Source organism: Sarcophilus harrisii, chromosome 1, assembly GCF_902635505.1.
Source record: "Sarcophilus harrisii chromosome 1, mSarHar1.11, whole genome shotgun sequence".
Classification (NCBI taxonomy): Eukaryota; Metazoa; Chordata; class Mammalia; order Dasyuromorphia; family Dasyuridae; genus Sarcophilus; species Sarcophilus harrisii.
Window position 1 is genome coordinate 704,831,657 of NC_045426.1, and position 1,153,433 is coordinate 705,985,089.

A 1,153,433-nucleotide genomic window follows, 5' to 3' on the forward strand; every position below is an offset into this window, starting at 1 on the left:
GTTCAAGACACCTCATCTCTCTGCCAATAAACATCAGGAAAGGAAAAGCCTTGGTAACTGGGATTCATCCCTTTTATCTATCACAAGGCGATAAAAAACAGCTTAAGAAAAGGAGGACTTATACTCTGTGGACATGGACCCAAGGAACCAGCATTCTGTGATAAGCTCGTGGTCAGGCAGGATAAACGGCTCAAGAATACCAAAGAGAGCAGAGCACTCGCTTTTCGAGCACACGGCATGCTCCTGACTCAACAATCAAGGGGGGCACGGAGAGATGCCCCAAACACCACAGAGAGAAAACAACAACCCACATGGAGACATCAGTGGCATTTTGTGATCAAATTTATTTTCAGTTCCAATTTCAATTACTTTGCCTTACTATAATTTACACAAGAAACTGTCGAGTAAACGCGTTATTTTACAGTGACTATACGATCCTTCCAATTTCCACAGCGAATGAAGAAACCATTAAAATCCATGTGTCAGGTGCTCCTGTCCATGTGAGAGCACACTCCCCATGATGCCACAGGTGCCAGTGAGGACCAAGTCCGTGAAATGGAAAGAGCCAGACCCTTTGTGCTGACAGGTTGGCCATAATAATCCTCCTTGCAACAACTCTCCTCAGACAAACCATCTTGCTTTGACAAGCCCACATTCCAACGATGCACAGAAAGTAAACATTGGTGTTCATCCTGAGTACACAGAAGACGTGTGAAGTGCAGCTGGGGTGGGGCCAACAGGACAACATGATGCAAAGCGCCCCTCACCGTCTCGTGGCAATCATTTCGAGAGGGGACAAAAATCACTGTGGACAAATGCACAGGAGCTAGCTGGGCCTTCAGCAAAATAAATGACCGGTAGGGTTCCTCTACTGCAGGAGAGCGTGTTTTAAGTGGGAAAGAGCATGATTTTCAATCATCAAGGCTTAAAACCTTGTCCTACACAAGCTTCTAGGAGTGAGGAGAAAAAAGTTGGAATCTGACAAAGAAACCCAATTTAAAAAAAAAAAAAAAAAATCTTACTTCTGTGTTGTTCCTAAAATAACTTTTTGGTTTCTATCTAACAAGCATTTTAATAGATATCTAGGAGAGGCTCCAGGTGAGTATTTTCTTAAAAAATCCTGAAGATCTGAGGACCACCCACAAAAGGGTTAGAACTATACCATCATCTTCGTAGCGTGTCTTCGGACAGCGCAGAGACCCACGGTTGGCCACGCTCTACACTTTCATCTCATCTGAAAGTGAATGATCTCTCATCTAAAATGTATTTTCAACATGAAAACAGCTAAAAGTCATCATTATATTCCATTGTGTAAGTTGTGAGAAATTGAGGCCATTTGCATAGTTTCCAAAATGCAGTTTTAGAAAATAGTCATTTCAGACACAAGAAAAATTTGACTCGAGGGAAGTACTACACTTCCAACTTCTCGAACGAGCCTACAGTATTTTTTATTGAGATTAAATAGTATCGCCCATTTCTTTTGTGCCTAACAGGCTCTCTGAAATGTTTATAGTGTTTATTATAAATCACAAGCCAGTGTCTTCCCCCCATTTTTTTTTGCCAGTTTCTGATATAGAAAAATACTTGAAATTTAAATGTACAAAAATCCAATAAAAACAGGTACAATTTTTAAGGATTTTTTTTTTCTTCAAGGGCAAGTACAAATGAAATTATAGCCAGATTCCTAACTCATAGAAATCCTCAAAGTTGGCTGTAAGATCGTGACCATCCAGAAATAAATAGCTATAAATACATTCATAGTTTACATTCCAGAATCAGAGGGAAAACAAAAAATTCAGAATAAACTTTTGCTTTGGGAGTCTGTTTACTCATGAGACTAAAATAGAAAGTTTTAACAGACATTTAAGAGAACAACAAAAAAGTATATATTGGTCCACAACTTGACATCCATGAAACATACCAGCTAGCATTACATTGTAGTCAATTCATCCATTAATGGCATTACTCTGATAATTATTAAAATCTGCTAAAGGTATATATAATGAAAATATTTTCCTTTGCCTTTTTGCTGTAGGTACAGTACTCTGGAGAAATTGTACTAATCCCCTAAGTAGATGTATGTATGTATGTACATATATACACAAGTGCGTGCATCAGTATCTATAGCTCTACATGCGGTTTCTATACAGCTACAGATATACACACACATATACATATATACACACGTGTTTGGATAGCGGTACATGTGTACAGATCGTCACACGCACATGTCTGTGAAACGTCAACACTGCAAGTTACTGGTCAGATCCTTCCTCATTCATCGTGGGCAGCACTGGTTCCCCTCACTTGACCTTGATTACGTAACTGTAGGAAAATGGAAAGAGAAGGGTATGAGGAAGGAGACAAAATTAAGTTTTTAAACACTGTAAAGCTTATCAATTTTCCAGAAAAAAATGCTTAATATGGCAAAAAACCTTTATCAGAAAGTCCATTTAAACTGAATAGATTGCTACACTTAAAAAAAAAAAACCTACTCAAGATTTATCCTATTAATGGCTTAACACTATCCCAATGGTGGGAGAAATTAAGCAAATTAACCGCTGAAAAGATCACTAACCTTTATTAAGAATTTATTCCAAGTGATAAAGTGACAGCAAAAAAGCTGGACAAACCAATCATGGACTGCAGTGTGCATTTAGGTAAGAGTGTGAGATCATTTGAAGCTCCTCCTTGATGCCCAGGTAGTTTATTCAGTCTTAGGTACACAATGAAAAGAGTGGCCCAAACAGAGTGAATGTGGGCCACAGAGCAAAGGAGAAAAGACCCCTATATTTGCTCTTCTCCAGAATAAGTTCTATGTTGCCCTATCTGGCTTCCGTGCTTATGGGTAAATTGTAATGGCCGTTCTTTTTACAAAGTCATCCTTTGCTAGATAAAAATGCTCTAGCCTTTAAATGAACAACCACGCCAAAGACTACAGAAAAATGGACATTACAAATTCAACTTAGGTGAGATTACAAATATTAGAACTTAACCGAGTCGTCTAGGAATCTAAGAACTAAAGATTTGGAATGCCAGAGAAAAGAGGAGGGAGAGATTGGTTCAGCTGGTCCACAATGGATGGCAGGGGAGCTGCTTCGCCACCCCTGAATTACTAGGTCAGCCTGAGAACATTCAAAGGCACCAGGATGTGGGGCAATTGTTGACTACAAACATGGGAGTCTGGATTTGAATTCCAGTTCTACCAGCTGATTACTTCTATGACTTCCAGCAGGTCACTTCCCCTCTCTCCATCAAAGTCTCCTCATTAGAATAAACAAAAAGCTGGCTCCAAAGACAAGCCATGTGGAAATCAAGCACACTCAGTCCATTTTGTACATGTGGATATTACTCCATTACTGATCTCAACCTGTGCCACAGATGTCTTTATATGAGAAGGACTGAAGTTCTGAGAGTTCTAATGCTAATGCTTTTTATTTTATGTGGGGTTTGTTCATGTTTAGAAATGAAACCATCAGAATATGGTGAATCTGTGCTCATCAAATGACTCTCCATCACCAGCAAAGTGGGAATTTGAGGTGGTGTCCTGTTCACCCAGCCCTTCACTTACACAGCTTGATATGGCCTCTGACCCTACAGAAGATTCATCTAGACATCAGCAGCCGTTGTGCCTCGGACGGTACCCTTCTTACGCATCTAAACGTAAAATAAAACCGTGAGCTACTGAATCATCGACTCTGAACCTCAGGTTAGTAAGCAAGAAGGCAAAGGCAAGGCAAAGACGCTCTCAGTGAGAGCTGCAATGATAGTCACATCCACATTTGGGAGAACATTTCTAGGTCTCTCCAATAAGCTCAAATCTAAGGGAAGTTCTTAAGGAGTGTTTTCTCAAACAGCATGACAGATATTTAGCTGTCCTTGAGTGCTTCAGAGAAAGTGTTGGTGTGAAATTATTTTTAAAATAGCCCTAGACTCAAGGAAATGTCCACTAATGTTATCTCCATGTCATTTCTTTGAATAGCCTTCAAAGGTCGAAATGGGCCTTTACACAGCTGCTGAAGCTAGAAAGGAAGGAATGGGCACAGGGAATTTCCAGCTGCTCTCGATCTGACAAAAGCAGCTCCTTAGGCATAATTCACTCAAGAGCCATTAGTGTCACACCAAACTTGGTGTGCTTAGGAATGGAGCAGAAGGGACAAAAACAAGAGTTACACAGAAGACAGGAGCCCAAAAACGAGGCACTTGCCAGTGAATGAAGGAAGGCTGAAGAGCAGAAATGTGAAAATGGACCAAGACAGCCATGGAATCATAACTCAGTCACGATCAATGAAGGAAAAAGATGATGACAGAAAGGGAAGAGAAGAAAAGTAACACAGTCATCCTTCAATGTTCGTGGGAGTTAGGGTGCAAGACCCCTGAGAATAATTCTAGACTAACCCCAGACCTAAATTTTTAATAATTCTGAACAAATTATCATACAAAACAAGTACATCACACGACACCCAGCAAAAAGCTGCCGCTTCTCCAAGAGACATTAGTGTCTTGCAGTCTTCACAGCCACCACAGTCCAGCGGCATCAGCTGCTGCACAAATTTCCTCTCCTCCCAAAAGCACAAGATACAAGGATCAATGCAAGGTGGAAGGGAAGTCAGATGATCAAAAATGAAACAAAGAAGAGGCATTTCCAAAAAGAGGGAATAATTTCTTTAACATGGCGAAACTTTGAACAAAACTTAACTGTTTATAATAAGTTTATACTTATGGCAGCAAATGATAGAACAGATTAATAATATATATTATATATTTGACATATATGCAAGTCATCTGCAATTTTCCACAGTATGCTACAAATCTCCCAAAATTCACCTTTAATTATTGATGACCAATGCTCAACTAACCATAACCACAAATATAGAACCCACAAATGTCAAAGGATGACTGTGTTGTCTTTCCCCCCTGTTTTCATACATTAGTTAGGAGGAAAAATAAGAAACAAGGTATCATGTTTATCTTAAAAACTGAGCTACAAACAAGGTATCATGTTTATCTTAAAAACTGAGCTACTGCTAAGCTTAAAGCCTGAAGCTCAAAGGCCTTCTGCTCATGCCCGACACCTCTCGTTCCCAGGCACTCTCTTTGGGGCCAATGCCCATCCTAAAAGAGATTTTAATTCCTGAAATATCTGTGAATGAAAAAGAATTACACTTGTCCAAAATGATTCGATCAGGCATCAATGGAATTAAAACTGAAATTCCTTTCTATCAAAAAGAAGGCTTTACATGTTTAAACTTGCTCGTTATGTAGGGGTCTGCAAGGGAACCTGTAACCTCAGGCACTGCCTGCCTTATCTGTGGATGTTGGAAGACATATTGTTAGTACACAAAGTGAGAAATTCTAGCATAAAGCACTCTTTCATTACTTTGAGCAGTATAAGAACTAGATTTCACGTTAAGATGAGCAGCACAGAGGGCAGGAAAAGGGTTCATTAGAATTTTTGAAACATTAAACAACAAAATACCCCTCCCTTGCTCCCCAGTCTACCCATACCCCCATATAATTTCTTCCATTTTATGGAAGGCAATGGAAACATGAAGATTTAAGCTTAAAACTTAAAAAAAGAGCTACAGAAGACCTTCTAATAATTGAACTTGTATGCGTAATTGCTTGCCTATCTCACAACATTCCTTTTACCAGCTAGAGGGATTGTTAATAAGCAGGCAGACCCCAACTTCTAAACAATCCAGCCTGCCAGGCAGCAGCTACTGCTACTATCAGGAGGGCCAGTGTGCTTTGAAATAAACCAAAAACAGCCTGGAAGATTTTAAGGCACTTATGGGTTGAAGAGCAAGAGGAAAAAAGCTGGGCAACTTCTGACCCTAAAGGCAGAAGTGACCAAAGATAGATTCCCTGGTATATGGGCCTTCTCCCATTGCTGAAATCTTTCTCACTTCAGTTGGTTACATCTCATGCTACCACAATAAGGAACCTATGACTTTAATATTTCAAAGAAATCTAGCCGCCTTTAATGGGGTTGTCACCTTTGCCTCAAAGTGAGCAAGTTCTATCCCACTCTCTCCTAAACTAACAACCACTCATATTTTGGTGCAGGAAAATGAACTGTAAAGACATGGGGCCCAAGTGACCTGACTAGCTGGAACTAATCGAGATAGACCAAATCAAGAGGGCCATCGGGTGTAAACAATCGTTTTCACATGCACAAGATGGAGAACACAGCCAGGCAAGAAAATTAATGTAATCTTAAGACTACATTTAAGGCACAATGTCCAAAATTAGAAAGCTGTCAGCCATGCTGTGTGTACTTCTCTCTGACTAGAACACACCCACATGATAGATTTCTTTAGGATTAAAGAAGGGACCCCAGAGGCCATCTCTTCATATCACAGATGGGGAAGCAGAAGCCCATATGGGTGTAGAAGCAGGAGTATTAGGATCAGTGGAGGTGTGATTTTTGAAAGGCCATTGACAGATGAAGACTGGTTGAAGGAATTGTCCAGCCAGTATGAAAAACATGGAACAAGATTATCTGGGTTTGAGTTATAAAAGTTATAAAAAAAGAGACTAAACTTCTGTTTGGCCCCATGGGGCAGAACAGGGATAATTCTGGAAACTGCAAAACTGGATAAGGAGAAGTCTCCCACCATGCTGACTAAGCCCAATTGAAGAGGCCACCTGTAGAAGGCAACAGCTTTCCCCTCACTGAAGCCCAGAAGGGGCTAGACAGAGGACATTATTTTTCAAGGTATGAATAGCCACTGAAATGTCCTTCCAACTAAAAATTTTCAATACTTTTGAGTGCATACTTTGGCCTCTAAATCTCAAAAAAGTTCTTAGTCCTAAATTAGTCCTAAACCAGAAGCAGGATGGCATATGCAATGGTAAAGGGAGCTCCCAATGCACACAAAAGCATGGCTCTCTTTCATCTAGTCATGTAGACTCTGTGCCCAATTTGTGTATACTCGGTATTTTATAAATGTCTGTTGAATTAAATTGTGTTAAGCAGACCTTTGTAGGCTGGGTCAGGAACAGTTTCTGGAGGGAAAGGTTTTCCGAGTTCTAAAAAGCACTTGGGAACACGATCCATTTGTAATTCGGGGATTGCCTGTAGTTTACTTTATGTGAAGGGTAAGGTTAAAACATTTTATTGCCTTATAAAGCAAACATTTCCAAGGCCTTTATAAGGTTCATGTAAACTAATTAGGAGCAGATTTTCCTTAATTACAAAAATTCCGGCAATTTGAAACACAACAGCTTTAGCTTCCTTTTCTATTGTGTCAGAGAAATAGAATTGCTTCCATGGTCCTTTTGTTTGATGGTGTTTCTAAACATTGCTATTAGCTGGCATGTACCTGGGATGACTCTATGGAAACCTCTCCTGGATCTACTTCCACATTGGGCCTTCGTCAGCTCAAGCAAACCTTGACTTACTTCTAATCTCTAGTCAGGTCTGTCAAATGGGGGGAAAAAAAGGCCACTGTGGAAGTTTACACTTCCAAAAGAGGGGAGGACACGTACTCTCAGGCTGACCCTTGACATTTTGAAATGGGGAAAATACTATTACCCAAACAAAAGGAAAATTTGGTTTCTCCTTAGTTTGCCCATCAGCTCCCATCACTAACAAAGTTGAGGAAAAAATTCTGAAGTTGGGGAGAAAAGATCAACTTTTTTTGAACTATGGGGTTAAATTTGAGTTTAATGGTCTAAAATAGGGGTCCTCAAACTATACCGCAGGCCAGATGCGGCAGCTGAGAACAATTATCCCCCTCACCCAGGGCTATGAAGTTTCTTTCTTCACAAAACAAAACCACAAAACAAAGTTTTTGTTTTTACTATAGTCCGGCCCTTCAACAGTCTGAAGGACAGTGAACTGGCCCCCTATTTAAAAAGTTTGAGGACCTCTGGTCTAAAAGATCAAGAGGATTATCGATATACTAAGATTAACAGTAGAGATCTACAAAGGCCCAATGGCTATAGGGAAAAAACAAAAACAAAAACAGAAATGTGACATTTCAACACCCTGAATCTAGGAAGGACCTCATCAACATCGGACTTCCTTCTGAAAGGGGGAAAGCTCCTCCTAAGATCCCAGGTCAAGACAAAGAATGCTAGTCTAAAGTCAGCTCTGCCAGTGCTCCCTTTCCCTTCATGCAGAGTCGAGACAAGAAGGCAGCCTTACAGCTTCTAGCTCTTTCTGGGTCTCATCTTCCATTCTTCGAATGTCTTCCATAGTCAGGTCGATCCACTTGTCAATCCAACAAAAGAGCTGGCGGTGGAAGTTAGTAAATATTCTTTTTTCTTGCTTTGAAAAGAAAGAGATAAAGGTACATTACAAGGCCAGCGGGGCAGAAGTCATTATTCCATTACATGAACATTAATGACCCCCCCCCCAAGGCATTTATGTGCAAGTGCCACACCAAGACCCCTCCTCATGGGCCCTTCTGCAATGGCCACCATGCTAATCAAGTAGAGTAAGGCTGTCCTGGGAAGAGCCTAATGTTCCCCCATAGCTGCAAATGCCGGGAACGAGAGAGACCTCCCCAGAACAGTTCAACTCCAGAGAGGTGTACAGGCCCTCTGGAGGGCAGCACGGATCCCAGTTCTATAGCACAAGGGAGCATATGTGATACCTGGTCTCACTCGTTTTCATGGGCGACTTACTTTTTGGATAAAGTTTTCTACTTTACTCTGCAGACCCCACCACTTGAATTTGATGGTTACCAGCTTGTAGGCACACATTTGGGGAGAGTCTTGGTTATTTGCCAGGTCTTTCTAGATGGGAAAAATGGAAAGAAAATATAATGTAATAAAATAAATTTAAAAATACTGAAATTAATCTAATCTAAGCATCCAAAAGTTCTGAGTTTCCATATGTGCCTACTATGTCCTGTTTCCCTGAAGACAAAGAGGGAAGAGGAGAGTTATTTATTCCATTCAGCTTTGAAAGAGCAGCTAAGCTATGGGTACTTCAGTAGACAAACAACTCAGCAGGGGTTCGGGGTTCAAACAGGCTCAGGGTTCGAACTCCATCTTTGACAGGTCCTAGCCAGAAAACTCTGGGCAAGACATTTTGCCTCTCTTGCCTTAGTTTCCTCATCTGTAAAATGAGGGAATATTACTGAATCCAAATATTACAAGAATCCTCATGTGAAAAATGAGGCACCCAAGGACTTCCCAGGTCTACTCTGGATGGAAAAGGCTTCAGGGCAGAGGTGGAGCTCCCTGGGCCTGGACTGGCGGCTATGAGACCCTGCACAGCTTGCTCAAGGCCTCCTGCCGCCGCTGCCTCCAAAACCCTGGCTCTTTAAAACTGTCAAACGTTTGCGTACAAACAGCGGGTTGAAGTATGGCTCAAATTAAAGAGCAAGCTAAAAATACACAAAAAAGGCTCAAACAAACTCGAGTTCCAAGAACAGGACGTATACATCTGACTTGTACAATTAATGAAGTTTATGCCCCTTTTGGAATTTTTGGGAGGATACTCAAGTTGAATCACACTATTAAACACTGGTAATGGAAAGATGGCAACATGCAAGATTCCAGCCGAACCCAAGTCTGAGAAACATCTCGGCAAAGATGAAAAAAGCATGCCCGATGAGGCAGACGTTCCACAAAACCAGAGAAGCAGCAGCAACCTCCTGCATCTCATCCAGGACCCCAAGCCCACAGGTGCTCGGGGCAGCGGCCCCTCCAAGCACATGCAGACAACAGAGGCCAGAGGCCGGTACCAGCTGATGGCCCAAGGGCTGGGCTCTCCCTCCAAGACAAAAACTACGAAGATGGCAGGGAGCAGGAGACCAGGTCACAGCCACCATCCAGAACAAAGCAGTGGCAACAGTGCTCAGATTGCAGTGAGAACAAGACCGGAGCTATGCCCTGGATTCAGAGCACATAAACAATGGTCCTAGCTGCCGAGTCAAAAGCCAGGAATTGAGGCAGAAGACACAAGTAAACAAAAGAAAACTAATTCAATAAAAAAAAAAAAAAAATACCATGGGTTTAAGAGAAGATTAAAAAGTAAATCCATAAGATGAAAAATAAATTCCACAATAAACACAAGTAGAGCCTCAGGGTGGGAACTGGAGTGGCCACCAGAACTAAGTGGATAGAATAAAACAAGGGATTAAAAAAAAAAAAAAGAAAGAAAGAAAGAAATAATAGAACTCAAGGGAGAAAATGACATGAGAATAAGTGCTTACAACAGAGACTATCTTGAAAACAATGAAACGAATAACTCAAATGACTCACTGAAATAACCAGAAAGAAAAACAAAGTCAAAAGTGTGTAAAATTAGAAGGCCAATGAGGTGTCCTCCGTGGAAAAATAACTGACCTAAAAGTAGTTTGGGGAAATAATCCCTCTGTTCCCAGAAACACATAACCAACTAAAACCTCAGACTCAATTTCAAGAAAACTGTCCAGAATTATGCAAGCACCAGGAAAGAATAAAGTACAAAGAGAAAGACACTCCAGCCAGAAAACATCCAGAAATGTCAGCCAAAATCCATGGCCTCCAGGGCCAGGCAAAGGAAGAAAAAGTTCATGGGTCAAGAAACTGTAGACAGGATCCAGTAGTCAATTACTAGAGAGAAAAGAAATTCTTAGATGCACAATCCTAAAGGCGAAAGGAACTTACCACCAAGGATAACCATGTGGAGAAAGAAAAATATCAACCTCCATGGAGGAAATGATAAGACCTTTAGTGTGAGAATTCTCCCCAAGTCTTAGAAAAAAAAGTAAAATCTGAGCAACATGCACAGCAGACAAGAAGCCTACAAAAGCAAATGTGTCTGAGGAATTAAGGAGCTAAAGGATGATCACATGATTACACAATCACTGGAGAGGAGAGACAACTATCTCTTCAGAATCCTACTATCTTCAAGGTCAAAGAAATAATAAAAGAAAAAGGCAGGGCCGGGTTATGATTTTATTGATTTGCTAGTTCTGAAAGAAATCAAAGGGAGGCAGGGAAAGGAATATACTAGAATAGAAATGAAGGTGAAACTTATTTATTGTAACTAAACTGTGAAAGTCATCTTTCTTATCCAAAAGGCAGATATAAAACACACACACGAAACCATGCATGTATATATATACACACACATATAATGTCCACACATATATAAAAGACAGCTTTTGCAAGGGAGCCACAGGGTAAACAAGAAGGCTGGTCCCAAATGATCAGAACCAGGGATCTGGCTCTGGGTTTGGTGAAGAATGGATGGGTAGTAGAGTAGAATGAGCCACTCCAATTACAGATTACTGGTTTTGAACCTATTCCCTTTCTTTTCCTACCTTGCTTTTCTTTATTTCAAGGCAATAAGGCCAAAGGGAAAAGGAAAAAAAAAAAAAAAAAAAAAAAAAAAAAAAAAAAAAAAAAAACGAGAAAATACAAGTAACAATTGTTAACTGTGAATGTGATTAATTTCTTCATGTAACAGAAATGTAGCTAAATGGATTAGAGAGCAAAATTTAACAATATGTTGTTTAAAGGAAACACAATTGAAACAAAGATTCACAGAATCAAATTGAGGGCCTGAGTAGAATTTATTATGTTTCAGGTGAATCTAAAAGCATTAGGGTAATAATCACGATAGCTGCTATCTAGTTATTAATGAAAGTGAAGTGAAAAATAGTATGCATATGTATCAGCTTTCCATGGCAACTTTATAAAAATGTACTGTGTCCAGACCAAAAAAAAGCCTCACAAAGACAAAAAAGCAGAATGTTGAACACACAACTTTTATTGATCACAATGTAATCAATAAGTGGAATCTGAAGAATGGATTAAAATTTAAGGGGAGATTAAGTAACAGAATCCTAAAGAATGAAGAGGAAAAAGAACACATTGTAGAAACAATCATTTTATTAAAGAAAATAGCAACTATAACATACCAAAGTTTGAAGGATTAAGTTACAGTAGTTCTTTGAGAGAAATATTTTCTCTAAATACTTTCAACCACAAGAAAACAAGTCAAAGAAATGTGCATCTAATTTTTTTTAAGTTAAAAAAGCAGCAAATCAAAAAACTTCAAACACATGCAAAAAAAAAAAAAACTGAAAACTGAAAAAAGCCTAAAAAAATTGAACTCACAGACTAAGAGCTGGTTTTTTTTTTGGCAAAAGAATATGCAAAATTTTTTAATTTGGTTAAAAGAAAAGCCAACCAGAGAATCTAAATGACCAAAATCATGAGAAGAGGTCTGATTTTTTGGGAATAGAACTATGATTTTTCATCACAGCTCCTTGTGAAGAAGTTTATCAATTCTGATCAATGGCTTTCCTGCAAATTAAGGTATTAGGGAACCTCCAAGAGCACAAATGCTGAGTGGTTCACCCAAGCTGTGCATGTAATTTCAGAGGTAAATCCAGGTCTCTATCCACTAAGTCATGATACTTCTTCTTCACACAATTTTATAGCAACAAACTGATCATTGTTTACAAAAATAAAAATTCCCAGATTATCAGAATAAGATAGACCTTGTAAAAAATTCAATTAAAAAAAAAAAAAAACTGAAAACGTCATTAATGAACTCCCAAAAGAAAACAAACCAGGAACAGATGGATTTACAAGTGAATCCTAGTAAACATCCAAAGAAAAATTAACTGCAATAATACAGTTTGGGGGCAGAAAGAGAGAGAGACACCATTCAACTAATTGCTTCAATGAGTCAAATATCGTCCTGCTATCCAAGAAGGGAGGGATGATCAAGCAGAAAGCAGCACTTCTAATGAATAAGTAAAAAATATGGAATAAAATGTAAGTCAACAGGCTAAATTTGCCAGCACTGGCAAAGTCCTTCAGAGAAGGAGAACCAACCAGGAGACCTGGATGGGTCCAATACTGGTGCACAGTCCTTCAGAAAGCATCTATTAGAAACAGATTTGAGCTCAAGCACTTTGTCATCCAAGTACAGAGAGACTATACTAAGTGATTATGTTCTCACACATCCCAGGAGAAGGAAGAAGCAAGAAATGCAACAGCCTTGATGCTGCTTCTTTAACATTACCTAGTAATTCCCAACAATGCTTGATACTCATGCTGCTTTCAGCTCTAAAATGTTATTCTCTAAAACAAATTAATAATTTATAAGACACTTACTATGTACTCATATGCTGAGCTCTTTACAAATATCACATCTGATCTCAGAAAAGTGAAGTCTCTTACCCAGGGTCACACAATTACAAGTGTCTCAGGGGAATTTGAACTCGGGTCTTCCTAATTTTTAGGAATGTCATTTAAGGAAAGAGCTATTAAGTCAAAATAAAGAAACACCTTGAACCTTATTCTCACTGAAGAAAATGAAAAGCCCTGGATTTGGGAGTCCAAATCCAAACTTACTTACAACCTCTGCCTCTGGAGGAATTGTGGAACCACTCGGAACTATAGCTCATTGTGTGACATGGGAACAGGGGCCAATAGCACGGCACAACAGCAGTCTCATATGCCAAGGCTATGAGCCCCAATGTCACATACAACAGGAGGCACCTCTCTAGTAGCAGGCTAACTTCTGAGAACATGTGAAGCAAAGCGGGAAGAAGAGCTCTCCAGAACTGTAGGTGACTCATTCCTACCCGCCACCTCCTCTCAGCATATTAATCCCATGGGCACCATACCCTGTCTCCTCAATAAACTTGGCTTCTCTCCATCACCCACAAGACCGAAAGACAATTCTATATAAGACATAGACACTCATACCCTTAACAAAAGGTTTTATAGCTGGCTTTCCAAACTTTGCATTTCTCCACAAAAATATGGAAGGAAAGATACAACTTGAACACACCCCAAATCTCTAATGTTCCTACAACTACATGGGAATTATACTTAAGATTAAAGCAAACAACTAAAAAAAAAAAAATACTGATAAGCAAATCCAGGAAAACAAAAATAAGGGTAAAAGTCATCTGGTTATCAAGAGACAGGATCCCTGGAGTTTATTTCGAAGCCAATAGAAAAATCCCAAATCCAAATTGTGAATCATCACAATGTAATTCCAATTCCAATATAATATCCCAAGGACTAACCAATTGTGAAATCCCTCCTTAGTTTGTATTTTTACCAAATTCCTTAAATTTCACAACTAACTTGAAATGAAACCGAAAAGGCCAAACCATGCTTTTAATTTAACAACACATATTAGGTTACCCTAAGGTATGTGAAAGAGGCCTAGGGCAAGTAATGTATACTTCAAGCTACATAATATAATCAAACAAAAAGCTGTATGTTTAGCTGGCATGGTGCGCAATCAGTCTGGCTAATCCACCAGCTCTCACCTTTCAGAACTGTGACAAATAAATATATACAAATGTGAAAAGAAATGTTTTTGAAAAGTGAATCCTGAGGGATACTAAAAACTCAATTTCCAAAACTGCAATGTTCTCAAAGCCTTTTATTGGATGTTGATAACAATTGTTTATTTCTTGCCCCCAAATCTGTTAGGGTAAGTCTTCAGTCCAAGTTCAGACCCAGCACCAGAACCTTTCCCAGAATGGACACAGGACTCACACTCCCCTTAAAGGGGATTAGTTTTAGATAATTGTCTGAAGGTTCCTTTTCAGCAGAATTTGCAATGCAAGTTTTCAAGCCCATAGCTCACTCTGAGAAAAGCGTAATTACAAGTTAAAAATAAATGACACCCCGCTGGGGTTGCTGCCAGCCTTACTTGAAAGGTTTAAAGACACGCAATCATTGAAAAGATGAGAAGTGATTGGCCTGAAGCTTTCTAAGAGGAACCTGCCTAAAGCACAGCATTTAGAATTGAGTAACCCAGAAGATAGGAAGTATCGGACGCGACATTCAGCAGTCTTCTTTCCAGACACAACCAGGCCAGAACAACAATTCAGCACAAGACATTTTAGTAAAAGAAAGTAATGAAGACAGGTCAAGAGTTCAAAGAACAGAGAGGAAAAAATTAGTTATTCTCCCCAATCTATATGCCCCAGATTTTCTTTTTTTGTACATCAGATATGTTTTGACACTGATCATGCAATCTGGGAGTATATCTCATTTTAAAAAGCATCTTCAAAATAAATAAATGAATGAATGAATGAATGAATAAGAATCTCAGCTTTCTTTCCATGATCAAATCTAGAGTGAATCTGATCACCAAAAGCATAGCAAGAGCACCTTGGATCTGAAATCAAGACAGCATAGGTGTAACTCTTTCTAGTCATGTAATCCCAAGCCACAGTTTACTCATCTGTAAAATGGATCACACCACTCTCCCTACAGATTCAGGACATCAAAGCAGATTGCTGTTTGTCCTTTCTGAAGACCACTAGTGACATCATGGGGCAACATCCTGACTCGTGTACAGGATTTAGTAGAGGCCGAACAAATCAGGACAGCCATGGATGAGACACCGTGGGCGACCGTGGCGCCTTCAGTGTCTGACCAAGCTCTAAGCGCTCCACAGTGCTCCGTGTGCTTGGAACCAACTTCAATCAGGGGTTTGAACCTGTCAGTCGCTCTCCATCTGCTGAGATGGTGTTGCTGAGGTGAGGTCACTGAACATCAACTTTTGGAAGCCACAGGTGAGAGTTGTGGTATGGCAGGTGAATAAGGTGAGTAAGAAGCTCTGAATAGGCCTTGGCAGACCCCATTGCAGAGTTATTAATCCTCCTTTAAACGCCAACTCTTTAAAATTCTTTAAAATTAATATTTTTACATTATCTAAATTTCTTCTTGTTCTTCCCCACCCCCTCTTCTAGAAAGTCATCCAGATTAAAAAGACTCTCCAATCTTCATAGAGACATTATGTCACTAATGAGAGATTAGGCCTGCTAATGTCCTCTCCCAGCATCAGGAAAGAGGCTACAACTGTTTGGTGGTCACTCCTGCTCTCCCAACCTACGCCACATAAAAAGTCTGCATCCTGAGCTCTCAACTCCTCCTGGAAATGTGGAGTCCAAACTCAGTAAAGTAAATCTGGAGACTGTCGCATAAAACCAAATGGGCCTTTTAAATATGACTTAAACTTAAGGGGGTCAAAAATATCAAAGTACCTTCAAGACATCAAACTACTTTCTGTTTTAAAATTAATATTTTAAAGGCTTAAAGATTTCCCGAGTTTCTAAGGGGATCCGAGAATGGGATTGTTTCCAAATGAGAAATTATTAAGATTAATACATATTATATCCTCACATCTATGAAAGTCAAGTTAAGTGTGTCATTGAGGAAGCCCTGGTTTAAGAATTTTCTTCTCTAGCAGAGACTGCAAGTTATTGTCAAGACAAAGAGGGAACCAATTAATAATGCTTGGGGAAGGGCTTGAAACACACAAAAGTAAAGTGACTACTTTCTTACAGCTACACAAGTTAAGTACTAAAGGTAGATTGAACTAGAATCCAAATCCTGATTTCAGGCCCAGCACATTATCCACAAAATCACACTGCTTGGGCAATATATTATATAAAACACTATCTACACACATTTCAAGTGTTTTAGCTTTGGATATACAAACTGGGACACAGCTATGTCCCTTCTCCACACACAAGAGGGAATATGATGAATACCAAGAAGCATCACAAGATCCAGAAACGAGAGAAAGGAAGCAGAGCTAAGATTACAACAACAGAGGAGTCAACAAAGAACCTCCACAGAACAAGCAATATTAGAGTAAGATCAAAAAAGAGATACAACCACAGCCTTCCCTCTGCAGGTAGGAGGGCACTGCAACCAATTTTAATGTATTAATTAGTTTGATTTCTTACATCTTTTTTCTTTTCTTTGGAGGGGGAGAGGGAGGAGGAAGAGAGTACTATTAAGTGTGTGTGTATATATATATATATATATATATATATATATATACACACACACACACACACACACACACACACATATATATATTATAAGGGATGGATCTCTGAACAGAAGAAAACTTGGTGATATAAAAAAGAAAAAAAATATCCATGATTTTTATGGAAATTTGTAAAAATGGCATCCCCCAAGATATACCCAATCCTGATGAGGAAAATATACCAATAACACGGAGCTATCAAGAGCTAACAAGAACTGACAAGGATAAAGATCTGAAAATCAATGGTGAAGCAAGACTTTGAAACCTCCAAAGGACACAAAAATTCAAGATATCCCTCCTCTTGGTTCAAAGCCCCTTGGAGGCTTCCTAATCTCACCAGTTCATGACAAGTTTCTGTTTGTGGCAATCCAGGTCTTGCACTCTCCCTCCTGTAACATACAAGAGCCCTTCCCGATTCCCTCTGCTGGGACTATCTCCATCCTCACTGCCCCCAACCCCATTCTGATTTGATCATGTCTGCCTCCACTCATGTTTCAGCATGGTCAGGACCCTCAGATACCAGAGCAGGCTTGGAAAGTCCCCATCGAGTTGACCAAGCTTTCCATAGGGACTAGACTGACAGTTGATGTGACTTTGGGAGCATCTCCACACTTGCCTAGTCTTGTCTCAGATTGTCCCACAGGGCCATGGTCATCTTGTCTTGGTATCCCAGGATTTAGTGTTTTGTCAACACAGGGTAGGAAGAGGCCTTTAATACAATGTTTCTTCATTATCAAGAGCCCCACGTTTCAATGTTGAGTTCCAAGAGATACTTTAAAGATATCTGAAAATGTGGGCTCTAAAAATAGCTGTGCCTAAAAAACAAGTCAATTCTACAATATGGTCTTAAAAGGTCTAACAAGAAGCAAATGTTTGAGTTACTTTCTTAACACCCACCTCGAAGATGTGGTTTCAAACAGATCTGAATATATTAATTCAAAGAACTTCAGAGCCAGGAACAAAACTGAGAGATCATCTAAAACAGATGGCACTTCCCCTGAAGGGATAGTGGTAGAGATTGTACATTTGTTTTTACTTTTCATCTCTGGCACCCAACACAGTGCCTAGCCAACACCTAGGATTACTGCTACAAGGAAACAGATAAATGACTGGCCACAGTCTAACTTGAGTCCAGCACTCGGTCCCCTGTACCACACTGGCAGGCACTGAGAAGAAGCCTGCTGGTGGAAGTGGAACAACCCTCTTGATTATATAGATGAGCAAAGTGTTTGCCCAATACCACACAGCTGTCGACAACAGAGGTGGGTGCAGATGCACGGTCTCTAGTCCGCTGCTCTTGTCAACTTCTCTCTGCTGGGCTCCTAAGGCCGACTGCATAGCCCATCATCCCAGCTCAGAACTGAGAGCAGTCTCCTTGACAGCCAAGAGTTCTTTCTATCCTTAACTTCATCCCTGGATCTTTTGCCCTAATCACTAGATTTTCTTGCCCCTAAGTGGTAGATTTTGATTCAAAAGGGCTTCAAGATGCCACCTTCATTCTATTCATTTCTACTGGAAACCGAAAATTAGGGAGCAGGGATGTGCCCCAAATCTGCAAAGCCTTGAGCATGGGTCTCTTTCTGTCCCCCTTTCCAGTCTGAATCACAGGGTGCCCAGACTCCGCAGCCCATCCTTGTGGGCCTTTTCCCTCTTTCAGGAGCCTAAGAGCAGGCTAATGGTTACCACTGATCCCACTACTTCCTACAGAGGAGGGAGACCCTCAGGTTAGAGCTCATTAGTGATCATTGATAAGGTGATTTGTCAAAATTCTGCTTATTCAACTTAGAATTACTTAGTACAGGCAAAGAAACAGTCTGGCTTCAAGGTTCCTCCTCACCACCTAATGTGCTGTGGTGTGACCACTGCACTACAGAATCAAAGACTCAGAAAATAAAAACAGCCCACAAATATCTTCCTTTAACTGAGTAAGATTTAGTGGCAACCAGAAAGAGCTCCATTTGATGTTTCTGGGAAAAGGAACAAATGTAAGACTTGAAGATACAAATGTGGAGGAGTCCTCATCATACAGAAAGTATAACCTCCAAGTATATAACCAATGTCATCATATTTATCTGACATCCCAGATACCTGGAAGATACTTGGTTTAAATGAACCAATACAGGAAGCTTTAGTATACCACACACAAAAAATTCAAAGTAAGATTTTCACCTGTTTAAAAATAGATATTTTCTTGTTTCAACTAAAAGAGAAACTGGAAAACACAAAGATCAGAGAAAGGAAACTTCTGAGCATGCTACCTTGTTTCTCACTGCACCCAAGCAAACACGAAAGGTGTTTGTAGCCATGAGGAAAGGAGGGTAACTATGAAGCTAGCAGTTCTGCCCTGTATCCAGTGACAAAAGCCTCCCTGATTGGCCAGAGAATGTCCTGCAGGACCTGCTCACAGGGGTGTCAGGAAGCACACAGCACAGCTCTGATTCTGTCTCCTCACCAGGACCCAAGGCACTTCCATAAATCGAGACCCTTGGTCAGGCTCCCATGTTTCCCTTCACGGACTAGTCTGAAAGCCTCCCAACATCTCTGATCCATCTCACTCTGTCCTCCAAACCCAGCTTGCTGCCCAAGCTCCCAGCTGACACCATCATCCCCTAGGAACCAATACCAGCTCCTCTGCCACTGATACTAACAGCCTGTCCCAACAGGGCTCCAATTTCCTCCTTTTCACTAGGCCTGGGTTCCTCACAGGTCCCTAGAGGGCTTGTGCCAGCCGGTCCCCATCTGTGCCACGTAACTTCTAGCTGGGCTTTTCCTGCTCACTAGAGATGCCCAAACCCCCTTCCAAGTGACTCTGTCTATCCCTAGCACGCACTCAGATCCACTCATCTTATCCTTTGTGGTGAAAGACAGCTTCATGTTTATCTTCATGTTCCTAGCTCCCAGCACAGTGTCAGGCACAGCAGGTGCTTAATAGAAATGCTATTTGATTGCTATTTATGTTTTCAAGCACAACATTCGGTTCATGAAGTAGTCCTCTAGTAGAGCTGTTGCTGCTATGGCCACACAAACAAAATCTGGAATTGGGAACTAAACGTATTCAACGAGTTTTCACCACTTCCTTTGGCCCAGAGGGCCAACAGCCCAGCTCACATTGGTGGGTAGAGGGTTCTACGGGCACTCACTGACAGCATCCTACTACGGAAACGAATAGACTGCTGGGAAAAATGTGAAATTCTTCATTTTCCTAAGGATACAACATCCCATTTTTCCAATAGTCATCAAGGCACTACAGAAAATATAAGAATTGTGACTGTAGTCAGCTTAAACCCCTTTGACAATAAGCTAAATATTTTATATATGTAGTCCATGTTGTTTAAGAAAAAATGGCTGGTGTGTGAAATTCAACCCAGCTCGATGCCTGACTACACAATTGGTGATGAAATCCTACACAAAAAATTAGGACACCAAATATAACAGAAATCACACTAGATAATGTGACACGTTTTTTCAAGTACAGATTTGAAAGGAATCGATAATTTATGATAAAATATATTAATATTTAATCAGTCTCTGGGAGTCTCAATGTTTCAGTCTCACAATTCTCTGTTCTCTGTTGCTCATTTGAAGTCCTATAAATTATTTGGCTAGAAAGGGCAGTATCTATGAGGCTGAAGTCTTTAAAACCCGACTACAGGAGAGCAAGCAGACTTGCTGCCCGCCCCTACAACAGTCGCTTCTTTCAAAAGGAGGGGCCAGAGCTTACAGTGACAGCCTTCAGGCCTACTTCAGCCCTGCAGGCACAGAGCTCAAAACGAGCAAGATTTCAAGAATATATTAAAACAAATTTAGGAAAATATGTATCTTCTCTAATTTATAAATAACAGAAAATCCTACATACAAAATTGTTCCTAACTTTTGAGTAAGTCTCTGGTCCTAACTGGTACAAATTCATTTCATGAAAACATCCATCTGAATTTTAGTAAGTCAGACAGAGCCTGAAGATGGAAGATGTTTTATTCTCACAATTGTATCAGCTCTTCCCAAACTGTGCCTGGGTTAGTCTTCGAGACAGCAGCCCCAAGGCAGGACTACAGACTGTCTGTCAGACAGAGAAGGAATCCGGCAGGGGCCCAATCTCTCCAGAGGCACAAGACTTCTTTAATAAGCCACCACACCAGTTATTTGCTGTAACATCACAACAATCTCTATTTTCGAGCACCAACTGGCACCTAGACATACACTATTTATAGATGGCCTGAGAATGGCTTAAAATAGACAGATGAGCTGCAAAATAAAACCCTGATGGCAGAAAATCTGCTCTGGGCATTTTTTAATTATAGGGAATATTTACGTGCTTTTCTTGTCTCATGAGCAGAAAAACATAAGCATCCATCCATCCTGCCTTCCTCTCAGACTGGCCACATGACTCCATGGGCACTCGGAAATGTGGCAAATGCATAAGGCAAACTTCTCAACAACTGTCTAAATACTCTTCTCCCCACAGACAAAGAAACTGTCCGCCTCCATACCAGCACCATAGGGGTCTACATTGGCCCCTCCATCAAGACATCCTATGGACACCCCCCAGATAAGAGATCCTGGCCTTCCTCCTACCAAATCTACCTTTGAAACTCCCTTGAAAGACCAACCTTCAGTGCTCTCCCTAATTTCAATTCTTTCCTCTTACACACACACAGAGCACCTAATAAGTAGTCCATGATCACCTGCCCTCATTTCAAGGTCTCATCCTCTTCCATGGTAACTACTATGACAGCTTTAATTTCAGGAGGTAAAGAACATGGACTCAGAAGACTCAGTTCAAAGCTAATCTCAGATGACGAGTTCCTTGGACCTCAGTTTCCTCACATGTACTGATGAAGGCGATGGACTTTAATTCAGTTCTATGATCCAATGGCTCTCTAGTCCACAATTCTCAAAATAATCTCTGTTAATTAACCTTGTCAGTCGGCCTTCCTCCCCAAGATTCTTAAGAGGATCCCTATTGCCTCCAGGATAAAACCTCTGCAAGGCTTTCCCATGTGCCTTTTGCTTGGTTATGTCTCCTTGTACATGATCCCAGGTGCTAGCCCCAGTAGCCTCCCTGTCACCTCCAGCCTTGTATGGAGCTCATCTGCTTCCAGGCCTGGAAAGCAGACCTTCATCAGTAGATCCCCCAAGTTTCCTTCAAGTACCTGGTGGTCCCTGCCAGTATTCTCTCTCCTTATTCCAACCTCAAACACTTCTCTGCATACCCAGAAAATTCCGTTGGGGGCAGGGACTAGTTCATTTTTGCCTTTAGATCTGCTATGCTCAGGAGTGCTGGCTGGCTTGGAACAACTAGTCCAATTATACACAAGTATTGGTTCTGAAAGCTCAAGTATAATCAATAAATGTAAAGAAATGGGGTACTTTGGACAGATAACTCATTTAACTGCCAAAGGCTAATCAAATCACAAGTCCACAAGGAAAAACTTCCATTGTCCAATCTGGTCCATTCTCCCTCCTCCTTCCCCCACCTCCCTCCCCCTGCAAAAAAGCCCAGCCTCTCCAAAGGGTGCTGCACTCAAGGTGGATTTGGAGACATTGATTGTCAATGGGGTGCTGCCCAGCTGCTGACTAGCTGTATCCACGGAACCAAACTCCCAGTGAGCCCATTATATTTTTGTCTTAAACATTAATCCCTTCCCAAGATTTAATAATTGCCCAATCAATGCTCTGCTGTCAATAACCATCCATGAGTACCCTTTGGGAATTGTACCTTCCAGTTAGGTCCCAAAGGTCCTCTCTTGGTCTTGACTGATTGGAATAATGCTGGGTCTTCATCCGGTTTGTAATCCTGTCAGGAAAAGATAAAAGTGTGAGTTATGAAGATATACTAACAAGAGAATGGGAGCTCAAACCCAGCTATGTGACCTGTCCTTTGGGCTCTCTTCAAAAAAGTCTAGACAGGCCAACATTAGAGTCCCTTCTAACTCTAAAACTGTGAACCCAGGAGTCAAAAAAGAAAATAAGCAAACATTTAGTCATGAAGAGAAGAACTTTAAGGGCCTTGAGCCTCATGAAGGAACATGCTGCTGCAAAGCAGAAAAGCTTGTTGATATGCTAGGAAACAGGGAAGCTCTTCTTGGACCTCCCCCATATTGGAGGTGGCATTTTCAGCATCATTCTATTTGGATAATGATTAAGATGGCCATCAGCTAGATCTCTTACACATGGACAGAGAGGGGGCATGCACCCATCCAAAGGCTGGCACTACCTAGAGATGGTACTCAAGGGGCTTGCTTGGGCATATCATTAGGAGGCAGGCTACCAACCCAAAACGGGAACTACAGAAGTTGAAGATATTGGCAGGTTGGTGCCCCATGACTTTCCTAGATCCAGAGACTGAAACTAAGGTGGCCTGGAAAAGCACCGATTTGGGACAATCAGACTGGAAAAGAGGTGTCAAGGTTAGTCCCAACTTCCCTACTACCAGAGGAAGAGGAAGAAAAATACTCATCAGTTAAATGAATTTACATGTTTCACTCTAATTGCTAAAATATCTATTAATTCCTATGTTAGAAATAACATCCTGAAGAGTGAATCACTAATCCCAAGATGTGTGCAGTAACTGGAACCCTCTCCACCACTCATCAAATATAGCTAAGTAGAGGGCAGATCCCTAAAGCAGAAACTAGACTGGAACACCATGGCATCCACAATACTCTGAGACTGTGAAGGGCAGGGAGAGGACAACATCTGTCCTGAAAACATCCTGGTAGGTCATCTGGGACACAGTTTAAATAGCCTGCTGGCCAGACACTGCAAAGAATCCTTCCATGTCTGTAGCAGCTCCCTTTGTGGTGGCAAAGAATTGGAAAATGAGTAAATGCCCATCATTATGGTTTATGAAAGTAATGGAATATTATTTTCTATTAGAAAATGATGAACATGCTTTTATAAAGGTCTGGAAAGATTTACATGAACTGATGCTGAGCGAAACAAGCAGAATGAGACAAACGTCATATACAGCAAATTCAAGATAATGCAACAATTTACTATGACAAGATTCGATTCTTCTTATCGGTTCAGGGATCCAAAGCAATCCCAATAAACTCTGGATGGAAAACACCATTCACGTCCAGAGAGAGACCACTATGGAGACTGAAATGTTTTGATTTTTTCTCCCAACATAACTTTGTATGTGTATAAATGAAGGTACAAGAATAATCAAAATAAAAATTTTTACGTGTAGCTGGGGAAAATAAAAATAAAATTAAAAAAAAAAAATCCTTCCCTTTCTTCTAATCCAAAACAAAGATGCAATCATTTCTATCAACACATTTACCGAGAATATATTGCATAAATAGTGATAACTGGAATTATTTAAGGCTTGCAAAGCATCTGACTTCATTTGAAAGGTAAATACTACTTATTACAGGTATTTTATATTTACTCTACTACTGACATAACATGCATAGTAAAAACAATAGCATTTATAGAGATTTTTTTAAGTTTCCAAAGCACTTAGGAAAATTTCATTTGATTCTCATGGCAATTCTGTAGGTGCCATTATTATCTTCATTTTACAGCTGAGGAAACTGAGGCAAACAGAGGTCAAATGACTTGCTCAGGGTGCCCTGTTTCATTAAGTGTCTAAGGCTGGATTGGCACTCAGCTCTCCCCAACTCCAGTATACCACCATCCACTGCGCTACCCAGTCACTCTCTTTAAGAAAGAACTCTACAGTCAAGACTTCAGCCTAAATTTTGCCTCTGAACACCTGTAGATCTCAGGCAGGTCCCCGCATTTCATTGGGAATTAGCAACCTAATTTGTAAAATAGAAACTGTCAGGTTGCAGGATGTCTGAGAACATTTCCAGCTCTAGACCCAAGATCCTAACCTCTGGCCAAAGCACTTATTAATGTACCTAGAATGCCTATAAGTCACTTCTGCCAGGTCAACAGGGTGAAACTGAAAAAAGAAACAAATGGGAAATAAGCCTTTAAAAGAAATCTCATCAACTAGAGAAGCATTTCAAGAGCTAATTAAGCAGCAGGGGCACCTAATAATAACTGGTACATAGTTTACAAAAGTGTTTTCCTCTCAAGAGCCTTGAGGCAAATCTTAAAACAGCATTTGGACTCCCATTTCACAGATGAAGACGCTGACACTGAGGAAGGAAGAGAGGTCACAGTTAAGGGAAGCACAGGGTCTAGAACTCAAGCCTGGACTCTATTAAAGTCCAGGAGCCACTATAGGGAGACTTTGGTACTTCTCAGAGAACGGAAGCGAAAGGGCTCATCTGATTAGTCCAGAGCATATGAATTCTGAGCAAGAATCCTCATGGCACCATGCCCGACAAGTGGCCTCCAGAACACTCTTTGCCATTTGGGACCGCTCATGCTCCCGGGATGGTTTTCCCAACACCAGACCTCAACTTCCAGCTGCTGCCTCTGTGCCTCTGGTTCTGCTTCGCAGCCAAGATGAGGAAGCATGATATGCCCTTCCTGGACAGCCCTTCAACCCTTGAGGATGGCAATGCCATCATCCTCCCTGTTTCAGGACAGCCAAGATGCTTCGTTCTGCCAACTGGTTCTCATGTGGCATCAAGGCCTGGAAGCCTTCCTCTGTGCCTGCTGTTCTCCCTTGGGCCCTCTCCACTTATCAACATCTCCCCTCAAATATGTAGCCAGTTGGAGTGAAAACAGGTCAAAAGCTCAGAGAGGCTCATCACAGGCTTACATCACTCCCAGAGTCTCCATTATTGGCAACAATCAACAAAGATGTGGCAAACCACAAGGCTTGCCTTGTCACACCCAGTCACCACACGCCACAAAACCAGCCAGGAATTGGCAACTGAAGCAAGCTCCCACTCCCCACACACATTCAGTTCAGGGTCTCCAGAGCACGCCCTCTTCTCTGCTCTGATGTTGCCCTCAGGAGGCTGGCTCCCTCTCTCTCCCTCACCAGGTCATCCTCCATTCAGCTATCTCCTGATGCTCCTAAAACACAGATCTGACCAAGGTCCCCCCGCTCGATAAATGCCAGTGGCTCCCTGGGCCCTCCAGGATCAAACATAAAATCTGTCTGGTGTTCCAAGCACTTGCACCATGGCCGCTTCCAGCCTTGTCCCAGGTACTCTGTGATCCAATGACAATCCCACACTCCTGGCTTCCCTTGGCTTCCTCTTTTACCTTTCTTTGTACAGCAGGTGATACATTCCTCTCTACATCTGACATCTCTCAGCCCAATGCAATCCCTCCCTCAGAATCCATGACCCCATTGTGTAATAACTGCCACATCTAAAGAGGGCTTTAATCAAAGTCTCCTGATCACTTTACCTCTGTTCTCCTTGGGATTCATTCACCCCTTTGAGGTAAGGTTACAAGTATTATTTACTATCTCCTAGAGATAAGAAAATAGACTGGGGAAGTTCAATGACTTACCCATAATCACACAGCTTTGTATGAGAGGCAGGATTAGAAGTCAGGCGTCCCTCCCCTCCCAGCCCATTTGTTTTAGCAGTGACTGTTGCTGCTGTGCCAAGGGGGAGAAACCACCTTAAGAGCTTTAAAGAGAAGTAAACGTACAAGACAATTAACTGTGGATCCCTCCCCAATGAAAGCTCTGGACAGTCAGCCTTAATCCTTAAAAATACTCATGCGTGGGAGATATTTTTCTACCATTTACTCTCTGAGCATCATTATGACAAACCTCTTAATGCTCTAAACTTATGGGGGACAATGAAAACATCTCATGGTATGTGGGGGAGGACGCTGTAGGGTACCCAGCACCAGTTTGCACCCTGCATGTCATGTCTCAATGTCACATCTTTCAAGGAGGGAATGTGCTCACAAGGCACTGGGCAGGGGGCTGTGTCAAGGAATCCCAACCCTGTGGCTTAGAGATATAAAGGAAAGAAATGGAAGTCTGTCAGTTCATGGAATGTTTCTCAAAAGAGGAGGAAGTCAATGAAAATCCCCTTCTTCACTATTCGCCTGCTACAATCTCCTCTAAGGATTTTCACTGTTTATTTATAGTAACAGAATAAAGTGGAACAGGTCTTTCAAACTCTTCTGATTTAAGCCTAACATAAAGCAATTTTAAACAGCACAGAAACCAACAAAACCACTACATTTGTGTTTCTAATTCTCATCTGAGTATGCAGGGCTGTAGATAGGGCTCAGGAATGGAGTGAGAAAATCCAGATTCAAAACCCTATTCTGTTTAATGCTGACTGTTTTCAGGCAAGCCACTTCCTGTCTTTGAGCCTCAGTTTCCTCATCTGTAAAATGGCAGTGGGTGGTTATACCCTTTGGGTCAGGGCGAGGTTAACGCTAGTTCTAAATTCATGTTAATCCTATGATGAAGCAGTACGTGGTAAATGGACACTGAAAAGACATCTTTAAAAGCACTTTGATACTTCGGTGCCTTGGAGATCAAAGTAATCTTTCCTCCAAGACATTTTTTTTCCTTACAAAGGATAGCAAATTTTGCTTTCATCCTCATGCTCAGAGAAACAAAATAGGTAAAAATTCTCCTATGCAAAATGTGGGCCTTCTCTTTCTTATACTGCTCTACCCTGGGCACATTGCATCTTGCCCCAAATGGGCATTTATGCCGTTTTAGTCTGTGAACACAGTACCTGTGAGACACAAATCATCACTCTAGTTTCAATAGGAGTCAACTTATTTCTCTCTGGGCTACCTGGCCTTCTCCAGCCTCACTGTGGTGTGGCCAGCCTGGTCTCACTCCATGTGGATGGATACCAGTCGATTTATATCCAAATCACAATGAACAAATATATTCCTTCATGTATGACAGTTTCAGAATAGAGAATGCAACCTCAGCTACCAATTATAGCTGCAAATGAGCAATAGAGTGGAATGAGACAGCCTGCTGGCTTTGTTAGTATTCGCTCTCCCTCGGGATCCCATGGGGAAAGAAGCGGATCTGATGAAGAGGAGCCCTTGGCTCCTGGTTTATTGTGCTTGCCACCAGCTGTAGACTTCTCATCTCATTAGTTCTTTTAGAATACTGTGGGGGAAGACAGCTGTAGCCGACTTGCTCCTGGGTATTCTGAAGGCTGAATTTGCTATGCACTTTCTGTAATCCTTGGGAAAAAAAGGAAGCAAATTCACTTGGCCAAGGAAATGTATTTTTAAATGCATTTTCAAATTATGTTTAGAAGCAGAGATCGCTAAGGTGCATTGTGTTTAAATTTTTTTTATGATCAAATGTTAATTATATGCTGCCCCAAAGGACTGGCTGGGCAGGGGGCAGAAGGGCCAGAGGAAGCTTTGTAAAGCCAGTCTTATAAGATTGGGTGTCATTTCCCTAGAAATTATTCCTTCATTTATACTCATAATAGAGCCCCAAACATTAAAAAACAAAAATGACAGACACTGGCAAATTCTGATTAATGTTAATACAACTTTTCTTAACTGAAAAGAGCTATTTATTTGCAAGTGAAAGCTAAGGTTTCCTTTTGAGACCTAATGAAATGGAATAAATAACAAATAAGTGGGAACACTTCAATGAAAGGCATTCATTAAAATCTCATAAATGTTCTAGGCTGAGATGTGGAGGTTCTAAGATCTTTGGGCATGCATTTATTGCTTCATCACTGTACACCTTGGAAGATGAAGATGAACTACAAAGAATAGCAGCTCTAAGACAGCCATCCCCCAATGGTAAGATCCAAAATCAAGTTTGGATTTTGTTTGGACCAATGTGTCAGTCAGTAGACAAGGACTTACTTTACCACATGCCAGATATTGTACAAAGGGCAAATCATTGAGACAAAAGCAAGAACATGGTCTCTGCCCTTAAGAAGCTCATGTTTTAATGGAGGACACAACAAGCCCCAATTCTACACAGAGAAGATATATGTCATGAAAGGGAAGGGGGAAGAAGCACCCCAAAAGGCCTAGAGCAGAAAGTAGGCTCTAAATGACAGAAGCCTTGAAGATCAGGAGGCAGATGAGGAAGAACATTCCAGCCCTGGGTTCAAAAAAAAAAAAAAAAAAAAAAAAAAAAACAAGCAGTGTCTCTAGGGAAGAACACCCAGAAGTCCAGGGCAACTGAGGATCTTTATAATCTTCCGGTTTACTGGATGCATGTACAAATGTGTTTCTGAGAAGGGAGCCAGGTCTTTATTGGACTGCCCAAGGAGTCCGCGACTCCAAAAGGACGAAGAGTGCATAGAAGATGCTAAAGTGTGAAAGCAGTACAAAGGAAGGAAGGAGGTGGGTTGGGAAAGACTTTAAATGCTCAATGGAAGATTTCATATCTGATCCCGGGGTTTACTGAAGGGAACCAAGGAAATGACATGCTCAGACCTACATTTTAGGAAAATTTTTTGGGGTATGAGCAGAACATACGGTGAGGGGACTAAGGGTGGCATTGAGGCAGAAAATCTGAACAACAGATTTTGGGAAGAAATAAGAATTCTGTTTTAGAGATGGTGACTAAGTTATCTACACAAGATTTCCTCCCAGACATCTAGAAGGCAGCTAGATGCTTATGAAATGAATCTGGAGGTCAGTATGCTAAGTGCCAAGCCCTGTGCTAAGTAGCAAAGAGACTGAAGTCAGTCACAGATCTGGGAATCACCTGCTATTTTGATGAAACATCACAGAAAAATCAGTAGGACATCCACATCCCAGGCATCTAAGACTGAGTCAGGTAAGTTGCAAACAACAACACAGGGGCCAAAAGTTCCCTGCCTGACTTTAAAACAGGAATGTTTTCCTCTTTTAGTCTCTCCCAGTTTCATGGACTACACGGGGGGCACTGAGAAATGCCAGGGGAACTGTCCAACACAGTGCAGCTAATTAAGAGTGTGTTGGACCTTCCAATGTTAAATGACAGTGCTAATTCAGCTGAGCCAATAGTTTTCCCTCGACATATTGTCACTTTATATTCCTATCAGAAATTAGCCCAATAGTTCAAGATCAACCTTATACAATTAGATATTGTAGGAGATAAAAGCAGAAACACCTAAAAAAAAAAAAAAAAAACTCCTGTTAAATCCAAATTACAACAGTCTCGGTCTGTCTCTCTCTCTCTCTCTCTCTCTCTCTCTCTCTCTCTTTCTCCCTTCCTCCCTCCCTCTCTCCAAACGAATAAGGAGCTGATGCTGATGCAAGTGCTAAAGAAAAAGAAACAAGCACAATGGGCACCAGAACAGGGGGGGTGGCTGCCAATGCCTGCCTTTGTCCACCCCCATGGCAGGGAGCTTGTTTATTCTGTGTGGCTAGTGAAGGACAGAAACATGGCCTGTGCACAAATAACTGCCCTGATTTTCCAATGAGATGGTGAGACACAAAATACACATGTGGATAATCATTCTAGACTATAACTGTCAGTCTTAATCAATGAACCATTTCCAGAAAGAAAAAGAAGACTAAAAAAGGTTCCAATGAAGCATTAGGTATCTTTATCATATTAAAATAAAGTCCATTTCCTCTAGATAATTTTGCTTCATATTATAAAACATATATCTTACAATTAAATTAGAATATGCCTGAAGCAGTAGTTATGTTCTGCTGTGGCTAGATTTTATTTAACATTAAAAATCCTGTATATCACTGAATATTAACAAGCCAAGTAATCAGCTGTGACATTCTCAGGCAACTATTCCATTAAATTCTTCAAAACAGAACAAGTCAAAGACTCCTCCCCATCAGCACGTACAAGTGACCTTCCAATCATGAAAGTTAACACTCCAGTTCCTTCCAAGAGGGAACTTCTTCTGAAACACTCAGTGAATTTTCTTTCTCTATTACAATTAAAGTTACCAGAAATATTTAATAGGAAAAGTAAATGAAAAACTGAGCATCTTTTTTTATAACAGGATGTAAATTCAACAAACATACAGTGCATGAGATGATCTCTACCAGAGTGAAACTCCAAAGTGACTAGAGAGCCTTGGTACCCTTCTACAAGGTGGGAGCTTTGCTGGGCTTTCAGAAGTTACTCTTAAAATGGAGTTACCCTACAGGAAATGTGTACTTTTTAAAAGAGACAAGATGTTCAAAATCTACTAATGCATTGTAAGTGCTATTTTTTAAAAATCCAATGCGTACTGTACTTGGCTGGAAAGAAGATTACTTTTCAAGAGGAAAGCTTCGTGCAGGCACTTTTTAAACTAATTTGGTTTTAGAAAAAGGAATGTAAAAATAAAACCAAGCCACACCTTCTTCTAAAAGGGTGTATGTGTGTGTGTATATGTATCTATGTATGTTTACGAATAAAACCATGAAAGCATTAACTTATTCCAACTACTATTGGCCAACTATAAGCCAACTGTGCTCTCAAATAAAAAGACATCAGTTGTAAATGCTCATACACTTTAAGGTTTGCTAATCCCTTGAGAAAGCACTTCTTCCTTTAACTCTCCTAACAATCCTGTGAAATAAACAGGCCTTACTCCCATTCAGAGGAGGAGGATGGCTTGAAGACTCAGGGATGAAATAAATAAACATGCCAACACTCCAAGGCCAGCAAAGGAAAGGAGCAGGCCCAGGAAAGGAAACAGGCTTAGAAAAGTGAAGGAAACAGGCTTTCTTGGGGTTGGCCTGGAGAGAGATCCACAGCAGGAAAGAAGGCAGTGACCTGAGAAGGTGGACATAGTAAGTGCCAGCCCTGGCTTCCAGAACACACATTGAGACAGCACCTTTCAACATCTGCCAAGTGTTTTGCACATGGTATCACATTAGCTTCTCACAAATATGCTGGGAATAGCTTTATCACTAACTGCTTGAAGACCCAAGGGCTCTTTCTCTGGGCCTCACCCTTCTCTTTTATAAAAAGTGGCTCATTAGTCTGGCTATTGCCAACTAAATTCTATCCCAAACTAGGTAATTCAGAAAACCTGATTACAATGCATTTTAAAGGTCTATTGTATGTTTAGAAGAACTGCATGCATTTAACCTATATTGGATTACTTGATGTCTAGGGGAAGGGGGAAGTAAAGATGAAGAGAGAAAAATTTGGAACACAAGGTTTTGCAAGGATGAATGCTGAAAACGACCTTTGCGTGTATCTGGAAAAATAAAAGGCTATTTTATACTTTCTTAAAAAGCCTACTGCGGGTAGAGGAAGCCACAACTCTGTAGTCTGCCCACTAGTGCAGTCTTCTTACCAGCTACCCAGCTACCCACTGTACCACTGGCTCTCCATACATGCCTTTTACAGTTTGCATCTTGCATGAGAGTTCCAAGTGAGTTCATAACATCAATCTCCTGAATGAGGAAAGTCACAGACTCAAGATGGCCATGAAGAGACCAATTCCTACAGAAATGCCAAGTGCTACCTCTTGATCCAATTTGTCTGAAGCAGGAAACCTTACTATGCCAGGCCCTGAAACACTACCTAAAAATCAAATATAAGTTCATGGTTGCCTTTAGTTAATCATTTGTAAAGTAAGAAACCCTTTTTTCTGCTATCCTAGAAAGTTCCAGATCTTTATGTTTTGGTTTGGTTTTTTTGGTTTTTTTGCTGAGGCACTTGGGGTTAAGTGACTTACCCAAGTTCACACAGTTAGGAAATATTAAGTGTCTGAGACACATTTGAGCTCAAGTCCTCCTGACTTCAGGACCAGCATTCTATCCACTGTGCCATCTAGCTGCCCCTTTTATGTTGTTTTTTAATTTAATCTGTTAAAAGCAAGACTAAAGTGTCCCTAAAGAAATTAGGGATGGAACAATCACACAAGTATTATCTAAAAAGCTTCCACATTACAACTAGGGGTGAACTTCAAACTCCAAATACCTGGGGAGAAGAGGAGAAGCAAATGGACAATCCTTTTTCTCTTTTATTACATACCATAAAAAGCATGTTAAAAATAAACTCCTATACTTCTATTAGTCACTCTATAATGCAATACACAGCTTCACTGACCCACTGGAAAATGTATGCGCACATGATGTAACACTTACTGGTGACAGCATCTGAAACCAAAAAAACAAACCCTGGCTCCTGGTCCCAGTGGGCTTCATAGGCAAGAGCTGAGCTCGGCTTGTGGGATTTCTACCTTGGCCAGATTTGGGTCTTTCCATTTGCAAAGTTCACTCATCTATTTAAAAATTAGGAAGACCAACAAGTGCTTATTCAGGAACTGCCTTTCACAAAGGAGAGTGGTCAATGAAAATCCCTACACTCCCCAACTAGAATTTGACTAACCTGAAAATGATAGTTTCATTGGATGATTTAGCCATCTCTCACAAAAGATTACGTATTTCATATTTTATACTGATAAGTTTTAAAAGTTATATAAAGAAAAGTGGCTAAGAACAGACCAAAAAAAATTCTGATGAGGCCCTGGACAATGACTGCTTAAATGTATTACTTAAAAGGAAACACTTACTGAACAATGTTTTTTATTTGTACTGATTCTTAAGTGTTCAATTTTTAAGTTTTAAGAATGTTTCTGGTAAATATGATTCAAAAAAAGATACTTCCCCAAAGCAGGTATTCTTTTTGTACCCCCTTCCTCCAACATTTGCAACAAACTTGAAAAAGACAGCTGACTATTAGCTAAATCAACTGGTGATGGTTTTCTCCTAATTCTGTGTCAGTATTAATCATAAAGTTTAGTGAACTCCAGTGAGGAACTGTATATGAACATCTGGGGAATTTTATAAAGAGGAAAAAAACCATTTGAAAAGAGGCTCAGGCTGAAGCAAACAACTCCAAGCTTTTCCCACCAGAGGGCACTGTCAAACATCCTCAGGGCAGATCAGGCAAATACACGTCTATCTACTGCTGACAATGACTAGAAGTCATAAATCAATGATATTAATCAAATATAAGAGTTTTCAAATTTCTTTTTAAAGGAAAATCAATTTGATCACTCTTCTAGAAAAGTAAACCATTAATTGGCATCAGAAAAGGACAACAAAGGCCCTTATAAAGTTGACCTGAGTCAAGATGATTCTAGCAATTAAATGATTTTTTTTTTTTTTGCTGAGGCAATTGAGTTTAAGTGACTTACCCAGAGTCACACAGCAATTAAATGATTTTTAACAAAAAAATGCCTTTCGTAAATGAGGTAACATATGTAAAACACTTTATATCCCTTAAAGTGCTACACAAATGCTGGGTTTTTATTTTTAATATTAAAATTGTGAAAGTATATGGTTTAGGAGTCACAAGTTGTCATCAACTTTGATAAGTAAAATTTTTTAACTTACCCATAAACATACATATCATAAGGTTTTAGGGTATTCTAAAAAAAAATTTCGGCAACAAAAGAAAAAATATGGATCCCAATCATGGAAAGACAAAAGTTCTATTCTGAGCTCCAAGGGGGAGTAGCCAGAATTCACTGCAAAGGAGCATAAAATAAATCAATAAATCAAAGGGGTCATAGATAAAAACCTAAAATTTTGAACCAAAACCATACCAGTGGCTAAAAACCAGAAGCAAGAGTTAGGGCCTATTAGATGGGCCCTGGGCCATCTAACTAGGCCACAGTCTATCATCTGTTGCTGTCCTTTGGTCATTTCGGTTTTCTTGGCAAAAATACTGGAATGATTTGCCATTTCCTTCTCTAGTTTTTTTTGACAGATGAGGAAACTGAGGCAAAGAGGTCACTAAAAATATCTTAGTGACTGCCCACCAGTCAAACACCTACTAATTTGAATTGGTCCTCTTGATAGCAGAGCTAACACTGGTATCCACAAAGCCACCAAGTTGCCCTTCCAATACCATTTGAGTTTCTTCCATTTAGGCCTTGGAATTTCAAGGGGGGAAAGCCACTAATAGCTACATCAAAAGTTACTGTTTACAAAGTTCTCAATGTTTTCCAAATGAAGGAGTAAGGTCTATGTTGCCAATGACTCTTCCATCTCACAATCAAGCCCATGACATTGTGGGGCATTCTACAAGTGTTGGAAAGCAAATCTGGTTTCAATTTCTTGGGATTTTTGCTATTCTCATTTTCTTTCAAATTAGTTTTCCCCAATGGCAGGTTTTCTGATCAGATCGGGTGGACACTCCTGCCCGCACTTTAAAGACTCTCCCTCTCCTGGGAAGTGATTTTTGTATACAAACCATGTAAAGCTACTTACACAAAGTGGTGGGGATGATTAAAAGGGCCAGGTTCAAATATATACTTTTAAAAAAGCAGAAGCATATGGCAAAAGAACTGTTTGTGTACATTCTGGAAATGAGTTGGAGGTTAGGCATGTGCTTTTCATCAGAACCTCTAAAGATCTCCCAATTTTCTATTTTGGTTACATATCAATTACAACTTTTGAAATGAAAATCTTACAAAACTTCACATTCTGGCATGAAATGCTGTCAACCTTGAATCAAATTCTATTTTCATCTAAGCAAAAACCTTAGATACTCCTGCTTTTGACATAAAACTACTTGGTCATTTGCAAATGATGTTAAGGTCTGTAGAAATAAAACAGCCTAAATACACAGGGCACACCACATGTGCCCCAGGCGCCTGGCAAGCACGAGACGCTCAGGGCCAGACCACTGACAGAATGCACTGTCCCTTCCTTCTTGGACTGTCGGGAGCTCTGCGAGTAATGCTCCAAACGCCATCAAAGTCTTGGCCCGGAGGTTGGTGCTGCCCGCTCTTTAGCAGAGCAAGGCTCTGCATGACAAGTCTGATCATGGCAGCACTGGAAATGGGCACCAAACCAGAAAGGAGCGACCAACAAAGAAGCTCCAGCTCACTGCCCTCCTCTTAGGGAGCACCGGTGCCTTCTGACCTCTTGACAACCAAGGAATACCCGAAAGAGCAGTCAGGCATCCAGAGCCTCAGAACAAGGGTTTAGGAACCTGAAGCCCCACAGACACACACCTGTCACTTCATGGTCTTCACAAGCCTCTGGGGTCTGTTGCCCTCCTTTCTTCGTGGCTCTCACACATCTTCCGTTCAGACCTTCAATAATCCAACCAAGCTGGACTGGCCACCAGCTCTTTCAAGAAGTGGGCAGCCCCCACATGCCTCCCCCAAGCTGTGTCCTCCACCAAGACTTGCAGCTCCAGCTCTGCTTAGTTGCCCCTTCTTTTAAGAAGCCTTCCCTGATCCAGCTACCCACTACTTAATCATCCACTCCCCCTCCTCATGTATTCCCACATCACTTGATCCAATCTGAACTTTGCCCTTCTCAGCTTTTATCACGCTTGTAGAAAACATTTCCTACCTCCCATCCCTCCAACCCCCAGAATCTTAGATAAGAATAAAGCCTGCCTTGATTTGCCCTTTGAGTTTACTAAGCACTAGGACAGGTTGCTACCTATTAGAGGTGCTTAGTAAATGGGAAGCAGGTGGGGGTAAACAAGAGGACCCCAATGAGGGAGTCAGGGTCACAAGCTATTGACTATCGACCCCAAAATTAGAACCTAAATTTTCTAATTCCTCCAGCTGATCTAAGACCTCTTGATAACTTAAGCACTTTCCCAAGTACTATACACACACAACCTATGACTTGATTCTCACAACCCTGTGATTTTATAGTACAACCATGTAATTATTACTCCTATTTTATAGATGAGGAAAATTAAGTTAAATTAAGTCAAAGGACTAGCCTGAGGACATTTTAAGCCAATCAACTGATCAAAAAAACATTTACTAAGGGCCTACTGGGTGCCTGGCACAATATTAAAGTACCCAGAGAGAGGCCACAGCTACCAGAGTCCCCGAGTTTCCAAATGCCATTACAGATCCAAGGTGAAAAGTCTTAAATGCTCCCAGGATCACAGGATTCTGGACTGTCTCAAGCCTTTACCTTTTATAGAAAGGTGGTTTAAAAAAATCAAAAACAGAAACCAAGCTTCTTCAAACACCTAAGGACTAGAAGGATTAAGCCGGGTGGGTTCCAGCGGAAGGTGTCCAAAATACACACAGTGATGCACAAAACCACCCCCATAACAAAGGCACTCTGGGACACCAGCAGGGCCGATTTCCTTTTCTTCAGCACCAGCAGGATAATAGGCTTCTAAGTTCAAAGGAGTCTACAAATAGCACGACTTGAACTAAAACCTTCTTGGGTTTCCCCCCACCCCCACTGGATTCATCTGCAATTGCAGAAGATAACCACAAGGTGGAGTGAAATGAGTCAAACTCTAAAGTCCTGGTTTCTTTAAATTTTTAAAATACTGTCAGTAACAATTCAGTTTTCAAAGTGCTTGTGAAGCACTTCATACATAGACTATCTGAGTTCCTCCTATCTCCTTCATATACTTACTAGCATCAGGCTAGCACTGTCCTACAATTTAAAATATGACATCATCTGCTATTACTGATCACCTAGTGCATCAGGCCCAGAGGGCACCTAAGTTTCTCGAGATCAGGAACTGTGTGCACCCCAAAACTGAAATACAGCTTTCCATGCTGGAGGCCCCTCATGTTGACCTGAAACTTCCTTGCAAATAAAAAGGAGAATGAGGTAGAACAGTGGAGAGAATGCTAGGCCTGTAATCAGAAAAGAACTCAATTCAAATTTAACCTTGGACATTTATTTCCTATCTGTGTGCCCATGGCTAGTCACTTCTCCCCGTTTGCCTCAGTTCCCCCATTTGGAATTAGAGAAGGAAATGGTAAACCACTATAGTATCTTTGACAAGAAAACCCAAAGGGGTCACAAAGGGTAGGACATAATTGACCACCACCACCACCCAGGCAATGAGACTGCCACTCTTTAACCTTATAAATAAAATTCTTCCCAAGGCTCCAAAGTCCCTCATTTTCACATAAATCCAGACAACAAAAACAATTCACCATCAACATCAGGCAGGCGTAACAGAAACAGGCTTTTTTGCCCTCTCCACTCCGCTTCAGAAACCAGACACAGTGACTAGCACTCACGCCTGCCTCCCTCCGATCCCCTACTGCTACAAACCCACCTGGAAGGGAAGCACCAAGGTGGTGGCGGTCTCTGGCCTGGCCAAGCTGACTGCTCATTCCCAAGTGCCTCTCCTCTGCCTCGTGCAATTTCTAAACACTTGTTGAGTCCACCAGACCTAAACTGGGCACACAAACTATTTTGAGTAAAAACACAAAAGTGTAACTGATAGAAGTAAATCCACCAAGCAGGCAAAAGCAAATCCTTGCAGAAAATACCATCTTGGAGGCTGTGTGCATCAGGGGGTAAGACAGAAAAGAACAGGGATCGAGCACGGGGGCCCAAAGAAATTTCTGGTCCGTGCCAGGCCTACCAAGTCTTCCTCTCGGAATAGAGCCTAGGCCAAGCCCTTCTTAAACTGATGGCAGCTCCCCATCAATGCCTCCCCAACAGCCCAAACCAGATTAAAATGTACTTGGGAAATGTTTAACAAAATAAATAACAATACACTGCGACCTAGATAATGTTCATTTGTGGTCCTCTGAGTCAGTATGAGACCTGCAGGGCTTTCTCTCCATTTGAGTTGGATAGGACTGCTCTCATCTATGGCACACATCAAGATCAGCTTACTCTTCCTAAAGTCAAAGTCTGCCCTGCCCTCTGTCACCCAACGGGCTGGGCACCTCAGACCAACCCCTCTGTCCAAACTGCAGGCTCTGCCCAAACCCCCTCACTCCAACTGAACCCAGACATGGCCAGCGGCATTCCTACCTTTGTACCTTTGTCTGGCTCATTTCTGTCCATGTCTGAAAGTTCTCCTTGTGATCCTCAAAATTTCCCCTTTTCTTACGACCCTCCCACCAACATCCTCCACATCCTGGGTCACTTCTCAGAGTGCAAGTTTGACATCCTCCAAAGTCTGAGACATGGGGGCTACCCGATGCTCCTCAAGTGTCCCATAGAAGGGAAGTCCTGGCCCGCTGGGAATGCTAACATCAGGCCTCCCATCTGGAGACTAGCCTAGCTAAAATCAGAGGGCTTCATCACTCCCAGGGAAAATCACAAGCATTGAGACAGACCAAGACTGACACCATCCCCCACCTCTGAGGTTTGGGGTTTGTACTTCCCCAAACCATGAGGACCTGCCCAGGGGTTTGATAAACACAGAATACTTGGCTGGGGGTTTCCTGCCCAACCCTCCTACCACTAGCTGGTATCAGAAGTGACCAGGCACGTAAGCATCTCCTGAAATCAGGCCCGGATCCTCTGTAACTGACCATCCCTAGACAAGGTCCTCTGCCAGCACATTGGAACCTAGCAAAGCTGAGGGCCGCTCTCCAAGCACAGGGGCCCAAACACCCCAGCTCAGGGAGCCCTCTTTGGCTCTGGGACCACGCACTCACCGCAGTGTGGCTGTTCTTAGGAAACGCCAAACTTCAAGACTTGCAAAGTAGAGCCAGTCCCACCCCACTCACAAGAGGGCTGGGGATCCCTGCTCAAGATGTTTCCCAGAATATTCCAGCAGGAAACATCACAACATCCATTTTCTTGAGTTGGTTTCTGTTTAGTTCAAGATCATGGAATAAAACAAGGCCAAAAATAGAAATAGAAGAGGACTGTAGGTCTTCAATTGGCTTAAGCCTACTTGGGGGAAGGAATGACAAAAAGGAAGCCTCTGATTCCCAGGCTTCTAGCAAGAAAGGAGCTTCAGTATATCATTAGTTGTTATTTTCAAAATCCAGGAATTTCCACCAAAAACAAATTGTGTCCAGTTTAAGTCAGATGTAAAAGCAACAAACAGGTCATCTGAAAACAAAGCTCATTGAAAAGGAATGTAATATTGCGCCCATCAAAGGTATGGCTTTTTACAGGAAAGGAAGGCCCTCTGAGGGCGTTTTCATGTGCCATTTGACAAATGGGCTGGTTCTTCAGGCTGCTGATGTCCCTCCAGAGCCCCACCAATCCAGAGTAAATGAGTGCTGCCACTTTACTAAATTAATGTGCCACTGAAAAGCTCTGCATCAATTAATTCTTGATGCTTCAATCCCACTTTAAAGGCATTAAGAAACTCTGAAGCAGTCCTTTTCAGATTTTAATATTCAGATTTTGACAATTTTATTCTTTTAAAAAGGAGAATCCCCCACAGATCCCACTGAGGCTCCATCAAAAGCTAAAGAAGGGAAAACACACACACACCCTTTAAGGCTGTGTATCTAGGTCACAGCCTCAGGGGCCTACATGAGATAAGATGCCAAAGACAAGCAGGTAGTATTTCCTACAATAAGATAGCCCCTGAAAATAAAGCCCCCTTACTTACTGCAGGTTCTACTTGACTTCGGTCTGCAATATCAATATGAACAATTTCAACCGTCTTCCATGTGTTAGGATCTAAATTATGTACCTGCAGAGGAAGAAAAGAGTAAGACCTGTTGAGTATCCATATGAAGCAAAAAGATCTCAAGTACCAAGCGATCTTTACCTCTATTCTACATTTTATGGGTAATGAAAAACCCAAATATTCATTTCATTAATTAAGCTATTGGCTTTGAAACTTGGCAGGCCCTTAAGCCTTCTTGCATTTTGTCCTTATGCAACTTAAGTCCCCAAATGGTGAAGGCAAATGGTGAATCCAAATGACCACTGTTTCACATTTTTCAAGAGACTCTTAGTGGTCCTTTACAAAATGTCAAGGACATACAAAATGCAATCTTAAAACCAGTGGCTTTAACTGACCTTTCAAGCTGAGAAAGAAAATCATTAAAATACATTTCATAAAAATTTGCCTCCTACCCATCCTTTTTGGTGGGAGTGGGGAAAGAAGAGTGTAAGGTGCCACACAGTGAAATAATGCATATTATTCCCAATCTGATCAGACTATAATGCATATATAAGACATGGTCAAGGTACTTTGCTAACCTGTTTTAAAGGGAAAAAAAGAAAAAAGAAAATTGTTATAATGGAATGCTCCCTAGTTAGGAGTGAGGACATATTTGAAGATGAATTTTATAAAAACAATAAAAATCAATACAATCTTTTAAAAATACAAGTACCATTCACATTATCTAATTTAGTTAGCCAAGTCTCTTTTACACTGCAGAAATTTGCAGCAGAAAAATTTAAAGCCAACAGCCCATTTGCAGAGAAACAACTGGAGACCAATTTGATTTCTCAGCTCAAGACTAAAACAGGTGATGAAGATTGGAGAGACTCCGGACTAGGGCTAGGACAATCCAGATTCAAATTTCGTCCTTCCACATACCAGCTGTGGACATAGGATGAAATGAAATTCAAGGCATCTCTCCTCAAACATGCTTTTAAGTGGTACAAAAGGAAGGGTGCTAAACCCAGCAATCAAGGATACCATTGCTCAGATGTGAGACTTGTCAAGCTCAGTATCCTCATCTACAAAATGAGGATAGAGGATAAGCTGTGATAACATTTGTAGAAAGCTTCAACAGTTACTATATAAATGCTACCGAGTCTGAATAATCATAATCACCACCACTATTACCTCCCTTGCAGAGCAGCTATCAATCTGGACTGCTCAAAGTTCCCTCTGCTAATGAAATTAGAGACGGGGAGGGGAAGGAGGTGTAAGAAGAGGGATGTCCTAAATAACATTGATTCCTGGATGCCTAATTCTGAGAATGCCCTGTCATTGTAAACATCCCCACAGGACACCGGGAAAGCTCCTAATGAACCCTTTTAACGTGAGGCTATTTTGGTTCAAGACAGAATCTGAACCATCATGAATTTGTCTTAAAATGAATCAACAGCCTTCTGAAAGCATCTGCAAATAAGATGGCACCAAGGAGCCCAGGCAGGAGCTAAGTGCTAGTTTGGGAGTCAGACAAGTTAGACTCAAATCCCTGCTGTAAGTTCTTAGACAAGTCACTTAATTGTTGTGGCCTGCCTCCTTACTCTAAAGAAGGAAGCGATTGCTTAAATGAGTTTTGAGGGCTCTTCCAGCTTTCAATCTATGCTTCAGGGAAATAGAGACCTCATTAAAGTCAATCAGTAAAGAAGCTTTTCAAATGACTCCTAGACCTCTGAACTAAGAGGGACATTAGACCCCCCCCTTGGTCTGATGCCATGTCCAGGGCTTCTGACCGCCCTTCTAAATCTGGAATTTCCTAAGTTTCAATACCAGCTTCTTCTTAATGAGACTCTATAAAAAAGCCCCATTTGGGATTAGAATGCCCAAGACAATGCCTATCGGGGCCGAGTGGGTACAACTCCTAACAGTGGGGGGCTTTCTTTTTTGGCCCCCACCCCTCTCACTCTAGCAATCCCATTACATTCATGATTACTCACCCCTACAATTCTGCATCAACAGTACATTGGCACCTGCATATTACCAACAGAGTTCTCTCAAAAACTCTCATCAATCTCTAAGAAATTAATTATTAAACCTCTTGAGGACTAAATGACTGTTCTTGGGCTTGCTATGATCAGTTCAGAGGATAAGGAGATAACTTTCCCAGACAGGGAGTGATGCATAGTGGAGGCTAGGTAGACTGGAGCCTCCCAGCAAGTCCTCCGGCCTCTGCCTCCTCCTCTCCCAGCACGGCTCTTGACTATGTGACCAAATATCCACACCTCCCTCAGAGAACAGAACACCAAGGAAGCCGAGGCAAATTAGTTTGCTGCTTACTAGCCTCCTTGGTCTACTGAAAGAGAAGATGGAATTCAGGGCTAAGCCACGGCTGGCGATTAACCCACAAATCGTGAGGCCTGGTGGAATCAGTGCTGGACTTGGGGTCGGCTTGCTGTAAGGAATACCCTTTGGAAACCTTGCCAGGCTAGGCAAATGTGAGGCTATTTTGGTTCATAAATTTTTCAAAGCAGTAATTGTCTATGGCTGAGGACAAATCCCCAAGTCTACCCTGAGCTAAAAGTGAAGAAATGGCAAGCTGGTATGCTAGCTCTGGTAAAAACCGGAGTCCTCTCAAACACTCTGCAAACCTCCTCTCACTCTTAATTCCAAATTAGGTCCTCTAGGTAGTAATATCCCTATTTTACAGATGAGAAAAACAAGGCTCAGAAAGGCAAGTGCTTTGCCACTATAAAAAACAGAGCCGAGGCCACGGCCATTCTGACTCTCAGGTCAGTGTTCTAGCAGCTCTGCTTTCCTCCCCATGTGCCCCCCAAAATGCCAATGTCATAATAAATATTCCCCAAGGTAACAGGGAAACAGTTGAGACTTACATTTTCTATTGTTCCCAAGTCTGGTTTGTGCCAGGTTTCAATTTTTATGAAGAAGTCATCTTTCATATATTCATTCTGTGAAAAAATACATCAAAAGGACACTCATTGATCTCACCACTTTCTTGGTATTGTCATCTCGCTTTGTTTCATGTCAAAAAATTTCAATCAACCAGAGCCTCCCTGAGCAGCCTCTGGACAGATCTAAGTCTCTGCCACTGAGCTTGTAAACTCATCTCATTAGTGGCCAGTCCCAAGTGAACAAGAAGGACTTCTTCTCAGATGGCCAGCTTCCTACACTGTACAGCCTTCAAGCTGCTTTCCAGGCTCTCAGGTCCCCATTTTTCCCAAGGCGTGTGCGAGGGCTGCACACCAGGGATAGGACTGAGAGAGCGGCTGAAGGCATGGTCAGGAGAAAGCCAGGACCACCAGGAAGTGAGGGTAGGGTAGGACAGTCATGCGGTAGAAGCCATGCAACTGTGGGCACTAACAAGCAGAGGAAAGCAATGGGTAGAAAGCAACAGTACAGGGATTAGAAATCAAAAGAACATGACATAAAATGAACCATTTACTCACCGTCACAACTGAGGCACGATGGATCCGCGGGCAAAGAAAAGGGAGAAATTTCAGAATTTATTAATCTGAATAAAAAACAACCCAACCTAATGATTTAATATCACAAACATTATCCTATCTACACATATTTAGTAGCTGAGGTCTGCAGGATACTGATTTCTATACAAATACTGAAATTCAGTACTTTTAAGGTATTTTAATTTTAGAAATCTGCAAACAGATAAAATAAAAATTCAATTCATAAATATAACTGCAAATGATTAACTTGAAAATATTGATCTTTATATGAATTGATGCAAAGTAACGTGAGCAGAACCAAAACATTATACACAGAAACTACAACACTATAGGATCATCAACTGTGAATAATTTAGGTATTCTCAGCAATACAGTGTCCAAACTTGTTTTTACACATAATTGGAATAAATTGTTTTAATTTCACTTCAAAAAAAAGAAAATGCAAGCCTTATTTAAAGGAGTCATCACAAAACATAAGAGTTTGAGAATCTGACATTTCCCCATCATATTATATTACCTGATCAAAGTAACAAGAAATAACAGGAAAAAAATGGCCCGGTATTTCTAGTCTGTGGGGTGGGGTTGATTTTTATTTCTTATTTGCCTTTTTCTCTAGGAGCATTAGAATATGAACAAAGTTCTCTCCCTGGCATCTGTGGCTAGGAATCTGATCCTTCAGACAGTTCAGTTAATATTGGCAATAACAACAAAACTAGAAAGGCACACAAAGTTCTCTGACTCTAGTAGTTCTCAAAGTGAGATCCAGGAACTGCAGGTCCCCAAGACCCACCCAAGGGGGCTGGAAGGTCTAAAGTGTTTTTGTAACAACACAATGATGTTTAAATTTCTAACATGGTAAAATGGAAGATTTAACTCAAAATAAACAAAAGATTTTTTGGGGGGGGAGTCCCCAATAATTCTTAAAAGGCATTTGAGAGCCACTGTTTTAAAGCCCAAGGTGTCCCCATTAGACTGGTCTAACTGTGGCTCAGGGATTAATCAGTGTGACAGAGGGAACAGGAAGAATCTGCAGAGTGATTTCTGGCTACTGGGAGCAAAGTTATTCACTAGTATCACAGAAAACAGGGAGGAAGAAGCAGCTGACGGGGGTCCATGCTTACTTGTTCTACAGTAGGGATATGCATTCCACGCTTTCTCATGAAATACCAAAGAGCCCTCAGGAGCAATCATCCTGACAAACCCAGGAACTTTACTGTGAAGAATAAAATAATGAACACAATTTTAGCCACTCCATCGATTGCCCGTTAGAATCTTTAATCAAAAATAATTATATTGAACAAGCTGTATAAAAAACTAGATTTCATGATTTTTCAATATTAAAGCAATTATATAAAAAAAGGAACACAAACATGAAAATAAATGACATTATCATTAAAAGTACAGTGAATAGGAAGATGACTTCATATAATCAGAAGCAGTTCCCGGTTTTAAGGCTACCTACCTAAAGTTTGATCTTACCCTTACTCAAGGGCCAAGTGAAGGCTATGCAACTCATAAAATTAATTGTATTAACACCATCCCAAACTCAGAACACTACTTTTAATGGAGAGGCATCTAAGAATAATAAAAAGTATTTCTCCAAGGTTATGAAAGGAAAGTGGGCAAAGAGGCTTCCAGGATATTTTTTTGAGAATTTAGACAATAGATGAAATGATAAAAGATATGTGGATGATATTGCTAAAATAAATAAGTGTGTAGATCATTCTTGGGTCCTTCTAAGGTCAAAAGTGGCCTGATCCCTGTGTAAGAAGTTCAAATACTGAATATCCAGCCAAGGTTAGGGGGTAAGGAGGGCACAAAAGAAGGAATCCTAGCTGGGGGGAGGGAGAAAAGCAAACATCCAGATGTATTACAGTCAGAATGGGGATGGGATTCAAGCCTTCCATCTATCCTAACCTCTGGGATAGACATAAAACATAATGAGCCTATGGTACAGTAAGTGAGGATAAGGAGCTACCTTGGAAATACAGATGGGAAGAACAGTACAAGAAAAAGGGAAAAAAAGATGAGAAAGAAAAGGGCTTCATCCTGGGCCAGCTCTTAACAGACAACACTTGTCTCCTCCTCGTCTTAGGGCCGACATGAACAAGACTGATTGGGAGAATCCATGATGAGACTGTTGAGAGGATAAAACTTACGAGCAACTGAGGCTTCCATCAGTCTTTCCCTTTAGGTTACAGGGTGCCTTTGCTCTGTGAAAGAGCCAGGATTTGCAAAAGCTTTCACCAAGGATGGAAAGGGAGGGGGGGAAGATCCATCTGATCCTGGCTCGCTCACCAAAGCAAGGCAAGCCATCGGTGGCTCCTCCCATCATGGCTTTGTGGGCCACAAGCTCCCATCTCTAGCCAGCCTTAACATGGCAGACCAACATGATGATGGAAAACAGAACTCCTGGGGATTCCCTTCTTTATTCTTCCTCTTTAGTGCCTGGACTATTACTATAACCAAAGCTCATTTAACAGGCCTTTATCATCCAAGCAAAAAAAAAAGGCATTGAGCCAAGTCCCAAATTACACATGGCAGAATTTAAAAATGAGACCACAAAGGCAAACATGTTTACAGATGTCTTCAAATCAGTCTTTCCTTAAAAGGGTAAAACTGACAAAGGCTAAAAGCTGCCAGGGCTTCTATCCTCCAAGTTCATGGGAGGGTCAGAGAAAGGGATATAAGATTTCAGGGAATGGAGGTACATAAAAACCACATGAAAAGAATAATGTCTTCACAGCTCCAAGATCCCTACTCTAGGAAATTCAGAATTCTCAGATCGGCCATGGCAGCGGGTCCAGCTCTGTCTCTCATTTCCCCTCCCAGGAAAGTGAGGCTCGGCAGGAAAGATTACCCCCCTGAACTCCCCAGGCCAGGGGTGGCAGCGCTGGTATTGGGGGCCAGTGAAACTTCATACCATACTTCCTTCTAACTCAAAAAACTTAGGCCCTTTTTCTGAATGGAAAAAATGGAAATCAGAGCTCCTCAAAACACAGGATGAGGAGTCCTCCAAAGTTAGCTTAATATCCATAGATGACAATTTTTATCAGTATTGATGATTCCTTTTTCACCCACAAAATACAAAAAAAAAAAAAAAAAAAAAAAAAAAAAGAAAAGCACAGCTCAATTTTTCAGGGGGTCAACCAAAGAGAAAATTTACAAAATGCCAATTTGCATAATCACTACTAGATGAATTAACAAGATAAGCATATGGCATTTTCGGGTTTCTGTCTAAAAATTCCCACTGTATTTTACAAGCTTCAAAGGGCTGCTTCCCAAACAAAACAAATTTAAACAAATTTTGTCACTGTCAATCAGAACAATCGAAAATTAACAAACCAGCTAAGGAGCTCAGTGGAAAGCTGAGTCTGCACCTGGAGGATCTGAGTTTGAATACAGCCTCAGACACTTACTCATATGTGAGCCTGGGCAAGTCACTTCACCTCAGTTTTCTTAACTGTAAAATGGTAAATCACTCCAGCATCTTTCCCAGAAAAAAATCCATAAAAATGAGTTCAAGGAGAGTCAGAAACTACTATCTTAACAACAAAAATTGTTCATCCTAATGACAAAACACAATTCCTTTCCAAATATTTCCCCTCAACACCAAATCCAACTTTGAATTTTAGCTCATCTCATCAAGGCAGAATCTTTTGAAACAGCTTTACCACTGGCTTGAGGCACAAATTTGAGTGTTTTTCCAAACAATTTTAGTACACTGACACAGAACAAAAAATTGGGGTAAATTAAATCAACTTCATTTTTTTCCATAAAGTGGTGGATATTCATTTTTAGGGCTGGTTAGCTTCACTAACCATCAGAGAATGTTTCCAATAATTCATTCCCCTATGGGGGGCCATGTTTGTTTAAGAGAGAGCTGCACAGAGAGTGGGATGCTGGCATCTGAAAGAACTGAGCTCCAGTGTCACCTCATACATTTCTGTATGTTGTGTAACGCTGGGAAAATCTGTCTCTGTTTCTTCATCTATAAAATGAATACTATGTACTCCATGTCTTCTACTCAGTCAATCAACAAGCATTTGTTAAGTGCCTGCTGGGTACCAGGTCTTCTGCAGGGGTACTAGAGACAAAAACAGTGAATTAAATGTAACCCACCTATGACTTTACATTTGAATTTTCCTTTCAGCCTGAGCTCTAGGACCCCAGGATCTTCATAGATATTCACCTATAGGGCAGTCACACCACTATTGCATCTATGAAACTGTTCAACTATAACCCTTCACTGTGCACACCAAACTCTGAAATCCAAAAAGAAAAGGGGCACGAATATTTTTCCCGCTCTGGAGCCACTAAAAAGTGACAGTGACAGGTCTCTGCTTCAGATAAAGTGTAGGAAATTGTCCTATGCCAAGTCCACACCTAACACCCTCCATATAAGGCACTGTTCCCAGCCCAAAAATCAGTTCACTCATTATGGGTATATATGTGGTGATTTCCATGTGAATGCCTTTAAAATTCCCCAGTGAGAAAGGCAGTGATGGGCTGAAGGCAGCATCCAAACACTGTCTCTGTCGTCACAGACTGGTCCCTTGGATCTCTCCCAGCTTCAGTGTCTGCCTCTAACTGAAGGGTATTTGCCAGCCTCTCAACCGTAGAGTTCCCATCCAGTAGACAAAGCGATCGTTGTCATGACCAGGCCACCTAAGGTGATCGGGACTCTTAGTTAACAAGCGCCCATCATGTCATTCTGGTTACAGAGCAGTGGAATCATCTGTGCCTTAAATTACAAAGAAACTCAAAAGATTAAAGGGAGAGCACAAGATTTAATGTTCAGCAGTGTGTGCATGAGTACCAGGCCCAGAGCTCTCAAAGCTTGGGAATGATCACTAACTACTGTCTCACAACTCATTACTTAATGGGGAAGAGGCTTTTGACTTGTGACCATACTCTCACTTGGGGGGAGTTGACAGAGTTTGCCATCAAAAAGACAAGTAAATATTCATATTTACATTGAACAATCATTCCTCGTGAGCAATGTCCTTTAATGGGGCTTCTCAATAGCCTTCATTTCAACCGATAATCGCAAGAAGTACTTGCTCTGAATCTTTTACTCTGACCTGTTAATTAGAACAAAAACCAATTCATCTAAGCTTTATCTTTTCCTGTTTCTCTCCTATTATGGCTGTGGCTATAGCTGTGAGGAGACCAGGGAAGAATCAGGGAAAGAAGGAAAAATGAGAAGGCTGAGATCAAGGCTGAGATCAACTTTGATCTAGACAACTTCCCCTCCATGTGAGCTTTCTTTATAGAAAACCACTGTTTTACTCCACTGCAAGCACCTCAAAAGGAGAAAAACTAGAGAGTGTTCAAGTTCCCAAAAGGATGAGTAAGGGGGCTGGTTTACAAGAAGTTCAATGACTATGCATAACTTGGTTCATTAAGGGAGATGTAAAAAACAAAGTTTGAAAAAGAAACAGGCATAAAGAAAATAATCAGGGAAAAAAAAGTTAATATAAAAATGTATTTTATGAAGTCATTAGTGATCCCAGTGTACCTTTGATTATTGGGGTAAGCCCTCTCTGGGGCTATTTAAAAATTAATGGAATGACATGTTGGGTAAAATGGGAGTAGCTTAAGGACAGCTAGGTGGCACAGTGGATACAGCACCAGCCCTGAGTTCAAATCTGATGTCAGACACTTAAACTTTCCTGGCTGTGTGACCCTAGGCAAGTCACTTAACCTCAATTGCCTCAGAAAAGAAAAGAAAAAAGGAGCATCTTTCTGTGTGGTCAAGAAGACAATCAGGTACATGTTCCTGAGGATGCTAAGGAATCAGGTGAGATGAGCCAATTATGGAGTACCCCTTGATTCTTCATGCTTGGTGCCAAAGAAAATTACTAAACATTCTTTTTTTTTTTTTTTTTTTTTTTTTTTTGGCCTTCTAGAGCAGTGGTTCTCAAACTTTTGTTTTCAGTATCTTTATACTATTAAAAATTATTGAGGATCTCTCCAAAGCGTTTTTGTTTATCTGGATTATATTTATAGACATTTACCATGTTGGAAATAAAAACTATTTTTGAATTTGTAGACCCTCTAGAAAAGGTTTCAGAGATCCCCAGGATTCTCCAGACCATACTTTGAGAACCACTGTTCTAGAAAATCATGTTGACTTCTTTCCCTTTAGCTACTAGTCACATTCAAAGCATTATTTTTACAATTTGTGAATCAAGAACAGGCAGAAGTGAAACATCAAATATCAAGATCTCCAGCAACATAAATGGGTAGAATTCAATTCATGAAAGTTCACATGAGCCTGTTCAATAAATGATTCACAAAACATTAATAAAAGAAAGGCAAAATTGTGTATTTTTTATCACTAACACAAACATCCAAACATCCAAATTAAACATTTATCTGTGGGATGTGTACAACCAAAATAGATACTAATTCGTATACTTACTAATTTTGCTCTAACTTCCTGGTTATATTCTTTAAAAAAAAAAAAAAAAAAAAAAAAAAACTCTCCCCAATCAAGTAGTAACATTCATTATATGAAAAAAAGAAGAGATTTTCTTCAAAGTTCACTCTATTTTTAATGTACTCCTATTATAAACAGCCATAATTTTTCCCCCCAACACCACATAGGCTAATATCTTTTTTTTTTCTTTTAACGGACACTAAGTGAGTTGACAAGTTATACAGTGTAAAGAGCAGAGGCCCAAGTCAGGAATACAGCCAGGTCCCGTCTCAGCTGTACCCATCCATGGTCTCTCTCACCAACAAACAAAGGTAGCTAGACTTACTCCCCAGCAGGCTAAGTCCATGACTGTGAGCCTTCTCCCCCTTTCTTAGGTACTAATGGGCAATTCGGGAGAGGGGGGAGGGCCTAACGGATAGGGATGGAACCCCAAAGTCTGGGGAAATGTCAAGTCTCATGGCCCCTTGAAAGCTTCACATGCACCAGCCCTACTGTCTGGCTAACACCCACAGCCCAATGCACCTAGACCTTTGAGATCTTTCACATTCCCAGAAGCCCCTGCAGCACCTGGGGCTGGCCACCTCCCGTTCTGATCATATACTTACCAAATGGAATTTTCCAATAAATCATGCAAGACAAGGCAGCAGAAACAGAGGGAGAAGTCAACCCTGCACTGCTAAATTTGGAGCAAATCTCCATGTGGAAGGAGCCACAACATGCCTGCTGCACATGCCTATGTCAGCTAAGGGGGGTCAGTCTTCCAGACAGCCCTGATCTGAGACGCAGGGCCTTGCTTACCTCTTTAAATGGTAAATCTTGTGTGTGTACTGCCCCTTCTCTCCATCCTTCTCATAAGGTTCATTTGTTAAGACTTCAATGCCTTCTCCACCTCCTGTTTCATTTTTACTGGCTTCAGCCACAGAGTAAAGTTGTCCAACCTGGTACTGAAATTTCAAAAAAAACAAACAATTTCCATCTGAAATATACTTGTAACAAAAATCCTCTAATCAAAACCCTAAATGTGTGTACATACAAATGTGTGGGTGTATACTTACATTAAAAGGGGCAGAAACTAAAGCTGTGAATTCCATGTAGGTAGAGGACAATGGTGTCAAAGTCAAAGAAAATTGGAGGCCACTGACCACACATAAGGGGAGCCTGTGAGCCACATATGAACTGAGGTGTTTTTTTTTTTAAATTTAAATTTAAATTTAAATTTTTTTAATTTAACATTCTATATTTTTAAAATTTTTGATAAATAAACATTGCCCAATTATCCTTTAGCTTCATCTGGGCTATACTACCAAAGAAAATGCTATAGTGCCAAAATATACTATTATCACAATCTTTTTTTGGATTCTGCTTTATAACGACAGGAATTAACAATTTGATAAACACTAATATGCATCTATATCATATACCAATCTCTCAGAACCTTAAGACATAAGTCAAACACAATCCCTCTCTCACAGAGCCCACAACTCCAGATAGACAACACATGTTTATATGTGTGTGTGTGTGTGTGGGGGGGGGGGGGGGGAGAATCAAACATTTCTCAAGTCATCAAAAATATTTCTGAAAGAAACAAGATTTCACAAGAGCTGGATTTCTTTCCCCAAGTTAAAAAGTTACTCCCTCAAATACAGTCAAAGATGACAAAAACCAAAGACCCTATGTCTTTCTTATTGCATGTTTCAAATTCCAAATATAGGGCTTAACAGCCAAAATTTAAGTAACAGCAAAATAAGCCTCAGTCAGAAATGCAGCAGAAATACAATTTCTGCACAGAATGAGACAAACTATCCCAAGAAGGACTGGGAGAACCAGTGAAGAGAAAACCAGCCTCAGCAGCATGGCCCAAAGGTTTGACTGATCTGGCTCAGCAAGGGATTTTGTCATTCAGAACCCAAAGGGAACAAATCTTTAGAGCCACAGATCACTGAAAGGACTTTCTTCCCTTGTGGGCGCATACTAGTGAAGTCACACTCTTGTCAAAAATAAAGAGAGAAACAAAGTAACCCAACCCAAGTGCAGCTGTCAAGATCTCCTTGCTGCCCCAAGGCAGCTCTTCTATGAAAAAAAGCCCTTCCTGTTTCACATTTTTAGCCACACCATGGACAAAGGAACAATAGGACTGTATGGGGGAATCTAGCTGAGCAGAAGCTAAGAACATGGAAAGGAAAAAAGATTCAAGAAACCACAATTTTTATATACAAAGGTGAAAGGTTTAACAGAGCTGCAAAAAAATACTTAAGAGATGTTGGAGTACATTAAGAGTTGGAGAAATGAGCTATTCCGATGACATAAACCATCAACCCTCTATCCTTACTATCTTTTCATTGGACAAGTCCCTACTCTTGTAGGTACCCAGTGCTGAGCTGGACCCTTGGGACACCGAGATAGAAGAGAAAGAACTATTCTAAGGAAGCTTTCATTCAGGGATTTGGAGATGAATAACACACCTACAGAAAAGTTAACTACAAAACATAGGTAAAGTTATGGGAGCGTACAAGTACATGTACGATACTCCTAAGGCAGCCCTACAGCTGAGCCTGGAATATATCCAAGTGTCAGAAGTCAGGGCGTTCTAGTCGGGGGTAGCCTGTACAAAGGGACAGACAAGGAGGTAGAATATCATGGACTCTGAAAAGAGCAAAGAGGCTCTTTTGGTCAGGACCAGAGCAACAGGTAGAAGAATCTGGAAGAGAGGCTTGGAGCCAGAGAAAAAAAGGCCTCCAAAGCCTCCTGCAGAAGGAAGGGCCTTTCTCAGGCCTACGCTTTCTGGATCCCAATTTGGTAGTTTGTAACTACAGACAGACTGAAGAGAGCAAAGACCAGACATCAGGAGACCAATTAGCAAGTTACTCCCATATTCCAGCAAAGAGGATGACTCTGAAGTGGGTAGTTCTAGGAGCTGAGACAAGCAAAGGTTGAGTATGAAACCCTATTAAAATTTAATTTTAAGCATATTAGATGGACAATTTGCCAAAATAAATTACATGTGTCCTCACATAAAATCACATAGAATAAAAATTAACCTATAAGATCACTGCATAAGAATGCCCTTGAGGCAACATGTTAGTGGTGAGGGCCCCTGCATTAGATGAGGCTACTAGAATTTTTGAGTTACCTTTTTATTTTTCTATTTTCTGATGACTTTTTAATTGCTCAGCCTCCTGTTGCAACTGTCAGTTGTTGCTATGGTCAATAACTACGGTCAACTAATACAATGTTACTAATATATTGTTACTAATAGTCCCTCCTCTCCTTTCTTCTAATCTGCAGCTTCTCTACTCTGGATTAAGAAACCAAAACAGATACAGCTATGCATTCAAAAGTGAGATTTTCCCCATCACAGGTCAACATAAGAAATTAAATGTAAATTCTGGCAGTTTTGAGGAGTCACAGACTAAACACAAAGGCCAGAAGATGACACAGAGCCTATGACCAACTACTTAGCTAAAATTTTATAATAAGGAACTATAAATACCCTATTAAAAGACCCCCCCCAAAAAAAAATCACACTTTTCTGCTAAAAGAGAGGGCCAAAAAAATTTTCAAAGATTTTCTAAACCACAGGGCTACCATCCCTCTAACCCCCAAATGTGGAAGGAATAACTGTGTTGTCAAAATTGTATTTTAAAAGGAAATAGGCCAACATTGTACTAGAAATGCGCGTTACAGCAATTAAAGAAATTAAAGGAGCTAGAAAAGACAATGAGGAAATAAAATGATGGTATCATGGCATATATAGAGAATTCTAAAGAATAAACTAAAAATAATTAACTTCAGCAAAGTAGTAGGATACAAAATGAAATCACATAAATCAACATTTCCAAATATCATCAACAAAATCCAATGGCAAGAGACAAGAGAAAATTCCACCTGAAATAACTATAGATAATATCAACTACTTGGGAATTTACTTGCCAAGACAAAACAATAGCAAAACACTTTTCACAAAAATATTCAGATCTAAACAAATGGAGAAATATTAATTGCTCATGGGGAGGCCGAGTCAAAATAAAAATGATAGTTTTAACAAAATTTACATATTCAGTGCTATATAATCAAAAAGTTATTTTATAGAGCTAGAAAAAGTAACAAGAATAGAAGGTCACCTGGAAGAATAAAAGGTCAAGAATTTCCAGGGAATCAATGAAAAAATAAGAAAGAAGTAGTCTAGCTGTATCAGATCTCAAGCAGTATTACAAAATAGTAATCATAAAAACAATCTGGTACTGGCTAAGAAACAGATTGGTAGAATAGTGGAATAAATCAATACATAAAACAATAGTAAATAATCAAAATTATCTAATATTTGATAAACCCAAGGATCCAAGTTTTGAGGGCAAAAACTTACTATTTTGACATAAATCCTGGGAAAATTGGAAAGCATTTCAACAGATCTAGATGTAGATCAACATCTCATATTATAAATAAAGATAAGTTCTATATGGGTATATGGTTTAGATATAAAAGGGGATATCATAAGTTAATTAGGGAACCATGTAATGGCTTACCTGGTAAGTTCTATGGAGAAGGGAAGAATTTATGACCAAACAAGAGAATGACAGGATATAAAATTTTATATTACACTATTTAATATAGGATAATTAATTTTAATTACATCACATTAATCTTTCTCACAAACAAAACCAATGCATCCAAGATTAGAAGAAAAGTAGAAAATTGAAGAAAAAAAATCTTAAAACAAGTTTCTCTTACAGGCTAATGACAAAGAACAGAGAGAAATTTTTAAGATGAGTCAAAGGATATGAACTGTCAGTTTTCAAAAGGAAACCAAAGCTATATATAGTCACTTGAAAAAAAAAGGTTGTAAATCACTATTGATTAGAGAAATTAAAATTAAAACAACTCAAAGGGAACACCTCATACCTTTCAGATTAGTTAATATGACAGAAAAGGAAAATGACAACTATTAAAGGGGATGTGGAAAAACAGACACTAAATATACTGCTGGTGGAACTGTGAACCATTCCAAAGAACAGTTTAGAATTTTGCCCTAAATCTATAAAACTGTACATAGCCTTTTATCGTGTTTTCAATCTCTTTCTCTGTATTAGCTCCTTCCCTATGGCCTACAAACATGTCTATGTCTCCCCAATCCTAAAAAATGCCTCATTTAATCCTTCCATCTCTTCTGCCCTTTGTAGCCAATTCCTCAAAAAGGCCAGCTATAAGAGGTGTCTCCACACTCTCCTATCACCCTCTTTTAAAGCCCTAATAATGTGCATTCCGATCTAATCATTTTGCTGATATTGCCAAATCCAATGGCCTTCCCTCAATCCCTACACTAATGGACCTCTCTGAAGCCTCAGCTATGACCTCTCCCCTTGATATTCTATCTCTAGCTCTTCAGTACACTACCTTCTCCTACTTCTGACTTCACCATGGCCCATCAAACTTATCACTGGCAAATCTTATCTTGAAAAATCCAATCTCCTCATATCTCAATGTCCTCTGCCCTGAGGGAAGAGACATCAACTCCTCCATTTATGGAGGGGGAACAAGGCTGGTACCTCCTCAGCCAAGTCATCTCCCACACCCCAAAACTCATTTAGGACTTCTCTGGCTACTCTACTTTGTCCCTTCCCTCCCCTTTTCTGCTGTCTTTCCTCATTAGAACACAAATTACTGAGGGTAGGGACTGTCTTTTCCATTTGCATGTGCAGTGTTTAGCAAAATACCTGGCACCTAAGAGGCACTGAAGAAGTGCTTACTGAGGAAAGAAATGAATAAATCTACCACTCTTGCCCCAGCCTCTGTGCTGACCTGCAATCTCCCATCCCTACAGCCTCCAAGTAGATGTCCAAATCTCCATATTTCCAAAGCTGAAGTCATGATCTTGCCACCAAGGCCCTGCTTTTTGCCTTCCTAATACTGTAAAGGCTACTAGCATGTTCTCAAACCCTCGGGCACATAATCTAAAAATCATCTTCAACTCATATCTCACCACTCATATAGAATGCCAATTTCATCTCTGTAGCACCTCTTGAATTTGTCCCCTTCTGTCCACCACTACCCTGGTGAAACCCTTCAGCAGCTCAAGCCTGGCCATTACCTGGACAGTCTGCTGATGGGTCTATCTGGGTCAAATCTCCCCCCATCTCAAGGACATCTTCCATTCAGCTGCCAAAGAGTTTCTGAAAGCTCAGGTCTGAATGTGCTACCCCTCTCTTATTCACTAAACTCTAGTGGCTCCATATTGGCTCTAGGATCAAAAACAAAATGTTCAAAGCCCTTCATGGATCTTAGTCCCCATCTTTCTCACACCTTACCCCACACCTTACACCCCACCACATGTACTCTTGGATCCATGGACACCGATCTCCTGGCTGTTCCATGAACAAGATTCTCCATCTTGTGTTGGCCCCAGGCATTTTCCCTGGCTGTGCCCCGTGCCTGCTCTCCCTCTTCATCTCCACCTACTAGTTTCCCTGGCTTCTTTTCCTATTAACCCAGCATAAGGATTGTCTGTACAAATTTGTTTGCTTGCTATTACCTTCTCGTTAGACTGTGAACTCAAGGGTAAAAAAAAAAATGTCTTTTACCTTTTTTTCTGATCCCCAGTGTTTATCATAGTGTCTGGCACATAGAAAATGCTTAATCAAGGTTTACTAATGTGATTTGACTTGATTCAAGACTAACTCCTACACTGGTAATAATTTTTCTATTTAAGTACAATCAATCTCACTTTTAAACTTGACAGTATTTGGTACAATGAAGAGCACACTGCTCTATTGCCAGAGCAATCCCACCAGTAGATTGTGACTCTAGACACACCTACTGCTCTAGGGCTTGGTTTCCTGTAAAATAAGGGCTTTAGACTACTTGACTTCTGAGTCTTTGTCTATTGTTTTATATCCATACTATCTCATTCTCTTCTCAAAGAAAATATTCAAAATGAAGGCACAGGTCCGATGTACAAGGATTTGGAGCTTGTTTCTTGCTGCTGAACCATGATACCCAACCACATATTTTATCACATGTGCCTTCCCCCATGCCTACTCTGCTCAGGTGACCACCACCCATATAATGAATTAAGAGAGGCTGCGTCTCTCAAGTCACATCTTTTAGTTTAGTCAGAATGTTAGAATGTTAGACGGAACTTTCTCTACAAGTGATTGGATACAGACCTCAAATTCGGAATATCAATAGCTAAATTATTAACATGTTTCTTAATACTTGTTGCCTCTATTAGTCAGGAGAGAAAGGGGCCAGACAATACTGAAGGCCCATGAAAAAAAATTTTTTCTAGAGTTGACCCTGCCAAAAAAACTCATTCTTCAGTGTATAAGTCTAAAGTTGACAAGCCTTTTTGTACTTGGTCAGAAGAGTTCTTGGGAAGCACTGACCATTCGCATGGCCATCCAAGAAGCCTTTTTTCAAGAACTTCCATTCCACTGGCCTGGTCTTTTAAGAACCCTGGACTTAAAACTTCTCAATGAGGCATCAGAAGTAATAAAATAAATTTGTTGAGAAGTTTTGACAGTAATTCTTTCAAAGTGAAGAGAAGAAACTGCCACAGTCTCAACAAACACTTAGAACTCTTTTATCAAGTGGAAAGAAATGGCCTAAGAGGACAACTCTGGAGATACATAAATCCACTTATAAAATCTTAAGAGAAGAATGGTAAAAAGTAAGAAATGGCAGAAGGAACAACAAATTTAGCTGAAGTTCACTGGGACCCTAAAAAAAAAAAGTCACTCCAAAGAATTTAAGGAGAAATCTGCTTAAAGAATAAGAGATGAAAAACAGGCAAGATCTACACAAAGGTATTTTTTTTTTAACAAATGTTTCCCCATTGTGGCTAGGAGATAGAAGTCACCACATCTAGACTGTTCACGTGATAGCCCCAGATGTGAAATGAGAGGAAATGAAAATGGCCACCAAGAAAACAAAACTGAGAAAGCAGCTAGACCAAATGCCCAGAGAGGCAGGGCATGTAGTAGGCAACACAATTTTGATATGACAGCAGGGAAGGTTCCAAGATCAAGGAAATAAGCTCAAACGTCATTATGAGGCAAAACTAAGTTATCAGTAATTGATGACTCATAGAGCTATTTTTCTATCTAAATAAAATCGTCATATAAATCATCTATAAGAATCCAGAGTATCCTCAATGATGGTACTAGCACAAGTAGATTTTCACAAGGCAGCTGGGGAGCATCAGAATGCACAGAGTGCCCAGGCTGACATCAAAGACTCTTCAAATCTGGCCCCAGACACTTACCAAGTGGCTGGCTCCAAGCTAATCACTTCACCTCATTTACCTCAGTTTTCTGATCTGTAAAATGAGCTGGAGAAGGAAATGGCCAACCACTCCAGTCTTTGCCAACAAAACCCTCAATGAAGTCATGAAGAACCAGACATGACTGAAAATGATTGACAATAAAAGACTTTCACGAGCAAGACTTCACATTTCCATCACACATATGACTAAGAGATTATGATTAAAGACTATAATCTCACTGTGCTTCTACTGCTTATCAACCATAAAAAGTTTATGACTGGGCAAAGTAAAATCCCACCCTAGAGGTTTTCCTCTATAAGCCAAAATCACGTAAGACAATATGAAAGAAATATGAAAAACAACAATCCTCCCCAATCCTCTGATCATTCATCCCAAGTGCGGCACACAACAAGGATAGACATGTTTGCCAAGGAGCAGACATGCCCTGGCCCAAGTGATGCCCTAAGGACAGTTCATTCATCCAGACACTCCCCTTTGCGTGGGGCAAATGTGCTGATCTCAGCAAGTCTTGGGCCAGTACAGAGTAAATGACTCACACCTGGGGAATCCCAGATAAGGCTGCTAAGCGGAGATTCCAATTAAGCCTTGAAGCTAGACTGCACAGAAGTTTCATACCAATACACAGTGAATACTTTCTTCAACAAAAAAACAAGGGAGCAGAAACAAGATAGCAGAATAGCAAAGACTCCCAAATTCCCAAATTCTTCTCCAAACAACTTTTTTAAAATGCCTCAAAATGAATTGTAGGGCAGCAGAACCAACAAAAGGATGGAATGAAACAATGTGCTAACCCAAGAAAATTTAGAAGCTTGGCAGGAAAGAGCTATCACCCTGGGTGAGAATGAACTACTATTTCTCAATTCTGAAGTCCCACCCCACACCTATGGGAGTGGCTAACAAAACAGAAAAAATGACAAATATTGTGAGAAAATTGAAACATTTATGTATTGTGGATATAGTTGTGAAATATCCAATCATTCTAGAGAGCAATTTGGATTTTCGGTAAAAAGAGTTATAAAATCATGCATATCGTTTGATTGAGCAATACATCACTACTGGGGAGAAGAGGAGAGAAATAAGAAAGGAAGAGGAGGAAAAGGAGAAGAAGTAGAGAAGAGAGGGGAGGGGATGAGAGGAAAGAGAGCAGAGAGAAAGGAAGAGGTGAAAGAGAAGAAAAAAGAACTATCTATAAAAAATTATTTATAGCAGGGTTTTTTTTAATGGTAGCAAAATGGAAAAGTTTAGAGGATGCTCATCAATTGGGGAACGCCTAAACATTGGTACTCGCTTGTGATGAAATCTTATTATGCTGTAAGAAATGACAAGCAGGCTGCTTTCAGGAAAATCTAAGAAAACAAAGTGAAATAAGCAGAACCAGGAAAATAATGTTCATAGTAACAATAATGTACTGTGCAAAGATGTTTGTGGCAACCCTTTATGTAGTGGCAAGAACCTGGAAACAGAGGGGATGCCCATCAGTTGGAGAATGGCTGAATAAGTTATGGTATATGAATGTTATGGAATATTACTGTATATGAATGTTATGGAATATTACTGTTCTGTAGAAACGATCAGCAGTATGAATACAGAGAGGATTGGAGAGACTTATAGGAACTGATGATAAGTGAAAGGAGCAGAACCACGAGATTGTACATGGCAACAAGATTATACAACAATCAATTCTGATGAAGTGACTCTTTCCAATAATGAGATGATTGATGCCAGTTCCAATGATCTTGTGATGAAGAGAGCCATCTACACCCAGAGAGAAAACTGTAGGAACTGAATATGGATCACAACATAACATTCTCACTCTTTTTGTTCGCTTGCCTTCTGTTTTCTTACTTGTTTACTTTCCCTTTTGACCTTATTTTTCTTGTGCAGCAAGAGAATTATATAAATATGTTTACACATATTGGATTTAACATATATTTTAACACATAACATATATTGGATTCCTTTCCATCTAGGGGAAGAGGTGGGGGAAAAGGGAAAATCTGAAACACAAGGCTATGCAAGGGTTAATGTTGAAAAATTATCCATACATGTTTTGAAAATAAAGCTTTAAAAATTAAAAAGAAAAAAGAAAATGCTAACATAAAAAATTACAATGTCTTAGCTATGCCCAGTAATACAATAATGACCTAAAACAAATCTGAAAGATAAAAAATGCTACCCACCTCCAGAAAAAAAAAAAAAAAAAATGATGAAGTCTGAATATAGATGGAAGCACTTTTTTTAACTTTTAGATTTTGGTCTGTGTTTTCTTTTACAACATGACTAATATGGAAATATGTGTTGCATGACTGAGCATGTATAACTTTTATTAAATTGATTGCCTTCTCAATGACAGGCAGAGGAAATGAGAGTATTTGGAACTCAAAATTTTAAAAAATAAATGTTTAAAATTGTTTTTGCATGAAATTGGGAAAAAATTACTTTTTTTAAAAACTCCAAAAGAAAAAAAAAAAAAAAGAACCAGGAGGTACAAGACATGCTAAGTGCCAAACAACACTGTGATCCTGTTTTCAAAGGCAGGAAATGAGTCATTGCTGATGTGAGTTATTCCTGAAAACAAGTAAGTAATCAGATCACCTATCAACCAGAACCAAGTTCAAAATGAGACACAAAATGAGATCCCTAGTCACTAGTTCAGTCTCACTATGCATACAGGAAGAACCAACCAGCAGCCTTCTACTTTAGCCTCCTGTTGGTCACCCTGACTTAAGTCTCTTCATTCATTTAGCCATTACCTGATTGTTTTAAAACAGAGGTCTGACCATGTCTCTCCCCACATACACACACCCTCACCCTCACCTCTCCTCAATAAACTCCAGAGGCTCGATTTTTCCTCCAGGACCAAATACAAAAAAATCTTCCCTTTGGCATTCCAAGCCTTTCACTTCCTGACTATCTCCTACTTTCCAGTCTCTTACACCTAGTAACTCTCCATGTATTCTTAAGATCTAGTGACCTGTCATCTTTTTGTTATTCAAACAAGACACTCCAACCAGACTGCAGGCATTTTCACTGGATGTATGTACCTCACCCTGCAGGCTTCCCTGACTTCCAGATAAAATTCCATTTAATTCCAGTCTTTCCTAGCATTATCTGTTTGTATGTTGCAGACTATACACTACTTGGGAGAAGTGGCTGATCCTTTTTTCTTTGCATTCTCAGCACTTAAGAGTAGATGAGAGATGCTTAATAAATGCTTGCTGACTGGCTAAACCAATGTTCGAAGAATGAATGGATACTACTGTCCAGATAGAAATAGATAATAGATAATAAGCTCACAGAACCCTGTTAGAGACAACACAAATAGATGAGGTAGAGCTAGAAGTGATATGGAAAACGGGCCAGACTGCCTTTGGAAAACTGTGAAGTACCTTAAATAACTTAAAACAAAGGCCTATCTCTCAACACTTCTACTTCTTCCCCTGATATGGTAGTGAGTCAGCCAATCCAGAGACTCCAAAGTCCTGAAGCTGAAAACCAAAAGGCAGCAAGGAGATATATGGTAGGTATGGATAGATTGCAAGGAATTTTTTAATCCATGATGAATTCTGGAGAATGACGGTCAGGAGGAAAATGCATGGCCTGGCAAAAGATAGGCTGACCTCACAGCAATATAGAGAGCCAAGTGATGAGCACTCTATTCTACACAACATGAAGAGAATTTAGAAGGTGGAGAAGGGATCCCATGTGAGGATATGGTTCACCATCATCCTAGCTGGAGCCGCCATCTGTGTCACTGACACACAAGACTTCTGAAGTCAGAGCTCTAGTGAAGGCCAAAGACCCCAGTATTCTAGCTGCTTGCAGTGAGCATGACTGTAGAGAAGCCAGATCTAGGGAGACCAAAAGATTTCACCATTCTCTAAAGAAATAAAGCCACACCTGAAGCAATGTGTTCTGATCTAGGTGGTACATATTTTTTCCCTCAATAGCACTTCTTTTTCCAAGTACATGTAAAGATAAGTTTTCAACATTCATTTTGGTAAGATGTTGAATTCTAAACTTTTTCTCCCTCCTTCGCTCACCTTCCCCTTTCCAAAAACTGCAAGCAATCTGATATAGGTTAGATAATTACAATCACTTTAAACTTATTTCCATATTTGTCATGCTATGAAAGAAAAATCAGGACAAAAGGGAAAAAACACGAAAAAAAAAGCAAACAAACAAAAAGGTGAAAATGCTATGTTTTGATTTACAGACAGTCTCCACAGTCCTCCTTCTGGATGCAGAAGGCATTTTTCATCCCACTGGAATTGTCTTGGATCATCTCATTGCCAAGAACAGCCAACTCCATTATAGTTGATCACACAATCTTCTTGTTACCGTGTACAATGTTCTCTTGGTTCTGTTCACTTAATTCAGCATCAGTTCATTTAAGTCTTTCTAGGCTTTTCTGAAATCAACCACTCATACACCCATTCCCCAAGTGATAGGTATCTACTCAATTTCCAGTTCCTTGTCACCACAAAAAGAATCGCTTTTTCCCCTTTTTTATCATCTCTTTGGGATACAAACCCAGTAGAGACTGGTGGATCAAAGGGTATGCAGTCTGATAGCCCTTTGGGCATAGTTCCAAATTGTTCTCCAGAATAGTTGGATCATTTCACAACTCCAACAATGCTTTCGTTTTCCCATAACCCCTCCAACATTTATCATTATCCTTTCCTTCTACTTTAGCCTCCTGTCGGTCACCCTGACTCAAGTCTCTCTTCATTCACTTAGCAATTACCTGATTGTTTTAAAACAGAGGTCTGACCATGTCTCTCCCCACATACACACACCCTCACCCTCACCTCTCCTCAATAAACTCCAGAGGCTCGATTTTTCCAATTTTTCCAATTTCCAGATTTAGCCAATCTGACAGATGAGGTGATAGGTAACATACACTTAAAGAGATATGTATAAACTAGGTGATGTAGCAGAGAACTACCACAGAAACTATGCCTTATGAGGAAGAATTCAAAGAATTAGGTATTCAAGCCAACAAATATTAAGTGTCCCTTGCGATTGTTAGCTTAGAATACAAAGAAAAATATGACAAAATCCTTTGTCCTCAAGAAACTTATGCTTTACTACAGGGATACAGCAAGCACTCTTCCTCATCTAACACTTAGATGATTGCTTGCTACCCTCTCTCTTCTCTAGTTCTAGTCTCACATGATGAAATTGCTTTACTTTTTACCAAAGCAGTTTAACCCCACTACCTTTCTCAAGTGATTGCATTCCCTGCCATCTCCTCCCACAAACAGTCTCCTCGGTCATCCTCACTCTTTCACTCATTTTCAATCTTCCCCTCATGTACCGACTCCTTCCCTACTGCCTATAAACATGCCTCCTGTCAAATCCTCAAAGAGCCCTCACCTGATCCTCCTAGCCTCGCTCACTGGCTTCCTCTGGCTCTTCTGCCCCTGTAACTCCTTCAAAAGGCCTCGGCCAATAGAAGCCTCCACTTTCTCTCCTCTCATTCTCTTCACTCTCTGCCTTCCAACCTCATCATTCCACCAAAGCTCTTATCTGCAGTTACCAATGATCTCTAAGCTGCCAAACCCAAAGGCCTCATCTCCATCCTCATTCTCCTTCTCTCCACAGTCTTTCACACGGTTGGTCACTCTCCCCTACTTGAGCCTCTCTTCCCTCTCCCTTTTCAGGACACCTCCCCCTTTTGAGCACTCTTTCTGTCTCCTCCTTCTGCTCTCACACACAGAAGGAAACCCTCAAGATTCCCTCTTCTTCACTTAGTGATCTCATCAGTTCCCATGGATTTAATCTCTATCTCTCCTGCCCCAATCTTGGTACTGATCTCCATTCTTCACATGCCTTTCAGGCCCCTCTAAACTGCATGTCCAGTAGACATCTTAACCTCAATAGATCCAAAACAGAACTTAGGATTCCTTTCCTATTCTTGTTGATGGCAACACTTTATCCTCCCAGTCCCCCAGATTTCACTTCAGTGACATCTCCCAAATACAACCCTTCTCTCCTGACCCTGCTCCCACTCCAGTTTAGGCCTTCATCTCCTCATCCCTGGACTACTGCTGCCATAGCTGCTGGCAGTTCTCCTACCTCAAGTCCCTCTCCACCCCAATCCATTATCCATTTATTCATTAAAATTCAGATTTGATCATATTATTTTATTATTCAATAAACTTCAGTGGCTTCCCACTGCTTCAACTTCCTATCTTTCCTGTCTCCTTAGACCCCAATACGTATTCTTTAATCCAAAGACACTGGCCTCCTGGCTGTTTCATAAACAAGACCCTTCCCCTCAGATCCAGGCATTTTCTCAGGATGTCCCCATGCCCAGAATATATACACACATGTTCTCATTCACTCACTCATTCATTCATTCATTCATTCTCATTCTCTCTCTCTCTCCACCACCCCCACTCCAAATACATACTTCCCTGATTTCCTTTCAAGTCTCACCTTCTACAAGAAGCCTTATCCAATATCACCCCTTAATTCTAGTGTCTTCCCTTTGTTAATGATTTTCTTTTGGTATTGTTTAGTTTGCTTTGTATATGTTTGCATCTTGTCTTCCCCATGAAATTAAGTTCCTTGAGCTCAAGCATGTTTCCTAGCATAGTAGGTAGGCACTTAAGGCCTGATTTACTGATGTAATTAACTGCAATAAAGAAATAAAAATCCAATCTGAGGGAAGGAGAACAGTATATCAAGATGGAATCCAACTAGTTAGGAAGCACCTGGTTTGATCCTTAAAAGAAGGATACTAGGATATGGTGCTGAAGAAATACAAGCCAGGAAAAAAAGAGTAGATGGGGATACAGGCTAGGGATTAGCTATTAGTATTCTGATCTGAATAAAAGGCAAACTATGTTAAGTCTGGAAAGTTGGATTAGAGTCAAGACTGTAGAGGCTCTTAAGAAGACTTCAAATAAAGCCTTCTGAGATTTGCAAAAGCTTTCTTTATACACTCTCACCTGCTCCTTGCAACCACCTCATTATGCAAATAATACAAGTATTACACAAAGTCAAGTGACTTGTTTATGGCCACACAGCTATGAAGTGTCAGGATTCAAAAAGCATATCACCAACATATATTTATTAAATATGTACCACACAAATCTCCAAGCTCTTTTTCCCATTAGGCAACAATACTTTTCCTTAAAAATTAAACAAAATGTTTGCTTTTTCTCTGATATACAAAAAGGAGGCACTGAAAGTTTTTGAGAGCTGAATAACAATCAAATCTATATTAGGAAAGTTATTTTTTAAAGTGTGGGAAAAAAGATTTGCATGGGAGGAAAAGACTTGAGACAAGCCACCTAATCAGAAGGCTACTAAATAATCCAGTCACAAGCTAACTACAACCTTGTGATCCCCTCCCTATACATTATTCTGGAATTATTTCTTAGACTCAAGTCTTCTGTTAAAGAAATAGAAGGCAAACTATGAATTTAGACAGAGTTACAATATATCACTATACTATCTATGCTTAAACATAGTATCATTAGAAATAAACAGGACTTACCTCTTGAACTGAACATGGTAAGACCACACGGCTAAAAAAAAAAAAAAAAAAAAAAATTAAGAAAATAAACATTACCAACCACATCAGTGCAAAATCTAATTTTACATCACAGACCCCTAAAGGTATAGTTTTTTCATTATACCCAATGATATCATGAAGAAGAAATGCAAACTGTAAAAATTACCTGAGCATCTTCTACCCCAATTAAGATAATATTGTAGGACTTAACTTGAAGAGACCTTGGAAATCATCTAATCCAATCCCCTCTTTTAGGCAGAAGAGACAGAATTTGAACACAAGTCCTGTGACTTCAAATCCAGAATGTTTTCTCTTGGTTCAGGAAACTATGGTTCTTTAATCCTTGCCATTTTCTGAGGTGCAAATGCTCAAACTGAAGATTCAGTAATCAACATGCTACCAGCTGGCCAGCACATCTCTGCTCTTTTCTATCAGATTTTTTCTTGAAGCCCAAATTTGCAGTTATCATCCATTACTATTAATTCTATCTTGTGAGGCCAAAGAAAGAAATTTTCCTCAAGACAATCCTTCAAATATTTGAAGGCAGCTTTCTCTTTTTCTGTCTTTGTAAACAATCTCATTTCTGCTCCCATCTCTTCCAAGAATCTCTCAGTGAAGAACTCACCACTTAACACAATCGCCAGAATCACTATGTTTGCAGTTGGAAGGGAGCTAAAAGGATTAGCAGGTCCAGTCTATGATGGAACAGGAGAGGCAGGTCATCCAACCCTTTTGGAGGGTGTATCCAAAAATAGGGGAACAACCACTTCTCAAGAAAGCCCCACATTTCAATAATTATTATTAAGCACATATTATGTGCTGGATACTTTTTGAACAATGGGATATATATAACCATGCCCATTTCCCCGGAGCTCACCTTCTACATGGGCAACACCAATTACTCCAGGAACTTACAAAAAACTACACAAAATACAAAGGGATGAACATTAACTGGGGTAATCAAAAAAGTCCTCAAACCCACTTCACTTCCAAATTTCCCCACCACAATTCTGAGTCACCCAGGTTTGTCACTCTACATCCTGGACTCCATCACGGCCACAAACACACACACACCCCATCCTAGGACAGGCCCCCCACCTCCAGCTTGCACTGGTCTACAATGGCCTCACTGATTTCCTTGCTTCCAGAATCACCAAAATTAAATTCCTAAGGCTCAAGTCTCACCAAGTCCATAACTGCTTCCACCCACCCATCTCCTCCCTGCCCCACCTCAGCCCCGAATTCTAGAACCACCTTCAGGAGCAAATATAAACATCTCCTGGAGTAAGAGAACTGAATGTAGGTGGGGATGCCACTTTCTACCTGGAGGGAGGCTACAAAACCCTGAGAAAAGCCGTCTCCCAACAAATCCAGACATCCTCTGCTGGGCCCACTCCACAGGCCTGGAAGGAGCTCCAGTGCTAGCCATCATTCCTGGTTCCTGTCTTCACCCTAGCTAGTCTCCCCACCCAAGATAAACAAATCCTCAGCACCAGGCAAGGGGGGAAAGGGTGTGCTAATAAGGGCATGATTATTTTTGACTCAATCTACATCAGACCTAAATTCACTTCCTCACATAGTGTACCCAAAGATACCCTTCTTGCTGGGGCAGGCACTTTCTAACAAACAATTGTTATACTTAGCCCAGTGCTATGAAATAGCACGTAATAATCTCTAAATATACACTACTTCATTTAGCTTTCGCTTTTACTCTTAAAGACTCGCCCCCCCCCCCCCAACAGCCTTTTTACACATAACTACCAACTCCCCGTCCCAGCCAAACAGGGCATCTTATTCCTAGCATCCTGGGCTTGGCCTCTGGCCTTCTGCACCTACTGTCCCCTAGCCCGGAACGCCTCCTCCAGGACCAACTTTTCCTTGAGGCCTTTCCTGCTTCCCCCAAACTGGAGCCTCCACCCTCACCCTAGTTTTCTTATAGGCTTTCTGGGTTTTATACACATGAATGTGTGTGGTCTCCCGCAGTCACTTGTTATCTTGGGGTCTAGCACATATAATAGGCATTTATGTTTGATGACTGACAGGGGTTTCAAGAAGCAAAACCCAGGAAACAACTATTCTTGCTGGGCCACAGAGACCAGTCTGGCTACAAAGCAGAGTGATGGGTTAGGAGCCTGACCATCATACCATGCAGGCCTAAAAGCCCATTCCTCTCCCACCTCTTCTCAAGTTGCCTCTGCAACTTTCCCCCATTATTCAACACTTAACATTATTCCCAAAGCACCTGGCTAAGCACTCTAAATTTGCCTAACCAGCCTAATTTGCCTAACTCAGCCACATCAATCAACGAGCTTTTTTAAGCACCTGCTATGTGTCAGGTACTCTACATATCTGAATTCCCTAAAAACACAATAAATCATCAACACAGAGGCAACTTTCCATTATCTGTCCAATTCAGAGAAACAGGCAGGGCAACAAGCAAGCCAGTAGAGGATCCCAAGGATAATCAAGTAAATTCTCAAATCCAAAAGAACTCCACTGTCATTTCAAATGCTACATAACAATTTTGCAGGTAATGAAATCAAATGGGAAGCAGCTCAGTGCCAACAAGAATTGGGAATTCCCTGTTATCACTTAATAAATGTTTTACTGCCAAGCTATGCTACAACCTCAATCAACTACAAATTCCCTAGATTTCTATCAATTCTGTAGCCAGGCTAATCTGATTTCACAAAAAATTCCCTAGGTATGACAAAACACTGAAGAGATTGCCAAGAAATTCACTGGAAGAAAGATACTATGAAATGTTTTTTATATAACATGGTTTTCAAAGAAATGCTGGTTTTGTAAAGTTAGTAATACAGTGAACGAGTCTTTAATGTACTACAGGAAGTTGAAGTCTCAATTCATTAGTAAAAAAGAACATCAATTTATTTTAAAAAATTAATTTTTCCAAATCTCAAAAACCTGTTTCCTTTTTTTTTTTTTCAGAAAACCCAATTGTTTTAAAATATATCTAGCATGTTTCCACTGAGATCTCAAAACCCCTTAAGCCCCCCCTTGTCATTCCACGTATCTTTTATTCCCTCAGCAATGATCTACCATCATTATCACCATTTAGGTACTCGGGTCTTTTGTGCTGAAGGAATTGTGAAAATGAAATCCTTTTTACCCCATGGAGTTGTCCCCAGGCTAGGTACACAAGAAGAACACAAAGCAGACAAAACCTAAGAGATACAAAGTCCAGGGAGACTTAATGAGGAAGAGAATCCTTTCCAACTGAGATCAGGAAAGGCTTCCTGAGAAAAGTGACATTTGACTTGGGCTCCTGTGGATAAACATGGAAACTGAACAGAAGAATGGAGCTTGAACACAGTCACATTTCAGGGCAGGTGTGCAAGCTAAATGTCACCCTCCATTTTTCCCTCTCCCCCATCCCCCCAAACCAAACTGCTGCCAAAGCCTGTCACTTTCCCACACACCTCTTCTCACTTGACACTGCTCCCACCCTAGGGAAGGAGACCCCCCTAACCTCCTACCTACCTGCCTTAAGTCTCTCCCCACCCCACTGCTGAAGTAATCTCTCTGCATTCAAGGTCTGACCACGTCACTAATTTCTATCCAAGACACGTTACTGCTTCCTGTTACTTGGAGAATTAATCAGTTGAATCTTCATAACCTCCCCGCCTCCAACTCTTACATCTCACACTCCTCTAAGTGACATCAACTTCCTGGCTATTCTACAAAAAGACAGTCCAACTCCAGACTCCCAGTATTTGCACTGAATGACCCCATAGCTGAAAAGCCTCCTTCTTCAGCACCCTTTGAATCTTCCTTTAAATCTAGTTAAAATATCATTTTCCATCTCTTTCAATTCTAGCACTTCCCTCTTTACTACTCCCAATTTAGCCTGTATATAGCTTCTTTGTCCATAATTACTTAGATACTGCCTCCCCCTCCAAGGACTGAATTATTTTGGGAGAAGGGACATTTTTGCCTTTCTTCACAGTCCTAGCACATATATGGTAAGGGCTTAATAAAAACTTGACTTATCTTATTTTTTCACCTCTAATACTACTAATTCATCTACTTATTTACTCTAAAGAAATGATGAAGTTAAAAAAAAAAAATTCCACAATGACAAATGGCAGGAGCTTCTTGGCCCCAAAACGTCACATAAATCTAAAAGCAAAAAATAAATGTTTAAAGCTTTGTTAGCATTTAAAAAAAAAAAATTTTTTTTAAATGCTAACAAAGCTTCGATATTTTAAACATTTATCTTCCAACTTTTTAACTGCATTTTCCACCATTTCATTCTACTGTGAAAGACAAAAGGATGCAACAATCTAGTTACAGGAAGACTAAAGAAAATTCAGGAAATACTTATCACTAACCCAATCATTTTTCGTTGAAAAATCTGTTTCACCTTAGGGTTTGTACACAAGTGGGAAATCATATTAAAGTCTTTTCTCATTCTTCAAGGGAAAGGAATGGCTTACATGAACTCTTATGGCCCCTTTCCAGCTGTAGATCTATGAGCCCATGATCAAGCAGTCTCCATTAAAATTAAGAAAAGCATGGCAAATAACTGAAAGGGGACAGTTAAAATAGGTATTTAATAGGAAGAATATACGTGGAACTCCAAGTTACCTGCACGTAATGTTATACCGTAAAAAGGACACAGTGCTGAGCAGAAGAGCAGGGTTTTGGGTCCAGATTCTGCTAAAAGTCCTGTCAATACTTCCTTAGGTTTTCCCTCAGTGAGCCTCAACTTCTTCATATGGGAAATAAGAGGTATGTAAAAGTCGGTCTCTAAAATCCCTTTGGTAGAGAATGAGATTCAAGAGGTTTCAAGTGGTGTTCAAAGTACAATAAAAATGTACATTTCTATGGCCCTTTTAAGCTTACATTTTCCTCAGAACGGTGAATTTGGGAGTGTTGCCAGCTCACTTTGCAGATATGAAAACTTAAGCCTACACTTGCGACCTAGCTTTGTGATCATAATCTAAACACCTCCTTACAACAAGAGTCTAGGTCACTGTCAAAGAGCTAGTTAAGCAGCGTATACCACTAGAAGCCTTCATTTCTCCAAAACCTTTTATGGCTCCCTATGGCCTCTAAAAAGCAGCGGAGGCGGAATCAAAGGGGCTGGGTTCGAACGCTAGCTTTGAGCCTTGCCAGGTCTGTGCCTCAGTCTCCCGGTTTGTAAATAAAGGCGTGACCCAAGTCCCCTGCAGCCCCACAACTTCCAAGGGAACTCACGCCCCGGGCTGGCTGTCGAAAGGGCCCGAACCGTCTCCCCGTCTCTACCTGACCAACTTCTCTCCTTCCGTGAAGCTGCCTGCGCCTGAGCCTCCTCTGACCATCTCCCTCCCTCCACTTTCCTACGGCTCTACCCCCAAAACGAGGGTCTCGGGGCGGATGGGGACCGCGGCAGCGCTCAGTACCGGGGGGAAAGGGGCGCCTGGGACACGGGTTGACATCAATCACCTAATGGGAATGGGGGGGGGGGGGTGACCGCCCGGCGCTAGGACCCCCCCCCCCAGGGTCTGGCATACCGCCCCCCCCCAGTCCCGGGCCCTTCCCCCTCCTTCCTCCTTCCCGTAAGGCTCGTCCCTCCCCCATGGAGCGTACGGGAGTCCGAGGAGGCTCGAGGGAGAGGCCGGACTAGGCGGCCCCCACGCTCGACTCCCGCTCCCCTCTCCCGACCCCCCCAGGGGCCGGTCCCAACGGAAAGGAGGCGGCAGGGGGCCGCGCGCGCCCGCGCCTGGGGGCCGGACCGGGCAGGGGCCGCGGGGCGCGGGGGCGGGGGAGGGAGCGCGCGTGCGCAGGCGCGCGGGAGGCGGGGGAGGGGGAGGGAGAGGCGAGCGGAGCCGGCAGCTCGCGAGGAGCCGGGAGCGGCCGGCCTGGGTCTCTCCGCGCGGAGGGAGAAGGGGGCGTCGGGCGGGGCCGCCGAGCCCACCCCGGCTCCGTTACCCTGCGGGGACTCACGCCGGGACCCGCGCCCGCCGAGGAGCGGCCCCCCGACCCCAGCCTGAGACCCCCCCGCTTCCGCTGGCCCCGACTCACAATTCCTTAATCAGCACCATCGTTCCTTCGCCGCTGCCGCCGCCGTCTCCACTGCCGCCGCCGCCGCTACCGCCACCCACGGCGCTTGCGCAGCCCCGCCTCCCCGCCCCGGCGCCTGCGCCATCCCACCCTTCCGCCGGAGGGCCGCGTCCGCGCCTCGGGCCGGGCCCCGCCCCTCCTTCGGCGGGCGCCCCGGCGCCTGCGTGGCCACGCCCACAATTACGTCTCCTCCCGGCCGGCGCTCCGGCCCGGGCGAGGCTCCGCCCCGGCCCCCTCACGCGACCCTCGCGGACCCCGCCCCGGCCTCGCCCCGCGGGGAACGCCCACGGCCCGGCCTCCGGCTGACACCTCCCTCCCTTAGACTTCCCGACCGGGCCGGAGGCCGGTCCGGCCCATCTTAAAGTGCTTTGGGCTACGGCTGCGAGGGGCGTTTGCCGCCCCCCCGGGGGGGAGGGGGAGCTGGGCCGGAGAGCTCCGTCTGGGCCGCGGCGTCTGAAAGAGACGCGCGAGGTCCAGCTCGGGCCGGGCACTGCCCCCTCTGAGAAAAGAAAGCCGGCCCAATGTCTCCGGCCGCGCTTTCACCCGCTGAGCGCGCTCTGCCAGGCGGAGGGGCCCATTTACATGCCCGGGTGCGTCAGGAGCCGGATCTGAACCCAAGGCCCGCCCACCGAGAAAGGGTGGATGCGCGCGCTGCTCTCCCCGGGTCTCACCTGCGGCGTCGCGGTCAGTTCTGGGGGCCACAACTGGGGCCCGCAGGGATAACTAAAGTCCCGAGAATAGTGGACAGCTGGAAGAGGAAACGGGCGTCCCGCCATTAACCCCGGGGAAAGACCGGGGGCACTTGGCCTAAAGATTCGGGGAGAGCGTTCTTCGCTGGGGCCCAGGAGGCAGAAGCTGCGGGACGTTCCGTGTTAGGCCTGAGGTTAGAAAAGCAACCTCTGGTGCCCGAGATTTCCGGCGCACGGCCGTCGGGATCGGAGAGGGACCGAGGAAAACTAGCCAGGGGCCGTTGGCCGTCCGGCCCCTGCTCTCCAAGAGGAAGGGGACGTCGGGAGGGGGATGCCCGGACTTTGCAGTGAATTGGACTGGAGGGAGGGAGGCCGAGCAGCATCAGGATGCACGGGGAGGCCTGGGCCGCTTTCGGCGGCGGTCTTAACAAAGATCGGAAGCAACCCCTGCAACAGGCAGCCGGGGTCCCTTGGGTGCTTGCCGTGGGCAGCGATCTCCGAGGAGAGGAGGAAAGGCCTCCTGGGGCAGAAAGGCTGGGAGCGTTAAGTGAGGCACAACACTCCGGAAGGAGGAGGGCCAGGCAGGCACCTCTGCAGCAAGCGCAGTCAAGTCTAGGAAGTCCGGAGGCATAAGCAAGGGGGCGTTGGGAAGCGCTCACAGGCCCCAAGAGGCAAACCTGCAGCCAGCAAAGGCTGGGATGACCAGATCCGTTTTAGAAAAGACACCCCAGTCACTGTAGCGAACGATGGATGGGAACAAAAACTGTTCAATTAAATTACATTAAAAGGATCCAGGCAAGGAGTGATGAGGGCCTGAGCTTGTGGATGTGGAAGGTGTGGGACAGATGTTGTAAAGGTAGAAAGGGCAAGATTTAGTCAGCCAGTAAGCATATATTTAATACCCACTGTGTGCCAAGAAGGGCAGTCAGGCGGTTCAGTGGATAGAGCATTGAGCTTGGAATCGGCTTGCTGAGCTCTAATCTGGTCTCCTAGTTGTGTGATCCTAGGCAACTTGCGTCACCCTGTTCGCCTCAATTTTCTCATCTGTAAAATGAACTCTTGAAGAGAATGGCAAGCCACTACGGTATTTCTGCCAAGGAAACCCCAAATAGGGTCATGAAGAATTAGACATGACTGATCAGGGGCCAGCTAGGTGGTGCTGAACAACATGTGCCCAGCATTGTGATAAGTAGTGAGAACACAAAGACGACCCACAAAGGAATAAGTGTAAACTATGGGCAGGATAATTAGGAAAAAAATGACAGAGAAGGCACTGGAATTGAGTTGGGAAAAAGATTTTGGTTGGAATTTGAAGACAGAGATGAGAAAGGAGAATGTTCCAGGAATAGGGGAATGTGGAAAGAGAATGCTGAAGGCCGAGAGATAGAGGGTCTTGTTTGTGGAACAGCTGGGAGACCAGTTTCCCTGAGTTGAAGAGCATGTTGAGTTTGGAACATCTTTGAGATACCCCATTCTAGATGTTCAGTAATCAGCAGGAGATTGGGAGAGAGGTTTTCAGCCATTGTTCAGTCATGTCCAACTCTCTGTGATCCCATTTGGGGTTTTCTTGGCAAAGACGCTGAAGTCATTTGCCATTTCCTTTTCCATGAGAACTAAGGCAAACAGTCACTTAGCTAGAAGTGATGAGGTCCTGGGTAACTAGGGGAGTGGACAGAGAAATCCTGAAACACTGATAAGATTATAATACTCCCTGAAGCAAGTAGGGAAGACAAATGAAGGCTTTAGCTCTGGTGTCTTAAGTCTTAAGTACGTCTTCTGTTCAAGTGGACTTCCCATTATAGTGCCATTCTCCTGGAGATCTTTGGAAGCCCCATCTTACTATATCCAATCAGAGAGCTAAATTATGTTAAACCCTCCCCCACGTTAAATTTTCCTTATAAATCTGCCCATGACCTATGACATCTTGGCTAAATTCCTTTAGTTAGCCCACCATGGCATCTTGCCTCATGGTGTCTTCTCATCCCATCCTTCCCATGTCTCATGGTGTCTTTCTCCTTGTTATAGCTAACTTATTTACGATGCTAAATTCCTTTTAGGGTTATCCTGTCAGTCAATGATAGAATCTCCTTCCCTTGCAAACCCCTTTTGGGGTTACACTATTAAACTTCTCTGTGATATATTCCCATCTCGTGGCCGTATTCCCTTTCTCTTGGTTAATTTTTCCCTTGTTAATTGTTCAAATACCTTTCCTTGCTAACCATAATATCCTTTCTATTGCTCTCCTGAATCTATTTCATATTTATCATTCCTGGTATCTACTTTTCCTCTTCACTTTGTCATAACCTCAAAAATAAAACTATCTTTTGGCAAAGCAAACAGCATTGTGAATTCTTTACATGCTCCTTGTGCCTTGCACTTCATATTTCAAACTGGGAATTTCTACCCTGACTCTACCCCTGACCAATTTGAATTCAGGAAGATAAGTTTCTCTCCAGGCCTGTTGATTTATTCAGTATATGACCTTACTGTCCCTTCTTGGCACATAGTAAGTGCTTTAAAAATGCCCTTCCCACTCTGGGAGAGAGACTAAACAGGTAGATCTAAGTATAATTTCAATAGCAATAATTGAATCCACATGAACAGATGAAAACACCAAATAAAATGATAGAGATGGAGGAGATTCAAGGGTCAGAAGGCATGGGCTTGTACCCAATCTGCAGTACTTCCTACCTGTGCATTGTTGAGCAAATCCCTTGCCCTTTACTGTGCCGAGGAACTTGTCTGTCTCTGTAAAATAATTGATTAAACCTGATTCAATTCAATGAGTTTTTGTTAAGGGCCTACCATGTACTAGCCCACCTTGTTAACACTGAGCATAGAAAGATAAAAGTAAAATGGCCCCTGCCTTCATGAAACTTACATTTTGTTGGGAGAAAACAGAATGTACCTTGAAAAATGATTAAAAGATGTATGCAAAATATATCTAACATATGTGTGTTAAATATAGAAATATATATGATGAGAGTCGGGAGAGCAATTCCTGGTTCAAAATACATGTCAAGGCGCATGTGATAAAATCATAGTGGTATTCCCTTGCCAAAAGATATCTTTATTCAAAAGGAAAGGTCATGGACAAAATCCAAAGGTGATTTTGCCTCATGCTTTGTGAAGGGAGGTGTGAAATGTGATTTAAATATCTCAGAGAAAAGGAGAAATCAGCAAGGAACTGGGGAGATAAAAGGATGTGTATTGAGATATTGAAACTGTTTCAATTGTAGTCTGGGAAACTTGATTCAATCAGGGCTAAATAAAATGGTCTGAGAAGTTTCCAAGATTCTTTAAAGATGTTAATTGAACAGTATCAAAGTGGATGATCTGATTAAAGAGTTTGGCCTTACATTAAGACACTAGAGGCTGAATGAGAAGCCTTTAGGCTACACGGGATATTCTGGGAGAATTGACCTGATGATTCTTATCATTTTAATAATTCCTTAAAATGAGTTAAGGGTTCATATCACATGTATTTGTGTATTTTTATTCATATAGGTTTATATTTTACATGTTTCCCACTAATTTATATATTTATATTAGTTTCCATATAAACATATACATATATATATATAATGAAAGAATTACATATATTTTCATATGTTTATATCTAAAAATTAAAATCATTTCTGGGGAGAAGGGACTAGGACTGAAGAAGATCTACAGAAATGATATATATATTTTTTTAATTTATTGCTATCTGCTTTGCCAATATGTCTAAAGGACCCCTGGACTTTTTCATCTGACTTGTAATTTGTGTTATTTCCCTCTATTCAAATGTTAACTTCTTGAGAGTAGGGATTGCCTTTTCTATTTTTATTACCAGCCCTTAGCAGTGTTTTTCACGTTATTATGACTGTTTTTGTAGTTGTATGTCTTCAATCTTGAAGAGGACCATAGCATCAGGGAGGTCATGCTGTGACATTCAAGTGAATTGAATTTAAGTGAGGAAGAACTATACAAGGTTACCTGCCTCCCTTTCTCCTCCAGAACCATCTGAGTCCAGATATAGATCAATGTTGACTGGAGATAACTCTGGATAAAGTGGGAGACCTTGGCCTTTTTAAGCTAATAGGTGTCAATTTGATTTGCACTACACCCATTTAAGGCTAGATAGCCATTGAGCCAAAACCTAGTCAAAAAATTAAATAAATCTCTGAGGGGAAGATCTAAAGAATTTCTGATCAAAACAAAAATGATTGCTATTTACATTCACTCTGAGTCAACAAGGACCCTAACAATGACCAAATGATGCTTGACTGGGACCTTTGTTGGCCAGTCATGAAAATCATAGTGACTTGGGTTAAGAAAGCTATCTAGCCAGTAAACCTCAAGATTTCTTAAGAGGTTTCTTTTTTTTATATTTTAAGTGCTTAGTTTTTTTTTTTTTTTTCTTTTTCATCCAGATCAGGATAGGCTTCCTGTTATGAGCTAGAACTCTGAACTTGAAATAAGGATTTTTACAAGGTGCTAATTCAGTGGAATTGGTGAGACAGTGATTATCTAGTTTAGCATGGTGATCAATAGTTCTCTAAGTTCAGTATGATTGATTTAATCTTATAACAAATAATGGTTTCCTAATGATATAATGATTGGTTTATTCTCAGTGTAGAGCATATAAGCTGGGAATCTCAGTCAGAGAGGACAAGCAGAATGGAGGCGGGAGCTCAAGCTCTCAGAGCCAAGGAGAGACAGATTCATTTCCATTTTCATCAGCCTTGTGGTGGCTGGCCTGGCCTCCTTCATTTTCTCCACTGAGACCAAGGCCAGTCTGAAAGGTTTTCGAGAAAGTTAGCTAGGCCCCAGGCAAGGCAACTAGATTGTGAAGGAGATACTAAAGGATTTGGACTTCAACACCTGGATATTTATGTGGTGATTATTCTACTAAAAAGAAGGCTCTCCCAAGACTTCAAGAAAACCAAACAAGAACATTGCATTTTGGTGCCCAATATGGTGCACATTTTAGGGTAATCCTAGAGAACTTCTGAATTTAGCTTTCTATACCATTAATTTTTTAATTTTTGACAAAGATGCATTAGCTCCAACATACAGGTTTTATAACCCACCAGAAGGGCAGTGTCCAGTGTGAATAGCTCCACTATCTTTAAATAATTGCCAGGTGATATGGAGAGATCCAGGGAGTGGTGAATGGAAGGGACCAAATAGGTTAACTGCTTGGGGAAGAGGGTTTGCTTGTATTTTTACAGATGGAATCAGATGGGTGCCAACAAGCCGTATTTGCCTTGTCCATTGGAGATAGAAAAAGAGAAAAACCTCAAAGCAAAGGAGAAGACCTAAGAAACATCTGACACTGAAAGAGCATGGCTGATAATGAGACTGTTACAAAACTTCAAGACCAGCAGGAATCTTGGATTCGCTGAGATAAAAAATTGTTGATAAGACTGTTGCAGAACTTCAAAACCCGCAGGAATCATTGGATTCCCAAACACATAAAGTAATGGACAATAGATTGGTTTGGGGCTATTTCTAGGACTTATGGACATGTATAATTCCTCATGTTGATTCATATTATTTGTTACATCACTACTAGCCTGGGTTACTATGTGCTTATGTAATACCTCCCATGTTGATGGATTTATGTATACCTGCTTCAAGTGAGACCCTTCAGAAACCTACTAATCTGGTTTGATTCCCCATTTTGCCTTTGGTTTCATCTCCCTTTCTGAGATGTCAGGGAGGGTGTGATCACCTCCTTTTTTTTTTCGTTTTCACCCCTTTTTTGAGGAGTCAGGGAAAGAGTGATCACCTCCTTTTTGGGGTTCCCACGTCCTTGAGAAGTCAGGGAGGGTGTGACCATCCTATGGTCTAAAACAAAAGAAAGCAGAAAATATTATGGGTCAGAACTCTGAACTTGAAACAAGGATTCTTACAAGGTGCTAATTCAGTGGAACTGATGATACAATGGTTATCTAGTTTAGCATGGTGATCAATAGTTCTCTAAGTTCAGTATAATTGATTTAATCTTACAACAAATGATGGTTTCCTAATGATATAATGATTGGTTTATACTCAGTGTAGAACATAGAATCTGGGAGCCTCAGCCACAGTGAGAGTCAGAGAGGACAAATGGACTGGAGGTGGAAGCTCAAGCTCTCAGAGCCAAGGAGAGATAGATTCATTCCATCTTGGGTCAGGCTCCTGGTGGCTGGCCTCCTGCACTTCCCCTGCTGAGACCAAGGCTAGTCTGAAAGGCTCTCAGGAAAGTTAGCTGGGCCCCAGCCAAGGAAACTAGATTGTGAAGGAGATACTAAAGGATTTGGACTTTAACACCTGGCTATTCTCCCCTACTCTACTGATTACTCTCCTGAAAAGAAGACTGTCCCAAGACTTCAAGAAAACCAAACAAGAACATTACAGCTTCCCATAAACTATCTATCAGTGGGCATTTACTGGAGACCTGCTATGTGCCAGGCACTGCACTAAGAGGGGTTAATAGAAAGAGGGCAAAAGTAGAAGGGAAAAGGATAAGAAAAAAGAGAAGGTAGATTGAGAGAAGTGGTGGTCAGAAGTAAAAGATGATCCCTACCTCTTGGGAGCTTACAATCTAATGGAGGAGACAACATGCACATGAATATATATAACATTTTACCTGATTCTACCCTTGAAAGATTTCCTGAGCTGGAGGTGGTGAATACAGAGTGTGTTCTAGGCATGGGAGATGGTCTATACAAAAACTAGGAAAAGAAGGACAGAGTCAAGATGGCAGATAATGGACAAGACATTGCCTGAGCTCTACCCAACTTCCCCCAGAATCAAGACTAGATCGGGCATCTTCATATATTTTGGAATGACTAAACCCAAAAACATTTGGAGTGTGATAATCTTCCAACCTAAGATATCATGGAAAGACTTTAGGATAGGTGTGTCTCAGTTGGGCAAGGGAAATATGGCCCAGCATTGGCCTGGTGCTGGGAGGCCCAGAGCAGGAAATCTAGCAGGAGACTCTTAATCAAAATACAGCAGCATTGTCTACTCTGTCTGGTTCAGAAGGCCAGTGGATCAGCAGACCAACTAGGAGATCTCCAACACAACCACAGAAGGCAACTTGTGAGTCTCCAAATCCCAACATAATAGATGGGACTTGACTAGGTCCCCTCAGCACAGTGGGAAAAATCTGAAGTACTACTGACCCCAGCATAGTCAGGGAGAGACCCCTGACCTCTGCAAAAGAAGCTTGGGATAAGCTCTTCAGTTCTGAAATTTAGCTACAATATTCCTTGGAGTTTTTATTTGGGGATCTCTTTCAGAAGGTATTGGTAGATTCTTTCAATGATTATTTTACCCTCTGGTACTAGAATATCAGGGAAGTTTTCCTTGATGATTTCTTGAAAGGTATTTTCCAGGTTCCTTTTTTTCATCATGGCTTTCAGGTTGTCCAATAATTTTTAGATTGTTGTTCCTGTTTGTATTTTCCAGGCCAGTTATTTTACTAACGAGCTATTTCACATTTTCCCCTATTTTTCTTTTGGGTTTTGCTTTATTGTATCTTGATTTCCCATGAAGTCATTAGCTTCTATTTGCTCAATTCTAATTTTTAAGGAATAATTTTTTTTTCAGTGAGCTTTTGTACTTCCTTTCCCATTTGGCCAATTTCTCTTTTTAAGGCATTCTTCGCCTTAGTTTTTTGTATTTCCTGTTGCACCACTCTCAGTGGTGTATTTCTCTTCATTTCTATTCTATTCTCTTACTTGATTTTCAAAATCCCCTTTAAGCTCTTCCAAAGCTTGAGACCAATTCTTATTTTTCTTGGAGCTTTGGACGTAGGAGCTGTGACGTTATCTTCTTTTGGATGTGTATTTTGATCTTCCTTTTTACCATAGTAACTTTCTGTGGTCAGAAATTTTTTTTATTGTCTGCTCATTTTTCGAACTATTAAAGTAGGGCTCTGTTTCCAAGGTAGAGGATGCACTGTTCCAAGCTTCAGGGATTTTGTTCAGCTACAAAACAACTCCTTTAAAAAGTATAATTGGCCAAATGCAAAAGGAGGTTAAAAAAAAATGCTAACCAAAGAAAATAATACACTAAAAATTAGAATTGGACACATGGAAGTGAATAACACAATCAGTCATCAAAAACATTTTTTTTAATAAAAAATAGAAGAAAATATAAAATACCTCATTGGAAAATCTGACCTGGAAAATATATCCAAGAGAGACAATCTAAGAATTATTGGACAACATGAAAGCCAGGATGAAAAAAAGAGCCTGGACAACACCTTTCAACAAACCATCAAGGAAAACTGCTTTGACGTCATAACCCAGAGGGTAAAATAGTCTTTGAAAGAATCCACTGATATTTTTTGAAAGAGACCCCAAAATAAAAACTCCAAATAATATTGTAGTTAAATTCCAGAATTAACAGATCAAGGATAAATATTGAAAGCAATAAAACAAATTCAATAAAACAATTCAGATATGGAGGAGGATAATCAGGATTACCCAGGACCTAGCAGTTTCCACATTAAGGATTTGATATGGGCCGGGAATATGATATTTCAGAAGGCAAAGGAGCGTGGGATGCAGCCAAGAATCAAGTACCCAGCAAAATTAAGCATTATTTTTTGGGAGAAAAGATTGACATTCAATGAAATAGGGGATTTTCAATCATTTATGAAAAGACCAGAACTGAACAGAAAATTTGATCTTCAAATACAAGATACAAGCATAAAAAGTTAAGTAGAAAAGAAAAGAAAGCAACTATGTTTTTTTAATGGTTAAAATGTTTACATCCCCACACGGGAGATGATACATGTAACTCTTGAGAACTGTATCTTTATTAGGGCATTTAGAGGAGATACTTAGAGAATGTAGGTATAACTTGAAGTTAATGTGATGATATAAAAAAAAAAAAAGAAATTGGGATAAAAAAAAAAGATTGTACTGGGAGAAGAGGAAAGGGGAGTAAAATGAGATAAGTTACATCACATGAAGAAGCACAAAAGACCCATTACAGTTGAGGGAAAGATGAGGGGGGAGATGAGCATTGTTTGAATCAGGTTTGGCTCAAAGGGAATAACATACATACTTAGTTTAGTATAATTTGTCTCACCTTACAGGGAAATTGGAGGGGAAAGCAAAGGGTTGGGGTTAATAGAAGGAGGGCAAAAGTAGAAGGGAAAAGGATAAGAAAAAAAGAGAAGGCAGATTGAGAGAAGTGGTGGTCAGAAGTAAAACACTGGTGAGGAGAGAAAAGGTGAAAGGAAAAGAAAAATATAATTTAGGAAAAAAGAGGATAGTAGGAATTACAGAATTAGTAATCTTAACTATAACTAAAATGGGATGAAGTTACCCATAAAAATGGAAATTGATAGCAGAGTGGATTAAAAGTCAGAATCCTACAATGTATTGTTTACAAGAATGGAAAATGCCATCTGCATCCAGAGAAACAACCATAGAGACTCAATGTGGGTCAAAGCATAGCATTTTCACCTTTTTGTTGTTTGCTTTTTTTCTTACAGTTTTTCCTCTTTTGATCTAATTTTTCTTGTACAATATGACAAATATGGAAATGTTTCAAAGAATTGCACATATTTAACATAAATCAAATTGCTTTCTGTGTTGGAGAGGAAAGAGGTAAGGGAGGGATAGAGACAATTTTTGGAACACAGTTTTCCAAAAATGAATGTTTAAAACTATCTTTACATGTATTTGGGAAAATAAAATACTATTGAAAAAATAACTAGTTAAAAAAAAAAAAGGAATATTAAATACTGGAGATCAATGAGCAGGCCAGGTCAGTCACAAGGAAGAAGACATGAGAACTGCAAGCAGTGTCTTAGCCTGAAGAAGTATACGGGAAACATATCGTCAAGAGTTTTAAAGGCCAACAGGAAGAGTTAGCCATTGGCTGTTCTTCAGCAGGGGAGGGATGTGGCTAGATCAGCACTTTAAGAATATCAACTTGATAATTCTGTGGAAGATAGATGAGAGAGGAAAATTTCTATAGATAAATTAGCAGAACCAAGTCAATAAACTTAAGCCAAAAGTGATGAGCACCTGAATATGTTGTGTCTCCTAGAAGGATATAAACTTCTTGAGAGTAAGATAGTCTCACTTTTTTCTGTTTATATCCCCAGTGCGGAACACATGGTAAATGCTCAACAAGTGCTTTATCATTCATTCTGCTTGCTTCTAATAATAATCAAAACAAGTTCAGAGAAGGGCAATCAAAATAAATAAGGTAATTGAAAAAAAAAATACTTGCTTCTTCTGAGGCTGAAACATAGCATGGTATTCCCAGTCTTTAAAGGAGCCCTAGAGAGTACAGACTTGCTCATTGCATCCCTGGATATTTAATCTAAGATATTTAATTAGTCTACTTTTATTGGTTAAAACACCTACTATATGCTAAGCACTGGGGATAGAAAGAAAAAAAAAAAAAAAACAGCCCCCTCCTTTGAAGGGACTCATTCTAACAGAGGAGCTCACAGAAAGGTTTGTAAATAAAAGGACAAATTTTATACCATGGGGTATAAAACATAGATTCCATTACATCAAAAGGTGGGAACAGTTGAAATACATAAACATAAGGAATTGGCACATGCTAAAAATTTTATAAATAGTCCAAAAAGGCACCATCTTCCACACGAAACCTTTCCTGTCCCTCCTGCTAGCACCCTCCTTTCCAAACCACCTTGTATTGAACTGCTTTGGATTTATATGTGTTTCATTTTATATTTATGCTGTATATATTTGCCTATATGTACTTGTTTTCCTCCATTAGAAGGAGTTTCATCCTTGGCACTTATATCCCCATCACCTAGCATATTGCAGGCTCTTTAACAGATTCTTGTTGCTTGTTTGTTTAAATAAATTGATGGCAGTGAGGATCATAATAGGTTATTGGAAGAAAAAAGGCTGGACCAAATGACAGATCTGTAAAGCATTTAGCACAGTGCTTGGTACACAGTAAGCTCTCCTTAAATGCTAGTAAAGTGGTAAAATAAGCACCAGAAATGGTAAATAGATTTAGATTTGGGAGAGTGTAGTTTAGCATAACTGGGAGAGCATAATAAGAATAGTATAATAAACATTTGGTTACAATTCAATCAACCTGAAGAAATCAAGTCAGATCTCCATCGCAGGTTACAAAGGGTTTGCTGTTTTATTACATGAATGGCACATAGAAATTAGCAAAGAAAGGGGTTTTTAACTACACAGGGAAAGACAAATTTCCTAGTGGAACCCACAATTAACCAGGAGGAAGAAGCCCTTAAAGGGAAGATCCCATGAGTTGGAATTATACCATTGACTGGGGAGCTAAATCCATAGAGAAGTTTCACAAACTAACCCCAAAAAGAGTAAGCAGGAAAAGGGGATTGCACCATTGACTGGCAGGATAATCCTAAAAGGGATTTAGGACCCTAAAAGAGTTAGCTATAATGAGAAAGATGCCATGAGCAGAAGTACTCTAAGGTGGGATTGCCCTAAAAAGTTAGCAAAACTACAGTATGGGCAGATCTTTTATGGGGGAAATATAACCTTGAGGGTTTGACATAATTTGGCTTTTTGATTGAGTAAATAAAGATGGGGTTTCTAGAGACTCCCACCTGGCCTAGCAAAAGGCACAGTTGATTGCATCAGTGCCCTTCCCTACTTGCCTCAGGGAGTATTAAAATCCTATCAGGGCTTCCAGGCTTTCTCTGCTAATGCCCACCTAACTACCTATAAGCTCATTACTAGATATCTTTAACTTTTAAGGTCCTATTACAATATGTCATTTCATTCCATTCTAGAGATAGAATATGCATGATTGCTGCAATGTGAAAAAGGCCTAGGCCTGGAGTTAAGAAGGATTCAAAACAAGTATATCAATTACTGACCAGCTATGGGACCCTTAGGAAAATCACTTATTTTCACTTTACCTCAGTTTCCTCAATCATGAAATGGGGTTTATAATAACTCATAAAGTTATTATGAGGACCAAATGAGATAATACTTGAAAAATTCTTAGCCCAGTGCCTGACACATAGTTGGTACTATAAAAATGCTAGCTATTATTATTATTATTATTATTAACTCAGCATGACAGGTCTTATGTTCTTAAAGATGAGAGACAAAACTTTTTGCTGGCAAAGGCCAAAATTACTTATTACATACCCAACAGTTTGGTTGTCTTAGATAAATAAGACATCAACTCTTTGGAGACAGTGATAATGTATTAGATTAAACCCTGAAAGACTTGGGTTCTAATGTGGCTTGCCACTTATTTCAGATCATCAGAGGCACTTTAATCTTGTTTCTTCGTCTATAATATGGGAAAATTGTATGTGTGATATACAAACCCCAAAATCCTGTAATCTAATTTTAAAGTTAACTAGTGGATGACAGGACCATAATAGATTATAAAAAGGAAAGAATCTATTTTTTGGAGCATGTCTTTATTGCATAACGCCTTACTGCCTCAAACGTAAAATCCTATTCAATAGAGAAGTCAAGTTAAGAAGCATTCATAAAGCACATACTATGACCAGACTCTATACTGAATAATGGAGCTACAAAGGAAATAGTCCTTTCTCTCAAAGAATCTACAAGTGATCAAAAAATAAAATAAAATTCAACTACTCCATTATGTTCAGTTAAATAGAGACAGAGCAAGAAAAAAGATGGGATATTAAGTAGCAGAGATGAGAAAGTCCAGATGAACAAAACCATTCAAAAAAGGAAAACAGAAAAAGAATCTGAATAGTTGTAGATTTTCATGGAGTAATATTTAAAAAATAACCCGTTCATTATTGCAACTGTATATATTAAAAGGGAGAAAGAGAAAAATGGATGTCTTCATAAAAGAAACAGAAAGAGGAAAATAAAGAGAGATGGGTAGATAGATAAATAGATGGATAGATAGATGCATAAAGACTAGAAACATACATGGAAAGCAAAAGGAAGGAAAGGGGAGAAATAGAGATAGAAACAGAGACAGTAAAAGAGATAGAATAAATATATATTAAACCCTTACTATACTAGACACTGAACCAAGTTATCGGGGATACAAGTATAACCACGCAAGACAAGCCATTCTTGCCCTCAAGATGGGAAAGATAACACCCGAGAGCTGCCTGGGAGTGGCAAGGGAATGAGGTGGATCAAGGCAAGTTAAGGCAAAAGAGCCTGGGCTAGTTGCAGAGTCAGAATCTGAGTTTCTACTGGAGAAGAGGCAGTAGATTCCCTTTACTGGAAGTCCTTAAATCAAGGCTGAATGCTCACTTGATGGGGATGTTTATAGGGAGGATTCTTTATCTGAGGCCCCCCTTTAGCTCCAAGATTCTGTGTGACTCTGCAAATGTATATGTTTTTATATTTCTCTATATGTATAACCCTAACTCTAAATACATATATACATAACACATATATGTGAACATGTATCTATACTTAAATACATATGTATACATATACACACATGTATATATGTATGTGTATGTAAGCATTCCCTCAGCACCTACTTGGTTCCAGAGGCTGGGAATATAGAGATTAAAAACCGACACAGTGCTGGGGATCTAAAGAAAGGCAAAAAGCATTCTCTGCTTGCAGGGACCCAGCAGTCTAACGGGGGAGACAACATGTACAAACAAGACACAGACAGGATAAATTGGATGTAGCCTCAGAGGAATTAAGAAGGGCTGAGTAAGGCTTACTGGTAGAAAGGCGGGACTTTAGCTAACAAAGGAAAACGGGGAAGGTGAAGAGGGAGAGCATTCCAGGCAGGGCCATGGGAGGTGAATAAAGAGTTATGGGAGGAATGGCAAGGAGGCCAATGTCATTGGATTATAGAGTTCACATAAGGGTGGGGGAAGACTGGAAAGGGATGAAAAGGCCAGGTTGTAAAGAACTTTAAATGCCAAAGGCTTTTATATATGATCCTTGAGGTAACAGGCAGCCATTGAAACATTAAATAGAAAGTTGACATAAGCAAATGTTAATCTTTCCCCTATCTGATCAATCGGTTATTCAACTTCCAAAATGATATTTCTAAAATGTGAATCTGGCTATGTCACTATTGGGCTCAGAAATTTGTATTAATTTATTCTTTCCTTTAGGATAAAATACAAAATCCTCAAATTAGCATTTGATGCCCTTTTCAAAATATCTATTTGCGTGTCTATTTTAAGTAAGTTCACTTCCAGTCAAACAGACCTTCCATTTGTTTTCCATAAATGCTTAATGGACCCACTCCCCACAGAATGTGCACTAATAATTACTGTCTTTTTTTCAGTGCCCCATGTTGGAGAGGTAAAGGACAACTTTCTGGAGGGGAAGAGGGTTCTTTTCTCTCTTTTTAAAAGCTTTTTATTTTCAAAACATATGCACAGATAATTTTTTCAACATTGACCCTTGCATAGCCTTGGGTTTCAGATTTTCCCCTTCTCCTCATCCTTTCCCCTAGATGGCAAGCAATCCAATATATGTTAAATCTAATATGTGTAGACATATTTATACAATTCTCTTGTCGCACAAGAAAAAATCAGATCAAAAAGGAAAGAAAATGAGTAAAAAACAAAATGGAAGTTAACATAAAAAAATGTTATGTTGTGCTCCACATTCAGTTCCTATAGTTCTCTCTCTGGATGCAGAGAGCTCTCTTCATCACAAGATCATTGGAACTGGCATCTGTCATCTTGTACCAAAGTTCTCTTTTAATGTCATGACCCAGTTTCTCCAATTGTCCTTAGTTATTCTGCCTCAAGTTATAACCTTTCCCTCTTAATGTTTGATGGGATAAAGGTCTACCTCAGTTGCTCTGCCCCAAAACCCCAGGCTATAATCATTCCCTCTTAAATGGTTGATGAGATGAAGGTTTTATATCTTTAGGTTATAGACATTCTTTCTTAATGTTGGACAGGATAAAGGTTTACCCATTTTAGATGTCATTAGAATACCAGTAACCTCCCTCTATTGTGTCATCCTAGGGGCCTCCCCCACCATTAGGTTATCCCCATCTAGGTACCTTCCCCATTATGTCACTGTTCTTGTTATCCTATAAAAAAGCTTGCTGTCTCAGGGCTGGATGAGACTGGATTCTTTGAGATGATAGTCTCATTCAGCCCTGGGACCAAGATCCATCTGGTCCCAGTATTTCTCTCCATTTATTAAACTATTGAATCGGTCTCTAACCTCTGTCTTGCTCAGTTTCTTCGGCATTACAATCTCATTATTGCAAAGAGTCACGTTCATCAGAATTGATCATTGTATAATAGTCATCTCCTGGTTCTTCTCATTTCATTTTGCATCAGTTCATGTAAGTCTCAGAGGGCAACTTTCAAGCCATTGCTGGAAGACTGAAGATTTGTGCTGAGATAGAAGAGTTGATGACTCAGTGTGTCACACCTAATCAAAGAAGTGGCAGCTTTTGGCTGCCAGCCTCCAGGATGAAGCCCTCCAGGTGAAATATTTGCTTCCCTATTTGGGGGAAAATCTTGGACCTAAAAATACAAAATAAAAAGTGCCTGGCACATAATAGGTGCTTGATAAATAGTTGATCATTGATCATTGTTCTTGAATGTCCCAGAATGAAATTCAAGTCTTAAACTTGTGTTACTTGATAACTCAGTAAATTATTCTCACATTTTTAATGGCAGATGACCGATTTTTTTTTTTAATATTTCAATTGAGTGTGGCTTATGACCCCAACCTAGTTTTTTAGAATCACAATTTGAAGGGAAGTATTTCTGAACCTATGTCTGCATTTTTTTCATATGACTAGAAATGGCTTTAATTTCTTTGTCTGAAAAATTCTATCCTTTGATCATTTTTCAGTTGGGAAATGGTTTGTGCATTTATAAATTTGAGCCGGTCCTCTATATATTTTAGAAATGAGGCTTTTATCAGGAACAACAGTCACTTATTTGTCATGAGACTTCATCACCAACACTGTCTTCCATTTACCTAAATGCAATAAAACTTTGTGGACGCACCCTCACAGAAAACACTGGCATTTAATAGGCTGCATCATTGTAAAGAGAAGAGACAGTTGCACATGAGAGTAACAAAGGTGATGCATGCTGAAAGAGCTGGACTACTCAGAGACGTCTCTAACCAGTCACATTCAACAAAAGCAATAACCCCAAGGCAAGATGACTACTAGAAGATTTAATACCAACATATTATTAATGTCAATTGAGTGGGAACAGTTTGTTGCTAATTCAAGCTGAGCCAACATGGGGTTGGCCACAGTGGAGCAAAAAAGATGTAGGCAATTTTTAGAAATTTGGTAGACAGCACCCCATTGACTCATCTAGGTCAAAGCACTTACAAACACTAAGATTGGTTGGACACAAGTAATTGGGAAATTCAGAAGCTGCTGAACATAAAATGAGAACTTCACTCTTCAATCTTCCAGCAATGGCTTGAAAGTTGCCCTCTGAGACTTACATGAACTGATGCAAAATGAAATGAGAAGAACCAGGAGATGACTATTATACAATGATCAATTCTGATGAACGTGACTCTGCAATAATGAGATTGTAATGCCGAAGAAACTGAGCAAGACAGAGGTTAGAGACCGATTCAATAGTTTATTAAATGGAGAGAAATACTGGGACCAGATGGATCTTGGTCCCAGGGCTGGAAGAGACTATCATCTCAAAGAATCCAGCCCTGAGTACTGGGACAGCAAGCTTTTTTATAGGATAACAAGAACAGTGACATAATGGGGGAAGTACCGAGGTGGGGATAACCTAATGGTGGGGGAGGCCCCTAGGATGACACAATGGAGGGAGGTTTACCAGGAGGATAGTTCATCTGTCTCTAAGAAGGCAGTGTTTAACTCCTTCACAAGTGAAATGTAAGCAAAGTTTAAAGAGATGTAGGATTCTTCACCCAGTAAAAAGGCAGATAAAATCCTTTTTTTTTTCCTTTTTTCTTTTCAAAAACATATGCATGGATAATTTTTCAACATTGACCCTTGCAAAACTTTGTGTTCCAAATTTTCCCCTCCTTGCCTCCCCCTCCCCTAGATGGCAAGTAATCCAATATATGTTAAGTCCAATATATGTATACATATTTATACAATTATCTTGCTATAAAAGAAAAATCAGATCCAAAAAGGAAAAAATGAGAAAGAAAACAAAATGCAAATGAACAACAACAGAAAGAGTGAGAATGTTATGTTGTGATCCACACTCAGTTACCATAGTCCTCTCTCTGGGTGTAGATGGCTCTCTTCATCACAAGATCATTGAAACTGGCATCAATCATCTCATTGTTGAAAAGAGCCACATCCATCAGAATTGATCATCATATAATATTGCTGTTGCCGTGTACAATGATCTCCCGGTTCTACTCATAAAATCCATTTTCCAAAGCATTTTTATGACGCTCTGAAGGCAGCTAGGTGGTACAATGGACATAGTGTGAGGTCTGAAGTCAGGAAGACTCATCTCCTCAGCAATCCTGATCAATCCTGATCGCCTCATCTATCAAATCATCTGGAAAAAGAAATGACAAACCATTCTATTCTCTTTGCCAAGAAAACCCCAGATGGAATCATGCAAATTCAAACATGATTAAAATTGGTCTTATGGGCCAAAGACTTATGGTTCATCTTAGTTAATCAGCACTGCTGGAGCCGCCTTGATTAATGATAAGAACATGATGCTGGAGAGATGAACATAACACTTCCATTGTGTTCTCAACAGACCTGTCATTAACCAGTATTGAAGCCATTGATTATATTCAGGTTGAACTGAATGCAACTGTATTCAACTCAGGTTAAAGTCAATCCCTCTCTAGCCAAACTTCCAACTGAAGAAGAGTTTTTAAACTCCAACAGCCTCCTCTTTTAGGGCAAAATGGGTGGTGCTGATTCGATTCCAACTGAGATTTAGAAGACAGAGGGTCCACTGCTTATCCAAAATGTGACTGAACTCTTCTAGATTATATGGCAAGAGAAGCTTATCTCCCAGGAGTTCCAGGATGCATCCACAAACCATCTCTATGAAGGAAAAGGAAATAGAAATCCTCCCATGATTGTCACAGGATAATCTATCTTATGTCATTGACATCAAGATTCTTGCCAAAGTTCTGTTTATCTGGATCCTTTTTCTGGAAGACCATCATCTCCCTGAGAGTCATTTTGATTTCAAAAAGGGCCAAGGAATGGTCTAAATGGTGCTTGCTGCCCAACAACTCCAGGAGAAATGTCAGGAGCAAATCAGAGATCTGTATACAACATCCGTTCATCTGACAAAGATATAAGAGCTTATGGAAAATTATGTCCAAATGTGGTTGCCCAGAGAAGTTCATCAGGATTGTATATCATTTTCATGATGCTTGCCCAGATTGTGGACATAATCTCACATTTTCCCCACCACCAATGGAGTGATGCAGGGCCCTCTGCTTGTTCCCGGGCTTTTTAATATAATATTTTTAGCAATGTTGTCAACCATCTTCAATGAGGACAAAATGACATCCGGGTCAGTTACCATCCTGATGGTAGATCATTTTACTTGAAAAGTCTACAAGCTGAGATTAAAGTAGAAGAAGAATTGGTATGTGACTTTTTGTTAATAAATAACTGTGCACTCAATGCAGTCTCTGAGGCTGAGATGCAGTAGAGTACAAATTGATTTGCTGTTTCTTGCGTTAATCTTGTTCTGATGATTAATGCCAAGAAAAGAGAGGTTCTCCTATAATGCTGGAGAAACTGAGGCAAAAAATATTTGTGGCAGCCCTGTTTGTAGTGGCCAGAAGCTGTAAAATGAATGGATGCCCATCAATTGGAGAATGGTTGAGTAAATTGTGGTATATGAATGTTATGGAATATTATTGTTCTGTAAGAAATAACCAGCAGGACGAATACAGAGAGGATTGGCGAGGCTTACATGAACTGATGCTGAGCAAAATGAGCAGAACCAGGAAATCATTATATACCTCAACAACGATACTGTATGAGGATGTATTCTGATGGAAGTGGATTTCTTCAACAAAGACAAGATCTAACTTAGTTTCAGTTGATCAAGGATGGACAGAAGCAGCTACACCCAAAGAAAGAACACTGGGAAATGAATGTAAACTGTATTTTTGTTCTTCTTCCCAGGTTATTTATACCTTCTATATATACCAGGTTATATAGATATACCTATATATCTATACCTATTTATACCTCCAAGGAAAGTGTGAGAGTGAAGGGTTATTAGATTGCCCTATCAAATAGAAGGTCTACAGCACCATTGGGCTGACCTCATTGTTGTATACCTTGAAACCTGGACAGTCTACCAGCGCCATGCCAGGAAACTGAGTCTCCTCCATTTGAATTGTCTCAGGAAGATTTTAAAAATAGGGTACTAGCCACTGAAGTCCTTTCTGGAGCTAAAGTGCCAAGCATTCAAACTCTACTGTGGAGAACACAACATGAATGTGCGCACTGCATTGAGTGAATGCTAAATGTATATTTGTCTAAAAAAACTATTTTACAGAGAACTCACATTGTGGTCAGAAAAAGCAATACAAGGACACTCTCAAAGTTTCTCAGATCTTTGAAATCAATTGGGAGACACGGGAGACGCGGGCACAGAACTGCCCAGCAGGGCATGCCTGCATCAAAGTGCCATGCTCTGCAGGGAAAGCTAAATTGCAGTAGCTCAAAAGAATTATGGATGCACCAGTTTAGAGACATCTCCACTGGATATGTACATAGGGACTATTTGTGTCTGACTGGGAACAGAGCATTCTGAGTTTGTTTGGTGTGATCAGCCACAGTCGGACATGGTATAAGTCGACTCCTACACAGTGGTATCATTTTGATTTTCTTTGAGAATAAGAAACATCCACCATCATGGATAAATGGTGATATAAATAAATAATGGAAGGTAAGCTACAGGACATTCTGCTAGGTACTACAGAAAATTCAAAATTAAATGAGAGGCAGGGTGTCCCCTATTAAGACTCTGCCAGATATCTTCTGAAGTATTCTTCCATCCTGGCTATCATATTTTAGGAAGGACAGTGATAAACCAAAGAGTGTCCAGTGACAAGGATAGGAAAAAGCCTCGAAGCGAAGTCACATGAAGATTGGTTGAGGAGAAAGTCGATGAGAAAGGTTGCTGGGTTCAGATCCCAGCTCTGCCATTGTGTGACTTTGGCTACAAGCATTTTAATTTCTGCACTGTTACTGTACAGTTGTTTCAGAAACGTCTGACTCGCCATGATCCCCTTGGGATTTTCTTGGCAAGATACTGGACTGGTTTGCTATTTCTTTCTTTAGCTCATTTTATAGACAGGAAAACTGAGGCATACCAGATAAAGTGACTTGTTCAGGATCATCCAACTGGTAAGTATCTGAGGCTGGATTTGAACTCAAGAAGATGAGTCTTCTTTATTTCAGGCCTAGCACTCTATTCACTGAGCAACCTAGCTTACATTCTAGGAAAGGAGATATATATCTCAGAATTAGTCCTTGAAACTCAGCATCATAGCTTTAATCACATGGAAATGACCAATTTAAAGGTGTTAAATTAATTGTAAAAATGAAAAAGTGATCCTTTTATAAAGTGTGAACATAGATGATAATGATAGGGTATTCTGGGTGACTTTTAAATATCACTGCAGGAAAAAGTAAGAGAAAAAAATGAAATCCAGCTCCCAATTGTATTTCCAGAAGAGACTGGAACTGGAAAAGGAGAAGTTCATGGGAACATTTATGGATCAGGGAGAATGGAAGGGGGGGCAAAGCCATCTGCTGCAAAGAAATGGGTGAAGACTCCAGAACTGAGGCTATCAGAGCTAATCAGGAATAAAGTGCGTTGTGACAAATGCAGTGTTACTGAGCACCTTCACTCCATCCCTCATAACATATCACGAAGCATTAATCCTGCATCTTCTTTTGGCCCTATTGAGGTCCTTCAAGGAAGCCTGAAACAGTATAACTTTCTTTGCTTTAGGTGCTAATTTTATCTTTATAAATAACTAACTACAGCTTTTGCTAGTCTGAGTGCACTTTGGGAAATGAAATTATGAGAAGGGAACTGGGGGAGAGGAGACCATCCTTAGAGAAAAGAATCTAACACTGAAAGCACTGTTTCTCTCTGGGTGAGTTAGAGCTAAAGAGAGAGAGAGAGAGAGAGAGAGAGAGAGATTTTTCTTTCTTTCTTTCTTGCAAAGGCAATTGGGGTTAAATGACTTGCCCAGGGTCACACAGCTAGGAAGTGTTAAGTGTCTGAGTTCAGGTCCTCCTGAATTCAGGGCTGGTGCTCTAACTATTGTGCTACCTAGCTGCCCCAAGATAGATTTTTTTTTACATTTAATTTTTATTTGTCTCAATTATATGTAAAAGCTTTTTAAAAAGCTTTTTTTATTAAAACTTTTTTAATTTTCAAAAGATATCCATAAATAATTTTTCAACATTAACCCTTGCAAAACCTTGTGTTCCAACTTTTTTCTCCTTTTCCCCCCACCATCTCCCCTAGATAGCAAGTAATCTGATATATGTTAAATCTAATAAATGCATACATATTTATACAATCCTCTTGCTGCACAAGAAAAATCAAATCAAAAAGAAAAAATGAGAAAGAAAATAAAATACAAGCAAACAGCAAGAGAAAAAGTGAAAATGCTGTTATGATCTATACTCAATTCCCACAGTCCTCTGGGTGCAGATGGCTCTCTTCATCACAAGGTCATTAGAAATGGTCTGAATTACCTCATTGTTGAAAAAAGCCATGTCCATCAGAATTGATCATTGTATAATCTTGTTGTTGCTGTGTACAGTGTTCTCCTGGGTTTACTCACTTCACTCGGCATCAGTTCCTGTAAGTCTCTCCAGGTTTCTCTGAAATTATCTTCTTCAATATAGAACATTATAGAACAATAATATCCCATAACATTCATATACCATAATTTATTCAGTCATTCCACAACTGATGGGCAGTCACTCCATTTCCACTACACAAAGGGCTGCCACAAACAGTTTTGCACATATGGTTCCCTTTCCCTCCTTTAAGATCTCTTTGGAATATAAAGCCCAACAGAATCACTGTTAGATTAAAGGGTCTGCATATTTTGATAGCCCCTTAGGTATAGTTCCAAATTGGTCTCCAGAATGGTTGCATCACTTCACAACTCTACAAACAATGTATTAGTGTCCCAGTTTTCCCACAACCCCTTCAACATTTGTCTTTGTTAAACAAAACAAAAAAAATGATAATTTTGATTATATGAAGTTAAAAAGGTTTTGTACAAACAAAACTAATGCAGACAAGATTAGAAGGGAAGCAAAAAACTGGGAAAAGATATTTATATTCAGAGATTCTAATAAAGGCCTCATTTCTAAAATATATAGAGAACTGACTTTAATAACCGCTTTGGCTGCATCCCACAAATTTTGGTATGTTATCTCATTGTTGTCATTCTCTTGGATGAAATTATTGACTGTGTCTATGATTTGTTGTTTCACCCCCTCATTCTTTAGAATTAGATTATTTAATTTCCAATTAATTTTTGGTCTATTTTCCCTGGCCCCATATTACATGTAATTTTTATTGCATCATCATCTGAGAAAAATGCATTTGCTATTTCTGCCTTTCTTCACTTGATTTTGAGGTTTTTATGCCCTAATACATGGTCAAATTTTATATAGGTTTTATGTACTGCTGAGAAAAAGTTTTATTCCTTTCTGTCTCCATTCAATTTTCTCCAAAAGTCTATCATTCCTAACTTTTCTAGGATCCTGTTTACCTCTTTAACTTCTTTCTTATTTATTTTGTGAATTCAATTTATCTAGTTTGGACAGTAAGACTTAGAGAGCAAGGTTGAGTTCCCCCACTAGTATAGTTTTGTTATCTAATTCTTCTTGCAGCTCTCTTAACTTCTCCTCTAGGAATTTGGATGCTATACCATTTGGTGCATATATGTTTAGTATTGATATTACTTCATTATCTATGGTACCTTTTAGCAAGATGTAGTTTCCTTCCTTATCTCTTTTAATTAGAAATATTTTTGCTTTGCTTGATCTGAGATCAGGATTGTTTCTCCTGCCTTTTTTTTTTTTAAACCTCAGCTGAAGCATAACAGATTCTGATCTAGCCTTTTACCTTTACTCTAAATGTATCACTCTGTTTTAAATGAGTTTCTTGTAAATAACAAATTGTAGGATTCTGATTTTTAATTCAGTCTGTTATCTGCTTCCATTTTATGGGAGAGTTCATCCCATTCACAGATAAAATTATTATCTCTGTAATTTCCTGCCATCTTGTCTATCCCCATTTATATTTGTCTCTTCCCTTTCTCCCTTTCCCTCCTCCCCAGTATTTTGTCATTGATCACACCCTTCCTCAAGCAGCCCCTTTTTATACCTTTCCCTTTCTACTTTCTTCCTTCTATTAGTCTCCCCCTTCCTTTCTCCTTCCTCTCCTACTTCCCTATAGGGTGAAACAAGCTTCTCTATAGAGCTAAATGTGTCTGATATTCTCTCTTTGAGCCAAATCTGATGAGGGTAAGATTTGCATAATGCCCATTCCCCTCCCTTTGTTCCCTCAATTGCAACAGGTATTTTTTTGCTTCTTCATGAGATGTAATTTACCCCATTTTAACTCCATCTTCCTCTTCTTCCAGTAGAATCATCATTCCTCCTCTAATTTCTTTTTTAAATCATCACAATAAAATCAAATTATATCTGTATCTTCTGATTATATCCCTAACAGAAATACAGATCTCAAGAGTTAAACATATCATCTTCCCATTTAACAATATAATCTTTATAACTTTTGAAAGAAAATATTTTTTTTCTTTTTATCTTTTTATGCTTTTCTTGAGTTCTGTATTTGAAGATCAGATTTTTCTATTCAGCTCTGGTCTTTTCATTAGAAATAGATGAAATTCACCTGTTTCATTGAATATCCATTTTTTTTCCCTGAAAGATGATGCTCGGTTTTGCTGGATAATTGATTCTTGGCTGCAATCCAAGTTCCTTTGCCTTTCAGAATATCAGATTCCATGTCCTTTGATCTTTAAAGTGGAAGGTGCTAGGTCTTGAGTAATCCTCGATATTTGAATTGTTTCCTTCTAGTTGCTTGCAATATTTTCTCCTTAAGTTGATCATTCTGAAATTTAGCTATGATGTTCCTTGCAGTTTTCATTTTGGGGTCTTTTTCAGGAGGTGATCAGTGACTTCTTTCAATGGCTATTTTACCCTCTGGTTCAAGGACATCTGGGCAGTTTTTCTTAATGATTTTCTGAAAGATGATGTCTAGGCTCTTTTTTTCATCATGGTTTTCAAGAAGTTCAATAATTCTCTGTAGATTGTCTCTCCTAAATCTATTTTCCAGGTCAGTTGTTTTTCCAATGAGGTCTTTTACATTTTCTTCTGTTTTTCATTTTTTGGGGGGCGGGGGTTTGTTTGACTGATTCTTGAAGTCTCATTGATTTATTCACTTCCATTTGTTCAATTCTAATTTTTAGTGAATTATTTTCTTCAGTTAGTTTTTTTTATCATCTTCTTTTGCATTCGGTCAATTGAACTTTTATATGAAGTGTTCTGTTCATTACATTTTTTTCCATCTCACAGATTTTTTCAATGAATTGGTTTCTTTTTCAAATCTATTTTGTAAGGAGTTATATGCTTTTTCCATTTCATCAAATCTATTTTTAAGAAGTTTTCTTCAGATAATTTCTGGTTTTCCTTTTCCATACTCTCTTGCAAAGATTGCCTTTCCCCATTTTTTTTCTAACTCTTTTTAAAGATCCTTTTTGAATTCTTTCCTCTTCCCAATTGAAACAGTCCTTTTCTGAGGTTCTTTCAAAGTATCTTCTGTAAATTTGTTGTACTCCACATATTTGTGAGTTCTGCCACTTCAAAACCAGTTCAGAGGCTTAATCTACTGTGAATTTGAGGGGAGCTTGGAGGAGCTAACACAGATACTTGTCTTCTCTCCATCATCATGGTCCCACCCCCACATAGAAATCTTTTAACATTCATTTAAAAATTTTTTGCATTCCAAATTCTCTCTCCCTCCCTCCCTTCTCTTTCTCCCTGTTGAGAAGGCAAGCAATTTAGTATAAGTTATACACATTCAGCCATGCAAAACATTTCCATATTAGCTATGTTGCAAAAGAAAATGCAGACCAAAAAATCCAAGTACAATAAAGTTAAAAAATATATTTCAATCACATTCGGACTCCATCAGTTCTTTCTCTAGATGTAGGCAGCATATTTCATCATGAATCCTTCAGAATTGTCTTGAATCATTGGATCAATACATACATGTATTGCTGAGAATAGCTAAGTCATTCACAGTTGATTAGTGTACAATACTGTGTACAACGTTTCCCTGGTTCTGCTCACTTTGTGTCTGTTCACATAAGTTTTCCCAGGTTTTTCTGAAAGGTCTTCATAATTTCTTATAACACAATAATATTCTATCTCAATCATAGATCACAACTTGTTTAGCTATTGCCCAGTTGATGGACATCCCCTCAATTTTCAGTTCTTTATCACCACAAAAAGAACTGCTGTAAACATTTTTGTACAAATAGATCCCTTTTCATTTTTTAAAATCTCTTTGGGATGCAAATTCAGTAGCAGTATTGCTGAGGCAAGGGTATGCACGGTTTTATGTCTTTTGGATATAATTCTGAATTTGTTCTCCAGAATAGTTGGATTAGTTCACAACTCTCTCAACAATAGATTAGTGTCCCTAGTTTCTCACATTCCTGCCAATAATTGTTATTTTTCTTCTGTCATATTAGCTAGTCTAATAGCATGATGTGATAGCACAGATTGTTTTAATTTGAATTTATCTAATTAAAGGTGATTTAGAACATTTTTATATGACCACACATAGCTTTATTTCTTAATCTGAAAACTGCCTATTCATATCCTTTGATATGAATAATATAATTATTCATATCATAATTTGATATGATTAACCAAGGAATCACCTATATTCCTATAAATTTGACTCAGTTTTCTATATATTTGAAAAATGAGACCTATGGTAGAGAGACGTGCTATAATTTCCCCACTCAATTTTCTTCTAATTTTGGCTGTATTGTTTTTGTTTGTGCAAAAACTTTTAAATTTGGTATTCAGAAATTATCAATTGAACATCCTATAATGCTGTCCATCTCTATTTTGGTCTTAAACTCTTTCCTTATCCATAAATCTGACAAGTAAAATATTCCATGCTCCCCTAATTTGCTTATATCACCCTTTGTGTCTAAATCATATATTTCTTTTGAGATTATCTTGGTAAAAGGTATGGGATGTCGGGGCATGGCTAGTTTTTACATAACAACTTTCTAGCTTTCTAAGCAGTTTTGTCAAATAGTCCCAAAAGCTTGGATCTTTGAGCTTATCAAATACTAGATTACTCTGGTCATTCACCATTGTATATCATGTACCTAATCTATTCCCCTGGTGTACCACTCTATTTTGTAGCCAGTAACAGATTGTTTTAATGACTACAGCTAAAATACAGACCTTTTGACATAACTTCCCAGATCAGAAAAGGAGGACTGATAATAGGAAACTTATCTAGGCTGTTGGTGTCAAAGTCAAATTGAAACAGATCCCTGCTGAGCTACATATGACTTAGAAAACCACAAGTTCCTCTTGGGGCCTTGGGGCCTTGAGTTTGACACATGGGATCTAGGCAGCTAGTCAGCAATGGGGAAGAGCAGAGTTATGGGAGTAGTGCTTTCCAGTCCTCCCTCTCACTGCTACAAATAAAATCCAGAATAGAGTGCTCTCGTAAAAGTCTAAATGTTAGACGAGTCCAGTGGTGACTTTTAAGCTCAGTTCTTAGACCTAGGTAGAGTCTCAAAAGGATATACACCCAGATAATATATATCTATATATAGTTTAAGCTGCTTGAGCTGTTTCATTATTGTTTGTTTGTTTTTATCTCCGGCACCTAGCACAGTGGGATGCACAGAATCAATTAGCCAATCAACAAGGATCTATTACATGCCTACTATGTGCCAAACACCATGCTACCTTCTGGGGATCACTTATAAAGAATGACGTAATCTTTACAGGATTATCACAGGTTACATTCTAATGAGGAAGACAACTCATACTTATATAATTTCTACAGCATGAATATGAAGGGAATAAATATAAAATATAAAATGAATAAATGAAAAAAATCTGTAAGTTTACATTTTTAACTTTATATAGTCATGTATATGTATGTATGAAGTGCTTGATGAATTAGATAGAGGTGTTCAAAAGGAACATGGCAAAGAAAAGCATGGATCTGGAGAAATGCAAGGAGTATTGGAATATTTTGTTTTGTCTTTATTTAAGAATGAGTCTCCTTAATTCTGGGAAGCAGAGCAGCCAATCACAGACAAGTTCCAAGGCTGATCAGCACAGCTTTAACATGCTCTGTTGTGGTGTTTATTTTGACTCCTTAAGCAGTCTACTGGCCCCCCACTCTCTGAGGTTCATGGCACACATAGGAACTTTATTGGCCTGTTGTACCCTACTGGAACTAAGAACTCTAGAGCTCAAGAGATCCATCAGTCAAACCCTCCCCCCTCACAGAGGTTACAAGTATGGACGTCCATACTGGTAAGATTTGCTCAGGAGGGAAGAAATATGAGCTAATGATAGAAAGGTAAGCCAGACTGCCGAGTTCTGCTGACTACTGGCATCCTCCATTCCATTTCACCCAAATAATCCTTTCAAAAATGCTTTGTATACGTTAGTCCCACTGATTTAAACATCCAGAGTAGCATCCACTTGCCTACAGAGCATCTCTGAGACTACCCAACAAGCCATTTTCCCCTTCATCAAACATGGCCCATTTTATTTATTTCCAAGTTCATCCTGACCAATGGCAAGAGAATCATGACTTTGCCTTTGCCTCATTTGGATACACTTTCACTTCCAGAGTGTTCTTATCTGTTTTTGATTCAAAAAACATCCATTAAACACCTACTGTGTTCCAGGAACATATCAGTAAACCTATGTTTTGCACTGGGTTTGAAGTTCTATTTTCGAAGTGTATGGAGTGAAAGTGAGGGGTAAGTTTTTCATATATGGTACCCACTTCTGGGGGATATCATCTCATTACAAAGAATAATAGCATTGACTCTGTCTCTAAAACTCCTCTACAAGACCACCTCCAAGCCTTTTGGTTTAGAGGAAGTCTGATCAGGCCATAATCAAATTCTTCCTGCTCCCCACCAGTCCACTGCCCTTCCAACTTTTAAAACCACTGAGAGGAAAAAAAACCCCCTAAATCCCAGTTTTATACTTTCATCTGGACACAGAGCCACCTTAGGTGTTTGATAAATGTTCAATATAAAATTGTTCCTCTTAAGCCCTCGTAGGTTCTCCGTAGCATGGATAACTTAGAGTGGTGATGGATTTGTGGTTACTTGAGGAAAAGAAAATTGCCGGCAATATCGGGAAGTTCAAGATACATAACCATCTGTGAATTGTTGGGGGGGCTTTAACATAAAGATGTATGATGCCATTTGTAAAACTAATTTCTATTTCCATTTAATCTCTTGTTGCCTGAGAAAATGCAGCTAGTAATTAAGATACCATTTTGGTTTTGCTTGTAAATGTTGCTGCCTTTCATTAAATTTCACACTTGTGAAAAGGAGCTATTAAGAGGCAGCCTCAGGTAACACTTTGGAATAGCTAACTTTGTTAAAAATACGTTTTCCAAATTTCTTGCAATAAAATGTAATTGCATTTTCTGCTTTTCACTTGTGTAGAAACTACTCACACATTATCCACTGGAGAGGAGACTTTCTGCTAGAGGGGATATTCTGCTAGACTAAGAGTACAGTGACTTCTGATTTCTTCTTTCATTGCCATTCATAATAGAGAAAGTAAAATTCTACGTTTTCTAATGATGGTTGTGGGATCCGGGAGATCAGGAGGGGACATTAGACTCACAACAATGCCAAATATGTATTAACCATCGAACTGTGGCTTTGAGTCATGGCTTGTGTCTGAGGTGAGGCCTGGGGTGGGGAGGGGATGGCCTGCAGACTGTGGATGTGGTGAGACATCTGCTATCAAAGGCCACAGATTCAGAGACAGAAAAAGAGAAAAGAGAATCGGAGAGAAAGGACAGAGGCATCCTATTTGCCGTGTACTTGGACACCATGATTCAGAGTGATTGTAAAGTGACCAAGCAGTCATTAAAAAAACTTGCACCTTATGCCAAATATATGTAATATCATACCTGGAAGGAAGGAAGGGATAAAGGGAGGGAGGGAAGGAAGAAAGAAATAGAGGGAGGGAGGGAAGGAAGGAAAGAATAGAGGGAGGAAGGAAGGGAGGATAGAAGGAAGGGAGAGAGAAGTGAAGGAGAGAGAAAAAGAAAAGGACGGAAGGAAAGAAGAAAGGAAAGGAGGAGGGAAGAAGGAAATATGGAAGAAAAAAGGAAGGCAGGAAAGGAGGGATAAAGGAAAGATGAGAGGGAGGGAGGGAGGAAAAAAGGGAGGGAGGGAAGGAAGGAAGGAAGGAGGAAAGAAAAGAAGGAAGGAAAGGAGGAAGGGAGGGAAAGAAGGAAGGAAAGGAGAGAGAAGGAAGGAAGGAAAAGAGGGAGGAAAGGAAGGAAGGATAGATGGAAAGAAGAGAGGATAGATGGGAGAAAAGAAAAAAGGAAGAAAAGAAGAAAGGGAAGAAGGAAAAAAGAAAATGGCAGGAAAAGAGGGAGAAAGGAAAGACAGGAGGGAAGAAGGGAGGAAGAGTGGAAGAAAAGGAAAAATTAAGGAACGAAGGAAGGAAGGGAGGGAGGGAGGGAAAGAGGGAGGGAGGAAGGAAGGGGGAAAGGAAAGAAAAAAAGGAGGGAGGGAGGAAGAGAGAAAGGAAGGGAGGATAGAAGGAAGGGAGAGAGGAGAGAAAAAAGGAAAAGGAAGGAAAGAAGAAAGGAAAGGAAGAAGGAATATGGAAGGAAAAAAGGAAGGCAGGAAAGGAGGGAGAAAGGAAAGATGAAAGGGAGGGAAGGAGAAAGAATGGGAGGAAAGAAAAATTAAGGAAGGATGGAGAGGTGGGAGGAAAGGGACGGGGAGGAAAATAGGAGGGAGGGAAGGAAAGAAGAAGGAAAGTGAGGGAGAGAAGGAAGGAAAGTAGGAAGAAAGTAGGGAGGAAGGAAAGAAGGAAGGAAAATAGGGAGCAAGTAAGGATAGAAGGAAGGGAGAGAGAAGGGAAGGAGGGAGAAAAGGAAAAGGAAGGAGGGAAAGAAGAAAGGAAAGGAGGAGGGAAGGGAGGGAAGAAGGAAATATGGAAGGAAAAAAGGAAGGCAGGAAAGGAGGGAGAAAGGAAAGCTGAAAGGGAAGGAGGGAGGAAAAAAGGGAGGAAAGGAAAGAAGGAAGGAAGGAAAGGAGAGAGGGAGGGAGAAGGGAAGGAAGAAAAGAAAGAAGGCGGGCAGAGAAGAGAGGAAGAAAAGATAAAGGAGAAAAGAACCAATCCCACAGTCCCATCCTGTTTATCACAGCATAACCAAATGGAAGCTTTGGCAGGTTCTGCTATGCTGGAAAGGTTTCAAGTCGTCTCCCTTCGGACTGTGACTGAGCCCAGCTATACCTAGTATGGAGAAGAGAGAAGCTTGGTACCAGCAGGCTAACCTTGAGGTCATGAATTCTTGGGCACAGGAACTCATGAAACAGAAAAATCCCAAAGTGGCTCTCAGGCCGAGCAGCTCCAGCCGTCCCGAGGTGACAGTGCCAGAAAACTAAGAATAACAGTCTCACTGACCCCTCGCTACTTTAAATGGGGAATCCAGAGGAAGGTGCTCCCATATTAGGTGGTTGTGGTTGGGCAAGTCTCAAGGAATCTGAATAATGAATCCCATGGAGTTCTTAGGCTGCATATTTTGACTGGGCTGGAACCAATGACCTTGGTCTATGGGATTGTAATTTTGAATCGGGACAGCTTGAGTACATGTGACCCCTTCACGGGAGTCATTATTTGCACGAATCTGGACCTAGTTGTAATGGCCACTTCTGATGACTTTATCAGGTCCATTGGATCCACCGAATATCCGCTATGAAGAATAAGATGGAAACCTCAAAGTTGCATCGACAATATTAAACTGTGTTAGATTGCGGCCATCTTTAATCTCAGTTTGAAATCCAATTACTGTCATGAAATAAAGATGAAGACTCCCACATGATTTTCCTGACCTCCCAAGCACTCCTCTTACTCCCTGCTTATTCTTGTTTAGGAGGAAGTCCAAAGTCTTTAATAAGACATCCTACATTAAACAGAACAGGTTTGGATTTCTACTTCCTGTTCCTCTTGGCTCTGTATCCAATGAAAACTACTGACCTGTTTTAGCTGTCGTTGTACCTCACCCTTTTTCTTACTCTTCTTTCTCACTTTCTTCTTGTTCAGTAAGAATAATGTTTTTAAAATGTAAGAAATCCATGGACTAAATTATAGCCCATATATTTCCACTTTCTGGGGAATCTTCATGGCTGGTTCCATCTGCTTCTACAAATGGATCCTTTTCTCCACAACATTCATCTCCTCTCTTTTCTTTCCTTTCCTAGTCTAGGTACCTGAATATTCATTTATACTCCTATTTCCAAGAGTAAATACTCACTAGGCTAGACAATGCTCACTTGTTCTGCATAAATCAGTTTTCCTCAAAAAGTATTTAGCGTTAGCTACAAAGACAAAAAATGAAACAATTGAGCTCCATAACCTCCTGTGGGGGTTCACCAGATTTACCTGCTGTGTTTCATCATGGCAAATCTGAAAATCTAGAGACTTGTACCAATAAAAGTATATTAAATCCGGGAAATGTTTATTAAGCACTGAGTGTGTAATAGCCCCGTGATCAGTGCTGGAAAAACTTGAAAAATAATAAAACCCCTGTTCTTAAAAAATAAAAAAATAAAATAAATAATAATAATAATAAAAAAAACCCTGTTCTTAAGGAATTGACTGGCTTCTTTCTTATATGGGCGTTTTATTTAAAGAGAGGGACAGAAAAAAGTCATTTGTATGAGAAAACAACTTGAAATGGTTCTAAGAACCTGAAAGAAAACTGCCCCTCAGGTAAATGGGCTGAGACAAAAAGTATGGGCTGAAGATGGGGGACAGCTACATGCAAGGATGTCCATTAACTCATATATCACTGTTTTTTTTGGGGGGGGGGGAGGAGAATTCAGAAAAATATAGTTGAAAAACCACAGGTCATAGAACTGCTGGGAATGTTTGAGTCTGTCAACCTGAGTTGATCAGGAAGCCCAAATATGAGGCAATAGACAATAGGAGATAGAGGAAAAGGGAGAAAATACTGCATCCATCTGAAGAGAGAAATTGGTGACAGAGATTACTCTCTGCTTGGAAAAGGGAGAGAATAAGAATGAGTGAATAAAATTCTTGTTTTCAAAAGCCCAAGAGAATGAGCTGATCTATTATTACTTTATCTCTCTGAGTTTCTCCAGGAAGTGGAATTGACCTGTATTCCTAATATCGCATTATCATATTTGTATATACAATTCTCAGATTCAATCTTCTTAAATAGAATAGAGGACATCCCTAAGAAAGAGAATCACCAATGACCTGCATCCTTTGTCACTTAGTTCTTAAAGAGGACCAAAATGCTATCCCTATGTGAAAGTCGAGCTCCAAAGTGTCCACTGGAGCTGATCAGACCAATAGGAGCTCAGAATGCTCTGCCATAGACGAGACACAAATAGTCCCTATGAACATTTAAGGTGCTTCTCTAACTTTGTGCATCTTGTGTTTCTTCCGAGCTAATTCAATTCTGCTTTGCTTATACAATACAACACCTTTTCTGATGAGGGCACGGCATGCTGGGTGGTCCTGTGCCAGGGTCTCTTACGTCATACAATCAATTCTAAAGTTCTTAAGAGGGCCTTGAGAAGATATCCCAAAGAAAAAGAATCACCAATGACTTGTATCCTTTGTACTGCGTTGTAGGCCTTCATTGAAGAATGGATCCTTCAAAGGACATAGCATGCATGCTTTAAGATGATCAAGAAGCAGTAATACTTTTCTTCCATGCAGTATTTATTTATTTTTGTCTCCTCTTTGCAGGTCATAATTTGATGCAATTCTTCTGAAAACAATTGATAGTCTTTGACCATTTATCTGTTGGGAAATAGCTCGTGTGTGTGTGTGTGTGTGTGTGTGTGTGTGTGTTTCCTACATAATGGGCTCAGACTTTTATCCAAGATATTTGACGCAAAAACTTTCCCTCACTCAATGATTTCTTTTGTTATTCTCTCTTGATTTTGTTCACACAAAAACTGTTTGTTTTATGTAATCAAAATCATCTTCCATTTCCTTTTACCTTTTTAAAATGATGCCAATCTTTTGTATTTTGATTATGTGCAAAGTCAGAATTTTTATGGCAAATGGTATAATATGCTGACCTAAATGCAATTTCTTTTTTCTTTCTTTCTTTCTTTTATTTTTTGCCAAGGCAATTGGGGTCAAGTGACTTGTCCAGGGTCACACAGCTAGGGTTAAGTGTCTGAGTTCAGATTTGAACTCGGGTCCCTCCTGACTTCAGGGCTGGTGCTCTATCCACCTAAATGCAATTTCTAGCAAACTGCTTTCCAGTTTTCCCCGCAATTCTTGTTGACCATTTTAGTCCTTTTACCAGTAACTCATGTTCTTGGGTTTGTAGAACACTGGGGCTGCTGTTTTTCATGGCTCTGTTTCTTTTTTTATCTAATTTGTTCCATCAATCAACTTCTCTATCCTTTTTCAGTTATAATTTTCTGTCTACTAAGCCGGAGTGAATTAAAACCAAAAGAACAGTTACTGTCCTAGAATCGAGCATATCTAGAGAATCCATCAGCCAGCATAATCGAGATCTGTTTCCTGTTAGGCACGGAGACAAGATGGCCAGAGGCCTATGGGTAGAGAGAGAGGGAGCGTCAGCAGCTGACTTTCACTTCCTGGACTAACCCTTGGTCTGTGCATGTCTGGCCAGATTGCTGCTTCCGTCTTGATTATGTCTATTGAGAGAGGAGGTGAAGGATGACTGGAGAAGAAACAGGATGTACTTTCAAGATCTGGAAGTTTTAGAAAGTCCTAAGAAGCAGAGTAGGTCCAGAATCTGGCATCAAAATAAGAGTCTGCAGGTTCCAGAGTCCAGTGGGTGGGAGTCTAAGGCAAGACCTCCTAAGGAGGTCCTCTGCTGCCTGGAATGGAACCCAGACCAGCAGTGAATCTAAGCTAGTTGAGCTGCCATGACCTGTAGAAAGAGGGTGTAGCTCACCTAGAACCGATACCACATTTGTATCTGAGCTAGCGACAAAAGTGCTCTGTAGCAACCACTTTGAGTGAGTCCCTTCTTCCCAAGGGGATAGAAAGGAGAATATATTTTGATTCAAGGGGATGTTCTATACTTTGATTCATGCTGTATCTTTTTTTTTTTCCTGAGGCAATTAGGGTTAAATGATTAGCCTAGGGTCACACAGCTGTCTGAAGTCAAATTCGAACTCAGGTCTTCTTGATTTCAGGGCTAGCGCTCTATCCACTGCACCACCTAGCTACCCCAATGCTGTATCTTTTCAAGAAATCTTTCTTTGTAAAAGCTAATTGGTATTAATTGATTAATTAAGGTGGATGAAAAATAAATTGGTTAAATTGATAGGAGACCACTAAATCTGTGACCTCAATGGTACTGATGAGTTATTAATTGGCACTAATTGATATTGGGTAGGATGGACTAAAACTGGGACTGGAGATGATAACGTTCGAAAGCTCCCCCCCAAACCTAGAACCCCGAGGGTAAGATATGACTTCCCTGGAGACTTAGGTTGCCAGTGGGAGCCACTTCTATGATAAAAGAATTCCAAATCATTCCAGAAAACCTCATTAATTAAAAACCCATTAATTAAAGAAATTCTGAGTCTTTCTGTGAAAGCAAGAATTTTACATTCTATGTCCCGGTAATTGTCATTTTCAAATCCTCAATGATTTTCAGAAAATGGGAAGTGTAGACACTTCATTCACTGATGTGTTGTGCTTTTAAAAATCTTCTTCCTATAATAGTATCAGGCTCTAGAGCTGTGACCATTGTAGCATCCCTGAGGTCATAAAGCGTCGCCATTCACGAGTCCCACTAATAGAAAAAATCTCCTTTGCACCATTGCCCTTTAGCTTTTCTTCTTGCAATGAACCATAAAATCTGCCTGGAGTCTGGGGCTCAGCAAGGGAGAAAAAAGCCAGAACAGAAAACCCCACAAGTGATATTCAACCAGGAAATGCAGATGAACCACCAGCTTTCGGTCACTGAGAAGGTGCACAGCACAACCCACAGACCCCAGGGTCTCAATGGGAGCTCTCGCCTTAGCCCCACACCTAGTGGATTCCACAAAAGTGTCCAGGGGCAGCCGGGGGTCACTGACTCTTTGGCTTTTGTTGCCCAAACTGCTGGAGGTTCTTCCGGTGCAACACCGGAAATATTGCTCATGGAAGACACCTTAAGGATGATTCAGTCCAGCTTTCCCATTTTTCAGAAAAAGGTAGTAAGAGACCAGGAGGCCAGGTCTTTAGACTCCTGCTTCAGGGTCCCACCCACCCAATACATCCCATTAAATGACTAGATGATATAAGTAATAAGAACTAACATTTAAAGTTGGGACAATTAGGTGACACAGTGGATAGAGTACCAGGCCTGGACACTTTTGAGCTGTGTGACCCTGGGCAAGTTACTTTACCCTGCCCGCTAAAGAAGGAAATGACAAACTTCTGCCAAGAAAATACCAAACAGGATCATGAAGATACAGCCATGAGTGAATAACAAAAGCATTTAAAGATCACTTCTCATTAGAAATTCATAATAGTCCTGGGAGGTAGGTACTATTATTATCCCCCCATTTTACAGATTCAGAAACTGAGGCCCAGAGAGCTTAGTTCATATATATTTCACATGCTACCCTGTATGCCCACAAGCCCTATGACCAAGAATGGGAGGGACAGGGTCAGATGTAAAACTGGATCTTCGACAGGAAAGACTGGATTTTATCTTCAGAAGAGGACACTGAAGTAAAAATAAATAAATTAATTAATTAAAAAGCTCCTTCTACTCCAAAGAGCAATATTAAATGCTCGGAGAGAATTTATAAAAGAACTCAAAAAAGAACTTAAAAATCATTGAGAGACATCGTTGAGGAAAAACTAAAATAAATAAATAAAAATCATCTCCCCCCAAAAGATTACAAAATAATTAATCAATTAAAAAAGGAGATACAAAATCTCAAAGATGAAAATAACTCTTTGAAAATTATAATTAGGCAGGGGGGAGCAGTGAAGCTGTGAGAGACCAATAAGTAACAATACAGATTATAAAGAATGAAAAAATAGAACAGAATATAAAACATCTTTAAAAAAACAACAGACCTGGGAAACAGATCAAGCAAATAAAAGAGTAATTGGACTAACTGGAAGTTATGTCCAATAAAAGAACCTTACCACAATAATGCAAGAAATAATCCAGGAAAATTGTCCTGGGGTAATAGAATATGAGGGGAAAATAGAAATAGAAAAAATCACCAATCACCACCTCAACGAGACCCTTTGGGGAAAACACATAGGAACATTATCACCAAATTTCAAAACCCCCAGATCAAAGAGAAAATCTTGCAAGAAACAAGAAAAAACAAGTCAACTACACTGGACTACAATTAGAATTGTACAGGACTTATCGGCAGCCAGAATAAAAGACCGTAGGTCCTGGAATCGTATCTCCCAACAATCAAAAGAACTAGACCTGCAGCCAAAAATATCATTCCAGCAAAATTATCCATATTATTAAAAGAGAAAAAAATGGACATTCAAAGAACTTGTGGATTTTCAGGACTTTCAAACTCAGTAGAAAATTTAATATATAAAAAGTATTATCAAATATCAGTTTTAAGGATTTTAACATGGACAAATGTTTTACGTTTTTTTTTTTTTTTTTTTTTTACATGGGAAATGTATGTCATATCTTTAAGATTGACATCAGCAATAAGGTAGCTCAAAAGAAAGATGGGACAGAGTTAAGGTAAAAATAGTAATTAGGCTCTACAAATGAGGTACAGAAGAATAGTCACAGAAGCATTAGAGGCAGAAGGAAGGCTCATGGTTCTGAAAACTTACATCAGGAATGGATTAAATAGGCATTACTATGTATAAACCACAAAGTGTATATAGCATTTTGGGAGGAAAGAGATGGGCAAAGAGGTGGGGGAAAAGACAAGGGAGAGATACATGGGTGGGAGGAGGTTAAGTAATAGCAAGGCAAGTTAAGGAGCAGAATTAAAGCAGAGTCCACAGGAACCTGTGAGAAACAGGAAGATGTGTGCATGTGTGTGAGGGGTCAGTGTGTGTGTGTCTATGTGTATTTACATAAATACAGCCTTTCTTAACTATAGCCTACTTGGGGGAGGGGGGGTGAAAGGGGAAAAAAGAATAAGGGGAAAAAATAAAGCAAAAAACTGCACAGCAGAGAACAAAAGAATAATTTACAAGGAAGAAAAGATAGATGCTCATAAATATAATTTATTCTACTAATGTATATACTTTCTTGAACTAGTAATTCATTGTTATATATCTTGAATCCTCCCTGATGATCTGCTGGACACATGAGAATGTTTTTTTTTTTTATTTTGCTTTATTTTGTTTTGTATTTCTTTTCTGTTTTTTCTTTTTTCTTACATTTAAAAAAAAAATAAATTTAAAAACCAAAACCAAAACAAAACAAAAGAAAAACTGGATCTTATTGGCTTCAATGTATCACAAAATTGTCACAAGGTTATGTATACTGTTACTCTTAATACCTTGCTAGGGAGGAACTTTCTTTTTTTTTAAGACTTTGAAACTGGTGGTGAAATAGGGATATGTGCACGTGTGTTCCTATGTGCATGTACATGCATACACACATGTGCACAGTCGCTGGTGATGAATAGTAGGCTTCCCTCCAATTCCTGAGCATTCTGATCATTTCCTGCCATGCTTCCTTCTCTCCTCCCTGAAATGCTCCCTGCATCTGAGTTCAGTCGTGGCAGCTGTCCTAGGAGCTTGGCCAACAAGTGATTCCTTGTTCTAGATTGTGTAATAATTCAGCAGGTAAGAAACAGAGCTTACAGACAGGCCTTTCTCCCTCCTCTGGTCTCTAATTCAGACCCCGGACAGAATAATCTTTCTCAGGCATACTTGCAGTCAGGACATACCTCTGCTCAAAAAACCTCAGTGGCTCCCTATTGTCCCTTGAGACTTATCTGCTGTCACTTCCACAAGTTACTAACTAATCTGGTAACACCCTAACTTTCCAGCCTTATCTCATGTTACCCTAGGCCATATGCTCTGGCTAACAGGATACATGCCTCTAGGCTTTAGAATGCTTCCCTTCCTTCCCTCCCCTTGTTTGCTGAATTCTTACCTAGCCTTCAAAGCCCAACCAAGAGCTCCTTTTGTTGAGTAACCCTCTAATTATGTTGTCAGCTAATAATGTGCAGAATGGGAGCTCCTTAGGAGTAGAGATAATCTTATTCTTTTAGCCCAGTGCCAGGCATGCAGTAGGTGCTTAATAAAGGATTTATTGATTGGATATTTATCTGTGTTTGGGTCTCTCCTCCCAGGTTGTGAGCTAGCTCCTTGAGAGGCTGGACCATCTCTCTATGTTCAGTCTCTCTCTCCCTTACCACTCACCTTACGTTTCACAGTAAGTTCTTGATGAAAATCTGTGGTATGATGTTGGTAGAAATGGCTAGAAGAGACTGAATTGGTAAATTATGCTGACACTGATAATGAGAGCAGGCCCAGAAAGCTAGAAGACTTGGGTATCTCAGTGGTGGCTCAGGGTAAGATCTAGGAGCAGAGGCTACCATAGGCCCATAGATGTGGGGGAGTGGGGCAGGGGGGGGGGTGGAAGAGGGATGAAGAGGGGCAGTGGAGCAGAGATTTTATTTTATTTTTTTACATGTTAAAATATATGTTAAATCCAATATGTGTAAGCATTTATACAATTCTCTTGTTGCACAAGAAAAATCAGATCAAAAAGGAAAAAAAAATGAGAAAGAAAACAAAATGCAAATGAACAACAATAAAAAGAGTGAGAATGTTATGTTGTGATCCACATTCAGTCCCTCTCTGGTTGTAGATGGCTCTCTTCATTATAAGATCATTGAAACTGGCCTCAATCATCTAATTGTTGGAAAGAGTCACGATGATCAATTTGATCATCGTATAATCTTGTTGTTGCTGTGTATAATGATCTCCTGCTTCGGCTCACTTCACTTTGCATTAGTTCATGTAAGTCTCCCCAGGCCTCTCTGAAATCATCCTGCTGGTCGTTTCTAATGGAACAATAATATTCCATAACATTCATATCCCATAACTTATTCAGCCATTCTCCAATGGATGGACATCCACTCAGTTTCCAGTTCCTTGCCACTATTGAAAGGGCTGCCACCAACAGTTTTGTACCTGTGGGTTCCTTTCCCTTCTTTAAGATCTCTTTGGAATATAAGCCCAGTAGAAACACTGCTGGATCAAAGGGTATGCACAATTTAATAATTGTTTTTTATTGGGCGTAGTTCCAAATCGCTCTCCAGAATAGTTGGATCTGTTCACAATTCCATCAACAATGTATTAGTGTCTCAATTTTCCCACATCCTCTCCAACTTTCATCATTACTTTTCCTGTCATCTTAGCCAATCTCAGAGACATATAGTGATACCTCAGAATTGTCTTAATTTGCATTTCTCAAGCAGAGATGTTACATTGCATCCAGCACTAGCAGTTTCCAATCCCATGCCTCTCCCATCTAGAAATGGCTATAGGCCCCAAGATGCACGTGTCAAATTCTAATATCGACTGGCCAATCATGATCACTAGTTTTTTAGTCAAAAACCAAATTCACCAGAAATTATGATTAAGCGTCATAATTGAATTCTATCCAACATAGGAAAAGCTCTGGGAGCTCTCTCCAATTATACAGATCATATGAAAGACTGGTGGTCTCAGTCCGAAATCTATGACTTAGTTTTTAATCCTATGCAAGAGTTCTTCATCAGAAGATAACCATGGACTTATTTTTCATAGATATTTTGATAACCACATTTCAATACAATTGGTTTCCTTGGTAATTCTATGTATCTTATTTTATTAATTTAAAAACATGATTCTGGAAAGGGTTCCACCAGACTGACCGTCAAAGGGATCCATGACATGATAAAAGGTTAAGATCTCCTGGTATAGAGAGTTGCCTGAGGTCCAGACAAGTTAATTGACTAGCCCAAGGTCACTTGACTAGTAAGTTTTAGAGACAGGATTTGAATCCCGAATTCTGGGTTACCCTAATCCTACCCATAATTCTACTTCTAACTCTCATTCCATTTCTAACCTTCAAGTTCAGCACGTTTTCTGTTTCTTTATGGAGCCTCCCATTCATTATTAAATTGCAGAAGTTATTTATCTACAAGTCCAGTATTTTCTGACCGTGACGAGACACAGATCCTTGCCCATGTAGTTTTTCCTTCCAAAGAATTCTTTGTAGATTTTCCAGGAGAAAATCCCCGATTACTTAAAACTAGTACTTGGAAAACAATCCAAAGAATTGCCTGTTGTGGAATGTTCCTTTGCGGTTAAGCGTGTTTACGAAATCCGTCTCTCCATTACAGACCCCCATCTCCTCTATGAGTTATGAAAGACTAAATAGCATGTGGATGTGGGTGTGGGTGGGTGGGTGTGGGTGGATGAGGGTGTGTGTGATGGGACATGAGACAACATCCCAGAATGTAAGAAGGCATGGGATTAGCAGCTTGCTGTCTTTCTGTAGCCTTGTGTACACGTTGGCCTTTAGACAATGTCATTAAAAATGACGACATCTGTATAAGGGCGGCATCTTATTCAAACAATCCTTATAAATGATCCGATGTGAAAACTGCGTTTATTCCTGTGACCCCTTTATCGGGTATGAATTTCTCTTTAATTTTATTAACAGTGGAACAGACATTGTCTTAGGGATTTTGGAAGGCAGAACAATATTCAGTCTGTCAGTCGATAAGCACTTTCTGACCATGGACAGCATGATTCCTCCTGAGGGGAAGAATCCAGTTATGGAGTGTAGAAAGGCCCTGATTATTGAAGTCCAGCAGAGAGCTACTGCTAAGGAGAGCTAAGGAGAAAGACATTCAATGAAGGACTTGTAAACTACCCCATTTCTACATGTGTTACCCTGAAGCCCAGTTTCCCTAAGAACCTTATCGGGTAAGAGGAAAGTTCTGGCTTTTGAGAAGTGGGTAGTTTGTATCAATTGGCTTTATTATACTGTTTGGGGTTTTTGGAGACTGGATCTCCCTCTCTTACCCAGACTGCACCTGAAGAAGATACTTGTAGTGTTATTTGGTTTTCTGGAGGTCCCTGGAGCAGCCTTCTTTTCAGCAAAGTAATCACCCCAAGAATAGTCCAAAGTCTTTTTCTTTATCTCCTTTGCCTGGTGCTCAGCTAGCTTTCTTAGGGCCTTCAGAGGGGATTTGGTTTCAGTGGAGAAAATGCAAGGAGGCCGGGTCAACCACCACAAGACTGATGAAGATGGAATGAATCTGTCTCTCCTTGGCTCCCAGAGCTTGAGCTCCTGCCTCCAGTCCTCTTGTCTTCTCCGCCTCTGAATCAATCTGGCTCTGCATCCCAGCTTATATGGCCTACACTGAGTATAAAGCAATCATTATATCACTAGGAAACCATTATTTGTTGTAAGATTTAATCAATCAGATTGAACTTGGAGAACTATTAATCACCGTGCTAAACTAGAGAACCATTGTCTTTATCAATTCCACTGACTTAACACCTTGTAAGAATCCTTGTTTCAGAGTTCTGGCCCATAACAGATACTCACTGGCCCAGCCCTTCTCCTGATTAGCATGGAAGTTTTGACCTGCTCACTTTCCATCCTGGATCAGTTTACCCTTCCTTAGGGCATCTTGTGATCTCATGATTGGTGCTGAACTTAGTGCTGAACATCATCGGCTTTAGCTCTACTATATTTCACAATCCCCAAACTTACAGGATATACACCTGGCCGATTATCAGTAGAAAACACATTGGTGGGGGCTCAGGAGCAACAGTTCTAGAAATCCAGGCTCCTCAGGATTATCCCATAAACTCTGAGAGTTGAAATAATTAGCTGCCCTCAGGGATTCCAAGGGATCCCCCTCCATTTAGGGGAATGGCCTCAGAGGGTCTGCTAGATTTTGTGGACTTTGGCTACAATTAATCCCGAAGATATACAGATATCGCTATATGTATACATATTCACAAACACACATTTGTCCTGTTTCTCTAAAAGTGGATAACTTCTTTCATAAGAAGTTCAAGCATTTCCATATTTTTCTAATTCCATTAATTCATCATTTCCTACATCACAGCAATATTCCAACCTTGTACTCTCTGCTTATTTTAAGTAGTTTAAAACAGTATTGATTAATGTAGCTGTCACAAAGTGTAGTTTCCCTATTTTTCTCTTTTGTTAACTCTGTTTTAGCTTTAACTTTGAGATCATGATTACTACCCCTGCTTTTTTTTTTTAACCTAATAGTCTTCATTTTATGTTTGTGTATATCTCTTATTTCCTATTCCTCTTGACTCCTCTGCTTTATTTCTACTACTTTTTCCCTCCAGCTATTTAATGGACTCCCTGCCCACATACAAGTATTCTTCCCTTATACTCTTTAACCCAGATCTGATATGAATAGCTTCCTCTTTAAAAAAAAAAAATCCCTCCTTTAACTTCCCTCTCCTTATCCTTTCATTTCTTTTTGAATTTAGAAGACTTTTATACATATAAAAATATATACATTATACATATACAAAATACATTTGCAAATACATATATAAATATATACATTATACATACATTTATGTATGTATGTAAATATTTATTGTTCCCTCTTAACCCATTCCCAGTGAGAGCAGGGTTCCAGAACTAGTCCCCATCTAATTCCTCTGTGTCAGTTCTTCCTCTGGAACCTCATTGAGATAAGATAATTACTCTTTTTACCTTTTCCTACACAATTTTCCTTCTTAAAATCATATTCAACTCCACTCAAATCTTTCCTTTGAAGTACTCAATGACAACTTTAGACTAATGACCGTCTTAAACATATGGTTTACATTTCCATGTATAAAAATAAAGTTTGTTGTTATTGAGTCTCTTGTAATTAGACTTTGATGTTTACCTTATATTTCTCTTACATCTTGTATGTCAGATTTTCTATTGTTTGTTTCTTTTTGCAATAAAATCCTGAAAGTCTGGAAATTCACTATATCTTTTTTTTCTCATTCGGGATTGTACTTAATTTTGCTGGGTGTGATTTTTTTTTTACTTCAATCTCAGTTCTTTTGCTCTTCGAGATATAGTATTCCAAGAACTGTGGTCTTTTAAAGTAGGTGCTTCTAAGATGATTCTAACTATGGCTATGCTTTATTTGAATTATTTTTTTTCTTGTTGCTCATAATATTTTTCCCTTGATCTTAGAGATCAAGCCAAAGAATTGGAAGTCGTTTCCAAAGTAGTAGAAGTAGGAAAGTATTTCCATTCAAGAAGTTTTGGTTTCCTCACTTGAGGTTGAGGGGGTGGCTTCCAATCAGACTCAGGTCACCGTCTCTGGGAGAACTCCATTGTTCCAGGAACTCTGTAGGTATCAGGCTTTCCCTCTGGTGAGGGAAGCCTGGTGAGACTTAATCTCTTTTTCTTATTTTTTCAATGCCTTTGGGTTGGAGAAGGAAGCATTTTATTTTATTTTGCTGAGGCAATTGGTGTTAAATGACTTGCCCAGGGTCACAGCTAGGCTAGATTTCAACTCTGGTCCTCCTAACTTCAGGGCTGGTGCTCTATCCACTGCACCACCTAGCTGTCTGAGGAAGGAAGCATTTTTATAAACATCAGGACAGGTATTAACCTATAAGAATTTCATAAAATGACATCTGCTTATTAAATTGTATCACATATATCAGAAAGCATGGAGGGATATAAATTTCCCATTGAACTGTCCACATGTATTTTCCCTCAAGACTTTTTAGTATAAGGCATTGAAGGAGGCACTGGAAAAAAAAAAAAAAAAACCATAGTGCTCAACCCTCTACATCTCTACATCTTACTAGATGGTTATCAAGAAACTTGAACCTGGCCTTTGCCAAAGATTCCAGTTGATTTCCTGGTACAGCAAATGTTTGACTTTTTGGGGAAATGGAAAAACCGAATTCAATATCACCGCAATTAATCAATAGACACGATGGGATTTTAAAGTGTGCAAATAAAATTGTTTCTGGCTGTGATCCCTGTAGCAGGTGATCGGGCTCTTCAACTGAGTGGAGGAAAAAACTAGTGTGAGTGGCTGATCAAACAAACTAGCCACACCTCTGAGAGCTCTGAGCCAAGGTAGAAAATTTAGCTGCTCAAGCACTGTCTGAGTAGGAAAGAAATCTAAACTCTAAATCCAGTAGCTGTCGATTCCAAGCTTGTCAACCACTGATTATATTATAATATAATCAATATTCTATTGTATTGAGATGATATTGCTGTTGGGAGATGGACCAGTAGCAGACAAAGCATCGAGCTGAGGGAGTAGAAAGACTAGCAGCCAGCCAGGACTAATTTGGTTATAGAAAGGGAGAAAGTAGCCGGACTTCTGGAGGAGCTGCCAGCCAAGGGCTCCCTGGAACCCTCTGAGCTCAACAGAGAGGGCTTTATCAGTTACCTTTGGGCCCAGGTGTGCCTCCCTACCTGTACAAGAGGCAAATTGGGGGAAAAGGTTTTGTGACTTCTCAATGAATACCTTTCCTAAAAGCTAATAATTAAATACTCTGGCTAACCATAAACAGGGATTATACTGATGGGGGCTTGTGCCCGATAGCACTAAAAACCACAGCTCTCTGGGGTGATACCCTAACATCCTCAAGGGAGATAGCCGTTGACTGAAGATGTGATCTTTTAGGGGGAGGGCCCAGTTGAGGGAGGGACCCCGAAGAGCATGCTGGGAGTGCATATGTAGCAAAAACAAATCAAGACTTTTTCCTTACCAAGTGCAAAAGTAGAGTAGTTGAATTTCAAAAATACAATATGTCACACAGGTCCTGAGATTCCATCCTGAAGCTTATTTAAACAAACCTATGCCCTTAGTAGATGGTTACAGGGACTTGTAGCTACATCACGGGGAGGGATTAAGCCCTAAAGACACATAAAGAGGGAGAAACGGGCAGTGAGCTGATTCTCCCTGGAAAGTGAGCAATAGCTATTTAGTCTAAAAGAAAAATATGGGGCAGCTTCATGGGGCAGCTCTATCTTTATAGAGCTTCCGTCATGAAGTCAGCAAGACAGTTCAAGTTCAGCCACTTAATACTCCCTAGCTGTGTGACCTTGGGCAAGCCATTTAACCCCTATGGCCTCAGCAAAAAGAAAAGAAAAAAGAAAAACACTCGGAGAAGATACAAGAGTATTGAGGAGATCTGCTCCACCACCCTCACTTTCAGCCAAGAAAACTTTTCCCAAGAGAAATTCTGGAAGACACAAGAAGGGGAGAAGTCTGGATGGACAGCATCCTCCTTCTGGGAGGAGCACCGCTGAGAGCTGGAACAACTGCGCAGCTCCGGGTCCAGATAGACAGATTTAACAAACCAGCCCGTCCATAAGAAGATTAAGATGTTCCCTTATCTCTCGCCAGCACAAACAACTAGAACAGGGTTCAATGGAGCAACCATAGAACAGAAATAAAATTACAGGAATAACCTGAAACCGCTCCCCTTTTCCACCCAGCAATCCATAAAACAGGGAAGATTCATGTCTTAGAAATCAATGAAGTCCGGGGGCAGCCATTTTCTCCAGTTCCCTAATAGAGAGTTAAAAGAAAACTGTTCTTGCTGAGCTGTTTCAGTCCCATCCATCTCTCCATAACCCCATTTGGAGTTTTCTTGGCAGAAGTACTGGGATCGTTTGCCATTCCTTTCTCCAATTCTTTTTACAGATGAGGAAACTGAGGCAAGCAGAGTTAAGTGACTTGCCCAGGGTCACACAGCTACTAAGTAGCTAAGGCTGGATTTGAACTCGAGTCCTTCTTATTCCAGGGCCGGTGCCCTTACCTCAAACCAGGATGGGGACCGAGAGAATTTTTTTCTCATTTCCCTGTGTTCAGAATAGCTCACAAACTATTGTGACAAGAAAACCCAAGTAATTACAATGTGAAATACAAGGCCATAAAGAAGTTTATTCCCTGCATTCAGCCACAAGCTTTGGCAGACAAAAGCAGCAGTTGAAAACAGACAAGTGAGTCTCCACAGGACAAAAGGACTTCTGACTAACAGACCTCTCCCACAAGTACTAATGGTAAACAGAAAACACCTTGACTTCACAACCCCATAAGCTTTGGGGAAAATTCTGTTCCCAGGGAAGGGGCAGGGCCTTTGTAAGCTGCTGGCCTGGGGAATCGAGGCAGATTCTACTGGTTCTGGGACAAGAACCCGGGTAAAGAGATGAGAAATAACAGGGATTAGACACGACTGGGCATTTAGCACTGAACTGGCTGCTTATTCTAAAATGATGTTAGTGAAAAGGAAAAACAGTGTCCCCCCTTCTGGTTCTACTTCTAAAAGGAGGGACTGGACAAAGTCCTGAGTGTAATGTTTAAACCCACACCCCCATTCTGCTTATGCAGCCATTTGGAATCCTTTTTAAGGTTCAGCCCATGTGCCCTTTTCTCTAAGAAGCATTTCCTGATTTTATCCTGAATCCAAGTGTCAGGTATTCTCTGTTTCTGTCTGTCTCACTCTCTTTTCTCTTTTCTTCTCTCTCTTTTCTCTCTGCTTTTGTCTTGCTTCTCCCTCCCTCCCTCTTTTCTCTCTCTCTTCCACGTCTTCTTTTTTCCTTCTCCTCTTCCTTCTCCCCTTCCTTCTTCCCTTCCTTCTCCCCCTCTTCCTCCTCCTCCTTTTCCTCTTTCTCCTCCTTCTCCTTCTCCCCCTCCTCCTCCTTCTTCCCTGCCTCTTCCTCCTCCTCTTCCTCTTCCTCTTCCTCTTCCTCCTTCTCCTCTCTTTGTCTCTATCTCTCAGTCTTTCTCTCCATTGATGAGATTAGGGAACCAAATGATGCGGTCAGTGGCAGAGCAGAGAGTTGTGGGAACCCCTCTTTGGTCGGTGCAGGTCCAATGTGAAAGAATTCACGAACCGGAAATATTCGACTGGCAAAAGGAAGTTAATAAACAGTTTTTGCTAGGAGACTGACTTCTTCAGTGGCAAAGGTCCTAGCAGAGAGATAAAGGCCCTAGCAGAGAAATCCTGGCAGAGATAAAGAGGGATTACCGCAGAGAAGAGAATGTCTTCACGGTGGACAGGGGTCCTGGCAGGCAGCTGTGCCAAAGGGAGAGAGGTCCCTTGGTCCGACATGATCCTGCTTCAGGCCTCTGCAAAGAAATGAGCCCCAAATTGCCCTTTAAATAGGAAATCCGAGACTGAAGTTTCAGTTGAATGCAATGTTGTCACTGCCCCAGGCCTAGATTTCCAATTGAATAAAACCTCTTAAGTTGGAGCTAAGTAGGAGTGGTCCTGGACTAATTTTCAACTCAATACTGTCGCTGCCCCCAGGCCTGGACTTCTAGGAGCAGTAGAGGCTGCAGCTACTCAATAGAAACAGCAGGTCCAAATCTGCTGCTAAATGAGACCCCTTAAGTTCGAGTTAAGTAGGGACTGGTCCTGGGCCAGTCTTAATGGAACCATTTCACTGCCCCCAGGGTAGGTCCCTGTCAGGAGTTTCAGGGCTCACCCCAAAGGTTAAGGACAGTTTCAGCAAGAAAACACACCAACGACTTGTATAGCCGTTCCTCAACTAATGGGGAATCCCTTCAGTTTCCAAGTCTTTGCCATCGTGAGAAGAGATGCTAGAAATACTTTGTACAGATGGGTCTTTTTCCTCTTTCTTTAGGGGAATGAACTTCATAGTAGTATCAAAGTATCAAAGGACCTCATAGTAGTATCAAAATAGTATCAAAGTATGAGGTAAAAGCAGATTAATGGCGCTTAGAAAAGAGCTGCAAATTGCTTCCAAAACGACCCCAGACAGTGTCGTATCACCCCATTTTTGTCAGTCACTCTTGTACCACTGTGTGGCCTGTTGCACCATGGGGATGTCTATTCTCCCTCCTAGACTGGGGCTCGGGGGAGAGAGCATCTTATCCATTTCTCCCTGTTCTCCGCACAGTAATCTGCACACAGCAGGTGCTCAATAAATGTTTGTAGTTGTTTGGGAGGGTTTGCATTTATACGTGAAGAAAATTCATTTTCTTTTGGTAAAAGGATTCTGGGAGGAACTAAATCGGGTCTCGCTCACCTGTGTCTGCCAAGCAGAGGGGCAGCTCCCCTCGGCTGCTCACATTCAGTTCTTAAAGGTTTTAAACGGAGCATTTGATGGTGCCCCGAAGGCCTATAACACAATTGCTCCAAATTTAATAAGTAATTAAGTGTCTTGAGATCGGATGCAAATTCATTTGAGAAGGGAAATGTTCCTGTGATGCAGACATGTCCCTCTAATGGGTTCAGCTCCAGCTGCCACTGCCTCATTTGCCAGGGTGGATGCAGCACCGGCCCGGCAGGCCCTTGCACCCTGCCATTATTTAGTATGATTAGAGGTTACAAACACACGGAGCGCTTAGGAGAGTGGCAGGAAGATATGGAGGAGGAGGCCACAGAGAGCTGGGGGCTTCGTCCTGACTGTCTGAAGTGGGAGAGAATAAGACTCGGGGATACAGTGAAAGGACTTCCAGGATCCAGTGATGAAGAAACTCTTGGAAAATTCACCTGCCCCAAAGAACCCTCCTGATACCCTTGAAGTTTCCTCCCCTCCCCTTCCTTCCTTCTTCCCTCCCTCCCTTCTTTCCTTCCTTCCTCCCTCCCTTCTTTCCTTCCTCCCTCCCTCCCTCCTTTCTTTCCTTCCTCCCTCCCTCCCTTCTTTCCTTCCTTCCTTCTCTCTCTCCCTCCTTTCCTCCCTCATTGTTGGGGTTCCCTATCTTGTCCAGGCTGGACATGAAGTGACCACTTCAGTCTGATCCCTCACTGATCAGTAAGAAAGCTTTCGCTTCCTCAGTTTCCACATTAGGCAAGCTTGCCCTCCTTAGCCAGCCTGGTGACCTAATGACTTTGGGGACTCCCCACAAAGGTCAGTTCTAGCTCTGCTATCCCCCTGCCTCATTCTCCCCAGTAACAGAGATCACAGAGGCAGATCCCACCATGCCATTGTCCCCCTTTAACCCATCCATCAGGAGACTGGATAGGGCATTTCCTCAGAAATAGCTCCATGACATGAATGCATTTCCTAAGGAACTAGGGTCAAACCCAACATCGCCCATGAATCTTCAGCCTTTTTGTTGTCTTTTCTGCTGAGATAAGCTACAGGGATTCCAAGTCTCTGGATAAAGCGACAGCAGATTGCAGCCCTCCGGGGTAGCCCCTTCAGCAGAGCTGGGGAGGCCACTTGGAGCTTACATAAGTCATCGCTTGACCTTGGCCAGAAGCATCCTGAGTCTATCAGACCTGGCGGGTGCAGCCTGAGCAGTGAGGCGGGCTGGTTTGGGAGGGTCTTCACATCCTGACGTTGTTTGGCTTTCCGGATGCATTTGTTTATTGATGGCCCCCGAGGGCCATAGCTCTGGCCCCATATGGACGCCATTTGCCAGTTTGCCTAACCAAGGCATATATTTCATCGTCTATCTGAAAATTACCATTTTGTCTGTTTATGTCTAGATTATGTCGTGCATGATAATATCAGCCAGCAAGACGACAGGACTTCATCTTGGCTACATTCTCGGGTCCGTATTTCTTATTTTCTTCTGCTCTATCCATAGCCTTCTAGGTGAAGTGAGACTAAGTCTCATAGTCACAGTGAGGTCACAATTTTCTTGATCTTCCAATTTTAAAGACGGAAAAGTTTCACTCTAAAGTAAGTAAATCTTATGAAGCAATACTGAAGACTGCTAGCCTTTTACTGCTCACTCTGTAATAGCTGGAATGGATAGGAGGAAAATGTCATGATGAGTTGTATCCAAGATTCGGGTACAAAAGAACTGGGTTCCAGTAGGGGAAATCACAGCTATACACGAGTCAGAGCTGGAAATTTGGAAATCACAAAATGAGTCAGCTTGGCAGCCAAGAAAGCTGACACGACCAGCGGTGGCCTGGGATCAGATAGGCTTTTGTCTGTTTGGTGAGCCCCGCGTGGGACATCTTGTTCAGGTTTAGGTGCCACGTCTTAGAAACGACTAACAAAATGGAAGGCAACTGGGTGGATATCCCTGAAATCATACCATGATGGAAGTGGGAATATTGATTCTACAGAAAACTTCCTTTGAAAAAGACTTGGTAATTGTCTTCAAGAGTTTAAAAGCTTATTGTAGGGAAGAAGGATTCATTGAACTTTTTCTTCTTTACCCTTGAACCAGGTCCCAAACTAAGAGCAGTGGATCAAAGATAAATACAGATTTCCTTTCAATTGTGCAGTTCAAATGAATGTCAGATGGTTGGGGCTATTGGGGAGGGGACCGTTTTGTTCATGGATGGGTGGGACCAGGTAGCACCAAGGTCCCTTTCAGCTCTGCCAGGTGACAGTTCGAGACCTTTTCCTTCCTGACCCTGCTTCCTCCTCTAAAAAACATCCAACAATGATAGTTCACAATTATAAAAGATCTTTATAGTTTGCAAGGTTGTTTTTTTTTAATGTTCATTATTGTATTGGAGTCTCACAATAACCTTGTTATTCTTGTTCTTTTGGACTCCTAACCCCACATACTTAAATAGGGATAAGTATTACCCAGATCAGATAAGATAATGGGCTGGAAGGACTCTTTTGTAAACCACAAAGCCCTGTTGGAATGGGAGCTTGCTGTTAATGCTAAATAAACATGAAAGAAATATCGGCTTCTTGAAGCAGAAGGAGGGTCTGGGATCAGTCTATCCCATCTCCTGTTAGTTAGGAAACAGTAATATAATAATCCACTTTCCATGAATTAATTAAATTTCTCTTCCAACTCAGGTTATTTAAAAAAAATACCAGCCTTTGGGAGGCAGCCTGGTTTTAATGATCTCCAGGTCAGACTGAGGGCATCCAAGTCCACAGCTTTCTTCTGAGCTCAAGGCTCAAAGCTGGACTAAATAATGATTAAATAATCGAGGAAAAAAGGGCCCAGGCCCTGGCTGGTCAGGCAGTCTTGGCTGGAGTCCTTTGCTTCATGGTACTTACTCCCTGCCACGCAGATCTGACAGCACCCGGCACAGTGGCTGGCATTTGGTGGGAACTCAGTAAATAGGTGAATAATTTTTCAGGTTATTACTCTGTATTTTATCAACTCCACATCCAGGGAGCATCCTGGGAATCCGAGATAGCTTGAAGACAGCACAAAATAATCTTCCCTCAGTACTCACTTCTTGTAAAAGCATTGCACCCATTCAATAAGCCTTTGCTCCAGCACCCAATAAGTAAAAGCTAAAGGGCCACAAATTTAAAAAAGCAAACAAATGCAATTCTTCAAGAGCCCCATGGATCCAGCAGAGATCAGCTCATGGGTGGATGGGCCCAAGAAGTTTATCTTTTGGGGGTCCGGGCTTTGGAAACAGGCTGTTTAGCTAAGCTGGTGTGTGGGTGGAAAGATTTGGAGAAATAATGACACATGTCAAATGCTGTGTGGATCTAAAAGCCCTTCAGCAAGGCGAGTTCTGGAGCTGAAAGGGCTTCAGCAAGGCGAGTTCTGGAGCTGAAAGGGCTTCAGCAAGGCAAGTTCTGGACCCGAAAGGGCTTCAGCAAGGCGAGTTCTGGAGCTGAAAGGGCTTCAGCAAGGCGAGTTCTGGAGCTGAAAGCCCTTCAGCAAAGCGAGCTCTGGACCCGAAAGCCCTTCAGCAAGGTGAGCTCACTGTAGGTGCATCCCCAGCTGTGACTCCAAGCTTGGAGGGAAGCACCTTTGCAAGTGTGTACTCTGCTGGAATAGAGTTACCTTGAAGCAGCGTAATCAAACCTCAGTGGAGAAAATCACAAACAGGAGGGAGACCACAGGGCAGGTGTCAACAATGTGGCAGGAGGTAGCGCCTGAGCTGCATCTAGAAGGGATGATTGATAGGATTCTGGGGAGGAGGGATGGGATGAGAAAAATCACCTGAGCAAAAGTGAAGCGCAAGGAAAGGTGAGTTATATCTGGGGACTCCGGAGAAATGTACAGGTCAGAGAGCAGAGGATGTGAAGAAGAGGAGTGTGGGATAAGGCTCAGTCTTCCAAGGCCTTCAACACCAGACTGGACAAGGAAACGTCACGTGGGAGAAGATGTGTGAGAGCGAGGAAAAGAACGAGGGCCTGATGAGGCTAAGTCTTGGAGGGAAGGGGGCAGATTACAGAGTATCGGGAAGTAGCTGCTGTTTGCTTCTTCTGAAGCTAGAATATTTTGACATTCCACATTAGAAAGAACTTCAATGGGGAAAAGCTGTGGTTTAAAAAAAAAAAAAGCTTTTGCATCTCCCCCTTTCCCTCTCCCGACATCATTAAAGTTTGGCAGTTATTCCCTCGGGATTGTCCTGCTACCAAGTACCCAGAGAAGACAAAGGAGAGGTACGACCTTTTGCGGCAGAAACCCTATTCCCAAGGAAATTTACTTTGGTAATTGGAACAGCTTAATGCGGTGGGATATTCTGAATCTGTTATTTTTTTATTTGGCAATTTACTTTTTATGGTGTTTGTCTACATCGCTTTAAGTTGCTTTTGAATCCAAAACCCATTTCCATATCGATGAATTTTCCGATTGTCGCCTTTGCGATGTCTCATTGTACATATGCAAAATGCTATGATGCACAAAACAGAAAATAAAATGGGTTCTGTTTGCGAGGAAGAATTCTTTGTCATAAAACCATCTCCTAAATTAGCTCGAGAAGAAAAAAAAGAAAAAAGAAAACCCGTCCAACTCCAAAGTCCTTATACTTTGGCAGATAAATATCGTCTCTATCTTCCAGAGTTTGGCTCCTCCTTATATACCTACATCCCCCCACTGCCTCCGGGAGCGGAGCCTCCCCTCGGGATCTGCTTCCCCAGCCCCACAAACCCTCCTGGCTCTCAGGCTGCTCCCTCTGTTCCACAAGGGAACTCCCCCTACCCCCTCTTTCTCCACTCATCTCCATCAGATTCTTCCCACAAGGCCCAGCTCTGGTCCCAACTTTTCCCTGAAGATGGACTTACTTGCCCTAGTGCCCAAGGGCCCTCTCCTTTAAACTCCGATGGAACTGCCCTGACTTCCTGGCAGTCTCTCAATGGCAGGGACAGCCTTGCTCCATCCCCAAGCCTCCTCCGTAGTTTCCAGTAGGAGTTCAATTTCTATTTTTGCTGATGTTATAAAGGGACAAGTCTGGCTTTTCCTCAGCTTTAAATATTCCGCACTCTGACCCGAAGCGTTCCGGAGGTCGGCTACTCCGGATTTCTTGCAGCCACCAGTCACCTAGAACCTGGGAGGACCCGCGGAGTCGCAGAGAACACGACGACGAGAACTGAGAGAGCTCATGCTTTTAATAGACACTGAAATCACAAAGGGAGAAGGCCAAATGCCTCGGCAATTTCAATAAAAATATGAAATTCTTTTTACATGGTAAATTTCATAATATAAAAAGTTTAATGCTGTCTGGAAACACAGAGTGTAATTTACAAAAAAAACAAACAAAAAAAGTCCACGCAGGCCAAACATGGCTAACACTGCATACAAGGAGGGGCCGCTACCTGGGGACACGGCCGGAGAAGGGACGCACTGGACCAGGGATCTCGGAAGGAGCTGGCAAAAAACAAGGGCTCAGTTCGCCCATCACCCGGAGAGTCTCTTTAGACACCACAGGCACGTGTGGGATGAGGGTGATTCCACGTCCACTTTTCTCCTGCTTCACTACAAACATTCCCGGGGATTACTCCAATCTGAACTGCAGACAGTTCTCTCTTGGGGGGCTTTGGAGAGACAAGGTGGGCAGGGAGGGAGAGGGAGACAGAGCCGGACAGGAGAGGAGCGACAATTCATTACCTGTTGGGCGGGGCGGCACCTGGGCCCGGATTTTCATTTGTGCCGTTTGCTAAATTAGGGAGAAACCTGTCGCTGAGATACATTGGTCCGGATGGAATGAGAAAGTTTGGATTTGGATTTGGGGGGGCCCCATTCTTACTATTTTCACTCGGCTCAAAAAATCACAAGAGTGAGAAGCTACTTGACTTGTAGGATAAGTGCAGAACACAAAGGTGTGTTAGGGCAAGAGCGGGGGTCTTACTGTCTCAGGGCTAAGTTTATCGGGAGGAGTGGCCCTGCATGGCTTATTATATTCAGTGACATGATAATTTAGCATAATTATAATTCAGGTAGGGCGGTTCACTTTTCTGGCTTTAAGCAAACACAAACCCCATCCAAACGTCGTGAGCCACAAAAGGAGAATTTCAGTCCCCCCAAACCTGGTCCCTGTCGGGGCTCCACTTGTTCCACCCGAGGACGGAGGGCAGGGGGACTGTTGGGGGGGGGATGTTGTTCAGAATTCACATTAACGCCAGCCTATCCTGTCCACAGTATGAGGATGTCACGCATTGCGAATGAAGATCCCGCCAAAGTGGCTTCAAGCATCATTCCCCCGGAGTCCGCTCCCTTCATTTACACCCGGCCATCTGTTAGCACCAAATCTTGGTGCTGTCTAAAAGCAGGCCTGTCCCAAGATTACTTCCTGCCAGCATCCGACCGTCGTTTGTAGCTTTCTTTTTAGCAGGGTCAGATTCCCGGGAAAGAAGCTCAGCAAGGGAGACGGGCGGCCGGTTCTGTGATTCTGCGGCGTTATCGGGAAACTTCCCCATCTTCTTTCCCAACTTTGCATTTGGCGTCTGAGGTTCTCATCGGGACAAAAAGCTGCATCCCCCATCCTAGCCATTAAAGGGGAAGAGCTGCCCGGAACTGGGACCGCCGCCCGGGACCACATCCTCAAGAAGCAGCGCCGGCTCTAGCCGGCCAGGTTGTGGCCAGGTATCATTTCCATTGGAAACAGTTGCAGCGAGCGCGGGACTTCACCCAGACGGCCTGTCCCTTCTTGGCTGAGAGATTTCTGGGCCTGGAGCAGCAATGACGGATCCACGTGTTGGTGCTGTCCGTGGCTGGGGAGAGTGGGCCGCAACAGGATTGTAAGGGAATCAGCCCCTCGTGACCCTCTCTCTTTTTGTTTTCGGGCTAATTTTTTTCCCTGAGGCAATTGGGGTTAAGTGACTTGCCCAGGGTCACACAGCTAGGAAGTGTTAAGTGTCTGAGGCAGATTTGAACTCAGGTCTTTCCGACTTCAGAGCTGGTGCTCTAGCCACTGCGCCCCCTAGCTGCCCCTTTCCAGCTAATTTTTGATGGTTTAGCTCTCATTCTGTTGGCCAAATACCCAGGGCTGCAAATTTGGCTTTTCTCTGGGGCTGGAGCTTCTATTATCAGTGAAAATCACCCCCACCAACTTAAGTTGCTTAAGTGCTTACAAAAACATGTGCCTTCATATCTGAGGAGTTTGAGTTTGCATTCATTGACGTGGCTACAATGATTTTAAATGCAAGACCCCTATAAATTCCCCAAATAGCACCCCCCCCCAAACCCTACATGCATCGTGCTCAGGAGGAGAATTTAAAATGACCAGCTCTCTACCTTGTACTTCTGGGACACATTTCTTCTGGAGAATTCCTAGTGTGAAAAATATGAATCGGGCCACGATTATTCCATCCATTTTGCAGATGGACCAAATGAGGCACAGTCAGGCTAAGTGGCTTGTTTATGGGTATAAAGTGATTTAGTGCAAGAAGGGAAGGTAGTACTCTGACAACTCGAGTCCCCCCCACCGACTAGCACAATGTCTCTGCCACATCCAAGGACGGCCCACAGACAATGACAAGGGGGTGGGGTCAACTCTTGTTAACATATTTAAATTCTCTGACTCAACACTACACGGACTCCATGATTCGGGGGCATTTCTCCTCCAGACTAATACACAACCTATGCTTGATCTCCCCTTCCTCCCTCTGGCGGTGACCCTGGAAACGTGCCCTGGCTCATCTCTCCCTCCGGCTCCTCTCTCCTGCTCCGTTCTGCCCCATGTGCCAGCTACAGGTGCAGCTCACGAGCATTCGGGCCCATGAGCCGCAGGGGACCTCTTCTGGGAAAGAGTCTTCCCAGCAGCCCCGGATGAATCGTGAACTAGTTAATGGATGGCATGGAAGGTGGGAGGCTTGGAGTTAGAACAAAGAGGCGGGGAGGAAGGGGAGTGCTAGAGTGGGGGCGCAGGCCGCGACCCCCCACTCCTCGGCTTGCACCTACTGAGCCAAACGACATTCTTTTGCTTATAACAAAATGGAAAATCAAACCGTTTTTCTTCCCAACTTGTTGGCCGCTACTTGTTGATGAGCAGTCAGACTTTTTAGACACTTTTTAGAAAATGTTTTGAGCTTTAAAAAACAACAGTGTTGTATAAATGTAAAGTGTTATCATTATTATTCATAATAAAACCAAGTTGTTTCTAGTTACCCAAGTACAAAAAAGGCCCAAAATGTTTGAAAAGCATAAAAGTTGCATTTTCATCGTATTTGCATAGCTCTAAAATGCCTGGATAAGGTCGATTCTTGAATTTTGAGAAAAATTCAAGTTTGGCTGCCGTCGCGGGGCCCAGAGGGACGTTTTGAGAGATAGTGAGTGACTGACCAAAGTTCAGAGTGGAAGCACAGTTTTAACCTGAATTATTGCATTGGTGCTGGGAAAGTCCAAGACTACAAGACCCAAACTTCTCTAATTTCATTACAAATCATTGGCATCTATTTTTGGCTAAGAGAACGCTTTTGGGGGGGCTCTAAGAAAACCTTTTCTCGATCCCACTTCCGCCAGCACCTGGAGGCCTTAAAAAAAAATCTGTGTACAAAAGGTATACGGATATACCTCTTAGCAAAATAGGTGCTCCCTTTCCTCTCCCCTCCCCCCCACGAACAATTTCTGTATAAAAATCCTCCCGCATTATCAGACCCAGAATGAGAATCGGCAAGTTCAAAGGTTAACATTTGGTGAATGGCGGGGAGACTCCACCCCAAGATCCCCTGTCCTGGCTGCCCGGAAATCAGCTCCGGGGGTCGCGGGGGAGGGGCAGCGCTCACCCCGGAGCTGATGGGTCTTTAGCAAAACTGGTTGCTTTTCCCCTTGAACAAGGCAAGTAGGCAGAAGCGAGCCGCGGCCCTCCGCGGGACCCTCCCTGGCGCTGACCCGTGGGAAAGTCACGTTAACATTTGGAGGAAGGGAAAAACCTCCCAGGGGAGAGGAACTTGTAGCCGTTGCCCGAGGGCAGTCTCAAGGGGCGCATGGGCCCCGGGGGGGCGCCTGCCGGCCCCGGGGAGGGGGTCGGGGCGCTGGCGTCCGAGCGTCTGTGGCCATTGGGGGGGTTTGCCGGGGGAGACGCGGGGTGCTGCTGCTGCAGGGAGAGTTCTTTGAGTTCCAGCTTGTCTACCCCCTCCTCCTTTTTGCTGTGGCGTGGGGACAAATTGAGCAGATTCAGCACGTCCCTTTTGGAAGTCATGGTGCCAGGGGCCCCGCGGAATATCTTCACGGGGCCCGGGGGAGGCTGGGGGGTGCTCTGCCAGAACATCTTCAGGTTGTGGATGGCCTGCACCTTCTCGTCGATGGCCGACATCTTCAGCTTGTCCAGATCCGGGGCGTCGGCGGGGCTGGAGCGGGCCGAGCCGGCCGAGGAGTAAGAGAGAGCCGGAGAAGGAGCGCTGCCGGCGGGCGACTGCTGCCCGGAACTCGGGGACATGTTCCTGGGTGACTTGGAGATGTGGGCGCTGTAGGGAGAGCTGGGGTACTTGAGCTTAAAGTGAGGCTGGTCCGTGAGAGAGCTGGGAGAATCGGTGCTGGGCGAGGGCCGGCCGCTGCCCTCCTTGGCCGCGGGGCTGCTGTAGCCCGAGCTCACCTTCTGCAGGGACGAGCTCCTCGTGGGGGGCTTGGGCCGGGCGCTCACCGGGGACGAGCGCTGGCTCCGCTGGCTGGAGAGCACCGGCCGGCTGAACGCACTCGTCTCGGAAGCTCGGAAGGCGCCGGGGCCGGCCGGGGGAGCCCCGTCTTCGCCGGGGCCACTTTGGGCTCCCTGGGCGCCGCTGCGCTGGAGGCGCTCCACAGCCAGGAGGTGGCTCTGCGTCTCCTCCAGAATCTTCTGGGCCAACTCTTGGGGATCGAGGTTCGGGGCGTTTTCCTCTTGGGATTTAACAGTACTATCGGTTTCAGTGCTAGACTGGTCGGATTCGCCAGTATCGGAACTCGCAAGTTTCCCGACTTTTTGGAAAGGTGAGTTTGGACTGGGAATGAGAGTCATTTTCACGGGAGAATTGGGGGTGCTTATGCTGCCTTTGGAGCTGACAGATAATTTAATGCCCCCGGGCGGCCCAACTTTGCTCTGTTTGGGATCTGGTGAAAATCTCGTTTTTACATTTTCTTGGTAAGTGGCCAAGGGCTCGTTGCTAATGATGGAGAATCCTTCATATTCTTCTTCCTCTTTGCCGGCTGCGGTGCTGCTCTGTGGAGACAGCTGGCTCCTCGGGGCGGAAGGCCGCTGGCAAGAGGGGTTCTTGGGCTTTTCTCCGTCCTGCCGCCCTCTGGATCCTACGCCTTCCAGGGTGCCCTCAGGCTTGGAAACAAAACTCATGGAAGAGGCGATGGAACTCAGGCTGTACACGGAAATGGCGTCCGAGGCCACGCTCTCCGGGCAAGTTGGGGAAAACGGAGGGTTCGGGTACCCCAAGGGAGCCTGGTTGGAGATGGACTGGGCCGAGGCCAGAGACTCCAGGGATGAGGAGCTGTCCAGACTGAGGCGTTTCGGGAGCTCTGTGGAATCTAAAGAAAACCAGCGGCCAGTTAGTGCCAGAAGCCTCACCTCAGGCTGTGATTTCGGACTAACTGGGAGCCTTTAGGGTTTTCCTTCATACTGGAAAGTACCACTGTGTAGAGAGGGGGGCAGAGGAGTATCCTAGGGACAGTAAATAATTGTGAAACCTACTGAAGACAGTGATGAGAAATAAAAGCGGTACTTTCTACAGATTTTTAAAGATCTGACCACTTTTGAAAATTCATTTAAGTATCACAGAAGGATACACTAAAGAATGAATCGGGGTACTTTAAGAAACCTCTCTGGGGGCCAGCAATGGTCCCTGATATGGGACACTCAGGACTAGCACAAGTCTAGGTAGTCAGAAGGGACCACTTTCCCAGTACCTACGACAAGTGACAGGTGGGCTCAGCCTCTGTGCAGGTGTAGCCGGACTTACCAAAGAGAGACAGCAGGGACTGGAGAGCAAAATGTATGGTTCTTCGATTGGCTTGTTTTCCAGTTTTCAGAATCACCTCTTCTTGGCCAACTTCACAGAGGTCAAAACCTACAGGAAGAGACAGCACCGAAATCCATGTCTACAGGGAAGGTTCAGAAGTAAGTCTTCTTACCACTTCCTTAAGACCCTGCCTCCTCTAGCTGCCACCCTGTTCAGGTCCCTAGAAGGATCTCTGAAAAAAGGCTGCCCAAAACCCTTGTTGTTTGAGACAATGCACCCTCCACTCTGGAAATAGAATCCTACTTTACTAAAGAGTCAAAAGCCAAGTAATAGGCTGGAGAAATGAACAGGACAACAGAAAAAAATTCTGACCATAGAATATTAGTACAGTCATAAGGAAGAGCAAAACAAACACGCAGAAGAAGATAACAAAATCAAAGCTACTACATCCAGAACTTCCAAGGAAAATAATGGTCTCAGGCTATGGAAGAGCTCAGAAGGGATTTTGAAAATCAAGTAAGAGAGGCAGAGGAAAAATCAGGCAGAGAATTGAGAGTGGTACAAAAGGAAATGCAAAAAAGATAATGAGAAGAATGCCCTAAAAAGCAAATTTGGCCAAATGAGAAAGGAGCTAGAAGAGTTCACTGAAGTAAATAATTCCTTAAAAATTAGAATTGAGCAAATGGAAACTAATGACATTATAAGAAATCAAGATACAATAAAACAAAACTAAAAAAAAAAATTTAAAATAGAAAAAAATGCAACATATCTCATTGGAAAAAACAACTGACCTGGAAAATAGATCCAGGAAACACAATCTAAAAATTATTGGTCTACCATAAAATCATGATCCCCCCAAAAAGAGTATGGACATCATTCTTGAAGAAATTATCAAGGAAAACTGCCCTGCTATTCTAGAACCAGAGGATAAAATAGAAATTGAAAGAATCCACCAATCACCTCCTGAGAGAGATCTCCAAATGAAAACTCCCAGGAATATTATAGCCAAATTCCAGAACTCCCAGGTCAAGGAGGAAATATTATAAGCATCCAGAAAGAAACAAGTCAAGTACAGTGGAGCCACAGATATAACAGAAGATCTTCTACATTAAAGGATCAGAGGGCTTGGAATTTGATGTTCCAGAGAGCAACATAGCTGAGATTATAACCAAGAATCACTACCCAGCAAAACTGAGTATAAACCTTCAGGGAAAAAAGGTAGAAATTCAACAACATAGAGGATTTTCAAGCATTTTTGATGCGAAGACCAGAGCTGAATAGTAAATTTGATTTTCAAATGCAGGATTCTGGAGAAGCATAAGGAGGTAATAGCAAAAGGGACTTAATAAGATTGGTCTGTTTATATTCCTACATGGGAGGGTGATACTTGTAACTCATAAGAACTTTCTCATCATTATGACAGTTAGAAGGAGTATATGTAGACAGAAGGCATAGGTGTGAATTGAATATGAAGGGATACTATCTAAAAAAAATTAAAGGGTGAGAGAAGAATATACTGAGAAAAAGGGGAATAAAGAGGGAGAATGGCATAAATTATCTGCCATAAAAGAGGCAAAAAAAAAAAAAAAAGCTTTTACAGTGGAGGGAGGAAAAAGGGAATAAGTGAACCTTACTCTCATCAAAATTAGCTCAAAGAGGAAATAACATACACTCTCAATATGAGTATAGTAATTTATTTTACCCTGCAGGAAAGTAGGAAGGTTAGGGGATATGGGATGGGGGGAGAGTGATAGAAAAGAGAACATATTGGGGAAGGGGGTGGTCAGTAGCAAAATATTTTTGAGGAGAGAGAGAATAGAATAAACAGGGGGAGGGAAAACAGTTAGCAGTAATAATTAAGGGAAAATTTGGAATTTGGAAAAATTAGAAAAAGAATTTTGAAGCAAGTTTCTTTAATGAAGGTCTCATTTCTTAAACGTATAAGGAACTGAGTCATATATATATATATATATATATATATATATATATATATATATATATATGGAACCATTCCCCAGTTGATAAATGATCAAATGATATGAACTATGCTCAAAGGGTTATAATGTGCATGCATATCCTTTGACCTAACAACACTACTACTAGGCATGAATCCCAAAAGAGATTTTTTAAAAAGGAAAAGGATCTAAACAGATAAAAATATTTACAGCAGCTCTCTTCTCACCAGAAAATTGGAAATTGAAGGGATGCCCATCAATTGGAGAATGGCTGAATAAATTGTGGTATGTGATTATGACGGAATATTATTGTTTCTCGGGAAATAATGAGCAGGATGCTCTCAGAAAAACTTGGAAAGTCCTTCATGAACTCAAGCAAAGTGAAATATACAGCGTAAAAGTTATAACAATGTTGTGTGATGATCAGCTGGGAATGACTCTGCTATTCTCAGCAATATAATGATCCAAGACTACTTGGAAGGACTTATGATGAAAAATCCTATCCATACCTAGAGAAAATACTGATTGTGTCTGAATATTGATTGAAACATACTTTTTTTTACTTTATTTTTCTTGAGGGTTTTTTTGGGGGGGAGTGGATGGAGATCTATGTTTTCTTTTACACCATGAATTTTATAGAAATGTTTTGCATAACTTCACTTGTGCCTTCTTAATGGGGGATGAGGATGGAAAGGAAGGGAGAGAATCTGGAACTCAAAGATTTAAAAATAAATGTTAAAAATTGTTTTAAATGTAACTGAGAAAAACAAAAATATTAAATTAAGAAAAAATGATTTAGTTCTTTCCACCACAAAACATACTTGTAAGAATGTCAATCTATTCTTTTAGAGAAGAGCCAATATGTGGGGCGGTTCACAAAAGTCACAGAGAAACAGACGTATTCAGAGAAAAATTTCACTTAGTTCTTGTTACAATATTTTAAAAAATCTGCATGTGTGGACAAGTTCACACCTTGACAGCAGGTGGTAAGCTACTTGAAGGCAAGAAGTGCATTTCTACAAACTATTATGGGTGCAGCTGCTACCCCAGGAGGTCCTAAAGGATCAGTGTTCTTCAATCACAATAGCTGAAATAATCTAAAGAAACTGGAGCCAGCGCCATGGTCCAGCTGGTGTCTCTTGTCAAAGATCAGGTGTAATGTTCACAGTAGATTATGAGGTTTCTTAAAGGTACAACAGGGGATGGAACACTTGTTCCTGGGCAGACAGCAGCATCCTGACTTCCCAAGGGGGAAAATGAACAAACCAAGCAAATCGTTGTGAAGCAACATGTGTGTGAGTGTATGCGTGTGTGAATAAACATTTATTAATCGTCTGCTGTGTGCTAGCCACTATGCAAAGTGCTAGGGAGACAACAAGGCAAAAGATCTCCTGCCTTCAGAGACCTTACATCTAACAGAGGGGACAACATGCAAATGAATATGTACAAAGTGAGCTAAATACAGGCGAACCAGGAAATAGCAAAGTGAAGGTAGGAGGATTAAGGGGGATTGGGAAAGACTTCCCGTAGAAGGTGGGATTTTAGCTGGGACTTGAAGGAAGCCAGAGAGCCCAGGAGGCAGAGAAGAGGAAGATGAGCATTCCACGGGGGACAGCCAGAGAAAATGCTCAGTCAGGAGAGGGAAGGTGCTGGGGGGTGGGAGTGGGAAAAGGGGGGAGGGAAAGAGAGGGAAAGACAGAGACAGAGAGGTAGGAAGAACAACAGAGAGGGAGACAGAGATTGAGAGACAGAGACAGAGGTAAAGACAAAGAAACAGAAAGGCTACAAAGAGGGAAACAGATAGAGACAGAGCGGTAGAGGCAGAGAGATAGGAAGACCAACAGAGAGGGAGATCGAGACAGAGACTGGGAGACAGAGACAAAGAGAAGGTATGTGTGAAAAGCCCAAGCATCCAAAGCTGGTGCACCAGAGAACTCCTACACAATGCAAGCCTGTGAATGGACAGTAATGGAAGGCTGGGAAGTCCTTTGCCCCAGAACGGTTCTTGGGAACACAATGGCGTCCGGCTCTAGAGAAGGCTCTTTTGTCCACCCCGGCATCCCCTCTTCTGTGTCAGGAGCTGACGGCTGGCCCTGCTGGGTAAGGACCAGACCACCGGCTTTAGCCCAATGAAGCAAGAATAAATCATGGCCGCCTGAGCCTGACATGTTGTGGACTTGCAGGCCGGCATCCCCTCACCAGGGATTTTGTGACTCAGAGTCCACAGAAAAGCTGATCAGAGCAGCCACGATGGGGTTTTTGTTTGTCTGTTTTTTTCTCGTAAGCCTGCAAGGTCCTAGAGACGGAGCAGGGCCGGTCCCCAGACGCCAGGGCTGGCACAGGAGCTGCCAAGGGTTCTGGTTGCCATGAGAAGTTTTCCTCTGTGAGTGTGAGAATAAACAGTCCCTGAAATCTGAAGCACTGTGACCTGATTCAAACAGGAATAATGATAAACGCTGCCGGGGCTGGGCCAAGTCGGAAGTTTACCAGTGATCCGGACAAAGTGGCCACTTCACTCAGGACCTGTGGCCACGGCTGCCCTGCCCATGGCTCCTCGGTCATGTACCAGCTGACGCAGGTCACAGCTTGGGAGTCCTAGGGAGGAACACTTCTCTGTAATGAAACCTTCCTATGAAAGCAGAGTATTCACAAGGGACAAAGGGCCAAGCTGGTCCCAGGTTGGGCTGCGGTGCCAGCCCCAGAACAAGATTGGGAGGCAGGGCCACGGCTTGCAGAAGCTCTGTGGATTTCCCAGCGAGTGAATCATAGTCGGGATTCAAACTGGAGTCTTCTCACTGCAAACGCAGGTTTTCTCCACTCCGTCATGAGTTCCCGAGCCAGCCTTCCGGTCCAAAGGGACCTTTCTTCTAAGCCTTCTGCTCTTATGCCCGAATCCCCAGCTTTGCTTAAAGAGCCCCAGGGAAGGGGGTTCAGCCCTCAGAGGCTGGCTCGTGTGGAAGAACACGCTTTCCAATATCCCAACAAGCATCCTTTGGCTTCTGCTCCAGAGGAACCCAGAACCTCCTGCACAGCCACTCCATTTGTGGACTGCTCTGATTGTTAGAAAATTTTGCCCAAATTCAAGATTAAAGTTGCAATTTCTACCCACACTGAACAAACCTAATCTTTCTAATTATCCCCCTCCTTGCCACCCCTCCCCCAAGGCTTTCTTCACCAAATTAAGCTCCACGTTCCCATTTCTTTCAGCAGATTCTCGCGGGCCCCATGCCATCCTGGACACTATGCTTTAGACAAACTCCAGCTTGTCGATGCCTGTTTTACAGTATGGTACCTAGCGGTGAGCCCAACACTCCAGCCAAGGGCTGGACTACAGAAATCTGCCGCTTGTCCAATCCCGACGTGAGGCCCTTTGCAACTCAAGTAGAATGGCACCTGGAGGTCCCACATCCCATGGCTCTCCTGTGTAGGTGTGTCTGGGATGTCTAAAGAGCCACCAAGGCTGTGGTGGATCCCCGAGAGCCACGATGAGCATTCTTTTTTTTTTTTTTTTTAAGGCATATGCATCTATACAATTCTCTTGTTGCACAAGAAGAATCAGATCAAAAAGGAAAAAAAAAAATGAGAAAGAAAATAAAATTCAAGCAAACAGCAACAAAAAAGTGAAAATATTATGTTGTGGTCCAAGCTCAGTCCCCACAATCCTCTCTCTGGGGGCAGACTCTCTCTCTATCATCACAAGTCCATTGGAACCGGCCTGAGTCATCTCATTGTTGAGAAGAGCCACATCCATCAAAATTGATCGTCGTATAGTCTTGTTGTTGCCATGTACAATGATCTCCTGGTTCTGCTCACTTGCCTGGCTCAGTTTTTAGACCTTGTTGTCCCCGTTACAGTTCTCTGGGATGGAGCAGGCCATGGCAGACCCACCTGACCTCCTGATCAGCTCCCCGGGCACTAGAACTCACTAATTCCTGCAAGAAAACCTGCCATTCTACATCTGGACAGCTTGAATGGTTAAGAAGGTTGCCCCGATGGCACATGAAGACGTTTGTCATGATCACATGAACTCGGCGACCGCTGAAGATGACTGAGGGTGGAGAAGGGTTAGAAGTGGGCGTCCCCCTTGGCCAGCGAAAGGCAGCACCCCGGAGAGAGGCGACCACACTTAGGGTCAAGACCACTTGTCTCTGATGCTTTCCAGTCCCTACCTCTGTGAGCCTCAGTTTTCCCACCTGCCTCAGAGATTGCCAGAGATTTTAAATGGCATCGGGTGCACAACATGCTTTGCAAACTTTATTTGTTTACCTTCAGGTACAGTAATAATTGAACTTATTATCAGTGGTCTTTAGAAATCAGGCTACATCTGCAGTCTACTTAAAAAGGTGGAGGTCAGGAAAGGGAAAGGGGTTACCTTTCCTTTATGAGGTCCAAGGAATTCTGGTGTGGGACAACCTGTGGCCAGCAAACCCTGGCTTCTAAGAACCAAAGGCTCATCACCAATGGTTTGCTTTCCTAAAGGGGGGAAAGATTTGTCTTTTCATTTGAAAGCCCCCGATTCTGGGAGCATGTGGCTATGATGTGCCCTTTGGGGCCTGGGGGCCTATAAGGGACTTCCCTGGGGGGAGCAGCTGTTCCTGGCCCATCCTTCCTCGTGAGTTAACAGAGAACCAGCAGAAAGGCCGGTCCTTGGCTTGCAGCCTCACAGTCGACCTGAGGGAGTCCACCACTCTAGGCCAAGGAGGCTAAGCTGGGTTTTTCCCACACCAAAATTCAGCAGATGTTTCCGAAAGAAGTGAAAAGTCACTGAGGCAAAATCAAGAGCTTATGGGAGCTTTTGTTGAAGCTTAAAACGAGGCACCAATAACCCAAGATAATAGTGAGAAGAAATGTTATTCAGTCATTTTTCAGCCATGTCTGGCTGTCCTGACTCCATTTGGGGTTTTCTTGGCAGAGTCAAGGCCTCTTGGAGGCCTTGGCCACTGACTTCTCCAGCTCTTTTACAGATAAGGAAACTGAGGCAGACAGGGTGGAGCGACTTGCCCAGAGTCCCACGTCCAGGAAGTGTCTGAGGCTGGAGTTGGAGTCAGGACAATGAGGCTCTGACTCCAGGCCCAGCGCGCTACAACATCAAGTATCTCTCAGTGAAAGGCAAGAGGGAAAGACACTAGAAACTGGGGGATGATGCAACTAAAGGGGGGAATGTTTCCTTACCGAGGGCTGCCAGGAACTCGTGACAGCCGGGGAGCCGCCAGAGCTGGACACTGATGGAGACTTGGATTGGAGCCAAGGAGAAATCCTGTTCCTTCTCTCCGGCTTGGAGCTGGACCAAGACCTGGTGGAGCTGGAAGACAGGGAAGAGGCATCAATCTCGGCCGGCCTGCGGAGACTCGCCCTCCCCGTGCTCCCCCCCACCCACCCCACGGCTCAGCGCGGCTGTCAGGGGCCCCCCAGGCGCAGCCCCGCTGACTCTGAAGCAGAGCCGAGGCGGACCCCCTAACTTCTGGGAGAAGCCAGACCGCTCGCCCCCTCACAATGAGGATTCAGAGAAACATGGCGGAAGGGATGTGGCTGCTCCGCTGGCTGACTCAGCAGTGGCAGTGCCCAGGAGAAGGATTTCACGGCCCTGACAAAGCCCTCGGCGGGAAGCCAGAGCAGCGTTGGCCACCAGGAAGAGCCCCGGGCTTTCCTAGGACTGGCGGGAGCGTGTGGGGAGGGAAAAGCTCTCCCTTCTAAAATCCCGCCACGGACCGAGGGTCGAGCCCCGGGACCCGCACGGAGCTCAGCAGACAGACTAGAGAGGAACAGAGTGGGAGCAGATGGTGAAACGCAAAAGGGAAACTGAGCAACGAGAGGCCTCAGGGGGAGCCTCGGCCATGCCGCAGGCCCAGATTCCTCCTTGGTCTGCGTATGCTGGGGATCCCTGGTGCCCCCTGGCATTAAGCGCCATTAATCGACCTTATCCGCACTCAACGCCAGGGGATGTTTGTGGCAACACAGAGATGGGATGCGGGGGGACAGTCCTAGGTCTCGGCCCCGGGGTCCATGGAGGCCGCCCAAGGAGCCCTGCTCTTCCCAGGGAGGGACTGGCTGGGCCCGGCCTCCTGTGGCCGCCCAGAGGCGGAGGTTTCTTGGGCTCACCTGGGTCACAGCTGCTACTTAGAGGAGTACTCACCATTCCAACCATATTTTTAACAGCCTTCAGCCAGCAGATTATAAGAAAAGGAAAGAACCAGAGAGAGAAAGAGGGAGAGAAAGAGAGAGAGAGAGAAGGTGGTTTAGACTCAAGCACAGCTTGTTGCGCCCCATGAACTGCCCACTGCCATCAGCAAGCTCTGGGCCGGCCTACAAACTCGCAGCCACAGCGGGGTGCAGTCAGGGGGGGAGACAGAGCCAGGAGGGGACAAACAGGGGCGGGAGCAGCCAGACTGGGAAGCCCCCCTTGCGGACGCTCTGGGACCCGGCGGCGGCCCCCCACCCTCTGCGCTCCAGGCTCGGGGGGAAGCACTGAGCACTCGGACCCAGGAGAGCGGCCCAGTTGCCTCTGGAGGCCCGGGCCCATCCTCCAGCTGAGCCTGAGGGCAGCCCAAGGGCAGCGGGCCCAGAGAGGCGTGGTCTGCCAGTGCATGAGGGGCTCTGGGGCCCCCTGGGCTTCCCTGCCCCCCATCTCCGGACCCGCCCGTCTCCTGGGCTGTTAGGGAAGCAGATGCCATGCGCCAGTTAGAACGCGGAAAGGAGCGCAGTCTCAGCCCCTCCGAAGCTGTGGGGAAAGTCCCTGGGCTGGGCCGCCCCCCACCCCACCCCGCGCTGCCGCCGGCCAAAGGGGCAGGAGCCCCGTCCGCACAGGCACCGTTCTGTGGAAAGGAGGCGGAGCCGGGTGGCGGGGCCGCCTCGGGTGGTCGGGCTGTGCCCTGTGCCTTGTGACCAGATGACCAGGATGAGTCTCTCAGGCACCACCTCGTGGGGACTGGCCAAGTGCTGCGGCCTTCTGGGTTTGTGCCCAGTGCGTGTGTGTGAGTGAGTGTGAAAGTGTGTGTCATGCATGAGGATGAATCTGTGTGAACATGAGCATGTATGTGAATGTGAGCGCATGTGTGTGTGGATGAGTGTGGATTGTGAGTAGGGGTGTGCACTCTCCCATGGGAGGGGGGGCCCATTCCAGGAGCCCCTCCCCCCAGGTGCCCGCTGGCCCTAGAGAGTGCCCGCGGGTGGTTCCTCTGGGCCCAGAGAGAGCAGTACTGGGTCCAGAAGCTTCTGAGGGAGATCACTTTTCTTCCTTTTTTCCCCCTCAAAAACCAAGACCCCAGACCAAGCTCCTGCGCACACACAGAGGGGGAGGGGGGCGGGCGGAAGGACAAGGCTGCCGGCCCCGGACTGCAGGCGCTCCAGGCCTCGAGGGCTGGCTGGGCCCCTGTGGGAGTGCCCTTGGGAGGAGGGCCCCTGGGAGCGCAGCAGGGGTGATTTGTCCCCTAGCTGGCCCAATGGCTCCCAAAGGTTGGGGGAGGAAGGGGTGTGTGTCTTTGGGCCCCCAAGGGAGAGGCTTCCCTGAAGGTCCTCCCCAAGCTGGCTGCCTTCGGGGAAGGGCTCTGGTGCTCCCTGAGGACCAGGGGGGTGGGGGAGGCCAGGCCCGAGCCGCCCCACAGCAGAGCCCCCCTGCCCGCCAGTCCCAGCCGGGTGCTTCCCCTCCCTCTGGGACCCTGGCCCAGCCTGGCCGCTTACCCGGCTGATGAGTTGTTCTCCAGCTTCCGAGGTAGTGATGAGTTTGCACAGGGCCTGGAGGGCGGGGGACGGCAGCCCTGCAAGGCCAGACAGGGAGCTGTTCAGGACCCTTGGGGGGGGGGGTGAAGCCCTGGGTGCCCCCAAGGAGACCCCATGGGTGTGTCTTTTCCCTCACTGATGAGGGGGTCTGCCCAGCTGTCCCCTTCCTGGCTGTTCCCGGCCCGGCTGTCCCCCATGAGGGGCCGAAGCCCCCAGAGGCAGCCCTGCCAGGCTGGGAGGAAGCGGAGACCCTATGGCGCTGACTGAGTGGCCCCTCCTCCCCAGGCCCTGCTCCTGGACACACAGATGTCAGTGAGACAACCGAGTCAGGCTGAGTCTCTCCTGCCACGGACACGTCTGGGACTTGCCCCCGGTGACTGGGGTGGTCTTGGAAGCTCTGGTTTGTCACCGGGGTCTCTGCTCTTTCCTTCCATTGGAGGGCCAAGGCGGGGGGCAACAGAAGAAAAGCCTCTTGAGCAGTGTGAGACAGGAGGGAACTTTAGTAAGGGGGGGAGGGGGCAAGGGAAGCAGGGGGGGCTGGGGGTGGGCAGCCAGGGAGCACTGGCACAGTCCAGCGGGGAGAGAACGAGGGCCAGACGGGGGGCCCTCTCCATCCTAGGAGCTCCAGAGGCACATGCCCCTTTGCACCCCCAGCACCTTGTGCCATCAGCCCTTCAGAGATGGCAGTGAGCCAAATCAAGGCTGTGACCTTCCCAAGCCCACCTGGTGCTTCTCTGACCTCGCTGCCCCCAGTGCCCTCTGTACCCCAATCTTCCCTTTGTGTGTGAGGGGGTTAGGCGGGGCTGTATCCCCACCTGCCCTCTGTGGGGGTGAGGAGGGGCTGTACCCCCACTTGCCCTCAGTGGGGGGGTGGAGGGGCGGCCCTGGCCCCCTTCTTACCCAGGAGAGACTGCAGGGTGGTGCTGCACTGCTGGAGCCGCTCGCCGGGGTCAGAAGTTGGGAAAAAGACGGCGGCGGGCAGCCCGCTGGCCGGAGGGTCCAGCCTGAACCCCACGGCGGTGAGGAGCGCCTGCCAGCCGGGGATGCCGCCCACCTTGTTCTCCACGCTCTGCTGGGAGGTGTACATGGCGTTGCGCTGCCCGTTCTGAATCCGCTGCAGGGACTTCTCCACCTGGGGCGGGCAGTGCAGAGGGGCGGGGGTCAGGCTTCCCCTCCCCCGCCCTTTCACAGCATCCCCCCATGTTAAGGAGAGAGTGACAAGGAGCCTTGTCAGGGCACAGCTTGGGGGGCCTGTGGGGGCCACAGGCAGCTTAATCCCCCAAATAAAACCTCTCTCTAGTCATAATTTGTGTATTTCCCTGTTCTCCTTCCCCATGTTTCTCACCTCCCTATTAGACAGGGGGCTTCTGGGGGACAGGAACTGCCTTTTTCCTTTCTTTGTGTTTCTAGCCCTCGGCCCGGGGCCCGGTGCACAGTAGGTGCTTTATAAATGCTGGCTGCCAAGCCGGATGGCGGGTGGGGGGAGCTCGTTCAGTGCCAGAGGGCCTGAGGTGGCCCCGGAGCATTCCCGCCCTGGGCAGGGACACTTGGGGATGCCTATACCCGTTTCCTCCTTGTTTGGAGGTCCGGCCCTGTCTGACCCCACGGGACTTCTCCACCTGGGGCGGGCAGTGCAGAGGGGCGGGGGTCAGGCTTCCCCTCCATCACCGGGAGCGGGGCTGGCTTTGGTCAGGACACTGACTGTAAACTCTGTCCTAGGCGACCCCTCCCAGCAGCCCAACCCATGGGACCCGAGGCCTCTGTCCCAACCCTGCCATCATTCACCCCCTGCCCATGTGAAAAAGGCCGCCCAGAGCCCCTGAGCCTGGGGCAGGGGCTGTGGGTGACGCCCGGCTGTCACTAAGTAAGTGGCCTCTGCTCTGGGCGCCTTGATTTCCCCATCTAAGCACCCACTGTGTGCCGCCCTTGGGGCACAGGGACCCGGTGTCTGCCTCCGGGGGCTCCTGCACACCCAGAGATGTGGTCATTGGGGGAGGGGGCGCGCCTGGCCGCTGGGGGGGGGGGTGGGACTCTAGACTGTCACTCTGGCTTCCAAGGAAAACCTTCCCTCAGCCCGGAACCTCAGTTCCATCTAAAGCTGCCGATGGAAAGAGCTCCCCCAGCCCTCGGATGCATCGTCCGGGCCGAACTCCCTCCTCCGGGGGGACCCTGAGACCCGGTGGGGGGAAGGTCCGGGCCGAGCTGCCCCTCACCAGGTGGAGCAGCACGCGCAGGGCGTCTCGGGCTCTCTCCGGGTGCTGCAGGATCTCCGTCAGGGCCTGGCCGATGAGGGATGAGGGGCTGTTGAGCTTCACGTCGCTGCCGATGAGCAGGAAGCCTGCGGGAGGAGAACGGATTCCGTGGTCAGCCCTGAGCCCCTCAGTGGGGAGCAGCCCCCGGCTCCCCCATCCTCACGGGCCTGAGGCCCCGGGCGAAGCAGTTCTGGGCATGGTGACACTTTGTGCCCAGCCAGTGCTGGGGGAGGGGGAGGAAGGAGGGCCCCGGGAGCGGGAGCCAGGAGCCCCAGCTCGGCCGCTTCTGAGCCACCATGACCCACTCGGACTTTGTCCCTCACTCTCCCAGCCCATCTTCCCCCTTGGCTGGCAGCAAAGTCAGCTAGTCTCTGCTGCCCCCCCCCCCCGCGGCTCCAAAGCTGGGTCCTGCGGACCCCAAGTCCCCCAGCAAGGCCCCAGTGCCCCCAGCATCAATGTCTCCTCCCAGTACACGTGGGCCCCCCGGCCGCCTCAGCCTCTGAGCCCAGGATCCCCAGAGAGCACTCGGGCCCTTAGGGAGGGAGGTCTCCTCTTCTGGACTTCCTGTCCTTCCAGCTAGGGAGGGCCTTGGGGAACATCCTGGGCAGCCCACCAATGGGAATCCCCCAAATGTTGGCCAGGCCAAGGCTCATCCCAGGGAGCTGAGGATCACAAAACTGGGGGTGACTTGAAAGCGAACCCCACACTCCCAGACCCCGGATTCTGGGGTCCCTTTCTGGCAGTGAGCCCAGCTGGTCCAGGCAGGGGCTGGGGGTGAGGGGAGCACTCCTTGGGGGCTTTTTGCCCGTGGCCGCCAGGCTGTCCCAGGCCACCTTTCCTGGCCCCCAGCTATTGCTGCCTTTTTCCCCTTTTTTCTTTTCTTAATTTCTTTTATTTTTTTTTTAATTTTTTCCTGTATTTCTATTTTTCTTTCTTTTTTTTCTTTCTTTTTTTTTTTTTTTTTTTTTTTTTTTTTACTCTAGCTCCAGCTATGACAGAGATGGCCCAAAGCCACTGGTGGGCACAGGCCTGAGAGGGCTGACCAATGGCAGATCCACAAACTGAGGCCACATCGTGGGGCAACACCGCTTTTGTCAGCCTCAGCGGCCCCTGGCCCAGCTGGGGGGGGGGGTCATTTCTAAAATGGGCGGGGCCTCTGAGGATTGGGGGCCGCCGGGGAGACAAGTCCTCCAGGTGGGGCTTGCTGCATCCTCCACACTGCAGGCCCCGGCTTGGAACTGGGGCCACACTGGCGGGTGCTGGCCCCTGAGGCAGAGCCCCCGGTTTCCGGTTCTGGCTGTTTGCCCCCCTGCGACTGGCATTTAACTGTTTAAACATGATTTCGACTTGATTTTTTTTTCATTTAACCTTAATGAGTCTCAGTTTCCCACTTTGTAAGAAAGGTCAGTGTTCATTCCCTTGAAGGGCTGTCACAGGCAAAGTGCTCAGAGGCAGGAACCTGGAGACGCTTCCTGCTGTATGACCTGCCTCAGTTTCCTCCAGCCCCAGCCCAGGCCTGAGCCCCCTGCCCCGGCCCAGCCCCGGCGCCTGGCTCTGGCCTCCTCCTCCCCGGCCCCCTGGCCCCAGCCCCTGGCCTGGCCCTGGCCCCTCCTCCCCGGCCCCCCGGCCTGGCCCAGCCCCTCCTCCCCGGCCCCCCATCCCGGCCCCCTGGCCTGGCCCGGCCCCTCCTCCCCGGCCCCCCATCCCGGCCCCCTGGCCTGGCCTAGCCCCTCCTCCCTGGCCCCCCGGCCTGGCCTGGCCCCTCCTCCCCAGCCCCCCGGCCTGGCCCCGGCCCCTCCTACCTGCCCAGTTGGACGGGTGCGAGAACTGCTTGCTGCTCTGCACCCCCTTCATGGCCTCACCCAGGGCGGCGCTGGCCCGCAGCCCGTTCAGCAGGGAGGAGTAGAAGGCGTGGATCAGCATCTTGGAGGCGGCCACGGGCACGGGCCACAGCGACACCAGCACGCACTGGGCGCCCGCCGCCAGGAAGGCCCGGGTCAGGGCGATGACGCCGTCGGCCGTGACCCTGCCGCCCGACTCCTGGTAGGAGCCCAGCACCACCAGCTTGCCCGGGAGCCGCAGGTCCAGGATGTCGGCGGCCGTGAGCAGGAACTCCTGCAGGGGCGGGCAGTCTGAGATGCTCTCGGCGTCGCTGGCATCGTCCTGCATGCGCAGGGACTCGGGGATGGTGTAGGGGTTGCCGAAGGAGCTGCGGCTGCCCCCGGGGGTGCCCTCGGCGTTGGGGGTCAGCACCAGGGCGGACAGCTTCCAGGAGATGTGGGTGGCGAAGTGCACGCACTCGGCCTGGCTCAGGGCGCTCATGACGCGCTCCTTGGTGGCCACCGCGCCCACCAGAGGCTGGCAGCCCAGCAGCTCCGACACCATGTAGGCCTCCTCCTCCGCCGAGGGCACCGGCCCCCACAGCCAGCGGTCCATGACTGCCGAGGGCAGCTTGGGGTTGCCGATGACGGCCGCCATCGAGGTGGAGCTGGAGAAGGCGGGCGCGCTCTTCCTCAGGAGAGACTAGGGCGAGAGAGGGCGGTGAGTGGGGAGGCGGCAGCCTGGCTCCTTCCCTCCCTCCCTTTCTCCCTCTCTCTGTTCCTCCCTCCCTCCCTCCCTGTCTAAGGGCGCCACATAAAGCCAGATGTGACTCATGATGGCAGCCTGTAAGAACACAGCTCCCCCCAGCAGCAGGTGGCCTGAGCGGCCCCATGTGCCCTCCCAAGGACGGTGCCCCTAACCCAAGGTTGGGCACAGGCCTTGGTCACCTTGGTGCCCCCTGCCCCCGACACCCCCAGGCCTCCTGTTCAGAGGGGGTCAGTTCTAAGTGTAAAGCCCTCAGTGTTCTTAGCATTGAGGTGGCCAGTGTAGGTTTGGATGGGGGATGGAGCCCCTCGAGGGGAGGCCGGTGCCCCCTGAGGGGAGACTGGCCACTTTTGCTTGGCTGTGCTCCCAAGGCTCAGTCTTTCTCCCCTTGCGCCCAAAGGGGCTGCTCCCCAAAGCTGCCCGAGCCCTCTCGCTTTAGTCCCTGCTCTGCTCTGTCCTCACAGTTGCTTGCCACAAACTAAGCATGACGCCCCTGGGTACAAGAGGCACCCAATGGATGCGGGGATGGCGCCGCCTGAGGATGGGCCAGACTTCTGCAGACAAAAACGGAGCAAGCGCTTCCCTGGGAGATGGTTTCCCTTGGATCCCTGTGATCTTAGAGAGGACCCCAAAGGAGCCTTGAAGGGCAGAAAAGGGGGAGCGGGGAGCTGCAAGGAGTCCTGTGCTCCATCCCCCTGCCCCTGGGCAGCGCCACCCTCAGAGCTTTTGCCCGCTGGGAGCTGATGGCGGTTTATCCGTTGCTAATATTTGGTGTCACAAAACAGGCAAGGGGGCTGGTGGGCTGGGGGGGTTGGGGGGACTGGGGACCGGGGGGCTGGGGGTGGGGGCCTACCTTGGAGTTGGGGCTCAGGGCCCGGATGGAGGGCACTGCGATGAGGGTGAAGCGCTCATACAGATACTCGTTGGAGGAGCTCCCTTTCAGGAGGGCAAAAGGAATGAGGTACAGCTCTCCTTCCAGCACCAGGACCAGCTGCCGATGGCGCCCCACGGGCCCGCTGGAGTGCATCAGGCCCTGGGGGGAGAACAGGGGCACACAACTGAGTCGGCGGCTCCCCAGGCGCAGGGTGGCCCCCCCCCCCCCGGCATGCTCCGTGTCCCCAGTGCTCCAATGGCCATGGGCAAAGGGCCTAGACAAATCCGTCAATGGGCAAACAAAAGTGAGACACTGGGCCAGGAGTGTGAGCCGTGGATCAGCGCCAGCCCAACAGACGTGCTCAGAAGGGTTCTGTGAGGACGGGTCTGGCTGGAGGCGTTCAGCCAGGGCCGGGACTGGGCCAAAGCATCCCCACAAAATTCCTATCGGGCCGGGGGATGGGAGACAGGGGCTGGAGAGGCAGAGGACAGGGGCCGGGGCAGTCCAGAGGAAGAAGAGTTGTACGAGACAAGGAGCAGACAAGCTGGGCCCAGGGAACAAGGAGCATCCTGCCCGTGGTCTAAGCCCTCATGCTGCGATCTGAAGCCTCCCCAGCTCGAGGTGCAGAAGGGAAGGGAAAGGGAGGGAGGGTGGCAGGGCTGCGGAGGGGGCAGAGAAGGGCAGAGGCCGACCACACCTGCATGACCTCCCCAGGTCCCCCTAATCCTCTGCAGAACGTGGGTCACCCTTTGGTCCCTCTCCCAGGGAGGTTATAGGACTTAATGTTATGTAAAGCACCCTCAGAGAACAGGGGCCTGGAGATCCAAGCGGCAATGATGGCGGCCACATCTCCCCTGCTCGGACACCCCCCGGGAGTTTTCTGAAGAAGGGAGGTTTCTTTCAAAAAGCACAAGAATACGGGGCAAAGAAAGGGGAGCCAGAAAGGGCATTCAAGCCAAAGGGAGGCTGGGGACAAAGGAGAACGGGGACAGGGACATGGGGCAGCGGCAGGGGGCACAGGCACTGTGGGAAGCAGTCCTGGTGGGGGCAGGGGAGGAGCTGTTCGTCGCCTTCTCGGCCCATCCTCTGAAACAGTTTGGCCAGAGACGGAGCAGGGGTAGGAGAGGCTCCAGTCTGAGGACGGCAGGGTCAGGATCCTCTGCCATTCTGCCTCACTGGGGCTCTCGACAGTGGGTGCCTGCCTGCCCGTCCAGCCCTCTGCCACCCGGCCACCCTGGGCGCCGGCCCGCTGCATCTTGACAGGCTGGTTCCAGGTGCCTGCTGACCCCGGCCACTGGGTGCTCCGCCCATCCTCCCCCTGCGGCCCAGGTCCCACACTGTCCCCGTTTTACTGGGGGGGGGGGGGGGGGGGGGGGGGAGGGGGATTGTGGCTCTCTTCCGTCTGACTTCCTGCTCTGGGAATCTGGCTGAGGGCAATGTGACCTCGGCTAAGCCGGAGTGCCCTGTGCCCTACAGAATTTCCAGGTGAGCTGGAACCCCTACGGTCCAGGGTTTTTTCTCCTCCTTTTTCTGAGAAACAAATAAAATCATTCGGCTAATTTGCATCTTGTTTGCCTTTGGGAGCGATTTTGAGGACGAGTTTAAAACAAATGACTGTGTCCCAAGACTTTGGGGCTGACTCTCAGGCTTCCCGGCCCCCAGCTCCATCTGCGGGGCCGGATTTCTGGGCTTCAGGATGGGTAGCATCATCCAGAAAAGCTCCTCCTGCAGGGAGGTCAGAGGCCTTGGGCCTCGGGTCCAGCCTCAGTCCCTCGGTCTCTGTAATTCCCGGCAGGGGGCGACACAAGGTGGGCTCTGGCCTGCTCTGGGACAGCCTCTCTGGGCTTCCATCCAAAGGCGGGCTTGGGTCAGGGGGCTTGAGCTCAGGCAGCGAGGGGTCCCTCGCGCCGCCTCCTCACAGGGACAGACAGACCACGGGCCTTCTGGGCAGAACCCAGTGCAGCCCACAACCGGCGCCCGAGAGGGCGGAGGGGGAAGGGGAGGAGGGGTCACGGGCCTCAGTGACTTGGGCCTGGGAGGCTGTGATGCGGAGAAGATGCTGCTTGGGGCGGGCTCTGGGCCACTTGGGGCCGGGAAAAATGGCTTGTGGGGGGCGGGGAGAAATAACTGAATATCCTTATAAACTGGAAAATGTCGTGTAAACCATTTATATCAACCATTAAATTGCAAACAATCCTAATTTACTAAGACGCCGTTGCTGCCAGTGCTGGGCTGCACGAGCGCCAAACCCGTGGCCCGTGACACAAGCAAGTGTGGCCCAAACCGGATTAAAACGTAATTGGGAAATATTTAACGAAAGAAACGGAGACTCCCTAAAACAGAGACAGCCCCGCATCTCCCAACCCAGTCTCTGTGCAGCCACAGGGATCCTTATGTACAGATCGGCGGTGGCCGCTTCGATCTGGATTGACGCCGCGGCTACGCCGAAACACAGATTAATGTTTGCTGGGTGATGGGTGAAAAACCAAAGTGCTGGCGTTTGGGGCTCTCTGGTTGTCTGGATTGGGGACAAACGCGCACCAGTCGTTCTAACAGGCAAAAGATGGGCCCGCGTGGCCAGACTTTTGAGGGCGGTTGGAGCCGGTGGTGGAAAGCACTCTCCCTACTCGGAGCCCAGATGGCAGAGACCGTGGTTCCTCCCTACCGCTGGGAAGTGCGAGGGCCCTGAAACTCTCTGAGAACCCAAACACATTGGACTAGAGGGCGTCCGAGGCCCCTCCTCGCCACAACGCTCTGCCGTCCTAAGCTGGCGAGCCTTCCCAGTCAGGCTGATGCTGATACATGAAAGCCTTCGCTAGAGCAGGAGAGGGAGAATAGCCCGCTGGGCTGGCCCAGGTAAGGGGGCCGTTCTCCCACTCTCTCCCCTCTGGGGAGGCCGAGGAGCTTCGTCTCAGGCTCCGTCATCCCTTCTGGCACCGGACGGTCGGCCTGGACGTAACTGGGCTTGTTTTTTCTCTTCCTGATCCGCTCTAGAAATGCTCACAGTGCTCGGATGGTGACAGCCCTCCTCTGAATGCCACAAGAGAGGTTTTGGTTAAAAGCAGCCGACGAGGAGGCCCCTCAGTGACCCGGCCTTCTCCAGGCCATATGGCACACCTGGGACCTTGTCTCTCCAAATCCCTTTTAAAAACACACAAAATTGCTCTTTTCATCTGAAAATCCATTTAGGAGAGGACACCTTCCCTCGCTAAGGACAGATCAGAGCAACGGCTGCTCCCAAACACGGCAGGGTGGTCCCTGTGTCAGAGCCCGGCCTGGTCCCCGCTCGGGAGCCTCGTCTAACAGTCATGAGATCCAGGCTCCGGTCAGGGCCAGGGGCTCCAGACACAGGCCGGAAGCACCAACCCCATCGATGTGACTGCTTCAGATCCAGGTGAGTTAATGAGGCCTTCGAAGCCTCCGTAGTTTCGCGACTGAAACCCGAGGCTAAGTTGGGGCAGGGGGTGGTCGTGATCCCAGCCAACGCCTTCCCGGGGAGAGCCCCGCCTGTGACTTTTGTCTTTGAAGATGTGAGTGCTGAGGATGAACTGGGCCAGAAGTGGAACAAAACCAAGGTCAGGGCAATGAAGGCAGTAAATGGGAAGTGCGGGCATGAGAAATATAGCGGCGGGGCCTGGACCTTCCTCAGAGAAACGGGGCCTTGCCTCATGCCCAAAAGGCCCATGTCTCCCTCTCTTCTGGCCAGGACAAAGGCCCAGGAATGAGGGCATGTGCCCGCCACAGGGAGGGCAGGTGCTGGCGGAGAGTGCCAACCGTCCATCCCTCCCTTCTGAAGGAGGAACAACAGCCACGCTCCCCCAGCATGGGGACCAGCCTGGCCGCAGAAGGCGGAAGGGGAACGAGGAAGGCACCGAGGCCAGACTCCAGAGGGGCCTTCGGGGTCCCGGAGGTACTGGGGGGGGGTTCCCCATTCCTTTTTTGTGCTTTTCAATCATGTCTGACTTCATGGATGCTTTTGGGGTTTTCTTGGTATAGACACTGGAGTGAGGGAACTTTGCTTCTCATCCCATTTCATGGATGAGGAAACTGAGGCAAGCTGCTGAAGCTGCCCAGCTGGTTTGGACTCAGGGAAAGGTCCAGGCCTGGCACCCGTCCCTGACCCCCCCACCCCGGCTGAGGAACACCTGCCGGGTAAGGCGGGACAGCATCTTTCCTGACTTCTGTGACGCTGAGCTCTGTCCTTCACTGCCCCCAACATGCCACAGAGAGAACCCGGCTGAGAGTCGGGGTCCAAACCCTCTTGGACTGCCCATCGAACGACCACAGCGTTCCCATGAGAAATGGAAGGCTGGCCCGACCCCTCAAGGTCTCTCCCGGCTCTAGCTGCATTGTCCAGCACTCACGACCTGCAACAACAGGGCCTCTCCGGTGATCGGGGGGGTTCATCGCTGTCCGGGCACCCTGGCCCCTTGGGGACAGGCAGCCTTGGAGGGATTTCCGGCCCCTTGACCCTGCGGGCCCCCCCAGGGAAGGGACACGCTGTTGTCGTCCAGTCAGCAAAGGCCCTGGCGGGTGGAAGCAGAAGCCACGGCAGGGGGGGTCTCCCTAAGCAAAAAGCCATTCCTGGGGAAGGGGGGCCTAAGGTCAGCCCTCCGTGCCACTCCTCCCATTGTCCCTGAGCCCCCATGAGGGGCCGGACACTGGCTCCCATTGCTCAAAGCCCCCTACAAAGGGCAGAAGCTTTCTGACTATCATCCCTTACTCCCTCACGAGGGGCCGGGCAGCAGCACGGGCTCACACTGTTTGAAGCCCCCTAGAAAGGGGCAAAGCAGTGACTGAGGCGGGCCCGTGCTGCCCTCTGGTGGCCACACACTCTCTGGATGCCCGCAGGAATCAGGGATCTCGGAGTCCTCAGTGACCGCAGGGGCTCCTGGGCCCCAGGAGGCCCCTCATTCATCCTCTTTAGCCATTGGGGGTGTTCTTTGGGTTACTGACAAGCGGCCGCAGCGCCTTCGTGCTCTGTATGGTTTTCATGGGTGTCATGGGGCCGGCTGGGCTCTCAGAGGCTGAGCAGGGGGAAAGCCCAGAGCTCTCGGGGGGCTCAGCGCCCCCTTCCCAGCTGCCAGAGCGGCCCCCACAGAGCAGCCGTTCTGGGTTCAGGCTGGCCCCCATCCCTCTGGGCCTCTCCTGAGCCCCTAGAAGAGCTCAGACGCTCCAGCTCAGGGTCTTCCATGGCCTCTGTGAGCTCTTGGGGGCTGCTCCTAGAGGGCCTCTGTTCCTCAGGGCCTCGGCGCCTTCATCTGTGAGGTGCGGGGGTCGCTTCCGTGATTCCCCTCAGTGCCCCCTCCTCCGGGGCGGCTTTCAGAGCCCACGACCCGGGTCCCAGAGGAGCCCGCCTCGCCCATCCTGGCCGGCCCCGGGCCACTGTTCCACCAGGGCCCTCCTCAGCTGCAGGGAGAAGGGGCCACGGTCCCACTGCTGTGTCTCCCTCCCCTCGCTGCCACTGAGGAGTCAGCCGGGGTAAGTGGCCTTGGGAGGGTGCCTGGGGTCAGGGCCTTCTCAGGGGCTCTCAGAGACGCTGCTGGGCCTGATCCTTGGGGGGAAGAAGAGAAGAAGGAGGAGGAGGAGGAGGAGGAGAAGGAGGAGGACGACAGAGCGGGCAATAATTCCCTGAACCTGCTCTCAATGGCGGCCAGCAGGAAAAACAAGGTGAGAAACCATCTCGCCAGTTCTGGTCTCTCTTCCTCTCGGGGCAGCACGGACGTGAATCCGGATCAGTTAGGACGGCGTCAGGGAGGCCGTTCCTGGGAGAGCCTTCTCCAACCGGTCACCTGATGATAAGGGGGAGTTGCCTTAGGGAGTCCTTCTGACCACTGAGGAGTCGTCTTTGCTCTCTGCGGGCCAGGCCGGGGCTTTTGAGGTCATCGGCCGATCCCAGAGGCTCCGAGAGGACCAGAGAATACGCAAGAAGCCGGAGCAGAGACAGGATTCGGGCCTGGGCCTCCCTGGGGTCGGGACTTTTCCATGAGTCCCAAGTACCTCATGTGGGTCCCTCGTCCATTCCAGCACCAAGGCCATATTTTACAGTTTGGAAAAAGCAGAGGCCATCAGCTCACTCTTGTGCAGGGAGAACAAAGACGGGAAGGCTCGGAGGAAGCCGGGAGGTTGCTCTCTCCAGCCAGGGACGACTCTAAGACCTGCGCTGGGGGCTGCGTACCACCCGCTGATGTCAGTGCATCCCGACAGGCATCCGAGAGCCCAGCACTGGCCAGCTGCCCTCCCAGGGGCCTTGTGGGCCCCAACCCCACAGAGGCTTGTGGCAGTCACAGTTACAAGGGCCCAGGGTCCCACCAAGGAAGGGGGTGGGGGCTGTGCCAGAAAGTCACGTGGCAAAGCCAGGGGAAGCACATTCAGCCTAAGAGCAGGCGCTCTGGCCCCTCCACGAGGCGCCCGCCCAGGAGGGGAGGCGGCGTCCAGACAGTGTCAGAGAGGAGGGGACGAGAACACGGCTCCTTCCTCCGAGACTCACGGTGCAGACAACAGGAACCCCGGAAGGAAAGAGAGGGGCTGGGGGGTTCCGGGGGCTCACTCACACACGCTCACACACGCAAGCAGGTCCGGAGCTCGCAAAGAGGCCCCAAGGAAACGGCCCGCCAGTTTGGGGGATGGTCACAGCCCAGCCCTGCTCTTCCCCTTCCCACACTGGCTGTCAGACACTGATAGTGAGGGGGAGACAGTGGCGTGGGAGGGAGCAAGACGGGGACAGACATGAGGGGGGTAGGACAGAGAGGGCGAAGGGAGGGAAGGAAGGAGGGACAGAGAGAGCAGGGAGGCGGGGGAGAGAGAGAAAGAGACAGAGAGACAGAGAGAGCAGAGAGGCGGAGGGAGAGACAGAGGGAAAGAAAAAGAGAGAGAGAGAGAGAGAGAGAGAGAGAGAGAGAGAGAGACAGACAGACAGACAAGAAAAAGAGGGAGCCAGAGTCAGAGAGAAAGATTATAGAACTCCTGGTTTTCTCAGCGGTTCTCATTCCCCTGGACGCAGCCCCAGCCCCGGCTCAGTGGTCAGCGCCGCAGCCACTTACCCCTTCCATGGGCGCTATGAGCAGGTCGTACAGAGCCCGAAGCGGGGGCTTGCTGAGGGAGCTGGGCCTTCTGGGAAGCGAGGATGTCCCATCCTTAATGGGCGACACGGTGTTGCTGAACAAGCTGGTCATGCTGTGGCAGCTCCTGCAGAGAGAGGGGACGAGGGATTACTTGGGGCCTGGATGGGCACCCCTGGAGGGGGAGGGGTCAGGCTTGGGCCGGGGGCGCAGGGTGAGCTCCCCATTCGCCTTCCAGAGTGGTGACCACTGACACAGTGCGGGGTGGACCAGCTGCAGACGCAGGCGTGGCCTGTGCAGTTTTCCTACATAATTGGTCGTCCCTGTTCAAGGGACTTAATTGCTCCTCGTGTGGTGGAATCGTGCGCAGGCCTGCAGGAGGGCGGGGATTCTGGCCCATGGATGGCACCGGGCTCAGAGAGCAAAGGGGATGCTGAGGGGGAGGGGGCGCCGGCCAGCAGGGGAGGGGGTGAGGCCAGGGCTGGGCCCAGGGCAGCTCAGGGCTTTGGAGCGGGCCAGTGTGGCCCAGTGAGCTGCTTGCTGCCCAAGTAATCTGTCCAGGGCAGTAATTGCTGCCCAGGCCAATGGTGGTGCCCGCCCTCAGCTGTGCCAGGGACATGCCCGTAATGTTCACTTGCCCGGCTTTGGATGGCATTGCCCACATGGCGGGGGCTCGCTGCCTGACCCAGGCTGCCTCAGGGTTGGCAAAGGCGGCTGAATGGCCGGTAGTTTACCCCCCTCCCCAGGCTGATGCACCTGGGGGTTCTCTCCGTGGGCACACATCCAGCTCTGGTGCCGGGTGGGCAGTGTCCATGGGCCCAGTCACTACCAATTACCAAGTCAGGTCCCTCGCCTGGGAACAAGTGACTGCCCATGACCCTGTCGTGTCGCTTCTCGGACATCAGGGTCAGTGAGGCGCATGTGCCCCAGGGACGTTCCCGCCTGCTGCCAGATCCACGGCCTGCAGGTGACAGGCCTGGGCCGGGCTTGGCAGATCCACGGCCTGCAGGTGACAGGCCTGGGCCGGGCTTGGCAGATGGGTAGCGGGTGCCTTCCGGGCGGATGCCGTGGGGAGGGCGGCCCCGCTCTCCTGCTTCCCGGGGCACTCATGTCAGACACAAGGCAAGGGTGTCCTAGAAAATGAGGGGCAACGAAATGCCGGCTGGAAGCCATTTTCACGGCTATGTGAGTCGACCTCATTTGATCACACGAACCCCCCCCCCCCCCCACAGGCTCTCCAAAGGATGCACAGTTCCTCCACGAAGGACTTCACGCAGACAAATGGCCCGGGGCCATCCCCTCTCACCGGCCACAAGCTCCCTCAGGGAGATGCTCCCTAACGCAGGGGTCACTCTCCATATATTCCTGTGCCGCGTTGGCCACGTGGTGGCTCCCAAAGCCACAGAACGCTTGGGGCCTGGGGCCTGACGGGCAGAGGTCCTGACGCGAGGGCCGCCCGGCAGCAGGGCCAGGGATGCCCACCTCTCCGCCGCAGGCCTGGCTGGGGACAGGGTGGGCCCTTGCATGTGTCTCTCCTCAGGCTTTGGGAGCCTCTGGGAGAAGGGCACGTCCCCATACCATTAACAACGTAATTTCTCACTCCCAATTCTTGTGCCAAGGCCGAGGGCGAGGCAATCACAGCTTCTCTGCTTGGCTGGGCCGTCAAAAGGGGAATCACAAGGAAGAGGCTTCGGGGGGCCCAACAAAGCCCAAGCTCCCAGCAGCCCCAGGGGCAGGGGCAGGGGAGGGACCGGTGACCTCTGTCTCCTCCATCCTCAGTCTCTATCCCCCGCCAGCCTCCACGTGCTCAGCAGGGATGTGGCTGCCCAACAGTCATGGAGGCCCCTGCCAGTCTGTGCGCACCTCATTACCTCCAGTGGAACCGAGAGGGACCTTCCATCAAAGTGAATCTGAAGGACAGGAGCCGGGGGTGGGGGTGGGGCTTTCTTAGTGGAGGGGTAAGTGGAAGGAGGCCAGTGCTCCGTGGGGAGGCGGGTGCTGCCCTCACCTGGCAATGCAGGCAAAACTCAGGAGGTTGGTGGCTGTTCAGGCCTTAGGGGTCAATGAGGTCACTCCCCTGCACGGGGCCTTCATCCCTGCTCAGCATGCCCAACAAGAGGCCTCTGCTGGGAAACCTTTACAAGTAACAGGCTTGGGGGCAAACACAAACCACTGCTGCTTCCTCCAGACCCAACACGGCCCTCCCCATCCTAGGAAGCCGCCCCCAAATTGTATCCAGGTGGTTCCTCTCGGCTGACCACAAGAGGCGCCTCTCACCCCGCAAGAACTTCCTGCAGGGTCTTCCTGGGGATTTGGGGCCCGCGTCCTCTCTGCGCAGTTTTCAGTTTTCACAGTCTGAGGCCCCGGAGACGAGTCCTGCCGGGGCCTTCCGCAGCGGGTCCTGAGGAAGGCAGACCCGGCTTTCGCCCCGAGGGCGGCTGCAGGGCCCGCTCTGCACTGGGAGACTTCCTGCGCCACTTCCTCTTGCTTCCGGCCCCCAAAGAGGGTTTGGATCCAGGCTTGTTTAATCCGTTGTCACGGTGGCTTTCCAGAAAAGGCGGCGGCGTCTGGGCTTGTGGGACCATTTCCCATCTCAGGCAAGGCTTCCCCCAGACCCCCGAAGCTCGCTCGGGAGGTGCCGACTGCAAGCAAGGGAAGGCCCGGACGGGCCCGCAGGCCCAGAATCGGGGAGAGAACGCCGGGCCAGAAAGCCTCGAGTCCAAATCCAACCTCAGTCACCGACTAGCTGTGTGACCCTGGGCCCGTCCCTTCACTCTGTCTGCCTCAGTTTCCTCGGCTGTAAAATGAGCAGGAGAAAGCCGTGGCAAGCCCCTCCCTAACGGGGTCACAAGGAGCTGCTGGGGGCCGAATGGCAGAGGCGAAGGAGGATTGTTTCCACCTTCTTGGCCGCGCGGCCCTGCCAGCCCCTTACCCCTCTCTGGGCCCTGGTTTGTCCCCCCGCAGAATGGGAGCTGGGCTAGGACTCTGGGGCCTCTTCCAGCTCTGGAACCCTGCCTTCTGGGAGTCTCCGGCCCCTCACAGCTGGAAGGCTCCAAGTGCTGGGCCAGGCCAGCGCTAGCAGCAGGACCGGCGGGAGGCAGGCCGGGCGCAGTCAGAGAACTCGGCTCCACCCCTCACCAGCGCACGGCCCGCCCTCCGAGATTGCTCCGGCGCGCGTGCGTGACGGACGCCGCGGGCCTCGCTGCGCCCCCGTGAGGAACCTGGCGTGGAGGGGCCTCTGCTCCCTGCGCTCTGGGCCCTGAGGAGGGGCTCTTAGCCTGGGGTCCGGCAGCCGAAGGGGAAGAGGAGGTTGGGTATCGTGATGCAGCCTGGTGGGTTTCCTTCCCTGCTCCTTCATCTTGTGCGTCCGGAAACACCGTCCTAAGCAGGGACCAAGAGGCCTGACCCGTTATCAGAGGGGCCCAGGCTCAAGGAAGGCGAAAACTGCGCCTGCTAAGAGATCCCTAAGCGCTGAGGCTCAGTCTTCCCCAGCGGTTGGGCCCTTTGCGGTCCGGGCGCCCCGACGGTCCGGGCCCGTGGGTGCTGGGGCCTTGGCCGGAGCGGCGCTCGGGGCCTCAGCTCTCCCGGCGGTGACCCGGGGCCGCCATCCCCCCCTCCCCCCCCCCTCCCCCTCCCGCGGCCTGACTGAGAGCCATCCCGGGCGCAGAGAAAGGGGCCGGCGGGGGCCTGACCTGTGACCCCGGGCGGACTGCTGCCCCCGATGACCCGGGACGTAGGGGGGCGCCCGCGGGCACCGCCCGGGGCCGCTCCTGGGGGGAGGGGGGCGGGGCTGATACGGCCTCAGGTTTGGGTCCTTGTTGGGAAGCTTCCGGACCGAGCTTGGGGCGCAGGCGCAGAAGCGGCGCCCCCCGCCGGGCTCCCGCGCCGAGGCCGTCTTTTCTGGGGGGCCGCGGCACCGCCCCCCGCCCCCCATTTCTGTCCCCAGGCTTCCCTGGATGCTGGGCCGCCTGAGCACTTGCTTCCTCGCTCCCGGCCCAGCAGGTGGCGCCAGAGGGCCGCGGCTACTCGAGCCTGACAGTTTCTGGCTGAACTTGACGGCTGGAAGCGCAGCAGCCGGGGAGGGGGCGGGGCTCCCTCCTCCCGCCGCGCCTCCAGGGGGCGCCCCGGCGTCCGCAGCACGCTGGCGTCCGGGGCAAGGCCGCCCCCTCCCTTCCCGGAGAAAAGGCGGCTTCGGGCCGAGCCTCCTGCACGTGGCCGGATGCCCCACGGGAGAAGGGGGGCGGGGAGGGGGCAGCCGGCCTGGCCCGGTGCGGGGGGAAGGGGGCGGGGCGCGGGCCCGGACTTTAATTTCCCTCACGGCCGCAGGTCCGGCGAGGGCCGCCCCAGAGCCCCGGAGACGCCCCCCCCAGCCTCAGCAATGGGACGTAGGGCAGGCGCGCAGGGGAGGCCCCGCTCCCGTTTCAGAGCCCGCCGGGAGCCCCAGGCCCCGAGTCGTGCAGAAGCCCCCGCGCCCCTCGGCCACGGCCCCATCCGAGCGAGCCCGGATCCTCTCCGCCTCCTGTCTAACAGGCTGCAGGGCAGGAGCCCACAGACACAGACGGACGCTGGGTGCAGTGGAGCCGCCCCCCGTCCCTCCCCCGCCTCTCAGCCCCCGGCTCTCAGCCCCCCTCCCCCTCCCCGGCTCTCAGGCTCTCGGCCCCCCCTCTCCCCCTCCCCCCGGCTCTCGGACCCCGGCTCTCGGCCCCCCCCGCTCTCGGCCCCCCCTCTCCCCCTCCCCCCGGCTCTCGGACCCCGGCTCTCGGCTCCCGGCCGGACGCCCCCTGCCCGGCCTTCTGGGCACCTCTGACCTCCCAGTCCGGGGCACCTGGGATCTCGGCACGGGCCCGCCCGGCTCCAGGGACAGCAGTGGCCGCTAGAGGGCCCAGGGCTCGGGTTCCCCTTCCTCCCCAGGCGGGCCAGGCTCCCACCATGCCGGCTCCTTGCCTCAGTGAGGGCCCAACTCAGTCACCGCGGGGCGGGCAATCCGACTCCATCTTCCTCCCAGCGGACTTCATGCAAGGTCCTGTAGGGCCCCGCGGGGCTCAGGACTGGCCGGGGTCTCCTTCCCTTCCCCCGGGCTCCTGAGGGACCTCCCGGGAGGCCGACGAGTGGGGGGAGCCGTGGATTCGGAACCAGAGACCTCGATGGCGCTCCTGGCCCTCGGCTGCCCGGCTGGGCCTGGTGTAGGAGAGGCGAGCTGCGCCTGGTGGTCGCGCGGCCCCGGGGTTTGGGGGTCTGGGTGCTGGCGGCCCCGGGTTTTCCATTTCTTTCCTTTAGACCCACCTTGTGCCGGGGGCATTCTGACCCACCCGGGGGCTTGGACGCACATTCTGCCCCTGCCGAGGGCGGGCCGACGTCTTGCTTTAAGCAGGTCTCGGCGCTGCCGGGTCTTAGGACGGTGAGAGAAAAGTAAAGTGGCGAAACCCGTTCTGTTCCCGCGGTCGGAGCAGCCTTTCTGGGGGACCCTCCTCACAGGCTTTGGCAAAAGGACCATTCCTTCCCCTTGAAGCCTCGGATGGGGGGCTTCAGCCCCGGAAATGGGGGTGGCAGATGCCAATTACCCATGGATCCTCCTGCCCGGTGCCCGTGGGAAGTGCAGGCCCCTTCTCTGGCGGGGCTCCAGCTTGTGCAGGACAGAAGGGGCCCGGGGGTGGGCTGGAGCCGGTCTCGCCCACCCCTCCGGCTCAGTCTTCTGGGCCCTGCTGTGCCAGTGGGCACCAAATGCCACCTGTGGTCCTGGGACGGTGGCGCGCTCCACAGGAAGCGCTCCACTGGGCTATTATGTCGGCTCTCGCAGTGATTCTGTCCGTTATAATTAGCTCTTTGCTTTCCCAGGAAAACCAAAGATTATGCAAAGTGGCAGAGGGGGCCGTGCCCCGGGAGCCGCCTGAAAGCCAAGCCTTGATTCGAAATCCAGGGCACTCCGGCTCCCCCAGGGACGGCCAGCGCTCACGGGGTCACACACGCCCAGCTGGGATGCACTCAGAGCCAGCGGGGATGGGGAGGGGGGGCGGGCAGCGCGGCTGCACAGGACGCCTGCCCAGGGCCAAAAGCCCGTGGTCACAGCAGCTGTCGGGGAGAGGGGCCTGATGCTCCCAGGGGTCAAGGCTGGCATGGCACCTGCCCTTCTTGTCCTGCTGCGTAGCCCAGTGGGAAGTACCCCAGTGTGGCAACGGGCTGGGGCCTTGTCTGAAGTGCCCCCGGCCCCCACTCTCACACACACACACACACACACGCAAACTCTAGGGTCACCCACCCAACTGCAGCCACGCTCGGAGAGAGACCTTCTTCATTCACTTTGTTTTTCCATGGGGACGGTCAAGCCAACCTCTTCATCAAAGAGGTCATATAAGACGAGAACCTAATAAAGGTGGCAGCCCCGTCTCATTTGTGTTAGAGATGGCAAAGAGATACATAAACACTCCAACAAGCAGGAGCGGCGTCCGCCGGACCACGGCCGGGGGGCGGGGGCGGCCCACGGGGACCTGAGCTCCAGGACCTGACGCAGCAGCGGGCAGGAGGAGGGCAGCACATCACAGGCACCCGGGCACCGGGCGTGGGCTCTCCCCGTTCCTCTGTTTGTGCCCAAGCAAATGTGAACTCTGCAGGACACACCAATGATCCCCTAAGAAAGCGCCATTGGGAAGGAGGCTCATTTTCAAAAAGAGTGTTTTTGCGGAACCGTGTTGGCTGAAGAGTCTCCCCCATCCCCACTTCCTGTTCACAAGCGGCAGCGCCAGGCCAGGGAGGACCACCCTGAGCTCTGAATACAGACACACCCCCTCCTTCAGTGCTCCCTCAGCCGTCACCTCCTAAGCAACATCTTTCTTGATTTCCTCAGTTGTTCTTTCCTTCTGTCTTGATCTCTGTTTCTTTTTCTGTCTCTGTCTCTCCTTGTCTCTCTCTCTCTTTCTCTGTCTCTCTGTCTCTCTTTTTCTGTCTCTGTGTCTCTCTCTGCCTTTGTCTCTGTGTCTCTCTCTTGTCCCACCTCAGATTGTCTCTTGTTACCTTGTGGACCGTACCCCTCTCACCAGCAAAATGCCTGCTTCTGGAGGGTAGGGACCACTGGATCCCCAGTGCCCCCCACAGTGGAGCTGGCACATGGCGGCCATATGTTGTACTGCCCTAATGGGGCACTGGCTAAGGCCGGGGTAGGAGAGGAAGCCACAGGAGCCGGACTGTCGGGGATTTCCCGCCCTGCCCCCTGAGTTCCGAGGTTCAGCTGGGACCCCCTGACCCCTGGGTTCCTTCCCGGCCGTCTCACGTATGGGAGGGGAGACCTCGGCAGCCAAACAAGGAGAAGCCAGGAAACCCAAGGGGGAGTTCGCCCCTCGGCCTCCCCCAGGCCTCATCTCTGTTCCCGATTTCCGGGATCAGCATCCCTTCCTTCATACCTGGGCCAACCCAAACCCCTTCCTTTGTGGCAGGGCCCCGCCTCTCTCCGAGGGACTGTCAAGATGTGGCTGCCAGTCAGTTGCTAGGCAACCAGTGACAGGAGCCGGCTGCCTCCCAGGATCCGAGCTTCTCAGTGGGAGTCCTCACCCACCTGCCCCTACCGGAGAAACCCCGGGGAAACTGAGCAGGGGGCGCCATCCTGGGGGCTCCAGGGGAGGGGATGGGCGCAGCCAGGGTCCCTGCCATATGTCTGCTGCTGACTTCCCCCCACAATGCCGATCCCCCCTCTTCTGGACACCTCAACCCCAGGGAGGGGGTCCATGCTGCAGCCTTCAGGAGTGGATATCAGAGCCCCCTCTTGTTCCTGAATACAATTGGGGATCGTGGGGGAAGCAGCTCATGGCTCCTCTGCACCAAAGAGGGCCGTCACCTGGTCTGGCTGCTCCCCACTCTGGAGGCCGCCCCGTCCCCGTTCCCTGGCCCGGCCCGAGCCCCCACTCACCGGTTGAAGAGGTGATTCCGGCTGACCATCCTCAGGAAGCCGGTGGGGTCAGTGACGGAGGCGAGCTTGCTGCTCATCTCCTCAAACTGCTGGTCCATGATGTCTCCGGCCTCGCTCTCCGTCTCGCTGCTGGCACAGGGTCTGCAGGGAAGGCAGCCAGAAGGAAGGACGTCATGGAAGGGAGCCGGAGGCCACGGCCAGCCCCCCGGGAGCCTCCTGGGCCCAGCTTCCGCGCTGTCCCGCCCTTCTCTGTGCTCTCGGATGGAGAATGGGAGGCCCCTTCCCAGTGCCCCAGACAGCCCAGGGAGAAGCGGCCCGAACCCCGTGCTGAACAAGGCCCAGAGCCAGGCGCCCTTGATGAGTCTGTACTGGCCGGGGCTTGGAGCTCACTGTGACTGGGGACAAGAGTGGAGGGAAGTTTTGCACCCCTGAGATCTGACCCCAAAGTCCAACCCTGCCCAGGTCCCAGAGCGACAGAAGGGCAGAAAGGCGAGCCCGCTTCAGCCCCAGGCCTCGGGGCCTCGGCACCCTCGGAGCCTCAGAGCCCTCGGAGAGCAGCTCTCCACAGACACAAAAACACAAAGTCTCCAGGGGACCATGGCTTCCCAGCCCTGGCCCCAGCCAAGCTCCAAGCTTCCCTCAAGCCTTCTCTTCCCCTGCCCTGACTCCCAGGCCCCCAGGTTCACCGAGGGAGTCCCGAGTCTGAGACTGCTGGGAGTCAGCTCCCTGCCATGAAGGGCCCTGACACCGGGACTCGGAGGGAGCCCACTCTCCAGGCCAGCGGCCAGGAGGAAAGGCAGCGTGAAGGGGTGCAGAGAACCCTTCTCTGTGGGTACCTAGCAGCTGGGCTAGGTCTTAGGCGGGCAGGTCAGAGGCCATCTCCCCTGGGAAATGGATCAGTTTAGGAAGCCTTCCTAACTCCCGCAGTCACCGGGCAGAGAATAGAAACATGAGCAAAAAAATAAAAAGTCTCACGAAGCCTGGCCCCAGGGAAGGGGCCCTTGCAGGATCAGCCCAGGCAGTGAGAAATTAGGCCGAAATCCCCATGAGCCCTCCAGCGGGACTTGGAGGCAGCCAGTGGGCTGGCTGTCCCCTACCTCCGAGCCCCCTCCCTTGGGCCATCCAGAAGCTCTGGCCGCGAGCTTGGCCTCCTGGCAGCTGTCCTGCCCACTGAGGGCCCCCTGTTGGCTGCCGGGCCCCGGCGCTCAGGTGCGTTATGCAGGAAAACGTTGGGGGAAGGCCGAGGTGCTGGGGACCCTGGGGTTTGTCAGGGGCTGACTTTCACCTGGAAGGCCTTCCCACAAATGGGGGCGAATCCCACCGATCTAGGGGAGCGGGTGCTGAACCTTCACAAGACTTAATCTGGGGCCTCCTGGGGAATGACTCCGCCAGACGGTGTGGGGTTCCCAGAAGCCCCCGGCCAGACAAGGCTCAGTCATTTGGGGTCTGGGCGGGCTCAGGTGGGAGCTGCTGCTTCCCAGGCCGGCCCAGAGGCCTCCTGTCCTGCCGAGAGGTTTCCAAGCAGGGAAATGGCCACTTGGACAAATGGGGCCTTCAGCACGGGCCTTCCTTCTGGCCTTGGGGCCGTCTCCCCGGGGGTGCCCCACATTTACCATCTGTAGCCCCAGCACCCAGGCAAGCGGCTCCCTGACCGTCCTGCGCCCTAGCCGGCCATTCACCTGCCCCGAGGCTGCCCTACGTCCCTGAGCCTCTAACTTAGGGAAAGTGCGTCCTTTGGGCCCTAGAGTTGGTACCCTTGGTCACAGTTGGGTCAGCTGCCTGCCACAAGGGGAAGCCGCTCGGCCCCTCGTGGGGGCTTCAACAGCTCAGAGCAGCTCTTTGGCTCAGGGATGGGCCGTCTTCCACAGGCTGCCGGCGGCTCAGCTCTGACAAATTTTTGCTTGTCACTCAGCAAGATATGAAGGGGAGAAGAACGAGCTGGGGCTCGCTCTCTCCTCCATCACCTTCCCCAGCTGCCTTCACACCCGCTTCTAACTCCTAATGGGATTACTTCCTGTTTCCTGACACTCCAGCACTAAACCCAAAGGGAAAAATGGTGAGGTGATGATGGAAGGGATATTTGCAGCAGTCTCTGAGAGCTTCTCGGGATGGGCAGACGGGGGTGCCAGCTGAGTCTGGGCAGAGGGGGGGGCAGCCCTGGCCAGACACGTCAGAGGGGTCAGTGGTCCAGGTCAGACGCCTGCCCTTTGGGGTCCTTTGGAGCAGAACTCGGCATCCCTCTGCTAGCTACACGTCTCCTTCTGCACCTAGGATTCCCAGCTCCGACCTGTGCCAGGGGGTGGCCATGGGCACCGTCACCCAGCCCCCAGCTCTGACACAGCTTGGGGCAGAGGGAAGCCCCAGCACATTACACAGGTTGGTTTTGGAGTCAAAAGAAAAGCCCCATGGGCCAAGCCCAGAGTTAGGGCTGAGTCCAGAGGAGCTACAGTTGGTAGCGGATGCCCTCCACAGTGATGTCATTGGGCCCACCCAGGAGGCGGGCCCACTCAGTGATCCACAAGTAGGCCCTGAACCAGTGGGAAGGCAGCCCCTGCTAGGTTATCCACAAGCAGCCCCTGAACCATACTCCGGGGGAGTCCCCGCCACGGCTTCCTATTTCCCTGCCACAGAACGTGGCCCACAAAGGAAGGCCTGGGCTCCCGTCCTCTCCTGGCACTAATTCTCACCGTCCCTTTGGTTCTTTTGTTGAAACTGATTTGGAGTCAAGGACTTTACTCCAAAGGACAAAGTGGCTCGTTAGGGAGGCACCCACAGATCCCCACAAGGGCTAAATCCTGCAGGATGGCGGCCGGAGATGCAGAGGAAGCCTTTGAAGGCCGCGTGTCTGAGCCCGTGGAAGGCTTTCTGCGCTAAAGCACTGTCTCCACAACAGAATATTCTGTGTGAGGAGCGCGGGAAGCTCACGGCCCAGTTCAGGCGTCCGAGAAGGATGCGACCACCCCCCTACCCACCTGGCGTTCCAGAGCGCCAGCACAACTATGAAGAGAGCCAGAAATCAAGGGAACATTAGTGGAGAGCTGGGCCTCTGCCCGCCGTGATGCTGGCGCTCCCTCTGACCCCACTCACACCTGGATCTTCCCTCTGCATTTCCGTTCCCCCGGCCCCCTCTCCACTGTCCTTCTGTCCTGATGGAGGCCTGGCTGCTGGGAGATGAACCCTTAGTGAGTATGGACCACGGGCCGGGGGCCCTCAGAGCAAGCACAGCAACACGACAGGGCCCGCCTGCCCCCAGCTGAGTAGCGTGGCCCCCCCATATCCCAGCGGGCCGGCGATTCCAGAAAATGTATCTTCACAGAAAGACAAAATGGAGAGAAGGGAGAGCTCCTCAGGCACTTCCTCGCAGCATGTGCCCCATCAGGTGTGATCAGTTCAAGGCCCGAACAGTGAGACGGGCCTGGAGCAATGGGCTTTCCTTCTCTGAGAGGGGTGGCTGAGGCTTCCGGCAGCCCAAATGGAAGGGAGGAGGAGCCAAGAGGAAGGGATTGAAGGCCCCCCTCTGCTCTGGAAAGTGGCCGCTGAAGAGCTGCGAGGAGCCGGAGACGCCGGTGCCGGGAAGGGGAGAGCCCCAAAGCCAGGGCGGCAGCAGGGCTCAGCCCCCATCCCCAGTTCTCCTTCCTGGGGGCAGAAATCTGCGGCCCTGGCCGGGGTTTACGTGGCTTTGGTCAGACCCAGCTCTCAGGCCTGGGACGTGTCCCCTCATGGTGGGTGACGACTGCCCCGGCTCCTCTGGGCCACGTGATTTGGGAGGAGGTTCCGCCCTCTATAATAGGGCTGACAGCCAGGATCTTCCACGGCACTGCAGGGGGTCTGCGCAATCTGAGCTTCTCACCGGCCCTGTGCGAAAACAGGCTCAGAGGAATGGGGCAGCTACTGGCCAGAGCCAGGAAGGACCCGGGCAGCGTCGGAACCCAGGCCTCCCCAAGTCCAAGCGCAGACGGAAGCTCTCCCAGGGCCAGCCCTGCGAGAGGGGCCGTTTTTCCACCCCCAGCACCCGGGTAGGAGCCACCCCAATGATTTCCTGACTTTCTTCACCCAGAACTTTGGATAATAAGACTGTGGAAACGGGGTCCAGAGAGAAGCACTTGGGCAGACCCAAGCAGGAGCCAGATTTGGAACCTGAAGGAACCCTGATTTGGGGAGGCCTTCAGATAGCCCACAAGTGTGGGGGCCGATGGCACTGGGGAGACCCTCAGCCCACAAGTGTGGAGGCCGATGGCACGGGGAGGCCTTCAGATAGCTGGGGGCTGATGGCACTGGGGAGGCCTTGAGATAGCCCACAAGCGTGGAGGCCGATGGCACTGGGGAGACCCTCAGCCCACAAGTGTGGAGGCCAATGGCACGGGGAGGCCTTCAGATAGCCCACAAGCATGGAGGCCGATGGCACTGGGAGGCCTTCAGATAGCCTATGAGTGTGGATGCCAGGGGCACTGGGAAGACCCCACCGAGACCATTCCCATGAATATTCTGCATGTATTTTGACTGAGGGATTCCCCCCCCCCCCAATTTAGGTGGTTGCAAGCAGTGATGGGGGAGTAAGAACAGCTTTTAATGATTCATCCCCAAATCCTGATGGAGCCCCCGCTCCACGTCTGGCACTGCACTAGGTACTGCAAATATAAACACAGAGGGATGTGGGCTCTGCCCTCAAATGATGCCAGAAGAGAAAAGGCGACAAAGGGAAAAAAAAAAAAAAACACCTTTAGCAGAAGAGATGAGATTTGTAGTTCTGAGAGCAGCCGCCTGAGCTGCTTAAGAAGCAGTCCTGGGCAGGGCTGAGCCGGCCAGCTTTCGAGCCCGGTTTCCCGGGTGTCAGAAAGGTCTCCTCTCGCCATCTTAAGTATTGAAGTTCTTATATTCTTAAAATCCAAATACCCCCGAGAAGAGCCTCGCTTTAAGCCGTATCTGTCCTGTGTATCTCAGAGCGCCCGAGGTTACCGACTCACGTCTGTGGCGGCTTTTGATGGCGGAGGAAAGGCTGAAGATGAGCTTTGTCGGCTGCACTCCGGTGACTGGTGATGGAAAGTCTCCTGTTTGGAACTCTTGAATTTCTTTCATTTTCCCAGAGCCTCGAGATCTAAATCTCTTTGACGCGGCCCAGAAGTTATTATCGTTTCTTTTCACTAACTCGGTTCTTTGTCATCCACGGGCCCGTCTCTTTGGAAAAGCTGCTATTTTTATGTAATGGGATTTCATCCTTTGCTTCTGTGTATTATACTAGGAAATTTCCCCCCATATCATCTCCATACCTCTAATCCATATTTTTATCTACCAGCTGTTATTTATAGAACCTCCCTTCTGTGAGTCTGAAGTCAAATGACTGTATTTACTCTCCCTGCCAGGAGTCTACACACACACAGGAGCCATCATCAATAAGCTCTAAGCCGGGCTTCAGTTTTCAATCCTGTTCAAAAATACAAATCTTCAAAGGGTCCTTCTCACCGAGTTCCATTTTCCCGGGGCCTTTCAACCACAACCCCGGTCGACGATCTTAATTCACCAGCGCGAGGCTCCCGTAGCGGAGGACCGACACCCCACTCCCCTCTGGCCCCGGCTCCCTCCTTTCCGGGATTTATCTCCATTAATAAACATCTAGACGATGAAAACGAGTCCCGAGCCGCAGCAGAGAGCCATCTTGGCGGGCTCGCGAGGTGGACGGAGGAGCCTTTATCGGACAAGAGTTGGGCCATCTCCGAGTCCCACCTGGGGGATTAGTCCACAGCATCGTTCGGGGTTCAGAACGGAAGGAAATTAAAAGCGCTTTATCTAGCCAGAGGAACGGCTGGCTGTATTTGAAGATAAAGTTTGAGGTGACCAGGTAGCGCAATGCAAATGCTGCCTTCCAGCCTGAGTAACTCACCTAGAATTTCAGCACAAAGCTGGGGGGGGGAAGGAAGAAGAGGGGGGAGGGTACATCAAAAAAGGAAGGGGAATCTGGTCCCTAAAGAGGTTAATTGGGAATAGAGTTTTCTGGGAGGGTGCTGTAGCTCAGGGGACAGAGCCTCGGGCTTGGAGACAGGAAGGCCTGAGCTCAAATCCTGCCTCAGACACTAATTAGCTGAGTGGTCCTGGATGAATAATTTTACCCTATTTGCCTCAGTTTTTTTTGGGGGGAAAAATGGCAGACTACTCCATACCTTTGCTACAACAAAACAAAACAAAACAAAAAAAAAAAAAAAAAAAACAACTCAAAAATGAGGTTGCAACGAGTTGGACATGGCTGGACAACAAGAGTTTTCCTGCAGGTTTTGCTCATGGGGCTGCTCATTCTCCCTCTGTTCCTCCCACCTGGAATGTGCAACTGCCTCCCTTGTCCTCCTCCTCTTCCTCTTCCTCCTCCTCCCCCACCTTCATCTCCCAAATCTTCGCCAACCTGGTTGGGATTCCATTTCCCCAAGAAACCCTCCTCGGCCAGTCCCAGGCACTCTGCCTCCCCTTAACTCCATCAGCTTTATTCTGCACTACCTGGGCCCTCCGATCCTCCCTCCACCCACAGCCCCAGGAAGGTCTTGGGCCCAGGGGGCACTGGGAGTGACTGGCAAGCCAATGCCAGGAGACGCTTCAGACCCTCCGCCCCAGGCCCAAGGACACTTTTTGAGACGCTTCCCCTCCTTTCTCGGGCCGCATGGAGAGCCTCTTCAGGGGCCCTTCAGGGGGACACTTTCTCCTCGTGCCCCAGTCAGGGGTTTTTTCCATAATGACAGGCAGAGTCTCCCGCCGAATCCTGCTGGCTCAGGTGACACAGGAAGGTCGGGTCAGGTGGAAATTCAGCCTCGTGGCTCCTTGCTGTGACTCAGCCCCCTGAGCTCGCCTGGCTTTTGCCTCAGATGTCCAGGACAAGGGCCAACAGTCATTTTAAAACCTTCCTTGTCCAAATGTCCCAGGAAGCCAAGAAAGCTGGGCCAGAGAATGAATGGCTTTTTCTTGGGAAGGATCTTTCCAAATGGCACAAGTGTTTAAGACCCAGAAAAGGGGCCCCAGGGGGACAGACCCAGCACAGACCGTCCCTTTTTCCAGGCTGGGGACGGTTCTGAACTGATCCCTGCCTCCTTTTAAATTTAGGAGGGGGCAGGGACCCGGCTTGTGATGAAGGAAGCAGCTTCTCTCTCTGGCGACAAGATAAATCTGTCATTTTGTCCTTGTGAGCGAGGAAGGCCTCCAGCCTCTTGTTTTATTGATGCTTGGGACCCGATAATCAATGTCACAACTGGAGAGTGGGGAGAGACACGAGGGGATGTGATCCAGAGAGGCGGGAGGGGGGCGGGGAGGCCCCGTGCCTCTTCCCCTGTGGCCTCTGGACTTTGGGGGGCCATCTCTGGGAGAACGTGTCCCCTCGGATGCAGGGGGGCCCCCTAAGGAGCAGTTGAAGGAACCGGGAAGGTTTGGCTTCAAGAAGAGAAAATTTAGGGAGAAACTGGAGGATCCATATGGGTCCTGGGCTAGTGAGTGGGGCTGGCCTCAGACCCCCGGGGCCCAGATCCCTGAAGCTCTCTGGATTTTGTGCTGTGGGACACTGACTCCTTACCCGCCTCGTCCCCAGGTCCGCATCTGCACCCTCCAGATGTGCTCCAGCATCATCACACGGACATCTGGGTTATAGAGAGCGCCCCAAAGAGGCTGGTGCTCACCCCCCAATGTCGCTACCATAGGAAGCAAAGGTGGGGAGGAGAGGCGAGGACGGCCGCAGGGTCAAGGGAAGCAGCTCAGGCTGAGGCCAGGATGGAGGCTGCAAAGGTGGGGTCAAAGAGGAGGCTCAGAAAATGGACAGGGCCACTCTGGGGGGGGGTCGGTGGGAGGGGACAGGGCCACTTATAGGGTGGGAGGGGACAGGACCACCTACAGGGGGGCTGGGAGCCCGATAGCTAACAACAGAGGGCAGCAGAGTTGCCTGATTCTCATTTCCTCTTTTTTCTTCTCTTGGGGTCCTGCCTTTGGGGTGGGGAAGGAGAGAACTCGAGAACCAGCCCGAAGCCTCTGGGGGAGCAGAGGGTCACCCTTGGTGACCTCCGGGCACTGGGCCCAGGCCGACCCTCCACCCGGACAGGGCAGACTGTGGAGGGCACGCTGAGTGCCTGTGACACCAGGGAAGGCCGCTGTCTTGGCTGCCCCAGAAGGAGACAGAGGAGGGCCGGGGGGCTCACCCACAGTGTCTGGGCAGGTCATAGGTCCTGTAGGTCCTATAGAATCGATCCCTAAAGAGTGGGGCAGTGAGGGGGAGGGGGAAGCACGGCACCTCAGGGGTCGCTCAGGCAGATTGAGCCCCCTCCCCTTTTCAGTGGGCCCTGGGCAGCGGCAGATCAGGGGGTGCTCCCGGCATTTTCTACTTCTGGTTAAAGCAAAGCCTCTGATGCTCGAAATTTGAGGCATTTTACAGAAAAGACAGAGGTGGGAAGGATGACAATCCAGGTGGGTGAGCTTTACACTGACAGTGGGGATCATGGACCCCCATGAAGGGGGCAGAAGGGACAAAGGGGGCAGAAAGGACAGAGGGAGCAGAAGAGGCAGATGGGGTAGAGGGGGCAGAGATGGGCATGAAAGGAACAGAAAGGATTCCTTCCTTCCTTCCTTCCTTCCTTCCTTCCTTCCTTCCTTCCTTCCTTCCTTCCTTCCCTCCTTCCTTCCTCCCTCCCCCCCTCCCTCCCTACCTCTCTTCCTTCCTTCCTTTTCTCTGCCTTTGTCTCCCCGCCCCCCCCCTTTTTCTTTCCTATTAATCTTGCTTTTTGAAAGGCCTGAGCTGTGGCTGCCTTGTCTTTGATTTTAAAACACCAGAGCTTTGAGAATCTCCTACAAAGTGGCTGCTGCTGGAAAAAGGCCGGGAATAATCACGGTTCTTCCCCACCATGGACCCGGGTCTAGTGCCCCCCCCCCTGCCAAGCTCAGTTTCTCCCTTGGTGGGACGAGGGTCACCGGGCTGCTTTGCCGGCTCGGGGCGTCTTCCTCACATAGCTCTCTCATCACTCTTGGGGATAACGGCTGTTTGCCCAATGGGACTGAACTGCAGGGGCTGATGGGAGAGCAGAGGCACCAGAACCTGCACCCTGCGATCACGGCTTAGAGACTGGCGGTGCACGAGCGAGGACTGAGGTCCTGCCCAGCTACGGCGGACGGGGCACGTAACGTCGGTGGGCCTTGTTTTCCTCAACTGTAAAATGGGGGAGGAACGTTCAGGGATTCACAGGATTCAGAGTCGAACGTCGCCAAGAGGCCATCAAGATGAAGAAACTGAGGTCAGAGAAGGGGAAAGACAAGGCTCTGGGGGCCAGAGCAAGAAAGGCCCCACGTCTCATCTGGTTCTCCCCAGGACGGGCACAGGAACGCGGGGCAACCCCAGCGAGCCTGCACCCACCGTTACACCGTTACAGCTGCTGTGGCTGTTGTTGGGATCTTAAGTATCCTACACATTTACAAATGTTATCCTTGGAAGGAAAGCATCTGCCAAGAGGCCATGACAGAAGAAAAAGGTCCAAAAACCCCGCTAGAGGTTTTTTTTTTTTTTGTTTGTTTTGCTGAGACAATTGGGGTTAAGTGGCTTGCCCAGGGTCACACAGCTGGGACGTTAGGAAGTATTAAGTGTTAGATTTGAACTCAGGTCCTCCTGACTTCAGGGCTGGTGCTCTAATCACCGTACCACTCCTGCTACAGTTTTTAGTGTTCTTTCTCTCCCCAGTTTGACATCTATTTACTGTTTATATATTTGTGATAAGTCAGTCACTTAATAGAAAAAATATTTGTTTTACACACACACACTTATTGAGTCCTCCTTTCCTTCCTCTCCCTCTCCCCCTTTCCTTCTTTCCCCTCCCCCCCCCCCCCCCCCCCACACCTCATCTCACTGGCTCCTGGGAGACAGTCTGTCTCGTTGAATTGTGGGCCGGGGCTGCTGCAGTCGGCCCTGACATATTTCCCAGCAGGCTGTGCTGCTGCTTCTCCCCATTTGTCCCTCTCACCTGAAGTTCAGAAGGCCCCCATAAATTACGTCCCATCGCCCGGCGTCCCTGAAACCTTCTCCCTGGAGCTTCCCAAACAGCGGCCGCTATTACTGCCGCCCCCATCCTGCTCTCCCCCCTGCCTTCCCCCTTTCTGGCTTTCTCCTCCGGGGCAGGCGGGAGCACAGGAAGGAGGACTAGGATCACTTCCTAAAGTGAATGGATTGGAGCCCTCATGTGACTTATTCCATATAAAGAGGCCCCCCTCAGGACTTCCCCCCACTGGGGACCTGGCATCCCCACAGGCTCTTTGTCTCCCTCTCACCCCCTTCCCCCTTTCTGGGCAGGGAGGTCCCGCTCCTGGGCTGCCCCCAAAGGGATGCTCCCGGCTCCTGGGGCTCAAAAGGCAGCTTTCTCCAGCGGGGAGCACAGAGGGGATGACGCTGGCCCGGAGGGGATGAGGGTTTGAGCCTGCACTGGGCCGGCGCATTCAGAGCACCCGCTTGTGGCCCCACTGGCTAGGATGACAAAAGCCTGAGCCCGACACACAGTAGGCGCTTGGTAACCACATGTCACCTGGGCCGCTGCTGCTTCCCTGTGGTTTTTCAGATGCTAAGACTCCCGGGTCTGGCCTCTGCCCCGTCTTTCCGGGGAGCCCTCCCTGGACTTGAGCTCCGTCCAGAACGGGCTGAGGACGGTTGGGCTTTGTCTGCCCCCCCCCCAAGGTCTCCCCGCTTGCTCCAGCCTCCAGCAGCCACGTCCCCAGCGCTGCCATCAGAGTGGATGAAGCTCCCACGGGTCACGCTCCTCTCCCAGGGAGCTGCTGACCCAGAGCTTGGGTGCCTCCTCTGGCACCAAGTGAGGCGCTTTTGTCCTGGGCCCTGGATGCAGTGGGGACAGGTGGGGGCTGTGCCAGCCCCCCGGGGTCAAAGCCGGTGTCGGGGCTTTCCCCGTGCATTAGCTCCCTTGGGGTGGAGGAGGGCCGGACATGGATACGGAGCTCCCTGTTATTAGCTTGGGGGGGGGGGGGTCGGCTCGATGTGAGGATTCCACATGAGGGTCGGGGTTTTCGAGGAATCTCGCCCTGTGCTTCCTGGCGCCCAGGATATGGCAGCAGGTTTCTAACGGGCACTTTGGCCTCTGGTCTCTTGGCTCCAGGCCTCGTGCAGGCCCTGGACCAGTCCCCTCAAGCCCCGCTTTCCCCCGGGGCCTCCCCTTCTCAGACACTGGCAATGGCTCCTACTTCCCAGGGCCGCGCTCTGCTCCAGCTCCAAAGGACTGTCCCAGAGCCCTCGAGGTTGGAGTGCCTAGGACTCGGCGTGGGGGCACTGGCTCGTTCCCTGGGGGGCAGGGGGCTCTCTCCCCCTTTCCTTTCAACTTCTTCCTCCGGAGCCTCCTCCTCGGTCTTTCCTCTTCACCCTGTTCCTAGTGTTGCCCTCATGGAAACCCGGCTTCCTCCAGGAGGCCGCGACTGAGTGCTCCCTGCAGCACGAGCTCATCCTCCCTGGCTCCCCAACAGGAGCCAGTAAAGGTGGGGTCCCGGCTCCTTCGTGGGCGCCTTCCCTGTGCCTCAAGCACCCCGGGATCTCCATGCGGATGACAGAGCCGAGGGCCTTCTCTCCCAGGCCCGGGTTAAGCACCGCGGCCCAGACGGCTCCCCCAGAGCTCCTACAGAACAAGACTCCCAGGAGAACTCCCAATCCCACCTTGGACATGCCGGTACCCAGGCTGTCCCTTCTTTCCTTGCCCCTTCCATCCCCTCTTCCCTCTCCATCCTCTCTGCCCCCTCTGTCCCCTCCCCTCCTCCCCCCCCAGCCCCTCGGCTCACCCTGCCTCCAAACCCACAGCTCTGCATTACACCAAGCGGCTTTTCAGCCCCAGCCTGGACCCACCTCTCTGGACCTTAGTTCTTATGAACCCCTGCCCGTGGGCCCCCAGCCCCCAAGGCCCCCCGCCCATTGGCCCCCTCGGCCCCCACCCTTTGGCCCTCTCCATTCCTCACTCACCGGACTCTCTCTCTCATCCCCAGGCCTTTGCCCTGACCACCCCCCATGGTCCTCCCTCCCAGAATCCTCCTTTTCCTTCCAGCGCCACCTTCTGGCCCGAGGTCTTTCCTGAGCCCGCCCCTCACCCCGGCTGCCAGAACCCGCTCTTTCTCCCAAACAATTTGTTTTCATTCATATTTTCTCTTTATTCTAAATATACTTACAACATTACAGTTTCCCTGACTGTGATAAGAGCAGAGGCCGGTTCATTCTTTGTAGTTGTGTCCCTAGGACCCCAACGGCTCGGGGACCTGCTTGCTCAGCCAATGGGGGGTCACACCCGCCCCATGACAGTCTCCCCCCACGCACAGCCTTTGCCCCGTTACAGCTGCCTCTTCCACACAGTCCAAAACGCTGCCGATTCCGAGAACACGACGCTCCTACTCAACAGCCTTCTGTGGCTCCCTATGTCTGGTCTTTGGCCCGGCCTTTAAAGCTCCCCGCAATGTCCCACCATCTCTGGTCATGTTCCACAACCCGTCTTATTTCCCGTCCCCCGCTCTGCCGGCCATCCCCGGTCCTCATGTTTCACCCCGAGGCTGCCTCTGCAGGGCGTCCGCTGTCCCCACTGTCCCCTCTGCCCCCTCAGGTGTGGGTAAGTCTCTCAGCAAGCCTCAGGAGGCAGAGAGGGCTTGGCAGGAGCTCCCTCAGCTGGGGGGTCTCGGAGTGAAGGCATTCACAGGGGGCCCCTCCCCGGTATTTCCTGGCCTGCCTCACCCCCTCTTGGGAGAAATCTCCAGGTCCCAGGATTTTTGTTCTGACCCTTACACCCCCAGGGCATAATCACATTTTATGGGGTTCAACAGAATTCAGACCCTGGGCCTCCCCAGCTTCACTCTTCCTAACCTTAACCTGAACCTCACCTCAGGCTCCCCTGGCCCCCCACTTTCCTGCTCCCTGTAGGCTTGTCCATCCCCCTCCTGGTTTCTCCCCTGCCCACTGTCCCAAGGTCAGTCACGCCCAGCCGGCTTCAGCCGCTGTCATCTCCTCAATCCAATTTCTTGGCTCATTTTCTCGAGCTGCTCCGGAGAAGTGTCCTGTCAAAAGTCACCCCGAGCCGGGCCCGCGCCCCAGATTTATGGGTTCTGAGGGCGTCGCCCTTCACCCGACGCAGCCTCTCCCCGGGCGCCCTCCGCCATTTAATCTTTGTAAAGAGAAAGAAACCCGCTGCCTTAAAGAAGCAGGACGTCGCCGAGCCCTGCCTCCTTCCCGGGATCCAGCTAGGGCTTCCCCCAAGGAGTCTGGGAGGGAAGGGCGGCCGCTAGAAAACGGATTTTATCTGACACGAGAGAGAAAGCTGTAAAGGCACAGTCCTTATTTACAGAGAACAGGGGCTTCCTACCTTCTGCTCGCTCTCACCACAGAAATGGCGCCTTGTCCCCAGGGGGGCCGGTTTCCCTTCTCCCTGCCTGGGAGTGGGGGGCAGGAGGGTCACACTGTACCTTATAGATACATCAGTACACTTGTGTGTGTACACACTCACACACACACACACAACCACACACACACAACCACACTCACACATACACACACCCCCATTTATATTTGCAAATGCTGAAATACAGATGTACGTGCATATATGTAGTAATTTTACACTCCATAATCTTTGTGTGTATATATAGACATATATATATCGCCCATTTATATTTGCAAATGTTCAAATCTATATGTATGTGCATATGCATAGTATTTTTACACTCCATAATCTTTGTGTAGGTATAAATATATGCATACATATGTATACACACATACATCCCCACGTTTATATTTGCAAATGCTGAAATATATACGTACGGACATATATGCCGTATGTTTACACTCCATAATCTTTGTGTACATAGACATACATATATATGCCTCCCCGTTTATATTTGCAGATGCTGAAATGTATATACAGATGTACATATATGTAGCATTTTTACCCTCTATACAGCTTTGTGTGTACATATAGACATATATATACACATCCCCATTTATATTTGCAAATGTAGATATAGAGGTACACACACATACGTAGTATTTTATACTCCATAATCTTTGTGTGTGGCCATATAGACATATATGTATACACACATACATCCCCCATTTGCAAATGATGAAATATCTACGTATGGACATATATGTAATATTTTACATTCCATAATCTTTGTGTACATAGACATATATATATACACACATATCTCCCTGTTTATATTTGCAGATGCTGAAATATATACATACCGACATGGATGTAGTATGTTCACACTCCATAATCTTTGTGTTGTACAATATACATCCCCACACTTATATTCACAAATGCTCAAATATATTTGCACATACATATATATGTATTTTTTTACACTCGATCCACCTCTGTGTGTGTATACATATATATAAGTACATAGACATATAAATGTGTGTGGATATGAACCCACGGGCACATTTATAGAGGTGCATCCAGGGCCCCCGATCTGTGTCCCCAGGCGATGCCACCCCAGACCAGTTCTCCTCACTGTGCACAGTTAGTGTTTATAAATTAATATAAATGAGGACACACGTGTTTAAAGCCCTTTTTCTTGCGGGGGCGGGTGGGGACCGCACAGGGGTGGGGGGTCGGAGGGGAGGGGAGAGCTTTCGCCGGGCACCCCCTCCACGCCAGACACTGCACTAATCTGTTTGCACACACCCTCAGGTTATTAGAAAGCCCCAGAATTTAAAATTGGATCTGACCTTAGGGGTCAGCCAGGGTGGGAGCTCCTCGCCGGGCGGGTGCTTGAGGAGCTTGCTTCAGAAAACAGTTGTGATGATTGGGTTTGGGCCCACTCCATGCCCCCCAGAGCCTCCGTATTTTCTTTTAGGCATTTATGAATGTTCCGGGAGAGGTGTTGCCTGCCAGAGGCTCCCTGACACCCTCACAATGGCTCCCGGGTGGCCGGTGGGGCCTCTGCGCTTTCCAGGTGAAAACTGAGGTTCAGAAATGGGCAGCGGCTGCCCAAGATCAGTGCTAGAAGGCCGGGCGCGGAGCTCGGGGGATCTCTCAGCAACGTCCAGGGCCTCCCGTGCTGCCCGCAGCAGGCCCTGAAGGGTCCAGCCTGACCCTGGGAGACCAGGCAGGGTGACTCGGTGCCCCGGACAGCAGGGGAGGGAAGCCTGCGCCAGAAGTCCCGGGCCTGGAGTCCCTTCAAGGCTTTGGGGATGTGAGTCCCTCTCTTTGGGCTCCCTAGAACTGACCGGGCTGGGGTATGTGAGCAGCTGCCAATGCCGTGGGTCACCTGCAGCGGGGCCTAAGAGCTGAGAGGCTCAGGGCGCCCCACGTCTATACCCACATACCCCAGAACCCCCCACTTCTGCTTCTGGAACACCCACCTCCCGTCCCCAGAATGGCCTCCACCGGGGCTCTTTGTCTTCACTAACCAAGATAAGAGAACGTGAGCCGGGAGAGACCCGGCACACGGGACACACCTTATATATTATTTAAGGGTGTTTGTGCGGCCGGACAAAGGCGGCTCCAAGGCCCCACGATCCTTTTGTCGGCGGCGCGCGTGACCGGCCGGCTCGGCCCCCCAAGGTTTTTGCTTCCAACGAGGGCACTAATATTAAAGAGCCAAATGACCCCTTTAAGAAATGAAAAAGAGATGAGGGTTTAGGATAATGAGAACATTATAGCGGAGCTCACACTGTGTCTGCTTTTAATGGGAGTCGCTCGGCTCCGACTCCGTGGGACGCTGGGAGAGGCCCCCTCAGAGTTATTACACATTCAGAAGCCCACCATCCATCACAATGAAAATGCAGATCCGAATCGCCTGTGATCCCCTTAATGAGGAAAGGGGGGCCTTTATTTATAATCCGCTACATCCAGGGAAAGCGAGCAACGGAAAATTCTGAAACGCGCCGAGGCGCCTCCGACCGGAGGAGGGGCCCGGCTTTCAGAACCAGGGCACAGGTGGCCAAGGGCAAATGACGGGTTTTTTAAGAATTGTCTTTTTCCAAGGGCCTGCAGCCCCCAAGCCTTGGGCAGGTCAGGGCACGGAGAAGGTGCCTAATTAGTGTCTGCTGAAATATGTGCGGAGGGCGTTTGGAGGGGGGGTAAGGTGGGAAGGCGTCTCTGAGGAGGCTCTAAAGGGGCTTGTCAGCCCGCTGATTCACCTCCCTTGTTTTTTACAATGAAGAAACCCCAGGATCAGGGCTGGGGCTGCCCGATGCCTCCGATGCCTCCCCAGCTTCCGTGGGGAAGAAGCCTCCCATTAAGGTCAACAAACCATTTTCACTGTGAAGTACTTTTGTACCCACTTCACAGATGAGTGAACTGAGGCTCGGAAAGGTGGGGCCGTTCTCCCTGAGGTAAGTAAGCAGCGAGAGGCAGAGGCGGCCCCCAGACTCAGGGCGTGCCCTCCCCCCATCACACCGCCCACATGCTCCAATTCAGTCATTTTCCTAAAACCGCCCTGCGGGTGCCCAGCGCCAGCCTCACCCCCCTGAGGGCCCCCAAAGGGCCTGGTGCCCCCTCCCCCCTGCGGCGCCCCCCCTTCCCCCGCGCCCCCCCCTCCACGTTCCCACGGCTTCCACTCCCGGGTAACTCCGCATCCTGACGGGCCCCGCGGCCCCTGCCCGCTGCAAGGTCCCAGCCCAGGGATAACGGGGACCGAGGCAGGCCCGGACCCGCGGGTCCCCCTGCGAGAGGAGCCCGTCCCGCCCGTGCGGAGCCGGCTCTGCCCCCCTCCCCATCCCCCACGCGGCCCTGGGCTGACGCCCATTGCCCGGGCTCCCCGGGCGGGGGGGGGGAAGGGGGGGCGCAGCGCAGCCGGGGGGGGGCGGGGCAGCCGGGGCTCTGAAAGACCCTGTCAGGGGGTGGCAGCCCCGCCCCCTTCTCCCGCGCCCCCCCCCCATGGTGATTAGCTAGTGGGGAACATCCTCGCCTCTCACAGCGCCTAAATCTCAATGACAAAGACAACAATAACGGGGGACAGGAAGGGCCCGCCCCGGCCCCGGGGGAGGCTGCTCCTGCCAGAGCCCCCACCGGGCCCAGCGTGGGGCTGGCCCCGGCCTCAGTTTCCACAGGGGGAAGCCTGGCTTTTGGCGCTTCTGCCTGCTGCTCCGGCGGGGGCCGGCAGGGGGCGCGCGGGCCACCCCCAGCTCCGAGCCGCCCCGGAGACCCCGGACCCGGACAAAGGCGCCCCCGGACCCGGGCGCGCTCCCGCGGAAAGCGCCGGGGGCTCCCCGGCAGCAGAAGTGGGGGCTGCGGCCTCCGCGAAGCCTCCGTATGTTCCAGAACGGCCCCCGGAGTCCCGGAAGCCAGAGGGGCTCCGAGCCGTGGGCCTGGTGGCTACACGGGTAGGAAGCCTGGGGGGGGGGGGGAGCCTGGCCCGGGGGGAGGGCGCGGGGGCAGCCTGACGGGGGGCGTGGGGGCAGTCTGACGGGGGGAGGGCGTGGGGGCAGCCTGGCCCGGAGGGAGGGCGCGGGAGGGGGGCAGCCTGGCCCGGGGAGGGCGCGGGGGGCAGTCTGGTGGGGGCAGCCTGGCCAGGGGAGGGCGGGGGCAGCCTGGCCCGGGGGGAGGGCGCGGGAGGGGGGGGGCAGCCTGGCCCGGGCTGGAGCTCCGGGGCCGGGAAGGTGTCTGCGCTGCCCGGGAGGTAACTGTGCGCTGTGCCTGAGCGCTCACCAGGGGGCGCTGTCTGGGCCGTCTCACCCCAGAGGGAGATTCCCGTCCCCTCCCACGGAGCCGCCGCTTAGTATTTGGGCAGCGGCAGAGGGAAGCGGCCGCCGGGCCGGGACTCCCCGGGAGGGACCTGCCCGCACCGGCTTGCAGAGGCCGGGCTCCGTGAGCCCCGGGGGGGGGGGGGGGCCCGCGGCGGCCCCGTCTGGAGCCCCAGCTCAGGGAAGGCTGGGGCGGGGGGAGCCCGCGGTGTCTCAGAACCACGGAGGAGCGCTGGGGGGGGGGGGCTCCCTGACAAGAGGCGCCGCCCTGCGCCCGCTGAGGGCCCCCCGAGCTGTGGTTCTGCTGGGAGCCGTGGAGCCACTGAGCCCGTGTCCCTGCGCGGCGTCTCCCCACCGGCCCGAGCTCATCTGCGGCGGTCTTTAGTGGCTGCTGAGACCCGGAGGGGAACAGTCTCCGCCCAACGAGAGCCGGGGTTGAGCCACTGGCACCTGAGGACCAGCATTTTGGGCTGCGCAGAAAGAAGCCCCGGCCCGCTCCGGATCTCTGCGGTTGGCCAAGAAATCCCAACACCAAAGGAAAGACGGGGCGTGTTGCTCCCCAGCCCGCGGGGACAGAGCCGGGGCGGGGGGGGGGCCCAGAGCCTGCCGGCGGGGACAGAGCCGGGGGGGGGGGGGGGCCCAGAGCCGGCCGCGGGGTCCAGAGCCGGGCGCAGGGACAGAGCCGGGCGGGGGGCCCAGAGCCGGCCGCGGGGACAGAGCTGGCCGCGGGGACAGAGCCGGGGCGGGGGGGGGGGGCCCAGAGCCGGCCGCGGGGTCCAGAGCCGGCCGCGGGGCCAGTCCCTTCATTCCCCAGACACAGAACTGAGCTGATTTGCTGAGGTTCTGAGTAATCAAGAACAGAACTGGGATCTGAAGCCGGGTCCTGGGACTTTCCGCCGTAAAACCCAATGGCTTTGGGCGACTCCTAGAATGTCACCAAATGAGGGAGCGCCAGGAAAGAGCTTGGCCAGCCTGAAGGAGCCACAGAAACGCTGCCCTGGTCAGACCGAGGAGCCCCCAAAGGAGGGGGGTGAGGAGAGTTTCCATCGGACATTCTGACTGTCCAGGACTGGAGCCCTTGGCGCTGAGGTGGGGGACGGCAGAGTGTGCAGAACGGGGGCTCGCTCATGTTTCTACACCCAACTAAGTCTCCTTTGAACATCCACAAAAGAGGGAGAATGAGCCTTGTCTCACCTTCTCAGCATTGAGGAGATCCAATGAAATGGTGTATGGTCAGTCCTCTGGCGTGCCCTGCTCTTGGGAAAAGCACTGGGCAACTGGGAAAAGCCACAGCACTGGGCAACCCAGAGATGGCCCAGGCTTGGCGTCGGGGAGATCCGGGCTTGAACCCTCCGGGCACTAGCTTTGGGACCCTGGCAAGTCACCTAACCATCAAAGCCTCTGCTTCCTCCCCAGTCCCATAGGGCCAAGAACACCGGCAGCAAACATCAGCTTCACCAGGTGGCTGGGAGGTTCCAAAGGGCATGGAGGGCTGTGGGGACTCAGTAACAACAGGACCCTCGCCCTCAGGACTGTGCTCTCTGACAAGATGGAACTTTCCTCAATCTCTCACAGACTTCTGCACAGCCTGGCCCTCAAGCCATTGTTGGGCCCATGAGCCTTTTTTTCATGGATGGACAAGGAAAGTCCAAGAATAAAAATAATGGAGATGAGTGAGCTGGGGGAACGTCTTCCAGCGCCCACCTAAGGATGCCCAGAGCGACTGCTGCCTGCTGTGCTCGCGCTTTTGGTATGTTCTTCCCCAAGAGAGCATCTTCAAGGATCTCCATCATCAGAAAGCGGGTGGGCAGGTCACACACACAGGAAGGAAGTTAACAAATGGCCCCCTGAGTTCTATTCTGGTATCTGTGAAAACTGGGGAAACCTCCCAACCAGGTGCTGAGGACACAGGGGTGGCCCTCCACATGTCCACCACCCCTTCAATCACTGGAGGCGGTTTGCAGTTGTCTTTTTAACCGCTGGTACATCCTGCTGTCTTTTTGCACCAGGTGGAGGACTCCTAACCCATCTCACAAATACAGAAATGAAAAGGGATAGTCCAGCCAATGAGACCCTCCCCTTGTGATCATTAGCAATCAAATCACCAATCAGCCCATGGTGTTTGTCAGGCTCTGGGGATACCAGCAGGAACGGACCTTCTACTGAGGGAGGCAACTGGGGCACAAAGAAGTCTGCTCAAAATAAATATAAGGTCATGCCCAGGGGCAGGTACCAGTATTGGGTAGGCATGGGAGGAATCGGGAAGGACGGAGGATTGAATTTGAATGAATTAGTCACCTTCGGCCTAGCCTTGTGACGGTGCTTTGATGCAGGCCTTCATCACTCAAATCTATTCTCTATTCAGTCACTAACATGACTTTCCTAAAATGTAGGTCTGATTCCATCTGACAGTAAGCTCCTTGAAGTCAGGGACTCACCTAGAACACAGCAGGTGCTTAATACATGTTGATTGCTTGCCAAGCACTGTCATAAGCTGGGAAGAAACTATGGGTTCCAAGAGGCAAATGAGAGGAGGGAAGGCATTCCAGGGATGGGGGACAAGGCGCAGGGCTGGAAAATGGAGGATCACATGGGAGGATCACAAGGTTGGCCCGTCTGGGTTGTGTGTGTGCCAAGAAGACTGGAAAGGCAAATCTGTCCCAGGGAGAAGGTTTTAGGTGAGAAAAGGAGGAGGTGGCTTTGCTCCTCCCTGGTGGCGGGCCACTGGAGGGAAGACTCCCATTCCACAGGTGACCGTGGCTCACCGTGGAGCTGTGGGGGTCATCTCCATAGAGAAGATCATTAAACCTTGGGAACTGAAGAGCTTGCCAAGAGAGAGAGAAGGTACAGAGGGAAGAGAGCTCTGGAGGGAGCCTGGGGGAGCCCACAGACCAGGGTCCAGGAAAGGCAAACATGAGGAAGAGAAACAGAGGACAGACCCCCCAGGAGCAGAGGGGCACCCAGAGAATTCTGTGAGCAGAAGACCCAGGGTTGGGGAGCCCAGACCCCTGGTAACTTGGGAGAGGGGGGCTTCAGAGGAGTGATGATATAGGAGGTGACTATGAGCAAGCGGAGGCAGATTTGTCCAGATCTGCAGGCAGAAATGGAGAGGCTGAACAGAATGCAAGGGTCCAAGTGACAGCATCTTCTTTATAAGGATGGGGGAGACTTTGGTGTGTTAGCGAGCAGCAGAGAAGGAACCAATGGACAAGGAGAGATTGGAGACTGAGGGAAGTGACTGTGGGAGTGATCTCCTGCAGAGTACAGAGCTGCAATAGAGTGTGTGTGTACACGTTTATGAAGATGGCTTCTTGCTCAGGAAACTATCCCCAGTTTTCTCAGCCCTTAAATCCCCTACTACGATTACATCATCACATCACACTGAATATATGCCAACTAGAGTGATTATGTCATTATATCATACTAGATATATGGGAACTGGAGAACCATCATCTCATCAGTCCCACTGAGTTAACACCTTGTTGTAAGTATCCTTGTTTCAAGTAGACTTCTCCAGAGTCTTTCCCAGCGTAATTCACAAAACAATGTATATTAAAAATAAACTTTTAAAATGTTCAAAAAAAGAGAAAAGGATCTATTTTTACAGTGTGTGAGCAGGACCTCTGCACCCACCCTGCCCGGGCCGCTATTGGCTGGGAATTCTCTTCCTTTCAGGTTTTCACACTTCCTGCAGAACAGCTCTGACACAAATCTATCTGGATGGCACTGGGGGGACTCATTTCGCCCACCTACTCTCCCCCACTCTGGCCAGGAGCTGCCTTCTCCCCCTGACTCAAAGTAAAATGAACATTTCTGATAGAGAAACTGGGATTCAAAAAGAAGGCCTCATTTTTAAAGCCCCCGTTAAGCTTGGCTTCCTGATGTGGAGCCAGGAGGTTAGGGCTAAGCAAGTCTCCCTCCTCCCAGAGGGAGAAAGCCTCCCCGGAAGCCCATGGCTTTGCTCTTTTATCTCCTCGCACTCTGCTAACACATCACATTCAGGGACCTTCTAATTCCACATATGACTCACCTGCTGTCTTTCCCAAGATAAATAGGGAGATAGTGAGAGATCTAGTAGCTACTCTGGATGAAATCACGTCCCCAGGCTACGTCTATCTCCTGGGATACTGAAAGAACTCACTGATGTGATTAATGAGCCACTCTTCTTGGTCTTCAAAAGACTGAGAACTGGAGAAGTGCCACGGCACCGATAGAGGGGCAAACGGTGGTGACCTGATTTTCCAAAAGCAAAAGAGAATGAAGTCTGCAAGCCCCGGCCAATGAACTTGACTTTTTAAAATTCCTGGCCAAAAAGAAAAAACCCCAAACAAAAAACGTGGATTGCACTGCTCCGGAAATGGGCTGTGAGCATGGAGAAACGGCCCTGGAGAGTGCAAAAAGAAGATGGCATCGTTAGAACGGGTCACTGCAGACTAACCTCATTTTCTTTTCTGACAGGGTCCCTGTAGAGTCGGCTTGTAGATCAGGGGAGTGCCGTAGATAGAGTTTAACTAGATCTTAGCAAAGCATTTGATAAATTTGTTCATGCTATCCTTATGGATAAGAGAGAGATGTGAGCTGCATGATAGTGTAGTCTGGGGACTTGGGAACTAGTTAAATGGCTGGGCTCCAAGAGGAGTCATTAATTTTTTGATATCAACTTGGAAGGTCTCCAGTGGAATAGCCTCGTTATTTGTAACATTTTTATCAATGACTTGGATCAGGGATTCTTAACCTGGGGTTCGTGAACTTGTTTTTCAAAATATTTTGATAACCGTATTTCAATGTAATCGGCTTCCTTTGTAATACAACGTATTTGCTGTTACGTATTTAGAAACATCATTTGGAGAAGAGGTTCACGGACTTCACCGGTGTGCCAAAGGGGTTTACGCCACAAGAAAAGTCAAGAAAACTTGACTTAAAGAAATAGAACTTGATGTTCATGGAAATGTTTTCCATAACTTCACAAGAGATTTCTTAATTGTGGGTGGGGATGAAGGAGAGAACCTAGAACTCAACATTTTTTAAAACAAATGTGAAAGAAGATAAATAGGTGGCATGCTTGCCAAATAATTAATAAGGATCTGCCAGCAGGAAGATGAATGGATTGGAATGATAAGACCAGTGAGAATAACGAGTATGACAGTGTAGTAAAGGCCAGGAAAGCCTGTGAGATCCGATGACGTGTGAGCTATGAAAAGTCATAATTTATCTCTAAGTGTGGATTCTGGATTTGCAGAGACAACGATCCTGTCTCTGAGCCCAAAGGAAGGAGGTTCCCAATGTCGTCACTCATAGAAATGAGGCATTTGGGAAAGGGCACTGAGGACCAGCTTGGGACATGGTCACATGTGTTTCTGCATCTGGGTTCAGGCCTCCCCCTCCACATGCTCCACAGAGTCCAGCCAGACTGATCTCTCGGCTCTTTGCACATACCTCTCCATCTCTCCACTTAACGTCTTTGAATTGGCTGTTCCCTGTAGCCAACTCCCCTCCCTTGCCTCCTTCTTACACTGAATCATCTCACATCCCACCTGCTGCAGGAGTCTCTTTCAGCTACTAGAGCCTTCCTATATAAGGTTACCTTGTATCTATCTATAGGGATTTTTAATTTATGTATAGATTCTGCCTCTCCCATTACAGGGTAAACTCTTGAGGGAAGTGATTGTTTTTACTTTTTATCTGCTTCTCTAATGCTTAATTCAGTGTTTGGCACATAACATGTAAGAAACGCTGGGTGACTAACGGATTGACAAAGTGGTTACCACTACGATTTTGACTTGCTTTGTTTTTGTATATTTTTTTCTGTATTGTCCTGTTAAAAGTTCTTTAAAAATCTGTCACGTTCTCCATGGAGAGCCCTCCAACTCTTTAAGTTGCTTCTATGCATCCAGTCTTCAAGGCACATTGCTTGGACTTGTATAGATTTTGTATATCCTTTTAACACTATTATCTTTTGCTTCTCTTCTGCTAGGTTTTCTTCCACTTTGGAATTTTGTTTTCCAGATCTGTTCGTCTCTCTTTTATACCTTTATAGGGACTATCCATCGTAAATTCTATTTTTTATAATGTGCTGAGTGTTTTAATTCTATATTAAGTGCTCCTGGAGTCATTCTTAATTTCTTTTCTGGGTTTCATTATCTTTTTTGAGCCACTTTGAAGTTTCTTGTTGTTCTGTGCTCTTCTAGGCGTATAAAGAATTCTGTATTTCATCATGCATCGTTTCCTTGTCTTGTGATATTTAACTGACATTTGTATTTTCCTTGAGGATTTACTGTTGATTCTTCCCTTTGGTTTTAGGATTCTCTCTGTTACTTTATTTGCTTATGCTCTGGACTTTCCATTTGGGGTTATTCTCTTAAAATGTTTCAGTCTTTTTTGGTGTGTGTGTCCTATAATTTTCTGGTTTCTCTGCCTTTGCTGTGAGTACTTCCTAGACTAGACTTTAAGACTGTCCCAACTTCTTCAGTTTGTAGGATACAGAGTTCATTGGCCAAACTAGAAAATACATATAGGAGGCATCAATTGTGAGTCAAATGGAAAGGTCTAATGGTCCTTAGGGTGCAGTTGTAAAAACAGATTGCAATGAATCTTCTTTACTTTCATCATCATTACTCATGATAAAACTATACTCTAAAAACATTTAATTTTATTTCATTCAATATTTCCCAATTGCATTTTTTAAATCATTAAAAAAATTTTGAGTACTAAATTCTTTCTCCCCCTTGCCTCTTCCTCTTCCATAAGAAGACACTTTGATTTTGATTATGCAAGTAAGGACACACAGATCATATTTCCATATAATTCATGTTGAAAAAGAAACATAAGCAAACTTTGACAATAAAAATAAAACAAGTAAAATGTCTGCCTCAGTCTGCACTCAGAGATCATCAGTTCTCTCTCCAGAGGTGGATAGCATTTTTCATCATGGCCCCTTTGGAATTGTTTCGGATCGTTATCTTGATCAGAGCAGCTAAGTTTTTCACAGTTGATCATCATTGCAATATTGTTGTTACTGTGTACGGTTTTCTCCAGGTTCTGCTTACTTTGCTTTGCATCAGTTCACATCAGTTGCCAGATTTTCCTAAAGGTATCAGCCGGAGTCAGGATAAGCAAAAGTCCTTAGTCTTTATTCTTGGTCTTTAAACTCAGGATTGAACAGGATGGAAGTAGAATCTCTGTGACCTCCTTCTTCCATGTCTACCGCAAAAAGTGACTCTGGCTTGTCTTACTCCACCCCCTAGTCCCTCCTACAATCCTCTGTATACACCAATCATTGAGCCATCACAGGATAGTGGGAAGGACCATTTTCCAAGCATATGCCCATAGAGTGTTGTCCAATCAGTAATTAGCCCTAAGTGCCTGCACTGACCTCAGTGCAATGACTCAAGAGTTTCAGCCCTCTACAACGTTCCAGTTGATGGACATCCCCCCAGTTTCCAGTTCTTTGCCACAGCTAGAAGCAGGGCAGGTGACCCTGAAACACTGCCATTCCCAGAGCTTTTGACTGTCTCCGTCTGGATCAGACCAGAGCTGGTCGTCAGTGTGTTGGGTGGTTTGGCTGGCCGGGCAGTGAGACCTCTGGTCTCGCCCCAGGCTGCCTCTATGCTTCACTTGGGCTGGCTTAGTCAGGGTGTCTGGTCCCAGAGCCACAGGGCTGATGTCTTCACTGACCGGGTGGATGCGGTGCCCATGTGCTGGATGGGTATCTCTGAGCTTGTCTGTTCAGCAGTGGATCAGCAGGTAGGCCACCTTGCTAGGAAGTGAGGTCCCTGTCACTGAATGAGCACTTCCTGGGGACATTTTCAAGAGGATTCCTACATTGAACAAAAGCTTGCACTAGCCAATGCTTTGAGGTTCCTTTTGGTTCTGAAATTATATAGCTGACATTAGATCTCTCTACTCATTTGGTCTGATGGGATTGATTTCTGCAGTATCAGAGTATTTCTTCTTACAAAAGAGAAAACCTAACAATAATTCTACTTCCCATCAAAGCTTCATTATTTAAAAAAACATTTGTATTTCTTTTACGTGTCTCATGTTTTAGTTGCTTATTAGATTTCTAGGGATATAATATACATGCAGAACACATGAATAAATCATACACAAATACATAATATATATGTGTATGAATCTGTATCATGTCTCCCCTGACCTTCCTGTCCCAGTAGCTCTGAGAGAAATGATTATTTCTCTCGTATTTAATAACTAATAATTGAATTAGAACCACAATTTTCCTCCCCCTTTTACTTCCTCACCCAGATATTGACCCGCGTGAGAAATCTTTCTCAGAAACTCACCCAGGCTAAAGACTGAATTCGAAATTTAGGCTAATGGGATTCCTGTTCATTATGTTTACTCAGACAGGTCTTCAAAAATGTGGATTCTCCCTTTTGTCAGACAGGCGATAAATCAGGAAGTTGAGAAGGCTCTTTGACCGAGATCTGAGTGATCTGAGTCCTGTACAATAAGTACAATTAGATCGAGCCCTTTATTATAACATCCATCCTTTCATCAATTGTTAGCCAGTCAGAGTTGATTGCCACCCTCAGGAGCATCTGTCCTTCCAAGGGCATATAAACGGTGAGCTCATGGCCAGGAGGCGTCTTTGGCATTTGAGAGCGCCACCGGCCTCCGTTATTACACATGTTAGTTTTATTAATAAGATGAGTAAATCCCCCAGAAATTATCTCTCTTGAACTTTTTAAACATCACAGCTATAAATTCCCAGAGGGGAAGCCTGGCCTTCTGGCAGAGCATTCTACACATGGTGGGTCATTAAAACCCTTTCACGAATTGAACCATTGGCTTCTTGACAAAATATCGGTGACCCCTCTGCCGCTCACCTTTAACCTTTCTTTCTTCATTGCCCTGGCACAATCTTTGGCATAAACACAACCCTTTGATCATCACCAGGCAGTTCTACCTAATGACCATCATCATCACTGACTCTTGCTCCTTCCTCCTCTTCCCCTTTCTCCTCATCTTGTGTACCTAAAGGGGGCAGCCATGTGGACGGATGATCATCACTTTACTTCTAAGAAAGGCAGACAGCAGGCTGGGGTGTTTTAAGAAAATATCCAGACCAAACAAGAAGGGGCTAGCCACTTTGCTGTCTCTGGAGTCCTGCGATAGCACAGCCTTGTTCAGAAAACGTTTCTCACTTTTTTTTCTGTCCCTATTACAATTCACCATCTGATTATCATTGTCAGAGCTAAGAGGGCCCTTAGAACTGAGAATTTAAGAGTTGAAAAGAAACAGAAAACAAAAAAGGGTCTTAAAATATAGAATAAAAAACAAAAAAAGTTGGGGTTGTAAAATATAGAATAATAAACAAAAAAAAGTTGGGGTTGTAAAATATAGAATAAAAAACAAAAAAAAAAAAGTTGGGGTTGTAAAATATAGAATAAAGAATAGTAGCTCTGGGAGGAGAGACCTAAGATCATCTAGTTCAACCTCTTCAATTCACATGAGAGTCTTTACAACCTGGGGGAGGATAGGTAGTAGGGCAGTCCCGGCTCATGCCAGGCCACAGCTCCCTTGAGTTCGGGCTGCATTAGCCTTGATCTGGGCAGATTGGGCCACAAAGGTCTAGTTTTTTAGCTCTTGCAGGCTTCAGGAGAATACATACATGTTTCCCCCTTCATCTGCTCTCCGGTGCTCCCTGGACCAAATCCAGGGTGAGGAAGCAAGGAAGAGTTCCATGGGGGGGATGGAGGGGGGCTTAGTTTCTTAGTCAGTGACAGACACTCTACACAGCTTTGAAGCACCCAGCAGTTTTATCAAATGTTTCTAATGTTGTTTGTCATAAAGGTAGCAGGTTGTGGAAAACCTTTAGAAGCTCCTCTGGGAAATGTTCTAGACCAGCTAAGTCAGACAGCCTGGGTTCAGCAGGGAGACCTGGTCACTTTCCCAAGGCTGGCCCACTGTACTCCTCCTGAACCTCTGCTTGCTTATGGCTAAGATGGGTAAAGTCTCCCTTTCTATGTGCCTCCCATGGTGAGATTAAATAAGAGATTTATGGCTTGGAGATTTACCAGGGATTATTATCTGGAGAATCAGGTGAAAGCGCTGGCTTGGCTTTACCCTGATGTCTATGAACCTGCCCAGTACACAAAGGGTTTCCAATCAATTGGTCTCCACTGAATCAAACTTATAAAAAATAAGAGCCATTCCCTAGTCGATAAATGGCCAAAGGATATGAATAGACAGTTTTCAAATAAAGAAATTTTTTTTTCATGTGAAAAAATGCTCAAAGTCACTACTGATTAGAGAAATGCAAATGAAGCCAACCACCTCACACCTCTCAGATCGGCTAATGTGACAAGAAAAGGAGGGGATGTGGGAAAGCTGGGACACTGATACATTGTTGGTGGAGTTGTAAACAGATTCAACCATTCTGGAGAACAATCTGGAACTATGCCCAAAGGGCTTTACTATGCACCCCTCGAACCCAGCAATACCATTACTAAGCCGTATCCCAAAGAGGTTTTTAGAAACAGGGGCGGAGGTGAAGAAGGACCCATATGTACAAAAGTATCCATAAGAGCTCTTTTTGGGGTGCCAAAGAGTTGGAAATTGAGAGGATTTGGGGGACAGCTGAACAAGTTGTGGCATGTGATTGTAAAGGAACACTACTGTGCTGGAAGAAATGACAAGCAGGATATTCTCAGAAAAACCTAAAAGGACGTACATGAACCCCGGGCGAAAGGAAGTGGACAGAACCAGGAGAACATTACACACAGCAATAACGATTTTAGACAATGATCGACTGTGAATGACTTAGTTATTCTTGGCGATTTAAAAAGCCAAGACAATTCAAAAGGACCTGATGAAAAACGTTCTCCACCTTCAGAGAAAGAACTGGTGGAGTCTGAGAGCAGACGTGTAGAAATCTTGATTTTTGTGGGGGCTTTGAGGGGACTAATATGGAAATCTTCTTGGCTGCACATGTCTAACCCATATCAAAGTGCTTGCCTTCTCAATGTGCAGTGGGTGGAAGGTAAAGAGGGAAGAAAGAGAACTTGAAATTAAAATTTTTTAAAGAATATTAAAAATGGTTTTTTACATGCAATTGGGGAGAAATGAAATATTAAATTAAAAAAATCAGTTGTTTCCCTTGACCTTCACCATAAAGAAAGCGTGCTACCTATTTTTATGGATCATCCGGTAAAAAAGCAAAAGACTACAAAGGTCTCGTTTCTTGCCCAACGTCAAGCAGGGGCAGAGCTACCACCCTCCCTCAGGTCTGCCCCCTGGATGCACTGACTTCCCTCCCTCCAGCTGCCCGGCTCTCTTGCCCATCCTGGCCATTATGAAATCCTAGGATTCTGTCTGCAAGGAAGCTCCAACCTTGAGAGGTGTTGGATTGGATTCTGGTCTGTCCCCGTCTCAAGGTTTAATTTAGGCCTTGTAAAGCATAAAGTGCACTTTTGAGAAACATTTATTAAATACCTACTGTGAGAGGAAGAAGGGATGGGAATGAGCATTTTCAGAGAGCTTACTATGGGCCCAGTGCATGCTGAGCACTTTACAATTATCCCGTTTGTTCCTCACAACAGTCCTGGGAAGTGGGTGTTATTATCACCATCCCCAAGCTGCACTTGGGGAAACGAAGGCAAACAGCCTTGACTTGGGTCAAATGGCCTGTAAACATCTGAGGGGGGATTTGCACTCGCATCTTCCTGCCTCCTGACCTCCAGCTGCCTCTGTGGCATAGTGTGTGTTGGTCACAGAGATCCAGAGAGAAAACCTTTTGCTCTCGAGTGGGCTTGGGTCCCGGGCTGACCCACTCTGAGACTCCCTAGCGTTCCGTGCCCCCTTACTTTCTTTTTTATCGTGGGTTATGGAGCATTAACTGGGGCGTCTCTGCCTCCAGAAACACCATGGGCAGGTGGTTAGTGTGTCTGGCTTTCCTTGGCACCTTCTCACCCATCCTGGCACGGATCTGAATGTCAAGGATGGTATCAGCCACAGACCCAGCTCCCTGCGGAAAGGCTAATCTGGCCTTTGCCCAGGGGAACACAGGGAAGTACCCACAAGGCCCTGGTCTAATTGACCCAAGCGGAGATCAGAGACCATCTGAGGCTGACCATCAGGCCTTTGGTGGGGGCTGGACAGCAGCTCAGTGCCCCTGGACATGGAAACAGCCACCAGTGCAGCCCTTTGTTCTCTGACCAGTCACCTGCTCTGATCTATGGCGCTGATGATATTTGTCCCCCAAGACTGTTACAAAAATCTGTGACAATGCACGTGAAAGCCCCCATGACCTGCCCGTCCTTCCACACCTGACACCCCCACACCTCTGCTCCTCCTGGCTGTTCCCCCACATTCCCCCCATCTCGGGGCTGCCCGCCTTCTCTCTGGCACCCCCAGGCCCGGACCCTTCCTTCAAGGCTTCCACAGGAAGCCCCCCCCTCTGTGAATCATTACCTAGTCATCTTGCTTCCATATGTTCATTTTCCTTGTTCTCTCTCTGTTAGAGGCTCCTCAAGGTCAGGGACGCTCTCTGGCCCTTTTGCATCCCTGGTGCTTGGCGCAGCGCCTGGCACACAGTAGGTGCTTCCTAACTGCTTATTGCTTGACCTACTTGCTATAATGACTGAAAAGCTCCCTTAAGCCAAGTGACGGACGCGGCAAATGCCCAGAGTCCTTGGAATTCTTGGGAAGGAAAGCTGATCACTACCAATGTCTCCGTCTTCTCCTCACCATCTTTGTTCCACCAGGCTCCCTCCCTACTCCTCCCCCTTTTCTGTCTTCATCGGAAGCAGTTCTGAGCCCCGGCTCTCATGGCTGTTGGGGGTGGACAGAGAGGGCCCATGATCTGATTTCGAATCCTGTCAGTGGCACTCCCTTCCTGGGGGATTAGCCACAATGTGCTGGTCTGCAGAAGGGGACAACAGCAGGTCCTTAAGGGGTCAGCGTGCCTTGCAGAATGTCCAGTCCTCAGAGTGGAACCTTTGCCATCATAAACCAGAACATGATGGAGCCCAGGTACCACAGAGAGCCGGGCCGGAGCCCAGGCCGAGAGCCCGTGGGAGTCTGGACCCTGGGAAGGCCGAGGCCGGCCTAGAACGTCCGCAGCTGTTCCGGACCGGAGCTGGCCCTTACAGGCTCAGAGCATGGGCTTGGCAGCAGCTCTGGGAGAGTCTGCATGGGGCCCCTGATGGTGTGGGACTTCTTGCCACTCCCAGTGTGGACCTTCCCCCGGGAATGCTGGGCACATCCTGAGAGCCTCAATGCCCTTGGCTGCTGGAGGAGGGTGAGAATCCTTCCACTGAGGCCTCCTGGGCTACGGAGAAGTTTGCCCACTTCTGGTGGCAGACTAGGAGCGAGAGCCCGCCCCAGACCGCCACACTTGGTTTCAGAGCCCCGGCCTTTGCCCCCACCAGCTCAATAAGCTCAGGCATGTTTCCCAATTCCCCCCCCCCCCACTGATTCCTTTCCCACAGAAGAGGGATGCGAGCCCTGTCCCTCAGCAGCCTCCCTGCCTCTGTTCCAGGGGCTGCTCCGGGCTTTCCTGCCGTGCCCCCAGAGGGCCAGGGAGCTTCCCCTGGGGTCTCTGGATTGACCACACAGCAGAGCAGCAGCTTTCCACCTGCTTGTGGGTGAACTGAATTTTCCAGCTCTAACTGGGATCTCTGGGCCATGGTGCGTCCCAGTCTTTCCTAGCGCCTGTCCCCAGTAATCATGCACAATCGCAGCAGTGGTGGGACTTATGAGCCCCCCAATGGGGCACTTCTCCTCATCCCCCTGCGGGGCTCTCCCCCACAGCAGCACTGCTCTGGCCTCTGCTTGGCCCTCTTTCAGTTCTGAGGATGAGGGGTGGGTTACACTCCATGACAATTTTGCTGCCTGCTGGGTCCTGGGGGCTGAACCTCCTGGGGACATGGGACAGTTACCAATGGCGTAAACCTAAGAAGCGTCTACTCCATTTGGCCTCTCAGCACATTAGAGAGAAAAACCTAAGGGGAAAAAGATGGTTCAAAGAGTCAGGACCATCCAAAGAGATGAGAATCAATGCTTTGCACCCTCGGTCTGGGCTACTTAATCTTCGTCAAGCCAGGCTGCCTCTAACCTTCTGATGTAAGATCAATAGGGGACAGCCCCCACCAGGGAGTCAAAAATTTTAAAAAAGACAAATTAACTTACAAGGCAATTCAGAGTTTCTCAGCAAGAAAAGTTCTTCCGCCCTGTGTCAGAAGGCCCCAACTCACATGCCCCATGGGCTATCAAACTGCACACCCCATGATCCAACTACTGCCCCTGCATCCCAAGGAGCTCAGAAAAAGGGGGAGAAGAAATGTTGGGAGCTGACCCAAGGAACTGGAAACTGGGGGGATGCCCATCGGTGGGGAATGGTTGAATACGTCGGGGTATATGAACATTATGGAAAACTGTTGTTCTATAAGAAATGACCCAGTGGCTAATTTTAGAAAAGCCTGGAGAGACCTACATGAACAGATGCTGAGGGAAGCAAGCCGAACCAGGAAAAGGATGTAAAGGGCTGAAACTCTTGAGCTGATGCACTGAGGTTGGACAACCAAGCACTTAAGGCTAATTACTGATTGGACAATACTCTATAAGCATGTGCTTGGAAAATGGCCCTTCCCACTATTCTGTGCTAGCTCGATAATTGGTGTATACAGAGAATTGTAGGAGGGACTAGGGGTGGAGTAAGACTAGCCAGAGTCACTTTTGGGCAGAAGACAAAGAAGGAAGGTCGTGGAGATTCTGCATCCATCCAATTCACTTCTACCCCTAAAGACCAAGAATAAAGACCAAGGACTTTTGCTTATCCTGATTCCGGCTGATTCTAAGGTATCTATGAGGCTAACTCGGTCATCACAAAAGACTACACAGAAACAACAAGATCATGTAAGAGTCAACGAAGACAGACTTGACTTTTCTCAGCAAAAATGTGATAGAAAACAATTCCAGTAGATTCGGGATGGAAACTGCCATCCACATCCAGAGAGAGAACTGTGGAGACCGAACGCAGATTGGAGCGTACCATTCTCACTTTCTTTGGTTTTTCTTTCTTGCAGTGTTTCCCTTTCACTCCAATTTTTCTTTCACAACATGACTAATATGAACATATGCTTAAAAGTATCATACACGTATAACCTGTATCAGATTGCCTGTTGCCTTGGGATGGGTGGAGATAAGGGAGGGAAGGAGAAAAAAAAGTTGGAATTAAAAATCTTATGAAAATGATTATTGAAAATGATCTTTACATGTAATTAGAAAAATAAAATACTATTGAGGGGAAAAAAAGATCCCATAAAAAGATCTCACATAAAACATATATCTAGGGCTGGAAGAAAGGGATTCTGGGATCATGTAGCTCACGAGTTTCTTATACTTTGTAATCTCACAATCCCTTTCTATTCTTCAAACTTATTGAGGGCTCCAAAGATTTTTTTTAATGTGAGTTATATTAGCTAGAGATATTTACCACAGTAGAAATGAAAACAATTTCATATAATTGTAAAAATAGTTGTGACCTCTTGCGTGCCCTCTTGGAGAGCCCAGGAGTGGTCAGACCACATTCTGGAAGCCGCTGAAGTCGTGCAGTCTTCTCATTTGACTGTGGAAGAGACTGAGGTGGAGATCGGTTCAGTTACAGATGGAAAAGAGAAAAGCCGAGATTCCAAGTGGACCTCTGCTTCTGAAGGAGGGCCTTTGTCTTACGCTGTGGTGCTTTTAATACCGGGGGCCTGGGCAAGCCGTCTCCCTATCTGTAAAATGGGTAGAACAGTACTTGGCATTACTCCTCAGGACGGTCGTGAGGTACTCATTTCTATAACTACAAAGGACTATGCAGATTGGACCAGTGTCCCTTTTCGGGGATCATTCCTCTAAATGCAGGGGTCAGGGGTCCCGGGGGTGGGTTAAGAAGTGGGAAAGCTGAAAGCCACCGAGCCTCTGAATTCTTGGCCCTGAAGGAGCTAAGGTTCCCATCATCCAGGTTCCATAAATGACGTTCCCTTCAGAAGCTCGGACCAGGGCCGAAGAAGGGGCATCTATCCTGTTCTAAAAGCATCAGCTACAAGAATTAAAACATCGCTTTCAAATGTCTCTAATTAGGGGCAGACAGATAACAGCTCAAGAGGAAGAGGGGGAAAGACAGATTTAATCTCCCATGAATCTGTCTCTGTGTGGTCAGTACATGATTTGGGAGGCGATAAGCTTTGCCCCGTGTCCTCCTTCCCACTGCGGTTTGGTTGTGATTCAGCATTTCTTTAGCCCAAGCTTCCCCAAGCCAATATTGAGCCTTGTCTCCTTTCTGAAGCCTTAACAAGCCAAAGACACGCTGTGGGATTTAGCAGATGGAAGGCTGGGCTTGGACTCAGAGACACGGGTATCGGTCCCAGGCTCACTGGCGGCTGCGTCCTGTGACTCATCACCTCAGCGGATATGGAAGAAAAGGGGCCCACGTGTATGAATTATAAATAACGACTCTAAGCCACAGACTTGCCCAGCTGAAGCTCCGTACCCTCCCATCAAATGGGCAGTTTGAGGTTATTAAAAAAATGTAAAGCAACATTGAGGGCCAGCCCTGGCACCAAGAAGACCTGGCACAGACCGGCCATGGAACCACGGCAAATCTCTCTCAGTGCTCCAGGGAACACCTCGGGACTAATGGAAGAACTTTCCACCCCCACAAGCTTCCCGTGGCCCCAAAATCACAGGGATGACAGGCCTGAGCATGGTGGAAGGGGTTGTGGACTCCTTGGGGACTGCACCGGGGGGCCTTGTGGGATGGGGGGGACCTATGTGTTAGTGATCTGCCCGCACCATAGAACCTTCTTAGATCCCAAGCGGCCAGCAGATCTGGGACATGACAGCCTCCTGGGTGGTTCTGCAGGGACTGTGACATTTAACTGGTGTAGGGGGCTGATGAGGGGAGGCCTGTGGCCAGCTCAATGAGCCTTCATGCTCAGACTCTGAGATTCTGTGGAAGGGGCACCCAGGCCACTCTTCTAGATCCAGTCAAGCTCAGTAAAGATGAATGGGATGACCTGAGTTGCTCGGATGGTTCTGGGCCAACCCGGGTGCGGGATCACAAAGTTAACGTACCTTCCCATACAAAGACCAAGCCTGGGACACTGATTTCTTTAGCAGCATGGACACAAAAGTAGGATGCACAAAACGAGTTATCTTGAGTTATCTCACCGGGCCCATCCTCCCAACCAAGACTTGAGCAAAGGCAGTCAATGATCTTTAACTTTTATTTGCTAAATTCATTCTGCCTATAATCAATCAGAAGGCAAAGGCAGCAAATCTGAGTCAGGCAGACAAGGCTCCTAGGATAAAAGACACCGTTTTGGTGAGTTCTGGGGTTTACAGAGCCACCACTGACAAAAGTACCCCCAGATCTGACATGGAAAGACAAAGAGACCGGGATTCACTTCAGGTGCCTTTCCCCGGGTACTAAAAAGGTACTTTTCCACCACATGTGCTCCATGACAAAAAACCAAGGATCAGAGAGAAGTGCTGGGGCTGGGGAGGGAAATACTGCTTTATCTCATAACACTGCCCTATTCTGAGAGCCTCCCAGCTCTCGGAACAGCTCCCAGGTCTTCTCCAGGAGCCTTACAGATTGGGATTCCCAGTAGGGCTGCAGCTCATCACTCTCTGAAGGCAGGGTCACACCTTGTTTACCTTTGCTTTGCCTCCTCTGTCTCACCCATAAAGCAGGGGCTCCCAGGCAGGAGCTGTTTAATTAATCAACAAGAGATTCCCCCGTCCCACCCAGCTGCCCAAGTCCAGATTCCTACAATGGACTGTTATTCATCAGAATGGCCTCCAAAGCTACAAAGTGAATCCACTCACACTTTCAGCGCCTCAGGTTCAGTAACTTTGCTTTAGAAAAAAATTCTGAAGGGAAATTGGAAAAGGAGATTTGATTTAGGCTGTGCTCAGAGGTCACAAAGACCACAAGCTGAGCTGTTCCTGTCTGCTAAGTGGCTGACTCATTCTAAGAAGCTTAGTGAAGGCTCTCTTAACTCATTTTGTATTTCGTTATCTGGAAATAATCCAAATTCTGGTGTTAAGGTGAAAACATGAGCCACAAACATATTCTAATCATCTCTGATACAATTCAGATATACACAGGTCGGTGCAGAAAGACATTAAAATCAGTAAGGAAGCAGTTAGGATCTGGAGGGAGGGAGAGAGGAACAAAGATTCAGGGAAAGATTAGTCACGAGCAGAACCAACTTCAGGTTTAGAGTTTAGAATTGCATGGGAGGGTGGAAGGAAAGAAAGAAATTTTAAAATTTTAAAAGGAAGGAAGAAAAAGAAAGATCAAAAGGAGGGAAGGAGGGAGGGAAAGAGGAAGGAAGGAAGGGAAGGAGAGAAGGAGAAAGGGAGGGGAAGTAAGGAAGGAAGGGAGAGAGGAAAGGAGGGAAGGCAAAAGGAAAAATTGATATAAAAAAAGCTAGTGGAGAGAGGGCAGGTAATGTTGAAACCTTATTCTCATTGGGGATGGATTAAATAGGAAAATTTTATAGATACACACATATGCATATATTTAAACATGTATATACATACATAATACATACATGCATACACAGAGAGAGAAAGATTGGCATAAAAGTCTTCTAAATCAGAAAGAAATGAGAGGGCAAGAGAATAGGGTGGGGGGAGAGAATAAGGACAGGATTCTAGGGATGGGTAGGTTAAGGAATAGGAGGACAAGGTAGCAGGTAGAAAGAAGTCAAGTTGAACAGTGATGAGGGAGAGGAATAGGGTGAGGGTAGTGAGAGACAATAGGAAGGAGGAAAATATACAAGTAATTATAGTTTAGAAGGTGAATGGGATAAATTTACCCATAAAATGAAAAGTGAAAGCATATTAAAATTTTGAATTCAATAATCTGTGTGCTTAATTGTAGCTTTCTTTGTGGGTAGGGGAGAAATAAACTAAAAACTGTACAGCAGAGAACAAAAGAAAACCTACAAGGAAAAAAAGAAAAGCTGGAGCTCTGGATACAATGTGTAGTATTTATTATATAGATTTCTTGAAATGAAAATGTATTGTTTTATATTGAATAGTCTCATGTTCTGCTACATATGTGGCAATTTCTTTTCTTATCTTGTATTTAGGTTTAAAATAAACTTCAAAACAAAAAAAAATCCCTAATTGAATATGAATGGGATTGGGCTCATTAATAAATTGAAGAAGAAAAGAAGTCTCAGAAAAGCAGAACTCAATGTTATGTTGCTAATAAGAAATATGCTCAAAGCAGAAAAATTCATAAGAGTTATAATAAGAGGCTTGGTCAAAAGCTGATGCACTTCAGGTGAATTAAAAAAGATAAGGAGAACAATCATGATTCCAGAGAAAGCAACAGTAAAAACAGATTGGATTAAAAGATAAACTGTATTATGTTTAATACCAACACTTCATATGTTTATTTGCCAGAAGGCATAACATCTAAATACTTAAAGGAAAAGTTAAATCAATTTACAGGAAGAGATAGTCAGCAAAACTATAACATTTGGACATATAAATGTGCCCTTCTTCAGGTCTGGGTAAATCTAAACGAAAGATAAATAAGAAAAAAGTTTAGGATCTGAATAGAATCTTAGAAAAAAATAGATATTGTAGATCTCTTGAAAGTATGGAATGGAAACAAAGGAAGGAAGGAAGCAAGTATTTTTAAGCACCTACTATGTGCCGGGCATTGTGCTAAGCACTTTACAAATATGATCTCATTTGATTCTTACAATAACCCTGGGAGGGAGGTGCTGTTATCTCATTCTACAGTTGAGAAATCCAGGTAGAGAAAGATTAATTGATTTGTCCAGGGTCACGATGCTATTGACTGACTGAGGCTGGATTTGAATTCACATCTTCCTAACTCCAGGCCCAGTGCTCTATCCACTTCTCTAGGAATAATACATATCATACATACATATACACTCATATACACACACAAACAAACATACATTAAGGTGCCATGAGCAGCTGAAAAAATCAAATATAATTTCTTATGTAGAAATATTTTTATATGTCATATAAAAATGTAATTTACATATAATATTGTAATACTATATATTATAGGATATTCTATATTTTACATAAATATATCTTATAAATGTATATATTTCTCAGCTGTACATGGTATCTTAACAAAAATGGACAATATACTAAAGGGTAAAGACCTCACAAATTAATGAAGATAAGCAGAAATATTAAACATATCCTGTGCTAAACCCAAAGGAATAAGAAGAATCTTTGAAGAAACTATCACAAATTGACTGGAAATCAAATTGCTTCATCCTACAAAACTCCCGGATCAAAAAACATAGTAGAAAAACAACAGGAAACTTCATAAAAAAAATGATGACAATGAAACATTGAAACCAAAACTTTGGGGATACGGTCCAAACATTTCAGGAACCAAAAAGGAAAAAGAACAGATTAATTGGTCATTCAACTAAAAAAGCCCAAACCAACCTAGAAAATTGACAAAGTTAAGGACCCCGATCAAACAATGAAATGAAACTCTGAAAATTCATGAAAAGGGATATAAACCTGAAAGAAAAAAAAGTGTTGAACTGCTAAAGTGAAATGCTGTTTTGGGGGCAGGGAAATAGATGAACCATTATTACATGGTCTGATTTTTAAAATGAGAGAGGAAAACCAAAGTGGCAGTATCAAAAGCAAAAAGGAGAAATTCCAACAAAGGAGAAACAAAGGAAATTATTAGAAACTATTTTGCCCAATTATATGCCACAAAACTCACAATTTAAATGGAGATGATTATCTACAAAATAGAAAGTATCTGGATTAGCATAAAAAGACAAAGAGAACTTAAATAAACCAATCTCAGTAAAATACACTGAACAAGCCATAAATGAACTTCTAAAGGAAAAAAAAAACTTAGAACCAGATGGATTTAGAATTATATTCTAGCAAACATTCAAAGAATTTCAACATTACATAAATTGTTTGTAAAAATAGGAGGAAATATTATACCAAGTTCCTTCTTTGATAGAAGTATGGTTGTGCAGGGAAAAACAAATCAGAGAGAAAAAAAAACCCAAATAATGAAAGGCTAGTATCCCTAGTGACTATAACCACAAAACATTTTTTAAAAATTAGCAAAGACATTATCATATAAATACGATTTCACAATGTGATCAGGTAGAATTTATACCAAAGAGAAATGTTGTTTTAATATTAGGAAATCTATAGTTATAATAGGCCATATGGGTAACTAAAACAATAATATCATTAAATTAATAGATGCATAAAAAGCTTTTGACAAGAGGAATTCAAAAGGAGCTTTTCTTAATATAAGAGGTATCTACCCTAAACCAAGATCTAGCATCCTGTGTAAATGGAGATAAAATAGAGAGAGACCTTTCCTATTAAAGCAGGGATAAAGCAAAAATGTCCACATAATCACTCTTCTATTCACATAGTGCTGGAAGTGGTAGCTATAGCAATAAGATAAGCAAAAGAAATTAAGAGAATAAAGCACAGGCAAGTAGGAAACAGAATTCCTGCCTTTTACATATGGTAGGACTGTCTATACAAACAGCTTTAACAGTTCAACTAAAAACCATTTAAACAGTATCTTCACCAAAGAAGCAGGATATGAAATAAATACACACACAGAAATCAGCATTTTTTTTATATAACCAACATAAGCCAACAAGGGAAAAAATAGAGAAATTCCATTCAAAAGAATTATAGAATATATAAAACGTCTAAAATTCTACCTACCAAGATACACCTAGGAGCCATATGAAGACAAATAGAAAATATTCTTTGCAGATGGAGGCATATTGATTGTTCATGATTGGACTGTACCAACATAATAAAAATGACAATACTACCTAAATCAATTTACTTATTCAGTTCCATACCAACCAACAAAGTATTTAAAAGTTAGAAAGTATAACAAAGTTCTTCTGAATGAATTTTAAAAGATCAAAATTCTCAAGAAAAATAACAAATGAAAAAAAGTGGAAGGAAGGGGCCTGGCAGGTACCCAATCTTGCCCTATAGTTCAATCATTAAAAATTTTGAGTGCTGGCAAAAAAAATAAAAAGTTATCCAGAACAAAATGAATATGGTAATATAACATTTGATAGGCCCTGAGTCTGTAGTGCCTACTGAAATAAGGGCTTGCACAACAAAATCAATGTGGCAAAATTAGAAGCGAGATAGTTAACTGTGGGGAAAAAAATCTTTGCAGCAGCTTTTTCTGAGAAAGGTTGGCTATTTTATATAAACACATATACATATGTATGGAACAGATTCAAAATTTTAATAGTAAGAGTTATTTTCAGATGATAAATAGTGAAAAGAATCTAACTCTAACTCTAATTCCTGTTCCAAAGTACTTTTTAAAGGAAGAAATCCAAGGTATCAACAATCAAAAGGAAAAAGTGCTACAAATCACTAATTAGAGAAATATAAAATAAATGAAGCTATATCTCATGCTTATGAGAATGACAAGAGATGACAAAAATTACAAGTGAGAAATAATTGGAATGGATGAGGGAAAACAAGCTCACTGAATGCCATGTGGATGGAGCTGTGAATGGGTTGGCCATTCTGGAAAACAAATTGGACCTATGCCCCTGAAACAATTAAACTGCATATTCTTTGACCCCATGATTCACTACTAAGCTTAAATCCGAAGAGATCAACGAAAGGAAAAAGACTCACACGTACAAAAATATTTAGAGCAGTTCTTTTTGGTAGTGGCAAAGAAATGGAGACCCCTCTGTATTTGGAAATGACTGAAGGAGATATCCTATATGAGTGGGACGGCATATCATGGTGCCAGAAGAAATAAAGAAAAGGGAGAAACTGGTCAGTTCTTAAAGTGATGAATGTAATGGGAAGCAGAAAGAGCTACATAATAACAACAGCACTGAAAAGAAAAACAGAATAAAGGAAGAAACTGATCAGTTCTTAAAAAAAAGTGATGTGAGGGGAAGCAGAAAGAGCTACATAATAACAACAGCACTGAAAAGAAAAACAGAATAAAGAAAAGGGAGAAACTGATCAGTACTTTAAAAAAAAAGTGATGTGACTGGACGCAGAACTACAGTGTAGCAACAGCACTGAAAAGAAAAACAGAAGAAATAAAGAAAAGGGAGAAACTGATCAGTTCTTTAAAAAAAGTGATGTGATGGGACACAGAAAGAGCTACATAATAACAACAGTACTGAAAAGAAAAACAGAATAAAGAAAGGGGAGAAACTGATCAGTACTTTAAAACAAGTAATGTGACAGGACACAGAGCTACACTGTTGCAACAGCAATGAAAAGAAAAACAGAAGAAATAAAGAAAAGGGAGAAACTGATCAGTTCTTTAAAAAAAAGTGATATGCCAGGAAGCAGAAAGAGCTACATAGTAACAACAGCACTGAAAAGAAAACCAGCTTTGAGTTGTGATCAGCACAGAAGGGTAGGCTCAAGGTACAGAATCCAAGGGGCATTTTTACACATGGCTGAAGAGAGATTTGTTGGCTTGCCACCCAATGGTTACAAGGATTGTGTTTATATTTTCCCATCTGAGCAGGAGGAGTTTGTGGGAGAAATAGCTAGGGACTTTTCTCTGAAATTACTCTCATTTATTTACCCTGTCTGTATTTTGTTGTCCACTGCTGATTGCCCATTGTCTCCCCAGTTAGAATGGGAGTTTCTTGAAAGCAGGGTCCGTATTTCTGCTTATCTTTGTAGAGCTGGCACTTAGCCCAGGTTCAACAAAGGCTTACTGACTGACTGATTCTAAATGGACAATAAGTCCACCCCAGTCACAAATAATCTTGAGCTAGCTTCATTATAATTTCACAGTTGGAAAATACAAATTCCATTGGCACAAAATTCTGTAAAAGTGCATCCAGCCTTGAAAACCTTTCCCCGGGTCCTGCTGTCAACAGAAACTCCTCACGAGCATCCGAAAGGGACATGATATGGAAGACTAAGGTCCTCCCTCATGGGGATTTCTCACAGGATCCCCAAAGTCTCTGTATGGTAAGTGTAAGTATCTGTACTTAGAGAAGTGAAGACTGCTGTGTGGACCTTGTTCAAGTTATTTCTAAACAACCAGTCAACAAAGATTTATTAAATGTGTGTGTGTGTGTGTGTGTGTGTGTGTGTGAGTGTGTGTCTGTGGGAGAGAGACAAAGACAGAGATAAGAGACAGAAGAGAGATTCAGAGACAGAGAGAAAAATTGGGAGACAGAGACAGAGAAAGAAAGAGACAGAGATGGGGGAGAGAGGGAAGGAAGGAAGGGAAAGGAATAAAAGAAGGAAAAAAGGAAGGAGGGAAAGAAGGAAAAAGAGACAAAAAGCAAGAAAGAAAGAGAGAAAAAAAGGAGGGCGGGAGGAAGGAAGGAAAAGCAAATATGCTTCCATCTGCACCAAGTATAGAGGTGTTTCATGTTTCGCTTAAGTCTTTCAGAGTTGTCTTGAGTAAAGCCCTGGGCAAACCTCAAAGTTCTACGAAATGTTAATGATGACGCTGATGATGAACCCAGTTCCTCCTCTCCCCCACGTCTCCATTTCCTGCTGGGTTTGCTCACCCCGGAGTCCCAGGACCCCTCCCTCAGCACGTGTCCTCTCATTTCTCCAGCCCTGTCCGGGACAGCACCAGGCCTCCAGCCACCTGGAGTCAAATCCTCTCACTCAGCACCCACACCCATTTGCTTGCCCAGCTCCTGTATCCACTCCCCTCTCTGTCCATTCATCACTCAGCAGCCTGCCCGGTGCCCCTGCAGCCAATACCTGCCATTCTCAATGCATCTTCCATAGGTGATACAGGACAGCCGGGGGTGCAGTGGAAAGAGCCTGAGTCCAGATCTGGCTTCAGACATTTCCCAGCTGTGTGATCCTGAGCAAGTCATTTCATCCCATTTGCCTCAGTTTCCTCATCTGTCAAATAAGCCACTACCAACAAATTCCGAATCACAAGGAAGAGGAGACACATCTTCACAGTCATGACAAAATGAAATCATCATAAAAATTCGTGTTTTGGCAAGACTTAATCAGGGCACCCAGAGCACCTTCTTCATGACCCTCTGTGGTAGGAAGGACCCAGGAGGCAAAAGTTCATCTGGGAAATACACACAGGGAAGAACAAACTGGGGAGATGAGAGGAAGACTGGGAAGAGAGAGAGCGCAGGCACATTTCTATTATTCGGAGTTGGACAAAAGGATCCGATGAGATCCCATTTGTGCTTGTATACAGCTGGTGCTCTATAAGTGCTTATTCCCTTCCTTTCCAACCCTAGTAGCATAAAGCTGTCCTAGGGTTGGTTGAACTTGAGATATCACTTCATGGGACATAGCCGATGCCAGGGAGGGAGCCGCTCTGCAAAGAGACACAAGCTCCTAATACATCTGGTAATTTTCTATTTTAACTAAATCTCTTTTTAAAAAATTCAGGAGTATTTTATTTTTCTGATTATACACAAAGAGTTTTCAACATTCACTGCTGTGAGATTCTGAGTTGCAAAGCTTTTTTTCCTTCTCTTCCATTCCCCTCCCCGCCCCCTCCCAGTCTCCCCCCCCCCCCCCCCAAAGGCAGCAAGCAATCCTACACAGGTTATACATGGGCAGTCCCTTTAAACCTATTTCCATATTTCCCCTAATTATTCTCCCTAACTATATAGCGCCCCCTGTTATTACTACTCTATGTAAAGGCTGCAAGTTTTGTCAGCTCCCTCTAAACCAGGCACTCTGTGGAAGAGCCCTGGCTGCCCTACCCTAGGTACAGCTCAGAGGGAGACTCCTTCTATTCTGACACCCCTAGAACTGACTGGGCCAGAGATAGAATAGTGTAGGACGGCGACAATGGCCACGGAGAATGCTCAGAGTGAACAGGAGAGGAAATGGGAAGGAAGGATTCACTTGTGGCCAGGATTGTATTCTCTCTCACACTGACATCTCGGAGGATTGGGAGACAGCGGAGAACAGCAGGGAGTCTGCCAGACTCTGCCCTGGAGGCCCAGCGGTCAGTCCTGCCCCAATCACCCAAACTCTGCCCCGGAGGCCTGGCGGTCGGTCCTGCCTCTGCCCCAGACTCTGCCCCCGAGGCCCAGCGGTCAGTCCTGCCTTAATCACCCAAACTCTGCCCCGGAGGCCTGGCGGTCGGTCCTGCCTCTGCCCCAGACTCTGCCCCCGAGGCCCAGCGGTCAGTCCTGCCTCTGCCACTTGTTGGGTTGGTGACTTTTGCCAAGTCCCTTAACTCACCGAGCCTCACGCTTCCTCCTCTCCCAGATGAGGGCGCCCCAGGTCCCTCTGGGCTCTCCCATTCTGTGCTTGTGGATAATGGAACGCGCTTTGTTTCCCAAGTGGAGGCTCCTCTGTCCGCCCCCCCCCCCAAGGCCAAGTGATGGCACACTCAGCGTCTCCAGAGAAGCCCGATGGGTACCCGAGGACTTTGTAGAATCACAGATGGTGCCGCCAGAGAGACCCCGGCTGCTCAGACCAGTCTGTGGGCCCTGACACCAGCGGGTGGCTCGGTACGACAGACAACCTGACATAAGCTAATCACTGAACGCAGATGGGAGGGCCCCGCGACAGAGCCCGTGGACATGACTGGGTGATTCTTCCAAAGAACATTTGGGCAAGAATCCACGAAAATGCCGGCTGCTTACAACCTGCCTTCGCTTTCCAGGGCACCCTAAGGTCACCCGGCCTAGGCCCTTCCTCATCACCGGCACTAAATCAGGCTCCCTGACTGGCAGCCAGCGACCGCCCCAATCCCTGGGGGTCAGCCTAGGACTGGACACAGAGCACCCATTCATCAGCTGGTTACCCGGAGATTACATGGTGGGCAAAGCCCCCCCCCCACTCTACTTGGAGAACAGGTCTGACTCTGCTGATACCCTTCCCTGGCTTGCCAGGAGTCTGAACTCGCCAGGAAGCCCCGGGTCCGCTCCCAAAGGTGTTAGTCACAAAGGTAGGAGGATCCCAGGGTTGGGCTTCCAGGCCCGGCCCAAGAACTTCTTGACCTACCTGGTGTAATAGGAGTCTACCCCCAAGGCCTCCCGCACGCTGGCAATGTGCTGCTCCAGGCCGGAGCCGGAGACCGTCTGCAGGAGCACGCTGCTGGTTTCCTGGAAGTCGCTGCAGTTCTCCGCCATGTTATCACCCAAATAGTATTCGTGAAACTTGAGAATTCCTGAAACGAGAAACGAGTCGCTGACGTGACACCGGGTGGGAGAGAAGCACCAGAGTCAGCCGGCCCAGAACGGTAGTGAGCCGTGACAAGCTCATAAAGAAGCACGAGGGGCTGACATTTATGGGGCAGTGGAAGGTTTACAGAGTGCTCTATGTTCATTATCTCATCTGAAAAATATGGCCTCCCCCTTTCCCCCCAAGCCTTCCCCAAGGAGCCAAGGACATGTGGGGGTGCTGCCCAGCCTCCTAAGCCTTCCCCAAGGAGCCAAGGACATGTGGGGGTGCTGCCCAGCCACTCAAGCCTTCCCCAAGGAGCCAAGGGTGTGCAAAGATGCTGGGCCAACATTTTAGACTTCTGAAATCTGGTCCAGTGCTTTACAAATGGGGTTTGCACTGGGCAGGGATGCTGGGAAGGGCCGGTCTCCCAGCTGTCTGTTTCTCAGCTGCACCTACTAGAGAAGGGCCTTTCCTCTAAGCACCCAGAGCTGGCTCTGAATGGGCGCAGACAAGGCAGGCGCCGCATAGGGAAGGCTGAACAAAAGTCGGCTCTTCCAGCCAACTCCTCTCAGCTCGCATGAAAACCCACGGGAGAGTGTGCAGCAAAACGTGGGGTTTTAAAAACCTAGAGGCAGCAGAAGCGGGTGAACTGTGTGCCCTGTGCCCACCAAAGTGAACAGAATGAACAATAAAACCAAAGGGAGCGCTGGGTAATGGCACTGACTGGTTTGGCCCCAGGCAAGACTTGAGGAAATGGCCCTCCCTCTCCCCTCCTATCCTCTCTGTCAGGCAGGTCCCGTGGACATCAGGGGCCCTGCTCCGTCCAGCAGGAGCAGACAGCACCGGTTACTTCAGCATGGCTGGCAGGGGCACCTCCCTCCCCGGGATGACGGACACGCTCGAGTGCCAACGTGTGCCGAATGGTGACGATGGCACTCATCAGCAGAGCAGAGGCAGAACACATGCTGGCCGGGGCCCAGACACAGATGGATAAAATTCAAGCAATGCCCCACGAATGCTAAGGACCAGCTGCAGGACAGAGTGGGGGGGGGCAGGGAAGCCTGGGAAGACCCCGGCCAACCCTCTGTGGGGAGCAGGATGCCACCCTCACAGTCCCCCTAACAACAAGGAGGAACAGAAGTGAGCCCAGAAGTTCCGGGGTCGCCGGCTCACCATTACACAGATCTGGCTGGAGCAGGGGCCTGTCGTGACATCTCAGGACCCGAGATCCATGCTAAAAGGGGATTCTGCCATCAGGGATACAAACGCAGTGCCGGTGGGAGTCGGTAGCAGTCCCAATTTCTACTGTCAAAAGGCCGGAGGTTCCACAGCAACAGGGAAAACTTGATAGAAAAATCCGCCATCTCATGGAGAGAATTAACAGGCGAAGCCCCTCTGACCATCGTTTTGCCAACAGAATACAAAGGCAATTTCCTTTAGGTCAAAACAATCTCCGACTTAGTCTGGAAGAGCTCGGGGATCCTTTTGAAGGTGGCTAACATGCATCCAAAAGAACGTGACTTCCAATCATAAGACCCACTTCTCCAGTCGATAAACTCTTATTGGATTTGGTGTCTCTCCAATGTGGGAGAGCCATCAGCATTTTATTACGCAAAAAATATGGCCCCGGCAGCTAATTAGGGATTCTGTATTTCATAGAACTGTACAGCCCTTGTATTTAATTTAATTTAATCATTAAGGATCTGGATGTGAGTTAGCAACAGAACCAGTGACGCCGATACCGCTAGCTCTGAAATGCACAATGGGAGCTGATACTTAAAATCTCCGGTATCAGTTTAAGACTCTTTAGCCGTCCTGGTGAAGGGTCACAATTATTAAATTATATCCAGAAAGAACTCATTAAGGCTCCGAGTCATCACTTTATTAGATAATGATCAACAGCTGCCTGCAAACGGGGCCGCTAGGCGAATTAATCCTCCCTGCGCTTGGTCCTCCAAGATAAATGGTTCCATATTCACCGGTCGAGACTGAGATTTCTGGGGGAACGAGGCAGTGGGGTTGTCTTGTTCACTGAAAATTCGACTAGAAAAATGCACCGGAGCTGGATTTTTGCTGAAATCCCATGGTAGTTTTCTGGTGTGATCGATGTCTCACGCATTTCTTCTTCCTTCCATCATTTACCCTTTGACTGATCTCCACACATGAGAGAGAGACAGACCGACAGATCCAGAGAGATAGAGGGACACGGACACAAGGAGACAGAGACAGAGAGACAGACCGTACCTGCACCAGGAGCCAGCAGCCAGCTGTACAGGTAACCTGCTGCCAGGGAGTAGTAGAGTACAAGTCCCCGCTGGCCATTCACCATTTCTAAGATCTGGTCAATCGTCACTGGCGAATATGGGTCAGAGTCCTGGTGGCCGGTCTGACGTTCCACCAGGAGATCGGCAAACGCCCTGGTCCTGCCCCTCTCTGCCACGGCCAGGGCTTCATCATGATGGCCTAGAGCAGGGAGGCAGAGAAAGGCCTGTGAGGAGGCCTTGGGCCCAGCCAGGACATCCCTCGGCTCCAGCCCAAGGGAAGGAGGCAGGCCCGGGACCACAGCCGGGGGTCTAGGGGAGGCCCGACCTGCCCTTTCTCCCCACTTCTGGCCCCGCCAAGTCCCCCACCCCTCCAGGGTTCTCTGCTGGAAGTTCAGCACCAGAAGGTGCTGGCCTGCTCTGCTGAATGATTCATATGTGGCTCTAAAGTTTTTCAAACCTTCTGCTGTCGCTAGCTGGAAGAGCAGCACTCGTTTTGTTTATGTTCATAAATCATCTCCCAAGTGCAGGGTGAACCCCAGTGCTCTAGGAGGGGAGATTACGGACAAATACATAGATACTAGAGACGACAGTCCCATGCCAAGAGTGGGCTCGAAGGGACACAGACCCCAGCTCTGGCACGGCAGCGTGGCCCGGCCAGGCCCGCCCAGCTGACCTCAGATGGGGGCTTATCAAGGACTGCCATGGTCTCTGTGCCAGGGGGCAAGACAATTGGGACAAAGGAGAGGCTGAAGGCAGGGAGGTCAAGGAGGATGAGGGGAAAGGGGATGCCAGCTCGGGCATGTCAGAACCGCAGCAGCACAAGCTGGCCCAGGAGCTCCATGGAAGTCAAGCAAGATAGAAGGCAGCCACTAAATGAGCTTTAAAACAGAAACGTGCAAACACAGCATTGCTCCTGAAAAGGGAGAGATTTCTGTTCTGGGAACCCCCGGGAGGAAGGAACAAGTGCGGAGGGGTAAAAAGCACATGCACTTAAGGCCAGAAGATGGGGTTCAAATCCTCTGTGGCCAGAGCCACGTGTCCCTTCACCTGTCCTGGCTTCGGTTTGCATCTCTGTGCCCTGGGACTAGAGGCCCCTGAAGGACCTTCCCCCCCCAGTGCTTTGCGTTCTAGGGTCCCTTAGCTCCACCAGGCCAGGAACCATCCCTGTGCAGAGCTTCCCTGCCTCCCGAGGCTAAAAGTCAGATTTCTCTGAGTGACTCCAAAGGAGGGCCTCTCACCGAGGCTGACGAGCACCCGCTGCAGGGCCTGGTAGGAGGACGTCTGCAGGTCAAACAGCGACAGCTTGTAGTCTGTGCTCAGCTGTACCTCGTGGCGGATCGTTTCGAACAGGGCCGAGGCTCTGTAGAGCTGCAGGGACAGAGAGACAGAGGTGAGGCTCCCACCTGGCCTGGGACCCAGTGGTGGCAGGGGCCACTGCCACCTGTCCCAATGCAGGCAGGCGAGGGGGCGGCAGGGGGTCCAAGGGATCCACAGGAGGCCTGGGCCAGGCACTGGGAGGGAGCACACCCAGGCCTTGGGGACGGCCTCCTGGGGAAGCCAGCCTTAGAGCCTTGGGCATGGTCTTCTCCCCAGGAAACTAACCCTGGAGCCTTGGGACAGCCTCAGCCAATTTCCCAGCCCTGGAACCTTGGGGATGGCCTCAGCCACCCTCCAGAATGCCGACCCTGCTCCCCCAATATGAGCTTTAGGATCCAGGACAAGATCCTGCCCCACAAACTTGGCGATCACAAGGAACCAGCTGCCCTATGTGACTGAACCTTTGGAAGACACAACTTGGGCTCACTTGGGATCCAGAGTTCTGGTCCCTGGAGGGTAAGAGCATCCCACACCTCTGACCTTCCTCAACAGCTCACACCTAGCTTCCGATGGCCCAGACGCACCATCCTGAACATCCACTTTGCCCTCGGGCCGTATTTAGCCCGTCAGGAGCCACACCAGCACTGGGTCTGCTCACCACAGCACTGGGGGACCCCAGGCTGCTGGTCGTTGTCCTGTCTGGTTCCCCCGCCATGCCTCCTGTCCCCATCGGTGGGCCTGGCTCGAGGAGTGCCATTTGTTATTCTCCACTGCTCACAATTGTGTGACCGTTTGTGGGACTTGTGGGCAGGAAGCGCAGACTTTGCCAGAGGCCTCCTTTGTGGGCCGCCTTTGGGCAGACAGGTAGAAGCCCCCTGCAAACAGCCCCTCGCGTTGCTACGCTTGTCCCCGTTGTGGCCAGCACACCCTCAGCCATGAGAAGAGAGAGACTTCTGCAGCTGGAAGGGAGTGCAGACACCCGGGGGCCAACGCTTCTTATTCTACAGAGGAGGACACTGAGGCTCACTGTGCTCAGCCGGCTGTCCCAGCGCCCCCCTACGGGACCCGCTCGCCATCTGCACCATTAAGTGACCTTTCAGAGAGCCGAGCTGGGTGCGGTCCTTGGACTCCTGCACTGGCCGCCGCATCTGAGCTATGTATGGCATGGATGGGGGAATGAGAACTTCTCTGGCTGGGTTCTAGCTCGGACCGGCTGAGACTGCCGGACACCTACGGGGGCTTCAGGTGAGAGGAAAAGTAGGAGACTCCTGGCTGGTCTTTCCTGTGGGAACCTGGTCAAGTCATTCACCTCTGGCTTTCTGCATCCAAATAATAATAAGACTAAATACTTACTAACTGATAATTACCAACCTTATAACATTACCCTGGAGCAAGTACCTTCCAATGCTAGGTAAAGCACCATTACTATTACTACTAGCACTGGCATCCTCCCGGCACCCATGATCTTAACGGTGTGGGTCCTTGCGGCCTCCAACTTATTCTCGCAGCTCTCAGCGCAACAACGGGGCTGTCCGTGGTGAAGGCCTGTGTCCATGCAGGCTCCCCCAGGGGAATCTAAGCTACCTGGGAGCTGGCCAGGTGTCTGTCTCCCGGCCTCAGCCTGGAGAAGCGACTTAAAAATCAGTTTCTGTGCAGTTTGGGTGTGTCGCTCTCCAAGGAGACGCTACATAACACCAGCCCCACTAGGGAGGCTTGGGGCTGGCTCAGGGCACGCCTTATCCCCCCAGGGCTGGCACGGGGTCCCAGAGTGAGCCATCAGTAGATCTATTTTTAGTACCCTCATGGCTGTCCTGGCAAAAGCATGGAGACATGCCTTCGGCTGCCATGCGTGGTCTCGGAGCTGCCCGTGGCCCCTCCCAGGGTCGGATGGCCGGGGTGTGCCAGTGGGGGGGGCATGAGCTGGGGCTGCCTTGGCTCAGGGGCCCAGGCCGGCCTACGGCCCCTCTCCATGTGGCTTTAAAAATGAGCTTGGCAGATGAGCCATGATTTCTGGATTAGCCTCTGGGAGCCCAGAGACCTGAAGCCTGGAGCCTGCTTTGTGACGCGGAGCACTGACCAATGAGATGAGCCGCTCGAGGCAGGGGCTAGGACAGAGGTGCCCGGGCAGATCTGCAGCCCACGCTCAGGGAGGCACATGCTTCTGTCTGCAGCAGGGAGGCTCCCCACTGCCTAGCGTTCTGCCCAGCACACAGCAGGCGACTAATAAATGCTTGCCTGTTTGACTGGACATGTAGGGAATGGAGTGGAGCTACTAGGTCACTGTCAGCAGCACCAGCTCCAACTGAAACTTGGAAACCGGGCCCTCTGGCCGCCCCTTGGACCGCACCCCTCACCCCTACCCCCACCCCCGGACAGAAGGGCCTCTCGTCCATCAGCGTGCAGGGGCCTCTGGAGCCAGGAGCAGCCCCTCACTTCTCCCCAAGTCACCGCTCCTGAGAGAGCACGTCAAGTGGGAAGGCTTGGGGAAAATTCCCACTTAAAGCAATGTTCTCAGAACAAACTGTGAAGGCCACCCACGGCGCAAGAGCCGTCCAGGCTCTATGGCTTCGGGGAGGGTTGGGGAGCCAGCCCACAAACTGTTCGCAGTCAGACTGTGGTGGAGGCGACCCAGGCACAGAGGCTGGGCGGGCCTCCTTCTGCAGAGGCCGGGGAGGTGACGCACGGCTTCATCTCCCGCCCCATCCTTCGGCCCCCAATTTAGCCTACCATCCTATCGCAGGCCCGGCTTCTGTTAATAGTCCCAGAGGCTTATCCTTGGAACGGCGGTGAGGCCGTGGGAGCCTCTCCTGGGCGACCCAGCGAGCTGGCGAGTTGAGCCCTTGCTGGCCGAGCGTTCTGTCGCAGCGTGTGCACCCAGCGAGCAGGCATTAGAACGATGTTTGGCTCCACGTTCCGTGGATGTGAAAACAGTGACAACCCCTTTGTGGAGCAGCCTGACACACAAGCCGGCCTCAGCCCCCGCCCCCATTCGGGTTCTAGATACTAGAGTGGTCCCGGTTCAGAGAGCCCCAGACGGCGGAGCTGGGAGAAGAGCGGCCAACCCTGCTTCTCGCTTCGTAACCCTGACCTCTGAGTGGGCTCCTGCCCCGGCAGAGGGTCCTTCCTGCTCCTACCTGCATGCACTTGTGCCCGCCATGTCCACAGAGACCCGGAGGGCAGCTCACTTACATGCCCCCATTCACTTGCCTCCCACTTACACCCCCCACCCACACACCCCCAGTCACACGCCCCCCCAAGCCTCCCTCACAGCTAGCCTCTTTGTCCTCTCTTCCTGCCCAGAGCTGGCAGGAGGTGTCAGACCAAATAAGGGGGAAGAGCAATGACCTTGGAATTGTCGACTGCTGGGGTAAGCCCCGCTCTGGCCCTCAGGGTCTTTCTCTACAAAATGAGCTCTGCTGGCCCCTGCACTTTTATCTCTGTCACGGGGCTCCTGGGAGGAAAGCCCTCGGTGACCCTTCAAATTTCAGAGAAATGGGAGATGCTCATTCCTACCGACTGCACTAAAAATGTGCAAAGACCTGAAACCCAGTGGCTTTTTGTTCCTGGGTCGTTTTGTCCCCCTCTGAGCTGCGTCTGTGACTGTAGATGAGGGAAGCCCCGGGACACTGTGACAGAAGCGAGGCTTTGGGCTCTGGGGCAGTGCAGCTGTGGGGCCCGGTCGGGGCAGGACCCGGGGGCCGCTCCTGGGCCCGGGACCGCCACCCCCTCCCCCTGCCATCCCCTTCCCCCCTGCCCCCTCCTCCCGCCGCCCTGCTCACCTGGTGCTGGGACTCCTCCAGGTTTCCGCTGGCCCAGAGGGAGAGGCCGAGGCCGTGGCGAATTTTGGCTTCGTCCTCCCTCCGGCCCAGCTGCTCGGCCAGCCTCAGACCTGAAAGCAGAGAGCAGATGGGTGATGGACCGTTCCGTGCCCCCCCCCCAGGTTTCCCTCGAGTCCCTCTTTGCAGCAGGAGGAGGCTCTGCTTAGGCACAGGCGGCAGTGTCTACACTCCAGGGCAGCGCCCACTCCCCAGGAGGCCCTGGTGTGGTCCAAGGTGCCTGCTGACTACCAGCAGGAGCTGAGCTTGTGGGGCTGAGCCACAAATGGGCCGATGTGGCTGCCCCCAGGCTGGGAAAGCCTTGGCCCCCCACCAGAGACCTCCCGGGCAGTAAATCCCCCTATAGCGACGCTCTGGCCCTTCTCCTGAGTCTGGGGAAGCCCGGGAGCCAAAGCAGGCTGTGGGAGGAGCTTCCCCGGGGACTTTCTGCCCCACTTCCGGCAGCACTGAGGGAGGGCTCAGGGACGTGTCTGTGGGATGGACCAGTTTGACCCCGGTGCAGACTCGGCCCACTGCAGGCCGGCCCTAGAGCTGGCTGGGCCTGATGCTGCCCGGCTTGGTGAATTTCGGTGAAATTCACTCGGAGCATGGGGGAATTCTGCCACTGCGAGGTCACAAGAAACTAGGGCCGGGGCCACCTTTCATGCACCTGGGGCTGACGGGCCCCTCAGTGCCTCCTATTCCTCCCCTGGCCACGGATCACAGCTTGCCCTCTGGCCCAGGAAATCTCCCCATCGTAGGGGACCTCACAAACCTGCCCCCCCTCCCAGAACCCAGGCCCTGGGGAACGGAAGGCCCTGAGGCCTGGGGAAGCCAGGAGGCCTGAGGGGACCTGGGGAAGCCAGGAGGCCCAAGGTTAGCCCTAGCTCTGGCACCAGAAGTTTTCTGGGAAAATTTAACAACCGGCTCTCTGAGAAAAGTAACGGCTTCAGAACCCCCATCTGGTTTCATCTGCACTGTTAATGTTCCTTCCATCACATTCTTATGTCTACATAACCTGCAAGGCAGGGACTGGAGCCCTGATTTGCCGTAGGTGGGGAGGCTCATGGTGACTATTTAACAGCCGGGGCCCCTGTGGGGCTGGGGAGGGGTTCGGAGTAGGTGGAGCCTCCAGCCTCTGCAGCCCCGGCCTCAGCCCCGCCTGTGCCTTGGTCTCCTTGGTTCCCCCTTGGCCTTGGTCTCCTCATTCCCCCCTCCCCCCCGGCCCCCCGCCCCCACGTCCGCCTACCTTCCTGCAGGTACATGACAGCCTGTGAGTAGTTGTGCAGCGCGTGGTGCGTGCGGCCCAGGCTGCTGTAGGAGGCCGTCTTGGCCACCAGGTCATTCATCTGGGCGGCGATGCTGAGGTGCTGCTCCTGGTAGACCACGGCCCTCTCGAAGGTGCCCAGGGACTCGTAGGTCAGGCCCAGGTTGCCGTAGGCGCGGCCCTGGCCCGTGGCGTTGTGGGTCTCCTCGGCGATCTGCAGGTCCAGCTGGTGGTAGCGCAGGGCCGTGTCGTAGTCGCCCATCTGCTGGTAGACGCCGCCCAGGCCGCAGGCGGCGTCACTCTCCAGGGCGCGGTCCTTCATGTCCCTGGCCAGGTTCAGCTGGCGCTCCAGGCACGAGATGGCCTGCTCGTAGTTGCCCAGCTGGCTGTGCAGGCTGCCCAGCTCGCCGTAGGCCTGCGCCTTGTTGGAGGCCTCCCCCAGCTCGTGGGCCACCACCAGCCTCTTCTCGAAGCACACGAGTGCCTGCTGCAGGCTCCCCATGGCCCTGTGGGGGCAGAGAGGCCGGTCGTGGGGGAGCTGGGGTGGGGGCCTGTCGCCGCCTTCACCCATAGCCAAAATTGGTCATATCCCCTGAGGGGGAGACCTTCCAACAGCCTCCCAGGAGTGTGAGATGCATGGGGACCCCCAAACCCCAGGAGCGTGGGACGTAAGGGGACCCCCAACCCCCAGGAGTGTGAGATGCAAGGGGATCCCCAACCCCCCAGGAATATGGGACCCAAGGGGACCCCCAACCCCAGGAGTGTGGGATACAAGGGGCCCCACCCCACCCACCGAGAGATGCTCAGTGTTCTCCTAGATCCCACGATAGTGGGGGCTGCCTGGGCCCCCAGCCTCTATTTCCACTACAGTTTAACGACGCCCCCTCTTTTGAAAAGTCCCTTCACAATTCTCTGAATCCTTTCACCAGGGTTTCTGGGGGCCCTGAGTGACGGCTGAGTCTGAGCCCGGGCCCTGGAGATTGGGGCCTGTTTATGCACCCAGATGGGGAGCAGAGCTGGCTCTGCCGGCCCAAGGCACCTCATGGAGAAGAGGAGACAAAGGCAGCAGGCCCAGGCAGGATCTGGACCAGGTCCTGCCCAGTGGGACTGCTGGGAAGCCAACGTCATCTCCCCAGCCTCAGATTCCCCATCTTGGCTGGGGAGCCACAGGCCCCTCACAGGCCCTCAGGGGGTGTCTGAGGCGTCTCTTCCAGCACCAGCCAGGCCCGATCCCGGGCAGGGATTCTGGGCCTAATCAGCTCTAGGGGGCGAGCCCTTCCAGGGAGGGGTCCCAGAGGTGTCCTCAAGGGCAGAGGGATGACCCCAGAGGGTCACAGGCCCTTCAAATAAAAGCAGAAAACCTGTGGCCCGACCACACAGGCCCTCTGGGAACCAAGGACCTGCCCCATAAGGAGGCCCCTCAGCCCCCCCCGGGGGCCCTTCCCTCTCTGGTCTGTTTCCTGATCTGCACAGTAGAAGCCCCTCAGCCCTTCCAGCTCTGGGGCCGCAGTTTCCTAGCCTGCACAGTGGAGGCCCCTCAGCCCCCCGGCAGCCCCTCCCTCGCCCCCCGGCCCAGGGGCTACCCCCAGCCCGCCACATACCTGTGCCCGTTCCCCAGGCCCCGGTAGGCCTTGGCCTGGTCCTGCATGCGGTTCAGGCTCTGCGCCACTGACAGGTACTGCTCGTAGTACTTGACGGCCTCCTCGAAGTCGCCCAGCGCCTCGTAGCAGTCGCCCAGGTTGCCGTAGGCCCGGCCGCGGTCCAGCACGGCCTCGTTGCCGCTGAGCTGCTGCAGCGTGGCCAGCTGCTGCTCGAAGTAGCCGATGGCCTCCTCCACCACGTTCATGTTCATCTTGGTGATGCCCATGTTGCCATAGACCTGCGCCTCCACGCCGGGGTCCTTGAGCTTCTGGCCCAGCTCCAGCTGCTCGCGGTAGCACTGGAAGGCCATCGAGTACTTGCCCAGCGCCATGTAGACGGCGGCCAGGTGGCCGTGGGCGCGGCCCTCGCCCGGCAGGTCGCCCAGCTCCTGGCAGACCTCCAGCTCCTGCGTGTGGTAGCCCAGCGCCTTGTCGTGCTTCTGTGCCAGCCGGTAGGCCGTGCCCAGGGCTGCATAGGCGCCGGCCTCCAGCCGCCGGTCTTGCACATGGTGCGCCAGGCCCAGCTGCTGCTCGTAGAACTTGATGGCGCCGGCCACGTCCTTTTTGCAGATGAAGATGTCCCCCAGGTTGCCCAGGGCCCGGAATTTGGCCTGGGGGTTGTTGAGGGCCTGGGCCAGGGAGAGCAGGTACTTCTGGCACTCCTCGGCCTTGGCCAGGTTCAGCAGGGCCTTGAAGGCCAGGCCCAGGTTGCAGTAGGCCTTGGCCTGGCTGAGCTTGTCGTGCAGGTCCTTGGCCAGGGCCAGGTCCTGCTCGTAGTACTTGACGGCCTCGGCGTAGTTGCCCAGGCAGTAGTGGGCGTAGCCCAGGTTGTGGCAGACCTTGCCCTCACCCTCCATGTCCTGCAGCTCGGGCGAGAGCCGCAGGTACTGCGCGTAGTAGGGCGCCGCCTGCGCGTACTCGGCGCGCGAGCAGTGGAAGTTGCCCAGGTTGCTGAGGGCGCGCGCCTCGCTCTGCACGTCCCGCAGCTCGCGGGCGATGTTCAGGTGGTTCTGGTAGTGCTGCAGCGCGCGGTCGTGGGCGCCCAGGGCCTGGTAGGCCACGGCCAGGTTCCCGTGCGTGGAGGCCTGCGAGGCACGGTCGTTGACCTCCATGGAGATCTGCAGCTCCTGCCGGTGGTACTTGACGGCCTGGTCGTAGAGGCCCAGCGCGTTGTAGGCGTTGCCCATGTTGCCGTAAGCCCGGCCCTGGGCCGCGTAGTCGTTCAGCTCCTGCGCGATGGACAGGTGCGCCTTGTGGAGCTTCAGGGCCGCGTCGTAGTCGCCCTTCATCTGGTGGATGATTCCTGAAAGAGACGGCACAGGGCGGCTCAGCCGGGGGCGCTGGGGGTCCTGGGGGGGGTCACCAGGGGGGGCGGGGGACAGAGGGATGGGGAACGGGGGAGGGGGACAAGACAGGGGGAGCTGGGGATGAGACCACTGGGAACGGAGCCGGGGATGGAGCCGTCAGATTGGGGATGTCAGGAGGGGGACACTGGGAGGAGGACCTCGGGAGGGCCCCCCTTCTTTGCTTTGCTCATCAAGGGCGTTTTGTTCCCCAGCCTTTCTCCTGGGGGGCAGCTCCCTTCCCAGCTTTGGACTGTTCCCGGGTTCAATGATCACGCAACACAGTTTACGGTCACTGAGACCTGCTTATTCCCAGCACAGAGCCAGGAAGACCATTCCAGCGAGGGGCTCCCGCTGTCACCGGCCAGCAACACCCTTGTGGGAAGCGCCATCACCGGGCCACCCCTGGCCCCGCCCTCCCAGCCATCCTGCTTTCTGTGCCCATCTCCCACTATCCCCCAGGGCCCCTTCACAGCATGGGCCTGTCCCAATATTCTGGCCCAGGCCTCCCATCACCCCGAGATCTGGGGAGGCCATCGGACTGTTGAGCCGGGGGTGCCACCAGGAGGAGGGGGCCGTGAGGGCCTGCATTTCGCACTGGGAGGACTGGAGGCGGTCCTTTCCCTCCCAGGACCCAGCTCCCACCTTCCCGGCTTGGATCATATCGGATATGACATTCTCACAAGGACGTCCCCCCTTCTCTGCCACCCAGGGCTCCCCGAGAGCCAGATGGGGCTCCTTGGCCCCCAGGCCTGGGCCACGGACCTCACCGCATGCTCCGAAAGAACAGATGCCTCCAACCCTCCCAGAAAGTCGGGGGCACGGCTGGCCCTGGGGCGGCTCACCCTGCGCTCCTTGGGCCACGCCTGGGGCTGGAGCTTCACAGAAACGGGGCAGAAATGGGTGCCGTCTTCACCCGGAGCAAGTGCGCAAGAAGAAAAGCTCCCAAGGTTCTGTTTTTAAAGTTTATATTCACCGAAGCCTTTTAATCCTGTTTTTAACCAGTTTCTAAACTTGCGCTTTTAGACCAAAGAGAGACTTTTAGCCCCGAGCTTTCCCAGAACTCTGGAGGAAACCCCAGCCATTGGGCCCTCCACCTTCCACATCTGTACAGTGGGATGGGCGATAGTCGCCTTCCTCCCAGGGCCAGGGATGCAGATCAAGTGACAGACGGGACAGGACTTTGCAAATATGAGAAGGGGGAGAGGGAGAGGAAGGGGAGAAAGCCAGGGGACGGCCTGCTATCTCACAGCATTAAAAACCTGGGTTTGCTGATGGACTGCTATTTCCAGAAGGACGGCCACTCAATGCGTGTTGGTTTGTGAAAGAAACTGCTGCTCGCTAGAGCAAAATGGTCTCAACTCCAGCCAGTTCCCTCCGTCAGCTCCCCCCCCCCCCCTCCTCCTCCTCCTCCTCCTCCTCCTCCTCCTTCTCCTCCTCTTCCTCCTCCTCCTCTTTCTTTTCCTCCTCCCCCTCCTCCCTCTCTTCTTCCTTTTCCTCCTCCTCCTTCTTTTTCTTCTCCTCTTCTTCCTTCTTCTCTTCCTCCTTTCCTTCTTCCTCTTCTTCTTCCTCCTCTTCTTCCTTTTCTTGTTCCCCTTCCTCCTCCTTCCTCATCTTTCACATTCTCCTTTTTCGCTTCCTCCTCCTCTTACTCCTTTCCTGCCCTCCACATTTGTAAGAAAACAAAGAATCATGGGAAGTCTCCTAAAACAAAGATTTCTTCGCATGACCAGGAGGAGGTTAGGCGTGACTGGCACAAGGAGATGCCCCCCTGCACCCCTGTGTCTCTGCTGTCCCAGACACTGGCAACCAGGTGGGTTCTGGATGGAACCTCACCTGCCCTTGCCAGGTGCCAACCTTCCCCCTTGGAAGCCACCTTAAAGAGACCCCACCCCCCGCAGAATCCCTGACCCTTCAGAGACGGCAGCGTGATCCCCAGGGCTGGTGGTCAGAAGATGAAGAAGAAAAGGAAGAGGAGAAGCAGGAAAAGAGGAAGGAGGAGGAGAAGGAGGAGGAGGAAGAAAAGGAAGAGAAGGAGAACAAGAACAAGAAAGACAAGAAGAAGAGCAACAAATAGCAAGAACAAGAACGAGGAAGAAGAAGAAGAGAGACCCAGAGCCTGTGGCTGGGGGGAGACACAGACTCCAAGAGCCCGGTTTGGAGGTGTTTAGGTATCCGAGTCGGGCCCAGGTGACGCTGGCAGTAAGTGAGCGGATCACTCTCATGCAGCGACAGCCCCGCCATTTAGGAGTGACAGCATCAGTGGCGGAGCCGACAAAGCACAGGAGGGCACCGGGCGGCGAGGTTAATGAGGGGGTAAGAGCAAGCGGTCCAGAGCCAGGAGCCATTGTCCTTCCCGGGCATCCCCGCCGAGCTGCTTCTCACCTGGAATCTGACACCCGGCAGGAGCGGACAATGAGCCAAGGCCCCGGTCTTTGTAAAAAGGCTTCCAAGGCAAATGGGCTCCCAGCGCCGACCTAGTGGGACGCCGGCCTCAATGAGCCCACGTCGGGAATTGAGCAAAGTCAGCTTCGGGGACACGACTCTCTAGGAGGGAGAATGAGCCGCCAACCACAGCTCCGAGTCCTTCCTGCCTAAGTGGAGCCGCTGACATTTTCGACCTTTTCCATGACCTTGGTTCCAGGATAATCCCCTGCTTTTGGTCATGGAACGCCTACCCCCTGGCCCTGTATTTCCACCTATTGACATGGAAATGCTTTTCATTCGTTGCCTCCCAGCTCCTGCCATTTTCTTGAGGTAAGGTCCCCGGAGGCAGCCCCTCCTTCCACCCATTCTCCCCCCCCCCCCATGGCCCCCCACCTTGAGGAGCACTCGGTATTTCCCCCTGTGCTTCTAATACATTATCTCATAGCGGGGATGTCTGTGTGCATGCCTTATCTCCTTACTAGACTGTGCTTCAAGACAGAAGAACTGTCTGATTTAATCTTTTTTTTCCCCTTCAGTGACAAGCAGGGCTCTGAACATGGGTAGGACTTAATAAACGTTTGTTGATTGACAAATGAACGTGCTCATCAGGCCTGATATCACCTTTAGAACAATCCAGGCCACCGAAACCCCCGTCTTCGAGAATCAATCCAACCTTTGTAGCCAAATCGAGGGGTCCCCTCCTTCCCCCTGCCCCCAAGCACATTTGCAGCTGGAAGGGCTTCGAGGTGTCCTGGGCCATCAGGAACGATTTAGCCCTTCCTTGTTTACAGCTGGGCCTCTGGCACTTCGGTCTACAGGCCCAATTTCCCTTCCTTTCCTTTTCAATTTTGAGGAAGACGCTGAAATAAGTCTTGCTATCTCCCCACTCATCTACAAACCCTCCATTAGCCCTGTTTGTCAAACTGCGAGGACATCAGATAGGGTCCCTAGAGAGGCAGGGAGGCCCTCACTGTTAAGTCCCCCCCTGAGGCCCCTTAGAGGCCAGCACCCCAAAGTCCATCCCAGAGGTCCGTGCCAAATGAATGGAGGTGTGGAATGGGGCCCTCCCCCCGCTTTCCAAGGCTCTCTCCTGATTCCCATTGAGTTACAAATTCTAGAATAACCGTGGGCTTGTGGGTCGGCCTGATGGCAGAACTCTTCAGACTGCCCGAGGCTGGGCAGGAATCTCTGCAGTAAATCCTAAGGCAACGGGCAAGATTAATTGTGCTACTGAGAAGGGGAAGCAATAATTACAAATATGAAAATGAAAGAGGAAAGATAGTGGGGCTCTGGTGATGGATGGCCAGGCACTAGGCGCTGCCATCCCTAATGGTTCTGGCCAGGACCATTGTGCTCGAAATTGGTGGGGAGCCCAGGCTGGGATGAAAAATGTGGAGGAGCATCCGTCCAAGCTCCTTCATCAGTCACTGCTGGGAGAAGCCCAGTGGGCTCGGTCTGGGCTCGCGTCCCCAGCAAGTGGAGAGAGGGAAGTGGAGAACCAAGGACAAAGCGCCCAGTCCCATTGGGGCAACAGGCTGGAACTTGGAGATGGAGTCACAGGAGACTTTAGAAAGCAGGCAGCGGCTATAACTAATGCAGTAAGGAGACCCCGGTTTCACTCCTGTCAGGCTTTGGACAATTTGGACGGTCCTCTTTGTCCCTAGTGTTCTGCAGCTCGGTATCCCAGATTCCCCGGATGATCAGGGTAAGACGCAGTGTAGTAGCACAGATACGATGCTGGATTTGGGACCGAGGGACCTGCAGGTCTGACCTTGTCTCTGTGACTTACTGGGTACGTGTATGACCTGGGCAAGACAGTGACCTTTGGGGACCTGGTCTCTCCCCTGTAAGACTGTGCCCAATCCTACACCACCTTCCTATTGGAACTGCCCTCCACTAGAAGGGGCTGCCAGAGGAAGCGTCTTCCTTCTCAGAGATGCCGCGGAGGGCACAGCTTCTGACCCTGTGACTCTGTTGCCCAGCACCGACCTGGTCCTAGAGGAAAGTTGCTGGCCATCCGGTTTCGACCCCTGTCGGGGCAGGAAGAGATTTAATTCAACTTTAGTGAGGAAATGAAAGTACCAGAGTTCTGGAGTTTGGGAGCAACCTTTGAACTTAGGCCTTACAACACGTAACTGAGGAGTAACGAGCTTCTCTAACCAACGTGGCAGAAATACGCGGGGATGACCTGGATGTCAACTACCTGCCTAAAATGTGAACAGGTTAGAGTGGGTGCTAACGGGCAAAGGAAAGGGAAGCAGAATTCCCAGCTCAGCTGGCCAGAGTGGATCTCCAAGAGCTGCTGGCTCAATGACTCATTTCTGGATTCCTGAAATCACAGACTCTTCTTTCTACCACAAAAGAAGCAACTTCTCACTTTAATGAAATGTGAACCGTATCCCCCGACTCCTTCAGTCTCATTTAATTCCTAGGATTAGAGGGTCAGCTTAGAGAGTGGATTCAAGAAGCAATTAATAGCCCTCCATGTGGGGCTGTCCTTGAGCCGAGCACTTCAGAGGAAAGACCAAAAAGAAGGAGAAAGAGTGGAAGGATTCTAATCCTGTCCTCCTGCCCGTCAGGACAGCAGATAATGTCATCATCCTCCACCACCGGTGCCCGGCTCTGCCAAGCCTGGCATGGGCCGGGGAGCCCACATCCCCCACGCCAGATGGCTTTACCTCCAATTAATGTCTTTATTCAGACTCAGTGAGGGAGACACCGAGACAGGTGAAAAACGGATCTGCGACCTCCCCGGGCGGCGGGTTCTGCTCCCTAATACAATCAAAGGCCTGTCTGAGGGAGGGTCTTAGCTGCCGCAAAATCCCCGCGGAGGCACCCGGGAATACTCTCTCTGTGGCAAAGCCCCGCTCTCTTCGGCGTAACCCAAGATCTGGGGCACTTTCACATTGTGAAGCCCTTCAAGGAAATCATCAAAGTTAATTATCCAATTAATATCAAGGCTGGATATACAGTAATCTGTCAAAAGACAAAGGCTTTGGAACTTCTATGCCGATCAGTTTCTTATCTTTTAAATGGAAATGAGGGAATTAGTCACCCTTCCCATTCACTCTTTGTGAATATTAATTTGTCTTTTTCCGCTTGAGTGCCTCCCTAACTGGATGGCTGTAATTAGCCAGGTTGAAGGGGTCCCAACTGCGCGTCCCACCTTGGAGGGGCCGTTGCTGTGGAATTCGGACCACTGGGACCGGCGGTGGCGGGGGAGGGGGGCTTGGGGTAAATGCAGGAACCCCAATGGGGGAAGGAAGTTGGCAGCTCTTGGAGAAGCCTCTGTCTGCAGAAAAGACGTTCTTGAGCATGGTTCCGACTGTGTCACTCTCCTGCTCCCCGGGGCCTTTTACTGTGTGGTTCTGACCATCTTTCTACCCGGATTCTGCTGGATTCTCCCTTGCCTGCTCCACGCTGTAGGGGACTGGGCTGGTTTGCTGCTCCCCGTACAAGAAAGGGAAGTCCTTGCCTCCTTGCCTTTGAATAGTGAGACCCCACCCCCTGGAAGTGCTGGGGAGGGGGCCGATCAAGGCACCCCGATTAGCTGGCTTCCCCTCCCTGTGAATGAAATCCCAGAAGAGACAGGGCGGGTAACAGAAACAACCCAGCAGCAAGGCCTGAAACAAAGCATCCAGACGGATGAACAGTGAAGTCCTCTGTCCAATGTAAAAGATGTAACAATCCATCGATCAACAAAGGGATATTGTGGCTCCGGCAGATTTGGAAAAGTAGGACACATGGAAGCTGCCCCTGACACGCAAAAGCCCGGGCCCTTCAGCAGACAAGAAAGGGCCCAGCTCTGGAGGAAGAACCCAGTCCTCGGGGGGGAACTGTTTCTCCCCTCTGGGTGCAGGGGAACTGTCCTAGGGGTACAGGGAAAGGGGAGTGCTCCCAATGACTCTCCAAGGGGTGTGGGGAAAGGGGGTGCTCCCAATGACCATCCTAGGGGTTTGGGGGAAGGGGGTGCTCCCAGTGACTCTCCTAGGGGTTCGGGGGAAGGGGGGTAGTATTCCCAATGACCATCTTTTTTTTTTTTTTTTTTTTTTTTTTTTTTTACAGCAGGGCTATTTTCCCAGAAAGAGACACTGCCTGCAGTAAGAAGGGGGAGGGACAGGGAATTGGCACTAATTAAGCACTAAATAAATCTCATTTCATTTGGAGAGTGCCCATGAGCTGAGTAGGATACGGTTCTAAGGAGCCGGAGCTCTACAAGTGGAGAAACTAGCCCTGGCCAAGGGTCTCAAAGACCGTCACCGGGCAGAGCCACCTGAGGCCTCCAAGAGCAGGGGAAGGACAGGTAGCCGCCCTGCTGGAATGCCCAAGCTGCCCTGGCCCCTTCTTGCCAGCTTTGTGCTCTCTGTGGGTGCACACCAGGCACTGCTGACTCCCGTGGGAGAGGGACACCGGAGGGGAAGGGTTGTACCAACTGTGGCCACCCTGCCACCTTCCACATGTCTTCGCTTTGAGCTAATTGTTTCTACTAGCTTCATGATTAAATATAAGCTCTTCAGTGGGGCCCTGTGAGCAAGCAGTCTAAGGTCCCTTTTGTACCCCAAGAGACCTACCCTATAAGCTGGGAGAGGGGCAGTCTCAAAGGAGGGGCCACATCTGGCAAACATCCTCTCCTCCTGCCTGGTTCCTCTCCCCCCAACACCTCCTACCCACCTTCCTGGTCTCCTCAGGTTTGCTGGCGGTTCCCTCCTAGAAATTTTTTCCCTCTCTATTCCGTGTATTCCTCTCCAAGTAACCTTGGATTTCTGTAAAGGACTCAGCTCTTTGTGGACAGAGGCTACCTCCCGAGCCCCTGGTGTCTCAGTCTGCAGTCCGGGCTGTGTCCGGCACATACGAGGGGCCGTCAGCGTGTTTGCTAAATGAACAGAGATTCTGGAGGCCAGCGTGTGCTCCACACAGAGCAATGGGTGCCCATGACGTAAGAGTACTAGAAGGTGCAACGAAGAGCAAGCATGACCCTTCCAAGCCCCCAGGTGCCCACATGCAGCCCTGCCCACCCCCAGTAAATGGCGGGACTCCAAGTACCCAGGTCTAAGTTCAGACGGATTTCTGTGCGAGTCTGGGATGCAGGCTGCCAATGTGCTCTCCTCCAGCGGTCAGGTCTGAGGAGCACAGGGCAGAAAACACAAATGTCACTACTGAGGGAAGACTTCTGGCTCTGTCACAACGGGCGCTGCTGAGTCCAGCCAGCCACGATGGGTCTCATTTGTCTCGCACGGGCTCCTGGAAAAGGCCATTTCAAAGCCCCGGAGAGCCACGGGAGGCTGGCCTTGGTAGCGGGCTCTCTTTCTCCCTTTCCCTCTTAGGCTCCCTAGAGGAATGAGTGGGACAGGAAGGGGGCTTCTTGCCTGACTGCGGCTTCCCAATCCACCCCGGGGTGTAGGCCAGGACCCACGAAGGGCCCGGGACTGCCCTTGGCACTTTGGCCGCTTCCAAAAATGTCAAGTTTGGACTGTTCATGGACAACATACACTGATGTATACACACACGTATGTGCGTGCTGGCTGTACGGACAACAGAGCTCAACCCTCCCTCCCAAATACACAGGGGCAAGCACATATACGGATAAAGGAAATAAATACGTACATAGACCTAATGCACACACACACACACACACACACACACACACACACACGGATGATTTATGGCCAAGCTGGGGGGGGGGCCTGCTGAGCTCGTGTTGGTCTGATCAGCCGGGAGACCACTGGCCCCTGACCTAACAGGCCATTTGGGCCCTCTGAGAATGAGGGGTAACAAGCAACAAACGTCTATACAGACATATACATCTCTGTGGGTGAGCGAGGGAGGGAAGGAAAAAAGGAGAGAGGGAGAAGGGGAGGGAAAGGGAGAGGAAGAGGGAGAAAGAGAGAGAGAAGGAGAGGGAAAGGGAGAGGAAGAGGGAGAGGAAGAGGGAAAAGGAGAGGAAGAGGGAGAAGGAGAGGGAGAGGGAGCAAGAGATGGATGGAGGAAAGAGTTCCATATCTATATGTATGTGTTTTTCTATATAGCCAGGTTATAGGAGATGTGTTTTACACACACACACACGCACACATGCGCACACACACACACACGTACACACACGCACACACACACGTACACACACGCACACACACACACCCCTTTATTAGACTAGAAAGATTCTCTTTTCACAGGAAGGCCTCCAGGAAAGCCATTGCCTCTAGTCCCTTTTACAGACTGGTACCAAATTGCTCTTCCTCAGTCTCCTTCCATTGATCTCCCAGCACTCTCTGCTTCTCTTTATGGACATTTGATTCTATACACTCATTTTGAAAATCTATTATAACTCTTACTAGATTACATTATTTTGGAGGGTAGATTTATTTCTCTATGGAGGTGTAATCAATGTATTCTAAAGCACCAAATCCCATTTTATAGATGGAAAAACCAAAGGATAATATAGGTAAGCAACTGATCAAAACTTCTTGCCTGTTCCTGCCCTAACCACCAGGCCTATTCCCTCACCTTGTTTGAATGCCAAATGCACACTTGCCACTCTCCGTGGAGAACTCACACATGGCACGCTCACAAGATGATCAGAAAAAGTGATACAAGGACACTCCCAAGGTCTCTAACTTTAGAATTGATTGTGGGACACGAGACTCTGGCCCAGGACCGCCCAGCATGGTGGGCCCTCATCAGAGAAGGGGCTGTGCTCTGTGAGCAAAGCAGAACTGAATTAGCTCAGAAGCAACGTGAGATGCACAAAGTCAGAGAACCCTCCCTAAACTTCCACAGGAACGTCTGTGTCTGACCACGGCATAGACTCCGAGCTCCACGGTCAAACACACCGTAACTCAAGTGCATCACTGCTCCTGTCATTTTGGGCCACTCAGAGAACAAAGAACAGCAACCAACCAACCATTTCTACCAAGGCTTCTGTGACCTTTAATGCAAGAGTGTTATCACCTGGTAACCTTAGAGACCATCTGTTCAAACGGCCAGAGTTTAGAGACGAGCAGACAGGGAAGTGAAATGGCTCGTTTCCTGAAGGCTGCACGAGACCTGCGGCGCAGATGAGTTTCTTCCTAATACTCACTGAGGAACTGATTAGGAAGAACCTCAAACTCTCAGATCCCTGCCCTCATTTCCTTTCCACCACCCCACAGACGTCCTCCCGCTGCTTGCCTAATGCCATATAACGCACCACGACACTGGTGTTCTATGCTGTGCTACCATCAGTGATGCGGAATTTTTCACAAAATTAAGCCTGGTTGAGAAAGATCATCTCAGATCATCAGGAAAACAATGAGCTGGAATATTGATAAATCCAGAGATCTGAAATTTGCTCAGGATAAAAACACATACACATGCTTAAGTCATTTCTTCACCCATTTATCACTGAAATCAGAAAATCCTGCCCCAAAGACTGCGGGCAGTGTGGCTCGGTGGAGAGAGCTCTGGGCAGGCCCTCGACAAGCCTGGTTCCGCCACCGGATCCTTCTCTGCCTCTTGGGCTGGTGACGTTCTCCCCCTCTCTCTCACTTTCTCCCACTGTGAAATGAGGTTAACCTCAGTCTCTTCTAGCTCTGACCTCTAGGATGCTGCTGGAGGTTATTGCACACTTCTGGGCTGTACAAGGTGGAAATCTGGGGGTTGTGGTTTTTTTAAAAGGCACATGTGGCGATCACCCTTAAGCAGAGCTCCCTGCAACAGGCCAGTGGTTTCATGAGAGAACTGACCACCCCAGACAGTGCTTTAGGGTTCTCAGGAAATGGCAATTAGGAAGCCAAGACACTGGGGCATCCCCTTCCTAAAAGGCATGGTACCCTCCGGGGGAAAACAGGAACAAGCCCTCCAGCAAAATGTGGGAGCTGGCAGTTGAGAAAAAGGAGTCGGGCTCTGTGGTTTTGAAAGATGCTCATCAATCTGGTGCATCAATAAGAAGTGACTAAGTACAAGGACCAGATCCGACAGGTTCCTGTGCTAATTAAGGGCCTGCTCTGAAGCAGGTCCATTAACTGCAACGTGCCAATGATTACCAATGCAGGACAAGCCTCTCCCTCATTAATTTTTCAGCGTTACATTAGAAACGCCAAACAGGAGCACCCTCAGCACCAACATCCACAGAAAATTCCATTTTTCTTAAAACAGAAAGCCAAGCTGGCGAAATGATCCAAAGAACAAACATTACATTGGGACTGAGTCTGCAGCAGGTCACTCATGGAGAGAAAAGCCTCCTGACCAGTCATGGGCTCAGCTGGAGGCGGAGGGCGCGGTCACACATGGCAAGCCCCATGGGAAGGCACCAGAACCTGAGGGCCGTCTCCGCCAAGCTTTTTCCACATGATGAAATAGGTGTCAAGGGGTGGGGGGGGGGGGGGTCAGACAACTTCAACCATAGCTCCTCAAAGAGCTGAGCCTGGCCCTCTGCCTCTCCACTGCCCAAATGAGAAGCTAAGAACTCTGAAAAGCACCTCTATTGTCGCCTTGTTGTTTTGGGGATCCCAGACAGCCCCAGTGTGATAAAGGTGCATTGTGGGCGTTACACTAAGTTCCAGATCCAGTATGCTTAGTGAATGTCCACCAGGGCTGTCCCTGTCCAATGGATCTCCTCACCAGCTTACCTATTGTGACAGCTTCCCTTCCTCTCTCCCTCCCTCTCTCCCTTCTTCTCTTCTTTCCTTCCTTCCTTCCTTCCTTCCTTCCTTCCTTCCTTCCTTCCTCCTTCCCTCCCCCTTCCTTCCTTCCTCCCCCCTCCCTCCCTTCCTTCCTTCCTTCTTTTCTCCCTCCCTTTTTTTCTTCCCTCCCTCACTACTCATTACTGAGGTAAGAATTTCCCTGTAGCCTATATTCTGATGATCCCTTACTTGTGGCGTTCCATTTTACAGGCATGTTAATACCAAGGCTAAAAGAGCCCAGAAATGGATTTAGGGATATGGAGACTCAATGGAAGTTGGGGGAGAGGGTGTTACTCTGTCAGAAGATAGAATCTTCTGACTCAAATGTATATGCCAGTTAATAAGAGAGCTGCATTATCAAGATTACTATGGGGGGGGAGATCCTTTTCCTTTCAAGTGGGTGACCTCCTCCAACATAACCAGAGTTTTACTTGAAGCCTCCGTGGAGCAGAGAGCTGTGAGCAGAAGAGCTAGACCGGCCAGTTACGTGATACGTGCCCTGCAAGATGGGCAATGCCCCCAAGCCCCAGTTACCCACTCTCTGGCACAGCCAGGAGAACCCCATGCCAGCCAACCAGCCTCCTGCCACCCAGGGTTGTGAGGAGGGAGCAAATGAGATAATAAATGGAAAGTGCCATGTAAACCAAAAAGTGCAATTACAGAAGTAATAGCTATTGTTGGCGTTTGGTCCCAGAATGGTTCCAAACCCAATTTAAAAGTGAATGAACAGACTGCTTTCTCAGTAACCCTGTCAGTCCCGGCAGGGACGGGCCGCATCGGGGAGAAATTTCTGTCTGTCCATTTTTGCTACCGAGGCCTAGTGACCAAAAATGAACCAAAAGGAAACAAACCATTCTAGGAACCGCTCCCAACCTCTGTTAGAAATGTTACGGATAGTACCGCAGAAAGTGACCCACACCTAACGCCCTCCACCAAGATAAGGTGGAAATGGGCTTGTGATTTAGACATAAGGAGTGATATTATAAGCAAATCAGAAGAACAAAGGAGAGTTTATCTCTCAGATCTGTGGAAAAGAAAGGAATTTATGGCCAAAGAAGAACTAGATTACAAACGAAATGCAAAATGGATAATTTTGATCGTGTTAAACTAAAAAAGTTTTGCACAAACAAAACCAATGCAGACAACATTAGAAGGGAAGTAGAAAACTGGGGGAAAAAATCTTTACATCCAAGGGTTCTGATAAAAACCCCATTTCTAAAATATATAGAATTGACTCGAATTTATAAGAAATCAAGCCATTCTCCAATTGATAAATGGTGAAAGGATATGAACAGCAGCCGGGATGCTGCTGACACATATGGGCCCGTATTGACCAAAGCCTCTTGAGTCATTGGAACCAGAGGAAGGCACCCTGAGGTATCGAATGTAGAAATCATTTGGAACAGGCAGTCAAAGAGCCGTCCTGCTTCTGCTGGAAGCTCTCAGTGACGGCAGCTTGCCACGCGGCCCCAGCAGCTGTCCTTTGAGGTCATCCCAAAAGGATCCAGATGCAAGGAGCTGTCCTCCCAGAGAGAGGGCGTGGCCCACACTTCCTGAAGCAGTCCTTTCCATTACGGGAAGGCCTGGGTGCTTAACCTGGGGTCCATGAGTTTGATGTCAACACCATTTTGATAGCGATATTCCCATATAATAGGTTTTCTCTGTTATATACACAGATCTGAGACATGGTCCAGAGGTTCATGTTTGGGAGGAAGGAGCAGGACCCAGGAGAGAGAGGACCAACCCCCTCCCCCCCCCCCATCTCTCACTTTGAGGAAGCTGCTCTTGTTGCTCTTGACATCACACGTTCTCTGCCTCTGCTCCTTTCAATTCCAGACCCAGCATGCCCACTCCCCCTTTCCCAGTGGTCCCAAGCCCCTCTTGTCTCAGTGCCTTTATTCATGCTGGCTGTGCTCTCCATATTCCTTATCAAAGTCACTTCTAAAATGGGGTTCCCAAGCCTTGGATTTACTACTCCACTCGTGTCCAGTGCAATCACCATGTCCTTATCCCCACAGAAGTGCCGGCTTCTCCTCATCACTCCTGCAGAATTAGTGTTTTTAGTTCTCCTATCACACCTCTGACCCCTGTTTAGCTTGTAGTCTCCTGAATTCCCCCAGATTTTCTTCTTTTCCCGCCTATTTTTCCTTTAAACTTTGGCCATCACTCTGCATTCTCTCTCATCCATCTCCCCACGGCCAGTGAGAAAGAAAGAAAACTAAAACCTCCCCATGAACACAGGTCCTCCCATTGGCCAAATTCCAAAGCTGCCTTGCCGTGCCCCGGGTGCGGCCCCTCTCCAGCTTCCCCACTAGCCGCTGAGCCGATCCGGGTTCTAGAGCCTTTCCCGTTTGTTTACTACATGCTGTTGTTGTCTAAGTGTCTCTCCTGCTTCTGCTCACTTCCCTCTGCATCGATTTCTTCCAAATCCTTCAGCATTTCTTACAGCCCAGAGCAGTCTCTCACCTTATACACCTACCACCCCCTCACTGAAGGGCATGAAAAGAACAACTATCATGTGATCGTCCCACATGGGCCCTTTCCCCTCCCTTTGGTCTCTCGAGGGCACCGACGATCTAACATCGACGTCTCTGGGTCCAAAGGTAGTCTGGATTTGATGACTTTTTTGAGCTTCCCACAAGGCGGGACCAGTTCACAGTTCTACCCCCATCCTCCCATGCCAGCTCTTTCCCCGAGGGCTTCTAGAATCTGCCACTTGCCTTTTCCCCCAACTCCGCCAACCTGTGAGGTGTTTTAATTTGCATCTCTCTCGTTATTAGCGCCTAAGAACATTCCCCCCCATTTGCCCATTGCACATGAATGTTTGCTGGTGTCCACGCCTCCACCCGCTTGGATTGTCGAGTGTGGTTTTCTGAAGGCGAGGACACGAGCTCACATTCACCTCTGCTGGATTTTACCTTCTGGATTCAGACACCCCATGTCCCAGCTTCTCCAAGTCCCCTGGGCTCCGCCTCTACCCTCCAGGGTGACAGCTCTTGCTCACAGCTCTGAGTCACACGTGCAGGTGAGAAGCATGACAGCTCCGTGCTCAGTCACATCACCAACACAAGTGCTAAACAACATCTGGCTAAGCGCATCTGTCGAAGGCTCCTCTGGAACCCTTCCAAGGTATAGGCTGTCATTCAGTTGTCTCGGTCCCGTCCAACTCTGTGACCTCACTTGGGGATTTCTTGGCTTGGGGCCAGGGGCGTTTGGCCATTTCCTTCCAAATCACTTTACAGAAGAGAAAACGGAGGCAAACCCAGGGAAGTGACTTGCCTGGGGTCAGGAAGCATCTCGGGCCAGATTAGAATTCAGGAGCATGAGTCTTCTTGGCCCTAGGTCAGGTGCTCTATCCACCTTGCCGCCGAGCTGTCGCTCCAAGCTGGCAGGTAACAGCACTTGGATGACCCAAACCCAAGCTGAAACCTCCTCCCTACAGTTTCCCCCACTGGTCCTTGCCTCACATCCATCCTCCCAGCGCTCTCCTCCAACCCTAAGGACTTCCAGCTAAGCCATGGGGGATGGCCAGGCAGCAGGAAGCTTGGGGGCCTGATCTCCGATTGGATCACAGCCCCCAACCCCCTTGCTCTAGACTAGACCATTGGGTCTTGCTGCTGCCTCCCACAATCCTCCGGACCTTCCCCTTTCTCTGCTCAACAGTCCCTGACACCAGAACTACTACAGTAGTCAAAGGCCTTCCCTCTGCCTGATAGTGTCTGTCACCGGATCCCTTTCTGTCTAAATTGAATGGGGGGAGACAAGTCACGAGGCAGATGGAGTCTGGACTGAGACACTAGCTGTCTGAATCTGGACCAGTCACTTAACTTCTGACTACCTCAGTTTCCTCATCTGTACAACCCGCTTCCCACTTGTGAAGAGAAGACGAAATGCTCTCTGTGCAGTGCCATATAATGATAATTATGACAGCGAGGTCTCCAGCAATTAGAGCATGAGCTTCTTGGCAGCAGGAAATGCCTCACAGAAATCTCCAGCGCTTCTTGCGTTCAATAGACGGTAAGAACCTAATAAATCCTTTTTCATTCATTTGCTCATTCTTTCCACAAGACGGTACTTCCACCATTTAAAACAAACAAAACAGAACCTCGTTGGGAGGCGCCTGAGCTCATTTTCCTGTAATCTGAACATTTTGTGCATCTAAAGTAGCCGCTCCTTCCAGATGCATCAGGATGCCAGAGCAGCTGGGAGCAGCGTCTAGTTAAAAATGCATTTTGCCAAAGAGAAAGGAAAGAGCTTCCTGAGAGTCGGGGTCAGCCGAGTTGATGGGAATCTTCCTGGCTTTTATCTCCCGAGCTGAGGCTCCGGAGCCCAAGGGCTCACAGAGATGTCACGAAGGCCAGCCAGCACAAGCAGGGGCTGGAATGTGAGCTCACTTAGAGGCTCCCCTGCCAGGGGAGGAAGCTTTCTCCACCCAGGCTGGTCCAGGACCTTCTCCGGGCCCTGTGGCCTATCTAGGGCCAGGACGAGTCCCAGGCAAGAAAGGAACCCAGATGTTCCCTGGGTTGAGGCCGGCTCTCCATCACTGAGCCTCTCTGCCTCTCCCAGTATCACCGAAGAACTAGGGAAGGGCCACAAAAGTAGCGACCATCAGAGCAGGCAGAGGGGTTCCAGAGTGGGAGGGGCCACAGGCCATCAGAGCCAAGGGGGCCTTCGGATGTGGGGACCCTGGGGGGGGGGTAACAGGCCTAGACAGGAAGAGTGACTTCCTCACCCAGACCTCTCTTAATGCATGTGGAGCCCGGGGCAGTGGGAGGTCTAATGAAGACCCCAGCCTGAGTCTGCATCATGGGAGGGGGAGGCTGGGCTCCCCGGGGCGCTCCCCCTGGGCACAAGCCTGCACTCTTGCTCCAGGCTCTGCCATTACCCGGGTCTTCTTTTGTCAGGGTGGGTTCTGAGTGACAGCGGGGGGGATGCTCCGGCTCCGCTTTGATGGGACGTGAAAACCACAGAAGCCAATCTTGGGCCCAGACTGTGGACTCCACGGCCGTCACATTCTATTATTTCTGCTGGAGCAAATTGCTAACATTTTGGAATGGAGGTCATAAATTATTCAGAGCCCGAGCAAAGAGCCGGAGATACAAAGTGCTGTCATAAAACTCCCGGCGCTGGAAGAATAAGGAAGGAACAAAGGAAAAACCCAGAAGAAACCTCGAGGTGGCACTTCTTGACCCGCTTAATCACCCGCCATGGGGAGAGCGGTTTACTGCACAAATCCCCAGCTCGGCGCGCCGTCCATCTGTGCCCGCCGAGTGCCGCTGGCCCTGCTCCGAGAGGGCTCTTCAGGAAGCCTTTCTCGAGGTCCCGGCCGTGCTCCTCACCGACGGCACCCCGCCCGACCCCCCTGGCAGCCCCTCTGTGGGCAGAGTCCCCGCCCCGTGGGTCACAAAGGCAGAGGCCACCAGAGCCCAAACGGGGAGCTTCCTGCGCCATCCCTCCCACAACCCACCTCCAAATGCTCGAGAAAGAACAAAGAAATCCTGGGCCGAGGACTGGCTGTGATTAACTTTTCTGTCTCCTTCAGGGCCTTCCACAGCGGGAGGCGCTTCCGGTTCTTAGGGCATCTGGACTCTGTTAGTCCCAACTGGGCACAGGAAGTCCGGCAAACACCACGGCTCCTGGGCCTGGCCAGCCTGGCCTGCGGGACCACAGGCTCCAGGCACTTAGCCCCGCAGGAGGGTACGCGGGTGGCCCCACCTGACCTCCTCCCGCTCCCCTGGACAGGCCAAGGGACTTGTCCGCAAGCACAAAGCCAGCACATGTTTTTCTATTTAAGAAAATCATGGCTATCTGCATAAATTAGAATACCTAAGTCAAAATCCCTAACCAGATGATCCCACAGCCTTCCCAAGGTCACTGCAAGTGTGAGAGAAGGTCCTGGAACCTAGAACTGCTGGGAGGGGGTGGGAAAGCGCGACTGCTGGGCCCGAGATGGTCTCTGGGCACCCGCTCAAAGTGTTCCACATGCGTAACAAGGCCCAGAGCACAGGGGCCTCTTCCCCTAAATTCTTTACAAATGGAGAAACCAGGGGAGAGAAGGGCCCGGCCGGACAGGGGGGCCCGGCCAGACAGGGAGGACCCAGCCAGGCAGGGGGTCCCGGCCGGACAGGGAGGACCCAGCCAGGCAAGGGGGCCCGGCTGGACAAGGGGGCACCCAGTAGCGAGCTCCCCGGAGGAGCGGAGCATTCAGGTCCCTGCTGGAGAGAACCCCAGCCTCTGTCCGTGAAGAACACTAGTGCGTGGGGCCGCCCCCAGGTCCCAGCCCGGGCTGATGCCTCCCTGTCTCCCGCTCCCCAAGGCTGCCTCCCACCTCTCCCAGCTCATGGAGCAAGAGCGGGGGAGGCGAAAAGCAACCGGGAGGCCGGACTGCCAAGAGGCCTGGACGTAGAGCCGCAGAGGAAGGGCTTTGTGGGAGCATCTCCGCTTCTGCATTTATAATTAGCACATTCTGCAGGAAACGACTTGGTTTCCAAGATGGCACAGATGGAGTAAAGAGTGCAAAGAGGAATCCCAAAAAGGCCAAGGAAAAATAAAAGCCATATAAGGAAAGAAAGGCAGGGAGAGGAGAGCTAGCTTTTCAGCCAGAGAATTCCACGGAGGGAGGAAAGATCTGGGTCTGGGAGGCAACGAGGTGGGATGGAAAGAACTCTGGCCCAGAGGGCAGCGGGGGCAGCCATCCTAGCCTCCTCTGTGTGGGAAGAGGCGTAGAAAGGACAAGGTACGGCTGTGGATGGAGATGATGTTTAATATCCTTCCCAGAAGCCCTAGGATTGTTACCCAGAGAAAGCAGGAGGGGCAAGGGGCTGCGATTTCTGGACACCAGCTCTGGAGCCCGGCCCCCATCCCGACTGGCTAAACCTTCCTAGGCAGAGTGACTCTGGCTAAGTCAGAGGCCCTCGAGGTTCCCAGGAGAAGGACCCCTTCTATCTTATAGGATCAGTGCTGATCGACCTCAAGCAGGGCTGGCTATGGCCTCCTCCCTGAGGAGACTCTTGGAACACTGGAGCACAGGACATGGTGACCACCATGGGCCGGAGACCCTTCATGTTGGCTTACCAGGCCGAAAACCCTCCTCTAGGAGCCGGTCAAGGCCTAGACTTACCTTCTGAACAGCTGTCCTCTGAGGAGATGCTTCTCACTGTCCTCCTACCTCCCCCAAGTAAAAATGGCTGATTGGACCAAAGCAGAACGGAGCTCAAATCACCCCAAAGCACGGGGATGTAAGTAGGCTTCCCTTACCAAGGGGCCCATGGTTGTATTTTTCACCTTGATTACCCATGAGCCCTTTTACTACACCAGACCCTGACTACGCGTAATCAGGTATTGCAATGTACAGCACAGAGACCACACGAGTCAAGTCCTAGCCTTCAATTAGCCTGATCTGTAATATGGAGACAAGCGCTTTTCTCCTGCTGCCCAAGAGGGATTGCTGAGAAGGTCTGAAGGCTGTCTGCATGAATTTCCTTGCCAAAGGTCACCGTCCAGACTTTTCGGTGGGTGGGACTGACATTCACGGAGAGCTCAGAGAGCGACCACCAGATCCCAAGGGCATCCTGGAGACCGTGGCTAGGGCATGGGCGGGATGGCCCACAGCCAGAGCAATGCAGAAACTCCAAGGCCTTGCTGTGGTCCTACTTACAGAGGAAGCTGCCTTCCAGGAGGGTTCTCGGAGGAGAGGGAACTCGTGGGATTGGAGGATTTAGAACTGGAAGAAGTCTTAGGGACAGTCCAGTCACGCAGGGAGCAGCGAGCAGCGTAGCAGGGCCTGGAAACCAAGACCGTCTGACTCCAAATCCAGGTCTCCCTCCCTGTTCCACACTAAAACTACCTGGTGGGAATCCAAGAACAACTTCCTCATCCCAAGTACCACTCTGTAGAAAACCCTGTCCCAGGAAGGCTCCTGGCTAGCTCCTCCGGTCCCTGGTAAACTGGCGAGAGCTTGGAAAATTCTGGTGCTTTGAAGTTCTCTTGAAGATTCCATAAATATTGTAATAGTTTGGAATACTTTTTATGGCTCTTTTTCATTTGCGAAGCTAAAAGAGACTTCTCTTGCCAGATGCAATTCAGCAAAGTCCTTTCCAATGGGAAAGGCAGCAAAGAGTTTGTTAGAGGGCGAGAAAACCGATATAAGCCAGTGGTGTGCACTCTCTCCCACCCCTGGTCCCTCTCCCTTCTCTGCCAAGCTTCCAACTGATCCAGTGAAGTGGGAAAGATCTTTAGACTGATCCTCATTCCATGAAGACGTTCCCATTGTCTATTTTCCTTTAAAAGCACCTAAGCGTTAATTAGGAAGGACTTTAGAGACCATCCAGCCTGGTTTCCCAGCTAACACATCCCTGATACATTTGCATTGTTGATGTAATGGGGACTGATCGAGAGAGGCTGAGTCCCCTGAGAAGGTGCCGGCAGGGATGCTCAGTGACCCTGCTTCTGGAAGCGTGCGATGACAGGGGGAAGTGCGTGTTGGCGGAAGGCGTGGGGTCCGAGAACAGGCCCTCCACTGGCCCGGGCCCCAGATCATGAAAAATCCACCGGATGCACAAACCACAGGCCCAGAGAGCGGTGACACACAGGCCTTCTATTGGCCACAGGAGCACTCGTTCGTGGATGAGCTATCGAAGCAATAAAAATAGTCAGCAAATGGCTCAGCGTTGGGCGAAAAGGGCTTGGGCCCTGGGAGGTGCTGAGAGGGGTAAGCAGGAAGGTGAGGAAGTAAAGAGATGAACAGAACGCCTCCAAACAGGAGCTAAAATGCTTTCTGGTGGGGAAGGGTGAGAGAGAGCCCGCCACCAGGGAGTGACCCTGGAGAGGCCCCAAAGGGAAGGACCTTATAAAACAGCACTCATAGCACCGTTTCTGTGGCAGCAGAGAGTCGGGGACCCCAGAGACACCCATTGATGGGGAATGGCCAAGCAGCCGTGTTCCAGGATGTGAAGGATGAGCCATAAGAAGTAACAAACATGAAGAAAAGCCTGGGAGTTATGGGGAATGGGACAAATGAGGAAATACAACAGAACAACGCACACACAACCTGCCAACAGTGCAAGTGCAAAGGACCAAAAATCCGAATGCCTGGTAACTGTAAGGAGCAAGCTTGGCCCCGGACAAGGGGCCAACCTTCTGTTCCCCGCTGGGCCTCTGAACAAGAAGCAGACTGTGGATGGGTAACATGGCAAACTTGCCCAGTGGGCCTTTGCTGCCATGGCTGCTGCTGCTGTTCAACCACTTTTCTTCTCCTTGCTTTCAAGTCTGTTAGAAGGTCAGAAAGCTTTCTGTGTCGGGGGGGACGCAGGGATACATTTCGACAAGAAAATAAGATCGAGCCCTGGAGGACCACGGAACGCCCCACTTTTGGAGCAGCAGAGGGTTTGTAATCAAAGCTGCCAGCAGAAAGGCCCGGCCCTGCTCGGTCCTCCATGGCATGCCCTTGTCCCTTCCTCATTCTCTGGCCTCCCCTTCCCAATCCCAATGTTCTCCTGATTCAGCTAAGCCTCTTCCATGTGTGACTTGCTCCCTTCTGCCACTCCTTCAAAGCCTGGAGGAGACCCACCATCCACTTCCTCTGCTTTCATTGAAGTGATGCTCAGTGGAGAAAGAGAAAATCCCTCAGGCTCACAGTTGGGGAGCCCTGCAAATGCACAGTGTGGTACCCAAACTCAGCCCTCTACAGCGCCCCACCTACTCAATTCCACATCTCTTCTGGGCCTTCCCTTCCTTCCTAAAGTCCCCAACAAATGGTCCTTTGCCCACCCTCACAACTGAAGCTGTGACAGTGTGGAAAGATGGCCCTGGAGACAAAGGACCCGAGTCCAATCCCACTTTGATGGGTCTTAGACAAGTCCCCTCACCTCCCTGGCCCTGGTTTCCTCATCTGTGGGAAGTTGGACAAATGGCTTCTGAGGTCCTTCTAACTCTATGAACCTAAAGGAGAATTCATCATTAATTCCTCCCCTTCTTCTCACATCCCTCTGACCCAGTTCTCCACGTTTTCCTTTATCTTTGAGGAAAAGCTGGTCCTGTTCCTAGCCCGGCCAACTGCTCTACATGGACTCCTGATCCCATTCTATCCGGCTTCTCCCCCTCGTCAGGAACCTTGGTCCCTGATACATCCACTTAATCTCTCAATCCCTCCTGATCTCTTGGCTCCTCCCTGTTGCCACGCAACCATCTCATACTCCCAAATTTCCATCCTACACCTCTCTTCCCCTTCTCTTGTGACCCTCCTTCTCCTCTTCCTCAGCTGGGTGGTGCAGCAGATAGAGCACCGAGTCCAAAGTCAGAAAGAGGCCAAGTCAAAACCAGTCCTAAACACTGCCTAGCTGTGTGTCCTGGACAACACTCCCCCTCTGTCTGCTTTTGTTTCCTCAGTTGTAGAAGGGAGAGCCTAAGAGTATCACGTGGGGGACAGATAGGATAATATTAGTGAAGAACCTTCCCCAGGGCCTGGCACATTGGAGGTACTTAATACATGTTTATTCCATTATTGTCCCATAAGAAATGATCAGCAGGCTGATTTCAGAAAAGCCTTCTGGAAAGATTGAACTGATGCTGAGTGAAGTGAGCAGAACCGAGAGAACCTTGTACATGGCAACAACAGGTTACAGGATGATCAGCTCTGATGGTCGTGGCTGTTCTCGACAAGAGGGGATTCAAGGTAATTCTGATAGACTTGGGATGGAGAGAACCGTCTGCATCCAGAGAGAGAACGATGGAGACTGAATAGGGATCAAAGCAGAGGATTTTCATCTTTTTTGTTTTTGTTTGATTTTTTTCTATTTTATCTTTCACCTTTTGATTTGCTCTTTCTTGTGTAGTATGGCAAATATGGAAAATATGTTTAGAAGAATTGTACATGTTTAACCTATATTGAATTGCTTGCTGTCCATGGGATAAAAATTTGAAGCACAAGCTTTTGCAAAGGCGAATGCTGAAAACTATGTTTGCATGTACTTGGAAAAATAAAAAGGTATAAAAATGGGAAAATGTTTATTCCCTTTTCTTTTCTCTTTTAAAATACTTTTTCTTTTTTTAAATTATCAAACATTTTTTCTTATTTCTCTCTTCCCCCTACTCACTGAAAAGAAAGCAATATATAACTCTTATATTACAGATGTATAGTCAAGGAAAAGTTTTCCTGGTCATCGTGGCCAAAAAATGTGTTTCTCATTCTGCATATTAGTACAACATCTCTATCATGAGACAGACAATATTCTTTTATATCACTTCTTTAGAAACACGGCTAGTTATTTTGTTGATCAGACATTTTCCAGAATTGTTGCATTTATATTGATGTCAGTAAAAATTGCTCTCCTGGTTCTGTTCACTTCCCTCCATCATGCATCAGTACATATGAGTCTTCCCAGGCTCTCAGAAACTGTCATAATTTCTTACATCAAAACAGTATTTCATTAAATCATTATCTGTTTAGCTAGTCCACAAACGATGGTCACTACCTTAGTTTCTATTTGTCATCACCAACAGAGATACTGTGTGTGTGTGTGTGTGTGTGTGTGAATGTGTGTGTGTATTTTTTTTTCCTGAGGCAATTGGGGTTAAGTGACTTGCCTAGGGTCACATAGCCAGAAAGTGTTAAGTGTCTGAGACCAAATTTGAATTCAGGTCCTCCTGACTTCAGGGCTGGTACTCTATCTACTGTGCCACTTAGCTGCACCTAGCTGCCTGCTACTGTAAATATTTTTGTAGATCTCTGACCTTTTACTCTTTCTCTAATCTCTTTAGGGAATTGATCCTCAATGGGTCAAAGAATACATGATTTAGCAACCTTTGGGGCATAATTCCAGATTGCTTTCCAGAATGGCAATACCAATGTGTAGCTCCATCGATGGGACATCAATGAGTCTGTTTTCCCGCAGCCCCACCCCCCAGCACCCAGCATTTCATATTTTTGTGCGTTCTCACTCACAATTTAAACCATTGCAATACTCGTCTTGATCTCTGTCTGGCCACTGGACCCAGATGGCTCTGAAGGGGAAAGTGAGGCAAGGGAAACCTTGCCCAACCTTCCCTCACATCAATCCAATTCACTTGCATATTTCGGCCCACACCACTGATGTCATGGTCCTCTCCGAGCTCAAAAAGCAGCAACAACAATAAACCTTTGGACCGCATTGCTTAACTGAAACTGCTCTCTCTAAATGTATCAATGATTATTTTTTAGCTTTTCTCAATCTTCATTTGCTCTGACCTCTCTGTAGGATGTGGAATTGCTGACCGCCCCTCCAAAACTGATTCTCTGGGTGTGTATGACTGCTTTCTCCCAGTTCTCCTTTCACCTAAATGACCACTCCTTCTCAGTCTGATTTATTGGTCCCCACACATCCCACAGTCTTTAACTGCTCTGGGACCTGTCTGATCTTGCCCATCCTGCATCTCCTCTTCTCTGTTTCAGATCTCAGTAGTTCTAATAGGTTCATTATAATGTTTACGCTAAAAAGCCTAAATCTATATACCCAGCATCAATCTCTCCTGACCTTTAGACTTGCATTGCCCACTTCCTATGGGACATTTTCAATAGATATCCCATAACCGCATCAAACTCAACCTGGACAAACAGAACTCAAGAGCTTTCCCATCAAAACATCTTAAACGTCTCTTTTTACAGGGGACATCGTCCTCTCAGAATTGTACACCAGCACAATCCTCTGCTCCTTACTGTATCTCTGACACACACTAAGCATGTGGCAACTGATGAGAAATCCCAGCCACCTCTGAGTTTTGTTTCACAATCCTCTCTTTCACATACACCAAAGTCCCAGTCACTCCATCTCCCATCTCCAGGCCTTTGCTCTGACTGACCCCCATGACAGAAATGCCCTCCTTCCTCAATTTACCCTTTTACAATCTCTTGAAGTTCCCTTTAAGGCTCAGCTTGCACGCTACTTTCTCCGTAAAGCCTTTCCTGCCTCATTCCCATCTATAGCTTCCCATGCCTTATCCCTTAATCACCTATTACCTCTCCTGTATGCATTTTGTATGTGCCCGACACAAGAGTTTAAGTTTCCTGGAGGCAGCGAATGTTTCATTCTTGTCTTTGTAGTTACAGTCCCTAGCACAGTGCCTGGTATGCAGTAGGCATTCAATAAATGCTTACTAAATGATCATATAGCAGTGTGAACGATGAACTAGAAATCATGGGCCAAATGATAGCACCATGAACTGCATCCGGAGGTAATTTAGCTGGGACCCAAACTGTAGATCTTAGTAACTTGATGTCAACTTGGAAGGAGGTTTCCAAAGGAGGAATCTGTCCATGGTCCTGAGCTGTCATTCATATTCTCATATTCATTCATTCTCATTCTCTCTCTCTATTTCTTTCTATTTCTTTCTATTTCTCTCTCTCTCTCTCTCTCTCTCTCTCTCTCTCTCTCTCTCTCTCTCTCTCTCTCTCTCTCTCTCTCTCTCTCTTTCCCTCCCTCCCTCTGTCTCTCAGACACACACACACACTATATGTTTATCAAATTTAGAGAGGACTCCAAAGAGGAAGGGAAAAGTAACACTTTAGGTCCAAAGATTCAGGCTCCGGATGGATCTTCATTCACAGGTGAATCAAATAAGAAAATACTGCATAGAGATCAACATAGTGTCTTAGACTTGGGCTGAAAAACCCATTTTACAGGTTCAGGGAGCAGCTTGTCTAAGACGTGATGAATTCTAGAGGATTACGAGCTCAATGAGTTTCAAAATGTGCCACAGCAGCCTAGGAAGTGGGTGTGATCTTGGGCGGCATTAACAGGGCGTTCGTTACTTTAAGCAATCAGGCCAGAGGGCACATCCCGTTGTATTCTGCCCTGGCCAAAACATATCTGGAATTTGGGGTCCCGTATTTTAGGAATGATACTGACAATCTGGAGAAGATCCAGAGAATAGCCAAGATGACAACGAGCTTTGAGTTCATTCTTTGTAAGTGTTTCTTAAATTTAAAAAAATTTTAAATAAAGATTTTAAACCTTATGAACGGCCATTTTCACATACAAAATCACAAATTGCATATGAAAGTGTAAATCTATTAGATACAACTTGTTTGTTTTGCAAAGAAAGCATCAACTTTCACATGGCAGCACTAACACTTCCTTTCTTATCTACGGCCCCTCCTGAACCTCTTTCACTTCTTATTTTCATGTGTTTCACTGACAGTTTCTATCCTCCTTTCTCCCTTCCTCCCTCTCCCCATCCTTCCTTAGAAGGAGCACTGTCACGCCCTCATGGCATCCCCCTTTCCCCCAAGCAAAACCCTTCTTTTAACAAATAAGTACAATTGAGCAACACAAGTTTGTGCTGCATTAGTCGGGTCGAAAAATGTCCATCCCATCTCTAGTCCATCACCTCTCTATTGAGGGGGGTGTCATTAGTCTCCTGGTCCCTCCATTGATCAGAGAGAGTTCTTAGGTCTTTTAGATTGTTATTTATAATGATGTCGTCAACATACAAATTGTTCCTCGGGTTTTATTGACCTGACTCTGCATTAGCTCATTCACCACTCCCGGCTCTCAGAAGGCATCCCTTTTGTCACTTGTGATGACACAGTTGTGCGCCGCCCACATGATGGGCAGCCACTAACTTTGCTCCCATACGAATGGCTCCCTTCTCTGCCCCTGTTCTCCTTGGGGTACAAACCTAGCGGGGACATGGCCGAGTCAAAGGATGCATCATGACTCTGGGGACCAAATTCTAACCTCCTTTCCAGAACCCAAGGAATTCAGAACCACTTAAGAGCCCCAGGAACGTTCAGGGCGTCCACACTCTCCCAACCTCTTCAACAATGGCCAATGTGAGAGGCGTGACGCAGGACCTCCGACTTGTTATAATGTGGGGGTCTCTTATTATTGGAGATCTGGGGTATTTTTATGTGTGACTGTTGGCAGCGGGCAGTGGGCATTTCTTCTTTTAAAAACGATCTATTCATATCCTTTGACTTTACCTATGGAGAGGTGAGGACTGTTTGAAGACACTGGGGATATTTAGCCAGAAGCCAAAGCTGAGGGGTAACACAGCAGTTGCCTATGAAAGACTGCCACGTAAAAAGGGGATGCAATTTATTCTGTTTCACCTCAGAGAACAGAATCAAGATTATTCTTATATTATTATATATATATATATTATTATTACATTAGGAAATATCAGGAAAATATTCCTAGCTTTGGGAACTATCAGAAGGTTGAATGGGCTGTTTTCTTGGGATGAGCAAAGGCGCTGTGGAGGGGAAATTCATTTGCAGGGATTGGTCAGAGAAGATCACTGCAGAGACCTTTGGCAGAGAGAAATTTGGGGACTCCCAGTGCGAGAGGTAGAGCTGGGGAGAGTTCTGGGTTCCTGGGGTGATCCCGGTGTAGCAGAGGGAGCTTCTGCTGGCCCCCTGGTCCCAGCTGGAGCCCCCGGAGCACTTTCCCTGAGGGTGAGTGGATGGCAATGAGGACTGTACTTCTCAGCAGCTATCGGAGAGCATCTAAATGACTTCGGTGCCCTTTGCAATGGAAGGTACAAGCTTTCAGCTCTCACAGTAACTTAAGACTTCAGGATAGGAGGACGGAGAGGTTCCCCAAGGGATCAGAGGGAAATTGAGATCCAACCTTGAGCGGCGGCAGACAAGGCTATTCCAGAGTGAAACGGAAAGAGGCTGAGTCAGCACTTATGCCTCAACGTGGCTTTCAGGCTTTAATCCAATTCAATAAATACATTTTCTACTGTACCCAGGAGCTCTCACAGGGCCTGAAAGGGATTTCTGGAACAATACGCTGAAAACGTCTCTCGATAAAAAGGTCCTTTTGGGGGGAAGCTTGGGTCCTGCCACTGATGCGAGGGGATCCCGGGCAAGTTCCTTGCTGTGCCTTCCTGGGACCTCCATTGGAGCATCTGTAGAGTGCAGGGGCTGCTGGGGGGTGGGGCCCCCGGCTTTCGCAGCCGGTGGTTCTGCACCCCGAGTGTCAGGAAGCACCCCAGCCCCTTTTCAGATGCTTTTTGGAACCTGCTATTTGAATCCTGAGAACACAGAAGGTAACATCATTTTCCTCAGGCTGGAAGTTAAACACAGAGGGAAAATATACAATTAAGGTTCATGTGTTCGACAGAACAATGAGATGAGCCCTGACTTTTTGCTCCTGGAGTCATAAATATTAGGGTTCTTGCAACTCCCACAAAGCCCTTCTTGGGAATCAGGTGCGTGAGCAGCTTGGCGAAAGCCCAAAAAAGGTTAACCTGTCATTTGGTTGGCCCGCTTCCGTCCCAGTCTCGTGTCACCACGTGAGAGAAGGGAGAGAATCAGCTCGATTCAGGATCCTTCCTCAAAGTAATAATTAAAACTAAAAAGGTGCCATAAAACCTAATCACTGTCTGCTGGCTTAACTGCCGATTTCTCAGGTTTGAGTTCGTTTAAGAGACTCTTGGAGCCAGGCTCCATCTTATATCCACACGGCTTTTCCTCCAAAGTTGGGTTCTTCATCAGACTCATTAAAATGAGCTGCCGTCCCCTGACCCAGGGCACTGGGAGCGGGGAGGAGCAGGTGCGAGCGGCTCAGGGAGAAGGCGGCAGCCCGGGCCGCCAGAGGGGAGGGCCACGGAGGGGAGAACCATGGAGGGGAGGGCCATGGAGGGGAGAACCATAGAGGGGAGGGACACGGAGGGGAGGGCCATGGAGGGGAGGGTCACAGAGGGCAGTTTCAGAGCGTTAGTCACTGGCTTTCCCCGTTGGGGACTGATCTCCTGCCTGTCCTCCAATGCTTTGTCCCCTGGTAACGGCCTAACCTTGTGAGGACTATGGAGCAGAAGCCAAGGCATGGGCCTGGGTAGCTTGTCTGGGCCATCCGGCTAAGGAGGGTCTGAGGTGAGATTTGCACTCGAACCCTCCTGACTCTATGTGAGCCCCCTGACAGCCTCCCCTCCCATAGTCCAAGAGATGCCTGGTTCCCCCAGAAGACAACGGACCCCAACCTCCCACCAGCATCTCTCCCGGCAGGGTTCCTGCTCTCCAATGTCCCTGTGCCCCTGGCCCTCAACCCCTAGAGAGGCCGCAGTGGCTGCCGAGGCCCTCCCTCCTCCCTCGGGGGACTTGGAGCCCGACTCACAGACAACAATGGGACAATCTGGGGCCATTTGTCCCAGACCGAATCACCTTCTGCCTCCCCCCCCCCAAGAGAGGCCTCCTGGCTCGCGCCCCCGAGGGCGTTCTCCAGCCAACCGTCCCCCAACATCTCCCCCTTTTGTTAGTCTTCACTCTCTCACCACCTGCTGGTTCTTTTCAAGTCCAAGCCAAGCCCACATCCCACAACCCTAAGTCCCTGATACTGGCCCTTCCAGCCCACGTCCTGTCAAGTGTGGATGGGCAGGTGAAAGATCCCTAAAATAGCTTCCGATGCCAGCATTCTGCTACAGAATTCTAAAGTCCCTTTAGGTGCTGATAGCTTGTTTTCTTTATTTAAGATTCCTCCTTCTCACACATTCTCTATTAGAAAGTCCTCTAACCTCTGACATTCCCTGTTCTAGGCCCCCTCAGCTCTGACACCCCCTGTTCTAGCCCTCCCTCAGATCTAACAGTCCAAGTTCTACGATCCTATAAACTCTGTAGGGCCCAGTGCGGTTGTGGAGCCCTTGGCACGTTCTCCCCGCCTGTAACGATGCGCCAATAACAAAGAATGGTTTCCATAACAAGAAACGGGGGCCGACGCTGATGCAGATTCAAGGAGGAAGGTCAGTGGCGGGCAGCGGCAGAGTGGGCCAGTGACCGGCACAGATGGCAGATTCAGAGCCCCACCTGCACACCCAGTTGGCACTGCCATGTGAACAGCAGCTGCCACAGATGGAGCAGCTGGAGGACTCGCAGGTGCAGGGGGTGGATGCCAGCTGTGGCTGCCCGGGCCCGGGACCAAAGCCTCCCCACGTTCCTGCTGCCCTGGCCGCAGACAGAGCAGGAAGGGGCTCCTGCAGAGGCAGCCACAGGCCGGCAGGGGTCCCGATGGCCCCCCGGCCCTCCATGAGTTGGGAAGGGCCCCCAACCCCGCTGGCAGCCCCCCAAGCACCTGGTCCCTCGGCTCGCTCCCTCTAATTCTGGGTCACAGCAAGGGGGCTTGTTCCCCTCCCCCCCCCCGGGGAGTGCTCACTGTGAGCTGGGGCCTCTGCCCAAGGATAAGTGGCCCTGGCGGAGTCCTCCTGCTGCCCACTGGCTGCCTGGCCCCCACCTGGGTCTCTCCCTCCTCTGGCCCCTGATGCCTATGCCCACCACTGGGAATCTCTCCATCCCAGTGACCACAGGGCCTGGGGAGCTCACATACAGAAGGAGTTTAATAGGTGCTTGCTGACCTGGCTTGTGTGATCCCAGACATGTCACAGAGCCAGTTGGCCATCAGCGAGGGGATTCTCTAAGGCTCTAAACCACAGAGAAGGTGGACTCCTCCCTTGGATTGGGAGGCCTTAAGGCCAGAGCCCGGGACTACCTCCCAGAAGCCTCTCTGAGGGGTGTTCTTAGAGGAAGAGAAGGAGGAGGAGAAGTTAGAAAGAAAAGAGGAAGAAGAGGAGGAAGAGAAAGTAGGAGGAAGAGGAACAGGAAGAGGGGAAGAAGAGAGGGGAGAGGAAGAGGTGGAGGAGGAGACAAGAAGGAGGAAGAGGTAGGGAAGGAGATTACCCCCCTGCCCCCCCGCTCCTCCAGCTGCAGAGAACCCAAGCACTCACAGTCCAGACTCTTGGAAGGGGGAGCTGGGGCTCCATGACTTCCAGGGGTGTGCCCCCCCAGAATTGGGGCTGCAGGGTGGGGGACCTGGGGCCGAATCCAATGGCGAGCCTAGAACGCCCGCTCTGAGCCTGGGCAGCAGAAGGAGCTCCCACCAGGACCCAGCTCAGTTTCTCTGGGAGGGGACGTTCTCCGGTCCTTGACGGTTCCCGCTCCGACCTCCAGGGAGCCTCTGGGCAGGGTTCCTTCCCATTGCCCTAATAGAAATGTTATCAATGCCCGGTCGGGCTTCTTGTGGGAAGCAGCCCACAGGGCCTTTTGCCTCCTAAGCCCATTTAGCCTCACATGTTCATAATCATTTGTGTAAAGAAGAAGAAAACTCAAAGCGCTAATTAGGGAGCCGTGGCGGCCAGGCTCCTGCTCGCCACCTTATCTTCCTTATTCAGTTCTTGAAGACTCAGCTATTAAAAGAAATTAAGTCATTCATCAGGCCCATTTCAATTACCTGCTGCTGATAACATCGGATTACAATTAGCATCGACAAATGAACCAAGTGCCAACTGCCAAGCAGAAACATAAGCTAATTTACTGCCAGGCTCTGCCCGCTGGAGAGCGGGCTCTGGAGCCTGGCAGCCGCTCCATCATGGCAGCAGCAGCCCCCCCCCCACCCGGGCTCTGAGTTTGGCCGGAACTGGATGGGCATCAAGACCCAGATACTCTGCTCATGTGCCCAATGGTCGTAGCCGAGAAGCACCTCAGAGCAGAGGGGGCTGGGGAGCCTAGAACAGGGAATGTCAGACCTGAGAGGGAGCCTAGAACAGGGGGTGTTGGGGCTGGGAGGGAGCTTAGAACAGGGAATGTCAGGGCTGGGAGGGAGTCTAGAACAGGGGGTGTTAGGGCTGGGAGGGAGCCTAGAGCAGGGGGTGTCAGGGCTGGACAGGACTTCTCAGAAGACCAAATTTTCCACTTTGTAAAGAAGACAAGCACTTGCAGAAAAAGCTTCTTCAAATCCACAGAATGAGGTACAAGCAGACCTGGGGATGGGAGAATCCTCGTTTCCTGAGTGCTATTTATTTAATTAACAACTTTAGCCACTTCAGTGCCGCGGTTTGCAGACAATGTCTTTTATGTAGTCATTATCCTAGGTGACAGATTTGATCAAAAGGAGATAATAAAATGATTATTTCTTAACTGAAGCCCAGTGGAGGACATATTACTGTAATTGAATCATTTTCTCATCATGAAAATATAGATGACAAGCCGGTAAACCATTGGGCCTGGAGTCAGGAAGACCAGTTCAGATCAAGCCTCAGACACTTACTTCCTATGGGAGCCCATCTCCCTCAGCTTCCTTATCTGTGAAATAGGAGGTAAGGATATGACAGCCTATGGTGGACAGAAGGAGGAAAGAGAGGAAAGGAAGGAAGGAAGGAGGGAAGGAAGGAAGAAAAGAAGGAAGGAAGGAAGAAAAGAAGGAAGGAAGGAAGGAAAGAAGGAAGGAAGGGAGGGAGGGAGGGAGGGAGGAAGGAAGGAAGGAAGGGAGTCTTTAAACTGACCAGTTCCAGTTTGTGGGCGAACTTCACTCACAGAGGTTGTTTTTGTCCTCTGTTCCCAAGATACCCTGGGGTTTCCTGGCCAGATTTTTTTCTTAAGACCCATCCATGCCTTAAACCAAAGGCTGGCCATCTATATGGCAATCTACACTTATTAAGTGTTTCCTGTGTCTCAGGCCCTGTGTGCCAAGGGGCTTCCCTGAAAAGAGCCTGTGTCAGAAGCCCGGCCCGCTCCTTCCCGAGGAAGCCGATCCAAGATTTGCTAACAGTTAAACGAGTTGTTCTTCTGATAGGTCCTTTTTCTCAATCATTGTCCCTTGTGCCTGTCCTCCCTGTTGTCTTCCTTGGTTTTGTGTCTGTCTCCCCTTTTCGTCTCTGTCTGTCTTTCTCTCTGTTCCTTGTCTTTATCTCTGCTTCCTGTCTTTGTCTTCGTTTCTCCAGGCCTCGTCTCTTCGTTCCTAATCCTGATCTAATTCTACTGAACATTTTACGGCTGTTCCTCCCTTATCCATGGATCTATGCACCAGAGCTGTCTTGGCTGCCCCCAGATTGCTGCCATCCTTTCAGTCCCAGCCACATGAGCTCAGGCCCCCCCTTGGCTCTCTGCCCCCTCGGCCCCCCTCTGTCCCTCCTCCCCTGGCCTGCACCAGCCTCCTTCTCCGGTCACTGTGACCTTCTTGAAGCCTCACTCTGCTGCTCTAGAAGCTCGGGGGCTCCCTATTACCCAGGACCAAATACAATGGACATTTATAGCTTTTTCTTTTTTAACCTTCACTTGTGATTAGACAGAGGAGGGATTTTGCTGCTCTGCACAGAGACCGCTGATGCCCAGCCTGGTGCCCTTGTGTAGGCCAGTTGCCCCCGGGGCCTGGCAGGATCTCCCTCATTTCCTCTAAAGCTGGGGCCAGATGCCCCCTCCCCGCCCAGAGCTGGCCCCTCCCTGCCCGGAGCTGCCCCACCCCTGCCTGGAACTGTTCCCCCCTCCCTCCCCCCCCCCCGGTACATCCTTCACGTCTCTGCAGCAGTGGGACTCCTGCGGGCTCCCTGAGGCAGGGTCTCCCAGGTATCCCAGGCGGTGCCTGTCAGGGGGTGGGCTACGGCCAACTGCCGGCTCTTTGGCCCTGAGAGCCTCTCCCGGTGCTAAGGAGCCATGAAGAGGCCCCGAGCTTCGGCCTCCTCTCTGGGACAGGGAATTCTTTCTTTAAGGAAAGTTTCCCAAAGCTCCACATTTGGGAGTTTCAGTCGGGTGACCTTTGACTCCTGGCCGGAAGATGGCCAGCGGGTGCTTGTGTTTCCCTGAATCCTCCCGTTGCCTCCTTGAGCTCCTTCCCGGTGAAATGACCTTGACCACTTTTGCATTCTGGGATCCCGGCCCCAAGCTTTGAAAGGGGCCTCTCCCCGGCCGTCCCCACCAGGCTGGGCGTCCTTCCTGCAGCTGGAGAGCCCTGCCTTTGGCTCTCTGGGGAAGGGGGCTCATTATCCCAAGGGAAGGCACCCCCCGGGGGGACAGCCCTAGATCCCTTCTTCATAGAAAGCCAGATCCCCCGGGGTGAATCAGCAGGAGGAAAGGGGGGGCCTGATCCCTGCCCTAGCTGAGCAGACCCAGAAGGGCCGGGTGGCCCTCCCCCCTTTCCCTCTCTCTGGCCCCCACAGCCCAGGGCTGGCCCCACCGCCCCCGCCGCCAGAAAGCTCCCCGCCCCGGAAGCGCCCCCGCAGCGGCTGGGCGGCATGTGGCCAAAGCACATGGAGGGGTTTGGAGAGAGAGAGGCGGAGGGACCCGCCCAGCCCGACATCCTCCCCCAACAACGAGACAGACCGTTTCAGGGGCAGGGGGGCTTCCCACCGTGGCCCCAGTGCCATGGGACTCTGGGGGGTCGGGGGGGGTCCAGGAGGGCCCTAGGGGAGCAAGGGGGCCCAGGGGGCAGTGCTGGTCAGTGCCAAACGCGCGGCCACATGGGCACTTTGCCGCGTTACCGGAGGCAGTGTCTGCCGCGGCCCAGCCTGAGCCAACGGCCTTCTCTGCTTTGAGATGCTGGGTTGTTTTCCCGACCGCACAAGGGCCGGCCAGTCAGACAACAAAGGGACAGGAAGGCCCCGTTGCTCTGGCCGTGTTTCCCAGAGAATCACATTTCCCGCCAAGCTCTTTCCCGGGCACAAGCCTGGGAGTCGGCAGCTCGAAGCTCCTGCCGTGCCCTTGGCCAGGTTGGATGGAGAGCGGTGGGCGCTGGCAAAGGGGGCTCCGGCAGGCTTGAAGCCAGAGGCCACGTGGAGGCAGAGCTGATCCAGCAAGTCCCAGGCCCACGAGAGGGCCCGGAGGCTGGTTAGGGCTAGAGACCAGCGAGGGCCTTTCCTTGGGCTCCCTTAGAGCTCCCTGGCCTGTCCTCTTTGCAGCCCAGCAGAGCCTGTGAGCATTGGGCTGAGGCGGAGGGACACCGAGAGGCTGGCCCAGCCCCCCCCCCCCCCCCCCCCCCCCCCCGCGGCTCAGGGTCCCCAGCTAGAAACCAGGGACAGCCATTCCCGCTGGGCCACTTCACTGCTTCTCAGATGCAGGACAATAAATGCCATTTTATTCTTAACGCAAGATGGATCCAGAAACAAAACCGAGAGAGGAAGAAAAAGAAAAGGGAGATGGGGGATGAGTAGAGAGGGGGTGGGGGAGAAGAAAAGGAGAAAGGGAGACAGCCCGAGGCTGGCAGGGGGGCTTAAGGAAACCCCACCACAGCGGGAGCCATGGGGGCAGGGCAAAACCCTCGACAGCTTTTCCACAGAGGAGCCAGAACTTACTGAAGTAAAACTCCAACCAAGGAAGGCCTGCTCCCCTTAAAAAGCCAGCACTTCCACAGGCTCCCCAAAGGCCTCCTGTGAATCAGGTGCCATGGGAAGCAAAGCCCACTGAGCCACCGGCAACCAGCCCCTCCAGCACGGGGGCAAATAAGGTAGAGCCAGAGGGAAGGCCGGGGAGATTCCTGCAGAGCGTGACCTTCAGTAGGGACACAAGGGACAGCGGGGAAGGGGGCAAATGTTGATGAGGGTGGGAGGTAGCCAGGAGAGTCCCACAGATGGGGGGAGCAGCCTGGGCCGGGGCGAGCAGGGAGGCCAGCATCGCTGGGACGGAGGCTTCCAGGGTGAATGGGGAGAAAGAAAGGCAGAAAGGGAACGGCTTATAAAGGACTTTTAAAAGCCAAACAGAGGATTTTATATTAATGCTGGAGGGAAATGGAAGCTTGGTATTGGTCGTTAAAATACCAAAAGTTAAATCACCCCCCCTTACTTAAACGAGGGCAACAAGACCTGTCCCCCAGCCCGGGAGCCGGCCCTTCCTTTTGGGCCCCTAACCCCAAGAGCTCCTCCACCTTGAGGGGGATCCACCCCCTCCCCTTTTTTCAGCAAAGGGGGAGGAAGAAACAGGCACTTATTGCCTCCCTCGCTCCTGGCCCAGATGGTCCCTCGCGACTTAAACCCCCCCTCCTTAAACCCAAACCACCCAAAAGGAAAACACAGTCTTCTCACCCTTATAACCCTCCTTCCTCATTTCCCTTTCCTTCCTTCCTTCCTTCCTTTTTCCCTTCCTTCCTTTTCCTTCCTTTTTCCTTTTCCTTTTTCCTTCCTTCTTCCTTCCTTTTCCCTTCCTTTTCCTTTTCCTTCCTTCCTTTCCTTCCTTTTCCCCTTTTTTCCCCTTTTTTCCCCTTTTTTCCCAAAAGGGCCCCCCATTCCCCGGATTTCCCTTTTCCCAAAATTTACCCCCCTGGGGGCCCAAAATTTTTTGTTCCCCCCTTTAAAGAAACCCCCGAAAACCGCCAGGGAAGGCCTATTTTTTCCTGTTTGGCCAAAAACCGCACAGGGTAACCGAATGACTGAGTGAAGGGGCCCACGCCCTCAGGGAAGGGCCCAGGGCAGCCTCCCTGCATCCTGCTGGCCCCAAATAGACACCGGACCACTAAACAGTAACAGTTTCCTGGGCACTGCTGAGGAAACGAGGAAGACAAGACCCAGCCCCTGCCACCTCGGAGAATTGGGCAGAACTACTTTCCCCCTTTCCCCAAGACTTTAATTGCTTGGTCCTTTTAATAAATGGGGTAAACTGACGGAGGGCAGACAAGGCCTCAGAGTGGATCGGGCAAAACCCCACGAAGCTACTTCTAACTGCAGTTTCTCACTAAGTCCTGGGAAATGTACATAAAATGGTTTGTGTTTGATTTCTATGACTATTAAATCCATCCCTCCGGTTTTAATATTTTTCAGCACCGTCCCTAGGAGAGCATGGGATCTCCCTTCTCTCCCACCCACCACCTCCACATATACATGAAATGTGATTAAAATGAAAATCACATTTGGGAGGGAGGACAGGCAGAGAGAGACAGACTGGAACTGTAGCTATATAAGGGAGGAGGAGAAGAGGGGGAGGTTTGCAGCCTGCGGCTGATTGTGTCTGATCATACTAACATTACCTCCTCCTGCCGCCTCCTTTTTCCCATGAGTCACCGAGCCCCAGAACCAGCTGCGTGTCCCGAGGGGAATCCGGGGTCTCTCCAAAGTGCGTGTTCCTGATCCCTGCATCCCGGTTGTGGCCTAAGCCCCTCGTGCATTTCTGTTACAAGCCCCACATGAAGCACAATGGTGGTTCTCAAAAAGCGATTTGAGGTTTCATCATTGTGGACACTCCTCTCTCCAAAGCAGTTTATGACTCTTCCTTTCCTTATACAGGGGTCCTCAAACTACGGCCCTCGGGCCAGATGCAGCAGCTGAGGACGTTTATCCCCCTCACCCAGGGCTAGGAAGTTTCTTTATTTAAAGGCCCACAAAACAAAGTTTTTGTTTTTACTATAGTCCGGCCCTCCAACAGTCTGAGGGACAGTGAACTGGCCCCCTATTTTAAAAGTTTGAGGACGCCTGGTTAGCAGATGAGCACTCGCAACCCAAACCCCAACAGCCGGGGATTCAGCAGGCTGTTGAGAAGCCTCTCCTGTCCGGATGCTTCTAGGCTGCTCCTAAGATGACAGATGTTCTCGAGTCCGTCAGAACTTTGTCAGTCTGCTGGGCCCTGAGCCCAGCCCTCCACTAGAGACAGAGAGCAGCTAAAACGACACCTTCCTCTTATTTTCTCTATTTATTCCATTAATTGATTCTAATTGATCATCATTTGACTCAACACGAATAAAGATCCACCAAACGCAAGTAGGAAGGATCCGCCAGAACTTTTTCATCTGTTAGGCCCTGAGGCTACCTGTATTCTACTAGAGCCAGAAAGCAGCTAAAATGACACGTTCCTTTTTATTTTCTGTTTATTCCATTAATTGATTCTGATCAATCATCATTTGGCTGAATGCAAATAGAGATCCACCAAACGCTAGCAGCAAGGATCCATCAGAACTTTTTTATTTGTTAAGGCCTTGAGGCTACTATTCTACTAGAGCCAGAAAGCAGCTAAAATGACACTTTCCTCTTATTTTCTCTATTTATTGATTCTGATCAGTCACCATTGACTCAATACAAATATAGATCCACCAAATGCTAGCAAGGATCTGTCAGAACTTTGTCAGTCTATTAAGGCCCTGAGACTACTATTCTACTAGAGCCAGAAAGTAGCTAAACTGACATGGTCCTTTTATTTTTTCTATTTATTCCATTAATTGATTCTGATCGATCATCATTTGACTCAAGGCAAATAGAGATCCACCAAATGCTGGCAGCAAGGATCCGTCAGAACTTTTTCATCTGTTATCTGTACAGACTACCTGTGCTCTCCTAGAGCCAGAAAGTAATTGAGACGACAATGTGCTTTTCACGGGTTGCCACTGCTAAAGCTCCTGTCAGGTAGGAGGCAGTTAGACCAGGCAGCCTCTAAGGTCCTCCCAAACCCACACTGGCCTCCCTGTAGCCAGCTGACCAGTGATGAACCTCTCTGCCCCCTCCAGGCAGGTCCCACAAAGGAGCCGGGTCTGGCCAGCCTCGCCTCCGAGAGGCTGGACGAGCCCCACGAGCCGCGTGCAGAGGAAGTCTCTCTAGTTACATGGGCCGCCTGGAACCAGAAGAGTTCACTAGACTCATCACCGTACCTGCACATCACCCCAGCAATCACGGAAAATCAATCTGATTTAAAGGGAACTTTCCCATTTAAAAATAGAAGCCTGTGTTCACACATACACCAGTGGTTCCGTGAGCCCCGAGTAGGAGTCTGGGAAGCTGCGTTCGCTATGATATTAAATGCACTAACTAAAGAAATCTCTTGAAAACAACCTCCAATTCAGTCAATTGATGACTACCTAGAGCTGCTTTTTCATTTAAACCAAGCCCAGCCTTGTATCATTTCCTTCCCTTCTCTCTAATTAAATAAATCTGGTCTCTCTATGTTCCAGACAGATTAAAAGGCTGGTCTTTTCTCATGCTTTGGGCTCCCGCCCTAGTGCGCCCTGTCTGTGATGACGAGGAGGGCTCAGGGGGCTTGTGAGTCGGCTCTCCCCAGAGCATCCGAGGGTCAGAGGCAACGCTCCCGTGGCTCTAACCCTCCCGGCCCCTCGGGCTTGTCCCCCCCACATCTCCGGCCTTACCCAGGTTGGAGGAGGCCCGGCCCTCGGCGGCCCGGTCCTTGAGGCTCTCGGCGATGTCCAGCTGCTGCTCGTGGTACTGCTTGGCCCTCTCCAGGTCCTGCATGCACCTGGCCGCGTGGCCTAGGCCGGCGTAGGCGCGCATCTCGATGGCCTTCTCCAGCAGCTCCTGGGCCAGCTCCAGCACGTGGTTGTGGTAGGACATGGCCTTGTCGAAGTTCCTGCGGTAGTGGTAGGCGCTGCCCAGGTTGCTGTAGGCCCGGGCCTCCTCCCTCTTGTTGCCCAGGTCCTTGGCGATTTCCAGGTGCCGCTCGTGGCACTGCACGGCGTTCTCAAAGTCGCCCATGGCGATGTACACGGCGCCCATGTTGCCCAGCTCCCTGGCTTCGGACAGTTCATCTTTGGACTGCTTGGCCAGAAGGACGCACTGCTTGTGGCTGGCCAGGGCGTTGGGGTAGTCGCCAATGGCTGTGTAGACGTGGCCCAGGCTGCTCAGGGCGGAAGAGGCGGCCTGGAAGGAGAGAAACAGCAGAAAGGGTGAGAAGCCTGGGTCCCTCAGACAGCTCCAGGGCGGGTGGGGGCCTCGGGGAGTGCCGCAGAGCCCACAGGGCGGCCTTGTAGCGGGCAGGGATTAATGGAGGGCGATGAGCTCAGCCAGGTAATAAAAGCCATGGTAACGGTCACCTGCGGGAGGGAGGGCCACAGGGAGGGGCAGAGGCCACAGATGGGGGGGGCACGCTGGGCAGAAGGGCCTTATACCTTACCCAGAGCCCCCCACTATCTGCGGCTCAGAGACGCATGGATACAGCCTCGGAGCCATGTGTGGGCCCACAAGCCCCTTCCCCTCCAAGCCCCCAGGATGAGGGAGACCCCGAGGGAGCTTCCCCCCCACAGTGCCCACAGCCTCAGAGAGACTTTTCATTACACACTTGCCCCATATAAGGGGCCGATCCTGGCACTCTGGGGGACTCCAGCAGGCTCTGCCCAGGGCCGTGCTCAGCCCCTTCTGGCCCTTGGGGGGGGGGGAACGCTTTTCCTGACTCTCACTTGGGAAACGCCTGCCTGAGATGGGCAGAAATCACTGGCACCCTGGGCCTGTGCCCTCATTCAAAACCTCTGCGCCTTCTAAAAAGGAGCTCGGCCCAACTTCTGAGCCATGACGGGCGGCTCTTACGCTTATGCCCCTCCCTGGCGCCCTGTGAACCAAGCTCTCGGGCCCCACGTGGGGAGCCTGAGCAAGCGACAGCAGCGAGCCTCCCCTAGGGGCACAAGGGGGCAGAGACGGGCATGAGGGGGCAGAGATGGGCACGAGGGGGCAGAGGTGGCCCCGTCAGGGATCAGCAGGACGCTGCTAGAGGAGGAGACTCAAACCTGTGGTGGGTGGGGCACCGGTCCGGGCACAAATGGCTGGAACAAGGTGGCCATGTTCCTGGCATGGGCAGCATGGGCCAGCCTGTGGGGTACCGACACCAAGAATGATGGTCCTGCCGGGTGAGGTGTCAGACGGGGGCACAGACAGACATCTGGGAGCTGGGGAGCCTCCTGGGACACGCACGCACCCAGAGGTAGGAGCCAAGCCTGCTGCCCACTTTGCCCAGTGACCAGCAAAGCCAAGTGGCCTCGAGAGCAGGTGACCTGCGGCTCAGACCCGTACCTGGTGGAGGAGGGCTGACCCCCCCTGCCCAGCTGCTGCCAGTCCACAGTCAGCAGCAAGGCCAGGGGAGGAACCTGGACCCCCGTTCTGCGCTTCAGGGCCCAGCAGCTGGGGTGGCCACTTGCCTTCTCCCTGCCTCAGTTTCCCCGGCTGTAACATGTCCCAGAGGGCCGTAGCCTCCACAGGGAGCATCCGCTGTCTGTACGGCCATGACCACTGTTCCCGTTGTCACCAAGGAGGCCATTCAAGGCTCCAGGCTCCGAGAGCAAAGCATGTAAGTGCAGACTCACAGAACCTCAGAGACAAAGGCCCTCGGCGGACCCCGAGTTTGGAACCTGGTGTATCCCACCCAATGTGGCCAGGGGGGCTCAGGTCGGAGGGCACTGCCCGCCGTGTGCCTGCCCCCCCCCCCCCGCCTTCCTTGTCCTCCCGCCTCTGGAAGTTGGTGACGGTCCTTGCGGCTCCAGGCGGGAGCAGCCGGGCTCTCCTGGGCCTGAGGGCCCTCAGGATCTCCACAAGGACACAGGGCTGTCACTTTGGGATCGTGGGAGCTTTCCCCCCACAGGACAGACCCTCGCGTGTAGAGCAGCGCCCCCCCCCCCCGCTGTAGCCACTTAATAAGTCATGTTAAGTTAAATGTAACGGAGACCCCTGCCCGCGGCCCTGGAGTGTCAGCTCTTTCAGGTCCCCGAGAGGAGCCTCCCCGGGGCCTGGCGCTGGTGCTCAGGGCCAGCTAGGAGCTCTTTGGCCAGAGGGCTCCTTGCTTGGGGATTCTGCCCCCTGTTAAGCTATTTTCTCACAAATGCAAGGTTAGCTTCCCCATCCATCCAAGTAAACAGACACAAAGGAGCTGGGCAGTGACGGCTCCCTGAGCGAAGGCTCCCCCATGATCCTCTCTGTTTGCCATCACCCTCATCCACCAGACACAAACGGGGCCCTGCCCCCCGCGGTTGCCCCCTGTGTGCCTGTTCAGCCCAGCGGCTGCAGCGCCCCTCTGGGCCCTCCCACCCACTGTCCCTTGACATTCACCTCTCTCAGCGGCCTCGGCATTTGCATTCCCCCCGAGTCCTCGGACGGGGGCACGTCTCTGGGCCCCATCCCCCTGGGCCCCGTTCCCCCTGGGTCCCGTTCCCCCTGGGTCCCGTTCCCCCTGGGTCCCGTTCCCCCTGGGTCCCGTTCCCCCTGGGTCCCGTTCCCCCTGGGTCCTGTTCCCCTTGGCTGCCGCTGTCTCTGGGTGAGGTCCCGGCTCCTGGGACAGGCTTCCGCCCGGATGCCCGAGGCCACTGGGCTCCCTCTCCTCTCTCAGGGCCCTAGTGTGCAGCTGGCCATGTTCCTCCCTGTCACAAACCTGACGAGCTGGTGGCCCTTCCCCGAGGTTCCCATCGTCATCTTTTCAGGGCAGCTCGTGACCTTCCCAGTCCCCAAGTGAGGACGAGGGGTTCTGTGCCTGCCCCCGGTGCTCTCCTCCTTGCCTCAGCTCGCCTGTTTGTTAATATAACAACAATAAAAAACCCGGCCCTCTGCCTCTCCCCGGCCCAGTGGGAAGAAAGCAGACCCTCCCAGGGCCACACTCCCAGAAGGCTCAGGAACATCTGGGAGGCTGTCTTCCTTCTCTCCTTTTGCTTTCCAGTTTTAAGGTTTTTGACAAGTTTTTGACTGTTACATCACTTCATTTCTGAATACGCCCTCTCCCTCTCACCCCTTTATTGGAAGCCACGGCTCGTGACAAAGAATAAAAAAGGAAGGGAAAAGCCCTTCATCAGAACTAACCAGGGCGCCGTCCACGCTGGACGGTCTTTTCTTAACTGCTTGTGACTCAAAGCAAAGGGAGCACTGCCTCCAGAGCCGGCGCGCTTTTCCCAATTCCAAGGATGGTTCAGACTGACTCCCTCCCCCCATCTCCCGTAATTACATTCTTCCTCTGCCTCGCCACCTTCCTCCGCCCGTTGTGGCGCTGGCCTGACTCCCTTAATCAGACCGCAAGCTCTCTGGCGGCAAGGGGGTCTGACTCAGCTCCCACCTGGTGAGCAGCACACTGTGGGCAAGCCCGGGGCTCCCGGCCTGCTCCATTTTGCTTTCTAGTGACCAGCGCTGTGGAACCCGGCAAGGCCGAGGCCCAGGCGACAGGTGGCCTTTCCTCCCCCTCCCAGCTGCCCCCACAAAGCATCTCCAGCGTCTCCCACCCACCGAGCCCTGGGCCTCTGCAGGCCTAAGGACTCCCTCTGGGTCCGCCCGAGGCACAAGCAAGGCATTCAGAAGAGGGCGCTGCATGTAGTAGACACTTAATAAATGTTTATTGAATTAAATTGCCTGAAAGGCTCCTCTGGCTTAAATCTCTTCGGTGATAAATCTAGTATTGCTCCTTTGATGTATAAATTTATTTATCAAGCCTTTGTGTGAACTAAATCCACAGAAGCTGCCAGATTGGGGCTCATTCAATAACTACTGACTGATTAAAGAGGGTGAAAACGGCCCCTTGAAGTCACCTTCTTTGGGGGCCGAGGCAACCACTCTCCTTCCCCTTCATCATTTCTCTGCCACGCATCTGGGGTCGGGAGCCTTGGAGGACTCCACCGAAAGCCAAACTCTTGGCAGCCGACGGAGAAGCTGTGGAGCCTTCGGGTCAGCCTGGACCAGCCGGAGGCTGCCTCGCAGGGTGGAGGCCCCAGCAGTCCAGGAAAGGGAGCCATCATCCCAAAAACCCAATTGGTCGTTTTGAACAAATGGCTACCATGCGCTGAAAAGGACACTGAAATGATAACAACCCATAGTCTGTTAGTGTTTATAAAGTCTTTAACTCACAAACACCTGCCTGCACATAAACACTAATAGCTGGTGTTTATATAGAATTTTACAAAGCATTTAATATATTTTATATCATTGGATCTTCACAACAGTTGTTGGATGAACAAATCTTAGCAAACCATTTTACAGAAGACACAATAATCTAATAAGAAAAATGCAAGTCCAAAAAAGTCTGAGATTTCCCCTCCCATCTAACAAATTAACCAAACTGGTAAAATGTGGGAAAATGGTCCACGTTGGGGGAATTGTGGAAAGCTAGGCACATTACCCGGGGATCGGTACAACTACTCTGTGCACTGAACGTGCAAGATGCACACAAAATAACTCGAATGTCCTTACTTTGTGTCCCTGACCAAAAAAGAAAGGCTCCACATGCGCCAAAATATTTAGAGCAGGACTTATCATGGCAGCAAAAACCAGGAACAAAGTAGATGGTGTTGAATGAGAAAGAGCTATTCAACTTGTAGAGAATGAATGAAATGAAATTGTGTTGGGCCCTAAGAAATGACTACTTGGTGAACAGGGAGAAATGCGGGGAAAAATGAAAGCAAGTGATCCCAAAGAAGTAGGTGGGCAACAACTACGATGATCCCAATGGCAAGAATCAGTTGTTAGGTTGTTTTGCTGTCCCGTCCAACTCTTTGTGACCCTATTTGGGATTTTCTTGACAGAGATGCTGTCGTGGTTTGCCACGTCCTTCTCTAGGTCATTATACAGATTAGGAAACTGAGGTAAAAAAGGTTAAGTGACTTGCCCAGGGTCATATTAGAACCTGAGTTTTCCTCTTGAGGCCTGGCGCTCTATCCACTGCTGCCCCAGGAAAGAACTACCATAAAACAATCCAAGCTGAATCTGGGGAAATGATACAGGGCAGCTTGGCTTTGATGAAAAGATGAGGAAATACTCTCAGCTCTAGTTCCTATGCCGGGTTGGGGAATGGGTGGGACCCCAAGTGTAGAGCATTGCCCATGTAGTGAGATTTTTTGAAATGTTGACTGATTTTGAGGATATTTTTCCCTTCTTCCTTTTTTTAAAGTTCTTTGTTATAAAGGCACATGGATTTCTGGGAAGGCAGAAAGGAGAAATGTAATGCAATATAAAAGCCAAATATATCAATAAAATCGATTTTTACAAAGGAACAAGGACGCATAATATCAGAGTTAGAAAAAAACCTGGGACGTGGCCAGGCAGAGCTAGAAGGGGTCCTGGTGTCTTGCACATCGAAAGCCAGAGCTAGAAAGGACCTCGGACCGGGGACCACACCGTGTTAGAACTTGAGGGAAGTGCGAGCTCGTTACTCATCCACTGGATGCGGGGCATTTATTTACGAATGCTATGTAAATTGAAGGGGATTGCAACCTTGCCAAAAGCCAGTCAGTGTATATACAATCTCTGTAAAGTCTTTTAAAGGCTAATCAGCTCACTAGCGAGACCAAACAGAGACTGAATTCAAGTTTTGTTGCTGTTCTAAGAAGTCTCCTGGATGAAACTCTCAGCCTGCCATGGAAGGACGGGCTCGGGTCACCGAAACGCAGAGGAATCTGGATCCTGCGGCCTCGGGAGTCTCCAGGCTTTCCCACATTGCATCTCTGGGATGTTCATGGGGCTGACCACAACGAATCCGAGCCCCCGGACAGGGCCTCTATCTGGACCATGAGAAGGAGCCCTCAGTGGCTCGGAAAGGAAAGGAGCAAGTTTTCTGACACACAGGCCTTTCTTTGGGTAGTGACAGGGAGCGGCACTAAGCCACGGCTGCAGTTTCTCCATGGCAACCGGTCAGCTCTCGCCGATACCGAGGCCGGAGGAACGTTCCAAATAATTACTTTTGTCACCGCTGTTTTAGAGTCCAAAGAATAATGCCGTGTCAGAAAGAGCTATTACCTGGACGTGTGATCAAGATCACAGGTGATGAATTATTTGTAACGCCCATGTATTAATAAAGCGATGTTTCCAAACCAAGAATTTGTAAATGTGCTTTGCTGATGCAAATTAACAAATTAATAAGGAAACAAGTTTCTGGTACAGGACGCCGAGGTGACAGATTAGCTATTAAGAGCAATTTATAGGTCATAAGATATGAAAGTTGGCAAGAAACCCTCCCTTGGCTGGCTTCATAAACAGTAAAGCTGCTTTTGGCTCCCCAGAGGCTTCCTGTTAGGCATTTTAATTATATCATAAAACCTCCAGAATTTATAATGACTTCTTTTCTTTCTCCCAAACTTGACGCTCTCTCTGAATCTGAGGCAACTTTTGTCAGGCAGCTCACAAGAACCCCACTGAAGCTAACGGCAGACACTGAGATTGGGGTTTGTTCTTCAACTTTTTAGTCTGTCTGATTCCTCATGGCCGGGATGTGGTTTGCCAAGGCCTTCTCCGGCTCATCTTACAGGAGAGGAAACTGAGGCACACGGGGGAAGTAACTTGTCCAGGCTCACACAGCTGGCGAGCTTCTGAGGCCGGGTACTCTCTGTACCACGGTGCCCGCAGCAGCTGGAGGCCGAGGCGGCGCTGTACAAAGTCGGGCCAGACGGGCAGGTCCAGGACCATCTTTGGGCCCAGATACCTGCTTCCTGAAATCTTCCTGGACATTGACCTTAGAGGAGCCCTGGAGATGGGCAGCTGGCAGTGAGCACGGCCACAGCTCTGAGCTACCACGGACACACCCGAATGCTGCTGTCAGTGCTCGTCACCGGAAAGCACGTTTGCTGGCAAAGTTAGCCCGCCCCTCGCACTGTGCCAGGACAGTGTCCCTGCCTTTCCTTTCCCCCTTTCTGAGATGCTCGCTCTGTGCTTCTTGCCGTTCTCTCCGTCACCTCTCCCCTCCATCCCTTCCCTTTCTTGCTTTCCTTACAGGTGAGCCCAAGAGCATGGAAAGAAGCCTGATGGAGGCCAGAAAGTGGTGGTTTCTGACCCCTCCCCAGCTGCCATGGAAGCAGCTGCACAAAGAATCTGTGGAGTTCCCTAAATCAGGGAAATTACGGGTCCAGTTGCCCCTAAGGTAGGGGATAGGAATGGGAAAGGCCTCCTGCAGAAGGGAGGACTTGGGTCCGAGAGGAAACCAGAAAAGGCAAAAGTGGAGGGAGATGGCAACACGCAGCAGGCGGGGGATGAGGGGACAGTCGGTATGGGAGGGGAGATGGAGACTTGGGGGCTGTGGGAAACAGCCAGAGAGGCTGGGTCCTGGGAGAGTGCAGGGGCTGTGACAGGCTGAACAAAAGACTTTCTGTTCGCTCCCGGAATTGGTCAAAGGGACAGTAACAGTCAGGAGAACTTAGCCGCTGAAGGGAGGAGTGCCAGGCAGACCCATGAGGAACTGCTCATGGCCCTGCCGGGAAGCGGAGGGCTGCCTGGGAGGCCATGCGGGCAGCGGGCCCAGTGTGTGAGAGGGGCAGGTGGCCATCACCTCATGCCTGGAAAGGGACAGTCCTCTTATAGAACCTCTCCCAGTCTCCGGCCAACCACGCCATCGGCCTAGGCTGGGGCTAGCCCGTCCCCCTCCTCCTCAGGGAGCTCCCAGGGACTCCAAGATAAAAGAGAAGGGCTGTGCTTTCACGGCCCCCCACCGATGGGCCTTTACCCCGAGGCTTCCTGACTTCTTCCGAGTCTCTGCTAAAACCCCAGGCTACCTAAGAAGGCGGCAGATGCCCCTTGTCCGTGAGCAGGTCCTACGGCCTCTTGGCCTGTGGGTGTTACTAGACAGCAGACCCAGAGCAGGGACAGCCGCTTCTCTTCACCGTCCCAGCATTTTCCAGAGTCTGTTCAGAAAGTGCTTAATAAATGCATGCTGACTGGAGGAAGAGCGAGGCTTGAGGATGACATCAGGGACTAGAGAGCAGGTGACTTCCCCAAGAGCAGCAGGAAAGCTGGGATGAAGGAAGGGCTCGGGGGCCTGGCACAAAGGAGGAGCTTAACGACTGCTTTCTGGTCGCTGACTGATGAGATCATTACTAACTCTGTGACTTTGGAACCATTTTCCCTCCCTAAATCTCAGTCTCCTCATCTGTAAATATGACATAGGAGAAGCTACAAAAGCAGTCAAAGGAGAGCTAGACAATGGGAAGAGGAGGTGGGCCTGCCACAAGTGACAGCGAGGTCCTGGATAACCAGGCCCCGCATCCCCTGCTCCCCCGACACACAGATGGAGCCGCCCACATGTGCCCCCATCAAGGACCACAAGGGTCAGTCACATGGAAGAGTAAAGCAGGAGCTTCAGCAACCCAAGCTATTATTCTTTCTAGCTTCAAATGCTCCATTAAGATGATTTTGGTGACTGTTACAGCAGGAACCAGTAACCCTCGATTTCCCCTTCCTGGACTCTCCTCACATCTCAAGTTTTATTTGGGGGGAAAGTCTGGTCTCAAATGAGCTCCTCCTGGTGCACGACTTAATGACTGGCTCTGGACCGCGGGCAGACCCTAGCCCAGCACACACGATCAGAGCGGCTCCCCTCCTCGCTCCCTGGCTCACCCGGCCACAGTGAGCCATAAACCGTTCTTTTGTAGGAGGCTCTGGACCCTCGCCAGTCCTCCTTCAAAGGGAATATTTACACTGAACAGTAAAGCTCAGTGTTGGGGGAGGGAGTCCAAGTCAGGCAAGAAAGGGAAGGGAGGGAGGGGAGAGGTGAGGGAGAGAACGGCAAGGAATGCAGAGTGAGCATCTCGGGGGGGGGGGGGGGGGGGGGGGGGGGGGGGGGGGGGGGGGGGGGGGGGGGGGGGGGGGGGGGGGGGGGGGGGGGAAGGAAAGGCAGGGACACTGGGCCGGCGGGTCCCTCAGAGGAAATCCCCGTGTACAGACTCCCCTGCAGGCCCAGGGACAAGGTGGACTACAGAATCCTGGGAAGGAGGAGGCCCCGTTTCTCATTTACCCGAAGGCCTATGTTCCAGACCCAGCAGCGCGGTTATAATTCTATGCTTCTAGTCAACTTCATTCCCCTTTAAGTTCCAAAATCTCCCGAGCCATTAGCAAGTAAACCTGCCGTGCCACGTGAGGCCTAAGGCAAATATGTCCAGAAAGTTAACAACCTTCAGGAAATGGAGATCCACCAGGCGGAAGCCAGTCAGCTGTTCAAGGGCCCCTTCCCACCATCTCCCAGCGAAGCTTTGGTGATTGGCCCCAAGTGCCACGCAGAGGGCGTCCGGACTCCTTAACTCTGCTTTCCAAATGAGGGGGCAACACTTCCCTCTTCACCGGAAAGAAAGGGTTGGACCCTTGTGAACTTTTCATAAAACTGTCCTTGCTCATCATTTTCCCAGCTCATATTTTGTTCAAATAAATCAGGAATTTATAAGCATGAAATAAAAAGACCGCATAACTGCTGAATTAGCTTCGAGCATCAGAGATTTAGAGCAGGAGAAGGCTGTTAGGGTCATCCAGCCTTAAAAGAGTGAAGGCTCAGAGAAGGTGAGGGACTTTTCCAAACACACACAGCAATACATGGCAGCGCCAACACTTGAATCCAGGCCCTGTGACTCCAAATCCACCACTTTTCCCTCTGCACCATGGGGAGTTCAAAGGTGAAGGAAAAATATAACGATGGCGTAGAGTCTCCTGCAGCCCCAAAGTGTCAAGGGCCAGTGGCTGATTACTGCACATTCCCTTCAAGCTAGGAAACTCTGCTTTAACATTCAAAGTCCTCTCTAATTGGTTCACTTTATCATCGTGGGTCATATGACTCTCATCCAAACACCCGCACCTAGGCCCACCTTAGTCATGAGCCACTGCAGGAGCCTGAGCCAGCCTTCTCCTGTCATGTGGAGATCTGGAATTCCGGCTTCCTCTGCTCCCGGAGGAGTTCTGCTCCTCTCTCTGTGTCACCTCAAGCACTGCTTCTTCCAAATTCTACCATCATTACCGCCATCACCATCACTGCCATCATCCCCATCCCCATCATGGCCATCATCTCCATCACTGTCACTGCCATTATCTCCATCATCCCCATCCCCATCACCCCCATCATCCCCATCCCTATTACTGCCATCATCTCCATCATCCCTATCACTGTCACTGCCATCCCCACCATCCCCATCATCCCCATCCCCATCACTGCCATCATTGTCCCCACCACTATTGCCGCCATCATCACCCTCCCTTACCCCCATGGCAGCCTTTCTAGACTTCCTCCCCCCTCCACCAGTATCTACCTCCTGTGAACCCTCACCACTCTCCGGACTCCTCATTCCACTCGGTGCCGTATTCCCCTGCACACATGTCGGCTCTCCTCACTGGGCCCCAAGACCCCCATGGGAAGAGGCCATTCCTGAATCTTCCCAGTCTTTGGCACAGCACCCTATAGCTGAGGAGAGTCCGATGAACATTCAATAAAGTGAACTGAGCTGTCCAACTGGGGGAGACCAGACGATCTTGGTGCTCTCTCTTGGTTCCATGGGCCACTAAAATCCCCTTGGGCCAGAAGCAACAATGATGAGAGGCGGATGTGGCCCAGAGGAAATGACACAAGGCAGAAGAGGCCAGTGCTCCACTTGCTGGCCCCAACCAAGTCATCCCACCTCTACAGCTTACTCCCGGGCATGTTTATCCCACATCACCTACATAAGAGACTTCAGGCTGGACACAAGAACAGAAACGGAGGCGCTCTGACTTTGAGAGGACGTTGGTTGTAAGGGAAAAGCAGGAGACCTTCAAGTACCATCACAACCTAAATAGCACCATGATTCCCAGTACCAGGCTCCGAGGCCCCTTCTGGCTGGGGCTGTACAGCCTGGAGCCGATTTAATCCACCAAGCGCTCAGTGAGCCCCACTACGGAGCTTCCTGGCTCCACGTCTCCAGCTCCAGCGGCCGATGGGATGTGGATTTTGGCCTCTCGGCTTGCTGACACTGACAATCTGGCTAAACCCAACATTTATGAGAACAGAAAGCGAGAAACAAAGTGTGTGCTCAATGATTAGGCAAACCATTGGGTGGCGTATGAATTTAATGGTCTATTACCAAACTATAAAGAATGACACAAAATGAAAAATTCAGAGAACCATGCAACAATCTGTGTGAGGGAATACGGGGCCAGGGAACAAGAAAACAATCCAATATACACAGCGGTTACAGCAACAGAGATGATGGCGCCCACCACTGGTGCTGGGCATGCCCGTGCTGCCCCCATTCTGCCCTTGCTGTCTCCGCACTGCCCTCGCTGCCCCCACGCTGCCCTCGCTGCTGCCACACTGCCCTCGCTGCCCCCACGCTGTCCCCGCTGCCGCCGCACTGCCCTCGCTGCCCCTGTGCTGCCCTTGCGCTGCCCCTGCTGCCGCCACACTGCCCTCGCTGCCCCCACGCTGCCCTCGCTGTTGCCGCGCTGCCCTCGCTGCCACTGTGCTGCCCCCGCTGTGCCCATGCTGCCCTTGCTGCCGCCGTGCTGCCCTTGCTGCCCCCGCTACTGCTGCGCTGCCCTCGCTGTTGCCACACTGCCCTTGCTGTCCCCACACTGCCCTTGCTGTCCCCACACTGCCCTCGCTGCCCCCACTGCCGCCGCACTGCCCTTGCTGCCCCTGTGCTGCCCTCATGCTGCCCCCGCTACCGCCACATTGCCCTTGCTGCCCCCATGCTGCCCTCGCTGCCCCTGTGCTGCTGCCACTGTGCCCGTGCTGCCCTTGCTGCTGCCGTGCTGCCCCCGCTACCGCCGCGCTGCCCTCACTGCCGCCACACTACCCTCGCTGCCCTCGCTGCCCCCACACTGCCCTCGCTGCCCCCATGTTGCCCTTGCTGCCTCCACACTGCCCTCTGCCCCCCTGCCCGCCTGCCCTGCCCTGTGGCCCTCATGCTGCCCAGCCCGCCATTGCCCTTGCTGCCCCCATGCTGCCCTCGCTGCCCTGTGCTGGCCCTGTGCCTTGCTGCCTTGCGGGCTGCTGCCAGGCTGCCCTCACTGCCGCCACACTACCCTCGCTGCCCTCGCTGCCCCCACACTGCCCTCGCTGCCCCCATGTTGCCCTTGCTGCCTCCACACTGCCCTCGCTGCCCCCACGCTGCCCTCGCTGCCTCTGTGCTGACTTCGCTGTCTCTGTGTTGCCCACACTTAAGCTGGGGCTTAATTTCTGCGGCAATCCATAAACTACAAAAATGCAGTTGGCAGTGACTTCACCCTTGCAGGGTTTGCACTTTGGTTTGTTCAGTGGTTAGAGCGCTGGACCTGGGTTCTAATACAGTCTCAGCATCTACAAATTTTTGTAGTTTGCAGATTTGAATATAGCTGTGTGGCCCTGGGTGAACCACCAGACTCTGTTTCCCTTGGTTTCCTCATCTGTAAAATGGGCTGGAGAGGGAAATGGCAAACTAATCCAGTACCTTTGCCAAGAAAAACCTACAGGCGCTCTGTAACCGGGTGCCGGGTAACCAAGACTTGGACCTGGCTGGAAGGCCTGAACAACAACCACTCTGCGGGGGAGATTTGCTGGTGACCGGGCAGCCCGCAGCCCCTCACTGTGACAGGAGAAAGTGAGGTCGTGTCTGATGTGTTTAACGAGGTGCAGATGAACAAGTGACGTTCGGTGGCCCCAGCTATTCAACCAGGAGCCATCAGGTGATGTTTATGAGGCTACCAGGCCCCTCCCTCTGCGGGCTTTCCCACAGGCCCACAAAGGCTCAGTTTACTTACAAGCTGCTTCTGAGCAATGGGGGCAGGGATGGCTGGAGGGGGAAGTGTAAGCCGGCTGTGGTCCTCTGGCACTGGGAGGCCCCCCTGAAATGAGGCCGTGTGGACTTGGAAGGCGAGCTAGCCGTCTCCCTCGAGCCGTGTTTCTGTAAAACGTATATTATTGGAGGAGGAGGGGGAGAAGCCCCCTGAAGAACTTCAAGAATGCAAAGATGGAAAAACTCCATGTTTGTGTGGGCCACTTCTGGAGAGGGCACTGGGGCCCGAGGCCATAGCCCTTCAGCCTCCTCTGACCCGTGACCCCTTGGGGGATTTCTGGACGGAGACACTGGAATGGTCAGCCATTTCCTTCTCCAGCTTATTTTACAGAGTGGGAAACTGAGGCAAATAGGGTCCGGGGACTTAGCCAGCATCACACAGCTAGGATCATCTGAGGCTGCATTTGAACTCAGGCACCCTGCACCTTGCAGCCATGTCCATGGCTAACTGTTAAGGGCCAGGTCAGTTCTCCAAGAGCCTCCCCAGCTGTGGATCAGAACATCCGAAGGAACTGCAGGGCAGCCTTTGCTGACACAGGGTTGTAAACTGGGAATGAGATAAATTGGAGGCAGAGGGAAGAGGAGAGAGGTCAGACATGCAATGGCCTCTCAATCAGAGAGGTGAGAGTGCAGTAACTGCCTCTCAGTCTCCTTGTGTCATTCTCTCACAGGAGGAGATCCATTCTCTGGGTGGGATCTCCAGCAGCCACTGTCAGGTGACTCCCGTGTATTCCAGCAGCTAAGGGTCTAAAGTCAAAAGCTTACAAAGCTCCCGGCCACTGTTCATTGTACTTCAATTCTTATCTACTTTTTGAGGGCTTCAGCTGGGCCTGCAGATGAGCTCTGGAACCCAAGCTCCTGGGCTCTGGCCTGGATATTCTCCTCTGTTTCTGCCAGACTCTCCTGGATGCCCACCACCGGCTCCCACAGGTCCCCCTCTCTGATTGACTTCAGTCCTCAGCTTTCTCTCTCCCCCAAAACTCCAAACGGGCCCTGAGCATCCCCACTCAGAGGTCTTGGAGCAGCTTCCAAGAACAGGAGTTAAAAATGTCACCGAGGAGAAATTTTTTAAGGACAAGAAGACTGGAGCTGGGCAGCCGGGGCACCCAGGGAGGGTCTTCAGAGCGACCCCCGTGATGGCTTTAGAGAGGTTACAGGGCATGGGTGGACTCCAAATGGGCCACGGGAACAGCCCAGTGCTCTGACATCCCACGGCAAAGGGATGTTGCTCATCAGCAGGAGCCACAGCATCCTCTTCCTTTCAGAATTCCCCCCAGTTTCCCACTTGGGAATCATCTGACTTGGGATGAAAAGGTGAAGGCTCCAAAAGCATGAACGCGCTGGTGAGCCAGCGGCTTAAGACCTAATGATAATGTAACCACACGGAGCATTTACATGGTGCTGGAAGATTTGGGAAGTGCTTTATAAACTCTACTGGATCCTCCTACAACTCCGAAGCTGCCCGGCTTCATCTCATTTTACTAGCTAGGAAGCTGAATTGCCCAAGGTCACACAGCAAGGAAGTGTCTGAGGCAGGACTGGAACACAGGCCTTCCCTTGTGCCCCCACTGAGCTGCCGGGACCAACTTCGAATCCAGATCTTCTGAGTCCAAATATAGGGCTCTTTGATGAGACCACAATGCCTTGCACTGACATAATTTTAAATAATTATTTAATATTTCAAATGATTTTCAAAAGAAGTTTATCTCACTTTTAAGGAATGTGATGAAAGATATTTAGCACGGTTTATGTTGAGGGTAGATTTCCTATTGAAATAGATGGCGATGTTCTACTGCAATGGCCATTTTAGTTTTTCAAGGGGCAGCTGGGCGGTTAGGGCGCTGGGCCCGGAATCAGAAAGACCTGAATTCAAATCTGACCCCAGACACTTACTGGCTGGGTGACCCTGGACAAGTCACTTCACCCTGTTTATCTCCGTTTCCTCATCTGTAAAATGAGCCAAAGAAGGAGATGGCCGGCCACGCCAGGGTCTCTGCTAGAAAACTCCACGGACGCTGTCGGTGTGTCCCATTCCACGGGTCACAACTGAATGACTGAACGAGAAATAGCAGTTTTTACAAGCAGGGGCGCATGGCCTCCCGTCCCGGGTGGTCCCCAGTGGACAGAGTTGAGCACTTGATAAAGACGGAATGGGAAAGGAGGAAGGACCCCCATTACCCTTCCTATGTTAATGATGGGCTTTCCAGCAGCTGGGGGTCAATCCAGCCTCTTTGCTGACCTTCAGCTTGCAAAGTCACCCAACTAGAATATGAAGAATTGTATCTTCCTTGACCAAATTAACTCTCAAGTTTAAAACAATCACATCTCAAGTCCTGCAGGGCCTGGACCGAGGCGGGAGAGGGCCCAGGCCGAGGGGGGAGAGGGCCTGGGCCGAGGTGGGAGAGGGCCCAGGCTGAGAGGCGAGGGGGCCGCACCAAACGTGGAACTGGGAATCGTATCTGGCATGAGTGAAAAGCCCCGGGAAGTGGCTGCCAATGCCTGTAATCACAGATATTTAGAGGATGGAGCGCTATTCAGGTGTGTTTGTTCACTTTGGGTACACAGATGGCTGCAGGAATGGCAGCGTATTGTGAGCCAATGTGGAGCTATTTAAACGTGCCCTCTTCAAGCCGGGGACCTGGAGAGAGCCACAGGGAGCAAAATGGGCACAACGGCTAGTGCAGCGTGGCCCTCGTCCAAGGGGCTCCACTCCAAGGCCTGCTGCAGCGAGCGGAGGCTGACCCTGGGGCTGCCTATTCTGTCCGAAGCCTACTTCTGAAGCACCTCGGAAGCAGGCAGAATTGTGATGGCAGAAGGAAGGGGCAAAGGAAGGAAGGAAGGAAGGGGATAAGGGAGAAAGGGGACAAAGGAAGAAGGAAAGGGATAAAGGAGGAAGGAAGAGGACGGGGGAGGAAGGGGATAAAGGAGGAAGGAAGGGGACAAAGGAAGGAAGGGATCGGCAGAGGAAGGAACAAAGGAGAAGGGAAGGGGACAGAGGAGGAGGGAAGGGGACAAAGGAAGAAGGGAAGGGACAAAAGAGGAAAGAAGGGAGGGAAGAAGGGGACAAAGGAAGAAGGAAAGGGACAAAGGAGGAAGGAAGGGGACAAAGGAGAAAGAAAGGGGACAAGGGAGGAAAGACAAAGGAGGAAGGGGACAAAGGAAGAAGGAAAGGGACAAAGGAGGAAGGAAGGGGACAAAGGAGAAAGAAAGGGGACAAGGGAGGAAAGACAAAGGAGGAAGGGGACAAAGGAAGAAGGAAAGGGAAAAAGGAGGAAGGAAGGGGACAAAGGAAGGAAGGGATCGGCAGAGGAAGGGAACAAAGGAGAAGGGAAGGGGACAGAGGAGGAGGGAAGGGGACAAAGGAAGAAGGGAAGGGACAAAGGAGGAAAGAAGGGAGTAGGGGAGGAAGGGGACAAAGGAAGAAGGAAAGGGACAAAGGAGGAAGGAAGGGGACAAAGGAGAAAGAAAGGGGACAAGGGAGGAAAGACAAAGGAGGAAGGGGACAAAGGAAGAAGGAAAGGGAAAAAGGAGGAAGGAAGGGGACAAAGGAAGAAGGAAAGGGAAAAAGGAGGAAGGAAGGGGATAAGGGAGGAAGGGGACAAGGAGGAAAGAAGGATGTGGCCCTTTTCAACACTGAAGTGATTCAGGTCACTTCTGATAGACTTGTGATGGAGAGAGCCATCTGCACTCAGAGAGAGACTATGGGGACTGAATGTGGTGTCCCCTCCACTCCATCTCTACAGATCAATCCCTCCTGCCCACAATGAGGAGGCAAGAGTCGGGGGGGGGGGTCTCACGAAGGCTTTCCAGATATGACCTCCCTCTGTCTCCACGGCGCTCCTAGGTCACCATTCCAAGGCCTTCTCCTGGTGCCTCCCCAGTGCTCTGGCCCCTCAGATGGGAGCCAAACGCCAAAGAAATCCAGGCTCCTCAGGTGGGCATCCAAGGCCCCCCACGTTCCAGGCTTGGTCCCCCTTCTGTGGGTGACGCTGGGTCCCCCCGCTCTGTCCCGGGCCAGAGCACCACGAGGCTGCTCACTCTCTGCTAGGACTATTGTTCAGGAGTGTCCGACCCACTGCCAAGTCCTTCTCCAGCTCTCGGGGCAGACAGGGCGCAGAAGCTCACAGGCTGCCTGGCCAGGTCTGAGGCCAGATTTGAGCCCAGGCCCGCTATGCCTCTGGCCCGGTGCTCTGGGCACCCTGGTGGAATCACGGTGGCAATGAGCCGAGCTCGTGGGTCACTCAGTGGCACCCAAAGCTCCTGGGACTCTGGGGTGTCTCTCCAGGAAACGGACGGGAGGCTCCCTCTGCAGAGAGAAGGGGGGACGGCGGTGGATGAAGACGCAGGCTGAGATGTGCAGGGGAGGCTCAGAGAGCAGCTCGGCAGCCACAGAACCACCATCCCTGAAAACTCAGCCCCTCGGCTGAGCCACCGAGTGGCAGGTCCCTTCAGCCGGGGGAGCCTCTGAGGTCAGCCGGAAAGGCGCCCCCAGCCTGCACTTGGGGACAACTTGTGTCCTGGCCATGGGGAAAGGACACGTGGGGTTTGTGCTGGGCGTCCACTTAGTCTCTGCCTCCCAGGGCAGAGCGCTGTGTAGGACATAAGATCCCCAAGACGGCCTGTGGGATCCCGTGGGTACAATACTGAGACCACACCACGCTAAGGTCTCACTGAGCTGCAGGGAGCATTCCAGGGAGACGGAGGCTCTCCGGGACCAGCCCAAGGGGATCGGGGGTCGCCCGCTCCGCAGTGATCCTGGGGAGCACGGAGACGACGAGTAGGGGAAGTCTCCTGGCCCCTTGCCCCGATGCGCCGTGCTCCCCCGGGACAGACAGCTCCCACAACGTCCTTTGTCAAACCAGAAATACTGGCCTCCCCAGCTTCTCCTGGGCGCCATTAGGGACAGCCGGGGCGGCCCAATAAGGACACCGGGGTCCCTGAGAGCACTTGGGCGATTAAATCAGCTGGGGCAGCGAGGATGTGCTTCAGGGGCTCGGTAACAAGGCTCCGGGAGATATATTCATCATTGTACACTTAATAAAAGCGGCTGCACAACAGCGTCCTCCGGGAGCTCTTGAGCACACGGGAAGACCAGCTGTGCTCTGAAGAGGCCTGCGCGGGCGGAGGTGGGCCTGGAGCTCCCACGCGGCGGGCGGCGGGTGCTCTGGGGCTGCAGGGAGCAGCCGCCCGGCCAGGGCGACACCTGGGGCCGTCCGCTGCCCTCCTTAACAAACGCTCACCCCCTCCCCCAGCCCATGGCCCCGCTCCCTCTCAGACAGAAGACCCTTCTTGTTTCACAGTCTCTGACCTTCCTGTGAATGACAACAGCAGGGCCGCCGGGCGGGGCAGTGGTTAGAGCGTTTGGGTCAGGAGGACCAGCTCAGTCTGGCCTCGGAGGCGGCCCTCCCTGCCCAGGGGCATTCTTTAAGGGAGGGAGAAAAGTTTCAGCTTCTCTCCAGGGGCGCCCGGCTCCGCTTTGGCAGAGGGACTTCCCGCAGAGAGCCCGGGGAGGGCCGTGGGCCGGGGACACCCGCTCCTGGCGCAGCTTTGCCCCCGAGGGCAGTGAGTCCCTGTCCTGGCCTTGGGCTCCTCAACTCTGAACCGACGCGCCCCCACAACCTGGGGCTGGGCTCAGGGCCGCGCCCCCGTCCTCGCTCCTCCTGCCCAAACCCGGACTCCACCCCTGGTCCCTCGGGCCCCTCACGCCCCTCGGGTATATTGGGGGATGCTCGCGTCACCACACGTAGCTTCCTCCGGGGCTGGCGCTTCGCTGCCAACCTCCATCACCCTCCCGGCTCGGTGCGGCAGAGTCACCGCTAAAAGGCTCGCAGCCCCCTGTCTCTCATGTCTCTGTCACTGTCTCTCATGTCTCTGTCTCTGTCACTGTCTCTCATGTCTCTGTCACTGTCTCTCATGTCTCTTTCTCTGTCACTGTCTCTCATGTCTCTGTCTCTCATGTCTCTGTCTCTGTCTCTGTCCCCCCCTCCCTCCCTCCCTCTCATTCACCTTGGGGAGCGCTTGTGAGGTTCGGAGAATATTAAGTCTCTAAGTTCTTAGTAACGGGAAAACATAATAAATGCGCACTGTTGTTATCTCCCCTGGGGCACTCGGGGTTAGGTGACTCGCCCAGGGTCCCACAGCCAGGACATGTTGAGTGTCTGAGGCCGGATTTGAACTCGGGCCCCCTGACCCAGGGCTGGCGCTGTGGCCACTGCAGCCCCGGCTGTTATTATGGACAGGGAGGCCAAACAGTTCACACAAGGACACAAGTGAGAAGAACCTCCCGCTCTGAGGGGAGCCGGGCCGGAAGGAGCATTTATGAAGCGCCTCCTGAGCCAGGCCCTGCACAGACAGGCTTTATCTGAGCCTCCCAATAACCCCGGGAGGGGCGTCATGCCTGGGTCACCCCCCCCCCCCGGGCCCAGGCCCACATGTGACCTGCGGGGGGGCCGGTGGGACCTGCTCCCATGGCAACAGCCGGGGGCCCAGAGGGGAGCCTCCCCATTCGAGCTCTTACTCCAGAGCGCTGCGGAAGAACATGGCGGCTGAAGGCCAGCCTGGAGGAGGGGGGGCTTCCTCTCCTGGTCTGGCGCCCAGGCCCTGTGTTACAAGGGGCCGTGCTTGGGGCACACATTGGTCAGGGCGCCCTTTGAGTCCCAGTTACAGCTGGAGGCGCTTTAGAGAGAGCTGTGACCCATCTCCTCATTTTACAGATGGGGAAACTGAGGCCCTGAGGGGATGCGTGACTTGCCTGAAATTACATGGCAAGCGACCGGGTCTGACCGCCTCTCCCCCCGCCCGTGGCCCTTCTCAGCTGTGGCACACGGGAAGCACAGGTCGTCTCTCTCGTCCATCCCCACGCCCTCCTTTCCATCCACATAGAGCCTTAGCCTGGCGGTTACAGTTTATCTGACACCCCCAGAGTCCGGAGAGGACGCTAGAGAAACACAAACTGCACCTTCGAACGCTCATTCGGGGCAATTCTAGCATCCCAGCCAAGAGTCCTCCTCCCAGGGCAGGACCCGAGAGCCGGGCGGCCCGGCAGAGGTCAGCGTCAGGAAGACAGGCCCTGGCCACAAGAGCCTCCCGGGCTTGGGACCAGGAACCTGCCGAGGAAGCACCGGCCTGAAGCCCCTGGGAAGCCCCTGGGAGGGAGCTGGGGAGCCACCCTGCCCTGTGTGGGGTCCCTCTGCTTTCCGGCCCCTGCCGAGGTCCCCCCTAGCTCTGGGAGCTCCCACAGTCTGGCCACCGGATGGCTCTGGAGGGCCGAGGGAGGCCGGGGCCTCCTCCCTGAGCCATGGCCCTCTCCAAGAAGGGAGGACAAGCAGGACCACCGGTGGATTCTACCCAAGGGCCCTCGGGAGTATGGGCGGCCCAGGACGCTCAGCCCACTTCTGGACCCTCAGGATGCTGGGACAGCTCCCTCCCCTCAGAGGGACGTAGAGAAGCTTCTAGAGACCAGAGGAGGCTGAAGCAAGGAGGCAGGGATGGGAAGGCTGCTCCTTCCTGCGGTTTTGCTCCTAGAAGGCAAGAAGAGGCAGCGGGCTGTTGGGGGGCAGCTGGGGAAGAGGGTGTGCTCTGGGGTGGGGGGGGCTGGTGACCAAGGAAGAGAGAGGTAAAAGGATCAAAGAAACTCCAGCTGTCAGCCTCCCTCCAGCTTTCCCTCACCGAGGGCCTTGGGATCCTCAAAACTCTCCTCCTCCCAAAGCCCCATGAGAAGGATGGCCATGAGCTGAAACGCCCTGTGCTCGGGCTCTCTGGGCCCCCTTCCTTTATGTCTGCCCCCTCTCCCGGCTCTAAAGTCCTGAGAACCCTGACGGCCAGAGCAGCCGGGTGCCCTCTGAGAGTCCCGGGACTCGGAGGGAGAAAGCTCTGCCCCAGCCGAGGCCGCCCCTCGCCAGCTCTGCCAGAGGTCTGAGGGAGCACCAGTGCCCATATTGCCAGACGGCCTCGGGGCAGGGCCCTGACAATGCGGGAGAGACCCGGGGGGTGAGCCAAGGCCTGACTGATAGCTCCGTTGTGGCCTCCACCGGTGAGACAGTTTTTAGGGAAAGAGTGTATCGAGAAGCAGGCTTCCATGAACTCACCAATGAGCTTTCCTTGTAGGGGAAGCCCTCTGCCCGCCCTCCCGTCCTCTGCCAACCGTGTCCCCAAAACTGTGCCCAGAGACGGCTGGGAGCCCGGAGCGCCGGACAGTCAGTGAGAGGGGAGAGAAGGGCAGAAAGGGTTCCAGTGGAAGGGTCAGGGTCAGCAATTTTCCCAGGCCAGAGAACCAGGCTTCATCAAACCAACTCTGGCAAATATCGATCCCAGTTACTCACTGGGTGAGTGTAAGATCATCTGAAAATAACACAGAACGATATTTATTAAGTTTCTAATAGGCGCCAAGCACTTTCTGGCGCTGGGAGAGAGCCACAGGTCGGCCCCGTTACGGCAGGGGGAGAACCCGGACGGGTCTGACAGACAATGTCACTGAATCATGTTCTAGAGTTCGTTAAGTCCAACTTGTGAATTGCCGCCAAGGGGTCCCCCAGCTTCCCCTATTTTGGGGGGTGGGAGGGGAAGCCGCTATTTCCGAGGGCAGCTCTATGTGGCAAAGCTGTTCTGGCATTCAGCCCCCCCCGGGCTTCTCTGCAGCACAAGCAAAGCACAGAATTGGGAAAAAAGAGCCGAGGCCCCGCCAGCTTAGTGCCTTGTCACTCACGACCGCTCCCGACGCCAGAGGTCCAGAAGCTTGGGTTTTCCTGCCAAATGCTGTGGCTCGGGCACTGTTGCGGGCTGGCCCCCCAGGTCTTTGTTTAACCGTACAGGCTTCCACTTGCTAATCCTCTTGTACTTTAACCGCAGCAGATGCTGATGCCGACACCGGCTGCCCCCGAGAGCAGCTAGGACGCATCCAGAGCCAGGCCAGTGGCTCCGACATTCAGGAGAAGCCGGACCCCAGCGTGCAGAAGCTCCCCTTCCAAGAGAAGGGCGCTCACTGGGATGCTACATCCAGGTGAAATTGTGGAGGAGCCAAGAGCTTCTGCAGCAGAGGCGAGATCTGCGCTCTCCGGGGAAAGGAGGCCGGGAAAGATCCTCCCCGGGAGGTGGAGGCCAGCCACGGAAAGGGGGGAGCCACTGCTGAAGGAGCTCCCCTCGCCCCGCGCCGTCACCACTGGTGCTCCTACAGAGAGAGGGACCGAAGGCCTCGTCTTGTTGGAGTCCGACTGGGAAAAATTCAGGGAAAAAGAAAGAGAAAAGGGCAAAAAGGCCAAGAGACCAAGACCATGGTCGCTCTAACCCTGGCTGGTAAAGCAGGGATTAGGACGGGGAAGAGAAACGCTGGGCTTAACCCCATCCGTGGCTGAGCGGGCTTGGCCCCGGCCCACCGACCCCCTGGAAGCGGCTCCCAAGCTAGAGCCTTCCAGAGACCAGGGGGACCATGCCTGGAGCAGGCAGCCCAGGCTTCCAGCCACCGTCGGCCGGGCTTCTCGAGCCCTGAGGCGTGGCCCTCCCCTGCAGCATCTGTTCCTGCTGCTAGAGAAGTTTTCTCGGAACTGGCAGCCAGCAGGAGGGTCGGTGCCTGGGCCTGGGCGCTCTGTTACCTCTCACAGCCCGGGCATGAGATGCCAACTCTCGGCTCCCACCACGTGTGCCGGGAGAGCTGGGACACTGAGAGCACGACCCTCCGCATGGCAGATGACGCACCCGAGGAAGCCATCGGAAAAGGAAATGGAGACAGAGATGTGTCCGAAGCGGGCGTGAGGTCGGGTCTCCGGCCTCGGAAGTCTGGCACCACCCGGCCCACTCCGGCGCCAACCTCCCACGGGAAGGGCGACATTCAAGCCGTGAACAGATCCGCCCCCTCTGGGGGCTAAGCTCGTGCTTCCAATTACAGTGAAAACCTCCCATTCTCCTCCTGAGATGGCCTGCCCCATTTCAGATTCACAGCGTGATTTTCTCACAGAACCCCTGGCCCTTTATGCGGGTTCTAGAAGGTCTGAATGGAGAGCAAAGCTTCATTCTGAGGATCACTCCATTAAAAGAGGAACAAATGAGCTGGAGGTGCAGATAGGAGCAGCGCAGCCCAATTCTCACATGCATACATACATACATATATGTGTGTATGTGTATGTATATATATATATATATATAAAATGCAATAATGAATATAATGCACTGGATTTTTTTTTCAGTCGGACTCTAACTAGGTCAGAGACACAAATTCTAGCCCAACAAAAGGGGCCACCCAGAAGCCAGTGGGAGTTTCCAGGGTGAGAGGAGCAGAGCCCCCAGAAGCCTTCGCACTTCCACAAAGAACAGCAGGCAAGAAGCCCTGGGGGCTCCAAAGGCTGTCGACAAGAGGGATCCAGGCAGCCAAGCGGCCAGTCTGCGGCTCCAAACATTTCGGGCAAAGAGCGAAGGCGCCGCGCATCTGGGAGGGACGCCCAACTTGCCAGCCCTCTGAACACAAGAGCACCCCACGAGCAGCCCACAAATACAACTCCCGATCACAGAGGGGCCGCTGTCTTGCAGCGGTGTGTAGGAACGGGCAGCACTTGACCAAAGGAAAAATTCCCAATTCAGGAAGGAAATTGTGAAATGTTAATAAATAAAAGGATTCGCCAATGATAATGAAATTTTATCTCTCCGGGAGCATCTAGGACACAAGCCTAGAGGAAATGAGTAACTCCACAGCAACTTCAGGCGGAGCCTCGGATAAAAATATAGATTGTCCACATGGTCTACGGAAATTCCTAGAAGACATGAGATAAGAGATAAAAAGGATTATTGTAAATGAAATGAGAATTCTAGTGGCGAAAACTGGAAGGAGAATAAACAGTTTTATGCAGGAGGTACAAAATCTTCCACAAATAACAGGCTCCTTGCAAATTAGAATGCACCAAATAGACAGAAATGACTTTATGAGACAGCAAGAAAGGTTAAAACAAAGTCAAAAGGCTGAACAAAAATAGAAGAACATGCAACGAATCTCATTAAAAAAACAAGACAAGGAGAAATAATCTATGAATCATCAGGCAACCTGAAAACCACAAGCACAACCACAATAACACCAAAGCTTCTGATAACGGTTTTTAATTATAGATGGAAACTGTCCAGATCTCCCAGAAAGGAGGCAAAGTGGAATATAGAGAGTCCCAACGGAAACGAAGGGGCTGAACAGTGGGAGAGCCGATGGAGACTTCTCAGCTGTTTGCAGCACTTTTACTTTCTGATCACACGTAACAGATGCAGAAGTCAACAATTATTTACTTTGCCGAGCATGATAAAAATTATATTTTCTAAAGGATCTTTGAAAAGTGGATTAAAAAGCAATGGGAGATACTGTAACATATGTAACATGTATATTTGACTACCTGCCATCTAGGGGAGGGCCTCGGTGGGGGAAGGAGGGGAAAAGTTGGAACACAAGGTTTTGCAAGGATCAGTGTTGAAAAATTACCTGTGCATATGTCTTGTAAATAAAAAGCTATAATAAAAAAGAATTTTAAAAAGGAATGGGAAACAGAAAAAGGAGAGAGACCTTCTCCTATGAGGAGGAAGGAACGCGCCTCAGATGAGACAACAGCCGAGCAGCCCAAACAAACAGCACAATGTCAACACCACAAGACACCCGGGGGACCAGATAGAAAGCAGGCAGGGACCCCAGACACCATTTACTCCGATGCTCTCGTTTGATTTGAATCCAGGATTCCTGATTTCAGACCCACCGTGTCATGGCTTTCCCTAGTCATGTGTGCCCTTCCACACACACACACGGACCACACGCAGCCTTTCGTATGTTGTAACGTGTCACTCCCCCGCGTGCTCACATGCTTCGCCAGGCGCGTATCTCCCTGTGCCGCAGACAGTTTACTTGTTCCTCCCACATGCACCCCTAGCACATGACCCCCACACGTTCGGCACAGATATTTTGGGGAAACCGCTCCAAGTGTACGTGGGAACGCTGTCCTGCCATTGTTCTTGTTGGGACACTTCACTACATGCTCTGGGCCACGTGTCTGGTGAAAGAAAAGGGAGCGCGCCGATGGGGGCTCCTGGGCAGCCCCTGTGGGTGGCTGCCTGCAGAAGGCCTGGGATGGGGGGCACACTCTCTGGGGGCTGAATGCGGGAAGGAGTGACCTGGGAGCTCCATTTACACAGGCCTGCGGGTGCTGGTGGCTGTGTGGGAGCTGCACAGAGCCCCGGGTTCTGATGAAGACTCCAATCCGAGCTCCTGCTGCTCGGTACGTGTGGTCTGGACACATCCCGTCAAGTCTGTGGCTTCGAGTTCCCATGTGTAGAGTCAGGCTCCCTCCAGGCTGAGTCCTGTGAGCCTCCATGGGTCTGGTCTCCCCCATGAGACTGTGAGCGCCCTCCTGGGGCAGGGCAGGGAACAGCTTTCTTTTAACTGCCATTTGCATCTCAGCATGCAGCACCAGTGCCGGCATACAGCTGGTGTTAATAAATGTGAACTGAAATGAAGTGAAGGATCAGAAACACAGACCTGGGGCTGGGAGAGACCTCAGAGGCTGCTGACCTGACCCTCCTCACTTTACTGAGGCAAAGGAGGAGCCAGCGGGGACCCAGAGCTCTGGGACAACATCCCCCACTTTTTGCCAGGACCCAGGGAGCTACCTGGGTTTGGTGGGCCCTCGGCCCCTGGCTCCACCCCCGTGCCCATGGACCCTCAGCCTGAATGTGGCCCTGAGGGGGCCGGGCGCTGGCGAAGGCTCCCACAGCTGCCAACGCTCACTGGAAGCGTGACCCCTTCCCCAGCCAGAGCACAAAGCCCCCTCTGCTCCACTTCTGGTTCCCAGCCCTGGCCTGGATTTCTATTCTTGCAACATCCCCATGTCCAAAAGCCCACAGCCCAACCCAAGAGAGCAGGCCTCGGGCAGCGCCCGCCCCAAGCGCCAGGTGTGAGCTGCTTGCTGAGGAGGATGCTGGGACTGCCCACGGCCCCTCTGCTTTCCGGATCTTGACCTAAGAGCCCCCTTAGTCCATAAGTTATCAGTAATGGGGACAATAATGGTAACCCTGGGGGTTCATCCGCATTCCCAGTGATGCCCACCCTTTCAAGGACCAGAGTATGGGGAAGGCTGAGAGGCTGGGCCTGTGAGCCGAGCTGGCCCCTCCGGCCCCCTGACCCGGGCCCTGCGTGCCCGATTACCACAGGAAAGTGAAGCTGCAAAGGCCCTGGGCCAGGCCAACCCTATGGGGCCCCGGCCGCCATGCGCACTCCCGCCCAGCTGCGGAGCTCGTGAGCCTGCGACCCTTTTCTGGCTCCAAGAGAGCGAAACCTAAGCTTTTAAACCCAGCATATTTACAACTCCATTACAAGTATTTCCTCTTCAAAACCCAATTTACATCTAAGAACGCTTTCCTTGTGTACTGATGTGATACTTTCATCTCTAAATCTAATTTATAAGCACAAAGTCAGGGAAATGCTGAGGGATTGCCACTTCTGAGCCTCGCACAAGAGCCGCAGCAAATGCACAGAGGCTTTCTATTAAGTGGCTGGGCAAGAGAGGAGGTTCTCCTGGCCAGCTCATAGATCACTCCCAGACAGGCCCGGAGCCCTGGCCATTCTTCCTCGCTGCGTCATCTCCCGCAGAAGGAGGGAGCTCGCCCCCCCCCCGACCCCCTCCCACGGCAATGCAGAAAGGGACCTTGGAACAAAGAGTGGGGACTGAGCGCCGGACCTGGCACGTGGGGCTAATTTCAGAGCTGGACAGGGTCTGCTCCCCCGTCAGAAGGGGGCCATCCTTTCAGTGCCAGGGGACAGAGCAGGGGACGGGGCTTCTGAGTCCCAGGCCTGCCTTCTTCCCAATTACACCAGCTTCTTCCACTGATTCTAAGTGATTAATGCAACGACAATGACTTCTGCCGGGGGAGAGTTAATTCCCAGGCCGATCCAGTCAGCACGGAGATGGGAAACGGGGTCTCGGCAAGCTTGAACTATGGACTCCCTGGTCTTGTATCCACTCAGATTTCACAAAACAGAGGCCAAATGATTCAGATTAAAATGGAGAATGGAAATAAATTACGCACGTGACATTTAATTTTATTTTAAAATATGCATAAATTCCTGTTTTAAAATAACCCTTTGATCTGGGACAATGAAATGGCTCCATTTGGAATGAGGGACATCCATTAGTGAAGATTTTGACAAAAAAGGGCATTGATTTCCTTAATCTGTATTTCTGCGGAGCCAGACTTGGGGAGAGAGAGCTCACAGAGGAGCGGAAAGGGACCTTCTTTCTTTCCAGAAGCCTTCAGCACTACCCCGAACAACAATGGTGATCGTCTTCAATACCTGGAAATAATACCAGGAGGAAGAGAGGCCTGGGAAGAACAGGTTCCCACCTTGCAGGGCAGCCAGAGTCTCACTCCCCGTTTGGGAGAAGGGAAAGGGATACCGGGCTTGGGGCCACCGGGTACCCCCTGGAGGGCCCGAGAAAGCCCTGGACCTCTCCTGGCTTCCTCAGTCTAAGATAGGGACGTCGCCCAGAGCATCTCCAAGGGACCTTTCCATCATAACCCTGTGAGCTCATCCCTGCAGCTGTGGAAGAACAGAAGCTCCCCCGACCGAATACCTACCCCAAAGGGAGAGTTGTTGGGCTAAGGGCCGAAGAATGGCAGCGAGGAGAGAAACGACTCCCTATTTTACACACCACGCTGAGTTTTAGAGTGTGACAGCTGTAAAAGCATGGGTTCTTTTCTTCTGTCAACAAGCCAGCAGTCCTTGATGGAGGCTTCTGGATGGTTTTTGTGGGAGGTTTCTGTGTATGTTTCTTTTGGGGACGGCACACATACAGGGAGCCGGCGAGGAAGCTCCCTGCAGGATGGCAGCTGGCCCCTTACCTCGGGCACTGAGAGGCGCCCACATCCCCTGTCCTGGGCCGTACGGCCACCTCTACCGGCCAAAAGACTTGAACCCGGGTCAGGCAAGCCCTAGCACCAGCCCTCGTTGCACAGCTCACTGCACCACACTGCTCTGCCTCTGCCTCTGCCCCCACCTCAGAGGGGAGAACGGAAAAATCCTCTCGGAGAAATTTATTGTTGTTGTTAACATACCAAATAGACCCAAATAGAGTTAGAATACTAAAGTATTTGCTGTCTACATGGAAAATGGCTCTATTTAAAACACACCAGCAGACAATCACGTCAAGAATAATTGCTATAAAATGTGGCATTTTTCAGGAAGACAGTTTAAGTCTATTATGGTTAGACCGGGCAGGTCCATTATCATCTCCCTTGAGAGTTGATACAGCTTCCAAGTTAAAGACGGAGTCCAGCCAAAGCATCTTTATCACTTGATGGAACATGGAGGACATCGAGCTTGAGAGCTCCACAAAAAACCCATTAAAAGGCTCCTTCATCACATCGCATCTTATTCCGATAATATCCAAATGTCATTTGGGCTTGATAAGTATACAATTCTTAATGGATGCCAAGGAAACTCAGAGAGTGCAGACTCTGAACTGGAATCTGGAAGTAAAACGGAATCGATGGCCGAAGGAGACGTACAAAAACCCTGGTCTCCTCTAGGCCAGACAGATGGAACATGAAATGGTCAATGAAAAAATGGTGGCCGAATCCACTCACTGGCATCATGGGATCAAGACTTAGAGGGTGAGCGTCTTTACAGCAGTTAACACTGACAGAATAATGTTCTCCACATGCCCTTTCAGGACTGCAGAGCGGATCGCGTTAGATTTGGAAAACACTATGATAAAAACTGGGATGCTAGCAAGGCAAATTAAAATCGTCTTAACAAAAATGGGGGGAAGGACTGAAACACATTCACAGCACGTGATAAACTGGTTAAAAAGCAACGGCGATAAAAAAACATCAAAACACTTTTGGAGCAAGCAGGCAACGGTGAAGGCGGAGAACAGGTATATGCCACTGATATGTCAAATGTAACTTGTATTTGCCTCCAATCGGAACCCGTGATCCAGGTAAGGGCCAAGAATCAGGGGACATGACATGTGTGTGAACACAGCCTTAAGCCAACGAATCAATCACCATTCACTGGTGACGTCTCACAGATTTGATCGCGGAAACGGAAGGCTTCATGATGGAGCTGGAGGACAAGTCATCACCATGAGGAACAACAGAGGGATGCTCCTTAACGTGCCAGGACTTGAGGAGCAGCATAAACAATTATGCCTCAGAGACGCAGGGCTAAGAAATGAATGATTGTTATTACTGCTATTCTGGAACTTTTCTAATCCTTTTATTTTACAGATTAAGAAACTGAGACTTAGCTCATTCTTAGTTTTTAAGAGATTGAAATATTTTTCCCAGAGGGAAACAAGACAAAATAAATTCTGACATGAAACAGAAGCATGTGAAGTTGGTTCTTTAAATATTATCATTATAGAGGTTCATTCCCCCAACCCCCCCCCCCGATGGCCTGCTTCCCAGGTGACCTTCTCCCCCTTCCCCCAGTCTGTTTCCATGGCAGCAGCCTCCCCTGTAGCTGCCAAGTATCTCCCAAGCTTTGAGAGCCATCCCATCACTCACAGTAAGAGGACAAACAGAAGCTACTTCTCTGCAACAATCCCAGATTTAATCCACTCTCCCGGACCTCCGACATCTTTCGGAGTTCTGACTTGGACTTAATTATTTGAAATCCACTTGCTCTGTTTTTACAACTCCACAGGTGGTCACAGAAGCAGAACTCCCACAATCCCAGGGCCCGGGCTCCACAGAGATGCTGTTCCAAAGAAGTGGCGCTTGTCTGGCCATACGTGGCAAGAACTGCAGGGGGTACGCAGGGAAGGGGCTTGGGGTGTGGGGGAAGAGAGGGGATGACTGAAGGAACAGGTCAAATCAGACCCGTCTCTGGCCATCATTTACTACCCAAGATATTCTGCAATTCTGCCAAGGGAAGTCCCAACAAAGAAAGCGGCCTTTCTTCCCCAGATCCTAGGGCTGTTGAGTTTTAAAGAAAGGCAAACTCAAGACAAAGCTGCGACTGAAAGTTCCCTCTGCTTCAGGGCCCAGCCAAGGAGCCTGGGGTTGGCCAGACTCCCAGAAGAACAGACCCCGGCGCTCTGGACAAGAAGGGCCAGGGGGCATTTCTCCGCCTCCTGCAGCCCTCTCCCTGTGCCCACTTCTATCACAGGAAAGAGCTTCAGTCACCATTTAAAAGTGGGTCATTTCCCCACCTCTCAGACCAGAGAGTATCCCCAGCCTACAGAGTCTCCCCCCCCACTTGAACTTTCTAGGTTCTGCCCTTACTCACACAGCCTGGGCCTGACTCCAGGGTCACCTGTCCCTCCCCCAGAGGCATGTGGTCCCAAGGGATGCTCTGCCTATTTTTCCTAAGCACAAAGTGGCCAAGTGGCCTTTGGCAAAGGGAAGAGCCCTGGATTTGGCTTCCAAAGGCTTGGGCAGATTCTGCTGCAACCCTAGGCAATCTGCTTGAGGCCGGACTGGCTGACCTTCAGGGCCCCTTCTCAATCTGACAATGCTATTGGCTTCGTGGGTTTGACAAGGGAGTCCAAAGCCCCGAACCACAAGGGCCACAGCCAAGATGGGGCAGGGACTGAAACTCCCCCTTTATTCCTGCAGCCAAAGGTCACAAAAGTTGGAAATTCCGAATTCTGCATGGAATGACACTTCACATGAGTCTTATCTGGTCTTCAAGGCCTTAGGGAGTAAGTCCTACCAAATGTTCGGAGCTTCTTCCTGCCCCCAATGCCAGACCCCTGTGATTCAGAATTCTTGATTCTTTTGCACTGTTTTCTAAGTCATTTGTCCGGCCGGACGACGGGGGAGGCCGACCCCCCAGGCCTAGAATACCCCAGCCTCTGAGGACCAGTGATTCCTGCAGGACTCGCCGTCAGGCCGCTGCCCCCAGCCAACAGCATTCCCCCAGTCACATCCTATGCCCACCTCTCGTTCCATGTGTTCTTGGAGGGTGGGCAGCCTGTGCCCTCAGGCCTGAGGGCTGGCACAGGGTTTTGTAAATGCTTGTTGACTGAGGGATTGACAGAGGCCCCTCCCTTGGTATCCAGCACAGCACCGGACACACAGGAGGCGGACAAGGCCGTACCCCTCTCAAGCAATGATACTGAAGAATACTGTCCCACCTCCCAATCCGGCCCATACGCTGTGGTCATGTCCTTGGTGAACTGGGCATAACGCCCTGTCAGCTCCTGGGGGTGATGGGTAACCCATGTCTCACCGGGATTTTTGTACAAAAATAGCACGAAACCCTTTATCCTGGAACAGCATCTTCAACAGCGAATTTGGGGGTAAGGAGGGCCCGAGTTCCAATGCCGCCTCAGACACTTCGCAGCTGTGTGACTCTGGCAAAGCCCCGTAAGCTCAAATACAATTCCTCAGTCACAAAATGGGGGTGGCAGCCCCCAGGGTTGTTGGGGAGATCACATGACATTTTCTGTCGACGTAACGTGTACCTGCAGACTCATGTTCCCACACGGAGCACTCTGTGAGCCCTAAGGCACTACGCAAACGATGACCATCAATTACTCACTAAAATGTAGGGGAGCAACATCCCCAGAGTCCTGCTAACTGATCATCTGGGCGATCCTGCCCCAAAACGGCCTGGAGTGTGACTGTGGGAGGTCCCTGGGAAGCCCAGCCGGCTCTGGAGCCCCGATTGATCACCGTCTCTTTCATGAAAGATTCCAGATTTTACAGATTTTTGGCCCTCGGTTTGCAGATTAATTTTTTTAATGAGAACATTTGCCCTTCCCAGTCTTGGGGAAGCTCTTCCCTTCTGCAATTGGGCAACCACACCCGGCGTTCCTCCAGGCTCGGGACCGCAGTCCATCGGTGCCAAGGACTTAAGGCCACCAAAGGAAGCCCAGGCTTCTCTGGGATGGCAGAATGGAGCCGCTGCCTGGGCCCTGGGGCCATCCCTCCGCCACGCCAGTTGGGGCCTCCGTTTGGGCAGGCGCTTCCTGGGATCCCGCCAGCCTCACGCTGAACTTTCTCCTCTTCCTCTGTCAGCACCCATGAGGACCTTGGGGAGGAAGGGCCACCTTCCTTTTTTTTTGTCTCTGTGTCCCCCACACTTGGACAAAGATCTGCCACAGAGTAAGTCCTCGGGGACAGCTAGAGTCTCTAGGGGTTCTCCTAGGGACCCTTTTATGGGCCTGCACCCCCTGAGCTTCTGGCTCTTTCAACAACAATTCTCCATCGACACCTTCAATGATGGATAGACTCACTCCATCTTTCTTCAAGTTTCAAGAGCTGAGCTTAGGGAAGTCTAGCGAAGAAGCCACACAGTTGGAAGGAGGGCCAGGAAAGGTCTCTGCAAGGGGGGATGGCCAACGGGGCAAATGCTGCAGGGGCCGAGATGGGGAGCTGAGAAGGGAGCAGAGAGGAGACCACTGGGTTTAGCCATTAAGAGGGTGTTCAAGAGCTAGGAGAAGAAAGTCGATTGGCTCCACCCCAGACCTCCCCACCCCACCCCCGAGTCGTCAGTCTCTCTCTTCCTACTTTTGCATCCAAGTTCACTGGACAGTCCTGCCTGCCCTTGCTGCTTCCCCGTCCTCTTCTCCAACTCTCACTTCAGGCCATCCCAGAATGGACCTCGGGGAGCCTTTAATCCAACCCCTTCGTTAGAGAAAGGAGGAGACGGAGCCAAAGAGACGGCAGCTACAAAGCCAGGACAAGACCCCAACATCGGTGAAGGACCCCCAATCCCCTGGAAATGGTCCGTGCGGCTCCAGAACAAAAGCGCCTGAACAGCTTCTGGAAGTGGGTGACTATCTGAACAAGTGGCCCTGGGACAAAGTCTTGTCCCCTCACGCTACTTCCCCAGTGAGAAGGCTGGCATGAAACGGAGAAGCAGCAGTTGGGATGGGGGGTTGTCCCCAAGGCGTTCGCGCACCTGTGTCCTCCCATCGCAGACAGGGGACAGAGGGCAGCCCCTGAGGGCAGAAAGGCCCCTGGGACCCACTGCCCACTTGGAGAGACCTCGGAGCTGCAGAGACGAGTCAAGGGGCTGTGACCAGCTGGGAGCCCCCCGGCACCACAATCCCTGTGTAGGTCAAGGTCCTTCTGCCCCAAGGACACTCTCACCCTGACCCTGAGGATGCCAGTGTTTGGGGACCCCCACGCCAGAAGACACAGAGACAGACCAGACGCTCACCATTCTCACTGTACCATTATGATGTGGTAACGGCTGGGATGCCCCCAGAAGACACCGCATCTGTCCTCCAGATGGCACAGCTCATGCCGGGAGTCTATGAGGAGCCTGGCCACCAGCTGGCAGATGTGCCAAGGTGATGAGGGACAGGGGGCAAAGCCGGCAGTAGCGGGGCCTGGCCCTGGCCAGGGCTGGGCCCGGACTGTCATGCCTACCGGGAAAAGGCAACGGCACCCTTGAAGCCTGGCTCATGGCGGCCAGCAGCAGAATGAGGAACAAGAGGGGCTGCACGGGGGCTGGGTGCCAGTCGGGGGGGCCCTCTGCTCAGAGGGTCCTCAGTCGGCTTTCTGTGGGAGTCTGAGGCAGCCTGATTCAAGCCTCCATGAAGGCGGCAGGAGGTGGGGTTCTTACGGCTCCTTGGAGCTCCCAGTGCTGGAGTGCCCAGAGCCTCACCAGAGGGAGCTGGGGAAGCTGTGTCCGGGGGAGCACTGACTGCAGATGCCCCCGGGATGAGCCCAACGTCCTCCTGTAGGATGCAGCCATCCAGTGAATTGCTCACGCTGCCCTGAGCTGGCTGCTTTTCCAGGCATTTTGTTTCCTAAGCATCACAGTCTGGGAAAGGTCAGGCGTAAGGAGACATTTTTCCTGGAAGAAGTCCTGTAGCGGGTGTCCATTATCTTCCTGGAAGCCCCAAGAGGCCTGGAAGAGCAGCACCGTTTTGCTGATGAGGGAATGGAGGCTCACGACCTGTGAACCCCGGGACGGCGGGCCCAGTTCCGACTTTGCTCACCCTGGCCTCAGGCCGCTCCTGCAAGACCTGCCACTGGGCCAGAGGCGTAGGGAGAGGCGGCATCCAAACACCCCACCGTCCCCCCCAAACAAGTGTGAGTGTGAGTGGGATAAACTCGCCCTGACACGGGGTTAGACAGCCGAGCGGGTCAGAGACCAGACCCACCATGCGATCTCCACAAGAGCCAGACACCTGGAGCATTAAACTAAGGGGCCGCAGCCAGACCTGGACCGCTCACTCGGGCTCCTGCAGCCGCCTTCGTGGTCCAGCACTGGTGCTGCTGCCGGCCCCCCCCCCCGGGGCGCCGGCGGCCCCCTTCCGCCCCCCGCGCCCCCCCCCCCCCCCCCCCCCCGACCTCTTCTTCCCATGCTTCTCCGGAACTTGATCTGACACCTTCCTTTAGAAAGCACGGGTGAGTCACTTGTGTTGTGATGATCTCCCCCCAAAAATGCAGGGGCAAGAAAGAGGGATGTACTGGGAAACAGGGGAAGGGAAAAGCAGATTAGGGAAAATTTCCTCCCACAAAAGGCACTCAAGGAAGAGCTTTCACAGCAGAAGGAAAATAGGGAGACGGCAGGCAGTGCTTGAACCTTACTCTGAACGGGTTCAAAATGAGAAAAGAATATAAATACACACTCAATTAAATATTTCCAATAGGGAAATAGGAGGGGAAGGGGGTAGGAGATATGGGGTAGGGAAGATGGCAAAAGGGATGGCTGATTAATAGACTTTGAGGAGGGACTAGACAAAATAAAAGGAAAAAGAAAAGAAAAGAATATGGAGAGAAATAGACAGCCAGTAATCATAACAGTTAAGTACAAATGGGAGGAAATCACCCATAAAATGTAACTATAGCAGAATGGATTAGAAACCAGACTCTAACAATATGCTCTTTACAAGAAATATCCTTGAAACAGAAAGACACACAGAGAATTAAAATCAGAGGCGGGAGCAAAATCTATTATGCTTCATTCAGCTGAAGTGCAAGAAGCAGGAGTAAGTTATGATCTCAGACAAAGCAAAAGCAAAAATAGAATAATTAAAAGAAATAAGCGGGAAATGACATTTTGCTAAAAGTTATCACAGACAATGAAGTAACATCAAAAATTTTACAGCAAGTTTTTCTAGCCAAGACCTCATTTCTCAAACATCTAAGGAATGAAGTCAAATATATTTTTAAAAAAGGAGCCATTCCCCAGTTGATAAGTGGTCAAAGGGTATTAACACATAGTTTTCAGAAGAAGAAATCAAAGCTATCTATAGTGACATGAAAGAATGCTCTGAGTCACTAATGACTTGAGAAATGCCAATTAAAACTACTTCATATCTATTAGAAACGCTAAGTGCTGGAGGGAATTAGGAGAAACAGGTATACAAGTGAACTGTTGGGAGGGTTGTGAACCGGCCCAACCATTCTGGAGAACAATTTGGAACTATAAAACTACGTATACCCTTTAACCTAGCAACAGTGCTATTAGGTCTGTACCCCAAGGAGATAAAAAAGCAAGTTACCTATATGGACAAAAATATGGCAGCTCATTCTGTGTTGACAAAGAATTGAAATCAGGCGGATGTCCAGCAATTGAAGAATGGCTGAATAAGCTATGGGATGTGATGGTGATAGGGTATTACTATGCTATAAGAAATGATGAGAGTGTTTTAAAAAACATGGAAAAACCTCTATGAACTGATGCAAAGTGAAGTGAGAAAAATTGGGAGATCATTATGCAAAATAACTGCAGCGTTACAATAATGATCAATCATGAGACTTGGATTCTCTGATCAGTGAAACGATCTAAAACAATCCCAGGGACCCAGGTTGAAAAAAAATGCTATTTTTCTCTAGAGAGCAAAATGATGAATTCTGAGTCTAACTTGAAGTTCTCACTTTCTTGTTATGGGCCAGAACTTAAAACAAGGGGCTAAGTCAGAGCAATTGATAAAGACTATGGTTGTTTGGTATGGTGCTTAACAGTTCTCTAGTTCAGTACATGTACTTAGTACTTGATATAGTTCTACAAGATTCACACCTTTGATAAGATATAAGCTGGGACCATATATATGGGACCACCCATATAAGCTGGGACAAGCTCAGCCAGAATCGGAACTAAGGAAGACAGAGAAGTGGTGGCAGGCTCTCCTCCTTCACTTCTCCACTGAAACCAACATCCGGAAGGCTTCCAGAAAACTAGCCGAGCCCCAAGTGAAGGAGACAAGATGTTGAAAGAGACAATAAAAGATTTATTTAACACCTGGCTGCACTTGTGGTGATTACTGAACTGAAACAAAGGCTGCTCCTAGAGATCCCAAGAAAACCTCAACAGAGAATATTATATTTTAAAGAGAATACTTCACTTTCTTTATTTTTCTTGGGTTTTTTATGAAAATGGCTAATATGGATATCTGTTTTGCATGATTTCACAGGTATAACTAGTTATGTCATGTTTGTCTTCTCAGGAATTGATAGAAAGGTAAGAGAGAAGGAACATAATTTATGACTCAAAATTTAATTTGAAATTAGTGCTAACATAAATAGTCATTTAAAAAAATTGGATCATGAAGGAAAACTGCCCCAGAGTCTTGGATACAGAGGGTAAAATAGAAATTGAAAAAATCTACCAATTACCTTCTGAAAGAGAGAGAACTCCAAATGAAATCTTCCAGGAATATTAGGGCCAAATTCCACAGCTCCCAGATCAAGGAGAAAATATCGCAAGCAGCCGGAAAGAAACTCTTCTATTGTCATGGAAGCACAGTCAAGATCCCACAAAATGTAGCAGTTTCCATGTCAAAGGAAATGAGGACTTGGACTAAGATACTCCAGAAAGCAAAAGAACTAGGATTATAAGCAAAATTACCTATGTAAAAACTGAATATAATTTTCTTCAGGGTGGGGGAAGAATGGATATTGAAGGAGATGAAAACTCTCAAGTATTTCTGATGAGACCGGAGTGGAACAAAAAATGCGACATCCAAACAGAAGCCTCAAGAGAAGCATGAAAAGTTAAACATGAAAAAGAAATCAAAAGGGACTTAATAAGGTTGAAAATGTTTACATTCCTATATGGGAAGATGATACACATAACTTCTAAGCACTTCATCGTTATTAAGGCAGTCAGGAAGAGTTTATATAGCTGGAGGGCAGGGGGTGAGTCCTTTATATTGGGATGTTCTCAAAAGAAAAATAAACAGGTGAGAAAGAGGGATCCACTGGGAGAAGGGGGAAGGGAGAAGAAGAATGAGGAAAAACCATCTCACCTCAAAGAGGTCTGCAAGAAAAAGCTTTTACAGTGGAGGGGAAAATAAGGGTGGGCAGTGGCAAGCAACATGTAAACCTCACTCTTACCTGAATTGGTTCAAAGTGGGATAGATAGATATAGATTATAGATATATACATACACATATATGTTATATACACACTTGGCTGGGTATGGAAATCTGTCTTACTCAGCAGGAAAGTAGGAGGGGAAGGAGATAAGAGGATGTAGGAGTAATAAAAGGGAGAGCTGGTTAAGGGAGGTAGTAGTCAGGAGCAGAACTGACTTTTGATGAGGAGCAGGAAAAAAGAAAGAGAAAAGAAAAAGAATAGGACCGAAGGAAATATACGGTAATTATAACTGGAAACATAAATGGGATGAACTCACTGCTCAAATTTAAGTGAATAACAAATGGATTAGGAACCAGAATCCAACAATAGTTGTTTGCAGGAAACATATGTGAAACAGAGAAAATTTTAAAAGGGACTGAGAGTAGAGCCAGGAAAACATTATACACGGCAACAGCAAGATTATACAATAATCAATTCTGATGGACGAGGCTCTTTTCAACAGTGAGGTGATTCAGGTGAGTTCCAACGGGCTTGTGATATAGAGAATGACTGTGGGAACTGAGTTTGGATCACAACATAGGATTTTCTTTTTTTGTTTGTTTGTTATTTACTTGTATTTTGTTTTCTTTCTCATTTTTTCTTTTTAATTTGATTTTTCTTGCGCGACATAATGATTGTGTAAATACATATAGAGGAATTGCATGTGTTTAACACATATTGGATTATTTGTTGTCTAAGGGAAAGGGTGGGGGAAGGGAGGGACAAAAAAAATTTGGAGCACAAGATTTTGCAAGGGTGAATATTGAAAACTGTCTATACATATGTTTGAAAATAAAAAGCTTTAAAAAACAAACAATAAATAAAGTAAGGTACTGAAGCAAAATGTTTCAGTTGAGGTAAAAAAAAAATGTAAGTGTGGTCTCATTCAAGGCAAAACCAAAAAAAGAGATCTAATTAAACGAGATAATCAGGGAAACTATATATATTGTTAAAATACCATAGACAATGAAACAACATTAAAAAAATCTACAGCAAGTTTTTTCTGATAAAAGCCTTATTTTTCATACATGGAGGAACTGACTCAAATTTGCAAAAATAAGGGCTATTTCACATTTGATAAATGGTCAAAAGATATAAACAGGCAGTTTTTAGAAAAAAGAAATCAAACTATCAATAGTCACCTTAAAGCATGCTCTAAATCACTACTGATTAAAGAAATACAAATTAAAACAAGCAAGTCCATAAATAGGTCTGTATCCCAAAGACATTAAAGAAAAAGGAAAAAAATTACATACAAAAATATCTACAGCAGTTATTTTTTTTGTGGTGGTCAGGTGACTGAAAAGAATGGGTTTTGAAGGCCAATATTCACCATCTATACTGCGATTTCAGATTTACAGAACGCTTTACGCAGGTGACCTCATTTGGTCTCCCAACAATCCTGGGAAGGAGATGCTATTATTATCCCCATTTTACAGATGGGGAAAGTGAGGCTCCGAGAAGGCAAAGCACAGGGTCCCACCGCTAGGAAGTTCCGAAGCGTGCTTCCCCCTCAAGCCTTCCTGACTCCATACCCAGCGCTCCATCCACTACACCAGCCACCCCCTCGGGAGGCTCGTTAGTTCGCAAAGATCTAGCTGACAAGGAATGGACATGGTGGACTTTGGGACAGAACCTTTCGACAAGTAAATATAAATATAAATCACTGCTGTGACTGAACTTTGCTAGCAAAAAAGCTTTCTTCTGGGGCAGCTAGGTGGCGCTATAGTGGATAGACCACCCAGCCTTGAAGTCAGGAGGGCCCGAGTTCAAATCTGGCCTCAGACACTTAACACTTTCTGGCTGTGTGACCCTGGGCAAGTCATTTAACCCCAACGGCCTCAGCAAAAGCAAACAAAAAAAGCTTTCTTCTAAGACCTAAAACTTAAGGGAATTTTGGCGGGGATAGAAGAGAAGGACAATGGTCTTGGGGGTCTGCCTGCAGCAGCAGCTCACCACAGCCGGAGAACTGCCAGCCCTCTAAACTGCAGGGCCTAGCGCTGAAGCCTCATTTGCCCTCCCCAGTTCTAGTTTCCAGGAAGTGCCGGTTGTTTTGTTCGGTTTTGCTCATTTTTCTCCCCCCCCCCCCCCCTTAACACAGCGCTTGGCAGAAAGCTAATAAGTGCTTGGTGGACTGCATTATGGCGACTCTCATGTGGCACCAGCACGGCCGCCACCCTCCCCACCCCGATCTTCCTGGTTATCTCTTAGCTTATAGGTCATTTATTATTAAGCCCCCACTTCAGAGACGGGAGAGCCAGGGCTTAGAACAGAGGGATTCCTTCCCCCCCCACCCCAATCCTACATGGAGACCGAAGTCCATCAAGCCTCCTCCCCATCCCACCCTCGGCCCCCTCCTTTGCAAGACAAACTGCTCTCAAGCCCCGTCTTCCCTTGCTTGTACTTGAGAGGTTGATTTTCTGAATCCAAATGTAAGGCTGTGCACTTATCTCCATTATATTTAATTTTACTAAATTCAAACCAATTTTCTAGCCTGTTAACATCTTTTTTTAGGTTACAATTCTGTTCTCCCCCATTTAGTCTCGGCTTTCTGTCATCTGCGGCTCTGATGAGTGTGCCATATTACAATTTGTTTCTATTTTCCTTTCAAATTTCAGGATTATGACTAGGGTGGCCATGAGAAGGAGAGAGTGATGTGACAAAGTTTTGGAAAAGGGCGACCAGCGCGTTCAGGGGCGTGAGAACAAACTCAAAGCATAATGGGGCTCATTAGCAAAGATAAAGGCTAAGAGGAGTTATGACCAATATTTATAAAATCATCAGTCAGAAGGGTAAACACAGATTTGATCATAAAATTGCAAAATTCTTGGAGTGGATGTCTCCCTTCCAACCCTTAATGGGTGACCTAAATACATTAGGGTAATTAAAAAATAGGACTATTCCACCAATCCATACTAAACCTATTTTTAATAGATTTTTATTGATGCCCTTTTTAAACATCACCATAATTTCTCCTAATATTCCTCTCCCCTCTTCTAAAAAGTCATCTTACAGAACAAATAGTATTTTAAAAGAGAAAACAAGAAAAATGAAAAACTGGGTATAATTGATCAATATGTTGAACAAGTCTGCAAATATATGCCCTCCCAAGCCCGCACACTCTCTTCTCATCCCTCTTCTTCTGAGCCCTGTTTGTTCTTTATGACTTGGCAACATTTACTCCGGTTCTGTGGCAGCTTTTCCCACAGGCACCGGGCGGGTTTCTTGGCTCTGCTGCCTTCTCTCTGCGTTGAGCCATTCGGCTTTTCCAGGGCTTCTCTGTATCTCCCCAGGCATCACTCCTCAAGCTCAGTAATACTCCACCATGTTCACATAGCGCACTCTGCTACGCCAGCCCAAGCCCTGGGCATCTACTCTGATTCCAGTTTTCTGCTCTATACACAACCCTGTAGCACATTCCCCTACCAAAGAGGGGCAATTATGCAGAAAATCAAACCACGGCCCCCCAAAACGGAGAGCCCATGCCAAGGAGAGCGAAACGTGGCCCGTAGGGAGTCGGTCTGCACAGAGCAGACAGACCTGGCAGGAGAGCCAGGGGAGAAGGAGCACATCCAGGCTCCAGAACTAGCTCATTGTTCACATTTTACCCAAAATAAAACTGTCTCGCCTCGCAGGTGTGGACAATTCTGAGGCTGAAATATCAAGGAAAGTGGGGATTGGGTTGCTGGTCATTAGGGCTGGTCTAGGTGATGGGAGTTGGGCTGCTGGTCAGCAGGCCTGGTCTAGGTGATGGGAGTTGGGCCGCTGGTCAGCAGGCCTGGTCTAAGAGATGGCTCCTTCTCATCTCCTCTCAACAGCGGCTGGCAGGACCAACCCTGACCTTCCAGAAGACATCACTGTAAACAAAGCCTTTCCTCTTCCTCTCCCCCTCCCTTCCATGTCCTCCTTCCCCCAATGCCTTGAGCCTTCTCTCGTGCTTATTCTGCACCTCCGCTCCATGTGCCCCCATCAGGATGCATCCTTTGGATGATAGGACAGAAAGCAGAGGAGGAGATGGTCATTTCACTGTTTTATATCTTGTTTATTCTTGGGATCTGGTATTCAATAGGTGCTTAATAAGTACTTATTGACTGATTAATCCTTTAAATTTCATGGCAAGTTTTAAAGCCAGTGTGACTTAAGAGAAACCCTCCCAGTTTTACCATTTGTGGTTTAAAAGCAGAAAAAGGTAAGAGATGAATTCTAGAATCAAAACCAATCCATCGATTTTCTCCTCACATCAGAAGGGGGACACGCTGTGTGTATTTGGATACAAGGTACAAAATGTGGGGCTAGACTTCTGTCCCATGTAGGAGCTAGATGCCCTCAGGGTGGAGAAACTGGACCTGGGCCACAGGGCAAATGCAGCTCCTGGGCAGGGTGGAAAGGTGGGCTCGATGCTGCATGGAGGGGCAGCCGGGGGTTGTGGGAAGGAGCCGGGCTTGAGGTTCCAGGCACGAGTTCAGCTCCATTACCCTGGGCAAGTCACCCACGCCCCTGAACCTCAGCCTCTACTAATAGAGGGGTGACCACAGTCCTTCCCTTCCCACAGATCTGTGGTGAGAGAAGCGGAGCCCCCGGGCCGTTTATCTTCTCACCTTCTCAGGCAGTCCTGACTCTCCTCCTCTCTTCCTCCAGGTCCTTGACCATCGGGGACAAGCTGGGCCTGTGCTCTGCGGCCTATGTCCCCGCCTTTGTCACCTTCTGGGCTCGGGGCGGAGGCAGGAATGGGGGAGGGGGGAGCCCCTCCTCCAGGCCGGGCCTTGATGGGGCCTCCGAGCCGCTCCCTCCAAGGGGCCGCTGTCATCCCGGTGCCCACGGCCGGGTGGGGGGGCAGAGAGCCCGTCTGCATGAAGGGGCCGGGCGGCGCCTTGTTCCTTGTTCTTGTGCTTTCAGAACTGCGGTTCCACTGAGGGGCCGGGATGAGATCCCGGGGCCTGGAGACGCGCTCTCAGGGACGGTGGTGTGCCCACTGCTCCGGCCTCCCCAGGCTCTGCGGCCCCTGCCCCGGACGCCACGCAGCCTCCCCTACTCCCTGGGATTCCGTTTTTAATGGGAAGACCCGAGTTCAAATCCTGCCTCGAAGCCTTGCTGTGGAGCCCTGGGCAAGTCACTTCACCTCTGCCGGCCCCAGGGCTGTTTGTAAAATGAGGCTCATGACAGGCCCCTCCCGCCTCGTTGTGACGCTCGGCTGACGTGAGATTTACAAAGTGCTTTGCAAACCACAGGCGGTGGTGATGAAGATGAAGAAGATGGTGATGAAGGTGATGTAGTAGAAGTCTGGGAATCTCTAGTGATGATGATGATGATGATGGTGGTGGCGGTGGTGGGGAGGGGGAGGTGCTGTCTGCCCAATCACGAGGGATGTTTGGCTCGTGCATCCCCGCCAGCCGGCACTTAATAACCGGGTGCTGACTAAGGAGGCACAGACTCGCTCTCTTGCCCGCAGGAGCAGCCGGAGCCGAGGGGCTCGTGCACAGACGCCTCAGAGCCGGAACAGAAGATGCCCAAACGGACGCGCCTTTCGCGGCCTCAGTCCAGTTTCCCCCACAGAGAAGGAAGAGCCGTCCCAGAAGGCCCGAGGCCTTTAACTCGGGTCTTGCAGCTGATCGGTGACAACGTTGGGGCTGAAGCCCAGACACCCAAACGGCTGCGGGGGCGAAGGTCAGCCCGGCGCTGCCCCCTGACTGAGGGGCTGAGGGCGGCCCTGTGCCCGGCCCCCGCCGAGGGCCAGCCCCCCCCCCATATTTGATAAGAGCGTGGGATTTGTGAAGTGCCCACTGTGGGAAGCTGTGGGAAGCCTCGGGCTCTGGGGGAACTTTCTCCTGGTGGGGACACAGAAGGGCCAAGTCACCGGCTGTCCCGAGAGGCCCGTGGGCTGCCGGGGGGGGGGGGAATGGAGCCCAGGCCCAGGCCCCCGGGCAGGGCTCCCAAGGACCCCACGTGCTCAGGAGGGGCTCCCCTGCAATATTCCCAGTTCCAGCACAGCTAGATGGAGGGTCTACAATGCTGGGGGAGGGTCTTACGCTTCAGGGAGCAGTAGGCGCTCGCTGCCTTAGAAGGTGGCTTCTACCTGAGGTCCACTAACCACACACCTCCTGTTGGCCAGTGACTAAGCACTTATTAAGCACCTGCTGCACGCCTCTGTGCACACATCCCTAACCTCCGGCCCGTCCCAAACCACACACAAACCTCTGCATGTACAAGCGCTATGTGGGACACACAGGGCCCAGTCAGCAGAGGAAGGGGCTGGTATGAAGAGGGACTGGGGAAAGGCTTCTTGTACAAGGGGCTGGAGCGCAGGGTCTGCCGTTCAAATCCAGCCTCAGACACTTACTGGCCTGCAACCCTGGGACAGGCGCTTAACTGCCTGCCTCAGTTTCCTTATCTGTAAAATGGGAATAAAAACACCACCGACTTCCCATGAGGAAGCAGGGGGAATATGTACAAAGGGCTCCAGGCACCACGGCAGGCAAGGTCGGCTGCGGTTTCTCCAAAGGCTTGGAGGGAGCGGGCCATGGAGCTGGGGGGGCGGGGAGAACATCCAAGCCTGGGGGCAGCCGGGGGGGGGCTCCCGAGCTGGCGGCTGTGGCCAAGCGAGGAACGTGGCGGTCAGTGGAGTATAAGAAGCCGGAGGGAGGGTTGGTGGCACTCTCCGGGGAGGAGCAGGAGCAGCATGCGGGAGCAGCGCTGAGGAAGTGAATGTGGGGGCGCGGAGGCCGTCCGCGGGGTGATGAATGGGGCCTTTCACTCTGCAGGGAGGCCGGGGACGGAGCAGGGCCTGAGGGGTCCCTAATGGAAACAGCATGTGCTCCGCTCTTGGTATTCATGGAGCCGCCACATGTGGTGCCCACACAGAGCGGAGGAAACCTTGGGGCTCCATCGATCTCCCTGACAGGTCTCCCTGCCGTCAGCCTGGAGACAGGGGCTGGGGGGGGTCCTCTCAGCTCCCGGCCAGGGACCCTTACCTGGCAGCAAATTCTCCCGCCCAGAGACTTCCTGTTCATCAGCAAATGGAGGGGCCCAAAATGCACCGTGGGCTCTCCAGAGGCCCTGGGTCTGTGTCCAGCCCAGACGACACTGGCACAGGCTCCACATGGCACAGGCTCCACATGGCACTGGCACGGGCTTCATGTGGGAAGGGCTCCTTGTGGCACCGGCGTGAGCTCCACACGGCACAGGCTCCACGTGGCAACCTGCAGCAGTCTGCCCCATGACAGGGCGGGTGGTCATGGTGCCCGCCAACCAGGACCACGCTTGAGGGGCGTGTGGAAAGCCGACTCCGTGCCAGTGGGGATGGGGGTGGTTGTTCACAGAGGACCAGGAGCCACACGGTGCAGCCCCCCCACAGTCCCCGGCGCATCCCTCTCTGCATTCCGGCACCGCCTGGCACTCGCCGCTGCCCTTGGAGTAATCCTGTCCCCCTCCCTCTCCAAAGTCCTTCCATTCCCAACCAGCAGGACTCCTTTGGGAACACTGGGGGGCAGCTGCCCACCTAAGAGCTTCCATAAGAGGCAGCCCTGTCCTGTGGAAGGTTCACGGCCGGGTGGGGTGGGGGAAAGGGCTGCAGATCTGAAATCCAGGGACCTGTGTCTGAGCCTCCAGGACGTGACTTAGTGCCCAAGAGGGCCCCGGCCTAGCTGCTCCCTGGGGCTGCTTCTGGCTCTGCCAAGATCCGAAGCTGCACCTGACCCAGGTGGCTGCCCCATCTCCCCACCCCCACCCTCTCCCGGTAGCAGGGGGTCTCTACAGCTCGGGCCTGCGTTCTCCTGGCCTCCCACACACTCACAGGGCCCCTGAGGGCCTGGGCCAACAGCAGTGACCCCTTAGCTACACTTAGAGCCTGTAACAAGTCTCTCTCTCAGAGAAAACATCATTTGGAGACGTGAGCTCAGAGGCCAGTGGCGGGGGGGTGGGGGGGTGGGGGGCTGGAGCTCCAGGCTGGCAAGTGAACAGCTGCCCGGGCCAGCCCGTGACCCCCTGCCCACCCTCCAACAACAATGTCTAATTAGGACATGACAAGGGCAGCGCAGCTGTGCAGGAGTCCCCAGGCCGGAGGCAGACGTCTGGGCTCCATGCTCACCACAGGGCCGGGAACTGCCCGAGAGCACGGGTGGAGCGCTCAGTCTTTCCGCGCCCTGTGACAGAAGGGAGGCCGACAATTAGCCCGAGCAGACACCTGAGCTCTGGCACCGGCCCACGATGCCCACATGGCAGGAGCAGAGAGAGCATCGGTGCTTCCCAGTCATGTGGGGGACACCCTGCGCAGGGGCATTTGCACCTTCACTGGGCGCCTGGCGGGCAACAGCCCCCTGCCCGAAGCCTGCCCGGCAAGTCTCTGAGGTGACAACGGGCGCTTGTGCTCCTGGGGGCACAGACAAGGCGGCCAAGAGCAGTCTCCTTGGGGTCTGAGCCAGAACCACGTGGAGAAGAAGCTCTTTCCTCTGAGCCGGACTGAGCTGTGACGATGCTTCTCCGAGCTCAGGAGGGAGGGCTGTGGGGCAAGCCTGGCCCTTGGAGCACCCACCTGAGACCCGGCAGCCACAGCAGAGCTTGCTGGGAGCCAGAGCCGGGGCAAAGCGACTCAGGAGCCAGCCCGAGGGGCCTCTGGGCCCCAAGACGCCGTGGTCTGCAGCCTGGGAGTACTCGGCAATGCCCGAGGTGGAGGGGACCCAGGGGAGGCAAACACTTTGTAGCGACCTCTTAAAGAGTCTCGAGTCTGCTCTTTCCAGAGACAAAAGTGTCTGGGGGATGACGGTGCCATGTTCTGGGTTTTATCATTTATTATATTATATTATCTCTCATATATTAAAATATAACATATATTATTATTCTTGGTAAAAAAAAAAAAGCCTTTGTAAAAGCTAATGGATGCTAATTAATTAATAGGGGCACACTAATCAATGGTTCAGAGGGGGCGCTCACTGGTGCCAGGTCTAATCCTGGGCGCATGCCCCAGGGCACAGAAAGCCACTTGTGACCCCCTAGGGCCACTGCTAGGAGCCAGGGCTCTTGGGAGACAGGATAAGGGCCTCCTGAGTCTACTTCTGGCGCCCAAGGATCCCACCCATTTTACAGATGATACGATATGAGATGAGGCTGCAACAGCCCTGTCAGGCCACGGGCCAGGTGGGACTGTGAGGCCCGTCTTACAGAGGATAGAGCGCTGTCTCAGAGGAGTCGTGATCGAGGCCACGGGGCTGGGAATAATCCGATCAAAGCCCCTCAGTAGCTGTTCTCAGGGTGTATAATGTGCACACACACGCACACTCACTGACACACTCACTCACACTCACACACATTCTCTCCCACTAGAACAGAAGCTCTGCAAGGCCAAGGATTACTTCTCTTTCTTTTTCATTCCTAGGCCTAAAACTGTGCCTGGAACATAGGAAGCGCCTAATAACTGTTTGGTGAGGGCTGGAACCCAGGAAGCACCCCCAAAGCCAGCAGGCACGAGCCAGTGGCACGAGGCACCGGGGACGCACAGAAAATTCGAAAAATGGCTGCTGAGGGGGAGGCGAAGCAAGGCCTTCCAGCCGGGGCCCCTGGTGATCTCGGCCACGGCCGTTCCCCCAAGCCAGGCACAACACTGCCCTTCTGCCCTCAGCCCCGTCCTGCTCAGTGCTGGCAATCTGGGCTGGCTGTGGGAGCTTCTGGCCCACCCTCCAGGGCCTCCGGTCACCAAGTCCTTCCCCAATAACAGTGGAGCCCCGGGGGGACCCTCAAAGGGCAGCGTTCCCAGAGCCCCAGGGAAACCCTCTGGGAAGGGCGGCGTTGCTGCTGCTCCGGACCCTCACTCCCCACCTGCCATTCCCCACACTCACTAAACTGAAACCCGCCGACCAGAGACCAGCTGAGGGTCTCGGGAGGGCAGGGAAAGGCTGGAGCTGGGGATCACACAAAAGCACAGCCAAGAGTTAAGTCGTAACTGCCCCAATTAAACCTATAAATGCAAATGGCGCTGGCTCATCTGGCTCAGAGTCCTCAGGGGGAAGCAGCTGGGGCAGGAGGGAGGCTTTCCTTGCAACATGTGAGCCCCTGGTTGCCTTTCCTGGCTGCCATTGGCTCTGGAGGCTGAGTCCTCGGCACAGGAAGGGCTGGGTCTTTCACAGATGTGGACACCTGGGAAAAGCCTCGGGCCAGGGTCCAGGAGGCAGGCGGAGCCCACGGGGGTAGGTGGGGGGGGGGGGGCAGGCGGGGCCGCAGGGCAAGCAGCCCCGGCCCTTTGGCCAGATGCGGTGCTGGACCACTTGTCCAGAGCCGCGAGAGGCATCCAGGCCTCTCCAAGGGGGTTATTAGTTTCAGAGTCCAGTCCTTTGCCTCAGGAACACACTGGCCAGCCTTTAACTAAGAACAAGCTGAAGAGCAAGACAATGTGTGTGAAAAGTCAGATACATCATTGTCCTTTTTTCCCACTGAATTCAGCATAAGTGACCAGCATGGGCCACCAAGGAAACGTGCTTCTGGCTGAGCCAACAAACTCTGCAGCAATGAGCTGGAATGGAGATGAGCTATCACCTCTGAGTCTGAGTGAAAGGGCAGAGGCTACGGCAGGAGCCCCCCCCCTCAAAAGCTCATCCAAGAAGGAGGAGGGTGGGGGGAATCCCAGACCCCAGCTGGAGAAGCCCGGATGCTGGCCCTCAAAGGAGCCTGGGAAGCGACCTACTTTACAAATGGGGACACGGAGGTCTCAGGAGGCTCCGGGGGGAGTAACAAAGCCAAGCCTAGAAAGCGCAGCCTCCTGGGGACCTCCCGAAGCACCTGAGGCTCCTCTCTCTCAACTCCCGCTTCTCCAGGTTCCCTTGGGCTGCATCTGCATGTGAGCTTGGATGTCCATGAAGCAGCAGGGACACGAGGAAAGACTTTGGGAGGCGAGCTAGACAAAGCAGAGAGCACATGGAAGCTCTGGGAACCCCAAGGTAGATGCTAAGGCATTAGAGCACTTTTCAGCGGTCACCCTGCGATCACAAAGCTGGCCTGCTCTGGGGCACAAAGGCCAAAAAGGGGAGAGGCCGGGCCCGGAGCCTCTACAGCCCGGTGCCACCTGGGGGTTCTGGGCCCAATCAGAGGGCTCACATTAAGATCCAGCCAGTCAGAAAAGGAACTCGGGTTTCCCCTCCTGCCCCACGTTCCCACCTCGTGCCTTTGCCAGACCGGTCCCTCTGCCTCCAGTGTCTTCTCGCCCTCTGTCACCCCGCATTCTTGCTCTCTTTTGAAGATCCGCTGCTCTAAGAGGCTCCTGGGCTCCTGAGCCCGGCTCACATGCCCCCGAGACTTCGTGGAGGACTCTGTCTGCCCCCTCACACGGTCACCAGACACTGGCACATATATAAACAGACCCACCTCCTGTGCGTGTGTGTCACACACTGGAGCCATCCCTGGTGGGGCTCCCAGGCCTTCAAGGACGTCCAGCAGCCAGCCCCGGTGCTCCACGCTGGGAGGTCTCTCATAAAGTTCCCGGAAGTGCAAGGGTCATAACCCTGGTGGGCAGAGGGGCTCCGGCCCATGAGATGACCTATTTAGAAGGCACCAAACTGGCCGGAAGATGCTGAATTTGGAGAGCAGGAGCCGGGAGTCAGACTCGCTCCTCCCACATGAGCCAGGGAAGTTGCTACAGGCCTCCATGCGGGAAGAAGATGGCAGGAGGATTGCGCCAACTCCCAGTCTCAGACCGTCCTCTCTCAGGGCCCAGGGAGATCTGAGTTAGGAAGGAGTTGATAAGAATAATTATGTAAGCCAGAGGAGCAAGCAAACGGTCATTATGGTCCCACTCCGTGCTGGGAACTGCTCTAGGCCCGGGGAAATAGAGACAAACAAGGTCTGTCCTCAAAGAAGGTGGTGCTCCACGGTGTCCTGCTGGGCCTGAGCCACGTCCGCGGGGACTGAGGAACGACCTAATGCCGGGAAGGACCACTGACTGCCGGGGGGGGGGGGGAACAGTCTCCATCGAACTGGAAGGTGACAAGCAGGGCCGGGGGAGACGGCGCCTTCTGTTTGGGACACAGAGAACCTGAGATGCTCCTGGGACAGCGATAATGAGAGCTAGCATTTCCCTGACCCTCAGAGGTTCGCACAAACGCTTTACGGATACCTCATTTTATCTTCTCAATAACCCTGGGAAGTAAAAGAGGCAAAAGTCGTTACAGAAACCCCCCCCAAGAGGAAGGTGCAACATGGTAGAAAGAGCCAGCGATGGATCCCCAGACACAGAGTCAGACAGGGAGAAGACAGAGGGATGGACATGGACAGAAAGAACATTTATTTTATTAAGTACTCCCTATAGGTATTGGCACCGAGCTAAGTGCTGGGAACAAAAGTACAAGCGAAAAGTAACAGGCCCTCCTCTCCAAGAGCTGACACTCTAATGGGGCAACTGCACATAAAAGAGGGCCCGGGAGAGGAGGAAGAGTTGGGATGGGAAGAGGAGTGAGTGGAGGTTCTGAGGGGACCTCAGCAATGAGAAGCAGTCACTGGTCACAGGCACTGGAAGCATCTGCCAAGGATGAACCCTTCCTCTGTTCCAGGAGTCTTTCTCCCCTTTCGCCACAAAAGTCTTTCCAGTTTTTTTGTTTTTTTGTTCTAGGCACAAACATTTCTTGTTACGGTTCAATCAAATGGAACTTGTTAACTAAGCAGCTATCTCTTTCTCTAGAAGATTTGGAGCACCACTAAATAGGTTGACCTGACCTTCAAGATTCCATTTAAAAAATAAAATCAGAAACCAAACAAACCAGAAACTGAAGTCTCACCTCTACTCAGATAGGAATCCCTTTTCTAGCAAACCCAACATGCTATTGGGCCTTTGCTTGAAGACTTCCAACATGGAACCCTGCACCTCTCAAGGTAGCCTATTATGCTTTAGATGGCGTTAATTATTACTAACTTCTCCTGACATCGGGGTGGATATTTATTTACCTTTTTGCAGCATCTCCCTGTTGCTCTTAGTCCCATCCTCTGTAGTCAAGAAGAAAGGTCTCATTCCTCTTTCATTTCAGTTTTTCAAATATTTGAGGACAGCTATAATATGTTCCCTAAGGATTCTCTGCCCCAGACAGAACATGACACAAGCTGCAGGTCCTTCATGGACATCCTTCCTGAGATGCCCAAAGACTCAGAGCCAACTAAGGAACTCCAGCTAGAAGAAGGGCAGAGGACAGGGAACTCTCAGCTATAGCTGCCACACCATCTTGTTGACGCCGTCTGAGCCTGAAACCTACCGAAAACATCAAGAATTTTTCACAGCTGTCTGTCTAGCTAGAATTTCCAGACTATTTTGGAAATTGATTTTTGTAACCTAAGTGTATGACTTGACTTTTATCACAACTACATTTCTTCTTCTCAGGTTCACTCCAGTGTTCTAGTCTGTGAGATCCAGGCCCTTGAGCTTATGAATGTGGATCTTTCCTGCATCCCTCTCTTCCTATACTAGGTACCTCCTGCTCCTCCTGGGCACTTGAACCATACTCCTACATCTGCATCCTTTACTACATGAACAGCTCACTCCTATTTCTCATCATGGTTCAAGTCTGTGGATTACTGGACAAGACTATTTAAACCGTCTAAAACCTATGAGGTTCTTAGCATCCTTTGTTCTCTCTCGTCCTATACCACCCCCATTGCAGAAACAGAAGGGCCCCATAGGCCTAAGGACTTATTTCCCGTTAGATTTGGGTTTTTTGTCTTTTAATTTCCTAAGTTTCCTGGAGAGCCGTGGCTGAAAGCATTACCTAGTGGCCAATTTAGTAGGAATGAGCTTCTCTGTTCTTAAAGAGGCTGGGTATCAGCCAGCAGGCCCTCTCTGTCATTAGCACTATGAGAGCTTAGACAGCATGAGAGCTATTTCCTAATCCAGCCATAAAGTCAGACATGCTTTCCGTAGCCAACTCGCAGAGCCCTTGCTCATAAATCAGCCTCACTGGGAGGCCATGAAGATAAGACCTTATGTTCATCATAACTATAATGCAAATATTATATTTGTGGGAGGAGGGATCTGCTTTAGATTGCTGAAGGTGTCTTCCATTCAAATCAAAAAGAGAGACAGAGACAGAGACAGAGAGATATAGCCAGATGCTTGGAATCTGATAAGAGTAATTATAATGTGTCAGATGAGAAGATCTCACTGCTTGCCTCCGAAAGTATCCCCACTATATTTTAAGCTTTTTAATTTTGTGTCTTTTTCATTATTTATTTATTATTATAGTTTTTTTTTCAAAATGCACGCAAACATAGTTTTCAACATTCACTCCTGCAAAACCTTGTGTTCCAAATTTTTCTCCCTACTTCCCCCTTTCCCTCCCCTAGACAGCAAGTAATCCAATATAGGTTAAACAATTCTTCTATTCGTATTTCCACTTTTATCATGCCGCACAAGAAAAATCAGATCAAAAAGGAAAAAACTCATCACGCTGCACAAGACAAATCTAATCAAAAGGGGGAAAAACATGAGAATGGGAAAAAAAAAACACCCCAACCAAATAATAACAAAAAAAAGGTGAAAATACTGTGCTTCAATCTATATTTAGTCTCGATGATTCTCTCTCTGGATGTGGATGGCACTTTCCACGACAAGTCCATCAAAACTGGCCTGAATCAGTTCATTGTTGAAAAGAGCCAAGTCCATCACAATTGGTCTTCACATCATCTTGTTGCTGCCGTGTATAATGTTCTCTTGGTTTTACTTACTTCATGTAAGTCTCTCCAGGCCTTTCTGAAATCCCCTTTCTTACAGAATAATAATATTCCACAACACTCATATACCATGACTTATTCAGCCATTCCCAATTGATGGGCATCCCCTCAGTCTCTAGTTCCTTGCCACTACAAAAAGAGCTGCTGCAAACATTTTTGCACACGCCCCACTGTATTGTAAAAACATTCAGAGATCTGGCACGAACTGTTCTAATGACAGGATCACATGCTTTTTCTCAGAGGAAATTTCCAAAAGAGTTAAGAGTGAGAAACAATGTGGCTGGAAGAGTCTCTGAGTCAGCTGCTTCTAGGCCCAAAGCCTCTAATTCCCTAGGATGCAACTAACTGCAACCAATCGGTTGACTGTGTTTATCGCCAAAATGTCTTCAGTCAAGTTTGATATATTCATTTAATACTTTATTCCCCAGGATGAATGCTTCAGAAAGCAGATGTGGAAGATTCATAATTATTTATTACAAACTAAAGGAATTCCTGCCTTATTTATAGCGAACTTCCATTCTGTGACATAATCCCACAAGACTTAAAAATCTGTCAGATCTGAGGGAAAAGAGAAAATTACCTCAGCATCTCCTTTCATTTCTGGTTCTCTGTTCTGAGGCCCAGCTCCGACATCTCCTGTTCTAAGGCTCCTCCCAGCCCTGACATCCCTTGTTCTAAGGTTCCTTCCAGCCCTGACATCACTTGTTCTAAGGCCCTTCCAGCTCTGGTACCCCTTTTCTAAGGCCCCTCCCAGCCCTGACACCCCCATTTTAAGGTTCCTCCCAGCCTAATATCCCCTGTTCTAAGGCCCCGTCCAACTTTAGCATTCTATGACTCTATTATTCTAAAGTCTCTTCTACTTAGAACATTTTAAAATTCTACAACAGAAACATCCTCCTGGAGACGAGCTGGCTTCTAAAGCAAGTGAAATAAATACTGAACAAGAAAAATCCTCAGATTTTAAAGGCCCAGAGTTGCTTCTTGTTGCTAACAGCAATTCTCATTTCCATAGCCCAAACACTTTTTCAGACATCATCTCATTGGAATAGAAAGCTTCCTAGACATGATCTCATTTGACCTCACAATGAGGTAGATGCCATCATTATCATTCCCATTCTACAGACGAGGAAATGGAGACTGAGGAGAAGAGCATGCTCTTGCATCCAAGCCTGGTGGTTTCCCCCCAACAACATGTCGCACGAATCGGCATTAAGTTGGACTAAGAAAGTCGCCATTAATGTCCCTGTTAGTGGCTCGGGCAGGGAACCGAGAAAGCCCCTGCTTGCCACCCAAAGGCAGGGCACCCTGCAGCCATTTGCAACTGACTCAACAATTTGTTTTATTTGTTTTCACTGCTACTAACTTTGCAAATTAGACTTTATGCAAATGATAGTTCTGAGCCACTAACCTAGAAAAACAGAATTTTCTGCACTGCAGCAGGACAAAATTAATGTTGTATCCTTTAAAGTAACATCTATTATCCAATTTCTTTCTTTGATTTTTTCCCCATTCACCCAAAGTATCTCTAAATTTTCTATGGGTTCAAAGTCTCTAATCACTGAAATTTAATATCAAATAATAGTCTTTTCCCCTGGGTCTAATACTAAGATTTTTCAGAGTTAAAATAATAATGTGTATCAACTGAAATCAGTTTTAATGAGAGCATCTAAGCTGACAGCTCTAGAAACAAGTTTTCTATCTACAGAGCAAAGGCAATAATAAACACAGCAGCATCTCCTCTTAAAGCTACAGCTAATGGTCCAGCCAGACAGAGGATTTTAGATTTGATCCTAGAGCCACTCCAAACCTGGGGGTCATTGTAATTGGGGGGGAAAGAGAGGAAGGGGGGGGTCAGACCTGTTCTTTTGGAAAATCACTTTGAAAGCAGAATGGAAACCATACTAGAAGGGCAGAGTCTTGAGGCTGGCAGACCCTCACTCCCACCATAGGTAGTTATTGTAGAGGTTTAGATGGGGGGTGATAAGGGTCTACACCAGGCTGGGGACACAGTCAGGGAAGAGAAGGGGGTACAGAGGTGAAACAGACAGAGGTGAAATTGATGAGAGATGAAATCAACAGGCCTTGACACCATCTTAGATCTGAGGAGTGAGAGAGTGAGGGATCCAGGATGACCCTTGGGTTGGGAGCCCAAGGGATTGGGAGAATGATGGTGCCCTTGCCAGTAATAGGGAAGACGGTGAGGGAGGGTTTAGAGAGAACGAGAATTCTGTTTTGGACACGTTGAGCTTAAGATATAAACAAAGCAGTTGGAGATGTGGGATGGGACTGAGGAGAAAACTAGGTTGGGAATATAGATTTGGGAATCATCTGCAAAGAGATAAGAATTAAACTGATGGGAGCTGATAAAATCACCACAAAAGACAGTATAGAAGGAGAAAAGAAGAAATCCCGTCCAATAGAAGAGGGACTCATTGTCTTCTGCTTGACCCTAGAGGTCCCAACTAGGAGAAAATCATGGAAGTCAGGCACAGACTTTCTGAGCAGTGGAGCTGCTAGAAATCTTCAAGCGGAGGCAGAATAACCAAGTGCTGGGTGATGTTTAGCCCTCCCAGTAGGTTGGTGAGGCCTGGAGATCCCTTCCCAGAATAATGTTTTTAACTGCATGGAATATGGAGGATTACAAAAGAAACCAATTATAATGTAATACAGTTGTCAAAATATCAAAAAAAATAAAGTTTAAAATGTCTATTTCATATAATTGAAAAGAAAGGTAAAATACAAAGAAAAACTAAATAAATGTGTAAATGGACGGCTTGCTAGATAAATAAATAAAACAAACCAAAAACAAATTCACAGCCCCCAGATGAAGAAGTCCTGCCCTCACCTTGCCCAGGGTCACAGAGCTCATAAACACCAGTCAGCATTCCAACCCATATCTCGACTTGCTGTATGCTCTCTACTAGACTGTAACAGGGATTCTAGGAAGGCTCCTCCCAAGTCTAACATCTGATTTGTCCTCCCAGCATTCTTAGGGAAAGGAAAATCTAATAATGCACATGTGAGAAACACACAGTACATGAGGGGTAGGTTGGAAAAATAATCTGAGAATCAAAAGATCTTCACACTAGAGAAGCTCAGAGGTTGCACTCCAGGCACGAATCTTTAACCCTTTCTGCACAGTCCTGATAGCTGCTCTCTCAGGGTGCACAGGAACACTAACACGACCATTTCCCGGGAGCTTGTTCCACTGATTGACAATCATGGGACTCCTCTGCCAGAAAGCTCACCCCTTTCCCATGAACCACCTTGTGATCCCGTTTGGCCACCAGGGACAGACATGACCAGTCTACTCCCTTCCTCAGACAAGTCATTTTGAAAGAAATGAAGCCACTTAAAAACATGTTGAGATCTGGCTGGATTCCTCTTTAAGAATGCTCATTTATCAGCTAATTGCAATGTTAGAAATGACTGTTAATTATTAAGCATTTATTTGTCACTTGAACATCTGAAAACTGCTCTCTAACATGTTTATTAATTAATATCCAAAAACAGAATCTATTTAGTAAACTAAAGAAACTGGGGCCCCGTGTGGGTCATAGGGTTAGTGGAAAGAAGGTTGGACTAAAGGGGCAGAGACGAGAGCTTTCTGCCAGAATCTGGAACTAAAGAACAAAGACCCCAATTTGCTTCTGTTGAAGGGGAAACGCCATTCATTTTCCACCTGGTCCTTCACCTCCCTTTGAACTTCTCCAGGCTCCTGTCACTTCATCAGCCCTTCTGCCGTTGGATGTCTCTGCCAGGCAGCCAAACACTGGAGAACTCTTCCCCAAGCCTCCATGTGATGGGGGTGCTGGCCCCCACTACTACACTGTAAGCTCCCCAAGGACAGGAACAAGCTTTCTTTCTCACATGTGTTTCTCCATGGCTAAGTACAGCAGCTGGCACACAGTAGGCATTTAAAAACTATTTACTCATTGACTGGCTAAAATAAGGGGGTGGGTTTGGATATTTCTAAGGCCGGTCTCGCACCATGATTCCATGATATGCATGTTTCATAGTGACTGAAATGCCCCAGAATCAAAATTGGCTTTTTCCTTGGGCATACCTTTCTCTAGGTCTTTGCCAATAGGCAGAAGTGGATCTGGGGGCCCACAGGTTCACAGGGTGTTTCAAAGACTGTGTGCCATGTCTAAAGACTGCTGCTTTCAAAGTAGATTTGTGAAACGGTTGAGGAAAACAACAAACAGCTAACATTTTTATTATGTTACTTGAAATTACTTTATCCAAAGTTCATGTTAAAAGAGACACAACATTAAATCGGGGATTGAAAGCCCTGAATATGAGGGCCAGTTCACCTGGGATTTACTGATAACTCCTGGGGCAATGATTCTCTGACCATCAGTTTCCTCACCTATAAATGGGAACATATTGGTATTAATCATTATGATGTAAGATATATATCACAATCTAATGTTCCCAAGTTAATTCTGGTTCTTGTTCTAATGCAGAGGCCTCAACATGCAGCCCAAAAAAACGTGGAGGCCTTGCTGGGAAATCAGATTAAAATGTCATGAGGGAAAGTTAACAAACGAAATAAAACTACAATAAAACACAGATAATGTTAACTTGTGGTTTTCTAAGTCATTTTTTTTCTATTTGAATTTGACCCCACTGGCCTGCTGGACCCCATAACACTAAGTGCTGAAAGTGTCAAGTTTGGGTTTTCATAGGTCAAAAAATCCAACAAAACAATTCTAGCTGAAATCAAATGAGATAACACAAGGAAAAAGCTGCTATTGTTATTATCCTGAGTCCAGGCTCTCCCAGAAGCCAGTGGTGTGACCTTATGCAAGCCACCAAGCTGGTTTCTCAGCTGAAAAATGGAGACAAGAGCATTTGTTTGGAGAAGAATGTCTATCCCACGCCTCTCATGAGGACGTGGTCCAAGGTCCCGTACCCTGGAGGGTGCACCGAATGGAAAGAGGGAGCCCACAATTACATCATGGCGGCTTGGGCTCTGCGGTCTCCTGCAGATGGGCAGTACCGGAGGCCTTTTCATGCCTAAATGCTCTCTCTTTCCAGCCTGTTTGGCTCCGCTTATTCTCATGCTTCGCTGGCACCCCTGTCAAGACCACAGAAGCCCATTCACACCACTGGGGATTAATATTAGGGCAAGAACATCCATGTCCAATGAGCCATTAGGATTGATTGGAAAGATCTGTTACACAGTTTTGGTCCCCGCAGATTACTGAGAGGAGGGACCTCTAAGGAATCTGGGGAGACCCAAGGGATTTGTTGGATGGGAAAAACTTTATATCTTTATTTATATGAACCTCTACTACTGATATTTGGTCATTTCCCTTTATTTATTTAAACCAGTATTCTGAGAAGGGTTCTATCAGCTTTTCCAGGTTGCTAAAGGGGTCCAAGACGCTCCCCAACTGGTTAACAATGACAACATCTGACATTTATGTAACACTGATGTTATTTTCTTTGGTCTCCATTGCTATTACAGTCCCCACTAAGGTTGAGGAAGGGAGAAGAGTTGCCCAGAGTGACCCAGCTAGGAAGTTCTGATGCAAAGCAAGTTTTCCCGATTCCAAGCCCAGCTCCAGGTGCACCCACTGACCAAACCTCTCACTACAAAGCAAGTGGCAAATCCAGCCCAGCTTTGCCCTTGAGCAGACCCCCCTCTCGCCCCAGAGCACACTCAGAGCCCCGAGGGCACCCGACTGTCCGGCTCCCCCCATTGTTACCACAGAGATGACTCCAGCTTCTGGTGCTCAAACAAGGGACCGGGAGCCGGAGCAGCTAGGATAGAATGGAAGCCCCATTGCCCTGCGGTCAAGCCTCGGCAGGAGATGACATTCCGCAGGCTGTCCTGAGCAACATGCTGGGACATGGAGGCACAGCTGCTGGCGCCAGTCCCATGGCAGGATGGGGATGGAGGGACGGAGAAAGAGGGTCTGGGAAGTTTACAGCAGACCCAAAGAAGCCGCCATTTCTTAGGTTTTCCTGGTCAGTGCTGAGCTGTCAGGAGGCGTGGACCTAGAGCCTGAGGTTGAGCTCCCGTTCCAGGCCCCTATCACTCCTGACAAGGGCCCTGACTATTCTCAACTGTATTTTCTTTCCTGGGAACGTGGTGGACCTTGTCTTGCTTGCATGGTGGTTGGGGGGTCGGAAGTGCCACAGAAAAAGGGGATGCCGGAGATCTGGAATCGTGGTCTAGTTCTGCTGGATGGGTAACCCTGGCCAGGCCTTGCGCTCTGTGCCTCTGTTTCCCCATCTGTTAAATGAGGGCCCTGGCCTAGAGAAGCTCTAGAATCCCTTCCAAGTCAAAAGCCTGTGCCTCCATGAGGATGTGCCTAATATTCCCCATCTACCCTTTTCTCTCGGTGGGAACCTAGCACTTGGGGAAAATGTTCCGTATGCATGTGGCTCTACCTACATTTGTGCACAAATCCTAGATCCTGTTGGAAAGGAGGAAGAGAGAAGGAAAGGGAAGCAAGAGGAAAACCCGGGGAAGCCTGGGACTCCCGATATCAAATGGGATATACATGGAAAATGCTTGAAACTCCTCGGGGTAAAGGCATTATATAAATCAAGCACAGGACTCTTAATATTATCATATTAATATGCATGAGTTAAAAGGCTGTGGTCCTTGATCAGAAGAGAGCATCATTCCCCAGAAATTTTAAAGTCAATACAGTCAATTACAGGGCTTCTAAATCCCGATGTATTTGAGCGTATTTGCCTGGGATTTCATTAATTGTGTTTGCCATCTATCTGAAATGATTTATACCCAACATACTCATGTGGCAGCCAAGGGGAGAGATCAAGTCCCCCGGGAGGCGGCTAGAATACCATTTGCACGGCTGTAGTAAAAACCCTTTTAAATAGCTTTTTCAAAGTTTGTGATCCAGTATTTTATCTTACTTAAAACCTAAAGGGCATGTCCAAGTCGGGCTGCCTAGAAATCCCGGGCCATTCGTTGTCAGTTAAAAACAAAGATATGAACTTTGTGCACTAACACGATTAAAAGCCGGGGGGGGGGGGTGTTAAGCAGAGGGAGGGGCCGGCCCACATCCTCTGATGGGGGGTGATTTAGAACAAAAGCTTGGTGTAAGAATCTCACTTTCCTGACGGCGCCAAGGCTCCTCTTTGAATGGGCCCATGTTCCTGCGGAAAGGCTAACGTCGGGATGATATAGACAGACCCTCTCCTCTGACTGATGGAAACAAGCCTCAAGAGGATCCCTGACTTAGTCAAGATCAGATGTGGAGCCGGGAGGAGGACTGGGATTCAAACCCATGCGTCCTGATCCCAAACTTGGCGCTCTTTCTATTTCCACACGTGATCAGATGAGGGTTGGTATTCACAGGACTGGGGAGCACCTGGGGGGCCCAGGCCCGGCTACCGCCGCAAACAGGAAGGCTGCAGAAAGGCTCCATTGGTCTCTTGGGTCCAGTGGCTTGTAAAAGCAAGCAGTCAGCAGCAGAGCCATTTCTGGATGTGGCGAATAAACGACTTAAAAGAGAAGAGACACAAGATCTTAAATGAAATCTTGTCACCCAGGTCACTGAAACACATCCTTTCAGACCCACGTGACTTCAAGATTCATATATGTTAAGAATCTTTGTGGGAACTCAAGCTGTTGCCAAAAGAAAAAACTCTCCGAGGCAAAGTCTCATTGAACCATAGCCGGCTCCGTGACCCAGTGGCCTGAAACGATCTGATTCTCAGAGAAAATTTGTTTTTCCCTTCAAAAGGTAATGAGAATCCCAGCCTTCCATAAGTGAGCTTTTCATGGGAAAAGCCCGGCTCCTCAGCCCACCTTCACGCTACCGTCTGCCCTCTCCTTGTTGTTCTTTCTCCAGACATCCCATTTCTCCATATGCCAGCCCTCTGTCACCCTTCATTCAATCTTGATCTGTTTGAGAGAAGAAACAGTATTTCTTCTTCTGGCAAACTTAATTTGTTTTAGCTTCAATTTCCATCGGAAGAAAGGTCAGCACATTTATCCATGATCCCAGCAGTCCTTCCCTCCCCTCCTATCAACTTTGATCATTTACTTAAAGAAAGCCTCCTTCCTCACACTTGGCAACACTGCAGAAAAGGGACAGTCTATCTTTAATAAACCCCTTAACTCAGTCCCCAGCACTTTGCCAACCCCCAGGGGCTTCTGGCAGTGCCAGGCCTTCCAAAGGCTGGTCTTTGGCAGCAGCTTTCATGCAAGCCCTAATTTTATTATTGCTAGTTTATGATTTTCCCTCTTTTCCCTGCTATTTTTAAATGCAGGCAGGAACGGGAGGCATCTGAAGGCCCAAGAGATGAAGGAACTGTCCCGCTGCCGATTTTCTGAGGCATCCGTGGCCTGTGGAAGTGTCAGAGAGAAGGTGAGCACTGGGCCTCTCAGGAGGCCGCAGTTGCTCAGCGAGAAACCCATCTCACCTCCTCACATCATCTTCTTTTAACATTCTGGCTTTCGCAGCCTCGTGATCTCCCCAAACGCTTCTCAGTTTTGCCCTTGAGCTATTTTGGTCAGGGGAGGTGGAATTCTCACCGGGACCATCTAGCTCAACATTCATTTTGAAGGTGTGGAGCAACGGGCATTTCGGTGAGCTCAGGAGTGGCCGCTGAGACCGGGCCTTGTGCTGCTCATGCAAAGCATCCCCTGACCTTGGTACAAAGGAGGAACTTTGTATAGGAGTGGGAGAAAGAGAGAACCCACTGGGCTTCCTGGCCCCCACCAGGGCCCTGTCCTGAGGCAGCTCCTTGATGTCCTGGAGTTCGGGTCTCCTCGAGCGCCCTCTCCCACCCCACAGGCTCTATGGATGGCTAGAGGCCTTGACGAGGGCCATTCTGGGAGCCGTCCTCCTTCATGGAAGAGAGCTGGGTGCGAGGCTGGGATCAGAGGGAGCCGGGGCAGGGCCGCGAGTCAAGGGCGCGCCACAGACAGCAAGCCTGGAGCGGTCTGTCTGTTTTTAATGGAGGGAGGGAACAAATCCTGGCTTCTGACAATGGGAAGGAGAGCTCTCCTGTGGGAAAATCCTCGTCCTCTGACTCCCACCCCTATAATCAGAACCAGAAGGGAGATGGGGCCAAGATGGAGAGGCTCCATCGTGAGGAAAATGGACAGTGCAGACCCAAGCTGCTCTGGGCCGGGTTTCTGGCTCCCTCAGCGGCCCCTCGGGGCCTTGAGCAGCCTCGGCCACGTCCCCCGATGCAGACCCTCCGTGGGCCCCCCAGAGCGCAGGGGCCCAGATGCCCCAGAAAGGGCCTGGGACTCAGCAGGCACTGCCTGGGGCCTCCAGCTTGGTGAGGGCCTGGGCCTTGTGGGAACCAGTGACTTGGAAGAGGCGGCTTCCCGGCGATCTCGGGGGGGTCTGGGAAGGGGGTAGCAGGATGGGGCTGCGCGCACTGCCCAAGCAGACCGAGGCCCCTGTGCCCGATGCCTGCCCTGCATAAGTGACCCAAAACCCGCCAGGTGCCAGGCTCAGGGCAGGACTTCTGCTCTCTGTGGCAGGAAGGTTTCTGCCGGGCACAGCATAGGCCACCTTAGGGATAGGTGACGGTCCCTCTGCCAACGGCCAGCCCAGGGAGCTGACCGAGGCAAGGCTCTGAGACTCAGCAACATCAGCGGCAGGACTCACACCCAAATCTTGCCGATTCAAGCCCAACTCGGAGCAGAAGACAAGGACACAGCTGTCGGAGCCTCTGCAACTGTTCTTTGTGCCAACATCCTGCATCAATTACTCATCAGGACTCGGTTGATAAACTATCAGAACTACTTACCTCTCACCTACCTATGAAAAATAACTTCTGACCAACCAGACCTGGGTGTTCAATGCTGGGGACACCGGGCCAAACCCACCAAAGCTCTAACAAAGGGGCGAGCCCCCCCACCCTCCCCAGGACAGATCATCTACAACCGGGAGCACTGGTGGCTGTGACCCCAGCCAAGGTCTGCATCACAAGGCCGGAGCCTAGCGCTGCCCATCAGGAAGCACCTTGCCATGAGACAGTTTGGAAGTGCCTTTTTCTGCCCCAAAGCCAGGTGTCGGGCGGGCTCCTGGGCTGGAGTGGAAGCAGCTGGGAGCGAGCCACGTGCCCCCAATGTGAGGGCACGTCATCTCTGCCATTCTGGCGCCCCGTCCTGCGGAAGTCCCTCTGCACTGGGGCCTTACCGGCTTCAAGGTTCTGTTTTCTTACAGAAAAACAGAGACAGAGCAAAGAGAGAGACGGTGGAGGGAGAGAGAGAGAGAGAGAGAGAGAGAGGAGAGAGGGAGAGAGAGATGGAGCGGAGAGAGAGAGAGTGGAGAGAGAGAGACAGAGAAGAGAGAAACGGAGCGGAAAGAGAGATGGAGCGGAGAGAGACGGAGCGGAGAGAGAGAGATGGAGAAGAGAGACAGAGCGGAAAGAGAGACGGAGGAAGAGAGAGACGGAGGAAGAGAGAGACGGAGCGGGCTTATGTGGGATAAGAAACAGATAAGACAGGAGGCAGCCAGAAGAGCCACTTGGTTCAGCCAATCTGCAGCATCGACCAGCAGCACTTCTAGGGAAAGCACTGGGACATGGGGCTGGGCTGGGCCTCTGGTTCCGTGTCCTGCAGGGCATTCCACTTCTGGGCCTTGGGGCCCATCGGTACCATGGGAGGCCTGGACTCAAGAACCTGCCATTCCTCTCCAACACTGTGTACCCCAAAACCGGGCTTAGGAAGGGTCAGACCATCCCAGCACCAGTCCACATCGTCTCGGAGTGCCAGGGCTTGTGGCTAGTCTGGAAACCCAAACACAACTCATCATATGGTTTCTATGAAGAAATGTGTCTTCAATTTCAAACCAGTGACTTCCCCGAATGAGCAAACAAGCCTATTTGTAATTGGGGCACTGCCCAGACACAGAAGTCAGGCAGCCGCCGACTGTCAGGGATTGAATCAGGGAAGACTTCCCGATGGAGGAGGGCAGAGAAGGAAACTCATTTAAAAAAGTAAGTTTGCACCAATATCCTTCCTTCTGGTATTACCCACATTTCCCTCTAGAAAACCACAGAATTTGATTGTAAAGAACAGGAAGGAAGGAGAGAGACTCATTCTACATAGAGTGATGATGAGAGTAGAAAATGCCGTTCCGGGAGATGGAAAAACCTGGCTCGCTCGGACCCACGCGGCCCCAGAAAACGCTCCGCTCCTCGTCGCCAGTACGGGAGCACGGGGATGGCCGGGGGTCAGTGAAGAGAGCGACCCAGCTGGGGACGACAAGAAGTCAGAGGATCTGGATTTGAATCTTCCCTCGACCACTTATGACCTTGGGAATCCGGTGTTTCAGTGACTTTTCCGAATACCTTGCTCAGCTGTAACAGAGAGAATCCTTCCATCGCCACGGCCAAGAGGAGCTAATGCGGGCGACAGTGCTCTTGGTGACTGCAGAGCCGGCCAGCTCTCAGCTGCCGCTCGCTACCTCTCAGGCGCTCAGGCCGCGGCTCGGTCCCCTCTGACTTCCGCCACCTTCTGAAGCAACCCTGGGAATGGCTCTCATTAGTCTGGGGTGGAAGTGCCAACGGGAAAGCCCTCCCAGTGCTGTACATGGTCACTGGAAACCAAGGTGTCTGGCACCTCATTTAAATTCCTAACAACAAACTGATTTTGCCTCAAAGAACAGAATTATTAAAGAGCTTGTGAAAGAATCCTCAATAAATCATAGCTTTGGATGGGCAGCTGTTCATTCACAATCGTTTCCTTACAGAATATCCAAGGGGGAGGTCACGGCTCCAGAACTAACAAGAAGAAGTTAGAAGTGGGAGCCCCATTAACACGAATTACGGGCACAGGAGTCTTGCTTTCAAAAACCTTTTCATTTAATTCTATATTTATTCTAAATTTCACAAAGCACCAAATAAAAGAGCCCTTCCCTATATACCGTAGAACAGGAGAGGATTGTCTAGGATACTATGAGTTTCCATTACATAGAGTAGACTTTTCTTTTTAATCACTTAATAAATTCAACCTGAAACTTTCAAAGTTATATTGCTTTTCTGTAAGTTCCTTCTGTTCTCTTCTCACTGTTTTCTAGGGTCAGGACATCCCTAGGTCTCCTCTCTGTCTCACCACACTTCCATTAGAAGAAAAAAAAACTCTCTAATTACAAATAGGTAGTAGGAAAAAAAAAAAAAAAAAAAAAACATTCTCACACTGGCCTAACATGTATATCTAAGACTTACATGAACTGATGCTAAGTGAAATGAGCAGAACCAGGAGATCATTGTACATGACAACAAGATTATACAATGATCAATTCTGATGGACGGGGCTCTCCTCAACAATGAGATGATTCAAACTAGTTGCACTGGTTCAGAGATGAAGAGAGCTATCTACGCCCAGAGAGAGAACTGTGGGAACTGAGTGTGGACCACAACAGCATTTTCACTCTTTTCACTGTTGCTTTTTTCTTCTTTTTCCTCTTCTTCTTTTATTGGTTTGATTTGATTTTTCTTGTGCAGCACAATAATTGCATAAATATATATGCATATATTGGATTTAACATATATTTCTACAGTATTTAACATATATTGAACTACTTGCCACCTAGGGGAGAGGGTATGGGAGAAGGGGGGGAATTGGAACACAGGGTTTTGCGAGCACTAATGTTAAAGAATCATCCATGCTTATGTCTTGAAAAATAAAAAGCTTTGATAAAAAATGTACATCTCATTCTGCTTCATGAATATAGTTGGGTGACATAATGGCTAGAATGTAGTATCTGGAGTCAGGAAGATGTGTTCAAATCCTACCCCTGAGATTTACTATTATAGGACTTAACCTCTTTGTACCTCAGTTTCCTTATCTGTAAAACAAACATAACAGCACCTACCTCCTCACAGGGTTTCATAAGGATCAAATGAGTTAACAAAAATGAGGTACTTTAAGTGTAATAGAAATACTAGATGCTGCTGGTGGTGATGGTAGTAGTAGAGGTAGTGATGGTGATAGTAATGGTAGTGGGAAGAGGAAGAGGAGGATGAGGAAGAGGAGGAAGAGGAAGAGTTCCTCCTCTCTGTGAGAAGGTAGAGAATTCCTCTGGACTCATAGTCATTTCATTGGTCTTCTGAGTTCTTAAGTAAGTTGTCTTTCCTTACAACACAGTGTTCTTTTGATTTGGATCATTTTCTCTGCATCAGTTCCTCCATGTCTTTCTAGTTTTTTTCTCATCCTTTCTTATGGCATAATATTCCACGGCATAATTTGTTCAGCCCTTTCCTGGCTGACAGCACCCCCTTAATTTCCAGGTGTCCAGCACTCCAAAAAAAGCCTAGGAATATTAATTGTAGAGTTTTTTTCTTTCTTGATCTCAGGAATATTTGTTGTAGAGTTCTTTCTTAATCTCAGGAATATTTGTTGTAGAGTTCTTTCTTTCTTGATCTCAGGAATATTTGTTGTAGAGTTCTTTCTTTCTTGATCTCTTTAGGGAACGGGGATAACAGGGTTATTGCTTGATCACAGGATGTGTACTGTTAATGGCTTCAAGGCAGTCCAAAGTGTTTTCCAGAATAGATGGACTGGTTCACAGTTCATGAGCCCGCTTTCCTCCAGACCTTCCAACATCTGTCGGTTTCTTTTTTGGGTCATCTTTGCTAATTGGATGAGTGCCACGTTGCTTCCATTTGCATCTCTTTAAGTCTTAGTGATCTGGAGAATTTTTACATGATTATTGATTGGGTTTCTTCCTTTGAAAATTACGTGTGCACATCCTCTGACCAGTATCCTCTGAGAAATGATTCTTGTTCTTAAAAATTGGAATCGATTCCTTATGTTTCTTGGATGTGAGACCTTTGTTAGAGAAATCTGTAGTAAAGCTTTTTCCCCCAGTAGATGATTTCCTTTCTAATTTTAACTGCACCAGGGCTCTGGGCATGAATGTTCCAATTTTATACAATTAAAGCAGTCCATTTTACCTTGGCAGGGCTCTCTAGCCCTCGCTCAGTAACAGCTCTTCCAGCCACAGTTACAAGAGATGCTCTGCCCTTGCCTCCCTCGTTTGTTTATGAGATGGCCTACAAATGTCTTCCATCCTTGAAAATGAGCAAAACAAAAGGGCACCAGGCTCTCTGGGCATCTGGCTCCCCACGGGAGCTTCCCAAGGGCCCGTCCCCATCTGCTGCCCCTTCTCATCCCACCCAGTTTTGCTCTTTGTGCACTGACATGCTTGGGGCACCTGGTGACACCCCCAAGCCTCAGAGGGCCCACTGCCCCCTGGTCCCCTTCGCCCCGAGCACCTTCTCCCCACGGTCACTTCCCTGGTCTCTGCCCTGGGCCCGGCCCAGGAGGTTGGCCGCGCCAGCTCCGGGCACCCTCAGCCTCACTGCGTGGGCAGGACCGACCTCGGCTTCTCTTCCTCCCCTGACCTCGGAGACTCGGTCTCTGGGCGCACAGATGAGATTTAGGGTCAGGAAGACCCCGATTCCTCTCTGGCCGCAGACACTTGGTGGCCGTGAGACCCCAGACGAAACGCCTGGCCTGCCAGCCTCGGCCTCCTCACCTGTAAAAGGGGGATGTCAGGGGACCCAAGTGGGATCCTGCTGGCAAGGCATTTCGCCAGGCTCCAAGTGCTGTGTAAGCCCCTCACGTGCTCCAAAGGGGCCAAACTTCTCCATCAGTCTGAAGCTATGAAGGGTCACAGGCCCCTGCAGCCCCCACCCTGCGCCCCCTCGGCCTGGGGGCTGCCTTTCCCCGGGGAATCTCCCTGGGGCTCCTGCCCATCAGCTCCCCTCTCTCCTAAAGGTGCCCAAGGCCCCGGTTCCTTTTCTCTCGGGTTCCCGGCGTCCAGCACAGGCTCAGCAGGTGAGCCCTCTGCCACCTCCGTGGGCCCGGACCCCGCCCGCCCCCTCCGCCCCGTCTCTGCGGCCGCTCCTCGCCCGGGCCTGCCGGTCACTCAGTGGCCGAGGGGCGAGGCCGTGGCCTTTCTGAGCGCAGAGCGCCGGCTCCCGGCTCCCGGCTCCCGGCTCCTGGCGCCATCGCACTGCAGGAGGAAGGGCTTTCGTCCTTGCGACAATCCCCAAGGGTGCCGGTCCCTGATTCATGAGACCGAGGACAGAGGAAATAAGCCAGGCCCGGCAGCATCACTGACCGCTTTCTCCCACCGAGTCCCGGCCGCCGGCGGCGCAGGCCACTCGCTGACAATCCTATTTGTCTCGCGAAGCCTGGCGCATGCGGCTTCTGAAGGCAGTGCTCCCCGGGAGCACTCGGCCTCCGGGACAGAGGCCCGTTCTTACCTTTTAACCCAGCCTCTGCTCCTCCCGAAGTCTAACAATGACCTCATCACAGCCGCTCACCCAGAGCCGGGAGGAATTCACATCAGGGCAATCGCAGGCTTTAGAATAATACACACGACATAAAAACGTCTGCGCAGCGGGCCAAGAAAAACAGCTTTGTGTTTGGAGGAAGCGCTGTGGTCGGGATGATGTCATCAGAAAGCGTCAAGTTAATTTCCTGCAGTTACATCCTCCAGGAAATCCAGGAGCTCGGCTCGATCCCAAACCCAAGAAGCCATTTTTGTCCATAACGGCTAATTAAGGAGCCAGATGGAGGATACGTTTGGGGCCGTCGGGAGGGAGGCCTTTCTCCTAAGTCCCAGAGATCAGATTTCATTATTAAAGATTTGGGGCATTAATGGGATCAAAAGAAACCGCCCCCAGGTAACCTGAAGTCTCTCCACTGGCACTAGGGGATGGAACGGAGATCTAAGAAGGCTGGGAGTCGGCCTCCAGCCCCGTCCAGATCTCTGCGTCCGTGGGCCCCCAGAGGGGGTTGGAGGCCCACCCTCCTCCTCAGTCACTGGCTCTGCCGGGCATCAGTCACAGAGCCTCTGCCTCCCCATCTGTAAAATGGATCCTCCCCTTCTCCAGGCTTACACCCCATGGTTCCTTCACTGGCTTGTCCAAGGACACACATGAAATGGTAGTGGTGGTAGCGCTGGTGGTGGGAGTAACAGTGTAGACACAGTAGCAGTGCCAGTGGTAGTAGCGCTGGTGGTGGGAGTAACAGTGTAGACACAGTAGCAGTGCCGGTGGTAGTAGCGCTGGTGGTGGGAGTAACAGTGTAGACACAGTAGCAGTGCCGGTGGTAGGAGCGCTGGTGGTGGGAGTAACAGTGTAGACACAGTAGCAGTGCCGGTGGTAGGAGTGCTGGTGGTGGGAGTAACAGTGTAGACACAGTAGCAGTGCTGGTGCTAGTAGTGCTGGTGGTGCTGATGGTCTGAGCAGAGGCACAGCAGCCGCAGCCATATGGAGCGTGTCCAGTTCTGACGGTGTTCAAGGCCCGGGTGCTTTACATCTTCCCTCATTTACCCCCCACCACGACCATTATCGTTATACAATTATCCCCATTTTACGGCTGAGAACACCGAGGTGGGGGCTTGCTCAGGGTCACAAGCTTGCTCGACCGCGGCTTACTGCTCTGGCCGCTGAGCCACCGACCGCCCACCAAGTTTGGAACTCCAAGAGACGGAGGCAAAAGTCAGAATTTGAACCCAGGACCCCAGCTCCAGATCCAGTGCTTCTCATGAGGAAATGGGACGGACACAAGGACAAGGAGCACACTCCCTCTGCACAGTTCAGGGGCAGTTTCTAATGGCAGCCAAGCGAGAAGGGAGGAAGCGCACGGGCCCAGGTTAAGATGACCTTAGTGCAAATCCTGCCTCAGAGTCACTTCCCCTCTGCCTGCCTCACTTTGCCCTTCTGTAACATGGGTCTAGCTCATTGTGAGCACTCACCCCAGAGAAAGGGGCTGTGGAAGGAGCCCCACCCCCACTCTAACGGAGCTGCCGTCCTTCAAGTGACCGTGACCCCCAGTGACCAGCCCTTCATGACTATGGCCAACTATGGCCGACTCCCAGACGGTTCACATGACACTGGCTTAAAGTCAGAACAGACTAAGCAGAAAGCAGCCCAAGAGCGAAGAAGGGAGGGAAGGGAGCAAAAGCTTCCAGGCTCCACGGAGGCTTTCCCCAGACGGATCCCTCACTCGGACTGAGGAGGGGCCTCCTCGGGGGTCCTCCAGTCCAGCGCCTTCACTGGGGGTGCTTCGGAGGGGCTCCCTGCTCTTAGGCTCCTCTCCTCTCTTCTCCCATCTCCCTCCTTCCCTCTCTTCTCCCGTTCCTTTTCTCCTCCCTTCTCTTTCCTTCTCCTCTCTCCTTTCCTCTCCTTTTTCACCGAGCTGTCACCTCCTGCAATGTCCCCGCAGCCTCCTCTGTCACCGTCAGCAGGGGCAGGCACACGTCTCAGCACTGCCCCCTGCCCGTCGCGTCTCTGGTTTCCCCAGGAAGGCCTGGAACGCCTGTCCCAGCTCCTGCCCATCCCAGCTCCTGCCCCTGCTCTCCTTTGTGCCCTAAGGACCGTCCTGGCTCCCTCCTGTCACGCCGAGTGTCTCTGAGTGCCCAGAACTGGGGAACTTTGCTCCCTGATGACGGACCCCCCGCCTCTTGTGACTCTGGACCTGCTTTTCTAAGTGTTTTTGCACGGCAGGTGGCCTTTGCCTCTGTCTTGGACCGCTCCCATTGCCGGATGAAAGGCGACCCGATGTTTTTAGCACCATCTCCGATCTTTCTGAGGCAGATGGGCCTTCTCGGGCCTGGCAGAAGTGTGCCCGCACTCGGGCCTGCCTGCGGCTCCTCTGACGTTCAGTGTTTGTTTTCTGTTGGTTTTGCTCATCTGAGCGTCTCTCATGTTAGCAGAGGAAGCTGTAAGGAAACAGGGTCTGCTGAAGAACACGCCAAGTGAATGGAGCATCCAGGGCAACGAGGTGGTACAGTGGGGAGAGCACTGGGCCTGGAATCAGCGGGGCCCGAGTTCAGATCTAGCTGGGTGACCCTGGGCAGGTCCTGTAAGCCAGTTTCCCTCGGTTTCCCTCAAGCTCCTAGCACTGACAGCCATCAGTCCCAACACATGTGCACCCTTCAGACCGTGGGCATGTGTGTAACAGGGGCAAGAGCTTCCTGCATGGGCTGTGGGGCCCACAATGTTCCCCACGGAGGGCACAGAGGGTCCGGTAGTGAGGGACAAACCGGCCTGTCCTGTTCTTCCTGGTGGGCACCTCTGAGCCCTCCTGGCCTCACTACTGCTCCCCCACTGCCCACGGTGGGCCTCTCTGGATGGCCCATTCATGTAAACTGGGGCAGGAAGTCCAGACTGTTAGGGAGGCTCTGGAAGAAAAAGCTCAGCCCTCAAAGGTCAACTTGAAGATTTGGGGAAACGGCCAGAAAACAAAACTAGGATAGGCACGTAAATGTGTGTCCTGGATGTTTCCAGCAGAGGACCGACCCACAGTCAGGGCAGGAACCAGCCGAACGCCGGGAGGCTCCATCACACTACTCGGGACGCACCCGGCACCCACAGCAGGGCTTCTCCGGCTCTTCCCCCTCGTGACCCTTTCCCTCCAGACCACTTTTACATGACCCCAAATGTGCATATAAGACAGGCTGCAAATCAAACATTCACTGATAATAAATCTTAATTTCATGACCCCACATTCAGTTATCAAACCCCATAGGGGGTCAGGACCCCCAGATTAGAATCTGGGAACTAAAGGATTCCCCTAAACAGCAAGAAAGCAGCACGGCGGATCTCCGGGAGCCGAGGCCTGCAGGCCGGGGAGACCCTACGTGGCGGAGCTGGGGCGCAAGCCTTCCAGAAGCATGCCGCAGTCCCGTGCACGGACCAAGGCTTCCCACCTTCAGAGGACCCAGAGAAAGGAAAAGGCCCCGAGGAGAGTGGCCAAGGTGACTCAACTTTCAGTCACGGGAACCTCTGAGAAAAGACCCCCTGGCATTTTTTTCCAGAACGGAGAGAATGGCCCCAAATCTCGGAAAATGGCAGCCAGCTGCTCTCTGGCTTCCCACAGAACAGAGAAAGGGAAATGTGTTCCACTAGCCCTACAAGTGCCCAAAACAGAGAGCCCAAAGTCCTTCCCAGAGAGGGGCTTGTTAAAATTTCCTTCCTCTATGTCTCTAAAACCTGACTTAGCAATGCATCAGCCTGGCTGATGGGGAGGGAGGAAACTGGCCCAATGACCCTGCAGGGTCCCCTCTGGTCCTTAGACTTCACCGATTTGCTGGAAATGCACAGACGCTGAGCTCTACAAAGCTTATAACACCAGCCGGGATGAAATGCCCCACTAGGAAGGGAAAAGAAAATCAATGATGGCTTTTTTCTTTTTAAAAAATACCAACTGCTCGACTGATACTTTGCCAGCTATTGGGGCATAGCCCCATTCACCAACCTCAGGGGAGATCCATGAGCTGAAGTTTTAATAATAGATCAACATCTTAATTGTTGGATATTTTCATGGGATCAGCCACACGTGAGTTAGGAACAAAGCTCAGCCTTTGAGCTTCACACTTCCACCATGACTTTTTTATTTTATTTTAATCATTTGTGGTGGAATTCTCTCTTAAAAGCACCACAAACACACACACTCACTTACGCACACTGACACACAGACTCTCACACTCACGCACACACACTCACACTCATGCATGCGCACACACACATCCCTCTTCTTGTCCAATGCTGCGAGTGAGCATGGCTACTGCGGGGCCAGACCTTGCTCCGGCCGCACTCAGTGACCACAGTCCACACGCTCGGGGTCCTTGCCTCAGCTTTTCACATCTCTCCTCTCGGCAAATCCCATTAATGTGTCACTGTGCTTCTCTCTCCCGCCTGCTTCCTGATTGGCCATTTCTAACCAACTGCGATTCACCCAAAAAGTTGAACAAGGGCTCCATGAGGGCCCGGGGCCTGACTGAGCCTGGTGCAGAGACTTTGTGGCTGACAGCTCCTCCAGTGCAGAACAGCCAGGATTAAGCAATCGCTAACGCACGCCTGGAAATCGCGGCACTGATAGAACGCGAGGAATGAGCTCTGAAAGCGTTGCTGCCAGTGACGCTCTTATACCCGCACCGTGACCCGCGGCGCCTTCCGACACCACCTGCGCTCCTCCGCTCATCGCGGACGCCGTCACGCCCGCTGTGATTCCCTCACAGACTCCCCGGCTCTGGGATGACCAGGGCCTCACCCTCCGCAGGGTCGGACAAAGCCCAAAGGAGCCGCCGGGCCCTGCTGAAGTGAAGCTGCCTCTGTCCCAAATCCCAGCACAGTGACCCCGAAGAGACTCGGACATGGTATAGAGGAAAGAACAGCCCAACTGCCTTGTGCCTTCTCCCCCATGGGTGGGGGGGGGGTCCGCCATGACCCCCAGCTCATCACTCCTACCTCTCGGTCCTTGAGCTTCATGGCCAGCACCAGCTGGTGTCTGTGGTTTGTGAGGGCCTCCCGGTAGTTTCCTTTGGAGAAGAATGCCGAGCCCAGATTGCCGTGCGCTCGGCATTCACCCGTCTGGTCACCTGGGGCAGAGAAGCAAACGGAGAGCTGGTGAGTGCCATGTGGAGGGGCCTCCCAAGGAAAGAAACGCCCATTTCCTCCGAGGACTCTAAGCCCTGGCTCGTTCTCCCTTGGGAGAAGGATTCTTTCCCAGGACCCAGGCCAGAAAGGTGCGGAACTCCACCCCAGACGAGGAACTTCGGCCATAAGGACCACAGGGCACGGCAGAGCGTGGGGCCGAGGCTCACGGAAACAAGAGGTTAAACCCTTCGCCATGAGCCAGATGCTCTGTGGGCCTCCTCGCTGCTTTGCCCATGACCCTTCACCCTGAGCGGGGAGCCAGCAGGCACGTTTAGCCCTTGGATCCCTCTCAGTCCTGATTTGGGACTGAGGTTCTACAAAATGCAGCTTGATCCAAAGCCTTACATGCAGTAGGCACATAATGTTTGCTAAACTGGAGGTCTCAGGCATCAGCCCATGGCTGTGACTATTTGCTGAGATGTCTTCAAGGGGAGCAGAGCCCGACAGACACAGACTGGCATGAGCAGTCCCAGCCCAGTGCCCAAACCTGCAGAACCCCACTTAGGACACGCAGCTCATCATCCCGGGGACATTTCCCTAACACACAGATACCCGCCCCCTCGGTCATGTCCTCTGAACAGAAAGCCTGGACAGAGAGATGAGCCCCTGTAGTTGCCCGGGGTCCCTGGGGCCATACCTAAGGTCTTGGCTACATCCAGATCCTGTTGCATATAGCCAGTGCTTTTCTCTGTGTTGCCCAGGGACCAGTAGGCGCTGCTCAGGGCGGAGAACACGGAGCCCCTGAGCTTCAGGCTGCACGTGCCGATCTTCAGGGCGGCTTCCAGGACCACCACGGAGGCACCGTGATGGCCGGCCGTCAGCAGCTCCTGGCCGACCACCGACACCACCACGAAGGGGCTCTTGTCCAGTTTCATCTTCTGAAGCTGCTGGTAGGTGGGCTCGAGGGACTCTGAAAAGGGAAAGGACGGAGGAGATCAGAAACAAGCGGCAGCGGCCCCCAGCACCCACGCCCACCCTGGCAAGAGCCCTCACGAAGGAAGGGCCTGCTGTGGGCCAGGACCTCCTGCCACAGCCCCCGAGGGCTCCCTGGCAGCTGGAAGGGACTACGGCTCCTGCCCCAAGCGGCCCAAAGGAGGGAGGCCCCAACGATGGTGGTGTCCAGAAAGGGGAGGAGGAGGAGAGCCAGAGACTCTCAGCAGAAGTGGGAAGCGGGGAGAGCCCAAACAAGGCCCTGGGAAGGGCAAGATCGAATCTGGCTAAAGCCCAGAGGACATGGGCGAGGCTGGAAAGGATGAGGAGTCAGGGCTGCCCCACAGGCTCCTGGGAGCTGGAGGCTCTGGGCGGGGGGAAGGCCCATCCCCACCTGGGCCGGGAGGTTCCCAGACATAAATATCGACAAATATGCCCGTGACCTCGAGCCCAACCCCCCTCCCGGCCACCCGTGTCCTCCATAAGGCAGAAGCTCCCCCGAAGCCCCACTGCCCCCTGACCCAAACGCTCCTTGATGAGCCACGTATATCCCCCCCAGTGCCCTCACACAAGATACACACAAAACCTACGTGTCTGCAGGTCCATATTCAGGTACATCTATGGAAATACCCCAGGGAGACCATGTATAAAGAACATTTCCCATGAACCCAAGCAAACACTGTAAAAACGTGAAAACATATGTGAAAATATTATTTGCATTTCACAGATAAACAAGATAAACAAAAAAAGAGACTTATCTTAAGGTTTCACACTTGGGAACCATCGGCACTGAGCTTTCTCATGTGAAAAAAAGCAAGAAAAGGAGAGAATGTGTGAGACAGACAAGGAGAAGAATAAAAGCAGATAATGTGGGGCACTAGGGGGCGCAGGGGATAGAGCACCAGCCCCAAAGTGAGGAGGACCTGAGTTCAAGTCCGACCTCAGACACATAACCCTTCTTAGCTGTGTGATCCCGGACAAGTCACTTAACCCCAATGGCCTCAGCAAAGAAAAAAATTTTAAAAGGCAGATAATGTGTGAACAGAGAAAAATTTGGATCTGGATCTATCAAAATATATGGATCTGGATTTTGAGTAAATGAAGAACAGTGATTACAGAACTTTCTCAAACTTTCAGGAAGCAAAAGGGAAAGCAGCTCCCGAGCTCTGCTTTGTACAACTGGATGACGTGAGTCAATTAGCAGAAACCAGGGAATTTGCATACAAGAGACAGTTAATAATTGCATTCAGAAAATATGTATTAAGCACCTCTGATTTACAAAGGCCGCTGTGCTCTCGAGGAGATCCAAAGGCTAGGTAAGATAAATCCCTGCCCTCAAAGGGCTCAGATTTCAGTAAGGAGACAAGACCCAAGAGGAGGAAATTCCTGGGGTCCAAAACCAAGTCCTGTGGGAGGCGAGAACGGATGAGAAGCGTCAGCCACAACGATCCTGGGACGTGAGTGTCTGGGATACAGTATCACGCCCAGGCTTGATCATGGAAGTCAGCAGAATAAAGCTAGTGTTGTAGCTTTGAATTAGGGCAAGATGAGGGGTAGGTAGTGTGGTTCTCCACCAAGCCTCCAGCTGGGGCCACTTCTGTCGCCCCAGAAATCATCTGGGGAAGGGCCGAGACCTGAGATAGAGAAAGTCCCTCCAGTGGGAGGAAGCTGAAGGGGCTTCGAGGTCCGGCCTCCGGGGAAGCCACAGTCAAGTCAGTCAGAGAGTGAGTGACAGGGGGATATGAGAGAGAGAAGGGGGAGTCCAATTACTGAAGTGCTCAAAGACGTTGAGCATGAGCAGATAAACCAATAGGGACATTTAATAACAAAAGGCAATATGGCCCCCAGATCAACTAAAAGAGCCCAGATAGCCATGAATAAATATTTCAAGACAAAGGAAAATGAATTAACACTTGATGAAACGGAGGATGTTGTGGATTCCCAAGAGAGCATGGAACCCTGGTGGGATGTTCCTGAATGGTTTAAAAGAGAAACAAACATCGGGAGAGTGGAATTTACAGCCGGCACAGCAGAAATAATTGGCAGACGAGAAAAACTCGGATTCACGGTGGCAAAGAAACAAAAGAGAAGATTACTGATTGGAAAGGCAGACACACAGAAGGACAGCTGGAAAAAGAGAAGCGACAAGCAATAATGTTAAAAGAAAACATGATCTCCTTACAGGCAAAATATATTCTGAAGATGGCATCCAAAGAAATAACTTGCTCTCCGAAGAATACGACTCGAAGAAACTTATCATGATGCAAGAAATATTTTTAATAAAGCTGTCTAGAATTTCAGAACACAGAAAACAAACTGCAGTAGAAAGAACCCGCAGATTGCCTCCAGAAGAAAAAGAAAAAAGCCGAGTGCCACAAACTCCAACCCATACAGTGGTCAAATTGAACAATTCTGATGACAAACGCCACGTTCTGCAAGCAACCAGGAGAAAGATCATCAAATACAGGGGAAAGACATTTGAATGCAGGGAGAAAAAAGCCACTAGATTTTCCTCTAGAGCTATTTCTAGCTCAATTTCTCTTGTTCTATGTTCTAAGATCCTTAACAGCTCTGATATTCTATGCCGGAGGAAGGGAACAGGGAGGGAGCCTCTCGGCCCCAAACTGCTACCTTCCTCACTCGCCACGCTGACACCTTGTCCCAGGCTCAGCTCCTCTGCACCAGACTCAGATATAAAAAGCACAATATTTGCAAATCCATAAAAACAGAGAGAACTGCTTATTATAAGCATGTCACAGTTTATGACAAGATGATATGTCTGCCATATATATCTATTCTCCTTCACAATTCTATTTTAAAGCATCATTTGGAAAGGATACGAGCTAGAAATCAGGACAACAGCAGGGGGAGAGGCTGTTTCTCCACGAGGGTTGGCAGGGCAGCCACAAGAACAGCTGGGGAAGGATCAGGGGTCAGGTCCCAGCGCCCGTAAGACGGCTCGGGGCTGCTGGCTTATGGGTGCCACCTCTCCTCTCAGGAGCTATAAGAGGAGGAGAGACCAGAAAGGGGGGTTCTGGCTGTGCAGTTACAAGGGCTGGGTCGAATCCTGGTTCTGGGCCTGATGACGGGGGCCATGCTCTGTGCTGCCCAGCAGGAGGGGCCGGACTGAAGGCCTCCTCTTCCACATCCAAATGGCTGCACAATGTCCCTGGCCTTTTCCCCTTTTCCCTCAGGCTCTTCTGCTAAGCCCTGTCTAGCCCTTCCCTAGAAAAGGCTCCGACTGGCCATTCCCCGGTGCCACGCCGAAGGTTGCTGGCCAAGTGGACTGGGCTAAAACGCAGCTGTCACAACGTATGACTTCAAGCTCACTTCTGGACCCAGCAGATCTCTCCCAAGTCCTGTTACCATGGCAACCCCCAAATTGACCGAGGCCAGTGCTCTTCTTCCTTCAGTCAGATTTCTACAGTGAACAAAGAGCACTTTGACATCACAGGCAGGCCCATGAGTGAGTACCTGGTGCCCAGGACCACCATGGAGAGGTCCAATTAATGGGCTCACATCCAGGCGGAAGAGCCCAAAGTTTCCCCAACAGAGTGAAATCCCCCTGGAGGATTCAAAGCAGAAGCTGGAGGATCCCACAGGAATGAGGATGGGGCAATTCTGATGGACTCTCCAAACAGGATCAGAATCACAGATTCTCTGAGTCAGAAAGGACCTCAGGGGCCACAGGAGTCCAGAAGGGGAGCAAGATGGGCTTCAGGGGCCACAGGAGTCCAGAAGGGGAGCAGGATGGGCTTCAGGGGCCACAGAAGCCCAGAGTGGGACCTCAGGGCCAGTTACCCAGAGGGAGAGCAGGATGGGCCTCAGGGGCCACAGGGGCCCAGAGGGGGAGCAGGATGGGCTTCAGGGGCCGCAGAAGCTCAGAGTGGGACCCCAGGAGCCACAGGAGCCCAGACTGGACCTGAGGGGCCACAGCAGTCCAGAAGGGGGAGCAGGATGGGCCTCAGGGGCCACAGGAGCCCAGAGTGGGACCTCAGGGGTCCTAAGAACCCAGAGGGGGAGCAGGATGGGCTTCAGGGGCCACAGGAGCCCAGAATGGGAGCAGGATAGATCAGGGGCCACACTATCACCGTTACTATTTAATATTGTATTAGAAACGCTAGCTATAGCAATAAGAGCTGAGAAAGAGATTAAAGGAATAAGAATAGGCAATGAGGAAGCCAAATTATCACTCTTTGCCGATGACATGATGGTATACTTAGAGAACCCCAGAGATTCTGCTAAAAAGTTATTAGAAATAATCCACAACTTTAGCAAAGTTGTGTTATAAATAAACCCACATAAGTCATCAGCATTCTTATATATCACTAACAAAATCCAACAGTCAGAGTTACAAAGAGAAATTCCATTTAAAGTAACTACTGATAATATAAAATATTTAGGAATCTATCTGCCAAGGGAAAATCAGAAACTTTATGAGCAAAATTACAGACCACTTTTAACAAAATTAAGTCTGATCTAACCAATTGAAAATATTAAATGCTCTGGATAGGGCGAGAAATATAATAAAGATGACAATATTACCTAAACTAATCATTTATTTAGCGCCATACCAATCAGATTCCTAAAAACTATTTTAATGACCTAGAAAATAACAACAAAGTTCATATGGAAAACAAAAGGTCAAGAATTTCAAGGGAATTAATGAAAAAAAATCAAATGATGGTGGCTTAGCTGTACCAGATCTAAAACTATACTATAGAGCAGCAGTTACCAAAACTATTTGGTATTGGCTAAAGGAATAGATTAGTTGATCAGTGGAATAGATTAGGTTCAAGGGATAAAAACAGTCAACAAATATAGCAACCTAGTCTTTGACAAACCCAAAGATCCCAGCTTTTGGGATAAGAACTTACTGTTTGATAAAAATTGCTGGGAAAATTGGAAACTAATATGGCAGAAACTAGGCATTGATCCATACTTAACGCCAGACACCAAGATAAGGTCAAAATGGGTTCATGACCTAGGTATAAAGAATGAAATTATTAATAAATTAGAGGAACATAGGATAGTGTACCTCTCAGACCTGTGGAAGGGGAAGGTTTTTATGACCAAAGTAGAACTAGAGATCATTACTGATCACAAAATAGAAAAATTTCGATTATACCAAACTGAAAAGTTTTTGTACAAAACAAAACTAATGCAGACAAGATTAGAAGGGAAGCAATAAACTGGGAAAATATTTTTACAGTCAAAGGTTCTGATAAAGGCCTCATTTCCAAAATATATAGAGAATTAACTCTAATTTATAAAAATCAAGCCATTCTCCAAATTGAAAATGGTCAAAGGATATGAACAGACAATTTTCAGATGAAGAAATTGAAACTATTTCAGTCATATGAAAAGATGCTCCAAGTCATTATTAATCAGAGAAATGCAAATTAAGACAACTCTAAGATACCTACACACACCTGTCAGATTGGCTAAGATGACAGGAAAAATAATGATGATTGTTGAGGGGATGTGGAAAACTGGGACATTGATTCATTGTTGGTGGAGTTGTGAACTAATCCAACCATTTTGAGAGTAGTTTGGAACTATGCTCAAAAAGTTATCAAACTGTGCATACCCTTTGATCCAGCAGTGTTACTACTGGATTATATCCCAAAGAGATTATAAAGAAGGGAAAGGGACCTGTATGTGCACGAATGTTTGTGGCAGCCCTTTGTAGTGGCTAGAAACTGAAACTGAATGGATGTCCATCAGTTGGAGAATGGCTGAATAAATTGTGGTATATGAAAATTATGGAATATTACTGTTCTGTAAGAAATGACCAACAGGATGATTTCAGAAAGGCCTGAGAGACTTACATGAACTGATGCTAAGTGAAATGAGCAGGACCAGGAGATCATTATATACTTCAACAACAATACTAGATGATGACCAGTCCTGATGGATCAGGCCATCCCTCAGCAACGATCAACCAAATCATTTCTAATGGAGCAGTAATGAACTGAACTAGCTATACCCAGAAAAGAACTCTGGGAGACGACTAAAACCACTACATTGAATTCCCAGTCCCTATATTTATGCACACCTGCATCTTTGATTTCCTTCACAAGCTAATTGTACAATAATTCAGAGTCTGATTCTTTTTGTACAGCAAAATAATGTTGTGGTCATGTATACTTATTGTGTATCTAAGTTATATTTTAATATATTTAACATCTACTGGTCATCCTGCCATTTAGGGGAGGGGGTGGGGGGGTGGGGTAAGAGGTGAAAAATTGGAACAAGAGGTTTGGCAATTGTTAATGCTGTAAAGTTACCCATGTATATATCCTGTAAATAAAAGGCTATTAAATAAAAAAAAAAAAAAAAAAAAAAAAAGGATAGATCAGGGGCCACTTAATCCCAATCTCATCACTGGATGGTTTGTGGACACCAAGGCCTAGAGAATGAGGTGGCATGCCCCAGTCACATAATCAGGAGGCAGCAGAACCAGGATTCAGATGCCAGCTCTTTGTTCCAAATTCATTGTCTTTCCACGGGCCTGTGGAATGCCCAGCCTTGGCTGATGACCCTGAGGGAGGGAGAGCTCACTGATTCCTAGGACTGAAGCCACTGGGGGCTGTCCTCAGTGCTCAGCCCATTGCTCCTGTCCCTGTTCTCTCCAAGTCCTCTTCCCATCAAAGCTCTCACGTCCTCCCTGGCTCTTCTCTCCAGGTTTTCGTGGATCCCCTCAGGACATGAATTCCAGCTCCTTTCTCACCCTTGCCCCAGCCTGTCATGGTCCTTCCTCAAATACAGCATCCAGAGCTGAGCAGGCACAGCTGGGGAGACCCTTCCCCTGTGGTCCCAGGGACCTGCTCCCTTCTCAGAGCTCCCCGGAGCTCTTAGCACTGGGGACTTAACACAGGGGTTCCCAGCCACTGAAATGCCCGTTCTTTCTGAGATGAACTTCTCTCTGGGTCAGCTGGGCCACACGCCTCATTTTCAGGGGAGAGAATCAGGGCTCTGACAGGACAGTGATCATCTCAAGACCACAAAGTCAGTTGGAGGCTGAGCTGAAAGTAGCAGTTCAAGGCCAGTCCCTGGTCTCTGATCTTTCAACTAAGTGTCACTGGTGTGTATTTATTCCATAGGAAAGCCAAGTTCTGGGTGCATTCAACACATTTAATCATAAAGACAACCGCCCCCCTCCCCCAATAACAGCCTACAAAGGCCTTGGAGTGAACTGTTGAGCACCCAAAAATACATGTATGAACTGCCACTCCGAATTTCCCAGCACTACCCAGGAGAAAGCATGGTCACTCAGTGAGCACAGGGAAAGCGAGCCCCAGGACAGAGTCTTGGCTCTGACACTTGGGGGCTTTGTGGCCCTGAATGAAGCACTGAACCTCCTGAACCTCAGTTTCTCCATTTGTAAAATGGAAAAATAACAGGATGGCCTGTCTTATTAATAAGGATGTTATGAAAAAAGAACTTTTAAAACTAAAAAGCACTTATGTAAAGCTACCAATTATTGTTATTATCATAATAAGAAAATTCTGACTATTAGTGCAAGAGAATTGCCTCAAAGTAAAAGTTGAACTCTTAACAGGGAAACAATCTTCAGGCTTTAGGGGCCTGGAACATGCACCTGTGGCAGCTGGGGGTTTGGGTGGTTTTCTTCCTCTGGCCTTATAAAATGTGGGGTGCCAAACTGACTGGAGGAGGCCCAGAAATCCTCACTAACTTAGCCTGGCCACCCTGGGGGTCAGTCTTTAACCCTCATGGGAAATAGGGCCCCAGCACTCTGCTTCTCTCTCACCGTTCTCTCAGCATCAAGCACTCCCTTCACGGAACCAGTCAGTCTTCCTGATCTGGTACCAGGGGTGCTCCCAAACTCCTCTCTTCCAAAACGCCAGCCACCTCTCCTGTTTGCTGACTGAGCTGAGGCAATGCAGGGCTCCAACTCTAAGCCCTAGGGCCGGCTCAGGATCCGGGTTCTGCCTTGTGCTAGCTGTGTGCCCACGAATGAATGAATGAATGAATGATATTTATGAAGCATTTACTGCTATAGCTAAGAGCGGGGGATAATTTAAAGTGACAGAATATTTACTCAAAAAGCTTACATTTTAATAGAAAGGCAATGACCCGTACAAGGGAGAGGTGATCAGGAAAGGAAATTTTGTTCTGAAAAGGAAGAATAAGCTGCAGTGTCAGAGAGAGAATGAGATGGCCTGGGGACAGGGCTGAGTGACGAGTGAGACTGCTAGGACCCAGAGAGAGTAGCCAGCTGGGCTCCCAACTCTGCCAAGGCCCGGGGCACGGATTCAGAAAAACCTATGGGTGGAAGTCTAGTCCCAAAGCGGTCCCTGTGGCGAGCAGCTGGGGAGGAGCAGGGGGGCAGCTGGGAAGGAGCTGAGGAGGAGCAAGGGGACAGCTGGGGAGGAGCAGTAGGGCAGCTGGGGAGGAGTGGGGTGGCTCAATGAGACCGAGATGAGCTGGAGAACCGTCTAGCCTTAGGCTGCAGCAGCCTGGAATGGAGCTTTCTACATAGCAAGCCCTTGGCGCACGGTTTCCCATTGATTTATCAAAGCTTTCTATAATGTAAGCTGCCATCACATGATTAAACGAAACAACAATTTGGAGGGGCAGTTAGTTTTGGGGTTGCAATATTTTAAATAAGCAAAGAGCAGTAAGATGCAGCTGTGTGAGAATGTCACAAGTTCTGTGTTGAAGCACATTATATTAAGGGCATTAAGGGCCCAGGAGCACAGAGTGCCAGTCCTGGAGTCAGGAGGACTAATCTTCTGAGTTTGAATCTGGCCTCTGATACTTACTTCCTAGCTGGGCGAACCTGGACCAGTCCCTGACCCTTGTTTGCCTCGGTTTCCTTATCTGTAAAATGAGCTGGAGCAGGAAATGGCAAAGCACTCCCGTATCTTTGCCAAGAAAACCCCAGATGGAATCACACAAAGAGTCGGACGTGACTGAAAAACAACTGAACTGAAAATATCATACTGGGAGTAAAATACAATATAATGTAATATAATAAATGCAACCCAATATAACCTATAATAAAGCATTAACAGTGGTACCACAAAGAAACACTGGGAGGAGCAACGTGGCGCAGGGGATGTCTGCCTTCCTGTTATCTGCTCTATTCCCATCACTATTATGATCATTATTATTCTCCTCCCCATGGGAGAAGGCATTTTAATGACAGAAAATGTCTCATCTCAAAGTAATGATTCTACCAGTGGAATTCCATGTACCATCATCTTCATTAACAAACGGTTACTGAGTAACTAGGCTGTGCAGACCACGTGCAAAACATGGATGGAAGAAGTGAGAGCAAGACATCTTCCTGTGGTCCTTCCAAGAAAAACAAAAAACAACGACAAAGAACCTGAGTTCCTCAGCTATACAAGCAAAAAGTCTGCATTGGCCAATCATTCCCTTTCCCTTTAATTAGCATTTCTGGCCCCGTTTCCAAAAGCTGAGAGAGATGCTGCAAAAGCCGGAGGAGAAAAGCTGTTCTAAGGACCAAACTGAAGAGGAACCTTAGTGAACAAAGAGATTTCTGGTGTGTCAGTAAGGTGAGAAAATGGAGAAAATGCCACAAAAGCCGGGAAACCAAAAGTTCAAATTAAACAAAAAAGAAGAAGGATAAAAATGGTGCGTTACACTTGTTTTTTTTCAGTTCCATTTCTCTTATGGGTCCCTTCCTCCTGGAGGGAACTCGATCACCTCTATAGACGGGATCAGGGCTTATTCGGTCTCTGTGGGATGTGCTCCAGGAAGGGAGACCCTACTACCTCTTAAGTGGACTGTGTCATATTCTTCACCTCAAAGAGGACCCTGGCATCCAGGAAGCAAAGTCCTGACATGCAATGAATCAGATGGGAGGGAGCGCTAAGCAAAGCCACCTGCCTCCCTCTCCCCTCTGGAGCCATCTGGGTCCAGTGGCCAGATATGGATCAGCACGGCTGGAGACAGGCCCTGGAGGCAGTGGGAGACCTTGGCCCTTTTAAGCTCAGGTCTTGGTCTGACTGAGGCAGCTCCCATTCAGGGATTAAGGCTAGGGAGCAATTGAGGCAAAGAATCTCCTCATACTTCAAAAAAAAAAATCTAAATCAATGAATGAATCTGGAAGGAGGGAAGGAGAGAAGGGAGGGAGGGAGAGAGGGAGAGGAGGGAGAGAAAGAGGAAAGGAAGGAGGGAGGAAGTTTTCCAACTGAGCAGTTCCAATCTATGAACCATTTCTACTCACAGAGGCTGTTATTTGTCCTTTGTACTTGAAGAGGACTATAACATCAGGGAAACAGTGCCATAACATGCAAGTGAATTGGATTTAAGTAGGGAAGGCTGTGCAAGGTTACCTGCCTCAATTTCCCCTCGAACCATCTGGATCCAGTAGCAAGATAAAGATAAAAATATATTGAATATTTCTGTTTTTCTTCATTTATTTGTGAGGCTTTTATGCTCTAATATAAGATTAGTTTTTGTGAAGTGCCATAAACAACTGAGGAATATGTAAACTCTTTTCTATTCCCACTGAAAACTTTGCCAAGTTCTATCACATTTAACTTTTTAAAAATTCTATGTATATCCTCTATGTCTTTATTCTGGTTATTTTTTAGTTAGAGCTACCTAAGTTCAAGGATGGTAAACTGGGTTCCTTCATTATAATATTTTTTTTATTGTCCAGTTCTCTCTACAATCTTTTTTCTTTAAGTGTTTAGATGTTATGCCATTTGATGTACATATATTTTGTAATGATATGAGTTTGTTGTCAATTGTACCTTTCAGCAAAATGTAATTTTCCTGTTTGTGTTTTTAAATTAAGTCTATTTTTTATATTTCTTTTTGGAGATCATGTCTACAACCACTGTTATTGTTTCTAAAAGATCTGGGCACTTTCTTTCATGATTTCTTGAAATATGATGTCTAGTCTCTCTTTTTTTAATCATAGCTTTCAGGCAGTCCAATGATATTTAAATTCTCTTTTTTTTTACTCTGTTTTTAGGTGATTTTTTTTTTGTTTTTACTACAAGATACCATACATTTTCTTCTGTTTTTTTCAATCTTTAATATTTCTTGTCTCATAGAGTCAATAGAAGTTAAAATTCTATTGGGTCAATTTTAATTTACAAGGACTTGTTTTTCTTAGATAAGGTTTTGTCTCTCTTGAATTGTTATTAATTTTCTTTCCAAATCTTTCTTCTATAGCTCTCATTTCTTCTCCCATTTTTTCCTCTAATGGTCTTATTTGATTTTTAAACTCATTTTAAGTTCTCTTTTTATATTCAATTCATCTCTTCTAATAATTCTGATTCTATTTATCCACAAGTTGTATACAGCTTTTCTTGACGTTTTTCTTGAAGATGTTCTAAAATCAATATCTTCTTCTGGGATTGCACATTGAGCATCCTTGTCACATAATAGTTCTTTATTATAGGATTCTTATGCTGACCTCAACTGGAAAGATGACTCATTTTCACTTTTTCTTAGAGTTTCTAAACAGAACACAATTTGGTGTGTTTTCTAGAATTTTGTGGAGAAGTCTGGGATAGTGGTGAGGAGCTCAACTGTTCTTGTTATTCCTATATCTTAGTTTAATCCTTAGTTTTACTTTATCCAAGAACTGCTTTCGCAGTAAGTTTCCACCTGGGCCTGAGTGTTTCTTTTTAACAAATTTGGATAACTATATTTCAATATAAATGCTTTCCTTTTGTAATCCTGTGCATTTTACTTTATGCTTTAAAAAATCATATTCTGGTCAAAGGATATGAAAAGACAATTTTCAGATGAAGAAATTAAAGCCATTTCTAATCTAATCTAATTCTAAAATGCTCTAAATCATTATTGATTAGAGAAATGCAAATTAGAACAATTCTGAGGTATTACTTCACATCTCTCAGATTGGCTAAGATGACAAGAAAAAATAATAATAAAGGTTGGGAGAGGATGTAGGAAAACTGGGACATTAATGCATTGTTTTGGAGGAATTGTGGACTGATCCAACTATTCTGGAGAGTGATTTCGAATTATGCCCAAAGGGCCATTAAACTGTGCATTCCCTTTGATCCACTAGGTCTGTATTCCAAAGAGATCATAAAAAAGGGAAAAGGACCCACATGTGCAAAAAATATTTCTGGCAGCCCTTTTTATAGTGGCAAAAAACTGGAAACTGAGTGGATGCCCATCAATTGGAGAATGGCTGAATAAGTTATGGGATATGAATGCTATGGAATAGTTCTATAAAAAACAATCAGCATCTGATTTCAGAAAAGTCTGGAAAGACTTACATGAACCGATGCTGACTGAATGAGTAGAACCAAGAGAACATTGTATACAGCAACAAGATTATGTGACGACCAACTGTGATGGATGTGGTTCTTCTAAACAATAAGCTGATTCAAGCCAATTCCAATGGTCTTGTCATGGAGAGTGTCCTCCACATCCAGAGAGAGAGAACCATGGAAACAGAATACAGATTGAAGCATAGTATTTTCACCTTTTTTCATTGTTGTTTGTTTTGATGGATTTTTTTCCCTTTCTCATGTTTTTTTTCCCTTTTGCTCAGATTTTTCTTGTGCAGCATGACAAATTTGGAAATATGTTTGGAAGAAGTGGACATGTTTAATCTATATCAGATTGTTTGCTATCTTGGGGAGAGGGAAGGGAGGGAGAGAGGGAGAAAAATTTGGAATGCAAGATTTTGCAAAGGTGAATGCAGAAAACTATCTACATGGATTTGAAAAAATAAAATACTATTTTAAAAATGAAGTGTGATTATAGCCTCAAAAAAATCATATTCTAAAGACTAGTACCCAGGTTTCACTGATATACCAATGGGCTCCCAGATTTAAAAAAAAGGCTAAGAACCCCAGCTATAGGGGTTATTCCTAATCCTTTGAAGGCTGAAAATTCCTTTCTAATTGAGGATAGAATACTTTGGGTAAATATGAACCACCATCAATTACTACCTCCCACCCCCAAGAAAATGTATTCATTTCCTTAAGATTAAATAAAATTAAAATTTCAGTCAACTATTTTTAGGGAAGTTTCAATCAAATGCAAATAAGCAGAGATAATTTTTTAATCTCTCCTCTCCCCAAAGATGCACACACATGTGCTTGTGTATGTGTGTGTTTGTGCTGCCTTGGTATTATACAGGCAATATTCTAGGCCCTAGAAATACAAAGACAAAACTGTCTTTCCCTTTGTTGAATTAATATTCTATTAGGGGTAAGATCAAGAACCCATAAAAGCAAATTCTAGGAGGAATTAGGAAGAGAGGGTTCAAAAGGGAAATTCTGTAGGAAGTAGCTTTGAATTCAGCTGGAGGAAGCTAAGCATTTTAAGAATCAAAGAGAAGGGAATACATTCCAAGGATGTGCAAAGGCACAATGTTAGATGGGAAACAAAACAGTAAAAAAACATTTGATGCAACCATGTCCTTAGGGAGCTCAGAGTCTCCTAGGGCAAGTAGATTATGTACGAGGATAAACAGAACATAAGACGAGGCATATAAGGAACAGCCCAGGAGAGATCCAAACAAAGGGTTTCCACATAGGGAAGCAAAAGTCGCTTTCACATGGAGGACCAAAAAGGCTTCCTGAAGCCTGAAGTGATGAAGAAGGTGACCCTTGGAAAAGAAAGGCTGTGGGAAGCAGAGAGTGGGAAAATGCTCTCCAGGCCTGAGGGGAGGGACGGGGTGGTAGGAAGGTTTGCCTGGAATGTAGAAAAGCGATAGGACCACTGCCACGGGAGAGACTGCCACAGGAGGGACACCGCCATGAGGGGGGACTCTGCCACGGGAGGAACACCCCCACGGGAGGGACACTGACACAGGAGGGACGCCACCACGGGAGGGACACCACCACGGGAGAGACACCGCCATGGGGGAGACACCGCCACAGGAAGGATGTCGCCAGGGAAGGGACGTCACCATGGGGGGGGGGAACACCACCATGGGAGGGACGCCACCACGGGAAAGACACTGCCACAGGAGAGACTGCCACGGGAGGGGCACTGCCATGGGGGGGACACCGCCACGGGAAGGACACCACCACTGGGGGGACACCGCCACGGGAGAGACTGCCACGGGAGGGACACTGCCATGGGGGGGACACCGCCACGGGAAGGACACCTGCCACGGGAGAGACTGCCACGGGAGGGACACTGCCATGGGGGGGACACCGCTATGGGAAGGACACCACCACTGGGGGGACACCGCCACGGGAGAGACTGCTACGGGAGGGACACTGCCATGGAGGGGACGCTGTCACAGGAGGGACACGGCCATGGGAGAGATTGCCACGGGAGGGACACTGCCATGGGGGGGACACCGCCACGGAAGGACACCACCACTGGGGGACACTGCCACGGAGAGACTGCCACGGAGGGACACTGCCATGGGGGACACCGCTATGGAAGGACACCACCACTGGGGGACACCGCCACGGGAAGACTGCTACGGAGGGACACTGCCATGGAGGGGACGCTGTCACAGGAGGGACACGGCCATGGGAGAGATTGCCACGGGAGGGACACTGCCATGGGGGGGACACCGCCACGGGAAGGACACCACCACTGGGGGGACACTGCCACGGGAGAGACTGCCACGGGAGGGACACTGCCATGGGGGGGACACCGCTATGGGAAGGACACCACCACTGGGGGGACACCGCCACGGGAGAGACTGCTACGGGAGGGACACTGCCATGGAGGGGACGCTGTCACAGGAGGGACACGGCCATGGGAGAGATTGCCACGGGAGGGACACTGCCATGGGGGGGACACCGCCACGGGAAGGACACCACCACGGGGGGGACACTGCCACAGGAGAGACTGCCACGGGAGGGGCACTGCCATGGGGGGGACACCGCCACGGGAAGGACACCACCACTGGGGGGACACCGCCACGGGAGAGACTGCCACGGGAGGGACACTGCCATGGGGGGGACACCGCCACGGGAAGGACACCTGCCACGGGAGAGACTGCCACGGGAGGGACACTGCCATGGGGGGGACACCGCTATGGGAAGGACACCACCACTGGGGGGACACCGCCACGGGAGAGACTGCTACGGGAGGGACACTGCCATGGAGGGGACGCTGTCACAGGAGGGACACGGCCACGGGAGAGATTGCCACGGGAGGGACACTGCTACAGGGGGGACGTCGTCACAGGAGGGACATGGCCATGGGAGAGATTGCCATGGGAGGGATGCCGCCACCGGAGGGACACTGCCACAGGGTTCCCTCCACCAAATAAATACTCCTTAGACACTGACTGAATTACTGAGGGAGCGCACCAAGATCAGTGGCAAGGCTGGTGTGTGGTCCCGTTTCCTGTGTCTGAGGTTGCCTCATTAGCTGGGAATCCCAGATATTAGCTTTATTTTGTGTGGAATACGCAATCTTAGGAGAGCTGTTGGGGTGTCTAACAGGCCTCTGGAGGCAGGACTTTGGCCTATCCCTGTTATTTCAGTATTTTCCATAGCCTTACCTCGCATGGGAGATTTCATGGCCGCTTCCACCATCCCAACGAGAAGCTGCAGACTCTTGGGATCCTGGGCCAGGCCTGATGCAAAGGCTGCCAGAGCATCTGCATGGCGTCCAAGATACTGGAGGGCAACACCCTGTCGGAAGTATGCCTGGGAATATAAGAGAGGAGACACTTTAAGCAGGAGAGCAGCAAGACTTACAATGCCATGAAATGACAAACCGGCGACCCGTCTGAGATAAGAAAGAGCTCGGCCGAATGAAAGGGCCGGCATGTTCTTCTTCTCCCCAGAGCAGAGACCGAGAGGCAGCCACTTTGTGTCCAAGAGGATCACTCTTGTTACTCTGATGGGCTCAAGGACTTGTGAGCTAGAAATCTTATTCCATGCAACAATACCCGCAATTGCCAACTACAGAGAGGAGCTACAAAGACCAAAATAAATCAGTGCCACGCGGGGGGTACCAGACTAGGGAGATGGCACAAGAGCAAGCGCGTTCTCGGGGATGACTCTGGCCCCTTCTTTCCTCACCGCCTCTCCCCTCACGCCTGGCAGCCTGTTCCGTGCATGGAAGATACTTTTTTTCTCACTTCCACATCCCAGAATTCCTCACCAGCTCCTGGTACCTCACCTCCCCAAGCCATTTTGTATTTCCCTCACATGTGATTTGCGTTCACATCTATTTTACATCCACTTTGTTCCCTTCCCCCATGGCATGGTTTGGAATGGAAGCTCCTCCAAGGCAGGAACCCTGCCTTCCTTTTTCTTTTATTTTCTTTGTATCACTAGAATGTAGCACGATGCCCACCTGATACAGACCAGGTGCTAAATCAATGCTCGCTGAAAGGATGAGTAAGTACTCCATTGATACAATAAATTCCTTTTCTTGTCATCTTTCTCCCAAATTCCCTCAGTATCATAACTCAACTTGCTGAGCTGGATTTTTCTTTTTAAATTATTCCAGATATGGCTAACCAGATAAATTGCATTATTGATGCTTATTTCTAAAGATAACCCTAACAACATAGAATAACACAGAAGTGTATCATGTTTAAAAATTTAAAACAAAATTATAATTATAGAAAATGAGCATATACTTTCCTTCAAAATTAATCATCTCTGTTATTATTCTTTATTTTCAAGAATACTGACTGAGTTGGTTTATAAAATAAGATTATCATCAGTGATTAAAATAAAATATTGTTGACTAGAGAAAGAGAAGATGGAGGAAGGTCCAATCTAAATGAGAAGAAAGTTTGGAATCATAAAAATTGTTTTCCTGCTAGTTTAAATGATTTCTAATCCATATGGTAACAGGAACCAGGCTAATGAAGTGTTATGTTACCAAGTACAGACCTGTGAATTTGCTTTAATGAAAGAATAAAAAGTTATGTGTAACCAACAGACATTCATTGCAATATGTGCCTTAATGGTCTGAAACAACTTGTTCTCTTAAGGAGGTCAAATATTCCTCGTACAAGAGTGTTTACCCTATAAATCTGCTTCACAAATCCTTTCAGTAAAGGTAAACTTTGACCCAAATCACTCTGCATTTAGAATAAATACCATTATGAAGTCTGAATAGAATTTTACTGAAGCTCTGTACAACTCACAATCAATGCCCGACATGCTTTGTAAATGCAGACATAAATAATCATAAAGATTATTATTATATCTATGATTTGGATGTGGTTAGATATAAACACATGTGCATGTCTTTGTCCATTTTCTAAGCTGTTCATACACATCATATAACAACCCTTAGGGATAGGTTAAGAAAACCGGGGGGGTTGATTTCCACTCAGCATCCCCTTGCCCCCCATATACACGCAAACACAAAAGACCTAGATTATAATCACATGGTGTTAGGTAATGAAGTATTAAACTGGATTCCTTTATGATTTGTAAATACCTTTCACTGATGGAATTAAAGGGCAAAAACCCAATTGGATCTGACTGCTCATGCTTTCAAATAGGCTTGAAGGATCGTCCTCGGAGGAACTGGAGGACTGGCTCTGCTTTTCTGAGGAAAGCCCTGCAGAGGGAGGAAGGAAGGTCCTTCCCTCTCTTCCCTACTCCCAACCCCATCAGCATCTAGTAGCAACTTGCTGGGAGTGAGACACATTATCAGACACTCAAGAACACTTCCATTTGAGAAAACCTGAGCCGAGGAAGCAGAGACACCCACTTGAGGCAGACGTGATTCAAAAAAGCAGAGGGTTGAGGAAGTAGCTGCAGGAACAAAGGCCCTAGTGACAGAGGAGAGACCTGGCTATGGACTCCAGGGAAAATAAAGTCACGGACAGGAACGGAACCTCTTGAGCCAGTTGAATGACTTGTCTAGATGAGATATCACACTCAAGGAGAATCATATTTCTCTTTTCATAGAGTTTTTATGACTCTACGAAAAGAGAAACGACTTCCATGTCCTACAATACCAAGGGCTGCCTTTGTCTCGCAATCACACTCACACACTAATCTAAATCTTACAATTGAACATGAATTTGATCCCACTCTTCTCTTGTGGAAAGACTGCCTCAAGTTTCTTGGACAGATGGTTTACAGCAATTATTTTGACTGTGGATCTATCTGGCTGAAGGCTAATCCTACCGACTGGATGACTATTAATTGGAGATACACTTGTAATGGCTCAAGAGCCATAATGTTGGAAATACACAGCCAAATGGTTACACCTAGAAGCAGAAAGCGGCAACCCCTCTAGAGACCCAATCCACGAGTGCAAGATGGAGAAGTCACCCACAGAAACAGCATTATCCCTATTGTGTTTTCTCGGAAGGAAGGGTAGCTCAATGCTATCTAATAATTCGCCCAAGATGACAGTTACTCAGGTACAGGTTCGGTGGTAAAATAGTTAATGTCAGTCTTATCCCTACAATCTGAAAATAGTGAAAAGAGCACCGGATGGGAGTCAATGCAAGTTCTACCCTGAAAATATATCATCTCACCCTTATGAAAGCCTCCGTCTACTGGCGTAATCACTGACAGAGAATTATCACGAGGAAGTATTTGACCACCACGGGCTATCATTTTTGTTTCCCTGCTTCCCTTCGTCACGGCACCCAGGACCTAGTCAACCCCTCCGGTGTTGAGCAATACAAAATGCTTCTTTTCTTCCTCACTCCAAAACAACGCAAACAAAACAGTGTAAATGCGAGGAATTTTATAGAGTGAACCACATCAAATCGCAATTAGTCTAAACTACCAGCAGCTGTTATAACTCAGAGAGTCCTGTAAGACAATAACAACCTGAGACTGCATTTTTAACACTAATTCATAGAGTCATTTCCCTTCACCGGGCCCATCCACCGTTTTAATTTTTAATGTATTTAAAGACATTTGCTGCTATTTTTCTCCTTTCATATTGAGGTAGTCAGGATGGAAAAGGGAAGACAGTGTGAATTCTACATAAAATCTAACGCCGGCAACCTCATTTCTAAAATTCCACATTAAAAGTAAACTAACGATATTCAAAATAAAAATTCATGACCAAATCTTGAATAACAAAATCTACTGGGAGGCCAGAGATCAGGACAAAAAGCCAAAGGATTAAATGTCTCTATTTAGTAATCAGACATCTCTATGTAATTGCCCTTAATCAAGAAGAAGTGTAGAAACTCTGATCATCTCTCCCTGGGTGCTCTGCCCTTGTCAGACTCCATCTGGAGTACTGTCCTTATCTTTCCACGCTACATTTTGGAAGTATTGACAAGCAGGAATAAGCCTGAAGGAAAAGAAACAGGAGAGGGAGAAACTGGAAACCATTTCATGTGAAGAGCAGCTGAAGGACCTGTGGACGGTTTGCCCTTAGAAGGTAAGATTTAGAGAGAACAGTGTGATCTCCGTCTCCAAACACCAGAAGGATAAATAAATGTCTCCTTGGCTGCAGAGGTCAGCCAGAGAGGGTCTGAGATTGGAAGCCCAAGGAAGCCTGGCTCGGCTCAAACCAAAGACAATCCTGCGAAAGATCCGGCTGTGTGGCCACGGATGGCTGCCTTGGGAGGGAGGGAGTTTCACATGGGCAGAGGTATTCGAGATGACCCCCTGGCCGGGCTGCTGCCGGGCTTCGTGCTTTGGACAGATTTAAGGGCCCTGAAATAAAGGAGACTTGCCGACTCGTTATAATGCCTCATATTTGTATGGCCAAGCGTTAGCACTTACTGTCTCATCGAGAGAGAAACACACTCGACTGTGTCTGCCAAATGCAGGCACTGAAAACCCTCATTTATCTGCCCCATGAGAGGTAGGCAAATCCCCATGTCAAGTTCAAGCTGCGACGTCAGGTTCCCACTGGGACTTGAGTGATTCTGAGTGGTTACTTGGAACACTCAGAATTCAGAAAGGGAGCGGCAAAGAAAGAGGTAGGAGGGGAACGAGCCCCGAGAAGTGGGCTCCCAGCTTGAGTGCCTCCCGGCAGGAGCACACCCTTCCTGTAATCCTGCCTGGCCCCCTTCATTTCAGCTGGAGGAGAGGGAAGGGGCCCAGGAGAGAGCCACGGAGGACTCCGTTCTTCCCTTCCCCTCCTTGGGGGAGTTCCAGAATTTCCGGCCAAATGTTCATCGAAGGGCAGTCCATCCGTGGGGCAGCACCATCCTTCCAGAAGCGAGCTTCTCTTTTTCTCTCCTTGACATGGAAACCAGCCTCCCCAGAGGCCCCAAGAAACCCTAAGGTCTCGAACGACACAAGAGTTAGACTGGAAGGGGCCTTGGGGTCCAATGCCTTCATTTAACCAACAAGGATGTGGGGAAACGAGAGCTTTGGTGCTTTCCCAAGATCACAAAGAGCCACTTCAGAGCCAGCCTTTGGGCTCAAGCTCTGCCCCCCTGTACGACTTGCAGCCAGCGTCATCATCATCACTGCCGTCCTTGTATCACCAGCTCCATTGTCAGAGCTCCGTCAGCTAACGTTCGCCATCGGGGCTTTGCACTGGCCTGGCCGAGACAGTGGGTCCCTGACGGTTCTGACAACAAAACATGGGCCTTCTGGGCAGGGCCCACTCTGATTTTCTCTGAGACAACTCCCTCTTCCCTCTTCCTCTGCTCAGATGCTCCATGTCCCCCCGAGGCTTTCTGCCCCTCTCCAACAGAATACCCCCATGTTTCCGAGCTCATCCTCATCGCCAGCCTTCCCTGTCCTCGGGCCACTCCCCTCCTGTCAACAAACACACCATGGCTCTCCCATCCTCAACCCCCCCCCACCTGATCCCCCCACTTCCGCTATCCCCCCACCTCCCAGTCCTTGGTTAGGGAAGCCTCCTGGAAGAAGCACCTCTGCTCTTTCCTCTCAGTCTCTTCTTAATTCTCTACAGCTGGTGACCCAGTGGACAACAGCTGAGCCTGGGGCCAGGAAGTCACGAGTCCAAATCTGACATTAGGTCTGCCACCATTTTCTCAGTTTAAAAACTGGGATAATTGCAGGCCCCTCCTCCCAAGGTTATTGTGAAGGTCATCCAGGATAATGGTAAAGGGGCTGTCCTGCCAGTCACTGGGGCTCATCCCTAACCCACTTTCTCTATTGCCCCGAGAGCCCCGTTTCTGCCTCCACCCCCTCCCCCCTACCTGCTCCCCATCTCTCCTCTGCTCCTGCCACTGGCTGGAGCAGGACCTGGCTCTGCCACCTCCTGTCCCTCCTCATTCCGGCCATTGTCCACTTAGTGGTCAGAGCCATCTTCTTCAAGGCACTTGATTAATTCCCTGGCTCCCTGCTGCCTCCAGCATGAGACCCAAAATACGGGTTCGGCTCCGACCTTCCCCTCGCTTGTCCCCCAACCCCCCACGAACAGCGGGAAGGAAAGTGGACTGGAGCAAGGGGAGACAAGGCTGACCCACCAGCAAATGACTGTGGTAGTCAGGAGGAGGGGGAGGAAGAGGAGGAGGAGGAAGAGGAGGAGGAGAAAGAGGAGGAATCAGGAACTACTGCAAAGGTGACATCTGCAGGTCTTGGCAACAGATAGGATGTGGGGGAGGGGATGGGGGTGAGGGACAACGAGGAGGCGAGGATGATATCTAGCTGGGGAGCCTGAGGAGCCCAGAAGATGGTGATCCCTTGACAGTAAAAAAGAAGTTCGAAAGAGATGATAATGAGTTCAATTTGGACGTATGGCTTAAGATGTCTGGAGGACATCGGGTTTGAAATACTCAATGAAGAGTTAAAGATGGGAAACAAAGTTCAAGTTGGGGCTGAATCAGGAGATCTGAGAATCCTCAGCATGGAGATGATCACTGAATGCACTGGAGCGGATAGGAAACAGGATAAGAGTGGAAGACCCAGGTTAATGAGCATGACCTTGATAACAATTCAACAAAGGAGAGGGAGGTGTCAGGTAAGATAGAGGTGTGGGGGGGGGATCCAGAAAACCCAGAGAAGAGGGTGACTGACAGTGGCAGAGGCCGCACAGAGAGAAGGCCATTGTCCCGGGCAACTAAGAGATCATGGTAACTTTGGAGGGAGCAGGTCCGTTGGAATGACAGAAAGCCAGATTATGGAGAATTAAGAGGAAAGTAAGATGAGAGACAGTCTGCTCAAGGGCTTCAGTCACGAAAGACAGGAGAGCAATGGGACTGAAGGCAGAGGGGATGGAAGAAGCATGAGGGGGGTTTTGAGGAGAAAAGAGACTTGGGCATGTTTGTGGGTAGCAGGGAAGCAGCTGATGGGCAGGGGGGTGTTCAAAGGAAGCAAAAGAGCAGGGAACAATGATAGAGAGTGAAGGGAAGTGATAGAGCCGGGATTAGTGATAAAGACTAAAGGGAAGCTATAGAGTGGGATCAATGATAGAGGGTGAAGGGAAGTGACAGCGCAGGGATCAGTGATAGAGGGGCACCTGCTGGAGGAGACAGGCTGGTGTTACTGACCACAGACTACCCAGTGAAGGTCAGAGGCTTGTCCCTCCTCTGGCCACTGGACGATGAAGTTTTTGACCAGAACAAACCATAAAAACCTCCTATGAAAGCCCAGTTGGTGCAGGACACAGCTGGGATACGTGCTGGAACCTCAACATTGAATTGCATGGCGATGCTCTCCTATTTTTACAAAGTAGTTTGATTCTCAGTATTATGAGGGAAGTCCAGCAGAAAATGATGATCCTGTACAAATGACGCCTAAGGTCCCTCCCAGCTCTAAACCTGTGCCCTTTGATCCCTATTTTATGTATAAGAAACTGAAGCTAAGGAAGAAAAGATGTGAGTCAAGACGTGCGTCTCCAGCCCACCTCCCGCCTCCCAGTCCAGTGCCCTTCTAGGAGTGCATTGGAGGGGCCCAGGGCCCGCATGCGCCTTCCCAGACTCTTGCCTGATAACTGCTTCAGAGGCAAAAGCAGGTCTGGTATCACTCCGCCTGGGGCCGGCTGCCCGAGCTTCGGCCAAAGCCAATAGAAAATTCAGAGCCAGGGCCTTTGGGGAAAGGTCCATCTCTTCCCTGCTGGGGATCTGCCTCACGGTAAAGGGCCTCATCTTCCCTTCTGTGGCAGAGGCAGAAGTGGGGCTTCCTGCTGTGACCGAGATACCCAGGAGGATCCAGGAACAGGGGAGCTGCTCTCAGCTGAACCTGGGCTCCCCCGAGCCTCTCTCCCCGAAGAAAGAAGCCATTTCAGAGGGGGTCTACACATGCCCAGGCCATTTCTTAATGTGGATCAGGACGGATGTCTCCCCTTAGAACTCTCCAGATGAGCCAGTCTCTCCCCTCCCCCAGAACCCTGAATGGTTCAGCAGAAGGGAGGAAGGGGCAGTTCAGGCACTATCTGTGCGACCCTGAGCAGTGATCTCTAGGCTGCCTGGGCCTTGGCTTTTTTCTCCATACACATGAGGGAAGGAGCCTCCATGAGCTCTTCAGGTCCCACCCAGCTCCGGATCTCAGGCCCTTCACGAAGGGCCCCTCAGCAGCACGTGGTGCAGCATTTACAATGACTACTTCAGGGCCTGGGGTTTCTTGCACTTAAAGACTTCAATGTATAGAGGCAGAGATTAAGGAAAATCAGAAATGACATGAGAAATTTATGGACATGAATATTTAATCTCTTTTCCATTAGCCGGCGTTGATTGTAGAACAATTTTTATAATGAATTGCATGGAAGGGAAATTCATTTCATTAACCTTTCATATAAATGTGTTATTATTGAACCAAACAGGCCACTGTACTCCAAACTCAGTTCAATGTTAATTAGATTATAGGCACTAAGGCTGGAAATCAGAGAGGAACACCAGGAGCCAGCACCGGCGGCGGACCCAGGCTGCGGGCTCTCCAGGCTGCGAAGGGGGCTGCAGCCGCAGTAAATCAGGGGCCTTCGGCAGGAGCTTCTGGTCACCTTCCTGCAAGGGCCTCTTTGGGTCTCATGGCTGACACGTTGTGACAAATGTCCTGAAAAGCAGCAGAGGCAACGCTCTGCGCAGCAACGTGCGGGTTCTCCTGCTCAGCTGGCAGCAAGCGTTCCGGCTTCTCGGGAACCTCCAGTCCTGGTTTTTGTTGGAGTCGGCCTGCTGAGAGCACACGCCCATGTGTGTGCACATGCCTGCTGAGAGTTACATGCACATGCGTGTGCAAGGAAATCTGCAGAGCTCACACACATGTGTGTGCAAGGATACAGGCAGAGAGCTCACACACATGTGTGTACATTCCTGCAGAGAGATTCTGTGCACATGCATGCACAAGGATATCTGCAGAGAGCTCACACACATGTGTGCACGTCTGCTGAGAGCTTCTGTGCACATGCGTGTGCAAGGATGCATGCAAAGAACTCACACACATGTGCTACATGCCTGCTGAGAGCTCCCAAACATGTATGTGTGAAAGCATCTGCATGCACGCTCACAAAGGCTCAGGGGGCAGTTTAAGGCTCTCTACACAAGCAGGAAGCCTTCATTTTTTTTTCTTACAATTAGTCTTAAAGTGGTTGTTTCAATACCAAAATAAATGTATAAACCCTAGAGGGAAAATCATAGACCTAAGAAACAAAACAGTTTGTTTGGAATGGAGAGACCGAGGGAAAAAGAAGCTCGACTCCAAGCCTGAGCAGGGGCGCTGGAAGGCGCAGGCGCTCACACGTGCTCTCAGGCAGAAGCTCCATTCACACACAATGACACCCTTACAGCTAAGTGTCCGAGCTGAGATTTGGGCCGAGGGATTTGGACCTTTTATTAAATATGAAATATTGAAGCTGGAGAATGAATTGGGGCAGCCGTGCGAGCTGCATCTGCGTGTCTATAAAATGTGGATAAGGGTATTCACATTGCCTCATTTTCCAGGGTGGTTGTGGGAAAACACCCCAAAGTACCACATAATGGCTCGTGACTACGTGTGCTAAATGACGTTCTGAGCATCCTTCGTGGGGCAACTCTGGCCCTTATCCTCCCAGCTACGCTCAGAGGACCTCAGGGACATGGTGAGCTTCCTCAGTCTGCCTTTTCTCTGGGCTGGGGACAAATCGAGTCTGTGCTCAGTCTCTGCCCCCCGCACAGGAGAGCATCGGGAGCAAGGAATACCCAGCAGAGAATGGGCTCCATGAGCCCAGAAAGCCAACCCAGGCTCAGCAAAGGATGCTAGGGGTAAAGGAGGAAGGGGTCAAATGGCCCAGCAAGGATGACCCCAGCGGAGGGGAGCCCATGATTCCTGACTGACGAAGCCGGACCGGGGGCTCCCACTGACCCGAGAGCGGCCCTCTCCTCCTGGGCGGCACGTAGGCTTGTTTGGTTCCTGACCTGCAGCCGTACCCGCTTGCCAGACAGCACTCAATCAGTCACACAGAGGTTGGAGGGCTGAGACTGCCCATGGAAACTCCTTTGGGTCAAACAGGTTCACATGAGAAGATGTAAAGACCTTAGATTGCAGGGATGTGGGGAGCAAACCGGGAGGGCCTGAGATAAGGCAGGGACGGTGCCCAAGGGAGGTGGCACTTGGCCAGGCGGGCATCCCGGCCATAGAAGGCCTGGGTGGGCTCCTGACCACGAGGCCTGTCTGACAAGCCGTGCTCTGGCCTCTGCATCAGGACCTGCAGGGATCCTCCGACTGCTCCTCTCGGATGGTCTGGGCTGTCTCTAGGGCTTCCCTTCAATGCAGCTGAAATCTGGTTTTCCACAGTTTCTGCATAGTCGTTGCTGTTACGGCTGCGAAAGGCCACCACCGATCCATCACCTTGGGCATAGCAAGCCCTGTTCGGATGCTACCTCATTGGTCTGCCTGCAGAGCTCTTGTCTCCTGCAGGCTTCCCCTGTGGCGCAGGGCACACGGGGCTCTGGAGCCAGGCGCGCAATGGAAATCTGGGTTCTGTCACTTTTTACCCCTCAGGGGCCACCTCTACAAAATGACTTAAAATCTGTGACCCTCTGACTCAAAATACTTGAAAATAGCTACTGTGCCTCGCCAAAGTAGTCTATTAATAATTAATAATAACAGAAAAGCCCACATGACATCAATCAATAATATGCTGACAAAGAAGTGTGGAATAAATGATGTGATCATGTGGATTTGTTTTACAGAAACAGAGGGGTTTATAACAGCAAGACAGGAACCGGCCAAAGCCACAGAGATTACAGAAAGGACATGTTCATAGAGCATCAGCTTATAGACTGATAACAGAGTCTGCAAGAAAATGTTATTATCCTGGCGGGTTGCAATTGTTCACCTATTCAAACCAAGAAAGACATGATGGAGTGGGCAGAATGACAAACCAGACAGATATGTTTTCCTAAATTACCCAACAACAGATTCCTGTTCTACAAATATTCCAAGCGATCTGTGCTTGGAAATCCCCTCCGTGTCTGCCTGACCCAGGGAATTTTCACTCATTTCCCCCCCTAAAGTTCTCCAGAGAGAAGCTCATAGAGCACTGGGTCTGAGGACAGGAAGACCTGACTTAAAATCCCACCATTTACTAGCTATGTGACTGAGTCACTTAATCTGTTTGCCTCATCTGTAAAATGGGGACAATAATAGCATCTAGCTAAGAATAACATTCTCACCGTCCCATTTCTCAAATTTTGAGGTGCTAATATGAGCATGGATTCCTCTTAGGTGAGAGAAAATGAAAAATTGCTCATATTTCGTGAATTTGAAAATGAAGGTAAAGATACAAAAAGGTTTAAGATCCCATCTACTCGTCCTCCTGGATGGGCATAGGACCAAAGCCTGCTCAGGCACAGGCTGTGTATGGGCACTCTTCCAAGACGACTTCCAACCTAAAAGGTTCTATGCCAGCGATTCAAATTTCCCATTTTCTGCCTTTATTTTTGTTTTCTTAGGTAGTTATTTATGGGACTGTCGTCTTAACTAAATGGACCTATCTGAGCATAAAGCATTTTCTTGTTTTCTCTGCTTGGAGAACAGAATGGTTTATTTCAGCACTGCAGATAGCATCTCTGCTTCTCAGGGGGATGACTAATTGAAACAGTCTCTGTCTCCCCTCACATTTCTTACCCAAGAGTCAAGTGATGATGTTAAGGAACAAATCTCTTTTCTCCCGACAATTCGCACTTCTTTTCCTACGCTCCCCGTGAAGATTCGATGAATCCCAGTTTGTTCAAAGCCTACTTAGCGCCTGCCAACAGGCAAAGGAAGATTTCATTCATCGGGGTCATCGTCCTATGCCAGATTATAGCAGCGGTTCTAATAAAGAAACAGCGACAGGGCAAGTGAACACCATCTCACGGAAGTGCTCTGGAGGCTGCCACTGTCATACAGCAAGAAAACTTCGCAAATTCTTCTAATTGAGAAACGGGCTGAGATTTTATCAAGGACCCGTATCGCTATCAGTCAAATGACCCCCACACCGGGGTCACCTATATCTTATGAAATCATTTGACAATAACCCTAAGCACTATATACACATGTATACCAGGAGTCATCAATCCAAGGCAGGGGAATGTTGTATAAATGGCGACTTCAGTAGCGGAGAATTACCAAAAGATTAGTGTTTCCATTTGCTAAATAGCTCTGTGTTTATCTACCTCTTTGCCCTCTTAAGGTCCCGCACGGCATAATTTAGGGGCTGTATTTGACAGGTGTCTTTTGTGCTGCTAAATGTATTTCCACACTGTTTCCCAAGGACTGCAAATTGCTGATATTGCTCCCTTTGCTACTTAAGGTCTCATTCTATAAAACTTAGAAATTGAGAGTCCCTTAGGAATGGGAAGAAAATAAAATCATTTCCTCTGGAATTTTAGGTTGATGGATCTAAAGTTTCCTGAACTAGCGGGAGCTGTTTACATTGAGTTAGCCTTTTACAATTTACTATTTACCTCCCACTAACCACCCTGTGAGGCAGGTGGTCCACGTGATGCCCCATTTGACAAAGAAACCAAAACTCAGAAAAGGTAACTTGGCCAGTCCCGGGACTATTGGGAGGCGAAGGAATTCAAGGCCTGCTTGGGGGACCTCATCTTTGTTCACCAATAGATTCCCCTTATGGGAATGCTATTTCCATACCACAATGCTTTCTGTTGTATCTGTATCTGAATAATATCTGAAATGATGCTATTTTGCCTCCTTAAATGAACACGTTTGAAAAGCCTTCTCCCATTCATACTGCAACTATGTAATCCTTTGTATTAGAGGTTAATTTGACTCATACAATTATATACCCAGGTAGGTATGGTGAACCTTAAATAGAAACTGCCCATTTTGGGAAATCTAAATAGGAAAGATTTCCAGGTGCAGGTGCTCTGCCTGTAAAATGGAGCATACACACAGAATATTCGATCTGTCGAGATCTGTCTTATTCTAAATGCACAATTCATTTATTGAGCACCTACTACGAGTCTAGCACTCCATGCGGCACAACTGGAAAAAGTCCTGGTTCTAATTAAATCATGGCAATAAAAACGCATACCTAGAATCAAAGGAGGACATGGCGGAGAGAATGATTCAACATGATCAACTATTTCCAGGCTGCTTCGGCCTTGCTTCTCAAGTTCTCACTGAGATTTTGAGAACTGGATAGTATTGCACCCAAACTCAGCCCTTTACAACCTCCACCTTTTGCCAGCCCCAATTCTATTCCCTCGCCTCTCTCTCAAATTAGTTCTGTGCTGAAATCAATGCTTTCTCAAGCTCCCCCAGTCCCTTTCTCTCGCCTCTGCCGAGGCCAGGAGAAATGAAATCCATACATCCATCTTCTCCAGAGTCAAGCGTGCTCCAGCCAGGAAGAGATAAAATTCAACTGGAAAGCTCTACCCATAATGCTACTGAGTCACCGAGGTGGAGAAAGATGCAGGGCTCCTTGGGGAGAGATTATCCAAACCAATATCAGTGAAATGGATTTACTGAGTCCAAAGGAAATGCTAATGAAACTCAGTAGCTCCTACCTCCTGACACAATGGCCGCAAAGCAAATGAGTGATCTCATTCTACCTCGTCTCAAAGTCACCTGGGTTGGCGTGGCAAGTCTTCTGCTCCAACAAAGGCTCTTAGAAAGTGTCTCAAATGAAGTCTCAAGGATAAATACTCAGAGCTTGAGCACATTGTTTTCCAAAAGCTTCAGAACAACGGTCCCCATCTCTTGTCATCCCCTTGGCTTCCTTTCACAATTGGCTCATTTTTTAATAATCACTCTTTCAAGGAGTTCTCCAGCTGCAGAGTAGACAACCAAGTCTCCAGAAGGCCTGTACACGGCTCCACTTTGGTAGCTGGAGAGTCCTCATTATTTTCAAACACGACAGTTAATTAAAAGTACACAAAGGTGAAGCAGCAGAGGAATTGGATGTCTCTAAATCAAAGCTCCTTGTCAAAAGCACCAGGCCCAGTGTCAGGAAGATCTGCTTCAAACATGGCCCCAGATTCTTCCTAGCTGGCTGACCCTGGCAAGGCACTTCGCCCTGTTAGCCCCAAATAGACTAGAAAAGGCAATGGCTGACCCTTCCCGTATCGTGCCAAGGAAACCCCACCGGGGTCACCAAGAGTAAGGCACAACTGAACAAGCACAACGAGAATAAAAACAGCACACCTCAGGTGATGGGGGTGGGGAAAGTAGTTTTATAACATCTGTTCTCCTACTCCTTTAAAAAAAATGCATTGGCTAAGACTGAATTATTTCCATTGTCTTTATTGTTCATGGAAAACACGCCAGTGGGGGGTTTGTGGATTATGATAATTAGAGTTGCTAAAGCTGAGAGTGTATTGGGGAAATACCTTTGGAGAGAAGGCTATATCAGTAATAGTTTATCACGTCTGAGCTGGGAGGGCTTAGGGGACACTGAACGTCATAGATGGGAGGGACCCTAGAGAAACAAACATGGCAGGAAACCGAGGGGCTCTAAGAGGTCCCCTGGCTCTCTCCTTAGAGAAGAACAAAGAAAAGGATAGAGGCCTGACCAAAATGATTCAGAAACTCAGTAGCAAAGTATGGTAGGAAACCGAGGGGCTCTAAGAGGTCCCCCGGCTCTCTCCTTAGACAGGAACAGAGAAAAGAGAAGGGGCTTGTCCAAAATGATGCAGCAACTCGGTAGCAGAGATGTTGGCCAAAGTGCACATCTCCTGGCCCCAGATCAAGATTCCTTTATCTCCATAAAGGTTTTTAAACTGTTCTGAGAAGGGAATGGGCCCATAGGCGCTGAAGTTCAGGACTAAAAGGGACCTCAACGGCCAATTAATCCATCCCTTTTATACATGATAAATAGAGGCCCAGAGCCACAGGTCCAGCAAATCACAGTGCCAAGACTGGAACCCAGGTCCTTGGCTCCAAATCCAGTGCTGCCGCAAGAGGGCCCTGGCTATCTCCAAGAATTATGGGCTCAAAGAAGGAAGGGCTGCCAGGAGCCATCTGGTCTAACTCCCTCAGTGTACAGGTCAAGAAAGGCCCGCTGTCATCCAGGGAGGGAGCGTCAGAGGCAGGCCTGGAAAGCAGGCCCTCTAAGTAAATACAAAGCTGTCTCTCAGGAGACATATGAAGACATTTCAAAGCAAACAACATTTCTTTCCATGAACTTTAAAAATAAAATTTATATATCGAAAGCATTTTTATATGCAACCCTTCTTCAGTAGAAAAATGAGATAAATGTTCTTTTTCTTTTGCCTCAAGGTTCTCTTGCCCTTTCTTTCTTCCCCTGGGTATTCCAACTGAGAGACGCCTAAATTTTGGCAAAAGAATTCAACATCCAAAAGGTCTGTGGCCGTGTGGGTTTGAGAAGCCCTCGCTTGGGCCACATGACTTCCTGTGAAATGCCCTGTGAAATGCTTATGGGCATCTCTTGTCTGACAGGGACGCCATTTGATACAGCAACACATTGTGTTCATAACCTGGAACAAGAGAAGGTAAATAGACCCCAGTGAAATAATAAACCTCTGTGCTCTCAGATGTGGAGACAGCACTTCATGTTTTTAGGTCACACTTTAAGTTCGGGCTATTTAAATGCCTAATTAATCCTAATAATTAAATACAATCACTAACCACTGGCTTTGCTGGGTCTTTTTTTATTTCCATAAACACAGGCATTTTTAATGGCAAATCGCTACGTCCTTATGGTCAAGGATAATAAATGACTATTGGTCAATAAGCTCTGAACCTTAACAGGCTGTTAACTAATTCAGTTGGAAATAAGACCAATGGTCGGAATGGGCTCTGATTTCATTCTAAGATCCCAATCTCATGAACTCTCTGTGATTTCTGCAAGGCCTTCACTCGACAGAGGACGACCATTTAAACAGCTCTTCCAACTATCTGAATAATTGCACTGGTTCCAATTTGTCGAGTCACTCATATTAAAAAAAAAATTCTTAGGATGGAGAATTACAGAACCAGAAGGGCCCTTGAACCCTTCTTCCCCTTTTACAAATGGGGGAGCTCCAGGACAAATATAAGAAGGCTCTTTTCAAGTATCAGACATGGCTCTGCACCTTAGCGCCTTGAATGAGAAACCAAGTGTTCTTTCTGCCAGGCTCTGCCAGGCTCTCCCGGGGGAAATATCGAAACACGCAGATAAGGGCAAGAGAGATCATCGGAGAGCTGTTCTCGGGATCAGGAAGCCCTGGATTCCAGTCCTGATTCTGACACCTTCTGATGGCATGACCTTGGCAAGCCCATTAGAACGGGAGCCCCTTGGAGACAGAAGATTGGGCTGGAGTTGGTTTGTGGCCCTTCTTTTTGGTAACCCCAGAATTGAGTACAGTGTCTAGCTCAGAGTAAGCATTTAATAAGTTCTTGATTGACTGACTGATTCAGCTCCTAAGGGCCTCAGAGCCAGAGATATAAAAGCAGGACCCAGAAAATAAAAACAAGTCACCAAATGTCAAGACTTTCTAAATTCTTAATTCAAACAAGCTGGAAGGAAAAACAAAGGATCATCTTGACAAGTGTAAATATACCTTTGAATAAAAACAAAAAGGGAGGCTCAGCAACTTTATCCCTTCCTGTCTCTCTCCCCATCTTCCCCAAGGAAAACAGACCCCAGTAAGACCCTTGGCTGCAAGATAAACAGAGGATCCGAGCATCCAGATATCGCCGAATGTGAAGTGAAAATAGACCTAGGATATTAGCGCCCATTGCAAAGCTCAGCCTTTCAGCACTTGGGCCTACACACCGACGGCAGAGAATTGAGCTCTATAGGATGAGGCAGAAACATCCATTTTCAATATGCTCCCAGGAGTGGTTGTCACATGAAAACGAGCACAGGGTATGGCCAGGAACCTGTGAAGAAATCTGCTTTCAATATCCAAGACACAGGAAAAGGCTGCTTCCTAATCCTCCCTAAATCAGAGAGTCTAGTTTTGCACAAAGATCCCAAAAGGTGGCATTTATAACATTATCACTTTTTATTCCTTCAGGCTCATGCAGAACCTCATCTGCTTTAATCATGGTTGTGTGTGTGTGTGTGTGTGTGTGTGTGCAGTGATATCTCTCCCTCCCCTTCCCCCAATTGACTACATAGTCTTTGGAGCAAGAAGTGGGACCTACTCTTCTTTGTCCCTCCCTCAGTGTCTAAAATAGGTCTCTAAGCACAGTAGTTGCTTAATAAATACATGTCAAATTGACCTGAACATCCAATTCTTGTCTGAGTATTCTGGGTTTATTTCCAGCCGATGCTAAGTCTACGCTGACCTTTCTCACAGACGGAGTCAAGTCCATAAGCACGGGTGGTTTCCCAGGGGCCCAACAACTGGCCAGGTGGCTCATCCATTTGCTGGCATTCATTGAGCAATTGATATATGCAAGTTTCCAAGCTAAGTACGGAGACCATGAAGGTGAATAAGAAAATCCTCAGGGGATAGACACTTTGGAGAAAAGATGGACACCAATAACTGATAAACCAGACCATGACCCAGTTGGTGGACTGTTGGCCCTTCATTCAAGGCCGGGAGGAAGTGTCTATTCTAAAGAGACCCCAAAGGGCCGAGAGAAGGAGAAATGGCATTTAAAGAGAGCCCCACAGTCCTGTGGCCCTGGAGATCACAGGAAGTCTTTATGGTGGATCTTCAAGAGTGGATTTGGTCAGGCGTTGCCAAGGGGACAGGGAAGAGCAAGTAATCACACAAGCAGAAGTGTGAAAAGCCACAGGGTGGGCACTGGGGCCTGGCTACATGGAAAGTGAGAGGGCTGCAAGATGGAGAGCCTGATGTGCCAGATGGAGATGGGACCCCCGAGAGGCTCTGAGCTGGGCAAGGACAGGGTCCAAGTGACCCTTTAATTGGGTGGCAGAATTTCAGATGGCCTGGAAGATAGAAAAACCAGAGACACAAAAATACAGCGGGAGACTCTTCCAATAAGGTCAGCAAAGGCAAAGAGGGTCTAAAGATGGGGAATAAAAGCATTGATGGAGAGGAGAGGTGTCCCTGGGCCTGACGGAACTGGGAAGATAGAACTGCCGAGACAACCCTTGACTGGACCAGAGACATCCAAGATGGCTCTAGCCCAACTCACTCACTTTAGAGATGAGTAAACCCAAGCCCAGATTGGCTCAAGGACCCAACAGAATATAAGCTCTTGGAGGGCAAGAGCTGTTTCCTGTATCCCCAGAGCCCGGCCCATCAGTGAGTGACAGCGAGAACCTAACAAATGGTGGATTTAACTGATTTAATCCAAGTATTTGGATGAGTAGCAGCAGTAGCACAAGCAGTAAGTGACACATCTAGGACGCAAACCCAAGTCTGCCGATTCCTGCGCTTCTGCTCTCCCCGCCCCCCATGACTGAGAAGAAATGAAGGAAGGGAACAAGAGTGGGTGGTGAATCAGGGCTTTGTGATAATGAATTTGGGGAAATATTCTGAAAACAATCAGAAATCAGGAATTCATAAATCCACAAAAATCATGAGCATTTCTGAATCTTACTAATGAAAATCTGAAGGAAGATACAATAAAATTTGCATTTAAAATGACACTAACAATGGCAATATGGAGGCCAGGCGGGCTAGCAGAAAGAGTAGCATCCTATGCGCAGCTCTGCCATTTGTGTGATCTTGGGGACAGGACACTTAACTTCTTGTCTGAGTTTTCTCTTCCATGTCAGGACCATGCTGCCTCTCCTCAGACCATCCTTCTCAGCCCCCTGGGACCCCCGTATCCACACCCACCGATCCCAAGGCTCGCAGAGGTGGGCTGTTGCCCTACTTGCGCAAAGGAGGTCTTTGCACCCTTTTTGGCCCTGTCTCCATAGCCTGCCTCCAACCCTTTTCTATCTCCCCTTAGTGCTTCTCCCTTGAGGATGGATCTTTCTTGCTTTATTTGTATCCTCCGCTCTCAGCCCAGAGCCCGACATACACCAAGAGTTTAAAAACTGCTTCTTTTATTCATTCACTCATTCAGTTTCTGTACCTATAAAATGAAGATACTGGATTAATGGCTTCTAAAGTCTCTCACATCTCTTAATCTTTGATTCTAGACAACAGCAGGACTACAAAAAATATCCAGATATCCAAGAGTTAAACTATAAGACAAACAATACATAAAGACAATGTTAAACCTCATAAAAATCATTGGAGAGAGATTAAATGTTCATAACTAGGCCCACTAGTATTGTAAAAATAAAAATACCACTCAAATTACTCTACAGATTTAGTGCTAAATCAATCAAATTACCAAAGGGAGAATTTCTAGAATTAGACAAAATCATTTTTATAAAATCAAAATTAAGAATAAAAGGTCAAGAATATCAAGGGAAATATTTTAAGAGAATTAAGCAAAGGGGCTTCCTACTAAAGATCTCAAATTATATTACAAAGCAGTAATTATCCAAATATCTATTATTGGATAAAAACAGAAAAGGGGATTAGTGAAATATATGAAATAGGCAAGACCTAGAAGCACACACACACACTGCAATCTGGTGTCCTGGGAATCCAAGAACATACGCCATGGGGGAAGGGACTTTATTGGACTAGAATGCCGGGAAAACTGGGAGTTCAGTGGCAGAAGGCATATCACATCACAGCAAAATATAAAAATTCCCAATCCAAAAGTTAAGAGGAGAATGGAAGGTTCTATGTTTTACAATTATGAAGAGTCTAGTATATATAAACTCTAGGATCACCCCCACCAACCCACCTCTTACTAGAACCCTCTACTGGCTTCTAAACTGGCTTGCTATTTTATACAAGATTCATCTTATCGAGCAGAGATTACACTAATTTAATGCCTTGATTGATTGATTGAGTGATTGATTAAATGGAGATGTTTCCACCTGATAAAGGTTTCAAGGCCAGAATGTTTAGTTTGTTACTTTAATGGGCCAGGGTGGAAGAGTGGGTAATTGATTGACTCAGCTGATTTCTCCCCACCCCATACACAAACACAGACCTTTACAAAGGGAAACATTTATAATGAGCCGGGACAGAAGAGATTAGACAAGATAAAGAGAGAAAATAGACAGTCTCATTTTATAAAATTCAAAGACTTCTGCAAGAATATCAACATAATGCAGGTTTTCAAAAGGCTAACATTTGAGGAAAAACTTATGCATTAAATGTCTCGGATAAAAAAATCTAAAGTTCACAAGCCATCTCTCAATTGATAAATAGTGAAAGGATACAAATAGACAATTTTCAGATGAAGAAATTAAAGCCATTTCTAGTCATATGAAAAAATGCTCTCAATCACTACTGATTAGAGAAATTCAAATTAAGACAACTCTGAGGTACCACTACACACCTCGCTGATTGGCTAAAGTGATAGGAAAAGATAGTGAAAAATGTTGGAGAGACACTAATGCATTATTGGTGGAGTTGTAAATGGATGCAACCATTCTGGAAAGCAATTTGGAACTATTCCCCAAAAGGCTTTAAAATTGTGCATCCCCTTTGATCCAACAATTTCTCTACTGGTTCTGTCCAGAACAAAGGGGAAAGGACCCACATGTGTAAAAGTATTTGTGACAAACCTTTTTGTAGTGGCAAGAAACTGGAAACTGAGTGGATGCCCATCAGTTGGGGAATGGCTGAATAAGTGATGGGATATAAATGCTGTGGAATATTATTGTTCTATAAGAAACAATCAGGATGATGATTTCAAAAAGGCCTGGGGAGCCTGGCATGACCAGATGCTAAGTGAAGTGAGCAGAACCAGAAGGACATTGTACACGGCAACAACAAGATTATGTGATGATCAACTGTAATGAACTTGAGTCTTTTCAAGAATGAGATGATTCAAAGCAATTCCAATAGACTTGTGATGCAAATTGCCATCTGCATCCAAAGAGAGAACTATGGGGACTGAATGTGGATCAAAGCACACTATTTTCACCTTTTTTGTTGTTGTTTGCTTTTTTTTTCCTCATATTTTTCTTTTTTGATCTGATTTTTCTTGTGTACCATGACAAATATGGAAATGTGTTTAGAAGAACTGCAAGTGTTTATACTATATCATATTGCTTGCTGTCTAGAGAAGGGAGGGGAAAGAGAAAGGAAAATTTGGAACACAAGGTTTTGCAAAGGAGAATGTTGAAAACTATTTTTGTATGTATTTGGATAAATAAAAAGCTATTATTAATAAAAAGAAATCATGAAACACTTTAAAAAATCTAAAAGTCACATCAAAATCACAAGCATATATTAAGCACCTACTACATGCTATGCATTGTGCTGGATGCTGGTGACACAAAGACAAAAATAGATAGTTCCTGCCCATAAGAGACTTACAGTTTCTCAAGAGCAGATGATATGCCCATTCAGAAATACCTAGTCAATCAATAAGCATTTATGAAGCACTTGCTGGTTGCCAGGAACAACCCTAATCACAAAGGGGACAAGGAAAGGCAAAAACAGAGTTCCAGCTCTCAGAAAGCTCCCATCCTCATGCAGCAGGCAACACACAAACCACAAAGTTCCTATAGCTCACAGAGTGTAAGTGGAAGAGGAAAGGAGCTGGCAGGGGAAAAAGCCAGGGAGGACTTCCAGGAAAAGGGGGAATTTGAGCTGAGTCCTGATGGAAGTCAGGGAAGGGGGGAAGGAGCTATTCCAGACAGGTACCGGTGCCGGCAAACACGAGCAGGTGGGAGGCAGCAGGTGTGCTTGTGCAAGAATGTCTGTTGTGCACATGTGTGCATGTGGGTGGTGTGAGATTGTGTGTGGAAGCATGTGAGCTTGGGGGATTGTGGGGGGTTGTGTGGATGGCCCGGGGAGCCCTGGAGCACAGTAAGCATAAGGAGCCTGGGGAGGGGAAAGCTTTCAAGTGATAAAGAGCTTGAAATGAGAAAGGGTTTTCTCTCTGATCTTGGAGGTCACTGATATGGTCAGCCCTGGACTGGACAGAGAGGATGATCATGATTATCTGTCCTTGGGGGAGCTACAAGAAAAGCAGGCCCAGGAGTGAGACTTGCTGTTGGACATTGAACAAAGACACAGCAAACAAAAGGGAGCAGGAGCAAGCAGCAGAATCGGAGAGCAATGTCATCAAGCCTGGAGGGAAGGAGACAAAAGCAGCCCACATGGCAAAGGCTACAGAAAGGTAAGAAGGATGAGATGAGGCCACGGGCAAGGGAGAGAGATGGTGCTCTGGAGAGAGCAGTTGGATGATGGAGTGAGACTGCAGAGGCTTGAGCAGGCAGTGAGAGAACGGGCACAGAGCTCCTCAGAGCTTTCTCAAGGAAGTGGGCCCAGAAGGGAAGGAGAAATATCCATGGTGGCCAAAGGGATGGCTGGATCCAGCAAGGATTCCTGATGGCTAAGGAAGCTCTGAGCATGGCTATGGGCGAACAGGACACTGGGAGCCCCTGAAGGAGAGAGGGAGAAGGGACAGGACGCTGGGAGCCCCTGAAGGAGAGGGAGAGGATATACCAGCACAGGGCATGGGATCAAAGGCCCAGGCAGGATGGCCAGCTAAGGCAAGGAGGACCATTTGCCTGAAGAAAACAGCCAAGGAAGGTGTGTGAATGACATGAAGAGAAGGGGGAAAGGGGGCACTCAGTAAACAGTGTCCTGTATCATAATGAAGTAGGAAACAAGGCAACTTCTGAGAGCTGGGGGAGTGGAGAAGGGGAGCCTTGGAGACTTCAGGAGGAATAGAAAGTTTGGAAGGGGCGCCTGGTGAGTGAGATAATGACCCGATCAGAGGAGGAGGAGAACCCACCGGGCTACCCTGAGACGCCCCAGCATGAATCTGCAGCGACCCCATGGGCTGCTTGAGGGCTTTCTGCACTCAGGAGCCCCACAACCAGGCAGACAACAGGAAAAATCCAAGCCGAGCTTGGCGAGGCAGAGAATAGTATCCCACTATGTAAAGAATGACAAAAGGGAAGTCTTCTGAGAAAAAGAATTCTCACATAACGGGATACAGAGCGAGGAAGGTCAAGACGGGACAAAATGATGAAAAGAGCATAAAGACAAAAATAAACAGCCACAAAACTCAGTTTGGGAGGAACTCTAAGAGCTTTATCCCACTTGATCCGCACAATGACTTTGTGAGGCAAGTGCCATTGTTATCCCTGCTACAGACCATCTAATCCAATCACTTCTTATAGATGTGAAAACTGAGGCCCAAGAGACAAAGGGAGTTGGCCCAGATCACTTGACTGCTGAGTAGCAAAACTAGGATTTGGACTCAGGTCCCCGGGGTCCAGAGGCAACGCGTTCCGTATTTTCCCCCATGGCCAGAGCTTCTCCCATTCCTTTCTCCAGTGTCCTCTTCTTACTGAAGAAATGTCTTTTCCCCCAACACATTTTTAAAGCAAAACTTACCTTTAGCAAAGAAGTGTGAGCTTCAATAGCTATTTCTTAATACGTGCTAATGAATCACTTTTTGCCAAATGAAACTTCTTAATTCTAAACTGGCAAACATCATTTTCCAACGGTATTAAATGACAAAGTACTAATTAGAAGGCCCCCATCTGAAATCACAGCTCCTATTAATTGGAAGTTACTCGACTAATGACTAATAAGTCGCATTACTTATTATACCAAAGGAAATGTCAAAATTGATTTATGCATATATTATCCTCTAATAAACAGGACCTGCAATCAAGGTGTTCTGTAAGATGACCACATAAAGAAGATAATAATACAGTGCTTGTTAGATTGTTTTTTAACCACAGATTGGACCAGAAAAATTTGGTGTAAACTATCATGGCTATGAGAATGAAAGATTTTATTTATTTTGTGTTCTCCAAGGAATGTCAAACCAGGTAGAGATTTCTGGCAAGGAAGGAAGAAGACTCGAATGGAAGTAGCATGAGACTAAGTCAGAAGATGTGTGTTCGAGTTCTGGCCCCACCATTGTTAGCCATGTGACCTTGGACAAGTTTCTGAGCCACAGGTTCCTTTTATCTAAGATTCCTTCCCTCTTAGGGGCTCAAATGAGATAAGGCACATAAATGATAACTGTATCCAAGAGATTAACCATGAAGACAGAGTAAGAGGAGTCTATTCCACAAATTGGGGGCTGATCTGGAAATCCAAGACAAAATCGCAGTCATTTTTCCAATGGGATAGGGAGACAGCAGGGATGGAGGCCAGGCAGAGAACTGAATAAAAAGGGCCTGCAGCTCTGCATTAAAGCAAGAAAAGACCCAGGGGTCTAAATCTGCTCAGAGATGAGGAAACTTGGCCAATCCTAGCCCAGACCTGGTCAGACTAAGAAGGCAACCTCACTTTGGGAGGGCAGACCAGGGCAAGAAGCAGGACCAGAGGGGGGAGGAATTGTGGAGCTCTGAGTGATCCAGGCCACGGCCCAGTCTCAAGCCTGGCATAAAACTGGAGCAGGGAGCTCAGCCCTACAGGAAGCCTGCAGTTCTGCTTATTTTAACCTGCAGAGCTTGCTAGCTAGCTGTCAGTGACTGAATCAACAGCAATCCACTGGAGCTTCAAGCAGGGGCAATCCCAAAACTGTGCTGTTCCAACACAAACCCAGGTCAGGAGTTTGCTGAAAGCAAGAAGCAGCATCCAAAATCTGCCCCGCATCCGACTACTCTGGACGCACTGAAAAACTGAGCTGTCCCTGATAACTATGAATAATAGACTCCTCAACACCAGAGAAAGCAATAGCAGGACCCAAGAAAAAATAAGACAGCATGACCGATTCCCTCAAGAAACATATAGAATATTAGTAAGAAACAAAATTCAAAGTCAGAAAGTGAGGCTGGAAGAACGAGCAAACAAACAAACAAACAAGGCTCCCACTATAAAGAGAAGGCCAGGAAATAAGCCAGAATTAAAAACTGACTCCAAAATGTCTATAAGCAAAATCACAAAGCAAAACACAGCCTGGTCACAAGTTCAGTTAGAGTTCCTAGGAGAAACAAAGCAAGAGTTCTGTTTTGGGGTCGTTTGCTTTTTTTTTTAACTTGAAAATTACTTTGTAAAATAAACAAAAATCTTAAAGGAAAGAAGTGGAGAGTAAATGAGAGCTATGAATGAAATAATGTGAAAGAGAATGAACAATTTGGCATAAAGGGTATTAATCATTACACAAGCAACTGATTACTTGAAAATTAGGGTGAATAAACTAGAAGTTAATGACTCCATGAAACAAGAAGACATACTAAAAGAAACTCAAAAGAGTGGGAGAAAAATAGAAGGAAATGTAATGTATCTGACCTGGTAAATAGGTAAAGGAGAGATTGTTTAAAAATACTAAACTATCTAGAAGGCATGAGGAAAAAATTAGAGCTTCGACAATTTATTTCAAGAAGTCATATAAGAAAACTTCTAAGATCATTTAAAAACAGAGCACAAAACAAAAATAGAAAAAAAAAACCCACCAGTTACTTCTAAAAAACAGAAAAGCCACATTGAACTAATAGCTAAAAATAACTGCTGGGATTGGGGAGGAGAGGGTTGTGGTAAGAGGAATAAAATGAATGCTTAACTAATTTGAGTTCTAAAAAAAGAAAGAAAATCACATTACTAATATCCAAAGTCAAAGAGGTAAATTCACAACAAATGAAGAAATAAAGGAAATTATTGGAAACTCTTTTGTTCTAAGCACGTGTCAAAAAACTGGGATTTTTGGGATTTGGGATTACAATCCCAATGAAATGGATGAATATTTACAAAAATGCAGAATGTCCAAATTAACAGAATAATAAAGAAGATTTCAATAACCCAATCTCAGAAAAAAGAAATTGAACAAGCCATATTTGAGTGCCTCTGTAAAAAAAAAAAATGCCAGGATTATATGAATTTACAAGGGAATGTTATCAAGCATTTTAAATTATTAATTTTGTTGCTTAAATGTTTTAAAATTTAAGTTGTTTAATATTAAATTTGTTTTAAAATTATTATTAAATATTAAAGTTGTTTTTTAAAAATGAACAGAGAATGAGTCCAAATTCCTTCAGTGATATAAATATAATCTTGATATCTAAACCAAGGAAAGCCAAAATGGAGAGGAAGAAAAATAAAGATAAATGATGAATATTGATGCAAAGTTTTTAAAAATAAAATATTAACAGGAGATTATAGAAAACATAAAAAATATTATATAGCAGGAACAGGTGGAGATTATATCAGGAATACAGTGTTGGTTCAATATTAGGAAAACTATAAACATGATGAACAATATTAATAATAAGAACAACAAATGATTTTATCAGTAGATAAAGGGAAAATTTTCAGAAAGATACAAACTCATCCTGTTTAAAAACAGCAACAGCAACAGCAACAACTAGAAAATATTAAGAATAATGGATATTTCCTTAATGTAACAAGCAATGGCCAAGAGTCAGTGTATGTGGATGAGGATAAAATTGTCCCCAGAGAGAGCTAAGGGAGCTGGGGAGTGTGCCGGCCTTGGAATTGGGCCTTAGACACAGGCTGTGGGGCCAAGGCACTTCACCCTATTTGCCTCAGTTTCCTCATCTGTAAAATGACCTGAAGAAGGAAATGGAAACGATTCCAGGAGCTTTCAAAGAAAACTCCAAATGGGTCACAGAATGTTGAACAAAACAGTCCCCACAGAGGAAGCTTGTGCCCCTGACTCAGGATCTTACAGACCATGGCTGCCGATCCCAAGAGCCCAGCAACATTTCTTGGCTTTTGCCAGCCCCTAATCCTTTCCTGGAGCGTGAGAGCGCCCACTGTTCTGTCGGCTGTTCACCTAGTCCTTTTACACGTCGGTAACCGTTGGCACAGAGTCTGCCCTTCACGTCCTCCTCTCCATAACGAGGAGACTGGACCCCCCTGAGCTCCAAGTCTTCTCGAGCTCACACCTTCCTCCCTCATTTCGACGCCCCTGGCCCCGCTCCCCCAGACCACAGGCCTGCCTCCTCCAGGAGCTCTCCCGAGTCCCTCTGGGATAAGACACAAACTCTTCCGTTGGGCGACTAGAATCCTGGGCCGAGGCTCCCACCGGCCTCCCCAGGCCACCCTCCTGCCCAAAGGCCTTTCCGCCATTCCCTCCTCCCAGTTCCACGCCCTGGGCTTGTCTCCCATCTGGAGCGCAGGCTCTCTCCAAGGGCCTCCTAGAACCTCCAGTTTTCTCCTCACTTTCTAGCAGGCCCTTTGGGACTCCTCCCTAGCAATATAACAAGTACAAAATATAACAATAATAAAACAACAACAATTCTCTGCTTTAGCCTGGTTCAGTGTGATTGATCTGATCCTATAAGATGTTCTGGGTCAGAACTTGAAACAAGGCACTAAGTGGAACTGAGGAGACAATGGTTAAATCTAGTTTAGCATTGATTTAATCCTACCACAAATAACGGTTTCCTAGTGATGTAATGATTGATGTACACTCAGTGTGGGGCATATAAGGCAGAAGCTCTTGGAGTCCGGAGGAGAACTAAGGAGGACCAAGAAGAGGTGGCAGGCTGTCCTGTGGAGAACACTAAAACCAAGCTCCGGAAGGCCTCCGGAAAACTAGCCGAGCCCCAAGTGAAGGAGATAGGACTTGGAAGGAGACAATAAAGGATTTGGACCTTAACCCCTGCTGAACTTGTGATTACTAAACTGAAAGGAAGGCTGCTCCCAGAAGCCCCCCAAGAAACCTGCTCCCAGAGAACATTACATTTTGGAGAAGAATATTACACCTGGGCTTGGGCGGGAGATCGTACACACTTACACTTCTGTCATTCTGTGATTCTGGATGAAGTCCCTCCCAACTCAAGTATGGCCACAATTCGACTTCAATAGAGAAAAACCAGGAAAACTTTTTCAGGTAACAACTGCACCATGAAAACGACTCTCTATGTGGCCTATAAGAGCCCTCGCTTAATTGATTTCTACAGTGAATCTGTTAAACTACTGTGTACCAATTAATTAGGGAAACTTGTATGCAATGCCTGATTAAAATGTTCATGTTCATTTTACAGTAAAGCAAAAACATAATTCTTCCAAAATTAATCTTGAAAATATTTTACACACCACAAAGACTCGGTCCTTAAAAAAAAACCTCATTTAACAAATCTCACTATCTCTTTCATTAACCAAATTCGCAAATATTATTTTGCTCATTTCACTGAGAACAACGTACAACAAATAAAGCAGCACCTAGTATTTTCTCTAAGCAACAACTAAATAGGTTTAAAATTGTCATTTGATTACCTAATTAACTCTGATCAAGATTGGGTAAAGCGGAGTAAATTGAACTTGTAATTCATCTCTGGTCATTTGTGTACTGCTTAAAATTCAAATTTAATAATTCATTTTGCATAGGTCAAATCAAATGTAAATTTCATGGTGAGATTCATACTCCAATTCTGCCATAAAACTGAATCCGAGAAGCACGTCACATTTACATAATGAATTGTCGATCAATCTGGAGGTGGATCATGAAGACAATCTAGAAAATGAAAGTTAACGATGACAGGAGAGGAAGTGAGAATGAAGGATAAAATTGCTATCAAGTATGTTAGGGAAATTATTACACACTCGAATTCTAAACTAACGCTTTTATTATACCCAAGGGAGGAAATTCCACACACCTTTTAATTCCCTGCAATCTGTGCTACTAAGTTGCCAAGACCTTCTTGAAGAAAAGTAAAGTATGTAGAAATAATTGGCTCGAGGACACCATGGACTTTATGGGGGCACAGAATTTGAAAAAAAAGAAAGAAGGAAAAGCTTAAGATAATTGTAGAAAGGTCACCCCATTAACACATTAATTACCAAAAGGGGATTAAATGCTCCAAATGTACTATCCATCAAGGATCCCCATAAAGGGGGGATGTGGGAGAACATGGAAGAGCTGAAGACAATGCTGATGGTAAAAGTCAAAAAGGTTCTTTGCCCATTTGATCAATTACTAATATATATATATATATATATATATATATATATATATATATATTTTATAGAGTACAAGTCTTTACTGTGGGATTCCAAGAACGGTGCAATAGACAACATCCATTGGAGCCTTTTTGGATTATACTTAACTCCTGTCTAATTTTTTAAAAATCCACTGGGTTGTGATTTGGATGATCAGTTTGGGAGTTTTCTTTCTTTTCCCTTTCTCACTTGGTGGTAATAAACTTGGAAAGGTGATGGGGAATAATCTTTCATTTAACAGTATCATCAGTATTATCACTATTATCATTATTAATTATTAATAAATATTTAGATTTATAGAATACTTGACATTTACAAAATGCTTAACATTTCTCATTTGAAGGACAACCCCCTCCCCCCCCCCTTCAGAGGAGGGCAGGGAATGTGCTATTAGTCCCATTTCTTTTAAAGGAAATTGAACATAAAACAAGAGACTGAAGTTGTCACGTGATGCCCTTCTGAAATCTCCTGAGAATCAGGGAAGACCCTACATTTGTATGGCCATCGCCACCTGGTTAACAGTATGATTCCAGCAGGACCTTTGAAAACGTCTTGGGGAGAAAGGGTCTGGGCCACGATTTTACAGGGATGGGGAATATCCTCTAGCGGGTGGGAGAGCTCTCCTACAGTCTCGGTACAAAGTTGTCAAAGGCACCGAGGACTCCAGATTTGCCCAGAGTCACATAATTATTGGACCAACAGTCCAAGCCAGCCGGCATCCTTGGCCACATGACATCAGTGGGCAGAGGCAGTGAGTTCTCACCAACCACGAATCTCCATGGGTTCTGTGGTCCCTGGCTGACTGCTCCAGGGTGAGGTCTCACCAAAGAGCTTGGTAATTGGGGGCAGGAGAATCACAGCCTGTGAGATCTACAGGAGCTTCAGCTCAGCTGGTCCAGTTTTCCCGTTTGTGAGGAAGTTAGGGAATGGGATAGCATCTGTGTCTGATGGCTGAAGAAATGAGAAAAGTAATTCAATTGTGCTTCAAAACATCTGTAATGCAATTTACAGATTTAATGCAATACACATATATTAAACACCTACTGTATGCAGTAATGATAACTACCATTTATATAGTATAAGGTGTGCTAAACATTCTCTTATATGATTTTCACAATAACTTAGGGTGGTAGATACTGTTCTGGCCATCTTATGGGTGAGAAAACTGAAGCTTGTGGAAGTTAAATGTTTTGCCCACAGTCACAGAACTAGTAAATATCTAAGATGGGATTGGATCTCAGATCCTCCCAACAATCAATCGACAAACTTTCCTTCAGCAACTACTATGGGAGCATAGGAAGACAAAAACAGAATAATCTCTGTCCCTAAGAAACTTAGACTTACTTGATGAAACATTACCTCCTCTATTAGGCATTTAAATCCCCCCCAAGCAGACCCTTTTCCCCCTTTCCATTCTCATGCTCTCACATAGCGGCCCATCTCCCAACTCTGTGCCTTTTCAGAGGCTGTTCCAGATGCCAGGCAGACTGTCCCTGGCTTTCTTTGTGGCTCATTCCCCACCTACTGCAGGAGACCTTTTCCAGGGCCTTCCTCTGGGAAATTCCCTCCCCCTCCATTCTGTATACCTAATGATTTACCTACTATCTCTCCGATCAGAATGGAAGCTTCCCAAGACCAGCAATTATTTTTTTCTTTTCTTTGATGAATGGCCCATCTCTCCCATCTCTGATCCTGGGGGCAGAAGGCCTCCAAGTCAAGATCTCAAGGCCACATGGGGCTGAAAGGGGGCAAGCAGGAGGAAAGGGGCAGGGCCAACAGTGAGGATGGGTGTCAAGTGGGCACAGAGAGCCGAGATTGAAGAGACAGAACAGGGCTGGCATCGAGGTCCTTCTCAAGCATGCTCTAAGCCGGCTCCGGCTGCTCAGTGACCAGGAAAAAGATGCTTCTTCATCTCTGGAGGCAAAGAGTTGGCTGGCAGCAAGCAGCTGGGCCTGTGCCATCTGCAAAGTGCCCGGCACCTTTGGCATCATGTGGCCTGCCCATGGCAGCAGGCGATGGTAAGCTTTGTGTCCATCCTGGCCAGCCCTCGCCAGGCCCCTGTGCCCGTGCTGGCTCTTGACCAGCTCTTCACAGGCCGGCCTTTCTTTCTGACGATCAGAGCAATCTCTGCCTTGCTCCCGTGGGCCATCTCTGTTCTCCCCCCGATCGAGTGGAGCCGTGCTCCCAGCTGCCTTAGAAAGGCTCCTCGGCCTGGACGTCTTCAGTGTTCTCGTTTGTCCGGCGAGGGTGGTTGGATTTGATCATTTCTAGGCTCCTCTAACACTAGGAGCCCTAACGTCCTCTCACAGTCTAGCATCCCCAGAATATGCTTTTAATCTTACACTTGGGGTAGAAAAATTCATCTTTTCCTTCCCCGTAACGATATTGGAGGGAGAGTTTTCCTATTCCACTGGCTTCAAAAAAGAACCCTGTTACATCTTTGGGAGCCAGGACGGAGCCATCAAACTGAGTATTTCTTTTAAGTGTAAGAATAGCAAGAGAAATGATTGAACTTTTGCTCACCAGAGCTTGGTTTTAATACCTCACTGCAATAAGACACAAAAAATAACTTGAGCCAGCTGGTCTCAATATCACAGGAACTGAAATTAAAAAGAAAAACTCCAAGCGGCCACAAACATTTGGAATCACAAAAGAAAACATCTTACAAGGGCCAATAAAATGCTAGTTAACAGAACTTCCAAACCTAGACTCAAAAAAACCTCACACGGAGGAGGGAAAAAAGGAACTGCCTCCCAAATACTAATAATCACCTCCTAAAAATACTCACCCAGTGTGTGGGACTGGGGCATTCCAAAGCAGTGAGGCACCGGCTCCTCCCCCCACCTCCTCAGCTGCCCACCCCGTGGGGCCCCGAGGTGCTCCCGGGCCCTTGGCTGGGCTTCTCAGCGTGGGCAGGGCCCAAGCTCGGGGCTGTGGCGATGGTTGTGGGGCACGGTGACATCACTCGTTCTAGTGCTTATTTTTAAGAGCGGACGTCATCGCCAAGCCAGGGATGCAGCAAAAAGCCTCCTGTCCCTGGAGCTGAATCTCGCTTTCTGGGAACGGGGAAAACTTCAGAGCTCGAAAGGCCACTTCTGGTATAAAAACAACAAACCCAAGCATGGCACGAGTCATCACTTGCCTGTCCCTCTACCTTAGGACTGAGCTCTCCTCTCGGAGAAGATGTTTGAGTCTCCTTCTCTGTCTCTCCTTCCCTCCTGTGTGGGTGGGGGGTGGGGAGGGTGTAAGTAAAGATTCTGTTGGGAAATTTTTATTTGCTTTTATTGTATTTGGCAGCTTTAATGAAGTTTTTGGTTAAGTCCCTTTGTGTTTCCATCCATGCGTTCTGAACTATCTGGGAGAAGGAGCAAACTGGGAGGATGCTAAAGCCAGCTAAGAGAGCTGATTGTTAAATTGTGAGCATTTTTATTTCATAAATCAGCAAATACTACAAGTGAGTGCTTGATTTATTATCTTGTTGATTGTCTACACTTAATAAAGCGGTGAAGAAAATGTTAATAATGGAAATAACATGTAACGATCCATTACAGGTACTTATTTTCTTGGGCAGCTGGTTGTGAAATATTTACCAGCCTACCCTGAATGACATGTCCCTGGCACAGGCTGCCAGACTGACCAGGTTTCACAGGCACACGGCCATGCGGTAACACAACGACCCCATAGACTTTCAGTGGGGGTCAGTCTAATCCCTCTCCTCTCCCGCACTTTCCTTCAGTCTCCTAAACGCTGAGCCGGCTCTGACATCGACGTAGACATCCCTGGAAAGTGGGCCGACAAGGTAACGAAACTTCTCCATGGCATTCAACGCTTCCCCACTTGCCGTAGCTGACGGGAGCACTTAGGGATGGTGGGTGCCGGCTGAGGGAGGACCTGCGCTCTCTTGGGCTTCACCGTTGGGCCAAAATGATCACACGCCAAGGAGAACTGCTCCAGCTCCAGATTGTCTGCCAACACGCGCCCCATGTTAGTCCGGGCTGACCGCCTCTTCAGGCCGAAGAAGTGCTCATCAGGGCAGGGGCTGCCTGTGACACCATGATCACCCGTCAACATGGCTGAAACACGTGCTCCCGTCCGTTACCCACACTAGGCAACGCTGAAGCCTGGGAGCCAACTCTCCGGAGGAAGACTTCATGTATGGCAGAGAGAGAGGCAGAAAGGCTTCCTCAAACATCTGGCCTTGGAGCAGTTCCCAGCCAGCCCCCTCCTGGCCCATGCCCTCTTGGGGAGTCCTGGTAGCTCAGGAGGACAAGCCAGGGGTGACCTGCCCATCTCTCAGTCTCTCCCCATTTCTTCTTCCCTGACCTCTGGGGAGTTTGTGTCCTGAGAAGAGGAGGAGCCCGGGGGTCTTGCCAGCAGTCCACTGCTGGCCATGGGTGCCCGCGGAGCTGGGATGGGGCCGAGCAGCAGCTGGGATCAGGAAGCTACCATGGGAATGCCAAGGGCTGGGGACGTTTTGGGCAACCACTCCCCAGAGGCAGAGGGGGCACATTGGCAGCCATAGGTCAGTGGCCTGGCCCTCTCAGCAGGCCGTCTAAAGGCCTCCACAGAGGGAAGAGCCTGGAGTCTCCTCTGTCACATAGGCTCTCCACACGTCTGTCTGATCACCCATGTTCTTTCCACTGAAGTCCTTGCTCCTCAAGATCTTGGTGAGTTTGAGAAGAAAACAAGTTTTCTGTTTCTGACCTTCTAAACCTTCCAAGTAAATCCTCTTCCAAAAGCTGAAGCAGAGTAACTAGCAGGTTAGGAATGGAGGAGAGTGCCTCAATGGAGGCTTATCAGGAAACCTTGTCCCCTGGGACCCGCCAGAACCCTCCCAGTGAGAGAAGCTGCCCGCGTGCTTGCAAATGGTGCAAAGGTGTTGGGGAAGTAACCCCAAGGTCCCATTAGGTGTAAAGCGCAGTTATTTTGGACCATCTGAAAATGGACAGTAATTTGAGCCCGGTTTGTCTCTCCCAGGAGCCCTGGTGGGATGCCCACCAATAATACAAGATATTCTGAAGAGGGAGAGAGAACTGGGGGGGGGGCAGAGATAAGGGATGGCCGGTGACATCCAAATTGAGTCTTGAAGAAAAAAGGCAGCTTCTGAGAGGCTGAGATAAGGCACGGAATTCCCCTAGGTTTGCAGAATTCCAGCATCTTAGTTTAAAGGATGCCGTGTCATTAATCCCAACTGCCTGTTTATAATGGGGGCGCTTGATGGCTAATTCCAGGAAAGACCTTTGCTGCAGTGAGATGAAATCTGGTCTCCTCACGTTCACCTGCTACAGCCTTTCCAATATTTACAGACCGTGATCAGCCACCCTCCCTGTGCCTTCTAGTTAAAAATCCTAATATCTTTAACTGATTCCATAGCAAGGGTGATAATGCAGATGTCATCCATGCAACCTAAAATTTCTGGCTTGATCATAAAACACCCAAATAAAACCAAAGTAAAGAGAAGTGAGGAGGCAGCTTGGAGTATCGGATAAGAGAACTGGGTTGGGAATCCGTGGCGAGAAGGCTGGGCTTGTAGTAAGGAAGACCCGAGTTCAAATCCTGTTTCTGCCATTTACTAGCTCTGTGCCCCTGGGCATGACACTTACAATCTCTCTAAAGTTCAGATGACTCCTCCGTACTTAATTCTCTGTTGGAATACTCAATGCCTAGCACAGTGCCTGGTAGACAGTAGGCATAGCATAAATGCTTACTGATTGATTGATGCAGAAAAACAAACGAGCTACATTGGCGGACGGAAGCAATCTGCATTGGTGAAGGAAGGCTCCCCACTGGATCTCTCCATGCTGAGGAAATCCCAGACTCTTCAGTGTCCATGTCTATCTACAATAATGTTATTATACCAATTATCTGTGAAAGAAAAAAACCAAAAAAGCTGGTGAAGCAGCGCAAATTGCTCGTCAGCCTCGGGCCAGAAGCAGGAAGCATCCTACTATTGGGGCCGAGTCTGCGTTTTGGGACCAGGCCTTTCCACCTTTCCCTGCTGCTCTGTCGGGGACGAGGTGAGCCCACAAAGCTGCGGCTGGGACCAGTGTCTGACCTTATAGACCAACTCTCCCCAATTGATGGCCTTTGGTCCTGGCTCTGGGCTCAAGTGAATGCCAATAAAGCAAAAGGTCAAATTCTTCAAACATGGCAACTGGAAGGAGAGGGAGCCGCCAGCTCGGTGCTGCTTCAGGCCCCAGTCCCCGGGGGTCGCTCCAGAAGGGCCCCCGGAGTGCTGCCATTCGCCATTTCTTCTCTGGCTCCAGCCCAGGCCCATCCCAGGTATAATCCCCCAGGAAGAGGGGCCACGAGGTGCGCACAAGTGACCCCCACGGGGGCCAGGGGGAAAATATCAATAATGCGTCTGGCTGTCATGGGGAAGCCCTCATCTTCGCGCCGCTGTCAGCAGCTGGGCAGAAGGCCTGTCAGCTAGCGCGCCAGCCATTAGTGCCACAGCAGAAGCGGGCGAGTCGGGAAATCTCCAGGGTATGTCGGGGAAGCTCCTGCACAAGTGAGGAGAAATGGAAGCCGTGCAGCCGGAGGTCATGTCTTTCCAGACTGCTAAATTAAACTGACTCAAAGCCTCTGTAATTACAGGGAAACAGATGAACTTTTGTGTCTTAATGAAATTTTCAGAGCACTTTAAATGTCATAAGTTTTGATGCATCACAACATTTCCGACGGACACCGCGCCATGTCTCCCCCGACTTCCATGAAGCAGATGGGGCATGATCCACCATTATAAACCCTGAGGCAACGCCCATCCATCTGCACAGGCTGAGAGGGACGGAGGGACATGTCCGGAAAGCAAATGGTCGTGAGGAGATGTGGAAAGGGCGCCCGGCCTAAGGACGCCGCGCCTTTCACAAAGCAGATGACCGAGTCTGGCCTGCCCAGAGCAAAGGCGTCAGGAAGGCCTGAGTGCAAGTCCAGCCTCCAGCACTCCCCCAGCTAGGTGACCCTCTGCCCGCCTCAGTTTTCCCACTTGTAAGTGAGGATAAAAACTCCTCCCGTTATTGTGAGAAGCAAGACTCTCATACCGGGCTCTACATAAACCCTTGGTCCTTTCCCTGCCCTCAGAGTAAGCACCAACCTGGAGCGAGAGGCGGGTTCGTCTCCAGCTGTGAGGTTCCGCAGCCATGAGACCCACAGAACTGCTTGCCCGTGGCTGACCGGATGGCCTCTGAAGGCCTTCTTTGTCTGAATCTTTGAGAGCCTCTACGTCTCTGGTGGAGGGCTGGCCCTAGGCCAACGAGTCTGGCAGGGCAGGTGGACATTCAGGGCCAGACAGAGGCGTTTCCATTTTATCTCCAGCCACTGAACGGGGAGGGATGTGGAAAAATCTCCACTTACAGAAAAATCATCTTAGGATGCACCAATCAGAGCAAGGAAAGACCTGGGTCAGGGAGACTATTGGGACACAGCAAGAACAAGGTGGTCCCCATGAGCGAGAGAAGAGGGCTGTGGAGTGGGCGGATGGGATGGACAGGGTGCAGAAAGGTGAGGGCTGGAAGATGAAGTCAGGGTCGGGATGAGGAGAAAGAGAACACCTGGGCAGGATTAGGGAGAACGGCTGTAGGGAGAGGTGAAGGAAACTTAGAATTTTAGAATCACAGAAAGCAAGATCTCTAAGAGCCCCAGGACATTATGTATCAGAGGGAAGGCGGCCCATAGGAGGTGGACGTCAATGGAGAAGGTTAGAATTGGATGGGATTTGAGAGGTCAGCTCCAAAAGGTTTCAAAGCAGCACTGAGTTAGCTGCCTTCAACCAGAACCAAGGGCCAGATAAGACACTGGGAGTGTCTCCCAGATACTCATTCTCCTGCCCATACAACAATATACTTTATACACAGTCGATATTTAGAAATATTTAGCATCACAGAATTGAGTTCATGTGAGGAGGGCATCTTGTACTGTTCTCCCTTCCTCATTCCTAAGCTATTTATGTAGCTGAAAAGAAAGACAAGGGAGTCGATCCTCCGCCCTTATGGTTCAATAGGTTTAGCTCAAATTTTCCAAAAAATTTAATTTTGGCCTCGTGCCAAGAATTGGAGGTTTCAGCATTAATGGAAAATTTTAGAGAACGCTACTAGTGACTACGAAGGAGAATATAACTTAAAAACGAACCCAAAACTTCAGAGTATCCATTAATTCAGGAAATAACATTCCTTGCAAAGTTCCAAAGAAGTGCTGATTCCTTCTAGACACTGCCAGATCCCCTTGGCTTCTGTCACAGGACCGCAGAATTCAGGGCCAGAAAAGTTTCTGGAGAACACACCACCCAACACCTTCTTTCTGTACATGGAGGGAAACAGGCCTAGAGATAAGAAATGACCGGTTCAAGTTCACATAAGCTGGAAGTGACAAAACCAGGAACTGACCCCATCTTCTGAATTTTTTCCAACGCAATTGAACCAAATCAGTATTTGTTCTGAGAAAAGGAGAGTGAATCTGAGTGATTAAAGTGTTCAGTTTAAAAGCATTTATTAGGCACCGACTTTATGCAAGTACAACCCTGGATCCCAGAAATGAAACCCTAAATGAGGCAGAATGTGAGGAACACACTCAGTGATGGGAGGTCCGAAAGGGAGGGATCCAGTCAGTGATCACTTCCAGCTGGGGAGAAGGGAGTGGCCATGGCACCAGCGGTGAAAGGGCTGGCAGAGTGCTGCCATTGGGCTGGCAGAAAGAGATGGAATTCAACAGGGAAACACAGGGGTGTGGGGATGTGTTCTAGGAATAGGAAATAGCACCAACAAAAAGGTTCCCAGACAGGAGCCACGGGCACTGCAGGAAGGCGCTGGCCAGAACCTTGGGAGAGGAAGCAAACGCTGCAGGAGGGGAAAGAAAGGCCGATGGGTGTCTGGAGTCAGGCTGGGGGGACTCAGAGGCCGGTGTAAGGAGAATGGGGTTCATTCCACTGGCCACCCCAGCTGTGCTCTCACTGCCAGGAGAATCCTGGGAAGTCAGTCAGCCTCTTGGGCCTCTATTTTCTTCCTCTGGAAAAATGGGGGATAAAATCAGATGAAGGAAGGTCCCCTTGAGATCTGATGGCTATCATCTCCTGGGAAACTTTCAAAACCAGTTTCAATATAGTCCCACTGAACACCAGCATCCATGGGCAAAAGACCTTCTGCCTTTGCTGGCCATGGGTACACATGAAGAGCCAGAAATGGGGACGGCTGGAAGGCAGAGAGCCCCCTAGGAATGGTTCTCTCTTCCCGTGGCCATCCCCTTGTTAATCCCTGCTTACCCCCAGCTGGAGCTGGAACTTTAGCCCTGCCAAGCACAGCCAGCTAGGAAGGGGCGAGGTAGGGGGGATGATGCCCTTGCCTTCCATGCTAAGCTTTGTCTCTGCCCCTTCCTCGTGCCCCCCCATCTACAGGGAGAGTAAAGGGGGTTTGGTTATGAAAAACCGGGGAACCCTGAACATCATTGCTGTTTAGCAGTTGGGAAAATCAGGAGCGACATGGAAAGCTGACCATGAAGGAGAATGAAGTCATACACGGAGGGCCTAACTACAGAATCCAATTTTTCTTTTTCCAAAGACATCGGGGAACACTGGCTAGCTTGGAAGACTGATCAGTGAGCTAAGGAGCTCGATGACAGGGACAGCCTCCCCTGCCAGAGCCGAAATGCCTTCTGCCCAAAACTGGGGCAAGAAGGAGAAATAACCGGCCATTCTATCTGAAGAAATAATAGTGGCTCTCCTCAACAATGAGAGGATCCAAACCAGTTCCACTTGTAGAGTGATGAAGAGAGCCATCTACACTCAGAGAGAGAACCATGGGAACAGTGTGGAACACAACACAGCATCCTCACTCTGTTTTTTTCCTTCCTTCTTGATCTGATTTTTCTTGTGCAACAAGATAACTGTATAAATATATAAACATATATTGGATTTAAGCTGTATTTCAACATATGTAACATATATTGGACTATCTGCCAGCTTGGGGGGGGGGGGAAGGAGGGGAAAAGTTGGAATAAAAGGTTTTGCAAGGGCCATTGTTGGAAAAATTACCCATGCATATGTTGTGTAAATAAATAAATAATTAAAAAGGAAAAGAAAAAGAAATAATAGTCCTCTAATGGTTTGGGGGTTTTCCCCCATAGGGTGTGATAGCCCCTCCTGCAGCATCTGCTTCCTCCCCCAAGTGTTGTGTGCTGGAGGCAAAGGCTTCCATCCTAAAGAATTCTGCAGAAGCCTCCAGCTTCTGAGCTAGTGTTCGGAGAGGTCACTTTCCTCGTGGGCACAAAGAGCCGGGGTTTCTGGTGAAGCTGGAAGAAGAAGAAGAAGGGACTCTTGCCCACTGGAGCCATTCCTGGCAGCACCCTCTGGTCAGCAGGCTCAGGGCAGCCTACATACCTGGGAATCAGTGGCAGTCCGACAGCACCCATCACACCTCTGCACCATGTCACAGGGTCCCTCTGTTCACCAAAAAGTGTCTCAGGTTTATGAAGGAAATGCCATTTTTATTTCCACTTTTCCTATAAAGCTATCCTACAAGGGGCAGGGCCAAGATGGTGCAGAAAAGGCAGGAACTCTCCTGAGCTCTCCTAAATTCTCCTTCAAACAACTTTAACACCTCAAAACTAATTCTAGGCTGACAGAACCCACAAAAGGACGAGGTGAGATAATTTTCCAGTCCAAGACAACGAAGAAGGTTGTCAGGAAAGCTCCATCCCACCAGGGCGAGCCGGCTATGTCCCCAAGTCCCTGAACAAGGCAGCCAGCAGCACAAGCCAGCAGCCGGCTTTGGGGATAACAGAACTGGCCACAGCAGCCCTCCTGTAGCTCTTGTTCCCCAGACAGCAAAGGGGCTTGGCCAGAAAGAGATTACAAGCCTCCCTTTGCTGACCCTGGGTGCAGAACTCTGTTGCACTGCCCCTACCCAGTTCCAGATCAAGAAGAAGCACTGGTAAACCAGAGCTTGCAGCCACAGGGGAGCAGGGACCCTGAGAAAAGAGAAAAGGGCAGAAAAGAATGGTTTGGTTCTCACACACCAGAGTACTGGCCTGGAGAGTAATAAATACACCTCTCTTTAAAACACTTTGGAAGAACTGAAAACTTACAGATCCCCAGAACAAACTCTGAAAACAACTGCACCAAAAAACCTGAATCTTGGCACCATGTCCCCTCCACCCCAAGATGAGCAAAGAGCAGCTTTAAGATAAAATTAAAATTCAAGAAATAGGTTGATAAGGAAAACAGCAAATGCTGAAGGAGAAGTGAGAAAACTAAGACACTGATGCATTATTGGTGGAGTTATAAAATGATTCAATCACTCTGGAGAACAATTTGAAGCCCTGCCCAAGGGCTATAAAGCTGTGCCTATCCTTTGACCAGCAATACCTCTACTAATGGAAAAGGCCTTGTGCATACAAAAAATATTTATAGCATCTCTTATTGTAGTGGCAAAAAATCGACATCTGAAAGGATGCCCATCAACTGGGAAATGGCTGAACAAGGTGTGATATATTACAATGAAAGAGTATTGTACTATAAGAAATGATGAGCAGATTGCTCTCAAAACAACAGGAAAAGACTTACATGAACTGATGCAAAATGAAATACGCAAAACCAGGAGACTGTTGAACACAATGACAGCGATATTGTAAGATGAAAAATTATGAATGACTTAGCGCTTCTCAACCATACAATGATCAAAGACAATTACGATTTCATCCAAGATGAAAAATGCTCTCCACCTCTAGAGAAAAAACCGATGGAGTCTGAATGCAGATTGAAGCATACTTTTTTAAAACTTTCTTTAGGGGGAGGTTGTTCTCAACCTGACTAATTTGGAAATATGCTTTATATGACTGCATGTGTATAATCTATGTCAAATTGCTTGCCTTCTCAATGAGGGAGGCAAGAAACAGAAATCAAAACTCAATTTTAAAAATAAATGCAAGAATTACTTTTCATGTAATTAGGAAAAATTAAATATTTACATGTAAAATACCAGTCCATTAACTGCCCTAACTTTGAAGTGTTTTCACTGGACGGGACTACTAAAGGTAATCAGTAAAGTCTCAGCTGGGCAAGACCAAAGGCACACAACGAGTACTCAGAGCCTGGCCAGCCTTTCTTTGCACCCCCAACCTGTGAGTTGGAGAAAAGCCTTGGGCAGTTCATTGGCAAGTTAAGAAAACACATGAGGTAAGCTCATATCCCTTCAGCACGTGTCATTCCACTGCGTGATCAATCATGTGATGGAAAACAAATTGTAGCCAAATGTGTGCAGCTGAGACAACAGCATCCTTGTGCACTTGGGCTCCACCCTCCTGGATCTTCCAAGGCGGCTCTAAAAGGAGCCCTCCTCCTGCTCATAGGAATACGGCAAATTCAGGATTGAGGTGATGATGTATGACAATAACAAGGCTAATAACTCACCTCTGTGGGCTGCTTCATATATATTATATTATATATACACATATATGTATAATGATAAACTCCTGTAGAAGTACTATCTGGCTCCAGCCTTGCCCAACGATCCCATGCAGGAGCTAGGGCAAACACCATCTAACTCTGGAGAGGGGGGATGGCTCCATCGCCTCTCACCCTGACTGCCGGAACGGCCTCCGACTCTCCGGTCCATCCTCCACTCAGCCACCCGAGGGACCTGCCTGAGTGCCCAGCTGACCTCATCACCCCCTGTCCAGGGAGCTCCCGGGGCTCCCCACTGTCTCGAGAACAAAAGCCAAACTTTGGAGCTTTTTCCAACCTGACTCACCTACCCGCCAACCCTCTTTTCCTTCCTTGTGGTCCAGCCAAAGGGTGCTCTGGTCACTCTTCACATGAGAGACTCCAGGGCCAGAGCCCATTCCCTCCTCCCTTCTGCCCCTTAGAGCCCAGTCCCCCTTTTCCTTCAGCTCAAGTATCACCTTTGACTTAAATAAAGCTGCTGGTGACTCCTTCCCACACACCTGGCCCTGACTTTGTGTGTGTGCACACACCCTGTATTAAGATTAGACTGTATAAACGTGTCTCCCTTGGTACAATGGAAGCCCCTTGAGGGCAAGGATGATCTCATTGCCTAGCACCCATGGGCACTTAATGAACACCTGGTGATTGAGGAGCCTGAAGGTCAGAGGCCGTGACCTGCCTGAGGTCACACAGGCAGCACAGGCTGGTCTCCCAGGTGTGGGATGGAACTTCACACGAGATACAACATCTGATTTGTCTCTTCTCCAATCTTGATTCAGTCATAGGAGACAAACGTAAAAAAAGACTGAGTAATCCAAATAGAAAGAAGCGCTTTATAAAGCACATGGTCTGGACAGTCCCCTGACCAAAGAAGAAACTCTAGGGCAAAATGTAAACCTGGCTTTAGTCATAAATGTTTTTCATGTATAGGACCATAAAGGCAGGCTTAAGCACATACACACACACACAGACACTCTGACACACACACACACACTCACACTCACTCTCACAGACACATAGATACACCCATACTCACTCACACAGACACACACACTTACTCTCACACTCACACTCACACAATCACACTCACACACGGCTGTCTGTCTATCAGAGGGGATCTCAATGACTCCAAAGGGAAGCGGCTCCGGACACTGGGGGAGGCATCTCTCCCGGACAGCTCCTGCCTGCGCACACACACCTGAAGCCACTTCTTGGGGTGCTTAGTGTCCAGGTGTTTCCGTCATTCTCCTATTTTCTCGACCCCACTTGGGGTTTTCTGGGCAGAGACAGTGGAGCGCTTTGCCATTCCCCGCTCCAAGTCATTTTACAAATGAGGAAACTGAGGTAACCGGGTGGAATGACTTGGGTAGGCCTGGACTGGGGAGCCCAGTGCACACGGTGTCCCCCAAAGCTGCCTGAAATTGAATGAGCGCCTTGGGCAGCGCTCCCCAGCCAGGGCCCAGGAGCAGTGTCCGACACAAAGCACTTCCTGATGCCCCCTGTTACCAGTATTTGGCCCATGATCGGCCACATGCTGTTATGCGGGGAAGGGGAGGAAACATGGTCATTCCTCCGAGCTGCACGTTGGCTCCTCTCCTCCTCCTACAAACTTCCAGCACGGACCCCAACCCTGGGCAGCTTTTGGAGGGTCGAGAAAGGCCCTTCCTCTCCAGCCCCCTAAGTTAGCCTGAAAGAATGAGAAACAGCCATTAAGCACCAAGCCAGAGCCAAGTGCCAGGGATACGAATAATTCAGTTTCTTCTTTCAAGAGCTTCGGCTCTACCTGGGGGAGGCAATAAACCGGTCAGTTGGGGGAGAGCTGGAGGGGCCGAGAGCCCTGAGGGCTCCATGGCCGGGCAGATGTAGAGTCTAGGGGGCCTTTGAGGGCAGAAGCAAGTCTGCCCATGGTACCAGGAGTAGGCCCTGGGCTGGGGGCCCGTTGTCTCCCAGCTCACCAGCTCCAAGGGGCCCCAGAGTATCAGGAGAAGGGGCAAAGAAGGCTGAAGAGGGCCATGGGGCTGACCAGGTGTGGTCTGGGAGCAGTCTAGGGTCCAGTTCTGGCATCCTAAGTGCTGGGTCCTCTCCATCGGGGGTCAGTCCCCATCCCGAGCTCTCTGGCCCGGCCCAGTCACATCCCACCAGAGCAGCACTTGACTCCATACGTGCTCCGCCCACTTTCCCTTTAGCCTCAGAACATCCCCTGAGCTGGGCCAGCACAAGTGTCAGTGCCATTTTACAAATAGGAAAAACGAGGTCAGAGCAGCTCGGCCCAGGGGCCACCAAGGCAGGCTCAGCGCTCTGGGCTCCAGAATCACGGCCAGTCTGGGATCCCCAAATCTAAGGCAGGCTGCTGGGGAGGGAGGTGGGCGACCATCACCGAGAGGCTGCGGACCATGGGGTTTCCTCTCAGTTTAGAGGGGCAAGGGAAAAAGGGTTTTGTGCTGTCTGAAAGGAAAAACACAACCCCCAGAAAATGATGTCTTAATAAAATGCCTTCCATCTCCTCAGCCTTGGGCTCCCTTGATCTCAAGTATTCCACATAAGCTGCGAGAGGTGAAGAGCCTTTGTGAATAATTGAAGACAAAATAATGAAACCCCCAGAATGTCAGAGACATAATATAGTTTTGTAGAATTCATCATGGAGCCTTTAAATTCCCAAATACTACAAGCTGAATAATTTATTCCTGTGTCAATACAGGGCTAGCAGATGTTCATCCACAGCCAGCGTTAACCCTGCTCAAACTGAAGAGGAGGAGGGAAGGGAAGATGCTCAAAGGAAATTATCCTTCCTGGTGTTTCGGTTGATGAAAAAAATCCAAGTGGCTGTGAAAATGTAGGGGGAAACACGGGGAACAGGGAAAATGGTTTTTAACAGCCTCCTCCTTAGATGGAGATCCAGTCTGATTTAGTGGAAGCCCCCCCCCCCCGCCATGCCCACAAATGCAGCTGCTGGTGTGGGAGCCAGGATACTAATGTTCTTTTCTTCCAGGAGAATTCCCAGGGGCAAATGGCTGATTTCTGACTAAAACCCATCTTGGAGCTGTTTATTGCTATTGACCCTACTCCTTAGAACAGTGATTCCCGGGGCAGGTTTGGCAATACCCCAGGGTATCAGCACTTATCCAGAGAAAGCAAAATTATCAAAACCAAATCAATTTTATTCATTTTAGTTTAAGACAAAAATTTGCTATTCTGTCCATGGGTGACTAAACAAAACTAGCACCAACCCTTCTGGGATCTCGTGGTGGGGACTCGCCCTCAGAGCCTAGCCTTGCCTTCTCATTCCACAGAATTCCAGTCCCTGGCCACACGGTCTCCACAGCAACCGTCCGGTGGCCCGGAGGCCTTTCTCGAGGTCTTTTAATATTTTGAGGATCAGGCAAAAACAAGGTGTGGAAAATTACCCATGACCTATAAACTTCAACACGGTAATTAATGATGGTAATAACAGCGGCTGTACAGGCCCTTCAGGGTTGCAGAAAAGTTTTGTGTGGATCATTCCCTTTAATCCTCCCCACAAAACCGTGAGGAAGATGCCGTTATTGTTCTCATTTTACAGATGAGTACACTGAGGCCAAAGGAGGCTAAATGACTTGACTGTGTTGAACCCACCTTCCCCACTCCAAGTCCAGCACTCTGTTCTCCACCCTCTGTGCTGGTTTTGAGCCCCCCAAAAGTGACAGTGGCAGAAACAGAAATGCACATGAATCTCCCCAGTTATAAAATGAGGGGCAGGTTCAGGGACCTTGCAACGGTCCATGTTCAAGCGCCTCCCACATTCTACAAGCCGTGGTCCCCACCCCCCAGAAACAAGGCTGTGACTTCTGAAGTCGTCCTCTGATCTGGGGGTCTATGGGCCAAGGCTGGCCGCGTGTTTGCATCTGAAAGCTCAAGACCATTTCTACCAGAGCAGTTAATCAAAAGGAGACGGGGAATTTTCAGTGAGCATTTTGAAAGTGATTACAGGTTACATGATGGGGAATGGACAGGATGCTATCTAGCCGCTACTCACAGCCGGTTTCTGGAATAATCAAGCCAGCATCTTGAGATGGAAAGGTCAACAGAACCCACCCACTGGCAAGAGATTCTTCTCCGGTGTGGTCCCATGGGATTCGTGCCCCCTCCCCAAAGCCCAAGTCCATGGTCCGGCCCAGTGCTGGGGGAGCTGATGAGAAACACGCATGAACTGGGTTGGGGACAAGTGGGCTGGGCCAGAGGTCGGGTGAGTGAGGGAGCTGGCGGCTTCTGGTCCTGGCTCAGCCGTTAACAAAGGATGTGACTTCGTTCTTCTCCTCCATAAAACGAGGGGGTTGGGAAAGCTGATTTCCAAGATTCCTTCCCGTGCTAAAATGCCACGATTCTAAATTGCTCTATCACTTGGGCAGAAATAACTAGTCAATTCAGTCACCAGTTTAACTGATTCTTTAAAAAATAATTGGCAGCATATTAATTTAATAGCTTCATAAAGATAGTCTAAGAGAATAATAATAGTAATAATAATATGAGAATGAGATAATGGCAATAAAAGAGAGCCATTTCTAATGGAACTTCATTGAATAAGAGGAGAAAATCAGATAATAATAATAAATAGTTCACATTTCTAAAGCACCTTATGGAAACAGTCATATCTCTTGACATTTAAATAATGTTTGAAGCTTTAAAAAAGCACTTTACATATAGTCCCTCTCATTTGATTCTTACAACAGCTCTGTTAAGTAATACTATAAGCATTATTTTCTCCTTTTTACAGAATACGAAACTGAGTCTCAGAAACACCACGTGACTAACGATTGGTAAGTGGCCGAGTGGGACTCAAACTAAGATTCCCTGGTCAGCTCTTGCCATCACCCCATGCAGTGTCATAAAGAGGAAGTGGGATTTTTCTAACATTTCCCAGTTTTATCTGGATCCTCCCTCTACTTCCCAAATAGAGTCCGTTTGTAAATAAGTGTCTAAGATCAGCAAGCTAACCACATCAGCTGACAATTACGAAGGCAGGTACACAGGGCCGGAGGACAGTCTCCTCACCCAATACATTATGACTCCATTTAAGAGGCAAAATGTTTCATCCATTCCCCAAGTGACTTCTAAAAACAAGAGGTGGGGTAAATCTCTCAAATCAAAGAGGATGCTGTTCTCCGGGCTGACTCTTGCTCACCCCCAATCTGCAAACCCACAGACTGCGAAACTGTAAATTAAACTTCCAGTGGTCTAGGTCTAGATGTTACAATTGTTGCTAAATGGCCCCATGTAAAACAGGCACTGCCTGGCTTTATACCTTGTTTTAAGAAGCGACATGTCTTCGATGTATTCCACTTTCTTAAATCGGTTAACCTATTTCTCACCATGGAAGCCAGAACAGAACATTTTTTGGCTGAACTAATATGCATTTGTTACAGCCATTCGCAATGATGACCTCTCTTCCAGCTGATCACCCAGAAAATATGGAAGGAAAGAGCAACGTGGCGGGATGTCAGCGCCCAATAGCCCAATCTCTCGGCTCACTAGAGCAGACGCTGCTCTGATCCACTGGTCATGGGCTATATTACCAACTCTTTTATCCTATCTCGAGGTACAGAGGCCATAATTTACACCGACAGTGTGGCTTGTCATGAAGTGTAGGGGTTTACAATTTCTAAATGTCAGTTTGAACTTCTGATGAGTTCCTTGGAGCACTGGTGTTTGTTTCTAAATGAGGCAACTTGTCAACTCTGCATACATAAAACCAGTTAATCAGCAACCGGCAATGAGAGGAGAGAGGAATCAGCTGCCGGCTAACAATGATCCCCCAAAGCCCTTTCAGTTAGGAGAGAATGCCTTGTCTCCAGCCCATAATATTCCCTCTCCATCACAGGATACCTGTGCTTTCCCCTCCAGCTGATGAAATATTTCACTTGGCGGTTACCGCCATTTTGAAGAAATTAACCCTACACTCCCACTAAACCTTGTGTCGGATCGCCGCTTCTCCTCCATCCCATTCCATCCGCATTGCCAAGGCCTCTCTGTACGGACCAGCTCGTTCTTATTGCAAGGCAGGAGGATGGAATGTGTAGAATATCGGGCTAGGAATCTGGAAACCTGGGTTCCAATCTCATCTGTGAGATAACTCCCTGACTGATGTGGGAACAGTCACTTCTTTGTGGATCTGGTTCCTTATTTATGAATCAAGGCAGATAGACTGGGTCATGGATTCTTTTTGGCAGTCAGAGGAGGCCTCTGAACCCCATCACAGAACAGGATAAACTAAAATATGTGGGTTTATTTAAAAAACTGTGCTAAAATATATTCACAAATTTTAAAAAAATGAATTCATGGACCTCAAATTAAGAGCTTCTGGATCAGATAATCTCAAAAGTGTCCTGCAAACTAAAATTTTATTGGTCCAATGATAACTGGACGCTCCCAATGATGAATTTTAGCCTCATTGTTCTCATCAATATTCATTAAACATTCATTGTAGTCTTGAAGGGAATAAAGCTATATAGTCCACCGAATAGAGTTCTAGAAGATAAGGTTTTATTGATAGGATCTGTCCCAGTGAAGGGAAGAGCCCTATAAAGGAGCTGGCTCATGAGTCTCCTGAAACACTGATGTGTTGAGACCTTCATTCAAGTCTTATCTGAACACAACTTCATGGTGTAAAGGAGACTCCCATTCTCAAGGGTTATATCACTGGAATAGAAGCTTTGCTGGAACACATGAGTTGGTAGTTCCACCAAGACCTCCTTACCTAAAATGGATCTCTCTCTGCCATTAGAGACTAATCAGTGGGTTTAAGGCACAACAGCTCCTGAAGGCAATCTAGCAAAAGGTGTAAGGCTCATTCATAGATCCTTGAAGTTTAAGTTTTGGAAAATTACTAATCCTTGTAGAATATTGATGACATAACTACCAATCGGGCATCTGGTAAACCAAGAAAGTATGATTTTCCTCCAGCTTTCCTGATGTCGCAGAATTTTAGAGTCATCCTGTACCAAGTGAGGATGAATACAATGGAGGGTTGATATAAAAGTATAGAATACAAGTTATACAAAAGTATAAAATACAGTAGAATAAAACTATAACCATGAGAGACATAAGTTATAGCAGAAGAAGACTTCAACTGAAAGGACCAGAAGATCTTTGTTTATTTACCTGGAAACGACAATGATTTATATAGATGCAAACAACACTGAAAGACTTCAGAATTATGATCAACACAATGGAACTAACCAGCAAGTATCCCATCAACTCATGCTGAAGCACGCTGCCCTTTCTAGAGAGTGAACTAATTACCTGGGAGGTCAGCTAAAAGCATGTTTTCTTCTTTTGGACACAGCTAACTGGAAATTTGTCTTACATGACTCTACATGTTTGTAATGAGTTTTGTTTTTCTTACTTTCTCAGTAAGTGTGAGAGGGGAAGTAGGAAAAAGAGAATGTGGAACTGAAAACAAAATTCAATTTTTTTCTTAAAAAAAATATTTGAGTACCATCTTTGCCATTAGTTAGCCATCACTTTGGGCAAGTTTTAAACTTCCTGAACATTCCTTTTCTTATCTGTAAAATGCAGCTACCGCCCCGATTATCTTTACTTTGTGGCCCACACTGATATGGTAGATATTACTATTGGTAGAGTCACATTCCAACTCAGTTCCTCAACTTGCCAAAGAAACCTCCTGTAATGTTGGCAGCTCCTACTTACTTATAACTTGATAAGGATCAAAGCCTTGTCCACCTCACGCATTTTCTCAATATGGGCAACGCCTCTACGTGGCTTCGCACAATATTACAATGTGGAGGGATCCTCCACCTCTATGCCCTTCCCCGCCCCTCATGCAGAGGGAAGCGAAGGCCCGAGATGGCCAGTGACATGTCCACATCAGGCCTCAGGCCTCGGGGAACCAACAAACCAAGCTAATTCTCAGAAAGAAGGGAGCAGCAGAGTGGGAATGAATCCCCTGAAGCAAACAACCTCAGGCCCTTTCTTCATCTCCCTAGGTTCCTTTGGGCCTTGTTGGTACCCAGCAGAGGCTTGAGAAAGACCAGGTTTATATTTAAAAAGGACTTGCCTATCATAGTCCCTTATTGTGGCTGGTATCTTAAAAATGTGGCCTGGTCCCTGAGTTGTGGACTTCCTTCCCCATGGGTGCCTAGAGGAAGTGCTTCTGGGGGGTTTCAGACAGGGAAGGACAGCCTGTGGAAAAGATCACTTGCCCCCTGACTTTGGGGGCTTTTGGAGGCTTGTTGCTCAAAGCCCCTGGGCAAGCCTCCGAGAGCCAGGATGTGCAGGTGCTGAGCCATGTGGGCCAGCTGGTCCTGCTGGCGATGGGAGAAGGCTCCTTCCTGGTTCTCGGGGGGTCACCGGCCCATCGGGTGACAGTTCTGCCCATTTGGATGGAACCCTGCTGGGTTTCATCTCAGTGTCAAAGAGGGGTCTGCCCTTCCCGTGAACAAGCCCACAAGGGTGTTGCCGGCCTGGGCAATCACTCAGCAAGTCTCCATTTAAAGCAATCATATGTTCTCGGGTTCCCAGGTTAGAGTTTAATTCAACTTAGTAAGCATGCTGCCTCTTTGAAGGAGCCTCAGAACACAAAATATAGCATGTTGGTGCTAGAAGGGGACATGTGGATTGTAGAACATTGGAGATAATAATTGTGGGTGTCTGTAGAGCACTTTAAGGTTGGCAAAAAGCTTTAGCTAGGCCTTCCCTATGACTATTTTCAATTTACAGATGGGACGACTGAAGTGAAGAGAAAACTCTGCTCAGACAAGTGACTTGTGCAGGATCCCACAGCAAGGAGTGGTAGGGACGGGAATGAACCCCAGGCCTTCAAATTCCAAATCCAGATCTATTGTTCCTCTAGCTGGGTCTACTTCCAAATCTGAGATAATACCGTAGCTAAGGAAGAAAGGAAGACCATTTCCTCTGAAATGATACAGTATAATACACGGTAGCGAGGGTGGAATTGCTAAGCCAGGAATAACAAAAACTTCCATCTGAAAAAAAAAATTTCCATCATCACAGATATGCTCAAGTGCACTTTCTCACAAAAACCTCAATTTTTACTCTGGGAATTAGAAACATTAGTTTCCTTTAATATTGCTAGTTCACACGAACAATTATGGAGTGAATGGATTTATTTGGTTGATGTTCAAACTTGAGAACCTGGATTGGGAAATGATTTGTAGTAATGGAACATGGCTGAAGTCCCCCCAGCTCCACCACCAGGAAAGAGACGCAGGAATATGGACAGAGAGAAGCAAGTTTCAGTAAATTATTTGCAACAGAAAACATACATATGATTACTCCATGCAAACACGAGGCATCCATCTTATTCCCCTGGGTGACTGTTTTCATTAGAGCTAATGGGCTGAGGGCTCCTGTTCACAGGGCTGGGGAAAGAACACAAATCTCGTACTGTCTGTAAAGTTCTTTCTTTTAGCCCAAGAATAAAGCAAACAGGCGGATCTACATTCACACATGGAGATCTGAACTGTACAAGTCCAGGTTTCTTGTCTAAGAAGGATCTAAGGCTGGAAATCTTGACAAAACATAGTTGAATAACGTGGTAAGGCCAATTACAATAAAAATCAAAGGCTTGGAAGAGTTCTCATTAGATCCTTTCATTAGGATTAGGAAAGATGTATTATTATGTAGAAAAAATCCTTCCCTCAGGTACATAATAGATTGTAACATGTAAAAAGGGTGTCAATCAAATACTATTTATCGGCAAGAACACATATAATTGCATCTCCAGACAGTGTCCAAGATTTCTCCCTTCAGTTGTGTCAGTGTAGGGATTCCTTCTAGCCATACACAGCACAATCACTCTCTGACTGAACAAGGGTCTCTGTGGCCAAAAATTATATTGCTCTTTGGCCAATCCAGGTTCTCCGACTCAGAAAGGCCAATCATTGAATCACCGGTATCATAATCAAAGTCTTTTCCCTTTAATAGAGCAAGCCCTCCATTAACACAGGGTAGGAAAACAGCAGTAATTTAGGGGAGACTGTTCTTCTCTGACAAAGAAACAAAGCACAGACCTGCACTAGAAATGGGAGATTTAAATGTTCCCAAGCCATACACGTTAAAGGACAAATTCTCAGAATATCTTTATTCATTTTTCCTGAGTTCTTTAGACAAATGATTCAACTCTTTATTTATATAATGTTTATTTATGCTCAAAACTCATAGACTCAGAACTGTGAGAACAGAGAAGTTCAGAACAGGGAGCTGAACCTTAAATTATAAGATAATAGAACTGAGAGGGACCCTAGAATGTCAGATGTGGGCGAGATCTTCAAACACAGGGCAGAGCAGAAAGATGGAATATAGGCTATAGAATATCTCAGAATGTAGAACGACTTGTGTAAGTTTGGTGAAAGTCCTGGACTGAGACCCCAGTACTTCTCACCTCCCAGTTCCATGTTCTTTCTACTATCCCACACTATTTCCTGTCTTTTTGTTATTTGAGTCCTGTAAAGGAACAGCTACAAAGAAAGCTTCCTTCCTATAATTGCAGTTTTTGTAGCCATTGGAACACACTCCTGGTACTATGAAATCATGCTTGAATTTGTATGCTTGCTGTCTGATTGTAAATGCTCCGTCTGTCTGGTAGGTTATCAGTAAAAGTGAGAGACAGCAGTAGGTGGTGTTGAAGGAATGTGCAAAAAAACATTAAGGGAGCAAAAATCAAGGTTTTTCAAGAAGTTAAAATGCAGTTCGAGAAAATTTGCAAAAATATGCTGGCAAAATAAATACCCTTAAATATTTTGGTTTTCTCCCCTCTTTAACCATAAAAATACACTCTAAAAAGACGAGTATTAAATGATGTGGGAATCTGAAGTCAGGCAGGCCTGAGGATGCGCATTTTAAGCAACTTCTTCCAGCTGCAGGCTAAGTAATCCTATGGACAGGAGCTAAGTGGGCACAGGGGAAAGCCGGGAATCCTGTCTGTTTGAGAGGGGCTAAGACCAAGGGGCAGCGGTCAAGAGTTCTTGGCTACAGTAAGGCCACAGAACAGAATCAATATTAGATCTGGATAAGCCTTTAAAATCGTCATCTCGCTCCACTGGTGGAATCTGCGGCCTTCACAGAGTGGCTGGATGGGTCAGCAAAACATAACCCAGCCAGAGGCTTTAACTAGATCATCCCCGAGCTCCCCATCCATGGCCCAGGCTGTGACCAACCCAGGCACTTACAGACTTGATCTGACTTGAGCAAAGGCCACGGAAGGGAGGGGAGGCTGAAGGGGCCAATGGCGGCCCCGCTGAGAAGCTGCCCCGTCTCTCTGTCGCAAAGTCCTCCCCATCAAATGGGAGACCAGGCCTGAGGCTAGGTCATTCTCACAAGAGAAAAGCTTGGTCCCTCATGAGCTTTTGCTCAGGTACGACTGTCTGACCGGCTTCCCGACCCTGACATCACAGACAGGGAGAGTCTTGGGCTTGGTGGGTGAGGCTTTATATTAAAGGCTGGGAATTATTTTTTTTCCCAGAAAAGGGAAGGAGGGTAAATAAAGCATTAGGAAGGAGCCAAGCCTGGATCAGAGTGGAGTCAGCCACAGGCAGAGCTCAGAGATCCAAGAAGAATAAAAAACAATGAGATTATTAGGTCACGGTCAAGGAATGTCAGAACTGGAAAGCCAGCTGACCCCATGCCCTCTTTCTACAGGTGAAGAACGTCTGAGAGGGAGCAAGGGGAAGATGGGCCATGAGGGAGGGCTGGAGATGGCCCAGGAAGCCGTGTTCTGCACCCTCCCATTGCCCCCAGCCCTGCTGCCCGACCTCTGGCAGTCACACTGGCAGCAACAAGTAAATGGCTCCCTCTGAACCAACACGGTGCCCGTGCCCTTCCTATTCTACCCTCTCTTGGCGTTATCTCGGTGCATTCGAGACCATGTTCTTTAGCTTCCTCCCAGAAGCCAGACACAGCTTTGCGAAAAAGCAAACTGTTAAATTCAATGGAAACTAGCACAAGAGCTTGTCTGCATCTCAGACCTTATTTAAAAGGCTTCAGATCTTTCAAGAAGAGGGCAGATATAATGTCTATTGTTTCATGTTGTCCCTCTATTACATTTTTGAAAAGAAACACCAAATCTTCATTTTTTTTTTTTTTGGCTCAAAAATCTATTTGTAAAAAGCCGACCTGACATCAGTGAGTACATTCAGGTGGCAATGAGGTGTGGAGAGCCTGAGCTCGTTTTCCATAATGAATTCATTTGTTCAGAGTCTTATCGGTAGTATTTAACCCTGGGCAGTCACGGAGTGACAGAAGAGCAAAGCCCAGTGAACTCGCTTATCTCTGGAGCAGGGAAGAGCCTGATCTGAAAGGCAGGACATTGGAAGTGTGTGTACAACCCCTGCAAGAGCATGTGTGTGAGTGTGTGTGTGTGTACGTCTGCCTTCCCTTTCTCCCCTCCCATTCTCTCTCATTTCCTCCACCCCTCTTTCTTTCTCTCCTTAACCCTTTGTCTGTCTGTCTGTCTCAGACACACACACACACACACACACACACACACACAGAGTTACCTTTCTCTCAGATCTTGCCAAGATCCCAAACCAAATTGACTTTGTGAACCTCCGGCCAGGTTTGAGAGGGAAGAGGCTGGAAGTGGAGCCCGAAGCTAGACCGAGTATAAAAATGCCTGCAGCGGGTTATCCTCCGAATGATTCGCCGTGACGGGTACTATAATGAGGCCAGAAAGAAATCCCCCAAGAAAAGCTCCAGCCCTGACACGGGAAGGCTCCTTCACACAGTCAAGGCGCTTCAGAGAAGTCATATTTAAAAATGAACCAGCAGGTACTTGAAGGCTCAAACTTGATTTCAAGCAGCTTTTATCAGCCTCAAAAGCAAATGTCAACACCTCCAGCTTGTTCTAGTCTCCTTGTCTAAAAGTGTAATAGATTTACGAAGGTAAACAGATTCTATCGAGCTACTCTGATTTTGCTTTTAGCATTTAGAATTTTAACAGCATGAGATGGGAGAGCAACAAGGGACCTGAAATGAGATCATGATAAAACAGTAAGACCGGGAGAAGTATGACAGCAGAGCTGCATTAGCCATTCTTTAGTCTGAGCAAAAATAGGTTGGGAGGAAGCACCAGGCCGGATTTGGCAAGCCCTGGCAGGAGAGGTAGTGCCCCCCGGAAAGGAGAGGGGAAGGAGAGTCCTAAGAGAATGGCCCTAGGGACGGAACTTTGGGAATGGGGCTTTGAGGACAACCCTTGCTTGCCCTATGCTCCTTACAAGTGTCTTACTTCAAGAAAAAAAAGACTATACTCCTTCCTCTGGATAAAATAAACCTTGTCTTATCAATTTTTTAAAAAACCAAGTCTGACTCCAACCCACTCATTTTACAGATGAGCAAAACGAGGTTCTAAAAGGTAAAATGACATGCCTAAGGTCACACATGATTAATTACAGAAGAAGTGGGACCAAACAAAGATCACCTGGTTCTTGGTCTATAGTACAGCACTCTGGCCCCTCTCCTTTACAAAAGGCTCGAACCATGGAATCCAGAGGCTTGAGCAAAATCAAATATAGCTGTCCTTACTTCTCAATGCAATGAGATCATAGGACTTGGGAAACAAAACCAATGGCTTGTGTGTTTTCAGTGCATTTGGCATGGAAACCCAATGATTCTAAAGTGGGTATGGAGCACCCTCGACCTACACAATGGACATGCTCCTGAAAGCGACTATAGGATTTTTCCTAAATTAATATTGTTTCCAATTTTTTAAAAATTGTCTCTGCTTCCGATACCTCCCCACTGGGGGTGGGGAGAAGAAAAACAAAACCTTTTAACAAATAGGAACAGTCAGGCAGAACAAATTCACACTTGGTCATTTCTAAAAATTTCACCTCTCTGTCAGGAGCATGGTTTTTCATCTAGAAAGTAAAGAAAAAGGAATAAGCATTTATTAAGCACCTACTATGTGTCAGGGACTGTGCTAAGAGCTTTACAAATACAGTCCTCTGGAATCAAGGCTAATCACTTGATCAGAGTTCTTTGGTCTTATAAAATTGTGGGTTTTCACAATATTGTTAACGCACAAATTATTTTCCTGTTTCTGCTCACTTTACTCTGCATGAATTCAAACAAGTCTTCCCATGATTCTCTGAAACCAGCTCTTTCAACATTTCTAATACCATTGTTCTGTATTCCTTTACATTCACATACCTTCACTTTCTTCCCAACTGATGGGCACCCTCTTAGTTTCCACTTCCTGCCACCATAAAAACAGCTGTCCTGAATATTTTGGTACATATGGGTCCTTTTCCTTTTCTTTGATCTCTTTAGGATATATAAATTGAACAGTGATATCACTTGATCAAAGGGTATGTACAGTTCAATAATATTGGACCCCAGTTCCAAACTGCTTTCCAGAATAGCCGAATATGTTCACAACCCCATCAACAATGCATCGATGTTCCTGTTTTCCTCACCACAGCTGTCATTTTCCCCAATGTAACTTTAATTTGCATTCCTCTATTAGGCATTTGAAACCATTTTTCACATGGCTATAGAGAGCCTGGATTTCTTGACTTGAAATCTGTCTGTTCATATACTTTGGCCATGTTTCAGTTGGGAAACATTTTTATTCTTATCAATTTAAGTTAGTTCCTTATACAACTTGGATATGAGATCTCTGTCACAAAATTTTGCTTTAAAGATTTTTTCCCCGCTTATTTTCCTTAACTACAATAGATTTGTGCCAAAACGTTTTAATTTGATGTAATAAAAACTATTCATTTTATCTTCTGTGATTAAGTCTGTCTTTTGATCATGACTTCTTCTCCTTTCCATAGATGTGAAAGGGAGATTTTTTTCTTGCACTTGTCATCTGTGACATCTCACATTTAAAGCTATAACTTTTTTAAGAGTCAAAAGAATGGAAACTTTCTGAGTCTCCATCTTCCATCTTTCTGGATTTTCTAGTGATATTTATCACAATCTGTCTAGATCGAGATCTATGGGCTTTTTATTAGATTTATCTAGCTAAAGGCTTCTAGGTAAAAATGAAAAACTATACCTAAGAGGACAATTAGGCAGACTCATCCTTGGCAAATATGTAATCTGACAGAGAACATGCAATGTGAGCTTTTCCTGGATACTCAATTCACTGACTATCTACTCCATGTAGACCAATCAGCACCGAATCTCAGAAATAAATATATAAAAAAGACAAATATAGATAATGGAAGCAAGAGCAGGTAATGGAAGATGAATACAAAATGGTGGCAGGGCCCTGTAAGAAGGTAGCCAGGTATATTAAAGCTTAGCAAAGAGAGAAGATGAAGAGGAAATGTAAAAAAAGAAAATGACGCATTTAAAAAATCTTTATAAGGAAAACTGGAAGATAAACTAAGAGGTAGGACCATGTCTCCGAATAAATTCAATGGAGGAATGAAGGAGTGTATTTAAATACCCACTCTGTGCCCTGGCACTGTGCTAAGTGCCAGGGACACAAAACCAAAAGTGAGCCAGGTCCTGTCCTCAAGGAGCTTATATTGGAGAAAACAACATACACAAAGAAGAAGTGGTCGAAAAAAGGAGCTTTGCTTGGGGAAGGCACAGGAATGATAAGTTGATCCATAGGACATTCAAATGACACATCCTCCCCAGAAGCAAGGGTAGTATCGATGTGCTTATCGGGCCCAAAGCAAGAGGTGAAAGAATATTTGGTCTGGGGGAGGGGGAAGCTCTGCAAAGAGGGGAACAGGGAAAAGCCTGGTGTAGACAACTGGATGGATATAAAACATGGCCTAGTCTGAGGCCAGCAGGTAAAAAGACTAGGTGATGCTAAACTCTTATTTTTTTTTGGACAACTTGGTCCCAGGGCAAGAGTTTCCAAACACAGCAGATTGAGAGAGAGAGAGAGAGAGAGAGAGAGAGAGAGAGAGAATGAGAATGTGTGTGTGTGTGTGTCGGGCACATGTGGTGGTGGGGGGTAGCCCACAACATGTTTCTAGCAGGTCTGCTTTAGACCGTGTCCTTCCAGCAGCAAAGCTAACCATGGTAACAGTTGGATGAGATGTAAATTCTCTGTTCTGGCTCCCAGAACTTTGTTTGAAAAAAATTCCGGGGCCATTCCCCTGCCAATATCTATACCCACGCCTTGGGGACTGTGAGGCGAATGACAAACCCTGGGCAATCCTAGACTGTGCCTAGCCTCCTCTCCATGGGCGAGTCCAAGGAGCTGTCCAATGCCGTCTTTGCTTTGGGAAAAAAGCAAATTTGATGAAAATATTTCTAGCAACTTCTGGTTTAAAAAATGACCCACCTGCATATCTCTCATGTGGAGATGAACACACTGCTCTTATAACAGAAAATTTTATGCATTTGGCAGCAACAACTGTGGCCAGTTAAGATGGGTATCAAAGGCAACCCTCAGCATGCCAACTTGGACAGAAATATTAAAAGAGAAAAAGTTCACATTTGCTGCATGTGGAAGGAACTTGGTCTACTCAGAAGGAAACAAAGGTATGGAGGTAATAGTGAAGGGCAAGTGAGACGTGGGGTCACTGAAGGAAGGCTGACTCTTTGTCCAGTCAGCTTTTTAACCTCCTTCTCCAAGAATAAGCAGCCCTCTGCTAGACCCGCACTAACTGTGGAGGGGGAACGTTACACATTTGAAATTCCAGAGAATGCAAAGTTAGCCCTGAGCAACTGAAAGAACATCACAGAATTCCCTGGGTCTTGGACCCAAGTTGGGTGTTGGAATTCCTAGGAAAGTGAATCAAGGAGCTTGTGGTGGAGGGCAGACAGTAGCTTTAACAGAAAAGAAGTATATATATTCATCCTTGAACAGTTTGGGTCATCAGAGCTCAGCACTTTTATTTTTGAAATCTCAGAGCCAAAAGATTTTTAAACATCTTCAGAATCAGAAAACCACACAAGCTTAATATCAGATACAGGCTGTAGGTATATATTTGGAGATGGTGGACATGGAAAACTAGCATTTAAACAGAAAAGGTTTATTAATCAATTTGTACCCATGTGGCACTCTAATTTGGGGGGATTTATAGTTTGCCTGGTTGTTTGTGGTAGATGCCATCTGCTAGTTTTTGCTCCTCCAAGACTCAGAGAACTTGAAGAAGTTACAGAAGAAAAGGAAATGATAGTAGTTTGACTGTAGTTTCTTCTCTTGATGATCAACCTTTGTGAAACACCTTGCAGAGAACATTATCTACAATGTCATGGAGAAGAGAAAGGGAAAATTCATTGGAACAATTGAATGGATTGATAAGAATACTAGCCCCCTTGGAAATTCTTTTCAACCCATCAGTACGTATGTCCAGCATTTCAGTCCCTGTCAGGCTCCCTGTCCCGATGCAAATACAAGTAATGAAAATGGCATTAGCTGGAACAAATGAACCAATTGAAGAGAAAGGAAAAAATAGCTCTTCAGCAAAAAAAGTCAAAGCATGAAAATGAGCATAGAAGTCTCAGAGACACGATTTATGTTCTAAATAAGACACAGATGATGAGCCTGAACGCCGGTGATCAATCTTTAAGACTTTCATCAATTCAAAAACAAAAGGATCAAGAAGATTCAGATGAAGAAATAGATACAGCAGAAGCAGATGATGGCGACAAAGAAGCTAAGAATGAACCAACACATGAAGAGAGAAAAATAACGCAAAAGAAGAAGAGATCAACTCAGAGCACCATGATGAAATTGAAACAGGAGGTGCCAAGGACAGCATGGCTGAAACCATTGAAAAGGAAGAAAAAACTCAGCAAAATAAACAAGCCACTCAAGAATGCACATGTGCCAAGTCACAAGTCCAGGTATCTCGCACGCTACCACCAAATAAAAAATCAGGGACAGTTTTCTTTTTTAAGAGGAAGTCAATGCCAATTTTAAAAAACGGGCAAAGTATTCTTGAAACTAAGTCTTTTACCAAGTCACTTGTAGTTGTACAAGCAAGACCAGGAGGAGAGCAAGCAAATCCTGGGAAAGAGAGAAAAGTTAGAAACCAGAACCACCCAGGACAGAAGCATCTGGAACCTTCACCAGTTAACCAAGACAGAAAGTCAAAGTTAGGAGCAATTCTATAAATACATATTTGCTGTGCATGGTCTCTAAGCACATCTTACAATTTACACTTGAAAATAATTAGGACTTCTGAAAGAAATTTGCTGAAAATGAACTCTGTGCTCTAAATTAATTATCTTGTTGTTTTAGGTTTGAACACTGTGACCATGGCATTGGTATTTATTTCTACTTGATAATATTAATATAAGAAGTACACTCTGAAAAGCTTACTAAAGTGTTGTGGCCTTAATTGTTTAGTGTTGTAATTTTTAAAAATCTATTTTATGTGAAAAAAAGAGAAAAAAATTTAGGAGCTTTAACATCATCAGAGTGTGTACAGGGAGTCACCAGAAGCTCGGTGTGGGGTTCTAAGTGACATTTTTGCTAAAGACAGTGACAAGAAGTATGTCCAAAGGTTATTGGGATGTGAAATGGGGCCTCTAGACTGAAGTTATCAAATGGTGATAGAGAGGGAGGAGAGCTACACAACTCTGAATAACTTGCTTCTGTTTTCTCTGGCAAGAAAAACTATCTTTGCTCTAGAAAGGCCAGAAAAGAATGAGGGATAGGGGACTGGAACCCAAGAGCTAGAGGATAATAGTACTGAACTGCCTTTAACAAGGCTAAGATGAACTCTGCCATCGGGACCTGGAATGTGAGGGTTGAGCCATGGTCAGTGATCCCTGAAAGATTGTGGAGACCAGGGGGAGATGCCAAAGGCCTGGGGAGGAGAGGAGTCACACCAAAGGCCTGGGAAAGAAAGGAGTCACACTGAAGGACTGGAGAGGAAAGGAGTCACCCCAAAAGACTAGCAAGGAAAGGAGTCACACCAAAGGATTGGGAAAGAAAGGAGTCACACCAAAGGACTGGTAGGAATTAATTATACCAAAGGCCTGGGGAGGAAAGGAGTCACATTTAAGGACTGGGAAGGAAAGGAGTCACATCGAAGAACTAGAGAGGAAAGGAGTCACACCAAAAGACTAGCAAGGAAAGAAATCATACCGAAGGCCTGGGGAGGAAAGGAGTCACACCGAAGGCCTAGGAAGGAGAGGAGTCACACCGAAGGACTGGGAAAGAAAGGAGTCACATCGAAGGCCTGGCGAGGAAACTTCAATTCCTTGTAAAATTATCAAAGGTACTTTTAAAAGAATGATTAGTGAACGTCTAAAATAGAGTGAGCATAAGGAGCCAATATGGTTTCATCAAGAAGAGGTCATCCTAGACTGGCCAGAGCTCCCTCTCTGATGAGATTGCTAGATTCACAGGCCATATAAAGGCAGTTCACATAAATTACTTTGATCTTAGGAAAGCATTTGATAAAAATCTCATGCTATGTTTATGAGGAAAATCTGGAGCAATGAAGGCCTTGTGATAATCCAATTAAGTGGGCTTGGAATGACTGCACTCATTAGGGAGTCACTGACAACTCCGTGAGGGATGGCTCCAGTGAAGGGCCTAAGCACTCGGAGCCAAATTGGCCCTATGCTCCTTAACACCTTGATCAATGACAAGGCAAAAGCCCCTCCGTGACACGCTGATCCAATCTGCATATGACACAAAGCTGTCGCATGCCAACCCAGAGGATGACAAGAGTCAGAACTGAAAAGGATCTTGACAGACTAGAATCCAGGGCCAAATCTAATAAATCCAATTTAACGAGAATAAATTAAAGCTTTACACTTGGACTTAGGAAGTCTTTCACAAGCATAAGGTGAAAGAAGAACCGCTAAAAACAATTTTCTGAAAAAGATCTGGGGTTTTAGTAGACTATGAGCTTATAACGAACCAATGGCGTTATGAGGCAACCCAAAAGCCTGAATGCCATCCTGGAGAATGCCAACCGAGAGAGGGAAGACGCCAGCGAGAGGGGCCCCTCTGGATTTTGCCCTGGTGAAGCATCTGGAGCGCTGTGTCTGATTCTAGGCACCGTACTTTAGAAAAACCATTGGTGAGCTGGAGAACTTCCATAAAAGGGCAAACAGGTTGGGGATGGGCTTTGAGTGCCTGCCATATGAGGACTGTTTAAAGAACTTTCAAATGTTTAGCCTAGAGAAAAGGCACAGGCAGAAGTCAAGTCAACAAGCAGATATTAAAGCACTCAGCTAATAGCTGCGTACACAAAGACAAAGAGACAAGGAGTCTACATTCTGATGAGGGAGGCAATAAGTAAACAACATGAGCTGTAAACAGAGAAGTAGAAGTTATTTTGGGAGGGGAAGGTCTTAGCTATGGGGAAGGGAAAAGATCTCCTGGAGTAGGAAGGACATGAATTAAATCTTTTTTCCCCATAAGTGACTGAAGTTGTTTTTAATTATTTCTATTTATTTATGTCTTTGTTTATTTGTTTTTTGCTGAGGCAATTGGAGTTAAGTGACTTGCCCAGGGTCACATAGCTAGGAAGTGTTAAGTGTCTGAGACCAGATTTGAACTCAGGTCCTCCTGACTTCAGGGCTGGTGCTCTATCCTAGCTGTCCCATTTTTTGAAAATATTTTTATGCAAAGTTTTGAGTTCCAAATTGTACACCTCCCTCTGCTACCTCCTTCCTCAGAGGGTAAGCAATCAGATATAGCTTACACATGTGCAATTATGGAAAAAGTTTCCATATTAATCATTTTGTACAAGAAGACTTAAATAAAAGGAAAAAAATGAAAGAAAAGTAACACGCTTCAGTCTATATTAAATCAATATTGTTCTTTCTCTGTGGGCAGAGAGTATGCTCCTTCATTAACCCTTGGGAATTGTCTTGGATCACTGTATTGCTGAGAATAGTGAAATTGGTCACAATTCCTGATGATATAATATTGCTGTTACTGTGTACAATGATCTCCTGGTTCTGTTCACTTCACTCAGCATCAGTTCACATGAATCTTTCCAGGTTTTTCTGAAAACTTCCTGCTTGCCAATTCTTATAGCACAATAATATTCCATTACAGTCAGATACCACAGCTTGTTGAGCCATTCCCCAATTAATGGGCTTCTTTCAATTTGCAATTCTTAGCCACCACAAAAAGAGCTGCTATAAATAATTTGTGTGTGTGTGTGTGTGTGTGTGTGTGTGTGTGTAAACAGGTCTTTCTCTCTTTGGGGGTGGGGGGCGTGTCTTTGGGATATAGTCCTAATGGGTATTTTTGGATCAAATATCAGAATATATTTGCTTCTTCTTATTTTTTTTTATCATTAAAAGGTTTACTTGGCCTTGATGTAAGGAAATCTGAGTTCAAATCTGGGCTCAGAACTCTTCCCAGCTGTGTGACTTTGGGCAAGCCATTTTACTTTTTATAACCCTTTGGGCACAGTTCTTAATTGTTCTCCAGAATGTCTGGATCAGTTCACAACCCCACCAACAGTGCATTGGTGTCCTACATCTCCTCCAGCATCCCACTTTTTCCTTTTTCTTATATTAGACAATCTGATAGGTATGAGGTGATACCTGAGAATTGTTTTCATTTGCATTTCTCTAATCAACAGTGATTTAGAGCATTTTTCGCTATATATAGTTATAGATAGCTTTGATTTCTTTGTCTGAAAACCGCCTGTTCATATTCTTTGATCATTTATCAATTGGGAAGCAGTTCTTGTTTTTTATAAAGTTGATTCAGGTATATATATATTTGAAAAATGAGACCTTTATCAGAAATATCAATTGCAAAATTTTCCTCCCCTTAGCGTTCTACTCTCCTTTATAATTTTGGTTACATTGGTTTTGTTTGTGAAAAAACATTTTAATTTTATATAATCAAAATGAAATATTTTAATATTGATATTCTATATATTATAAATTATATAATATTATATATTATATTATATAATAATAATATACATTACATTTTGTAATGCTCTCTATATCTTCTTTGTTCCTAAATTCTTCCCTGATCCTAAATTTGTATTCTTCTGAGAGATAAACTATCTCATGGTGAGCTAAGAGTTGAAGTAAGTCAAAGAAACCAGAAGACAGAAGTTAGAAGATAGAACTTTCCAGGCTTGTAGAACAGCCACTCCAGTGTTGAGAGAGAAGATGTGTAGGATAGTATTACTAAGATCTGACCATTGGGGGACCACAGGTAATACCGGTAAGGGCAGCATCAGTGGAAAGGTGGGGACGAAAGCCAAACACGAGAAAAGGAAATACAAAGGCCTGGTGTGAAGGGCTTTTTCAAGGGGTGACAGACAGTAGGAATGGACAGGTCTAATGAGGATTTGGTTTTCTGTTTTTTAAAGGATGAAAGAAAAATGGGCATGTTTACAGGCAGCAGAAGAAGCCAGGAGAGAGACTGAAGATGAGGTAATCATGGAGATCATTCTGCTACGTGATGGGGCCTGGAGAGGGCTTGGCTTTGTGGAGAACAAGATGCTCCTGGCAGCCCCTGACCTGAAGAAGGAAGGGGTCTGCCATCTGAATCCTGACTGCCATTAGGTGTGACCCTGAGCAAACCATTGCTCCTTGTCTTTTATGGTGTTCTCGCCAAGAGAGGGATGGGGCCAGATGGCCTCCAGCTTTCCATGCAGACCCAAAATGCTTTCTTTTCAGGTGAGGCCGGAAGTCTGCAGCCTTAGGCCCCTTCCCATCCACCAGCACCATTCTCCAGTCAGTCTAGATTGAAGAGGAGATCACATCATCCAAGAACTGATGCACTAACTCTGCTCCAAAAAGCTCAAGGAACAGGGAAAGGCAAAAACTGAGCATGCGAGAGTTGGGCTGCTAACTTTACACTGATTATCCCCAAGTGGAAAAAAATCTCTAAATATCTGCTACTGAAAACACTTAATTTCCTTTTTTCTGCCACAAAAAAAGCACAAAAGGTACAGCCCCTCCTAAGAGGATACATGTGTTTAAGATGTTCTGTATTTCAGCTCCACAATAAATACCCAGTAATATCACTAGAGGATGTTTTTCCTAAACAACCAAGTACATAATTACAGGCATTTTCAGTTGAGGAATTATTACTGCTTTAAAATGCAAGCATCTTGTTCACCCACAAAGTAATATTTCTTTGTCCCCACAGACACAGATGGGCTTGTTGCCTAAATCCTCTGGCGGCCACTTTTCCTTCCTGCCCTTCTATTGTCTCCTAGGAGTCTCTTGCAACCCATCCAAAGAAAATAGGAAGAAAAGACATGCTAGAGACTGATAAAAGAGCTAAAACTACCACCCAAAATGGAAGCAAAGAGAATCACTCAGATTAAATCTCTCTGATTCTAACGCAGGCAAGTCACCAAGCCTAGGGCTCTCAGAGTGCCAGAGATGGCTAAACATCAGGGATACAGAGAAAGGCAAAAGCAGCCTCTTCTAAAGGAGCTGCCAGTCAAAGGAGGCGGGTGAGAGGACCGGGCACATGCCAACGGGAGCGGGGAGGATGGGCGTCTCCTCCCACAGGTGGTCTGAGAAGAGCTTGGGGGACACGTCAGAGCCAGGCCCAGAAGCCATGATCTTCTGACTTCCACTCAGGTGCCTTTTCCACTATATTGCCAGGTCATTGTGGCTCAGAATCCCCCTTTTCTCATCTCTCAAATAGCGGCAATAATGACTAACCTATCACAGTTATTGTTGTGAGCATTAAATGAAATGCCCATAGAGAACTTTGTAACCAGAAGACACAATGTAATTCACTGTCATTTTAAAGAAACAATGATTTTACTCACTTAGGAGGCCCTGAAGGTCGCCCTTCCCTTTCCCTTCTCACCCAGCACCTAAATGCCAGGCATTCCCTGCCCTGGCAAACTGGCAAACACCTAATTGAGAAGAGGTAACTCTTGCCTTATGTAACCTTCTACATTCCACTCCCCAGCTAAATTGGGAGAGAAAAAAGGGAGGAGGGGAAGGGGGCTGGGATCTGCAGAGGAGTGACGTGAAACCAAAAGAATGGGGACAAGGGAAAAGGTTTTTTGACATTGACTACAATCAGATTTTGCATTTCCTTCCTACTTTTTTCAGGATTTTCACGTGACTTTATTCTTGATGTATGGACAGCTTTTCAAGTTGGAACTGTTTTTACCCAATTTGGAGTCATGTCTGAAAACAAGAGTCATTTGACCAAGGCTGATGCTCCTAAACTCTGCTCTATTATGAAGGGCCCAAAAGGCAAGAAGTTTATTTTTAGTAGAAAACATAAGACAGATAGATAGCTCTCTAAATATAACATATACACATATTGTAATGTTATGTAATTATAATAGTAGCAGACACTTAGTGCTTCCCAAGTTTCCTAGGAAGAATATGAAGGAAAAAAAGTAACAGATTTAGTGATTATGATAATCATAACCTGAGACTAAACCCTTCTGGGAAAAAAGGCTTATAGCCAAAAGCCTGGGCTTTGGGTCCTGGCTGCCCCACTTGCCAACTGTATATCCCTGAACAGGGAGCCTCATCTGGAATAGGAGAATAATTTGCCCCTTTCATCCTTCTCGTATATGTTAAAGCAAAGTGCTAACCCAAAGTAAGCCATTCTGATTACAACATTGCAGCTTTCACACCTTTCTTTACCTTGGGACACTCAAAAAGTTAGAGAGACATAGTTCTGGGGGAATTTAATTACTTTGTTAATAAAGCCAGCATGTTTATTAATGAAAGAGGCCAGTGGCACTCTCCCGGGTCAAAGATCATGACAGCAGGCTCATCGTTTATATGCTCTTGGAAGGGGGGGTTCCTGAAGAAGGCAATCAATACTGATTGGTTAACAATTAACGAGCCAGTGAATATTGCAATGAGATACTGGCAGGGACATCATGTCAAGAGACATTATCAAGAGAGTCCCCAGCCTTGGGCAAGCTATACAAAGAATCCTGAGCAGAAGCTTGGGTGGGGTCTGACCAAGATTGAGGAGAGCTAATTCCATCTTCTTATGTCCTTCAAGAAACTGAACTTTGGAAATGAAGACTTAAGCAAAGGGGGGGGGCTCTGGATCTCCCCAAAGCATTAGTTATTAATCGTCATTTCTCTCATCTTGTAAGTGGATGACAGGAAGTAGGAATGCAACGCTGGCTGATTCTGAACAAGAAAACTGAAAGCTTCAGAGCCTTTAGGCTAATGGAACATAAGTGGGAAGAGTCCAGGGAACAACTATTAGGGACAAGTCATCAATGTAATGTGTCTATTTATTTGTTTGTTTGTTTGTTTGGGGGAAAAGATGAGTAGGAGGAAGAGCCAGGCCATCAAACCTTTGCTTTGAGGGTATTAAAAACACTGCACAAAGCGTCTTATTGATTTTCAAATCAATAAAGTAAAAAGGCCTCCCTGTTAAAGTTGTGGCAAGTCTGACAGGGGAGTCCAGCAAATGTCAAAGTCCATCCATCAGCGAAGAGGTCAGAGTGGAAGAAGAAAACATGAAAAGAGGAGATTGGAGGAAATGCAATCACCAGTATCGATGATAGAGTATGGCAGAATTCTCTTCAAATCACACTCTACTGCCTTTTTTAAAAAGCACAGAGAAAAGACTGCCCAACTTCTGGTCATTTTTCCCTCAAAAGAAAATAACAGACAGCTCACTCATCACTCTTAGAATGATCCATGTAGTCAACATTGAATTTTCTAACATTTCCTAGTGCTACTTTTATTCAATTATCCAAAAAAAAAGTCATTTTCTCTAACTGCACAACAGAACACAGAACATCACAGCAGGCAAATGACCTGCCCAAGCACAGTTTCCATCGGAACTCCCCTGGTTATGGTGAGTGGCAGTAATAATGGAGTCATGCAGGCAGGCCTTTCAAGTCTGCATGATGCTGCTCCTCTGAAGCTCCCAACAACTGTACAAAGGGTACACAAGGGCCACGTCCACTTTCCCAAACTGCCACTGCTGCTGACAGCAAGTATAGGGGTGGGGCTGGATGGAGCATAAACTGGAGCTTCCCGGATTCAAAATCCAGAAGTCTATACACAATGTCAAATGCAATACTATTGCTTCAAGAAGAACTATGTATAAGTTATTAAAACCAGTATTATCTGTAATAATAACATTAATAAACCTTGTGCTACCTTAATTCATCTCCCGTGCTAGCTTTAAAATGGCATTCCATATGTTTCTAAATCTGCGTCTACAAGAGATCATCTCTTGTAATTAATTCATCAAACTGATTCTATTTGGTCTCAAATTATACTGAATCAGAAACATTATGGGGATGTGAAAAGAGGGTTTGTGTGCATGGAAAAAGACTCGCTCCCACTGACGTTCTTCTTATAATTATGGGATCTTGGAAGATGGCTTCTCTCTTCATGACCACCTTCTCCATCTGTAAAATGGGGCAGCAAGCCTAAGTGATCAATAAAGTTCTTTCAGTTCTGTTTAGGGCTGTTGATGACAATAATAGCCTTTATGTTGTGTCAACTATGACCCAGGTACTGTGCTAATAATTTACAAATATGATCTTATATGATCCTCACAACTTGATGTAGGTGCTATTAGTATTCCCACTTTACAGATGAGAAAACTAAGTCAAATAATGACTTAGCCAGGGTCACCCATCTAAGTTTCTAAGCCAAATTTGAATCAGATCTTCCTGACTCCAGATCTAAGCTCTAGTGGCTAACAATAACTCAATGAAAATCTCATTGACCTTTATTTCTGAATGAGGCCTTCCTGAAGGAACTTCATTATTAGACGATTTAAAGTTGCACCCTACTATACTGTCCTTGGCAAATCTCCCCCAATACCTTACCGAGAGTTCCCCACTATCTGCAGCCCTTTGCGTATGTGTGTGTGTGTCTATGTGTGTGTGTGTTTGTGTGTGTGTAAGAATATAGTAATGTGTGTAGAAGCTGTCATCCTTAATAGATTGTAAGTTCCTGGAAGACAGGAATTATTTCATATTTGTCTTTGTACCCAAAATGCAATATACCACAATTAACTACAGTCTTTGTGATATGCTGGAAAAAACACCAAATTTGGATACAGAAATCTTTCAAATTTTCAAATCTTTCCATTTATTGGCTGTATTATTTTGGTCAATCCCTCTTGCTCGTTGAGGACAACTTTCCTCCTATATAAAATACATGAAACCACCTTCCCAAAGTTGCTGGGAGGAAAACACTTGGCAAATCTTCAAGTGCTACAGAAAGTGGTGCAAAATTATTCCTGGAGACTGTGTTCCAAGGTCTGACACAAGAAGAAGATGACATGGCCTGGCCTGCCCTTCTGTTTTTGGCTTTGTCTGAATGATGTCTTGCTTCTAGTTTCATTTTGGTTATTTGATGCCTTTACTCTTACCATATTTTTGTAGTTTCCTACATATAAGGATACAAGGGAATGCTTCATCTCAAAGATTAAAATTGCTGTTTACAAGTACACAGTAAGCATAAATGCAATGGGGAAGGAGATGAAGCTAGGAGTGAGGGTTTAAGAAAAGGTTCTTATAAATAATCACAACGCAAGTAAGTGAAGTGGCTTAATCCAATATTTTATTGGCAGTGGGACTACTTCCAAACCCCTTTAGGGCACCACAAATTTGGTGACCAGATGTTAATATTATTCCTTTGCCAAAGATAACTAAAAGATCTGGGGTTTTTTCTTCAAAAAAGAACCTCAAAAATGAAATTATGTCTATTTCAGATCAGCATCTACTCAGTACATTACATTATAGGGGCATAGAAAGTGGACTCTCCCTTCACCCACACAGGTTTTCCAGGTCTCTGTGGGACTTGCTACGCATGGGAAAGCAGGGTTCTCCAGGAGTGGGCTTTTTATTTTGCAGCTAATAGACAACACAACCATTACAAACAGCCAAGCTCACACTCAGACTCCAGATACAGTGGGGGAAAGCAGTGGAGGATGGGAGAAAGAGGTCTAGATTTCAAGGCTGGAGCCTAGATACAAATCCTCGCCTTCTGCTCATAGGTAACTCTGCACAACTTGAGTTTGGGGTCTCGGCTTCTTCTGGTGTAAAAGCTCAGATAACACCCCTTGTCACTACTCCTTCACGGGGTCGTCATGAGCATCAAATGGCATAATGGAGGGTATCGAATATAAGTCATCCCTGTTAGTGGAGACAGCAGGGCTCCTGAAATCTGACTGCACTGTGGGATTCTGAGTTAAAGGTCTAATTTTGCATAAGTGCTACCATTTATATGACTTGGAGTGGACGCTCGCAGTATTATGGAGCCTTCCGACCCCCAAACCCACAGTCACATCCATGACTGATGAAGGGTACGGTGGGCAGCTGGTTGCTCTGTCATTGCGGGGAGCCTCCTGACACACTGTGGCTTCGTGGCCTAGGCCTCCCATCTGAGAGCTCCATGAGTCCCGGCCCCCCTGGAGTGAGTGACCCTTGGGGAGAACAGTCTTCCCTGAAGGGAGAGCCTTGTCCTCGAGCACCTTCAGTGTCCCCACGACCGCTGATGAACAGGCTAGCCTTGGCCATCAAGGACAAACCAGCCAGTCTCGAGGTAAGACCTGCCCCTGAGCCGGCGGCCCAGCCCCACGCTGTTCTCTGTTTTGGAGGATCTTGGCAGCGGCTCTGAGCTGCTTTCTTCACATCGTCAGCCGGGTATTCCCCGGATCTTTAATCTATTTCAGACATGAATAAGGCCAGTAAATGAGATGTTCACAGCATGTCATGTTCAAAGAGCAGGCAGGAAAGCCAGAACTCGGCCGCGCTTTCTCACCCTGACCAGACTGACACAATCATCGGGAGGCCGAGCCTTTGCTAAGTGCCGGTGTCCACGGGACACCCGAGGCAAATAAATGACTAAATGGAGATGGTGGAATGGCTTACTGCCAAACCGGCCTCGACACAAATACCCACCGCCTTCATTAGGGGCAAGGAGCTGAAAATGATATTGCAATTTTACTTGGTCAATAGCACTTGATCCACTATGGCATTCTTATCAAGATCCTAACTAGAGTTTTGAATTCCTTGAGAAACACTATGACAGAGTAGAAAGGCAATGGATTTTGACTTTCCTACTCTCTTGTCTGTGTAAACAACAGAAAAATCACTTCACTGAGGTGTTTTCTGTTTAACAGAAAAATGAGAAAGACTATCAATACTGGGGGGCCTGAGGAAAGTGGTACCCAAGCCAGGGAGGAACAGGAAATGGAGAAGCCTTAGAGATTCTTCCTCATTCAGTCACCTAGCCCTTCTCAACAAAAGGAAACAAGAGACATTAAACTCACTTATAATGTCACTAATAAAACTAGGTTATCAGGGGAATAACTAAAAGAAAAGCACATATTTGTACAAAGATACTGACAGAGGTTCTATTTAAATAAAAAAAATTATGATCTATAACATTAAAAACGGGTAAGCAAAGTTTAGTGCTGGTGGGTCAGTAGATCACAGAATTTAAAGCCAGAAGGAAGATTAAACATCATTTAGTTTGTTCAATGTATCCTGTATCAACAATATAGTGAAGATAAATACCTCTGAAGGATTTAAGAACACTAATAAATGTAATCACCCACCAGAATTCCAGAGGACTCAAAATGGAACATGCCACCATTTTAAGATACAGAGGTGATAGCCTCAAAGAACAGATTGAGACCTTTTTTTTTAGCCATGACCAAAATATATCAGTACCCATTACCTATTTGTAATAGGACTTTGTTTTTCTTGCTGACTGAAAAGGGCCCAGATATTATATTTCAAGAAATCTTTTTTTAAAAACTGCCCAGATTGCTTAAAACCAGAGGACAAAAGTAGAAACAGACTGGTCATCTGAAAGAAACACCAAGGTGGAAACTCCCAGGAACATTATAGCCCAACTCCAGACTTCTAGGACAGAGAAAAAATACAGCAAGCAGTCCAAAAAAAAAAAAATCAAGTACTGAGGAGCCATAGTCAGAATCATACACAATTTAGCAGCCACCACCATAAAAGAGTGGAAAATCTGGAATGTAATATTCTAGAAGGCAAAGGATATGAGCTTGTAAGCTAAGAATAGCCAACCCAGCAAAACCAAGGAAAACCCTACAGAGGAAAACATATCTTTAATGAAATAGTGGACTTCTAAATATTCCTCATAAAAAGACAGAGCTGCACAGGAATTTTGAGGTTCAAATAGAATAGTAAGAGTGACAGAAAAAGGTAAAAAATGAATGATTGTAAGGGACAAAAAAAAGCATAAACTGCTTATATTCCTAATATAGGGAAATGATATTTGTATTCTCTCTGAACTTTATCATCATTAAGGGTTTCAGAGGGAACCTAATTAGACAGAATTGTTTTATATGTCTTAATGATCTTAAAAGAAGACTATAAAAAAAGAGAAGAAGGAATACACTATGGAGAGAGAGGGAGAGAAAAGAAGATTGGGGAAATTATCTCACATAAGAAACAAGTAAAAGAGGTCTATACAAATCATAGAGGAAAGAAGGAAAGAGAAAAGATTACACAAGCACGTGTGCATGTACACAGAACTAAATACAGAAACACTCCATAAGAGAAAAGGAAGAAAAAGAAAAGGGGGGAATTCGAAGGAAGACAGATTAAGGGAGGAATCAGTGCTAGCAAAACAAACTCTAAGAACAACAACATAAAAAATATATATATAACTTGTATTTGATGTGGCAAAGAATGGGATTCTGAGGTTGTGCCAATCAACTGGGGGACAGGGAAGCAAGAAACAAACATTTATTAAGTGCTTACTATGTATCAGACACTGATGAACACTTCAAATATATATATATGTATATATATATATATATATATAATATGGATATATATGTGTGTGTGTGTGTATATATATTATTTATTTATATATCTCCATTTGATCTTCATGAAAGCCTTGGGAAGTATGGGCTATTATTATCCCCATTTCCCAGTTGAGGAAACTAAGGCAGGCAGTGATTACCAGGGTCCCATGGTTGCTAAGTAGCTGAGGCCAGATCTGAACTCAGGTCTTCTTGATTCCAAAACCCTGTGCCTCTAATGACCTAACTCTTCATTCAGCCCATGAAGTTATAATAAATACATGCGACAGAGTACTCATGTGCTATGGGAAATTAGGAGGGGGATAGTTTCAGAGAATGCTGGGAAGATTTGCATGAACTGATACAGAGTAAAGTGAGCCGAACCAAGAGAACAATCAATACACTGACAACAGACAGCTCTGAATGGCTCGGGAACTTGGATCCAGGTAATGATTAACCAGGACACCGAGGACTTGTGATTCCACATGCAGCGTCATCTTGACGGCTGAACACGGCAGGCCGAGGGAGAAGTACACACGTATATATATGCACACAGACACATGTTCCCAAATACATCTACACCTTTGGACATGATCAATGCAGAAATCTGTTGTGCTTGACTATGCAAGTTTGTAGCAGGGGGTTGTTTTTTCTTTTAATCTCAATTCTCAATGGGGGGGGAATGGGAGAAAGAGAAAGCACATTTTTACTTGTTGAAAAAAAAAATAAAACTTAATTCTGCAAAATTAAACTAGTCTGGCATGACCTATTCTAAATGAACTCTGTTGGTTCTTTATGGGCATCCCTTAAATTGTAGCAGAAGAGACGTTCAGAGAATATGCAGGAAAACATCTTGCTAATAGAATTATAATACACAGATAAATAGAATGCCAAGTAAAGATGTAAAGCCTCTCTGTCGTTGGAAATCCCCAGGAAAAAAACAGATGACGCTCGATAATCGATACCTCCTAGTATTGGTCTGGCTTTTGGCAAGTCAGCCCCTCTTTCCTTGAGATGCTCAGTTTCTTCACCCTTAAATAACAGGGTTAAAATTGAAGACTAAATCCTCTGAGTCCCTGAGTGGGTATCAGCAAACTGATCTACAAATGCCTTGCCAGGTAGATTTTCAGCAGCAAAGCGTTAAGCATAGCCATAACTTGAAAAAAGCAAGTCTGTCTTTGATTCCCCCCCACCCAAGCTTTCCTTACAGAGCTTCCCCAAAAGCCCCGCCTGAAGGCTCATCCAGTATCTCCCTGATGGGGCATTGCCTGAGAATGAATGTGCTAACAGTTTGGGGGCACCCTCTTCACCCAACAGTGACCAAACCAAACCAAAGGAATAGCAGTGACCCCCTTCCCAGAATGCCAGGGAACAGAGCAACGAAGCCCTGCCGTGCCATTTTGCCTCAAAGATGTCCTGATTCACCATGATAGTGATCCTACCCCCTTTCCACACACACACACACACACACACACACACAGTGCTATTCTCTTTTGGCCATCCAATAATTTTTCACTAATCCTCATGCCCAAATGTTGAATTCCCTTCAGGATTCTTCAGGGTTGGGAAAGGAGAAGGAAAAAGGGAAAGGAGAAAGGATCCCTTCTCTTCTAAGGCTTCCATCCATTAAATGAATATCACTGCAAGGATAGATAACTTCTGATGATGTTAGATTCGCTTTATTGTGGCACAAAATCTTAATTTCCTATGAAATCAGTAAGACCCTGAAAATACCCCAAATGGCCAAGCTCTCTGCCATTCGCCAGTGTTAGCTTTGTGGGATCAAAGACAAATAATGACTATTTTCCATTCCCTTCCACAGCTGCTTGGGCCACTGTCCAATCTCCGTCACAAGCTGGTCTCGAGCTTTGTTTCCCTTAACCCGTGTCACAGAAAGGGCACAGCATCCCAACCGAGGGTGGATTCCAAAATGCTCTATTATCCCCGTTGTTCTATTTTTTCTCTTCCTTCTTTAGAATAATCCATACCATGTTAGAACCATACTTATCCTAGCTCCAACTGAACTACTTAAATAGTCTTCTTCTTGTCAACAAGATGAACAGCCCATGTATGTGTCCCTGGAAGGAAGATCCTCTGCATCTCCATCTTGAATTTGAATCCCCCCAGGGGGTATTCTATTCAAGGATCCAGAGAGCAGAAGTCCATTACATTGAATTTCCAGACAGTCTTAACACTTATCTTGAAGGCAATGTCAATTCAATAATCTAGCCGTCTGCACACCTAGAATTATAGGATGTTAGAACTACAAGAGACACAGGATAAAAAAGCTTAAGAAAGGGTCTTAGAACATTAAAAAATTGAAGGGGTTTTAGAACAAAGAATATCAACACTGAAAAAGCTCTCAGAACAGGGGATGTAAGAACCTGGAAGAACCTCAGAACAGAGGATGTCAGAGCTTGGAGGGGAACATCAGAATCATAAAATGTTTGAGCTGGCAGTAACCTTACAATCTCAAAAAGTTGAGGGCCAGGGTTATGTTTTCAGCAGTCCTGAGCACCAGTAGGATCTGTGTCTGACAAACCCAAAAGACTATAGAACTTAATCAGAAAAAGAAGTAAACTTTCCATGCTGGGAAACAACCCTTCCCCATTGTCACTGTCACTGTGTATTTTATAAAAAGAAGAAGTATACAACCCACCATCCTGAGAGAGTCATTTTATCTACGGCATTTGCTACCCAGCCAAAATATTTACATTCCAAAATGAAACAAAAGTACTTAAATGTGAAAGCATCTTGGGCCCTCAGCCTAATGATCACTTGAGCTGAGTAACGGCACTTCACCCGCACAGGCTGGAGAGCCTCAGAGAAATGTCATTCAATTGACCGCGTGCCAGGACTCGGGACACATCAGGGGCCCTCGGTTTGGCTCCAAGCTTGGTTCCTACTCTGAGCCCAACCTCACCTGAGAGATGGGGACTTGCATGAGGTCCCTTCACACATGTTCCTCGTGGCTGCATCACCCCCTACTTAAACTGCCACATGGGCTCCCTGTTACCTCCAGCACTCAGCTTTCAGAGAGTCCTCGTCCAGCATTCTGAGTCTTTCACCAGATGACTCCCACTTATCACTGAACGCACCTCACACCTGCCACTCCCAACTTAACATTTTAGACAAAGTTACTCACGTTTGCTGTATACGGACTTCTAGTGTGGCCTTCCTGCCTTTTCAAATGCTGTTGTCAGGGCCCCAAATGCTCTTCTTCCTCACCTGAATCTCCAAGAATCCCTGGAGATACTTCCCAAAGGAGGCCTTTCCTAAGTCCTCAGTTATTAGTCCTCTTTCCCCCACCAAAAAAAATTATCTCACATTTCTTTTGTAAATATTCATCTGTGTGTGTATTGCTTTTCCCAAGTAGAAAGGGAAGGTACTGTGGCTGACACTCAGTAGGTGCACAATAAAGGGAAGATGCTGTTTGGTTCCTGTGGTTCTATCTCTAGGGCCTACACAGTGGCTGACACACAGTAGTGCACAATAAAGGGAAGGTACTGTTTGATTCCTGTGGTTCTATCTCTAGGGCCTAGGCGGTGGCTGACACACAGTAGGTGCACAATAAAGGGAAGGTGCTGTTTGATTCCTGTGGTTCTATCTCTAGGGTCTAGGCGGTGGCTGACACACAGTAGGTGCACAATACAGGGAAGGTGCTGTTTGATTCCTGTGGTTCTATCTCTAGGGCCTAGGTGGTGGCTGACACACAGTAGGTGCACAATAAAGGGAAGGTGCTGCTTGATTCCTGTGGTTCTATCTCTAGGGCCTAGGCGGTGGCTGACACACAGTAGGTGCACAGTAAAGATTCTCAGAACTGCTCCTTTGCCCCCTCTATGGAGATCACTGTCTTCAGTGTCAGGTGAGATGCAAAGTGTGCTCTGGACACAGATCCTGCCCTCTATAAGCTCCATGAAGAGTTTATAGTCCAGGTAGGGAGCTCAGACAGCTATAAATCACTGTGACACGTGATGTTGATGCTAAGCGCATTACATGCAATGGGGAAGGCCTTCCTTGGGATGGCTCCCTGAGACCTTCCCAAAGCTCATGCGCACTGGCAGCCATCATGTGTCCCGAGATGGTCCTGAGGGATTACAGTCCCCATAGGTCTCCGGTGATGTGCTTTCCTCCTTGATTACCAGTTGGCATCAGTCGTCCAGGCTTAATCAGCTTTTGGAATCAGGCATTTGCTAACGCAGCATAGGAAGGACGCCCCCCAAATTCTCTGACCTTCTCGATAGTACCTACGTTACCCAAGGGAAAGTTGGCTCAACCTTGGACCCCGTGAGAACTCACAGCTTCTGAAAGGAACGAGGAGCCTGCATGGGGACCTGCTGAGTGGAAGTGCCGGGAGGAGGGCAGATGGCCTATGGGCAGCTGGAGAGGGGAGGAGCTCAGGTCAGAGGTCAAGGCTGACAACCCTGAGTGGAGATTCTGCCTTTGGTGGGAGCTGAAGCTGGGAAAGTGAATTGGGCCTATCAAGGCAGAGTTTTAGGAAAAGCAAAGAAAGCGTTCTGGATCAGAACCAGGAATCCCGGTGTGGAGTCTGAGCACTCACAAACTCCCTCTGTGGGCCCGAGTAAATCACTTCATTTCCTGGGGCCGACACTTCTTCACCCTTAAAATAAGGGTGTTGGACAAGACTGTCTTTGTACTTCTGACAACCTATAATTTGATAGGCGTAAAACCAGAAAAGACATCGTCATTTTTCACTGGAGCTGCTGGGTTCTGACAAATCGCTACAACCAAGATGAATGCCCGTCCATAACAAGGTGATTTAAGAAGAATATTTCATGCAGTTTTTAGGGTCTAACTCTTAATAATTCAAAAACTGCACCATTTAAAAACTGTTTTTTTTTTCTCATACTCTTCATAAACTTATCACAAGCATGGAATTATTGGGGCGAGTGCAGCGCTGCACTGGCTCATCTATCAACTCTGTGGTATTTTAAATCCCGAAACATATCTGAGAGGACCGAGAACCAGAACATTCACATCCAAAACTCGCTCCTGCGCTTCACAAACTCGGCAGCCATCGCTCACTCCCCCTTCCCGGGCTCCATCTCTTCACGAGGTAGAACAACACCGGCCCTGCCTGCATCCCGGAGACACCGCAGAGCCGCCGGTGCGGAGGAAACGAGCCTGGAGGGCGACGCCGGAGGGCGACGCCGGAGGGCCGTCACCAAGGTCTCCCGCACATGGCAGCTCGGTCTTCAGCATCCCCTGGGGCATCTTCGGGAGGGAGAGGCTGGCAGAAGCGCAGGCTGCCCAGGGAGCTCCACTTGCAGAGTGCCGGCCGGTGCAGGCGGGAGGCCCCACTCCGCCATGGCGGGCTTCGGTGACGGGGGCGGGCCATTCCCTTCTCTGGGCCTCGCGCCCCCACTTCTAGAAGGGAGCTGGATCGCTAACACTCCTTCCGCTCCAATACTATATATTCCAGGTTCTCAGGCCCCTCCCACCACACCACACCCAGTTCTCAGGCCCCTCCCACCACGCCACACCCAGTTCTCAGGCCCCTCCCACCACACCACACCCAGTTATCAGGCCCCTCCCACCACGCCACACCCAGTTCTCAGGCCCCTCCCACCACACCACACCCAGTTATCAGGCCCCTCCCACCCTGCTGTCCCGTTCTCAGGCCCCTCCCGCCCTGGGCCGCCTTGGCCCTTCCGGCCGCTGCTCCCTTCCGGCAGCACAGAGGGTGCCCCTCGGCCTGGCCCGGAGGGAGAACTTCCCTTGGGGAAGGAGGGATGCACCAGCAGCGCCCCACGAGGACCGGCGCGGGCTGTCCCCCCCCCCCCCTCCCCGGCACGCTGGCGGCCTGGGCCAGAGGCGGCGCTGGGCCTGGGCCGAGAAGGGCCACGGCCGGCCCGGGCCGCCTCCCGGCAGCAGAGCCATCGATCCCGGCTCCGCTGTTCCCGCGAGAAGCCGGGCCGCGTCTCCAGTTCCGAACGTGGCCAGGCCGAGGCGAGTGTCAGACAAAGCCCGGGCGGCGGCGCCCGTCATTTCCTCCTCTGCGGAGTCCGGAGACGTACATTCTAATCATTCTCCAAGCAAAAGCTCTGATTTCTCCCCCCCGGAGCCTCTAAGGCAAGAACTCCCGGGAAACGCGGCGGCCTCGCCCCCCTCCCCCACCCTGCACCGATTAAGTAAGATGGAAGCTATAAGGCTGTGGCCCGGCCGAGCCGCCGAGCCCGCGCGGAAGCGGCCGCGTTATAACGGGCTCAGGGCCTGGGCAAAGGCAGGGGTCCCACGCGGGATCGGGAGCCCCAAGGTTAGCGCTCCCAGGAACCTGGAACTGGCAGGAAGCGGAAGCTGGGAGACGCCTGAGGATGCGGAGCTTAATCCTGCCGGAAGGCCTTCTCGGGCGCCTTGGCCAGGAAGGCCCTTCTCGGGCGCCTTGGCCAGGAAGGCCCTTCTCGGGCGCCTTGGCCAGGAAGGCCCTTCTCGGGCGCCTTGGCCAGGAAGGCCCTTCTCGGGCGCCTTGGCCAGGAAGGCCCTTCTCGGGCGCCTTGGCCCGAGGCCGCCGTTTCTTCTGCGCCCTCCTCTGCCCCCAGCTCCCGAGCCCGAAGCTCCCGAGGTTCGGCCCAGGGCAGTGGCTCGGGCACTGCGGCCTCCGAGGTCCTGCTGCCCGCAGAGCTCTGAGAAAACGTGACTGGCTGTCGCCGTGTCCCTGCACTCACAGCGGCCCCCAGAGCCAGGAGGGGGCGAGTGCCCGCCCCGCCCCGCCCCGGCGTCCCCTCCCCAGCGTGCGAGCAACACTCGAAGTCCAGCCCCGCTGGGAGCCCCACTTGAGAGCTGCTCCCAAACGTGTAACCCCTACATTGGCACGTCATTTTAACACTTCAGAAAGCACTTTACCCAAATTGTTCTAATTGTTCGTAATTCTAGGGAGGTCTGTCCGAAGCAAGTACAAACGCCCCACGTTTTCTAATGCAAGGATCATGAGGTTTGGAGATGGAAGGGACTGGAAGGATTGTTTTGTCCAACTACCTCATTTTCCAGAACCCCCCATCAGCTGGAGCCCAGAAAGGGCTGTTCAACCTTACACATGTAGTAGGAAGCACAATCAGAATTTGAAAACAGACCCTTGGCTATAGCTCCATTGGCTCCTCCCTCACCCCCACGTTCTTCGTTACTTTCCACACAGGCTAATATATTTCTTTGCCTTGTATTATTATTTCACCAACTCTCTTTCCTGTTCAAACTATAAAGTACTCTCTCTTACTGATGCTCCTTTCTCTTCATTCTTCCCAGTCCTGCACTTATGTTTTCTTCCTCAATTCAGATTAAAAGAGATTTTTTTTTAAAGCCAAAAAACCTAATGTAAATAAAGAAGTTTTTCTTTTCTAATATTGGGCAAAATGCTATATATCTATCAAACATGTGTTTTTGTACATGTATGTATATTTACATATTTACATATATATATTGTGTATTTACAATTCTGAAAGAGACAAACATATATGTTTGTCTCTTTCAGAGTCATAATAGCACCTGTTGCTTTGCCTTTGTCCATAGGAGAGCCAATAATGACCGATAATGACCAAGGCAAGGCTTTTTTCCCTTCCTCTCTCTCCTTGCCATTCCCCAAATCAGGAAGCGATCTGATAGAGGTTATATATGTGCAATCATGCCAAGCATATTTTCACATTAGTCACATTGTAAAAGAAGCATCAAAACAAAAGGGGAAAAGCATGAGAAAAAATCAGAAAAAAGCTATAATATGCTTTGACCTGCATTCAGACTGCATAGTTCTTACTCCAGATGTGAATAACAATTTCCATCATAAATCTTGTGGAATTGTCTTTCATCACTACACTGCTGAGGAGAGCTAAGTCTGTCATAGTTGATCATCACATAATGTGGTCTGCTGCTGTGCAAAATGTTCACCTGGTTCTCCTCACTTCCCTCCACATCAGTTCATGTAAGTCTTTCCAGGTTTTCCTGAAATCCATCTGCTCATTTCCTATGGAACCACAGTATTCCTTTACATTCAGCCAATCCCCAATTGATGGGCATCCCCGCAATTGCCAATTCTTCATCACCTCAAAAAGAGCTGCTATAAACATTTTGTACATGAGTCATTTTCCTTTTTTTATGATCTCTTTGGGCTACAAAGCTAACAATGGTATTGTGGATCAATGTGTGCACAGTTTGACTGCAATTTCAGGCATAATTCGAAATTACTCCCCAGAATGGTCCCAACAGTGCATTAATTTTCCCACATCCCTTCCAACATTTATCATTTTTTCTGTCATATTAGCCACAGGTATAAGTTGGCACCTCAGAATTGTTTTTGGTTTTATGTCTTAGATGTTTTTGCTATTGTATCTATAGTTGCATATCTGTAGAGAGTATTGCATTAGGAGGGAGATTGGGCAAGGAACTGCGGAACTGATTATTACCACCATTACCCACAAGAAATTACTGAATCTTAGAAAAGTAGGAAGAGACATTCAGGATTGGAGATTTCTAGGGGCCCAGAGTCATAGAATGGAACCCCTTGGGGCAGCTGCAGCTCTCAAAATGACAGACGGTCAAGGGCTTTTAGTAATAATTCACAGAGGAGGAGAATGTGGTCCTGAGAAGAGACTTTTTTATGTTCTTTGATCAGTTTAGGAACAGAGATGGACCAAGAGCTGAGTCGAGTCCTGGTCAGTGCTGTCATGGTCACACAGTGAACACCAAGAAAAAAAAGTCACAAAACTGAACCTATCAGGACCCTAGCTAAACAACAGGAAGATCCATTTAGAGCCAGAGGAGATCTTCACAGCCATCTAGTCCAGGGGTCTTGTCTTAGAGACACAAACAGGCCCACAAAGGGGAAGTCTCACTTCCAGATCACACGAGTCACAGAGAAGTAGAATTGGAGCCCCACTGTATCTGGCCATAGTATTAGGCCATGGGATCACCCCATTCTCCACAGTTTCAGTACTTTTCCCCAAACTTGACTACAATATGATCCAAAGGTCATCTTGTCCCAATGACCAAGAACATCAAAAACTAGGGGAGGCCCGATGCAGGCACCTGTTGGTTCAGGCTCAATGTGGAGAAAAATGAAGCACTTGTAATCATTGAATAATTGAAGAAAGGAGTTAACGGCCCTAATGTAGCCAAGGCCATTGGCAGCTGGTGGCCCTCTTATCCCCATATGGGAATGCATCTGGTTAGTGGCAGTTTTTTGAGTCAGAAGGCCCTGACTTTATGGCAGCAGCATCTTTTGTGCCCAACGTGACCATACAGATTTGTCGAGCCTGGCAAAGCTTGAGCCTTTCTCCATCTGGACCAATCAAGTCTTGGCTTCTATGCCTTTTCCTAAGTCATGGAGGCTTAGGGATGGAGAAGGGGCAGCAAACCCTGACAGATAGTGTGGTCCTATCACCAGGAGAATGAACTTCATGTCCCTGAAAGTTTCTTCCAGCTTTAACCCTAGGATCTCTACAACTTCTCTACCAACTCATAGTTATATATTTTAAGGTATTCAAAGCATTCTCTTCCCATCAACTATATGAAGTTAAGCAGATTAAGGTGAAAAAACTTGGCAAAGATCACATTGTTCTTAAGAATCGGAGAATTGCAGTCCAGATCTTCTGACTCTGGGTTTAAGAAAATCTCAGAGAGAGATAAAGAAAATATTTTTTTATTACCTATCAAAGGCCCACAAGCAAAAGCTCTGATTTCTCAGGTCATTCTATCTGTCTTTCTCTTATGATAACCTGTACAGATTTGGGTAAAAGATGCTCCCATGCAACCAATAATAAATATTTTGGAGATAAGACAACCTTCATTTACCATTAAATTCTATTAAAAAATCTAGTCAATAAGATATATTTTGAATACAACTTTTATTTCACCCTAAAGAAAGAATTCTTACAATACAAAGACATCACTGAGACCCTTTAACAATTAAAAAAAAAAGCAAATTTTCCTTCTTTCTCCAATAAGTCCTATTTCTTGTTTGATGTTAACAAGATGATTCTCCATGTTCATCGGTCCTACCTCTGGACTAAATTCTTTTGTCAAAGACAAAGCCTTTAGGGAAGCTTGGAAATCAACCCCACAGCCACAGGATCTACACAATCCCCATAATTCCCTACCCTAGTAAAAGCCATGTGATTTCTCTTGTCCATAGATACCTGGGTCCAGAAACTCATAACTGCTTCAAAATCTTTCTTCTTTTCTCTAGGCTGTATTCTTCAAGTGATGTTCTCAATAGGCTCCAAATTGTCCCTTGCTCTTTTTAAGAAACCGAGTTTGATACCCTTATTAGCTGATTGCTATATACTGGCTGTTGCCATCTCTCAGGGTATGGGGTTTACTTCTCTCCTGGGGACGCACAAGTTTTTACAATGCTGATTTCTAGAGACAACAGGTTCTACATTTTCTCTCCACAATGGGGACCAGGAACTTTAAGAACCACACCATCTTTCCTAGTTGTGTTTTCCTCCCTTCCTCCCTCCCTCCCTTTCTCTTTTCCTTTCCCTCTGTCTCTGTCTCTCTGTCTCTCTCTGTCTGTTTCTCTCTCTCTCTCTCTCTCTCTCTCTCTCTCTCTCTCTCTCTCTCTCTCACACACACACACACACACACACACACACACACACACACACACACACATACACACACACACACACACAATCTGCTATTATTAGCTTTCAAAATAGTGGATTGTGGCAAGGGCGTTCTACCATCTTTAGCCTAGGAAATACAGACCTGCCTGTCACACATATACAAGGCTTTGGGAATCATGGAACTTGGAACCTTAAAGCTGTCGAGGGGCCTTACCCATAAGTTAGGGGGGAGTGTGCCCCAAATTTGGAACTAGTCTAGAGCCCTTGGAAGCCATGCCGCATTATTATCCATCTGTTACTTGAGACTGATTAAGAAGAGATTTAAATTGCTTTAGGATATTTAAGATGACTAAAAATTGGCTACTTTGGCTAATAAAGCAGGAAGTAGCAGATGGTGATGCACTGGTGCCAATTCTCCAGGCCACTTTTCCTGTGTGCTTCTAGTGTGACTATGTCACCCTTGTGTATTACAGACAATGTAGTCTAAGAAATCTGTCAAGGAAAAACTATTCCTGGGTCTTTCCCCCTTTGCGTCCTTAGAAACATCAAAAAGAAAATGTTAAGGATGTTTCAGGAGTGGGGGGTGTGATATTGGAGGCACCCGTGTCACTGGCCAGTTGTGTGGGGAGAGTCCTCCCCCAGAACTCCCCTTGTGGGCGGCAGTCAGGTCCGTAGGCGCCAGAGAAGACCACCAGAAGTGGGACCAATGGTGCCCTGGTCCGGAACTCCCCCACAGGAGTCGGACACCAACAGGACGGGACTGAAAGTCTGCTAGCCCAGGACAGTCAACAGCAGGGACGGCCAATACTGCCAGGGACAGCACAGGTGAAGGCGTGACTCCTGGGGGGGGGGGGAAGAGGGGCAGGTCATGACTAGGAACCCACAGGACGGGCTCTGACCCAGAGGCTTTACCACATCCTTCTGAGAACGGAGCCGCGAGACAGCAGAATGAGAGCAAAAGGGAAGAAGAGATCTGGAAACCCTACTGGTGGAGACAGAGAGATGGATGGAGGGATGGAAGGATAGATAGATGATAATAGATAAATGATGGATAGATGATAGATAAATGATAGATAGATGATGGATAGATGGATAGATAAATATTTAAGATAGGTAGACAGATAGACATATAGATGATAAATGACCAATAGATAGACAGATAGACAGTATTGGATGGGTAGCCAGACATGTAGAGATAAAGAGATGAAGTCCCAGATTTGGGCAAAGAATGACTGCCTCTCCTGTGGGAATAGGAGGCAGGTGGGTTTTGCCAAGAAGGAACCTGGGAGACTGAAGGAGAAGATATCACGTCCCTGGAGCCCTCCACCTGGCTGAGGCTGTGAGGCCAATGATGAGCCCCTTCAACAGATGATGAGCTCGAAAGCACTGGGGCATCTCTGAGGAATTGCTGATAGAGGAGAGCTGAACCATTTGGTCCTTTTTCTGGAGGCTGAGATGGGAAATTCCTCAGACTGACCTCAGATAGAGATGAGGCTATTTGAAGCCAGCCACCCAGTGAAGAAGGCAGATTATGTGCTGGGCCTGAAGTCAACAAAACATCTTCCAGAGTTCAAATACAGACACTTACTATTTGCCTGTCTAGACACCCTGGGTGCCTCAGTTTCCCCATCTGTACAATGAGCTAGAGAAGGAAATGGCCGACCACTCCAGTATTTCTGCCAAGAAAAACTCAAATGGGATCATCGAGAGTTGGACACAACTGAGAAAAAAATGACTGAACAACAAGCCCAGTGGAGAGCTGCACGGAGTTGAGGGTATGACTCTGGCCAGCATCACACACATACTCACCCCCCTCCCCATTTTACCGATAAGAAAACAGAACCTGAAAAGTCAAGAAATAAGCCCAAGGCCCTACAGATGATGAAGTTGGGTTTTGAACCCAACTTCTTCAAATCCAAGTCTAGTGATTCTGAATTTTAATTTCTTTCCCATTAACAAGCCTTCGATTTGCTCTCCCTCCTACTTCCCCACTGCAAAGTGAGAGGAAAACAAGCTTCTTATTCCACTCTAAGAGGAGTCAGAAGAGCAGGGTTCCTGATTGTGGGCTCACATGGGATGTCCTTGGCTCCTTTCTCCCCAGGTCTTTCCCCATCTACAAAATGAAGGTGAGGGTCCTGGTCTTTCCCACCTCCTTGGTTTATTCTGAAACTAAAATGAGATTCTATGCATCCTGTAAAGTGTTTTGCAGACGGACAGGGCTGTGTAGGTATGGGAAGCAGGGAGAGGGGCTCTTAAGAAGTGGGTCAGAGACACCGGATTGGGGGGAGCCAGCCTGAGGTAAATCTCCCAGAAGGAATGGGGAGCGGGCTGTCTTAGGAGTCTGGCACAGACCGCCCGGAGCTGAGAAATCTCCAACAACGGCTGACAGGAGACAGGTGGCTGGAAAACAAAGAAATCCAGGCAAGTTGGCCTCATCCACCCGTCAGGGTCCTCTGCCATGCAATGAATGTTCGTCGCCAAAGCAGGAAAATCGGAGACGGACCCTTGTGGGTCCTTCAGTGCTCTCCTCTCTCTGCCCTTCTAGCCCCCGACTGCCACCTTCTAGGCCGAGAGCAGATGTGAGAACGCGGGAAGTCTGACCCTGCAGAACGGCGGGCGGTGGAGGGAGGACAGGAGGAGGGCAGAGGATGTATTCAGGCCCCCAGAGATCACAAGGGGCCTTTCCACTGATCATTTCCAGGAGATGCTTAGCATAGGTATGGGGGTGATACATGCCGTGCGGTAACACTAAAGCCAGTGGTCCACCTGGTTCTGACCGAGCCGATGTCCCCTCCCCAATATCAGGACTCATCCACCAGTGCACAGGAACCCTGGGAGTGAGGGAGGTTCGAGGACCGCCTGCAGCTTAAATCAGTTAGGGACCGTGGCCCAACTCGACAGCCAACTCTCCCGCACCCATTTAGGAGTTGTTGTTATCTCTCCAACCCCCCAAATTAAACTCATATCAAAATAATAAACATTTATTGAGTGTGTTGTGTTCAAGGAACCATGGTAGGCACTGCACACAGAAGCACAGGCCTCTGAGGGAAGGGAGGGGGTGGCCCATAATGTAATTGGCATAAAAACTCCCTCCATCAGTGCAGAAAAGCCCCTGGTCATCACCCAGGCTTGGGGATTGGTTAGGGGCACGGAGGAGCTAAGTTTCTTGCCTGTGAGTAAGGGTCCCCATCTGAACTCAGGTTATCCTAAAGAGACCCCGGGGCTTCTACCCACTAGGGACACTGTCCCACTTGCCCCCAGGCAGCTTTTCTAGTCAAAAACCATGGCTCCTTACAAAGGAAGGGGAGCGCTCCACCAGGGTTGCCGAGAGCTCCCCTGAAACTCAAGGGATGCTCTGGGAGTCACTGTCCTGGCCACGATCCTCTCTGCCCTTGCTGGGCTGGAACTGCACCAGCGCTTCTCCGGGTCTTCCAGGGATGATGCTCTCCTGGGACAGTGCAGCCCTATGGGCCACCGTGACGGGTCAAAGTGGGCAAATATATGCATGTTCCACAGCAGGCTCACACCGGACACCATCAACAAATTAGCAAAGTGTCTTTGCATTGACACTTGGGTTCTTAAATGTTTTCTTTGCAGATGAGCAGTATAGCAAGAAGGCATAAAAGTCAAGGGATAAAAGAGTAAATACAAGCCAAATTTATCACATTAGAGGCTCCAAGAAACCTCTCTTTGATACACTAACAGCTCCCAATGAGCACAAAAGCCATAAGTTACACAATCCAATCCATTAGGCTGAAGAAATAATCACCTAGTGTGCTGGTGGTTTACGGCCAGACCCAAATGTATAAATAGAGGAAAAGGGATGGAGATTAGACCAATAGATAGAAAGAAAGAAAGATAGATGGATGGATGAATTAAACATACATATATATTCCTTTGGCTTCCTGTCACAATGTTTCAAATTCAGAATTTTTTTTAAATTGAAGCTTTACTCCTTAATAGATAAAAAAATTGAGATTCCATCCATCCACTGCCCGATCCCATTTCCTAGCTCTCCTGCCTAAGTAAGTCCAACTTCACTCTAGCACTAATTACATTTAAGGATGGGCTCCAGGGGAGAAAGCACATCCATCTTTAATGACTGATCATATTCTACTCAGTGAAAAATTGAGAAGGCCTGCCCTGCAGATGAGTCTGCTAAATACTCAAAAGAACAAAGCAGGGCTAGAAGTCACAATAAAATCATTTCTTAGGATCTCGTCAGAGTTCAGACAAATAAGGTGGGCAGGCAGACACAGGGAGAAGCAGAGGAGAAGAAAGAAAGAAGAAAAGGAGAAGCAGGTGCTGTAAAATTACCCATGCATATAACTTGTAAATAAAAAACTATATTAAAAAAAAAAGGAGAAGCAGGAAGAGGAAAAAAAAGAGAAGGAGGAAGAGGAGAGGGGGAGGAAAAGGAAGAAGAGAAGGAAGAAAAAAAGGAGAAAATCCCCATTCCTACCACTGGAAGCCATACAAAGCTCTTTCCTCACAAGCTCTCTGAATTGACAGGAATTATTAACCCTCTTTTCCAAATGGGGATACAGTGTGCCCAGACCAGAGAATATTGGGACCCGGGACTTTCTGCCAACTCACTGCTGTCACAAAAGCAGCTGTTTCCAGCAACCGAAGAAGCCGTATTATTCAACGTTTCCTGTGGCCATACAGAATTATGGCTGAAACGGACAGAGGAGACAGTGTATTCTAGGCACGCTGTTATTCTAATGTTGTGTGAAATCCCTTAAAGATCTGGCAGAAGCATTCAAAGGTCAGAGATGCTGTTAACCTGAAAGCATGGACCCATAAAATGCTATAGTTCATATAGTTCAACAACTCCACTTTTCAGGGTGGGAAACTGAGGCTGAAAGGTTAAGTGTTACAAGTAATGGAATACTTGACTCCATTCTAGTAAAAGGGTAAAATAAAATTTGTCTGCCCCTGTCGTGGTAAGGGATAAGGTTGGTAACCAGGAGAGATCAAACAAGGGACTTAGAGCAGGGTGACGTGGGAAAGAATTGTCTGGGAGGGACAACCAGAAGAGGGTTTGAAACGGGCTTTTTGTCCTCATCTTTTACTTAAAGACTTATTACTGAAGATGAAAGGCCTCTTTAGAGACCTGCCTGGCTTGAGAAGCAGTGAGGGAGAAGAGGAAATGGGTCCTCCCCCTCCCACTCATCGCTTGTCCCCCCACCTTATCTCCATGGGCACTTAAAGAGGAGAAAAGCAGGGCAGTCTTTCTGTCTACAAAAGGTCCTCCTCCAGCAGCTATCTGGGACTTTGTCCTTAAGTGACTGGGAGTCTGCAGACATCTCTGGGACTCAGACTTCCTCAGTCTAGGATTTCTATTTTATTTTTCTCCTTTTAATGATAAATTTCTTCAGTTACGTTGCACATATCAGGAGGTAAGGACATTCAGTGTTATACAAGGCACTTCTGTTTTCTCAGGTTTCCCGGGGAGAAGTGGTAAGCCAAGAGAGGAGGCCCACCCTAAAGGGAGCCATGTCCATTATGTGCTCAGCGTGGCAGAGGCGGGCTTAGGCCAAAGGTCCAGAGCAAAGACCGGGAACGTTTCCCATTCGATTCCACTCTAGTTGGGAAAATATTTTCATCTATTAACATTTCCTAGGAGTGTGGAGAAACCATGATTTTGGTCATGTCTCCTTTGATGGTTTGTGTTTAAAGCCCTAATTTCATCCAATTGTACTTAGTTTGAACTTTATCAACACTGATTCTGAATGTTCTATGCTCATGTTTGGCAGTAACTTTTATTTTGGAGACACCAAACCCCACAAATGTAGCTTAGTTTTTATTCCCTCATGTGGCCCCGTTTTGGAGAGTGGTAAAGGACTAAAGAGGTCTCACCTCGGACCCCATTCCTGCAGCTCGGAACTGCAGATGTCCTTTCACGCTCACGTCGGGAGCTTGCCGCCCATTTGCTCATCCCCTCTACAGCTTAACATCCTATGGCACTGCTCGGCCTAAATAGCATCTGGATCCTGCTTTTTGCTCTTGCTACTGGATTTTCCATGAATCAATATCTAAAACAAGCTTGCAGAAAAGTGTTAATGTTTGTGAGCTGAGTTGCACCATCACCTGCAAAACTATAAATGCAACCCCTGACCGCTGCGGACCTTGGGCCCGCCGGCACCGGATGCTCTAACCAGGCCGACATGAGGAGAAACAGCTAGTAGGAGCCTGCTTGTTCCAACTGCAAACAAGCGCATTCTGAACATAGTTGTTCCTCTCAAATAATATTAATGATGCTTCTGCTACAAGAAGGACATGGCTTACTGAATGGGCAGGTGGGAGAAGACTCTGCTCATTCATCTTCCAGCTGCCTTGAGACACTATTGAACATGACACTCTGCCAGCATTCATTCCCATCACGCCCCACTACAGCCCTGCTCTGTCTCCAGAGCACCCGCCTGCCTGGCCCCAAGGGCTCCTTTCGAGCTGCCCGCCCCTTCCTGGGTGCCCTGACCCCCGGGCTCCCTCGGAACTTCCCCACCCCTTCCTGGGCGCCCTGACCCCAGGGCTCCCTCGGGGCTGCCCACCCCTTCCTGGGCGCCCTGACCCCGGGGCTCCCTCAGAGCTTCCCTGCCCCTTCCTGGGCATCCTGACCCCAGACTCCCGGGGAAGCCCCCTCTTCCTGCGGACTTGGTCCACTCAAAGCCATCTCCTGCTTGTAAATGATGGTCCCACCAGGCCCTTCGCCTCTCCTGATTCAGCCAGAACCAGTGTTTGTGCAATTACAAAGCCTGAGAGGCCCATTTAACTTGGCCCCATGTCAGCTAACTCCCAGAGCCCGGGCTCCCAGGGATACAGGACTCGCTTCCCAGGAAGCCCGTGAGGAGGTCTGTGAGCGCTCTGGGAAGGGGGGCCTTAGGAAGCCCTGATGATCCCAGCTTCCATCCTAAGAGAGGCGAGCTTGGGCTGGCTCTTCCAGCTCCTGAGGACTGAAGGTCAGTCCCAGGAGGAGCAGGCAGGATCATTAGGCGGCCAGATAAGACCACAAAGAACCCAGGGTGAGCACTGGCTTCTCTGACGCCCTCTTCTCCCATCAAGTCTGCGTTTGATCCTGGAGGTGACAGAGAGCCGAAGTACCAACCACACAAGTCACACGTGTCTCCATTCAGCGCAACCCACATTAAAATGCAATTGAGAAATAACTGATAAAATACAAATGCAATAAAACACAGAGGTGGTCAATGTGTGGTTTACTACGTCGGGATGGGGACCATGAGGATGCTCATGAAGGATTTGGAGGCCCTCATTTCTCAGGGAGTCCGGCACCCCGAGTGCAGAGATTGATTAGAGTGGAAAGAGTCCAACTGAGAGGGGCCAAGAGCCCAAATGGGGTTGTGGCTGTATAAGGGGGCAGGAGACCCCCACAAGAGATGAGGGAAGCTTTGTCAATAAGATTAAAGATGTGTGAAAGTGACTGCGGAGTTGGAAACCTGGATAACGGGAGGAAAGTGGCAGCCTCCAGAGGGAAGAGAAACTGAGGAAGAGGGAAGAACTTAAAGGGAAAGAGAGACTCCTCTTCTGTGTGTGTCCTTTCTGAGATCTCTTCGGGAACCTGTTCAGAAACATTTGCCAGGTAGCTGGCAGTGGAGGACTGGAGCTCTGAAGAGAGACTAGAGACCAACAGACAGACAGACCTGAGAGTCACCCACATAGAGCTGACAACTGAACCCAGAGGAAGACCTTGGCTTCTCAGGGAAGTCACTACCTGGTGGGATGAGCGGGAAAGGAAATACTGGGAGCCTTTATATTGGTGAGGGAGCAAATTTATGAAAAATCAAGCCATTCTCCAATTGATAAATTGTCAAAAGATATGAACAGACAATTTTCAGGTGAAGAAATTGAAACTATTTGTAGCCACATGAAAGGTGCTCCAAATCACTATAGATCAGAGAAATACAAATTAAGACAACTCTGAGATACCACTACACACCTGTCAGATTGACTAAGATGACACTAAAAGACAAGGACAAATGTTGGAGGGGATGTGGGAAAATTGAGAGACTGATACATTGTTGGTGGAGTTGTGAACACATCCAGCCATTCTGGAGAGCAATCTGGAATTATGCCCAAAAAGTTATCAAACTGTGCATCCCCTTTGATCCAGCAGTGCTACTACTGGGCTTATATCCCAAAGAGATACTAAAGAAGGGAAAGGGACCTGTATGTGCCAAAATGTTTGTGGCAGCCCCTTTTCCAATGGCAAGAAACTGGAAACTAAGTGGATGCCCATCAATTGGAGAATGGTTGGGTAAATTGTGGTATATGAATATTATGGAATATTATTGTTCTGTAAGAAACGAACAGCAGGATGATTTCAGAAAGTCCTGAAGAGACTTACACGGACTGATACTAAGTGAAATGAGCAGAACCAGGACATCATTCATTATACATGGCAACAACAACACTGTATGATGATCAATTCTGATGGCCGTGGCTCTTTTCAACAATGAGAGGATTCAAACCAATTCCAATTGTTCAGTGATGAAGACAGCCATTTACACCCAGAGAGAGAACCATGGGAACAGAAGGTAGAACACAGCATAACATTCTCACTCTTTCTGTTATTTGCTTGCATTTTGTTTTCTTTCTCAGTTTTTTTACTTCCTTCTTGATCTGATTTTTCTTATGCAGCAAGATAATTATATAAATATGTATACATATATTTATTGGATTTAACATATTTAACATATATGGGGGACTACCTGCCATCTAGGGGAGGAGGTGGGAGGAAGGAGGGGAAAATTTGGAACGGAAGGTTTTACAAGGGTCAGTGTTGAAACATTACCCATGCATATGTTTTGCAAATAAAATAATAAATTTAATAAATAATTTTAATAATTAATAATAATTTAATAATAAAATAAATAATAATAAAGCTTTAATTTTAAAATGAAAAAAATTGGTGAGGGATGTGATAGTTAGACCATTGGGATAGGGAGGCTGAGAAGGTGGGCTCCAGGATTGGACAAAGGAACCAAAACTTCTCTTCAAATGCAAGGTTTGCTGACGAGAGGATTATTCCTTAGAAAAAGCTATAGGCCATAAAATTGAACCATGGTAACAGGAGAATGTTTGGAAAAGGAAACTGTGATTTTCCTCATGCCAATTTAATTTCATTTAAGAGGTCCCTAATCAATATTGTTGCACAAATTAATATGATTAAGTTAAATAGTACAGTCAATATATCAATATCGCAAACCAAGATTTGATTCGGCCGCACTCACTTGGGGGGCCAAGAAGAGTATTATCCCTAAGTAGATGGTTAATAAATATTTGTTGAATTTAATCTATTGAAATGGAACTGCTTAGCGCTGTGCCTGGCCCATAATAAGATGATTAATAATTGCTCACCCCCTTCCCTTCCCTTCGGGGCAAACTGATGAGAGTCTCCATAAAGACAAAGCTAAGTACTGTACGGGTGGGGGTGGAAGTGTCCATGAAGAATGAGATGTCTATGAGGTTCACCTTTAAGGGTTAGCAGGATGCCCCCCCATCAGAAATGGAAATGGACTCTACTGAAAGACCCCCCCCAGACCCAGAGTCATGAGAAAATGGGGCAAAAGGTCTTGCTCTCATCCTTCCTAGCCATGTGACCTCCAGAGAATCACTTAAAAGTCTGTCCCTCAATTTACTCCTCTCTAAAACAGGCTTGCTTCTGTAAGTACTACCTACTTGGCTGGAGTGTGTGAGTGTTAATGTTAATATTCTCTCTCATAAAAAAGCGCACCCAGAGAGAGCTGACGTCCCCTAGCCCAAAGGAACAGGAAATGCTCAGAAGTGAGGACCCGGAGCCATCTTCGAGCCTGTGAAAGGCCCCAAGGGGCAGTGTCGGAGTTCATGGGTAGGAGTTAGGGATGTGATGACCAATGGTCCCCTTGAGAGGTGGCCCTTGCCTGGAGTCTGCAGGCAGGGCTGAGATGAGCCCATGCAAGGTAAGGTGTGTGATGGTGAAGGAAGCTAGACCAGACCTCCACTGAGCTCCTTTCCAAGGCCCACAAGCTGGGATTGCTACCTTTACAGAAGGTCTCCCCGGCCAATGTCATCCTCTTCCATTCTGCAACAATCTGGGAAGTGCCCCAAGTCACAGAATGACAAGATTCCTAGCGCAGGGACCTCCCAGCCCATCCAGCCCAATGCTCCCCTAAGCCAGAAGTACCTTGTTCAAGGTCTCACTACACATGGTCCCACCCGCCTTCACGGCGCAGGACCTGACTGGCTCTTGTATGCTTGGGCATGACAATGGCTCGTGGTCTGCTTGAAGGGAAAGAATTCTGAAAAGATGAAAATGCAAAGAAAAGCAATTTTTAAGTCCCTTATCCACTTGGAGCATTGTTTACATAAGACAGATCAAACGGAAACGGACCCATTCTAGAGTGCTACTTGTTCTTCCCAATGATGAAGGAGCTCTCCAACAAACTTGGAGCTACTTTGGGCACACAATCCTGGGAAATTGTTTGGGCCCAGATCTAGTATAGTGTTCCTATATATAAGACCTCTGTGAGTCTCCCATTTCACTGAGTTGGAAACGATGATAAATAAAAATTTAAGTGGTATTTGCTTTGCATTTAACTTACTATGAATTTAATAAAATACAGTAGAAGGGAAGCATAATTTACTTAGCTAAGCCTCGTGCCCTTCATAGTTGATCGCCATAATCCCATAGCAACTGGAAAACACACTTATCTTATTAACGAGACTGGAATTATTTTAATTAGGTATCTCCACATGCACCAACTGTTAGAAATCAGACTGTTTTGAAACAGTTGTTAATGACTTAACACAGCAAACGTTTTCTTGAATTTCAGGCTGAAATCCATGATGGAAACAGATGGGCAGGAGCCTGGTCCTGCTGTGTACCAGAGGGACAGCTTCGTGTGTCTGAAGGAGTGTTCTCCAAAGGGAACCAGGAATGTGCTCCTAGACACACCCAGAAATATAATCAGAGACTGGGAAACATCTGTCAAAGTCACAATTCACAATCTGAAATTAGAAAATTTCAAATATCTAAAATTATAGGACAAAATTCTTTGTCTCAGAAACCAGAATCTTGATTTGGAGGTGATGTAATCTCCAGTCAAGAACAATGACTTAGGAAAGGGAAGATCTGGGTTCCGGTCTTAGCTGTACTTATACAAGTCTTGGGAGAAATCACTTTCTCTCTTCAGTTTCTCCAAAGGCAAAAAAAGGTGTGACAGAAATAGAGAAAGGACTCTAATACTGTGTCCTGAAATGTATATAATCAGCCAAAGAAGGCTCTGATGACCCAGAGTACTACAACTCAAAAACCAAGAGTATCTAATCACACACCAGGTGGTGCGTGCAGAAGCAACCCTGTTTTAGAGAGGAGTAAATTGAGGGACAGACTTTTAAGTGATTATCTGGAGGTCACAAGGGGAAGATAAGCACAGGATCTGATAGAACAAGAGCATGGGGTCAGTCCTAACAAAAAGCCCCAGTTCAAGACCCAAAGGTGGAAAGATGAGTAAAACAAAGAAACCACAACCGCTATTAAACTACTATAGATCTTGAGATCCCTCAAAAAGAAGTGTAAACAACTGCAAAAAAGTGACTTTGTTAAAGAAAAAAATATTTTCCATAATGACTACATGAATACTTAAAAGAAATGAAGCAATCAAGAAAAAATTAAATAAAAGTGCTAAAAAAAATTATAATGAGAATAAAAAGATTAGAAAAGAAATTGGTAAATCTTACCCAAGTAATAAATTCTATCCTGAAAATCAGGATAGACCAAACAGAAATCAATGGTTCTATGAGACAGAAGAACTATTCAAACATAACCAAAAAGAACTGAAGAAAAAAGAAGGAAATGTAAACTATCTCATATCAAAAACAATAGTGTAGAAGGCAGGTAGAAAAAATTTAAGAATCACTGGATTCCTTTGAAAATTAAAACACCCTCTTTCCAAAAAAAAAACCAAAAACCTGGATACTATTTTTCAAAAAATCAGAATTAAAAATTGTCCAGATCTATTAGAAGCAAAATAAAGAATGAAAGAATCTAAATTTAATCATCATCTGAAAACAAAACCACCCAAAAATACCAAAAGGAAAAGTTCCAGGAACATCAGAGCCAAAATCCAGAGCTCCATTGTCAAAGAAAATAATATTACAAGTGTCCAGAAAGAAACAATTTCAACACTAAGGAGCCACAATCAAGATCAAACAATAGTTTCTAGTATAAATTCAGTATTTAATATTCCAAAAGGCAAGAGCCACATAAACTTATAAACAAAAAATAACTAATCCTACAAAACTGAGTGTAATCCTACACAGGAAAAAATGGATTTTTAATGGAATAGAGATCTTCCAAGTATTTCTGATGAAAAGACCAGAACTGAGTAGGAACTCTGAAATATAAACATAAAAGTCAAGAGAACTGGGAAAGGCAAACTTATTTGAGCAAGGAGAAAGACTTGGATGATGATATCTTCACATTCAAAAGGAGAGAAGATACAAGTGTCTTTTCAGAAACAGGTGTCTTCAGAGGGCAGTGAGGGAATTAAATGACTATCTTAAGGATGGATGGTTTATGTTCTGAGGGTTTGATGAGAGCAAGAGAACAGAGGGCAACAGGAATCCATGAATGTAGATTCAAATCCAGGACTAGCATCATCCTTTGCATCATAGCACATTTCTTTAATTAATTGTTATTGTTCAGTTATTTCAGTCAAGTCCAACTCTTTGTGACCCTTTCTTGGGTTTTCTTGGACAAGATACTTGAGAGTTTGTCTTTTCCTTCTCCAGATCATTTTACAGATGAGAAAACCAAGGCAAACTGGATTGAGTGATTTGCTTAGTGTCTAACAGCTAGAAGTGTCTGAGGCTGGATTTGAACTCAGGTCTTCCTGACTCCAGCCCCTGTACTCTATCTACTGGCCCATCTAGCTACTCTTTTCATTATAACATTCATATGATACCACACGACACGTGATAACCATGTCAATAATCCAATGAATACATATCATTATAAACATGTAAAATGTTTTAAAACTTGGAGAGAAAATTGCTCTGGATGCTTTGATTTACAAATACTTGCATAGCTCCACTACTCCAGAGGGGTTTTGGGGCAACATGAGTCACAGTGTGACAAAGGAGGCAAAAGAGCTTGGGATCTGGAGCTCAAAGAAAGTCCTGCATCCTCAGAGAAGGAGAAGCTCCAGCTCCCTGTGCTCCGCCCAGGGCAGACCAACCGTGTGGAACCTGGGGATCGTTCTGCACGACATCGGTGGTCAGCCCCAGATCACGGGCGAGAGCCGTGGGAGCTTCCAGATTCGGAGGCATCCCTAACCGGGTGTGGAATAATGGAACGTCGGTCGCAAAGGTCCTGGGGTCAGTGTCCACAGGACGCCCGCCCTCGATGGGACCACAGCAGGACTTTCCCAACAATCCCCTATGGTTCTAAGTATCATGTGAAACCAAGAGACATGGGGGGCACTGGACAGACCAGCCTCAGAGTGGCAAAGACCGGCCCTGGGTCCCCTCTGCCACCTGAGCCCCTGGTGGCCCCAGGAGAAGGGCTGAGACAGCAGCAACCAGCAAAGGAGTTTTTTCAGCAGGAGTCCAGTACGTGAATGGTCTCACTGGTCCGGGTACATACAGACGTGCACATACACATACGTGTTGCATGTAAGGCACTGTACGTGCAGAGACCTGCAGGCTGCCTGTATATGTGCCTGGGGTACATGAGCATCTCGTGCTCCATGTACATGCGTCTGTTACCCATATAATGGGGATTTGTTCCTGGGTACACACAGGTACATCACATGCACACAGGTGCGTCGCTCAGAAGCCAGAATGTTGAGTTAGAGGCAACACAACCTCCTGACGGGAAAACTGGCTCCGGAAAGGAAAGGACATGTCTGTGCCTGAGTGTGTGCATGCGTGTGTGCAAGTTGTGTGTGTGTCTCTATGTGGACGACGTGAACGCCAAAAGCTGCCAGAGCGAGGAGGGCAGAGGGGGAGGGGGGGAACTGCCCCCAGAGCGGGGGCTCTCCCGGCAAGGGACCGGCAGCAGCAAAGGGGGCGTGTCCCTCCCCCACCTGCAGCCCAAGCCACCTTCCCCACTTCTGCCTTTCCCTGGCTCTCTGGAAACACTGACTAACAACTGACACTGGGTATTGATGCTGGGTCGCCCCTCTAGGAATAGGGCAGGAAGTGGGATTAATGGGATTTGCCCTGAAGAAGAGAGATTTAAACCTCTCTTATCTGCCCCGGAGAGGTTTCTGTCCAAGAACTTCTGGCCCAAGAATAAAGTTATTGATCCTTTTCAACAACTCCCCAAAGCAAAAAACAAATATCCCTTGGTGTCCACCTAAGTCAGGAATAAAGTAAGAAGCCAATGGGCCTGGGGGCCGGGCAGTCACCCACCCTGCTTCTGTGGCCTCCCCTGGGGGAAGGATCCGAGGGGGCAACTAGGGAGCAGGTCACACTCTAAGGGAGGGGCCCTCTGCCCTTCTCCCTCACCCTGTGCCCTTCTCCCTCACCTTCTGCCCATCTCCCTCACCCTCTGCCCATCTCCCTCACCCTTTGCCCTCCTCCCTCACCCTCTGCCCTCCTCCCTCACCCTCTGTCCTTCTCCCTCACCCTCACACCCCAGATACGAATCCCATTTCACAGCCCAGATACAGAAATTACACTTGCTCCCAAGCAACAGGCTTCCTTTGAGCAGAGGCCTCTGCCTCCCTATCCGTGGCTTTGCAATTGCCAGGGAATGAAAAATGAGGTTATCTGGTCAGCTTTGTAATTAAAGCAGAGCTCTGCAAGGGAGAGCAGCAGGAGCTGGGGGATGGAGCTCCTCGCCAGTCACACACGTGGCTGGGCCCAGGCCGCGTCCCAGGACTCTCCCCACTGCCGAGTACCGCACAGAACGGAGAGCGAGCTGGCTCAGCGCTTTCCCAGACGCCTCTCACTCCGGAGAAGTCGGCCATGACCGATTCAGAAGGGCAGAGCCAGGGGGCCGGGGAAATCCCTGGTCCCAACCCCTTCTTCATTTTACAATTGAGGAAACCGAGGCCCGAAAAGTTACGGTTCTTGTCCAAGTCCCACAGCCACGGGCAGAGCCAGAAAGAGACCCAGGCTGTCCCACTTCTTTGCTCTGTACTCCTTCTCTCCAGAGGTTACGCAACTCAAGAAGAAAAGCCCCCAGTTCTGAGTCTCTCTCAGTCCCGATAATGCGCCAGGAAGGTGACTCAGCACCCCTTCCTGCCAACTAAATCACATCGCAGACGGACCACGTTTAATCAAAAGCAACTTAGCCAGCGACAGTGAGAACAATCACCCCCAATTTCATCTGTTTAGTCAGGCTTTGATGATATAATGGATTTCCTTAAGATAGGACACAATTTTAATTAAACCTAAGGAGGTTTTCTTTCTGAAACAAAGAAATCAATACTGATTAAGCAGTTAGCATGCACGAGGTTCTGTCCTGGTGAGAACAAAGATGAAAACCGGCATCATCTCCAGAAGCTCACGTCTGGGAGGGAGTGCAGCATGTAAGCAGACATCTACAACACAAATGACTAAGTATGGAGAAGAAGAAAAATAGATGACGAGAGTCAATAAAGAAGGGACTGTGGAAAGACAGGCAGGCGCACTAACCCCCTGGAAGTGGAGCTGCCAATGACCCCGCCATTCAGGAAGCAGCCTGGGAAGCAGGGCAAGGAAAGGGATAAAAGGCCTGAACCCTGGCCCCAGAGAGCCGACTGCCGAAGAGGAGGAGAAAAAAGGAGAAAAAGCCTTCTTTGGAACAGCCTATGTGTAGCCTTGCTTTTTGAAGAAGAAAACAGCTGGAAACAAAACAGGGACTCATTGCCTGGGGAACAGCTAAACAATTACCAGCAACAGCTGGGCTATAAGAAATGATAAATGTGATAAAGAGAATCCCTGGAAGCTTTGTGTTAACGAATGCAAAATGAAACAAGTTCTGTAAGCAAGACAACATACACGAAGATGACAAAAATCAACACAGAGTGCGGGGACCTGATAGTGGCCAAGCCTGACTCCTGAAGACGGAGCTGTGGCAGCATCCCAGCCGTTGCCTGGAGAGCTGGGTGAGAGGAGAGCCTCAGCGCAGAAAGCCGGAGGTTTTCAGTATCTTAGTATTGTTGAAGTTTCCCCCCGTTTTTTATTCTTCATTTTAAGGAATGGCTTTCTGGAGACAAAAATCATTTAGCCCAAGGTATAATTCCAATCCCGTCTTTATTGGCTCTCGCCATGTATTTTTCTTCTCTTACATACTTATACAAATCTGTATTGTAGTTGTCTATTCACGGGTTGTACCCCCTCCCGGATGTGAGCTCCTGGAGATGACGGCAGTTTTCATCTTTGCTCTCACTAAGTGCATTAAGTGCATACTAAGTGCTTAAAGAGGGCTGATTTCTTTATTTAAGGGGATTAACATCCCATTTGACAGATTGCAGAAATGGGGCTCTTTACTGAGGCACAGAACTGACTTGCCCAAGATCAGACTCAAGTAGTGACTGGACGTGTTCCTTGAGATGGTTCTTTCCTATAAACCCATTTTACTTCAGGGTGTTAGAGATGATTCTGCCATGAACTTTCGACCTCCAGTCAAGCCCCCAATACCTCCTTACACTTAAAACCTTGAAAAAGCAAAAGACAAACAATATGGCAGCCTGTGCTGGGGAGAAGGGAGAAGTGGAATGAGCACTGGGCTTGGGGTTAGAAAACAGTTGGATTCCAGGCCCCCCGGGTTCTCAGGAGCCTCAAGACCAAGATTACTTAATTTGAGCCTAAATTTCTTCATTTGTGAAGCAACGAGGGCAGGTCTTCAGTAACTACCTTCAAAGACATCATGAGACTCAAATGATATAGAATGAATAGATCTAACAGAAGGATAGATAGATGGAGGAAGGGAATGGATAGATAGACAGCTGTTTGCCCATTTGAAATTAGTGAATGCAGATTATTATTAAAAATTATCACTAGAACCTACATAGGAACCAGAGAACAGAGTGTTTCCTAGAGAGTATCTTTTTTTTTTTTTTTTTTTTAATCTAATCGTTATTTCTCCTTCCATTTGAGGCAGAGTTCTTTCTGGACTGCAAAGGAGTGAGAAATCAGCTCTCATCTCCCAAGTGAAATGTACAGCCATTTAACCCGGTCATCTTATTCTCTTAACACTCTGTATAATATTTACCCTGAAGAAAGACATTCTTTGGTGGAATCTTTCCCTGACTCATCCTGCATCCTCTTCCCTTTAAACGCACGCGCGCACACACACACACACAAAAGAACCATGGGGAAAAAAGCATGAAAAGTTTTATTAAAACAGTTTTTAACTAGAGGAAAATTTGCTACTGTTCTTATGTCAAATATCTAATGAAAAACTCCCGGAAAAGATACTTTATTAGGTTGCATAAGATCAAAGAAATTATAAATTGGCTATATTTTAACACGTAGCAAAATCTCACTGGGATGTGCAAGATGAGAAAATAATGAGCCCTAATAAAGGGCCTAAGAAATAAATAGGGAAAAATAATAAGTTCCCAGAATATGGGATGTTCATAGGACCCTCAGAGGTTGTCCAGTCACATGAGGTGCTCACTGGCCCCAGCATGTCTTCCACCTGAACATCCTACCTCCTCTTCATGCACACAGGATCCTTCCAACACAAAGGGGGTCTTCCCATTCACTCTTTTTACTCTGATGTTGTTGTGAGTCTGTTTCTTGCTCTTGAACTCGTCACCGGTTCAGCACCTGGGGTGCCAGGCGACAGCATGGGGCTCAACAGGTACCTCAGTGACTTATCTATCAATTTCTCTATCTGGGAAAACTCAATATAAGAGGAAAATATGAAACTGAATTATACTGGGAAATTTCAGAGAGTATTCAATGATGGCTTCCTTTCTCTTTTTGCCAAAACCCACCTTTGTGATACCCATATTTCCTATGACACTACATGTTAAGTAACCCACACCACCATGGTTTCGAAAGGATCACAATTTGAGGAACCCAAAGCACAATGGAGTTCCTCAAGCTTCTATAAGAAACACTGATTTTTCCAGGCTTAGTGCATGGCTGTAAGAGCTGGATTATAAAGAAAGCACTGCAGAATCAATGCTTTTGCACTCTGGTGCTGGAGAAGACTTGGGAGACTCTTGGCTGGCAAGGAAGTCAAATCAGTCCGTACTTAAAGAAATTATTTCACGGGAGGTCAAATATTGAAGCTGACTCAGGCCACATGATGAGAAGACAGGATGCAATGGAAAAGACTCTGGGATGGGGAAAGATTGAAAACAAAAGGAAAAGGGGATGGCGGAGGATGAGCGGAGAGACAGTGTCATGGAAGCAATGGTAGAGCCAGGACAGAGCCCATTCCCGAGTCTCGCTCTCTTTCCTGCACTGACCTAGAGGAATAACTCACAGCAGGTAAGACCAGGTCTTAGGATGGATAGAATACCAGAAGCAGCATGTGACAGACAAGATCAGACAAGCCAACACTGCAGGCAATGTGAACACAAGATAAGACGGATGAAGCCTTAAAAGAAATGGGGAAGTCAGGAGAATGGAAAAGCACATGGCAAGTTTCCAGCTCGGTGACCCTTGACCGAGTAATAGAATTACAAAATGTAAAGCATTGGAAGGGACTTCAGAGTATCTCGCAAGCAATAAAATCCAGTGACAAAACAGGAGAGACTTGCAGCTCATCCACCTGCAGCTCATCCACCTTCAGCATCTACAGGGTGAGCAGCCATGAGCAAGTCACCCAACTGAAGACTCAGTTTTCTCATCTGTCAAATGGGGCGCGAGGATCTCTGAAGTTCCTTTAGTGCAATCCTTCTATAGGCGCATAGAACGTGCATGAAAGTGAGGAGAAGGGGAAGGCAGAAGTGGCAGGAACAAGAGAAAGCTAATGATACAAGTGATCATTTGGGACAGAAGGGGGAAAGCCCAGGGCTAAAACCCAACAAACTGGGTCTATTAATTAGCCGCTTTGAGTTTCGCACAAAATCATCCTGTTCAGAGACTGGAGGAAGTTCAAGAGAGAAGAATGTGCTTGGCACAAAAATGAGTTTCCCCTCCTTGTTCCAAAGAGACTCTGCTCAGCTGGTCTGGAGAGTCCGTGGGTTCTCCCCCCCAGCTGTATTCCAGATCCCATCACGATGCTTCTCACAGACTTTGGACAGGAGTCTCACATTTTTATTATGCTCTGTCACTTTCATAAATTTCCCTCATGTCCAGCTGCAAAGGCAATGAAGGGGAACACCTGCATGTTCGATGTGGAATCAGACAAAGCAAAAGCACAGTCATTCACTTCTTTTAAAAAGAGGCATTTCCTCCCCAGAAGCTACAGTGCTGGGTCAATCGCTGCTCCAAAGCAAGGTTACAAATTACAGGTGGGGGGGAAGTGCCAGACTCCCAGTCTCATGTCCCTATTTTGCCCTCCCGAGAAGCTCCACAATGTCACAGATTAGAGCTACCCCAAGCAAGGGTTTCTTAACACTTCCCTCTAAGGTCACGTGTTCAGGTTACCGGTTCCCTCTGAGGCCGCTCCTTCCAGCTCCACCTGAACCGTAACTCCTCTGGCAGATGAGAGAATCCAGTGTCAGCCAATGGCCCAGGATGCAACGCTACCCGCAGGAAAGGACCAGTCCTGCCGCAACAGCTGGAACGCTATCTTAATGGCTGCTGCTACTGATACATCTCCACGGCAGCAAAAAGGGCAAGGAACCAATGCTCTCAGGGACAGCCCTGCTCGCTACGGGCCTGGTGGCAGGAGACAAGTAACCGTGGCATCGCTGAGGCGCTTTTGTGAGAGTCTTTTGCTGTCAGGGCCCAAGTCCAGCAGAGCAGGCCCTTGTCCATGCAGGTCTGCAGGCTTCTGCCCTCCCGACTCGGCCAGGCAGCCAGCCACAGCAGGGCTCCATCAGGAGCCTGCTCACCCATGGTGGCTGCTGGGCGGCTGGGAATGGCAAGGGCATTCGGGCCCGTGGGGAAATTCAACTAACCCCATTCCTGGAGGATTTTGATGGTTTGGGAAACACTTCCCGCCCCTCTGAAGTCGGCCCTCTGGGATCATCACTTTTGTTTCTGTAGCTGAGGGAGCTGAGAGATGCCCAAAGTGTGGGAAAGTTCTGGGTTCAAGCTCTGCCTCTGGCACACACTGACCATGGGATCCTGAGCAAGTTGCTAAGACAGACCAGTGCCCCGGGCTGGATTTTAAGCTGCACTGAGGGGAAGGGGTCAGCCTGCATCAGGAAAGGTCATCTCTCCTCTGGGAATGGCTTGAGCCTCAGATCCCATCTCTGCCCCTCGCTTATCGTTTTAGCAGCTGGTGGAGATGAGCCGATGTAAAGTCCTGGTCTGGGCTCTGCCACTAACTCTACTAAGGTCACTTCCCTGGGCCTCAGATGCCCCTTCTGTACACTGTCTGAAAGAGATGTCGGGGTTCTTTGCAATTGGCTAAGGAAGAGACAGTGAAGAAAGATAGCGGCGCCTGACTGTTCCTATGGAAGTAAAGTATGTGTTTGTAATCAGAAGTTTCTGTTCCCAAAGAATCGATTATGCGCAAGCAGGCTCCCTCTAAAAGTCCAAGCACCAACAGGGCTCCTTAAAACTTTAAGATCTGACCTTTCCTGGTCGCCCACATTTTACCTCATTGGAAAATAATGCGAATCAGATTTTGTTCTACTGAAATCCTAAGAGGGAAGGGTTTAAATGTCATAATGAGCTACGATCCTTCCCCTGATACTGAGAAAAGCTTGGGAGTGCATACAGGGCTAACTCAAAAAGTCAGTCTGATTGCAGGAAAAGCGGACCTCATTCCCAGTCTACAAGGCCTTAAAAGTTCAAACACACAATCAAATCCTTCCAAAAGCCGACAACCAAACTCATATTTTCAGACGTTTTACAAGTGACACTGACGGCCCACTAAAAAGAAGGAACAGCTCCAACTCTGTTCCCCAAGCCATGCTCTCTCGACACCAAATCACCCGTGATGTTACTGAGAGAGAGAGAGAGAGAGAGACAAAGCACTGTCAGAGTGGCTCCTGTTCACTCAGAAGCAAACACAATGGTTGCCAAATGAGGTAGGATGCTACGGGGAGAGTGAAAGAGCCAGGCCGTCCTCAAGCTCTGAAGAGGGTGGTACAAAGAGTGAAGACAGAATAAACTATCCATCAATGGCTGACAGCAATTTAGACAGCAGAAACAAATCCCCATTTAAATCACCCCGAAGCTTGGACACGCGTCAATATTTAGATGAGTTTCCAAATTCTTCCGATTTTCACCTTTTTCTCACTGTGTGTACATGTGTCAATCACTGACATGTCACATCATCATCTGCTTCCTCGGGCTCACCAACGCACAAGGGGAGAAAGCCTCAGCCCTGTCTTGTTGGGATGCACACCAGGAAATGACCTTTCGGGTACGGACACCCTGCCCAGATATGCCGCGGCTCTCAAGAGAGCAGCAGTAAATCTGGGCTCGGCCAGCCTGTAACCGGGGAGTTGCCTGCAGAGGGAAGATCCGAAACATCTGGGCTGCAGGGAGCAGCCGTGGCTAAGTGGGGCAGCCAAGGTCAGGGCCGTCTTGCTCTTGCTAGAAGGGGGAACCTCAGGACAGAGATGCCCGTTCTAATAGGGTGATCCAAGAGGCGCCGATCTACAGCAAAAGGCACTCTCTAGAGATGCTACATCAGAGCTGGAAGCAGGGGCCTTCCTGGGCAAGGGGCAGAGGGACCTGGGCATCAAAGGATAGAAGAGCTTCTTGATCCCAGAGCTGGGAGGGCCTGCTGGTCCAAGCCTCTCGTTCAGCCCCTCACACCCCTGTGTGAGGTCCCACAGCCCATGAAGTGTCAGGCCTGGAGTGCAGGCCCTGGGAGCCCGGGCCAGTTTGGGGGTAGATGACAAGGGCTGAGCCCTGAGAGGTGGGCACACATGTCCCTGGAAAGGGACAAGAAGAACCGCAGAAGGCTTAAAAAAACCAATCTAGTGAGGAACAGATGACACAAGTTTCAAACAAAATCCACACCCGGCTAGGGCTGATTGTGTGGGAACGTGGTCCGAGAGAACCGTCCTTTGGGATAATGGAGCAATAAACGCTCATCAGGATGCAGTTTAATAAAATCCCCTAAACTTGTCAAATAGACTTGATCAACTTATGTCTCAAATAAAATCAGGAAGCCTGCCTTATTTATGTTGTATCTGGCACAGAGTAGGTGTTTTATTAAAAACCCAAAACCCAAACTGTTCCTTGTTGAATGAAAAGCAATACCACTTAATTCCTAGCTGCTTTAGTGAAGTATCTGAGCAAGAGGTGCAGTCTACTTCACAAGCTTAATTAAAATTGGCTTAATATGAGCACCGCCAGATGGATTGAAAACGGGCTCAGAGATCACAAAGGATGAGGATAAATGGAAGCATGTCAAAAGGGAGGAGGCATCCATTGGGTGTTACCAGAGCTGGTACCAAGTCTGAGATTAATTAACACATTCATTACATGACAAGGGGAGATGGAAAGAAGGGAAAGTTAAATGAAAACCACTGAGAGGAGGAATAAAAGTAAGACAGGACAAGGTCACGGGGAAGATCTCGGGCACAGAACAACTGCAGCAGAAAACCAAATGTGGCTTTGCTCAGAAAAAGGTCCTCCACAGCCCAAACAAACGGGGCCGGCCCAAATCTCGCTCATTCAATAAGCACGAAAGCCATGCTCAGCAGACACAAGGGGCCCCCCGTTCATCTGTGGCCGTTCTTTACTGTTGGCAGCCCTTACCTTTGTCCTTCCCCAGCCCCCAGCACAGGGAGCTAAGCCTCCAGAAGTGTTTGGGGAGGGAGGGAGTAAAAAATGAATGCCCCAAAATAAACCATTCAATTGGGGAATTAAGTAAGATTTTAATGTCATGGATGAGGTATAATGGGATGCTGCAAACCAAATAACTGTACAGACAACAATGTTCTCTCTCTCTACCAAGGCAACATATGATGGATTAAGTAGGAGAGCGATCAACTTTCTCCAGAAAATCATGGACTTACATCTGTAGTGCTTTATTTAATTCTCGTTAGAACATTTCAATGTTCCAAACTGGGTAAAATCTAAAGGATCATCAAATTATGAAATGTTGCAGGTACAACCAAGCCAGCACTTCAGATCTGTACTGGGTCACCTCCGGGATAGTAGAGTGAATACCTCTGATGATCACAGACTTAGAAAAGCCCCCCACACTATTAACTTTCTGTCCAACAAATAATGTGTAATTTTGGACTCACTTTGGGAATTCTTAATGGATACTGAAATTCTGGCATAGGAAACCTAAATTTCATTTGCCTCATCTTCTTTAAAAAGCTTGTACATATTTTAGATTTTTCCTAAAGTCAAGTTATTTACATGCACTTAGTACTGCACTAAATCTCTTTATTGTGATGGTTAATATATTATGTATATAATATATCGCATATTATATACATATATAATATATAATACATAATAATATAGTTTATATATAATAATAATAATAATAACAGCTATCGTTTTTATAGCACTTAGGTCCCAGACATATTCTATGTGCTAAGCGCTTTACCAAGACTGTCTTGAGGGACAACAAAAGGGAGAATTAGCGCCATTATTATCCCCAACTTAAAGTTGGGGAGGCAGAAGCAGACAGAGGTGAAACAAAGCAGATGAAGGATGTCAAGTGCCCAGACAATGCATGGGATGCAGCCAGATGGACAACCTAAAGGGTTCCTTTCTCAGTCCATGGACCTTGAAGACACATTGCTTATCCATAAATGAACTTGGTCCAGAATGGAACTGGGAGAGATGGTACAAGGAAAAAAGAAAAGGAAAGAAGAGAAGAGAAGAGATGGCCGGCCTTGTCTTTTTGTGTTTCCAAGCTTCTCCTGAAACAAAGTCCCATATTATTTTAGTTCCAATATTCTTCAGGTGATTGGGCATGGCTAACAGTCATGGAATAATGTTACTATCTTGAAAAAAATGAATCTGAGCACCCAAAGAAACATGGAGAAGCCCGTGATAGGCATCTTATCAATGAGAAATTGTGCAGAACAGAGATTATTTCAATGATGTTACCAAAGAAAGTAATGACTAGAAAAACATGGGTTATTCCCGTTAAGAGCAGGAAACAACCATGGATAGATTACAAGCTCCACTGGCACCCATGAGTTTCAAGAAATTCAAATAAGCCCTTGAGTGGCTCACCTCTGGTGAAGGTCATGGTGGGCGAAAGTGAACCCCACGAGACAACAGGCTCACACAGATTGCAACCGACAGCCTGGAAGGAAATATGCACATCAAAGAGATCACAGCTCCAAGCTGATCAGTAATCGTTCGTATGCTTTTCTGCTTTCTTGGCCAAAAGTCAAAAACCTAAACCCCCTGCATTCAGTCTAAGAGGAATCACCTAGAATTGATGAGATCTTTACTGACAGAATGAAACCCATGAGTCCTTTCACATATGAACATTCTCAAATGCCAAGTACAGTGCTACAGAGCAAGGGGGGAAAACCTTCAGATAGGAGGGAACAGAAATCTCACCCATAGTTCCGGGTCTGTGAGAAAGCATTAGGTGAAGTGATGGGGAATAAAGAGTTTGTGATACCAAGCCCCACCCCCAAGAAGCCTGCACCCTTTCAACCTATTTTATGGGGGTTTGTGGGGAAGAGATAAGAGAACAGAATACACACTCAGCATTAACTCATCAATGTAAGGTGGAGAGGGATGAAAGCAAAGGAGCAATCTAAAGTGCTCAAGAAAAATTGGGGGGAAAGGCAACTTTTCAGTTCAGGAATCAATGAATCCTCACAGAGATGTTAACCCCAAACCAAACCTTGGAGTAAAAAGATCCTGAAGGGCAGAGCTGAGGAGGGAGGGAAGGATGTGGTGGATGGAAAGGATGCAGCAGATGGAGGGAAGGATGCAGCAGATGGAGGGAAGGATGTGGTGGATGGAGGGAAGGATGCGGCAGATGGGGGGAAGGATGAGGTGGATGGAGGGAAGGAAGTGGTGGATGGAGGGAAGGATGAGGTGGATGGAGGGAAGGATGTGATGGATGGAGGGAAGGATGTGGTGAATGGAGGGAAGGATACAGTGAATGAAGGGAAGGATGAGGAGGATGGAGGGAAGGATGTAGCGGATGGAGGGAAGGAAGTGGTGGATGGAGGGAGGATGAGGTGGATGGAGGGAAGCATGCGGCGGATGGAGGGAAGGATGTGGCAGATGGAGGGAAGGATGTGGTGGATGGAGGGAAGGATGTGGTGAATGGAGGGAAGGATACAGTGAATGAAGGGAAGGATGAGGAGGATGGAGGGAAGGATGTAGCGGATGGAGGGAAGGAAGTGGTGGATGGAGGGAGGATGAGGTGGATGGAGGGAAGCATGCGGCGGATGGAGGGAAGGATGTGGCAGATGGAGGGAAGGGAGGGGTGGATGGAGGGAAGGATGTGGTGAATGGAGGGAAGGATACAGTGAATGAAGGGAAGGATGAGGAGGATGGAGGGAAGGATGTGGCGGATGGAGGGAAGGAAGTGGTGGATGGAGGGGGGATGAGGTGGATGGAGGGAAGCATGCGGCGGATGGAGGGAAGCATGCAGCAGGTGTAGAGAAGGATGAGGTGGATGGAGGGAAGAATGCAGTGGATGGAGGGAAGGATGCAGTGGATGGAAGGAAGGATGCGGCGGATGGAGGGAAGGATGAGGCGGATGGAGGGAAGGATGCGGCGGATGGAGGGAAAGATGCGGCGGATGGAGGGAAGGATGCGGCGGATGGAGGGAAGGATGCGGCGGATGGAGGGAAGGATGCGGCGGATGGAGGGAAGGATGTGGCAGATGGAGGGAAGGATGTGGCGGATGAAGGGAAGGATGTGGCGGATGGAGGGAAGGATGTGGCAGATGGCGTCCAAAACCAGCCTCCCCCACAGGCAACAAATGTGCTCCCAGCCGCCTCAAGGACAGAGCCCCCTTCCTCCTGGGTCATATCTCTGGTCCTCACTAGGAGGTCTCTGGGCTGGGTCTGTGTGGGTGTATATTACGTGTATATGTGTGTGTGTTTTGTGCAGATTTGTGAATGTGGGGGGTGGACGTCTGCGTGTTGTGCTCTGAGGCACATCTCATCTGTCCAGGACCTCAGAGGCAAGTAGGCCAGCATTTGGGCCAAGGTGGAACCCAAGGGAACCAGCTGGCAGCCAGGGCGGTTCCCAGAGGCGGCTGCTCTGACCTGCTGACCCTTCGTCCCGCTCTTCCAGGACAGCCCTGAGGCTGAGGTCACAGGCATGACCTAGGAGCAGAGCCCATGAAGTCTCGTCACAGGCGTGTATGGACATCTTTGTTCACATGGTGCCCCGAGTTCTGTACATTCGCCCCTTGATCTCTGGCGGAAAACCATGGAAACCCCGGGGGCCCAGAGCCTAAAACCCAATAAACTCCAAATCACAGGCCTCGGGCCTCGGTTTGAATCCCAACCCAGGAATCAGAGAGCAGAATGGCTGTGGCAGAGGAAATAGGAGTTGAGTCTTTTTCATTCAATAGTAGCAGGCCTTGCTCACACCAGACTACAATAAATTTTTATGGAGATCCTGACCCATTCAAAAAAAAAAAGAGAGAGAGAAAGAAAAAAGCTCTTTTATGTGTATCAAAGAAAATGCTAGTTCTAAACAGCATACAAACATATGCCATAACAGGGGAAAGCTCTTCAAATTTGAGAATGAAAGAATTAAGGGGGGAAACCTTGAGAAGCCAGTAATTGGGCCATTGGAATTTCTTCTCACTAATTATCCCCGAGTGGCCATTAGCTATGTAACCAAGGAGGAAAGTGTGTCAGACTTTAGCAAAGCTGTGTCTTCAGCATCTCGTGGAATACACCCCGAAGCCACTGTGTAATTAACTGCCAGGAAAATGCTGAGCGGGTGGAATAAAGAAGCTATAACAAATCAAATATACTACTCTGTGCGACCCCCGATGACAGCAGTTCAACAGCTTAGAACAAAAATACTCTTGTCAGAGTAGATTTCCTTTAAAGAACCTCAAGAAAACAGGAAGATCTGATCTAAAGAAGAAACAAAAGAAAAAATAGGAAACTATAAAGAAATTGCAAATGCATGAGATGATCTCAACCCAAAGACTGTACAGAAATCCTACCTAAAACATCTCCAACAAGTGGTTGGCCATCCAGCCTCTGCCCACCAATCTCCAGGAGTCTCCAAGTGGGAAACCACCCAGTGCTCTTGCAGAAACCAATTCCACTGGAATAAGGAGAGCCTGTAAGTCAAACTTTGCTTCCTGGCAGCTCGTGCCCATTGATCCTACTTGAATTCGACCCAAAGCAATGCAATTTGAATGCAACAATCCTCCTATATTTTTGCTGCTCCCCTCTGGGTTCTCCCTAGCTTGTCAGTATCCGTCCCAAATCAGGCTCCAAAATTGAAAACAGATGCCAAGATTTTCAAGAGGGTTTTCAGTTTTATGGAATGGGGCAGGGGTGGGGAAGGCCCGGCCGGCAGGCCACATAAGGCCTTGGAAAACATTTGCCAAGGCAACGTGGGTGATGATGAGCTAGGCACTCCCACTGCTTGAGTTCTGTAAGTTGATAAATTTGCATGGCCCACATATGATGTTAGAACTATCCAAATGGCCCTTGGCAGAAAAAAGGTTTCCCAGCTCTGCTTTAGGGCCATAAGAAGGTAATTTTTTATGCCAAGACCTCTATCTGGGACTCGGAAGCCGATCCAAAATGCCAGCAAAAGACAAATAGGATCTAAGAGAAGCCCCAAGGTATCACAGTAGGGGAAATCTAAAAGATGACAGCTGTTTACTTTAAGTCGATATATTGCTTTTTTCTTATTTAAAATTTTCTGACATTATTGATACTTTTTGTTTTAATATCACAGTTAATTTGGTATCTATCCCACCACCACCTCAGCCAAGAGTCATTCCTTCTAAGAGTTTTTAAAAGAGAAAGGAAAGGGGTAGCTAGGTAGGTAGGTAGTTAGAGAATCAGACCCGATTTCAAATCTGGCCTCAGACATTTAACTCTTCCTAGCTGTGTGACCTTGGGCAAGTCACTTAACCCCACCTGCCTCAGAAAAAAAAGAGAAAGGCAAAAGTAGTCATTCAACCAAACTCCCAGTACATCGGTGGCGGTTGTCAGTGTGTGTGATAGTGTTCATACATAGCCGCCATGTCTTACAGAAGTCAGGGAAATGACATTTTCTTGACTCTTCTTCATAGCCGAGCTTGGATGTTATAATTACACATCATCAGTTTTTTATTATTATTCTCTGTGGTCTTTCTGTTTACATTGTCTGCATAGGGGAACCACGGCCAACACACCTTTCTAACTACATAAATCCATGGATTAGAAATCTAGGATTTTGTTTTCCTACAAATTTTTCTCTGTCAAAGTCAGTAAAGAAAACCTGAGTTCAAATCCATTCTCAGACAATAATTGGTTTGTGATCCTGGGAAATTCACAGAATCTGAATGACTCAGTTTCCTCATCTATAAAATGAGCTGGAAAAGGCAATGAAAACCTATCCCAGTATCTTTGCCAAGAAAGCTTCAAAGAGGGGCATGAAGACTCTTACATGATTGAACAAGAACAACAACAATGGCAACAAAGTGATGTCGCAGCCCAATTGAACAGATCTCACTGGTGCCTCACATAAGCAGCTGCTTAAAATTGTCAGATTGCATGAAACCTTCCATCCCCGTTTCCGGCTGACAGTACTCCCACTTAGAATGTACAACCAGCCAATCAACACTCTATTTAAGAACGGCACTTCTGTATGAAATAACTTTTCCATGCAGTAGGTCAGCCCTCTGAGAATGACAGACTCACAGAACCCTGAAGCAATGACCTCTGAGAAATCCTGCCATCTCCCTGCACTTCAAGTTTCTCCCTCTGCAAATGAGGCACTCAGTTTAGACACCAGGATGATGATGTCGGGGGCCATGACTCAGATGTCCAAACCACACCATAAGAAAAGCACAAAACTCTTCCAGAGCATTCCCAATAGTACTCATCAAATGACTCCTTAGACACATTCAGAGATGGGACACTCACTACCAGCCACAGGAACCTATTTTTGGACATCTTTGATGGTTCAAAAGTTCTCCAAGATGACAGTCAAAAGTGACCTCCTTACAACGGGACCAAGTTCTGCCAGATGAGATTGAGGATCAGAAATCGAATGTTTCTTCTACATGACAAGCTTTCAAATATTAGCATCCCCGGGAGGTCTCTTCTCCAAACTAACCTTCTGAAATGATCAGGTTGTCATCAAAGGCTTCTGAAAATGGAAAAAGCAACTCAGAGAGCTTCCTGTTCTGCCCCTTCTTTTATATATGCGATAAGCAAAGGCACCGGAACCTGGCGACTTGTTGAAGATCCCAGAGCCAAAGGCCCAGAATACAGATTTCCTTACTCCAAATCTGGGGCTACTTCCATTAACCCAACCGACCTTCCCAGAGCAGTTTCCAGGCTTCACACCAAGCAGGCTACGCTCCTCTGGACTGGCTCCTCCGAGTCCCTCTCCAAGTCCGGCCAGAAGTGAACAGAATGGTCCAGATGTGGAAGAGAAAGAAGAGCAGTGGAATCGTGATGTCCACAGGGGAGTGGGCTGGCCCTAACATGAGAACAGAGAGCAGTGGAACCGTGATGTCCACAGGGGAGTGGGCTGGCCCTAACAGAAACGAGCTACATCAATTTCTCAGAGATTACAAAGGCAGTCCGTGGAACAATTCCCTTTTTCAATTCTCCCACATGGAACAAATACTCAGATATCTTAGATTGCAGCTATTTTCCCAATTAGCAGCTGGGGAAGGAGCATGGAGTTTATTTCATTCTTAGCACAAATGGCTGTGCTGGATTCTAAACAAAAGAGGAAAATCCTGAAACCATCTCATTGAGTGCTAATTTGTGGCTTCATCGGGAGTTCAACGCTGAGATTGCCATCTCCAGCTAAAAGGCAGCTTTCTTTCTCAGTAACTGAAACTCTCCAAAGTGTGACATCTTGGATTTTCTGGCAGCTGCTGCCGCCATGTCCTCACCCCTGACTGAAGGCTGATTGATAGACAACATTAATAAAGTTTTCTTTGAAATGACAGATGAGAGTTTGGGGCTAGATCACCAAATGCTTACTTTAAAGAGTGCACTGCCAGCTCTAAACTAGTAAATCAGTTCTTAAAGAGTTATTAACCAATAATTAGGGGCAAGATAAAGGGAGGAGGATAAGAGACCCTATAAACTCTTTTATTTCCTCTCATTGAAGAAGGATGTTTTTCCTTTTAGTTTATCCTTAATAACAAAGACAAAGCCCATAACCAACAGACAGAAGTCCAATTTTCTCCTTTATAACAGTTTCAGAATTTCATGAGTTCTTCGAATGACCTCTGAAAATGATATTAAAAAAACTTGGGCCTTTCAACTCTGGGTTTTTTTCCTTAAAAGCAAATCCAAAAAAGCAGTTCAAATTCTACTTTCATAGAATACGAAATACTTTCCCTTCATAATTCATGGTAAGCATATGATCTATGGAATATCAAAAGGCATGTTTATTATGTCAACAAAAAACAAATGTACACATCTGTACATATAATACATATGTAGTATATACATGTAGGAAACAAAATACTTTCAGCTGTTGTAGTGGATCACATACAAAACTACTGTTCTGATTTACTGTGGAAGAACCATGAAAATAGACTGGGAACACATACATACGTACATGCACACAACCAGAACACTGAACATGGAATTAGAAATATCCGCGTTCCCATGAAGATCCCAGATTCTCACTTCCTTGTGTGATCTTGGACAACTGTAACTCCAGTTACAGTCTTGGTTTCCTAGCTATAAAATGGGTATAATAATAGCACCAATTACATAGAAAATTGTTGTGAAAACCAAAAGAAATAATGTGCATAAAGTGCTTTGCAAACATGAAAAAGATCTAGAAATGTGAGTGATTGTTATAGGCATGAAAGTGTAAAGAAAATGCAGCTGAAATTTCATTTTCTTGGTCTTCAAATCTATGGTTTATGTGCATGCAGAGAAATAGAATCAGAGCATGAATGAGAAAGAGATAGTTTTACTCAAAGGCAGCATCACAGAGATGATGAGCTGAGAAGAATGGCATAAACAACTGCTCAAATGGAATTCCCATAGCAAGAGTTCTGGGGCTTATCATCGGTCCTGGCACTTGCCGGGGCCAGAGCCTTCCAGAGGCCAGATTCTGGCCTGTGCTTTTGTTTCTAAAAGGAGCCGTCCCTCATGGTTTGGGTGGATAACCAGGAGAGAGAGGTCTGGACTCGTTCACATTTAACATTGCCTTTGACACTCCAAAACCATGACAAAGCCCTAGGGAAATGTCCATCATGCAGGCAGTCAACAGGCATTTATTATAAGCGAAGGTTAGAAACAGAGTCCCTGCTCACATTCTAAATAGAGAAGGAGACAGCACATAAAATCTGGTAGCACGAGATTGCGATATTGTAAAAATCCGAGGCATTGCTAATAATGCCATTATCTTGTTGGATTGACTGGTCTTCCGGTCATCTACCAACAGGCCATATCACTGCGGGCGGAACCGCTGTGGTCTCAGCAGAGTGCAGCCAGACCAGAAGCTTGTCATAGTGTCTGTTCCCCTTCACTCCGAACATGGATCCAGTCCAGAAGAATATCTAGCAGCTAGTCAGTATTTCCGAATTAAATCAATGAGGCCATAATTCTGGAAAACAGATTTGTCTCATTCCAAGCCAATTCAAGCATTATGGTCGGGCCCTTTAAAAAAATACAATCATTTTAGGCCTGTTTCTACATCACAATTCACTGGATATACATCCTTGTGGAAATTTATAGGAGCAAGAGGAACAGAGGCCATTCACAGGAGCAACAATAAAGTCCTAGTATCTTTTAAGACATTTATCAAGATGACATTGATCAAGGTTCGGATTTCAAAATTAGAAAAATTATAATAAAGATTGGGTAAAAAAAAAAAAACCCAGAGAATGAGATATTATTCCTAAATAGTCATTGAAAGGAGAATGATGGGTAATCTTTGGCTCCGGAGAAATTCTAAAAAGTGTGTGTGTGTGTGTGTGTGTGTGTGTGGAAATGGGGGGGGGGGGCGGGAAGAGAAGGAAAGAAATCCAGTCAACATACATTAAGTACCTACTAGGAGACCTGCACTCTGCTAAGAGATGGGCATACAAGTGCAAATTTTAAAAACTAATAATCCCTGTCCTCAAGGAGCTTACATTCTTTTTTTCCTTTTTTTGATGAGACAATTGGGATTAAGTGACTTGCCCAGGGTCACACAGTTCCACTGTGAGGTCACAAAATCCTGCTAGAATAATGTTTGACTTGGTCACCTATTTACAGTATCGTCCCCATCAAAACAGGTGCCCCCATAATGCTCTTGCACTTAATATCATGTTTCCCAACATCCCAGACTTGCAAAAGGCGGGGAGAGAACAGACAGTACCCACAGAACCTCTTCTCCCCCTTTCTCTACCTTACCCTCATGCTGGGTCTAGCCTATCACCCACTATGACCCATCCCCCCCACAAGGGATTTTTCTCCTTTCAGGTCTGCCCAGTTACCCTCCTCCAACTCAGTCATTCCAGCAGCTTCGTTTTCCCTCCAAGGTCCAACATATTTTCCTGTTGGGCATTTAGGTCTCTTCCTGACCCGGCTGCATCCTGCCTTTTTTGCCTTATTTCACATTACCCCCCTCCACATCCTCTATGTCTGGCCAGATGTCTTCTTGCTGGGGACCCCCGTCTCTGTCCCCAATGCCAAGAAGCTTCTCCCCCACCTCATGGAAACTGGCTTTCCTTCCAGAACCAGCTTATGCACTGCCTTCTGCAGGAGGTCCTTCCAGATCCCATTAGCCCTAGGGCCTTTACTCCCATCTCTCCCCAAAGCTCCCTGGCAGCTGTTTCGGGTGTTTTGGCTAAACGACTCTACGTGTATGTCTCCCATTAAAATGCCCGTTCCTGGAGAGCAGGTGTGGTTTCACCTTTGCCTTCCTGCTGCAGACCCCAATACTGTGCTGGCCTGGCCTGTGTACTTAGTAAATGTTGTTTATAGGCCAGACGCAGAATAGAGGCTCTTCATCACATCAGATGGCCACCATCTTCCCAATGGCCCTTTGTAACTGGGTCCTTGAACTGGATTCCACATTCCGGGGGAGTTCTGAAGAAGGCCCATTGTGATGACCACGCTAGGACCCCAGACACCCTAGAATCAGCCGGAGTCAGGATAAGCAAAAATCCTCAGTCTTTATTCTTGGTCCTTAGATGCAGGATTGAGCAGGATGGAAGCAGAATCTCTGCAACTCCCTTCATCCTCGTCCACCACAACAAGTGACCCTGCCTAGTCTTACTCCACCCCCTAGTCCCTCCTACAACTCTCTGTATACACCAATTATCGAGCCAGCACAGAATAGTGGGAAGGGCCATTTTTCAAGCATATGCTTATAGAGTATTGTCTAATCAGTAATTAGCCTTAAGTGCTTGAACCCACCTCAGTGCAACGACTCAAGAGTTTCAGCCCTCTACAACCCATCACCTTCTGACTCCTGAAGTTCTGTCTCTGTCGATGCAGCCCCAGCCTCCACTTGTGTTTCTGTCTGCCAGCCCTCAGGGCAGTCTCTTCCTGAGCCCCCAGCCCACTAGAATGTCTGGATTGTTTTCAAAAGAGCTGTCTATTAGTCATACCTGGTCACACTGTGTGGTGGACCCCAACTGCTTTGTATCCAAGGGTCTGTACTGAATGTCATCTTATCACACTCTCCCACTGTTGTGACCTGTCAAGATCTTTCTGGATCCTGACCATCATGCAGTGAGTTGAGATTCCTTTATTGGCAAATGCAATGATCTTTTATCCAAGTCACCAATAAATGGTAAACCAGCAAAAGGCCAAGCCTGGATCCTTGGGGTCCTCCACTAGAGATCTGCTCCCATGCTGCGACCGAACCAGGAATGAAAACGAACTGATGAGAGATGGGTGACGACGGACTGAATAAACAAACATTTATTAATTATGTGGTAAGAAATATGCTAAGATTCATGGATCTAAATGCAAGCGGGAAGGCAGGAGGTCCAAGTTTCACTTATAGCTTACATTTTAAGGGAAGAAGACAACAGGTGGGAGGATGGTAACAGTAAGGGGACTTGGTTTAGAAAGGTGAGACACGTGCTCCAGGACAGAATTGGTCACAGTTCCAGGAAAGGGAAATGCAGAGGCTGGAAGGCACACACCTTATGTATATGAGGGGCTGGGGGGCAGCCCACCTAATTGTATTATCATCGCATCTCTTCATCTTGTCCATAAAAATAACAGATAATTATCAAAAGCTTTGCTAATATCTCAAGAAACTCGATGTATGGCATTGTCCTGATCTACCAGTGAAAAACAAAAAATAAAAAAAACTCAGTCACCAACTACTAACAACTACTATAAAATGGGCTTCCTACCTAACATGTTTTCAAGTTATGGCTACAATATCTATATATTAGCAAGTCCAGTTCTTTGGTTTGTACCAGGAAGGGGCCTTCCTGAGACTTGGCAGTCCATTTGCCTAGAATCACTAGAAAAAGTCGCTGAGGAAAAAATGGAACTGTATGGTACAAGCAGAGGAGAACTTGTTTCCTCTTGGCAGAAGCCAAAAGACTCGGCTCTCATTTCTCTAACAGAGCCAGGCCTTCATCCTCGCCCCCTCACTACCCTCCCAAGGCGAGGTAATTCTCTCCATCCTCCAAGTGGCTTCCCTCCAACCAGTCAACAGTGATCTGAACTCCTCCACGTAGGTTTTGTCGGCCCAATGGATTCTGGGCCTTTCTCCGCAATCTGATGCCTAAAGTCGTTGGGAGAATCTCGCTCGTCCTCGCTATCAGACTGGGACCTCTGGGAGCCCACCCTGTCGGCCCACAGTACGGTGCCATGTACACCAAAGGAATGTGTCCATGACTTCACTTCACAACCATTTAGTCACAAATGGCATGAATATTTTGAGAAATGAGTGGGTGGGACGTGCATTTAGTGGTCCCATTGTGTCGGGAGCTGTCCAGAATGTAGTCAATGAATATTATCATGTCACTTAATACTTTCATGGACATAGTTGGCAAGCACAATGACGGGCAGGCAAACGGTTTCCTGTTGAAACGTAATTTCATACGGCTGTAAGTTGTACATACAGTCCTTAGCGCTGTGTCATTTACCATAAATATGTACCCTCCTGATCTCCTCCCTGTGTCCTGAGTCACACGGCGTCGGGCACTGACGTTTAGTAAACATGGAGGCTGCAAAGAAAGCACTTTCCAGAAGCTCACCTCCCTGCTTCCTAGAAAAGGGAAGTCTTTCTCTCTGTCCTCCACCCCGATCTCTGTCCCTTCATTTTTCCAGGCCTACTTCCAAAGACTGTTGGGAGCTCCTCTGGAACGGCTCCTCCCTCAGCTCACTGCACACTCTCTATTCCTCTCCTAGTCTTTATCATACAATAATATTGTATTAGCATTAAAATACTAGTCATGGCATTATATTATTTGTGTACCCAGAGGACTTCTTTATCAATCTTCATCTCACCCAATGCCTAGTCCAGCACGCTGCACATAACAAGTGTTTTATTAATAGTTGTGCAATGAAGTATTGATCCAATTATTATTCAATAAGTGAAACAGCTCTATAATCTCTTTCTGGGCTCTCTGGTAATATTCCCTCTTAGGCAGGATCTGAATCATGTGCTGGCATAGGGTTTGTGCCAGTGAGGTTGCAAGGGATTTGTTTGGGGTTTTTTTCCCGATAACTTGACTTTGTGATGAGGGCCCAATAATTCCTCATCAGACCACAAGATGAACATGGCGGGTCTGTCCCTTAGTCTCTTCTCATTTCCAGTTAGCCCCCTTCCCTAAGCCTGGGTTAGATCAAAAGAGAATGGCTCCTGGCAGCTGTTTGCCATTCAGTCTTGCTACCACTAAAGAGGCAAACATTTCATTGTTTAGGAATTGCAGAGACTCTCAGAAAACATTTACTCAGGGCTTTTGGATTAGAGGAACTTTTTTGTAGCCAAAAGGTAAATAATGAACCACAAGCCTGCTTAACTGGTGACCTCCCAGCCTTCTGACATCTGCCTCTCCTGCTTCCTAAATCACGGGGTTGCCTGTAAACACAGCCCAGGTTCTGGGCTTCTCCAGAAAATTCTGTTCCCTAAGGGGACCTGGCTCTTCCCTGACTCAGCAGTTTGAGCAAAGAATGGGTACAGATGGGCAACAGAAAGCACCAAGTCCCAGGATCCAAGGGCAGCCTAGGAGGTGACTGTTGGAGAGGGCATTGGCTTTTTTTTTTTTTTTTTGCTGAGGCAATTGGGGTTAAGAGATTTGTCATTGTACTGGTTTGCTAAATCTTTAACAAAGGCAACACAGGGCAGTGTAGCACAATCTCGTCTTGGAGACGGAGCCCCGGACTGGCATCCTAGTTCTGCACTCACCCAGGCAAGTCATTTACCCTCTCTGGGGCTCAGGGACAAAACCTACCCACATAAGGCATTATTCACATAAAAAAGCCAAATAAATGTCATCTTCTACTCTGAGACAAAAAGGTCCTGAGGATCACAGAACCACAGGATGAGCCCAGCTCCTAGCACACAGTAAATGCTTTATAAATGTGTATTTGCCCTAAAGGTCCTTTATCAGCTAGTATGACTCTCCCTCATTTTACAAACGAGAAACTAAGGATCAAAACGTTTCTCAGGCCAGCTTCAGGAAGGAGAGCCCAAATCTGAGCCAAGCTCCCACTTCCAATAAGTGACATTTCATGATTAGTTTCAAATCAGTTCGAATGTACAATTATCCCGCGACAGAAGTCGTGGTTTGACTTTGCTGAGCCAGCGATAAGGCCCCTTCCCTCTCCCCCTCCTCAGAGCAGAAACAGCACAGATGGGAGGTGGTCTCAGCTAAATCAAACCAAGATCCAAGACCTTTGCCTTGCCTCTTGAAGACTGTGAGACTATGGGAGACTATTCATCTTCCAACTACTCTATGGCTTCTTCTATTTCTCTCCCCAGCTTTGTACTAATTAGTCCCTGGACATTTAGGGGGGATCCCTCCTCTTCCTCTCACCCTCTCACTCTCATCTTCCTCAGTCCTACCACACTCATGTTCCTCTTCACCACCCCCCCCCCAACTCCTTCCACTATGGCCTCTGAAATGCCCATTCCATAAATAACAAACTTCCCTTCATCCTGGACCTATTTCTCTCATACTCTTATCAATTATTCCTGAGTGAGATTTTGCTCCCCCTAAAGATCCTAAACCCCAGCAATCCTCTCCTACGCTGACTGTACTTTCCTTATCACAACACACACAATGGTCTGAAGGAATCAAAATACTCCTTCCCCACCGTGTCGCTTCCAAATTCTCCCTTCCCTCTTCACTCAGAAGCCTTTCCTCCTTTGAAATATGCAACAAATCAAAAATTTCCACCCATTATGGCAGCTGTAGTATCCCAAGAGCTCACCCTCCCGTGCCTCAGTCTCCCACCTGGCTTACCATTTTCCTCTATTCCCCAGGGCCTATGTGACTTGTTCCCCCTGGAAGTCATCCTAAACCTCTTCCCTCCTTCCCTCTCTCTCAACTTAGGATCTTGCCTCTTACTTCACTAAGAAAATTGGAACCACTGAGGACATTTAGTGGGAATGCCCTCCTCCTCTGCTCTTCATGCCCAAACCCTTTGCAACCAACCACCTACCACACTCTCCCTTCCTTTCTCATCATCTCTGACAAGAAGAATGCTCCTCTCTTCGCTGAGGTCAACCACTCGGCATGTGTACTCGCTTTCCTCCTCTGCCATCTTCTCCAGCAGACTGCATCCGTAATCATCCTTCCATACAGAACCTTTCCCAGTCCCTGCCAACCCCTCAAGCTCTTGCCCTTATCTCTCCACCTTTTCTAAGCCAAACTCCTAGAATATGTTGTCTGTACTAGCTGCCTCCACTTCCTTCTCCTATCACTCATTTCTCAAAAGCTGATTCTTTTTCGAATTTCCAATGATCTCTTTTTTATTTTTAACAACATTTTCTTTCCAGTTACATGTGAATATAGTTTTCAATATTCATTTTTGTAAGGTTTTGAGTTCCAAATTTTTTCTCCCCCCCTTACCTTCCTGCTCCCCAAGACAGCAAGCAATCTGTTCATGTACAATCATTTTAAACATATTTCCACATGAGTCATGTTGGGAAAGAAAAATCAGAACTAAAGGGAAAACCACAAGAAAGAAAATACAAAAAAGTGAAAATAGTATGCTTTGATCTACATTCCGGCTCCACAGTTCTTTCTCTGGATGGGACAGCATTTTCCATCGCAAGTCATCAGAATCGTCTTGAATCACTGTATTACCTAGAAGGGCTAAGTCTATCATAATACAATCTTCCTGTTGCCAACCATGTTCTCTTGGTTCTGTTCACTTCACTCAGCATCAGTACATGGAAGTCTCTCCAGCTTTTCTCAAATCTGCCCATCATTCCCATCATTTCTTACAGAACAATAGTATTCCATTACACTGCTATACCATAACTTTTACAGTCATTCCCCAACTGATGGGTATCCATCCCTAATATTCTTAATTGTCAGATCTGATGGGCTTTTCTCAGGGCTTATTTTTCTTGACCTGTCTTGCATTTGAAATGATTAGCCCCCCTCTCCTCCTGGGTCCTCCCTGCTCCCCTGAGCTTTTTGCAATATGTTTTTGTCTTCTCCTTATCTAGTCCTTCTCAATCTCCTTTTCTGGCTCATCATCTCTATCATGACTCCTAAATGCGGGTGTTTCCCAAAGTTCTATCCTGGCTGTCTTCTCTTCTCTTATTTATACTCTCAGGAACCAAATCACCTCCCATGGGTTTAATTATCATGTTTAGTCAGATGAGTCACAGATAGAAAGACAGATCGGTAGATAAAGGTAGACATGTGCAGCATGGATGTAACTGAGAAAAAACATATATACTTATTTGTTAGTGTGTCCAGAACGGATTTCTCCACTGAAATTCAGCCCCACAATATCGATTACACATCTGACTTTTCAAATGGGATGTTTCTAAATCAACATGTTTGATGCTGGATCTTTGCCCCCAAACCCTCTCCTCTTCCAAAGTTTCCCTTTTCCATCACAGATCCGACAACTCTTGCGGTCTCGCAGTCTAAGCACTCCCCATCACTCTTCCTCAGGCTCTTTCCATCAGCTGCCAGTCCTGCCATGCCTGCCTGCAGTGCACCTCTCGTCTACAGCTCCTACCTTCAGCTCACACGCGGCCCCTTCAGCTCAGGCCCTCGTGCCTTCTCTTTGACAACACTGCAACTCCTCTTCCAGCTTCAAGTCTCCCTCTAGCCCAATTCATCCAACACATGTAGCCAAAGAACCTTTTCTCAAAGAGACACCAAACAACCCCAAGGATTTCTTGTTGCCTCCGGGGTCAGTGTAGCTTTGAAAAGCCAGATGGAAAACCCATCTTTCCAGCCAGAGCACAGAGCAGCCCCTCCCTCACCTTGCTCTCCGGTCACACGGGCTTCTCTGTGCTCATCACACATGACACTCCATCTACTGCTTCTCTTTGTACCGAGTGTCCCCCAGACTCCCTCCTTATGTCACTTTGCAGACTCCCTCCACTTACTCTGAGAAGAAGCTCAACCACCACCTTCTGCAGGAAGCATTTCCTGAGCCACATAATTGCCACCTTGTCTTTAGTTACTAAGGGTTTTGTTTAAATTGATTCACTTTATATTTCTATTGTATAAATTTTACATGTATCTGCTGTCTCTTGCATTGATAATAGCCAGCATTTATACATATATATATATATATATATATATAGAGAGAGAGAGAGAGAGACAGAGAGAGAGAGAGAGAGAGAGGAGTGGGGGGGCAGCTCAACGGATAGAGCACTGAGCCAAGAGTCGGGAAGACCTGAGTTCAAATTTGACCCCAAGCACTTAGTAGTTGTGTGACCCTGGCCGTGTCACTTCACCCTGCTTGCCTCAGTTTCCTCTTCTGTAAAATGAGCTGTAGAAGGATATGGAGAAGCACCTCAGTGTCTCTGCCACAAAACCCGCCAAATGTCATGGCTGAAAAAGACTGAACAACAACAACTATACGAGGTCAAGGCTGCCAGAGAACCTCACCCCTGTTGTGATCCTCACAACGCTCCACGGTGTGTTCTCTAGTGGAGCCTCAGTAATGGACTCGGGGTCCCAGTGGTGGGACAGGCTTGGAATCCAGGTCTTCCTGACCCCAGATCCACCCTGAAATCCAGGAGAGGCTGGGCAGGAAATGACAAGCCGGGTTCCCAAACTGCCCCCCTGCCTTCTATCCCTCCCAGAGAGGGGCTGCACGTGTGTGGAGATGGCATGACTGGCTCAAAGCCACAAGCAGAGGGCATCGGTCACAGAGCCAGGATTCGAACCCAAATCTTTTGGGCCCAAACTCTCACCCCTCTGCCAGGGGAGCACGTGACCAGAACGCTCCCCACACAACAAGCACCTAGTTAGTGTTCTTCCTATGGGAGGCACATGTGTGGGTGTGTCATGTGGTGTGTGTGTGCATGTGTGTGTGTGTGTCTGTCTGTCTGTATCTGTGTGATTGTGTGATTGTGCGGTGTGAAGGCCCCCCTTCCTGGGGAGGAGGCAGGAGCCCCCCACGCTGTGATCTGGAGATATTCTGGAGTGGCGCAGCCCCTGTCTTGCTGTTTTCTACCTCTAGGACAAATGTCTAAGTCTCACATTTGCTGAACGAATTACAGACTGCGCCCCCCACATCAGTCGATGACCTCGATGGTGCCTACGGGTTCTGAGAAAGGGCCGAGCAGGCAGGTTGTCATCCAGCAATGTGGTAAAATGGAAAAACCATCGAAAATGGAAGGCAAGAGACATGTCTCTTGGGTCCCAGCTTGTGCCGAATTAGCCACCTGACCTTGTCCTCCTCTTCTTATTTCTAGGGGCCTCCATTTCTTCCTTTGTAAGATATGGAGGCTAAAATAAATAATCTCTAAAGAACTTTCTAGCTCCAATAATCATTGAATCTATATTTATTTTCAGTGTAAACACACATTTATTTATCTTGATACTGTTTTCTCCATTCCCCAATCTACACAAGAGGTCACCTTTTCCACCAGGAACAATTAAATAGACAAAAAGAAAAAGAAAATCAGGCTTTCTCCTACATACAAATACCCAGAGACACAAGCCTTCTTCTGTTCCATGGTAATTACCCATAAGTCTAAAGGCCAACTTAAATTTTTAAATCTTCTGGGAGTCTCATGACAGGATAATGCTCTGCGTATGTTCCAAAGACTCTTTTCACCATCCAGAATTATGACTTTTTTTGGTGAGCCTATTCTATTAACTAGAAGTATACTATTCTTTAATAGTTGATTAGGGCAAAGGTGGGGGTTCTCTCCAGCAAGAGTTCTCAACATGCTATTGAATAAGACTTTTTTTTTTTTAATTGAAGACTGCATTTAACAGAAATTCAAACAGAGTGAATTAAAGGGGTAATTTCAGATGTACTGAAAGGCTGTAATGTCCATTCAAACTAATGAAGGCACAGGACATTAATCTCCTAAAAAGATTCAAATGCTATAAGTGGAGCAATTCTATTCCTTAGTAGGAACAAATTAAGATGATTTCCCTTGCAGAAATTGCGGTAATTACGAGTAATTATCTTGTACTCTCTAAATTTTCCACTATAGCACTTTCGGCAAATATCATTCCCTCTGAATACTTTATTTGGAAATACAGGAGGAATTGTATCCCTCTGAATTATGTTACAGAGCTCCCACTGATTGCGTTGCGGTGCCGCTCAGCAGTGACCACAGAGATGGCATCGGGGAGCCGAGCACAAAAGCGCCTCCATTCCTCCCAAGCCAGGAGCCTCTCCCAATCAGGGCCCAGAGACACCTGGGAGACAACAAAGAAAACGGCCTTTGAGGGGGTCCTAATGGCCAATGCGGACCCGTGCAGGAAACAATAGAGAAGCCTGCTCCAGTGGCCCCTTCTTGGGGCCCTCATGAAAGACATGTCAACAGCTGTTGCCAGAGGTTAAACGAACCCAAATCTACAAAGCCAAATACAACCCTGGAGGCTATGACCAAGCTTGCATCCCGCTACCTCCTTGGGCCAATCACTTATAAAGGATGGGGTGAAGATAGGGGCTCCCCCAAAATGTACATTGCTTATATGCCCAGAGATATGATTCCTGACTAAAGGAGAGACCTTTGGACCACGATACTGTGAATTTGTACAAAGATTTCAGAACAAGAGAGGGAGAGATGGAAGTGAAAGAGATGAGCTGAGAGCCGCAGAGAATGAGCTTGGCGTGGCAAACACGGATCTCCTCAGACTGTGGGCATGTGGGGAAAGCTGACCCCCAACATGTGCCTTCACCCCCAGAGATCGCTAACAGTGGATTTCTCCAATGAGATCACTCTTTCCTTGGCAATGCTGAGATTTTATTTCATCTCAGAGTTAAAAGGCCCATTTACTAAAGCACATTCTATCATCTACCGTAATTTGTATAACTTCCCTGATTTTTGTCTTACTGTTTGCTTCAATATATATTTTGACTTTTAAATTTTTTCCTTCATTATTCAACATTCTTTTTTTTCTCTCTCCCACCTCCACCATCCACTAAAAAAGAAGAAGGAATAGAGGGAATAAAGGAAAAAGAAAGAGAAGGGAGGGGGAGGGAGAGGAGAGGGGGGAGAGGAGAGGGAGAAGAGGGAGAGAGAAGAAAAGAGGGAGGGAGAGAAAAAGGATGCAGAGAAGGAGGAAGGAAAGAAGGGAGGGAGGGAGAAAAAGAGGGAGGGAGGAAGGAAGGAAAGAAGGAAGGAAGGAAGGAAGGAAGGAAGGAAGGAAGGAAGGAAGGAAGGAAGGAAGGAAGGAAGGAAGGAAGGAAGGAAGGAAGAAGAGGGAGGAAGAGAAGAAAGAAAGAAAAACCACATAAGACTTTAAGAAAACTTAGAACAGAAGAAATGAAGCTCTTGGATGAAGTGGCTAACACTGGAACAGTCTCAGTCCCTAGCTGGTCTAATACTATGGTCTCATTGAAAACCTAGAAAGTCAGTGGTCCCTTCATTCTTCCTAGGTAAATAAATAACTGGTCTTCTTAGCATCATCACTGAAAAAACCTGAGGAACTGAAGAGATCTTAATCTTTGGGTTGAACTGGCAGGACTTCTTAGCACAAGCCCTATAGTTATTGAAATAATACAGCCATGTCTAATTCTCAGGAAGAGTATGTCTTTAAAACTCTCAAATTGGAAAAAAATCTTGGTTCTTTTTAAGAGAGAAGGATGAAAGAGAGAGAGAGAGAGAGAGAGAGAGAGAGAGAGAGAGAGAGAGAGAGAGAGAGAGAGATTGATTTTATATTACTATTTAAAAATCAGTCACAGTGAGAGGTGCAGACTCTGTGTCTATTAATCCTCTCAAGTTTGCTAGGTCAGTAGAAATGTAAAATGGCAGGAAAATGATGGAATGTTAGAGTTAAGGAGACCTTAAAATTATGGGTTTATGGATTTGTTACAGCTGGAAAGGAGCTTAGAACATAGAGTTGCAGTGCCAAGAATAACCATAGAACATAGAATGTCAGAGCCAGAATGGACTTTTAAACAGAAAATGTCACAGTTTGGAGGGGTTTTAGAACATAGGATCTTAATGCTGGGAGGGCCTCAGAATGGGGAGTAATATAACTAGGGGAATGTTTATACACACAAACGTGCACATACATATATACATTTTTGTGCATTTACTTTTAGATTTACTTATTATATATATGTGTGTGTGTGTGTGTGTGTGTGTGTGTGTGTGTGTATATATATATATATATAATGCCAGCAGCTATGATTATTTGTTACATCTTAAATCTCTCATTTATACTTTTATTCTCCATGGTCAAATAAGCTCAAAGACTGCCAGGATTCAACTCTATTCATTAATTTCACTTATCCAAAAAAACTAATAAAGAATCAAACCGACCAAAGTCCTCTGAGCTTCTGCCAAAAGTAATGACACAAAGCCTGTTGACTAAAATTCATGTCTTTGTTCACTATTGTGGCTTCCATGTTCATCTTTAACATTTATTTACTCTTATTTTATGGGAAATTTATAAACTTGTCAGTTTTCCAAGCCCAAATAATAGTAAAAGAAAAAGAACAGAAAAATAGTTACTAAAGAGAGGTGGGCCCTCTGATACCAATCAAAAATCATATTTAGATTTAATGGTAAAGATACCTAGAATTATGCCATAAAAATTATTAAAAGTAGGAACAGAAATGTTCTAATCACAACAATCTGGTGCTATTTGGTGTACAGGCAGACAGGCCTCCACACATCAGAGGCCCCTGGAAACAAGCCTATAAGAGGAATGACAGATAGTCATAATGATGACCCTGAGCCATCAAGAAAAATCGAGCCATGGACCGTGCGTTATCTTCTTGGAAAAGACTCTGACACAGAATGTGCAAAGTTTCAGCCTTATCTGGGGATTTGACTTGGAGCAAATCATACTCTGAAAATGGCAGATAAATGAGGTGTTACTGTATGTGTAAGGGGGCCCCAGAGAAGGGGAACCTCAAAACCTCCTTGTCGTGGCTAGGTCCCATGGTCTCTGCCCAATCTCTTTTCACCACAAAAGTGTTAACAAGGCATCCGACAAAGAGGCCGGAGTGCTGTTTCCTCTGCCCTGCCCATTCTGTGGGACACTTAGAAATAATTCTTGGTGAGTAAGGACTCCTGGGAAATGTCCATCCCTCCAGCTTAGAACACCACCATGTTATACAGTCCTCTTGACTTTCTCAGCCACTCTGGGCCATCCTCTCGTTCCCATCCCTTCCAAATTCCTTCTGGCTCAATACCCACACTCTCAAGAGCCCATGAGAGACAGGGATCCTGTCACTTACTGCCTCCATGATCTTAGGAAGTCATTTCATTTTTCTGGACTTCCAATTACTCACCAATAAAACCAGAGGCTTGGTCTGGCCAGCTCCTGAAGAGACTTTGGGCTCTGGATCAAGGATTCCAGGACCCTGCTTTACCTTCCCACAATTCCAGCTCTTTTATTTCTAGCATCATTGATCATCTAATTTACTCTACACTGAAAATGACTAATACTTCAGGGAAAAAAAAACAACCAGTGTCCATTTATATGAAATGAATTAGTTCCCTACTTTATATCTAAGAGAACTCTTGAGATTCATGAGTACGGATATGTGAACCTGTTATGTACTGTGTGTGTGTGTGTGTGTTAAATCTGTTTTCATCCTCACACACATCCCCACATGGCAGCTCTGGAGTCAGAAGGTCCTGCCTTCAATGTGGGTCTCTGACACTGGCTGTGACTTTGTTCTTTGTCCCCCCAGACAAACTCTTTAAGACCAAGGGCTGAGCTGCATGGTGGGAAGAGTCGTGATAACAGCCTGAGTCCAATGGGAGGAGACAGGGATAAAAACGGAGAAATGCGGGCTCTGAGAGATCCAAGCAGATGTTCAGACCAGACCCATGATGTCAATGGGCCGCATCATGAAGAAGCTACTGGGACCAAGGCAAAGGCAGAGTCAGAGAGTTGTAGCTAACTCACTCTTTTAGGTGCTAATCTCCTCTATGGACTTAGCCTGCCAGTAACGGTACACGCTCACCTTGGGTGTTTATAAAGTGCCTACTATGTGCCGGGCCCTGGGCTAAGTGCTAGGAGCCCAAAGAAGAGGCAGTCCTGGCTCCTGAGGGGTTCCCCGTGCATTAGGGGAAATAGCACAAACAAGCTCCAGAGAGGATGATTGGGAGGTGCCCCGGAGGGCTGACACAGAGGGATCAGGGAGAGAAACCCTCTGGCAGAAGTTGGTGTCTGAGCAGAGTCTCACAGGCAGCCGGGACCAGGAGCTGAAGAGGGAAAGCATTGGGCCATGGCGGACGGCCGATGGAAACTGAGTCAGGACACGGGGCCCATGGGAAGGAAACCACCAGAGCACAAACGATATGGTAGTAAGTAAGATGTGAGACTCGAGAAAGAGGGAGGCGGTGAGATTGTGAAAGTGGCGGCCATCATTCCCTGGCAGCATGGCCCTGGGGTAGAACACACTCGGGGGCAGCAGGGTCTGCCTGTGCCCACTGCAGCCTGGGCCATGCTGGAGACCCACACCTGCACTCTCCTGGGGTGGAGGAAGCATCATGAAGAGCACCTCAACTCCTTCCTCTTCCTCTCCCTTAGTTACACAGGTAACCACACTTGCAGGCACTCTGCCCAAAGAAATACAAATTTTGATCACTTCTTGGGGTATTCTGGCTAGACTTCTTTCTTAAAGACCTTGTCTTGAACCCAAATCACTCTGGCTCTCATGGACTGGCCAATTATAGGTCCCAGCCCAATCCCAACTTTGTCATTGTTTGGGCCCAGATGGCTCAGAGTGAATGGAAATGGAAATGGTCACTTTGGGCCAGAAAACCTAAGGGTTCCCCTCCTAGACTGATTTTTTTGGACTAGATGAAAAAGGCCATCCCTGCTTCATTCCTAACCAAGCCTTAATCAGTGACTGGGCATTACTTCAGTCAAATTGGGATCTAGTAAAGCTCTGAGCTTAAAAAGGCCAGGGTCCCCCCCCCATCCAGGGCCATCCCCAGTTGTCCTGATCTACATCTGGCCCCTGGGGCCCTAAGGCTCTGGAGAAGGAAGCAAGGCTGTGACTTTGCTCACTCAATCCAATTCAATTGCAAGTCAAGATATCCCCTTCCAGATGTCACGGTCTTCCAGAAGGAAGGAACGAGGCCCAGCTAGCAAGGTTTGCTTGTTCCTTTTGCAACTCCGGCCTCATGGCTATCCAGGCACTGTGGCTGCTCTCAGCCAAAGGTTTCTAAAACATCCATCCCATGAGGTCCCTGAGGTGAGGATCTGGAAGTATCTCCTCCCCTCACAAGCCTCAGATAACGGAGGATCCAATTCCTTCATTCTAGAAAAGGAAATCAAAGCCCAAGGGGCTGGGTTCTCTCCAAGGAATGAAAATTGCCTACAGTCAGAAACGAATTTGTCTTTCTGTTGTTAGTGCCTACCATGGGACCTGGCCCACAGTAGGTATTTAATCTATGCTTGTTAAATGACATTAAACTTCCCCGGCTCTCACAGGGAATCATGGGGAACAATGAAGGGAGTAGAACTCAGCTGTCCGATTTTCAGTGCTCTGCTTTTTCTACTATATGGCCACCTGGGAAAATGTGACAGCTATGTACCTCTCAGACTCTTAAAGTTGAAAGGAACTTTGAAAGTCATCTGGTCCAGCTCCACCCTGGAGCAGAAATCCCTTCAGCACCACAAGCTTTTTAAAATAAATTTTGGTTTTTGTCTTATAAATTTAAAAATGCAGAGCTAAGTGGTTGAAAGTCTAAATGTGAAGAACTTTTTAAAATTTGTTGACACAAAGTACAGACAATTCGTACCAAATCCCTGTTTCTTTTCTCTTTTTTCCTCTTAAAAATGTATTGTTTATTTTATAACATTCTTTTCTTTTTAAGTTTTCAGTTCCAAATTCTGTCCCTCCTCCTACACCCTCTTCCACCCCATGAGAAGGCAAATCATGCAAAACATATTTCCTTATTAGCCATATCACAAAACTAAACAAAAGAAAATAGAAAAAGGTGAGAAAAATTATACTTCAATTTGCACTCAGAGTTAATCAGTTCTCTCCCTGGAGGTGGATAGCATTGTTTTTGATCATGAGTCCTTTGGAACTGTCTTCAATCATTGTAATGAGCAGAGTAGCAAAGTCTTTTACAGTTGTCCACTGTGTACAATCATCTCCCAAATACGGCTCATTTCATTTTGCATCGGTTCACATAGTTCTTATGTTTTTATGAAAGCACCCCCAATCATTCCCTACAGCACAAGAGTACTTCATCACAATCACAGACCACAACTTGTTCAGTCCTCCCCCGGTTGAAAATCACCAATTCTTTGCCATCACAAAAAGAGCTGCTCTAAATACTTTTGTACTTATAGGTCCTCTTCCTTTTTCTTTGAGCCCTTCGGGATACACACTTAGTGGCAGTGTTGGGTCAAAGGATATACACAGTTTTATAACCCTTTGAGAAAACTGGTTTGTAGAATGGCTTGACCAATTAACAACTCCACCAACAGTTTATTAGTGTATCTATTTTTTTCTCATCCCCTTTAGCATTTGTCATTTCTAATAGGTGTGAGATAGTACCTCAGAGTTGTTTTAATTTGCATTTCTCTAATCAATAGTGATTTGGAGCATTTTATATGACTCTAGATAGCTTGAATTTCTTCTTCTGAAAACTACTTGTTCATTTCCTTTGACCACTTATCAACTGGGGAATAATTTTATAGATTTGGGTTAGTATATCCCAAGGGATCGCAAACCCTACAGTAAGATAGGAGGTGTCTACCCCAAATACGTGAAGACATCCCCTGGCATAAATTGGCAAATGAGAACAATTTGTTCTAATTGCCATGAGGTAAGTGCTGTAGAGCGCTTAAGAGTTTGATCAGTTATCAAAAAAGCCAAGGACATCTACTGCATCTCAAGTCATCATCAGTTGTCCTGACATTGTCCTACCACTGGGAACTTTCATTCTGGGATCTCCTTCAGGAAATGTTAAGTAGATTTTTTCCATTTCTGTTTTATCCTAAGATATTTGGGCAGTTTTCCTTGATAATTTATTGAAATATGATGTCTAGGCTCTTTCTCTGAGCATGGCTTTCAGACTGTCCAATAATTCTTAAATTACTTCTCCTCAATCTAGTTTTGTTTTCATTTTGCTTTATTGTTAATTGATATCTCCTTGTGTCATTAGCTTCCACTTGCCCTATTCTAAATTTTGAGGAATTATTTTCTTCAGTGATATTTTGTACCTCTTTATCCATTTGGAAAATTTCTGCTTTTTAGAGAATTCTTTTCTTCAGTAGTTTTTGGTACTTCCTTTTCCATATAAATATATTTAACCCTTTAAGCTATTCTGCTTTTCAGGAGTTCCTTTCTTCAGTGAATTGTTATACTTCTTTTACCATTAGACCAATTCTGGTTTTTAAAGATGTTATTTTCTTCAGTATTTGGAGGGGTTTGCCAAACTTTAAATTTTTATTTCATAATTTTCTTGCATCACTCCTTTCTTTCCCTAATTTCTTTCACTACCATTCATATCTTTAACTCTTTCAGAAATTCCTGCTAAGCTTGGATCCAATCAGCATTTTTCTTTGAGCCTTTTTACTTTGTTGTCTTCTTCTGAATTTATTTCTTGGTCTTCCCTGCCAGCTTTTATGATTAAATTCTTTTTTGGATTATTTACTCATTTTTTCAGTCTGGATCTTGACTTTGAATTTTATGTTAAAGCTGAGTTCTGATTACCTTGGGGTGAGGAAGCACTATGCTAAGCTTCAGGCGTTTTCATGCTGCTGTTTTCAGAGATAGTTCTGGGATTCTACAAGTTTTTGGTGCTTTCAGGGTAGTGTAATCCAGAGAGAGTGCAGACACTGCCAAAGTCCCCTACTTCTTAAGAGGTTTATGTGAAATCAAAAAGAAAAAAATTACAAAGTAACTGAGTCAAATGGGACAAGGATATTCTCAGCTAGAAAAACTTCAAGAGGGGAACTGACAAGAAGGTTCAAGACTAAAGTCTCATATAAATCCTACAAATGTCAGTGAAGTGATACAATTTTTACTGCTTTCAATAAAAGGGCATGGTTTTAGCACATCAATAAAAGCAGTCTTAAAGCTGAGCCATACATTGTTATTAATGATTTAATAAATTCACCATGGGAGCTGAAGCTGAAGGAGCCAGCAGTGATTTCATGTTTTCTCTTATTGCACAAAGATTTTCTTTAGCACAGATTCCTCATGGCAGCCCAGCAAAATAAAAAGGGTTGATGAAACCCTTTTGGAGACTGACTTATCTCAGCTCCGCCATTTCTTGTTTTGGCATTGTTTATTTGATGATCCTATACTTCCTTTATTTCCCATGAAATGTATCCATGAAGATTTCTAGATTTAATAAAGGCCTTAGAAAGCATTTTTTCCAGATCACTTTTCCCAAACATTTCCAAGGAATTATAGAATTTTAGACCTGGAAGGGAGTCATAAGAGGGTCATCTAGGTTAATACCAATACACTCAATTTGCTGGTAAGGAAACATAGACCCAGGGACAGGGGGGATTTGCCCACATTCTCTCAGAAGGGAAGAAACAGTTAGTGACCCAAATGGAACCAGAACCCATATCTCCTGATGACTCTACTGCATCACCCATGAAGAATGGGTTAGCTGAAACATCCTAACCATTGGTTAAATGGCCTTTTTCTTTTTATATCCACCTCTAGCCACAAAACCAGATCATTTTATTCTCATATTATATCAATGAAGAAATTTTGGTATAATAAGGTAAAGAGTTCCACCTATATTATACTCTATTAACGTGGAGTTAGACAGTTAACTGAGTAGCTAGATGAATTATTCAAGTGATCTATATTTGAAATATGTAGGACCCAGTCCCTCCCCACACCAAAGCTTTCAGTGAGTTTCCATTGCCTATGGAATAAAGACCCAAGTCCTTAGCTGGCCACCTCCTATCTCCTCCAAACGGCTTTCCCAGGAATCCTCTACTCTTCCACCTCTCTGGCTCCAGACTTTAGTCCAACCAGACTACTGGAAGGCCATAGATGCTGCACATACTATTCCTCATATATCCTATTCCTCGGCTGCTCTTTGAGCAGCTCAGCTAGAGAATAAGCATTTATCAAGCACCTACTAGGGATTGGACCCTGTGCTAAGAGTTTTACAAATATTATCTCATTTGATCCTCTCAACAGCTGCCGGAGGTAGGTGCTATTATTTCCATTTTACAATTGAGGAGGCTGAGGCAGACAGAGTGAACTGCCCAGGTGCACACAGCTAGCAAGTGTCTGAGACCACTCAGGACTCCCTGACTCCAAGCCCAGTGCATTATGCATCATGGTGACTCCAAGGGACCTGACCAGATGCTCCTACTAGTGACCATGACCACGGAGGGGGTCGGGGGAAGAGACATCCCTCCATTTGACTTTACTCCTAGACTGCCAAGCTCTTGAATTCTTGCCCCTCCATAAGAAATACCCTTTCCTCTTTACCCACCTTCCAACCATTATGTCCCACTGACATCCCCTCCCCTAAAAAATGATTTCTACTTCACCTTATCGCCAAGCACTTTAAATTATTCTTATAAGAATAATAAAGGAGGTACAAACATGGATGCGCTGGAGTGATTCTGAAGGGAATAACCAAACTGATGGTCAAAAAGCTCATAGAGCTACTTAAGTATTTTGAATGGCCGCTTTCACATGATTATATTAAAGTGAGATATTTGTCCCTTCCTTCTCCCTTTTCCACTTAAATACCTGGAGAAAATTAACTATGCCTGCCCCACAAAGATACAAAGATAAGTATTGATAGATATGACTGGTAAGGAGGAAATATTGAAGAGGACCAAGAAAAGGAACAACCTTGAGGCAGAAAGTTGCAGCTAACAGGACAAAAGGATTCGGGTAGCTGGTTGTCTCGATCCTACACTGAAAGACTGGGAATTCTACAGGAGTTTGCGTTGGTCTGAGAAAGTAAATAGAGGGTGGCTTGTGGTACTGAGAAATAATAAGCAATAAGAGAGGGAGGGGACAAAGGGAGTGACAGGGGTTTGAGAAGAGAGACTGATAGTGAGAGGGAAAGGATTCATTTTGGAAGGGATAAGGAAAGTGAAAAAAGGAAGGAAAGAGAGAAAAAGAGAAAGAGAGAGACACACATAAATAGACACAGAGACACAGACACTAATCTAGAGATATAAAGAATGAGAATCTACTTCAAGCAAAGAGAGTAATTATGGGGAAAGGTTTCTACCTGACAATGAATACTTGGGGCTGAAGGAGATTTTGTATATTTGCAAACATCTCTGGATTAACAGTTGCTCACTCAAGGACATCTGTTTTGTTTTTCGTATTTTAACAAAACTTTATTCTGTAGTGTTGTGAGTTATTCTTACAAATACGATGTCACCCAGCATTCTGGCCCAGGTTTCTGAGGTAGAGGGAGAAAATCCTCCTAAGTTCTCTTGGGCCACTCATGTGAACTAACAAAAGGATTCCAACCTCGCCATCAGCTACCAGAATGTGTGGTTCTTGAAGCCACTGACCCTATTTTATTTATCTTTGTGTGTCTCTAAGCATAAATGTATACATAAATGCATTTAATAAATGTCTGTTGAATGAATGAGTTCTGGGCTTAGACTTCCAGCGACGGAATAAAGACTTTTCTCCCCAACAAAAAGATCATGATCAAGAAAAGACAGATTTTTAAGTGTACGTAGATCTGGGGGAAAACATCATAGGACACTCCAAAATACAAACATACAGAATGTGGTACTCACAACAGCACATTTGAACAAGCTTTTAAAATGTGGCTCTGTCAGAGAAGTAATTTAAGGAACCTCATTCACATAATATTAACGTGACAAGTATAACAAGATAAATACATCATATGATTCTCAAATGACATAATTAACATAACATATTTGACATATTCCTATTAATGATCTTTTATTATGTATGAACAGTCATATTACATTAGATAAGCCATGAAAAGATCTAATCACTGTCAACTTTCTTCAAGGTTTTGACTGCACTCTTATTTACACAATGTTATCTCAAACTAATCCTTGGATTTAAAAGAGTATAAATCTTCTTACAATTGTAAACAAACATGTTTCTGTGAGATGAGCATTTTAATTAGATTCACATGGGAAATGTAAGATAGAAAGGCCCATGATCCAGAGCTGCCCTCTAAGAGTCTGATACAAAGAAGGAAGGCCGGGGCACAAAGTGGCCCACTGTAGTTATGCATGTTAAAACTGTTAAAATCCTCCCTGATGTTAAATTGAAAAAGTGAGGTTTGTACCATCACCCTCCCACCACGTACCATAGTTTCCCTTGAAAATCCATTATTGATTGAACATTCATTAGTTCATCTAATGCTCTTCTTGAAATTTGTATTTTCTAAACCAATACAAGTCATGGAACAATACAGTCCAGGTCCAAGTGACTTATTACTTATTTACTGTGCTGTGTATTCATTTATCTGTATACATATTTCTAACACTGGCCATCCATTCTGGGGAGCATGCCTGCGACCTTCTGGGGTGCTGACCCTTTCTGATGGGTCCCCAGATAAATCAAAAACTGCAAGTTGATCAGCTCTATCCCCTTCCACACATCTATGCAGTGGGCTGGAGCAAGCAATCCACAAGCCCCCGGATCTGATAGCATTTGTTCAATTCTCATCCTTCTTGACCTCTCAGCAGCTTTGATGTTGTCTATCACGTTCTTTTCTCTGGATTTTTGACACTACTTTCTCCTGTCTTCTCCTTTAATTTTTCTGATCCTTCTTCTCCTGAGATAATAATTGTTCAGTTCTTTGCACAGCACCTGGTAATGTGCTATGTAAATGTTAGCTATTATCATTATCTGGGTATGTTCACTGGCTGTCCCCTATCCATGGAATGTTCTCTCTCCTTATCAGCCCTTCTAATTTCCCTGGCATCCTTTAAATCCCAGATAAAATCTCACCTTCTGTGACATTTCCCCAATTCCCCTTACTGCTAGGCCCTTCCCTCCCATTTATCCTGTCTTTATGTTGTTTGTACATGCATATTGATCCTATAATTTTATCCTATAAACATTTGCTCTTTATGTATTTGTTTGTTGTCTTCCCCATTAGACAGTAAGCTCCTTGAGGATAGAAATGAAGGAGAAATGTATCTGAGAGGAGGGGACCAACCTGAAGGAGAGCTCAGAGGTGAAGGACAAGGCCAGAGAGAGTGAGGCAGATGACAGAGCAAGAGGCGTAATAGAAAAGAAGGCCGAAAAGGGACCCTGAAACCAGACTATGAAAGGGCCTTAGATGGCTAAGGAGCCAGGGGCAAGAGGGCGCCAGTGAAGGAGGGGTTGAGCAGCTAAATCACTGGGGCCTTCCTTCTGCTGATTATTTTGTAACTGCATAGAGACATTCTGGAAGACAAAAAATGCCGGCAAGCCAACCGGTTTGGGGACCTGTTAAAAAAAAATCCAGATTAGAGATGATGAGAGCCTGGACCAGGACAGAAAGGATGGGGTTCACCAAGAGAAGTGCCATGGAGACAGAATCAGCAGGACCTGGCAACGGATTAGATATGGGTGGTGGACGATGTTAAAGACAATGAAATGCTGGACCCTGGATGTTTGGGAAGGTGATGTTGCCATCCTCAGAAATAAGAAATTTGGAAGGAAGGTCAGATCTGGGAAGGAAGATGGCGAGTTCACACTTGGATAAGTTGACATTGAAATGCTGGCAGAATACCCAGAATGCTGGAGATGAATGCCTAAAACTCAGAGAGGAACCAGATCTATAAATCTGGAAGTTATCTCTATATAAATCAGGAAACCATGGGAGAATGAATGAGTAAAGGGCTTGAAGGTAGTCCCTGGGGGCACCCGCACTTCCATTGTGCTCCTCTGGCATGTTTAATAACTCCAGGAGTTCAGAGGAAGGACAGATCACTTAGCAAGCTGCGAAGAGAAAGTGCTGGACAACAAAGGGAGAGTGAGTGAAGCTAGGTGGTGACAGGGAAAGAACACTTCGGAGGCCAGTCGTCCAAGGAGAAACCCTGACACCGACAACTAGGAAAAGCCCATGATTTCTCTAAGACTCAATGTTTCTTCTCTGTGAAAATGGAGCTATTACCCTTGTACCACTTTATCTCATGAAGCTGGGGAGGGGGGAATCTGTTTAAACTTGAAATTACTATAGAAACGGGAGCTGTTGCTACTTATCGGCTTCTAAGCCTTAAAGATGCTGTGTTCCTCATTGAGTTGGCAAACAAGGCCGCTGTGTTCCTCCTGTCTAGACCATATGTAACAACAGAGACCAAAGTCCTATCACTTCCCAGACTAAAGAATCACCACGCTCTCATCTCGTCCTCCCGCACAGCACCGGCCGGCCCCAGCCACCAATCCCCTTCCATGGTAGAATGTACACATTCCATTATGGTGTTCTCATTCATTCACTGCAGAACCTCAACATATGTGACCTAAGTAGAAAACAGAAGCCAAGAGAAATGTGGGGTGGGAGCAGAAAAGTAGAAGAGCTCTAAAAGGAATAAGGAAACCCAAGACAAAAATTCAAATGATTTTACTGAACAAAAAATAATCCTAAGCTTTCATAAAGAAATGAGAGAGACCCTGTCAAATAGCATTCTCACCCTTCACTTCAATAGGTACTTAGCAACTACTTTCTGATACAAAACTGAAAAATGGCAGCCTCTATTCTCAAGAAGCTTATGTTCTATTCGCAAGACTATGACCTCAACTCATACAAGAATAATACAAAGTAGCATGTGCTAGAAAGAGAAGAGATACAACAATAATAATAATACTTTAATATTTGCAAAGAGTTTGGCAATATTATCTCATTCTATGCCAGGCAGGGAGGCAGATGCTCTCATTATCCCCTTTTTACAAATCATGAAACCAAGGCAGACAGAAGTAAAGTGACTTGCCCAGTCACACAGGTAGGAAATTATCTGAGGACTGATTTCAACCCAGTTCTTCCTCAGTGCTGACACATGGAGGCAAGAATTCAGCAAACACTGGGGAATGAAATGCTGGCTTTGGGAAGGGGACGAAAATGAAATAATATAGACTTCAGCCAGGTTGACTACAATCTTAAATACAAAAACAGTTGGCCTTTTATCCGGTCGGCTTGAATAAAATCTTAAATACAAAATCAATTGGTCTTTTATCCAAAAGACAAGAGTGAGCCACTGAAGGCTTCTGAAAAGGGGAGGGGCAGAGGCAGATGGAGATACTAGAAAGTCATTCTGGCAACTATATAAAAATAGATGGGAACAGACAGGAATAATCACCGACATCTAAACAGTTCTCGGCCTTGCTGTTTGGTGGAATCCCAAGTAAAGTTCCATGATGGCACTAAGGTTGGACTAGCTCGTCTACAGGGTAACCCTATGGAATTGAGACTCAATCTGTACACACCACTGGCCGACCCTGCGATCTGCGTATCTGGTTTAACGCTGAAAATTCACACAAGAAAGGAGGAGAGAGGATTTCTCTAAATTATGCACCCCAGCCAGTTAAGATGCTCCATCAGACGCTCCTCTCATAAATCTGGAGACCATGGGTACTCTTTTACCCCGAGCCCAACATTTACAAAAGCCAGCTCTGGTAATGGTTGACAAGGGAAAGTGATAGCAAGCCACTGTCATCGATCATTCTCCGCCCTATTGTAAATAAATGCTGCTCGAGGTTATATATGTGCATGGTCTTCGAAGCTTTGTTAAAATTACATCAATACTAACAGAATGAAGTATCGCTTTCCATCTTTAGTCTAAATGGTTTTCATGCTACACTTCAGTAAAACACATGGCAAGTGACTCTTCCCCTGCCGAAGTGTCAGCACGCCCAGTCATGGTAATGATCGTGTAGGTGCCTTGGCAAGAGTGAGAAAATAAAGCCAGGCTCTTGAAGACTTTTCATCAGCTTTCCCTGACGGCTACACAGGAGACTATTAAGTCCCTTTCAAGACAGCTTCCGATGCAGAAGCAGCAGGAATTATTCTCAAACTGCCAAGCAAATATTCATGAACTATTTGCTAGCTCAGGTTATTTTCAATTCCCCTAAATATAATTAGGAGTCCCATTTAAAGCCTTTCGCATTTCGATGAGAACTCAAAGGGGAACGTTAGGACGAGGAACAAACAGAACCTTCTGGAATAGCCATCTTGGTATCTGGGAATGAGTAAATACTGCAGAGTGAATTCTGACACTTGAAAACAGAATCTTCCAGAGCCGAGAAATGCACCTGACTGCCAAGAATAATACTTCAGTGGTTCAAGCAGTACTCTGTAACCAGTGCCCAGAGGGGCTTCCACAGTCAGAACCACAGGAGTCACTGCACGTCGGGGAAAATTGGAAAAACAGACACTTAGGAACATACAGTTTGCAGACATTTTAAAGATCGACTTGGAGATGGGCAGGAAGAGGAACGGGAGGCCGTGGAAATGGGCAAAAGCCCGTCTCGTGATTTAATTTGGCAGCGGGTCCTCCGTCCCTTCCCTGTTATGTTGGCTTCTAGGTGGGTCTGTGACATATGGGAGAGGGGAGGGGGAGGGAGAACAGAGGCTCCCAAATGAAATAAGGAAAACCAATCTCACTGGAAACGGAAATCTGAACGCTAATGTGTGCGCGAGACCCGAAGCAGCGGGTGGAGGGACAGAGACAATGTCAGATGGGAAAGCTCATCAATTAGCTCTAACGGGAAGACTTCCAATGGCCCGGGATGGGGCCATCCTGGGACGGGGCCGACCAGCAAAGCCGGCGCGATCTCCTCTCCCTCGCTCCCCACATGATTTCCATTTCTAACCCGAAGCTAAGGCGGGCTGGGTCGCACAGGGGCCCACAAAGAAAGAGCCCTTTTTGCTAGTTCTGGGGGATCCACCAGGCAGCGGCCGAGGGAGCGGGGGCAGGCCGCCGGAGGGCACACATGGCACGCTGGCTCGGCGGCGCTCTCCCTCACAAGAATTCTGGGCGATACAAGCCGCAGCCAAAGGAATAATCAAAATAAAAATTGGGGGGAAAAAGTCAGCCCACGCTGGGAGCCGCTGGGCTGACCCAGCGGTTACCTTCAGACAAGCCAGTCGGCCCAAAGGTGCCCAGGCCGAAGCCGAGCTACAACTTGCAGAACCGCGGCCCCCCCAGCGTCCTGCGCCGGGGACCAGTCCCATCCTGACAAACGTTAGTTCTGTGACCAATAGCAATTTATTTTGATAGAACCACTGGATTTTTTTCCGAGTTCTCAACAAAGGAGCCATATTAGGAAAAAATCTCGCAAAAAGAAAATTGCCCCCTCCCCTTCCCCCCCATCGATGCCTTACAACACACGCCCTTACACGCTGCCTCTCACTCGCTCACACACATAGCCTTGCACAAAAATTGGCACACACACACACACACACTGCAGTCCAAGGAATGCTGACTGCGCGCTGCACGAATCAGGAGCAGCTCGCTTGCTCTCTCTCTCTCTCTCTCTCTCTCTCACACACACACACACACACACACACACACACAGTTACACACACCCGAGCACTTTCGCGCATACACTACACATACACACGAGCACTCTCACGCGCACACCCTCCAACCCCCCCCAGCCACACATTCGAGCACTCTCATGCACACACCCCCCCACATACACCCCCCCACATACATTCACACACCAGAGCACGCGCACGTACACACACACACACACACACACACACATCCCGGCCCCGCGATTGCCCCCTCTCCCGGCCCCGGCTCTGGGCGCTCGGGCTCGGCTGGGACACCATCTGTTGGGCCGCTTGGGCTTGTCCAGGGCCGGCTCGCCCCCCAGCGGGGCCCGGGAGAAGCGCCCCGAGCCGCATTAACCCCTTCGGGCCGCGGGGACTGCGGGCGCCCACCTGCAGAGCGGGCGCAGCTCCCACCGCCCCGGGGGAGTTGCGGCCGTCCCTCCCCGGCCCCGACCCTACGGCGGCTCGTTCCCCCCACCCGGCTCCAGCCCCCCCGCCCCGCGCTACCCGAGGCCTGGCTCCCGCGGGGCGGTTAGCCCGGAGCGGGCAGGCGGCCAACAGGGGCAAACTTGGGAGCCTCCTCCTCCTCGGGCCAGCCCAGCCCGGCGGGACGCCTCCCGGCCCGATCCAGCCGCGCGCCCCGAGCTCCAGACCACGGCGGGGCAGCCCCCGGGGCCGCGGGCGCGGACACTTACCTTCTTCCGGGGCTGCCATTTCATCATATTTGTAGAGCCGGGAGGGGGGACATTAAGGGGCTGGCTGCGGGCGCGGGGCAGGGGCCGGGCGGCCGGCACCGCAGGGCATGCTGCCTCCCGGCCGGCCCCAGTGCTTGGCCAGGCTCAGGGAGCGAGCCGGGGAGCGGCCGGGCCGGAGCCTGGTGTCGTGGCCGTTGGGCGGCAGCGGCCCGAGCCCCGGGCAGGCTCCCCCGTCAGGGGACGGCGCGGCGGCCCGAGGGGGGCATGGTCCTAGCGGGCTGCAGGCTTCGGAGGGAGCCGGCCCGGGCCGCCGCCTCCACGGCCGCCGCCGCCGCCGCGGGGTCCCCGGCAGCGGGCGGGGAGGGCTTCTGCTTCACAGGAGAGGCTGGAAGAACGAGGTGCGGCTCCGTGCTGGGCTGCGGGGAGGCGGCGGCGCTCCTGCCATCCGAGCCTCTCCCGGCCGAAGGCTCCTCTTCTCCGCAGCCCGCCCAGCCCCCGGGCCGCCCGGCGGGAGCGCTCGCGAGGGGATGCGGCGAAGTCGGTCCCGGAGAGGCGTCTGTAACCAGAGCTGCTGCTCGCGCTCTCTCCTCCTCCTTGGATGCTCGCTTCCAAGGACCAGCCCTCCCCGATGCCCCGCGCTTCCCCGGAGGCTGTCAAGAGGGCAAAACTTGGTCAGTGGGTTCGGGCGGGCGCTCGCTCGGGGAGTTGCTGTTTGGGGAGCCGGGCCGGGCTGGTTTTGTTTTTGTTTTTGTTTTTTAATTCCCGAGAACCTCGGTGGGGAAAAGCTGGAAGGAAATCCTGCAAGAACCCTGCTCAGTCTGCACTAATGACTTCCTTCCCTTCTGGGCTAGCTCAGCCTGCCCAGCTCCAGCGAGCAGAGCAAGGATTTCTGGGTCTTAGTGCCACCACATCGGCTCGGGGGGAGGCGGGCAAGAGGCTCGGAGCTTCCCGGCGGCGCCCCCGGCCCGGGAGAGCCCTTCTCCCCCTGCTGGCCTGCAGGGTGGAGTGGGGGGGGAGATTAAAAAAAAGTGGAACCCCCCCAGCTCCCGTTAAAACACGTTGCCTCAACTTACAGAAACGCCTTTTAAATTCGGGGGTCTCTGCAGAAGTCCAAGAACTTAATCATAAATGTTGGCCGGGTCAATTATAGGCAATAATCCCACTGCCCTGACGGAGCCAGCGAGGGGCCCAGAGGTCACAGTTCGGGGTAACATCTGCCCCTGCAGGCTTCGGGAAACGGGAGCAAGCAGGGCTTTGTCTGCAAAGCGATCCGGACTTTCGGGGAGGATGTGTTCTTGGGAAATACAAAGCATGTTATTATTCTAATAAGGAGGATTATTTGCAAATGGGATGATTCTATTATCTGTGAAATCTGCCATTAGGGAAACAGCAGACATCTACTAAAGGAGGAAAGGGCCTTGAGTGAGACCTGCCTTTAACCCCGCCCCACCCCAAGCGCTCACTTGGTTGAGTGACCCTAACCAAGTCATTTCACCTCTCCTGGTCTCAGTTTCCTTATTTGTCAAATAAAAATAATCTAAGACTCAAAGGAAGTAATGTATGTCAAGTGTCCTCCAGTAATATTAAAGTCCTGGAGAAATGTGAGCTGGGATTATTATATAAAGATCTTCTCTAGCCGCAAGTTAAATGCTTCCCTTATATGCCTTAGTCATATCGAGGCAACAGAATATCAATAAACATATAAATCAAGTTTATTTTTGATTAACTTTAGAGATCATCGAGGCTGATCTACTCTGTTACAACCGAGGAAACTGAGGCTAAGGAAGGAAATCATGTGCCCTGGCAGTATCAGTAAAACTGGAAGCTCTCCTGGCCCTGGGCCCTGCCTCTAGAGTTCTCCTGCCTCTAAGCCCTGCCTCTAGGGCTCTCCTGCCTCTAGGGCTCTCCTGCCTCTAGACCCCCCAGGACCTCGACACCTTCAGCAAGTCATTGCCTCAAATGCTGAGTTAAAAGTGCTTTCCTCCACTGATCCATTTGGCAAATGGTTTCATAGGTCTCTGTTTCCCTTTCAAAGTGGGGGAGGGAAGTGAGATAACTAAGGTACATTAATAAGTGGAGACTAAGAATACATGGCTTCAGCGGTGGAATCAGATAAAACTGACCCTAAAAGGTCATCCCTTCTCTCCTCTCCGATGCTAATAAAAGTGGCAAGAATAGCTACTCTTTATATAGTGCTTTGAGGTTGCCACTTCAAGTGGTATTTCATTTGCTCCTTACAAGAACTCTCTGAAGTGGGGGGGTAGATCCTATCTTAGAGTTGAGGAAACTGAGGCAGAGTTAATTGACTTGCCCAGGGTCATACAGTCAGTAATTGTCTAAAGCAGATTTGAATATAGCTTGTGTACTGCATCCCCCTGCAGCACTACAGGTTCTTGGAAACTTTTTCTTGAAAAGCTAGTTCAGTCCTGCCCAACTCTCCTGGAGCCCATTTGGGAGTGGTTTGTTTTTCTTTCTCTAGATTATTTGACAGATGAAGGAACTGAGGCAGCACAAGGTTACACAGCCAATATCTGAGGCCACATTTGAACTCGGGTCTTCCTGACTCCAGGTTGGGAACTCTAGCCACTGGACCATTGTATTTCATTTCAAACCTTCCATGACTTCCCTTCCCCCCCATTCTCTCAGCAGAAATCTTTGAGAACCTCATATTTTATAGAACAAGATCGACGCCCTTCACCATGAATTCCTCTTCCTCATCTCCCCTCAATCAGAGTCTCCCATCCTCTCTCCTCAGCATATAAAGTGCTTAGCATAGCTAACTGGCTGGGGGGATCCCATTCCGTTTCCTCTTCATCCCCCCTTCACTTATTTCCAATCTTTGCCTGGCTATAAAGAAGTCCATGTTTCCCCCAGACTGAAAACACCTTCACTGGATCCAATCCCCTCCCTTCTCATCCTCTCTCTCTTCTTCCTTTGTAACTAACATCAGAAAGGCATCCACAGCCCCAGCCTCCACTTTCTTTCCTCCAACTCTAAACCCCTGATATCTGCCTTCCGACCTTCTCATTCCATCAAAAGCTATTTCCCCAAAGTTAGGCAATGTCATCCTCCCCCATCCTTCTCTCCCTCCTTCCGCACCCAATATGGATTTCACCTTTGCAGCCTCTCTCTCTCTCTGTCTGTCTCTATGTCTCTGTCTCTGTCTGTCTCTGTCTCTCTCACATCATCTCCCATCCGACTGCTGCAATAGCCTACTGGGGGGGGGGGTGTCTGCCTGCCTCAAGTCTCTCCCCAGTCCAGTCCATCCTCCACTCAGCCACACAGTGAGCTTCCCGAAACACAAGTCTGACCCTCACCCCACTGCTCAATGAATTTCAGTGGCTCCCTGTCATCTCCGGGCCAAATACAAAGTCCTCTGCTTGGTGTCCAAAACCCTCACAATCTGACTTCTTCCTACCTTTCCAGTCTTCTCATACCTTCCTCTCCAACATGTACTCTTAGATCCAGTGACACTGGCCTGCTGGCTATTTACTGACTCATATTATATCATATTACATCAGAGTCTTGCAATAAATCTCCCAATAAAAACCTCAGAGTTTATAGGGAAAATGGAATTAGGGGCATGACATTCAAAAATTTCATCAGTGACATACAAAATATAGCGGTACAGTTTTATCCATGGTAAATAAATATTTGAGAAATCCATAACTATTACAATAAGTAGTGATAGTACCCATGGCCTTGTCCTGGTTCCCACAAAGTCATAACTGGAGAAAAGCTAGAGTCTTGATGGCTATAAGACCTCAGACAAGGTGGTAAGTAAAGGAAAGGGGGGAAGGTTTTTGATTTAGGGAGTATTCTGTCATTGTTTTCTTGGATGAAATCAAGCACATGCAAACGAAAAATTAATGATGCTCCCTAATCTAGCAATTGGAATAAATTACTATTTTAAAAACATGTGTCATGAGAGAATTGACTGTTAAGAGCAAAAAGAAAACCAGTACCTGCTCTCAAAGAACTTTGGCTCTAATGGGAGAAGACAGTGTGCAAAAGGGAGCTGAAAGAGAAGGGGGAGATGTCCACCCCAGGAGCATAAAGGAGAAGCCTAGAGTCAGGGATGTGTCAGGACAGAAGTGGAATAATTAAGGCCGGCCCCGGAATTTCCTCTAAATGGTAGCACTGGGAGAAACACATCCATCGGGTGCAAGGGCAGAAGGATCTATCAGGGTGAAGAGACAGCAGGGAAAAAGACTCTTCTAGGAGAAAAGGTTTGGAGAGCAAGACATATGAGACCAGAGAGCAGGAACAGAAATAAAATAATTTTAAATGTTTAAGCTACTAAGGAAATTTTTCAATATTTATTAACAATCCATTAATCAACAAACACATGAAGTGCCAACTACATATCAAGCACTATGCCATCAAGATCAAAATTAGTCTATTCCTGCTTTCAAACAGCTTAGATATTATATATATTAAAGGAATCAAGGCTACATCTTTGGCAGCAGCACACTGGGGCCAGATCATATTAGTTTACAAAACTGGACTTTAAATTTCAAAACATCAGAAACTGGCAAATGCTCCAAAGCAGAGCTTGATTTACTTTGTTGTTGTTGTTATTGTTTGTCTAGACTTGAGCAAGTGATGGAGAAAAGTGCAAATAATGTAAAAGCGTCCTTTATATCCTTCTGGTTTGTTTGTTTTTTTCCCAGAGATCCAATTATCAAACATTTACAACCACATGTCCACATATAAGTATTGACATACAAAATATACTTTGTACACAGAAATACAAGGTGCTTTCAAGATGGGAGAGCATTGGCAGCTGCTGGGGAATTTGGAAAAGCCTCATGCAGGAGGCAGAGCTTGAACTAAGCTTTAAAGGAAGTTATGCATTCCAAGAAGTGGAGGTAAGAAGTTGGTGCATTTCAGGCATAAATATGGAAGTTGGAACATCATACATGAGGAAGAGGAAGAATAAAGAACTATCAAAGGAACAGAACAACTACAAACACTAGTTTGGTTTTAGAAAAGCAATATTAATTTGTTTTCTTGGGTAAGATTTTATGCTTTTTGTTCCAAACTTAACTCTCTTTTCATGTTTTTCTTTCCATAACTTTCATTTCTTTCCCCATTTTTTGCTCTACTGCTCTCATATGGTTTTAAAAATCATTTGTAGCTCTTTTTTTCAACTCTTGCTCTATATCTTCTAGGAATTCTTGTTATAGTTGTGTCCAAGCTGAATTTATCTTTGAGGCTTGTCTTATTGATGTTTTTAAATCATTCTCTTCTAAGCTTGTCCTGAGCACACCTCCCGGTCACTATTACAGCTTTTTGCGGTGGGATTCTTTTTTGTTTATTCCTCTAGCCCAGTTCCTGACTTTGGACTTTATTTCAGGGTAGAGTTGTGTCTCTCCAGTGATTGACTGCAGCTGAACTTCTGTCCCTCCCTTTCTGTCCTTCTGCTGTGTTCAAAGCTCATGCTGCAACCCTAAAAGCTTTCTATGCTCTCAAAATGATGTGATCTGGGGCTTCTGCTACCGGTCTGAGCTCTACAAGTTCCTCACCCAGGTTTGGTCTTATCCCTGCTTAGAGAAATCAATAGGAGACTCTGCACATCCAGAAGTACTTAACTGCAGCTTTGAGAGTCTTCTTCCATTCCTAGGATCATGTCTGTTCCTCTGTCTGTTCCTTCCTGATCCACAAGGACCAAGCTTGCGTACTGCTATGTGCAAACCCCCTCCTCTGTCAGTCTTGAATCTGTGACTCAGAACTGGGGAATGGACAACAGAGCTGCCAGGCGGCAGCCCTCCAAACCCTACTCTAAGGCTCTCGCCTTGGTCCCTAATACGGTGACACTCCTCAAAGCACACTCCAGACCTGAATCTATCGTCAGTGTCCACAGACCTCTGTAGATCTCCCCAACCAGCCCAGACTGTGACTTGCCCTTGGATTCCTAAACAGGACATCTGTGCTTTCTCTAGCCTTGTGGAGGATGTGTGGTGGGCAAGTTAGACCAGACTTCTCTTTTTGTCAATCTGCTCCTCAAAAGTACCATCAACTGCTCCTGTCTGTGGCTCATGACCTCTTAGTAATCCAACCTCTTCTTATTATTAATCTGCACAAAGCAGAGACCAGGGAATACAAAGTAACCCATTTTAAACAATGAGACAGAACTGCAATCATACATCTACCATTCTGACTCAAATTCAGCACTGGCTTCCTTGTGTTTTTCCATGACTCCTATCTTCCCCCTTGCAGTTAAAGAAGAAGAAGAATTCCCTGAAATGAGAGCTACAGAACTGAGCGAGACAAAAGAGGAGAATTCCTGGAACGAGGGCTGGACAGACTACACAGAGCTTTCTGACAGCTCCAAGGCAGACAGGCGCAGTAGAAATCGACACTGGATAACATCTTCCCTACTTTCTGCCTCAGACGTCCCATGTCCACTGTTGAGTGGCTATGTGGCACCATGATGATATGTAGCTTGGAATCAGGAGAACTCAGCTCCCTGAACTCAAATCTGACCTCAGACACTAACTGGATGACCCTAAGCAAGGAACTTTACCCTGTTTGCCTTAGTTTCTTCATCTGTAAAATGAGCTGGGGAAAGAAATGCATCTTTGTCAAAAAAAAAAAACCCAAATGGACACAGTGTTGGACACAACTGAACACACTAATTGATCATAAAATCAATTCTTTTCTCTCTTGAAAGATTTTTTTTAAAACGTCATATAGAAATGGTCCAAATACAAGTCTGGAAAAAATGAAGAAGCTTCAGGATGTTGGAAGAGCAGGACATTCACTGTGATCTCCCCCAACCCTGACCCCCAGAACAAAACAATTCTCCCAGTTGGATCTAGAAAATACACCAGAACTAATCATAGTGAGTCATTTTTCCAGCCTAAGTTGGCAGAGGGAAACAAACAGAGATGCCCGGACACTGGAGACAGAGTCTGGCCACAGACGTTCCATACTGAGCATTTCAGCGCCCAAAGATCAAAAAAGGACCGAGGCTTTGTACTGGAGCAAGAGGAGGTTCCAGATCACTACCAAGGCAATTCAGTCTCATGCAGGATGCAAGCACAGATGCCAGCTGGCAGCTTTAAAACCCACTACTGAGTTCTGGGTTAGAGATCCATGGGAGACCAAGAAAGGTATCTGGGACCAGGGATGGCATTTAAGATCAGGGATGGCATTTAAGATCAGGGAATAGTTGTAGGTGCTTTGATGCATATGTAGCAAAGAGAAGTTCAGAAGCAAACAGCAGCAGAAAGCAGAAGAGGGTTGTATTCCAGCCTCTAGACCAGAATGAAACCTGTGAAGAACTAACCAGAGAAGGAAGCACTTTGAAAATATTGATGGCTGCAGGTCACCAGTCTGAGCCGTCCCTCAGAAGTAGAAGAGCCCAGCACTCCATATCCCCCAAGAAGGCAGTTACAAGGAGCCTCCAGAAAGCTCTGACATATAGTTTAAAGCAAGGAAGTAGGCTGGAAGCACAGGCAGACAAAAAAAGAATCTCACCATGAAAAACTGTTATGGTGCCAGGGACACTCAAAGACACAAACTCCAAAACATATGCAAGCAAAGCCTCAAAGAAGAACACAGCTTGGGCACAAATTCAACTAGAATCATTGGAAGATGAAGAGTGTTTCAAAAGTTTTTTAAATGTTTTTTATAAATGAAATAAAATGCTAGAGGGGGAAAAACAGGGAAACAAATGAGAGCTGTGGAAGAAAGAACTAGAAAAGGAGGTAACAGCTTATAAAGAAGTATAAAACCCTGCCCACGCCAAAAATTCCTTGAAAATTAAAATGGACCAAGTAGAAGCTTAATGAATTTATGATACAACAAGAAATATTAAAATAAAGTCACAAGACTGAAAAATGAAAGAAAATACAAAATATCTCATAGTAAATACAAATGACCTCAAAAAACAAATAGGGGAAAAAATTAAGAATCACTGTTCTACCTAGAAGTCATGGCCAAAGAAAGAAAAAGAAAAAGAGACTAGATACCCTATTTCAAGAAATCTTAGAAAATTCAGATCTCTTAGAACCAGAGGGCAAAGTAAAAATAGAAAAAATCCACTGGTCACCTCTGAAAGAAACTACAAAATATAAACTCCCAGAAACATGATAGATAAAATGCAGAGAGAAAAATATTGCAAGCAGTCAGAAAGAAAGAAATCAAGTACCAAGGATCCATAGTAAGAATCACACACAATTCAGTGACCACACAAAGGAGTAAAGAGTGTGCAATATAATATTCCAGAAAGTATTGTAAGGCTACAACCAAGAATAATTTACCAAGCAAAAATGAGTATAATCATGAAGAAGGGGGGTGAGGAGGGGAATGGACCTTTAATGAAATAAAGGACTTCCAAACATTCCTGATGAAAAGACTAGAGCTGTAGAAAAACTTTGAAGTTCAAACACAGGAGTGAAGAGAAACATAAAAAGGTAAATATAATTGAGTGAGCATAAAGAACTAAATAAGAAGAAACTGCTTACATTTTAATAGGGGGAGATGATATACATGTCCTTTCTGACTCTCATCATCATTAAGGCCAGGAAGAGTCTAATTAGAAGACCTCTTACTGGTTCTGTTATCATCTTTAAAAAAAAAGGAGGGGGGAAGAGGGAAACAAAGAGGTTTACATGGGGCGAGGTAGGGAGAGAAAAGGAAAGGAAGGTTAGGAATAATCCATATCTGGTGTGGAAAGTTTATGCAGATGAGGAAGGGCTGAAGAGAGTGCCTGACCCTTGAACCCTCACTCTCATCTGAAACTGGTCAAAAGAAGGAAGAATACAGACCCACAGCCACATTTGGCTTCAGAAATAGATTTCATTCAGCAGGGAAAGAGAGAACAGAGAGAAGGAATTAGAGGGAGGTAGAAAAAGGGATGCTGACTCAGTGGCCCATTGTTCCCATACCTGCTTCTCAATCAGTATTGGGGAAAGGAAGCATTGCCCAGTCTTTTGGTCAAGTCACCTTCTTACCTCTGTACCTGGAAATTGCCAGGGACTGGCTACTGGGTGGAGGGACAGAGCTGCAAGGGTCCCTCCCCGGCTGTCTTTGTCTCATGACTAAAGTTGGCCCCGCCTTGAAGCCAGCTGCTATCCCATGTCCAGCTCTCCACGGGCTGCTACCCCGACACATTTGAAAAAAACTTCTTTTCATTCCCATTGTCCTGAGTTTTGCCTCGTTAAACAGGGTAAAAGCCCAAACAAGGAATTTTCGCTTCAGTAGAGGCTAAATTAGGAGATGGGTGGATCCTAAGCAAAGGCAACTCTAAGGATGCACACACACATGTGTATCCATGCACACGCATATGATATACCTGTGTATAGCCACACACCTGTATGTGGATACACATACATACATGTGCTTACCTTTTAGACATGGCTGATGGAAAAATGTATTTTGCTCAACTCTGTATGTTTGTAACAGCAGTTTTTTTGTTTTGTTTTGTTTTTTCTTTATTGGGAAGTGGGAGCGGAGATGGCCGTAGATTTTGGCTGATTGAATAAAAACAAATTTAATTAAAACAACAGAAAGGAAAGGCCTCCAAACATTCCTCAGTCTTTACCCTAGATGTTTCTCTTGGATCATTCACACGGGCTCTGGATGGTGACTCCCTTTTTCCAGCAATCTGGCAAGAAGTATTTCAGCTTCCTTTTAAATCAGGTAGCACTCAGTGTAGCAGTATTACCTTAAGAGTCTTAAATACAAAGATTAATGTCTCTAAAACACTTAATTTTTCTCTTTTGTCCCTTAAATATTTTTTTACTTAACCCAAATTGAATCCCCCAATTACAATTGGGATGTTTACAGAATTACTGATTAATACACCTGCTCTATTAGAACCTATTCAAATAGACCATTACTGAACCAGCACTGTTTAAAATATTATAATTTAGCATTATCAGCTCAATAGCCACCAAATGACATTTTGTGAGCTCTGTAGTTACTAAAAGGCATTTTACAACTCCTTCATTTGTGAATATAGTACTGTGTAATTCAGAGTGTTTTTTTTTTCTTTTAAACAGACTGTAAAGTATTCTATTAAAATGGCATTTGCCTCAATAATTACTTGTTTCATTCAAACCAGAACAAAAGGAAGAAGGGAGAAGTGCAAAGAACACACGTACCTTTCCTCCTTTTGGAGAATTTGTGCCAGGCCCCCTAAGGTGTGACAGGGATGACAATGACAAGGAGTCAGCCTCTCACTTATTGACAGCTATTGTGCTTTGAGAACAGCATTAATCCCAGTTCTAAGCAGAATTTGAAAGCCTATTGATTGTCCCTAAAGACCTTGGAATTGTTTTCTAGTATCCTAAAGAGGAGGTGCAGAGAGAGTAAGCTAACTCCCCATTTGTTTGTGTCTCTTGGTGATTTGTTCAATGAAATCGTCCCTTCCTCCCACTCCCACCCCCTTCCTGGGGAGGTGCTTTCTAAACATCACAGAAATGAAAAACATTATCCCATCACAATAACAATTATACGTTATTTTTGCCACATTGCCCAAACCGTTCAGGATCATGGTAGAATGCCCCACATCAAGAAAATGACCAAGAAACTTGGTGAAAGCCCGGAAGCTTCTCCTGCTCCAGCCAAACTCCCAGCTCTTGGGCTGGTGCTATCTGGGAAGCCATTGCCCAACACTCCAGCCCACTGCCAAACCTTGCCTGTTCTACTTTTATTATATCTCCTGTTGCCTCTAGGAATAATTGGTCCTGTGATATATAAATTTCAGACATCCCAAGTAAGCACAGCAGAACACCATATGGTGCTGGTAAGCTTGAGATGACATGGATATATTCACTTTAAAGTTTTACTGACCACTTTGAGATGATCTAAATAGGTTAATAAATTAACCCCAGGGAACACAGATAAGAGTTAGCATGTCTCCCCTGAAAATTCTAAAAAAAAAAATGAGACCTCAAATTCCTGCCCCATCCCCAGCCCTCCTCCATCTCTACTGGGTCCTTGCTGCTCCCCCAATTCTATTTTTGGGGACCTCCCCAATTCTAAACCATGGTTACATGAGTTACTTCCTATGCTGCTCCTCCTTGCCATCCTCTTCCCACACTATCTGCCTTCCTCCATCACCCCATCCCCTTCCATCTGCCTCTATATCTCTCTTTCACCGATTTTCTCTGTATTTTCTGTGCCATTTATCCCTAAACACACTCCATGCCTTAGCAGAGTGTGACTGCAGCATGTGACTTGCTTCCCATTGCCATCATGATCTTTCCCAGAAAGTACACCCACTGCCCGTCCCAATTCATAATTTCACAATTTAATTATCATTTTACATCTGTTCTACCTGATGGATGATCTAGAGTTCTTACTTAAATTCTCTGGACCTTAGTTTTTTCATTTGTTTTTTCATTTGTTCTTTCAATGTTTTTTTCTTTTTCATGGAAGTCATTCAATGCTACCTAAATTAACTTATTCAGTGCATACCAACCTAGCAAAGAATTATTTTAAAGAGCTAGAAAATAAAAACTAACAAAATTAATGTAGAGGAACAAAAGGTCAAGAAGAACAAGAGAATCAATCAATGAGGGAAAATGTGAAGGAAAACAGCCTCCCAGTCCCATGTTTCAAACCATATTAGGAAGCAGTAATCATCAAAACTATCTAGTACTGGCTAAGAAAGAGAGCAGTGGATCAATAGAATAGATTAGGTACTTAATACACATAGTAAATGACCGGCATAATCTAGTGTTTAGAAAGCCCAAACATCCAAATTTTAGGGGTAAAAATTCACCATTTGACAAAAATTGTTGGGAAAACTGGAAAGCAGTTTGGCAGAAACTAGGCATAGACCAACATTTCATACCATATACTAAAATAAGGTCAAAATAACTAAATAATTTATATGTAAGGGATAAAATCACAAGCAAATTAAAAGCTATCAAAGTATTTTGGAGATATCCTGTTTCCCAGAGCAGGGGCCCAGCAATCAGGCTAGGCCCTGAGCTTGGTATTACAATCCTACGCGCTCTGGACGATCTCACCCTCCGGTAAAGTGTATTGCTTTGACCAGCACCAGGTGTTCAGCAAGGGATTTATGCCTCCCTCTTTTCCAAGGACATGAGAGCCAATTTGGTACAGCTTAAAACCATCTATCATCTCTCTTGACCTGCTCACCATCCCTGTTCCTTGTAAATGCCAAATGATCCAAACCAGGTACTGCTCTCATGTTCCCACTGGAACTGTGCCCTGCTGTGAGACAATCAATTCCCCCCAGGGACCCAGGAACACCTGTGTTGTCCACGCATAAGCCTTTCACGGGAACTGCACCTCAAGACCTACAAATGACCATGTCATAGTCCAGCCCATTTGTGATTGTATGTAGAGAAGCTCCGCCTTCCCCCTCAGGAGGACTTCCACTTGCCAATATCAGTTTCCTCCTCTGAAATTAAACTGTGGTTTGTGCCTTGATTTTTCTTTCTTTAGCTGCTCTGTTTGGCTCTAGCCATTCCCAGGTTAGAAGCTGGGAAAAGCTTGGAAAAATTTACCTGCCAGTTCCATGAATAAGGGAAGAATTTAAAATCAAAAAAGAGAGAGGGGGAAAAAAGGATCACAAGAAGTAAAATGGATAATTTTGATTGCATGAAATTTAAAAGGTTGTCCACAAACAAAACTAATGCAGATAAAAGCCAAAGGAAAGCAAAAAACTGGAGGGAAATTTTTTAAAAAGCTTTTTATTTTCAAAACATATATACGGATAATTTTTCAACATTGACCCTTACATAATCTTGTGTTTCAGATTTTCCCCTCCTTCCCCCCACCCCGACCCCTAGATGGCAAGCAATCCAATATATGTTATACATGTTAAAATATATGTTAAATCCAATATGCATAAAGATATTTATACAAAACTCTTGTTGCACAAGAAAAATCAGATCAAAAAGGAAAGAAAATGAGTAAGAAAACAAAATGTAAGCGAACAACAAAAAGAATGAGAATGTTATGTTGTGACCCACATTTAGTACCTACGGTCCTCTCTCTGGGTGTAGATGGCTCTCTTCGTTACAAGATCATTGGAACTGGCATCAATCATCTCATTGCTGAAGATGGCCACGTCCATCAGAATTGATCATCATATAGTATTGTTGTTGAAGTATATAATGATCTCCCAAGTTCTGCTCATTTCGCTTAGCATCAGTTCATGTTAAGTCTCTCTAGGCCTCTCTAAGGCCTGATCGTTTCTTATAGAACAATAATATTCCATAACATTCATTATATCATATCTTATTCAGCCATTCTCCAACTGATGGGCATCCATTCAGTTTCCAGTTTCTTGCCACTTTAAAAACATTCTTGCACATGTGGGTTCCTTTCTGGAGGGAATTTTTAAAGCAAGATTCTTTGATGAAGGTCTCATTTCTCAAATATATAGAGAACTGAGTCAAATTTATAAAAATAAGAGCCATTCCCCAATGGAGAAATGGTTAAAGGATATGAAGTTTTCAGAAGAAAAATCAATTCAGAGGAAGATCAACTGTCACATTAACAATGCTCTAAATCATTATTGATTGCAGAAAAGAAATCTGAGATACCACTTCACACCTAATCAGATTTGGCTAACATGACAGAAAAGCTTCATGATAAAATGCTAGAGAGAATGTGGAAAAAATAAGCACACTTAATGCACAGCTGGTGGAGTTGGGAACTGGTCCAACCATTCTAGGAGAACAATTTAGAACTATGCTCAAAGAGTGAAAAAACTATGTATACCTTTTGACACAGTAGCACCACTACAAGATCTGTATCCCAAAGAAATAAAAGGAAAAGGAAAAGGACCTATAAGTACAATAATATTTATATCACCTTCTTTGTGGTGACAAAGAACTGGAAATTAAGAAGATGTCCATCAATTGGGAAATGGCTAAACAAGCTGTGACATATGACTGTGATAGAATACTATTTTGATGTAGGAAATGATAAAGGGAGTAGTTTCAAAAAAGAAGAAAAACATGATGAGATTTATAAGAACTGATGCAAAGTGAAGTGAGAAGAACCAGGAGACCATGGTGCACAGCAAGAGCAATGTTGTAATGATGATTAATTGTGATTGACGATTAGCTACTCTTAGACAAAACCCAAGATGATTCCAAAGGACCTAAGATGAAAAATGCTATCCACTTCCAGTGAGAATTGATGAAGTATAAATGCTGATTAAAGCATACTTTTTTCACTCTGTTTTTCTTGCTTTTCTTCCCAACATGCTTAATATGGAAATATGTTTTGCATGACTTCACATGTATAATTGATATCATATTGCTTGCCTTCCAATGGGTGGAGGAGGGGTGGCAGAGGAGAGAATTTAGAACTCAAAATTCTTTTAGAAATGAATATTTTTTTAAAAAAAGAGAAAAACATGTAAGTCATTAATAAGGAAGTTGGCGTAAGGTCCCTTAGAGGGGATTTGATTCTAAGTGCACTATTGGCAACTTCTCTTCTTCTATAGGATTGTGGGAGGAGAGAGAGGCTAGAAAGTGAACGATGTAAACGTGCTGGCTTCTGAGAAGAGATGAGGGAGATCTGATCTAAAGGATGGTTTGGTCCAATTATACTTGGGAGTGGGATGTGTGACTACACTGACTTTCTGGGGAGCACCAAGAACAGAGAAAGAAACATTCACGGTGGAGGGCTCTTGCGCTCAAGGTGGAAGAGAGAGGATACAAAGATCCGTCTCTTGTGTCATCCTGGGCACAGAAAAAAGAAATGGATGAGGTTTGTGTGTATGGATTCTAGCATTGAGTGACCCTATCATTAATAATCAGTAATGTAGAAAATTACCAATAAAGTAAAACCAGTTATGTCTACTAGAACATAGCAGTTGGACAAATGATAGAACTATGATCTATCCCAGTCTGGCGTTAATTCAGGAGGTAGTTTTCTAAACATCTGTCATAGAACCAAAAGAGGCCTGAGGCATCTGGTCAACAGGGCCAATGTTGATAGTGCGCCTACCCCAGCTCCATCAGTTATAAATCTATAATAGTGATTATTACAGATTTAGGCTTGAAGAGAATCAAGATCTGTTGGCTGACAGCACTGTGTGTGTGTGTTTGGATGGCAGCATCATTTCTCCAACTGCACGATGTCACTCATGATAGGGCACAGGTGCCAGTCACAGATGGGACGACACACACAGCCTGAAAAATACTTTAAGTGCCATCTCTTTGGCAAGCAGCCCCTCTTCTGTCACAAGAATGCCGTGAGCATGTTCCATATTTTCTTATGCTAGCAAAACTCAACGGCCTTTAAGCCCAAATACTATGATCTTGTTAGCTCTCCCCAACAGGTAGGCAACGCTGCAAGGCACCCAATATAGAAAATTGTTGTGTTGTCGGAGAATGTATAAACCCTCGAGACGGAGGCAGCACGTTACCTAAAATCCAAATTTGTGGAATTTTCCTGAAGCAGATGTAGACTCAGACTCAGGCCAGAATTTCTGTACAGACAAAATGCTTTGGCCTTAGAAGCTTGCCTGAAGGAAGGAAAGCTCCTCTGAAAACTCTGCAGGTGCTGTTTAATATGTTGTCTTCACTCATGTTTAACAATAAAGAGGTTTTTAGTGGAGGGTCCTGCCTACAGCAGTGTGAAAGAAATATAGAAGAAGTGAGGTAATGAGTTTCCCATTATTGGAGGTCTTTAAGGAAAGTCTGGATGACCAACTGTCAAAGATCATATAGAATGGATTTTTCCTCAAGTACAAAAGGGCCTGAGGATCTCTGTGAGATGGGTTTGGGGAGGATGACAGTCTTTCCTGAATCTTGGGGAAGCCCATGGACTGAGGAAGAGAAACACAAAAGAAGGGCCTGAGTAAAAGGAGATCCTCACTCCAACCATCGTTTCAGTGCATTTGAAAATCTACGTGGTAGCTCAGTGCTTATATTTCTAGTGAGGATTCTAAATCCCCACTTAGAGGGAGCGTGAGAAGTGAGTGCCGACGGCCACAGGAACTGGAATTCATACAGTGGAACAAAGACATGGCAGGGGGAACAGGAGAAACCCCAAATCCAGGGTTTTGTTGTAGTGTTGTTCAGTTGTGATCCCATTTGGGTTAGGTTGTGTTTTGCAAAGATATTGAAGTATCTGCCATTTCTTTCTCCAGCTCATTTTACAGATGAGGAACTCAGGCAATCAGGGTTATATGACTTGCTCAGGGTATATGGCTGGTAAGTGTCTGGGGCCATATTTGAGTTCAGTAAGATGTCTTTGGGATTCCCAGTTCAGGGGTCAAAGCACTGCACCACCTCCTGCCCTTTAAAAAAAAAAAAACTAGTGCTACATTTTTATAGGACCATATCTATACATATATAATAAAATAATAGACCTTATAAAGTAAAAATAGATACATTCACTTTATAATAAGGTTTTCAGAACAATCTCTATATCCTGAGGAAGGAAGTTTGGCTCTATAAAGAGAGTATACAAGCACAAAGAAATTTAAGGTGGTGAAAAATGAGAAGCATAGTTCCATAAAACAGTACTCAACCTGGAAATGAAGCTTTGGGTTAGGGAAGTGACTTGTTTGAAGTTTTGGAACAATATATGAATATCTCATTTGTCCATTTCATTAAAAGGACTCCAACACTATATTCCCTTCAAAGGTTTACTCAATGAAAAATTTAAAAGCGCTTTGAAATCCTTTGCTGAACAGTTACAACAGTGCAAAGTAAAGGATCATTTGTCAAAACATAAAAAATGGAGAAAAAGAAGACATAGGAATAACAGGATTCATGCTGCCAAACTGACAGGTTGTGTTAAATGAGACTGTCAAAACATTCATATGTTAGTTAACGCAAGTGCTGCCTGTCTGGCCATATGTGTGAAAAGCTGCAAGTACTTTTTTCTCAACTTTGTCACGAGTATCCAAATGGGTCAGACAATGGGCCTTCTCCGTACCAACAAGGGGGAGTGCCAGGAAGGGCCTCCTGTGACATACCACCGAGAGACTTTCCCCCGAGGGCTCCTTGGGTGAATAAATCAACTGCAGGCAAACTGCCCAGATCTCTTGTCCCACAGAGGAAGCAGCTCAGTACACTGACCTTCCCAAAAATCTGATCAGTTCTCACAATCAAGCCAGGAGATGCAGGGAAAGGATCTAAACTTTGTGTGAAGGGTAAGGTTTCCTGCAAGGGTGAACTGTGCACTGATGCTCTGCTGGCTGAGCATGCTTCCTTGTGAAAGGGGATTAATGACAAACGACGGGGAAATTATAGGGGGTCTGCAGATTAAGACGTATGGTAAGGAAGCCCCGAGTTCCAGCCTAGCCTCCTTGGACATTTACTAGCTGGATGAACAGCTAAGATGGGGAGCCGCTTAATCTCTCTTGGTCTTGATTGCCTCATCTGTAAAATAGGACCTAGCTTACAAGGTTGCTATGAAGATGAATTGAGCCATGTAAACCTGACATTTGCAAACCCTAAAGCACAACATGAAAGCTGGTTATTATTACTGATTGACTGAAGCTCTGGAGGACTCGCTCTGATTGGAGGAGCCATCACATGCCTACATGGCCTATAAAAGTGATCTGTGGAAATGGTTTGCCCTTTTCTATTCCTCTGTTGTTTTTCTCTTATATTTCCAGACCAGAGGAGAGCGAGGGTTAACCCAAAGGGGCAAAAACTGGCAGCGTCTTCACAGAGCACATGGCCAGCAGCTCAGGCAGAGGTCCGAGGGGGACGGTCCTGGGCCTGAGTTCCTGGATTCCTCAGCCTGCCTGTTTCATTCCTAAGCACAGGTGACTGTCCTGGGCCACCAGAGCAGCCTGGAGAATGACTACATCCAGTCTTGGAGCTTATCCCCTGAGTGATCCAGCGTTCTAGGTTTTAGCAGAATTAGAAGCTCTGAATTGAAGAGAGAGTAGCACCCCCCTAAGAAGAAGGCACTTAATGTTTGTGGAGTGACCAAAGCCGGTCATCATCTGACCATGTCAGAAACTAGCCCTTTCTGGCCTCCCTCCCATCCCCAGCAGGGGCCTCAGCTCTTCCTTTAGCAGAAGCCTAGATTGAGTGTGTGACCCAGAAAGGTTTTTTTCTCAAGGCTTTTCTACCTCTCCCCCAGGAAGAACACAGTCCCGGCAAACAGTGAGTGATTAATAAATGCTAACAGCCTTCTCAGCCTGGCTGTGCCTCCTGGTGAGTCCCTGGCCCACATCACCTTTCAGGAGGTACCCGGGCCAGCCACGAGCATGCCATTCCTGGTTCCTCTCCCAGCTCCTCGCGTTTGCTCCCTTGCACCCACAGCCCCAATCTCCAGCTCCCTCAGATGCTGGTCTTTCTGCACCCCGATCCCAAGAGAAAGAAAATCCTTGACCCATGGGACTTCCTTTGTATTTGTATCCCTAGAAGTGCAGGCAGGGAGCAAGCACTTAAAAACACGCTTTCTCTGTTGATGGCTTTCACAACTGAAGTTCCCCTTGCTGATGGCGCCCATCGACTATTTCTCAGATCACCTGCTGGATTCAGGTATGACGCCTCTCAGTAGGTCCCTGGTTCCCATGTTGTCTTGTCCTGTATCCTGAATCTCTCCACCATCCTTTTGTGGCTCCTGAGCCCCAACCTCTCACCCACCTCCGGGTCACCTCTGGACTCTGACCCGTAAGCCCTGCTTGATCCACTGAGGCCCATGGTGTCCAGGAGGATAAACAGCTCCGGTGTGAGAGCTTGCTGAGCCTTTTCAGGGCTGCTCACCCACCTTGGGTGTCCACCTGTCGCCCATCTTCTATCCGGGGCCTCCATGCGTGGCCACACTCACATAAACCCTCTCTCAATGCAGTCCAAAGCAGGTGGAGGATAACCATGGTCAAGTCATGCTGAGTTAGCAGGATGCCCACCCCAAGCCATGAAGACTTCTCACTGAGGAATAGGCAGATGAGAAAAACCTGTTCCAGTCACCTTGAGGGTGGCCAGAGGGAGTGTGGAGCTCAGGGCTCAGTCAGACATTGGAGAGGCTGGGGTCACCCCTGGCACCCCAGACATGACCGGTCCCCTTCACCCTGGTCCTGCCACATCAACAATTCAGGAAAAGATACTGATGGCTCTGCGCATTAAATGCAGTTCATGCACATCCCGGGATGTCACGGGTCCTCCCTTTCACTACACCTTCTGGCCAAACAGACTGTGAGCGCTAACCATTGCTATCGGGATTCCTCACCCCCTCGGATCCCAAATCCCCAAAAGGGCCTTTTCTGGGCAAGGTCTGTTCTGGAACCCTTCCCTCCTGGTCTTTCTTTGGCTTTTCTATTCCTGGCCCTTAGTGCTGTATCCACAACCCACTTATCAACCACATCCTTATGTGACCAAATAGAGAAACAATGATCCCTCATTCAGTTTAATAGCTAAGCAGAAGTGAGCAGTACTTACTACCCCTATGACTGACCATATCTGGCCCAAGAATATCACAGTCCAGTTCACTCTTGGGAGTCCAAGACGGCTGGAAAATTCAGCTCAAAGGCTTCTTGCAAATGTCTTTGTGAAGGTAAACAGAAGCTAATTGGTAAATGACCTGAGTCTTCCACTCCATATAATAATGGGAGGCCATTCACTCCTCTGCATTTAAACAAATTTAATACAAGGACTTAAATCCCCTGGAAGGTAAATATTAATTTCATGCACCATATACCTGCCATCTGACCCCATCCAAACAGGGAACAGAAACATTTCTGAAGAATCTGCTCAGATTAAAACGTCTTAGATGACCGTGACAAGTGTCACATATGCAAGTGCTTTGGAATTGTGATAAGCTAGAATTGTAATCTAGAATTGTGACAAGTACCATAAAATTGTGACAAGTGTCATCTATGTAAATGCACTAGAATTGTGACAAATTAGAATTGTGAACTAGAATTGTGGCAATTGTACTAGAATTGTGAGAATTGTTCAGAATTGTGGCATCCTATCTCATTGACATCCTTCCTCATTGTATCTTTTCTCCTTGGGCATGACTCTAGTGAGTGGGTTAATTGATCTGTTGCTTCCTGCCTCTTTGAGCATGGTACCTGGTACTCTCGTTGATCAACCAAACTATAGCTGATGCTAAGTAGCCTGATATGGGATGAGTGGTCCCCGCTTTGAAAGAAAAGGGATTTGTAAGGGTCCATTAGAGAGGTCAGACAAGCGCAATTGAGATCTAACTTCCTCATATGTGATTGGAGTTGAGTACATAGGGAGTTCCTTCCTGGGTGGGACCTCCAGCCAGGGCAGGAATCCTAAAAATCTCACTCTGAGATCTCATCAAGTTAGGGATGTAATCTTCATCATCGATTGGCTTGTGCCTATGACCTCATAGACCCCATAAAAGCTCGGAGGAGGAAGGACTCCTTCTCTTTTCCATCTGGAGCTTGGCTTGGAGAGAGATACTAGGAGTGCAGAAGGTCATAGAGTGAGGTATAAACCATGTGAATAAAGTCTAACCTTGTCTGCCAAAAGTCTCAGGTGCTCTGATGTGCTCAAATGCATCTGTATGAGATAGCAGCCGGAGGACTTCTGAGGACCTCAAAACAGAGGTAAGATTAATATTATATTTACCAAAGTCCCTCTGATCAGGCCTAGGAATCAGGATAGATTAGTGTTAGTTGAGCGCAAGAACGGTCTCAACAGATGACCAAGCAATAGACTCCACATTAGTCATTTTTCCCCCACTAATTGTCAGAGTTCCCACATCTACTTTGTAACTCCATGTAGAATCATATTTTTCAGTTAGTACTTTAGCCCTCAGTACATTTTAGACTGACACCTAAAAAGAGATCACTGAAGTAGAAGAATAAGTTCCCATGTTTTTTTCTATTTGTCTTCAGTCCCTGCAGCAGCACCTACCCTGTCTCTGAAAAGGTGCTGATCTTGTGACCTCCAAAAGGGCAAAAGAATCCCCTTTGGTATCATATGGCAATGTCCTGAGAATTAAGCCACAGCTAAGAGTTAGACAGACACCAAATTAGTCACTCCAAAGAAAATCAGCTTCAGGACACTGCCCTTGAAGGCAAACAGAAAGCTCTGTCCAAGTACTACAGGATGGGAGAAAAGAACTTTCAGTTAACAAGAGATGTGAATTTACCCTATGGCCAGTGGTCTCAAACCACTCTTCCCAGGGGAAAGTACAACACCAGTTTGGGGGCATTTCTGTTCTTACCTTGGTAAGGACATTTCTTGTCTTAGCAAAATACCCTTTCTAAACGCTAATTAAATCTAGTTCATAACTAATGGGGAATGGATCACATGGGGACTCATGGTAACAGTATTAGAAATCATCTTGCACAAATACACAGAAGCAAGGAAATGGGGAATAAGATTGGGGAATATCAAACAATGCAGTCTGGTTAGATTAGAGAGTGCATGAAGAGGAGTAGGACGAATTAAAGCTATCATGGTAGATCAGAGCCAAAGTGTTGAGGGCTTTAAATGCAAAGACAGGGCGTTTAAAGATTTCAAAAAGTCAATGAAGGTTATTTCTGTGATTTTTATGTTGACGGTTGACCAGTACTCAATCCTTCACCATCATAGAAGGTAGTAGAATATAAATGACATAAGTAAGATGGATGTGACATATCTATAAAAATGCCTCCAAAAGGTAAATTATAAGGTGTCACTTTTTTTCCTTAAGTACTGACAATCAGATGTTGTCATAAGCAAATCTATTTGCCAGTAACTGAACATCACAGGTTGGTGGATGACAAGTATGTGATCATAACACTGGGTAAAAGGTGGTGGTGAACACATCATCATTTCTCCCAACTTATGCTGATGTCTTAGTTTGCCTAATTAAATGTGCTCTGTGTTATAATCTAAAAATGATCATTTTTTTTTCAATTTCTTTGGGAATGTTCCTGACCACAATGAATAATGAGGCAGTAGTAGAATTTCTACTGTCCTTATTTTGGTCACTTTCTTCTTTAGAAAATAATTCAAAGCTTGACATGCAAATAATGGTGCTTGATCAAAATGGACTTGGGAGTCTGTATTTTTTCAGTTTCTCTCTCTTTTTTAGTCTCTTGAAGCTCATCCTATATTTATCAACTCAAGGTTTTTGTGTCTGTCCAGGAGCAGAATCTACTTCCCAGGGCAATGTCACTATTTACCCTAAATCAATTTTTGAAATACCGAAGACCTTGATTACCCTGAGAGCACCAGTCTCTATAGTCTTTACCCTGGATGTTTTCCATTTTATAGATTTGCAGAAAACTTCACTTCTTTGCAGAAAACCTGCATTCCTGTGTGCCCAACAAGCAGAACTGCAGAAGCCCACAGGTTTTCCTTTTCTGGTTTAATGAATTTAGATAAAAGAAGAAAAAGTTTCCAAAATAAAAGACATTTCTTTTCTTTAGGAATTCTTGAACCAGGAAGTAAACTTTCACAAACCTCGGGGCTTAGGAAATAGGTATATTTTACATCCAAGTTTGAGAAACTGTAAAATGAGATAATTTTCCAGTTAAGTACCTAGAACAACTCTTTTTAAGAAGGACTTTGTATATCCTGCGTTAGGCCTATGGATGCTAGGATATGACTATGAACATGTCATTTCACATTTTCTTACCCCAAAGATACTCACTCTTAGCATGCTATTGGCACATCAATTTATAAATGCCTGAAAGCAATGAAGAAAGCAAAATATTATTAATACTATAATCAAGGCCAGCAGTGAACTCTGAAGGCATTATTGTTGTCAGTCCGGGCCTATGAGTTAGTGTGTGGAACTTCTGGTATGGAAGCATCCTCCACTATTACACATCCGAACAGTTTGCATTTTCACAGATCCAAGAGTCTTTCCCAAAAGCACACAGGCAGTTGGCATCAAAAATGGGACTTCCTCAGCTCAGGGCACCCCGTCCACTACACCTCTCCCCCCCCCCCCCCGTGCTTGATTGTCCTGAAGCCCTATTAAGTAGCCCAAACAAGAACTATTCTCCCCACTTTGCAGACGAGAATACCAAGGCTCCAAAATGGTTTAGTGACCTGGCCACAGCCATACAACCAACTGTTGGCAAAACTAAAGTCAAGTCTTCTGACCCTAAATGCAGCCCTTTTCTCATGAGGCTTTTTTATATTGCATTTTACAATTCTTATTTAAAAGGGGGGGAGTTCTGCTCTGACCTCCCAGAGGGCCAGGTGACTACCTTTCATCCATCCCCAGAAGGCCTGGAGGATTCGCCTCTGCCACTGGCTAGAGCCCCCACTGACTGTTTCCCAATTTGAGGGATCCAAGCATCTATTTAGCCTCTTAAATATCAAGATTTTTACTTCCCAAAAATATATATATGTATATTTACTTCAAAGATATATAAAGAAGAAATAGAGACCAATTGCTCCCAAGTCAGCTCCTCTCTGAGAGGGGGAAGGGACGGAGGATGGCAGCTTAGCACGGTTCTGACACTGCATTAGTCCCACTAAATTCATGTGTCTCTGGCCCTGTGTGACAACTGGGCTTCCAGGGGCTGCCCTGCTGAGCTCATTGCAATATCTGGCCTGGAATCCAGGGCTCCAAGCTCCCAACAGTTTGACCTCCTAAATCCCAGACTACTCCCTAAACCTAATTTTTTCTTGTTGAAATTCTCTTATTGAAGAGGTAAGGAATTACAGAATGAGTTTATGAATACAGACAATTAAAGGCACAAGCCCTTTGCTTCCCCACTCCCATTCAGCAAGTAGATTACACACAAGGAATTACAACATGTCCGTGTTTTTAAAAAAGAATCCTTAAAATAATTTGGACAATTCCCTTCACAGAGTTGACAGCACTCCAAGCTTGTTTCTCCCCAAGCCCTGCTCCCCTTATCACTCGGTATCACCTGCTGGGAGTGAATGGTCTCTTTATTCTTGGACATGGTGCTAGAAGAGCAGATCCAGCCAGTTATGGCTTCAGAGCCAATGGGAAACGGCTGCTCCCTCCCATCCTGTAGGCCGATGCCCTCAGAAGCAGGTCCCCAGAGGCTTTCACTTGGGGGACCATTTTAGGTGACCTGGGCAGGAGCCCAAAGCTCACCGTAATATAAATGTGAACCTGGTTATCAAGGACTGTGCCGGCAGACAGTAAGCTCTTGCAGTGGGGAAAAAGCCTCAAAGAGAGGCCCAGGGAATGACAAAAGAGTGCACTCCCTGCAAGGCTGACCACGGGGGACTATGCAGGAAGCCTCAGCTCCCATAGGAGCCTCAGCTCCCATGCAGGAAGCCCAGCAGTGAAGGGCTGCTCCCCAGAGGCAGAGAAATGGGCCTGATGTTAGCTGGGTCCTCCCAGAACTCTCTAATTCTGAGAAACAACAGTCACAGAATTTACACAGCAAGGGACTGATATGCTACAGGAGACAGTGCGCAGAAAATAGCAATCCAGCTAAGGAAACCACCCAGAACCCAGAGAACGTGAAATATGATTTGGCTTGAAGACGAGAAAATAGCAGCCCAGGACTTGATGATTCCAGGATGGCCACATTTCCCTTCCTAATTGGCTCATCTAAATGCATTAAGCCAGATGGTTTTGGGAGACGAGTTCCCAACACACACGGAGCCCAGGTCAGCACCCACCCGGGGGCTTCCTGGGGACAAAGGGCAGTCTCCTGCCCCTCTGTTTGCACACCTTGCCTCGGATTCTTCACACCTCCCTACAAGAGTTCTCTCCCAGACTAACGGCAGACAGCGCCACGTCCACCTTCCCTCACTGGCACTCTGCTGTGAGCAGCCACACAAGGAGATGCAGATGCAAGCAAGTTAGAATAAATGGCGGAGACATTTGGAGAACCCGATGGATTCTGTATTCTAGCCCAGAAAGTCAGCAGCCCCCATAGGGAAGAGGAGATTCCCTGTGGGCAGAGGGAAAGGCAAAGGAGAAGAGCACCATGTCAGGAGGGTTCTGCCCTCCCTCCCTGGGCATCTAACCCTCAACAGGTCACTTCTTTCTCTAGCGCCTGTTTTCTCATCTGAAAAATCAAGGGACTGGACTAGATAATTTCTTAGATTTCTGCTATGTTTCTAATATCCCACAATTCTATTGATTTTTGCTTTACCTGCATAGCAGAAATGGTAGTACAAGGAGGAAAAAATTCTAGTTCCCAGGATGCTGTGTATGGAAGAGGATCCATGTTCAAGGCAGAGCAGGGAAAGGATGCCCAGAGAGATCACCCAGGGAAGAGGAGCGTCCAGGATAACGGGCTTCAATCCGGACCTGGATCTGCATCCTGGGAAGCGTGGCGGCCCTCAGGCCTGCCCAGAAATCACACATTGACAGAACCACGGAGCTCCAGGAACACCCTGAACCGCCCGGAGGAGCTGAGCGCTGAGGCTGTGGGGAGGGCCAGACCCTGTCCAGTCTTTCTCTCTTTATCAGAAGGACACCGAAGCTCTAAATGCGAGTCTTGCCCGGGTGCTGAGGGAGCCGTGGCACACAAAGCCCTAGAAACGGTCCCAGTCAATGTTCCCAGACTGACCAGGATGGGCACAGGAGGTTCACTCTTGTTAGGGACAAACCTCCAAGCCTGGACCCAATCTGTTTGTCCTCAATGGATCCATCGGTTACTCTGGAATCCATTTGTTCTAAACACTCAGATATATGAAGGAAGAATTGGTCTTGATGCAAATTCAAAGGCAAAGGCCTTAATCAAATTCTTTATAATAATGTCTGATTCTGGTCTACCTCTCATAGGATCAGGTATCTTCTTCTAAAGGTTCGAGGGTTCCCCGCAGGATTCGTGGGGCTTCCCGGCTAACAGCACTGATTTAGCCCTCACCAGCTACGTTACTCCATCTTAGGGACTCAATTCCATCCAACCACTTCACATTGAGTAGCTTCTATAGGGGAATGTTTACTTCAGAGTGCAGATATTTCCCCCGACCTCTCAGGGGAACAGCCCCCCTACGGCTCCCCCCTTGGTCTCGCCTGCTCACGACTTTCCTGACTCCTTACATTAGTCCCAATGAGCTCATGTCCAAAGGCAGCCCAGCTGCCACTTTCTGCTAGGCTGAGTCCCCTGGGTCATTCCAGATGATCACTCTGTGTTCCCCAGGGCATCCGGGCTGTGCAGGCTACAAAACCCAGTTGGATTCTGACTCCCAGGGGCCCGCGACTGCACCTTTCACCAGATGCAGGAGCTAAAGGAGCACAAAATCCCCAGCAGCAAATGAGGCCGAGAGACTGTAACTGAAGCAGAGGGTCCTTGCAGAATGTGTCCAGAGTCTCCTCGGCAGCCCATTCAGGCCAGCTGACCTGATCTCTCTCTCTGTCTCTGTCTGTCTGGCTCGCTCTCTCTCTCTCTTTCTCTCTGTCTTCCTCCCTCTCTCTGTTTCTCTCTCTCTCTCTCTCTTCCCTTCCTCCCTTCTTCCCTATCCCCCTCTCTTTTATCTTTATATCTGTCTCTGTCAATCTGTCTCTGTGTGTCTCTCTCTCCCTCTTTCTCTTGTCTCCCTCCCTCACTCTGTCTCTGAATCTGTCTCTCCCTTTCTCTGTCTTCCTCTACCTGTCTCTGTCTCTATCTCTGTCTCTCTGTCTGTCTCTCTCTTCTCTGTCTCTCTCTCTCTCTCTCTCTCTTTCACACACACACACACACACACACACACACACACACACACACACACACACACACCTCTCCATGGTGCTTCCCATACAGAGCATCACAATTATCCTGGAACGGCTCCCAGGCATTCTCTATAGGAGGCCACCTGAGGCCCTGGGAGCACACACTTGACCCCCACTCAATCCCTTAAGTAATTTTCCATTACCATAACAATTCTACACTCTTGTTCATCCAACAATACACAAGTGTTCTCACTCTCTGTCAAACACCTCGCATGTGTTAACTATACCTATTGTACCCCTTCCCCTGGCTTAGAAGAGTGAGTTACCTCCAGAACACAGAATAACCCATTCAAGGTCTCCAAGTCTTGATTACAGCAGGCAACTAAAAAATACCTGTTGAACTGAACTTCTGAATAATGGAAAATTATTTTTAAGGCTTGTCTCTACTATCATGGTTTCTTTCTAGTTATTGACACACACAAATGATCACAAATAGCATTTTCTCTTTACTGTTGGCTATCAATTAATGGACATATGCAATACATGTTATATAATCCAGACCAACACGCATTTATTAAGTGCCTGCTACATGCAAGACTCTAGGGAAACAATAAAACATTTTCTTGTTCTGTCGAAGAAAGAAGAAAAGGAGAAAGAGAAGGAGGAGTAGAAGCTTATATTCTCCTAGGACGGAAATAACATGAAAATTAATAAGTGAATGATCATTTGAATGGGAATAAAGCATTAACTACTAAAGGGATGAAGACAGGCTTCCTAGGAAACAGCATGGCAGAAATTAGCCATTGATCAACATCTCACACCAAGATATGCTTAAAATAGGAATATGATTTAATCATAAAGGGTGATATTATAAGCAAATTAAGAGAGCAAGGGATAGTTTACCTGTCAGATCTTTGGGAAAATGAATTTGTGACTAAAAGAGAACAATATGAAATGCAAGATGGATAATTTTGATTATATTTAATTAAAAAAGATTTTGCATAAACAAAGACAATGCAACCAAGATTAGAAGGGAAGCAGAAAGCTGGGAAACAATTTTTACAGCCAGTGTTTCTGATAAAGGCCTCATTTCTAAATTATGCAGAGAACCAGTTCAAATTTCTAAGAATACAAATCATTCCCTAATTGACAAATGGTCAAAGGATATGAACAGACAATTTTAAGATGAAAAAATTAAAGCCACTTATAGAGATATGAAAAAATGTTCTAAGTCACTACTGATTACAGAAATGCAATTAATACAACTCTGAGATACCACTTCACATCTATCAAATTGGATAAGATGACAGAAAAGAAAGATGGTAAATGTTGGACAAGATGTAGGAAAACCAACATATTGTCGGAGTTGTGAACTGATTCAGTACTTCTGGTAAACAATTTGGAACTATGCCCAATGAGCTACAAAACTGTGCATGCTCTTTGATCCAGCAAGACCACTACTTGGTCTGTATCCCAAAGAGATCATTAAAAATTGGAAAAGGATACACATGTAAAAAGGTGTTTATAGCAGCCATCTTTGTGGTAGCAAAGAATTGAAAATCAAGAGGATGCCCATCAATTGGGGAATGGATGAACAAATTGTAGTATATGAATGTAGTGGAATTCTATTTTTCTATAAGAAATGATGAACAGATGGATTTCAGAAAAGCCTGGAAAAACTTGCATGAATTGATGCTGAGTGAATCGAGCAGAACCAGGAGAATATTGTACATAGTAACAGCAACTTTTTGTGGACGATCAACCTTGATAGACTTTGTTCTTGTCAGCAATATAATGATCCATTCCAAAAGATTCATGATGGAAAATGCTATTCCCATCCAGAGAAAGAACTATGGAGTCTGAATGCAGATTGAAGCATACTATTTTCACTTTTTTGTTGTTTTTTTCTTTTGCATGGATTTTCCCTTTTGTTCCGATTCTTCTTTCACAACGTGACTAATATGGAAATATGGTTTATATGATTGTACCTGTATAATTTATGTCAGATTGATTTCCACCATGGGGAGGAGGGAGGAAAAGGAGGAAGGTAGAATAGGAGAGGATGTCTGAGGTGGCCAAGGATTGTAAGAGACAGAGACAAGGAGTCAATGTGTGGCAAACATAGGATGACCAGGCTTGGCAAGGCTAATTGGACAGAAACATAAAATACACAAAAGTGAGTAATGTGCAACATACTTGTCAAGGAGACAGAGTACAAAAGGCTATCAGTACAGCTCAATGGAATTGCACATTTATTCTAGAACCAGCACCTCTAACCCTTTTGGGGACTTGGATCCCTTTTGGCAATCTGGTAAAGTCTCTCTTTGAATTGTATTTTAAATTGTAAAATTACATAAGATTGCAAAGGAAACAACTTAAGTTCAAATCTAGTTATGAAAATCTGTTAAATTCATAGATTCCAGGTTACAAGGATGTCCTAGAAACAATGGGGCACCACCAGGGACACAAAGAGATATGACTCATGCTTTGAGGAGCACACTAGAATCTATTTCCCAGTAAAATATAAACTCTTCAAAGCAGTAACTGGTCCATTGTCACAGCTGTATCCCCAGCTCATATTCTCAGGAAATTTAAAGTTGAGGGATTTCAGCCTCTCAGGGTCCTCTTCTCCTCGACTCCATCTCTTTATACCTCCCCTGGAACGCAGACCTGATACAGGTATGTCTCATGTCTACAGTCTCCCCACCAAAGGGAGCAGAAAGGAGCACAATGTGCAATGTATGACAGTTATAGGGCACTCATTGATCTCCACACAAAAGAAATGCTCAAAATAGAGAAATTAGTCTTAATTAAAGCACTGCACAGTAACCTGTAACTCCAATTCCACCCTCATAAGACATGGACACTCAAAATATCAAAGCAGGAAACGCCCTAAAGCACTGCTGACCAACCAGAGTCACCTTCCCATGGCTCTGAACTGTGCAAATAGGTCCCTCAAGATCCCCATCTTTAACACATCTGGCAGGAAAGGTGGGGGGAAGGGTTCCTCCTCCTACTGGTGATCAATTTCTTTAAAAAAAAATTATAATAGCTTTTTATTTTTCAAAATACTTGCAAAGATAGTTTTCAACATCCACCCTTGCAAAACCTTGTGTTCCAAATTTTTTCCCTCATTTTCCACCTCCTCTAGAAAGCAAGTAAACCAATATATGCTAAATATGTGCACGTCACGCTGCACAAGAAAAGTCAGCTCAAAAGGGAAAAAATGAGAAAGTAAAGCAAACAACAATAAAAGTGAAAATACTATGTGGTGACCCACACTCAGACTCCATTGTTCTCTCTCTGGATGCGGACGGCTCTCTCCATCACAAGTCTATTGGAATTAACCTGAATCATCTCATTGTTGAAAAGAGCCATGTCCATCACAATTGATCATCACATAATCTTCTTGTTGCCAGGTACAACGTTATCTTGGTTCTACTCACTTTACTTAGCATCAATTCATGGAAGTCTTTCCAAAATTTTCTGAAATCATCCTGCTGATTGTTTCTTATAGAATAATATTCCATAACATTCATGAATCAGCATTTATTCAGCATTCCTCAAGTGATGGGCATGCACTCAGTTTCCAGTTTCTTGCACAAACATTTTTGCACACATGGGTCCCTTTCCCTCCTTTAAGATCTCTTTGGGATAAAGGCCCAGTAGTAATACTGCTGGGTCAAAGGGTATGTATGCATAGTTTGATGGCCCTTTGAGTGTAGTTCCAGATTGCTCTCCAGAATGGTTGAATCATTTCACAACTTCACCAACAATGCATTTGTGTTCTAGTTATCCCACTCCCCTCCAAAAGTCATCATTATCTTTTCCTGTCATCTTGGCCAATCTAAGAGGTATGAAGTGGTATCCCAGAGTTGTCTTAATTTGCATTTCTCTAATCAATAATGATTTAGAGCATTTTTTCATATAACTAAAAATGGATTTGATTTCTTGACTGAAAACTGTCTATTCATATCCTTTGACCATTTGTCAACTGGGGAATGGTTTATATTCTTATAAATTTGAATCAATTCTCCACATATTTTAGAAATGAGACCTTCATGTATACTTATTGTGTATCTAATTTATATTTTAATGTATTTAACATCTACTGTCATCCTGCCATCTGGGGGAGGGGGTGGGGGGTAAGAGGTGAAAAAAATGGAACAAGAGGTTTGGCAATTGTTAATGCTGTAAAGTTACCCATGCATATATCCTGTAAATAAAAGGCTATTAAATAAAAAAAAAAGAAATGAGACCTTTATCAGAAATACTAGATGTAAAAAAATTTTCCCAGTTTTCTGCTTCCCTTCTAATCTTGGCTGCATTGGTTTTATTTGTACAAAAACTTTTAGATTTAATATAGAGAAGAGTTCAAAGAATGTAAAGGCTTTGTTTAGGGAAACTGGTTTCCTCTCTTTGGTGGAGAGGGGAGTCCAACTGAGTCTCCCAGTCGCTTTATTTCACTTACAGTAAATGGCCAGGTGTCTCACTGGTACTCTAACCAGGTGAGAGCACATTTCAGTTGAGCCAGACTAAGTTCAGAAAAAAGTCTTTTATAAATGTGGATATCCTTCAAAGCCACTGAGTAAACTGTACTAACATAGCACAGGAAGCACATTCTTGGGCAGAAGACTTGATCACTCCCTAAGGGGCTGGTGTAAAACTAGTGAGTTGGTCTGGAGCCAGGACTGGCCATCTGCTAGTAAGAGGAGAAGAGTCCTGGCCTCCATCTGCACCCTTGCCCCGCTCAGGCTGGCCTGGGCCTGGGAATTAGTGCAGTTCCTGAGGACTTGGGACTTACTAGTAAGCATTCTAGCAGTGTCTGTGGAGGAAGAGCAGACTGGACACGATGAAGAAAGGCAGCTTCCAGGCTCCACTAGGAGCCCAGCCCAAAGGCTCCATCATACCCAAGGAGAACATGCGGCAAAAGGACTTCTACAGCAGTGAGTGACCTTTGCCACAGGTAGGCTACGTTTGAGCCCAATTTCCTGGCTGGGAGAAGAGTATGTCTACCCTCGGGGTTATTTTCTACTAGTTATATCACTATGATGAACACCCATTTCTAAAGAATAATTAAATCTGACTGGCTAATTAATACCAATGGATAATCATAGAGAAAAGTACATTGGTTTCTGTTTAATCGCTTCAGTCATGACCAGCCCTTCTCGATCCCATCTGGGGTTTTCTTGGCAGAGATACCAGAGGGGTTCGCCATTTCTTCCTCCAGCTCATTTGACAGATGAGGAAACTGAGGCAAACAAGGTTAAGGGACTTGCCCAGGGTCGCCCAGCTAGTGAGTTTCTGAGACCACATCTAAACTCAGATCATCCTGACTTCAGGCCCAGCACTTTATTCCCTGTGACAATTAACTACTTTTTAAACACATTGATAGAGGCTCATAAATTCTATTAGACAATCATTCCCCTGAACATTGTACACAGTAATAGAAACATTGTAGGATGATCAACTGTGAGTGACTTAGCTATTCTCAGCAATACAATGACCCAAGACAATTCTGAAGGACTCATTTTGAAAAACACTATTCACCTTCAGAGAAAAAACTGACAGAGTCTGAATACAGACTGAAGGGTGCTTTTTTTGGTTCCTTTATTATTCTTGGTCTGCGTTTTCTTTTGGGACAAGGCTAATATGGAGATGTTTTGCCTGACAGCACACGTATAATCTATATCAGATTGTTTGTCTTTTCAAGGAGGAAGGAGGGGAAAGAGGGAGGGAGAGAATTTAGAACTCAATTTTAAAACAATTTCAAAAATTACATGTAATTATGGAAAAATAAAATATTTTAAAAAAGGGAAAGCCGCTTCCTTGTCCTGAGGGATAGTCTGAGAGCCTTGAGGGGATATAGCAGCTGCTGTCTGGAGACCTGGCCTGTCAATAAGAGGGAAGACTGGGAGAAGAATTCCAGAACGGCTCTCAGACCTTCCAGGTAAAGTGGAGCTCCTGAAGGGGAATCTGACAGCTGGCCCCATTCCGAGCAGCCCTGAGGCTTCATCGGGAGAAACCCAAACAAGCGCCAAGCAGGGATGCCCGCTGCCACCCTTCCACCTGTGAAAGGCCCGGGCTACGAAGCAGCCAGAGGTGTTTGCTCTCCCCTCCAAGACTCTGAGGATATTCCAAGCAGCAGATAATGCTCAGGAGGCCCTTCCTCTGCCTCCTGAGGAGAGAGGCCATTCTCCCGCCTCACTCCTGCTACCTGAGAATCTGGGTCTTCCATAACCTCCGGGTGCTTTGCCTCCCACAATGCTTCAGTGAAGGAACCCGAGCATGACTGGGAAGCCGGGAAGGGAGAATAGTGTCTGCTTGGACAGCTGCATTCCCGGGCATTCATTAAGTAGCACCTGGCTGAAGAGCACTGAGTAGGGAGGACTGGCAAGGAGACAGCTCTTCCCTCATGAAGCTTACAGCAGAGCAGGACTGAGAAACAAGACGAGCTGGCGCTACAGGAGGAGGGGGCTGGACCTGGCGCCAAGGAAACCTGAGTTCAAATCCAGCCTCAGACGAATGTTTAACTCTGGGCAACACATGGCACTTCTATCTGCCTCAGTTTCTTCTGCTGCAAAATGGGCATAGTAATAGCATCCCCTGCAGATCAAATGAAATAAAAACTAAACAGCACTTAGCACAGTGTCTAGTACATAGTAGGCACTTAATAAATGCCTGTGCCTTTCTCCGACTCTGATGCCAGATGCCTTGGAGCACTCATGTGCAAGGGAGGAAAACAGTAGGACCCGCGTCTCAGGGTCTCCGAGCAGTAGATAATGCACTATATGGCGACAGCTTTCCAGTTGTGAAGTATCATATGAATGGAGTTCTCCCAGAAAATGTCGTGCTAACACTGCTCACCAGTATTAGGAAGCGACACTCCCACGTTCTCGTCATGCGAAGTGGGGGAACGGAAAAACTGGCCTCTCTCCCATTTGACTTTGCCAACAACAAGAGTAGGAAAGCCGACCCCAACCCAAGCCACGGGGCCAAGGGAGGACGAGAAGCTGAGACCCTTTGGACAAGGCCTGAGCACCCGGAAGGCAGAAAGGCGATATCACCCTGTGGTCCTATAGACCCTGGGCTCTGGCATGGTGGGCCAGAGGGAATGGACACAGCCTCTGGGGTCACACCCGTCCCCCCTCACGTGAGCCAGCTCCCCACATGTGATATTCCGTGTCCTCTGCCATGGTCCCCCTGTGTCCTGGCTCCTCCCAGGGCCTGTTCCTAGCGCCTCCTCACTCTCTGCAGAGCCCAGCCCCCACACTGCTCCCCTTGTGTGTCACATTTACTTCTCTGTATGTGTATCCTGGAGAACGCCATCCCTCGGCCCCCGAGCCAGGCTGCGTGCCCCCAACCCTTACTGACTCCCTGACTGCTCCTCCTCGCCCAGTGCTATGTGCACTCATAAGCTTTGCATGCAGTAGGCGAGGCTCCCGCTGCCTGTTAGATGAAGGAGCTGGCGACTCCTCTGCCTGGCATCAGGGATGGAAACCAGTCATAGGGGCCCGAATGAGACACGCCTGGGCGTGTGTCTCCCGGAAAGTTCCCTGGCACTGGTGAGAATAACAGACAACGACAGAAAAATCTAATAACTCTGAGTGCAGCAGGTCGGACTAGAGAAAGTAGGTGATGTCTTCGTGATAAACTCATCCCCAACCACAGGGATCACAGAAGCCTCTGCTCAGTCCTGTAAACATTTACTGAGGAGCTGGGTACCAAAGGGAGCAAAATGGGGAAAGCAGCTGAACTGGACCCAGTAGCGAGATATTGAAGAGACCCGTGGTGGAGGAAACACTCTGTGAGGGCACTGAGGTACTAATGTACAATGCCAAAAGAATGGCAAAAACCTGAGACCTTATCAGTAACAACAAAAGACAAGAGATAACTACTGACTATCCATTCAAAATCTTTATTTATATATGAATCAAAGGAATCAGTGGCATTTCACAAGCCATTTTTCAACAACTCTATCTTTACCATCTGACAACGAATGGAAAGACGAGATTCCGCTGTCCTATGAAAAAGCATTTGAGTAAATAGAATAGAATGGAGACCTCTCCCCAATCTCTCTTCTCCGGCAAGATGACTCGCCTTTGCATTAAGATCATTCAGAATTCCTTAGAAGAGGCCACAACAGAAATAATCGCGCTCAATGGCCCTCCGACAATAAACATCAGCGGAGGGATGAACCTGCAGGTGTCTGCTTGTCAAATGCATTTGCCATTATGATGGGGAAGGACCAGCACGATGAGGCTGGGGAGATAAGTTAGAGCCAGAACAGGAAAGGTTTTAAATGCCAAATCCAGGAGTTTGTATTTGACCCTGGAAGTTAACAGGGATTTAGAGAAAGTAGAATTCCACTTAGGCTCTGAAGGTCTGGCAAAAGGGACAGAAAAGCTATTGTAGGCACAGGAAATGGCAGACATCCCGAGTGGGCAGTGGGAAGGAAGCCAAGCCGGCTAGTGTGTGCAGGGGCAGCATGGAGGCAAGGCCGAACAAGGAGGAGCCTGAGTTCTGGGCGAAGGAGGCTGCTTTTATTCTGTACTGATGGGGAGCCACTAGAGCTTCTGGAACAGTGACATGACCAGGTGAGACATAAGAAAGATAATTTTCATTGTATTGTGTAGGATGGATTAGGGCTGGGAGAAAGCAGAGCAAGACAACTTAGGAGACCACTGGAGTGATGGTGATGGTGATGATGATGATGATGACAGTTACCATTGCCGTAGTGCTTTGAAATTTACAAAGCCCTTTACATATATTATCTCGTTTCATCCTCCCAATAATCCTGTGAGACAAGTACTATTATGACCTCTATTTTAAAGGCAAGAAAACGTGAGACTGAGAGGGATTCGGAGATGCCCAGGGTCACACTGCTAATAAGAATTTGAACTTGAGCTTCTCTGACTCCAAGTTTGGTTCTCTCACCTACATCCTGTAGCTGTCCCAAAGTAGCACCAAGTAAGGGAAGTTTGTACTAGGATAATGGAAATGGAAATAGGAAATAAAATACTCATTAAAGAGATATTGTAAAAGGGAAATTAGTAAGACTTGATAATTGATTTGAGACAAGAGGGAGAGATAAAAATTGAAGATAACACAAGGATTGTAATCATAGGATTTAGGATAAATGCTAATACTGAAGAGAAATGTAGGGAAGTTCTATCAAAATACTCCAATTCTTACTTTCAACATTATCTGTTGTTTGATTTGGAGTTTCTTCTGAATGACACATTCAGATAGGTTATAATGTATTTGATAATTAAGGCCAAGTCAATAGGCGGTCAGAATAAGCAGCCCTTATTTTCCCAAGAATTATTTGAACCTCTAACTTACACCAAAATACCTTTCTAGGAATCTGAAACTGTGCTGGAACTTGCCACATTTTAGAATGGACAAATGACCAATTGGTACAAATCCAGAATAGGGCAGCCAGTATGGTAAGGAGATTCAAATTCTGCCATAAAAGGAAGAAACTAAGCCTGTTTAGTCAGGAGAAAAATATAGTATTCTTATGGGAGGAGGAATTATTAAATCTTATTATTAAATTATTATTAAAATTGTTTAAATTTATTTAAATTATTTATTAAATTGATTTAGTAAATTTATTTATTTATTAAATTCATCTTATTAAAATTATCTTTATTATTATTATTAAATTCATCTTATTATTAAAACCATCTTTAAAGATCTAAACTGTCTTGTTTTATTGGTAAGGTCATTAAGGTTAAGTGACTTGCCCAAGGTCATACAACTAGTAAGTGTCTGAGGCTGGATTTGAACTCAGTTCCTCCTGACTTCAGGATTAATGCTCTATCCACTGAACCATCAAACTGCCCCAGGACTGTCTTATTTTGAAAAGGATTGATTATATTTCTACTTGGCCTTGGAGGGCATAGCTAACTAATACCAATGGGTATAAGTTACTGAGAAGCAGTTATTGGCTGAGCATAAAGAATTTTCTGGACCACAAGAATTGTCTAATAAGGAAATGAGTTCCCTACAAAGTGGTAAGTTCCTAACAATAGGAATGTTCTAATCAAACCCTTCTTAGAAACATCACATTACATATGTGAGGCTGATCTAGATAACCCCAAGATCATTTTCCCAACACTAATATTCTCTGAACTCTAAAATTTTATGACTCCATAAGGCCAGAAGAACTTCATAAATCAATTTTTTCCATAGGTGATAAGGTTTAATGTTTTAAACAAATGGATTTTTCCAGCAAAATAAAATAATAAAACCCTGATTCTAGGGAGAAAAGAGTAAAGCAATAAGCAAAGTATAAGGCACATACAGTTGTCACAACCCCAGTTTTCTCACAGTTAACATTGTTGAATACAAACATCAAATCCCAGCACAAAATTGTCAAATCTTGTTGAAAACTCATTCAGATAGCTGTCCATTTTCAATATTTACACCATTGTTCCTGTGGAATTATCATTCCCTGATAATGTCATTTTGACTAACCTTATGTTTTCATGGGACCAATTAGAAATTCCCGAATTGGAGCGACTAGATGTTGTAGTGGATAAAGTACTGGCCCTGGATTCAAGAGGACCAGAGTTCAGATCTGGCCTAGACATTTAACACTTCCTAGCTGTATAACCCTGGGCAAGTCACTTAACTCCAATTGCCTCAGCAAAAAAAATAAAATTAAAATTAAAAAAGAAAGACTTTCATGAATTTCATGATATTAGGTGGGAAATGCAGTTAGATTCAACATTTAATCTTTAGAAGCCTGTATTTTATTGAATCCAACTGCCTTCCCATCCCCCACCCATTCACCCCCATCTACACTAGCATTAAGCAGCACTTACTTTCCCAAAATAGTTATCTCACATGGTATATACTCAGGAATAGATCATTTTACCTACTGGGTCATCTAATAGCTAAATAGTCAACTCACTTCAAAAGACAAAATGTCCTTAGAAAATGTTTTGTTGACTCAAGCAGAAAAAAATCCCCCATCAGAAGCTTAAACTCATCTGAAATAATCTAGATAGGACCATGAGAAACAATGATTGTTTAAAGAAAATTCTCCACGTGACAGAGAGTGTTTAAGAAAAATGGTCTTCTTTCACAATAATTAGGGAGTTATTGCATCATTTAGTTTAAAAAAATAATAAGATGCAGGATGTCCTGAATTATTGATAAATGAATATTTATCTACAACATTTATCACTTGGAAGGGAATAAGCAGGATGGAAAGTAGGGGGCAAGAAAGAGAACAGTCACCTAAGCAGGATTACTTCAGGACTATAAGTGCTTGTCACTAATTACAAATTATCCAGTAATACTGCAAAATGATCAAAGAGGTTAATACAGGATTTGGATTAATCTGACTGTGGGGAGAATTTCCTTTAAAACCATTAGTGATTTAACTAAACCTTTGAATCAGTGCACTGCCTTTCCTAACAAAAGGCACCTGATACTAAAAAGGGGGGACATTAGTTTAATGTTCTAATCTCTTTCCGAGACCAGTGAATTGATAATTAATTTATGAAGTTATAGGGGCAGGCACATTCAATCGTTTAGGTTCTAGCCCAGAAAAACCACAATTGGCAATGGAAAATAGGGTGGCACTTTAATTAAATACGGAGACAAATGGGAAGGGATACTGAGGCAGATCCATGACTTGGGGATGGGGGGATGGGATGAAAGAGGCGGGCAGTGTGAGAAAGCGGGGGAGGAAGCAGAGAGATAGAGAATGTCACTCACCCAGCAGCATGGACTCAATAGAATGGAAGAAAAACTGGGGGCAGGAGTTTGAGGTCCCATTTTATAGGGTGTTTTTTGGAAGGAAACAGACCAACTCCTATCTGTGCCATTTGGAGGTTAGTTCATTATTGTTCAATTGTGTCCAACTCTTTGTGACCCTACTTGGGTTTTTCTTGGCACAGACACTGGAACGGTTTGCCATTTCTTTCTCCAGCTCATTTGACAGATGAGGAAACTGAGGCAATCAGAGTTAAGCGGCTTGCCCAGGGTCACACAGCCAGTAAGTGTCTGAAGCCAGATTTGAACTCAGTTCTTCCTGACTTTGCTTTTATTTTAATGTTTAAAAGAAGTTTTTAATTTGTTAAGTTTTTTTTAATACAATTTATTGACTTGCTCTTTATTTTGTTAACCTAAGTGTTGAGATAAAAATTTTTCCTTTAATGAAAATATCTATCAATTCTGATTTTTTCTCTGACTCATCAATTCTTTAGAAGTAAGTTATTTAATTTCCAGTTGATTTTTAATACCTTTTCAACAACTGTTTATTTAATATAATGTTTATTGTATTGTTGTAATAAAGGAAAGGCAGCTAGTTGGCATAGTGGATAGACACCAGACCTAGAATTGGGAAGATTTGAGTTCAAATCCAATCTCGGTCACTTCCTAGCTATATAACCTTGAAAAAGTCACTTAATCCATTTGCCTCAGTTTTCTCATCTGTAAAATGAGCTGGAGAAGGAAATGGCAAACCACTCCAGTGTCTATGCCAAGAAAACCCAAAAAGGGATCAGGAAGAGTCAGAAATGACTGAATAACAACCATAAGAAGGATGTGTTTAATATTTCTGATATTCTGCATTTGTGATATTTTTAATGTACTAACATTCTATATCCTAATGTCAACTTCTATAATGGTTCCATGGACAAGTGAGAATTACATGTACGTCTTTCTATTCTTATTTGACAGTCACCAGAGGTCTGTCATAATTTCTGCAAAAAATTTTATTCGAGTTGTCAACTTCTTTCTTGTTCATATTTCAGTTTGATTTATCTAGAGCTAAAAGGAGTATATACATTACTATCATAGTTTTAATATCTGTGTTTCCTTGTAAACTCATTTAGTTTTTCCCTTTAGTATTCAGAGGCTATGTAATTCAGTACATATTTATTATGTTTTGAAATTAATTGTCTGCAGTACCTTTCAGCAAAATATTATGTTTCCCTGTGTGTTTCCCATAATCAAGTCTCTTTGCTATGTCCTTGACCAAAATCTTGACTGCTGCCCTTGCTTTTCTGGGTTCAGCTGAGTGATACATGGCAAGAGCTCGCTCCCAGTATCAACTCGGTCATTTATTAACTTAGACAAGTCTTGAGCTTCTTCATGTAAAATGTAAATAATACCTGCTCTAACTTCCTCATAAGACTGGACTGAAGATTAAATGAAGTAATGAAATGATAAAGCACTACAAAAACAAGCAAACTCTCGTGATTTTATATCTGCTCTTTCTTTGGTTAATTAGATATTGATCTTGCCCCAGTGAGAACTTACCTCAGTGAGAAGTGTTGGAGACTACAAACTCAAGTGGTGATTTGTGTTTATGAAAAATGACTGCTTATCTCATTATCTCAGAGGAAGTCAACTGATGAAGCCAAAATGGGCAAATTAAGCCAGAATTACTACTACTAACATGAAATTCTTTTCATGTAATAAATAAAGATAAAGCAAGAAGTATACAAGTTGGAATATCCAACAAGTAACTTAACATGATTAAACTGGACTCGCTGTTCTGCTAGTACACAGTAGGCATTTAATAAATGCTTTACTTATCTAGAGACAGAAAGTGGGACCAGAGCCCCAGGTCAGATGACAAAGCCTTGGGGATGCTGGGGTCCCCTGCCATCCCCTGCCTCGGTGGTCCTCTCTGGCTTTAGGGATGCAGAGGAGAGGCAGGTCTGGGGTCCTCCCACGGCTACAAGTGAGAGAGAGTTGTCTTCCAGTCTAGCAACAGCAGCAGCAAGCTTCCTCCAGAATTCGAGTAAGCCAGCAGGGAAAACCGCTGAGGCTCCACACCTATTGTCTCTGCTTCTGAGGACGAGACCACCAAGGGTTAAACACCTCTCTGGTATTCGGGCCAGCAGCACCCACCCCACTGTAAGCCAGACCTGGGGAAAGCGGGCCCTGTATTCAGATCAAAACAATCCCTAATATCATGTGCAAAAGTAGCCTAACTAGAAAAGCTTCTCATTACTTTTAAAACAGTGAAATGTTCCTTTTTAACTGTCATCCCATCACTCAGGTGACAGGTGACATGACCACAAAGAGTTTTAGTTGTTCATTATTCAGTCTCCATAGAACAAGAGTCACATTTTCCATTTAATGGCAACCATAGGCTTCTTGCTTGGATGTTTTCCCAAGTCTGTAACAGAAGTCTATAACAAGTGCAGAAGTCTGTAACAAGTAGTGTATTAATGAATAATTAGATGTATACAGCTGGAAATCAAAGATGGGACACAAGACAAAAAGCAGAATTTTGTAGAATGTATACAAAATAAAACATTATTAAAACATGTTTCTAGGTATTGGATTGAAAATTACAATGACTCCAACTCATCTAGATTCTGCTCAGAAAAATAAAGGAAGTTTGCATGTGGCAGGCAATCATCCTGGAGAATAGTGTTCTGGAATTAAACCAGGTAAATAAATGGTAATTGTACCATAAAAATCACTTCTACTCTGATGTAGAGCAGACTCTTCTAGCTACATTGGACTAATTGACTGAATTAAAATCTTAAGGAGAAATTTGGTTTAATTCTTTGGCTCTCTTCTACTTCTTTGTGGGCTAGGAACTTCTACGCTCATTCCCTTAGGATGAGCCATCATGTCATTCAAAAGTGATCCCTCTAAGCAATTAGACAGCAGCTTTGCTAGGAATGCTCCCCAGCTACCCCCAAGCTGGAAAGATTTCAGCTGCAAGAAGTCTCAACAACAGAGGTGCAAGTAAGGAAGAATGGGTAAATGAGCTCTGTCACACAGGCAGACAGTCAGTCCCAAGGGAGGCAGAGGCCCAAAGACTTGGCGTTTCTAAATTTAACAAGAGCAGCCGCCTCCTTCACCCTGACTCGTCTGCACCCACCAGCTCCTCGCCCTCTGACACCCCACAGAGGGGAGGTACTTTTGGAGGTGCTTCGTTCTGCCTCCCCTGCACCTGACACTGAGGATGGTCAGTGTGCAGACCAGGCAACACAAAGTGCCGGCTCTCTCCCTTCCCTTTCTTCTCCTACTGGGCCTGAAGAACTTTTCTTTTGAATTGACAACACCGGCTACTAACCCCTTGTGCTGTTTATCTCAAAGGACAAGTAAAGAGGCAGCACTCCAGCACAGAAACAATCACGTGCAAAGCGCATTGGGGCACATGTTCAGAGTCCACATTCAGCCCATCGAGGCAACTGCAAGAAGCCCCCGCTCCTCTGACCTGCCGGCGACTCAGACCCACCATTCTGACCATCCTCTCCCTTATCCCCTTTTACTCCCAGACTACAAACCTCACAAAAGAAAGCTACAGAATCTTGAAAACTTGTTTCTTGGTCATGTCCGACTCTTCACGACCCCATTTGGGGTTGGCAGAAATAGCTTGTTTTATAGCTGAGAAAACTGAAGCAAACAGGTGAAGGTGAGTGCCCAGAGTCGCACAGCTAGGAAGTAGATCTGAACTCAGATCCTCCTGCCTGCAGCTGGCCCTCTATCCGCTGGGGGCCACTTAGTTTCCCCTTGAAAACTACCTCACTGTAAACTGAAGTTCATTTCATCCTGGCCCTGGCTGCTGCTAGAGAGCCAATTTGATCTATTTTTGGTGGATTCCCATGCTATCCCAACTCTCCACTTTTCTCAAGCCCTCCATCCCTATCATTAGCAGATGACCAGATATCCCATCTTAAGGAGATTGCTGATATCTGGCCTACACCATCTGTCACCTACCCTTTTTATCTCAAAAATCTTTCTTATTATTCTTCCCCAGGGGAATTCTACCTTCCTTTCAAAGCTACGCCTTGGCCTGAGCTCTTTGTCTCATACCCTTCTCACCATGTTCCCTCAAAATTATACTCGCTTAAACATCTCTAATCTCTCCCCATGCACTTTACTTTCAAATGTGCATTGGTTTCCCCTATAATTTAAAAACAAGTGATAATTTAAAAACCCTTCATTTGATCCTGCCCTCCTCTCGAGTTATAATTCTACTTTTCTCCCTTCTTTTACTGCAAACATTATTGAACAAATACCTGCTACCTCAATTTCCACGCCATCTTTTTATTCCTTTGAATATGAAAAACTGGCTCCTATTTTCATCAATTTTATGAAAACTCAAGAAGCCACAATGGCTCCAGCACCAAAATCCTGTGCTCTTTGTTTCTTGTGCTCACTTTCCTTGATTGCTCTATAAGATCTGACAGTTAACAACACATCTTCCTCAGAGTTCATGAAGAAAGCCATTCTCCTTCACCAGGGGTAGCTGTAGCTATAGGGGGGTTGGGCAGGGACTGTGAAGAACACTGATATCAGAAATTCAATACTTTATCTCTTAAAACTATAATATCTTTTAAAATATCATATATTATATATGTATAATATATAATATCCATCAGAGGGATACTCTTTTAAACTTAAAAGTCAATAATAATGAAATAATGAAGAGCAAAATGAACACAACCAAGAAAACATAGTATACAATGACAGCAATACTGTTTTAAGAATAACTTTGAACACTAAGACATTTTGACTATTATAAATGCCCACATTAACTACAAAGGACGGAGCTATCTACAGGATGGAAGCCGCTATCTGCATCCAGATAAAAAAATGGTAACTCAAAGTATATATAGGATAATTTTACATATATGCATATTTGTGTCTAATGGCAGCCATCTTGGGGAAGAGACAGGAAAAAAGAAAGTTACATGATAACTTCGTTATATATTTAAAAGGAATAACAACTTGTATGTAACATATTTGCAGTTTCAGGTACAGTATCTTTTTTAATCACTGTTGTATTTATTTCATAAGTTTAAAAAAATGAAGAAATTTTTTAATAAGTTATTTATACCATCAAGATTAGAGAAAGTATCCCAAACGTTCATATGGATTGTTTGTGTCTGACCTGTGGCAGAGCCCTCCAAGCTCATATTGTTCTGATCAGCCACAGTCAGACAGACTGTTACTCGACTCTAACACAGTAATGTCATTTTGGTCCTCTTAGAGAATGAAGGACAACAACCAACTAGGAATGAAGGACCTGGGGACCAGTTTTAATGGATATTAATGGGAAAACAGAACTTTTTGGAATTGAAGAAAGATAAGGGTGAATACAAAAAGGAAGGAGGCTGCTGGAATTCAAAACAAACTTTACAAATATGGAAGGGTTGTTTCCTTGGCTAATGTAGCCAAATTGTGAACAACTAAAAGATCCACTTGAATTGATCTAATAACACTAAAATGAAGTTGCTAAGAACCTAAAGAAGGTAAACTTCATGAGGATAAGAATTTTTTTTTCATTTTTGTCTCTGCATTCACAGCACCTAGCACAATGTCCTGCACACAGTAGGTATCTACTAAATGCTTATTGTTTAAGGTATAATATTGATAACCTCTTAGACAAGAAAGGACAGCCCTGTGTGTGAATGTTGAACAAATGCTTCCTACCTGGCCTAGGTGGGAGTGAGTATTGCAAATATGGAGATTGTTGAAAACCTCCTTAAAACAATAACTTTAATTTATCAAAAAAATTTTTTTCCTCTTTCTTTGACCTCCATGATACAAACCACAGTTTTAACATCAGCATCAACAACCACTTACTACTTACTATTTTCAAGGTACAATGTTGGACACATGGATTATAAAAAGTAATAAGTAGAGTTTCAATTATCACAGAGTTTTTAATATATTCAATGAAATAGGATTTATTTTAAAATAGAAACGAAAACTCAAAGTGGCCCATTCTGTTAGAGCCCTATGACCAACAGAGAAGTAGCAATAAGTACAGAGAGCCCAAAGGGTTGTACCAAGATGACAGAGGTGCTGCCAAGCTCCCCAACACAAACATCTTCCAGACAGATCCAGAAAGCGCACCAGAGCCATTCCTGATGGAGAAACTCTGAAAAGTCCTGAGAGACTTGAGCAGACAGAGGGAGATCTGGGCACAGGATCTGCCCAAAGCATACAGCATATGCCAGGTATGTGCCAGGGCAGGAGAGCGTCTGCCACATCCATGCCAGGTACTGTGACAATGACAGCAGCAGACGTTCCTGGGGCCCCCTGGCCATATTGCCATCTATCTCTGAACCGTCTATCTATTCTCAGGCAGCCTGAGAAAGGAGGAAGGTGAGCTCGGAGACAGTAGCAGAGCTTAGAGTACGGTCTCACTGCCAGGGTGAGCCCAGCCTGAAAAGGAAGAACCCCAGACCCAGGGGTCACCTGGCATTGTAACCCTCTGAACCCCCAGGATTTTCCAGCTGGCTCTTAGGGACAGTGTCCAGCAGCAGGCTCCTTTTGCTCACATGCAAACCAGGTCAGGAGCTTGCAGAGTATGGGCCAGAGGGGCAGTGGTCAGACTTTATTCTATATCAGACCATTCTGGGAGCATGGGAAGCTGGCACATCTCCAGTCTGTCTCCAAGATCCTAGAATAAATGACACATTCTACACTCCCAATAAAGCAACAATAGGACCAAGCCAGACCTTCTCTCTACAAGAGAAACAGACTTCCTAAAGTCAAATACAAAATGAGGAGGGAGACCAGAAGAATGAGCAAACAAACAGAAATACTATCTAGAAATAGTATGCTAACAGGGACATTTGAGACAAGAATCCAGAACAGAAAGACTCAAAATGTCTACGAACAAAGACTCAAGGAAAAACACAGCCTTGGCAAAAATTCAACTCGAATACTCAGAAGAGATAAAGCAAGGGTTTTAAAAGCTTTTATAAATAAAATAAGTGTACATAAGGGGGGGAAATGAATAAGAAATGAGAGCTATGTCATTTTGTAGTGGCCAAGAAGTGGAAAGTGAGTCGATCAATTTTCAGATGAAGAAATTGAAACTATTTGTAGCCACATGAAAAGATGCTCCAAATCACTATTGATCAGAAAAATGCAAATTAAGACAACTCTGAGATACTACTACACACCTCTCGGATTGGTTAAGATGACAGGAAAAGGTAATGACTTGGAGGGGATGTGGGAAAACTGGGACACTGATGCATTGTTGGTGGAACCGTGAATGGATCCAACCATTCTGGAGAGCAATCTGTAACCATGCTCAAAAAGTTATCAAACTGTGCATACCCTTTGACCCAGCAGTGTCTGTACTGGGCTTATATCCCAGAGAGATCTTAAAGGAGGGAAAGGGACCTGTATGTGCAAAAATGTTTGTGGCAGCCCTTTTTGTAGTGGCAAGGAACTGGAAACTGAGTGGCTGCCCATCAAGTGGCTAAATAAATTATGGTATAGGAATGGAATGGAATATTATTGTTCTATAAGAAATGACCAGCAGGACGAATACAGAGAGGCTTGGAGAGACTTACAGGAACTGATGCTGAGTGAAATGAGCAGAGCCAAGAGATCATTATACATGGCAACAAGAAGACTGTATGATGATCATTTCTGATGGACGTGGCTCTCTTCAACAATGAGATGATTCAAATCAGTTTCACTTGCTCAGTGATGAAGAAAACCATCTAGACTAAGAGGCCTATGGGAATTGAGTATGGAACACAACATAGCATTCTCATGCTTTCTGTTATTTGCTTGCATTGTGTTCTCTTTCTCAGTTTTTTTTTTTTCCTTTTTGATATGATTTTTCTTGTGCAACAAGATAACTGTATATATGTATACATATATTGGATTTAACATATATGTAACATGTATGGGACTACCTGCCATCTAAGGGAGGGGATAGGGGGAAGGAGGGGAAAATTTAGAACACAAGGTTTTACAAGCATCAGTGTTGAAAAAGTACCCATGCATATGCTTTGTAAATAAAAAGTTTTAATTTAAAAAAAAGGAAAATGAGTCTATGCCCATCAATTAGAGAATGGCTGGATATGTTATAATATATGTAAGTAACATAATATTACTGTTCTAAAATAAATGATGAACAAGCTAATTTCAAAAAGTCCTGGAAAGACTGACATGAACTGATGCTGAGTGAAACAAGCAGAACCAGGAACACATTGTACACAGCAACAGCAAGATTGTGGTTTGATCAACTATAACAGACTTGGTTCTTCTCAGTAGCTCATTTATTCAAGACAATCCCAATAAACTTTGGATGGAAAATGCCATCCACATCCAGAGAGAGAACTAGGGAGACTAAATATAAGTTAACACGTGCTATGTTCACTTCTTTTTTCTTTTTCTTCTATTTTATTTTTCTCTTGTGGTTTTTCCCTTTTGTTCTAATTTTTCTATCCCAAACATGATTCATAAGAAAATATATTTTTTTAAAAAATGAATGTACATGTATAATCAAAATAGATAAATGTAGAAATTGTTTTGGTTAAATATATACATTTGAAATTTTAAAAGAAAATAAAAAGAAAGAGCCGTGTCTTGGGATTCATGAAGCCTGAGTTCTCACTCCAGCTTGATGGAAAAGCCGTGGATCCACCAATATATACCTCCTGACATTTCAGCTTGATAAAACGGCCTCTGGAGTTCTTCCAGGACTGTGCCCTCAGTGCCAAGTGATTCCAAATAGAAAAGGATCCTCATGAACTATATCGAGGGAAACTTCCAGGTAGACTTGAGCTTGATCTAGCCCCCTCTCTTATCTCCTCTGCTTCCTATTATTACTCTTCCAAGCTTTCCTCCAACTCTGAGCATTTCCCAAAATTCAGGGATTGGTGACACTCTTCTCTGTCACTCCCTCAGAGAAACAGTCCAGTTCTGGGGCTTCTGTTATTATCTCTCCTTGGTCAACTATCTCTCAACTCTTGTCTCAGACTCCATTATGAATCTATTGGATATCTCCATCCCCATGCACAATTGGTACCCTCTATGCCCCATCAGTCAGTCTTCATTTATAAGGAACATTTAAAATAAATTCTCTGTCCCCACCATCCCTATCCACCGAACAACTTCCACAGAGAAGCTGGCAAGCCTCGCCAGCAGAAGCTGCTATATCCTGAGGGAGCAACAAGGGGCAGTAGGTGGCGGTAAACCAAACTGCCATCTTTCCATGAGACTGAGATGGACGATGATCAGAACTCTGCACCCAAAAGTCCTGGGAAGAGCTGCCCTCCCTCATGGTAGCCTCCACTGCCATGGTCCCCAGATGTCGATACTGTGAAGATATGATCTGCACCTACCTGCCTCTGTGCATGCTGCAGCCCCAGCTACTAAAAATGCAGAAAAGAAAGTCCCACCGCCACAGTCCCCAGTACCGTCCAGTGGTTCATCATCATAAATGGATGGGATTTTCTCAAAAGACACCAGAGATTCCCCTGGGCCTTTCCAACTACCCTGAAGCTATCACCTTCCATATTGTTGTAAGCTGCTGGAGGGAAGGCATGATCTGCTTTTTCTATTTTTATCTCCTGGCACCCTTTAGTAAACTCCTAAAGAATCCCCTTATCTCAATATGCATCTGACACTCAGCATTTACAATCTTCATACTTAGCTTTCCTGATCTCTTATCTTCAATTAAGGAACACTCTCTGAGAGGGCAAATCTGGTCCTTGCTTCCAGAATCTGCAAAGTCCCAAGGGTGGCTTTACAGTTCACATTCATGGAGGAGTCACTGGGCAGACACTGACGGACTGGTCCACCAAGTAGACAACACAGATTCTCTACGATACAAACGACAACTAAAAACATACAACATATCTAAATGTAAACAAGTACCTCTTAATAGTCAATGAAACTTTGTTCTTTTCCTGTTGCTATCTTTTTTTACTCTCCACCATGATACCTTCATGACTTCCACCTGGATCAATATGAATTCCAGACGGGTAACTTTAGATAAGGGTTCTTTCTCTTTGTTATTGTAACCCAAAATAAAACCCTCCTGGGCGGATACGTTGATTGCCACAGAGCTTCCTAGAGCAACGTGCCAGCTAAATTTGATATGGCAACAGCGAGGAGCTAACCATCAAACATAATGTCATGGAATGTCAGGGGGCTACAAAATGAAAATTATACTTTTCCTTGAAAAAAAAATAATGTACTTTGCTGACCCTGAATGATTCAGATAAAGAACTGGCCTCAAAGTCTAAATAGTGTCTTCTGAAGTCTCTGAAAGCCACTGATGGATCCCTACAGATATAATACATCTTAGGGACAAGGCCAAAGGACTTAGGTTCTCAAGCCATTTAGTGCAATAAATCAATGCATGAAAAGCATTTATTTTGTTGTTATTCAATAACTTTTCAGTCGTGTCTGACTCTTTGTGACCACTTTGTGGGGTTTTCTTAGCAGAGGTACTGTAGTCTGTCGTTTCCTTCTCTAGCTCGTTTGACAGGTGAGGAAACTGAGGCAAACAAGGTTAAGTGACTTGCTCAGGGTCACATAACTAGTTAAGTGTCTGAGACTGTATTTGAACTTAGGTATTCCTGCTGACTCCAGGCCTGGCATTCTGTCCACCACACCACCTAGCAGCATTTATTTCATGTTTATTATGTGTCAAGCACTGTACTAACTAATGGATACAAATATGAAAAATGACAGTCCCTGACTTCAAATAACTTGCATTCTAATGGGTAAGATAACACAAATAGGAGAGCGAGTAGTAAACTGGGAATGGATGGTCTGGGAAGTAGCGAAGAGGATGAGCAGCACAGAATGGCAACCAATTGGTCCCCCGTCAAAGGGAACGGTAGTGATGATTTTTTAGTGCTCTCAGAGCAAGAGACTGAAGGGAAGGGAAAATGAGCGGGGCTGGCTGAGCCTGGTGGTCTGCTTTGGGAGGTGGTGCAGAAAACAATGACAGGATGGAAAATAGCCTGGGTGACAGGAGGCTACAGAGACTGGGGGGGCTTCTTGACCTCCCTCCCACTCCAGGGGTCAGGGCTTCCAGATTGGCTCTGGACCAGAGGTGGACCAAAGACAGGGGGGTCTCTCACACGCCTGCACAGGAGCAGCTGAGAGCACAAGACAGGGCCCGTCATCTGCATTGCTAGAGCATAATAAGCTGGCACACATGAGGTAACAGGGAGGTGTATAAATCAACACTGGGTAACACAGGCCTTCAGGTAGAGGTTGGCCTCTACATACTTTGCATGCAAGCCTAACTCAACCAAGACTGGGGAATTTCCAAACACCATCAAGAGGAAAGCCAGATGCCTTAGCCCTTCTTACCCAGAAGTCCATTCTGCCACTTATTGAGCCTGAGACTCAAACCAGCCTCCCACACTAAGTAGCTCATCCCCTTTTTCTCTGTCTTGGCTCAGCTGCATGTAATTCAGCACGGAATCATCACTGGCTGATATACATGACTTTAAATTCTTCTCTGCAGCATGTTTAATATAAAAAAGGTTTTATTGTCTTTTAAACAGAGCATGAATTCAAAATAATTTTAGGTATTTTCAATAACAATAGCTTCAAGATTAGAAAATTAATGTTGATTTTCTATCTTATAGCAATAATGTGCACTTCATTTTATTTTCCTTTGTTTCACCTTAAATATCTAGAATAAAGGGCAGGTTCATACAGGACATTCTGTATGGCCAAGACTCAATTTAAAAAGAGTCACTTTCCAGAAAAAAATAGAAAAGAAACTCATGGAACTATATGCCAACAGAAAAATGAAAATTTGCTGAAGAATTAAAATAAAATTTAGGATGCACTGAATTATATCAATTACCTTATCATGATACATTATATTATCAATAATTTTGTCAGTCTTGGTATCAGAGTCCAAATATCAGTTTTCTGGGCCTGATATTTTGCACGACAATTGCTGCACGAGCTTTATCTCTTTGGATAATTACAGTGTAGACTTGTAGAATGCTACCACCCATGACCACTCACTGCTACCTCTCAAGAATATATATTGAATGATTCTAGGAGAGAAAATTTTCTTTTTATTTCTGAAATTATATTTGACATCACTGACTCGTTCTCAAACAGCAAGGTGACACACAGTGAGGATGCTGGACCCAGGCCAGGAAGATCTCGGTTGAGATGTGGCTGCGTGAGCTGCTAGCCTTTGCTGTGACTACCGCCATTTAACACTGACCTGCTGTAAATCCCTTCATCTCCACCTGCCTCCCTTTTATCACCTGTGAAATAGAAATGATAATACTTAGGTCACACTTTTTGCAAGGTCACACTTAGGGCCCTGCCATCAGTGGCCAGAAATGACTGCTAGGTTCCTAACAGATCACTTCCACTCTGGAAATCACACCTTCTGGCCCTTCGTTCTGATTGATGCTTCCTCCCAACAAAAGGAGGAAAGGTGGTCTCCACCCCGGCGACATCTTGAACCCTGTGCCTTCCTCTGACCCACGCTCCTTTTTAGCTTCTTTTTATGTGTAAAGTGCTACATGTATGTTCGTCACTGGCTCACATTGTTGGGTCTAGTAATGGTACTGTGCCATGAAGTTTTTGTTTTTGTGGCTCCAGTGGCTGGAGACATCTTATTAAGTGCACTTATTACTAAGCACTTCCTATGTGCCAGGCACCAGGTTGAGGGCAGTGGGTGCGAAAAAAAGGCAAAAGAGCAATTGATGGCTGTCTCCTCCTCTGCTGTTTTCTTCTGAAAGTAGGGACTGCCCAACACTATGTCCTGACTGCAAGCTAAGACACTCAGCCCTCCACTCCGCGATGAGGGACACAGAATAATTTTGAGTTGGAAGGGACCTTAGAAATCATCTGATTAAACCTCCTCATTTTACAGATAAGGGATAAAGACCCAAAGGAATTGGCCGAGACAGGGAGGCAGGCGGGACAGGGCAGTGCTGGGGTTTGATCCCAGGGGTGCTGAATCGCACGCCTCCCAAGGTTCATTCCCCTGCTCTGTAAGACACACTCTGGTGAGTACTGGGAGGATACAAGATCACTGAACCACACTCCTTCCTTCCCAAGGACTAACCATCTCGTAGGGATGACACACTACATTAGAAGAGGATAAATTCTTTTTCCCCCCTAAATCATATTTTATATTCAGTTGAGGAACTGCTCATAAGTTAATTATTGTTTTTTTAATTTAGCATTTTATTTTTTCTCCTGTTATATATAAAAACAATTTTTAACGTTCATTTTAAAAACTTTGATAAACAGAATAAATTCTTAAGAAGAGTCCAAAAGGCCAGGAATAGACCAGGAGAGGAAGTAATTGCTTCCAAGCAGGAACAATTACTGAACTATGTTAAACTGGAGTTAGGATTGATCGCCAAAGGCAATATCCGTCTCCTGCTCCATGTTCTTTCCAGAATCAAAAATATTTAGACACCACAGTATACAGACCCTGCAGTAAACAACACATCAATCCTCAATGTGCAAAACATTATGGTGCAAGAGGAAGTTCTATGCAGCACATTTGACATTAGAGAAGATTTGGCAAAGGTGCCTGACTTGTCACCAACAAGGACTTTTCATTCTTTATGATACAGGCGGCCTTGGGGAATGAATAGAGAATCTTTCTCCCACGCGTCCTAGAAGCATGACCCTGGACTCGCCTCCCCTCTCCCCAGCGCTCTGTGGCTATAGATTGCAAGGTGAAGATGAGCCTCGGCAGCATTTTCTTATCTGGGAGTCATAGCAATAATTGCTAACATTTATTTATACAGAACTTACTTGTGCCAGATACAAGTACTATCTTATGTGATCTTCATAAAAGTCCTGGAAGGGAGGTGCTGTTAATATTCCCATTTTACAGACAAGGAAGCTGAGGCAAAGAGGGGTGAGGTGACTTGCCCAGGGTCACAGAGCCAAGAAGTGTCTGAGGCTGGATTTGAACTCAAGTCCTCCTGACTTCAGCCACGGAGCCACCTGAGAATGAAACCTCAGGTCCAGCCCTGATTCCAAAAATACAGAACCTTTTGTGATAGGGAAAAATGAAAAACAGCATAGTGAGAACTTCCTATCTCCGCCCACTCCAAGCCGAAAAGTCCACCATGCTCACAGGATGGACGAAGCAAACTTCCACGTGGACACCAAGACTTCCTTGGATTTTTTGGCAAGCTCCCAGAGGCCCAAGCAGGTTGGGCCCATGACTGGCTCCCACAGTTTTTTCCAGAACAGGGGACCTCCTACTGCCGGGTCTTTCTTGGGGCCTCGGTGCAATGAGAGAACAGCAAAAACTTCATAGGGAATTATCAGAGAAAGAAATTGGGTTTATGACTCACTGTCAAGTATATGATCCAGTAGGAAATTTAACAGGGCCCTGATGAAGTATGACAATTCCTGAAACGTTTGGCTACCTATGCACAAAGGAACGTCCTTTGGATCTCAAAATTTGTGAGCAGGAAAAATGGGATGATGTTTTATTCACAAAATACAGCTCAAATCATCAATAATCAATTAGGAACACTGCTTTGTCCTGGGGAAGCTTGCTTAGAGCAGGGATGTGGACCCAGAAGGGACCACCAGGCCCATCGAATCCATCCCCTGCTTTGACAGATGAGAGAACGGAGGCTTGGAGGAGCTGCCATTTCTCTGAAGCTCCCAGGGGAAGTGAGTGCCAGTGCTAGGACTGGAACTCAAGTCCTCTGACTCCACAGTCAGGATCCCTCCCCGTGGCCGCCCAGGAGGCCTGACTCTGACAGCCCAAAGATTGTGCACAAGGACTTTGGTCCTTGACTGATGTGTTTTAGAATGTCAAGTTTAGGGTCAAACCCCTAGCCTGGATTTTTCAAAATCCTAACTGTAAAAAATGAAAAAATTTTCTTTGTCAGAATGGGTAGTTTGAAAAATGTGATCCTGGAAACTACAGGAACACAGCTGTACTCAAGCTCCCCTCACCCCACCGAGCACACACAAAGCCGGTTCTCGGGCTCCCTCACTCAGCAACCTCCAAATGCTTGGGAATCACCATCAGTCTTCTCCTCTCCAGGACATTTATCCCATTCTTTCAAGCAGCCCTTGTGGGTTATAAAAGCAAAGGTTTTTTCCCATCCTGGGTATCCTTCTATGGACACTCTGGCCCTTCTCAAGAACTGATCAAGTCCTTCCTCCCAGGCCCACAGAGGCTCAGCAGCTGGGGAGGACAGAGGCCATCTGTGGCCTGAACGGCTGGAGTCCTGAAGGCTCCTCCCCGAAGCACGGACCTCCTAGCCAACAAAAGCACTTCGGCTATGGCTAAGCCCACTGCACGGTCTCAGAAGGAATCTCAGAGGATTTCTGGTCTGACTCGTTTGGACAAGAACCCCTCCTTATTCCTGTGTCTGTGCTGCCCAGGGACTCGGCTAAGTTGGTCATGAAGTAATTAATTGTTTTTGTCCACAGCAACTCAAACCATCTACTAATGAGGGGTTACTGTTAGAGGAAGCAACTGTGTAGATTAAATCGTAGAAAGACTGCCACATGGGGGAGCAGATAAAGACGATAAGTTATGGCCCCTGCCTTCAAGAAGATTACGATCTAGTGGGAGTAATAAATCATGCACCCAAATAAATACAAATTAGACTATAAGTATACATGAAGTACATAAAAATGACAGATGGAAGTCAAATAGAACTCCGCAGCTTATGAAAGTCCCCGAACAAAAGAAGAACCTGGAGCGACAACACTTTGTTCTGTTAGCTTTGTTTGTCTTTAATGGAAGAATATATACATATGGATATGTATGTACATGCTTTTGGTTTTAACACTGAGATCCTGGGTAATCCTTATTATCTCCATTGTGAGCCTTTCTTCCCCATATCCTTTCCCATTTGGTGAATTTTTATACATCCTCATGCCAATTCTCCATGCTCCATCCAGTGCAATTTAAATCTCCTCATACGAAGATAGCACAGTATATGATTGATAACATTCCCATTTTTCTCAAACTGACGCCGTGCAGAGAAAATTTCCTTTTAGTTTGGGGGTAGGGATGTAAGAGAGAGTCTTCTGTCTAGGGCTCTTCCCCTTTATACAAAAATAGCCAGCTAAAAAAAAAAGAAAAAAAAAAAAAAAAGAAGGAAAAAAGGGAAAAAAATTCAATTCATGAGTCTTTAAATGGAAATTTTCACACTATGAAAATAGGAAAACGAATATTCAAAGAAAGCACCATACAAACATTCATTTCCTGAATAGAAATTGCATTTCTGATCATAATTGTTAAAAATTACAGAAAACAACACTCTGTCCTTTGGAATCATTGAAAATGTGGCATCAGAGGGTAGATACATTATAGCTAAAATGTAAAAGTATTAATGGCAAAATGACAGCGTTAGTAAATTAAAATAATGAGCTATTGTGCAGAAATGTGATGGTGCAAAAAGAAGATGTACATAATACTAAGTCCTATTGCCAAAAAGGAGGGGAGAAAAAAGGAGAGGGGGATAGAAAGAAAAAGGGAGAGGGGAATGGGAGAGAGAGAGAGAGAGAGAGAGAGAGAGAGAGAGAGAGAGAGAGAGAGAGAGAGAGAGAATGAATGAATGAGAGAGAATTGATCAAATAATACTGGGAAAGAGGGATTGGTGGCTATAAAATCCCTTAGTTGGGAATCTTCCTATGGGTTCCCATACAAATACCTTTGTCTTGTCTAAAGTGAATGAAAATGACAAACACTTGCAACTACTGAGGAAAATGGCTTTTGCTTATCAGGGTGGATGGAATAAGGAAGCATGAAAAGCAGATTCTTCTAGGGAAGAAAAGTAAAGTCAGGAAGTGAAGGGCTAACAAAGGGACTATAATCAGAGATATGGGGGGAAGACAAACTGCATTAATTAATTTTCTTTAAGAAATGAGACTAGCTGCACAGTGAGATGAATCGTCTCATTTGCCAAGTGCCCCGAGTGGCAAAGTCAAACAAATAACTCTGTAATTCTTCATTAGTATTTCATCAAGTTTAACCATTTGAAGACCATTTAAGAAAAGGCATCCACCGCCACTGTTTACTGAATTAAACAAATATTTATAATTCCTCTTCTCCTTTCTATATGATTCTTTACATCCAAGTGGAAATGGCATAAATTCACACTTGTGCACACGCGTGCACACATACACACACTCTCACACACACACACACACACACACACATGCACACACACACTGAGCAAGGCAGGGCTTAGATGTCCCATGAAACCTTCGGTGATCCCATAAGCCTCTGACAAGCAGTCTTGCATTGGCCCCAGCTCAATGCAGACCCCCAGCCCGGGGACTTCAGAGTACAAACCACGGACAGCAGAGGTTGGTGGGGTCCTCCGAGTTCATTTTATGGCAGTTCTTCATTTGACAGCCAAGAAAACAAAGTTCAGAGGCTCTGTGGAATGGCCGAGCAGGAGGCCAGGTCTGGTCCCCCAACCCGGATGTGGCCTCTGTTTCTCCAAATGTTTGAGCTTTGTGGACACGTCATCAAAGGCTCAAGCCTTCCTTAAACCACAGCCCTGTGTGTGGGGTCAACACTCAGTGGGGAAATTGAGTGGAAAGAGTTTTCATGAGTCAAGTGTTTGTTGCCAGAATGTATATTATGACCCAGCAAGGTCTTTGCGAACTCTGACAACTTTTCATTTAGAGCGAGTGGCTAGGCCAGGCACTGGGTGCCTAGTTTCCCTGATTAGGACTTAGTCTCTAATGCATCAAACAATTATAACCTGGCTTGCCCTGCCCACTTCAGAGACAGACGCCATGGTCCATCTGCGCTCTCTAACTCATTAGCTGTGACCTTAAGCAAACCACCACATTTTAAGGGCCTGCTGTGGGCCAGAGGCGAGCTTCTCCATAAACAAGGAATCTGGGCTCTCTCATTTATTTCTGAGATCACTTGCAGGTCTAACAATCTAGGAATCTGGAAAATGCAGCACTATTTCTCTTGGTTCTAAACAATAGCAAGACACATGTTAAAAGATCCAGACCATGTGCATTCTCTTTATATGCAAAATCTCTCTTTGCAAATCATGCGGGTCCAAAAACTCTGGTTCTGTGTCACATGGACGGCAATGGCTTTTGCTCATAATGAGAGGGCTCCAGGGCAGTACCACGCTGCCATCAGCAAGATGAGAGGCAAGAGAAAGCTCCAGAACATCAGCCTTTGGGGGAGGTCGTGTGCCAAGATGAGGGATTGAAGGCAACAGAATAAACAAAGCAGAGGAGAGTTCCATAGAGAAGAGGATGAATCACAGAGCAGGGCTTCCAGAAGCACGAGCAAGAGTCAGAATGAAAAGGGCCACTATGGCTGCCAGAGGCCAGCTGGAAGAGCATTGTCCTGGCACTCCTGGCCTAAAACCCATAATGGAGCCCTAATGATGAAGTGTCACAAAAACAAGCCTTCCCTCAGAAAGGTCCACAAAACTCCTGGACAAAAGAGATTCAACTCTAAACTTTTACCACGCTGGGAAGGAAGAGAGAGAATAGGCATTTATAGAGCACCTACTGTGTACCAGGCACTAAGCTAAGCATTTTGAAAATATTTATTTTTATCTTCACAAAACCCTGGAGTTAGGTACTGTGATTATCCCATTTTTACAGTTAAAGAACTAATTCGGGCAGAGATTAAGTGGCTTGCCCAGGGTCACACAGTTAGTAAGTGTATGAGTCACATTTAAGCTCACTCTTCTGGATGCCAGACCTAGCGCACTATGTAGCATGGTGCCCCTACTTTGGCCACTGAGGTGAACCAACTGCACCCCTCTCTCTATGCAGACAGGAAGCAAGGTGAAGGAGAGAGGATGGGAGACTTAAATTCTGACCCCCAAAACCTATGAGAGAGACATCCCCATGAAACTATGGGGGCTAAAGATAATTCTATTACTTGACTCTAACTTGCTATTTATCTTTTCTTTATGTCCTGATTAAATGCTTTTGCTACTGAATTAGTGAATCCTACATGGTCCAATGCACTCTAACAAGCATTTATTATGGTCTAATGTTTTAAATGATGGTATTAAACTGATAGGGGCTTGAGCCATATTTTTAAACCAATGTACATTAAACCTAGGGAAAGCAGCAAGAGGCACCAAAGCCACTATATACCAGGTTTCATTATGGAATGGATGTAACAAACTACTTCCTCCAATTTTATCTTCAAAACATTTGGGCCCTAAGATGGCCACGAGGGTTAAAAATGTAATCCCTCATTACACTTTGCATCCAATCCATACAGTTCCACTAACAGATGTCAGCTGCATCCGAGGTGGTGGGTTAGTGACTGGCTTTCTAACAATCCACCTTTAAGGGCAAAGAATTCAGATTTCACCTCATTTAGAATTTTCTTGATGACATAAAACAAAACAAAGAAACACTAAACACGGTTAACAATTTTACCAGGATTACAATTCCTCCAGAAAAAAATACCAGTGCATTACCACAGCTTGTGAAGGACCTGGGTGAAAGAGGCCAATTGTTGCCTGAACAAAAAAAGAAATCACTAGCGCTGGCACCCTGCCAAGTCAACTCTCCTCTGTGGTGAACCCAAATCAGAGGTGGAGAACGGGCAGACACAGGAGAAGGAAAAGCCATAGGTATTTATTTATGGCGGAGAGATGGCAAGGAAACAAGAAATGTTAAGAAACACTAGTTGGTTACCTCAGTCATGCACATGATTGAAAGAATTCACTTGTGAAGATGCCAGGGACAGATAATGGCTTTCTAACCTCACTGGTCTTTATCCTTATAGCAATTTGTATTAGCAAAGAGAAAGAAAAGCACTACAGCATTGCTCCGATGCATCCTATTAGTTACCTACTCAATTTCTGCTGGCATTTCCTAATGGCAAATGAGTTGGTATTGAATATGTCCCACAATTTATTAAATTCTTAACACAACTGACTTACAGGAAACAAGAGGAATCAGACTTAAATAAAAAGAGTCAAAGGGAGTTAGTGATATTTGGTCAAATGCTAATAGAAATTCTCCATGGTTAACCTACTTCTCCAAAAAGGCTTTTGATGAAAATAAGCCAGGAATCATTAGTCTGAAAACTATTCAAGAAAATATTTTGAAATCAGTTCTCCCTTGAGTAACAAAGCGAAATGGAGCAGAGGCACAGTCCTGAAGAAAAAGTACATGTGTGAAGCTTATATTTCCCAAGTCCTGAATAGATATTAAATGTACAGTTCCGTTTGAACTCAAATATAGTTTATTCAAAGGAGTTTTCTCTGGTTTAAAATTTTAACAATAAAACTATTGTAAGGGGTCTGCCTTTTCTATCCAAAAATCTTCTCCCACATTTTGGGAACACAGGCATTTTGAAGCATCTAGCGCTGTTCTTGGAACATCGAGATACACCATGAGGGATCCTATAACATTTGGGAATAGTGGGCAGAAATCTCCTAAGAGGCTATTCTTACTGACTTTAGATGATAGGCAATTCTACTTGAGAACTTTTTTGAAAGTGGGAGGACTGTGGTTTGTATCTCTTTGCATATTCAGTTGTGAATATATAAATAAATTATCAGACACAATTCATTCACATTTGATACTCCTCTTCCTTGTCCCTTAGAATATCATTGGTCAGGAACAAGGGGATGCGGAGAAAGAGCTGAGGGACAAAAGTGAATCTGAGAACTCTCCTATCTGAAAAAGCTAGTACCTTCTCTCACTGCCACTTCTTGATTAGGCCACTTTGGGAAGAGAGGAGGACAAGGGAACAATAGAGTTAATGACCAGAATCTTTGCTAAACAGGTCTATTATCCTCCAATTGATGAGCAGCATGGTGCACCACCAAATCTCTTGCATCCAACAGAAAAATGGTTTTCAGGATTTTGCATAAAAACTAAATAGAAAGCTAAGGATATTCAAGCACTCCCTTCATTTGTCTTTCCTCAAAGAGTGATATTATTTCAGGCAATAGAAAGAGCCCAAACACAGCTGATCAAGAAGACTAGCATCAGTCAACATTGATGGTAAAAATGGAATCACATTAGACTGAGAAGACACAAAGACGCCTTGGGATCTGGACTTAAGGAGCTTACTCCAGATCTGGAAGCAAGAGTTATAACCACAGTGGTCACTAATAATGCAATGTGACACATGCTAAGTACCAAAGGAATGTTTATAAGCAGGAAGTCTACCGGGAGGAAAAAAGACTAGATCGCTATTTTACGTTAAAAGACTACTATGAGTGTTCACATTGCTGTAAAAATAAAATGGGTTTGGGTCACCTATTCAGCTTTTCCCCCACCGGAATTATTTTCTCAGTTATCCAAGATCATGTTTCTACCATCATACCTTTTGTCTTCTTATCACATTGCTCACAAACCAAGAACCTCACAGACTAGAATATGATTTTTAGGTTCACTTAATAATCTTGCACAAAACATTTTTTATCATGGGAGAAAATACTATTACAATGGAGAAATGGTTACAAAATCACAAGGGTAGAACTGGATTAAATGAGATTCATACTTAAAATTCAGAGTGGTTTGATATTTTGAGTGACAATATATAATTTTGCGAGTACACAATTAATTGCATTAAATTCTGCAATATGCAGGAACCTAAACACTTATAATAGACTATTCCTTATCACAGCAATCCCATAATTTTCATTAGCAGTTAACAATTCTGTTTCAGCCACCTTCTGCATGCTTTCTGATAATTCCGGATTCACTGCACCACACAAAGAATAAGACCATGATTTAGTTATAATTTCATAAAAATGAAACATGAGGAAGAAAAACTGGAAAGAGATCAATCATTTGAATCACTGCACCGTATTGGGGGGGAGGGGAGAGAAACCTTTTGACTCCTGTATTCTATTTGCCTTTGGCTGCTTGCAGCCCAGCAAAACAAAGCATATTATTTGGCAAAACTCCCAAGGCTACATTGCTTCCTATTCAGGAACAGAGTAAAAATGGCCTGATATTTCTTTCAACTATTCCTTAGCCTATTTCTAAAACTTTTGTAAAAAGTCAAATACATTTATCACATATTCATAGTGAATCAAAAGAAAAGAAGATAAACCGAGGTCAGAACTGGCATTTTATGTTGCCTCGGTGAGAAGGGGCTTTCTAGTCTGACTCTTAGGTCAAATTGTATCCTTCATATGGACAAATTTGATCAGTCTGTTAGAAGTGTGATAAGCGACATGTCTACTTCAGGAAACTAAGGCAGACAGAAGTTAAGTGCCTTGTTTTGGGTCCCCCAGCTCTGTCCCCAGGCTCTAAGGAGGATTCACACTCAGGTCCTCCTGATGACAAGCCCAGTGTTCTATCTGTTTTATCATCTAGCTGCCCTCTATCTTATGTGTCTACATACGCATATGCACACATACATAGCATATATATGTATGTATACACACATCTTTATAACATATTTCAACTAGAATTCAATTCCATAAACATTTATTAAGCTCCTTTTGGGGTAGGTGCCGGGGGGCCCCAGAAAGCTCTTCCCTGGTGCTGGAACTTTAACTAAAGGTATCATCAGTCACATGAGATGCCTTCAGCTCCCTTCATCTTTGGGGCACCATCAATAGAGAGAGGGTTATAAAGAAATCCCTGGTTCCCCACTTTCCTCCATTATACTAAAACTCCATTGCAGCAGCCTTGGCTCAAGCTGTTTGTGGTGAGGTAACCGGAGGCACTTGTTATGTTCTAGCTCTCTGAGTGAGGAGGATGGTCACAGACTATGCCATCCCTCCATCTTGCTACCCAACATGTCTTGGCGTTCCGAAACTCAACATTCTCCAGAAATTCCCCAGCCCACTATCCAGAAAGGACTGAGAGAAGTCCAGGAAATTGGGATTCAAGAACCACACAGTTCTCTGAGACCCCATTAGAAGTTTTCTTGGCAAAGATACTGCCATTCCCTTCTCTAGCTTGTTTCACAGAAAAGAAAACTGAGGCAGGCAGATTTAGTGACTTGCTCAGGGTCACTAAGCTTGTGTCTGAGGCCCGATTTGAACTCAGTAAACAGGTTTTCTTGTTTCTAGGCCCAGTACTCTAGGCACTTGGCGCCGCTGAGCTGTCTACTCACAGACAGGGGCCAAAAGACCTCAGGATTCATAGCATCTGAGAAGATTCTAGTATGTAGCATTCAGCGGCTGGTCAAATTTGGTCCGCTTTATCTATGAGTCCTGGTCATTAGAATTTTGGGGAGTATTATAAACTTATCCTGTTGCCTGATCATCTGGAGAAACATCAGCAGTGGTGATAACCAGTATTTGATGCATTTGTGAAAGCATCCCTCCAGATCTGAAGGCTGTGGGGTTTTATGACCTAGAACATTACAAGTTTAGATAACTGGATTTAACTGACGTAGACCTTAAAGAAGATGCCCTCATTGTCCTTTGACTAATATTGAAATAGAGGACTTACACTGTAAGACAAACTCAGGATATGGGTGGGTATCAGGGAAAGATCCATACACTTCCTTCAATTAATATAATTTACTCAATGTAGGGATTGTGAAAAAAAACTTTAATTGTGTCACACAATGTTTTCCACTCAGTGATTTCTTTGGACATGAGCCTCTAGGTCTGGGTAAAGCTCATTAGTTAATAGACTCTCAGCATCAAACTCCATGTTCCAAAGCTAAGGAGTTCAGCTCCAGAGCTGGCGCCAGGACCCTCAAGGTGACCCCCTCACCTCCCTGGGGAGAGGAGAGCGGTTTCCCTCTAACTCTTGTTCTCACCACGGACTACGTCATTTGAGAGAAAGGACCAACAGGAAACCATGCATCTGTACAGGAGCAGAAAGACACACTGTGGACGAATACAGGCACAGAGAGATACAGAAAGCGAGCCCCCAAGAGAGGAGACAGCCTCGGGGAACATGCAAATATGAAGAATGACCCACAATGATATCAGTGTCAAGGAAAAACCCTGTTCTATGGCTCTCAATTGGGATGGTGTCATGTGCTCTTTGAAGCATCCTGCTGAGACGGTGAACATAGAGTCTGTGAGGAGCATGAGGACTTGGATAACTGTGTAGATGATTTCAGTTGAACCCATCCTGCCTCACGTATAAATTAGGTACAATGACTTTTTCCATCTATGCTTTCTGAGGGTGTTTCTGACTGGGAGAGTATAAAGGATCTCCCTTTTCTCTTGTTCTTTTGTCCAACATCAGGGAATTTCTTTTCCTCTCGTCTCCAGAAGACCTGACTTACAAATTCATTGGCAATTAGACAAGCAATACTTTTTACGCAGTGACTATGATAATGTGGGTATCACCAACCCACCAGGTAGAGCAATATTATGAGATGTCCCTAGCTCCCGCTATTATGTCAGAACTAATAATTAACACTTTTGTAATTGCATCCTGGGAATGACTAAACAAATTGCAGGAGATGAATATCAAGGAATATCACTGTGCTGTAATAAATGATGAATGTGATGAATACAGAGATACAAGGAAAGAGATACATAAACTGATACAGAGTGAACAGCAGAGCCAAGGAAATAATATAATACAACTGTAGAAGAGATACAAAATGACTATAACAAAGCACCACCAAAAAAAATCCAAGTGATTGTAAAATTATAAAGAACCAGTATAACCTGGAAGAAGGAAAATGTGAAGACCCTCCCACCTCACTCTTTGCAGAGGTAAGAGGTGTACAAACACAGACTGTGTGGTCTTTTTTTATGCATGGATCAGTTATGTCAAGGTTTTTTAATCTTCTTTTTCTTTCTTTTGACTTTAAAAATGTATTATGTTCCCAAGAAAAACACTATTGGAGTCCGAATGCAGATCATTTTTTTGTTTTTTTCTTTCTTGTGATTTTTCTCTTTTGTTCTGATTCTTCTTTCACGACATGAAATGTGGAAATACATCTAATATGATTTCACGTGTATAATTCCTTGCCCTCTTGGGGAGGAGGTGGGGAGGAAGAGAAGAAAAAAATGTAAAAATCAAAATCTATAAAAGTAAATGTTAAAGTCTGAAGTACCGCTACACACTTCTCACATTGGCTAAGATGACAGGAAAAGATAATGATAAATGTTGGAGGGGATGTGGGAAAACTGGGACTCTAATGCATTGTTGGTGACATTGTGAACTGATCCAACCATTCTGAAGAACAATTTGGAATTATGCCCAAAGGGCTATCAAACTGTGCATACCCTTTGATCTAGCAGTGTCTCTAGTGTGTCTGTATCCCAAAGAGATCATAAAACAGGGGAAACGACCCACATGTGCAAAAATATTTGTAGCAGCCCTTTTTGTAGCGCCAAGGAGTTGGCAAGTGAATGGATGCCCATCACTTGGGGAATGGCTGATTAAATTATAGTATATGAAAGTAATGGAACATTATTGTCTATAAGAAATGATCAACAGAATGATCAACAGGACGATTTCAAAAAGGCGTGGAGAGATTTACACGAACTGATGCTAAGTGAAGTGAGCAGAACCAAGAGAATATTGTACAGAACAAGAAAAATGGGTCAGTTCTACTGGATGACTCTTTTCAACGATGAGGTGATTCAGGGCAATTCCAATAGACTTATGATGGAGAGAGCCATCTACACCTAGAGAGAGAACTATGGGGACTGAATAAGGATCAAAGCACGGTATTTTCACCTTTTTGTTGTTTGTTTGCTTTTTGTTTTCTTTTTTTATCATTTTTTTCTTTTTGATTGATTTTTCTTGTATATCATGATAAATGTGGAAATATGTATAGAAAAATTACACATGTTTAATATAGATTACTTGCTGTCTAGAGGAAGGGGTGGGAGAAGGGAGGGAGAAAAATTTGGAACATAAGGTTTTACAAGAGTGAATGTTGAAAAATACCTTTGCATATATTTTGAAAATAAAAGTCTATTATTTTTTAAAGTAAATGTTAAAATGGAAAAAATAAATTATGATTAAGCAGAAAAAATGCTATGTGTTACCATTGGATAGCTCTCTGGGAGGAAAAGAAGGAGAGAATATTGGAAATAATTATGGTGATATAAAAATATAAAATATATCAATAAATACTTTTTTCCACTTTTTAATTTTCCAATTAAATGTAGAAAGGGTTTTTTTAACATTATTTATTATAAGATTTTAAGTTCCAAATTTTTTCCTTCCTTTCACTCCCTCTTCTTCAAGATGGCAAGCAATCTGATACATGAACAGTCATATTAAACATATTTCCACGTTAGTCATAAAAAAACTGATTTAAGAAAAAATATGATTGCTCCATTCTAAGTTTCTTCCATTCTTAGTAATGTGAGGATCAATAGCTGATATCTTCTTTCTGTTTGAAGTGAAGAGAAGGAATTACAGAACAACTCCTCCTTCTCCCAGTGAGATCATGCCAATCCAAGAATCTTCCCTAATGGACCCCAGGTTTAGGGAAGCGATGCAGGTGGAGGTGATTTCCCACTTTTGAATCTTAATTCAATACTGTAGCCTGTCCATGAAGAGTTTACTTAATTGGGGTCAGCTGTCCCTTTTCCAACTTTTTTTTTCCAGGTGGCTGTGACTTGACCATATAACAAGTAGCATATGGTAGCATATGATCTAGTTCAACCACAAGCAGCAGGCGGGGCTTCTGGAATTTTTCTCTTGGAGCTCCAACCCTCCATTTCCTTTCTTCCTCCACATGAGAGCAACCCTTTGGTTTTTACTGACATCTTTTCCAGAAGTTGAACAGAAGAAGAAAGGCTTGCTGTGACATCACCAGGTTCTTCCCCTTTTCTTTCACTGGATACACACATGGACCTGTCAAAGTGGGTCTACAACAGTCGATTCAGGGTCATCATCTTCTTCACTGAAATAGCCAGAGCTTAGATGTTTAGAATGACTGTTAAGGATCCTATTTTTGAATTACAGAAGTTATTATTAATAAGCTAGTATGGGCTTGAGCTAAGGAATCCCTTGTTAATCCATGCACTTGCAAGTTTCACTGACAGTCAAAAACATGAAGAAAGTCTTTCATGATCTTCCTACTAGTGTCCTCCCTCCTCAACTCCCTTTATTAATTTTGTATATATTTGGTACATATTTACACAAGTGACATCTCTCCCATTAAAACAGAATGTTTCTTTTAGGATACAAAATATTTTCTTCTTACCTTTACATCCCCAATACTTAAAACTGGGGCAATTAATAAATGTTTGTTAATTGAACCAAAAGTTCACCTAAGCTCAACTGTATCTCTCTCTCTCTCTTACTACAGCTATTTTCAGGGCTCAGCTTTGAAGGTATGGTAAACCCCAAATCCATAAGATCCCAGGAGGTCTGATCCCCCAGAAACACTGTTTAGAATGCAGCAGATTCAACCACTAGTTGAAAGAAGAAAGGAAGTTCCCCTCTCCCTGTAGTTCTGGTAACATCAGGACTGAAATATGTGTGGATGTGGGGATTTATTCTTATCTATTTACAAGATCCACAAACAACTTTCACACATTAATGATTATTGTTAGATCCTGATAAAGAAGAAATAAGAAACTCATAGTCAATCCCTTCAAGGGCACAACCAGTTCATACTAATGCAGCCCCCTGCCTTCCGAATAATAGAAGGTCCTTTTCACAACCTATTCCTTTTATTTTTAACATCATCTCTCCAATATTAAAAAATATAATTGAAAAATTCTCCTGAGCCACCAAGAACTGACTTGATATAGGGCATACACATACTGATGTTCAGGTGTACAACTGCTGGATACTTCCCCCAGCCTCAGAAAAGGCCTGTACTTTATTTACCAAGGCCTATGGGACCGAGGCAAACAAGGAAAACAAAATGGCTTTACTAATTCTGGTGAGGGACTAAATCCTTGAAAATTCACCTGCTAACATTAAATCAAATGAAAGCAGCTATGTCTTTCACAAAACACCGGCGTCCCATTCCACAGTATCACTCCACGTCGTCACTGAGTTAGGGAAGACTACTGCTTGAGTTTGTTTCTAGCACTTATTGGCTAGCCAGACCACATAATTTATACAGATCACCCTCCCAATAAATCTCTATTCTTTTTAAATAAATTAAAAAGGCAATCCTCAAGAGGACTCAAAGGCAGTTTTCCACAACGTTAGGACAATAAGGTAATCAATCTTGTCATTCCACTGCCTCGGAATGACGCTAGTGTTCTTTTCATAGTTCAACAACATCAGACAAAGGTGAGGGGGAAGGGGTCACTCTTGTGATGAAAGGGACTCTCTTAGTTCTTACTCGCTATACTTAAGTCAATCTGTACCCCCTGACCGTAGACATCAATGCTAGATGAGAATGCGCGCTGGCTCTTTTCTTGAAAAGACCTGAAGTGCTCCTCATCATAAGAGACCTGTTCTGCCCCTCGTGCTTCACTGAGGCCCTCGTGCTGCCCAGCATATGGCAGGGACTCGATAGTTGTTGATTTGATGTGTGCTTTAGAATTTCTCTGAGCAAATGTTTCCTGTGTTTAATATTGTCTTTTGCACTGCATGCCATAAGCAAGAGCTACCATTTTAAAAGCTAAGACCCACCCAGATGTTAATAATGGAAAAGAGACAGGACAAATTAATAAATGACCACAAATAGTGGTCGGTTTCAGTCAATACCAGCCAGTGATGACTTCAGCGCAGTGATCCAGAGATTAGAAGTTACAAAACCAATGGTCTATTTCAAGCGCTTGCTCGCCTGGCTAGACCCATTCTGATTTCATGCTTCAGAAAGAAACATTTCACGTAAAGTCTGTATCATGAAAAAACTGAACAGGTTAAAGTGCAGATCAATAGTGGAATGATGATCTTCTCCAATTCTGCACTCATAACTACAACTCAGTCAATAGACTCATGTAAATCAATAATTTGTTATACTTGCTACATTTATAGACTCTGATCTTTAATATATACATAGCAATAAAACAACATATGTTTTTGATACTGTGTAGCATTCTGACCTTAAATGTGCTGAATAAAAATATTAATTTTACACTTACCTTGATAATAAAAAATAGGGTTTCCAATAACATTCCCAGTTCTTCCCTAGATATCTTCTTTTAACTATTTCTTCAAGATGGAAAGATGTACATCAAGAAGTATTGTTACTTTGACACAATTTTACAGATATTCTTAGACACACAGAACTGGTCCAAAATATCATCGCTGAGAGAGAGACAGAGACAGAGACAGAGAGAAACAAAGAGGTATTAGACAGAGAGAGACAGAAAGGGATTAAATATTTCCAATTCTAGAAGACTTATTATAAATAAAAGTCTAATTCCCACAGGGCATCTTATATGCTATGATTTGCTTTATAGATTTGTTATTTAGAAAATTTAATAAGATACTGCTATTTTAAGGAAAGATTTCCATGTATCTCACTACTGCAAAAATACAGGATGGAAGAGGCACAGCCAGACCATATTTCCTTTGGAAAAGATCAAAGGGATTAAGCGGACGGAGAGCTCCCCAGCACATGGTTCAGGCTGCCTTTTAAGACACGTTCAAACTACAGGAATGATGGGCCTGCAGTTCCCTGCCCTGCTACCACATTTTGGGAAGGCCACTGACAAGCTGCTAGGTAATTACACAATAGCTAGCATTTGTATTTCACTTTAAAGTTTGCACAAATATGATCTCATTTGGCCCCATAACAAGGCTGACACAGGTGCTGTCATCATCTCCACTTTACAAACAGAGGCAGAGACTGCTAAATACAGAAATGGTTAGAACTGGAAGACTAAAATAGGGAGTGGGCAGGGGAATGCTGTCGTAGGCAGTGCACAAACATTAATAAGAGAAAAGGGAGTTTATTCCTACACAGAAAACGGAATGCTGGGTGACAAGGAATCACAGAATGATTAGAACGAAATCCAAAAACTTGTCATAACCGGCATAGTCAGGTGGAAGAGACTGGGAGAAAGATGGAGTCGGAGGAGGCTGTTGAGCAGAGCTCCCCCACAGCTCCTTCAACAAGAATCTAAGAAGAGGAGTGCAAAACCTCAGAGTGAATGAGAAATCTCAGGGCAAACCACTGGCGTTTATTTTTCTAACCAAAGATCACACATTCAGACCAGGTTAGCAGCCAGACCAGTAGTGAGTCAGGATGATAGAATAAGCTCTCCAGGGTCAGACCAGGAACATACGGCTGTCATTCCAACCTCAAAGGAAGACCACAACCCCTCAGCCACCAGGTTCAAAACAGGAACGTATACTGCTGTCCTCAAACCAAGGGTAGGCCTATAGTTGTATTATTCTGCCCTATAAAGTCTTTCACCTAGCTGAAAGCTGACTGAGACAAATAATTCTCCACCGGATCTCCACCCATGGCAAGTCCGCAGCTGTGTTATCTAGACCCAAAACCTGGATCTGGCTCCTGGAAAGTCCAGGAAAGCAACAATCAAACGGTGCGTCTGATTAGATCACATGGGATTCAATGATAGCTTGCAGTATCCTGGACATAAGAAAATTCCCACTATAAGTAAATAATAAGGGGGGAATGTCCAAAACAGCAAAGGAAAATAACTCTAAAATACCTACAAGCAAAGCCTCTAAGTTTAGACATAAAGTCAGTTAAAATTCCTATAAGAAATATAGAAAGATATTTTTATAGAAATATATTTTTAATATTATAAATGAAATGAGTTAATTAAAGGAAAGATTTAGGAAAGAAATGATGGCACTAGAAGAGAGATTTAGGAAGAGAATTAACAGCTGAGCACAAGAAGTATAATAAACCTTACCTAAGTAATAGGTGCCTTATAAATTACAAATAACCATGAAGTTAATTAGCCTATGGGACAACAAGAAATATTAAGAGTCAAAAGAATGAAAAAATTTTAAAAATATATATATATAACCTTTTATCATAAACAAAACTGCCTAGACCCATCAGAACAAAAAGGACAAAGTAAAATAAAAAGAATCCACCAATCATCTCCTGAAAGAAACTCCAAAATAACAACTCCCAGAACATCATAGCCAAAATCCAAGGCTTCCAAGTCAAAGAAAAATACCATCAGTAACCAGAAAGAAACTACAGTGAGAAGCATGCAAGATTTTGCAATTATTATTATAAAGAAGTTGAGTGCTGAATATACTATACCCAAAGGTAAAAGATACAGGTTTGCAACTAAGAATAACTTATCCAGCAAAACTGATATAGGAGAAAAAATATATAACTTTAATGAAATATAGAACTCATAGGAAATAGAGCATCCCTGATAAAAAGATCAGAGCTGAGTAGAAGCTGTGAAATACAAACACAAGTCAAGAAAAATACAAAAAAGTAAATAGGAGTAAGCAATTGAAAGGGACTACTCAAGGATGAAGTGTTTGCAATCAAACAAGCAGAGGAAATGTGATACAAATACTCCCTCAGAACCCTAATGTCATCAGGGGTAATAGAGTGAGCAAATAAGATGGGAGGTCTGGGAATAATTTTGTTATGTTTTGGTGATCTTAAAAAGAGAGGAAAGGGATAGGCAGAGAAGAAAAGGGAAGGCGGGCTGGAAGAGCTCAATCTTCCCATGATCTGGATGAGCAGGGAGAAATCTACAGAAAAATAAGGAAGGGGAGAAGGGAGTCAACCTCACCTTCATTCTGGTGAAAGGGAGGAGGCCCGCGACAGTCACTCAGTTGGGAGGCCAATAGTCAAGCCTGGTGGGACACAGCTTATGTGCAAGGCCACTAAAGAGCCGCCTTACATTTCACTGCCACCCAAGACAATCTGATCCCTTTCCACTCACCATCCTTTTTCCTGGTGTCTCAAGGATGTCCTTGCACCAGTCTGCCCCAGTCTGCCCTGCTCTTCCAAATGCTGCTGGCGCTGCGGCAGCCTTCTAGGGCCTTAGGATGCCCAAAAGGTCAGGGCTCAAACCAGAGAAGTAACAAGGGACTCTGGTGCAAGCCTAGCTCCTGTGGGGGGCTTCCGTCACCACATGTCAGGACAGCCAGGAGCCTCCTTCTCCACCAGCGGCGGGCGTCCCATCTTGCTGCCTGCTCACCTGAAGCTACCTCTCCTCCCCGGCAGAGCACCCCAGCGCATCCGCCTTTTCTTACTCGATAACCGGTCGGTGATGAGTCATACACATCTGGAAGCAGGAAGGGGCTATCATATGATCAGATTTCTTTTTGGCCCCCGGAGGGCCTAGCAAAAAATATCTGTACATGCTCTAAAGGCTTGGGGGTGGGGAATCTTTATACAAGAATCTGAAGAGCTATGACATGGAAGAGTGATAACGCTCTCCTTGGCCTTGTAAAGTAGAAGCAGGAACAACGGGAAGAAGTTGCAGAGAGGCAGACTGGTGCTTCACGTGCAGAAAGCCTTCCACCAGAACAGTTCATCAGGAGAGTTCTTGGGGTACCAAGGTCTGCGTTGGCCAAGTGGCATGGGCATTCAAAAGTTCTCATGAAGGTCAGCCTCTGGGAAAGCCCATTCAAGTGGTAAGGAAGACCCTCTGCTAGAGTTTAAAAGCCCCCTTCCTTCTAAGGACACCGTGGAGTGGGGAAGCAGGAATGGCTCCCCTGAGGAGGCAATTCTGGTTCAGACAGTGAGTGCAAAACTTGGATGATCTTGAAGGCTCCTTCTAATTCAGATCATAGATGGTCATGCATGAAGACAATGAGACTCAATAGGGTGAAGTCACCTTACCAACATCACATGACCAATAAAGTGGATTTGGGGCTTTACACTCACTATTAGGCAAAAAACCCATATCTGAGTCTGATGGTTCAGCCATTTATGGTCTTCATGATCTTGGACAAGTCACATTTTCCTTTCTGAGTCTCAGTTTCCTCATATATAAATGGGGTTGTCATAAATTTAGCTCTAAATCCTATGATCTTATGAATATAATTAATTTTCTTGAGGAACTTTCCCCTGCCAATCCAGAAAGCTTTATGTCATGTATATATATTTCCTTTTATCAGACTTACTCAATTTTATGTGAGTTAGCCTTTGTTGATAAGATTATGTATCTTGGTATTCTGAGGCTAAAATATATGTGAATTTAAGAAAAGTAAACCTGATTCCTATTCTAGACAGTAGCATACTAATAACAAAAAAACAAGAGTGCTTTTTCTATTCGGAATATCCATTACCAGATCATTAGGACATATTGTGTTAAAGAGAAATGAAAATAATTACAAACAACAAAAATATACTCTCGGATATATAAATACATGAAATAATTGCTAGAAGTAAGAGTTAATCTAAGTAACTCTAATCCACTGACAAAAAAGATGACTTGGCAAGTGAGTAGAATCCGTTAATCATTTTCTCCAGAAAGTCAGCTGAGACTGAGGGCCTGTTTCTGCCACTTGCTAATCATGAGAGTTTGGGCAAGTCACTTGAATGCTAAACCTCAATTTATACATTTTTAAGATAAGACTAATAATATCTGCCTTCATGAAATAATATCTAATAATGCCAACAGCACTGCTGTGCTGATCCAATGAGAGAATGTGTATAAAGTTCTCTGTTACTATGAAGGTAACATTTTATATACATGAAGTAGTAGTAGTAGTAGTAGTAATAGTAGTAGTAGTAGTGGTAGTAGTAAGTTCTAAAGTCCTAGAGTTTAAGAGAAATTGAGGGTTTCATTCTGTATTCATCTTCTACAAACAGAAAGTACATGCTGAATAAGGCCTTCTGAATGGACTAGTCTGCAGAGCCACAAAAGACCGGAAACAGGAGAATTAAGGAGAGAAAAAAACTTGTGGGGAGTATTCCTACTTGGCAGCTACTGGTGATCTGATCAGGCTCAGGACAGAACATTCTTTTTTCAGAAAGATGATTTTTCCATTCCCGCACATACATCTGGCTGTATATTGCAGTGTGAGGAGTATTTATTCACTCTCAATACATATGTTATGCATTCAATGACATCATTCACCTACATTTGCCAAAACTTAACCTCTCCTATAGACCACCAAAACACAGTTTCACAGTCCCTGTGGGGCCAAGAGACAAGTTTCAAAGCAATAGGTCTTGCAGAAGAGAAGGGTTATTAATGTTTCATCCAGGGTATTCTATATCCTCCCCATCCCATAATAAATAAAAACATTTGTGACCTTTTAATGTAATCTAGTTTTTTTTATTAACTCTTTCACTGTTTCTTTTGTATCCTGATATGATCAAATACTTGAGAGCTTCATGGAGGAACTGAATTAGGTTGCATAGGGGCTATATAATTTCTTATTCATGAGAGAGATGACTCAGTTTCCATTGAAGTCACCAAATATTTCTTGTATGCCTTTTGTGTACAAAGCATGTTCCAGAGGATATGAAGACTGCAAAGTTCCATACGAGAAATAGCCCATGCCCTTTGGACGCTTACAATCTGGTTGGAGAAAGGAGGAAGACGACAAATGTGCCATTTTTTACTCAACATGAAATAACTGAACAAACTGAAAAGCATAATTGAACTGATGACACCACAAAATAAAATTAATCATGCTTATTAAAGTGAAGAATAACTAGAAATATTCTGATTTTTCAAGCAAATGGCCCAAGATATCAGTAATAGCACTAAAAGTAGTGAACATTTATGCATCAATTTAAAGTGAACAAAGTACTTTCCTCCCAGTGACCCTGTGAACTGAGCAATACCAAAATTCTCCTCTCACTTTGCATGTAAGGAAACCAGGGTCAGAGAGCTGCTATGGCCCATCCCACCACATATCTTATAACCTACAAAACCATGATTTTAATACACATCTTTACCAACTCAAGACCAGTTTACTTTCCAGTATTCCGTGCTGCCTCTTGACTAACTTTTAAAATCCTGAAAATGCATCTAGATGTAACATCCCTCCTAAGGCTAAATCTCCAATTCTTGATTACATTGGTGGGCCAGGAACCCCCGCCCCAGTAGCAGCTGCTCCTTCTACCCACTGGATTCTAGGGACAACCCTAAAGAGCTGAGAGAAAAGGGGAATGCTTGTTAGGCAGATGAAGTAGAGACAACCGGTACAAAAACAATTCCACAAGTCCACATGGGTCTGTAGGGAAAATGGGCTCAAGCTCAAAAAGTACATGCAGTAAGAAGGTGACTCCCAGTTCTTTTCTCCCTTCATGGAAATCCTGCATGGTCCCCTGAGGTCCAGGGTAAGTGCCCTTAGAGAACACTACAACTGCCTTTTCTTGGTATATCCTCCTCACTTCTCTTGGCTCCTGATGCCTACATGACAGTCAGCCACTGCCCCTTCAAGGACACGGCTACTGGTGATGAAGGGAAGTTCAAAGGCCACAAGGTTGTCCTCTGCGTTGACTTTTTTTTGGAGGTGGGGGAGCAAGAGAGAGAACTTAGACCTCTTTCCCCAAGGATACTTCCTTTCCCCAGCACCAAACCGGCCTACAAGAGCTCGAGCTGGAATCCTTGAAGCCTGCTAGGAGACCCACAGACCCCTGAAGCGTCTGCTTCCCTTAGCCACTCATCATGCATTAGTTCTGTAGTGTCATCTGATTCCATCTAATGGTCAAAGTACCCCACTCTTCTTTATTAGGTCCTTGTTCATAGCAAGGTTATACTTTTGATTGACTGATTTGACAGATATATCTAAAAATTACACTGACTGGAATGGAATGTGTGGAATAACCCCTTACATAGTAATTTTTTACAGTCATTTTAAAGTAATCCAAAATAGTGAAACCAAGAGCAGCCTGTTATAATGGAAAGAGCATCTCTAAAGTATTGCACCAAATTCTGACCCTGGCAGATCATCTTTGCTGAGATAAAGGGAAGGTCTTTCCCAGACTGAGCTCCTTAAACCAGCCCCTACTCACCAGGTCTTTGCCCAAAGATAGAAAATAAAATCAGTGTTCTAGCTGGGGTCTGAGGTATGGCTCCTCTTATTATGTGAGGGGAGTGACAAGTCACAGTGTTATGGTTAGCAAATGCCTTCCTTCTCCTCTTTTAATCACTCCTGCCTCAGCAAAAGCTCCCTTTCTTTCCTGCTCCTCCCCCTCTGCTCTGTCCTGCTCCTTTTCTCAAATGTCCCCCTCCCATTCTGTTCCTTCTCTCCATTACACCTTCCAGTACTTTCATTTGCTGTTAAGATTCTTCTGACCCAGATTTCTTCCTCTTATGGACCTTCCACCTTTTTGCTATCAAAGAAACCTGGCTCCTTCCAGGAGATACTGCCTCCCTGATTGCCATTTTCAGTAATAGTGGTATCTTCTCTGATCCTTATTCTTCTATACCCAGAAGGCCAGAGGGAAGACTCTCACAGCTACTGCCAGACTCTCCCTTTGCCACCTAGGAAGTATCCTAAGTGAGATTTGAACTGAGGTCGCTATGAGTCCAGGCCCTCTGTCCACTGCCATCTAGTTGCCTCTGAACAAGGCGTACCCATCTACATCCTCAGCTCTGACTGGGCTGCTGCTGAACACCTACAAAGTCAATCATTTCCTCTCCCCAGGCTACAATCCTTCTTTATTTCATGCTGTCGACAATCATATCCTGATCACCCCCAATCCTCAAATAAACCTTCCTTGTGCCATCATCCTTTCAGAATCCAGGGGGAAAGTCCATACAAGAAGCCTTCACTTCCTTTTCTCTTGATTTCTCAAACCCTTGTGATCTGACCTGATTTCACATGGGATTGCAGCTGCTCCCTGCAAGGTCACTTCTGGCCTCTTGATTCCTGCATTCAATCCAGTGTTTTCATCTCTGTCCTTCTGGCCTTCTTCCAATGTCTGACCAAACTGACTACTCTCTGCAGCTGTATATTCCTTCCTGCATTTTGTGCCCCTGCCATCTTCTCACTGTCCTATCTAACTGTCCCATCTCAGTGTCCTTTCAAGAAGGTCATCCACAACCCTGTTTTGGGACCTCCTCTTCCCTTCTCACCACAGTGATCTCATCAATCCCCTTAGGTTTCATAATCATGTTTATAATGATGACTGTCTCCCCCCGCCCTCACCAATACCAATCTCTTATCAGTAACTTCCTGGTGAATCATGTCCCCTGGGCGCCCCACAAACATCCCAAGCTCGACATGTCCAAAATCGAGGTCTCTTCCCCCTCAAACTCACCCATGACCCTAACATCCAATCCTGGGTCTCAGGTTACACTCAGCTCATACTCTCCGACTCAGCTTTCACGTCTGATCAGTTGCTCTGCCCCATCCATTCTACCTCCATAATGTCTCTGCCTCTGAACACGTTTCTCCTTCACACAGTCACGGACTTGGTTCATGCCCTCCTCACCTCTTGAATGGAGGCTAAGAGAGTCTATTAATTGGCTGACCAGCTTCCAGCTTCCAGCTTCCAGGCTCTCCAATCCATCTTCCACACAGTTACTAATTCAATTCCTAAAGACATGTCACTCCCCCGATCAAGAAGCAACAAGGGGAAGATTTCCTACAGCTCTAGAATAAGTGCAAGCTAAGTGCCTTTTGTTTGCCCTCCAAAGTCCTTCACCCTTTGTCTCTAATCTATCTTTCTAGACAGATTTCTCATGACGTCCCCTCCCAGACTGTGGCATTCCAGCCAATGTCCTGTCTCCCTCCTAGCAGAGTATTTCCCTGTTTGGAACGGACTGCCTCTGAAATCCCCGGCTGCAGTCATGGCTCAAGTCACACCTCTTACGTGAATCATTTCTGCAATCCTGAAACCCACCCCAACCATTCAGCAAGTATGAATTAAGTAGAAGCATCTCTCTCTTTTAAAGTGCTGGAACATCCTGGACTTCCCAAGGGCATCCAGCAGGTTGGAAGCTGAAGGTAAACCAGACCCCTGGAGTAAAGGCAGCCTCAGGACTGCACTAAGAGCCTGGCAGAAAGCAGAATCATCCCTAAGGGTAATGTCAGGAAGACTCTGCAAAAGGAGAAAAAGACTTCCAGAAATTCCAGCTCTTCCAGCTGGAGCATTTCCAGGAGCTGGGAATCACCCCCTTTGCCACAGGCTCTCAGCTCGAACTCATTTTCCCCTGGACTCCACAGATACTTGTAGGAGAGTTTGGTGGGGAGTGGGTCTGTACCGACTCTTCAGGCACCACCACTTTAGTAAAAATTCATTTCTTATATCTAACTAAGCCTGGCTGGGGAATCAGTATTAATTAATAATCAATATGAAAGGAAGCATACTCATAAAAATTCTGAGTTGTAGGATGAGAAAAAAACCACCACCAGCCCCTTGGAGTTAAAGATAAAACTCTTACACAAAGGAAGAAGTAGCCAACTACCCACAAGGCATCTGACCTGCTGATTCCAAGGGGGATTTGGGATAGTTTCCCAGAGCATGTGCTCCACAAATCTAAAGGAAAAGAAAAAGAAAGAATCCCAGCCCTCTAGGAAAGCTATGTATTGACCTTCTCTCTCTAGATACACAGACACAGGCAGATGCCCACGTGTGTTTCACTTAGCCGTGTGTGTTGTGCCATATTAGCTCTTTCATCAGGGGCAGGCTGGGTCCCAGCACTTAGCACAGCACCTGGAGACATGGTATACACAAAGGCTTGTTGAAATGAACTGAACGCACAACTCTTCAGTCCTTGAAAAACACGCAGGCCTTTTAGAGTTAACGTTTGATTGGAAACACTAGAAACTTAAGGTAGCTCTGAAATGCAATGTTGACTTCTGAAAATGCTTATTCAAGGCTTTTGGGTGAAGAAATAAGTCAGTGATGAGAATGCAAAGCCGAGTTTGCTGCTCGTCTCCTGCCGAGTGGAATAAGCCTGGATGTGAAGTGATCTTCTCCAATCAAGCCCCATTCTGATACCCCGTCCTTGCACGGAAATGGTGCCCTTGAGGAAGTGGAGGCGTATCTGGCAGACGTTCCCCGCTTTTAGAACCTTAGCCCCCTCAAGGATTGAGCTCAAGTGCCCCCTACTTCGCAAAGCTTTTTCTGCTCCCCCAGCTTAGTGTCCCCCAAAGTCCTTTTGTGTTTTCCTTAGTTCGTTAAATAAAATACAAGCTTCCCAACAGCAGGTACTGCTGGCTTTTGTCTTTGTCACCATAAAAAGATCATTTCTGAGGTAGATGTATCCCAGCACCTGGTCACACATGCCACGTGGAGCCAGTTCTTAATGACGCCTGTGGATGAATTGTACCACACTGGGAGGACTGAATACAGCCAAGTAATGTCCTGTAATTGCCCCTTATTGCCCCTTACAGGTAGGTGAGCTGGATTTTTAGATAGGTGTATCACCAGAAACTTGTCATTACCAGATGAGTGATAGGAAGGGCCACAGCACTCCATGGTGCAGCAGCCGAGGAAGTAAGGAGATGGAAGGTTGGCCCTGGAATCATTTGGGCCCAAGTTCTAATCCTGCCTCTGGAACAGGTTAACCTTATGATCCTGGGCAAGTCACTTAACTTTAGGCAAGATGGGGATAATAATAGTTACAGAATCCTTGTGATCAATGAATGAAATGAAATCTATCCAGCCTTTTGCAAACCCTAAATAGTTAAATAAATCCTAGCTATTATCATCATTGTTACCAGTAGCAACATCGTATGATCCATGCCATCAGTCAAAGTAGTTAAATGAATCATGGATCAGTGGTCAAATCTTCCCCTCAACTCAAAACCCCACTTCCTATATTCTGAAAATAAGTCCTGAATATGACAGATCGTACTATGATAAGCTGAAGTAAATGTATTTAATTATATAGCTATAGTTTTATTTTTAAAATCTCATTGAAATACACAGGTATCTCCACATTAATCTTCAATTATCAAAAAGTATGACAACTTCTAACATGGAGGACAAATTAAAAGTCAGAAAAAATGAAAAAGGGGGCCCTGACATCACCAAAGACCATGCATCTTGGCGAACCAGTCAACTGCACTCCTGGGACGTCTGCTGTGCACTAAGTACTGGGGATGCTGAGGAATAAAGAGCATCCTAGTCCTCAAGGAGCTCCAGGTTCAATGAGGGAAACTGCAAATAACCACGGACAACCAAGCTACAGACAAGAACTGGTTGGAGATAATCAGCAAGCAAAGGCAAGGGTATTAAAGTGGCCAACCAGGGCTCCTTGTAGCCTTGGGACTTGGAGGAAGTCAGTGACGCCAGGATTCAGAGATGAGAAAGAACACGTTCCAGGCAGGAGGGATGGCAATAAGGATATCTGGAGTTGGAGCAATTATCTTATTCAAGGAACAGCAAAGAGACCAGAGTCACTACATCTCAGAGTATAGTGGGTGCGGTAAGATCTAAGAAAATGGGGAAGATAGAAAGGGGCCGATTTAGGAAGGACTTTGGATGTCAAACAAGACTATCTGTGGAGTAATAAGAGTCTGAACATGTTAGAGAAGAAAAGTGGGAGAAATGCTACCAAAATAAAACTGACGGCCTTGGCCACACCTTGGAAGTAGAAGGATGACAAACTAAAGAATCAAGGATGACACTAAAGCTGCCATAGGTGACTGGGAGGCACAAACAGGGAAGAACAGAAGAACAGAAAGTTTGGGAAGAAAGACAAAGAATTTCGTTTTGGAAACATTGAGCATAAGATGTCTAGGAGACATCCAGTCTGAAATGCCCAGGAGCAAATCAGAGACACGAGGCTGGAGGTTGGGACTGGATAAGTGGGCTTTACTCATACAAGATCCTCTCAGGCTCTCACCCCGAGCCTACTGTTTACTATTATATTAGACATAACTCTAACAAACCTACCTCAGGTAATGAGAAATAACATATCAGAAGGGGAACTGGCAGGAGGAGTTTAAAAGATTCTAGAGTCAAGTAAATTGATGGAGCAAGAAGTGATCTCTGCCATCTAGGGAGAAAACTCCGAGGACTGAAACAAGATATTAAAAAAAAAAAAATCAATAAATAAACAAAGCCATTTGAGGTCATTTAAAAAGGAGAAATAGTTCTAAATATGTGGCATTCACACTGATGATCTTAAGACACTGAGAAAAGACTTATAATATCCTCTGCTTGAAAATTCAGAAAGATGTAGATTACATGCAGCAAGGCTTTAGATCAGTAATGGTTAAAAGGTTTCCAACTTGGTTCCATGAAAGGAATAAACTTTAGCCGAGTTATTTGGAGCCTTGCTTTTATTTCCTTGCAGTGTCACGTAAATCAGCACTAGAACAAAGATGTAGAAGGTGTGGGGTCAGAGCACCAACTGCCAGTGCCAGAAGGGACCACGGGCACACTAAGTGACCCCTCAAAGTCACATAGGCCACCAATGGCAGGTCCCAAATTTGAACCCAGGGTCCTTGACTCCAAAGCCTGAACACTTTGCATCAGACCATGTCGCCTCCTAATACACTGCACAGAGTAAATAAAATGTACTCTATATGTGTACATGTGTACACACATACATGAATGTTTATATATTACATTATGTCAGGTATCATATACATAACATATAATACATACCCACATATAGATATATATATTTAGGTATATGTGACATATTACGTTTTTGAATATATAATGTATTTACCATGTATATATACATGCACCTGCATAATGTTTAATGTTATAAACGGCATGTGATATATAACATATGATACATATGCCCACATATATATAAACACATGTACATATTTATATATCTGTGGCCTATATTGTATATCTTTATATGCCCCGATATATACATATACATACATGTTTACATATCATATGGCATACATTATATGTAATATATACACACTCACTACCCACATATACATACACATGTGTACATGTTTACATATTATATATGTGGCAAATACTACATTATATATAATATATACATAGCCCACATGTACATGCATGTTGACATATTATATATGGCATGTGTAATATATGCATGCATGCACACATATATACACAATGCACACATATATAGTTTGCATATTATATGCCTCTATACTTTTACATATTTACATATAATATCTATGCCTCTATATACACATATACATGATTTACATATTATATATGGCAGGTATGTTATATATGATTTTATAATACATATACACGATATAGACATATATGTCTATATAACATATATAGAGAGTGTGTATACATCACACACACGCACACACACACCTACACACACACGCACACTCACACTCAGAGTCTTGAATATATCCCAATGATGACTGGTTTTTCTCCCTCCTTTTTGCTCTCATTCTCTACCAGTCACTGAGGAAAGATGGAAGCAAAGGCGTCAGATCTCATGCAGCTCTCTAAAGTGTTAACAGTCAACCCACAAAATAGTCTCAAAGATTTTGTCTGCTTCCTGTCTTTCCATTTGTGCCTGTATAAGTAACAGTTCTACTCTGTAAATTTTCAAGGGTTCTATAAATGTGAATTATTATTACTTCACAGTAATTCTAGAGTTTCTTCTAGTGGGCAGTAGGTTTTGAATTAACTTTCTTAAGTATTGATGTCTACAGTTACAAATGGATATAATTTAACTCCTAAGAAACTTTAATACAAATCATAAATTGGTATCCCATTTGCATATTCTTTCATTTGTCTGAGGTCTCAAGCAATCTCTGCTACGTTTTCTTCCTGCTACCCTGATGGCCTTGGGGGCGGGGGCAGGGGGTGAGGAAGAGGGGAGCCGGAGTTCCAGGAGCTGCCAGATTTTTCCCAAACAGTGCTTCGTCTACTCACAAGCAAAATTAAACAACATCACATTCTTGAATGTTCATGACACCTGGTTAAGTTCATCATCATAACGTATCAATAACATTTTCCTGAGATGGCAATCAAAGAATCTAGATAATCTCAATAGGAAAAATGTCACATAACATACCTAATGTTCTGAGAACAGGTCTAAATCAAAGAAATTCAAATTCTATGCAGAGCTTAGCTTCTAACTCTCTAGTATGAAATTTGAAAATTAAACCGGTCTCTAAAATAGGGATACCACATCACTTTCCTGGGCTTTAATGTCTATTGGGTGTGCTACAGTAAATAGAGCAACTGTCTTTATAATCAGGCCTAGCTGGGCTCCAATCCTGATTGACTCCACAAGCCATATAACTGGGCAAACCATTTAGGCTGCTGCAGTCCATGTGACTGAGTGCTTGAGCAGCAGCATTTGAAAAGGAATTTTTACAACAGGAGTTCCTCTACAGTATTTAGGAGCCCTCCCTAAAAGAAGAAGTTACAAGTAGCCTACAGCAGAACTGTGGAAAGAGCTACCAGTCCAGTACTGATATTTTTGCTACCATCTACTCTGAGGTTTTTTGGACTGGACTAATGAGTGATTATTATAGAGAATTCCTCACCAATGCAGATGAATATTTGCTTTACAGAAAATAAAATTAAATTTAAAAATACAAATATCTGTTAGATAAACTTAGCTGGCCCCAGTAACCAGCACATACTAAGCACTTGATAAATGTTTGATAAGCTGAGATAAGTAACCTTCCATGCTGTATTTAAGTTATATCCATATATAATCAAAGCATGCTTTGATTAATGGATACATCATTTATCTGGGACAAATCTATAGCCTTGCAAGTTTTACAAGTATTGCAAAAAGCTAATTCAAGGTTTTGTTCTGTTTTTCTTATCACCCAATTCAGGCATCAGAGGGTTTATAACTTGGAGCAAGTACTTAGCCTAGGATCCTTCCTAATTGTTCTGTTCCATTTCTCCCGCCCCTACCAAGAGTCTTTACTAAGCACAAATTTAGTGAGTCAGGATGGAGAAGCCCGCTGAGCTGGCCTGGGAGCCAGGAAGAACTGAGCCGAAGATTTGTCACTGACACATACCCGGGGTGTGTGCCTGGCTGCATCACCGACCCTCACAGTGGTCCAGGCAACTCTCAGACTGTCGATTTCACTGTACACTGATTGGTGGAGGGAACTTTGATGTTTAAAATCCCCATCCAGCCACAAAGGAACAGATTCAGTCCCTTTCCCCATGCTTATCACAGTGCCTGGCACAGAGTCCATGCTTAATTCACAGACATATTCAATCTTCTTTCATCTTCCACTCCACCCACCTTTTTTTTTTTTTTTTTTTTTTTTGCCCTGTTCTTGATTCACAAAAAGTCAAAGTCTAAGCTATCTCAAGAGAACTAGAATTATCTATCCAAGTATTTTTCCTATTCTGGCTTTCCTAGAACTTTTTTAAAACCCAGTGGTCTAAAAGGTGGAGAGAGCAGACCAGGAACCTAATCAAGAGATACTGTATCAAGATTCGCATTCAGATCTATCAGCCTTTCTGGCTTCGTTAGTGAATCATTTTCCCAAAGGATTGCTTGGAGAAAATAAAAAGCTAATGATGCCATCACTCAAGAGGATTTTGTCCAGCCCTTTTTTCTCTCTCTGTGCAGCCATTCTTTGCCATATGTTCCCACCATTCAAAATGGTTTGAACCATCACGGTGGCAGCTGGGTGGGCTCAAGTTTCTTATTCAGTAACAGCTGACCTTTCCTAAATCATTTTTCTCTGTTTCAGTGAAAAATATGTTTTACTCCTTCAGAATCATTATTATTTTAGTCTTTAGAAAGAAAAAGTAGCAGCTGGAGAGAAATTGGACTTTCAATCAGTAAATATTATTTTACTCATAAAAACATCATCATTCACAAACTCTTATTTCCTAAGATGTCTTAAAAAATTGGAAATGTATTTGATATTTTCCCTAACCCTTTCCATTCAGAAAATTTGTAATAAGTAACTCTTGTTAAATGGAACTACACTTTGTTTCACTGATGTCTTAAAAAAAAAAAAAAAAAAAAAAAGGCAGCACTAGATGCAATGTGCTCAAATCTATGGATCCCTGGGCTACAATTCTGGCTTCCTTTTTCTAGCCCTTCTTAAAGGGCTTCTTAGAAAAGCTGCATCGAGAATGGTGATACACTGTACATACAGTAATGGGAGCACGAGAAGTGAGATGTGAAAAGATCAATTTAGGATGTCTGCCTAGAAAAGACCCGACATGGACTCTGAGGTCCTTTGTGGTCCTGCATCTAAGATCCTAGGATCCTAGTTAATCATTTTCTTAATTATAGACCCTGTGATTGACAATTGTTGATCTAATAACTAATCTCAGATGAGATCAGAGAAGCTCATCAGTAGGTATATTACAAGTAATGAATTTCTTTTAACTATAACAACACTTTAAACCATAAATCCATTAAATATTTATTAAGCTCTGACTCCACAAAAACCTCTGATTCTACTGTGCTGGGATGAGGAAGAAAGGACACAAATCTTTCTAGCATCGAGCAAAATATATTACATACAGTAGGAAAAAAAAGAGAAAAAAGAAGGGAAAGAGAAGGGAGGAAAACAGGAAGAGCAAGAGGAAAAAAGAGAAAGAAAGAGGAAGAAGGATGAGGAGGAAGAGGATGATGAGAAATGGAACAAGCAAAAGAAGAAGAAAAAGGAAGAGAGAAATATGGGGGGAAAGAGAGGAAAGGAGACAGAAAGAAGAGATGGTAAGAGAGACAGAAAGGAAAAAATAGAATAAAGAAAACAAGTGTCTATTCCAATCTGCTCCCCATATTAGGCTGTTGACTTTCAGCATCTAAAACGTTTCAAAAAGCAGTACCATCCCATTGTCGGTTGCCATCCCACTGCCACAAAAAAAGAGACAAATGAGAAGGCAGGACTCCTCTAGAATTTTTCTGAAACCACCTAAAATTCTGTGTAATGTTACATTTAGGACCGAAGCTTTAAAGCCAGGACTTTAACACCATAGGAGTATCACCACCTACAACCTTACGCACATGAGGTGAAGGGCGAGAACTCTCAATAACAAGAATTAGAAGTGGATCACCTTTAAGTCAGAGCACACCTTGGGTCCATTAAAAACACTGAAGATCATATGTTGTAAAAGCACTGGCCTGGGCAATCAGGAGGAATTGAGTCCTCCTGTACAGCTCTTACAGTCAATCTACACTCAAAAAGTTCCTACTATGGATCAGACAGTGTGCTAAGTACTGGGAACACAAAGCAAGTCAAAAAGCAAACCCTGACCTCAACGAGTTCACAGTTAAATAAAGGAAACAACCTGCATTTACATATGGACAAGCCAGTTCTAAAGAGGCTAATTTGGAAAGAATTACCAGAGGAGAGGCAACAAGATGGAGGGCTGTAAGGAACAGGCTTCTCATAGAAGGTGGGACTCTAGCCAGCACTGGAAGAAAGCCAGGGAAGCAAGGAGGGAGAATATTCCAGGAATGGGAACACCCAGGAAAATGCCAGAGTCTAGAGAGGGAGTGTTTTGTGCAAGGAAAAGCAAGGAGGGCCAGGTCACCGGATACAGAGTACATGGGAAGACTAAGGTGAAGGAGGTCTGGAAAGGGAGCAGGATGCGGGCTGTAAAGGCTTTGAGTGCCAGAAGGAAGGTTTTCGATGCAATCATGGGAGTGAGGACTGGAATTCATGGAGTAGAGGAGCAATGTGGTCACATCTGCATTTTGGGAAGATTAATTTAACAGCTGAATGGAAGATGGCCTGGGGTGGGGAGAGGCTGGAAGCAGGAAGCCCCTCCCAGGGGTCTTGCAGAAAGACTGCAATAGTCCAGGTATGAAATGATGAGGGCCTGCATCAGGGTGGAGGCAGTGTCAGGAACAAGAGCCATTAACTTATCGTCTTCTATTAATAACTAATTGCTCATTTGGGACCCATCCTTTTTCCTCCTATTTTTGTGAAGACCCTACTCCTAAAAAAGTCAATTTCTTGATTATTTCTAGCCCCCAAAGTGTTCATTAACTAATTTGGACTGGGCTCCACCCAAATGGGAGTCTGGTTTTTGTTTCCCCATAAAGAAAAGCTAAACTAAGCCGGCTCTTGCCACCAAGAGTTACCAAGAGCCACATATGTGACCTTGGCACCTTCATTAGAGTTTGGGGTCAGCAGGCTCATGAAGCAGAAAATTATCCAGAGAGGTCCAATCCCTTTCCCTGGCTAAGCTGTGGGTAACCTCAGCAGAACAGGCTGAGGACTCTTGCCTACCACCTCATTAACTGACCACCAATCAGGATTGAATTTCACCCATCAGAAGGAACACTCCTGATTTAAGGTGTGTCAGAATTCTCCATTCTATCTTTGGTTATGAGGGAAGCCACTGACCATCACGTTACTGGTTGCTGGCCAATCTAGTTAATAAATTGATTTTTAAATCCCAGAAATTTTGTCTCTCAGAATTTTATTCATGACAGAGGAGAGATGTTATGAAGGTAAAATTGACAGGCCTTGACAACGTGCTGGAAATGGGAAGTAAGAGTGATGATGAATGGAGAACTGCACCTGGATTTTAAGCCTGAGTGGACTGGGAGGATAATGATGCCTTCAATAGTAACAGGAAAGCAGGGGGAGAAAGAAGGTTGTAGGTAAGGAGGCTAGAGCTCCTTAAACTCTAGGATAAGGAGATCTGAGAATCATCAGCTTGGAGATGATCGATGCATCCATGGGAGCAGGTGAGATCATAAAGTGAAATAGCAGAGACAGATAAGAAAAGAGAGCCCAGGGCAGAGTCCTGGAGGACACTTACTTCGACAAAAATCCAGCAAAAAACCCTGAGAAGGAGCAGTCAGATAAGTAGGAGGACCAGAAGGGTGTCATGGAAACCTAGAGAGAAGGAAGCATCCAGGAAAAGAGGGAGACCAATAGTGTCAAAGACTGCAAAGAGGCCAAGGAGTGTGAGGACTGAAAAACAAAGCCATCAGATTGGGCAACAAGATCCTGGGTAATTTTAGAGAAGAAGAGAAAAGGAAGGAAAGGAGGTAAAAACACTGGCCCAGGCTTCTCAGGGAGAAGGGAACAGTCGGGGGGATGAAGGGAGGGATCCCTTTGAGGATGAGGGAGAAATGCTTCTGTTTGGAGGCCCTGAAGAAACAGGAGGCAGGGAGAGCTTGATGAGAAGGACAGAGCGGAGCTGAGACTGAGGAAGTGATGTGCTGGACAAGACACGAAGGAAGGAGATTACTTAAGCATGCTAAGGGCTTTATCTTGGGAAGAAGGGGCGGGGAGGGATGCAGGGATGGAGGAAGGCAATGGAGGAAGGCATGAGATGATGGGAGAGGACAAGGAAGGGACAAGAGGGAACCCTCGGCAAATGGCCTCAAATTTTCAGGTGACATATGAGACCAAGTTTTCAGCTGAGAGGAAGAAGGAGCCATGGGAAGTTTGAGGAAGGATGGATAAAAGGGTTAAGAAGAACTGGTGGTGAGATAGCTAGTTAATTCTGATTCTTTTTTTTTTTTTTGAGGCAGTTGGGCTAAGTGACTTGCCCAGGGTCACACAGCTAGGAAGTATTAAGTGTCTGAGGCCAGATTTGAACTCAGGTCCTCCTGACTTCAGGACTGGTGCTCTAACTACTGCATCACCCAGCTGCCCCGATGGCTAGTTAATTCACTGGAGAGGTGAAGGGGCCAGGGAAGTTCCACAACATCCCCAGTGCAACTATAGGCAGGTCACTTTTCTAAGCTTCAGTTTCTTACAACAAAACAAGAACAACAACACTGGTACCATGTGCCGACCCCCTCAGGAAGCTGTAAAATGCCAAATAAAATAACAGCCAGCCTATGATAACAAAAACTGGGCTTTGGTAATTCAAGGGATCTGGGTCTTGCTGAGTGGGACACTCCCCGAAAGGACCCAAGCATCACCTGCCTGTGATTGGGACAAAGTCTTCAAGAGACACTGTAGTGGACATATCTGTCCCCCTGCAGCCAGCCACTCCACTGACTCAATGTCACTCAAGTGATACACAGATGCTCCGAGTCTTTCAGCTGTGGTGGGACTTACCGGTATTTACACTCCACTGATAGAGCCTTTAAGAATCCAGAAGCGTCAGCACAACCTAATGAGGCATTCAAGAAGGATTTTATACAAGAAAAAGGATGGGAAAGGCCAAGAAACAGCCTGTCTGAGCCTCTGATGTCCCATTTATAAAAGGGGAATTATCATCTCTATCTGAATGACTGATCTCAAAGAGCTGTTGTCGGAAAAGCACTTTGTGAATCTAAATGTGACACCGAAATGCGAGTCATGATTATCAGGGAACTATTTAGATACAAATTGTCTGAGAACTGTGATCTCAAGGAGGTGAGCACTCTTTTCAACAATGCAGACCTAAGAAGGCTCCCTTCAGTGCCGCTGACATGGCCTCCTGTTTTCCGGAGGCCTGAGCAGTTCCGCTCACCCTTCCAGGAGAGTCTGCTGTTGTCCCCTTCTCACAGGGACCAGCACAACCACTTTCCTTCCACACTGGCCATCTGCTGTGCACCTTCTCCTGTGCAATGATCTTAGTTGATGCTTAGGTGGCTCACGCCTGACCCGCCCTCTCCACTGCTTTTGGTGGGACCTTCACTTTCTCTTAGGAAGTTGTATGTAGCAGCGGCCCTAGGATTTGGCCAAATGGCACACCATGGCAGAATACTAGTTTTTAAAACTGTGTCTCTGTTTGAGTGAGAAGCTTGGAGTCATTCACATAAATGACATTTCCCAAAAGCAATCTCTTCTAGGAGTCTGGGCCCAAATCGAAATGCTTTTATAGTATCTATCAAAGATACAGACAGTGAGAGGTACCCAATCCATCGTGCAGCCAAATGCATGTTATATTTCGAATAAAACACTCTTTATGAACTTGGTTTTCCCTACGTGTATAATTAGGTCAGAATCTTTGTGGAAGATTATGGATCTGGATGAGAAGGCTCTGCAATATTCTAGGGCTTGATGCAGTATCTTGAATGTTTGTTGATCAATAGTCAATCAATAAACATTTATTAACATGGCTTCTGATTGCTGAGTTCTCCCTAAACCCTCCCTTGAGCAAACACCCATCCCAGATAAGCTTACTCCAAACCGGATTCAGCCCATGCTACCTCAGACTCCTGGGCCTTCCTTTTCAACACCCTTTTGTGTGTCGCCTTCTCTCCTTAGAATAGAAGGCTCTTGCAATCAGGGGCTGCCCTGCATTTTGTTCATATTTGTGTTCCCAGAGCTCAAGACACTGCCAAGCAAGTGCTCAATAAAGCCTCAATCCATCTAAACGCTGCAATCGGTCTTCTTGTGTGCACCTGCAGTAATGGGATCGCAAAGAATTAAGCAAAGCCTCCTCTCAAGACATTTTCTGTATGGGGGAGAACACATGTACACATATACATACATCCTGACCAAGAAGAAATGGAGTAAACACAAGTGAGAGAGAGGAGAAGGGCTCCAGTGGTAGGGAAAGGGCTTCCCACAGGAGGCCGAAGAAACAGAGCAAGTCTATGAGGCAATTTCCAGAAACTGGAAATTGAATGGATGCTCATCAGTTGGAGAATGGTTGAATAATATTTTTCTTGTGCAGCAAGATAACTGTATAAATATGTATACGTATATTCGATTTAACATGTATCTCAACATTTTTAACATGTATGGGACTACCTGTCAGCTAGGGGAAAGAGTGGGGGGAAGGAAGGGAAAAGTTGGAACAGAAGGTTTTGCAAGGGTCAATGTTGGAAAAATTACCCATGCATCTGTTTTGTAAATAAAAAGCTTTGATAAAAAAAGAAAACATTTATATTCCCAGAATACAGCATAATATCTAGCACATAATAAGTGCCTTTTCATTTATTATTCATGGCCTACTATAGAGTAACACTAGCCTACATTTTGTTTACTGAACAAGACATTTTCAGTGTCAATCTTTTGTCTAGAATTCTTTTCCTCATTTCTGACTCCTGGCTTCCCCAGCTTCATTTAAGTCTCAGCTAAAATCCTTCCTTCTGTTAAAAAACAAGAATCCTTAAGAGTTCCCCTTAATGCAATGCTTTCCCTCTGAAATGATGTCATATGTATATTGCACATACATATGTGACATAAATAATATGTATTGCACATTACATATGTGACATAAATAAAATCTTTGTACATAAAAAAAAAAAGAAATAGGAGCTAGAGTTTCCTGGGTGAGGAACAGTGAGGAGGCTAGTCTGGTGGAAACAGAGAGCACAAGAAGGGGAGTGATGTACAATGAGGCTGAGAAGGCGTGAGATGAGGTGGTGAAGGGCTTTAGAAGCCATATTTTATCCCAGAGGCAGCAAGGAAGTGCCAGGGTTTACTAAATAAGAGAGGGACACTGTCAGATCTGAGATCAAGGGAAATGTCACTGGTAGCTGGAGAGGACAGACTGGAACCAATTAATCCAGCCAAGGGATGATGAGGGTCAGAAGTAATGACTGAGGACAGTGAAAGAGCTAGATGGGAGAGATTACAGAAGGAGGAGGAATGGCAGTATCCGGCAACTGACTGGGATGCAGGGTGAGGGAAAATGGAGTCAGAGTAATGCCAAGGTTACAGACCTGATAGACTGGAAGAGAAGCGGCATCTTTGATACAGAGAGAAAAATCTGGGAAAGGTTGGCCTGGTAGGGCGAGACGAGGGGTTCCGTTTGGGATGTGTCGAGTTTGAAATGCGTAACAAGCTCAGGCAAGAGACTTGAGTCTAGACATATGGATCTGGTCTATATACCTAAATCCATAGATACACTTACCTTCATAAAGATAATTAAATTCACAGAAGCTAATGTGTTAGGTTGAGAGACTGACAGAGACACAGAGACAGAAAAGAAAGAGACAGAAGAAAACCAAAGAGAGACAGAGAGAAAAAAGAAAGAAACAGAAAAAGTGAGACAAGAAGAGAGGAAAAGTGAGACAAGAAGGAGAGAGACAAAGACAGAGAGAGACAGAGAGAAAAAAGAGACAGAGAAAGAGACAGAGACAGAGAGAGAATCTTGAAGAAATTCATGGCTAGGGCCCTGGTACAAATAATATGTGAGCCTGGAGCCTGTGGTGTGGTCAGACAGGTAGAAGAAGCTGCCATGTCACAAGAACATGACAGAATCTCTAGCAGGAAAGCCTCTTTAACAATATCCAATTTTTTACATAAGAGAATGAGTACTCAGTACCAAATGCCAAAGCTCCCGAGACTGCCTTCTCTTTACATTGCATATACATAGTTATTTATATGCTGTATGTTGTCCCCAATGAAATGTGAGCTCTTTGAGGGCAGCGACCGCTTTTGCCTAGTTTGGCTCTCTAGTACCTAACGTGGTGCCTGACACATACATAATGAGTGCTTTATAAATACCTGTTGACTGAATAACTGACAGAGAAGTCAAGAAGGATGAGGATTGAAGGAAAGACCATTTGATTTGGCAATTTAGCTATTATTAGTAATTTTGAGAGAGCAGTTTCAGGTGAGTAGAGAAGTTAGGAATCAAATTGCAAAGAACTGTTAAGTGAAATGAAGAAGAGGAAATAAGTATAGGCAGATTTTTCTAAGAGTTTGTCAAAGAAAGGAAAAAGATATAGGATAATTGCTTGAGAGGATGGTAGTATGTAGTGAAAGCTTTTTAAAGATGAAAGAGACTTTAGCATATGTAAAGGAGTAGAAAATGGTAACTATGCTGAAAAGTAAAGAAAGATTAATTACTGGGATGCCAGCTGCTTGAGAAGATGAGAGGGAATGAGACTACATTTCCATGGCTTTAACAAGAAGGGTCAACTTCTTATCTGACTTGAGGAAGGAAAAAAAGAGAATAGAAGATTATGTCACAAGGTTTTAAGATGAAGAGAAGAGTAAAATTGAAAGGATCATATGGGATGACCTTAATATTTTCAGTAAAATAAGAGATGAGGTCCTTGACTGAGAAGGGGAGGGGAGGTGGAGGTAGGAGAGGTTTGAGGAGAGAAAACAGCTTCTATGAGGAGTGAGGCAGGAGCTTCCTCGAGGATAACTCTGTAAGGTCCCAATCATCAGGGTCTGGGACTTCCTTCCACAGGAAGAGAATGATGGGAAAAGACCCCAGGGCTGATGAACAGCAGCAAGACTAGGGGGTGCAAGAGTCACACACAGACAGCAGAGTGGAATTAAACTGGTTTTCTTTAGAGTTGAGATTGGGAAGGGAGGAAAGTGGAAAAAGGCAAGATAAAGGAAGAAAGAGATGTTCAGATAAAGAACTGACCCGTGGGCAGAGGGCCTGGAGGTCAGGAGGAAGTCAGGCAGAAGGGCATGGAGGCCATAGGAGAGTGGAAAAGTAGGGGGTTGTGACTAGTCGGAGGGTCGTCAGATGACAGACTTGACATTTAAAGGGGCCTTACAGTCCAACCAACTCTTTACCGACGGCTTTCTTTGCTCCCAGTGGTAGCCGGAAGATTAGGAAATATCACTGGAGATATTTATTCCTGCCTAAGTTTATCAAGCCAGGAATAGTAACTGAGATTTATGGGCTGTTTTAAGCATCACGATGCACTTCACAAACACTTGAGGAGAACACTACGGGAGTGTGGCCCCAGCACAGAAATGAGGAAGCTCCAGACCACAGCCACGTGGCAAGAATGCAAACCCGGCTCGGCTGCGGCTTCCCTGGACAAAGGAATCCCCCGTAGAACATCCTTTCTGGTCCTAATTATTAAAGAAATGCATACCTCACAGCCATCAGACTGGCAATGGTGACAACAAAAAAAATGACGGGGCATCCAGGGGGCGCTACAGTGGATAAAGCACCAACCTCGGAGTCAGGAGGGTCTGAGTTCAAATCTGGCCTCAGATACTTGATACCTACTGTGTGACCTGGGCAAGTCACTTTAAACACTATTGTCTCCCCCTCAAAAAAAAAAAAAGACATGCTGGAGGGGTCATGGGGAAGAGACACCGTATTATGTCAGTGGTGGAGTTAAGAACTAGTTCAGACATTTTGAAAAGTAATTTGGAGCCATGCCCAAAAAGTTACTAAACTATGCACATCCTCTGATTTACCAATACTATTACTGGGCCTGTACCCTAAAAGAGATCAAAGGAAGAGGACAAGGGGGCATGTACACAAAAATATTGCTAGCATGTCTTTTTTGAAGTGGCCAAGAATTAGAAAATGAAATGGTGCCGGTCAATGGGGGGGAAGTGATGTACTGATGTCATCTGAAAATTTGATGAGCATGCAAACTACACGCCTTTACACAAATTACTGATAAAATGGTAAGATGTACAGGGCCAAGAAGAGACTACCAGAAATTTTAATTAAAAACCTCTCCTGATGTTGACATTGAACCATCAACAACTATTCTTTGACTATGGCCATTCAACCAATTTTGAATCCATCTGGACTGTATTATCTAATCCATATCTCTCCAACTTCTCATGGGATAGAACGAGAGTGTTTGCTAAAATCTAGATAAACAAACTATACCCATAGCATTCCTCTAATTTACTAGTTTAGTAATCCTGACAAAAAAAGGAAATGAGGGCAGTCTGGCGTGATGTATTCTTGATGAAGCCATTATGGTTCTTTGTAAACATTGCTTCCCTTTCTACAAGCCTTTCTAGAATGTTCCCAAACTGAAGTGAAGTTTGAGAGTAGGGTGAGCAGGCTGCTCTCTTCCCATCTTAAAAATCGGGACACTATTTGTGCTTCTCCAGCATTGTGGTGTTTCTCCTATTTTCCAGATTTGTTTCAGATATGACGGAGGGACAGCAGCTCAGCAGTCCCCTCTGCCAGTTCTTTAAGGGCCCGCGGACACAGGGTCCGGGTCGTTCTGTTGTTGTCAGTTATTTTTCGTAATGCCTGATACTTCATGATGCCATTTGAAGCTTTCAATGGCTCGCTATTTCCTTCTCCAGCTCATTTTACAGATGAGGAAACTGAGGCAAAAGAGAGTGCAGTGGCTAGCCCGGGATCACCCAGCTAGCAAGTGTCAGAGGCAGGATTTGAACTCAGGAAGCGGAGTGCGCCTGGTGCTCTGTGGACTGAGGCGCGGGGGATCTGAATTCACTGGGAGGCGCTCTCAGATTCTCCCCTTCCCCTCAGTTTTGTCGCTGCTGTGGGGTCATTTTCAGTGTAAAGATCCTTCTAGTCTGTGGAAGTCCCCGGCACCCGGGCTCTGGACCCGGCTCCTCTCGGGCGCTCCCGTTCTGACCACAAGAAGACCTTGTAAAAGCCCCTTCTCCCGTCCTCACGGCCCCTCGCTGTGTCTGGCCCTTCAGCGAAAGCGGCTTCTCCCAAGTTACCCCCGCCCTTTCCTGGCAGGAAGGCGAGAGCACATCTCTGGAAGGGAGCCCGGTGGGGGCGAGGCGGGGCCCCCTCGCGGGGAAGGGAGACTCAGGGTCTCCGGGAAAGCACGACCGCCCCGCCGGCTCCGTGCAGGGGCATCTGGAGGAGATGGGGGACAGGGGGGGGCAGCTTGGGAAGGGCCTTCCATCTGCTCCCCCATCTGCCGGGGGGGGGGAAGAGCAGGGGAGGGGGGGACAGGCAGGAGATCCCAGAAGCCACCCGCCGCAATCCCCTCGGGTTACCTGCCCAAAAACCAAGTCCTGGGAAAGGCAAGGGGTTTTCCCGAAGTCTGCAGTCCCGGCCCAGGGCTCCTTCCCTGGGGCCCACCCCCTGAAGCCCGCCGGGGCTTCCCCCCAGAATCGCTTCCTTCAGGAGTCAGCTACACAGGAGTGAAGCTTCCCTGATTCATACGCAGCCCCCCCCCTCAAGAACTGGTGCCCCCCAACTCCCTTCAGTGTCAGCTTCAGGAGAGGTTTTTCGTTAAAATCTCTTCTAGTCCTTCTTGGCCCTGCACTCACCATTTTATCAGTGGTTTGTGGGATTCTCCCCAAATTTTTAGATGACATGAAGGGGGTGTGTGTAGAAGGATGGGGGCAGGGAGAGCTAACAGCTGTCGGGAGTGGGGGGTCTTTCTATCCTCACATACACAGAGTGGGCCTTCATCTAGGTGCATGTATATTATGAAGGCGGTGAGCGGGGGCAGCAACCCCAGGGCCAGCCTGGAACCAGCTTGTGATCCCGGGCAAGTCACTTAACCACTGCCTGCCTCGATTTCCTCATCTGTAATAGCTGGGCACTACAGCACCACCTCCCACAACTGCTGCGAGGATAAAATCATATATTATTTGTAAATACTCTTCTCAAACCTTAAAGTTCTATATAAACACCAACTGTCTTGACATGTTGATGGCAATGAGGATGATAACGAGGAGGAGGATGATAACAGCAATACGGCTTATATAAGTTGTCTCCTGAACAACAAGGGCTGTTTCACTCTTGTTTTCATAACCCCTGTGTCTGGCACTGTGCCTGGCACATAGGACTCATTGAATACATGCTTGTTGATTGATTGATTGACCAAGAATGGTGGTGCTTACCGTTCCCTCATTTACAGACTTCTACAGCTTTGTTTCATGATTATTGAGCAGCCACAATCAGTGGTGTTTGTTCCTGAGCCAGTTCAAACAAATGGCATAATATTTAAAATCTAACAAGTGAATCCAGTAAAATTAATCAGGCAGTAAGTGATGATTTAGATGGAGACCCGAAAGGAGCAGATATTTGGCATTAAAACCCTATGACTCTTTGGTTCTTTGGCTCATAAGAGAGTAATGAACACCTGGTGAGTGGTCATTATGTTTTATTCCTTTTTTTCCTAGAAAATAGATACATCTAATATATAAATAGTAAAAAGATACAGAAAAACAGGCTTTTTTCATTTGAAAAATCACAATCATATGGAGAAAATATTCGAAATCACCAATAGAATGCAAATTAAAGTAATTTGGAGATTTTACATCACATTCATAAAACTAGAGAGACCACTGGAAGGTCAAAGATTCCACTCTTGATGATATTCATGAAAGAAGAGAAGGCCCATATATGCCAAAATATTCACAGAAGTATCCTTTTGTAGTGGTTAAAAAAAAAAGTGAGAAAATGGATGTTCATCAATCTGGGGCTGAATGGCTAAACAAACTGTGGTATATTAATAAAACAGAATATTACTATCATTAAAAAAACTGGTGTTATTAAGATTTCCTTAAAATTATTTTCCCTCCATCTCTTTTTTCACTATTTTATGAGTCAGTGCTGCCCAAAATCTTCTCTCTCCACAGTTCTGTGTCACAGATCCAGGATGGAGAGGAACACTAAGATGCGGCATAAGGAAGCAAGAATCCTGGTCACAGTGCCAGGACCGAGAGGAACATTGGAGCTCATGGGCAGAGAGGGCAGAGACCATTCTTTGGTAAAGACCAGAGCTCAGATCATGAGAGTAGTGACCATACCTTTCATAGGAACACACCAAAAACTTGCAGAACCTCGAGAACTTGCAGAACCCTGAGAACTTGCAGAACCCTGAAAACAGTACTACAAAAAGGCCTAAAGTTTGGCACATTACATCCCCATTCCCAAGTGAGCAGAGCCCTACTTTAATCTAAAATTCAAAGTAATGTTCAAAAGGCTAAAAAAATGAACAAACAATAAAAACAAATTTAGGCATTAAAAAGCCACCAGGGCAAGCAAGACCCAGATACAAACTTATATGAAGACAACAATGTGACAACCAAGAAAATACTAATTGAACCTAAGATCAGCAGGAATTCCTGAAAGAGCTGAAGAAAAGACTAAGAGTGGTAGAGGAAAAATTGGGAAAAGAAAGGGGTGATGCAAGAAAATTATTAAAAGAGAATTAATAGTTTGATAAAAGAGACACAAATAAAAATACTGAAGAAAAGAATTGGTTTAAAAATAAAATAGGCCAAATGGGAAAGGAGATACAAAAATCCAGTGAAATGGAACTTAAACCAGAATTGGCCAAAAGGGGGAAAAAAAAGGTACAAAAGCTCACTGAAGAAAATAATTCCATAAAAATTAGAATTGGGCAAATAAAAGCTAATGATTTGATGACACATCAAGAACCAAAAGGAAGTTGAAAAAATGAAAAGAATAGAAGAAAATATGAAATATCTGATCAGAAAAACAATTAACCTGGAAAGTAGATTGAGGAAATAACTTAAGAATTACTGGATACTCAAAAGCCATGATCAAAACCTAATCATCATATTTCCAAAAAATTATAAATCATAATAATTATAAATTATTAGATCAAGATAGTAAAATAAAAATAGAAAAAATCCACTGATCAACTCCTAAAAATTATCCCAAAATGAAAACTCTCAAGAATATTACAGTCAAATTCTAGACCTCTTAGTTCAAGTAGAAAATATTGCAAGCAACCAAAAAGAAACAATGTCTTGGAACTAGTATCAAGATCACATAAGATTTAGCATATTTCACATTAAAGGAGGAAAAAGGCTCGGAATATGATATTCAAAAAGACAAAGGAACCAAGATTATAACCAAAAATAGCTTACCCAAAATAAATTGGATATAACCCTTTGAGGATAGGGTGAGAGAAGAAGATGGATATTTAATGAAGTAGAGGACTTTATAATGGCAAGAACAGAGTTGAATTGAAAATCTGACATTCAAATAGAAAACTCAAGAAAAGTATGAAAAAGTAATGCAAGACACAATAAAGTCTAACAATTTACATTCCTATATAAGAAGATACATAAAGTTAAAAAAATGCAATTGTGATATATGTAACTCTGAAGAACTTTATTCTTGAAATACTTAAAAGGAATCTACATAGACAGAGGGCACAGGTGTTAGTTGATTATGTGAGAATGATCCCCCAAAAAAATTAGAGGTAAAAAAGGGATGCACTGAAAGAAGGGGCAAGGGAGAAACAGAAGGAAACGTTTCTCACATTAAAGAGGCTCATAAAGTAGAACTGTTACAGTGGAGAGGGAAATGAAGGGATGGCAGACAATGCTTGAATTTCACTCTCCTTAGAAGTGGTTCAGAGAGGGAATAACACATATACACTTCTCTACAGAAATCTATCTTACCCAATAAGTAAATAGTAGGAGAAGGGAATAAGAGATATTGAGATAGAGGAGAAAATGATTTTAAAAAAGAAAGAAAGAAAGAAAAAGGACAGCAAATTAAGGGAAGCGGTGATCAGAAGCATCACAGACTTTTGATAAGGGAAAGGATTAAAAAGAAAAATAAGAAACAGAAAAAATAAGAGGATTTAAGGAAATACACAGTAATCATAACTGGGGATGTAAATAGGATGAATTAATCCATAAACAACAATGTTATATACAAGAAATACACTTGAAACAGAAAGACACATACAGAATTAAATAAAAGACTGGAGCAGAGTCTATAATCCTTCAGCTGAAGTGGAAAAAACAGAGGTAGACAAAGCAAAAGCAAAAATAGACCTAATTAAAAGCAATAATCAAGGAAACTATATTTTGCTAAAAATAGACAATGAAGTAATATCAAGAAAAATTACAAAAAATTTCTGTGATAAAAGACTCATTTCTCAAATATATACTAAGTAAAAAATTGAGCCAAATTTATATTTTAAAAAGAGCCATTCTCCAAATGATCAAAGGATATAAACAGGTAATTTTCAGAAGAAATCAAAGCTGTCCATAGTCCTGTGAAATTATTAGAAACGACAATTACTGGAGGGGATGAGGGAAAATATGTACACTAATAAACTGTTGGTAGAATTGTAAATTGGTCCAACTGTTCTAGAGAACAATCTGAAACTATGCCCAAGGGGTTATAAGATCATGTCTATCATTTGACCCAAAAATACTACAACTAGGTCTATATTTCAAAGAGGTCAAAGAAAAAAGAAAAGGATTTATATGCTCCAAACTATTTCTACCAGCTCTTTTTGTGGAAGCAACAAATTGGAAATTGAGGGGATACTCATCAATCGGAAGATGGCTGAACAAATTATGGTATAGGATTGTGATGGAATATTATTGTGCTGTAAGAAATTAACAGGGGACAATTTCAGAAAAATATAAGATCTATATGAACTGAGTGAAAAGAGAAGTAGGAAATCATTGTGCACAGTAAAAGCTATGTTATAATGATAACCAACCATGAAAGACTTGGCTACTCTGATCATACATTAATTGAAGACAATTCCAAAAGATCTATGATGAAAAAATGCTATCTACCTACAGGGAGAGAATGGATGAACTCTGTATGCAAAGTAAAGTATATTATTTTCTAACGTTTTTTTTGCTTTGTTTTATCATATGGCTAACATAGAAATATGTCTTACATGATTTCCCATGTATAACTGATATATTGTTTGCCTTCTTGGTGGGCAAGGGAGAGAAAATTAACAAATAAAAAGAATGTTATATAAAATAATCAAATATCAAAAACAAAGACAAAAATTCCTTATAGGAAAAGGAAAGATAGTAAAAGACAAGAGGAAAAGAGAAGTGAAGAAGAGAATAGAAAGGGCAGGGAAGGAAAGAGATGGAAAGAAGAGAAAAGATGAGAAAAACAAGGGGGAAAGAGCCCCATGGAAAACTGACCTCTTACAAGAAGACCTAGGAACCCCCTCTAGAACTGGACATCCTGCACACCGGCTAAGACGAAACCAAGCCTTCACACTGAAAGCAAGCCTCCTTTCTGCCTGGGACAACATGCCATGGTGGCTCCAGCAGGGACTTTCTTCCCTCCCTTTGGACACCAGGCCATTCAGGCTTGTTGTGGGTAGCACAATGCTAGGCACAGTTAGCACTTAGTGGAGAAGGGGGAACAAGCATTTAGAGTGCCTCCTGCTGCCAGGCACCAGGCCAAGCTAAGGACATCTGACCTCACAACAACCTTGGGAAGCTATTATCAATATCCTCATTTTACAAATCAGGTGGCCACACAGCTAGAATAAGCCGAGCTGGGATTTAAACTCACTTCATCCTGACTCCCGGTCCAGTGGTTTAGCCACTGTACCACCTGGCTGCCTGATGAATACTTTGTCATTCATTCAATCATTCAATAAGCATCAGAAGATGAAAATAATATGAAACAAAGAGGTGTGGGAGAGAAAAGAAAAGCTTGTTAGCGGGCTCCAGAGGGTGGGCTCCAGAGTCAGTAGTAAAAAGAAAGAGCAAAGAAGGTAAGTTTGAGCAAGATAGGAATGAGGACAAAGGAAGAAATAACAGGGTCTGACTGAAACACGGAGACTGGCACAGCGGGAGTTGGGAATTTGCTAGTTATTAGGCAAGTGATATAGCGTCTGAATGGGGTGCCTGGTTGGTCTCATCAGAAATGAGACATGAGGGAGGAAAGACATTACAGCTTAATTTTTACATCCCTGAATTAAGCATTCTTTTAAAAATATGGAGTTTTCCTTTGTCCTGGAACAATCATAATCTAAATTCAAAAATCAAAAGATTCTTAAATTTCTCAGTGTTCTGAATACAAGGAGCTATTGATAAAACTTTAGGATGAATTGCAGGCAGCTTCTCCCTTGCTGATCATTGAAAAAGTATAATCCAGTGATGACATCAGAAGGTTCTCAGCACCTATACACTAGTTCCTCATTTTCCAAGACCTTGACACAACATCCTTGAAAAACAGGTCATTATGGTTATGGATATTTTACAAAGCTGCTAAGCCTTGATGACTTGTTCAAAGTCACAGAGGGACATAATAACAAAAGTGGAGCTAAAATTTAGCCCAGAATTTTTTGGTCAAGCAAGAAAAAGATCTCATTTCTCCTCAGAAGTTCAAAAGTTTAGGAAGGCTTGTCTATAGGGAACAAGATTATTGCTGTTGCATTATTCCACATATAATGCAAACATCAATCCTCTACAGAAAACAAGCATCTTCTGCAGTCCATTTCATCACTCACAAGAGGATTAAGTCCATCAGTTCAAATCACTTGCTATTGAGGGATCAACTCACACTGCAAGGTGAGTGCCTATATAAGCTATGCTGATCACAACTAATCAAACTTCCTTCTCCCCTAACAGGGACACACCTCGCTAATACGTCAGCGCAACAGAAAACCTAATACAATGTGCTGCATTTGTTGCATAAATTTTTTTTCTATATAAAAACCATAAAAATGGAGAATGAAACATAAAAAATTTACTCATGTGCCATAAATTCCATTTTATAGTCCAATGACGTCAATGGAGAGGTTTAATGGATTTGCACTGCAGATTCAGCAAAGTGTTTGATGTCTCACACAACCGGACCAAAAATTCTACAATGGAGACCAACCTATTTTGAAAGGAAGATCCAGAGAATACTCAGAACTCATTCATTTATACATCAGTATTTATGTACCTCTCCAGACAAATTATAACTGTGGTCTGTTACTAATCAAAATATAGATCAGTATCCTGATGTGCTTCCACAGCTGGCGTGCAATCGGCAGGAGTGGGGAAATGTTGCCATTGTTCCCTCACACCTCACAACCAACATGATATCAACAGTCAATTTTCTTATAATAACTTTCTTGGGAGATGACTGTTTGATAAACATCAGTCTAAAAACTAGGCAATCCATTCCACCGCTCCCAGGACAGGGGGCCGGCAGTGCGGCCCAGCCAGCAGCCCCACGGCCAATTAATTAGATTAGCTCTTCCTTCAGCCTCCGCTTTAGAAGCAGGTGTTACCTTCTGCTAAGATTTCCTTGTCAAAAAACAAAAATCAAAAGCTTAATGAAAATAGATGCTACTGCATTAAAGGTGAAATATTTAGCAGATACTTCTCCCATCCTTCCAACTTAAATTTCAGTACAGAAACCAGACCTTCCTACAAGTGCTTGAATCGTTTTTCAGTCGTGTCCGACTCTCTGTGACCCTTGTGGGGTTTTCTCGGCAGAGATACCAAGGGGTTGGTCATTTCCTTCTCCATAGGAAACAGTCACACAGGTTCAGTGACCTGTCTGGGGTCACACAGCCAGTAAGTGTCTGAGGCAGTGCCCCCAGGCGCCCGGAGTCTTTGATTCTGTGGGAAAGGGGAAAAGGGAGTCGGCTTTGGCTCATCAGGGCCTTGTGGGGTCCTTTGTCCCTCTGAGGGCTCCCAGTGCCCCAGGGCCTCGGCCTCGGCCTCTGGCGGCTGGGCACAGCTCCTGCCTCCCCTGAGGCGCTTCCTTGGTCCTGCCAGTCTCCTCACCTGGCTCTGGGACCATGAAGCCAGGCCAGGCCCTGCTGCAGAGAGCTTCCAGTCTCCTGGAGCTGAGGGGCACCGCACCCACAGAGAAGAACATGAGTCACGTGAGGGGAAGCCAGGCCAGGCAGGAGGCTGTCCCAGGCCTAGGTCGGTGCTGTGCTCAGTGAAGAGGGGCGGGTCCTGGGGGAGCTCCTCAAAGGTTGCCCTCTGCCTCACAACTGGCAGAGACGCCACAGTGGTCACCATCGCCCTTCCCACGGACTTGCCCAAGGTCACACCCCGAGGCTGGATTTGAACCCTGACTCCTGACTCCACGGCTGGCGCTTTGTCCCCTGCCCCACCTTCCCAAGGTCAGGGCTGCACTTAGCCCTTCTCGGTGCTCCTGGGACTTGGGGAAGCATCTAATAAGTGCTTGCTGCCTGAGGAAAATACCTGTAAGAAAGGGCTGCAAGGAGAGCTCGCAGGCCGGGCCGGCTGGTAGTGCCAGGGAGGGGCCAGGCAGGGGCCGGGCAGAGCACGATGAGGATTCTGGGTCTTGCTCCAGAGAATGGAAGGCCCTGGATGTTCCCAAACAGGAACGAGAAGGTCAGGTTTGGGTTTTCTGCATTTCACGTTGGCAGCTGTGAGGAGAACGACTCCAAAGGGGCGGGAATAAACGCAGGGAAACCAATTAGGGAGCTCTTGTGGGGAGTGTGGAGAATCTCATTGGTTTTATTGCCTTCCTGTAAAGAATGTGGGGTTCATAACTGGAATGTGGCTCAGAAAGAATCTCCGTCATTAAAAATGAAGAGCGTGGGCAAAGGCGGCGAGGTGGGATGGGATTTTCTATTGCAAGGAAGGTGATGGACGGTGTCCACACACAATACATGATGTCGGCGGTTGGACCAATCGCTTGAGATTTCTCTAAAAGCTTGATTCTAACCAGTCGCTCTTTGTCCACAAGCCTCCTAAAGGGAAAGTTCTCTGGGCGGCCTGCACCATATTTACCATTCTGATTCATTCTCCAGAATGTAAACAAGGTCACGTATGTCACTGAAAGTAACAAGTGGGTGCCCTGAAGACCCTACATATACCTACGGAACACGGAATCTTCAAAAAGGCCATTATGCTAAACTAGAAAGTTAATAATACATAGCAGAAGGCAAAGCCAGCGTCCTCAGCTGTGCTCACCTATCTTGATTTTTAAAAAGAAAACTGAAGATAATTTTAATCTACCGCAGTTTTCATCCATCGGGAAATGTCCCAAAAGTACTAAGAGGACATCTCAAAGCAGCACTAATGTGCTCATTGGCTATATCGCTTAAAGAAATGAGGCCTAAAATGCTTGCAACACTATCCAAAAGGGGACTTTATTACACATTTTGATACACTCTTAAAACACATTAATATTCACATACTCCATCTCTTGTAAAAAGCTGGCTCTGAGCCAGTCACTTTTTCAAATGAAAAGCAGCCATATTGCAATCTTCATGCCATAGCCAACTTCTGGAAATGTCATAAGAGAGGATAAAAATAACTTTACCAACTAACTTCCAAATTTTGTGTTTTAGATCAGACTTACAACCTTAACACAGCACTGAATGATTCATATTTAGAGGTGTGTTTCATATCAAACACAGGAAAAAACACTGAGATGTTGTAATCAAAAATGTAGGGAAACATAATACTCGCCTAGATCAAAAGCACTACTGGGTGCTGCAAGTTTAATTAACAATAAGTCCGTTCATTTGAATTTTAATTCTACTTGGAGGGAATATTAACACTATTATTCTTTCTACCTGTGGAAATAGTATTTGTGGGCTGTCTCTTGGGTTCATTTTTCAATTCAACTGTATCGTATAAAGGGAAAAAAATCATGATCTATATAAACACTCTAGGTAAAAGAGAAATACTGGATGGCCCTGTTCTTGCAAAAGCAACAACAAAAACCAAGGCCAAGTCTGGCTTCCAACACTGACTGTAAGATTGAAGTCAGATCATTACAAATGTAAAGGCACCTGACACCCACAATTATAGCTCTGATTTGCCTTCCAACTCTGACTCCCCAGATGGGTATACTGGGATTAAAAGAAAGAAATTGCTTTAAAAATATGAAGTTTAACCCATCCCACTCATTTAGTTCATCATACTGAAAGCTTCATTAATACAGATGCCACTTGTTTTAAATTTATATTGATTCAGATATTTCTCTGCCAGTTTTCATGTAAAAGGAATCCAATCCAAAAGCTAAGGATTTCTTCAATTTCTGGATCCAAAAATAAATTCTGGCATGTGAAAAAGAACTTTTATGTTTATGCTGTCTGATTGTGCAACATAGGTCTATTGTGATTAATCTCTTTTTCACTAACCTCATTTTACTTCTCAATAAACCCAAGGATTCTACAAGAAGTTTTTCTTGATTCCCCCTTGGTGTCCATATCTTTCTGCTAGTGGTTATCCCTCATTTACCCTGTCTCTATCTTGCACTTAATCATTTATGTGTTTGCATGTTCCCATTAGACTGGGAGCTCCCTGACTGCAGGCAGCCTGTCTTTGTATCCCCAGAACTCAGTACGGTGCCAGGCACAAAAGCCATGTGCTTCACAAATGTTTCTTGACTTAATTTGTTGACTGGCACATTATGTATTGGCTTATGATATGACTGTACTTGAAAATAATAAACTCTATTTCTTTTACAGGATACACACTTGAATTCTGATTGTTCCTCTTCAATCTTGTTCAAGATCCTAAATCTATTATTCCATTTCTTGTTATATGCAATAAATGGAACTTATCAATCATTTACTTGTTATTGTTTTATGTAACTTAATTTGAGTCTTCATTAAGCCACTGTCAACTTGTTCTGTTTCTTCTATCCCTTAACAATGCGTCACTTTATACTCCATTCTACAGTCTTGTCTTGGGGGAAAAAATCATTAATTTATCATAAATAATAAAACTATACTTTCACCCAGAGATCCAACGTGGCTTTGTCCTACTTAGGATGCAATCATTTTGATGCAGTAATTGTAAAAAATAATGTGAAGTATAGAGTAGTAGGAAAAACCTTAGGTTGGACTCAAGGAGCTGGATTCAAATTCCCATAGTGGAAAGTTACTTAATGTCTCTGGGTTTCAATTTCCTCAGCTATAAAATAAGGGGCTAGTATTAAATGATTTCAAAGCCCCCTTTCAATTCTGAATCCCTTGGTCCTAGGAGAGGGAGGCCCTCAATAACGGCAATAATTTACATGGATATTGTGTTTTACAATTTATAAAGTACTTTCCATGTATTACTCCTTTGTCCTTTCTAATAATCCTGGGGGGAGGGGGGAGAGAGGGAGAGAGAATGAAACCATCTTCCATTTTGAGTTTCAATATCGTTAAGCTAAGGTTTAAAACATTGGGTGACTTACCTGATTCCCTGAAAGAGTCAGTGCCAAAGTCAAGACGAGACACCCAACTACCCATAGGTTCTCAATTCCCAAGCAGATGCTCTCTTTCAACTCCACTAAAATAATTAGAACTAGATATTTATCTAGAATGTAATACCAACCCTCTCAATCAGATTTACAAAGTGGAACCTGGCCAATTTTCTTTGCTAACCCAAATATTTCCCCAAATAATTTCTAAAATGTGGCAGTCCTGGAGAAAGCAACTAAACTACACAATCATCCAATTTCATATACATCCCCTCCCACTCTTGAAAGCTGTTTGTAGTTCACTGAACTGCCCTCAAATAAAAACTGAATGAGCTGAGAGGATACTATCCTGAAAAATTGCATTCTCAAAGGTTTCAGTGCCAACATGATTTAAAATTCATGGAGTCCTCTGAGATGGAAAGATTTGTTTAAATTTGTGATTACCACTTTGTACCATTCTTTGCCACATTCTGCAAAAATATTCCCCTCCTTTAGGAAAAAAATCCTGTGGGGAAGATTTTTTTTAATCTCAAAGCAAATTAAAAATAATTTTGTTTGAGGAATTTCTCATCATCCTTGACATAACTACTGTAATTCTGGTAGGGGAAAAAAGGATTTCAAATCATAGATGTAAATACTCAAAAATTTAAAAGACTAAGCAATAAATTATCAAATATAGTTGATATTGGTTAAGACTGAGAGGTAATCAGGGAAATATATTAGGTATAGAACCTACAGAAGGAAATAAACATAATAATATGGAATTTGAAAACCCCAAAGATTTTAACTATTTGGGTTAAGACTCCACTGGCAGAAATCAGGATTGGATTAAAATCTCAAACAAATATACCAAGATCAGATTGAATGACTTAGATATAAAAGTTTATGCTATAAATAAGTGGAATAAGAATGAAAATAACTTGTATAGCTGTAGAAGAACTCATGACCAAACAAGAAATAGAAAAGATCACAAAATATAAAAGGAAGAGTTTTGATTACATGAAATTAAAAAAGATTTTGCCCAAACAAAACCAATGTAATTAAAATTAGGAGGCAAATAGGTAACTGGGGGGGGGGGCGGAAAAATCCTTGCAGCAAGTTTCTCTGGTAAAGGTGTTCTAAATCCAAGGTCAAAAGTTTCTAAGACAAAATGTCATTTCCTAATATATAAATATAATAGTCAAAAAATATGAATAAGCAGTTTTTAAAGCAAAAGAAAAAAGGAATCTTAAGAAATAAATATTTGACAAGTTATAAATTAGAGTGAAATAGCATAAGAATGGGGAAAAACCATAATTGAGAACATTGTTTAGAAAATGAAATAATTGTGAAATTTTCAAAATAATTTGAATTAAAATTTCTAATCCAAAAGAGAAAGTACAAAACCAACTGTCATCAACAACTTGATTATTCCATGTATATCTTCATCCATTCCCTAGTGTCTTCTCTTAAATAATTTTAAACATTGTTCGCAAACCTGTAAGAACTCTTTTTACACACTCTTCAGTTACATGATTGACATCATCTACAAACTTTAAAATATAAAGAGAATATTTTTTTCCTATACATTATAGAGTGCTTTCCTCACAACAACATCTAAGTTGCCAATGAATGACACCCATTTTGATGAAATAGTCTTCCCACAAGAACAAGGCGAGTGACTGTAGACGTCAGAATTAAAATCCTCTGATACCAACGTCAGTGCCCTTTCCATGTAACCAAGTTGCTATTTAATAATCTTAAATAATATTACTGGAGTAAAGATATATTTGTATTATACTTTTATCTTTCGCTTTCATGTCACCAATTATAAATTACTTCTTTCTAAAATGAAAGGAAAGGAACTCCTTTGAGACAGGAGGGTAGAAGATCCCTTAAAGAAATACATTTCGATTCAGTTTTTCATTATGAATTTTAATTCCCCCCAGGATCCTAGCATACCTTTGCCGTTACCACCTGTCACTTTCAGTTCAGAACCAGAGGTTCCCAGCATTCCATCTATCTTGAAGTTTTTTGAATTATTTAACAGGATGTCTTCCCGAACTTTATATGATTTATTGTTTATTTATATGATTTTCTGTCTATTTGGGGAACTTGGAAACAAAAAAACGTAAACATTTATGCTGCTGTAAGGAGAAAAAAGTAGAAGAGGGCCTCAGAACCTGAACATTCTCCCCTTTGTTTCTTAATGCTACCAAAAAAGATGTAGTAGTAGTGTTCCAAGTCTGCAAAACAGGGCAGCTTTAAAAGTACACACCGATTATGTCTCACAGAGGATGAGTAACAGGAACTAAATGGTCCAAGATGCTGGAATTTCTTTCATTCTTCTTTTAGGGGAAACCTGGTTGGTAACTACACACTGTAAAAACAGTTCTCTTGGTAGCAGCAACTGTGTCCTCTTTAAGAACGTCTAAGAAGAAAAGCCACCTAAATTTTTTAAAATATAGAAATAGTAAATTTCAACGTGCAAATGAGAAAAGGAGATTGAAAGCTATGAAACTCTATATGCTGAATCTCAGGATAACCCAACACGCCTCTAGAACTAGTGAATCCAAAAAAATCCATTAAACAGTTTTATGTCTGAAAAATTGGAATGCATCTTTCTGCAAATTAAAGACAGATTGTAAAGAGAGGGTTAGAACTGGAAAGTTCCCTGCTCATCAAATTAAAAACAAGAGCTCTATTCATAAAAAAAAATACTTATGTGGTCAAGTCACATTCTTCTCTCTAAAGTTTTTATGTGCAACTTGGGGTGAACATTCTACTTGTGATTCACAAAGAAAAATGATCAGTACAAGAGGGGCTCCCTCCTGGAGCACATGGGCACATTCCAGGTGATCTGTAAGTAGCCGTTTAAGATACCATAGGCAAGGAGAAAACACCGCCTTATTACCCAGAGGAACCAGAGCACATGAGCAACAGCTGTGACTGATTAAGGGAAAAATACCAGGTTAGGCCTTTGGTGTGTTCTTCCCTCGTTTCATGAGGACACAGATGAGGACTACTACATTTCTCACTACCAGCTGCCTTGTGGTCCCAAAGCCCTCCTCTCTGCACTCCTCTCCCACAGAGCAGCCCACCTCTTCTCCCTCTCCTCTCCGCCTTTCAACATTCATCTGTTTACAAAAAACTATTTTTAAAAGGACATCTAGAAAAGAAATCTATTGCAAACCAAAGGTCGGTTTAACTTCATCATCTCTGCTCTGAGAAATCACTTTCAAGAACACAAGGGACAAACTAGATTTTCTTCATCAATAAGTTAGAATGTCCTGAATGTAGAAGTCAGATGAAAGTGGGCTAAAAATAAAAGCTCCGACTTTTGAAGGACTGTTTGAAGACAAGTCTCAAAATGCAGAACAGAGCAGTGGTTGCTGAAAAATGAAACGAACTCGAAAGCCCCTTCCTCCGTCCTGTAGCTCAGCAGAAGGTTGCCACCAGTGAGCACAGTACTGTGGAAAGGGCAGGCTTGGACTGCAGTGTGGGGTCCAGAGTTCCACTCGACACCCACAGTTCTTTGGGACAAGTGCTGCTCGGCATCTGGCTTTCACAGCTGCTCTCTTCCGTGGGTCCTCTCTCTCCCTGCCCATAAGTTCAGAAGTTGAGCATTAACGCGCTGGTGTTTGAGAAATCATAGCCTTAATACATGACACAGATGGGAGTGAGATTTATTCAGCATACAGTGAACAGAAAACACATCAAAAAGAATGAGGATATTACAAAACATACAAAATAAAAATATCTTTCTTAGACTGGTGAAAACATTTGTGTTTGCAAAATTCCTTTAAGCTGAAAACCAGATATGTTAGCATCAGTTCTGGGATGACATTTCCCAAAATGTTAGAATCCCAAAGGTTGCTTCTCAAATCTCTCTTTTCCTGTTACTAATAAAAGTAAAAACTACATGTTTTCTGAAATAAAATACACATATTGGTGCCAACAGAAAATTCTGATTCAGAACCATCCCCTTTATTTAATAAACATGCCCAGATCTATTTCTTTCTATCCCTCCCACCACTTTGACTATTCTGAGGCAGAATGGATAGCTGCCCTACTTCTCCCTAACTTTTATTACCTCAGTTGCCTTCCAGGTCACTTCTGCTGCTCTCAGCCTGCTCAGCTAATAAAAGTCAGCCTATGGTGAGCCAAATATGAACTGCCTCTAGAGAAAGGATTTGCCATTTAAACATTAATTGTCCAAACCCCAGTGACTCTCAAAGCACGCTTGGGGCTGCTGAGAACCCAAAGACATGTTCAAGAGGGAGGTCTAAGAGCTCAAAGCTATTTTCCTAATAATAGTATTAATAAGTTTTCATTTCTAATACGATAAGCGTCAATATGTGAACAACAGTTCTTCATGGGGAGATCTGGCTTCTGATTTTGGTTTTGTCAAGAACTTAAGAAACTTAGGCCAATCGCTCTTTCTAGGCCTTTGAATTATCTGAAAATTAAGGCAAGAAAGACTAAATGATTCCTTCTTACCTATATGACAGTCTTGAGAATAAAAAGTTTGAGAACCACTGATCTAAGCTATTAAAAGAAAGCCAGTTGAATAATACTTCATTAACTTTGACTAGCTGAGGAAGAGGTCAGTCTAATTAATAAAATCTAAAATGTGAAATATTCTCTGAAATGAATCTGAAGGCAAGGACTATGTCATATTTCAGCTTTGTGTCACCAGAAGTCAGTACAGAGTGCTCTGCATATAAGAACTGCAATAACATTCACAATAAAAACTGAATTTTAATGTATTTCTTTGTAAGCATAGAGATGAACAAAAAGTGGGCTATTTCCAGAATGTTTTGTCAGTTAGAGGTCCTTGAAGCAATTTAATGAAGAGGGAGGATGTGTATTTAACATCAATATGTAAAATGGTGATTACCTAAGTGCTCTTAAAAATTAGTCTTGTTAAGTAGATGAGTTTCTTTCTTTTTTTTTTTTTTTTCAAAATTAACTTGGTGAGCAGATCTCCTTTTAGAAAGATAAACTTAACCTCGGGCTTCCAGCTGAATGATCCCAATTCCAAATGAGTGGCTACTTAATGAGATTTTATTAAAACAAAAATCATAACTAAAATTTACATCTTAGAGTTGATAAAACATTTTTCTCATAACATCCCCTTGTGATAGAAAGGTCTGCAAGTAGAGACTTGGGGATCCCTCGCTGGCCATCCAGAACTGGATTGAATTAAGTCAGCACTGAGGCCCCCTTGCAACTCTGATTTGCTGTCATTCTCATTTGGCAATGCTCCCCATTTCACAGATGAGGACAGTGAGGCTGAAAGTACTAGTTGTGCTGTGCAACACAGCTGGGCCTGCATGCTCAGGCCCTGGGCTCACAGTCCTGCTCCAGTCTTAGAGCTCACATTCTGGCCTCCAGGCTCACATGCCAGCCTCTGGGCTCATCCAGTCTAGGGGCTCACACTCCTGCTCCTTCCATGACAATGCACTGCCTGTCCCTCACGTTCAATAACAATGATACTACTGTCCCCATGCATGAGGACTAGATGTCATTTTTAGTCAAGAATTTTCATGTTCATTATCTTTCCCATTTAAACAAAATTCTAAGGGGAAAACCTACAGATACAACAACTGCATCTTTAAGGAATGGATCAGAAAGGAATCAATACATTCTAGTAGACCACACTTCTCCCAGAAAAGAATGTCAGGAAAACTCCAGCCATGCTTCATTTCACTTCCTGATTTCTAATTTCTCCTCCATAGCCTCCCTGATAACATACAAGACATCTCCTTTCCTCTCATCAACCATAATCAAATCAACTGCCCTCAGTCCAGCATTCCGTGGCACAAACCTCAATTCTGCCCAGCTGCTCCCAGAGGATGAGGAGGGAGAGGAAGGCAGGACCATGCTCTGCCTTGGATGCCCTTGCTCAGCCCAAGAACTAAAGAACTGAGGGAATGAGGGCAGGGTACTGTCATGTGGGGTTTCACTAGAGAAAAGGGAGTGGCACCCACCTAGGGACAGTCTTCTCTCTCAGAAGTTACCTGTGACAGGGAGACCAGTGAAAAGTGAATTCCCTAACATGGGAGAAGATTGAGACAATTCTGAGGTCCAGTCTTGGGAGTAAACCCGACATCAGAGAAGGAATCAGAAACCCAGTGATATGGGAAGGGGGAAAAAGACTACCAAAGTTCTCAGGAAAAAAAATTCAAGTAAAAACCTAGATCACAAACAGATAAAGCAACAGGGAAGATATTAAAATAAGAAGGAAAGATGGCGACCAAGGTATTGAAAAGATTGCAAATAATTCTAAATAAATATTACAAGACAAAGGAGACTGAAGCAATATCTCATGCAATGGCATGCTGTGAGTTCTCAAGAAAGCATGGAAACACAGTGGTATGTTCCCCAACGGCTCAAAAGAGAAATCAGAATCTTGAAAGAAGCTGAAAGGGAGCAAATGGCAGAATATATTTCTTACACAGCAGAAATAATCAGTAGAAGTGAAGTTGAATCTAGAGTGGCAAAGAAAAGACCTAATTGGAAATACACATGTGTTAAATTAAAGAACAACCTCTAAGAAAAGATCCACATTCAGTCGTTCCCCCCAACCCCGTCTTCTCTCTGGATTCAATTGGCTCTCTCCATCCCAAAACTATTGGAATTGGCCTGAATCAATTGTTGAAATCTCATTGTTGAAAAGAGTCCCATCCATCAGAATGGATCATCGTATAATCTTCTTGTCGCTGTGTACAATGTTCTCTTGGTTCTGCTCACTTCACTCAGCATCAGTTCACATGAGTCTCTCCAAGCTTTTCTGAAATCATCCTGCTGATTGTTTCTTATGGAACATATTCCAATACTGAATCTATTATTTCACTCGAGAATACACCATTGCCCAGCAGCCCCTGTCCTGGTCGCTTGTCTATAGGCTGACTTACAATCTTGGACTGGAAAAATAACCCATTCTGGTTTCTCCTTAGTTCTCTTCCTAGTTTTTTGACAGAGTAATTGTGGGAAAGATTGGCCAAACTGCTCCCTACGATTGTTCCATCTCCTCCAATCTCAGGAATATCTTTCTCTAACGCGTAGTGACTTGAGCCCATTTTGGTGCATTTTCCCAAAAATCCACTGCCAGATGCAATGAGTATCTCCCCCATAATACTGGGACCTTCCAGTGCTTAGGACCACAGTATCTTTAACCAGTTAATACCAATTAGCTTTAGCAAGGGGAAATATACAGAGATTTAACCAGAACAAAAATCCAAGTATCTTCCCTAACAGTTGGAGCCACGCTCTCCCAAGTACTACTCCTACATCCCTGTCAGTCCCTCCGGATATTGCTCCTCCTGAGGCCCTCAGCAAACCGAAGACCCAAATCCCGAATTCTCTCAGGTAGCTCCATCTCTCCTGACCTTCCAAAGCTCACAAGGTCATGGCCTCCTCACCTAAAACTGGGAAAGAGCAAAAAGAGCAGAGCACACGTTCTTAGGGAAACCGTGCTCTGGGCAGTAGGAGGCCCCTGCTGCTCCTCCCTCAGCAATCACGGTGGCTTGGAGGAAGAAGGCCCACAGCAGCTCATCCTCCTGGCTCGTCTCATGCCCTGTATAACGGCCAACCAAGGGTCCATCTCTTCGCCACATGGTTGGCAGATTGACAAACAATCCCTGCTGCACAGCCTGTATCCCACCTGGCATCACATTAGCCAAGCAAGAAGCATGTGCTCCCGAGGGCTGTGTTTGGCCAGTCCTGGTCACACTTGTGGATTGGGAGTGCTCCAGTCACCTCAACCTGCTCCTTATTGGGGGCTTTGCATGCAAACAATCTGGGATTTGGAGTCACACATCAGGACTACAATTATCGAGAACCTCCTTCAGAAGACAGTAAGGAAACACTTAGCAGTCTGATGAATCCAAGTCACCTGGCCCAGTGCACCGTCCCCCCCCCCCCAATCTGGTCCTCACTTTATAAAATCAGATGGATTTAATGATTTCTAATTTCCCTTCCAGATCTAAATCCAAGTAACATTTTGAAAAAGAAAAGAATATCTCGGGCAAATAGGTGGCGCAGTGAATAGAGCACTGGACCACAAGTCAGGAAGACCTGAGTTCAAATTTGACCTCAGACACTTAACACTTCCTGGCTGTGTGACCCTGGGCAAGTCACTTGACCCCAATTGCCTCAGGGCAGGGGAAAGAATGGAAGGAGGGAAAAAGTATCTGATGAATAAGTCATCATAATGACTATCTAGGTAAGTAGGTAACCCTGCAAGTTTTCTCTACTTCTGTGTTCCAAATGCTTTATTTATTTAAAGTGCTCAGTACCTCTTACCTGAATTATTTTAATAGCCTCTCAGCTGCCCTGAACTGATCAAATCCTTCCTACACAGAAGCTTAGACTTCTTAATCTGATCCCTGGAATAAACTATAGCCCACCTAGACAGAAAGAAGAAACAGATGAAGATCTGAGAAAACAGATTACAACCTTAGCACACAGGTATGATAAAATAGTGGTAGAGAATTCAATTATCCAGACATTTGCTCAAATTCTCTCTGTGTCAAACACATATACTTTAGCAATAATTTCATTCTTCAAAAGGCAGAAGGAGCAGTAAAGAAGAGAAAGTCAATCCTGGGCTTCATTACTAACACGAAGGAACTAGTTCTGCAAGTGATGGGAACCTTGGGAGGAAATCACCATTAAATCTTGGAGTTTGGTAGAAATTAGAAGAGATCGGGGTTGTCTGGAAGGCACCCTGCATTTTGGGAAAGCTGACTTCAAAGCATTCAGAGTACAGATAAAATCCTCTGGAGTAAAATCCTTCAGAGCAACTCAGCACAGGGAGGATGGAAGATGCTTAAGAAAGCAATTCTTTAGACACAAAAGGAAACAACTGCAATGACGAGGAAAAGTGGGATGTGCCTAAAGAATACAACATGAATGCACAGGATACTCACTAACTGACTTAGAGTTTAAAAACAAACATACAGAAAATGGAAACAAGACCAGCAAGATGATGAACTTGGGGGGAAGGAAGGGCCTGGTGAGGGTTTTTCTAAGGAGGGGGAAGACCCGATGTGGTTACCAAGCAGCCAGGACATAATACTAAATCGGAAGACAGTGAAAATTAGAAAGAGCTGGGGAATAGCAGGGAGGGGAATCTGACCGAGACAGGAAGGGATGGAATGAGGACACATGGATAGTGAGGCCGTGGTCAGAGAAAGATTCTTCATTAAGGATGGACTTTACAGTCAGCCTCATTAGTGACTACTTTAGGAATTGTCAAGGAGTTGTCTGATGAGAAACAGGGGAGCTTACAGCAAATTACCTCTATCTTCTCATCAAAACATCCTCCGATGAAAGTGGAGGAACTGGTGGGAGAAGAGATGGTACAGAAAGTACTCAGGGATGGGCCCCAAGTACCCTCAGAAACCTGTCAGTAATCTCTCTTCCAGAAATTCCTGCAAAACATCCGGCAATTGGGGAATAGTTGAACAAGTTGTGGTACAGGATTGGATGAAATAACATTATGCTATAAGAAATGATGAGTGGGATGGTTTCAGAAAAATCTGGGAAGACTTTTTGAAATGATACAAAGTGAAGGGAGCAGAACCAGAACACTGTGCAGAGTGAAAGCAGGAGTGTAACAATGACTACTTGGCTATTCTGATCAATACAATGATCCACAATTCCAAAGGATCCACAATGAAAAATGCTATCCACCTCCAGAAGAAAGAACTGAGGAACTCTGAGTGTAGATTGAAGTGTACTTTTTTATCTTCCTTTATTTTTGTTTTGTGGGTTGTTATGGGTTTATTTGTAACATGGCTAATAGGAAAATATGTTTTTCATGAATTCCACATGTAAAATGAGTATCATAAATGCTTGCCCACTCATTGAAGTTGGAGAGGGGATATAAAAAGGAAGAAATTAGGGGCAGCTAGATGGCACAGTAGATACAGCCCCAGCCTTGGTCTCACACACTTTCCACTTCCTAGCTGTGTGACCCTGGGAAAGTCACTTAACCCCAATTGCCTCAGCAAAAAAAAAAAAAAGGAGAAATTAAGGACTACAAATTTTCAAAGAGAATGTTTCAAATTTTTTTAAAAAGAGAAGCAAGATTGAGAAAAATTCTGGTGACATAAGAAAATAAAAGCTAACAATAAAATTAGTTTTGAAAGGGAAGAAAAAACCTTCTGAACATTGTGCAATAGGAGCGCTATATCAGGAGTCAGAGGAACTGAGCTTCATACTCTTTTCCTGTCACTGTGCAAACTTGGCAAGTCCTTCAGACTCTCAAACTCGACCATCCTCTTTTGTAAAACAACGAAACTGTATGAAATCATATCTAAGGTCTCTTTACTTTTAACCCAAAGATAATTATTCCAAGAAAATCCAGATCATCAAAGAGAATACATTTAAAAAACCACAAAGCCCTTCCATTCAGATTTTTTAAAATAATGAGTTCTCTATTACATTTAAAGTAGAATTAAGTGCCTAACTTTTAATTTTCGTGCAACTTTTATGGACTCTCAAAAATAAAACATAAAATGAGGAACACATAAATAAACCAAGTAACAAAATATAAGCATCTTCAGTTCATGCACAGAATTAGACAAGTAGGTAGCTTGTTTGAATTTTTTTAAGGCCAAACCATACAAATCCAGAGTGCTATGAGAAATAGAGAATTGAATAATTTGTTGAAATCATCTGTAACATTATAGAACTAATCAGTATAAAAGAAAGATTCTCTATGTTAAAATGATACTGCTAATCATTAGCAGATTGTACTGCATTCATACCTAAGAAAACAAGGTTCTTGGTACACTGCTGCCTCCTAAAGGACCAAAAGAATTATGATTCTTAAAAGAAAAGACCCAAAGAAAAAATATAAACATTTTCTACTGGGTAAAACAACATAAAAGATCAATGACATGATGCAGAGGCTTTTCCCAAATAATTTTTCAAAAGTGTCCAACTAATCAATAATCAATATATAATAAAAGCTAATTATGGGAAAGAGCTGTTAATATGACTAAGAATACTTATATAACATTCGACCAATTCAAAAGCCACCAGCCAGCCATCAAACACTGGGATTAATCTTTACAATAGTTTTGAAGTTGATGCTACTATCCTGTTGCACAGATGAAGAAATTTCCACATTAAGCAATATGCCCAAAGTTCAAAGAAGAGCCTCCAAAGAAAATCATAAAACAACTGGAAGCAGAAAAAACCATTTTATGTAGACACAGACTGACATAGGCACAGGCACATGATCAGCTTCATTAACCAATAACACTACAAATAAAATAATAAGGTGGAAGGAAGAGTTCTAATTGTTTACAGAATTAGTTGTCATGTAAACTGTTCAATTTAACAACTACAGGTCTTGGAGTCTGCAGAAGAGTGTGTCTTTCTCGCCAGCTCACAAGGAGAGTCATGGAGGTTAAGGAATGGTTCTTTGTATTCTGGATGTCAAAATTCTGAGCAGTGTTCTTGGATTATCTTGCATCAACATTTTGAACCTTTTTGACTCATGTTCTTCTGAGAGGCTTAAGATCTTTAAGTTAATTCTATGGCTCCTGTCCTAGAGATAGATTTATTTTGCTCATAGAGAGATTATATGTTCCCATGTCATTAGCATCTTTCAGGTCAGTATATTTGTGTTTCCAATCAATTATTTTTTCATTTGCTTCTTCTTGCCACTGTGGATTTAAGTTGTTCTATTCTATGATTATTTCTGCTATTTAGGCCATACGTTCTGCCACTTTGTTCCCTTTTTAGCATCTTTCAAAATTCTGATTTTGCTTATCAAACATTTGGAAATACCTAGCAGTGGTTCAAAGGAAATCAGAGGACCCTCTATCTCATCAAGGGGTGGCTAAATTTCCTTTATTTATTTAGAGGTGCTTATAGTCATTTAGATGTCTAGGTATCCATCTTATTTCTGTTTAATATCTTCCCTGAGAATTTACCTACTTGTAGTCTAGGTTTTTAATTGAGTTTTTTCTCTCCTGAGATCTTTGGTGGTTTTAGTCCTTTTTCCCTTATATTCCATTATTGATTACAAGAGTACTTTGTCAGGCTTCTTAGTGCTTTGGCTTGTGGAGACAGCTGTAATTGCTTTTCTCTGTAGCCTAATTCCTCTTTGGGAGGAGTTTGTGAGAGTTGGTGATGACTGGAGAAAATGTCTAGTCTTCCATCTTGTTGATTATGTGACCCAGAATCAACAAGAAATAATTCAAGAGATAAGTTCTAAGAGAAGAAACATGACTGTCTAAGTCACAGTTCATGAAAAACAGATTTAGGGATTTTAATAGAAGAAAAGTTCATTATGAACAAAAGTGATAAGGTAGGCAGGAAAACAGACGCCATCTCAGGAGGCACTAACACTGGCAAAGTAACAGTCCCACGGGGTCAACTCTAGCCAGACCTCATCTGGATGACTGGATTTGAGTTATCATAACCACATTTTAGGGGGGAACCAACAAATTGCTAAAAAGAAATGGTGAAGGATCTATGCCGAAGATGAAGAAACTGAGGATATTTTACCTGGAGATAATAATAACAACATCTAGCATTTGCTATGTATCATGTGCCACGTCAAGCACTTTCTAGTTATCCTACTCAAGCCTCACGACAACCTGAAAGGTAGGGGTGATTATTATTCCCATTCCACAAATGAGAAAACTGAGACAGAGATGAAATGACTTATACTCTTCGCTTCCACAGTAGTAGTTTGCACACCACGCCTGAATCGAAGACATAGGGAAGAAATGAGAGTGGCTGTCACAAGGAAGAAGGGTGGAATTTGGTCCCATTAAGAAGAATTGGGAATAATAAGGGGAGAAGCACAATCAGCTCAGCCTTGAGAAACCCTGAGAGCTTGTCCAAATGAAAGGGAGGCTTCAGGTGGGTTTGCTGGGAGGTCTCTAAGGGGCTAACATGCCCTCCAGGAGATTCATGCTCAAGAAAGGACTGGATAAGGTATCCCAAATGCCCCTCCAAACTCAGATTGTGAGAGAGAAAAGGAGGAAAACACACAAGAAGGGAGAAAGAAGAAACCGTGCCTTACTCTTAAGGAGTGACCAGGAAAGAGGAACCAGGAAGACACAGAAGTAGCAGTTAAATTAAATTTTCAAGATATATTCCTGTTTTAATAAATTGTTTCTTAGTTTGAAGTTATTTTACAATTAAATCTCCTGACGGTAGGATGAAATATCATATCACACAACATTTTAAATAGAAATGAGAGTAATGTGATTTTGACAATTGCTACTGGCAGAATGTGAGAAGCTCTTTGTTAATACAGGAACCACTGTACATTATAGATGGTTATGCTAGACTCATATGCTAAATACTTATTAATTTTGCAAAGCCTAAGAAATATCACAACCTGCTCCTGGTGAACGCCAGACAGGCATTTGGCAAGGAATATCCCGAGTCGAAACTAAAAGCTTTCATTAAACCTGATGAATCACCAACTCCTGATGGTGAAAACAGAAAAAGGCTAAACTACAGGCTGACAAAAGAAGCCTCCCGCCTCCTCCCTGTCCGGCCAGCAGGGACGTGGCAGGGGACTGTGAACAAAGGGGCAGTGTCCTCGCAGGATTAAAGAAGCCCCAGAACAGACACGGCTACAGAAACACTCCATTCCCCACCCAGGTACGTCGTGAGCCCCATTCAGAGAGCCCTCAGAGCTGCCAGGGGGTTAGATGATAAAATAAGGCAACACACCCTAGCCTGGGCCAGCCGGCGAGGACTGGGAGGGTGAGAGCTGGATGGGACTGAGGAGATGAAAAGCTTCCTCCAGGCAGTGAGACCTGAGCTGGCTGCCCTGGCTTGGACAGGACCTGAAAGTCTTGTCAAGAAGAGGGGGAGGCGCCTACAGCTGGGGGGCAAGGGGGCCCAGAAGCAGAGGAGCAGGAAGGTCAGCGGGGCCATGGGCCTGTCCGGGGCTCCCGGGGCATGGGGAAAAGGGACACAGAACGCTGAAGGACCAAGCCTGAGGGCTTCCAGGAGGAAACAGCCGCTAGGGGCCAGTCCTATGAGCTGTGAGAAGCAGGCCAGAGGGAGGGAGAGGAGCCCAGGACTAGTATTCCAGAAAGCTGGGGTCAAACATTGCTAATAGTGGTACCATTACTAGAACCACGGTTGCTCCCACTGCTGCTCCTCCTCTCACCACTGCCATCACTACTAGTAACAGGCCAGCCTTGATGGAGAGATTTAAGGTCCATAAAGGGCTTTTTCGTTACTATTGCATTGCCCCCAACACCTGGAGGCAGGGCCCAGGAGCACCCTCTCACAGATGAAGCAAACGTGGCTAAGAAAGGCTGGGGCCTGCTCAGTCATCCAGGTGGGAAACTCAGTGCTCGAACTCCCAGCAACGTTCCCTCATTACCCCGCGCAGGGCCGCTCACTGGGACCCTGGAAAGACTTTCTCCTCTGAGCCCGCTTCCTTCTCTGTCCTCCATAACACTGATCTTTATGATTCTTGTATCAGTTGGTCACAGAAGCAGCAGGGGCACAAGGTACTAAGAAACTGAACCAACCTGGCGATAACAGGAATGGAAAGGGAGGGACATGTCTCTATAAATATATGTACATGGTTATGTGTTCTTGTGTACAATGAGTGCGTTTTTACATATCTGTTACTTCACACACTGTTCTATTTTTTCCACAGATGTGTGTCTTATTTCTCTATGTATATATATGCACATGAGGGCGGCTAAGGAGCGGCACAGCATGCAGAAGGCTGGGCCTGGAGTCAGGAAACCTCCCAAGCTCAGTGTGAGCTCGGACACTAACCATGACACCCTAAGCATTCACTTAACTCCTGTTGCCTCCAACAACAGCTGGACAAGCCTGAAAGGCAGAACAACATGTGAGTGTGTGCAGACACATCCTTTTGTGCACATGCATCTCTCCTCTCAGATCTGTGTCCTAGAGGTGTGTGTGGGTGTGAGAGTGTGTGTATGTGTGTGTGTCTGTGTGTCTGTGAGTGTGTATGTGTATGTATGAGTGAGTGTGTGTTTGTATGTGTAGGTGTGAGGGTGTGTGAGTGTGTGTCTATGTGTGTGGTGAGTGTGTGCATGTTTATATGTGTATGTGTGAGTGTGTGAGTATGTGTGTGTGTGTGTGTGTATGCTTTCTCTGGGTGTGGATGTCCACCTACTATACACGTACATGTACATCTACGTATCTATCTATATTTATATCTATACACAGACACATGAAAGACGTTTGAGTGGAAGGATAGGCCGCTAGTTAAGGGATGATGTTCTGCAAGATTAAGAGGCGGCCAGAGGCAGCTACAGTGGCTGGGGAACCTGCCCCAGAGTCAGGAGCACCTGGAGTCGAGTGCTGGGGGAGCGCATGACCCTGAGGAGTCCACATAAGCTCCCCTGTGGCTCAGACCCCAAGGGACAGAGCAGGGGCCAGTCTCCCTCGAGAGACAGAGAGAGAATATTCTCCCCTGAGATTCCCTAGTTAGGTGACATCATAGATCTGGTCCCAAAAAAAGCATCAGCAAGGCCTGCGTGGGGAAAGAACAGCACCTGCTTTATCACAAGGGAGTTCTCCCTCACCACAAACAGGCAGAGTCTGGCAAAGCCCTATCTGAGGAGGCACATGCCCGGTGCTGCCTCTAGTTCCACGTGTGAATGGTGTTCCAGTGGCTGACACGGCAGGAAAAGATAAGATAAATGTGGCAGGGGATGTGGGAATGTTGGTGGAGTTGTGAAATGGCCCGACCATTTGAGCCAGCAGTGTCACTACTGAGTCTGTATCCCAAAGGGAGCGTTACCTAAATAGTGGCAGCAGCTCCTTCAGTGGTGGCAAGGAATCGGAAATTGAGGGGTTGCTCATCGGCTGGGGAATGGCTGAATATGAATGTAACGCTGTATTATTGTTCTATAACAAAGGAGGAGCAGGCTGATTTTAGAAAAGCCTGGATTTACACGAACTGATGCTGAATGAAGTGAGCAGAATCAGGAGAACATTTTAATAACAACAAGATTATGTGATGATTAGCTATAACAGACTTAGCTCTTCTCAGCAAGACACTGACCCAAGAGGGATGGAAAAGACCATCTACATCCAGAGAGAGAACCACAGAGGCTGAATGGGAATCCAACATAGTATTTTAATCTTTTTTTTTTGCTTTTGTTTTTTCATGTTTTTTTCTCTTTTGATCTTATTTTCTTGTACAACATGACAAATATGGAAAATGTGTAGAAGTATTATATAAATATAAGATATATATGTTACATATATATATATATATAAAACCTATATTTGATTGCTGTCTTGGGGAAAGGAAAGATCAGGAAGGGAGGGAGAAAAATTTGGAATATGAAATATAAAAAATGAATGTTGAAAATATTTGGAAAAATAAAATACTATTGAGAAAAAATAATGAGTAGGTGTAGAAAAGGCAGAAAGGCAATCTACACCCAGGGGACGAACTCTCTGTCTGGTTAACTGCTCAAGGGAAATCCCCAACCTTTTCAATGAAAATGAAGTCATCCAGATTTTTACAACTTAAGATATGCAAAGCCTAGAAAGGGCTTTGTCCCAACATCTTATATAAATACAAAGAAATTTAGAGCCAAAACTTCAGCCAGTGGAAGCATGTGCAAAGGAAGGGGCATCCAAACAGAGGCTAGAAGATAAGCATTCTGAGGAGTGGAGGGGAGAGTGAACTCCCAACACAGGAGGAACCGCCTTGTAATGTTGGGTAGTCATCCATCCTGGTCGAGCCATAAAGTGTAAGGAGAACAACGGCAAATAAGAATGAAACAGCTGAGGAAGGCTTTAAGTTCTAAGATGAGGCATTTGTGTTTTATTAGAGGCATAGAAAGCAACCAAAGGCTCTAGAATAGGGAAGGATAATGGTCACACTAGGGTCTTGGGAAGAGCATTTTCACAGCAATATGGAGGATAAACTAGATGAGGAAAAGAATGGGAAAAGGGGGTCACAACGGAGAGGTTCCAAAAGGCACTAACTGCTTTCAGGGATCTTGTCTGTCAATGCTTTGCCCATATATCTCCTCCTGGAGCAGAGTGATCTGGGGTTCCTGAGGCCTGGACCAGTGGATCGCAAAATTTAGAGGGCTTTACTAAGCTGGAAAGGCCTGGAGGAGAGTTCAAGGAAAGTGGGGAGCTGGTTATCCAAGCCCTATTCTGGTCCTTGAGGCAAACAAGGTAAAGTGAGTTTCCCAAGTCTAAGGGTGGATTTGCCCTCGTGAAGGTGAGTCTCCCTGACTTGAGACCAGACTCTCACACCCACTACATCACTAGTTGCCTCTATGAATAATTCTAGTCCTTTTTCAGTCCTTCCAATTTTGTGACCCCTTCACAGAAGAGGGAAGATTCTTGCCAGAGTCCTCCTTGATAGGCTGATCCTTCCCCTGGAAAATGGTTGAGTTGGCAGGAGTGGGCGAGGCTTCAGAAAGGGTAAGGAGCCATCCATGTGGCGTTTGCTCCAGGAGAAAAGCCTGGAACGGAATGTTCTCTCCTCAGCATTCATGGATCTTACCTGTCATACTGTGGCCGACGGGTCCAGGGTACCACCTGTTGTGGTAAACACCTAAGGTCTTATCTGAACTCAAGTATTCCTGACTCCAGGCCCAGAGCTCTCTTTGCTGAGTCACCTGTGACCCCTAAAGCAGATTCCTGCAGCAACATTCTCTGTTTAAAGTGCCCTGTCGGCCCTGACACATCAGCCCTCCCAGCTCTCACCTTCCATGTTCTAACACCATTCCAGCTCTGTGTTCTCTTTCATAATCTGGGCATAGCCCCAAGTAAAGCGATGAAACTAGACCTTTTTTCGCTTTTCAGAAGAGGTTCACCGTGGGAGGAGGGTACTACAAAAGGTCAAAACCTTTTCAAATTTTCAAATATATGTCTTAAGTTTGTGTAGACTTTTTAAACCTTTTTTTCATATATTGTTATAAGGGATACTTTTCTGGGAGAGTTTGGGGAGAGGAATAATCTGTGCAAGGACAAATAATCAATGACTAATCTAGTGTTTGACAAACCCAAAGACCCCAATTTTTAGGCTAAGAACTCACTATTTGACAAAAACTGCTGGGAAAATTGGAAACAAGTATGACAGAAACTGGAAATTGACCCACACCTAACATCATATACCAAGATGAGGTCGAAATGGGTTTATGATTTAGATATAAAAAGTGATATTATAAGCAAATTAGAAGAATAAAGGATTGTTTACCTTTCAGATCTGGGGAGAAAGAGGAATTTGTGACCAAAGAAGAACTCAAGTACATTACTTAATGCGATAATTTTGATTATATTAAATTAAAAAGTTTCTGTACAAACAAAACCAATGCAGATAAAATTAGAAGAGAAGGAAGCAATAAATAAACTGGGGAAATTTTTTTTTACATTCAAGGTTTCTGATAAAGGCCTCATTTCTAAAATATATAGGGAACTGACTCAAAATTATAAGAAGTCAAGCCATTTTCCTATTGATAAATGGTCAAAGGATATGAACAGGCAATTTTCAGATGATGAAATTAAAACCATTTCTAGTCATATGAAAAGGTTCTCTAAATCACTATTGATCAGAGAAATGCAAATTAAGACAACTCTGAGATAGTACTACTACATACCTCTCAGACTAGCTAAGATGACAGGAAAAGATAATGACTAATGTTGGAGGGGATGTGGGAAAACTGGAACACTAATACATTGTTGATGGAACTCTGAACGGATCCAACCATTCTGGAGAGCAATCTGGACCGATGCCCAAAGTTTGATAACCAAAGGGTTTTGATCCAACAGTGTTTCTACTGGGCTTATATCCCAAAGAGATCTTAAAGGAGGGAAAGGGACTCACATGTGCAAAAATGTCTGTAGCAGCCCTTTTTGTAGTGACAAGGAACTGGAAACTGAGTGGCTGCCCATCAGCTGGGGAATGGCTGAATGAGCTATGGGATATGAATGTGATGGAATATTATTGTTCTGTAAGAAACAACCAGCACGATGATTTCAGAGAGGCCTGGAGAGACTTGAACTTAGACACAAATGAACTGATGCTAAGTGAAATAAGCAGAACTAAGAGAACATTATACACAGCAACAGCAAGATTATACGATGATCAATTCTAATAGGCATGGCTCTCATCAACAATGAGATAATACAGACTAGTTCTAATGATCTTGTGGTGAAGAGAGTCGTCTGCATCCAGAGATGCATCTCTCTCCAGTGAGAGAACAGTGGGAACTAAATGTGGATGACAACATAGCACTTTCACTCTTTTGTTGTTGTTTGCTTGCATTTTATTTTCTTTCTTTCTCATTTTTTTTCCTTTTTGATTTGATTTTTCTTGTGTAGCAAGATAATTGTATAAATATGTATGCCTATATTGGATTTAGCACATATTTTACCATGCTTAACATATACTGGATTACATGCCATATAGGGAAGGGGGTGGAGGAAAGGTGGAAAAAATTGGAACACAAGGTTTTGCAAAGGCTAATGTTGAAAAATTATCCATGCATATTTTGAAAATAGAAAGCTTTAATAAAAAATAAGTAAATGAAAAGTAAATCTTCAAAAAAATAGGAATTCTTCTAAAAGCAAAAGGGACCTGGGAGACCTTCCTTGCAGGAGGAATCATTTCTAAAAAGTCCCAGGGTAGGAGATGACATTCACAGGGAATAGGTATTGGGGCCATTTGCCTGGAACATAAAGGACATAAAAAGAAATAATATAAAGAAAGAATGGAAAGGAAACTATACAGTCAGACAACAGATTTTATATTTTATTTGAGAGGCAATAGGGAGCCAGTGGGCATTTTTGAATGAGAAATTTTGGACAGATCTACATTTAGAAATATCAATTTAGCAACTGTATGGAAGATGAATTGAAAAAAACATTGGAAACAGGGAATTAGGAAGTTATTACAATGGTCCAAGTAATAAGAGCCTTACGGTAGAGACTATGTGAATGTAGAGGAGAGGTAGGAGACTGGGGATTTGAGGAAAATGGAACTGGAAAGTCATCCCCTCCTGGCCCTGCTTTTTACTTTCTAGATTTCAATACTATATCTCAGTTCTGTGTCATTCTGGAACTTCTCTCAGTGCCTGAGGTTCCCCACTCTGGAGCATCCCTTCACCATGCTGGCCCCTTTCTCCCACTGTCATTGTCATCTAGGGACTCCACTTGGGGGACATCCCAAGCTAGCCAACCTCCATTCCCTCTGTAGCTCTACTTCTGAATTTCCAGACTTCAACACCATACCCAAACAAGCGGACCTCCCTTTCCCTACTCCCCACTTTTTAGCTCCTTTTATTGTCTTCTCCCATTATCATGTAAATTCTTTGAGGGTGGGGCATATATTTCTTTTTATTTATATTTATATCTTGAGCACTCAGCATACCACTTGGCACATAATAAGTGTTTAATAAATGCCTGTTGCTTTGCCTGTGTCACTGGCATGATATGGGGAATGAAGGAATGGTGAACATCAAGGATAATTTCAGGGTTGAAAATTTGGATCAATGAAAGATGGTAGTATACGCTACAAAAACTGAGAAGTTGAGAGGAAGGATAAATCTAGAGAAAAATAGAATGCATTCAATTTTGGACATGTTGAGTTTGAGATGCCTTTGGGATACATCCAGGTGGAGATGTCCAGCAGGCAGTTTGTGAAGGTCTGGCAAGGAGACTGATTAGAACTGAATATATAATTTGCAAGTCTACTGCACAGAATCGATAATTGAACCCATGGGAACTGATGAGATCACCAAAGGAGTTCATGAAGGAGAAGGGAACTGGGCACAGACCCTTGGGGACACACTCCTGTTGAGGAAGCTGAGCAGGAACAGTCAGGTAAGAGAAGGCTACCCCATAGAGAGAGGGAGCGGAGAATATGCAGGAGGAGAAGCAGCTCTCAGAAGCTAAAGATGAGGTACAAGGAGGACGGCAGTGAAGGGGAGTCCCTGCTAGGGGAAGACACACCACCGGCCAAAAAGCTGCTGTAGACAGCAGGGCAGACCATTCACACCAGACACCAGGATGAGCTCCACGGCTCTACAAGGTCCCATGATACCCAATCAGAGGAAGAGAGGAGATGACAGCTTGAATCTGCCTCCAGGCCAGGCAGGGGCCCAGCAGATGCAGTGATGGGCTTAGAACCAGGAAGGCTTGCATACTTACTGGTGCCTCCTGGGCAAGGCACCTAACCTCTCTCTGCCTCACCTTCCCCAACTGTAACATGGGCATCAAAGCAGGGTTTTGTGAGGATTAAATAAAATGACATTTGTGAAATGCTAGGCACAGTATCTAGTCATCTGAAAATGCTTTTTCCCCAGTGGATAAGGGATGAATTCATTATTCAATAAATGACAGAATCATGTGAGATAAAATGGACAACTTTGATTACACAAAATTAAAAGGTTTTGCAGAAATGAACCTAATGTTCATAATATGAGAAAGAGGTAACTGGCAAAAATTTTTGGTCACAAGTTTCTCCAATCAAAATCTCATTTCCGAGGTAGATAAGCAAATTGTTATGAATTTGTAAAATCAAGAACCAACAAATAAGTGATCCAAGGATATGAATGGATAGTTTTCAAAGAAAGAAATGCCAGTTACCATAAAACAATGCTCTAAATCACTACTGAATAGAGAAATACAAATTAAAACAACTTAGAAGTTCTACCTTATATCAATTGGGCAATAAGCAGACTTGCAAAAGAAGAAAATTGTAGAGATTGGAGAGATTCTGGGGAGGTAAGGACTCCAGGGCACTGCTGGCTTCTAGGCGTTCTGGAAAGCAATCTGGGACGAGACCCCAAAGTTACCACACTGGGCAGACCCTCAGATTCAGCTTCACCAGAACTAGGCCTATGCCCCAAAGAAATCACAAGCACAGGGAAAGGATTTAAATAGACAAAAGTATGTGTAGCATGTCTTTTCACGGTAGCAAAATAACAAAGCCCTGAGGGACCAGAGTTCTCCTACTGAAGAAGGGTTAAACAGAAACCAGTGGTATTTGTACGGGTAGTATTTGGTTCTTTCAGGCTCATCTGACTTTTTGTGACCCCATTTGGGGTTTCCTTGGCAAAGACACTGAAAAAACCTCCTTGAAGGACTTGTGAACTCTGATCAATGCAATAATAAACAAATGGAGATGAACCACAGCACTCACCTCCAAAAGATGCAGAAAGAATGCTTCTCAGACACGGTTCATGGAAGAATTTGTTTCTCCAGACTACACAGACAAGTCCTGAGGAATGATTTGGGGGATTTGTTTTTTTCATTTAAAACTTTCCATCTGCTGCTCCACTCGGTCTGAACTGCCAGGAACATGATGTCTTCCCAGAATAGGCTGATTACCTGAAATCTCATCATTTTACCTTTAATTCAGCTTTGGAAACTCATTGCATTCTCTCCTCCCTGACTGGAGGCTGGAGAGTGGGCACTAAACTCCTCCCAACTCCCCTCTGCATCTGAAGCTCTGCTTGTGTGAATGCCATAGAACATTATATCCCATGTCAATGGCCTCCTTGAAGTCCCCCCTCCTTTTGGGTTTCTCTTTGTACACTGCCCCCCCCATTATACTCTAAATTCCTTGAAAGTAAGAACTGCCTTTCTTTTTCTTTATTTGTTAGCTTAGTGCCTGGCACATAGTCCATGCTTAATAAATTATTGAAATGAAATGAATTTGTTCAATGGAGAAGGATGGACATGGGAGAGAGAGATTAATTTTTTAAATGCTGATTATTTGAAAAGTAAAAATCATAAACTTTTTTTTAAGTGTTTGGAGATAGCAGCTTCAGTGCAGGCAGACAGTTACAAAGCCATAATGTTGAGAAATGAGTAGAAGATAAACACATGAAGATAAATGTGTAGATGACTCTACAGGAGTATTTGCCTTTGGATCACAAGATGTGAGCAGAAAGAAATGGTAGGGCCAGAGGAAGGGTTGGTTTGGTTGGTTGGTTGGTTGGTTGGTTTTTAAATACCAGGAACCAGATCTGCTTGGTGGTTTGGGGGGCACTAGGGCTGCAAAGGGGTCTTCAAAGTGCTGAATAACCGCTCTAGTTCATTCTCATTCCATAACAATCACACGCCACAAACCAGTCTTGTTGCCAATAATCACTGAAAACAGTGCCCGGGACTTAGACTTTGGGGCTGTGCAGGATGCGCAGTACTGAGATTCAGCGGTGGGACGAAGCATTCTGAAGCTATAGTTCATAGTATATATGTAACATTTCTCTTAGAATAGGTAAGAGCGACCGAAGCGGAGGAACTCAAGGTTCTCTCGAGCTTTGCTAGTCTTTGAAGAGAATACTCCAGAACGTCATAACCACTTTAAAGAATAATGAATCCTTTGCAATAACAACACTGACATCTCGGGGTTATTGTGAGGATGAGGTAGATAATAGTGTAAAGGGCTTACAAGCCTCAAATCACTGCAGAGATATCAACCTGGGAGGTACAAAGAAAATTGTGATAAAATGATCCCACTGGACTGAGTTCCCAAATTCTACACAAGGGGGCGCAGGAAACATTCTTCATATAACAAAAGGCAAGGTCCAGTTTAACTTATTATTCTTGGAGCATAATCCTGCAGACTCCTAAAATGTTTTCCTAGAGATGAGGCCAATTAAACCGAAACGTTTTCCTCTCATTATATTTCCCAGATAAAGTCAAACTTTCCACAATTCAAGGACTGTATGTACAATGACTAAATTTTTTGTTCAAATTAAGGCTTTAAATTATATATAATTACACTTAATTAAGAAAGTTATGTCACTTCCACGAAGACAAGCTTCTGGTGTTCTGAAGCCAGTCAATTCTCAAAGCTTTGTTTATTCCCAAAAGCCATTAACCCCAAATGACTAGAGCCTTGGTGAAGTTCTGCTTGAGCACGAACTTTCGACTTCTAGAAATTCTGCATAAAGGCATAGGATGTAAACACTCTTGTGATGTGACTAGAAAGTGCTACAGGCTCGGGCCCAGGCTCTGGTCACCCTCCCCGGCCCCAGAGTGAACATTTCTCCCAAAGGCAATCAGCTCAGACAAGGGGAAAGTGCATTGTCAGGCTCCACCCGCACTCATACATGCCCAGACGGGCCTTTCCAAGACTCTCGGTTACACCTAGTGTGACTTGTCGATGCCATTTAAAATCAGAGGCAGGGGAATAATGAGAAAGAAGTGGGCAGGAGAGAAAGCTGGGAGCACCAAATCTCAACCTATCCTGCAAAGCAGAATTTATATAATAATAGTAATAATAAGGTTAAGAAATAGAGAGTGGGGGCAGCTGGTGGCGCAGTGGAGAGAGCCCCAGCCCTGAAATCAGGGGGACCTGAGTTCGAATTTGACCTCAGACACTTGACACTTCCTGGCTGTGTGACCCTGGGCAAGTCACTTAATCCCAACTGCCTCAGCAAAAAAAAAAAAGATAAAAAGTGGAATAAATCAGATAAACAGTGAACTGAAGCAGACTAATAACAGTAGCCTATACTTAAATACACCCAAAGATCCCAGGTACTGGGGGAAGGACTCACTAGTCAACCAAAATAAAAATTTGTTGGGAAAACTAGAAAGCAGACTGCAGAAACCAGGTGCAAGCTGATCTCACAGAGCACATGTATATCATGGCAAGCTCCAAAGGAGTACAAAGCAGGACATCATAACCAAATAAGAGAGCAGTGAAGAAAGAACCTGTCAGTTCCATGGATAGGAGAAAAGTTCAAGAACCAAAGAAGAGACAGAAGATAAAATGGACAATTTCAATGGCACAGAATTTAAAAGGTTTTGCAGATACATAAGCAATCTAACTAAAATTAGAACAAATCATGGTTACATGTGAATTTTTTAGATTATGAAAGGGGGAAATGAAATGGTTCAGGTGGGACGATGACTGCATGCTGGGATCCCAGATTCACCACAAACCCCACTTCGGCACTCCGACATGTACCACATGACCAGACTGCACAGGGAGTCACCTCTAGATTCCCCCCTCTAACCCAAGAATCCAAAGGGGAATCCCTTCAATGTTGCTGAGATCTTGGAAAAGACAAGTTATATCAAATTCCAGCATATCACACTGCACTGCTTGGTGCTTTTATGACTAAATACCTAACACAAGTCCCCACTCCAACATGAGTATGAGAGCAATAGGAGAGCAACCCTATATGCAGCCTTTGTGTAAAAACAGGATTTGATCATTTGTGGCATGTAAGATAACTTTCACAGAATGTCGTAAAAATGATTTTTCCCCCTTTACTTGCTTCCCTTCTAATTTGCAACAAGACTCCCTGAAAATAGTCTCATTTCCAAGATATATAAGGAACTAATTCAAATATAAAGGAATAAGAGTCCTCAACTGATAAATGATCAATGAATATAAAGAGGCAATTTTCAAAGGAAAAAAATCAAAGCTCTCAATGGCCACATTAAAAAGTCCCCAAATAATTAATAATTGAATAAATGCAAATTCAATCAATTCTGAAATTCCATCTAAAACTCAAAGATTAGAGAAGTTGATTATAAATGAGAAAAATGACAAATGTTGGAAGTGTGTTGGAAAATAGACATCAGCCATTTATGGAGAGCGATAAGCCACTTTGGAAAGTACTATGGAATTGTGTTTCCCAAATCACTAAACTATATGTAGCCTTTGACCCAGTCATCCCAATATGAGATGTATGTCCCAAAGAGCTCAAAGAGGACATTCATTTCTTCTTCCTTTATTTCCCACCACTGTTCTGCTTGGTTTCAGCTCCAGGAAAAATCTGCCTCCTTCAGAATAAGGTCATCACCAAGTTTATCATTCAAACTTTGATCCTCCCCTCCTGAGCACTCTGATTGGAGGCGGCCTTTCCCAAGCAACTTCATTTACCATAAACACTCAGCTGAATTTTGACTCCACAAATCCTCTGAAGGGGATCTTTTGGCTTCTCCTTTTCACTCTCCCTTTGTGTACAGTTTTCCCTCATTAGACTAGAAATTCCCTGGGGACAATTACTATCTTTCTTTGTCTCATTTTATATCCCCAGTACTTAGTACTGGGTCGGGTAAATAGTAGGTACTTAATGTTTATTGATTATGATATGAAAAGGAACAATATACATAGAAAAACATTTCTAGCAGCTCTTTTTATAACAACTGAAAATTAGGAATTTGTTCATCAAGTAAGGAATAGCTAAACAAATTATTCAATATTAATATAGCAGAATACTATTACACTGTAAGAAATGAAGGGGATATTGTCAGAAAAACCTGGGAAGATTTGCATGAACTATAAGTGAAATGAACAGAATCAGAAGAACAATTGAAAAAACAAGATTATAAAGATGAACAGCTTTGAAAACTGTTTCGGGAAATAGTCAAGCATGATTTCTGAAGACCCACAAAGAACTATGGCAGCATAGGATAAAAGCTTCGTATCTCTAGAGGTCATCTAGGCCAAAACTCTCATTTATCAGATAAGTACACTGAGGCTCAGAAAGGTTAAATCATTTACCCAGGGTCACACATTTGACATTCTAAATGTCAGAGACAAAATGTTTCCCAACTCCAAGGCCATCACTCTACCTACTACGCTTCTCATTTTAGTTATTTTTTTTATTTAATTCAATTTTTTGAATTAACATTTTTATTTAATCTCCGTCCCGTATTTCCCTCAGTAAGGGAAAAAAATCTTTTTATAACAATATGGATAGTCAAAAAAACTGATTCCTTTATAAGCCTTTTCTAAAAAAATATATTTCAACATAATTTTTACCCTTGAGTCTATTCACCTCTCTGTCAGCAGATAGATAATAATAAAAATTTATATTTGAGGTTTGCAAAGCATTTTACAAAGATTACTTCATTTTAGAGGCAACTCAATGGTGCAGTGGATAGAATACTGAGCTTGGAGTTTAAAAAGACTTGATTTCCTAACAAGTCTCAGACACTTATTAGCTGTATAATCTTGGAAAAGTCACTTAAATTCTTCTGCCTCAGTTTGCTTAAATGTAAAATAGAATAATTACAACAGTTACTTCCCAAGATTGTTGTGAAGATTAAAGGAGATGGTATTTGTAAAGAGCTTAGAACAGAGCACTAAATAAGAGAACTAAATGCATGTCTAGTCCTTCTTTATCCCTACAACAACCTGGGAGACAAATGCTATTATTTTTCCCATTTTACAAATGAAGAAACTGAGGCAGACAGTCCTGGAGTGACTTCCCAGAGTCACAGGTTGGTAGGATTAGAAATCGAGTCCTCCTCACTCCCGTTCCAATGCTCTTGATCCATTAGGCCACCTCACAGCATCTGGCCAGAAGAATTAGGTAAAATAGGACTGCTAGGGCCAAGAAGCTTGTACTTTATTCCAAAAGGGGAAGCAGAAAGAAGACTGGACTTGGAGACTTGGAACACCTAGAGGAGGAAGAGCAGGGGAAAGCCAGGAAAAACAGACAGATGTGAGTGGGAGGCAAGAACCATCAGCACCTGGAAGAGACCAGAAGGGAGAGGCTCGATGGGAGGACCAGCAGGGATGAGGACGGCCGGGTCAGGGATTCTGGGCGCTGGGAGATGAGGGAGCTCACCAACCGACTTCAGCTCTCTCTGTAGCTTTTCCCTCCCTGGCCCGACCTTCCTGCCTGGCTGCCCTCCTTCAGTCGGGCTTCTCTTCAGCCCCATCACTTGGCTGAGACTTGGATTCCAAGAGTCACCAGGCTGTCCCAGGGGCCCACCTGAGGCCCCTTCTCGGGCACTTCCTCCGACCTCCTGGCTCGGCCCCTCCAGGGTTTCCTCCCTCTGACCCCTCTCCCAGGTCCTTTCTGGTTCATCATCTACACCAAGTGCTCTGACTCCAGGGGCTCCTACAGGTTCGGCCATCCTCCCTTCTCCTCCTCCACCTCCTCATTAGCCCCTGTGCCGATCATCTCCATGGTAACGATCCATACCTATACACACATGTAGCTTGGTATTATATGGAGGTGTTCATATATATGGTGCACTTACGTGTACTACAGGTGTGTATGTGTGTACATGTATGTTGTGCCATTCTGTGTACACATGTACCTTCACATACACTTCCTCTGCCCTTTAGTCCCTCATCACCACATGGACAATTGGACATTTCAAACGGGATGTCCCGGACACATCTTAAATCCAACACGCCCAAAACAGGACTCACCCCCCACAATCTTGCTCTCTCACTAACTCCCTCCTGTCTCTTTCACTCATAACCTCCACACAGGACTATCTGTCCTCCTCCTCCCCACGCACTTCTCCCTTCCCCACATCTCCGAGCTCGCCCCCCCAGCTGCCTTGGAGCCCAGGCTCATATCACCTCTGGCCTCCATGACTGACCTGCCCTCTATGTGGGATCTCTCTGCCTCAAGTCTCTCCCCACTATGATCCGTCCTGTACAAAGAACGCTGCTAAAGTCATCCTCCTTAAGTGAGGTCTGACACCGTGATCTCCTAAATCAACTCCAGGGGCTTCTTCTTGTCTCTGGGATAAAACAGAAGCTCTTCTGTTTAGCTACTAAAGCTCTTCCCAAGCTGGATCTGGCCCAGCCGGCCTTCCTGTTCCTCCCGTCTCTCAGCTCTGCCGCAGCCATGTCACAGGCCGAGAACGCGCTTCCTCCTGGCTGCTCCCACAGAGAGACCCCGCCTTCCCATAAGATGCGGCCCAAACCCCATCTACGTGGCGCCCTTCCAAACTACCTTGTGATGGATGACTCTGTACTTGCATTTATTCATGCCGTGTTTATTTCGCATCTTGTACATATACTTGTCTCCTCCTCCCTTAGAATGTCTTGGAGTAGGAATTCTTTCATTCTTTTCACTGGAATCACTGGAAAGGGAGGGAGCATCACTGCTGAGAGAAGGGGACTGGAAGCATCAGAGGCTCTTAGAGAAAAGTTTGAGAGAGCTCCTTTATTTGGGGAAATATGACAGTAAGAGAAGGGTGCAGGTGAAGCCGGGAAAACAGTTGGGATTGGATAACCAAAATCCTTTAGCTGTGGTTCTTTTCCAAAAAGAAGTCTAGGGAATGGGCATTTTAACATTCTGTAAGGTGCACTCTTCATGTGAACTTTTGTTTTTATATTGCCTAAATGTCCTCCTTTATCTCCCCAAAAGCCCTCCCTTATGCAATGGAGGCTAGGCTGGAGGTAGTTTCCCATGTTACAGGGAAGGTCCTGCTGTAAAAAAGGCATTGGGTTTTGAGTTGAAACGTTACAGACATTCCGTTATCACCCAAAATGAGACTGGCTGGGTCAGGCAGGGCCATTGAGCATCTCCTAAGCACCTACTATGTGCAGCTGTGGGCAGGGGGAAGAACAACAAGCTGATGAGTGTGGACAGACAGGCCATAAAAAGTAAATAACCAAGAGAGGGAAAAACCGGGGAAAGGCTTTGGCACAAGACTTTAGTTGGAACCTGAAGGAAGCTGGCCCAGCCAGGAGGCCCAGGTGAGGAGACCCAGACCTCTGCCAGGGAGACTGCTCAGAGCTGAGACTGAGCCCTGTTTACACCCGGCCAAAGACTTCAAGGAGGGTGTAAAAAGACCGGAAAGGTGGGGGAGGGGGCACTGGCTACAAGGGGCTTTAGATGCCTAACAGTATTTTGTATCACTTAAAGGTGACAGAGGCCACTGGGGGTGGACATGACTAATCCTGCGCTTTCCATCTAGAGGGTGGACCAGAGTGGGAAGAAGGATGAGGCGGCAGGTTATTGCCCCTGCCCAAGAGTAAGGTGGTGAGGGCCTGCACCGCCATGGCGGCTGTATTATGGGGAGGAAGGGAGTCCCGGAGTGATCCGCACGAGGGAAGCCGAGCAGCCCCCGGAGAAGCAGACTAGATTTGTGGGGTGAGAGAAGGTCAGGAAGACCAGACGGCAGCAAAGCCTCCAGCCTGGGCCAATAGGAGGATGCTAGCACACCCTCAACAGGAATGGGGACGTTGGGAAGGGGGAAGGGCTTAGGTTTAGGGAGCTCAGTTTTGGCCATGGCGGACTGAAGGTTTCTCCAGGACCCGCAGTTCAAGATATCTGCAAGGCAGCTGGGGGCCAAGCCTGGCGGTCAGCCGAGGCAGGAGAGGTGGATCTGAGAACTATCAGCCTGCAGGGGGCCTCGCACCCAGGGGGCGAGGAGATCACCACAAGCAGCCGCATGCAAAGACAAGAGGAGCTTCTTGGTTATCCTTCCGGGTTTTAGGCCAAGGCAGAATTCTTGTGAACAAGCTACCAGACCCCAGAACTACAGTCCATGGTGAGCTCTGTACAAGGGGCAAGAGCAGAGATGTGCACTCATCCACCCACTGGCGAGTCGGTCTGAAAGCGACGTTGGTGGGATGAATGCCCTGGCCTGGAGCTCCCTTTCCTCAGGAACACAACTGCTTTAGAGGAGGGCGGACCTCAGGGGTTAGGGGAGCAGGGTACAAGGATAGTGATTTATTCTTGGTCCATCTTCCTATAAATATCCTTTTGTAATAGTTAACCAATGTAAACTGGTCACTGTAGGTAGGTGCAACTGGGGGGTTAGTAATGGCAGTGGGAAAAACCTCCAGGAATAGAAGCTTCAGTGAAAAGCATTAGAGAAATATCCTTCCCAGTTCCTCAGGAGCAAGCCCAAAACCCTGAGCGGAGATACAACACCTCGGAAGAATAAGGCCAAAGAATCACTACATTTATAACAAAAAATTGTTTAAAGAAAAAGTAAAGTGATTAAAAAAAGAGAAAATAATCAAGACATTAAAAAAAATCTAACAATATGTTTAATGTTCTACAATCATGGACTGCTTCCACCTCTACCAAAGAATAAGGTGATATTTTCAATAAATTCTACATCATTATGAGCTCTCTTAAAAGAAAAATTTAAGATAAGAAACAGATTTATCTTCTTGAGGAAAATAGAAAAACCACCTTTATCCCAATAATAGGAAAACAAAGAGAATTTGTCTATTGCATTACAGAGTCTGGATAGCAGGTGACTTACATCCCAAAAGCTAGGAGGAACTGGGAAGATATACATATAAAAAATTATAAAGTCCTATTGGGATAAATATGCAATATATCTTCCATTTGAAACCACATCTTTTTCCCATTAACAAGCTTATAAACTCTCAAAAGGAAATTATTCCAGAACTTATTCCTAAACACATAAAAATGTGCAAATCTCATATGATTAAGCATGAATCAAATGGAAATACTTAAAGGAAAAAAAAGGGGGCCCTCAATCTTCAAGAGTCAATATAGGGTCATGCTTTAAAGAAATACATTTATAAAGCCTAATACTTCCCTTTGACAGCAAGGGATCTAGGTCCCCTACTTTCCCAGCAATAAAAAGCTTCAGTCACAGACTAATCCACATGTGGATAATCTGGAAAAGTTTCTTAGTTTCCCCACAAATTTCTATTTTCCTCAGAGTAGCCTGGTTGGAGTCCCTTAAAAGCACTCTCATCAGAGTTGAATACACAATCCTCTTGTCATCATCCTCTTCTGAGACTAATGGGGTTTCACAGAAGAAAGAGATGAGCCAGTTAATGCTGAAAACAACAGGCTCTTTCATTTAGCCTGCTCAAGGGAAGGCCAAAAATGGAAAGCCACATAACTGGAGGCTAGACAACAGGGAGGGTGAGACGGTGATCCCCAGAGAAGAAGGCCATGGCCTCCAAGGAGGCCCACACCCAGGGTCCGGGACTGACACTCCAAAGGAGACAGCCATCAAACCCCCCGAGCCAAGACCTAGACTCACAGTTCCCAGCCCTTACACAGCAGGGCCAAGAAAGAGCAGGGAAGAAACTCAAAGAGGGATGTCCTTGGGGAGCTGCAGAGGCTGTGGAATAAAAACATAATTCAACGGGGTCTGGTCCACCCTTGGGGGCACCCCCCGTGCTGCCCACCAGAGGTCTTTGGCCTAGGGTAAGAGACTCCAGATTCAGGAGGTCACGGAGAGGGGACAGAACCAGGTCCAGAGGAATCTGGCTGGAAACTGCAGCTTCCTGGACACGGACAGACTGTCAAGGAAAACACAGGTTCTACCTCATGACACTTGGGACTTGATAAAGACTGAGGGAGTCGCTGTTTGGCTTAACATCACATCAGAGCAGAGTATGAATTAGTGAATAAAGGAAACTTAAGGCAATGGGTGGCTTTTGTGTGCTCCCCCATGTGTCAATCCTACTTACTTTCATTTCAGAAGCGATGGAAAGGCTTTCTTACAGCTACTTATAGGCCCCCTTTCCCAGCGTTCCTGAGAAGGAGGAAAGCTGGTTTTTGTCACATGGCTAGAACATCAAAATCCCACCATTCAATCATCAGGGCTTCTGGCTCCTCGAGTGGAAGTCAAGGATCACCCAGCAGAGCTTACTCCAGTTGGTTACATTGGGATGAAAATCAGCATTTTGGCCGAGGACCAGAAGGCAGCCAGACCTAAAGCAGAATACAGAGTACTCTGGGCCCAGAAAATGAGTTAAGAAATAGTTTAGAAAGTCTTGGGCCCACTTAATCTGAGCCTGAGTAGATTTCTTTTAAACAAATTCCTAATTCCCTCAACCTGCTGCATTTCTTAATTTCTGTATACTCATTTTATGTTTCTGACTGGATTGCTAAAGCCAACAGGTGCAAATAATTAGGCAACTAAGACAAGAGGGGAGATTTGGATTTTGGTACTTCAAAGAAACTCTGGTACTGATCAACTTGGTCTTCTGGGTTGTATTTGCTTAGCTTACAATCTGGACTTTCTTCTGTCCTTCCTCCGTGTCCTTGAAGAAAAAGAGATTTACAATATGAATGTCAGGAAATCAATGGAGGGAATAGGGAAAGGTCTTGTAGAGAGGGTTGTTCTTGAAGTGTGTCTTGAAGAAAATAAAAAAAAAATTGGTTAGTGGAAGAGATCAGTTATCCAGAAGCAACCATAGTAGCAGAGTTCAAAATTACCTTAACATTTCAAAGTAATTGGTAGTCAACAAAAACCTTCTAAGAAAACTAGAAAAATCCAAAAGGAGTTACATATAGAAGAACACCTCACACTGTACACCAAAATCAGCTCCAAATGGATATATGATTTAGATAGGAGGTTACATCTTAAACAAAGGAGAGAAGCAAGAAAAAAAATGCTAAGAGAAACTCAGAATTGGGGGGGAAAGAATGATCAAGCAAATGTCAGAGAGAACCACAAAAGATAAACAATTTTGATTAAATAAAATTGACACATTTTTGCATAAACAAAATAAAACAATTAGAGTCAGAAGGAAAGCATTTAATAGGGGCCATGAGGGAGGAATCTTTTTCAGAAAGTTTCTTTATAAGGCTCTACTATCACTTCTATCTTGGTAAAAAAAATTACATAAAGGATGAGACTCACCAAGATTCCTTACTTTACTCTGAATCTTGTTTTCCTCACTCATTGTCAGGAGGTGGGTAGCATATTTCATTACTAGTCCTTAAGAACTATGGCTGGTCATTGTATTGATCAGAATTGTTAAAAATAGATAAGGAATTAGTACAAGTGTAAAAGAACAAAAGACATTCCCAAGCAGAAAAATCGTCATAGAAAAAAATCTGCCCAATCACTAATAATTTTTAAAAAGTCAACTAAAGATTCTACCTTATACCTATTAAATTAGCAAAGATGACAGATGAAATTATACTTTTGGAAAGGATTAGGGGATAACAGGCACACCGGAGCACAGTTGGTAAATCCGGGAATGGAGCCAATCATTCTGGAAAACAATTTGGAACTATACTCAAAAAGTTCCTAAACTGTTCATACTCTGACCTACTGATACTCTTAATGGGTCTATAATTCAAGGACATCAAAGAAAACAAATAGAAATCATGTACAAAAATATTTATAAGAGGTTTTGTTGTTTGTAGTGACAAAAAACATTGCATTAAAGGGTATCCAACAGCTGGAAAAAGACTGAATAAATTATGACATATGAATGCAGTGGAATATTATTGGACTATGAGAAAGGAGGACTGTTTTGGAGAAAATGGCAAGACCAGTATGAACTGAGGCAGAATACAGTAAGCAGAACAGGAGAAAAACTTACATAATTACTATGCAATATTATCATGAAAAACAACTTTGAAAGACTTAAGAATTCTGATCAATACAATGACCGGCCACAATTCCTAAGGACTGGTAATGAAATATGCTACCTACCTCCTCACAATGAGGTGAGGAAAACAAGATTCAGAATAAGGTAAGGAATCTTGGTGCGTCTCGTCCTTTGGGTGATTTTTTTTACCAAGCATATGAGACTTCTTTCTAAATGTACACAAGGGGATAAGGGTAAATAAAGGCAGAAGTCTAACAGTGAAGAGGCAGGCCTAAGGCATTAGATACCCTAACAGTAGTTGAACCAATGTTTGGGGGCTTAAGAGTGCCCCTGAAAGAAAGGGAAGGAAATAAGGGAATAGAGAAGAATGTGAGATGTGTCAAGTCAAGGATTGGGTCAAATCAAAGGCTATTAATGAAGGAAAAGTGACCTTTTCAGTCTCAGCAAGAGAAGAATTGTCAGGAAAGTAGGTGGGTGAGGGGAGGATTGAACAAAGAGAGAAAGGAAGGAGGTCTTGCTTTAGGAGGAGATTCTGCTAATAAATGCTTCTCTTGGTGAAGAGAGATGATCTGTGAAGAGGGATGGAAAAGGGGCACTGAAGTGTGGTCTGGAGGTCTTGGTGCTTGAAAAGAACATTCATCTGACCCCACGAAGGGAGATGTTGGAACTCCGGGGGATAGGGAAGTGGGGAAATTATAGAAAAAAAGGATATTTTTGAGGAAAATAGAGAAAAAATTACTTGAGGGAGGCTACAGACCAGCGGTGGGCTGCATAATTATGGATGTCATGGGGAGAAACCCTACTATACCATACGACTGCAAGCGCCTCTCTGTAATATTCTATGAGTAAGACAAAGTGGAAATGGGGAATCTGGGAGCAAACTTTACCAGACAGTGACTGTGAGAACATACAGAAGGGACCAAGAGAAGCAATGTCACAGTGTTACAAGTGACAAAAGTTAGCAAGTGACTGAATCTGATGGGAGGTGAGTACTAAGTTGAGGCCGACACCAAAGGTGCAGATCTTGAGGCTTAAAAAGCTGATTCCTCATCAGTAACAGGGAAGTTCAAAAGAGGGGGAGGTTTAGGGGGAAATAATGAACCCTGTCTTGGACTTGCTGAGTTTGAGATGTCAAAGGGGCATACAGTTGCAAGATGTTTTTAAGAAGCAACTGGTCGAGTTCTGATGGACCTGGCCATCCTCAGCAATGAGATCAACCAAATCATTTCCAATGGAGCAGTAATGAACTGAACCAGCGACGCCCAGAGAAAGAACTCTGGGAGATGACTAAAAACCATTACATTGAATTCCCAATCCCTATAATTTTGCCCACCTGCATTTTTGATTTCCTTCACAAGCTAATTGTACAATATTTCAGAGTCTGATTCTTTTTGTACAGCAAAATAACAGTTTGGTCATGTAAAAAAAAAAAGAAGAAGAAGCAACTGGTCAGTATGACCATTGTTCATAAGAATAATGACTAGGGATGAATATACAGATCAGGGAATTATCTGGCTGGGAATATCACTGAACCACTGATTAGCTGATTAGTTCACTAAAGCAATGGATTAAACAATCTAATCAAATGAAAAAGAATAAAACTGGATAAGAAAATAAAACCCCACAAAACACATACAAAATAAATTTTAAAAAGCAGAGGAGGTGGAAGAAAATCTTAGTGAATACAAAAAAGCAGAAGTTATAATCATGCTACCTGACAACACAAAAACAAACATTCAAGAAATAAAAAGGGATAAAACAAGGCAACTATATTATGCTGAAAAGAATCATAAACAAATCCGTTATCAGTTAAAAAAAAGAAAGAAACCTTATACACTCCAAATGCCTTATCCAAAAAATTCATAAAGGAAACATTTGAGCTACAAGAAGACTCAGCAGCACAGAAGTGACAGAAGACTTGCAACATCAATTTTGGATAAGTCTAACAGAAAGTTAAACAAAGAAGAAAATATGGAACTAAACAAACCGCTAGAGAAAGTAAGGTAAAAAAATATGACATTTTCCAAATGGGACCACAAAAGAATATACATATTTCTCACCACTACAAGGAATTTTTACAAAATCTGATCCCCTATTAGGGCACAGAGATAGTGCAAACAGATGTAAAAAGCCAAAAATAGTTAATACATTCATAATAGACCATAACACAATAAATATAGAAATTAGTTCAGGTACCACCCCTAAATGGGGCTTCAAAATGAAATCCTAAATAACAAACAAGTGGCTCAAAGAACAAATCACAGAAACACTTAATAACTGTAAAATAAAGGAATATACAATATATGACCCTGCTGCAGATTAATAAATTTAAAGAGAAAAAAGTTATTTATTCACTTTACAACTTGAAATCTATGATTGTATGATAACCCTATTTAGTTTCAGGTCTCATTCTCATCTGCCCTATAGATTCCTCCTTCTGGCCTTAGGTCTACTGCCTTTCAGGGTCTTGCAGGGGGGGTAGGGAGAGGGCAGGGGGAAAGGATTTCCAATTATACCAGTTTTTTCACTGATATCACATATAGAAGGTTATTGGCTCTTACTTTGACATAACACGCACCAACATATTTGGCCCTAGCCCGGAGAACCTAAGATGTAGGCTCCCAAATGGAAGACATCAGGGATCTGTTATGGGAGAAAAAAAGACCACGTCCCAGTCTACATCAGTCACACAGTTGGGAGCAGCCCCTTTCCTTAGGCTGCAGAGTCAGAACTGGCTGCATTTTGTCCTCTTTTCCTATGGTGTCCAGGAGTAAAGAGCTCAGTCACTCCTAACAAGCAACACCATTTGATAAGGAAGACGGTCTGAGGTCCGCACCCTCCATGGAGGAATTGAGATTCTGTCCTTTCAGTTCAGGTGTAGACAGTGGAGTTCCAAACCCAGGAAGAAGTCAAATGTTGCAGGCAGGCCTGCAGGGAAGCCCTGGGAAATCATGAACTCAAGAAGCAAGCTCTGAACTTGAATTTGGTGGAGCTCATATGCTATGTGCGAAGTAAATTAAGATGTGTACCTAATTCCCTTCCCTAGAGACAGAGTTGGTGGAAGAAGGGGATTACTCCACAAGGTGCCGAGAGAAACGTTTGCATATTTGCTCTGACTATAGTTTTTAAGTAAATATTCCTATCTAAAAGCAAATCTAATACTCAATGGCTAAATGGAACTGTGGTGCTTAGAAGGTTGTACAGGGAAAAGTAGTTATATTTCTCTAGAAAATCCATACCATATAACAAAGACTCTGTCCACCTGTCTCCTGTGGAGCCAGAAAATACAGAGGCCTCCAACCCACAAAGTGATCATCTGAAGGTCACACAGAGAAGATGCCATCTGCAGGGGCAGAGGGGCCCCAGAAGTCTAACTGGAACCCTGAGGCCGGCCTATTTAAGCTACAAGATCCTACTTCCTCGGCAGTCCTCCTGTGGCTAGAAAATTCTCATCTTCTGTTCCACTAATCTCTATAATTCAGACCCACCATCTGGCCTGGAAGAAAGGCCACTTCACCTGTTCCTTCCTTCCATCTCCTATCTCCTGAAATTCCACCTTCCTAAACTTCAGGCCCTTTCCTCATGCTACCATTCCACCCTCGGATTCTGCTCTTACCCACAAATCCTCTTCATCTTTCCCAGTGCCCCTAAACAAAGATCCTGCCAGGCTGTACTTCTTACAACCCACTGCCAGCATCTTCTCCTTGGGAATCAACCTGCAGATCATTGGGCTGCTGGTACCTTGGTCAATGGATTCAGCACTTGGCTCACCCCATTCCTGTCTACCTTCAGCCCTGCTCTCATCCTCGAACGTGGCCCCCCAGTTCATTTCTCTCTTCAACTCTAATAACTTCTGTGTCCAAACTAACTCAGCCACCCACAGGAAAGTTCAAACCTTAAACTGAGAGTTGAAAGAACCAGAAGTGGTGGCTGGGAAAGGACTCCTTTGACAGAAGAGGTGCTTCTTCCTATAGAAGATTTCTTAATCTTACCTTTTGAATCTCCCCAATGGCAGGTAAATGCCCTAAAGGCAAAGGTTGTTTCATTCTATCTTTACAACCCCAGGTGCTTCACATCCAGCCCATACTTAAAATGCCAGCAGTATGAGAATGAATTGGATTTCTTCACCCCCTCACCTCCCTTTCCTGGTACATGTAATACCCACAGCCACTATGTGGGGGATCAAAGTAATGGAGACCACACAACACATTGCTAAATTATATTCAAGTCATGCAACCAATGATGAGGAAACAAGGAAACCAAACTTGGGGCTAGGGAACATCAAGGCTGGATGGGCCCCAGAGCTCTCCTCCCTGCAGGAGCCCTTCATCAGCTAGTCCCTCATCCTGGAACGTGGCCGATGGGGAAGAGAAGGACACTAACAGAATGTCCTATACATTCCCTAATTTGCATAATATTCAGGAAATAGAAGCATACAGGAATGGTGGAAAGATGGCCATCCCACACAAAAAGGGACTGCCTTCCGCCACCCGCTCAGTCACAAGTTAGTGACGTAACATGAAGCCAGCTGCTAGACCTCCAGCAAATTACCCGAGACTGATAACAAAAGTGGAGGAAGGGAAAGCATGGACCAAATGAGAACAGTTATTAGTTCACTAAGTCTGACAATACTGTAGAGAACCTCTGAAACACCAGGGACACGGTTTTAAAGTTGTTTTATCTACTTCTTCCACTTACACAAAGGTAAAAACCTGCCATGCTTTCCTATGAAACAAAGGGGAATTGATTTTTTGAATTATTTTAATGGCTGATATAAATAGAAAGCCATTATGAAATATTTGTGAATTTCTCTTGCCATCACAATGGACTAAGATCAAGCAATATCCAATTACCTACCATCCTTTTTTACTGCCCAGACAGAGCACCTCTCCTTGGCTAATACAGGGTGTGATCTCCTTCCCAAGAAGACATTTGACTTACATTCCCATGCTCCTTTGTACTTTCTTCAGGGCACGGAAGAAGTGGAGAATGTTTTCCTTCACCTAAGATATCAGTAAATGATGCTTTTCCACAGTCTTCCACATGACTTGTGATTGTGTAAATCCATCATTAAACCCGTCACATAGTACTAAAAATTACTGGGAATTCCAGGTCAAGAAACATAGCACAAGAAACTAATACAAACTCATTCTGGTAGCTCCCTCTACTGTCCAATCGGAAAACATGTTTTAATATTAAAAACCTAGGAATCTTTCAAAGTTCCAAGCAGCAACAGATAAGGAAATTATTGTTACAAACTCAGTGGATTCAAACCTCTGCTAGCACTTCAGTTTATCTTGACACTTGCATTCATTTCTAGAATTTTTTTTGAAAACATGGTGATCACAATGATCCCAGCAGGTTTCTTAAGTTCACTTATGCCGAGGAGTCACAGGACTTTGGTGATTATCTGATGGAACTGTGCAAAAGAGGAAATGGCCCCAAAAAGAGCAATGTCCATGTTGCAGATAAAGTCTGTTAATTGTTCTGTCCGTGCACTCCCTCTCTTCCATCTCCGAAAATCAAACTGAAGCTCAGGTGCCACTTTCTACATGAAGCCTCCGCAGTCTCCCCAATTACTTTGGGAAGTAGGGAGAGCTCTGGGTTCCACCTCTAACCCTCCCGGACAGGGGACACTGAGTCAGCTGCTCATGGGTCTCTCCATGCATCCTGCTCTCTCTCTTTCCTGAACATCATGCAAGGCGCCAATCCACACAAAATAGTCTCTGTCACAGAGACATGGGGGGGGTCCCCTACTAGGCTGAAACCACAGCTTCAGCACCCATCCTCATCCCTATCTGCATAAATACATGCAGAGACATGCATGTCGTGTGGGGGTGAGAGACACAGTCACTGAACATTCATCAAGCACCTACTATGTGTCACCACTGGGGATACAAAAGGAGCCAAAGACCTTCCTTCCTCCGGAGTCACTCACAATCCATTGGGGGAGAAAATAAACCAAAAAATGGGTACCAACGAGCCAAAGGCAGGACAACCAGGAAATGATTAAAAGAGGGGAGGCTTCCTGGAGAAAGTGAGTCGGGCCAGAACCTGAAGGAAGCCAGGAGGCAAGGATGGGGAAAAGGATTGGGGTGGGGGGGGGGAATCCCAGGGCCCGGCTGGAGACTAGAAAATGGCTGTCCAGTGTCCAGGCTGGAAGGATGCTGAGACAGCAGGAGGCAGGGTAAGAAGGCAACAGGAGGGCTTGGGGTACCTTTGTTTTTGACACTGGAGGTGATCGGAAGCCCCTGGAGTTCACAGAGGCTGAAGGGGCTGATGTGGTCAGAACTATACTTAAGGAGGCAGGTGCCCCTCTCCCCTCCCCCAGCAGCCCCGGCACTAATCCAGTTGGAAGGTGATGAGGAAGGAGGCCAGGGCAGGCAAGGCCCGAGGGGCACAGGAGGAAAATGCTGCAAGCTGGATGACTCCAGGATTGGGATCCTGGGGGCGGCCCCTCCAGGGACCGGGAAGGGAGGAGCAGGGGAGGCTCTGGGGGAGGAAGGACACATCTAAGATCAGCCTGAAGAGGTCCCAGAATTCATGGGAACTGATGAAATCAGCAAGTGAGGGAAGAGAGAGGGAGAAAAGGACCCAGCCTGAGGGTCCTGCACACACACACACAGTCACATACACACACTCACACCCCCCACCACCAGTTTGAACATCAAGACCTTTCCCCCCAGAACTCCTTCCTCAAAGATTAACTTACTTCCTGGACTTCCAGCCCATCCAACCCTCTGCATTTTGATGACTGAGTTGATATTGCTCAGATACTCCCTCTCACATTCCCAACCCCCCCAGTTTCCCCCCCAAAGCTAATCCCCCTCCCCCATGATCTCTGACACAACCAGGCCATAGGTAACAAAGCAGCTTTCCCACCTCCCCGACCTTTAGCCCGAACCTTGCCTGACACTTTCCTGGGCAGGTGGAGGCCACTGGCCAAGAGCTGCCTCGGGCGCTCCCCTGGGCCTCCTCTCACCTCACCAGGTGTCCCTCCCCTCCCTTCTCACATGACCTGGTGGCCCTTCTCATCTCCAAGGCGGGCCCCTGGGTGAGCAGCTTTGGCCTTGGTCCGACTATCTTCCCCAGCAAACTGCCCCTAGTCCTACTCACTCACCAATCCTAGAGGAGGATTCCCTGAGCCTACAACTTTGCCCATGTTTCCCCATCTTAAAAACAAACCTCCCTTGCCCGTCTATCCTCGATGCCTGCTGCTGCCCGCTGCACTTTTTCCCTTGGGTGGCAAACCTCTCGAGAACTCTGTCCTCCTCCAAATCACCTGCCTTTAGCCAGGAGACTGGGAGAAGGCTCTGGGCCAGCTTTGCAGAGAAGGGGCCAGCAGGACTGAGCCGGTGTCAGGGTCCTATCTCTGGAATTATCCCTAGCGACCATAGTTTGAATATGCTCTTTTAGCAGTCCAAAATAAAAGACGCTTTCCCCAATCAGTTGAGTTGCTCTGGCTAGCTTAGCCATCCATCTCCTACCAAATGTGGTTAGACGCAGGCGATCACAGAGGCCTAATCAACCTCTCTCTCAAAGTAATCAGTGAACAGGAATTGGGGAGGTTCCATAAATCAGGGAAACAAGATTCTACCAGAGGAAATGTGTTCTTTGACTTGGGAACAAGATAAAATCTCAGTTCAACCAAGGAGAGAATGATCTCATCGGGAATAATAATTATAACTACAGCTAGTAATAATAGAGCATTTTAAGGTTGGCAAAGTGCTTTACAGATACCCCATTTTATCATCACAGAAACCCTGTCGGGTGGGGGGCTATGATTACCCCATTTTACAGATGTGGAGCCTGAGGCAAACAGAGGTAAAGTGGCTTGCCCACGGTCACACAGCTAGAAGTGAATGAGGCCAGACTGGAGGTTGAGCCTTTCCGACCCCAGCTCTGGTACTCTATTGCACCCCTTAGCTGGAGTCCCCCCTCGGCATCGGTCTCCAGGTGCTGGAAGTCGAGGAGCCTCTGGGGCCAGCTTCTCCACACACCTGTGGCTTTGGGAAGGCTCCTATCCATGGTCCCAGAATTTGCCTTCTCTCTTGCCAATGGCCATGGATTCTTTCCCTGCTTCTCCAGAAGTTTCTCCCAAACTAAAGCAAGTTTGTAGCACTGAAAGGTCCAAGTTTTCTTGCCCACCAGGAGCTGTATCTCTCTGTGGGCAGGGCTGTCCTTGCAGAAATCAGCTGGGCTTGAGACTGGGTTGGGATTATGTCATTTCCATTTCACATACTGCCTGAGTGGTGAAATGAATGTCCTGAGAGGAATCTTTCAAAGTACAAAAACCAGAAAGTGCCATGAAAAGTACTGTCACTTTCAAGTGTAAATTATCCAAAAAATGTCTTCTCGTTTTACTTCAAGCCACGAAAGTATGCTCCCTAGTGGCAATCACATAGCCCAGGGAAATTAGTTAAAGGCATGACTTCACCAGACATTTCTCAACATGCTTTTGTATTTATGCCTTAACAACCTTATAAAAACATGGGTAGCAACTTACTGCAAGCAGGACACTAAAAAAGCAAATTGTCTCAGAAAGTCAGTCACCTGAAGAAGGCTCACGTCCATGGCCGAGTTCTTGTTTCCTCAAGTTCCGGACTTCCTTTGTGAGCTAGACTTCCTGAATCACTTCCTAAGGACACGGTGCCCATCTTAAAGAAGCCAGTTATACCATGCAGGCCATTAGTTTCCATGGAAACAGACTCTGACATTACCTCAGTTTGATATTTATGGGAAAAATTCCTCTCCCCCCAAAAAATAGCTATTTTCCTCTTAGACCAACAGTAGTAAAATAACAAATTAAAAAGAACAAAATCCCCCAGGCCCTGCAGGGGACCCAGTAGAAGAGCTGCCAGTCACACTGAGTAATAAGAAAACCCACTCCGTCTTAAACAAAGACGGAACAAAGACTTCTTTGTGCATACCCACTCTGACTGGACAAGGCAGAAACTCTCAGCTACTAAAGTGGAGACAAACTCTAAACTTCAGCAACTTAAAAAAAAAAAAGCCCCAAACATTACATTTGCCAAGGAGAGATGATTACTAAAAGTCAAGCTAAGTTTCAAAGACATCCAAAGCTACTGCTCCATAACATGGGGCGGTGGGAGGGGTGAGACAGAGTCCAGAAGACCCAGCCTGAAGGGGTCACCTCTCACCCCTGGTTGGGTGTCTCTGGACAAGTCCCTTCCCCTCTCAATGACTTGAGCAATTCTCTAAGCTGCGCCGAATTTCCTCAGCTGAGAGTTTCCCTTAGAGAGGAAATCCCATGTCCAGTGATTCTTGGTCTCTTATAAAATCATGAATAATTAATGAACATTCAAAATAACTAACTGTTAACAAGAATATGCTGCTTATTCCCAAACATCAATTGAAAAATAGCACGACAACCTACAAAATTAGAAATGAGAGACAATTAGGTTTTGTTTACTATAGAAATGGATAAAACCCCAGTGATAGTGGAGAGCTGACCCGGAAGCCAGGAACCCTCCTCTGACCCATCCCGGCTAAATGACTGAACCTCTCAGGACTAGGCAAGTCTCAGGAAATGTTACCAAGGGGCCAACCTGCACTAATTGAGGGAGTTCCAGTCCCTATTCACACACACTCATATTCACTCTTGTCTCGGTGGAACTCCCTTGCCTGCTTGTTGCTAATTCCTCAGAAGTTTCTGAATAACTCGACTGCCACTAAGAAGAAATAAGGTGAAATTCTGCCCCAAACCAGTGGCCCTCAGAGCAGAAAGCTCCCTGGCACCCTTGATTCCAGACCTACTAAAGAATGGAAAACTTTTTAGCTTCTCTGTTTGAGATACTAGATTTTGTCATGGGAGCAAAGAACAAGAGCTTGGGCAGACTCAGGACATAGCAGAGGACAGAAGGCCGGACATGCTATGCCCCATGGGGATCTCAAAGAGTTGGCTATAACCTAACAAGTAAATAAACTCCCTCAAAAGAGGGAGGAACCAAGGTGGGCTTTGTGCAGAAAACAGTGCTTGAGTTGAATCTTAAAGGAAGAAAGGAACTCTCCAGGTGAAGGGGAGGAGGGGGCAGTTCACATATGGGGGACAGCCAACACAAGGGCGCAGAGATGAGAAAGGGCCTGGGATGTGGAAGGAGCAGAGGCCTGTTTAGCTGGACCACAGAGGGAGGGCTAGAAAGAGAGATTGGGGCCAGCCTGGGAAGGGCTGTAAAAGCAAAACGGGAGAGTCGTACCTTAGCCTAAAAGCAACTGGGAGCCTCAGGGGTTGACTGATAGAGAAGTCTGGTCAGATGGGCTCCTAAGGAAAGTGAGGATGTAGGATAGACTGGAGGGAGGGAGAGCCATAATCTGGGTGGGACTCTGAGGGTAAACAAAAGTAGTCCCCATGGAAGTAGAGAGGTGTCAGATGTGGATATGGTGGAAGAAGAGCTGACAAATGAGGGACAAGCAAGGTGAAAAAAAGTGAGGGAGGGTGAAGAGTGGAGGATAATGCTGTGTGAACCTGGGGGCTGAGAGGGGGCGAGTATCAGGGCTGCAAACCTGCATCTCTGGGAGATGGAGGAGCTCAGGAGGAAAGCTACCGAGATCTGAAACATGCTGAGTCTGAGGTGTGCCCATGACATCCAGGTGGAAATATCCAATCAGCATTTGGTAATGGCGGATTGAACCTCCAGGAAGAAACTAGAGACAGATGGATAGATGGATATAGGTACAGAGAAAGGTATACGTATAGTCATGTACTATTAAAGATATTAAAGATATATCCATATGTCTACACATATCTGGGGGTGCACTGCACAGGTGTGTGTATATATGCAGGTGTATCTCACATACACACACAGTTATGAGTCTATGGATCATCTTATGAAGATGATAGTTAAGCTCCTGGAAGCTGATGAGGTTATCAGTAGAATCCCTTAATTTAAAATATGTCCAGAAAGAGCTCCAGGCTTCTAGTTCTGTTACTGCCCTCTTGTGACCTGTGACCTTGAACCTGTCACAATCTCTGAGTTTGAGTTGCCTCATCTGTCATCATGTCATATCTCTCTACAAATATAAAAGTTTATTATTCTTTATAAAGGATAAGTGATCCCCAAACTCTTGATAAATTAATTCTACTAATTTATACCTGAAGAGGAAAGGTACTATGGAGATTTTAAGTTTCTATATTTTATTCTATAAATTTTTGTTAAAAAAAAAACCTATCAAGAATTATATACTACTGTAACAACTCATGGAAAAAAAATACTTGAAATACCGCAGAAGGACTAAAATGATAATAACAACAATAATAGAGCAATGCCACAGGCTCCTGATGAGACACTGAAAAGCCTATCAAATATATTGTCTATAAAATATGTATAATATTATAACATAAATAGAAAGATCAACAAGCACAAAACAACACTATAAATAAAAAGCATGGTCCCAAAGAAGAACTATGAGAACAGAATCCCACCCCATCATTTTGAAGAGCTGTATGATCCAAAGGTGTGGAACATAGCATCACATTTGCTGATTTTTTTCTCTTCTTCCACTTTTTCTCTAAAAAAAATATTCTTTGTTTATGAGATGGATTTCTGAGAAAGCAAAGGAAAGGAAAAATGTTTATAGTGCAAAAATGAAAAATAGAAATTAAAAGGTATATTTTTAAATTTGTATTAACATTCATGATACATCTAGAATGAAACGTAAGTTTCTCCAAATGGTTTCATGACCTACAACAAAATAAAACTTGAGCAGACTTTTGTCTAGTACTAGGAAATTGTTTAAAAAATAAAACAAGAAAGCCAAGCAAAGATATAGAATTCTACTGAAAATAAAGTACATGCCAAAGAGAGATTGTTTTGTTTTCTGGCTGGTATCCAGATGATTATGGCGATTTAGTTATAAGAGATAGTTTCACTCAAGTAACATCATTTTAAAATATGGAGAATAAAATTATCAACAAGCAGATGAGAATTAGTTATTCTATGTTCTGAGAGAAAAGCATGGTCATCATATAGATTTCCAAAAGGTTGGATCCAAGACCCTAATCCAAAACAGGAAAAACAGGTTTCCAAGAAAATAAGAAAAAGTAAGAAAAATTATAACTACATCAACAAAAATTAACCTCTGTAAAAAATACAATGTTTCAAGATACAGACAAGGAATTTATTCATCATAACTAAATAAAATCATCACATCGTCCACTGAATGGAAACTATCAAAAATTTAATGGCTTTTCATATTCAACAAAATTTTACATGAAAAAGACTATAAACATATCAGAGTTCTCTGCATATAAATGAGATTCCTACCTTTGGCCATTTGGGATTTAGAAGTCGGGCTTTGATTGCATCATCCAGGGCTTTATGATATTCCTGGATTTTCAGGTAAGCTGCAGACCTATTACTGTACAAGATACAGTTCTGAGGGTCCACAGCAAGGGCCTCATTATACAGGACAATGGCCGTGTTGAAATCTCCATCCTGACAGGCCTGGTTGCTCTGACGAACTTTCTCAACAAATTCAGCTTTGCTCAGTGCTGGTCCATCTGGGCTTCTCCGGCCAAAAGACTTGGATCCAAAAAGAGGAATCTATAAAGAGAGAAACCTTGTCAAACAAGGACCAGAGAGCTCTGACACATTTAACACAGTGTTATAACTTGAAATTGCTTACAAATTCCAGGTCCAACCTCTTGGCAATGTTATGAACAGTTTTAAAACATAGAGAAAGTACATGAACAAAAAGATATTCATCAATGTGTACAGCATTAAGGGGCTGAAAACACTAAAATTAAATAACCAAAGGTCCAACTAACAAGCATACAGAAGCAAAAAACACTGCCCAATAGAGAACTGGTCAAAGAAAATGAAAAGAGGAGAGAGAGGAGGGGGAGAAGGAGGAAGAAAGAAGGAGGAAGAGCAGGAGGAGGAGGAGGAGGAAGAACAAGAGAAGGAGCAGGAGAAGGAAGAAGAGGAGGAGGAGGAGCAGGAGGAGGAAGAGCAGGAGAAGGAGTAGGAAGAAGAGGAAGAGCAGGAGGAAGTGGAGGAGGAAGAGCAGGAGGAAGAGGAAGAGGTGGAGGAGGAGGAAGAACAAGAGGAGGAGAAGGAGAAAGAAGAGCAGGAAGAAGAGAACAATAGAAGAAGACTAATTGCATACTATTAACACAAGGGCAGCTGGGCAGCTCAGTGGATAGAATGCTGGGCTTGGACTCAAGAAGATTCATCTTGCTGAATTTAAATCCAACCTCAGACATTTATTAGCCATGTGACCCTGGACAGCCACTTCACCTGGTCTGCCTCAGTTTCCTCATCTGTAAAATGAATTGGAGTAGAAAATGGCAAACCATTCCAGAATCTTTGCCAAAAAAAAGCCCAAAAGGAGTCACAAAGAGTTGGATATGACTGAAAAACAATTAAACTACAACAGCCACACAAAAGTATTCCCCAAATCACTAAAAATGACAGAAATGCAAATCAAAATAACTGTAAGATTTTATCTCACACTGAGAAAAATTAGCAAAAATGACAGAAAATTGAAATAGTTAATTCTGGAAGAATTGTGGAAAGACATGCACACAATTACATTGTTGGTGGAGCAGTGAATTGGTACAATTTTTCTGGGAAGCAATTTAGGAAGGGTGGGGCCATGGTGGCAGACTAAGAGATAACATTTTTTGCCTTAACTCCTCCATAACCTATACTACGACCTCCTAGAAAGAGAGCTAGACCAAATTCTGATTGTGAATGACAAGGGAAAAAATCATACTGAGTCATATGAATCATTTTTCCAGCTGTGGGGAACTTAGAAAGACAGACAGAGAAGTCTGCAGAAACTGGTATAGAAGCTGTTTCAGAGCATGGTGGAGGTCAGAGGCCGCCACAGCAGCAGCAGGAAACATTTCAGCACCAAGGATAGCAATGGGATCAACCACTAGGACAGGAAGCATCCAGATATGAACCAACACTGGGAGCAGCAATAGATGACACTGGGCAGCTCCACTGCCCATTACCTAGTTCCAAGTTATGTTTCTAGATAGAGAGAAATTATCAAGGTCAGGGGGGAACCCTACCTGTGTAAGAAATGAGGAACAAGTTCCAGGACCAAATCTGGGCTCTGAGCCCAAGAACAGAAAAAGGACTCAATTCATATCTTTGGTCCCATACATAAGCCTGTAACAGAATAATCAGGACAGAAGACCAAACCAAGGAGGAGTCAGCTGTTCAGCCACCCCAAACCTGCAGAGGCTCCCAGCGAGCTAATAGTGACTGAACCCAACAGGAATCCATTAAAACTCAACCACATAAGCCAACAAACTCAGATTGAGTCAGGAACTAACAGACCACAGACTTGGGCTTCTTAAACTTTTTCCACTCTTGACCCCTTTTTGCCTGAAAAATGTTAATATGACCCCAAATATATAAGTATATAAAATAAATCTACAAAGCAAACATTTACTGAAAAAGCATAATTTTGTGGCCCCTATATTCAGTTATGACACCCCATATGGGTCACAAACCTCAGTTTAAAATGCCTGGCCATAGACAATGAATTTATACCAATAATGAATATACATGCACCAAGTGGCAAAGTATCAAAATTCTTGTAGGAAAAGTTAAATGAGTTACAGGTGAAAATAGAGAGTAAAATTATACTGTAGGAAATCCCAATTTACTCCCTTCTCAGATTTAAATAAATCTGACCATAAAATAAACAAAGGATTTTAAAAAGATGAACAGGATTTTAAAAGCATTAATTATGATATTTACTAGCTGTACAACCATGGGCAAATCTCTTCATCCCAATTGCCTCAACCTCCCAAAAAAAGTTTTGATAGACCTCTGGAGAATACTAAATGGGATTGAAAGGAGTATCCATATTCTCAACTGTGCATGGTACCTCCACCATGTAAAGACTTAACCATGTATTAAAGCATAAAAATCTCACAAAGGCAGGAAAGCAGAAATATTAAATCTATCCTTTACGACCATAATGCAATAAAAATTATGTTCAATAAAAGCCCTTTAAAGCATAAATTATGAAACTTGTAAATAAATAACCTACTCCTAAAAAAAATAAGTGGGTCAGAAACAAATAATAGAAACAACAAAAAATTTCATTAAGGATAATGACAATGAAACAACATACCAAAATTTCTAAGATTCAGTCAAAACAGTGCTTTGAGGAAAATTTTATATATTTAAATGTTTACTTGAATAAAAAAAGGAAAGTAATTTGGAATTATGCAGATAAAGTGATTAAAATGTTCATATTCTTTGACCTAGAGATTCCACTGCTAGGTATATACTCCAAGGAGAATATTGACAGGAAGAAAAGCTTTTTTTTTTAGAACAACTGTAATTGAAGGTTTTGAAATTATAAAGAAAATATGACCCAAAAGAAGAGATATGTTCCTTTGTAAAGCTGGGGGTTCCAAGGATATAGAACATGGCATGTCAAATTTCTTTTGATGTGTTTATAGGTTTCATGAATTTTCTTTCTCTTCTCCTTTTGGTTTTTCTTTTCATGTTCTTAGTCATAAGGATAGCTCTCTGAAAGGAGTTAAGAGACGGTTGTTGAAGGGACAAATCTAAGCAATATGCAAACAAAAGATATAAATAAAATAAGCACATATAATAAGAAAAAATCATAGTCTTTCCTTTGAGCAAGACTTCTTCAGTGGAAAAAGGAGAAATATATGTACGTAGATATTCCTCTCACTCTGTTTTCAAAGTACAGAAGAATGAAAAAATGAGCCAGTCTCCCTGTACATAAGATTTATGAAGGCAGCAATACCCACCAACATCAATGGCCATAGGAATAATAAGAGCCAAAAAGTGGGAGAAGGGGGTGCCCAAGGGTCATAAATTACAAAGGAATAAGTTAGCAAGTGCATTTTTAGGGATAATTGTGGGAAAATGACATCATATTAGAAAGCCTTAGAGATGTACCACTTTACTAGACTATAAAGGGAATAATTTCTAGACTTACCGTCCAACCCAGGAATACAAAGAGGGACCTCCAGAATACTGCAGAGATCTTTCCAGAGCAAATGGAGAACCAAGCAAGGGGGATAAGCCAAGTAGCAAATCCTTGAACTTTAGGGAACTTGGAACTTCAGGACACCCATGCCTAGCCAGGGAAGCAGCCCTCCCACTATTTATAGCAGAATGGGATATTCTGGGTGACTCTAGAATGGAATACTTTGCCTAATCAGAAAAGATCTTTTAGTCATTTATGGAGAGTGAGGATAACAGATAGATACCTGGAGTGCTCTCCTGATCAATAAAAAAGTTACAAAACAAATAGGAAAATTTCCAACAGGGTGGCTAAATCTTCTCTAGAGAGCTGGTAAAAGGATATAACTAAAATTCAACAACTAAAATGCTACAGAGAAAGCCAAAGAGTCTTTTCTCAAGCAACTTGAACAGCAAATGCTAGCAAAAGTTGTAGCTCTCTTGGGCTGCTGCCCCTGACCTTAAGAATACTAGTATTTGAGGGCAGCTAGGTGGTGCAGTGGATAGAGCACCAGCTCTGAAGTCAGGATGACCTGAGTTCAAATCTGGCCTCAGACATTTAACACTTTCTAGCTGTGTGATCCTGGACAAGTCACCTGGACAAGCCATAATTGCCTCAGCAAAAAAAAAAAAAAAGAATACTAGTATTTGGAGATTTCCCAAGGGGAAGAAGTTGAACCATAAATTGTACAATGACCATTTGAAGTACCATGTTCATTTCTGGTTTTACAAACCTACTACTTTACTATACCACCATGGAAACCTCAGAAGATCCAAGAAGAGTAAATTAGTCTCCTAAATGTCAAGTAAATAAAACAAAATCTTGTAAATGAAAGATTGAATCACAGACTACTGGAGCTAAAAGAGAACTCAGAGGACATACAGTCCAATACATAAAAATCTTGGTGATTTCATGTTTATCCCGTGCTTCCCTAAAAACCTCCAAGGAGCAGATTCCACTATTTCTAGAGGCAGTCAATTCGACTTCTAATAGATCTAGGTGCCAGGAACTTTTTTCTGAAATCAAACCTAAATTTTCCTCATCAAAACACTGACACATCATTCTTGGTTTTCCCTCTTTCATATGACTTCCTCATAAAATTCCCAATGAGGATCAAGTTCTTCAATGTTGGTGAGGATCACATCCAAAAACAGAAGGTTCCCTTACCTTTTCAAAAATGAAATTATCATTAAGACAAATCAAGAAGTTAATTATTCTGCTTTTGGTACAGAGAAGACAACAACAGATATCTAGATATCCTTTGATCCAGCATACTGGATCTGTATCCCAACGACATCATAAAAGATGTGCAAAAATAACGTGCAGCTCCTTTTTATGGTGGCAAGGAATTGGAAATTGAATGGATGCCCATCAGATAGGGAATAGCTGAATAAGTTATGGTATATGAATGTAAAAGAATATTATTCTATAAGAAATGATGAGCAGGCTGATTTCAGAAAAGCCTGGAAAGACTTGTACAAACTGATGCTGAATGAAGTGAGCAGAACCAGGAAAACATTATAACCAGTAATAGCAACATCAACTATGATAGATTTAGTTCTTCTCAGCAATGTAGTGATATAAGACAAATCCAATAGACTTTGGTTGGAAAAAGCCATCAGCATCCAGAGAGAGAACTATGGAAACTGAATGCTGATCAAAGCATACTATTTTCACTGTCTTTGTTTGCTTTTTCTTTCTTGTGGTTTTTCCCTTTTGTTCTGATTTTCCTTTTACAACATGACTAATATGGAAATGTGTTTAAATGATTGTGTGTGTATAATCTGTATCAGATTGATTGCTGTCTTGAGGAGTGAGGAGATAAGGGAAGGAGGGAGAGAAAAATTGGAACTCAAAAATTTAGAAATATAAATATTGAAAACTGTCTTTACTTGTAATTAGAAAGATAAAATAATATTGTGAAATTCTTTTGAAAAGAAAAAAATGACATTTTATGATAACATTATATAGAAAAAACAACTTTAAAGACTGAAATTCTGATCAATGCGATTTTAAACCACCCATCTCTTGTCAGGGAGATGTTGGTGTTAAAATGCAGAATGAAACTTGTACCTCTAAATATAACTGGTGTGGAACTTTGTTTTGCTGAACTATGCATATCTGTTAATGTTTTTCTCTCTTTTAAAAAATTTTTCAGTTGGGGAGAAACAATGTGAGAAATAATAAATACTTGTAAAAAATTTTTTTAAATAAAAATATCCTATTATCCTAAAAAAACAAAAGAAAATAAAAAGAAGAATGTCTTTCCTTCCAAAGTCATATTCAAATGAAAGCTCTCATCCCATCAAGTTCGATCATTTCCTATGAAATTAAATATTGGCATCTCCAAAATTTCTGTTAGGACATCTAGTTCATCTTGCTTGTTACTTGTTCTTTAACCTGTGCATAAAAATCCAAGGTTTCATTGCAGCCTTACTCTTTGGACTTTTTCTCTCATAAGAGTCCACATGTTTCTACTGCTATTATTATTCCTCCTCATTTGCACTATACTCTATGGTATCCAGGATAGAATGTATATGTGTGTGTGTGTATTATGTGAGTGTGTATATTTCTATATGTGCAACTATGTATTATTTTACATCATATATATTATCAGAAGCCTATCATATATGTACTATAATTTATAGCATATTTATATATGATTTACAAAAAATTTAATTCCAACTGAGATTTACAAAGTGGGGAGTCCATTACTCATACACAAGCTAACTGGAATTTTCCAGACTGTATGGCAAAAGGAGGTTATGCCCCCGCAGTTCAAAGCTGCCTCCATTGTCCATCTCTCTAAGGTAAAGGGAATAGATCATTCTGTGATGATCACAAAGGAATCTCTTAGTTATTGCTAGCAAGATTCTTGCTAGAGTCATGTTTAAGAGGCTGATCCTTCACCTGGAAGAAGGTCATCTACCTGAGAGCCAATGTGGCTGCAGAAGGGACTAAGGAACAGTCAATATGGTGTTTGCTGCCCACCAACTCCAGGAGAGATGTCAGGGCAGAGCAGAGGTCTGTACAGAACATTTGTAGACATGACCAAGGCTTTTGTTACTGTCAGTCACAAGGACTTATGGAATATTGTCTCAAATTTTGGCTGCCCGAAGTTCATCAGTATGGTACAATTTCATGAGGCTTGTTGGGTCCTGGACAATGGGCGATGCTCTCAGGCTTCCCCAGCTCACAAGGTTGTGGTCTTGCTCCCCTGCTTTTTAGCCTGATGTTTTCGGCCATGCTGTCCAACGCCTTCAATGAGGACAAACATGGGATCAAATCCAGCTACCACACTGAGGGTAAATTCTCCAACCTGAAGTGACTACAAGCCGAAACTAAAGTGGAGGGAGAGTTGGTCACGATTTTTTGTTTGCAGATGATTGTGTGCTCAGTGCAGCCTCTGAAGCTGAGATGCAACAAAATATGGATGATTCTCTGCTGCTTGGGCTCATTTTGGCCTAACAATGAACACCAAGAAAACACAGGTGCTTCCATCAGCCAGCACCAACCATCCAACTTGTGTTGACCTCATGGTCGTGTGCCTGAGAACCTGGACCATCTGCCAGCCATGCCATGAAACTGACTCTCTTACATCTGAATTGTTTTAGGAAGATTCTGAAGATCCTTTGGCAGGATGAGGTACTGGACCCTGAGGTCCTTTCTTGAACTAAACTGCCAAGCATTCCAACTCTACTGCAGAGAGCACAGCTCCACTGGGCTGGCCACATTGTCCGAATGCTAAATGTACATTTGTCATTATTTTACGGAGAACTCACACAGGGCAAGAGCTCACATGGTAGTCAGAAAAAGTGATACAAGGACACTCTCAAGATCTCTCTTAATAACTTAATAACTAATAATAACTGATTGCACAACAGTAGGAGACATTGGCCCAGCATGGTGTGCCCTCATCAGAGAAAGTGCTGTGCTCTACTAGCAAAGCAGAATTGAATTAGCTCAGAAGAAACATGAAATGTCCAAAGTTAGAGAATCCATCCCAAAGTTTATAGGTACTATTTGTGCCCGATCTGTGGCAGAGCATTACAAGCTTATATTGCTCTGAGCAGCCATATTCAGACACACTGTAACTTGACTCTAAAATAGTGATGTCATTTTGGTCCTTTTCAAGAACATAGGATGACAACCAACCAATATGATACATAAATATATGAAATTTATATATTATGAGAAGATGGCATCAGGCTAGGAAGCCTTGAAGATGCACTACTCTACTAATCCATAACAGAAATCATCTCTACTTTCCATGCAACCCAGGAATCCATTGAGGAACTTTTAGGTTCCTGCAGAGGTCCTTCCAATGGATGGGATCCTTCAGATGGATCACCAAGCACAGGGGAATGCGCCAGCAACTATTCCTTGAGTTTCAGAGAATTTTTTACAGAGAACTCTACATTTCACACACACACACACACACACACACACATACACACACCAGTTCTTATCAGACTCAGGCTGGCAGTACCACACAGCAGCCACACTCGGCCAGATTTCACACTTCTTAGTAATGTGGAAGTTCTGATCTGCTCTCTTCCTAACCTGAATGGGTTCTCCTCTCCTTAGACAGATCATACCCCATCATGTTCCCCCTCTGCTCCTGATCATCTTCAATCCTCCTACAGCTGAGAACTCCGATAGCTTCAGCCTTTCACAGCAGGACTAGAGGCATATGTGCCCCCCACCCCAGCTCATTATTTTATGTTGTGATAAAGATATTGAAATCCTCTTCTTAGGCCATCTTCTTAACAAGTTGTTCACTTCCCAAACCAGCCTACTTTTATGGAGCTCTTCCCTTCATTCGCAACAATGACAAAAACATCCAGTCTTGCCTAAGATTTTATCCTAGTGCATTCTAGATTCCTTTTGGCAAACAGGATCTGCACTCCCTTGCCTCCTGCTGAGTCACAGTTGTCATCACACAGATGACAAAGATGTTCTGGAGCTTCTTCTCAATAAATGAGATAATCATATTATTTCTGTTAGTTTGGTTATTGACATGGTCAATTATGCTGATGGTTTTCCTGAATTTGAACCACCTCTGCATTTCTGATATAAATCTACTGGGTCATAGTTTATTATCCTGGTGATAAGTTGCTGTAATCTCTTTGCTAATATTTTATTTAAGATTTTTGTATCAATATTTATTGGGGAAATTGGTCTATAATTTTCTTTCTCTGTTTTGGCCCTTCCTGGTTTACATAACATCTGTGTCATAAAAAGGATTTGGGAGGACTCCTTCTTCCTCCATTTTTCCAAATATTTTTACATAGCATTAGAATTAATTGTTCTTTAAATGTTTGGTAGTAAAACCATCTGGCCCTAGAGTGTTTTCTTCTTAGGGTATTTATTAATGACATGTTCAATTTCTTTTTTTCTAAAATGATACCATTTAAGTATTTTATTTCCTTATCTGTTAATCTGGGCAATCTAAATTTTTGTAAATATTCACTATTTCACTTACATTGTAAGATTAATTGACATACAATTGGGCAAAATAATTTCTAATTATTGCTTTAATTTCTTCTTCATTGGTGGTAAATTTATCCTTTTCACTTTTGATACTGGTAATTTGGTTTCTTTCCTTTTTCTAATCAAATTAACCAAAGGCTTCTCTACTTTGTTGGCTTTTTCATATAATTAACTCTTAATTTTATGAAGTAGTTCAATAGTTTTCTTATTTTTACTTTTACTAATTAATCTATCCTTTGATTTTCAGAATTTATAATTTGGTACTTACTTAAGGGTTTTAATTTCTTTTTCTAGCTTTTTTAGTTGCGTGACCAACTCAATGATCTTCTCTTTTTCTATTTTATTCATTTAAACATCTAGAGATATAAAACTAAGAACTGTTTTGGCTAAATCCTATAAGTTTTTGGTATATTTTCTCATAATTGCCATTCTCTTGGATGAAATTACTGATTGGTCCTATGATTTTTTTTTTTATTTGATCCACTCATTCTTTAGGATTTGATTATTTAGTTAGCAATTAATTTGGGGTCTATTTTTCCATTTATTACACATAATTTTTGTTGCATCATGATTTGGAAAGGATACATTTACTATCCCTGGCTTTCTGCATTTGATTTTGAGGTTTTTATCTCCTAATACATGGCCACTTTTTGTGTAGATGCCATCCATATACTGCTGGAAAAAGGTACATTCTTTTCCATCCTTACTCAATTTTCTCCAAAGGTCTATCACACCTAACTTTTCTAAAACTCTATTCATTTCCTTAACTTCTTTCTTATTTATTTTGTGATTAGATTTATCTAGTTCTGAAAGAGGGAGTTGAGATCCACTAGTATTTGTCTATTTCTTCCTGCAATTCACTCAACTTCTCTAAAGAATCTGGATGCTGTGACACTTAGTGCATATGTTTAATAGTGATATCACTTCATTATTTATGGTTCCCTTTAAAAAGAGGCAGTTTCATTCCTTGTTTTTTTTAAATTAGATCTATTTTTGCTTTTGCCTGGTCTGAGATCGGGAACACTACCTCTGCTTTTTTTACTTCAGAATAATAGATTCTGCTCCAACCTTTTTTCCCTTTACTTTGTATGAATCTCTGCTTCCAATGTGTTTCTTGTAAACAACATATTGTACGATTCTGACTTTTCATCCACTCTGCTTCCCTTTTATGGGAGAGTTCATCCCAGTCACATTCACAGCTAAAATTATTACCTCTGTATTACCCACCATCCTATTTTTCCCAGGTTATACTTTTTCTGTCTTTTCATCCTTTCCCTCCTCACCAGTGTTACCACCTCCTTCAATCTTACCTCCTTTTTTTCATTCTCCTCTTTCTTATTCCTTTCTCCTTTTACTTCTCTCCCTTTTATTAGCTTCCCTCTTTACTTTCCTCCTTCCCCTCCTACTTCCTTGTAGAGTGAGACAAATTTCTATGTCAAATTAACCATGAACGTTATTCCCTTTTTGAGCCAAATCCAATGAGATTATAGCTCAAACAATGCTCATTCCCCCTCCTTCTTCCCCTTAATTGTAATAGGTCTTTTGGGTCTCTTCACATGATGTAATTTACTCCATTTAACCTCCCCTTTCCTCTTCCCCCATTACGATCCTTTTCCTACCCCTAATTTCTTTTTTATGTTATCACATTAAAGTCAACTTATATCTATATCCTCTAACTATACCCCTTCTAACTGTCCTGACAAAGATAGTTCTCAAGAGTTACAAGTATGATCTTCCCATGTAGAGATGTAAGCATTTTAACCTTTTTTTAAAAAAAAAGATTGTTGTTTTTTTTTTCTTTTTCTTCCCGGTTCATCATTTTATGCTTCTCTTGAGTTTTGTATTTGAAAATCAAATTTTCTGATCAACTCTGGTCTTTTCATCAGAAATGATTGAAAATCCCCTATTTCATTGCGTGTCTATCTTTTCCCCTAAAAGATAATGCTTAATTTTTCTGGGTAGTTGATTCTTGGTTGTAGTCCAAGCTCCTTTGTCTTCTGAAATAACATATTCCAGGCTTTACAAACCTTTATCATGGAAGCTGATAAGTCCTAGATCTTGATTGATCTAAATTGTTTCTTTCTGGCTGCTTGCAGTATTTTCTCCTTGATCTAATAATATTTGTGAGTTCTGTTACTCCAAAATACATACAGAGGCTTGATCTAGCATTGATTCTGAGGGAAGCTGAGGGAAACTGGGGGAAGCTCAGATAATATCCTAAAAACTCTCCACCAACTTCTAGAAATGCTATTATTTTAAAAGATAGACACCAAAGATGTCAAAGAAAAAAAAGAAAAAAGACATAATTCCAAAGATACTTATAATAGCTCTTTTTGCGTAGCAAAAAAAAAAAAAAGTAAACTAAGGAGGTGCCATAAACTAGAAAACGACTAAACAAATTATGGTATATTAATATATACGACTAAACAAATTATGGTATATTAATAGACTAGAATATTATATAGCACCATAGGAAATGAAAGAGGGTATGAGAGGATTGGTTTCAGAGAAACTTGAAAAGATATGCATAATCTGATGCAAAGTAAAATAAGTAGAACCAGGAGAACAAAGTAAATAATCACAACTTTGGAAGGAAGACCAATTTTGAAAGTCTTTAGACCTTTGATCAATGAAATAACCAACTATAACTTTAGAGGAGCAATGATGAAGTTTGCTGCTGACATCCTTATAAAAAGGTGATGAATTTAAACTGCTGAAGGAAACATGGACTTTGGGATGTGAAAATGTGTGGATTTATTTTTCCTGATTATGTTCATTTGTCACAAGGGGCTTTTTTTCTTTTCTCAATTGCAGGTAAACAAAAATGAGTGGGAGAGAGAGACCAGTGAGAGTGTTGCCAAGAAAGAAAAAACTGCTCCACTGAAGCTTTTAAAGAAAATGCACAGAAGAGATCAGAAGGACGTTCTAAATGAAAGACAAGCAAGATAGCTTTGAAAATAATGTGTTGGATTTATTGTATACATTTTTAAAAGCTGCACATGATAAGATTCTTGGTCTTATATTTAATCATTTTCTGTTCAATTTTGTACATGTCTTTTTGGGGTACATAAGCCCAGAAATTTTTTAAATTAACAAAAATTTGTAAAATAAAGTGCAAAGATGTAAGGAACCTCCAGGTGCGTAAGCTCTTGTATTACTCTAAAGCAGCAGTATCTCTGCACTTTCTAGTTTAACATATCCACAGGACCCAGGGTCGCACACAACTGGAATGCATGAGAGGCAGCTCCTTCTAGCTTTAAGGATGGCTCTCTGGTCCCTCTGACCTGCTGCCATCTATCATTTAAACCCTTCACAACAGGTACAGGCACTTTCAGAAGCTAACTGACCTTTATGTGCACATCACATTACACATCTTAGACTCTTGTTTCCCTAAAATCTATTGACTCCCCTGCTGGAATACCCTTCATCTTTACCTCATCCATCGGAATGGTGAGGATTAAATGAAATAATGGTTATAGCACATTTCCTAATCTTAAAAAAACCCTACATGAATGTCTACTGTTATAAAAGAATGGCTTGCTTTCCCAAATCACTAAGCATTTATTGAGCACTCCCCACCTTGCACTAAGCCAAACAGCTTTTTACCGGCATCCCTAATTGGAACTCTCTCATTTTTTGAGGACCCTCAAAGAGGTTTTGGGAAGGGGACCAGAACAGCATGTGTGCAAATAGCTCTTATCTAGATATAGAGAATAAATACAAAGGCTACACTAACAACTGAGCAGTTTAGGAAGTGCCCTTCCTGTGCAGGAAGAAAACAGGAGCTGAGCTGAGACTTGAAGAAGGCCAAGGATTTTACCCGGCAGTGCTGAGAGGAGAGAACACTCCTGGCATGGGGGTGGGTGGCCTGTGACATGATGCTATTGGGGAGGGAGAAGGACCGTCATTTCTAGGTATGCAGATCGGCAGGTGGACTAGAATAGAAGGTGGGAATGGGAACCATTCTCAGAATCCATCTCTGAATCACACAGTGAAAAGCTCCAAATGCCTGAAGAACCCTTCGCATTTTATCCTAGAAATAGTCCCAAGTCACTGTGGAACACCAGGCAGCTGCTGAACAGAAGACCCCACAGAAGTGCTGGGCAACTAAGAAATAGGACCTTGGATCAGTGGAATTGATTAGGTACACAAGGCACAATAGTCAATGACTAAAGTAATCTAATGCTTGGTAAACCCATAGACTCATCTTCTAGGATAAGAACTCATGATCTGATAAAAATTGCTGGGATAATTGGAATATAGTGTGGTAGAAATTACATTGACCAACATCTCACACACTATATCAGGATAAGGTCAAAATGGGCTCATGATTTAGACATAAAGAATGAATCTATAAGCAAATTAGGAAAGTAAGATAGTTTATCTATCTTCTCTTTGGAGAAGGGAGGAATTTATGACCAAACAAGAAATAGAAATGTTATGAAATGCAAAATGAATAATTTTGATTACATTAAATTTAAAATACCAATGTAGCCAAGATGAGAAGAGAAGCAGAAGATGAGAAACAATTTTTACAACTAAGGTTTCTAATAAAAGTCTAATTTCTAAAATAGAGAACTGAGTCAAATGTATAAGAATATAAGCCCCTCCCTAACTGACAAGTGGTCAAAGGTTATGAATAGACAATTTTCAGATAAGAAATTAAAGCTCTCCTTATTCATATGAAAAAATACTCCAGAGAAATGCACATTACAACAACTCTAAATTACCACCTCATACCTATCAAATTGGCTAAGATGACAGGAAAAGATAAATTTTGGAGGGGATGTGGGAAAACTGGGATGCTAATGCATTGTTGGTGCAGTTGTGAACTGATGCAACTTTCTGGAGAGCAATTTGGAACTATGTACAAAAAGCTATAAAATGTGGATTCCCTTTGACCCTGCAGTGTCATTACTGGGTCAGTATCCCAAAGACATCATAAAAGAGAGGAAAGCATCCATGTGTACAAAAAAACATTATAGCAGCTCTTTTTATAGTGGCAAGGAGTTGGAAATTGAGTAGATGCCCATCAGTTGGAGAATGGCTGAATAAGCAATAGTGTATGAATTAATAAAATGCTATTGTTCTATAAGAAATGATGAGCAGACTGCTTTCAGAAAAACCTGGTAACTTACATGAATTGATGCTGAGTGAAGTGAGCAGAACCAGGTGAACATTGTACAACTATGACAGACTTAGCTCCTCTCAGTAGTACTTGGTTAAAAATGGGTTGAAACTTGCGTTGAAAAATGCCATCTACATCTGAATGCAAAACAAAAGATGCTATTTTCACCTTTTTTTCTTGTAGTTTTTCTCTCTTATTCTGATTTTTCTTTCACAACATGACTAATATGGAAATGTTTACATGATTGTATAACATTCATGTATATTACATTATAGGAAGAGGAGGAGGAGGAAGAAGAGGAGAAGGAAGGGCAGGAGAAGAAGGAGAACTTTAAGGAGGAAAAGGAGGAGGAGGAGGAGAAGGCGGCAGCAGCCAAGTAAAAGACAAGAAAGGTCTAAAGCAGACTGGGGCTCTATGTGTAAATAGGAAGGGTGCCAAGACAAGGAATGCTACAATTAAAAATTCAACAAAGCTGGCCAGAGATCAGCCATAGGGTCAAAGGCAAAGTTCAATGATTTTAAGGTGGCAAAGATACATGGCTGCAAGGTATGCCACTGCCTCGGCAGAGATCAATCAGTTAGGGAGGTTCAGGGGTGGCTTTTTAAAAAACATCCTAAACTCCAGAACCATCACTTTGCAAAGGCAACTTTATAGTCTAACTGGTTAGGCATCCAAACTTAAGAAGACCTTGTGTATCATGAAACCTGGATAAAAGGCTTTTCCTGAGATTTTCCTCAAATCTCTTCTAATCTTTGTTCTGAAAATTATATCTGAAAACCATAATCTTGTATAGTAGTGGAGAAAGATTTATATAATTTTCATATCTATAGAATTCAAGACCACAATTAAAAGTATGGTGGGTTTTTTCAATATAACATTGTGCCCAGAATCCTTTCTGCTCATTTTATAGTTCTTTAGTTCCATATCAATAGGCCTAAGTTTTCCTCTAAAACATGATGATATTAATCAGTCCCCAGAGTATGCTCACTTAAAAACTTACAAACTGGATGCCAGGGAACAGTAGGACCTTGTCCACAAACAACTCAAATTCTAACTTGGAAACGTATCATAATAGTATTGTAATATTCATAATCCCTGTATTTCCAGAGTATATTTATTCAACTAAAGAGCTTTGAAAATAGACCATCCTAACAAGGAAATACAAATATTTTTATTATCATTTTAGTTATTAGAAGAAAACCTTAATCAGCTTACTCATGACCACAGTTACTCAAGAGAAATAATAAATTAGACAGAAATTCACTGTACTTGTTAAATTTTCAAATTCTGCTTAATATGTGCATGTTTGTACCTTTCTCTTTTCTTTAAAGAAGTAGATAAAGAATGCAGTCTATCCTGTCAGATGTGGTTATTGAACCTATTAGTAAACATTCTTTACTACAAGGAAAGCTCATTGGGTGGGTGAGGATATATAAAAACATAGGCATCAACAAATAATTTTTAAAAGGCAGAAAAACAAAATTATGCATTTGTAAATACTAAGAGTATCTAAAACAACACAAAACAAACTAGCAATTATGATATAAAGATGGATAAGAAATTGTTACTAGTTTCTATAAATTTGCTTTTCTCTTCCTCATTTTTGAGTACATTTTGACTGTTTGTTTGAAAAAAGTTTATAAACCCTTAAAAAGGGATCTATCTCAAGCTGGGGCAGTTAGGTGGCCCCCTAGAGAGAGCACCAGCCCTGGAATCAGGAAAATATGAGTTCAACTCCCACTTCAGACACTTGCTTGACATTCAGCGCCTTTGTGATTCTGCTCAAGTCCCTTAATCTCAATTGTGGGGGAGGGGGTAAAAGAGTGAAGTATTCAAAGAAACTAAGTAAAGGGTCCCTTGGCAAAGAGTTAGAACCTGCAAGTACACATTTGTTTTAATGAAATTCAGAAACGTTAGCCCTATAAAGAGCCTAAAACCTCATGAGGATATAGACTTGGATATGCATGCAGCACTATCTAGAGACAGAGAATGATTGAGTAGTTCCCAGAGATGTCCCAGAAAAATGTTCCCAGTGGCTCCTCTGCTCCAAGCCAGCTCCAGGGCTGTTTCCTGCCCCAGCAGCGCATTTACACAACTCCCCAACGTGACTGGCCATCCACATCGCCATGTTTCCCCTGCCCCTCCTCCTAGATTCCTAGGCTCTCCTCATCCCAGCCCGGCTGTCCCCAGGTCCTGGTTCACCACCCGGTTCCATCTGGGTCCAGTTGCTCCAAACCCATGTCTTTGCCTCCCCCAGCTTCTTAGTGCTTCCAGGCCCCTTCACAGAACAGAAGAAAATAAAAAGCATTTGGGAGCAGGGTTCCCAGCCTCCACCCGGCCTCCATTCGGTCTCCACCCAGCCTCCGTCTCTGCCTCGAGCATCCCAGGGCCTCCAACTCCTTCTCTGGGATCTCCACGTCCCTTACAAGGCCATCTCCGTGACCCTGAACGTTCGCATAACCCAGATCTGGAAATGGAGGGCTATCTACAAGGTGTCAGACAAATGGTCACTGAGGCTCCCTCAGCCTTCCGAGGGATGACAGATCAGCGCTGTGGGGCAGGAGGTCTATGTTCGGAACTCTCCAAGTGCCTCTGACAAAACCTCCCACCTTAGAATTCCTACACGTGTCCTCCGAAAGAACAAAAACAAAGTCGGATCCCTCTTCTCTCCCCCCACAAAGTGAAGACTTACTTCCCATTAAGAGTCCTCTAGGCTAAATATCTCCTTTCCTGTCTGGGACCCTCCCCATCTTGACCATCCTCCAGTAGACAGTCTCTATGTGTCACTGCCCTTCCATGACTGCACTCAATCCATTAGCTATAATCTTGCAAGCAGAATTCAATGGGACCCCCTCCTTTTTGTGTCTGGATGTTATGATTCTCTTAATGCGGCTAAAAGCCGGTCAAAAATCTAGCGCAGCTCCAGCCCTGGGTCTTTTTAGGTAGATGGGGTGGATTCTCACCCTCTTCCACTCCGTGGCCCAACTTCTGGATTCCAGGTTCTCCCTTACTCTCTCTGGCTCTTTGTGCACCAAAACCCTGGGGAAACTGAAACTTTAATTTGATTCGTCCAGTATCTCTCCCAAAAGGAAGCAGAAGGCTGCTCAGTGTGCGATGGAGATGAGACACCGAACCGTGATTCAGACAAAGCCTGGAAACCTGAAGGGAACCGAGAATTCCTGACAGCCCCATAATGAACATTTGGTGCCCTGGCCAATCAGGTGGGTGCATTCGGCCTCTGCTTATATGCCCACTTCTGAAAACTTCTCTGGAAGCTCCGACTACCTCACAAGCGCTGTTTGTGATAACTTTCCCCAATATTCTAAGTACCGGTTTAGTGCCTTCCCAAACATCAGGTAAATAATTCACTGATCCGTTCGGTGCTGTTCTTGAAATAATCCCACAACTGACAAGTCGTGTGTGTGTGTGTGTGTGTGTGTGTGTGTGTGTGTGTGTGTTTGTGTGTGATTATGTGTGTGTGTGACTGTGTGTGTGTGTGTGTGTGTGTGTGTATGATTGTGTGTATGTATGGGCCCATGGTCCCAGATCTAGCAGAGCCAGAGATTATAATCACTCCCAAATGCACTTTTAGGAAAATTCAACCCCAAACTACATTTTATAAAGTTCTCAGAAATCGTTGCCTGCTTAGTCCTGGCCTTCAGCAAACCAGTAACTATGAAAAAAACTTGAAATTGAACATTAACAATAGTGGAAAATAGATAAAAGGAAAAAGGGAAGGGGGGGAAGCTCTTCTCCCCCAAAGAAGTCTTATCCAAAAAGAACTTTCCCAGCGGCATCCCACAAAGACTAGGGCCCCAGGGTCGACTGGAAGTCACCTCCTCACCAGAGCCCCAATCCTCCACCAAAAATAATACAAAATGCCAAACACCCTTCTTCCAAAGCAAAGACACACACAGCATTTTCCCCATCCCTCTCTGGTGGACCTAACCTCTCCTCCCTTGGACAGCCCAATCCCTTCCACTGCCCATATAACCTGAGTGTCCACTAGGTCCGCTCTCCTCTAAAAGAAAGCCCAGATTCACTTTGGAGAGCGGTCCATCTAATAACAGTGATGACCCCTGATGTCTGTCCCTTGCCTGGGCCTTCCGTCCTGGAATCATCTGGGGCTAACTTGTTTTCCATTTGTCCCAGGGAGAGTAATCGGCACCAGGAGGGTTTGTCAGAGACACAGAGGTGTGATGGCCCTCACCCTTGAGGAGGGACCTCACATGTGAACAGCCAATTAAACACAGGAGATGTTCAAAATGAAAAGTGGTAGAAGAGGGGCGGCCCTGACACGTGAGGGGATCCAATGCTCCATCCATCATCGGAGCTCTTCTGCCACCTGCCAGACGCAGTGAATCCGGGGCACTATGAGCAAGGGCGCCTTGGCCCACCCTTAAAAAATGAATCCTTGCCTCCTCCCACATCCACTGGAGGCTCCAATAACTACAGAACAGTTGTTTGTACAATCTAATTTCCTTTCTTAGATTTACTTAATTCTTTATGAACAGAGGTACTACATTTAATAATCTTTACTGAGAAACACTTTAAACAGAGTAGGTAGTCAATAAATATATTCTGAATAACTACATAAATGTCTATAGCAAAATGAGCTTATAGCTGTTAATTGCCCATATTTCTATATGAATATATGGTCTTCCTGAAAGAAAGTGCCTCGAGGACAGAAACTTTTACTATTGTCTTTATATCCTTAGTTTAAGGCTGAGGTACACCAGATGGACTTTCTGTTAGCTAAGCAGACCAATTAGATGTGAAGAGCCAGAAATGGAAATAAGACCAGGAAGGTAAATGGAAGAAGTACAGGCAGAGGATATGATTTATTTTTTTTTTAATACCTTTCGATTTTTTATTTTTTATTATTTATTTTTGGCATTCTTTTTAAATACTGAGTTCCAAATTCTCCCCCTCCCTCCCACCCACCGAGAAGGCAAGCAATATGATATCAATTATATGTGTGAAATTATGTAAAACATATTTCCATATTAGCCATATTCCAAAGAAACCAAGAAAAACAAATAAAGTAGAAAAATTATACTTCAATTTGCACTCAAAGTTCATCAATTTTCTCTCTGGAGATAGATAAACATTTTTTCATCATGAGTCCTTTGGAATTGCCTTATATCACTGTAGCCAAGACCAGACTATGCAAACCTTTCACAATTGATCATCATAACAATAACTTTCCGTACATGATGATCTCCTGCTTCTCACTTCTGATTGCATCAGTTCATATCAGTCTTGTCATCTTTTTCTGAAACCACTCCCCCATTCAGCCATTCCCAATTGATAAGCACCCTCTCAATTACCAATTCTTTGAAAAAAAAAAGCTGTTATAAATAATTTTGTACATACATGTTTTTTTCCTTTTTCTTTTATCTTTTTTGGCTACAGACCTAGTAGTACCATTGCTAAATCCAAGCTTTATAGCCATTTGGGCCTAGTTTTATTGTTTTCTTGAACTGGATGGATTAGTTTACTACTAACAATTAATTAATGTATCTATTTTTCATCCATGCCCTCTGGCAATTTGTTATTTCTGATAAGTATTGCCTTAATTTGCCTTACTCTAATCCAGGGATCCTCAAACTACGGCTAGCAGGCCAGATGCAGCAGCTGAGGACATTTATCCCCCTCACCCAGGGCTATGAAGTTTCTTTATTTAAAGGCCCACAAAACTAAGTTTTTATTTTTACTATAGTCCGGCCCTCCAACAGTCTGAGGGACAGTGAACTGGCCCCCTATTTAAAAAGTCTGAGGACCTCTGCAATCAATAGTGATTTAGGGCACTTTTTCATATGACTGTATATATAGTTTTGATTTCTTCTTCTGAAAATAGGCTGTTTATATCATTTGATCATTTATCAACTGGGGAATGGGTCTTATTTTTACAAATTTGACTCAATTCTATACTCAATATGCATTCGAGTAATGAGGGCTTTATCAAAGAAATTTGCTGTAAATTTTTTTATATTACTTCATTGTAATTTACCTGATTATGACTTTTAATTAGGGCTATTTTTGTTTTTGCTTTGTCAGAGATCATGATTGTTAGCCCTTCCTTTTTCACTTCAGCTGAAACATTAAATTTCCTTCCAGCTCTTTATTTAAACTCTGCGTGTTTTTATTTCAAGTGTACTTCTTGTAAACAACATACTGTTGGATTCTGGTTTCTAATCCATTCTGCTGTTTCCATTTTATGAAGGATCTCATCCCTGTTCATATTCACAATTATGATTGCTTACTGTATAATATACTATGTAATAACATTTAAAATATTTTCTTTTTATCTCCCTTTTTTTATCCTATCCTCAAAAGTCTATTTTGTTTCTAACCACTGCCTCCCTTAATCTGCACTCCTTTTTATCATCTTTTTTTTTTTCATCCCTTTTCTCTCCATGTGTGTGTGTGTGTGTGTGTGTGTATTCCTCTTTCTATGAATTAATTCCAACGAGAATAAGGTTCAAATATTCCCTGCCTTCAAATTGAGACCCAGTATTGCATATGACACTCTATTGCAATAGAGTTGTCAATCAGTGCCAGCTGTACCCTGTGCCAGCAAAGGGTCCTCTGCAAACTCTTTCTAATCAGCCACCTCTGGGCTGAGAGCTCCCAAAGATGCTGCTGCCTCAGTAGCAGTTGCTGCCACACCTAGGTTCCAAATATGTTTCCACTCTGGTGTCATAGATTTCTCCTGCTGACCTCAAGTTTTCTTAGTCCAGAAAAAAAGTTTTACTCTGACCTTTTGTGATTCTGATGCTCCAAAACTTTGAATTGAGGTCTTATTTTAAAGTTGTTTAGAGGGGAAGATTGAGAAAAGTTCAGTTGGGTTGCTCTAATCTGCCATCTTGGCTCTACCCCTTATGGGGTAGGTTTTGAATACCAGGTTAAAGACTTTAAAATTCATCAGAAAGTTTCCAGGGAACCACTTCCTACTTTTGAGCAGGGAAAGAACATGGACAGATCTGTTTTAGGAATATCAATTTGGTGACTTTTGGAGGATTAATTGGAGGAGGGAAACTTTAAACTCCAGAGTAAGACTAAAATCTTAACTAATATATCATAAGAATTTTCTGAATTATTCAAATAGCTTTTGAATTTGACATTTTGATAGCACAAAAAATGTAGCTGTAATTATCAAGATTGATCGTTTATCTAAAGATCACCTTACAATATAAGTGTTTAATATGTGGAATAAAAATTAATTTTACACAAATCCAAATAATGTTCTCAAACTTATCAAATAAACATACATAAATATATTACAGAATTCATGGCTAATTTCCTGTATAATTTCTTTAAATGTTTTTCATCAGGTCTTGTAGAGAAGAGAAAAACTGAATCTACCAAAAGCATCTGAGAATACAGAGAAGAAATCTTTAAGAACATGTTTCTATATAATCTAAAAAACACCAGGATTTAAGATAGCATTCATAATAATCTCCCTTCCAAAAAAAGGTAATTTAAGAAGAAAAAAAGTTGCGTGGCAAAATCTTAAGTCCCTTCTCTGGAAACTGAACAACTATTTCCAGAGTACTTATTTTTCCTAATGACAAATTTGAAAAAGTTGTACACAGAGCCAGCCAACAGTTGATTAAGCTCCATCATCATACTGATACCAGACAAAAGACTAAAACAAAAAGGAGATTTATACCGAGATGCCCAATCAGTCTCCAAAACACAGTAGTCAGGCACCGCCCCGAGCCAAATGCCTGACTTTATTAAATAAACAGTCTTCCCGACCATGCTGCAGCAGCAAAACGTCTGGAGTGGAAGATTTCTCCACTACAATGGGAGACAATAAACATTTTTACCTAGATTGTAAGTTTTTAAAATTAAAAACATTTTATTTAAATCTTGTATAAAGAAGAAAGAGCCCAAAGTTCTTCAAACAAAGGCTACACTGTGCCCAAGAGATGGGCAAGATGACAAGATGGTGAAGATCAGAAGTGGCCACTCCAGGCTGGGAACTCAAGTGATTGGAGACACAAAAAGGAACTAGATTTTTCACTCTGGGTACTTGGGCAGTTAGGCCAGTCTTTCCAGAAAACCTCAGATCCTTCTAGGCCGCCGAACACCTTGAGGATGCAGGATTACCTGTGATGGAAAGGAGCTAAGTGAGTTAGAAATGCTTCTGTGGCCCCTGTAGGGTCAGTGGGCCCTACATCTCCAGGAACCATTCACCCTCAAGGCAAGTGAGTGATCTTAACACAAGAAGGACAATTTAATATCCAAAGTATCACTGAAACTTGGTGGGATGGAGCCTGTGACTGGAATGTGGCTCTGAAAAAGTATATCTTTAGACATAAATAGATAAATTGATAGATTACTAGGTGAGAGATAGGTAAACAAATAGAAAAGAGAGAGAGAAAGAGAGAGACAAAGACAGAGACATAGAAACCCAGAGACAAAGAGATACAGAGATAAAGTGTAAGATAAAGTGGAAAATAAAGCAGTTCCAAAATGACGGGCCAGTGAGATCATTTTGAAAATTCATCATTAAAGGTACAGTCGGTCCACATCTATGAGAGGAGGCAGAGATTTCCAAGAGCCAACATGGCTTCATTAAGAACAGAGCACCGTTTCAGAGAAATCTGAGAACATGAACTGAAATAGAGCAAAATGAGTAGAAGCAGGAGGACAATTTGTATTGGAATAACAACACTAAAGAAAAGCAACTTTGAAAGACTTAAATATATATATATAGGGCCTCCATAGCTCCTGAAAACCGGTGATGAAGCCTGCTTCCCACCTCCTGAGAAAGAAGTGGGCAACTCAAGGTGAAAAATGAAACATAAATTTTGGGGCACAGCCAATGTGGGTTTGGTTCTTAATTATATATGGTTGTTATACAGGTTTTATTTTTCCTTTTCAATGGTGAGAGGGAAAGGGTAGGAAAGGTAAGAGGGAGAGAGAATAATGATATGAGTTAAAAGAAAAAGAAAAAGAAAAGTCAATGAATCATTGTTATAAAATACACATAGAAAAAGTCAGAAGGAAACAATTAGGTTTAAATTTGTTATATATTTAAAAAAAAATAAATTATATAATAGAAATGTATAATTTCAAGCACAATTCTCTTTTTCTATTATATTGTTTTTATAAAAAGTTCTTTTTATTTAGTGCTTGTTAAATTCAAAATGAGGGCAGCTTGGTGGTGCAGTGGATAGAGCATTGGGCCAAAAGTCAGGAAGACCTCAGGCCTCAAAACGTTATATACATACAAAAGTATGAACTTTGGCAAGTCAGTTTACCATTTGCCTCAGTTTCCTCATCTGTAAAATGAGCTGAAGACAAAACTAGCAAGTCACTCCGGTATCTTTGTCAAGTAAATCCCAAATGGGAGTCATGAAAATAACAGACACAACTGAAACAACAACAGTAACAAAATTCGAAATTAAAAAAATAATCATAAAAAAGAGAAGCTTATACCTGATTAAGTTCTGTTCTTTGTTCAGAGTTACTTGACTGGCAGATTAAGAGGATGCTATAGATACTGGTCATTTACATTTTCATGAAGCACTTGACAAAGTCTCTAATACTGTTCTGTAAGAACAATTCTGTAAGAATGCTTGATTGTTTTTCCCTTTCCTCTTTGCCCAGAGCTTAGCACTGTGCCTAGCATGTAGTAAGCACTCCCTAAATACTCTTTGATTGATAGAGTCTGGCCCAGAGGTCCCTATACTTCATTATGTCATAGAACCCAGTGGCTTCTGATGAAGCCCACTGACCCTTCTGACTAGCATGTTTTAGATACACAGAATTACAAAGGAAACCAATTATACTGAAAGTTATCAAAATATTGTTTTAATCAGGCTTCAGGTTAAGATCTCTTAAATGAAATATGCTGATAACACTAAGCTAGAAGTTCCACTAATATACAGGATGGTGTGATTCCAGAAAAAAACTCAACAGGCCGGATTCACACAGGATAAAATATAAGAGGGATAAATGCAAACTCTTATAAGCAATTAGGGTTAAAAAACAAAACAAAACAAAAAAAAAAAAAAAAAAAAAAAAAAAAAAAAAAAAAAAAAAAAAAAAAAAAAAAAAAAAAAAAAAAAAAAAAAAAAAAAAAAAAAAAAAAAAACAGCTTGACAAGGAAGTGCCACTAGAAAGCAGTTTGATCAGCAAGCCTTTAATAAGCACTTGCCGTGTGTCAGGCTGGGGATACCAAGTCAAAGTGATGCATTTCCTGGCCTTGAGGAGCAGAAGGAAACAACCTGCCTACAGGAATACAGCCTGATTGTACAAGTGAATGCATGGTAGTTTGGGGAAGGGGGACATCAACGGCCTGGAATCACCTGAGACTGATGTCCAGGGGGGCACCTGAGCTAAGTCTTGAAAGAAGTTCAGGATTCCAGAGGTGAGGAACTCATTCCCACCATGGGAGAGAACCACACAAGACAGGATGGGTAAAGTGGAGGTGATTAAGGGGCAATGGGCCAGGCTTCTGGTGGGAGGGGGATTTTAAAGAAGCCAGGGTGGTAAGAGACAGAGGAAAGAGCACTTCAGCCCAGAGGGACAGTCAGCAAAAACACAGGGTGGGGAGATGGAGCCCGGCCAGGAGGCTAGTCTCCCAGCACATCAGAGGAGAAAGGGGTAAGGAGCCTGAAACGCTAGGACAAGGGTGGGATGACGCTGGCTGTGAAGGCTGGACTTTGGTTCTGGAGGTGAAGGAGGTTCCTGAATAAGGAAGTGATACGGTCAGAGCTGCACTTTAGGGAGGTGAGAGACAGATGGACGGAACTGAGGAGAGATTTGGAAGGCTGACCAAACCGTCCAGGTGTGAGGGCAGGGGCAGGGGTGGTGCTTGGGAGATGCTGGAAAGGGCTGAATGGCCACAGCCTGATATGGGGCACAAGGGAAAGGGATGTATCTAGATGATGTCTAACACGTGGCAGTCTGGCAGGACAGTGGTACTGATGATAATAATAGGAAAGTTAGGATGGGGTTTCAGGAGAAAAATAATGAGTTCGGTTTTGAACATGTTGAATTTATGATGTCTGTGAGATATCTAATTTGAGATGTCTGACAGGCAGTTGGAGACATGAGCCGTGGGGCTAAGAAAGAAGTTAGGGCTGCACAAATAAACCTGGGAATTATCAGCATCAAGATCATAACCGAACCCAAGCAATGTTGGGAGAAGGAGGTCAAGGACAAAGCCTTAGGGAACATCAAGAGTTAATGAGCATGACTAAGATGACCAGCTATCAAAGAACACTGAAAGGGGATGGTTAATGGAAAGTTAAAAGGATAATTTTGATTACAATAAATTAGATAGTTCTGCACAAACAAAATCAATGCAATCAAAACAGCAAGAAAGCAGGAAACTAACAAATTTTATAACAAGTTTCTCTAAGAAAAGCCTCATTTCTTCTACATGTACAAAAATATTGATAGCAGTTCTTTTTGTGGGGGAGAAGAATTGGAAATTGAGGGCATGCCCATCGTTTGGGGAATAGCTGAACAAATTTTGTTCCATGATTGGGGTAGAATATTATTGTGCTATAAGAAATGACGAGCAGGGCAGCTAAGTGATGCAGGAGAACACCAGCCCTGAAGTCGGGAAGACCTGAGTTCAAATCTGACCTTGGACACTTAACACTTCCTATCTGTGTGACCCTGGGCAAGTCACCTGACCCCAAGTGCCTCAGCAAAAGAAATGATGAGCAAAAAATGGTTTCAGAAAAAACTGGGAAAACTTACATGAACTAATGTATAGTGAAGTAAACAGAACCAGGATACATTCTACAAGTAATAGCAATATTGTAACAATGATCAACTGAGAAGGACTTAGTTACTCATCCATTGATATAATGATCCAAGATAATACCAAAGGATCCATGATGAAAAATACCATCCACCTTGAGACAGAGAACTGATGAACTCTGGGTCCCGACTGAAACATACTTTTTCACTTCTTTTATTTTCCTTTCTTTTTTTTTTTCAATATGACTAATACAGAATCGCTTTGCATGATTTCACATATATAATTAATATCATATTGGTTGCCCTCTCAGTGGGTGGGGGAAGGGTAGAGAGATTTTGGAACTCAAAATGTAAAAAAACAAAAGTTGAAAATAAGTGGGGGAGGGGTAGTTGAAGAAGTAAAAGAAAAATGTCACAAACTGTCACAAAAACTCAGGGAGAGTATCAAGCAGAAGAGGGTGACGACCCACTGCAAAGAAGTCAAGAAGGAAGGTGGGGGAAAGGAGAGAAAGGTATTAGAATTGGCCATTTTAAAATCTTTGAATAACTTTGGAGAGAGCTGTTTCCATTGAAAGATGAGATCAAAAGGCAGACTTCAGAAAGCTAGAAGATAGAAGGAAATGAAGTGGAAACTCGCGTGGAGATGGCCTTCAAGGAACTGAGTTCAAGGAGTTTAACCAGGAAATGGTGGATGAAGATAGACAAAAACTAGTAGGGAAAAGCAAGTCAAGGGAGGAATTCCTGGTTGGGGGGGGGTGGGGGGGGTGGAGAGACATGGTCACATTTGTAAGCATCAGGAGAGTCAGCAGGAGGTAACAGGGCCTGAATGAGTGGTGGCTGTGAGTGGAGCAAAGCAGCCTAGGAAGGGGATGCAGGGATGGAAAAAGGAAATGGCAAGTGAAGGGACTGGGCAGTGGATGAGAGTGCAAGATGATAATTATCAGAGCTTTAAGGTTGGCAAAGCCTTCACAAATATTATCCCATCTGATCCCCACAATAACCCTGGAAGGGAAGCGCTATTACTAATCTCATTTTACAAGTGAGGAAGCTGAGGCAAGCAGAGGTGACTTGTGCTGGGCCTCCGGCTCCGCTCATTGGGCCACCTGGCTTCTGGGCGATACCAAAGTTGTGAACCTGGGGAACTAGAAAGACGATCACATACTGGACGACAATAAGGAAGGTGGGGGATGAGTGGGTTGGGGGAAACTGGTGAGTTCTGTTTAAACATGATGAGGGACCCCTGGGGACCATTCACACCTGAGAGATCCGAAGTCACCTGCAGAGATGTCAGCAAACAAAGGGGAACTAATAAGGGAACCCAGCCCAGCGCCTCGGGGCACCCCACAGCAAGAGGACCGAGGGGACCAGCCAGGAGTGATGATCCAGACCAGATAGACGCAGAGGGAGGAGCCAGGCGGGCAGGGCAGATGCTCTCGAAGGGCATTAATAGCACAGGGTGGGACATATGGGAAAGGTTTTAATCAATGTTTTTATCCAATTGAATTAAGGAAATGTTCAAATTTAACCCTTACAGGGGGAAAAAATTAAGATCTCTATATAGTTACAATCCTAATCCAAATATAAAGAATGCCGAATTTTAAAATAATCGATAACAATTTGTTTCTACTGATTTTATTGCTTTATACTACCCCAAATGTCCATGATTCTTCATTAAAATTGAAGGTAAGAATATTATGGAATATTATTGTTCTGTAAGAAAGGACTAGCAGGATGATTTCAGAGAGGCCTGGAGAGACTGACAGGAATTGATGCTGAGTGAAATGAGCAGGACCAGGAGACCATTATACACTTCAACAACAATGCTATATGATGACCAATTCTGATGGACCTGGCCATCTTCAGCAATGAGATGAACCAATCAGTTCCAATGGAGCAGGAATGAATTGAACCAGCTACACCCAGCGAAAGAACTCAGGGAAATAATTGTGAACCACTACATAGAATTCCCAATCCCTCTATTTTTGTTCCCCTGCATTTTTTATTTCCTTCACAGGTTAATTGCACATTATTTCAAAGTCCGATTCTTTTTGTACAGCAAAATAACTGTATGGACATATATACATATATTGTATTTGTCTTATACTTTAACATATTTAACATGTATCGGTCAACCTGCCATCTGAGGAAGGGGGAAGAAGGGAAAAAATGGAACAAAAGGTTTGGCAATTGTCAATGCTGAAAAATTACCCATGCATATAACTTGTAAATAAAAAGCTATAATAAATTTTTTTTTAAAAATTGAAAGTAAGCATTGCCTAAAGAGGTTGCTGTGTGGGTGTGACTACTATTTCTATTTCTATGACTGCTAGCAATTGAAAAGGAATCATCTACACTGAAAAATACACTGATCATCAACAATGATCTTTAAAATACAGGCCTTCACATCTCCTCAAAGTGTTGATTATTAGCTCTAGAACAATGCCATCTGTCTGTATGAGTATTCATTTATAGCAAGAGTTACAGAAAGATAAAAGCCAACAACAATTGTGAGTTTAGGAATTCATAGGATTTGGGGCTACAAAAGATCCTCCAAATCATTTCACAGATGAGAAAACTGAAGTTCAGAGAGATGAATGATTTCTCTGAGGTCACAAAGCAGAAAGAGAACAGAACCTGAATTTAAACACAAATCCCATTCTCTTCCATTACCCTGCATCACTGGGCTACTTAGCACAGCTTTTTCCACCCAATAATCTCCCTGTAGCAACAGTAGTAGTAGCAGCAGCAGCAGCAGCAGCATGTCCTTCTGTTCCATTCCCCCATCCATTTCACTTACTGCTTCTTTCTTCCATCATCTCATCTCCTCTATTCACTATTATCACTTCTTGAACCCACCCACCCAGTTTCCTCTAAACATCTCTGATCTACTAGGCAAAGAGAAGGAAAGAAAACATTCTCTCTTTTCTCAACAATAAGGAGATGCTGTTCTCTATTTGCGGATGAAAATGGACCTCAAATAGCACCTCACACCTTTCAGATTGACTATAAAGACAGGAAAGGATAATGATAAATGCTGGAGGGGATGTGGAAAAACTGGGACACTAATGCATTGTTGGTGGAGTTGTGAAATAATGCAACTATTCTGGATTTGGAATTATGCCCAAAGGCTACCAAACTGGGCATACCCTTTGATCCAGCAGCGTCTCTACTGGGTCTGTATCCCAAAGAGATCATAAAAAAGAAGAAAATAGACCCACATGTACAAAACTGTTTGTAGCAGCCCTTTTTGTGGTGGCAAAGAATTGGAAAATGAGTAGATGCCCATCAGCTGGGGAATGGCTGAACAATAAGAAGGAAAGGAAAAAGAAGGAAAATGAAGCCTGGGGGCACCAGCTCTCTCCCACTCTTTTCATCTCAAACTCTGGCATTATTATCTTTCCTCCTTTCGCCCAGTCTCTGACAAAGAGCTGACCCTGCTTCTTGCCATGGCCAGTTCCCTCTCGATATGTACACTAAAAGGAACAGAGGATCAGAGATTCAGTGTTGTAAGAGATCTGCTATTGAGCCCACTCCCTTCGTTTTATAGATGAGGAGCCTGAAGTGCAAGTGTAAATAACTTTCCCAGAGTCATGCAGCTAGCAAATGTCCAAGGTCCTCCTCGGTCCTCCGGAGTCCACGCTGAGCTCTCTGCCCATCCCAACCCTTCCAGTCTCCTAATCAATCACCTTTCTCAATTCTTCAGCCTCAAGCCTTCCCCATTCTTAAAAAGCCAGCCTAGATCCTACCACCTTCTGCAGGCATCATCCCCTATCTCTCCCGTATTTCCAAGGCAAACTCCTTGAAAAAGCTGCCTTCACCTCCACTCCTTTTACTCACTCCTCAACCCTTTCCGTTCTGCTCCTGACCTCATCATTCCACTACAACTTCCCTCTCCCAAGTTACCAATGTTCTCACTTACTGCGTGGCCTTTTCTTAGTCCCCATTCTGGGGGCCACCCTTGACACCACTGCCTGCCTCTCCTCCGGAAGACTCTCTCCTCTCTGGGTTTTTCTGAGGCGAATTCTCTCCTGGTTCAACTTTAACCTGTCTGAGCATTCCTTTTGCCTCTTTCTGGCTCATTATCCATATTGCATGCTCTGAGTATGTCCCTCAAACTCTGTCCCAGACCCTCTTCTGTTTGGGTAACCTCATCAGCTCCCAGGAATTCAACTATCTCCTCTATATTTGTGTAATGGATACAGATATGATATATTTTAAAAAATAAATATACTGTGTGCATATATATGGATACATAAATATGCTATTTTATGTGAGTACATATATATGTGTGTATATATATATATATATATATATATATATATATATATATATATATATTTGCATCTAGCATTAATCTTTTTAAGTCTTTCAATTAATGTTTTAAACTTCAGTCCCATATCAACAACAGCCTATTGGATATTTCAAACTAGATGTCTTAGGAACAGATCAAATTCAACATATCTAAAACTGAACTAACTATATTTCCCTCAAAATTCTTCTCTTCTTTCAAAATTCCCAATTTCTGTCAAAGGCACCTTTGTCAAAGGCACTATTCTTCCAATTTCCCTTTCTCACTTACCCTCACTCCACATATCTACTCAATTAATATACCATCTTTGCCACATCTCTTGCCTCTCACCCAGCTGGGTCCTCCCTCATCATCTCTCCTCTGGAGAACTCTAACAGCTTTTTAATTGATGTCTCTCCCTTTTCCAATCCATCCTACAGGCTACTGCCCAAGTCACTGTCCCCCAGGAGCAGATCTGACCAGGCTACTCCTCTACTCAGCCAAGGAGAAAGGCTTCCTATGATTTCCATTCCATAAAATAGCATCTCCTCTGTTTTCCTTTTTCAGGTCTACACAACCGACCCCACGTAGCTCTTCAGCCTCCCCCTCCTGCAATCTATGATCCAGCCAAACCTCTCCATACTTCCCAGGATACTCCCTCTCCAGTCCTAGTTCCTTTGCAGACCATCCCCCATGCTAGGGATGCTCCCCTTCCTCACAGCCACCCCCACTGACTCTTTTTCTTCTCTTAAGGGGTAGCTCAGCAACAGGCTTCTGAAGGAAACCTTTCCTGATTTCCACCTCCTTCCATTGCTAATACCCTCCTGCACAAATGATCTTCCGGTAACTACTTTGTAAAATTTAGAGGCAGGCAGGGTTAGACGCCTTCAAACATCCCTGCCCCAGTTAAAGAGAACCCTCCAGCAGAAGAAGGTGCAAGGAAACCTCTCGCTCCTTCCAGGACTGGGCTGCCTCATTATCCCAACACAGAACCCAGAAACTTAGGCTGAGCCCCACTCCTTCTCCAGATCTCAGCCTCCTCCCCTGAATGAAGGGGTGCTGAACCTGCATTCCCTGCCTTCCAAGGACCTTTGACAACAGCCTTTAAAGCAACAAGTGTTTTTGATAATTTAAATCAAAGCTAAGGACAGAATCTACCAACAGCAACCTGCTATCTTTTCTGAAAGATAAATTCAAATGCCATCTTGTCTCACATCAGCTGTAGAAACTCTAAAAACCACAACTTTTATTTGAACTGCCAAATGAACAACCCAGTTTCATGTAGCCAATGATTGCCAACCATTTGAGTACCAACTCTGAACCAAACAGAATTAAATTCCTAAATATGATACATGAATTACAAATATTCAGCTTTGTGCAGAATGCAAACAGTTCAGAATATTTACAAACTCAGATTTTCTTTGAAGAAATATAGTTACCTGCCTCAAAAGAGCAAGTTTTTATTGCCTAACATTTGCAAATGTCATGCATTTTGGTATCAAGTCATTACCAAACTATTTCTAGAAAGTACTGAAAATGAGAATCACCAGGAGCAATAAGAATTAAAAAGTGGAAACCTGATAAGCAGAGAAGAATTACCAGAAAATAATCCTTTTTTTAAAAGATAGGCTTTGAGAGACTAATATGACATCAGATTCTACTGACCTCAATAAAGTTCCCCCAGTATTCCATGAAAGAATTGTGCTGCCTCTTGCACCATTCTATTACTGTCAAACTGAACCAATTATGATCCTTTACTCTGACCAAATGGCTCTAATAATCTGCGACTTTCTATACCCTTAGGCTTGAGCAAATTACTTTATCCTCTCTGAGGTTCATTTTCCTTATCTCTAAACAGATGGTTAAAAAAAAAAAATTCCATTTATCTCTAAATGTTGTGATCCCAATTATCTTTTTTTACATTCAATTTTATTTTTCAATTAAGAAACATTTACTTCCTCTTCCTCCCATCCACCCAAATTTAAGAGCAAACAAAATTCTTATGATAAATACCATACCATACAAAACAAATTCCCACATCCTTGATGTCCAAAAACGTATACTTCATTCTGCATCTTGAAGGCATCACCTCTTTGTCAGAAGGTAAATTACATGTTTCTTCATGAGTCCTCTGGAATCAAAGTTTATTGCAAGGGATTGGAATTCTTAAGTGTTTCAAAGTTTAGTCTTACAATGTTGTTGTTATTGCATAAATTAACCTTTTGGTTCAGCTCACTTCACTCTTTAGCACTTTGTACAAATCTTCCCAGATTTCTCTGAATCCATCTCTTTACTAATTTCTTATGGAAAATATTATTCCATTACATTCATATACAATCATTTTTATTCAATTGTTCCCCAACTGATGGATATTCTCTTACTTCCCAGTTCTTTGCTACCACGGAAAGCTGCTCTCACTAGTTTTGTGCACATGGGTCCTTTTTCTCTTTATATTTCTGGGGAATAAACTTAGTTGAAAAGGTCATCAAAGTCGATGCGTTCTATCATGACTTTTTGGGTCTGATTCCAAATTGCTATCCAGAATGTCTAGGCCAATCCACAAGCTCCACCAAAGTTACATTAATGTGCTGCTTTTCCTGAAGTCCTTGTCATTTTCTTTGTCATCTTTGCCAAAATGATGAAGGTGAAGTTTATACTTCAGAGTTCCTTTAGAGCTTATCTATTGTAAGGAACTGGCAATACTGTGTGTGGGAGTGGACAAAGTTTCTCAAAGCTTTTCATCAAGAAACTGGCTGCACATCATAAAAACTGCCCAGAGTGGTCCTACTGAAAATGATACAAACCTCAAAAATCTAATTCCCATGAGGAAAATCAGTGTTCTTCAAGGAAAAGTGGACATTATTACCTCCTTGACCACAAAAGGGACTGAGAAAGAAGGCAGAATCACCAGACCCCAAAACTCAGCACTGCAAAGGGCCATGGAGGTCACTGTCTGGTGTTGTGGCCAGCCCCTGGGCTTCTGAGCCATGGGGGGACCTATGGCTCTCTGTCCCCTCTCCCCTTTCTCCTCTCTCTCTCTCTCTTTCTCTCTCACAGGTTCGAACTCATAGTGGAGAAGAGAGAAGGAAAAACTTAGTTTCAAAGGGCCTTTGGAGTCATCCAAAACCAGCCTCCTTTACTTGGGAAACACCGGTCCCCTAAAGGAATTAAAGTTGAAAAAGAAGGAAGATTTAGGATGGGGAGGGAGAATCCCCAAACCCCATTTATCCAAGGAAACTGGGGCCCAAGGGGGGAAAAATGGTGGAAAGAAAGGCAGGGAAGGAGGGGAGGGTGGGAAGAAAAGGAAGAAGGGAGGGAAGGGGGGAATGGGGAGGGGGTGGAAGAAGGAGGGAGGGGAGGAAGAAGGAAGGAAGGAAGGAAGGAGGAAGGAAGGAAGGAAGGAAGGAAGGAAGGAAGGAAGGAAGGAAGGGAAGGAAGGAAGAAGGAAGGAAGGAAGGGAGGAAAGGAAGGAGGAAGGGAGGAAGGAAGGAAGGGGGAAGGAAGGAAGGAAGGAAGGAAGGAAGGAGGAAAAGGAAGGAAGGAAGGGAAGGAAAGAAGGAAGAAGGGAGGAAGGAAGGGAGGAAGGGGAAGGAAGGAAGGAAGGAAGGAAGGAAGGAAGGAAGGAAGGAAGGAAGGAGGAGGAAGGAAGAGGAAGGAGGAAGGAAGGAAGGAAGGAAGGAAGGAAGGAAGAAGGAAGGAGGAGGAAGGGAGGAGGAGGGGGAAGGAAGGAAGGAAGGGGAAGGAAGGAAGAAGGGAAGGAAGGAAGGAAGGAAGGAAGGAAGGAAGGGGAAGGAAGGAAGGAAGGAAAAGGGGAAGGAAGGGAGGGAGGGAGGGAGGGGGGGGGGAGGGGGGTGCAGCACTTATTTCCCGGGGAGGATGAGAAGCCCCGCCCCGGTTGGAAGAGTACCACCCTGGAGAGGGGTCCCAAGGGGGTGGGATTGGTGGGGGGGGGCCGGGGCGTCTTTTTCGCGGGTCCGGTTTTTAGTCGGGTGAGGAGGGTTCCCCGATGGGGGTGCTTCCCGGGGTAACCCAAAAGCGGGCCGGGAGAGAGGGTGGGTTTAGGGCAAAAGGGGGCCCTTTCCATTTGGAGAGCGGGGCCCCGCCTGGTTTGGAGAAGGGGCCGAAGAAAAAGGGAGGAGACCGGGCCCGGGCGGGTCAAATTCGAGAGGGAGGGGGAATTTTGGGGATGGAGTCCCGGGCCCCCGGGTCCCAGCCGAGCAAAGGCATGGAGGGGAAGGGGGGAGACCCCCTTTCAAAAGGGAGCCGTTTTTTGAGGGGCCCAGGGCGTGGCCCTTCTTGTTCTGGAGGGGTATGGCCGGGGCCCGGGGCAGGTTCCCAGGGGGGGGGAGGGGCCCGGGGGCCCCGGGCCGGGCCCTTTCCCGGGCCCCTCCCTTCCAGAGGGGCGGCAGGGTTTCCCCGGAGAAGCGGGCCCGCAGGTGGGCCTTCCCCCCATCCGGGGCGAGGAGGGCCGGCCCCACCCCGCCCGCCCCGGGGCGAGTTTCCCAAAGAAAGTGGCGGGGGGCCCCAACTTTCCGGGGGGGGGTTTTTGCGGGGCGGGGGGGGGGCGAGGGGATTCCCCGGGGCGTTCGGGCCGGTGGGGCGGCGGCCCGTTTCGCCCGCCGGTGGAAAGGTCCCGGGCCCCGGGTAGAGACCCGCGATGTTCCCTTGTTCCCGGGAGCCCCTTTCCCGCCCCGGGGCCCGGTGGGGGGAACCCCCGAGGGGGGCCCCTTTCCGAGGGGGGGCGAGCCCCCTTTTGTTTTTCCCCCAACCCCTGTTTCCCTCCCCGGTCAGTGGGCCCGTTCTGAGTTTCCTGGGTAGGTTTTCCCTTTTTTTTCCCCGAATGGAGTTTGATTTTTGGGTTCCCCGGTTCCCTTGGGATTTCCCTTTGGGCCCTAGTGTTAGAGGACCCGGGGCGCGGGAGGGACCCGGGAGGGTGGGAGCGGGGGCCCCCGGGGGGGAGGGCCGTGGGGATGGGGCCAAAGGAGACGAGGGGTCAGGTTTGCGAATGCCTGTTGGTCCTTTCCGAAGCCCTCCCTTGGGGATGAGAAATGGGCCGGTTAGGAGGGGAAGAACCCGGGGGGGAAGAAGGGGGGAGAGGGGGCCGGGTGGATCCCGCGAGGGGAAGTCAACAAGGGAGGGTTTGTTTTCTGGAGGCCGGAGGGTGTAATTTGGGGGGGGGTAAAAGAGCTGGACCTGAGGAGGGGGGTTTCCCCCCAGCGGCGTCGTGAGGGGGGGGGGCCGGGATGGGGGAGGGCGAGGTGGGATGGAAAAGGGAGGGAGGGATGAGTGTGGGGGGGGGGAAAGCCCGGGGAGGAGGGGGTGCCCCGGAGGGTTTTGATTGGTGAATAATTGGTTTGGTTCATCCGAGGGAAGGGTTGGTGACCCGCGCCTTGGGAAATTGAGGTGGGGTTAAAGGGGCGAGTGGATAGGGGGTCCAAATTGTGGGGAGAAGGCTGGGAAGGGGGAGAAAAGTCCCTGCCGGCCCCGCGGTTTCCCCGCTGGGGGCCCCCCAAACGGGGTGCGGGGTGGGGAGAGCCCGGCCTGGGCGGCGACGCGGGAGAGCTGGCTCTCCCCCCGGGCTCCGAGGGTTTGCAGCTCCTGAGACCGACCCCCGCTGCCGGGGGAGGGGGCGGGTGAGGAGGCTGAGAGAAAGCGGCCCGCTCCGGTGGCGGCCGGAGCAGCAGGATTCCGGCGGACACAGGGCCGGCGGGGGCCAGGAGAGGAGAGCAGAGAGCCGGGAGGTTTCCCCACTGGGCCCGCGGCCTCTCCCGGATCTAGGCCCCGGGCTGGGGATCCCCACATGACCCGTGCCTTGGGAGAGCTGAGGTCCAAGAGGTGAAGGCGGCCTCGGGTATAAATGTGAAAGCGGTGGCGCCCGGGACGGAAGGCCTGGAAGGCAGTCTGGCCGAAGAAGATCCCAAGGTCCCAGCGGGGTCAACTGCCTTGAACTTGAAACCTTAGCGGAAAGCAAACGACCGAGGTGCCAGGAACACAAGCCGGAGGCCGCTCCCGGGCTTCCCTCCCCCAGGGTTTCCCAGGCCCTTGACTAAAAGGTGGGCATTCTGACAAAGGGGCCACTGGGGGGGCGCCCCAAAGTGCCGATCAGAGGATTCCCATAATACGCCACTTTGTGACACGGACTTTTCCCCTGAGAAAAGTTCCTGGTCCTGTTTCCAAATGTTGGAAATAAAACGCCGCATGTGTGTCTGAAGGAAGAGAACGATAGCGGAATAATTACCCAAACGTCTTTACATTCATGGATCCCAAGCCAAGAGCACCTGCTTCAGTCCCCAGAATCCCCCGGGCTGCTTCCAGCCCCTTCACCCTGTGCCATCGTTTTACACACACGTACTCATGCACTCTCACAACATACACAACTCTGCCACTGTCCCCAAACAAGGCCCTTCCCCTGCAGCCTGCAAGCATTTTCCCTGGCTGGCTTTCTCTCCCTCCTGTCTGCCTTGTGCTCTCTCTTTCTCTTCCTCTGTCCATTTCTCTCCCTCTGTCTCTCTCTTCCTCTCTATTTCTGTCTTTATCTCTCTTTCCCCTTGTTTCTCTCTGCCCCCCCTCTCTCTCCTTCCTTCTCTGTCTCTCTCCCTCTCCCTCCTTCTCTCCCTCTCCCTCTGTCTCTGTCCTTCCCTCTCTGTCTCCCCTTCTAACTCCCTTTTGGCAAGGCATTTACAGTTAAGTGACTTGCCCACGGTCACACAGTGAGTCTGCCATTGATGGTATTAGGCTTTGGGTGTATTTATTTGGGTGGGGGACAAGGGAGAGCGGAGAGGAAGAACCTGAGACTTAAGCATTAGAGGCAGCACAGAGTGGCAGGCCTAGCGTCAGGGAGCCCTGAATTCAAATCCTGCTTCAGACAAGTACTAGCTCTGTGAACCTGGGGAGATCACGAAACCTCTGTGCCTCCATTTCTCATCCGTAAAATCAGAACCGCAGCACTTAACTCCCAGGGTTGTAAATGAGAATCAGATTAGGTAGCAATCGTTTTGTGTAACTTCACAAGTGGTTTCTTAATTGTGGGTGGGGATGAGAGAACCTAGAACTCCAAATGTTAAAAACAAATGTAAAAAATTTGCTTTGAATGTCACTGGAGAAAAATATTAAATAAAATAAAACAAATTAGCTCATAGTGATCAAGGACTTAACATGTGCTGCAACATGGTAAGCACTGGATTATAAGTATCACCCGACCACTAACTATTACACAAGGAAACTTTCAATGTTTAAGTCCCAGAATGGGAGATGGCGGATCATCTAATCCCGGCTGCGAGCGGCCTGCACAGCTCCCCAGCGCTACCTGTACCAGGTAAAACCCGTAATTGGGGAATGTTTAACAAAATGAAGATCCGGTACAAGAGAACGCTAATTTGTGGTTTTCTAAGTTATGGTGTGGCTGACAGGGCTTCCTTCTCCTCCAGTTTGAATTACTCTCATCCAACAGTTGAATTTGCAGATGAGGAAAGAAAAGGAGCGTGGGGCCAAGGGAAAGAGGCTGAGATTTGGAGTGGGAGAAATCGGGTTCACCTCGTTCCCCTGTCACTTAGTCGCCTCCACCCTGCCCAGTAAGGCAGAACCGTCTCCCCAAAGTTCTTGCCTTTTGTTGGACAGTCTCCCCCAGGCCAGGTGAGCCCAGCAGCCAGTGCTAGAAACACGGACCTGCTCCACTTCCATCATAGGCCGGCAGCCGGGTCTTTCCCACCCCCACCCCCACCCCTCAGGAGCTCATCTTAGTGCAGAAGACCATCCTCTTGGCTTTAGATTCAGAACTCAGATGCTCCCCAGGAGCAGATTACAGTTAAAGAACCACGCGTGCAATCAATAAAGGTTATTTTAGGTGGCCAATGAAAAAACCTAAACTTATTCTTTTTTTGCCAAGGCGATGGGTTAAGTGAAACTTAAGGAATTAGTTGATCTCTGAAGTCTTTTCCATCTCCAAATTCTGTAATTTCAGAGAAGAAATAAGCCAGTGAGGTGGAGGCTTGTTAGGAAGGCTGCATAATGGGAAGAAAGATTTGTGCTGGATAGATTGGAGAAAAGGAAAAGCAATGTGGGGAAGAGGAGAGGAGAGGAGAGAGAGGAACAGCAAAGAGGAAATAGGAGACAGAAAAAGGCAAAGACAAGGGGCAAGGGGCAAGGAAGAGACCTGGTTGGCTAGAGTGAAAGGTCTAGGAAGGTGAATAATTGAGATAAAATCTGAGTCGTCAGTTGGGTGCAAATTATGGAACACCTTGAATGCTAGGTGTGTGTCTGCACTTAAACCTATAGGTATAGGCAATGGGGAAAGTGATGAAAGGCTTTAAATGAATAATTGATATGTTCTATGTTTATAAAACCTGTTCTAAACCGTCCTTCTAATTGACACATAGCGAATCATGGGATTTTAGGGCTACTGTAAAGACCATCTAAGCCAATCATCTAATTTTACAGGAAAAAAAAGGTAAATTTTTCAGTCACCTAGACCTTTTGATTCTTCAGGCAAAGCTTTTTCCCCCTCCCAGGTGCCTCAGTTTAACTAGTTGCCCCAGACCCACTCCTAATTTCATAAAAGCCAAATAAGACATTCTGATAATCTATAGAATTCATAGGTGAGATCTCATTACTTGGAAGGGACCATACAAATATTAGAGTATTAAATTTAAATGACATAAAATTGCTTAAAATAAGCTACTGAAAACCTTTCCCAATTAGTTCCTTAAGGATAGGAAGAATCTCATTTTTATTTGCATTTCCCGGCATCCTCTACATGGAATTAACAAAGTCCATTGATGGATTTTTGTTGCAATGAAATTTGACCTGTATTTCTAAGAGCCAAAATCTCACTACTGAAAATTAAAACTTTAAAAATAAGATCTTTCAACTGACTGTACCCAAACTAATGCTACTGCTATCAAGTATTGGGATTCCAAATATTGCTTTGAACCACTTCTGGTTTTTAAGAAACCAGCTTGTGCATTCTAGAGAGCAATCTAGAACTCTACCCAAAGGACTCTAAAACTGTACATCCCTTTGATCCAGATATAGTGTCTCTACTGGCTTGTATCCTAAAGGGATCATAAAGGAGGGAAAGGGACCCACATGTGAAGAAGTGTTTGTGGCAGTCCTTTGTGTAGTGGCCAGAAACTGGAAACCGAGTGGATGCCCATCCATTAGGGAATGGCTGAACAAGTTGTGGTATATGAAGGTAATGGAATATCACTGTTCTATGAAAAATGATAATAAAAAATGATTTTAGAAAGGCCAGGGAAGATTTACACGAGCTGATGCTGAGCGAAACAAGCAGAACCAGAAATACGTTGTACACAATAACAGCAAGATCGTGCAGTGATCAACTATGAAAGGCTTGGTTCTTCTCAGTGGTTCAGTGATCTGAAGCAATCCCAATAAACTTAGGATAGAAAACGCCTTCTGCATCCAGAAAAAGAATTATGGAGACTGAATGTAAATCAATACATGCTGGGTTCATTTCTTTTTTCCATTTTTTTTCCTGTGGTTTTTCCCTTTTGTTCTGATTTTTCTCTCCCAACATGATCCATAAAGCAATGTGTGTTTAAAAAGCTAATATACATGTATAACCAGAAAAAAAAAAAATAAAGAAAAAGGTGTTTGGGGCTGAATCTGAATTCAAGTCTTCTTGACTTCAAGTGATTTATCACCCAAAAGGAGTGTATACAAGAAATGTTATAAAGATAATAATGAAAAGACTTGGCAACAGACTGGAGATGTGGAGTAGGTGTGAGCCTGGGTGACTGGTGGTGCCCTTGAGAGCAGTAGAAAATCTGGGGAAATTGGGGTGGGGGGCTTTGGAGAGAAAATGAATTCTAGTTGAAACATATTGAGATGTCTACAGGACATTACGTTTGAGATGCCCAAAAAGCAGTTAGGGATTTGAGACTGCAGGCCGGGAGAGAGCTTAGTGTTGGATAATTAGGTCTGAGAAGCACCTGCATAAAAAGAAGCAATCAAACTGTGGGAGCTGATGAAACCACCAAACCAAGTTGTGCAGAGAAGAGGATCCAGGTCAGTCAGATGGAACTGGCGTTACAAAAACTCAAGAGAAAAGAATATCCAGTGGAAGAGAGTCATCATTGTCAAAGCAAGGTCAAAGGATGAGGGAAGGTCATTAGATGTGGGCAAGTAGGAGATCCTTGGCAACTTTGGAAAGGGAAACTTCAGATGAATGATGAGTGGAAGTCGGAATGCAGAGGACTTAGCAAGAGATGGGGAGAAGAGTAAAGACGCCAATTATAATCTGCTTTCTCAAGGAGGTTACCCCTTAGAAGAGAGAGATCAAAGATGGTACCAACAGGGATAGCTGGTCCAATCAAATGGAGGACCTTTAGGGATGAGGAGACAGAAGATCAAAGATGGGTGAAAAAGCAAAGATGAGAGGGATCAAGCTCTTCTCTGGGAGAGGATGGGATGGAATGGGATCAAGAGTAAGGAGGCAGCTAGTGGCGCAGTGGATAGAGCACCAGGCCTGAAGTCAGAGGATCTGAGTTCAAATCTGGCCTCAGACACTTAACACTTCCTGGGTGTGTGTGTGTGTGTGTGTGTGTGTGTGTGTGCAGAAGGGTTTGCCTTAGCAAGGAGAAGGGTAAGCTCTCAGAGATGGTAGCTGGGTATTGAGATGGACAAGAAAGAAGCTCTTAGTAAATGACCTCAATTTTCTCAATGCATTAGGAAGCAAGAGAGAGAGTAGGGAGAGTGAGCCATGAGACATTTAAGGAGGGATGAAATGGCTTGGAATAACCACTGTGGTTGTGGGATTGTGACTCAGTTACGGCAACAGAAAAAGACTGTCTTGCTCCAGTGATGACTCAGTTGAGATTATCTGTACCATAAACTCGTAGTGGGCCCAGCCAGCAGGGCCTCATGATGTTCTCCAGATTTGGGCTGCTAGACAAATGGATAAGAATAAAGGCAGCAAGATTGGTGAGGCATGATTAGCAATAGGATAACGAGGGACAAGGGACTCGAGGGAAGAGGGGAGAGTTAAATTTATTAAGCAAGAAGCCAAGATGAGGGAGAATGGTGTCACCAGTGGAAGTGACGGTCCCATGAGGAAGAAAACAATGTTAGAAATCATGAGGCAGGGGGAAAGAGGGAATAAGAGATGATGATCACATAAAAGGAAGCCTTATGGGTGTTTTCTCAAGTGTTAGATGACCAGCTCAGTGTGAAACTGGAGTGAGGTCATTTATACACAACCAAGAGTGTCCTCAGAGTGGCATTAGTAGGCAAACAGCTTGTCACAAGGGACATTCAATAAGGGACCACATCTTCACCATGTCATAACTGATGGATTTAGAGAATAAAGTCCCATTGTGCCCATTTGTTGATCACAAAATAGTATTTGGCTTAGAACGACACCCAGTCACAACTCATTCACAACATCTTCGATCCATGTTGGGTCCTCCAGTGTTCCTAGGAAGATGAAACATTTGTCTGTCCTTGATCTAGAAGACAAATGATGAAGTCCCAGGGCAGTGTCTTGACCTGCACGTGAACTGGATTTAAGAGAGGCAGAATCGCCCTAAGTTATCAGCCCGATTCTCGTCCAATCATGGGAGTCTGACAGCAAAAGAGAAATCCGGGAGGTTGGCAAGGCCCCAGAATGCAGCGGACCACCTTGACGTCTTCCACGTCCAGGGCGGCAGTTCGGCCGTGTCTGACTCTCCATGATCCTGCTGGGGTTTTCTTGGCAAGGATACAGGAGGAGTTTGCTGTTTCCTTCTGCACATGTTACAGATGAGGGAAATAAGGCAACGAGAGCAAGTCTAAGTGCCCCCCCGCACCTACCTTAATGGTTCCTGGCACAAAGTGCTCTCATCTGCCCATTCTGCTGGGGAAATCCCCCCACGCTCGGTGTCCGCTTCCCCTCCCTCACCCAGTTATCCATGCCACAAAGCACAAGGCAGGGAGACATAGACTTGCAAGGCGATTCACCCCAGTGATGGAGGAGGGAATCCAGGGCCAAGTCCGAGTCTGGGAGGGAAATGGAGAGGTCCTCCCATTGCTCCTGTGTGCAAATGACACCAGGCTGATGGTTTAAGGAACAGAACCATAGAGAGCCCCCTGGAAGAGATCTGTAATCACTCAAAGGAGCTGGGCTTAGTCATCCACACGAGAGCAAGAGGATGAAAAACTCCTGTTGTCTTGGATGGACGACCGAGGACTTCTGCTGCTCGCTTTGGACGGATACCTCTAGAGCTTATTCAACAGTGTGTGCGTGCAATATGCAAATATACACACATTTATACACGTATGCACACACACAGGCTTCTGAGAGGCAGCACAAGTGGACAACGAACTGGACCCAGAGTTGGAAAACCCAAGGGCCGAACTGCCACAGGGGCAGCTGGGTGGTGCCCTGAAGTCAGGGGGACCCGAGTTCAAATCTGGTCTCAGATACTTAACACTTCCTGGCTGTGTGACCCTGAGCAAGTCACTTAACCCCAATTGCCTCAGGGAAAAAAACAACTGCCTAACCAGATCATAGGATGACCAATTCTGATGGACTCATTGACTCTTTCCAACAATGAGATGATTCAGGCCAGTTCCAATGACCTTGTGATGGAGAGAGCCATGTGCACCCAGAGAGAGACTATGGGAACTGAGTGGGGATCACAACACAGCATTTTCACTTTTCTGTTTTTGTTCGCTTACATTTTATTTTCTTTCTCATTTTTTTCCTTTTTGATCTGATTTTTCTTGTGCAGCAAGATAACTGTATAAAGATGTATATGCCTATATTGGATTTAACATGCTTAACATATATTGGATTGCTTGTCATGTAGGGGAGGGGGAAATTTGGAACAAAGGTTTTGTAAGGGTCAATGTTGAAAACTTACCCATGCATATGTTTTTGTTTTCTGAGGCAACTGGGGTTAAGCGACTTGCCCAGGGTTACACAGCTAGGAAGTATTAAGTGTCTGGGACCACATTTGAACTCGGGTCCTTCTGACTCCAGGGCTGGTGTATGCATGTTTTGAAAATTAAAAAGCTCTATGTGACCTTGGGCAAGTCACTTAACCCTGATTACCTTAGCAAAGAAAAAAAAAACTGCCCAAATCTTTTGCTGATCCTGGGAAAACAAAGGCCCATCCTTTCAATTGGTATTCTACTGGTGTGGCTGTAGGGCTTATAATCTGACAGTCTCTGAAGAAATGAAAAGTGACTCTCCCAGAGAGCAATGGGGAGGCACATGGTAGGAGGGAGGCTGCAATCTAGAATCTTGCCGGAACGCCAATCTTGTTAGCAAGGAGTGCTGTGTAAGAACCGAGGAGTTGGTCAGTGGCAAGGGCAAGGAAGAGCAGTGGGCAGGTTGGCTCCGTGAGCCCCCTCACGATGGGCAGCAGCCTTTCCCCCGTTGGGTAGATTCCTCTGGGGAACCCTCAGGAGCGCGGCAGCTCACTACAGGTGAGCCTGGGCGGCTGCCGCCAAGAAATCTCCTTCAGCGAGTCTTGGGGACGTTCCAGAATCTCCTCACCTTTCCCTTGATTCTGAACAGGAGACACGGCTTTTGCCATGTGTAGGAGAAAGGATGCTGACTTGGGTCCCAGGCCGGCATTGTCATGTGTCACGCTGGCTCCCAATCTCTTCTGGATTTCTTATCTTCTGTAAAATGGAGATAATCCTTGGAATACTTATCCCCAAGGGGATGTTGTGGGGTTCAGATGAGAACAGGCCCAAAGCTTTTTCTGTTAAAGTGCTATTATTTATACAGGGGGAGTTGGGGAGCATAAGTGGTTCTAGAGCTGGAACTGGAGGGCAGTTCCGAGACTGCCCAGGTCAATCCCTCCTTTTACAGAAAAGGAAATTGAGGCTGGGAGGTCAAGTGCCTTGTCCAAGTCTACAGAGAGGAAGAGGTGGACCCAGGTCCTGTGACTCAGTGCCCCTCCCCCCTCCTCTAGAATTATATGTTCACTTATTTTATAAAATGAGGGGCTTGGTCTGGAAGACCTCCAAGATCGCCCCCAGCTTTAGATGCATAATTGATTATATCTAATATTATATATGATCAGACAAATACAAAGCCATGATTATATTAATTTTTATTTGTACATCAGTGATTATTAAAGAATTTTTCCATTTTTTAAAAAACTCCTTTTATAAAAAATAAAAATATCCCCAAATGAGTAACCAAAGGCAAGTGATGAAAGTCACTTTTTTCCTTTATAGTGCTGTCTGCTCCTAGCTAGAGGCTAGGTAATGTTTGGAAGAGCTAGCTTCATCCTCTTCTTCCCCTTCATGGGGACGCTTCCTGCTTGTGGAAAGCTGGAGAAAAAAAAAAAAAACAAACAAACACCTTTTGGCTAAAAAGTTTGTCTTTCTACAATTCCAAAAGACTTGGGATGGAAAATGTCATCCACATTGAAGCATAGTGTTTTTACTTTTTGTTGTTGTTTATTTGTTTGCTTTTTCTTTCTCATGGTTTTCTCCCTTTTATTCTGATTCTTCTTATACAACATGACGAATATGTTCAAAAGACCTATATATGTATAAGCTCTATCAGATTGTTTGCTGCCTTGGGGAGGGAGGAAGCAAAGGAAGGAGGGAGGGAGAAAAATTTGGGACACAAAGTCTTACAAAAATGAATGTTGAAAACTGTCTACGTGTATTTGGAAAAATAAAATACTATTGAGAAAAAAAGTTGGTCTTAAAACATCTGATGGGTACAAAAACATGCTACAACTGTGTTACTATGGTGAAGGTACGGCTTCTAGGCTCAGAGGACCTAGTTCAAATCTCTCTAACAATTACCATCTGTACGACTGGACAGAGCAGTTCCCAGTCCCTCTTCTGTAAATATGGGAAATGAACTCCCTTTTCTCTTGTGTAAAACGACAAGACTCAGGGGTTGAAGGCCATCGAGGCCTTGCCCTCCCTACACAGAAGGAGTCACGTGAAGGGCAGCCTCGACAGGCAAACTCGGCACCCTCTTTGCCTCCCTCGCCCTGGCAGAGAAAGCCGTCAGCCGTTCTAAAAAGTGCTGTGTCGGTGAATGGTCATCAGGAAGCACTTTACGGGCAACATTTTCGCTAATCAATTGGCTGAAGACTCCACTGCTCGGAACAAGCCCTGGCATCCCAAGGGCGGCTAATGGTGCTGCAGACGCCTCCTTCACAAGGCCCAGTGGAGGAAGCTTCTGTCAACAAAGTCTCTGAAAAGGATCAAGGACCCTCAAAGGGCAATCGATCGGTTCCCTTCCTGGAATTTTCCTCAGAAATCTCTCCATATCACGTAGATTTGCTTCTTTTGTGCCTTATTGTGTCTTGTATTCTTTCCCTCTATTAAGAGTCTAACTTCTTTGAGGTCAAGGAGCCCTCCCTGTCATCTCTGCATCTCCCCTCAAGCCCAGGAACAGAATTTTCTCCACGGCTGAAGCTAAGACTAAATTGGTGGAATATGAATTTTAAATTTGAGAAAGAAGTATGTCTTACCTTGGTGGGAAAGAAAATTCTCTTAATGCTGATTTTAAAGGTCATTTTTAAACCAATAAATAGACGTTGTATAAATATTTTACGTTCTTCAGTACACCACTAGCTCTTCAAATTCACTCATTTCTTTTCTTTTCTTTTTTTTTTTTAGGCAATTGAGGTTAAGTGACTTACCCAGGGTCACACAGCTAGGAAGTGTTAAATGTCTGAGACCAGATTTGAAATCAGGTCCTTCTGACTCCAAGGCTGGTGCTCTATCCACTGCACCACCCAGCTGCTCCAAACTCAGTCATTTCTTTAACAAAATATCATACCTGGGCTGGGTTCAAAGGTAGATTCAATGATTTCGTTTCCTCCATAAGCAGATTATGGAATTTGTTTTTCATCTCTTCATCCTATAAAGAATTTAAAAGCAGAACAGAACAAAAAATAAATGATTTTTAAAGAAATAAAAAAAATTAAATTTCTCCACTGAGAAAAAGAGACCTAAAAGAAGCCTACGCCATGATCAAGTTAGACTACTATGCTTTAGAACACACACACAGGGAAAGAAGACAGGATTCTTATGAGTTCAGACCCTTTCCTGGAGCTTATTCCTAACTAAAGCCAACAGGACTCTACACATGCCCAGTTTTTCTCCGTAAAAATCGGTAGCTAGGACAGAAGTATTTTACTTTAAAAGGAAATCTCTAGAGATGCAAGAATATTCCCTAATCCAAAACCTCCAAAGCTGGCATACTACTTGCCCTTAGTATTTGTGGTTAAATAATCCCAAAATGACATGTTGGAGAGCTGCTACCTGGCTCCTTTAAAAAAAACACAATTTGTGATCACCTAGCCTCCCAGACCACCTGGGTCCAGTACCATGAGCCTAAGAGCCACAAACCGCCAGACTTGGTTCTAGCCCGTGTCCTCTAGCCATCACTGAGGGAAGAAATCATTTTAGAGAAGGGGCTCAACCCATCACCCCAGGAACAACTGTTGACAATTGCCACCAACAGAAAGGTGGGGACAGGAACCCTGAGGGAGGCAGCATCTTCACTGGAGAAGGGGCCAGCTACACTCACCAGAGGCCAACCCACTGCCGGTCCCAGAGCAGGTGGCAGCATGTTAATGGGCAGCTTGCCATCACTGGGACCACCATCCGCCCTTGGAACCTACCAGAAAGCTAGAACCTGAAGCCAGGGGCCTTGAGAACAGCCACGCTCCAGCCCAGGGCCCTCAGCCATCAGCCCGGCCCTGCTCCAGGGGTGCAGCCACGGCTACTGAAGGCCCAGACAAAAAACCCTTGCCCCCAAAGTCTCTGCAACACCCCCAGAAACTTATTTACGCTGTCATCAGTGGAAATGACATGAAAGAGCTCTCACCACCTGCTCGGCTGCAGCCTGCCAGGAGCTCCCCAGAGTCTAAGCTTCTTGAGAATAAGCACTGACTTCTCCAGCCCCAACACTTAGGGCATGCTTGCACATAGTAAGAAATGCCTCAGTCGTTCACTCTCATAACAATGCGAGAAAATCAAGTGAGGAGAAAATCAATCTTTCCACCTTTAGAAAGGCGACTAGGCTGGGACTATCTGTTCCTTTCAGAAAAGCCTCTGAAAATAGAGATTAAACAAACAACTCTCCTTGGTAGCCCCATTCCAGGAGTTTAGCATTTTCATGATAAAGGAGTTCATCGTGTCTGATACTAATTAAATCTAAACAACAGCACTAGAGGCGAAATAACTAACGGATTTATTTCTACATCCATTCCTTTACATCCAGCACGGCAGCACAGCTTAGCTGGCGTGGGACCCAAAGATCAAGTGCCCCTCTGTTCCATACTGGTTGTAGGACCTCAGGTGGGTTATATAAGGTAACAAAAACCTTACGCTGCCGAGAAGACGCCAACCTTCCCTGGAAGAGGGAATTCCTGCACCCGGGAGCTCCTGCTATCAGTAAAGTCACAAGTCCGATCCCCATTCCCCATGCCTGAACTCAGTCATTCCCAATTTGTGCTAAAGCTGGTTCAAATACAGCCAACTCTCAATTACTGAGGCTAATGGGAGACAGGAAATTATGAAATCCAAAACTGGTCCCCAGACTATTTATTTCCAAATTCCTGATACCAAAACCTGACATCTGCTCAGCGGCACAAATGCCAGCCGACTTTGGTTCCAATTCTTCCTTCCCACATCCTGATACCCTCAACAGCATTAAGGATCTGGTAAGTATAAAGCAGCAGAAATGGTGCAACCAGTGAAGAGAAGAAAAGTCATAGGTAATTATGCATTCCTGCAGATCTCTCCAAGAATCATCTTCATCTGCAGCCTGGTGAATGGTTTCCTGGGTTACTTGAATAGGTCAAATCCTCAGCTCTGTAAATCTGTTTTTCACTTACTTCCCAATATAGGGGCTGGCCCACGTCAAACATATTTAATAAGCATTTATCAAAAACACCATTTCCTCCAGCTTCTGTCTCTTTGGACAGATTATAATGGTCGTATAGCATCAGTTAGTTGCATCCTTGGCTGTCATTGTGTCCAGCACCACCTGAAACATCATCCTGTCTACAACACCTGATGTCAGTCATGGGCCTTGGTTTCCTGTTCACCCTCAAAGAATATCGTTTCACTTCCGGACAGCTCAGAGGTTTGCAAGGTTGTCCTGACATTGAGCCTAAACTTGCCACTTTACAACCTTCTCCCTGTTGATCTGAACTCCGGGATCAAACAAAATTAAGTCTCTTTCATGTGACAACCTTTCAAATACTAAAACGGTTCTCATGCACTCTGCCTCCTGCCACCCTGTTTTACCAAGTAAAGTCTTATCTTTTTCAGACTAAACATTCTCAGTTCTTTGAAATGATCCTCATATAAAACGAACTCAAGGCCGTACACCATCTCGGTTCCCCCATCACAGATACTCCCTCCCAAGGTCTAAACAGGATACTCCAGAGGCATATCTACCCAATGGCACTACCCAATAACTACCGTTTTCTCACGTCTCCCCTCCAGTGCAGCCCCAAATTACATTAGCGAGTTTTGGCTGCCACACCCCATCCCAAAGCCGCCAGAACTTACAGATAAATGATGAAGTTGGTTTTCTTAAACACCAGAGATCACTATCACTAAGCTCATCCCTCTTAACTGTCACTGCGTGAGATTTGGCCCAATGTTCTAGCCTGTCAAGACCATGTTAGAGCCTCTGCTCTGTCACCTTTTCTCTCCTTACTCCCCCCCCGCCCCGCCCATATTTCATGATATCTCACCCCTTCTACACAGACTTAGCACAATTCTGTCACATAAGAAGCAACAAAGTTTGTGGAATTTTCTGTCACTACAGTTTCTAGGCCTTTCCTTTCTTTACTCAATCATTAACCAGTTCACTAGATAGTGTCCCTGAACCCTTGAACCACACATCCCCTCATGGTTCACATGGAGTAAAACCCCAATTCTGGCTTAATCTTCCCATCTTCCTTCCTTGGTTACTCCCAAGGCTGCCCAGCGGTGCTGAAGGAAGATGATACATACAAAATATAATTGGATCCACTCAAATTTATGTTATCTTCTCTTAAACAGAACCTCCCTGCCAAGGGGAAAGGCCTTTTATCCTTTCCCTCCACCTCACTACCCAAATAGGCTTTTTTTCCCCACCTTTTCCTAAATTTTATTGTTTAATCAACATAAATATGCTTTTGTTCCCTCCCATACATTCCTCTACCAAAGCAGGTGATACTTTGTTCAAATTTGCCTTAGTTTTCTTTCCAAGGAGCAAGTATCTTTTAATTTCATGGCTGCAATCACCGACTGCATTGACAATTGGGCCTGAGAACATAACATTTGCCTCTACTTCCATTTCTTCTCCCTCTATTTGCCAGAAAGCGATAGGACCAGCTGCCATGACTTTAGTTTTTTAACATTAAGCTTCAAGCCAACTTTTATACTCTCCTCTTTTTCCATTCATCAAGAAGCTTCTTGATTCTCCTTCACTTTCTGCCATCTGAGTGCCATTAGACAATGGCATCTAAGGTTGCTGATATTTCTACCTTCAACCTTAATTCTGGTTTTTTGATTCATCATCCAACAATCTTAGCATTATCTGGCATTTCGCATGATGTACTCTGAATATAAGTTCAATAAGTCAGGTGACAATATACAGTCTTGTTGTATTCCTTTCCCCATCTTGAACCAATCAGTTCCATAGTGATCATCCAGTGATGTCCATGTGCAGTTATCTTTTGGGTGGTTGAAAGAGTGGTTTGCAATGACCAGTGAGTTATTTTGTCCTCCAAGGCCAAACTTGCCAAATCTCTTTTGATTTTCTGCTTCAGCATTGCAATCCCCTACAGTGAATGTGACTGTGTGTGTGTGTGTGTGTGTGTGTGTGTGTTTTCCTAGCTGCTAACTGTCTTCAAAGAACAGATCAATCTTAGTCTTCATCATCAGTCGCTTTGTTTCCTGCTGCCTCCGGAGAGTGGTGAGAGAGGAGTGTGCTCAGCCCCAGTACAATCTGCATTGGTTCCCTGCCCCTTTTCTTTCCTTCAGCCAGACCTTAAGGCTCTTGGGCGAAGGGCTTCCCTTTGCCTTTTTTTTCTTTTTTTTTTCCCCTTTCTTTTTTTTTCTTTTTTCCTTTTTTTTTTCCCTTTGCTTTTTTAACCCACCATTCCCTGTTGCTCCCTTCCTCATCTAGCCTTCTAAGTTAAGAATTTGTTATCCCAAACATATCAAACCAAACCCCAGAAACAAACACTCTCGTCCAGTGACGTTGATTTGGAACATGAGGGCTGGAGAGAAGTGATTTAGAAACATTTTGATATGTTTGGGAGGGAAGGGGAGATGATAAGAATGATAGGGTGTTCCAGAGCAACACCCTAAGGCTTTATTTGTAAATTTTTTAAAAAGATTTCACATTTGTAACAAGAATTGGTCTTAAGCAATACTGCCCAAAAGGCAGAGCTCTTCAGAACAACTGGGCTTCCCAAATCCTGAGTCCTTTCTCCCTCTGTTCCAAGTTCTCCACTGTTCCCCCCTGAGAAGACTGATGAATCACAACCTGGTATGCTTTGGGGCTAATTACTTCCCCCAGAGATAATCCACCTTTATTTGATTGAAAGGAAGAACTTTTTGGGCCCCTGGGCTCCCAGCTGAGGTCTCACCCCCAGAGCCAACCAGTTGTCAAGTTCTAGCATTTCCACCTTCGTCACCTCTCTGGAACCACCCTGAAGATGTTCCCGGCCTGGTGCAGACCCTCACCACCCCCCATACTCCTACTGTAGCCAAGTCTCTCCTCATTTAGCGGTTAAATGGGCACAAGTTTATTCATGTCAGCCCAGAGCCCTCATCGTTACACTATGGTAACGTTTCCACCTACATTTAGCATCCCCTTGTATCTATTTACCAATTTACCTAATGCTATTCAATATGTATTTTCCAGCCTATAACTATATTCTCTCAAGTGAATGGGGGCTAAAGTCTTCACGCTCTCCTAGGAAACAGCAAGTGAACAAGCCACCAGTTTGACCCATTGGAAGTCAGCTCGGCTAAGGGTCAGAACAGTAAATGCTAAGGCTCCACAGAAGGAAGTCCAACTTAGAAAAGGAAGATTAAGGCATCCTCACACTGATAAGACCCTTGGCACACACTGAACAAAGTAGCCATCTGACATCCAGCCTGCAAAAGATTCATGACACCTTCATTTTATTTTAATAACAGGCCATGGCTACAAGGAAATTCTTCCAAGGGCAAAAACGACATTCTACGTCCTTGACAGAGCTCTAACCCTGCCTCCCCCTCACGGCCCATTATTCATTCTGAGCGAAGTCTGGGGCCTAGGAAAATCTCCCCCATCCTACTTGTGTGTAACTGTCCCCGGGGACCTGAAGCCTTTGCTCTCACGCAGCAACCTGGCTTATTACCCATGTACCAAGGAGACAGGAATTTTCTGACATTAAAACTGTGTTCACTTATAAAAAAAAGTCACATTATAATTACAAAGTGTCCCGGGGTGCATCGCCCTGCTCTTTGTCCCAGGGGAGCTGGCTACTGAGCCAGCTCCTAGTTCCAGCCCTGCTTAGAGGGTAGGGGTAAGCTCATTAAATGAAATGGCTATCAACTGATGGGTTCATCTGAACACAACTGGGGCTGCAAACTCAAAGCTTTGACATGTCAACAGTCATCAACTGTGCCCAGAAAACAGGAAAGGACACTCACCTGAAGCCAGGGATGCGCCAAGGCTTCTTCTGTTGTATAGCGTTTCTTTGGATCCACTACCAGCAACTTCTTAACAAGATCCAAAGCTAAAACCAAACGATACAGCAGGTTACCTATCAATCAAGCGATTCACGCACTAAACAGAATATTAAAGGGTCCAGGAATCATTGGCTCGTGACAGGTTATTGAGCCTCCAAGCTGGAAGCAGAATTCATTGGGTCTAATCTCTACTTGAGCAGGAATCCCATTTATAACATAGTTTCCAGTGCAAAATGGCCCTGAAGCCTTTATTCTAAATACCTCCAGGGAGAGGAAAGCCCCTACCCTCCCAGAGAAGCCATCCCACTTCGGGAATCACGTTTAATCTCCCTCTTTGCCATCTTCTACCCACCATTCTGGGCTCTGGCCTCTAGAGCCAAGCAGAAAAGGGCCCTACACCCTGGTTTCTCTACGCTATGACACATTCTGACTTTCTTCAAGACATGTTCCTATGGCACAGGAATAAAAGAGGCCTTAGAGACCATCCTGCCCAGGGGGTCTTAGTCTTTCTGGGGGCCCGAGACCCCTTTGGCACTCTGAGGAAGCCTATGGATTCTCAAAATCATGGAGGGTTTTTTGATTTTTTGTTGTTTTTTTTTTTTTAACTTGTATTTGAAGGAAATGCTAAATTTCAGGTAGATATTGATAAAAATGAAGATTTAATGTTTTTTCCCCACACCCCCCTTATAATCCATTCCACTTCTAGCTCATCTCTTCTTACCACATTCTTCAGAACGGGCTGAAGGTCGCTAAGGCCCACCTTTCAGTCTCTTCTCCTTTGCCCCTTTACTTCTCTTTCTCTATCCCAAGTTGTCTAAATTCCAAATGAACTACATTTAAAATTTTCCAGACAGCTCTGAAAATGTTTCTATTTCTCAGTACACAAACTGATCATACCCTGGCTTTCGCACTATAAGCTAATAGAATGGGACTTCACATAGGGTTAATATAGTAAGCAGGCAAACCAATCAAGGGATAGCTCAAACACATTTTAATAATGTGCCAGCCAGGAAAAAGATTTTGACTTTCCATTACTGATAATCACGTTGTGCTCGTCAGCTGTTACAAGTTCTACTTTCCCAAGTTGTGCTCTGGCTTTTTATTCTGAAAAATTATAAAAGTTGCATTTCTAAGGGCAACTAGGTGGGGCAGTGAATAGAGCACCGGCCCTGAAGTCAGGAGGATCTGAGTTCAAATCTAGTCTCAGACACTTAACATCTCCTAGCTGTGTGACCCTGGGCGGTCACTTAACCCCAATTACCTCAGGAAAAAAAAAAAGTTGCATTTCTAAAAGCTATGAAATCAAGCTATTCTCTGTTCTTACTCCTTATACTTCTTGGTACAACTGAGCCCTGCTCATTTACACCAAAATCTGCAAAGTAACTCAAAATATGAACCTTGTCAATAACCTAGCAGCCAATGCCACAGCGTTACCAAAGTGGGACTCAAAGGTTCCCCCGCCTCTGCTGGTCATCCTACAAAGTTTCCCCTTTCAGTGAATCGAGCCATACCCTTGTCTGAGACAGCTTTCCAAACTTCTGGAATGAGATTGTATTTCCCACTGATGATCTGATCCTTCAAAGGGACTTGAGTCTTATGCTCCGAGAACGGTGGATATCCACTGAGGCTGAGTGAGGATGGAAAGGAAAAGGAGCCATCATGTTTTCAGAATCAGACAATAATAGGCAGTTTCTCTGTACAATCCAAAGTCAAAATGCCATTTTACATAGGTTCAATTTAAATTTAGTATTTTAATACTGTACTAATTTGTTTATTAAAATATAAAATAATATTTTAATAATGTTACATAACGGGATGTGAATTAAACAAAATCTACATGCATCTAATGAGTTCCCCCCAAATTCTGAGGCCCAGAAAATTATCTTACCAAACAAAGAGAATAACCCCTAAACTCCAGCAGTCTACAGCCCGGGTATAGCCGGCGGATCCCATGGAAATGACCACCTCTGGAGCCAAGTAGGTGGGCGTGCCGCATAAGGTTCTCATGAGGGATGACTCCCCGAGAATCTTCGATTGCCCAAAATCAGTAATCTAAAATCAAGGGCAAAAGGGATTCATTTCACAGACAGACTCCCAAAGCTGCTGGGCACACAGAGTGCCGACTGCTCCAACTTAAATGGTCTACACTTTCACTTAAATTTGCTGTCCCAGATCCGTGACATTTAGCATTTAGTTGCTTAATGTTTTAATATATTGGTGTTTGTCCTTTACTCTGTAGATGTAGCCAGATGTGCGATATCATCTGGGTAAAGAAGAGGCACCCCCCACTAGGACAGAGTGCCACCTGCTGTGGCCAAGAGTCACCTGGGACACTCAGAGGCTCAAGGCCTTGCCCACGGTCACTCAGCTGTCAGACGGGAGTCCGAGCCTCCCTGGCTCCAAAGTCAGTTCTATCTGACCACGCTCTGCCTCCCCTCCACAAGAGGAAACTATGGAGAAAACAAATAAAGGAGAGAGGGCAAAGGCAAACCGGCCATAATGCTGCCCTCCCCTGTACAAAAGAGACGCCCACAGATCCGACACCCATTCCAAGGCTGGGCGAGATTTCAGTTCTGAGAAGGTTTCTGATGAACCAGGGATTCGCTGGCTGGAAGACAAGATTCCTTACCTTTATGAGACAGTCCTCTTTCTGAGATGACAGAAGCACGTTCTCAGGCTTTAAATCCCTGTGTATGATACCATTTTCATGAAGGTACTACAGAAACAGAAACAAGGGACACTCAGAAGAGAAGTGCAAGAAGTTAGAAACTCAATCTCAAAACCAGTTATTTTTTCAAAACAACTGAATATAATTCCAAGGTACATTATTCAGAACAGAATCCTAAAAACACATATGTTGGCCAGAAATGATCTTACTTTTAAAATTCTATTTATAAGATTCTTTATAATAAATAAATTTATGATTATTTACATTAAAATTCTATTTATAAGATTGTTTATGATAAATTTATGAGATTATTTACATTAAAATTATATTTATAACACTGCCTCAAAAAGGAGAACATGAAAATAAGCTCATGCTAACTTATGATTATCTAATTTCTCTCCAAGGTAAGTTTAATTTCCTAAAAGAGAATCACCAACCTCCTGTTTCACAAAATAATTTTCTCTTCCTAAATAAAGGGAAACACAAGATGCTAAGTTTTACAAAATCCTAAAATTCCTTTTAAGAGAAAACAAAAATCTAAACTTTCTAATTCCCACAGCCCAGGCTTGAGACAATCCATGACAAAGACGACTAACATGGCAATCAATGTAGTCCTGTTTCTAAAAAAGGATACAGTCGTTAGGATATCTCTTTGTTTTGAGACAGAATTCAGGGTTTTTTGCTTTTCACTGATTCTAGCATCCATCTCCCAGGAAACCCAGCTCTCTTACCCAAAACTCCCACTTAAGAATCAACCAGGGCAGAGTGTCCCAGTTGGGACTCACATGGATCAATCCCAGGAAAAGGAGAGTAAAGGTACTTTTTTAGTCAGTCTCCAAATTTGGGGAGGCATTTGGCTGCTCCCCAAAGGCTTTGGAACACTGGAACAAAATGTTTAGAAAGGGAAAAAAACAAAATGAGAGAAGGTTCACTTCTCCACAGAACTTAGTCCAAGAGGAGAAAAGGTGCCTTTTACAAATAAGCGGTTCCCACTATCTGTCAATAAACTAACAAACAAACCTAACTGAATCCCTCGCCTAAGAGATGTTGGGCATATTTCAAGTGGAGGAAGAATTAAAGTGAAGAAAACAAGGGCTGGATTCACAAAAAAGATCTCCGAGAACAAAAACAAGACAAACCGTTCTCATAAAATTCTTGTACGCATTTCAATTTCAAAGAGAAAGCATCACACTCCAGTTATCATCTGTTTCACATAGCACGATGCCATGAAAAGTAAAACCAGAAACAGAGAAGTAATGACAAGAGGGGAGAGCCCTTGTCTGAATTTCTCTACACTACAGGAGCCAGGGCTCCTTCGGTGTCTTTAGAGATCATCCAGTTCATCCCTGGAGTGAAATGATGGCATTTCTCCCTAAAACTCATTCCTATTATAAATGTAGTATAGATGAGAGAAAGAGGGAGGGAAGGAGGGAAGGATTGAGGCAGGGAGGAAGAGAGAGGGGGAAAGAGGGAAGGAGAGAGAGTTTCAGCACTGAGATAAATCCAGAATTTCCCCCCCCCCAAATTCTATAAAAGTGTAATGGATATTCCAAGTCTATATACTGACAAGAAGAATTTTAGGAAAAAAATCCCCAAATGTGACCGCATCATTTATAAAATGATGCAGCAAGTACCAAGTTAGCTAAGTAAAACTGGTGGAACGGTTCTACCAAGTCCAAAACCAAAGAAATACGTGGAACTAACTCCGTTTGGTCTTCAGTGCTCCTGGGTGTCTCCCTCTTTGGGAGAAATGAGCACCTCTCAAAGCCCCTATTCCCTGAAATTCATCTTGTGAAAACACGATAATGACAGAGAAGAGTGAAGATTTTGCAAAACTGAGTACTCATCTACCTTTACAGCGAGGAGCATCTGATAAAAATACAGTTTGCAGGTAGCTTCGTTCAGTCTTTTATTTCCTACGACTCTCTCAAACAACTCTCCTCCTTCCATCCTGAAAAAGAGAATTGGAGGCTCTCATAGTTGGAAAAGACCTTGCTCCCTCCCAGTCCTGATGCAAAAACCCCCTCAATCACATACAAGGGGAACAGAAGTACAAGCTCCCCATTTCCCAGAGCCACGCCCCCCAGAGCCCACATCTCTAGGCCAGGGTCCAAAGCCGTTTTTAAAACTGTGACTTTAACAAGCATCAACATTCACAAACATTTCAAGAAAAGAGAAAACAGGGACTGACCTCTACCCAAGTATTCTGGGGGAGTCTGGGGTGGGGGGGGAAGGCCAGGGGAGCACTGTCCATAAGCAGGAGACTATGGAATTCCTATTTGTGCCGCCACCTGCTTCTCTCCTTGGGCCCCACAAAACCATCTGGCTAAGTTAGGCCGGCCTTTCTGCCTGCAGATGAGCCCCGCCACAGAAGTGGACCTCACTTGTGGTCAGGAAGAGCCACGTCCCTGACGAACACAGGACGAAACACTTTGCTACAATCGCTATCAGAAGCCCCAGAAGCAAGGCCCTCAACAGTGGCGGCTGACAGAAATAATGGGCACAAGGGCTTTTTGCGCAAGCTCCACCATCCAGGGCAGCAGCTTCCAGGACAAAGACTCAAGGTTCATTCTGGGACCAATAGAGTCTACATAATTGGTCATAAGACAAATATTGAGCACAGAGCCTGTTCTCAGCGAGAGAGGGGCAGAGGTGGGAGAATGACTAAATCTGCAACTTGTCCCAAGACATGATTCCTCAAGCACCGCTCCAGAACAGCGTTTGGATTGGTTGCCAGAAGGAGCTGGCTGAACCCCCCCCCCCCCAGGACCCCCACCATGAGCCCTGCGGCCTGGCGTGAAGTCGACATTACCCGGGAGGAGAAACGGCAGAGGACGTTTACTTACAGTTCCAAAACAATAAAGTAATCTTCGGCATCAAAAAAATTCTTAATCTTGATGATGCAAGGCTTAAAAAGACAAAGAGAAAGAGAGACTACGGTAAGAAACTTAATCCATAAGTTAGCAAGAGGCGACAATGTGCCCTTGGGCACCTGGGGAGGAAGACTCAAGTCTTCTCATAACAAGACAATGGAGGCAGCACATGCACACACACTTGTATACACACACAGAGCATATACAAGAGACAGAAGGGGAAGGCACTAGCAGGGGAGGTGATTAAAGGCATTGGGAAAAGGCCTGAGGAAAAGCTGAGACCTGAAGGAAACCAGACGTTCAAAGGGAAGCAGGGCTGAAGTGGGTGTCTGTCCTAGGCAGGACAGGAGCAGGAGCAAATTCTCCCAGACTGAGGGCCTCTCCTGAGAGCAGGAAGGCCAGGCTGGCTGGACTAGGGCATGTGAAGGGGATCCCTGGGGAAGGAGAACCCCGCCGTGGGGAACGGCCTTGGCTCTGCAGGTGCCGGCAGCTGGGTGAGCAGGGTAAGGGCAGGGTTGGCCCTGTGCTCGCCCAACACCAAGAAGGCCATTGCAAGCATCCATGAGAAAGGCTCTGAGGGTTGGAGCTCGGGGACAGTGTGTCCACAGAAGCTCCAGGGATGACCAAGGATGGCGCTAAGGAAGACAGAGTGTCCCACGCTGAAGGAAGAGCACCAAGATACCCGATGTCTGCTCCAAGGGTCAGCGCAGGCCGAGGTTGGGCCTCCTGCTGCCCCAAGCCGGCACCAGAGACCGCGCCAACCCACATGTACGGGTCCTGTCTCTGGGACAGCCTGGGCCCTTGTCCAGGAGCTGGAGCACACGTGTGACGGGGACCAGTCCCTGGCCATTTGGGAGGACTCTTGCTGGACTATGGCCAGAGTCCTGTAGAGTTCATCATCTCGTGTAACAATCCCAAATTAAAAGCGCACGGCATAGATCGCTAAGGAGGACAGATCCCTGCCCTCGGGCCCTTCTCTTTGTGGGAGAGGACATGCACATATGCAGACAGACATGCATTGTGGGAGCACATACGGGTGTAACCAGTGTAAATAAGACAATAAAGGCTCCCAAAGGGCTAAGAGCCACATTCGGGGCCCCCAGAACCAAACCAACTCCCTGAAAAGGGCATGGATCGGCTCCCCGGGGGGATGCCCGTGCAGGCGCTGCCTGAGGCTTCAAGGACAAGGCAGCGGCCTCCCGAGCACGGCGACTCTCTTACCAACCGCCCATCTTCTCTGTGCTTTAAGAAATGTTTTTCATGAGTTTCTAAGGCCAGTTTCTAATCTGCCCTGGCCAGACTTAGCTGAGCAGGCCCCATGCGCAGCTGTCCACTTTGGGCCGAGCAAGTGCCCAGAGCCTTTTGGGGGTGATGAAATACGCCTGTCACCGTTACCCCATGGGCAGGTTCCACGCAGGACTCTGATGGAGGGTTCTCAAACTAGAGGGCTCTGGACAACAAAGACACGGACCATGTTCTGCTCCAGGAGCCCACAAGGCCCCACTGGGACCCCCTGGGGTGGGCCCAGGTCTCCAGACTGGGATACGAGGCAGAGGATCTATAAAAGAGGCTTGACAGAGAGAGCAGCTTTTTCCCACCCATGGCCTCATCCCGCACACCCTGAATATACTGAGGGAAGAGAGAAAACCGGCAAAAAACAGAGCTGAGGTGCTCCAGTCAGATCCACAGATCAGTGTGCCATTCCAACAAGGCCAAAAACCACAGGAGACCGAGCCGGCTGTGGAGGACAGGCTGGGATGGGCAAGATGAATGCATGAGTGCTTATTAGGCACCTCCTACATGACATCCAGGTGCCCCGGAAGGCCCAAGTTATACCCAAGCACCCAGAGCACAGGCAGCTGGGAGAGGAAGGATGCCGGGAACCACAAGGAGAGGGAAGGGATCCGGAGGAAGGCAGGGGGGGTGGAGCTGGACCCTGAAGGACATTAGGGGGTCCAAGGAGTCGCACAAGGAGACCTGAGCCTGGGGATGGAGTGGGAGAACAAGGACGTGAAAAACTGAAGCTTAAAGGCCTGGGAGCTGGCACCAGCAGCAGCTGGGCACGAGGCCGGTCAGAGTGCTGCGCTTGGGGCCAAGCGCTGCCTGGGAACCAGAGGCCCCAGGGTCAAAGCCTCGGACACCTCATACTCACCAGTTGGGTGACCCCCAAAGCCGGCCTTGGATGCCTCACACTCACCAGTTGGGTGACCCCCAGCAAGCCACTGAACCCAACCAAAACCTGCTGCACTTGGGGGCAGGAGGCCCCAAACTCAAATCCAGCCTTGGACCTGCGCCTGCGCAGGTATGCTCACCTGCCTGCCTCAGTTTCTTCTTCTGTACAATAGGGACAATGCCAGCACCTCCTCCCCAGACTGGGGTAGGAATCCAGTGAGAAGATGTGGATGAGCATCTCACAAACCTTCAGTGCTTCTTACAGAAGCCGCCATTCAAGGCCCCATACTCCTGGCACTATTTTATGTTCTCAAAAACAGTACGGAACAATTCAAGTAAAGCTGCTGGGCCCTTCTGAACCCCAAGATTCCAGGGGCCCCCTGGCGGCAGGTAGCATTACAGCATAAAGTAAGGCGTGCCCAGTGATTTAGGAAACAGCTCATGGATATAAGGGAGAACCATACATGTAAAGAATACCAGGCGCCCACAATGACAAAAGCAGCACAAAAAAGGCCAAATTTGGGGTTTTCTTGGCAGAGCCACGGGAGCAGCTCGCCATTTCCTTCCCCAGCTCATTTTACAGACGAGGAAACCAAGACAGCCCAGGTGACGTGCCTGACCCGGGGTCACACAGCTAGGGATCTGAGGTTGGGTCTGAGCTCACAAAGATGAGTCCTCCGGAGTCCGGGAACTCTGTCCAATATGGCACCCGCTAGCGGCCCTTACTGATTTTACTAAGCCTCAAAACACATTTAATCCAGGTTCAGTTTGTTCCCAGGCCAAAATTTTCAAAGATGTCTCCTCCAATCCTCTCCACAAACGGGACCCTGACAGAGGTCTGGGCAAGCTTGGAGATGAGCTGATTTTCTCCAGATTTGTGCTGAATGTAGAGGCAAGTTATTCAACCCCATTCCGGAAAATTAAAGAGTTTAACTGCTTAGAGAGAGCATTTGCATAACAAAGAATCTGGGAGACAGAAAAAAGTCACAAGAAGATTCCTGTCTGGGGACAGACGCCCACAAGGGAAGTCCGGACTCAAGGAATTCCTTGGATCTAGGTCCATGGCAGAAAGAAGGTCTGCCTGGTGTGGGGGCTGCGGGGTTTGGGAAGGACGTGCGTGAGTACTACATCAACATCACGCTTACGTCTGAACACAGCGGGGGAAGGGGAAGAACAGGTGACTACAGGGCCTGGTACAATGGATAATGGTAACAGGACCACAGACAAGTTTACCCAATTATTTTTCAGCTAAAATAAAACACTCTAGTGAGACAAACAGCCACAACGCCCAAAAGCAAATAGGCCCACAATGCACACAGACGTAGCTGTTCACCTAATACCATCAGAAAGGTTTGCCACATGTATTAAATTAACAACTTCCAAGTCCTTCCCTAAGCATCCCGGTGCAGAAAGGGCTGTACGGAAATGTTTGAGCATGCACGTGTACACAAACACTGCCCACTCTGATGGGCTAACATTTCTACCAGTCATGTAAAGACTATATAAACCATGTTAAAAGACTGATCTGTTACGGCAGTCGTTACTTTTATTATTTAACCTGAGTAGGGGATAAGACCAAAAAACGCAACAGTTTTGTAAGGAAAGTTTCTAAGGTTAAGAATAAGAAAATAAGATTTAAAAGTTATACTTACATGATTTAATTTCTTTAAAATCTCAATTTCTGTTTCAACATTGAAAGCTGGATCCTGAGAAAAGGAAAGTGAAGTTTTCAAACAATGGGTCTTAAAAGTTCTCATTCTAAAAGAACAAAACATTTCTTCAAATAAGGATGACCAGGTGCCACAGAAACATGTCAGGGCAATCCATGAGAAAAAAAAAGGCAAACAACCAGTCCAAGTCCTAACCCTCATTAAAGCTGAGAATCTAGAATTATGAATCTGTGTAAAATGTTGATTTGTACAAATCCAAGTTCTTTTTTTTTTTTTTTTAATACAAAACAAAATTTATTGCCAGTCAAATGACAACAGTTCAGGTAAATGTATCTCCAAATTACTGTATATAGAAAGCCACTTTTATCACTTCTGGAATTCTATACTGCAAATCCAAGTTCTAACCTCCATTAAAGTCGAGAATCTAGAAATGTTGATTTCTACAAATCCAAGTTCTAAGCTCCATTAAAGCTGAGAATCTAGAATTATGAATCTGTGTAAAATGTTGATTTCTACAAATCCAAGTTCTAAGCTCCATTAAAGCTGAGAATCTAGAATTATGAATCTGTGTAAAATGTTGATTTCTACAAATCCAAGTTCTAAGCTCCATTAAAGGTGAGAATCTAGAATTATGAATCTGTGTAAAATGTTGATTTCTGCAAATCCAAGTTCTAACCTCCATTAAAGCCGAGAACCTAAAATTATGAATCTGGGTAAAATGTTGATTTCTACAAATTTCAGGTTTGATTTCAAATGTCTTCTTTTTTCCTAACAACTGTAAAAATCATTTTCCATTAGTGATGGAATATAACAAAAGACTAAAAAAGGTCCAACATATGTAGCAGAAGAGAATTAAAATGTAATTAAATGCTTCCTTAAAGCAATAATGATTTTTCCATCCTTCAAAAACAAAACAGAAACCTGTGAAGGAAAAATTATGTTTTTAAAAAGCTTGAATACAAAAAGGAAATTCTTTCAAACAGGAGAATGGTATTGTGTGAGAAAAAAATCTGAGCTCTAAGGGACAATACCCAGAAATAGCTGAGCAAAATAAAACAACTGTTACTCTCCTCTGTTGGCTCATATACACATTATATACGTGTGTGTGCATATACACACACATATACATATATACACACATATGCATATATATACATATATATACACACACATATACATGTGATATATATACATATACATATCATAAATAGGAATAAATAAATGCTAGAGATTTACTATATATTTTACCGTTACATTTTTGTAAATTTTGTTAAAATTAGGAGGATCACCAAAAATAATTTACACAGCTGTTTTTGACAGCCCAAACAGAAGCCCAGCTTTGGAGTAAGAAGCTCTGGGACCATGGGACAGTCATAGTCTCCATCTTGCTGCATTGGTGAATAGTTTCCACACTGGGAACTCTCTGAGGGCCAAAATCTCTCCCATTCTCCTGCCCATCACCATCCCACACTGATGCCAAAAAAAAAAAAAAAAAAAAAATAGCTCTTCGCAGAAAGACAACCCAGAGCTCTTCTGAAGATCCTATGTGACAGTTGTTCGGTGCTTCACTTTACAAAGCTTTTACTTCCCAAAAGGCTCCAGCCAATTTCCTTAAGGAGCGTGTCCCACTCTGGGTCACACAGCTATTAAACGGCCCAGGCCGTCCTCAGGTTCAGGAGTCCTGAGTTCCAGTCTAGCCTCAGATACTAGAGCTACAAGATCCCAGAAAAAAGCAGCCCGGGCAGCTGCTGTGCACCCTCCTGGCTCTGCTCAGTACAAACAATGGTTATTAAGAACCTGGGAGCCAGGCCCAGTGGGGACTGTTTCCATGCTTCCATGACCTGGACCCTTTAGGTATCAAAGGGGCCTCTTCTCAGCTTTGGAGAACTACTCACTTAGCAGTGAGTGAACACAAAGATGGTCCCCAGAAACCTCGGCTGCTCCCGGGGTCTGAGAGCCTCGCAGACACTCACCGCCTCCCTCGTGGCACAGATGGAAAATTTCCTCTTGCTGATGATCTTCACGGCGACTTTCTTGCACGTTTTCCGCTCAAAGGCCAGCTTCACCTCTCCACAAGCACCACTGAGGGGAAAAGGCTGTTTTTGTTACTTTAAAAATCCACCTGAGCCGACCACGACTCTTCTCACGCCATTTGCCAGACCATATACGGGCTGCAGGGGGAGACCAGCCCACAAGCCACCCAGGAGAGGAACCCCATCCAAATAAAGTGAGGGGATCCAGAAGGATCCAGGAACAGGAAGCCTTCTTGGCAGCTTCAATCTATTCCTGAACTAAGCGCAACTAACCCATTATGGAGACATCATGCCAAAATTTAAAAAGTCTTAAAACTCAGGGCCGCTAGGTGGTGCAGTGGATAGAGCCCCAGCCCTGAAGTCAGGAGGACCTGAGTTCAAATCTGGTCTCAGACACTTAACACTTCCTGGCTGTGACCCTGGGCAAGTCACTTAACTCAAATTGCCTCAGGAAAAAAAATTCTTAAAAACTACAATAAGCTAAGTCCCCCCCCCTCCCCAATCTCTGGGGATATTTTTATTACTTACCCTCAATGAATCCACAAGCATTTATTAAACACCTACTTCATAGGCCAAGTGCTATAACATTATTTGCAGGGATAATGCAACTATAAAAGCACGGTTGGCGATACAGATGGACAATTCATCTACAACTTAAAAGTTTTCTAAAGAGCTCCCTTGAACACTGAGATTTAGTCAGTCACACAGTCAGGATCCGAGAAGAATAACTGAACTCTGGACCTCTTGATGGCAAGGCCAGCCCTCTCCATCCAAGAGATAGAAATGTTGGCTGCAGGAGCAGCTAACTGGCCCCAGCCCTGGAATCAGGAGGATCTGAATTCAAATGCAGTCTCAGACACTTGAGACTTACTGGCTGTGTGACCCTGGGCAAGTCACTTAATCCCAATTAAAGAAAAAAGAAAAGTTGACTACAAGACTGCAGCACACACTTGTGGCTCTATTTGATTCTACTTATTCAGAGCTGTGTGCCAGACACTGAGGAGATACAAAGACACAAATGGGATAATCCCCGCCTGCCAGCTTGGACTACTACTGGTCTCAATTCTCCCTAAGAGCAAACACGAGCATTCACATGTGGCCCGCACTCACACTTGTGACTCTTGAAAAATGACAGAATTGTATGGTACCTTGGAGAGCCTGTAGCCCAAACACCTCATTTTACAGGGTGCAAAGTCAGGGGCTTTTTAGATTTTTTGTATGAAAAATCACAAGTACTTCAACGATTGGATTTCCTGTTATTGTGTTGCAGAACTTGACTGAAATCTCTACTGACCAAATGAATGATGCCGTCAAGCCTAAGTGATGCTTTCAGAGACCCACAGGTGTCTGATTCCATGTGAAGCGTTCCCAGAGAGGGTCCCCAGAGGGAATTCTTGGCAAAAGCAGCTCTTCGGACCAGCCGGAGCCCTCCGTGGGATCGGGCAGCCAAGGTTCTCCGACTGCTTCTGAGATTACGGCTGGGGAGGGCGCAGACGCCTGCTCGTCTGCTTGGCTCCAAAGGTGGCTTAATGGAGAGGGGATTGGCGCCTTCTTCAGAAGTAGGAGAAAACCCCATGAATTTGTCCTCCTGAGATAGAGGAAAGCCAAGAGGTTTCTGCCAAGCAAACTCTCCCAGGGCAAAAAAGAGCTTCCTTTCTGTGCCGAAGGGAAGAAATTTGGGATCGTAGCATCCCTATGGGAAGGGACTCCAAGAGTAGCTCCTCATCTGGACTACACAGAGGAACACGCAGCCTGAGGGAGCAGAGCACTCACAGGGGAGGACTGCTTCCAAATCAGCGACAAAGAGACACCAAGCCCCTGATCGGGTCACAGGACACAATGTGCGCTCCGGCAGAGACAGGCAAGTGTACAAAGGGGAGGTGACTGTGCTGGAAGCAGGGAAAGAGGCGGGCTTTCTCAGTCAATAAGCACTTATTAAGTGCCTACTGTGGGCCAAAATACACCGTACTAACCAAGGGACTTACAACAGGCAAATGACAGAGCCTGCCCTCAAGGACTTTACAATCTAACAGGAAAAACAACCAGCTTGCAAATATATGCAAACAAGGCATGTACAGGAAACTAGGGAATAAATAACAGGACGAGCACTGGAATTCAGGAGGCTGGGGAAGCTTCCAGTAGAAGGTGGCCCCAAGGTCCCAGTCCCTTTACAAAGGCAAAGCAACTTCTGCAAAGTGAAGAGATACCCCAGCAGGTGGTCGGGCTCATGGAGATAGCCAGGATGTGCCCGTTCCCATTCATCCATAAGCTAAGGAAGAGTAAAGGCAGTCACTCATCCTCGCCATCTCCTCTAAGGGTAGGAGCTACTATGCCCTGGGATCTCCAAACTTCACTGCTTGGAACCCAACATCCTAGAGATGAGGAGCCCGGCACAAATCAGGCCGGGGGAGAACAGCCAGAGCCAGTTATCAGGGGTTGACTGGGACCTCTGGCTTTTTTCTCTCCTTTTTTTTAAAAGGGGCTGCTGCTCTCACCTCCTCTGACCCTAACGGTCGTTGCCTCCCGGAGGTACTGCCCAACAATCTGCTTCTGCTGACTGGGCCCTCCATCAACACCTTCTGCTCATCTCTCGATTAACACTTCTATCTCAGAAGATCCTTCTTCATCTCCTGCCTTATTGAAAAAACAAAAACTTGAAGTCCCAAATGAAAATCTCCCTAGACCTTTATAAACAGATTTTCACAATTAGTGACTGCAATTTTTTTTAAACAAGAAAAGTTTATGGCAAATCTCAATGCTTAACAAGTCACTTTGTGAACCCCAGAAATCAGCTGGGTTAATTTATTCCCCTAAAGTTCTGACTGGACTCCAAAAAAAATATTTGCTAAAAGAATACCATTTAAAAGTTCAATTACAGGATCATATATTTAGGACGGCAAAGGATTATGAAGACAGATTGAGCCCAACTTATAGGCCATGGCCTTGGCTGTGGATTTGACTGTAAATGGGCCAAAAATGCAATAAACATCAAGCATTTCATTCCTATCTTTACTTAACTCTAGAAAAACATTCAGTGATTTAATATAAGCAAACCATACTTGCAGGAGACTAAAAAGAGTCTCCTGTACGTAGGTATTGCAGTTTCTCAAGTAAATGTAGCTGCTGCTGTATTTAATAAAATCCATATTCATTTAAAAGCATCACTGAATTTTTAGTAGTTTTCTTCCATACTGGACTTGCTCAGTCAACATATTAGTAGTCCTAAAGTTAGAATGTGGTAAATGTGGGAGAGAAAAAAGCCAGAGGGACGTCCATGTCAACCCATGACAGCCATCTCGGGCTGTTTTTTCCCCAGCCCTAACTCCTCTCCCAAAAAATAAAAAGGAATATGGCCTTTGATTTATACCAGGATTCCTCATCTCTAGAATGATGGGTGAAGCAGAAGCCTTATTTGAGCTCTCAACACAATTCTGTGTTAAACACAATTTACACTCAAGAGGAACATTAAAAAAAAAATCTATTTGAATGTAAATATGTTTAATAAATTGTACTTTTCCAAAAAGGGAACATATCTACCAAAAATCACTTAGGTAAAAAAGAAATAGATAAACAGAAGAGACTGAAAGACAAAGGTCTTAATCGCTTTTAAAAAAAAAAAAAAAGGAAGATAATAAAAGTGGCAATTTATAAGCTTGGATCTCTGGCAAAATTCTGTGATATATTCAAGGATTGGCTAGTGAACAAACAGAAAAGGCAGCAGTGAACGCAAAGAATCAGCACAGAACAGATCAGGCCAAACTAATCCTATTTCCTTTTTTAACAAGATAACTAAACTGACAGTTTGAGATGGAATCATCGGTATAATTTCCTTAGATTTTAATTTTAGCAAAACATCTCAAGTCTTTCTTACTATTCTTGCCAACAAAATAGACAGATATGGGCTGGACAATGAGGTGGTTGTGGAATTGGTTACAAAGCTAATGCCAAAGGAGGACAATCTGTGTGTATAAAAATGTTTATAGAAGATCTTTTCTTAGGGCAGGGAACTGGAGATTGGGGGAAAGTCAACAACTGGAGAATGACAGAATAGTCTGTGACTGGTTGTTCTTGAAAAAGACCAAAATGACATCACTATGTTAGAGTTATAGTGTGTCTGACAGTGTATCAGAGCTCGGAATGCTCAAACACAAGTAGTCCCTATGAACATTTGGGGTGGGCTCTCTAACTTTGCACATCTCGGGTTTCTTCTGGACTAACTGAATTCTGTTTTGCTCAGAGAGCACAGCCCCTTCTCTGATGGGGAGATGCCATGATGGGTGGTTTTGCACCATGTGTCTCCCAAGTCATACAATCGAGCCTAAAGTTCTTAAAAGAACTGCTAAGAGTGTCCTTATATTGCTTTTTCTGACCACCTTAGGAGTTCCTGCTCTGTGTGAGTTCTCCATAAAACAGTCTTTTTGGCAATCACGCATTTATCATTCGAACAACATGGCCGTCCAATGATGTCACGCTTTCTGGCAGATTTGAAAACTTGCGGTTCAGTTCAAGAAAAGACCTCAGTGGTATCTTCTCCTGCCAGGAGATCTTCAGAATCTCCCTAAAACAATTCAAATGGAAGCGATTCAATTTCCTGACATAGCGCCGGCAGACTGTCCAGGTTTCCCATAACCATGAGTTCAGCAAAGTAGACTTACAAGCCAAGACCTCTTCTCTCCCATATTTTCCTTTAGAGCCTCCCAAATACTGAGCTAGCACCAGCCATGCATGTGTTAATCTCATTATCAATGTGGATATCTCTGGAAAGTGTACTGCCAAGGTAAGTGAACTTATATCCACAGCATTCAAAACTTCGACATTTGCTGAAACTGATGGTTCCACGTATGGATGGTGTGCTGTTGGCTCTTGGAGGACCCGGGTTTTCTTGATGTTAATTGTTAGGCCAGAATTAGCACAAGCAGCAGAGAATCGATCTATAGTTTGTTGCATTTCAGCTTCAGAAGCTTCATTAAGTACAGGATCATCTGTAAACAAAAAGTCATACACCAACGCGCCCTCTCGTTTTGGCTTGTAGCCTTTTCAAGTTGAAGAATTTACCATCAGTGCAGAAGACGACATTGGATTCCATGTTTCTCCCCAATGAAGGTGTATGACAACAACATGGCTGAAAACATCACGCTAAGAAGCAGGGGAGCAAGCATACAGCCTTGTTTTACTCCATCGGTAACTGGGGAAGCTCGAAAGCATCGTCCATTGTCCAGAATCTGACAATGCCATCATGAAATTGTATTATACAGATGAACTTCTCTGGGCAGCAGAATTTTCACATAATTTTCCATAACCCTCACGACTGATAGTAACAAAGGCGTTGGTCAGATCAACAAATATTGTATATAGACCCCTGTTCTCCTGGAGTTGTTAGGCAATAAATATCACTGAGTGTTCTTCAGCTCCTTCTAAAGCCACACTGGCTCAGGTAGATCACACTTTTTTCAGATATAGAATCAGCTGATTAAGAAGGACTCTGGCAAAAATCTTGCCAGCAATGACTGAGAGAGAGATACAGGATTGTCACAGAACGATCTATTCCTTTGACCTTTATAAAGATGGTCAATGGAAGTATCCTTGAACTCCTGGGCAAAACATCCTCTTGCCATATAATCTGGAAAATTTCAGTCAGCTTTTGCATGATCGATGGACCCCTACCTTGTAAATCTCAACTGAAATGTAATTAGCATCAGGTGCTTTGCCACAGAAAAGTAGCCTAATGGCATTGAAAAGCTCTTCTTCACTTGGAACTTCAGCTAGGGAGGGACTGATTTCAACTGGAGATAAAGGACTAACAATTTCAGCATTGATTGATGGTGGTCTGTTGAGAGCACTATGGAAGTGTTCACTCCATCTCTCCAGACCCCTGTGATTATCACTAATCAATACAGTACCATCAGCATTGAGTAGCTGAGATGCACCATAGGTCTCTGGCCCATAAACAGTCTTCAGTACTACTTAAAAATGCTTTGGGTTGTCACTATCAGCATAAAACTGAATTCCATCTACCTTCTCACTGAGCCAAGAATCCTGTATCTCTCTAAGTTTTGATTGTAATTTACTTTTGATGGAATTAAATGCTACTTTCTTAGAGATGGGCGGACTATCCTGTTGGTATACCCTGTGGAGTTCTTGTTTTTCATTTAGCATTTCATTTCATTTCATTTCAATTTTTATTTTTATCAAACTAGTCTTAATGTTTGTGAGTGCTCCGATCCAGATGAGCAAATACAGGGCTGCACACCAAATCTCTGAATGCTGCCCACTCCTTTTCTGCTCTATATTGCCAACTTTCCCTCCAAGTTGGCAACAAACTATTGTCTCTCAGAGAAACACTCTAATCCGTTGCCATTAATTCTAGTAATCTTTTTGCCTTGGGGCAGCCACATTTGTTGAATGCAAATGTTCAGCTTGGAGAGACTAAGTCTATGATCAGCGCAGCACTCTGCACAACACACTGCCTTGGTCACTCTCATCCTGATGGAGTCTCCTCCTTACAATCACAGTTAATCAAATGCCAAAGTTGGCTGCGAAGGTGCATCCACGAAGTTTTGTTGCATTTAGATAAACAGAATACAGTGTTGGTGATGAGAAGGCCACGAGATGCACAAGTCTTCAATAGTGAATGGCCACTGCTTTGCTGTTCCCAAGGACTCCCTTCCACGTCTGGTAGTTGAGCCTACTCTAGCATTAAAGTCACCCAGAACTGTAAGCTTGTCTTGGCACACTGATGAGGAGAGTCTCCAGGTCTTCATACAATTTTTCTTTGACCTCATCAGGACTCATCATGGTGGGAGCACAGTCACCAATGACTGAGGCCATCACACTACCAGCAACCTGCTGTTCGCTCCTTTTGGAAGATGTGAGCTCACTGACTATAGTTTTCATTGCAAAACCTACCCCCGTTTCCCATTGCTCCCCTTCACTGCCCTCCCCAGAAAGCCGTGCATCCGGCTCCTCCTTCAGTAAGCTGGCCCTCATCCGCCAGCCCTGTTTCACTCAGGGCCGCCATCTGAAGGTGATATCTGCCAAGTTCTCTTGCAACAAGATCTGTTCTTTCAGGCCTACTGGATTTTGTGTTGTCCATAAGTGTGTACACGTTCCATATACCAATAGTGAACAGAATCAACTTTTCACACGTTTTTATACATTTTTTAAAATGTCTTGACGCAGGGTGGGATCCCTGCCCGCTGCAGCCATCAGGTAAAGATTGGGTAAGCCGAAAATTTTTAGGACACCTTTTCCAGCCCTTTCCTCACACATGGAGGTAAGCAGTGTAATCCTAAACCTCAGAGGATGCTCCCGGAAAAATAAAAATCCTAGGAAGTCCTCCATAAACAAAGTGAAATATACTGTACACAAAGTAATAGCAATGATCTGGGATGACCAGCTGTAAATGACTTTGTTATTCTCAGGAGTATAATCACCTACACCTACTCTGAGGGACTTATGATAAAAAATCCTATCCATATACAGAGTCTGAATATAAATTGAAGCATTCTCAATTACTCTCTCTCTCTTTATTTTTAACAACTTTTCAAGGGTTTCTATTTTCATTAGGATAGAAGATTTATGTTTTCTTTCACACTTGACTTTTATGGAAATGTTTTAAATAACTTTACATATGGTTTCTTAATTATGGGTAGAGATAATGGAGAGAATCTAAAACTCAAAAATCTCGAAAATTAAAGTAAAAATTTGTTTTGAATGTAACTGGGAGGGAAATTATAAATAAATAAATTTTTAGAAATAAAAATAAATGTAATTTAATTTTTTAAAAAAGGCTGCTCAGGTGTCTAGGGGACTGACAAATCCCACTGTTGCTGCCAGTGAGAAGATGACCCTATGGCCTGGGCCTCCTGTGTGCAGGGTTGTGACTACAGCTCTCAGAGTATCTGCACCTGCTGCTTCATCCCTCAGCCATTACCACAGAGCTTGGATTTCAGTAGAAATGGTAAAATGGCACAGGAGATGTCTTCTGAGTAAAGTGGATTTAAGTGAGATAGAGCTGCATGATGTTGTCAGCCCCTCTCTCTCTGTGCAGGGGCAGGACAGAGTCTAGATTACTGGGGATGACTCCAGATGCAGCGGATGCCCTCGGCATCTTCCATGTCCGCCCAAGCTCTGAGGGCTCCACCACACCTGCTTCACCTGCCTTCTTCTTCTTCTTCTTTTTTTTTTCTGAGTCAATTGGAGGCAGGTGACTTGCCCAGGGTCACACAGCCAGGAAGTGTTAAGTGTCTAAGGCCAGATTTGAACTCAGATCCTCCTGACTTCAGGGCTAGTGTTCTATCAACTGCCCCACTAATTGCCCCACTTCACCTGCCTTCAAGGCCATTGGAGCCAATTGTTCTCCTCCACTCATTCCACCAGGGGAAGTCTTTACAAGCCTGGAGTAGGTAGACAATCCCTAACTCACCATAGGGTTTGAGACCTCTTGGTTACCCTTGAATTGGTTTAGCCCGTCTGCTGAAACAGTTTATCGGGGTATGGCCACTGTGCACGCTACAGCTTCTTGGAGGCCCAGGTGAAAGTTAGGTGGATCAGGTGGACACCAAAGGTGGAAAGCAGCCCTGAAAAGGGCTCTCACCCCCCGAGATATGAGTCTTCCCTGAACACACCCTACACCCCAGCTTGTGGTACGTAATTATGAAGGAGTATGATTGTTCTTATTTAAGGAAACGATGAGCAGGATACCCTCGGAGAAAGTCTTTCAAAAGTTCAAGAAAAGTGAAATGTGCCGTGTACAAAGCAACAGCAAAGTTGTGGGATGATCAGCTGCAAATGATTTTGCTGTGCTCGGCAATATAGTGATCCAGGATGACTCTAAAGGACTAAATGAAAAATGCCATCCAGACCCACAGAAAGAATTGACTGTGTCTGAATACAGACTGAAGCACATTTTATTTTACTTTTATTTTTTTTCTTAAGGGTTTTTTGAGAGGAGGAAGGGTAGCGAGGGAGATCAGTTTTCTTTTGCAACATGACTTTTATGGAAATGTTTTGTACAACTTCACATGGGCCTTTCTCAGTGGAAAGTTATGAGAGTAAGGGGGAAAATCAGAAAGTCAAAATTTTAAAAACAAATGTAAAAAATATTGTTTTATATGTAACTGGGGGGGGAAAAAAAAAAAATATATATATATATATATAAACTAGTCCAAAGAATTAGTCATCGATGATTCAAAGTCAAGCAGCTTGGCAGATCCTTAAGGGAGTGTCCCAAACAGGGGTCGTGACACGTAACATATTTATCAGGAGAAAAGGCACAGATGGCACCAAACAGAAGAGACAACTAGCATAGGATCTCAAGGGACTGGGTTTAATTTACGGAAAATGGGATTCAACTGGGAAAAATGTAGGGTTCAAAAAAAATCTCAATCTCGATCTCAAAAGCATAAGGCACTTTGAGTAGTCTGGGAAAAAAAGAGACTGGGGATTAAACCTGAGTTAACAGTAATGTCACCATAGGCTATGATGGAAGAGACAGGGATTCAGAAATATAAGGAGATAAGGGTTCCATGTTTATATCTAAGTGAAGTGTTTTATTTATAATTTGACTTTTTTTTCAGTATGTTATTTACTTTTAAGAGGAGCCATTAGGAAAATGACTGAAGTGGAAGTATCACATTTCTAAGTTGGAAGGGGCCTCTAGGGCCATCTTGTCTCAATTCCAACCCCCACCTTATTTATAAAAAGAGCCTTTTCTACTATATACTTGAAAAAGGAAGTCACATCCATTCTGGGCTGGCACTGTTCAGAGTGATCTGGAGTACTGGGATCATTTCTAGACACCATATCTTACTGGAAAATATTCAGAGGGGAGCAACCAAGATATTCATGAGTTGATATCATAAAAGATCAGATCTGTGGTCAGAAAAAAAGCCTCTAATGGATAGGTTAGATCTCTTCAAAGAATGTATGAGACTACTTTGATATGACCCTAGAGGACAGAAAAGACTAAAGACGCAGATCTCAGCTGGAGATCAACAAAAACTTCCTAACTATTAGAACAGTTAAAAAAAAAAAAAAACACACATTAGGACAGTAGAATGAAGGTACCCAGAGGTGAAGGATTACCCTCCTTTTGGGCCTTTAAGTCCAGAATGAATGTGACCCTTTTTTCAAGAATATAGTAGAAAAGGCTCTTTATATATAAAGTGGGGATGAGAAACGAGACAAGATGGCCCTAGAGGCCCCTTCCAACTCAGAAATGCGATACTCTAACGCTAGCCATTTTCCTAATGGCTCCTCTTAAAAGTAAACAGGTTACTGAAAAAAATTTCAAATTATAAATCATTTCACTTAGACATAACCATTCCCTGGCAAAGAGATTCTGAGCAGGAGATAGGGCCCCACAAATTAATATGTAAACTTCTCATTTACAAAGTTCAGCATTTCGATTCCATTAGAAAACCAAGAGGGACAACCTCTCAAACTTAAATTTATAATAAGGTAAAAGAACAATGCAATGTGGAATTCCTTAAATAAGAAAAAGTATTTACCTTCCAAGTGTTTTTGACATGATGTATTTTTCTCTTAATTCACTAGGATAAATAGATTGATCGTCTACAGTCAGATCAAAAAACACAAAAACTAGGAAGAAAAAGGACAGAAATTAGTCACATTAATTTTGTTTTAAATTCAAAATTTCAACAATCCAAAAGATGAAATGTTAACACAGCCTGTAAAAAAAGACTTAACTTAAATATTTCCTAAAGGAATAAATATTTAAACTAAAGAAAGTACATGCAATAAAATACTTGGGCAAAAATGGGAATCCACTTGTGTTTTGCGAAGCCAATATAATTCTTCCACCACTAAGCAGAGCATGAACGTGGACTAAATTCTTCAATTACAGAAGGTTTGATTGTGATGCTTACTATTAGGAGTCATGAAAATTAGCACCAGAGTAGGAATAAAAAATTGATTAGGTTGAAACTAAGAATCCTGAAGAAATCATACTTTCCAAACAAATCCCTTTCATTCACACCATTCGGTCTCAATCCAAACAGTTCACATTTAGCTCGACAGAGCAAACTCAAAATGGGCATCAAAGTGGATTTAAAAAGCTCAAAACTCAAAAGTTTACAAAGTAGATGAATGCACAGTAGTTGAAGAGGGAGGGCAGGCACTCACCACCTGGGGCATTGAGAAAGTCATGCCGAAGATGATGCTCAAGCTCTCTAAGGCACAGGGGAGGGAATGCTGACACTCTGGGTGTGCAGGAGAATGAGGGTAAAGGGCTGAGCCAAGAAGGTGGACAAAAGGCAAGGACTCCCTGAGCTCTCCCCAAAATCTCTCCAAATACCCTTAAATAACGAATTTTAGAGCAAGCCAACTTTCTAGCCAAAGGCGGCCTGAATCAGCAGGTGAGCCTGATACACCAGGTGGGTCTGGAGCACAATTGGGGCACAGGCCACACAGCCTGGGCCTCGGGAAGCCAGGAGCTGGCAGTGATGCCTCTGAATCTGGAGCACTGATGCAATCTCCAGACCTCTCAGCCTGCAGGCGCCAAGGATGACTTGGTGGGAAAGGTCTGGCGCACTGAGGTATCGGGGGAGTGAGGATCAGGTTTTGGGAGATGCCAAACAGCAGCAGCGGCAGCAGCAGCAATTATAATGGCGACTGTGACCGTGGCAACAACAGCTACCATGACTGTAGCGGTGACACTGGTGGCTTCTGGAGAGCTCAGGCCTGGAGAAGGGGAGCCAGTGTAGCAGATCGGGGGAGACTGCAGGGGCCTCTTGGCCCAGGCTCAGATCTGGGCAACAGTGCTGGCTCACAGAACAGGCCCCTAGAAGTATCTCTGAAAACAGCCACACAAAAGCCCTAACGCTTAGGACAGGGCACCCTCCACCCTGGAAACAGAGCCCTACATCAACAAAGAGTTAAAAGCCAAATAATCGGCCAGAAAATGAGCAAACAGAAAGAGATTCTGACCAAGAAAGTTACTACAATGACAAGGAAGATCAAAATACGCACACCGAAGATGATAACAAAGTTAAAACTCCTACATCCAAAACCTCCAAGAAAAATGAGAATTAGTCTCAGGTCATGGAGGAGCATAAAAAGGATACTGAAAATCAAATAAAAGAGGTGGAGGAAAAATTGGTCTGTCAATAAAAAGTTATTAAATTTTTTTTAAAATTGGGAAGAGACATGAGAGTGATGCAAAGGGAAAAAGAAAAACCTGATGAGGAGAAGAATGCTTGAAAAAGCAAAATTGGCCAAAGGGGAAAGGAGGTGAGTTTTTACTCACTGAACAAAATAATTTCTTAAAAATTAAAACTGAGCAAATAGAAGTTATTCATATTATGAGAAATTGAGATACAATAAAACAAAAATCAAAAGAATGAAAAAACAAGAAGCAATGTGAAATAGCCACCTGGAAAAACAACTAACCTGGAAAATAAATGCAGGAGAGATCATTTAAAAATTACTGGTCTATCTCAAAGCCATCATCAAAAAAAAAAAAAAAACCTGGGCATCATCTTCATGAAATTTTCAAGGAAATCTGTACCGATATTCTAGACCCAGTGGGTAAAATACAAATTGAAAGAATCTACCTGATTCCTGAAAGAGACCCCAAGATGAAAGCTACAAGGAATATTACAATCAAATATTACAATCAAATTCTAGAATTCCCACATCAAGGAGAAAATAATGCAAACATTCAGGAAAAAAAAAAAAATTTAAATATAGTGGAGCCACAGTCAGGATAAGACAAGATTTAGCAGCTTCCACATTAAGGGACTGCAGGGCTTGGAAAATGAATATTTTGGAGAACAAGGGAGTAAGGATTACAACTAAGAATCACCCACTCAGCTAAGCTGAATATAATTCTTCAGAAGAAAAGGTGGCTATTCAATGAAATAGAGGCCTTTCAAGCAATCGTAATTAAAAGATCAGAGCTGAATAGAAAATCTGAGTTTTAAATACAGGGCCCTGGAGAGGCATAAGGAAGTAATCAGGAAAGGAAAATCATAAGGGACTTAACTACATGGAAAGATGATACTTGTTAATTATAAGACTCTTTCCATTACTTCGGCAGTTAAAAGGAGTTTATATATATAGAGACAGAGGGCACAGATGTGAGTTCAATATGAAGGGATAATATCTGAAAAAAATAAAATCAAGGGATGAGAGAGGAATGTACTGGGAAGAAGAGAAAGGGAGAGGTGGGATGGTATCAATGATGTAAATTATCTGCCATAAAAGAGGCAAGAAAAAGCATTTACAATGGAAGGAAAGAAGGGGAGGGGAGGAGGGAGTGAACCATACTCTCATCAGAATTGGCTCAATGAGGAAATAACATACATATTCAATATGGGTATAGAAATCTATCTTACCATGCAGGAGAGTAGACGGGGAAGGGGATATAAGAAGTGGGGAGGATGATAAAAGAAAGATCATATTGGGGGAATGGGTGGTCAGAAGTAAAACACTTTCGAGGAGAGACAGGGTATATGGGGAAAGCCAGAGAGATTAGAATAAATAGAGGGTAAATACAGTTAGTCACAGTAATTATGATATGAATCTTAAAGCAAGTTTCACTGATGAAGACCTTATTTCTCAAATGTATAAGGCAAGGGTCCTCAAACTATGGCCCACGGGCCAGATGCAGCAACTGAGGACATTCGTCCCCTTCACCCAGGGCTATGAAGAGTCTTTATTTAAAGGCCCTCAAAACAAAGGTTTTGTTTTTACTATAGTCCGGCCTTATAGTCTGAGGATCAGTGAACTGGCCCCCTATTTAAAAAGTTTGAGGACCCCTGGTATAAGGGAACTGAGTCAAATATATCCCCCCTCAAAAAAAAAATAAATTAAAAGCCATTACCGAATTAATAAATGATCATTTATATATATATATATATATATATATATATATATATATATATACACACACACACACACACACACACATACACACACACACACACACACACACACCCACTACTAGGCATGAATCCCAAAATAGATTTAAAAAAAAAAAGAAAGAAAGAAAGAAAAAGAACCTATAGGTACAAAAAAATCTATAGCAGCTCTTCTCTCATGGCAAAAGATTGGAAATTGAGGGGATGCCCATCACTTGAGGAATGGCTGAATAAACTGTCAAGGTACATCGTGTAACAATGTTGTGGGAAGATCAACAGTGAATGACTTTGCTACTGTCAGCAATATAATAATCCAAGACTACTCTGAAGAACATAAAATGAAAATATATCCAGAGGAATACAGAAAAAAAACATACTTTTTTTTTTTCTTGAGGGTTTGGGCTTTTTCTTTTTTTTTTGGGGGGGGGGGGGATGCAGGGAGTGGCACGGAAATGTTTCTTTTGCACCATGACTTTTATGGAAATGTTTTGCATGACTTTCAAAAAAACAAAAAAGAGGCCTATACAACAATTCCATTTACTTTCACTGTGCCATGGAAATTGAATTGGGAGTTCCAGAAATCTACAAAGCCTCCCAGGCATGAGTTAGTGACAGAAACTCTCCACTCCTCTCATCACAGAAAAGGTAGGAGGCTCCAAGGGCAGAACACTGTCAAATAAAACTCTTGGAACTAAACTTTCCGCTGCTTCTTCTTTATTATTTTTTAATTAAAAGGAAAGGTTAAATCATTGAGAGCAAGGAGCTGACTGTGGTGGTAAAAAGAAAAAAAAAAAAGACATCAAAGAACTTTCTTCCACAAAAAAAAAATCAAACTTATAAAACACCAAAAAAAAAAAAAAAAAAAAAAGGGCATCAAAAAAATTTTTTTCACAAAAATCAAACATAAAATACCCAAAAAAGGCATCAGAGAACTTTTCTTTCCACAAAAATTAAACTTATAAAACACCAAAGATTTCAATGACCATTTTGAAAACAGATGCAATAGCCTGGGCAATTGTTTTACTGGAGTCTTACTACTTCCAGCTTGCTTTTATAGACTAACTTCCAAAGTTAAGTTCTGGTTTTTTCTAAGTCACCTGATCAAGGGAAAGCCCAAGACTTCTCATTCCTCACCTCGGCATCTCCCAATACTCTCCACCAATAAGGAATAAGATGGCTCAACCCTTACGTTCTGTTTTCTAATTCCCTTTAACTAGGTAGTAACCGTGTAGAAGCCAAGCTTGGGGGTCCTCATGCCAACGGAAGCCTTGGACCCACTTTGTTTTTGCAATCATGAGACTCGTGAAATAAAGCACTGCCCGGATGAGTCTCAGAATCTTTATTTTTCCATATCACCAGGAAATCTGTGTTTGCACTCTTCCAAGTTCTAGCTACTGTTACTTATTTGAGATTTTCTGCTCCTAGCTAGCTGGGAAGGAACATATTCTGTGAAGTAAAGCACTCGCTAACACGTACATTTGAAAGTTTAAAAATTATTGTTTGCCTTTTGAGAGACTTCTGAGCTTGAACAGAATGACCAAAAGCTGTGAAGAAGAAAGAATTATTGAGACAGCACAATGAAAGGGGCACAGATTTAGCAGCCCTTCAAAGGGATCTCAGAAGATCATTTAGAAAATCTCTTCATTCAGCAAATGAGGAAACTGGGCGTAAGAGGGGTGACCTGCCTCGCCCACGCACCCAGGGAAGGAGATGCAGGGTCAGAATGGGAACTGGGCTTTCTCTTTGCTCCCAGCCAACCTCGACAAGCTCCCAATGGGAGTCTGTGAAGTCGAGCAACTAATAACGCTTTCCGAGGCTGAAAGAAATTCATCTCAAATAAGAAGCGGACCTAGCACAAATATCATTATGTGTTTGGAACAAAAGAAATAAACAGAATGGTCACTTAGAAGACCTACCAGCAATGGGCCAGTCTTCCTTCCCAATTTTAACCCGTATGAGGTTGAAGTCAATCTCCACTACTTAGTTACACCCTGAATTGTCACATAGATATAAAAATCTCCGTTTTTCGGTTTCATAGTTAGGAGATGACGGGCATCTGTCAAACCCTCAGGGAGTAACGAACACCAGCGTTACAGAAAGGCTTTGCCCCAGAGAACGGATAAACGAGTTTTCTTTTGTTACTGCACTGAAAAAATAGTATCTGGAAGAACACAAAATCCAGAGAAGCCTACAAACTGATGCAAAGTTAACAGCAAAAGCGGCAGAGTGGTTTCAATGATGTCTACAGTAATGGAAAGGAAAGTAGCTTCTAGAAAGCCTTAAGAACATCGATGGCCACGGGAAGAGTGATGGTGAAGCTGCTTCCGGCCCTTGGAGGAGGTGGGGGAGGGGGCAATCTTTCTTTCTTTTTTTTTTTTTTTTTTGGACTTAACTATGTCTGTTTGTAATGGGGAAAGGGTCTGGGGGGAAGTTCAGAATATTGATAAAAAAAAGAAATGGAGCGTTAATGGAATACTGAAAAGTGCACAGAAGACAGCTGAAGAAAGTTCAAAAGGAGACATGCATCGGCAGAGCCTTTCTGTTACCGCCGTCTCAAGTTCAAAATACTATGGGGGGTTTTTTTACAGGTCAGTGCCACGTAGCTACATGTTGGCGATGGGGAGCCCGCCTGAGGACATCCTCCACCCTCCACGATGCCAGACGGAGGCACAACCGCAGACAGCGGCACCTGCCACAGCTGTGGAAGCCCACTATGCTCCACTGGCCCCCGGGCGCCCAGTCACCGCCCTCCTGTGGGCAACTGGCATGTTCTGCTTTTTTTGGCAGTGAGTGCTCTGGACCATATTCCCCAAAGTGACATTATTGGGTCATTATGGTTTGTTCCATATCACAGAAAGCTTTCTTTCTTTGTTTAAAGGGACATTTTAATAAAGAAGTGGGAAAACACATATGGAGCCCAACAAGCTCCGGGCATCTGTGGCGTGCCCATCGCGGGCCGGGCCCGAGACAGGCGCCCACCTGTCCGCTGCCGCGCCCATCCCTGAAGCCTCTTGAGCCCGCCTGGGTCTGCCTGGGTCATGCCCACGGCGACCCTTCAGCACTTCTCCTGGAGAAGGCCGCTCCACGCTCTTGCTCGTTTGACTTCCTGGGGCCGAACTTCCGGCCGTATCCTCGCACCAAAAATGACCCCCAATCCCCCGTTCCCCTCTGCCTCTCTGCAGCCTTGGACGGTGTCCATCTTTGTCCCATCCTTGCCCTCTCCAGGCTTTTGTGACTGCTCTCTGCCAGACCTTCATCCGGGTCAGGCCTGCTAATAGTGGGGGACCCCTACAGCTCCGTTCTGGGGCTTCCCCTCTTTCCCACATTTCCCCAGGTGATCTCCTCAGCTCCCATGGACTCTACTGCCCCCTCGAATGCGGATTATTCCAGTTCTGTTTGTCAGCCCCGACCTTCCTGGCCCATCTCCAATCTCACATTTCCAAAGGCCTGTGGAACAGCTCCAACTTAATGTGGACACCTTAAAACTCATCATGTCCAGAACTGCCTCATCCTCTTTCCCCTTAAGCTTTCTCCACTTCCCCTTCCCAATTAGCCTCCACATCCTTCCGGCTGAACCCCCGGAGTGCTCCTGGATCCCTCTCTCAGTCTCCCCCCCACTCCCCCTTATCCAGACCAGGGTTCCCCAGAATCTCTACCCAGTCTCATCCCCTCTAGCCCCGGCTACTACACTCGCTGCTGGGGGGGGAAGGGGGAACTGCCCTCCTCAAGGCTCTCCCCACTGCATCCATCCTCCCTTCAGTCTAAACGGTCTTCCCACAGCTCAGATCTGACCACAACCCCTCCCTACCTGACAAGCTCCCTAGGGTTGGCCTGGAAGGCTCTCCCGACTCCCCCACCCGGGCTCTGAGCCCTGGGCATTCTCCGGGCAGTCCCAGGCCCAGAAAGCCCTTCAGGAGGTCCTCCCTACTACAGGCAGCTTTCGGGCCTGGCTCCAGCCACTGCCCTCCCACCCTTATCCATCTCTTCCCGTCTGTCCCGGACGTCGGCTCCCCGGGGACAGAGGCTCTCTGCCTTTCTCTGTGTCCCCAGGACTTGGGACGGCGCCTCCGAGCTTGTTACCGCCCGCGGCGAAGACTCCCTGCTTCAAGGGGAGCTGCCCTGAGAGCGGGCCACAGAACAGGCCCCTGGTGCGGCCCCCGAGACACCCCCGCTGCAGCCCGGGCCCGGGCCTACCTCTGTTGGTGGGCACCGAGAGGGCGATCTCGCAGTTGTTGCTCAGCGGCAGGCGCCTCTCCTTCCCCACCAGCTCCCGGTTCACAAAGGTCCCGTTCCCGCTGTGATCTTCGATGTAGGCGATGTAGGAGTTCCTGGGCCCCTTCTCCTGAAAGTGAAAAGGCCGTTAAGGGAGGCGGGGGTGGCACGGGGGCTGGACCACGGGCGGGCCCAGGAACCTACCCGGAAAATCCGGAAGTGCTTCTTGCTGTAGGTGCGGTACTTGTCGCTCTTTTTGAGCCCGGGCTTGTCGAAGCTGTACTCGCACCGTCTGTCCCTGCCGAACCAGTACTCATTGTCCACACAATCTGCAACAGAGGAAACAGCGTTTGGTCCCTTCTTCCCCGCCTTTCCAATGGGGAAGAGATCTATTAAAAGGCAGGTTTAACAGCGCGCCAGGGAAGCTGTGTCCTGGCTGATGCCTGAAGAGACGAGTTACCTCAATCAGCCCCAAAGGACCTAAGGGGGGCCAGCGAGGGGCTCTGAGCCTAGGGAAAGGGATTTCTTTTTAGCACAATTGGTTTCCTTTGTATTTTATGTCGGGCACTTTGGGTGTTGCCCTTCGTTCTCAAAGAGCTCCAAGATGACGTCCCTGTGTTAGACCCGAGTTACCGAATGTCTGACCACAGGGACCAGAACAACATGAGCCCCAAACAGTACCCATGAACATCGGGGGCTTCTCTAACTTCACACATCCCACATCCCCTTCTGGCTAAATCGGTTCTGCTGCCCAGAGCACGGCCCCTTCTCTGACGAGGATGCGCCATTCCGGGCCGTCCCGCGCTGGGGTCTCCCGTGTCGTACAAGCGATTCTAACGTTCTCCTCATATGGCTTTTTCTGACCACCACGTGAGCGCTTGCCCTGTGGGAGTTCTCCCGCTAGGAGTCCCACAGAAAGGGCCACCCCGTCCCAAGGCTCAGAGCGGCTCCCTTGTGCTTGCCTGGGCTTAGCTTGGGGCGCTCAGTCTGGACAAACTGGAGAGCTTCAGGTGGGGGTTCGTGGGGGCCGCTGCTCCAGACTTTCAAGCCCCAACATCCCCCCAAAGCTGCTGGGACGCCCCAAAGTTTTCAGGACCAGAGGCTCCTTTGTAGGACATTTTCCATCCTGCTTGGATGGACACTAGGCCCAGTCTGTCTTCCCAGGCCAAGCGCACCTTCCCACATCTGAGACACTTCCCCCAATACCTGCCATTTCGAGCCTTTTTGCCAGGGCGCACACAGAAAGCAGCCCTCCCCTGCTCCTCCTCCTCCTGAGGCCTTTCCTGCCTTCCACAAGCCAACTCACCCCCAGTAGGGTCAGGCACGCAGAGCCCCGTGGGCCCCTCGTGGTTCCCTAAAACGTCCCGCCTGCCACGTCCAACAGTACAGGAACGCACCCAAGCTCCCACCTCCCCGGGGGGCCCTTCCTTCCACTCTGGGGCTCCCACTCATTGACAAGTTATTTCCTCGTCCGGTGGGAGCAGGGCCTGGGTTTTATGTATCCCGGGCACCCAGCACCAGCCTGGCTCAGAGGAAGCCTCGAGAAGGGCTCCCAGACTGGGGCAGAGGCCCTCCCGCGTCTCCCGACACAAGCCGCCTCGTCAAGGCCGGCACATTTGCACCAGGAACTGGGCTGCAGTGGATGAGTCCGAGGGGCCTTCCTGCCAGCCATCTCTGGTCCAGGGGCCCAGCCCATCCACAGACACTAACCTGGACCCTGGGAAACCCCCAAAACCAAGGGGAGGCAAGGGCGGGCCACGGGCCCCCCAGGGGCCTCAGAGGCAAAACCAAGGGGAGGCAGGAGCGGGCCATGGGCCCCCCAGGGACCTCAGAGGCAAAACCAAGGGGAGACAGGGCAGGCCACGGGCCCCACTATCTGTTCCCCAGGGGCCTCAGAGGCAAAACCAAGGGGAGACAGGGGCGGGCCATGGGCCCCCCAGGGACCTCAGAGGCAAAAACCAAGGGGAGGCAGGGGCAGGCCATGGGCCCCCCAGGGACCTCAGAGGCAAAACCAAGGGGAGGCAGGGGTGAGCCACGGGCCCCACTGTCTGCTCCCCAGGGGCCTCAGAGCCAAAACCAAGGGGAGGCAAGCAGGGCAGGCCACGGGGCCCCCACCCAGCCAAGTCCCTCCCTCAATTTACAAATGAGGAGCCAGGCTCGGCCACAGAGCACCTCCCCCCACCCAAGTCAGACGGGGGAGACAAGCACACGCCATCTGCCCTCACTATGCCGCGGCGCCGTTCAGATTTATTACTTGCCCCAAATGCCCATTTTTTACTCTAGAAAACTCCACTGTCCAGGGCAGGGATCTCCCCGCAAACCTGCAGTCAGAAGGAGCTGAATTCAAGTCCCAGCGCCAGGCTTTGGGAGCTCTGAGAGCTTGGGAAAGCTGCCTGTGGCCTCTCAAGGACCCCCACCCCCCATCAGTTCTATCACCACGTACCTAAGCAACGGGTACATCCTCCTCCTCATCACTGACATCCACGTGGGGCCTACTGGTTAGCAGCCATTGTGCTGAGGGTTTCACAACTACCTCCCCTGCTCCCCACAACAGCCCTGGGAGGGAGGGCTATAATTATACCATTTTACAGATGGGGAAACCGAGGCAGACAGGATTAAGCAACCCGCACAGGGTCACCCAACTGGCACATGTCCAAGGCTGGATCTTCATGTTAACTAATCCTCGCATAGCACCTACTATGTGCCAGGCACTGAGCTAAATTCTCTACTCTTATTATCTCCTATGATCCTCACCACTCAGGAAGTGTTTTTAATCCCACTTTACAGGTGAGGAAACTGAGGCATATGGAGATCATGAAGCGATTGCCAAAGTCGAGGCTGGATTTGAACCCGGGCCCAGCGCTCTATCTCCAACACCACCTTGAGGACCCCCTTTTCTCAGGTCTGAGCCCTCCTGGATCCCCTCCCCCAAACCTTCCACCTCCTAAGCGTGGCTCAGTCTTCCAGCCTCTGCCCCTCCCCCACATTCTGTCTCCCCCTTCTCTGCCCCGCCTCCCATACCTGTTCCTAGTAGTTCGGCCTCCAGTCCAAATGCCCAAGTCCCGGCTGAGCGGGGGCAGCCCCGAAGGCCTCTGTGCCGGTCCAAGCTTCTCCTCTCCCTTCTCTAAACCTCGGCTCCTGCCCGGCTCCCAGGGAGCTGTGGGAAAAGCCCCGAGTACCCCTTCGAGACGTCGGTCTGGGGGGGAGAGCGCCTATTCTTGAGAGGCGCAAAGGGGGAGGAGTTGGGGGGGGGGGGCGAACCTCAGGCCACCTCGGCCTGGCCAGCTGGGGCCGATGCCCTTCTCCGTCAGAGCTCCAGAACCAGGCAATGGGGGGGAGAAGGAGCTCGGCGGGGGCGAACCTCAGGCCGCCCCAACCTGGATGCCCTCCTCCATCGGAGGCTGGGGGCTCTGAAGCCCTGGGGAGCCCAATGCCCTGACAAAATCACTGACTCTCTGGATGGCACCTGCCACCTGAAGGCCCTACTGACCCTTTAAGTTCAACCCATCCGGAGGAGAATCCATCTCTTACCTGCCCCGTCTGGTCCCACCCCCAAAAGGAAGAGAAGGCTTTACTCTGCACCTGCTGGCACAGGTGATCTTATATGGTCCTGGAAGGAGGTCCTGTGATGATCCCCATTTTACAGTAGGGGAAACCGAGGCAAACAGCAGGGGAAGGACTTGCCCAGGTCTGAGATCTCCAGGCTGCAGGCTCAGGGCGGGGGGTCTCCTTCCACCCTCTCCCCAGGAGGCCCCTCTCTGGAGGACTGGCCCACCAGGGCCAGCCCGTCTCTCTCATTTTTCTGGCCCAATCCTATGGAACCCAGTTCTCAACTTACAGCCCTCTGGTCAAAAACCTTCGATGGCTCCCAATGGCCAGAAGACAAAGTTATGCCTCCACACGTGGGTCAGGCCCTGGGCATGTGGCCCCAGCCTCCCCAGGACCTTCCTGGGTCCTCTCTCCTTCCTGCCGAGTGCTCCCTTCCCAGGACCGCCTGGTCCTTCCAGGGCCCCTCCAGGACCGTCTGGGGTAACCCCCCAGGGGCCACTCAAAATGACGAGAGGGCTCCAAAGCAGGAGCCTCGCGCAGAGCTCTGCAGCAAACGCTTTGAGAAAGGAACCAAAAAAGACTTTACTGAACAAGGAAGGGGTCTGGCCCCCGTCGGGAGCGCTCGGATCTTACCGAGGTTAGAGAACCCATCCTCGAGGGCCCACAGCCGGCCCCAGGGCTGAGGCTCGGGCTCTTCGGGTTCCGGGTCCTCGGGAATGGAAGGCAGGTCCTGAGTGGGAACAGTGTCCAACGAGCTGATGGTGCCCGAGCTGGAGTGGGAGGACTGGCTGTGGGAGGCCGCAGAGGAGGAGCTGGAGGTGTTCTGGGACTGGGACTGGGAGGCGCTTTGTGACTGCTGCGAGTCGCCTCCCGTCTCCCGGGACATCTCGGCTTCAAGAAAAAAAATAGCAAATGTGAGTCTGGGCCCAGAGACCTGAGCAACGCCCGGCGGGCAGAGTCTGGCGTGGAATCCAGACAAAAAGAAACTTTCCGAGCAAAATGGAACCGTAAAAGTGCCTTCCTCAGACCGAGGTCAGCACCGACACAGAACAACGGCAACAACGTATTTAATAATAATATAATGAAAGAAGTCCCAAGAGCGACCATTTTTTTTAAAGATTCATGAAGTACTTTGCAGATATTAACTCATTGAAACATTTGTAGACAGTGGTGGTCGCCATTATCCCCATCTGACAGAAGGAGAAACTGAGGCATCGAGGGGTGGGCCACACAGGGAGTGGGCATCTCACTTTTATTCAGTTCTTCCGGATCCCATGACCCACTAAGCCCCCGGCCGGCCTTCCTTACTCGTGATCTCATTTCCTACTTCTGGGCTCTGGCCCAGGGGCACCCCAGCGCCCAGAAGGCTCTCCTTCCGCCGAGGGCTCCCTTCCCAGGACCTCCTGGTCCCCATCCCCCCCCCCCCTTCCCCCCGAGACTGGCTTCCCCGTTGTCCGTGTTTCCTTCTAAGGGGACCAGCTGGGAGCAGCTCCTGGCGGGAGCCTCGGCGCCCCGTGAGTAAGTGAGCCCTGGCTTACTCCGAGAAGGCTCTCACACAGGATTCCCTTCCCACAACATGGCCTCGGCCTTTTTAATGAGGAAGTAAATCCGGGCACTTCTTCCCCCTCTCCAAGTCCCTCGGAAACACAAGGGGCCGGGCCGCGAGGGACTCTGGGGGTAATTGGGAGACTTTTCCCGACATCCCAAGTCCCCATTAGTGGGCCCTGGGCCGCCTGCGGTCCTCGAACCTGCGCCCCGAGTCACCTCCAGGGCGGTTCCCCAGAAAGGCAACTCCCTTGGTTTACATTCAGAGCGGCTCGGAAGGACAGCGAGACGGGCGCTGCCCCGGGGGCAGGTAACCGGGCTCCCCCACGCCCCCGCGTCTCCCGTTTCTCGGTCCCTCCCCTCCCCAGCCTTGGCCCTGTCCCCGGCTCCTTCTCTGGCTCTGTCTCCCCTCCCCCTGCCGGTCTGTCCCTCCTCTCCCGCATCTCCTTCCTCTGTTTCCATGTGTATTTGTCCATTTCAGCTCCCTCCCGCCCACACACAGTCTCTATCTCTCGTCGGTATCTCTTATCTGTCTCCCTGTGTCTCTCTCTCTCTCTCTGTGTCTCTCTAGTTTTGTCTCTTATTTTCCTCTGTCTGTCCCTCTTCCCCGCCCCCTCCGCCGCCAGCCTCGGAGCCCCTGGGCATCCCCGGCCGAGCAGGCGCGCGAGTTTCCCAGCACGCCCCGCTCCAGGGATGCCTCCGCGCCCATCCCACGGCCGGGCTCGGGGAAGGCAGGGATGCCGCAGCACGGGGGTGGGGGCCCGATACCGCCGCGGCCCCCGCCCGCCTGATCACGGCCCGGCCCTCCGGGAGGCCGGAGAAAGCAGCCTGCGGATCCGCGGCTGGGCCGGGGAGAGCCCAGCCCAGCCCCCGCGGAGGGCCCGTTTCTCAGGCGGTCAGACTGGGACCGCTCGGGGCAGGCGGCAGCGGCGGCGTCTGGCCAGCGAGTCGCTTCTCCCGGCCCAGGCAGACCCAGGCAGGCCCAGGGACAGGAGGACTAGCCGCCGGCCGGCCCCGAAGCGCAGCGTGCTCCCGGCCCCCGGGGCCGGCTGCCGGACACTGACTCACCCAGATCCTCGCTCAGCCAAAATAGCCCTAAGCTTCCCAAGCCCGAGGCATATGCTCGCGCGAAAAACTCCAATACAAAACCCACCAATCAGAGGTCCGAAAGAGACACGGACCTTCTCTGCGACCAATGAAAAGCTCGCCGGATACGGAAATGTCTAGCCGCAAAGCCTCCTGGCTCTTGTAGTCTGAGAAGGCCTCCCCGCACGAGACCTCTGGACTTTCGGCTTCACCGCCCCGCCCATCCCCCGCCCGGCTGGAGACAAAGATCCGCCCCTGAACTCCAGCGACCAATCGATTGGCTCTCTTTGGGCCAGCGCGCAGCCCACCCCCTACAGTCCGGAGCGGGTCGTGGGGTGACCGTGGCAGGTGCCGTCGTGGGCCAGATGTGGCTGGGCGCAGCCCGGGCCCTACGCAGGGCGTGGCGGGCCCCGGGGAGGCCCTGCAGCGGCGGCTGCGGTGACGCAGCTTCTGCGCCCCAGGGCACCCCCAGCTGCTGGAGCTGCGGCAGCCAGAGGGTGCCCGCGGGCGGAGACCCGCTCTTCTGTCCCGCCTGTCGCGCCCTGCAACCGCCCAGCCACGGGCTAGACTACTTCCGCATCATGGATTGGTGAGAGCTTCCCTGTGGAGGAGGGGACTGGGGACGGGAGGCCTGGGGAGGTGCGGAGGGCCTGGCGTAGGGGGCGGGGCTTGAAGACTCTGGGGGCGGGACCTGGAGCCTGGGACCTAATACGGGACGGGGCCTGGGACAGAGAGCGGGCCCGGAAGCTCTGGGGGCGGAGTCTAGAATCAGGGGGCGGGGTTTAACAGGGGCGGGGCCTAATGTGGGGCAGAGCCTGAGGCAGGGGATGTCCCACCCCTTCCCCTCCCACTTCCACTTGAGACTTGTTGGGGGTGGGGCCTTGTAACAGCCCTACTGTGTACAGAGCTCCAAGCTCATGCTGGGTCCTGAGAAGCTTAACAGGCGCCCTCCCCCCCCCAGGGAAACAAGTGCAGCACAAGCTGGGAAGGAACCTAAGGGAGGCCAGGCCAGAACCCTCCTCCCCTCAGTCTCACCTCCTCTGATCTCATCTCACAAGTTCCCTCCCTCACCTACTCCTTGTGCTTCAGTTTAACGGGCACTTATTAAGTGCCAGCTGTATGCAAGGCATGGTCTGTGTTGGCCCACAGAGCTGGTGGTGACATGGGAAATGAGCCAGTCCCTTCGGACTCCCCATTCAGTCCCGCCCTTTCCCCCACCCCCCAGTGGCCGCTCCTTCACCGTGGACCTCGGGAGTCTGAAGCGCCGGTTCCAGCAGCTCCAGCGCCTGGTGCACCCCGACAACTTCAGCCAGAAGTCGCAGGTAGCGGAGCACTCCCCGTGGGGGGCTCAGAGCATCAGCGCAGGTAGAGCTGGAAGGGAGCTTAGGGACCATCGCTTTCCAGGCAGGGTCAGACTGTGGCCTTTGGGCTCCCGGCGGTCATCCAGGACCCGAGTGGCTCCCGCGAGATGCTGCCCCTTCCCAGGCGGCCCTGGGGAGCTGCTCTTGTCCCCGGCTCGGGCTCTGGACAGCTGCTCTGCTGGGGCTCCCCTGCCCCGAATTAAAGGCTTGGAGAGTGTTGCTGGTGCTGGCAGAGGGAGCACCCGTGTGGGGCCCCCAGGGCAGAGACGCCCTCCTCCATCACGTAGCCCCACTTCATCTGGGATGTTCTCGAAACTCAGAATCGCATACAGTGGCTTGCCCAGGGTCCCATATTGTCGAAGGCAGGACCCGAATCCAGGCCTGCAGCAACCATGGGCAGCCTAAGACCGAGCCTGGGAGCGGGAAGGTTCCCCCTTTTGCCCTCTCCAAAGGCCCCCGAGTCATTCCTAAAATACTTTGTTGTGCAGGAAGCGAGTTCCTTAAGACCAGAGATCACAGGGAGCACATAGGGGCCCTTACAATGTTCAGTGCATTAACCCGTTATTTCCCCAGCAGTCACGCTCTCGGGCCGCTGACACCCCCTTTCTCTTTCGCTGACAGACTGAACGGGACTTCTCCGAACAGCATTCCACGCTGGTGAACGAGGCCTATAGGACGCTGCTGGCCCCGCTGAGCCGCGGCTTGTATCTGGTAAGCGGCTTCCTGACCCGGCCCCGGGCGGTCGCTCACTGCCCTTCTTGGAAGGGCTTTGCACAGAGCGCCATTGCCCGGGATGCTCACGGCCACAAAGGCCAACACGCGGCTGCATTGCCTTTGTACAGAGAGGACTTGGGGGTGTTGAGGAGCCCCCCCCCCACCCCCGGCCCATAGCTGAGGAGGCTCCAAGGAGGGGGGGCCACACACACACACAGCAGGCAGCTTGTGGGCCCCGGCCCCTGTAAGCACATCCCCCTCCTGCCCGCCCTCTCACAGACCCCAAAGCACCAGGTTAGGAGGACGGTGGTCGGGGCCCGGTGACATGTTTGTGCTCCCCTCTCGAGGAGGACCCTGGCATCAGGGAGGTGCTGCCGACACACGCAGTGCCTGGGAGGGAGGGAGGCTGGGCAAGGCCACCTGCCTCCCCTTCCCCTCCGGAGCCGCCCGGGCCAGACAGGGACCAGGGGCAGGCCTGGCCCAGATCAGGGAGCTGAGGCCTCCCTTTTACCCCTGGGGGGATGCTTACCTTCACACAGCCCAAGGTCCCAGGAGCCCTCTCGCGGTGATCCCTGGCCCTCGCCTTAAACCCGGGGCCTTTTCTAGGCCCCGACATCTAACCGGGCCCAGCCACTGGAACTGTGTTAAACCCAGACAAAACTCATTGCATTTTTCTCTCTACGGTTCTCCCAGACTCCTCAGATTCAGCCGATGCTGACTGTCAGCCCCTGGCTCAGCCTTCCCAGCTTTGTGCCTCCCAGCACGCTCCCAGAGCCTTTGGCATAAATGTGAAACAGAAAATAAAATAAAAATAAATGCAAAACAGTGTGGGCGCAGCCCAGATCCCTGGGGCCTCCCTCAGAGACTTGACAGACTGGCCTTGAACCCTTCCCTCAGCCTGAGCCATTGCCAGAGGGGCCAGATCCTCAGAAAAGGACCCTTGTTCCCAGTTACTTTTTTAACCGTTTCTGCTTGTTTCCAACTGCTGAAGAGAGGACTCACACAGGATTCCTGGGAGTGTCGGGGGACCCAAACTGCTGGGCTCCAAACCCAGCTCTTCGGGTCCAGACCCCGCCCCCCAGTTCTAAAGGGTCTTTTTGCTCCCCAACAGCTGAAGCTCGAGGGCGTGGAGATCTCAGAAGGCACAGATACTGACATGGACGTGCAGTTTCTGGGGGAAATCATGGAGGTTAACGAGAAGCTCTCTGGAGCTCACAGTGCGGCTGAAACCCAAGAGATCGAAGCCATGGTTAGAGGTAAGAGTCCAGCTGGCGCGAGCGGGCGGTGGAAGGGGAAGGGCAGTGGCAGACCGGACTGGGGCTTCAGAGCGAGCGTGCAGGAGTGACCCGGGGCCGTCTTCCCCGTTTACCGATGAAAAACCTGTGTGCCCTGCCAGGTGGTGCACAGTTAGTAAGGGAGGCAGGATTTGAACCCAGGACTCCCTGACTCCATTTGTCCTCGTGACAAGGGATGCTTTCAGCTGGCACACATCTCCCCTCATTTGTCCCATGTAATCAGCAGGTGATTGGGCCCAGTCAGGAGACCTCAGCACAGTCCTAGTGAGGGCAGGATGGGATGCTGCCTCCTGGCTGCTCTCCGGAGCCTGGAGCTAACCAATAAGGCAGAAAGCCTGGGGCTCCTGGGCCTTGAGGCTCCCAGGCCAAGGGGCTCCCCAACCACTGGGCTTCCAGGCCACTGAGCTCTCGGGCCACTGAGCTCTCGGTCAGCCTCAAAGAGGGACAAGAGATAGGAAATGAGGAAAGGGACAAAGGGAGCCAGAGGAACCGAGAGTTCTGACCAGAAAAGTGAGTGAGGGTGGGTGGGAAAAGAAAGCCAAGGGAGGAGCTGAAACATGGAAAGGCCTTTCTTGAGCTGCGGGCCACTGAGGAGGGAGCTTAATGCTGCTGTTTGTGTCACATTCCCAGGTCTCCAAGTGCCACCTCTCCCACTTACTCGCTGTGTGAAGGTGGGCAGGTCACTTCACTCTCTGAGGTTCTCACACTCTTTAGGGCCATCCACTTTTTATTGACATCTTGTTTCTCACGTCACTGTGATATCCTGAGTTATCTGTTTCCCTGTCCCTTCCACGTAACAAACAGTATTTTTAGGGAGAGAAAACTGATCAATACATTGGGAAACTGAAAACTAATCCGGATACCAGCCGTCTACCTGCCACACCCCATGGCCTCTCCTGGCTGCCGGGAGTCAGAGTGATTTAAATGGGAGGCACAGTGAGCTCCACTGGGATGCTGGGAAATGAGTCCCACTCGCCATCTCCCACCAGGCCTGAGCCCACGCTTCCGTCTGCTCGGTCAGGGCCCATTCCCACCTCGCTGGGAGCTGCGTGGCTCAGGCGGTACTGGGGAAAGCGTCTCTGAAAGGGAAATCCACCACGGTCTCTCTTTTCCAGCCAAGCAGAAAGAACTGACTGAAGACTTGAACGAAGCTTTCGAACGAGGTACCTCGCTTCCCCTCTCCCTCCCCTTGCCATGGGCTCCTTGCTAGTAATGGGAGCTGGGCAAAGTATCCAGGGCAACCCTGAGGGGTTGCCAGCCCCGTGCCAAATACGTGCTGCTGGGGAGACAGAGCAGGCCCAGGGTCCTGGATTGGGAACCAGAGACCCGAGAGCGAGTGCTGACCCCAGGCCTTAACAAGCAGGGGCCGGGGCCTTAACAGGGAGGATCACAGGCCTTACCAGCCAGGGGCCAGGGGCTTTATCAGGCAGGGGTCACGGACCTTACCAGGAGGGGCCACAGGCCTTTCTAGCCAGGGCCACAGGTCTTACTAGCCTTACCAGTCAGGGGTCACAGACCTTACCAGGAGGGTAGCCAGGGGCCAGGGGCCTTACCAGCCAGGGGCCACAGGCTTGTCTATGGGCCTTCTTGGCCTCAGCCTCCTGCTCTATCAGAGACAGATAAGACATGTGATACAACCTGCCTCGTGCCTTGTGAAGACCTGATAATTCAGAACCAAGACCTTAGGGCTCTTCTGGTTCAGCTCAATTCCTAGAGAGAGAAGTTGGCCCCGGAGAGTGGCTCCCCATGGTCCCAGAGAGAACAGAGGGCAGGATTGGAGGCAGGCACCCGACTCCCATCCGGCACTCCCTCCATGTCCCCCTCGCAGTCCAGGCTCCCTTCAGCCAGCAGGCACCTGCCTCTTTGGTGGCCCTCTTGATTATGTTGGTTGAAGAGTCAATAAGCCAAGCGGTCTTGCGGGTGTATCGAGGAACCCGGTGGGGTCTTGACACACTCATGGGAAAAGCCTTGCTGGAGAAGGACACAGAGGCTGCTCTTATAAACCAACCAACCATAAATTCAGAGGGAGAGACATGGCCAGAGCAGGGCAGCAGGGGCTTTAGCTGGAGCTCTAAGGGCCTGAGTCTTCCCCCTACCAGCAGGTGGGCAGGAGCCCTCAGATGGGTGTGACTGTCTGCTGTACCCACACTCCCCTCTGCTCCCCTTCTGCTGCAGAGAGCCCCCTTTCCCCGGCCCATAAACCCCTGAAGGAATCTCCAAACTCCTCTTCCAACCTCCTCTTCCTTCTGAATGGTCCCAGCCCTTTTGTCCTGAATCTGGGCTTCCCTGAAGGACAGGAGGAGGAGACGGGCGCCAGCCTGGGCCTGAGGTGCTGGAGCCGATCCTGGCCGCCCGCCTTCACTCACTTGCCCAGGAGCTTCGACTCAGGTGAAGCTTGCTCTCACTGCCTGCCTGCTTAATTTCAGGTGATCTTCTGAAAGCCAAGGAACTTTTAGGGAAAATGAAATACTTTGTAAATTTAGAAGAAAAAGTGAAACTAAAGAAGACCCCGAGCTGAGTGGAGATGGACACCGCCTCCAGCCTGCCTTTGCTCCATTAAATTCTTTTGTAAATCCTTTTTATGTGTTTTTGTAGATTGGGAATATGTGCATCAAAGCATAAGTGCATAGAGCTGACAGAGAAATGGAGAATAATAAAGCTGGGAGGGGGCTTAGAATAAGGGATGTCAGAGCTGGGAGGGACCTGAGAACAGGGGATGTCAAGCCTGGGAAGGGGCTTGGAATAGGGGGTATCAGGATTAGGAGAAGTCTAGAACAGGGGTTGTCATCCTAAAAAGGGCTTAGATTTCACCTGATCGCACTGAGATCAGGGGCCCAGAGAGGCGGCCCCAGCCACACAGTGGGCAAGCTGTGTCCCATGCCCTTGGGGCTGCCTCATGCTGAGCCTGTGGTACCTGTGGGATGAGCTCCCTTTAGTACCTTCCTTGCCAGAGCTAGAGTGGCAGGGATCTGGCACAACGTGGTCTCTGCCCAACAAGACCACAAGACATTCAGCCCAGACTTGTGAGGTACCAGCAAACAAAAAGTCCTCAAAGGACTTACATTCTTTTTTAAAAAGTATATTTATGTAAAACTTAAATACAATATAGAAAAACAAAGTGTCTTGTGCACAGCAGATCATAAGAGGATTCAGCACACATAACAATACATTTCCATTTCAAGAAAGCATAGATAACAATAGAAAACATTGTATTCATGACCGTCTTTTTTGTTGTTGTTCTTTATAGGTTTTCTTTTGTTTTCTGCTGTGTGCTTTTTACTTTATTCTTTATTTTCCCCTTTCTTCCTCTTCCTCTCCCCCAAACAGGCTACAGTTAAGCACAAATATATTTATATATACATACATATTTATATAAAAATATATGCATCATACATATACATTTACATATATATATATATACACATAGATACCTATAATCAGACGCATACACATTCATCTACATCTATAGCAGGTTGTTTTATGCTTATTTGTCCTGTTTCTGTCCTTCTTAGGTCCAAGTCTTTCTATATTTTTCAAAATCCACCAGCTCATCATTTCCTCCTTATTTTATCTAGTTATTTTGAATAATCCAAAACAATACTAATAAGCTGACATATAGATTTCTCTTTTGAATTTTTTTCTAACTTTGACTTTATCTGAGATCAATGATTACTACCCCTTCTTTTTTCCCAATACATTCAACTCCTGATCATTATTATATTTGTCTATGTCTTTCACACAACTACTGCTAAGCCTTCTATTTTACTTCTACCTGCTAGCTTTCCTTGCTAAAATCTAACCTCCCTCTACCTCAGGATCTTTCCCTTATCCTCTCCTGGCCCAGTGTCCTCTGTTTCTCCCCCCCCCCCCTTTCCCATTCCCATTACTCTATACACTCTATCCCTATAGAAGAGTGATCTAGACACTCTTCTATATTCTACTTTATCCTGTTTCCCTCTTCCTTTATAAATTTTGGAGTTTTATATCCTTATATATGTATTGTTCCCTCTTTAATCCATTCTCAATGTGAGTAAGATTTCAGAATTACCAGTGCTCCTCCTTCCATCTAATTCCTGTGTCAGTTCTTGCTCTCTTGAGGTGGTTTTGTCCTGTTTGGGGGGGAAATCGGGGGAGCTTCTGACTTACTCCACAACCTTCCCAGAATCCTCTCAAACATTCTAATGGAGGAAGACCACTGTGAAGAAAGCTGTGGGCCATCGAATGGGAAAGAGGCACATAACAAAGCGTAGTCAGCTTTGATTCATCTCTAAAACAGAGGCCCTCCAAAGAACTCAACAATGGGGAGAAGGGGGTTGGTGTGGAAAGGGATGGTCCAGGATGAGAAGGCAACTGAATCTTGGTGGTGAAACCTGATAGGTCAGAGAAGCCCTTTAGGAGAGGACCAAAGGGGAATGAATAATGAGAGGCCCCTGACAAAAGATGGGATTTTAGCTGAGACCAGAAGAAAGCCAGGAGATTTGAGATAAGGGGGAACAAGTCATGGAATCAGGAGGCAGGGTGTCTTGTGGGCAAGTTTTTTCCAAGGATTTAAAGCAGTCACTTGGAACTGCAGCACTTTCCCACCATATGCAATCAGCAGCCCCATCATCTCCCTGGACTCCATCATACCTGGCATATTTCACAGACTAGACGACATTCACCTAGATTGTTCTGGTTCTAAACCTTCAGATTTGTGTCTCAGAGTTAACATTAGCCACGTTTCCTCCTCCTCAGCTTTCTGTATAAGACTTACATTCAGAAGGGCCAGCACCCCGCAAGGATACATCCACTAACCCCTGTAATTCAGCATCTGGCAGCTTCCTTTCATTCTGTTCTCCTTCCTGTTCTTTGGCGCTTCTGCATCTTACTGTCATTTCCTGAGTGATTTCCAGAAAAGATTTATTCTGGGATCTCCGATTAATGAAGAAAATAAAACAAGCCACGCTAGGAAAAACACCAGGAAGTGATAGAGACCTGGTTCATTCAGAAAGTATCAGGGAATGGGATCCTCAGGAGGGCTGAAGTGGACCTGCTACTAGTTCTCCAGACTTTGAGCCCATGCCTTAGACCACTGGTTCTCAAACTTTTGTTTTCAGTATTTTTATCCTATTAAAAATTATTGAGGATCTCTCCAAAGCATTTTTGTTTATCTGGATTATATTTATAGACATTTACCATATTGGAAATAAAAACTATTTTTGAATTTGTAGACCTTCTTAAAGGATTTCAGAGATCCCCAGGATTCTCCCAGGGGTCCTTAAACTTTTTAAATAGGGGGCCAGTTCACTGTTCCTCAGGCTGTTGGAGGGCCGGACTATAGTAAAAACAAAAACTTTGTTTTGTGGGCCTTTAAATAAAGAAACTGCAAAGCTCTGGGTGAGGGGGATAAATGTCTCAGCTGCTGCATCTGGCCTGTGGGCCATAGTTTGAGGACCCCTGCTCTAGACCATACTTTGAGAACCACTGCCTTAGACTTTTCAACTTGACCCCAGAAGGCAGAACTTGGGCCAACAAATGCAAATTAGTTGGAGGAAGCAGATCTTAATTCATTTTAAAGGGAAAAGTACCTAATGACTAGAGTTGCATCTTAATGCTTCAAGAAATCAAGAGGTCCTTGTTCCTTCCCAGGGGAGAGCCTAGGTGTCCACCAGTCTGAGATGAAGCAGCCATGGAAACGCCTCTCTGCGGTCCCTTCAGATCATAGAATCTCATGAATCTATGCCCATCTACCAGGGTCATGGTGAGGATTGGATGAGATTGCATATAAAACGACTCAATCAATGAGCATTTTATAGTGATTTTCTTGTACAAGTTCCTAGAAATAGAATAACAAAAGGGAAACAGTCTAGTGAGGGAAACAAAATAAATAAAAGAAAATGGGGGGAGGGGAGGCTTAGAAGTAGTTGGGGGTGGGTATGGTGAAGGCCATACAAGTTGAGTTGAAGAAAACTAGAATTCTGTGCAGGTCAAAGTTTCTTCTTCTAGTGCAATGAATTACTCAAGAGCTTAAGAGTCCCTATAAAGGATCCCTTTAATTAATTAAAATATATTCAACAACCCTCAGACAAAATCCCTAGGGTCTCAGGAGCTCCACTAAAAAATCCTAAAAATACTATTCTCTTTGCCCAGAACCCACAGCTAGCTTCCAGATCAATCCACCAGGGGGCAGAGTTAACTAAAACTGCCCCAGGTCACCTTCCACTTATTTGTCTCCTAGAACTTCATGGAATAGGGACGCTGGAGTTGAGCTAAAGCCAGAAAGCTAATTGTTAATGTTTCTGGAAGAGCATTTACACCTCAGAAAACAACCAATTCTACTAACCAAGGCTTGTTTTATTGTTCTGTTGATTGCCTAGAGTTAAGAAATGGAGAAAATGCTAATGGTGCGATTTAAATTGAAAAGGGTGGGCCTCCATTTTGAGAGCAGAAGAGCCCATTGTTCAATATTTACCAGCAAACCCCTGGGGTCAAGTCAAGCTGCCCCTAGTTCTGCTAAAGACTCAGCCCACAACATTTTCTAAAATAAACATGATTCATGTTGAAGGGTTATATTGTATAACAAATATAATAATTATTCCGCAAACAAAATGGGCAGTAATTGCCGGTGAAAAATCCAACTACATGGGGAGTCATAGACTGAGGTCATTTAGAGCCAATTTTGAGAAGAGATCGTTAAATCTGCCCACCACATTTTTTAAATTAAAGGGTTTTTTGATGTCTTTTGATATTTTTACATCACAGTCAATTCCAAATATACAGATCCAACCATTCACTTGGTTCGCCCTTTCCTTGTGGTGAAAGAAAAAAATTAAGCAAAAGCAACCAATATGGTGTCCCAATCTGATAGCCTATACAACATTCTGCACCTATAGATCCCTGCTTTTCCAAAGAAAGGAGTGAGCTACATTTTCTCAACTCTTCTCTGAAGTCAAAACTGATCTGCTGATTACGCAGCACTGGCTTTGCTTTGGTTTGCTTTTCATTGACATTATTTTGGTCACTGACCACATTGTTTCCCTGGTTCTGCTGATGTAATGCCCTGAATAAAATTATCATAGCCCCACCTTTTCCTTGCCATTAGGACTGGGAGAATTGAGAAGCCTGGAAATACCACTGAGTCATAAAACTCCAGGGGTCTTATCTCAATCCTTGCTGGGATGATTCCCCCTCCATTTGAGTATTGCCCCTCGCCCCTCTCCTGCCCTCAACCTTATTATCAGAATCTTTATCCTGTCAGGACTAAGTTATGATCTTTTCCTGGAATTATGGCTTGTCCGCTCCCCCAGTGTCCTCGCCCCAATCCCCATATCTGCTTTTGTTTCCCCTATAGCTAAAAACCTTATAAAAGTTTCCTGACTTAGTTGCTCACTGCTGAATGCTTTGGACAAGAGTCCCATACAGCCGGCTAGCCTCAGCTAATCTAAAACTCTCCACAATTAAAATATTGGAAACCAATCTCTGTCTTGCCTCAGTTTCTCTGGCATTACAATGACTCCCTCTTGTCCATTCGAATCTCCCCATTGTCATTTCTTACATTGCAACAATATTCCATCTCGTTCATTTTCACCAGTCTGTCCAGCCATTTCCCAATCCATGGGTGGATGCTTTGTTTTTCTCTCCAGGACCAATACGTCTTATACCATTGGCAGGCTGGTTCTAGAAGTGAAGAAATAAGACACTGTTCCTTATTATCACTTCAAGACTCTCTCCCTGACATCATCCTTCAGCAGCCTTTTCTCCGTTGAGCTTATATACTATATCAATTTTGAACTCAGTAGCCTTTATTTACCAGCTCCCCTCATCATTTTCTTTCTTTTCCCAAGAAATTCAGTGCTAATTTAGTTTTCCTCTCCACTCCAATCATTCAATAAACATTTATTCAGTGCCTACTATGTGCCAGCTACTATATTAAGTGTCAGAACTACAAAGGGCCAAAAAAACAGTCCCTGTCTTCAAAGAGTTTATAATCTAAAGAGGGGAGACAACATACAGACATATCTACAAAATAAACCTTATAGTTGATAAATAAGAGATTATTAATAGAGGGAAGGTGCTGGAATTAAGGGTGTTTGGGGAAGGTTTCCTATAGAAGGTGGGATTTTAATTAGGACTTAAAGGAAGCCAGGGAAGTCAGTAGTCAGTGTTGAAAAGTGAAGTATTCCAGGCAGGGGATAGAGAGAGAATGCCCAGAGCATCTTGTTTGTAAAACAGTCAGGAGGCCAGAGTCACTGGATTGAAGAGAATGTGTTGGGGAATTAGATACAAGAACACTGGAGAGGTAGGAGAAGGCCAGTTTATGAAGGGCTATGGATGATAAATAGCACTCCTCTCCAGTTCATCATGCCACTGTACCTCCTAGCTCCCCTCCATTTATCTGACCATTTGTTCTCAGCCTCCTCTGCTACATCTTCATTGACATAAATGGGTATGGGATCTAGTCTGAAAATTAGGGAGACTTTCTCCAGTTTTCTGTAGCATGGGGTAGGAGGCCAGAAGGTAGATGATGGGAGTCCAGGACTTGGCCTTTTCAAAGCTTGAGTGATGGTAGAACAAGGGAGGGAATAAGGGTTTGAGAGTAGAAGCTTCTGTAAAGTTGAATTGAGTCATTAAAGGGTTGAGTATGGGAGAGGGAAGGGAAAGTCAGAGAAGGGAGTGATAGACTGGGAAAGTATGGAGGAAGAAAAGGATTGGAGGTCATAGTGAGTCACCATTGCTATAGTCATACTGTGTGCTGTTAAAATATTTAACAACTGCCTCTCCAAAAACAAGAGTTTATAGAATATGCTTTTCCATTTTATTTGTGCATTATTAATATTTTCTTAAATATAGACAATCAATTAATCAATCAAGACCCGAGCTTGTAGCATTTGACAAAATTTAATCATGAGCTAACTCTAGAACGCTCCTGGCCTCAGCCTTGAGTTGACCATTACCCATAAGGGTTCCCATTCCATGATCATGAGCTCTGAAATAGCTTAGGTCATAAACTCCTATCAGCACTAATCTCTTCCTATGGTTTATTCTTAAACATATCTTTGACCTCACTATGACCTCCAATCCCTCTCCTCCTCCATGGTGAACTGGAGAGGAGTGCCCAAGAAAGAATGGTCAGCAGTGTCCAAAACCTGAGAGAAATCAAGAAGGAGAAGTTTTGAGAAAAGGTCACTAGCTTTGGCAAATCAGAGCACTGGTAACTTTGGAACGTTGAATGATGAGATCAAAAGGCAGATTGCAGAAGGTTTAGAAGAACTAAACCTTCTGCAATCTGGAGTAAGAGAAGAAATGGAGGCACTGATTGGAGACAGCTTTTTCTAGGAGTTTAGTCAAGAAGGGAAAGGGAGAGATAGGACAATAGCTTGGCTAAGGATATCAGGAGTGGATAGAATCAAGGGCACAAGCAGAGAAGTTGATCTTGACAAAGGCAAGGGACACTTCCGCTTGTGACCCTGGAATCAGTCAGGAAACATTTATTAAGCACATACTATGTGCCAGATAACATATTAAGTGCTGGGAATACAAATACAAAAAAAAAAAAAAAAGGGGTGTGTGTGTGTGTGTGTGTGTGTGTGTGTGTGTGTGTGTTGGGGGGGAAGTCCCTCCTCTTAAGGAGCTTACAACCTAATGGCTTAAAGAGATAGCACAGAAAAGCACAGAAGTTAAAAAGCAAAGAATCATGGGGGAGGAAGAAGGTAAAAAGCAAGGTGACACAATGGGAGAAGTCAAAGAAGAACCAAATGAATGTGGCAGGACAAAAAATGAGGAGTGAAAAAAAGAAAAAAGAGTATGCAATGAGGAGGAAGGGAGAAGAGGGAGCTCTGAGTGAATGACCTCAGTTTTTAGCACAGTGCCTGGCATACAAATAATGATTTTGCATCACTTCTAGTTTTTTGCTACTACCAAAAGTGCCTCCATGAATATTTTATTACAGACACAACCCTTTTTTCCAACTACATACCAAACCTAGGATTTGAATTCAGATCCTTTGCCTCCAAATCCACTGTTCTTTCCAATGCCTCTATAAATGCCCCACAGTGAGAGCTCTGCATTAAAAGGCACAAACAAGTTAGTAATTTTTCTTGCCTAATTTCCAGCAGCATTCCAGCATGTTCAGACTAATTTACTGCTCTGCTATGTTCCTGCTTTCTCCCAGCACAGTCCAGTCATTTGACTATGGATATTTGACATATCCATTTTATGTCTTCTCTGCCAATTTGCTCCCAGTGTTCTTATCTTGCAGACAAGGAAATGGAGGCCAGAGAAGTTACATGACTGTGCAGTGCCATAAGACAAGCTAGTAAGAAAGCTGAGAAGCGCAAGAAAAATCTGTATCTACATCTATCTCTGTCTGCATCTTTATATTTGTATGCATATCTGTATCCATATTCATTGTCTGCATCTGTATTTATAATTATAACTATATGTGTATCCATGTCTGTATCTGTTTCTATGTCTTTATCTGTCTTTGCATCTATGACTTTATCTGTCTTTGCATCTTTATCTACATCTGTATCCATATCTGTAGCTATATCCATGTCTGTAGCTGTATCATAACTGTACCTGTATCTATGTCGGTAATTATCTAATTATTAATTATATCTATTATCTACAACTACATGTCTCTGTCTTCACATGTATACCTGTATTTGTAACCATGTCTGTATCTATATATCTATATCTGTAGCTACAACTATGTCTGCATCTCTATCTCTGTATCCATGTATGCTCTTGCTATATCTATCTGTATTTAGATGGATAGATAGATAGATGATAGACAGATGGATTCATAGGTGGGTGAAGAGATAGATAGAGAGATTCTCTTGCCTCCCCATCAGCCAGTATCTACCCCAAGACATGCCATTTGACCTGTTAAAATAATGTGAAACAGACAAAGCCTTCATCTGTATCTGGTTCTAACTCTATCTGTCTTTGCATCTATGACTAGATCTGTCTCTGTCTTTATACATATATCTATGTCTGTAACTATGTATCTATAGATCTGTATCTTTATAGCTCAATCTGTATCTCTCTGTCTATACATACTCTTGCTATATCTGTATTTAGATGGATGGATAGATAATAGATGGGTAGATAGATAGGTAGAAAGATTCTCTTGTCTCACCATCAGACAGTATCTATTCCAGCCTATCTGACCTGTTAAAATAATGTGAAACAAAGCTTTAAATTCACCACTCTAAAGTATAAACTTAGTCTTCTTCCACCCCTTGCTTTGATCCTTAAAGAAGATTGTCACAATGACCTAACCTTGCACACTCAGAGATGATAGACTCCAGAAAATCTACTCAGTGTAAGCAATAGTACTTATACTGTTACCTTCCCAGTTCATCTTCTCTGACACATTCTTAAGGGTTCTATCATTGGCTTAATGGTTGTTTTAACTTGTCAACACAATCACCTCTTACTTTTGACGTGAAGTCTAGAGACACGCCAGGATCCTTTTAAGTAAATAATTATAATTTAAGAGAAGGTTCTGAATAAACAGTGCAAGAGAACTAAAAAAGAAGGAGATGAAAGGGGAGTTTGAAATGTCTCCCACGGCAGACAATATCCATTCCTCCCTTAGAACAACAGGCAGAACCAAAACAACTTGACCACCAAAGGAAACCTAATAAACATCTGGATAGCTCTAAAGCAGCATCTTTGGAAGAATTTCAAAGAAAGGGAGTAACCCTTGGCAAAGCAGGAATAACCCAATGATGAGAATCATTTCTGAGCCTCTGAATGATGAAAAACTTTTTTCCTGAGCCACTGCTGTCAGTGGGATTACTCTGTTTATCCTATTTCAAATCCACTTTCCTTTAGTCCGATGCCCAGGGCCCACTTGGAGTTCTTAGATTTAGAGCTGAAAGTGATCTTAGAGGTCGGCTTAATGGGTGTGCTTCAAAGCCATTGAGCTTTCCCACAACTGGGTAACTAAGAAAACCAAGGATAGGCATTTGGAGCTGCTTTGTCTTTCTCTCACGTCCAACCCTTTGTGATCCTATGAATGCCGGACGTCTACCCTCCTCTGTCTCTTGAAGCCTGTCCAATCTTATGTTCTGTGCTTTGATGACACCCTCTAGTCACCTCATCCTCCTCTCCTTTTGCCTCCAAGCTTTCCCAACATCAGGGTTTTTCCCATGAGGTCCATCTTTTCGTTTTCTGGCCAAAATATTTAAGCTTCAGTTTCAGTATTTGTCCTTCTGATGACTAGCCTGAATAAGTATCGACAGATTTGGTATCCTTGCTGCACAACAGTTGACTTTAGAAAAGTCTTCTCCAGTACGACAATTCAGAAGCATCCATTCTTTGGCATTCACTTCTCACAGCCATACATTGCTGCTGGAACAACCATAGCTCTGACTACACAAAGCTTTGTGGACAAGGTGATGTATGCTGGGCAAACTTTTTAGTATGCTGGAGGGGTTTTTTTTGCCATAACTTTCCTTCCAAGAAGCAAGCATCTTTTAATTTCTTGGCTGCAGTCACCATCAGCAGTGATCTTTCAGTCCAAGAATTTAAAACCTGATACTGTCTCCATTTCTGCTCTCTCTATTTGCCAGGAAGCGATGGGACCAATTGCCAAGATCTTAGTTTTTGTTTTATTACACTTTCACCCTCATCAAGAGGTTTCTTAATTCTTCACTTGCTGCCATCACAGTGATTTCATCTGTACCTTTGAGATTATTAATATTTTCCTGGCAACTTTTTGATTCATCCAGCCTGGCATCTCACATAATATATTCTGTATATAAGTTAAAAAAATAAGAGGACAATATACAGCTTTGTCAAACTCTTTCCCAATCTTAAACCAATCAGTTGTTCCATCTTCAGTTCTAACTGTTGCTTCTTGGTTCCCAGGAGACAAGTAAGATGATGTGTATTCTCACCTTTTTAAGAACTCACCACATTTTGCTGTGTATCTAATTATTTGCTTAGTATCTAATTATTAACTATATCTATTATCTACAACTACATCTGTCTCTGTCTTTACATGTATATCTATATTTATAATCATGGCTGTACCTATATATCTATATCTGTAGCTACAGCTATGTCTGCATCTCTATCTCTGTATCCATGTATACTCTTGCTATATCTATATTTAGATGGATAGATAGATAGATGGATGGATAAATAGATAGATATCCATAGTCAAATGGCTAGTGAACTCACCACACAGGCCAAGGCATTAGTGTAGTCAATGAAGCAGAAACAGATAATTTCTGGAACCCCCTTGCCTTCCTCATAACCCAGTGAATGTTGGCAGTTTTGGTCTCTAGTTTCTCTGGCTCTTTGAAAACCAATTTGCTCTTCTCATAATTCTCAGTTCACATATTGTTGAAGTTTAGTTTGCAGGATTTTAACCATGACCTTGCTGGCTTGTGAAATGAGTGCGATTGTTTGGCCACTTGGTCATTCCTTAGCATTTCCCTTCTTTAGGATTCAGATATGAATGGCTCATTTCCAATCCAAGTGGCCACTGTTGAGTTTTCCTAATTTGCTGGCATATTGAGTACGGTACTTTAACAGCATCATCTTTTCAGATTTTAAATAGTTGAGGTAGAATTCTACCACTTTCAATGACTTTATCATTATTGCTGCTTCCTAAAGACCTCTTGACTTCAGGATATCTGGCTCCCTCATGATTATCAATGAGGTTAAGATCTTGCTCAAATTCTTGCCATTTTTAAATTTCTTCTACATCTGTTAAGTCCATGACATTTTTGTCTTTTATCATGTCCATTTTTTGCATGAAATGTTCTCCAAATCTTTTCAATTATCTTGAAGAGATCTGTCTTTCCTATTCTGCTGAGTGATTTATTTGTTTTTTCTATTTCTTTGCATTTTCATTTCTAATTCCTCCTTGCAATTCTCTGGAATTCTGCCTTCAGTTAGCTGTATCTTTCCCTTTCCCTTTCCTTCTTTCCTCAGCCATGTGTAAAGCCTCATCAGACAATGTACTTTCTGACTCTTCTTTTTCTTTGGAATGTTTTTTGTTCCTGCTTCCTCCACAAATTTGAAAATCTCTCTCCAGAATTCTTCAGACACTTTTCCAAATTTAATCCCTTAAATCTATTCTTGACTCTCATTTCATATGTATAAAGTGATGTTATTTTAGTCATATCTGTAAGATCTGATGGTGTTTCCTACTTTCTTCAGTTTAAGTCTAAAATTGCAATATGAAGCTCATGATCTGAGCCACAGTCAGCTTCAAGTGTTGTTTTAACTGCTTGTATCTAGGACTTCTCCACCTTTGACCACAAAATATATAATCAATCTGATCTGGATATTGACCATCTGATGATGTCCACATATTGGGTTGTTGGAAAAGAGTGTTTGTTATGACCAGAGAGTTATCTTGACAAAACTCTATTCTTCTACTTCATTTTTTATTCCAAACCTAAACTTGCCTGTCGTTCCAATTATCTTGCAATTTTCTACTTCAACATCCCAATCCCTTATGATGAATATGACGTGTGTGTGTGTGTGTGTGTGTGTGTGTGTGTGTTATTTTTAGAAGATGCTGTAGATCTTCATAGAACTAATTGACTTTAGGGGCAGCTAGGTGGTGCAATGGATAGAGCAACAGCCCTGAAATCAGGAGGACCTGCGTTCAAATCTGATCTCAGACCCTTAACACTTCCTGGTTGTGTAACCCTGGGCAAGTCACTTAACCCCAATTGCCTCGGGGAAAAAAAAAGAACTGATTGACTTTGAACTCTTTGGAATCAGTAGTTGTTGGACAGACTTGTATTACTGTGATGTTTAGCAGTTTGCCTTGAGTTTGAACAGACATGTTTTTGAGATGATGCCCTAGTTCTGCTTTTCTCACCCTTTAATTGTCTGAATGCTATTGAATTTCTTCCGGGGGATTTTTGCCCACATTGACATATACAGTGATCCCCTGAATTAAATTCACCCATTCCCATCCACTGAAGCTCACTGACACTCAAGAAGTCAGTGTTTAATCTTTCCATCTCTTACTTGACCACATCAGCTTTTCTTGGTTCATAGATCTTACACTCCAGGTTCCTATGCCATACTGATCTTTACATCATCGGACCTTCCTTCTGCTGTCATGCACGTCCACAGCCGAGCTTCCTTTTGGCTTTGGCCTAAACACTTCATTAATATGAGACCTATCTGTTGTTGCCCTCTACTCCACCCCTGTCATGTCCTGGACACTTTCTAACCCAAGAGCTTCATCTATTGATTATCATTTTAATGCCGTCCATGGGGTTTTCTTGGTAAAGCTACTGGAGTGGCTTGCCACTTTCTTCTCCAGGGGACCACCTTCTGTCTGAATTTTCCGCTCTGATTCGTCTACCTCGGGTAATCTCATATGGACTATGCAGCCAGGACAAAGCAGTGATCTGGGAAGCAATGGTGCTGCGACTGGGACCAGATGGAAGAAGGATCAATGAATTTCCCAGAGGTAAACCTTGGTCTTGAGTTAAAGCTTTGGGCTAGCAGAGGCTTTGGCTTTCTTTTCTTAGTGAAGCCATATGGACCTAAAGGAGCCATCCCAAGAAGCATCCAGAGCTTCCTAGAAACTTTTGAGGAAACATGGTGACTCATCGCCTAGGTCTTCCAGGAATGACAAATTTGATAGTGGCTTCCAGCCAAGTAATGGCCCAGCCCTCCAAGGACTTGACATTTTAGGATAATGAGGAAAATACTAAACAATCTTTTAGTTCTTTTGTTCTCCACTGCTATGGCTCAAGGTTGCTACATTTATTAAAAATAAGAAACAGCTTTTAGTTCCTAGTTATGGCTCTCATCTATGATAAGCAATATGCTCTCCACTTTAATTTCCAATGGAAGAAAAGTATCAATGGTCAGGTTTTTTCCCCCTCCCCCTTCAAGGGTCTTGACTTTCTTTATCCTCTGTTTTCCCCCCTGATCTTAGCCCAGTAAGTAACCTGAGAGAGGTTGGTCACAGACCTTGCAGTTTTGAAAGTTCTGGAGATCCAAAGTCAGAGCTGAGTGACAGCAGGGAAGAAATCCTTGGAATGACAGAGGCTAAAGATAAACAAAGCTTCTGCTTTGGAGGTGATGGCCACAGACAAGAGGATTAGCTATAGAGCAGCCCATAATATCAACAGACAAGTGCAGGGTATGGTTGGACAGTGCAGCGCAGAGATGCCACTTTTCCCAATTCTCACTTGCCCAGATCTGTCAGGTCCCCAGAGCAGAGCTACCACCTAGACTCCTCGGGAGTTCAAAAAAATTGTCTGTATATATTTGGGAGCTCCTATGAGTGTGCTTCTCACTATGATCATCATTTAAAATCATTTACCAGCCAGGTTTAAATAGTTTTGAGAAATGAATCAATAGCTAGTCAGTGTGAAGTGTCCCGCCAGAAGTTTGTGGCACACATTCTCATAATTCAGAATCCAGGAGAGAGTGGACTCAATCTACACACGATAACTCACAGCTCCTAGTTTTGGAAAGTCCTTTATTCCCTTTTGTGACGTGCTTGAGAATTCCCATCAGGCCTGGTTCGTTACTGGACCCTTAATGTAGATATGAATCTGTATCCAGTCTATCTTTGGCTCCCAATACCACCAGCTCTGCTGTGTGCCAGTAGATGATGCTAGAATGCTGATAGTAAGTCCTGCGGACCTGTGAAGTTCATAAGGTCCTGCTCTGGCTGGAGTTCAACAAGATAGAAAGACCAAAGTGTTCTAGAAATAAGTCACTGCTTTATCTGTGGAATGTTGAGAGGGGGTTGTTAACAAGCCCATGAGTGTGAAAATATGGCGCCTTATCTCTCTAACTAAAAATCAAGTTTCCCCAAGACTGAACCTGGTCTTCAAATTGTAATAATTGCACAGTACAGAATAGGGAGGCCCAAATGCCTCAGTCCCTGTGGGCTCAGCCAAGCCATTGCTTGCTGCTTAACACTTGCTAGCTGTGTGACCCTGGGCAAGTCACTTACCCCCAATTGCCTCAGCAAAAAAAAAAAAAAAAAAAAAAAAAAAAAGGAATATATCAACTGTAAGCCCATCACCATGACGGGTCTTTGGCATTTGAGAATGTCACATGCTAGGCTTAATAATTTTTTTTAAATGACTAAACTTCCCAGAAATTATGTCTCGTATACTTTTTAAACATCAAGCTCTTGACAAACCCCTTTCAAGCAAACATTTTGCAAGGAAACTCAGAAGATTAATAATGGATTGTTTCTTTTAGACACAAAGAGAGTCCAGAAGACTGACTCAAGACTCTCTCCTTTCTCTCCATCCATAATGGAGAATCCCATGAATCTTTTTTTCTTTTTTTTAAATTAAAGCTTTTTATTTTCAAACTATATGCATGGATAATTTTTTAACATTGCCCCTTGAAAAACCTTGTGTTGCAAGTTCCACCCCCTCCCCCAGATTGCAAGCAATCCAATATATGTTAAACATGTTAAAATATATGTTAAATCTAATATATGTATACATATTGTACAATTACCTTGCTGCACAAGAAAAATCAGATCCAAGAGGGAAAGAAAATGAGAAAGAAAACAAAATGCAAGCAAATAACAATAAGAAGAGTGAGAATGCTATGTTGTGTTCCACACTCGGTTCCCACAGTCCTCTCTCTCCATCCCATGAATCTTTTGACTGCAAAAAAACAGAATGAGGAGAATGTGGCTCAAGTGGAGATTTTTTTGGGAGGAGGGATTTATTTCCAGAAAATCAGACATCACTGTATGACTCATACCAGCCACAGAAATAAACATTTAAATATTTTTCAGGCATGTCCAACTCTTCCTGATTCCATTTGGGTTTTCTTGGCCAAGATACTGAAGTGTTTTGTCATTGCCTTCTCTAGTATGCTCCCATTTTACAAATGAATAACAGAGGCAAACAGGGTAAAGTGACTTACCCAGGGTCACATAGCTAAGTGTCTAAAACCAGATCTGAGTCTTCCTGATTTTAAGCCCAGAACTCTATTCCCTATGCCACCAAGCTGCTACAGGAACAAACACAGATTAATGGAAATAGCCTTGGGCAGAGAGACAGAAGACCTGTGTTCAAATCCTGACTATTCTTTACTAGCAGTGTAATGGCAAGGCAGACAAAGATCAACAGAATCTTAAGACTTGGAAATGATCTGAGAAGCCATCCAGTCTTCTCCATTCTGAACAAGAATCGATAAACATTTATCAAGCACCAACCATGTGGCAGGAGCTGTCCTAAGTGCTAGTTAAGCTCTGTACCACTTACCTGACAAGGGATCATCCTGGCCTTTGCTTTGAAGATCACTCTGATGGTGAAATCTCTACATAAAGAGGCAGCCTATTTGAGTTATATAGACAGCTCATTATTTAGAAGTTTTGGTTGGCTTTTTTTTTCTCATATCAAGATAAAACCTTCCTTCTTCCATCTTGGATTACTTCTAAATTACAGTTCTACCTTCCCTGGTCAAGCAGAGCACATCTAGTAATACCTTCTGACAGTCCTTAAAATATGGAAAGACAGCATGTCATCCCTAAGTCTTCTCTTTTCTTTTTTCCCCTTTTTAAAACTTAAAGATGTATTGGCATAATATTTTATTTTTCCCAATTATGTATCAAAACAATTATTAATATTTGTTTTTTCTTAAGTTTTGAATTCTAAATTCTCTTCCTCCCCCCTCTGTTTTCTCCCTTGTCCCAGACAGGAAGCAGTCAGATATAGGTTATACATGTGCAATCATGTCAAACTTTTCCATTTTAGTCAGTCTTCTTTTTCTTTGTTCTAAACTCCTCTAGTTCACTCACACAATCCTCAAACAGAATGATCTGAAAGTTGTAAACCATCCTGCTTGGCCCCCTCTGGATGCTTGTTCTCTCTGGACCTTAATTTTTTTCTCTATAAAAATGGGGAGGAGATGTTGAAATAGATGATTTCATGGATCTCTTAAAGCTCTGAATTCTATGGTCCTATAAGTGATCTTGTCTCCAGGAACTGGAGAGATCAGAGAGAGATATCAGATTATCCTTGAAGTAGGAGACCAAAAAGAATGATCAGCATCTTACTACCAAATCCCTGAGGATAAAGGAGTAACAAAGATTGTAAAACCTCTTTGACTCACCTCTATAGTGAGAAAGGTCAGTCTGACTGAGTGAAAAGTCTCTTTAAGAATATTATGAATAAACAAGGTCCCACTGCTCTCAGGTACAACTAATAATTCTGCCAGGAGCAAGAACAGTGCTTCAGGACTTAGAAAATTTCTTGAAGCATTGTACCTTAAAAAATTACATAAGATCCCTTATAATTAGGACATTCATTGTTTAGCAGAAACTAGGAAAGCGTTAGAAATATTCCTCCTGGGTCAGACCAATTGTCTAGAGAGTCTGGAATTCTATTCCAGGTCATGTCATATATCAAGGGAAATTTTGAGGACATAGTCAACAGCAACATACACACACACACACACACACACACACACACACACAAACACACATGAGTTTTAAACCTAGTTTGTAAAGTTTAAAAAGTACTTTATCCACATTAATCATGTGAGGTAGGTAATATAAACTTTTTAAACTTAATTTTAATTTAATATTTTATTCCTCTCATTGATTACGTATAAAAACAATCTTAACATTCTGTTACGTGCCAGAACTCTGAACTTGAAACAAAGGATTCGTACAAGGTACTAAGTCAGTAGAATTGAAAGAGACAATAGTTATCTAATTTAGCCTGGTTCAGGATGATTGATCTGATCCTACAAGGAGATGTTATGGGCCAGAACTTGAAACAAGGCACTAAGTGGAACTGAGAAAACAATGGTTAAATCTAGCACTGATGTAATCCTACAACAAATAATGGTTTCCTAGTGATGTAATGATTGATGTACACTCAGTGTGGGGCATATAAGAAGGAGCTCTCAGGGCCAGAAAGACAAGCACACTAGAAGATTTCAGAACCTCAGCCAGGATTTAGTCGGGGAGATTCAGAAGCCAGAGAAGGCAGCTTATAAGCCCTTGGAATCAAGGAGAGAGATAGACCTCTAAGAAAGCTAACCGGGCCCCAAGTGAAGGAGATCTTCTTGGTGCTGGCCTGCACTTCTGTACTTCCCCCACTAAGACCAAGGCCAGACTGAAAGGCTCTCCAGAAAGCTGCCCAGCCCCAGGAAGGAAATAACAAAGGATCTGGACTCTAAGAAAGCTAACCGGGCATAGGAAAGGAGACAAGACTTTGAAAGAGACAATAAAGGATTTGGATTTTAATCCCTGGCTGCACTTGTGATTACTGAACTGAAAGGAAGGCTGCCTCCAGAGACCCCAAGAAAACCCCAACAAGAGAAGATTACATTTTAGAGGGAACATTACAACATTCTTTTTTAAAAATCTAGAATTCTAAATAATCTCCCTCCTTTGATCCCCTCCCTCCCATTGAGAAGACAAACAACTTGACATAGGTTATACATTTGTAGTCATACAATATATATTTCCACATAAGTCATGCTATGGGGAAAAACACAGACAATATCCTCCTTCCCCCAAATAAAGAAAAACTATATTGGTCTGCATTCAGGCTCTATCAGTTCTTTCTACAAAGATGGACAGCACCCTTCATCATAAGTGCTTCAGAATTCTTTTTGTACAGCAAAATAATGTTTTGGTCATGTATACTTATTGTGTATCTAAGTTATATTTTAATATATTTAACATCTACTGGTCATCCTGCCATTTAGGGGAGGGGGTGGGGGGGGGTAAGAGGTGAAAAATTGGAACAAGAGGTTTGGCAATTGTTAATGCTGTAAAGTTACCCATGTATATATCCTGTAAATTAAAGGCTATTAAATAAAAAAAAAAAATGCTTCAGAATTATCATGAATCGCTGTAGTACAAATATTATCATGTACATTTCTCATGGCTTGCCCATAATCAGTCACTTCCTTGAGTTTCCAAGGTGTGGTTGGAACCAAGCTCTCCTTGATTCAAATCTACCCCTCTCTGCTACACGGTATCACAGGATTTTCAAGAGGGAAGGGGTCTCAGCAGCCACCTACTCTAACCCATACATGGAAAGGAATTCTTGATCTAACATAACCAACATGGGGTCATTCAACCTCTGCTGGAAAATATCCAATGAGGAGAAGCCCACCAGCCCATTGCACTTTAGGACAGAAAGTTTACACTGACATCAAGCCTAAATTTCCCTGCTTGCAACTTGAATCCACTGTTACTAGTTCTAGCCAAACAGAACAGAGAGCCCCTCTCATGCTTGAAGACCTAAGTCTTGTCTTCTCCAGACAACACCTATTCCAAGTTCCTCCCACAATCCTCATGTAATATAGGTGCCAGGATTCAAACCATACTGGTTGTCCTCCTTTGGATATTCTCCAACCTATGAATGCACTTCTTAAACTATGGTGTCCATGGCCTTCAGATAATCTCTGACCAAGGCAAGCCTCCAGGATACCCAGTCCTGGCCTCTGAGGCTGTCATTCAACCCTCCCACTCCCACTCCCACCCCCCTCGTCACTGGATCGGCAGTCCGGGCACTGGAGCTGAAGTGATTGAGGTTGAAGACAAATGAAAGACATTTCTCACTCTCCAAATCCCTGATACTATTAAATGGTTCACTATCAGAAACTGGTAATTGATGAGGTCAGGGTAGCAATTCAAAATGAACATGTGATAAATTCACAATGGCTATACTCTTTGTCAAAAGGTAGATTTATTTAGGAGAAAAAGTTACAGTAAAACGAGCACTGGGGATGGCAAATACAAAAGAGTTGGAAGATCTATCGGGTTATCATTATCAAAGAAAGGAGCTTGGAAAACTCCATTAACGGAATATGTCAAGAGGCCTAGATATGCCACTGACTTGCAAGTTAAATCCATAAAGGAGTTTAGCAGATTAACCAGTCAGATGTATAGTACGGAGAAAGACACCATTAAAGGGAAGACATTATGAGGAGAGAGAGTACCTCATAGTGGGACTTAGTCCTGGAAAGGGCTTAGCAAAGATCTTCATCGTGGTCACACCTTAGAGGTTTCTCAGGGGAAGAGAGGAAGAGCGAGGAGGTTCAGAGGGGAAAGATCAAGAACGAGCCAGATGGTGTGCACCTGGTGAGCCAGGTCTCAGACCTGCCTGAAGATATGCTAATCAATATCTCAAAGGCTGTTTAAAGATGCCTAGATATTTGAAGGCTAGACAATGAAGGCTGGTAAAGAGCTCCATCCTCATAATCACTCTATACATACAGGATAGTCTGGGACTTGGTTATGCCTGATAATAGCTGGTTGGGCTTTTTCCTGGCAAGAGAAGAAAATAAGCAGTCCAATATTGACATTAAAGAAGAGACTGTGGTTTTTTGCTCTTTATTAAGATTATGATCTGGGGGCAAGATACTTAAATTTTCTGTGCTTCCTCATTCAGTAACTAAAGGGGTTGGGCTCAATAAGGCATAAAGTCTTTTCTAGCTCTTTTATTTTTATCCATTAGCAGCAGACAGGTATTATTTCCAGTATGGGGACCTTTCACTGAGGCAGATTTGCAATCCATCTGACAGCCATGGTGCTAAATAGCTGCTGAGGACAAGAGGTCAGATGCCAAGCTGACTCAGCCCTCACCATCCCCAAGAGTAGCTGAACCAAGTTAAAATGTAGTTGCTATCTGATTTTAATGTGTTGATGTATTGAGGAGAAAGATACCCTAAGAAGAATGGTGAAAGAATTCACACACTCGGTCTCCAAGTTAAGGGGCAAAGATTTATTACACTGTTTGACAGCGGGCTAATTTCCAAAGGAGTTTAGCAGAGAGATAGAATCAAGATAACTATATAGGAAAAATATGTAATATTATGGTTTAAAGGTACAATCGTGGAGTTATAGGGGTGGGATTTCTTAGGAATTGCTACTTTTTCACACCTCAGCAGATGTATTAAGAAAATTTTTTTAGAGAAATAAAGATGTGTGGTTTTCTAAGTCAACATGAACCCCACAGGGATCCTCATGTACAATTTGGTGGCCCTTGTGTCTCTCTGAATTTGATATCATTGGCTTGGTCACAATCACATGGCTATCACGCCTCAGTGGGATTTCATTGTCTTGACTCCAGGGACAGACTGTGCTATCCAAAACAAAACATTCCCTCTCGTTTTGTTCCCATTGTTGCTCGCTTGTCTGACTCTGTCATATTTGGGGTTTGCTTGGCAGAAATAATGTAATAGTTCGCCATTTCTTTCCCCAGCTCATTTTACAGATGAGGAAACTGAGGCAAACAGAATCAAGTCACTTGCCTAGGATCACATAACTATTTACATGTGTGAGGCCGGATTTGAATTTAGGAAGATGAATCTTCTTGACTCCAGATCTGGAACTCTCTCCTCAGCATCATTTAGCTGCCCTAAAGGACATAAAAGGAGGCAAAAGTGCTCCCTTAGCCTTGAAGTAGTTTGGAAAACTTTGTTCTCGGGGAAGATTTTACAGGAAATGTGTGAGCTTTTTTGATTTTTCAGGAAAAATGCTCCATCATCATGGCAATCCTCTGCATCCCCCCGCCAAGGCTTTCTCCCCTCCACCCTCTTAAACATTCAACAATAATCCAAAAGTCAGCATCATGGGAATGGTTTACTATTATTAATAGACATCATGTTTTCTCCATGTTTGGGGAAGGTCACATGGAATTAAAAATTATTCTGTAGCCCCTGTGAAAACTCCAGGAAGCAAACCTCTCATTGACCCACTTCAGGGTCAAGAAACATATCTTCTGTTTCCTAAAATATCAGGAAAGACAAGCAAGGTTTGAATTTGATTTTTTTATATCCACAGCATTTTGTAATGAGAAACTGAAAAGTTACCTTGACCCCATGAGATATAGTAGTCCCCTTCCAGGCTGCAAATTGTGCTATAAACTATGTAAATGTAGGTGTCATGCCTGACATGTTCTGGGAACTCAGCCATATAATTCTTTTTGTGTCCTTGGAGATGGGGAGAGAAGGAAAGGACTGTCTGGTGACCCTGAAGTTGGAATGAAGGTGAGAGGAGCACTCTTTCCTTACACAGAACCAGGAAGCTCATGGGTCTTTTTTCACGTAATTCTCTCCTTCCCATTTGTTGGATGCAGATTTACCCATGGAAAAAGATCCAGAGACAAGGACAGAGAGTCAAATGCCATTACAATATTGGACTGCTTCAAGAGAGGCACAGCTTCCAGAAATAAGATGTGGAGGATCCCTCTAGTCTCTGCACACTTTATCTTCAATACTATATTCCCATTCCCCCTATGCGTAGAATGCCCTCACTCACACCATTCCTTTGTCTGCTTCAATGATTCTTCAATTAAGATGCAGTTCTGGTGGTTCACTTTATTTATGAAGCTTTTCCTGAATCCTCCCTATTGTTAATACCTTCCCACTAGCTTCAATTACCTGGTTCTTACCTACATGTAAATGTAATGAAATCTTCTATGCTTTTTTTTTTTTTAAACAATTTCTGTCTCACAGACAAGATAAGAAGGGAAGCAATAAATTGGGAAACCATTTGTACATTTAAGCGTTCTGATAAAGGCCTCGTTTCTAAAAACTGACTCAAATGTATAAGAATTCAAGCCATTCTCCAATTGATAAATGGTCAAAAGATATGAACAGACAATTTTCAGATGAAGAAATTAAAACCATTTCTAATCATATGAGAAGGTGCTCTAAATCACTATTGATCAGAAAATGCAAATTAAGACAACTCTGAGATACCACTACACACCTCTCGGATTGGCTAAGATGACAGGAAAAGATAATGACGAATGTTGGAGGGGATGTGGGAAAAGTGGGACACTGATACATTGTTGGTGGAATTGTGAACAGATGCAGCCATTCTGAAGAGCAATTTGGAGCTATGTTCAAAAAGTTACTAAACTGTGCATATCCTTTGATCCAGCAGTGTTTCTATTGGGCCTATATCCCAAAGAGATCTTAAAGGAAGGAAAAATGTGCAAAAATGTTTGTGGCAGCGCTTTTTGTGATGGCAAAAACTGGAAAATGAATGGTTGCCCATCAGTTGGAGAATGGCTGAATAAATTATGGCATATAAATGTTATGGAATATTATTGTTCTGAAAGAAATGATGGGGAGAATGATTTTAGAGAACCCTGGAGAGACTTACATGAACTGATGCTAAGTGAAATGAGCAGAACCAAGAAATCATTATACATGGCAACAAGATTATATGATGATCAATTCTGATGGACATGGTCTTTCCAACAATGAGATGATTCAGACCAGTTGTGATCAAGAGAGCCATCTACACCCAGAGAGAGGACTGTGGGAACTGAATGTGGATCACAACATAGGATTCTCCCTCTTTTTGTTGTTCACTTGCATTTTGTTTTCTTTCTCAATTTACTTTCTTTTTTTTATCTGATTTTTCTTGCGCAGCAAGAGAATTCTATAAATATGTTTATACATAGTGAATTAAAAACATATTTTAACAAGTTTAACATATATTGGATTGCTTGCCATTTAGGGGAGGGAGTGGGAGAAGGAGGAGAAAATCTGAAACGCAAAGCTATGAAAAGGTCAATGTTGTCAAATCATCTGTGCATATATTTTTGTTTTTGTTGTTTTTTGCTGAGGCAATTGGGGTTAAGTGACTTGCCCAGGGTCACACAGCTAGGCCATGTTAAGGGTTTGAGACCAGATTTAAACTCAGGTCCTCCTGATTTCAGGGCTGGTGCTCTATCCACTGTGCCACTGAGTTGCCCCCATGCATACGTTTTGAAAATAAAAAGCTTCAAAAATTAAAAACAAACAAACATGCAATTAGGAAAAAAATAAAATAATATATTTTATTTATATAGGGAGGGAGGGGAAAAAAAGATCATGCTATGATAAAGCTACCAAAGTAGGACTTTGTGCAAATTTGTACATAGTAAACACTTTTCTTCCATTGAAAACAAAACAAAACAATTTCTGTCTCTATCATTAGAATTACCAAAAGGATTTTTGTCCTTGTACCCAATATTGTGCCAAAATGAATACTTGTTGACTGATTGATTTGATTCTGGAAACCACATTTTAAAAGGACACAAAGAAGTCAATGGTGTGCCACGGGCAAGGGGAAGGGTCTGGAGTTCATGCCTTTATGAATAAATGCATGAATGAAAAAGTGTATATTAAGCACAACTTGATTTATAAGGACCCTAATTACAAAAACAAAGTCAGAAGTCAGACTTTACACTCAAGAAACTTCAGTTTTTATAGGGAAGACAACATGTTAGGGAGGGAAGGGGAGGTCCTTCTTTAATATGGAATTTGATTAGAGCACTTCTCTGAGAGGGAACAGTATGTTGCTAACTTGTTGAGCCAACACACAGCTGGCAAAGAGCAGAAAAAGAGTAGGCAGCTCTCAGAGATTTGGTGTACAAAACTACATTTGATCATCTGGATCAGAATACTTGCAAACATCAAGACTGGTTTGATGAAAATGATGGGGAAATTCAAAAGCCACTAAATGAAAAAAATAAGAACTCCAGAGGTACCAGCAGTATAATTCATCCATCTCTAAGAACATAGCATTCAATTCCCTCAAAAGTAAAGTACAACTGAAACTTAGAGACATGAAGGACTCTTGGCTCAGTAAGAAAGCAGATAGAATTCAGTTTTCATTGTGTGGAATTAACTGAGTGAAGACAATCTCATAGGAATATAGTCTTAAACCATATCTTAATTGTGACTTGAGACTTTATAACAAGTAGAGCTATAGCTAAAAAAGTTGCAGGTGTTCTCTCCTCCTGTTTTCCATCATCTCTTAATTAGCATTTAAGTACCTCTTTTTTTATTCTCTTATTTCTGGGTTAGATTTCCCCCATTAGAACTTAAGCCCTAACTCCTCCAAACAATGGGAGAAAAGATCAGGCAGAGGAGTGGAGACTTCTGCGTTTAGGGTAGTTAATCTTGTGATTTGCAGTTTTTACTTTGCACTCCTTTTACTGACAAACACCTTGTCAGATGAGAATTGTCTTTTCTCATGAGATCGTTTTTTTTTTTTTTTTTCTTTTTTCTTACTCTGAGAGTTTCTAATTGTTTTTGTGGTCACTACTGTCCCACACAGCACTGATAGTAATAATACAAAGAGTTTTGATGATGCTCTGAATATTATGAGCCAAAAACCTATGGTGCATCTCAAGTACTCAGTGCTGATGGACCACATAGATTAATGATCCTAGAGAGATGGGCTGAATCCTTCCATCGTGTTCTCAACAGACCATCATCAATCAATGCTGAAGCCACTGACTGTTTCATTCAAGTTGAAATCAATCCCTTCCTAAATGAAGTTCCAAATAAAGAAGAGGTTTTAAATGCCATTAAGTGTGGTAAAGCACCTGGTGCTGATTCTATTCCAATTGAGATTTACAAGGTTGGGGGTACCTTGTTCATACACATCTTCCAGATAATCTGGCCAGAGGAGAATTATACCCCAGTGTTGAGGTTCAAAAAGAGACTCCAAAAGGTTGCGGTCACAGATCTGTGTCCCGAGGAGTCTCAAAAAAATTTGCAGGCTTGATCCCATCTCCAAGTCAAGGAATAAAGTTTGTTGTAATTGTAATGCCAATTGAAGAGGGGTAAGTTCCAAAATGATTTAGTGAAGAACAGGAGCAAGAAGACAAATTTATAGAAAAAGACAGAGAGATCTGGTTCTTCATGTCATTGATATGTTAATTTTATGACCCAGAGGTAGAACTGAGGAGTAAACTGGTAGACACTTCATCATTTGTCTCAGAACCCTATTATCACTGACCAGCAGATTGTTATCTGGCAGTCAGCAAAGTTTCTAGGAGTACACTATAGTATTCTTAAAGCCAGGAGACTTTAGTATCATTGACAAACAGACTGTTAGAACCATAGCTCTCCTAAGGTCTGGGGGCCTCAGGATTACAGCTGTATTTCTCCTAGAAGCTGCTCCCCATCACCAGGCGTTCAAAGATGCCTCCAATGTCCATCTCTATAAAGGGAAAGGGAATAGACTGTCCTGCAACGATCACAGGGGAGTCTGTTTCTTCATCATTGCTGGCAAGATCCTTGCCAGAGTCCTCTTTAATGGGCTTCACTTGGAAGATGATCATTTACCTGAGAGCCCGTGTGGCTTCAGAAGGGTTGAGGAACAGTCGATACTGTGTTTGCTGCCCGACAACTGCAGGAAAAATGCCAGGATCAGAACAGGGTACACAACATTTGTAGATCTGACCATGGCCTCTGATATTACTAATCGCAAGGTTTTATGAAAAATTATGTCAAAATTCGGGTTCCCAGAGAAGTTCATCAGTATAGAATGTCAATTTCATGATGTGCTTTCCCGGGTTCTGGACAATGGAGAATACTCTGGAGCTCTCCAAACATAAGTGGAGTGAAACAAGACTGTGCTCGTTCCCATCTTTTTAGTATGATGTTTTCAGCCATGTCATCAAAGTCTATGTATAAACATGGAGTCAAAGTCAGCTACCACATGGATGGTAAATTCTTCATCTTGAGGAGGATACAAGCCAAAACTAAAGTGGACGGAGTGTTCAGTCCGTGACTTTTTGCTTGAAGATGATTATGCACTTGGTGTAGTTTCCGACACTGAGATGCAAAAAAGTATGGGTTGAATCTCTGTTGTTTGTGCTAATTTTGACCGTACAATTAACACCAAGAAAGCACAGCTCCTCTATCAGCCAGCACCATCCCTATCTGGAACCATCAATGACAGCTAAATTTACAGGAGTTTTGAATGCTGTGGAGAAGTTCACTTACCTGGGCAGTTTACTTTCCAAGGATATTCACATTGATAATGTGGTTGACATTGGCATTGCCAGAGCTAGCTCACTATTTGGGAGGCACTGAAGGAAACGGGGAGACATGAGAGGTATTGGGCTGACAACCAAACTGCAGGTCTACAGAGCCTTTGTGCCAACCTCATGTGCCTGTGAAACCTGGGCAGTTGTCCAACGCCATGCCAGGGAACTGAAGCGCTTCCATTTGAATTGTCGTAGGAAGACATATCTGGCAGGATAAGATAGCAGACACAGAGGTTCTTTCTTGAACCAAACTGCCCAGAATTCCCACTCTCCTGCAGAGAGCGCAACTCCAGTGGTTCAATGGCAAATGTGGGCTTGCTGAAAAGACTGTTTTATGGAGAACTCACACAGGGCAAGTGATCACAAGGTGGTCAGAAAAAGTGATTCAAGGAGTGTCTCAAGGTCTCTCAAGAACTTTAGTATCTATTGTATGACATGGCACAGGGACACCGGCACAGCCTGCCCAAAATACTGTGCCCTCATCAGAGAAGATACTGTGTTCTAGGAGCAAAGCAGAATTGAATTAGCTCAGAAGAAATGCGGCGGTTAGAGAATCCACCCAAAGGTTCATAGGGACTATTTGTCTGACCTGTAGCAGAGCATTCTGAGCTCGTGTTGGTCTAATCAGCCACAGTTGGACAGACTAACTCCTCTGATACAGTGATGTCATATTGGTACTCTTCCAGGGAACAATGGCTGAGCTGATTGGATCAAGATTCCAGAACAGGCGGGACAGGGTGGGATGAAAGTATACTTCCAATAGATTTGTGGTTGGGGAAAAGATGGAAAGGGGAAGTGAAGCAAGGAATAAAATGCTGGATCTGCCCCTCTAGCATTAAGGCAAAGTTATCTAGAGAGATGGTCTAGAGTTGTTGGTCAATCATGTTGACTTGGGTTTTTCTTGGCAAAGACACTGGAGTGGATTGCCATTTCCTTTTCCAGTGTGCCCCCACTTTACAGATGAGGAACTGAGGTAAACATGGTAAGTGACTTGCCCAGAGTCACACAGCTAGTGAGTATCTGAAGACATATGAACCAAGATCTTCCTGATTCCAGGCCCGACTCCACAGTAACTCCCACCTGCCCCTGTCTAGGATAGAGGATGCCATATAAGGCTCAGTTGAAGTACCTGGGAATCTCAAATTGGAGATGATGAGCTTGGAGCACATTTTCTTCTTCCCCCCAGAAGGTGAGAGCAGGAACAAGAAGTGTATGGGGAGTGGTTGCATCACAAAGAGGCAGAGATTAAGGAAAGCAATCTTGCGAGCTGACCCAGAGTGAAATGGGCTGCTTCCAGAAGCTTCCCTCTCCCCACTCTGGAGGTCTTCAGGCAGATCCTGTTTGGCCATCCATTGGATTAGATGGCCTGATTTCCCTTCTAACTCTGCTTTATTATTTAATTCTTATGATGCAATCTTCAGTGCGTTAAAGGAGAATGAGAGAAAGGAAAAAACTTGGAACTCAGTAGCCTCAGCCACTGAATATCTCTGTGACCTCTGGCAAGTCCTTTGTTCCTTGGCCCAAATGACCTCAGAGATCCCTGCCAGCTCTAAATCTATGACCTTGTCTGCATTTATTGCTTGATATTAGGAAAGAAACCCAAGTACTCAGCTTTGCAAGTCTCCCTTCCAAGAAAGCATCAGTCCCTACTTCCTTCCCACCCCCCTACCTCCTTCAGGGACTTCAATTCCATTGTTACAACTGCCAGGACCAAACACTCCCTTCTGACAACAGGGGGATGAGCCAGGACAAGGTCACAGCTTCAGCTTTAAGGTGGGCAGGGATCAGGCCAGCTCTTCTCCCCAGGTCCTTGCAGCTTAAAGTATCTGTCACAGACTATCTCCAGCTTTTCCTTAGAACTTCCCAATCAATACTCTGATCCACAGGGGCCCCCTTTCCATGAGGCTGTTCTAATCACCTCTTTTTCTTCCACCTTCTTCTTCATGCCCAACTCATTGTAACCGCCTTTTAGAAATGAGACCCCAAGTCCAAGTTGGTACATTTATAAAAGACCATCCCCATTGGTGGAAAATGTGTTGAAAATTATGTTGATTCAGTCACTCGAATTGGCAGCCCACTTTTCAATCATTGTTAGGGGAGGCTGTGATGGGAAAGTGTTGAGCTCTGGATAATAGGCCATAGCCCACCCCTTCTTGTAATTAAGTCTGGGAAAACTGAGTTTAGAAGAGAGACCTAAACCTTGAGACTCCTACCCCCCTCTTTTCCATACTATTGTGTCACAATGAAAGATAGCAAAGAAAAACATCATCCAGGTGCCCGCTTCCCTATCTCTATCCTTGCCAGGATGACCCCTCCTCCCTCCCTCAAGACTTTAAGAATTGTCCCATGTCTCGCTGTCTCCTGTCCTCGACAAGATTTTTTTTTTATCTTGCCTCCTGTCCTGTCAAGGTTTAAGTTATGTTCTTCTATCTCGACAGGCTTGTCCTTCCCTGGAATTACATCTCCTATCCTCCCAGTGTCCTTGCCTCCCTCATCTGCCTTTGTTTCCTTTTTCTGCCTTTGAAGTGTTTCCCAGAAGATAACAGCTGCAAGATGTTAGGCTAATTGCATACTCAGCTTCTGTATTCTGCTTGCAAACACTAGTTAGCTAAAACCCTATATAAGCTCTGGGCCTCAGTTTCTCTGTACTGTATGCTTTGGAAACATGTTCTCATGCTGGAATTAAGTCAGCTGGCTTATTAAACTCTCCATTTTAAAATTAAAACAATCTCTACTCCCCTCAGTTTCTCGGGTATTACAGAAGTCTGCAGCTTTTTGTGTTACCTGCTCTTTGTCACATATGCTTACCTGCAAATGGTCGTGTTCTTGCTACTTTGGGGAGGAACTAAAAAGTAAGGGCCCAACCTCTTTTGCTGACCTCTATGCATAGTCTTAAAGTTCCCTAAAAAAAGGTGTCCCCATCTTGAAGCCTTCATGAGCAGCCTAATAAAATCCTTTTAATTCTCTTTGATCCAAGTTTGTCTTGTTAATCAGGGTTAAAGTCCAAATGAAGAATTTTTCTTTCAACAAATTATTATTGGATCCATCGTGTGAGAGAGGGTTTTCTCTTGGCTTATGGGCATGTCCCTTCTGTCCACAGATTGAATCATCATGAGTCTAAGGAATTCAGAAACCATCAAACCGAACCCAAACCAAAAAAAAAAAAAAAAAAAATCTCCTGCTACAGGATATTAGATAAATGGTCATCAAACCTCACATCCACCTACGGAGTGGCAAGTGGTTCATTAGATAGCATCAAGGAAACCTGAGGCCTCAGAATAGCTTTGTGATCCTGGGTATGACCCTGTTTACCTCAGTTTCCTCATCTGTAAAATGAGCTAGAGAAAGAAATGACAAAACATTCTAGTATCTAGTCACTTCATTTCCCCCCTCTCAATGGGTTCAGAGTAGTAATTCCTACTTTGAAATACAAGGTGCAAAGCACATGTGACAAATTCACAAAATGATGAGGTCTAGATAGCAATTTCTAATTCAAAATAAACATGTGGAGGTAGCTAGATGGTGCAGTGGATAGAACGCTAGCCTTCAAGTTAGGAGGACCTGAATTCAAACTCAGCCACTTAACATTTCCTAGCTATGTGATGCTGTGAGCAAATCACTAACTCCAACTGCCTCACCAAAATAAATAAAGAAAGAAACGTGTCAAATTCACAATAACCATTCTCTTTGGCAAAAGATAGATTTATTTAGGAGGTTACAGACAAAATAAAAGATAAAATAGGTGCCAGGAGTAGCAAGTATAAAATAAAACTGGGAGAGTGATAGGGTTACCAAGAAAAGGAATTTGGAAGAATCCATTAAAGGAATATGCCATGGGCCCCAAGCTGCCATTGACTGGCCCATTAGATCCCTAGAGTTTGGCAGATCAACCAAGTAAAGAGAAAGATGCTCTGTGCTCAAAATGTTGAATGACCACCATATAATGAAAAAGCTGGAGATATCTCTAGGAGCAAAACGAAGGTTTATTATATGTTCTTGAGGAGAAGCGGGTATCCCTCTGGATGAGGAGGCTGTTTTGGAGACAAATCAGCAGTTTAAATAGCCCCTAATGCAAATACCCCTCCCACTACGGACTCTCATCCTCATTGGCTGAGGGTCTTACATTTTAAATGCAGGAACTACCCAGGAAGTTGAACTTTGGCCAATAAGTGCATAGCTGCCCATAGTTGAATGAGGTAGGAAGAAAAAGATGTCATGGAAGAATAACAGGAAGGGGAAGAAGGTATGTGCTTGGGTCAATGCCCAAGAACTACCTTCAGGCCTACTCTAACTTTTGGGTAGATAAAGTCTTACTCGATTTTCATAATTGTCTGTTGGAGATCTCACTCCATCGCGTTCAATGCCATTAAGGGAAGATGCTATGAGGTATTTCTCATAAAGGATTTAGCAACAATTTTCATTTTGAGCACATCTTTTATAGGAGAAATATAATCTTGGGAATTTCTCAGGGGAGAAGAGGAAGTACCAGGGAAGAGTTGGGAGAGATAAAAAATGTGTATTGGGATACAGAGACTGCCTTAAAGATATTTGGCAGAAATTTGGTTCCTATCTAGACTTAACCAAACAGTCTGGGAAGTTCTCGTAGTGGGTATCTATCTTAAAGGTATCTTAAAGATGCTAATCAAGGAGGTATCTGACCACATCAAGGTTGTCTTAACTATAGAAATAAGACAATCTGGGAAAGGGAGTTTCCAGGATGAGTCTTTTAGCATTTCCTGAGAAGGGGAGAGTTTCTGAATTCACATCACATCCATCTATCTTAAAAAAAAAAAAGTCAAAACTAGATAAAAGAGGCCTCATCTCTTACCCAGCTTTAATCACTGAATGGATGTTGCCTCAGTAAGTCTGATAAAATAGTGCTAAACATGGTCTAAGTTGTAAATAGAAGAATGAAAATGGAGCTCTGCTTTTATTCATTCCTCAGAGCTGCAAGGAGATTCATAACTCATGTTCCTATGATGCTTTAAGGTTTACAAGATGCTTTTCTAACTGGAAATGTTTATTAAACATTTAATCTATGGGAGGTGCTAGTATTTGTTGTTCAGTTATTGCAGTTGCTTCCCACTCTCCATGACCCCTCATTTGGGGTTCCTAACAAAGACCTGGAGTGTGTAACCATTTCTTTCTCCAGCTCAGTTTACAGATGAGGAAATTGAGGCAAATAATATGAAGTGCTTGCTCAGACAGCCACAGCTTAATGACTGAGATCCAGTTTAACTTAGGTCTTCCTGATTCCAAGCCAGAGCTCTATCCACTGCACTACCCATACTTATTAAAACGGGAAAGATACTTATTAAAATAAAAAAGAAGGAACTTAAATTGTTACCAGAGAAAGAATATATCCTTTAGAGTAGCCATTTACACCAGAATTTAGGAAACAGTATCTTTATCAGCCTGGGAGTTAATTAGCAGTTGTTAAACCCCAGGTTGGAGGAAGAGGGGTTGAGAAATCCAGGAAATTAAAGAAGCCAGAATGAGTTTTCTTTTGCAATTGTAAAGTGACTGGGGAAAGATACTTTTAGAGATCAGATCGTTTCAAAGATGCCTGTTAAAGGCAAAACTAGGACCAAATGGAGTCAGTTATGTTCTCCCATAAATCTACAATATCCAGCAGAAAATAGTAAAGAACAGAGAATGACCTTCCCCCCTCCCCCCCAAAAAAAGTCTCTAGGACAATTGAGAAGGGAAATAAAAATAAGCATTTGCATAGCACTTAAAAGTTTGCAAAGTGCAGGCAAAAAACTTTAAAATGCACTAAATTTTTAGAATATTTTGTATTTTCTCATTTTATCCTCATAACAACTCTGTGAGAAAGGGGCTATTATTATCCCCATTTTGCAGATAAGGAAATTGAGGGAAATACTGAGGGGTTTACCCAGGGTCACATGACTAGCAAATATCTGAAACTGGATTTGAACTCAAATTTTCCTGATTCTTCATCTAGCAGCTGGGGGACTATCTTCATAACCAAGCCTAGAAAGAAAGTAAGGGTTTGAATGTAAGTGGAATGTTTCTTTGTCTCTGTTATCTCCAGGGCCTAACTCAAAGCAGAGTAAATTTACTGTGGCCAGACTGGACAATCTGAATTGGGGGGTTATAGACTTGACAATAAATAAAAGTAGCTAGCTCTTGTCCCACCCCCTCTTCATCTCCTTTTCATATGTTATTTATTTCCATGAGATTATAAACTCCCCAAGGGCAGGGATGATCTTTTTGCTAGCATCTTTCCCTGGGGGGAGGAGGTGTACTAAGTTCATTGTAAAGGATTTTTAAAAAGAGAAGCAAAAGATTTGTGCCTTAAAAAATTCACTTTCACAGCTGGATCATGGAGGGAGAAATTAAAGGCAGCTATGTCAATAGAAGTTATTAAAATAGTTCAGATGAGGACCTAAATGAGAATGGTAGTAGTTGTATTGAGAGGAGAAAATATCCCTGAAATTGAACACCAAAAAGAAGCTTGAGGGTAGGGTGGAGTAGTTATTAGGTGGGTCTTGGCAGAAAAGGCCTGAAGCCTTCTGAAGGCCTAAAGACCTGATAAAATTGTATTATCTCTCAGGCCAAGCAGGGAAGAGTTCAGCCTTACAGTCCTACCCTCTGGGGAAGTCTTAGGAAATCTACCATAATGTATCCAATCAGAAAACTAGGTGACAATGGCCATCCCGGAGGCTAAATTTCCCTGTAAATCTGCCTATCCCACCTTTGCTAAATTCCTTTTGGTGTTGTTAGCCCTCCCTGGAGTTGGGCCTCTTTCTCCTTGTCATAGCTAATTAACTCATTTAAGGCGCTAAACTCCTTGGTAGAGTTAGCCTGCCAGTCAATGGCATACTCCTACCTCATTGTGTATTCCCTTTCTCCTAGTTAATTGTGAATGCCATTAGGGAACTTGTCTTTTCCCTTGTTAACTGTTAAAACCTGTCTCCTTCCTAATTATATACTCCCCCAAATGAACTCTCCTGGTGTCTACTTTACCTCTTCATTTTGTCCGTAACCTCTTCTCATAGATAAAGGTACCTTTTGACAAAGAGAAAGCCACTGTACATTTTTCATATGTGCCTTCCATCTTGTACTTTGAACTAGGAATTGCTATCTTGACCCCATCAGTGATGTCAGATCAAAAGTACATGAAAATGCCCACCTAGTTACCCAGGATCTCATCAGCACTAAAATCCAGGAGTCTATTTTTCTACCTATAAAAATACTGAAAGATATTATGACTCAGCGGAAAGTGAATTAGAACAGGGAACCAAGATGGCAGAATTATAGGAAGCCATGCTGTGAGCTTCTCTCTGTTGAGGTCCTGGGTAGCCAGGTGGGAAGCAGTAGAGAAAGCCTGAATCATTGTAAACAATATGGAAGCTTCGCTACTCCCTGAGATAAGAAGGGAGATACACTGACCGGACTATAATACTACCTGAGGCAAATAGGGAGGAGCACCAATAAGATTATCTCAGCTTTAAGTAGGTCTGCTGTTCCTTGCATGGACAAAATTATCATAACCCACCATATCTAATCTGAAAGCTAAACTGTGATGTCAAACCCCAAGATAAAAGATCTACTCATACTGCAGATCCTCACTAATTCCTTGTGAAGACTAGCCCAAGAGTCAATGGCATACTCCAGCTTCATGGTGTCTCTCCTTATTATAGTGAATTCCTTTTTGGGGTTAGTCCACTTGCTAAGTATCACAATAGCTAACTTCTCTTGAGATTTAGTTCACTCTTTGCAGCATAATAAATTCTTCACCCCTTTCTTTGGAGGATGTTTGTTTGTTTGTTTGCGAGCCAATTGGGGTTAAGTGACATGCCCAGGGTCACACAGCTAGGAAGTATTAAGTATCTCAGGCCAGATTTGGACTCAGGTCCTCCTGACTTCAGGGCTGGGGCTCTATTCACTGCAGCCACCTGGCTGCTCCAGATGTCTAAGTCTTTAAATTCCTTTGAGACAACCTGAGTCATTGGCCTATAACCCCACCATAGCATTGGAGTCCAACATTCCAAACCCCATAATTCTGGTGACTCAATATGGGGAGAGTCTGAGTGAACCTTGTAATCTCAACATCTCCACAAATTTCTTCAAATACATCTAAAAAATATATTGGACCAAATCCTGATGAGAAACTCCAGAAAAGGTCAGAGTTATTTAGCCCAACGCAGCATGAGCAGATAGATAAAAAGGTCTGCAAACATTGGAGGCACGGTTGGGCCAGAAGGAGGCCATTCCCTGAACACTGGTGTTCCAATCCAGATAGGGCTTTTACCTCATCTCCTTTCTACACACAGAAATTACCATTTATTTGAATTTCTACACCAGAAATTACAATTATTTGAGTTTTAACATTATGACAATAACTCCAAATAACTTGGCTAATAATCTTACAGTTTTCACAAGTGACAGCCAAATTGTCTTAATTATAATCAAAAGTAAAAATTCTCAGGTCCTAAACTACATTTACAAAATGTTATAAAAAAAGAGTTAGCAAGGAGCCTGTCCCCAAACCTTTTGAAAGTAGCTGCCAAAGAAGCAAAATATGGGACAAAGATGATTGTCGTTCTTTTCCAAAATCTGCAAAAATTAGTGTTTCCCATAGTGGTGTGTGGGGGAAGAGAGGGACAGATGCATTATAGAAAAAGACAGGTGCAAATGGCCCAGAGTGCAAGTACCATAGTATTTATAAGAGGTGAGGCATTGGAAGGTGAGGGTAAAGGTATTATTCACTCTGGGAGAGGAGGGTGAACTATTAGGGGCATTATGAGAATCCCTTAGGGACACAGATGGAATTGGAGTTTTTTAAGAATTGCCTCCTCTTGAGGTTCCAGGGATGAAAATAGTCATACAGGTGGACCAGTAAGGAATCTATGAAGAAGACATCAGATGGAGGGAGATGAATTAATAAGGGCTGGCAAGGGGGCCTTAAAGGAGTCACTTGTTCAAAATAAGGAGCCATGCCACAGGAGAGAAGGCTACATTTAGGAGATAGGTATCAATAAAGAAAATACTGTTGAGATCAGTACAAAAAGTACATCCAGCATGGGTGGAATTAAAAAGAAGATGTGGGGATTAAAGGAATAAAGCCCTTCACTTCCAGTTGTAATAAGAAAAATGGGCTCAGTTTTCACAGTGACATTAGACATAGTGAAATTTACAAAAATCATTGCCAGCAGTTGGGGAAGGAATAAAGTCACCAAAACAGGGAGAGAAGCTGTCTCCGAAGGGTGAGGGGTCAACTTCAAGAAACATTCTCTAAGAAACGGATTGTGGGGCAGGTAGGTGGTGCAGCGGATGGAGCACCAGCCCTGAAGTCAGGAGGACCCGAGTTCAAATTGGGCCTCAGACATTCAATATTTACTAACTGTGGGACCCTGGGCAAGTGACTTAACCCCAAATGCTTAAAAAAAAAAAAAGAAGAAGAAAAGGGATTGCATTAAAATTTTCTTCTCCAAACTATACTAATTTAATTTCAATAATGAATAGAATAGCGCCTAGGTCCCACAAACAGTTATGTCAATACCCAATTATTTATAGATACATACACACACACACACATATATATACATATATTGTCACAGTTTCTAGGGCGGCCATAGTCAGAGACTTTGACAGGAGAAGGCTTTTGTTGAATTTAAGTGCTTACTCTGGAGGGATAGCATTTTTCATCATGAATATTTATATTATATCATAATATATCAATTATATTATAATATAATAAATTATTATATTGTCGAGAAGAGCTAAATCTATCAAAGTTGATCATGGCCTAATATTGCTTCTGCTCACTTCACTTAGCATCATTTCATCTGAATCTTTCTTTTCTTTTTTTTTTTTAAATCATATGAGAAGGTGCTCTAAATCACTACTGATCAGAGAAATGCAAATTAAGACAACTCTGAGATACCACGACACACCTCTCAGATTGGCTAAAATGACAGGAAAAGATAAAGACAAATGTTTTTTGTCTTTATGGGGGGGATGTGGGAAAAGTGGGACACTGATACATTGTTGCTGGAACTGTGAACAGATCCAACCATTCTGGAGAGCATTATCTAACTGTGTATCCCCTTTGACCCAGCAGTGTTACTACTGGCTTATATCCCAAAAAGATCTTAAAGGAGGGAAAGGGACCCACATGTGCAAAAACGTTTGTGGCGGCCCTTTTTGTAAGAGAAACTGGAAACTGAATGGATGTCCATCAGTTGGACAAAATGCATAATTTATATAAATTATCTGTGCACGTGTTTTGAAGATTAAAAAGCTTTAAAATTAAAAAAAAAAAAAAAAAAAAGAGTACAGGATTTGAGTCAAGAAGGCCTGCGTTTCATTCTGCCTCAGACACTTAAGTGAGTGAGACCCTGTACTAGTGCTTAGCATGGTACCTCGCATGCAGTAGGTGCCTAATAAATGCAGCAGGAAGATCCAGCTTGAATTGAAAGTTGGTGTCAGCTGGGTGATCCTGGCTACCGCCCCTCTTTCCATTTGTTTTCTCATGTCAGATGAGCTGGGGAGGAGAATGGCGAGGTCTCTGCTGAGAAAACCTCAGAGGGCATCATGGGGAGCCGACGTGAGGGAAACAGCAGAACCGCCTGTGGGCCGGCGTGGGACAGAGCGACAGAGAGGTGCTTAATACGTGCTCATTGCCCGCTGGAAACAGCAGGTGCCTAATAAGTGCTGACAGGCCCAGAGCCAGGGCCAGAGGAGTCTCGGGGTTCAGCCCGAGGGCGACCAGGTTTTGTTGTTGTGGTTAGTCATTGTTTTCACGGGGACCGGCGGGAGGGAGCCCAAGCCCCGCGGGAGGGGCGAGTCCGGACTGCTTGTCGCGTCTCTCCCAGGTCTCCTCCGCCAACGAAGTCCCGGACCGGGGCGGCTAAGTATGCTCCCCCTGCCTGTGGCGGCCCGGCCTCAAAAGGCAGCACCAGCGGGCCCGCGCACGCGCCCTGCGGAGCGGCGGCCATTTTGGGAGTCCTTCTCGCGGGCTCCGGGGCTCCGACTACATTTCCCAGTAGCCTCTCGGAGGCCATTTGCGAGAAGGAGCGTCCCGGCGTGCTCCGGGAGAGCCCCAAGCGGAGGCTTCTAGAAGTCGTGACGCGCGCGCGGGGGGCGGGGGCCGCTCGTGTCCGCGCCTGCGCTCGTGCCCGCTGCGCGCCTCAGAGGGTCGGGGTCGGGCCGGGGCCGGGGTCGGGAGCGCGCCTGTGAGGAGGAAGAGGAGGAGGAGGAGGAGGAGGAGGAGGAGAAGGCGCTGGAAGTGGAGGGAGACTAGGAGGAGGAGGAGGAAGAGCCGGAGGAAGAGGAGCGGCTTCTCGCCGCGGCCTGTCCGCCCGCCATGGCCGCGCTGGGCCGGCCCTTCCCGGGGCTGCCCCTCAGCCTGCAGGCGCCGCCGCAGCCCTCCTTCCACGGCCGCCCCTTCCCGGGCCCGGGGGCCCCCGGCCCCGCCGCCCCCGGCCCGGCCGGGCCCCGGAACCCCGCGCCCCGAGGCCGGTGAGTGGGGGGCCCGGCGGGGTCCGGCGGCGCGGCGGGAGGGGGAGATGGGGGGAGGAGCCCGTGCCCTGCCCCTTCCTCACGCCCCCTCCGGCCCGCTTCCGGGAGCCCCCGGGGCGCCCCAGCCGCGGCTCCTCCCGCTCCTCCCGGCCCGGGTCCGCCTGTCCTCCGCCTGCCTCGCGTGCCGGGGGCCCCGTTCTCCCCATCACTCGTGTCCCCGGGGGTCCCCCGTTCTCCCGCTCCCGTGTCCGCCTGTCTCCCCATTCTTCGTGTCCCCGGGGATCCCCCGTTCTCACGGCTGTCTGCCTGTCCCCCCATTCTTCGTGTCCCCGGGGGTCCCCCATTCTCACAGCTGTCCACCTGTCCCCCCATTACTCATGTCCCCGGGGGTCTCCCGCTCCCGTGTCCACCTGTCTCCCCATTCTTCGTGTCCCCGGGGATCCCCCATTCTCACGCTGTCTACCTATCTCCCCTATTACTGATGTCCCCGGGGGTCCCCATTCTCCCGCTCCCGTGTCCGCCTGTCTCCCCATCACTTGTGTCCCCGGGAGTCCCCCGTTCTCACGGCTGTCTGCCTGTCTCCCCATCACTCGTGTCCCCGGGGGTCCCCCGTTCTCACGGCTGCCTGCCTGTCTCCCCATCACTCGTGTCCCTGGGGGTCCCCGTTCTCCCGCTCCCGTGTCCTCCTGTCTCCCCATCACTCGTGTCCCCGGGGGTCCCCCGTTCTCACGGCTGTCTGCCTGTCCCCCCATCACTCGTGTCCCCGGGGGTCCCCCGTTCTCACAGCTGTCCACCTGTCCCCTCATTACTCATGTCCCTGGGAATCCCCCATTCTCACGCTGTCTACCTGTCTCCCCCATTACTCATGTCCCTGGGGGTACCCCGTTCTCCCACTCCAGTGTCCCCTGTCTCTCCTCACATCCCGGGAATCCCCCATTCTCACAGCTGCCTGTCTCCCATTCTCCTGCTCCAGTGTCTACCTGTCTCCCCTTTTCCTCATGTCCCCAGGGATCCCCCCATTCTCACAGTTCAATGTCTACCTGTTTCCCCATTACTCGTTTCCCTGGGGATCCCCCCGTTTTCACAGTGTCTACCTGTCCCCCACATTCTTCATATCCCTGGGGGTTCCCCATTCTTACAGCTGCCTGTCTCCCATTTCATCTCCCCAGGGATCCCCTCATCTCTCAGTCCAATGTCTTCCCCTTTTCCTCACGTCCCTGGGGGTCGCTCCCAGGGCGTCCTTACTGCTCCCCCTTTCCCTAGAAGGGGCTGTTCTCCTTTTCCTTCTGGCCAAGAGTCTTCCTGGCCCTCCCTCCCAGGCTTGGTCTGTCACTGGGCCGTCCCTTCCTCCTGCCAGTCATCGCCCACCTAGGCTGTATATGTGTGCCTACAGTTGTCCCCCCACATGCATACCGCGCACACAGCTGTTGTCCCCTGCGTGCACACATTCACTGGCCTCTGAGTGGCCCCCACCCGCCCGAGCTCCTGGAGACCCCGTCTGCCTCGTGCCTTTCCTTGGCCCTGGGCCTGACTCGCAGGAGGCACTTCTCTCCTGGGCCTCCCTCAGTTTCCTTCTATTCACCAGAAGAGGTTCAGCCTCCCCCCCACCTTTACTCCCCCCTCCCCTCCCCTCTGCCGGGATTGGGCCTCCTCCTTTGGGAGCTTCCAGAATCGGCCCCGGGCCAGGGCTTTAGGCTGGGGATACCAGAAGGTGCCGGCCCAGCTGGCCCCACAAGATGCTTTTCTATGGCCTGGAGTCCCTGCATCTCTTACTTTTTTCTGGGTTGGTCCCAGCCCCCCCTATGTGCAGGCTCCTAGAGGCTCTGCTGGGTGGGGACTGGGGGAGGGAGAGTTCAGGATCCCACCTGCGTTGGCTTGAGCCCTCCTGGTCTCCCCCCTCGAGCCTCTCGGGGACCCTGGGAAGGAGGACCTGAGCCACGGGTACCTCCTTGCTGTGTGAGACAGGGGCTAGACTCAGGTTGATCCCGGCATATGGATCACCTTGTACCCATGGGAAGCCCCGTTCCCTCATTCCCTTCCCCAACAGATTGGATGCTTCTAGACCGACTACTCGGGGCCCTGAACGACAGGGCCAGGAACAGGCTGCGTGGCTAGCTTTGAAAAACCCTCGGTTCCCCTGCAGCCTCCCTGAGATGCAGGAACACTCAGCGCAGTCCTTCTGGGGCAGGTTAACATTTGTAAAACACGTGGCCAAATCAAATGTGATCTGATCCTCCGATTTCCCTGGGAGCCAGTGCTGTGTTAGCCGGGCTTACGGAGCTTCTGCGGCTTCCCGGGCCTCCCTTGGCTGGAAGTGAGAGCCTCCCGGGGCCCTCCCCTGAGCGGCTCTTTAAGAGCTCCATGGAAGCTTTGCCCCTGGCTCTAACTTCCCTTCCCCGGCCCCTTCTTCTCATCACCTTTTATGGCTCTCCTCCCGCCTCTCTCTCCTGCATCCCATCTCCCTTAGAACTGGAAGAACACGAGCTGTAAAGTGACCAGGGACCTTACAAGTCACCTGGTCCGGCCCCCATGTTTGACAGGCTGGGGAAGTAACTTGTGCAAGGTCCCAGGGGGTCAGGTAGCCAGGATCAGAGTGTTCCTTGCTCTGCTCAGAGTGGGAGTCCCTCTCCCAATGAAGATGGTCAGTGGTTTCCTCCTGCTTGTAGAAAGGATGTAAGCTTCTTGGCCTGGTGTGACATTCAAGGCCCATTTCATAAGGCTGACTTCCCCTGCTTTAGTCAAACGGACAGGTCATTGTTTCCAGGCTTTTGCCCCTGGCCTCCTAATCCCACATGGACCTCCTCCATCTCCCCATCAAACACCCTCCTCCGGTGCTTTTCTTGTAACCCCTCTGCAACCTCTTCCCCGATTTCCCATGGCTCCTCTGCTTCCCTGGAAGTCCTCTATCCCTCCTGGGAATCTTTGACTCCTCACTCTCAGTAAGCCCTTCCATATGCAGGTGCTAGATAGATGGGCAGATACAAAGGTGGAAAGAAATGGTTTTCAGAGTTTTCTGGAGAGAAGGTTGTGTGGGGCAAAAATAACAAGAATAGCATTTCCAGAGTAAATTTGCAAAGTGCTTTTAAAAATATCTCATTTTATCCTGGGAGGAGGTGATTCTCATTTTACAGATGAGGAAACTGAGGTAGAAGTCAATTCAGTGTCCTATTCTGTAAAATATGGATTACCTCCCAAGGTTATTATGATGATAAAATGAATGATATTTGTGAAGCACCTAGCAAATTTTAAAGTGTACAAATAGTCACTGTATTGTTTCTGCCCAAAATCATCCAGCTAGTACATTTCTGAGTGGATTTCAACTTGGGTCTTCTTGACTCCAGGTTCCGCTCTCTACTGTAGTACCTTGCTGCCTCTGCCTCACAGGCACACAAACAGATGCACATCCCTGTGCCCTTACAAGCTCTGTGAGGTGTTTGATTAGATAAGTATAACCCAGGGCAGCCCGAGATAAGTGCTGTGGAGGAGGAAGAAACACTTGGAGCTAGTTGAGTTGCTTTCTCTAACCTGTATTAGTGTTCCTGTGCCCCTTCTATCCCTCCCCCTCCCACCTCCCATTAGATTGTGAGTTCTTTGAGGGCTGAGCCTCTCCTTTACTATCTTATCTGCAGTCCCTCATTAGGGCCTTTCTCAGATTGGAGCCTGGATTGCCCCAAGGGCCCCTGATGACTCACCACAGTCTTCCCATAGGAGGAATTCTAATAATATGGAGACAGATGGAATAAAATGCACATCTCAGCCCACAGGGAGGGGAAGAAACAAGAGCTGTACAAAATACAAAAGAGCCTGGGATTTGAAAACTTTTTCATCTAGTATGTAGGTGCCCTGTTTCCTGTAAGCATCCAAATATTCGGTGAAAAGCTATCGTGCTTTAATTTACCACAATATGTAAAAGGTTATTTAACTAAAAGAATTTTTACCAATTAATGAATTGTCCTTCTATTGACAGAATCTCAGTTCGCTATAGAAAGAAACACAAGCGAGAAGAAGAAGATGATAGGTGAGTTGCTTTTCATTTCTACAACTGAATGTTAATTTCAATTGGATTTTCCCCTCCTGGTTTACTGGCAGCTTGATAGGTCTTTAAAGATTGTATGTATTTATTTAGGATTCTTGGTCATAAAATTTTAGAGTTGGAACGAACTCTAAGGCACTTTCTAACTACCCCACCCTTCCCATTTTCAGGTGAAGAAACAAGAAGTAATGTCCCCTAGTCTTTGGCTCTCTGTATTAGCTTCATAGAATTTCTCTTCCTTGTATCATCTTTGTGAAACAAAGGTTAACATAGCCCCTCTAGTTTAGAGGCATCAAGATGGACACAAAATTGCAAGAGTATAGTTCAGAGCCATGTCAGGAGAAGCTGTTTGGCCTGGGAAGGTAAAACTCAGGCCCAGCGTGGAGCCACTTCCCTAGGCTTTAAGCTTAATGGTTAGCTTTCAGTTCCATATGAAGAATAAACTTCCCAAACCAGGCAGCGGAGGATAGTGGACAGATTGCTGGACTTTCAGTTAGGAGGCTGCATTTAAATTCTGCCTCGCACCCTAACTGTGAAGGTGCTGCTGACCTATTAATTAGGGAAGAAGCAAAATTGCATTTCCAGAGTAAATTTGCAAAGTTTGCAAAGTGCTTTTAAAAATACCTCATTTTATCCTGGGAGGTGATTCTCTCTCATTTTACAGATGAGGAAACTGAGGTAGAAGTCAATTCAGTGTCCTGTTCTGTAAAATATGGATTACCTCCCAAGGTTATTGTGATGGTAAATGAGGTGATATTTGTGAAGCACCTAGCAAATTTTAAATTTAGTGCTTCAAGAATGGGCAAGAAAGAGAAAAACTCCCAGTGAGGCTTTGGAGCTTGAGAGAAGGGTAAGTGTCTTCTTGCCCTCCCCCAGAGTTACACAGTGAATAAGGGACTGCGGCAGGACTTGAACTCATCTTGTCCAGATTTTGAATCCAGTCCTGCTTTGAGCGTTTAGGGGAAAGTCTAGGGAAGAATGGCTTCCCTGTTAAATGTGCTCAGTTCTTAAGTGGTGCTCACCATTGCCTTTTCTGCTAGCCTTTTCAGTCTTGGTCAAAAAGCAGGAATTTTCCCTGGGAAAACTCGATGTTATTTTGTCAATATTTCAGAATCATTAAACTTGGGAACAGGGAGTGATACAAGACAAGAATGTATGTGTCTGACCAGAGGGCTGGATCTCTTAAGGCCGAGTCCTAGCTTTGCTGGTCTGTGCCTGGGTGAAGGAAGCCCCTAGAGTATGGGAGTTCTGTCTATTTAATGTTGTCCAACTCCTAGCTGAGCATTATGTGCATGGCTTTTGTAAATACTACCTTGGGATGACTTGTTCATCCCAATAACAGGAACAAGAGAATTCTTTTAGGTTGTAAAGGGAATGTCCCCTAAAGCAGAAAAAGTGCCCAACTCCCCCCTTCCTTCCCACCCCTAATCCTATGGTTAGGTATCAACCATATAAGTCCAGATGGCAGCCTTCTGACTTCATGGAAAGAAACAATAAAGTCACATTACTAACACCTGGGAAATTTGGAACATAGACTCATGAAGAAGGCTTTCCCTGCCACCAGAGAACAGGCAGAGGTTGTCTTGCTGTCCAGCAGGATGGTCCCAGGCTTTTGTACTGCAGTGGCAGGGGACCAGAGAGAGCCTTGTTGCTAACAATTTGCAGGTACTCTTGGCACAAGGTAACACCTCCCACTTGGGTGCCATGTCAGCGAGACATGAATCGTACTCCCTTTGTGACAGGGTTACCTATTTGATTAAGGGGGGACTGCTATAGATATACTTTTCCTAGCTTTTACTCAAGTATTTGACAAAGAAACTGCTACTATTGTTTTGGAGAAAATGAGCAGCGCGCTGGGCATAAGGATTATGGAGGAGATGCATTCAGAGCTGGTGGATGGCTCCTCCAATGGGGGAGCCGAGGGATTGTGCCAGACCCTGGGACGAAGGTGGAGATGACATGCTCATCACATTAGCAGGGGCGCAAGTGTAAGGTTCTGGTTAGCTTTCTGGAGATCTTGGGACCAGCCTTCTTTTCAGTTGAGTAATCACCACAAGAATAGCCAGGGATAAAGTCCAAAGGCCTTTATTGTCTCCTTGCCTGGGGCTTGGGCTAGCTTTCTGGAGGCCCTTCAGATGGGCCTTGGTCTCACTGGGGGGAGTAGGAGCACAGGCCGGCCACCAAGAGGCTGATGAAGATGCAATGTCTCTCTTGAGTCCAAGGGCTTGAGCTCCAGCCTCCAGTCCTCTGTCTTCTCTGAATCTGTCCCTGAGTCTCTCTCTTAGGTCTGACTGACCTCTTAAATACTCTATTGAGTATTACAATTGAATCCATTCATCATACTGAGTATAAGCCAATCATTCTATCACTAGGGAACCATTATTTATTGTACAATTAAATCAGTCACGCTGAACTAGAGAACTCACATGCTGAACTAGATAACCATTGTCTCATCATTTCCACTGAGTTAACACTTGGTAAGAATCCTTGTTTCAAGTACACTTCTCCAGAATTCTGGCCCATTACATAAAAGCTGCAATGACAGAGCATGGGACTGGATCTAATAAAATGAAATTTATTTGCACCTGTTTAACCTCTATCAGATTACTTGAGGTTTTGGGGAGGTAAGGGAGAGAGGGAGAAAAATAAGTAACACAAGGTTTTACAAAAATGAATATTGAAAACTATACATGTATTTGGAAGAATTTTTGAAACAAAATAAGTGTAAGAAGGCAGCCCCGAAAGCCAACCTAATATAATCTTGGACTGCATTGAAATGGACAGGGAGGGGTGGGTTCTAGGAACGAAGCAGATCTGTTCCATCTGTACTCTGTCCTGGCCAAATTACATCTCTCACTTGTATCCTGTTTTGGACACTGTAGTCTAAGGATATTGTTGATAAGATGAAACATGACCAGAGGAGAGTGCCTAGAATGAGGGAGAACCTTTAGTCCATACCATGGGAGAGTTGGTGGAAGGAATGGGGATTTTGCAGTCTGGACAAGTGTCAGAGAGTGTGGTGGCATCTGCAAATAATTGAAGGGGGGCTCTCAGATGCAAGACTTAATCTGTTTGGCTGACAGGCAGAGCCCAGAGCATTCAGGCTTGCTATCAGAAAAGGCTTCTACAGCAAGAGCTGTCTCTGGACAGCTGCAGGAGAAGGTGATGGTCATTCATCAGAGTTCTCTGGCAGAGGCTTTTCCTAGAGTCGGGAGTCCTTTGTGGGCTAGCCTTGGACCTGAGGGCCTAGCTTGGGATTGCCAAATATGCTTTTGTGACTTAGTGATGAAAAAGGCAGATGCTCAGCATATAAAGGGGCTCAGAGCTGTTGTCCTTATCCTGATGTCCATGAGGGCTTTCTCCTGTTCCAAATCTGAGAAGTTTCTCTCTGATTTGTAACAAGCTCTAAAATATCCTGATATTTACTAAATAACTTTATTTTTCCAGTTGTCCTCTCAGAAAGAAGAGACTGACAGAACCTGCGCTCTGTGCCAGTCCTGGTGACTGGCTCCTGCCTGCCCATCAGGGCATAGAGAGTCCCGAGGCAAGTGAGTGCAGGGCTGGCCTCTCTGCATCCGGAATGTTTGATGTTCTCTGTGAGGAAATGGATCAGACAACGGGAGAGCAGCAGTGTGAGGCTGCCCGAAGGAAGCTTCAGGAGATCGAAGACAGGTAAAGAGGGCTTGTGTGAGCTGCGGGCAGGGCAGCGCACTCCTGGTGCTGACCCTGCTGCTCCAGGAGGGCTCATCCCTCCCCTTCAGGCTCGGGAGCTTAAATTATTAAGAATTAAATTATTAAGAAATAGGAAACACACTTTAATTTTTTAAAGCCAAGGGTATGATATGCTGTTTAAATGTTTCTGCATTTAGTCAGCAAAAAGGATTTTGCCCCTACTGTATGTAAGGAGCTCTGAGGGATATATGCTTTATTGTCAAATAGAATAGTTGTTTGTTTTTTACTAAGCCTTTCTGACATACTAATTTTAAAAAAAAAAATTAGTATTTTCCCCTGTTACTTCTAAAAATAATTTTAAACATTTAAAAAAATTTTTTTTCTAAATTCTCTCCTCTCTTTCTCTTTCTCTTCCTCCTTTCCCTCTTTCTGAAATACTGATTAAACAGTGTTTTTGTTTGTATACCACTCTCTTCTTTAAGTTACAGGCTATCCCTTTCATTTATTGCTTTTCTTTTCTTTCTTTTGAGGCAGAATTATATGACGTGCCCAAGATCACACAGCTAGTAAATGTTCGACTGCAAGGCTGATGCTTTATCCTGTGCCACCCAATTGCCTGCATTTATCACTTTTCCTAACCCTTCTCCAGGTTTGGTAGATTCATCAGTTTGACTAGTAATGAAGTGTCCCTTTCTTTGCTTCTCCTGCTTTCTTGATTTATTCAGGATAATTGATGAAGATGAAGAAGTTGAAGCTGACCGACGCATCAGTGACCTGCCTAGTCTTGTTCTATCGGACACTCTGAAGACAAGCCTGAAGAGTGGCTTTGATGAAGTCCTCACAAAGAAAATCATTGAGTCCATGTAAGTTCTCTTTGAAGGCTTCCATTTGTCTCTTGCTATAAAAGAACAAGAGTCTTGTACTTCATTTCTCATTCTTTTTCAGTGATGGTGGAGAAAGTTGAAGGGAAATAGGGTACATTTTTGCTGATTGAAAGAAAATTTTAATTTTAAAAATTATCTCTGTGGGAGACACAAGAGGTAAGGACAAATTTCATCCTTGTCAGAACTATTTGTAGAAATTTCCCTGCCCTGCCCTGCCCTCTTCTTGAATCCAAGACCTAATACTGAGTAACAGTTACAATATTTGTCTCTTGGTGGTTATTAAGTAGTTTCTTCTGGGTGGTGGATGAAGTTCAGTTGGGCTATTATCTCTCTTATCCTTCTGGCAGCTCTTCTTCACTCAGTTAGATAGAAAGTTACCAGGTACTTATCATTCCAGTGTAAAAGTCATCCTAAACCCAGGTCAACAACAATACCCTGATCCATTATTGGGATTACATATGCATAGTGATGCCCTATCCAATCTGATGGATGCTCTCCTGAGTTGTTGCTTGTTCGTTTCATTCTTTTTTAGTGTTTCAAACACATAGTGCAGTAGCTGGCAAATAGGAGGTTCTTAATAAATGCTTATTAATTGGTTGATTAGATATGATTAATAGATCTATTAATAATTATTTATTAAATTAATTAATAATTACTAGATTAGAATAGATTAATCAGATATGATTAAAATCTTTTTAAAATGTTCTGTCTTTTCAGTAATCTCAGACATCATTTCCAAAATACACTTTGATAGTTTCTCACATCCTTCGTAGAAATTTTTTTTTTTTTTAGAGTTAAAATAGTTCTGAAAAGGATGAAATTTATCCTTACCTGCTTTATGCCTCCTGCAGAGATAATTTTTTCAATTAAATTTTTTTCAATCAGAAAAAATGTACATTATTTTCCTTCAACTTTCTACACCATCATTGAAAAAGAATAGGAAATAAAACCTTTATTGCAAACATAGAATAATAAGCAGAACATATTTTGGCATTGGCCATTCCCTTCTCCCCCCAAAATATGTCTCATTCTGTTCTGTGAATATCTCACTTCGCTGTGGGAAGATGAGCAGTATATTTCACGATTAGTTCTCCAGAATCATCAGTTTTTACATTTAAGTCTTTCAAAGTTGCTTGTCCTTTTTTGTCATTGTATAAGTTCTGGTTCTGCTCACTTCATCCTCCATCAGTTCATACAAATCTTCCCAGGTTTCTCTGAAACCATCCCTTTGTCACACTTATTCTAGCAATTAGAACTTCTTCAGCTACTTCCTGATGGAGCCCCCATATTCATTCTTTTCCCCCTCAAAAAGAACTATATGAATATCCTTAGAATTTGTTTAGATTAGGTCTAACTCCTCCCTTAATTTATCTTTCCTCTAATTCTTCCTTTCCCTTTTTCCTTCAAGGCATAACAGAACTATTTCTGGGTTTTTCTGTCTAAATAACTTTATGTAACCTCTGGCATTTCAAAAGGAACACATACATCCTCTCCTGTCACCAAAATATAAGCAGTTTATCCTTGTTTAACGTAGTTTCTTAGTTTGTTCAATTTCACCTTTTTACATTTCTCTTGATTCCTATGTTTGTGTTTTTTCCAGGAGTGCTTAGTTCATTAAGGTCCATTTTTTCCCCATGTAGAACTAGAATATGTCTTTTTAATAGAAAAATAAGTTATTCTTGGTTATAAACCTATATCTTTTGTTTTCTGGACTGTTGTATTCCAAGCTCTATACTCCTTCATAGTGGTTGCTACTAAATTGTGTGTGGTCCTGACCATGGCTTTTTAGTATTTGTGATTTTTAGGATGTTTGTTGCTTAGACAAGATTTTACCTATTGTAGAAGTTTTTAATTCCTTTTCCAATTTCTTCTGTACCTCTCATTTTTTCCTAGACCTCTCATTTATAAACACATTTTTGATTCTTTTTAATTCCTGTTTTATCTTTTCCAGCGATTCTAGTTGAATTTGTGTCCAAGCTTTGTTTTTCTTTGAGATTTTATAGATATTTTGGAGTCATTCTCTTCTGGGTTCGTTTCTTAAGCATCCTGTTGCCATAAGCAACATAACAGCTTGTTATGATAAGATAATTTTGTTTGTATTTCCTAAATTCAGACTTGATATTAGAGCCAGACTCTGCACAATTATGGAGAGAAGACCTGATCTGATCCTGCTGTTATTTTGATGGACTATTACATCTTATATTATTCCAAGCCCTGAGGGACAGCTTATTTGGGGTCTGGCAAACTTTCAATGCTCACAAAGTGGTCTGAGCCAGGACACAGTCTGATCACTGCCCCCTGGTCCGAATTCTGCCAATTGCAGCAGATTTGGCCTGTGGGCTTTGCTTCCGAGGTTCAGTAGATTTCTGTTGAACGCAGCCCTTATTAGCCAGCTGAGAAGCTCTGCTCTTTCAGAGCCACAGAACTGAAGCTTTCTCCTTGGTTTGGAATTCTTGTCCTGATTGTTATGCTGTAGGCTTCCAACTGAGCTGGAGGCTAAAATGAGACCCGGCTCTGCTGGTGGTTTCTTGTCCAGTATATAGTCTTGACTGGTGACTGGTCTCTTCAGCCTGGAAGCAACTCCCTGGCCTCAAATCCCCTCCCCAGCCCTGTCACTTGGAACTTGGTAGTGAGCAACAGAACCACCTGTTGGAACCTGTTCCTGCACTGCGCAAGGTTTAAGCTTCTCTGTGCTGTATCTGAGATGTTTCTTCCAGGTACACTCTTGGCCAAATCCTGTGTTGGTGTTCTTAGACCTCTCTGTCTCCTTCTGCTGACCTTAGCTGAGAAAATGACTCACTGTGTGAGTCACATTTTTATTCCCCCTTGGATTTTCTGATGAGAATTTGGTCTGGTGTGTTTTCTAGATATTTTTGAAGAGATTTTTTTGGGGGTGGAGCTCACTATATAGCCTTTCTGTTTCTCCACCATCTTGGCTCCTATGACACACAATTTTAACAGATTTAGGTGACCTTTCCCCAGATAAAGAAAGGGTGTGAAACGTGCAGAAATGTTTGTGGCAATCATTTTTGCAGTAGCAAGAAACTGGAGACTAAGGGGATGCCCATCAGTTGGAGAATGGCCGAATAAGTTGTGGTATATGAATGTTATGAAATACTATTGTTCTGTAAGAAACAATAAGCAGGGGCAGCTAGGTGGCTCAGTGGATAGAACACCAGCCCTGAAGTCAGGAGGACCTGAGGTTCAAATCTGGGCTCAGATACTTAACACTTCCCAGCTGTGTGAGCCTGGGCAATCCCTTAACCCCAATTGCCTCAGCAAAAAGAAAAAAGAAAAAAAGAAACAATAAGTAGAATGATTGCAGAGAAGCCTGGAGAGATGAACTGATGCTAAGTGAAATGAGCAGAAATGAAGACATCATTGTACACAGCAGCAACAAGATTATTCGATGATCAATTTGTGGCTCTCTTCAACAATGAGATGATTCAGACCAGTTCTAATTGTTTAATGATGAAGAGAGCCATTTACATGCAGAGAGAGACTATGGGAACTGAGTGTGGATCACAACATAGCATTTTCATTTTTCCTGTTGTTGTTTGCTTGCATTTTATTTTCTTTCTCATTTTTTTTCCTGTTTGATTTGATTTTTCTTGTGCAGCAAAATAATTGTATGAATATGTATGCATATTTTAAGAAAAGGATGTGAATAATGAGGATCTGCTAGAGGCAGAGGCAGATTCTCCTGAATCCTTTTCCATTCTCCCTCCCTCTGCAACTACCTCATTGTTTACCACTTTGTTTTTATTTTGTATTCTCTAGATACTTATACTCATTGACTTTCCTGATAGAACTTCAGCTCCCTGAGGGCAGGGACTCTCATTTTTGTCTCTGTATTCGCAGCCTCCATGGTGCCTAGCACATAGGTGTGCTTAAAAATGCTTCTTAGTTGGTTATCATGCCAGCGATTCTCTCTTCCAAATCAGTTTGATTTTCAGGTGTAAGGTTTAGGTAGGAAACATTAGCATACGTCCTGTGACTCCATTTGTCAGGCGCTTTAATTACAAACTATATTTCATTTCATTTCTTAGGAGCCGTCCTTCCATGGAGTTGGTCCTCTGGAAACCTCTTCCGGAACTCCTTCCGGATAAGCCAAAGCCTTCACCTTGTGCTAAGAACTACGAAGAAAAGTCTGGAAGGGACCAAAGTAAGCACACGGGAGCTGGCGCTGCTTTCCACCAACAGACTGAGCTCTTTTCTGAGCCCCAACAAATAGGGGTGCCCCTCTACAGTAGCCTAGACGCAGCCAGCTGCACAGAGGAAGAGATGGAACTTTAGAAAATCGGTTCAAAATCTTGTGTGAAATTCTTGAAGGCTCTTTTATTGGTTGTGTAAGCCTCTTAGCCTAAGGACTTGAAAGTTGTATGTGGGGTATAATATCTCTACCTGTGATTTATAAAAAAAAAAAATCTTGATTTGGGCAGCTTCTTACTGGATTCAGCATCTTCCCAAGGAAGCTTCTCTTTGGAGTAAGCTGTCTTCCAGGAGGCTTATTGGGAATGTCAAATCACTGCCTGTGGGAAAAAGTTAGAGGAATTGGATGTCAGGTATCAGGTCACCCTTCATATCATCTTCTGAACATTAAAAGCTTTTGGGAGAATGCTCTCCTTGAGATGTTCAGAAAACAAATCGGGAGAGAGAGGTTTGGCTGTTAAGACACAGACTCAGTCTTGGCAGAAGTGAATTCAGTTTACATCCATTTCTAGTGAATTAGTGGAAAGAAGGTAAACTGTCTGAACCTCTTGGTCAAGAGCACCAGGGGTTGGAGAGCTTGTGTGCTTGCTGCTCATGGTCTGCTCGCTGGAGTTTCTGCCATTTCTAAAGGGGCTCAACTTTTTGCCTCCGAAGAGCAGTGCAGGGCAGAGAAGGCCTTGGAAGGCTCTACACCTGGTGCTGCTATTATTATTCTGCCTCAGTTTGCTGTACCTAATTGATAAAGCTTGGTGTTTCAGTGATATTTCCGGCCTACTTGGTGTTGGATGGTATAAGTGCTTTGAGTTGAACTTTGATGGTTAAGAGTGTAGCTCGTGTAAATTTGGTGATAGAATGACATCCTTTAGGCAATCCTGAGAAAGTGTTTTCTTTCTGCTAAATCCAGAGTTGAGGGCATAAGAGAAAGGACCGTTGCTTTAGTCAGAGGCTTTGATAGGGCTGGATTTAGAAGCCCAGGAATGAGTTGGTGATCTGAGCTGGCAGAGGGCCTCTGTTGGGATATACAGAATTAGCCTGTTGGCTCGGTGCTCCGCCTATCACAATGACCTCACACTTGATAATTCTCCTGCCATTAGGGAACCATCCAAGCTTCTGCACTGGAGATGTGGAGATCGAGGGTTTGGTTCTCTCAGGAGGGGCTTGTCCAGAGAGCAGTTGACTTGAGCTGCCACACGGATTAGGTCCCTCAGTCCCTCGACTATGAAAAAAGTTTTGTGCAAAGGTCTTTCCATGCCACAGGTTGGGACTGACTTGGCAGAACCCTCCCCCTTTGAAGCAGTCCGATCATCCAGATAGGAAGCTTTGTGTCCATAGAGCGGGTTCCAGGACTCGACTCCCTCGCCTTGTTGAAGCTCTCGCTGAAGTCTCTGGCCTCGGAGAAGGCCAGCCTGCCACTGGGTCTGGTTCTGCTCTTGCCTCTGTTGCTTTGGCTTTCACTATTTCTGCCTGTATAGTCAGGAAAAATAAATGTAATGTTTAATATTTAAACTATTTAATGTCTATACAGGAAAAAGCTATTCACATTTCAAACCAGTATTGAAGCCAGATGGAAACCAGCTAATCATTTCTTATTCTTGGACTTGGAGCTGAATGTAAAGTGTCCTTAGAAATGTGTCCCGTCTTGTTCCTCTCTTTTGGAGGCTGGCTGACCCTGCTCAACTCATGGGAACTGGCCAGCTCCAGCCCCAGTGTCATTCTTTCCTGGGACCAACGTGTAAATGGTGTAGTTGAAAAGGTGGTTGGAGTGCAGAGTACTCTGGGGGGGGGGGGTAGCAAGAGGACTAACGGGCAACATCCCAGAAGTTGGGGTGAGCTCCGGTGGGAGGGAGGGCAGAAAATGCGAATCAGGCTCCCACACCAGGGGCTCCCCTTCATGGTTGAGCAGAAGCACGCTGGTGGGCGTGCAGCTCTGAACGAGAAGGTCTCTGACCTGGGGAGCCTCGGGAAACTTGGGGTCGGGGAGAGTCATGACTCTCAGACCCGTTTATTTCTGCAGAGAACTAAGTATTTCATGTTCCTTTCTGGGCTTTCATTCCCTCACTTGTATTGATGACAGACATTGTTCTTTCTTCACCCCCTTTGGTGCTGACTTCTCTGAGCCATCCCCTTGGCTCTTACTTTGCCTCAGCTTTTTTTTTTTCCCTTTCCTTTTTTTTTTTTTTTTTGGTAGCATCACGCTTCAGCTTTTTGAAAGGCCTTAGGGGTTTCCTAGTGAGTTAACTTGTATATTTTGTTTCATCGGATCCTGCAGCATGGACCAGGAGTCAGTGAGCATTGGAATTGTGAGGAGGGGACTTTTACCTGAAAAGGGACCTCCACAAAGCAAATGTCAATTTTCTACAAGTTCTGACCTATCGTGAAGGGTTTTTGATCACTGCCAAACAAGTGAGGTCAACTCTCACAAACTTGGTCGAAGACGAGAAAGAACTGCTCTCCATCCTTGGAAAAGGGGGAGAGCAAGAGCTATTACAAATGAATGTCGATGCGCAAACTTCACTTGTTAATTTGGGCTTTGTTAGTAACTGGGGATGAGAATGATCTACCAGGGAAATACTGGAAGTTGTTGGCTGTTTTATTTCAAATGAAAATCTGGTCTGTCTGTATGTCATAGTTTTCAATAAATCTTAAGTGTTTTGGATTCTTTAAGATGACTGTGACCCATTTCTCTAATTCTGAGGTTAGTGTTAGCTTAGAAAAACCTGACCTCTTGGGAATTCCCATCACTAGACAGACGAAGGGTCGGATCCCAAATCTCCTTGTAGTTGGTCACGGGGAAGATAGTTCTGAAGGATGCAAATTGGTTCAATGTTTTTAAAGCCATTAGGTTTAAGATAACCATCCATGATGGCTAAAAGATTCCATTATAAATACATACATGGAAAACTTCTATAAGCCTCACGGAGCAAGAGGGGAATTTTTCCAACTCTCATCCACTCAATACATACTTAGAGGAATTTCTGTTTTTCCTAAATCCAAATAAACCTCTTTCTCCTTCCTTTGCTCATTTTCCTATTTCACTGATCTTTGGATGGAATCGATCTCTTCAGGAGTCCAGTGGAGATTGTTGACCTTGAAGTCAGGAATGCCTGAGAGAATGAATGAATAATAGTTTATTGAGGGCCTCCCTGAGCACTGGGCTAAATGCTCGGTATCAGATAGAAGTGGGATTCAGTTCCTACATTCTCATTGTAATGGGGGGAGCCACAGCACATGGCTTTTCAGCTACAAGTCAGATGGCATGTCCCATGGTGCCTAGGGGCTGATAACAAAGCAGATAGACAGATTTTTCTTATTTTTGTTTTTTAATTGTGAAGACCGAGTTAACACTCTGGATACCTTAGAATCAACCAGAGTCAGGATAAGCAAAAGTCCTTGGTCTTTAAAGGTAGAAGTGAACCGGATGGAGGAAGAATCTCCACAACCTCCTCCTTCTTCGTCTACCACCAAAGTGACCCTGGCTAGTCTTACTCCACCCCCTCATCCTTCCCACAGTTCTCTGTATACACCAATTTTTGAGCCAGCACAGGATAGTGGGAAGGGCCATAGCATATGCTTATAGAGTATTGTCCAGTCGGTAGTTAGCCTTAAGTGCTTGGTAGTCAGACCTCAGTGAATCAACTCGAGTTTCAGCCCTTTACATTTAATTAATTTATTTTTAATATGCATTGCTTTACACATCATGTTGGGAGAGAAAAATCAAAAGGAAAAAGCCATGGGAGAAAAAAACAAAAAGTGAACGTAGCCTGTGAAGCTGGCTTGCCTGCTTGGGGTGGGGTTTTGGCAGGGGTGGCTGGCCTATTGCAGACCCTGCCTCATATCTCCCTGAACTTCTGTAAAAGGTTTATAACAGCCCCTCCCTCCCCCCAGGGTGATTGGGAGGATCCAATGAGGTGAATGGGCGAGGGGGGAGACCGTCTCAATCCATGGAGGGACAGGGTCCTTTTTTGGTGACCCAAGTCCGATTGGGCAGTCGGTCTGGATGGGCCCTTCTCAGAGTCATGTTTATACGTGAACAAAATACAATATGCCGGATTACAAGAGAAGCCAGTTACAGCAAAGTGATCCAACTTAAAACAGGTAAATAAAAACTAAGCAGATGATGCAAGGTTCTTTAGTGCATCAGGGCACTAGGGGGCAGCGTGGTCAGCCTCAGGAGGGCTTTGGAAAAGGAACAGCTGAGATTGAGCCGCCTGGAGATGGAATTGGGATCCAAGACCCCACAACAGGCCGCCCGGGCCCAGACTAGTCTGTGCTGGGACTCCCCTGCGCCCCCGTTTCAGACAAAGTGGCCCCAGAACTGGGCACGGCATTGGGGTCCTTCCAGGAGGTTTGTTTGTTGAGGACAAGCACTTCATTTTTGTCATTATCAGGGTAGCTGGTAATGCAGTGGTGAGAGGGTCCGCCTTGGAGTCAGGAAGCCCGAGTTCAATTCCAACCTTGTATAACCCTGGACAAGTTGTTCCATCTCTGCCTACCTCAGTCTCCCCATCTGTAAAATGGGGATAATAATAGCACCCCCCCCTCCCACGACTGTGAGGATCAAATGAGGAAACATGGTCAAATACTCTGCAAAGCTGTCACACCCTAGGGAGATGCTACTATAGTTGGAATGGCCAGAAGCCTCCTGAGCCCGTTCCCTCTGCAGAGGGAGGCCATCGAGCCTGAGCTCCAACATCTCCAGGGAGGGGGGGGCCTGAGGCTGCCGCCTCCTGCCTGGCCCACTTTGCTAGGAAAACATTTGACAGACCCACCGACCCACTGCCCCCCTTTTTCTTATGAAATTGTGGTACAGATCTGAATCTTTCCAGTCCTGGAGGCTGTGATCAAGTCATTCTTTATTCTCCCCTCTATCCCCCCCCCCAAAAAAAATCATTAGGGAAACCCCTCACTTAAGGAGAGAAAAAAACCTAGTTGTTCCTCCCTTTGCTAATTAGCACAGTAAGCATTTAACGCCATCTTGTAAGTTGGTCGTAATATCCCATTTGAATGTTGGGTATTTTTGTTTCAAACAGGCTTTGAAACAACCAGGTGTCCTAAAGCTACAGCTTAATTCTTAGTAAACCATTAGTTCTCAGCCACCTGTACAGGAAGTCCCTCACGGCAAGGTCCACGGCGGGGTAAGACGGTCCCTCCGGTTCCGATACAGGGCAGTGCTTCTCAGCTGCGTTTCCAGAGTGTAAATTTGTAGCAGAATCGTTTATTTTTGAATGTTGTTCACAATTACATCATTTTCTTATTAACTTGATTTTTTTTTCTCTAAGGAAGATGTTGCCAAAACTGGAGGCCAGGGTTCAAGATTTCAAACAAACATGCGAAAACCAATCATTATCACATTTTTGTCTCTATGAGAAATTCAGAGGCAGAGAAGACGCAGCTTTTAAGCCGTGGGTGGTCTCGGCCTCTTCTTGGTTTCGGCAACAGCAATGGAATTTTAGATTCCAGCAATTGAATTTGGGGTTTCCACTCCCTGAACTTCAGGTGGCCTGAAACCCCTCGGACTTTAGTTCCTTGTTTCCTTATTGATATTCCTACTTTTTTTTTTAATTGCTTGAGACAGTCTTAAAGATGACTATTTTCCCCCTTTGGCTAAAGGTCATTTAAGGTTAGAAGGTAAGAATGTAATTTTAAGAATTATTTTTCAGTCCTATCTGCTGCCTTGTGACCCCTTTGGAGGTTTTCTTGAAAAGATCCTGAAGTGGTTTGCAATGCCCTTCTGCAGCTCATTTTACAAATAAGGAAACTGAGACAAACAGGCCTGGGTCACAGTTACATGTCTGAAGCTGATGTGAGCTCAGGAAGGTCTTCCTGACTCCAGAGCTAGCACTGTATCCACAATGACACATAGCTGCCCCAGAACCCTAAAATTTGGTCCCTTGGAAAGGAAGAATAACTGCGTAAACTACTTCTGAAAGCTGTTTGAATGCTCAAGACAGATTTGGACCATTTCCCTCTGACTCATTTCTAGATCACGCATTTTGAGCTGGGAGGGATCTTCGAGATCTAGATTTCAGCCTCCATTTTCCAGATAAGGGAAGCTTTGAGGCACAGAAGCATTCAAGTGACCTGCCCAGGAGACACACAGCTGGAGGACTATGCTAGGATCTGGTTCTGGCTCTGGATGCGACGTGTTGTGTGTGTGAAGGCAGGAGGCTGCCTTTTACTCCTGTGGATCCAGGGAAAAGGGGATTTAAAGAATAATTTACATCCCCACAGCTACTAGTCTTGAGAAGTAATCTGAGAGCTGTTTGTTAAAGCTGATGTTAGTAAGGTAGAGATATATAACGTGGGAACAAGAACCCAGGAAGGCCTCCTCTTTACCCAACCTTTCCTCGGCCTCCTTCCTTTACTGCATTTTCATCCACATCAGTCATCATGGGATGTCCCTCAAGGTTGTTTGGCTGCCTCCTCCTCCCAAGGATTCAAAATGACCTTTAAGGGGATGATTCTAATTTATTTAGCTGGACAGCCTCTCCCCCCACACCCTTTCTCTCTTCACAAACTTTCCTCCCTCCACCCAACTTCATTCACCAATTGCTGTTGAGGCTTCCGTCCCCAGTCACACCCAGGCCCATAACTATGGTGTCATCTTGCTGTCCCCACACAGCCAGTCTTGCCAAGTCCTGTTCTTTCTTTTATGTCCCTGTCTATCCGTCCACCTGCTCACATAGGCGCTGCCCTTAGCACTTAACTGGCTCAGGTTCCTCCCTTTAGCCAGGCTAATATTGCCTCCTTGTTGTCATGGGCCTTGGCAAGTTTCTCCCCCTTCCGGTCCCATGGGTGGCCCATGTCACCCTTCCTCCCACACTTGAACCTCTGGTGGCTATTCCCCATAAACTTATCTCTAAGATCAGATGTCAGGCTCTGTGTGTACATAATTTTCCCCAATTCCCCTGCACCCATTTTGTATACATGTGTGTACATAATTTTTGCCATTTCCCCTGCATCCATTTTGTATACATGTGTGTGTACATAATTGCATGGCATCTTCCCATTTCCCCTGCACCCATTTTGTATACGTGTGTACATAATTTCCCCCATTTCCCCTGCACCCATTTTGTATACATAATCGCATGGCATCTTCCCATCAGAACAGGAACACCTGGAATGTTTTTGCTTTACTCACACGGTGCCCGGCACAGACATAACAGTGCTTGACTTGTTCTTGTCAAAGGACCACTCTTGCCCTGCCCTAACAGAAGTTAACAAAAAGGGGTTTTCTCCCCTTAAAGAGGCATCGTGGGCACTGAGAGAGTCAGGAAGTCCTAATCCCTGTGCTGCCACCTCAAATAGTGGAGACCCCTTGAGCGAGTTCCTTAGGAACCTAACTCACTAGGGGGTTCCTCTCCGAGAGCTTTCTATACAATCGAGCCATGGCTCTAGACTACAAAGAATCCTTGTGGAAGGCACAGGTCGGCGTCAGACTATAAAAAGCCGAGAAACAGCTGGGACCCAAACCGCCTAGGAAGCAGCAGCCAGACAGAGAACTGCATTGCACTTTTTAATTGCACGGGTAGTTTTAAATAAAATGGAGAAAGCACCTCCCCAAAGCCAAGCTCACATGAAAGAATTCATATCATCGAGCATTTACACAGTAAATTTCTCTAACTTTACAAAAGATTTTTTCCTAATGTTCACATTATCCAACTGTACATAATGGAAAAGCAAGCCCCTCCAACAGCTATTTTCTCTGCTCACACAAGCAAACTAAGGACTTTACTAAACAAAGAGGCAAAATAGGAAGGGAGAAAAAAGGAATCAAGATCTCAACTTCCTATCTTACTCAGGTGGTGGGATATCATAGTGACAAGGTGAGTCCACACTTGCTTCAAGGCTGCAGGAGTCAGCCAAGGACAATACCGGAGGGGCTCTGGCCAAGCCTGGCCAATGGACCACAAGGTCCTAGGGACCGAACACTCCAGGGAATGGCTGCCTTCACCGGCACCGGGCCATTCGCTGCCTTTAGACTGTGGGTTCAATACAATGATTTGGACAACGAGCCAACAATACTATTTCAGACACTGATCAACTGAGGAAAGAGTTCATTGGCAAAAGTGTCTTCCCAGGAGTGGCCTGTGCCCAGGGGGGAGGACATCTCGCTGAAAGGGGACGGAGAGCCCTCATAGCCAGAGTCACTACAAGCATCCAGCAGGCAGGGAGAGGGCTTGAGGCAGGGGCTGGAGGAGAGCAGGTTCTCCATCCCGAGCTCTGGGATGAAGTCGTCCTCCAGGAACTCTTCCTTCACTGACACAGTGAGCGGCTCAGGGGGGTCTGGTTTCAGAGACGGGCTAAGGGGGGCTTCCTCAATTTTCACTACCACGCTGCCTTGACCATCTGTTTCCGAGGGAATCTCCACGATGAGTGGCTTGGTGTACACGTGGTCAAACCGTATCAGTTCATTAATGGCTTCCAGCTTGGCTGATGGGGGCCCCACCAAGGGAGAAGGGGAGGCTGGTACGGAGTCGGGCTCCTCTGCACCCACTTCTTTGAGCTCCTCCATGCAGTACTCTGTGTTAACATATCTGAAGAACATGTCTGGGTCCAGGTTGTCCAGAATGCCCAACAAGATATCAGACTGGAAGAGACCAAACATTAATGGAACCTCAGCGGCAACAGACATTCCTGCGGTGGCCCTAGGCTAGGAACTACACAGAAAGGGAATGGAGCTCAGAGTCTCTGATCACGGGGAGTTCAATCCCAGAGAACTCGGACCTTATATCCAAATCATACAAGTCATGGGGACGGACAGGCAGGATCAGTTTGCGCTGCATTCTCACTGAAATGGGGAGTTTTCTTTGGCCACAGGGGCAGAGGGGGGTGTGTAAACTTCCCAGTTACTTAGTGACCATCATGAGACATCTCTAGGTGGTACAGCCAATAGGGCAGCAGAAACCAGGGCTCCTGGACCAAAGAGGGACAAATCCTTACCTCAGAGTCTGAAGACTCAACACAGTCAGAATCCACAGGGGCGTGTTCGGGAAGGGTGACAGCTGGGCCTGCACCTGCTGCAGAGGCGCACGTAGTCTGAGTGCTGCGGACTCAGCAGACCCGGCCACCAACCGGACATCATTCACCTGGGGGGAGACACAGATCAAGGGAAGGAAGGCCCTTCAATGGCTGACACTTACAATCATTCAAGGCCCTGGGGTCAGGAGTGGCCCTGAATTTAAAGTTGCACCAGCAAACTATACCCACACAGAACCGGTTCTATGACATCCAGACCATTGTTACCTTGGATTCTGGTTCCTCCTTGGTTATTAGGGCATCTATCCCCAAGCGCTGTCTCAACTCTTGATTTTCAACAACAAGCCCATGGGTTCTCTCACGTAAAAGTTGGTTTTCAATCAAAAGTTTTTGGTTCTGGAAAAGAAATGATTTTGATCAGATACTGCCAAAGTATCTGGAATTCTACTTCAGAGAAATTCATATATCTAGGCTCCTGGGGACTTTTTCTAATGCACAAAAAATTAAAATGTTAAATAATATCATGCAGGAATATTTTTTTAAAACTTATTTTTCCTAAAAGCCCTCAGAAACCTGATCAACTGACCTAAGAGTAAGGCTCCAAATAGGTACTAACAAGATAAAAAAATTTCAAGTCTAAAAGATCTTAAATCTTATTTTAGGTACTGACTGCTCATGAGTGATGCCCTTAGGGCCTTTGGTTTCTAGAAGAGCTGTCTCATAGGGCACAGCCCCGTCACAAAGAAAACAGTGGTCCTGAATTTCATCTGGTGTGTTCTTAGGGAAAGCAGCCATAAGAAAAAACCTCACAACTTAACTCAAAAAATCAAGAAGGTGCATATATGCATCCTATCTATTGAGTGTGTATCTAAACAGAAAGGACAGACTGGCGGTCACTTTTAAGACCAAATCCCCCCAAAGATGGAAAAATGAAGGATTTGTCAAAGGGCTCCTCAAACACAGAGGCTTCTTACTTGGGTTAACCCACTGAGGTCCAAGCAAAGATGGAGTCCTTGAGGCTACTATATTCCACTGCCCCCACAAGCATGTGTTTCAATTCAGAGCCTCCTCCATTACTCAAAAAGAAAGTATGTGTCCCCTAAGTCACCCCACAGTGAATGTTCCATCCCTAAATCTCTAAGGGGATGGTTAGCTACCACAGGCGAGATTTGGTTTGCACAGTGTAATGTTCAGGTGGACCAAACTTCAGGCTGCAAGCTCTGTCACAACTCTGGGACAGTACAGAGGTCTGGTTTAACATTTTATTAGTAGGCAACTAAGGCATTTCCAGCCATCAGTATCATACTCCCATCCCCTCGTCACAGCATCTGTCACACAGAGACATAACTGAAAAGCCCACCATACACTGAGACCACCTAAATTAAATAAATGTGTTCTAAGGAGACTGCCTCAGGAAATAGCACTGTTGTGTATACGAGTGTGCCCTTGTCCACAAGGAGCCAGAGAGCCAAGGCCAACATCCCTAGGAAGGTTCTGTCTCTCACCTCTTCTTCCAAGTCCACAACTTGCTGCTCCAGTTCGCTCATTCGGGCTTTCTTCCTGTCTCGAGCTGTTTGTGCTGCTACTCTGTTTTTCAATTTTCTGGAAATGGAAAAATGTGTCTTTAACATCCAGAGATTATTCCACTATTGTGACTCTGAGGTGCAAAGTTAAACCGGGTTTTCAAATATTAATTCTACTTCTTAGTAATAGATCTGCTTCCTGCCCTTATGTAGTCAGAGAACACAGTCCCTTTTTAGGGTGAATGTCCAGAAATATATCTGCTAAACCAGAACCACTCGCTGTTAAGCTATCAGACTGGAAAATATTTACCAATCAAAGCCGATTTCATAATCGGCTCCCCAAATTTTAAAAAAGCACGATATTCCAAGTAAATTCAAGTTTATTCCTCAGCACGTCCGCCTCTGCGCTTCAGGAACCTATCCAAAGAACCATTTAAGGATGCTGTGGCTCACTTGCACAAAGCCTCAACTGAGTTTCTCCTATGTTGCATCATTCAAAGCCCTGCTAGATACACATGGACTATTTCTTGCATCAGAAAAAAAAAAAAGGGCTCATTCAGGATTTTATTTTCCCCCAATCACCAGAACACTCATAATTCAATTAAAGGAGGGGAAAATTAGAAACAGCCCAACAACTGGGACATTAAGCAAACTCAATCTATTAACGCAATGAAATTATCCCATCTCGAGAATGTGCGCTGTGTCAGTGTGGAGATGCTTAAGTGAATTAACATGAATTTGAGAGCACGAACCAATCTGACACATTAATCAGAACGATGGTGAAATGCACAGGTGCGAATTAAAGATCAAAAGGGAACGAGGGGGGCGGTAACGTTTTATTGGGGACGGAGAGAAATGGGAAAGGTTGCTAAGGTGGGGACTGGAGGAAGGCCCAAGCCAGTCCCCGCTATCTGAGACCCCCGCCCAGGGAGTGCTCCGGGCCAGTCAGTGCGGGGGTCTGGCCGTCCTTTACCCGCCCCCGGCCCTCAGGGCCTAATCAATGCTTGAGGTCTGACAGGAAGGTAAGCTGAGGCTCAGGAGGGCACGACGCAGCTGGCCGAAGGGAGGGGGGGGTCCTTCCCATTCCACGACCCCCAGCCCGGGCTTCTGCCCAGCCCAGAGGGCGAGCCTGGGAAGGAAGCGCTTGGGGCGAAAGTGCGGACGTGGCGGGGCAGCCGGAGGGGGTGGGGCCCCCTTCCTCGCGTCCCCTCCCCCCGCCGGGCCCCTCCCCCTCCGCCCCGGGCCGGGCCGCGGGCTCACCTGCGCAGCGCCTTCTCCTCCGGGCTCAGGTGCGTGAGGCGCTGCCGCTTGCGGGCCGGGCTCTGGCCGGCGCCGGGGGCCGCGCTCGGCGCCTCCGGGCTGGGGGGCAGCACGAGGGGCAGGGCGCGGCCGGCCGCGGGGGCGGCCCCGGCCGCGGGGGGCTTCCCGGAGGAGAGCAGCAGCACCTGCGGCGCGGCCGGGGCCGGGGCCGGGCTCGGGGCCACCACCACCATGGCCGTGCGGACGCCTGGAGAGCGAGTGCGGAGGACGGAGCCTGAGGCGCGGACGCCGCTGCGCGGAACCAGCCCCTGCGCGGACCCAGCCCCGAGCAGGCCCTGCCGTCACCGCCACCGCCGCCGTCCGGACTGACCGGCCGGCCGCGCCCGCTCGCCGTATAACCGGCGTGGCCGCCGCCCATTGGCCCGGGGCGGGTGACGCGCGGCGCTCTGCGCTCCCGATTGGCTTCGCTGGCCGCGGGGGCGGGACGGAGGGGAAGGAGACGGGGGCGAGCGCTGTCAGCCGTCCGAGAGGCGGCGGCCGCGCGCGCGAGGCCGGGAGCGGAGGCCTCTACCACGTGACAGGCGCGGGGGCGCGCCGGGAGGGCCTCGGCCCCGCCAGAGAGAGCCCGCCTTCGTCTTTTACAGTCGGGGAAACCGAGGCCCCAGGAGACGGCACCAAGGACGCGTTAGAGAGATGATAAGCGCCCCCGGGGTCTTTAGTCCGACTTCTCTCAGTGACAAATCGGGAAGCGGAGCCGGGGGCGGGGGGAGGGAGGGGGAGGGGAGGGAGGAGGAGGGGCGGGGAGAGGAGGAGGGGAGGGAGGGGGAGGGGCGGGGGTCAGCAGTCTCGGACTCGGAGCTGGGCGGGACCCGGTCGGGCTCCAGCCGCGCCTCTCACTAGCAGGAGGGAGGCCTCCGTCCCAGGAGATGTTCGGACCCGTCGCCGCCGCCGCCCGCCCCCAGACACGCAGAAAACCGTTTCTGCAACGTGACGGCTGGAGATCCACCGTCCTCCCCTGGGGTGCTCCCCAGACCGCCCCCCCCCTTTGAGGGTTTGGCGGAGACACCGCAGGGCGCGTCCCTTCCTCCGGCTCGTTTGACCGCTGGGGAAACTGAGGCGGGCGGGAGAAGGGGCGTGGCCAGGGTCGCGGAGCCGCGGCAGACTTGCCGGCTCTCTCCGATCGGGAAGGGGCAGGCGGGGGGTCAGAGGGAGGCCGGGGTCTGGCTCAGGGTCGCACAAGGGGGAAGCAAAAAAGTTTATCCCAGGAACAGAAGCCGCTGCGGCCGAGAAAGAGCCCTGGGAAACGCGTGCGCACCGCACGGAGCACCCCCTCCCTCCGTTAGGGTTCGCCTGCACTTTTGTTCTCCTGCTCGCGTTTTTCCCTTCTTTCTAAATCCGATGTTTCCTGTGCGGGGAGATAACTGTATAAAACGTACATTGTACCTCACATACGCTTTAACATGTAACACGTATGGGACCGCCTCCCATGGGGGGAGGGGTGGGGGAAGGGGGGGAAGTCGGAACAGAAGGTTTTGCAAAGTTCAGTGTTGAAAAATTACTCATGCAGATGTTTTGTATGCAAAAAAAAATTTAAAAACATTTATTGCATCCCTACTATGTTCCAGGCACTCCTGCTCCTAAATCCTTCTTGCTCTGCATCTTGTTTTCCTTTTTAAAATGTAAAACAGCCTTCGGTCGGTCTTCATCCGCAAAATGAAGGAAATGGATCCATCTCTAAATCCTGCTCAGTGAAGAACTGCTGATTCTCAGAGTCCCAGAATCCATCTGGTCTAGCCCATTTATGAATTATAATCCCTACAATTTCCCCCAAAATAACCATCCGAAGAGTGCTTGAAGGCTTCCAGTAACACGGTGACACTGCTACTTGCCTTTGTGAGGGTCATAATTACTTCCATTTTTTTTTCTAGTGATTTAAGCTTTTCCACTGCTTTTGCTCCCGGCAATCCTGTGAGAAGGGTGAGATGGGTGTTGGACTTGGAATCCAGAAGAACTGAGCTTAAATTCTGTTTCTAAGAACCAACTGTTCTCTCTCAACCTCAGTTTCTACAACTATAAAATGGGGATGATAGCATCTACCTCATAGGGTTATTATGAGGGTCCAATGAGACAGGACTGTGTATAAAATATTTTGCCAACCTTAACCTATTACATCAAAGCTAGCTAACCATGTAAATTTAATTTATGGCCATGGATTAGATGTTCAGAAAAGCTAAGTGACTTGTGCTTCTTTATCCTATTATGTGATTGAGAGATAACCATTGGACCACCTAAGGGCACCATTGATATTCCAAGAAATGTCAATTGTTCTAGGGGAAGGCCCTAACACATAGTAGGTCTCCCTCCAGGAGGATTAAAGGGAAGACACAGATAAACAGGAGAAAATAGATGCATTGTTGGAAGGAGGAAGACTCCCTAATACATAGTCGGTCTCCCAGGGGAGAGTCAAAGAGAAGATATAGATAGCCAGGAGTAATCCAGGATAGGGAGTCAGGGTTGGGTGGGAGGGTCTCTCTCTGCCTAGTGGTGCTTAAGGAGCACAGATTCATCCCCTTTTCTACCAGTGGGCCCCCGGGCACCTCCCCTCCCTTAGGCCAGGGTTTATTACAGCCTCTAATCTTCTGGATGTTTAAAGGGCCAGTACCTCATTTTCCCCATCTTCATTTGTTCTCTGCCTCTCTCCCCACTGGAAAATGTCTGTTTTTCCCCTGGCTGGCTCTCTTATCGCCCTCTGAGTGGAATTGCTTTGCCACTAGTTGGGAACAGAGCTTAAAGCTACAGCCTCACCCATACCCAGCTTCCAGAAAAGGGGAAGAAGTTTCTAAAAGCAGTGGAATACATCCTCTTTGTCTGGGGGAGGTGTCCCCCCACCCCTTCCCCTAGATGGCAGGACCTGGACCTGAGTCTAGGTCACAGACTCTTCCCTCCCTTCCCCTCCCCTCCCCAAGCCAACAGATCATAGAAGTGACAAAGGAATGAATGGGATTGAGGCCCTTTAACCAGTAAATTGATGGATTTCTTTCCCCCTCCCCCTCTGGGAGGGTAGCACAGAAGGGCAGGTGGGGTGGGTGCACCTGGCTGACCAGTATTTCCTCTTGTTCCCAAGCATCAAGACAGACCTGGGGTGTGGGAAGTGGTTCTAGGTGGATTTGGGGAAAGGGGAAATGACAAATCAGAACAAGACAACAAAATCAGAACAGCGACTCCCTGGACCTACAGACAAGGCTAGTGGAGTAAGCATCCATCTGCTCTCTCCCCTTCCATGGTGTCCCCCACTCCCCAGCCCTAAAAAAAAAAGCAGTTTGGGACGGGAATAAATATGTCAAGATTCCCCCCCTCCCAAAAAAATGGAGGCTTTGGGCAGATCTCAAACCCCAGTTGTGATTCCCTGGTCTTGAGGACTCTGTGTCCCCGGCCACAGGCTGAGAGTTAGGGAGAGTAACCCAAGTAATGCTTAATTTGGACAGGGCCTTCTGCCAGTTCTTGGGAGCTTTTCATCCAGGCACAAGATGCTCTTGTGGACTGAAGGCCGGTCATTCATGTGTGATCAGCCTCTGAACACGGTGAGGATCCAGGTTCCAGCTGCAATTCCTCTGGATTTAAAAATGCTAAGAATCTGAAAGCTGAACCTTCCACTACCTCCTGCGCAACACCAGAAAGGCCTCTGGCACGCAAGGGCCTCGAACAGAATAAGGGCTTAACAAAAGCTTTTAGATCCATCTATCTCCGTAGGACTCCATTTTCAGCTCTTTGCCTTCTTTGCCTCAGTTTCCTCATCTGTAAAATGAGCCGGAGAAGAAAATGGCAAACCACGCTGGCATCTTAGCCAAGAGAAGCCCAAGAGTCAGACGTGACTGAATGACAAGAGTTTATGGTCCGGAAAGAGGAACTTAGAATTCCTCTGGTCTAGCTCCTCTTCTATTCCTCATCTTTTGGAGGAGCACATTCATTCCCAGAAGTATCCCCAGTAGCCAAGGAACTGGGCTATCTACTTATAAATGGACTGTTCAGATTTCTAGGTCTGGATCCTTTTTAACCACCCTGGGACCCACATGATCAAGTTACCTAATCTTCCTGGGCCTCAACTTCCTTATTGTGAAATGAGAGGGTTGGGCCCCTAACATCCCTTCCAGCCCTAAATCTATAAGACCTATGATCCTGATGGTTTTACTGAAGTGGGGGACTCCTGGTATGGAAATTCCCTCCATTGAATCAGATTTGTCATCCCCTAGAGCCTCAGGAGGCTGCCTGGGATGCTGGGAAGTTTAAGCTGCCCCTGTGATAAAACATATAAAAAACTAGGCCTTCCAAGGTTAATTATCTTTGGGAGACCTTTCTGAGGAACTAACAGGTAGCCAGGAAATCCAAGAAGAAAATAAAGGAGGGAGGATATAAGGAGAAAAAGAGGTGAATGAGGAATTCTGTACCCCGGCAGGGTGGGGTGAAGCACACATACCCATTGGAGGGACCACTCCAGATGAGAGGAGAAAGGGATTGACAGTTCTGTCTCTGGTTACAGTTACTGGAGCAAAGGGGAAGATCCACGTGTGAATCCCCCCTCCCCATGTTCCAGGCTTTTCTTCTCATTTGGACAAAACAATTTTCGTCTCATTCACCAGGTATAATTTGTCTGTGTTTTTCTTCTCCTTTGGAAAGTACACTTCCCTCCCCAAACTCAAACAGTTTCAGATCCTCTCTCGGAGGCTATTCCAGGGGCCTCAGATAACTCTTGCATCAGATGGTGATTAAAGAAAAAAAAAAATTACTGAGTACTCATGATAAGGAACTGTTCATGTAAAACTCAGAGCTCTCAGTTTCAGCCCCGTACGGTTTCAAAAGAGAGCTCTGGTTTCCTTAAATAAATGTCCTGGAAAGGAGTAATTTTACTAACTTATCAGTGGACTCAAATAAGATAAACCATGTTAATGGTGCCCTTTAGATACAAGGAGTGGAAACTCTTTTTTCCAGACTCGAAAGAGTACAGATAATTCAAAATGAGTTAAACTTTGACACGAGAGAAAGAAAGGAAATATTAACAGCAGAACTTCCTGCTAGAGACTCAACAAACATTAATTAGGCACCTATTATGTGCCAGGGACTGTGCCAAGATCTGGGGATAGAAAGAAAGGCAAAAAAAGAGCCCCAAACCACCCACATCCAATCCCTGCTTGCTCTCGGGGAACTCCCAGTCCAATAGCAGGAGATAATGTACAGAGAAGCTAGGCTCAGTTTAAATTGGACTTAATCACTAGAGAGAAAGCTCTGTCACTAAGGGGCTTTGGAGAAGGCTTCTTATAGAAGCTGACAATTTAGCCTGACTTAAAGTAAATCAGGAAAGCCAAGTGGCAGAAATTTGGAGGGAGAGGGTTCCGGCCAACTAAAGGACAAGGAGATTTCATAGAGTTGGGGGAGGAAGAAGGAGGCCAGTAAATGAAAAGCATTTATTGAGCATTTACTACGGGCCTCTAGGTGGTGTCATAGTGGATAGAGTTCTAGGTCTGGACTCATCTTCCGGAGTTCAAATCTGACTTCACTCACTTACTAACTGTGTGAGCCTGGACAAGTCATTAAACCTTGTTTGCCTCAGTTTCCTCATCTGTAAAGTGACCTGGAGAAGGAAAATAGCAAACCACTCTGATATCTCTGCCCAAAAAAACTCTAAATGGCGTCATGAGAAGTGGCCCACAACTGAAAATGTTACACTAGAAATTCAAATAGAAAAGTTAGAGTCTCTTCTTTTAAGGAACACACATTCTAAATGCCAGTATCACTAGATAGCCCTGAAATGAGTGGCCTTGGGCAAATATGGAACCCTTTTTTCTGTAGGTGCTCTAGAATCCATCTAAAGGCATTAAAAGCTTCTGCTGTGTACCAGGTATTGTACTAGGCGCTGGGGATACAGACAATGGTGAGACAGTTCTTGGCCTTGAGGAAGTTACATACTGTCAGAGGAGCCGTCATTTACATTATAAATAAATACAAGATGAGAGAGAGAGAGAGAGAGAGAGAGAGAAGGAGAAGAGGAGATTCAGAGTCAGCGAGAGGAAAGAGAGAAGAGAAGAGAAGAGAAAAGAAGAGAGGAGAAAAGAAGAGAAAACAGGTAGACACAGATACAGTGCTGGAGAGAGAAACAGGAGAAACAGAGACAGAAAAGAAAAGGCAGGGAGAGAGAGAGAGAGATTGAGAAAGAAAGAGAGAGAGAAGAAGGAGGAGGAGGAGGAGGAAGAGGAGGAGAAGGAGGAGGAGGAGGAGGAGGAGGAGAAGAAGAAGAAGAAGAAGAAGAAGAAGAAGAAGAAAAGGAAGAGGAGGAAGAGGAGGAAGAGGAGGAGAAGGAAGAGGAAAAAAAGGATATTCAAGGAAGTCAAGGGGAGAGAGAAGTCACAAGAACCAGAGAGATAATGAAGATGCTCCCCTGCTTTGTCCTGTTCCCAGGCACAGAACAGAGAAGGGAAAACTCCCCAGACCCAGAGATAAAAAACATAGGTCCAAAAGGCAAAGAAAAAGATGAAAGATAAAGACTGGCAGCCACACAAAAGAGTAAACATGAAGACTAGAAAGACAAGAGAGATAAGGACTCTATGGTCCCAGAGACTAAGCTCAGGAGCCTCTCAGAGAAAGAGACAAGTCTGTCTCCAGGCTCTGTTTTTGACAAACAAAGACTTCAGAGATAAGGGAGACACAGGGAATGGAGGAGACAGTCTCAGTCTCCTCTCCTAACTGACCTTGACAGCACCCACAGCCCTAAGTCACCGAGGACTCACCTAGGAAAAGAGTAGATAAAAAACTAAGGGTCAGTAAGCTGGACTCTCATTCGTGTTCTTATGATGGAGAGCTGCCCTGAGGCCCTGGGACCCAGTCCCTTGCTCTAGAACCATCCATGTGTTCCCCTGGGAGAGCCTGGCCTTAGGTGAGAGAAACACGAAGCTCTCTCTTCTCACACGCTTCAACTCAGTGTGTCTCCCAGTCTAGTCCTCTGGAGAAAGATGGCTGATAGCTTCACTTGTGGGTTTCCTCAAGGTGAGGGGGAAAGTAGAAAGGTGTTTAATATAAATATAGTGTAAATCAAGTTTGGGACAAATTTGATTTCACACACACACATTCACACTCACGCACACACACTCACTCACACACACTTATACACACACACACACTTATACACACACTCTCATACTCACACACTCACATACACACATGCACACACTTACACACACACTCACACACATGCACACACACACGCACACATGCACACACTCAAATACACATACTCACACACTGCTAAAGAAACCATATTCACAGTGAGCATTAATGTAACTCAAAATGGGATTCAGTATTTTAACATAACTATGATTACTCTCTCCTAGAAAATTTATAATTGAATTTCAACGGAATATAAGGCAGTTTGGGGCATTCTTGCTACATTTCAGCTTGGTTCTACACTATCTAAATAGATCTTGCACAGTTTTTCTGGCAAAACTGCCAAGTTTGGGCCCTTTTTTTGGGGGTAAAACTCTTCCCCCAAAGTACAAGAATTGCTTCCAAGGACTCCTCCCCGGGCTAGCAGGCAGCTCCAACCAAAATATCTCTCTTGGGGCTTTCCGAGTTCTCAATCTCTCTGAGATCATCTCTAAAGTTGGACAAATCAAGTCTCAGGATCCAGATTCATTCTCCAAAGATCAGAAAAAAAATAAACACAAGAGAGACAGCCTGAAGCTAAGGCTCCGGCTTGTCTGGGCAGTGAAGGTGCCTTAGCTAAATCACTTGCTCTTTGCCACATGGAAGCCAGTGTTGTTGTTCATCCTTCAATCTCAAAGAGCAGCAATGACATTGGGAGGGCGATGCCTCGACTGTCAAGTGAATTGGATTTAAGAGCGGCAGAGTTTTGCAGAGTCATCAGTCCCACTCTTTCCTCTAGACATTGTAACCCACTGACAAGACATAGGGTCAGCAGCAGGACGATTCCAGACAGGCCTGGGGAGACCTACAGGAACTGGTGCTGAGAGAAGTGAGCAGAACCAGGAGATCCTGTACATGGCAACAAGACTATATTGCCAGAAGGGAAAGGGACCTGTATGTGCACGAATGTTTGTGGCAGCCCTTTTTGTAGTGGCTAGAAACTGGAAACTGAATGGATGTCCATCAGTTGGAGAATGGCTGAATAAATTGTGGTATATGAATATTATGGAATATTACTGTTCTGTAAGAAATGACCAACAGGATGATTTCAGAAAGGCCTGGAGAGACTTATACGAACTGATGCTGAGTGAAACGAGCAGGACCAGGAGAAAATATACTTCAACAACAATATATATACTTCAACAACAATACTATATGATGACCAGTTCTGATGGATCAGGCTATCCTCAGCAACGAGATCAACCAAATCATTTCCAATGGAGCAGTAATGAACAGAACCAACTACGCTTAGAGAAAGAACTTTGGGAGATGACTAAAAACCATTACATTGAATTCCCAATCCCTATATTTATGCCCACCTGCATTATTGATTTCCTTCACAAGCTAATTGTACAATATTTCAGAGTCTGATTCTTTTTGTACAGCAAAATAATGTTTTTGTCATGTATACTTATTGTGTATCTAATTTATATTTTACTGTATTTAACATCTACTGGTCATCCTGCCATCTAGGGGAGGGGGTGGGGGGATAAGAGGTGAAAAATTGGAACAAGAGGTTTGGCAATTGTTAACGCTGTAAAGTTACCCATACATATAACCTGTAAATAAAAGGCTATTAAATAAATAAAAAAAAAAAGACTATATTGCCAGAATTCTGACGGTCGTGGCTCTCTTCACCAATGAGCTGATTCAGAACGTTCCAATAGTGATGGAGAGAGCCATGGGCACCCAGAGAGAGAACTGTAGGAACTGAGTATGGAACACAATACAGTATTTTCTCTTCTTTTTCTTGTTCTTTCTTCTGGCCTGGTGGAAACTAGCATAGTAGATGGAGAAAGCCACCTTCCTCCCCTCCCATAGAAAGAAATGACTCAAAATAAACCTCAGCTGGCACAGAAGAGATCAATCAGTCAGTAAATATTTATTAAGTACCTACTATGTGCCAGGCACTGCTAAGTGCTAGGGTTACAAAAATATGTAAAAGATGTCAAGAAACTCACATCAACAAGAAAACAAATATAAACAAGCTATACACAGGAGAAATGGAAAATAGTTATAAGAAGGAAGGAACTAGAATTAAGAGGAGCAGGAAAAGGCTTCTTGTATGCAAGAAGATAGGATTTTAATTGGAATTTAAAAGAAGTCAGGAAGGCCAGAAGATAAAGATCAAGGAGCAGAGAAGAGGTTCCAGGGCAGAACGGGGAGAGAAAGAGAGAGAGAGAGAGAGAGAGAGAGAGAGAGAGAAAGAAAGAAAGAGAGAGAGAGAAAGAGAGAGAAAGAGAGAGCTCCAGTTAGAGTGTGAAGTGAAGAAGGAGTCAATAAAGGAGACAGAGAAGAAGCACTCAGAGAAGTAGGAGAAGGGGATGGTGGAGGAAGAGACAGACAGACAGAGATGATGTGGTATAGCTCCTAGGGAGGACGAGCAAGAAACCTAAGGCTACCTGGCCTTAACCCTAAGGTCACCTGGCCTTGGATGCTGTACTTCCACAAACACTGCATCTGTGCGGATAGCAGTAATGGGGGGCTCCCCAACTCCACCTCTAAGCCATTAAATGAGCATCTCTGGGGCAGGAAGCACCTGATCTCTCTAAGTTTGTCCTAGAAATCTCTTCTTGGTCTTGGTTCTCTGCTAACTTCTTTTGGAACTTAAGCTGCTTTAGTTGGCGGTACAATTATATTAAACTTTGCTCCTTGACTTGGAGATGGGAGACTTTTGAAACACCTCATGTTACTGGTGTGGGATAATCCTCCTTTTGGGGGTTCCCCTTGAACCTCAACAGAGACAGAAGAAAGAGAGAAAGAGGCAGACAGAGACAAAGATGGAGAGAGAGACATAGATGGAGAAATATGGAGAGAAAGAGACAGAGAGAGAGAAAGAAGAAGCAAGAGACAGAGACAGAGAGATGGAGAAAGAAGGAGCGAGAGACAGAGACAGAGAGATGGAGAAAGACAGAGAGAGAGAGACAGAGAAGGGAGAGAAACAGAGAGGAGACAGAGACAGAGAAGAGAGAGACAGAGAGAGGGAGGGAGAAAAAAAGGAGAGAGAAGTGGGGGGAAGTTTTCAAAAACCAGAAGAAGAAAGTATCCAGGAGGAGAGAGTGATCAACAATGTCACTGAGGGTGCATCCCTTTTAAATACCCACTGAGTCAATAGTTATTCCTGCTCAGCAGCCAATAAAGGACTTCAAGTGCTCAGTCCCTGAGTGCTGCAGCCACAGGTGCCGGTCAGAAGCAGACAGACCAGTTTTGTTCATATTGAACTGACATTTCAGTTCTTGGAATACCTGGGCAAAGAAGCAATGATCACTAAGAGTCAGAATGGTTTTAAGAATAAATTTCATTTCCCCCCATTTTTTGGCAGTTACTAGATTTGTAGACCAATGGTTATATATGTGTGTATGTATATAATATACATTAGCCATAGTCTAAGTTTTTAGCAAAGTAAATTAATGAAATTCTTAATGTTATTTATTTATTTATTATTTTTTTGGCTGAGGCAATTGGGGTTAAGTGACTTGCCCAGGGTCACACAGCCAGGAAGTGTTAAGTGTCTGAGACCAGATTTGAACTCAGATCCTCCTGGCTTAAGGGCTGGTGTTTTCCTAATATTATCTTGTAGGAAATGTGAAAAGACTGGGATCCAGGGTTTCCAAAGTAGGGCCCCATACCTCACTCTGAGCTACATGATGGTAAAGTTAAGCATAGGAGGATGAGCAACTAGGTAAATGGCCAGAGCCAAGGGTAGTCAGTCACATGTGCAGGACAGCTTGGAAGGAGGTCTCCAGGGAAGTGCCCCTGGGCTCAGTTTGGGCCCTGAGTTTTCTTGGTTAAAGGCGAATCACGTTTATCAGTGACACAAAAGCCGGGAGGGATGGCTCAGATTTCCAACGGCAACATGAGGTTGCAAAATGAAATTGTTGCACTAGAAAGTCAAGTAAAATCTCATGAGATGAAACGTAATAAAAATAAAATAAAAATAAATAAAGATCGATTTAAGATCGATGCTTAGATGGGCAAAATAGGATCTCACCCATGAGGTTGTTCCCTCAGACCACTCAGACTGCAATTACAGCAGAAAAAAATATTCACACTATGGATACAATGGATAGAACACCAAGCTTGGAATCAGGAGTTCAAATCTAGCTTCTGATACTAGTTGTGTGACTGTGGGTGAGTCACTTTAATCTCCGCCTCAGTTTCCTCAATTGTAATATGGGCATAATAACAGCATCTACCTTGCAGGGTTGTTAATCAATTATTAACCAATATTTGTAAAGCACTTAGCACAGTGCCTGGCAAATAGTAAACGTTACTATTATTATTATCATTCTTAAAATTTTAGGCCAGAAATAGTTATTATTAATTTAACATCATTATTCTAAATCCAAGCAGCCTTTCTAGCCTGAAGAGAGAAATGTCCACAATGGCATAATTCTCCTAAGCTCTCAGACATTTCCCAAGACGAGACAATTTGTATAATTTTATAATTGATTTTTATAAATTTACGAATGATGTAATTTATATAAATTACATATTATATAATTTATATAAGCACATCTAAATGATATATACATATATAAATTATAATTTATACCTTTATAAGCAACATTTATAGGAATCTTGAGCAAGAAGATCATAATATGTTACAGTTTAGAGTTTACACTCAGAAAATAACCTACTCAGCTCCTCCCAAGATTCTTCCAGGAGAACTCCTTCCCTAGATCTGTATCTTAATCCTTTCTGAAGAGAAAAGAGAATGCTGCCCTTAGGTGGACATAGCTCAGTCTCTTCTGGGGCTGGAGAGGCCCTGAGCTTAACCAGATAACAATTAAGCTTGGTTTTCACCTTTGATCCCTTTCCTGGGACCTTCCTTTTGTTTTCTACTCCCCTTTACATATTTTCTAACAGGGGAAAGTCTAGACAATGGTTTAGACTGGAGAAGACTCCCCTTCTATATGCTTCAAACAACCTATCCACACTTGTCTGTGTTGTACAGTTTTTTTCCTTTTACCTCCCACTCCCAAGGACCCATCCGGTGTGCTGGGGCCAGACAAGGCTTTTTTCAAACATGGAGAGTATACACAGGCTGTCCATGGGTCACTCCTGTTCTTGCTCTATGATCATTACCATGTTACTCAAGTCTTGCCTGACTCCACCTCCCTCAGGCTCTTCTTCCCTCCTACTGGTGAGCTCCAGGACAGAGTACCAAACTCCTCCCAATGCCTTTCTTTATAGAGGGCAGAAACTGGACTCAGCTCATTCCCCTCGGCATTTGCTTCTCTCCCTGGCTTTAATTACATGAAACAAGATGCCCTCGACTGAATATCGCCTGCTCTCCACTTCCTCTCTTCCAGTTTCCTTTTGTATATTGTCTCCCCCAATTAAATTGTAAGCTCCTTGAGGATAGAAACTCTTTATTTTTATTATTGTGTCCTCTGCGTCGGGTACGGAGTATCCTTAATAAATTTTTATTGAATTAGATTCTTTGAAATTCTTGAAATGTGGTGCGTTGAAGCCTGATCTTGTCCACAACATGGCTCCTGGCTCACTTTATCCCTACCCCAGAGTACTGAGGAAAGTTTGTTTGTTTTTTAATGGTAGTAAATTTATTTATTTTTAATACACATTTCTTTATGAATCATGCTGGGAGAGAAAAATCAGAACAAAAGAGAAAAACTATAGGAGAGATTAAAAAAAAAAAAACAAACCCAGAAAAAAGAAATGACCAAAGTCTCCTTTGATCTTTTTCTGGATGCAGATGGCGTTTTCTGTTCAATGTCTATTGGGATTGCTTTGGATCACTGATCATAGTTGATCATCACACAGTCTTGCTGTTACTGTGTACAATATATTCCTGGTTCTGCTTGTTTGGCTCAGTATCAGTTCATTTACATCTGTCCAGGCCTTTCTATAATCAACTTGTTCATCATTTTTTAATAGAATAACGATATTCCATTATCTTCATATTCCACAACTTATTCAGCCATTCCCCAACTGATGAGCATCTGGTCATTTTCCGATTCTTTGCTACCACAAAAAGAGCTGCTGCAGATATTTTTGCACATGTGGGTCCTTTTTCCTTCTTTATGATTTCCTTGGGATACAGATCCAGTAATGGCACTGCTGGGTCAAAGGGTATGCACAGTTTTTTAGCCCTTTGAGCATAATTTCAGATTGCTCAATAGAATGGTTGGATCATTTCACAACTCCACCAACAACGCATCTCAGTTTTTCCACACCCTCTCCAACATTTATCATTATCTTTTTCTGTTATCTTAGCCAGTCTGAGAGGTGTGAGGTAGTCCCCGAGAGCTGTTTTAATTTGCATTCTCTAATCAATAGTGATTTAAAAAAATTTTTGATATAACTATAAATGGTTTTAATTTCATCATCTGAAAATTGTCTGTTCGTATCCTTTGACAATATTATCCATTGGGGAATGACTTGTATTCTTACAAATTTGACACACTTCTTTATATATTAGAAATGAGACCTTTATCAGAAATGCTCTCTGAAAAGATTTTTTCCCCCAGCTTTGCACTTCCCTTTCAATCTTGTTTCTGTTGGTTTTGTTTGTGCAAAATCTTTTTAATTTAATGTAGTCAAAGTTGTGGAGGAAAATTTTTAAAAATAAGCTTATGCGTGGGTCATATCTAGGATGAGCCCCCAAAGGAATTAACAGGATCCTATCTAAAAAAAGGATACCCAATGTACCAAATAATAAATATCAAGTATAAGTCAGCTATTTATTTCCTCTACCACAAAAAAAAAAAAAAATGTAAAGACACATTGTGTACATTAATTCACCCTTAAATTATAAATTGTAAGCCATCAGCTACATTTTCCTGGTATGAGAAGAGGCCAAGACCTCAGGAAACTTCCCGGAAAGTAAATATGGATCACACATAACTCACATAAATAAGAATTCTTTAGAGGGTCCTCACTACCTTTTAAGAGTGTAAAGGGATCCTGACACCTACAAGTTTGAGATTGCCACTTCAGCGAGACCTATCATTCCTCCACGGCAGTTTCTAGCGAGGAATTGACACCTTCTTCCAAAAAATATTATTTTTGGATAAGTAAAAGTATTTCATTCACCAATCATTACTACCATTTTCCAAGTGCTGTGACCTGGTAAGGACCCCCAGGACATCCTGATATCAGTGTATTCCCAATTGTAAAGGACCCAAAGCATAAAAGAGAGATTCATGGCAGACCATGGGGGACATAAGCATCTCTCTAGTAGGCTAGTATCCAGAGAGGGTGTCCCGAAACTCTATAGCTCAAAATAGCATGAAGACTTTTGGGACATCCTGTCTATCAGGTATAGGACAGCTATTTATTTTCCCCGCCACAAACGAAATGGGTGAAACACAGATGACTCACAATTACACATAATGATGTATAATTCCCAATGATGACTTGCTCCCATGAAGAGGAGTCAAAGACTGGGCCAGAAATCTGGGTCATCTTGTGAACAAGCAAGGGGTTCGTTGTGGTAGAGGAACAATAGAAGGTACTAAAATACAAAAATTTGGATTCCAATCCTGCCTCTCCTTTCTTTTTGTATGACCGTAGGCAAGTAATTTGGACTCCCGGTGACAACATTCATCAAGCCATGAAGGCAGGGAGTCACCCAGAATGGATTCACAGCTTCCAACCATTTTCAGGTCAAGGGGCAGAGCTTTTTTATTTTGTCACAAGACAGGCCTAAACAACTCACAATTAACAAGGGGGAAGGTGGGATCTTTTATGGGAAAGGTCCCCAAGCAAGGTATCCCAACTATGCTAATTGTGTGCATCAGTAAATCAACTTGGTGTTTATATAGGATACAGGATAGCCTGTGGCTTAACCTCCAGATTGTACAAGGTAAGAGTGGGCATCCTACAGGATAGCTCTGTCTGTACAAGATAACTCCACAAGATCAGCTTGCTCCTCACTGGGACTCACTCGGATATTGAATTGCTACCTGGGACATGTACCCTGGGACATGGGGACATGATCTTTTGCTAAAGCCAATTCTCATCACCTGAGCCTCAGTTTCCTTATCTATAAAAGGAGGTGGCTGGACTAAATGATTTCTCAGGTTCTTTTTAACGCTAGCTTTATATTCTATGATTTCTACCAATCCTCAGTTTCCTTCTCTGTAAAATGAGGATATGGAACTAGATAACCTTTAAAATCTCTTCTAACTCTAGATCTAAACTTAAATCTAACTCTAGCTTAGTCTTTGACTCCTCTTCAGGAAAGGGAGAGCACATTGGAAAGGTGCTAGAGCCCATGAACCATTGGTGTTTCATTCAGGGAAACTTGTTTGGGAAGGAAAATAAATAGCTTAAAAAAATTAGTTTAGGAACTGGATAGGATGTCCCAAAAGTTTTCATGCTATTTTAAGCTCTGGTTAAAGGGCTTTCTACACTATGCTTTCTTTATTAGACTCATTCCACAGATGAGAAAACTGAGTGTCATCGGGAGGATTTGAACCCTGTTCTTCCAGAGTCCAAACTCAGCACTCTGTGAACTTAGAGAGAAAACATAGAAGGCTTACAAATCCACATGGCAGAAAGAACACTCATAAGGTCACAGCTCTATTTTTTTTTAACTGTTTATCTCCCTAGTTCTCAAGGAAAGCTCTGAAATGGAAGCTCTGAAAGTATCCTGAGGAGAGTGAGGAGTAAGGGTGGGGTCCGGAATCTTGTTCTACTCATGGAATTGGAATCCCAAGGGCCCCATGCCAAGATTCTATTTCCAAACTTTTGCTGTTTGTCCTCTAGAAGTAAAGGAGATGGAGAGAGTGTTGGGGACTCAGCTGGGGTTAATCCCACCTCGGACACTTGCTACCTATGTGACCTTGGACCCTTCATTTCTCTGCTCCTCAGTTTCTTTCTTTACAAAATGGAGGGGGTTGGGCTGGAAGCCCTTTAAAATCCTTTCCGGATTTAAATTCATGATCCTAAATTGAACTTTGAGACTCATTTCAGTCAAATCAATTAAGCAACAAACATTTATTGAGCCCTCGTTATGTGCCAGGAATGTTGCTAGATGTTGGAGATAGGACCAAAACATTCAATTCCGGAGGGACCTCAAAGGCCAGCTTGCCAACACCCTCGTGGAAATCATTTTAAAATAAGTCTCCATCACACGTCTCGCTCTATTTTGTGTGCCGGATGAGTCTGATTTGGAAGGGGCTCCCGAGTCCAAGCCCGTTATGAGAAAACTAAATTAAGTGTCTAGCCCACATCTGATCTATGGATCACAGACTTAGATTGAACCTTGGACACCTCCTAGTCCAACTCTCAGTTTTACAGATGAGGAAACTGAGGCAGGCAAGACGTTGTTAAGTGACTTGCCCAGGGTTACCCAGCTAGTGTCTGAGTCTGAATTCGAACTCAAGTCTTTCCTGTTGCTAAACCCAGGGCTCCATCTACCAGCTGCTTAAATGGACACAGTTAATCTCCTTCAGACAGGGCTAGAGAGCTAACTTTTGCTTTCTTTCAGGATGGATTTTGCAAGTGGTCGAAGGCTGGTGTATGAGGAAATCCTGGGTTTTTTGAAGGCTGTTCCCAGCAAGAGGCGGGGGTGGGGAGGAAGAAGAGGGAGGATGAGGCTTTCTGGGTGTCGGAGTTGCATCATTTCCTGGACTTTTCACATTGTGCTCAGATACTAAGAAATCTCCCAGCCTCAACCCCCGCCGGAGCAGCTCCGAAGGGGTGTGGAGGAGGGCGGGCCGCCGAGAGATTAGCGGGTAGAGTCACGGTGCTCTCCCGCAGCTCGCTCCGCCGCCCGGGCTCGGAGCTCGTCGCTCCCGGCTCCCCGCAGCTCGCTCCGCTGCTCGGAGTGTCCACCCCGCGCCCCCAGGGGCTTGTAGGTTTCTTCTGATCAAGGGCCTCCTCTGTGTACATTTCAGCTTGTCAGTTTCAGAGGGGGAGGGGGAGGCGCCCTGGGCCGGCTTTCCAGGGGACGCTTCCTCTTTGCTCCAGGGCTTGCGGGCCCCTTTCATCAGCCTGGGGGGATGGGGATTTTGGCAGGACTGTGTTTCTTTCCATCATGTGGCATCTGGGAGGCCTTTGGGGTTGCAAAAGCAACGGGGCTGACTTTTGTCCTTGTCAACAGGGCCCTCTCCTCCTTCCTTCGTTCTCCCTCCACTCCGGCTCAGGTGCTCCCCACCCCCACCCGGATGAGCTGTGGCTTGGGGCTTTAACTCCCTCCTCGCCAGTCTCCCCTTTCCCAGTCCGCTCCCGCTGCCTCCAGAGCCCGCCCCGGGTTTGTTTCTGTTTGCCTAGCCCGACCTGTAGAAGTTTCTGCAAACAGACCCCCAGGGCTCCCCTGAGAGATGGACGCAGTGGTGTCGGCTACTGGGGCCGGGCCCTCTTCAGTTAAGCCCTTCCTTCAATTTCCAGTTAAGTCTGGAACCGAAAAGGAGAAGGGGGGGAGCCAGACCTCCCCAGCTTCTCACCATTGTTCTTCCCAAACATCCTGTATTGGCTTCCATCCAAATGGCCACCTTGGAATGGAAACCGATCCGGGCCTGGGTGAAGGATGATGGAAAGAATGCTACGGGATGAATCCTCAGAGCAAATGGAGAATCTGCTGTTACTGACGCTGTCCCTCTGTGCCTGACCCAGGAAAGCACACGAGAACTTAATCTCCGGCAGGACCGGCACGGTTCCGGCTTTTTCTTTGTGTCTTCAGAGCCTTTCCCAAGGCCTGACATTTAGTCGGAGTCCGGCTCTGACACTCATTAGAAGGGGGAGCATCTGGGAGCTTCAGTTTTCTCATCTAAGTGATGATGCTCACACTCACATAGTCTGTAGAAACGTTATAGGAAAGAGCTTTGCAGTTGTCCCCATGCTGCAGAAATGGGAGTGCTTGATTTTATTAGTAGGATCTCGTTATATCCTTCTTTTTAAAATTGTTTTTTTTTTTTTTATTTTTTAAAATACACTTATTGAGAGCTTTTCTCTATCATATCTGACATTTCCCAAGGTATCCCGGCCTCTGTCTTCCATTCAGTTAGACATCGTTTATAATAAAGAATAAAAAAGAACAACAACCACCCCAAAAACCAAACCCCAATTCAGTAAAACTAACCAGCATGTTCCCAAAAAGTCTGGCATTACATTAATGATCCACATCGATAGTCCCCCACCTGGAGAAATGTCTCCTCCTGAATCTTCTCAGGGGTCAAGCTTGGTTGTTGTCACTTCATGGCATCACATCATGGCAACAACACGACTTGTCTTGTTTTTATACCATCTCATTTTCTTTGTTGTGATCATTATGTGTATTGTTTTTGTTTCTGCTCAATTCATTCTGTATCCATTCATAAACATCTCCTCCTGCTTCTAATTCCCCATTTTCTATTTATTATATTATATATGTACCAATCAGTCATGAAGCCTTTATTAAGTGTATCCATTCGGTATCTATTCATAAACATCTCTTCCTGCTTCTAATTCCCCATTTTCTACTTATTCTATTATATATATGTACAGATCAGTCATGAACCCTTTATTAAGTGTATCTATTCTGTATCCATTCAAAGATATTTCCTCTTGTTTCTAATTCCCCATGTTCTTTTTATTCTATTATATATATACACCAATCAGTCATGAAGCCTTTATTAAGTGTATCCATTCTGTATCTATTCATAAACATCTCCTTTTGCTTCTAATTCCCCATTTTTCATTTATTCTATTATATACATACACACACACACACACACACACACACCCCCCAATTGGTCATAAAGCCTTTATTAAGTGTATACCAGGAGAAAGACATAATAGGGACACATAGGGGCAGCTAGGAAGTGCCATAGTGCACAGAGCACTGGGCCTAGAGTCAGGAAGTCTTATTTTCCTGAGTTCAAATCTAATCTCAGAAACTTAATACCTGTATGACCCTTGACAAGTCACCTAAGTTTCCTTATTGGTAAAAATGAGTGAGAGAAGGAAATGGCAAACCATTCCAATATCTTTGCCAAGAAAACACCAAATGGGGTCACAAAAAGTCACACATGACTGTGATGAACAAATAACAACAAATGAGGACAAGCGTTGTATTACAAATCAAAAGGAATGATAGACTTGGGGTGGAAAATGTCAACCACATCCAGAGAGAGATTGTGGAGACTAATTGTGGATCTAAGCTTAGTCACTTTTCTATTTGTTTGTTATATTTTTTTCTTTCTTGTGTTTGTTTTTCTTTGGCCTGATTTTTCTCACACATCGTGACAAATAGGGAAATGCGTTGAAAAGGATTGCACACATTTAACCTATATCATATTGCTTGTCTCTAGGAGGGATGAATTAAGGGGAAGGGAGGAAGTAAAGGAGACAGAGTTAGAACACAAAGTTTTACAAAAATGAATGTTGAAAACTACCTTTACACATATTTAGAAAAATAAAATACTATTTTTTTATTATAATAACTTTTTATTGACAGAACCCATGCCAGGGTAATTTTTTTTTTCAACATTATCCCTTGCACTCACTTCTGTTCCGATTTTTTCCTCCCACCCTCCACCCTCTCCCCTAGATGGCAAGAAGTTCTATATATGTTGAATATGTCGTAGTATATCCTAGATACAATGTATGTGTGCAGATCCAAACAGTTTTCTTGTTGCACAGGGAGAATTGGATTCAGAAGGTAAAAATAATCCGGGAAGAAAAATAAAAATGCAAACAGTTTACATTCATTTCCCAGTGTTTTTTCTTTGGGTGTAGCTGTTTCTGTCCATCATTGATCAATTGAAACTGAGTTAGGTCTCTTTGTTGAAGAAATCCACTTCCATCAGATTACATCTTCACACAGTAGCGTTGTTGACATATATAATGATCTCTTGGCTCTGTTCATTTCACTAAGCATCAGTTCATGTAAGTCTCTCCAAGCCTCTCTGAAATCATCCTGCTGGTCATTTCTTACAGAACAATAATATTCCATAACATTCATATACCACAATTTACCTAACCATTCTCCAATTGATGGACATCCATTCATTTTCCAGTTTCTAGCCACTACAAACAGGGCTGCCACAAACAAAAAATAAAATACTATTAAGAAAAGAAGAAAAAACAAATAAAGGGGAATATAAATAAAGGAAAAAACCAATCTCTACCCTCAAAGAATCTCCATTCTAATGGAAGGAGGGGAAGAAATACAGTATGTATCTAGAAAATTAAACACAAATTTATGTAAAGTAAATTGGGAGAGGAGGCGCTAGTAAGTTAGGGAGAGGCCAGGAGAGGCATTCTATGCTAGGTGGTCCATGAGCTGAGCTCACAGGGGTCTAGAGGGTAGGGAAAGCCAAAAAGTGGAAATTTCAGGCATGGGAGAAAAGTCTTTGCAAAGGTAGGGAGACAGGAGGTGAAATGTCTAGGGAATAGCAAACAGGCTTCTCTGAACTATGTGGCAATAGATGCTCAGTTTGATAAGATGTTTAGACCCTCACTGAGGTACTTGAAGAATTCAGTAACTTTGGGATCTCAGAGATAAGGGTACTCCACCAAAGAGATAGCAGTCTATCAAACTATCAGTCTGTCAAACTTGCTCAGTTCTTGTCCAAATCTTCCCTTAGGTCTTTCCACCCCCCCAAGCTTTTGTCTCTTAGCTGCTGCCATTCAGCCATTTCAGTCACATATGACTCTGCATGGATCCATTTGGTTTTTTGGTTTTGTTTTTGGCAAAGATACTGGAATGGTTTTTGCCATTTTCTTCTCCAGCTCATTTTACTGATGAAGAAACAAGCACAGTGAAGTGACCTGCCCAAAGTTACACAGCTAATAAGCATCTGAATTATTCCTTGTCTTCCATTGGTATCAAGTGTCAACTTGAATACTAAGGCAAGACAGGACAATTCATCAGTTCTACTTTGCTCTTGCTACAAATAGGGACACAGCAGTGCACATTAGAAAGCACACTGATTTGGGGGTCCAATCCCAATTTGAACCTGAGTTCAAATCCCACCTTTTATGGCTACAATTTAATGAATTTGGGAAAACTCCTTGTTCTCAATTTCCCCATCTATAAAATGAGGTGGTTGGACTAAGTGACATTTAAGGTCTGTTTTAGCTCTAAACATATCATCCCATAGGGCAATTCTCAAGACACAAAGCAGAATTCTAGGTAGTGTTCCAGGGGTGATTGGTCATTCTGGCATCAAAATGTCAATTAATTAATCGATTGACTAGTTGGTCTTGGTCACCATCACACAATGATCTATATTTAGGTGATTGGCATAATCCCAGCAGAAGACAACCAACATTTGACATTTATACGAATTTGGGACTTGTGGATGATTCCAAGGAGAGTTCATGTTACTCTCATTTGGAGCAAGAGACTCAATTGGAGTATATAACAAAGATTTCAGGGGTTGGCAGGTGTGGGGGGAAATCCCTGGAACCTAAGGCCTCGGAGAGAAGGGATTATTACTGTCTTTGTTTTTTTATCTCCAGTGTCTGAAATGGTGCCTGGAATACAACAGAATAGGTGCTTAATAAATGTTAGTTGCTTGTTAGAGTGCCAGGGAGAAGCAGTGCTGGGTCTGGCACCAGAAGACCAGGATTTAAATCTCTGCCCTGCTCCTTACTAGCAGTAACATTTGGGGGAAATCTTATCATGTTTTTGGGGCTCGGTTTACCCATATGTAATATGACTGTAAGCCCTTTGATGGCAAAAACTATTAGGTTTTTTTTCTTTTCTTTCTCATTATCTAACACCATCCCTGGTATATAGTTGGTGCTTAATAAACATTGGTTGCTTGTTTATTGATTGATGAAAGGGTTGGAAGAGCCCTGGCTCTGGCAGTAGAGGATCGGAGGTTTTGGCCACTTGCGACTGGTATGACCTGGGACAAGTCACTCCATCTATTTGGGCCTCAGTTTCCTCATCTGTAAAACCAAGCTTTGCCCTAAATGGCCTCTGAGGCCCCTTCCAGCTTTAGTATCTTAGGATAATTTAGTATCCTCTGGCCCTGTGAGCTGGTGATTAAAATGTGATCCTGGTTGCTTTTTCAACACATGAGTTTATGCCATATGGAAACAAGCCACATAGTAGATCGACACTATTTGTTAAGTCTTCTCTGGACCTGTTGTGGACTTTGGTTGTAGTTTTGTAGCTGTAATTTCATTGGTCCAAATAAATTCAATGAGGAGATTGCCTTCAACCCCCCAAGAACAGCAAATGGTCAGCAACTAAAAGTCAGAGCATTCTCTGGGAGAACTGAGAAGACGACCAAGGTTGCGGCCAAGGCCGATACGTCTGAGGTAGCATTCTAAGCATCATACCCCACAGCATCTCATATTCCCTCATATGTTAGAATTAGAGCACTTGTTGTATAATTGGGAAATGGACAATGAGGATAAATCTTTCTTAAGGACTTTACAAAAGGAGCTAAAAATGAGGAAGCAACTGTTGGTCCCATTTGTTCTGTACACATGTGCTTCTGTACTCTGTTTCAATCCACTATCTCCTTAGGTAACTTGATTGTGCAATGGGAGAGTGTGTGCTAGGTGGGTGGGTAACTGTTTTGCGAATATTGATCTTACTATACTTTCTCAGCAAATGCTTTTCTAAAAGATAATAAAATTCTGCTGGTTAATAAATAATGAAGAGCACACCAGATGGGGGCTTTGGAAGAATTGTTCTCTAAACCTCTCCCAGGGTGACTGATGAAAAGAGCTAATCAAGTCATCCTTTGGGGACCTGGCCTGGAAAAAATCCAGAGATAGTGCTTACATGCTTTAAGGACTTGTACATTTCCCAAAACATTCATCTTGCCCTGAGGCCTTTACTTCCTTCCCTCTTCCTCACTACTTCCTATGTCAATTAGTCAATCAGTAAGCATTTAATAAGTATCTGGTATATGCCAGGAGTTCTTCTAGATTCTGAGGAAAGAGAGACTAAAATTATATTTAACCAGAGAGGCAAAATAAGTTAAAATCAGACTTTTAAAGCTGGAAGGAGCCAGCTCCTTCATTTTATAGAAGAAGAAACTGGGGCTCAGGGGTCTTGCCCAGGATCAAGCAATCAGTAAGTATCAGGAGCGGGATTTTCTTACTCATGCTCTTTGACAACTCAGAACCCATCAGTATTTCTACTCCACCAAACTGCCATGAGGTAAATTTATATACCAGGAGTTTTCTATGCTATTGAACTCACAGGCACTCCATAATCAAGCTCCAAATTTCCCTTTCAAACTCATTTTCAAATTATTCCTTTTTAAGCACTCTAAATCCCAGCCAGATAGGACTTTCAGCACTTTTAATACTTAGTTGGTTAGTAGAATGGATAGAGTATTGGACCTGGAGTCAGAAAGGCCTGAGTTCAAATTTAGCCTTGTACATTTATTGTAGGTGTGACCCTGGGTAAGTCACTTCACCTCGGCTTGCCTCAGTTTCCTAAATTGTAAAATAGAGATAATAATAGCATCTACCTTACAGGACTATTATGAGGATCAAGTGAGAATGTTTGTTATTTAAAACTTTTTTCAATAATATTTTATTTTTCTAAATACATGCAAAGATAGTTTTCAAGAGTCACCTTTGCAAAACTTTGTGTTCCAAATTTTTCTCCTTTTCCTTCACCATCTCCCCTCCCCAAGAGAGCAAGCGATCTGATATAGGTTAAAAATGTACAATTCTTCTAAACATATTTCCATATTCATCATGCTGTGCAAGAAAAATCAGATCCAAAGGGGAAAAAACACAAGAAAGGAAAAAAAAAAAAGCGAGCAAGCACACAGCAACAAAAGGTGAAAAATATTATGCTTTTTTTTTTTTTTTTTTTTTTTTTTTTTTTTTTTGCTGAGGCAATTGGGGTTAAGTGACTTGCCCAGGGACACACAACTAGGAAGACTTAAGTGTTTTGAGACCAAATTTGAACTCAGGCCTTCCTGACCAGGGCTGGTGCTCTATCCACTGCGCCACCTAGCAGCCCTGAAAATATTATGCTTTGATCCACATTCAATCTTCATAGTTCTTTCTCTGGAGGTGGGTGGCTCTTTCCATCACAAGTCCATTGGAATTGCCTTGAATCATCTCATTACTGAAAAGAGTCAAGTCAAATGAGAAGATTTTAAAAGTGTTTAGGGCAGTTCCTCGCCCATATTAGGTGCCCTGTTAAATCTTATTCCCTTCCCCCTTTTCTTAAGGTACTTCCCCCCTCATCTCTTGCCTTTTAGAATCTTTCCCCTTTCCCTCACTACCTTTTTTTGAGCCTGGCTCTCCCCACTTTACTAGAAATACAACAGCTACTCATGGGCCTGACCCCATTGACAATGATCAGCACATAAGCTTTGACCTCCTTCCTTTATGTAGCGGACCTCCCTGCCCCCCATTCCCATGGGATGGCTGTATTTATGCTAGCCTCGGTATGGATACAATTGGGCGTTAGCCTTACAATCCCTCAGAACATTAGAACTCAGTCAACTGATCATCCACAGCCTCCCCTAGTGGCAGGGATTATGAGCATGTCCCGCCAAACTTGTCCCTTTGAGTCTCAGCTTCAGGGCCACCACTTCCTCTGTGAAGCCTTCCTTGATCCTTCCACCCTGAGTCATCTCTCCTGCCTCACATTCTCCTTCAGGACTTTTTCTCCTGCTCTCCTTTGATTCTATCATTTTCTAGTCTCCATTAGACTTTTCTAGGGATTATTGCCTATCCATTAGAATAGAATATAAAGTCTGATGATGAGTGTGTTGGTTTCATATTTATATTCTCATGAGGGTACTAAGTCAAGAGGATAGGATTTGGAGTTGAAAGACCTGGGTTCAAGCCCCAGCTCTGGAATTTCTCTGAGTCTCAATTTCCTCCTCTGTAAAATAAGACGTCCTTTGCGTTCTTTCCAGTTCTAGGTCTAGGCTCTTAAGGTCCAATATAACCAACTGGGAACTTTGAAGAACAGGATCAAAGAAATTATCAGGGAAATGTATGATGGGAGGAGAAGATGGGCTGGCTATGTGGCAAAGAAGAAGGAGAAAAAGAGACAATCAGACTCCATCATTCTTCCTTCAAGAAAATTCAAGGAAGGCCGCCCATTGGCACCTCAGGTGAACCCCAGTGAATTTATAAGAGATTAGGAACAAGAGTCACACAGGATGGGTGGGCAAGGATGGTAGTGATCTGCACGGAGCCCATGAGGTCTGGGACCTATTAAAATATTTAAGTACATCTCAGTACTTTGCATAGTCCTTGCACACAGGAAGTGTTTAATAAATGTTTGTTGAATGAACCAACATTTATTAATATCTGCCTCCGAATCCTGGTCAGTTAGGGGGCACTATAGTGGATAGAGTCCAAGGCTTATTAAAGTCAGGAAGATTCATCTTCCCGAGTTCAAATCTGATTTTTACCAGCTGCATGACCCTGGGCAAGTCACTTTATCCTATTTGTCTCAATTTCTTTATCTGTAAAATGAGCTCAAGATAGAAATGGCAAAATACCACAGTCTCTTTGCCAAGAACTCCCCTTCCCCCCTAAAAAAGGGGGCCCCAGGCAGAGTTGGACACTACTGAGAAACAGCTGAACAACCTCAGCCTCCAAATCCAAGGCTATCCATTTCAGCCCTAGCCTTATTACACAAAAGGCTTGCTCGGGTGTGTTGCCATGGAAACCCAGCATGCTAGCTCTGAGAGGCCCTTCATCAGTAAAGATAGGTAATAAAAGCACACTCTGCAGACAGCCCCCTCAGTGTGCGGGGACAATGTGTGCAGTGACATTTAGGACACCCAGTGCTTGGAACCTATTACTGATTCATATAAAGAGCCGGGGTGTCCTTGGGGAAAGAACAGCAGAGCCAGAAAACTATAGAGTCTGGAAGCAGGAATGCAATTACAGCAACCTTGGGGTACCATGGGAAATTCCCCTCCTGATGGTTTGCATCTGACTATTCATTATTGGGAGGGTGTTTAGGGACCTGTAACTATAGCCACAACCTTTACAATAAATTAATATCCTAAACGGTCCCAAGCTGAATCCTTTCTGAAGATATTATGCTTTGCACAGTCAATAAATGCTGGCTAATTGCAGGATTTCAGAGTAGGGAAGACCTCGGGGGCTATCTAGTTTAACCTCTATCTGAGTAGGGGTTCCCTTCGCAGCCTCCCTGACCAGTGGTTAGCCAGCCTCTGTTTAAAGCCCACTGTGAAAGGGGAAATGAAAAGGCATTTTTAAGGCCTTATTATGTGCCAGGCAAACAACAGGGTACAAAAAATGGAGAGTCTCTTTCTTTAAGGACCTAAAATTACATTAGACGCCGCACAGAGGGGAGTGGTGTCTAGGGAGGGTATTTGGAGTTGAAGGTCACAGAAATGGAGGGTCAGAGTCACAGGAAAATTGACTGATGTATTTTTTTCTATGTTGCTTGGTCTGCTGTTTCCAGAGCCAGTGGTGGAAAATGTGAATGTGGAAGAGGGGGAAGTGTGTTACATTCATTGTGGCATAGTAGGAAAGGGGCCAGAGTTCAGAGGTTAGGGCTGGGGATCCCACAGAATCACAGAATCATCATTTTTTTTAAAAAATTGTACCAATGATCAACTTTGATAGATTCTTCTCAGCAATACAATGATCTAAGAATTCCAAAAGACTCATGATGGAAAATGCCATCTACATTCAGAGAAAGAATTATGGAGTCTGAATGTAGATGAAAGCATACTACTTTTACTTTTTCATAGTTTTTCCCTTTTGTTTTGATTCTCCTTTCTCAATTTGACTAATATGTTAATATGTTTAATATGATTATATGTGTAGAACCTCTATTAGATTGCTTGCCATTTTGAAAAGGGGGGATTGGAGAGAGGAAGAAAAAATGGAAAGTTAAATATTATAAAAGCAAATGTTGAATAGTAATAAATAAATATTTTTTTAAAATTATTAAATTATTAAATTTTAATTTAAATATATAAGTATAAAATAAATTAATTTAAATTAAAAAAAATTTTTAAATCACAGCTTCTGAAGGAAATTATGGCCAAAAGAAGAACTAGAAAACATTATGAAATGCAAAATGGATATTTTTTGATTGCATTAACTTAAAAGGTTTCACGCAAACAAAATCAATGCAGCCAAGATTATAAGGAAAACAGAAAACTGGAGGAAAATTTTACATCCAAGAGCTCTGATAAAGGCCTCATTTCTAAAACATGTAGAGAATTTTTTCCTAAGAATTTATAATTTATAAGAATACAAGCTATTCTCCAATTGATAAATCGCCAAAAGATATGAACAATTTACAAAGAAATTAAAGCCATTTCTAATCATATGAAAAAATGCTCTAAATCAGTATTGATTAGAGAAATGCAAATTAAGACAACTTTGAGATATCACTACAGATTGGCTAAGATGACAAATGTCGGAGGGGATGTGGGAAAACTGGGAATTGGGAACTGTTCTGGAGAATAATTTGGAACTATGCCCAAAAGGCTATCAAACTGTGCATATCTTTTGATCCAGCAGAGTCTCTACCAGGTCTATATCCCAAAGAGATCAGAAAAAAAGGAAAAGAACCCACAAGTGCAACAATGTTTGTGGCAGCCCTTTTTGTAGTGGCAAGCAACTGGAAACTGAGTGGATGGATGCTCATCAGTTGGGGAATGGCTGAATAAGTGATGGGATAAGAATGGAATGGTATAAGTTTGTATATAAGTAACAGATTATTAGTGTTCTGTAAGAAATGACCAGCTGGATGGTTTCAGAAAGGACTAGAGAGACTTACATGAATTGATACTAAGTGAAATGAGTAGAAACAAGAGAATATTGTACACAGCAACACCAAGATTGTATGATGATCAACTGTGGTGGACTTGGCTATTTTGGACAATGAGGTGATTCAAGGCAGTTCCAGTAGATTTGGGATAGAAAGTGCCATCCACATCCAGAGAGAGAAGTGTAGAGACTGAGTGTGGATCAAAGCATAGTATTTTCACCTTTGTTGTTGTTGTTGTTTGCTTGTTTAGTTTTTTTTTCCTTTCTCATATGTTTTTTCCCCATATGATCTGATTTTTCTTGTGCAGCATGATGAATATGGAAATATGTTTAAGAGAATCACATGTTCAATATATATGGGATTGCTTGCTGTCTAGGGGAGGGAGAAAAATTTGGAACACAAGGTTTTACAAAGATAAATGTTGAAAACTATCTTTGCACATGCTTGGAAAAACAAAATAATATATTTTTTTAAAAATCACACCTACAAGAAACCATTCCTAATCACCTTTCATGCTAATTAGTGTCTTTCATCTGCTAATTATTTCCAATTTAGCCTGTTGATATCTTGCTTTTACATAGTTGTTTCATTAGCCTACAAGCTTTGGGGGGCGGGGCTATTTTTATATCTTCCATGCTTAACACAGTGCCTGGTACATTCATTGTTTAAATTGTTTGCTGATGTCTGACTCTTCATGACTTCATACAGGATTTTCTTGGCTGAGATGCTGGAGAGGTTGGCTGTTTTCTTCTAGAGCTCTTTTTCTTTTCTTTTCTTTTTTCTGTCTAGGCAATTGGGATTAAGTGACTTGCCCAGGATCATACAGCTAGTAAACGTTAAGTGTCTAGGCAGATTTAACCTCAGGTCTTTCTGATTTTAGGGCTGTTGCTCTCTTCAGTGTGCCATTATTTTCTGAATGAGGAAATGGAAGCAAACAGGGTAAAGTGACTTGCTCAGGATCACATAGCCAGTAAGGATCTGAGATTAGATTTGAATTTGTTTTCTTGTGATCTATTCACTGTGCCACCTAGCTGCCATATACATACACATACATATATAATACACATATATATATTCAGCATAAATACAAAGTGAATAAATGTAATTGATAAATATTTGTTAAGTGCTGTTATATGCCAATAAGACACAGTGCTAAATCCTGGAGAGAAAAAACAGGACAAAAGCCAGTCCCTGCTCTTAAGAAGCTCAGTATAAGGGGGGAGAGAACACACAGACAACTTGATACAAATGATATATAGAGAGAGTTAAAGATAATCAATGATGGAAGGGATTAGAATGAAGGGGGGGGTGGGGAATCAAGAAAGACTCCCTAGAGAAGATAGGATTTTAACTAGGACTTGAAATAGTTAATAAATACATTTTTAATTAAAGCTTTTTATTTACAAAACATATGCATGGGTAGTTTTTCAACAATGACCCTTGTAAAACCTTCTGTTCTAACTTTCCCCTCCTTCCCCCCACCCTCTCCCCTAGATGGCAGGTAGTCTAATACATGCTAAATATGAATAACAAATAATTAAGCACTGGGTAAGAAACCTTTTTTCCACCTAGTTTTGAACTGGGGACTTTTCATGTACTAGGTAAATGTGATAACCACTATACTACAGAAATCCACCTTGAGTGGGAGGGCATTAATGGCTGAGGCTTCCAGGAAGGCTTCCTGTAGAAGATGGTTCTGAGCATCTCAAAGGAGGAGAGGAGTTCTCTGGAGCAATCATAAGATGGGAGGATACAAAGGGACAGACAAGAAGGGACCTGTGGAAGAATGTTTGTGGCAGCCCTTTTTGTAGTGGCCAGAAACTGGAAACTGAGTGGATGGATGCCCATCAGTTGGAGAATGGCTGAATAAATTGTGGTATATTGTTATGGAATATTATTGTTCTGTAAGAAATGACCAGCAGGATGATTTCAGAAAGGCCTGGAGAGACTTACATGAACTGATGCTGAGTGAAACGAGCAGGACCAGGAGATCATTATATACTTCAACAACAGTACTATATGGTGATGAATTCTGATGGACGTGGCCATCTCCAGCAATGAGATCAACCAAATCAGTTCCATTAGAGCAGTAAGGAACTTAACCAGCTACGCCCAGAGAAAGAACTCTGGGAGATGACTATGAACCACTACATGGAATTCCCAATTCTATTTTTGTCCACCTGCATTTTTGATTTCCTTCACAAGTTAATTGTACACTATTTCAAAGTCCGATTCTTCTTGCACAGCAAAGACATGTATGGACATGTGTACATATATTGTATTTAACTTATACTTTAACATATTTAACATGTATTGGTCAACCCCCTCTTGGGGAGGGGGTGGGAGGAAGGAGGGGAAAAGTTGGAACAAAAGGTTTTGCAAGAGTCAATGCTGAAAAATTACCCATGCATATATCTTGTAAATAAAAAGCTATAATAATAATTTTAAAAGGGACAAAAATGGAAGAGAAGGTATCTTGTGTGAGGGACAGAGAGAAGGACAGTTTGGCCGTTTCACAGAGTGCAGGAGTGGGGAATAGCATCTAATGAGTCTGGAAAGTCAGGCTGGAGTCAAAGCTTTAAAAGCTGAGCAGAAGAATTTATTATTTTATGCTGGAATCAGTAAGAAGCCAGTGCAATTGATTGAGTAGGAAAGTCACAGCATCAACTCTGTAGGTAAGTAAAATGACTTTCACGACAGTGTGTAGGTTGGACTGGAGCCAGGAGAGACATGAGTTTGAGAGCAATTAGGATGCTGTGGAAATAATCTAGCCAAGAACTAATGATGCATCAGAACAAGGTGGGAGCTGATTGGAGAGTGGGTGCTGGAGTGCGTTATGAAAGCTGTCAGTCACAAAGGTAGAAAGAGCAAGATTTGCAAGTGACTGGCTGTGTGGGATGAGGAAAAGTGAGGAATCAAGAATAATCCTGAGGTGGCAAATGTGGGATTTTGTGAGGAAGGGGGTGACTGATAGCAATGAAAAAGTTTGAAAGAAGGGAGGGTTGGGGATGTTGGAGATAATGGAGTCACCTTGGAATAGGTTGCATTTAAGATGTTTCCAAGACATCCATCAAAATTGCCAACGCACCATTGGTAATTCAAGACTGAAGTTCAGGTGAGAGATGGGAGATCAACAACACATTACAACAGAACAAAACAGTACACACCCAACAAACACAAATCTGGGAGTCATTGGCATAGAGGTGATAGTGAAAACTGGGATTGTCGGGGAGGTTACTCAGAAAGAGTAAACAGGGAGAAGAGCCTTGGGGAACACCCACAGTTCTAGCAAGTGATGTGACAGTGAAACAGCAAATTAGTCTGAGAAGATTTGGTCCGACAGGAAGAGAACTAGGAGAGGGCAGTGAGTAATCAGGCTGAGGGACTGCTCAGCAGCAGCAGATAAATTGATGAATTGAAATCCTGGGGCAGACTGAGCTCTCTATGATTGAAGGACTTCCCCATGCTAAGAGTTACAAGCTAACAGGATTTCCCAATTAGTTTTCCAACAGTGGCAAATGCAGCAGATAAATGGAGAAGAAGGAGGTTTGAGAAGAGACCATCAGAGAGATCAAAAACGATTAGAACTGAGAAAGAAAGACCCTTATATCCAGGGGAGATAAATGTCTTGCCCACGTTGGAGCCTAATACATCTTCTAACTCCTGATCCAATGCTCTTTTCAGGATCCGGACACACCATTAGCCATTAAAGTCCCTTCCTCCAGACCTAACGATCCATCAGCCTGGGGACAATGTCACTGTGCTTGTTGGGAGCTCTGGGGGAGGGGAGTCAATGACAACTGAGGAAACAAAGCGTGAGGAAGTACCTTCCCTCTCCTGGCATGAGCAATTCCATTTATAAATTTAGGCTCAATTTCAGTGTCAAAGAAGTCATCCCCCAAGCAGGATTTCTGCTCTCCTCTAGTCCCCCAAATGTGCGGCCACAGAATCAAACAAAACTGCTTTGCTCTGTTCTACCGAAGCCACTGGCAGGTTCGTGGATCTCTGGTCAGCCTCCAAGCCTGGCTTGTGGCAGACTGAACTAGTGCCTTCCATTTTGGCTGCTTCCTATACTACATATGTACATACACACATGTAATACCCATTTCCTGCTGATTTCTATAAACACATACATACATCTACCTATATGTCAGAGAGGAAGGAATAGAAAGACATTAGAGACAGATGGAGAGAGATAGAAAGAGAGAGACAGAGATGGAGAGAGAGAAGAGACACATAGACATACACTGAGAAAGATATATATATATATATATATATATATATATATATATATATATATATATCATGAGCATATGTAATAATATATGTAGACATACTGATAGGAAATCAGTATGGTTAATATATATATATATATATATATATATAAATATTCATATATGTGAATATGTGTATAGATAGATAAATATAAATATAAATGCAGCAGTATATCTGTGTATCGACAAAATTTTTTGTATGCTAAGTTCATTTTGTTGACAGAAGAAATGCTATATTAAAAATGTAGCATAGTAAAGTGCTGGCCTTGGAATCCAGAAGCCCTCAAACAATTACTAGCTGTGGGACTCTGGGAAAGTCACTTAAAAAAATCCCAAATCTCTTTTTGCCTCAGTTTCCTCATCTGTAAAATGGAGATAATAATAGTACCTATGTCACAGAATTCTGCCTGACACATAGTAAGTGCTATATACACGTTAGCCATTGTTCTTAACAATTAATCTCTTTTTTTTTGGCCATAGTTTGTAATGACAACAAAGTTGCTCCAGAAAAACTGGAAACAAAGTAGATACCTATCGACTCGAGAGGGACTAAATAAATGGTGACATGGGAAGGTCATGGAATATTTATTACTCTGTTATGTTGTGCAGTTTTGTCTGGTTCTTCATGACAACATTAGGGGTTCTCTTGGCAGAGATACTGAAGTAGTTTACCCTTTCCTTCTTCAGCTCGTTTCACAGATGAGGAAACTGAGGTAAGCAGGGTGAAGTGAGTGGCTCAGGGTCACACAGGTAGTAAGTCAGAAAGTGTATGAAGCTGGATTTGAATTTGGGAAGATGGTTCCCCTCGACTCCAGGCTCAACACTGTATCTATTGTGTTTCCTAATATTACTATGTTATGAGACACAACAACTCTGCTGAATAGAGAGAACCAAGACCATGTGATCTTATCAGAGCTGGAGCCAGAGCCAAGAGAACAATGTATACAGATTCAACAACATAAACAGAAAGAGCAACCCAACGCCACAGGACAATGGAAAGAGGATGTTACAAAATTATAAAGACCAAACCTGGCCCCAAAGAAAGAAGTGATGGGCTGTGACTCCTTTGCCAAAATCAGAGGTTCCATGAATATGGAACATAGCATTGCTTGGCAGGTTTTCCCATGTGTTGATTGGTTTTGCTATTTTTTTTTCCCATTTCTTCCTCTTTTTCATTTCAAACACACTCTTTGTTATATGGGACAGCTCTCTGGGAGGGAAAGAGGAGGGAAATAGGAGGAAGCAGGCAATTAAAAATATATCAATACAGAGCAATCAAATAACTTGATTCTGGAGCTATATCTCATTTATTGCAATTTGCCCAAGACCTTTAAGAGATGTAGCTCATCATGAAGCCTCTAGATATTTCCCCAGCTACTGGTGTCCTCCCTAGTCAATGGGGCATATACCATTTCAGTGTTTCTGTATTTCTGTGTCTTTGTTCTCCTTCCTTATCTCCCTCCCTTTTTCCTTCATCTCTCTCTCTCTCTCTCTCTCTCTCTCTCTCTCTCTCTCTGTCTCTCTCTCCCTGTCTTCCTTTTTTTCTCTCTCTCTCCTTCCTCTCTGTGTGTCTCTGTGTGTGTCTTTTTCTCTATCTCTGTCTCTCTCTCTGTCTCTGTCTCTATCTCTCTGTCTCTCTGTCTCTCTCTGTCTCTCTCTCCCTCCCTCCCTCTTTGTTTTCCTTTTTTTCTCTCTATCTCTCTTTTTCTCTCTGTCTCCCCTATGCTTCTCCTCTCTCTCTACCCCGTTCTGTCTCTGACTCTCTTTTTCTCTGTCTCTCCTCTTTTCTCTCTGTCTTTCCCTTTCCCTCTATCTCTCTCTGTCTTTGTCTCTCTGTGTGTCTCTCTCCTTCTCTCTCTCTTTCTCAGTGTATGTCTATGTGTCTCTTCTCTCTCTCCATCTCCGTCTCTCTCTTTCTATCTCTCTCCATCTGTCTCTATCTAACGTCTTTCTGTTCCTTCCTCTCTGACATAGAGGTAGATGTATGTATGTGTGTATACGTGCATGTGTATGTACAATTTTGCACGCCCAGGTCTTAGCCCATTGCTTGGCACATAACGGGCCATGGTTAAATGCTAACCGATTGCATGATTCTGCCATTTTCACCAGGCCTGTACCTCCTGATTTCACACTGTGAGAGAGCAGACTCTTCCCCACCCCTTGGGTTTCTACCTCCCAACACATCTGAGCTCTAACCACTAAACCCACAGGCTTTTGTCACTCAACCCAGTTTCCTCCTTGGTCCTCCTCGAGCTTATTCCACCTGAGCCTTTTTTGCACCTAAGCGTCAAAGGGGAAAATCCCAGGAAGTATGAAATGCTAAGCTTGAGATCTACTAAAAATGATAAAGCATGAGTTCAGAGGACCTAAAATAATCCCCACCACCTACCTCCTGCCTTGGAGGTACCAGGTTCACAAGACAAAGGGAAGCAAACATTTTGGAACGTGGTCAATATGGGCATTCATTCCAGAGCGCTCCACTATTCATTTATGTTTCCAGAATTTTTTCTTTTGGTTTTTATTTTCACGGTTCAAAAATTGTTCAGTGGGGGGCCCTGTGAGAGGGAGAGAAGCTAAATAAATAAATAAATAAATAAACTGGAAAGGCCCAGTTTGTGGCTTAGACTGGCAGCAGGCCAGGCTCTCTTCAAGTTCTACCAGTTTTCTTGGGAATTTGGACTGCTGTTGAAATGCAGGAGGCCACAGTTCCAGTAAATAGCCTTGTTTGCATATCCTGGGTCAGGAACAGGAGCTTCTGGGTGAAAACTGTTTTGGGAGGTAAAGTTACCAGTAAAGAAGGTTGGGGGAGGGTAGAATGGCTGCCTGCCCGCAAAAAGAAGGCCTTTATTCCTCCCTTTTTGCCCTTTAAAAACTCCCGATTGCTTGGTTTCCTGCCTTTTGCTTTGTCTCAACAATGCTTACATTATTCAATAAGCATTGGACTGAATAGATGCTGGTCTGTTCCAGGGGCTTTAGAGACTAAAATGGAATATCCCTTGCTCTTAAGCAGTTGACTTTCTACCAAGGGGACTATAGGATCATGGATAAAGATAGACAGAGGCGGTTCAAAGGGAATATATACATGCAAGTTAATTGGGGTGAGACATTCACAGCTGGGGCATGTTGGGAAAGGCTACATATAGAAGGGCTCGTTTGAGGTGAGCTTTGAAAGAAATGAGGGATCCGTGGAGGTAGCAGTGAGAAAGGAGGGGCTGTAGGAATGAAGAGCAGAAAGAAAGGAAATGGAGGATTGTGGGTAAGGGTCCAGAAGGTTAATATGGCTAACTGAGAATGCGAGAGGCAGTAATATGGAATGGCCTTAAACAGGTGGGTTGGAGCCAGAATGTGAAGTGTGTCAAATAGACCCTAAACTCTAGAAGTAACTATAATAAACAATAAAACTAGGGAAGCCCATTGGACAAAGCACAAATGGTCAAAGTAAAAAAAAGAAAGAATTTTTTTGGTTGCATTTTTGTTGATTTATTTATCATTGCCTTCAATTCTAAATATATCTCTCTCTCTACTCAGTGAGTTGTCCTATCTAAAAAATGAATAAAAAACAAAGGAAAAGGTAGTTCCACAAAACTACCCAACACACCAACTGAATATGACCATAGATAGAATATTCCACACCCATGTTCCATCACACCTACAAATTCCCAGAGAGATGTGTGTTTTCAGAATTCTCCGCTGAATTCAAGCTTGGTGATCACAATGACAATAGTGAGATTCACCTTTTCCATTTACATAGTTATCATCATCACTGTCTATATCGTTTCCCCTCCTTCTACTTACTTCACAAAATATAGGTTTGTGTAAGTATTAAGGGTAAGGGATATAGGAGAACCAATTAATGCTATAAAGGTAATCTGAATGGAATTCCACCCCTGTAGGACAAATAGCCTCAATTTGAGAAGAAAATAGGGTCATTGATGATAGTCTCTGGAATAGGGTATCTTTTGGGATTTCCTAAAAAAGGTTATTTGGGATTGATGGTTTAGGATTTCTAGGCAAACATTCTCCCATGTAGCCCCCAATGCATAAAGCTCTCTCTCTAAAAGGAAACCTAGTTTTGTTTTCAAAGACAAAAGTGAGGGTAAGAGCAGATTATTTCTGAGTGAGGCATCTGTAGTGTAGAGATGTAAAATCTATATTTCTCATCCAACTGCAATACTCATACTGGGTACAATAATGACATGGTGAACTCTGAAATCGTGTCCCCTTTAATCTGTAAAATACTGACTCTGGAAGCTGTGTCCCCTTTAATCTGTAAAATTATCACTCTGAAATTGTGTCCCCTTTTGATCTGTAAAAGAAAGGAGATTCTGGCCTCCCAGACTCCAGAAGTCTAGGAGAAGTCTGGGCTTTTTAAAGACAACTCTCCCCTTCCCCCCCCCCCCCCCCCCCCCCCCCCCCCCACCGCCATTGATCTTTTTGATAGCCGGATCTCCATTCAAATTCTGGGGAAAAGCCTTCAAAGTGATTTTCACTCAATTGGGAGATCTGGGTCTGATACTGAGTGGCTTAAAACTCCAAGGATCTAGGCCTGGAGGCATTGGCTTTCTACCTTAGCCTTTATAGAAGTCCTTCTGTAAAGGACAATTCTAAACTTCATATTTTTGCAGGATTATACCTTGTCAAGGAACATCTCTCCTTGGCATAGCTGCCTGCCAGGATCCCTGACTGCTGTGAAGACATTCTCTTCTTAGTGTTAACCCTTCTTTATTTCTCTGCCAGAACCTGGCAACTCAGAGCTCAGTCTCCCTAGCAAGTTTAACTTCTCAGTGCCAACAGAATAAAACTTCCCTTTTGCCACTAATATTTGGGAGTCATGAATTCTTTCACATAGGACCTGCGTCGACCAAAAGGGGATTCCCATAACTCTCTGCACTGCCACTAGAACAGCATCAATAATACAACAGACATTGGTATATAAGCCTTCAAATAAGCCAAAGTCATCACAAAGAAACCGGTCTGATTCATAAAGAGATGTATCACAAAATTAGAGCCTAACATTGATTGAAACCTTACACTGTATATCAAAATAAGGTCAAAATGAGTTCATGATTTAGACATAAAAAGGGATATTATAAGCAAATTAGAAGAACCAAAGATAGGTTATCTCTCAGATTTGTGAAGAAGGAAGGAATTTGTGACCAAAGAAGAATTAGAGTTCATTATTGAACACAAAATAGATCATTTTGATTTTATTAAGTTAAAAAGTTTTTGTACAAACAAAAGTAATGCAGACAAGATTATAGAAGGGAAGCAATAAACTGGGAAAACATTTTTATATTCAAAGGTTCAGCTAAAGATCTCATAAAGAATTGATGAAAATTTAGAATTCAAGCCATTCTTCAGTAGATAAATGGTCAAAGGATATGAACAGACAATTTTCAGATGAAGAAATTGAAACTATTTCTAGTCATATGAAAAGGTGCTCTAAATTATTATTGATCAGAGAAATGCAAATTAAGACAACTCTGAGATACCACTATATGCCTCTCAGATTGGCTGAGATGACAGGAAAAGATAATGATGAATGTTGGAGGGGATGTGGGAAAACTGGGACACTGATACATTGTTGGTGGAGTTGTGAACTGATCCAACCATTCTGGAGAGCAACTTGGAACTGTGCTCAAAAAGTTATCAAAATGTGCACACCCTTTGATCTAACAGTGCCATCAATGGGTCTATATTCCAAAGAGATCTTAAAGGAGGGAAAGGGACCTGTATGTGCAAAAATGTTTGGGGCAGCCATTTTCATAGTGGCAAGAAACTGGAAACTGAGTGGATGCCCATTAGAGTGGCTAAATAAGTTATGGTATATGAAAGTAATGGAATATTATTGTTCTATAAGAAATCATCAGCAGGATGACTTCAAAGAGGCCTGGAGAGACCTACATGCACTGATGCAAAGTGAAATGAGCAGAACCAGGAGATCATTGTACACGGCAACAAAATGATTACATGATGATCAATTCTGGTGGACGTGGCTCTCTTCAACAATGAGATGATTCAGGCCAGTTCCAATGATCTTGTGATGAAGAGAGCCATCTGCACCCAGAGAGAGGATTGTGGGGACTGAGTGTGGATCACAACATAGTATTCTCTCTCTTTTTGTTGTTGTTTGCTTGACTTTTTTTTCCTCTTTTTTCCTTTTTTGATTTGATTTTTCTTGTACAGCAAGAGAATTGTATAAACACATATACATACATTGGATTTAACATATATATATATATATATATATATATATATATATTGTTTTTTTTTACCATGTTTAACATATATTGAATTACTTGCTTTCTGGAGGAGAGGGAAGGGGAAAAGAGGGGGGGGAACACAAAATTTTGCAAGGGTCAGTATTTAAAATTGTCCATGCATATGTTTTGAAAACAAAATGTTTAATAAAAAAAATTAGAGCCAAAATGAGAGGAAAAAATGCCAATCTTTCTATGTTGTTTGTTCATTTTTCAGACATGGTCAACTCTTTGTGGCCCCGTGTGGGGTTTTCTTGGCAGATTCTGAATGCTTTGCCATTTCCTCCTCCATATCATTTTTTAGTTGAGGAAATTGAGGCAGACAAGATGAAGTGGCTTGTCCAGGGTCATCCAGCTAGGACATATCTGAGGTCAGATTCAAACTCAGGAGGATGAGTCTTCAGATCTGAGTTTGTACACAGCTATTTGTTCCTCATGTTCCCTACTAGACCAAGAGCTCCTTGCCTTTCTTTGTATGGCCAGTACTTAGTAGAGTGTCTGGCACATAGTAAGTCTTTGATAAAGGCTGGTTAACTTCATGGGGATATAACACATGCAAAATGCTTTGCAAACAAAACACAAGAGAAATGTCTGTCATTATTCTGTCTTCATTTTTCTTATCTACTTTCTGCCAAGCTCTGCATCTCAAGGATGTCAGAAACACCGGTGGTCCCTGATACTGCTGCCCCAAACACACAATAATGAAGGGCAGATGACATTCTGGAATAGCAATAGCATTTTCCTCACATGCCATAGATGAGGTCTGAGATGAGTGACTTCAGTGAAATCTTCTAATAGTGATTAAGAACCCTTCACTGCTAATAAAACCCTTTCCATGTGTGTATATGTATGTGTGAGTACATGTGTGTGTTTCTGTGTATGTGTTTTAATCTTAAAATTCTCTTAGTCTTTTATTTTTATTTTGTTCCCTTTTTTGTTTTTTTGTTTTTTTCCCTTCATTTTCCCATAAAGTTCTTTCCCCTTCCTTATAATAAAGAATGAAAAAGAGAGAGTAGAAAAATCTATTTAGCAAAATTAGCTAATGCGACAATTGAAACCGACAATCTAGGAAATGAGGAACCACTTTCTTCTGTTATTACCACACACAGTGGGCCCTTTGAACCAGTTAGGAAGGTTGGTTTGTTAGGGTGACAGACATCACATTTATTCATTTACGAAATCCCATGACTGTGAGATTTCTGAAAGGCACTACCAACAATAAGTTTCTTTCTTTGAAGGTTGAAGTCCCTTGGTCAACACTGTAGCTGGTGGGGCCTGGGTGACATTTCCTGGACAAACATGAGGATTTGGAGCCAGGCCAAACACATAACTCCTTGGGCAAACAGAGGGCCCTGCCAGACCTGCCAGTGTCCCCAGGGACTGGGCGGTCTCCAATTGTCAAAGGCCCAACAGGTTGACAAGCACACCAAGGTGAGTGCTCACTTTGTTGGAGAATAAATGCCCTTGCCACTTACAGGCCAAAAGCCTTATCTGCTTCAGATGTATCTCTGTAGACCTGGCTTCTGGTTCCACCTGCATTACTTATTAAATGGTCTAATTAAGTGCAATCTTTTTACTCCTCTGGTTCTCATCTCTAAAATGGAATGGCTAGATCTCTTCAATGTGTCTCTAAGGTCTTTTAAAATTTATAAAATCAAAAGCTAGCATTACTGACAATGGAGAAAAGCTAAAAGTTATTCCGATAGACATAGGGTTAAGCAACAATGTTCTCTCCACCTCCAGTGTTTGATAACACAGTTCTAAAAATGTTAGTATTAGCAACGAGATAAGAGAAAAGTTGAAGGCATAAATATTGGCAAAAGGAGACAAAATTATTACAATCATCACTTGGCATAATGGTTTACTTAGGAAACCATGGAGAATCAGCAAAAAACTAATTTATTGAACTAAGAATTCCAACAAAGCAGTCAGACATAAATCCAATCCATATGATATCTAATCTCTTCAAGTTAAGTTAAAAAAAAAATCCTAAGCATTTATTAAACTCCTATTATGTGTCAGGCAGTGAGCTAAACAAATGCAATTACAAGCAAATAGGAAGTTCCTTCAAGGAGCTTACATTCTAATTGGGGAAGATGTTACATAAAAGGAATCTGAAAATGAAGACGGGAGAGAAATGAAGGTACTGGAGAGAATCATGATAAAGAAAGTTAGAAGTAAGAAGGTAAGGGGAGGAATGAAGACATAAATTGACCTGGAGGTCCTTTTTAAAATAATGGTTCTGAGAGGAACCAGTCAATCAGAATGAGAGGCTGGGGGGTGGAGGGAGAAGACGGAGAGGAAGGAGGAACTTCCTAGATGAAAGGTATTCCTAGGGTTGAGTCAGCTTCCAGGGTGAAGAAGGTAGAGAAAATTCCATGGAGAATTAGGAATACAAACCTGGAGAGGAATCTTAGCTCTGAGATACTGTTAAAATATAGTAGTCTTGATTCGTCATTCAACAAATTTTTAGATAGTGGTCATTATATTTAAGGCCCTGTACTATATATCACAGAAGACATATGTATGGATTAAAATAGTATATAATCTCTCATTATAAGAGTGTGATATCTCAAGAGAGAAAAGAAAAAATCCACAAAAGATTACAGTTACAAGACAATGTTATTGAGGTTATAAAGATAGAACAAACAGTTCTATGAGGGTCAGAGGAGGGGGAACTTGAGCATATGAGAGGGTGGGAGATTTGGGAAGGCTTCTTGGAGATGGAGGCATTTGGGCTGAGTCCCTTTACTTTATTTATTTATTCAAGGCAATTAGGGTTAAATAAATTGCCCAAAGTCACACAGCCAGTGTGGAGATTGGATTTGAACTCAAGGCCTCCTGATTCCAACACTGGGTACTCTATCCACTTATACCACCCAGCTGCACCTGGTTTGAGTCCTGAAGGTAAAGAAGGATGGAAGAGAATTCCAAAGGAAGGCAGCTTGAGTACAGATGCAGACAGGGAGCCGGAATATAGGAGCTATGTTAGGGAAAAGTGGAGCGTGGTCCAGTATGATTGGCCCACAGGAGTAATAAAAGGCAAAGTTGTTAAGGTATTGTCATGTGAGAGAGAGTTAACTCATCACCTCTCAAGGCAGCCCATTCCATTTTGTCATGGCTTATGACTGTTAGGAAGCTTTTTCCTGTGGAAAATCTAAATTTGTCTCTTTGTGACCTTTATTTATTGCTCCCAGTTCTGGTCTCTGAGGCCAAGCAGAACACAGCTAATCCCTCTTCAGGGAGACAAGCCTCTAAACAATTAGAAGCAGTCGTCATATCTCCCTCCCACCCACCTTCCTCTTTTGAAACTAAATATTCATAATTCATTCAATCTCCAGCCACTTCCCTGTCCTGACCAGGGCACTCAAGACTGTCTTTGGGTATATGATGGGATATCAAGTGAACATCATGCCATGGGCAAACACCACGTCATCATTACCTTGGTGCCGTGGTAATGGTAGTCATTTGATCCAACTCTTCGTGGTCCCCTTTGGGGGCAATTTCTTTTTTTATTAGAGCTTTTTATTAACAAAACATATGATGGGTCATTTTTCAATATTGACTCTTGCAAAAACTTCTGTTCCAACTTTTCCTCTCCTTCCCTCCACACCCTCCCCTAGATGGCAGGTGGTCCCATACATATTAAATATGTTAAAGTATATGTTAAATCCAATATATGTGTACATATTTGTGGTGATCTTCTTTAAAATAATAAAATGGTTCTCTCTAGGAGCAGGTTTCTTGGAGAGGTTTTCTGGAGGCAGCCTTAGTTTCTCTTACAAGTAAATAATCACCCAAATGCAGCCAGGTGATAAAAGTTCAGATCTTTTATTGCCTCCAATATAGCCTGGTTAGTTTTCTTAGAGACCCCTCTCTCCTTGATTCTAAGAGCTCTTGCATCTTTGTCCCTTGCTTCTGCCTCTGCTTTCTTCAGCCTCCAGCCAGCACCTCCCTGCCTGGGGCTGGGCAGCTTTCTGGAGAGCCTTTCAGACCAGCATTGGTCTCAGTGGGGGAAGTGCAGGAGCCCAGCCACCACAGCTGTGTGAGATGAAGTGAATCTGGTTGCGCCTCCGAGAGTGGGCTTCTCCTGAACTGACGACGCTCCCCTCTCAATGTTTTCAGCTCAACTCCCTGAGAAAGCCTCTGTCTGTTTCTTATATATGATCTCTTCTGAGAGAGTAGGATTATGGGTTTCTCCCAGAGTGCTCTCTGGCCCTGAGAGCTTCAAGGGAGGTGTGAATTTGGATATCTCATACTAAACCCTGAAATCTCCCAAACGTGTGAACTCTAATGAGTGCTTAAATACTTCTTGCTTATATGAGCTTTCTAAAGGTGTGAACACAGGCATTGTTTCTATCAGTTGTACTTAGTACCTTGTTTCAAGGTCTGGCCCATAACATCTCCTCGTAGGATCAGATCCATCATACTGAACCATGCTAAATTAGATAATCATTGTCTCTATCAACCCTAATGACTTAACAGTTTATAAAGATTCCAACACATATTTATACAGTTATCTCGCTGTACAAGAAAAATCAGATTTAGAAAGAAGGTAAAAATAACCTGACAAGGAAAACAAAAATGCAAGCAAACAGTAACAGAAAAAATGGAAATGCTATGTTGTGGTCCATACTCATTTCCTATAGTTCTCTCTCTGGGTGTATATGGCTCTCTTCATTACTGAACAATTGCATCCTCTCATTGTTAAAGAGAGCCACATCCCATCAGAATTGATCATCATATAGTCTTGTTGTCGTATATAATGATCTCCTGGTCCTGCTCACTTCCCTCAGCATCAGTCTCTCCAGCCTCTCTGTATTCATCCTGCTGGTCATTTCTTACAGAACAATAATGTTCCATAACATTCATACATTTGGGGCAGTTTCTTGACAAAGATAATGAAGTTGTTTGCCATTTCCTTCTCCAGCTCATTTTATTGATGAGGAAATTGAAGCAGTTTGCTTAGGGTCATATAGCTAGCAAGGCCAAGTTTGAATTCAGGATGAATATTCCTGACTCTAGACCTGGGGCTCTATTCACGGCACCACCTGCATGCCCACATTTGTACCTTGGTTTACCATTATGCCCCATCTCAGGAATGCTGTTCGTTACACCCAACCAAGTGCTATTCAGGATTGAAAACCTAGATCAAGGGATGATCTGTCCATGAAGCCATGCTGGATTTCTTCAGTCTACACTGGTTTCTCCCTTTTGGAACACTTTCAGAGAGGCAGATCCAATGGAAATCTCAAAAGGCTTAGAGAGAGAACACTTGTAGGTTCCAGTCTACGAAATGATGCTTATTAGTATGTGACCAAAGCCAGTCTTTTCACCATGCTGACTTCCTCCTTTATGAGATGGGGATAATATTGAAGAGACAGCACGCTACAGTGGAAAGGACCTTGGGCTACCAGGTACGAGACCTGGATGGGAACTGGACCTCAAATACTGTCTAGCTTGTGACTGTGGCCAAATTGCTTGTCTTCTCTGTGAAATCGAGCAATTCAAGAAGCATTCATTAAGTGTCTATTCTCTACTGGGGCAGCCAAGTAGGTAGAACATTGGACCTGGCTTCAGGAGATCTGAATCAATGCTTTATCAGCTCTTTGCTGTTAGCCACAATCACCAAAAATACTGGGGAACTATGTAAAGGGGTCCAAGGAGGGGATGGCAAGAGCCAAGGGAGTAATTAAGCCAGAATAAGAGGGAAGGGAAGGGTCTCCATAATGATATCTGCTTCCCCCTTCCCATATCTTCCTGAGTTTAAATCTGGTCTCTGACTGTGTGATCTTGACCAAGTCACTTCACACTATTTGCCTCAGTTTTCTCCTCTGAGCCGGAGGTGGAGAAGGAAATGACAAATCACTTCAGCTTAAGCCCCCTCCCCAATACTGACATCCTCTATCCTAAGTTCCCATCCCTCCAGCCTGACATCCCCTGTTCTAAGGTCCCTTCCAGCTCTGACATCCCCTGTTCTAAAGCTCTTTTCATCTCTGACATCCCCTGTTCTAAGGTCCCTCCCAACTCTAACATCCCCTATTTTAAGATCTCTCCCTAATCTGCTATTCCCTGTTCTGAGGCCCCTCCTAACTCTGACATCCCCTGTTCAAAAGCCCCTTCAAACTCTGACATTCTGTTCTATGCTCTACTCTTCTTTCTGGCCCTGACATGCTTGGATTCCTCACCTCTACATTTAGAATTTCCTATTAATAGATAAGTGGCTAGAAAACATCATCCTTTGCTCAGCAACCCACAGCCAAAGCAGGAAAAAGCCTTCTGATATTCAGGGTTTTGTTAGTTTTTCAAGGTTACTTTGAAGGCAGCCCCACACACATCATGTCTAAGGGCCCAGACCCGCCTTCTGGCAGGTGTGCGTCACTCTGCCCAGGGTCAGCTATTCTGGGAGCACGCACACCTGCTGCTCTCTCCAGGATGCTAACATTTACTTTGGAGGACTTGTTTGATCCTTACCAGGTCAAAGGCAGCTGGGAGCCTGTTATAGTTTCCCCCAGCATGGCTACAGAACCATACTTTGTAAAGAAGAGTATAAAATCTGCCCCTGGAAGATATGGGAAGGGGGAAGCAGACATCGTTATGGAGACCCTTCCCTTCCCTCTTATTATGGTTTAATTACTCCCTTGGCTCTTGCCATCCCCTCCTTGGACTCCTTTACACAATTCCCCAGTATTCTTGGTGGCTAACAGTAAAGAGCTAATGAAACACTGAGCATAATATTCTGCAAAGTGCATAGGGTATTTTTTTCTTCCAACATTTGACTTGGCTTGTCCTCACAATGATCCACTTAAAAATAGCCTTCAATCTAACTCAGTTCCAATTGATTAATGATGGACAGAAGCAGCTACACCCAGAGAAGGAACACTGGGAAATGAGTGTAAACTGTTTGCATTTTTATTTTTCTTCCCAGGTTATTTTTACCCTCTGAATCCAATTCTCCCTGTGCAACAAGAGAATTGCTTGGTTCTGTGCACATATATTGTATCTAGAATATACTGTGACATATTTAACATGTATAGGACTGCTTGCCATCTGGGGGAGGGGGTGGAGGGAGGGTGGAGAAAAGTCGGAACAGAAGTGAGTGCAAGGGATAATGTAAAAAGTTACCCAGGGATATGTTCTGTCAATAAAAAGTCATAATAAAAAAAGCAAAAGAAAAAAAAATAAAAATAGCCTTCACTGTTGAATTATTTTCTCTCATTCCACATTAATATCTTATGAAGACAGTTGTTATTTATGATTATGATGGAATACTATTGTGCTACAAGAAATGACAAGAAGGATGCTCTCAACAAAACCTAGAAAGACTTCCATGATCTGATGCAAAGTGAAATGAGTAGATCCAGGAAATCATTGTACACAGTAATGGAGATATTATCTGATGATCTACTGTGAATAACTTAGCTGTTCTTGGCAATACAATGATCCAACATAGTTCTGAAGGACTTATAAAAGAAAAACTGTTTATCTCCAGAGAAAGAACTGGTGGAGACTGAATACAAATTAAATATACTTTTTCTTTACTTTATTTTTTTGGTTTTCTTTTTCTTTCTTTCTTTCTTTCTTTCTTTCTTTCTTTCTTTCTTTCTTTCTTTCTTTTGCTAAGGCAATTGCAGTGAACATAGCATGTGTTGATTTACATTCAGTCTCCTTAGATCTTCTGGATGCAGATGACATTTTCTGTCCAAAGTCTATTGGGATTGCTTTGGATCAATGAACTATTGAAAAGAACCAATTCTTTCCTAGTTGATCATCACACAATCTTGCTGTTACTGTATACAATATGTATTCCTGGTTCTGCTTGTTTTGCTCAGCATCGGTTCATGTAAATCTTTCCAAGTCTTTCTAAAATCAGCTTCATCATTTCTTATAGAAGTATAATGTTCTCTTCTTTTTCTAAAATATAATGGTTCTCTCTGGGAGCAGGTTTCTTGGGGGGCTTCTGGAGGCAGCCTTAGTTTCCTTTCAAAGTAATAATCACCTCAAATACAGCTAGGAGTTAAAATCCAATCTTTTATTGTCTCTTCCATAATATCCCGGTTAGTTTTCTTAGAGGCCTATCTCCCTCCTTGATTCTGAGAGCTCTTGTTGCTAATCCTTTGCCTCTGCAAGCTTCAGCCTCCAACCCTCTTTGAATCCTGGATCTGAATCTCCCAACTGAATTCTGGCTCTCAATCTCTTCCACTGAAATCCTACCTGAGCCTCCAAGAGTTTCTTATATATGATCTCCTAAAGGTGTGAACCCAAAGGTTGACTCCTCCTCTGAGAATGGGATTGTGGGAGCTGTGACTTGTGAATCTCCTGGACTTGTGAACTCTAAGGTGTAAACCTAAGCACACAAGCATTGTTTCCATCAACTCCAGTGAGTCAACACCTTGTTTCAAGTTCCGGCTCATAACAGAACAGTAATATTCTATTACCTTTATATAAAACAGAACAGTAATATTCTATTACCTTTATATACCACAACTTGTTCAGCCATTCCTCAACTGATGGGCATCTGCTCAATTTCCAATTCTTTGCCACCACAAAAAGAGCCGCTACAAACATTTTTGCACATTTGGGTCCTTTTCGGAAGGGAGAGAATTTGGAGCTCAAAATTTGAAAATAATAATAAAAAAAAGAATGTTAAAATGGATTTTAATGTTATTAGGGAAAATGAAAATTTAAATTTAAAAACATACCCTAAACAAACAACAACAACAACAACAACAAAACAACAAACAAATAAATAAGAGGCAATTAGTAGATAGAGCACTAGCCCTAGAATCAGGAGGACTGGTGTTCAAATCTGGCCTCATTACTCCTTACTATATGACTCTGGGCAAGTAACTTAACTCCAATTTCCTCACCAAAATAAATAAATAAATAAATACAATTGAAAAACATGTCTTATGAAGACAATTTTGGGGTGAAAAATGACACCTTCCATTTCAGTGGTGTTTGAAAGTGTGCAGAATTCAGTCCTTGCAAAAACTCTGGGGGAAGAGGAAAACATAATATTATCCTCCTTTTTACAGATATGAAAACTGATGCTATGAGATGGGAAATGACTTGCCCAAGATGACAAAGTTTCTGAAGTGAGATTTAAGCCTGGATTTTCTGAAAAGCCCAGCAGATTTAGCCTTCCCTATTCCTATGGCATAATGGAAGGCACATTTACTCTCAGGTTAGAGGTCCTGCTTGAATTAATGCTTGATTTTTTCTTTCTTTCTCTAATTGTAATGAGTTAGGTCTGGATTCACCAGGAGGGCAGAGGAGTTTATGGACTATGTTTTGTTTTTTGCTTTGTGTATGAGCTCTTTGAGTCCTTTGCATTGAGGGGATTGTTACTACCTATGTTACATCCTGTTTGCCTCAGTTTCCTCAACTGTAAAATGAGCTGGAAAAGAAAATGGCCAAGCCACCCCAGCATCTTTGCCAAGAAAACCCCAAGTGGATTCAGAGAGTTGGACGATATCAGAACAACTGAATGACAACAAAATTATGTCATGTGTAAGATACATTAAATTTAACAAGTATGTCTTGTCCCTGACTCTGTTTACTCCTCTGTAAAATGACAAGATAGCGCTTGAGGTCCCTCTCAGCTCTAGGACCAGGAGCCTCTAATCTAGAGCTGCTCTCTAAATCTTACTTATCTCCTCTGTAGAATGGAGATTTTATCACTTGCACTTCCTCCTCTCACTCTGCAAACTAGAAAATGCTGCAGCTGTGAACTTGGTTATTGTCATTATCCCCAGCACAAAGTCTATCCCATGCTCCTTCCTTCAGAGATTCGTTCCTAATTCCAATTCCCAGTCAGAAATGCTCTTTCCCTCCTCTGAGTCAGGGAATCTCTGAGGGGGAAGGTGGATTTGAGACTAGAGAATCTGGGTTCGAATTTTGGCTCTATGTGAGTCACCTAATGTCCCTGGGCCTCTGTTTTGTCCCCTGTCAAGTGAGTGATTTGAACCAGGTCTGTGAGGTCCCTTTCAGCTCCGAATCTCAGCCAGTCCATTCTTTTTACAGGTGAGATGCTAGAATTAGATCTCTTGCGAGAACATCGAATCAAATCCACTCCTATTACAGATGCAAAAATCATCTAATGGATGTAAAAAATAACATAAGGTTTAAGGGGGTTAAATGGTTTACCCAGGATCCCACAGGTCCCATGACTCCACAGCCTGGGTGCTGCCCACTGGGTCACACTCTCTCTAGCCCAGCCCTCACTGAACAGATTCTCTCCTTAAAAACCTGCCCAAGTGGCAGCCGGAGTGTCCCGCCTTTCCAAGGTCTCCAAGGTTGATACACATCAGTCTTCTCACCCCAGAGCCTTAGGGACAGAGCAGAAGCCCCAGACAGGCTCCCGCCCCTGAAGAGGAGACCCTGAGAAGTTAGGAATGATACAGGAACACATGTAATTAAATGAAATAAGAAGGCACAGAGGAGCCACTCCCGGCCTGAGCCTGGAGCCCTAGATGCTAAGTGCTGTCGATATGTGATCGATCACTGGCAAGTCCAGAACCTTTGGGGGTTGGTTTCTCCCTTTGGGAAATAAATTGGAGTGACCTTAGACTGGCACAACCCCCCCCCCCAATACACACAGGTTAGCACCCTGTCATTCTGGGTTGCGTTTCAATAATTGTTGTTCAGTTTTGTCTGACTCTTCCCGACCCCATTTGGGGTCTTCTTGGCAGAGACACTGGAGCAGTTGGCCATTTCCTTCTCCCGCTCATTTGACAGATGAGGAAACTGAGGCAAACGGGATTGTGACCTAATCAAGATCACACAGCAAGTCAGTGACAGAGGCTGGGTTTGAACTCAGGAAGGTGAGTTCCTGACTCCTGATTCCAAGTCCAGTGCTCTATCCTCTGCACCACCTGGCTGTCCATACACACAGTAAAAGGGATAGTGTATTGGACTTGGGACAATGCTGACCCTGTTTGAATCCTGCCTTATACACTAGATGTCTAGGCAAGTCACTTAACCTCTGCTTGCCTCAGTTTCCCCATTGGTAAAATATATACTTATTTATCATACTATTATATTATATTATATAACATCACATCATATCATATCATATTATATTATAATATAATGTTATACTAAACTATGTTATGTTATATTATACATATATAACATATAAATATTATACTATAAAAGCATCTACCTCACAGCGTTATTCTGAGGATCAATCACAATAAGTAGAAAGTGCTTTGCAAACCTCAAAGCTCTTTATAGCTTATTATTGCTATTATTATTATTACAGGATGGCGTAAGGTAATTGAGGGTGGGTGGGATAAGAAACTAACTAGGTGACTCAGCCAGCTCTGGAGTCAGGAAAACCTAAGTTCAAGTCCAGCTTCAGCTACTTACTGGTTGTGTGACCTTGGGCAAGTCATCTCACCCTGTTTGCCTCAGTTTCCTCATCTGTAAAATGAGTTAAAGAAGGAAATGGTAAACACTCTAGTATCTCTGCCAAAAAAGTCACTAATAAAAGTGGGAAGAAGGCCCACCAGCAGAAGCAGCCACCGGGCCTTGGGCATGGAGCCAGCTTCAGGAGATGCCATTGGGCAGCAGGGGATTGAGCAGAAGCAGATAAGGGAGAGAGAACAAACAGCCCTGAGCCCTCTCCCAGATGGCAGGTGGCAAATATTTGCTTTCTCTTCTCCCAGGTTAACACTCCCCCATTCCTTAAGCTGCTGCGGATGTGACATCGGAGCCCCGCTCCTGGATCTGCCACGTGTGGCAGTGTCCCCGCTTCTGAGACCTGGCCATAGTCAGCCAAGCAGCCCTTCCGGCATCTGGATAGTCAGCTAAGCCCGTAGGAAGTTCCAGGGTTCTGGTGTGTCCCCATGGCTTTTTAAATGGAGGCTGTCATTAAATAAAACAGGCCTTTCTTTTAAATGACATCTCAAACTCAGGATGCCCAAAGCGGAGCTCGTCATCCTTCCTCCTTCACCTCTCCCTTCCCTATTCCTGTCAAGGGCCTCATCATCCTCCCATTCCTCAGGCTCCCAACTGAGGAGTCAGCCCCGAGCCCTCCCTTTCTCTCAGGCCACACAGAGTAAGATATCTCCAAATCTGTGGATTTCACCTTTGTAACAGCCCCCAAATACATCCCCTTCTCCCCTCTGATGTTGCTCCTCCTATGGTTATATCATTTAGCCATCCCCTTCTCCCTTCTACTATTGGTCCCATTCTTGTGCAGGCCCTAATCCCCCACCCCTGGAGGATTGCCCCAGCTGCTAGGGGGAAGGAGAAGACCTGCTCCCAATCTCTCCCATTCCAATCCATCCCCCATCCAGCCACCAGTGATTTTCCTAAAGTGTAGGTCTGATCTTGTCACCCCGCACTACTCAATAAACTCCAGTGGCTCCTATCGCCTCCGGGTACAAATAGAAAATGCTCTATTTGGCATTCAAAATCCTTTCATTACCTAGCCTCCTCCTACTTTTCCAGCCTTCTTAGACCTCACTCCTCCACACATACTCTTTGATCCGGTGAGACTGACCTCCTGACTGTCCAAACAAGTTATTCTACCTCTAAGCTCCAGGCAATCTCTCTGGATGTTCTTTGCTCCTGAAATGCTCTCTCCCTTATCCCTCTAACTGGCTTCCTTTAAGTCTCTTTTAAAATCCCTAACCTTCCCTCTGTTAATTATTTCCTAATCCCTAATAAAATCCCTAATACCATCCCTCTGTTAATTATTTCCTATTATCCTGTATGTAGCTTACTTGGTATATATTTGTTTCCTCCTGGCGTCCTCTAGTAGATTATAATCTTTTTGAGGGCAGGGACTGCCTTTTGTTGCTTTTTTTTTTTTTTTTTTTAATCACCAGAGTGACAAATTCAGTGAACTGAGTTGAATTGAACATGGAGGAATTATTAACTGAGCAAACATGATCTATTAAGTATTGCAAAGAAGCACTTTAGGGGTTAAATAAGACCCTGACCCATCCTGATCATGTCACCCCTCACTACTCAATAAGCTTCCGTGGCTCCCTATTACTTCCAGCTGCAAATACAAAAAGCTGTGTTTGGCAATGAAGCTACAGTCTCAGAGGGGAGATGAGACCCTCACCCAAATGTTATAACGAGGACTGGTTAAAGGAACTGGGGATGGTTAGCGGAGAAGAGAGTTGACAAGATGCATGGCTTTCAGATATTTGAAGAGCTGTCACATGCACCATGTGAAACATTATTTCATTTTATTTAGCCCCAAATAAAGACTTTTCCCCTGCAGCCTTTGCTCCCTAGAAGCCATGCTGGCCCCTTCTCCCATGGTGTGTTTCCCTTCAGTATGAAAATTAACTATTGATCCTGTATTTTATATTTTTCTCTCTGTAACTGATTTTATTCTGTGACCTTAGTTGATATTTTGTATATTTTAGATTATATTTTATTATTTTTAAAAATTTCAATATTTTATAACTGTTATATTTCATATTATACTATTTTTAATATTTTGTAATATCCTAAACCTTGGCTCTGTCTCTGGGTGAAGAAACTCGTGAGTGTTGAGTGTGAAAGTTCAGTCTCACAGTTAAAATGCCAGTTGAGTTTCCTTATCCTATCCATGTTAATTAAAGAAACACTGGGAGGTAAAGTTCAGAAGTTCAATACTCTCATTAATCAATTTACTTCTAAGGAATTGTTATCTCAGCACCACCTGCTAATTAATCATTTTGTGCCCAGGATATTTGCTTTCCTTCAGAATTTCAGCAACTGAGATATTCCGTGATATCGGCGTGTTATCCTTGAGAGCGCATAATCTGGCCACGTCCCATTTCTACTCATTCTTTGCCCAGTAAAAGGTAGGCTCATAGCCTTCCCAGGAGCCAGTGCGTCCACAGGTTCAGCCATTGGCCACGGCTTCCCATAAATCTGCAAAGTATTCCTCTAAATCAGAGAGGGGTAGGCCTCATTGTGCTGTGTGTGGAGGTGAACCTGGTTTCTTTAGTGTGACCAATCATGGTTCCTCATCCCCATGATGCTACCAACTCTATAAACAATTGTATAAGGTTTTTCAGAGGTGAATGCTGGAAACTATCTTTGCATGTATTTGCAAAAAGAAAATATTATTTAAAAAAAGAAAAAATCAAAAAAACATACAATCGTATAATTCTCTCACTTTTTCGCTGCTGTCCATTTACAAAAAGAAATCTCGTCTTCACTTCTAGGTCTTTTGGTTAACAGAGGCAATCATTTTTGTTCTGCCATTTTTCAGTGATTTCTGACTCTTCTTGACCTTTTTTGGATCTCCTACATGTATACTTCCTCCTATAGTTATTATTTTATATCGTTTAGCCAACTAGACTTAATTAGCTTTTAAAATGGATATTTACTAAGGTGTCATTGGTACAAAACATCTCTTCTCAAATTGGGACCATGCTCTTCCACAAGCAAAAATAGTCAAAGTTAAAAATGATTTCAGTCTTAAAGGTGTTAAGAATGTGGCAAAGGGGGAACAGTTCCATGAAATCCTTTTGCTGGAATTCTTTTTATCTCCTTGGCTGATTCCTTGTAAAAGTTCACTTTAGGCGGAGCTCTCTGTTGGTGTTCAAACTGTTCTCTAGTTCGAGGCCCCTGATCCTCCCCTACTTCCCTCAACCCTTCTGGACAAGATAATAAGTAAGTTTATTAATAACCAGTATAAAATGGCAGCAGCAGGAAATGAGATTGCAAAGGGCTACCCGGAAGTCATGGACAAATCATCTCAAAGATAAAGGAGCAGAATTTGTCAGTGATGTCTGACTAGCTGGCAGTCCCCATAGCAAAAGTAGATACTGATCCCATTAGAGTTCTAGGGGCAACCCTGAGGGGTTGTGGGTATATGCAGGGGTGGAGTTCTGGAACTATTACTCATGAACCTCATGAACCGGGCAGGTAGGTGGTGTTGGGGATGGAGCCCTGGGCTTGGGATCGGCAAGCCTTGTCTTCCCGAGTTCAAATCTGATCTCAGATACTTATTACTATGTGATGATAAGCAAATATCCTTCTTGGATTGCCATTTCCTTCTCCAACTCATTTTCTAGATGAAGAAACTGAACTGAACTCGGGTCTTCCCAACTCCAATGTTCTTTTCCCTTCACCGTGACTCACAGACACTGTAGTAGGAGCTGGGGATACAAAGGCAAAATGGACACAGTCCCTTTGCTCAAGGAGCTTACTTTCTGCTGAAGGGAAGTAATATATAAAGAGCAAAGTAAATACAGAGTAAGCTTCCTCCCTATCTAATCTACTCAGACAATGGATTTCTTAGAGAGAAGTGAAGATATATGTACATAGATATAGTTATAGATAGATACACAGATAGATAAATAGATAAATGAATGGAGGAGTGGATGTCTAGATAGATGGACAGGTAGATAAATGGATAGATAAAAATGGATGGGTGGACAGGCAACAGAAAAGGAAGCAGAAAGATGAACGGATAAAGGATAGATAGATGACTTGATAGATATATAAATGAAAAACTAGATGGATGAAAATGTTAGATAGGTGAATGAATGGATAGACAGAGAGATGGATCAATAACTAAAACCTTTGGCCAGGCAGAAAGCTCCAGGAAGACAATACTAGATGAAAGCCTGTTGTTAACAGAAAGAGCAGAGGATGTGGTATCAAAAGGATCTAGTTTCACATCCTGTTGCTATTCACTCCTATCTGATTCTTGGTGACCCCATTTGGGGTTTTCTTGACAAAGATACTGGAGTGGTTGGCCATTTCCTTTTCTGGCTCATTTTACAGATGAGGAAACTGAGGCAAACAGAGTAAAGTGACTTGCCCAGGGCCACCCAGATAAGCAGTGTGTAAATTTGAACTCGGGCAGATGAGTCTTCCTGACTGCAGGTCAGGCACTCCATCCACCGTGCTACCACTCTGCCCTAACTTAAAACACGTGACCCCAAGTAAATCATATCACATCTCAAAGACCTCATCTCCTACTCAATAAAGAGATTTAGACCTGATGTTCCCTAAGGCCCCTTCTCCCTCTAAAGCTTCCATCCTAGGAAGGATTGTTAGAAGACACTTCTCACTGATGATTTTAAACCCAACACTTGCTGTTGTCTCAAGGCCTAAGTGACAGTGGGCACAGGACTTTGTGACCCCATGGACTATAGTCCAACAGGGCTCTTTATGCTCCTGAGACACGGGGCCAAATCTGAGGGATCTGTCGAGGAGACGGGTGAGTCTGTGTGGCTCAAAGAGCTGTTTGTTAATTCATGTTTTACCAATCACATACATTCAAAAGCAGGAATATATCATTTATATGATATACCCCCACACACATACAGTCAAGATATCATTTATTCCATTCATAGAACATATATTTGCTTATTTATAAATTAACCTATGGTTTTGGAAAAGAGGACCTTGAAATAATTCCCCCAAAGGGAGCTTTGGCCCACAGCTTAGGAGCCATTGGATCAGAAGTTCCCTGAGCCTCCCCTCCTCCAACAGCCCCCCCACCTCTCTAAGGGTTTATGTTCTCAGATCCCACCCATGTATGAACTTCTCTCTCCTCTGTTCCAAGATCCTATCTGGCTTTGCCATTCTGTTCCCATATCCGGCCCAGTTTTGACGTTCAGTCTGCTCACTCCCACGCTCCAATTAATCAAGATAGATTCTCTGCATCCTCCTCCTCCCAGCACAGGGACCTCACTACTGAGGTCAATGTCAAGGGTCTTGTTGATTCTGCGTATGTCTGCACGGTTGCCATAGTTACTTCCAGCATCCTTAATCTCCCTGGTAACACTTGCTACGATGACTAACTAGGGCTACATTTATTTTGATTGAGACCTTCGGTTTTTCCATTGCTTTTATTGCTGAGTATAATCCTGCCAAGGCAGCCAGCTGTTGGCCAGAAGAATAACAAAGAAAAGGAGCAGTTTAATCACACTGGTCAACACACAAATCCATACATGTCCCCCAAGCGACTGTAATGAGCTCAGGGTTCTATCTCATGCTCTCGACATGCTCTCCCTGGGCTAATTTGGCAGCTCCCATGAGGTTAACATCTCTGTCTCAAGGATTTATGTGCACACGCACATACATGTATGTATATATATATATATATATATATACACATATCACATATGTACACATGCATTTATATAGTACTTAGATACATATATGCATATATAGACTGAGAGACAAATATGGGGGAGAGAGAGGAAAGAAAGAGAGAAAAAAGGGAGAGAGAAAAAGGGAGAGAGAGAGACAGAGAAAGAAAGAGACAGAGACAGAGAGAGAGGGAGAGAAACAGAAAGACAGAGTCAGAGAGAGAGGAAGAGAAAGAGAGAGAAACAGAGACAGAGAGAGAGGGAGAGAGACAGAAAGACAGAGACAGAGAGAGAGGAAGAGAAAGAGAGAGAAACAGAGACAGAGAGAGAGGCAGAGAGAGACAGAGACAAAGACAGAGAGAGAAGGAGAGAGAGACAGAGACAGAGACAGAGACAGAGAGAGAGGTGGAAAGAGAGAGAAAGAGAAAAAGAGAGAAGTGAGGGACAGAGAAGATGGAGGGAGTGAGAGAAAGAAAGAGAGAGAAAGAAATAGAAAAAGTCCTAGTCTCTCTTGTGAATTTCATTCACATGTCACCAGCTACCTATCAGACATTACAAACTGAATGCACCATGGACATCTCAAACCCAACATGTCCAAAATAGAACTTATTAACTTTCCCCCAAAACCTGGTCCCCTTCTCACCTTCTATATTGCTCTCAAGTGTCCCACCATTCTCCCAATCTCTGAGGTTCACAAACTTGGATCTTATGTTCCAATGTCCCTCGTGGCTGTTAGGTTTCATGTTTCATGTTCCAAGCTCTCTCCAAATTCTGGCCTTCTGTGTTCTATGTGACAAGACATCTCTTTCCATTCTGTGGTATGTATTCCAAGATCCCACCAACTCTTATATGTTCTCGACTACTTAGTTTGACTAAATGATCTCTAAGCCTCTCCCAGGTCTGACATCCTTTGTTCAATCAATTAGTCAATATGTATTTCTTTTTTTTCCCCTCAATGGTATTTTTATTTTTCCAATTGCATGAAAAGATAGCATTCAATATTTATTTTTGTAAAGTTTGAGCTCCAATTTTTTCTCTCTTCCTCCCTCACCTCAGCTCGCAATCTGATGTAGGTTATACATGTACAATCATTGCAGACATATTTCCATATTTCAACATGTATTTCTTTCTTTTCCTTTTTTTTTCCCTGAAGCATTTGGGGTTAAGTGACTTGCCCAGAGTCACACAGCCTGGAGGTGTTAAGTGTTCGAGGGCAGATTTGAACTCAGGTCCTCCTGACTTCAGGGCAGGTGCTCTATCCACTGCACCACCAGCTGCCCCTCAACATGTGTTTCTTAAGGATCTACTATGAGCCAGTCATTGTGTTAGAGCTTGTGTTTGCAATTATAAATATATTTTTAAAAATTCCCATGTCCAAAGAGTTTAATTCCATCAAAGGAGGTGTGTGTGTGTGTGTGTGTGTGTGTGTGTATGAATATGTGTTCAGGATAACTAAAAAGATAATAAATGAAAATAAATACAAAGTAGCTCAGGAGCGAGAGCATTTGAGGGGCCAGGAAAGGCTTTATGGGGAAGGTGATGCTGGATCTGGAAGGGAGCAGCAGATGCTGGGAGTCACAGTGGAGGAGGGAGGGCAGAGCAAGGGCTTGGAGATGTGGGGAGCAGAGAGGTCGGGTTGGTGGGATCATAAAGGAGATGCCCAATAAGTCTGGCAAGGCAAGATGGGACCGGGTTGTGAAGGGCTTTAAAAGAGAAACAGAGGAGTCTGTGCTTGCTCTTAGAGGTCACCGAGGCTCCATTGGGTGTGGGAGTGATGAGGTCAGATCTCCATTTGGCAACTGGGGTGGAGGAACAGACAGTGGAAACCAGGAGCCCAGTAATCGAGGGGATTTGTGAGAGGGCCTGAGCTGAGGCATGGCTATGTGATGGCAGAGACGGGGTAAAAATAAGCGAGCCAGGGAGGCAAAAGTGAAAAATCTGAGAGTGACACTAAGGTCAAAATCCAAGAAACTTGAAAAATGGAGGCTTCCTTGAGAAAAATAGGCAAGTTTGGTGCAAGAGAGGATTTGGAAGTGAAAAGATAATGAATTCAATTTTGGGTGTGTGGCATTGAAGCCCCCTCCCAGCCCTGACATCCCCTGTTCTAAGTCCCCTCCCAGCCCTGACATCCCCTGTTCTAAGCCCCCTCCCAGCTCTGACATCCCCTGTTCTAAGCCCCCTCCCAGCTCCAATATTCTCTGTTTTGAGTAAGTTCCACATAGAATTTGTCTGTCCTGAGTAAACCAGTCTACGACTGTGTAACTGTCTGGACCACAGAGTTTCAGGGACCTCTAGTGGCCAGTTTCCCAAACAGCCTGAGGCCGCTCATTGGGCTATTCCTCCTCCAGCCCCCTGGGAAGCCTCCCTTGTTTGACCCCAGAGCCGCTGCCCCAGCAGGAATTCACTGGGCAGACCAGAAGGCCGGTGCCCTCTGGTTCACTCTGGGAGCCCAGCTGAGGAGCCCGCGCTCCAAGAGCCTCCGAGCTCTCTCTGGAGCTCCATCCCCTTCGCCCAGGGACCAGGGCTTCCTGCTCCTTGGTCAGTGGCCTTATAGCCCACGTGAAGCCTCCTTCGGTTTGGGAATGAGCAGAGCTGAAGGCCGGGGTTCTGTGGAGACTCTGGTCACTATGAAAGAATTTTCCCACTTGGGAAAATTCCCAGCCAAGATGCTCGGGGGAATTATGAATAAATACACCATGATCCCAAAAACGTCGGCGGGGAAGCGGCCCCCCTGCCAGGATGTGCCCAATCCCAGGAGAGGCTCCAAAGCACGGCCTGACCAATAATGGTTCTCAGGGGAGTATTAGGGAGGATTCTGAGGGAGCTGGACCAGACAGCCTCTGAGCTCTCTCCCAACCTTAAATGGAGGACACCTTGATCATAGGGTTAGAATTAATGCATGTCCGAAACCAGTCAAGGGTAATCCCTGGGGAGGACAGAGGTCAATGAAGAGGGGGCTCCTGGGAGCCGTGGCGTTGAAAGGGAGGTCAACATGCATAAAGAAATCCCTTCGTATTGGGAGGTAGGAACTGAGGAGGAGGGACTCTGAGCCAGACACCAAACTTCCTTGAGGAAGCAGGGAGAGTAAATTGAAATTAAATAAACATTTTTAAAATGTTTTTCATGAATAAACTGAGTGGCTGCCTGTCAGTTGGTGAATGACTGAACATGTTATGGTATATGAATGTCATGGAACATTATTGTTCTGTGAGAAATGGTCCGCGGGATGATTTCAGGGAGGTCTGGCCAGTGGTTCTCAAAGTCTGGTCCAGAGCATCCTGGGAATCTCTGAAATTCTTTCAGAGAGTCTACAAATTCATAATTAGTTTTTATTTTTAACGTGATCAATATCTGTAACTGTAAAGCACATAAACAAAAACTCTTTGGACAGATCCTCCATTGTTTTTAATAGGATAAAGATATTGAGAACAAAAGTTTGAGGACCACTGGGAGAGACTGACAGGAACTGATGCCGAGGGAAGTGAGCAGAAGCAGGGAAACACTGTGCACAGTAACAAGATTATGGGGTCATCAACTGAGATGGACTTGGCTCTTTCCAACAATGAGGTGATTCAAGGCAGTTCCAATAGACTTGGGATGGAGAGAGCCGTCTGTATCCAGATGGAGAACTTGGAGACTGAATGTGGATCAAGGAATAGAATCTTCACCTTTTGTTGTGGTGGTGGTGGTGGTTTTCTTCTGGTTCTTCCCCTTTGTTCTCATCTTTCTTTACTAACATGATTCGTATGGAATATTTTTTAAATGAATGTCCATGTATCACCCATATCAGATGGCTTGGTATCTTGGGGAGGGGGGACCTAAGGCAGAGAAGGAGAAAAAAAAAAGAGTTTTTTGAACTCAAAATCTTCCAAAAATGAATGTTGAAAATCATCTTTACATGTAATTGGAAAAATAATATGCTAGTAAAATAAAAAATTTTAAATGTTTTACCCAACTCTATATATTATATATATATACTATATATATATATATATATGGGGGAAAGAGGCAGAGAATCTGGAACTAAAAATCAAGTAAAATTGAATTGAAAAGAGAAAGAAAGGAGAATGAGACGACTTGTAATGTGATAGAATATTATATATGGATAGAGCAAAACTCAAAGGGACAGGGAAGATTAGGGGCTGATGTTTGTTCTTCTTTCTCGAAGACATGACATTGGAAAGGTGCTGCCATGTTTTGCAAATGACTTGGGTTGAAATGAGGGAGGACTTGCCAAAGTTACCAGCCTCATTCATTACTCCCAAGTCATTGGGATGCAATGGCAAGATATAAATGAGAACAAGTGGAGATGGTCTTGGATGGAGGGGGAGACCGTGGCCTGCCCCAGCTCTCAATTTGACTGCGCAAAGCTCTTTGAATGACGGATGTGTGGGAGAGGTGTTGAGGAGCCAAAGGGTCTGATTGTAAAGGATTGTGAAGGACAAGTGGTTTCTAGAGAGAGCCAGTTTCCCATGAGAAAAGAAAGTTTAAGATAAAGGGAAGTCTATTAACCAGAAGAATAGAGAGTCCCGGGGGAACAATGGAGGCTTGAGATGGAGAGGAACTCAGAAGTGCCTAGGATGGAAGTAGAAAGGGATGAGAGACTAGGGACTTGGGCCAGAAAAAAAAAAAAAAAAAGATTTTTCTCTCAGGCTATAGTGATTCTTAATCCCTATTTGGATTTGGAGTATTTGGAGAGGAAGAAGAGGGAGCTTGCTACATATACCACAGTGAAGAAGCACCTTTTCCTGGTATTCTCATCCTCAGGGGTCCTTTCATAGAGACAAAAATCCTTTCCTCTAAGTCTAAGGTATCTAGGAGAGGGCTACTCCACTCTTCTTGACTTCAGAGGCCAGAACAATGGTGTAGGAGAGCAGGCAGTTTGGGGCTCAGGACCAAAAACCTCCCAACAATTACAGCTGCCCAACAGCAATTAGAATTTTCTCTCCCACTTTAGGAGGGAGTGAGCTCCTCATCACTAGATGAGAGACCAAATGTCCATTTGTTCAGGATGTTATAATGAAGATTAATGCCTTGGATAAGTTTTGGACTAGATGGCCCCTATAGTCCCTTCCAGGGGTGATCTTTTATAATCAAAGAGCTCCTCTTGTCCTAACAAAAGAAAACCATCATTTCTACTTCAATAATATGGGAGGGACCCATATTATCGTTAGTGGTTATTCTGCCCATTAAAATGAAGAACCAACACCGGCCCCACAGCACAATGCTGGCTTTTTTCTCTATCCATCTCCAAGAGAGTACCACCATATAAATGTTGCGGTAAAAATAAGAGGCAGCAAGATATACTCAATAGGGGACTGACTTTGGAGTCAGGAAAATCTAGGTTCCCTTCTTGCCTCTGACACATTCTGATTGTGGATAAACCACTTAGCACCTCAAACATCCCTCTAAGATTCTTAGTTATAGTTGAGTTGCAACTGCCAATCTATAACAGTGAAGGAAAGTTCCACAATGATGATCCCATGTATTAATATAAATTAATTAACAAGTAATAGAAATTATTGAATAAAATTATTAATTAATTGCTATAAATACACATTCAGCACCAAAGGCAGGCAGAGATCATGAATCACGTGTGCCTTTAAAGGGAAGAACCAATGGCATTCACCCTCAAGTTAAGCCAGCATACCCAATCCATCTACATCTATGCCCAAGACCATAGCAAAATCAGGGAGGAGGAAGAGTGAAAAAGATCTGTGTAAGGTATTTGTACTCTTGGAGCAAAAAATTCCTGTGGCTTTCTCTTGATTCAAAATATAGTAAGTTGTTATTTCTTTTCTTTTTCTTTCTTAAATTATGAACTTAATGGTTTAATGATTTTTATTTTTTTTTAAAGAGAAGCATTATGGCCCATGGCTAAAGAACTAGCCTAGGAGTCAGGAAGAACTGCAATTCAAGACCTGACTCTGACTCATCCAGGCCACCTTTTCACCCCTCATTGCTCCAAGCAAATCTCTAAAAAAGATATAGATCTTGTAGAGCAGGTGTGTTTATCTGCACTGGAAGAAAAAAATTCCTGAAAAAAGTTCTTTAAATATGCATATTTATAAGATATGTCATCACTAAATTCCACAACAGTTTGTTTAGTTCAATATGTTTTCTAGTGTTTATCTTTTAGATTTGTCCTACTTTGAGAAAGGAACATTAAAGTCTCCTATTATTTTTCTGCTATTAAGTGTATCTTAGCAATTCACTTGACTTTTTCTTTGTGAATTTGGATGTTATGCCATGTGTGATGTATGTATGTATGTACAGATTTGACATTGCTTCATTTTCTATGTTTTTAAAAATATGATATAGTTTTCTTATTTATCACTATTGTTAATGGGGTTTTAAAATTTGTGTTTGTCTGGAACCATAATGCCATTCCCACTTTAAAAAAAATTAACCTGCTAATCAGTAAATTTTGTTTTATCCTCTCAACAATAGAGCTCTCTAAAAGGCGGGGGACTGCTAAGATACAGTTTTATATGTGTTGTCTGATGCAGTAACTATATTGGATACTTTAGCTAATTGTGAAAGTTAAATCAGGGGAAAGATAGTGAAATGAATATATGAAGAGAAAAGGCATCAATAAAATGGATTTTTAAAAAATTCATATATGTGACAAATAAAAAGATTTCTCTAACACATGAAATCACAGATCTGGCCCCAGTGGGAAGGAACGGGGAAAACTCAAGAAACAAAAACAACTATATCAACATATTAAATAAGGGAAACCATACTTAAAGTTGTAGACATTTTATACAACACATTTAATCAAACCAAATAAAAAAGTTTCTTTTATTCTGTGCTCTCCTTTCATCCGAAATGAAGTTCCATTGGACACTCTAGAATTAACCATGATTTTTTTCTTTTATATAGATGTATTCAATCTATGTGGTTATAATTTTGCTGACCTTAACTTGCATTACTTTCCTGTCTCTATTTCTACTTCTCATACCTTATTTTTATAATATAATTTTATAATTTCATAACATGGATTATGATGGTTTTCCACTTTGCTCTTAAAGAAGACTATACCTTTCCTTTCCTACCCAAAGATTTAGCTGGAAGATGCAAAGCAGTTGTAACATGAATGAATGCGTATATTAATCCTATTCTCTGAGTTACATCCTAGTAACAGATAAAGGGATTTTGCTTGTAGAAGGAGCAAGGTAAAATAATAATAAAGTCATGTTCATATGGTTCTTTGAGATCTCTGAAACATTTTATTTACTTGTCTCATTTTTTCCTCATAACCAACAAGGGAGAAGGCACTACAAATATCGTGCTCATTAAAAATAATCTTTAAGATTGTACCATAAAAAAGAAAGTAAAGAAGATTATATACCTTTCCCACTTATGGATGTGAGTTGAATTCTTTTTAAGATAGATAGATATAGATAGCTTTTGTGTTTACATTAACCAGGCTTTCCTGCTATATTTTCTCTCTTTGTCTACCGTCAAAGAGCCACCTCTTATAGTAGAGAATGTTTTTAAAAAAGAAGGAAGAGGGGGGAAAAATTCAGCAAAACTAGTCAACACTCAAAAAGAAAATGTGACCTTAAAAGTGATATCTTTGTAGTTTGGGACTATATAACCTCTAAGGTCTTTTCTAGGAGCGATCTTTTATGACTGTTTTAAACAGAGTTCCTTGATTCTTAAAAGATCATCCTTGGAAGGGAGCTTAGGGATTATCTAGTGTTTCTATTCAAGGTAGTTGCTGTTTACCTCATTTTATAGATGAGAAAACTGAGTAAAGTGACTTGCCCAGGGTCACACAGCTAGTAATTATTATATGTCTGAGGCTGGATTGAACTCAGGTCCTTCTGATTTCAGGTCTGGTGATCTATCCACTAAGATGTCTATCTGCCCCATGTGATATTCCTGTATTCATTATGGGTCATTTTTTTTCAGCTTAGTTAGGTCCAGTTACATTGAAGACCACAATTTGTTTAGCCATTACCTAATTCATCTTATGGATCACTTCTACCAAAAAAAGAACAAAGCTATTTTTGAGGGGAAGGGCTAGACAATCAGAGTTAAATGACTTGCTGACTAGTATCAAGTGTCTGAAACTGGATTTGAACTCAGGTCTTCCTGACTCCAAGGCTAGGGCTCTATCGATACACTGTGTCACCTAGGTGTTCTTGAAAGCTATTTTGGTGTATATGGAATCTTTCTTTCTCTCAATGACTTCCAAAGGGTAGACCCTAGCAGTGAAATCTTTAGGTGAAAAATTATGGATAATTTAGTCACTTCATTTGCATAATTCCAAATTATTTATTCCAAATGGTGTTAGCAATATCCAACCAACTATGCATTTGGGGACCTGTTTCTCCACAGCCCCTCCAACAATAACAATCCCTATTTTTGTCATCTTTGCTAATTTTCTGGGGATGAAGTCAAACCTCAGAGTTGTTTTGATTTGAATTGTTCTCATTACTAGTAATTTGGAATATTTTTTCATATGGTTGTTCAAAGTTCTTTTGAGAAATGTTTGTTCATGTCCTTGGATGATTAATCTATTAGGGAATGGCTTTTGTCTCTATATTTTTGTTAGTTATGTATGTATTTTGGATATCAAAGATATTTGAAATGATTTTTTTCCTAGTTGACTACTTCCTTTTTTATCTTTTTTTAGCATTCTTTTCTTAGTTAACTTTATTTGCAAATGCATATAATCAAAATCATGAATCTTATCTATCCTTTTTGGCTAAGAATTTGTTTCTCTTCTAATTGTTTTTATGGTGTGATTTTTTTTTTTAAAAGCTTATTTATTTACTTAGGTTATCTATCTATATATACTCACACATTCATTTTTTGCATAGTTCCAAATGAGTCATGTTGAGAAAGAAAAATCAGAATAAAAGAAAAAACCCACAAGAAAGAAAAAAAGGTGAAAACAGTGTGCTTTGACCCACATTCGGTCTCCTTAATTCTCTCTCTGGATACAGATGGCATTTTCCATCCAAAGGTTATGGGAATCGCTTGGATCACTGAATTTCTGAGAAAAGCTAAATCTGTTTGACCATCACACAATCTTGCTGTTGCTGTTGCTTTCCTGGCTCTGCTTGACTTACTCAGCATCAGTTCATGTAATATTCTCTCTAAAATGTAATATTCTTTGTTGGGGTTTTCTTGGGGTCTCTGGAGGCAGCCTTCGTTTCAGTTCAGTAATCACAAGTGCAGCCAGGGGTTAAAGTCTAAATCCTTTATTGTCTACTTCAAAGTCCTATCTCCTTCACTTGGGGATCAGTTAATTTTCTGGGGGCCGTCTGGAGTCTTGGTTTCAATGGGGAAGTGAAGGAGGAGAGCCTGCCACCCAGGTGGTGTGAGATGGGATGAATCTGTCTGAATCCAAGGGTTTGTGCTCCAGCCTTCAGCCTCCAACCATCCACTTGTCTCTGAATCTCCCTGGCTGAGGCTTCTTGCTTATATGCCCCACACTGAGTACAAACCAATCATTACATCACTAGGAAACCATTATTTGTTGTAGGATTAAATCAATGCTAAACTAGATTTAACCATTGTTTCCTCAGTTCCACTTAATACCTTGTTTCAAGTTCTGGCCCAGAACATCTTGTAGGATCAGATCAATCACACTGAACCATGGGAAATTAGCTCACTATTGTCTCTATCAATTCCATTGACTTAGCACCTGGTAAGAATCCTTTGTTTCAAGTTCAGAGTTCTGGCCCGTAACAAGTTCATGTAAGTCTTTCCAGCCTTTTCTGAAACCCACCTGCTCATCATTTCTTGTAGAAAAATAGCATTCCATTACATCCATGTACTGTAATTTATTTAGCCATTTCCCAATTGATGGCATCCACTCGTTTTCCAATTCTTTGTAGAGCTTCTACAAACATTTTTGCACATAAGGGTCTTTTTCCCTTTTTTATGATCTCTTTGGGATAGACATCTGTAATGACACTGCTGGATCAAAGGGTATGCACATGATAAATATGGAAATGTATTTAGAAGCATTTGCAATTCTTTTTTTCCCTGAGGCAGTTGAGGTTAAGTAACTTGCCCAGGGTCACACAGTCAGGAAGTATAAAGTGTCTGAGATCAAATTTGAACTCAGGTCCTTCTGACTTCAGGGCTGGTGCTCTATACATTGCACCACCTAGCTGTCCCAGAATTGCTTGATCTCTTGGAGATGGAGGAGAAGGGAGAGAGGGAGAAAACTTTGGAACACAAGGTTTTGTAAAAGTGAATGTTGAAAACTATCTTTGCATGTATTTGGAAAAATAAAATACTATTAAAAACAAAAAGGTATGCACAGTTTTATAGCCCTGTGGGTCTAGTTCTCCAGTTCACAACTCTATGTGGGATGATCTTTAATATTCAGTTTACACATGCGTTCTGAATTTATTATCCTATATGGTATGAGATATGTTGATCTAAGCCTAATTTCTGTCAAACTGATTTCTAGTTTTCTCAGAAATTCTTATCAAATAAAGACTCCTGTCCAACTAACTGATGTTTTCATCCCAGAATCCTCATTATCTCTCACTTCCAGTCTCCAAGCTGTTGCCAAGGTCTGCCGATTTCACCTTTAACATCTCCCAAACGCACCCCCTTCCCTCCTCTGACACTGCTGGTCCTCTTCATCTGGCGTCTAGCCATTGCAATTGGGGGAGGGGGGGGAGGGATATCTGTTTGCTTCGTCTCTCCCCCCTCCAGTTCATCTTCCATCTACCTCTAAAGTGATTTTCCTGTAATGCTGATCTGGTCATGTTATCACCCCCTGTCCCACATTCAATGAACTCCAGTGTTTTCCTGTTGCCTACAGGATCAAATACAAAATTCTCCACCATTCAAAGCCCTTCATTACTTAATTCATTCTTACCTTTCCTGTCTTCTTACACCTTACTCCTCCACAATTATTTTTTGATCCAATAACACCGGCCTCCTAGCTGTTCCACAAATAAGGACTCGCAATCTCTCTGGCTGTCCATGCTGAAATGCTCTCTCCTTCACTCTGATTGTTGACTTCCCTGGCTTCCTTTAAGGCCCAATTAATATCCTACTATCTAGGGAAAGCCTTCCCTAACCCCGCCCCCCCCCCTTAATTCCAGTGCCTTTCATCTGTTATTTCCTATTTATCCTGCATATGGTTAGCTTTGTATATTTTTGTTTGTTATTTCCCCCATTAGATTGTAAGCTCCAGCTATCTTTTGCCTTTTTGTATCCCCTTGACATTTAGTCTGGTGCCTGACACATAGTAGGTACTTAATAAATACTTACTGAATTGAATTGAATTGAACTTCCCTTTCTAATTTTCAATGAGTACCAAATGGTTTTGAAAATTGCTGCTATTTTTTGGAATTATGTTCAAAAAGTTATCAAACTGCATATTCTTTGATCCATCAGTGGTTCTACTGGGCTTATGTCCCAAAGAGGGTATAAAGGAGGGAAAGGGACCACAAAAATGTTTGTAGCAGCCCTTTTTGTAGTGGCCAGAAACTGGAAACTGAGTGTATGCCCATCAATGGGGAATGGCTGAATAAATTGTGGTCTATGGATATTATGGAATATTCTTGTTCTATAATAAACAACTAACAGGATGATTTCAGAAAGACCTGGAGAGACAGACAGGAACTGATGCTGAGTGAAAAGATTAGAACCAGGAGGTCATTGTACACGGCAACAACAAGATTATACAATGATCAATTCTGATGGGTGAGGCTCTTTTCAACAATGAGATGATTCAGGCCTGTCCCAGTGGTCTTGTGATGAAGAGAGCCATCTACACCCAGAGAGAGGCCTGTGGGAACTGAGTGTGGATCACAACATAGGATTCTCACTTTTTGTTTTTATTTGCTTGCATTTTGTTTTCTTTCTCATTTTTTTTTTTCCTTTTTTGATCTGATTGTTCTTGTGCAGCATGATATTTGTGGAAATACGTATAGAAGAATTGTACATGTTTAACCTATATTGGGAAAAAAATTTGAAAAAGAAGGTTTTGCAAGCATGTATGTTGAAAATTATCTCTGCATATGTTTTGAAAATAAAAAGCTTTAATAAAAAAAAGAAGAAAATTGCTGCAATTCCCCTTTCTTCCTACCTTCTTTCACTATTTCCTTTGAGATTTTTTTTTCTTTTCTTTCTCTAAATGAATTTTGTTATGATTTTATTTAGCTTTGTAAAGTAGGTCATTTTGGTTATTAAGTTTGCAAATGAACTTTTATAAGATTATCATTTTTACTTTACTGGCAAAGACTAGCCAGAGGGTTAAATGTTCCTTTAGCTTTGGAACTTGTTTATTTCTTTAAGGAAAACGTTGTAACTGAATCTATAGAAATCTTTTCTGTGTTTTGATGACTTTTGTAGTTATTTTGAATGGAACTTCCTTTTCTATTATTACCACCTGGATCTTGTTTTATCACGTAGAAATAGTGTTTATTTTGTAGCCTCCAAATTTGCTGAAATGATTGTCTCAAATAGTATCCTTGTTAAATCCCAAGGGTTTTCCGATTAAATAATCATATCTTTGGCAAATAGGGATAGTTCTGCGTCCTCTCTGCCTATCTGGGTACATTTGTAACATCCTGTCACGATAATAAACTTGTCTGAAGACCAGTGGGCAACATCATGGTTTCCAAGATCTACTTTGTTCCTCCTTTTGAGTTTTAGGAAGTTGATTTGAATGAAAAGTTTTGAGTTCAAGTCTCAAGAAAGGAAAATCTCAACGCTTGAGCAGAGGCAGGGTTCTCTGACTAATATTGTATTCACACAGAGGTGTGCTAGATCTAGCTTAAACCCTCTCTAGAGAACCAATTATTAAATGTTACGCCTCAGAAATCAGCAAATGTGACAAATCTGGTCTTGATTTTAATTTTGTTGATTTTCTAGACTACAGGAAATGGAAATGATGCAGGTTAAACACGTGAAACGATTATACATATATAACCTTTTTCAAATGACTAACCATCTCAGAAAAGAGGGAGGGCAGTGAGGAAGGGGAAAAGAGAATTTAAAACTTAAAATGTTAAAAAAATATATATTTAAATGTGGTAGAGAGGGAAGAAAAACGAAATTTACATGATAACTTTATTACATATTTAAAAGGAATAGCAAGTCGTACATAATAGATTTGCAGTTTTATATGCAATTATCTTTTTAAAAATTATCCATGTAATGGAAATACTTGTTTTATTTCATAAATTAAAAATAAAATAAAAGTTTTTTAAAATGTTAAAAAATTGTTTTTATACGTAATTGGGAAAATGTTATACAAAAAATACATTTTATTGCTAAAAAAAGAATATGTTGTATTTCCCCCCTCAGAGAGATGTTGCTTTTTATCTATCTCTAGTTAACCTCTGGCATCCTTGCGGTTGAAGTAGAGCTCGGTTTACTGGAAACATTTGGAGCGAAACAGCAGATTACATTATGGTGTCTGTTCACAGACAGGCATCGGAAGGGGAAGTTGGGGAAAGAGCTGCTCTTTCCTTGGTGTTTCCAGCACGAGATGCCAGTGACCCTCCTTGACATCTTCCTTGGAGACTGGACCTCAGTGGCTGCTTTGTTCCTTGAAGGGGTCCTGGCAGTGGGACTCCCCTCTCTCCAGTCCAGATCCCAGAATCTCTTCCTGCACTTTGGACGGAGCTTCTTCCTTTTTACAGAAATTACTTAAGGGGTGACCTAGTTGGCATGAGAACGTCAAGGTACCAGAGCCAGAATCGCCTGGTTATCTTTGCTTTTGTAATGTTCTTTTCTTGCCTCATTGTTTTGTGCATATTTCTAAAAGTATATCAAAGGGGTCCTCTCACCCCTCCGTTTATGGGAGAAATAGGTGTCCCCATTCAGTGTTTGCTTTTAGTTTTAGATCAATGCTTTTTATCAAATTGAAAAAGATAGGGTGTGAATTATTAACCCAAGCAAATCAGGATTCTAAGAGGCAGAAGTGAGAGGACAGAGTGCATTCTGGATAGGGGAGATGGCAAATACAAAGGCGCAGAGGTGGGAAATGAGGGTCATGAATGAGAAAACCTAAAAAGACTAGGATGATCATAGAGGGTGTGAAAGGGAATAATATGGAATAATGTTGGGAACATAATGAGCTAACAATATACATCCATAAAGCATTACAAAAATCCCATCATTTCATAGATAATGTGACGCAAAAATTGAAGAAAATATTGGTTCCATTTTTTTTTCTCTGTAAAAAAGAAAGAATTAGACCAGATAATGTGACTCAAAGGCATCTTTATGCTACGATATTCTGTGCATCTACATCCTCTGCATCCTGATTATTTGTTGGGGAGGGAGAGAAGGAACGAGCATTTATAAAGTCTGCCCTGTGGTGGGCAGCGTCCTGGGCGCTTTTTGCAAAAAGTATCTCCTTTACTTGGGATTTCTCCTACCCCCTTTTCCACTCCACCCCCACCCCCACTACGCTCCCAGATAGCGTCCTAGCATCCTCAATCTCACCTGTCAGGCTGGCTTTGCCTTCTCTCACCCACACCCAGGCCCTTCCCAGCCCCTTTCAACCCCTGCCATTGCGGCTGTCTCCCCCATCCCCATTTTGTGTGCTGCCTTTGCCCGTTAGAATATAAGCTCCATAAGAACAGATGCATCTTATTTGCTTATATTTCAATCCCTAGTGCTCAACACAGTGCCTGGAGCATATGAAGTTCTTATTAAATACCCTTTCACTCATTCACAGTTCATTTGTTCCCATCCTGTCTGCCTATGTCCACATTCCAGCTTATTTACCCTCTGCTTATTCATAGTTTTGCTCTGGAACTTGAGAGGGGGAAGGAAAGAGAAGGAGTATTTATGTAGCGCCTACTGTTTGCTAGCCAACGCGCTAAGCATTTTTACAAATATTGGATCTTCACAATAGCCCTGGTAGGCAAGTGCTATTACGACTCCTTTCTTACAGTTGAGGAAACTGAGGCAGACAAGTTAAATAACTTGCTCAGGTTAAGTGACTAAAATATGATTTGAACTTAGTTCTTTCTGATTCCAGAACTAGCACTCTCTTGACTGTCTCATGTAGCTGCTCCCCCAAACCAACTGATCCTTTAGACTTATCCTCTCAAACCCCAGTTCCTGGACCTATTTACTGAGTAATTTACTCCAGAAACTAATTTACTTCAATGAAGATTTTTCAAAATCTGAATTAAAATCCTCATTGAGAATAAAAATAAAAGTAATAATAAAAAATAATAAAGTAATAGTAATTCTATTTCTTTGTATATAAATAACCCCATTCAGCAGGTCAGATGTCCTTAACCTTGAGACAATGAAAGCTCAGGGTGACTTATTTGTGGTCACATGGCTTACAAGGGAGATCTGAATTGGCTTTCCCTCCCGCCAAATCCAGGACTATTTTCCCCTAAAGCTACGGCTGCCTCATGTAAGGGAGAAATGGCTTTGACCCAGATTTCTTCCTCAACCCCTAGGCTCAAGCATGAATGGGAAGTGGTTTTTTTTTTTTTAAAGCTTAAAAGTCAACTCTGGGTTCCCACTCTCTTATCAGATTTGCTGACCTTCAGGGGCCTACGCTAGGCAGGGATGAGGCCCCAAGGCCAGGGAGGATTGCCAAACCTTCCCATGCTGCCCTCCCTTCCTATTTATCTGTGGTGAGAATTAGTCATATGAATTTCTCTTCTCTGAAAGATCTGGGCTGCCTACCGGCTCTGCCTCTTGTCTATAGCAATGGCAGTTTATGAATCGTGACAGAAAATCCCACAGAGTCCTATCTCTAACATCCCTACAACTGGTCATCCCATCTTTGATGAAACATCTTCAGGGATGGGGAGCTCACTACCTCCCATCCGGGCTATCTCCCCTCTTAAATAGATCTTATTGTTAAGAAATTTTTCATTTTATCAGACCCAAATCTGCCTCTTTTCAATTTCCAAATTCCCTGTCTGGCCCCCTGGGGCCCAGCAGAACTGTGCTAATCCTGTTATCTCATGACAGCCCTTCACATACTCAAACCCATCTACCCCAGAGCCGGGAATCTGTTCTTCTTCAGGCTGCTCGTCACTAAGTAGCAGTTGTTTCTGTTCTGGACAGAAATGGAGGATCTTCCCCTCCCAGACTGATTCTTTGGGAAAGATACAGAAGATCATCTTTTACCTCAATCCTTCCTAATTCCCAATGGGTGTGGCTCAGATAAACCCAGCTCTGGGGAAGAATTTAGCTTAAAAAGGTCACTGTCTCCCAGGGTATCGGGGGCAATACAGCATCCAGGCCATGGCATTCAGGGCCACGGCATCCGGGGCCACAGCATCCGGGCCACGGCATCCAGGGCCACGGCCAATTGTTTTGGGCTGTCTCTGGCCACTGGACCAATGGCCCGGCTGGTGACTTTGCCCAGCCCTCTCTCATTTAAACCCAACTCACTTGCAAGTCAAGGCATCCCCTGCCTGATGTCACTGATCTTCTTGGAGAATGAAGGATGAACAACAGCCAGTTGTCCAAGGGAATGGACTCGATGCCCTTCCCCATTCTGCTGCCCTTCCCTGGCAGCCTTCAGTTCTCGATGCAGGGCTCCCAGAACTAGGTAAGATGGTCTAGACATGGTGAGGTTCTCAACTTCTGAGTCCTGGCCAAAGTGCTTATTTTAATAGAGAACTTACAATTCAATGGTGACAAAATTCTTCAACTTAACATTATTAGCTGGCTGGCTTTGAAAATATTGTATCTCTTTCGTCCTCCCAATAACCCTGAGGGGTAGATGTTGTTATGATGCCCAGTTTACAGATGGGGAAACAGAGGCAGGCAGAAGGTTAAGTGACTTGACCAGACTCATACAACTAGTAAGTGTCTGAGGCTGGATTTGAACTCAGAGCTCCCTGATTCCAGGCCCAACATTCCATCCTCTGTGCCACCTAGCTGTCCCTCTCTGTTCCGTGACAGCCCTTCAGCTTTGAAGACTGAAGTTCAAATTCTCAGACACTTCCTAGCTGTGTAAACCTGGTCAAGTCAATTAATAAACTCTGCCTCAGTTTCTTCATCTGTAAAATGAACTGGAGAAGGAAATGGCAACCCACTCTAGAGTCCTTGCCAAGAAATGGGTCATAAAGAGTCGGACAGAACCAACAATCGACAATACAACTCGTGGGAAAGAGATCAGAGCATTGTTCTGCTTGAGGGCAGACCCTAAGATCCCCAGAAGCTCCTGAGGAGGGGATTGGAGAATTTGGCAGGGTCAGGAAGCCGTGCAACTCTCACAAAGGACAAGAAGTTGTGAAATACCTAAGGGGAAGTGCAAGAGCCAAGTGCTGGCCTTGAGATTTGGACTTCCGGGCCACCAGGCAGGGAGCTGCTGGAAACATATCTGGCCTTTGGAGCCAGGCTGGCTGATCCCCAAGAGCGGAGCACTCATGCCCAAGCGAGACTTCTGGGATGTCAGGGCAGACAGAGGGCAGCGGGAGATGCTCACACACCAGTCTGCAGAGATGACTCGGATCCTAAAGCTGAGGAGCATAAAAGAGCTTGAGGAGGAGTCCTAAAGTCTGCTGCTGTTGAGGATCCTGTCAATGCAGTGGGGATGCTTTTTGCTCCTGTTTTTCCCCACTCTCCCTTATTTTCTCTTGGTATAATTCATGACCCAGAGCAAGGTTCCTGATGGACAGGACTGGGCAAGTCTGACCTGGGACACTTCCTAGCTGCGTGACCTTGAATAAATTCATTCAACCTTGCCTCAATTTCCTCGGCTTAAAATGGGACTGATAAAAGCAATTACCTCCCAGGGTTATGGTGAAAACCAAATAAAATCAAATGAAATTTCTTTAAAACAAAATTTTATTGATTTTTTTCTGTTTCATAATCACCACAGATATTCCAAGTAGCCTTTGCCCTTCCTTTCCCAGAGAGCCATTGTAGATGACAAATTGTATGTTTACAGAGGAGGGGAGAACAACAAAACTCATCAATATAGTGAAAAAAAGTCAGACTTGGGGTGGAAAGTGCCTTTTGTATCCTAAGGAGAATTATGGAGTCTGAATGTGGATCAAAGCATAGGACTTTTACCTTTTTGGTGGTGGTGTTTATTTGTTTTGTTTTGTTTTGTTTTTCATGTTTTTTCCCTTTTGATCTGATTTTTCTTGCACAGCATGTTGACTATGGAAATATGTTCAGAAGAATTACACATGTTTAATCTATATCGAATTGCTTGTTGTCTTGGGGAGGGTGAGGAGGGAAAAAGGAAGAGGGAGAAGAATTTGGAACAAAAGGTTTTGCAAAGGTACATGTTGAAAATTATTTTTGCAAGTATTTGGAGAAATAAAATACTATTATTAAAAAAAAAGTCTGAAACTCTATGTATTATATAAATTTGTGGATCTCCCATCTCCATAAAAGGGTGGTTTAGGGACATGTTTTCATCTCTCTATTTGAGTCTTTATAATATTGATCTTTATCATTTTGTTACATTTGATTTTTCGATGTGTATCATTCTTTCCATTTACAGTGTTGTAGTCATCATATAGACAGTTTTCCTGACTACTGACGTCATTCAGCATCAGTTTATATAGATCTTTCTACACTTCTCAATAGTCATCTTGCTGCTGTGTGACTCTGAGTAAGTCACTTAACCCTGTTTACTTCAGTTTTCTCATCTGTAAAATGAGCAGGAGAAGGAAATGGCAAACCACTGCTGTATCTGCCAAGAAAACCCAAATGGGGTCATGGGGAGTTGGACATGATTAAAACCGACTAAACAACAACATGCTTCTCATTATTCATGACACATCATTTCTTATAGCACAATAATATCCCATTACATTTATGTACCACAATTTCTTTATCTATTCCCCCAAAAGATGGGAATCTACTTTGTTTCTAATTCACTTCAATCACAAATGGAAACTTTCTTTTTATTGGTGGCTTCTTTTAGGTATAAACCCAGTAATGGAGTCTCTACTTCAAAGGATAGTATATTTTAGTCACTTTACATAATTTCAAATTGCTTTCCAAAATGTTTATAGCATCTCACAGCTCCACCAACAATGTATTAGTGTGCTTATTCTCCCAGAATCCTTCCAACCTTAACTATTGTCATTTTTTTAAACCATTTTACTGGTTTACAGGATGTGAAACAGAACCTCAGGATTCTTTTGATTTGAATTGCTCTTATTATTGGTGATATGGAATACTCTTTCATGTGGTTGTGAATACTTTGCTATTCTTTTGAGAACTGTTTTTCTCATATCCTTTTGCTTATCTATTGGGGAAGAATGTGAGTATGTGTAGGGAAGGATGTATGTATTTTGGCATCTTGAATACCAAATCCTTATCAGAGAAATTTGATACAAAGATTTTTTTCCCCATTCATCTACTTCTTTTCTTAGTCTAGGTGCATTAATTTTGTCTGTGCAGAAGCTTTTCAATTTCATGTAATCAAAATTATCTATTTTACTTTTTAAATTGCCTCTATCTCTTATTGGTTAAGAATATATCTCCTATTTATATCTGTGAGAAGAATATGATCCATTTCTCTTAATTTTCTGTAGCATAATCTTTTTTTGGAGGGGTGGGGGTGGAGGGGAGGCAATTGTGGTTAAATGTCTGTCCAAGGTCACACAGCCAGGAAGTGGTGTCTGAGATTGGATTTGAAGTCAGGTCCTCCTGACTCCAGGACTGTACTCTATCCAATATGCCATCTACTTGTCCCAATAAATAATTTTTTAAACCTCTCTCTTCCCCTCTCTCTCCTCCTTTCTCTCCCCCTTTCTCTCTTCCTCTTTCTTCCTTTTTTTTCCTCTCTCTCTCTCATCTAGCTACCCCTATAAAATAATCTTTAAAATTAAGGTAATATATACATTTAGAATCTATTGTGGAGTAGAATATAAAGTGTTTTAAGCCTTATTTTTACCAGACTGCTTTCCAGCAGTATTTTTTTTTATTTAAAGCTGTTTATTTTCAAAATATATTCATAGTTTTCAACATTCATCCTTGCAATACTGTGTTCCAAATTTTTCTCCCTCCCTTACCCCCACCCCATCTCCTAGATAGCAATCAATCCAATAGATGTTAAACAAGTGCAATTCTTCTATATATATTTTCACAATTATCATGCTGCACAAGAAAAATCAAATCAAAAAGAGAAAAAAAAATGTTAAAGAAGACAAAATGCAAGCAAACAACAACCAAAAGAGTGATATTGCATGGTGGTCCACACAGAATCCCCACAGACACAGTCCTGTCTCCTGCCAATGATTCTTTTAATCACAATACTATTGGAACTGGCTTGAATCACCTCCCTGTGGCAAAGAGTCACTCCCATCAGAATTGATCATTGTATAATCTTGCTGCCATGTATAATGTTCTCTCGATTCTACTCACTTCCCTCAGCATCAGTTCATATAACTCTCTCCAGGCCTTTCTGAAATCATCCTGTTGGTCGTTTCCTATAGAACAATAATATTCCATAACATTCATGTACCATAACTTATTCAGCCATTCTCCAATTGATGGGCATCCACTCAATTTCCAGTTTCTTGCCATTACAAAAAGGGCTGCCACGAACATTTTTACACATGTGGGTCCTTTTCCCTTTTTTATGATCTCTTTGGGATACAGACCCAAGACCCAAAAGAGACAACCATATTTTAATCAAATGAGGACGTTTTACCTAAATAATTTACATTTTCCACTTTATCAAACATCGGGTTATTGAGTTCTATTGTTTTTGATTCTCTCTTGTCTGCTCTGTATCGCTGATCTCTTTCTCTATTTTTCAACCAATACTAGATGGTTTTCATGACCGCTGCTTTATAATCTCATTTGAGGTCTGAAAGTACCATTCCTCTTTCATCTTTACTTTTCAACATTTCCCTTGGCATTTTAGAGCTTTTGTTTTTCTAAATGAATTTTATCATTATATTATCAAGTTCTGCAAAGCATCCTTTTGGTAATTTGGTTGGTATAACATTAAAAGTGTAAAATAATTTTGTTAGTATAGTCATTTTCATTATATTAGCATGGCTCAGTCACAAGCACTATTTCTCCAAGTATTTAAATTGCTCTTCATTTCTCTATGGAGTACTTTTTAATTGAATATATATGAGTATTTTTGTGTCTCTTGGTAGATCAATCCCCAGATTTTTATTTATTCCGAAGTTGTTTAGAATGGGATTTTCTTTTCTATGATTGGTTCTTGTGTTTTCTTGATTTTGTTGATTTTGGAGAATTTATTTTGTAGCCTACAATATGGTTGAAGTTATTGTCTCAGTTAGAATCTCGGCCAATTCCATAGCATTTTTCAAAAAGAACATCATATTGTCAGCAAATAAGAATAGTTGTGTTTTAAGAACTCTATCAAATAACAGTAGGGAGAACAGACATTGCTTCACTCTTGTATTTACTGGAAAAGATTCTAGTATATACTCATTGTATAAACTCGCTTTTGGTTTTATATCGATGCTTTTTTAATGATATTGTTCTAAAAGATCCCTATACTTTGTAGAGTTTTTTATTAGCATAAAAGAATGTTGTATTTTGTTGAGATGATCATGTGGTTTTGAATGTTTTGGTCTTTAAAATCTGTCGTGTTGGTTGTTTTCCTAATGTTAACCCATCCTTGCATCTCTGGCATAAATTCCATTTGGTTATTTTTCTTTTTTTTTTCCTTGCTGAGGCAGTTGGGGTAAAGTGACTTGCCCAGAATCACACAGCCAGTAAGTGTTAGATGTCTGAGACAAGATTTGAACTCAGGTCCTCCTGACTTCAGGGCTGGTGCGCTATCCACTGAACCACCTAGCTGCCCCAAATTCCATTTGGTTATAATGAATGATTTCTTAAATAAATTTCTGAAGTTTTTTTGATAGGATTTTGTTTAAAATTTTTGAATCAATGTTCATAAATCATTTTGGCCTATAGTTTTCTTCTTGTGTTTTATCTTTTCCTGTGTAAAGTATTAGATGTATATTTGTCTCATAAAAGGATTCTAGGGTGTTTTCTTTCTAATTTTTTTTTTTTACACAATTTGTGAAGTATTGATAAAAATTGTTTTTTAAAAGTTTGATGGAATTCGCTTGTGAATCTGTAATATTCCCTCTAAAATGTAATATTCTCTTGTTGGGGTTTTCTTGGGGTCTCTAGAAGCAGCCTTCCTTTCAGTTCAGTAATCACCACAAGTGCAGCCAGGGATTAAAGTCCAAATCCTTTATTGTCTCTTTCCAAGTCTTGTCTCCTTTCCTGGGCCCTGGTTAACTTTCTTAGAGTCCAGATCCTTTACTTTGGAGAATTCCTAAGGATCACAGAAAATGGCTTGTGCTCCATTTTTCCTAATGAGATACTTGTTAAGTGCTTTAAAAAGCACGTGATTCATAATAGGTACTTAATAAATGCTTCTTCACTTACCACCCTGCTGTTTCTGGGGACACACACACTCACACACACACACACAAACACACACACATATATATACACACATACCCCTCCCCTATTTTCTATGATCTAGAAGTATGATTGACTAAAGAATTTCCTTTTGGAGGTAATGGAATATGATTATTCTATTAAAAAAAAAAAAAAAAGATGAACAAGGTGATTTGAGAAAGGTTTGGAAAGATTTACATGAACTGATGCTGAGTGAAATGAGCAGAACCAGGAATACATCATACACAGCGACAGCCAGAACGTGCAATGATCAACTAGGAAAAACCTGGTTCTTCTCAGCGGTTCAGTGATCCAAAACAGTCCCAGGAGACTTTGGACAGAAAACGCCATCTGCATCCAGAAAAAAGAACTAAGGAAACTGAATGTAAATCAACATTCTTTGTTCGCTTCTTTTTTATTTTTTTCTCTCTCCCCTGGTTTTTCCTTTTTGCTCTGATTTTTCTCTCCCAACATAATTCATAAAACAATGTGTATTAAAAATAAATAAACTTTAAAAAATTTTCCTTCTGGAACAACCTATATCAAACTGCTTGTTGCCTTGGGAAGGGAGGAAGGAGGGAAGAGAGGAATAAAAATTTGAAACACAAGGATTCATAAAGGTGAATATTGAAAGCTATTGTTGCATTTATTTGAAAAAATAAAATACTATATATATATATATATATATATATATATATATATATATATATATGTATGTATATCTTTTTTGCTGAGGCATTTGGGGTTAAGTGACTTGCCCAGGGTCACATAGCTAGGAAGTATTAACTGTCTGAGATCACATTTGAACTCAGGTCTTCCTGACTTCAGGGCTGGAGCTCTATCCACTGAGCCACCTAGCTGCTCCTGAAATACTCTTTTTTAAAAGAAGAAAAAAGAAGAAAAAAAGAAGAAATCTTTTTTCTGCTACTATGACACAACTTGAAGAGAATGTTGGAAAAAATTGGGGGGAAATAGATGGGGGTGACTTGTTCTATAGAGGTTTACATATAGTATATAGCAGGTTCATAACAAAGCTTGCTGACTTGATCTGGAATTCAATAAATAATAATGATCCTACTCTGATCTTCCCCAGGGCCTGAGAATATGGGTATTTGATGACATAGAGCGGTGTATAGGACAGGAGCTCAAGAGTTTTTGCCTTCATATTTTGGGTCTCTTGAATAACAGCCCATTCTGTCCCCTAACTAACTGAGAAATGAAGCCAACATAAGTGAGAAAAGCTCGGCAATCTGGCGTAAAATAGCCTGCCACAGAGGTGTCAGGAGCCTGGATCTTTGCATGCTGAGTGCCATCTAGTGACGCCTTCTGTAAAATTATCCTGAATATGGACCTTGGAAGAACTGAGTTTATTCCTGATTGGGTGATTTAAGGAGAGGGTTAAGTAGTGAATATATCACCCGTTATTATTGAATTACTGGCTTCCTCTAGGATTAGAGATAGGGGCAGCTAAGTGAAGCAGTAGATAGAGAGCATCAGCCTTGCAGTCAAGAGGACCGGGGTTGGAATATGGCCTCAGACACTGACTAGCTGTGAGACCCTAGGCAGGTCATTTAACCCTGATTGCCCCCAAAAATTAAAAAAAAAATAATAATAACAGTCCATGAGCCCAACTGGACAATCCACATTATGTTCCTGCCATCGTGAGGCAGCAAGCTGTCTGAAAATCTCCTGATTCTACCCCTTTCTTTTACAGAGAAGAAAATTACAAGAGTGGAGTAAGTGAATTTTCCACATAATCTCACCCAAGTTTGGGCTCAAATCCAGCTCTCCCGTGCTCTTTCCATTATACCAGAACATGCCCAAATGAGAGTCATCCCTCTGCCTGAGTTTAGCCTCAGCCCTGTCATTCTATTATCGGATCCCTCTAGCAGGGAGCCCTTAGCGCGTGCTACCCTGCAGGGCTCTTAGGGTTCAATCTTTGCTTCTAACCCCATGATTCAGACTTGGGAGGCCGCGTTCTCGGCAGAAGTTATATGCTTGCTTTGGCATGTATTCATTGAGTTATATTTAGCATATGTCGTTTATGTGGCACCGAATAATACCTTAAATATCTTAGGAGTATGTGAATAGCTTTGAATAAAATATGATGAATCTAACATTCCAATTCCTTGGGATAAGCACAGGGGATTTTGCCTTGATTAACTTGATTTGGGGCTCCAGGTTACATGAACTTAATGTAAGCTATTTTTTCTTTTGCCTGTGATTTTATCAGTACAGGAACTCCCAGTGTGGAAATTTCTGTCACGCACATAGATGAGTAACTTCTTTATAATTTATACTCCTAGAGAGTTGCCTGGGGCACATAGCTAGGGTCAAACAGATAATATATTGGAAGAAGGACTTGATCTCCTATACAATGCTGTCCCTCCATTATAGGTATTACAGACATCGTTATCCCCATTTTTCTTTTTTTTAAATTTTGAATAATAGCTTTTTACTTTCAAAATACATGCAAAGATAATTTTCAACATCATCCTTGCAAAGCCTTGTGTTCCAGATTTCTCTCTCTCCCTTCCCTCCACTCCCTCTCCTAGGCAGCAAATAATCCAATATAGATTAATCATGTGTAATTCTTCTAAACATATTTCCATATTTATCCTGCTGCCCAAGAAAAATCAGATCAAAAAGGAAAAAATGAGAGTGATGAAAAGCAAGCAAGCAAATCACAGCAGCAAAAAGTGAGAATGCTGGGTTGTGATCCACACTCGGTCTCCATAGTTCTCTCTCTGGGTGCAGTTGACCCTTTCCATCCCAAGTCTATTGGAATTGCCTTGAATCACCTTATTGTTGAAAAGAGCCACATACATCCTGGTTGATCATTGTATAGTCTTTTTGCTGTGCACAATGTTCTCCTGGTTCTGCTCATTTCACTCAGCTGAATCAGTTCATGTAAGTCTCTCCAGGCCAATCTGAAATCCTCCTGCTGATCATTTCTTACAGAACAATAATGTTCCATAACATTCAGATACCATGACGTATTTGGCCATTCCCCAACTAATGGGCATCTACTTGGATTCTAGTTCCTTGTTACTATAAAAAGCATCTCCATTTTTTCAGATGAAGAAACTGAGGCTCAAAAAGTTTAGATCACTTGCCCAGGTTACACAGGCAGGGTGTGCTTGTAGCAACTCTTGAACTCATATCTTCATGATTCCTATGTCAAATTTTTATTCTCTATGCCTCCATGCCTCTTAATTGTAATTTTAACAGTTTTGTTTTTTCCTTTCCTTTCTTTTTCAGCAAGGAAATTTGGGGTTAAGTGACTTGCCTAGGGTCTCACGACTAGTAAGTGTTAAGTACCTAAGACCGAATTTGAACTCAGGTTCTCCTGACTTCAGGCCGATGCTCTATCTACTGCACTACCTTTAACAAAGTTTTATAAACCAAGCCGATGAGCACACAAACCCTTAATCGAACATTTACTGCAGAAATTCAACAAATTACAGATTTGGGGGGGCCTCAGAGATTACCCAGTCTGATCCAGACTTGAACAACTTAGAAGTTGGGGGGACCAAAAGAGAGGTTCCCACAGAGTGACCAGACCCAGCCTCTTGTCTACCTGTGAATGAGTAGACTGTGGCTTTGGAGAAGGGTTCTTGGCTTTGTTTGACATGGACATCTTTGGCAATCTGGTAAAATTTCTCTGAATAGTTTTTTAATCATAATTGAAGGAAAAATTAAATTTCAGACAGAGATGAGTGAAATCAAAATGTAAACCTCCCTCGTTCAAATTATGAATTCCCTGAAATCTATCCACAGACCCAAAGTAAAGAATCTCTGCTTTGGTGTTCCAAGCTCATCCAATCCAAACTCTTCATTTTATAGAAGGAAGAACTGAGATTTAGAGAAGGAAAGGGACTTTCCCAAGATCACACAGTTAGGAAACAGGAACTCTAGGACTTTAATCCCAAATCTCTGACCCGTCTGAACAGCAAAGGAATTCCCAGAGTGAAAATTCCCTCCATCAATGCAATTCTAGACTATGGTTTAGAGAGATACCCAAGGCACTGAGCAATCAAGTGCCTTATTTAGTTTCAGAATCAGAGGAGACATTTGGACCCAGGTCTTCTGCACTTTCATGCTGGTTCTCCCATCCTCTATGCCATGTTTCAAATGTAACAATCCTTCCAGTAAGACTTGACCATGACTTTCTTTAGTTTCCTTTGAATAAGGGTCCGTGTCTCTAAAGAGCCTAGGTTTTCTTTTCCCCAATAAGGGAAGAGAGGAAACTAATCGTGCAGAGATTGGGACTGGACAATAAGATTTTCTTCCTGCAGTGGGAGTTAAATAGGGCAAAGGAGAAAGCTTTGGAGAAAAAGTTTTTCTTTTAACTCCAGACTAGGAGAGGTGAATTCTTTTCTGTTTCTTCTGAGGCAGTTACGGTTAATTGACTTGCCCAGGGTCACACAGCTTCTAAGTATAAATGTCTGAGGCTAAATTTGAACTCAGGTCCTCTTGACTCTAGGGCTGATCCTCTATCCATTGCACCACCTCTCTGCCCTCAAGAGGTGAACTCTTAATGGAAAAGAGAAGTAAATGACTTCAAAAGATAATAATAACTAGCATTTATGTGCTAACTTTAAATGCTTTACAAATATTCTATTGATCCTCACATCAGCCTTAGAAAATAGATCCTATTATTATCTTTATCTTACAAATGAGGAAACTGAGGTAAATGGAGGTTAAGTGGCTTGGTCTGATCACACAAATATTGCCTAAGAAGAAATGTAAATTGAGTTCTTCCAGACTCCAGGTCTGCTGCTGTATCCACCACGTCACCTAGTGGACACTTCCTCATATGGCTGGAGAACTGAGAGAAAAACCAAATTAGGAGCTAGAAGTCCTAACTCCTGGGTCCTGCTTAACTTCAGATGGGTGTGATTGGCTCCCATTTCTAATTACACTTTTTTTCCCCATAAAAGCCACTCTCTGATTTCTGATATCCGATTTCTCATAAACATGCATAGTTGGCCCTGTCCATTGCCCAGTGTCCCTTTGTTTGTGGCTAGGGGGAGGCCACAAAACAGCCAAAAGTTGGAGTCACACAAGAGACAGGGATCTTCCCTAACTGCAGGACTGGGCTCCCAACTCCCTCAGCCCACAGTTGGGAGGTTTTTCACTCCCTAACTAGGAGCATTAATCATCAATCACTCATATTTCATAATTATATTTGAAGGATAGAATTACTATGAACTTGGAACTTTTAAAATCTGTCTCATTAGATGTGAGCCTTATCTAGAGACCTTGAGGGTTACACTTGCAGGTAGGATGCTACTATAATGGAAAGTGAATTTAAATGTTCTAAGATGATGAAAATGAACATTCAAACTCTAGATCAGAGCTGCTATGGGCTATGGACCATCTAAACATCATTTTTCATGTTGTTAGTAATTCAATGACAACGTGTATAGTGGAAGTATTAGTTCTGAAGTCAAAGATTTGGTTTCCAAGTCTTCCTCTCTCAGCATTAGCTATGGAAGGAAAGCAGGGGATTTGGGGAAAAAGGCCCTGGGGTATGGGATGAATTTTATAAAGGGCTTTCGAATATACAATTTACAATAATTCACACTTATTGAATGTATTAATGTTTGCAGATCCATTTTTCTCACTCTGATCTTGTGAAGTATGTAGTATTAAAATTCTTTAAAAAATTTATTTGTTTTTTTGTTTATTTATTTTAAAACTTTTTTATTTTCAAAACATATGCATGGATAATCAACACTGACTCTTTTTTTTTTTTTTTTTAATTTAATAGCCTTTTATTTACAGGTTATATGTATGGATAACTTTACAACATTGACAATCGCCAAACCTCTTGTTCCAATTTTTCACCTCTTACCCCCCACTCCCTCCCCCAGATGGCAGGATGACCAGTAGATGTTAAGTACATTAAAATATAAATTAGATACACAATAAGTATACATGACCAAAATGTTATTTTGCTGCACAAAAAGAATCTGACTCTGAAATATTGTACAATTAGCTTGTGAAGGAAATCAAAAATGCAGGTGGGCATAAATATAGGGATTGGGAATTCAATGTAATGGTTTTTAGTCATCTCCCAGAGTTCTTTCTCTGGGCGTAGCTGGTTCAGTTCATTACTGCTCCATTGGAAATGATTTGGTTGATCTCATTGTTAAGGATGGCCTGGTCCATCAGAACTGGTCATCATATAGTAAGTATTGTTATCAACACTGACTCTTGCATAGCTTTATGTTTTAGATTTTCCCCTTCTTCCTCCCATCCCCTCCCTTAGATGTTAAGCAATCCAATATATATTACGCACGTTAAAACATATGTTAAATCCAATATGTGTAAACATATTTATACAATTCTCTTATTGCACAAGAAAAATCGGATCAAAAAGAAAATGAGTAAGAAAACAAAATGCAATCAAACAACTTCAAAAAGAGTGAGAATGTTATGCTGTGGTCCACATTCAGTTCCTGCAATTCTCTCTGGGCATAGATGGCTCTCTTCATCACGAGATTATTGGAACTGGCTTCAATCATCTCATTGTTGGAAAGAGCCGCATCCATCATAATTGATTGTTGTATAATACTGATGTTGCCGTGTACAATGATCTCCTGTTCTTCTCATTTCACTTCACGTCTAAGTCTCACCAGGCCGCTCTAAAATCATCCTGCTGATCTTATAGAACAATAATATTCCTCTCCATTTTTTAATTAAAAGTTTTTATTTTCAAAACATATGCATGGACAATTTTTCAACATTTGCATAGCTTTGTGTTCTAAATTTTCCTTTGCTTCTCCCTACCCCTTTCCCTAGATGGCAAGTAATCCAATATATGTTATACATGTTAAAATATATGTTAAATGTGTAAACATATTTGTACAATTCTCTTGCTGCAAATGAAAGATCAGATCAAAAAGGAAAGAAAAATGAGAAAGAAAACAAAATGCTGACGAAAAACAAATGAATAACAACAAAAAGAGTGAGAATGTTATGTTGTGAGCCACACTCAGTTCCCACAATCCTCTCTCTGGGTGTAGATGGCTCTCTTTATCACAAGATCATTGAAATTGACCTCAATTATCTAATTTTTGGAAAGAACCACATCCATCAGAATTGATCGTTGTATAATCTTATTGCCATGTACAATGATCTCGTGGTTCTGCTCCTTTCACTTAGCATAAGTTCATGTAAATCTCTCCAGGACTCTCTGAAATCATCCTGCTGATTGTTTCTTATAGAACAATAATGGAATCAATGCTTCTTGAAAGATTATGTCCTCCTTGGTATCAAATTTATCCAAATAATTTTGGTTTTGTCCCACTTAACTCGAGGAAATAAAATAAGCCACACTGTTAACATTTAGTATGTGTCAATCTTGAAGCAATTATTATTTTTCAAAATGCTTGATGAGTACTTTTGTAAATGAAGTTGTAATTTATTTCCTCTCGGCCATCATGATATATTGGTTTTTGAGTTTTAATTTTAGAGTTTTGTGGAGTTTCATTTTGTATAATAAGTTTCATCACACATGCATTATTTTTGTAATCCAGAAGCTTGAAATGTGTATTTGCAATGTGTACTGTATAGTTTTATCAATAAAGATGATCGATAAAATTTTTTAAAACGATTATGTCCTCTCATCAACAAAAAGCTACAGCTGGCTTTCTGTCCCTCTGTATTCTTATCAATAATTCACTTCGGGGAGTTTTGACTTTAATCTGGATGGAGAAAAGGGATGCTCTAAAGGAGACACAGGGCACCTTCCATCTGCTTGGGAGGCAGGTTTGGACTCTGGACAAAGCAGGAAGAGGCCTGATACCTAGTAAGTACTTAATAAATGACTTTTAAATGTTAACTTAATGAGTGAACTAAAATTTAGGGCCAAAATTAAAGTAAATTAAAATTTAGGGCCATTGAACAACAGAACAGCTGCTCTGGATGATTGTGAGTTCCCTGTCCCTTGAAGGAATTTACCTGTCAGCTGTCTGGGTATTTGTCTGGGTGTTTTGTATTCCTAGATCTGTGTCTAGACTGTCTTCTCGGATAAAATGTAAGCTTCTTGATCATAGGGACTTTTTTGTTTTTTCTCTGCATCCTCAGTGAGTAAAGGAAAAGAAACCTGTCTTTATTACCTACTACGTGCCAGGTACTGTGCCTAGCTCTTTAAATTATAACCTCATTTGACACAACAGTCTTAGGAAATTCCCCCCCCCTTTTTTTTACAGATGAGAACACTGAGACAGACAGAAATTAAATGACTTACTCAGGGTCATATAGCTAATATTAGCAATAATTTGCTAATTATTAATTTGCTTATTAATAAGCAAGGAATAAGCAATAATTTGCTTAACAGGGTTAAGTGACTTGATAGGTAGTGTTGGAGGCTGGATTTGAACTCAGATCCTCCTGACTCCAAGGTCAATGTACTATCCACTGTGCCATCTGGCAGTCCCATAATTAATCATAGATAACATTTATATAACACTTACTATCTGTCAAGCACTATGCTAAGTGGTTTACAATTACTATATCATTTGATGCTTAGAACAACTCTAGGAGATAATAATAATAATAATGATAATGATAACCAGCATTTGTATAGCATTTACTACATGCCAGGTGTCACGCTGAATGTTTAATTATCTCATTTGATCCTCATAACTACCCTGGGAAATTGTTATTTCTATTTTACAGACTTAATGGAAGGCAAAGAAATTTCTAAAGTAATAACAACTGCAGGGATTATGGTCCAGTAGCTTGTTTTCATGTGACTGTTTTAGAGTTTTAAAAGTTGCACGATCTGGACTGTGTTGCTAAATTGTTTAACAACTGAAAGAAGGAAGGATCAAATGACTTTTCCAGGATCACGTGGCTAGGAAGTGTCTGAGACCAAATTTGACTCCAGGCCCGGTGCTAGCTGAGCCAACTGGCTGCCCCGAGCCTCCTGAGAGAGTGTGAATGGTAGCCACAGTGTGATCTCTCTGGAGTGATTCCAGGTCTTCTGGTATGAGGACAGTTTGGGATGAAAAAGCTTGTCTGGAAGATGAGAGCGGGGAGCTATCTCACAGCCTGGGTGTTCCATAGGTACAGCTGGATTCGAGACCTCTGAGGTCTCTGTCTCTAGGAGTCCTGAGCTGTTTGATGACCCAGTGTTAAACCTGTTGTTTGGGTATGTTCAAGTACGGCCCAGATGGCCACTTGTGTGGTTGAGATGCGGGGGATTTCTGCTTGAGTTGGGGGTGGATTTGAGGCTCTCTGGGGTCCCTTCCAGTTGTGAGTTCTGTCATGTTATTATTCTAAGAGCTCTCAGCTGGTTCTTTGTGAGCTTTGTGGGCCAGGCAGACAGGAGGTTTAGTCATCCTCATGACATCCGTCAGATACAGCTCCAGCAGCGGCAGCAACTGCCAGTCTACAGCCGCGTCTTTTAGATTGACATAAAATGATTCAATAAACCTGCCAAGAAAACTCAACCGTTCCTGAGAGACTCTGCAGAGCATGTCAGGGCAAAGCTTTTATAGGAAAAAAATTATGTTCAGGGGGAGCAGAGAGCCAGGAACAAGTTTTAACTAAACCTTTCCAAAGAGGTGGAAACGCTTCCTGCCGAATCCAGTGGGTATCACATTGCATGGCCCGGAGCATGTAGGAGCATAAATCTAGACCCGGAAGGACCTCAGAGGCCTCCAGCTGAGCCCCCTGGTTTAAAAGATGAGGAAACTGAGGTTAGATCCTGGAATCTATCAGAACTCAAATGTCTGAGAGTGAACGAGAAACTTTAGCTTCGGTCTTGGTTCTACCATTGCGACTTGAGGTCGGCAAGTTCTTTTCCAGTGATCCTCAGTTTCTTTCTGTATAAAAGAAAGGAATTGAATTATTTTTAGAGTCTCTTCCAGCTCTAAGAATTTATGGGTAAAAAATATTTAAAGCATCCTTTTCTGAGTACCCAAGAATCACTGGGCCATCGTCAGTCATCTTGACTTAGGTCTTGCCACTGGACCCAGATGATTCTGGAACAGAAAGGGAGGTTGATGACTGCACAGCCTTGGCTTACTTAAATCCAATTCACTTGCAAGTCAACGACATCCCCCTCCTGATGTCATTGGTTCTCTTTTGAGAACAAAGGAGGAACAACAACCGCCAGGAAGAATCGTAGACAAAGTTGGCTGTTATCCTTAGTTCTCCAAGAGGACCAAAATGACATCACTGTGTTAGAGGTGAATTATAGTGTTGAATCGCTTCCTCTTGAATTGTCTTAGGAAAATTCTGAAGATTTAGCTGACAGGATAAGATACTAGACCCTGAACTTTCTTGAACTAAACTGCCAAGCGTTCCAACTCTACTGCAGAGAGCGCAACTCCTTTGGTTGGCTACATTGTCCAAATGTCAAATATACTCTTGCCAAAAAAGATTATTTTATGGAGAACTCATACATGGCAAGTGCTCACAAGGTGGAGAGAAAAAATGGTACCAGGATACTCTCAAGGTCTCTCTTTAGAACTTGAGAATTGATTATACAACATGGGAGACACTGGCACAGGACCGCCCAGCATGGCGGGCCCTCATCAGAGAAGGGGCTGTTCTTCATGAGCAAAGCAGAATTGGATTAGCTCAGAAGAAATGCTAGATGTGCAAAATTAGAGAAGTCAGTCCAGATGTTCATGGGGCTATTTGTGTCTGACTTGTAGCAGAACATTCTGCGCTCCTAAAGAAGTGTCTTGTATTTATCCCTCCGCCCCTAGAGAGTCAGTTGTTAACATTTACCAGCATGCTCCTGAGCTAGTCCAACTAATTTTTTTACAGAGAAGTTATTTCCACAAAGAGGAAATAACTTGCCCAACGTGTCCATCTCAATAGCCTTCTAATGCCCTCTGAAGTACCATCCAGTCCTAGAATTATAATCTAGAATCCTTGAAGGTCATGGACCATGGGGCCAGTTCTGTTGTTATTCCTGTCCCTGATCCAACACAACGGAAATATTCAGCATTTTCAGCATAATCATTATTTCCACTTCTAGACCTAAGTAGTTATTCAAGAAGTCATAGCTTTTTTCAATTGGAATCACAGAATAGGAGCTGAGAACTTCTGGTTTAATTCACCTGAATAAACATCCTTAGATAGGAGAAAGGGGAAGAGGAAGAGGGAGACAGACTATGTCCCAAAGCATTTCATTCCATTTTGAGAAAGCTCTAATTTTTAGGAAATTTTCCCTTGTCTTCCTAATTCTTCCAGCTTCTAGTGCCTTCCTCTTCAGATATTACCTTGTGTTGGTTTTACATATAATTTATATGCATTTGTGAAGTACTTCCTCCTAAGTTATTTCCCCAACTCCAACTCACATTGTGAGATCTCTCTAGGGTTACTCTCAGAGATCTAGGGTTGACTCTCAGGGGCTATTTCTTTTTTTTTTTTCTTTTTCCTTTTTTAATAATAGCTCTTTATTTTCAGAATCCATGCAAAAATAGATTTCAACATTCACCTTTGTAAAACCTTGTGTTCCAATTTTTTCTCCCTCCCTTCCCTCCATTCTTCTAAACACATTTCTACATTTATCATGCTACACAAGAAAAATCAGATCATAATTTCAGAAAGGCCTGGAGAGACTTACACGAACTGATGCTGAGTGAAATGAGCAGGACCAGGAGATCATTATATACTTCAACAACAATACTATATGATGACCAGTTCTGATGGACCAGGCCATCCTCAGCAACGAGATCAACCAAATCATTTCTAATGGAGCAGTAATGAACTGAACTAGCTATGCCCAGAGAAAGAACTCTGGGAGATGACTAAAAACCATTACATTGAATTCCCAATCCCTATATTTATGCACACCTGCATTTTGGATTTCCTTCACAAGCTAATTGTACAATATTTCAGAGTCTGATTCTTTTTGTACAGCAAAATAACGTTTTGGTCAGGTATACTTATTGTGTATCTAATTTATATTTTAATGTATTTAACATCTACTGGTCATCCTGCCATCTAGGGGAGGGGGTGGGGGGGTAAGAGGTGAAAAATTGGAACAAGAGGTTTGGCAATTGTTAATGCTGTAAAGTTACCCATGTATATATCCTGTAAATAAAAGGCTATTAAATAAAAAAAAAAAAAAAGAAAAATCAGATCAAAAAGGAAAAAATGAGAGAGAAAAAAAGAAAGCAAGCATACACAATTTTTAAAAAGTGAAAATACTATATTGTGAACCATATTCAGTCCCTATAGTTCTCTTTCTGAATGCAGATGGCTCTCTCCATCACAAGACAATTGGAAGTGGTCTGAAACACGTCATTGTTAAAAAGAGCCATATCCGTCACAGCTGATCATCACATAATTTTATTATCCCTGTGTACAATGTTCTCTTGGTTCTACTCACTTCACTCAGCATCAGTTCATCAGTTCCAGGCCTTTCTGAAAGCATCCTGCTGGTTATTTCCTATAGAACAATAATATTCCATAACATGCATATACCATAACTTACTCAGCCATTCCCCTTACTGATGCACCCACACAGTTTCCAGTTCTTTGATACTACAAAAGGACTGCTGCAAATATTTTTGCACATGTGTCCTTTTCCCTATTTTATGATTTCTTTGGGATACAGACTCAGTAGAAACATTGCTGATCAAAGAACATGCCCAGTTTGATAGCCTTTTGGGAATATCCAAATTGCTTTCCATAATGGTTGGATCAACATTTACAACTCTACCAACAATGTATCAGTGTTCCATTTTTAGGTGCTGAGTTTCTAGCACTGTTGCTTATGAGCCCCCACCAGTGTGTTTCCCTTCAACAATCTGCCATCTGAAACAATGGAACTCAATAATCCTGTGTTTGATAACCCAGAAAACATAAATTACTTAGGAAAGAACTCAAGATTTGATAAAAATTGCTCAAAAAAATGAAAAAAACAAGGCAGCAGAAATTAGACTTAGATCAACACTATTGATATATTTTATCAATATTTTTTAATTTTATATTTTATATATATTTTATATTTTTAAAGTGGATTTTTATGTTTTAAGTGGATTTGTTGTTTAGTTGTTTTAGAAATGTCCTATTCTCTGTGATCCGATTTGGAGGTTTTCTGGGCAAAGATGAATTGGTTTGCCATTTCTTTCTCCAGCTCATGTTACACATGAGAAAAAAGAAGCACAAAAGGTTAAGTGACTTGTCTAGTTAGTCTTCACAGTTAGTGTCTGGGGCTGGATTTGAAATCAGGTCCTCCTGGCACTCTCTCTAGGATACCACCTAGCTGCCCTAAGAGATAATTACAAAAAAAGATAAAATACAAGATTTTGATTACATGGATCTGAAAAACTTTTATGCAAACAAAATTAATACATCTAGGATAAGAAAGGGAGTTTCTAACTAAGAAAAGAAAAGCCTTTGTATCAAAAATCTCTAATAAGGGTTTGGAACATAAACAATTTACAGAGGAGTATATGTGTGTATGATGTGTGTGCGCGTGTAAACACACAATTAAAAGCCATTCCTCAACAGATAAGTGGACAAAGGTTATAAACAAAGAGTTCCTGAAAGAAGAATCACAAACTAGTAACCACATGAATGAATGAATTAATTGATGCTCATTTCACTAATAATAAGTAAATCACATCAAAACAATCCTGAGGTTTCGCTTTACATGGATGCATTATTGGGACTGTGAATCGATAAAAACCATATTGTAAAGCAATTTGTAATCATGCAAATAGAGAATAAAATAGTCATACTTTTTGACCCAAAGATCCCATTCCTGGGCTTATATCCCAAGAAAGACACTGATTAAATGAAGATTGGGAAAAAGAAGAAATGTCACTATATACTTGAAAATATTTATAACAGTCTTGCAGACACATTAATCAGCTGTAAGTAAAGGTATTTACTAAGATGATATAGTAGGTATAAAATATAAGTTGGCACAAAACATTCTCTCCAAATCTGGGCCATATTCTCCAAATGTGCCCACAACATCTATGGAAAGAGGGGGTATAAATTTAAAATACAATAGTAGTGAGCCACAGATGTAGAGAGCTTGTATGGCAAACTAGTTGTTCAGTCCTATCTCTCTGTGACACCTTGGGGTTTTCTTGGTAGAGATACTGGAATGGCTTACCATTTCCTTCTCCAGCTCATTTCACAGATGAGAAAACTGAGGCAAACAAGGTTTAGTGACTTGTCCAGGGTCACACAGTTAAGGAAGCTGCATTTGAACTCAGATCTTCTTGATTCCAACACTGATGTTCTATCCACTGTGGCATCACCTAGTGACTCTTGTGAGTACACTAATAATTTCAGGTTACTGAAAGCCTTTTTTTTTTTTAATCTTTGTAGAATGCTCATGAAGTTCCCCTTAAGTACAGCTCTCTTCTGTGCTCCAAGGGAATGGACTCTGCAAAGGCTTTTATGCTTGGAGCCTAGAAGATAGCTGTATTTAATGGGAACTCCATGGCATGTATACAGATAATAAATATAAAATATAAACAAAGTCAATCCAGTATAATTTTGGTGGCCGAGGCAGATTCCAAAGGAATGCAAAAGTAAAAATATAATTCCTTCTGGGTCCCTGTTCTCCTCCTTCCTACCCCCCAAAGTTGTATTTAATGAGAAGCTAAAGTAATTCATACCTCATCTTAATGGGAGACCGCTAACTATAGCCTTTAAGGAGCACTTTTCAAAACACTTTCATCTCAGTAAATTTCCATTCAGTCGCTGGCCTCGAAGCCAGGAAGACCCGGATTCAGGTTCTAATTTTAATATTGAGCATATAATTTCACCTCTAAAGATTCTAGGCAACACTGAAATAGTAAAAAGTTGTGGGGAAAGTGCCAACATCCTAACTGTTCTCAACACCCTTTACATTCATATTTTTTTCCCTTTGAGGCAATTGGGGTTAAGTGACTTGCCCACGATCATACAGCTAGTAAGCGTTAAATACATGAGATTGGATTTGAATTCAGATTGTCCTAATTCCAGTGCTCGTTTTCCAGACGCTGCACCATCTAGCTTCCCCTTGCTTAGTCATATTTATTTTATTTTATTATTAGCAAGTTATTATTATAATCAAGTTTTTATCCTGTGTTGTGAACAATGTACGAATGTTTGCAATTTTTTTAATGTCTAGTTTAATTTTAAAAGACCTGATTCCATAATCTGTTTTTGTACTCAGTAAAGAAAGAAGTATGATATATGATAATTGGTTAAGGACCAGTGCCTGAGTGCATTGTAAGGGGAAGGTCAATTTCCCCAAAGCCTCCACAGCTGTGGATCATAACATCGAAAGGAGTCCCAAAGCAGCCTTTACTGACACAGGTGTTGCTTGTAGGTTGAGAATGAGATAAATAGGAGGCAGAGGGAAGAGGAGAGAGCTCAGATAACGCAATGATCTCTTAACGGGGAGGTCAGAGAACAGCGACTGCCTCTCAGTCTCCTTGAATTATCATCATCTTCTCATAAGAAGAGAAGAAAAGTCTACCAGAGGTAAAGCAAAATTACATATTGTGTTCCCAACAATAGACAAATAATATCTTAGAATTTTTATGGAAATAGTTTTGACCTCAAGGATCCCCTGAAAAGATTTCTAGGGACCTCAAGGGGTCATCAGACCATATTTAGAGAGTTGCTCATTTATACCAATATAATATCTAATCTGTAGAAATTAAGATTTTGTTGCTACCTTGTGAAAGTTAAAATAGCCAGTTTGCATCTCTCCTGATAATTGGATATAGCCACGTGTACAATCTTTTATAGTCATTTTTTCCTGATTTCTATTTTTAAAATTTTAATAGTTTATTTTCCAAATACACACAAAGATAGTTTTCAACATTCACTTTAGCAAAACCTTATATTCCAAATTTTTCTCCTTCTCCCCTCCTAATCGCTTTTCACCAGGACAGCGTGCTATCTGATATAGATTAAACATTTTACAGTAATTAAGTTATTTTAAAAATTGTTATGGGATTCTTTGGGTATTATATTCACTGCATTTCAAAATATAATCCTTTCCCTCAACTCTTCAAATGAGCTGAGCCTTAAAACAAAAAATAAGAAGAGGAGAAAAAAAAGCAATTCAATAAAATTGTCTAACATAATAGCACATGGGATAATAAATATAATGATAGCTTACTTTTATAAAATACTTACTATGGGCCAGGAAATTCATTAGGTGCTTTATCATCTCATTTGATCCTCATAACAAACCTGGGAGGTAAGTGTTACTATACCCATTTTACAGATGAGGAAATGGAGGCAGAAGATGGTAGCTGTAATTTGCCATATTCACAGTCCTCCACTTCTACAAAGAAGGTGTATTTTGTCATCTTTTTTTCAAGGACAAATTTGGTCATTAAAATTATACAATGTTCAGTTTGTAGCTTTGTTTAATCTTCACTTATATTGTTATAGCCACCATGTGCTTTTCCTGGTTCTATTTACATTGTTTATTTCCAGTTTGCTTTAAAAAAAAAAAAAATTCCCTCTGTAATGTGAGTGTACATGTATAAACTATACTGATTTGTTTCCCATCTTAGGAAGGGGGAAAGGGAGAGAAGGAGAAAAACAATTAGAAATCAAAATCTTATAAAAGTGAATATTGAAAACTATCTTTACATGTAATTGGAAAAAATAAAATACTATCAAGTGGGAAAAACATTTTCTCTTTTCTTCTTTGTGGAGGTGGGGGACTCTGGGTGTGGAATACTACATAAACTGTCAGACCTGTGTAACATATATGCTGTGTCCCATTCTTTCAAGGTCAGCTGCCTTTCATCAAGGTTCTATAGCAGGGGTCCTCCAACTTTTTAAATAGGGGCCAGTTCCCTGTCCCTCAGACTGTTGGAGGGCTGGACTATAGTAAAAACAAAGTTTGTTTTGTGGGCCTTTAAATAAAGAAACTTCATAGCTCTGGGTGAGGGGGATAATTGTCCTCGGCTGCCGCATCTGGCCCGCTGGCCATAGTTTGAGGACCCCTGTTCTAGAGTTCTATAAAAAATAATTTATTTAATTATTATTAAATAAACGTATTATTTAACCGCTTAATAATGAATGGCTTTTGGCTAGAAACTGGAAATTTAATGTATGCTCATTGATTGGAGAATGGCTGAGTAAATTGTGGTATATGAATATTATGGAATATTATTATGTAAGAAATGACCAACAGGATGAGTTCAGAAAGGCCTGGAGAGACTGACATGAACTGATGCTGAGTGAAATGAGCAGGACCAGGAGATTATATACTTCCACAATAATATTATATGATGATCAAATGGCTCTCTTCAACGAGATGAATCAAATCAGTTCCAATTCTTCAGTAGTGAAGAGAAGAGGGAACTATGGGAAATGAGGGTGGACCACAATATAGCATTTCTACTTTCTGTTATTGTTTGCTTGCATTTTCCTTCTCAGGTGTTTTTTTCTTTCTTTCTAGATCTGATCTTTCTGAGCAGCAAGATAACTGTATAAATATATATACATATATTGTATTGAACATATAATTTAACATAATTAACATGTATTGGACTACCTGCCATATAGGGGAGGGGGTAGAGAGGAGGAGAAGAAAAGTTGGAACAGAAGGTTTTGCAAGGTCAGTGCTGAAAAACTACCCATGCATATATTTTGTAAATAAAAAGCTATAATAAATAGTAAAAAAAATAATAATAATAACAAATGGCTTTTACAAAGATCTTACTTCAAAGATATATCTAGAACATATAACTTCACCACCTGGGGGAGGGAGGGATTGTTACTTTTCCCCTTAATCGCCTCAGTTTCCAGATGAGTAGGCTCAGAACTTAGCTCAGCTCCTTCGTAGCACAGGTTCCAGCAAGTGCATTTCCAGATACAGGATAACATCTGGATAAGCTCTAGTGGACACTCTTTGCTTATAAATCTAGGCTTGAACAATGAAGCCCCCTCACAGGGTGGAGGCTCCACTCGTGGAGCTCCCTAAAAATCCGAAGGGAAGAGAAGGAGACCAAAGTTGACAACTCTATTGGAATGACTATAGCTAAACAAAGAACTTCCTCTTCATCACATGACAAGCCGATTGGAATCAATTATGGAACACGTCCACATGCTTCAGTCTCTCCACTGCACTTCCCTTACTTGTCATCTTGATTCTCCCTGAGGTCAGCTTCTCTTTTCCACATAGACACTGTACCAAATGCTTCAAGCGTGTGCTAGGCCCCGGATAAGCTCAGAAGTCAATATGTTGGTTGGTCTATGGGGCTATTTTTGTCTTTTAAAATTACTTTTGACAAGCTCTCTGAAGAGGAGAAAAGAGCAAAGGAAGCATTTGAAGATGAAAGTGATATAAATATAAACAATATCAATAAAAATGTAAAACATCCAAATTTCAAAGAGGGAAAAAAATGATACTGTATTATAGTTCTTGGTCATGATTTTGATTGACTTTGAGGTAGAAGTTAAAATAAAGCATTAATTTTTTTCATTTTTCTTTTCAGTTCTGAATTCTTTCTTCCACTATTCACTGAGAAGGCAAAAAAAAAAACCCCATAAATATGGAAATATATTTTGCAGGACTTAGGTAATATACATATTATAAGAAACATTTTTTAAGAAAATAAATTGGGTAAATATACATTGTGATACAAGAGATGGAACACTCGCCAGTGTCCTCAGAGGGTGTTAACAGGTTCTATCTACCATCAATACTGCACTAAGCTAATTTTGGCTTCCTTGTCCCTTTGCTTCCCCTTTCTATTCCTCTGAAGGAGGTGGAGTAAGAGGTATTGTGGCTATTTATAAGTATGAAAGTCATTTTCCAGCTGAAATGGTTAAAGGATATAAACAGACAATTTTTAAACAAGAAAATTAAAATCATTTCTATGTATATAAAAATGCTCTGAATCTCTGAGAGAAATGCAAAATTAAGACAACTCTGAGGTACCACCACATCTCTTTGGTGAAGATGACAGGAAAGGATAATGATAAATCTTGGAGGGCATGTGGGAAAACTGGGACACTGATATATTGTTGGTAGAGTTGTAAACTGATTCAATCGTTCTGGAGAGTAATTGGAACTATGCCCAAAGGACTATCCAAATGTATCACTATTGGATCTGTGTCCCAAACATATCATAAAAAGAACTGATGTGCAAAAAATATTTGCGGCGGCCCTTTTTGTAGTAGTGAGGAACTGGAAACTGAGTGGATGCCCATCAGTTGGAGAATGGCTGAAAAAGTTCTGGTACATGAAGGTTATAGAATATTATTGTTCAGTAAGAAATGACCAACAAGATGATTTCAGAAAGGTCTGGAGAGACTTATAGGAACCAAGGCCGAGGGAAGTGAGCAGAACCAGGAGAGCATTGTACACGGCGACAAGATTGCATGAGATCAACTATGATGAATGTGGCTCTTTTCAACAATGGAGTGATTCAGGCCAATTCCAGTAGACTTGTGATGGAGACTCTTCTGCATCCAGATAGAGGACTGGGGGACCGAATATGGATCACAACATAGTATTTTCACCTCTTTTGTTGTTCACTTGATTTTTTTTTCTTTCTTTTTTTTCCTTTTGAGATGATTTTTCTTGTGCAGCATGAAATATATGGAAATATGTATAAAAATTGTTTAACTTATATTGGATTACTTGCCATCTTAGGGGAAGGAGTGGGGGGGAAGGAAGAAGAAAAATTTGGAACCCAAGGTTTTGCAAGAGTGAATGTCGAAAACCATCTTTGCATGTATTTTGAAAGTAAAAAAAACTAAAAAAAAAAAAAAAAGATATGGAGGCCCCCTGGAACATAATCTGTAGAAATCCTATCCCTGAGAGACCCACCACCTCTCGACTCTAGGTCCCCTCTCCATGATGTCGGGACATCTGAAATTCCCCCAATTGAGAGTAAGGCACACGTCAGTAAGTCAATCAACAAGCATTTATTAGGTGTTTACTATAGCCAGGCAAGGCACTGTGCTAAACACTAGAGATAAAAAACAAAAAGGCCCCTTGCTCTCAAGAGGTCCCCGGCTCCCTGGGGAGACCAAAAGCAGACACAACTATGTGCATTCCAGATAGTGATACAAGGAGATCTCAGAGCAAAGCTCTGGGGTAAGGGGGTGGGCCTGGGAAACGCCTGCTACAAAGGTAGAAAGGAAGCTTGAAGGAGTCTAGGTGAGCCAGGAGGAGGCGAGAGGCAGGTCTGGGGGGCAGCCCAGACAAAGCACAGGTCCCTGTTGGAATCTTTCCTCTCCACCCCCAGGGCTGTGCCCAAAGTCTCCGGTGCTGGCATCCTCTACCTGAAAGGGAGCCCAGAGCTGACCCAGAAGCCCCTGGCCAACATTTCCAAATTAAGGTCACCGAGATTCTGCTGGAAGAGGGGGATTCTGTTGCCTCTGAAGGGAGTCTCTTCCTTTGTTGTTAAGGTAGGAGGGAAGACCAGGGGCTGCCTCCCAAACCAGCTGCGTGGGGCCCCTGGCCCATCCCGGAAGCCCTCAGGCAGGGGCCCCTTGCTAGAGGACCAGTCTGACCAGAGCTTCAGCTTCCTTGCAAGTGCCTCAGCCCAACACAGGCAAGAAAGAGGCTCCGCTAATTACCCCATGACATTAATCAATGTCTGTTTAATGGCGGGGAAAGCTCCACAATCCAAGTGGAATAAGGGCATCCCGGCCTGGGTAGATGGCTGTCGTCTTCGCCATTTGAGCTTCTTGGTGGCCTTTCGCCATTTACGGGAAGGATAATTACCCAGCGTCTCCCCACAGACAGATCCTATCTCTCCATGTGGAGCGCCGCCAACCCTTGGCGTCCGGGGCCCTTCAAAGCCAAAGGGCTCTCCTCCAACGAGACTTCCCCATTAAGGCTTTATCATCTCCAAGTCGCCTTGCCATTCCTACCATAATGTAATTTAATTTGGAAAGGAAACAAACAGAGTTTTAACCCCTAGCTGGGATCTAATCCTTAATCTTTGTTGTGTCCCAGACTCCTCCAGGAAATGGATGAAGCCCAAAGGCTCCTTCTCAGAATCAGGATTCTAAATTCAGGAGATCAAATAGAGGATTAAAAAGTAGATCTTCTGTTATTAAATTAAGATTCTAATTTCGAGGCATTCCCTTCAGAGAACCATAGAGCTGGATTAGCTGGAATCTAATGCAATCCCCTCAATTTACAGATGAGGAAACTCAGGCTCAAAGGGGTAAATGTCAAATAGGGAAGTTAATAAAACAAACTAACTGGATTTTAACCCAAACCCTCTGACTCCAAGCTCTTGTCGTGTCCCTGAGTGTTTCCTTAGCTGAAGATGGCTTTCTTACCCTTCCAGCTTCTTGCACCTTATTCTCCTGCACAAACCCCACAATTCATCCCTACCGGTCTCCTCTGCCTTTAGACTAACCCAGGATACTCTTCCTCTTCCCTATGCCTCAGCTTCCTGGGATTCCTTCCAGATTTAACTTAAATCCCAGCTTCTGTAGGAGGTCCCCTAAATTACTATCTTTCCCTTTGAGATAAACCTCATTAACTTTGTATACATTGTACCCTCCTAGTTAGGGACTTGATGTCTTCCCCACTGGCTTGTGAGCTCCTTAAGAGAGGACGGTTCTTAATCCTTTTTTGGTTTGTTTTCTCTGCATTTAGCATAATCCCTGGCACAGACTAAATACAGTAACAAATGCTTTTTGATTGATTAATTCCTTTTCCCCAGAAAATAAAGAAAAAGATTTCTTTTTTCCCCTCTTCCAATATCAATATCTTTATTCCTTGACTGGGATTTGTCATCATTGAAACTCCCAGTCAGAAAACCTTCTCTCCAAAGCTCTGATTTCTCATCTTAGAAAGATGCTTGGACCCTGAGTGGTGAAGTTACTTGCCCAGTATGTGAGTCAGAATTTGAATTTAAATTTTCCAAGCCACACATAGTCCCAATAGGAGAATTCACTCGATGTGGTTCACAACATAGTATTTTTACTCTTTTTGTTGTTTGCATTTTATTTTGTTTCTCTTTTTTTCTTGTGCGGCACATTAATTGTATGAATATGTATACATATATTGGGTTTAACATATATTTCTACCATGTTTAACATAAAAAAAGAGAGAATTCACTCGACTTACATTTTGCTTTTTAATAAATGTCTCCAGATTTTCCAGCATTCCCTTAGTAAAAGGAAAGAACTTGAAATCTTAAATGGACTCAAGGGTTATAGAGCCCTAAATAGGGCAGAATATGAGAGCTGATAGGTTTCAAGCTGGAAAAGGACCTCGGAAGTCCAGTCTGATCTACTCATTATATAGATGAGGAAATGGAAGCCCAAGGATGACAAAACTTAGTTAAAGTAAAAACGTACAGCTGAGAATCAAATGCAGTTCTTTGACTCTGAATATGGTATTCTTTCCACTGAACACTCTTTTGATGAATCAAAAGGTCAGGACAGACAAGTCAAGTAAAGGCCTTTTAAGATTTCAAGTTCTTTCCTCTTCAAGGTCTCTCTTAAGAACTTTAGAATTGATTGTATGACATGGGAGACACTGGCATGGGATTGCCCAACATGACCAACCTCAGTAGTTAAAGATAAAATCCAGCAAGTGTGTATGAAGCACCTATCCTATATCCAGGCACTAGAAGAAGGAGGAGGAAGAGGAGGAAGAGGAGAAGGAGATTATTATTATTAAAAGTGCAAGACTGACCAACCTGTTCCTTAAACTGCAAGGGAGCTCTTGTCTCAGGTCAATGAATTCCTCAGTTTACCTCTTAGCAATTTGCCTCTAACACTTTGAGGATCCATTTTAAATGCTCTTATAGACTGGACACCCTGACTTTTTTTTTGGCCATTGCTCACCCATGATATTCTATATTCTGTCTGTCTTTCTTTGCCCAGAATATTCTCTCTCCTCATCCCACCTCTTAGAATTGCTAGTTTCTTGCAAAGCTCAACTCAACCAGCGGGCCTTTCCTGATCTTCCCACTGGCTACCTCCCTCCCTTGACCCAAATGCTTTTTCATGAACAAAGGCTGTCTCAGAGTTGTAATCTCAAGTGATGGAGTAACCTTGTTGATAGCTACTTCTAAAGGCATCTGGTTGGCAGAGGGAGATCAGAAAAGATGGTGGAATGGGCATAAACTGAGCTTTGAAGGATAGAGATTTCTATTCTAGGTAGCCCACTGGGTAGAGTGCTGGCCCTAGAATCAGAAAAACTCCTCTTTAGCTGCTGGTTTCAGAAAGCCTGGAAGACTTAGATGGAAAATGCCATCCTCATCCAGATCGAGAACTATGGAGACTTAATGCAGATCAGAGAATAGCATCTTCACCTTTTTGTTTGTTTCTTTCTTTCTCATGTTTTTTTTCCCCTTTTGGTCTGATTTTTCTTGCACAATATGACAAATATGGAAATATGTTTAAAAGGATTGAACATATTTAACCTATATCAGACTGCTTTCTGTTTTGAGGAGGAGGGAAGGGAGGGAAGGAGACAAATTTAGAACACAGAGTCATATAAAAACAAATGTTGAAAAGAATCTTTTGTTTTTGCAGATAATCGAGGTTAAGTGACTTGCCCAGGATCACACAGCTAATAAGTATTAAATGTCTGAGGCCAGATTTGAACTCAGATTCTCCTAACTCCAGGGCCAGTGCTCTAGCCACTGTTCCATCTAGCTGCCCTGAAAACTATCTTTACATATATTTGGAAAAATAAAATACTATTGAAAATAAAATATAAATTCAAAAATTCAAAATGAAAAGAAATACTAAATTTTAGTTCAGGGTTAGCAAAAATAATGATGTATTTTTTTTTCCTGTCAAAATCCACTGGATCTATTCATGGATCCTCACAGGTAGTGAATCCCAGCCTAAGCACCCCTGACCGTCCCTCTGAACTCTAACATTGAATTCTAAGACTCTTCCCAGGACTGTTTGGGTTCAAGTTCCCGCCCAGCTCTGACATTCCAGGTTTTCTGCTCTAAAACCCTGTCGAGCTCTGTCATTCTATGTTCTGAGGCCTCTTCCAGGTCTGTCGTTCTATATTTTAAAGTTTCATCAGTTTTGACATTCAGTCTTCTGAGATCCCTTCCAAGGATACCCTTGTAAGGAAGGATGTATGGTCTAATGGTTCTGGTACTTGGAATTGGGAGGACTTGGGTTCAAATCCCACCCCAGATGCTTTCTATTTGGGTGACTCTTGGACAAGTCCCTTTACCTCTCTTTACTTTGGTTTCTTCATCTGTCAAATAAGAGGACTTGCCTTTCTTCTTGCCATTCTAAGTCTGGGATTCACTGACACAGGGAACTACCGAGTGAGGAAACTCCCTTTACTCATGGAAGCGGGCCTCTCCTCTGCCACTGAGTCTTTGAGAATTGCCCTGTTCCTAGTAAAGTACTAGCCCAGGGTCATACGGCTAATATAATTTTACTAACATTGAAGATAATAAAAAAATTTGTCAAAGGGAAACTCCTGCCTTCAGATACTTTTTCTCCCAATAAAGGAAAAATATCTGGTGGCTTTTGCCGTCTAGACTGAGGCCCCTGTGAGAAAATTGCTCATCAAGTGGTTCCTGATAAATGTTTTCCAACTTTTTTATTGTTAGTTTCACATCCTAGCACTAGGGGGCACTCATAGCAGAGCTGCTGGGAATGAGCAAGACTCCTACTAGCTGTTGCTGTTCCCTCCTTCCCCTCCCTCATGTCTTGCAGCACAGAGACCGACTTCTCTAACAGAAACCCTCAAAAAGAAGCCTTCCTCCCCCCCAAATCCTCAACTACCTTGTTTTTAACTGTGTTTATTCTGTTTATTCTGCCCCGATTGTCTTCTTCATTAAAATGTGAGCTCTCTGAAAGTTTGAATTATTTTATTTTTCTTTGTACTTGGGCCCCCCAACACCTGAGCACAGTACAGAGTAGGTGCTTAATAAATGCTCCAGGAGAAAAAAGCGTTTTGATCTATAGATAATTCAGTTATCTGATCTATAGATAATTCAGTTGTTATCGGTAGCCTTGACTCTCCCCTGCTCCAACCCAACCCAAACTCTGGATTTGTACTGATGGGTTAGATCCTGGGGCTGATCCCACCAGGAAATTTTTCCCTCTTTGGGATTGTTGTCTCTCACTGGGGTTACCCTGGGAGAATTTTTAAATAGGGCTTAGGTAGAGCTCAGGCCCAGGTTTTCCCAATGAAGGTGATGAGGAGGCAGCCATCCAGCCTGGCCAAAAATCCCCTCTAAAACATCCCTGACAGAATCGAGGGGATGCCCATCAGCCGGGGACTGGCTGAGTTAGGGTGTATGGATGTAACGGGATATTATTTTGTTCTATAAGAAAGGATTTCAGAAAAGCTGGAGAGACTTACATGCTAAGTGAAGTGAGTAGAACCAGGAGAACATTGTCCACAGCAACAGCAAGATTATACAATGATCAATTCTGATGGGCGTGGCTCTCTTCAACAATGAGATGATTCAGGCCTGTTCCAATAGATTTGTACTGGAGAGAGTCATCTGCATTCAGAAAGAGAACTATGGGGACTGAATGTGGATCACAAGATAGTATTTTCACCTTTTTGGTTTTTGTTCTTTGCTCACTCCTTTTTTTTCTCATTTTTTCCTTTTTTGATCTGATTTTTCTGGAAATATGTTTAGAGGAATTGCACATGTTTAACCAATATTGGATGACTTGCTGTCTAAGGGAGGGGGGAAGGAGAGAGAGAGAAAAAAATTTTTTTGGAACATGAAGTTTTGTAAGGGTGAATATGGAAAACTATTTTTGCATTTATTTGGAAAATTAAAAAGCTATTATTACTATTTTTAAAAGTAAAATAAATAAAATAATAAAATAAAACATTCTCGACAAGATGTCCTCTACCATCTGCCTGAGAACTTCTAGAAGAGAGAACAGCCTTCCCAAGTAGCCTATTTCTTCCTCTGGATGACTCTCATTATTAGGAGTTTTTGGTTTTTTCCTGAAACTAAGTTTAAATTGTCCTCTTTGTAACTTCTATCCTTTGCTACTAATTTTCTATTGCGGAGGCCGGGGGAGCGCTAAGCAGAAACAATATGACTCCTCTTCCACATAAAAACCCTTGAACATGCTATAAGAGCCCCAGACTTGCCTGAGTCTTCCCTTTCCCAAATTAACCATCCATTGGGTCCTTCTTCATATGTATCTCTTCAAGATCCTCTCTGTCCCCTCTGGATATTCTCCAGTTTGTGAACTAGCCTGCTTAAACTTTGATGTCCAGAACTGAACAGAGTATTCCATTTCGGATACAAAGTCAGATGGAGGATAATGGGAATATAACCATCTTACTACTGGAAGCAGTTGCTCTCTAAAGGCAGCCCAATGTACATTAGCTTTTTTTGGACCAGCACCCATCCAACTCCTCCAGATCTTTTTTTCAAAGTGCTGCTAACTATGTGAGAAGAGCATAGGATTTGTTAGCAAGATTCGACTCTAATCTTGGCTCTGTCCTAACTTATCTGGTGTCCGGACTTAGACAAATTCTTCCAAGACCCCTCTCAGAGGCTGCTTCCTCATCTGTAAAATGAGAGACTTTGGACTAATGACCTCAAACATCCTATAGTGGTGAGGCAGTCACAGTTGGAGGCTAACAGACCAACCAGTGCCCACCTTCTCGGGCTTATTCTGTGGCTTAGTCTCTTTTAACCTTCAAACAGTAACTAGAAGGACCCGGATCACTGGACCAACCCACTCCTGAGGTTTTTATGCTTCATTTGACCACAGAATGTCCATGAGTAGGACTAGTCTGCACTGGTTTACACCAGTGGCTTAGAAAAGAAAAGTTCTTGTAACAGACCCTGGCAATCATGTGCCTAATAATTAGGATGCTGAAGAGGGTGACTGTAACTGCACTATGACCTTGACTTTCAGAACTTCCCTTGGCATTCTCAGACCTTAATAGCTAAGAGATAGAGAGCTACCCTGGAAGTGAGGAGCTGGACCCGCTCAGGTTCTGCTTCTGACACATATGCTAGCTTTGTGGGTCTGGCCAAATCACTTAACTTCTCAGTGAAACCTCCCTCAATCTTTCCCCCATTCTCACCAAGAATTACCAAATGGGGCAATTTGCTTTGGTGGAGGATGCTTCTTCACTGGGAATTCCCTCTAAGGTGACAGATCTGGGGGTGAGGGGAGAGAAAGGGGAGGTAATTAAATTTTGGTACTGTCATGGGGTTGACCATTCCATGGCTATTAAAATGTCAATATGTAGATGACATTGACAAAGGAAAATTTGAGAAATAAAAGCACATTTATATAATATTTTTATTATCCCCATTGTACAGAAGAGGAAACTGACTTTTCCCTATGGTTATATAGGGCATAATGACTGACAAACACTATATAACCTTTGATTATCTCACTTTCATCATCACAAAATGTGAGAACTGCAATGGGACATACCTGTGAGATGGACAGTATTATTCTATCTAGTTTACAAATGTGAAAACTGAGCCTCAGACATCCTGACTGTGCTTCTTACTACTAAAGTGACTTTGGACAAATAACTTAAAACTTCTTAGGGCCTCAGTTTTCTCATCTGTAAAGTGAGGGGAGAATTGGATTGTAGAAAGATCTAGAGTGTACGGTGGATCAGAGCGCTGGTCTTTCTGTGAGAGCAGAAGAAGACCAGAATTCAAATCTTGCCTCCAACAATTATTATCCCCTTTTTAGTCTCATTTTATTCATCTAGGAAATAAGGGGGTTATACTTGTAGATTTTCAAGGACCCTTAGAATTTACTGCTCTTATTGAGTATATATTAAGAATATATATCCTATATATTCATGGTTCTATGAAACCCTTTCCATTAGAAAGTGACTTTCTAGAGGGCAGGGAGTGTTTCTTTGGATCCTCAATACTTGGCAAAATTTTTTGATACAAAGTGAGGCTTAATAAATACCCAACTTTTTAGTTCTCAGTTTCTTCATAGATATGCAGCCAGTTGGAGGTACCAGTCCCCAGCCATGGGGTGCTATCCATCCCTCATCCCCACTGTGGTCATTATCTAACACCAAGGAACCTCCAAAGCCTCTCTGACTTTGAGAATGGATCAGAGGTCTGGTGATGGATTCAGTCAAATAGATTCTTAGTATGTTGAGTCCCCATCCCTTGTGACCTCACTGATCCACTTGTAAAATTTATCATAGATTTGAGGGTTGGTGGAGGGAAGGAAGAGCCATTGGCCAATGAGGATCCAGTCTTTAAAACATGAGTGGGGGCCTCTAGATACTTCCAAACCAAATGGAAAAGTTTGATGAATTTGTTTATTCAAGTGCATGATGGCATGTGACTGGGGGGAGAGGGGAAAATTGTCACTGATTCAGAGCATTAACAGGTACGGTGAAACTATCCCCAAGTCAAATTGATACAGAGCATTAATTATCAATTAACAAATTAATTAATTGATTATTAATTAACAAAGATATTGAAGAGATATTAATTGGTATTGATTATTTTTGGGGGATGCACATTGGGTGGATGGGGTTCAAGTCAACAGCCTTAGAGAAGCCCTATTGCTTCTCAGGGCTACCCCAAGAATTCTGTGAGAGAGTTGTGGCCAGCCACCCTTTGGGGACTCGATCTGCTATGCTTGTGGTGGGGGTTGGAGGAGCAAGTCCAGAGTTTCACTACTAATCAGAACAATCATAGATTTAGAGTATGTATATGGTAGCTCGGTACCAGACCTGGAAGACTACGCTTCCTGAATTCAAATCTAACCTCAGACACTTCCTAGCTGTGCGAAGTTGAACAAATCACCTGACCCTGTCTGCCTCAGTTTCCTCATCTATAAAATGAACTGGAGAAGGAAGTGGCAAATTATTCTAGTCTCTTTGCCAAGAAAACCAAGTAGGGTCACAGAAAATTGGACAGGACTGAACAACAACAATCCCATACAAAAGAACTTGGGTCTCGCCTCTGATCAAGTTAATAGTTTCCACCCTGATAGCTTTCCCACTCCTGCTAAAAGCCTTTGAGTAGGATCAGAGTCCAGTTTGCTGATGACTATGAGGCAGGAAACCTCTCTAGAGGTACCTGCCCAATCCTGGTACTAACCTTTGTCCAAACCACTGCCATCTTCTGCTCTCTGATGTGAAGCTCTGCTCACCTGGTCTGCCCATACCCCCGAGGAATAGGAAAAGCAGGGAGAAGCTGTGCCCACCAGAAGTCCATGATAACAGGAGAAATGGACGCTGCTTGGTCACCATTCTGCACCCGGCTCTCTCACCTTCCAAACTTCCTACAGCTTCTGGGATTTGAAATCAAAGGCCTTGGGTGATTCTATCACTGATCTCCTTTGTGATTTTGGCAAATTCCCTTTTCTAGTCTCAGTTTCCTCATTTGTGAAGTGGAGAAGTAGAGGATGTTGACCATGAGGGTCTGCAGATTTAGAGATTCATTTGCAACTGGACCTCCAGTTGTATGATTCCCTGACTTACTCCAGAGATCTTGGGTAAGTAACCTCCACGGGCTTTAATTTCCTTTTCTGTAAATTAAGGAGATCGACTAGACTGTCTTTGAGATTTCTTGCAGTTCTCCATCCATCATCCTATGGATTGCGCAGGATTCTAGAATCCCCCCTTCTCTGATTGGAGGGAAATGTTCGGGGACTTGCCAGCAGGGGGAGCAAATTGTGACCGTAGAAACCAAAGTTCCTGGCAGTTGTCAATATTGTGTAGCACAGCACAAGTCATGGGATCATAGATTTAGAAGTGAAAAAGTTCTCAGAGGGCATCCTCCTTTTACAAAGGAGGAAACTGAGACCCAGGAGATTTAATGCCTTGTCCAGGCTCACATGAGTGCTGAGTGTGCCAGGTTTCAACCTGGGCCTACAATTTTCCAGTTAGTACTTTAATATGGTATAAGAAACAGTCTAAATTTGACTTAGAAGCTGCTTGAACAATCACATCCAGAGAGAGAACTACAGACACTGAATATGAATCGAAGCCTAGTATTTTCACCTTTTTGTTTCTTTCTTTTTTCTGTTTTTTTCCGCTTTTCTGGTGGACAAATATGGAAATATGTTTAAAAGGATTGCACTTACTTAACCCATATCAGATTGCTTGGGGTGGGGATGGGGGGAGAAAAGGAGAGAAAGGTGAAAAATTTGGAACGCAAGGTTTTACAGAAATGAATATTGATATTTAACATGTATAGGACTGCTTGACATCTAGGGGGTGGAGGAAGGGAGGGGAAAAATCAGAACAGAAGTGAGTCCAAGGGATAATGTTGTAAAAAATTATCCTGACATGGATTCTGTCAATAAAAAGTTATTTTAAAAAATGGATGTTGAAAATTATCTTTACATATATTTGTAAAAATAAAATACTATTGAAAAAGGATAAATCTTTTAAAAACCACCTGGAAAATATTTCTTAATAGGAAATCTAGGAGAGAGTGTAGAAAAAAAAATGAATTGCAATAAAGAGAGAAAGGCACTCGCTATCCAAGCTGCTCATCAACCAGGGTGGCCATTGATGAGATATCTTTTTTTTTTTTTTTAATGGCATTTCTAAAGGGGCTTCTATTGGCATAGGTGGTTCTTAGTGGGCCTCTGAGATTCCTTTCAGCCCTATGAAGGAAAGGGGTAGGGAGAAAGGAACAAGTATTTATTAAGAGCCTACTATGTGGCAAGCTCTGTGCTAAGTGCTTTACAAATATTACAAATATCTCCTTTAATCTTTACTACAACCCCAGGAGGTAGATGCTATCATCTGCATTTTCCAGTTGAGGAAACTGAGGCAGATAGAATTAGTTAAAGGACTTGCCCAAGGTCAGGTAGTAAGTGTTTGAGATAGGATTTGAATTCAGATCTTCCTGGCTCCCGGCCCAGTGCTCTCTCCATAGCTCCAGTGAGCACTCATTGACTCAGGGGCACCTGGTCAACTTTGACTATAAGGGTTTTTCTACATAGAGGATTCTCCATTCCTTGGGTGTGTAGACAGAACCCTTTTCAATCCTCCATCTTTGCAGACTCCAGACCAATCAACCTGCTTTTGTTTCTTAAAGAAGCTTTAAATGCAAAACTACCTGGATGTCATTTAGATGCAGTAGAAATCATTTGTACAAATCTGCAGAGCTCCCTGCTCTGTCTCCCATTCTAGTCTCTAAGCTCTGTCCATCCCTGCTCCTATATATTGACATCTCCAATGTCTAGGCCATGGTTTGTACTAGTAAATGGCTAGTGGAACTTCATGGAATTGGACTGGAATAAGAATTCTGGTCAAGGAACTGTAAGCTGGAATGGCAAACCTGGCCCAGTAAAACCAAATCCCACAGCTCTGAAGTTATGGGTCTAGAGTTCTTGTTAGGAATTGTCCTTATGCATCAAGCCTTAATTGGTGTCTATCATCCCCCAAACACTAGAAAAATGGGTATTATTTTCTCTAGGGTACTCAGAAGGTCAGATTAAGTTGGAGGAAGGGAGAAGACAATAACTCTCAGGAGGGATAGCTCTCTCTCTCTCTCTCTTTCTCTCTCTCTGTGTCTCTGTCTCTCTCTCTGTGTCTCTGTCTCTGTCTCTCTCTGTGTGTGTATGTGTGTTTCAGTCATGTCTGATTTTTTGTGACCCTGTTAAGGGTTTTCTTGTTAGAGACACTGAGTTGCTTTGCCATTTTCTTCTCCAGCTCATTTTACAGATGAGGAAACGGAGGCAAACAGGGTGAAGTGATTTGTCCAGGATCACCCAGCAAGTAAGTGTCTGAGGTCACATTTGAACTCCTAATTCCAAGCACAGGGTTCTCTCTCTACACTGAGCCTCCTAGCTGCCCAGGGATAGCCCTAGAGGTAGGCAAATTGCAACAACTGCCTGGGTCCTGGTATTTAAGGGGGCAATTAAGGTATAATCCTTTCAAAAATGAGAGGAAAAGGTGAGGGTCTGCCAGTCAGAAAGCACCCGGATAACAATAAGGAGGAAGCCCTAGCAAGAGTGATTTATGGCTGGCCAATGGCTAAGCAGTTAATACTGCTTTGTGTAGGGTGGATGGAAGGTAAGGAAGATCTGGCTCATGGTCCACCCTGGCCGAAGCATATACTGGCTGTTTGAGGAGGGACTAGATCCCTGGTCTCTCGGAGCCCCAGGAAACACTTTAAATTTCAGCTGAGTTGTCCATCTCCAACAGTGGAGGGGATTTCCATACTGGGAGTTCCCTCTGTAATTGAAATTACAGGTCTAGCTAGGAAGGGGGCGGGAAGAGAAAGCCAATAGTGACCGCAGCTTACATTTAGGGGCTAAAAAAAATTCACTGAGTAATTGGTGAGTAATTACCCTCAGCTAAAGCAGATGGGCACTTTCTCCTGCCATCACAGAGATTAAAGGGCTTGCTCAGAATCACAACTAGAGGCTCCCAGAGTTGGGATCACACTCCCTTTGTAATGATAAAAAAAACTACATTTATGTACATCACTGCTGGGCTCCATTAAGGAATCCCTGAAGTGGGCCCATTTGTTCTAATTGGCGTTATTCGAACTCATGGTCATGTAAATCATGGCCATTTGGTCCAACCCAGCGGAATTATGCAGTGGGAATCGAACAATGGGACTGCTTTGTTAGAACCTAGCTAGATTTCACTTAACACTTATAACAGTTCTGGGAGAGAGGAAAGCGTGGGCCAGGCCTGTGGGCAGAGCCTTGAATCTGGCTGGGAGGACTAGGGTTCTGCCACTCACTATCTGGGGGAGCTTTGGCTTTTCAATGCATTTCTGGTCCTCAGTTTGCTCTTCTGGAAAATGAGCTTCAGGCTCTAGATCAGTGGAGCCCATTTTACAGATGAAGGAACTGAGGCTCAAAGGGACATGACTGGCTCATACATCCAGTGTGAGTGGCTGAGTTCTGACCTCAAGTCCAGTCCTTGTCTCTGCTATTTTACACCTTCAAATTGTCTCTTTGGTCATTCTTGGATCTGTTCTCTTTAATTCAGGGAAGTTCAAGAAACTCATAGCCATAATAATAATAATAATAATAATAATAATAATAATAATAATAACTGGCTTTTCTATAGTGCTTTAAGGTTTACAAATATCCTTACAACATTTCAAGGTTAGGTGCTATTATTATCCCTATTTCACAGATGAGGAAACAGACTTGCTCAGGCTTACACAGTTAGGATGTATCTGGATTTGAACTCAGGACTTCCTGACTCCAGCTCCACCAAGGATGGTTGGTTGGACCCAGCCTTCATTTATTCAATATAAATTGGGTATCTACTACATTCGAGACTTGCTGTGGGATTTCTTTTTCATCGAGGTCCATATGTTTTGGTCTGGACCTGTAATGGGGCGAACAAAGGAACTCTCACTGTGGAAATCCTCTCCAGGCATGAAAATGGGCAAATTATCTGTAATTTGTAATTTATGGGTACCCATCCAAGCACTGGGTTTGGAATCTGGAAGGTCCACCTTCCTGAGCTCAATGACTACTAATTGTGTGACTTTGATCTAATCACTTTCTCCAGTTTGCCTCAGTTTCCTCTTCTGTAAAATGAGCAGGAGAAGGAAATGGCAAACCAATCCAGCATCTCTGCCCAGAAAATCCCAAATGGGGTAAAAAAGAGTCGAATATGACTAAAAATAACTGAACAGCAAAACCCACAGATCTTTGCCAAGAAACCCCCAAATGGGGTCACAAAGAGTTGGACAAGACTGAAAAAGTGACTAAAACCATTCAGGGAGACAAATAGATTCAAGCCTTCAGTCTAGACTTGCATTAGTTCAGTTGATGCTACAATCAATCACTCAACAAACTCCCCCCCTCCATAGTATTTTATTTTATTTTATTCCAAATGCTTGTAAAGATCCTTTTTAACATTCATTTTTGTAAGACTTTGTGTTCCAATTTTTTCTCCCTCCCTCCCTTACCTTTTCCCTTCCCTGAAACAGCAAGCAATCCCATATGGATTAAACAATGCAATCTTTTAATCATATTTCCATATTTGTCATGTTGTGCAAGAAAAATCAGATCAGAAAGGGACAAATCATGAGAGAGGAAAAAACAAACAAACAAACAAGCAAACAAAAAAAAAATCAACAAATGCTTTGATCCACATTTAGTCTCCATAGTTCTCTCTCAGGATGCAGATGGCATTTTCCATCCCAAATCTTTTGGAATTGTCTTGAATCAGCACATTGCTGAGAAAAGCCAAGTCCATCACAGCAACCAACATTTTTAAAACGCCTGCGTTAGAATGTTTGTGGCAGCCCTCTTTGTAGTGGCCAGAAACTGGAAACTGAGTGCATCCCCATCAATTGGAGAATGGCTGAATAAATTGTGGTGTATGAATGTTATGGAATATTATTGTTCTGTAAGAAATGACCAGCAGGAGGATTTCAGAAAGGCCTGGAGAGACTTAGAGGAACTGATGCTGAGGGAAATGAGCAGGGCCAGGAGATCATTATATACTTCAACAACAATACTAGATGATGATCAATTCTGATGGACGTGGCCATCCTCAGCAAGGAGATCAACCAAATCATTTCCAATGGAGCAGTAATGAACTGAACCAGCTACGCCCAGGGAAAGAACTCTGGGAGATGACTAGGAACCATTACATAGAATTCCCAATCCCTCTATTTTTGTCCGCCTGCGTTTTTTATTTCCTTCACAGGCTAATGGCACACGATTTCAGAGGCTGATTCTTTTTGTACAGCAAAATAACTGTATGGACACGTATACATATATTGTATTTAATTTATACTTTAACATATTCAACATGTATTGGTCAACCTGCCATCTGGAGGAGGGGGTGGGGAGGAGGGAAAAAATTGGAACAAAAGGTTTGGCAATTGTCAGTGCTGGAAAATTACCCATGCATATAACTTGTAAATAAAAAGCTATAATAAAAAAATAGTAAACCATAAAAAAAAAAAAAAAAAAGATGCCCGTGTTGTGTCTCGAACCTGAAGATACTGAAGCCAGGAAGAGCTGAGTTCAAATTTGACCTCAGACACTTAGTAGTTTGTGATCCAGAGCAAGTCATTTAACACTTTTGCCTCCAAAAGGAGAAAGGAGGGAAGAAAGGAAGGAAAGACGGAGGGAAGGAAGAAAGGAAAGAAGGAGGGAAGGAAGGAAGAGAGGGAGGAAGAAAGGGAGGGAAAGAAGGAAGGAAGAGAAAGGAAGGAAGAAAGAAAGAGAAAGGAAGGAAGGAAGGAAGAGAAAGGAAGGAAGGAAGAAAGGAAGAGAAAGAAAGAAAGGAAGAGAAAGGAAGGAAGGAAGGAAGAGGAAGGAAGGAGGGAGGTGAGAGAGATAGAAAGGAAGGAAGGAAAGAAGAAAGAAATAGAGAAAGAAAGGAAAGGAAAGAAGGAAAGAAAAGGAAGGAAGGAAGGGGGGGGGAAGGAGAGAAAAAGGAAAGGAAAGGAAAGAAAACCAAGAATACAAGTACAAACAATGAGAGATGATCCCAAGATTAAAAACAGAGTTATGTCCAGGGATGTACTAATCAATATTTCACCACCATAAATCTCCCCTCCCCCCAAAAGCAGCCCCAACACATTTCAAAGTTTACTCTCCATTAACATTTTCTCCATCACTTTCTTAAGCCTAGCCAATCAACAAAACAATAAACCGAGGCCCGAGTTGTAGGTCTGCTGATTTCCAAAGTACATCAGTCACCCCCTGGGTCCCAAGTGCTTGGAATACAGCTGGAACCTCTTGACCTCTTTCCATCCCAGGGGTCCTTTGGCCACATAGGCGAGAAGGGCTCCCGCTGGGAGATACCTCCCGGCCCAACCTCCCCACCTCCTTTGTCTCCCGGCAGCTCCTTCTCTGGCTAAGCCACAGTCTCCGGAGGAAGTCCCAAGTCTTTGTTTGCTTCCTGGGCTCACCCTCAATCCCTTTTTTCCTTTATCTTTAAATTGAGGTATAATCAGCATGAAAGCAGCCCGACTTGCAGACCTTTCAAACCCTTAATGACCCCCTCAGCTGCTCTGCGTCTCTCTCAGGCATCGGGGCTTGTGGCTGCACCTCCACTCCAATTAAAGTCTGTCTCCCGAAGACAGGTGCCTCTGGTGCTCAGGTGGGGCCTCCCACAAGGGCAGCTGCTGTCTACACCTTCCACCATCCGCAGCCTCTTGAGGGAAGACTGAAGCACCAGGTGGAATCCACACCTGTGGACTCCTGACATCATTCATTCTTTGATTCGTGCAGTCACTGAAAAATGTCTGTTCCCCCAAATGTCTATGTGCACTGAGCTGGGACTCCAGGGAAGTACAAAGAAAATAAATCACAGTCTCTTCTCATGGATTTGAACCCTTGTCGAAATAGAAACAAAAGTCACCAAACCATATGTAAGGATCCCTGTGGGTGCGTATTTTAAAAATATAATACAATCAATTTTTTTTGTATTTCATGTATTCTGTTAAACAATTGCTCCATTGCAATTTATTTGGGTGAGGGGTCAATTAATTCACTTTTTTTTTTTTTTTTTAACATTCATTCAAAATGTTTTTGAGTTCCAAGTTCCTCATTAACATTTTGTTCTCTTAAGAATTCAGCTTTTACTGTTTGGACATGTCTACATAAATTGTATTTAACTTTTACTTTAACATATTTAACATGTATTGGTCAACCTGCCATCTGGGGGAGGGGGTGGGGAGAAGGAGGGGGAAAGTTGGAACAAAAGGTTTGGCAATTGTCAATGCTGAAAAATTACCCATGCATAGAACTTGGAAATAAAAAGCTATAATAAAAAAATTAAATTTGTATCTTGAAGCAAAATTTTAAAAAAATTCAGCTTTTAAGACAAAGAATCCCCAAGTAGAATCAGAGAACCTGAAATTGAATTTCTGCCATTTATCAGTACTGAATGGCGAACTGGAGTTCTCTTCCTTTCTTCCTTCCTTTCTTTTTCTTTCTTCCTTTTTTCTTTTTCTTTCTTTCTTCTTTCCTTCTTTCTCTTCCTCCCTCCTTCCTTCATTTTTATAGATGGGTGTAGTGACTTTCTAAGGTCACAAAGTGAATCACAAATAAGAACGCAGGTCTCTAATTCTAAGCCCATTGCTCTTTCAATTTATTATCTTATGGACAAATTATTTCATTTCTCCGACTGAGTGTTGGGTTTCTTTATCTAAGAGCACTGTTTCTGAAGTCAGAGGATCTGGGTTCAAATCGTGCTTCCGATGTATCAGTGTACTCTCCCTGGGCTTTAGGACTCTCCTTGGTAAGATGAGGGGGTTGGATGGATCCTTCCAGGTCTGGGTCTTTGATCTAAGAGCCATAATCTGTACAAGAAGGATAATAACACAGATAACAACCGACTCCACGGGTTTATGGCCAGGACCAAGTGAGAGAAGGGGTGTAAAATGCTGTGTAAATATGAGTTATTACCAGCGGCAGAGCTCAGATAATTATAATGCCAAGAGAAAAATAAAATAATAAATAATGCCAAGAGAATAATAAATGCCACAATAAATCCGTGGACAGCAGGCCAGAGTAAGTAGATGTAAGAGCTGACTGGGGAAAGCCAGGAGATTTTGAGTTCAAATCTTGCTTCTGACACATATTAGTTGTATGATTCCAGGCAGCTCCCAAGAAACCAGGCAATTTTATCAATCTCTAATGACCATCCTCTGCAGTGGGACCAAACCAAGAAAGAAAGAGAAAAACATAATGAAAGACTGAGGAATCAAGGATGACATGCTAGATTGTGAGCCTGGAGACTTGGGAGGATGATGGTGCCCTTGACAGTAATAGGATAGTTCAGAAGAAGGAAAGGTGGCCCAGAAGCCATCTGGGGAGGCTTGGGGCTGCTTGGAGGAGATGGCCTTTGGGCTACGCTTAAAGCTTAGAAATGGACCAGGAAGGCGTTTTTGGGTCCTAGAAACTACAAATGAGTGAGCAGCTAAGGAAGCTAGGTATCCATATTGATAAGGTTTTGGACTTGACGTCCAGGGGACCTGAATTCAAATCAGCCTCAGACATTTACTAGTTGTGTGATCCGGGACAAGTCACTGGGCAAAAACTCTTAATCTTTCTGCCTCAGTTTCCTCATCTGCAAAAGGACACCTACCTTCCAGACGAGTCAAATAAGACAATATTTGGGTTTTCCCCTTGGGCAACTGGGGTTAAGTTTCACACAGCTAGAAAGTAATAAGTGTCTGAGGCTGGATTTGAACTCAGGTTCTTCAGACTTTAGATGGTGCTCTATCCACTGCACCAAATAGCTACCTTCAAATAAGACCATATTTGTACAGCATTTTGTAAAACTTCAAACGACATTAATGCCGTTATCATTATTAAGAGAGAGAAAAGGCACATCCCTTCCTGCTTTGAAGGGAGCAGCTTCTGCAGATCACAGTCAGCTTCAAGAAGTGAGCAATCCCATTAGAGGAAGCCCTTTTAAAAAGAGACAAGCAGAGAGTCTCCGTTGACCTTAATCCTCTTGAATTTCCCAGTTTCTCTTCATTCTCCTGCTTTCTCTTGGTTATTTATCCAGTAGAGAGTTGCTTTGAATAGATTTGTTTGTGTATTGACTCTCCCTTTAGAGTGTAAACTTCTTGAGGGCAAGAACTGCCCCCCCCCCCCTTCTGGCCCCAATGTTTAGCATTTAAATTAGTCATTTAATAAATGCTTATTGGCTGACTGACTCCTCGGGGTCCGGAGTCTGTGCAGGCCAAAGATGAAAGAGAATTTTGGAGGAAAAAATGAGTGATCTCTACATGTCCATCATTAGACTCCATCTTTTGCAATAATCATAATAAATAAAAATAAAACCAGAAAACCAAAACTGAGAGATACAGATACAGCTGAAGAATTCTGGGTTGACTTAAATCTGAAATATTTAAAGAATTGAAATGGGGTCCAAACTGCATTGCAGGGGCTGGGGGGGGGGGTCTTTTGATCCTCCCTTCCTAACTGAGAAGCTGAATTATTATGGTATTAAAAGTAAAGTATGTTGACATTATATAATACTACACATATATTTTATGCATTTTTGAGTTTCTAATTTTTTTTCTGTGTCATCTCCCACTGGCCTTCTTGTGTCATCTGCAGCTTCTCCAACACTCCTCCCAAATTCCCATTTTATTTCTTATGTCGATCCATGATATATTGAAACTGGGATGGAGAAAGTCAAAAAAGGTGGAAGAGAGAACTAAAAGGGAATTGCAAAGGATGGTAGTTTTTGTAGTTCCAAGGCTGAGCTTGGGGGAGTGTGAAAGTACAGACCTAGGGGGCAAATCCACTCAATCAGGTGTGTGACAGTGGGCTGTTCCCTTTATCTCTCTGTGCCTCAGTTGGCACATCTGTAAAATGGGGATAACAATGCTCACAGGATAGAATTTTGGAAGTGTGCCATACTGTTATTTGAAAACCAAGGTTTAAATTTATATCATTAATAACCCTGGGTTTTGCTTTTTTTGTATAATTTAATGGCAGAAAATTTTCATGAGACATGTGCTCTTTATGAACTGCCAAAGTCCCTGGGAGTAAAGGTGATTTTTCTATAAAATAGTTTGGAACGTTACTCCACTGCTCAGTGAATGTTAATGGCTCCCTACTACCTTCAGGATGAATAAAACTCCTTCGATTGCAATTTAAAACTTTTCATTCCTATCCCTTCCTACCTTCCTAGTCTTCTTAACTTTGGTCTTCTCCAGACTCTGGATTTTTTAGTAATACTGGCTTCCCTGAGTTCCTTAAAAATGAGATTTCATTCCCTACTGGGGTTCCGGGCTCTCCCCCACACCTAAAACTAAGTAACTTGCCCTAGAGTCGCACAGCTAGGAAGTATTTAGTTGTCTGAGGCTGAATTTGAACTCAGGTCCTCCTGACTCGAAGGCCGCACTCTACTCTACTCTACTGCACTCTACTCGAAGAGTGTACTCTACCCACTATCTCAACCCTTTTTTAGTTTTACTGGTTTCTCCCAGACTCAGGACAAATCCTACCTTCCATGGGAGGTCTTTCCTAGGCCCCTCAGTTGTTAGTGTCTTCCCACTGAGATGACCTTCCATCCATCCTATCTCTATTTTTTAGGTACATATTAATTGAATAATAAAACAGGTACCATTTATATAGCACTTATATTCCAGGCCCCGTGCTAAGCACTTTGCAATTATTATTTCATTTGAGCTTCGTCTACTTGGGAGGTAGGTGCTATGATTTTCCTCATATGACAGAGGAGGAAACCAAGGCAAACAGTTAAGTGGTTTGCCCAGGATTATGCAGCTAGGAAATATCTGAGGCTGGATTTGAACTCAGATCTCCCTGATTCCAGAGCCAGGCCAAAGGTGACCCTCCCCAAAAGCCTTTCATGAGCTCAAAATCCCAGAATCTCTAAACTAGAAGGGCCTGTAGGGACCATGTCATCCAACCCCTCCTTAAGCAAGAATCTCCTTCTTCAACACACTAGGGAAACTTTGCTGTCCTATCCAGTAAGCTTGCTAGTGATCACCAGCCAACCAGGGTTACCTGATCTTTAGAAGGAGCAGGTATACATGTTGCTACAGAAACACAATGTCTGGAGGAAGAATGGGCTGAAACGTGGAGAGTTCATATGGCCAAAGCTTGAGCTGACTGGAGAAGTCAGCTTTTTTTTTCTCCCTTGGAAGAGTGTTCGGGAGCTTTCCCTCAGGTAGAACTCTATGCTGTGCTCTGGGGGTCAGCGGTCTTGAAGACTCCTGACGTTCTTCGCCATGTTCCTAGTTGACTTTGGTATATTTCTTAGCTCCCACCGTTGTCAGCCAGGGTCACTGATACCAGTGATAATCGGAAATCCAAATCTTCTGACCTTTTTTCAAGGGGTTAGAAAGGGTCACATGCCTTATTGGCTCAACATGGTCCCAGTGCTATGTCTAATTCTTTGGACCAATCACAACACAGTTCCTGTGTGTCGTCATCTGATTTCATTCAATGGCTCCAAAGGATTTTAAAAGCATTCAAAAGTCCCAAATCGTGAGTATTTAGAGAAATGTAAATTAAAGGAACTTTGAGTCTCTCCCTCACACTTAATCAGATTGGCAAAGATGACAAATGTTGGAGGGGCTATGGGAAAACAGGTACACTCTGGTGTTGTTAGAACCGTGAAGTGGTGTGGCCATTAGGAGGAACAATTTGGAACTACTCTCAGAAACATCAAATTGTATATAACAAAATTGCAAACAACCCTAACCCCTTGATCTACTTATACAACAAACAGAGCTCTATCCCAAAGAAATAAAGGAGATAAAAAAGGATCTATAAGTACAAAAATATTTGCAGCCTCTGTTTTTTGTGATAACCCAAAGTTGGAAACTAAGGGGCTGTCCTACTGGGGAATAGTGAACCATTGTGGTATATGAATGTAAGGGAACATTATTGTGCCATGAGAGATTATAAAATGGCCAATTTCAGAGGACACTTGGAAGACTTTTATAAGGAAGTGCGCAGAATTAGAAGAATACTTGATACAGTGATAATAAAATTATGGAGGAAAAACAATTTTCAAAGACTTTAGAACTTTGATGACTGCAATAAAAAAACCACCACGTGTCCAAAAGATAAAAGATGAAACACACCATTCACCTCCTTCCAGAGAGGTGATAAGCCTAGAATGCACAGGGAGACATACGTTTTCAGTCACGACTTTTCAATTGATCAACTAACATTTATTTAGCACCTACTATAGATCAAACAATGTGAGAATTAGTTTTGTCTGATTATATGTATTAAGGGATTAAAAGTATTTTTTTTAACTCAATGAGAGAGGGACAGATTCATTTTTAAAAAATACTTGTTGCTTAAAAAAATATTTCAAAGTACTTTCCTCTCAAACTGATTAAGGTTTTGTCTGAGTCCAGTTTGATTAAAACTGATTCATATAGATGTACGCCTTTTGAAAAATTGTGGAATAGCATCCTTACAAATATGAAATTGTTATATTGTCTTATTAAACGGTAAAGTGTGTGTGTGTGTGTGTGTGTGTGAAACAAGAAATGATTTTTATCTATCTTCCTTAGCACTCAGCAATGCAGACCTATTTTCCTAGTTTAAATGAGTCACAAGCTAAGTCACAAAAATCCCTAAACTCAAAACATTTGTCTTTTGCGTTCTTTCGCTGTATTCTGCATTTGAGTCTTATGATTTCCACTGGGTTTCAGTGGAAATAAGTTCCCATCAACTACATGGAGCCTTTAAACCTTTAAACCCCATTGAAGATAAAATCTGAATGTTTCATCTCTGCTCAAGAATCTTCAAAGACTCCCTAGCACCTCTGGGATAAAAATATATACTTCCCATCTGTATATTTCAAGCTTGCCACAATCTGGCTTTAATCTCTTTCCTGATTTATTTCTTATCTCTTTCCTTCTTTTTTTCTCTTCTGCTTTCCAGCCAAATCCCATCTTTGATTCTGTGTCTTTTCACAAGCTGTCCCAGAGGGAGGAGAGGATATGCTCCTACCTTATTCCACCTTTTGGAATCTTTAGCTTCCTTCTAAACTAAGTTTGGCTGCCACTTCCTATAAGATCATTTCCCCCATGCTCCCTTCTGTGCCCTTCCTCTTTCCCTCTTCACAATACCTTGTATTTACCTGCTCTGCACTTGGTCTCCCATCAGTAGAATACGCCCTCCTTAAGGGCAGTCACTATTTCCTTTTATCCTCCAGCTGTGTTAGAAGAAAACTTGGCCTAAGTCTAGTGTCTCATGCACTTAGTAGGTGCTTATTATGTATTTCTTGAATTAAACAGATGTTTTTCCAGGCAAAGAGTTTGTAGTCAGGTGAACAAACATTTATTAAATTCTTACTATGAGGCAAGCCCTGTACTAAGTTTGGGGCATATAAGGCAAAAACCAGTCCTTGCCCTCCAGAAACAGATAAATAGATGTAGATAGATATAGGAATCACATAGCTATATTCACCAGAGGGAAGGCACTAACATTAAGAGGAACCTGGAACGGCTTCTGGCAGAAGGTGGGATCTTAGTAGAGACTTGAAGGAAGCCCGGGAAATAGGAGGGCAGAAATGAGGCAGGAGAAAATAGCAGCTGTAGAGAGGACAGTGAGAATACTTGCACTTGGTCCACGGTGTATCTGGTGTGTAGGAGGCCAGGACTGCAGAGTAATGGATGGGAGTTAGACACAAGACTGGTATACAGCATCTTGCATACAGTAAGCACTAAATAAATGTTAATTGATTGACTTAAGTGTGTGTGAGATAGGGTAGAGAGGTGGAGAGGAAGTTTATGAAAGGTTTTAAAAACCAAAAAGAGAGTTTTATACTTGATCCTAGAGGTAAATAGGGAGCCACTGGAATTTCTTGAATAGAGGGATCTCACCATAGTATCCCGCTATGGTGAGATCTGTGCTTTAGGAGGACTAATTTGACAGGAGGACCAAGCCAAAGGCTATTGAAATAATTTAGGGGTAAGGGGACCAGGGTGGTTGTAGTGTCAGAAGAGGGAAGGGGATGTATACAACAGGTGCTACATAAGTAGACCCAACATGCTTTGTCAACAGATTGGATATCTAGAGCGAGAGAGAAAGTGAGGGGTCCAGGATGACACTTACCTTGTGATTCTGGATATATAAGCCCTGGATGAGGGTCTTAGGGGTTTAGATTTTTAAATTCAAAATAGTTCTTGAAGCTATTTTAAGATCAGAAAAAGTCCGGTGGCCTTTAAGCCCATAGTTGAATTCTGTAAATAGATAAACTAGAGGAAGGACGTTATTTTGGATCCTGCTGCTTCTTACGATTGCTGACTGTGTGACTTTGGAAAAACCTGCTCCGAGTCTCAGTGTCCCCGTCTGTTAAATGAGGGTTAGACTCTTTGTACTTCCTACCTCCCAGGGTTGTTTTTGAGAAAGAATGCCTGGTGAACCTTGAAGAGCTGTGGAAGTAGGAACTGTTATGCTTGGCTGGGCCCAGGTGCCAGTGACTGATTTCCTTCCAACTTTCCAAACCCCATATTGTTTTTGGTGTGGACCAAATAGCCTCAGCCTTGGGAGGGAAAAATAAATGTCTAAGGAGTTTGGAAACGTGGGGAAAGTCCAGCGGGGTGGCCCCTGTCATCAAGGGTCCTCCTCTCCAACAGCCAGACCCCAGTCTCCTTGGGAAACTCACTTGTCCAGCCCTTGGGGCTAAGAGGAAGTTGGCTTTGAGGTCCAGGCTGGCTTGGTAAGAAGAGTAAAGGGCTCAGTCAGGCACCAATTATCCCTTTAGAAAAGGGGAGCTGACCCCGAGGGGCTCTTTAGATGGAGGAAAAGCTGATATCCAGCTAGTTCTGTCCAAACTGTGGTGAAGAGAGAGAAGGGCTGGGCTTCCTCCACTGAAGCCCTGGGACTTTAAGGTGCTTGAGGGGCAAGTGGAAAGGATGTTCTTGGTGGAAGGAATCATAGGGTCCAAAGAGGAAGTGCCGCCCACAGGGGCCAGCTTGCCCTGGTGAGGAGGATGAATGACCTGGCTAGGCCCTTGTCAGTCAGAACCATCAAGAAAAGGGGCCCTCACTAGCAGGGTTCTGAATGAGGAGGCTGAAGGTTCCCAGAGGCATAACGCCTTGGGCCCAGCCAACAAGAGGACTAGTCAGATTGTTGGAAGGCCCAGCTGCCTTAGCTCCAGCTTGGGGCCCTCTGAAAATGGGGGGACCAACAGGACCTTCAAGAAGGGCTGGAGAACATCAGAGACAAGATTGGTCATGGAGGGCTGGCTCTCCTTCTCCCTCCCAAGACCTTAGAAATAGGTCTCGTCTGGCCTAAAGCTCAGCAACAAAAAAGGTGAGGCAGGGTGGGGGAGGTGGCAGTGGTTACCCCAGGTGGAAGGAGAAGGGCCTGGTGGGCATGCCAGGGAGATGAGACCTTGGGGCCTATCCCAGCTCCCCAGAAACTAGGGGTTCCCAGTCAGGGGAGAGGGCTGGCAGAGTTTAGAGAAAGGATGGGCTAAACTGTAGCATGGTCCCTTAGTGTCTGAGAATGGGACCGTCCCACTTGGGGGGAGAAGGAAGGACTCTCGCCTCAACTTCCCAAACCAGCATGATAATGATAATTTCTGTCGCTAATGGCTCCCAAGTGTCCCAATGGTTGTTATTGGCCTACGGGCTGGTCAAAGAATAAATAAACACTTATCTAGTGCCTCGTATATGCCGGGCACCGAGCTAAGCAAGGGGAACATAAAAAGGGCAAGAGACAACCCTGCCTTCACCGAGCTTAGAACGGGAGAAACAATGTGCCAACAAATGTATACAAAGCAAGCTCTATACGGCCTAAATAGGAAGTTACTGACAGAGGAAAAAGCTCTGGCATTAAGGGGCATCGGGGAAAGCCTCCTGGGAAGGTGGGATTTTAGCTGAGACTTAATCAGAATGAGGAGGGGAGAGTATTCCAGGTGTGGGGGACAGCCAGAAAGAAGGCCTGGATCGGAGATGGAGGCGCTTGTTCTTGGAACAGCAAGAAGTCTAATGTCACTGGGTCCGAGAGTATGTGTTGGGGGAAAGGTATGGGAAGACAGGAAAGGGAGGGTTATGGAGGGCTTTGAAGCTGAACAGCATTTTGTAATGGCTCCTGGGGGCCACGGGAGCCACTCGAGTTTATAGAGGAGGGGAGGAACATGGTCAGATCTGCATTTTAGGAGAATCCCTTTGGTGACTGAATGGAGGATGGACTGGAGCGGGGAGACGTCCCAGCGGGAATGGTCCGGATAGGAGGTAATAGGGGAATGTATCAGAGTGGGGCAGGGGCAGGGGCCGAGGGTCTTCTGCTCCTGGTTCCAAAGGGCTCCTCCTTGTTAAGGGTCCTGCAGGACTCTGCCTCCATCACCACCAGCAGTAGTCCAGAACCGCTGACCCGTCGCTGAGGACGATCTGGAGAGACGACTCACCCCCAGCCTGCTTACGCCAGATGGCTTGTCTATACAGGCGGGGCGAATGGGAGCTGCCCGAGGCCAGGCACCGTGTCCGAAACTGTTCTTTGCAGTGCAGGGTTTGGTGCAAGGCTGGGCCAGCAATAGCGTGGAAGCTTCTGGAGAAGGACCAGTCAGTGCTAAAGTCTGCCTCTCACGCCAGGGTTTCAAGTCCGTCCCTGGTGTTAATGGTCAGTATGGCTCCGCTAGTGGTCACGTGTGGCTACTATTCTTCCACTAATGGCCACAGATGGTTACTGTTCCTCTAGTGATGGTCACTGATGGTTACTGTTCTACTAATGGTCACTGATGGCCTCTGTTCCTCTGCTGATGGTCGCTGACGGCTACTATGCTTCTAATGGTCACTGACGGCCTCTGTTCCTCTGCTGATGGTCACTGACGGCTACTATGGTTCTAATGGTCACTGACGGCCTCTGTTCCTCTAGGGATGGTCGCTGACGGCCTCTGTTCCTCTGCTGATGGTCGCTGACGGCTACTATGGTTCTAATGGTCACTCATGGCTACTGTTCTTCCACTAATGGTCACTCATGGCTACTGTTCTACTAATGGTCACTGACGGCCTCTGTTCCTCTGCTGATGGTCGCTGACAGCTACTATGCTTCTAATGGTCACTCATGGCTACTGTTCTACTAATGGTCGCTGACGGCCTTTGTTCCTCTGGTGATGGTCACTGATGGCTACTATGGTTCTAATGGTCACTGACGGCCTCTGTTCCTCTAGGGATGGTCACTGACGGCCTCTGTTCCTCTAGGGATGGTCACTGACGGCCTCTGTTCCTCTGCTGATGGTCACTAACGGCCTCTGTTCCTCTGCTGATGGTCGCTGACGGCTACTATGCTTCTAATGGTCACTGACGGCCTCTGTTCCTCTAGGGATGGTCGCTGACGGCCTCTGTTCCTCTGCTGATGGTCACTGACGGCCTCTGTTCCTCTGCTGATGGTCACTAACGGCCTCTGTTCCTCTGCTGATGGTCACTAACGGCCTCTGTTCCTCTGCTGATGGTCGCTGACGGCTACTATGCTTCTAATGGTGACTGACGGCCTCTGTTCCTTTGCTGATGGTCGCTGACAGCTACTATGGTTCTAATGGTCACTCATGGCTACTGTTCCTCTGGTGATGGTCACTGACGGCTGCTATGGTTCTAATGGTGACTGACGGCCTCTGTTCCTCTAGGGATGGTCGCTGACGGCCTCTGTTCCTCTGCTGATGGTCGCTGACGGCCTCTGTTCCTCTGCTGATGGTCGCTGACGGCTACTATGGTTCTAATGGCCTCTGACGCCCCTGCTGCTCCGCTAGCGGCCTCTGGGGGCTGCCCCGGGTGTCCGGCTGGCGTCTGGCCCTTCCTGGCGCTACGGGGGCTGGAACGACCCTCGCTTCTTTCTGCAGCTCTTCTTACAGGTGAGGAACCTGAAGCAAATGGAGCGAAGCGACTTGCTCAGGGTCACACAGCCAGCACGTGTCTGAGGCTGGATTTGAGCCCAGATTCTCCTGGCTCCTGCCCCTTGTTCCCTGCATCCTCTGGGCCGCCAGCGGCCCTTTGCCATTCCTCCATCTCTCCTAATGGCCACCAATGGCTGCAGTTCCGCTAATAAGCCTCACCAATGGCGGAGCTTCCTGCGGCTCGGGAAGGCGGAAGCCCCGCCCCTCAGAACCGGCATGGGGGCGGGGGAGCCACGTGATCACCAAGGGTCCCCCGCGGAGCCGCAGGTGGCGCATGGGCTCCCCGGAGCCTTTGCTGACTGCGTCGCCAGGCAGGTGGGAAGGGGGCGCTGTGCTGGAAGAAGAGATGGCTTGTCCGGGCTCCGGCTCCTCTCTTGCACCTTCCTGGCTGTCCAGTCCTGGATGGCTGGGGGCGGGCCGGTGCTGGCCTGGGCTGCTCTTGGGTTGGCTGTGCTGCCTTCCTGCTGCCCCGTCCCGCAGGGGGCGCTATGGAGGGGGACAGGGAGAGATGGTGTTGCTGCTCAGGCCGGGTTGGTGCGGGATCCTCTGACCAGCTGATTTCCAAGCGGGGCCTTCCTGCTGCCCCGTCCCCCAGGGGGCGCTGTGGAGGGGGACAGGGAGAGATGGTGTTGCTGCTCAGGCCGGGTTGGTGCGGGATCCTCTGACCAGCTGATTTCCAAGCGGGGCCTTCTGCTCCCGTCCCCAGGGGCGCTGTGGAGGGACAGGGAGAGATGGTGTTGCTGCTCAGGCCGGGTTGGTGCGGGATCCTCTGACCAGCTGATTTCCAAGCGGGGCCTTCCTGCTGCCCCGTCCCCAGGGGGGCGCTGTGGAGGGGGACAGGGAGATGGTGTTGCTGCTCAGGCCGGGTTGGTGCGGGATCCTCTGACCAGCTGATTTCCAAGCGGGGCCTTCCTGCTGCCCCGTCCCCCAGGGGGCGCTGTGGAGGGGGACAGGGAGAGATGGTGTTGCTGCTCAGGCCGGGTTGGTGCGGGATCCTCTGACCAGCTGATTTCCAAGCGGGGCCTTCCTGCTGCCCCGTCCCCAGGGGGCGCTGTGGAGGGGGACAGGGAGAGATGGTGTTGCTGCTCAGGCCGGGTTGGTGCGGGATCCTCTGACCAGCTGATTTCCAAGCGGGGCCTTCCTGCTGCCCCGTCCCGCAGGGGGCGCTGTGAAGCGGGGCATGGTGCGTAGGCGGGGGGAGGCCCAGCTACTCAGACCGGGTTGGTGCTGTCGCTGCTCCGCTCCGCTGGGATCCAGGCCGGGCCTTCCTGCTGCCCCGTCCCGCAGGGGGCGCTGTGAGGCCAGGGTGGTTTGCTGGGCCTGGCCTGGGCCGGGCCCGGGCAGACTCCGCTCCGCTCCGGCGGCTCCAGGCCGGGCCGCGCGCCCTGCCGGCTGCCCTGTCCCCCCCCAGGGGCGGGGCCGGGGCGGGGCGGGCCGAGCGGGTCACGGCGCTGGGGGGCGGGGATAACCCCTCACGTGGAGCCGATGAAAGGGCCGAGGCGCGACGGCTCCGGGAGCCTCCTCGGAGCGGAGCCTGAGCCCCACAAAGCCTTCGCCGCGTCCGCCGCCGCCGCCGCCGCCGCCATGGGGCCGCTGTGACCGGCCGGCCCTCCCGCCCCGGCCCCGCGCCGCCGCCGCTCCGCCTCCGCCCCGCGACTATGCCCGGCCGCCGCTGCCGCCCTCCGCGCCCTCCCGCCGCCGCCCGACCATGAGGCCGCGCCGCCTGCCGCCCCAGGCCCGGCCCCCCGCCCCCGGGGCAACCTGCCGGCGGCGGGGCCGGGCCAGGGCCGTGCGCCGCTGCCGCTGCTGCTCGGGCTGCTGCTGGCGGCCTCGGGCCCCGGCGCCGCGCGGGCCAAGGAGACGGCGTTCGTGGAGGTGGTGCTGTTCGAGTCGAGCCCCAGCGGCGACTACACCACCTACACCACGGGCCTCACGGGCCGCTTCTCCCGGGCCGGGGCCACGCTCAGCGCCGAGGGAGAGATCGTGCAGGTAGGCAGCGGCCGGCCCCGCGCTCGCCTCCGCTCGCGGGCTGCCGGCCCCGCGCAGGCCCGGGGAGCCCCCGACCACCTGTGGCCGGCCCGCACCCTCTGGGCGCCGCACGTGGGCGGGGGGCCGCGGGCAGGACCCCCCCGCGCCGCCCGGGCGAGGACTCGGGAGCCCGCCCTGCCCCGAGACCGCTGCCCTTCCTCGGGGCTCGGGGCAGGTCTGGGGGAAACTCCGTCCCCAGATCCCGGGGCAGCCGCTGTAGCCTGGCCCCAGAGTCAGCTGCAGCCCCGACCGGAGCTCCCGGAGCATCGGAGGGAGAGGGCGGCCGGTTTCGGAGTCAGCGGGCTCCCGGGCTGGGTTCGGGACCGATTGCTCCCCCATAGCAATCAAGGCGGACGGGAGCCTTCCTTCCATCCCTGCCAGGAACTTGCTGGGAGCCGGAGGTGAGCTGGGATGGCCCGGCCTCCCTCCCTCCCTCCCTCCCTCCCACCCAAATGAAAAGGTGTCTGCATTCCTCTGGGAGTCTGATAGGGAGGGATTAAAAAAACAAGCAGCCCCGGCCCTTTGAAGGCCTGGCTCTCTTGCCCCGGGTTGTTTACTTGGCCGGGTTTACCCTTTCCCTTCCTCGGATTTGGGGAGCTGCGCCGGGCTGGGGAGTGTCTGCGAGCCGAGGGGGGCTGCTGCGGGGGGCAGGAGGGGCAGGCTCGCGATTTGCCGTCCAGTCCCTGCTAATTCCGCCTTGGTCTGCGCCACTTCTGCCCGAGGCTTCGGATAATAAAGGAACTGGATCCTGAGCCGGGTTGTTATTTCTCCCTCTCGCTGCTGCCAGGTTTGGGCAGCAACGCCCCCTCCCCCCAGCAATGCCCCCTGCACCTGGCCTGGGAGGGTGACAGCAGCACGCCCTTTCCTCCCCCCTCCAAACTTCTGTGGGTGAACCGAAGGGAAACCGAGGTCTCGTTTGAATTCTGGGACTGGGAACACTTTTAAAGACTCTTTCACAGTTTTTAATCATGTTGTAATTATGGTCTTTAATTATATAAGCTTTCATCCAATGAGCCTGCTTTGGTGACTGTTCCAAAATCCTTCTTTTACACCAGCCTTGAAAGTCCCCCCAGTCCCCCTTTCTTTCCTGGCTCTCTGTCTGAGCTAGTCACTAGGCTCCTGAAGGTTTTTCAGAAAAGCCCCCCCTGGAACTGCGGGGCTGCTCCACCTTTTCTCCTGGAGTCCCATGAACATTTTTGATGTTTCTTTTTTAGCATTTTGACCAAGGAGGACTCGTGTGGGGAGTTAGCGATCCAAACGGTTAGTCCTTCCCTCCACTTGGAGCTAATCTCTGGTTATTCATTGAATACAAAATTAGCAGTTTCAACACACCATTTATAACTTTTATCCTTTTGAGGAGGGAGATAATGTGTGAATTTGGCAGAAGGAGGCCATTCTTTATTCTCTTTTGAGACTTTTGAAGTGCTTATCTAACTCCTTTTGTGGTCCATTAGCCTGGCCAAAAAAATTAAGTCAACAATTGCTAAGTAAAGAGAAAAGGACTTAAATGGTATTTAATAAGGTTTGCCTGTTAAGCAATCACTGAGAGGTGTCTAAAATTCACTTGTAACTGCTGGAAAGTTGTTCAGGTGATCAGAATGCTGGGGACAGACCTTCCTCACTAGTTTCTCTTTAGTAACTGATCCCTCGGCCCGTCTTCCATTTCAGTGAGCCGAACATGCCCTGTGTGTGCATGTAGTACTTGTGTGCACACCTCCGTGTGCAATTGCGCGCGTATCTATGTGTGTAAGTAAAAGGGCAACACATCTTTTTTATTATTGATGGTCCTAGCAAAAAAAAAAATCCAAAAAACCTCTGATGAGGAAGCATGTCAGTATTTTGCTTTAGGATAAATATTTTAAGGCTCTTAGTCTATATTAAATATAAACACACATATATGTGTATATGACGCAGACCTGGCTAAGAGTACTTAAAATATCTCTATGTTTTAACTTCTAAGAAAAGTTCTGCAAAATGAAACATACTAAAGCCTTAGAGGATTGTGACCCATCCTTTACAAAAAAAGAAGTTTGTTTTGGTTTGTTTCTGAAAGGTGAAATCAGGTTTTAACATTGAAAAATTGGTACTTCCAGCAGCCAGTTCTGTGGAATTGCTCATGATTTGGAGAGCTGCCCATTGGGCTATTATTTGCCCATAAAGGGACATATTCATTTGTGTGTGTGTGTGTATGTCTGTATATGTACACATACATAGAGGAGCATGCTCTGTTCCGTTTGGGTGAAGGGCTACCTGACGTATTTCTCATGGCTATTGATATGGATGTTTTAATAACACTTTAAGGTTTGAGAAGCTCTTTGCCTATGTATATTATCTCATTTGGCCTCTCCAAAATCTAGATGAAGTGGCTGTTGTATTATTAATAATTATTATATCTCCATCATACAGATGAGGAAACTGAGAGCTGTTAAGTGACTTGACCGGGGGAGCCTAACTGCAGTTGGAAATTTTGTTTTCCCATCTTTGTGGGCTTCTATCAGGCTTCACTGCCTTGCCCATACATCTCCTGTGATGTATAATGGGGAAAGGAGTGGACGGATGACAACATGGGCTACCTTGCAGCTTTCCTTTCTCCATCTGCAGAGTGCTTACTTTCACCTAGCAGCACAAAAGCTTTCCTGCACAGAGAGCATTTGTTACTTCTAGACCTTGTTTTTGGAGCAGACTTAAGCCTTTGGGGTTTTTTAATGAACTCTCCCCTTCTCCCCCATCTTAAACTCATTTTCTTAGACATATTGATACATATTTCAGCATCGCACCAATTAGTTACTGTTAGTGAGCTCATTATCTGAAACTCTTTCAGACTTGGCAATGCCCATCCCAGGGCTAGTGATGTTAAATCAAGACCTGATTAAACACTAGCTAGGGGTATGGGTTTGTTAAACAAACAGAAAAAAATTTGCATAACCAGAGATGAAAGAGCCTGTTTTAAAGTGGAAGTGCATTTCTCTTGAAAGTCAAATATTTAGAAAGGCTTGAGAAATTCGTTAGTAAAAGGAATCCAATACTAAGTTTTTTATATAACTTTTAAATTCTGTGTTTGGATTTTTGTGTTGTGAATTGGTCTTAAAGGTTGAAGAGAGCTGGGGATGTTTAGACAAGAGTTAACTAGTCCAAGTTAGCACTTTGGGGAGGGAGAGGTACCAACGATCTCTACTGAAGGTAACTCTCCTACCTTTGAGTTTAGAAAATGACATCTCTGGCCTGTCGTTGGTGCGTCGGGGCGTAGAATAGGCCCAAACCCTGCCTTTGCCTCTCTATTTTAAGTTGGGCTTTGTGGATCTCTAAAAATGGACTTGGGTCAATCTAGCAGCTGAACTGGATTTAGGTCGTGCTGGTTGGTATATGTCTTGGAGTTAAAATGAAGCATTTAGATGAGAAACATTTTTATGTTTTATGACTGGAGGCTTTGCTAAGTGTTGTTGTCACATGCCCAGCATTGAAGGCATTTGGTTCCTGGATCTTCTAGATTTCACGTGGGGGAAACCCAAGCTTTGGGATAGAAAGGAGGATGGGGAAAATTATGGTGTTCGGCTCATCTTTCCCTGTGGAATTTGAGCTATTCCCGTACCTCTTGTTGTTGCTGAGTAACAATGGTTTGTCTGGTTACTCGTTGTGCAGAATGATCCCTTGCCAGGTGCAGGCCTCCTTAATGGCACTTAGCGTGGGACCATCCTGGTAGAATCCTAGTAAGCTACCTGAAGGCAGGACGTGTCTGACTTATTTTTTTAATCTGCTTTTCCTATGCTTGGAACATGGAAGCTATATTCATTTTTATTAATGTTTGACTCTGCTGAGATGAGGACAGCTCTGTGGTTAGTTGACAAATATTCGATTGTCTCCTAGGTGCTTTGGGGAAGACAGATATAAGGTACAGTCCCGTAACTATTAAAAGTAGTTTTTCCACAGCCACTGATAATAAGAGCCACCATTACTCAGGAGAATGTTTTGGACAAGTGATAAGTTTGGAGGTTGTGTGAAAAGTCCAGAGCCTCCATACAGACGGAGCTTAACTTAGAATCAGAAATCTGCCAGGGATTATGGGTGTTTATGTTAAGGGGGAAACTTCCCCGTTTGTTGACCTCTGAAAGGGAGAAGGAACACGCCTTTTAATTTGTAGCATCCTCACAAACACTGTCACTAGTTCCCCCATTTTACAGAGGAGGCACAGAGAAGTAGCAGGGCTTGTGTGGGTCCCAGAAGAGGCAAAGTCAAGCCTGGAGGCCAGGTTTGTGGAGCCTCATGTTTGATATGGGCCGGAGATTTACTAGTATTTTGAAAGTTCCCTTTGGAATTCCTGAGCTCTCCTTGGCTGTGAGGTATTCGAAGGGCCGAGGAGTTTTTATGAGGCAGGCATTTTTTGGTGGGCCCTTGAGTTGGACATTTCATCAATTACTTGTCCCTAGAAGCAATGCCTTTAAACTGGGCTTTGTGTTCCAGTGTAATCAATAATCAGAGCATAACCTGTCTTCAAACTTGCTTTGTGTGTTTCCCAGTGTCTCCTCTCGTGATTCTGGAATGTGGGGCTGCAGGTGGCTGTAAAAATGGTATTTTGATGAAACCTAGAGTTACGAGAAAGTAAGAAACAGAGGTGAAGCCCTTCCTTTCTCACTGAGGCATTGAGACCTAGAGAGGGCACGGTGAGGCCCGGAAGCTCCTTGTCCATCAGCCAATGAATGGGTATTGACCAATATGGGAATTGCTTTGGTCTGCTTTGGCAGAGTTTGGGGGGCACCTGCTATATGGGCTCCATACCATAGGATAGGGCCTTGATCTTTTTAGGAAAGGTTCCATTAACCTAACATTATAAATATGGCCGGATGTAGAGGGAATCATGAGAACCAGGCGTTTTTAAGTGATCTTGGCCTTGACAGCCTACTTTTCTAGTTGGATAAAACTTGGAGATGCTGTGCCTGTCTGGCAAATGTTGACTCTTAGAGACACCCATAATTCCTGCATATTGTGGGAATTCAGAGGTGATTGGGAAGTTCATGGTTAGGAGCACCCAGACTTGGTGACTGAGGACAGAGAGAAAGCCCTAACTTCCACTGAGGAAAACCTTGACAAAATGTTTCTTTTTTTCTTACCTTCTTAAACAGCAGTCTGCCACTTTGGGGAGAGAGGAGCCTGAGGTTGGGATCCCCCTTGTCACCGTAAACTTTCTCCACAATATAGTGGTATTCCTCAGGCATGGGAAGGGCTTTCTGATTCCGGACACTCTTTTCCTTGGCTTCAGATTTCAGGGAGCCATTTGAGAGAAACAGTGGCAAGGTGGAAACCCAAACCCAACGTTTCCCCTAAGAGCTCCTTTCTTGTCTCCAGTTTCCTTGCACAGACCTAGTCTCCATTGATGGGTTCTTTGGTTTACCCCTCTATTATCCAGACTAAAATAACCATTTTTCTTGGTGGGACTTGAGGCAGCCCAGTGTGACACAGGCATGTCTTCCGAGACTGGTCTGCTTTTCCTCCCTTCCCATAACTGAGCGTACATGATCTTTACTGTTCTACCTTCTGGACTAATGGTGCTTCTGGAGCTATCATACCTCCCTCCTGAAAGGAGGGAAGCACAAATCAGGCCTTCTTTGTTCTACCAATAACTTGAACAAAATATTTGAAATCTGGTCTTTAGTTGCTATGTTGACTCATGATGGTGAGGGGGGAATTAGGTCGGTTTCTTTCTTTTTTTGGTTCAAGGAGAGAACTTGGTGGTTTTTATAACTTAAGTTTTGTCCTTCTGGTAGATGGTCTTCCCTTCCCCTCTGCTCCCACCTCCAGCAGAGAGTAGCTGTGGTATTTGCTTAGAAACTTGAGGTGTCAAATAGATTTTGTTGGTCTTTTGAAATCGGGTTGGAAAGTACCCTAGAAGTGACCTTTTTTGTGGTATGGGTGTGCTCCTGCTAAATTGGACTAAGTGATTGCTACTGGGTATCTCTAACTGTAAGATCAGATTATTGGATTTGAAATCAGGGCATTTGGAATTACCACCTCTGACCTTGGGGAGAGCACTCTTTCTGGGCCTTGGAGTCTTTCCTTGTCACTTGTACTAAATTGGAGGCACTTAACCTGGGGTCCCTGAACTTGTTTGTTTAATGTTTTGATACCCGTTTTTCAATGTAATTAGTTTTTCTTTTAATCTCATTTTAGGCCTTTTAAAACATGCTTTGAGATGAGGTCCATAGTGTTCACCAGACTGAGATAGGAGTTTGGGACCCAGAAAAGGTAAAGGAGCTCTGGCTTGGACGAGCCATGGTGACTCAGGATGGTGGCTGAAATTGTCCTGAGGGAGGTGCCTACTCCATGTACAGGAGGTTGGGGGGAGGGGACATCCTGAAAAGACCTCTGGGGGGAAGGGATAAAATAGGATGTCTGTCAGAGGAGTTGGGTGATTTTATTTAACTTCCAATATAGGGCAAACTTAGCTTTTGAAATTCCCCACCTTAAAATACCTGTAACCATACAAGCTGCACATTGAATCATTTCTAGCTTTGCCCTTCTCTTCTGGGGAGAGCATTGTTTGGGATTATCTTTTGGTTCTCCACCTGTTTTTTTCAGTGTGGGCCAGGCAAAAAGCTAGTGGAGGGGAAGAGACGTGAGTTCACTTGCTCTGACATGAATTTGGGGTGCAATTGCTCCCGATTTAGATGTTGACTCTAGAATCGATCAAGAGGAAGGGCTAGTTTGTGTTGAAAACTGGATTTGTATTTGCATGTTGGTGATCAAAGAGGGTTCTAGTTGTAGAGTTCTAGGATGCTAGGATTTCAGGCCGGAGGGAGGTAGGTTTGTGTGTCTAGAAAACATCGACTCTGGAATTTGCTTTAGCTTTGGCTATAGAAAGGGCAGAATTAGGGGATGGAGGTGTATTCTCTTGCAAAGCTTGCTTTGGTTGTGCCTTTTGCAGAAGACACTGGTGGCTAGGGGTGATAGAGGTTCCCGGGGTGCCTTGGTAGTTTTGAGTATGTGAAAAGAGTACAAAGTTGGCCCTAAAGTTTTTGGTCAAGCAGCCATTGATTGGATCTCCTACTTCTGGGTCTGAGAGTGAGTGGGCACTAGGAAGACAAAGCTAAAGAGCCTTTTGTCTTCAAGGAACTCGTTAAAAATTTTTTTTTGAAAAGCTGAACAAAAATCCCATTCCATATACAAAGTTGAACAGCAGAAGATAATATATGAGCCCGTGAATCTTTGTTAGGCACAATTTGCTTTAAAAAAAAAAAAATGTACATAAGGGATGTGACATCACTTTCAAAGCTGTCCTCTTTGTCTGTGTTTTGTTCTGTTCTGTGCCTTTAAAAAATGCTTCAGCGACCCTCTTCTGCGTTTCCCTTTTTCCTTTGACAACACCGTTGGCAGCTCTCCATTTTTCCCCAACTCCTTCTCTTATTTTTTTTTTTTTTAAAGAAAAACAAAACCCTCATAACCAGTGAGCATTCTCAAGCCAAAGCAATCCAGAGGCCATGGCTCCCGTGCCTTGAGGTGGTGCCATCGGTTGGAATCTTCATTGAGCATTGCATTGATTGAGCTTCTTGAGGTTTTGGGCTACTTTCCTTTATATGGTTCCCTGTATAACTTGTTTTCCAGTTTACTCTGCTATGAAGGAACTTCTTCTAAGGGCCACCTGGAACACTGGTGCTCAAGAGGTGGCCTGGGTCTGTATCATTCTAGCAGAATCCATCTGAAGCTAGTACTATGTGGGTGCTACCTAAACTACCCTTAGAGAGCTTCCTTAGATGTTTAAAAAAAAAAAAGAAAGAAAGAAAGAAAAAGGAAGGTAGAGAGGGTGGAATGAGGGCTACTGGAACGGGTGGCCTAGGCCTTGGGTTCCAGTATGGAATGAAATTCACTTTCACTAGCATTTATGAGGTCTGCTCTGGGTTGGCCCTTGCCTCGGGAGATTAAGGAGTTCCAGGCCAGGTCTATTTCAGAAATAACTTGAGAATTTTGAAGTTTTCTTTTTGGTTGTTCAAGTATCTAAAGCGGTTCAATGAACATCAAACTTCATATATAGTGTGCTAGGCCTGAGGATGGATACAAAGACTAAAGCAAAGTCTGGAGATTTGGGGGGATGATATGGATAAGTCTGTCTTTGGGAAGAGGAGGGAGAGAGAAGCTCTGAGGAAATACAGTAGACATATAGGTGCTTTAATTTAATACAAAGTAATCTCAAGAAGTTGGGGGCAGTGATCACTTTGGGCTTTAGGATCAGGGCACTTGAGAGGGCCATTAGGAGGATAAGACTTTTTTTTTTTCCCATCAGCACCTAACATATGGCCTTGTACATAATAGCTTAATAATTGTTGGATGAACTTCGACAGCTAATATTTAGATTCAGATTTTTCAGTTTAAAAGGGGGACGGCAGTGTTATCGGTCTCCCCTATTAAGAGTATTTCGGTCTCTTTTTGTCCAACCTAAGGTTACAGCATTAAGTATGCCTCTGCCTCTTTAGAGTGTGGATGATTGAAGGCTCTGGTTGTGGTGGTAATTTTTGCATTTCCTGACTCTTGTGTTTAAATTTGCAGTCTCAACATTGCATCACCATAGGTTTTCCCATTTAATGAATATTTATGTTGAGACTAGTGCTATACGAATAGACTGGTTTCTGCCTTGATTATAGCTTGCTGTGTAGCGTGGCCAAAAATGCCCTACAGACAACAAAGTTGGCACATGCCCTTAGCACGCCAAGGACTGGCGGATGTGGTTATAAAACTTGGTGACTGGTACTTTCGTTGCCATGACAACTTTTTTGGGGGGAGGAAAGGGTTCAAAAATAGCAGTGGGATGGGGGGGGGGCAGGGTAGCTCAGAAGCCGTTTATGATTTTTCTAAGGAAAATGTTCATCGCCCCATAAGAAAATTCTGTAGAAGATAATAAGGTTAGTATAAGCTTGTTGAGGATGTGGATTTTATTCTTAGATAACACATTTCTGTAGTTGTTTCTTACTTATTGTACTCTCAATCATCTCTGGGTTCCAAGTTGGGCCCTTTAATATACAGGCAATTCTCGAGTTATGTATCTCCAGCTTGTATAGGCATCCCCGGTGCATGTTCAGGCAGCCACAGGAACTGTTTCTTTCCCTGCTCAATGTTGGGAATTTCCTCATCCACCGTCCTTCCCATCCTTAGAACGGTTACATTTCCCATTCCCACTCTCCCAAATTCTCCAATGCCGTTGTTACGAGAACGAAGAATAAATCCTTATATGCTGGTGTGGTCATTTCCTGACTCTCTTCAGGGGGACCTTGGAGAGAGCCAGTCTAATCCTTCCGGGAAGCTGGGAATTAAAGAGGTTGTGATTTGTCCCCCTTCATATGTATAGAGGGACCAGGTTTTGAATCCAGGCCTCTTTTGATTAGGTCTCATTGGCTTTGCGCTTCTACCCATGCATCACCAGGCAGGAAGATCTTGCTTTCATTGCTGGGGAAGATATTTCTGGCAGATCTTAACTTGGAACTCCAGATGGATCTCCTTAGGAAAATATTTCTCGATGTGGTTAGGAACATAATAGAGTTCCATTCTTATACAATAAAGTTTAAGTAGAAAGTTGTCCTGACTTAGAATCTGGGTTCAAGTCTCGTTTAACACACATTAGCCATGTGACTACAGGCAAATTTCTTCACTTCTTGGTGCTGTAAAGACTCTCTTTGAGCTATTAACTGGAGTTCAGTTGCTGGCTTATGTTAGCAGGGGGTCTTTTCTCATCACAGAGCTCCCTGCGCCATTGAAATCCCAGAGCCTTACCAAAAACACCTCAGCTGTTTGGATGACTGCAAGAAATATTGATCACTTCAGCATCACTAAGTTTTCTGAAGCGCTGAAGCATCGAAACATTGAAAAATGTAGCCATTCCGAATGGGAAACCTTCCTCAGAGGACTTCCCTGCTGCCTTAAATAAGACATTAAGCATAATTTGGCTTCTTGACAGCTCTGGCTCACCATCACCAAGTTCTGTTCTCCCGTGCTGTGATGTGAGGGAATGAGGCTGCTGGGGCCTAGTGAAGTGGGTAGGGTGGTTTGACCCAACATGGCCCAAGCAGCCCAAAGCAGCATGGGAAACTTGAGGTCATCCTATCTTGACTAATTTTCTGCTCAGGATGGGTCTCCCTTTCTTATTTCTCTGGCTTTCAGGTTTGTTAGTCCTTTTTTTTTTTTTTTTTTTTTTTTTTTTTCAAATCTGCAGTCTTTTGAGTGAGAGAGGAGGCCTTTTAGGACTCTTGTGAACAAAGTGTATGAAGTTGACCAATGGGCCTGCATGGAAGCTGGGACTTTGAGCCCTCGGGAGTGAGAGATTAATGTTCAAAGAAGCCAGGCTTTTGTGGCCTGGCCAGGGGTTCCAACCCCTGTTTCTATGAGAAACCCAGTTCCTGACAAAATAAGGGAAAATGCTGCTATGAAGGAATCCCATCATCATCTCCCATCAAGTCTGCCTTGGTGCTCAGGTCAGTACCCACTGCCCTTTGCAGCCTTGAGCTCTGAGGGGGGACCCAAGCCAGGCTGTCTCCTCTTCCTGCTGTACTGTTTTTGTACTTGTTTGGCTTTCTCCATTATGCCCTTCTGCTGGCAACCTTCTAGGATCCTTCCTCTGTGGATTATGTACATTTTATCTAGTTTATAACTTGTTTGGGCAGCTATAAGTGGCTCAGGAGGTAGAATGACAGACCTGGTGTCAGAAGGCTCATCTTTCTGAGTTTACCCACTTACTGTGTGACTCTGGACAGGTCACTTTACTCTGCTTGCCTCAATGTCCTCATCTGTAAAATGAGCTGGAGAAGAAAAAAATTTAGCATACTTGTTAAGAAAACCTCAAATGCTGTCACAAAGAGGGGATACTGCTGAAATTGCTCAATGGTAACAAAGAAATCTTGTTTGAATGTTGTTTTTCCCACGAGATTGTTAGTGCTCTGAGGGCAGGGACTGTTTTTTGTCTTTTTACCTCCAGACTTAGTGCTATACTTGGCTCTGGCAAGTGCTTGATAAACAGCACCGAAAAGCCAGTTAGGGAATATTTGATAATGCTTGATAAACATTCCCTGACTGGCTTTTCTGTGCCGAGTTTGGGGTATACAAATAGGCAAGGCAGTGGCTGCTCCCCAGGAACTTGTCTAGTTTGGGGAAATAGCACATTTTAGAAGATTCCCCTGCAGGACTGTGGGGACCAGGCCCAGGGGTCTTGAAGGGTGGGTCTGTAGGGTAGGTAAGAATGGCTGGTAAGTTGGAGGGTCTCCCGAGAGGATGGTTAGAGGTCAGCCTTACTAGAAGGTCTGAGAATGGTGCCTCCCTACTCATGTAATCTTCCCCCCCCCCCCCCCCCCCCCCCCCCCCCCCCCCCCCCCGCCCCTGCGGCAATTGGGATTAAGTGACTTGCCCAAGGTCCCACAGCAAGTGTTAAGTGTCTGAGGGCAGATTTGAACTCGGGTCCTCCTGGCTTAAAGGCTGGTGCTCTATCCACTGCGTCACCTAAGCTGACCTTCATTTAAGCAATCTTGTGAGTGCTCATGGCCATCCTGCTGGGAGTGGGATTTTCCTGCTCCCCCAACACTAAGAAATCTGGGAATAAAACTCATTTTCAAATGGGAACTGCCTGTGTTCATCCAAAAAACTATTTTGGTTCTGTACAGGTTTTTACATTTGTTTCCCAAAAAAAGTGTTTTGCAGTGCCTCCAAGGTGTTATGGTGATCTCATAGCCAAAATACAAAACTTGTCAGAAAGCAAGATTTATTTGTAATTGTAAGAAACAGTAAAATCCCATGTATATGGTGTAGTTTGGACCTCAGGCAGTGGAATGGATTGGCAAAGAAGTAGTGAGAAATGGATGATAGCTTAGCCTCCATGCTGCATTGGGACCTATGCAGTGTCAAGAAATTTAGAGCCAGGGTCCCACATTTAGGTAGGTCTTCCAGAGGATTTGGAGGAGGAAGTACATGGGCATTAGACTTGAAGACTTGAGCAGGAATTATGCAAGTAAAATGACTAAAATGTCCATATCCTTTGAACAGGAGTTCCCATTTTGGGGCTTATACCCCCAGGGAGCCAATTCAAGATAAGAAAAGAGTTCCCTGGACTCCAGAATATTGACAGCAGTACTTTTTGGGATAGCTAAGAATTGGAACCAGAACAGATGGCCATTGGTTGGGGGATGGTTAAACAAAAATTGCGGGATGTGAATGTCAATAGAATAATACTGTGCTGCAAGAGAAATGATGTGTGATGAATACAAAGAAACATATATGATGAATACAAAGAAACACAGAAAGATCTATACAAACTGATGCAGAGGGAAGTCGCCTGAGCTAAGAAGACAATGCAACAAGGTAGCATGTAAATGTATAATGTTCAAAGAATGTAAATGGGAAAAACAATGACATACCAAAAAAATCCTAAGTGAATGTATATAAACATCAAACAGGATTTGAATGAAGAGAGATGAGAAGTGGGAAATCCAGATACACACATTGTTCACGTCTTTTTACTTTTTCAACTTATGGATCGATTGTTGCTGACTCTTTCCCTCTCAAGAAGAATAGTATTTGTCAGATAACATGGCTCTGTGAAGGGAGATGGGTTAGAAACAAGGCATCAATAGAGACTGTAAAAAACTTGAAAAAGGAAGTTTGGGGAGATTGTGATTTCTAGAATTGAAAGGAGGCTCAATCCATCTGTAAATATTTATTAAGCATCCACTATGTGCCAGCACTGTGCTAAGTACTAAGTTTGCAAAAAAGGCAGAAGCCAGTCCCCGGCCCTCACAGAGCTTCCGGTGTAGTGGAGGAGGTAGCATGCAAACATTCAGCAAGCGCTAGATAGGATAAATAGGAAACCAGAGAAGGGCCTGGAATAAAGAGAGCTGGGGAAGGCTTCCTGGGGAAGGTGGGATTAGTTGGGACTTAAAGAAGTCCTAGAGGTCAGAGAGCCTTCCAGGCACAGGGGATCGCCAGAGAGAATGCCTGAGACTGAGAGATGGAGGCTCCTGTTCGTGCAACAGCCGGGAGGTCCGTGTGACTGGATCCAGGAATTGAGGGGTAAGGTATTAAAGAGCTATATCTGTGATTTAATCAATGTGGACACATCAGATCTGGCAACTGTTGCTTACAGACTCCCACATCACTCCCTGCTTTCCTCAGTGAATTTGGTACCTGCCCCTACTCTAAACTGGCCCTCATCTCTTCACTCCTGGTCCATTGCCACAGCCTGGGGGTGGGGTGGGGGAGCAGGAACATCAGTCTGTCTCACACCCCCCCTCCCAATCAATCCTCCATTCAGCCACTACAGGGATCCCCCTCTATTCAATAACACCAGTGGCTCCTTAAGGCCCCCAGGATCAAATACCAAATGCTTTGTTTGGCCTTCAAAGCCCCTGATAATCTGACCCCTCACCCCTTTCCAGCCTTCAGACACCTTACCCCTCAATCCCTGGATCCAGTCACACAGACCTCCCGGCTGTTGCACGACCAGGAGCCTCATCTCTCAGTCTCAGGCATTCTCTCTGGCGGTCCCCTGTGCCTGGAAGGCTCTCTGACCTCTAGGACTTCTTTAAGTCCCAACTAATCCCACCTTCCCCAGGAAGCTGGTTTTTCTTAACCAGATCTGCTTTTTTTTTTTTAAATTTTTATTAAATGGAGTGTGTTCTTCACAACGGGCCCTGAGAACTGCATGGTTTGAGGATATTCAGGCTGTGAATGTTGAAGAAACTGGCCGGGCTGGCACGTGATGGAGCTCCAGCTGGAGCCCAGCTCTTAGGGCCCTTGAGGCCCTGTACGCCCTGACCATCCTGTCAGAACAAGGATCTTGCTGGATTCCTACTGATATATGTGCAGATTGTGGCGCCTACCCCCCCCCCCCCCCCCCCCCCCCCCCCCCCCCCCCCCCCCCCCCAGCCTTTTTTCCCTTGTGGGCCTTCTCTTGACCCTTCTCCTGAGTCTTTGTAATGACTGACCAAGGCCTCTGGAGGACTTCCTTCAGGTCTTTTGAGTGAGGCTGTTCTTCCTCACTGAATGACCAGGCCATGATCTCTCCAGGTATAACCATGTCTTTTGGGCCCTTTTATTGGTGAAATACCACAAGGCTGTTCATTGACATCCTGTACAAAGCTTGAGTGAGTAGAGTGATAGAACATAATATGTAAGAGGCGTTAGCTATAATTTAAAACTGGAGTCCTTGTCCCAGAGAGAGAAAGCACAAGTAAATTCAGCTTTTAATTCAATTTGCATTTTCCCAAAGCAAATACTTTATCAGTCTTAATCCTCCAAATACCTTATTTACTTTACTTCCAAATGGGACTGAGAGGTAGGCTTTGGGTTTGTTTGTTTGTTTGTTTGTTTGTTTTTTGCTTCTCTTCCCTCCCACCTTCTTCCCCCATACTGTGTGTTTTGCTTACACTGAGGGAAGTTTGCCTCTATACTTAGAGATGGTATACTCACCATCTACTGTTCTACACTTAAAGTGGATTCTCTCTCTAGATCAGAGAATTTCTCTGTAAAATGTTCCTGTTTTGAGTAAGTAGCTCAGGACCCCTTTCTTCTGCTACAGATGTTTGGGCAACGAGGTGTGCAGGGCAATGAATGCAAGATCTGGAGGCATGAACTGAACTCACAGCCTGCCTTGTTAACTGTGAGACCCTTGGCAAGTCACGTTCTCAGCCTCAATTTCCTCATCTGTAAAATGGGCTCTATAACAATATCTCCCTCCGGGATGGTTCTGAGGATCAAATGAGAAGATGTTTGAAAGCTCTCTGCAAACCTTAAAGCAGCTTGCTAATGCTAGCTATTATTATTATTATTATTATTATTATTATTATTATTATATTCCCATTGTTGTCTTCATCATTGTCATCATCTACACCACCAGCTCTGCCATTTTTGTTACTGGCAGCAGATGTTTAAGTGCTCCTTTGCTATGTGCTCATCATGGGAATACATATACAAACAAACAAACCAAAAAACCCATATACAAACAAAAGAAAGCTGGTCCCTGACTTCGAGGAGCTTCCATTCCAATGGAGGACTATCATGCTGAAAAGGGAGCTGAATGTGGGAGGGGAGAACTGAAGGTCACTCAGCCTGGGTCCCTCCCCCAAAGGGAGAAGGGGGAGGATGAGGCGCTGGGGTGTAAAGGGTGAGAGGGCAACTGGCAGGAAAGGACAGACCGATAGAAGCAGGGGGATGGGAATGAAGGTGGTCTGCCTCAGGAGGGAGATGGGGAGAGGTCGTGTTTATTTTACTGTGGCTCTAGAAGAAGGGTCAGGAAAGGCAGTTGGAGTGAAGGTAGGATACACCTTTTCAGGTATGTGGACCCAAGAACACAGGAAGAGCTCAGGCCAGGTTGGTCACAAGATCTCCTCAAGCATTTTGATCCCCCAACTCTGGACAATCATTTACTGAGTTGAAAGGCTTATGAGGAAGGGGGGAGGCTGGGAAACCACCAAGCACTACCAGCCAGCTTGCTTTTTCTGGGGGGAAAATCCAGCCTTTATTCCTTCTTTCTAGTTATTAGACTGTTAGACCGCTAGAGCTGAAGGTGATGGGAGGAGGACCCGAGGCTTCGTCTGCAGCCAGGCCTTGGCTTGAAGCTCACTTCAAGTGGTTTGAGACAGATGGAGCAAAGGCTCTTGGGTAACTTCCTGCCGTATGTGGCATGGGGGAAGTACTTTGAACTGAACACTAATAATAACATTTCATATCGATTCTTATTTGATTATTACTTTTATTCTCTTTGAACAGCAATGTCCTCCTCTGTAAAATGGAGTTAATAAATTTCATAGTTCTGATAAAGAGTCTATGGGAATGGTCAGCTCTGGGATGGAAAGCTAAATTTGTTTCTAAGCTTGCTGTTCTTCCTCCTGTGCTGGGCTGCTTCTCTGTCCCAACAGTCTATGGACGTCCTATGAGCAGGGAAATAAGGGGAGAGCAACTGGTCCCTCTAGGAGCCTCCAATCTGAGGGGAAACAGGGTTCTTTCTGCCCAGATTCTTAGGCTTTTCTCGCCGCTCTGATTCACAGCAGAGAAGTGCCGGGTTTGAGGTACAGAACGTAGCCTTGTGTGCTCCTGGCTTGACTTTACTATTTTTTACAGGGTGGAAAGGGTGGTGAGGATGTTTTTAAAGAAGGCTTCTCCCCCTGGGCTGTGAGAGCCTGCTGCCCATCGAGGCCACCCTCCTAATATCCACGTGAGACAAGGTACAGTGAGCTTGTGGAATTTACCAGCTCATGGAACCGTCACTTTTCTGAAGCAGGCTTTGAACCCTGACCTTCTGGATTCCAGGTCCAGTAACCTCCAAAAGGAAAAACAGCAGCTTTGAAAACTCAAATCGAAAACTCTGGTGGCCCCAACCTTCCAGAGTTGGGTGTGAGCAGGACCTCATCCAGTCTGGGTTAGAAAAACTTTACCCCAAACAGATAGTCTCTCTTGCCCTGACAGCTGGGCCTGCCTCCCTTCCCGCCTTCTCCTCAGCCTTCATTCACCTTTGCAACTTAAAGGGACCTGGAAGGATTTATTGACTTTAGGTCCCAAGGTGCTATTTTTGGAGTCTCCCCTACATTGTTCTGTTCAAGATGTGACTTAACTAGATTCTGTAGAAGGAACTGAGTTTATGGTGTTCTTAGGAGCGCTGACAATCTTGAAAGAGTTAAACTCTAATTAGCTCATTCGTCAGGTATTTAATACCCTTATTAAAACTCAACTGTTGGTTCGCTTTTTTCTTTGGTGAATCCAGTTTCTTGAGGAGCCAGGCCTTTGCTCCACAGATCAGAGGCTCTTTCTCGCGTGTTGAAGCTGGCAGTGCTAGAGGCTAGTTCCTATCTGTGTGACAGCATTTTTAATTTAACAGGACCGCCTTTGATGTTCTCAAATATTTATAGGCAGCTTTAGATCATTCCAGTGTGCTCTCTCTCTCGCTCTCCCTCCCTTTTTTTTCAAACTAGAGCAAAAGTTTTTCCCTGTGCAAAAAAAAAAAAAAAAAAAAAGGCCTTCCTTTTTATCCTTTCTGTTTGGCTTCGCTTCAGTCTGTGGCTTTGGAGAGGGGGTTTCAGCTCCAGCAGCAAACATGAGATTGATCCTTTTTCTTGTTGCGACACCTGTGCATCATCCAGAGCCTCAGGTGGCCGAGGGACATCAGGTTGGAAGACCGTGTGTTCGACCCCAGACTTTCAGGGAGCTGGATGTTTACTCAGTAAAATATCACAGAAGTGGAAGCTTGTCAAGTTTACCAAGTGTTTTTCCATAGTAATCCATGAGTTAGGCAAGTGCTATCCCCATTTTGGAGATGTAGAAACTGATCCCCAGAGTGATTTTAGCCGGGCTCCCGTGACAGCCGTGTGTGTTGGAGGTGGACCTGGCCAGTTTCTGGACTCCAAAGTAACGCCATTTTCATTCTGCTCGGATCGGGGTCCAGCTCATGCTTTCTGGCTTATGTCCCACGTTAGAGCACAAGCTTCATTTTATCTTCTCCCCACTGTCAGTGCCTTTGACAGTATCTGTTTAGACATTCTAAGTCAGAAAAGTTTGAGTCATAAATGCCAGAGCTGGAAGGCACCTCAGTCTAGTCCAAGGGAAACAAAGCTTTTGAACTTTTATAGGGGAGGGAACAGGCCGGGACAAGTTAAGTGACTTGCCCAAGGTCATACGGGTAGGACGCCGCCAGGCCAAGTTTGGACCAGCTTCTTTTGCTTCAGACTTGAGTGTGGCCCCCTACGGGACGGGGATAGGGCGAGTGGAATCCCCAGTGTCAGACCTGCAGAGGACCAGCAAGCAGACGCCTTCTGAGCCCTTCATTTTACTATTTCGGAAACTGCGATGAAGGGAACATGAGTCTGCGTGGTGACCTTAGATGAAGGAGGCCCACAACTTGTTGGGACATCTGAGGCAGGACCTCTGTGGCTTCTGGGTAAGATGAAGGTTCATAACCCGGGGCCTGGGATCTTCACAACATCTGTTTTGATAGCTGTATTTCAGCATAACTTGATTTCCTTTGTAATCCTATGGATTTTGTATATTTAAAGACATGATTTGGTGGAGGGGCAGTCACAGAGTTGGGCGTGCAACAACAATAGCAAGCAAAACCCAGACAGGTTCTGATGGAAAATCTGAGTTTTTAAAAAAAAAAAAAAAAGCAAAACCCAACTCCTCCACTTTACTGAATGAGGCCTTGGAGGAAGGGGGAACAGGAGAGGGAGGAGCTGCAGTCCTGGAGTGGTTTTGCTCCCTATTTAGGAGAGGATTTCTCAAGCCAGCAGTTTGTGAGGGAGAAGCAAGTGCTCACGCTCACTGTGGCTCTTACTGCTGGCCATGGGGTCCGGCTGGCAGAAACCAGGAAGCCTCAACTCCTTCCTGCTCATTCTTGATCTTCCGAGCATCTTCGCGTGATTCCGGGAGAGCTTGTTTGGAACGGATCAGTTGGGATACGGGTTATCCCTCAGTTACCTCCCGGGGTCAGGGCCGGAGCTGGCACTGCAGGCCAATGGAACTGGTGCTATTCCGAATGAGCGAGTTGGGCAGACATCTGTTAGTATCTTAATGCAAAACCCACGTTCATTTCTACATATGTAAATGTTCTTATTCCTATCTGTGGCACTGGAAATCGAAGGCCTCAGATTACAAATCCTGTGAGATGGGTTATGTAGGCAGTGGCAGCAGTAGGTGGCTCTTTTTACATATGGGAAAACTGAGGCTAAGCAGTGAAGTGATTTGATTATGCTCTTAAACTAGTGAGTAGGAAGCCGCCCTCCTGATTCCCAGCTCATCGCTCTTCTAATGCAAGCTGCGCCATAATCAAATCTAGTTGGAGTATGAGGGGAAAGACCTTTGCTCTTAGAATTTGATTTTGCTCATCCACAGTGGGAGTAGATTTGTTGCTACTTGAATTTAAAACTGGAATTGTGAATTAAAACCCTCCTGCAGGCAGGAAGCTAGCCAGAGAACGGAAGGGTCCCCAGGACCATAGTCAGATCCTCTTATTTAGCAGGCAGGGAAACTCAGGAGGATCCTAAGGGTTAAGGGACTTCCTGAGTCACTGGGGTGATGGTGGAGATATGCACACACAGCCCAGTGTGGCAGAGAGGGCATCCTAACTCTGCTCCTCACTACCCAGGGGACTGGCATTTATGAAATGGGAGCTGTACTGGGTGATGGAGATGCCGAGAAAACTGGGAATTCTTTAGTCCTCCTGGCCTCGGTTTATTCGGCTGTAAAATCAGGAGGGGCGGGGAAGTCGTTGCTCTCTGAAGGCCCTTCCAGTTCCTCCATTCTGAGTGATATTTTGATTTGATACAGATGCCTGTGTTCTGAAGGTTCGTTGCCAATAGTATTTGCAGGATTCTTGACACATCGCCTCTTGTCTTGCCAAAAAGATGTCTTTGTGCTGCTAGTGAGGCACACTGTAGATCATTCAGAAGATACTTTAAAAGTTAAAGACCATATGTATAATAAAGGTAAGATTTTATGATATAATTGAATGTGAATGTCTTATTATATTTAGTCTTACTAGAAGGCTTTGTCTAGAAGTTCCCCTCCCCCATGAATTTCAGATTACTTTTCTGATCCCCTTTGGTACTAATGAAGAACCTCAGATAGAGGGTTGATTGACTCAAACTTGTAATGGGCTGAGGCTTGAGTTGATGCACTGAGGTCCCAAGTACGTGAGGCTAACTAGTAATTGGGCTATACTCTATTAATATACATGATTGGATAAAGAATGGTCCCTGCCCACTCTCCTTGCAAGTCCTGATGTGTTGTATAGGAAATGACGATTTTGGTGGGTGGAGGCAGAGAGAGAGACAGGAAGAGAGGCTGGGAGAGATTGGGCCTGGGTTCGAGACTCCGAGCTGCTGGTTGTGTGGCTGCTGGTCGAGCTAGCTTCTTGACTCAGCTGCACACGTTGCTATCGCCGATTCTCTTCCACCTCCGATCTTTCTTCACTGAGAATAAAGACTGACGATTTTCCCCTAACCTGAATTCCTGTCTCCTGCTGATTTAAAAATACATGATCTTCACACAAACTGTTTTAGATGTTTAGCTTGCTTTTTAACCACAGGAAACGTATAATCTTGATTTTTTTTTTTTTTTTTTTTTTTTTTAGGGTACCACTGATGAGCATCAGTGGGCTAGGCCATTTTTATTTGGCTTTTGTATCCAGAATATTTCTTTTGTGGCAGATTTTCCTTCATAAATGTAAACACTAAGACAAGCACATACTGCATTGTTTAATAAGTACATGCTACTTGGCTCTGGAGAAGAAGTTCCAGAAATGTACTGAGTGGCAGCGGGGAAGCCAGTTCTGGATTTAATTTTTGCCAGAGATAATCCAACAAATTTCATTCAACAAATATTTTCTAAGCTAGTATGTACAAGGGACCATGCTAAAGTATTTAGATGATAGAAATGGGTGTGTGTGTGGGGGAAGACAGTTCCTGTCCTCCAAGAAAAGAGTGACTCAAAGGATGAAGGAATGGTTTATGAAGAAAGTTCATCTGAGCTGAGTCCGTGAGGGAGGTGAGGCCTCTGAGAGGTGAAAATAAGAAATGACTAAATGGATAAAATCCAATTGAATAGCTGTCTAGTAAAGCACCTACTATGTCCTCTTATTGGACATGCCAAATTTACATAACTCTGCTTTTTTGGCACAGGGACAGACCTAAGGGCATGAGATAAAAAGCAAAGGGCTGTGATGTCTGAGATTGGGAGAGGTTCTTGTTGTATGTAGGAAGATGGGGAAAGGCATTTAACTTGGACTTTTTAGAAGGATTAGAAACCAAAAAGATTAGGAAGAAGAAGAAGATACCTGGGAGAAAAGTGCAGGGTGAGGGGCAGCATGGAGTCCAGGATGGTTGGAGCTTAGACTTTAGGGGTAGGGGGAGAAGCGCTGAGATAAGTGGCTCAGCCTGTAAAGGGCCTTGGGCTCCCCTGCTGGGACACTGATTTTTCCTCTAGGCTGCAGGGAACCATGTTGGGTGTTGAGTTGAGTGCCTCGCTTCATGGTTCTGTATGACCAAAGTTGGACCTTTGGGTATTGGTGAAAAGGGCTGAAACTTTTGAGTTCATGCACGGAAGTTGGACAACCAAGCACTCAAGGCTAATTACCAATTAGACAATACTCTATAAGCATATGCTTGAAAAAATGGCCCTTCCCACTATCCTGTGCTGGCTCGATAATTGGTGTATATAGAGAATTGTAGGAGGGACTAGGGGTGGAGTAAGACAAGCCAGAATCACTTCTGGGCGGGAGACAAAGAGGAGAGGTCGTGGAGATTCTGTGTCTATCCAATTCACTTCTCCCTCTAAAGACCAAGGACTTTTGCTTATCCTGACTCCAGCTGATTCTGAGGTATCCAGGTACTAACTTGGTCTTCACATATTGGCGTAGGGAGAAGGGCAAGACCTGCTTGGTCTAGCCTGGAGGTGGGGGTAGGTCCAGGAGGGCAGGAGAACTGAAGGTGAAGAGAAGGACAAATCCATGGAGGAGAAGGAATTTCCACCTCTTCCCCCAGACTTTTGGTGGCTAATTTGAAGAGTTGAGGGAGAATTACTTGGGTTTTTAACATGGGAAATGGAGTGATGCTACTGAGAATAGTCAGAAGGGAAGGTTTTTTTTGGGGAAGGAAAGTTCAGTTTGGGACATGGTCAATTTGTGGTACTGAAGGGCCATCCAGATGGCAGTTGGAATAATCTCACACTCAACTTTGTGAATCACTTCATGATTTACAAAGTGATTTCTCACAAGTAACCCTATTAAGTAGCGAGTGCAGGTATGTATTTCTCCATTTTATAGTGGAGGAAATGGATTCAGAAAGTCAATAAACATTTATTAAGCACCGGGGATAGTCATTGCCAAACAGTGGCGGAGTGTTTTGCTCCCCTCTGCCCCATTCCTCTGTGCTGGTACTCTCTCTGTGACTGTCACAGAGAAGGGAAGTGGAAGTGCCGCAGGGATCCTTGACCTGACCAGTCTTTCTGATTATGTGTCTGAGGAAAATGAATGTGCAGAGGTGGTGGCTGCTGCCAGTTTTATGATGAGTCACACGTGGCCACACTCTTCCTTGAAGCCAGTGGACGTCAGGGATCCCCGAACTCTGTGGTCGATTTGTCCCTATGCGCTAGTCCTTGACATCCATGGTGATTTGATGCTTAAAGGGAAAAGGTTGTGAAGTGAGGAATTTCTTTGAAAAGCAGCTAATCTTCTGGCCTGATTTTGAGGCAGCTGCTCCGAGGCCTCTGTCTCTGAGACCCAATTGGACAGCGACCCAGCTCTTCAGACGTCAAGTTCTTGGCGTTTTTGCTGTCGGCATTGCCTGTGCCCTCTCTGCACACCTCTTTCCATTTGTTTTTAACTGAGGCGCCATCTTCATTCTTGATTCAGGGGAGAAAAGGCCTAGACACTGACTAGAAGCCAACAAGCCAGGTCTGGCATGGGAATTCTGGGTATTGGCAGGGGTGGATTAGGGAGCCCCCAGAGCGGGGTTCTCTACATGGCCACCTAAAGACAGAGCGTGACTCGGTGAAGATTGTTTCCGACACTCTGGGGTTCTAGTACCTCAGTAGGAACTTTTGGCTAAAATGGGCCCAGTGACGTATTCCTGGGATTTGGTATTCTGCTCCTTCTTTTACGTATACTTGTAACTGGCTCCCTTTGGCCTGAGGAGAAAGCAGAGCAATGTTGAAGCTGGTTCTGCTTATCGTAAGAGGCTTCCTGTTAGCCTTGTTTATTGTCCTTATTTAGGACATTTGCTTTTAGACCAGGAAGCTTTTTAATGGTGTTTATTTTCCCAGAATATAACGGAATCAAGCATTGACTATGACGATCCAGTAGGAGAGAGTGAATCAGCTCTGATCTCTCAGAGGCTCTGTTCCTCACGATGATTCCTCAAAGTCCCTTTCATCTTGAAGACCTGAAATTATAGTGGGACTGGAGCTCTAGGGCAGGCAGAGCCTGTGTGTGCATTGTGAGGCTCCACGCAGGGAAACATTGCCTTCGTTGTGAAGCATGAGCCGGACTTTGAGGCACCTCCAACACGGGAGCCGACCCAGGAGATTACAGCCTGCCTGATTTCTCTAGAGGCCAGTTTGCAATTTCTTTTGGTATTGACAGGAGAACTTAGTGTGGTTTTCAGTGAATGAATGAGGAATATATTTTTCTAAATACAGTTAGGGAGCCAAGTGAGCTACATTTGGATAAACTCTGTTTGTTTACAAATTATGTAAGAGAGGGCTCCACCATCAAAGTGTTCTGAGCCAGAATTCCAACCACTTTTCAGAGTTGTAATCAAACTAAACAAACCCTTTCCCTTCGGTTAGAACAGAAGCAGAGGCAGCCTGGGAGACCTCTATCTAGCCACTTCTGGAATTGTGGGAAGGCAGAATATGTAACCAAGGTGAAGAAGCTGTTCTAGAAGTGCTGCTGACTTAAGTCCCAGGAATGCCCAATGTTCTTATTTAGGAATGATTACTTAGAAAAGGCAGATAGGAATTGTGGCCCTAGGCATGCTCATCATGTGGACCAGCCCTTTAGAAATTGCCCTAGCCAGTCTAGATCTGGATTCTGTCAGCATCTCAGACTTGTTCCAATTTTGCCTGGACACTTACTTGCTGTGTGACTCTGGGCAAGTTAACGATAGGTTCTCTGTCTCAGTTTTCTCATCTGTAAAATAAGGATAATAATAGTATCTGGATCTCAGGGTTATTGTTAGGATCAAATAAAATATGGGTAAAATGACATATAAAGGCTGTTACTATTATTAGAGTTGGAACAGACTTTGGAAGTCCAATTCATATCTGAACCCCAGTTCCCTCTGCAGCAGACCAAAAAGGGCGGGGGGTATCCAGCCTATGTTTGAACATCTCCGGGGAGGGGGAATCCAGCTCCTGCTGAGTGAGTCTACCCATCCCTCTTTGAGGGAATCGTTAGGAAACGAGATAATATCTTAGAGCACTAGATAAATGTCATCATCATCATCATTATTTTCATTGTGTGAATTTGGTTTAATATTTTTTTAGTTTGTCCATGAAAAGTTTGATTTCAGTTCATCGTGTGTCATTTTCTTATTTGAGTAACTCCTTTGTAAAACATCATCCCTTCTTTTTCTTCTCTGAGGTTCCAGATTGCCTTAACCAGAACCCTCCCCCCTCCCCATTCTTTTGGGGATTATCACGGCCAACCTGTGTGAGGAGCCTTTTCACTGTTACTTAGACTGCTTTTGGACAACCGACACTGATTAGGTGTGCCCCCCTCCCCCACTATAGGATCTGCCACAACTTGGGCTCCCTTAATGCAGCCTTTCAAGCTCCCAGGGTGGGCCGCAATTAGATTGGGTGGAGGAGGCACAGTTTTTATAACACCTCCACTCCTCCCCTACCCAGAGAGGCACCATCCCTTAGACCAAAGAAGGAGGCCTCCCCCCAACTTCCCCACAGTTCCTTCCTTACAAAGAAGGAGAGGACAAGGACACAGGGCATCGAGTTCAGCTTTTTGGTTTGTGGATGTTTTTATTTTTTATTGCATTGATGTCATTTTATATGTTGCTTTTTCCTGGTTCTGTTTACTTTGCCTTAGTCCTTGTAAATTTTCTTATACTTCTCTGTGTTCTTCATATTCAAAGACCTGCAGAAAGGGTTTCCCTGTAGAATCCTCAGAAACCCTTAAGAACATTCCCTATATTTTACAGATGAAGAAACTGAGGCATATGGTTTGATTTGACCAGAATCTGATAGCTAATAAGGTTTTTTAAATTTTCTTTTATTTTTACAGCTTTTAATTTTATTTTTTCACTGAGAGACAACAATCACTTTAATGAAGCATAGTTCACTTAATTCACAAATCTTATTTATCTTCATAGTACATACACTCTTTAGAACTACTTTCCCAATCTATTCACATTGATACATTGAATTCTCAGAACTTGTCTCCTGCTCCTCTTAAGATTTTTTTTTATTATAGCTTTTTATATACAAAACATATGGGTAATTTTTCAACATTGATCCTTGCAAAAACTTCTGTTTCAACTTTCCCCCTCCCTCCCTCCACCCCCACCCCCTCACCCCCCGCCCCAGATGGCAGGTAGTCTCATACATGTTAAATATGTTAAAGTATATGTTAAATACAATATATGCATACATATTTATATAGTTATCTTATTACACAAGAAAGATTGGATTTAGAAAGAGGGTAAAAATAACCTGAGAAGAAAAAAGGAAAAATGCAAGCAAACAATAACAGAAAGAATGGAAATGCTATGTTGTTGTGGTCCATATTCATTTCCCAGTGTTCTTTCTCCGGGTGTAGCTGGTTCTCTGTTCATTACTGATCAATGGAAACTGATTTGGATCCTCTCATTGTTGAAGAGGGCCAAGTCCATCAGAATTGATCATCATGTAGTATTGTTGTTGAAGTGGATAATGATCTCCTGGTCCTGTTCATTTCACTAAAAGAATCACTTGCACATTATTGAGTTTTTCCTTAGTTGTCAGAATTATATAATTTAGAATTTAAGCCTTAAACTTCAAATTAAAGTTTAGATTGTTTTACAGTGGAGGAAACTGAGACCCAGAGATGAAAGGACTTAGTTGTCCGATGTCATGCATTTTAGATTTGAAGCCAGATGCTCAGATCTACTGATCCATAATAAAGCTTATGCTTATCCCTGTGTGCCACAGTATTTTTCCCCAATAAAATGATCCCCCGTAGTGCTGTAAGCATCTATAGTTTTCTTGTTTCAGTTGAATTGTCGTTTATGAAGCGCTTGTTGTATAAGGCATAGTACCAGATGTTGGCAAGAGCTTCTTCCCAAAAGTAACTCAGATTCCATTTTAGGGGAAGAAGGAACCATTACATGTACAAAAATAAGGATAATAAGAGGTATATAAAGGGGGCAGGTAGCTAGCACAATGGATAGAGCGCTGGCCTGGGAGTCAGGAAGATTCATCTTAAGTTCAAATCCAACCTCTCACATTTACTAGCGGTGTGTTCCTGGACAAGTCATTTCTCCCTGTTTGCCTCAGTTTCCTGAGAAATGAGCAGGAGAAAGAAATGGCAAACCCCTCTAGTATCTATACCAAGAAAACCCCAAATGGGGTCAGGAAGAGTTGGACACGACTGCACATCAGCAAAGGGGAGTATCAGTAGCTAGGGTGGTCCAAGAGGGCTTCCTTGAGGAAGAAGGTCACCTGAGCTTGATTCATCCTTGAAAGAAAGCTAGGAAAGAAAAGGTGGAGGTGAGGAATGAGAGCTCTGCAGGCACTGAACCATGCCTTCGGGGCAAGTGCAGAGGCGGTAGGTGGAGTCTCATTCTGGAGAACACTGGTTGGTTAAATCATGGGTTTCAATGGGGAGTGTGTAAAGGGCAGTGCAAGTGGAGGTCAGAGCCAGGTGATGAAGGGTGTGCAAATGCTAGCTTGAGGAACTTCGGTTTTGTTCTAACCGAGATCACTCAAAGGACTGACATAGTCACACTTGGGCCCTAGGTGCATTGTGTTGGCATTTGGGTATGGGATGAATTAGAGAGGGGAGAGACTGGAAGAAAAAAGACTAATTAGGAAATAGTTATGGCAGCTGGCACAAGGTGGGTCTGCACCTGGGCTGGTAGGGGAAATGAAGAAAGCACACACGAAAGGGATTTTTGTGGAGGTAGAAGCTGCAGTCTTGCCTTCTGGTAAAAAAGACAAGGATTTGTCTGAGGTTGTAAATCCAGTGAAATCTTGGATAGAAATTGGAAAGTGGAGGAGAAAGGACAATTGGGGTCTGGTGGGGGAAGTGAGGAGGCACCAGCTGAAGGCTGACGATGGAGGACTAGATCAGGAGGTTGGGAGTCGTCTGCCGCAGGGAGATAGAACTAGACCTGGAATCAGGGACACTAGCTCTGGGACCCTCGGGGTGTCTCTTAATCCTGTTTGTCTCACTTTCCTCATCTGTTGATTGTTGTCCTTCGTTCTTGAAGAAGATCAAAATGACATTATTGTGTTGGAGTCAAGATACAGTGTGTCCAACTATGAGCAATACAAGCCCAGAAGGCCCCACCACAGGGTGCACACAAATAGTCCAGGTGAACATGAAGAGGAAAGATATCTCTAAACGTTTCTTTTGAGCTCCTTGCAATTCTTTGCTCACAGAGCACAGCTCCTTCTGTGATGCGATTTGCCATGCTGGGTGGTCCTAATGCCCAGTGTCTCCCAGAGAGACTTTGAGAGTGTCCGTGTAGCACCCCTTCTGCTTCCTCACATGCACAGGTCTTGTATAAGTTCTCCATAAAAAGTCTTTTAGGCAGATATATATTTGATAGTTGGCATTAGAAGAGTGTGGCCAGCCATCAGATTGTCCTCTCTGCAGGAGAGTTTGAATGTTTGGCAGTTTTTTCCTTCAAAGCTTCTTAAAACACTGAGCTAGATCTGCCAGGACATTTGTTAACTTGGTTACTTATGTGGACATTCTTAGTATACTGCCGAGGTACCTGAACTTAACCACGACGCTTTTGTCGAAGCTTTCGTTGGTTCCACACGATGTGGTGCTGACTGGTAGAGAACCTGTGTTTTCTTGGTAATAAAAGGCAGAGAATTGATCCTTAATTTTGCATCTCGGTCTCAGAGGCTGAGTGTGCAATCATCTGTGAACAAAAAGTCAAGCACTAACTCTTTCTTCTTCCATCTTGGCTTGTAGTCTTTTCAAATTAAATAATTTACTGTGGCTTAATTTTTTGTGTCTTCTGAAGGTGTCCAACATTGCTGAAAACAGGCTAAAAACCATGTGAGCACACAGTCCTGCTTCATTCCATTGATGATTGGGAAGGTGGTAGAGTATCTCTATACTCTATACATAACCTGGGCAAGCATTTGAATTTCTCTGGACGATTGAATTTGCTCTGTTCTGCTCCTGATGTTTCTCCTGTAGTTATTTGGCAGCAAACACCATTTTTCAGCTCTTCCTGACGTCACCGTGGCTCGTGGGTAGATGGTCATTTTCCAGATGAAAGAGCAACTTATTAAGGAAGATTCTGGCAAGGATCTCATCAGCAACAACTAAGGGAAGACCCCCTGTGATTTCCTTTTCCTTTATAAAGATGGACAGTGGTGGCATCCTTGATTTCCATCAGCTTTTATATGAGCAGTGGACTTCTTGCCTGATAAATCTCAGCTAGAATAGAATTAGCACCAGCTGCTTTGCCACATGAAAGGGGCCCAGGATCATCCAAAATTTCTTCATCACTTGGAAATTCTTCTAGAGAGAGATTGACTTCACCCTGAGGGACAGCTAATGGTGCCAACATTTATTGATGATGGTCTGCTGAGAAAACTCTGGAAATTTTTAGCCTATCTCTCCAGAATCATGTTGTTACTACTAATCAGTGTGGCTCCATCAGCACTGAGTAGTTGAGGTGCATCATAGGTCTTTGGGCCCTAAACAGCCTTAAGAATATCATAAAACTGCTTTGGATTGTTACTATCAGTGAATTTCATCTGCCTTCTTAATGAACTAGGAACCCTGCTTTTCTTTAAGCTTTGTTTGTGTTTTACTTTTGATGCAGTTAAATGCTGCCTTTTTAGAGGTGAATAAGTTCTGTTGGTAAGCCTTGTAGAGTTCTTGTTTTTCACTTAGCAGATTCTGAATTTCCTGATAATTTCCCACAAATCAGTCTTGATGTTTATAAGTATCGGGGCCCAGATGAGTAAATGTGGGGTCATACACTAGATCTCTGAAAGCTGCCCTCTCCTTTTTTGCTCCACTGTTTCCAATCTTGTGTTGGCTTAGCTTTGCCTCCAAGTTTGCAATAGCTATTCCTACCCAGAGGAGCTCTCTAATCTGTGGACATTAAATCTTCTGGGAATCACTTGCTTTGGGGTTGCTGCTTTTTTTGGATTTGAATGTTTAAACTTAGAGAGGATAAGTCCATGATTGGTCTAGCACTTTGTCACTCTCACAACCTATCTGTCTCTTCTCCTTACAAGAACATGTAAGGGTTACTGCTGAGGGGATTTCAATAATTGGAAAATTGTGCTGGGGATAAAAAGGTCATGAGATGCACAAATCTTAAGTAGTAAATGACTGTTGCTGTTTCTCTTTCCAACTCTGTTCTTCCAAGGACTCTGACTCTCTATCATGTCTGATAATCTGTACCTGTTTTGTTAAAATCACCCGCATTTACAGATTTGACTTCTTTTGGCACATCAATGATAAAAAATGGGGATAATAGTAGCATCTACTTCCCAGAATCAAAGAAGAATCAAATGAGATGACGATTGTAAAGTGCTTAGCACGGTGGCTAGCACATATTAAGCGCTGTGTAAATGTTAGCTGGTATTATCTGTGTCGAGATTATATTGGGCTGAGGGACTGTAGAGAGGGAAGGAAATGTACCCAGAACAGAACTAGCTCTGCTGGCAAAGCAGGTGATGGCTTGAGAAGGGTGTCCTACAACAAAGATGAAAATGAACACTGGGGATGTGACTCTCTGGTAGGTGGAATATTTTCTCCTTTTAAGGAAAGCTTGCGCAATCCCTGTTCCTCTGTGGTGCCCCTCCTTGTCTTTGTGTCTCCCCCCCCCCCCCCCCCCCCCCCCCCCCCCCCCCCCCCCCCCCCCAAAAAAAAAAGCCATCCGTGTCTGCCCACCACTCCCCTTTCTATGTAGTTTCCCCTTTTAGATTGTGGCCCTTTTGAGGACAGGGACTGAATCACTCCTGGCTTTGTGTCCTCAGCTCTTAGCACCACATTGAGTTGATGCTTTTTCTTTTGTTGCTTCCTTAGTGACTGAGGCCTGGTAACCAGCCTTCTTCCTTGACATTCTAAATTAGGAGGGCAGCTGATTCTTTGAATGTTCTTCCAATGTTGCCCTCCTTTAGTTTAGAGAATGCTGTAGGACTCTCGCTGAGCAAGCAGAAAAGACAGAATTGAAGTCTACAGACATTTATTAAGTGGCAGGCAAAACCAAAATGGTCCCTGTCCTCTTAGATTTTATCCAGACCCTCTTACCAAGATGCCCATTTCCTAAATACTGCCTTCTTTAGAGATTCTCTGGCAAATCACCAGGACCCTTTGATGTTTTAGCAATCGGGGGAGGGTGACTCTTAATTGACGTTGTTAACATTTTCTCCATCACTTTGTTCAATCTAGACAATCAGCAACACAATCTTTGCAGCTCTGATTTGTAGTGTTTTCCGAGGTGCAGATGCTAAGACTGAACATTTAACAAAGCCTTTTCTGGTTTGAACTGACTCCAAAACACCAGCGATGTGCTCCTGCCTTCCTTCGGAAGGCTGCTTGTGCTACTTAGTATGGGTAGGTGGCTTTGTGCTGTGGTGGCAGAGGCCACCTTCTCCGAGTATAAACATTGAGGGGAAGGCCTGAATCACATAGGACTTAGCCTATCTTGTAACTTAATAAGCATCTGAATATAATTTCCCAGTAGTTCAGCAAATGTCTGTCAATTGTTGATTACTAGAACTACTCTTTAGTGACACTCCTCCTTGCTCTCTCATTTATGAAGTAAAGATGTTGGATCGGATAATCCAACTCACTTGCAGCTCTTATGGGAGGTGCCATTTACTATTTTTCTGGTATAGAAAGTGACTTATCCAGGGTGGAGAGAGAGGGAAGCTAAGACTCCTGGGAACATAGGGATTCACACACCAGTTGACTGTCTCCCAATCCAGTGTTCCTTCCTTGACCATTCTGTCTTTTCCTTCTCGAGCTTACTTGGGGGACACAGGACTTTGTCACTATTGTCTGCCCAGCCTGCCCCATCTATATATCCAGCAGCTACTAAGCTACTCTTACAGTAGCTTATATCTTAGGAGCTGTGGCAGATCGGTTCTTCATCCTCTGACTAAAGAAGCACAATGTGACTTTTTGAACTTAGTTCGGTCCTAGAACTTTGTTCTTTTTCCAAGTCCATCCTGGAAGCTTGTCCAGCTTGGTGCAGCACCTGCTAGTCCTTGAACGTCACTGATGACTTGGAAGAACTGAGGGCTATTGCTTTGTGCCTTGAAAGGAGGCTTTGGAGGAAATAGGTGGTGGATGCTAGTGGTGGATGGGTCTGTTTGGTGTTTAATTTCTGGGGCTGGGGCTGGGATCATACACTCTCATTGGGCACACTTTGCTCCTTTCTCTGGGCCTGCTGACATGAGGGATATTTCCTAGAGGAGGGCAGAATCAAGAGAGTAAAATAATTATGCATTGGCATTTCAAGCAGTTACCTGATTTTTATTCAAAAGACTATGGACCAATTATTGTCATTTTTCAGTGTCTTAGCTTAATGTCACATTAGCTATATATACACAGAGGGTATCTTTGTTATGACATCAAAACCCCTAAATCCTTATTTTAAGACTGTTGAGTTTGTTCTTGTGAGATGCTTTAAAGCTTAATGTCAAGATATCAAAATATCACTCTTAGCAATTAGAATGTTACATTTTATTTTCTGAGAAGAATAATGTAGGTGGACCATAGCGAGCATCAAATCTAACCCACCCATTTTATAGATGAGAAAACCAAGGCCTAGAGAGTGTCCCATAGTGAGAGAGCCAGGATTTTGATTTGGGTTCTTTTTTCCTGCTTTATGCTGTCAAGAATCAAAAACTGCAATATCATTGAGGGCTGGACACTCTGGGTTCAGATCAGGTTGCAAGTTCCTATGTGGAATTGGAATATCTGAGTCTAAGACTTCTGCCTGGACGGTCAAAACGAAGGGGACCTGAAAGTCCACCCTCCTTGTTGTCAAGATGAGCTTCTGCCCCATGGCCTGAAATCACAAGTGTTGGGTAGAACCAGAATCTCAATTCGGGCTTTTGGGCTTTTATTTTATTTTATTACATCACAATATGCACAATTTATCCTGTTGTTATTGCTCAAGCTTTAATACACTGGAATATGACTTTTGGGACTACCTGACTGAAAAGCAGAAGTGACCTGGGTTTGGGGCTCGGGCCTGATGGCACTTTCCCCCTCACTCCTTACACACACACACACACACACACACACACTCATACACTCACATTCACATGCTGTCACACATTCACACACTCACACTTTCACACATCATATACACACACACACACTCACACACATACTCACCCCCTCACACACACACACACACAATCACACACACACAGAGCTGCTACCTCATATTTTTGAGATTTCGTTTTCTCATCCCTAAAACAGGACTCAATTCCTGGAGTGGTCTCAGAATTAGGCCAGTTATTTGTCATGAACATATTGGGCTCGGGAATCCTTGGCTATGTTGCTCAAGCTCTCCTTCATGGTGGCTCTTCATCTGTTTCAAACCTCGGGGGCAGCGGAGATTGTGGAGGGCTCAGGGATGGGATCTGTGTGGTCTTCATTATGGTCAGCCTGATTCTCTGCCATTCTTAGGAAGCTAAAGTCTTTGGTGTGAGTTCATTTACGTGGCAGAGGATTCGGGGGATTCTAAAAATTAAGGGCTGTAATTGGCTTCTAGGGGGGAATATCAGAGGCTGTCAGGGTCAAAATGGGAAAGCCCATGATGGTCCTCTTAAATCCCTTACAGTATGGTTTGCTAAGCGTTGGCACACTGGGGACTTTTCCTGTTGGTTTCAGAGTGGCCTGGGGGGAAGAGAGAGCAGGAAGGCCTAGCTAGGTTTGAGTCCCAGCCCTGACACTCTTATCGCTCTGGGCACACTTCTTCCCACATCGGAGCCTCAGTTTCTATTTTTAAATTGAAGGACTTGTTCTACACACTCTAGGAGGGTCTCTCACCGCCCCAGTATTGGGGAGGATGCTAGAACATGAAGGAATCCTAGGACACACTTTTCTAAAAATAGAAGAGGGGCTTGTGAAATAATCTCATTCAGCCCTTTTTTTTTCTGTAGAGAAAAAAATTAAGAATCAAGACCTATTAAAAAGAAAATGCTAATCGCCAGTATTTTACTTAGGTTTGAATAAGTTAAAAAAAAATTTTTTTTTTAAATTAAGGCTTGCCAAGTGTTTTACGAATATCATCTCATTTTATCTTCACCACAGCTTTAGGAGGAAGGTGCTGGTAGGTGCCGTTTGTACCCTCAGTTTATGATTGAGGAAACTGAGGTAGGCAGGGGAAGTGACAGCCGGCAAGTGGCCAGAGCCCGATTTTAACTCGATCTTCCCACTCCAGAGTCCCCACCTATTGGCCTTTCTTTCTAAATAAGGACAAATGGTCAGGGTAGTGTAGCCTACACCAGATATGCTTTAACCTGGGCTTCATAAACTTTTAACCAAGTAATTTGTTAGTTCGATTTCAGGGTAATGATTAGTTTGTAGCTTCTGGGGTACTTGATGCACTGCCCCCTGCCTGGGGGCCAGACGCTCTCCCAATCCGTGGCCCGATGCCCGGAGCTTGTCCCTCAGCCCCTTCCCCTCCCTAAGGAAGGAAATCAGCCAGCAGTTAGCCCCCCCCCCCCAACCCCCCTTGGAAAGCATCTTGGACTCTTGGTAACGTCCTGAGCCCAGAGGGGGATTGGGGGGGGTGAGGATTGGGGGGGCTCCCCTCCCCCGCCCCCTCTCCTTCCTCCTGCCCGCCCCCCTGCAGTTGAGCCCGCCTGTATCTCGCCTTTTGTAGTGGAGAGAGGGGGAGGGGATGAGGAGGAGGGGCCTTCTGTTCGCTGGAGTTTCCATTGAAGTGCTAAATTGTTGGATCCTTTGAACCTTGGGCCCGAGAAGGTATTTATAGCGAGCTGTTTGCATGATTGGAGGACCTGGGGCCTTTCCTTTCCTTGGGAGATTAACCCCAGCCCCGAGCTGGGCTCTGCCTGGGTGCCAGCTTGGGGGGGGGGTGTCTGCCCTGAGGGATTCCCTGGGCCCAGGGCTGGAGGCGCTTGGCCTCGTGCCCCCCCTGCCTGCTGCTCCCGGACCCCTGCCCCCACCTCTCCCCCACTGGAGCCGGATGGCCCTTTCAGGGTTAACGAACGGCTCATGCTTTGGAAGCAGCTGGCCAGTTTACACTCCTCCCTGGGCTGTACAAAAATACTTCCTTTGAAGTGTCGGGAGGAGCGGCGGAGGGGAAAGCCGGGCTCGCCCTAAAACCCGGCCCGGAGCTGCGGGCCGGGCGGGAGTCGCCGGGGCAGCCGGGCTAAGCGGGCGGGGCGGGCCGGGAAAAGCGTCCTCCTTGGAAGCTGTGCAGGAGCCACTGCGTCTCTGCCGCCGGCTGCGGCCGGTCCCAGCCCCAGAGGCTCCTGCTTGAGATGGGCCAGATGCGGCCTGCAGCTGGCCAGCCCTTACTGACGGGCTCGTGCTTCTGGGGGAGGCAGCGTGGTTAGCTTAGCCCAAACGGCATCGACCTGGGGGCGGGGAAGAAGGAAAGAAGATGCCTCTGGTTTTGGAGGCAGAGCTGGGGGGGGGGTGGGTGGGGGGTGTTTCCGTGCTGCAGAAGAGGGTCCTGAGCCAGCGGCTGGCGGGCTCCTTCCCTCTCCTGGGGGCGGGCTGGGGGGGGGGGGGGCGTTTGACAGCAGGCTCTGCTTGTCTACGCTTTTTAAGTGAATAGTTAGGATTCAAAGCCAGCGTGCTTACACAAATATTTGCACACGATGGGAAAGCTGGGAAGGAAGAGGACACGTCTCTTGGCTCTTGGAATCAGGGTTCAAAATTCAGTGACTGATCTCCAAGAGTTTATGTGCCATGTGGGGAGACTCAGCCTTATAGAATTGAGTGCAAAATGTAAGGAGTTAGCAGCCAGGGAATGGGGAAAGACTTGTTGGGGAAAATGCTGCCCGAGCTGTCTTAAAAGAAGTGTGGGATTCTGCCAGGCGGGAGCGAGGGCACTCTGCACTGGGCATGGGGCAGTGTGAGGGATGGCAGCTGGGAAATGGAGGTCCATTGTCCCCCCCCCCCCCCAGGCAGTCACTGGGTCGTATTGTAGTGGTCAAGTCTGTGCCTGAGGTAAAGTACTGAGGGAGACCTGAGGCAGGGAGACCCAGGAGGAGGCCTTTGTGCCAGTCAGGAGGAGAGTGCATGATGGTCCCAAGGAAGGCTGCTGAGTCGGGACAAAGGAGCAGGTTAAAACCGGGAGGGGAATCTAAAGTCGTTGCCTTGTTGGAAGTCTAGTGTAGATGGAACAGGGATTTCAAAGACTTTTTGCTCCTGGCAAAATGTTGTTTGCTGTCAATCAGGGCACCCGGGGCATCCTGGGAGAGATTGGCAAATGTAACATCAAGTCCAGGTTCATCCAGCTCTAGTAGACTTGGTTGAAAAGGCCAGCAGACCTGGGAGTGTACTGGGGAGCAGGGCTAGGTGGGAGGAGAAGTCCCAGGAACTGGGAATGCTTTGCCTGGGGCAGAAGACCCGTGGCCATCTCCATCTGTGTGTTCAGATATGTGGGGACCGGGCTGCTTGGGGGGGGGTTGTGCTCCCCCGTGAATTACAAAAGTGGAACCAGAGGAAGAGAAGGGCTTTCATATAAGGGAGAATTTACAGGCAGAGCGATGATTACCAAGCTGTAGTGTATAAGCTTCCAATTATTGGAAGTGGGGTTTTTCTTTTTTTAAGTTTGTCCAGTTTGATGTCCCAAAGCATTAGGACTGAATTACTTTAAAATCTCCTCTAATATTTCCACAGACCTGATTTGCTTCAATTGAAATTAGAAGCACTGTCATGGAAGCAGAAGTGCATGGTGGAAACTGAACCACTGAAGATATTCTTTTTTCCCCCAGACGCTTTGTTTTCATCTGCCCATATAAAGCAGAGACTGGTGATTTTGTTGCTTCAACAGCAACGACACAACACTTGGAAGTTTCTCTAAAGAGGCTGTTTTGAGTTTTATGATGCCCAAATTTCTTTGCTTGTTAGAAGGTAAATTGCTATGGGGTAGGTAATGTGGTTTAAAAGTCAGAAGAAACTTGGGTTTAAATTTAGCCTCTGATAGTTTGTAGTTAATTGCAAGGCCTGGCCTTTTGAAAAAAAAAAAAAAATCGCTTTTGCATTCTCAGAATTTCACATAGTACCTGGCACAGAGCCGGCGCTTAATAAATGCATGTTGACTGACTTGACTTGACTGTCTCTAAGGATCTTGGCATGGCATTCCATTCAGTACACAATTATTTAGTTTTGCCTGAACATCTTTTTTTCCCCTCCCCTCACTGGAGTATATAAGACACTCTTATGCATGATCATGTGATTACAACAGTGTATTTATTGGATGTTAACAAGGTAACAGTAGAACGATTTTGTGACAACAATCAAATCTGGTACTCAAGCAAAGAACAATAGAAGTAGCTCATATAAAATCTTTTTTTTTTTGGTGGGGGGAGAAGAGGGTAAAAAATAAATGTAACTACTCATTAGGATGCTGGTATAGACATATTCTTCTATTTGAACTGAAGGTTCTTGTCTAAAACCACTGAGGATCTCTGGTCAGCCTGGAACCAAAATCCTGCTTGACTGGCCTCACCTTTGCCTCTGCAGCGCTGTGCTGCTTGTGCTGGTCAGTTTTAGTTCGGGTTTCATGCAACTGGCTTAATGCTTATGGCTCTATAACTTTTAGACCCTTGTTTGTTTCTCTCCCCATTCCTCCATTCCCCGAGTCTATTCCTTAGAATACAAATTGTTGAGTTCTCTCCTGGAGAAGTCTCTCTGATCTCCACAGTTTTATAGTTCTCCTTTCATTTTCTTTGAACTTGGTCCAGTTTGCTTTGCCATTTGGGGTCTATTAATGGGATTTAGAGCTAGAAGAGCCTTAGCGATTATCTAATCTATGTCCTCTCCTGATTTTAGGGAGGAGGAATAGAGACCTAGAGGGGTGAATTAGACTGCCCTCTGTGAACCAGCTTGGAAGTAGAGCTCTGAGTTTAGAAGCCAGGTTTTCTGAGTGTAGATTGGATGTTGACCTTTCTCCCCATTTTACCATGTTATCTGTATCTTTTAAAAAATAAGATTCTCCAAGTTAATTCTTTATTGTGTGTTCTCAGACTGCAGTTTTAAAGCTTGAGCTTTAAATTGGGAGACACCTCATCTAATCCTAGCAACTCCTCTATCTACACGTGTCTTGTATCTTTTCTCCCTTTCTCTGATAAACATCTTGAAAAAGTTGTCCCTGTTGGGTCCTTCCAATTATTGTCCTTGTGCTCCAATCCAAACCTTCTGTAATCTGCCTTCTTACTTCAATAGAAATGGGAAATTGCTTTTTCCAAAGTTATTAGTGATTTCTTAATTGCCACAATTGAATGGTCTTTTCCCAGCTCTTATGTACTTGACCACTTTTGTGACTCTTTCTTCCCTCTGATTTTTTTGCCCACCTCTGTGACTTCCTCAGGCTCCTTTGGGCAGCTAGGTGTTGCAGTGTACTGAGCTCAGGGCCTAGAGTCAGGAAGGCTCATCTGGCTGAGTTCAAATTTGACCTCAGACACTTTCTGGCTTTATGATCTTGAGTAAGTCACTTCACCCTGTTTGCCTCAATTTTTTCATCTGTAAAATGAGTTAAAGAGAGAAGTGTAAAACTACTCCACGATCTTTGCCAAGAAAACCCCAAAGGGATCGCAGGGAGTCAAATGCTACCAAACGGCAACAATCTCCTTTTCCTTTGCTATATTTTCATCCAGATTGCATCTGCCAACTGGCTGTCTCCCAAGGCTCCATCCTGGGTCCCTCTGCTTCTTTCCCGGTCTCCTCCTCTTTCAGTACTGCCTTTCTTTTTATCAGCCTTTATGGGTTCAGCTGTCACTTTTGTGTAAATAATTGATTCCTGGTTCTCTGCCTCTTTCATCTCTCTCCTTAGCACCAATGTTTTGGACGTCTCTTAAATTGGATAGCTTAAACATAATGTGTTCAAAACAGAACTTGTCATCTTTCTTCTCCCCAAAAACCTTGTCTTTCCCCAGCTTTTCTTCTTGCTGTGGAGGGTGCTGTCATCCCCGCTGGTCATCCAAGCTTGTGTTCTTGCCCACACATCCAGTTCATTGCTAAACCTTGTCTTGGCTGCCTTCACAACATTTCTAATCAGTTACACAGCTACTATCTTAGTGAAGGCCCCTTATCACCTCTTGCCTTCTAACTGGTCCATACCTTCTCCCTACCCCCTATTCCTGGGGCTCTTCCCCTCAATTGGAGAGGGTAGAGGGTGGATATCAGAGAATTCCTCCCAGGTCTTTCATTTAGGGAGGTCCTGGGACAGTCATCTTACCATTTCTCACTTGGCTGTTCTCCTGGGTTCCATCATGCCTTCTCAGCTTCTTTTTATGTGTTTTTTCCCCCCATTAGATTATGAGCTTCTTGAGGGCAGGGGCCTGGCTTTTGCTCTTCTTTGTGTCCCTAGCACTCAGCACCGTGCATGGTACAAAGTAGGCACTTAATAAATATTTGTTGATTATTGATTATTCCTAAAGCTAAGGTCTGGGTGACACTGCTTTGGCTCCTCCCTACCTCCTCTAATTCTACAACTCCAATATATTCTACATTCTACAACTCCAATATATACTTGCCTTCTTCTCTTCCTTACTCTGGGACTCCGTTCTGTGTGCTTTAGCTGTTCTCCTTGCTCTGATTCCAGGCTTTAAGGCTCAGAATGGCCTCCCTCAGAGATTTTCTTCTATTTACAATGTATAGATCTTGTTTGCACATAATTTTCAGGTTATCTCCCCCAGTTGGAATGTGAACTCCCTGAGATCTAAGACCCTTTTTCTTGCTTTCAGTGTTTAGGACAGTACCTGGCATACAGTAGGTGTTTAATTCTTGTTGAGTGACTTCGTCCTATGAAGGGATGGTATCATTTCTTCAGGATTTTCCCCCACCCCCCCAGAAAAAAAAAAAAGTTCTGCTGAGTGTTGAGTAATCTTCTTGAGTGAAAGACTCAGCAAAAATGTCCCCTATTCTGCCAGTTAATACTTAGGCCCTCGTCGATATTTGGTACAAATACTGGCTAGGGTTAGAAAACCATATCCTAACATTTTAGCTGCAGAAATAGTATCTAGAGTTTCTGTCTACTCGTTCTCTCCTACTTTGGCTTCCTTCCCATTCCTTACCCAAAGCTAATGATGCACAAGATAAATAGATAGAGGAAACCTCTGGAGGAAGAGTTTAGTGTTCCAAATGATGAGTGGTCGAATCGGAAGCTCTTCAAGGTCTTAGCAGCAGTAAGAGAGATTTAATCTGAATTCTGCCTCTGCTGAACTCCTTATAGAGGAGCCTGTTGAAAAACAGAGAGGGTGTTCTGGGGAAGCTGGCCCTTAGGCCCCAGCCCTTCTCCTTCTCCCTCACCCTTGGTCTTTCTGGCAGAGGGATCACTTGTTGGGAATGTCCTTGAGGACATTCTCTGTTCCAGAAGAAGAGGAGCTGGGGGCGACTGCTTGGCGCAGTGGATAGAGCGCTGGCCCTGAATCCAGCCTCAAACACTTCATACTTATTAGCTGTATGATCCTGGGCAAGTCACTTAACTCCAGCTGCTTTGCCATTAAAAAAAAAAGAAAAAAAAAGAACAGAAGGAAGGGAGCTGCTGTGAACTAGGACAGAAGCTAGCTGTATCCTGATAAGACTTGATCTCAGTCATTAAACATCAGGTGACTCCTTTGTGCCAGCACCATGCTAAGAACTTGGGATAGAGAAAGGCAAAAGAGAGTTCTTGTCCTCAGAAAGCTTACATTCAAATGGGAGAGAAAACATGTCAACACAAAGCACGCTATGTATGGCACAGATCGGAAATAATTGCAGGAAGGCTCTAGAATTAGGCGGGCTTGGGGAAAGCTTCTCGTCCAAGGCGGGGTTTTGCTTGGGATGGTGGGAACTCTCAGGGACTTCTTCCTCATGGGCCTTCCCCCCAAGCTACAGCAGAACACCAGGAAAAGGTGGGGGGAGGGAGAGACCGCCTTTGACCTCACACTGGAATGTGGGGGCTGTTTTGCCCTCCATGTGTTGGGTTGGAATGGGTGCCTCTGGCCTGCCTCGAGCTGTGGAGGAGCTGTGGAGGCCAGGCCGATATTATCAGCTCTGGCCTGGGGCAACGAATAGCAAGATCAAAGCCGGGCAGCTGCCCGCCCACTGAGTCTCTTCAAAGCAAAGTCTGAGTGACATGGGATTGATACCGAAAATGAGGAAGCTCTTGCTGATGGAATCATAGCCTGTGAGACAGGTTTTTCCCCCCTCTCCAACTCAAACAAAGGCACAAAGCTATCCCTTGTTTGTTTAGAGAGGTGAAGCGTGTGCCATGGGGGTGAGGGGAGGGGACCCGGGTATCTGGAGGGTTCTTGACCCAGCTCTTCTAGGTAGAACTCGGGCACTGAAGGGGTGGGCTCCTGCTGGTAGTCTCACCAAGAAGTGGAGATGAGGAGGAGGCAGACCGGGAGATGGAAAACATACTTTCTTGGATGACTGGGTTCAAGGGTTAACTCTGAATTATTGGGATTTTTGGCATGGGTTGTTGTAGAAAGAGTCTTGGGCTCAAAGCCTAGTGGGAGATTTGGCTTTCAATCATTTGTTACCTGTGTGATCTTGGTCAGATCATCTTACCTCGCTGACCCTTGGTTTTTCCCATCTGTAAAATGTGAATATTCCATAGAATTGTTATAAAGAAAGCTCTTCATAGAAATCCTAAAAACTCTTTTATAAATGTGAGCAGTTGCTTTAGTTCTTTCACAGGCCTGTGGTGAGAATCAAGGCAGATTTTCTATATGTTCCCATCTATATGTTGCTAGAGTTGGAAGTGTTCAGAAGTGTTAAGCTCTGTAGCTATGTCAGCTTCTTCTGGAAGGACCTTTTTCTCCCTCGGGGTTCATCATGTGTTCCCTGGAAGTAAAGTCTAGGTCGTCGGGGACAATTGTGTGTATTTGGTTGGAAAAGTCACTCGTGAAGAAGACCTAACAGCCACTTTCTCTGGTGGGGCCATTTTGGGACTCTTCCTGCACATCAGAACTCCCAGCAGTCTTCTGAGATTAGGAGAGTCCTGACCTGAACTCCAAAGGCAGCTTGCTTTCTACTACACGTCATGTGGCCTCCAGGATTCCAGATCTTGGGAGAGCAAGATGCCGGCTAATTTGATGTAAAGTCCTGCAGAGTTACCAGTCATCCTTGTTTGATGTATGGCTGTCACAAAAATAATCACCAGGTGGCCAGCCTATTCGGGATATGCCTTTGTCAGTAGTTAGCTAGGTTGCTCATTGCTTGGAAAGCCATTCTCCCTTAGTCAAGTCATTCTCAAAATGATAAAGTTGAATTTTCCACCATGACTTCTCGAAGCTATTTTTAACAGTGGGCAGATTGCATCAAGCCTTAGAACATTGGAGAGTCTCCTGGAAGAGATCTGTAATAATGTGAACTTTGGTATGGCCACCCACAAAGAAAAGACCAAGCAGATGAAGAATGGTGATGCTTTAGGCTTCAATATGCCTTTGAGTAGTAACTCTGGAGCACTTGTGCAGGAGCATATATGTTTGGGATAATATGATTGGACGATTTGTCGGGCCCAGAGTTGAAAAGGAGTTAAGAGAACAGGCTGGATTGCTTTTAGGAAGTCACAAGTTCCTGTTCTAATTCCAAGCTTCCCATGAAAGCAAAGGGACTCTTCTTTTCATTTCTAATAGTCTATCTGTGTAGAGATATGGAAATGATTACATAAAATACACCTTTTCTAGAAAATCAAAGATGAGCATTATCATGCCTAGAGAGAGCAATGGAGAGGGGCTTGTGGTGGGTACAGACAGACTATGAGTGAGTAATCCAGAATCATCGAGGAGGGTCTAAGATCAGGGATGAAAGATGTCTTCTGGGATTCATGTGATAGGAAGAGAAGGCGGGATGGTCACATGAGAATGGTAAAAGACAGTTCCCTGGTGATTCGGAGTCCTGTGTCGGGAGGAAGGCAGGAAGGGTTCCCAGGTTAGGCAAGCATGAATGGCTTGTGATCCACATTGTAGAGGAAATTCCTCAATCATTGAGATCACAGATGCCTTAGAATATTTGAGATGATTCCTGTGTCATTCCCCCCCCCCCCTCCATGTGACACGTACAGTGGTAAGTTGTAAAAGTCTATTCATATTTTATTAGAACATGTGTTCAGAGATCCCGAATGATTATTTTTCTTTTATAAAAAATTGTCTCTCAGGAACCAAGGTGAGAGAAATGTACATGTGTATATAATAACACCTCGGCTTGCAGTGGGGCGAAAGGGGACAGAAGCAGCCTTGGTGAGAGATAACTGAGATTTTTACCCCAAGGCTTTGACCCATTGGCGCCTGAATAGGGAGAGTGTCTGGGTGTCTGCTTTGGGCCGGGGAATGGACCAGGACGCTTTGGTCTTATTCAGGTTTGCTGAGGTAGAACCCACTGCCCTTCCTCCCCCCTGCTCCGAGGTTTCAGCAGCTGTAGTGGGTATGCTTGGAAGGCATGGTATGTTCAGTTCAGAACTTGTTTGCCTTGTGCCTCCCAAGGGCAGTGCTGAGTGGTGGGTTGCTAACTAATTCAACTCAAACTTTTGACAGTTAAATATACTGACTCTGAAAATCTTCAGTTAATAAGTCTTTAAAAAAAAAATCCCAAACCTATTTTAGGTAAAGAATGTTGAGTAATTCCTTAAAGTAATAATGTTTACCAAACTGGAGAAATGAACTCATAAATGCTTAGAGCAGAACTTCACGTGTAGATTAGAAACCACCTTGGCCGAAGATCTTCCTCCTTATAAAATATTGCTTCTCTGGCAAGGAGGGGGCTTCGAGTCCTGTAGTGCAGGCCGGAAGGTCCTCTGTGGGATCCTGACGGTGATGGACGTCTTTGCCGGACCAGTCTTGCCTGGGATGTGATGAAGGCTTCAGTCACAGCAGCTATCACAAGAGACTCTGAAGTTGTAGAAGAGCTGTGATCTTTATTGGAAAGGAGAACGCTGGAGGGAGTCGTGTGTCTTGAAGAATTCCATCCCCTCCAAGAATTTTCAGGTCGGAAGAGTCTGTAAAACAATTTAGTCCGATTCTCATTTCACAGCCCAGGAGGGAGAGAGCTTGCCTGAGGAAGTCCAGGGAGTAGGAGCCAAATGCCCAGGGTGGGGGAGGTGCTAGTATCAGTGGGTCAGAACACCATCTGGACCTCAGAATGAATGCAGATCACAAGCAACGTGGAGGTCAAGTGGACGAAGGTTGTCCTGACCTTGAGGAGGATGGAAGTATAAGAGTCTTGCTGTAGATTCCTCCTGGAAGATATTTCAGGAAGGACATTGATGAACTGCAATCAGTGAAGGGCCTGGATGATGCTTCTCATGGAAGACTAAAGCTGAGAGGGACCTTGGAGCTTCTTTTGTATAATTCTTAACTATAGCCATGATGATTGGACGCCCAGAACAGTGGGGAATAGTTTCCCAAGAAAGAACTTCGCTTGGCGATCAGTCGTCATCATCATCAGATTTTTCAAGCCCCACGTCCACAGTGCCATTTTAGATAGTTGTGCTATTTTTGTAAAGCCCTTAGCAGAGATGGTTCCAAATGGATCTTCCTCTAGCTGTGGGCATAAAATTGGCCAGTCTCAGAAAGCAGTGCTAGGTTGCAGCTCAGCCCCTTTAGGCATGGAAAGGAAGAACTTTTGACGTCTTTTCTCGAATCGTTCCACCGGAGGTTGAGGTCTTCTGGTGTCTGATCTGGTGCTTCTTTCCTGGTAGTGGATCAGCCACACAGTCACCTAGTCGCATCCCCTTCTTTTTAGCTGTCTCCCAAATTCAGCCCTTGGCTGCCTTGGCTTTACAAATGGCAGCGTTGGATGATGTGGATACTGTGTGGAGTGGTGTAGACCTCAGCCTGTTCCCCTACTTTGGGGGACCTTTATCTCCTGCTGGGAGTTCCCCATCTGAGGGCCTTCTAGGCCCATTGCTACCTGCCTTTTGGTTCTCCTATCTTTGCATTCAGGACAGACCTTTTCTAGCTGGCCCCCTCTTCCCCTGCATAAATCTTTGGATGTGTTAGCTACCATGAATGCATTCTTCTGTCCTCATTGTTGGAACTCATTTTCCCAGTGTAGTTATCAATCCTAAGACTTATTTGATAAATTCTAGGGCAAAGTGGGGGGCGCTTCCCCCCTCCCTTTGTCCCTCCCACTCCCCCCACTGAGTAATGAACTAATCAGAAGGTGAGAAGACAGGGAGGATGGAATTCCACCTGCTCCAACATATACCCCCTATCCTTTTTCTGAGCATTTTCCACCTCTCTTCTCTCCCTCTGTGGGCAAGCTCTCAGCATTCCACCTTTTTACTGGGGTGTCAACCCTGCTAGCAGGTTATAATCTAACTCACGCTGGAACCCCCAAGCAGCATCTAGACTGTGCTACTGACAGCATTCCTTTCCTTCCTCAGAAAGCCCTTCTCAGTCCTCCATTGCCTTGTGACTGCAGCTGTGGGCTGGTAACCACCCTAAGACTGCCTTCTCTTTGGGTGCGACCAAGAGAAAGACCTCTAGAATGAGCAGGTAGCTAAATAATTCTGTCTAGTTTTCCCTACTCCAAGTCCATCCTTCTCAAAATTCCCTTTGTGGGATTGTGGGAAACCCTATGTTCTTGTCACCAGACTCCGCACCATCAATGTCATGTTTGGGGCCGCGTTTTCCTACCTTTTCTTCCTCCACTTCTCTCACTGTTGTACCTCCACCCTCTCCTCCAGATCACGTCCTCAGATCCTCTGAGCTCCCTGCCTTTGATTGCTCCCCTTCTCCATACAGCTGCTAAATTGATTTTCCTAAAGTTTACCTCTGACCATATCACTTCATAACATTTCATTGTCTTTGTTTTGACTCTAGATCAAATGTTATCTTATCAAATACCATTTTCTGTTTAAAAAAAAAACAAACTTGTATTTTTTGGGTAAATTTAAAAATGCATATAATTATATTATTATAGTACGTGTGTGTGTGTGTGTGTGTGTGTGTGTGTATTCACGCTTAGCAAAAATGCTTTACAAATATTATATCATTTTATCTTTCCAACAGTCCTAGGAGGTCGGTACTTTTATTATCCCCATTTTACAGATGAAGAAACTGAGGCCCTTCAAGGCTAGCTAAGAGATTTGCCTACTTTGGGGTCAGAGGCTGGCACTCTGCCCTCCACATAGTGCAGTTGCCATGATGGCACCGGGTGCAACTTGTAAAACAGCCCAGAGGCTCCTGTGTGGATTTTGAATTTAGGTTCTGATCACCTCCAGTCAGTGCTAACCAGACTGTGTGTTCCTTTGGGTCTAGATTATTCTCAGGACAATTTTGTAGGATTGGCCAATCTGACTGGGTTGGCGGGGAGGGCCATTCTCTTTCCTGAGCCTTTGGCACAGTTCTACTTAGACCCTTGAGGATCTTGCCCAAAAGGCCCTCTGGCTGCCGAGGGGCCACCTCAGAATGATGTTTTCCAAAGGACTAGGTTCACATTCCACTTGGCAAATCATTTACCTGCCCTGGACCTCAGTTTCCTCCTCTGTGGGATGAGGAAATTGGGTTACATGGCTGGAAGGGCTTGTTCTAAAGCTTGGACCCTGTGAACTTGGGACTTCCAGAGCTGAGACTTTATTTCATTTCCTTTTCTCTCCACTGAGAAGATTATTTAGCTGATCTGTCTCTTCCAGCTATGGACTTATTAAATAAATGAATTAGAAGTATAATGTGAATTGAGAAGCCATGTGGGGGGATGTTACTCTGAAATTAGGGACCCTTCCCTGGAAGAGATGGCCTTTAAAAAATGGATGAGTCAAAGGAAGAAGGAGGGAGGACATGCTAGGAATAGGGTAAAGCATGAGCAAAGGGGTGGCAAAGAACAGGCTGTATTGTGAGAGGTAGGAAGTCTCGGTGGGCAGAGTGTATAGCATCCCTGAAGCAGAGTAAACGTGGGACTGAAGAAAAGGGATGAATGTATTTGCTATCCTCAAGGGCCTCAGTTTCTTCATCTGTGAAACGGAAGCTCATTTTGAGGCTTGTATTTTGCAATGATAATAACAGCAAGTTTTGGGGGAGAAATGGCAGCAGAGAGACTAGCCTGGCATCTGTACCCATTAAACGTTGGCTAGTTGAGAGGGAGCCTTGTCACCTGCTGCTGGCACAGCAGAAATAGCCACGCTTACAATGGAGATAGCATGGCATGGCCTGTTGGTCTTTTCAGCCCGCTACCTTTGTGTCAGAACTGTTTGGATCTCAGGAGCAGAGCTGTATGTCAGTGTGTGCAAAAGTCAGTTAAAGAGGAAATCCTGACACCCTGGACTTAAATGAATGCAGATGCTCCTAACTTGGCCCCATCGGGTGCTGACTGATCGATGATGGCTGGCTACCTGGCAGGTGCTGGGCCCTTGCCCAGTGCCACTGCTCCCAATTGTGGCCCTGGGCTGATGGGGTTTGGTGACGTGTGCCCCCCAGCTTAGTCCCTTTAGGAACCTTCTTGGTGTTAGGGCAGGAAGTCCCTTTGTGCTCATAAAAGAAGGTTTTGGAGGATATGACCCAGCTTTTTAGAGGGATCATCCAAAGTATGCTTGCTTGCTCAGGTTGCAGTGTTTTCAAAAAGGAGGTTTTTATTGATATCTTTTGTTTTTCTGTCACCCATTTCCTCCCTATATCCCTAGTTCTTTCCTTAGCTTTCTCAGGGATCCATCTCTGTTAACAAATGAATTTTTGAAAAGCTAAGAAAGGAGGAAGAGGAGGACATTTTCTTTTAGAAAAATTGATAATACTTTGAATAAATAAGACATTTAATCCAGTGTTCTCCACAACTTGCTGCTTCTAGAGAGGAGGAAGGAAAGTAGGGAGGTCTTTCTACATCCTTTCTTTGTGCTAAGTTTGTTCTTTGTAATTTTTCAGCTTTCATCTTTCTTTTTGTGATTCTTCTTCCTATTTATAAGATAGTCATCACATATATTGTTTTGTACCCAAATTTGATGGGCATAGACTTTGTTTCCAGTTCTTTGCTACCAGAAAAAACGTAGCTCTAAATATGTTGCATATATGGAACTTTCCCTTTTTATTAACATATATCAGGTTAAAATGTTATATGGCTATTGTTCCCACATTGCAACTTTACCCGTTATGGTTTTGACGTATCATGGGCTGATATAAGAGATTATGTGGGAATTTTGGGGGAGTTTTGTGGAAGTCACAGCCTACACGTAAGCAAACGACACAGAGTCTATGACCAAATACTTAACCCAGATTTTACAGTAAGATACTGTTAACCCTCCATAAAAGAGAGAGAGAAAATTCATGCCATGTAATCCCTCCAAGGTGAAGATGATCCTACTCTTCCCCAGATCTTTTCTGAGATCACTTTTCTTCTCTTCCTACAGAAGCTGATGGGATTGATCAAAGGTAGGTAGATGGATAGAGTGGTAGACTTAGAAGTGACCTAAGAGATTATCTAGGGGGAATTTCCTCCAGCAGCTTATTCTAGATCATCATTTTCAGTGACTCTTGACAGTGTTGCTCCTGTCCTGTCCATAGTCCAGCAGACTCTATGGCACCCTGAACTACTTTAGAGGCAGAGAGACTAAAATGCTGACCTCTGTTTAAATTCTGGCCCTACTTTCCCAATCTGTACAAAGGGGATGATATCACTCACAACTGCCTGGCAGGGTTGTTGAAAGGATCGAATGTTCTATGTCAAAGTGAGCCATGATGATTATCTACTAGGAGGAAATAGACTTAGAAAGGGGAAGTCAGTTGCCCAATCTCTCTCAGTGATTACTAACTTGAGGAACTGCAGCTGATAGATTTGGCCAGGAGCCTCCCCGCCTGAGAGGGGGCACGGCGCTGAAGCTGCAAGCATTCTGCAGGAAATTGGGAGGAGGGTCTTCCACGGATAGGTGCCCTCTTTCCAGGTTGGGGGTGAAGTACTTCCCGTGCAGATGTCCATTGAATGGGAAACTGGAGTTGGTATCTCCTGGGGGCTGACATAAGTGGGAGAAGTAATGTTGTCTCTGCCAGGTTTAAACATTAACCCAAAAGGCTTCATCTGGTTGGATCTGTTATCAACAATTACTTAGAACGTATTCTGGTTGCTGACCTTTGCTTTTCCTCTGGGACACTAGACCAGTCTGAGTTGCTCCTTAGCCCACAGCATGGGCTGATTCTGGATTCTGGGCCTGACATTAGGGTTGTTGTGGTTCAAATGTACCATATTTAATAACTTGCTCAGATTCTGGTTTTTATGCCCCTAACAACAGACTTCTTCTCAACAATCCCTATGAAGTTGCAATAGTTGGAGCATTGGCCATTTCATGAACTGGAAAGCTGAGGCTCCAGGAGACTGAGTTGCCAAGACTTGGAGCTTCTTTGGCAGATCTGGGATTTTCTCCCAGATCTTCTGTGCTCCAGTTTTTTACTTCCTTCATCATATAACCCGGTGCCGCTTCTACATAGAGTCAGCATATGTATAGACGGTGCAAGTTCACTGGTCCCTTCAGGCAGCAATCTGACATCAAATGGGGATCATTGCAGATGAAGAAAGGGACTCTAAGAATTGAGGTGACATAATCTGCCGAGTCTCCTAGGACCAGCTAGTTACACAGGTGACATTCAGATCCAAGGGTACTGGTATTAGGTCCCATGCTTTTTCTGCCTTCACCCACTTCTGTAGGGGAGCTAATGATGATGAAATAGTGATTCTGGGAGGCTGAGATGGAGGGCATGAGTGTGCCCCTGGGTCCAGGACTGCCCTTAGGGGTTCTCTCTGAAGGGCTACTCTAAAGAGGCATAGAGAGACCTCCCTCCCCCCCTCCCCCCAGGTCACTGCTGCTCCATTGGGCAATTAAGGAAGTTAAGATAGAGCCTTTTGCTCTATCTCTCTACCCTCCAAATGTAAATTTTGAGAAGAAAAGTGCTTAAGACTGGGGAAAATGTGTCCCTTTGAATATGTGCTTTTAATACCAGTTGATTTAGAGCCATGGAGCCTAATAGCTTTGTGATCTGGAAGGTTAATGAAGCTTTCGCCTCCTCCCTCTGAGGAGGGCCTTTTAGTCCGTGTTTTTCTGCTTTTTGAATTTATTTATATTGGGGGACAAAGCTACAGAAGAGCCTTGGGGATCATTATCAAAAGACATTAACTGATATTGTCTGAGCTGTCTCATTCTTTTAATCATTTATTTCTGTGCCGATGCCTTAAATTCTTGTTCTGGTTTTGTTTTGTTTCCCCCTTCCGTGTTGGGTTTTGGCCACTGTTTTGGCTCATAGTAAGGAGATGGGGAAAGGCACTTAATGTCATGGTACTAAAGCACGATATGTATGCATAGCCATAGTGTATATGTGTATGCACACATATATCATGTATAGTGTGGCGCATTAGATAATGAAAGAGACTAATAGAGTAGTGGGCTCCCTCTTGTCAGAGGCTGGAAGGGTCCTTTGGGACAAGGGACCAAAGACTCTGGGAAGACTGCTCGGCCTTTCCCCCAGAGTCACAGGCAAGTCGGTAAGAATCCAGCTTTTGTTTATTGAGGCTTGCTAGGTTCCCTCGCCTGAGCCAGGAATAGAAACTCAAGAAGTGGGATGCTTCCTGCCTTCCTGGGGTTTCTGTGCTAATCTGAGAGGGCCACTTGTGGAGGGTGCCGAAAGTGAAGGCTGGGAGCTTGGCTGTGGCAGGCTTCCTTGGAGGCTGAAGAGATTTCTGCTTGGCCTGGAGATTGGGGGAGCAGGGTCAGGGTAGGAGGAGATTGGAGGGACCAAGGTGCTTCAGTGTGTAAAGTTCAAGGCTTGGTTGAGTTTTCAGGTCCAGCCTGGAAAGGAATGAGCTCCCTGTTGTACCATTTTAGAATTTAGCCCAGTGCCTGGCACATGGTAAATGCTTAATAACATTAATGAGACTACAGGACCGCTCCTGAATCCTCGCATTTTCTGTCACTAGAACAGTGCAGCCTCTCAAGGGAGCTCTTGGCTGCAGATGTTCTTGGACAGCCCCTGGGCATTGTCCTCCCCTCTTTTTTACATTCTGGGATAGAACAGATGTACTCCATTTCCCCACGTACTCCTGACAGATTAAGGTTCTCTGACTTTCCATACTGACACGGGTCTTAGTGTTTCACCTGCAGTGTATGCATCCGCAGCTCAGTTTGTATGAAAGCAACTGGGGCCTTTCAGCATTCAGGAGCTGCTGTTGTGACCTTCTTCCTTCTTGTTGTAAGACTGAATTCTGAGGAGTGCATATGTCATCTGTCAGGAAAGCTAGAGTCGACATTGTCTGTGTTCCTCTGCGCTTAGAGGGGGCCAACGTGCACTAAGTGTGTCCAAGGACATGCCCAGCAAGAGCGCCAGAGACGGAGACCTGAGAGCCAGCAGAACATCTTGGGGCCAAGGGGAGGTAATAACGGGTGCTTCATAGGTTGTTTATGTCCCCCTAGGATTTATGGTTTCAAGCAACTTTAGAAATGATTTATTCTAGTGTTCTCTCGAGTCCATTGGGGTACCTGATCTGAGATGAGCAGTATCACAGAACTCAGCTTTTGAAATTAGGTTTTCTGATGCCAAAGCTCTAGCAAACCTTTCACCGTAATACATTGCTTCTCACAATTTTCATAACTTGCATAAATAATAAAAGATTTCTCCAGGCGCCAGATGAGTCTTACTAAGGAATACTAATTCTTATCTCAACCAAGTTAGTCTTGGTCAGTCAACAAACTTTAAGCACCTACTAAGTGTCAGAAATTTGGTTGGTTGGTTCTTGTCCTTTATACTTGAAGAGGGCAAAATGACATCGCTCTAACAAGTTGGGCATAAATAATCCACACGAGCATTTGGAGAGATGTGCATCTCACATGTCTTTGGAGCTCCTGCAGTTTTGCTTTGCTCCTGGAGCCCGGCGCCTTCTTGGATATGGGCACACCATGCTGAGCAGTCCTGTGCCAGTGTCTCCACCGCTCACCATCAGCTCCAGAGTCCTTCTGATTTTGAGGATGTCCTTGTATTACTTCTTCTGACCTCGTGTGAGTTCTAGTCCTTTGGCATTAGAGCAATGTGGTTGGTCTATTGGAGTTGTGTTCCTTACAGTAGAGTCTGAATACTTCGGGAGTTTAGCTTGAGAAAGGACTTCAATGTCTGGCACCTTTTCTTGCCTGGTGATCTGCAGGATCTTCCTAAGACAGATCGAATGGAAGCGATTCCATGGTGCTGGTGAATGGTCCAGGTTTCACAGGCGTTCAGCAGTGAGGTTGGCACAGCAGCTCAGTAGGCCCTCAGTTTGGTAGGCAGTCTAATAGTCTTCTCTTCCCCACTTTACTTTTGGAGCCTTATCCACACTGAGCTAGCTCTGGCAGTGCATCCATCAGCCTCATCATCTGTGGGTACATGCCAAGCAATATGCATAGCATTCAGAGTTTGTCCAGTTACTGTGACCACCGTTTGCACGTTTGGACGGCCCGGACTGGTTGGCAAATGACCTGTTTTCTTGGTATTACTTGTCAGGCCCAAATTAGCACAAACAGCAGGGAATCCAAACTCTGTTGATCTCGACCTCAGAGGCTGCATTGAGTGCACAGCCATTTGTAAGCAAAAAGGTGAGAACCAACTTTTCCTCCACTTTAGTCTTTGCTTGTGGCTTGTAACCTGAATAAGTTAAATAATCTACAGTCAGTGTGGTAGCTGACCTTGATGCCATGTTTGTTCTCATCGAAGGCATCCAGCGTTGCTGAAAATATTCTAAAAGCATGGAAGCAAGCACACAGCCTTGCTTTATTCCATTGGTGAATGGGAAAACGCAAGAGCATCGTTGATAAGCCAGAAGCCAGATGAGCGTGCCATTTTGGAACTGATGTACCATACCCATGAACTTCTACCAGCAAGCAAATTTCATCACGATCTTCCACAAGCCCTCACAACTGATAATATCAAAGGCCTCGGTCAGATCGACGAATGTTGTGTACAGATCCCTGTTCTGTTCCTGGCATTTCTCCTGGAGTTGTATGGGTTGATGATTCAAAGACCAAAGTCTTAGCTTGAACAGGCCTCGCCCCCCAAAAACTGATGGTCTATCTGGGGAGACACAGAATAGATGGGAGAAATGTGGCAGTGAAAGTACTCTCATGTCTAGGCGAGACAGGAACAACTTCCTGCAGAATGTGGCACTGGAGCTGAGCTGCATCTCTGGACAGCTGTGTGACTTCACCTTAGTTCCTCATCAGAATGGACACAGTGATACGGTGTGATCGACCTCAGGATTTTCACAAGACAATTACTTTGTCAAACTTGAATGTTTTCATTTAGAGCTACATGTCTGTTTTTCTCTCACCATGTAAAGTAGATGGTGAAATTATCTTTTTATTTTTTTAAAGCTTTTTATTTTTGAAATGTATACATAGTTTTCAACATTCACCCTTGCAAAACCTTGTGTTGTAAATTGTTTTTCTCCCTCCTTTCTCCCTACCCTTCCCCCTTTCCCTAGATGGCAAGTACTCCAATATATGCAATAGATGTTAAACATGTACAATTCTTGTATACATAGTTCCACAATTATCCTGCTGCACCAGAAAAATCAGATCAAAAAGGGGAAAAATGAGAAAAGAAAACAAAATGCAAGCAAACAACAACAACAAAAAGTAAAAATACTATGTTGTGATTCACCTTCAGTCCCCCCAATCCTCTCTCTGGGTACAGATGGCTCTCTCCACCACAAGACTATGGGAATTGGCCTGGATCTTCTCATTGTTGAAAAGAGCCACCACATCAGATGGTGAAATTATCATAAAATATTATAAGAATGAATAGGATCACTTAATGATAATAGCCAGCACTTTACAATGCTTTCAAGTTTCCTTTACCTTGCTTCTGTTCTTTCAGCAGCCCTGGGAGGTGGATATTACTATTATCATTCCCATTTTACAGATAAGGAAACTGAGACTGAGAGAGATTGAGTGACTTGCTCACTGCTGCAGCTGCTAAATGTCTGCTAAACTTGGGTCTTCTAGACTCCAGATGCAACAACACTCTATGTGCTATGACACCTAATAGCTTTTGGCTACTGGCCTTTGTGTCTTTTCTCCCTCTTCTTTCCTCTATTCTCTTTATTAGGTACCTCAGCTGCTCCCCCTCACCTCCTCAAGAGTTGGGAGTCACTGCAGAAATTGAGGGAGAATATAGAGATGGGATTGTTTTTCCAAAATTGAGTTTACCTGATGCTGTGTGTGTGTGTGTGTGTGTGTGTGTGTTATGTGTGTGTACGTGTACACACGCCCTGCAAGTTCAGGGCTTGGGTTTGATTTTTTTTTTAAGTAAGACTTAAACATCTAAGAGTACTTTATCCAAGGCTTTTGGAATATATAAAATTAGAAGAAAATGGACGTTTTTGCTGTACTACCTTTTCTAGTCATATATCTAATATTCTCAATCTAATTTGGTGAGGAAGTTTTCTTTTTCTTTTCTTTTTTTTTACATTATAGGTCACTTCTGACTTAGGGGGAAAATATTCCTCAAGTTTCTTTGAAAATTGTCAGTTTGGAAAAGAGTGAAATGTCTCATGCTTTCCATTTGAAGGGTGTCTGTGGACATAGTGACTGCATTAAGGGGAGTCTGCTGAGGAGGTCACACAGCAAGGATGGATGACAATTGATGGACCACAGGTCAAGGGATTGGATTCCACAGAACCATGAGCAGCCTTTGGACCAAGGCAGATGTGACATGTGAAGTTTGGTTTAATGTTTCCAAGATGGGGTGGGAAGACTGACTTCAAATTTTAGAAAATAGATGGAAAAGAAAGGATTCTGTTGGATCCCACAAATATAGCACGGGCCATTCAGATTAAGTGTCTTGATTGTCTTTGCTGGTTTTGTTTTTTGTTCTTTAATTTTATTTTTTATTATAGCTTTTTATATACAAAACATGTATGGGTAATTTTTCAACATTGACCCTTGCAAAACCTTCTGTTTCAACTTTTCCCCTTCTTCCCCCCACCCCCTCCCCTAGATGGCAGGTAGTCCCATACATGTTAAATATGTTAAAGTATATGTTAAATACAATGTATGGATAGATATTTATACAGTTATCTTGTTGCACAGGAAAGATCGAATTTAGAAAGAAGGTAAAAATAACCTGAGAAGAAAAAAACAAAAATGCAACTTTGTTGTTTGTTTTAAAAATCTCTCTCTCTCTCTCTCTCTCTCTCTCTCTCTCTCTCTCTCTCTCTCTCTCTCACACACACACACAGACTTGTAGACTCTGGACCTACTCAGTTGCTTAGCAGTGGTCTCCTGGTTTATAAAGTCTGCTTTGGAGAGGAGATTATTACTTAAAACCATCTTCTTACTATTGGAGCTGAAGAAGCTTAAATGACTTTAAACTATTAATTTTTTCAAACTTGACTTCTGTGTTTGTGTTTTTCTTTCTCCTGCGTAAAATACATGTTGGTACACGTATATAACTGCAGATAGTGCAGCATCATAGAAAAACACTGAGTTGGGAATATGGTCTTAGCTCTGCCATCAACTGCTGCGTGACCTCGAACGAGTTTATTTGTGTCCACTTGTTTTTGGTTCAACTTCCTCATCAGTACAATGGCTGAATTGGATAAAGATGTAGATGCCATATTTGTCAGATCTGGAGGGATTTACACACTAGGTTGGCAGTCAGATTAAAAAAAGGTCTTGCCAGCCTTGAATGAGGGGCTGAATTGAGTAAACTGAAATTTAATGGGAATAAGTGACATGGCCAATGGAGATCTGGCCTCAAGTTCTGTATGCATGCTGTGTGACTCCCAGAGAAGTCAGTCACCCTCTCAGTGCCCCAGGCACCTGTCCTGGTAGGAAGGATTTCTCACAAGAAGTTCCCCATAGCAGTAACATCACAGGTTTGGTCCCTGTCCCTATAAATCTCTTAAACAGTTTCCCTAATTATTTGTTTCTTGAGTCTGAGCTAAGGAAGGTGGAACTAGACAGCAGTTTCTATAAAAAAGATTAGAGATTTTCCAGTGATCATAAACTCAGTGAGTTAGTGCTACCTGACAACCAAGGCCACCTTAACACGGCCTTGATTGTGTCCCAGACAAAGGAGGTGACTCTTTTGTACCTGGCCCTGGTCAAACAGCCGCAGACTTCTAGGAGTTATGTGTTAGAGAGATGTTACCAAGTGAGAGAGAACGGCCCACGGCAGGTAGCCATGCTTGTGAGGAGTGGAGATCTCACCATGAGAGGATCACTTGTAGCAGTTTGAGATGTAGAGAAGAGAAAAGCTCTATGGAAACATGGCAGCACCAGGTTCAGTGGGTAAGGTGTAGGGAAGTGACCAGAGGAATCACAGAGAAGCTAAGTGGTCAGGAGAAAAAAGTTCACCAAGGTCATCAAGAGGTTCTTGAGTCCAGTCCTTTTGTTTTACACACGGAGAGCCCTAAGCATGGAGGATCTTGGTAACTTGACCAGAGTCCCATCCATGATATCTTGAGGTTGAATTTGGGCTTGAGCTTTGCTGACTCCTAAGTGGCATTGTAACACTCAAAGATCCCTTCTTGTTCTAGTCAAGCTCTACTCGAGCTTTCAGGGTTTTATTAGATGTTGGTCATGGACAATTGAGGAGGCTACATACCCGCCACCCTCATCTTTGCTCGGCAAGACCCTGTTGAGGTGACAGTCTGAATCTACACATCCCCGTCTTGGAGAAAGGACTCTTCCTGGAGCAGCTAAAAATGAAGTTGAAACAAAACCTTTTCATGGGCCTGGTGACATATCAATTACCCCATTTATAATTCCAAACCCAGAGTAATCTAGAAAATGAACCATCCTTATAGAAAGGAGGCTGTACTTAGGGAAAACCAATTGGAACGAGAAAGCAGACATGGTCATTTGAATTGTGTTGACATTCCTCTTATGTTTGAGTTCACTCGCTTTCTGACTCTGTTAACGAACAAAGTATAGTGTTGGATTACTCGTACGCCCCTCTGAAAACAAGTCCCTGCTTCTTGAAAATGGTGAATATCATGTCTTAGCTGGTGCTGTAGGTGTATGTAAAGTTGAGACTGGAGGCCAAGAATATGAAGTTGTAAGGGAACTGGAGATAATTAACTTACTGGTGCCAATTTTCAGTTTCTCTTTCCCTATAAAATAAGTTTCCTTTAGGCTATACCAGACTTATTTAATTGGGTGAATTTTTCTTTGCCATAGGTGAAGCCAGGCCCCACATAATATTTTTGTGGGGGTGGGGAGAAGGAAGACTCAGAAAGTTGATTGAAATGGGGAGACTGGTCTGACTGGTGTATTAAAGGCAGAAGGTACCCCTGGGGTTACTGGAGAGACCATAGTTACAGATTTGGAATTTTCTTTAGGAAAGGGTCCAGGGGATTATCCAGTACCTCTCCTTGAGGGCTCTGAGGATTTGGTGAAGGGATAGGTTTTTGGTGTTTAAAGGGAACCAAAGAGGTTTTCCAGTGTTGTGTTCATTCTTCTGTCCACTGGCAGCATTCACTTCAGCCAGCATTTGAGATAAAGATCTTTCAAGTAGCCATCTTAAAGCCTGGCAGCTGGCAGCTTGGTTGTGCCACAGTATGGGCATAGTGGTGGCTTTCTTCAAGTCTCTGGTCAGTTGAGGCAGGTGCTGTGGCCAGGACCCAGTCCATTGACTTGATGTTTTCCTTACGAGGCCCTTCCCAGAACTTCCCCAGCCATGCAGATCAAAGGAGGGAAGGAAAAGCCATACAAGGTCTTTCTTTGACTCTGGCCCATTCTTTTTCTGTTCTCTTATTCAGCAGTCAGGTGATCTCAGAATAACTGCTACTTACCAGTTCTGTGGCAATGGCAAATCTCTGTTACTCTCTGGGCATGGTCTGTTAAACAAGAGGGATTGAGCTAGATAATCTTTAAAATAGGACTTTTAAACCCTGGCTCCAGAAACTTATTTAAAAAATATTTTGACAACCGTAATGAAACATTATTGGTTTCCTTTGGAATTTATGTATTTAAAAGAATTCTGAGCAGAGTGTCTTCAGTTTTGCCAGGCTGTCAGAGAGGTCCATGATACCAGAAAGATTAGGAACTTTGTTCTGAGATCACTTTTCTGTTTCTGACTCTCTTACTGTCTCTTTCTATCACACTCTCTCTCTTTCTCTCTCTCCCTGATTCTTTATCTTCCCCTCTCCTTTTCTCTTTTCTAGCTCCATATCCTACAATCATTGATGTGCAATTTTGTAATCTGGACATTGCTTCTGGTGAGATTGGCTATGGCACTGTTTGCTCCTCAGTGGGATGATCCATTTATTAAGAAATTGGTTAAGTTCCTGCTGTGTGCCAGGTGCTATATTGGGCACAGGGATCCAAAAATCAAATGGCCCCGATTTGTGCAGAGCTTGTATTCTAAAAGCATTATGGGGCACAGGGAGAAGAGGGTCAGGAGGGATCAGAAGTCTCCTTTGAGCTGAATCTGAGGATTTCTGAGAGGCGGAATTCTGAAGAGAGTGTGTTCTAGACAAGGGGGACATCACCAGGCAAAGGCTTGGAGATTTTGAGATCAAACTGTTCTGCAAAGTTAGAGCTGGATGTCTTCAGCTTATGTGTCCAGACTGACTGTGAGCTCCCTGAGAGCAGGGCCTGGAGGAGAGTACTCTGTTAGATTGGAGTGGTAGCAAAGGACTCCAGGTGCCAGCTGGAGGAGGGAATAAGGATCCCTTAAAGATGGAAGTGGGAGCACTGTGTGCTCAGTCCTGTGCTTTTGGAACGTGTGGCAGCCACCTGACAGCTGGCCTGGGTGGGCAGATAGGTGAGATACAGTGGGGCTTTGATAAAAAGAGGGAAATTTGGGAAGGGGAGAATGGTCACAGAATCACAGATGAGACTGGAAAGGGCCCCCAGCAGCAGTGGAAGAGAAGGAGGGCAGTGTAGAGGGAGAATGGGCAGCTCCAGGAGGCTGGTGCTTCCAGGAGATGGGGTCCCTGATGTTGGCAGCAGATAGGCCTCAGTAAACTTGGCAATCCTGAGTGACTTCCTGTTCCCTTGTAGATCATCCATCCCCTCCTCTGACCCTGCACGCTCTGCACCTTTAGCTGCTTCCCTCCTGAGAGGTACTTGGGATCCCTCCCTCTCTGCCTTGGGGACCCTTCCAGCCCTTGTTCCCATCCATCCTTTGGCGGAGGCCTATGCTAATGTCAGTTTTGTTCCCTGTGCCCTTCCTTTCCGAGAGAAACTTTCAGCTCCTGGGTCTTCAGCTTATGTGTCCAGACTGACTGTGAGCTCCCTGAGAGCAGGGCCTTGCTTGTGCCTTTCTTTGTGTCCCTAGGGCTTCATTTGCCCAGTGTCTAGCACTTTAATATACTTCTTGTCTGATTTGGCCATTCTTGCTCTAAAAGTTTAGGATTGAGTTTGAATTTAGTGAAGTTTTCCATTTGAGTAGCCTCTCTTTTGATCCCTCTTAGTCCTTGTGGAAATTATTGGGTTGAAAAAATCTTGATTTTTTTTAAGATCAATCCAAATTGCACAAGTTTAACATATATTGGATTGCTTGCCCTCTAGAAGAAGGAAAAGGAGGGAGAAAAATTTGGAACCCAAAGTTTTGCAAAGATGAATGTTGAAAATTGTATTTTGAAAATAAAAAGCTATTATTAAAAAAAGACTTTCATCAGATTTATAATAATTTGATATTTCTAAAGCCCAGATCTGACCACATCACTCTCCTCCTCAGAAATCTTCAGTGGCTTCTCATTGGCTGTAGATAAAATAGGTCTTTAGTCTCAGCCCTCCTTAGTCCGACTCACTCTTCCCTTTCCGGGTTTACTTACTTTTCACCCCCCTCAGGACTTCTGACTTTTCCACAGGTGGTCTCACCAAATGTTTATTTAGTTGATTTTTGTCTTGCCTTCATCATGACTTGACGCTGGTGGCCAGGAAGTGATTTGGAAGCCTGATTCTAGGCTGGGTAAGGCAATGGCTCTGTTCTGCTTGGCGGAGAGGTAGGAAAGATGTGGCTGTCAGGAAGGGGCATGGTTGCAGGCGGTATCCAGGAAGCACCAGCATCTGCGTGATTGGGATGGGCTTCTTTTAAGTGGTGGGAAAGCTGAGCCTGGCAGGAAGCTTGAAATAACAAAAGGCCAGGGCGAGGGAGTCCAGGTGTGGGGGATAGCCTGGGCAAAGACTGAGGCGGGAGATGGCATGTCCTGTAAGGAGAATGGCAAGTGAGCCCCGCTGGCTGCGAGGCAGCTTTCCTGCAGGAGAATAGAGCACAGTAAGCTTGGAAGAGACTAGAGAGAGATTGTAAAGGCCTTTACCTGTGAAATGGGAGAATTTGGATTATCGAATAGAAGGAGGCTCAGGGATTTCTTGAACAGGAACAGAGACAAACGTGAAAAGTCAGCATTGAGCTTTTTGAATATTACTTGGGCATCTCTGTGGAGGAGATGGATTGGAGAGGGAGAGTGTGGGGGTGGACTGACTGGGGGGAGAAAAATGAATGAGGTTACTGCAGTAGCATAGGAGAGAGTCAATGAGCATCTGAACCAGAGAGAAGGGGGAGCTGGGAAAAAGATAGAATCAGTAAGACTTGGCGTTGATTGGATGGATGTAAGGGAAGAGTTGTGTCTCCAAGATTACTAATTAGGTGACTGGAAGGATAGTGGTCTCTTTAAAATAAATGGGAAAGTTAGAAGGAGAGCATGGTTTTGGGGGAAAGATAATGAATTGTTTTGGAAATACATAATTTGATGCCTATAGGACAGCTAGATCAACATCTCCATTTCAGAAGTTGGTGCTATAGGACTGGACCTTGGAGGGAGCCTAGGGTTAGACATGGCTACTTGAGATGATCTGCACAGAGCCAGACTCCCAACCAGAGGTGTTTCATAGTCCTGGGAGTGGAGCAGGATGGGGTGGGGGGAACAGGAAATATTTATTTGATTTAAAGCATTTAACAACTGAAGAAGTTAAGCCCTGAACAAAGTTGGATTGTGTGGGGTTTTTTAATGAGAATCTTTTATCCCTATGTTATTATGTGTATGCTTATAATATCCTTTCATATTGAATAGAGGGTAAGGGGAAAGTTTGTTGGAAGCCAAAGGATACAGGATGAAAACAACTGGGGAAAGGTCAGAAATGAGGGAGGATCCTGTATGATCCAGCAAAATAGCCTAAGGAAGAAACCCCTTTTTTCAAAAGAGAACAGTGTCACTAAATCTCCAAGAGAAGCATGTATCTGGGAAGATGGGGTGGTTGTAGTGATCAATAGGCATTGAGAATCAAGAAAAGGTCATTGAATTTGGCAATGAAGAGATCCTTAGTGATCTCGAAGAGTGGTTTTAGTGGATTGAGACTGAAAGCCACATTGTAAGGGGTAAGAAGGTAGAAGCTATGAAAGGGAATACCAATAGAATGGGAAAGAAGAGAGAGCTGTTCAAGAAAGTTAAAGATGCCCAATGTAGAGGGCCCTGAACCTGTTATGAGTGCAGACAGGTGTTGTTACTTCTGGCAGTTGTTATTCCCTGTCAAGTTCTAGGTCACAGATCCACAATGAACTCTGGCTAAAGGTAGATCGAGGGGCCAGTTGTAGACCCTGGGCTGTGTATTATAAAAGCAGCAAGTTCAGAAGCAAGCACAAGTGAAACAAGAGTCTCTGTTCTAGCCTCTAGCTCAGTCAGAAATATGCCAAGGAATAACTAGGGCAGGAATCTCAGACCAAAGAGAAACCAAAGAATCTCTGTTCCTTTGAATCGGCAGAGCTTCCGGGCTGGGTGATAATGGCCAAGTCCAACAGCAGTCTTCACAAATTTCAAATGTTAGAAGCTCATACGAGCATTGTTCAGACCCAAGTCCAGGTCAGGAACTTGCAAGACCTCAACAGGGGGCATCATTCAGAGTTTGTATTGGATCAATCCACTTTGGGAGCATCCTCAAGCTAAGCTGTTCTAAGATCATAGAGTAACATAACACTTTGTACTAAGAAAGCAGCATCAGGGCTAACTTAGATATTTCTTTCAGAAGTTCATAGTTCTTGGCTCTAACATATATTTTGAAGTCAGTAGTTTAGAAGAATGAGCACAGGCCTGTGTGCGTACACATGCGCATACAACACACACACAAAAAACAAAAGTGAAAAAAATCCTACATTAAAATAACCCAAAACTAAATTATATTGATAAAGATATTCAAAACATAAACCCAGAAAAGAAAGATTCCAAATCTCAAAGAAAAATACAGCTTAGGCACAAATTTATAAGAAATCAAGCCATTTTCCAATTGATAAATGGTCAATTTGGAAGAAATTGAAACTATTTCTAGTCATATAAAAAGGTGCTCCAAATCATTATTGATCAGAGAAATACAAATTAAAACAACTCTGAGATACCCCAACCCACCTCTCAGATTGGCTAAGATGACAGAAAAAGATAATGACAAATGTTGGAGGGGATGTGGCGAAACTGGGACATTGATACATTGTTAGTGGAGTTATGAATGGATTCAGCCATTCTGGAGAGCAGTTTGGAACTGTACTCAAAATAGTTATAAAACTCTGCATTCCTTTTAATCCAGCAGTGTTACTACTGGACTTATATCCCAAAGAGATCTTAAAGAAGGGAAAGGGACCCACATGTACAAAATGTTTATGACGGCCCTTTTCGTAGTGTCTAGAAATTGGAAATTAAATGGATGCCCATCAATTGGAGAATCGCTGAATAAATTGTGGTATATGAATGCTATGCAATACTATTGTTGTGTAAGAAATGACCAGCAGGATGATGTCAGAGAGGCCTGGGAGATTTACATGAACTGATGCTAAGTGACATAAACAGAACCAGAAATTCATTATACATGGCAACAAGATTATATGATGATCAATTCTGATGGATGTATCTCTCTTCAACAATGAGATGATTCAAACCCATTCCAGTTGTTCAGTAATGAAAAGAATCAGCTACACTTAGAGGATTATGGGAAATGAGTGTGGACCACAAAATAACATTTCTACTCTTTCTGTTAATGCGTGCTTGCATTTTTATTTTCCTTCTCAAGTTTTCTTTTTCTTTCTTTCTAGATCAGATTTTTCTTGTGTAGCAAGATAACTGTATAAATATGTATACATATATTGGATTTAACATATATTTTAACATATTTAACATGTATTGGAATATCTGACATCTAGGAGAGGGGGTGGGGGGAAGGAGGGGAAAAGTTGGAACAGAAGGTGTTGCAAGGGTAAGTGTTGAAAAATTACCCTTGCGTATGTTTTGTAAATAAAAAGCTGCTATAATGATAAAAAATTAAATGAGAACATAAAAATTGGAAAAGAAACAAGTTAAAGAAAAAAGAATTAAAAAAGAAATTAAGAGCTTGATAGGTGAGGTACAAAATCTTTTCCAACAAACAAGCTCTCTGAAAATGAGAATGAACCAAATAGAAACCAATGACTCCATGAGTCAAGAAGACAAAATAAAAGAAAGTGAAAAGACCAGGGAAAAAAAAAGAAAATTTAAGGTGTCGTTGCAAAAATAACTGATCTAAAAAGCAGATTGAGGAGAGATGATTTACGAATCATTAAATTATCTGAACACCATAACTTCCTTTCTCTCCCAAGAAAGAACCTAGATACATGTTTCAAGAAATTATAAAAGATAACTTCTCAGATTTCTTAGAAATAGAGGACATGAGGGAAATAGACTCCACTGTTTACCTCATTAAATAAACCCCCAAGCACAATCTCTGAGGAACAGTTAGCCAAAATTCAGAGCTGTCTGGTCAAAGAAAAAAGACTGCAAGCAACCCAAAAAGAAAGAATTCAAGAACTAAGAGGCCACAGTCAGGATTACACGTTAGGAGCTACCATCTATATTTTCTGTGTGTAGCTGTGTATTTGTACATGGTTGTTTGCATGTTGTCTTCCTATTAGATTGTGATTTCCTTAAGGACTGTGCCTGTCTTTTACCTTTCTTTGTATCCTCAGGTTTCAGTACAGTGTCCGGCGTTGAGTAGGTGCTTAATAAATGCTTATTGACAGATTAAGCCTTATCACCAGGGTGATAAGATAGAAACCTTGAGAGGAGTTTTGTTCTATCTTGATGATTCTAAAATTATTGCCTTTCTCTGCTCTCTGAATCCATTGCCCCTTTCATTCTGGAGATCTATAGCATGATACAGAAATAAACTGGACCAAACAGGAAAGCAGGAGGGGAGGAGGAGATTAAGAGAAGAAGGTATTAGGGGAGTGATAATTATTGTGTCCGACTCTTTGTGATTCTGTGGGCCATACTGTCCATGAGATTTTCTTGGTAGATGGTAGAGTGGTCTGCCATTTCCATCTTTAAGGCAAACAGAGGTTTAGTGACGTGGCCAAGATCATACAACTAATTTGTGTCTGAGGCTGGATTTGAACTCAGATCTTCCTATTTCCAGGCCCAGCACTCTATCTACCAAGCTATTTAGCTGCTCCAAGGAAACGATGAGTGCTCAGCAAAACAAACTCCCAAGCAAGGACAGAAATACTGGTAGCAGCTCTTTTTGCAGTGGCAAAGAATTGGATGGAGTGTGTCTTTATCCATCATTTGGGGAATGGTTAAAAACAAGTTATGGTAGAAATGGTATATTCAGAGAACCAGACAATATTCTACACTAACAACAGGATTATTATAAAAGGTAAATAATTTCGGAAGACTTAGGAACTCTGATCAGTAATGACCATTCTGGAGCCTCATGTTTGTTGCCTCCAGATCGCTAAGTCCCAGAGGATAGAGTGAGGCCTGTATATACATACACATATATGTGTATTTGAGCTATGACCAATTAGGAAGTTTATTTTGTTTGACTATATCTATTAGTAACAGTTGAGGATGGAGTGAGGGGAGAGAGTGCGTTTTTACTCATTGAAAAAAAAAAACAAATTTAATTTTAAAAAGAAAGTTCACTCTTCTGAAAGTTGGTGCAGTAAATCCTTAGCATTTCTTTTACAAGATTGCTTTCCTCAAGCTTAGAGTCTACCTATTCAAAAAACTTGATCTCATCCAGGGATTCAAATTGAATCTTGTCTTTCAAAGACTTCCTCTGTGTAGTTGGGTTGGTTATAGAGCTTGGATAGAAGGATCCTCCTCAACTTGTCTTTGACAAATCAGAGTAGTGAAAAGGAATGAACTCAATCTTTTCTCTGTGTTATGTTTGTCTTTCTCACGTCTTCTTGTCCTTTCTTATACTATGAACAAAAATATTAAGGATTATCTCCCTAAATTCTAATAATGGGCCCATTATTGGCCACCAAGAGACAGGCAGCCAATTAATTGATATGAGATAATTTAACTTAAGATCCTTTCACTTAAGTATTTCCTCTCTCCCATAGCTTCTTCCCCTGGGTGTGACGGAAAGTATGGGGGGTAGCAAAGGGAGCGGTCTGAGAATGATAGTCATGAGGTTATAAAAATAAGGTTTGGATTCGGTCCTGAAGTCACAGCTCTATGACATTGGGTTACACAAGCATTCATTGATTAAGGACCAGGGAACTGTGTTTGCAGATTAGTTTAAGACTCTGGAGGTCATAAGGAGTCTGCAGTGGAGTTCCTTACTATTGAGCCCTGCGTGGGCTTTAGTTAATCTATTCCCCTTCCCCAATTTCTAGAGAGAGAAACAGGCTCCATCTTTTTTGAAGGGGAAGTGGATTTCCTGAGGTCACATGGCAAATATCGGAATCGGGATATAAGGCCTGGCTTCTTTCCAAATCAGTGTTTGATCTGACCTTTCCTGAGGTCTTCTTTTCTGTTTCCTGTAGAACTTCTGGCCAGGTTAGAGTGGACAAGCAGAGAAGTTCTTAACAATGGCCTCATCTAGCTTCTGATTTGGGGAGTGTGGGTTTCATGGCAGAGAAAGGCCCAGATTAGGGCACAATTGTTGGGAAGAAGGGACTTCAATACAAAGAACATTAGTTCACAAAAGCCCAGCGGTTTGAGATTTTTGTGGTTCTTGGTGTTCATCTCCCTGTGTTATGTTTACATATTTATTGGAGTTCAGGCAGTAAGGATTCCTGAAAGTTGCATGTTTGAAACCATGTGGATTGGAATCCAAACTTTCTTCTTTTGGCCTTTGCCTTTCTTAGGATCTGAAATTTTGGAGGAATTGCTTATTTCAGACTATAGACAGACTCGGTGTCTTGGTCTGAGGTTCTTTCAGTTCCCTTCCATTTGGGGCCGAATCTGTTGTCCTATCTAGCTGAGAGAACTCAAGTGTCCCCACTTTGTTCCTCTTCCTCTACAAACAAAACAGCTCCATGATTTTGCCGTTATCTTCTGTGTCTCCTCCAGGACTCTATTCAGTAGGTTGGCTGAAAGGAGGAAAAAGGGAATTTTGCATCTGGAACAGAGAGCCCATCCAGCTAAAGCCAAATATTTTGTCTTTTGAAAGCGTGCTAGAGATGCCAGAGACGGCTATCTGCAGACATTCCTAGAGAAAACAGAATCTCGAATTCTGTCTGAAACAAAATGTGTCAAAGAGCAGCCCGTCAAAAACAAATTGGTTTCCTGAATGTCTCCTTCCCACCCTGTCAGCCCAAGCGGACATTTTTAACGCCTGAACCGCAGTGTGCATGGTGGACCACCCAGTGCTGCTCTGACATGAGCCGTGTCCCCCGAGAGCCCTTTGCTGATGTGGCTAGCTCTGAAATGTTAAAGCTGCTGTGGAAGTGCTGTTAGGGAAAGCAGCCAGGTACATCCAGGGATTTCTATGAAAGGGATGTCAGAAGCCACCTGGGTGTTCCAGCCTGGGACTTGAACGCTGATCTCCTGTCTCCATGACCTGAGTTTTTGTTCCACCTACTTTGGCTTGGCTCTGTTGCTCGGCTGGGGAGCTTTCTTGGAGAACCTGGGTGACTGACCTCTTGGACTGGGGGATCTTGGGAAGAATTTGTCCCATGGCAATTAACTAGTTAGGATGATGCAGGAAAACATTGAAGTCAGGCAAATGGAAGAGGCTCATGTTCCCAGGAAGATAGCATTTGAATCCTGGGTTTTGGGACATTTCTTTAAGAAGACTGGATTGAATACTTCTCAATTATGGATTTAGTCTGCCATAGAATCCCACTAAACTTGCTGTTCCTGAAGCCAGCTGCTGGCCACTCTAAAGGGAGCCTCCAGCTTTGTGGTTCTCCCGCAGCTGCTGGACTTGTTGGGATCAGGTCCTCTACAGTCACTTCCCTTGGCAAGCAGGTCTTTGAAGGTGACTAACTGTTGGCCTTCCTGTCTGTGGGCAGGAGTAGAGGGAAGAGAAGGGGAGGGAGGATGAGAAGGAGTTAATTTTTTCTCGAGCTTCCCCCACCTCTTCTATTTGTCTCCCCATGTTGGGAGAGGGGAGATTATACTCTGAGTTAGTTTAGGTGCAAAAGAAGGTGCCATTTTCTTACACTTAAGTCCCTTGGTTTATATAATGTCCTAAGCAACTTTAACATCTTTAATATAAACCCCCTATAAACACAGATATTTAGGTGCAAAGCTTGGTATTAGAGTCTCTTGGTGGAAGATTATAATCACTGGCACTTATTCAGATTTCAGTGCCCCAACCTGTAGCTTCCCCTACCTTTCTCCCATGTATCAGTTACTTCCTTTGCTTTGTGACTCAGTTTTTGGTGACCTATAGTTGAGTAAGACTAAGACTAAACGCCCATTTGGGAAATCCAATGTTTGTGCTAAATTCTTGGCTCTGTAACCAATTTTAATGGAAGTAGACCAGCTTTTTGTCTCTTAATAGTTAGGGTACAGAGGCGGTTAGAAAGGGCTCTAAAAATGTGTTTTTAAATGTAAATGTTTAACACCTACCTTTTCCCAGCAGATAATTTAGAGTTAGTGGTTTTCTGTATAATCATTTTTTGTTTTTGTTGTGCTTTGCTGTAGTGAGTGCATAATAAACACTTGGATGAATGAATATGTATTGGTTGTTTAGTTTTGGATTTCTTGCATAGCTTTCTACAAATCCTAATGTTTCTTAATGTATGACTCAAGAAACAATGCTTTTGTCTTTTTTATTTTATTTTGCTTTTTTTTTTTTTTTCTGAGGCAATTGGGGTTAAGTGATTTGTCCAGGGTCACATAGCTAGGAAGTGTTAAGTGTCTGAAAACAGATTTGAACTCAGGTCCTTCTGACTTCAGGGCTGGTGTTTTATCCAGGTAAAGACTTACCTGACTCTGTCTTTATTTAAAAAAAAAAAAAACTCTCTGTGTATTTTTCATTTTTGATCCATAATGAAGTAATAACCCTTGTAGTTGCTAAAAATAATTAGCCATCCACCTTTCCCCCCTCTAGCTTTGTGGTGGTGTCTTAAAAACTTTCTGGGAGAAAGAGTGGGAGGTCTGGCTGGTGTTGGAGCAACGATCTGTGTGGGAGCAGGACCTCAGGGGGATTGTCCAGCTAAAGAGGGCTCAAAGGATGTTGGATGTGTCCGGTCACTAGCCGCTCTAGCCCATCTCTTGGGGGAGGCATCTTGGGAGACTAGTTGTGAGTGGGGCCAAGTCAGGGGACACAACTCATCATCTGTTCATTCAATAGAGACGGGATTAAGCACCAACTGCATACCAGGTCCTGTGCTTGGTGCTTTGGGGTGGGGGGAGGGGCACAGACACAGACCGTCCCTTCTCTCAGGACATATCTTAAGAGGGCAAAGAATTCTGTTTTTAAAAAATGTTTTTTTGCTCAAAATCCGTTCAAGTCTTACACCTTTCCTTCAGCCTATTCTTTTGTGATAGAGTTTTGAATGCTCTCACCTTGCTGGGTCTGGGACCTCTCAACACACGCTAGCTGTTCCAATGATGCCGCTAACGGGGAAGTTCTTTGGATTCCAGGTGTAGTCAGATGTGGTTTGTCCCATTGTTGGTGCTGAAGACTGCTGACATCGGCCTTGACCTACAAGGGAATCAAATTTGAGGGAAACGGACTGTGTAAGATCCCCAGCCTCACTGCACTCCAGAGCCGTCTGTCCAGTGGTCGGTTTATGGATGCAGGGGGAGCCCTCGGTCTGTGGCTTGGGTGCAGCGGGAGCCCTGGGCCTGTGGCCCCGATCGATGGGAGTCCTTGGCCTGTGGCCCTACGTGCAGTGGAACCTAGAGCCTTTGTCAGCTAAGGTCTTTCCCAGGTCTCCTGTAGTCAGGTAAAAGTAGAAGGAGAAACCAATATGGCCAGTTGCTTTAATGACAGGCTGCACCTCCCTGAGTGAGGTCAGAATATGGAGCATTTAGAATACCTTAAAAGCGCCAGTTTCTCTCTCTAAAAATTGGGGACGGGGAATAGATTAACCAGAGCCCACGTAGGGCCCACCAGTAAGGGACTGCACTGCAGACTCCTTATGACCTCCAAAATCTTATTCCATGTGATATTACAAATGCCTGAAACACGAATAAGAAAGAAATCGGAACTATTTAGCACTGGATCGTGTTATATGTCAAATTTAAGCCCAAATTCAGAGAATAGGATAAAAAAGACCTTACTGTGTCCTCTAAATATCCTTTACTGAATCAATTTATATTTAAAATTCAAATTGACCTGTTGGGAAACCCTTTGTGGGATATGTAGTGTACAATGATTTCTTCTTGTGACTTAACATTCCTTTTTATTTGCCATTAAATAAAATAAGCTGTCATTCACCAGGGAAAGGCAGAGGTGTGAGGAAGAGGAGAAGCAGTGCTTGGTCTCTGGGAGGATGACCAGTGCTTGTCCTGGGAGGGGCAGTCAGGCAGCTGGTATATTGGAAGTGGAATGAATGATAAGTCCTGAGTTGAGTGGCTCTGGGCAGCGAGAGCCTCCGGGCTCTCTTCTGGGAAATACAATCCATCTTACCTGCCTCACTCACTTGGCCTTGGGGAGGAAGTACTTCGGAAGCTTTTAAAACTTTAAAAAAGTGAACTTTACTGGGTGGTGGTGAGTAAGAAGTCCAGACAGTAAGCATTTATTAATCACCTGCTATGTACCAGGCACTGTGTTTAGTGGTTGAGGATACAAAGAAAATCAAAACAGTCTCTACCCTGGAACAAGAGCTTCCAGTCTGCTGGGGAGCTAGCATGCAGACAACTATGTATACAAAAGCTGGAGATCATCAACAGAGGAGAGGTACCAGCAATAAGGGGATAACTAAGAAACTTCCTGGAGAAAGGGAGACTCCAGAGGTTGGGGTGAGAAGAGGCTTGCAGAGACAGAGAGAGAAAAGGCCTAGAGTTGGGGAGAAAGGAAGAAATACACTCATTGGAGACCTTAGAGAAAATTAGTCACTTGGCCATGGGGATAGCCCAACTGGCCTTCAGACTCAAGAGACTCCAGCGCTGGGCCCATAGTTCTGTGCTCTGCTACCACAAACCAATGTTGCCGTCTGGGTGTGGTGGAGGCCACAGTGTCCTTGGGTTTGAACACCTTCTCTGCGACTCCAAGAGGCAGCTTCATGCACCCAGGCTGGGGCTGGCCTCAGACCCAGCAACATTACAGGCCAGGCCTGAAATCAGGAGAGCCAAGTTTGAATTCAGCTTCAGACGATTAGTGGCTCTGTGACCCCAGACAACGTTTGCAAAGCGCTTTACAGACATGTTCTCATTTGATCCTCCCAGAAAGGCAGGAAAGTGCTATTAGTATCTGAATTTTATAATTGAGGAAATGGAGGAAGGCAGAGGAAAGTGACCCAGGCTTCCACAGCTAATAAGTGTCTGAGGCAGGATTCAGAACTTTGGGCTTTCTAATGCCAGACCCAGCTCTCCACCATCTGACCGCCTCATGATGTAAAACAATCTTTACCTATTTGGTCATTAAGAAAAAAAATGGGAGCGCCCACTCTCTTTGGACCTTGTTGGTTCTCCATCTGCCTTCTGTAGATGCCCTTCATACCTGTTATTGCAAGGAAGCTCTTGAACTGAAACGTCTGACTTGGGCCTGTAGAGCTCAGCCCTAGCCTGGCCCCATTAAAAAGCTCACTGAATAGCAGGAGACACAAATGTAGCAGTTCATGGAAATGTAAGGGGAGCCCATTTTCCCAGCCAGTTATGACTCTCTCTAAAACCCCAGCCAGGCCATTAATGTATTTTGGGCCTGTCCTCTTTTATATCTTGCCAAAACTCTTAGAGTTTACTATATAGCTACTGGCAACGCTCCTCTGCCAAAAAGTCTGTGAATGTCTCATTTTACACCTTATTTTTCCTCGCTCTCCCCCATCGATGGCACCTGGCCCATCTTTTTCACCCTCATCTTTCCACACACCAACAGAGCAAGCAAGCATGGACAGCTCTGCTCCTGCTTCCTGTAGTTTACATGGGAGGGGAGAATTTGGAACTGGGGAGATTGGAGTTGAGTGGAACGTTTGACTCGGGAGACATGCGTCCATATCCCGTTCCATCGTCTTTGCTTTGTTTACTTAAGATAATGTTCTTTGTTCTTCAGAGTTTTTGGGAAGGAAAATTCTTTGTGGGGCCCAACTAACTCTGTGACAGGCACCGAGTCATTCCATTTTTAGGATAGTTGGGCTCCACATGTGTCTGTGATCCAAGTTCAGAGAGACTGGTCGTTAGTAAATTGGCTAAAAGCCATGAAGGCTTTTTTTGGGAGGCCATGGTTATTCAAGAAGACTTGTTGACAGTCTTTCAGACACACTGCTTTTTTTGTACATACTCACGTAGGTACCTGAGGTCTTCTCTGTCTAGATTTAAACTTCTTGAGGGCAGGACTGGCTATTTTTCCTTTCTTTTTCTTACCAGTACCAGCCCAGTTCCTCAGGAGTCCCTCTTCCCTCAGTTCTGACCTTGAAATGATGTCCAGGAACACCCATAGTTACTCTCAAGATCAGATGAGAGCTCATTTGTCCAACTATCAAGTAACATTTTCACGTTGTAGACCGAAGGAGAGATGACAAAGCATTAATATATTCATCCTGCGATAACATCATTTTCTTTAATGACTTCCAAGCCATGAAATTCTAGTGTTTGGAGCAGTGGCTATCTTTTGAAAGAAACCAGAGTAGTTATCTTCAGGTCTCCAGAGGCGATGAAGAAGGGATGGAGAGGCAGCGAGATGCCTGTCCAGCTGTGGATTACTACTGGTGATGTTCCGCTTTCCCCTTTGTTCCTTGGGGGTGTTTTACAGTTGCCTGGTGCTTCTCATTGTTGGGAGTTCACAGCTAATGGCACTGTGCCCTGAACAATCACAGCCTCTCGCTCTGCTGTCACCTCATCCTTGTGAGCTGTGTGAGTTCTTGGATTCTTCCTAAAGTCAGGGTAACCCGTCAAACTCTTAAGCTTTCTGTGAGATGCAGCTACAGATTGGATCTGGGATTTTCATTTGTGTGAAGAACTCCATCCAATAGTGCAGGCGGGCACCTTCTTTGCAACTTTGAGAGGCAGCATATTGTAACGGGGGACAGGAGCTGGCTACAGATCCAGTAAGACCATGGTTCTCGTTATGCAATGGACACCAAAGTAGCCGGGTCATGCTGGATGACTGACTTGACATCTTTGTGCTTCGGAGCTCCTTCCAGCTCCAGACTCAGGATCCTGTTAGTGATGGGGGGAGTAGACAGGTTGGGTGACTTGGCCAGCATCACTGTGGCAGCCATGTCTGAGGCTGGACCTGAGGCCAGCTCTTTTTTGTTACTGAGTTGCCTCATGTTGTCTCTTATGAGGATCAAGTAGAAAATCATAACAGAAAATGCTTTTTGTGATGGGAATTTATTGTATAAATGGGAGTTGAGGCCCTGTGGTACAATGGTCAGAGCATTGAGCTAGGGAATTGGGAAACCTGTGGCTGAGTCCCCTGCAGGGCTCTGGGTCTGTGAGAAACAAATGACTGTTAATCCTTGGCAGTTCTAATGGCCTTCTCTGAGCTTCAGCTTCCTTATCTGTCAAGTGGTGATAACAATTTCTATATTTTTTAACCTCAGGGTTATTGTGTGGGAAAAGCACTTTTGTAAACTTAGGAGTGTTAAAATTTTGACTGAATTAGGATCGGCAGCTTAGGGCACCACCCTCTGCGTCCCTTACGGTTTTCCCATTTCTTCTCTCTTGGACCACTGCAGATATATGAGACACTGACTGCTCACCTTGCGTTCTCCTGGGGTTTCGGCCTTCTTTTCCCCAGTAGTGGTCTCCCAGCTGACTGCTGGTTTGCCCCGTGCAACTCTGATGGGGCCAGGAAAGCACTAGGGGGTCCAGCAGGTTGTGCCTCACAGTGACTTGTGCTGCTAAACCCCATCCAAGTCCCAGAGGCTGATGCTGCCGTTGTGCCCGCTCCGGAACTTGGACGTGGCCCTTCCCCTGGCTGCATGCCACATCCCGCCTGATCAGTTCCTCCAGGAATGTGGGTAGACGTGCACGCTTCTCCCTGGCTGGGCAGCTCGGGCTAGTGGCTGGTTCTGTCCACAGCAGCTGCCTCTCGGGGTCCTCAGCCTCCTCAGTTGGATTAAGGGGCAGCAGCAAAGTCTTTGTTTGAAAGCATTTAACAAAGAACCAGCCCTTTCAGCAGGGGATCATCTTGCATTTTTCAGGTTATTCATCTGTTTGGCTCTGTTGTCTCTTGGTGTCTTCTGGAAAATGCCCCAGATTCTCCATGTTGAAAGTCAAGCTCGGGAATGTGCTACAAACAGCAGTGATTCTGCTCGGGGGAAGTGAAATTTTGTTTCGGTTACATAGGGCATTTTAAATACCAATTCTTTTCTGTACTAAGTTAATTTCTTCCAGAACTGGGGCTTGAAAAGATGTCTGAATTCAACAGTTTCGAGAAGTTGTGTTTTTGAAATCACTTTGGAAATTGGAGCTGATTTGGGATGAGAGAGGAACCAAATGAGTTCTCTTGGATGGGCTGTTAACAGAAGGGAACAGGCAGTTGTCAGGTCTCTGCTGTGTGCTAGCCATTGTGCTAAGTGCCTTACAGGTATTCTCTCATTTGGTCCTTATAACAGTCCTGGGAGGTAAGTGATGTTGTTATCCCTATTTTACAAATGAGGACACTGATGCGTTTTTGAACTCAGGTTTTCCTGACTCCAGACTCTGACATCTATTCATTGTATCACCAGCCAAAGAGTAAATAAGAAAAGTTGTCTAGAAGGGGTCTGCCTCTATCCAAGCTGGTCAGTGAGGAGAAGGCCTTGGAGCTTCCACCTTCATCTTTTTACCGGCCTGTGATCCTACCAACAGTTGGTTCAAGTTGGCCCACGTGTATCAAGTGCTTATGATAAGCTAGCTCCTATGCCGATGGGAGGGTGGGATCAGAGAAGGGGGAGGTGGGTGGGTGCTGCTAAGGAGAGCTTGGCCACAGGGCCTGGTAGGGAATTGGGGAGGCCAGAACAAGGGAGGAGAAAGGTTTGCAGCAAGTGGAGAAGGGAGTGCAAGGGAAGAGAGGGCGGGACTCCTCTATGGAGGTGCCTTGTTCCCTAGCATTGCCTTTCAAAGAATATTAACTGGCCTGATTCCTTGGCCATCATCTAATTTAAATTTCAGAGTAAGGCAGCTGCTTAGAGCATCAGTGGCAGGTGATGCAGTGGAGAGAGGGGTGGGCTTGAAGGCAGCAAGACTGGAGTTCAAATGCAGCCTCTCGCCTCTCAGTTTCCTCAGCTGTAAAATGGATATAATGGCACCTCCCTCCAAGAGCTGTTAGGAGGATCCAAGGAGATACTTGGAAACCTTGAAGTTCTCTGTAAATGGTAGTTATTATTATTTTATAAATTGCCTTCCATTCCAAACTACTACTGCTCCTAAGATGATTTACCCTAAGTGGATGTTGGCTGGGGAGTGGCGCGTGCACCTGTCTCTTCACCATCATAATTCCTCTGGCTTGGCTCATCATCTCGTCCTGCCCTTGGTCTCCTTGCCTTTTCCAAACTTCCCAGACTTGCCAAATATGTTTTCCTGATGTCCTGCTTAAAAAGTTCTAGGGGCTTGCTGTTCCCCAGTGGCTAAAACGCAACCTCTTCCTTGGCAGTTTAGCCTGATGGCTGTGCTGTTCCCATCTTGCTTGATGGCCACATTTCATACTTTGACAGTTGAAGTTCATATTACTCCCTTTCATTACATTGGATATAGCCCTAAGTGATTTTTCTGTCTTTAAATCCTGAATCCTTTTTATTTTCTTATGTCCCATTTACAGCCTCTTCCAGGACTTTAAATTATTATCTTCCACCTAGGAAAATGTTTCACAAAGTACAGGTCTCGGCCTTTCCATCAAACCACTGTTTAACCACAGTTTGGCAGCAGCTGGACCACAGCCCATGAAATTAACATTTCAGGAGTTGGTTTCCTGTTCTCTCCCATTGGGGTTGAGGGTTGCCTCAAATTCACCTGAGGTCTCCTCAGGGGTCTCTTTGAAGTTTGTGCAAATGTCAGAGTGGATGATGCACTAGCCTTGCCCCCACCCAGTTTTCTATTCCCTTTTCGATTTTTAAGCCTCAGCTTTGTACAATACACACTGTATTGGGTCCTAGGAATATACAACTATTGATCCTCAAGGCTAGGTTGGGGGGAGGGTCCCTCTAAGATTTCTTTTCTGTGAATGGATTCATTTTGAAAGAAATTGCTTCACTTTTTAGAGCTTCATTCTGCATCTCTCAGATGAAGGGGGTGTTCATATGATGGTCTTAGAGAACTCTTCATAAATCCTCTGAACCTCCAAGTGTTCCTAAGGAACTTAAGACTCTAAATAATAGAGAGGGCGTTGATCAGCCTGGGTGCAAGTTTTTTACTGGGTGTTCCCTACATTGATGAGATCCTAGGGTTAGATGGAAAGAAAAGAAAGAAACTCAATGTAATTTATGAGAGCAGATTAATGAATTAAACTTCTTTAAGAGTCAACTATGTACAATTGAGTGAAATTGCTGTGCAATTTCCATTTTTGCAGTAGATTCTTAAGTCTAAGATTGGATAGATCATTGCAAGTTAAAAACCATAAGTGGGAAATGGACGTCTGATCCTCGCTTTGTGGATGGATATCTCATTTAAGCTCCATCCCTCCCTCATTATACTCATCAGTGTCCATATTAATATTTGAATGAATGAAAAGAGGTTTCATCCTATGATGGCATCTGAACATTGTTCTTATGCCAGATTGGTTACCATATATTTTCTTATCCCACATTTAGGATCTGGATTCTCCTTTCTGATGGTTTCAAGTCTCCTCCCCCCAATAGAAAGTATTTTACTTTTCCCCGTTACATATAAGGACAATTTTCAACATTCATCTTTTTTATAGTAATGGCTTTTTATTTTTCAAAAAACATGCAAAGATAGTTTTCCACATTCGCCTTTGCAAAACTTGTGTTCCAAATTTTTCTTCCTCTCACCCACTTTTCCTGTACAGCAAGTAATCTAATACAGATTAAACTTGTGCAATTCTTCTAAACATGTTTCCACATTTATCATGCTACACAAGAAAAATCAGATCAAAAGGGGAAGAAATGAGAGAGGGAAAAAAAACAAGCAAGCAAACAACAAAAATGGTGAAAATACTATGTTGTGATCCGCACTCTCCCCACAGTCTCTCTCCTGGTACAGATGGCTCTCTTCATCACAAATCTATTGGAGTTGGCGTGAATCACCTCATTGTTGAAAAGAGTCAAATCCATCACAGTTGAGCAGCACACAGTTTTTTTTTTTTTGTTTGTTTTTGTTTTTTTTGTTGCTGTGTACGATGTTCTCCTGGTTCTGCTCGCTTCACTTAGCATCAGTTCACATGAGTCTCTCCAGGCCCTTCAGAAATCATCCTGCTGATCATTTCTTATAGAACAGTAACATTCCATAACATTCATGTACCATGATTTATTCAGGCACTCCCCACCTGATGAGCATACATTCGGTTTCCAGTTCTTTGTCACTACAAAAAGGGTCACTGTAAACATTTCTACACACGTGGGTCCCTTTGCCTTTTTAATGTTCTTTTTGGGATATGGACCCAGAAAAACACTGCTGAATCAAAGGGTATGCAGTTTGACAGCCTTTTAGGCACAGTTCCAAATTGCTCTCCAGAATGGTTGAATCAGTTCACAACTCCATCAACAATCAACATTCATCTTCTAAGATTTAGAGTTCCTAATTTTTCTCCCCTCCCTAAAATTGGCAGGCAGTCTGATAAAGGTTATGTAATCATGTTAAACATTTATACATGCCATGTTGTGAAAGAAGAACAGAATAACAAGGAATATCCACGGAAAACAAAAGCAAAAATGAAAGTAGTATGCCTCAATCTGCATTCAGACCCCATGTTCTGTCTCTGGAAGTGGAAAGCATTTTCCATCATAAGTCTTTTGAAATTATTGTGTATCATTGTACTGCTGAGAGGAGCGAAGTCTATCAAAGTTAATCATCATACAGTGTTGCTATTACTGTATATACAATGGTTTCCTGGTTCTGCTGGCTTCGCTTAGCATCAGTTCTGTAAACTGTTCTAGATCTTTTTGAAGTCCTGATGTATCAAGTCTTGATTCACTCTGGACTTTACCAGATCGACAAGTTTTGACAGGGACTCTTAACAGTATAGCTGGAGAAGGACCTCCAAGATTATCTGCTGCAGTCATCTCTCTTGACATATCAGAGGGCTTAAGTGCTTTGCTCAGTGTCACCTGGTAATGAGTAGCAGAGCTAGGATTTGGAGCCTCAGGCCCCAGATCAGCTCTTTGCTGCCATATATACAGACTTTACATCCTTTTTCTTTGATCAGTATGTATCTGTACTTTGCTTCATCTTTTTTTTTTTTTTTTTTTTAAGCCTGTTATAAGGGTTATGAAAACAATTTCTGTTAATCACTTTGTAAATCTTAACCACTGTTTAGTCATTAACTTCTTTTTTGCCCTGTTCTGTGTAGGTGGGGGGATAAGGGTCTGGTTATTTCAATATTTGGGCCATCCAAGTTTAGGCAGTGTTATTCATACTTCTTGTAAAACGTAGCTACCAGAGGAATTGTCAGAATAGAGTAGGAGTACGATTATGCCGTAGCACAAACTCACCAAAGTCTTAAGATAGAAGGAGTTATTGTTAGAGTTAGAAATGACAGGAGTTGGGGAGGACTTCTTTCCCATGAAGGATGGAATTTTAGCTGGGACTTGACGAAAGCTGGAGAAATGGAGAGGGTAGGCACATTTCCTGGAGTGAGCTAGACCCAGGAGGCTGGTGCTTGTGGATCCTCGAGCCACCAGAGTTTACTCAAAAGTGTCCAGGCCAGAGTGGGGTTTAGGGACGTTGACGATTTGACAGCTGAATGTATTCCAGCGACTGGACAGAGACTTGATGTTGGGAGAGACTTGATACCAGAAGATCCGCCACAAAGCCATAGTCATTTAATTTAGGACTCTTCCTAGCCTGAGGTATGGAATAGCTTTCTGGCAGTAAAAGGTCAGCAGAAGAAAACCAGGTTAAAATATAATTGGTAGGTGTCTAAGGAAATAAATGAATACATTATACAAATAATGTTAATTTGAGGTTTTCTAAGTCAATATGCAAGCAATATGAGCCTGACACTTCTTTAGAGGTTGTAAGTGCTCTGATATCAAAGAGGGAGAAAGTAGATTTATGCAGATTAGGTGGAAAAGGTGGCTGGTGGGAAGAGGAGAGGGTGTTCTACTGGAAGTGGGTTTTTGATAATTTTTGAATTCAACTTTATACTTTTCAAAATGCTTTCATGTTTACCTTACTCATTCATAAAAACCAGCCAGTGAGGTGGAGGAAACAGAGGCTCAGAAAATGGAGATCACTCTACAATTAGCGACAGAGCTTGGACTAAAACCCAGACATGCTTATTCTTGTTTTTTGTGTTTTGTTTTTTTTTTTTTTTTTCCCCTTCCATTATTCTATGTTATCTTCCTAGCTCTTGGCTCCTGCTCTCAAGTTACATTCATATTGTAGGATTTTTTTTTTTGAATGTTTGAACCCTCAACTCATGGAACTGTTTAAAAGAAATTCTTAAACCATAGTTCCCCCTGTAACTTAGAATTTGCAGGTGTCCGATGGTGTTTTCGCCTCTGCCGCTCAGTAAAGTTGCTTCTTGATGTCACATGCTCATCTTGGATTTAATGTGACACATTAACTGGGTGATAGGGGACCACTGGGCACACATTTAGTAGAAGTTCCCCCCATATCTCAAGATTGGATAGGTAGGTGGCTCAGTATATAGAGTGCTGAGCCAGGAATCTGGGAGATTTGTTTTTAGGAGTTCAAATCTAGCCTCAGACACTTCCTCACTACTCTTACCTTGTGGGTCTCAGACTCATCTAAAAAAATGAGCTGGAGAAGGAAATGACCAATCACTCCATTATCTCTGCCAACATGGGGCCACAAAGAGTGGGATGAGACTAAACAACAACTCTCAGGGTTATGGTGCACTATTGAATTCCAGGGTCCGGAAACTCCAAAGTCAGCTTGGTATTGTCAGGTTTTAGAATGCCAAGTTACCTATTACCCAGACACAAACTTGACAGATTAGCCCAGATTCATCTCATTCTCTCTCTTTCTAATAACCCATTTTCTTTAGTCCAAACTAAAGCCTATGGTTTGAACTAAAAAAATCCCATTCACTCCAAACTCTTAGTGGTGATCACAGTAAATTGCTGAACTGTAGCTAAGCAGCAACTTAAGACTCAGCCAGCAGTGACTCTTTCTGAGTCTTAGTTCATTGTCTGTAGAGTTATCTGACCCTCCCCCCCTTTTAAATCCTTTTTGCTTCTAGGTTATCATGGTTCTCCTCTTTTGGGGCTCACTCAGCCCCTATTTGCTGTGCTGCAATAAAGACTCTGATAATTATCAATTTATAGGATGCTTTCTTTCCTCAACTCATTTCTGATGGCCTGTTTTTCTACCCAGCCTCAGCTCTTTCAAGGAAATAGTCCTACCTTTGATTTTGCTAATACCCACAAATGTTCCATATTTTGTTCATGAACCTTGAAATCTCCCTGATCTGATCCCAGTTTTCTTCTGCCTCACAACCCCAAACCCAGTTAATAGACTCCATGTTGCTAGTTCTCAACTCTCTTTATACAACACTAACCTCTCTGCTGATCTTCATTGTCCCTATTAGAAAACACAAATCGGATGTCCTCTTAAACGCATCATGTCCAAAACTAACTCATAATTTTTCTTCCAAATTTTTTCTATCTTCTTAACTCCTTTATTTTTTAGAGTATTGTCATTCTCCCATTAACCCAGGCTCTTTACCTGGATGTTGTCCTTGACTCCCCTCGTTGCTCCCCCTCTTCACTCTTATGTCCAATCATTTCTCTATTTTGTTTGATTCTCTCTTTGTTACATCTGTGTTTTGACATCATCGCCCTGGTACCGATCCTTTACTGCTTCATACCTCCTTCTTATTTTTGGCATTTCCCTTGGCTGAGCATGAGCTTCCTTCAAGGTTGAGCTCAAATCCCCAAGAAGCTTTTCAGTTCTCAATTCTAGTCCCTCCTTCCGTTGATTAACTCCAATTTATCTGTTCTGTGACACTGATTGAAGTTTTGTCTCCCTCCTTATAGCAGGAGCTCTTTTTTGCCTTTGTATCCTTAATACTTAGCATAACTGCCTGGCATGCAGGAACCACTTGATAAACATTTATTAACTCACCAGAGCAGCTTTTCCAAACCTCTTCATCCCTCCTCAGCTTTCCCATAGCCCTCCCTCTCCCCACCTTCTCACCTGAGAATCTTGTTTCCTATTTCACTGAAAATATGGAGGCTCCTCCCTTTCTGATCCCCTTCCCCACTCCTCTCAATTCGCTCTGTCATGGGGCTACAGAAGCTGATCTCTTCAAAGTCAGTTGCTGCTTCTTAATAACTAGCCTGGGTTTTCCTAAAATGCCTTTCTCCTTGACCATCTTTCGGCTGTAGTAGGACAGCTCCTTCTCAGATTTCTTTGCCTAGATCTTCTTCCAAGTCATGTTCAGTGACTAAGGGCACTGTCTCTCATCCCATATAGCCAATCTGTTACCCAGTCTTGCTCGCTTCATAACATCTCTCATCTACTTGCTGTATTCTCTTCAAACAAAGTCCATCATCCTGGTGTAGGCTTTGATCATCTCATGGTTTCCCTACCTCAAATCTTTCCCCATTGCTGTCTTTTCTTCACTCGGATATCAAAGTGATATAAAGTGCGCATCTGACTGTCTCTCTCACACATACCCAATTAAATAAACTCCAGAGACTCCCTCTCCCTTCCAGAATCAAATACAAAATCCTTTGGCATTCAAAGCCCTTTGTAACTTAACCCCTTCTTTTCCAATCTACTTATCCCTTATCTTCTGTCATGTACTCTGGGATTCAGTGACAGTGGCCACTCTTCTTCCTCAAACAAGACATTCTATCTCCAGCCTACGGGATATGGGAGGAGGAAGGGGAGAGAGAGAGACACATAGAGACAGAGACAGAGAAAGACAGAGAGAAAGGATGAGGAAGTGAGGATGTTAAAAGCTTAAGTGACTGAAGGATGGTGGTCACCTTGACAGTTTTTTGGGGAGGGAAATAATTCAGTTTTGGATATGTTGAGTTTAAGAAGTCTTTATATTAAGTAGATAAGCTGATTGCAAGGCAGCATCCAGATATGTAAATTTGAGAATTCTCCACATAGAGATGGATCCATGGAAACTGTTGAGATCAAATGAAACATTAGAAAAGGACAGAAGAACCCTGTGTGATAGCTGTGGTTAGTCAGTGTGACTTGGAGGCAGGTCCAGCAAAAGAGACTGAGGAGTGTGCCTTAGGCAGCCATGATGAGAAACATGAGCAAAGTGTTGGGAAAATCTCAAGAGAAGATGATGATTGACTGTGCCAGAGGCAGCAGACAGGATTAAGAGAAGACCTTCAGGTTTGGCAGTTAAGAGAGGCCCTCCAACATAGAGGTCCTGGGAGGAACTTCCTGGAGGGAGAATGCTCTTGGAGTTGAGCAAGATCCAAGCTGAGGAGGCAGTTTGAGTCATGGCGATGAGATCCAGTAAGAAGCAGTGACTGAACAGGAAGCAGACTGATTGGAGGGCTGTGGCCAAGGTAGAATCAACAGGATTTAGTCTCTGATTGAAGGTAAGAGATCAAAGAGAAAGGTGTTTATTTTACATGGCCCTTTGCTCAGAATGGAGAGGCAAAGAAGGTACAGCTTTGATATCAGAATTCCTCTCCTTTTATTTTCGTCTCTGAGAGAAGACGTGGTCTTCCATCCTTGGAATTTACTCATTCTTTCTCCTTCTAGAGATACTCCCATCAGACAGCCCTCCTCCCTCCTTGCTAATTCCTCTGAAATGTAAACACTCTTGGTTATAACTTAACCTTAAAAACATTCACTTGACCCTTTCATCCTCTGCATTTTCTCTGCAAACTTTTCTTCAGTCTCAGTGGGTTAAATGATCATCTCTCTGCAGATGAGTCCTGAACTCATTGGCTACTGTCATCAGGCTATCTCCTCTACTTCTTACAAGGAAGTTTGGAGGGGAAAGGGTTTTGTGGGAAAGATAATGAATTGATATCACTGAGGGGATGAAAACATCGACATTGAATTCTTCTTTCCTGTAGCCCACACTGAAATATAATGATGTGGCAATGATATTTTAAGAAGATGAAGTACTACTGTAGCTCACAATTACATATTTAAGGAATACATTTCTTTCATTTTCTGTGTAAAAAAAAAACCACTTGAAAGTATTGGTTTAAAGAAAAAGAAAGAAAGGTAATGAATTGAGTTTTAGATATATTAAGTTTAAGATTTCTTTGAAAAATGCATTTTGAAATGCCCATGTCAAATTAATGTTCCAAAGCTCATCTCCATCCCTCTATCTATCCTTTCCCTCAGTTTTCCGGTTTCTGTTAAGAGCACCACAATCCTCCCAATTATCCAAATTTATAAACTTGTTGTTATCTTATATTCTTTCTTGCATTTATCACCCATATCCAATTATACCAAGTGTACATGAGACATAATATCGCCTTTTCTGCAGTCACACAACTATTAGGGCTAACTTAGATTATCACCACCTTTGGTTTGGATTGTTGTAATAAGCTTCCTGCTTCTAGTTACTCTCCTTTCCAATTCATAGTCTACTCAGCTGCCAAAATGATCTTTATATGCAGATCCACTATGTTACTCTTCTACTAAATACCTATTAGCTCTTTGTCCCTTGCAAAGGAAATACACACACACACACACACACACACACACACACACATTTTGCTTGACACTGAAGTCCCCTCTACAATCTTGTACTTGTCCATCATTCCAACTTTACTTCACATTCAACTTTTTCTCACACTTTGTTCTAGTCGAACTATACCGTGATGACCGAGTTAGCACCCTGGAAGCCTTGGAATCAGCCAGAGTCAGGATAAGCAAAAGTCCTTGGTCTTTATTCTTGGTCTTTAGGGGTAGAAGTGAATTGGATGGACGCAGGATCTCCAAGACCTCTCCTCTTCATCTCCTGCACAGAAGTGACTCTGGCTAGTCTTACTCCATCCCTTCGTCCCTCCTACAATTCTCTGTATACACCAATTATCGAGCCAGCACAGGATAGTGGGAAGGGCCATTTTCCAAACATATGCTTATGGAGTATTGTCCAATCAGTAATTAGCCTTAAGTGCTCAGTTGTCCGACCTCAGTACATCAAATCAAGAGTTTCAGCCCATTATACTATACTGCTAACTGCTCTTCAAATATAATATCCTATTCCCTACACTTCTGTGTTTTCTTTCATTTTATTATTTTTAATTTTATTTTTATTTCTTTTTTAGTTTTGATGTCTTCCCTTCTACTTTCCCCTCCTCACCTATCGAGAAGGCAAGAAAAACAAAATCATCACAAAACATATATAACAAAGAAAACAAATTCCTGTTTTAGCCATGTCCAAAAAAGAAAATATACTTCCTTCCGAGTCCTTTGAAATTGTTGTTGATCATTGTGTTGATTAGAATTCTTAAATCTGTTTCAGTTATCTTTATAGTATTGTCATTTTTTTATAAATGGTTCTTCTGATTCTGCTGACTTCACCCCATATCAGTTTATTTAAATCTCCCCAGGTTTCTCTGAAGCCGTCTCTTTCATCATTTCTTACAGCACAGCTTTTTCCCCAGATGTGTATCCCCTCATTTTCCAATTTTTTTGCCACCACAAAAAGAATTTCTATGAATATTTTTGTACATAAAAGTCTTTTCCCTCTTTCTTATAGACTAAGTATAGACTTAGTATTGGCATCCTTGAGTCAAAGGGTATGCATTGTTTATTTGCTTTTTTGGACATAGTTCCAAATTGCTTTCCAGAAAGGCTCTGAGTGCATTAACATAGATGTTTGCCCATAGCCTCTCTGGCATTTATCCTTTCCCTCTTTTTGTCAAGTTAATGAATTTGATGGGTGTGAGGTGGTGTCTCAGAGTTATTTTAATTTGCATTTCTCTAATTATTAGTGATTTAGAACATTTGTTTATATGAATTTTGAGAGCTTGAATTTCTTCCTCTGAAAACTACATATTTCTATGCTTTGACCATTTATCAATTAGGAAATGACTCTTTTTTCTTATAAATTTGACTTTCTTATTATGTCTTAGAAATCAGACTTTGACCAGAATCTTGTTGCAAAATCTGCCCCTCTCCAATTTCCTGTTTCTCTTCTGATTTTAGCCACATTACTTGTGTTTGTGTAAGATCTTTTAATTTTATGAAACCAAAATTATCTTTTACTTCCTTTGAACCTCGATTTCTCTAAACTGTTATGAAGTCTTATCCTGTCTATAGATTTGGCAGGTAATTTCTTATATGCTTCTAATTTGTCATGATGTCATTTATAAATCAGGGACTCAATTGGAAGCTTATCTTGATGTTAAGAAACATCACATCAAAGTGTGAGGTGTTGGTCTGTTTCTAGTTTCTACTTAACCTTTTCCACTTTTCCCAACAATTTTTGTCAGAGGGCGAGTTCCTGCCCCAGTGACAGGTCTTTGGGTCAACAGAACACTAAGACTGTAGATCTCATCTGTTTCTTACTGGGCACCAGATTGCTTTGATAACTATAACTTGGGGTAAAATTTGCCTTCTGGTACTGTTAACCCCTTCCTTCCCTCTTTTTTTGTCCCCATTCATTTCTTGATAGTCTTGACTTTTTTCTCTCTCCAGATGAGTTTTACTATTTTTTCTAGTTCCATAAAGTAAATCTCTGGTAGTTTAATTGGTGTGGCACTGAAAACCTAAATTAATTTAGTAGTGTTGTCTGTTTTTCTTATATTGGCTCAGCTTGCCCATAAGCAATAGTCAATAAACATTTATTAAGTCAATAATAGTCAATAAACATTTATGAAGTGCCTACTCGACTTGGAAGTTTCTGGCTTTGCCCTCCATTCAGAGGGTGAAGGGTAGTGATGACGGTCTCTAGGCAGATGGGATCTCTTAGGATGGTGGATGAGCTTCCTGGAACCTGGGAGTCAGTTTAGGAGAACTGTTTTGGAGAACGAGCTGTGTTTAATTTGTTTAAATTGGAAAAAAAACTTGGGATTCTAAGAGACAAACTTTCTATAAAATAATCATACCAAGCATTCACTCCAAAGCCTTAGAAAGGATAAGCCAGTGATTCAGGTGAACTTGAAAGGCCTAGATTCATAGTCAAAAGTGATTACTCAGAGAATCATAGAATAAAAATAGAGGTAGAAGGCTTTATAATGATTTTCTAATTTAGATCTCTTCTTGAATCCATAGCTCCTGGCCATCCCGGCTATCCCACCTCCCCTAGGAAGAGGCAGCCCATTGGGAGCCAGCACACCTGGGTTTGAGGGGAAACCATCCCACTCAGGAACTGTGCAACCTTGGCCAAATTGCCTCATGGCTTTGATCCTCTTTCCTTATCTGTGAAATGGAAGGAAACTGGGGGAGGTGATCTCGCAAGTCCTTTCTAGTTCTAATAATCTGAGCCTTTGAGTAAGGTGCATTCATTACATGTTAAGAACACTCTTTTTACTTGACCAATAGTAGTTAGTTTAACACAGTTAACTTACTGGGATCTTATCCTGGGGCCCCTGTTTAGGTTAATGTTCTCCTTTTATATCAGGGCTATACACACTCATGATTATTGTGGTGTGTAATGTCTGGCTCTGGGTTATCAGAAGTCTGATTAACATACAGGAAGATTGGTTATCTTCCAATGAGTTCATAAAAAAAAAAAAAGATAAACTAAAAGCTTGTTGTGTCATTTTTTTTTTTCTTTTATTAGTTTACCTCCCATTTTAAAGACAATTTAAGATCTTGCTGCTTTTATAGTGATTAACCATAACTGATAGATACTTTCTCAAGGAAGTTGACCATTACTTTTAGTTTTTTCCACTATTAACTTTATTAATATAAAGTTCTTCAAAAAGTTTTAAAAATGAACAGGGAACAGCAACACGACTAATTCAGCTCGCTTAAAATTTTATGTTGAATAGTTTTAAAATTCTTTATTTTTATTTTAAATGCCAAGAAAGTAGTTTTATTTACAAACCAAACACAAGAGATTGCATATGAAATTTCATAGTGTTTTTTTTTTTAAAGTCATAAACTCTACACATTTTCATTACTATTTAGGGCATATATGATTCTGTCTGAACTTGTTTCTTGTTTTCTTCTTTGCATTTTTTTTTTTTTTTGGTGAAGAAACTTCAAAATATTTATGTTAAACAATTATTTTCTTTTTAAATTGAATTTCAAATTCTCTTCCACCTCTTTCCCACTTACTAAGAAGGCAAGCAAAATTAATTTTATATTTGAAATCATGCAAAATATTTCCATCTTAGCCACAATACAAAAAAAAAGGAAAGAAAATGAGAATTGTACTTCAGTTTGTATGCAGACTTTACTGGTTTTCTCTCTGGAGGTGGAGAGTGTTTTTTCATCATGGATCCTTTGGAATTGTCTTGCTTGGATCATTGTATTGATCAAAATAGCCAAATCTTTCATAGTTTATCATCATTATAATATTGCTTTTTGTTGTTGTTTGTTTTAAAGTCATGCTTTTCAGAGAATCCAGTAATTCTTAAATAAATTCTTCTTGATCTGCTTCCCAGGTCATTTGTTTTGTTATCATACATGGTGTCCCCAAAAGTTTTAGAGTGTTTTAAGTTTTAATAGTTTGACTACCCTAAGAACTTTTGAACACTTTATATATCTTTCATTTTTCCCATTCCCTTCCTACCCTCAGCCCTTTCCATTAAAAAAAAAAGTTTTTTGTTTTTTTTTCTCTTTTGGAGTCATTTATTTGTTTGATCTCTTTTATTTTTCAGGGAGTCTGTTACTTGGGTAAAGGTTTACTGCCATGTTTCTCAATTTTTTTCCTCCATGACTTTTATTTCATTTTCTATTTGTTGCTTCATTTCTTCTATGTATTCATGCCGTCCTTGTGGAAAATTCATTTTCCCCCCCATTTGTTTCTGCTGGCAGTTGTTATGCAGTTCAGTCTCTTTTGGGGAGAATCTTATTTGCAATCCCTTTTTTAAACTATTCAGCGCCTTTGGTTTACTCCTCTATGGCTTTATTTACTTAGTTGAGGCTTTGTGCTAGGGCCAGACTCTGCCCCCTGCCGTGCTTTTGGACTGAGTGTAAAGGGCCTGTCCAGCTTGATATCACACTGGGTCCTCTTGATTCCTACTCTCATGTTCCAGCTCTTCTGGATCTTTGACATTCAAAATGTGGAATCTTCAAGGTCTTCGAAGGTGTTTCAGGTCAGGGCACCGGGCACTTGGAGCCCTGATGTGTCTCCTGTTGACCCCTCACTTGCTCCACATCATATATTCAATTTTCTGTCAAGTCTTGTTTCTGCTTCCTCCTCTCTATTAAAAACAACCTCCATCCTTGCACAGGCCCAGTCCCCTTCTGGCTGGACTAGTGTAGGAGACTGCTGGCAAAGGTTGACGTCTTTGTCTCCTCCCAAATCCAGTTAATAATTTCTGGGGGCTGCCTTCCACCTCAAATATAAAATCTTCTCTGGCTTTTCACACCTGTGACAGCCCCTTGCTCTCTCTCCCTAGTATTCTTAGTTATTTCCTTTTTGTGTGCCCCATGTTGTAGCTCTTCCTAGAAGTGGGGCACATATGACCCTTCATTTCTGATTCCCAAGCCTGGACTACTCAGCCTCCTCAACCTGTTTGCTGACTCCCCCGATTTCATTCAAGACTCTGCTCATTTATTTCCTCTGAGCTTACCTTCATTTATACTGTAAAGGTCTCATGTATGATTTTTTCCACGTTGTAGCTTCCACTGAAATATGAAGGCAGGGCCTGTGTGTTTGTATCCCCCGCTCTCAGCACAGAGGCTGGCACAGAGTAAGTGTTTAATAAAAGTTACAAAGAAGGGAAGCAGTGGCCTATTCAAAGCTCTTATTTGGGGGCAAACCTGTCGGTGTGTCCTGTTAGAACAATTTTCCCGTCCCCACAAATACTAGTTAGGATTCTTTTTGTCTATTCACTCATTCACTTTTCTCTTTATTTGGTTCTAGCTTGTATGTCTCTGTTTTTAGTCTGCATTCTTTAATAAGTCTTTCTTTGTCCTAATTACATTCTAATAACTCTTGATGTTAATGTACCACAATTTAACTTGGTGATGGTTAAATCACCATCTTTGGTATCAGGTTTATATTCTGCCAAAGGCAGGTTCTAAGGTTGATTAAGTTAGTAGAGAGAGGTCGTTTACTGCTTTTTTTTTTTTTTTTTAAATTAATCCCTCTTTGGCATCTGGACCCTGCATCTTTTTTGTGTGTATGTGGACCTTGACATTCAGATGTCAAGAATTAATCATACGAGCGTCTGGGTAAGAAATGTAAAATAATTGTAGGAGCTACTAAGGCATGAAGATCCTGCATCAGTGACAGGGTCTAATGAAAGCTGTTGGGTAGTACATTGGATGGCAACTCTCATCAGAAAGTAGCCACACAGCCTGAGATTGACAGAGGGCAGATGAGACCTGACTTGGCAGATCCCAGACTAGTTTGTCTCAGCGGTCATCTCTTTTTGTTTCCCCCTCAGATTTTTCAGCCAGGGTCTTGATAACAGCAGCCGGCTCCATTTCTACAGAGTTTTTAAATTTTACAATAATAGTTTGTCTTTACAGTTGAAAAGGAACTTCATATTAACATTGTGAAGTAAGGTAGCATTATGTGATAACAATATGTCCATTTTACAAATGAGCTCATTGAGGCTCAGCACGCTTGTAACTCGCCCAAATTCACACAACTAGTGGGTGAGAATCTGACTTGTGTTGGCTATATCAGTTTTATAGACAGCACTTCTGGGAAGGTGGAACCATCTGAATGAGTTTAGCCATTCTTTATCAGGGGCCTGTTGTGTGCAAATACTGAACAAGTCGTCAAAGAGACAGTGCCTCTTAGACTGTAAGAAATAATGGATTGTAAGTGGGAGACCAATTTGGAAGGTTGATTTTAATTCACCCATCATTTTTTGCCTGCTTGCCATTTATGTAAGAAGCCCTGAGGACACGAGGAGGAAAACCAAACAATGGGACAGGGACCCATCCTGTATGCTGATTTAAAAAAGATATAAGGTTTATGAGGGGCAGATTACTTCCAACTAGAGGTGGGTATCAGGAAGGCCTTGTATAGGGGGAAAGGGATGCACACGCTGGAGGCTGAAGGACCATTTGTACTAAGTGAGAGACAGGAGGTAGAGGAGGAGCCAGGAAGGGAGCTGGACTTGACCCTTGCTAGGCCTAGCATAGGTGGTGGTAAGTGCCAGGGGTGGGGTGTCTCTCTTTTATCCTAGCAACAATAGAGGAGGCCCTTGAAGACATGGATGGGATCTGTGTTTTAGGAATATCCGTTGGAGTTAGGCCTCCTGACATTGTGTTCTCCTTTTCTGAATGGAGCAAGTAAGTTTTTTTTTTTTTTTTTTTGGTAGTAAAAAATCCTTGGACATCGAAATGAATGTACAGTGATGTCTCCCTCTACCCCGCCCCTTATGGAAAATAACTGTTTAAAATGCATTTATCATATAAGAGAATAAGTGGCTTTTAGATATTTGGTTTTAATAATGGAGGGAAACTACATGTGTACAGACAAATATGTACAAATAGAGATAAGATCATTTATAAACTCATAGTAGCCCATGAATGAGGATTTACGGGAGGGGATTTTGTTTAGAAGGAACTTCAGGCGGCACTTATTAGAGGGGAAAAAAGGGATTCCTAGAGGTTGGTTGTTGTCCATTTTTGAAGAGGACCAAAATGACAACACTATGTTAGAATCAAGTTACAGTGTGTCTGACTGGATGATCAGACCAATATGAACTTGGAGTGGTCTGCCACAGGCTGGACACCAGTAGTCCATATGAACATTTGTAGTAGCTTCTCTAATTTTGCTCATTTCCCATTTCCTTTGCGCTAATTCAATTTGGCTTTGCTCATAGAGCGCAGGAGCTTCTTCGATTAGGGCCCGCCATGCTGGGCGGTCCTATGCCTGTGTCTTCCATGTCATACATAAGGTCTCTCAGAGAGACCTTAAAAGTATCCTTGTATCACTTTTTCTAACCACAACGTGAGCTCTTACCCTTTGTGAGTTCTCCATAAAATAACTTTTTTGGCAAGCAGATATCTGGCAATTGAATAATGTGGCCAGTCTAACAGAGTTGCGTTCTCTGCAGTAGAGTTGGAACGCTCGGCAGTTTAGTTCAAGAAGGGACCTCAGTGTCTGGTATCTTATCCTGCCAGGTATTTATTGATCTTAACGTTCTGATTTTTTTTTTTTAAACAGACTTGACATAATTGGTGTCAGAAGTAGGATAAGTACCTGATAGCTTTACTCAGACTCACTTTTCAGAATAGGTTGTAGGAAGCACTTGTTCATAGTGTGCTTAGCCTTGGGCCTTGTAAGGTCATCCCCAAGTGGAATGGACTGCTTTAGGAGGCAAGAGGAAAGCCCCCTCACTGAAGATTTTCAGGCAAAGTCTGGTTGACTATTTGTAGGATATGTTCTAGAAGGATTCTTGTTCTGTTTTGGGACTGGGTGTGGCCTCTTAGCTTGATCTCAGCTCCTTAAGATGATGTTGCTAAAGGGATGGTCATGGAGTGATTTTTATCAGCTGCCCTTGTGGCCCATGACTGGTTCCTGGAGTAACCTTTCCAGGCGGTGTCTAATAAGACCCAATAAAAGAAGTCTTTCTCATCTCTCTGTTCCTGCCAGCATCCTAAACTAGCACTTACTGGGGTCATAACCTTTCCTGTTCCACTGTTCCCTCATGCACAAGTGTTTTGTGGTTGGCAGTTTTAAGGAATAGGTAACTTAATGAGGTGATGAGTGGGCAGGAACTACCCTCACTTGTGTTTATAGTACCTAATCTATATCGCCTGTCCCCAAGGAGCCCAGAATACTTCAGCCATCATCTCATTAGTCCTCACAAACTGCCCACGAGGCAGGCCGGTGGCAGCCATTAGCCTTACTCTACCAGTGAGAGAAAATGAAGTGCCAAGGAGTTCAGTGACTCCCCCAGCATCCCACCAGAATATCAGTTCATGGCCTTTGAGTCTTGAGCCTCCTAGGACTTTCAGTCACTCCCCTATTCCTTATAGTTATCTCACTGGCAATGAGGGGTGCTTTTTGCAGCTAATCTACGTGGGGTAGAAACTCCTGGGGGCCATTCATGTCTTGTGAATCCAATGCCTGTGGCTATAGTTGGTTTGTCTCCTATTTATCTTGAGTATGGAGCCTTAAATTTTTCCTTCCACTGTTTCTTCTCTGACCACATTCGTTATTCTCTGCCCGGTTTTTGTTCATTGTGTTCTCCTTGTTGGAATACTTGGTTATGAAGGGTTTGAATGGGATAGCTCACAAAGTTCCCCAGGACCGCCCTCTCAACTTTTCTTGTGACCAAGCCTCCATTTTAATTTTGTTTGCCACATCACCGGGAAGCTAGCAGTTCTTTTTGGAATCCAATAGTATTTCAGTTTTATCCACCACATAAACACCCTCTCCCTTTGGGCTGAGAAGAGAGGGACTAGTCGTACAAAAGGGCCCTTCTTATTTGATGTTCATCCATCTCTTAGCAGATTAACATGGTTTTATGCTAAACTTTGAACTGATCAAGACTTCTTAGGAAAGGACTCTGAGAAGTTGGTTATTAGGAATTAAAACAAATGAAAAATTATTGGGAACACGTGGGAAGAACAGCCTTTAGTTGTCAAAAAGCTTGTTCTGCTGCGTGCACTCGGGAGGAGCGTTTCTTAAGCGTCTCTGACCCTCCCCTGTCCCAGGCAGCCCTTCTACTCTGAGACAAGTCCTGAGTGCTTGAAGGTAAACCATTGAAATATAGTGAAAGCTCTGTCAGGTGCCTGAATGGAAACACCTTCAAATGAGCACGGTGCACACTGGCCCTGATCTTAATGTACTTCCCCCTTGGGAGATGGCGTTGGTCATGGAAAGCTCTACCCTAAATTGTGGAGGCCTGTAAAATCTGAAGTATGGGCTTGGGGAGGGATGGGGAAGATGCATGGCAGAGACGCATGAAGGAACTTGGGAATCAGAAGTGTGACACGAGCCGGCACATTGTATGCCAGCCCCGGCTTCCAGGCAGCTGTGACCCCAGATGTGGGAAGAACTTCTGCCCCCATCAGCAGTGCGGTGGGCACCAGAGATGCAGCTGGTGATCCATGACCTGGTAAACAGGAAGTTAGGCCGCAGGAGCAGGTTTTTTCCTCTCTCTAAGATAATAGCAGGTATTCTTGTATTAATAATGTGCAGCCTTGCTCTGAGCCCTCTTGTGAAGTGGGTGGTAGAGTTATTATTTCTCTTGTATAGAGAAAGCAAACTGGGGCAGTGACTTGTGTAGCGCAGGGATCTGATCAGTGCAGAAGCCAGGGCTCACGTGTCAGGTTGTGATTCCCAGGGGGGGTAGGGGCTGAGTAACATTGAGCCCGAAGTCCCAAGTTAGAATCCCACCAAGCCGTATCCCCCGAGCAGATGACTCCTTGCTGGGTGCAAGTTTCCTCCTATAAACAAATGGAGAGACTCTTGAACTAGGATTTCTATTCCTTTCTGTCCATCTGTGTTGGGTGATGTAACCCCCCCAAGAACTTCTGGGAGCCCAGGACTTGGTACCCCCACATCCTTGGGACAGAAGAAGAGCCAGTGAATGTTCTGAGATCTTGGGTCTGAGTGTTCCTGAAATCTTTCTTGGGAGGAAGAAATCCAAAGAGGCTTTTCTGTCTCCTTGGGCTTTGCTGCGGCTTCTTGGGAGCCTTGGAAGGGGGGTTAAAGATCAGCCAATCCACCCCCCTCATTTGGCCAGTGAGCAGACCGAGGCCCATAGTCCCATTGGGATTGACCAAAGGGATTCCTTTTTACCGTCTGGAGGGCTGCTGCTACATTGGGCTAGCTATGGGAGGAAGAGGTTTTCGGTTTCATTGTTTCTGTAGGAAGAAAAAGAATCCTCTTTCTTGCACTGAGGAAAGTGGGTGGAGTTCCCCTTGCCTTCCCTTTCCATAAATTTCCCGGTCTTGACTCCACAGCCACACCTTTGAGAAAGCAGAGGTCTTGAGCAGTCCCAGGGAGCCTTGAGGCCTGAGGAAGGATGGCCGGGGAAGGGACAAAGGAGGAAGTTTCCCTTTTAATCACCAGGACTTTTTGGACAGATAATATTCCAGAGTGAAATGTCGTTTCCTCCTTGGAGTTCAGAGTTTGGCTCCTGTGTAACAGTAACCCACTTAACATTGTGCGGTCCTTTTGAAGTTATTTTAAACTTGCAGCAGTGAGAGAGACATTGTAACCTTGGAGAAAGCACCACCCAGGCGAAGTTTCAAGTTTGCCCTTTCAGACTGTGGAAAACGGACTGGCTGAGATGACACCTCCCCCCCCCCGCCCTCCCCACCCCCACCCCAGGATTGGGAGGTGAAAATCTCTTCAGTTTTTTTTATTTCCAGACTCAGTGAGGTGCTTGCTGTATGCAAGGGGCAAATAGTGAGAGATTTATAGCATCTGATCTATAACCTTGGCCTCTAGTAGGGTAGCATAGAAGCTTTTCCTCCTCTCTCCCCCCTTCTCTGTCTCTGTCTCTCTTTTTGCTGAGGCAGTTAGGGTTTAAGTGACTTGCCCACGCTCACACAACTAGGAAGTATTAAATGTCTGAGATCAGAATTGAACTCGGGTCCTCCTGACTTCAGGGCTGCTCTATCCATTGTGCCACCTAGCTGCCTCAAAACTTCATGGTTGGGCCAGAGAAACTGGGGCTCCTGTGTGTCAGGCCCTGTGTTAAACATGATCTCATCTGATCCTCAGCACAAGCACATGTGTGGGAGGTGCTAGTCTTGTCCTCATTTCACAATTGAAGAAACCAAGGCAAGCTGAAGGGAAAGTATCCCAGCCAGTAAATGTGGATTAGGACTCACCTCACTGCCTTCAGGCCTAATGGTTAAAGCAAATAACAAACCGAGAGCAAGTCTTCTGGTGACCCATCAGGGAGCGTGTGCACTTGGGAGAGTCCATGTGGCCAGTCTGGGGCACACAGATCTGTTTGTTTCTCTGGGAGAGTGGGTGCTCAGGAAAGGAGGCCGTGGCTTCTGTGCATCCATTAGGCCCTCTGGAATCTTCTCTGCCCCACGTGTAAGTGTCATTGCTGTATACAGTTGTGATTTGTACCCATTTATCTTCAAAACTGTAGCAGCTTTGTTAGTAGCAAATAGTGTATGTTCATGTCTGAGTTTATTTTTTTTTTTTTAATAAAAAAGAAATAATTTTACTTCAAAAAGAAAAGAGCAAGAGAACACATGGGAGCTGAAAGGCCATATTGTTCATCCCATGCTTTGTTCTTACCGTTTCCTGATCCATAGTTATCACTTGCAGTCCTTGAGGCACGATGAATCCATTGCTTGCAGAAGGCAACCTTGTCTGTGTCTGGATAGTTGTAATTATTTTAGGAAGTTTGTTTTTCCCACAAATGAAAGCCTGACTCCTCCCAATTCTCACCTGTCGCTCCCAGTTCTATCTTCTGGGTCAATCCACACAAGGCCTGCTCCTTCTACACAACAGCCTGCAGACAGTGAGCAAAATCCTTAGGCATCTCTTCTCCCTGAAATATAGACATCCAGAGTTTTATCAACCCATCCTTGTGTAACATAGGTGTGTGTGTGTGTGTGTGTGTGTGTGTGTATGTGTATGTATGTGTGTGTGTGTGTGTGTGTGTAGTTGAACATGGTCATTGTGGATTTTTTTTTCTTGACTATATTTGTCACAAGGTTCCTCACTTCCCCCTTTTTCTTTCAGTTAATGGGGCAGGTGGGAGAACCTGGACCAATACTAATGTTGTCTCATCCATTGCAGTTCTGTTATTTTAATCATTTTTAACCATGTATGGATGAGAACAGAAGGAAATTCAGACAAGTTTTCAAAGTAACATTTAGCATTAATATACATCCACATGCTTTTTTTCTCCCTAAAGCAAGTAACACAAAATGGAAATCCATAGTTTTAAAAAAAGAATCCTCTTTTTTGTATTATTTTATGTCTGGAAATCTCTCTCTCTCTCTCTCTCTCTCTCTCTCTCTCTCTCTCTCTCTGTCTCTGTCTCTCCCCCATGACTGACTGAAAGCAGCCCGTTGGGGGTCTGTAGGGCAGGTATTCTTATTCCAATTTAAAGACCAGGCAGTTGAGGCTCCAAGATTGAAGTGCCTTGTTGAACATCATACAGCTACTAAGAGCAATAGACTACAGACTCCTGACTCGGAGCCCAGTGTTGTCTCAACTCCACTTAGTAATAGTGAGCTCAACGCTTTTAAAACCATATTGTCTATAATTTTGTGTGTGGTCTCCATTACGTATTACAGATTCTTAACCTTTTTTTTTTTTTTTCCTGCCCTTTTGTCCCTTTGTTGAAGCCTCAGAGTATTTATCAGGTGTTTATTTACTGTGTGCCCCACACTGTGCTAAGCCCCAGGGATACAGACATAAGCAGAAAGAAAGCTCATCTCAAGGAACTGATCTTCCTATGAAGGAAGGTAACCTAAATGGAAGGAGAGAGAAGAGGGACTATCAGGAGAAAACCCCCAGGGAGGCTGAGTGCTGCCTGGTAGAAAGGAAGCCTCAGCTGGTCTGGGGCATCCTCCTGAGGAGGTTTTGGGAGAAAGCAGCCGGTTGGAGGGAAGCCGAGGTGCCTCCAGCATGAGCTCCTAGGGGGTAGAGAAAGGCCAGAGGTTTCTGTGGCAGCCAGGAGTGCCAAGAGTGGAAACCACACTGAATTTCTGTTAAGTGTAAGTGAAAATCAAGGTGCTGTTTTCCTCCCATCCAAGTCCATGAACTGCTTGCGCACCTGCTCAGATCTGGAAATGGACTCTAACCTTGGGAAAGGGAGAGCAAGAGCAGCCGGCTTGGCTTTGAGCTCTGGCTCTTCCTGCAGCCTCCACGGCCTTGTGGTAATACTCGACAAATAACTGCAGCTCACACCTCTGTGGCTTAGGGGTTGCAGGGCTCTTTTCCAGAGCAGCCCCTTAAGGTGGGTAGTACAAGTATTGTCCCTATTTGGTCAGTAAGACAAATGGGGCCCACTGGAGGGGGGAGGTGGCTTAGCCAGAGTTATGCAGCTGGTAAGGGGGATTACTGAGCACATCCTGAGCATTCCCTGAACACACTGGAACCTTCACGTGGGCTGGGCCCCACCCCCACCCCCAGAAAAGGGCCAGAAGCTCTCTTTTGAGGTGTGGCAATGGTCTGAAGTTGAATGGGTGGGGAAGCTTGGTGGAATGGCAGCCTTGAAGATAACCAATCCCTTCTCTGTGGGCTCCCTCCCCACTCTGGGATGATTGCTCTCATCCCATGGCCCTCCCGACTTCCTGCTGCATTCCATGGAATTCCCACCTTCTGCAGGAGGCCTTTCCAGGCTATTGTCAAATATCCTCGGTGTTTCCTCTCTTTCCTTGGGAGATCTCCTTCCATTTACACTGGATGGATCTGGAACACCCTCAGACATTTAAGTCTCTGGCCCAAACACCCTCCGCCCCCATCTCCAAGATAGTGTGATGTCCTTGAGGGTAGGGGATGGTTGTGCTTTTCTGAGGGCTTGGAGAGTGACTTGTGCACACAATTAAGTACTGACCAAATGCGGACTGACTGACAGCCCTGTGGGGGCCACATTTAGCATCCTGGAGGTTTAGGTTCCGTGTGAGGCTAGAAATGTTTTTAATGTCTCTGTTGTTTCGTTTACAGAGAAAATGGCCCCTCTCGTGCACTTGATGTCGGTAGGATGGCTTCTTAATGCCACGTTCATGACTGGGGCAAGGTTGTGCTTATTAGCTGGGCTGTTTGAAAAGCGACTTTTCTGTGCCCTGTTCCAGGGACTTCAAACCAAAGACGGCTCAGTTCAAATGCTCTGTGGTTTTTTGCTCTGTGTCTTCTGCAACAACACCCTTGAAATTCTCACAGCTGGTGGAAGAGCTGCTGGTAATCCGTAATGCATTGTGGGGTCCTGAGGCTTAGTTACGTTGTGTTTGCCCGCCCTGTCTTTACTTCATTGGTAATAGGAGAGGGCCCTGGTTCTTGAGTGTGTGTTTGTTGGTTGAGGAGGTTTCTGGCTGTTCTGTCTCTGTCCCCTGAGGCACAAGGCCCAGGCTGGCCTGAACGGGCTTACAACAAGTGCAGTTGAAGCTTAGTCTTGCACTTAGCTGCCTCTTCCTCACCTTGTGTATCAATAGCAATAGTTCCCAAAAGCATTTTAAGAATACAGGGGACTTGTCAAAAGTCATCCTTAGGTAGTAAGTGCTAGAAGTGAGATTGGAACCCAGGACCTGTGCCTGCAAAGTCCACTGCTCTTTTCATTCCGACACTGCCTTCTTGATGGAAGCTCTTCTCTTGAATTCTTCTCCGTGTTCTCCCAGCTGCCTGTTCTTCCCTTATCTCCTTAGAGGTTTGTCTTCTTTCTTTCTTCTGGCCGTCCCTCCAAGTTTTGTGCTCCTTAACTTCTTCAGCTAATACTTAAATGGCCTTTGCCATGGTGCTTAGTTCTTAGTCTCTCCTGCCCTGGGCTGTGGCTGTCACCGAAAGATAGGGGGGGCTCCCACAGCTGTGGCCATCATCTCTCACGTGCCTCCAACTTCACTACAAATCTGCCCTTGCAAAGGCTCCTCACACGTTCTGTTTCTCTTGCCTTCCTCTTCCCCATCTGCTCTTTATTTGCATCAGGCTGCCCTTGTTCCAGCCTTCCCAATGATCAGCTGCCTTTAAGCCTCTTTAGCAGCTGCCTTAAGCCTCTACTGTTTACAAGTCAGGGGGAAGAGGGTAGTTCTTTGGAGGCTGTTGGAGTTTGTAGGGTGCAAAGGTGCAAAGACAGGAAAGCACATGTACAGAGTTGCAAGGAAGTGTGTTTCAGCTGGGTCGCACTGTGTGTGTGTTGGGGGGAGGGGATGGAGTGATGAAATCAAGAAAGGAGATTGGATCTAGATTGTAGAAAGCCTTGAATGCCTTATTCAGCAGGCACTGGGGAGCCACTGAAGGCTTTTGTGCAGTAGAATCCTGAGGTTGATGTACCAGAAGGGTGCTCACTTGGCATTTTGTGGTGCTGTCCACTCACAATATATTAATGAAGTGAAAATAATCAGGATTTTGAAGTCACAGGATTTAGGTTTGAAGTATGGCCACCTTCTGCCCCCCCCTTGTGTATCGTGTGTGTGTGTGTGTGTGTGTGTTTTCCAATTAACACCCTCATTTTCTTTCTTTTGTCTTCCCTGCAAATGAAAACCCAAACCTTTATAATATTATGAATATTATGTAATTATAACATATACATCAGTAAAAAACAAAACCACCAACCGCTTTCCTCATTATGTTGGTCCAGAATGTCTGGCTCATCCGCTTCTTGAGCCCATCCCCCCTGGATCTCACTCTGTGTCTAGTTCATACCCCTGTTCTCCATTTGTTTTTGTCTTCTTCTCTTCATCCACTTCTCTCTCTCTCTGACTCTGTCCTGTCTCTCTTTCTCATCTATAACTTCTTCAGCCCCCATTGGTTAGTATCTTCCCCGAGATTCAGTCACGTCACCAGTGACTTCCTCTCTAATTGGGTGTCACAGAGACAGCTAAACTTCTGCGTGTCCAAATCTGAACTTGGCTTCCTCTTCACATTTTCCCTTTCTTAAACTTGGCTGTTTGTGCCCAAGGGCCCACCAGCCCTTCAGGGTCCCAGGTCCAGACTTCGATCTTATTCTCGGTGCCTTACTCTCTGTTATCCCCAGGGAACCAGTCACGCTGCCAAGTCTTGTTGGATCTCCTTTCTTCACCACGCGGCTCCCATCATCCTTCAGGCCCTCAGCCCCCTCTCATGGAGATGATGGATCTCATTGATTTCCCTACTTCAGCCCCGTCTCACTGCAGTCCACCCTCCATGCTGCAGCTGTCAGAGGGATTTGCCTTAAGAGCAGATCTGCCACTGCCACTTCTCTGTAATAGTGACAGTTTTATATATTGCTCATGAGCACATTATGAATGTCAATTCATCTAATCCTCGCAGCAGCCCTGGAAGGCGGGGCCTCTTGTCACCTCCATTTTACCTACAAGGAAACATAGACTGCACCACCTAGCTGCCTAAATAAAATCAAATCCAGCTGATTCATGTTTTGGAGGATAAAATGTAAATGTCCCCATTTAGTTCCTAAAGTTCTTTACAGCCTGACTCCTTGCCTCACTTTCCAGTCATTCAAGATTTCTCCCCTTCTCACACTCTCCCTTCCAGATACATATACTTTCCCCTCCTGTTCTGCACAGATGGCACTCTGGGACTTGGCCATGACCTTCTCCTATGAATGAATCTGGAGTTCGCTCCTTCCTCAGCTCTGCCAGCCATAGGCCCTCTCTTCTTCAAGTTCAGTTATAGTATCAGCACCTCCCTGGGGTCTTCCCTGATTCTGTCCTTCCTGTAGTGTTACGTATGCATAGACGGTCTCCTCCAGTAAAAGGGAGTCTCTACCTTACATTAGGGCAGGGCTGGGCACCTCAGATGCCAGTATGGCCGCTAGCATGGAGGCACTTAAGAAATGCTGGTTTCATTGCTGTCTCTGAAACTGGGGCCTGGCCCCCTTTCCTTTGCTCTGGGCTTGAGTTTCCCCAGTCAGATGAGTCCAAGGGCCTTCCTAGCTCAGTAAAACATCTTGGATTCTGATTGTGAGCAGTAATTAGTCATTGGGTATTAACTAAGAGCACAGTTTTAAATTAATCCTAAAATCTTAAGATTTTCCTACTATTTTTAGACTCTCAGTTCACCGAGAGGTAGTTTTGTTCTTGGTCACTTTCTATAGCACTCGGCTCAGAGCCTGGCACATAGTAGGTGTTTCATAAATGCTTAGTGATCGATCCAAGAAGTGCATTTAAAGAATACTTTTGTATTCTGGGTCTCCTCAGCAGCTAGGTGGCCTGGGTCCTGGGCCTAGAGTTGAGGGAAAAAAGTTCAGGTTCAGCCTCAGATACTTACTGTCAGGTGACTTTCAGCAAGACACTTTACCTCTGTTTGCTTTAGTTTCCTCATCTGTTAAAGAGAAGTGATCCTATCGCCCAACTCCTGAGGTTGCTGGGAGGCTCCAGTGAAATAATAATTGTAAAGTGTTGAGCACAACGTCTAGCACACAGGAAACACTAAATAAATGTGCACTGTTATTAAGATTCCTTCAGTGACAGTACTAGAGGGAAATTCCCTCTAGTACTGAGGGAATACAGGGTGTGCAGTGGCTAACTCAGAATGAATTATCTGCATGTCTTCATTCCTCATCCTGGCTCCTTTGTCATTTGTCCTGTATTGACCTGACAAGCTGTTGTGAAGGCCCTGGACTTCTCCTCATGGCATAGAGGCAGGTTGAGAGCCAGGAAGGGTGGGCCAGGCTGGGAGAGGTTTGTCACAGGAAAGTCGGTCACTAGGAGACGTCACACTTGGAGGATCTTTTGGTTTCTTTCATGTTTGTTAGTGTTCACTTGTTTCTCATGTCCGACTCTTCCTGACCTTATTTGAAGTTTTCTTAGCAGAGATACAGATGAGGAAACTGAGGCAAACAGGTTGAAGTGACTTGCCCAGGGACCTTTAGCTAGTAGTGTGAGCCTGGATTTAAACACAGGTTTTCCTTCTTCCCAGCCTCTACCCATGGGGCCACCTAGCTGCCCTGTTCTTCATTTGCAGGGATAGGAGTGTGTTGGGTCTGGGATCTGCCTTGTTATAAGGAATACACACATCGAGGAAATAGTAGATTTTCAAAAGTATCGGTTTTAGAAACTGGATAGTATTTATGGCGTGTCAGAGCAGTTGGGGATGTGGTTTTCACCAAGGTAGGTCTGACTTTGGCATTAGAGCCTGGCTCCCCGACTGGTGAGGCCGTGAATGCAGCGCCTGCTTGGCAGCAGGGTCTGTTAATGGTGGGTGGCACCAGGTGGCAGAAAGGCTTCTCGTGCCAAGCACAGGGGTTGGGACTCAATTCAGGTGCAGGCAGGCACCTCTGATGTTGGAGCTAAAGTGACTATCTCTGTGTGAAGGAGTATTGTTGTGGCACAGCCTGGAGTGGATTTGGCAGCAGGGGGAATCCTCTGAGGAGGCCTTGGGAGGGCAGGGATCTGGGTACAGTTAAAGTCCCCAGCCCTGGATCCCTGGAGGAAACTGGCTCTGCGTGACCTGAGCATGGCCAGGGGGAGCGTTGTCTGCCTTTTAAACTTTACCTCTCCTGTTTGGTTTCCTAGATGCACCCGCTGGGACTCTGTAACAACAATGATGAAGAAGACTTGTATGAATACGGCTGGGTAGGGGTAGTGAAGCTGGAGCAGCCAGAGCTGGACCCGAAGCCATGTCTCACTGTCCTGGGCAAGGTAAGTGCTATCCCCTGCGGGGCTCCCTGCGGACCGTTTCCCACATAAGAGCAAGAGACGGGAGGCACCCCACAATAGGCCCTAGAGCAGCAGAGCTTGGTGGGATTGTAGCACCTTCTGGACCCAAGCGCCCATCCAGGCTTTGAGAAGGCTTTTTCCCCCTAGAATGTCTGCAGGACATTTGAACCTGAGAGATGGCAAACATATTTACGTATACTAAAGTCATGTGCAACCATGATTCTTATGGCAACTTGCTTTTAAAAAATATATATCCTTTGGGCAGGTTACTTTCCGGTCTATAACCAATGGACATAGCCCAGCATGCCCTGCAACGTGCGTGTTGTTCTGCATGATGAGTTGGGAGGTGGAGAGGCAGCCTCCATCAGTCCCCCGGAGCTGGGCTTGGTCAGTGCCTCCATCATTGTTCTTCAGTCTCTTACATTCTGTTCTCTTGCTTTTGCTGACTTCACCGGGAGGCCTTGGTTCTCAGTGAGGAGCAAAATAGCATCAGCGTTACCTTCCTTCACTGTGAATATTCTTTTATCAAGGTCTGAACTAGGGAATACCCTGGGATGAAATTTGCTGATGCGCTTTGTGATGGGAGAACAGTGCTCAGAAGCACCTCCTGCAGGCTGAAGAGAAGCCACCCTTTTCTCCTGGGCGGCAGTTTTACTGACTGTGTGTCTTTGGGATTGAGAGTCCCGAGAAGCAACTTTGGCAAACTTTCCCTTCACTTCTGGGATGTGTGTGTTTTGTGGTGAGGATTGGACAGCTTCCTCCCTTTCTGACCTTAGGTCATGGAGGACTCAAGCTTTGGGACCATAACCCACATATGTGTTAGACATAAAGCTACCAGGGCTGAGTAGACACTGGCGGGAAGACTGAGGTTTAACTTTATCTTTAAACTACATGGCCTGGACCTCCTGATCTATTAGTTTATCTATCAAATGGACGTGAGGGAGGGGGAAGATTGGACTGAATATTGAAAGGGGCTTCCCAGCTTTCAGTCTTCAGAAATCTGGAGGTTAGAGGGAAACAGACATGATGTTCGGGCCTTTGCTTTTTAATTTGAACATTTCCACCTTCAAATTTTCCTAGTGAACTTTTAAGGCTCCTGATGTTTTGGGGTCCTCTTCAGCTGAATGTTTCAGAGCGCCTGTTGTCAGACATTTTGTAGTAGAAAAACCACTCTGGTTTTGTGGCTCTCTCTTCCAAAACGTCAGCGGCGTCCTTGCCTTCTCAGGGATCTTGGCTTGCTCACTTGCTTCTTGATGTCGTTCTTGGTTGGCTTTGGATGAGGGGGGTAGGGAAGTCTTGATTCTCCTGCGTGGATTCTGGGAGTGGTCAGGAGCTCCGAAAGCTGCTCAGTGTTCGAGGGCTTTTTGGCATCTCGATCTCGGAGAATAGTCCGGTGTTTGCCACGCTCCAGGAGGATGGCTTTCTTCCCACTCTCTACTGGGCCGTGATTGGAAAAAATGTGATTTGCATGACTCTGGCTCAGCTAGTTTTGTTCTTGGAGGGTCAGTATACGTGTGTGGGGGTGCCGGTCCAGGGCTCCGAGGAACATGCCTCCTACGGAGGTAGAGAATGGGGCCTTTGAAATGGTGCTGAGCTCATGCATATCTGCTTCCTTGAGTAGAAGAACCTACCTGTTTTCTGCTTTTCCTGGCAAAGCCGTGGACAGCGGAGGCTACTTGGCCGGCAGGCTTGGGCGGGCCAGACCTCTCAGCCTCTATTAATGATTAAACACCGATGAGGTTCATTCAGTAAACATTTATTGCATGGCTCCTCCTTTCTGCCATGTTGGGGGACGCAGGGGGAAAGAAATGGAGTCTGGCTGTGCCAGCAGGAGCCTCTGCTCTGTTGGCTGCTCTTACTGGCTCTTTGGCTAGCTGTCAGTTGTGTTGGGAGAAGGAATATGACAAGGTTTTTTCTCAACAAAATCATTAGTAAGGGGGAGGGGGGAACTAGACTCATTGAATCAAGAAAACTTCATATTTGTTAAAAGTCTGGCTCAAGGCGAGTGATAGGATGAATGGAGTCTCTCTGTTTCTCTTTTTTAATCTTCTGAAAATTTTATTTTATTAATTAGTTAATTTATTTGCTGAGGCAATTGGAGTTAAGTGACTTATCCAGGGTCACACAGCCAGGAAGTGTTAAGTGTCTGAGGCCAGATTTGAATTCAGGTCCTCCTGACTTCAGAGCTGGTGCTCTATCCACTGCACCACCCAGCTACCCCTAAAAAAATTTTTTTTTCAACTCGATTTTTAAAATACTTTGCTAGGTGCTACGGTGGCTAAAGCTCTGGGCCTGGAGTCAGGAATACCCAAGTTCAAATCTGGTCTCAGACACTTCTTAGCTGTGGGACACTGGACTAGTCACTTTACCCTAATTACTTCAGTTTCCTCATCTGTAAAATGAGCTGGAGAAGGCAATGGCAAACTACTCCAGTATCTTTGCCAAGAAAACCCCCAAAAGAGGTCGCAAAGAGTTGGATATCACTGGGAAAATGACTGAATAACAACAACAATAAACTATGTTTTCTCTTTTATCTGGCTCCAAGGGGATGATGGTGTGAAGGTGAGAAGTATTGTGATAAGGTGAGATGTTCATGGGGGTAATTTGGCTTTTAATGCCATTTCCCTTGATCTCAAAGGCTGAGAATGAGGATGGTGGATGGGAAAGGGGCATAAAAGAGAAAGGAAGCAACTGGTGAATTATGCTACCAAGTAAACTTGGGGAGGGGGGAAAAAGCCTCTAGGAGTGAAGATCCTCCACCATAGTCATATCAGGCACTCGGAGAAGTATGTGGAGGAGGGAGAAAGGAGCAAGAGCAAGAAGAGCGTGCCCAGAGGGACCCTCTCTCCTGACCCCACTGGCCCCAAGCAGGCGCACCATGAAGGGAAGGAAAGGAGAAATAGTGTCAGGCAGCGAAGGGTTTGAACAAGAGAAGAAGCCTCTGGGGTGCGGCATTTTCTCGGGAGCTCAGACAGGCTCCATAAGGGCACAAAGCAAATGTGCTTCACCTTGGTAGATTATCAAATGCTTTGGAAATGTTTTGTTACTGTAGTGGAGTCATTTGAGTCGTGGGAGAGCCCTCCGTGGCTTCCGATCCCCTTCTGAATTCTTCAGATGCTGAGGGCTCCGAGGTCGGGCTTAGCAGGGTGAGCGGGCCTGGGTAACTGTGGTAGCCAGGTCGGGTACCGGCCCCCCGGCTCTGCTGCCCACTGGCTTGCCTGGCCTCAGGGGGCATTTCTCTTGGATGGATTTCACTTTTACTCTTCAGCAAAAGGAAGGCCCATGGGCTCTAAGGACTGTAACTAGAGTGTGATGGGAGCCTCATTCTAGTCCTGATGGTTTACTCTTTTTCCTAAAGTGTAAATGTACCTGATGATGTCAGAAGCAATGACTCCAATACTATAGGACTGGCTTAGGAGAGAGGAACTTTTGTGGGCCTCCTGACAGTTTAGCTAGGGAAGCAGAGGGGCAGCCTGAGGGGGAGAATTGCACTTGGTCTGGGCTGGACAAGTCCCTTCCCCTCCTGAGCCTTGATTTTCTCTCCTGTATGCCAAGGAAGGGTGCTTTGTACTTTCTCCCTTAGATGGTGGTTGTGGGGGAAGTGCATCTGCAAGTGAGAGCTGGGGCTGCCCAGAGGCTTCTTGTCACGATTTGCTTTAAGTCCAACCGTTTGCCCCAAGTGGAAATGCCATCTCCCAGGGATTTTATGGAAGGATGAATGGAAGAAATACTGAAGTGCTCCAAAGTGCTACCTTGTTCGGGTGGCACAGAGAGAATGGGGTATTTTCCCAAGGTTTTGGAAGAGCGTGGCGTCATGAACAAAGAATCAGCTTCAGAGCCAGAGAGACTTGGGAACGGCACTCAGCTCCTCCAAGCTCTTTGGTTGAGAAGTTGCCAAAAAGGTGCCGGCCTCCATGGGGAGAGGGGGTTTTCTGAAATCACAGCTGCAGCCCCTGTCTCTGTCTGAAAGCGTGGCCGGTGGGGACCAAGCCTCTGCATGGCATTATTGCCACACTTTAGTGTCTGGGTCGGAAGAGACTTGCTTGTCCTCAATCCTTCTGGCTCTGGGCCAGTTCTTCTTGCCACCCCTTCTCACCTCTGGGACCATGGGCAAATCTCACAACAGAGTTCTGATTGCTGAAATAGGCCCAGTGGGCAATCATCTAGAGCCAGAGTGCTCACCATTTTAAAGTGAAAAAAGCCTATTTGAGCCAGAAGGTGCCTCCCTATCATTTGTTGCTTACAGGCAGCCTGCAGGACAGGAGGTGCCTTAATGCTCTGGGAGTTGGAGATGCCCTGGTACACAGATGACAATCAGAAAGAGTTGGGAGGAGAGAGATCCAGGTGCTTATTACCTGGGGAAGAGGAGGGAGGGGCTGTTGGGAGACCTTTTTTTTTTTTTTTTTTAATCCAGACATTCAAGAGTTCTGGGCAGGAACTCCATCTTTCTGCCCTTGATGCATCAGAGAGAATGAGACCCTTTGTCCCCTACTCAGTACGACAGGGCAGTAGCACCACTGGCCTAAAAGAGCCTCCTTCAAGCCTGTTCTTGGACGTCAGCCGTGTTATTACGAAGGTGGAGAAGTCATTTCACTTCCTTGGGCCTTGGACTTGAGGGAGAAGTGGGCTATAGAGTAATTTAGGTAAATCGTGGGAAAGAGGGTTTGAATGACAGGTCTAAAGCTTGAGACTTCATCTCCTGGGTAATAAAGAACTATAGTAACCATTGAGCTTATGGAACAACAGCAGTCCTGAAGGTTTTGCCAAGAGGAGTGATATCAGAGAGCTATTGTTTTTGGAAGATTAATCTGGCAGGATTGGACAGACCGGGTTGGAAAAGGGAGCAGGTGCTTACTCCTGGGGAGGTCTGTTTGCGCAGAATTGAATGGGCTGCACCTGGAATGGTGAAGATGATTGTCAAATGTAAGAAGCTTATACTTTTGCCTTAAGTTTTAACCTTCATCCCTCCCCATCCTTTTCTTCCCTTAGGCAAAAAAAGGGGCCAGTGCTGGGGTGCCGGGATGCTCCCTGTCCTCTGCCATCCCCCTGTCCCTATTAAATTCATCTCTCCAATCTCATCACCAAGATGCTTGGTCAAATCTGGCTGACCTTGCCTCCCTTAGTGTCTTCTCTCCTCTGATTGGAGGATACAGTAGCAAACTCCTCCCAATGTCTTCCTTTATAGAGGGCAGAAACTGAGCTTTTGGGCTCATTCTGTATCTTCTACCCTGCCTGGTTTAAATGCCACAGATTAAGATGTTCCCGTGCCTGATTCCCAAGTTCCCCTTTGTCGTCATCCTCTCCCTTTCCCCTTCCTCCCCAGTACCCATTTCACTTTCGTGCCTCCATTTGTGTGTTCTCTCCTCCCAGTAGATTGTAAGCTCCTTGAAGGGAGCGACTGTCTTTCATCCCCAGTTCCTGGCACATAATAAGTGCTGGATTAATGTTTATCATACTGAATTGGAAGCAACTGACAGGATGCTAGGATGCTCAATCATTTACCCTGGATGTTGGGAAACCTTTTTGCTGGTCCTCACCTTACTTCCCTGCAGAGAGTCAGCATTTCTCTGCTTTAGTGGAGAAGAATGATTCCTTAAAATTAGGTATAGAATTACAATTCACAAAGTGCTTTCATATATGTACACATGAATGAATATACATACATACATATGTATAAAATCTTCTTTGGTCCCCCAATAAGCTGGGATAATAAGACTAGGGACCACTCCTGTTCCTATTCTAAAAATAAGGAAACCAAGACCATTTTCTGAAATGAGTTGCCATCAGACAAACCATTTAGCTGTGTGAACATGCGATTGGAAAAAGTAAAATACTATTAAGTGGGAGTGGGGAAGAATAAAAACATTTCTATTCCTCAGAGAGAACAACCCAAAAGACCATCTCACATTGGTCAAAAAATAGAACTATTAGTAAAACAGAGTAAACAAGGGAGAGTCAGGAACAATGGAACTCAATATCCCAGTGTTTGGTCAAGTAGAGAACATAAATTACCTGGGGAAAAAACTCCATTTGATTAAAAAAAACTGCCAGGAAAACTAAAGCACTCTAGCCAATTCTGTAACCATATTGCACAATATTTTCTCACTACATACACTACCTTAATAGTAAAGATCATACTATAAATTTTTTTTAAATTAATAAGCAGATCACCTCCCTCTCACAGCTGTGGGTAAGAGCCACCTAACCTAACGAGGTAAAGGCCATTAAAAAAGCTATATATAGTATATAACGGAAAAATCTCTGCACAGACAAAATCTAGGATAAGAAGAGCAGTAGTCAAAAGGGAAGAAAAAAATCTTTGATACAAAATTTCTTTGATAAAAGAATTCGGTACCCAAGATATAAAACAATTTATACACACACACATACACACACACACACACACGGCCATTTAAGTTTATGTAAACAGTTTATATGCAGAGCCATGCCCCTATAGATAGTCAACAAAAAGAAAAAAGTTTCCCAAAGAATTTCATATTATTCACAGAAACGCTCCATATCACTAATAATAAGCAAAATGCAAATCAAAACTACCCTGAGATTTCATTTCATATTCTACAATGCAAATGAGCAAAAATGACCAAGAAAGGGCAACATTCAGGGTTGGGTATTATATACCTGGCAAGAAATTGAGTCATTGGATCTGTAAAATGGGTACAACCATTTTAGAAAATAGTATGGAATTGTGCAAATAAAGGGACCCATACCCTTTGACTTCATAAAAGCCATGGATGTTTATAGCCCTACTTTTTTGTGATAGAATTCACCAGTAAACATTTATTAAGTGCTTATTATGTACTAGGCACTTTGCTAAGCCCTGGTGATACATAAATAAAGGATTGTCTCTTTTCAAGTAGCTTACAATCTAACGAGAGGGACAATGTGCAAACAAATATTCCTAGCAAGCTGCCTACAGGATATATCAGTCATGTCCCACTCTTCTTGACACCATTTGGGGTTTTCATGACAAAAATATGCTAAAAGCAGTTTGCCACTTCCTTTCCCAACCCATTTGACAGATGGGGAAACGGAAGCAAACAGGTTAAATGACTTGGGTAGGCTCACACAGGTAGGAAGTATCTGAGGCTGGATTTGAACTCTGGGAGATGAATGAGTCTTGCTGATTTCAGAGGTAGCACTTTATCCACTCTATCACCTAGCTACTGTGACAGAGTAAATAGGAAATAATTAACCCAAGGAAAGTTAAGAGAGGTTGGGGAAGGGTTCTTGTAGAGCAAGGCTGGGGAGCCTTTTTTTCTGCCAAGGGCCATTTGGATATTTATAACATTGTTTGCGGGCCATACAAAATTATCCACTTAAAAACTCCAGTATCAGGAGGTTGCAGTTGCCTTGGGAGGACCACACAAATGTTTTTTGGTCTTTATATGGGCATATAAAGTTCCCCATCCCTGTTGTAGAAGTAAACTCTACAGGCCTTGGACATAGGGAGAGTGATAGTGAAGGATCCACCATGACGTATAGGTTATGATCCTGAGGAGAGGGAGAGGACGGCACTCTTTACAGAAAAGAGGGTGGGAAGGAATGGGAAGGGAGGGGAGGGCTCTGTTTTAGACTAACTGAGTCAAAGATATCTCCCAAACATTCAGTTTGAGATTTTGAAAGGTAGTTGGGAATGTGAAATTGGCCAACCAAAGAGAGATGTCATAGGAAAAGCAAATTTGAGAATCATCTGCACCCAGTAGGTCATTAAATCTATGGGAGCTGCTGAGATCCCCCAGTAAAGCAGTAGAGAGGAAAAAGAGAAAAAGGTCCAGGACAGAGCACTGAGGGACCCTTGTCATGAGAGGGCGTGATCTGGAGGATCCAGCAGTGGAGCTTGAGAAGGAGCATTCTGGGAGGGAGGAGGAGAACCAGGAGAGAGCAAGTCAAAGTCTGCAGACAGGTCAAGGAGAATGAAGAATGAGAAAAGGCTATTGGATTTGACAATTAAGTGAGCACTGGTCACTTTGGGGAGAGCAGTGTGGGCAGGATGACGAGGTTGGAAACCAGATTAGAAGAAGTTTTAGAGAGAAAAAGTAGAGGCCAGTTGCTGGTGGCCTTTTGAAGAAGTTGAGCTCCAAAGAACAAAAGAGCTATAGAATATAGCAGGTTTAGAAAGATCAAGTGAGGGTTTTTTAAGGTTGGGGGAGTCCACGGACATGTTTGTAGACAGTGGAGAATGAGCCATAGACAGGGAAAGATTGAAAATAAGTGAAAGAGTGGGAATGAAAGAGGAGACTCTGTTGGGGAAGATTGGATGGGACTGGGCTCATTTGTGCATTAGAGTAGTCGATCTTGGTAAGGATGAAAGCCATTTTGTCATAGGAGATGGGTAAAAGAGGAGACGTAGCAGAAAACACCTGAATCATAGTCATAGGAGATGAGGAAGAGAGAAGAGTTTATGGCATAATGTGGCTTCAGTTTTTTTCTATAAAATATGAGTAGGGAGAGGGGGAACTCTGTGAGGTATGAGGAGGGATGAGAGGGTTTGGAAGAGCTACCGTGAAGAGTTGATGAGGGTAATAAGAGCATTTGCTGAGCAATTGTGAGGGTCCATGTAAGGTTATGTGACACATAGAATTATAGTGGACCCAATCAAATAGATTGAATGATTTTTTTTCATGTATTGAGCATGAAGATGACAAATAGTGGAAATGATCCACTGCTGAGGCTTGGCTGAATAAAACCCGTGTTATTAGGGGGCTAGGGATCCAAGAAGGGAGGTACAGCATAGGGTTGAATTGGTTTACCACAAATCAAGATGGGGAGAAGAGGAGAAAGGGGAGATGGGGAGATGACCTGGGAGAGAAGTGAGGAATTGTGAGAGAGTGGAGGTCAGGTAAAGATGAAGAGGAGACTTTGGTAAGGGAAAGCAGAGGAGAGGCGAACGCCAATAGCTTGTGGTCAGATGAGGGAATTTTAGAATTTTTTAACATGGTTGATCAGTGTATGGGTGATGGTAAGTTCAAGGTTGTGACCTTGTGTATGGCCGATGCCGACTGGAGGAGTGACTCGTGGGAGGAGAGTGGTTAGGCGGGTTAAAGCGAAAATCACTCTGAATGGTGAAGTCCCCTAGTATGAAAGTGGAGGAGAAGAGAAAATTGTAAGCTAGGTATGGAACTAATTGAGGGAAGAAGGGAGGGGTGGTAAGCTGGAAGTCTATAGACAGCAACTGCCAGGATTTTGATTGGGTGGTAGATATGACTAGCATGCAACTCAGGAAGAAAGGTTATTGAATGTTCCAGGGCCCAAACTGGAAATCACAGTGAGAAGCGAAAGAGTATTTTCACTTGCCTGCTTCCCTCAAGAAGCCGAGGAGAATGAGTGAAGGGGCAGCCAGTCCTGGAAAGGATGGTCAGATTTCAGTAAGAGCTGGTGGATGCACAAAGAGAGAGAAATTGAAGGTGAAGGGACTGCCTATGAAACAGCCATTTTGGAGAAGATGACTGATCTGTACGGAATGATGCCTGATGGATACAGAGAAGTGTGGATGCAAGGGCGTCAGCAGAGCCAAGAAAACAGCAGCCATATAGACGACATAAGCTAAAGAAACAACCACGAGTATGAGGACTGGGTAGAGCGCCCACCCCTTTGATGGTGAGGGCCGCAGGATCACACACTGCACGTGGCTTTTGGACTCTTCAGTTTCTTGATGAATTGGGCTCAACTGCCCCCTCCCCTTCTAAAAAATGCTCTTTGTTATGGGGGATGTCTTTCAGAGAGAAGAGACTCCATAACCAAGCTGATCTGAGAAACAGAAGAGATCCATAAAAGGTTAATGCAGATTACAGGAAACATCCATATTGCAAGAGAGTTTCTGAGCTTTTGTGAAATGACACTTTAATTTTGAAGTTAATTATTTCTGTACTGCATTGATTTACTTTTCTTTATTGGGTTTGCATCTTTGGGTATGAAAAGGACTTACATCTTCTATTCCAGCTCTGCTGTTTTAGACAAGAATTCAGAACGATCAGTGAATCGGTCCGTCCACAACCAATACTTAAGTTCAAATATTTGAACTCATCTTCTGCTGTTAGATCTAGTGCCTCTGATATCTCTGTGCAGAATACCTGCAGGCGTGGAGTGTTCTGCCAGTCTCCTTATTCTTGGCTTCCCAGCTCCCCTGTTCAGTTGTGCACCTCCCAGACACCCAGGATAGGATTCCCACCTCAGGAGTTCCTCTGGAACTCCCTCTGGAGTTTCTCCAGTTTAATATTAGTCAATAATTTGATCTTCTGCAGTGAAAAAATGAAAGAAACTACCTACTATGCTTGCCAAGGGCTCAGAACAAGTTGTTCAATTGAGCAGTAGTGTGTACATACAACCGATTTACCAATAAGGGTTTGTCGAGCACACTCTGTCCCCAGCACTGTCTGTTGCTTAAATCTCCCCCAATTTCAAATCCCTAAAGATACATTCTGGACCGTTTGTTTGGGGAGCATTAAGTGTGTTCCTAGTCCACATTTTCCTCAGTGCCAGCAAATGTGAAATCTAGATTTGACCGATTGAAAGACAAATCTACTGCATTGTCACTTTCCGAGGATTACAGTATTTTCAGCTGAGACTCCATTTTGGTGGCAAATACATTGTATGTAATTCATCCCTAGGACATTTATCAGTGGGACTCGGCATGCTCTGATGTTCTCGGGGTTATTGAGCCTCCAAAGTCGGCAAACTGGACATCACTTGGTTTTGGCAATATCTTAGCTCTGTTACTTGACAGCCCTCACTTAGCGTGGACAGCGACAGAGAACCTGACAGTCATGGCCTCTGCTTGGGAATAGGGTGTCTGAGAGAGGCTCAGACTTGTGGTAGCTGAAATGTCATGGATGAATGGCCCGAAAGGGCAGAATGATACCGGTTTGGACTTTGCCACCAGTGCTACTGAACAGGTTACTCACTTGGTATTATGGAAGAAACCTGGTTGAAGATATGGACCACAGCTTAAAAAAATGACTTAGTGTACTGAGACTGCTGGTTCTGATGCAGGCTCTATGGTATCCGATTTTGCAGAACCAAAGTTCTGATGATTGCTGCATGCATTTATTTTCCAGGGTGGGGAAAAAGATGGGGAGAAAAGGATTATTATTTTTTTTTTTGAAAAGGATTATTTTATTGGCACACAGCATGCCAACAGGCTTTACCCTATTGCAATTCACTCATACTTAGCTGTGCTTGCTGAACACATTTTTAACTAAATAAAGAAATGAATGCATAAACAAATAATTGTATTCCCAGTCAACTTTTTTGAATTCCCGATTGATTTTGTTATATATGTTTTTGCATCTCCCAAGCAAATTTGTAAATTCTTTTTTTAATTTAATTTTTAGCTTATACATGTACATTTGTTTTTAACATATTTCCATATGAATCACGTTGGGGAAGAAAAGTCAAAACAAAAGGAGAAAAGACCACAAAAATAAAAATAAGAGATCAGGTTAAAAAAATAGTATGTTTCAGTCTCTTTAAAAAAAAAAAAAAAAGTATGTTTTAATTTGCATTCAGTCTTTCTGAATGCAAATGGGTATTTTCCATCCAGAGGTTTTTGAAATTGCCTTGGATCACTGAATTGCTGAGAAAAAGCTAAGACAATTATAGTTGATCATCATATAATCTTGCTGCTCCTATGTACAGTGTTTTCCTGTTTCTTCTCACTTCACTTGGCATCAGTTCATGTAAGTCTTTCCAGGCCTTCCCCAAATATACCTGCTCATTTCTTATAGAACTATAGAACTATAGAATAGTATTCCATTACATTCATATACCAAAACTTTCTCAGCCATTCCCTACCTGATGGCATCCACTCATTTTCCAATTCTCTTACTCTACAAAAAGGGCTGCTATGAACATTTTTTGCACATGTGAATCCCCTTCCCTTTTTTATGATCTTTTTGGGATAAAAACCAGTAACGAGTGCCAGACCGAAGGGTGTGCAGTTTCATAGCCCTTAGGGGATAATTCCAAATTGCTCTCCAGAATGGTTGAATCAGTTCACAACTTCACCAATGATGCATTAGTGTCCCACTTTTCCTACATTCCCTCCAACATTCATCATTGTCTTTCTCTGTCATCTTAGCCAAACTGAGATGTGTGACAACTTCCAGAGTAGTTTTGATTTGCATTTTTCTAATCTGTAATGATTTAGAGCATTTTTTTCATGTGATTATAGGAGCCTTTAATTTCTTCATCTGAAAATTGTCATGATCCTTTGACTATTTGTCAGTTGGGAAATGACTTATATTCTTATAAATTTGACTCCGTTCTCCATATATTTTAGAAGTAAAGCTTTTATGAGAAACACTGGCTGTTAAAAATTGTTTCCCAGCTTCCTACTTCACTTCTAATCTTGGCTACATTGGCTTTGTTTCCCTTTTAAAAAAAAAAAGAAGAAGAAGAAGAAAGGCACCTTCCTGAAATAGTCATCTAGAAAGTAATGACCAGCAAAGTATGGAATGAAGGTTTGCCTTGTCCCTCCAGCCCTCATTGAAAAAAGATATTTTAAGGCCCCATTTAGCAGTCTTTTTTTTTTTTTTTTAAATTTAAAGTTTTGAGTTCCAAATTCTATCCCTCCTTCCTGTCCCTCCTTCCTTGAAACAGTAAGCAATCAGGTAGAAGTTATACATGTGCAATTATGTAAAACATTCCCATAGTAACCATTTTGTATAAGAATGCTTGAATAAAAGAGAAAAAGGAAAAAAAAAAGTAAAAAATAGCATGTTTCATTCAGTCTGTATATGCAGCCCAGCGGAGAATTGTGGGAAGCAGTGGCATTGTGATTGTCGCTGCTGCTGCTGACAACCCTTTTCATTGGGGCACAGTTCTGCCAGGCAGGGAATTTAGAAACAGGAAGTAATGGGCCTGCCAGTCTCTGCACATGGCTCCAGCTAACCTAAAATTGAGGTCCATCTGAACACCAGGGCCTTTTCTCTTGTTATTCACAGTCTTCTTGGAACTTAAGTACCTTGAGTCGAATCTTGGCTGTGGTACTTATTCCCTGGGTAACCTGGATTGGTAGGTATCCCCTAAGATATTTGGCAGCTCCAGATCCTCTGACTCCATGGTGTTTGTAAGGAATTTGAGAAAGCAACAAAATGACTTCTGTAAAAACTGCCCAATCACTGATCTGAGTTGGCTTTTGAGCAGCAGGGAGAGTATTTGTTACCAAATGAGCAGTGAAACCTGTTTGTATCCCTGTCCTTAGCACCAATGACCTATGTGGCCTTGGTCAAGCCTTAGTTTTCTTCTCTATAAAACCTAAGTTGCCTGAATGATAATTTCTCTTGAGGACAGCCCAGATTATTGGAAATTTTTTCTTTTATCAATCTTTAAATTTGCTTCTTTGCAGCTTCTGCCCATTGCTTTTAGTTGGGCCACCTTTGCCCCATAGAATCATCAGTGAACAAGCACTTATTAAACACCTCCTGTGTGAAATCCTGGGGGTGTAAGAGTTAAAAAAAAAAAAAAAATGAAATAGCAGCTGCCCAAGGAGCTTAGCTTTGCTGGTATTGAAGATAAGATTGTAAATGCATTAGTACATCCAGAATAAATAGAAGATAAATGAGAGGTAGGGAGGAAGAGAGGACACCAACTGTTGAGGGTGGAATTGGGAAATGTTTCCCCATGTAGAAGGTAGGACTTGAGATACATCTTGAGAAAAGGGAAGGACTCTGTGATGAGGAAAATGTGAGTTCCAGGCAAGGGAAAACGAGGACTGTGTGAGAAGAGCTGCGGGAGGTCAAGTTAGGTGGGACCCAGGATCTAAAGGAGCTACTGGAGGAGAGAAATGTGTGAAAGACCATACAAGCCAAACAGAAGTTGTTTTCTTTTTTCTTTTCCTTTTTGTTTTTTAATTGTAGCTGCTAGAGGGAACCACGGGAGTTCAGGTAAGGCCATTGGGTAAGATTTATGCTTAAGGAAAATCATTTGGTCAGATCTGTGGAGGATGGATGGACTGGAGAGAAACTTAAGCGGCAAAGAGACCAGGGAAAAGGGTGAGCAGAACTGTCTGCTCTCTCTTGTGGATAACAACTCTGATCTTCTCCTGAGGCTTCTCTTTTTCAGGATAAAAGTGCCCAGTTCCTTCAGTCAGCTCTTTCATGACATGGTCTCCCAATTCCTCACCATGCTGGTTGCCTTCCTTTGGATTTGCTCCATCTTGTCAGTGGACCTTCTGCATGTGTGTGCCCATAACTGACCACATTGTGGGCTGACTAGAGCAGGGCCATCACCTCCTTGTGGTTTCTGGAGACCTCAAATTCCAGATGGTGTTTGGGGGAACACCATAGTAATTCCACACGAACTGACCAGAGGAAACCTCCCCTACTCCCAAACATAACTCTTACTGACTGAAGCTGTTGAGGAGTTGGAGGAAGCCATTCTGTGAGCCTAAGTGTCTGTAAGCTCATTTCTCTTCTGCTTTCTATACTGAACTACCCCCATCATCTTCCCATCCAGTTTACACGCATGAATTCGGATCTCCTCTCCCATGTACCTTGGTTGGTGAGTCATCCAGCCTCTACTTGAGGTCTCTCAAAGACCAGTGGAACTCAGCAAATCTAAGCTGTCTGTGGGCAACTTCTGTTTCTTCCTCAATGTTCCATTCCTGCCTCTTTCCTGTGCCGGGGACTTGATTATTATTTCTGCTATAACCAATTTCCTATTTCTTAATCCCAATTTTCTGAGTTCGATTACACATCAAATAACTCACAATAAATACAAATATGATGGAAGGCTGTGGAATAGGCAGAAGAGTTTTTTAAAATTGCCTTCATTTGGCCTTTTGCAGGTGATTTTTTTTTTTAAAGCTTCTAGAATTTATTTATTTTTAAAAATTTTATAGCTTTTTATTTACAAGTTATATACATGGGTAATTTTTCAGCATTGACAGTTGCAAAACCTTTTGTTCCAACTTTTCCCCTCCTTCCCCCCACCCCCTCCCCCAGATGGCAGGATGACCAATACATGTTAAATATGTTAAAGTATATGTTAAATACAACATGTATACATATCCAAACAGTTATTTTGCTGCACAAAAAGAATCTGACTTTGTACAATTAACCTGTGAAGGAAATCAAAAATGCAGGTGGGCATAAATAGAGGGATTGGGAATTCTATGTAGTGGTTCATAGTCATCTCCCAGAGTTCTTTCCCTGGGTGTAGCTGGTTTAGTTCATTATTGCTCTAATGGAACTGATTTGGTTCATCTCATTGTTGAAGATGGCAACTTCCATCAGAATTGATCACCATATAGTATTGTTGTTGAAATATGTAAGGATCTCCTGGTCCTGCTCATTTCACTCAGCATCAGTTCATGTCAGTCACTCCAGGCCTTTCTGAAATCATCCTTGCAGATCAAATTTTAAAATGCATGGCTTCCCAAGCTCCCTTTTCCAGGCATCCATCAGATTCTGGAATGTGGTCGGAACAGCTTTATGAAGCCAACAAGCCAGGTGGAGCGTGGCAGCCCTTTGAAAGTTTTTACTGTTATTCACATGTTATTCACAAATCAAGGTTTATTTTTGTTAGGTATGTTTTAAAACCATGATTTATTTTGCTTTTTTTACTATTATATTTTTAAAAATTAATTTATTTGTCAAAACTGAATGTAAGAGGGAGAGATGAGATATGGCTTCCCATATAGTGAAGTCTCTATAATTTGACTAACGGATCCAGTCAATTTGGATAATTTTACAATTTTTTGATTTATCATATGTAAAATATAGTCATTAGTTCCTTTTCGATGGAAGTATTTCAATCAAATGTTTTAAAAAAGAAATTTTCAGTTCAGTTAATGTAATACATTTCAATTAATGTAACAGCAAATGATAGGAGTAATGTATTTCTGATTTGAATTTATTACAAAATCATAGTACTTATAGAAAGCAAAATTTAAAAAATGAAGTCTTGCTAAATATCATAGTTAAAAATAAACTTCTAATAATATGACAAAACCATCACTGTCATTGAAAATATAGTTCAGTAGCATAAAATATCTTGGCATATTTACATGCTCACATTCTCATACAGTGAGCCATGTAGAGTTGTCTGATTTGGTATTGTCAATAACAGTAATTCTTTAAATGTAAATTGTTGTCATTGTAGTATTTTTCAATATCTCAGCTAAAATAACTTGAAAATTAGTCTTCAAAACCAGCATTAATCACCTCTGAGTTTCCTTATTTGACCATCACAGAACTGAAAGTGATCAATGATTATAGCTTCTTGGAGCTCAAGGATTTTGAGACCAATAATATTGCTTTTAATTTAAAATCTGCATTTTAAATTATCTTTCAATAAAAGTGTTAGGCAATCCTTAGACACCCCATTAACATTTTTTGTTGATCAGCATATCCACTTTCTTCTCTTATTTTTTCAAATCCTCAGAATATCTAGCTGCCATATCATCATTCACCCTGGGCTGGCTCTCGTTGATTTTAATACTAGGAAAATGAATTCTGTTTTCAAAGAGGTTGAACCAAGCAGCGAACTAACCAATACTTGCAGTAGAAATGTCTGTTTTTCCTGCTTCATTTACATTTTATTTCACTGTCTTAAATAAACTTGAACCTTTTTTTTTCTCCTGAATAGTTGCTCTGGTGAGAGGACTATGTTGTTGATTACACTCTTTAATCATGTTGTTAAAAGTCCCCATATTTATCATTGTAATTCTCTTGTTCTTTATAGTTGTTTGTAAACTACAGAAAACAGGACCGCTTTGCCTTTTTCTTTCCTTTTTTTGAGAATCGTACAGTATAGTCTGGTATTCCTACATCTTGTCCTATTCTAGAGTTCTCGTCTCCACATTTGTGCTGTTCAGTTACATCAGTGTTCTGTTGTAAGGGGATCACAAGTCTCTTCTCTTGTTGCATTGGCAGTGTTTCCATCTGAACTGTTCTTCCTTCTGTCCATTAGCACATCTATTGGTAATATTTACACAGCATCCCGTCACACATTGTGAATAAGTGAGTGTCAACTAACTTGAACCTATTTGTAGACATTGAATTTGGCTCACATTAAATGCAACCTCTGTAAGTAGGTGGTGCAGTGGAGAGAGTGCTGGCCCTGGAGTCAGAACAGCTTATCTTCCCTGAGTTCAAATCTGGCCTCATGCATGTACTAGCTCAGTGACCTCAGGCAAGTCATTTCACTCTGTTTGCCTCAGTTTCCTCATCTATAAAAATGAGCTGGAGAAGGAAATGGCAACTAGTGTTTTTTGCTGGAAAATCCCAAATGAATTCACAAAGAGGTAGATGTGACTAAATGACAACAAAATGCAACCTGGTATCCTCAATCATTAGCATCTATTAAGTACTAAGTGCTGGGGATTCCAAGAAAAGTAAAAGACAGGTCCTTCTCTCAAGAAGCTCACAGTCTAATTGGGCAGATAGACAAGCTCCTCACAGAAAATAGGAAATAACAGAGAGAAAGCACTTGAATATGAGGGTTTGGAAAAGTCTTCTATAATTTTTAAAATTTTATTTTCCTTCCATCTTCCCCTCCCCAACCCATTGAGAAATAAAATACATATGAAGTCATGCAAAATATTTCCAAGTTGACTATGTTGCAGAAGGAGAAAAAAAGATAGCTGAGAAAAGGAAGGAAAATAGGTTTTATTTTAAGAATTTACTAGTTCTCTTTTTGGATGTAGAAAACACTTTTTACCGTGGGTTCTTTGGAATTGTCTCAGATCATTACATTGACCAAAGTAGCAAAATCTTTCACAGTTAATCATCATTGGGTTTTTTTTTCCCCCTCCATCCAGGCTTATTTGTGTCAGGTTCCTTATCTTGATTTATTTTTCAATTTCTTTTATTTATTTAATATTTTCCCCCAGTTACATTCAAAATGAAAATTTTTTTATATTTATTTTTAAAATTTGAGTTCTAGGTTCTCTCCCTTATCCTCACCCCACAATTAAGAAACCACATTGAAGTTACGCAGAACATTTCCATAAAAGTCAAGTTGTAAAAGAAAACAGATTTCCCATCCTATTGAAAATTTAAAACCTTCAAGAAAAATTAAGTTAGAGAGAAAGAGAGAGAATTCTTCAGTGTGTATTCAGACACAATCATTTTCTTCTCTGTATGGAGAGGATTTTTCATAAGTCCTTGAGAGTAGTTATGGATGATTGTATTACTTAAAATAAGTCATTCACAACTGCTAATCCCAGAACATTGCTAATACTTTGTATATAGTACATTTCACTTTGCTTGAGTTGATAGAGGACTTTCCAGGGTTTTTTTTTTCCCCTTTCTGGAGAGCATCCTGCTCATCATTTCCCATAGAACCATCACAAACACATACCACAGTTTATTGAACCATTTTCCAATTGATGGGCGTCCCCTCAATTTCCTTTTTTTTTTTTTTTTTTTTTTTTTTTTTGCCCTGAGAAAAGAGTCACTATGAATATTTTTTGTACATATAAGTCATTTTCCTTTTATTTTTTTTTCTTAATTTCTTTTGGTATTCATGCCTAGTAGTAGTGTTGTTAGATTAAAGGATATGCAGTCATCATTACAATATTGATATTATGTGCAAAAATCTTTATAGCAGCCCTTTTTGTAATGGTGAGGAACTGAAAACTGAGTGGAATCCCATTAGCTGGGGAATGGTTGAATAAGTTATGGTTATGAATGTTATGGAATATTATTGTTCTGTAAGAAATGATCAGCAGGAGGATTTCAGAGTGGCCTGGAGAGATTTACATGAACTGATGCTGAGTGAAATGAGCAGAACCAGGGGAACATTGTACACAGCAACAACAAGGTTATGTGATGATCAATTGTGATAGACTTGGCTCTTTTCAACAGTGAGGTGATTCAGGCCAATTCCAATAGACTTGCAAGGGAAAGAGCCATCTGCATCCAGAGAGAGGACAGTGGGGACTGAATGTGGATCACAGCATAGTATTTTCACCTTTTTTGTTGTTGTGTAATGTTGTCTTCTCTAAAATATAATGGTTCTTTGGGAGCAGGTTTCCTGGGGGGGCTTCTGGAGGCAGCCTTAGTTTCAGTCCAAAGTAATAATCACCTCAAGTGCAGCCAGGAGTTAAGTCCAGTCCTTTATTGTCTCTTCCAAAATAGCCCGGCTAGCTTTCCTTGGTTCCGAGAGCTCTTGTTGCTAGTCCTTTGCCTCTGCCAGCTTTAGCCTCCAGCTCTCTCTGAATCCTTCGTTCTGCTCAACTGAATCCTGACTTCTCAATCTCCCAGAGTGCTCCCAGTGGGCTTGTCCTTTTATATGCTCTTTTAGAGGTGTGAACTCAAAGGTTGACTCTTCCTCCGAGTGGGATTGTGGGCTTCTGACTTGTGAATCTTCTCCACTCCTCTCTGACTTATGAATCTTGTAGAACTCCAGTGAGTACTAAATACATTAGTGAGCTAGAGAACTGTTAAGTTCCATGCTAAATTAGATAACTGACTTAGCACCTGCTAAGAATTCTAACATTGTTGTTCACTTGTTTTTATTCTTTCTCATTTTTTCCCCCTTTTTGATCTGATTTTTCTTGTGCAGCATGATAAATGTGGAAATATGTATGGAAGAATTGTACATGTTTAACATGTATTATATTACTTCCTGTTTAGGGGACGGGGTGAGGGAAAAGGAGAGAGAAAAATTTGGAACACATTTTGCAAGGGTGAATGTTGAGATGGAATGATTATCATTTGGCCTTCCTAGCCACTCAAAGGAACTGGCAAATTCTAGATCATACTTCAACACCACCTCTCCCCCCTCCCAGCCTGTTGGCACCTGGGTACCTCCTCTACATTGTTATCCTCCTGCTTTGGGCAAAGTGATCAAACCAGTCAAAATATTATTTTCTCCCTCCAACACCTCTCCCAAATGTCCAAATGATGCCTCAGACCAGAATTCCCTCCCTTGCCTGCCATTTCCCTGTGGGTTTTCTATTCATTGGTTAGAATTCGGGCTTCTTGGAGGCAGGAATTGTCCCTTGTATCTGGCCCAGAGTCTGGCCCAGAGCCCAGCACGTTGGAAGCACTTAACAAAAGCTTCTCTCTTGCCTGGGCTCTGCGGCCATTGTGTGCTAGCCTTGCTGCCTCCAAGGAGGGGAGGGACTTGAAGACATGAAATGTGCCTTCCTTTTTTTCGGCCCTTTGGCATTTGACATCTGATGCTCCAAAAGGGAGGGGGGGACAGAGATTGCTCTCACCTGTAGCCTCCTCTGGTTCTTTTCAAAGATGGCAGGTTTTCAGAACAGCCAGAGTTTGTTGACTGGTCTAACAAATGTTCCTCAAGGGGGTAGAGAGGCAAAGGGAAAAGGAAGATTTTGCCCAAGATTCCCTGCACACACACGAGTGGCTTAACCACGCAGAATTCTGGGAGATCCCTTTCTGCTTTACCCACAAACCGCCGCCCGCTCCTTGGCCTCCCGGCTTTGGCAGATGCACATGTCAGACTGCCCAGCGGAGAGAAGGAGCTTCTCACACACGGCTGGGCCGTGCCAGCTCCCTCAGAAGCTGAGGTGCTCATAACTGAGGATTTTGATGATGGGCCAGAAACTTTGAAGTAAAAATAGTCATCGGGACTCTCTATGGATCATTTGTACCACATGAGACAGACCTTGTAGTGTCTTTGATTAATTTCCTCTTTGCCCACGATGTGGAAATTCTGCTCCATTTATGGCTCATCATTCATCTTGAGCCTCTCTGGAAGGCGTGCTTTTGAGTTACTGCACAGTAAATCTGGACGTGCTACAGGATAGATTCAGCGAGTCTGCCTTTCCCTGCTCTGTCCTCCCCTTTGGCCAAAGCTTCACCTGCACACAGGGTATGGCCCAGAGACTGCAGAACTCAGAACCAAGCTGGAGAACTTGAGAACATTCCCCTAAATCGAGCTCAGGCTGAATCACTGCTGCTCAGATCTAGCCTAGGCTCCAGGCTCAGCAAGGGGTGGGGCCTGGAGTTGGGAAGACCTGAATTCACATTTGGCTCTGTCTTCTGCTACTTCTCTGACCCTGGGCCAGTTACTTAATTACCTCTTCTGCCTCAGTTTCCTTATCTGCAAAATGGGAACCATAGCCCCCTACCTCTCAGGGTTGTTGTGAACATCACAGTGGGGTAATATGTGTAAGAGCTGGCCCAGAGGAGGGGGTTTCCTTCCTTCTGGGCTCCCAGGGCCAATGTGTGGTCTAAGACCAGGAGTAAAAAGCTTGATCTCGCCCTTTTCTGGGCATGAGACTGCCCTGAGCAAACTTAAACTGCCCTGGCAGTTTAAAAAAAAAAATGTTCACATACACAAAAGAACCTTCTCTGAAAAGTTCAGTAAAATTAAGAGTACATGTCACTTTCTGAAAAGGAGACTGTGTGATTTTTGCTTTGAGTTCTTTGTTGTTCAGTTGATTTTCAGTCGTGTCCAATTCTCCATGACCCCATTTAGTTTTCTTGGCAAAGATACAGGAATGGTTGGCCATTTCTTTCTCCAGCTCATGTTACAGTTGAGGAAACTGAGGCAAACAGGGTGAAGTGACTTGCCCAGAGCCACACAGCTAGGAAGGGCCTGAAGGATTTGAATTCAGGTCTTCTTGACTTTAGCCTGGCACTCTATCCACTGGCCACCTTAGCAACTTTATGGAATCATAGGTTCATGGAAAAGGCCTGAGACAATGTCTTATCCCAACCATCTTGTTTTGTGGATGAGAAGCTTGAGGTCCAAAGAGTCCTCCAGGTGGAGAAGCTCGGAGCTAGATCTTCTGGCTTCAGTATAAGCTGTGCCCTTGATTTGCACAACTTTAGTGTGAGTGCCTGGCAGGAAGGCAGTCTCTGTTTATGTGAAGCCAGCGTTACTCCCACTATTTCTGACTGTTTGATTTTTTCCCTCTCCTTCTCTTGTCTGGGTTGGGCTTCTCGGGTTCCGAGAAAATAGGGAAAATGCCTATTTTTGGAAGGATCCAGGTGTGTTTCAGAGATTTAGAGTTAAGAAGTCAAGTAAATATTTTGGCAGCCCAACAAAGCTATGAAAGAGAGAATCCACCTAATAGGCATCTCATGTTTCACTTCTATCCAAACAGTCCCCTCCTCAAGACACTGGGAGCTTGGCTCTCTGGACCCGAGAGCAGCTCCTGCCTATTAAGCACCAGAGGAGAAGCTGCTGGCTTGGCCTTGTGTAACTAAGCAGTTGGCCTGGGGCCACATATCATCCTGTTGGATTTTTTCCCATCTAACTCACTGATGGCTGAGTTGGATGGTCCTATTGCTCAGCTCTAGTCACATTGTTTACTCTTTCGCGGCTTAAAAGCCTGCCTAACTTTTCCCAGGTCACTAACTTGAACTCTGTGCACATAAAATAAGTGAGAGATTTTGAATGCAAGTGTCGGCGGCTCCCAATCGGGACATGTGCGAGCTTTGGCGTGTAAGATGGGCAGTTGAATGGACCGGGGATTTTTAGTCTGGAAAAGAAAATTTCAAAAGCTCTGACTTGGAAGGGGCCTTGGACCGGGTTTGGACGTGTCCTCGGGAACCCCCTAGACAAGAGCTGGCGCTTGGCTGGAGGTCCTGGGGGAGCAGAGCTCCTGGGAGGACGACTGTCCAAAAGGGTCCCAGGCTCTCTGGGGAAAGGAGCTCTTTGAAGCTACAGGTGTCTCGTCAAGAGACTGGAGGGCTCCTGGCCATGGATGTGGGAGAACGGGTTAGAAATCGGGTCAGGGCTGGGCTCTGTGACTATTGGCACCTCAGACCTGGCCCACCCCAGCACTGGGGGCCCTTAGGGTGCACCTGCTCCCTTTGGGGGTGAGTTCCTGCCCCATGTTGTAAAGCCCGGCGCAGCTCCTCCTCCTCTTTTCATGGCCCCTTGAGGGGCTGGTGGCCTTCTCTGACCCCCCTGCCCCGTTAAAGGCTATGCTTCCACAGCCTTACTGGTCTGTGCTTCTTGGGTTCAGGTTCTGTGCTAGGCCCGTGAATGCCGGGACGACACTTTTTTTGGCTCTAGGGGAGTTTTGGGTCTCCTATTATCTTTATGGTTTCAGTGCCCTCTTGCAAAGGCATTTGCTAAGAACTGGTAGTTCCTGCTTAGTCTGGAAGGCTTTATAGAGGACAAGCCACTTAAAAGCTCTGTGCCTCAGTTTCCCCACCTGGCAAAGGAGGAAACCGAACAGAACCGGATGACCCCTAGGGTCATTTCCAGGACCAACTCCATGATCCTGTAGTCAAGAGTATGGGGGAGCTGACGGATTAGGTGTCTGGCCCAGCTGACTTCAGAAAGGCTCCCCCGTTAGGCAGCCCTCGGTGTGATGGATTTTCTGGGCACGGTAACTGGGCCTGTCATGTCATAAAGAAGCCATGGGGCTCCTTGGGGGGTGGGCGAGAGCATTCAGAACCACGGAGACGGCCCCTGGAAACGAGCGTGTTTGGGCCCACATCTCATCGGGTCGGTCCTGTGCCGGGCCGCGGGCGCCGGAGGTGCTGGATGCCCCGGCCTTGTGGGGCCCACCCCGGTGGGGGCGCCCTCCGCGCGGACGCTCGCTTTTCCCTGGCCGCCAGTCTTTGAAAGTCAGACCCCAGGCCGCTGTTCTGACAACTTCATCACCGAGCGGCTCCCCCCTCATTCAGCGGTTGCGGCAGGGGCAGCGCCGATGTCATGTTTCAGAACAAAAGGAATGAAATTCCAGAAAGAGCTTTAATATACCAGTAACTTGTAGACGCTGACACTTGGCATTGTGTGACTTAAAAGATATGAGATCATTCCGGCCTTCTTCCCAGTCCCCTGCCCCTCCGCCCAGCGAGGCCTGGGGGGGGGGGGGAGGCCGCGCAGAAGGCGGGTGTGGCCAACTTGATTTAGTGTCTCCTTTGATCACTGTGCAGCCTGTTTGAGGCCCCACTGCCTGCAGAGGCTGGCCAAAGGCTTGGGCTTCACTGATCTGATGAGGGGCTGAATAGGACCGGAGGGGGAGTGCAGAGAGAGAAGAAAGCTCGGGGCCTGAAAAGGAAACCCCATGAGCCTGGGGAGCATTATTGGCTGGATTTTCCTACCAGGGAGCCGCCGGGGCGGTTTTGCCAGGCTAAGACTGCCCCTTCACCCCCTGCCCCTCCTTTCTCTTCTTTTCAGACTGGGTGTGTGTTTTGTGTTTGAATCATGGCTGCGGCTCTGGGCCTCTCTGGCTGGGAACCTACTGCGCCTGTTGCCATGGTCACTGGGAAGCTCAGCCTGCCATGTGCTTCAAAGGGAACCTTTCCCCCCATGGAATTACTGCCTTCTCAATGGCAGTGCACAATGAGGCGTTCTCCTTCACCGGCCAGGCCTCCAGCCCTGCACCTCCCACGAGAGCAGCTTGCCTCTGAAGGAGACGGACCGGACCGTTGGCGCGACGTCCTCGGGTCCACCCAGAGTCCGGGCCTTTGTGCCCAAGTGGGATCAGGAAGGAGAGCGAGATGTTTGCCCCTGAACGTCGCCCGGTGCCGCCACACCGGCCCTCCCATGGGCTCCTTGGCAAACGCGGACAATCTCCAGTCATGGGGTTCCTGGGGAAGATTTCCTTCATGGCTTTTTCAAGTTGGTTTCATGGGGGGGGGGGGCTACTGGAAAGAGGCAGAGAAGGCGGGAGGGTGCTCCCCTCCCCTCCCCTCTCCCTGTGCAAGACAGTACCATTGCCCTCTTGCAGCGATTAGCAGCTTTTGTCTAGAATGTTACCCAGGAAAAGTTAGCGCTGCCTTTCCTTCCTTGGGAACTGGGGTGGTTGAGCCTCTGGCCTAGTTCATCCTTTCCTTTCTAGCCTCAGTTTCTTTTCATCCCAAAGGTTTTTCCCCATTTTCTGTCACACAGTAACCTTGAATCTCCCAGTTAGGGCCCTTTTGCCAAGCTGCTAGTTGAAGGGAGCAGTTGTCTCCACAGTATGCCCTTTAACACGTCCAGAGGGATGGGGGCGTCCAGTAAAAAGTGCTGGTGAAGGACTAGCGAGGCAGCCGAGCTGATAAGAGAAGTGGGTCATTAGGAGAAAAAGGTGGGTGTTGCTTGGGAAGTCTTTAGGTCTCATAGATAACAGGGGAGTTTGCAGGTACTTTGAGCCTGTAGAAGCCAAGAAAAGCTAGTTTCTGCTTTCGATTGGATTTATAGGAGACCTTCTGAATTGGAGAGTGAGAGCAGAAGTCCAGATGGGACCTTCCTGCGGTCCTTGAGATGCTGGCTTTGGGTCATTTAACTTGTAGTTGTGCCCCCTCCCCTCCCAGGTGCCTTCATTTATGTTATCCAAAGTTGGAGTTCAATATTTCAGAACTGGAAGGGACGTCAGGATGTCTGGTGTGGTCCAGTCCCAGCCAAGGAGCGGGGCTTTCAGTGTGCAAGAACACCCGTGTTCCCATTGAGCTCATTTACTATCTGGAGCAAGCACCACTGGCTGTGGGCACTCAGAAAGTCTTCTGAGGGGGGAGACGTCACATGGACAGACCCATTAAGGAAGCTGGAGACCCTAAGACAGGAGAGGAATGCCATTCCAGGTTTGGGATACTGCTTTTGCAAAGGAGAGAGATGGAGATTCCATGGCTAACTGCAGAGAGAAGGAAGTAGGTGGGGCAAACCTGCTCAAGCATTCCCTCCCACTGGGCCTAGTGGAGCGGGCCTCTTATCCGGGCTGCTGAGGAGCCTGCTGCTGCCAGCTCAGTGGAGGGGGTTGTACGCTGTCAGGAACCAGGCCATTCGGGGGTCCACTCGGAGCCCTGGGAGGGCAAAGGCCACAGGGTTGCCTGAGGAGGTACAGAGCTGCTCACAGTGCAATCAGTGCATACACGCATGGTCACTGCACATCCTGCCGGGGCAAATGAAGGCAATGGGGGCTTTTTGAAGAGTCAAAATCCCTTCTAAAATAATTGCCAACAGATAGTCATGTAGTGAAGACTCTAGGATCTCAAGGGCCTCCTTGGAGACGTCTGCTTGTTACTTCCGCTTCTGAGAGAGCCCCTTCCACTTGTGAATGACTCTGATCATTCATGGTGCATCTAAGTCTGCTTTTCTGCAGCAAACACCCATTGCTCCTGCTTGGGACTTAGGGGCCAGCCAGCCAGAAGTCTAACTTGTCTGCTCTGGGATCTTCTTCTTTATTTCGAAGATGACCAATGATATCACTACGAGGTGACTTGTGGGTGGATTGCAGGGAGGCAGGTTTGTACAGAGGCATCAGTCTTGCTCTCCCAGAGCCATCACAGTCCGGGGCAGGACAAAAGTCCCAGCCCCTGGTGACGGCCAGGATGGAGTGAGCAACCTTGGCGTCTTCTCGGCTGACTGAGCCATGCTTGAGGCAGACATCCCCTAAGTCACCAAGGGGATGGAAGCCTGGCAGGTCCCTCCACCTGCCGAGAAGGTCTGACCAGGGTGTGGCTATGCGCCACTGCGGCCTCTTGGGGAGAGTTGGGAGACAAGTGGACCACAGAGACTGAGCCGCCCAGAAAAGGGCCTGCAGCCCTGCCCCCAGTGGTGCTCGTCCCTGAGCACCCTCTAGCTTTGGAATGGCCAACTATACATGAAGGCAGCAGTCGCCTTTCTCCTCCACCTCCACCAGCTTCTCTTCTGCTTCAGACTTTTATGGCTGACTGCCCTCCAGGCGGCTTGGTGAGGGTCCTCCTAAACCATGGTCCCCAGACCTGAGCTGAGAGCTCCATGGTGGCTCTGAACCCAATAGGGGGCACACTGCTCATCACCCCTGTTCTAGATCTGGAGCTTTTTAAAAAAAAAATAGATCTCTTTTGTTTCTGTATCATCTGCATTTTCCACTGTATCCCTCCTTGCTGCCCCTCCTAAAACCATTTTTTAACAAAGCATAAATATGAAAAAATAGTTCTCCATCCCAGCCCCCGTTGCACATGTTCAGCCGTGCCTGCCCCCAGCAGCTGGCTGCTTCTGCATGGGGGTGGGGGTGGGGGGTTGCCCCCCTTTCCATTCACTTTGTGGTTAGTGCTGCTCTTCAGTCCGTTGTGGCCCTTGTTGGGTTGGGTTTTCTGGGTCTCAGCTCATGTATATTACCTCGCTTCCCGCAGTCCAGGTCATCCTGTTTGAGTTTGTAGGCCACTGAGAGAACTTCTTGGTCATAGGAACTGTGGGTGCCTTTATTTCTGCCTGTAGAAGACCTCTGACCAGCCCAGGGGTCACTGTTTGCTTGCTGGGGTAGAATACACGCTTGGGAGATGAGCTGCAAGAGATAACGTTCCCCGTCGGGACAACAGCAGGGGGACCTCCACTGGGTCAAAAGATTAGGTCAGAAGCTTGCCACCGTGTCCCGCTGGGGCTTTGATCAAGGGAGGAATGGGCCTCAAGGCGGGAAAACGAATGTAGTGGGTTCAGTTCTGGTTTCAGAGGTACCCATCTGCTGCTGCTTGAAAATCTTGCATATTCTTCCTTTTCAGTTGAGGATTTCTCGAGGTCATCTAGTCCAGTCACCTGGCTCCAGATGAGATTTAGACCCAGGGGCGGAGCTCAGGCTTGGGATTCCTGTCAGAGGGACTGCCTGCTGTACCAAATTGCGTCTGGTCCCTTCCGTTGATCTCCAGTGAGAACAGATTAAAGAACCGGTGCCCCTGTTCCCTTTGGCTGCAGTCAGGCCGCCAGAGTGTGGGCCAGAAGGGTGACTTGAACTCAGGTCTTCCTGACTGTGCTTGGGTGACAGTTACAGGAATGATTGCTGCCATTTATGGAGCACTGGCCCTTCCTGCTGTTTGCCTTTCTGCTTCATTAAGAAGTAGAAAAATGCTGTTGCCAATTGTTTTAGGCATTTTTATTATATTGGTTCCCTGCAGCGATCTGACTAGATAATGAGATTTTTACAAAAGCAAATAAAAAAGGTTATGGGAATGGTTTTATAAGAATGAACCAAAGGAACAACGAGTGCCATGGCCAGAGCAGTTCAATGTCTTGGTGCTGATTACAAATGGAGCAGTGACGCCTGCTCCGACAGGGATGCGCTTCCTCCTTGTGCCTGATCTTAATGCACGGCACAGTTAAGTTGTGAAAATATCAAAGCACCTTATCGCGTTGTGTTTCCGGCTGTCTGTGCATCTGTCCTGAGCTCAAAGATCTAGAGAGTTAGAACTTTGCTCCCAGAATACCTGGAGCAGTGCCCGGCCAGCTCATGGGCCCGCCCGGTGCTCTCTTTGGATAGAGATAGTGAGTGAAAAGTGAGCCTGAGGTGTAGGGGTCTTCCCAGCTGCCCAAACCATTCTGGTCACCTTTGGAATTGACCAGTGGCCACGTGCCACTCATGGTAAGGATGGGGAGGGCCAAAAAGTGGCCTGGGGGGCAGGGGGAGGCTGTCCTGTGCAGAGACAGGCAGACAGACACACACAGAGACACAGAGAGACAGTTTGATTTTTTTTAAGAGCAAATTGTGCTTTTATCTCTCTTTTGACTGGAATAGCATTCCCTGTGGCAGAGGCGGCTGCAAAAGCCAGGCGCACCAGGAGGTGCCTGGGCTGCCGAGCCAACCTGTGGCCTCCGTGTAAATCCCCCTGCTGGGGAACGGCACTTTGGCAAAAGAAGACCCTAATTAGAGATGGAAGGGTTTCCATTTTGTTTTTCTTTCATCCTTACCCTGGGGCCTTCACAGTGCAGCCCTGTCTCTGCTTGTGTGCAAAGAAATTTCCCATCTTGCTTTGTAACTAGATCCTCTTTGGGGAGAGAAGCCACTAGCTGAGGTGGTGGGCCCAGCCCCCAGGCCCTTAAATGAGCTGCATTGAACACCCCGGGGAGAAAGAGCCTGGAGCATCTTGAGTGGAAAGACCTGGCCCAGATGCAGGCGGTGGAGCAGCTGGAGCTGACCAGGCCCCCAGCCTTCCTGTTTTTAACAGCTTGGGGAGGGTTTGGCCTTAGCAGGTGCTTGTGATCTTTTATCTGGCCTCTCTGGGTCTCCAGAGCCTCTTCCAGGGCCTTTCGAGCTGTTCAGGAGGTGCCGACCCCAAGCTTGGGAGACCGGCTGGGCCACTTACATATGGGGAAATTGAGACCTCCCACTGTGATCTGCCCAGAGGGATCCAGATAGCCAGAGGGTAGCCCAGCGTCCCTCCCTCTGCTAGGGCTTGTTTGCCATTATTAATGATCACTGTAAAACTTGCTGGCTGGGAATTTGGACACTTAATCCATTTGGCTGGGACTTCTCAGAGTAGCTAATATTAGGGAGGAGAAGGAAGAGGTGCCGACCCATCTGTGTGTATGCATCCACTCTTGAGGGGGGAGGGCGACTTTTATATTATATGATATATATTACATGTAATATATATTATATTTTATATTAGAAGACAAAGCTACTGGTCTTAGTAATGCCACGTAATTGAAGAGACCTGTCCCAGAGAAAGAAGAAATCCTTAGAAATTGTGGGTTCCCCCAGATGTTCCCTTGGCTCCCTGCATCAAGGCAATGGCCGAGCTTCATAAATGATCCCCATAATCCCTTAAGTATTCAGCCCATAGATGATTTTGGGAAAGTCTAGAAAGACACATAAACTGATGCAATGTGAACTAAATGGGACCAGGAAAACACTGTAAATAGTAAAAGCGATATTGTAAAGATAATCAACTGTGGGAGACTTAGGAAGTCTGCTCACTACACTTATCTGAGATAATTCTAAAGGACTCCTCCAGATAGAGAACCTATGGACTTGGAGTACAGATTGAACACTTTTATTTTCTCATGTTTAATTGCTTGTCTTTTCTTTTTCCCCAAACCCCCCCTCCCCCCAAAATGGCTAATGTGGAAATGTTTTGCATGACTTCATATGTACAATAGGTAGTGTCTTTTGCCTTCTCAATGGGTGGGAAGGGGATGTGGAGAGAGGAAGAGAATTTGGAACTGAAAAATAAAACTTAAGATTTAAAAACAATTTTTGAAAGAATTTTTCCCATCTACACAGGAAAAACCAAATGGATGAAGAATACGTGTTCCAAGTATAATAATACAATTGTAGTTAGAACCCACAGAGCTGGTTTATTAGGTCATACTTGATAGACTCTGTGCCTAAATCGGAACAAAAGGAAGTTCTGGTATTTTCTCAGAAAAATTATGGGACTTTTTAACGAGCTCAGGCTTCTTCTGAAACAAAGTCCCATCTTTTGGACACCAGCATCATCCACTAATACTTTATGGCTGCAGATCATGGAATATTGAACTCTCCAAAGATGTAGACTCAGGAGAGCCCCTGAAAGGTCAATGGAGAGATGCAGGGGGCAGGCGTGGGGCAGCACGGGGGCCGCCAGGGGCTGGGACTTGTTGGCAGTGAAGGTGTGTGTGTCTAGGACAGGGTCATAGAGTGCTGTATACTATTTAAAGGTTCTCCCAGCACTTTGCATGCTGTCTTTTGAGCTTCATGGTAGCCCTGTAAGTACTAGTTCTCTGAGTCCTATTTTATAAGAGAAACCGTGGCTTAGAGAATGGAGGCGAGACTGGAGCAGCCAGCCAGCAACCGTCTGAGGTGGGATTGCTACCTGTTGTGCCACGTGGTCTTTGGAGTGGTTCAGAGAATTTCACTTCAAGTGTCTCAGTTCCCTGGGACTAGTTAGTAAAAGGGGAATGATAGTTGCCTGGGGCTGTGTGGAGGAAGTGCTGGGGCCTCCTGTTTAGTGGTTATTGAATCAAGCTTGGGGAGGGCCCATCTCAGTCAGGAGTATCATTTCCCAGAGAGCATCTTCCTTGGGTGACTGTCAGCCTGACCCATTTGATATCGGTCAGGAGAGTTACAAGAGAGATTGACCATCTCTCATTGTGTTACTGGATGATCCCAAGTTTCCCTTCTTCCCTCTTCCTTGCAGACTAGTGTTCTGAGGGCTGAATTGCAGCCTCTGCTATTGAACATTTCTGCCTGATGTTCATGAGTAGGTCATTGTTTTATGCCTGCAGCTGAACTCATCTGAACCACTTTGGCTTTCTCTGGGTGGTGGACTGTCTTATCTGAGCAGTGTTAGGCTTGTCACACAATGGAAGGAACAGTGTAAAGAATTTTTTTAGGATCATCACAAGACAAAGAACTTCATGGGAGGTCAGGATCGGTCAATATGCCATTGTTAGGCAGCTTATGGAGGAATGAGGATGGACAATGGAGGGACCATGTACGGATGGAAAGGCCCAGTATTCAAAGGGAAGCCACTCCTGACCTCTGCCCTCCCCCACCTTCCCTACTGCTGGTAGTCTCTGCTCTTGAGCTACCTGGTGTCTCTCTCTGGATGTACTTTCAGATTTGGTTTTTGTACTTTTTGTGAATCCATCAGTTTAATTCAACTGAATAAATATCTCTTCAAGTGCCCACTATGTAGGAGGCTCAGAGTATGCAAAGACAAAGATGAAATATTGTCCTTGTCCTCAAGGTTACTGTGCCTAGAAGGAGAAGTTCTCTCAGATAGTGCCTCAGGGCTTTTTAAGGCCGAGGTCAGTGGATGGGACTGGATGGAGGAGCCCACCAGTGGATACTGCAAAGGAACGTCAGATAGGTGGGAGGAGAACTAGGAGAAGGGTGCCACGGAGACCTGGAGAGAAGAGGGTGTCCAGGAGAAAGTGATTCCTAGTGACAAAGCCTGCACAGAAGCGGAGGAGGACCATTGGATTGGACAGAACAGTTCATGAATGAGAAGTATGGGAGTCGAACTCTAGAGTGAAGAGATTGAGAATGTATGGTTACCCATCATTTTCTAGGGTACATTATTGGTTTGTGAGCATGTCACCCATGGAACCCCTCTTATTCTCTTCTTGAATCTTAGCTCTTTGGTAAATTTCACCCAAGGACAGACCACTTGATATTACATTCTACACTAAATTAATGATACCTAGCTGCTATTAGCCTGACTATAACTTAGTGAAATGATAATCTGCTTTTGCAGTAGTGTTTCTAAAGATTTTTTTTTTAACCTGTCTACCCTGGTCCTTAAGAATGTCTTTCCATCCTATATCTACTTAATAGCAAGGAATTGTTCATTTTGATGCTGCCTTGGATTGATGAGTTCCATGTTTCATTAGTACTGGTTCTTATGAGGATACTTTTCCAAATCTGTTGTACCGTAGTCCAGATGTGAACATTAAGTATTCCCACTATCAATTTACAAGTGGCTAAACAGGTTATGGCATGTGGATGTAATGTAGTGCTGTAAAAAAAGACAAATGTATGAAATGCAAAATGGATAATTTTGATTATGTTAAATTAAAAAAGTTTTGCACAAAAAAACCCATTGCAGTCAAGATTAGGAGGGAAACAGAAAGGGAAAATTTTTTACATCCAGTGTTTCTGATAAAGTTCTCATTTTTAAGCTATATAGAGAATTGAATCAAATTTATAAAAATGTAAGCTGTTCTAATTGATAAATGATCAAAGGATATTAAACAATTTTCAGATGAAGAAATTAAAGTCAATAAAAATGAAATAATACTCTAAGTCACTATTGAGTAGAGAAATGCAAATTAAGACAACTTTGAAGTACCACTTCATACTTCTCACATTGATTAAGATGACAGGAAAAGATAATGATAAATGTTGAAGGGTATGTGGAAAAACTAGGACACCAATGCATTGTTGGTGGAGTTGTGAACAGCATTTTGGAACTATGCCCAAAGGGCTTTCAGACTATGCATTCCTTTCAATCCAGCAATGTCTCTACTGGATCTGTATGCCAAAAAGATCATAAAAGAAAGAAAAGGATCCATATGTGCAAAAATGTTTATAACAACATTCCCCCCCCCCCTTTCTTTTTTTTTTTTTTCTTTTTCTTTTTCTTTTTCTTTCTTTTTTTTTTTTTTTTTTGGCTGAGGCAATTGGGGTTAAGTGACTTTCCCAGGGTCACACAGCTAGGAAGTGTTAAGTGTCTAAAGTCTGATTTGAACTCGGGTTCTCCTGACTTCAGGGCTGGTGGTCTATCCACTGGGCCACTTAGCTGCCCCTATAACAGCTGCCCCTTTTTGTTGTTTCAAGTACCTGGAAATGGAGTGGATGCCCATCATTTGGAGAATGGCTGAATAAGTTATGGTACGTGAATATAATGGAATATTGCATTCTGTTATACACACACACACACACACACACACACACACACACACACACACACACAATTTTATAAGAAATGATGAGTAGGCTAATTTCAGAAAAGCCTGGAAAGACTTACATGAACTGATGCTGAGTGAAGTGAGTAGAACAAGAGAACATTGTATACAGTAACAAAATCATGTGATGACTACTGTGATGGACTTAGTTTTTCTCCTGGCCCTAGGCCAGTGCTTTATCCAATCAGTGCAGCGTCTAGCTACCCCCAAGATAATTCCAATAGACTTGTGATGGAAAGTGCCATCTGTATCCGCAGAGAGAACCATGGAGACTGAATGTGGATCAAAGCATAGTATCTTACTGTTTTGTTGTGGTTTGCTTGCTTTTTTTCCCTTGTGTTTTTTCCCTTTTAATGTGATTTTTCTTGTGCAATGTGATGAATATGGAAATATGTTTAGAAGAATTACAGATGTTTAACCTATATCATATTGCTTGCTGTCTTGGGGAGGAGGGGAGAGATGGAGAAGAATTTGGAACACAAAGTGAAGGTTGAAAACTATCTGCATGTATTTGGAAAAATAAGACTATTTTAAAAAAGAAAAGGCAAATGTGACGAGTATAGAGATGCAGAAAAAGGTATTTATGAACTGATGAAAAGTGAAATAAGCAGAATCAGGAAAAACAAATACACAATGACTTAAATAATCTAAGAGGGATGAACTAGCAAAACTAAATGCCATGTAACTGAGCTAACCTCCAAAGAAGAACAGTGAAAAAATCCTAACCCCCTCACCCCCCATTCTTTCCAGTGGTGTAGGACTATGGCATGGTATATTTCATTGATGTTAGACTTTCTTAATATATCACTTTTGCTAAGTTGTGTTTTTCTACCTTCTGACTTTTAAAAATTGATATCTATCTGGGATTCATTTTGAAATATGGGTGATGTAAAAAACAAAAGGTATTAATATTTGTTTAAAGACTATTGATTGATTTAAAGACTATTTCTATATAGGCCTTAACGGCCATTAAACAGTTCTCTTTCAGCTTTGATTTTTGGATGCTAGTAAGTCTTTTAGCATTTTTAACCACAGCTTTCTTATATTTATATTTGGTATGTCTTGATGATGAGAGACTAAGTTATTTACAGGTTTTTATATTAATCTGTTGATCAGATGTGTGATTTTCAGATTCAAGCTGAAATCCTTTTTCTCATTCTTTCCTTGCCATATATTAAAAATTTTATTTTTACTGAGTCCAAATGAAATTTTGATGTCATTGGATAAAGATCACATAGGGTGAAATAACTGTTTAATGTGTTTTTTGGATTACACCATATAATTTGATGTCATTTGTGTATATTTGGTGATTTAAGTTTTGCTTCAACTACTCTTAAATTTGGAAGCTATAGTTGGAGCCATTTAACAGAGGTAGAAAACTAGGTAGAATTTTAATAAGTTTAAATTGTATTCCTGAATAATGTCATACTTTTTTAAAAATAGAGGACATTTTTCCTTGTGGGTATCAAATTTTTTTGTGTTTGTATTACAGTAAGTTTATTTTGTATATTGATGTATATGAATAGGCCTTATATGTGGTACTGATCCAAAGGCTTTTGTGGTAGATGACAATGCATTCAAATGACTTGTTCAGTGATTAATAAGAAATTGGTCTTTACACATGTGGGACATTTTTGATTCTTACATTATAAATTATTGATTTCTTTCTCTTTTTTTTTTTTTTTAAAGTGGGGGTCAAGCTGTGAATGCCTGACATAAACCCGTGATTGGCATATATTTGGAGAGGTCACTGGTGTTCTCATTTTCTGAAAACAATGATATTGTGGCAACTGTGTCGTGGAGGGGGGTGTTGAGGCTTCCTCTGAGAGATATGTGACAGGGTGCTTTCTAATAATTCATATACTCTATGCTATATTCTTGTAGCACAAGAATTACCAAGCCGCTGATTAAGGACTCCTTGTACTCTGCTCTTTTCAGTTTTATAGAGGTTAGAGTTAAATTTATCTCCTGTCATGTAACTCTTTTAATGTTCATTCTGTTCATGCTCTTTCTCCCTTGATCCAATGCTCATTTTATTGCAGCAACGTGAATGACCTGGCATTTTTAGTTCTTCCTTCTTCCTTTAGGGGAGTTCTCTTGTCCTTTATTTCTTTGCCTCTCAAGCCTGTGCAATAATGTTTTTTGGTTGGTCGTGAATTATACTTTGTTCTTTTCCTGCTTTACTTCCTTGCATGTCTGTCATCTTTTGACTTGTGTTCTCAATGCTTAATTAAAGCCTTTGTTTTTGGGATTCCTTTCTGTTTATTTTTTTTGTGCTATCTTTTATTGGGCAACGGGCTATTCAATTTTTGTATTGTGTGTACTGACTCGACACTGACCTATTGTCGCACTGTGGAAATCAAGGTGATCTTTTTTCCTCAAAGCAGCTGGGGTTATCTGACTTGCCCAGGGTAACACAGCCAGTGAGTGTTATGTCTGAGGCTGGATTTCACTCAGGTCCTTTTGACTCCAGGGCCGATGCTCTATTCATGGTACCATTGAGCTGCCCCCATCAGGGTGATCTTTGATGCCTGTCCTCAAGATGGGATTCCTCAACAGCCCTGCCTTTCCTTCTGGGATACTTAGAGTATACTGCCACATGGTCATTTGCAGCATCGCAATTATTTTACATTTTCTGACAAATAATGTGAGTATTGATGGTTAAAGCAAGTACAAGATCTTTGGAATTACCATTCTGATATAATTGATATAATTATATATAATTGTTATAATAAATTCAAAGGTCTTCCTGTCTCAAAGTCCATTGTCTCCCTTGTCTCATTGACCTCAGCCTCTTCAATTTCTCCCTTTTCAGATTTTAGTAGCTCCAGAATTTTATCTTTTCATAAAATCTAAGCTTTAAAATGATATATCTCCCCCCCCCCCAGTTTGCTGTATTTCTTCCCCTACTGTGACCCAGATGATTACTAAGCTTTGTGGGGCTTATTACTGCTGCTGCTGCAGTGGCTTGTGTAGGGATTTTGCTATAGCACTTCTAAGAAGACACCAAGTGGAAGCAGATAATGGGTTTCCTTCAGATGACCTTTGGGTGTTTCTCCAGTTGCACTCTCCCATTTGATTTCATAGAACTTAGAATCAATTGTTTGCTTGCTGTGACTCGGGGTGAAGGAGACCAGGCAGCCCTGGATATCAGAGCAATATAGTGGGAAGACCATGCTCCTGTGGTTCCAGGCTCTGGGTTCAAATCTCACTGCTGGACAATCTCTGGATGAGACTAGCTGTCTCACCTCCTAGAGCCTGTTTTTTGTATGTAAAATGAGGGGTTGGCATTGTAGCCTTTAGAGTCCTTTTAGTTCTAGATCTAAGAGTCACTTGGTTCTCAGACAGTTCATTAGAGTTGGGAAGGACTTTAGAACAAAAATTCTAGAGCCGTCCACTCACTCCATCTTCTCATTTTACAAGGAGAGAAATGCAATCCCAGCGATGAAATGATTTGTTCAAGGTCATGAAGTGAATTAGTGACAGAATCCTAATTAGAATGTGGGTCTCCTGTGCAGTACCAAGTACCTTGTGACCTCTGCCACACTGGGGGGAGGACGGTTTGTTAAAAAGACAGTGGAGCCTTTTGCTTCCCCTGGGAGTTCCTCCCAAGGCCCTTTCCTCCCCCTGTCTCCTGATAGATGGGAAAGAGCAGAAAGTTCTTTCCAGATCTCCCATTTAAGGAGGGCGCCCAGGATGACCAGTTCTTCATTTTCCACCAGGGTACTCTGCCCATCGTGGCCCTGGCTGGCTCCTCTTCCCCACACTTCTTTTCAGCTTCTTTTCATGTTTTGGTTCCCTTTTGAGCTTCCTTGCCTGCTGTTGGACACTAAGAATAGTATAAAAGCACTAGTAAAGCACTTAACTAATCTTTATTGATTGAGCCGAAGTTCTAGATGAAAAGGGAGACAGGTGATGTTAGTGCAGGGCATAATAAAAGTTAATTGTTATAGTTCAGTCCTCTATCCCATCTAGGTTATAACATCCTTTGCTCAGCTTTCAAAGCTCTTCATAACCGGGCCCCTTCTTCCCTTTCCAGTCTTTCTTGCACCTTCCTTTCTCCAGCTGCTTTTCAGTCAGTGACTCTAACCTCCATCTCTTGGCTTTGGGTATTTTCACTAGCTTTCTTCCTTCCCGCTTTCACTCTCAGGTGTTCCCTGGCTTCCCAGATCCCCCTTTAATGCTGGCAGCACTTTCCCTCTGGATTTAATCTCTACTTTTGTCTCGTCTCTGTCTTGTTGATAATAATTGTTTATATGTTGTTTGCCTGTTGCCCTGTGAGCCCCTTGAAGGCAGGATCTCCAGTGTGTCCCCGGCCATTGGCACAGTGCCTGGCTCCATACAGGCAGACAGTGGGGGGAAGGAAATCTGCCTGTTCTCTTTTGCAGTTTATCCTTTCCGTTGCATAGAATCACCAACCTCCCAGTCTTTGACTATATGCTTTCTGGCATCCAGTGAATTGAATCTTATAAAGGTTAGAATCGCGTTTGTCTTAGGATTTATCTCTTCCGGCCCCTTGGTTATTTTGCAGAGAGAGAAATTAATTCCTATCGGTATCATTGGCAATACACATATTTTGATGTCTGTGGTCCAGCAAATAACCGCTGGGATTGTCCGCTGAAGCTTCTCTGAAGCAAATGGGAGGACCAGATCAGTGTGGCACTTGGCTCAGCCACAGTTGGAGGAGATGCTGGCCACCATGCCATATTTTCAGGAGGATATTGTTAGTATTGAGATGCTGATTAAGGCTCTTGACTGACCAGGGAGGTACTTCTAACTGAGCCAAGAGAGCCTTCCAAAAATATAAATAAATAAAGATATCTCCTAGCATCTTGAAGCTCAGCCTCAAAACGAATGACGTGGGAAGTGGATGGCTTTGCTGGGCTTGGCTAGAGAGGCTTCTGAGCTCTGCCTTCAGTGAAAGGAATACAGAAAGGATGTCTGCTCAATAGAAATGTCACCTAACTAGAACCATCAGAAGTGGACGGTGATCAGAACGCAAAACTGGATTACAGCAAACATCTCAGCCTTGTGATTTAATCGAGAAGACTCATTAGATCCCTGAAGAGCAGCTATTGCTTGCTGAGTCACCTGTTTCAGTGAGGTGGATCTGCTCTAACCCTTGGTGGAATGTGTCCAGGATAGTGGATCCTGTCCCCAGTCCAGACTGAAGCAACGGGTGACCCTGGGCATGTCCCTGCACCACTGTGTCTTCTTCCTCTCGAAAAGGAGTGGGACAGACTGGAGAAGCTTCTGGGTTTCTTTAACTCCCGCTTTCCTAAAGGCTGCGTTGCACCTTGGGAACATGGAGGTCATGGTGTTCTGATAACTTGATCCTTCATTTAGGTTGATCAAAATCTGCATTTCATTGGCGTGAATGCTGAGACTGGTTTAGGGGTCGGAGAGGAGTTAACTCGGCCCAAAAGGACCAGCTTTTGCAAGTGCCAAGAGTTAGTTTTTAATCTAGCAATGCAAATTAGCAGGTAATATTCAGGTGCTTTAGCAGGGAATTCTAATATTTGACACCAGCTCTTGCCGTTGAGCTGCCTGAGTAACAGAACAGAGAATAAAGTGGGGCCACCGCTCTGAACTTTGGGAAGAAAAAAGAAGGCAGCTTTTTAGCATGTACTTGGACCAGTGCCATCAGAATGACCTGAGCATTGTACATTAACCAGCTAATGTCACTACGGAGTTAATCTGTAACTTGTGCTGTTAGTTGTTAACATAGCTCCCCTCTCCCCTCACCTCGCAACCTGAACCCCTCTCTACAGATTTACGTTTACCTAGGACCAAGGTCTTATGTTTTTTTTCTCCTGGAAAAAGTAGAGTAGAATCACGGGACTTGGGAAGCGCACCATTTTATGACTAAACGAGCTTCAGTTTACACCAACTTGGCCAGTGTTGCCAGTGCAAAGCTTAGCCCACCCTCACCCCTACCCCTAGTCCTACCCGCAATGAATTTACTCAGAAAAAAGTATAACTTAAAAGACGGGAACTAATGGGAAATACCAGAAATAGACTTAGAACCAAGGCTGCTGTCTCTAGGCCACTTTTTTTTTTTTAAACTGTTGTGTCGGGGATATATCTGTCTGGCAATCTGGGAAAGCCACAGACACTCTCCTCCCTCCTCCCCCCCCCTTTCTTTGAAGACTTTTTAAAATGCATGAAATACAAAAGAGTACAAAGGAAAGAAACTGATTATAATCAGATACAGTCACCATTTTTTTTTTTAACCATGGTTCTTGGTCCTTGGGTTAAATGCTTTCCTATTGCCTAGCACATACTAGTTTCTTTTATTAAGTGTGTGCTGTGTGCCAGCCACTCTGCTGATAGCCGGGGCTACCGAGAAAGGCAGAGGAGCTCAGAATCCAGACGGGGAGTCACCACGGTCAAATAATATCAAAAGGATCAATAAGCATGCAAGGGGAGGAACTCCCCATTAAAGGAGCTCAAGAAAGCTTCTCAAAGGAGGGAATATGTCAGTTGGGGCTTAAAGGAGGCTGAAGAAGCAGAGAACTTTAGGCCTAGGGAATAGTTCCTTCAAACGACACTTTGATTAATTATTGATAGATCACAATGAGCTTGGTCAGATGGTTCAGTTGTTGCTTTGAGGGGACTCTCAGCTTAGGTGAACAAGCCATTTTGCTCCTCTTAGTCCTTCAAGCTATCTAAAGAGATTTAATACTTTTTTTTTTTTTTTTTAAGACAAGGCCTCCTTTATTGCCATTTAAACTATATCTTCTGACTAAGTTAAATAAAGATGTACCAAGTTCTATTAAAATACAGTGTTTCAGTGAACTTTCTCTTTTGTGCAAGTTTTTAATTTTGCAGATTTAATTTAAGCAATTTAAAATTGTTCACTATTTGGTTTGTTTGGTTCCTTTTTATTACTTTATGAAGTTGTACTAAAATGATCATTGGAGAATAATTCTTTTTTGGTTTTCTGAATATTATCTCACACAAACTTGCTTTTCTTTGTTCAAGTAAAAAAACCTAACAACCTTACTCTGCATTTTCTATTTGCAAAGTACTCTTTCTAGACTTTGAAGGTACAACAAGAAACAAGTCTGATAATCAAATAGCATAGAATTCTCTGGGAGTAGGGTTTTTCTCTGACATGGCTTTAATACCTATAAAATACCTATAAATACCTATATACCTATAAATACCTATAAAGAAGGTATAAGAAATTGGGTATAAAGAGGTGCCTGTTGATTTTTTTCCAGCCTGAAAGAAGGCAGAGTATCTTAATCATGCACTGAAGCTTTGGATTCCTCCAAAACGGCCCCCAAAGGATACACTTGCACCACACTGTTGTTTCCCTTTCTGGTCCCGTTTCCTCATTGGTAAATCTTAAAGTGGTTGAATCAGGTGATCTCAAGGGCTCTTCTAGATCTCGTATTCTAGACTGTGATTTTCAGGGATCCCCAAACTTCTGAAAGATATTTCTAATCCAAAGAAACAAGCGTTTATTAAGCCTCTCTACATGTTGTCAGGCCCTGCAAAGGGTTCAGCAAGACCTTACAGCAGAGGGACTAGTTGGGGTGTACCTGTCACTCAGCATGTGCAGCCACAGTCTGGGGTCCTGGTGGCCAGACTAAGGGTGAGAGAGAGTGCTGCCCCATGGGCATGAATACGCCCCCAGGGAAGAGGCTGGTGAGAACAGTGTGTTCTTAACAGCCATGAAGGTAGCTGAAGAGGATCCAGTGAAGCCCTCAGAACTGGCTGGATGTTGGGGATGCTGAGTTCGTCACTGCTTCACCAGGCCTTCTGACTTTTATCCTGCCACTGGACTCTGCTGACTCTGAAAGAGACAGAGACATATAGAGATAGCCAGAGACACAGTAGGTAGCACCACCTTGGAGTCAGGAGTTCTGAGTTCACATGTGGCCTCAGCCATTGAATACTTACTAGCTTTGTGACCCTGGGCAAGTCACTTAACCCCAGTTATAGAGAGAGGGAGGGAGAGGGAGAGAATGCTTTGTGTGATTCTGCCTCACTTAAATCCAACTCATGGACAAGTCAGAACATCATCCCATGATGTCATTGCTTCTCTTTGAAAATGACAGATGAACAACATGTCGGGCACAACACAGGATTCTGGTGACAAGAAGACAAGGCAAAATTAATTTTGCCTTAAAGGAGTTCTTTTGGGGGCAGAGTCCTTGGAAGTAAATAAGTATAAACACCATGATTTGAAGAGCAGGAAAGAGACACTGCTGAAAGAGACGGTGGTACTTGGAAAAGAGCTGGGACGTTCCAGGCGTGGGGAATCATTCACACCTGCAGTTGCTGTAAGAATCTCTGGAGATTCTCAGAAAGAATGATGGAAGCGTCGATGACTTTTCCATCTCTCCTCTCCCATCCTGTTTGAGTTTACTTATCTTGTGGTAGGGACAGCCGCCCGGGCTCTCAGAGGTTGTGAATCACATCCTTGAAGATCTTGACTCTGGTTCTACTTTCTGAGCGCAGAAAGCAGAACCTGGCCACTTGTTGATGAAGTTGTTGGCCTTGGCAACTCATGAAACAAAATTACTAAAATGGCCCTCAGTTCCCTGTGGCCTCCTTCCACTTCGGCAGTGACAGGAACAGAGTCAGAAAAAAACTACTATTTCAGGGATTTTTTTCCTTTTTTTTTTTTTTTTTTTTTTAGATTGTATAGAAATTTATTTGGATAGAGGTACTGTAAATGGTACTCTTTGGCAAGTGACCAAATGAACATAATCATAGAGAAACTGAGTCATACTAGTCTTGACATTTTCTCTATAAATGAAAGCAAGAAACCCAAAGAAATTGCAGCTGAAGTGGGGGAGGGATGATTCTTTATTTATCTTTAGGCAGATAAAATAGTTGGTTTTTATTTTGCATCCAGAGGACCACAAGAAATATTTAATGGAACACTAGGTCATTTTATGTTGCACGTGTGCTTGAGGAATATTTAATAAATCTTTGCAAAAATGCCTGGGATGTTAATTCTATCTTCTGTGCCAACATCCATTCTCAAGCCTGAGGAGATACTGAATTCTTGGTAGAATTTCCTTTAGGATCCTCCAAATTAAGTCATCAAACAGAATATTCTGTGACTTTAGTTCAACTGTGGGAGTAAACAAGCGTGGTGAGAAATATGTTAAGATTACATAGTTTCAAGAGTAAGAAACAGAGTTCAAGAGATCATAAATATTTTCTTGACAGTTGGGAGACAACATATATGCTTGAAACTATCTTAACAGACCGGTGACTAATAATGGATCATTTCCCAAACAACTGACTTATTAGAGCAAAGATGAAAAATCAGTGTCAGATGAGAAGACAGCAGCAGACAGTGGAGGCAACTCTCACCTGATAGTCTATTTAAGCAAACCATTGGGACCAAAAAATGGGGAGAATGGACCTAGACAAGTCATCATTTCCCTCAAAATTCAAATGCTATCAGTTAACTTCTGTTAGAATATCAAAAGATCCCGATTACCTCCCAGGTCAGCAAATACTTAATTTCCAAAATAGTCAACATTTCTAGAGTCTGTTAAGGTTTGTAAAGAACTTTGCTTGAATTATCTTTTCTTTGTGTGAAGTAGGTGCTGTATTTTTCTCATTTGGGGGTTACAATAGAGCAGTGAAATCTCTCATGAAACTAGTAGAAGTAGTGAAGAAAGAAACAAGCTTATAGAAAGTTTTGTTGTCCAGGTAAGCTTAAAGGCATTTTAAAAGGAAATTGAAGGAAAAACAACAGACAAAAAAAGGGGAAAAGATCTGTAAAAATTTGTCACTTTTTTCCCCCTCTTAGAAGCTACTACCAAGGAGAAACAGCACTAAAGAAAATAAAAATGGGAAGCTGGTTTTTTAACTACATGAAATTAAATAGCTAGACTCCCCATAAAGCTAGTCTTTCAGCTTTTATACTGTGGACCAGTGCTGCAGAAAGATTATAAACTGGACACTTAGATGTAGCCTTTAGGAAATACTTTGCTTTTAATGACCTTAAGTTCTTCCTGAGACAAAGGAATCTTTTAAATATTTTTATTTTATTTATTTTATTATTAAATCTTTTAAACTTCAGTATTCTTCCAGTAATGTTGCTACATGGTTACAAAATACTGAAAATCACATATTCCACTGACTTAAAAGTTTTGTGCTGACTGACAAGAAATGCAGAAGTGACAGTGAAGATGTTGGGCCCACAAAGATGAGATTTCAGAGCCTGAAGATCTATTAGCTGCTGAGATCTTTGACATTTTGTTCATTTTTTTTTTTCTCAGAAGCTTCTACCTTTGACCCGGTTAACAATCTCTCTCCTCTTTCACGTTACTCTTTTTTCTTCAAGTTTTTGTGATACTGTTTTGGTTTCTCTTCTTTACTTGTCTAACCATTTCTCCGTATGCTTCTCTGCTGTCCCATCATCTGTATCTCTCCTCCTAATTGTAAGACTTCTCATTCCTGTTCTGTCCTGAGCCTTCTCAGCTTCACACTTTCTCTCCATCTTCTCATCTACCCTGATAGGATTCCTAGACATATGGTGCTAGCTGGTCTCGGTCTCTTGAACCCCAGCCCTACATCATCATTTGCCTGCTGGACATTTCCAACTTGGACAACTTAAACTCAGCAGAATGTTGTATAAACAGGATAAATAGGAAATAAATTTAAAGGAAAGGTTTATTTTTAAAAGATTAAGAAGATGAATGCAGGACTTGAAGGAAGCCAAAAGATAGAGAAAAGGAGGGGGAACATTTCAGGAATGGGGGACAGCCCAAGAAAATACGGACTTAAAAAAAATGGAGAGCCATAGGGAGCCCCTGGAGTTTATTGAGTAGGTTGCCTTGGTTGAAAAATCCCTTTGGTGACTGAATAGAGGATGGATTGTAGCCAGTCTTGAAGTAGTCCAAGCATGGGGTGAAGAGAGTCTGCACCAGAAGGATGGCAGCACCAGGGGAGAAAGGAAAGATGTTGCAGAGTTCAAATCGAGAGACTTCCCAGTCTTGATAGAGGGGAGCACCTGGTCTATCTAGTCCCACTGCCAGGCTTTTCTCCTCAGTGATCTTTGACTTCTTACTGTCCTTGCCTCAGCTCTGGCTTGTACGGTCCTCCAGTTTTTCCATCTCCTTGGTCTTCCCGCTACCTCAGTTCAGAAGCCACTTCCTCTGTCGGGCGTAAGGGCTTTTCCAGCTGCTAGCATTAGCCTTACCAAGATTAACTTGTGTTTATTTTGTCTTTACTTAGCCGTATACGTGTTGTTTTCCTCTCTAGAACATAAACTTCTGAAGATTAGGGCCATTGCACTTTTCTGCTTCCTAGGACCATACCAGCAGAGGGCGGCGCTTTGGGAGCCTTGTTGATTGATATATCGCCATGAGGTGCGCTAGTCCTTCAACAAGAGCTGGGGGTAGCAAATATCTCTTACATGCCCTAGCACAAGAGACCCCTTTGTGGAATTTATAGTTAGCCATGGACTAGAGGTATGCAGATTGAAAAGACGTGAATGGATGATGACATAGATACTGTGCAGGAGGAGGAAGTTGATGAGATCCCAGATCCCATCAAAAACCTTCTAACTCTAAAACCTGTGGTTCCTTGGCTCACCTCAGTTTTAGAGAATTCAAGTTAACTTTTTAAAAACTTAGATTTACCGCTTCCTGGACTTTGAGTATTTTGGAAGCAATTCTTCTTAGTGCTTCATGTCCACCAAAGGCAGGAAGTTCTTGAGGGCAGAGACCCTCCCCACCCCACCCCCACCTTGTTAGGATTCTTACAAGGTGCTAAGTAGGTGGAATTGAGGAGACAATGGTTAAATCTAGTTTAGCATTGATTTAATCCTACAACAAATGGTTTCCTAGTGATACACTGATTGGTGTATACTCAGTGTGGGATATATAAGGAGGAGCTCTCAGGGCCAGAAAGAGAAGCCCACTAGAAACTCTCGGAGGAGGAGACAGATTCATTCCATCTTCCACCTTTGTGCCGCCTGGAAGCTGAAGCTGGCAGAGGCAAAGGATTAGCGGCAGGAGCTCTGGGAACCAAGGAGAGAGAGAGGCCTCTAAGAAAGCTAACCCTGCCCAAGGAAGGAGATAAGACTTTGAGGGAGACAATAAAGGATTTGGACTTTTAACTTCTGGCTGCATTGGGGGTGATTACACTGAACTGAAACTAAGGCTGCCTCCAGAAACCTCCAAGAAACCTGCTCCAAGAGAACATTATATTTTAGAGAAGAACATTATACCCCCTCCCTCTATATTTCTTCCACAACTAAGCTCATACAGTGTGCTCAATTAAATGTCTTTTGACTAATTTTTGAAAAATAGTTTGTTCTAATAAGGTGAGATTCTTCTAGACTTAGACAAGTAAGGCTTTTGCAAGGATATTCCATTAAGGACCTTCCATTGTCTGTCTCCCCTGTCCCCCAAAAAGGGAGGGGCAGAAGGAATTGAATATATCAGAGGAGGAAAAAAATAATCCTTTTTTTTTTTTTTTTTTTTAAATAACTAAATCTTCCAAGATTTTCTCTCTTTTTCTCTCCTTTGCCCTACCATACCCTGCTCTGCATCTTACCTATCTTCTTGTGTCTCTTAATAGTCTATTAGGCTGGGCATAGACAGTGACACTTGTTAGTTTTGAGTTCTCTTCATCTGTTGAGGTGGGTGTTGCTGCCCCAAGTCTCTCCCCACTTCACTTGCCAAATCAATTTTCCTAAAGCGCAGGTCTAACCATGTCACTCCTATTTGTGAGCTCCAAGGGCTCCAGGAGAAAATCTCTCTCTGGCATGGAGAGGCGCTCACAGCTTACTCCTTTTCCAGTCCCTTAGGTATTGTTCCTTTTCACTTAATGCCACAAATCAGTGGCTCTGGCCAACTTGCAATTCTTTGAACAAGTCCTGCCTCTCTCAACTGGGGGGACCTTCCCTGACTTTTACACCTAGAATGTTTTCCCTCCTCACCTCTGCCTCCTGCCTACCCTGCATCCTTCAAGACATAGCTCAAGGAGAGGGACCGCCAGGTGCAAAACTGTTGGTGGCAGGTCTCTTTGTAGTGGCCAGAAACTGGAAACTGAGTGGCTGCCCATCAGCGGGGAATGGCTAATTGAGTTCCGGTATATGAATGTGATGGAATATTATTGTTGTATAAGAAATGACCAGCAGGATGCTTTCAGACCTGACCCCAGGATCTTTAGCTTCTGCACCTGAGACTGAAATGGAAGAGGCTGAGGGAAAGAAGAGAGTCTGGGGGCTTTTTAACCCTCTTGTCTGGGCTTCTCACAGGCGCTGAAAATAGGTCTAGAACTGGAATGTCTCGGTCATTCACCGGATCTCCCAAGAGCCTCTCCAGCTGGGCCTTCTATGACTGGGAAGGGCTCCTACTCTGGAAGGTCTCTTTTCACTGAGGGGGAAGGTGACCCTAGTCCAGGGACTTCAGCTCCCAGGACCTTCCAGCCCCAGGCCCCCTTACCCCCCCTCACCCGGCTTTTCCTGGAAAGGTCCCTCAGAGGGCACGTGCTGTCACCTCTCCTGGGCCCCCTCCCTTCCCAGCGGCCTTTTCCAGTTTGACTGAGCTTTGTTGGAGGAGTTGTTTGTGTTTGTGTTTTTTGGTTGCTTGTTCCTATGTTTTAGCCACCTAATTAACATTGTGTCTGTGAGGCATTCATTAGTTACCATGTGCATAGAAAGGGGTGGTCCCCTTTGAAGTTTTCCTGGCTTCCTGATGAATGCCCTGCGAGTTCAGGCCCGGGGCCCAGTCAGTGCTAGCTCTCGGTTTGGGGCGCCCTTTGGAGGGCCCGTCTGTGCCGTAGTTGGGTTAGGGTTGATTGGGGCACGGTCCATGCTGGCTCATTTGGGGGCGCCCTCCGTGCTAGATCGCTGTTTGGGGGCGCCGCTTATGCTAGGTCGCTGCGTTGCCACCTTTACTACAGGAGGGGTGAGGTCTCCCAGGCCTGCGCTGCCCTGGAGGAACTCCCTGGGCCGGGGCTCTCCGGGGGCCTGAGGGGTGACCCGTGGTGTGCGGGAGCCCCGTTGGCTCATCCCCCACGGGTGAGCCTGATCCGGGCTGCGCACGAAGCACCGAGTCCCCCGCGTTGGCGGGATCTTGGGAGCCGCTTGGGGGCTTGAGAGCTGCTGGCCTGTTTTCCTGCGGGTTTTTTTTTTTTTTTGGGGGGGGGGGACTTGACAGCTTCAGCCATTCTTTGGGACGGGCCGGCCCCCTCAGCATACGAGCCTTCTCTAAGAGGGGGTGGGGGCTCCTGTGGGTCGGGGTCTGGGGGCCGGTGTGGAGGCGCGTTTGGCGCGGGACTCCCGCCCGCCATTGGCCCCCGCCGCCCCGTCCTTCCTGCCGGGTAGGCCCGGCCTGTTCGGTGGGAGCAGGCAGGTGGTGGGGCTGCGCCCGGGCAGGTGCGGGCTTCTGCTCCCCAGCTCCGGCCTGGGGCCGTTTGCCCTTTTCTCGTCTGGGTGGTGATCTGCAGAGCTGGGGGGGGGCGGGGGGGGGGGGCCGCCAGGTAGAGGGAGCGCCCGGGAGCTCAGCGCTCCCAGATCTGCTCCTGCCTGTTCCCTTTGGCTCTCTAAACAAAACGCTTTGGGCTGGGGGGGAAGGGGGAGGGGCCGGGCCGGGCCGGAGGGGGGAAGGGGGCCGGCCCGAGGTGGGAGGGGGGGCACGGAGAGCGAAGCTGCCTCTGTTTGTGGCTCCGGCCCTTTGATCTCTTGCCAGGGAAACCTGGAAGGTCAGGCCAGGCCGTAACTAAGCTACGGAGAGCGGAGCCCCGGGAATGCTGGAATGGGGTCTCGGGTCTGTTGCGGGAGAGCCCTGGCGCTCCCTGCCGCCTCCCCAGCGCCGGAGGCCGTCCGCGGCAGCCTCTGGGGACCTGCTTTCTGTTTGTCACCTGGGACGCGGGGGTCCCGCCTCTCTCCCCAGGGAGAGCCCGAGAGCCTGAGAAGGGCCATTGACTCTTAAGTTTCCGAGAATTCCCCGTTTGGGGGCGGGCCAGCCTCCTGTCAGGTGACTCGGGGAGCTGATCAACAAATTCCAGGGGAGACCCTGCGCCTCAGAGAGGTGGGGGGAGCTCGGATGACCGAGGAGCCCGGATGCCAGAGACCGGTGGTCTTGTGGAAGCCCAGCCTCCAGCTTCTGCTCTCAGTTAACAAACTAGAACCTTGGCAAAATGGCTTCCCCTCTCCAGGCCTCAGTTTACACACCTGTGAAATGAGAAGGTTATACGAGATAAGCTTTAATGTTTTGTCTGGCTCCAAACCCAATGGATAGAAGAGAATAATTTCCCACCCCAGTTTTTCCCATCTAGCTGGACACTTAGTTGGGAAAGGGGAAGGGACACATTTAGATATTTTGTGCTAGGGCCTAGGGACTCTGCTAAGTGCTTTACACGTATTATTTGTAATGGGGCTGTTTTTTGTACCCATTTCATAATTGAGGAAACTGAGGTAGATAGAGGTTATCAAGTGACTTGCTCAGGATCACTCAGCCAGAAAGTGTCTAAGGCCAGATTGGAACCCATCTCCTTCACGCCTAGGTTCTCTTACCACTAATGAGTCTCCCATCTTCAGAGTCTCTTGGCTTGTTGGAAGATGGGGCCCAAATTCCAGTTCTGTCATTAAAAAACTATAGCTGTTGAGTTAGTGGTGCTACCCATTGAGCCTCCGTTGCCTTCTCGGTACGAGGAACTTGGCTTCGCTGGCCTCGGAGACCCCTCCAGCTCTGAAAACCTTGGGATCCGGGAGACCCTCCTCAGTTCTTCCCCAGGACTTTCTCACTAGTTACTGGAGTGTGTGGGTGTGGGTGTGGGTGACCTCATTTCCTGTGGAATGAAAGGCTCCTCTTTGGAAACATGGCACTTCTTGAAACAGGACTTGGAAACCCAAATCCCTTCCCTGGTAGAGAGTTACTTGTGTCATCTGGTGACTCACGGCTCCGCAGAAGGGCAGGCAGCTGCCAGCCGGGCTCGTTAGCCCGGTGCTTGGGTGGTCATGTCCAGAGAAAGCAGGAGGAGAGGTGGAGCAGGGAAAAAGTGACAAGTGAGGGGGCTGCCAGGAAGGGAACCGGGGGTCCCAGAGAAACTGGCAGGAGCTGGAGACAAGCGGGGATGGGCAGGAGTCGTCAGGCTTCCCCGGACGGAGCAGCTCCCACGGCCTCCGGGCTCAGCCTTCATCTAGAGGTCCCAGGCGGCTGACAGACGGGTAGAGGATGACACCCCCAGCCTGAACTCGGGTCCTGAGCCTCTGCCTGGGCTCTGTCACCTGAGACAAGAGGCCTGGGCTGGACCTGCCAATTCATTGGCGAAGGGACCCCTCCCGCGGCGCAGGGCCCCGCACATTTTCTACATGTGTTACACGATGACCAGCTCTCTATCCCACACTGCGGCTCCATCGCTGTGAGATGAGGAGCTGGTCCTGACATCCTCATGGGGCAAGTGGGTCTTACCCCTTTGGGCAGGCAGAGGGAAGGCCCCGACTGTCTTTTGGCGGGATTTGTGGCCCCGGTGCTCAGCACCAGGCCCGGGACAGGGGAGTGCTCAGTGAATGCTGACCTCCCTCCTTCCTTCTCCCCTTTCCCCGTCCTCCTCTCCCCATTCCTTTTTTTCCTCCCAGAAATTCTCTGTAGATGATCGACTCGGCACATTGGAGGCGGCTTTCCACCTTGCCCTGGTTCCCAGGCCCACCCTCTCCAGTCACCACACATTTGTCTCCCTACATGATCGGGCTGATGTCCTGCTCTGTCACTTCTCGGCAACACCGGCGATGGGCTCCATGCCCATGGAGAGAAGACTCTCCATCTCACTCTCTGCACAGCAAATGTTCCAACGTGGCTCACGTGGACATGCCGTTTTCCTCATGACAGCGCTCCAAAATCGCCAGCATTCATTCTCCTATACTATGCTGACCTTGATATTAGGAACTTTAATTAGGTTCAGCAGGAAAAGAGCTGGCCTGGAGTTGGATCTGAATTTAAATCCTGCCCCTGCCAGATACTACCTGTGGGCCCTTAGGCATGTCCTTTTCCCTTCCTTGTACCTCAGTTTCCTCATCTGTAAAATGGGGTTGGATAGCGGGGCCCTTGGAGGGCCCTTCTAGTGCTTCATCCATAGACCTCTTCAGCTATAGCAGTCTTCTGGAGCTAAGCTCACTCTGCTGTGGGTAGTCACAAATGTGACCCTGGTCATTTTCCACAGGAGCATTCCTGGCCGTGAGAACACAGATCGAGACCGGAACAGGACCTCTTTCTGTTCAGCCTGTGACATCCCATACTCCTCAGGACTCAAGCCAGGTCTTTCCAGGACCAGTGTTCTCTTGTGCTGCTTCTTGGGGGGCCGGGAGGTGGATATCCTGGAGGGATGGATAGAGGGCCTTCTCCTCCAATGGCTCACCAAGACTCATGTGGCAGGGAGCAACCCCCCTGAGGAACAGTTGACCTCCAGGGATGGCCCCAGGGGAGCTGAACTCCTGCTGCTCCTACTTGCTCCCTTGTCCTTTTATTCTTGTGGACATGGCCAAAGGCTGTGTCCACATGAAGGCCTAGGACCAGGGTCCTGGGGGCCCTTGGGCACGCCTCGCCCTTCTCAGTCAGGCAGCTGGACTCAGATCTCCGTTAATCACTAAGGTTCCTGTAAGGGAGGATTGCTGAGGGGGGTCCACTTCATACCCCGCCAGAATGTCAGCAATTTGTTAGCAGCCCAAACAGGTTCTTGTTATTGTTGATTTCCTATATTAACAGGCTGGTCCTGATGCAGAGGGATACAGTGTGAGAAAAATACAGCCGTGCTGTAGGCCCACTATTAAGATTATTTTCTTTACCCTCATGGAGCAGAGAAATGAGATTAATAGTCTGAGTGCTGCCAGGCAGCCATGTTCAAACACTTTAATGCCTTTTTCTTACCTCACTTAATAAAGCAGGAATAGTTATTAGGGAGACATCATTGGTGGTAATCCAGAAATCGTTAAACCCTCTATAAACAAACTGCATTTCTTCCCTGGTCTGCAATACCATACCTGCATAGGTGCCGATGACAATGTACCTGTGTGTGTGTGTGTGTGTGTGTGTGTGTGTGTGTGTACATATGTATGTACTTACGTATTCAAGCTTCATGGGAGCTTCCATTTTTATCAAGCTTTTCTCACCCCAGCACTGAGGCAAGTAATGCAAGTTTTATTAGCTCTTTTACAAGTGAAGGGACTCTGGACCTCCCCAAAATGAGGTCATTTCCCTAAGGTCATCAGGAGAGCTAGGAGGAGGGACTCCTGGGCTTGATTCTGTAACCTCATCCACTGTCTTCTTCAGGGCTCCTGGTGGTGGTTGCTTTTGGGTCTCCCGGCACGGCTGACATTCGGGGCTCGCCACCACCTGGTCGGCTGCTTATGGTCATGGTGACTGCTCTGTCTTGTCGCCACCAAGAGCAGAGCCTTTCTCTAGTGATATTATGCGCTCTTTCTTCCATCTAGGTAGTAGGATTAAGTCCTAATCTGTTGGTGATTTCTCTTTCTCCTTTATTGAACCTACAAGTTCATTGTCTTGTGCCTATCAGTGCTCACCATTGACTGAAGGGAGGTGGAGGATGGCAGCATGAACAGGCTTTCTCCGGGTCGGGCTTCCTGGAGCTCATTCAGCATCCTCCGCACCCTGTTGTCCGGAAGAGTCAGATCAGAAACTCTGAACTCCCTTCATCAGCCAGTGCAGAACGGTCAGGAAGTGATGCCTGTGGCCAGATAGTGCTGGGTGACGGATGTTCTTGTGCCCTTCCATAAATACCGAGTGTGAAGACTGCCTGTTAAACCAAGAAAGTGGGAGGAAGGCAGAGGCGGCTTGTTAACTTAGAACTCTAGACTTTCAAACTCTTCAACCTGAACTGAATGAAGGTGTGGAAGACTCTAGAACACCTATATCTGTTCTTTGGTCTCCTTGAACCTTACGGGCTCAAGGGCAAAACTGATTCATCAGTCTCTTCCATAACGTCGTCTACAGATTGTATTCCATTTGTTCTTACTCACAAACACCTCCAGAGTCGGGGAACAGTAGATACCTCATTCCATTTGAGTATGATTGCCTTTGATTTTGTGTTAACGTGGCATGTTGTGAAAGGTCTAAAAAACCCAAAATAAAACCTAGTGTTTGTCAGAGATAGAGAGCTGTGAACTGGAAATTGTCCTAAAGTCTTTCTGCTTTTCTCCCGCTCTCCACCTCCAGCCCCATTCTCCTGCTCCTGCCACAGTGGGATAGCAGCAACCAGAGCAGCCACAGAATACAATCTTTCAGTGAGTTGAGTGAGCTTCGTTTCAGGGATAGACTAGGCCTTTGGGGACTTAGCTGAGTAGTTCTTCAGGAGAGCATCCTCTCTGGTGAGCCACCAGGTGATAAATGTCGTAGCTGTGGCCTCTGTTGGGACTGATGTCCAGAGAAATCACATTTTACATCAGTGAAGATTGAACTAACTGATACCTTCAAAATCCCAGATATTTGCAGGAACCAAGGAGAAGCCAGACAGAGTCATCAGGCCGGAGGAGGGTGGTTGATGTGGTGCATTTTGACCCAGCTCTGACTCGAGTGTGTCGTCCAGCCAAACCCCATTCTGGTGCAGCTTTCTGCTGCAAACCAAGATGCCAACTGTGTGTGTGTGTGTGTATGGGTATACATAATCAACTCTAGGACTTAATGTTCTCAAAACCACAGGGCGGTAAGGAAGTTATTAGAAAATACCATGCTCATTCATGTTGAGATAAACACTTCCTCCAGGTCTAACCACATCTGCTTTCAGAGGGATTTCCTAGAACAGCTGTATCTGGTAGCCTAGAATAATGGCACACCAGTCTGTCATCCTTCCATGTTTGTTTGTTCATTCCATTTCATCATTGGATACCACTTTGGTACCCAGCACGTTAACTTTCACATCATAAACAGTGCTTTACACTTTAGTAGAGAGTTGACGGATATTTAGGAGTCAGATTGACATTGCTAGGGATGGGGTGTCCTACAAGAACCCTATTTTATCGCCTCACTATAACACACACAAGCAATTTGAACTCTTGAAGGATTTGTAGAAAGCCAGTTTTGGTGAGTCCTATCAGGACCCAGGGCTTTGAATGATGGACAGCTATATGTCAGCCTGGTATTTAGGACCACTCAAGCTCAGAGAGGCTCTTATCTAGAATCTTGGCCACCACATCATTTTTGGCCAAAAATTCATTTTAGCGAACGACAGGCCATATTGGTGAAATGGAAAATATCACTAGGATACCTGTGAGGTGAACCTTTAAGCAAATTACCTTATATAATTTGGAAGGGCTCTTAGATCTAATTCCGTCCTTCATTTTACAAATGAGGACAACTGGTCCTGACTTGTAGGTCTTAAGATTTCATCATTGCGTTCATGCACTGCCAATTACAGAGCATGGTCAAGTACAAAGGTATCACATCCTTTTGACCTTTCGTGAAAGGACCACGGGCATGCCTCCTTTAGAGCCTCATTCTCTCATTACAAGCTGGGTGATCGTACATGCTAATGGTACCCACCTCATAAACTTTTGAGACTGAAATGACAGACTAAAAAGCAGTTCCCGAGCACTGAAGAGCTATAGAAGCCACGGTCAGAGGCTGCCATGTCTGTAGACTTTGGATCAGAATGTCTTTTTCTAAACTTGAGTAGCAAGACTACACAACACACCAGAGGTACCACTTCCATGCTTCCTTCTCCATATCAGTTTATATTCTTATGTTATATTGTCTCCCTCCCCTATATAGAGAACTAAAGCTTCTCGAAGAGATTTTTGACTACTTGAGGATGCCATCTTGTCCTCATTAGCCTATGGTGATTTTAGGGACTGGACTAGAGGATTCTCTATTTACAAAGGCTTTTCCTCTTCAAAATTCTAGGTTCTATTAACTCTCCTAAGGGCAATGTGATTGAAATATCAGTGGGGATAAGTGCAAGGGATAATGTTGTAAAAAAAAAAATTACCCTGGCATGGGTTCTGGCAATAAAAAGTTATTAAAAAGAAAAAAGAAATATCAGTGGGGTTCAAATTCAAATTACCGGCTTTAGAGTCACATCCAGTCTCATTTTGCAGACGAAGAAAGGTGTGAAGAGGACCAATTTGCCCAGGGTCAGACAAATAGTAACCAAGACAATTTCTAAACTCTGATCACAGAATTTGAGTTTCAGAAGGGATCTTGACCACCTCCAGTCCAGCTCCAACATGGAGCGAGAGTCCATGATGACATAGATGATGTCCTGGCTCTTGTCGAAGACCTCTAAAGAGAAAAAACTCACAAACCCCACCCCCAGCAAATGTCTGCTACCGGGCAACAGATCGGGGGGCTGGTATTTTCACTGAGGCATTAACGGCGTGATGGGCAAGCAAGACTCTTCTCATTGGTTAGAAACAGAAATACTTGTACTACCACAGGAGAAAGGGTTTTCTTGTGGAAGTATTTCACCAAACTGAGTTAATGTAATCTTGTAGCTTTGAGTCAGTCCAGTGTTAAGTACTTTATGTGCCAGTCATGGTGCCTGAGGACACAGCGCGCCCTCCCCTAGCAGCTCTTGCCTTTTGAGGAATTGGTGAAAGTCAACAGGAGTTGGGGGAACCAAGTTGGGGCAGCAGACAAGGCTTCTTGTAGAAGGGAATGCTCTTGGTGAAACACTTTTTCTATTGGCCCATAATAACCAATTAGAGTTTAGGTGCTCAGACTAGGTCTTTTGACATAAAATCCAGTATTGATTCTCTTATGACACAAATGTATTCCCAATGTGCTCCCTTCTCCCTCACACACGTATTCAAGTCTTCGGGAGGATGAAGTATGGGAAGCAGTCTGTAAGATACAGTCGGGGGGGTCTCTGGACTCAAAGACTTATTCTTGACTAGCTTTACACAGTGTAGAAACCAAGTCAGTTGTTTCCCATCATCCCCTGCCAGAACAAGCTCATCCCTCCAGCCGCTAAATTCCTGAGCCTTCATGTTTCCTTTGAGCCAGAAGACCAAAGGGCCTGTGATGAGGCGGGCCGTGCCGGAGCCCTGCCTCCCAGGCATGTGTCTGCACTAGCAAAGGGAATTACTCTCCCCCGAATTCCTTCAGCCTTTCATCCCCAGCAGCGATTAGGGCCTCTCCAGGTGTGCCCGCATCAAAGCGGACAGGCGGGCTCTGGAGATGCTCATCGACCAGCACCGAAAAATGGGAGTTCACAGAGCTCGTTTCCCTCAGGTGCTGTTTGATGTGCTTGATCCGAGTTTAGAATGAAAGCCAAGAAAGGTACAGAGAAGCAGCTTGTTTACCTCCTCCCTAAGCTCTGATGGTCAGGACTGGCATGCCCCTTTCTTCCCTAGGGGAAAGCTCCCATGGACCATTTACCCGGATGCTCGAGACCGGGTTTGGGCCCAGATTGCGGAATCTTGTCGTTGTCGTGGTTTTCTTAAAGAAAAAAGGATGCACCTTACATTCTTAGATCACATTGTATCTCAAGATAAATAGATTTGCTGAATTGATCTGGGTACTGTCTGACAAAAGACACTAAGTAAAAAGCTCTGTGTCCTGCTTTTCTGAATTAGTTGGATTCTCTCAATCCTATTCCCCGAGATCGGTGATCTTTTTAGATCACAAACCCGGTGAAGAGAAATGTATGGTCCACACTCCCAGTATGTTTGCTTGCAGATTAGGTGCTGGTACTTCCACATGTGTATAAAATGCATCATAAAACCTTCCTAAAAATGGAAAGTAGAAAAGTTAGTGAGCTTAGCAGTGGCATAAAGAGGCCTTTTTGGTTTTGTACTAATAAATATAATTCTCCTTGAAAGCAATGAGATTAAATATATTTTACTGTTTCTACAACTTGCTTTCCCTGGATATGGGGGGTGAGTGGAATCTGACTCCTTACTCCCAGAGAAGCTGAGGCTGATAGATTGCTAGAGTGGGGGGAGGGGAGGAATTTCAGATCTGTAGTAGGGCTAATGCCAATGGGGATTTTGTCATATAGTGAGCCCCCTGGGGAGGGTTGGGGGCTGGCCTAGGGGTTAGCCATGAAGTTGGGTCTGGGAGTGACCGTGAGACTCGTCCATCTCAGCAAGAGAGAGAAGCTCTGACTCTCCCTCTGCTGCCCACATCTTCCACCCCCCTTCACCCCAAGTCTTGGGTCAAGATATTGTGTCGCTGTTTTAAGGTCTAGCTAGTTCAATACTTGATTTTAATGACTCTCAAAGCTTAAAAAATGCTTTGCAAAGATGGATGGACTAAATGCTTTGTGGGACTGCACTTCCCAAATCACAATTTTTCTTTATTGATTTCACCTCCCCATTATGCAGAGTTTTGTTGAAATCCAGTAGTGGTCCATTTCCCCATAATTTGGAAGAAGCATGAGCAAGTTCAGGCCCCAGATCTGAAGGACCTTTGGGGGGTGCCAGTCCTCCAGCACAACATGGGGATTTGTGGGTGCTTCAGAAGCAGAAAGGGGGTAGCCCCTGGGGATTCTGTAGAACTTGTAGAATTGTAGAACTTCAGAACTCAAGTCAAATTAGGCACAAGTTGGCTGAAAAGCCATGGACCAAGCCTGCCCTCTGGTGGCTGGATGGCCCCACAGACCCAGAAGAAGCCATTTGTTCTGCTGCCTGACTTGACTTGCAGTGGTGATCAGCTGCCTTCTTATTCAGCCTTGAAGGACAGCCGCCTCTCTGCCAGGTTGTCGGAGTAGACTTTGTGCCAGCCCAGGGCACCTGTGGAGATAGGCTACGTGCTAAATGGCTATCTGTCCGTGCCTTACTGGCGATTTTTGTGTAGCCGGTGCCCAATCTTCTCCCCTAATTAGATAAAGATTCGTGACAATGCTTTGTCTTATTTTCTCTGCATTCCCCACAGCACCTGGGAGTAGGGATAGGTAAAGATTTAACTTTTTCCTATTCTTTATGAGAAAATATATAATGAGAATTCAGAATAACAATTGATTGGAAAGAACCCGAATTATTTCCCACCACTGGTAACGAATCCTCATGTGGACCCTCTAAATGGCTGGTGGGCTGCAGCCCAGCCAAGGCATCTCAGGTTCCCTGAGCACAGTCTTGACTGGGAGGGCCGAGCCGAGGCCGGAGTGCGGGCACTAACCTGTGTTGTCTCTTCAGGCCAAGCGAGCTGTGCAGCGCGGAGCAACTGCGGTCATCTTTGACGTCTCCGAAAATCCAGATGCCATCGACCAGGTAAAATCCTTGGCTCCCTTCATTGGCCACCCTGTGCCATCAGAGGCCTTGGCCTTGTCTCCTAATAGAGAAGAGAGGGAGAGAGGCTGGGCCGGCGGGGCTGGTGGGGCTCAGTATAAGTGAGCAAAGACTGAGGCAGTAACTTGCGTGCGGGCTCTGCCCCTCAGTTGCTGCAAGGTCCAGCATTTCCCTACGGCCCCAGGAACGGAAAATGAGCTGGAGAGCCACGGCCAGCCCCCGGCATGTGGGGCAGCTCAGGGGCCGTCCGCTTAGAGAAGGCTTCCCAGCCCGGCCTGCTGACCTCCTTCCAGCCTTGTGTTTGTTCCTCCCTTTTAATCGTTTTCCTTAAGGGCCTTTGAAGGGACTCCACTGATTGGCATCTTCTTTCCTTTGCTAGCTAAACCAGGGCTCGGAAGACCCGCTGAAGAGGCCGGTGGTGTACGTGAAAGGGGCCGACGCCGTCAAGCTGATGAACATTGTGAATAAGCAGAAGGTGGCGCGAGCAAGGATTCAGCATCGACCGCCCCGGGTGAGGCTCCGTAGGCAGAGGCCGGGCCAGGCTCTGCAGAGCAGCCCTCCGTTCCCCCGGTTCTCGTAGACCCCGCTGCTAACCTAGCTGGCCCTCTTCTCACCCTCTAGTCTTGTTGATGGCCCCTGGCAATGAAGCCTGAGTGCCCCAGTACCTGACCTTTGAGTCACGGGGCTGGCCCAAGGGAAACCTCCCCTGCCTTCTAGCTACAGATGTCAGAAATGCCTACTTGGAGGTCTCCCACAGACATGGAGCAGCCCCCTTCTGCCCAGCGCCCCTGTTTCCTGGGCTCCCTCTCCCAAGCACATTCTTGTTCTCTTGTCTATACTGAAGGCCTCCCAACCTTCTCATTCTCTACTATCTACAACCTCTACAGAAAGGGAAGACTTAGAAAAATTAGAGCAAAAAGTAGTTGGAGTAATTAGAAAGAATGAAATAGAATGTCTTCTGGGTTTGGGGAAGGACTCTGAGAGCCACATACAGTTCCTGAGGAACCGGCCTCCTTTGGGAGGAGGAAAAGCAAAATAGCACCATGGTAAATACAAATCACAGTAGTGAAGGCTGGTCTGTCATCGGGGCTAGGGATCCCTGTTCCCTCCATCATGACCCTCGTTTCTGGGTTCTGCACAGGTAACATTGGGGACTTGCCATAGAATGTCTTTACTGTTCTCAGGGTTCTGGCTTCTCAAATGTGAGTGCCTGTGGCTGCCCAGCATGGCAGAGGGCACCAGCCTGGGCCGGGCTGCCCATCTCTGTTCAGAATGAGCAGCAAGGGGGAGGGTACAGCAACTCCTGTACACTTAGGGCTGCAATTCCCGCATGTTACTGGAGATGCTGCTCAGGATGAAAATAAAGGAAGAGGGAAATCTGGGAGCACCTGAATAAATTCAAAGCAACAAGTTAATCATGATCTTTTTCCCCCCCTAGCAACCCACTGAGTACTTTGACATGGGCATTTTCCTGGCTTTCTTTGTGGTGGTCTCCTTGGTTTGCCTCTTCCTCCTTGTCAAAATCAAGCTGAAGCAGAGACGCAGCCAGGTAATGAACCAAGGCAGTCCCCGAATCCATGCTCTTCTGACGGTTTCCTTAGCTGGACAGTAGGGGTAAAAGACCCTGAACCCCTGAACCTCCCCACATTAGCCAGCAGTCAGCAAGCATGGATTAAATGCCTGCCATGTGCCAAGCACTGAGCTGAAGAAAGACAAAGACAAAAATGAAACGATCCTTTATCTCAGAAGCTTATGTGTGGGGTAGGAGGTGGTGATGTTAAGAATAATGACAGTGCATTAATGAAAAGGCATTTATTAAGCACTTAACTGTGTGCTAAGGACTAGATAGCAAAATAGTTCCTTAGAAAAGGACTAGATAGAGGTGGGGGGGGGGGAACACTGAAAGCTGGGGAATTTACAAAGGCTTCATGCTGAAAGTGGCTCTCAAGGGTCTGGGGCCCACCCAGTCCAAAAGCATGGAGAGGAAAGATGGGGAATGTTCATCCCAAAGTGAGGAGGGAATCTAGTGTAGAACGAGGCTGATGGTGGAAGGGATGGATGAGCAGGTGAGGTGGAGAGCAGATTGACAGGGGAATGACTCGAGCCAGGGATCAGATTGGGGGGGGGGGGGGCAATATAAGTTATAAAGACAAAAAGTGACAAGAATTGGCAACTGATTGAATTTAAAAAGCTGATGCATTAAGTATGAGAAGTACAGGGGGGAACACTGAGGCTTTGAACATGGGTAACTGAAAAGAATTGTGATACCTTTGACAGAAAAAGAGAGTGTAATCCACAAGGGAAAAAATGAAAAGACCAGAAATGAGAAAATCATCTTACTCAGCAGCAGGAGGAAGAGGTTAAGGAAAAGGAGTTGGTGGCAATAAGAGAGAAGGTAGATTAAAGGAATTGGTGGCAGGATTAGGAAAGAAGGGTTAGGGGGGAAAAAGAAGAAAATGTATAAGCAAATACAATAGAGAGAAATTCACACAGTTAATCCTAGAAGATTGTAATCAGGTAATCTCACTTACAAAATAGAAAAGGTTATTAGCAAGAAATGATTAGAAAAAGGGATCCAATTTTATATATATATATATAATATGTATGTATGTATAAAATCACTTGAGACAGAAATAGTTTTTTTTTTTTTTAAAGGGACCCACAATGGTACCCTCAACTAAACATATATTCTCCAAATAGCCTGGCATCTAAATTCTGAGTTACAGGAAGCAATAGTAAAATTAAGTAATTTAATTTTAAAGAATGCACAGCTAGATGGTACAGTGGATAGAGTGCCAGGTCAGGAGTCAGGAAGCAGTCACTTTCAAGCACTTAATTAGTCATGTGATCCTGGGCAGGTTATTTGATCCGCTTGCCTCAATTTCCTCATCTGTAAAATGAGCTAGAGAAGGAAATGGTAAACCACTCCAATATCTGTGCCAAGAAAACCCCCAGAAGGGGTCATGAACACTCGGACACAACTAAAGAACAACAAAAGACTGAGTGAGTCAGAGAACAATTTAAAGAAATAGTAATTTCATTAAATATAATGACAACAGTGAAACAACATGCTAAAATTTTGGAGATGCAGCAAAAACAGTACTTAGGGGAAATTTACATCTCTAAAATACTTAAAACAGTAAAAGAAAAACCATGTTAATGAAGTAGACATAATTTTAAAAACTAAAAGCCAAAAATTAAAAAGAAAAAACAATTAAAGACCAAAATAAAAGTCTTAAAAATCAAAGGAGAGATCAACAAAATTGAAAATTCAAAACCTATTGAACCTAATAAATAAAATTAAGAGCTGATTTTTAAAAATAATAAAATAGATAAATCTTTAATTGATTTATTTTAAGAGAGGGAAAAGAGGAATCTCTTTCAGAGAGTGAAGAAGAAAAGGGTGGGGAATAAGGGGAAGATTATCAAGGAGCTAAGATAAATATAGAAGGGGAAGAAATGGAATTTGTGGTGATGGCAGTGGTTTTTTCTGTCCAGGATGAGGTGCTCAGCCCAGAGTGGAAGGAGAAGAAAAGGGAAGAAAAGACTTAGAGCAATTGATTTAGAGAATAAGATATAGAATCCATCAGGGAGAAAGAAAAAAGTTGCCTTTGCAACAATGATAGCCCAGTTGAGATTAGAGAACATACATTTGTCCTTGGGTCCAGTCGGCACAGTTAGTGTGGATTTGTTAATACAGTTCATTTTATAAACTCAAAGAGATAAGTAGCTTGACTAAAACTTATGAAACTAAGACATACAAGAACTAGGATTCCACCTCAAGTCTCTTGACTCCAACTGCCTTTTTTTTCTGTTCCTCTGTCCAGAATACGACCCACCTGAAAGTCCTGTTGAACCTTTGCAGTGGAGGAAATATTTTAGGGAGAAGTTTCTCAGAAAAAACAGCTCGATTTCTTTTCATTTTAATAAGGAGGACATTGCAGATCTTGATATCTTCTCTAGTCCGGTAGAAAACAGTTGCTGATGGAAATGTCCTTAGCATTGAGAGGCTGAACCCATGGAAACTTAGCAGATCAAAAATTTCTCTTAATTCTGTGGCTTTTTAGCAAGGTCATTACTAGGCTTCCTGGGTTCATCTCAAAGATTAACTTAACTTGCAATTAGGGAAATGACTTCTGCCTCCTGTGGACATACAGAATGGAGATGTCTGTGTATCCACGTGTGCTGTGTGCATGTACACATACACAGTGATAAGAATTTGGTGAGGAAATAGTCAAATACGATTGAACTGAAAACAGACTAAACCTCTTCACAATTGTAAATGTTAAACATTTGTACACTTTTGAAAATATTCGGGTATTATCAGCATGGTTTTATATCACATCCACAATGCTATGTTGAAAAACCCTTCATTTTGCTCACGTGTTCTAGTAGTCTCTTTTCTGCTATCTCCCAGTAGAATACTCCTTAGGATATTATTGATTCTCATTTACTTTATTGACAGAAAAGCTAGAAATTTTGAAAATCTCAGAAATAGATTCTGTAAATATATAATTTCTCATCTTAGCAAAACTTTTACCACACCTTATTTGTTTTATGGGGATGAAGTCCAGCTTAATGTCATGGGGCATTTTGTCCTGTGTAGATATTCTGTGCTTTGGTTATTTCTTTTAAGGACTAAATTTTTGACTGGCAGGATTGATTATTCCTTGGGGAAAAGTAAGTTTTGGGTGATGATAATTTTAGATTTTTTCTTAATTGCTAGGACTCTATTTTTTTCTTTTTCTTTCTTTTTTTTTTAAACTGTGGCGATGAAATGGACAGTAGTCACTTGAAAATATAAACTTGGCTAATATAGTCAGTGTTTCTTTGTTGTGGAAATAGGTCATTTAAAAGAAATATTTTTTAAAAGAAATTAAAATGTCAGAATCAGAGTTTTACATTTAATATTTGTAAATAACAGCTGTGCCTTCAATTGTACATCATAATCAACCTATGAATCACCCATTGAGTGTAACCACTTAAAAAAACCCAAAAAAGTTATAAGTTTCTCAGGAGAGTTTGGTGAGTGACTAAAAGAGATGTCTTAGGCAGCCCACGCCTCGGGGTTAGTGCCTGCTAATCCCTGGGCACTTGGGCAGCCTATAAGTCTCGTGATCCAGCAGGTTCTTGGTAAACTTCTGATGAACAGTGGATGTTCCAAGTACTCTGTGGTGTGGTCTCTGTCGTCGGGAAACTTTCATGGCCGAATCCTGACGGAAGTGCCCTTGTCCCTTGCAGAATTCCATGAACAGACTGGCTGTGCAAGCCCTGGAGAAGATGGAGACCAGGAAGTTCAAGTCAAAGAGTAAAGGCACGCGGGAAGGGAGCTGGGGGGCCCTGGACACCCTTAGCAGCAGCTCCACCTCCGATTGCGCCATCTGTTTGGAGAAGTACATCGATGGAGAGGTGAGAGCCAGGACATCCATGGGCGGGCCCACAGGCCCAGAATGGGGGCAGGTGGGGGCAGATCTGGCACAGAAGGAACACTTTGGTCACGCAGCCTGGGACCATTAGGTGGCGCCGCAGTGCCCCGAATGCTGGGCCTGCCCAGAGTCGGGAAGACTCAGCTTTCTGAGTTCAGACCCTTAGTGACCAGGGGGGACCCTGGGCCAGCCACTGAGGCTGGGAAAATGAAATGCCCCCCCCAGGATCTCTGCCAGGAATGCCCCAGATGGGGTCACAGAGTCAGACATGGCTGAACCCCAGCCATGGAGCCCCATCTGCTGGTTTGGCAGAGGAAAGGCGTGGCCCTGCCCTCGGGGGCTACTTTGGGCCTGGAGTCCCTGCTTTGTCCCCTAGTTACCATTACCCAGTTTCACCTTCTCATCCTCTGGAGCGTCCAGGCCTTTTGTTCTCCATGAGGAAAAATCACTAGAACCACAAGTTCTGCTGGTTAGGAGCCCCAGGGAGGCAGAAGTCAGTCCTCTGTGAGAAATCAGTAGTTAGCCGGGTCCAGTGTGAACAGGCTGACATTCCCCTGACATTCTCTTCCTTTGACCAGAAGCTGGGTAGGGCCCCTTTCCATTTCTCACTTCAGGATCTCAAAGATTCATCTGACATTGCTTTCCTCCATGAATCCCCGTCCCAAGACCTCTTGGATCTAGTAGATGGCTGTAGTTCAGCCATTGACCCCTGCAGTCAGCATGGTCCTCATACAGAGGCTGACAGCCCTCAATAGCCCCCTGCACTCACCATGTGCACACGTTGAAAAGTGGCTTTTTGAGGAGCAGTGGAAAGGGAAGAGGGCAAGTACAGAAGGGGCATTTTTAGGATCCTGGACCTTGGGAGTGTATGCAGGCCACTGCAGCCCCAGGCAGCCTTTGTGATTGAGGGTGCCTGCTTCCCTCCCACGGCACCGTCCTCCCCAGACCGGCCCTTCCTCTTCTCTCCGTCCCATCTAGAATCTTCAGGGATCCACCTGAGCCTTGTACGCTTGGGTCAACCCCAGCACCTCTGACTTCTGTGGACCTTTGTCCTTTCCAAGGGTGTGTGGAGTTCTACCTGTCCCTAAAGCTTTAATGTGGGCAGAACATGTGGCTCCTAATAGCCCTGAAGAGTCAGCCACATAAGGGTCCTTGTTCTCATTCTACAGAGGAGGGAACTGGAGCCCAGATGGAAACAGGGAGCTTCTGCAACTCTGGGGCCGGGAAGTCATCATCCCAGCCACTAGTTCTGCTTGCCCAGGTCACTGCCGGTGTCAGTGTGGGGCCCCTTCCAGGTGCCAGCGGCACCGGAGCCTCCGCAAGGTGTTCTGGGTTCTGGAAACCAATGTCGTTCTCTCACATTCGTAGGAGCTCCGAGTGATTCCTTGCACTCACCGCTTTCACAAGAGATGCGTGGATCCCTGGCTGCTTCAGCACCACACCTGTCCCCATTGCCGTCATAATATAATAGGTGAGGAGAATGAGGGGGAGCCCTCTTAGGTTGGGGAGCGAGGCTTGCCCCAAGTGGCCGGCCTTCACCAGGTGTCGTTCATCTGGGCCTCGGGGCCTGTGCTGGGCTTTCATCCTGGACAAGAGGCAAGCTGCGGTTTTGCCGCTCTCGGCGTGACTCTTGTTCACTTAGTTTAGTCCCTGACTCCTGGGCTCCGGCTTCCTTGGGGTGAGGGTCGATTTCATGGGCACTGATTTCCACCTGTGGCCGCCTGACTGGACCCCCTCCTCCCTCAGCCTGGGCAGATTTCTCTGATGACCTCAGGTACCAGCTGCCTCACAGTCGGGACTGATAGCAGGACAGCTGGAGGGGGACCCTCCCCAGCCTTCCCTGAGACAGAAGTGGAGGTTTGCTGTCAGTCTCAGAGGAAGCCATGCTACCTGAGTGGGGGGGTCACCCAGAGGAAGCTAAGTGAGGGGGGGAGGGTCGCCCTTGGTTCTCAGGGCAACAAGACGGTGGGCCAAAGAGCGACCACCACTCAAACGCAGATGATTTTCAGTGGAGCAAAGTGGTTTAATGGGACTGGCCCGTTTGCAGGCGTCCTGGTCTTGGCTTGCCTCTGGCCTGTCCTCCTCAAGGGGCCAGAAGGTCCTGGCTGAGTTTTGCTTTGTGGTCACAGACCCTGGTCTATCTCTATGAATGTCCCACCTTGTGTTTTCTTCCCCAGAACAAAAGGGAAACCCGGGCCCTGGGTGTGCGGAGCCCAGTAACCCGGCGCGGAGCCGGCAACCGAGGGTCATCCTGCCAGTGCATTATCCGGGGCGAGTGCACAGGACCAGCCAGATCCCCGCCTATCCCATGCGGACAAGCATGGACTCCCAAGGAAACCCCATCACGTTGCTCACCGTTGACCCCCACAGAGAGCAGAGCCTGTACGCGGGCCAGGCCCCAGCCTACCTCCCCGGCTACCCCCCGCTGCCCTTGGACCATGCCCTGAACCCTCACCATTGCAGCCTGGAGCACAGGCCTTATGCGCCCGCCCACGCCTTCCGGAGGTCCAAGTTCAGCGGGCGTGGACTCTCCCAGTACGAGACCGTGTACCAGCATTACTACTTCCAGGGCCTCAGCTACCCGGAGCAGGAGGCCCAGGCCCCACCCGGCCTGGCTCCTCAGGCTCCCTCCCGTGCCTTCCCACCCAGCAGCAGTTTGCTTTTCCCCACCATGCTCCACGTGGGGCCGTCTTCCCACCTGGAGAGCGGCAGCACGTCCAGCTTCAGCTGCTACCACGGCCATCGCTCGGTGTGCAGCGGCTACCTGGCCGACTGCCCCGGCAGCGACAGCAGCAGCAGCAGCAGCAGCGGCTCCTCCGGCCAGTGTCGCTGCTCCTCCAGCGACTCCGTGGTGGACTGCACCGAGGTCAGCAACCAGGGCGTCTACGGGAGCTGCTCCACCTTCCGGAGCTCGCTCAGCAGCGACTACGACCCCTTCATTTACCGCAGCCGCAGCCCCTGCCGGACCGCCGAGGGGGGCAGCCTGAGTCGGGGGCCGACGGTGCTCTTGGAAGGGCCCCCCCACGAGGAGCTCCCGCCGCCCGGCCACGGCCTCCGTGGTGGAGACCATCGGCCCATCGCGGCCTCTCCCTCTGGGGACCAGCTGTCCAGCTGCAGCCTCGAGGTCAATTATAGCAGCCATTCCTCTCTGGAACACAGGGATGGGAGCAGCTCTACCTCAGAAGGGGGGCTCGAGGCTCCTCCGGGGGCCACGTGGGATGTTCGGAGGGCCTGGAGGGGCCCAGAAGCCTCCGTGGCGGCCCCAGATCCATCGTGCACGTGCTGCTTTGAGGCCCCGCGCCCGGCTCTGGAGTCTGGCGTGGGAGCCTCACATCTGGGCCCAGACCGTTTGAGGAGGACAGACGGGGTCAGGTGCGGGGGCTTGCCCTGCTACTTCTATGAAGAGAAGCAGGGGACCCCTGGGGGTAGCGGCAGCAGCTGCTACACCGAGGACTATGCCGTGAGCGTTCGCTATACGCTCACCGAAGAGGCCCTGCCGAGCTGCTACACGGGGTCGCGGGAGCTGGGCCAGCGTATCCCCATCATTCCTGAGGATGTGGACTGTGACGTGGTCCTGCCCGCAGACCATCAAGGGACCCAAAGCTACGGCTCCTGGGATGAGCCCCCCGAGTCGGTCCCTCAGCTACACCGGGGCCCGGGAGAGGCCCAGGAAGAGAGGGACCCGGGCTTCCCGGCTAGCGCCTTCCAGCTTCCCCATGAGGAGGAAACCAGGGCCTTCTTTCCTCGGGCCCCCCTGGACACTTCAGAGGTGGTCGCACCCACGGAAGCTGCGGGTAAGAGGCCGGGGGCGGGCTACAGGGACAAGCGGTCCACCCAGAAATGGCCCCGCTCGGTCAGACAACCGGGAGGTGCTCGGGGCTTCCTGCCGGAGAATGGGGGTGGGGGTTGGCCCAGAACCGCGGAGCAGCTTTAGGGGGGAGAGGCTCGGGGATCACATGGACCTCTGACCCCTCCCCTCCCCCTGCCATCTGGAGGAAGCATGCCCTGCTGCGTCTGATGGCCGTGTTCTCTCTCCCAGGCCCGGGACTTCACCCTCACCCCCCACTGGACAGAAGTGGCAGAGTTATCTGAGCTCCCGGGGACTTGGAGCTGGGAACAGCAGCTCGCTGGAGACTCCACATTGTTTGACTTCCTTTCAAAAGAAAAAAGATACAAAAAGACCGAACTTTTTTTTAGCTTTGACAAACAGAAAAGTGGTAATATGGAGAGCCAGCCTTTCCCCTCGCCCCAGAATGTGAGCCACCAATGTGGCAGCCCCACCCCCCAAAAAGCCGTCCCCTGCCATGATGACCATGACCCACCTTGATGCCCTGAACCCTTTCCCTTTATAAAAAATGTTTATTCTTGTACTCTCTCATGTGTGCGCTTCGGGGTTCAGAGTGGGCTAGGACTGAGCTCTCTGCTTTTTAAAAAATATTCTATGTAAATGTAAAAAGTGTTATTTAAATATATATTTTTTAAAATCTTAAACTCACCAACTTTTGCTGAAAAGAAAGCTCACACACTACTGCATTAAAATGAACCACGTCTTGTGTAGATACTGTTGTTGTCTCCCCCAGGGGAGTCAGGCCTTTGATATGCTCAGGGCTCTACCTGCCTTAGAAAACTAACCAGAAACTTGAAATGATTCCTTTAGGTTGCCCCAGCCTGCGCAGGGATGCAATTAAGCCTCTGTGCTTGTAGTTGCAAACCTGGAAACCTCATGGGAGGCCGGGCGTAGGCCCGGGGTCTCCCCCGAGCTCCCGGAGGGACTCAGATCATCCCTGCTGTTGACCGGAGCTTGCATACCTTTAGTCAACAGCAAATTAAGCCCAGGGACCTCCTCCCCTCCGCCGTGAGGAACATGGCAGGCTCCCACTCTCTGGGACACGGGCGCAGCTTATTCTCCCTACAGCTGAGGAGGGCAACCGCCAGGCCCCCAGTTCCAAGGAGGTGATTGCTTGGGGGATAACCAGGAGTTTGATTGCCTTGGAGACTGTGCAGGGGTGTGGGATGTGAGTCATGTTCTCGGTTAATCAGCATGACCTCCTGTTGTCTGCTCCGGCAGGAAATGGTGACTGGGGGAGGGGGGCTGGGCACCTGCAGCTAGGCCCACCATCTTTCTTTCCTGGGATACATGTGGTTGACGGCTCCTAAGAGCAAATCCCTCCCAGACCCAGTGGCTCTTGGCGGTGTGAGGACAGAGGGGCGCCCCTCGTCTGGCACACGAGTTTCCCAAGGAAGCAGCCAGCTCAGGGGCAGAGCATAGCTGAAATTGCCCATCTACGGAGAAGTGGGTGCTTCGCCCCTCCCTGTCACTAGCATGGGAGAGCAGGTGAGGGTGACAGCTAGAGTCCCAGAGTGGAAGTGGGAGGGCTTTTGTTTTTGTAGTTTTTTAACGGAAGGGGAAGAGGAATCCCTGCGCAGTTATGGGAAGGTTTTTCATGAGAGAATTCATGTAAGGTATTTCCAGTCCAGAATTTGGATCTTTTTAGGTCGTTGTCAAATACGCCTTTCCTCCCATCCTTCCTTTTTTTTAAAGTTTTTAAAGAAATAATGACATTAATCCAGTGTTCACTAACTTTTCTAGTCACCTCTTTTAAAATACAGTTTATTTTATTCAAATGCTATTTATTGCCTTACTTTTAAGCTTGATCTCTGTGTTCTAAGCCAGTTAGCTGAATGGGAACCAGTAAGAGTCGGCACAAAAGGACGTGGGGAAGGAGGAGTTTCTGCCCTCCCCATGTCCAGAGGCAGTTCTAGGTCACGGAGTGTCTCTTACTAAGCTGAGAGGGGGGTTGAGATCAGCAGAAACGTCCCCAGTCAGGTGGGTAGATGGGCAATACCAGCCCACCACGGCCCCTTGGGAACACAGACCGCAGCTGACGATCTGCGGGTGCAGGGGCTCATAGCCAGTATTTGAAAGCTTCCAGTAATCCAGACCCTCCTCCCTTACCTGTGGAAGTCTGGGAGTGAGCTTGGGAGGGGCCTAGCGATCCACCCCATAGTGCCTGTTGGTAGAGGGTGCAGGAAGAGCAGCTGCCGGTCCTGGGCACGTGCCAGGCGGAGGGAGGAGGCTGTAGGGAGTGCCCTGTGGGCCTAGTTCCTGGGCCCTGGGCCCGGGAGGCTTCTGGCAGCAGCTCTGAAGAGGCGCTTCCCTGGGTGAAGATGGGGTGTGGGCCCTGATCTCGGGCATCTTCCAGAAGCCTGCCCCTCCCTGCCCCTGAAGTCCACTCTCCAGTGGACCCAATCAGAGGTCCACATCTCCCAAGTGGTGAAAGAAGGAAAGAAGATTCACCCTCCCCAAATCCGGCCCTGAGGGCTTCTGTCAGAGTGTAAAGAGATCGATTGCTGCCTGAGATCCCAGCAGTCCTCCACGGCCTCTTTCCCACAGGGTAGAGGCAACCTGGAGCTCTTGAAGGTGGCCCCAGGAGAGTGTCAACTCTTGGCGGGTTCCCTGGGCTTCCGGTAGTCCCCAGAACCCAACTGGGCCTCCCTTCTGAGAACCGGCCTCCAGAAGGCTGGGCTTGGCACTGGGGCATTCGGCCCAATGCAGTCACCACGGTTTGAGCACCTGCCCGGGCCCAGCCCCGCAAAGACAAGAACACGATCGTCCCTGCCCTCAGAGAGCAGAGCCCTGGCAATCTTATCTCTCTTCTATTCGTGGCTCAAGGAAATCCATGAGCTGTTTAGTCTTTGCTTAATAAGGGAGCAGTAGCAGGAAAAAAAGGTGGTTTGGCAAGGTCCGGGGCTGGTGTTTTGGGTTTTGGTGTTTTTTGGCTAGCCCGGGAGGCCTCCGGAGGAGGATGGCGTAACGTTCCACTCTGACTCCTCGTTCCCTTGGAGCTTCCAAGGGGCCCGTAACCACTGGGAGCCTTTTTCAGGTGAATCTCCTCGGTGTGTGGTGCTTGATAGAAGTGGGATCCAGGGACGATCAGTTTTTCCACCACGGCTCCAGACGTCAAGTTGCGCTTGGGATGGGCGTGGGCCCGCCTCCCGCAGCCCCCGGGCCCGGTGCCAGCACCGAGGTTCCCTTGTACGCGGGGGGAGCCGACGGAGAACCATTGTTTGAATGTTTCTACTGACGGGGCGCGGCCTCAACGAAGTGTCTTGGGGTCTTCCCCCGCTCGATCCCCGTTCCGAGCCATTGTCTAAAGCTATTTTCCCACTCGACGGCCCCTTCCCTATTTGCTGCTAGGCCCTACTGAAACTTCAGGCAAATGACTCGAAAATCCTGGTGACAGTTATTTTTAAACAGTCCCATCTTTTCTAATCTTTCTATGTAAGCTGTCTCCATCGTGTTGGGCTAATAAAGAACTATTTTCGACGTTCTTAAAATTTTCTCCCAGAGCACTTAAAATGTTTTGTAAAAGACTTTGCTGTAAAGATTTGTAAGAATACTGGTCAAAGGGCTCTTTCTCCAACATTACCATTTTTAAAATTGTTTTAAAGGCTAGAAAACAACTTGTGTATATTCTGTATATGTATAGCAACACATTTCATTTATGGAAATATGTTCTCAGAATATTTATTTACTAATATATTTATCTTAAGCCATGTCTTATGTTGAGAGTGTGACATTATTGGAATAATCATTGGAAATCACTAACCCGAGGCCCTGTAAATACATGATAATTGCACCCAAATTCTGCATATTCGCCGACCAAAAACATGATTTAAGTTGTAGTCTTCTACCGTTTTTGTAACAAAGTGTACAAAAGGCTGTAAAAAAAAAAAAATACAGTTTTATCAAGTACGTATGAGATGTTTTCATTCTGTCTTGTGAAAATCAAAGATGGTTTTGAGAAAAGCCAAGGGGATTTCCGAACACAGTCCCGATACAATAGATACCGTTTAATTCAGCTGTGGCAGTTGACTGGAACTTCCTCCTTTTCTCCATTTAAAAATAGCCGGGTAACCCTCCACAAACCCTGTTGGTTTCCTCTTGGGAAATGAAGGAGGTTCACTTGTGATCTCTGCAGCCCCTTCTAGCTCTAGAGCGTGGGCTGGTCTCTTAGTGATGTTTTAAGGAGAGAGGTCTCAACGGGAGATCAGCAGAGACCCATGTTTGATTTGTCCCTCTAGCATCTAATCACCATGGATCTGGATTACATCACTTAGCCTCTTGGAACCTCGGTGTCTTCATCTGTATGGCACAAATAAAACCTGTGCTGTTGAGTCCTGATTAGTGCAAAGAATGAATCCCCTGAAGTGGTTTCGGGCATTTGAAATTCTGATTGGGTAAAACACAGTCATTGGTTCCAGTCCTGCAGAAATGTGCTGGGACAGGGATGGAACAGTTTGGGGTCCACGTTAATCCCGACTTAGCGGTATTCTCAGACACGATTGAGGCTTAAATGGGACAATGTGTGTAAAAGCATCGTATTTACAAGGCTCTGGAAATGCCGCTATCTCTGTTAGGTCCCCGTCTCCAAGGGCCTTTCAGGCTCACCACTGGACTGAGGTATAGGGATGTGCTCACTGACCTTGGGGGGTGGCTGCTGGGGCCCTAGTGATTGTTGGCCTCGGAATCGGTGATCATATAGGACCCATTCCTAGCTCAGCCGCGTAGGAAGGGACAGGTGAAGTCATTCAGATGTGGCACATTTATTTTGTGAACGTCCCTTATGTCCCCATCAGCTGCTTGTTTTTGCTTTTTGCCTAGGGACCCCTTTATCTTTATATATTTTTTTTCGCACAGTTGTATTTTATTTTTCCAGTTACCCATAAAGATAGTTTTCAGTATTCATTTTTGTAAAATTTTGAGTTCCAAGTTTTTTTTTCTCCCTCCTTCCCTTACGTTTCCCTTCCCCAAGACAGAAAGCAATCTAGTTTAAGTTCTACAAGTGCAGCCATTTTAATCATATTTCTATATTAGTCATGCTGGGAAAGAAAAAATCAAAAGGAACAAACCACAAGAAAGAAAAGAAAACAAAAACAGGAAAAACAGTTTGCTTTGATCCGCATTCAGGCTCCATAGTTCTCTGAACGTGGATGGCCTTTTCCATCCCAAGTCTATTAGAATTGTCTTGGATCACCGTATTGCTGAGAAGAACTAAGTCTGTCAGAGCTGGTTGTCACATAACCTTGTCATGTGCAATGATCTCCCGGCTCTCATTTCCCTCAGCATCAGTTCATGTAAGTCTCTCCAGGCCTTTCTGAAATCATCCTGCTGGTCATTTCTTACAGAACAAGAATATTCCATAACGTGTATATCCCATAACTATTCAGCCATTCCCCAGCTGATGGGCACCCCTCAGTTTCCAGTTCCTTGCCACTGCAGAGAGCTGCCACAAACATTTTTGCACACATGAGTTCCTTTCCTTCTTTTGTGATCTCCCAAGGATACAGATCCAGACGCGGCTGGATCAGAGCTCATGCAGAGTCCTTTGGACGTAGTTCCTGAGTTCCAAATGGCTCTCCAGAAAAAGTGCCTGACTCCTAATTGGGAATGCCCTGTTCTGCCCAGATGCAAGGGAGACACGGGACCCTCACCATCCAGTTGTCTCTTTCTAGCCCCTACACACACACACACACCTTTTAAAGGATAAAAACAAATGACTTGGGAGAGAATAGAGTTAAAAACTGGCTGAGGTTTCCCAGATCATGTAATGCAAGGATCTCTAAGCTGGGAGGGGAAGTAGAGGAACTCATTTTAGTATTTTGACAACAATTTCAGTATATTTGATTTCCGTTGTAATTTTGTCTATTCTATTACGTGTATGTAAGAATACCCTGAGGAGAGGTTCAGAGACCGCTAGAGACATATGTGACCAACAAGTGTTGAGGATTGTCCCCGTCCCCCCCCCGGCCCACCCCAATTAATCCAAGAGGAAACCGACACTCAGAGAAATTAAGGCCTTGCCCAAGACAACAGCTAGAAAGTGGCCATGCTGGGACTAGAGCTCGAGCTTCCAGCCCCCTTCTTCTCCTTTATCCCCTTTCCCCCTCTTTGTCCCTCTTCCCCCCAGGACCACGGGCTTTGCCCCCAAGCTGACTGCGTGCCAGGGAGGGAGCCAAAAGACAGGAAGGCACTTTCTCAAAGAGCTGTTTTTTTATTTTCAGACATGCAGCATCAAATATCCTAACCCTATTAATTGATGTTTCTAGTCTTCCGCTTCTATTCCCAGCTTTACTCCAACTTCGGCCACTTGGGCACCGCCGGCTGCTCCCTGACGTCCTTCTCCAGTCGGGGCCCCGCGCGCTTCCCGGGTGGGATGGGGCCCGCTCCTCCGGGGCCGGGGGTCGTGGCCTGAGTGCACAGGGCTTCCCAGAGCTTGCGCTTGATGACCTTGCCCAGCTCCAGGCTGTATCTCTTGGGTGTTCCTGATGTGTTCCACAGCATGGGCTCCACCACCGAGTGGTACAAGGCCGTGTATTGCTCAGCGGAGAGCCCGTGGATAATAAGCGCCTCCTGCGAATGTTGTCTGCTTCTGTTGTCTGGAGGCGGGCCTTGGATCTTCCCGGCTAGTCCCTCGATTTCCCCTGGGGGACTTTGGGCGACGACCCCATCCTGGAGACCTTCACTGACTGCCCCCTTTTCTTCCTTTTGACTTTCTTTGCTCTAGACGGGAAAAACAAAAAGCGGAGAAGTCAGTGGCTTGGTCATCCGGTCTCGGGAAGCAGAAAAGGCCATCTCTCTGACTTGTGCTTAGGAGACAAACATTTTTTTAAACACTTGATATGTGCCAGGCTAAGGGGACGAGGCAGAAATCGCCCTCCCCCTCGAGTAGCTTATGTTCTAAGGGAGGACAGAAAGGAGGGAGAGGAACCAGAGCCATGATGGCACTGATTTAAGGAACTATTATTAGAAGAAGAAATCCTTCTACCCACGCTTACTGGCAGCACCTACGCAACCTGAGTCTGGGGGAGTCACGGAAAGCACCGAGAAGGGGCCACTTGTCCAGAGCCGCAGCCGGGACCGAGAGGCAGGACGATGGGGAGACAACGTGTGACCGGATGCCCACGAGATAGATCCGAAAAAGAGGTGGATGGGAAGAGCAGGAGTCAGAGAGGCGGTCTACGGGGAGCCGGGGGCCGTAAGGGGCAGGGCTGAGGAAGGAGACCACTCTGAGGGGCTGGGGACGGTCTGCCAGGGAGCAGAAATGAGTGCGGGGGTGCAGGAGACACAGCAAATGAGCCGGAGCCTATGGGATGCCATCGGGCGGGGGATGGCAGGAGCCGGCCGGCTTCTGAGGATTCTAAATGTCAAAGGGCTTTACGTTCAGTCTTGGGGGACTGAGGGGGCCCCTGCTGAGAGTCTGACTTTTTTTTTAAGGATCTTTTACCATACCCTACCAATTGCTCCCTAAAGTCTGGCCCTCTCCCCTGTAATTCTGTGGGCGAAATCAGGAGTGTTAGGCTATCTATCCCCTCCCTTCTCAATAGAGTGGCCGGTTAGGAATCGCCAACCCCGAGTCGCCAAGGACTGTCCACCTGATTGGATTTTTTTCCCCTACGGGGTTGGGGTGGGGGGGGAGGTACGTCGGAATCTGTCCTCTACCTCACTATCGTGTCCGGCCGGCCTCATCGAATCCGATGTGCCGGACAGCTTCCCGGAAGGGCTTTTGTTTTTGTTTGGGGCAGACTCTGTGTTCCCATCCCCTGGGTCAGCCCTCACTTCCGCGGTCCCGTTGGTCTTGACCTTCGGAATCTTCCGAGCCTTCCCCTCACCACCTAACTTGGGAGGGATGGGGCAGCATTTGTCCTTCAGCTGCCTCCTGAGGACTAACTTAACCAGAGAGAAGGAGCTTGAAACTAGGGGATTCTTGACAACTTCCCAGGAAGAGGTGGGACTGCCCTTCGGAGCTACGTTCGGGTTTGCACACGTTTTGGAAGTCCATATGTTGGTGAGGGTGGGAGCGTCAACATAACAGTCCTGGAGCCGTTTATTAACGAGGATGGACTGCCGAAGTCCATAGGATGGAATGCCAGCGTTTCGCCTCATATAGATGGGGTGCTAGAATTCCAAGAGAAGGGGGAAAGAAGGGGGAAAAGGCCGATTAGGGAGGCTGCAGGAGAGCGGAGCTCAGGTCACATCACAGTTCTCTAGAGCATCCCTTCTAGAGCATCACCTCGCACACCCACACACGCACACGCTCACCAGAATACTTCTACGGGAAGTGGGAGCCCGGGGTTCTCGCTCGCGGACGGCACCTCGCTGGCCAGCGGATCCCCCCCTAGCCTACCTGCGCGGGACAGTCCTTCTAGAACACCCCCGCAGAAGAGCCGGCCAGCCAGCCTCGGGGGAATTAAAGGGCACTTCCACCCAGGCCCCAGCCAACCAGCATTTTCTGAGCGCCCTCTGTGACAAGGAGAGCAAGTGCTTCTGGAAAATTCACAAGAATGAGAAGGCTATGGCCTACCTCCCAGAGCTTTGGCTTCATGATTTTCCCCAGCCTGCTTTCAAGGACCTTACCATCTAGTTGGAGAGACTAGGGAACCAGGGGCCAGGAAAGACTAGAACCCAGGTGACCTCACTCCCCAGTCAGTCACAGTGCCTTTGAACCCCACCTGCCGAAGCCAAGGAGTGCAGAGGTAAGTGTACTTGGTGTCTGTAAACACAAAGGCATAGTAGTGTCACTAAAGTTAGTGGCTAACCTTCCGGGAACAGAACACACACATGAAGGATACCGTAGTCCCACAGACTTGCAATTTGCTCCACTAGACTAGATCCCCAAACTAAAACTGAATCTCGAAATCATTGGTTCTGTATATATATATTTTTTTTTAAATTAAAAAGAAAACCAATAGAAGATTGATTACCTTACCATATTTAGGTTGTCTTAAATTTTATTTTAACTAGCTTAGGAAAAAAGTAGGCGTGTATAGCGTTTCTTTCCCCCTTTTTACAAAAAAATATTTCTAGTCACCTGCCTTTCTCTGGCTCAGTCATGTATGGACAAATTGTTTTGTTTTGTTTGGGTCCCTTGAAAGCAGTTTGGTACTGTTACCTCTAGTATTTGTGATGTCACTGTGGTTTGTGATGTGGTGGACATGTGTTACATCACCGTATTTTGTACTGAAATCGGGTTGGGAGAGACTTGATTTGGTTAAGCCCTAGTGTAGAAAGGCCGGGGCGTTAGGGAGGGGAGGGAGGGTTCGGGGGCAGAGGACCTAAATCGGGAGGGTGGCTGGGGCCAGATTTCGGAGAGAGTCGCTTCTCTGTGTAAACCTCAGTTTCCTCATCTGTGAAATGGGAGGGAAAGGCCTAAGCCTCACTCACAAACACGGGAGGGACAGATGAGATGGGGGACCGGGAAAGTGCTTAAGGACTCTGAGATGAAGAGGGCAGCTGGAGAAATCAGGCGGTAGCTAGGGGCGAGTCTCCCACCGTCCTGGGAGCGTCGGCTTAGGGCGTGGAAAGTGATGCCGGACAGGGCTTTTTTGTGGATGGTCAGAAGGTCTGGGGCCACAGACCTAGCTCTGCCGGCGGCCCGTTGCCCAGTGTGACCTCGGGAGTGCCTCCGTCGCCCTCAATTTCCGCATGGGTTGATGTGAAGACATGGGACTGTTCTTGAAGCATCTTTTCATCCCTAACGGTCTTGGATGAAGCCATCTCAGGGCCTCTGCAGCTGCTTCTCTGAAATAAAGACAAGGCAGTTGCGAGGGTCCCGTCCAGCCGGACCGAAAACTCTAGATCCGTCCAGTCCCGATGTATGTGTCTGGATTTCCCCACCTTCAAGTTAGTTGGGTCCACGTCGCATCCAGCTCGGGCACAAGAAGCCATGTGGAACCTAACATTGGAGGCCAAAGACCCGAATTCAAATCCTAACCTTGAGCAAACTGGCCAGCCTCTCTGGAGTAAAGGGGTAGTTCTAGGATGGTCTCCGAGGTCCGTCCCACCGGTATACCCAGCCTTCTCTAGATCCCACTTGTGTGTCCGGTTCCTCGAAGGGGCCAAATGGCCACTGAGATCGCTCCCGGCTCAGTAATAATGATAGTGCCAGCATTCATGTATATTAAGGTTTGTATACTCCCAGGGAGGTAGATGCTATTATTAACCCCATTTTACAGATGAGGAAACTCAGGCTGAGATGTCAATAACTTAGCCCCGTGAGATTTGCACTTCCTTGCTCTAAATCCTGCACTTTTCCCACATCTCTTTCTTTCTCTGGAAGGAGAGTGTACAGCTGGGGCTTGAACCCAGGGTCTGTGCATGTTTTTTAAAATATATTTCACACACACATATAGACATATCTGTGTCTATTTCACATGTATGTTTCAATGTAATTCATTTCCTTGGGAATCCTATACAATTTGGGCATTTCTGAGCTTGATTCTGAGAAGGGGTCCAGACTCCTCCCAGACTCCTCCCCAGATCTGGGGGCTCAGAAGGGCTTCCAGGCCATCAAAGTCTCACACATGCACTGAAGGAACACCTTGGAAGCTGGATGGCCCCAGGTCTCCTCCCCATGTATTTTGGGGACTCCTCCCTGTGCATTTGGGCCCTCCTCCCTGTGTATTTTGGGGACTCCTCCCTGTGCATTTGGGCCCTCCTCCCTGTGTATTTTGGGGACTCCTCCCTGTGTATTTTGGAGCCTCCTCCCCGTGCATTTGGGCCCTCCTCCCTGTGTATTTTGGGGCCTCCTCCCCGTGTATTTTGGGGACTCCTCCCTGTGTATTTTGGGGCCTCTTCCCCATGCATTTGGGCCTCCCTCCCTGTGTATTTCAGGGCTTCCTCCCCGTGCATTTGGCCCCCCTCCATCACTCCGAGGGTGTTTTCCTTGTGTGCCCCTCAGCAAGCGCGCTAATGAGGGCTGAGGCGCTGGGTGTCAAGGCTGGAAAGCAGAACAAAGACTTTCCAGAGAAGCCTTTCCAAGGCAAACGGTGCTTATCAGGGCTGAGAGCTGGGGAGGCCGCCTGCGAGCGGGCGGGGACCAGGAGGATGGAAAAACCTAGTCTGCCCTGGCAGGCTCCCTCGGAGCCCACAGGTCGTCTGGGTGAATGTTCAACAAGCCTTGTCAGCGGAGTGGATCGCAAACCTGCGGGCAGACGGCGAGGGGGCCCCAAGTGGATCAGCCCGGGGTGGGGGGTGCGGCGCTCAGAGAACAAGGGTGTCCATTCAGCAGCAGCGGTCACCGGGCCCCACCCCGGGGAGGTCCGGGACAAGGGTTTGCCACCGTCTGGAGCGAGGAAAGGCCAGATAATCCTGGGCTGGGAGCACTGGGGAGCTATTCAGTTACCTGGGCCGCAGTGCTGTCTATTTTTAAGCATCCCATTGGGCCCCCAGGCCGAGCAGAAGCCAAGAGACTTTGCCTGGGGAAATTTAAGGCAGAAGGCCTGGTGGGAAACCCATCCCCGGACCCACGGTCTGCTCTCAGGGCTTTCTGGGTACTCCTCCTCCCTCATCTTTTTCACAAGTTAATAACATTCATTTAGTGCTTTAAAGGTCACAAATATTGTCTCATTTGATCTTCACGACACCTTGGAGAGGCGGGTGCGCGAATTTACCCTAATTCTACAAATGAGGAAACTGAGGCAGACAGGTGGAGTGACTTGGCCAGAGTCACACAGCCAGTAAGATTTTCCTGACTCCAAAGGTAGCTTTGGGTCCCCTACAACTTCCTTCTCCCTCCATTCTTCCTCCCCCACCCATCCTCTCCTTGGTAGACCGATATCCCCATCAAGGCCATCTCTAAACTCCTAATGCAACCGCACCAAGCAGTGCAGCACGGAGGTATTGTGCCGGGTCTGCTGTTCACTAGGTGACTTTCACTTTCCCTCTGCCTCAGTTTCCCCCTCTGAATTGGGAAGGAAAGAAAAAGATTCGATGAGATGTTTTCAGGGCTGTTGGAGGGGGCAGAGGCTTAATGGGGCGGGGAGACTCTTTAGAAAGTGGTTGTACCAATTCAGGGGAGAGGGGAGGAGGGTCAGAACTGGGGGACTTTGTAAGGGAAGAGATGGGAGCTCTCTGAGGGATGTCCCGGAGGTGGAAACTCATTGGAGCTGGTGAGACCAGGAGAGGATGGGGAGCCTGGGAGGATGCTGTGCCCCCAGCGGTCACAAGGAACCTGGGAAGAGGACCGGTGTGATGGGCCTGAGACACCCAAAAGGCAGCGGCAGCTGGAGTCCCCCAGAGCCCGCCCTCCAACATCTGGTAAGAGAGATTAACCTGAAGCCCTTCCCACCATGCAGACTGCCCATCCACCACAGGGCAGGGGCCACATAATCCTCAATTTACAGAGGAGGAAACGGAGGCTCAAAGAAACTTCCACAATTCTCTCCTGTGTCTTCTCTCCCCACCACATTGCCCTGGCTTGTGTAGCTATATGGGTTCATAGAGAGGCAGCCAGAAGAGGGGGCACGGCCTCGAAATCAGGAAGATCCGAGTTCAAATTCAACCAATAAGCATTTATTACCGGCCCGTTATGTATGAGACACCGGGCTGGACACTTACTAGTTGTGTGGTTCCAGACAAGTTATTTCACTTTTGTCTGCCTCAGTTTCCTCATCTGTAAAATGTGAATCATAACCCCTCCCTACTAGAGTCAAATGATATAACATTTGTAAAGCACTTTCCAAACCTTAAAGCACACGTAGCTATCACTATTATGGTACCCAGAAGTCCGAGGTCGCTGACAAGATTTTAAGTTCTCGAGGAGAGGGACTGTGCCTAATGTGACCGTGGCGACCCCCAGAAACGCTTTAGCCATAGTTAGCTCACAATTTTGGCCAGTTCTTTTCATTTGGCCGTGTTTTTATTTACTCCATGTAGAAACACATACACTACATGCTGCAAAAAACTTCTTAAATGAGTTTAACTGCCAAGAAAGTGTACAGTGTTATATAATATACGGCACGTGTTTTTGTTTCCGTTTGGTTTGCTTATCAATTTTCAGGTAATTCTGAGCACTGGACGTGATAATTCCCGTCATTTACAGTGACATTTAAGGAATACAAAGCAATTTACAAATATTAGGTTGTTTTTCTCCTCACAACCTCGTTTTTACAGAAGAGGAAACTGAGGCAAATGAGTGAGATGACTTGCCCAAGATCATAGAGCTGGAAAGTCAAGGAGATCCCATTGGAGCTCAAGATGAATCTGTGCACTGTGGTGCCACCTAGTTGCCCAGAAAATAACTCACCTTTGTAGAGGACTTAAAAGTTTACAATGGACTTCCCATGTAACGGGTCTCAGAGGTCAGATGCTATTCCTGTTTTATAGATGAAGAAAGAAAGGTTCAGAGAGTGGATGTATCTTACTCGTCACAATCACCAAAATGTGAAGGGTGACAAGTGGGCTTGGCCCCAGACACTTTCCCAGCTAAATCACCTACCCCACCAGAAGGATCACAAGTGGCCTTGCCCCCACACTCCACAATCAGCACTTTTCCAGCTAAATCACTCACCCCTAAGGGCAAACTCTGAATCCCCAAGAGGCTGAAAAGCTTCTAAAGAATTCCACAAGCAGCACCAGCCCTGAGGTCAGGAGAACCCAAGTTCAAATATGACCTCAGATAGTTAACACTTCCTGGCTATATGACCCTGGGCAAGTCAATTAACCCTAAGTGCCTCAGGGGGGAAAAATAATTCCACACTCTTTCCAAGGAATGGGCCGAGCACTGGATACAGACCAAGTTCTGTCCCAGGTTGGGGCTGTGTGTGAAATGGGAATATGGGAATTCCTGCTGGATTCAGAGAAGCCTGGGAAGCCTTGTACGAACAGATGCACAGAGAAGAGAAACCAATTTCTGAGATCCTGTAAATTGTGTAAAACAACTGAAAGAATTAAGAAGTCTGACCAATGCAGTAATCATTTAGGGTTCCAGAAGACTCGAGAGATGGCAGAGAGTTGGGGGCTGGGAGTGCAAAAGAAGAGGTGCATTTTCAATATAGAGCACATGCAGGATTTTTTTTTTTTTTTGCTTGATTATATTTATTTGTTATGAGAAAAGAATTTCCTTGGAGTGGGGAGAAATGGAGAGGTGGAGGCAATAGAGTGGTAGGGAGAGTGGTACCAAAATTTAACACCAATCCTAAAAATTGTATGTAATTGAAATTAATATTTTCTTTTTCTTACTTGTCCCCAGTTTTTAGCACAGTGCCTGGCACATAGTAGATACTTAATAAATATTATGTTACAAGCAGAGTTTTGTTACCGCTGTGCTAAATTTAACATCCACTATGGATGTAAACTAAAGTTGATAGTTTCATATATGATCCTCTTTTCCTTTATATCTTGAAATATTTGTGATGGACATTTGTTAATATATGTATGTATAAATATTGTGTGTGTGTGTGTACACACATATATATTATCTCTTCCCTCTAGATATGTACAAGCTAATTGGAGAAAGAGGTGACAGGAGTTCCATACAGTTAAAGATTTTGTTTTGTTTTTGCTGAGGTAATTGGGGTTAAGTGATTTGCCCAGGGTCACACAGCTAGGAAGTGTTGAGTGTCTGAGGCCGTATTTGAATTCAGGTCCTCCTGACTTCAGGACTGGTGCTCTATCTACTGCATCAACTAGATGCCCCTCAGTTAAAGGCCTTCTGTACTTTCATTTGCAAATAATAACAGCATTAATCTAGAATTTTAAAGTCTTGCTCCATTCCCTTCTGTACTTTTCTTAGTAAATAACAATAACAATAATCTAGCACTTTAAAGTTTGCCAAGCAGTTCACCTTAGAAACAACATTTCATTTGATCCTCACAAACCTACGAGTTGGTGCGATCGTTAGCCCTCATTTACAAAAGAGGAAACTTAAGCTAAGTGACTTGCCCACAGTCATACAAGTAGTAAATATCTGAAACTGAATTTGAACTTGGGCCTTTGTACTTCAAGCCTGACATTCTAGTGCCACCTAGCGGCCTGCTACAAGGAGACACGACTGGTCAGTATCTGAGTGATTTAAATGATGGCGCTGGTTTGTATCTGTAGCTTTTCCTGGCACTAATTTGCACAAGAGACTGTGGGCTCCTTGAGGGGAGGGGCTTTGTATCCTGAGCCTTGGCACACAGTAGGTGCTTAATTAATGCTTACTGACTGGTAGATACTTTTAGAATGATGATTGAAGAGAGAAGAATAAGAATGAGTCTTCCTAGAGAGACAACAGCATTAGAATTGGATTGTAAAGGAATGAATAAATGAAAAAATCATCACTGATCATTTCTATAGCACTTTAAGGTCTGCAAATAACTTGTTTGAGCCCTGCAAAATCCCATGAACTGAATGTTATTGTTCAGGGAACTAAGGCAGACAGAGATTAAATGGGCATTGGGGGGGGGGTGACCCAGTTGGGTTTGGCTAAAGTCTCTTGAGGGAGTATGAGCAACTATGGTGTTTTTGTTTTTGCTGAGGCAATTGGGGTTAAGTGACTTGCCCAGGGTCACACAGCTAGGACGTTTGAGTGTCTGAGGCCAGATTGGAACTCAGATCTTCCTGACTTCAGGGCTGGTGCTCTAACCACTGCGCCACCCGGCTGCCCCACGATCAGCTGTGTCGAAGAGAAGTTTCCACTCTGCGAGGGCCACTTTACATGCCCAGCATCGAGCACCACATAAATGCTTACCTGCTTGACCGAGGTGGAAGGACAGTGACACTGACCACAGTCAAAGGCAGTCTGAATTTTGTCATGAGAGCAAGAAGGACACGGGGCAATGTTTGTGACCTGATCTGGATGGGCGAGAAGGCCTGGCCTGTGCCGGTGGGCCTGATGGATGGCGCGGGGAGCCGGCCGATACTGGAGTGACATGGGAAACCTCCCGTAACACGGACGTGGGACAGCTCTCCGGGCCTGGCCCCCAAGTTAGCCTCACTAGCCTCTCACCAAGCTCTTTCTGGATCTCTCCCAGCCACGTGACCCGAGCTCCCCAGACCACAGAGCCAGGGCTGCCTGGGGCACGTGAAAACTGCCGTTTTCCCCTGGGACTCGGGTGGGGAAAGCCTCAGACAGACTCACTGTAGTCTCTGTTTCTCACTCCTTCCATGAAATAAAGCCCTGCACGGCCTCCACGTGGGAGCCGCTGGCCCAGCTCTCCCAGGAGGCCGCCGTGTCGGACCGAGCAGCTGAAGAAAAGACCTTGGGCAGCTAAGCGCCGTGACCTAGACAGGCTCCGCTGTATTTTTAGCTGTGTGTGCAATGTTTCCATCACCTGTGCAGGCTTTTAATCTGCAAGAGGCCTTAGCGGGACTGGGGGGCAGGGGGCAGGGGGAGGAGGTGGGAGGGAGCTTAGTCACACATGAGTGGATCTGGGGCCTGTTCTTTCACTGGCAACATTTACTGACTGCATGGAAAAGTTGGCATTCAGGGGGAAGAGCCAGCTCTGAGCCAAAGCGCTTTGCATGGATTAACCCATTTGATTACACATGTTAACTGAATCCATAAATGGTGTTTTCAATTCTGCTTAACATACGTTCTATCCTATCTTTCGATCTCTGTCTCTCTATCTCTGAATCTCTGACTCACTCTCTCCCCTAACTTGTCATTTCTTTCTTTCTTTTTTTTAACTTCAACAGTATTTAGTTTTTCCAATTAGTTTTTCAACATTCATTTTTGTAAAATTTTGAATTCCAATTTTTTCTCCCTCCCTCTCTTCTCCCATCCCCTCCCCGAGACAACGACCAATCTTTTAAAACATATTAAACATAAACTTTTTTAATTAAAGCTTTTTATTTACAAAACATATGCATGGGGGTCATTTTTCCAACATTAACCCTTGCAAGCACTTCTGTTCCAACTTTTCCCCTCCTTCCCCCCATCCCCTGCCCTAGCAAAAGATAACCCCCCAAACAGATAATTGCTGGAGCAGCTATGGCAAGACAGGTGCCCCAACACACTATTGAGAGAATAAATCGATTCAGCCATTCTGGAAAAGCAATCTGCAACTGTCGCCTCCAGTGTTACCAGACTCTGCACAGCCTTCAATCCAGTGAGAATACTAGTAGGCTTATCACCAAAAAAGTCAAAGAGGAAAAGGACCCACTTGTACAAGAAATATTTCCAGCACAGCTTTTTGTTGTCGCAAAGAATTAGAAACTGAGGAAATTCCTGGCATTTGAAGAAGAACTGAATTTAAATTTGGCTTCACACATTGCTAGCTGTGTGACTATGGTCAAGTCACTTACATCTCAGGGTTGTTTTGAGGATGAAATGAAATAATAATCATAAGGCTCTTAGCACAGTGTCTGGCACACGGTAAGTATGATTTAAAAGTTAGTATTATTATTGTTAGAAATGATGAAAAGACAATATCTCATTTTGTTGTAAGCAAAAACTGGAAACTAAAAGCACCTCCAGTCCTGGAGAACGGCTGAACCAATTGTGGGGCCTGAATGGAGCGGAATTTTTTTTGCCGTGAGAAAAGATGAAATGGACCGTTTCAAAGGAAATTCTAGGAACCCACGTGAAGTGAAACAGTTGAACCAAGGCAGCAATTTACATGATGACAATGATATAAAAAAGAAAAACAACTTGGAAAACTTGCAGAACTCTGGTCACTGCAAAGGTAAACCACGAATCCAAGAGAGTAAAGTTGAAAAGGGGCACTTACCTCCTCACAGAGAAATAATGAATTTAAAACACCAAAGGGGCACATACATTTTTGGATATGGACAATATGGAGACTTGTTTTGCTGGGACTAAGCAGCTAGGTCTTGAAGGTTTTATTATTGTTGCTTAAAATTTATTCAATGAAAGAGGAAAGATAGATTAATTTTTAAATGTGTTATATTGGATTTAATATATATTTTAACATGTATAACATATATTGGATTACTTGCCATATAGGGGAGAGAAGGAAGGGGGGAAAGGAGGAAAAAATTTGGTTTTGCAAGGGTCACTGTTGAAAAAATTATCCATGCATATGTTTTGAAAATAAAAAGCTTTAATAAAAAAATTTAGAAAATTTTAAATACTTGTTGATTGCACACAAAAAAGAAGCCAAAAGAAAATGATGAAAAGATTTGTATGAACTGATGCAGAGTGACATGAGCAGAACCAGGAGAAAATATGTAGTGATAACATTATAGAGTAAAACAACTTTGAGAGACTTCACAACTCTGGTGAATGCAAAGAAGAACAAAGTTGATGCATATAATCTGCCTCCTGATAGAGAAGTGGTGAACTGATGCAGAATGAAACTGACATTTTTGGATCTGGGTCAATGGAAAAATCTATTTTGCATGACTGCTTATTTGTTGCAAGGATTTGTTTTTACATTTCTCTTTGAGGAGGATAAATTACAGGAGGCAGGGAGAAGCTTGAAGAAGAAAACTTTAAGAATTCATTAAAACGTCTTTTTAAATGCACAGAAAGAAATTCAGAGGAACTATAGACAAACAGGACAGCTTTGAAAGTAATGTGCAGAATTTATTATATTTTCTTTTTTTTAAACCATTAAAATATCCATAATAACATTTTTGTAATCACAAAAAAGGGGGGAATGTAGGGGCCCATTGATTGAGGAACATTAAATAAAGCATGTTACAAAAATGCAAATGAAATATATTGTTCCATCATATACTGCAGTAAATGAAGAAATCAGAAAGACATGCAAAGATGAGTATAAAATGATACAAAACAAAGAAAGGAGAACAATAAAAACAATTTAAAAACATAACTGAAAATGATAATATAAGAAAATCATAGCAATGATTTTTGTTGTCGCTCAGTTGTGTTCCTTTGTGATGCCATTTGGAGTTTTCTTGGCAAAAATACTACAGTAGTTTGCCATTTCCTCCTCCAGCTCAGTTATAGATTAAGGTTAAATGGCTTACACGGGGTTAATAAATATCCGAGGCAAAGGATGAGTCTTCCTGACTCCAGTCCTGGTGCTCTGTGCACTATAACACCCCCTAACTGCTCCAGGATTGTAGATACAAAAGCCAAAGGAGTTGAGTGCCATTGTCAAACTCACACAGCAATGGGGGCCACTGAACTGTCCATAAGGATCCTTGCACATTATGGACTAAGAAATCAACATATTGACATTATGTTTTATTGTATTTTTATTTATTTTGTTAAATATTTCCCCATTATATTTTAATCTGGGTTGGGCTACACTCAGGAGTGTTACCAAAGTCCTCATTTTTTTTTTTTATCTTGAATAGAAACCAAAATACTAATTTAACAGATGAGGGAATTTAAGCCAAGATAAAAGAAATAAGAATAGGCTCAAAGAATACACAGTTGACATACAGAGAGTCATGTACAGAAAGGACAGGAGTTTTAAAAGAGAGAGGATTTCTGTTTGGTTCCTAAGCCACTGTAGTTTATTAAATAGGGGGATGACATCAGTTTGACAGCTACCAACGGGGATGGGACTGGAGAAGGGAGAGATTGAGGAGGGAAGACCTTCCCCCTTCTCCCCACTCCCCAGTCAAGTTACTGCCATGTTCAGGTGTGCAGAGGTGAGGGTGTGACTCAGAATGGTGTCGGGAGCATGGGAGGGAGTTTAGGGCTAGAGAAACAGATTTGAAAATCATCCCCAGAATGATTGTTGAATCCATGGGAACTGATGAGATCACCAGGTGAGATTTCAGAGAGAAGAGAAGAGGGACTTCCTCGAGGGAGCAAGGGGGACACAGTTAAGTTAACCTAGAGGAAGATCAGGGCAATGATATGGAGGAGTGGGTGAACAAGGAGGGAGAAGAACCAGCAAGGTAAAGAGAAGAGGAAGAGCAACCATGCTCTGGTTCTGTCCAAGAAGAGATCACTGGTAGTTTGGGGGAGGAGTTTTGGATAAGAACTAATAGGAATGGTGAGATCAAGTGAGATCCATAGATATGTGTGTATGTATGCAAACAGTCATTTTTGAGCCATATCTGATTTTTCTTTTTCTCCAGATTTATTTTTTTAATTAAAGCTTTTTATTTTCAAAACCTATGCATGGATATATTTTCAACATTTACCTCTGCAAAATCTTGTGTTCCAAATTTTTCCCTCCTCCCCCCCACATTCCCTCCCCTATATGGCAAGTAATCCAATATATGTTAAACATTTTAAAATATATGATAAATCCAATATATATACATATTTATATAATTATCTTGCTGCAAAGAAAAATCACCATATCTGATTTTTCACGACCCTATTTGGAGTTTCCTTGGCAAAGATGATAGTCATTTTATAGATGAGGAAACTGAGGCAGAGAGAGTGAAGTGACTTGTCCAGGCTCACACAGCTAGTTAAGTGTCTGAGGCCAGATTTGAACTTGTCCACTTCACCAGCTGCCCCTCTAGACAGCAGAGAAGCAGCCAGGAATCAAGAGAGAGAGAGAAAATGATGGAGAGGATGGGAAGAAGGGTTTGCCTTGGCAAGGGTTGAGAGACAGGAGTAGAGGAGAGAGTGGAGATGTCCCAGTGATGGAAGATGTCCCAGTGATGGGAGATGAGGAGGGGAGAAGAGGGAGCTCTCAGAGTGAGCCCATTTTTCCATTGAAACACAAGACAAGGTTCTCGGCTAAAAGAACAGAGGGAGAAATGTGCAGGAAGTTTGAGGAGGGATATTTGGAAAAGTCACTGTGGTGAGTGGGATGGCAAATTAAACAGAGAGGTAAAAGATTGTCCTGTCACGGGAAGGGTCCAATGAGTTTACATATGTGAATTTGTAGTAGACTCGGTCCTCATGGTTTATTGGTGCTTTCTCCTACTCTGGTGAATCAGAGGGAAGGCAGCAATACAGGATTATGGTTTGGCAAGGCGTGATCATCAATAGGCTGAAGAGACAGCATGGAGTTGAATTAGATCACCAGGGGATCCATATGAGGAAGGGAGAAAAGCATAACTTACTTAGGGTGGGGAGGAAGGTTCTAGGGTAGCTCATGTGGGCTGGGTGGTTCTAGGGTAGCCCACGGGGGATAAGTGACACTAGGGTAGCCCATTGGGGATAAGCAACACTAAAGTAGCCCATCTGGGATAGGTGGATGAACAAGAAGCCTAGTGGAGGGACTAGAGGTCAAGGTGAGAATGAGGATCAGTTACACGGGCAGGGGAAGGGGAGAAATAAGAGATTATGATCTGATAAAAAAATGTCCAAGTTACTAACCCAGAAATGGAGTATTTGTGCTTGGGATGGCAGGCTCAAGGATGTCTCCGGTTCCCTGTTTAGCTGAGGTAGAGGAAGTGGTAGATTCTCCATATATATAAATAGAAAAATGCCCAAATGTGAAGGTAGAAAAGAAGAATTAACTCTTCAGGGAAGGAAGGCGGGACCTGAGAAATCATAAGAGCTACCTGAATTTTGATAGGGATAAATTGGGATGGAGACCAGCTAGGGGGAACCATAGAGCACAGAGCACTGGGCTTGGAACCAAGAAGACTCATCTTCCTGAGTTGAAATCCAGTAGCAGATATTTCCTGGCTTTGTAACCCTGGGCAGGTCACTTTACCTGTTTACCTCAGTCTACTCATCTGTAAAATGAGCTAGAGACGGAAAGAACAAATCGCGCCAATATCTCTGCCAAGAAAACCCAAATGGCGTCCCAAATGGAAAGAAATGAACAACAAATAAAAAAGGATTTTATGAATTGAGGAGGGATTGCAGAATGGTGGTGCTAGGAGGAGCATATGGACTGAGTCTGAGATTCTGCTGGTCACTTACACTAACAGTCACTGTGTTAAGCACTGGACATGTAGAAAGAGACAAATGGTAGTCTCCCTAGAATTGAGAGGTTGGGGAAGGGAACTTCCCGGTTGCAGCTCCAGGAGACGCGCCTAGAACATGGAGCATTAGGTGGCTTCCTCAGGATCACACAGCCAAGCTGGCAGGGGAGAGGAGAGCAATAAAACCGTCCCTCCCTGACATTGTTCATTGGGTCTACTGGTGGAGGGGAGAGGGCAGAAGAAGAGAATGGCAGCTCTTGACTTTCTGGAAAGGGCACACGAGTGGGATCGGGCTCCAGCTCTTCTGATTCCAGGTTCTGCATGTTTTTCTATGATTCACAAGAAAGTGGGTATGAAATGAAGTCTGTGTTGTAAGAAGCAAAAAGAAATCTAGTCCTCGTAGTATCATAAGGATTAGTGTTGGGAGGGGCCTGAGAACAAGGGATGTCAGGGCTGAGAGGACCCTTAGAACAGGAGATGTCATAAAGGAGGGAAGGGGACCCACTGGTGCAAGAATCTCTGTGGCAACAAGGAACTGGAAACTGAGTGGCTGCCCATCAGTCGGGGAATGAGTGAATAAGGTATGGGATATGAAAGTTATGGAATATTATTGTTCTATAAGAAATGACCAGCAGGAGGATTTTAGAGAGACCTGGAGAGACCTACATGAACTGATGCTGAGGGAAGTGAGTGGGACCAGGAGATCGTGAGACACGGCAACGGCAAGAGTATACGACAATCGATTCTGACGGGAATGGCTCTCTTCAACAATGAGCTGATTCAGACCAGTTCCAATAGTGATGGAGAGAACATCTGCACCCAGATGTGGGAACTGAGTGTGGACCACAACATATTTTTATTCTTTTTGTGGTGGTTTGCTTGCTTTTGTATTTTCTCATTTTGCACATGTTTAACACATATTGGATCACTTGCTGTCTAGGGGAGGTGTGAGGAAGGGAGAAAATTTTGGAACACAAGGTTTTGCAAGGGTGAATGTTGAAAATTATCCATGCATATGTTTTGAAAATAAAAAGCTTTCATTAAAAAAAAAAAAAGAAAAAGAGGGGAAGTGATAAAAGGAAGAAAAGAAGAAGGGAGGAGAGGCAAAACACTTCTGAGGATGAACAGAATCAAAGGAAAGGACAGAATAAAATAAACAGAAAAATAGAATGTAAAACAACAACCAAAAATCATAACTAAAAATATTATATAGTACATTTCTCTGATAAAGACCTCATTTCTCAAATATATGGAGAACTGGGACAAATTTTAAAAAAATAAGAACTATTCCTCAATTGTCAATGATAAAAGGAAATATAAATATATGATATTTTAATAATAATCAATTATTATTTTATAATAATGATAAATGAATATAAATTATATATGAATATAAAATTATTATAAATAATGATAAAAGGACAAAGCAGTTTTCAAACAAAGCTTCCAGAATGATATTTTTTTTAAAGTTCTAAATCACTATTGATTAAAGAAATGCAAATTAAAACAACTTTAAACTTTTTTGAGAAATGCAGGGATTCAAGACAATTCCAAAGAATTCATGATGAAAAATTTTATCCCAGACAAGGAACTGTTGAAGTCTGAATACAGATCAAAGCATACTTTTTTTTTTGCTTGCCTTTTTCTTTTTTTTTTTTTTTATTTTCTTGCTTTTTTGTGTTTTCTTTTACAATGTAACTGGGAAATATGTTTTTCAGATGTGTGCATGTATATCTTTATTTATATCCAATCACTCATCTTCTCAATGAGTGAAGAGAGAGAATTTAGAATTCAAAATTTAACAAAAAAATGCTAAAATTGGGGAGAATAAAATATTAAATCATTTTAAAAATAAGTGAAGACTTATCTATTTAATACCAATATTCTATCAGTGATGTCATATGAATGCATATTATAGACTGCTTCAGTCTTCAAAGGGAGACAGCAGAGAAGGGCAAAGCGGGGTTATAAATCATAAAAAAAAATAAAAATCATAAAAAAATAAAGAATGAGGGTGAAAAAAAAAAAAGATGTCAGAACTAAGGAGGCCCTTAAAACAGGCGTTATCAAAGCTGAGAGGGCTCTTAGAACAAGGCTGTCAAGATTGGGAGGGAGTTTAGAACAGGAGGTGTCAGGGCTGGGAGGGGCCTTAGGACAGGGAATATCAGAGATGAAGAGTCCTTAGAACAGGGGATGTCAGAGCTGAAGGAACTTTAGAACAGGGGATGTCAGGGCTGGGAGGAGCTTTAGAGATCCATCTAGGCCAACCTCCCTCATTCTACAGGTAAGGAAATGGAAACCTTAAGTGTAGGAGAAGTTTTCTCAAGTTCTGGAGTCATACCTAGAGATGGACATTACAGCTCTTCCCAAGGTGCAAAGGAATTAAGAGCGCTCTGACAACATTTATACTTTTTCATCAGGTAGCAAAGTGCCTGGTACACAGTAGGTACTTAATGTTTGTTGACAATTGAGGTAGAAATACAGAGCTTAGCACTTTTGGGGAGGGATAGGCCTGGGATTTCACTGGTATGAGAATTCCTGAGACAATCCCTCTCAATGCAGATGAGCCACCCATCCTCACTAGAGACCAATGGACCTGTCCAGGGCCTCCAGCCAGTCTGTGTCAGACCTGGACCTTGAACCCTGATTTTCCCGACTCCCAGCCCAGCTCTCTGTGCCCTTTGCCACACTACCATGCTAATGCTTTGGACGGTTCCTGGCACATAGTAGGCTCTTTTGCTGCATCCGATTATTCCCATAGATTTAAATCTGAAAGTGACCGCTGGGACCATCTGGTCTAATCCCTTCATTTTATAAATGAGCAAATAATTAGTTGGACTAGTTAATTAAAATAGGAAGCTTCCAGAAGTTGCTTTCCCACTTCCACCCCCCCAACTCATCTGCAAACCAGGTAGACTGCTTCCCTTCTAGTCAGCCCTGACCACTTCCCTCTGCTGGTGGTGACTCAGTCTCCCCTACAAGATGGCGACCTGGGGTCCTAACCTCCCTAGCTCCCATAGTACTTGGGTACCAGGCTTCAAAGCCTCCATCCACACCTGTGACTTAATTTGCAAGAGTTGACTTGAAGACACCTTGCCAGCTGCTCGCCTCGGGCGCCCAAATCACCAGTTGGGATTCTCTCAAGGTCACACAGCTATTAAATAACGCGGCTGGGGCTCGAGTTTGCCGCCTCTTTGCTTTCGCAAACTCTTCACTAGTCAAGGAAGGATGCTGGGAAAACACAGCCCAGGGAGGGTGGCTGAGATGGCAGAGATCTGGGAATTCATGCCAGAGGGAAGGGAGAGTGAACAAAGGAACAGGAGAGGTCAGCCCTGGAGAAGAGAAGGCTGGTCTTTCTGTGGGGAGCCCGTCTGCTCCCCAGCTTCAGAGGCTGGAGGACCGCAGGGCCGGGCTGAGCGGGACTGAACAGCTTCTGAGGTCCCTTCCACCTGTGAGATTCTAGGCAAGAGAGGATGGGAGTTGGACATTTCGATTTTCTGTTACAAGGAATCACTCTAAGTCCTCCAACGGAGGAAGGACACAATGAAAACAATGTTTAAATAAGATATTTGCAACAATGTAAAGTGGAGGTTCTGGAAAGACCATCTAGGAGACCCCCACTCTAATCCAGACCTAAAGTGAAGGTGCTCAACTTGGGGAAGCAGTTTGGGGGAAAGGAAGAAGGGGAAGATACAAGATTGGGTGAAAAAAAAGGGGGATATTTAGCCTGGACACCTCGGAGAGGAGAGAAAGGAAGAGTGGGGAAGGGAGGAAAGAAGGGGGAAAGGAGATGAGAGAAAGAGGAGAGAAGAGAAGAGGGAAGAGGAAGGGAGGACAAAAGAAGAGAAGGAAGGGGAGGAGAGAGGGAGTGGAAAAAGAGAGGAGAAGGAGAGGGGAGGGGAAGGGAGAGAAAGGTGCAGAAGAGAGAAAAGGAGAGCAGAGGGAGAAGAGAAAAGGAAGGGAGGAGAAGGTTAAAGGAAGAGAGGAGAAGGAGGGAAATGAGGAAAGGAGAGGAGAGAAAAGGGGAGAAGAGGAAAGAAAAAGGTGGGGAGAAGAGAGGAGAGGAAAGTTAGGACAGCCTGGAACTGGAGCAGCAAGAAAGCTAGCTTCAGGAGTTTCAAGGAATATAGGCCAGTCTCCTGAATGAAAGTGTATGCTCAGCACCATAGGGTGTGCTAAGCGTGATGGAAATAGTCACATCAAGCCAGTTCTTGCTCTTGATAATTGGAGCTGTTGTTGGGTCATTTCAGTCCTGTCTGACTCTTTGTGATCTCACTTGGGGTTTTCTTGGCAAAGACAGAGTTTGCCATTCTACAGATGAGGAAATTGAGGCAACTGGGGTCAAGTGACTTGCCTAGGGTCACACAGCTAGTAAGGGTCTGAAACGGATTTGAACTTAGATCCTCCTGACTCCAGGCTTAGCACTCTCTCCACTCACCACCTTGGATGTCTCCTGGAAATGATACAAGACAGTTTAGCTACAAGGAGATGAAATCTTAAGGGTGCAGCCATCGGGTGGATGGCAAGTCCTTAATTACATCAGGAGACTAGATGGCAGTGCTGAGACTGTAGGACAGAAAGGCAGGCTGATGGGAAAATCTGGTCGCCTTCCAAGTTACGTGAAGGAATAGTTGACCTCCATCTGATTCAAGCCATGAGAATAAACGGAAGGGCGTCCCTTGTGGTGAAAACTAGTCACTACCCTTCCTTGGACCGACCTTTGGGTTGATGGGAAAGGGGAGCCAAGGCTAGAGAGGAGGAGCTCCTACCTGTAAACCAGACCTTTTCTAATGGGTTCTAGGGCAGCGAGACCCGAGAGAAGGAGAAAAGTTCAAATGGGGAGGACTCTGGCAGGTAATGTAGTGAAGAGGGAAGAAATGTTCTGTTTGATGCCCAAAGTTCTATTTTGTGCCCACTCTGAGCTAGGACCTGTCCCGTGAAGGCAGAAATGGACAAACCAAACTCCTTTCTTACCCCCAAGGAATTTCTATTTTCTAGGCAGGGAGACAGCAATAAACATACAAATAGACAGATAAATTTAGATAGGTAGATGGATAGAAAGAAAGAAGGAAGGAAGGAAGGAAGGAAAGAAAGAAAGAAAGAAAGAAAGAAAGAAAGAAAGAAAGAAAGAAAGAAAGAGAAGGAAAGAAAGAAAGAAAGAAAGAGAAGGAAAGAAAGAAAGAAAGAAAGAAAGGGAAAGAAAGAAAGAAAAGGAAAGAAAGAAAGAAAGAAAGAAAAAGAAGGAAAGAAAGAAAGAAAGAAAAAGAAGGAAAGAAAGAAAGAAAGAAAAAGAAGGAAAGAAAGAAAGAAAGAAAAAGAAAAAAAAAGAAAGAGAGAGAGAGAAAAGAAAGAAAGAAAAAAGAAAGAAAGAAAGAAAGAAGGAAAGAAAGAGAAGGAAAGAAAGAAAGAAAGAGAGAGAGAGAGAGAGAAAGGAAGGAAGGAAGGAAAAGGAAGGAAGGAAGGAAGGAAGGAAGGAAGGAAGGAAGGAAGGAAGGAAGGAAGGAAGGAAGATTTTAGCTGGGCCCCTGGGCCTCAGTTTCCTGGTCTGTCAAATGCTGCTGCCGGACAAGACCGTCTCCGAAGTCCCTCCCAGTTCTAAGCCTGCGGTAGAGATGCCAGAAGCAGTTGGGGCTTGCCGTCTGGACAGTCCCTCACGGGCTGGGCCGGCTCGGGGAGCGCTTTTCACCAGCAGCAGGCCGGGTGCCCACTTGGGAGGGGGTCCTTGCCGGGGTGGGGAAGTCCTGGGGATCCCTGAGCATGCCGGGAAGGCGGGGGACAGGCGAGGAGCGAGGAGCTGGGACGGGGCCGAATCTGGCCAATCGGGGCCCACTTTGGGGAGGGGGCCCCGCGCCCCGCCCCGCGCCCCGCGCCCCGTCCCCGCGCGAGAGCCGGCCAGGAGCCGCCGGCTGCAGGAGCCGCTGCGTGCCAGCACACGCGGCCAGAGCCACGGCCCCGGTGCCAGGCGGCGCAGGTTCCCACACGCCAGGCGGGCTCCCGGAGCCCAGGCACTGAAGGGAAAGCTGCGCAGGTCCCTGAGCCCCGCGGGCTGGCCCGGCTTGAACCTGTCAGGCCGGCTCCTAATTACCGGGGGCTTTAGGCAGCCCCAGAGGAAAACCCCAGTCGGGGGCGGAGAGATGGCGGCCGGGCTGGGGGCTGGGAGGGGGACCTGCCCTCCGGCGTGGGCGGCCACCGGGAGCGCCCGGGACTCGGGGCTGAGTTTTGTTTAGACTCAGTCTGCTTGGCCCGCGGGCGAGACCAGAGCGGGGAGGGGGGAGGGGAAGGAAGGGGGAAGGGGAGGGGGAGACAGGGTGGCTTCGGTTTAAAAGGGAAAAAAGGTCACTTTGTCTAAATCCGAACACACACACACACACACACCCCTTCCCCCCACCCACCAGGTGCCAGGCTCTGCCCTTGGCTGCTACTGCGGGGTCAGGGATACTCAATCATCCTCCGAAAAGCGCCCATTTTATTTCTAGGGCTGGTCTACTGAAGGGGCCCAAGTATTTCCCATGGCCGGCTTAGAAAGGAAGCTCCCTGATTGGTCTTTCTTTTTATTTTCTGGTGGCATAGTGCCTGGCACATAGTAGGAGCTTCATCAATGCTTACTGATCTATAAGCACCCTACTGTGTGCCAGGCTCTGTACTCGAAGGGGAAAGGAATAAAATAATAAGAGGAGAGAATAAGCTTTTATATAGTCCCTACTAACGTGCCAGGCACTGTGCTGGGTGCTTCACAACTTGCTGGGGACACAAGTGTTTAAAAAAAAAAAAAAAGTGATATCATTCCTACCAGTAAGGAGTTTACATTCGTTTAGTAATAGATCGATGCAAGAGGGTTCTGAGTTCAAATCCAGCCCCTGGGACTTACCAGTTGGTCAGGTACAGGTCATTTCACCTCAGTTCCTTCATTTACTTTCCACTGAGGGGACTGTGTAGCTTAAAAGAAATTATTTGCTTTGCTGGAGTGGGAAATGTGTGTCTACAATACATATACAGGGATGTGTAGACTGCTAGGTGGGGATGGTGGCAGCAAAGGGCCAACTGCTTTAGACAAAACTGAGGAGGGAGAAAACACTTTGCAGATGAGTAAGGGGAAGCAGGGAGGACTCCCCTGAGGAGACCGCACCAGGACAAAAAGTTCTGAAGGAAGAGAAGCCCCCCTCCACCCCTTTTCAGCTTCCTTTTACTTACTATCTTCCTCCGTGAGAATGTCAGTTTGTGGAGAGCAGGGACTGTCTTTCTGTTTGTATTTGTATTCCCGGGATTTTAGTAGAGTGGCTACCCTGACCATAGTCTTGTTGATGAATGGTGATAAAGGGCTACACGACAGCTTGATTGAACTGTCCCAAAAGGGCATGGACTAGGCCTGGTAGGATCCCTGGACTGCGCCTGGTGGATCCCTGGACTGTGCCTGGTGGATCCCTGGACTAGGCCTGGTAGATCCCTGGACTGTGCCTGGTGGATCCCTGGAGATGTCCGAGGGGCAGCTGGCTAACTTCAGATTTTGGTTTAGAGGGTATTCCTACATGGGTTGGTCAGACTTGAGACCTCTTGGTCGCCTTGGATCCCTAGTCAGGTTTTCTGTCTCTGAGCTGAGTTTCCCAACGTATAAAATGTGTAGGTAATACCGGATGGTCTCAGAGACCATCTAAATCACCTGGAAATGAGTTTGCCCATGCCTGTAGTTGGCTACATATGCCGTCTCTCCGGTTAGAATGTAAGCGATAATGGACAGAGTCAGGAAGAAATGAGTTCAGATCCAGAAGGAGCCACTTACTAGTTCTGTGAGCCCGGGGACTTTGCAGATCTTAAAAGCTCTGGGTCGATGCTAGTTTGTATTTCCTTGTGTGTGCATTTATCTATTTGTTTCATTAAGTGATCTATGTCTCCTCGGGGCCCAGCCAGGCTTGTTTCCCTTCTGCCCAGTGTCTAGCACACAGGAGAAATCTGAATGGACGCTCTAGTGCCGGGAGCAGTCCTTCCTCGCCTTCGCTCCGCTCCAGGTGGCTCCGGTTTACCCATCCTTCCCTTCTAGGCACAGAGCTCCACCTCCTCCCTCCCCCCCCCCTTACTCGTCCCACCCCTCCTCCCTGGCCGGACCAATGGAGAACACCTATTATGGGCGGGGCCTAGAGTTACACCTCCTCCCGGACTTAGACGGGCGAATGACAGGAGTGGTTACCGATGGCACTCGCCCCCTAGGGGGCGGAGTCGAGGCACCCTCCCGGCTGGGAGAAGGGGCGGGGCTTGTTGGAAGTGAGCCTGAGGTGCCTCAGCGCGCATGTCCCGCACTGGAAGCAGAGGCGGTTCCTCCCTGGGTGAGTGGGTAAGTGGGCTATTCCCTTTGACGCGGAGGTGGAGTTATGATGCATGACGGAGCGTTCCCGCCCCCTCACTGGGGGGGGCGTGGTCCTGGGAATAAAGCGTGCTTGGGGCGGAAGGAGGCGGGGCCTCTGAGATGTGGGCGTGGCTCTCAGGGGGCGGAACCGAACGGAGGGCTCTGAGCCGCTGCCATTCTCCTCGCCGCCTGAACTGGTTGCGCAGGCGGTTCACGCGGAAGGGGCGTGGCTTCGTAGGAGATGAAGCTCACACTTGGGGCGGGGCGAGAGCGGTCTCTGAAAAATTGGGCGGGGCCAGACGGGGGTACTGACGGGCCCCTCCCCTCTACGGTCGGGCCGGACGGCGTCGGGGGTGTGTGGCCCCGCTGGAGGCGAGGCGCCTGCTTAGGGAGGGGCGAGCGGAGGCGGGTCGCACGTGGGAGGCGGGGTCTGGAGGGCGGGGCTCGCTCGGCGGGGCGGGGCCGAGCCGGGCAGACTGTTGGGGCCCCGCGTCCCGCTCCCATGGCCGGCCCCGGCTCCCCGCGCTCCCCCTGTTCCCCCGGGCCGCGCCCCGGGGCCCCGCACTGACCGGTCCATGGCGCCGCCCGCCGCCCGCCTCGCCCTCCTCTCTGCCGCGCTGGCGTTGGCCGCCCGCCCCGGACCCGAACCCGGCCTCGGACCCGGACCCGGACCCGGACCCGGACCCGGACCCGGACCGGCGCCCGGTGAGTGACCGAGCCGCGCCCGCGAGCGCCCGGCCCCGGCTCGGACCGAGATCGGGCGGACCCCCGCCCTCCTCACAGGGGAGGAAACTGAGGTGCCCCGGACGATCCCCGCCGCCCCGTGGCCTCGGAGAGTGCAGGGCTCAGGGGGAGGCTGGGTGGGCGTCCCGCGACCCCGGATCTAGGGCACGGACTTCTTACCGGGGGGAAACCGAGGTCCAGAGAAGGCAAGCGGGTTGCCAGCCTGTGATGGAGTTGGAGCGTTTGCCTGGGGCTGTGGGGGAAACCCTGCCCTGGAGTCCGAGGACGGGTCCGCAGCCTGCCTCTGTCCCGTAGTCACTGACTGGGACTGACCTTGGGCCAGTCAGCCTGCAAGTTCTTATGGAAGGAGGGAGGAGGGACATGTATCAGTAAGTGCATGGATACTTTGTATATATCCGGTGTGCAGATACTTGTTTATAGCGCGTAGATACTTTGTGTTTATAGTGTGTTGATAGACACTTTGTGTACAGTATAGAGCTACTCTAGATGTGTGTGGAGACATACATAGTCACTTTTATGACACCACATAAGTCATTTCTACCTGTAGATGTGGCAGACACTGGGCAATGCTCTGTTCTCAGTCTCAGTTTCCTCCCTGTGAAACAGGGAACCCCCAGGGGCTTTCCTTCTGTGGCTCTAAGAAAGCCGCCAAGATCCCAAATCTGGGTTCTTTCCTCTTTCCCTTCTGCGGGTGCGGCGGGCTGGGCTGGGGGGCTTCCCGGGAATCCTGGGCTGGGTCCTGGGATGCCTCAGAACAGGGAGGAGACAGAGCACCCGGTGAGGCTGTTTAGCAGCCTGTACCATGCATGGTTGAGGGAAAACGAGGAGGGGGAGAGAGACTGTTGGGAATGCCGGGGTCCCCTCCGAAGTGGCAGGGACCGCCCTGGGAGCCTGGCGTGGAACCCTACTGGCCCTGCCCCACTCCTGGAGCCCAGTTACCTTCCTCCCTGGCCAGTCCACTGGTTTTCATGTAACTTTAATCCTCCGGAGGAAGCCAGATTTCTCTTGCACATGCAAATGTGTGCTGCTTTTTGTCAGGGAACACACCCCATTCTGCCAGGAGATAGAGAAGATGTCCAGAAATATGAGTGGCTGCCTCCCACAGCCCCCTTTATTCTTTCCGTTTTCCCCACAAAGAGTAGAGGCTGAGGAGAAGCTTTCCAGCCCGAGGTGCCAGGGAGCCTGTGACTGGGGGACAGGAGAGACCCTGGACGGAGAAAAAGCCCCGGGTGGGAGTTTTTAACCTTCTGGACAGAAGTTCAATGTTGAGCTAGGTCAGTTTCCCAAGATAGCGTCGGACCTGCTCCATCGGGACTTCACTGTAATTAGGGTAAAGGGAACCAGCTCTGTCTGTCCTCAGACAAAGGCAAAATGCTGCTCTGAGCCGGGGCTCCCAGAGGGGAAAGGTAGACTTCTACTCTCCCTTCATTTAGGGGGTGAAAGGCCCGGAGATGTCGCTGGAAAGTGGATCTCTTTTGTGTTTATTCACTAATTACGCGGAGGTTAGACGCTCATCTCTGAGCACCTTAAAGGGCTGGGGGGAAAGTCCATTAGGGAGGCCTCCAGAGGAGGAGAACTGAGGCTTCCTCCATTTGATCTGGGAGATTTGCAAAGCACGGAATTAATAGTGAGAGAGAGCAGGGCAGTGCCTGGGATGTTTTTCTTAAACCCATCTAGAATGCTGGGAGATTCTCATTCGCTCCAGACTTCTTAGAAGAGAAACCACTTTGGCTCACCCAGGGAAGGGTCAGTCACTCAGCAAGCATCGGCTAAAGAGCCAGGCAGCAGGAATAGAAAACAGCTGAAAAAGGCCCAGGCTCCCAGGCAGAAAATGGTGGTGAAGGAACAGCCGGCTTCCACGGAAATTTGGAAGACCCTCCTGTGGATTTTCTGGGCCTCAGTTTTCTGGTCGATAAAATGAGCACATTGTTGCATAGTCTCCTTCATGCCCCGACATTCTTACGCATACATGTTGTGAGTGATGGGCCTGAGGAGGTTGGTATTTTCTCTGAAGCTGGGACTTAGCAACAGAGCCGGGACTTAGTAACCCTTGCTTCACATTTCCTTCTGTGTGGTCCTGGGTGTGTCAGTAGGAGAGAGGAGGGGCCGAAAATACCTGGGCTCACCTTTGACCCAGTACAGAAGCAGTAAATGGCTCCACGATTCTCCTGCTGGGTCAGCAATACTTGTTTGGAAGGCGAAGCCCCTTCCTCTGTGACATTGACTTGCTTGGTTTCAGGCTGGATAAATTGAGGCCTTGAGTGAGTGGAAGCCCAGGGTTTTGTGTGTGTGTGTGTGTGTGTGTGTGTGTGTGTGTGTGTGTGTGTGGAGAACAGTAGTAGGGTGGCAGACAAATGAACCACAAGCAACAGGCCCTTCCTGAGCCAGAGCCCGGAGTCCCCAGTCCCCCTGAAGGCTTTGGTGGCTCGGGACACCAGCCTCCTATTTCCAGGAAGGACTCCCATTGTTCGAACCCCCCTCCTGAGTGTTACCCACCAGTTCCCAAACTCCACTTCAATAAAAAAGCCCGTCTCACTGTGAAGATCTGCCAAGTGCATCATTTTATTATTTTTTTTTCGATAACTGTAATTTTCTCAAAGTTTTGTGGATGGAAAAAATTATTTCAATCCTTTGGTTCTGCACAATATCACAAGCTTGAAACTACTGGTGGTTTCATTTCTGAAGGCTGGCTTTAAAAAAGCAGTTCGCTCACTCCCTGCCCGCTACTTCTCGGGATTCTGTGGAGCTAGCCCCGAATCTTCAAAGTTCCCCTGATTCGTTTCCCCTCCTTAAGGAAGGACGGGGAGGAAGGCAGAGCTCGCTCACGTTTGTCCTGATTCCCATTGGATGGGAAGAGAGGAACAAAGGCAGGGCCGGGAGGCGGCAGCTGGCTCGGCTGGGCATCTGGATGGAGTGCTTCCTCCCACGCCCTGTGGGAGAGCTCATCCAGGGAGCTGGCTTTGGCTGGCTCTCTGCGGCGCCGCTTTGCATCTTGGTGTGGGCCGCGTGCCTCAGGTGCTCCGCCGAATTCTGGAGCTGCTCCCCAAGTCAGCGGGGCCGGGGGAGTGTGGCAAAACACCTGACCTCCCTCTGCTTCTCTGACAAATAATGGCCTCCCCAGTCCCTTCCAGCGCTCATGTAGTCAACCACTGAAATCACCTCATTTGAACTCGCTTGAATCTATTCTCCGTCACCTTCAGCTGCCCTGCAAGCGGGCGTGGAGAGGAGAGAGTGGTGGCCCCCAGAAGTGCTGGACTGGGCGCTCGTGTCTGTGGGACCTTGGACAAACCCAGTGGCCCATGTTGTCTGCTGTATAAAATGGCCATGATCTCGGGGCTATAGGTCGAAGGGCCAATGGAGGCGGCACAGTGTGGTGGGAAGAATTCTAGATGGGGAACTAGGTGGCTCCAGGCCTCCGTACCTCAGTTTCCTTACTTGTTCAATTAGGGATTCAATTCAATTACTGGATGATCCCTAAGGGCCTTTGATCCTCTCTGTGGGATCCAATGTGATGGTGCAGTGTGTTGGACCCTGGACTTGAGTCAAGAAGGCTTGGGGCAGTTTCTAACGTTGACCTGTGCTAGACTGTGGAGGGAGACCTGGGCTAACTAGGGCAAGTCATGTCACATCTCTGTGCCTCAGTTTCCACATCTGTAAAAAGAGGCGATTGGACAAGATGGCTTCCAAGGTCCCTTCCAGCTCCAAGTCTGTGACCCAGTGAGATTCAGGCCACTCCGTGTGTACGTTGCACTGTGTTGCCGACACCAGTGGGAGCCGATCGAGTCTAGCCTAAGCTCTTGGAGTGCAAGGGAACCTTGCATGTCTCTTGAACAGGCCATTAAGGCACAGTGCAGACACAGGGAGGAGCTGCCACAGCCTCCTGCCCCCAGGATGAGGTGAATAATCCCAGATGGGGCAGGAAAAGCCCCCAGGGCAATCCCTCTGCCTCCCTCACAGGCCCGCGGCCCCAAGGCCACCGGCCCCGCTCCCCACCCCTTCCGAGTCCACAAAGCTCGGTGTGGCTTGGCCACCAAGGGATGCCCTTTTAGCCACGGCGATAGTCCCAGAGGGGGTGGTGATCAGAACCACCGGGAGTGCCCCGTTTGGGGTTAGCATGAGCTCCTTGAAGGCCAGAAGCCATTCCCTAGGAACAAAACCCGCCAAGGCAATGATGGCCTCTGCTTTGGGGGAGCTGGAGGCGAAGCTTTGCTCGAGCTTCAGGGGCTCCGGGTGGTTTTTCTTCTGGTCACTCGGTCACTTTAAAAGCGGAAATCTGCAGGGAGGTGTGATACCCGGAGGAGCACTGGGAGAGGGCTGGCTGGGGTCCGAAATCAAAACCAGCCACGCTGGGCTGGCCAGAGTCACTAAACTTGTCTTTCTGTCTCATAAAACAGAAGTGACCCCAGCCCTGCCTCCCAGAGCTATGGTGAGGGCCAAAGGAGATGGTCCCCGCCAGGCACTTAGTGGCACTACCTGGCACACAGTGGGTGCCACAGAGATGTTAGCCAGGCACTTAGCGGCACTGCCTGGCGCACAGTGGGTGCCACAGAGATGTTAGCCAGGCACTTAGCGGCACTGCCTGGCGCACAGTGGGTGCCACAGAAATGTTAGCTCTTGTTACTGTTGTGGTTCTTATCAGCTGTGCCGGCTCACTACCACAACTCACAGAAGTGGGAAGGCGTGAGAAGAGCTCTGGCTTCAAATTCTGCCTCCAGCTCATACTGCCTGTGTGACCTTGGACAAGGCAGGTACCCCGCTAGGGCCTCAGTTTCCTCATCTATAAAATCAACTTGGTCTCGAGTATCTTCTAGTCCATCGTTTCCTCTCAGAAGGGAAGTTCTTTGAGGTCAGAGACTTAACAAAATGTCTGGCACAGAGAGGGTGTTTCAGTTTGCCTCAGCGACTGGTTGAAGTGACATGGCAGGTCCTTAACACTAGGTCATGCTGGGGGGCGGGGTGGAGAGAGAAAGGGGTTAGTAAGGGGCTGTAGCCCAGGGGAGGTAGGTTCTTGGAAGTCACTGGCTCTGGGGCATGTCAGTGTTCCTCAGCAGGAATGGAGAGCTGTCCCTGATGTCTCTCATTCCCGGATTTCCCAAACTGCCCTGGGGCAGCCAGACTTAGCCTCATTAACACTGGTTTGAGATGTTGCCATGCTTTTTTGCTTTTCCTTCAAACATATCAACCAGGGAATCATGGTGAGCGGAGACGCTTTGGGGTGGTCCTTTCGCAGTATGAAAGCAGGCTGGCCAGAGAGGCGGGCTTGGAGGCCTCTTTGGGATCCAGTGACCACAGAAAGCTCTTGGGGAACTGGAAAGAGCCCAGATTTGGGGCCGAGCGGGCCCTCAGCTAGGGGACACCAGGATAGAGAGCCGCCGGGGATGCTGAGGGTGAATCCTTTAGCCAAGACGTGGATGAAACCGCCTCAATGTATCCATCACAGCCTACTCCAAGCACCTGAGAATGGGGGCTCCCACAACAGCCCTCTGAGATGGGGGTACAGACACCACAGGGCCCACCATGCAGATGCCCCCCTCCCCAAAGTCTAGCCGGGCAGCACTTGGGGGCTAGGATTCCACGGCAAGGACACTGGCGTCTCCCGGGGGCCCTGGAATGGCCTCAGCTGTGATATGATGGCAGGTGTGGCTGGGGAGGGGGGCGGTGCGGGGGCCGAGGCCAGCGGTGAAATCCATCTCGGGAAAACATTTGTTGCTTCTTTTAAGGCGGATTTCACATCCCCATTTCTGGCATTCGACATGAAGCAGAGCATCCCTTTTTAAAACAACAGCATGATTAGCTGGTAGATTATTTTGTTTTGATGAAATCTTTTTTTTTTTTTTTTTGCCAGAAAAACGAAACGTTCAGACATACCAAGTTGATTGTGTTTGTACTAGGGAACACGGAGTTAATGCAAAACACTCAAGAGAAAAGGCTCACTCTGTGTGTGTGTGTGTGTGTGTGTGTGTGTGTATGTGTGTGTGTGTGTGTGTGTGTGTGTATGTGTACACAGCTTTTGTCCCCAACAAAAAGAAGAATAGGGAAGTGCATAATTTTCTAGACACACCCTCCCTTCTCCCCTTCCCAGCCCCCTTGGAACATGCTCATAAACAGGTTTTCAAGGGTGCCTCAGGCCCCCTGCAAGCACCTGGGCAGCCAGTGTGGGAGGGTGAGGCGCTTCCTACTCCCCCTCCCCTTTGCTGCATCGGGGTGACCCTAGGTCTCCCTGGATTCATTTTAGACATAGATGTAAAGGGACTCATCTCCCCTGGCTCCAGGACCAGAGCTGTCCCACTCCTGTTGTTCTGTATCCCCCGGCCTGGTCCCAAACCCGATCGATTGATTTCCCCATCTGGTTCCATCATGGTCAACCCTAGAGATTCTCATTACTTCCTTTTCCGTCAATCGAGGGGGATCTTCAAGCCCAAATGCTCTGATCCTGTAGCTTCCATCCCCTGAGTATGATTTTAGAAATATGAACATATATAGCTCCACATCTTCTCCCTTCTCCTCTTTTATTTCAGCTGCTTCATTTGTCCATTGGATTAAAATTCGTATATTCAACAAATGTTTACTAAGTGCTCAGTATGTGTAAAGCCCGGGGCCCGGCACTTTAGCAGCATCAGAAAGGAAGCCATCATACATGGCTTCCTGGAGCTTGTGGTTAGGAGCTGAATAAAGCCGGGGTTCAAAGGACAAGAAGGTAGAGCTGACAGAATCCCAGCGTGTTTAGAGCCGGGGACGGTGGGCGAAGAGGAGGAAGCTCCTCCCTCTGGTACCTCCCAAGATCTCAGCAGAGTTGGGACCTTCGAAGATGGGGAGCCTGGCTTGGGAGTTGCTAGGGAGCAGACCTGGAGGGGCCTTGGAAGTTTCCCCAGGCCATTCCCCTCTTTGTACAGATGAGGAAACTGAGGCACAGAGATGGAAAGGAACTTGGAGTGCTGCTCCATCTCAGTTTGGGAGTTGTTTACATAAAAAAGGCCTTGTGCGTATGTGCTATATCCAGTTAAATTCATTAAAAATAGATAAAAATTCATATTTTGGGGGCTGGGGATTGCCAAGAATTGGAAAGCTCAGGAAGAAGCTGCCTTTGGAGTTGAGCTTTGCGTGGAGATGAAGATCCCAAGGGATGGAGGGGATGAGAGAGCAAGGGAGTGAGTGCTCCTAGCCGCAGTGCAGGGTGGGGGGACGGGCCGGAGGCAGGAGATGGTGTGTCTCCTCTCAGGGAGGAGCCAGGAAAGTATTTTGCCCCGAGTATAGAGATCATGAGGTTCAACAGGTCGGGGTCTTGTCTTCTGGAGAGAGGGAAGTGCAGAGATGCTGGGGGGGGGATGGGAGGTAGAGGATATTTGGGGGAGTGGTGATAGTGGCATAGAGTACGGAGGGCTAGGCTGGGTCCAATTCATGGAAGGCCTTGAACGCCAGGCTAAAGAGCCCAGACGGAATCCATGTGGCCCTGGGGGATGATGGGGGAGTCACCCTCTCAGAGCCGGACTCGCATTAATGGCGGCAGGGCAGCAGGTTTCCACCAGTGTTTTGGCCATTGCAGGAACAGCTCAGGCCCAGAGGAGAGACTCAAAGACAGGGGGAAAGCTAGAAAGCGAAGGCCCGGGAGGTCGAGGGCCTGGCCCTGGCTGTTGCACCAGGGGATGAGTAAGACAGCACCGAGGGCGGGGAGCCCTTCCTAGCAGCCGGACCTGGCCACTGCACAGCTGTGTGGGGCTGTGGGGAGGGCCGGGCTGGGCTCCTCACATCCACAGCAGCCGGGAGAGGGGGTTCCGGGGGCGGCCCCTGGCATTATTCTTTCCGAGAGCCGGGCAGCCGAGAAGAGGGCTTGTCAGAAAGGGGCCCTCCGCTCCCAGAGGGAGCCGGGCCGCCTCTCAGCCCGCCAGGGGCTTCTCTCTCACTCCAGGCAAATACCTCCACGGCCTGGACTTGTCCCAGAGCAGTTTGGGGAGACGTACCGTTGGGGGGGGGAGTGCCCTCTTGGAGCCAGGCTCTTGACATGCAAGGTCCCATCCATCCCTCCTTCTCGTGGGCATCAGACTGCTCTCTGACCCCCCCTTCCCTCCCCTCCCCCCTTGCTGGGGCCCAGCCCCTACTTTCTACTGTCACTGATTGAATCCCTGGCAAGCAGCCTAGCCATTAAACTTTTGATTGTTTGACTTGCCACAAGGGTGGGGCACTGACTCTGCTGGGGGGGGGGGCAAGCGAATGGCTGCCCCGCGTCGCCCCGCTCCGGCAGCTGCACCCTCCTTTCGGGCCAGTGGGCTCTTGGTCCTCCAGCCAGTGTGGATGTCCCTTCGATGGGGAGGAGGCTCTTTGGGGCCCCCTCCTCCCTCCTTTCGTGGGGGAGTGGAGACAGCTTTTCAAGATGAGTCAGGGTAGTATGTCACCATCCACACATGTGACTGGATTTAAAAAAAAAAACAGAAACTACTTTTCATCTCTCAGAACAGATAGAAATAAATGGAAGTATCTGCCTGGAGTTTTGAGAAAGATGGCAACCACGTGGTGGCCGTCTTCTGGGGAGGGGGGGCCACCAGTCTGCGCCGGCCAATCCGAGCTCAGTATGTAAATTACTTGCTGCTGTTCAATCTATAAAAACTCATCTTCAAAGAAAATTATTGGGCTGGTAAAAATATTTTTAATAATGACCACAGAAGCCATATTTGTGTTTCTTTGATGTCCCCCTGAAGTCCCTTCTGGTTTGAATCAGATTGTTCCCACATAAAATACAGTGGAAATCTACAGTAATAAAAGCCCTATTCCTCCGTCTGTGGGGAAATAAACAGGACGGGCACTGTCCTTTTAAGGGTCTTTTCCCGTTCTTTCCCCCAGACGCGGGGCTCCTATTACCAGTGGGTGTTTTGGCATCCCTTAAGTGCCTTCCGTCCTTCCCTCCCGCCATGTTTTGCTCTTTCATTAAAGTGTTTCTGTTGTCTAATTATATCCTTTCAATCAAATTAGAGACTGCAGCATCTGGTTCGGGGCTGTAACTGCTGCCATCTGCACCTAGTATGTACAGGCCTTTTCAGCTGAAGATCATTCAAGGCAGGAAGAGATTTGGAGAGAGTAAAGTTGAGGGGAGGCTGACTTAAAAGGAGCCTCTTCAAAGTCTTGGGGAGCTGCCCTGTTTGCCACTGGGACGTGTGTGTTCGGGAGCCGGCTTCCCGGGCGCACGGCCGAGCTCGAGGGCTTCCACGCCCTTGCCACCCCAGGCTCGGATGGCGCACCGTTCGGAGCCGAGCCGGGCTCTTCGTGTTCGCCTTCACCCTCGTTTGAGAGATGGGGTTAATCCCTTCCGGGGCTGCTGGGAGGATCAGATGAGAAAGTATATTGACAATTTTTTATCTTTTACAAATCTACAGTTACAGTAGAAAATCAGCTGCTCTTATTATTCTCCAGAAAGCCTTAGCCCTCTACACATCTCACTGGACCATGGTTTTGGTTTCCCCCAATGGTCTTTGCTCCCTAGTATCTGCTTCAAGACCTTGTGGGCTTCTGGAAGGTTATGCTCTCAGAGCTCTCCTCCCAGAACCCCGTCAGCTGCTACCTGTGGCAAATTCTGGGCCAGACCAGTTGTGAAACCGTAGCCCAGCCAGTCTCAGAAAAGTCTTTTTTCTGTGGGACCTGAGTAGGATAGACAGGGACTGCCACTGTAACTTCTAGGTGCTCATCAAACAAAACCGATCTGGCCGGGAGTTTCAGACTGCGCTCGGTCTGTCCCACAAGCCCAGCGTCGGCTCCACTGCTGGGAGCCCCCTGAATCCCCACAGAGCCGCTCACTTGGTTAGGCTCTTCCTGTGGATGAGACCGGGAAGATCAGCTCCCAGCTCTGCCCTTTCTCTGCCCGAGCTCCCTGTTCACAGCGGATAGTAAGGTGGGCAGAAGCCCTAGGGTGAGTGAGTCTTGCATCTCCTTCAGCTTTCATTTGGTGTGACCGGGACCACTTAGGAAATGGTTGACTAGAGTGGAGGGAGTGGGCCGAGATCAGGGGAAGAAACAGGGATGGAGGCCCGGGACCTTTCCCAGTGTCAAAGGAACTTCATGGTCCTGCTTCGTGGTCCCCGGGTAGCGAGGGGCCCGGTCACTGCAGCAGCTCCTCCTGGGGCGGACGAGAGATGTTCCCAGGCCTGGTGGAAGTAAGACAGGCCCCCCAGCAGCCGTGTGCCATCATGGGAGACGGCAGGGAACGCACGGTCTGAGGAGGCCTCCTGGGTCCAAGATCTGGAGCTGGCCTCCCACTCGGCTTTCTCATCTTGCAGGGCCGAGGCCCAGAGGTCAGGACAACTGACCTCCCAGGCTCGGCTCTGCCTCTGCCTGGACCCGGAGGGCCAGAGCCAAGCGCTTTCCTCACATGCAGGGGCCGGAGCAACCACAGAGAAACAAGACCTGCCCCTCATCCTCGGCCATGTAGTGTGCCAATGTTGCGTGTAATGTTCCAACATTCTGCATAATGTTCCATGTCCATGTTTCCCCACCAGTAAGTAGAGAAGCGGGGGCAGGACACCTTCTCATACCCCTTCTTGAGGGGCTTGACCTCAGCCCTTATAGTTTCGGATTCAGTTAAGGGTGCTCAGTAAACATTTAGAAAAGGAGACTGAGGGCCGGCCACCGATGTGAGACCTTGAGGGAAACTTGCTCTGGGGGAATTGAAGCAGAAGGTCACTGAAGGCCGCTGGGCTCCCGGCGGGGGTCATGTGACCCTGGAGGCAGAGGAATGTGCAAACAGAAGGAATGGGCCAAGGGCTGGGGGGCTCCTTCTAAGCCAATGGGCTAAGAACCACCTGGCTTGGGGGCCTTGAGACTTCCCACTGGAGGGAGGGCTGACAGAGCATAGGCTTGTGCTGGTTACCCTCATGGGACCTCAGTTTGTTTAGCTGTACAATGGAAGCTCTGTCTCTTTCTTCTGCTTTCTTCACAAATTTCTGGTCACGACAGAGCCTCTTATAAATGTTACATGTTCTTATCCCCGCCAACTTCTCTGGAGAATCCCCATCCCGGTGAGTCAGGGCGCAGGGACACCGCAGCTTCCCTGCCCCACGAAGTCACGGGACGGATAACTTAGGGCCAGAAGGGACCTTCTTTTGAGGTCACTGTGTCCAGCCCCTCGTTTTGCAGATGAGGAAACTCAGACCCAAGATGGAAAAAGCTTGACCAAAGGCCCCCGGGTCCTAGATAGGATTTGAAAGATTTCTGACATTGGATTCGAAAACCGAGGTTTCCCAAGCCCAGTGCTCTCTCCAAGGGACTCCTCTGCCCCCCGGGAGGCTGGGCACAGGCAGCAGACACCGTGGCAGTTTGGTAGAGCCGTCAGTCATTGGCCCTTCCAGACCCAGGGTCCCTTTTGATTCAGAACTCGGCCTTCTCTGGGTGTAGCCTTAGGAGAGATGTTGCTCTGGAGGTCAATTTTTCCAAGAAACCTTTTGGCGTCACATCCCTCCCAGAGGCCTCTCCTTTGGCTTCAGCTCCCACTGTCCCCTGTATTTAGCACTTCAAAGACCCGTGACTTCATCAGTTTGGGTTTTCCCTCAGACACAGTTCACAGCCTCCTCACTCTTTGATGAATGGCTGTGGCCAAAAACTTTCCATCATTTGGTGGCCAGTCTTGTGGTGATGAGCAGCCTCTCCAATGTGGCCCAGTCCTTGGGGTGGGGGAGGCAGATGTCAGCTTTATTGTGGGCTGTATTTTCCACCTTTGCAGCTTGGGGAGGGGGTGGGCCACCAGGATTTGTGCCAGAGCCTCTGAGGACCCAGGATCACCTGCGGGAGCTTTAATGGAAGCTGTGTCAAGTAGAAATCCTGAAATGGGACTCCCAGAACCTTTAGGAGTCTTGGTGGGCTGAGAGGGGGCATCTGAAATGCTACCTGCTGCATCTGGGAGTTAGCAAGGGAGCCACCAGCCTCTGCATAGAGCCCTGTGGGTTCTGACCTCAGCAGAGAAAGTAGCTTCTTTAGGGTCCTGGATTTAAGCTGGCTGCCCCAAGAACTCTCACTCCTTTACCTAGGATGAGTTACAGTTGTGCTGAGCCCATTGCCTTATTCATATTTAATATTTTTATGTTAATGGAGTTGATTTGACATTTAAATATTTGAAGGAGATAGAACACAAGTGGCTGCCACAGATGGGCTGTGCCGTATGGTTTGGGCACGTTCATTGTTGCCCCCGAGCAGCACTCACTGACATTCAGGGCCCACTGCCCCCTGAGCTTCTGTGATGATAATCAAGAACAAACCGAGAAAGTAAGTGTCCTCGGCTTAGGAGCTCTTTAACAGCCTTCCCTCTCCCCCCCCCCCCCCCCCCCCCCGCAAAGGGATGATCTCCTTGAGCCCAGGATAATAATCAATATTTCTGTAGCACCTTATTGGGAAGCCTCTCAGCGTCCCAGAGAAGTACCTGCAGGGATTATTGGCCCCCAAGGAGGTGCTCAGGGTAAGGGTGGGACTTGCCAGCTAAGAGTCAGAGGAATGATTCCAGCACGATTTATGCTGACTCCACAGGGCTGTGATGTCTCTCCAGAAAGAAAACCAAAGGATTATTTTATAAAGAACTACTAAGATTTAGATTGTTTCTGTCTTTATCCACCTTTTGTTGCATTACTCATACGGAGTCAGAATGCGGCTTACTCTGGGAAGAATCTACTCCTCTAGTCCATTGTCTAGACTGAGGCCCTTTTATTGGCTTAAGTGATGCCTGTAACCCTTCTCAGAAAAAAAAAAAAAATTAAGTGCACGACATACAAAACAAAGGATGTCAAAAGAAACCAGTCAAACTTAAATACTTTTTCAATTTACATCTGTCTGTCTATGTATTAAAAAAAAAAAGTTCATGAATCCTGATCCTTAACTGACCATAGCATTCTCAGGTGAACAATACATTAGATTCCCCTCTCGTCAGAGAGCCTATGTCATAACATGCCATTTACCATAGATCTGGAGTGGGAAGGGATTTCAGAAGTTACCTCGTGCACACAGATGAGGGAACTGAAGTTCATAGGGGTTAAATGACTTTTTTGAGGTCACTCAGGTCATGAGCTTCACAGGGAAGATTTGAACCCCAGTCCTCTGACTTCAGAGCCAGAATTCTCTCCTCTATGCCACTGAGGTTGCCACAATGATTTGTGATTCAATTATGGAGTGACAAGGCAGCCTATGAGGTCCTACAGCCATTAACCTCCAGTGTGGCTGACACAATCTGAAGTTAATTTGTTGGTTTACATTTTTAAAAATCTTTTTAAAAAGTCATTTTTTATTTCTTAATGAAGAATTTGACATGACTGTAAAAGTATACTTTAAAACTATAAAGTATGAAACCTCTGCCGTATGTGTCAGGAGAACAGGTATATTCACTTAGAGTGGGAAAAGATCGTTGAGTCAACAACAGGCATTTATTAGCCTCGCCTAATTAGCTTGCCTAATATGACTCTCTCATTTTCAGAGGGAGAATCTGAGGTGAGAGAGGTTCAGTGTCTTTTTAAAAGTCCCACAGGAGTATTGAAGTTTGGACCTAATACTTGGATCTGTTTCCATTGACATGGGGCATTTGAGGGTGTCGCTAGCGTTTCCAGATGGGTTAATAGAAGGAACACCAGATTTAGGGTCTGAGGACCTGGGTTCAAATTTTTTTTCCCCCCAAGAAATTATTTTTGAATGAGTTCAAATTTTGATTTTACTGCTTATAACCTTGGATAAGGCATTTAAAACTGATCCTCCCCCCTTTTGCTTTCGGTGATACGAAGGAATTGGATGAGATGGTTTCTAAAGTCCATTGTAGCCCCCAAATTCTCTGATTGATGAGTAGCTATTGTTCTCACTTCCATGATTTCTCTATCCTTAGTTGGACTTTTCCATCTCTATGGGAAAACCACTTATTCTTAAAAACTTAAAACTGGCAGTTTCTAGGAACAGGAATGAATGTTGACTCTTTTCCCTAACAGCCTGCACTGTCCCTTCTCCATTACTGTTAAGTGCAAAGTTGTGCTTCAAGCTGGAGGCTCCATTTAGTGCCATCAGAAAAATACCAAGATGGCAGAGAGAAGGCAGGGACTCGTCCATGCTCTCCCCCAAACTCCTCCAAGTACCTCTAAACAAATTGTAGAGAACCCACACAAAAGATGGAGTGAAACAGTTTTCCAGCCCAGGACAACTTGGAGGGTCGGTAGGAAGGGTCTATTGCACTAAGGTAAGAGTGGAGCTCACTCTACACGGGCTGTGCCATCAGAGGGCTGGCCCCAGCAAACCAGGACAGGCCTCAGGGCATCTGAAACAGTGGTAGAGGGGCAGTTTCCAGACCCCTTCAGTCCACAGATGCCAAAGACAGCTTACAACATGGGGCGGGAAAGGTCTGTCACACTTGAGTGAGAGCAGAACATGGTCCCAGCAAACCAGGAGTGGGCTTTGGGAGCCCTGAATCAAAAGGAGTGGCAGCTTCCATAGATCTAGGCTCATTTGAAAATGATTTGTCATCATTTCTCAGTTGGGGAATGGCCCTTCTTTTTATAAATTTGACTCCGTTCTTTATATATTTGAGAAATGAACTTTTTATCAGAGAAACTTGCTTCAAATTTTTTTTCCACAATTACTCTTGTTAATGTATCTCTCCCCCTCCTCTATTTATTCTATTCTCTCTCTCCTTTCACTCTGGCTCTTATTGGAGAAAAGCAAATTAAAACCATTCTGAAATACTACCACATACCTATTGGATTGGCCAATAGGACAGAAAAGGAAAATATCAAATGTTGGAAGGGATGTGGGAAAAATGGGATCATTTCTACATTTTGGGTAGAGTTGTGAACTGATTCAACCATTCTGTAGAGCAGAACTTTACCCAAAGGGCTATAAAACCATTCATATCCTTAGAGCTTGCAATACTATTACTAGGTCAACATCTCAAGGGATTTAAAAAAAGGAATAGGACTTATATGTACCAAAAAATTATAGCATCTCTTTTCTGGGGAAAAAGTGGAAATTGAGGGAATGCTCGTCAATAAAGAAATGGTTGAATACATTGTGGCATTTAATTATGATAAAGTACTATGGGCTATAAGAAATGAGGAGCAGGATGCTCTCAGAAAAACCTTGAAAGACTTCCATGAGCTGATGATATAAAGTAAAATATGCTGTGTACAAAGTAAGAGCAATATAATGAGATGATCAGCTATCAATGACGACTATTCTCAGCAATACAATGATCCAAGACAATTCTAAGGACATATGATTTAAAAAGTGCTATTTGTACCCAGAGAAAGACTTGATGGTGTCTGGATGTGGATTGAAGCACACTTTTTACATTTTCTTTCATAACATGACTGTTATGGAAATGTTTTGCATGACCACACATGTATAACTTATCAATATAGGTTATACTTGCTTGTATTCTCAGTGGGGTGGGGAAGGAGAAAGGAAAAGAATCTGGAGCTCAAAGTTTTAAAAACAAATGTTAAAAATTGTTTTTATATGTAATTAGGGAAATATTAAATGCTAAATTAACTAAAAACAGAAAAAAAGAACAATACCAAAGGACAAAACAAAAGATGTCTTCCATCTCCCCTCAGAAAAACCTTAATCTCAGTAATTTGCCCACAGATCACAAAATTCTAAGTGGTCAAGCAGTAATCACTTCAAGTGGTATGAAAGAAGATTTAGGGAAGCCAGAAAACCCATGGAAGTATTTGCTCTAGCCTAGGGCAGAAGGTAGGAGAGCCAGGCTCAGGTTCTTCCTTAATGGAATGATCTTGGGCAGGTCATGTTACTTCTCTAAAACTCCATTTGCTCATCCTGACAGGGAACTGGACTGTCAGTCCATTCAAGCATGGGTCTGTGATCTCGAGTAGAAACAGATGGTAAAATAAGTCATCTTTATAAAGGGTCCAAGGAGCCATCAGAAGGCCATGTTTACCTACTGGAAATTCAAACAGAAAGCTAGTCTAGAAAGCTAAAGCTAACCCTTAGTGCATTGTGCCTTCTTTAGAATGTAAGCTCCTCGCGGCCAAGGACGGTCTTTCTTTGAGCTTGGATTTGTATCCCTGGCACCCAGCAGAGTGACTGACTAAACTTGAGGTCATCAGGGCCCTACCCTGGGAGATTAGACAAGTATACCAGGGATCCCACGGGGAACCCCTTCCTGCGCAGAGTATGTGGTGCCCAAATCAGGGCGTGATTTTCAGTGAAAAGAAGGTGGGACCCAGCACGTATTCTGATATTTGATGACGCCAAGAGCGTGCGTCCCCCACCTTGCAGAACTCACAAGACTTACTCAGGTTTGTTTTTCCTCATCTTTTCTCCCAGTTGGCACTTGTAGGAAAACAGTGCCCAGCGATGGTCAGTCTGATAGTCTTAGAAGCAACACCAGAAGGAAATTTGTAATAGGAGGCAGTGTGGCCCAGTGGCAAGAGCCCAGTATGGCTGATGGGGAAAGTGTCCTAGGGAAGGATGACCCACAAGCACCGGTGCCTCTTCAGCCACCATCCCACTCCCCAGTTTGCCTTTGAAGGCATCCCTTTGCCCACACTTCCCTTTCTGTAGAAAGCCAGTCCGCTGAAGGTGGGCTTTGTGTATAGGCTGTTGTGCCAACCCAAATAACTTGGGCTGTGGGCACGGCTGGGGCTCTGACCCGGAGAATGGGCTGATTCCAGTCAAAGCACAGCCTGCGGGTGCCAAGCGGGGAAACGGGCTCTTCCGAACATAGTTTTTGAATGATCAAAATGCTCCGAGAAATGCTTGCCAGAAGAGTGTGGCTGGTGGGGTTGGGGTTGGGGCAGGCCCGCGGCCCCAGGCAGGAAAGCCGGCTGATCTCTGGGTCTTTGGTCCCAGGAGCCAGAGGAGGGTGAAGGTCAGAAAAGAAAGGAGGCGAGACCCGAGGCAGGAGCGGTGATTTCCAGAGCCTTTGGGTCAAGGTGGGCTTGCAGGACTTTCGTCACTGTAGCTAACACAGTTCCTCTCGTTTCTTTGCCGTGCATTTGACGAGAACCCTTCTGGATTCGATCTGTTATGGAACAAAAGCCGTTGGTCTGGGCTCCCACCCTCCCCCTTTGAGGTCCCAGGCTCCAAGATGGCATCACACACCACGGCTCACGGTTTGGCTCAGTGAGGGTCCCCAGGCTCGGGGGCTTGGGGACCGGGGAGCCGAGGGGGCGGCCTGGCCCTGCCCCTCCTGTTTACCCCGTCCCTCGGTGCCTCTATCCCTAGGCTGTGGGGAGGACTGTTATTCATTACCAGGGAATTTGATTCATTCCCCCACTTGTGTGATTGGGATTCCGAAGCATTCTGTGTGCGAGGGGCTGATTAAATCCAAGTGTCAATGCCGCCTCTCCGGCTTGGAGGGGGACTGAGCTGCAGCTGGGGGGCCTGGTTTTGGTTACTACACAAAGGCACTGGCAAGAACTGTGACCCCCTCCAAGTACCCAGAATTCCAGAGGAGCGTCTGCTGCCAACTCTTCCCAGATCAGGGTTTCCTGGTTCATTTCAAGGGCCCACCACATTCCAGCTCCTGTCCCCCCCACAACCATGTCTGCCTTTGGCAAAGGTGCTTCCCCGTCGCCCCTCGGTGAGCTTCGTAGGTGAGCGTCCCTCACGTCCGAGGCGCTGCCCGGGGGTTGGCACAGAGACGCCCCCGGTCCTGGGCTCACAGTCCCTCGGAGCAGCCGAGCAATGGCCCGAGGGGAGAGAAGGCTCGTCAGAGGGATCAGTCTCTTGTTTCTTCTTCCCTCTAGAGTGTTTCACGGTCAATGGAGTCGACTACAGGGGCAGGCAGAACTGGACGGCGCTGCATGGAGGGAAGACCTGCCTCTTCTGGAACGAGACCTTCCAGCACCCGTACAACACTCTGAAGTACCCCCATGGGGAAGGGGGCCTGGGAGACCACAACTACTGCAGGTGAGACCGCTGTCTCCATGGGCTGGGCACCGGGGGTCCCTGCCCACCACGAGCTCAGCCTCCAACGGGAGAGACAGCAAGGGCACGGGAAAATCTGTACAGCCTAGATGGAAAAGGAAGAAACAAAGTTCTAGACCCACGAGTTAGAGAGGGAGGGGATGGGCAAAGGCCTCAGGCCCTCTCTGTCCCCTTTCCCAGCTGGGACCAAAGAAAAGCCACGGGATGTGGAGCTGTTGGGCCCGAGTTCAGAACCTGCCTGTGTCCCCATCTCCCCCTTAGGCTAAAGTCTTCCTTCTCAGACTCTTATGCTAAGTGGGGCTCATCCTAACAGAGCTGTTATGTGCACCCCCGCGCCACTCCCCGCCTCCATCTTTGCCCATTGGCCATCCTCCTCCCCATCCTGTCTTAGGTCCCTTGCTCACGCCTGCTCGCTCCCCTTGCCCGTTCCATGAAAGTGACAACTCCGGCGAGAGCAGAATGTGTGCCACAGCTCTGGCGGCGGGGGGTCCGTGGCTCCTCAAGCAACGTGTGTGTGGGTAGTGAGGGCACCCCGAATCAAGAGGGCCTGGATTCAAATTCTGCTTCTGACACCATGGCCGTGGCAAGTCACATGGCCCCTTGGGATTTTAATTCCCTTGTGTATCTGTAAAATGGACCTCTGAAAGGAGAGAGCAGGGAGAGAGGACCCAGAGTGCGCCTTAAACTGCCCGCCCCGGCCCCACGGTTGCTCAGGGCGGCCTGGGAACAGCTGTCAGGCCTTCTCAGACTGGCTGTGTTTGCCCATTGGCTGGTCTGGACTGGAGAGATTACAGCTGTGCACACTAACCCCGCACTTGAGGTACTTCTGCACAAGACCCTGGTAACCTGATTCATGGCTCAGGAATTTCTAGCATTTAATTATTAGAACAGGTGCAAAAGCAACACTTCCCAGCCTGTCGGAAGTAGGAAGCAGTGGCTGCTGGGTAACCCCCTGGTTTCCCCAGCTTAGCCCCCCGGCTCGCCCGAATGTTGATGAGGCCTTCTAGGCCAATCCCCGGGCTCAGTGCCCTCTCAGAGGCCCAAGAGCAGATCGGCCAGGGTTGGAACCCAGCTTTTCAGCCCCCGTTTGCTCTGATTCCCTTTATTTGAGAACGACTTGGTTCCCAAACGACCCTTCCCCAGTTTTCTGCTTTCATCTGGCTGCAAAGTAAATCTGAACACCCTCACCCCCACCCCCCTGTGGCTTTTCTTTTTACCGGAGGTTTCCTAAGCAAGCAGTCAGTGGGGCGGAGGGAGGCCGTTAATGGTAACCGCTGGGCGGAATGCAGGGAGACTGTCCGACCCAGCGCTTCCACCTAGCCAGGCCCAGTGGCTGGGCCAGGAGCCCTGCCTGCCCGGCAGCCCCCCTGCTGCTGCCCTGCCCCTCATCCCACTCCCTGCCGGGGACCTGAATGACAAGTTTTTACTTCAAAGGAGGCGAGAGCGGCCCCCGGTCACCTGGGGAGCAGGTGGGGCCGCCCAGGAGGGGCCGATCCTGCCCTTGGTTCCCGGGCACAAGGACTGGGGGCCGTCCCCGAGGCTGCACTAAGGGACAAGGCTGAGCGGCTGGAACCCGATCCTGGCTCCAGCTGGCGTTTCAGGGGCTCTGGACCCCTCCCGGCCCCTTGGATTTCTCTGCCAGAGATATCCAACACCCTGTTTATCTTCAGCTTGGCTTAGACGGGTTTAGTCGGGGATGTCTGAGAGACGGAGCGATAGGAGCATGTTTGCCTCGTGGAGGTCTCGTATCAGAGGGAGGAGCAGGGCTGGCCCCCCGCTCAGGGCCCCAGCATCAAGGGCCCGGCATCAAGGGCCCTTTGTCCTTGGGAAGGCTTATCTCCCGGCCAGGGGCTGGACGCACAAGGCGCCCTCCCTCCCAGCCTACGGGGAGGCCCCTGGCTCTGGGTGACTGTTTCCGGCCCAACAAGAGGCTCGGATTTCCATGTCCTGGGTCCGGATGAGGGTGAACGTGAGGAGGACCTAGGGTTGGGAGAGCTTTCGTGCCCCCTCCTCCCCCACCAGCTTCTAGTACACTCTCACCAGCCTCTCTGGGGCTCCTGCTTCCTTTGAAGGAACCTAAGCCTGATCCTGAAGCAGCCCTTGGACTGAAAGGATCAGGGCTGAGTCTCTGGCCTGCCTTCAGTGGAGTTCTGAGCCCAGTACGGGTCCTCGGGACGACTCCTCCAGGCCGTCCCCCCTTTTCCCACTGGATTTGCCTCCCGGAGCGCTCCGACTTCACAGGCCGTCTCATCTGACCTTGACCAAATCCATCCTTTCCCCTTCCCTTATGCCCCGTCCACTTAGAGACCCCCTAGCCATGGGAGATGTGTCCCCCCAAAGCCCCCTGGGGGCATCTCTGCTGGCTACTGAGCCGGGCGGAGCCTTGGTGGCCGCCCAGCCCGAGCCAGGGCCACAGTGGTCACCTCCCCGAAGACTGGCTGGGTGGGGACGGCCTCTCCTTGTCCCAGCTTCCTCCTAGCACTTACTGTGGGCTTGGATGCTGGGCTCCTGATCCCGGGGGGAGCGGGGGAGGCCAGCGTCAAGGGGAGGGCCGGAGCAAGGAGACCAAAGTTGCGAGAACCTGACATGGGATTTTGTGTCTTTCTTGCCCATAGGAATCCGGATGGAGATGTGAGCCCCTGGTGCTACGTGGCCGAGCACGAGGACGGCGTCTACTGGAAATACTGCGAGATTCCGGCTTGTCAGAGTAAGGGGGGATGGGGCGGGGCCCGAATGGGAAGGTCCCTGGGATTCCCACGGTTCCCACCAAAGCCCATTGCAGTGTTGGCCATGTGGACAACACATCCAACCTGTCTCTCAGCCGTGGAGTCTCCTTCCCTTCTTGGGAACACAAGGCAACTGCCCGAGCGGTAACTCAGGGCCTTCCCTGGGGTGGGCCTTCCCTCCACCAGCTCAGATCACAGCTCATCTCCCTACTCTCTGCAAAGCCCCCTGGTCCCAAACTTATCTGCTCTGGGCTGGCCCGGGAGCACAGGCTGCGGGGAGGGATGCAGGGAGCCCCAGACTCAGAGCTGGGGGCCTGACCTCGAGTCCCTCCCCAGAGGGCGACTGGGCTGTCCCGGGCAGGTGAGTTTAGTTCTCTCACCCACAGAGTGAGCTGACAGCGCTTGCACCCCTCGCCTCACGGGTGGGTAACCTAGGACTCAGAAACATGACTTCAGCTGCTTCCCCTCCTCGCACCCGAAACCTCAGAGAGAGCTGGGATCATGAGTCGGAGAAGCCAGACCTGGTTCCCTTCCTGGCGCTCCCTGGGGCAGCACCACCTCCCATTCCCTTCCCTGCACAATGAGAGGTGGGGCTGTGGGGCTGAGGAGTCTGTACCCTACGGTGGCTCTGGCCAGGCTCAGGCCCAGGAGCCGCTGCTCCCCGAAGTCCGAGCGCCCGTGGTTGGGAAATCGTCCAGAGAGCGAGAAGCCAGCCCCAGACTTGGTCTAACCCCTGACCTGTTTGTCCATTTCTTCATCCCACCTTTGGAAAGATCAGCTTCTGTTTCTGTTACTTAGCACAGAATCTGGTCAGTTTGGGATGATTTACTGCTTGGATCCCCCCGAATAAACAGGCTTTCTCCCCCCGTGCCTGTTTTACGGGGGCGTCGGAGGACGTGACCTCTCAGGGTCCTTCGGCTCGGTGACCTCTTACCCCCGGGCATCTGTGCCTCTGACTGGCAGAGAAGATGGGCACCAGATGCTCCGTCCCAGGCCTCCCAGGCCCTGACCGTAGCCTCCTGGTGACCTGCCCTTCCGTAAGCTCCCTGTGACCCGGTCACTCCTGCCCCACCCATTGTACTCCTTGTCACTGTATCCGAGGTCACCACTTTGGGGAAGGTCAGTGAAACGCTCCCCCAGCCAAAGGATTGGGGGGGACAAGGGGAAGCAGCACGGGCTCCGACATGCTGGGGGGCCCGGGCACCAGGACGGTGCTTAAAGGCCACTCCCTGAGCTTCGCCAACCAGTGTCCAAGACCCCCTCCCAACCCCCCACTGCTGGCGCCTGGCTGTGCTCCCCTTCCCACCTGTGCGTCATCATTCATCCCCACGGCTGAGAAAACTGTCAGGGAGGAGCCTTTTCCTCAGGCGCTCAGTCAAGTTTTAGAAATGGAAAACATATCTCTTGGCGCTCGTTGTTTAAGAAGGAATGAGAGAACAGATTGTCCTCGGTCCATTTGTTCTGCACAAAGACCGCCTTTCAGTGCCCGCCGGAGTCTGGGGCAGGGGAGCGGGGATTGTCCGAGCGCTGGGCGGGTACGGCCTGTGGGCCCGCCCCATGTGGTGCAGGAAGCCCGGGCTCCCAGGGAAAAAGCTGGAGCGGCAAGGGCCGAGCGCCCAGGTCTTAGTGCTAACCTGATGCGGCCTCCTTTGTCCCAGGGACAAAATTGCAGCGGCATTCGTGCCCTTTCCCATTTTCAGGAGCCCTCCCGGTGACCCCCACAGCCCCACCACGGAACCCTTCTTTCGGGGTTGGAACTCAGAGTTGCCACCATTTGCAAGCTAGACTGGGGGAGGCTTCCCGGGAGCTTTGGGGAAGCTTCTTTCAGGCTGAGACCCACAGGGAGGGCCACAAGCTCCCCGTTCTGCTCTGGGAAGGACATCTCACCACTGGCACGGACACAGAGGAGAGACCCGCTCTGGGGCCTCTGCTCCGAGCACAGACTTTACTGATCTCCCAGAGCAGCCGAGAGAGCCCTGGCCTGACTGTTTTAGGCCCAATTTGCCCTATTTATGAACAAGGAGTCAAAATTTCCTGAATAATAATCCCCACCCCCGTCTGAAGCCCATCTATTGATTAAAATGATCATACAGTGAAACGTCTTGGCTGCAATCAGATCCCGAGAAAGTTCCTGACTGCCCGGAACGGACCCCACAGGAATTGGAGGGCAGGAATGTTTCCCAAGGCGAGGCTGGCTGCATTGGGGGGTCGTGTGTCAGCCCCAAATCTTCCTACAATTTAGGGAGGGCGCTGGCTGACAAGGGGGGAGGCCGGACTCTACGTGCTTGTGGCCGGCGGCAGAGAGCTACCCTTCCTGCCAAAAGAGATTCAGAGGAAATCGGCGCTGCCTCCTCCAAGCGATTCGCTGTCATGTTTCTCAGCAGCGACAGTGGCAGTGAAAGCGTTTTCTTTCTCGTTTCCATGAGATGATGGTTTGTCTCAAGAGCAAAGACTCCCATTCAGGAACCGCCAGGCTCCCCGCCTCCTCCTCCAGTGGGGTCTTTAAGCCAAGGAGGTTTGATGGTGGAGGAGGGAATCCCAGGCCTTCACTCCCACTGACCTGAAATCCAGCTTCTCCACCCACCCCCTCCCCGTGGCAGGCCCGCCACCCTCACCGCTGTACTCCTTTAGATCCCATTCCTGTCCTGAGACCAGACCCGGAACGGGCACGCCGGCTCCTCATGTCGCTCGGTATGCCGAGGTCCTCGTGGGGCCTTCTCAGAGCTGGGGGAACTCTCCCCGTGGCCGTGGGAGGCCGGGACAGTGCAGTCTCCATGAGGGCCGGGGATGTCACCTCGACAGTCAGCAATCAGCTCCCACCCCCGGCAGCGTGCTGGGTGTCAGGGATACCAAGGCGGAGTCAGTCCCAGCGCCCATCTCCTCTCCATGCCAGAGTGTGCCAGGCGGGCTCTGTAATAACTGGCACACTCTCTGTTTATCCAGCTCTTCATAAAGTGCTTTACATGCTTTCTTACGCCTCTCCACGCCCTGACTGCACCCCAGGCCTCACCTCGGCCTCCGAGAGTCAGTCGTGAACTTCCTCCAAGGTTTGGCTCCCAGGCCATCAGGCCCCCCCGCTCTCCTCGCCACATTCCCCAGTGCCTCAGAGGGCCAGGACTGTTTCCCTTTGTTCCTGTACCATCAGGACCCACGTTAAGTAGTTGCTTCATAAAGATTTCTTGCTCAGTCCATTCTTCTTTAAGGGTTGGCCCAAACTATGGTCAATCTGCTTTTTAAAAATATTTTTATTAATAGTATTTTCTTCTTCCAAATACACATAAAGATAGTTTTCAACATTCATCTTTGCAAAACCTTGTGTTCCAGATTTTTCCTTCTCCCTCTCCATCCTCCCCCTTCCCCTAGACAGTAAGTGATCTGATATAGGTTAAGCAGCTCTTTCAATGCCACTTGCAAAATGGTTTTTAAAATTCAGTCTCATTTTATGTTCAGATCCGGAGCATCAGCTCCCACTCACTGAGATGGCAAGAAGCACAAAATCTGTTATCAATATGGAATCATGCAGAACAAATGCCCATGTTAACCTTATTCGGGGTCGGGGGGAATACAAGAAAAAGAGAAAAAATACACACACAAAAAAACAAAAGAAATACAAAGAAAAATACAAAAATACAAGAAAAGAATGTAAGAAAAAGAAAGAAAAAATACAAGAATATAATACAAAAGAAATATAAGAAAAGAATACGAGAAAAAGAAAAAAATACAAAAATACAAGAAAAAGGAAGAAAAAAACACAAGAATACAATACAAAAGAAACACAAGAAAAGAATACAAGAAAAAGAAAGAAAAAATACAAAAATACAAGAAAAAGGAAGAAAAAATACAAAAATACAAGAAAAAGGAAGAAAAAAACACAAGAATACAATACAAAAGAAACACAAGAAAAGAATACAAGAAAAAGAAAGAAAAAATACAAAAATACAAGAAAAAGGAAGAAAAAATACAAAAATACAAGAAAAAGGAAGAAAAAATACAAAAATACAATATAAAAGAAATAAAAGAATACAAGAAAAAGAAAGAAAAATACAAGAAAAGAATACAAGAAAAAGGAAGAAAAAAATACAAGAAAAAGAAAGAGAAAAAATGTTAAGTGCTACCCTATGAGCCCTCAGCGCTCTCTCTGGATGTGGGGGTGGAGAGCCTTTTTTGTTATGACTCCTTTGGAGTTGGGGTAGGTTGCTGTGTTGATCAGAGCAGCTCAGTCATTCACGGTTGATCATTATATAATAATATTGTTACTATGTACAGCAATCTCCCGGTTCTGCTCCCTTTGCTTTGCTGCATCGGTTCATATGAATCTTCCCTGGTTTTTCTGAAACTGTCTTCTCCACTTCTTGGGGATACAGCAGGTTTATCCCTTCAGCAGCCCAGGGATTTTACAGATGAGAAACCCCCTTGGGTTTCTCAGACAGGGGTCAATCAGGGTCACACAGCTAGTCGGTGTCTGAGGCAGGATTTGAACTCAGACCTTCTGACCCAGGTCCAGTGATCTAGAGATATCTTCTGTCACCAAAGATTTCCATGTTAATCATTTGAAGGGGAACTATCAGGAGGGGTCGTCTTGGATCTTTTGACCTTCTGATATTTCTTCTATGATTCTTTTAACCAAATAACCTGCTGGGCACATGGATGTGGATCTAGTTGTCCCTACAGTGGACATTTATTTTAGGACTCTGTAACCGAGCTCAGGGAGTTGGGTACGGGACAAGCCACTGCCTGTTCAGGATGTGGGAGAGCCAATCCGCATGTGGCTCCTGTGCCTTTCTGAGTTGCCATGGCCCCCAAGACTGGCCCCCGCCCTTGGAGTTGGAGGCGTGGCCCCTCTGACTCTCATTCCCTGGAATAACCAGAAGGAGCCCAAGGTTATCGTTCCATCATGAAGAAGCGACGGAGGGGGATGTCCAGACTCATGCTATTGGGGCTGGAAGGGACCTCGTGGTCCCCTAGTCTTATCTAGTGGCTAACCCAGAAACCCTTCTTCACCTCCCTAACAAATGGCCTCTTCGTGAAGAACTAGAGGGGGGAAGGCCCCCATCCCCCGGGGTTCATTTCCCTCTTGGACAGCTCAGGGGGCGGGGGGGGGGGGCTCAAGGCCAGCTGTGGCTTTTGGTTGCATCTCCCCCCCTCCCCCCGCCCCCGGGCTTCTGACTCCTTGGGTCTCGGAGTTGGACGATGGCACCTGCAGTATTTTTACCCTGGCCCAGGATCACAATTGCCTTCTGGGAACTGTGAAAGCCATGGCTTAATTGACTGGCGACAGAAGGTCTGCAGCTCTTGCTGCTTGGGGAAAGCCATTTTCCTTGCTTTCGTGGTTGCAGCCAATCCCGAGCCCTAGAGCAGACCAGGAGGGTGTCCGGTGGGGGAGCCGTGAGCAGACTGCCGAGCCGCCTCCGTGGGGCTGCGGGGACAGCTGTTGGCAGCTGGGAAAGAGAACTCCAGGAAAATGCGGCGTGAAATTCTGCACGGCGCCTTGGGCCGAGCAAAGTCCCTGCGTCTCTGGCAGCCTCCCCCCAAGGGCGGCTCCGTGCCGAGGCTCCGGGCCCTTTCGGAGCCTCTGGGGTTCAGGAGATCCCCGGCAGCCGTTGTTCGTGCCCCCCGTGACGCCAGGCTCCAGACAGCTTTCGGCTAGCTCCCACGCCATCCTCTCACGGGCTCTCACAGCTTGCCAGGGTCCCTCCTGGCTCAGCTCTAGGACGCTGGGATCCCCGGGAGCTTGGCTGGGCAGAGACTTTTATTGCTATTGGATAGAGGAGGACTGGGGACAAACATCACCCAGAGAGCATCAGAGAAGGACAAGATAAGGAGGCGGGGGGGGGGGTACAACAGAAAGAGAGGAGCTGGACTGGTCATCTCCCCGAGACTTTCTTGGGTGCACAGGCCAACGCGACAGCTCCCGTTCTCTCCCAGAGCGAACACAAAATGCTCGGGTCCCGTGGCCTGGAAGGCGGCTCCCTTGGCCCTGGGATCTTCTCCTTGGGGCACCCACAGCCCAGCTCATGTTAGGCCCCCTCAGCAAAGGGGCGTGATTGCCTGTGGAAGCGTCTGGTGCCCCGGGGGCCGTGGCCTCGCGATTTCTCGGCACAGGCACATGCAGGCAGAACGTGGGCTGCCATTGTTCGGTGGGCTCAGAGATAGAGCCAGGAGAGGGGAGACATTGCTCTGGGAGCACATGCAGTTCCCCTCGTGGGCATTCTCTGCTGCAGCTGCTCTCGCCACTGGGCGTTTTCTCCTTGTTTCTCCTGCTCTCCTTTGTAAATTCTTCATCGATGCCACATTTCCACTTGGGGGAGGCAGCAGGTGTCCAGCTTTATGTTTGGGGGGGAGATCCTGCTGCCCAGGCCCTTGGAGCTGGGGGTGACACCGGCTCGGTGGCCTGGGCTGGTGGAGGGAGCCCTGCCTTTGGTTCTCCCCTCCACACGGCTCTGTCCCCCTGTGCACCTGGGCAGACCATCTCGCTACTCTGGGCGGCTCAGAATGAGGCGATTGAACTTAGTGGGTTTATCTCCCTCCCAGTTCTGCCTGACATTTCATGTTCTAAGTTCTAAGTGCCCTCATTCTTAGATTCCCTTTTCTAAGCCCCCTCCCAGCCCCAACATCCCCTGTTCTGAGGCCCAAGGTGCTTCCTGTCTCCGCCATCCCATGCTGGTGTTCTAAGGTCCTTTGTTCGGACCCTGAGGCTCCCTCCAGCTCAAACGTCCCGTGTTCTAAAATCTCTTTCCATCCGAGGCGTTCTGTGACTTCCCATGTTCTTCCTTTCAGTGCCGGGAAATCTTGGCTGCTACAGGGACCACGGGAACCCCCCTCCCCTGACTGGGACCAGTAAAACATCCAACAAGCTGACGATCCAGAACTGCATCAGCTTCTGCCGCGGTCAGAAGTTCAAGGTGCTGCCGTCTCTGCCGCTGCAGAGGCTCTTTCCCCCCAGAACCTTCGGCCGCCTGTCTCTTCTTGGGGTGGAGGGAGGGAGCTAGAATTGTTTAGTTAATGGCCCCTCCCCGGGGCAGAACGATGCGAGCGATGCAAGCCACCTGGGCCCCCTCAGAGCTGGGACTCGGACCCACGGCTTTGGGACTATCTGCCATGTGACCCTTCTCTTTTATCAAGCAGGTCAGAGCAAGGAGGAGTCTCAGATTCTAGCAAGAGTCCTCTCCTCTGCTCGGACACCTCTCATGACAGGGAGCTCAGTAAATCTAGCCCTGTGACTTAACGTGGGCCCTTCCAGACAGGAGACAGCTGGGGTTGTGCCCTCCCCCGATTGCTTTTTTCTAAGCCGAGTGCCCCCACCTCCTTCACCGGTCCCTGGATATCACAGTTTTAAGCCCCTTCCCCCACTGGCCCTCTTGCCTCAGAAGGGCGGCCCATGGGTCCGCTGAGGGGCCGGCTCCCCATCTGGGCTCTGGACTGTGCTAAGGCAGCCCAGGAGCTGCCACATCAGCCCAGGGGAGGCCGGCCTGGGAGCCTGAACTTTAGGGCGGGGCTGAGGAGAGCAGAAAGGGCCGGGAGGGAGCCCTCGGGTCTGGGCTGGGGCCCCCGGCCCCAGGGCTGGCCTCCTGAGGAGGTAGAGGCCCAGGCCCAGAACCACACACTTGGAGAATCCCCAAGGGAGCGGCCCTGAGCTTGGCCCCGGCCTCTCCCTGACCCCCTGGGTGACTCAGGTGCTTCCTATAAAATCGGGCCTGGGATGCCTGCTCCTGGAGTGATCTTGGGGAAATCCCTCCGCCCGGGGCCTCCCAGAATCCCTCGCTGGCAGCGCTCATGTCTGACCCGGGGCCGGGGGGGCCCAGGACCGGGGCCACTGCTTCCCTCCCCTGATGGGCCTCAGTGCCTCCATTTCTCTTGCCGTAGTTCGCTGGGATGGAATCCGGTTACGCTTGTTTCTGTGGCAACAATCCCGACTACTGGAAGTACGGGGAGACGGCCAGCACCGAGTGCAACAGCGTCTGCTTCGGGGACCACACCCAGCCCTGCGGCGGGGACGGCCGGATCATCCTCTTCGACAGTGAGTGTGCCCGGGGCCGGGCAGCTTTGGACAGGAATGGAAGGGCCGAGCCACAGGGTGCCCGCCCCGCCGCCTACCGGCCTCTGACAGTCCTCCGGGGCCTCCCGGCTCCCCTTCCCAGGCCTGCACTGCCCCTTCTCTTGGGAGCCCGGGCACTTCCCAGAAAGTCTGCCAGCTCGCCCACTCCCTGCACCCTCCCCTTACTGAGCAGGGGGAGCCCAGAGCCAAACATGACTGCCAACTCTCAGGTGCTGGGCAAGGGCGGTTGAGGTGGGCGCAGACGTCGATGCCCTGCCGAGCTTGGGGCTGCCCCATGGTCCACTGTCCCCCCCTCCCACCGTGGCTCTCAACATCCCAATAGTGTCCTACAGGTGTAGAGAGAAGGGAAGGGGACAAGCACGTTTATGGCACAAGCTGTGTGCCAGGCACTGTCCTGAGCATGCTCCAGTGGGGTCAAAGGTGACTCTCACATTAACCCTGAAGGCAGGTGCTGTTAGAGGAAACTGAGGCAGACAGAATGGAAGTGACTTGGTCAGGGTCTCCCGGCTGGCAAGTGTCTGAGGCTGGGTTTGAACGCGTCTTCCTGACTCCAGGCTGAGCTCTCTATCTACTTCTTCCGTTCCGGTGCTTTAGAAACTCAAAGGGCATCTAGTGTCTTTATTGTTTGTCATCTTATTCTTCTTTATGCTTCCACAATTGGGCTTCAGTCTGGATTTACTTTTTCTATTCTGGAGGGAAAGTTTACCAAGGTAGAGGTTTATGGGAAGAAAGGAAGAAGGCGAGAAACAGGGAAAAGGGGGAAAGAGAGAAGAGAGAGAAGAAGAGGAAAAGAAGAAAGAGGAAAAAGAAAAGAAAGGAAGGAAAAGGAAAAAAAGGGAGAAAAGAGAAAGAAAACAAAAAGAGAAAGAAGAAAAAAGGGGAAAGGAGAAAAAGGAAAAAAACAAAGAAGAAGAAAAAGAAAAAAGGGGAAAAATTATAATTTCTAAATGATTAAAGAAATTAAAAAGAAATGAAATTTAAAAATTTATTCTAAAACTGTGAACAATCCCAAAAAACTTTTTCCCTCAAAAGGGAAAAGGGGGGGAAAACCCCAAAACCCGGAAACCCCAAACCCCGTTCAAATTTCTTGCAAAGGCGGAAAACAGAAAATCCCCCCAAATCTTTTCCCCTTTGACCTCCCCTCCCTTTCTCTAAAGGCCTTCAGTTTGCCTTTCCCTTTCTCTTCCTTTTTAAACTTTAACTAGCCATAGGGGTTTGCTGAATCCCCGTGGGCCCCCGCCCCCAACCACCCTTTTTTGCTTATAAAATTTAGTTTTGGATTTTAACCCCCTTCCGAATTTCCGGGCCCAAAAAATTTTGTGTTTATACCAGGTAAATTTCCCAAAACCCGGGGAATCCCCTACCGTTTCCCTTCTTTGGAACCAAACCCCAAAATCCCAAAACGGGAAAAACTTTTCCAACCCCAACAAAGAAACAATTAAAAAAATAAAATTTTTTCCCAAAACATAAAAAAAATTTCCCCTACCCTTTCCCCCTATTCTCTTTCCAAACCTCTGTCCCCACCCATTTTTTCTGAAAAGAAAAAACCCCACCCTCTGTTTTGCCAAAACACGGGAATTTACCACCCGCGAAACCAAACCCACAGGGGGAGCGGGACCATCCCTCCCCCTCCTCGGGATTCCTTCTACACAAATTTTTTTTTATCCCTTAACTCCCCCTCCCTTTACCCCCCCTCAGGGGACTACACCCAACCACTCTCCCATCCCAACCCCCCTGGGGGCAACCCCTAAAGGGGGTTGGGCAGGGAAGGGGACCGGGGGGAAGGGCAAAGCGCCTAGTTTAAACAATTTTTAGGAAAAAACCCCCGGGGAAATGGGGTCTGTCATTTTCCCACAAACCGGGAAACGAACAACGGGTAATGGTAAATGTTTAATGGTTGAAATTTCCCATGTAAAATTTTCCCCCTTAACCTTTTTCCCCTAGGAAAAAGGGGGGGGAAAAATTCCTTTTAAAATTCCCTCCCTCCTACCCCAGATCCCACCTTTCCATTTAGAACCCCAAAGGGACCCTAAAAACAACCCTAAAAACCAACCCGGTTTCAAACCCGCCCCTTAAGTTGTTCCAAACCCCCACCACCCGCCCTCCAATATCCCCACCCCGGGGATCACGGGCCCCTTCCTTCTTCGGAGGGATTGGGAAAAACCCCCCCCCGGGGGTGTAAAAATGGGGGAAATTTCGGGAAACCCTTAAAGGCTAACCCCCCCCTGCCCTTTTCCCCTAATTTTGTCCCCAGGGGCGAAAGGGGGGAAAAACCCTTTGTGGGGGGGCAATGGGGAAACCCCCCCCACAGAAGGGTAAAATGGAAAAAAAATGGGAGGGGTTTGTGGCCCCCTTGGGTGGAGGGGGGGGGTTTTCAGGGTGGGGGTTGGGGTTGGTTCTCCCTACCTGGCCGGGTTCTAGAAGGTCCCTGCCGTCTCCCTTCAAGTGGTAGGGGAGGGGGCCTGGAGGGAGGCCCGGCCCCAGCCCTGGGCGAAAGTGAGCCTTTAAGGGGCGTGTCTGGCCGGGGAGGAGCCCACAGGGAAGAGCCTGGCGGGTCCCAAGAGAGACACGGCCCCTCCCCGGGCTGAGGTTTCCTGGGAGGAAGGAGCGAGGAGGAGGGCGGGGGCGGCGCTGGGTCTGTGGCTCCCATGTGCCCAGCGCCCTTCGCCCCCCTCCTCCCCGCCGTCTGTCCCAGGGGGAGGGGGGGGGGCGACTTCCTGCGCGGGGCCTGCCCCGCTGAACTTCTCTGGGGAAAGTTCCCTTCTCAGGCAGCGGCTCCCAGCCCGGGGCCGGGCCCATGGGGGCGGGCGGGCCTTCCCAGAGCGCCCTGGCAGTGTCCCCCCCCCCCTCCCCTGTCTCTGCACGGCTCCGGGGTGGGGGGGCTGAGGCAGCTGGGGGGATCCTGGGGGGGGGGGGCTGAGGCAGCTCCAGGTGGGGGAACATGGGGGGGGCGCTGAGGCAGCTCCAGGGGGCCCTGGGGGGAGACTCCCTCTGGCCTCCAGGAGGCGCTGCCGCGGGGAGGGAGGCGGCCCAGAGAACCCCTCGTGTCTGTGCTTCGGCAGGGCCCAGCACGTGGCCGCTCCCGGGGAGCTGAGGGACCGCCACCAGCCCGCGCCTCCGGGGGAGATCTGGAGCATCTTCTACAAGCCCGCGGCCTCTGTCTCCATCTTCAAGAAGAAGCTTAAGAGCCAGAGCCAGCAGGATGACCGCAACCCCCTGGTGGGGGACTAAGGAGGCTCCGGGCCAGTCTCTGTCCTTGGCCCCGGGCCTCCCCCAGCCGGTGACGGGGCAGCAGGCCCGGGGCTCGTCCCCCCGGTTATTTCCCGCCCTCCTCACTCACAGCTGCACCCACACCCAAGGGCTGGGGCCCCCAGTTAACCTGCTCGGGGAAGGGCCTCCTGTCTCAGCGGCCCAAGAGGAGCCGTGGGGGGCCCTCTGTGGCCGAGCCTGTGCCCAGGCCCGAGGCCCGCTCCTTCCCCCGGGCCGGGAGTGGGCGGCCCAGGCCGTCCTGGCAGCGTTTGCCGTGACTCTGACTTCCTGGGCCTGTCTCGGAGGGAGCTCGAGGAGCGGGCGGCCCCGGGAGCAGATCCAAGGCCGCCCGTCTGCGCCGTGAGACCCGGGCAGGCCCCAGCCCGTGGAGGCCCCCGGAATTCCTGCCCCGGTTGTCCAGGGCTCCCCCACCCCCGGCGTCCCATCCCTTCCCCCTCGGGCCCAAAGGGGGCGTCCGGAGCAGTGACCGGCACAGGCCCCTGGGCCCCGGCTGCCCCGGGCTGGGACGGGCACTTTTTGCTCGGGCTGTCGCTATTCCCGAGGCTCCAAGGCCACTGGGGAGCGTCCCCCGCGTCCCCGGCAGCTGAGAGCTCCCGCCTCCCTGGGGCCCGGCATTCTGAGGGCGTCCGGCCGCTGGCAGCTGTCTGGGGAGGGGCGTTGCTGCTTGGCCCCTTCTGGTTCCGAGTGCTGTGCATGCCTCCCAGAGCCCCCGGGCCGCTCCCCGGCCAGTCCCTCCCAGGCCTGTGGTGGAGGCAAAGAACAGCTGGGCCCCATCTGCCGTGGGGTGGTGGCCCGTAACCCGAGTCGGGGGCTCAGGGGAGAGGAAGGGCTGCGGGCGCAGGGGCCGGACGCCTCACCCACCGGGGGCCGCGGCTTTGCTGTAGGGGCACGTCTCGGTCTGGTCCCGGGGCCCGCTCTGGCCCAGCACAGACGGGCAGGAGCCAGGGGTCCCCGGGGGGGGCAGCCCGCCAAGCAGGGCCCCCCCGGCCCATCCCCGGGCTATTCTTGGTGCTCCCGGGATGGCCCCACAACACTGGGGCAGGTGTGGGCCACCGGCCCGGGCCGAGAATAGCCCCACTTAGGCCAGGGCCTTCACCTTGGCCAGGGTCTCATCCCGGGAGCAGCTGCCGAGCTGGCCCTGAGGAAAACGCCCCCAGCCCCATCACCCCCCGCACAGGCCCAGGGCAAGAGGCTCGGGGGGGGGCAGCTAGGACCCCCTGCCAGCCCAAAACAAATATACAATTGGGGTGGGGGGGTCTGGAAGCCCGGGTCCGGGAGCTCAGCCTTTTCAAGAACTGCTTCCCAAGGAAGGACGGGGCCCAAACACAAACCAAAAGAGCCTTAAAATCCCAGGAACACAGGGGAGTGCCCCTGGTGCCTTCTCAGGAAGGATGGGGTGGGCAAACTGCCCTCCCAATGATGCATCAACTGGCCCCCAGCTCCCCTAGGAGGCTGCAGGAGAGGGACGACCCATTAGCCCCCCCTCCTTGCCATCCCTCCCCTCCCCCTGTGGAGCCCAGGCCTGTTTCCCATCCATGTCCCCTCTGGGACCCCCCGGGCCCTCCACCTGTGGAGCAGAGTGGCCAAAGACCCAGGAGAGAAAAACCGGACGTTGTTTTCTGGCTGTAACAGAGCCCCCTCTCCAAGAGAGGGGCGCCCGGGGGGGGGGGGGCTCTGAGTCTCTCCTGCCTCTGGATCTGGCCTCTGGGAGATGGAGCTCGGTTTGTAAATACGCCCTTAACGGGCAACTTCTGGGGGAGATGGGAACGGCGGGGCCGGAGGCGGGGCCGCCGCGTGACACTGTCTACGATTTAATATATATTTTTAGGAAGTTTGTTATTTAAGAAAATGCCGCGTGCTTGTGCTCAGCCGGACGGAAAGAGATGTTATTTTGCTGTCTGGAGAAAATAAATGTTCTCATTGGTGTAAACCAGGCGGAGGCCCCCGACCCTTTCATTTCCCCCAGGGCGCCCCCCACGCTCCGTAGGTCTCACCCCCTGGGCCGGGGACCTGTCCCGGGGTCCTTCCGACACAGGATTTAAGCTGAAGGCTCTGGTGGCGTCGGGCCTAAGCTAGGCTTCCATAGGAAGTAGACTGGGAGCCAGACTGCCGACAAGCATTTATTAGGCACTTACCATGTGCTAGGAGACATCCAAGCCTTGGGCCGAGTTCCAGCCCCAATGCGTGTTACCGGGTGTCTTTGAGCCAGTCCCTCCCCTGCCTCATCTTGTTTAAGATCTAAGCTACTAAAGTCCAACCTACCCTCCTCCCTCTTTTCTAGAGTGATGGCTCCAGTCAGTGAGCATTTATGAAGTGCTTACTGTATGCAAGACTGCTGACTACTAGCAATGCCTTCTTTAGAAAATCTGGTAGTCAGTAGGAAGGGGGGAAGAGTGGAAAGAAAGCTAAATTTGGGTCGACTCAGGACCTGAGCCCAAGTGGGAGGGGGATGTAGGGGGGTAGGGCTTGTCATTTAAGAGAAAGCCATCCCTGAAGCTGCTGCTCTCCTTACCGATTTGGGCTTCTGATCTCCAGAGCCGGGAAGGGGGAAGGCTCGCCCTGGTCTTTACTCTGGAAAAGAGAAGATCCAGGGGTCTCGGAGGGGAAGGAAGGATACATGACACTGTCTTCTACATAGGAAAGCCAGGAGCCTGGTTCTGCTGGTCCCAGGGAGCAAAAGGAGTAACTTGGGTGTGGAGGGTGGGGAAGGGGCTCAGAGAGGGCATTTAGGGACCTCTCAGCTTAAACGAGAGGGCGGAGCTGGGAGGGGCCCTTGATGTGCCCCTCCCCTCCCCCCACCTTTTACTGGGAGAGCCTCCTGGGGAGGGGGGGTAGAGAGACACTCTGGGTTCTTCCTCAGAGACCCTGCTGTATGCGGGGAGAACCATTCAGGGAAGAAGCCGGCCAGCCTCTGGGGGAGGGGGCCCCCAAGCAGGCGCCCCGGTTCCCTGGAAGCCATCCTTTCTTGGTGTATTTCTCCTCCTCTCCTTTCCCTGCTTTCCCAACAAGCCTTGCTCCCTCCCCTGCAGGGACAGGTCCTTTTGTACTTCTGCTCCAGTGTAACTGTGCCCTGGGCTTCCATTTCCACTCCAAGCCAGGGAGGGAGGGGCAAGAAGTGGGCTGGGCTTCTCTGGGGCACCAAGGTGAGGGCCAGTGGCCAGCGTGCCGGGCCTGCAGTCAGCAAGGCGCAGACCCAGCCTCACTTTCTAGCTGGAAGACCCTGCCGGGTCCTTAGCCACGTGTGCCTCAGTTTCCTCACCTGTAAAATGCTGGAGCAGGAAATGGCCCTGCTGGTATCTTTGCCAAGGAAAGCCAATGGACACCCCACAGGGCTCATGCAGAGCTGGACAGCTAGACTGGAGTCATCCAGTCCGAGATACTTTCCAGCTGGATGAGTCTGACCGTGTCCTTAGCCACATGTGCCTCAGTTTCCTCACCTGTAAAATGAGCTGGAGCAGGATCCGGTGTCTTTGCTAAGAAAGCCCCAAAGGGGTCACGAAGGCTGAGGCATTGGACGACCTCCGACTTGGGGTCGGAAGACGCGAGGGTCGGTGCCCAGCTCGCCCTGTGAAAGCACAGAAGCCGGGCTGGAGGTGGTCCCGGGCCCCCCCGGCTTTGCCCTCCTTGGCCTGTGAGAAAACCAGAGATCACCAGCCTGGGGGGCCGAGGGGGGCCCGCTTCCGGCCCGAGCCTCTGAGGTGCCCGGGATGCCAGTCCCCCCGCCAGGGGCCGGCCCAGGGCAGCCCGGCTTCTCCGCCTGTCAGGGACTCCAAGGCCCCTCTTCCTGTGGAGAGAAAAGAGCCGGACAAAGGTGACCTTGTCTCGGGCCTGGAAGTCACGTGATCTTCCCCCGCCACGACTGTGCGTGTTTGGGAGATTCGCAACTTCAGCCCGACCTTGTGACTCAGAGAACTGGCTGCCTCTTGTTTCCCCTCGGCGGTGGCCCGGCCCCACAGGGGGATTGTT

At 45.5% G+C, this 1,153,433-nt stretch overlaps 9 protein-coding genes across 24 annotated transcripts; 4 read left to right on the forward strand and 5 right to left on the reverse strand.

Annotated features, from left to right (window-relative positions):
* Positions 1-325: 325 nt before the first annotated feature.
* PITPNB (phosphatidylinositol transfer protein beta) lies at positions 326-71,732 on the reverse strand. 4 transcript variants are annotated; one of them, XM_031948824.1, is made up of 12 exons: positions 71,606-71,732; positions 65,561-65,591; positions 50,571-50,716; positions 44,449-44,540; positions 43,310-43,317; positions 42,737-42,811; positions 39,846-39,929; positions 22,491-22,568; positions 8,638-8,748; positions 8,156-8,278; positions 3,572-3,657; positions 326-2,325 (listed from the first exon to the last, which is right to left on the reverse strand). In XM_031948824.1, exons 1-11 carry the CDS (start codon positions 71,623-71,625, stop codon positions 3,610-3,612), a joined length of 816 nt encoding a protein of 271 aa, XP_031804684.1. In that variant the 5' UTR covers positions 71,626-71,732; the 3' UTR covers positions 326-2,325; positions 3,572-3,609. The 4 variants fall into 4 exon arrangements, with proteins under 4 accessions (XP_031804684.1, XP_031804683.1, XP_031804686.1 ...); XM_031948823.1 differs by lacking the exon at positions 3,572-3,657; XM_031948826.1 differs by lacking the exons at positions 3,572-3,657; positions 71,606-71,732 and adding an exon at positions 71,171-71,277.
* A 55,826-nt stretch (positions 71,733-127,558) lies between these two features.
* On the reverse strand, positions 127,559-637,338 carry TTC28 (tetratricopeptide repeat domain 28). Its single transcript, XM_031948792.1, has 23 exons — positions 637,333-637,338; positions 636,830-637,108; positions 345,145-345,292; positions 329,383-329,655; positions 328,557-328,687; positions 256,269-256,776; positions 217,008-218,349; positions 215,389-215,912; positions 214,104-214,213; positions 210,246-210,375; positions 208,988-209,206; positions 206,582-206,747; positions 161,923-162,063; positions 154,008-154,152; positions 146,944-147,123; positions 145,307-146,027; positions 143,466-143,590; positions 142,153-142,384; positions 141,214-141,290; positions 139,670-139,693; positions 138,709-138,838; positions 131,582-131,689; positions 127,559-131,150 (listed from the first exon to the last, which is right to left on the reverse strand). Exons 1-23 carry the CDS (start codon positions 637,336-637,338, stop codon positions 129,547-129,549), a joined length of 7,323 nt encoding a protein of 2,440 aa, XP_031804652.1. The 3' UTR covers positions 127,559-129,546.
* Positions 637,339-681,228: 43,890 nt separating this feature from the next.
* On the reverse strand, positions 681,229-724,720 carry CHEK2 (checkpoint kinase 2). 3 transcript variants are annotated; one of them, XM_003761230.4, is made up of 15 exons: positions 724,639-724,720; positions 722,546-722,803; positions 718,568-718,692; positions 718,346-718,493; positions 710,780-710,870; positions 700,209-700,317; positions 698,218-698,271; positions 694,367-694,428; positions 693,372-693,471; positions 691,482-691,568; positions 690,741-690,904; positions 690,364-690,479; positions 688,814-688,899; positions 682,938-683,018; positions 681,229-681,460 (listed from the first exon to the last, which is right to left on the reverse strand). In XM_003761230.4, exons 2-15 carry the CDS (start codon positions 722,796-722,798, stop codon positions 681,377-681,379), a joined length of 1,560 nt encoding a protein of 519 aa, XP_003761278.1. In that variant the 5' UTR covers positions 722,799-722,803; positions 724,639-724,720; the 3' UTR covers positions 681,229-681,376. The 3 variants fall into 3 exon arrangements, with proteins under 3 accessions (XP_003761278.1, XP_031804689.1, XP_031804688.1); XM_031948829.1 differs by having other exon boundaries at positions 724,611-724,694; XM_031948828.1 differs by lacking the exon at positions 724,639-724,720 and adding an exon at positions 724,526-724,581.
* Positions 724,721-724,823: 103 nt separating this feature from the next.
* HSCB (HscB mitochondrial iron-sulfur cluster cochaperone) lies at positions 724,824-730,491 on the forward strand. Its single transcript, XM_031948830.1, has 6 exons — positions 724,824-725,132; positions 725,769-725,865; positions 726,526-726,615; positions 727,730-727,874; positions 729,029-729,076; positions 730,340-730,491. The coding sequence occupies exons 1-6, from the start codon at positions 724,909-724,911 to the stop codon at positions 730,429-730,431; spliced, it is 696 nt and encodes a 231-aa protein (XP_031804690.1). The 5' UTR covers positions 724,824-724,908; the 3' UTR covers positions 730,432-730,491.
* Positions 730,492-767,931: 37,440 nt separating this feature from the next.
* Positions 767,932-783,634, forward strand: CCDC117 (coiled-coil domain containing 117). Its single transcript, XM_031948831.1, has 5 exons — positions 767,932-768,169; positions 772,137-772,187; positions 775,650-775,874; positions 776,600-776,737; positions 780,808-783,634. The coding sequence occupies exons 1-5, from the start codon at positions 768,015-768,017 to the stop codon at positions 781,052-781,054; spliced, it is 816 nt and encodes a 271-aa protein (XP_031804691.1). The 5' UTR covers positions 767,932-768,014; the 3' UTR covers positions 781,055-783,634.
* Positions 783,635-788,473: 4,839 nt separating this feature from the next.
* XBP1 (X-box binding protein 1) lies at positions 788,474-793,089 on the reverse strand. Its single transcript, XM_031948832.1, is given in 6 exon segments — positions 788,474-789,560; positions 789,914-789,997; positions 790,000-790,059; positions 790,217-790,345; positions 791,455-791,551; positions 792,733-793,089. Coding segments are annotated over 6 exon segments (1,164 nt in total). The 5' UTR covers positions 792,966-793,089; the 3' UTR covers positions 788,474-788,999.
* Positions 793,090-919,553: 126,464 nt separating this feature from the next.
* Positions 919,554-1,090,658, forward strand: ZNRF3 (zinc and ring finger 3). Of its 2 annotated transcripts, XM_031948834.1 has the most exons (9): positions 919,554-919,739; positions 1,020,133-1,020,258; positions 1,077,380-1,077,454; positions 1,077,852-1,077,983; positions 1,078,911-1,079,021; positions 1,082,714-1,082,881; positions 1,084,267-1,084,369; positions 1,085,076-1,086,692; positions 1,086,938-1,090,658. In XM_031948834.1, the coding sequence occupies exons 2-9, from the start codon at positions 1,020,133-1,020,135 to the stop codon at positions 1,086,988-1,086,990; spliced, it is 2,385 nt and encodes a 794-aa protein (XP_031804694.1). In that variant the 5' UTR covers positions 919,554-919,739; the 3' UTR covers positions 1,086,991-1,090,658. The 2 variants fall into 2 exon arrangements, with proteins under 2 accessions (XP_031804694.1, XP_031804693.1); XM_031948833.1 differs by having other exon boundaries at positions 1,085,076-1,090,658.
* A 2,256-nt stretch (positions 1,090,659-1,092,914) lies between these two features.
* C1H22orf31 (chromosome 1 C22orf31 homolog) lies at positions 1,092,915-1,095,837 on the reverse strand. 10 transcript variants are annotated; one of them, XM_031948840.1, is made up of 5 exons: positions 1,095,771-1,095,819; positions 1,095,317-1,095,452; positions 1,095,087-1,095,226; positions 1,094,402-1,094,857; positions 1,092,915-1,093,462 (listed from the first exon to the last, which is right to left on the reverse strand). In XM_031948840.1, exons 4-5 carry the CDS (start codon positions 1,094,843-1,094,845, stop codon positions 1,093,031-1,093,033), a joined length of 876 nt encoding a protein of 291 aa, XP_031804700.1. In that variant the 5' UTR covers positions 1,094,846-1,094,857; positions 1,095,087-1,095,226; positions 1,095,317-1,095,452; positions 1,095,771-1,095,819; the 3' UTR covers positions 1,092,915-1,093,030. The 10 variants fall into 10 exon arrangements, with proteins under 10 accessions (XP_031804700.1, XP_031804701.1, XP_031804695.1 ...); XM_031948841.1 differs by lacking the exon at positions 1,095,771-1,095,819 and adding an exon at positions 1,095,664-1,095,761; XM_031948835.1 differs by lacking the exon at positions 1,095,087-1,095,226 and having other exon boundaries at positions 1,095,412-1,095,452; positions 1,095,775-1,095,837.
* A 21,239-nt stretch (positions 1,095,838-1,117,076) lies between these two features.
* KREMEN1 (kringle containing transmembrane protein 1) lies at positions 1,117,077-1,151,401 on the forward strand. The gene is made up of 6 exons (XM_031948804.1): positions 1,117,077-1,117,487; positions 1,135,235-1,135,397; positions 1,138,031-1,138,122; positions 1,144,919-1,145,043; positions 1,146,005-1,146,424; positions 1,149,123-1,151,401. The coding sequence occupies exons 1-6, from the start codon at positions 1,117,358-1,117,360 to the stop codon at positions 1,149,426-1,149,428; spliced, it is 1,236 nt and encodes a 411-aa protein (XP_031804664.1). The 5' UTR covers positions 1,117,077-1,117,357; the 3' UTR covers positions 1,149,429-1,151,401.
* The last annotated feature ends 2,032 nt before the right edge of the window (positions 1,151,402-1,153,433 follow it).

Coding starts and splice junctions, on each gene's coding strand:
- PITPNB (XM_031948823.1), bottom strand. CDS start 71,625: ATGGTGCTGATTAAGGAATT. Junction 8,749..22,490: donor CTTTGGGACCTAACTGGAAG/GTACAATTCCCA, acceptor TTTCCCATCTAG/AAAGACCTGGCAAATAACCA. Junction 2,326..8,155: donor CCCAGAAAGAGCTAGAAGCT/GTAAGGCTGCCT, acceptor ATTTTCCTACAG/TTACGTAATCAAGGTCAAGT.
- TTC28 (XM_031948792.1), bottom strand. Junction 214,214..215,388: donor TGTCATGTACCTGCAGGAAG/GTAGGCGGACGT, acceptor CTCTGCTTTCAG/GTCTGAGGCTGGCCGAGCAG. Junction 209,207..210,245: donor GCGGGTGCTCGTCAGCCTCG/GTGAGAGGCCCT, acceptor TCCCTGCTCTAG/GCCATCATGATGAAGCCCTG.
- CHEK2 (XM_003761230.4), bottom strand. CDS start 722,798: ATGTCCCGGGAGACGGGAGGCGACTCGCAGCAGTCACAAAGCGCCTCC. Junction 700,318..710,779: donor ATGTCAAAAACACTTGGAAG/GTAAATACTTTT, acceptor TTTTCCCCTCAG/TGGTGCTTGTGGAGAGGTGA. Junction 698,272..700,208: donor TCTGTGCCACGAGGGAGGCG/GTGAGTGTCTGC, acceptor TCCTTTTCTCAG/GATCCAGCTTTCAATGTTGA.
- HSCB (XM_031948830.1), top strand. CDS start 724,909: ATGTGGCTGGGCGCAGCCCGGGCCCTACGCAGGGCGTGGCGGGCCCCG. Junction 725,133..725,768: donor TACTTCCGCATCATGGATTG/GTGAGAGCTTCC, acceptor CCCACCCCCCAG/TGGCCGCTCCTTCACCGTGG. Junction 727,875..729,028: donor GATCGAAGCCATGGTTAGAG/GTAAGAGTCCAG, acceptor TCTCTTTTCCAG/CCAAGCAGAAAGAACTGACT.
- CCDC117 (XM_031948831.1), top strand. CDS start 768,015: ATGGCCGCGCTGGGCCGGCCCTTCCCGGGGCTGCCCCTCAGCCTGCAG. Junction 768,170..772,136: donor AACCCCGCGCCCCGAGGCCG/GTGAGTGGGGGG, acceptor TTCTATTGACAG/AATCTCAGTTCGCTATAGAA. Junction 776,738..780,807: donor AAGAAAATCATTGAGTCCAT/GTAAGTTCTCTT, acceptor TTCATTTCTTAG/GAGCCGTCCTTCCATGGAGT.
- ZNRF3 (XM_031948833.1), top strand. CDS start 1,020,133: ATGCACCCGCTGGGACTCTGTAACAACAATGATGAAGAAGACTTGTAT. Junction 1,020,259..1,077,379: donor GTCTCACTGTCCTGGGCAAG/GTAAGTGCTATC, acceptor TTGTCTCTTCAG/GCCAAGCGAGCTGTGCAGCG. Junction 1,082,882..1,084,266: donor AGAAGTACATCGATGGAGAG/GTGAGAGCCAGG, acceptor TCACATTCGTAG/GAGCTCCGAGTGATTCCTTG.
- C1H22orf31 (XM_031948835.1), bottom strand. Junction 1,094,858..1,095,411: donor GCACTCCTTGGCTTCGGCAG/GTGGGGTTCAAA, acceptor TTGGAATTCTAG/CACCCCATCTATATGAGGCG. Junction 1,093,463..1,094,401: donor CGGCCGGACACGATAGTGAG/GTAGAGGACAGA, acceptor TTTCCCGTCTAG/AGCAAAGAAAGTCAAAAGGA.
- KREMEN1 (XM_031948804.1), top strand. CDS start 1,117,358: ATGGCGCCGCCCGCCGCCCGCCTCGCCCTCCTCTCTGCCGCGCTGGCG. Junction 1,117,488..1,135,234: donor CGGACCCGGACCGGCGCCCG/GTGAGTGACCGA, acceptor TCTTCCCTCTAG/AGTGTTTCACGGTCAATGGA. Junction 1,146,425..1,149,122: donor AGGTGCTGGGCAAGGGCGGT/TGAGGTGGGCGC, acceptor GGGCTGAGGCAG/CTCCAGGTGGGGGAACATGG.